The following is a 1,038,913-nucleotide window of genomic DNA, read 5'->3' on the forward strand; positions in this document are numbered from 1 at the left end:
TCCAGCTTGGGTGACCGAGCAAGACTCCGTCTCGAAAAAAAAAAAAAATCGGCTATATGTAAAAACTATTAATTATGTAACCTCACTCCAATACTGTACTGATCAAGATCTGCCCACTCCTAGAGGACTGACCCAATGGCAGATCCCCTACTATAATCTTTCTGACAACTCAGTGACAGGTAAAATCACTCTAATATTCCTAAAATATCTAGACACTTGAATTAGAAATACAGAACCACCCCCACCCCTGCCATTGCTTAAGCCATATTAAAGCTTCATGTACTGTAAAGTCAGGGATGTACTGTGATACTTTAAGACCACTAATCTCAGTGGAATTTCAGGACATAGCATTAGTTGGTAAATTACACCAGACTAGGGGCTCACTCCTCCTTAGATTGAAGTCCAAATAAAAGTCTTCACCTTTGGATCAAAGGCCACATATATATGATCATCATCAATAAATTGTCATAAAGTGTCTATGAACTGCTCTTGCCATCTTCCTAATACGTAACTTCATGACATCATGTCTCTAGAAGTGCTTAATACAATCCAAAAGAACAAGGGGGGAAGGCCCCAAGTCACCACTGACCGACCTCAGCAGGGGCCAGTGGTAGAACAACAATCTTGTGAATTAGGAGACATAGAAAATGTATGCAAAAGTAAATTCCAAGCGCTGAGCATGTACAAGCTATTTTTATTATTAAAAGCCAAGAAGGAAGAGCATTGAAGAAGTAATGATTTTAATATAGTGGGGGATTTCCCCCTTAAATTTTTATAATTTCCTTGTGAATAAACAATCATGGAAAAGAAGAAACCTAGTCATACAAAATCAGGATAAATAAAAATCTTAAGACTGGATCCACATCTTTGGCCAATTCATATAAGCACCTAATACATCAATTTCTCTGTACTTAAAATGAAGAGAATAATTAATATTCTTAAGTACAATGTTTTCAATAGAGAACAAATGAAATCACCTTTGTCATCAACAGCAGCCCAGACTGACTGTATCTAGTTCACACCTTGATGTTACGTTTGAATGCAGTCAGTAGTTACCAAAAAGTAATTAGTGCACATTAAATAGTGGTAAAATCAGCAGGGAGAAATATGGGATTAGCACGTAGTTCCAGAACCTTCCTCCTCCTCCAGAGTGCAACTCAACAAACAGTACACTCCAAATTAAGAATCAATGTTTCATCCCAGGACAAACGGTGTTGCTCCCATCACAGTACCACAACTGAGATACTGTGAAGTCATTGCACTACCAGTAGGTTACTACTCTTTTGAAGTTACTGTTTTTAAATCCTAAAATATGTCCCCAGTTTTCTACATTCATTCTTCTTCCCCTAAGAGTTGCTAGAAGCAGATGAAGGATCCCTATTGACTCTGCAGGGTTTGATTTCAGTACCTTAGACAGCTATCTGGTGACTTCCCGGTAGGCACGAACAACCCCTTCTCTCCCCTTGCAGTCGGTGGGCTTGATGACGCCCCAGACAGTATCCTTTCCTTCTCTACTGCCGCCAAAATAAACATTAGGGAAATGGGATCATTAACACCACCGAGAAAGGAGTTTACAGGGATCGCAATAGTAACTGTCTGCTTGTGGTAGTAGAAAGCTTGTGCCAGGCTGCATGAATAGAAATTAATGTTAAACTCCTGTTAGACAAGTAATATGTAGATTTTTATTGAAACAGACCACAGCTTATTAAAAAGTACTCAGTGCAATGGTATATACATATATACAGATAGAAAAAAAATATAACTGTGATCTTTTTGTCTTACGCCATTACTGGAAACACCCAAACGTGAACTGGAGTTCCCTCTGAACAAAACCATTGTCAAATCTTCAACATATGACCTCCAAATCTAGGTGCCAAGTGCCCTGTGACAGTTGTTTACACACCTGAAAAATGTATCCTGGAAGCTGTAATCTTGGGCCTGGGCTATGTGTTGAAACAAGCAAAAGAGACATCGTGACCAACCAAGCTGGTGGAGGAAAAGCACAAAATTCAACTCCAACCTGCAGTTAGGATCCCAAAGAGATGTTGACATTTATAGCCAAAAAGAAAAAGTATATCTGAATCAGATCGAAGCAGCCAACATCCAGCTTCACTCAAGAAGGACAAGGAATAAACAACATTCTCTAGCTGTGTCATGTTGTCTCAGTTTTTGAATCTCAACCAGGACTGATCCACCTTCATCAGATACGTTTTTTAATGGCGCAACAACTCAATTTTGGTCCCAGACTCTCCATTCTGCACTGGCCACGAGAACAACAAGAGAATGACAGGATGTTAATGGAGGAAACATTTTCATGGCAAGCTCAGAAACTGAAGTGTTTATATTCAGAATCAGATGAGCTTTAATATGAATTTGCATCTTGCCTCTGTACTGCTTGCTATTTTTTAATGATAGGAGAAAGCATAACAGTTTATTTTAAATATGAAATATATTGATATATTATAAAATATATTGTAACTTTCAATTAACATTTTGTATCAAACTAGTGTTTAGCAGGCCCACTGTCAGCCTGCTCTCCCAATGACTGTTTCTGAGTACACATCACTGTTAGTGATTGCCAGGCACCCAGAAAAAGGGTCCTCCTACCACAGCCTACTGAACTGCCATATTCTAATTCTCCAAGGCCTGGGTATTAGAGACAAAAGAACATTATTCCAAGAGTAGAAGAATAATTCTACCCTAAATTCTATCAAGCCATTTCAGAAGAGATTTTAAAAGCCATCACTCCTTTAGTAGCTGTGCAAAGCCAGTTTAATAAAAGTTCAGGCTCTTTCTATATAAATTCAAAGGCCTCATTACATAAATTATATAAGTCTCAAACCTAGCCAACCAGTTTTCCTTTGACAATGTCAGAATTGGACATAAGAAAGAGTCCTGTTTTCCTGTAACTTAAAATACTCAAAATCCTAGGCATTCTGAGTTTCTCCATGTACGTGAAACCGGGGTCGGCTTTCCAAACTACACAAGGCCCAACAAGAGTCCAGTGTGCAGATGTGCTTTTCTAAATTGGCAATACCCTTGAGGGAGCAAGGTTCCCACATGTTTATCAAGGACATGGAGCCCAGCTCCTAAGGGAATGATGGGAGGAGCCGGCAGGACATGAACAGCCAGAGCCAGCAAAGAGCCGGGCTGCCTTTTCTGCTAGCTTCCTCTAGCTGGGAGGAAATAAAGGGTTCCTGCTGAGATATTGTCCTTTATAGCAAAATTAAGCAACTCATGGAATCTACACCCCTCTTTCTCTACAGAGCAGCTGAGACATACATGTAGAAGTTCTCAGTTCCCTCCTTCATATGGCTAAGGCACTAATTCTAGATGAAAACAGGATGTGTTCAGTTACAGAATAAAGGTTTTCTAGAATCAGTGAGCCTCTTCTTACCTGGGACCCTCACTTGCTGTTGTTGCTTTGGTGCAATATTGTACAGGTGCAAACCAGGTTGCATCGGGGCAGATTAACTGAGCCCTATGTGTCTCTTCCCTTCCCAAGCCCTGAAAATTCACATAGATTTACAGATAGTGCAAAACAACAAGTTTTCTCCTGGGAAAAGGCTGGAATCCTCCAAATTTCAATTTATATGAGCTTAAAGGTATATAAGTCATGGGGCTCAATGACATTAGGTATTCATGCTGTTTGAAAGAGAAATGTCTAAATGCCCGTTTTCAGTCTGTTTGTGTAGCTGAGCCCTAACTTGTACACAAGTTTTCTTGTTATGGAGCTAAATTCTCTCAGTGCCTGTATTACTCCTCAGTTATATGTTAGGCCGAGCTCCACTAAAGCCATCTGAACTCCAGGGCACTTGTTTTTATCAGGTTACTTACTCACCGGATAATGGAAATTGGCTTATTTTCAATTTTACAATTGACTGATGAATGTATCGGTGGTAATTGATTTATTTCTTCACTTTTTTTGCTACTAAATGATTTTTTCTTTTTTTAAATTATCATTATTATTATTATTTTGAGATGGAGTCTCACTCTGTCGCCCAGGCTGGAGTGCAGTGGCACGATCTCAGCTCACTGCAAGCTCCGCCTCCTGGGTTCATGCAATTCTCCTGCCTCAGCCTCCCGAGTAGCTGGGACTACAGGTGTGTGCCACCACGACCAGCTAATTTTTTTGTATTTTTAGTAGAGACAGGGTTTCATCATGTTAACCAGGATGGTCTCGATCTCCTGACCTCGTGATCCACCTGCCTGGGCCTCCCAAAGTGAGCCACTGTGCCTGGCCCAGTAAGTGCTTTTTTCTTTTGGTTTTTCCTTCTAACACTGCTCAGACCAAGACTTACATTTATAAAGAGCAAATATATTCTGACCTTTCCCCTCAAAGTTGTATTCCATCTAGAATCAAGGAAACAAATGCAAATTCATCATTTGGGGAAAGCAGACCTCTTGACAGTAATTCAAGTCCATGGCTATATGCTAACCCTTGCTACTCAAAGTGTGGTCCACAGACCGGCAGCGTTAGCATCATCTGTAAGCTTGCTAGAAATGCAGAATCTCAGGCCCCACATCAAACCTTCTTCATCAGAATTGGCCTTTTAACAAATCCCCAGGTGACCTGTATGCACCAGAAATATTGATAAGCACTGGCCTCACCTCACCGTAGTGATAACCAACCTCGTTAATAATTAGAGAATGAAGCTATTTCTTCCTTAAGTCTCATTTACAGAATTATTTGAAGATGTGAAGGTCCTGAATGATCATAAGGATTAAAAAAATGCATCTTTAAATTCCACTTGAGGTTATATAACTTGGATGGTCTACATCAAACATAATAAAGTCAATAAGAGTTAGTCTTTTTCCAATCTTACCTAAATAGCACTCCATATCCTTGAGCCACCTCAAAGCCCCCATTTTTAAGTTTTAGTCTTTTTTTTTTAGACCAGACTAGCAAAGCCATCAGAATATCAGGTGGAACCTCAGGGCAGGTCCTCTGGAAGGCTACAGGAGTCTCTGCTTAGCATAGTACAGAAATTGTTGTGTTTCTCGATCCTTGTGTTCTTCCCTTGAGGAACTCAGCATCTCACCAGTAAGAACTCCCCTCCCCTAGAGGAAAATAGCAAGAGAAGTTAGTTTAACCATCTAGAAACATTGCTAATCTCCTTGAAAGCCAATTCTCTTACTCATCGCACCAACAAGAAACACTCCAAGGTGGGCAAGGAAAGACGTGAATTCTGATATTGGCGCCATAACTCGATATGTACCCAGAAACAGTTATGTTCTAAATTAATGGCTTTAACCTGTTCATTGTAAAAAGTGCCTTGGACTTCAATCTAAAGAGGTCAGTATAAATATGTATGTGTGTGTGTGACGTGTATGTAGGCAAATATTTACAGATTTATACATACATAGGTGCACACACATATACCCGCACATTCATATATAATATATACATACATATATAAATGCTTCATAATATATCATATTGCTATTCACAGCTCCATTTCTTTTGTCTGGTCCTATGTTTATTTGTTTAGTGAGACCTTTACATAGAGAGGTTCTATTCGGAACATTGATGTATTTTTTGTTTGTTTTTTACTTTTTATTAAAAAGGTAAAGGATATTAAAAAAAAAAAAAAAGTCAAGTGCCTGAAGGTTTTGAATGGAGTTACGGTAAACTTTCTCAGGTCACCAAAGAGGAAACATTTTTCCTTTGGAAAACATTTTTCTGTTTCAGTGACTTTGTTTTCCCTTGGTGGTAATGCATAAATAAGAGTGGTTAAAGTGATTTTGTAAGTTTTATTTCAATCCATTTCTGTGGTTCCCATAAGGCAATAGCTAAAAATTTGTTCAGTCTAGTGCCCAGTTTTCTCCACACATCAGCATCAGAAGGGCCCGGTCTTCACATGCTCTGCGTGGTTTTGTTCGCGTTGTTACTGTGTTCCTTACTAAGGAAAGGCAAATGAAATTGCAGGGGCTGGAGCTTAGACCAGCTCCAAATATGGCTTCCTTTTGGTAACACACACAGAAGGTGGACTAGTGGGAAGTCTCTCTCCCTGAAGCAGGTGGGAACCTGTGTCTTAGAAGGCAGAGGAGTCCCAGTGAACTCTCCACAGCTCCATGGGCCCTGCCTGTCTACAGTTATACAACTGCCTGTATGAGTCAGCCTTTCTCTACCTTAGCCAAAGGTCTTCTCTTTCTGTGGTGTGACAGCTTGTAATGAACCAACTTGCTCTGGTTAGAAGTCCCTAGAGCTCCAGGAAGAGTCGCCAGGTTTCCATTGCTGTGCTCAAAGCTCAAGGACACATTATACTTCTTTAAACCAACTAAATCTCTCTAGCTCCCTGCCCCCATGGTGACACTTTCATAATAGGCAGGGCCAAGTCAGAGAGGTCATGCCCTGTATACAGTGTCAATCAGAAGAGACACTGCAAAATGTCAGAGGTGACCAGAAAGACAACAGATCTCTCCAGCTGTCCTCACAGCTGCAGGCACATTTGTGGAATTGTGAGTAGGAAGGCTTGGCAGCCAGGGGATGGGAAATGAATTTCCCCAAGTTGAAAACCCTGTACCCTTACTTTCCTTCCCGTAAATTTTTCTGTAGTTCTAGGCAAAAAATAATAATAATAAAAATGCAAATTAGGTGCTTTAGAAGGAGTATGTAATATCTGGGACTTTTTCTAAGTTGGTAGACCTAAAAAATGTTTTCAAAAATATATCTAGCTGCATTTCTACTGCTGTCATTCCTTAAAGCTCTTCCTCCAAAAACTGCATATGAATGAATACATTTACCAACTCAGTGATTACTAAATAATAGTACTTTATACTTATACACAGTAATACCTTTCATCTAAGGATCTCAAATGCCAATATATTAGTCATCGCCCTGTAAGGTGGATGACATATTATTCCCATTATTCCAATGGGAAAATTGGGCCATAGAAAACTGAGGAGCAAATGACTCATCTACAGGAATTAAATGGAAAAAACAGGCTAGGATTTCTCAGCACACTTTAGGAGTGAATGAAAACTTACAGGCTTCAGTTCTACTGCTGGCCACCATTGGATTTGTAAGATCCAGGATGTGTATTGACCACATGTGTCCAGACCCAGGCTTAGGGCATCTGGAATGAGAGTGGTGGGCTGGTGTGTGGGTCTGAGGATCTGGATGGGAGACTGCATTTTCTTCTCTGTGCAAAATATGGAAGTGTGACCTTGAAGGTGGGCTTAGTCTATGGCCTTCCCCACTCCTGCTTGAACTGAAGCTGGAGAGAATGGGCATTTTTAAATGTTACGGCATATGCTAATATAATATTATGGCATTAAATAAAAACAAGAAGAGAACTGACTAAAACCAAAAAAACCAAAAATGCAAGCGACTGATTTCCTTTAATTTTATCTTCTTCTTTCCCTACGTGTATAGTTGTGAAAGCAAGATTTTTTAAAAGAGGAAATCTTAATTTAGATCGGAAACAGCGTCCCCTGGAAAAGGTTGCTTCTTTAAGCAAGGCCAGAACTGCCGTGGTTTTCATGGTAGTGTTGACTCAGGAGATTGGCCCCCCCAACATGGAGACACATGGAAGGCCTTAATACCAAACCCAGTTTTAACCACCCAGAGAGAGTGGGAGCCGCTCCTAAGGTGAATGGCTGTTCATCAACGAGAATATCTAGACACACTGATGTGTGATAAGGCAAACTTGCAACTATGTTCAAGTAAAGTATCAGGCAGTTCCACACAGCACTCCTTCCATTTAGCTGAGCAGAGGGTCTCAGTAGGCTCATCTCTGAAGCTTTTGAAAACCCCAAGCCAGGCTTCTCAACCCATGGAGACTCAGAAGCAGAGTATGGGTGACACGTGGGCATGTCCCTGAGGCACCACAGGTCGTTCTAAGGGGTGCCCCAAGTTGAGCACCACTGATCCAGAGCTTGCTGAAGTGAGGCCACCAGTGCCCAGTCTGGCACAGCCCTCCTCAGGATCTCTCCCCTCCCCCTAGTTGGTGAGGAGAGGGGAAGAGAAGAGAGTAGGAGGGGGCAAGGTTTTTATAAAGATGGTGATTTATTCGAAGCTTGATTCCTTTTCATCTTGCCCTCATGTCTCTTCAGTCCTGGCCCCATGAGACTGTGCTGATCTGCATGCTGGCTCTACGTGTATTGGCAAACAATGCTGCCAGGTTACTCTTCCCTCACATGGTATTTCTCTGGCTGGCTGCTGCTTTCTCCTGGCACACAGTCTGTCTGGGTGTGATGTCTTTCTTTGGCCTTAGCTCTGGGTGAAGATTGAGGGAGGGCTATTCTGACATTTTTCACTAGCCGAAAAAAGTTAAAATTAAACATAACACATTGTCCTTGCTAGCAGGTAACTCACTAAACCTAACGCACAAAAATTGGGTAACCTGCTATGTTATACACATTGATCTTTTCCAAACTATATCTAACCACTAGATAAAATGTTGTCTCCTATTATAAAGAAAATTTGATCCATTATTACATCATGCATAACTGTGGAAGCTGGAAAAACAAGACATTAGAACTCAAAGGTGGGCCCAGTTTTCCAAAATGGACAATTCTGCTAATTCGGAATTCAGGAGACTCTGAGTAAGAACACCCCCTGCAGGCCAACGGGAATAGGGCAATCTGAGGGAAAAAGAAATGTCACTTGGCATCCAGGAAAAGGCTCATCTGTATGGCTGTCAAAAACAAGGTGCTGGCACTGTATGCGGATGCAGATGAGAAGGCAGGCCATGCCTGTTAGAGACATTCATCTAGGTCATGGCCCTTGCCTTACACGTAGGAGACAGAGATTCAAGAGAAGTGATTTGCCTGGAATCAAACGGAGAATTATGGGCAGAAAGTAAACTGGAACCTTTTCATGCCACATTGAGAATGCCTTCTGGGCTGATGTGGTAAATTGAGGCCTGCCCATAGCCTCTCCATGCTCTTTCTTGATTCATCCTCATAAAGTAGTTGGTTATCCATTTTGCAAATGTTTGCTAAGAAGAAAAGACCCCTGCTTCTCAACACACGCATACACCGCTAATGCATACACCGCATTAGCAATCTCTCAAAGAAAACAAAGATATGCATACTGCGACTGGTTAAAATAATTCATAGTGCATTTTATATTCCAGAGGCATTGATCATTTTCAAAGTTATCTGCCTTTAGTTTAAAGAATTTACAGCTAATACTTGCAAAGCTACAAGAACCCCCACTGGTCAGGAAACATTAAATTCGATTATTAAAATGATGTGATTTTATATCCAGCACTACAGTGGATTATGCTAATGATGGTCAAGGTTATTAATCTTCATTGCCGTCACCACTGCAAATAATACATGAAGATTAGCCAAAATTAACTTAATCTGCTTGTAGCATGAATTTGAAATTTACACTTTATTTTTTCTGAGAACAAGTCACACTTAATAGCCTCTCTTAAAATGCATTCCTCGCCCCCTGGAAAACCAAAGGTGGAAAACACGCATGCAATACCTGAGGGCGATTTCCTCTTCACCTAGGTAAAACGCTTTTCCAAACCTCTTCTGCTTCCTACTTTCAAACACTGGGGTATCACTTAAAAGCAATCAAGTACTTCTCAAGAAAGAATGCATACAGTAATGGGGCACCCACATCCCAGTCACTCATCAAGGGAAATGTCAGGTCTTCTGTAAGTGCCTGTAAGCTGTGATTCAATTGCCCTTTCTTAGAACACCCTCCTCACCTCCCACCTCTTGGAATGAGAAGGTAGATACATAACTCATCCTAAACTTCAGAATTTGGGAATCTTAACAAATTTACCCTTAGGATTTCCTACAGACCCTTTTTCAATAATAACAATGCAATGTTTACTTGATTTACAAATTTGGGGACATAGGACCCTGTTTGGTGGCAGTTTAATTGAGAAAATGCTCGACGAGTATGGTCAGATCATCAATAAGAGGAACTGACATTCTCAGTTCTGTACTTGGAAATAAGATGTGAGAAAACTGTAGAGGACATTTATTCACTATCTCTAGAGCACCCATTCCCCAATTCTCTGCCAACAGCATGCAGAGTTTTCTTTAGTGAATTTGCCCTTCTCCCATCCCAACTATGCACTTGGGTGGGGTTAATACAACTTCCAGACCTCTGGTGGGCCATGGCAGGCTTAAGACAATCAGAGTACCTCATCACCCTAGCCAACGGATGGGCACAGGGCCCAAATCAGGCCAATGGGAGCAAGTGAACCCCAGAGCCCAGGGCTTGAGCCAGAGCAACCAGAAAAGACCCTCTGCCCCAGGAGGGTGAGGTACTGCTTGATCAGGAGCTGCTGCAACCCTTTTGTTTGATGAGGGGAGAGGGAGGAGTTGACAGAGGGCCACCATGTGGAACATGAGGATGAAGACCACCAAAGGCAGAGGGGAGAGGAGAGAAATGGGGACATTATGTGGCATAATATGAAATATATTTTGGGTCTTTGTCCCTTGTTCCTGGCACAGAGCTCCTAAATCCCATGGGATTTCCTGGATGATAGGACCCACTTCTTGTTATAATGAGGTGACTCTTGCTGGGCTCCTGGATAGCTCCAAAATTGGAGCTGGTCACCAGAAAGACCAAGCTCTGATTAGAAACCTGGAACCTTCAGCCTAGCTAACATGGTGAAACCCCATCTCTACTAAAACTACAAAAATTAGCCGGGCGTGGTGGTGCATGCCTGTAATCCCAGCTAGTCAGGAGGCCAGAGCAAAAGAATTGCTTGAACTCAGGAGGCGGAGGATGCAGTGAGCTAAGGTGGCACCACTGCACTCTAGCCTGGGCAACAGAGCGAGGCTCTATCTCAAAAAAAAAAAAAAAAATTGATCATGCCTATGTGATGAAACCTCCATAAAAACCCTTAGACAAAAGAGTCTAGAGAACTTCCAGGTTGGTGAACACATCCATGTGCCAAGAGGGTGGCATACCCCAGCTCAATGGGATAGAAGCTTCTGTGCCTGGGACCCTTCTGGGTCTTGCCCTATATGCCTCTTCTCCTGGCTATTAATTTATATCCTTTAAAACAAATCCATAAACGTAAGTAAAACATGTTCCTGAGCTCTGTGAGCCATTCTAGAAAATTGTTGAACCTGAGGAGGGAGTTGTGAGAACCCCTAATTTATAGCCAGTCAGTCAGGAGTATGAGAGGCCAGGACTTGTGACTGGCATCTGAAGTGGAGGGCAGACTTTGAGTCCTTCACCTATGGGGTCCGTGCTAACTCCAGATAGTTAGTGTCACAATTGAATTGAATTGTTGAACTCCTGTTCTTCTCTGGAGACTCAGAGAATTGGTTGTTGATGTTGGAGAACACCCCCCCTTGGTAATATCCTTGGAGCCACTGAATCTCCTAATTACCTGAACCAGTAACTTTGCTTTATATTGCAACCATTTGGAGATGAATTTTCTGTCATATCCAACATAAAGAGTCCTGGTGGAGAAGAACCAACCTCCTGGGCACACATCAAATCTCCCAGAGGAGTGACCAGAATGAGAATTAAAGAGAAATGCCATTTCAATAGTTCTGACATTTAAAAAGTTTAAAACACAAAAATTAAGTAGGATAACAAGAAAATTTGGAATGTCAAAATTGACTTTAGAGTGTACTTTGACCACTAAGTTAGCAGAGTGATAGAGAAAGAAAGAACCACAGCAAGAGATTCTGTTAAATGAACCAACGTGGTTTGGGGAAAAAAAAAAAAAAAAAAAAGACTAAAGCAGAAAATGATCTATCAGTCAGGAAGGGGTGATGAGTGGAATAAAAGTGACCTAAGATCTTAGTATATGTCTTTATCTATTTTTTGCTGCTATAACAGAATACCTGAGACTGGGTAATTTATAATGAACAAAAATTTATTGGCACACAGTTCTGGAGACTAGGAAGTCCAAGATTGAGGGCTCAGCATCTTTTGAGGGCCTTCTTCCTCCATCATCCCATAGATGGAAGATGGAAGAGCAAGAGAGAGCACACGAGTGAACTTGCAGCCTCAAGCTCTTTTAATAGGTGGCATTATTCCAGTCATGAGAGCTTTGCCATAATAACCTAAAATATCCCCATAGACCCACCTCCCGACACTATTGCATTGGGGGTTAGGTTTCTACACATGCTTTTGGGGAGACACATTCAGACCGTAGTAGTATTGTTTGGAAGGAAGGTAAATATTGATAACTTCAGAGTTTGACCATTTAAATTACAATCAACAATATAATTAAAACAGAGCCTACAACTTTCAAAGTAGTAGAGTTTGAAAAACAGAGAAAAAAAATCAATTCAAAAGAAGGTTAGAAAGGATGGGAAAACACGTAAAAGAACAAATTGGAAGGATGAGACAAAATGGTATAAATATATCCAAATATTTCGATAATTGCAATGAAAGTTATGGACTCCAGGCAAAAGAAAAAGATTGTCAGACCAGATGTTTTAAATTATTCAAATAAATGCTATTTACAAGAAACACATTTAAAGCATAGCATAAAGAAAAATTGAAAGTGTGAATTTTTAAAAGATTCAAGTATATTTTAATCAAAAAAATATGGGTATAGCTAATAAATACTGGGCGGTAGGGGGAGGCTTTAATGTAAAAAGCACTGAGTTCTCCAAGAAAAGATAACAATTTAAAGTATATAGAATACACTTAATAATATGGCCTTAAAATATATAAAGCAAACATTTACAGAACTACAACAAAACAGACAAACCTACAACCATAGCAGGAAAATTTAATACATCTTTCTGAGGAAGTAGTTGATCAAGTAGACAAAATAAAAATCTAAAAAGATATAGAAAAATTGAATGACATAATCAAATCTGTAGGATACACTTTTCCCTTGCACATTGAATATTAATGAAAATTGACCACATAATGGACACTAAAGCAAGTTCAACACATTTTTTTTTTTTTTTTTTTTTGAGACAGAGTCTTGCTCTGTTGCCCAGGCTGGAGTGCAGTGGCGTGATCTCGGCTCACTGCAAGCTGCGCCTCACCGGTTCACGCCATTCTTGCCTCAGCCTCCCGAGTAGCTGGGACTACAGGCGCCCACCACCACGCCCGGCTAATTTTTTGTATTTTTTAGTGGAGACAGGGTTTCACCGTGTTAGCTAGGATGGTCTCAACCTCCTGACCTCGTGATCCCCCCTCCTCGGACTTCCAAAGTGCTGGGATTACAGGTGTGGGCCACCGTGCCGGCCAAGTTCAACACGTTTTAAAGGAATGGTACCATACAAACAAAATTCTCTGACTTCAGTGTAATATATACCAAAGTTCAGGCCGGGCGCAGTGGCTCACACCTGTAATCCCAGCACTTTGGGAAGTTGAGACAGGTGGATCACTTAAGGTCAGGAGTTTGAGACCAGCCTGGCCAACATGGTGAAACCCTGTGTCTACTAAAAATACAAAAATTAGCCAGGAGTGGTGGTGCCCACCTGTAATCCCAGCTACTAGGGAGGCTGAGGCAGGAGAATCGTTTGAACCTGGGAGACAGAGGCTGCAGTGAACCAAGATTGCACCACTGCACTCCAGCCTGGGCAACAGAGCAATACTTCGTTTCAGAAAAAAAAAAAAAAAAAAAAAAAAAAGCAAAATAACCACCATACCTGGTGGAAGCTGAACTTGAAAAAAATAAATACATAAATAAAATTCAGTAAGCAAAAAATCGTAACTAAAATAATACCTTTGGAAGTTAAGAAACATAAATAATTTATGAATCAAAGAATAAATCATAAAAATTTAAATATGTAAAACAGAACATTAAGGAAAATGCTGTGTTTCAAAATGAGTTGAATGAAATTTTAAGAAATTAGAAAGATTAGGCTGGGTGCAGTGGCTCACGCGTGTAATCCCAGCACTTTGGGAGACCAAGGCGGGCGGATCACAAGGTCAGGAGATCAAGACCATCCTGGCTAACACAGTGAAACCCTGTCTCTACTACAAATACAAAAAAAATTAGCCAGGCGTGGTGGCAGGTGCCTGTAGTTCCAGCTACTCAGGAGGCTGAGGCAGGAGAATGGCGTGATCCCGGGAGGCAAAGCTTGCAGTGAGCTGAGGTCGCACCACTGCACTCCAGTCTGAGAGACAGTGTGAGACTCCGTCTCAAAAAAAAAAGAAAAGAAAAAAAGAAATTAGAAAGAGTAACATGAGATTTCCAAATAAAGTAGAATATACAAATAGAGACAAGAGCAGAAACAATTAATAGAAAGTAAACTCACACTAGATGAGGTTTTTTAAAAGTCAAAAGTTCTTCCTTTGAATTTACTAATAAAATTGATAATTCTCTAGCAGGATTAAACAAGAGACAGAAAAACAGAGAAAGGGAGAAAAGGGAGAGAGAGAGAACACAAAACAATATTAGGAATGATGCTACAAATGCTAAAAAGATAAGAAGATATTTGGAAATGAAAAATATTACTTACCAAAATGGACTCAAGAAGAAATAGAAAAATGGAATAATCATAGTATCATTTTTTAAACTATAAATGAATGAATGAATGATTCAAAATTTTGTCACAAAGAGGCTGGGTGCAGTGGCTCACGCCTGTAATCCTAGACTCTGGGAGGCCGAGGCGGGTGGATCATGAGGTCAAGAGATCAAGACAATCCTGGCCAACATGGCGAAACCCCGTCTCGACTAAAAATACAAAAAAAAGTTAGCCGGGCGTGGTGGCATGTGCCTGTAATCCCAACTACTCTGGAGGCTGAGGCAGGAGAATCGCTTGAACCCGGGAGGTGGAGGTTGCAGTGAGCCGAGATCGCGCCCCTGCACTCCAGCCTGGAGACAGAGCAAGACTCCGTCTAAAAATAAAAATAAAAATAAAAATTCTGTCTCAAAGAAAACTGGCCTAGATGATTTTGGCAAATTCTACCAAACATTTAAATAGCAAAGTAAATCCAATTCACATATTTTTTTCCTAGATCATAAGAAAAAAAGAAAAGAAAAAGACCACTTTCCAAGTCATTTTATGAGGCTAGCAAAGGATTGATATCAGAACCTGATGAGGACAGTACAAGGAAGGAAAATTATAGACAAGTTTTACTTAAGACTGTTGATTCAAACATCCTAAACATGCTGTGATCAAACCAAATCTAGAAATAGGTGTGGGAGGTGGGGGAGTACACCAGAATTAAATTTGACCCAAAGAATACAAGTTTTTTTTTAATCTTAGAAAAGTAAAATAAAATTTACCAATGAACCAAAGAAGAAAAATAATCTAACAATAATAGATTTTTTAAAAGATTAATTAAACATTGGTAAATTAAAAATAAAAAACAAACCCTGAGCATTGCTTCTGGCCAGGAATATGGCAAAGGTGATGAGATGTCACTCCCAAGATTATGCTTTTTTTTTTTTTTTTTTTTTTTTCAAATAAGATTCCATGTTAATGGACTGGAGAGATTTTCCTACTGGCCTTGATGCAACAGATCTGTTGTGAACTGCCAAGGCCTATGGCAGGGGACTGTGGGCAGCCACTAGGAGCCGAGAGTGACCAACAGCCAGTAATAAGCCAGGGCCACCAGTCATGTAGCCACCAGGAAATGAACTCTGCCAGCAATTTGAATGGGCTTAGAGAAAAGAATATTCTCTAGTTGAACCTCCAGACAAGAATGCAGCCTGGCCAAATGTTGACTAATCCTTGTGAGACTCTGACCAAATAACCCAGCTAAGCTGTACCCAGGCTCCTGAACCATGGAAACTGAGGTAATAAATGTGTGTTGTTCGAGTCACTAAACCTGTGGTAATTTGTTATGCAGCAATAGAAAGTTAATACAAAAGGGAACTTCCTTAACACAATCAATGGCATCTGCAAAATGATATCTTCCTAAAGCACACATCATTCTTACCGGTAAAATCAAGATGCCTGTTATTACCCCCTCCACAGTGGAGGGTCTAGTGGTGTAATAAGGATGGAAAAATAAACAAGAGGAAAAGGATTAGAACGGTAGAAAATTTTGTCATTATTGGCAGCTGCTATGTTTATCTACCCATCTACTTAAAAGCGCCTAAAGATAGATTATTAGAATTAATAAGACAGTATGATTGCTGGTACAAATTCAACACATACAAATTAATTACATTTCTATACCCTATCAATAAGAAGCTGGAAAATGAATTTTTTAAGAAAAGAAACCATTTAAAATAGCATCCAAAAATATTAAAAGCTTAGCAATAAACTAACAAAAGGCTTGTTAAAGCCTTACAGAGAAAATTATGAAATATTGTGAAAGGACAATAAAGAAAACCTAAATAAATGGAAAAATATCCAAGTTCAGGATTATAAAGAGTTTATTCTTCCCCAAATGAATCTATAAATTTAATGCAATGCCAGTCAAAATCCAAACATACTTTTTAATGGAAAATGGCAAACCGATTGTAAAATTTACATAAAAACAAAAGAGGCTTTGACATTGCTTTTCTTTTCTTTATTTTATTTTTTATTTTTATTTTTTGAGATGGAGTCTCGCTCTGTCACCCAGGCTGGAGTGCTGTGGCACAATCTTGGCTCACTGCAACCTCTGTCTCCCGTGTTCAGGTGATTCTCATGCCTCAGCAACCCCCTAGTAGCTGGGATTGCAGGCGCCCACAACCACACCCGGCTAATTTTTGTATTTTTAGTAGAGACGGGGTTTCATCATGTTGGCCAGGCTGGTCTCAAACTCCTGACCTCAGGTGATCCACCCGCCTCGGCCTCCCAAAGTGCTGGGATTACAGGCATGAGCCACAGCACCCAGCCGAGGCTTTGATATTTCTGAAGAACAAGGTGGAAGGATTTGCCTTACCATATATCACGGGTGTTTGTCATAAAGCTTTAATAATTAAGGTAATGAGGTCTTTGTGTAGGGAGAGAGAGGCAAATTGAACAATGGAACACAATAGAGAGCTGATAAACAGACTCACACATTGATGGAAACTTGATTTATTATTGAGCTGGCCTTGCAAATCAGGTGGAGAAGAAAAGTGGGATATTCAATAAATGATGTTGGAACAGTAGTTACCTAAACTTACATACAAAAATTAACTCTGGTTGAATTAAAAGCATAAATGTAAAGAAAAATTGTGATACTTTTCAGAAGGCAATGGAAAACATTTCTTAAAGAAGACTCCAAAAGCTCAAATCCTAAGGGGAATGATTGACAAATTTGAGTAGATTACATTAAGCCCTTCTGTTCCATAATTTTTTTTTTAAGTGAGCAGACAAGCCACAAATTTGGAGATGTTTGCAATTCATATAACTTACAAAGTCAAGCAATTCCCCCTCCGAGGGAAAAATAAAACAGGCAAAAGCAAGGAACAGGGACTTCACAGTAAAGGAATCACAAATGGCCATAAACATGAAAAGATGGTCAACTTCATTAGCAATCAAGGAAATGCAAATGAAATCACAAAGTACCACTTCCCAACCACTACAGTGACCCAAAAAACCCCTGAAAATCAGACAATACCAAACATCGTATATGGAGCAACGGGACCTCTCACCTACTACTAGTTGATGTGTAATTGGTATAAGCACTTTGGAAAACCATTTGGCATTATTAAGACAAGTTAAATATGTGCCTATCTAAAGACACGGTATTATTTGCAAAACAAAACCCCAAAACCAATAGACTTAACCCAAATCAAGAATAGGATGGATAATAATTCACTGGATGAAGAGTCATCCAAAGGAATATGATGCAACAACGAAAATGAAATAAATGAACTACAGGTGTGTGCATCAGCAGCCGTGACTCTCAGTCACACAATGTTGAGGGAGGAAGCAAGCCAGGGAAGATGGCTTGTTCTGCATACAATCTGCATGTTCCAGTGGTGTGATCTTCAAACACAGGCAAAAGTAAATAATAGGCTTAAAGATACACATATTGGACCTCATGGGGGAGGCACAGGGATGAGGTTGGGGAGGGGTGCCAGGGGAATTCTAAGTTCCTGAAACTGTTCTAGTTCTCAATCAGGGTAGGCAATACACAGGTGTTCACTTTATTCTCCTTTAACTTGGATAAGGATGTGTTTATACACTCTTTGGTATGCCTGCTATACTTTATGGTTTTAAAATTTCTTAATAAAGCAGCATCCTAAAAATGCAGTTTTCCCTCTGGTCCAGTGTGGCTGACTGGCATAGAGAGTGTATTTGCATCTGAGGTCACTGGGAGGAATGACCTGACACCAGTGAAGCTGGCAGAGCTGCAGGGCACACTGGAGCCTCTGGCCATCTGGAGTTCAGAAGACAAGACGTCCACACTTCAGTCAGAAGCAGACCTTTATCTCCAGAGGACTTTGATGTTGAACATATGACAGAAGCTCCTAAAAACTGAGAAGGGACAAAGGAGAAAACAGTCCCTGCAAGTTTCCATGAGGAAAAAGAGCCCTGCTTAGCCTGGGATTGGAGTCAGCTAGACCAGAATTCTTTTTTCTTTTTCTTTTTTTTTTTTGAGATGGAGTCTTGCTCTGTCGCCCAGGCTGGAATGCAGTGGCCCGATCTCGGCTCACTGCAAGCTCCGTCTCCTGGGTTCATGCCATTCTCCTGCCTCAGCCTCCTGAGTAGCTGGGACTACAGGCACCCGCCACCACGCCCGGCTAATTTTTTGTATTTTTAGTAGAGACAGGGTTTCACTGTGTTAGCCAGGATGTAGACCAGAATTCTTATCTTGACTTAGGTACTTACCAGCTAGTAACCTTCTTTGAGAAAGTTGCTTCAACTCTGAGCCTCAGTATCCCCATCTGCAAAAGGGGAATAATGATGGGACCTTTGCCAGAAGATTGCTGTGAAGATTAAATGAGAGAACATATGTGAGGTCACCTCCTACAGGCACACACAGCCGAGCCTCATGTTGCTTGTGTAGAGCTGCTTGTTATTTCCAAGCTTTGTGTTTTACCCAGAGGGAGCTGACTTACTTAACCATTGTTTCTTTTCATCTAATGATGGCGATTTCTAGTCTCTGCCATATCTAGCTCCAACTGATTCTCAGCATAAAATAAGGAGGGCCGGAAATCTCAACATAGTGTCCGAAGGCCTGCAAATCAAGAATGTGGCTGGCACAGCTCATATTATACCCATGGAATCTAAGCACATCATGCACTGTGATTAAAAAGAGGCTCTACTACTTCAATCTTGATCATCCTCCCAACCATCAAGAAATCGTTAGAACTGACAAATATCCCAATATAATTTTACAGAAATCTGAATTTTTAAAAGAAGACCATTAAAAAGTTGAGCCCAGGCAGAGCATGGTGGCTCATGCCTGTAATCACAGCACTTTGGGAGGCCGAGGAGGGCGGATCACGAGGTCAGGAGTTTGAGACCAGCCTGGCCAACATGGTGAAACCCTGTCTCTACTAAAAATACAAAAATTAGCTGGGCGTGGTGGCGGGCGCCTGTAATCCCAGCTACTCAGGAGGCTGAGGCAGGAGAATTGCTTGAACCCAGGAGGCAGAGGTTGCAGTGAGCCAAGATCGCACCACTGTACTCCAGCCTGGGCGACAGAGCAAGAATCTGTCTTAAAAAAAAAAAAAAAAAAAAAAAAAAGTCGAGCCTGGAACATAAAGGAAAACTCTGCGGCCCTGGGGAGGTGGCAACCCCTTGTTGCTGCTGAGGAGGCTCTCAGAGGCCTGTGTGTGCTGCGTTGCCTCCCCACCTCACCCCTACAGAGCGCCCCCCACATTTGTAACCCCGGCAGGTGCACAGCTCCTCCCCACAGCTCTCAGCCCTTCTGCCCACCTAACCCGCTAGTTAGTTAGGCCCCTCTGCCATCTTCCACCGAGTGGGGACTGGCACAGAAATGGATTCTCCCCAGTCGTGCCTCCATATCCTGCACTGTGAAAATACTCTCTTTTCTTCCTTTCCCCCCAAATGAGGTAAGTCTGTGAAATAACAACCACCATGCATTCAACTCAACAATCTACTCTCTTCTCTCACCAAAATTGCTGTGATGCCTCTGGCTAAATGAATTATAAATTATGATCTCTCTTTTCTTCAACATGTCAAAATTCTTGGAGCCAAAAAGATGGGCTTTTAAATAAGAACCATCTAGAGCTCAAATTATACTCTCCTCTGCCTGAAATTCTTCAGGGGCTCTCCCTGCCTGCGGGATAAAGTCTAGATTCCTTGGCATGATTTCTTTTTTTTTGTTTGTTTTAGGTTTTTTGTTGTTGTTGTTGTTTTTGAGACAGAGTCTCGCTCTGTCACCCAGGCTGGAGTGCAGTAGTGCGATTTCGGCTCACTGCAAGCTCCGCCTCCGGGTTCACACCATTCTCCTGCCTCAGCCTCCTGAGTAGCTGGGACTACAGGTGCCCGCCACCACACCCGGCTAATTTTTTGTATTTTTAGTAGAGACGGGGTTTCACTGTGTTAGCCAGGATGGTCTCGATCTCCTGACCCCATGATCCGCCCGCCTCGGCCTCCCAAAGTGCTGGGATTACAGGCATGAGCCACCACACCTGGCTTAAATGATTAGTTTTTGTTTGTTTGTTTGTTTTGAGGTGGAGTCTCACTCTGACCCCCAGGCTGGAGTGCAGTGGCACGATCTTGGCTCACTGCAAGCTCCGCCTCCCGGGTTCATGCTCCTGCCTCAGCTTCCCGAGTAGCTGGGACTACAGGTGCCTGCCACCACGCCTTGGCATGATTTCTAAGCCTGTCACATGGTAGCCCCAATCCACCTTTCCAGGCTTCTCCTCTCTGCCTTCTGCCCTCCTTCCTCATCCCCCCCCCCGACTTCAGTTACCCTGTCTCACACTTACACACACATAATCGGGTTTCAGAAACCTGTTTCACAGACCTTTATTCCCTGTGGCTTTGCACCCGCTGTTCTCCCTGCCTGAATGGCTCTTATCTACATTTTGTTTAGAAAACTCTACCACATCCTTCAAGATCCACTCTATAAAGCCCTCCCTATCTCCCTCACTCTGATGGTAACAGCTCCCATTTATTTAAACACCCACTGATTCTCAACCTGCACATCAGGATCCCTGGAACTACCAAGGATCATCCCAGAACTACCGAGTCAGAATCTCCCATGGTGGGAATAAAGCACTGTTCTTTTCCCAAAGTTTCCCAAGTGATTCTAATGCATGGACATGGCTAAGAAGCTGTGCCGTGTGGGGCAGCAACTGAGATCCTGGGTTCTGGAGCCAAGCACTGTGGGTCTAAAGGCCAGCTGTGCTGCTAACCAGCTGCCTAACCTTGGGCCAGACTCAACTTCTCCATGTTCTGTAAAGTACAGATTATGGGCTGGGCACAGTGACTCACACCTGTAATCCCAGCACTTTGGGAGGCCGAGGTGGGTGGATCATATGTCAGGAGATCGAGACCATCCTGGCTAACATGGTGAAACCCTGTCTATACTACAAGCACAAAAAATTAGCTGGGTGTAGTGGCATGTGCCTGTAGTCCCAGCTACTCCAGAGGCTGAGGCAGGAGAATCACTGGAACCTGGGAGGTGGAGGTTGCAGTGAGCCGAAATCATGCCACTTCACTCCAGCCTGGGCAACAGAGTGAGATTCCATCTCAAAAAAACATAATAATAATAAAATAAATAAATAAATAAATAGAAATAAGTTAAATGGAGGCACAGAATGGCTACAGTTTGTGAATTGCTTGATTTTTTAAATCTTTATATATTCTATGTGTTAAATGTGATATTATATATATTTCTAGTCTATATGTCTTTTAATATAGTAAGACACTTCCAAATTGTCTATGAAAATAGTGTGTTAGTTTGAGCTGCTGTAACAAAAATAACATGGATTGGGTAGCTCAAACAACATAAATTGATTTCTCATGGTCCTGGAGGTTGGGAAGTCCAAGCTTTGGTTTCTAGTGAAGGACCTCTTCCTGGTTTGCAGACAGCCACTTTCCTGCTTTACCCTGATGTGGGGGAGGGAGAGAGAGAGAAAGAGAAAGAGAAGGAGTGTGCGAGCATCTCTCTTATGTCTCTTCTTTTAAGGGCAGTACTCCTGTTCATGAGGGCTTCACCCTCATGACCTAATTACCTCCCAAAGACTCCACCTCCCAATATTATCACATTGCAGATTAGGGCTTCAACATATGGATTTGGGGGAGACACAAACATTCAGTCCATATGAGATAGTATATAGATTTATTAACAATGTTTGTCAATGATGTCGTTTTTACTCAAATTTAACTCCTGGAGAGAAGGGGTGGAGAAGTGAAATTCCTATTTTCTGCTGCTCTCTAACGAAATGCAAACATTTGGAATATATATTTGTTGAAGAATATGTTTGTTTTAAAGGATACGTGTCAAATGGAGGAGGCACAGGGTCGAGCTGCCATGGAGCCAAGTAGCTGGCGAAGGTAGCAGCAGCAACAGCAGCAGCAACCAACTCCAATGAAGACAAATCGTTCTCTGGAGGGTAGACGTCATGTGACGGCAGCTCCTGCTGGCTGGAAGAGCAACAGTGGCCTCCACCTGGGCAGGAAGCAGCTTGAGCTACCTGTCCTAACCCAGCCCCATGGATGCTCTGTGCTGCAGGGACCTGTGTTAGGCTCAGTTGCTAGTTACAAGTGAGGGACCAGGGGTCAAGATCACACCCCATCATCAAAGCCGGGGAAAGCCGTGGTTCCCAACCCTCAGACCCCGGTCGTATTTTTAGGTATTCTTTTGGCTTTGTCTGTATAAGCTTTTTGGTCTATGGTCTTTCTTTCTTGTCATTCTGTTTCTCAAAATCCTCTGTTTTTCCCTGTGAGCTCACATTTCCCGGGAAGTGTAATGTGCACATCACAAGGGTGAGCAGCTGAAGCCCAGCCCTTGACCTGCGATCTTCCTGGTGAGCTGGGGCAGCGGCAGGTGGGCTGGAAGGGTAGGTCATACCCACTGGGGTCACAGGCCTCTCTGGTGCCCAGTCTGGCTCCACACTCCTTATTCCTAGCACTCTGCCAGGTGACAGACAGAGGCACGTCTCTTTTATAAGTGGTTGGTTATAGCAATCCCTTTTGAGGAAGAAGATGGGAGAAAATATTCAGGAACCCTTGGACCCTTGGGTCTGGGGCAGGCTATGGAAATTCAGATCAATTAGATTAAAATAACCAAGTTTCCTTTATTATTTATTTTTATTTTTTTTGAGACAGGGCCTTGCTCAGTCACCCAGGCTGGAGTGCAGTGGCACAACCAGGGCTCACTGCAGCCTTGACTTCCCGGGCTCAAGAGATTCTCCTGCCTCAGCCCCCCAAGTAGCTGGGACTACAGGCGTGCCCCACCACGCCCAGCTAATTTTTTTTTGGATTTCAGTAGACACAAGGTCTTACTATGTTGCCCAGGCTGGTCTGGAACTCCCAAGCTCAAGTGATCCTCCTGCCTCAGCCTTCCAAAGTGCTGAGATTACAGGTATGAGTCACCATGTCCAGTCTAAGTTTCTCTTTACAGACGGCTACTCCAAGTAGCAGGTGAGACTCACCTGGGACTGGAAGTGGCCAGCACAGCTGGTCTCCTCTGTAAATGTGAAGGCCTCCTGCCTACCCACCTCTCTCCCTCCATGGAGGCCTCTTTAGGTGCATTTGAAAGCCCAGCATGAGCAAGCCTATTCAGTTTGGACCAACCAGGTGAGACCTGAGTGCAGAGGAGAAAGAGGAGCTGAGCAGGAGCCTGGTCAAAGGGAGGAGACCACTGTGTTCAGCTGGACTGGAAGCCACAGCTTTGACCAGGTTGGCTCTCTTCATTCTCTTCTTCCATGTCCTCCCCCTTCTCCCCAAATGTTTAGAAAAAATCCATCCCTGTCTCTGAGAGATCAGGCTTTACTTTTTGATATAAAGTTGGCGGGGGTGTTGGAGGAAAGTTTTGCCAAGTAATAAATACAGAACAGATTCTCTCAACTCATCACAGGCTGATGCATTGGCAGCTCAACAATTGCTAGGCCCTGCAGACGAGTCATTAATTTGCTGATTCACTTCTAGAGAAAGCCCACCAACTTTAATTTCCTCATTTATTTCCATAGATAAATGGTGCCCTCTCTCCATGGACAAGCTAATGGATTTTATAATTACTCACTTCTGCTTTCTTTTCACATTATATTCCAGTTTCAGAATTGAAGTTTAGTGATTGAAATACCTGTAATATCAATATTTCATTTCCAAAGACATTTTCATCTTTTTTAAAAATTTTATTGTATTTTTTTTTTTTAAAGACAGCGCCTCACTCTGTCACCCAGGCTGGAGTGCAGTGGCTTGATCTCAGCTCACGGCAAGCTCCACCTCCCGGGTTCACCTGCCATTCTCCTGCCTCAGCCTCCTGAGTAGCTGGGACTACAGGTGCCTGCCACCATGCCCGGCTAATTTTTGTATTTTTAGTAGAGATGGGGTTTCACCATGTTAGGCAGGATGGTCTTGATCTCCTGACCTAGTGATCTGCCCACCTTGGCCTCCCAAAGTGCTGGGATTACAGGTGTGAGCCACCACGCCCGGCCAAGACATTTTAATCTTAAGTGAATAGTCCAAAGAATCATGTCCCCTGACACACAAGTCCAGCTGTTTATTTCAGGTTGGCAGTTTGCTTTATTACTTTCATACCAGATGAATTGCAAAGATTAATTATTATTGCTAACCTCTTAAAGATTAAAAGCACTACACTGGTGTTAGGCATTGTTTCATGTTTTCTGGAGCCATATGATTCAGAGAAACCCCCAAAGTGTGATTTATTCCCTTTTTCTTACAGGACAGTGCAGTGGACAGAGCAAGAGTTTGGCATCAGACCTACCAGGGTCCACATTCCAGCCCTCCCTGAGTAGGGTGTGTCATTAGGCAAATTATTTAAACTCCTGAATCTCAGTTTTCTCATCTGCAAAATGGAGACAAAAATATCCATTAAAAGGACTGCTAAGAATTAAACGTGATTGCTTAAAGCAGTGATTCTCTGGACCAGCCGCATCAGCATCTTCTGAGAACTTCTTAAAATGCAAAATCTCAGGCTCCAACCTAGACCTACGAAATCAGAAGTGCCGAGACCAGCTCGGTCAGGGAGACCCTAACCCAGCAGCACTAGGGGAATTAAAGACACACACACAGAAATATAGAGGTGTGAAGTGGGAAACCAGGGGTCTCACAGTTTTCAGAGCTGAGAGCCCCGAACAGAGATTTACCCACGTGTTTATTTACAGCAAGCCAGTCATTAGCATTGTTTCTATGGATATTCAATTAACTAAAAAGTGAGAAATGAAGGGATGGGCCGAATTAAAGGAATAGGTTGGGATAGTTAACTGCAGCAGGAGCATGTCCTTAAGGCACAGATCGCTCATGCTATTGTTTGTAGCTTAAGAACGCCTTCAAGCATTTTCCGCCCTGGGCAGGCCAGGTGTTCCTTGCCCTCATTCCCATAAACTCACAATCTTCCAGCTTGGGTGTTAGGGCCATTATGAACACGTTACAGTGCTGCAGAGATTTTGTTTATGGCCAGTTTTGGGGCCAGTTTATGGCCAGATTTTGGGGGGCCTGCTCCCAACACAGAAGTTCTGGGGGTGGGGCCCAGCAATCTGTGGTTTTTTTGTTTTTTGAGACAGGGTCTCGCTCTGTCACCCAGGCTGGAGTGCAGTGGTGCTGTGTCCGGAATTGGTGGGTTCTTGGTCTCACTGACTTCAAGAATGAAGCCGCGGACCCTCACGGTGAGTGTTACAGCCCTTAAGGTGGCACGTCTGGAGTTTGTTCCTTCTGATGTTCGGATGTGTTTGGAGTTTCTTCCTTCTGGTGGGTTCGTGGACTCGCTGGCTCAGGAGTGAAGCTGCAGACCTTCGCGGTGAGTGTTACAGCTCTTAAGGCAGCGCGTCTGGAGTTGTTCGTTCCTCCCAGTGGGCTCGTGGTCTCGCTGGCTTCAGGAGTAAAGCTGCAGACCTTCACAGTGAGTGTTACAGCTCATAAAAGCAGTGTGGAACCAAAGAGTGAGCGGTAGCAAGATTTATTGCAAAGAGCAAAAGAACAAAGCTTCCACAGTGTGGAAGGGCACCCGAGCAGGTTGCCACTGCTGGCTCGGGCAGCCTGCTTTTATTCTCTTATCTAGCCCCACCCACATCCTGCTGATTGGTAGAGCCGAGTGGTCTGTTTTGACAGGGCACTGATTGGTGCATTTACAATCCCAATGCGTTTACAATCCCAGAGCTAGACACAAAGGTTCTCCACCTCCCCACTAGATGGGCTAGATACAGAGTGTCCACACAAAGGTTCTCCAAGTCCCCATCAGAGTAGCTAGATACAGAGTGTGGATTGGTGCATTCACAAACCCTGAGCTAGACACAGGGTGCTGATTGGTGTGTTTACAAACCTTGAGCTAGATACAGAGTGCCGATTGGTGTATTTACAATCCCTGGGCTAGACATAAAGGTTCTCCACGTCCCCACCAGACTTAGGAGCCCAGCTGGCTTCACCCAGTGGATCTCACATCAGGGCTGCAGGTGGAGCTGCCTGCCAGTCCCATGCTGTGCGCCCACACTCCCCAGCCCTTGGGTGGTCGATGGAACTGGGCGCCATGGAGCAGGGGACGGTGCTCATCGGGGAGGCTCCGGACACACCGGGGAGGCTTGGGAGCCCATGGAGGGGGTGGGAGGCTCAGGCATGATGGGCTGCCGGTCCCGAGCCCTGCCCCGTGGGAAGGCAGCTAAGGCCCGGTGAGAAATCGAGCGCAGCGCCAGCGGGCTGGCACTGCTGGGGGACCCAGTACACCCTCCGCAGCCGCTGGCCCGGGTGCTAAGCCCCTCATTGCCCGGGGCTGGCAGGGCCGGCCCAGCTGCTCCGAGTGTGGGGCCCGCCAAGCCCACGCCCACCCGGAACTCCAGATGGCCCGCAAGCGCCAGGCGCAGCCCTGGTTCCCACTCGCACCTCTCCCTCCACACCTCCCTGCAAGCTGAGGGAGCCGGCTCTGGCCTTGGCCAGCCCAGAAAGGGGCCCCCACAGTGCAGCGGTGGGCTGAAGTGCTCCTCAAGTGCCGCCAAAGTGGGAGCCCAGGCGAAGGAGGCGTCGAGAGCAAGCGAAGGCTGTGAGGACTGCCAGCACGCTGTTACCTCTCAGTGCAATCGTCTCTTACTATAGCCTCAACCTCCTAGGCTCAAGCAGTCCTCTTACCCATGCCTCTTGAGTATCTGGGACTACAGGCGTATGCCACAATGCTTGGCTAATTTCTTAAGTTTTTGTACAGACAATGGTCTCACTCTGTTGGCCAGGCTGATCTCCAACTTCTGGCGTTGAGTGATCCTCCTGCCTCGGCCTCCTGAGTATCTGGGATTATAGGTGTGAGCCACCGTGCCAAGCCAGTCTGTTTTAACCAGTCCCTGTAGGTGATTCTGATGCCCACTCAATTTGAGAACCCCTGGTTTAAAACATATAGCATACAGCAAGTGCTTAATAGTTCCTTTTTCCTCTATTATCTTTAAATAAAACTAGTAATTCTCCACATTAAATGACTTGTACACAAAATGAGCTGCTGAGTTCAGCCTGCTTGCTCAGTTTTAGCTAACACCAACTCTGGAGCTAGATAGCCCTTTGAGGATGGATGCCTATAGTCCAAAAACATCATGTCATTCACCTCAAAGATGTCATTTTCCACGAAACACATTGAAGAGGGGGTGGGCAAATAACACTGTCTATTAGTTTATGGAGGGTTCCTTCATAGGAAGAGACCTAAAGCACTGTTTTCATTTCGGGAAGAAACCAGGTCTTACGAACTCCCAGAGTCAAGCACCTAGTGGGGCCGGAGCTCTGAGCAAATGCTGCCATCCTGTGGGCAGAAGTGAGACACAGTGCATGGCCACCCAGTCTGTCCAATTAGCACTTACCAGGCATCTGGAGCACACCAGGCCCAAAGAGGGGTCCAGGCAGGTATAAAGGCCATACCCCAAGGTGCTCGCTACAGGATAGCGGAGATGAGCTTGCATGCAGATGAGTACGTCCCCAGTGCAGAGGCCAGAGCGGGGAGGTGCTCAATCTCAAGTGCCTGAAAGGATTTTTTTTTTTCTTTTTTTTTTTTTTGTAGAAGCAGAGTCTCACTATATTGCCGAGGCTGGTCTCAAATTCCTGGGCTCAAGTGATCCTCTCACCGTGTCCTCCCAAAATGCTGGGATTACAAGTGTGAGCCACTACGCCCAGCCAAGACTATTTAAATATACAATCTTTTTCCTAAGGGCAGTGGAGCATTTGCAGAGCTATTAATACATTTTTCACAGAACAACAAATATACGGATTTTTTAAATGAGAAACTGAAAATTAAGGGTGATAAAAATGCTATTCAAAGACTCAGTTTCTAATTATAGTCTTCTAATGGAGAAAACATGGAACCAATTCATTTCTCTTGCTGTAACAGACGCTCTGTGAGAGCTCCCATTGAGAAATAGGTGCTGTCATTTATGTCTGTTCATGCTGCATGATTTAAAATTCTGGGAGGATATTTCGTTTTAACACAAAATACCATCCTTTGAGCAAATGCAATTAACTTAAATTCTATATATACACCTAATTCGGCCTTTCATATAAGTAAAAAATATTTATTCACCTACCAAAACAAGAAATTGCTTAAAACAATGTTGGAGTGGCAGGGCATGGTGGCTCACACCTATAATCCCCGCACTCTGGGAGGTCGAAGAGGGCGGATCATCTGAGGTCAGGAGTTCCAGACCAGCCTGGCCAACATGGTGAAAACCCATCTCTATTAAAAGTACAAAAATTAGCTGGGCATGGTGGCGGGCATCTGTAATCCCAGCTACTTGGGAGGCTGAGGCAGGAGAATCGCTTGAATCCAGGAGGCAGAGGTTGCAATGAGCTGAGATCTCACCACTGCACTCCAGCCTGAGCAACAAGAGTGAGACTCAGTCTAAAAAAGAAAAGAAAAGAAAAGAAAACAATGATGGAGCATGTCAAAATCATATGGAAGCCAGTTTGCAGGCACACTCAGTGGCCAAATCTAGAACAATTAAGTTATCAAAACAAGTAATCAAGTAGGCCGGACATGGTGGCTCGTGCCTGTAATCCCAGCACTTTAGGAGGCCAAGGTGGGCAGATTGCTTAAGCTCAGGAGTTGGAGACCAGCCTGGGCAACATGGTAAAACCCTGTCTCTACCAAAAATACAAAAAATTAGCCAGGCCTGGTGGCATGTGCCTGTAATCCCAGTTACTTGGGAGGCTGAGGTGGGAGGATCACTTGAACCTGGGAGGCAGAGATTGTGGTGTGCCAAGATGATGCCACTGCACTCCGGCCTGGGCAACAGAGCAAAATAAATAAATAAATAAAATGAAACAAAAATAAGTAATGAAGTAATAACAGATTGCAACCCATTGAATGAATAGGAAATGTGAGTCTAAAGTGATGCAAATCAATTAAATAAGTAAATAGAAAGTTCAATGAAGAATAGGATATTTACATAGTTTTGGAATACTGCTCTGCAAAATATTAATCACAAAGGGAGTAAGAGTAACTTTACAGTGAAAAGCCTTGGCAGACACCACCTAAATCAAGTGATCAGAGCAGACGTTATCAATAATGGAACAAATCAGAATCTTGTTCCACCTGATGGAATGTGATGGGGACACAGTACCACTTCTGTGATGCTCCTCTCAGAGATTATAAGCTGAATCTAATCATGGAGAGACAGCTGACAAACTCAAAGTGAGGGACATTTTACAAAATAGCCTGTAATCTTCAAAAGTGTCAAAGTCATGAAAGTTAAGGAAAACCTGAGGAACTGTTCCAGACTGAAAGAAAGTAAAGACACTTAGGACTAAATGCGACATGTGATTCTGCACTGGATTCTTCTACTGTAAAGACCATTATTGGAACAACTGGCAACACTTGAATAGGATCTGAGGGCTATAAGTAGTTACATATCAATATCAAGTTTCTCATGGTGATGGCTGGAGTAGGGTCACATAGGAGAGTGACCTTGTTTGTAGGAATCACACACTAAAGTATTTGGGGGTAAAGGGACATCAGGTTGAGAACTTACTCTCCAGTGATTTTGGTAGTGGAGTTCTTTTTTTTTTTTTTTTTTTTTTTTGAGACAGAGTCTCATTCTGTTGCCCAGGCTGGAGTGTGCAGTGGCGTGATCTCAGCCCACTGCAATCTCCACCTCCTGGGTTCAAACAATTCTCCTGCCTCAGCCTCCCAAGTAGCTAGGATTACAGGTGCCCACCACCACGCCCAGCTAATTTTTGTATTTTTATTTAGTAGAGGCGGGGTTTCACCATGTTGGCCAGGCTGGTCTCGAACTCCTGACCTCGGATGATCCACCCGCCTCTGCCTCCCAAAGTGCTGGGATTACAGGCATGAGCCACCATGCCAGGCCTGTGGTGGATTTCTTCATACAATCCTTGCAACTTTTCTGTAAATTTGTGATTTTAAGATTAACAGTAAAACTATTTTTTAAAAACGAGTATCAGCTCTGGAGTCAGATTATTTGGATTGTAATCCAACCTCTTCCCCTTAGTAGTTACATGATTTTGGGTAAGTTACTTAAGTTCTCTGTGCCTTAATTTTCATATCTGTACAATGCTAGTATAATAATACCTAGCTCATAGGATTATTGTGAGGATTAAATGAGAACAATAAATATTACATATTAATATGTTAACATATAATTTACAACAGTAGGAATCATTTAATTTATCATCCAAACTGTATACTTTCGAGAGTATAATATGTGTCAGCTGCTCCTTCCCCAAAGAGATCATAGAAGGAACTTGTTTATCAGCAAAGCTAAATGTATTGTTTAATGGGGCAAGGAAGACTACTGCCTTGACAGCCTTAGTAGTGTCTCAGGAGGAGATCATGGGTGGGATATTCACATGGGTTAGAGGGTCTGGGTTAAAGTGGGTCTTTCAAGGCAGGGGCCTGGGGCAGGGGGATGACTGCGATTGAGCAAAATTCATGATATTAATATAATAGTTTAGGATTGGTGGATACAGGGAGGCGAGGGTTTTGAAGCCAGCCTTGAGGAGTAAACAGCCCTTTGATAAGCCAGTTGAGTGACCTCCTGCTCTGAGAAGCAGGCTATTAACCTGATGAAGGCCAGCTGAGTTGTCTATATTGCGATAAATTTGCCACTTCATCTTCTTGGGCAAGAATTTCCTGGAATTGAAGACATGTTAACTCCATCTTAGCTCTTAATCCTATTAAACGATGTGGCTAAAGATGGTTTCCATTCTCAGAGGACTCTAACCAGACAAGACTTAGGGAAAACAGACATAAGCCAGCATGTATGGTCACCCTACCTACTACTAGGCAGACACCAAAGCCATATAGTATCCGTATTATTATCTCCACCTTGCAGATAAGGAAATTGAGGCTTGTGGCCATCAGGAAGAGCAACTAATTGAGCTTTGGCAGATCAGCGGAGATTAAAGCCAAGTGTAGTTCTGAATAATTAGCAAGACGTAATTAATCAGGTGACAAAGGGAAGAGGTGAACAGATGGGGTAGAGTGGGGCAGTGTTCTGTGGTGAGTGAATCTGCTGCCAAAGCACAAGGGAGGTGACAGCCTCTGAAGAAAGAGGCTGACAAATTCAGTTTCTCTGAAAGAAATATTTAATAGGAACTTATGAACTGAAGCCATGTCTCAGGTGGCTGCAAGATGGTGGATCCCTGGCCTGGCGTGGTGGCTCATGGCTGTAAATTCCAGCACTTTGGGAGGCCAAGGCGGGCGGATCACCTGAGGTCAGGAGTTTGAGACCAGCCTGCCCAACATAGCGAAACCCTGTCTCTACTAAAAATACAAAAAATTAGCCAGGAGTGGTGGTGGGTGCCTGTAATCCCAGCTACTTGGGAGGTTGAGGCAGGAGAATTGCTTGAACCCGAGAGGCAGAGGTTGCAGTGAGCCAAGATCATGCCACTGCACTCCAGCCTGGGCAACAAGAGCAAACCCCATCTCAAAAAAAAAAAAAAAAAAGGATGGTGGCTCCCCACAGTGGCCCTCCAAAAAGTATCTTTCGCACAGGAAGCTTTTAGGGTAAAGACATGTTGAGCTGGTCACATCTCAGATTTTCCTGCTGAAACTCATGACCACTGGGGAGCTCAGGTAAGCAATTTTTTTTTGAGATGGAGTCTCGCTCTGTTGCCAGGCTGGAGTGCAGTGGTGCAACCTCGGCTCACCGCAACCTCTGCCTCCTGGGTTCAAGCAATTCTCCTGCCTCAGCCTCCAGAGTAGCTGGGACTACAGGCACCCACCACCATGCCCAGCTAATTTTTGTGTTTTTAGTAGAGACAGGGTTTCACCATGTTGGCCAGGATGGTCTTGATCTCCTGACCTCATGATTCACCCCCCTCAGCCTCCCTAAGTGCTGGGATTACAGCACTTATGCACTGTGAGCCACTGCACCCGGCCCAGGTAAGCTGTGAAGGGTTATCTGTGCTACAGGCATCACTTAAAAACGCTGCTGCAGAACACCTTGGTATGCAGGAGTCAAGCAGCCATCAGAGCAGTTTTGCTTCACGATGGTATTGATACAGGACAGGAGAGCCCCAAAACTGGGGCTTAGCCCTTGAGGGTTCTTGGCTTTACCCAGGAAAGAATTCAAGGATGAGCCCATGGTGTTAAACAGCAGCTTTTATTGAAGTGGCCACATACAGCAGTAGCACAGGTACTGCTCCTTGCAGAGCAGGGACATCCTATAGGCAGTGGGCTCAAACTAGCAGCTCAGAGGCAGCTCAGCAGTGGCATTTATACCCACTTTTAATTACATGCAAATTAAGGGGTGGTTTATGCACAAATTTCCAAGAAAAGGTAACTTCCAGGTCATTGAGTCATTGCCATGGAAATGGGCAGTAACTTCTAGGTGCTGCCATGGCACTGGTAAACTGACATGGCACACTGATGGGTGTGTCTTGTGGGAAGCTGCTTTTGTCCCACCCTGTTTTAGCATCCTCAATGTGGTCTGGTGTCTGAGCCCCAACTCCCGAGTCAAGTCCCACCTCCTATTTCACTATTGCTCTTGCCATGCAACAGGCTGTTTTCCTACAGGCAGGAAGAAGTGTTTCTAGCAAAAGAAGCAGGGTCCTCCTGGGGAAGTAAAGTACTTCATTCTGGGGAAAGCTGCAGTGGAAGTGGAGAGGGCCCTGAGAAGAGGCCTGGGATCTCTTGCTGTGGAATTTGGGCTCTATTCTAAGGGTGATGCCAAGTCACTGGAGGGTGGTGGACAGGAAGTGACTTGTGCTCAGATGAGCATTTCAAAAGTTAAAGCTGGCTGCAGTGGTGGAACAATGGGTTGGAAAGAACAGTTAGGGGCTGATTCAGTAATTCAAAAAGAAATACACATGAATCTAAAGAAATTAGACTCAGTAATTCAGAAAGAAATAAACCTGACTCAAAATAAATTAGAATGGGAGGTAAGTGGGCTGACGGAAAAAAATGAAGCAGAACCAACAGGACTTTAGCGTTTTGAGTAGAAATAGGGGGCCAAGGAGAGGGAGAAAGGAATTATATTGGGATTGCAGCTGACATGAGAGTGAATCATCCTATCCATGATCATATTTCGTCTTTTTTTAAGTTTTTTTTTAAATTGTCATTGAATAGTTTTATAATTTTCTTCACAGAGGACTGAGATTTCTTTATTCCTATATATAATGAATATTGATTCGCTATTGTAAATGGTATCTTAAAGCCTTGATTCTCCTTCCCAAGCTGATGGGCTGAAACACAGCTATTAACAAAATGGCCTGTTTTATCTTTGGGCCAAATGCCCAGCCACTTTGGGATTCTAGCACATAATAAAAGAACCATACCATCCAGGGTGGCAGCCAAGTGGCTGAATAGCATATTGAGCTGGTTCCCTGGCTCCTTTCCTCAAAGACAGCAGGACTGCAACTCCAGCCCCTAGTGGATGCTAAAGCTGTAATCCGTGCTCAGGGAAGCACTGATCTCAAACTCCAAGGTGGGTTGTGAAGAAAATGCCAACACCCAGGAAAAAGAGCAGATCACTAAAAGATTTCTGTCCAGGAAGTGGTGTGCTATTTGTTAACATGTAGCTTATCATGAACAGCAGGCAACAAGGAAGGCCTTTGGCTTAAAACAGAGTTCCAAACGCATAAGGGAAGCACATTACCCTTAGATATCTAAAATTGTACATTTGTTGCTCTTGTGGTTTACTTAGAAACTAAGTAAGGAAGCTGCTCTACTGAATTTGCACAGAAGTAACTGAGCCTTATACAAATGGTATTAGGTGTATAAATTCTAAAGAATAAAGGAAATTTTCAGAAACAGTTCAGAATGCTATGTGGGTAATAAGCAACATTTTTATCTCACCCTTTTCCATTTCCAAAGCCCTTTTCTATTTATTTAATCCTCATAACAACCCTATGAAGTGAGCAAGAAAGATATTACTAGACCAGTTTTATAGATGGGGAAACTGAAGCTCAGGTGGTTTCAGGACATGACCCAGGAGGGTCATAAAGATGTCACCCAGGAGAGTCAGGACTCAAAGGCCTGATTTTAGGCCACCAGGCCTTTGGCAACTCCACACTGCCCTTTTAGTTTTGAGTGTCATTTAGAAATCTACTTTCAGCTACTCAAGGTCTCTTGCCAGTTTGAAAATTGGACATAAATATTAACAGGGGGTGGGGGACAAGAAATAAACTGAAAGATAGATTGAAATATACCTACAGTTTTTATGCTAATATAATTCAGTGTTTTACCCATTTATTATGAAGTCATGGAAAAGCATATGACGAAAGGGATTCTCAGGATAGCAAACCGGCCAAGAGATGTGAGCACAAGGGAAGTCTTCCTCTCCTGGCATTTCTGATCACCGATAGCATTCACTGAGCAGGGACTTGGCTGGCCTCCCTAAAGCCATGTACAACTGCTCAGATCGGGGTTGATCTTTAAGAAGTTCATGAAACTGTGAACAGGTCAAACTCTCATTGCGCACATCCTTGATTCTTGAGATGGGAAGACAGTTATATAAAGTGGGCTTCACTTTTATTAAATATGCCATTAGGTAAAATAGGTTCTTCCCTGTGATAACTACATTACTTCTAGTAGAATATAGACTAAATGGTTCTTCCTGGAATAAAAATGCACTGGAGAATATCTGCTGCCAGCAACCAAATTAGCTTAAATCTTTTTCCAAATACTCTAAGAAGAGTTGTGTTTTTTACCTTTGGGACATTAAGAGAAACTGGAAACCAAGAACACAATAACAACTGGCTTTAATCTACTCTGGCTAAATACAAGAGTGATAAGGGAATACTTTGACTGATGCATTAGAACCATTTGCATTAAGTTCAAATCTATGATAGGCAATAGCTATCATTATTTCTCCTGCATTAGGTGTTTTTATTTTTCCTAAAAAGTGGATTTTTCATATAAAAGGACATTTTGCTTACAGCTCAGTCTTCATTATTAATTTCTTCCCTGAATAATTTAAAGAATGGCCCTAAATGTAGGCTTAGGGTCTACTTTTTAAATGATGTTTGTTCTTTTTATTTTTATTTATTTATTTTATTTACTTATGTATTTATTTTTTTATTTTTGAGACAGACTCTTGCTCTGTCACCCAGGCTGGTGTGCAAAGGTGCGATCTCAGCTCACTGCAACCTCCGCCTCCCGGACTCAAGCAATTCTCCTGCCTCAGCCTCCAGAGTAACTGGGATTACAGGCGCTTGCCACCATGCCCAGCTAATTTTTGTATTTTTAGTAGAGCTGGTGTCAATCTCTTGACCTTGTGATCCACCTGCCTCAGCCTCCCAAAGTGCTGGGATTACAGGTGTGAGCCACTGTGCCTGGCTGAGGCACAATTTTTTAATGCTTTTCTGTATATGTCAAATTTTCGACTAAGACCATGTATCGTTTTCATAAGCAGAAAAAAGCAATGAATATAATTTGTATTTCAAAAAGTGTTATAGATCTATATGGAAAGATGAAGTGTTAAGTGAAATAAATTGTAGGACAGTAGGTATAGTGTGATCCTACTTGTGTTAAAACACTTCTGAAGGATATCTATGAAATGATTGATAATGCCTATTCTAGAGGGTAAGCAGGAAGAAGTTGAGGGAAGACTTTTACTGTTCACTTTATATCATTTGTACTGTTTGAGTTTTTCACCATGCACATGTATATCTTTTGTAATAATAACGAACAGTAAGGATAATCAGTTCTTAGAGTTTGAAGGAAGGGATGCTCAATATACATTGGTGTTCTCATTATCTATTGCTGTGTAGTGGCTAAAAATAATGTATACTTATTACCTCACAGTTCAGGCATGGCTTAACTGGGTGCCCTGCTTCAGAGTCTGTCACAAGGCTGCAATCAAGGTGTTGGCTGAGGCAGTGATCTCATTGGAAGACCCAACTGGAAAGGATCTGCGTTCATGCTCATTTGCATGGTTATTGGCAGGATTCAGTTCCCCAAGAGTTGTTGTACTGAGGCCTCCTTCAGGTCATAGCCAGGTAAGCCTGTCTGTGAAGCATCTCATGATATTAGAGTGAGCAAAAGGGGTGAGAGAGTGCCAGCAACAGAGAGAGTACTAGCAAGATAGGAGTCGTGGAAGTGACATCTCATTACTTCTGTTGTATTCTATTTGCTTACAGAAGCAAGTCACTAGGTCCAGCCCACACTCAGGGGGACAGGATTATACAAGAGCACTAATACCAGAGGTGGGGACCATTAGGAGCTAGGCCAGGAGCTTCCTATGATTATTAAAATGGCCTGGAAGGTTTCCTGAAGGTGGAGGAATTTAACAGGTACAATTTGAAAGAACGAAAAATTGGGCAGAATTAGAGAAAAGTAGAGGGGAGTATGGAAGGGAAGCACATAAATGAAGATGCATAGGTAGAAAAGTAAATTAGCAGGCCAGGCGTGGTGGCTCACTCTTGTAATCCCAGTGTTTTGGAAGACTGAGGCAAGAGGCTTGCTTGAGCCCAGTGTTCAAGGCTACAGTGAGCTATAATTGTGCCACTGCACTCTACTGACCTCAGGTGATCTTCCCTTTGGGTGACATAGTGAGCCCCCATCTCTATGAATAATTTTTTAAAAGCAGATAAGCATATTCAGAGCAGAACTAGACCATATTGTTGGGAAAGGTAAACTTTTCTTGGGAGTAATAAGGCTGGAGAAATAAGTTAAGACCTGAATGCCAACCTAAGGAATTTTAAGTTTATTATCTGCAGTGGCTAGCCATGCTTATTAATTGATATCCTCACCAAAAACTTATTCTTTTCTAGTTATGACATATTAATGACTTACTGATGGTTCAGGATGATTATTACTATAAGGAGAGGTATCACATCCTAATAGTATTACATAATAGGTATTACATCATAATATTCTGTGAATATTCTATTCACAGAGTAGATATGTTCATAATAAACTGAAAGTTAGTTATATATTTATTCTAACCTCAGTATATTGTTTTGATCTCATTTTGTATGAGTAAATGTCAGATGTCACATAAGGAACCTAAAGATTTTGAAAATACTTTTATCATGAATTATACTGATTCCAATGTTATTAAATAAATACTTAATATACATACTCATTCAGTATCAATGTTGATGCATCATGATGCAGTGAAATAAACAATATGTTTTGAAGCCATAAAGAGAATTTTAATATCATTTGCAACCACTTTTTGAATGTTTCAAGAAAAAGGGTGTGATAAAATGTGCTGAATAGGTTAAATAAGGTAAAGACACTGAAAGGTTCACTGAATACGGCAACATGGAGATGGTTGATAGCTTCAACAAGAGCAGTTTTAATGAAGTGGTAGAGATAGAAACTAGACTGGAGTGGGTTGAAGAATAAATGGGACTTCCATTCTGGCAACGTAGAAGACAAGTTATCATTAAAAACATAACAAAACAAAAAACCCTCCTACTAAAAAAACTCCTTAAAGTACTGAATAAAATCTTTTTAAAAATCTCTTTTTATGCATAGCTGAGCTGGCAAAGAGTAAGGGAATTCCTCAGAGTCCAAAATAAATCAACAGCACAAATCCAGTGGGTGAATGAGCACTGAATCCAGCAGCTTTCCAATGGGCATCTTATGAGCCCCAGTAACCTATCACTATCAACTATTTTATAAACCAAAAGGCAAAGCTTAGTGCCCTTGCAAGCTGGAGAATTGGTTGTAAAATCTTCCATAAAGTCAGGGCCCCCAAAGGGCTATCCTCTCAGTGAAAGAATGAACTAGAAAGAAAAGCCTGTCTCATAAAGGAGAAGGACATACCTCTGAATAAAATGAAATAAAATCTCCCCCAAAATAACTCACAAGCATTAAGTTGTCCTTCACAAAGCATTGGTGCCAAAATTCATGCTACCTGTTTGGTCAAAACAATTCCAAGCCAAGAATGTAAAGTGGTCCCAAGTTTGGTGTGTCCCTAATGTACTTAGCAGAGGAAAAACAAATCCTTTCTAATGGAATACACCTTTAATGTAAATTTTGAAGATTATTCACAGGTGCAGTTCCAACAAACATGAGATCACAATGAAAATTACAGGATACATATGAGGAAAAGACACCATGTGAGAAAGTCAGCAGAGAGGCCGGGCGCAGTGGCTCACGCCTGTAATCCCAGCACTTTGGGAGGCCGAGGGGGTCAGATCACGAGGTCAGGAAATCGAGACCACCCTGGCTAACACAGTGAAACCCTGCCTCTACTAAAAATACAAAAACAAAATTAGCCGGGCGTGGTGGCAGGCGCCTGTAGTCCCAGCTACTCGGGAGGCTGAGGCAGGAGAATGGCGTGAACCTGGGAGGTGGAGCTTGCAGTGAGCTGAGATAGCGCCACTGCACTCCAGCCTGGGCGACAGAGCGAGACTCCATCTCAAAAAAAAAAGAAAAAGAAAAAGAAAGAAAGTCAGCAGAGAAATTAACAGCAAAATCAGACTCGCAAAGACTTCAGCATTGACGTGATCATATGAAGTAAAACAAATGAGGAATTGACAGGTTTTTAAGAAGATTTTAAAACATGATAGAGGAACAAGACTATAAAAATGACCTTGATATGAAAAAATGTCAAACATAAATTGTAGAAATAAAAAACAAAATTGCCGAAATTAAGACTTCAACACCGAAAAGGTTGGAAATTAATAACTTTAAATGCTTATAATTTAAACAGTAGAGAGAATAAAAATAATGAGCTAAATCTCCAACTTGGGAAATCAGAAAAAGAACAGCAGAATAAACATGAGGAAAGTAGTAGGAAGAAAAAAATAACAATAAGTAGAGAAAGTAATGAAACTGAAAACGGAGGATCAACAAAGCCAAAATTGATTCTTTGAAATTGAAAGACTTCTGGAAAAATTTAAGAGACAGAGAGAAACAGCATGTACAGATAAGGAAAACTGAAAACGAGATAAAATGTATAACTATAGTTATAGTGAACATTTAAACATAAAAGTATAAACAAATCAATGCTAATAATTCAAAACTTAGATGATATGGAAAACGTCCTAGAAAATATAATTTACCAAAACAGATTCAAGACTAGAAAGGCAGAATGAATAGCTCTATAATAATTAAAGAAATTCAATCAGTATTTAAAGTGTTCCCGCAAAGAAAATACCAAGCCCTGATATTTTCCAGGTGAGTTATATGAAATTTTAAAGGAGAAGATCATTCCAATCTTATAAGAGTTTTTGTGGACGATAGAAAAAGAGAGAATACTTGCCAGCTCAGTTTTGGAGGCATCTCTCGCTATTTCTGTGAGGTCTTTACACATGATCTCTCTAGTATGGTGGCTTCAGGGTAGCTAGACTTCTTATGTGTTGGCTCAGGTCTCCCAAGATGCTTGGAGAGGGTGTGTGTACGTGTGGAGAGAGATAGAGACAGAAACGCGCGCGCGCGCACACACACACACACACACACACACAGAGAGAGAGAGAGAGAGAGAGACATGATATGACAAGTGCTAGCCTTAGACTTGCTTTAGCCAATGCAGAGTGAGCAGAAGTGACAGACTCCCAGCCAGAAGCCTAAGAGCCAGTGCATGCTTCTCCAAGTTCCCTTTTCCCTCCACAACTGGCAATGTTCTACAGTAGCTTCCCTTTCAGGCTGAGCCTCAAAGTAAGAATGATAAAAATGTGGAACATTCTAAGGATTTTAGAAGGTGAAAAAACAGATAGAAAAAAATTAAAATGTGGAATAGAGCCCCCTGACTCATGATGAACATGTAGCATGAGGAAGAAATAAACTTTTTTGGTTGTTTTATTGCCATAACACAACCAGTCTTTCCTGACTGGTATGGGCACCTGGGAATAATTGCAGTACTGATACAAAGAAGATCATGATGCTTTATTGAAATACATGAAGAAGAATTAAGTAAAAAGAGAGAAATATTATCAATGGCTAGAAAGTCTCAATATCCTAAATTCTCACCCAAATGTCTCATAGATTCAATGCCATTTGTATCAAAACTTTAAAGTGTTTTTCATAATTTTGACAAGCCAATTCTAAAATATATGTGAAAGAGCAAAGAGCCAAGATGATCCAAGGTACTCTCTAAAAAAGAATAAAATCAGCAATTACATTCTTGGGCATTTATCCCAGAGATATGAAAAGTTATAGTCACCCAAATCCTATGCTCAGATGTTTATAGCCACTTTATTCATAATATCTCAAAACTGAAAATAGCCCAAGTATACTTCAATGGGCGAGTGGTTAAGCAAACTGGTATATCCATACCATGGACTAGGATTCAGTCATAAAAAGGAATGGGCTATTAATACGTGTAACAATCTAGATGAATCTCATGGGAATTATGCTGAGTTGAAAAAAAAAAGCCTATCTCAAAAGGCTACATACGGTATTATTTCATTTATATAACATTCCTTAAATAACAAAATTATAGAGATGGAGAACACGTTAATTGTTGTCAAGAATTAGGAATGAGGGGAAGGGGGACTGGTTGTGGCTATAAAGGGGTAGCACAAGGGAGCCTTGCAATGATGAAGCTGTTCTTTATCTTGATTTTGGTGGTGGTTACACAAATATATACACATGATAAATTTGATACAAGACATGAATATAGACACCCAAGAAGTAAAATAAACTAAAGAGACCCACTCTGAGACACATTGTAATCAAACTTTTGAAAGACAAAGAGAGAATCTTGAAAGCAGAAAGAAAAAAGCAACTTGTCACACACAAGGGATCCTAATTAAGATTATCAGAGAACTTCTCATGAGAAACTTTGGAGTCCAGGAAGCAGCTGGCCAATATATTTGAAGTGCTAAAAGAAAAAAAAAATGTTAACCACGAATCCTACATCCAGCAAATGCATCCTTCAAAAGTGAAGGAGAAATTAAGACATCTCAAGATAACCAAAGCTAAGAAACTTTATTACCAGTACATCCACCCTACAAGAAATGCTCAAAGGGGTCCTGCAAGGCAAAATGAAAAGACACTAGACAGTAACTCAAAGCTGTATGAAGAAATAAAGATTTCAATAAAGGCAAACGCATAAGAAATCATAAAAGCCAGTATTATTGTAAAAATGGCTTATAACTCCACTTTTTATTTTCTATATGATTTAAGAAATTATTAGTCTAAATGTTATTATAACTTTGGTTTGTACTCCACATTTTGTTTTCTACATAATGTAAGAGACTAATAAATTTAAAATAATTATAACTTTATGTTTTGGGGCACACAATGTATAAAGACACAATTCTGTGATATCAACAACCAAAAGGGGTGGGGAGAGAATGGTAAAGAAGCAGAGGTTTTGTATGTTACTAAACTGAAGCTGTATAAATTCAAATTAGAGCATTATAATGTTGGGATGTTACATGTAATCCCCATGGTAGCCACAAAAACAAACAAACAAACAAAAAAACACCAGATATAGAATACATGCAGAAAGAAATTAGAAAGAAATTTAAATATTTCACTACAAAAAATTAAATACAAAAGAAGATAGTAAGGCAGAAAATGAGGAACAAAAAAGCTATAAGGCATGCGGAAAAAAAATAGCAAAATGACAGAACTGAGTCCTCCAAATCAGTAATTACTTTATTTATTTATTTATTTATTTATTTATTTTATTTTTTTCTGAGATGGAGTCTTGCTCTGTCACCCAGGCTGGAGTTCAGTGGCGCAATCTCATCTCACTGCAAGCTCCGCCTCCCGGGTTCACGCCATTCTCCTGCCTCAGCTTCCTGAGTAGCTGGGACTACAGGTGCCCCCCACCACATGCAGCTAATTTTTTTTGTATTTTTAGTAGAGATGCAGTTTCACCTTGTTAGCCAGGATGGTCTCGATCTCCTGACCTCATGATCCGCCTGCCTCGGCCTCCCAAAGTGCTGGGATTACAGGCGTGAGCCACCGCGCCCGGCCAGTAATTAAGTGTAAGTTGGATTAAACTCTCCAATCAAAAGACACCTGAGATTGACAGAATGAATAAAAAACAGATGGTCCAACTATATGCTGTCTACAAGAGACTTACTTTAGATTCAAAGACACAAGTAGAATGAAAGTGAAAGAATGGAAAAAGATATTTCACACAAATAGTAACCAAAAGGGAGCAAAGGTAGTTATACTAATATCAGGTAAAAACAGATTTCAGATTATAAAAAGATTACAAGAGACAAAGAAGGATATTAATATATTAATAAAATGTTCAAAACAGCAAGAAAACATAACACATACACATTTATGCACCTGATGACATCAAAATATATAAAGCAAAATATATAAAGCAAAAACTGAAGGAAGAAATAGACAGTTCTACAATAGTAGTTGGACTTCAATACCCCACTCTCAATAATGGCTAGACCAACCAGACAGAAGATAAGTAAGACAACAGAGGACTTAACCAGCATAATAAACCAACTAGATCTAACAGGCATATAAAGAACACTTTACCCAACAAGAACATATGCATATGTTTGGAAGTGCACATGGGACATTTGCCAGGATAGACCATATGTTTGGGCAAAAATTAAGTCTCAATAGATTTTAAAAGATATATATCACACAAAGTATCTTCTCCAACTATGACAGGATAACGTTAGAAATCAGTAACAGATGTAAAACCAGAAAATTTACAAATTTGTGGAAATTAAACAGACACTTTAAACAACCATTAGATGGAAGAATAAACTAAAGGAATATTAGAAAATCCTTAGAGACAAACAAAAACAAAATCACAACATACCAAAACATGGAATGCATCAAAAGCAGTGCTAAGGGAGAAATGTATAGCTGTAAATGCTTACATTAAAAAAACAAGAAAGATACCAAGTCAACAACCTAGCTTTACAACTTAAGGAACTAGAAAAAGAAGAACAAATGAGACCCAAAACTGCCAGGAGGAAGGAAATAATAAAGATTAGAGCAATATACAGAACAGAGAATAGAAAAAACAATAGAGAAAAATCAATGAAACCAAAAATTGTTTCTTTGAAAAGATCAACAAAGTTGACAAGCCTTCAGTGAGATGGACTAAGGAAAAAAATAGAAAAGACAAAATACTAAAATCAGAAATGAAAGTGGGGACATTACTACCGATTCCATAGAAATAAAAAGGATTATAAGAACAATTGTATGCCAACAAATTGGATAATCTATATGAAATGGAAAAATTCCTAGGAACACACCACCTACCAAGACTAAATCATGAAGAAATAAAAAACTGAATAGACCTATAACTAGTAAGGAAATTGAAGCAGTAATTTAAAAAATCCCCCAGCAAAGAAAAACATTGGACTTCATGGCTTCACTGATAAATTCTACCAAGCATTAAAGAAAAACTAACGCCAATCCTTATTAGACTTTTCCAAATAATGGAAGAGAAGGGAAAACTTCCTAATTTGACATATGAGACCAGCATTACCCTGACATCAAAGGCAAAGACACTGCAAAAAAGAAAAACTACATTATAGTATCCCTTATGAACATTGATGCAAAAATCCTCAGGAATATACTAGCAAACTGAATACAGCAGTATTTTAAAAGGATTACATACCATGACAAAGTGGAATTTATTCCTGGGTTGCAAAGCTGGTTTAACATACAACAATTGATTGATGCAATACACCACATTAACAGAATAAGGGAAACAAAAACCACATGATCATCTCAATTAATGCAGAAAAGACACTGATAAAATTCAGCACCCTTTCATGATTAAAAAAAACAAACCAACAACAAAAAAACAAACAAAAAAACCAGCCAGGCATGGCGGCTCACGCCTGGAATCCCAGCACTTGGGGAGGCTGAGGCGGGTGGATCACCTGATGTTCACCAGCCTGGCCAACATGCCAAACCCCCGTCTCTACTAAAAATACAAAAATTAGCAGGGTGCTGGCATGCACCTATAATCCCAACTACTGGGAGGCTGAGGCAGGAGAATGACTTGAACCCAGGAGGTGGAGGTTGCAGTGAGCCGAGATCACGCCACTGCACTCCAGCCTGGGAGACAGAGCAAGGACTCCATCTCAAAAAACAAACAAACAAACAAACAAATTCATCAAACTAAGATTAGACAGAAACTACCTCACCATAATAAATGTTCAATTGTTCTAGCTGAGGCCATCTTAGATCAGTCTATAGCCAGCTGAACCTCAGACATGTGAGCAAGCCTAGTTAAGATCATCTGAGCCTTCAGACAACCCACAGCTAACAGCTAATTGCAGACACATAAGGAAGCCCAACCCAGATTAGCTGAACCCCACAGACTTGTGAGCCACCTGTGGATTGTTGTATGCCAACTGAGGTTTGGGGTGGCTTTTTAAGTTAGCATTAGAGTGCCAAAAATTATCTAAAACAACCAGGCAGAAAATCAACAAAGGTATAAAAGATTTGAACAATACTGTAAACCAACTAGACCTAACATCTATGGAACATTCCCCTCAACAATAGCACAATATACATTCTATTTAAATGTGAATGGAACATTCACCAGGATGGACCATATGCTATGCCATAACACAAGTCACAATAAATTTAAACGAACTGAGATATACAAAATACATCTTCTGACCACAGTGGAATTAAATTACAAATCAATAACAAAACAAAATTCAGAAATTCACAAATATGTGAAATTTAAATAATACACTCATAAATAACCAATAAAAGAAATCACAGTGGAAATTAGAAAATACTTTGAGACAAATCAAAACAAATATACAACATACTGAAACTTGTGGAATGCAGTGAAAGCAGTGCTTAAGAAAAATGTATAGCTGTAAACACCCGTATTAAAATAGAAGAAAGGCTAGGCGCGTTGGCTCACGCCTATAATCCCAACACTTTCAGATGCTGAGGCAGGCGGATCACCTGAGATCAGGAGTTCAAGACCAGCCTGGCCAACATGGTGAAACCCCATCTCTACTAAAAATACAAAAAATTAGCCGGGCATGGTGGCTGGCACCTGTAATCCCAGCTACTCGGGAGGGTGAGGCAGGAGAATCACTTGAACCCGGGAGGTGGACGTTGCAGTGAGCTGAGATGGCGCCATTGCACTCCAGCCTGGAGAACAAGAGCAAAACTCTGTCTCAAAATAAATACATAAATTAAATTAAATTAAAATAGAAGAAAGATTTCAAATAAATAACCTAAACTTCCATTTCAAGAAATTAAAATGAAAAAAACTAAACCCAAAACAAGCAGAAGGAAATAATAAAGATTAAAGCAGAAATAAATGAAATGGGGTATACAAAGAAAAAAACTAATAAAATCAATAAAACCAAAAGTCAATTCTCTGAGATCAACAAAAATGACAAACCTTCAGCTAGACTGAGAAAGAGACTCAAATGACTAAAATCAAAAGTGCAAAAGCAAATTGTCTTAGTCTATTCGTGTTGCTGTAACAAAATACCTGAGATCCGATCGCTTATAAAGAACAGACATTTATAAAGAACAGTTCTGAAGGTTTGAGAGTCCAAGATTGAGCACCAACAGATTTGGAGTCTGGTGAGAGCTGCTTTCTCCAAGATAGCACCTTCTTGTTGTGTCCTCACATGGTGCAAGGGGACAACAAGAGACTAACGCTGTGTTCTTACAGGGCAGAAGAAATGGAAGGACAGGCCAGGCACGGTGGCCCATGCCTGTAATCCCAGCACTTTGGGAGGCCAAGGTGGGTACAGCACCTGAGGTCAGGAGTTCAGGACCAGTCTGGCCAATATGGTGAAACCCCATCTCTACAAAAATGCAAAAATTAGCTGGGCATGATGGCGGGTGCCTGTAATCCCAGATACTCGGGAGGCTGGGGCAGGAGAATCGCTTGAACCTGGGAGGCAGAGGTTGCAGTGAGCCAAGATCGCTCCATGAAACTCCAGCCTGGGGGACAGAGCAAGACTCCATCTCAAAAAGAAAAAGAAATGGAAGGGCAAAAGGCACCCAGGCATTCCCTTTACCCTCTTTTTAAAAGAGCACTAATCCATTCATGAGGATGCAACCCTCATGACTTAATCATTTTGCAAAAGGCCTCCTCTCTTATTACCATCACCCTGGGGTTTAAGTTCCAAAATATGAATTTGGGAGGGATGCATGCATTCAAACCATAATGGGAACATATCTGCCAACCTTATGGAAATTAGAAAAAGTGTTATAAACAGCTGTATGCCAACAAATTAGGTCACTTAGATGAAATGGAAAAATTCCTAGAAAGCCACAAATTACTGAAACTAACTCAGTAAGAAATAGAAAATCTAAAGGAACCTAAAATGAGTAGAGATTGAATTGGTAATTTTAAAACTCCCCACAAAGAAAAGTCCAAGCCTAGGCAGCAGAGCAAGCCCCCATCTCTACTAAAAAGAAAGAAAAGAAAAGTCCAGGTTCACATGGCCTCACAGGTGAATTCTGCCAAACGTTTAAAAAAGAACTAACAGGTGGGGGGCGGTGGCTCACGCCTGTAATTTCAGCACTTTGGGAGGTTGAGGCAGGTGGATCACTTGAGGCCAGGAGTTCAAGATCAGCCTGGCCAACATGGTGAAACCCCATCTCTACTAAAAATACAAAAATTAGCTGGGTGTGGTGGTGCACGCCTGTTGTCCCAGCTACTCAGGAGGCTGAGACATGAGAATCGCTTGAACCAGGGAGGCAGGAGTTGCAGTTGACTGAGATCATGCCACTGCACTCCAGCCTGAGTGACAGAGTGAGACTCTGTCTCAAAAGAAAAAAAAAGAGAAAAGAAAAAAACAAAAAACAGTAATCCTTCACCAAGTCTTCCAGAAGAGAAGCGGAGAGAACACCTCCCAACTCATTCTAGAAGGCCAGAATTACCCTGATACCAAAACCAGACAATGACATCACAAGAAAACTGTAGAACACTATCCCTTGTGAATATAGATGAAAAACCCTCAACAAAATACTAGCAAACCAAATCCAGCAACTTATAAAAAAGGATGATATATCATGACCAAGTGAGATTTATCCCAGGATTACAAGGTTTGTTTAATATTCAAAAATAAATTAATGTAATACACCATATTGATAGAATAAAGAAGAAGAACCACATGATCATCTTAATAGATACAAAAAAAAGCATTTTATAAAATCCAAAACTCTTTTATAATAACACTCAACAAACTAGCAATAGTAATGAATTCCCTCAACTGGATAAAGGGCATGTATGCAAATCTTGCAACTACTCAATGGGAAAAGACTGAATGCCTTTCTACTAAGATTGAGAATAAGATAAGGATATTTGCTCTTGCCACTATTCAACCTTGTACTGGAAGTTCCAGGCAGTACAATTAGTCAAGAAAAAGAAATAAAAGGCAACCAGCCTGGAAAGGAAGAAGGGAAACTATCTCTTTCACCAGTAAAATGGTCTTGTGTATAGAAAATCCTAAGGAATCTACTAAAACTATTAAAATGAATAAATTCAGCAATATTGTAGTTTATAAGATAAATATACAGATCTATTATACGTCCATATACTAACAATGAACAAGAAAAAAAAGTGTGTGGGCCTGGTATGATAGACAGTGGAATAAAATTAACAGTCCAGAAATACACCTTTACATGTATGGTTAACTGATTTTTGACAAAAGCACTATCACAATTCGATGAAGAAAAATCGTCTTTTCAACAAATAGTACTGGGATAACTGAATATCTATATCCGAACAGATGAAGCTGGATCCCCTACCTCATACCATACACTAAACTAACTCAAAATGGATCATAGACCTAAATGTAGGAGTTAAATCTATGAAACTCTTAGAAGAAATCATAGGACCAAAAGGCAATATTTTGTTTTACATATGGCACCAAAAGTGACAAAAGAAAAAAATTTTTTGAGACAGGGTCTCACTCTGTCACCCAGGCTGGCATGTAGTAGCATGATCACAGCTCCCTGCAGCCTCATCCTCCTGGGCTCAAGGGATCCTCCCACCTCAGCCTCCCAAGTAGCTGGGACTACAGACATGTGCCACTACAACTAGCTAATTTTTAAACTTTTTTGTACAGACTGGGTCTCACTACGTTGCCAAGGCTGGTCTTGAACTCCTGGACTTAAGTGATCCTCCCACTTCAGCCTCCCAAAGTGCTGGGATTATAAGCATGAGCCACCACATCAAGCCAGAAAAAAAAATGTTGATAACTCAGACTTTATCAAAATACCAAGTTTTTGAGCTTCAGAGAACATCATGAGGGAAGTGAAAAGACAACCCACAAGCTGGGAGGAAATATTTGCAAATAATATATCTGATTTAAATTCAGAGTATTAAATAACTCTTATAATTCAGTAGGAAGACAAATAGCTCAATTAAAACCATAGGTAACAATTTTGAATAAACATTTCTCCAAAGAAGATATACAAATATCCAACATCAGTAGTATCAATTAGAAAAATGCAAATCAAAACCACAATGAGATACCACTTCACTCTCTATAATGTCTGTAATTAAAAAGACAGACAAAAATGTGGAAAAATTAGTACACTTGTACATTGCTAGTAGGCATGTAAAATGGTGCCAACATTTTGAAAAACACTTTGGCAGTTCCTCAAAATGTTATCTTTTTTTTTTTTTTTTTTTTTTTTCTGGAGACGGAGTCTTACTCTGTTGCCCAGGCTGGAGTGCAGTGGCGCCATCTTGGCTCACTGCAACCTCCACTTCCCAGGTTCAAGTGATTCTTGAGCCTCAACCTCCCAAGTAGCTGGGATTTCAGGCGCACACCACCATGCCCAGCTAATTTTTGTATTTTTTTTTTTAAGATGGAATTTCCCACTGTCACCTGGGCTGGTGTGCAGTGGCACGACCTTGGCTCGCTGCAACCTCCACCTCCCAGGTTCAAGTGATTCTCCTGCCTCAGCCTCCCGAGTAGCTGGGACTACAGGTGCGCACCACCATGCCTGGCTAATTTTTGTATTTTTAGTAGTGACGGGGTTTCACTATGTTGGCCAGGCTGGTCTTGAACAACTGACCTCGTGATCCACCTGCCTTGGCCTCCCCAAAGTGCTGGGATTACAAGCGTGAGCCGCCGCACCTGGCCTAATTTTTGTATTTTCAGTAGAGATGGGGTTTCACCATGTTGGCCAGGCTGGTCTCAAACTCCTGACCTCAAGTGATACTCCCGCCTCAGCCTCCCAAAGTGCTGGGATTACAGGTGTGAACCACCGCTCCCAGCCTCAAAATGATAAACATAGACGTATCATATGACTGTAAAATTCTACTCCTAGCTATCTATTCCAAGAGAAATAAAAACATATCTATGCAAAAAGTAGTACGCAAATATTCGTAGCAGCGTTATTCATAATAGCCAAAAAGTAGAAATGACCCAAAGTTCCATGAACAGATGAAAGACTAAACAAAATTTGGCATATCTACACAATGGAATACTATTAAGTATTACAAAGGAATGAAATACTAACATAGGGCCTGGTGTAGGGCTCATGCCTGTAATCCCAGCACTTTGGGATTACAAATCCACCAAGGCAGGCAGATTGCTTGAGTCTGGGAGTTCAAGACCAACCTGGGCAATGTGGCGAAACACTGTCTCTACAAAAAATACAAAGATTAGCTGGGTGTGGTGGCCTGCACCAGTAGTTCCAGGTACTTGGGAGGCTGAGGTGGGAGGATTGCTTGAGCTGGGGGAGGCTGAGATTGCAATGAGCTGATATTGCACCACTGCCCTCCAGTTTGGGTGACAGAGCAAGACCCTGTGTCAAAAACAAGCAAACAGGCAGGGCACGGTGGCTCACACCTGTAATGCCAGCACTTTGGGAGGCTGAGGCGGGCGGATCACCTGAGGTCAAGAGTTTAAGACCAGCCTGGCCAACATGGTGAAACCCCGTTTCTACTAAAAATACAAAAATTAGCCAGGTGTGGTGGCACACACCTGTGATGCCAGCTACTCAGGAGGCTGACGTGGGAAGATCGCTTGAACCTGGGAGGTGGAGGTTGCAGTGAGCTAAGATTGCGCCACTGCACTCCAGCCTAGGCAAAAGAGCAAGACTCCATCTCAAAAAACAAACAAACAAAAAACAAACAAACAAAAACCTCATCTTGTGTAATTTTATTTATCTGAAACATTCAGAATAGGCAAATCTATAGTGACAAAAACTATATTAGTGGTTGCTGAGGACTGGGGAAATGTTGGTTTGATGAGAACAGAGAATGATCTCTAAGGGTATGGGGTTTCTTTGGGGGTTGATGAAAATTTTCTGAGTCTAGATTATGAGTGATGGTTGCACAACTATGTAAATATTGAATTATGTACTTTAAACTGATAAATTTTATGAAGTGTAAATCACATCTCCATAAAGCTATTTTTAAAGAAGAAAATTGATATAATGTTGATACAGTTTGGATATTTGTCCCCTTCAAATCTCATGTCAAAATTGGATCCCCAAAGTTGAAGTCAGGGCCTGGTGGGAGGTGTTTGGGCCATGGGGGCAGATCCTTCATGAATGGCTGGGGTCCATCCCCTCAGTGATGACTGAGTTCTCACTCTCTTAGTTCTCATGAAAGCTGGGTGTTTAAAAGAGCGTGGCACCTCCTCCTCTCGCTCTTGCTCCCTGTCTCACCATGTGACAGGTCTGCTGCCCCTTTACCTTCTGCTATGAGTGGAAGCTTCCTGAAGCCTTCGCCAGAAGCTGACGCTGATGGTATGCTTCTTATATAGCCTGCAGAACCATGAGCCAAATAAACTTCTTCTCTTGATAAATTACTCAACCTTAGGTTAAAGTTCCTTTATAGCAACACAAAATGAAGGAATACAACTGTCCTTCTCCTTCCTCTGCTTGATTTTTCTTTATTATACTACCTGAAATTATATGCTCATTTATTTTTTCTGTCTTTTTCTTCTCCAAACCAAAGTACAATTTTCATCAGGGCAGGTACTTTGACTATTTTTTTCACAGCTGTATCCTCAGCAGGTAAAACTATGCCTAATACATAATGGGGGTTCAATAAATTCTGCTAAATAAATGGAGTGAACAAGACAAGGAAATCGCTGCTAAGTTTTACTGTTGATCGCGGACAATGACGTAAGAACGAAAGAGAGCAAAAGCGAAATTGGAAGGGACAAAATAATCACTACTTCTGGACAATATTGTCTACACAGAAACACCAAAAGAATCCATTAAAAATTACGATGACTAATAAGATAATTAAATTAGGTATCTGAGACCAGGTGTGGTGGCTCACACCTGCAATCATGGCATTTTGGGAGGCTAAGGCAGGAGGATCGCTTGAGCTCAGGTGTTTGAGACAAGCCTGGGCAACATGGTGAAAACCTGTCTCTACCAAAAATACAAAAAATTAAAAATAGCCAGGTGTAGTGGCATATGCCTGTAGTCCCAGCTATTTGGAGGGCTGAGGTGGGAGAATCGCTTGAGCCCAGGAGGTGGCGGCCCCCGGAGATTGTGCCACAGCACTCCAGCCTGGGTGACAAAGTGAGACTCTGTCTCAAAAAAAAAAAAAAAAAAAAAGGTAGCTCAGTAAAAGCCCAACATTCAAAAATGAAAGCAACTTTTATCTATAGAGTCAATGAAATGTCAATTAAAATCTCAACAAGTTATTTTGTGGATATTGGCAAACTGATTCTAAAGTTTTACAGAGAGGCCAAAGAACCAGAATAGCTAACACAATATTGAAAGAGAAGAAAAAAGTTGTGTAACTGATATTACCAGACTTCAAGGCTTCCTCCCATAATACTTTTTTTTTTTCTGAGATGGAGTCTTGCTATGTCCCCCAGGCTGGAGTGCAGTGGCGTCATCTCAGCTCATCGCAACCTCCGCCTCCCCAATTCAAGCAATTCTCCTGCCTCAGCCTCCCAAGTAGGTGGGATTACAGGTGCACACCACCAGGCCCAGCTAATTTTTGTGTTTTTAGTACAGATGAGGTTTCACCATGTTGGCCAGGCTGGTCTCAAACTCCTGACCTCCGGTGATCTGCCCGCCTTGGCCTCCTAAAGTGCTGGGATTATAGGAGTGAGCCACCGCGCCCATAATATTTTAATTAAGAAGTGTGATATCAGCAAAAAAAAAAAAAAAAAAAAAAAAAAAAAGCAAATACAGCAGTGGAACAGAATAGAAAACCCAGAAATAGACCCATGTAAATATAGTCAATTGATCTTTGACAAAGAAGCAAAGGCAATGCAATGGGGAAAAGATAGCCTTTTCAACAAATGATACTGGAATAAGTGGACATCCATACACACACACAAAATCTAGACACAGACTTAACAAAAATTAACTCAAAATGGACCGTAAACCTAAATACAAAAGGCAGAGCTATAAAAACTTTTAAAACTGTAATACTCCTAGATGATAACATAGGAGAACATCTAGATGACCTAGGGTTTGGCAATGGCTTTTAAGATACATCAGGCCAGGCCTGTAATTACGCTTGTAATCCCAGCACTTTGGGAGGCCAAGGTGGGTGGATCACGAGGTCAGGAGTTTGAGACCAGCCTGGCCAATATGGTGAAACTCCATCTCTACTAAAAATACAAAAATTAGCTGGGTGTGGTGGCGTGTGTCTGTAGTCCCAGCTACTCGGGAGGCTGAGGCAGAAGAATCACTTGAACCCGGGAGGCAGAGGTTGCAGTGAGCCGAGATCGTGCCACTGCACTCTAGTCTGGGTGACAGAGTGAGAATCTGTCTCAAAAAAAAAAAAAAAAATACAACATCAAAGGCACAATCCTTGAAAGAAAGAATTAATAAGCTGGACTTTTGTTGAAATTAAAAACTTCTGCTCTGTGAAAGACACTGTCAAGAGAATAAAGACAGAAACCACACTAGGAGAAAATATTTACAAAAGACATATCTGATGAAGGACTGTTATCCAAAATATACAAAGAACTATTAAAATTAAGTAATAAAAAAGTAAACAACCCAGCTAAAAACTGGACCCTTATTTGATCATTACACATTGTAAACATGTATTGAAATATCACATGTACCTCATTAATATGTACAATTATTATTATTATTTTTTTTTTTTGAGACAGAGTCTCATTCTGTTGCCCAGGCTGGAGTGCAGTTGTGTGATCTCGGCTCACTGCAAGCTCCACCTCCCAGGTTCACACCATTCTCCTGCCTCAGCCTCCGGAGTAGCTGGGACTACAGGCACCCACCACCACACCTGGCTAATTTTTTTGTATTTTTAGTAGAGACGGGGTTTCACCATGTTAGCCAGGATGGTCTCAAGCTCCTGACCTCGTGATCCGCCCGTCTCGGCCTCCCAAAGTGCTGGGATTACAGGCGTGAGCCACCATGCCCAGCCAATATGTACAATTATTATATGTCAATTAAAAATAAAGAAATATAAAAGGGGCCAACGATCTCAACAGACACCTCACCAAAGAAGATATACAAATGGCAAATAAGCATATGAAAAGATGCTGCTCATCGTATCATCAGGGAAATGCAAATTAAAACAAGATACCACTATACCTCTATTAGAACGGCCAAAATCAAGAACGCTGACAATACCAAATACTGACAAGGATGTGGAGCAACAGGAACTTGCATCCATTGCAGGCAGGAATGCAAAATAGTATAGTCACTTTGGAAACAGTGTAGTGGTTTCTTGCAAAACCAAACATTTTCAACACACAATCCAGCACTCACACTCTTTGGTGTTTACCCAAATGAACTGAAATCTTATGTTCACACAAAAATCTGTTCCTATGGTATAAATATGTCCCAAAGTTCATGTGATGGAAATTTCCTCCCCAGTGCAGCAGTGTTGAGAGGTGAGACCTTTAAGAGGTGATTCTTATGGACACCATTATCTAAGGAATGGGTTAGTTGTCATGGGAGTGGGTTCCTGATAAAAGAATGATTTTGGCCAGATGCAGTGGCTCATGGCTGTAAACTCAGCACTTTGGGAGGCCAAGAAGTGAGGAATTGCTTGAGGCCAGGAGCTCAAGACCAGCCTGGGCAATATAACCCTGTCTCTACAAAAAATTAAAGAAAAAAAATTGGCAAAAGTGGTGGCATGTGCCTTTAGTCCCAGCTGAGTACTCAGGAAGCTGAGGCAGGAAGATCACCTAAGCCCAGGTGTTAAGGTTATAGTGAGCTATGATTATGCCACTACACTCCAGCCTGGGTGACAGAGCAAAACCCTATCTCTAAAAAAATGAAAATAAAAAATAAAATAAAAAGAATGAGTTTGGCCACCTTTCTCTCTCACTGTTGTGTGTGCCTTCCTGCCCTTTCATCTTCCACCATGAGATGATGCAGCCCTAAAACCCTCATCAGATGCTGATGCCATGTTCTGGAACCTTCCAGCCTCCAGGACCATGAACCAAATAAACTTCTATTGTTTGTAAGTTACCCAGTCTGTAGTAGTCTATTGTAGCAGCAGAAAACAGACTAAGACTCCTGCACACAGATGTTTATAGCAGCTTTATTCATAATTGCCAATATTTGGAAGCAACTAATATATCTTTCAGTAGATAAATAAGTGGACATGTCTATCAGTAGATAAATAAATGGATAAATAAGCTGTGATACATCCAGACAAGGGAATATTATTCAACACTAAAAAGAAAGAAGTTATAAAGCCATGGAAAGACATGAAGGCAACTTAAATGCATATTACTAAGTGAAAGAAGCCAATCTGAAAAGTCTACATTCTGTATAATTCCAAATCTATAACATTCTGGAAAAGGCAAAACTATGGAGAAGGTAAAAAGGTCAGTGGTTGCTGGAGGTTATTAGTGAGGGAGAGATAAATCCATGGAGCACAAAGGATTTTTAGGGCAGTGAAATGACTTTGTTTGATAACGTAATGGTAATTATGTCATTATACATCTGTCCAAACCCACAGAATGTACAACATCAAAGTGACCCCTGATGTAAACTATGGACTTTGGGTGATAATGATGTGTCAGTGTAGGTTCATTAATTATAGCCAATGTGTTACTCTGGTGGGGGATGTTAATAGGGGGTAGGCTATGCATGTATGGGGGAATGGGGTTTCCCACAGGAAATCTCTGTGCCTTTTGCTCAGTTTTGCTGTGAATCAAAAACTGCTCTAAAAAATAGTCTATGAAGAACAAAAAGGAGGAGGAAGAGGGGGAGGAGGGGGAGGAGGCCTAACTAAACTGAAGGGTGTGCTATAATAATAATTGCAAACAATAGCAAAGTCATGGAATCAACCTAGGTGCCCATCAACAGGGAACTAGATAACAAAAATGTGGTATATATACACCATGGAATACTATGCAGCAATAAAAAAGAACAAAATCATGTCCTTGCAGCAACATGAATGCAACGGTAAGCTATTATCCTAAGTGAATTAACACAAAAACAGAAAATCAAATATTGAATGTTCTCACTTATAAGTGAAAGCTAAACATTGGGTACACATGGATTTAAAGATGGGAACAATAGACATTGGGAACTCCAAAAGTGGGGAGGTAGGCAGGAGGGGCAAGGGCTGAAAAACTTCCTATTGGGTACTATGTTCGCTATCAATAGACAGATCAATAGAAGCACAAACCTTGCATTGTGCAATATGACAATGTAACAAACCTGACATGTACCCACCCCTTGAATCGAACATGATTTTTTTAAACAAAAAAGAAACAGCATGAGTATCCATCCCCTTTCTCCATACTGTGACGCCTTGTGTTGGCTCCTCTCCTGCTCCAGAGAAAGACTTAGGCCTAGTCTATGAAGAAAGTAAGACTTAGGGCCTCTAGTTTGGGATCAGATACAGTTGAGATTAAGGTTATTGTTCTGAAAACAGGATGAAGGGAATGCTTATTTGTTAAATGTTAAGACCTCTCAATCTTCCTCCTCTGCTCAGTTATCAGAAAGTTATCAACCAGGGTTATATCCTTTAGGCAGGAAAATGGAAGGTTTTTCACAGGGGAATTTGAACAGCTTAAGAGAAAAGAAAAAAAACAAATATACCAACATCAGGCGTTCTCCAACAATGGCCCAACCAGATCACCCTACAGCCGATGTTCTCAAAATCAGCTGCACATTAGATTTCCAAGGTCCTTTTGAAAACTTCTATGCCCAGGCTGTATCCCACGCCAATTCAATATGTAACTCTGGGAATAAAACTCAAATATCTATAATTCTTACTACTCTTAAACAGGATCTATAGCTATGTCCCCTTTCTGGTTCTGACTTTATTTGTGCCTCCTCTCTTTTATTCTAGATCAGTTTTATCAGTTTTTCTATCAGTCGTTTCCAAAAACCAATTTGTGCCTTTATTGAGTCTCTGTTATAAACCTGTTTTCTATTTTATTTGTTTCTACTCTTATCTTTATTTTTTATTTTCATTTTTTATTTAACTCACAGTATGTCTACTCCTATCTTTATCATTTCCTTTCTTTCTATTTTCTGTGTTTAATTTACTCTGTGTGTATGTGTGTGTGTGTGTGTGTGTGTGTGTGTGTTTCTAACTTCTTGAGATGGATACTTACATCACTATTTTCAGGCTTTCTTTTTTGAACTATGTCATTATTTCTATATATATTCTATGGTTCAATTGACACGTTTTCAATTTTAAGGCTATAAATTTTCCTCTAATGGCAGTTTTGCAAGCTTAGCTATTCTTAACATTATTTAGTCCAAAATATCTTTTCCTGTATATTGTGATTTCTTTAATCCATTAGGTATTTAGAAGTATGTTGCTAATTTCCAAACATTCAGGGATATTCTAGTTACTTTTTTTATTATTGATTTCTAAATTAATTTAAGTGTGGCCAGAGAACATGCTCTGTTTGATTTTAATCATTTTAAATTTATTGAGTTGCTTTATGATCCAACATATAGTCAATTTTGGTAAATGTTCCATGTGTACTTGAAAAGAATGTATATTCAACAACAATTGTTGCAATGTTCTATATGTAACATTTCAGTAATATTTATTGCATCATTCAAATCATTTATATCCCTACTGATTTTTTTGTCTGATAGTTTTCTAGTTAACAAGAGAGGTATATTGAAATCTACTCTACTACTCTAATTAAGGATTTCTCTATTTCTTATTTTAGTTATGACTTTTTTATTTTTTTTGCTTTCTATATTCTGATGTCTTTTTATTAAGTACATACAAATTTTATATTGTTGTATTTTCTTGGTGAGCTGACCCCATTATTATTATGAAACATTTCTGTTTATTCCATTTTATTTTATTTTATTTTTTTGAGACAGGCTCTCAGTCTGTTGCCTAGGCTGGAGTGCAACCGTGTGATCTCAGCTCATTGAAACTTCCACCTCCTGGGCTCAAGTGATCCTCCCACCTCAGCCTCCCTAGTAGCTGAGACTACAGGCATGTGCCACCACACCCAATTAATTTTTGTATTTATTCTTAGAGATGGGGTTTTACCATGTTGGCCAGGCTGGTTATTCACTTCTTATCTTGCTTTATACATTAAAGTCTTTATGCTACATCTGCTTTCTTTTGTTTTGAATTTGTGTTGTATCTATATTTTTTTCATTCTTTTGCTTTCAAACTTTCTGTGTCCTTATATTTAAGGTGTGTTTATTATAATCAACATATAGTTGTGTGTGTGTTTTTTAAATCCAGTGTGACAATCTTCCTCTTTAATTGGACTTTTTAGTCCATCTATGTTTAATGTAATTACTGACATATTTGGGCTTAAAATCTATCTTATTGTTTCTGTATTCTGTATTTCTTTTTCTCTCCTTCTTGCCTTCTTTTGAATTTTTCAAATCCTGTTTTCTTTATCTATTAGCTTATTAGTTTATCTTCTCTTACTGTTCTTTCAATGGTTACTCTAGATTACAGCCTGCATCCTTAACTTTTTAAAGTATAATAAAAATTAGTACTTTTACCACATTTGGACAATGCAAAGACCTTAGAACTTTATATCTATTGACCCCACTCCTTTTTTTGGTAAAATTATTGTCATATATATGTAAATTTTCTATAAATTTTAATCCACAAAATATTGTTGGAGTTTTACCCTTTCCATTGCTCTTTATTTCTTCCTGAATTATTATGTTTCCATCTGAAATCATTTCCTTCTCCATAACTCTCTTCTGTATTTTCTTTACTGTGATTCTTCTAGGGATAAATTCTCTCAGGTTTTTTTTCTCTGAAACTGTATTTTTGTTTCATTCCTGAAGGATAGTGTCACTGGGTGTAGAATTCTTGGATGTTAGTTATTGTCTTTAAGTGCTTTTAAGTTAAAATTCACTGTCTTTTAGCTTTCATAGTTTTTACTGAAAATTTAACTCAGTCAGGCCAGGCGCAGTGGCTCATGCCTGTAATCCCAGCACTTTGGGAGGCCAAGGCGGGTGGATTGCCTGAGGTCACAAGTTCGAGACCAGTCTGGCCAACATGGTGAAACCCCGTCTCTACTAAAAATACAAAAAAATTAGCCAGGCGTGGTGGCACATGCCTGTAATCCCAGCTACTCGGGAGGCTGAGGCAAGGGAATTGCTTGAACCAGGGAGGTGGAGGTTGCAGTGAGCCAAGATCGCGCCACTGTACTCCAGCCTGGGCGACAGAGCAAGACTCCTTCTCAAAAAAAAGAAAATTTAACTCAGTCTAATTGTTGCTTTTGTTTTCAACAGCTTTACTGTAATCTGCCTAGGAGTAGATTCCTTTGTATTTATCCCTGTCGAGGTTGAACTAGCACTTCTTGAATCTATGGATCAACATCTCTTGACAGTATGGGGAAATTCTTAGTTGTTATCTCTCTGAATATTTCTTCAGCCTCTGCTTCATTCTCTCTCTTCTCATTCTGAAACTCCAGTTACACATGTTAGATGTTTTCACCTTGTTTCACACATCTTTTTTTTTCTAGCTAGGTAGAAGATACTAGCCTTTTTTTTTTTTTTTTTTTTTTGATAGGGTCTCACTCTGTCGCTCAGGCTGGAGTACAGTGGCATGATCTTAGCTCACTGCAACCTTCACCCCCAGGCTCAAGTGATCCTCCCACCTCAGCCTCCCAAGTAGCTGGGACTACAAGTGTGTGTCACCACGCCTGGCTGATTTTTGTATTTTTTATAGAAATGGGGTTTTGTTATGTTGCCCAGGCTGGTCTCAAACTCCTGGATTCAAGTGATCCACCTGACTCGGCCTCCCAAAGTGCTGGGATTTACAGGCATGTGCCACAAACCTCTCTTATAAGCCAGCCTCAAACATCTCTTATGCTCTTATATGTACTTTATATTCATTGTCTCACCATATTTCAGCCTAGATATTTTCTTCTGACTAATCTTTTATTTCTTGTATTCTCTCTTCAACTGCTTCTAATCAACTGTTAAACCCATTATTGAATTATTAATTTCATTTATTGAATTTTTCAGTTCCAGAGTTTCCATTGATTCTTTTTTTTATAGTCTGTGGTTCTCTCCTGAAATTCTGCATCTTGTAATTTAATTTCTGGAACACATTAATCACAGTTATCTTAAATTATGTGTATGATTTCTCCAATATCTGGATCTTCCACAGGTCTCTTTCTATTGTCTGTCTTGTAACTGAATTTTTGGCAGTCTTGTCTTTTTTTGCATGCCTATTTTTCATTATCTAGATCTTCCATAGGTCTCTTTCTATTGTCTGTCTTGTAACTGAATTTTTGGTAGTCTTGTCTTTTTGTGTGTGCCTATTTTTCATTACATGCTGGACATTGTGTATGAAAAATTATAGCAATAATTTGAGGCACTGGACAATATTATCTTCAGTCAGAGAGGACTTATTCTTATTTATAAGAATGGTTAAGGTAGGGGCATGGCACCAGAATAAATCTAAAATTAGTTGCTTCAAACCAAATTTCAGTCTTTGAGAGTTAGTCAATTTTGGATCATCCTTACTCCTAGGATATAGCCCTTTAGGAATCCCAATTGAGAGTCTGGGATGTTTACCAGCTACTCAGGAGGCTGAAGTATGAGAATCACTTGAACCCGAGAGACGGAGGTTGCAGTGAGCTGAGATCACACCACTGCACTCCAGCCTGGGCGACAGAGCAAGACTCCATCTCAAAAAAAAAAAAAAAAAAAAAAAGAAAGTCTGGGATGTTTACTAGAACTCCTTCTTATTGATGAGCCCTGAACCACTGTTATTGTTTCCTCTGCCCAGAGAGACTTCCAAACACTCTGCTCAGCTTCTCATTTTCTCAGGTTTGACTTTGAAACTAGGAACACCTCAGTGGTGCCAGATGTTTGTCTCACCTCTGTGGAATTCCCCCTTCTCCAGAATCTTGACCCCTAAGTTCTTTTCTATCTTGGTAGTTCTCCAATGCTTCCAAACAGATATTTTAAAAATATTTTTGAACAGCTTTCCTAACTGTTCTTGATGGGAGGCTTGGTCTGGTTTGCAATGTCTTTGGGTGATTTCTATTTATTCTGCCTAGCTCAGTGAACTTGAAAAAGGAAGCCATTAACAGTACCCAGGGTATTTCTCAAAACTTCTCAAATGTAAAATTCTGCCAGTAATAACTTTGAGAACCCATTGGAACAAAACAAGACATTGTGACACATAATTCAGCACCGCTCCTGGCAGCGATGCTGAGATGGACCATTCTAAAGCCTTTTCTTTCCCTTGGCTTTCTTTATCTCTCCCAAACTATCAAGCAAAAAAAAAAAAAAAAAAAAAAAAAAAAAAAAAATCTACAGGTACAAACCTCTTTTATGCTTTCCCAGTAGCCTGTTCCTCTATTTCTAATTATTCCCAATGTTAGGAATTCAAATTCATGTGTTTCTAACCTTAAATTTTGGAGATTGCAAAAAAAGGCTCACAGAAGTGAAAATACATTATAAGAGTTCATATAATAGGACTCCTTCATCAGAAATGAATTACTATTCTTGCATATCACTAAAATAATAGTGCTTTCTCCATATCTGTATCTCTAAAATGCTGCTCCTTCTTTTGAGAACATTCTCTTTCTTTATTTCTCATCATATTGCCCCACTTCAGATTCTCTTGGCCTCACCTGTCTCCAGGACATTTGAATCCAGCTCCAGTCACTGCTGTTGGGAAAATAAATCTCGGGATCCCAAATCACTAAGCCAAAGAGGAAAGTCAAGCTGGGAACTCCTGAGGGCAAACCTGCCTCCCATTCTATTCCTAAAAAATGATAACTACCAAGATAAAAAACCTACACACCTCCCTCACAATTTGCCCAAGAGGAAACTCCTTGGGGACAAAGGACAGACCGAATTTAGTCATCCCTCTGCTCACTGAGATAAATGTATATCTGATTGCTTCCTTTGGAAAGGCTAATCAGAAACTCAAAAGCATTTGTCTCTTATCTACCTATGACCTGGAAGCCTGCTTCAAATTGTCCCACCTTTCTGGACCAAACCAAAGTACATCCTACATATGTTGATTGATGTCTCATGTCTCCCTAGAATGCATATATAAAATTTAATATAGAATGTAATATAAAACCAAGCTGTACCCCACCCACCTTGGGCACATGTTGTCAGGACCTCCTCAGGCTGTGTCACGGACACACATCCTTAACTTTGGCAAAATAAACTTCCTAAATTGACTGAGACCTGTCTCTGATATTCGGAGTTCACAGGACTAACTTTGCATGGATTGCATTCACCTTCATGCAGGCACACGATGATGAGACCTTATTCCATACCAATACCACATGCTTATTTCCACCCTTCTGTTGATGCTGAGTCATCAAACACCAGGGGACACATATGTATGAGACAGAAGGGCAGGAGAGTTAACCCTCATAACAGGAAAAACAAAAGCCAGTAGAGAAATTCCTCTCTTCTTTTCCCAAAGCAGTTTGTTGAGGGATTGAAGATATCTTTAAACTATTCCCTCAAGCATAGTTTCCCGAGACACACTTAATACGACTTCTTGGAGGATAGCCCCATAGATTGAGCTGCCCAGATGCATTTAGTGGCAGCTACTTTGCAAACACATCCTCATATTAGCTTTGTTTATTTCCCTGTATATAAATCCTAACATTGCCTATGTAAAATAAAATGACAATTACTAATTTGTGGAGTTAGAAAGAAAAGAAAGAACCAAAAAATTAGACAACAGTACCATATAAGTCAGAAAAGGTAAGAAAATAATTAAAATATTCTAAATGTTTTATGCTATCTAGAAGAGAATGGTAAACATATTTAAACTTTATGCCTTGTTAGATTAAAATACATGACACATTTCTGAAGTAACCTCTAAAAAAATTAAGTATAATTCCAAATCTTTAGTGAAAACATGGAAGAGGGGGAAAGGTGCAAAAAGAACTCAGTTAATCAAAAATAAAAAATAAAAAAGCCCGAAAAAAAAAGCCAAAAAAAAAAGCCCAGAGACCTAGAAAATGTAGAACAAATAGAAATAAAAAAGGAAGAATCAAAGTCTAAATATATAAAGAATCATAATAGGCCAGGGATGGTGGCTCAAGCCTGTAATCCCAGCACTTTGGGAGGCTGAGGTGGGCTGATCACCTGAGGTCGGGAGTTTGAGACTAGCCTGAGCAACATGGAGAAACCTCATCTCTACTAAAAATACAAAAATTAACCGGGTGTGGTGCTGCATGCCTGTAATCCCCAGCTACTTGGGAGGCTGAGGCAGGAGAATCACTTGAATTTGGGAAGTGGAGGTTGTCGTGAGCCGAGACCAGCGTGGGCAACAAGAGCGAAACTCCGTCTCAAAAAAAAAAAAAAAAAAATCATAATAAATATACATGGAACAAAATTAATAGTAACAAGACAGATGATCAGTTAGGACTTTTTTTTTTGAGATGGAGTCTTGCCCTGTCACCCAGGCTGGAGCGCAGTGGCACCGCAATCTCGGCTCACTGCAAGCTCCGCCTCCCAGGTTCGCGCCATTCTCCTGCCTCAGCCTCCCCAGCGGCTGGGACTACAGGCGCCCGCCACCACGCCCGGCTAATTTTTTGTATTTTTAGTAGAGACGGGGTTTCACCGTGTTAGCTAGGATGGTCTCAATCTCCTGACCTTGTGATCCGCCCACCTCGGCCTCCCAAAGTGCTGGGATTACAGGCGTGATCAGTTAGGACTTTTTAATACAGCTGTATACATTAATACATCTAAAGCAAAAGAACTTAGAAAGGTTGAAAGTAAAAGGATTGCAAATATTACAAGTAAACACTCACTAAAAGAAAGCTGGTTTGTCTATGATCATATCAGACAAAACAGACTTTAAGACAAAGAGCAATGTAGGGATATAAAGGGATAACTGTGTCATGATATAAAATTTAATTCACCAAAATGTTAACACAATTCTAAACACATAAGCACCTAACAAAATGTGTTCCAAGTACAGGGAGCATAAATTGATAAAAACTGGAGAGGCTGACAAACCTACCATCATTGTGGGAGATTTTTCAACATGCTTTTGTCTGTGACTGGTAATTCAAGCAGAAAGCAAAAAGCAAAGATACAGGATATTTGAACAACAAAACTAACAATCTTGTAATAATGGACATATATCAATTTTGTACCTAACAATGAGAGAATACAAATTCTTATCAAGCTTGTATTTCTCAGATTAGATTATAAATTAACCAATTAGGCAAATATCACTACATTTTAAATAAAAGTATAATAAAAATTATTATTATTATTATTATTATTATTATTTTGAGACTGAGTTTTGCGCTTGTTGCCTAGGCTGGAGTGCAATGGTGCCATCTCGGCTCACTGCAAACTCTGCCTCCTGGGTTCAAGCAATTCTGCCTCAGCCTCCTGAGTAGCTGGGATTACAGGTGGGCACCACCATGCCCAGCTAATTTTTGTATTTTTAGTAGAGATGGGGTTTCACCATGTTGGCCAGGCTGGTCTCAAACTCCTGACCTCAGGTGATCTGCTCGCCTCAGCCTCCCAAGGTGCTGGGATTACAGGCATGAGCCACCATGCCCGACCTAAAAGTATAATAAAAATTATGATAACAATGCAAATATGTCAGAAGAGACAAGGTCTCTGTTACCCAGGCTGCAGCATCAAACTCCTGGGCTCAAGTGATCCTGCCACCTCAGCCTCCCCAGTAGCTAGGACTACCATGCCTGGCTAATTTTTTATTTTTATTTTTTTAGTAGAGATGGGGTCTCTCTATTTTGCCCAGGCTGGTCTCAAACTTCTGGGCTTAAATGATCCTCCAGCCTCACCCTCCAAAAGTGTTGGGATTACAGGTGCGAGCCACCATGCCTGGCAAGAACATATCTTTTAAATAATGAGTCAAAGAAGAAACTACAATAAAAATTTAAATATTTTTGAACTGAATAATAATAAAAATGTTATATATCAAAACTTGTGGGATACAGAAAGCAGTGCTTTGAAGGAAATTTACTGCCTTAAATGTTTTTAAAGACAAGAAAAACATGGCTGAAAATTAATAAACTAAACACACAACTTTAAGAAATAACAGAATAAACTCGAAGAAAATGGAAGGAAGGGGATAATTATAAGAGCAGAACTAGAGATAGAAACGAAATAGAAAACAGGGAGAATCAACAAGGACAAAGTTGGTTCTTTGAAAAATACCAACAAAATAAATAAACCTCTGCAATGATTTATCTAAGAAAAAATGATAAGAAGTTAAAGGCAAATAATTTTTATCAGTCAGTTTTCACTATAATATGCTTTGGTAACTACAAAATCCCAAATCTCTGTGTTTATTTCTTATTTGCTATATATGTTGACTCTGCTAGGCTCTCCTCCACATGTATTCTTCATTCTGGGGTCCCCAATCACGCACATGCCATTCTCATGGAAGAGAGAAAAGAGCAAGAAAGCTGGTAGAAACATGTACGATATCTTTTAAAGTTTCTGTTCATGTATGATGATCAAGCCCATTGACAGCTGGTTGGGTATGCATTCTTCTGTCACAAGAGTCACCTCAAGTCACATAGCATTAGGTAGAAATGTATAGTCCTCTTATAAGAAAAGGAACAAGTATTTGGAGAGCAATAACACAGTCTACCACAAGTAATATTATAAATGAAAAAAGAGATATAAATACAGCAGAGATTAAGAAGATAATACAATCAATAACTATGCCAATGAGCTTAAACCCTTAGATGACATGGAAAAAATTCTAGAACCTATTATTTTATTAAACTGACTCAAGGAGAAAGAAAATAATTGAACAGTTTCATAACTATTAAATAAACCAAAGTCGTATTTTACAAACTTCACACAAGGAAAATACCCAGCCGAGATGGTTTTGCTGTGCTGTTCTGTTCTGTTTTGTTTGGTTTTTGTTTTTTGGAGATGGAGTCTTGTTGCTCAGTCTGGTCTTGAATTCCTTGCCTCAAGTGATCCTCCTGCTTGAGCCTCTCAAGTAGTTGAGATTATAGGTGTAAGCCACTGCACCCAGCTCCAGACAGTTTTACTGGTGAATTCTACTGATGCTTGAAAGGAAAATCACTCCAATCTTATTAAAATTCTTCCAGAGGATACAAAAAAAGGGAATACTCCTTATGTCACTTTATGAGCCTTGAAACCCAAACAGATCAAGACAGAATGAGAAAGGAAAATCACAAGTCCATGTTTTTCATAAACACAAATGCAAAAATCCTACATAGAATATAACATAGACACAGAATATATAGAGCACAATAGCATATAAAATTGAGACTTTATGGTCCAGTTGTTTATCCTAGGAATGCAAGGATAAGTAGTTTAATATAAAATCTATAAATTTCATCTATCATATTAACATATTAAAGGGAGAAAGAAATTGTGTGATGATTTCAATAGATGTAGAAATAAATTAAATTCAAATCCATTCAAGATTTTTAAATTTTATTCAACTAGGAATAAAAGGTACCTTCCTTAACTTGATAAAGGAGATTTACAAAATGCCTACAAAAATATCATTCTAAATGTTTTATCATAAAATATACAAAAATAATACTAAGTTTCCCTTTCGAATATCAAGAGCATCAAGAATGCCCACTATCACCATTTCCAATAACACTGTACTGGAACAATGCACTGCCTTCTCCCCCAAACCAGTGTAACACTTTTTTTTTTTTTGAGATGGAGTCTGGCTCTGTCGCCCAGGCTGGAGTGCAGTGGTGCAATCTCAGCTCACTGCAAGCTCTGCCTCCCAGGTTCACTCCATTCTCCTGCCTCAGCCTCCCAAGTAGCTGGGACTACAGGCACCCGCCACCACGCCCGGCTAAGTTTTTGTATTTTTAGTAGAGATAGGGTTTCACCATGTTAGCCAGGATGGTCTCAATCTCCTGACCTCATGATCTGACCGCCTTGGCCTCCCAAAGTGCTGGGATTACAGGCATGAGCCACTGCGCCTGGCCAAACCAGTGTAACACTTTAAGATAGATAAAAAGCAATAAGGGTTGGGTGTAGGAAAGGGGGAAACTGGCATTATTTTCAGATAATGATTGTTTACATACAAAATCCAAAAGAATCAATAAATAAATTACTACAAACAAGAGTTTAGCATTGTGGCTGGATACAATATCAATGCACAAAAATCAAATTTATTTCTCTATGATCATCAAAAAATTAGAAAGCATATTTTTAAAGGACATCACTTATAATAGCAACAAAAACTACAAAGAATCTAGGAATAAAATCCCCAAAAGATGTGCAAGATCTGGACAAAGAGAATAATAAATCCAAATTAAAGCATTAATGAAGACCTAATAAAAAGAGAGTTATCCCTTGCTTATGGAAGACTCAGAATCATAAAATGTCAATTCTCTCCAAATTTATATGTTAGTTATTTATTATTCAATGCAATGCCAACAGGTTTTCGTTGTTGTTACTGCTGCGTGTGTGTGTGTGCAACTTGTTTGTGTGTGCAACTTGAGATGCTTGCCTTAAAATATGGGAAAACTAAAGACCAAGCATAGCCCAAAAAAAGAAGATGGATGAAGAATAAAAGGGAGATTTTGCACTACTAAATATCAAGACTTTTTATAAAGCTGTGGTAATTAAATAATGTGGTGTTGACATCAAGATAGACAAATTTTCCAGTGGAAGAGGATAGATAGATCAGAAATAGACCCATAAGTAACTGGAATGTTGATATATAACAAAGTTGGGAAAGGTGGGAAAGTTGGGAAAGGTGGGGCTAGTCAATAAACAAACCTGGGGAAAAATAAAGGTCATTTGTATGTAAAAAGTAAAATGGGATCCCTACCTCACACCATATACAAAAGTAAATTCCAGAGAGAATAAGGATTTAAAGATTTTTAGGAGTAAGAGTAAGTGAATATATATTAGGGTAAGGGGAAAAGAAAAACAGGATAAATATTAATAAATTCAAAGTTAAGAACATCTACCAAAATAGAAAATGAAAGGATACATATGGAAGGATAAATTTGCAACACATATAACTGATGAAGAATCAGTGCCCTAAGTTTGTGAATAATGTAGCAAACAATCCACTAAAACAATAATAAAAGACTCAAACTGACTGTTATATAAAGAGCCAAAGATGGCCTCTGTATCTGGGTCCCTGAGTTGTTTATTTCTTCACAGCAAGCTGGTATCTATTATCTCAAAAGCCTTTCAGCACCTAACTCAAATGTTTATACATCCAGGCATTTTAAATATAACCCAACTAAGCAGATTTTTAGGCATTTAGAGCTGCTTGCCTGCTTTGTATACCTCATGAAACTGTGCCCAACATCTGTTAGTCATAGATAAGATAAATCTGTGGTTTATGAAGACTCCAATTTGCTGCTGCCCTTGGGAGCTTTCTGAAACAGAGACTTCCCACAGGCCGCTGAACAACATCACCTGGACATGGTAAGGCCACTCCCTTCTGGAAGTTTCCTTCTCTTTTCCCCTTTTGGATGGTTCCTCTCCACCCCCAATCTCTGGATCTTCTCATGCTGCCAGGGACTTCCCCTAAATACAAACCTGTCAAAGCTCACACAAATAAAGCTTGAGTGTGCTACTGTCACCTCCTGGTCATATATTTTTTCTTGCTCAGCCCTAAAAATCCCTCAAATGCCCTACACTGATATTTCACAGAAGAGAAACTACAGATGGACAATACATATTTAAAAGAGATGCTTAACCTCAATAAGGGCAGTTTGAGACCATGCATTAGCAAAAGCCAAGAAATCTGAGGTGTTAGAGAAGATGTGGATGCTTGTAGGAGTATAAACTGGTACAACCACTTTGGATAAAAATTTGGTACTATCATATAAAGTGGAATACTGGCATTCCAAAGTCCTATCAATTTTATTCCTAGGTAAATACACCCAAGAGACATTTTTGCACAGGGGCACCAGAAAGCAATGCTGATTTCCAACACTGTTGGAAAGAGCAAAAGACTGGAAATTGCACAAAGACTTGGCAGCTGGAGAATGGATAAATTATGGTACATAATGGATTTTTATGTAGCAGTGAAAATGAACAAAATGTAACTTCAGTCAATAAAGATGAGTAAAGAAAAATGTACCAGGCCCAGGCCTCTAGATGAGAGTTTGGAAATACACACAAAACTAAGAAAAGTAAAAATACATTGCTTAGTAATATATATAAATGCGAAAAGAAATTAAAGCAATATAATAGTTGTGTAAACACAAATTCAGGATGGGAGTTACTTCTGATGGAGAGGCAGTGGCACAAGATGGGGACCACTTACAAGTTGATGAAAGTTAATTGATAATATTTTAGTTCTTGGTTAGCATGTCAAGTTAAAGAAGGTGTTCATTATATTATTTTAAAAATGAATTCGTTTAATTTAATTTAAACGGGCCATTCAAAGACTACTGGTTATAATGTATTATTGGCTAATTCTGTGGTCTATTTTTTAAAAGAGGATTGTACCTACGTATCTTCTCAGGCCTTCTGGCCCAACCACGTTATAAATGACTAAGGAGTTCAATCAAGGCCATGGGCAAAAATGCAGCATCCTAAACCCATGTACCTACTCCCCACTGTACCCAAAACAGCGGCATTAACACAACGTAAAAAACCAAGGAAGACGTAGCAACAAAAACCTTAATTTCCTAGAGCGCAAACAAAAGAGGTTGAATCACGTGGTTCTTCCTCCCACGCCCGGCGCGCCAATGATGTCACCAATCTGCGACCAGACCATTGATTCCCGACTGAAGGTAGAGAAGGCTACGCGGTGGGGGAGGGTGGGGGGAGGGTCGCGGCCGCACTGGCAGCCTCCGGGTGTCCGGCCGTGTCCCGAGGAAGTACAAGACCCGGTAAGAGCCTCTGTCCTTCTCGGCTACACCTGCCTGGGCTGGAACGCGCGGCCCATGCGGCCTCTCCAGTCTCTGGCGTTGATGTTAGAGGAAGCGCGGGGGCGCCCCGGCAGGGCACTGAGGGTGGCCGCTGGGCTGGGTGGGGACGCAGCTGGTAGGGGCACAGTGGCCGGTCTCGGCAGCCTTCCAGGAGGCGGACGCCCGGGCCGGTGTACTTTTGTGCGTGTGTGCGCGCCCGTGTGTGCGCGAGTGTGGACGGCAGAGGCTGCGCACGGATGCTCCGGCGCTCGTGCCAGCCGGAGCCCAGCAGCTGGGTACTAAAGGCCCAACAGCTGGGTACCAAAGGCCCTTGTTTCCCTCTCGCCGGCTCCCCCGCCTCGGAGAGTGACTGGAGAGTGAGGTGCCTGGGACTCGCCGCGGTAGGCGCTTTTGCTGCGCCTTCTACCACAAACTGCGTTAGGACCGGCCCTTTATCCCAGAGATAACATCGCCGCCCTGGCGTGCCTTCCACAGGGAAGGCGTAGGAGGCCACTGTGGAAAGCTCACTGCGGGGTCACGGCCGCCGCGCTCAGCCTGTCTGGCCTGGTGCAGGAGGCCTAGTTGCGTCACCTCCCCTTCCTTCTCTGTTTAGCTTGATTTGGGGGCCCCACTAGAGGGTAATCCGGCCCCAGGTGTTTCGTGTTGGTATCAGAGTTTGGGAAACTTGCCTTCCAAAAAGGGATACCTGTCGTTGGATTTTGAATGTTGTGTGGAGGAGCCCAAGTATGCAATTAGCGGAGGGAGCAGAGTCTAGGCTGCCACGGGAGGAGACTTGCAAACAGAGGCCTACACAGTGTCTTGTTGCTAGAGAGGGAGGCAGGATTGCTAGAGCGGGTCATTGGGGGCAGAGAAGGCAGGGGCGTCAAACTGTCAGCAGTTGTGATGCCAACTTCTTTCTCCACCAGAGAAGCCTTGTTCCCATCCTTTTAAAGATCTCTTGAAATATCTTGTTCGTTATTTACAAACAGTTAGTGCTTGCTATATGGGAAAAAGGGAAATAGAGTGGAAAGGGGACATGAACTTTGGAGTCAGGTCTGCCACTTAGCAGCTGTTTGACATTGAATGAGTTATTTAACCTCTCCACTCCTACTTGGGCTTATCTACAAAATGAGGATAATTATATCTACCTTGCCCGGGGTGTCAGAATTCGAAGTGTCTAGCTATTATTAGTAAGGGCCCAGTACCCAGGAGCTTGGACTTGCTCCCTTGCTGAAGGTTTCCTATTGGTACAGCTGCTTGAGAAGCAGGGGAACTTTTTGCTATTTTAGATGTTTGCTATTCTGCCAGATATGATATGCAGACTTGGGGGTGGTAGTGGAGGGGAAATCTCAAAATCCATAATCTCTCTGCTGTACACTTCATTAAATTCTAGAACTGCAAAGAGGTGAAGATCTCACTTTAGGCCGGGTGCAGTGGCTCATGCCTGTAATCCCATCACTTTGGGAGGCCGAGGCAGGTGGATCATGTGAGGTCAGGAGTTCGAGACCAGCCTCGCCAACATGGTGAAACCCCGTCTCTACTAAAAATACAAAAATTAGACCAGCATGATGGTGCACATCTGTGATCCCAGCTACTTGGGAGGCTGAGGCAGGACAATCTCTCGAACCCAGGTGGTGGAGGTTGCAGTGAGCCAAGATCCCGCCATTGCACCCCCCCTGGACGAGAGCAAAACTGTATCTGAAAAATAAAAAAAATAAATAAATAAATAAAAAACTCACTTTATTAATTATAGCTTCTCATTTTATTTTATTATTTTTCAATTTTATCCCGAGTAGCTGGGATCACAGATATGCACCACCATGCCTGGCTAATTTTTTTTTTTTTTTTTTTGAGACAGAGTCTCACTCCATCGCACAGGCTGGAGTGCAATGACGCGATCTCAGCTCACTGCAAACTCTACCTCCCGGGTTCAAGTGAGTCTCCCTCCTCAGCCTCCCGAGTAGCTGGGATTACAGGAGCATGCCACCATGCCTGGCTAATTTTTGTATTTTTAGTAAGACAGGGTTTCACCATGTTGGCCAGGCTGGTCTCGAACTCCTGACCTCAGGTGATCCACCTGCCTCGGCCTCCCAAACTGCTGGGATTACAGGTATGCGCCACCGTGCCTGGCCTATGCCCGGCTAATTTTTGTATTTTTAGTAGAGATGGGGTTTCACCATGTTGGCCAGGCTGGTCTCGAACTCCTGACCTCAAGTGATCTGCGCACTTCGGCCTCCCAGAGTGATGGGATTACAGGCATAAGCCACCGCGCCAGGCCTTTCGCTTCTCTTTAGCACTTGCTATGTACCTGACACGGTGTTGAGCACTTTACATATACTAACTTATTTCATTCCTCTAGCAACTGAGTGCACTAAATATTATCCCCATTTTACAGATGCAGAAGTGAATCTTGGCTAAGGTCCTGACATTAATTAACGGCAAAGCTGGAACTTGAAGCCAGCTGTGTGGTTTGAGTCTTGCTCTTTCTCAGTGTCTAGCAAGTCTTGCTCTTGCCCTTGCTCATCAGGCTATGTGGTTTGAGTCTTGCTCTTTCTCAGTGACTAGTATCCCAGCAATGTAAACCTGGTGCAGTGGGGGAAAGGAGGCCCAGACAGAGTTTAGTGGGCCAGGATTGGCTGCAAGAATAACATCTCAAATTGTCTAATGATACATTATCTTTTATTTTACATTTTTTACTCAGCATTGTCCAGATATGAACCAAGGTTTGGCCTTTTCACCCAGAGAAAAAGGACAGGCTCATGGGTACACTGTGCTGGGATGATGGGCACAAAGTAGGTATTCGGAAAATGCTTGTGGAAAAAAGAAATCCTGAGGCATTGTTATTTCTGCCAGAAGGAGGCCCGGTGCTTATTACAGACAGGCTCCTTAAGCCAGCTATTTTTATACTATAACACACTGTAATATGAGCATTTTTCTGATTCATGGATTTAAAGATTTGAAGCCCTGTTTCAGACCAAGATTGGTAGTATTATCTGTGACCAACTGATTAGAGTTCTCAAATATGTGAACAACAGAATCTGAGCTTTTGGGCTTCTGTAGTAATCTCTTGAGATAGAGCAATTTGTTTTGCTATAACATCTGTTAGACTTGGACCTTAATGGGTACAACTGCTTGAGTTTTCTGGAGAACACTGGATGATTGTTTGACATCAGGGATAAAGAGTTCAAAATATTAAGTTTGTCTCAAAATTAAATATTTGGGAAAGACCTGTGATTGATGTGCATTCATTGTAGGAATAGTACACTAGTTTTAAACAGATGATATTCCTGGTATTTTTGATGAGCTATTCTGTGTCTTAAAGATGTTTAAAGATGACTTGTAGTTGTATAGTGAACTATTAGGAACATACAAAATTTATATAACCCATCCATATAGACTGTGACTTACACCCCCCTCAGTTCCTCCACCCAAGGAGGTCTAGTTGCTGCTTCTATACCCTCTGGTTACCTTGAAGCTACCTATTTTACCATCTTTATCAGACTTAATAGGTGAGACCCTCTGACATCAGCCTCCCTTTCCTTCTGTACCACCCCTTGCCACATGCACACAGAATGAAGCTCTTCTCCAAAAGGACTGTATATTAATCTACTTGCAAGTGGCACAAACCCAGTGTAAATTAACTTAAGCAAAAAAAGTTTTTTTCCTCCCTTTGATTATTTAACTAGAAAGTCCAAAGGCAAGCTTCAGGCATGGCTGGATCCTGGGGCTAAAATGATGTCATGAGGGCTTTCTTGGCCCTTCCTTTTTCGGCTCCGTTTTCTTTATTGACTTCATTCTCTCTTGCTGCTTTCTTTTTCTTTTTTTTTTTTTTGAGATGGAGTCTTGCTCGTCTTGCTCTGTCGCCCCCAGGCTGGAGTGCAGTGGCACGATCTTGGCTGGCGGCAACCTCCGCCTCCCAGGTTCAAGTGATTCTCCTGCCTCAGCCTCCCGGGTAGCTAGGATTACAGGAGCCCGTCACTACCCCCGGCTAATTTTTGTATTTTTAGTAGAAATGGGGTTTCACTATGTTGGCCAGGCTGGTCTTGAACTCCTGACCTCAGGTGATCCACCCACCTCAGCCTCCCAAAGTGCTGGGATTACAGGCATGAGCTACTGTGCCCGGCCTTCTTGCTGCTTTCTCTATGCATACTGAAAAAGCTCCCTGTCAGCAACCCCAAGCCTATGACCTGATGGCTGTCTTTTAGCGTTGTAAATTAACCATTGCTGACAAGGAAATAGGGAGACCACAATTGGAGAGGTCTACATCATAGGCTCACTCTTGGGATGAGGAATTAAACTGCCCGTCCATAACCTTATGGGATGGGGAAGTTCAGAGGTCCTAGGCAGGCAGAAACAGCACATGACTACTGCAGGGGTGTGTGTATGCACACATGTGTGCTTACATGTGTGCTCTTATCTCACTTCTTTGGGGTCCTTCTAGGGCCTTCCAACTGGAATGAATCCAGTGGGTTGTGTTTGTCCATCAAACTTTGACTCCCACTGTGGCATCCATTATGTGCTCTCCGTCCTTTCTGTACCTTTGCATCTGCTGTTTGGGTTGCCCTTCCCCATTGCTTCATCTGGCTGATCCTTCTAGATTCAGGTCATGCTTCTCCCAGAAGCCTTCCTTGACACCTTCCTTAATGAGCTAGGCATCCCTTCTCTCTGCTCCCATAAACACCTGAGCACAACCCCCTTGTAGATGTTATTTCTGTTTGATAATTGTCTGTTTATTGGTCATGTCTCCACTAGACGGAGAGCCCCTTGAGGACAGAGTGTCCTTTGCTTTGTATTCCTTATCTCCTACCCTTAGCTAGTATTATTTGTCTTCATAGCACTCATAACTGACATTGTATATTTATTTGTTTATTTATTGCCTGTCTCTCCTCATTGACTGTCTTTCATTAGCTTCATGAGAACAATGTGGAAAGGAATTTTCTTTGTTATCATAGCAAAACAAAACTACCTTGAGGCCTAGGACAGTGCCTCATACTGGCATATAGTATATGTTCAGTAAATGTTTATTAAATGAATGAATGGAAATCTTCCCACAGGAAGAAAACACTGGCATTATGTTGATGAACATTCCAGTCTGCATGATAGATACACTTCTCACTGTAAAGATCTGAAACTTGAGTACCATGGCATCCCAGGAAGGTAGCACACCTCTTCCCATATGTGTTTGAACCTGCAGAGGTCAGGCCCAAGGAGCCTCCAGCTGGAAATTCTACCCTGTGTGATGTTTCACTCCCCTCAAACTTTTCTGAACTTTGATGGGTTGTATATTAAGGCCTTCTCCATATTTTGAGGCCCTTTCCTTGGAGTATTTATTTTTAAAACATTTATTTAAGCACTTACAAGGTGACAGGCACTGTTCTTAGTCCTTTATAAATAGCAACTCACTCTTGGACTGGAGTTTGGGGACCAAGGGTTGTCAACTTTAAAACTTTTTTCTTTTTAAGTACCAAAACACTCAAGAACAGAAATAAGACTACTCTGCATCTAGTCCATCTTGCCCTCCAGAAGTAGAGCTATCTAACAGCCTGATATAGGTCTCGTCCCTGCCCTTTCCTCAGGTTTTTACAGCCATAGCTAGTAAATATAACATACTGCATCTCATCGCCTTTGTTTGGTCTTCACCCAAACGCAGCCACGCTCTGCCGCAGGATATGTGGCAGAGCCAGGTGGGGAATCAGTGGCTCAGAGCCCACTCTGCTTTTCAGGACATGGGCTGCTCAAGCATCTGTCTTCAGCCCTCTCCCAGGAAGGGCCTAAACCCACATCCTCAGGCCCCTGCAGAGCACATCCATCTTCCTGGTTACATGTTATGCCTTATCTGTGGGAACCCTAGCCACGCCACACCCACCCCTCAACACATGAAGAAGGGAAAAAATACCCCTTTCTTTCTTTTGACAACAACAAAAAAGTACTTCTCCTACAAATAGAGACTTGAAATGACAGGGTTATTATTTAACCCCGCTCTTACTCCAAACATCCAAGCGGCAGTTTCAGCCTAGCTGCAGTACTCTGTTGTAGTGCTTAGTCCTGATTTGCTTCCTAAGAAGTGAATACCAGTTTCCACTGCCATCAGCAATGCCTGAGTACTTACTGTGCCTCTCCCTCACCCTACCCTCCTCTCCAGAACTGAGTATTTTACTAAAAAAGGAAAATCTTAGCTAAATTTGAAATAGCATCTCATTTTAATTTGCATTTTTTATTATAATTAAGTTTGAGCCCTTTTTACCCATACTGAGCCATTTTTATTTCTACTTTTTAAATTTTTGGTTAATGTTTTGTCTATTCACTTATTGTGTTTAAGTGATTTTTAAAATATACAAATATTCTGAAAAACATGAGTTTATCCTCATGGTAAAAAGCAAACAATTTTATTTGCAGTTAATTCTTTTTAGTTTATTGTTTGCCATCTAATTTTGGCTTTATCATTAAAAATACAAATCTATTTTTCATTCTTTTGTAGACAAATTTTGTTCTTTTTGATTTCTTTTGCTTGTGAGCATAAAAAGGTTTTTTTCCTTATTCTATATTCTAGTTTTTTTTATGGTTTGCATTTTTACATATGACTTTTAAAAAGCTAGCATTCAGTTTTATTTCAGATTTTAATAAGATATTTGATGAAAATAGTGTAATATTTTAAATAAAATCAGTTTTAATTAAAGGTCTATGTTTTGTTTTAAGGATGTTTATATTACTGTACTTATATTTTTTCTTTTTAAATAATTTATCAGAATAGCGAACAGCTTGCTTGACAAAACTAAGATTCACATATATAGATAATCATAATTTTAGTGTTCTTAGCGTTTCCATAAATTGCTGCATGAAAAGATATTTATGTGTGGCTGTCTGGTTTAAAGAGGCACTCGTGCTTGGCAACAGCTTTTCAGCATGTAGCCAAGATGACGAATTCAGCCTCTTCCAGTTCCTCTTCCTCACTATTTCCCTAAGATTTTTTTCATGGGAGCATAACTATGTGTATCTCTGTGCACAGATTTTATGTGTACCTTTCAATGTATTTTAACAAAAATATATCCATTTAACTATCCAAATCAAGAAATAAAACATTTTCATTACCTCAGAAAGCTCCCCTGTGGTAGTCACCACTACCCCCAAAGGCCAACACTATTGATGTCTGATATCTATCACTATAGATTAGATTAGTTTTGCCTGTTCTAAAATTTCATGTCAGTATGTGCTTTTGTTTGTGGCTTCTTTCAGTGAGGATCAACCATGTTGCATGTGTCAGTATCCATTGTGTGAATATGCATCAAGTTATTTATTCATTAGTTGATTGACATTTGGGTTATTCCAGTTTGGGGCTATTAAGAAGAATAAAGCTCTATGAACAGTTTTTTTCCTGTTTTTTATTGTAGTAAAATACACAACATGAAATTTACCATCTTAAACCATTGTTTGTTTGTTTTTTTTTGAGACGGAGCCTTGCTCTGTTACCCAGGCTGGAGTGCAGTGGCACGATCTTGGCTCACTGCAACCTCCACCTCCCAGGTTCAAGCAATTCTCTGCCTTAGCCTCCCAAGTAGCTGGGATTACAGGCACCCACCACCATGCCCAGCTAATGTTTGTGTTTTTAATAGAGACGGAGTTTCACCACCTTGGCCAGGGTGGTCTTGAACTCCTGACCTTGTGGTCCACCCGCCTTGGCCTCCCAAAGTGCTGGGATTACAGGCATGAGCCACCGCGCCTGGCCCGTAAACCATTTTTAAGTGTATAGTTCAGTAGTGTTAGGTATAGTCACATTGTTGTGCAACAAATCTCCAGAACTTTTTCATCTTGCAGATCTAAAACTATATTCATTAACAACTCCTCTTTTCCCCCATCCTCCAGCCCCTGGTTCTATGGACATTCTTGTACAAGTCTTTTTGTGGCCATTTTTCTTGGGTAAGTACCCAGGAGTATAAATGCTGGGTCTAGCCTTAGAAGAAACTGCCTTACAGTTTTCTCGAATAGTTAGTCGTACCATTTTATGTTCCCACAGTATACAAAAATGCTAGTTTGCTTCATATCCTCACCAACGTTAGGTATTGTGAGTCTTTTTTTATTTTAGCCATTCTGTAGCTGTGAAGCGGCATCCCATTGTGGTTTTATCACATGTTCTAGTCAGTTATTTACATGTCTGTTCCCATTACTAGACTGTGAACTTCATAAGGGAAGGTTCATGCAGTAAGTAGTTTTGTTTTTTTTGTTGTTGTTCTTATTAACCTTCCTCTTCTTATTTTGAGGGTGATACATGCTTTATTATTAAAAAGAACTTAAAAATTATAGAAAGCTATTAAAAAGCCAATAAAATCACAGGTTAGCCCACCTCTCAGACATCATCAGGAGTATTTTGGTCTTTCAGGCAGTGCTGTGTTGGTTCGTACAGACAGAACAGTTCCCATGATGGTTGATTCAGCAACCCAGCATTGTTCCAGCCTGCTGCCTTGCTGTCCTCTGGACACCACTTATTCCCAGTGAGGAGCCCTTTTCTCAGACAGCCCCAGACAGATTGTTTTTGTAGTTTGCTGGCCACAAATGTATCACATGTATCACTGACAAAAGAAGTAGAATCCTCAATACTGGATTAAATTAGATTAATTAACATCCTTCCTCTGGGGCTGGGGAGGGAACCTGGCCTTCTTAGGAAAGTGGACAGAATCAGGGCACTCTCAGAAAGGGAGGCATAGTTCTAGCGTAGGCCACTAACATTATCTGCCTCTTTTTTTTTTTTTTTTTTTTTTTTGAGATGGAGTCTCACTCTGTTGCCCAGGCTGGAGTGCAGTGGCACAATCTCAGCTCACTGCAACCTCTGCTTCCCAGGTTCAAGCGATCCTCCTGCCTCTGCCCCACTAGTAGCTGGGATTACAAGTACCTGCCACCACGCCTGGCTAATGTTTGTATTTTTAGTAGAGACGGGGTTTCGCCATGTTGGCCAGGCTGGTCTCAAACTCCTGACCTCAGGTGATCCACCTGCCTCGGACTTCCAAAGTGCTGAGATTACAGGCATAAGCCACCACGGCCGGCCTGCTTCTTGGTGTTTTTATTTAATTTTTTTACACTTAGTCTTTCAATACATTTGCAATTTGTTTTGGCTTATTAATATAAGGCTAGACTCTAGACTTTTTTTTTTTCCAAATAGCCATTCAGTTGGCCCAGCTCCATCTGCTGAATAACGCTTTTTCTCACTGCTGTTTTTGGTTCCTCATCATGCATTGGATTTCTGCACATACTAGGCTCTGTTTGCAGGGAGGTGGTTCTTTTCTGTTAGTCTGAAGCTCTACCCTTGCTTCATACCAGTGCTGCCTTGGTTTAATTAGCGTAGCTGTCTTCTTTTTAAAAAACTGTTTTGTTTGTTCTTGTACTTGAACTTTATTTATTCCCATCCAATGACCTATTAATTGCATCTGAACTTTAGAGTAATCATTTTGTCAGGTATCCACTCCTTACTGCCCCAACCTCATAGTATTTGCAGTAAATCGTTATTTAATTTGATATTAATTAGTATTCATAAAGTATTCTACCATCACATTTGAGACTGATGTCCTTCTATTTAAGACATATATTCCTCAGCAGAGTTTTGTAATTTTCCACATGTAAGCTCTTCACATTTCTTAGGGTTAGTCCTAGATACTTCTTTTTTTTAATTTAATGTTTTATTTGCTATTAAGAATACCATATTCTTAATAGCAAATAAAACATTAAAGTATATAAAGAATATATACTTACTATATGAAGAAGGTATACTTATATATTACTATAGTAATGTATATATTAGTATATAAAGAATATATACTTTATATGCATATATACATATGCATATAAAGAAGCTATTGTGTTTTATATGTTTCTCTTATATTCAACCATATTCCTTGACTGGTATTGGTTCTAAGAGTTTTTCAGTTGATCCTCTTGGATCAACTAGGGTTATGATGATATCATCTGCAAATAATCTATTTTTCTTTTTAATAGTTTATCTCTTATTTTTGTTTCATAATGTAGAATATGTAAGAATTTCCATATGTAGAAAAGATATTAAATATATATATTTAACATGTGTTAAATACCATATTTGTTTTAAGACCACTGAGCATAAAGACTTGCTATTGATTTAATAACAGATTTGGGGGGCACTATATTAAATGTATACTTACACTGTAATTCATATTCCAATATCAGAAATGTTAGGATGTAAAAAGCAGTGCATCTTAGAATTAAGGAAAATAACAATGGTAATGGTAGCCCTCCTTTTTCTCGTTTGAGTGGTAGTGTCTAACTGTTCCATTCTACATATGATATTGGCTGTTGATTTATGATAGACAGTCTTTATTATTAAGGGGTCCTCACACATCTTCCTGTTTGGAAGAGGTTTTGTGTTGGTTTAATCAGCTTAGGAGGGAAAGGTGATCATCAGGGTCACTTTCGTGCAGAATCCCACCTCTGCCCACAATTCCTGCCTTCTTTGAACTTTCTTTGTTAAAGTAAGAATCTAGACTCTGGCATCAAAGATTGATATGCTAAGCAGAAGTTTACTGCCCAGCAGAGAACCAGTTGAGTGCAAAAGTTAGGCTCTGAGATCTAAGCCTTGAGGGTGGCAATGAGGGATGAGGTAGGTTTTTAAAACTCATGGTCTCCATCCCATATTAGGAAATCAAAGTCTCCAAATGCTACTTATTGGCCAGTGTTATCTGGACTAGGCATTGTCTAAGCAACAAGCAGGACAGGACGCTTGCAGGAGTTTTTGATAAGTTATCTCTCACTATGTCTATGAGTCAGGATAATAGTGCCCCAGTCATTGTTTTGGTAGAAGTCCAGTCCACTGGCTAGGCAGCCATGTTGGGATTCATCACTTTGTAGTTTTTAACTTTTTACTGTATTCCATATTGGGAAGTTCAGCCCTTCTCTGAGATACCCATTGTCCACTAGAACTCCAGACAGAAGTGCTGGAGAGGGCAGTGGGCCAGGTCAGGAAGACATAAGCCAGAGTTGAAGTACAACAGTGGAAAGAACAAAGTCTTTAGAGCAGTGCCTCTTAACCTTCGTTCTGGGTACACAGATCTATCTGGGAGTCTGAAAGCTATGGGCTGTCTCTTGAGGGAAATGCGCATGTTGCGTTTTTCAGTAAATATTTTTGAGCACGCTGAAAGCAAAACACTTGTATAGCCCTAGCTTCTTGGAACTTGTAAGAGAGACAGATATTTACCAAAAAACCACATGAAGAAATGTAAAATTACAAGTGTAAATATGCTCCAAAAGAGAGGAGGGGGTCTTGAAATCATGTGATGGGAGGGGGTAGGGGTTAGAGCTCAAGCTCTTCCTCCAGAAGTGTTGACTACCCTGAGATCTGAAGGGCAAATCATAGGATAGTGGAAAGGAGGAGAAATAATCCAGAGAGAGGGGCAAGTATGTGGCAAGAGGGAGAATGGCAATCTAGAGGGAGGAAAAGAAGGCTCAGGGAGGCTGAGGGACAGAGAGATGGGGCATGGTCCAACAGAAGGGAGAAGGATGGCAGGGCTAGGCCATGTAAGGCTTTGGAGCCATCGTGTAAAGATGTTTGCCTTTATCTTAAGAGCATTAGGAAGCAAGTATTTTTTTGTTAATAATGTAAATATTTGATATGCATAAAAGATTCCTGCAGCATATATGTATCACTGAAATACAACAATGAAACGAATGCACGTGAACCTAACACCTTCCCCTGAATGAGAACCTTATCTGTATTGCTGAAGCCTCCCTTGTCGCCTCTTGGATCCCATCTGCCTGTGTTCCCCCTCCCCCCTTAATTGCTAGTTTAGAATTTTCTTGAATTCCATGCATGACATGATCAGATTTTGGTTTTCAGAGATCACACAAGCTGTGTCGAGAAGACTGGATAGAAAAGAGGCCAAAGTACATGCCGGGAAACCAGTTTGGAGGTTGTAATCACAAAACACAATCTTACTAAAAGTTTGTCTGCATTTTATTTTATTGCCTTGGAAATTTATTTCTTTCACAGATGATTTATTTTCATCATTTAAAAAATATAAATTAATGGTATCTTCCTAGAAAATAAAATCAGATAAAACTAAAAGCTCTAATTCTGTTGGACAATAATGAGAAGGCTGTACTGTTTAGCTTAACTAAAAAATGTGGTGAGGCATGATGGCTCACGCCTGTAATTCCAGCACTCAGGGAGGCCAAGGCAGGCAGATTGCTTGAGCCCAGGAGTTCGTGACTGGCCTGGGCAACATAGTGCGGCCCTATTTCTACGAAAAAAAATTTTTTTAATTAGCCAAGCATGGTGGTATGTGCCTGTAGTCCCAGCTGCTTAAGAAGCTGAGGCAGGAGGATTGCTTGAGCCCAGGAGTTTAGGAGTTTGAGATTGCAGTGAGACATGACTGTACCACTGCACTCTGGCCTGGGTGACAGAGACCTTGTCTTTTAAAAAATAAATAAATAAAGGACATCATGGCTGTGCATAAGTACATCTATGACAGCTAGTCTGTTTTGGCCTTTTCCCTTTGATGTACCCAAATGCAGAAACTCCTGTCTCGCCTAGCAAAGCCTCTGGCAGCCCTGGACTTGGAGCTCCCTGGTTTGTATTGTCCAGCAAAGATGCTGTAGTAGTTTCCCGTGGCTGTCTGCTGTAAAAAAATAACCACAAACTAGGTGGCTTAAAACAACAGAAATTTATTATCTGACAGTGCTGGAGGCCAGAAATCCGAAATCAGTATCACTGGGCCATGTTGGCAGGGCTGTGCTCCCTCCAGAGGCTGTAGGGGAGAATCCATTCCTTGCTTCTCCCAACCTCTGGTGGGTGCTGGCATCGCTTGTCTTGCGGCTGCATCGCTCTAGTCTTCAAGGCTAGCATCTTCGAATTATTCTCTACTCTGTCTTCACATGGCCTTTTCCTCTGTGTGTGTAGGTGGAAATTTTTTTGAACTTGCCAACACTAAAAGAAACACTTTTAAAGACCAGTGTTCACTTGAAAATGGCTCTCTGTCAAATTCCAAGAAAACCAGTTCACTGAAAGTCAGTTCTACAAAAGCCCCTCCATCCTACCCCTTTGCCTCCTCAGTTTCCTCCTCAATCTTCTGCTCTACAGCAGCAGGGAGACAGCAGAGCATATTTCCTCTAAATTCTATTAAGAAGACAGAATAAAAACTGGTCAATTAAGACTAGGGAGATTTAAGAAAAAAGTAAATGCAACATATTGGTTGTTTCGTAAATTGGTTATCCAAGGAATTGGCCATTTGGCAAACTGACTTTCGGCAAATTGGCTGTTGGTGAAATCAGCCTATTTCCCTGAGAAACACTGCAGAAGTCAGGGCAGTGGCTGCCTTGAGCCTGCCCAGGACAGGACTGTGATTGTCCCCTCCTGCTTTCTACAAGCCATGGAGATAGGGGCATTGCTCTTGCATGAGGCTGGGGCTGAGAGCAGCCCCCTACAGGCTGGATCTGGATCCTAGGGAAGAAGAAGATGGGAGATCTCCCCCTTTGGGTCCCGACTCAATAGAACCCAAATGTAGGCCAGTAGCGGAACCTCTGTGCTAGCCGGAGTCAGGCCAGAAGTCAGTCAGGTGCTGCATCCAAGAACAATCTAGCATCGGAGAAGCGGCTTAAGGGTGTCAGAATATAATGTATAAAACCACAAGTTGTATAGGGTCACCCCGTGGGGTAGTTATCCGACTGAATGTACATTTATTAGTTATACATACTTGCAAAAGATTGCACACAGGCCTGTTAGTCATTATTATTAGTATTATTTTACATATGTAATATTATTGCAAATGTTATATCTTTATTATATAATACTTAAGCCTGGCACATATAGCTAGCTGATAAATACCACTTTTTTTCTTTGTTACTAGATAACTTACTGGAGTGGATAAACGCACTTAATAGCTTTTGGAGACCTTTTTCTTCTGGGGGTACCTGAGGCATTTCTTGCTTTCTTTTTTTTTTTTTTTTTTTGAGATGGAGTTTCGCTCTTGTTGCTCAGGGTGGAGTGCAATGGTGCGATCTCGGCTCACTGCAACCTCCGCCTCCCAGGTTCAAGTGATTCTCCTGCCTCAGCCTCCCTAGTAGCTAGGATTACAGGCATGTGCCACCACACCTGGCTAATTTTGTATTTTTAGTAAAGACGGAGTTTCTCTATGTTAGTCAGGCGGGTCTCGAACTCCCGACCTCAGGTGATCCACCCACCTCGGTGTCCCAAAGTGCTGGGATTACAGGCATGAGCCACCGCGCCTGGCCGCATTTCTTGCTTTCTTGTAACTTCAAAAGCCAGTTTTAGCTGGGAGCAATGGTTCACGCCTGTAATCCCAGCATTTTTGGAGGCCGAGGCAGGTGGATCACCTGAGATCAGGAGTTCGCGACCAGCCTGGCCAACATGGTGAGACCCCACCTCTACTAAAAATACAAAAATTAGCCAGGCATGATAGCGTGTGCCTGTAGTCCCAGCTACTTGGGAGGCTGAGGCAGGAGAATCACTTGTACCTGGGAGGTGGAGGTTGCAGTGAGCTGAGATCATGCCACTGCACTCCAGCCTGGGTAACAGAGTGAGATTCTGTCTCAAAAAAAAAAAAAAAAAAAAAAAGCCATTTGTGATCATTAACATCAATAGAATATATGTCAGCATAAATACTGCCACAGAGCACTACTCAGCCAGTTGGGCAACTCACTCTTCTCTACCAAAAGCTTTACAGGTTATCAAAGCAAGTGGGTTTACTGTGGGAGGCTACTGTGAATTTTGGAAATTAATGTTGAGGGACTAGCGCAGTGGCTCACGCCTGTAATCCCAACATTTTGGGAGGCCGAGGCAGGCGGATCACGAAGTCAGGAGATTGAGACCATCCTGGCTAACATGGTGAAACCCCATCTCTACTAAAAATACAAAAAATTACCCAGGCATGGTGGCATGTGCCTGTAGTCCCAGCTACTCGGGAGGCTGAGACAGGAGAATCACTTGAACCTGGGAGGTGGAGGTTGCAGTGAGCTGAGATCGCACCACTGCACTCCAACCTGGGCAACAGAGCGAGACTCTGTCTCAAAAAAAGAAAGAAAGAAAGAAAGAAAATTAATGTTGTTAGGAACTGTTGTAGTGGAATAAAAACTCAGTGATAAAGAATTGAGGAGAAACGACGATAACAAAAAAGGAGGGCAATAAATTTGTGCCTAGCAACTCTGAATTGCTTACTATACATTTCCTAAGAGTTATTCTAAAATGATGCCCTGGTACTTAAAAATAACTGAGCAGGCTGGGCGCGGTGGCTCACACCTGTAATCCCAGCACTTTGGGAGGCCTAGACCGGCAGATCACGAGGTCAGGAGATCGAGACCATCCTGGCTAACACAGTGAAACCCCATCTCTAATAAAAATACAAAAAAATAGCCGGGCGTGGTGGCAGGCGCCTGTAGTCCCAGCCACTCGGGAGGCTGAGGCAGGAGAATGGCGTGAACCCAGGAGGCGGAGCTTGCAGTGAGCCAAGATTGCACCACTGCACTCCAGCCTGGGTGACAGAGCGAGACTCCATCTCAAAAAAAAAAAAAAAAAAAAAAAACCTGAGTAATTTATTACTTTCTTTGATAATATGTTGCAAATTGTTTAGAATACATTCACAGGCAGTACATTTCTGTCCCAGTATCACTGTATGAGCAAATACTGAAGGAGTTTGCAGACATCTGCTTTACAGTAGACAGGAGATAGATGTTCCAATTGGATATAGCCCATGTGTGTAGTAAAGTCTGGTTATAGGAAATTACAGATTAAAAAAGACTGTTGTTGTAAACATGTATCCCTGCACGCAGTAAGGTTAAACAGAAGATCCACAACAAACCAAATTAACAATTACTAAGTCAGACTAACAGTTACTTATAGTTAAAAAGCAAGAATAGCAGGGATTGGAAAACAAAACCAACTCAGGAGCCCTGATAATAGCATGTCCTTTCCTATAGGTGGGGAAGTCTCACCCCCTGAATGCACCTATAGAGCTAGAGCTTGGCACTGCTATGTGGAAGCCAGACTTCTGAGAATACTGAGTTTCTGAGTACTTCATTTGTAGACAGTAACTCTTAATCATTTAGGTGGTTTTTAATAAGTAGCCCTAGGTGGTATAGATACATCTGGGGTCATTTCACAGGCCCCTGGGGAGGTGAGCCATTCTTTATAGGAAGAGCTCCTCCCTTGAGAGGACTGGCCACCCATGTGTTGGCAGTGCCGTTACGCACGGGGAAGTTACGCACAGGGAAAATGCTCGAAGGGTAGGCACAGATGAATGATGAATTAACAATGGGTGATTTTTATTGTGTTTGCTTGTCTGTATTTTCTGAAATAAACCTATTATTTTTGGTTAATTTTTTTAAAGACTTTCATCCAACTCGTCAAGTTCCTACAATAGAACAGTTAAAAAAAAAAAAGACATCATCACCTCACAACCATGGGGGAGTTAAAACAATTACTGAGGGGGAGGAGATGAAACGTTTATGAATAAGACTGTCTGCAGTTACTTGAGCTGCTAAGATTAAATGACAATAGGAGTTGTTTTTCTTTCAAGGCATAAACTGACCTTCTCTTGAGGAAAGTTCACTGCTTTGCCACTGTGTCCTATGTTAGATTAAAAGGGGTGGGGGGAGCAGCGGTGCAGCTTCCCTCGCACAGTAGTTGTGATTAAAGCTTTTCTGGATCATTTCTGAAGAAGGGTAAAGGCTTTCAGATTGTCTTGCCTGAAGACAAGAAAGCAGAGGTAAGATATAACTCCTGTTACTTAAACGGAGGAAAAAAAACATGGGGAAGTGGACTGGAATTGCAACAGCAAGAGTTTGTTGTGGTTCTTGTTTGTTTTTACCTTTTAAATTTGTGAAATACAGCATATATATACAGAAACATGAATAAAACGTAAATGTATAATGAAATTATTGGAAAGCAAACATATGTAGCCACTACCCAAGTCAAGAGCTAGAACATCACCGGTACCCAAAAGATTTCTTCCCAGTCAAAACTCCCACCTTTCTCCCTAGAAGTGATTAACCACAATTTTGTCTTTTTTTTTTTTTTTTGAGACGGTGTCTTGCTCTGTCTCCAGGCTGGAGTGCAATGGCACAATCTTGGCTCACTGCAACCTCCGACTCCCTGCTTCAAGCGTTTCTACCACCTCAGCCTCCCCAGTAGCTGGGACTACAGGCACACGCCACCATGCCCAGCTAATTTTTTGTATTTTTAGTAGAGATGGGGTTTCACCATGTTGGCCAGGATGGTCTCGATCCCCTGACCTCGTGATCCGCCCACCTCAGCCTCCCAAAGTGCTGGGATTACAGGCATGAGCCACTGCGCCTGGCCTCATTTTGTCTTTTATGCAGAGCATACTATAGTTCAGTTTTGCCTGGCTTGGGACTTTCTGTAAGTGGGATCATATAGTATACATATGGCTTTTCCCACTCAGTATCATATTTAGATAATTAGCTACCTTGTTGCATGCGTAGATCTTTCATTTTTGTTGCTGTATTGTATTCCATCATGGGCATATGCCACCATTTATCCATTTTACTTTTGATGGACATTTGGGTTGTTTCCAGTTTGGGGGCTATTAGAGATATTACAAATAATGCAACCATGAACTTCTTGGGGTTTACCATTACCTTTCTAGATAATGGTAAACTGGTTTCCTGTAGTGACTAAGAGCTGCTCTGCATCCTTGCTGCCACCTGGTCTAATCAGATGGCTAATGCTGTCTGTCTGGTGAATGGACAGTAGCTCACTGTAGCTATACTGTGCATTTCTCTGATGTGATGGGGTTGAGAACCTTTTCATATGTTTGATATTTTTTATCTCCTGTGAAGTTGTCTTTCGATTGTTTTTGCCCATTGTTATACCTACTGAGGGGTCTGTTATTCTTTCAACTAACCAGCCCTCTGAAGGCGAATATAAGGATATAAAACATGCTTCCTGCCCCCGAGGAGATGACTTGACGATTCTAGAGGCAGATATATGAACAAGAAGTACATGATAATTGTGATTACTGAGGCATCCATCTTCCCTACCAGACTAGCTAAAGGATGGCGCTCTTATTTGTGTCATATCCTGGGTGCTTAACACAGTATCTGCCACATAATTAGGTGCTTAGTAAAGTTTTGTTAAATGATCGAATGGGGCGTTTTTAGCGCAGTGTGCAAGTGCCCTATTAGGGGTAGGTGCCCAGTAACTCGAGAAGCATGGAGTAAGAAACCACAAACAGCACCTGCTCCCCCTCCTCTCCCCCTACCTGCTGTGGGGAAGGCCTCCCTTGTAAATTTGAAAGGTTGATTCACGGGAAGCCGTGGAGGAGGTGCATGCTAGGCCAACGAATAGAATGTGCAAAGGCCCAGAAGGAAGACAAGAGCCCAGCCTGCAAGGGAATGTTAATTTGGAGTGACTAACACCATGAAAGGGCATCAGCTGGAGATACTGCTATAAAGGGACTGCCTTGTAATTTCATAAGCATGGGGGTAAAATTAAGATTAAACACAGGGAAAGAACATTCTCACAGGTGAGGATGGTGTTGAACCCTAGAATAATCGTTTCCCAGATACCTTGAACAAAAATCGAGCAGTTAGAGAAGCCTGACCATGAAGCAAATTTGACTTTTGTCCCTCTAGATAACAAAAGTTATCTTTTTGAAAGTAATGGTGTAATTTGAATGAGTGTAGAGAAGCGCTGAAGACTGAGCTTTACTAAAGCCTTCAGACCTGGATTTGGCAGCAGCGTGGCCTTAGTCAAGCCTCGGTTTCTACACCTGCAAAGTGGGAATAATGCCTACCTTGGAGGGCTGTTGTGAAGATTAAGGGAGATAATACATGTAAAGTACTTAACCATTTGCCTGGTGGGGTAGTTTTTATGACCTAGATCCTAAATTGTTCACTGCTGCTGTTGCTACTCTTGGTACTTTTTACTGGCTGGCATCTGCTTGCTTAAATTTATAACATAGTAGGAGCATTAACAAGGTCCCACGGTGGGAACCTTGGTCGTTTGACGAGATCTGCGCTCCCGCCCATCCCCCCCCACCTCCACATTGGAGACGCGGCCACCACCGCGCTGGCGCGGAGAGAGGGAGGACCGGGCGTCATGCTGTTTCTGGCCTGAGGTTTTGTGTGCCTTTGTTTTCCTTTTGCTCTATTCGTGTATTCCTGCCTACGGCCTGTGCGGGGAATTAGGAGCTCAGTACTGAAACGGCGGTTTTCCTAAACAGTACCGGACGGGCGCGGGGGCTGACGCCTGTAATCCCAACACTTTGGGAGGCCGAGGTGGGCGGATCTCTTGAAGCCGGGAGTTCGAGACCACCCTGGCTAACGTGGTGAAACCCTGTTCTTACTAAAAATACAAAAAAAAAAAAAAAAAAAAAAAGCCAGGAGTGATGGCGCTCGCCTGTAATCCCAGCTACTCCGGAGGCTGAGGCAGGAGAATCGCTTGAACCCGGGAGGCAGAGGTTGCAGTGAGCCGAGATTGCGCCATTGCACTCCAGCCTGGGCAAAAAGAGCGAGACTCCGTCTCAAAAAAAAAAAAAAAAAAAAAAAAAAAAAAAAAGTACCTTCCGTAGTTCTCATGCAGCGGAGGGGTTCGACTTGTAACCGGCCTGAAACCAAGCGTGGCGCAAGATTTGCTCAAGCCCCTCCTCTTGGCCAAACTTTCCGGAGGGGAAGGCTTTCCGAGGAAACGAAAGCGAAATTGAACCGGAGCCATCTTGGGCCCGGCGCGCAGACCCGCGGAGTTTCCCGTGCCGACGCCCCGGGGCCACTTCCAGTGCGGAGTAGCGGAGGCGTGGGGGCCTCGAGGGGCTGGCGCGGCCCAGCGGTCGGGCCAGGGTCGTGCCGCCGGCGGGTCGGGCCGGGCCGGGCAATGCCTCGCGGGCGCAATGAATCCGCGGCAGGTAAGACGGGCCGGCCTTGGACCTTCGCCGCCGTCTGGGTTCGTTTACAACCTCACAGGCTTTGTGTTGCAGTGCGTAGCGTGTGCGTCTTGTGAGTGTTAGAGTGTGTGTGTGTGTGTGTCGTCTTGCCAAGCAGCATTGCTGGTTTAGGAATTTGTGCGTCTTGTGAGTGTTTGTGTGTGTGTGGGTGTGTGGGTGTATGTGGTCTTGCCAAGCAGCATTGCTGGTTTAGGAATTTGTGCGTCTTGTGAGAGAGAGAGAGTGTGTGTGTGTGTGTGTGTGCGCGTGTGTGTGTAGTCTTGCCAAGCAGCATTGCTGGTTTAGGAATTTGTGAATTTGTATCCTGCTCATTAATTCTGCAGAATGGAGCAGTGCGTGAAGAGGGCTTGGGGGAAAATGCGCCCCCGTCTGAGTAGGAAGGCCTGAGCCCATGTCAAGGCAGACACATCGTCTCCCTTTCTGCTAGGGCCCCTTGTGAACCCCCTATCCCCGCTTTAGCCCCACTTGAACAACGTTCGGACTTTGAGCAGCGCACACTATCCTCAGCTCACCTTATCCACCTCCTGAAGGCCTTCTGGGAGTTAAAAATGGCACTTAAGCTGTAGGAGAAAGCTTGTTAACCACTTTATAAATTATAGCTAAAAACTGGGAAAACACAAATGGCCTTCAGCAGGTTAACAGATAAACTGAAATACATCCACATAATGGGATACTGCTTAGTAGTGAAGAGGAAATACTGTTACAAGTAACAACACGGGTGACTCGCAAGTGCGTTATGCTAAGCACGAGAAGCCAGACTCAAAAGGCTGCATACTGTATGAGTCCATTTATATGACATTCTGGAAAAAAAAAACCACAGTTATAGGGATGGAAAGTGGATCCGTGGGTGCCAGGGACTGGGTATCGTGGAAGAAATTGATTGTTGAGTGGCATGAAAAAACTTTTTAGGGAAATAGAAATGTTCTATATCTTGATTGTGGTGGCGATTGTCGAAACTCATAGATTTATACACTTAAAAGGATAAATTTTACTGTATCTAAATTATATACCTCAATTTTGTTAAGATATATATATATATATTTTTAAAGCACTCCTTTGAAAGGATTAAGGACGCCTGACTTGAAGGAAAAGCATTTCTGCACAGGTGTCAGTGTATTGCACTGTGGAACCTGTGTGGTAAAGGCAAAGGGGGTAGTGCTTATCTCTTGATCCTAAATATGTGAGACCAGATTAAAGTGAAATCTGGGAGGCAATGAATGTTAAATGAGTTGTTATGTGATTTGCATAGAGGTGATGCTGAGAGATTTAGAAAGGATCACTATGGGTTGCTTGCTCACTTTCTTGCTCTCCTATTCCGTAGCTTTCCAAATGGCTGTACTCAACGGTGGCTTGGTGTTTAGGGGATTTAAGGGGGGCAAAAAGAAAAATTAATAATCTCCTCCTCTCCCTCTAACCCTACTGCCCTAAGATATCCTTAGCAAACTTACATCTCCTTTCTTTTCTCTGTGTTCATTCCATTGTGCGCACACATACACATTCATGGATTTTCTCTTTTTGTTTAGGGAAAAAAATTATAATGTACATACTATTCTACAACTTTTTGTTGTTTTATTGAACATTATATGATTCCTAACTTATCCCCAGGTGAATACAAATAGATATGACACATTTTTAAAAAATAAAATAACTGGCCGGGCGTGGTAGCTCATGCCTGTAATCCCAGCACTTTGGGAGGCCGAGGAGGGCGGATCAGGAGATCGACACCATCCTGGCCAGCATGGTGAAACCCCATCTCTACTAAAAATACAAAAATTAGCTGGGTGTGGTGGCGTGCGCCTGTAATCCCAGCTACTCCGGAGGCTGAGGCAGGAGAATCACTTGAACCCGGTGGGCGGAGATTGCAGTGAGCTGAGATCACACTGCACTCCAGTCTGATTGCAGTGAGCCGAGATCATGCCACTGCACTCCAGCTTGGCAACAGAGCGAGACTCCGTCTCACAAAAAAAAAATAACCGTGTGAGTACTATTCCATAGAATGAATGTTTCATAATTTAATTCTTCTATAGACAGACATTAAAATATTTTCCAGATTTGGGCCAAGAGTAGCAGTTTTAAAAACATTTAGCTTTTAACTGACTTTAGCCACTTTGAGACACAATTTTTTTTTCCCAAGGTCACTCAAAGAGCTAATAGGAGAACTCCTAAGTCCCATAATTCAGCTCTGGGAGCCAGCACTCACTCTGTACACACATTTGCCTCTGTCCCTAGCAATATGGTGGGCGTGAGGGTGCAGCAAGAGGAACAAGAAAGAAATGATTGCTTGCATAGTGGCGTCTTGTTCATGCAGTCATTAATTCAACAAATGTTTGTTGAGAATCAGCTTTGTGCCAAGTGCTAGGGAGGTTGAGATGATTGAAGCATAGTCCTTGACCCCCAAGAGCTCACCATGGAATCAACTGAAGCCCCTCATCAGTACTGTGTTGGGAATATTGAGAGTGGAGAGTTGAGTATAACTTATAGGACACCTAATGTTAATTACCTTTCAGACACTGCAATCTGTGTGTGCCATAAAAAAAAAAAAAAAATCCAGTAGCTCTGATACAAGGGAGAGTAAATGGTTTAACAGGTGCTGAGTAGGAGAAGCTCAAGGAGAGGAAACCCCAAGGGCTGAAGAAGGTGGGAGTCAGGAGTCTCCTGAAGCAAGTGGCATTTAAGGAGCTCTATAAGGAAAGGGTCAGAGTTGTGATAGGTGGCTGTGGAGGGAGATGTGCCACCTGGGTTGGCATGTAGAGGGATAGAAAGATTAGAGGCCTTTGCAATGGCCCAGTAAGAGGTAATGAGGGGCTGGAACTGGAAGAAAACACATTTAAGACACAGTACAGAGGTGGCAGACAAGGTGGGACTTGGCAACTACCTGATGAGATCCAGGAGATGAGGCCAGGAGGCGGGCAGCAAAGATGACGCAGGTTTCTAGCCTTAATAGGCTAGGAGGAGAGTGATGCCATTAGCAATAAGAACTACAGGAGAAGGAGCTGAGTTTGAGGGAACTATTAATTTGGTTCAGAATATGTGCTGTTTGAGTTATGGCAGGATATTTAAGTGGACAGACTGTCGACATAGTTGGAAATTCAGATCTTAAGCTCCCACACAAGGTAGTGGCTGGACATAGTAGATTTGAGTGCTCTTGCTTCAGAGGGCTAGTTTAGGTTGGGGCAGTGATTAAAGCAACCTAGGAAATAAATTATAAAGGAAGAAGAGGTCCTTAAAACCTGGGTGGATCCGTTAATACAGTAGCTATTAAAAAATGATAAGGGGTGGGAAAAAGGGACAAAGAAGAAAAAAGAGGTGAAAGACCTTTGCTGTGTCACCAAACCCTGGGAGGAAAATTTTTTAAAAGAAGAGTACTCAATCCACAGTGAACTAAGGCATGTTTGTTAAACACAATTGACCACCACACAGCGAAGACCCAACTGAGGTTCAAGAGAAGGAATTTTTATGGACCCTGTTAGCACAAGTCAAGGTCCTTCTCCAGTACCGCTGGGAAGCTTTGGAGAAGAAAAGGGGGACAGTGGGCCTTGGGTGGAGAAGGGAACTGACCATGAGATCCAGGTGGGGTGAGGAGGTGTGTGAAGTCAGAGTGGGGAAGAATCAGGGTGGCTTACTGGCAGCTTCACCGGGGTCATGCGAGGAGCAGGTTCCACCAGAGTAAGGAGTGAAGTTGTAGAAACACAGGGAAGTCACCATCAGAAAAGAGCAGGAGTCAAGAAACTATGGCCCACAGGTACAAACTACCTGTTTTTATAAATAAAGCTTCATGGTAAATGAATTGTAAATAAAGTTTTGCATATTGTGTGAGGCTGTTTTTGTGCTACAGTGGCAGAGCTGTCTGGCCCTTTATAGAAAAAGTTTATCAGCCACTGGAAAAGAGTTGCAGGATTTGAGGTCTTGGTGTGATGGCCTAGGTTAGAGTCATAGTGAGATTGAAGGAGTAGCTAGACAAGCCAATTGTGTGGCAGAAAGGTAGGGATGGAGATCACTGGGTTAAGGATCCTCGTAGCCAGGACACCATGAGAGTGATTGACAAGAATGCTGAAATCCCCTAAGTGTGTCAGGATGTGGAAGAGTAGAAGGCTAGAGTTATGGAAGAAAGGGTCCCACCTCTACCTGTGCAGCCTTCAGGAGAGTCTGAGGAGGGGGCGGTGAGTGTGAGTAAATGTTGTCAGAATCCCTCCTCCCAGTCTACAAGCCCCAGGGAAAGGAAGCAAGGTGTTTACTGACACCCCCAGGCTTATAAGTACTTCCTGGCTCCATCACCCTCCAGTGAACAGCCCTGGGGAGAAGACAGTACTGGTTTGCAGGTGGGTGGGTGGGGAAAGGGGTCACAGGTGCTTGGTGTTCTGGTAAATGTGCATATGAGAACATGGGGTTGCTTGTGCCCTGTCCGTCAGGGTTCAGAAGAACGTGCGGTGGAAGCAGCTATGGGGAAGTAGCTAGGGAAGGTAGGACTGGTCTGAGGTGGTGAGGAGCAGATGCTGCCAGCTCCACACATCCAGGAGAGCCTGGGTGGTTTGGGCAAAAGTCTCTGGCATCCCTTCTGAGCCTGGGTACCACACTGAAGAGTGAGGACAGTGTGCCATTTTTATCAGGAAACCCTCCAGCTCCCTGAAAACCAAATTCTGATCCTCCTGGGATGGCAGTGAAGAGCCACAGAGATGACTCTGAGGTCCCGTGGCCTTTTCCCACCTGGAGATTGTTTTCGTTACTGCGCTGTTACAGCCTTGGCGGACTGGGGTTCAGTTTCATCCAATCACATTTCTTCTTTTGTCATAGTCATCTAAACGATAGATCTTAGAGACAGGTGGGCAGGGGGTGCACTGGTGAGCCTGACTTAAGGAGAGGTCATCTCGTCCCTTCCCTAGTCCCATCTCCCTTGGTTATTGTTATTTCATGTGATTGTTCTGGTTATTTCAGGTTATTTTGTTTTTGTTTTCAAAACAAAATAACATATATTTGTTGTTCTGATTTTAAAGGGGTAATTGTTTTGGTAACTAGAAAATTACCTTCTCAACTCCCTTAAATTCTGTCAAAGGAAAAAGTAAGTTAGGTTGCTGGAGAGGCTATGCTGAGGCCTCAGAACCTCTGTACTCCTGGAAGTTCTGCGTGCTTTGCCTCCTGCTCCCCTCTCTGTGTTCCTGTTGGCAGGCCCCTAGGCAGGATTTAGGAGGTAGGCAAGTCACCCTAGCCAAGTCATAAGCCCATGGCTCAATTGCCTTCTCAGCCCTTCAAGGGCTGTTCCACAGGCAGCAAAGGGAGGGGCCTCCACAGGTTCACCACTGCAGCCCTAATTCATTTTCTTTTCCACTGTCTTATTCTGCAGGGGTATTCCCTCAACGGATACTACACCCATCCATTTCAAGGCTATGAGCACAGACAGCTCAGATACCAGCAGCCTGGGCCAGGATCTTCCCCCAGTAGTTTCCTGCTTAAGCAAATAGAATTTCTCAAGGGGCAGCTCCCAGAAGCGCCGGTGATTGGAAAGCAGACACCGTCACTGCCACCTTCCCTCCCAGGACTCCGGCCAAGGTTTCCAGTACTACTTGCCTCCAGTACCAGAGGCAGGCAAGTGGACATCAGGGGTGTCCCCAGGGGCGTGCATCTCGGAAGTCAGGGGCTCCAGAGAGGGTTCCAGCATCCTTCACCACGTGGCAGGAGTCTGCCACAGAGAGGTGTTGATTGCCTTTCCTCACATTTCCAGGAACTGAGTATCTACCAAGATCAGGAACAAAGGATCTTAAAGTTCCTGGAAGAGCTTGGGGAAGGGAAGGCCACCACAGCACATGATCTGTCTGGGAAACTTGGGACTCCGAAGAAAGAAATCAATCGAGTTTTATACTCCCTGGCAAAGAAGGGCAAGCTACAGAAAGAGGCAGGAACACCCCCTTTGTGGAAAATCGCGGTCTCCACTCAGGCTTGGAACCAGCACAGCGGAGTGGTAAGACCAGATGGTCATAGCCAAGGAGCCCCAAACTCAGACCCGAGTTTGGAACCGGAAGACAGAAACTCCACATCTGTCTCAGAAGATCTTCTTGAGCCTTTTATTGCAGTCTCAGCTCAGGCTTGGAACGAGCACAGCGGAGTGGTAAGACCAGACGGTCATAGCCAAGGCTCCCCAAACTCAGACCCAGGTTTGGAACCTGAAGACAGCAACTCCACATCTGCCTTGGAAGATCCTCTTGAGTTTTTAGACATGGCCGAGATCAAGGAGAAAATCTGCGACTATCTCTTCAATGTGTCTGACTCCTCTGCCCTGAATTTGGCTAAAAATATTGGCCTTACCAAGGCCCGAGATATAAATGCCGTGCTAATTGACATGGAAAGGCAGGGGGATGTCTATAGACAAGGGACAACCCCTCCCATATGGCATTTGACAGACAAGAAGCGAGAGAGGATGCAAATCAAGAGAAATACGAACAGTGTTCCTGAAACCGCTCCAGCTGCAATCCCTGAGACCAAAAGAAACGCAGAGTTCCTCACCTGTAATATACCCACATCAAATGCCTCAAATAACATGGTAACCACAGAAAAAGTGGAGAATGGGCAGGAACCTGTCATAAAGTTAGAAAACAGGCAAGAGGCCAGACCAGAACCAGTAAGACTGAAACCACCTGTTCATTACAATGGCCCCTCAAAAGCAGGGTATGTTGACTTTGAAAATGGCCAGTGGGCCACAGATGACATCCCAGATGACTTGAATAGTATCCGCGCAGCACCAGGTGAGTTTCGAGCCATCATGGAGATGCCCTCCTTCTACAGTCATGGCTTGCCACGGTGTTCACCCTACAAGAAACTGACAGAGTGCCAGCTGAAGAACCCCATCAGCGGGCTGTTAGAATATGCCCAGTTCGCTAGTCAAACCTGTGAGTTCAACATGATAGAGCAGAGTGGACCACCCCATGAACCTCGGTAAGAGACCACCCAGGAACTGTACCTAGGATTGGGGTCAGGTGCTTTTGCTCCTGACGCAGTCTTGGCTGATTTGTGAGCAGTGCTGTTTGGTGGCGCCTATCTTTTCCTCCTTCCCTTCTGCCTTTTAGCTAAATCCCCCTTGATTGGCCCTTTCTCCAGATATTGAGCAGGGAATATAGACCTTGGACCAGCCAGAATCTTGGCTGAACAAGGGGGAGGTTGACTCTGTTGGCTGTAATGAAGCTTCTTTAGAAATGATTGGTTTTGGCCGTACACGGTGGCTCATGCCTGTAATCCCAGCACTTTTTGAGGCCGAGGCAGGCATATCACGAGGTCAGGAGTTTGAGACCAGCCTGGCCAACATGGTGAAACCCTGTCTCTACTAAAAATACAAAAATTAGCTGGGCGTGGTGGCATGCACCTGTAGTCCCAGCTACTCAGGAAGCTGAGACAGGAGAATCACTTGAACCCAGGAGGCAGAGGTTGCAGTGAGCTGAGATTGCGCCACTGCACTCCAGCCTGGGCCACAGAGCAAGACTCCATCTCAAAAAAAAAAAAAAGAAATGATTGGTCTTGGGGGCCGGGGCGGTGGCTTACGACTGTAATCCCAGCACTTTGGGAGGCCGAGGCAGGCAGATCATGAGGTGAGGAATTCGAGACCAGCCTGGCCAACATGGTGAAACCCCATCTCTACTAAAAATACAAAAATTAGCCGGGGGTGGTGGTGCTTTCCTGTAATCCCAGCTACTCGGGAGGCTGAGGCAGGAGAATCACTTGAACCCAGGAGGTGGAGGTTGTAGTGAGCCGAGATTGGCGCCACTGCACTCCAGCCTGGGCGACAGAGTGAGACTCCATCTTGGAAAAAGAAAGAAAAAAGAAAAACATGATTGATCTCCATGCATCAATATCATGCCTGCCTCCTAAGGCAGAGGTAATGAAGACTTAATTCCCTTCTGTAGGCCTTCCCCTCCTCCCTAAGCCGTTTTCTGAGAGAGGTGCAGGAGCAGGTGGGTTGGGGCAGGCTGCATACACAGTGGGGGTGGGTTGTGCTGCTAAGCAGCAGCAGGTCCACAATCCACCCTCTGCATAGCTCCTGGGGGGAAAGGATGGAGGAGCGTGTGCACGGCTGCCTGCCTGTTGAAGGTGGTGATTCTAATTTTATAAACCTCCTCTGCACAGATGGGTAGGCTAGCACTTGCTGCCACTCCTGAGCTGTGAAGTCAGCGATTACCTCACTCAGATAGCTGGTCAGGCCCTGCACTGTAGGTCCTAATAGGCCAGTCAGATTGAGGAAAACAGGAGCTTCTGAAGGGTATAACAGAGAGCAAAACCACTGAAGCTGAGTGGCTGCAGCTGCAGCCAGGGAAAGAGCCAGTAGGATGGGGGAGAATTCCACTGACCTTTATGTTTACCTAGCCTGGTTTCTAGGGGTGTAGATTCCTGGCTAGGGCCCTTATTCCTTGTCTTGACTGTCTTCATGACACCAATTTGGCATTTCAGGAGAGCGGTTAAGAAAAGGAGTTGTGTCTGTCCAAAAGCTGGCAAGGCCAGAGCTGGATTGTTTGGGGTAGAGACTGGATGGCCGTCATTCTCTTTTGCCTCCATCCCTCCTCCCCAGAGTTGGAGGAAAGCAGTGGATTTTGTGGTTAGTCATTCTTTGGACTCACACTAAAAGAAACATTGGTGCCATGTTCAAACATATCAGAAGACCTAGGAAATAAGAAATTTGACCTACTTTTCTAAATGAAATCCCAGACTGAGCAAAGAGCTCACCACATTTGAAAGCTTGAACAAAGGGGGCCTAGGCTAAGTCCAGAGGCCTAGAACAAATGCTTTTTTATTTTCTACATAACAAGGGGAAATTCCTTGTTATGTAGAAAATAGCTGGAGACAAATGGTGCTATAGAGTGACTCATAACAAACTACGGTGATATAGGTCTAGGGACAAAAGCAGGCCACTGATAAGTGGCAGATGCCTGATCCCCCTAGGTAGTGGGGAGTGTGAGACTGGGTTATAAGAAGCCTTCACTATCTTTTAGGACCCTCCCTTGAGGAGGCCAGTCTACCACAATTGCTTTAGAATGAAGGTCTTTTGGTTGCTCACAAGATTATAATGGCAATTTTTGGCTCATCATTTTTGTGTGTGTGGGTTTTATCTTAATTCATTGTTAAAGAGATAGTGGGTTTCCCCTGAGCTAGTTTCCTATCATCTGTGCCTATGTTTGCTTCACTGAGCTATGGGGAAAGAGTCACTGGCTGCTTTGTTTACAAAAAGAAAGGACAGGCTGAGCCTTAAGGAGTAGGAAGGAGTTCCTTGGCCTACCCTTCATCTCCTCCACAAGTGAAAAGCCCCTTAGCGTAGCAGAAAATTCCAGGTTGAAGGTCTCTTTGGAGAAGGCAGAAGGAGTGACCTAGACTCCTGTTCACACATCTAATCACTTTCCGTCAAGATTTAAATTCCAGGTTGTCATCAATGGCCGAGAGTTTCCCCCAGCTGAAGCTGGAAGCAAGAAAGTGGCCAAGCAGGATGCAGCTATGAAAGCCATGACAATTCTGCTAGAGGAAGCCAAAGCCAAGGACAGTGGAAAATCAGAAGAATCATCCCACTATTCCACAGAGAAAGAATCAGAGAAGGTAGGTGTCCTCCTGCCATCTGGGAGGACATCAGTTCCCTGTCAGTGTCTGGATTGTAACTGACTCCCTTGAGGCAATCCCAGCCTAAACAATTGACACCGTCTCGGAGTCAGCTTCCCACTCTTCCCTCTACCCTATCTCGCCAGCCCACCTTTTCCTCCTCTCATACCCAGCTCCTCTGTCTGCTCCTGTCCCAACATAATTGGATTTACAGAATTTCGGACTTCAAAGAGACCTGAAAGTTTATTGAAGCCAATCTCCTCTCTTGGAAGATGCGGAATGAGAGCTCCAGCAGCCCCTTTAACTTTGGGAAGCCAACCCCTTGACAGGTGGTGGGAAGAAAGTCCCCCATCCCCATCCCTTCTTCTGTGATGGACTAACCAGTGTTTTCTTAGTTTTGTTTTCTTCTTGTCTCTCATTTTCTCTAGACTGCAGAGTCCCAGACCCCCACCCCTTCAGCCACATCCTTCTTTTCTGGGAAGAGCCCCGTCACCACACTGCTTGAGTGTATGCACAAATTGGGGAACTCCTGCGAATTCCGTCTCCTGTCCAAAGAAGGCCCTGCCCATGAACCCAAGTATGTCCTACGTGTCCTCTGTCCAGCTGAGGTTTTCTCAGAAAGAAAAAGAGACACATTTTCTTCCTTGCCTCCTCAGGGATGGCAGATTGACCAATTTCTCCTGTTTCAAAATGGGGAAAGGAGGGCTCTGAGGTCCTGGTTGCTGCTTGTGAGGCAGACAATTAGGGATTAGGAATTCAAAGGGAATTCCTGGCCCACTCTCTATCTCCTCTATAAGCACTAGGGAGGTTCACGGCTTGGAGGTCACTCACTGTTGGTGGGACAGAAAGGTACAGGACCTGAGAAGCTCTCTGCCTGTGGGTCTATAGACTCACATGTTCAAGAGAAGTGTTCCTGGAAGAGGTGAAACTAGGTTGATGCTTAAATGTTGAAAGGGGTCAGCCAGGCTAAGAGACACTGGCTGTTCAAGGCAGAAGTGACTGCATGAGATGTGACTGCACTGAGGTGATGTGTTCAAGGAAATTACCAGTAGTGGAGGATGGCAGCCTGGCAGAGGCTAGGTCAGGCTCCTCAGTCAAAACCATTTTAATCCTTCTACGTGCTTCATCTCCTGTCAGGTTCCAATACTGTGTTGCAGTGGGAGCCCAAACTTTCCCCAGTGTGAGTGCTCCCAGCAAGAAAGTGGCAAAGCAGATGGCCGCAGAGGAAGCCATGAAGGCCCTGCATGGGGAGGCGACCAACTCCATGGCTTCTGATAACCAGGTAGGGCGTTTTCCTACTCAAAAGATACAGGTCATTTTTAGCAACTGAGTGGTTTAAGATTGCCAGTGACTCCCTCAACATTTCCTGAAGTGTTTACGGCTCCTCTGTTTGATGGATTCTCCTTTAGCCTGAAGGTATGATCTCAGAGTCACTTGATAACTTGGAATCCATGATGCCCAACAAGGTCAGGAAGATTGGCGAGCTCGTCAGATACCTGAACACCAACCCTGTGGGTGGCCTTTTGGAGTACGCCCGCTCCCATGGCTTTGCTGCTGAATTCAAGTTGGTCGACCAGTCCGGACCTCCTCACGAGCCCAAGTGAGTGTCCTAGTCCTGGCTAATGCATGTGTCACCAGTTGGGGATGGTCTGTAACCCAGGGAAAACAAGGGTGTGCTTTAGCTGTGTAGGACAGAAAGGGCGAGTTGAGGGAAACAAGTCCAGCCCTGTCTCCACGGCCTCTTAGAAGACAATAGACCTGCCAAGAGTGAATGCGTTCACTCTTCCAGTAAGCATGATCCTTTTTAATTTTTTGACTAGTTTTAATTTTTAAAGAAATGTATAGGTACATTAAAAAATCATTCAGGCCAGACATGGTGGCTCACGCCTGTAATCCCAGCACTTTGGGAAGTTGAGGCAGGTAGATTACCTGAGGTCAGGAGTTCAAGACCAGCCGGACCATATGAGGAAACCCTGTCTCTACTAAAAATACAAAAATTAGCTGGGCGTGGCGGCGGGTGCCTGTAGTCCCAGCTACTCGGGAGGCTGAGACAGGAGAATTGATTGAACCTGGGAGGTGGAGGTTGCAGTGAGCTGAGATCGTGCCACTGCACTCCAGCCTGAGCAACAGAGCAAGACTCCATCTTGAAAAAAATCATTCAAGCTGATTGAAAAAGTAGTCATTTCAATGAAAAGTCTCATTTCCGTCTCAGACTTCTAGTTTCCCTCCCTAGACCCATATATTACTATAGCCCTGCATTAGCAACTGGGATGTGGTCTGAGAAGCATGGTTTTGTTGTTGTGAGAACATCAGAGTGTATTTACATAAACCTAGATGGCATGGGCTCCTACACACGTACAGGCTGTATGGTATGGCCGGTTGCTCCTAGGCTACAAACCTGTACAGCATGTAACTGTAGTGAATACTGTGGGCAGCTGCAACACACTGGTAAGTATTGGTGTCTATCTAAACAGCGAAAAGATACAGTAAAAAGACAGCATAAAGGATAAAAAAAATACTACACCTGTATAGGGCGCCTGCCATGAATGGAGCTTGCAGGACTAGAAGTTGCTGTGGGTGAGTCAGCCAGTGAGTGGAGAATGAATATGAGGGCCTAGGACATGACTGTACACTTAATGTAGGCTTTGTAAACACTGTTCACTTAGGCTAACTACATTTATGTAAAATATTTTTCTTTAATAAATTAACCTTAGCTTACTGTAACCTTTTTACTTTATTTTTACTTTATTTTTTACTTTATTAACTTTTTTATTTTTTGTTTCTTTTGTAATAATACTTAGCTTAAAACACAAACATGTTGTACTGCTATCCAAAAATATTTCCTTTGTTTATATCCTTGATTCTATAGTCTTTTTTCTGTTTGTAAATTTTTTTATTTTTTTTAACTTTTTAAACTTTTTTGTTGAAAGCTAAGATGAAAATACATTAGCTGTTAGCCTAGGCCTACACAGGGTCAGGATCCTCAGTATCACTGTCTTCCACCTCCACATCTTGTCCCACTGTAAGGTGTTCAGGGGCAATAACATGCATGGGGGCCGTCATCTCCTATGGTAACAGTGCTTTCTGGAATACCTGCCTGAGGCTTTTTTTAGTTACTTATTTTTCTAGAAGTAGAAGGAGTATACGCTGAAATAATGATAAAAATATAGTAAACACATAAGGAGCGTGTAGCCTAGATCCCTCGCATGCACAGTTCACAGTCGAGTTCACACTCCTACAAGAATCTCATGCTGCTGCTGATCCGACAGGAGGCGGAGCTCGGACCAGAATGCTTTCTTGCTCGCCACTCACCTCTTGCTGTGTGCCCAGGTTCCTAACAGGTTACAGAGCCCTGCACTTGGTGATAAGAATTTTTCAGCTCCATCATAATCTTACGGGGCCCCTGTCATATGTGTGATTTATCATTGAACAAAACGCTGTTATGCAGTACATGATTATACCAGTTTCTTGAGTCCTTCTAGAAATTGCTGTGCATAACTAGCACATTTTCCCTTTTGTCTTTTTAAACAAATATATCTTCTGTTTTATACGTTGACTCCTTTACTTACCAGACTTCTTGCATAGCTGCATAGTATTTCATTGAATAGAAGCTGACAAATTCAGTTTCTCAGAAGTAAACATTTAATAGGGACTTAGGAACAGAAATGATGTCTTGGGTGGCTGCAAGATGGTGGATCCCTGCACTTACCCTCCAGAAAGTATGCTTTCTATAGAGGCTTTTTTGGTTAAACATGCAGCTGGTCACACATTATACTTTCTTGTGAAACTTATGAGCACTAGCTGGTGGGGAGGCTTGGTAGACATCTTTGTGTGGAATTATTTATGCTACCCAACACCTTGGGATGCGGGAGTCAGATATTGGTGGTCATAGTGGTTTTGCATCAAGATGGCATCACTCTTGCCATGCAACAGGCATGTTTTCTTAATCTCTAAGGTCTATCACAAAGTGGAAAAGCAAGGTGTAAAGTGAGGGGAGAGGTGAAGATTGTCTGTATATGGCTAGAATATTTTCTTGAAGGATCGAAAAAACTGGCAACTGTGTTTGCTTCTGGGGAAGGAGGGACACTTTTATTGTACACTCTTAACTGTTTGAATTTTCATATGTTTGGCATCCAACTTGTCCATTTTAAAGTCATTAAGGAAAAAAGCTTATAAAAATGCTATCTTGTTACTTTAAATTTGTCTCTCCTTAATAGAAGTAATGTCAGCCGGGCGCAGTGGCTTACACCTATAATCCCAGCACTTTGGGAGGCCGAGGTGGGTGGATCATTTGAGCTCAGTAATTTGAGACCAGCCTGGCCAACATGGTAAAACCCCATCTCTACTAAAAATACAAAAAATAGCTGAGCATAGTGGTATGCCCCTCTATGCCAGCTACTCTGGAGGCTGAGCAGGAGAATTACTTGAACCCAGGAGGCGGAAGTTGCAGTGACCTGAGATTGTGCCACTGCACTCCAGCCTGGGTGATGGAGTGAGACTCCGTCTCAAAAAAAAAACAAAAAAATCAGAAGTAATGACATTTCATTTATTCATATTTATGTGTTATTTGCATTTCCTTTTCTGTGAACCACCTGTTCTTGTCCTTTTCTAGTTTTCTTTCAGATTGTTACTCTCATGGATATGTAAGAACTTTTAACATAATTTTTAAAAGTAGCCCTTTGCCCAACATGACCCAATTTAGAACACACATCTGCCCACTGTTTAAGCCATCTGGAAAAGGAGAGACCCAGTCTCCCTCCAGCTGCTCTTCTACTAATTCATATCCTTCACTCTCAATAAGCACCTCCTTATCTTTAAGCACAGTCCTTCAGATGATAGGTTCAGTGCATGTCCTCTTTCTCTTCTGTGAAATCTTCTATGAAATCCTTTCTAGGACTTCAAGTCAGCCATTCATTGAGAATGTAAGAACTTACTATGAACTAGATGGAAGATACAAAAAATTGCTGCCCCTGAGTGTGTAGCAGACATATAGCCATAGCAGTATTGAAATGTGCCATTGGAGGTGAATGCAGAGTGCTGTGGGGACACAGAGGACACTGCTGCCACTGTCTGCCAGGGAGCTGAGGAAGGTTGCATAGAGAGGGGAAATGCTAATTGAGTAACTACGTTTATTAACTATCTCGTACAATAATATACTCTAGTTGCTTCTTAATGTGAATTATGCTGGGTCTTTTTTTCCTTTCTGTCTACTCTTGTTGGTGATGTTAACTAATTTTATGACTTCTTTTATTTTTTTATTTTTTTATTTTTTTGGAGATGGAGTCTCACTCTGTCACCCAGGCTGGAGTGCAGTGGCGCAGTCTCAGCTCACTGCAACCTCCGCCTCCTGGGTTCAAACAATTCTCTTGCCTCAGCTCCTCGAGTAGCTGGGATTACAGGCATCTGCCACCACATCTGACTATTTTTGTATTTTTAGTAGAGACAGGGTTTCACCATGTTGGCCAGGCTGGTCTTCAACTCCTGACCTCAGATGATCCACCCGCCTCAGCCTCCCAAAGTGCTGGGATTACAGGCATGAACCACCGCGACAGCCATGACTTTTAATATCTAAATGCTGGAGACCACTCAGAGCTCCCGATTCCTCCATCTAGTTGCTTACTTGTCACCTCTGTTTGGATTAACATCCCTAATATGACATGTCCAAAGCAGAACTCTTGGGTTTTGCCCCCTTCGCTTCATTTCCCCCAAGTCTTTCCCAGCTTAGTAAGTGATACCACTGTCTACCCAGTGGCTCAAGTCAGAAACCTGAGGATCATCTTTTCCTCTATCTCCTTTACCTCCTTCGTCAACTCATCCTTAAGTCCTATTGGTTATACTTAGAATTTCTATCCCAAATCCCTTCCTCTTCTTTCTACCTCCAGCGTCAGCACTCTAATCCAAGCCACTGTCTCATCTAGACTGTCACAATAGCCTCCTAACTGATCTTTCTACTTTATTTACTCAACACTTATGGAGTATCTTCTATTTTTTTTAGAACAGGAACCAAACGTTAACCAATAGTCACCTAAAGAAATGTAAGATCTCATATTTGATAAGTATTCCAAAGGGCTGGAGTTGCAGCGAGAATCAATTATAGCACAGTTTGACTTACGAAGGAGAGGGGGAAGGGCTTCCCCAAGAAGTACTGCCTGAGCTGAGACTTTAAGGATGATGAAGAGAGAAAGACTGAGGGTTCTAGGCGAAGGACACTGTTAAATCCTGTGGTGGGAGAAGCGCAGAGCTGGCAAAGAGGCTGAGAGGAGGCACTTATGGGTGGAGCAGAGAGCACGAGGGAGGGCTGGCGCTAGAGGATATTAGAGAGTTGATCAGGGTGGCCCACCAGGGCCTTCCTTGTTAGTCACATTAGTGCTTCTACCACAGAAGCAGTGGAGAGCCATTGAAGGTTTTTAATAAAGGACTGTGACGTTCCCTCTCTCCACACTCTTATCCCTTTCCCAGCATTTTTCTTCTTAATTTTCTTTCCTCTGCTGAGAGAACCATTTCAGATCTTTGCCTCTTTCTTCAGATTTGCACCCATACACCTGTTCCTCACTTTAAACTACCTTACTTCACACTTAATTGAAAAAATAGCAATAAGCATACAAGAAATACCTTATCTTCCCATTACCAAACTACCCCCTACCTCCATCTGTACCAGCAAGAGTGAAGGACGTATCCCTCCTCTCATCCCGGTGTCCTGGATCCCATCCCTCTCATCTGCTCTAAGACTTTATCGCTTTGGTTGTCTCCCCTCTCCTTGTCTGCAGCTCCTCCATCTAGATCATTCCCACCAGCCTTGAAACATGCCCATGACCATCTTTTAAAAACCTTCCCTCTACCCCATATCTCCCTGCAGGTACCATCTCATTTCTTTGCTTCTCTTACAGCCAAACTTCTCAAAAGAGTTATTCATACTCATTGTCTTCACTTGAACTCATTTCACTAAAAAGGCCAACCACTAGCCACATGTGGTTATTGAGCACTCGAACTGTGGCTAGTGTGCTGAGCCACTGAATTATTAATTGCATTGTAATTAACTTAAATTCAGTAGCCCCATGTGGCTAGTGGCTACCATATTGGATAGCACAGCTCTAAAGGATTCTAGTTGCATAATTAACAAACTTTATCATATATGTAAATATATCAGTATAAAACTTTGCACATAAGAGTTCATATTCTTTTCAAACACATAGGGCAGTCATGAAATTCTCCTGGATCCCTGAGGTAAAGATACTACACAATCTGTCCCTCCTGACCACCTTCACCATCTTCTTTTCATGCCACTGTCCCTCTCATTCTGAACTTAAGCCCACTGGCCTGCACGGGCCTGCCAGCATGGACAAAGAAAGGAGTGAAGGCATTCAGTTGCTTCGGATCATCAAGGAACAGTGAGAAACTCCATGTGGTTGAACGTAAACGTTGATTCCTTTTACTGCCTGAGCTGCTAAGTCTTGAAACTGAAGCCTCTGTTGTATGCAGTTAGAGTATCCAAAGCTGGGTTCTCAGCCAGTAGATTAGGATCTGGTTGAAAGCTAGGATTCTTGATGCCTTGTCTGGTACATTTCCAAGCTGTTTTGCTCCACCATGCTCTTCCCTCTGTGTTTGGAAATTACCAGCCGGAGCGGTAGAAGCCACCTCCCTGCTCCACTTGGGCACTTTATTGTCAGCGCAGCTCATGCGCCCAAGATCCATTCCTTACCCCAGAGTTAGCTTAAGCCTGCCAGGAGTCAAAAAAACAACTCCCAGCAAAACCTGGGTCCCTGGCCTAAGGCCGACCTTGACCTAATGACCTCTCCAGGTCAAGTCCCCTTGAGCTAATAGGAAGTAAATGAGGGAATGGAGTTGGGCGCTTTAAAAATCAGACAGTGTATGAAGTAACAGTGACTTGTGGGGAGAAAGGTAGTCCCTTCTGATTTCTGCTTAAGAAGAGAGTCCAAGTTGGTGCTAGCATTTCGTTAAGCCTTCCTCATACTTCATAATCTTCCTTTATAGTAAGGACAGGCTCAGAGCCTTTGCAGGTAACAGTATCTAGTCAGAATTTTATAACATGATTTTATCATATTCTGTTTTACAGCTACCTTCAATATGTGGCAAGTGATACTGGTTTTCCATTTACAGTAGTGAAACAAAGTTTCCTATTTCAGTGTGTTTACATTTTTATCTCTTTTTTCATACCTAGTATTACGGATATTTACATTTTTAGAGTCTGTTTATTTATTTTAGAGATGGGGATCTTGCTGTCTCGCGCAGGCTGGAGTGCAGTGATATGGTCATAGCTCACTGCAGCCTTGACCTCCAGGGCTCAAGTGATCCTCTCACCCCAGCCTCCCAAGTAGCTGAGACTATAGGCACACACCACCGTGCCCAGCTAATTTTTTTTTTTTTTAAGAGACAGGGGTCTCGCTATGTTGCCTGGGGGATTACTATGTTGCCCAGGCTGGTCTTGAACTCCTGGCCTCAAGTGATCTCCCACCTTAGCTCCTCGAGTTGCTGGGATTACAGGTGTGAGCCACAATGGCTGGCTCTAAGAAGTCAATTTAGAGAAAAATATTAATTAATAGTCCAAGTAATACCTGGATCTGGCACAAATCATGTGGTGATTCATGAATGACCAAAATCTAGGAAATGCTGCCTTAGAAACAGCTTCTGTTTGACGGGTCCATATGTTTGCAAGACTGGCCACATCTTCAGCAAAACTAACCCTTCCTTGGAACAATGTCAGGGTCTGGCACTTGTCTTCATTCTCTGTTTCTCATCCCAAAGGTTCGTTTACCAAGCAAAAGTTGGGGGTCGCTGGTTCCCAGCCGTCTGCGCACACAGCAAGAAGCAAGGCAAGCAGGAAGCAGCAGATGCGGCTCTCCGTGTCTTGATTGGGGAGAATGAGAAGGCAGAACGCATGGGTTTCACAGAGGTAACCCCAGTGACAGGGGCCAGTCTCAGAAGAACTATGCTCCTCCTCTCAAGGTCCCCAGAAGCACAGCCAAAGACAGTTAAGACGTCTACTTTTGGTGCCTTTTTTTGGGGGTGGGGGGTCCTCCTAACTCCTAAGTGGAGGTGGCTCTTGCTGTCATGCGAGTTATTCCTAGGCTTTACTCTTAGCCTCGAGAGAGCATGTAACTGGGACACTAGATGTAAGAAGGAAAAGATGACTCACACGACAAGTAGAGCTTGATCTCCCTGCCCACAGTGAATATGGTGGACACAGCCTCAGCTTTGTGGTGCTGACACAGCCTCTTTTCCCCACAGCTCCCTCTCACTGGCAGCACCTTCCATGACCAGATAGCCATGCTGAGCCACCGGTGCTTCAACACTCTGACTAACAGCTTCCAGCCCTCCTTGCTCGGCCGCAAGATTCTGGCCGCCATCATTATGAAAAAAGACTCTGAGGACATGGGTGTCGTCGTCAGCTTGGGAACAGGTGAGTGAGGCTCTGAGACATGCCGCCTCCCATGGCGCCTGAAAGCGGGTCCCTCTCATCCTCCCCTGGAGTCCATGCATGTAAGTCCAAGGCAGGGAGAAGAGACTTCATTTTAGCTACAGTCAATTCAGAGTGAGGAATGAGTTCTTAGTTCCTAGAGGAGAGAATATGGGAGTCTAGGATCTGAGAAACTGAGGCTGTTTCTGCCTTGAAGCTTTCAGAACAAATAGCCTTCATCCTGTTTTCCATCGGTTTCCTTCCATTATTCTATTTCTGTTTTAAACACCTTCCTAGGGAATCGCTGTGTGAAAGGAGATTCTCTCAGCCTAAAAGGAGAAACTGTCAATGACTGCCATGCAGAAATAATCTCCCGGAGAGGCTTCATCAGGTGAGTGAGGTCAGAGCTGTGGCCCGGCTGTGGAGAGCTCCAGTTCCCTGCCCCACATGGCTCCGACACGGCCTCTGAATCCCCCTCAGACAGATGGGTCATGATGTGGCAGTGGCAGCCTTTGCTTTTCACCCGTCCATTTGAACCTGTCTGATGGAATCCATCCCCTCTGTGACCTGAGCTGCCTCCCACTGCTCGGCCTGTTTTTAAATGCTGTCCTTTTTTCTGCTAACTCTGCTGCTTCATGTTCTTTTCTAAAAACACAAAATGACCTTTTAGTCCTCAGGGCCTTGGGGATGAGGCAGCTTTCCATTTCCGTTTGAGGACCTACACAACCTTGATGCCCCTGCCAGCTTTCTCCTCTAGCTCACCTTTTCTTTAATTTATGAAGGGAGAGACTTAGAAAGGAGCAACAGCTTCCTGTAGTCCTTGAATCAGTTTGCTCTGCTCTAGAATCCCTGTAGCCGCCATAGCGAGGAGCCCTCAGCAGAAATGAAGGAGACCCAAAAGGCTAACTATGCTTTATGAAATGCTGGGGTCTCCCCGGGAGAATTTCCACCTGATAAACTGTGAAAGGTCTGCAACATTGAGACTTTTCCTTACTTGCTCATTTGGAGGTCAGATTATAGAAACAACTGCTTTTCCCAGAATTGAACCTGCCTTCCTAACCAGACTTTCTTTTTATAGGTTTCTCTACAGTGAGTTAATGAAATACAACTCCCAGACTGCGAAGGATAGTATATTTGAACCTGCTAAGGGAGGAGAAAAGCTCCAAATAAAAAAGACTGTGTCATTCCATCTGTATATCAGGTCTGTACAGTTCCTGTTGCTGCCAGGGTGGGCCCTGCCAGGCTGTTAGAATTGGGTATCCGAATGCTCTCCTGGCCTGTAAATCGAACCTGATACAATAAGCCACACTCCACTGTGGGTTTGAGGTCCATATTCAGGTGTAGATGACTCACATGTACTGCTGTCCACCTCCAGTCTCCCATGGTAGGCCTTAGAACACATCCCTTGCTTCTGTCACATCTGACTGTTTTGGAGCCCCACGAAATTGCAGATTTCCCACAGGTGAGTTTTAACAGCCACCCCTGTTTTTCAGCACTGCTCCATGTGGAGATGGCGCCCTCTTTGACAAGTCCTGCAGCGACCGTGCTATGGAAAGCACAGAGTCCCGCCACTACCCTGTCTTCGAGAATCCCAAACAAGGAAAGCTCCGCACCAAGGTGGAGAACGGTGAGTGATACATGCCCCCGCCTCCTTTCCTCAAAAGGCTCTGCAAGGTCCAGGGACCCCAAGTCTCTACAAGGCTGCTTAGGATTTTACCATTAGTCACTGGGCACAGAGGTGCTGTTTACAGGAAAGGGAAGACCTGGGTCAGGGAGCTGTGTGGTAAGATCAGGGTTCTATTTTGAATGTGTTAGTTTGGGAGATCTGGGAGATCCCCAAGTCAAATAGGAGGTGGGGGTTCCCATGTGGAACTCAGAGGAGGGAGCTTGGCTGGAAATAGAAATATGGGAGTCATCCCCCTATAGGGTCTTCGTGGCCATGAGAATGCATAGGATCACCTCAAGAAAGCGGGGAGGAAATGAAGAGTGCGGCACAACCAAGCCCTGAGGAGTTGACAGATGAGGATGCCAAGTGCCGGGGTCCCCTCCTGTCTAGCTGGCAATTGACTCTGCCTTGTCCACTGGCTCCTTCTCTCCTATCCTCTCCTGTCTCCTTACTGTCTCTTCGCATCCACTCCATTGCATTCAGGCCACGTCAGCAGTCATCATGGTGGTCCTGAAACCTTGCTAAATACCCTAAAGTATAGACACAGTTACCATGGAGCCGGTGCTCCACTCCTAGGTATATGCTGCAGAGAGATGGGAGATCTGTGTCCACACGGAAACTAATATGTGAATGTTCATGGCAGCATTACTCACAAGAGCCAAAAAAGTGGAAACAACCCAGACGTCCATCAGCTGATGGATTCATAAATAAAACATCAAATATATCCATAAATTGAATATTATTTTGGCGATAAAAAGAAGTGAAGTGCTGATACATGCTTACAATATGGATGCACTTGAAAACTTGATGCCAAATGAAAAAAGCCAGTCACAAAAGATCACATATTGTATGATTCCATTTATATGAAATGTCCAGAATAGACAAATCCATAGAGACAGAAAGTAGATGAGTGGTTGCCAGGGCCAGGAGTGGGAGAGTTGGAGAGATGAGGAGTGACTGCGCCAATGGGTAGAAGGTTTCTTTTTGGAGCGATGAAATGTTCTAAAATTGACTGTGGTGACAGTTGCAGAACTCTGTGAATATACTAAAAATGACTGAATTGTATGCTTTAAATGGGTGAACTGTATGGCATATGAACTATATCTCAGTAAAGCATTTTTTTGTTGTTTTTTTTTAAACCCGATAGTGGTTTCCCACTGCACTGCATATACAAGCAAAACCTGCTGTGATCACCCGGCCTCCTCTCATGCCACTTTCCCCATCCCTCGCATATGCTCTGTCCACACTGGCTCTCTGTCAGGCCCCTGAACAGCCAATCCGCTGGCTGCCTTGGGGCCTTTGCTTTTGTCCTGTGTGCCTGAAACACTTACTCCAGCTGTCCTCCTCCATGTCTGGGCTCCCCTGCTGCTGCTGTCCCAGGAGGTGTCCCCTGTGGTCCTCCGTCATAGCTGCCTCAGAGCCTTCAGAGCACTGTCAGCATCTGGAATTCTTCCGTATGTACTGGCTACTGGTTTAGTGTCTATTCTCTTCCCTTTCAATCTCCTCACCACCATAGATGTTTTAAGAGGACAAAGATCTTACTTGGTTTTGCTCACCGTTCTTTCCCAGCACCAAGCATAGTGCCTGGCGCATAGCAGGGGCTGTGAAATATGTGAAGAATGAATGAATGTAGCCTGTGGCCCAAGCTTAAGGAGGATAAAAACCACGCCAGGGAGTGCTTTGGTCCATTGGCGCCTGTGGGTCTGACCCAAGTCTCTCACACAGGAGAAGGCACAATCCCTGTGGAATCCAGTGACATTGTGCCTACGTGGGATGGCATTCGGCTCGGGGAGAGACTCCGTACCATGTCCTGTAGTGACAAAATCCTACGCTGGAACGTGCTGGGCCTGCAAGGGGCACTGTTGACCCACTTCCTGCAGCCCATTTATCTCAAATCTGTCACATTGGGTAAGGGGCCTGCCTTGGGATCTGGAACTGGTCTGTCCTTCTTGTGCCCAGATCCCAAACTGCATGCTTTATTGCCAGGTGTTTTGTCTCCCTTATCAAAGTAAGCATGCTTCACTCCTCAGTAATTGATTGAGTGTCCAGTCTGCTGTGGTAGGAAGATCCTGGTAGCCCCAGTCAGAAGGTGCTTCCTAACAAGGCAGCTGTTTCTCTTTCTTGACAACTATATCTTGTACCTCCAAAATCCCCACATGCTTCTGCCTCTTAACAGCATTTGGTGCAAACACAGGTATATATGTTTCTCTTTTTTGTACTCAGGTTACCTTTTCAGCCAAGGGCATCTGACCCGTGCTATTTGCTGTCGTGTGACAAGAGATGGGAGTGCATTTGAGGATGGACTACGACATCCCTTTATTGTCAACCACCCCAAGGTGCTATAACCCCCTTCTATTTTCCCTGACATTTTCCTCCTTTTCAAGCAGTCATGTAAACAGAGGGAAAATGTACACTGTGGGCAAGGGGAACATTGCCCACAGTGGTAGCCCACAAGGGAACATTGCCCACAGTGGCCCACCACCAACATTGGTTGGTCTCCCAAGAACTTAAACTTTCTCCCTTTTGGATGCCAAGGGCTTTTCTTCTCTTAGTCTAGAATTAATCTGAATCGAGGTGGAGTTAGTATGTCTAGAGTGTGCTCAGTCTTAGCCAAACAGAACCCTAAATACAGGGGAAAGATCATGACCCCACACTTCCTCTCTCCTATGAGTCTTGAGTCCCTGCTTCAGAATCTTACTCCTGAAAGGTTTCCATCTTTCTCCCGTTGCTTCTGGGATTCCTAGGTTGGCAGAGTCAGCGTATATGATTCCAAAAGGCAATCCGGGAAGACTAAGGAGACAAGCGTCAACTGGTGTCTGGCTGATGGCTATGACCTGGAGATCCTGGACGGTACCAGAGGCACTGTGGATGGGTAAGGAGACAGGAGAGCGCAGTGAGGACCAAGCCTCTGCCCTGACTTGCAAGGGTGCATCATACCTCTGCAGTCTCAGGGCTTGAGAGCCGCCTCCTCTCCCACGGTGTCTCCACTGTGAGCTCCTTATCTTACAGGTCCCAGGTGAATAATGAGTGCTTTTGTTTCTCTAGGCCACGGAATGAATTGTCCCGGGTCTCCAAAAAGAACATTTTTCTTCTATTTAAGAAGCTCTGCTCCTTCCGTTACCGCAGGGATCTACTGAGACTCTCCTATGGTGAGGCCAAGAAAGCTGCCCGTGACTACGAGACGGCCAAGAACTACTTCAAAAAAGGCCTGAAGGATATGGGCTATGGGAACTGGATTAGCAAACCCCAGGAGGAAAAGAACTTTTATCTCTGCCCAGTATAGTATGCTCCAGTGACAGATGGATTAGGGTGTGTCATACTAGGGTGTGAGAGAGGTAGGTCGTAGCATTCCTCATCACATGGTCAGGGGATTTTTTTTTCTCCTTTTTTTTTCTTTTTAAGCCATAATTGGTGATACTGAAAACTTTGGGTTCCCATTTATCCTGCTTTCTTTGGGATTGCTAGGCAAGGTCTGGCCAGGCCCCCCTTTTTTCCCCCAAGTGAAGAGGCAGAAACCTAAGAAGTTATCTTTTCTTTCTACCCAAAGCATACATAGTCACTGAGCACCTGCGGTCCATTTCCTCTTAAAAGTTTTGTTTTGATTTGTTTCCATTTCCTTTCCCTTTGTGTTTGCTACACTGACCTCTTGCGGTCTTGATTAGGTTTCAGTCAACTCTGGATCATGTCAGGGACTGATAATTTCATTTGTGGATTACGCAGACCCCTCTACTTCCCCTCTTTCCCTTCTGAGATTCTTTCCTTGTGATCAGAATGTCTCCTTTTCCCCCTCAGAGGGCAAAGAGGTGAACATAAAGGATTTGGTGAAACATTTGTAAGGGTAGGAGTTGAAAACTGCAGTTCCCAGTGCCACGGAAGTGTGATTGGAGCCTGCAGATAATGCCCAGCCATCCTCCCATCCTGCACTTTAGCCAGCTGCAGGGCGGGCAAGGCAAGGAAAGCTGCTTCCCTGGAAGTGTATCCCTTTCCCCGGCAGCTGGGAAGTCTAGAACCAGCCAGACTGGGTTAAGGGAGTTGCTCAAGCAATAGCAGAGGTTTCACCCGGCAGGATGACACAGACCACTTCCCAGGGAGCACAGGCATACCTTGGAATATTGCCAAGCTTCCAGCTGCCTCTTCTCCTAAAGCATTCCTAGGAATTTTCCCCGCCAATGCTGGGCGTACACCCTAGCCAACTGGTAGGAAAAAATCCAGGACAAATCCTAGAGGGTATAAAATCATCTCTGCTCAGATAATCATGACTTAGCAAGAATAAGGGCAAAAAATCCTGTTGGCTTACGTCACTGTTCCACCCGGTGTAATATCTCTCATGACAGTGACACCAAGGGAAGTTGACTAAGTCACATGTAAATTAGGAGTGTTTTAAAGAATGCCATAGATGTTGATTCTTAACTGCTACGGATAACCTGTAATTGAGCAGATTTAAAATTCAGGCATACTTTTCCATTTATCCAAGTGCTTTCATTTTTCCAGATGGCTTCAGAAGTAGGCTCGTGGGCAGGGCGCAGACCTGATCTTTATAGGGTTGACATAGAAAGCAGTAGTTGTGGGTGAAAGGGCAGGTTGTCTTCAAACTCTGTGAGGTAGAATCCTTTGTCTATACCTCCATGAACATTGACTCGTGTGTTCAGAGCCTTTGGCCTCTCTGTGGAGTTTGGCTCTCTGGCTCCTGTGCATTCTTTGAATAGTCACTCGTAAAAACCGTCAGTGCTTGAAACTGTTTCCTTTACTCATGTTGAAGGGACTTTGTTGGCTTTTAGAGTGTTGGTCATGACTCCAAGAGCAGAGCAGGGAAGAGCCCAAGCATAGACTTGGTGCCGTGGTGATGGCTGCAGTCCAGTTTTGTGATGCTGCTTTTACGTGTCCCTCGATAACAGTCAGCTAGACACACTCAGGAGGACTACTGAGGCTCTGCGACCTTCAGGAGCTGAGCCTGCCTCTCTCCTTTAGATGACAGACCTTCATCTGGGAACGTGCTGAGCCAGCACCCTCAGATGATTTCCCTCCAAACTGCTGACTAGGTCATCCTCTGTCTGGTAGAGATATTCACATCTTTGCTTTTATTCTATACTCTCTGTACTTTTGACCAAAAATTGACCAAAATAAGAAAATGCAAGTTCTAAAAATAGACTAAGGATGCCTTTGCAGAACACCAAAGCATCCCAAGGAACTGGTAGGGAAGTGGCGCCTGTCTCCTGGGGTGGAAGAGGCCTGCTCCCTGGCTCTGGGTCTGCTGGGGGCACAGTAAATCAGTCTTGGCACCCACATCCAGGGCAGAGAGGTCTGTGGTTCTCAGCATCAGAAGGCAGCGCAGCCCCTCTCCTCTTCAGGCTACAGGGTTGTCACCTGCTGAGTCCTCAGGTTGTTTGGCCTCTCTGGTCCATCTTGGGCATTAGGTTCTCCAGCAGAGCTCTGGCCAGCTGCCTCTTCTTTAACTGGGAACACAGGCTCTCACAAGATCAGAACCCCCACTCACCCCCAAGATCTTATCTAGCAAGCCTGTAGTATTCAGTTTCTGTTGTAGGAAGAGAGCGAGGCATCCCTGAATTCCACGCATCTGCTGGAAATGAGCCGTGTCAGATCGCACATCCCTGCGCCCCCATGCCCCTCTGAGTCACACAGGACAGAGGAGGCAGAGCTTCTGCCCACTGTTATCTTCACTTTCTTTGTCCAGTCTTTTGTTTTTAATAAGCAGTGACCCTCCCTACTCTTCTTTTTAATGATTTTTGTAGTTGATTTGTCTGAACTGTGGCTACTGTGCATTCCTTGAATAATCACTTGTAAAAATTGTCAGTGCTTGAAGCTGTTTCCTTTACTCACATTGAAGGGACTTCGTTGGTTTTTTGGAGTCTTGGTTGTGACTCCAAGAGCAGAGTGAGGAAGACCCCCAAGCATAGACTCGGGTACTGTGATGATGGCTGCAGTCCAGTTTTATGATTCTGCTTTTATGTGTCCCTTGATAACAGTGACTTAACAATATACATTCCTCATAAATAAAAAAAAACAAGAATCTGAATTCTTAGAAAGTTTTAAGTCCTGGTTTCTTGGGGGAGGTGAAAATGGGAACAAAGGGACCTGTGGCCCTGGGGTTTCTGATAACAGCACCAGTGGCATCTGACATGAACCTGTGGGGGACAGGGCTGTCCCTCAGCCTTTGGAAAGGAGCCATTTCAAAGAACTTCCCTTTGTGGGTAAATTTGCGTCTGGGTGGGGTGGGGTTCATCAGGCACCTTTTGATTACGTACCCAGCAGGGCCCACTATTGATTGATTGATTGATTTAGAGATGGAGTATCACTCTGTCTCTCAGGCTGGAGTGCAGTGGCGCGATCTCGGCTCACTGCAAGCTCCGCCTCCCGGGTTCACGCCATTCTCCTGCCTCAGCCTCCCGAGTAGCTGGGACTACAGGCGCCTGTCACCACGCCTGGCTAATTTTTTTGTATTTTTAGTAGAGACGGGGTTTCACCGTGTTAGCCAGGATGGTCTCAATCTCCTGACCTCGTGAGGTCCACCTCGGCCTCCCAAAGTGCTGGGATTACAGGCGTGAGCCACCGCTCCCAGCCAGAGCCCACTATTAAATATCTTGTCCCACGGGACTTGAGATGCAAGATTTCAAGGCCCAGAGTAGGAAAACATCCCTTGAGAGAGGATCACCTATTAGGTACATAATTCCAGCTCTCCTTCAGGGGTGTTTTCTACCTCCTCCAAACCCCACTACTACCAGCTGTTTGACTTCCAGGAATGTGCATATTTGGAGTAAAGTTGCAGCCAGGACCAGGACAGGCTTGGTTGTAGTTTTAGGAGACAGACCATTTTCTTTTTACATCATAGATGACATCCAAATTATCTCTCCATCTTGAATTTCAGAGAGAATGTACCTTTTTTCACATTGTAATTTACATCAGAATTTCTAGAAGACTCATCCTGGACCCTTTAATAATATCATAACCAGAGGATCTAAAGTACCTAACAGTGAGGCTAAGTTCCAATTAAACCTGCCTCATCCATTACACAGAAGGAACAACTGAGGCTAGAAGGGCCAGTGACATGTTGTTTGTGGGCATATTTCTTGAGGACCAGAACACCACAACACCACAGGTGTCATTCATCGTCTACTGAGCTACATTGCTGGGTAAGCTGAACGGTTGGTTTTTTGTTTTGTTTTGTTTGAGACGAAGTTTCGCTTTTGTTGCCCAAGGTGGAGGGCAATGGCACGATCTTGGCTCACTGCAACCTCTGCCTCCCGGGTTCAAGCGATTCTGCCTCAGCCTCCCGAGTAGCTGGGATTACAGGCATGCGCCGCCACCACGGCCAGCTAATGTTTTGTATACCATGTTGGCCAGCCCGGTCTCAAACTCCTGACCTCAGGTGATCCACCTGCCTCAGCCTCCCAAAGTGCTGGGATTACAGGCGTGAGCCACTGCACCTGGCCAACACTTTTAAGTGGAAAGACAGTGAAGGCTGTTGTCTCTGCCTGCTGTGATGTACCAGGAACCTTGAGTGCCTCTGTCCTCTCTGTTCTCAGACAGCTCCGGTTCCACATGGACAGAAATGTAGTGCCAGGTCTTTTAAAAAGTGGACAGTTTCCTCATAGCCTGAGGCAAGTGCCCAGCCACTTTGTGTCCAGAGGGAACAACACTGTCCTCCCACGACGCTCCCTGAGTGGGCTGGGAAGTAGGGCTGCCCTGAGGGAGCGCAAGAGGGATTTTCTTCAGCTCATTTCAGTTGCTGTCTACCTTGCATTTCATTTAGGGGGCTCACAATTTAATACTGTTTCCAGGATGTAGGCCCAGATCTGCAGGTCTGGCCTTATGCAAACTGCAGCCTTGACTTCCCAGAGCACGGGGGCTGTGAGAGGAAACCCCCGCCATCCCCGCCTCAGGAGAGAGGTCCTCACCTCCACCCAGCCCTTTACAAAGGACTCCCGGGGGCCTTTTCTGGACTCTGCCTACTCCAGGCCCAGTCATTTGGCCATTTCTTTTCCATCTGAGTGGGTTTGTAAAGCAGCAAATCACAGTGATTCGGCAGACTGTCACCACTCACTTTTTCTTTGGATTCTTGTGATGTCTTTAAGCTCTCACGAGTCCAGTTTCTCCAGCATTCTCCCTTTTTCCTGTATTCGCCAACGCTGGCCCCCACGGGCTCTCTCCCAACCCCCAAATAGAGTGACAAGACAACTTTGGAAACAACTTTCTTTACGAGAATCTTGAGTTCCTAATGAGTCTGACCTGGAGTAGGCTAGACCAGTGCAAATACTCCAGGAGTGCAGAGCGGGGAGGCCAAGGGCAGTGTGGGGAAGATGGGGGCATCGAGGGTGGCTGAGTGAGTGTCCTAATGATTCCTAGACCTACAGTCCCTTAGGAACTGCGTGGCTATCACACTGACCGCCTGGACCTGTTGGGATGAATACTAAAAGGTGGCTGTTCGCTGTCTAGTCAAGGTCGGTGAATGGGAGTCTGGCCAGCACTGGTTGGGCGGGGAGGGATGGTATGACACCTGCCTGACTCTGCCCGGAAACGGGGGGACAACTGGAACCAGGTCTACTCTGGCTTGGGGAGTGATTCAGAGAAGGCCTTGAATGCCCCTTACTTTCCTCCCAAGGAGCTCTTCTGCCTGCCTCAGCGGCTATAGCAAGAGTGTGGACTTCGGGGTTCAGGCCCAGCACTACTCACTAGCTGTCACTTGGTCTTTCTGAGCCGCATTTCTGTTATGTAGGTGGAGGCCCCTTCCCATAGGATTGTCACGCGGAATAAAGACAACGCATGCTGAGGACCTGGCGCAGAGCAGACCCTTAGTAACAGGAGCTAATACTGGAATACAAACAGCCCCAGGTCCCCACACCATCCAAAGAGCCCTCCCTGTTTCCTCTTCCGTTTCAAGACCATTGGGGGAAACGGTCTTGCCCTTCCTCTGCTGTAGCCTTCCTCAGCAGAACACACCACCTGGGGGCTGCTGTGTCTTGTTTGCTTTTAAATTTTCAATAACTTGGTACCAGCTGTTCTAGTATTTCTATCTCCCCGCCAGGAAGCTGCCTTCCTCCCACTGCAACGCCACCTGTCAAAAGCAGAGAGCCTGTGCATGCCTTCTTTTCAGACAAAAATAGTTCTCAGATCACCTGTGGCCTTGCCATCTCTGATGGAGATAGTCTCAACCTGTTTCCTCACTTCCCCTCCCAAACCCTTGCTCCAGGTTTCCATCCAGTATCTCTGCCGCCTCCAGATCTGGAGCTTCCTCCAGTCCTTGCCCAGCATTAAGCTGGGCACCCGATTCTCTGCAGATAGCCCCACCACGGGAAGGAGGCATAGGGGCTTCCCTGACATCAAGAGAAGAGGACGACACACGACCCAAGGGTGGAAGAGACTGTGGTTCCCCAAAGCTTCCCAGTGCACTTGAGGGTTCACACTCTCCCACCACATGGTAGCACCTTGCCTGGGCAGTGGAGCCTTCACCTCTGCCCTCACCTCTTCCTTATTGTGTTGGTTCCCAAAGGGCTGCGTACAGAGATGGAGGGAATGACACTGCCCAGGTAACCCTTTCATGTACACTGACCCCTTTCTTCCTTGCTGAAGACCTCGGCTAGCTCTGTCATCTTCATTTTGTAGATGCAGCACAGCCGGGTCTTAAAAGAGGTCAAACAGTAGACAACCTCTAGGCCTGTTTACTCGTGTGTTAACCGGGTCATGGAGAGGAGCTGGACAAGCTGCTCTCTGCCATCCCCTCTAGCACCATTTGGTGACTTAACTTGGACAACAGCCATGTATGGGAAATATTAAAAGCAAGTACAGCCACAGCAGCAGCTGCTGGGGCCTCGGGGTAGCCCAGGCCCTGGGAGAGCCAAGAGGGAGGGCCTCAGGCCGGCATCCTACCCTTCAGAGGGAGGCTCTTTTCCTGTTGCTGTTTGGTTCCAAGACGCCTTCCCCAGGACCATGAGTTCAAGGAGGGTTCAGGCATAATACAGGCAACTCCCAATCTGCTCTAGAAGAGGGAAAGTTTCCATAGTGCAGAGACACTCCCTGCTACCAAGAAAAGGTGTCCGTGAGCCCATCCTGACAGACGAGGAGATGCGCTGAGGCCTGTCTCCTGCAGCCACTGGCTTCCTGTCCCAGTGATATGCTTCCACAGCCAGTACAGGACTAGAGCCTGGGGTCCCTGAGCACACACCTGTGTCAGGAGGTGCTGACCCAGAAGGGAGGCAGGGCCAGGGCAAGGGTTCAGCCCAGGAATGGAATGAAACTGCTGAGGGGGCTGCAGAGAGAAGCCTGCCCACCCGCTAGACTCCCTCTGGTGTTGCTGTAATGTTCCTCCCAGCTCCCCCAACTCTTCCTGATAAGGGAGACTTGGTTTCCTCAGGGAAGAGGGGGGAAGAGTGGGCCTGGGAGGGAGGCTGGCATGACAGTCAGGGGACCCCATTCTCACCAGCTCCAGTTGCCTGTCAGACTCAACATTCATGAAGCATCTACTCTGTGCCAGGTACAGCACTAGACTTTTTCACAAGCACTGCCTTATCCTCACAGCAACCTCAGGAAGAGGGCATTGCCACCTACGTTTTATAGGCAAGGAAGCTGAGCTCTAGCAAGATGAAGGGACTTGCTCAAGCTGGCTCACATGAGTTACTAGCAGGGCCAGGACTTGAATCCAGACCCGGGGGTCCCTGTCCCATGCTCTTATGCCTGTGCTGTGTCTCCTCCCTCTGCCCTGCTTAGAGAAGCAGGAGTCCCAGCTGGGCTCGAGGGACAAAATGGCTTGTGTCAGGTCAGGTCCCTCAGGTGCACTTGGCAGGCTGACCCGTCTGTAACCCACCATCTGCTGGCCCAGCGTTGAGCCCAGGCTGGGACCACAAGCAAGCAGGAGATCCCTTAAAAGGTCTGTTCTCTGGGCTACCCAGCCAGGTGGCCTCCAGCTGGCCTCTGGAAGCAGAGTCAGGGTACAGCTTCCAGGGACACATGGGGCAGGAAGCCGAGGCTATGCTTTCTGAGGTGTCGCTGGCAGCAGCAGCCCTGTCCTTCCCAAGTTCTGCTTCAAAGCTGCTCAGGTTTGGTTGGGAAGGGGAAGAGGAAGAGTGACAGCCAGAAGGATGGAGCCATGAGCAGAACAGACTGGAGCAGCACGGATGTAGCAGGGTTCCAGCTGTTCACCTCAGCTCTGCTGTGGACAAAGAGGCTGGGTTGGCTTAAAGCTAACATCCTTAGTTCACTTCCTTAGAGTAACCAGTCAGTTCAAAGTGGGGAAAAAACAGGGCACTCGACAGATGGATCTCAGGGCAGGGAGGAAGAGTCAGACCCACCTGTGCTTGTCTCACCGTGTGGGTCAGTTTCTTCATCTGCAACATGGCTTATGTTGGAATCCATGGCTGTACAAAGTTCTTCCAGTTCCAAAAGCCCATGAACTTGGACTTCTCACAGATTTCAAGTATTTGGACCTGAGACTCCAAGCAGGTCACCCAAAGATTCAGAACTCAGAAGCTCCCCTAATACTCAGCCTTGCCCCCCACACCTTGAGCCTGAGAAAGGAAGGAAGAAGAGGGAAGTCCAGAGGGTGCAGAATTCTTCAGTGGGGAAAGAGGATCTGGAGCAGGTCTCTGGATCCCTTAGAAGCAAGGGGCTGTGGGACTGAGCTGGAAGCCTCCCCCAGGGGTCTGTGACCATGGAGCCAGGCTAAACCCTACTTGGCAGGAATCGCTGACCACTGTGGGGCCCACCCAGTCCAGCTGCTGTCCACTCAAGCAGCGGCAGGTGTCAGGTCACACCCAGGCCCCTCTCTTCACCTCCCTTCAGAGCTACCATTGTGTCAGGCCAGCCCGGTGCGGTCTGAGCTCCTGCCCTTCCACCCCGTGTCCTATACCCCTCTTCTCCCATGACTTGGAGGCAGCAGACAATCCTGTCCCCTTCCTGGCCCCTTGCCCATCACTCCTCAAGGTGGATGGCTCTGCCATCTCTGTCTTCCACTTAGCAGCCTTGCTCCCCTCCTCAACACTATTGCCTGGGCTGGTACAAGAGATGGAGAGCAGCCAAAACAAAGCAGCTGGTCCAGCCTCCAGGTTGGAGCTGCTGTGTGTGGATGGAGGCGTGGGGGAGGAGGGACTCCAGATGAAGCAAAAGGATGGGTCTGTGGGGGCAGCACCCCTCTTCTGGTAGCTCACTCGTCCATCCTCCACCCAACACTACTGTGCAGCAGAGGGTGGCAGGGTGAAAGAGCATGGAGATGAGGAAGGGCCTCACTTGGAGCTGGGGGCTGAGTGGTCTGAGTGGAGGAAGGTGGTGGTGGTGTAGTTCTGGAAGAGAGGCTGCAGGAACATGCCGATGGTGCCAAAGACACAGACAAAGACAAAGATCCAGAGGAAGAGGCGGTCGATCACCATGGCGACGTACTTCCAGTCCTCACTCACCTGGATAGAGGAGACGGAGGGGGCCCAGGTCACATGATGCAGGATGGGAGACAAACGAGTATAAGCGGGTCCCACCACACAGACACACACCCCACTCCTCTCCTGCAGTGATCCCAGAATGATCTTGTTAAAGCATGGCTCTGATCTTAGTAAAAGCCTCCAGTGGCCCCACTGCCTTCAGGGCCCATCCAAACTCCCCAGTCTGGAATCAAGACCACCCATGACAAATATGAGCCTATCTCCTCCTTCTCCCACCCCATAACATAGCCCTACCAAACCCTAGTGTGTCCTCCCAGATCTCTGTGTCTTTGGGTTTCCTTTGTGTCTGGAAATCCTGAGCTCCCTTTCTCTACCTGGTGCACTCCTACATATCCTTCAAAGCCCAAATCAAACATCACCTTCTCTGAAGGCTGCCTTGATCCCCAGATCAGCATGAACTGCTGTCTGCTCTGGGTTCCCTCTGCACTGTGTACACGTCTCCATCACAGTATATTTACTGTACTGTATTGTTTCAATTTGCATGCCTGTCCCCCTACTAAGCTACAAGTTCCTAAACAAGGACCCTGATTCATCTTTGTCATCTCAACATCTGGAACACAGAGTGTTGAGTAAATGGCTGATGCTTTAGTGAGTAAGTGGCTGCCTCAGCCGGCCTGGCTCCTTTTATGATCACACACTGAGCCCCATCCAACCACACTACGTCCCCAGAGGGTGAGACCAGGTCCCAGATGTGAACAAATCGGTCAAAAAGATAATGCTGTCTGTGGGTTTGAGAGCCAGTCACAAGGCTTGCACAAACGGCCAGCATCTCCTCAGAGCTCCTCTACTCCAGCCTGAGTCTGGGCCTTTGTGCACGTGTTTATCTGGAGCCAGGCCAGCTCAGGGGGTGGGGAGACAGCCACTGAGCATCTTTATTTAGTCAGCAGCTGAAGAACTCACTCGCGTGGCAACTGTGCCTGTTATATACCTGGCACCATGCTACACACTGGGGATGCAAATGAGCAACAGAAACGCAGCCAGTGGTTTACAGTCTACTGAGGGAGGTGGAGCAAAAATAAGCACAAATTTAAAAATTCCACACTGGCAAACAAAGGATTGAGATAAAAGGAGGAGATATCATTTAGAATGTGGTCTGGGAATGCCTTTTTGAGGAGGTGAGATTTAAGCTGAGGTCTGATGAGTGAGAGAGAACCAGCTGCATGAGGAAAAAGTTAAAGAAACAATCAGACAAACCCACACGGAGGGACATTCGGCCGGCCTGGTCCCTTTAAAAACGTTTATGCCATGAAAGACAAAGCTGAGGAATTGTTCCAGATTGCAGGAAACTAGAGACATGACAACTAAATGTAATTTGAGACCCTGGATTAGGATGAGGGTGGGGGGTGATGCTACAAAGGACATCACTGGGACAATTGGGAAAATTTAAATGTTGAATTTATATGAGATACAGATATCAATGCTAAATTTCCAGCAGTCGATCACTGAACCTGGGTTATGCAAGAGAGTGTCCCTGTTCTTAGGAGAGACACACTGAATTATTTGGGATAAAGGGTCACAGTGTCTACAATTTACTCTCAAATAGTAGAGTGAAAGTTAATAATTGTAATAATTTTTTTTTTTAAAGAAAAAAACAGGGCATCCCAGGCAGAGGGACCCATGTGTGCAAAGGTCCTGAGGCCACGAAAGAGCTTGACTTGCTTAAGACAAGATAAGCCAGGCTGGGCGCAGTGGCTCATGCCTGTAATCCCAGCACTTTGGGAGACTGAGGCGGGTGGATCACCTGAGGTCAAGGGTTTGAGACCATTCTGGCCAACATGGTAAAACCCCGTCTCTACTAAAAATACAAAAAATTAGCTGGGTGTGGTGGCGGGAACCTATAATCCCAGCTACTCGGGAGGCTGAGGCAGGAGAATCGCTTGAACCCCGGAGGCGGAGATTGCAGTGAGCCGAGGTCGCACCACTGCACTCCAGCCTGGGCAATAAAAGCGAAACACATATCAAAAAAATAAATAAAAGATAAGCCAGTGACCAGTGACCTGGGCAAGGAGGGAAAGGCATGAGCCGAGAGGGAGACATCTATTTGGATGCAGGAGCACAGGAGCTGAATCAGGGAGACTATTAGGAGACTCTTCTGCCCTAGGCCAGGCAAGAGCTGATGATGTCCTAGAACCAGGGTGTTAGCATGGAGATGCTGAAAAACGGATGAAGCTGAGAATGACTTTGGGGTTGTGACAGGACAAGACCTCTGATGAATTGGACAGAGAGGGAGGTGAGAAAGGACAGGATCAAGGATCCCTCTGGGTTTTCAGTCTGAGCCATTGAGTGAATGGTGATGCTGTGTACTAAAAACTGGTGGAGGAGCAAGTTGGTGGTTAGGATGTAGACCAAATACTCAGTTTTGAGCATGTTGAGTTTGAGGTGCCTGTGAAGCATCCAAGTAGGTCACCACATCCTCAGCACCTAGCTCGGTAAATGCACAATACATGCGTGACTGCAGCAGGAGAGGTGGAGGCGGTAACCACAGCCTGCTGAGTCCCTGAATCCCAGCATCTCCCACTTGGCCTCAGCTGGCTCTAAGGTTCCCACCCCATCTCCTCTAGTGTATGCTCCCTGGTCCAAGCTTCAGCTCCAACCCATCTCCTGCTGTCCAGGGAAACAGATCTCTGAGGCCCACACCGCAATGCCCTTCTTCATCCCCCAGCCAGAATGGCAGCTGTCCTAGAGGAAACCTGGCCAGTCACCATGGCAACAGCTGAGCCTCAGCCTGGAACCAGCCAGGTAGCCAGAGACTGACCACAGGGTGGGGCCGGCCCCTACCCAAAGTGCGGGGTCGGGGGGATGTCAGCCTATCATATCTCCCCCCAACTCTTGGCTCAGTCTCAAAGAAGCTCTCAGGGAACCCTGTAGAAGAAGCCAAAAGCCGGGTGTGCAGAAAGCCTGAGGAAGGGACCAAGGAGCCCTCCCCTTCACCCACCCCCATCTCCATAAATATTTCAGGAGGCCATCCCCTGGGACTCAGAAGAGCACGGATATTGATTTAGGACTCCATGCTCTCCACCACAAGCAGGCTCCTGGAATCTCTAACCCCGCCACCAACGCCACCCCTCCCCCAATACACACCACTCCTACTGTCCTCAATTTTGCCCCCTCCTGCCTGTGCGGTGCACAAAAGACTCATCACTTGTGCTAAGAGCTGCAGGTTAACAACTTGGATGTGGGCATGCAAGCAGCGGGGGGTGGGGGGGGACTCTCGGGGTCACGGCCACAGGCTGGCTGCCAACCCTAAAGGGCCTCCTCGTGTTTCAGGCCTCCCTGCCCATATAACGATGCCCCAGCTCAGGCATTTTGCCCTGGGTGCTAGCCCTCAGGAAGCAGCAAGGTCATCTTCCACCGACTCCAATTTAGGCCGCACAATCTCCCGGAAGCCAACCCAGAAGGGCCCTAGCCAGCACCCAGGCCCGCAACACAGGCCTGACTCACATTTTCCTCCCCTACACTCCTACTAGCTCTGCATGTCTATAGAACGCCGCTGCTTTCCAGATACCCGGGCCCTGGCAGACCCCATTTCTCACGCCCGGGGTCCCAGCTTGCGGCACTCACGCTCTGGTCATCGTCCTCGCTCCGCATGTGGTCTGCGATGAAGCGCACGCCGTCCACCGCCTCCCGGAGGCCACAGCCACACGGCTCCCCTGAGCGCCCGGGGCCCGCCACCGGTGCAGGCTCAGCCCCGAAGGCCCCGGCCAACCCCTGCACCGACGCGCGGTTGACGAAGCACGTGCAGGAGTCGGCCCCTGGGGCTTCGCGGAAGAAGAGGGCTCCAGCGCCCTCGCGCTCACGCTGGCGTCGCCGCAGGCGCAGGCGCTGACGGGCGCAATGATGGCGTGGCTGCTGCATGAAGAGCAGCGCGGGCAGCTTCTCCAGGAAGACGACCTTCACCCAGGGCGCCATGGTGTGCGTGGTGGGCGAGCGGTGGTGCACGTTGAGCACGCACACGCTGGTGACGATGGAGAAGGTGACAAGCACCATGGTGAACATGAGGTACTTGCCGACGAGCGGCACGTCGAGGGAGGTGGGAGGCACGATCTTGGAGATGAGCAGCAGGAAGACCGTGAGCGCCAGCAGCACTGAGATGCACAACGTCATCTTCTCGCCACAGTCGGATGGCAGGTAGAAGACAAGGATGGCTAGCGAGGTGATGAGCACACAGGGGATGATGAGGTTGATGGTGTAGAAGAGCGGCTTGCGGCGAATGATGAAGTCATACGTGATGTCCACGTACGTAGAGTCGTCGGGGTTCTCGTTGCGCCGGCCCGGCAGCGCCACGATGTCCCACTCACCACTAGGTGTGAAGTCGTCCAGGCTGGCCACCTCACTCTTCAGCACCAAGTCGATCTCTGTGCGGTCGTAGGTCCACGAACGGAACTTCATGGTGCAGTTCTGCTGGTCAAATGGGAAGTGCTTTACTTCAATCTTGCATGCGCTCTTGTAGATGGCAGGCGGCAGCCAGAAGATGCTGCCATCATAGGAGACCACGGCATTGGAATAGAAGGAAACCTCGTACATGCCGTCAGCACTGCCAAAGGATGGGCACAGTCAGCCCTGGCCTAAGCGTTCCTTCCTCCTTACCCATCAACCCAGCCCCTAATGGGAGGAGAGCAAAACCAGAGGGAGACATGGGGAGGGGACACCCAGATCTGAGAGTAACCATCCAGGAGTATAGAGAGGTGGAATTGAGCAAGAAGGGGATATGGGGAGGGGGGGGAAGGTTAGTGACCAGAAGAAGTGTCCTGGTCAGAAGGCCTGTGTGACACCTTGCAGGTAGAAGGGGGTGGTGGGTGGAGGAAGGGGACACATCTGCTACTTGTCACACATTGTATAAGCTGGTTGATCCTCATGAGGGTGGAGAAGTCAGGGGAGCCAGGAGGCCAGAGTGAGGAGCCCCAAGCAATGGAAGGGGACAGGGCATGGTCCCATCAGTTGAGGAAGGTGGCTTTGTACCTTAGAGATAAGATGGATTATTGCAGGAGACAGGATAGAACCTGGAGGAGAAACTGGGAACTTAAAGTTCTTTGATCCTTCCCAGGCTTCCAGGAAAGCCTGTTCCTGAATCAGTTGAGGCGCTGGGGGCTGTCAATACTTTTTTGTATCCCCACCACATCATCAAATACATACTGGGAGTCCTAACCGGCTGGGAGTGGGCTGGTCATTGCCCAGGTCACCTTGGCTGTCCACACTGTACCTCACTGGTCTGGGTCTGTCTGTCTAGGTAGTGACTACATATCTATTATAAGTCCCTCCCCTCCCATAGCATAAGTAATTTCTCTTATTTTCCCCAGAACCCCTTCCCTCCCTGAGCCCTCCAATGGTCTCCCCCAACCTTCCCATTGCACCTACTTGTTGTACAGGACCACATCTGGGAGCCAGATGTGTTTGGAAGGGAGCCGAACTTTCTTCATATTGTCAAACTCTTCAGGCTTCCAGGTGAGGCGATAATCTTCCCACTCCTGGGAAATGAGAGAGGGAGGCAGTACCAACTTGTGACCTGGGCGGGGCTCAAGGTTAAGGAAACGAACTAGAGGGGGCCCATATGGCTTGAGGGACCTTTTAAAAGCCAGCCTCTTCCCCACAGTGACTTCTCTGCCCATCAGGTATGGCTCATGTGGTACTTTCTCATTTAATTTGCACAGCTAGGCCAAGGTACAGTATTAGAATCTACATTTACAAATGAGAAAATGAATCTTGGAGAGTTTAATATGTTTAAAGTCACAAGGCTGGTGAGTGCCAAGATTCAAATCCAATTGTTTAGGACTCCAAACTCTATACTTTTCTGCCTGTTTTGAGAGATTAAGAAAGAAAAAAGCACATGGGGAAAAAGGAAGAGAGAGAAGGCCAGGGGTGTGGGTGGAAGAGAGCACTTACGCTTACCTGGGTCAGCCAGACATTGGTGGTCATGATCTGCTCCCGCTCATGCTGCAGGGAGGAAGAGAGGCTGCCGAGAAGGCCCCTAAGCCTGTGGGGTCACTGCCACCACCCAGGGTCCCTCTCACACCTCCCCAAGCCTTGGAAACACGAGGGGAGGAAGCACACAAGCATTAACACATTTTGGCGGGGCTGATTTCAGTAGCTGGGCAGAGAGCCTGGGACCCCTACTCACCACACTGATGAGCTGGGCCAGTGACACCATAAGCTGTACTGTCACCAGCTCAGAGCCATTGGTGGCTGGGCGGATAAGCTTGTTGTAGCGGGAAGGATCCAGGAGATGCTCCACCAGCCGCTCCTCTGTGTCCGTACCCCACACCCCTGGGCAGGGGAAAGGCAGGACGAAAGTAAGCAGGCAAGGAGAGCCCACCCAGCATCCCACCCTCCCCAGGCAAATGGGAAAATCCAGGCCCAACCAGTATCTCCCTACATCCCAAAGTATACTGCAAAATGCTTAGATTAACCCCAGGGAGGCCCCAGATTAATGTCTTCATAGAAAAGCCCCTCTCTGAGACCACTGACCAAAGAGTCTACACAGCTCCACAGAGATGACTTGAGACTAAGAACCCACTCTGCAAGGATTCATGGAGACCTGCTCTTCCCCCAAAGTCTCAGAGGGCAGTTTGAGATTTCTGCTTCCATGGCTTCCCCAGCAAATACCTATGACTCAAGGGAGGTTTTGCAGGGCGGTGAAGGTGAACAGTTATTTGTCCCAGTTATTTGTGTCCCACCACACACATCCTTTCTCCTGCCGATTGAGGAGGAGAAAGTGTATGTGTGGTGGGACACAAATAACTGTTCCCGTTCACCATTTACATGTGCAAATGACATTATGTGCCTCACGTAATGACACGTGACTGTGGTCACGACGCCATCCTCCCCTCTCCCTAAAGGCACTGGGTTGGAGTGGAATAGCTGGGCTGCCTAAGCTGTGGGTCAGGCATATATCTAGCCCCAAGTTTCACACACACAGCAGCCCACCCCTAGAGGTGGCCTGTAGGTGTGGAAAGCTCATTCAGTTGTGCATTCCCTTTGTACCTGCCCCTCCCCGGCACACTGCATCCCCCTCTGCAACTCTGCACGAACACACCCCTCCCCATCCCCTCAGAGAGTTCCTTCCTAGTCCTCAGCCTGGCAGAGCTTCTTCCCTTCCAAGCCTCCTGTCCCACCCTACAGGAGGGTTGAAAAGTCCGTTCCGTTTTCTCCCCTTCTCTGCCCCTGAGGGGTGACGAGAATCTGGAGCCCAATGTGGGGGATGGGAAACAATGGGGAGCCCAGGGAGGGGTGCTGGTCCAGGTACCTTTCTTGAGATAATGTTTCACAAAAAGTCAGATGGCATCTTAGCGCCCTCAGAGCTGGCCTCCTGCCACCCCAGGACGCCTGGGGAGATCCCCTGCCTCCTTGCTCTCTGTGCCTACCCCTACCACCGCTGGCCAGGTTTCCATCTCTTTCTTGCTTCACTTACTCCTTCGAGTATGTCTCCTTCCCAGTCCAGCCTCCCAGGTGCTCTCTGCAGTCCCGGGGGGCTCTCCCCTAACCCCCAGCAGACTCCCCCACCTCTAGGGAATCCCTTCTTCCACCTTCCGGCCTAGCAGGGGTGAGTCAGAGGGCGGCGAGTCTTGGGCCGTTGGCTGGGGTAGGAGAACCTGGCCAGTGCCCGTCTTTCCCTTACCTGAGCACAGCCGGAGGAGGCCGAAGCCAAGGAGCAGCGCCACGGGGCCGCAGCGCCGGGCCATGCCGCGGGCATAGCTCGCTGCCTCGCCTACACCGGCTGGAGCGCGCCGCCGGAGGGAGGGCCGCTGGTGGGGTGCTGTCCGTGGTGCTGAAGCCGCGCCCGCCTGGAGCTGGGTCCAGGTGGTGCCGGCCGCCGCGGTGGTTCCTGGGCCTCAGGGAGCCGGCTGCGAGGAGAAACCAGCTTCTTGCCTATCCTGGTATGAGCAGGCGGAGGCTTTTCAGGCTGCTCTTCCAGGGAATACAATTGGGACGGTGAGGGGGAGGAGTCTGCGCCCCGGAGGCGGAAACGCTGGGTCCCAGAAAAAAAAGGGGGGTCCCGGCTGGGATAGTCTTCGATTGGTTCTGCCGTGGTAGGGTGTGCGTGAGGTGGAAGAAGGGCTATTCCTCCACGGCACGGTGGAGGAGTTCTGAAGTCCTAAAGTTGGGGCAGGACCTGCAGCATGGTCGGAGAAGGGGCAAGAGGCCCGGCGGGAAGAAGCAGCAAGAGTAAGACAAGTAGGTCAGGGCCTGCTTAGTACTGAGGGCCAGAGGGCCAGAACGAGGGTCGGGAGACAGGAGGAGTGTCCGGGGTTTTCGCCCTCCTTTTTTCTCTTACCAAACCCAAATGGTCCTGCTCCCCAGGTAGGCTGAGGATACAGCAGAGAAAATGTGTTTAGCCCCTTAAAGAGATAGGGGGCTGTGGGTTTGCTATTTTTAAGAAAGCAAACGGCTTTGGAGTCTAAAAGGCTAAGCTTCCTGCCCTCCCACTGAGGGTCTACCTGAGGAGGTCTAGACTTGCCTGCAAAGAAGGTAGACTTGAGGGTAATAGTGGAAAGACAAGTAGCCCCTATTCATCGGCCTTCCTCACCCCCTTCTCTTGACTCCAGCTGTTGGCTTCTGTGTGACTAGGGAGATCAGAGACCACTCACAGAGGCCTGATCAAGAGAGAAGCTAACACAAAGGAGACCAAAGATGAGAACCCTGAACTCTTAGCCCCTTTTTTTCCTTCAGTGGGTTCGTTGTCACTTTCAACCAAAAGATTCCTGACTAAAGCAGACTTAGCATACAGCAAGGCTCTGTCCTGTTTTGTCCCTGCTTACTTCAACCTCATCTGGGTCACACCACCCCCAGCTCCACATTCCAACTATTGGCAAGGTCTTCAGGATCCTTGAACATCTTATCCGTCCCATCATCCCCCACACTTCAGGGACTTAAATGCATGGTTCTCTTGGGCTCTTTTATAACCCAGGTTCCCCTCATCACCTTCTACTTAACTTTGAGCATTTGGCAGGAATGTCAATTCCTTAAGGAAGCTGCGCCTGACCAAGAACTAGATCAGATACCTTGTTATATGTTTCCAGAGCATGTCCAATGAATAAATGAATCCACCTGAGGCAGTGGCTGCCTCTCTAGATTATGAATCAACACAGTGCCTGGCATATTATTATAAGGGCTCAACAGGTAAGGAAAAGGGCTAGTACTGGACTGACACTTTTTAATGTGTAGGGAAAATTTCTCTCTAAAAGCTCAGCTAGGGACCAGGAGAGGTGACTTAAGCCCGTAATCTCAGCACTTTCAAAGGCTGAGGCAGAAGGATCACTTGAGCCCAGGCGTTTGAAACCAGCCTGGGCAACATAATGAGATCACGTGTGTACAAAAAGTTTAAAAATTAGTCGGGCATGATGGTGTGTGCCTATAGTCCCAGCTACTCGAGAGGCTGAGGTGGGAGGATCACTTAAGCCAGGGAGGTCGGGGCTGCAGTTTGGGGCATGATGGTGCAACTGCACTCCAGCCTGGGCAATGAAGCAAGACCCCATTTCAAAAACTAAACAAATAAATAAATAAAAGCCCAGCTAAAAGCAACTTATTGACCATGTCCCCAGGTCGTGGAATTAAGGGAAGAAGCAGAAAAGTTCTAGAAGAGGACTGGAGAAGTAGAAGGACTACAGACCCCATGATGCACATGGAAATGGACGTAAATCTGCACCACTTGTTCCGGGGCATGCGCATGTGTAAGCGCACAATAATCTCTTAAGAATTAAAGAAACCTTGTAACAAAGAAAAGGAGTGAAGAAAAGCCTTAAGGAAAAGAGAAGGAATGTGTGTAGTCCCTCTACTTAAGGAAAAGATAGAGGGTGGGAAGATCTTCCTTCAACAATTTAGATCAACATTTGTTAGGTATATGTGGTTTGCCAGGAAACTGCATGTGTGTTGTGGACCATATGTGTTGAAGATGCAGTGATCAAAAAGACTTAGTCCCAGCTATTAAGGAGATCACAGTTTGGCAGCAAATTATTATAGAATGTGATGGCTGTTCTAACAGACATATAAAGGAAGTGCTATGGATGGAAGCACAGAGGAAGAAGAGGTTAATAGTGTCTAAGAACCTAGAAGGGATGAAGATGAAAATTGAGATTTGAAAGGTGAGAAAGTCATTAAGACAAGGATGACTTAAAGGTATTCCAAACTCCTAAGAAATACAGGGAGTTTTGGTGGATGCAGAATGATTGAGGAAGGCTGTGAAAGTCTTCTCTTAACAAAAATCTCTTTCTGTAATGGTTGCTTGTTTATGGGATGAGAAACTAGGGGGTCATTTGCTTGCTTAAAGCCTCTGGCTTCTCCTGATGCAACTTCCAGGCCAGTCTACCTTCTCTTCTCAAATCCCCCAGCTTTTGCTTCAAGTTTACTTCCAGCCTGGCAAGGAGTGAGTCTTCTGAGCACAACCACCCAGTGTCCAAGCAGGGCGGGAACACCTCCTTCCTCATCTCTCCCACACATACTCCTTCCATACCCACCAAGAAGAAAGGCAGCCAGGAAGAGTGGACAGGTCCAGAACCACAGAGGGTGATGAACAGATGCAGAAGTATCAATACTGAGGCTAAAGAGTAATTGGGCAAAGTTTTGGTGAGACACTCCCATTGCCTCTGATGATAAGGAATGTTTTCTCTTGAAAGGCTTAAAATTGGTGGAAAGCGGTGGCTCACGTCCGTAATCCAAGCACTTTGGGAGGCTGGGGCAGGTGGATGGACTGAGCTCAAGAGTTCAAGATCAGCCTGGGCAACATGGTGAAACCCTGTTTCTACAAAAAATTTAAAAATATTAGCCAGGTGTGGGGGCACGTGCTCCCAGCCTGGGCAACACCTCCCAGCTACTTGGGAGGCTGAGGAGGGAGGATATCGTGAGCCGTGGAGGTGGTTGCAGTGAGCCGAGACTGTGTCACTGAACTCCAGCCTGGGCAACAGAGCCAGACCCTGTCTCAAAAAAAAAAAAAAAAAAAGGTGGGGGGGAAAGGCTTAAAATCAATGTTATTGTCCTTTATTTAAGGCGTTTTAGGCTGAGTGTGGTGGCTCGCACCTGTAATCCTGGCACTTAGGGAGGCCAAGGCAGATCACCTGAGATCAGGAATTCAAGACCAGCCTGGCCAACATGGTGAAACCCGGTCTCTACTGAAAAATACAAAAATTAGCCTGGTGTGGTGGCGCATGCCTGTAATCCCAGCTACTCAGGAGACTGAGGCAGGAAGAATTGCTTGAACCTGGGAGGCAGAGGTTGCAGTGAGCCGAGATTGCACCACTGCACTCCCAGCCTGGGCAACAGAATGAGACGCCATCTCAAAAAAAAAAAAAAAAAGATGTTTTAAATTTTAAAATTTTTATTACAAAAGTAATACATGTATTCGTCATGAATACCAATTGGAAAACAAGTCAGCAAAACATAGTAAGTACAAAATGGATTCATACTCCTACCTCCCAGGAAAAAAATCAGTGTTAGCAATAATATATTTCACACACACACACACCCCTCCAAATTTATCTATATATACTCAGATATAACATTCATACAGCAAAGTATATACAAGTGTATAGCTAGATTTTCACAACATAAACACAGCCATATAGCCGCCATTTAGATTTTTTTTTTTTAAAGAAACACACATAACTAATATCCAGAAGTCCCCATGATGACCCTTCCAGCAGTTACTCTCTCTTCTTCAAAAGTAACACCTTGGGGCCAGGCGTGATGGCTCACACCTGTAATCCCAGCACTTTGGGAGGCTGAGGCGGGTGGATCACAAGGTCAGGAGATCGAGACCATCCTAACACAATGAAACCCCGTCTCTACTAAAAATACAAAAAAAAATTAGCCGGGCATCGTGGCAGGCACCTGTAGTTCCAGCTACTCGGGAGGCTGAGGCAGGAGAATGGCATGAACCCGGGAGGTGGAGCTTGCAGTGAGCCGAGATCGCACCACTGCACACTCTAGCCTGGGCGACAGAGCAAGACTCCATCTCAAAAAAAAAAACACCTTGGGAGGAGGGAGGAATGGGGGATGGTGACTACTTACCTGGAACTAGACAGTAGTAATGGTTATACAACTTGTGAATGCACTGAATGCCACTGAGTCATACACTTTAAATTAGTTAAAGTGGCAGATTTTATGTGTAATTTTACCACAATTTTTAAAAAATGACTGAAGGTAAAATAAATAACTACTGTCCTGTCTTCTAATAGCATAGATCGACTTTGCCTGTGGAACTTTTTATAAATGGAAAAATGGAATCATCATCTTCCGTGTGTGTCTGGTTTTTTTGTTTGTTTGTTTGTTTGTTTTGAGATGAGAGTTTTGCTCTTGTTGCCCAGGCTGGAGTGCAATGGCATGATCTTGGTTCACTGCAACCTCCGCCTCCCGGGTTCAAGCAATTCTCCTGCCTCAGCCTCCTGAGTAGCTGGGATTACAGGCATGTGCCACCACACCCGGCTAATTTTTTTGCATTTTTAGTAGAGATGGGGTTTCACCATGTTGGTCAGGCTGGTCTTGAACTCCTGACCTCAGGTGATCCACCTGCCTCGGCCTTCCAAAGTGCTGGGATTACATGTGTGAGCTACCGTGCCTGGCCTGTGTCTGTTTTTTTAAAAAACATGTTAGTGAGAATCGTGAACACTGCTGAATATAGTTGTAGTTCATTCATCTTCATTGCTGTGGACTATTCCATTGTATGAATACACTATCATTTATCCATTTCACTATTGATGGATATTTTGGTTGTTTCCTATTTGGACTATTAAAAAATAATACTGCTGTGAACACTCTTGTTCATACTTTTGGTATACAAATACAGTCATGTACCATGTAATGACTTCTCAGTCAACAACAGATTGCAATATACAAAGGTGGCCCCCATAAAATTATAACACTGTATTTTTGCTGTACCTTTCCTGTGTTTAGATAGATACATGAATACATATTATTGTGTTTCAACTGCCTACAGTAATTGCAGGAATTCTAGTGAGCACGGGGAATGCAGCGACTGTATTCAGTACAGTATAACATGCAGTACAGGTTTGTAGCCTAGGAGCCATAGTCTAGACCCTATAGGCTATGTGTGTAGTAGGCTACACCATCTAGGTTTGTGTAAGTACACTATGATGTTCACACAACAGAAAAACCACTGAGACACATTTCTCAGAATGTATCACACCATTAACTGACACATGACTGTATATGCATTTCTGTTGGGTACATAACTAAATCGCATATTTTTTTTTAATGGAGCACACTGTAACATAGCTTTGTAACCACCTTTCTTTTTTAAATCTTCAGCTCATTTCAGTCTAATCTTTTTTCATTTACTATTTCTCAAACAACTCTCCATACCAATAAGTATTTTTGATAACTATTTTTCACAGCTACAGTTTTCCCTTTTAGGCAAATTTGTGCACGTACCTTTTCTTTCCAAGTGTAATTGCTGGGTTAAAGTTTTAATGTGTTTTGAATATTAATTGCTAAACTGACTTTCAGAAGCATTGATACTACCAGGCTATCAGGGTTACCCTGGGATCTCAGGCGATAGCCCCAACGACCAACACCTCTACAACTCTTGCCTATGCTGAGCTCCCTCCTTGTCTCTTTCCCTTCCTTTTATTTGAGTCAGAGTCTCACTGTCACCCAGGCTGGACTGCAGTGGCACCATCTTGGCTCGCTGCAACTTCCGCCTCCTGGGTTCAAGCATTTTTCGAGCCTCAGGCTCCTGAGTAGCTGAGACTATAGGCGCCTGCCACCACGCCCGGCTAATTTTTGTATTTTTAGTAGATACAGGGTTTCACCATGTTGGCCAGGCTGGTCTCAAACTCCTGACCTCATGTTACCTGCCTGCCTTGGCCGCCTCCCACAGTGCTGGGATTACAGGCGTGAGCCACTGCACCAGCCCCCTTCTTAAGTCATTCTTTCTTTGTTTTAGACCTTTCTTCCCAACCTCCTTCTACTTTAGGGCCCAGTTCTTTCAGAATGTTCTCCCATTCCACCTAAGAAACTCTTACTTTCACATTTTTTTTTGGAGTTAATCCTATTAATAATATCACCCTTCAAGGCCCTTCCCCTTCTTGATCCCTATTATTGTGTTCATCGTATTGTATTACTGTTGGTGAGATTTGGCTCCACTTCATCCATCACTGTGTGCTCCTAAGGGCTGGAGCAAGAATACAACAAAACTAATGAGTAGGAACTGTCTGGTAAGAAGCCTCTCCTCTGTACCACAAATCATGTTCTCACAGGGGCCATTATCTTCTTTATCTCTGCATCCCCAGTGCCCTCTACAATTCCTGCAAAGACTAAGTGCTCAGGACATTATTTGTTGAGTCAATGACAGAATTCTATGCTCAGGGAGCAAGTCAAAGGAGAAGGTTGCTCACTCTACTCCAAATATGGGCACCCGTAATGAATGATTTTTTGGAGGAAAAAAAAATCCCTACAATCCATTTTCCACAGAACAGCCAGAGTGATCTTTTAAATTTGTTTTTGTTTTTGAGACGGAGTCTCGCTCTGTCGCCCAGGCTGGAGTGCAGTGGTGCGATCTCAGCTCACTGCAAGCTCCGCCTCCCGGGTTCACGCCATTCTCCTGCCTCAGCCTCCCGAGTAGCTGGGACTCCAGGCGCCTGCCACGACGCCCGGCTAATTTTTTTATATTTTGTTTAGTAGAGACGGGGTTTCACCGTTAGTGAGAATGGTCTCAATCTGCTGACCTTGTGATCCGCCCGCCTCGGCCTCCCAAAGTGCTGGGATTACAAGCGTTGAGTCACCGCGCCCGGCCGATCTTTTAAATTTTTTAATCAGCTCATGCCACTCCCTGCTTAAAATCCTCCAGGAGTTTCCCACTGTGCTTTGAATAAAACCCAAACAATGTACTGTGGTCTCCATAATCTAGCCCCTGCTTTCTTCACTGGACTCATCTCCTACCCTTCTCTCCTTTCACTAGACACAAGCCTTGCTGAGCCCCAATTTTTAAAAAAATGTTTGAGTTCTTACCATGGGCACTATTTTATGCACTTTACGTGTGTTCTTACATAATCCTCCTAACAAGTAAGTACTATTATGATCTCCATTTTACAGGTGTGGAAACTAAGGCACAAACAAGCTAAGTAATTTCCCCACAGTCACATCATTAGTAGTTGGCAGAGCTGGGGTTCAACACACTAAAAAAGGCAGAGTAGGGTACAAGGGCATGGACTTTGGAGACAGGCCTAGGAACTCTGTTTACAGACTGTATATCCTTACAGAGTCACTCCTTTTCCCCAGTTGTAAACAGGGGTAAAAATACTTACCTTGCAATGTTGTTGGGAGATTTAAAAATATTTGCACCTGGGCACAGTGGCTCACACCTGTAATCCCAGCACCTTGGGAGGCCGAGATGGGCAGATCACTTGAGCCCAGGAGTTTGAGACCTGTCTGGGCAACATACCAAGACCACTTTCTACAAAAAAAATACGAAAATTACCCAGCTGTGGTAGCATGCGCCTGTAATCCCAGCTACTTGGGAGGCTGAGGTGGGAGGATAGCTTGAGGTCTCCCGAGGCTGCAGTGAGCTGAGATTGTGCCCCTGCACTCCAGGGCGAGAGAGCAAGACCCTGTCTTAAAATAAATAAATATATATATATATATATATATATATATATATTTGCAAAACACCTTCGCTCAGGAAATAATTAACAGGAATTCCCACCACAGCCTTTTATGCTATCAGCTTGCACACACAGACACAAAGTCAACATGTAGCAAACTGTTCAGGCTGCCTAAACCAGATAAATGGCCCCAGGAAGACCAGGAACAGACTATAATCGTCTTTAAATACCCATACCCCAACTTGACCAAAGGAGGCCTCTGCAGAGGCAACTGAATAGTCTTCCAGCAAAGGCTAGCTCATTTTAGTACAAGTGGGAGAGAAAGGGGGCAATCTGACCAGTGGTTTAAGGGCTGAGTTGGCCCAGCAGAATTGACTAGGCCTTACCACAGGCTAATAACACCTGCCCTCGGCAAAACGAACGCCAGCTCGGGATTTCTGTAGCTTCAACCAGCTTTGTCCTTTGTCATAGTGCCACCTAGCGAGGGTCCGGAGGCACTACCTACTCCTGGCAGCTGCCAAGACCACTGCGACAAGGTGTTAGCCATTTAGGCCTAGGAAAGGGAATGGGAACCACCCGAGTCAGCACTCCTTCCATGACTCCGTGGAGGAAGCCCATGCTGTCCTTCCCCCAACCTCGTCCAGACCCATGGGGTCTGAAAAGCGCGAAAGGCCTGATATTAACTAACACTTGTACATAACACAGCAGTGATCTATTATCATTCCTCATTTTATGGTGTCCTCGCATCGAATCCCTCCCTGGCAATAGGAAAAACAGGCATCATTCTCATGAGAGCCATTGTACAGATGAGGAAACTGAGACTCGGCGGGAAAGTGGTTAACCCAAGGTCACAAAACGCCATCAGAGCCAGGGCTGGGACGAGAATCCACGCCTCTTCCATTCCGGTTCCCGGCTCCTACCCCGACCACCCACCCGAGTGTGAAGACACAGCATGCCCACCCCCACGGGGAGCAGAGGCTCCAGGATCCTGCGCCGAAGACCAGCATGTGGGAGCAGGATAAAGACTGCACGGGGAAGACAGCACTTCTTTCTTCTCTGTCCATGGAGTGCCGGGCACGCTCGCCACGGCTCGGGGGCGGGGGAAGCGGCGCCCGCGGCAGGAAACAGCGTCCTGCGCGGGTAGCCCCTGGGAGCACGCGGCACCGAGTCACGTGAGAGGGGAGCGCAGGCGAAGGGGCGTCGCGCGCAAGCACGCACGACGTACGCAAACACGCACTGAGGCGCCCACAGAGGCAAGCCCCAGGCCCCGGGTCACATGTGGAGGGTGGCAGGCGAGAACAGGGGGGCGGGAAAGACGGAGAGATCACGTGGAGGAGGCCAGAGCAGGGAAGTCACGTGAGGGGGACGGAGGCGGGGCCGCCTAGGAGGAGGAGGAGGGGCGCGCGGCTTCCGGCGGCTGGGGGGGCCAGCGAGCGGAGGGGGGGGCCTGTCCCGGAGGTGGCGGCGGCGCCATCTTGGCGAAGGGGGGATCAGGAAGTGCGGACCGCGGCGGCGGCGGCGGCGGCGGCGGAGCCCGGAGCGCAGGCCGGAGGCTCCCGGCCCGCCGGCCCCGGAGCGGAGCGGAGCGGAGGATGCAGCAGCCGCAGCCGCAGGGGCAGCAGCAGCCGGGGCCGGGGCAGCAGCTGGGGGGCCAGGGGGCGGCGCCGGGGGCCGGGGGCGGCCCAGGGGGGGGCCCGGGGCCGGGGCCCTGCCTGAGGCGAGAGCTGAAGCTGCTCGAGTCCATCTTCCACCGCGGCCACGAGCGCTTCCGCATTGCCAGCGCCTGCCTGGACGAGCTGAGCTGCGAGTTCCTGCTGGCTGGGGCCGGAGGGGCCGGGGCGGGGGCCGCGCCCGGACCGCATCTCCCCCCACGGGGGTCGGTGCCTGGGGATCCTGTCCGCATCCACTGCAACATCACGGTGAGGACCCCCTCGCGTGCGCCTCTGTGGGGGCCCCTTGTCAGGGACCCAGGATCACTCCATCCAGCTTTTTGCTCTCGAAGGACCTGGGAGGCCGAAGCCCCTCTCAGGGCTCAGTTCTTTCTCTCCAGGTTACATTTGTTTCTGCTGGTTGAGGTTATGCAGTGCACCCAGAATCTCTACCATTGACCCCAATAGCAAGGGACACCCCGACATATGGCGCCTAGACTACCCGTTTCCACGAACCCACCCACATCCCAAGGTTCATGATTTTGGCTCTTTTTGGCTACTCCTCCACAACTTTACCTTGCCACCTAGGAATGCGTCTTTCTTCCCCTTACTCTTATTTCAAGGTTTTAGGCCTCGGCACTGACCCTAACTGCAAAGACCTGGCCTGAAACTCACTGCACATTTCAGCGATGCCCCCTTCTCAGTAGTACCTCTGACTTAGGAGGTTGCCACCTGTGGGATCCCCGCCTAGGCATCCCTCATGCAGACCCTCTTGCTCTCTCAACTTCACCAAGTGATAGTTTGCAATTCATTGACTCCTCTTCCTTCTCTCCTTTGGATTCTTTTTCTGGTGTAACCTCTAACTCTCCTCTTTTTGCCTCAGCTGGTAGCAGTTCTGCCACTCCCCTCCCTGTTCCCTATGGATTTGTCCATTTGCCCTGGGTTGTTGCTTTTCCTGGTAATGATAGTGATGTGATGTGCGAGGGCTACCCCCATTTATTCTAAGCAGTAACAGTTGCATTTCTCCCCTGTGAGCGTCATTCCATCCTAGGCATACACCTTACATGTCTCCTGCCTGGTCTACCCTCAGACATCCCTTGAACAGAGAATTGGCTTCTGCTAATTTGGGAATGTCTGGTACTGCATGCTATAGCACTTATATTGGTTGATGTTACCTGCTGTGATGGTATTCTCTCTACCGGAGCAGTAGCTGAAATGCTAGCAGACAGTACTTTATCCAGGCAGGCAGACCTAATCGGAGTAGCCTGGGGAAAGGCAGAGTTGTGAATTCTCTGCTACTTGGGGGCCTGAATTCAACTTACTGGTGTTTTCTGTCCGTTTTCTCAATCAAACCAAGTTAAGATTTGGTGAGGTAAAGCCTCAGTTTGGATTGATTGGTGCCCCACCAAAACTCATATGTCCCATTTCTCTTTCATTTCTTTTTTCCTGCTAGAAAGTTAAAATTGAAGGACTAGGAGTGGCTAAGACTTGGGCATCTTTGATAATTATTTTTCCTCCAGCATTGAGGATTAGAGTCATGGCAATGCTAAGATACCCAGTAGAGGTGGATAAGGTTTCCCTGGCTTGTGTGGGAACCTCGAGTTAATTTTGTTCCTGAATTAAGCTTCTAATTCCTTAAGGGTAGGTTTGCCCCTATCCAGCTGCTCTTTCTGTTGCCAGAGGCCATTTACTGCGTTTGTCCCTGGCAGGAAGTTAAATTTAGGGGGTCCTCAGCCAAACTCCCCATGGCTATAAAGGAGACTTGGCCTAAACTAGCCCCCTTGGTTTGGGCAGAGAGGGAGTCTGGTCAGGCTGCATTTGGCACCAGTGGCTCAGGAATGCTGGGAATGTCAGTAGCGTAGGCTTCTTTCTCCCAGCCTGCCATGTGGAGCCCTACAGCCCACGCCTGGACTGAGAAGGTGGCAGGTTCCCAAGGGAGAGGTGGGGAGAATTGGTTTTTGAGGGGCTCTTCTGGAAGTGGTGTGGGTAGATTCTTGCCAGTACCCTTTTACTCTTGGGTTCTGGAGATACAGTCTAGTTTTTATACTTCTTCCCTACTGAACTCTGCTTTTTTCACTTCAGTGTCATTGTGATGAGGTGATCCCTTCCTCAGCCGATTCTGGAGTTTGAAAAGCAAGCTTGGAGGACTGTTCTGGGTCCAGGGAGAACTTGAAGTCTAGAACTTGTATAGGCAGTGCAGGAGATGAGGAGTCCCCCTTCGCTGTTAGCCAAGTTTGGCTGTGCTAGGTTTCCTGGTTTGTACTCTCGAGGAAAGAAAGAAAAGGTTTCAGTCTGCTTCTCGGAAAGGGTCTTCCCAGGGACTGTTTTTCTTCCAGTTTAGAATTTGTTGTGAAGCTGCTTGGTTAGATGCTGACCTAAGTTGGGCTTTTATGTGTGTGTAGGGGGTGGGGGTGGGAAGCAAAGGGGCTAGAAGTCTTGGGGGGAAAAGGACAGGCAAAATCTGGCTTTTCCCAGAGTCACCCATTTTGATTGCTCTTATTGCTCTTTTCCCTTCAGGAGTCATACCCTGCTGTGCCCCCCATCTGGTCGGTGGAGTCTGATGACCCTAACTTGGCTGCTGTCTTGGAGAGGCTGGTGGACATAAAGAAAGGGAATACTCTGGTGAGGGGGCCACAGGGTAGGGGTACATTTTGTTCTTATGAGGCCCATGCCACAAAGGCATCCTGTGAAAGGGATCCTGAAAAGTGGACGGTACACAGCTAAACATTTAGGGGATGACCTCTCGGGGGAGTTGCTTACTGAAGCCAGAGGGAGACCCTGCATCGGCCCTGGGATTGGTCCATCAGGAGACTCATTCCCACAGCCACATGGCCCATAAGGCTTAGAGAACTAGTTATTGGTGTGGGGCCCGAACTAAGAGCTCATCCATGCACTTATCCAGATTGGAGTGGGGAAGGAATTGATGTCTCTGTGCTCCCCTACCTGTAGCTATTGCAGCATCTGAAGAGGATCATCTCCGACCTGTGTAAACTCTATAACCTCCCTCAGCATCCAGATGTGGAGATGTTGGATCAACCCTTGCCAGCAGAGCAGGTGAGCAGCTGAGGAGCCTCGGGCCCTGTTGTGCAGAGTTGCCCCACAGGGTACTCAGTAAATAATTGAGACAAATCAGTAGTTTCTCTCCATCCCCACCGGCTTCCAAAAACATACACGTCTTATGACTCTCACCCTCGTTCTTCTCCAGATGGGAATCTTCTTTTGCTAAATGGGGCACTGGTAGCTTCATCTCTGATATCAAAATTCATTCTCATGGGCAGCATCCCAAATGTTGAAAGGGAGCGGGGGAATTTTTACTATTATCTTAGCAATAACAGTTGGTGGCCACTGGGGACCCAGGCCCCTTGGTGAGAACCAAGAATGCAATATCAGTCTAAAGAAGATCAAGTAAAGGAGGGGCTCTTAGGAAAATTAAACTAGGATTTAGGAGGTGGGTGACAGAGACAGCCATTTTGCTTTTCTTTTATTCTTTGGCAGTCATAGGTGAAAAATAATGGGCTGGTAGCAAAGCCATTCCCTGGGCTGTTGCTTCCACTCAGATCTGGCTGGTGGAGAGACTGGCAGTATTACAGGCAGGCGCACAACTTCCAGACCTGGGGGCTCAGGGGAGTAGGTTGGAGGCTGCATTCTAGCAAGCCACTGGGGCTCTGATCCCATCTTTCCCCTCCTTGCTGCAGTGCACACAGGAAGACGTGTCTTCAGAAGATGAAGATGAGGAGATGCCTGAGGTAGGCTTGCCCCCTGAGGTGGCATTGGCTGGAAGCTCTTGCAGTCAGCAACATTGGTACCCATATCCAGAACTCCAATCTAGAACTGGAGAGAGAAAAATATCAAAGGAATAAAGACAGATTTACTGACCTGGAGGAATAGCCAGTGTAGTAGAGGAGACAGGGCACCCATATCCAACCACTGAAGACAGGTGCAGCACAGTTCAAACCAAATACTGGGTAAGTTAATTTCAAATGGCTTTGGAGTCCAACAAACCTGTGTTTGCATCCTAGCTATCCTAATTGAGGAATTTTATGTAATCTCACTAAGCTACAGTTTTTTTATCTATAAAGTAGGATTATAATACCTACTGCATATGGTTGTCTTGAGATTAAATGAGGTGTTATATATAAAATGCTTCAGATGATACATGATAAATGCTGAACAATCTATCTGATATATTCTCTAAAAACATACAGAATATAAAATCATGGTTAGGAATTTGAGCTTTAGAGCTAGACAGAACTTGACTGAATCTTAGCTCTGCTAAGAGCTGTGACTTTGGGCATGATAATTGATCTCACTAGACTCAGCTTCCGCATCTATAAAATGGATAATGATAGAATAATGAGTGGTGGTGGTAAGAATGAAATGAGCTAGTATCTGCGGCACCTAGGACAGAACCTGGCATGTAATAAACACTCAGTAGACATTACCTGCTGGTGTGGTAATTAGGTATGTCCTGCCAGATATGGGGAGATCACTCTGATTACTTTTATTTCCTAGCATTAGATTAATATCCCAGGTTCTATAACCCTGTAAGGTTCTTGAGACTGGCAAAGGGCTGACGACATGAAATTTACTCCTCCCAGATAGTGGACAGCCCTCTGGGCCACACCCCCAACATCTGGCTGAGGGGCTGAACCCTACATAGGTTCTCCTCCTTCCCTATGCTCAGTGAGCTAGTTGCTTGCTCACTTAGAGCAGGATGAATAAGGGGCTAATTCTGTTCTTGACCTCTTCCATATATCTCTCTGGACATCCTTTCTCATTTTCATCTGGCAGTGCGTGCCTCTGCATACCTGATTCATGCCCTGCATTTGTAGCGAGGAGAGGAGATGTAATGATTCAGGTTTCTCCTTTAGGCTTGGGGCCCTGAGAACTCCCGGGTGCAATAGTCACCTGGTGAAACATGAGCTTTGAGTCACAGGGTCAGGCCCAAGTCATTTCTGCTAGGAATTAGGGAAGAGTTTCTGCTGCCAAGGGAGTTTTAGGAACAGTTGGAGCAGGGTCAGTCCAGGAAACAAGAGGGCTAAGTCCCTGCCTCGATCTCAGCTGCAGCTCTGCTCGTTTCCGAAGTCCTTGCTGTAGCTTGAGAGCTGAAGATTTAGACTGTGGAGGGAATGGGGCTGGAAATTGTTCTAAAAATGGAAAGCACGTTGCGTTTATAAGACTGCTAGATGGACTGCTTCACTTTAACTTTTGGCTCTTCGCCAAATGGGACTGGGAAGGTGATGGTCATTCTCTAACCTGTGTCGGTTTTTTTCCTTTTCTTTTCACTCCCACCCCACACCTCCTCCAGGACACAGAAGACTTAGATCACTATGAAATGAAAGAGGAAGAGCCGGCTGAGGGCAAGAAATCTGAAGATGATGGCATTGGAAAAGAAAACTTGGCCATCCTAGAGAAAATTAAAAAGAACCAGAGGCAAGATTACTTAAATGTACGTGCCTTCTAGAGAGAGGCTGGTGAAGGGGTTGGTGGGAAATGGCTGGGAAGTAGTAGGCCATCGCATCTCAGTATGGAGAGCAGACTCCTTTTTTGTGCCTAATCCTTTCTTAAATCCTGGGCAAGCTGCCAGACTGCCCCTAAGGTCTAACGTGTGTTTATAAACCACACGACCAAGGAATGTTCCTGTCATCCGTCCCTCACAGGGTGCAGTGTCTGGCTCGGTGCAGGCCACTGACCGGCTGATGAAGGAGCTCAGGGATATATACCGATCACAGAGTTTCAAAGGCGGTGAGTTTGCCCCAGAGAGGGGCCTGCACAAGAGTCACCCATAAAGAAGGGTATGGTGGCAAGGGGCCCAAGAGGTTCTGGGGTCCAGGAGTGCTTATGAACTTCTCAGGCCAAGAATGGAGCTCCTCAAGCCAGTGGCTTGGTTGCATGTCCATCTGTGGTGAACCTAGAGCTGTTGATCTTTTTCTCTCAGTCTGGGAAAGGGGTCTGCATTAGAGACCACTCACCACCTGGACCATCCTACTAACACCTGTTTTTTCCCTCCTTCCAGGAAACTATGCAGTCGAACTCGTGAATGACAGTCTGTATGATTGGAATGTCAAACTCCTCAAGTGAGTGGGGACTCTGGGATTGGAGAGGAAGTTGAGGAGTGTGAGTGGGGCTACTGTGGTGGGATCTCCAGGGCAGCCCCATCCAGCATTTTCATTCAGGGTCCCGGAGCGGGTGTGGGCAGTGGTTTGGTGGTCTGCTGCCAGCCAGGGCAGGGGAGCCCTTATGAAGCTCCTGAGGTGGAACCAGGCATCTGAGCCCAGGCTTGTTGCTTCTTAGAGTTGACCAGGACAGCGCTTTGCACAACGATCTCCAGATCCTCAAAGAGAAAGAAGGAGCCGACTTCATTCTACTTAACTTTTCCTTTAAAGTAAGACTTTTCTTTTCCAGTCTCTCCCTCTGGCCTAGGCTGCCCAGTCTGCCTGACAGTCCTGTGGAGGATGCTGGCCTCCCTCCCCTGATTGTCGTCTCTCTCTCTCTCTCTCAGGATAACTTTCCCTTTGACCCACCATTTGTCAGGGTTGTGTCTCCAGTCCTCTCTGGAGGGTGAGTGGCTGGCATGCGGAGGAGGGCATCTCCTCTGGCAGAGGGCGGGGAAGAGACTTGGAGATTTTGTCAGGCACAGCTGACTAACCTTTCTCATGCAGGTATGTTCTGGGCGGAGGGGCCATCTGCATGGAACTTCTCACCAAACAGGTGAGCCTGTCTCTCCTCCTTGGCCAGGCCGGCCTGGGCGGGGATTGTCTGAGCTTTACAGCACACACCCCTACGGGCTGGGTGATAGACATGATGTGGCCCTTTCATTCTGCTGGGCTGGGTCTGCACCCACTGACCTAGACAGACAGGTGGTGGCAGTGCTGGGAGCAAAGGGCAAGGGCCCTCCTATAGACACAGCTGATTGCCCAGAGGACAAGCATGAGGGTTCTCTGGAAGCTCCGTCTGGACCTGCTTGCCTTGTCCTTCCCTTCACCCAGGGCTGGAGCAGTGCCTACTCCATAGAGTCAGTGATCATGCAGATCAGTGCCACACTGGTGAAGGGGAAAGCACGAGTGCAGTTTGGAGCCAACAAAGTAAGGATCCTGGTCCTGGGGCTGGTGGGGCTGGGTGGAGCCAAGTACACTTGGGGCCACTAGCAGGCCAAGGCTGCCTTCTTTAGAGGAATGAGCATAAGGCCCCCGGGCTGGTGGCATTGGATGAGAGGGCCTAGGGTGCCCACAATGGAACAACTGTGCCTTGGCCCCTAGGGGCACCCCTAGGACTTTTGGGAGGTTTCGGGTCTGGAAAAGGAAGACTATGGGATTATGCCTCCAAGGGACCTCGAAGGTGGAGGGTACTTAGTGTTTTACTAGACCACAGTGCTGGGAGCTGGGACTCTGGGGTCTCTGGGTGACAGCCTGCAGAAGGTGAGGGGCAGTAAGGCCACAGCTAGCCATGGCCTGATCTGGTGGCTTCCTCTCCCCAGTCTCAATACAGTCTGACAAGAGCACAGCAGTCCTACAAGTCCTTGGTGCAGATCCACGAAAAAAACGGTGAGGCTGGAGCCAGGACTCAGGAGATTCGGACACTTGCCACACCCAGGTTTTCACTTCCAGCCACAGAGCAAGAACCCCTTCTTTTGGTTTCTGATACTCAACCACCCATTAACACAGCACCTGCCCCAGTTCTCCCAGGAGGGACTGGCGGTGGCTAACATTCACAACCTCTTCCAGAAACACACCAAAATGATCATATCACCGATAAACTTGGTGCTACCCCCTTCTCGACCACCTTTTGAAAAAGCTCATCTAACTCTCCCATCATCTCAGGTTGGGCACATCATTCCCCCTTCTCATCTCCAGGTATGCAGGCTCTCAGCTTCCCATACACCTCTCCCCACACAGCATAGCCCTCCCCAATATCCTCTTATCTCTGCCACTGGAGACGTCTTCAGGGATTGGGGCAGGACAGGGAGGGTGGGCCTGAACCTTCACCTCACTGACCATTCCATTTCTTTGCAGGCTGGTACACACCCCCAAAAGAAGACGGCTAACCCTGGAGTATCACCCTTCCTCCCTCCCCAGGCACCACTGGACCAATTACCTTTGAATGCTGTATTTGGATCTCACGCTGCCTCTGTGGTTCCCTCCCTCATTTTTCCTGGACGTGATAGCTCTGCCTATTGCAGGACAATGATGGCTATTCTAAACGCTAAGGAAAAAAAACAAACACAGAACTGTTTCAAGTACTCAAGACTGACTTACAGACCAACCAACCACCTTGCTGGAACCCTTGCTAGCAGGCATTCTTATAAAAGAAACTTTCAAGCCTCCTTATATTGCTGGAAACTCAGCTGTGCTCCAGACTAGAGCCTCCTTACCTATGCTATGGATTTTTAATTTATTTTCTCTTATTTCATGTACACTGCTTTTTTTGGTTACAGTGTATGATGGATGTGTATGAAAAAAATGTATCTTTGGGAAAACAATTACAGTTTGTTAATTTGAAGATGCTGGTCTTGACTCATCTTTATTTTTATTCGCACATCCCACCCCATCCCCTGAACTACTTGGGAGGTGGGGAGGGGTACGAGTCCACTGTTGCTTTGGTAGAGATGAGAGGCTGCATTTTGCTGCTAAAGCAAGAGAAACTTGGAGCTGAAGCACACACCTGGTCTGCCCCTAGATTTCTCCTCAAGGCCTCTGGAGCAACCAGCACTTGCCCCCTTGGAATGCAGAGCCTGGCCTGCCAAACTACAGTGTGGTAGGCTGAAACGATGGTGTTAATTCTTAGGACTACTTTTCTAGTCACAGATGTTTTCAAATTTCTAAGAAAAAGAAAGAAAATGAGGCTCAAGAGGCTGCTTCGTAGAATTCCTTTTGAATGAATTGAGTGGGGATGGGGACACAGTCTCCAAGTGTGTATGTGGTCTTTTCTGATCTCAGCTGTGTGGCTGCAACTCTTCGCTGTTCATTGGTTCCTCTCCTGGAAAGTGGCTTCTAACCAGCACTGGATGGTGATCATTGGTAAGCTTTGCTCACCTCCCTCTATCTTGCTTCATTTGGCTTTATCAAAAAGAACAGACCTAGCTCTGAATTTGTTTGGCTTGGGAAATTATGGATTCTTTCAAGCCACTCCCACAAGGTGGGTCCTACTAGAAAGGGTTAGCATTTTAAGGGGGGTTGTTCTATACACCTGTGTCCTTACCCCAGGCTCAGGAACTGCCAGGGAGGGAAGATGAGGTGGGGAGTCTGTACTGAGATGGAACTGTCAGTGCTGTGTTGTATGTACTTGCTGTTGTAAAAGTTTGGGCATGACTTTGCATCTAGCGGGTGCTGCCTGCATCTCTTTGTCTGTAAGCTTGCTTCTGGGACTCAGCCTCTTAGGACCTACGATGGCCAGCAGCTCTCATTAAGAGTGAAATGACAGAGGCCAAGGATGGCCAAGTGAAGACCCAAGTCTCAGAAAACCCAGACTTGGGACAACTGCCTGGGAACTAGGATGCTAGAGCAGTTCTGTAATGCTTTGAGACACAGCAATTTTCACATTGGCCATTCTTTCCCCTCCCCTACCCCTTTTCTTTTGAGGGACTTTTAATGTTTGCTGCTTTAGGTGGATGGAGAGTCCACCAGTCCCACTCAATGCTGCTCTAACTCTACCCACACCCACCTAATTAGGGGTGCTAATAAAACATATGCTGAGGTTGAGATAAAGACGGGACATAAGGGGAAAATTCATTCCATAGAGCTGAAATCTGGTTTTCAAGGCCTCTGTGGCTTTCTTCTGAACTTACCACCAGCCCTGGCTGGAATGTAGATTGTGTTTTTAGTAATGTGTACTGTGAGCTGTCTTCTGTATAATGTATTTTGTAATGTATTTTTCTCATCTACCAAAGGATGAAACAAATAAAATTATTTAAATAGTTTGGCTCTAATAAAATTATTTGAAGAAACAGTGGGGTTCCTGTTCACTTGACATAGAGGGAAGTGCCTGCCCCTGTGAGTTGCATAACACCAACTAACTCTAAGAGAATCCTCCATTTTTCTTGCCAAACCCAGCATCCCTTTTATGACCTTAAGTTTAGGGTTCTAATAAAGTACAAAGTATAAAAAAGAAACAAGGCCATATCATCATGAAACAATTTTCTTCTCCCACTTAGAAGGCAAGGAGAAATGAAACTAACTCTTAGGTTGTTCCCCTACACTTCAAACATGTATCTATATCCCAGGCAGGGTTTGCATGGCCCAGAGCCCACACTGGCAGGCTCTAATCTCACTGCAGCAGTTTTAGAGGGCACGGCAGGGCAGTGGAAGGGTGGCTGGAAAGAAGTATCAATCACTCCAAACTCATGAAACATGCCAACATTTATTTGCTCATTGGTTAAATATTCTCTACCTATTCTACATGGAATGCCAGGAAAACCAGCAGAGGGCTTCTCCATTATCCAGAATCTGTTAGGACCACTTATATCATGCTCTGGGGTGCAAAGAAGAGACACAAGAAAGACCATCCCAGCTGCCTCAGGCTTTCAACCTAATGGTAGTTTCCTATGTTTGGTTCAAATGTTCATGCCAAGTTGGGGAACTGAAGACACATGACAAATGAGACTTCACTCTCTTTTGAGAGGGAAGCTGGGAGTAAAAGCAAAATTGAATCAATCCTGGGCACAGTCTGGTCTTTTTCACCTCCCAGGCCTCAAGAGTGAAAGGGGTACGAGAAGACAGGGCAGGTGGCCTCTGGATCCGTGGCAAACAGGAGAGGGAACATGCTGAGGGAAGCCCCGTTATTTAGACTCTTCAAACTTTAGGATGTGCGACTGGAAGAGAAAGACAAAGCCTTGGTGGGAAGGAAGGCCCACCCCAGCCAGTTCACCCAACCCCTCAGATAACCAGTTCGTTTGATCTAAAAGAATGCCAGGTAAATACTGTGTCCAGGCCTAGGCAGCAGCCTGCTGCAGACACCCCAAGGGCAGGAGTGGAGGGACAACAGCCAAGTTAGATGCAGGAGCAGTTACCGCCGAGTTCAAAGCACCAGTGATTTTCCCTTTGAGGATTCGATGGACAACCTCATACGAACTCAAAATGTCTGCAAAACAAGACACAACAACAAAACCTCAGTGGCACGGGGTTGGGCAGGAGGAGCAAAGGAGGGAAGCAAAAGGCGGGGGCTGCAGGGAAAGTGCTCTGGCCGCCAACCAGCTCCAACCAGCAAGTCTCTGCTAGTTCCTGCTAAATCCCTGCTGCCAGGATCAAATGAGATGATAAATGCTGAAAAGGTAGCATAGGGGGAGGGCAAAATAACAGCAGATAAAGGGAGGAGGCACTTGTTAAAATAATTACAGGGATCTGGGATTTTTAATGAGAAATTCTACTGGGGACAGAAAATCACGTTCACTGAACTCTGCTCTGAGAGTTCCGGCTGGATAGAAGAAGGTTAAAACCAGAGAGGTTTTCACCGTGAGACGCAAGCACTCTTACACGCTGGAACCAGGCAGGGAGCTCACCAAAAACCCACCTTTCCCCAGGATGTCGTCCCTCACGCAACTCCCACCATCCCACCAGAGTCCCCAAACTCTGGGACTGTTTGTATGTATGACACTGAATCACTAAGAGTCAGACCTAGGTTTCATCCCCAGCTATGCCATTTTCTTGCTATTAAGTATGAGTTCATTTCACTTTTCTGAGCTGTATTTTCCTCATCCATAAAGGGAGGAAAACTGACGCTTGTCTGACTTATCTCTGGGTTGGGGACTCTGGCCCTTCTGACAGGCTGGGAGCTGCACTTTGAAACAGGAAGCTCCTCTTCCCTGGGTCACCTGAAGAAGCTCCTGATGCCTGGCTGTTCCCAGCCTGGGCAGCAGGGACCCTCTTCATGCAATGACCCAAGACAACCTCTGGGTGGTGCTCCCTGCCCACTGGGCACAAGCCCCACCAGCCTCCCAGGAAGCCTTGGCCCTGCACAATTGGGAGATGCCTTTCCATCTTTAAATATATATATAATATATATTACATATTATATATTATATGTTACATAATATATTATATATATTACATAATATATATAATATATACGTAATATATAAATTACATTATATATTATATATATATATATATATATATATATATATATATATATATATATATATATTTTGGCCGGGTGCGGTGGCTCGCACCTGTAATCCCAACACTTTGGGAGGCCGAGGCGGGCAGATCACGAGGTCAGGAGTTCGAGACCAGCCTGACCAACACAGTGAAACCCCGTCGCTATTAAAAATATAAAAATTAGCCAGGCATAGTAGCACATGCCTGTAATCTCAGCTACCCAGGAGGCCGAGGCAGGAGAATCGCTTGATCCCGGGAGGCAGAAGTTGCAGTGAGCTGAGATCACGCCACTGCACTCCAGCCTGGGCGACAGAGCAAGACTCCATCTCAAGACTTAGTTTGTCTGAGGGCTGGGCACGGTGGCTCACAGCTGTAATCCCAGCACTTTGGGAGGCCGAGGTGGGCGGATCACGAGGTCAGGAGTTCGAGACCAGTCTGGACAACATAGTGAAACCCCACTCTACACTAAAAAAAAAAAAAAAAAAAAAAAAAAAATTAGCCGGGTGTGGTGGTGCGTGCCTGGAATTGGGAGGCTGAGGCGGGAGAATTGTGTGAACTTGGGAGGCGGAGGTTGCAGTGAGCCAAGATTGCGCCTCTGCACTCCAGCCTGGGCGACAGAACGAGACTCCATCTCAAAAAAAAAAAAAAGACTTAGTTTGTCTATAAAACGTTTCCATCTCAGCTAAGCACGGCAGCTCATGCCTGTCATCCCAGCACTTTGAGAGGCCAAGGTGGAAGGATTGCTTGAGCCCAGGAGTTTGAGGCTGCAATGAGTTATGATTATGCCACTGCACTCCAGCATGAGCAACAGAGTGAGACCCTGCCTCTGAAAAAAAAAGAAATTTTTTAAATAAAACTTTTCCATCTTACTTCCTGTGTATGTGTATGTATGCTTCTTCACCTCCACTTCTCCTGACTGCCCCCTAAAACATTCTTTCATCCTTTTACATTTCACCTAACTTCGATCTTGAGAAGGGGCCTCTTCATTTCCACCTATGGAGAAATCCACAGGTGTCTGAAGCTAAATGAATCACATTAGGAGAGTGCAGTGCTAAGTGCTGTGCTCTGGCGTCTAGCACTGGCATTCGAGTGCTAGTTTTCTTCTATGGCAGAATCTTTTTCCAGTGAAATCTGAAGCAACACGCCAAGTATGTAAAACAGATGAAAGCTGAGCAGCTCTGGTGGAAGCAGGGGTGGGAAATCTGCCCTCTTCTCTCCCCTTCCAGAGAACTCAGCCTTTGGGCAGCATCTGAGGTCCCTGTTGGGATCTTGGGCTCCAGATCCCAGGCATGAAAACCAACACTTGAGAGGCAGCTTTGCAGGGGTCATATGCTGAAAACTGGGGTTGGGTGGAAAGAGAGACTGAAGCACCTTGGCCGCCCACTATGCTGTTTCCTGTTCAGGACCCAGAAGCAACCATGGCTTCTCCTGTCCCTGAAACCCTTGGGAGGAAGAGAGAAGATGTCTCACCTTTCTCCAGCATGAATGGCTGAGTCAGGGGTGGGATGGTCCAGAAGTCGTCGCTGTCTAGGCTGCGCAGAGACTGCACAGGGATGGTGGCCAACTGTCCAAAATCAATGAACATGACCACAGCCCAGGTGTCCACCCTGTCCAGCACCCAACACCTGGCAGAGGAAAAGAGAAAGAGGACAATCATTCCGCCTAGTGCCATGCACAGCAGTCCTCAACAAAGTGGATGTGAAAGTGGAGGTAGGAGGGAGGAAGAGCGAGTTTGCTCTGTTTCTCCCCAATCCTTGAGTGAGGAAATAAGGATAAAGATGATTTTGAGAGAAGAAGCCACAGGAAAAAAAACCAGAGCCCAAAGGAAGAGAATGCAAGAAGGGAGCATTTTCCCTGCACACCTCTCCCATAGACTCTACCCCTGCCCAGGCACACACCTGTTCCAGGCGTGTCCATAATCCCCCAGGTGGTACTCTGCCAGACAGCGAGTCCCGCGCGTAACGGTGGAGCCCTCCAGGTAGGGCTGCTGCTCCTCTGCCTGAGCCAGGGTGCTAAACAGAGCCTGCATGTTCTGGTGCAGAGCCTGTGGGGTGCAAAACGCAACGGCCCCACTGCCTGCACTGCATTACAAATCTGCCTCTGTAGACGTCACCTGTTATGTTAGCACCGCTAATCCGTCCCAAGGCCATCAGGTATGAGGTGGGAGAGAGAACGAGACTTAACCCAGGATCAGACTGTAGTTACCCTGCATCTCCACCACTGACCAGTCCCGTCGCCATCCCCACCCTAGGGAAGCCACGCAGGAAGGCACAGGAGCCTGAGGGGGCCAACCACCAGTCCATACCTCAGTGATGTGCATGGCCCAGAAAAACGGGGTCTTCGGGACGATACTCGTCACCAGCAGCCCCGCCTCCCCACGGATGCTATGGATGAGTGCCAGCCAGCTCAGGTCTCGGAAGCATTCCCTCAGGAGCAGCACCAGGAAGGACCCTCTGCGGGAAGAGCAAGGGGAGCAAGGAAAGGAACGACTGGACCAACGCAAGGAAAGGAACGACTGGACCAACGCCTGTCCTCCAGGAGGCTGAACTGCCTGGGGGATGAGTCCCCTAAGCAGAAGGGCTGTGCCCACCCCCTCTAGGGTGGGAGCTAAAGCCAGTTCCCAAGTAATCCCAGTCCACGGCAGAGGAAAGGAAGGGCCATTCTGGGGGCGTAGGAGTTGAAGAGTTCAAGAAAAGGAAGCAGCAGAGGGAAACAAAAACACATTGAGAAACTCCGAGAGAGGTGGACAAAAGTCCTCAATGGGTAGATTTGGGGCCTCCTAAGTGATTCACGAGCCTCTAAATGATGCAGGTGTGGACTGTCCACCATGCAGGATATGCCTTCCATCCCAAAGCTGCTCCTCCCCTGCGTCTACACACATTCCAAATGTCACCCTGCTGCTCCACTAACTCAATTACCTGCCTAAACCACACGGGGCTAATGACACCCTACAGCATTTCAAGTCAAACTGAGTATTCTGGCACTCTTGACATTAAGAACGGTATCCGCTGTTAAAGCAAAGCAGGGGACATGGTGGGCATGATGATCTCATGGCATCCAGGGCAGGGGACGGTCACAGGCCTTTGCTGTACATAAGTGGAAGCTGATTTTATCATTTTGTTTTATTTATTTATTTATTTTGAGATGGAGTCTCACTCTGTCGCTCAGGCTGGACTGCAGTGGCACAATCTCGGCTCACTGCAACCTCTGCCTCCTGGGTTCAAGCGACTCTCCTGCCTCAGCCTCCCAAGTAGCTGGGACTACAGATGCCCACCACCATGCCCGGCTAATTTTTGTATTTTTAGTAGAGATGGAGTTTCGCCATGTTGGCCAGGCTGGTCTTGAACTCCTGACCTCAAGTGATCCACCCACTTTGGCCTCCCAAAGTGCTGGGATTACAGGCATGAGTCACTGTCCCCGGCTGGGAAGGTGATTTTATAAGTCAGTGTGGGTCACAGCCTTACAGCCTGGGTCTGACACAGGAGTTCCCGAAAACTATCCCCCACCCCAGTACTATCCTTGTCCCCACTCTCTGGGGGACAGAGGATGTCTGTAATCGCCATTTGCCCTGGTGGTCTTTCTATACCTTGCTCACCTCATTTCCAACGGGACTGCAAAGAAGGCTGCCCTCAGTTTCTCTGTCTCACACAGGTCAACAGGAGCTTTAGGAGCGAGCTGTATAATAGCTAGAAAGCAGAAGACTAAGTCCTGGAGGCACCAGAACTACCCAGAGAGGAATTGCTCCCCTAACCCACAAGAGGCCTTGGCCCTGCCCTCCAAGGAAGCATAAAATGGGCCAAGAAGCTGCACCCTCCCACTTCTCAGTCTCTAGATTCTCATCTGGGCGGGAAGGGTCAGTCGGATGATATTCTTTAAGAAAGCATCCTAGGGCTGGGTATGGTGGCTTGCACCTGTAATCCCAGCACTTTGGGAGGCTGAGGTGGAAGGATCACTTAAGGCAAGGAGTTTAAGACCAGCCTAGGCAACACAGCAAGACTCCATCTCACAAAAAATTTTAACAATTAGCCAGGCATGGCGATGCACACCTATAGTCCTAGCTACTGTGGAGGCTGAGGAGGGAGGATGGCTTGAGCCCAGGAGTCTGAGGCTGCAGTGAGCTATGACCATGCCACTGCACTATAACCTGGGTGACAGAGGAAGATCTTGTCTCAAAGAAAAAATGAAAGCAAGCAAGCAAGCATCCTAGAGGAAGAAAGGGAAAAGGGATATTTCTACACTAAGGGTCATCAGGGGACTGAGCTGGAAGGGAGGCTGCAGAAGGGGCTGGAAGAGGTCCATTAGGAGCTGCAAAGCCACATCCTGGGAAAGGATGGCAGCGCAGAATCTCACCGGCGGTTTTGCCAAATCCTTCACCAGAAGCCTTCTCCAACACCTGGGAAGAAAAATGAAAGGTCTCACTCAGCCATGGTGGCATTTGTTTTATTGATTTCTATGTTGAATCACTCCAGGTAGACTGGGAGACAGAGCATCGGCAGCCCCTGTTCTGACTCCGACTTTAGAGCTGACTTTTGAGATATCCGTCCACTCTCTCCATCCTCACGGCATCCTGAGCCAACCCAAAGAAAAGACGATCAGAAGCAGGGAAGGCAGGGAGCAGGGCTGCTGCCAGGGAGCACTCATCTGGAGCTACAGTCACAGAATGAGCTGCCCAGCAGCCTTCCCCAGACAGGGGCAGAAAGCACCACCAGAACGCTTATCCTGGTGCCCTACTGGCACTACCTGCAGGGAGGAAAAGAAGTAGTAGCGGTCACCTGATGCAGGGCTGGGTGGGGACAGAAAGGCCTGGGTGCCCTGCCACTCCCCACAGCCCTGCAGCCCCCAACCCATGCTGGTCTCCCTCTCTCCGCTGTTCTCACCTGAAAAACCCCCAACCCTGGGGAAACCCAAGTATCTATCCCCCTTCCCACTGCCCTGCATCCAGGCCTTTCCATCCTACCACCACCACCCACGCACCTTGACTTTCCTTCTCTCCAAAGGACCTCATGTCCTCTCCTTTCTTCAAAATGCCCACAACCCCTGCCCATTAACTTGCCTCTTCATCAGAGGGCAAACGGGAAGCAATGAGACAGGACGCCCTCTTCTCCCCACCCCCACCACCAACCCCTCTCCCGCTCCTGCCCTCCCCGCCATCCCTCCCCTGCATGGACCTGCTCCCTCCCGCTCTGGCTCAAGCCCTCACCCTGCAGACCCACCCTGCTGCTCCTCCAGTACTGTCTCCCTCCCGTGTGAGCCTTTTCCACAGGAAACAAGCAGGCTCTGACACCCATTTGGAAAGACTCTGACTGACCTCACAGCTCCCCCAATTCCTGCTTCTGTGCTCCTCTCACTGCAACTCCACAGTTTCACGGTCTCTGTGCTGTTTACCTCCACACTCACATCTCCTCTCAGGCTTCCCCAAAATGGCCCTGCACAAAGTCAGCATGAACAGTCACGCTGCCAAATCCAATGGTCACTTCCCTGTTCTGAATCCACCTTCAGTATTCCCTCTGCTCCCTCTTTGCAGAAACGCATCTCTTGGCATCACATGTATCTGGTTCTCCTTCTCTTTCCCTGGCTGGCCTTCTCAGTTCAACTGCTCAACACTGGCACATCCCAGGACTTGTCCTCAACCCATCCACCTTCTCTCCAAGGCCATCTCCAGTGCAACGGTTTTAGGTATCAACAATGTACCACGGACTCTCGAAGCTGCAGCCCCAGCCCTCATCATTCTCTGGAATTCCACTCACATGTGATGTCCACTTGACAGGACAGTGAAGAGGTACACAGACTTAGCATGTCTGCAACAGACCCGCCCAAGGAGCCTGCAATCATGAACAAATAAAGCAGACCCTCCCCAGCCTAGCTTTCTCCATTTGAGTGAACAGCATCTTTTTTTTTTTTTTTTTTTTTTTTTTTTTTTGTAGAGATGGGGTTTCACCATGTTGCCCAGGCTGGTCTTGAACTCCTGGGCTCAAGCAATCCGCCTCCCTCAGCCTTCCAGAGTGCTGGGATTCCAGGCATGAGCCACTGTGCTCAGCCTACCGCATCACTACCTACAGAGCAGTTCACCCAAGTTCTCTCTCCCAAGCTCCCTACGTCAAATTCATCAGCAAGCCAAGCTACCTCCTCCTCCAAGACACACCCGAGCCCATGAACATTTTTCTCTGTGTCCATGCCCACCACCCCAGTACTCGCCATCTCTTACCAGAATAACAGTGACAGCAAACAGGGAGCTCTGCTGTGGCACCTGCCCCCACAATCCAATCACCTGAGGACTGTGATCTTTTTCAAACAAAAAGTAGATCACATGACATCACTGGTTAAAATCTTCCAACATCTCCCCATCGTGCTTACAAATAAAACCCAAAGTCTTGACCTTGGCTCTCAAGGCTGTACCAATGGATGCCCCTTCCCAGTGACCTCTCTGCCTACTCCCCTCCCCTTCACCCACCAGGCTCATACCTTGGGCCACTTGCAGGCCTCCCTCTGCCTGGAATGTTCTTAATCTGGTCTTCCAAGTGGCTGGCTCTGAGCTGGCATTCAGATCTCAGTAGAGATGTCACTACCCCACAAAAGAGGCCCCCCTAAGAACCATCTAAAGAAGTGACCTCTCACTCTTCATCACATCATCATATTTTAGTTCTCCGGCTGCTACTCATTATCTGGTATTTTCTTGTTTGTCTCTTTTACCACTGGAATGTAAACATCACAAGAACAAGAATGACAAGTGTCTTTCAACAATTACCTTGATCGTGGAGGTAACACCAGGGCCTAGGAAATGCCTGGTGCATATTAAGCTCTCAGTAAATATGTGCTGAATGAAAGAATCAAATAAGAAATGACCTAGGGGCTGGGTACTGCGGCTCACGCCTGTAATCCCAGCACTTTGGGAGGCCTAGGTGGGCAGATCACATGAGGCCAGGAGTTCGAGACCAGCCTGACCAGCCTGGCTAACATGGAAAAACTCTGTCTCTACTAAAAATACAAAAAATTAGCTGGCCGTGGTGGCGGGTGCCTGTAATCCCAGCTACTAGGGAGGCTGAGACAGGAGGATTGCTTGAACCCGGGGAGGCGGAGGTTGCAGTGAGCCGAGATTGTGCCATTGCACTCCAGCCTGGGTGACAAAGTGAGACTCCGTTTAAAAAAAAGAAAAAAGAAAAGAGAGACAAGAAAGAAAGAAATGACCTAGGGCAAATTCTTCACTCTCTAAATCTTGGTTTCCTCTTCCACACCAGGAATCCCACCTGTCTTGATGTGAGGATTTAGTTGAGCTCAGGACAATGACATGCAGTTGGTACTAAGAAACAGAAGCAGCACAACACAGCAGTTACAAGTACGGATTCAAGAGTCAGGCTGTCTGGACCCCAATCCTGGTTGGGAGATTGGCTGCTTAAGTCTGGGTGAGTTACTTGGTGTTCACATCTGCAGAACAGGAGAGTTAACAGCACCTACTGCTGTAATTAAATGAGTTCATACGGTAAAACAATTAGAGAGTGAGTCCTCAGTGCAAGTTAACTACTGCTGTCAATCAATGAGACCCAAATTGAACCTTTCCTCGCTAAACCAACCACGTTCTGCCTCTCTTCTTTACCCATAACAAAGCCAAGCCACGGTGCTAAAAATTGGTCCCCTGTAGGCAAGCACATAAGGTGCCTTTTTATTCAGAATCTCCTAAGGCAGTTTTTTGTTTTTTTGTTTTTTTTGAGATGGAGTCTCGCTCCGTCACCCAGGCTGGAGTGCAGTGATGCAATCTAGGCTCACTGCAAGCTCTGCCTCCCAGGTTCATACCATTCTCCTGCCTCAGCCTCCCGAGTAGCTCAGACTACAGGTGCCCACCACTATACCCGGCTAATTTTTTGTATTTTTAGTAGAGATGGGTTTTCACCGTGTTAGTCAGGATGGTCTCCATCTCCTGACCTCATGATCCGCCCGCCTCAGCCTCCCAAAGTGCTGGGATTACAGGCATGAGCCACCGCACCTGGCCTTTTTTTTTTTTTTTTTTTTTTTGAGATAGAGTTTCGCTCATTGTTGCCCAGGCTGGAGTGCAATGGCATGATCTCGGCTCACCGCAACCTCTACCTCCCAGGTTCAAGCGATTCTCCTATCTCAGCCTCCTGAGTAGCTGGGATTACAGGCATGTGCCACCATACCCAGCTAATTTTTTGTGTATTTAGTAGAGACGGGGTTTCCCCTTGGTTGTCAGGCTGATCTCGAACTCCTGACCTCAGGTGATCCGCCCACCTCGGCCTCCCAAAGTGCTGGGATTACAGGCGTGAGCCACGGTGCCTGGCCTCTCCTAAGGCAGTTCTAAATACCAACCCCACAAACCAATTATCACTAGTGGTTTCAAGCTAAAAATGATTATTAATACAGAAGCATTTCACATCATTTTTGGTCTAATTATTATTCCCTAATGATTTAAGTGATAAATATAACAAGCCCGTTTTGACAGTTCGTAAAATTAAGTTCCAGAGGAAAATCTACATAATTATCATCCAACAGCCACAGCAGGCACGTCACCTAAACACAGACCTCCAATTTCCGACGTGTCTGTAATACAAAGGTGGCCACACGGAAGCCACAGACATCAAGGCAGCACCTCAATAGCTGCAAGAGCAGCTAATTTTAATTAAGTTCCATTGTTGCTACAAGCATGGTCACCCCCATGGCCAGATCAATCAACAGCTGTTAATTATCCCTTTACTTTGTTCTAGGACATTTCTACCAGGTGGTCAAGTGTTCTAAGAGGTGCGCCTGCTCCAGAGTGATGCTGGGGAGTCCGTGCAGTGGGAGAGGAGAAACAAAAATACAAAGGTTGGTGGCCAGAAGGCTTGGAGGTGGGACCATCCATCCAGTCCCCTCCACACACCAGGGAGAAGTTCTTGCATACACTCAGCAGGGTACAGCCTCATGACACCCAGAACACAGGCAGCGTCCCAACCTGCAGCCTCCAAGTCTGCTTGCTGCCACAACCCTGGGCCATCTCTCTTTAAGCGCTGTCTACACCCACCCTCACCTCCACCAACCTGGGGAACTGCACCTGGGAACACCTGAGGGGCCCATCCTGGTGGAAATTTTGCATGTGCAGCTTCAACCTCAACTGCTTCCTTCTCATTCTTTAATCACTTGCACTTCTATGTGCCAGACACAAAAAGACAAAGATGAAAGACAAAGACCTCTGCGTGGGCTCCTCAGGGAGCCCCCCTTTAGTCACCCACAAATATAAAACGCCACCACAAAGCTCACGTTCTGGTGGGGGCAGCAGACACTAAATAAGTATACAAAGAGGAATAATGTCTTTGGCTGGCAGTAAGAGGGATGAAGAGACAAAAGTCAGAGACAGAGGATGAAGGGTGCCAGGGGTGGGTGCTGTCTCATGGAAAGTCCTCCTGAGGTGGTGACTGCTGAGCGGAGCCCGGAATGAAGGGAGACAGCAAACCCTATAGACACCTGGGAGAAGAGCCTTCTGGGCTGACAATAGTAGGTCCAGAGGCCCTAATGTGGGGATGTACTTGGCTTGTCTGGGGGGCCGCCCCAGGGCTGGTGTGACAAGATATTTTCATCTCTTCCCCGGACTGCCAGAAACAGGTCTTCCTGCCTCCATTCTGGCCTCCTCCAGTGGGTTCTAAAGGGTCCCTTTAAAAGTTAAATCTAGGTGCAAGGACAAATAAATGGTGGCACATGATACAACAGAATATCACTTAGCAATAAAAAAAGAACTGCTGATGGTGCAACCACATGGATGCATCTCAATAACATTCCACTGAATGAAAGAAGCCAGACACAAAGAAGCACGCACAGCCTGATGCCATTTACAGGACACGCTGGAAAAGCTCCATCTCATCGAAACGATGGACAACAGCTGAGGGCTGCTGGGGGCCCTGAAGGGGGAATCTTTTGGGCGACTGAAATGTTCTCTATCTTGATTGTGACAGTGGTTACATGCTGCACGCACTGGTCAAAATTCGTCAAGCTGTACACTTAAATGGGTTCACCTTAAGTAAATTATACTTCAGTAAGTATAACGAATACTTCAACAAAGTTGATTTTCTAAAATATGTGAATGGGTTCTATCTGGCTATGTCACCCCCTGCTCAAAGCCTCCAGTGTTCTCATTATTATGTGACTGCAAATCCTATTGAATCAAGTTATGTGTTATTTTTATTCTTAAGCAACTTTGTTAAGATGGAGTTTCGCTGTTGTTGTCCAGGCTGGAGTGCAACGGCACAATCTCAGCTCACCGCAACCTCTGCCTCCCAAGTTCAAGCAATTCTCCTGCCTCACCCTCCTGAGTAGCTAGGATTACAGGCATGTGCCACCACGCCCAGCTAATTTTTGTATTTTTAGTAGAGACGGGGTTTCACCATGTTGGCCAGGCTGGTCTCGAACACCTGACCTCGTGATCCACCCACCTCGGCCTCCCAAAGTGCTGGGATTACAGGCGTGAGCCACTGCGCCCGGCCTGCAACCTTTTCTTAGGAATTAACTGCTGCTTTTTCCCCAGTCCATTTACTTGGATTTCCTTGAATCTTTGGCTAAGTTTTCCTATAACCTCCAGTGGCTCTTCATAATACCGCTCCTCTCAATTTTACATTTTTCTTCCTGCCAACGTCACCGCTGGAGTCTCACCCCGTCCTGCTCTGCCCTGGACTGCCTGCTGCACAGCAACTGTTCCAAGACTGCCTTTGGCCAATCTGGGAAGCCTCTCATCTCTCTCCTCTTGGATCTGGGTTGGATACCAGATCCCATCTTGTTTTGGCTTACTGATTCATTTTTGTTGGAACACACTCCTTCGTAGCTTTCTGAGAACAGGTACATGGGGCACACATTTTTTGAGACCCTATCTTTCTGAGCAAGTCTTTTTCAACCTTTTTTTAAAAGTGACAGTGTCTTACTTTGTTACCCAGGCTGGAGTGCTGGCACAATCATAGCTCACTGCAACCTCAAACTCCTTCAGCTCAAGTGATCCTCCCATCTCAGCCTCACCAGTAGCTGGGACTACATGTGTGTGCCACCACACCCGGCACATTTTTTGTCGATAGGGTTGCCCAGGATGTTCTCAAACTCCTGGCCTGAAGCAATCCTCCCACCTCAGCTTCCCAAATCCCAAATTCCAAAGCACTGGGATTACAGGTGCACACCACTGCAGATGGATTACCCTTATATTCTCTCTCTTTTTTTTTTCTTGAGATGGAGTCTCACTCTGATGCCCAGGCTGGAGTGCAGTGGCATGATCTCAGCTCACTGCAACCTCTGCCTCCCGGGTTCCAGGGATTCTCCTGCCTCAGCCTCCCGAGTAGCTGGAATTACAGGTGTGCACCACCACACTTGGCTAATTTTTGTATTTTTAATAGAGATGGGGTTTCACCATGTTAGCCAGGCTGGTCTCAAACTCCTGACTTCAAGTGATCCGCCCACCTCGGCCTCCCAAAGTGCTACCCTTATTCTTGACTGACTTGTTTGGGCTTGGATATTATTTTCCTGAAGAATTCAATCACACCACCTGATTCCATATCCTTCAATGTGGATTCTCTTCCTAAAGCTTTATCCCTAGTATTCTAAAATACTTCTGTAAAGTGCCTTCATGTAGGTTTTTATTTTCCCATTCATTATCCTGGGCACTCATTGGCTGCTTTATATCTGAAAACTCACATCCTTCACCCATGGGAAATTATCTTATATCATTTGATAATCTCTCCCCCACGCTGACCTGAACACTGCCTGGATGTGTGTTGTGCCACATAAGCTTATCTTCTAATTTTACCTTTTCTTTTCTTTAAAACAATTTCACTACAAAATATTTCAATCAACAAATCCTCTCCCCAAAAAGCAATAACAAATCTTGATAAATTGTCAAAAACAATCACTTCAGGACTCTGGAAATTGACTGAAGCATACAAGAAATTGAAAACATCTATTAAAAAGAAAACAGTAACAACAACGACTGACCTTTGTACGAAAACAGTGAGCATCTGGGGCTTCCCCACTCCCCACTCCTTCAGCGGATAGTTCTACCAGGATGGGCAAAGCCATGGAAACCAGGAGCATCAAAGGTGGCTGACTTGATCGGAGCAGGCTATGGAAAACCACCAGGTGTTGTCAGAAACTGCCACCTCGTGGTAAGCAACGGGAAAGTTGCAGCCTGGCTTTTATGCATCTTCACCTACAAAAGGTGCCTATTCCTAGCTCTTGCCCATTTTTCTATTAGTTTGTTTCTTTCTTGCATTGATTTCCAGGCATTTTCATCCTGTTTATTTTTGTTTTTTAAAAAATAGCCTAGATCTTAACCCAGGAACTGGCAAACTTTTTCTGCAAAGGGCCAGATAGTAAATATTTTAGATTTTGGGGGCCTTACTGTCTGTCATGAGTCCACTCTGCTGCTGTAGTGAGGAAGCAGCCACAGGCAATCTGTAAACAAATGGCTGAGGCTGCATGCCAGGAATGTTTCATGGACACAAACTGAATTTCATACAATTTTCATGTGTCATGAAATATTCTTCATTTTTTTTCCCATTTAAAAATATGGCTGGGGGGTCTCACGCCTATAATCCCAGCAGTTTGGGAAGTGGAGACACAAGGATTGCTTGCCAGGAGTTCAAGACCAGCTTGGGCAACATAGTGGGACTACATCTCTACAAACAATAGAAAATTTAAAAAAATATATATATATATGGCTTGGCACAGTGGCTGCCCTGCAATCCCAGCACTTTGGGAGGCTAAAGCAGGAGGATTGCTTGAGGCCAAATCAGCTGGGCATGGTGGTACACGCCTGTAGTCCCAGCTACTCATGAGGCTGAGGCAGGACTGCTTGAGCCCAGGAGTTCAAGGCTGCAGTAAGTTCAGATCACACCACTGCACTCCAGTCTGGGCAACAGAGCAAGACCCTGCTCTAAAAATATAAATAAATAAAAACCATTCTTAGAACCTCCACTCTGAGAAGATGAAATATACATACTTCATCTTAGTTTTGTTAAACACAACTAAGAGCCCAGGACATTACATGTAAAACAAACATAAGAAGACTCTGAAAGATGGAGAGAAGGGAACAGGCTGACCAGAGACCTTGGAACCCAGGGTACAACGTAGTGATGACTTCTCTGGGTTTTCCTTTTGCTTTATATATTCCAAACTTAGAACTGAAGAGGCCAGCAACCCAGAAACACCAATAGGTCCAGAAAAAAAAAAACAAACCCCAACAAAAGCCTGCTCTTTCTAGCCAAAGCACCAGAAGAGACAGGCTAGGAAGACAGAAAGCTTGTAGATAATAACTCCTTTACTCCAGCTAAATGCCACCAACAAGGCGATCCCACCTCCACGCACGCCAACAAAGACAGCATGCAGGGCCCAGACTTCTGCCCTCATGGGGCTGGGATGAGTCGCCCAATACCCCCACCCTGATGGTGTCACAAAGGGCCAAGCAGGCAGCCAGGAATTTCATCCCCTACCCAATAAAGAAACCGGTCTCTCCCTACCACCACCCTGCCTGGGTGTCAACAGAAACCACTTGGGAATCCTGGACTTCCATACCCACCTCACAGAGAGAAAGCCCCCTCTCTCTCCCTATTGGGGGGGTGTCAGAAGAGGTGTAGTGGAGAGTCAAGACTTTCCTCAGCGGTAATGAAGCCATCCACGCCAAGATGTCAGTGGAGACCACAAACTAGAACTGGCAGTAACAAGGGGCTCGCTGCCGCCTTAGAGGCTGAGTAGGGAGCCTGACTTCCATCCTCACCTGGCAGCAGCGAGGCAGTACCGTGTTCCCCTGTGGGAGCAGCGTCAGAGGAAGCCAGTTAAAACACAAGGTGTACACAAAATCTAGTCTAGCAACGTAACAAGAAAATGTCCAAGTTTCCAGTGAAACTCACTCATCATACCAAGAACCAGGAAAATTTCACATGGAATGAAAAAAATGAGAGGCGACAGCGTGCTGGCAGCCCTCACAGCCCTCGCTCGCTCTCGGTGCCTCCTCAGCCTTGGCACCCATTCTGGCCGCGCTTGAGGAGCCCTTCAGCCTGCCGCTGCACCGTGGGAGCCCTTCTCTGGGCTGGCCGAGGCCAGAGCTGGCTCCCTCGGCTTGCAGGCAGGTGTGGAGGGAGAGGCACAGGTGGGAACCAGGGCTGCGCGCGGTGCTTGCAGGCCAGCTAGAGTTCTGGGTGGGCGTGGGCTTTGCGGGCCGCACTCAGAGCGGCCCCGGGCAGTGAGGGGCTTAGCACCCGGGCCAGCAGCTGCGGAGGGTGCACCAGGTCCCCCAGCAGCGCTGGCCCACTGGTGCTGCGCTTGATTTCTCACCAGGCCTTAGCTGCCTCCCCACAGGGCAGGGCTCGGGACCTGCAGCCCGCCATGCCTGAGTCTCCCCACCACCCCGCCATGGGCTCCTGCGCTGCCTGAGCCTCCCCGACGAGTGACGCCCCCTGCTCCACAGCGCCTGGTCCTATCAACCGCCCAAGGGCTGAGGAGTGTGGGCGCACAGCACCCACCTGGCAGGCAGCTCCACCTGTGGCCCCGGTGCGAGATCCACTGGGTGAAGCCAGCTGGGTTCCTGAGTCTAGTGGGGACTTGGAGAACCTTTATGACTAGCTAAGGGATTGTAAATACACCAATCAGCGCTCTGTGTCTAGCTCAGGGTTTGTGAATACACCAATCGACACTCTGTATCTAGCTAATCTAGTGGTGAGGTGGAGAACTTGTGTGTCTAGCTCACGGATTGTAAACGCACCAATCAGCACCCTGTCAAAACAGACCAATCAGCTCTCTGTAAAATGGACCAATCAGCAGGATGTGGGTGGGGCCAGATAAGGGAATAAAAGCAGGCTGCCCGAGCCAGCAGTGGCAACCCACTCGGGTCCCCTTACACACTGTGGAAGCTTTGTTCTTTCGCTCTTTGCAATAAATCTTGGTGCTGCTCACTCTTCGGGTCCACACTGCCTTTATGAGCTGTAACACTCACCCCGAAGGTCTGAAGCTTCACTCCTGAAGCCAGCGAGACCGCGAACCCACTGGGAGGAATGAACAACTCCAGATGTGCCGCCTTAAAAGCTGTAACACTCACTGCGAAGGTCTGCAGCTTCACTCGTGAGCCAGCAAGACCACGAACCCACCAGAAGTAAGAAACTCTGAACACATCCGAACATCAGAAGGAACAAACTCTGGACATGCTGCCTTTAAGAACTGTAACACTTACCGCAAGGGTCTGCGGCTTCATTCTTGAAGTCAGTGAGACCAAGAACCCACCAATTCCAGACACAAAAAGACAATACCTGCCAATGCCAAGACGACACTGGTGCTGGCACTACCTGACAAACATTTTAAAGCAGCCACGACAAAATGCTTAAAACAAATGAACCAAGTCTCAGCCAAAAACAGTGTTTAAAAATGGAAATTTTAGGCCAGGCGTGGTGGCTCACACCTGTAATCCTAGCACTTTGGGAGGCTGAGGCAGGCGGATCACTTGAGGTCAGGAGTTCAAAACCAGCCTGGCCAACACGGTGAAACCCCATCTCTACTAAAAATACAAAAAAATTAGTTGGGCGTGGTGGCAGGTCCTTGTAATCCCAGCTACTTGGGAGGCAGAGGCAGGAGAACCGCTTGAGCCAAGAACGTGCCAATGCACTCCAGCCTGGGTGACAGAGTGAGACTCGTCTCAAAAAAAAAAAAAAAAATTTAAACTGAAAAATACCATAACCAAAATAAAAAGCTCAGTGGGTAGACTCTACAACAGACTGGAGGCCCAGAAGAAAGAACCGGTGACTGGAAGGCACAGCAATAAAAATTATGCAGTCTGAGCAACAGAAAGACAGTAGACCGAGAAAACCTAGATTCAAACAGGCAAGTGAACCCACAACAGTAAAAATACAAAGAAATGCCAAGACATATCACAATTAAACTCTGAAAACTAAAAACCAAGCAAAAATCTTGAATGCAGAGAAAAACCATTTGAATGACAACAGATTTTTCATCAGAAACCATGGAGGCTCAGCTCAGTAATCTCAGCACTGTGGGAGGCTGAGGCAGGTGAATCACTTAAGTCCAGGGGTTCAAGACCAGCCTGAGCAACATGGTGAAACCCCACCTCTGTTTCAAAAGAAAAAAAAATTTTAATGAAAAAAACTTAAAAAAAAAAAAAAAAGAAGGAAACCATGGAAGCCAGAAGAAAGTGGTACAATTATGTTTCCAGCGTTGAAAAAAAAAACTGTTTATCTAATGAAAATGTTTTTAGGCCAGACACTTCATGCCTCTAATCCCAGCACTCTGGGAGACCGAGGCGGGCAGATCACCTGAGGTCAGGAGTTCAAGACCAGCCTGGCCAACACGGTGAAACCCTGTCTCTACGAAAAATACAAAAATTAGCCGGGCATGGTGGCAGGTGCCTGTAATTCCAGCTCCTCAGGAGGCTGAGGCAGGAGAATCACTTGAACCCAGGAGGCGGAGGTTGCAGTGAGCCAAGATCGTGTCATTGCACTCCAACCAGCCTGGGCAACAAGAGCAAAGACTCTGTCTCAGAAAAAAAAAGAAAAGAAAAAAAATATTCTTTAGGAATGAAGGGGAAATTAAGACATTCTCAGATGAAGGAAAAGAATTTGTTACTAGCAGACCTACCCTAAGAGAACAGCCAAAGGAAGTTCTCTAAACAGGAAAGAAATGATAAAAGGTAGAACTCTGGGACATTACAAAGTAAGAAAGAAGCTGGGCGCGGTAGCTCACACCTGTAATCCCGGCACTTTGGGAGGCCAAGACAGGCGGATCACCTGAGGTCAGGAGTTCAAGACCAGCCTGGCCAACATAGTGAAACCCCGTATCTACTAAAAATACAAAAATTAGCCGGTGTGGTGGTGGGCGCCTATAATCTCAGCTACTTGGGAGGCTGAGGCAGGAGAATCACTTGAACCTGGGAGGCGGAGGTTGCAGTGAGCCGAGACCATGCCATTGCACTTCAGCCTGGTCAACAGGAACAAAACTCCGTCTCAAAAAAAAAAAAAAAAAGAACACAGAAAAAATATGGGTAAATATTAGGTTGGTGCAAAAATTATTGCGGTTTCTGCTATTACTTTTAATGGCAAAAACCACACTTTTGCACCAACCAATACAATACATCTTCCATCTTCTCTTGAGTTTTCGATGTTATATTTGACAGTTGAAGCAAAAATTATAATGTTTTCCAGCCAGGCATGGTGGCTCACTAATCCCAGCACTTTGGGAGGCTGAGATGGGTGGATCACCTGAAGTCAGGAGTTCGAGACCTGCCTGGTCAACATGGCAGGGTCTCTACTAAAAATACAAAAGTAGCTGGGTGTGGTGGCACATGCCTGTAATCCCAGCTACTTGGGAGGCTGAGGCAGGAGAATTGCTTGAACCTGGAAGGTGGAGGTTGCAGCGAGCTGAGATTGTGCCACTGCACTCCAGCCTGGGTAACAAGAGCAAAACTCCGTCTCAAAAAAAAAAAAAACATTATAATTCTTTCCAACTTGGATCTAAATGTATATAGAGTAAATACTTAATTTCAAATACAACTGCATTATTAACAGGGAAAGGTAAAGGGAAGCAAATAGATGTACTCAAACTGATAAAACCAACAAGAGTAGGCTATAAGTTATGTGTATATAATGTAATTATGTAACATCTAGCACAACTATTTAAAAAGGTATACAAAGAGATGCACTTAACACTGTAAATAAAAATGGAATTCTATTTATCTTTATTATTACTTTTTTTTGAGACACAGTCTCATTCTGTAGCCCAAGCTGACCTGCAGTGGTGCAATCTCAGCTCACTGCAACCTCTGCCTCCCGGGTTCAAGTGATTCTCCTGCCTCAGCTTCCCGAGTAGCTGGGATTACAGGCATGCACCACCACACCAGGCTAATTTTTGTATTTTTAGTAGAGACAGGGTTTCACCATGTTGGCCAGGCTGGTCTCCGCCTGCCTCAGCCTCCCAAAGTGCTGGGATTACAGGCGTGAGCCATTGTCCCTGGTCTATTTATTATTTTTATGTTAAAAAAATTTTTTTTGGCAGGGTGCAGCATCTCACACCTGTAATCCTGCACTTTGGGAGGCTGAGGTGGGCGGATCACCTGAGGTCAGGAGTTCTAGACCAGCCTGATCAACATGGCGAGACCCCGTCTCTAGTAAAAACACAAAAAAATTTGCTGCGCGTGGTGGTGCACGCCTGTAGTCCCAGCTACTAGGGAGGCTGAGGAAGGAGAATCTCGAACCCAGGAGGCAGAGGTTGTCCAGTGAATGAAGATCACGCCGCTGCACTCCAGCCTGGGCAACAGAGCAAGACCCCATCTCAAAAAAAAATTTTTTTTTTTTTTTAAGAGACGAGGTTTCCCTATGTTGACCAGGTTGTTCTCGAACTTCTGGCCTCACCTTGGCCTCCCAAAGTGCTGGGATTACAGGCATGAAGCCACTGCACTCAGCCAAGAAATGGAATTCTAAAAAATGTTCAAGTAAGCCTCAGGAAAACAAAGAAACAAAAACTATAGAACAAACAAAAGACAAAAAGTAAAATGTTCTGTATCTGGACTGGGTCAATGTTACTATCCTGGTTGTGATAGTTTTTGTAAGATGTTACCACTGGGGAGAAACTGGATAAAGAGTATACCAGATCTTTCTGTATTGTTGTTACAATTATATGTGAATCTGCCATTAATCTCAAAATAAAAAGTGTAATTAAAAAAAACATTTTTAGCTTGCCAGCAGTATAAAAATGGGCAGTAGGCCATATTTGAATCACTGGCCAAAGTCTATGACACCTTTCCTGATCCTTTGTTAGTTATATTATTGCAAATATCTTCTCCCAGTTCTTGGCTTGAATTTATCTTTCTTTATACATCAACTTTCAAAGAGGTGGTCTTTATTTTAACTTATCCATCTTTTTTTTTCACCTGATGCTTTATGCCTTGACAAATCTCATCCTATCTGAGATCATATCCGGTAGGACATCTGATAAGATCATCCTCACTGAGATCATAAAGATATTCTGCTACGTTTCTTCTAAAAGTTTTTAAGTTTTGCCTTTCACTGCCAAGTTTATAATCCACCTAGTATTTTTGTGCGTGGGATAAGGTAGGGATACAATTTCACAGTTTTCTACATGAATAAGCAATTGTCCCAGTTCAATTTACTGAAGTGTGTATCCTTTCCCCAGAGATCTACCACTCTACCTGAATAATAGTTTCTGCGTACGAATGAGCCTCTTTTTGAGTTCTCGATTATATTTTATTGGTCAAACTGTCTGGCCTTAAGCCAATACAATTGGTCTTCCGTATCTGTGGTTTCTGCATCCACAGACTCAACAAATATTTTAAAAAATTCAGGGCCAGGCGCAGTGGCTCATGCCTGTAATCCCAGCACTTTGGGAGGCAGAGGCAGGCGGATCACCTAAGGTCAGGAGTTCTAGACCAGCCTGCCCAACATGGCGAAATCTTGTCCATACTAAAAATACAAAAACTAGGCGGGCGTGGTGGCAGGTGCCTGTAATCCCAGCTACTTGGGAGGCTGAGGCAGGGAGAATTGCTTGAACCCAGAAGGCGGAGGTTGCAGTGAGCCAAGACTGTGCCACTGCACTCCAGCCTGGGTGACAAGAGCGAGACTCTGTCTAAAAAATAATAATAATAATAAATAAATAAATAAAAAATTCAGGCCAGGTGCGGTGGCTCACGCCTGTAATCCCAGCACTTTGGGAGGCCAAGGTGGGTAATTACTTGAGGTCAGGAGTTGCAGACCAGCCTGGCCAACATGGTGAAACCCCATCCATACCAAAAAATACAAAAATTAGGCCAGGCGCAGTGGCTCACGCCTGTAATCCCAGCACTTTGGGAGACCAAGAAGGGCAGATCACAAGGTCAGGAGTTTGAGATCAGCCTGGCCGACATGGTGAAACCCTGTCTCTACAAAAATACAAAAATTAGCTGGGCGTGGTGGCGTGTGGCTGTAATCCCAGCTGCTCGAGAGACTGAGGCAGGAGAATCGTTTGAACCCAGGAGGCAGAGGTTGCAGTAAGCTCTCGTTTGAACCCAGGAGGCAGAGGTTGCAGTAAGCTCAGATCGCGCCTCTGCACTCCAGCCACGTGACAGAGCAAGACTTTGTCTCAAAAAAAAAAAAAAAAAAAAAATCTGTGAAAGTTGTTTTGGGTTTTGTTTGCTTGCTTGTTTTAGAGAAAGGGTCTCACTCTGTTGCCCAGGCTGGAGTGAAGTGGCATTATCATAACTCACTACACCTCCCAGGCTCCAGTGATCCTACCACCTCAGCCTGCCAAAGTGCCTGTAGGCCTGGCTAGATTTTTTTTTTTATTTCAATAATGTCAAGTTTCTTTTTTTTTTTTTTTTGAGATGAAGTCTCACTCTGTCACCAGGCCAGAGTGCAGTGGCGCAATCTTGGCTCACTGCAACCTCCACCTCCCAGGTTCAAGCAATTTTCCTGCCTAGCCTCCCGAGTAGCTGGGACTACAGGTGCACGCCACCACGCCTGGCTAATTTTTGTATTTTTTTTTATTAGAGATGGGGTTTCACCATATTGGCCAGGGTGGTCTCAAACTCCTGACCTTGTGATCCACCTGCCTCAGCCTCCCAAAGTGCTAGGATTACCGGCGTGAGCCACCACGCCCAGCCTCTTTTTTTTTTTTTTTTTTTGAGACGGAATCTTGCTCTGTTGCCCAGGCTGGAGTGCAGTGGCGCAATCTCAGCTCACTGTAACCTCCGCCTCCGGGGTTCAAGCAATTCTCCCTGCCTCAGCCTCCCAAGTAGCTGGGATTACAGGCACCCGCCACCATGCCCAGCTAATTTTTGTATTTTTTAGTAGAGATGGGGTTTTGCCATGTTGGCTAGGCTGGTCTTGAACTCCTGACCTCAGATTATCTGCCCACCTTGGCCTTCTAAAGAGCTGGGATTACAGGTGTTAGCCACCGTGCCTGGCCATTAATGTCTACTTCCTATTTGGATTTTAAAATGTTGTTACCTACTTCTTCAATCAACTCTTAGCTCATTAATATTCAACCTTTCTTCTTTGCTCATCTAAGATTGGATGAACCTCTAAATATTGCCTTCACTATATCCCAAAACTTTTCAGGGGTAGTATTTTCCTCATTATTCAGTTCTAAGTGTTTTTAAGTTTCTTTATAAATTCTTCTTTGACCCATGTGTTGTTTACATAGGAATGCTTTTAAATGTCCACATTTATGGGGATTTTATGTTCAGCTTTTGTGTACTTATTTCTAATTTAAAAGCAGTGGGAATACTGGGAAATCATCTTTATCCCAAGAGAAAAAAGGTGAGAGCCATGATTCTCTTTCCCAGTATCTGGTTCTGGCATGACACAACTTAACTCTCACCCCAAACAACTCTAAAACTAGACAAAATACAGGAACTCACCATTTCCAGCACAGGACTAATGAGAGTGAATGGCAGAGGGCTGTTTCCTGAGCAAAGGAAAGCATGTGAGCACCACATTCACCCTGACCTTCTGCCTGGGGGCATTTTCCCAAACCACAGCAAAGGGAAACGGAGCCCAAGCAGAAAGTGGCAGTCTCATTGGGCAGCAACAGAGTTTAGGTGACAGGAATTTGGGGACAGGGGACCAGAGAGGAAGGAGCCACACAGAAGTCCAAGGAATCTAGGTGTCTGCCTCAGGTCCTTGGTTGAGGCCTAAGCTGTCCGTGGTGTGGGACAAGTACCGGGAGGCCTTAAAGAGAACAGTCACTGTGAAGGTGGGGGAGAGGGCTCTGAGAGAGACACAGATGCCAGAGGTCTCACAGTGCTGGAGACAATGGAGTTCCAACCCAGCAAGGGGGACAGACCTTGGCAAGCACCCGGAGCACTCACCTGAGACCCTACAAAAGCCAAGTCTTAGGAAAAATGATGTTACCCAAGAAAAAGACTCACAATGGAACATTCCAATCCTAACTATGACACACACACAAAAACCCTTAATAGGGTAAAAGATCTGCTAGTAATTTAATCTTTGCTAGAAAAATTTCAACACTATTTAGAGGACAGTAACAGAAGTCTCCACGATATAGCATCCATAATATCCAACATACAATAAAAAATTACTATAGGCTGGGTGCAGTGGCTCAGCTCATGGCTATAATCCCAGCACTTTGAGAGGCCAAGGTGGGCAGATCACTTAAGCCCAGGAGTTCGAGACCAGCCTGGGCAACATGGCGAAACCCCATTTCTACAAAAAATACAAAAATTAGTCAGGCATAGTGGTGCATGCCTGTAGTCCCAGCTACTAGGGAGGCTAAGGTGGGAGGATGGCTTGAGCCCAAGAGGTGGAGGTTGCAGTGAGCTATGACTGAGCCACTGCACTACAGCCTGGGTAACAAAGCAACACCCTGTCTCAGGAAAAAACAGAAAACTATTTGTAAAGGGGCCTGAAAATTTTACCCATAATCAAGGGATAAATGTCAACAGAAGCAGATCCACAAATGACTCAAATGTTGGAATTAGCAGAAAATGATTTTATAATAACTATTATAAAAATGTTAATCTTAAAAAAGAGACAAAATAGGTGAAAAGATGAAAAAGTCCAGCAGAGAAATGGGAAAAAAGAATAAAATGGAAGTTGAAAAATATCTAAAATAGAACATTCATTAGATGGGCTTAAGAGCAGATTGGACATAGGAGGAGAAAAGATCAGAGAATTCCAAAACAGGTCAGTTTGGAAGAGTGGGAAAGCCTGTGACCATGCACATATACTGAGACCAGTTAGCAAGGTTGTGTGAATGTCTTCAGGGGCTCAGAGGGTGAGTTCAGAACAGGCAGAGGGCTGGGTCCAACTAGGATTAGTGTTCTGCAAGCTATAACCTAGTGAGAAAAGGGCAATGGAGTTAAAGATGTTTGAACTAAGGTAGTTATTGACTATAGAATCTAGGCTAAGAGGGAAATGAGAGAACAAAGAGAATATTGAATAATGAAGAAATGGTGGGGTCAGCAGACTTTGTGTGCCTACGTGAGCCAATGCATCAACTGTTGGACTGAGGCTGTAGAGCCTTGCTACTAAAATGTGGTCCCAGGGCCAGGAGCATCAGCACCACCTGAAGCTTGTGCTAATTCCCAGGCCCTACCCTACATGTACTGAGTCAGAATCGCTGGGGCTAGGGCTCAGAAAACTGTGTTCACAAACCCTTTTGTTGATTCTGATGCTTGTTAAAGCTTGAGAACCATTCTTCCAGAGTAAGAGGGCTGCAAAGACTGGGGGACAGCGCAGAGTGGGATGCTTGAAATGGTTACAGCAATGACAAGGTCTGAAATACAGCTAGGGGGATGAGAAACTGTGACCAAGTGGAAGAAAAAAAATCATTAAAGACACAACAATCCAGGTGGAGTGCAGTGGCTCATGCCTGTAATCCCAGCACTTTGGGAGGCTGAGGTGGACGGATCATTTGAGGTCAGGAGTTCGAGATCAGCCTGGTCAACGTGGTGAAACCCTGTCTCTATCGAAAAAATATAAAAATTAGCCAGGCATGGTGGTTCACACCTGTAGTCCCAGCTGAGGTGGGAGAATCCCTTGAACCCAGGAGGCAGAGGTTGCAGTGAGCTGAGATCACTCCACTGCACTCCAGCCTGGGCAACAGAATGAGACCCTGTCTCAAAAAAAAAAGATACAGTGGTCCAGGAAGTAAGTGACTGGACTCTTAGTCGAATCATCCACATGGATGCTAAATTTGCATGATAATAAGACAGAAAGATAATGAGCCAGAAGCTGAAGTTTTCAGTGAAGGGCATAACACAGAGAAGAGCAGACAACTGCTGCCAGGAAGGTTCCTAAGCAGTATAGTCTGACAGTCTGCCCTTTCAAAGAGGGCTTAAGAGAGAAAGGAAGAGAAAGAGTTTGAAATTAGCAAACGGAGTCACCTCTGACAATCTTTTTTTTCCTGTTTATAGAGATGGGGTCTTGCTATGTTGGCTAGGTTGGTCTCAAAGTCCTAGCTTTAAGCCATCCTCCTGCCTCGGTCTCCCAAAGCATTGGGATTACAGGTGTGAGCCATTGCGCCTGGGCCACCTCTGAAAATCTGACTGTAGTCAATAATTCCAACCCATCTCTCGGCTTCCACCTCCAACCTCTCCAGCTTTGTGGCTGACCTTGTTAACTGCCAGCCATATGCATGCTCTGCTTCCTTGCTGACAGAACCCCAAGTTTAGCAACAATGTGTCTATCTTTTAAAACTACATCTCTCAGCATCTGTGCACTTAAGGCCATGAGTTACGGGGACATCCAGTGAAACACAAGCAGAACTGTGGTCAGGGCTTCTGGAAAATGCACCTTTTAAGAGGACACAGGCCCCTTTTGCCCTCTGCTTCTTCCCTTCTTCCTGCCTAGAACCCTGATACCACCATATAGCAACCCTGGACTCCCTACCTCCTGACTTCTATAGGAAAGAAAAACAAATCGCTAACTTGTTTAAGCTACTATTGTTCAGATTTCCTCGTATGTGCAGCCAAGTCGGCTTCTAGCACTAACACTTCAGGCTCTGGAATGGGATCTTTTTCTCCTGGTTCACCTCTGCATACGGAGAATGGGCCCTCCTCCTTTTGAGGGAAGCTCCCAGGGGTTAGTTATGGACCTTATCTTCTCTGCCTGCAGAGGCAGCCTCCACCATTAACTGCCCCCCATACCTCATATTTGGCAATGTTTATCTTCCTGCCAGGAAGAGCTGGATTTTATTGACTTTTGTCTTACACTTCACACCAGCAGCCAGAACAAGGCTGTACAAACAGTAGACACTCAATGTCTGCTACATTAACAATGAAAACCTAAGTTTCAATATTCCAGGTTGAAAAAGCCCTGACTGAATTGCCTAATGGCCCTTTTTATCCTTGCCAAAAATATAGTCTCCTTAATTTACAAATTCCAAGTTTTCCACATCTGACCTTACCTCTGACTGTTAAAGGTCATAAAAGTTCCCTGACTTCACCCGAGACCCTGCCTTCTTCTCCACAGTCAGACTGGACTGGAGGAGGATGAAAGCACTGAAAGCAAAGTCAGCCACGCTCTAAAGGGTGAAAATGGAACGCCCCAGAGCAGAAAGGCCAGAAGACATACCAGCGGGGCCCGAGGCTGCTGGATCATATCAGGGGTCCTCTTGGGGGGCCTTTTGCTTGTATTCACGAACAGTTTTCGCTTGTGGAAGAGTTTACCATTCAGCTCCTGGATTGCAAGTGTCACTTTCTGCATGGAGCCCAGATCTACAAATGCAAAGCTGAAAAGGGAAGAGAGAGAGGGCGGCTTTGAGCACATCTCCAGAGAAGCCCAGAGCTGCAGGGAGGCACCAAGCCCAAGCTGGAAGGGCAGTGTCCTTTCTCTCTGCAGTGATGGAAGATGAACTGTTCACAAGCAAGCTACAAGTATGTCCAGACTTGGGGCTGGGCCAGTGTGAGATACTGTCATGGGCCTCTAAGGAGCAGAAGAAATGAGCTGACTTTCACTATGCATCGTATGTCTATGACTTTGAGTTTAATACTACTGCCCCAAAAGTTCAAAGCAAGCCAGGTGTGGTGGCTCATATCTGCAATCCCAGCACTTTGGGAGGCCAAGACAGGCGGATCGCTTGAGCCCAGGAGTTCCAGACCAGTCTGGGCAACATAGCAAAGCCCCATCTCTACAAAAAAATACAAAAATTAGCCGGATGTGGTGGTGTACACCTGTAGTCCCAGCTACTTCGGAGGCTGAGGTGGGAGGATTGCTTAAGCCTGGGAGGTGGAAGTTGCAGTGAGCCGAGACTGCACCACAGCACTCCGGCCTGAGCGACAGAGCAAGACCCTGTCTCAAACAAACAAACGTTCAAAGCACTTTTTACTGCCTTGAAAATAAGAAAGGGAAAATATAAGTAGGTTTGGTTTTCAGGAACAACTAAGGCTTAGGGTGGTATAGTAACTTATCTCAAGTCAGAAAATACAGCAAGGACATGACCAAAAATATACCCAGGTCTCTGGACTTCTAAGCCAGGGTTGTGTTGATAAGACAGTATTCGCTGCTGGGTCACAGGGTTAAATATGGAAAGGGGGTTTCCCAAATGTTCCTTTGCCAAGTCAGAGTGGGTGTGGACGTGGCAGTTGCTGGGCTAGTCTGCAACATGAGTGCATCAGCAAAATGGACAGGGAGGAAAGGAGCTGCTTCCCAAAGAAAACAAAGAAAGAACAGTCATTACCATTTGCAGCCATTCTGGATTTTGTGGACATCAAGAGGGTTGAAGTCCTTTAGAAGGTACAGAATTTCCTCCTACAACAGCAGGGTTTAAAAGAGAGAGACCCAGAGACATAACTTACAACCACTTCTCAAGGTTTCAGATCCCCAGCCAGCTAGTCTGGACCCAATTTAACTCATACTTAATGAGGATCTATTATGTGCTGTACGTGCCATGTTTTGTAGGATAGGCAAGAAAGGCCACAGCCCTGTCTTCAGTGAAGCTCACCAGCCAAGCAGCGATGCAGACAAGACAATTAAGTAAACACACCGTTTCATCACTGCACATACAGCTGGCTATGGGCGCACACGGCCTGTCATTTAATCCAGATTTGGAGGGAAAGGAGGTGGTCAGGGTATGCTCCCAGGAAGAAGTGACTTCCGCAGCTTTGCGAGTACCTCCTCCTCACTGCTTCTCAACCCTGCCTGGCCTCTGCCCAGGGATATGGTTCCCTTCCTCTTCCCCGAACATTTCCCCACACCCTTCTCCTCTCCTAGTCTGCCCTCAGGCCGTCTTCCTCACCCCATCCCCTCCTCCCCATCCTGCTCCGCGGGCTTGGGTTGGTGTCTCCACAGAGGCACCAACCTCCCCCGCTTTATGATAAGGTCTATGCCACCCTGAGGCCTTTTTGAACTACACCCTATTTTTTCTCTTTTCTGCCAAACTTGTAGAAAGAGCCGTCTCCACCTAATGCCTCCATTTCCTCCCTGCCCACTCCCTCCTGACTGCCTGCGCTAGGCTGGTTCCAGCCCTACTGAAATGCTTTCTTGCAGGTCACAGACATGCACTCGCTGCCCACTGTGATGGCTTCACTTCAGGTTCAGCTCTTTCACCTCCTGCCTGCACCCCTCAATACTTCCTCCTTCCTTGGCTTCCCCACAAGAGTGTTAATGATTATAAAATTTCACAACCATGATGAAAACCAATTTTTCTCTGGAAAACCCTATTTTGGAAAAAAATGATATTTATACCATCTTCCAAAGTCACTTTGTTGGCTTAGGAAAATAGAAATGCATTATGTATAACTCATTTTTCTCAGTCTTCATGTTTATATTACATTTACATGCAAATTTTCTAATTTGCTTTACTCTTAAATATTTAATGTTTATTACACATGAATCTAAAAGATGCTGAACAAGCAATTCGTGAGAACGAGCAATGTGTGCTTAGCATTTTCAGTTTACCAAGCACTTTCATATCCTTTATTCCATTTGGTTTTCACAACCACCCTATAAAGTACACATTATTACTATACTCATTGCACAGAGGCATAAAATAAGGATCAGAGAGGTTAAATGACGTCTCTATGGCTATATAGCCAATTTAGAATTAGGACTTGAACTCCAGACTCTTCAAATCCTACATTTTTTTTCCATTATATTGTGCAAAGCCATAGTTTTCTTCTCAGGTTTTACCATTACTAAAATAAAATAGAAAACTAGTATTTTGGCAGTTATCAGGAAACCATAACCTTGGGCCAAATCCAGTCCACCACCTTTTTTTGTAAATAAAGTTTTACTGGAACACAGCCATGCACATCCATTCACTCATTGTTTACAGCTGCTTTCAGGCTACAGTGGCCTTCAACGCATGAAGTACTTACTATGTGGCTGGGCACAGTGGCTCACCTGCCCGTAATCCCAGCACTTTGGGAGGCTGAGGCAGGCAGATCACGAGGTCAGGAGATCGAGACCATCCTGGCTAACACGGTGAAACCCCGTCTCTACTACAAATACAAAAAATATTAGCCGGGCGTGGTGGCGGGCACCTGCAGTCCCAGCTACTCAGAAGGCTGAGGCAGGAGAATGGCGTGAACCCAGGAGGTGGAGCTTGCAGTGAACCGAGATCACACCACTGCACTCCAGCCTGGGTGACAGAGCAAGACTCCGTCTCAAAAAAAAAAAGTTTTGATCAATTATAGATTTGAAAGGAGGCTTGGTACATTAAGCTAAAATTGCCTCGTGCATATCTCATTTTAAATCATAAAAGTAACTTATTAGGATTTTTTAAATTACAAAGACATTGAATGTTTGTTGTAGAATATTTTTAAAAACACAGATAAGCAAACTAGAAGTATTGTCCATAATTCTGCCACCAAAATATGAACACTGCACATCTACTATAAATATCATGAAATCATACTGCACCTTCTGCTTTTAACCTATTTCACTTAAAGACACATCCCTTCCAGTCAATCACCGCCAACCACATGGTTTAAGGGATCGATAGCCTGCTATTAGTTAAGGCATCAGCATTTATGGACCACTGACTTTGTGCCAGACAGGCAGGAGGTTACTGCACTCACCTATGTGCTAAGTAATTTCATGCCCGTCCAACTGGCAGCAATTTAACAGTTGGACAACACCAAACATTCATGATAGAGGAACCCTGTGCTGCTAGTGGGAGTGCAAGTCAGTCCCCTTCCTGGTCCAGCTGTGAGGACCGTGTGGCCCTGATGCCCTACACCTAAGTACAGGTCCCAGAGGCACTCGCACCTCGCACACCGATATGCGTACAAGCCGGTTCACTGAAGCTCTGCTTGAGGAAGCAAAAACTAGGAAAATATTAGTGTGAGCCATGTGAAATTGATGATTTTGCAGATTAAAAAAATGGTCCAAGCTGGGCGCGGTGGCTCATGCCTGTAATCCTAGCACTTTGGAAGGCTGAGGTGGGCAGATCACCTGAGATCAGGAGTTTGAGACTAGCCTGACCAACATGGTGAAACCCCGTCTCTACTAAAAATACAAAATTAGCCAGGCGTGGTGGCGGATGCCTGTAATCCCAGTTACTTGGGAGGCTGAGGCAGGAGAATCCCTTAAACCCCAGGGGGCAGAGGGTGCAGTGAGCCGAGATCGCACCATTGCGCTCCAGCCTGGGCAACAAGAACGAGACTCCGTCTCAAAAAAAAAAAAAAAAAAAGGTCCAATACCAGCTATTTCATAAGGTACAACCTAAGAATTGGAATGTCTATTTGCAGGTAAACACACTGTGGTAGGTTCATACAAAAGAATATTGTAACAGCCAAAATTACTGCCTAGAGCTGCACATGCCAACATGGACATGATCAAAGCAAGCCACAGACAAATATGCAGACAGAAGGTAAGGGATCAACAACCACCTGCCCAGCACCTCAGCTCCCTGATTTCCAGGGCATACCCCAGACATGGTCATTCCCAATGCCTACCCCCAAATGACAGCTTTGAACCCCATGCTCTCTGACCCCCTCCTATCTTTCCCGCTCACACCTCTGGTTCTCCAACTACACTCCCCAGTACTGTGACCCTTCAGGCTCCACCACTTTCCACCCTCCTGCAAACTCCTGACTCTGACCCTTTTCTCCTAGCCGTCCTGTCCCACCCGAACCTACAATGTCCTTGCTGTGCCTTTTTTTTTTTTTTTTTTTTGAGTCAGGGTCTGGCTCTGTTGCTCAGGCTGGAGTGCAGTGGCATGATCTTGGCTCACTACAGCCACTGCCTCCCAGGCTCAAGCCAACCTCCCACTTCAGCCTCCCAAGTAGCTGGGATTACAGGCATGTGCCACCATGGCTGGCTCACTTCTGTATTCTTCGTAGAGATGGGATTTTGTCATGTTGCCCAGGCTAATCTGAAACTCCTAAGCTCAAGCAATCCACCCACCTGGGCCTCCCAAAGGGCTGGGATGACAGGCGTGAGCTACCGTGCAATGCTCCTGGCCCCTGCTGTGCTCGTTAATCAGCTTAGGTGCCAGGGTCTTTCACTGCAATCACTACCTGATGTCCAGTACTTCATGGCATTCCTACTACCTATTCCTCATCATCAGCCCCCCAGTCTCCCAGAAAAAACTACCGCACACACTTTGCACATCCTTTCTATTCAGCAGAGAACCCTGATTTTTACTTCACTGAGAAAAGAGAAGCAACCAAAGGAGAACTTCCATTCTCCCACCACCCCCATATCTGTACTCATCCCCCTATGTGGAAGACTTGTCCCTGCCCCGATCCCTTCCTTCCCACCTTCTCGAAGCCTCTGCCGCTAAATCAGCTCCTCTCTTTCCAGCACCAGTTTCCCTCTCCACTGGATGAGCATACAAACTCGCCATGTTAATACTTATTACACATAACGCCTTGGACCCCATACACCCCTCCTGCTACCACTTCATCTTCCTACTCTTCTTTTTGACTAAAATCCTTGAAAAAGTCATCTATGCTGTCTTCACTTCCTCTCACTCTTTCATTCAATAGATACTTATTAGGTGCCCACTCTGTGCTAGAAATGTGTTAGGTGCAGAAAGCAGAGCCCTGCTGGGCTCATCTTTTATGGGGAAGAGATCATCACTAAGGGGAGTAAGTAGCAGGTGGCCAGGCACGGTGCCTCATGCCTGTAATCCCAGCACTTCTGGAGGCCGAGGCAGGCAGATCACCTGAGGTCAGGAGTTTGAGATCAGCCTGGCCAACATGGTGAAACCCCGCCTCTACCAAAAAAATACAAAAATTAACTGGGTGTGGTGACAGGTGCCTGTAATCCCACCTACTTAGGAGGCTGAGGCAGGAGAATCGCTTGAACCCAGGAGGCAGAGGTGGCAGTGAGCAAAGATCATGCCATTGCACTCCAGCCAGGGTGACAAGAGCGAAATTCCATCTCAAAAAATAAAAAAGAGGAGTAAGCAGCAGGTGTGGTGAGTTCGATGGTGGAAAGTATTAAGGAGACACAGAGCAGGAAGGACAGGAAGAATGGGGGCTGCAACTGAGGGAGAAGAGCCGGGGAGGGCCTCTGAGAAGGCCACCTCCGAAGCAGAGCAGTGCCATAGGTGCAAGGCCCTATGGCAGGTTCTGGGCTGAACAAGGAGGCCAGAGAGCCTGCTGTGGAGCAAACAAGGAAGAAGGCAGGAGTGAGGCGGGCACAGGGAGTGGTTCACACAGGGCCACAAGGGATTCTGCTCTTCCTAAATAAGAAGGGAAGCCACTGGAGGCTTCTGAGTGGAGGGGGGCCAAGACCTGCTTGCCACTTTATGGGGTCACTCTGGCTGCTATGTTAAGATTAGACTGCAGGGGAGCAGGGAAGAAGCAAGAAGAGCTGGCTGGGTGCGGTGGCTCATACCTGTAATCCCAGCACTTTGGGGGGCCGAGGCAGGCAGATCACTTGAGCCCAGGAGTTTGAGACCAGCCTGAGCAACATGGCGAAATCCTGTCATAAAAATTAGCCAGAGGCTGAACGTGGTGGCTCACTCCTATAATTCTAGCACTCTGGGAAGCTGAGGTGGGTGGATCATTTGAGGTCAGGTGTTCGAGACCAGCATGGCCAATATGGTGAAGCCCCGTCTCTACTAAAAATACAAAAATTAGCCAGGTGTGGTAGTGCACGTCTGTAACCTCAGCTACACAGGAGGCTGAGGCAGGAGAATCGCTTGAACCCAAGAGGCGGAGGCTGCAGTGTGTCGAGATCACGCCACTGCACTCTAGCCTGGACAACAGAGTAAGGCTCCGTCTCAAAAAAAATAAATAAATAAATAAATAAATAAATAAGCTGGGTATGGTGATGTGTTCCTGTGGTCCCAGCTACATGGGAAGCCGAGATAGGGGGCTTGCTTGGGCCCGGGAGGTCGAGGCTGCAGTGAGCCATAACTGCACCACTGCACTCCAGCCTGGGTGACAGAGCAAGACCCTGTCTCAAAAAACAAACAAACAAACAAAAAAACAAATGAACTAAGATCCCTGGCAGTAATACAGATGGGACAGCAGTGGGTTGGCCGGGGTGCGAGCAGTGGCGTGACAATAGGTGCCAGGTTCTGGATGGAGGTAACTTTTTGTTATAAAATAATTCCAAACATACACAGAAGTAGAGAGTACAATGAACTCCCACAAGCCCATCACCATGCTTCAACTAGCACCCCCATTCCGTGTGTTTCCCCTGTCTCTCCACCCCTTGTTCACCGGTGTCTTACAGAATCCTGGGCATTCTGTCATCTCACCCTTAAATACTTTAGCCTACTCCTCAAAGAGGCATTTTATCAATAGACCATTATCAAACTAAGAAAAACAATAATGTGTTACTATCAACAGGTAAACCTCACCAATTGTCTCAGAAATGTCTTTTTGTGGTTGTTTTATCCAAAACGGGATCAAGACAAAGGCTATCATTGTATTTCGTTATCATTTCTAAGTCTCTTCTATGTTATTTTATTTTTGAGACAGAGTCTTGCTCTGTCACCCAGGCTGGAATGCGGTGGCGTGACCTCAGCTCGCTGCAACCTCCGCCTCCCCAGTTCAAACAATTCTCCTGTCTCAGCCTCCTGAGTAGCTGGGATTACAGGCACCCGCCACCATGTCTGGCTAATTTTTGTATTTTTAGTAGAGACGAGGTTTCACCACACTGGCCAGGGTGGTCTCAAACTCCTGACCTCAGGTGATCCACACGCCTTGGCCTCCCAAACTGCTAGGATTACAGGCGTGAGCCACCAAACCCAGCCCCTAAGTCTCTTCCGAATCTCCTTAAATCTCTATCAGATCTACTTTAATTTTTCCGTGACTGAATTGTTCTAGAAATCAGGTCAGCTGTTCTATAGACAAGAGTGCTGCTGCTTTATGGCGGCATTATTTTGGTCTTCTATTCCCTATATTTCCTTTTGACTACAAATCTGCTATAGAGCTTGACTAGTATAGGTGTTTTTTAAAGTATAGGAATACTTTAAAATGCTGTGGTTGCCTTTATCTTGCATCACTTTTTAGGGGGCTCATATCTGGTTATCTCATTTTTAGTGAGGCTAAAATTAGTCAGCAAGTTCAAATGGTAACATCCTAATCCATCCATTGTAAAACTGCCCATCAATACTTTACCTAATGAATTAAGCAAGCTCAGATAACCACTGTCTGAAACAGGTATCTTACTGGGGTTTGCACAATGGTCATTTTCTAATTCTATCATTTCTTTTGCATTTATGAGCTAGAGTTCTTCTGTAAAGAACTTTCTCTCATTCACTAGGGTTGTTTGCTCTGAAAATGCTATTACATTGGTGTTGGAAAAGCAAGATAAATACTTCTTCCTTCTCTTTAATTATCAAGTTTTATGTTAATGAACCATTATCTTTCCATTTTCAGTTGTGTCCAGTGTTATTTTTCTTTAGACCCCACTACAAATTAATGCTTTTTAAAATCATTGGTGAATTTTAATCAAATGTAGTACGTGATGCTCAAATTGCTCCGTCTTTGGTGCATGGGACACCCTCTTTGCTTGCTCTTGTGTCTTTTTATTTGGAAACTTTCAAATCAGAACAAAAATAGATAAAATAGTATTACAAATCCCTATATGCCTATCACTCAGCAGCCTCAGCAATTCTCAATTCATGGCCATTCCCATTTCATCATAACATCTCTCCCGGCCACTAGGCTATTCTGAAACAAATCTCAAACACCACATTGCTTCACATGCAAACACTTCAGCACAAACTCCAAGAATTAAGAACACCACCTCTAAATAAACCACCCCTGAATAAAACCTCCTCTGTCTTTTCATTCAAACTTCAATAGTCTTTGATAGCTTTCTGGTATAACAGCTCCAGATCTGGAATCAGCCATTTCTCTAAGAAGGCCTGGTTCTCTTTAGCAGGAAAGAACACAATCTATGGGCCAGGAGTGTTACTGCTACTGGGTAATCAGAGCTCCAATGTCTCTCAGTAGACACAGCTAGAAGATATGCATCTTAAAAGAGGAAAAAGTCACCGGGTGCAGTACCTCTTGCCTGTAATCCCCGTACTTTGGGAGGCTGAGGCAGGCGGAACATCTGAGGTCAGGGGTTCGAGACCAGCCTGACCATCATGGAGAAACCCCATCTCTACCAAAAATACAAATTTAGCCAGGCATGGTGGCGCATGCCTGTAATCCCAGCTACTCGGGAGACTGAAGCAGGAGAATTTCTTGAACCTGGGAGACGGAGGTTGCAGTGAGCCAAGATCGAGCCATTGCACTCCAGCCTGGGCAACAAGAGTGAAACTCCGTCTTAAAAACAAAAACAAACAACAACAACAACAAAAAAGGAACAAAGTACTAAGACACACTCTAACACAAATGAACCCTGAAAACATGCTTAGTGAAAGAAAACACAAAATTCCACATTGTATGATTCTATTGATATAAAATGTCCAGAATAGGAAATCCTTAAAAGACAGAAAGTAGATTCATGGTTACCAGGGGCTGGGAGGAAGGGGGAAGGCAAAGGACTGCTAATGAGTATGAGGTTTATTTTGGGGGTGATGAAAATATTCAGGAATTAGGATTAATAGCTGCACAATCTTGTGAATATATTAATAATTGAATTGTACTTTTTTTTTTTGAGACACAGTTTCACTCTGTCACCCAGGCTGGAGTGCAGTGGCATGATCTCGTCTCACTTGCATCCTCTGTCTCCTGGGTTCAAGCGATTCTTGTGCCTCAGCCTCCTGAGTAGCTAGGATTACAGGTGTGTGCCACCACGCCTGGCTAATTTTTGTTTTTTGTTGTCATTGCTGTTGTTGTTTGAGATGGAGTCTTGCTCTGTTGCCAGGCTGGAGTCCAATGGCGCAATCTCGGCTCATTGCAACCTCCAACTCCCGGGTTGAAGTGATTCCCCTGCCTCAGCCTCTCGAGTAGCTGGGACTACAGGCACGCACCACCACTCCCAGCTAATTTTTTGTATTTTAGTAGAGATGGGGTTTCACCATGTTGGCCAGGCTGGTCTTGAACTCCTGACCTTGTGATCTGCCCACCTCAGCCTCCCAAAGTGCTGGGATTACAGGTGTGAGCCACTGCACCCGGCCAATTTTTGTATTATTAGTATTATTTGTATTATTAGTAATTTTTTGTATTATTTAGTATTATTAGTAATAATTTGTATTATTAGTAATATTTGTATTATTAGTATTATTAGTTTCACCATGTTGACCAGGCTGGTCTCAAACTCCTGACATCAAGTGATCCGGCCACCTCGGCCTCCCAAAGTGCTGGGATTACAGGCATGAGCCACCACGCCCGGCCTGAATTGTACATTTTTAAATAATAAAATTTCCAGACTAGGCAACATGGTGAGACCCCATCTCTACTAAAAACACAAAAAAATAGCCAGGCATGGTGGTGCACACCTGTGGTCCCAGCTACATAGGAGGCTGAGGTGGGAGGATTGCTTGAGCCTTGAGGGCAGAGGCTGCAGTGAGCTGAGATCGCATCACTGCATTCCAGCCTGGGTGACAAAAGGAGACCCTGTCTCAAACAAACAAACAAAAAAGTTAATGGTAAATTTTAAGATATGTAAATATTATATATATTTTAAATTTTTTTTTTTTTGAAACAGGGTCTCGCTCTATCTCCCAGGCTGGAGTGCAGTGGCGCAATCTCAGCTCACTGCAAGCTCCGCCTCCCGGGTTCACGCCATTCTCCTGCCTCAGCCTCCTGAGTAGCTGGGACTACAGGTGCCCACCACCACGCCCCGCTAATTTTTTGTATTTTTAGTAGAGACAGGGTTTCACCGTGTTAGCCAGGATGATCTCGATCTCCTGAACTCGTGATCCACCCGTCTCAGCCTCCCAAAGCGCTGGAATTACAGGCGTGAGCCACCGCGCCTGGCCTGAAAAGTTTTTTTAAAATACTGGCTACTGTAGTAGATGATCTTTCAACTCTGACCCAAGATTCTCGTGTCTTCTACCAGAAACCTGGAAACTGCTGCAGGCCAATTTGTTAGTTTGTAATCAGGGTAAAATCTTAGACGTTTCAGTTTTTTTGTTTTTGTTTTTGTTTTTTTGAGATGGAGTCTCGCTCTGTCGCCCAGGCTGGAGTGCAGTGGCACGATCTTGGCTCACTGCAAGCTCCACCTCCCAGGTTCACGCCATTCTCCTGCCTCAGCCTCCCGAGTAGCTGGGACTACAGGTGCCCACCACCATACCTGTCTAATTTTTTGTATTTTTAGTAGAGACGGGGTTTCACCGTGTTAGCCAGGATGGTCTCGATCTCCTGACCTTGTGATTTGCCCGCCTCGGCCTCCCAAAGTGCTGGGATTACAGGCATGAACGACCGCACCCAGCCCATTTCACAGTTCTTGACAGGGCATTAATGTTACCATTCAAAATTTCTTTCTTTTTTTTTTTTTTAAGAGATGTGGTCTCGCTATGTTGCCTAGGCTGGTCTTGAACTCCTTGGACTTAAGTGATCCTTCTGCCTCAGCCTCCCAAAGTACTGGGATTATAGCTGTAAACTACCATGCCTGGTCTAGAAATTTCTTTTTAAAACCCTACTCCTTCTCTAAAGCACAGCTCAAATCTTTCCTATGAGGCTGGTCCGAGTTTGAGTCGAAAGAAGGCACTATGGGTAGGGGCTGCTGCTTTCTGTGAAGGGGACAAGGATGAAACGTTCCCTTACCATGGTGTGGGACAGTATGGCCAAGCAAGCCCCAGGTGCTGGGCTCTGGAATGGGGTCTACTGGGGAGGGGGGAAGAGAGAGGTGGCAGAACTGCTCAGCATCTTACCTCCCCAGACCACTGCAGGAACCACATGTAGGGCTCCTCTGCCCACTTCACTGTCAAGTAACAGGTTGGACCAGCCTGCCAAAATGGGGAAGGAAAACCAGCCCCAGTAGGCTCGTCTATCAGGTGCCAGGAATCCCCCAACCTGCCCCTTTGATTGAATATGATTTCATTTATTGGATCACAATGATTTACTATGCTCCAATACCATTTTCTTCTGTCAGACAAAACGTAATGGTCCATCTTTTATTTGGTGAGTTATTTCCATATCTTATCAGTTACATGATTTGGCACAAAGCAAAGAACATGGGACTTGGGAGCAACTGAGCCTGGATTCCACTCCTGGCTGACCACTCACTAGGTCTGTGTACTTAGCTGAGGGACGTGACCTCTCAGAGCCTTGGCTGCCTCATCTCCAAGATGGGGGCATTACCACCACCCAGAGTTACAATAATAATTTAATAAAACCACATGAATAAAGCATTTAGCTTATTTCCTAGAGCATGCCTGACAGTTAAAATATAGTAAATAGTGTAAAGGAATAAGGTACAACTGGGCAGAGATGATTGAGTGGAACTGGTTAGCAAGGGAAAATGGAGACAAGAAAATTTTGAAAAATGTCTGGCATGCTGCAGGGGTTCCACAAAGGTTAGTTTCTCTCATCCTTCTTCCAGGATTGAGCTCCTTGAGGGCAAGGACTAGGTTGTTTATCTTTAAGCATGCCAAACTGCAGGCACAATATTTTGCATGTAGTAGATGCCAAAAAAAAAAAAAAGTCAGGAGGTGCTTCAATTCAATAGATCACACTTTCATTCTCCTTTCATCTGTATTTCGAATACACTTACTACAAAATTTAAGCACTTATATTGTTTTATAATTATTTCAGGTTTGTTGGTCTGGCCTCTCCAAATAGACAGTAAGGTGCCTGGGGTCAAAAATACGATTGCTTACATTCTACTCTCTAAGTCCCACTAACACAGCACTGACTGAACCAGCTCATTTCACAGTCAAATAGGTGTCATTTTTTTTGGCTGAAACCAACTGCTCCCCATTACCAAAGGATCAGCAGCTGAGCCCTAACAAGGTCCCTTCCTAAAAAGAAGCTACCTCAACCCAAAATGACAAGAAGGCTGACCAACCATCCAGGTATACAGGGATAAAGAGTGGGACTAACTGTCCAGGATGTCAGATTAGAATTTCAGTGCTAAAACTGGGAAAGTCCAAGGCAAACTGTGATGCATTGGTTACCCTAGTCACCAACGAGTGACTGTCTGCACTATCATAGCTCTCAAACGTCTTTAAAAACTGGGGAAATTAAGTTACTAGCAGGTTACTAAGTCATATGGGAAGGCCAAGGAAGATAAGCAGCCTATTGTGAAGAATAAATACCTTAGAAATATCCAGTGGAAGATTGCCAACATACACTTCTGTCTCTCTTTTCTTGAATCCTAAGAAGAAAAACAGCATTAAATGGCAGGCATACATACAGTTAGAGGATTCAGAGGAGTCAGAATACAGGATAGAGACAGGGTCTCTCTATGTTGCCCAGTCTGGTCTCAAATTCCTGGGCTCAAGCAATCCTCCTACCTCAGTCTCCCAAAGTCCTGGGATTACAGGCGTGAGCCACTGTACCTGGCTTCACTTTTTCTTCAATGTTAAAATATTCCCATGCACATACACCCCTGCAAACATCCTCCCACCCCCATGAACACTGAATGGCTATACTGTACCCAATCATTCAGCAATACTTATCAATATTAAGAAGTGGTCCATGGGAAGTGCTGGCCATGCATACCCCTGCCTTCCCAGCAGGGGATCACTCTGCAGGGACCTAGAGCCATGGGCACACCAGGAATCCAGCGCTTTCAATGAGAGGTATTATGAAGTGTTTCGGGACCCACGGGGTTGTGCTTCCCGAGTTAACACTAAGCTGAGAGTGGGGAGCATGCAGGGGCCCAGGGGAATGCAGGAGGGAGGCTGAAGGGAATCCAGGCGGAGGGAACAGCCCATGCCAGGACATGGAGATACGAAAAAGCTGAGCACATTTGGGAAACTGCTCACAGCCAGGACTAGGTGCCAGGTGGATTGCACACTGCATGCAGTGAGTGGTGAGAGAGGAGGCTAGAAAGGGAGGTGAGGCCAAACTATGAAATAATGAAAGGCTGTACCACAGCAGTCACAGTTTATTCCACTGGCTGGGTGATACGGGTGAGGGCTATAACCGGTTGGGGAGGTGTCAATAGACCTGGGTTTCAGAAAGATCACTTTGGAGACGGTAGAGGGAAAATTGGAAGAAGGCACAAATGAAACAGAAGCACGGGGTTAGGAGCAGCGGGTGCCCCAGGGAGTAAGGGTCTGCATCGCAGCAGTGGCAGGCGCCACATCCACTATGAGACAGGAAACATGGTGGCTGACTGGAGGAAGAGCAGAATCTAGGCAGATCCCAAGTTTCACATTGAACAGAAACTGGGCAGACTGGGAACCATTAACTGGAATCCAAGTTGTAGGATGAGAGTCCCAGCACCAGCGAATCCCCCAGCCTAACTTACCTGGAGATTTCTGCTCCTCCAACACTCCATTCTTCCCAAGCAGTTTATCAGAGAGTTGGGGGTGACTAATGTTCCAGGACCTGTCAAACACAGGTGTCAGCATCGAACCTCCCAAGCTCAGACTCCGACAAAAGGAAACATGTGTCAGGCATAAGCAGAGGGGCCTTGCATAAACCTCCATTCCCCTTCCTGACCAAAGGCTTCCCTTCCTCCTCCCAGAATCAGGTTCCAAGCCAGGAAGCCCTCCACTGGACCTTTTAAATCACTAAAAGTTAAAGTATACTTAGGGTTAGGATCAACTGGCAAGAGATGCCAGGGGTGACTCTTAAGACCAGGGCATGGTGAGACAGGAATGGGAGAAAGAGAAGGCTGGGGGATGGAGCGAGGCTTGCTCATCAGCAAAAGGAAGGGACTTACATGCTGCAGTTGCTTTCCAACAGGATCTCCTACAAAGCCAACCGGCCACAGTTAGAGGAATGCCAGGATAGTTCACCATCATATAACCACCGAATAGGTACTGTGGTAAGCAGAATAATGCCTCCCCAACCAAAAGTGGTCCACATCCTAATCCCTAGAACCTATGAATGTATTAGATTTCATGGCAAGGTTGCAGATGGAGTTAAGGTTGCCCATCAACTGACAAAACAGGCCTGGCACTGTGGCTCACGCCTGTAACCCCGACACTTTGGGAGGCCGAGGCGGGTGGATCACCTGAGGTCAGGAGTTCGAGACCAGCCTGGCCAACATGGTGAAACCCTGTCTCTACCAAAAATACAAAAATTAGCTGGGTGTGGTGACAGGCACCTGTAATCCCAGCTACTCAGGAGGCTGAGGCAGGAGAATTGCTTGAACTCGGGAGGCAGAGGTTGCAGTGAGCTGAGATTGGGCCACTGCACTCCAGCCTGGGCGACAGAGTGAGACAACATCTCAAAAAAAAAAAAAAAAAAAAAAGAGAGAGACGTGACAACAGAAACAAAGTTAAAGTGATGTGATATAAGAAGGACTCTACTACTGTTGTTAGCTTTGAAGATGGAGGAAGGGGCCGCAAGCCATGGAATGCTGGCAGCCTCTAGAAGCTGGAAAAGGCAGGGAAATGGATTCTCCAACTAAAGCCTCCAGAATGAACACAGCCTTGTTGAAACCTTGATTTTAGCCCACTGAGACATGTGTCAGACTTGTGACTTACAGAGCTATGGGATAATATTTGTGTTGTTTAACCCAGTAAGGTTGTAGTATTTTGTTATAAAAGCAAATCGAAAACTAATACAGATAGCATGGGCAACTTTAAAAACACACACCACTCTGCACAGTGGCTGGCCTGTGGAAAGAACAGAACTTTTGGAGTTAGATGCATCTATGAGTCCAGCCCAGAGACCCTGGGAAAATTTCATCTGTCAAGTCAGAATCAAAACACCCATGTCATAGATCATGGCAGTGAAGTGAGATACTGCACTTAAAGTATTTGCCATGTGTCAAGAACTCAATAAATGGTAGCTATTGTGTTTATTTTTATGGTTTTTATGGGCACTTTTCTACAATTCCGTTGAGTATTATCCTCCCATTTTACAGATGAGAAAACCAAAGCTCAAGGATATCAGGTGATTTTATAAAATTATAAAAGACACTGAGGTAACTCAGTCCTGTGATTCCAAAGCATTGGTTCTCTTTCTACAGATAACAAGGCTGTCAAAGTCATTTTAAAGGGATTTTTTTTTCCTGTACTTTAGGGAAAACATAAATTAAAACATTAAATTTTAAAATAAAACAGTAACTCTTTTCTCTAAATTATTCCCAGGTGTAGGAGGGAACAACCATTTTAGCTACAACCAATTCTAAATAGAACTAAAAGTAGTTCAGATAATTAAAAGACAGGTATGGATGGATAAAAATGGAGAGAGAGGTTTATGGGCAAAATCAGAGATACAGGATGTTAATCCCAGTTCCTGGTAATCTCTGGAAAAGCCTATGGGCTTCTGAAACAGAACAGGCACTGAGACCTCCCAAGCCAAGGCCCAGCATAAATCCGTGCAAGATGCCTTTAAGGCCTGCCAGGTACTATGCTAAGCAGCTAACACACATTCTCATTTAATCCTCACTCAAACTCTAAGAGGGAGACATTGTTAACCCGTTTTACAGATGAAGTCCCGGAGATGCAGAGATGATAATCTAGTATTTGGCCAAGATCACTTAGCAACCATGCTCACAAATGGGAGAAGCCTGTTTTTGTTGTGAATCCAAACCATATGACCACATGATTCCAAAGTCCTGAGTTTCCTTCCAATCTATTGTTTGGTCTGGAGAAGTAACCTATTTGTGTAGTTTTTTGTTGTTGTTGTTTTTTGTTTTTGAGACAGGGTCTCACTCTGTCGCCCAGGCTGGAGTGCAATGGTACGATCTCGGCTCACTGCAACCTCTGCCTCCCACATTCAAGCGATTCTCCCACCTCAGCCTCCCAGATAGCTGGGACTACAGGCACACACTACCACGATGGCTAATTTTTGTGTTTTTAGTAGAGATGAGGTTTCACCATGTTGGCCAGGCTTTATTTGTGTTTTTTAAAAGACCTAAAGAATACATAAGGAGCTCTTACAACTCACCAACAAAGACAACAAATAAACCAATTAAAAAGTGAGCAAAGGATCTGCTAGACATTTCTCTGGAGATATACAAATGGCCAATAAGCACATGAAAAGATGCTCTGCAACTTTGGCCACTAGGAAAATGCAAATCAAAACCACAATGATAACACTTCATATCAATCAGGGTGGCTAAAAGCAAGAGATACAGATAACATCCTCTATCTCTAACAAGTATTGAGGACATGAAGAAACAGGGGCCCTCATATTGCTGGTAGGAATGTAAAATGGTGCAGCCACTTTGGAAAAGTTTGGCAGGCTCTCAAAAAGTTAGACAGGGAATTACGATATGACCCAGCAAGTCCACTCCTGGGTAACTATTCAAGAGAAATTCAAATATGTGTCCACACAAAGACTTTTCCACAAATATTCATAGTAGTGTTGCTTATAATAGCCAAAAAGTGAAAACAATCCAAATATCCATCAACTGATGAATGAATAAAGTGCTGTACAGCAATACAATAGAATATTATTTGGCAATATAAAACGAATGTAGTAGTAATACATGCTATACGACCTGGATGAATCTGAAAAATGATGCTAAGGGAAAGAAGGCCACATATTGCATGATTCCACTTCTCTGAAAAGTCCTGACTAGACAAATCTATATAGACAGAAAGTAGATTAGTGGCTGTCTAGGACTGGGAAGGCGGAGAGGGAAATGAGGAGTGACTGCTAATTGACGGGAGATTTCTTTTGGGGGTGATGGAGATGTTCTAAAATTAGATTGTTGCGATGGTTGTACTGTAAACACACCAAATATACTGAAAACACTTGAGGTGCACACTTAAAACAGGTGAATTTTATGGTATGTGAATTACATCTCAATAAAGCTTTAAAAAAATGTCAATACGCATTTTCAAGAACGTCAGTATGAGCACGCATTTCTTCATTTTAGCTTTCCCACCTCACAAACCACCACCCACACAAATGAGGCCGTCCACAGTCGCCATCATTCTGTTTCCATTGTATATGAGGACTCAGTGTTGGTCAGCCCCTTCAGCACATTTAGTTTGCTAAACTAAAAGATTTCCGTTCAGTAAACTAAGTTTAAATTTCTTTTTTTAAACCAGAAAGGTGTTTTTTTGTTTGTTTGTTTTTTGTCTTTTTGAGACGGAGTCTCGCTCTGTCGCCCAGGCTGGAGTGCAGTGACTTGATCTCAGCTCACTGCAACCTGCGCCTCCCGGGTTCAAGCGATTCTCCTGCCTCAGCCTCCTGAGTAGCTGCAACCATAGGCGCGTACCACCACGCCCGGCTAATTTTTGTATTTTTAGTAGAGACCAGGTTTCACCATGTTGGCCAGGCTGGTCTCGAACTCTTGATCTCAGGTGATCTGCCCGCCTCGGCCTCCCAAAGTGCTGGGATTACAGTCGTGAGCCACCGCGCCCGGCCTCAGAAAGTTTTTAAAGGGCTTCGAAGGGAGGGAGGAATGGCAGAGGCGTCTTTTCCCTTAAAGTGGCCACAGTTCTGCACACGGCACTCCCCGCCCGCACAAATCCAGACTAGGAGGGCCGCTCCCAACCGGCGCGAGCGAGCGACGGCCCCGCGGGAACAGCGACCCCTTTCCCCCATCAGTCGGGACGAGGGCGTTTCCCATGGCTGCCTGCCGACGCCCCTCCCTCCCAACCCTCGCCTGGCATCCCGGGACCTGGGGCCGACAAGCCATACCTCGTCTCGCGGGCCACGCGCGTGCACCTGCGATCGCGACGCCCAGCCTTCGCGCCTTCTCCCTCCGCGCTCCGCCCCCTCTGAGCCCGGGGGCACGGGGCGGGGCTTGCCGGCAGCCAATCCCCGGCGGCCACGGCGGGAAGAGCCTCGCGCAGCCCAGGACCGTGTGCCACCGAGGAGTAACGGAACTAGCGCAGGAGCTGGCGACCGTTGTCCCTGCGCCCGGACCTCGGGCCGCAACCTCTGCCCTACCGCCAAAAATAACATCTGCAGAAAGAGTAGAGTAGAGCGGAGTGGGTGGGCGAGGGGCTTCCTTCCCGGGGGTGAGCGGCGCACGTGACACTCCTGGGCGCGTGTGAAGGCAGCGCCCGGCCGAGACCGGCTCGGTGCAGACGCGGGCTGTCGGCGGCAGAAGGGGGCTCTCTGCTCAGTGGGGCGCGGCCGAGCTGCACGTGCGGCCGCCGCCCCTTTCTCCAGAGCTCGCAGCCCCTGACCCGCCTCTGCCATGGCGCTCACCCCGCCGCCCCCAGCTCTGGGCAGGAGGTGGCGGGGCTGGGAGGCGCCAGCCGCGGAGGGGAGGGGCGCGCGGAGTTGATGGGCCGCTCGCCGTCCGTCCACCGTCTGTCGCTGCGCCGGGGACACTCCCGCCGCCTCCGCTCGGTCCTCTCTGGTCCCTGGGAGCGTGGGCTGGGCCGCAGGGGGCTTCCGTGGGCCTGGCCTCTCCCACCGCAGGAGGAAAGAGCAGGAGGAAAGAGCAGGGGGAAGCCCCCGGCGCCCGCCGCCTCCGAGAGCCACGGTGTCTTCGGGCCGGGCAGGCGTTGAAGACGAGCCCGGGCGGGGCCCCCCGCGCGTCGTGCCTGTCGCCTGCCGTGTCCGGAGCAGAGGCTAGCGCCCGCCCGCTCGGCGCCCCGAGCCGTGAGAACCCCACCCTGCCGGGCGTGGGCGACGGCCGGCCGGGGGCGCGCGGAGCAGCCGTCGCGGGGCCTCGCCGCGGCCTCCAGCGCCCCAGTCACGGGGAATGCAGTGGTCCCCGACCCCTGGCGCCTCTGCGTGTCTGGGCTGGGCTTCCTCGCTCGCCTGCTCCACGGCCCCGACGCTCCTGGGCCGAGCCGGCCGGGGCCCCCTCATGGCGGCCAAGTGGTTCAAGGAGTTCCCCCTGAACCTGAAGACCGTGTCGGAGCGGGCCAAGCCCGGGGGCGGCGGCGGCAAATTGCGCAAGAACTCGGAGGCGGGCGGCGCTGGGCCGGGTCCTGGCAAGGGCCGCAAGAACTCGGCGGCCGAGCTGGGGAGCGGCAGGGCCGGCGTCGGCCCCAAGGACAGCCGGCTGTCCCGCGACAGCCTGCAGGGTCTGATTCAGGCCGCCGCGGGCAAGGGCCGCAAAAACTCCCGGGCCACGGAGGAGGAGCCCCACCGGGGTGCAAGCAAGAGCTCGGGCTGCAGCACCTACATCAACAGGCTCATCAAGGTGGACACTCAGGAGAAGAACGGGAAGAGCAACTACCCCAGCAGCAGTAGCTCCAGCTCCAGCTCCTCTTCCTCCGCGTCCTCTTCCCCTTCCTCCCTGGGGCCCGAGCTGGACAAGGGCAAGATTATTAAGCAGCAAGACACGGTAAGAATACAGCCTCCCTTGGACCACCTCTCAGTCGAAGGGGAGCCCTGGGCGCCTGCTAAGCCCTAGGCTTCTTTAGACCTAAGAGGCAGTGAGGATAGGTTTCCTAAGGTCCTTTCTCCCTCCACCATTTGAGAATTCCTGACCATTTAAAATTCTTAGACTGTTTTTTAATTCTTGAAAAATTCTTATTCTAGAGGTGGGGAGTTTTGCAGAAATGTACTAGCCATTGAATTTTGTTAGCAGTTTAGAAGAGTCGTTGAATGAGATATTCCTGTTTGGTTACATTTGACCCCTTTATAGATGTGGTTCATTTTAATTTTGATATTCAGGGGAATTGCAAAGCTAGGCTTGTGTATGACTTTTATGCTTCTTGAGCATAAGGAATGGTAACCTCTCAAGTGTGTAGATATGCATTTCAAAGCTTCAGGAAATGGTTTAACCAACAGTCTTCTCCACTGATTTGGAAGTTCCATCATTTTCTGCGGTTCCACCGAGTAAAGGGCTCCTCGGAGGTTCAGCAAATCTCCAAGACTGCTGCCCTTTCATTCATTCCATGGGCATTTGTTGTGCAGCAGCCATATGAGGAAAGGAGCACAGGGCATTAAGGGCTGTGGAGGATACAGAATATGACAAGGAAATGCTCTCAAGGAAATTACAGATGAGAAGAGAGGGTGTTTCCTGCGACGGACACACTGGAGGTTTTCTGGGTGCTGTCCAATGTGGAAAAGTTAAGAAAAGGAGTGTGAACATAGGAAGGGACTCTCTCCATTCTTGCTGAGATGAGTTGGTCTGATCTGGTTGTTTTTATCTTCTCTCCGATGTGAAAGGGGGAGAGAGAAGAGCTCAAATCGAGATTTCAGACTCCGGTCCAGGCAATCACTTCCTAACATGCATGGGAGCTTTAATTTTCTCTTGTCCAGGCTTCAAACATGCTACCTCCCTGGTTGAAGTCAAGAGCCCATAACACATGCTGTGTATGTCTGAATTGGGCACTTCTGTTCATTCTTCCATTCATTTTTTCATGCTGTAAATACAGCATGCCCACCCTGAGCCAGGCACTGAGTGGAGAGCTGTGTAAAGATGGACGGGGACCCAGCTCATATGTTATTCAGTGGTCCACCTGACTGTGTGACTGGATCACAAGCATCTTGAAGCCAAGGGCTCACTGTATCTTGCAAATGCGGTACACATGGTGGGTAGTCAAGAAAAATGGATTAAGTGAATGGCAGTCGCAGTCACAGTCCCTTGCAGTGGTTGTCTGGTTATTTTTATGGTTGTCACTTCTGGATGTCTGAGGTTTCTGAGGCTATTTCCAGGCTGTTTCCTCCTCTTCGCTTCTCCTCATGTATCTGAATTCTCACCAACTCCAGTGTTACTTCTAAACTCTTTGGAGAATGTAACAGAGGTTGTGGAGCAAGGCTTGGAGCTTCCTTCCTGAGAAGGGTCCCCTAACCTCTGGTGTTGTCACCCATGTTGTCACACACCACCTCCTCAGGTGCCTTCTATTTTTGGAAAGACGGATGCTTTCTGACACAAAATAGGGGATCCCAGATAGGGATCAAAACCCTATCTGGTCTGTAGCCTGTGACAGTCAGTTTGCCTGTGAATTATTGAACGTAGAACACCTACAATACTGTTTAGTACTGACCTACTTCTCATCTATGAAGCCTGTGTTTTTGGAGCTGTGATCCACTCCTTGAGGACAGGAAGCATGTCTTGGGTTTATTTTGACTCCCTCACAGTGCCTAGCCAGTGCTGGTGGATGACTGACTGACTCATTATGACTGTACTGCTCAGCTGATTGGAGTTTAAAAAACTCAATTCATAAAGGGTATGTGGTAAAGCCACATACCCTTTATGCTCTAAAGCCACAGGTAGCCTTCACTCCCCACATCCACCCCTGCCACCCTCTAACCCAGAAAATGTTTTATTGCTTGGAGAAATAAAGAGAGGTATAAAGAGCCTTGGGGGTAAGTGAAAGAGTTAGATGAATTGTTGCAAATCAACTGTACAACCAAAAAAACAGGTGTTTGTCTAACTGGGACACATGATCAAGTGCAAAAGCTATCTGGAACTCGTTATAGAGATTTTGACCTCCTTGGATATGCAGGAGATGTCAGTAGCCATTTTGACACCATTGCCATTTTGGTATATGGTGGCCCTTAGCAACTGTCCTCTCTTGTTCTTTTTCAGGTCATCATTTTAGAAGACTATGCTGACCCTTATGATGCCAAACGGACAAAGGGTCAAAGGGATGCAGAGAGAGTCGGAGAGAACGACGGTTACATGGAACCATATGATGCACAGCAAATGATAACAGGTTTGTAAGCAGGCTCTACAGAATAGAGACTGAAATCTCACACTCAGTGAGTGTTGTAATATAGTAACCGGTGTCTATTGGGGAAGAGGGAAGCAATTTACCCAGATCCTGCTGACTTGAAGAAACAGAAATTAGACCCCAAACTAATGTCGGACTATCTAGGTAACTTCCTGTATGATTTAGTATCCTTCAGAGTTTTAGAATTTACAGGAGTCTTCAAAGTTTTTCTAGTTCTATGCAAGATGACATTTATGAGTGTAGATCTGCTCAGAATATGATGTTCAGTTTTAACATGATTATATACATTTTGGGGCCACTTTCAGAAGCTTTAACATTCATAATGGGAGTCATACATCTTACCAAGAAGCAAATACATACTTAAGGGATTTTAATCTATTAAAAAATGCAAGGATGGCCAGGCGCAGTGGCTCGTGCCTATAATCCCAGCACTTTGGGAGAGAGGTGGGCAGATCATATGAGGCCAGGAGTTTGAGACCAGCCTGGCCAACATAGTGAAACCCCATCTCTACTAAAAGTATAAAAATTAGCCGGGTGTGGTGGTGCACACCTGTAATCCCAGCTATTTGGGAAGCTGAGGCACGAGAATCACTTGAACTAGGGAGGAGGAGGTTGCAACAAGCCAAGATTGCGCCACTGCACTCCAGCCTGGGCAGCAAAGCAAGACCCTGTCTCAAAAAGGAAGAAAAAAAAAAAAAAAGGCCAGGCGCAGTGGCTCACGCCTATAATCCCAACACTTTGGGAGGTCGAGGTGGGCGGATCACCTGAGGTCAGGAGTTCAAGACCAGCCTGACCAACATGGAGAAACCCTGTCTCTACTTAAAAAAAAATACAAAATTAGCCAGGCATGGTGGCGCATGCCTGTAATCCCAGCTACTTGGGAGGCTGAGGTAGGAGAATTGCTTGAACCTGGGAGGCGGAGGTTGCAGTGAGCCAAGATTGAGCCATTGCACTCCAGCCTGGGCAACAAGAGTGGAACTCCGTCTCAAAAAAAACAAAAAAAACAAACAAAAACTGCAAACATGATGTGATTCTGTATTTTGTAGTAGAAGACTTTCTCAACAAGTTCTACAATATTGGAGCCAAGAATTTAATTACTAAGCAGTAATTATAAATTACTGCTGGCTGGGTGCGGTGGCTCACACCTGTAATCCCAGCACTTTGAGAGGCCGAGGTGGGCAGATCACCTGAGGTTGGGAGTTCGAGATCAGCCTGACCAACATGGAGAAACCCCTGTCTCTACTAAAAATATAAAAAATTAGCCGGGCATGGTGGTGCATGCCTGTAATTCCAGATGCTCAGGAGGCTGAGGCAGGAGAATCACTTGAACTCGGGAGGCAGAGGTTGTGGTGAGCCAAGATCGTGCCATTGCACTCCAGCCTGGCCAACAAGAGGGAAACTCTGTCTCAAAAAAAAAAAAAGAAAGAAAAGAAAAAAAAATCATTGCTGTAAACCAAGCCATTCAAGGCAACCACCTAAAACCAAAGACTAATCTTGTAACTTTTCAAGTCAGAACAATTCCAGTTTGTGAGCTAAGCAGTCACTCTGTCATTCTTAGTGTCAAACTTTTCCCTTTTAGTCATAATTCTCTTAAGTTGATGTAAATGATACTTAAATAAAAATAATATAGATTTATTTGTGAACTTTATGTCTTCACCTAGTTTTCCTTAAACAGTCTTCCATCCATAATGAGAAATGTAATTGCTGAATGCTGACTCAAGGGAGCCTTATTTGACTCTTGTGGGTTTCATGCCTGGGAAGAGTAACTGGTCCCACATGAAAGACTTTGTCTCTTCTGTTTAGAACAGATTGAAGAGCTGTCAAGCTCAGGTTCTGTAAGTATAGTCTCAGAAGAGTTGAGCAGAGAGTAGCAGCAGCACACTGGAAGGGCCAAGACAGTCTTCAGAATGAAAACGAGCTGGAACAGGAAAGCCTGGCTCCGCTTCCTGCTTCTCTGCTTACAGAGATAAGGCCCTCCGTGTGGGGAGGGTGTACCCTGGCCAGGCTGTGACCCTGAAGGTCACTGGACTGTGACCCCTAATGAAATCTGTGAATGAAAGGAAGTGAAAATGAACTGTCAGAGTTTTAAAAAACATCAGAGCCTTGAAAGGAATAGGGAAAAGAATTTACTTTTACACAAAATTGAGGAAAAGGATTTTCTTAAAAAAAAAAGTTTTAGGCTTAATTGTGATTCACCTTTCTTTGTCCTTGGGTTTTTATTCTTATCTTTCTCTTTAACTGAAGTAGGTAGTTTATACCGTACATCTGTTTATTTGGAGAGCTGCACTGATAAGAGGAAATGTGCTGTAATTTTATAAAAATGAATATAATTTTGGGGTTTTTTTTTGTTTTTTTTTTTCATGTAATTCCCACAAGAGCTCTATAAGCTAGGGGACTACAATGCTGTCCCCCTTGTGACAGGGTGACAAAAAACAAGATCAAAGGGATTGGGGCTTGCCTGTGTTAAGGAGACATTTTAAGAGACAGAGCAGGAATTAGCACCCGGATCTCCCACTCCACATTGAGTGGTCTGCCCCTGACACCACATGGCGTTCAGGACACACTTGAAATGCCGTATGCAAAACCACTGTAAACTTCACCCGTAAGTGAGGCACCTTTCCACTCAACCAAGAATTTGTCTTCAGAAGTCAGAATTGTCCAACATGGAATAAATGTAATAATAATCGCTAGCATTTAATATTTGAGTGTGTATTAAGTTCCATGCTCTGTTTTAAACAATTTCTGAAAATAAATTCATTTAGGAATACAAAATTAATATATTCAGTTGGCAAATAAATTCAAATTTATTAAAAATCCAAATTACTAACTTTCTAAACTAGTGATCTAAGTATACTTTGGTCTTAACTTTAAAAAAGTTGTATTCGTGGATTTTAAAGTTTCTTCATTTAGAATATATATCACAAAGCACCTTCTCAATCAGTGTAGAGACTCTACCTCTTATTCTACCCGTAGGTTACAAGCTGGACAGAATAACAGGAAGTGAGTTTATCGGAAGCTAGAAATAAAAGATTTGCTGCTGGGCTTTTGTTTTTTGTTTTTTAAACCTTTTACTTTTTTATTCAGTTTGCTCCTTGTGTACCTGATTGTCAAGTCCAAGTTCGGAAATTTCCCGTCTTTCTTGAGAAATGAGAGTTTTTTTTTACTTGTTTCAGCATTTCTGAAGATGGAAAGGATTTTAATGAACACAGTTGAACTGTGGAGTGGTTAAATCTGTGTTGCCATTCTTTGCATTGCCTTTTTTCTACCGGTGAAATGGGAATTACAGGCCTGGTTTTAACAATATCTTGGGCGTATAGAATACTGCCCATATGTTGTTTTAGAATACCCAACAAATATTTCTTGAGGTTTTTTTTTTTATTATATACTAGGCCCTGTCCTGAGCTCTGGGCATACAGGAAACAAGACCCACATGATTTCTGCCCTTGGACCTCACAGCCTAAGGGGGAAACAGACCTACCAGCAAAGAAGATAAGTCATTGAAAAGCATGATAAGTGCCATGAAGTTGAGAATAGGAGCCAGCATCTACCTCAGGGGCAGAGGAAACTGAGAGAAGCCCATGGCTTTCCTGTGGCCAAATCGCTATGGGACCCAGGCTTCCTGGGTCCCCCCAAAACTTTGCTCTTAACTTTTAAAAGTTAAGAATTTATGAGTTTATGAGTAAATTATCACTGAGATTTATCCAAAGGATTGTTCATAAAAAGATATGACTGAATACAAGGCAATATTAATATAAACCTCTGTTGTTTTTCTGCTAAATTCACAGGAACATTTTAACTAAATATTCTAGCTAAGATATTTAGCTAAATATTTGGCAGAGATATTCTACATAATCTAGCATTAGGAGTTTTAGCCACCGCTTTGAAACGTTAGCATCGTACAGGTCTTTAAAAGTTCCCATTGGCTAGTTAGCATGAGGATTCTTTCTGCAGTTGATGTCATACAGCTGTAAATTGAGAGCTTACTAGGTACCAGCCTGGCCAAATTACCTCACTAAATCTTGCAGCAACCCTGTAAAGTGTTTTGTTTGTTTTTTTTGAGACGGAATCTCGCTGTGTCGCCCAGGCTGGAGTGCAGTGGTGCAATTTCAGCTCACTGCAATCTCTACCTCCCAGGTTCAAGTGATTCTCCTGCCTCAGCCTCCCAAGAAACTGGGATTACAGGCACCTGCCACCACACCTGGCTAATTTTCGTATTTTTAGTAGAGACGGGGTTTCACCGTGTTGGTCAGACTGGTCTTGAACTCCTGGCCTCAAGTGATCCTCCTGCCTTGGCCTCCCAAAGTGCTGGGATTGCCAGCCACAAAGTGAGCCACCGTGCAAGCGGGTTTCTTTATACAGTTGAGGAAACCTAGGTTCAGAAAGATTAAATAATTTGTTCAAATTACACAACTGAAAATACCGTGTCATTCAGCAAGCTATGGTTTTAGCTTTTGAGCTCCAGTCAAAGATTATTTTTAAAATTTTATTTTTACTTCCAAATGATTTTGTTGGTTTGTTTAAATAGTCAAATCTAAAAGAGAACCTCACTGTTCGAGTCTCCATTAAAAAAAAAACAAAAAACTAGAAACTCCATCTGCCGGGCCCGGTGGCTCATGCCTATAATCCTAGCACTCTGGGAGGCCAAGGTGGGAGGATCAGTTGAGGCCAGAAGTTCAAGGCCAACCTTGCCAATATAGTGAGACCCCATCTCTAAAAAAAAAAAAAAAAAAAAAAAAAACTGTTATGTCTGTCTTTGCCTGTGATTTAAACAGAAAAAACCTCTTATGGAAAAAAGTGCAAATGAAGACTGGTTTTGATTTAATTTGTCTTTATTCTCCTCGCTAAATTTCAGGGTTTCTGAATTGTACCTGCTTTTGTTCAGATGTTTAGATTTATTCAATAAGAAAATATTAAAGTAATTTTAAAAGCTTGAGCACTGATCAAAGATATGAGTAAAAAATTGTCAGACAGCCCTGTTTCTGATTCCAGGAGGAAAATAGAGTCTTAAGAGGCTCCAAGTTTAATGTTTTGGAAACATGAAATGGGTTAAAATGGATTAGGGGAAAAGGCACATTATTTGGAAATTGGAATTAACATTTTACGTGAAATCATTTGAGCATAAAGCATGGACTCTGGAGTTGGTAATAATTGGCCTCACCATAACTGCTGCATGACTGTGGCTTCCGTGTATTCACCTGTGAAAATGGGGTAACACATCTGTCACTGCCTTAGTGAGGCATCAGTGAGATTCCGGGCATAATACACCTAGCCGGTGTATACCTAGTCAATACAGCCGTGAGTTAGACACTCCAGAGACAATTATATTTCCAAAGAGCATTCTGGACCATATAGGGCAATACTTATTGCTAACTACAATTAATTTAGTAAAAGAAAATCTTAGTCTTCTGCTAAGACTTTCTTGTTTTTGTGTTTTCATGTGAATGACATAATTACCTGCAGCGAGTTGGGGATTGAGAAGGGAAAATTTTTGGCCCCTATAATGTTTCACACCAACCAACTGCATGTTTTTAGTAGGTGCAGGTCAGTGCTGAGCTTCAGCCCCAGGCTGCAAATGAGTGTTTATCTGCTGCCCGTCCCCTGCATTCTGTTGTCTGCTGTGGTAAATGGCCTCTATCGGCAGCTAGGGTGTAGCTTCCTCTTGCCATTTCCTCCTTCTCAGGCTCGTTTCCTCTTGGAGCCAGCTCTGCACGTCAGGGGCTATTCTCCCTGCAGGAAGGGTCGGCTTGCAGCCCCACGATTGTTTCTGTTTCTATGGCGCCTCAGGTTTGGGGGCAGCCAGGTGTTGGAATGGACTGGAAGGTTACTCCCCTTGAAGAGGGGGGTGGTGTGGGGAGGGGAGTCCTGTGCTCAAGCCCTTTCTTCCCCTAATTAAACATTGTTTCAAAAGATGATAGCAGTTTGCAGATTTTGCCTAATCCCAGGACCCTGCAAGAAAGCATTCTCAACTCCATGCTTTGTGTATCTCCCAGAACTCTATATAAGTGTGGGGAGACTGTCTAAATAGAAGGACCTCATTGCAAAAGTAAAAACTCAAACGCATGTGTAATAAGAACTCAAGATTCTAATCACTATACGTCATTTTATTTTATTTTAGGGGAGGTGGGCTGGAAGGCCCGGTAGGAACACTGCCCATCCACCCTGTACATTTTAATCCAAATGTACTGAAATGTCCTTGTGAGCAGGGCTCCTTCTGTCTTAATGTTAGAATCACCTCTTTTTCCTTTTAGTTTAGCTGGGGCAGAATTGCAGCAAGGACCTTGGGAAAGAGTTTCCCCAGCCTGTGCCAGATGGTCTCAACTGAGTGTAAACTATGATTAGAAACCTTAAAATTGTATTCTATATTCATCCTTTGAACTCCTTTGTGTTTTCTGCTTCCCTTTTCTTAGTTCTTTAGAAAAGTTCCTTTTAAAAAAATTACAGCCTTGTCTTAATTGAACCAAGAACAGAGTATGTTTTTGTTTCTTGTTTTCCATAGCTCTGTTTGGAGTAAGCAATGAAGAAGAAAAGCTGTAGGACTGAGAGTCCAGGGACTCAGGAGATGCAGCTCTGACCTCAGACAACCCCAGATACCTGGCCTGGCCTGGGGGTGGGGGCCAGGGACAGTTCTTCCGACTCTTACATTCTGATGTGGAAGTGGTAGACACAGGCAGTACCTTTCTCCTCAGGATGGGACTAGCAATGATAGGCTCCGGAGAATGAGGAACCAAGATGGGGACTGTGGGCACCCAGGAGGTGTGGAAGTGGTTCTCAGGTTTAGCTGCTCTTTAGAATCACCTGGGGGATTTTTACACTCTTGACTCCCACACTGTACCCCAGACTAATCCAATCTGAACCTCTGGTGGTTAAAGCAGTGTGTGTTAGGGCCTGCGGGTGATTTCAATGAGCTGTCCCTGCACAGAATTTGAGACAGCTGCTGACAGCCCCTAGTCAGCAGAGAACTATAACCTCAGCCTATACCTAAGTTTTGCACTTTTGAATTTGGTGTCCTGATTTTAATAACGTTTCCCTCATTTGTTGCCCTCTTTTTGTTATAGAGGTCTTAATGAGTCAGTGGCATTTCTCTACGGACCATCCCCACACCTGTTTTGAAGTTACAGATAGAAAGTCTTTCCACCCTTTGTGTCTGCGGCCCTGCGGTCTCCTGAGCCTCTTCCTCCTCACCTGACCCCTCAGCCTTCTTTGCTGGCACCTCCTTCCAGCCACCCATAACTGAAGGAGTCCCAGATTCTGCCTTTGATCCTCTCTCGTTTTCAATCTGCCGTCCTTTTCTCTTGTGATTGCTTTCATTCTCACAGTATTCACAACGATCCGTTTGTTAGCCCCTTGACGTATTCCTCCAGATCCACACTGTCACCTGCCTGGAGACATTCTTGAGTTCCCTCCCCTCCCTCTCTCCTCCCATCCATCCATCCAGTCATTATTTAGCACAATGATATGTCCTACAGTAATAAACAAGATATGGTGGTCTCTGCCCTGGCAGACTCCACCAAATTGAAAATACAGACACATCAACATATAAATGGATGCAGTGGGAGAAGAGCAGGGTGAGTGCATTGGTCCAGCCGTGGCACCTGTTTAACTCTGGGGGGTATCAGAGAAGAAGGTGGGCAGGAAAGCCTTCTCCGGAGAGGAGAAGATGCTGAGTTAGATTGTAAAGGATTTGCAAGATCGCCAGGACACCGGTGGGCTCAAGACAGTGTAGTATGCAGGGAACTGCAGAAATTCCACTTGGTCAGAGCAAAGAATTGGATTATGGGGAGATGGGGCAGGGTAGTGTTGAGAAATTGGGGAGAAAGACAGTGACCTACTCATGTAAGCCTCCCATGCTGTTCTCAGTGTTCTTCACTTCTTAAGTAAACAGTCGGGAGCTTATGAGGTGTTAAGAGATGAGGTATCTGCATATAGAAAGTTCCTCCTTGACTATGACCAGGTAGAGGATGGTTTGAAGGCTTCCTGATGGGCGTTTAGAAGAGCCACAAAATGACGTTTCTGTTGGTCTATAATATAGACTCTATATCACCAGCTCTGGTTGTCCAGACTCCAGCCATCTCTAACTCTGGCAAGGCTCCTTGACCCCAGGCTGCTCACCACCCTGTACTGCTAGTTCCTTCTCACTGTGGCTGGTTGGCTGGTTAGGTAGCTAGTGGTTGGTTGGTTTGCATATGGTTTTTTCCATCTATTTTTATGCCCCATTTCAGACTATACCTTTTTGATTTACTCTATCCTGTACACCATGGTTAGAGTTACCTTCCAGTGAAACACAAATATAATTGTTATTCCCCACTGAAAAAAAAAACACCTTATAATGGTTTTGTTTTACATACACAACCATCTAAACTTTGTGTCCTTACTTTTAAAATGTCTACACCTTGGCACCTGGCTTGCCTATGCTTCCAGCTGCTTCTCCCATTACCCATTGCCTCTCTCCTTTGTGGCCTTCTGGCCTTTAGACTCATCTCTCAGCTCCCCATTATGGAACAAGCCCTCTATCGTTCCTACCTCCATATCTTCACTCATGCAGCTTCCTCTACTGGAAATGACCTTCTCTATCAAAGTCAACTCATCTTCCATTTCTCTTCCACTTGGAGTCAATCCAAGTGTAGTGGCTAAGAGTATAGCTTCTAGAGCCCAACTTCCTGCTTCTGAATCCAGGCTTTGGCACTTACTGGTTTAGACAATTTCCTTAAACTCTTTGTGCTTCAGTTTTCTCTTCTGTAATAATGGGGAAATAATGATATCCCGTAATCTTAGAGTGATTGTGAAAGTTACTAGACACTTAGAATAGTGCTTCACACATGGTAAGCCATCGATAAATGTTAGCTGCTGAGTTGTTATTACTGGTTTTCCCTATAACACTTCTTTTACTTTGATTTATCCTGGAGTTATTAGCCCAATACATATTATTCGTGAATGTGTCTGGCTTCCCCCAGTTTATTGAAACTGCATAGGAGTCAAGAACTCTGACTAATGCACATAAATGCTTTCCCTTAGTGTATATGCAGCAATGCTTTGAATATCCAGACAGTGCCTGACTTACTGTGGTTTGACTATAATTTTCAACCTTTACAGTGGTGCAAAAGTGATATGCATTCAGTAGAAATTGTACTTCGAGTCACATACAACCATTCTGGTTTTTACTTTCAGCATTCAGTAGATCACATGAGATGTTCAAAACTTTATTACAAAATGGGCTTTGTGTCAGATGATCGTGTCCAGCTGTGGGCTAATGTGTTCGTTTAAGGTGGGCTAGGCTAAACCATGATACTGAGTAAGTTACATGTATTAAATGCATTTTTGACTTGCAGTCGATTTTATTACAATTCTTTTATCTGGGCTTCCTGACAAGATGTAAAAACTTTGAAGGTGAGCTATACTCAGAGCAGACACCAGAACCTGGAAATGAAGCAGGTTACCCTGAGGCCACTATTTACAAACTGCAAGTGGCACCCTGGAGGTGTGCTTGTCTTCAGATGTAATCTCCCACCTTAAATGTGGATCCCATTATCTGACTCAGGCAACTGGAGGGAAGAAGTTGTAGGCACCTTCATTTTGCTTTTGTAACACAGCTGAGAAGTAATCAACCTATCAGGGAGCAATCTTGGAGTTATCTGCCACCTTCACCCAGACAGACAGAGGTGCTGAGGCAATTGGGTTAATGACCAGGCTTTTATGGCATCTTTGCTTTCAAGACATTGTGTATGGTGTGTGTTTTTCAGAAATGGTGTGTGTTTTTCAGAAATTAGACGACGGGGTTCCAAAGATCCCCTGGTGAAGGCTCTCCAGCTGCTTGACAGTCCCTGTGAACCCGCAGACGGTGGCCTGAAGTCAGAGACCTTGGCCAAAAGACGGAGTTCCAAGGACCTCCTGGGGAAGCCGCCACAGCTATACGACACTCCCTACGAGCCTGCAGAAGGGGGGCCCAGGGCAGAGGGGAAGGCGCGGCCCCCAGACAGCCGGCTGCCCGAGAACGACGAGCGGCCCGCGGCAGAGTACGAGCAGCCATGGGAGTGGAAGAAGGAGCAGATCGTGCGGGCTCTGTCAGGTGAGGGCGCCAGGCCAGGCCCGCCCCAGTGTGACTTCAGTCTTCTGGCCACCGCATCAGCCCCACATTTGTTTTTTTCCTTGTGGGTACCTTTATATTCCTTTCTCTTCTCAATGTGCAACTGTTTTGGAAATGCCTGAAATGACCATTGAAAGAATGACCACCTGGCTGGGCACGGTGGCTTGTGCCTGTAATCCAAGTCACTTTAGGAGGGCAAGGCAGGCGGATCACTTGACCCCAGGAGTTCAAGACCAGCCTGGTCAACATGGCGAATCTCCATCTCTACTAAAAATACAAAAATGAGCTGGGTCTGGTGCTGGGCGCGTGTAATCCCAGCTACTGGGCAGCCTGAGACAGGAGAATCGCTGAACTCAAGAGGCGGAGGTTGCAGTGAGTCGAGATCGTGCCACTGCATTTCAGCCTGGGTGACAGAGCGAGACTCTGTCTCAAAAAATAATAAGTAACTAAATACATAAATAAATAAAAGTATAACCAAGCCGGGCACAGTGGCTCACACCTGTAATCCCTGCACTTTGGTAGCTGAGGCAGGTGGATCACTTGAGGTCAGGAGTTCAAGACCGGCCTGGCCAACATGGTAAAACCCTGTCTCTACTAAAAATGCAAAAATTAGCTGGACGTGGTGGCGTACACCTGTAGTCCCAGCTACTCAAGAGGCTGAGGCAGAAGAATAGCTTGAACCTGGGAGGTGGAGGCTGCAGTGAGCTGAGATCATGCCACTGCACTCCAGCCTGGGTGACAGAGCAAGACTCTGGCTCAAAAATAATAATAATAATTATACAAAAGTATAACTATGCCGGGTGTGGTGGCTCATGCCTGTAATCCTAGCACTTTGGGAGGCCGAGGCGGGCAGATCATGAGGTCAAGAGCTGGAGACCATCCTGGCCAACACGGTGAAACGCTGTCTTTACTCAAAATACAAAAAATACCTGGGTGTTGTGGCACGCACCTGTAGTCCCAGCTACAGCTCGAGAAGCTAAGACAGGAGAATTGCTTGAACCCAGGAGGCGGAGGTTGCAGTGAGCCAAGATCTCCCCACTGAACTCCAGCCTGGGTGACAGAGTGAGACTCCGTCTCAAAAAGAAAAAAAAAAAGTATAACCAATGTAAAGGGTGAAGGGAGAAGGTAATATATTTGATGGCAAGCATTTGAGTCAGTTTTTTTCTTTTTTTTTTTGCTTTTTGAGACAGGGTCTCACTCTGTCACCCAGGCTGGAGTGCGTTGGTGTGATCATGGCTCACTGCATCCTCAGCCTCCTGAGCTCAGGCAGTCCTCTCACCTCAGCCCCCCGAAGAGCTGGGACTACAGGCGTGCACCACCACTCCCGGATTATTCTTTAATTTTTTAGAGATGGGGTCTCACTGTGCTGCCCAGGTGGGTCTTGAACTCCTGAGCTCAAGTGATCCTCTCACCTCAGCCTCCCAAAGTGCTGGGATTACAGGCAAGAGCTACCATGCCCAGCCTGGAGTCAGTTTCGTTTGATTTGAGTTGTCATCTCGGGTACCTGCTCAGTCCTGTGCCAGGTGCTGCCGTTTCATCTCCTTCTCTCCAGCCTAGGTGTCATGGCATCTCGTATTATTTGGTAGTCTTTCTGTTTCTGAGTTGTCTTTTCTTTTTGTTTTATTATTTCATACTAAAAACTATTGGTTTGGTTTTATAGGATGATACACATTCTTGCAAGGATTCATTACCTGTAACTATGTTTAATCTTTTATCCTAAAAATAGCAGAACTACAAGTAGTTTGGCTTTTTTTTTTTTTTTTTTGAGACGGAGTCTCACCCTGTCGCCAGGGTGGAGTGCAGTGGCGCAATCTTGGCTCACTGCAACCTCTGCCTCCCGGGTTCAAGTGATTCTCCTGCCTCAGCCTCCCAAGTAGCTGGGACTCCAAGCATGAGCCACGACACCCAGCTACTTTTTGTATTTTTAGTAGAGATGGGGTTTCACCAGGTTAGCCAGGATGGTCTTGATCTCTTGACCTTGTGATCTGCCTGCCTTGGCCTCCCAAAGTGGTGGGATTACAGGCATGAGCCATCGTGCCCGGCCACAAAACCACAAGTTTTTTAAAAGTCCATGTTGAAATACATTAAAGTGGTTTCCTCTCATAATCTAAAACTGTTTTATACTGATGAATATTTTACAGAAAAAGTGTCTGTGGGATGCTAGCAGTGTGATCAGATATCAAAGACAGCAGGAGCTCAGCTAGCCAGGGTATTTTGCAGTATATTATAGTTAATGTTAAAGGGGGAAAATGCTTCTTTCCTGAGCCAAGGCAGGCAAGGAGGTTTTTTCCCTTTGAAGTTTACATGGGTCACCCCAGTGGCCTGTGATGTTAAATGGAGTCTTCCTTCCAGTCCAGTTTGAAGGAGCTGAGCGACCTTCCCTCAGGGAGGAGACAGTGAGGCAGCACCACCGGCAGAAGAGCTGGACCCAGAAGATCCTGAAGCCAGCCCTCTCGGACCACAGTGAGGGAGAGAAAGTGGACCCGGGCCTGCCCCTGGAGAAGCAGCCGTGAGTCTCCTCCTCAGATCCTTGTAACAGACAACAGCTGGGAGCTTACAGCTTTGTATCAGGGAGCACATTGGCCCATTTCACATGATTATTTTTGTTAATGAATACTTGCCTGGATGGGGCTTTTAATGAAAACCCATCTTCAAAGCCCAGTGCATTGTGCAAAATGGAAAGTGCACTGCATCTCAACAAGCTCATTGTAAGTCTTATTCTTCTGTAGAGAGTGAAAACTGTTCAAATGACACTAGCGCCGTTAACTCACTCTTGTATGATTGATAGGCTTTGTGATCTGGGATCACCCAGATCTGCATTTTGTCTGTTCTGAATGTGAAGCAGGATCTAGTTCAGGCTGTTGCGTCTCTGCCAGAAGTTCATTTCAAACAACGCTTTATGGAGCAATGCCCAGTCTGGATTTGTATTTTGACACTCATGGTGCTTTCCCCTCTTCCACCCCCATTTTTCAGCTGGTATCATGGTGCCATCAGCCGTGCTGAGGCTGAGAGTCGACTACAGCCCTGCAAAGAAGCTGGTTACCTGGTTCGAAATAGTGAGTCAGGGAACAGCAGGTACTCCATTGCCCTAAAGTAAGTAAGCCCCATGGCTTTCCTCATCTCCAAGGGGAAGGAACACTGTGTGACAGTCTTCTAGTCAAAAAAAACATACTGTGAAGGTGGTTCACAGGGGTGTGCATTGCAGAAAATAAGAGGCATTTGTTTGGACAATGGAACATGAGACACTTGGATGAGAATGCAAAATTGGTATTGGGTAAATGCCTCCATTATCTATTATGATCATGAAGGTCTTATTGCATTATCTTTGTGCATTAGTCAATTTCTACCTTACATTACCTAATCTGGAGTAGGCCCTCTCAGTAGAGAAATAATTCCTGATGAAAAGAATTATTTCTAACAGGGTAGTACAGTCATTCTTTTATTCCCTAGTATTGGGGACTTTAATAAATCAAGATCCCCCTGATTGTCAAAATGCCAACTGCAATTTTGACACCAGTTTCTTCTGGTGAAGAAGGAAATGCTGACTTGCCTGTTGCTCCCTCTGTCTGATTGTACACAGAAAATTCACTTTTGCCTGGTAGGCCTGGTGGAGTGTGTATCATGGAAATTCTCACTGCTCCGTGAGTTCAGTGGCCCTGTATTGGAGGATCATTGTCAAGAGCCCTAACAGCATTTCCTTCCTGAGGAAGCTGAGCCCCTGCAGCTGAAACAATCAGGCTGGAGGAGAACAGAGTCGGGCGGGGGAGTTGAGCAATATGGCTCAGAAAATGGGATAGGCCACCAGATACACAATACCAGGAATAGCTCGACTGTGTTCCTGAAATTGGTGCTTGTGGATTAAATCTTTGAGCTTTTGGTGCCAGCTTTCATTTTATACAACCAGGAATGGTCTTTCCAGATGCGAGGGGAGGAAATGGTTTTTATTATTATTATTTATGTGTTCTTTTTGGAAAAAAAGAAGAAGAACCCTTACTTACGTCCTTTTAGCTGTGGTGAGGAGGATGAGTTTTTTTGGGGTTTCTTTTCTTTTTCTTTTTTTTTTTTTTTTTGAGATGGAGTCTCACTCTGTTGCCTAGGCTAGAGTTCAGTGGCATAATCTCGGCTCACTACAACCTTCACCTCCTGGGTTCAAGTGATTCTCCTGCCTCAGCCTCCCAAGTAGCTGGGATTACAGGTGCCTGCCACCATGCCTGGCTAATTTTTTTGTATTTTTTAGTAGAGATGGGGTTTTACCATGTTGGCCAGGCTGGTCTTGAACTCCTGACCTCAAGTGATCCGCCCACTTCGGCCTCCCACAGTGCTGGGATTACAGGCGTGAGCCACCGTGCCCAGCCAAGGATGAGTTTCTACCTCACCTTAGTAGCCTCGTGCTTGGGCGTAAGCACTGGTTTTGCAATTTGAGAGCTAGAAGGGACTTGGCATTCTTTTTAATTGTTTTCTTTGTTCCACTACCTGATGACTCATATGTGATAAGGATAAACCACTCAAGGATTACATGCATTTAGACTGTGAAATTTCTGAGAGTACCACTAGAGTGTGGAATGCATTTCTGTGTGTGTAGAACCATTACGGGATGGATGAGAACCTATCAACCTAGTGTGAATCTGGCTGCAATTGTTTTCAGTGGGGAGGGATCCTCTGCCCACTCATTCATGTCTCCTCCTTGATTTTCATTCCAGGACTAGTCAAGGATGTGTCCACATCATAGTGGCTCAGACCAAAGACAACAAATACACACTGAATCAGACAAGCGCTGTGTTTGACAGCATCCCTGAAGTGGTACACTATTATTCCAATGAAAAGTTGCCTTTCAAAGGGGCAGAACACATGACTTTACTCTACCCAGTGCACAGCAAGCTTCACTAAGATTCAGCCACTGCAAGCCCTGGGCCTCTGGCACCTTCAAGGGCATCATCAGCGCACAACCAGCATCTCAGAGGACAAGGCTGGACTAGCAACTGCTAGAAAATGGGAGTCTTCCTTGAAAAGTCAGAGAGTGATTTGTTTTGTTTTGTTTGAGACAAAGTCTCGCTGTGTTGCCCAGGCTGGAGTGCAATGGCGCGATCTTGGCTCACTGCAACATCTGACTCCTGGGTTCAAGCAGTTCTTCCCCCTCAGCCTCCCAAGTAGCTGGGACTATAGGTTCGCACCACCACTCCCAGCTAATTTTTTTTTTTGTATTTTTAGTAGAGATGGGGTTTCGCCGTGTTGGTCAGGCTGGTCTCAAACTCCTGACCTCAAATGATCCACCCACCTCAGTCTCCCAGAGTGCCTGGATTACAGGCATGAGCCACTGCACCCGGCCAAGTCTTTGGTCTTAAAGTGATTCCATGACACTTTGTTTGTGGCCTGTCCCTTGTTTCCTTGCTAAGTAGTTCTACAATAAGAAATCATGATTTAGCTGTTGCCTCCAGCTCTGGGGTAGGGTGTTCTTTTTATGGTGTGACCCTCAGGAAAGTTAAGTCAGGAGTTCAGGAGCATCAGAGTTCTCTAGAAATGTGCCTACTTGTTACCTGGAATACCTGGTCTCTAAACAAACCAACAAAAAATCCACGTGGCTTTTCCACATGATGGTGCAGACTGGAAGAGGATGTTATATTGGACTCGTTATTGGGGAAATGAATGAGCAGGAGAAAATGTGAATGACGGGCAAGAAGGTGGTCTTTCTCCCTCAGAAGTCCTAATTCAGCTCTGGAGTTCATGGAAATCCGCAACTTCAGAGTGTGGCCTAAGGATTATTTTGTTGGTCAGCCTTTCCAAGAAAGTGTGTGTTCTCTCAATCTCTGTGGATTTTCTCATTTTTTAGCAAATCAGTGAGATAAGCATAAATAGGAAGGAAGATACCCCAGGTTTAAGAATCACCAATATCATTAGGCATTGGCATCATTATTAGAATTCTGAATTATAGAATAAAAGGTACAACAAAGATTTCATTTCTGAATTTTAAAATTCTGGAAATTTGCAAAGCTCCACAACTGTTTTTTTACTGAATTAATTACATAGAACTTCGATGTCTTTTGTTTCATCATCATTGGGCATTTTAGTTGCTATGGAATAATTTTTAATTTTTGTCTCTAAAATTAGATTTGCTTTGTGTTTGTAGTAAATTTTTTAAAAATGCAACCCTAAGATCTGATTATATGAACTGGGTCTCTAAAGCCCACAAAGATTCTCTCGTTCTGTACCAAGCAGACTGCCTTGTACTATACAGAAGTGTTTGAAAAGACCTAGAGGTTTTCTCTTAAATACCATTACTTAAGATTCATAGTATTAGGATCTTTATGATTTATCATGAGCTTATATCACCAGTTTATTTACTGTGAAAAAAAACCATGGGAATGGCATACTGTGAGAAGAGTACTATGGTGAGTGGCTCCAGAATTAAAATTCAGCAGATGTGTCTGTATTCTGGGGTTGGTCATTTGGGTCTCAAAACTGCCCCATATGCAAATGTACTGACTGTCATCAATGAAAAGTTAACCTTTGTAGCTTATAAATACACACAAAATGTTGATTTGGTTAATTTTTTAGGAAAGTATACCTTTGTAGTTACTAGTTACATTTGACTATAAGATTTAGAGGTTAGTAAATTTTTGCTTCTTTATTCAGATAAGATCTCAGCCAAAAGGTTGTGTGATCTTTGATTTTAAAAATTTAAGAGGAACTTTTCCTCACTGGAACACAATGATTTTATTAATAAAGAATGTAGGCTGGGTGCAGTGGCTCATGCACGTAATCCCAACAGTTTGGGAGGCTGAGGCAGGCAGATCACGTGAGGTCAGGAGTTTGAGACCAGCCTGGCCAACATGGTGAAACCCCGTCTCTAGTAAAAATACAAAAATTAGCTGGGCACGGTGGCGGGCACCTGTAGTTCCAGCTGCTTGGGAGGCTGAGGCACAAGAATCACTTGAGCCCAGGAGGTGGAGGTTGCAGTGAGCCAAGACTATGTCACTGCACTCCATCCTGGGTGACAAGAGCGAAACTCCATCTCAAAAAAAAAAAAAAAAAAAGCCTGGCCTGGTGGTGGATGCCTGTGGTTCCAGCTATTCGGGAGGCTGAGGTAGGTGGATCACCTCTGCTCAGGTGAAGGCTGCAGTGAGCCATGATCGCACCACTGCACTCCAGCCTGAGTGACAGAGTGAGACCCTGTCTCAACAAGCAAGCAAACAAAAAACCAAAAGGAATGTTTTTTTCAAATACTGATAGAATGTTTTCAGTGTGTATTGGTTCATTTACTATATCTTTAGTGTAAGATTTTAAAAGGTTTTTTCAGCATCCATTCAACAAATATTTATTATCTTTATACAAATTATTCATTGTGTTAAACTTATTTTTAGTTTAACATTCTAGAAATGAAACATTTTTACTTAACCTTATTCTACAAAGGGAATACAGCAGTTATTCTAATTTTAATAAATGCTAAAAGCTTTATACAATTTTTCTTTGTGCACTAAATGATTTTTGGCCCATACCCAGCAACTGTGATGAATGTATAATGAAATAACATCTTGAAAACAGGCCAGATACATTAAGTATTTATTGAGCTTCTGTCATATGCCCAGTATTATGCTTCTTCTATACTGTTTCTCTGTGACAAGTCATACTATATTCTTTATAGAATTAAAAGTAGAGGAGAGGCAGAGTTTATATATTGTCCAGTTGCTTTACAGTTGTACAGGAGGTTATAAGAAGAAATATAGTAAATTAGTGGGAAGTCAGAGGTGGGGGCGTTAGTGAGCTACTATTTTCTTCTTGAGGTTGTGACACAAGCTGACAAAAGCCAGGGAGTTCACAGCTGTGTGGTGGCACAAAGTTCCATATGTTCTAAAAACAATTAGGCCCAGCAGGGTGTCCCTAATGGCTTCCTTGTTAAACCTCCATGGCCAGCTGATCTGAAGCTCTGTGACATGTTCTCTGAGCTCTGAATGCTCTGGCTTTTTGTCATTTTGTCTTGAGACAAGTATTTTCCTGTAGTCCTCATTCCTTCAAGTTATTCCATCTCCCAGGATATTCTCTGGTGAGAAGAATGTCTTTCAGTGAATTTGCCTTGAATTTAGCATCCATAGAGCTGTGTCAGTGTTCTTCTTGATCACACCTTCTTTAAAAAAATACTCTGCTTGCGATGACTGGACAAGTTCAGTTGGTTAGTTTCAGGCCTATAAGAAGAGAGAGTAAAGGACCTTGCTATTTACTTTAATACCATAGTTGTATCTCAGGATGACCTGCAAACCACTGGCCTTGTGTGTATTTAAGCTAGGAATAAAATAATGGAGAAGTGTTAATATGTATACAAAAAGGTAAATATTGATATACCTACTCTCTGTTGGGGGCAGAAGTGTCATTTTAAGTTATTCAAAGCACTTTCTTAAGCATTTTAGAAAGCCTTTATTCTTTGCTGTTGGAAGTCTCCGTACTTTGCAGAATTGGTATTTGTGTACCAGCCTCTGCCGCAGGATGGGGAGGTGGGCAGGTAGCTGATAGGGGCAGCCAGGAGTTTTTGAGGCAGGTGGTGGGAAATTGTCCTAATTTGTTAATTGGATTATGTAACTCTGTTACTAGTCTGTTATTGGCTGTTGTTACTGGATGCATCTTGATATTCAGAAGAATAACTGTGAGGCATTCTTCAGTTGCTGGTTAAGTGGGGTTAGTTTCTGTTCTGTCAGATGCCCTTTTTCAGTCAAAGGTTAGCCCCTTGTTTCTCCCTCCTTCCAGGGTTTAGGGACTGCAGTGATGTCGATTTCATTTCCCTTCCCCGCACCCCTTGACACTCAGCAGGATTGCACTGAAACCCTTCACAGATTTCTTGTTCACTAGTTGTCTCCTATTTTTCCATAACCAGCACTAGTTTGGCCTTATGACCTGGTTAGAATCACTCTTCTGTATTCTCATTTCCAATTTTTGTGCCCCACTAACGTGGACTAGAGAAACTTGGCCTGCTGTGCAGTGGGCCTTCTGTTCAACTTACCCTCCACCGCTGACCCTGTGTGAAGAAAGATGGTGCGTTACTGCCATCTAATGGAAAAAGAGAAAACTGCAGTTGGGAAAAGCGCTGTGCATTTAAGGGTAGGGCTTTCTGAAGGATTTCTGATACAGTCCAGAAAAGGGAAAATGATGACACAGCAGTTGCCATCTTGAAAAATGCCCTTTCCTGCGGAAAGGGTGTTTTGAAGTCTAATACAACTATCATCACAAGGTCCCTGGACTAAGGCTGGATCGTGTAATTTAGAATCTCAAATTGTATTTTAATTAATATGCTGGCAACAGAATCATTGAAACAGGCATCTCATTTTGTCAAGTTCTTAGCCGTTCAGTTTGTCAGGGGCTTTAATATTTTAGATATCAACTAATACATAGTTTCAACTTTTAAAAATATTTGAAGATTGTATGTAATATAGGTGCCTATCTATAGTGCCTTAGTAATTTAAATCAGAAATATTTTATAAAACTTCTGGTTGTTTTGCAGTAGCCAATATAGGCTTCATGCCCTCCTGAAGATGGTTTCCTCTGAAATGTAACTTTAAATAAACATTATTCCAAGAAAACTACAGTGGTTTTGCTTAATTCAGTTAGCTCTGAGAATCATCTTCCTTCAGAAAAATACTTCCCATGGTAAGAGCTACAGCAGAGTTTCATTTGCAGTCACCATTAATGAAATATAGAAACACCATGATGGAACATAACCAGCAGATTCTATCTTTTATTTACTCTGTTCACATTTAGAGTCCTTCTATTATGTTTTTCTTCCCAAGTAAAATAGTAATACAGTGACGTTTTACTGCCATTTCCTGGCCCATCTCTTCCTGAGTCGAAAGTTAGTGCATTGGTTCTCATCCCTCACTAGATAGAAGATTTGGGCTCTGCTTCTGTTTTTATCAGTTTGTTATTAATACAAATGTCCCATGCCATCTGTGGGATGCCCTAAGTCTGTTGCAAAGTTCAAAAACCTATTTTTTAAAAAAATTGTACCAGGTGATTGGATACACAGCCAATGGTGGAGAAGCCCTGTTGGAAGCTCCTATTTGGAAATGCACAAATAAATTCACGTGAGGTCCTAGAAGGGCATACTGTTGAGTCTGCTATCAAAAAGTTTTCCCCTCCAAAATTCCTGTTTAACATGGTTTCAAGTTTTTAACTTCCATTAAACATTTATGTAAGTTGCCACCAGGTGGAACAAGTGCCTATTGTTTTTCCCCATCTGTGTTTGAGAGAAGAGGAAGTTTGCATTAAGAAATGCTCCCGCCACCCACCACCCGAGCAATTAGAGTAATGGTTTTCAGAATTCAGATTGAACACGTGTTTACAAGCACCCAGGGTTTGAGTGTTGAATGTTGGATTCTGACCCTGTGAAAGGCCAAGATGTAAGTAGTGAGAATAGATTCTTCCTCCGCACCAGGTGTGCTGCTGAACAAATGCTTTTCATCATACAGCGTCTCATTTAATCTGCCACAACTCAGCCAGGTGGGAACCTCGTTTTTCAGATAAAAACACGGGTGCTTAGAATGATGAAATAACTTGTCTTGGGTCAGTCATAGTAAGTGGTAGAGCCCAGATTGCGGCCCAGGTCTCACTCTAGAGTGTTTTTTTTTTTTTTTTTTTTTTTTTGCACTTTTTATGATTTCATTTAAAAACAAAACATAGACTGAGTTGTCTGTTCATTTTCTTCGCTGCACAGCCTGGCCTTGGGAGTGGTGACTGATGGCCCACGGGGATGCTCGCTCCACAATGGCCTTGTGGTTCTGGAGGAAACATTGTGAGCAATCTCAGCTCAGTATAATTTGTTGCACATCAGCAGCGCTTCATTCCAGCCCCTTGACCTTGTAGACCAGGAACTTCTGGAAGCCACTGGGCAGGGTGTGCTTCATTATCTTGCTACTCCCATAACTGACGCTGGCAATACAGCGGAGTATCATTCAGCCTCAACAAGGAAGGGAATCCTGACAGACCATTACGCTGAGTGAAACCCGTCAGTCACAAAAAGACAAATACTGTATGATTCCACTTACGTGAGGTACCCAGAGTAGTCAAATTCATAGAAAGTAGAATGGTAGTTGCCAGGGGCTGGGGAAGGAGGAAATGGGGAGTTGTTTAATGAGTGCAGAGTTTTCTTTTCTTTTCTTTTCTTTTTTTTTTCTTTTTTTTTTTTTTTGAGACAGTGTCTTGCTCTGTCGCCCAGGCTGGAGTGCAGTGGTGCAATCTCAACTCACTGCAACCTCCACCTCCCAGGTTCCAGCAATTCTCCTGCCTCAGCCTCCCAAGTAGCTGGGACTACAGGCATGCACCACAACGCCCAGCTAATTTTTGTATTGTTAGTAGAAACGGGGTTTCACCATGTTGGCCAGGCTGGTCTCAAACTCCTGACCTCATGTGATCCACCAGCCTTGGCCTCCCAAAGTGCTGAGATTATAGGCATGACCCACCATTCCCAGCCCAGAGTTTCTGCATGAGATAATGAAAAGTCCTGGAGATTGGGTGCACAACAATATGAATGTAGTTAACACTGCTGAACTGCACACTTAGAAATGGTTAACATAGGCCAAGCGTAGTGGCTCATGCCTGTAATCCCAGGGCTTTGGGAGGCCAAAGTAGGCGGATCACTTGAGCGAAGGAGTTCGAGACCAGCCCGGGCAACGTGGTGAAACCCCATCTCTTATAAAAAAAATTAAAAGAGGTGGTTAAGATGGTAAATTTTATGTTAATGCATTTCTTACCACACACACAAAAATGCCAGTCTATTATCTTACAATGGAAATGCATCTAGCAGACTGGACATTCAGGTCACCTGTGTGATCAATGTGCTCTCTACCCATAGAGGGGCACATGGACTCAGAGCAAGGGAAATAGGAATTGGGTTTTCGGTATCCACCTCCACCTCCAGGACAATCCTCTGCTGGGTCTGGCAAGTTGCGTCCATGGGCCTAGGCAGCCTTTCCCCTGCTTGGGAGAGGCTCTGCCTGTAGAACTGGGTAGTGTGAAGTCCTGAAGGTCATTTAAGCTCTGATAAGCATACCTTGAGGAGATTCAGTGTGAGGCATGAGGTTATCATTTCCAGAATCCACAGGTAGCACCAGAATTACTTCCCCTTTGTGAATCATGTAGTATGAATCACTGTAATGTCTTGATTCAAATTTAAAATACTTCCTACATGACATTTTTAAATGATTGCCTTCTAATTTATGTGCATAAATAAACAGGTTTACTAATTTGGATTGAGGGAAAGATAAATTATTACTTGGTGAGCACATAAAAGCCAATTTGTTGATCAAGCTATCAACCAGCATATTGTTGGCAAGAAACATATTTTACTTAAAAGATAAGGTGTGGATTATTTCAGATTGCTTTATTCTATTTTTTTTTTTCTGAGGCGGTGTGGATTATTTTGGATTGCTTTACTTTTTTTTTGAGACAGAGTCTCACTCTGTCGCCTAGGCTGGAGTGCAGTGATGCAATCTTGGCTCATTGCAACCTCTGCTTCCCGGGTCCAAGCCTCAGCCTCCTGAGTAGCTGGTATTATAGGTGCCCACCACCACACTTGGCTAATTTTTGTATTTTTAGTAGAGACGGGGTTTCACTATGTTGGCCAGGCTGATCTCAAACTCCTGACCTTGTGATCTGCCTGCCTCGACCTCCCAAAGTGCTGGGATTACAGGCATGAACCACCGTGCTCGGCCTGATTTTACTTTATTTTTGAGACAGGGTCTTCTCTGTTTCCCAGGCAGGAGTGCAATGGTGTTATCATGGCTCACCACAACCTTGACCTTCTGGGCTCAAGCAATTCTCCCACCTCAACTTCCCAAGTGGCTGGGACCACAGGTGTGCGCCACCATACCTGGCTAATGTTTTGAATTTTTGTAGCGACAAGGTCTCACTATATTGCTTAGGCTGATCTCGAACTCCTGGGCTGAAGCAATCATCCTGACTCAGCCTCCCAAAGTACAAGGATTGTAGGTATGAGCCACTGCACCGTCCTGGACTGCTTCAGATGGTGTACTTGCAAGTGAAACATTCTTTCTAAAACCCTTGCACGTTTTAAAATGGAGAATCTCAAGCATTTTTAGAAACTAATACAATGGGCTGGGCACAGTGGCTCACGCCTGTAATCCCAGCACTTTGGGAGGCCAACGCAGGCAGATCACTTGAGGTCAGGAGTGATCCACCTCCAACCGGGAGGTGGAGGTTGCAGTTAGCTGAGATTGTGCCACTACACTCCAGCCTGGGCAACAGAGTGAGACACTGTCTCAAAAAAAGAAATGAATACAATGAACCACCCTGTCCCATCACCCAGCATCAACAATTACTGTCTTACAGCCAATTTTGTTTTGTCTGTGATCCCCACCTACTTCTTGTACATTTTAATAAACAATTTTTCATAGGCAGTATAATATGATTGGACTATTCCAAAATAGAGGGGTTATAATTGTTTAATAAAGCTATCTTTAATTCTAAAAGCAATGCTCATTTAAAAAAATTAAATATGTACACAAGAAAAAAGAGCAAATCCGGTCTTCAGTGACTTCCTAAATGCACTTAGAACATTGCAGAGGTTTGGCTGGGCATGGTGGCTCACACCTGTAATCCCAGCACTTCGGGAGGCCGAGGCAGGTGGATCACCTGAGGTCGGGAGTTCAGGACCAGCCTGGCCGACATGGGGAAACCCTGTCTCTAATAAAAAATACAAAATTAGCCAGGCATGGTGGCGCATGCCTGTAATCCCAGCTACTCGGGAGGCTGAGGCAGGAGAATCGCTTGAACCTGGGAGGCGGAGGTTGCGGTGAGCCAAGATCACGCCGTTGCACTCCAGCCTGGGCAAAAAGAGTGAAACTCTGTCAAAAAAAGAAAAAAGAACATTGCAGAGATGCTCAACATAGTAGACATCCAAGGCGGCCTCCCTCCCACCTGGCCCTTGCCCTCAGCCCTCCCCTGTACCCCCGGCAGGCCTCCCACTCCCCAGACCCTCCTACTCTGCTCCCTCACTCCCTAGACCAGATTAGTCATTTGCTCCCAGACACAGCATTTGCTTGTTAATTGTGTGGCCGACCAGGCATACTGCCAACTCCTGGAGGAGGACATTGGTTCCTCTTGTACCCCACACCCAGCACAGTGGCCTAGTAAACATTCCTTGAATGAATTCTTGCACCCAGAGAGCAGCTCCACTCACAGAGTGGTGACCATTCATCCTTTCAGAGGGAGTGGATGTAATAAGGCTTCCATACCATCAGTAAAGCACAATTTGGCTGGGCGTGGTGGCTCACGCCTGTAATAGCACTTTGGGAGGCCGAGGTGGGCAGATCACTTGAGGTCAGGAGTTCAAGACCAGCCTGGCCAACATAGCAAAACCCCATCTCTACTAAAAATACAAAAATTATCCAGGCATGGTGGTGTGTGCCTGTAATCCCAGCTACTCAGGAGGCCGAGGCAGGAGAATCGCTTGAACCTGGGAGGCAGTTGTGGTGAGCCAAGATGGCACCACTGCACTCCAGCCTGGGCAACAGAGCAAGACTCTGTCTAAAAAATAATAAATAAATAAATAAAGCACAATTTGAGAATTTTCAGGAAGTTCATCAAAGTTTATACCAAGGAACCAACAGGAGAAAACCAAACCATTCATGCAGTGCAGAGGTGTGGCTAGGTATAGATGGAGGGAAAGTGGCTTGATTTGGTCCCTGATCAGAGAGAGTTAACTATGTCAGGAACTAGTTTTGCCCCTCTCCTTTGAGACCCATCTCTGGCTGCCACTGCCTTAGGATCACCTATGGGAGCCCCCAAGCCATGCCTTTGTATGTGCGCTCAGACTCCCATGGGTCAGCCTCCAGCCCCAGCTCACACTGATAAACGTGACAAACCACATGAGGATACCAGGTCCATCTCCTCCTGGGGCGAGTGGGTCAGGCCCCACCCCACACAGGGTGAGGGCACCTGGCCTGAGAAAGGGCTTGGTAAGAGAAGCCCATGAGGTGGTCACCAGTGGCTGGGGGCCGGAGCCCCATGGCAAAAGCAAAGAGCACCAGCCTTCCAGTCCAGCAGGCCCAGGTTTGGAGTCTAGTTCAGCCTCTTAACTAGCGTGGGCATCTTGGACCACCATCTTCAATATAAGCCTCAGTTGCCTCATCTGTAAACAGGTGAGAATACTTACATGGCAGCCACATTAAGGAAGAATATCCTGTTTATAAAGCACATGGTGGAGAGGCAGTAAATGGTAGCCGTTATTTACTTTTTTATTTTTTTATTTTTTGAGGCAGGGTCTCACTCGTCACCCAGGTTGGAGGGCAGTGGTGTGATCACAGCCCACTGCAGCCTCACACTCCCAGGCTCAGGTGATCCTCCCACCTCAGCCTCCCGAGGAGCTACGACTACAGGCATGTGCCAGCATGCCCAGCTAGTTTTTTGTATTTTTAGTAGAGACAGGGTTTTGCCATGTTGGCCAGACTGGTCTCGAACTCCTGGGCTCAAGCAATCCATCCACTTCAGCCTCCCAAAGTGCCGGGATTACAAGCATGAGCCACAGCGCCCAGCTGCCATTCTTTTTTTTCTTTCTTCCCCTTCGACCCCTGTCCCCCCAACACACAGTGTCTCAACCTGTTGCCCAGGCTGGAGTACAGTGGTACTATCACGGCTCACTGCAGCCTCCAACTCCTGGGCTAAAGGGATTCTCCTGCTTCAGCCTCCCAGGTAGCTGGGACTACAGGCATGCACCACCATGCTCGGTTAATGGGTTTTTTAAAAATTATTTTGTAGAGCTGGGCTCAGTGGCTCACACCTGTAATCCCAGCACTTTGGGAGGCTGAGACGGGCGGATCACCTAAGGTTGGGAGTTTGAGACCAGCCTGACCAACACGGAGAAACCCCGTCTCTACTAAAAATACAAAAAATTAGCCGAGCATGGTGGCACATGCCTGTAATCCCAGCTACTCGGGAGGCCGAGGCAGGAGAATCGCTTGAACCCGGGAGGCAGAGGTTGTGGTGAGCCGAGATTGTGCCATTGCACTCCAGCCTTGGCAACAACAGCAAAACTCCATCTCAAAAAAAAAAAAAAATATTTTGTAGAGATGGGTCTCACTATGTTGCCCAGGCTCGTCTTGAACTCCTGGCCTCAAGCCATCCCCCTGCCTTGGCCTCCCAAAATGCTGGAATTACAGGTGTGAGCCACTGCGCCCAGCCAGTAGCCATTATTATTAGGTAATTTTAGTAGATATCTCTACCACAAAGGGCCTGTGAACTTCTAGGTAACCAGTAAGGCCAGTTGGTGTACTGCTTTGCTGCCATAGATGTTTGTTTTCTAGTTAACACCCACTGAAACATGTTGCTGTGAATCTTACCTCTAGCCCTGTGGTCCCCAGCACAGAGATCTTCAAAGCTGGCTGTACAGCAGCATCACCTGTGTAACTTACACTCATGCTACTGTGATTGCCCGGGTCAAAGGTTGGCACCTGGCCTCCTTCTGATGCACAGGCCCACCCACAGAAGGGATCCACTGAAGCCCACCAGGTCTGGAAGTATGAGGAACCCCCAGCATCCACCTCATTGTGGAACTCACGGTCCAGCCACTCTCAGGATGGATCACCACCTTCATCAGAACCATCTGGGCAGCTTATATAGCTTTCTGGGGGCCCAGCTCAGACCTATTGAACTGGAATCCCTGAGGGTGAAGCCAGGAATGGGGTTCTAACAAGCTGGCCGCATTACATGCTGAGGTGCATTTATGTTCTGCAGGAAAACATGCTGCCTGCGTGAGTGGTGCGTGCAGGTGCTGGCTTCCTCTGCTTTTTACTTCTCTCTTCATCTATCTCTGGTAACAGACTCTACCATGCCGTACCTGTCTCCATCATTTAAAAACTCTTATAGAGCAGCACACTAATTTAAAAACCAAAATAGAATAAAGTTGCTCTTCTGATAATTTTTTTTTTTGAGACAGAGTGCTCACTGCAACCTCTACCTCCCAGGTTCAAGCGATTCTCATGCCTCAGCCTCCTGAGTAGCTGGGACTACAGGCGCCCACCACCATGTCCAGCTAATTTTTGTATTTTGAGTAGAGATGGGGTTTCACCATGTTGGCCAGGCTGGTCTTGAACTCCTGACCTCAAGTGATCCACCCGCCTTGGCCTCCCAAAGTGCTGGGATTACAGGCGTGAGCCACTGTACCTGGCTTCCTGATACATTTCATTCTTTAAAAAATCATACTGACATATCAAAATGCAGCTTCCCATGATGCAGTGAGCTATTTTTTTTCAGGACATTGGGCAGCTTTATTAAGCAATTTGAAGTTAGAAGAAAGAACACCCTTAATTTAATAATGCATACACCTATAGTGTGAATGCTTACACACACACACACACACACACACAGAGAGTACTGAAAAACTTAACTTTATTCAAGTTGTGGATTGTCATCAAAAACTGGGTATGAAGTAGGACATGGCTGAACTAGTGGTGTTTTGTTTGCTTGTTTCTTTCTTTTTTGAGACAAGGTCTTGCTGTCACCCAGGGTGGAGCGCAGTAGCACAATTATGGCTCACTATAACCTTGAACTCTGGGCTCAAGCAATCCTCCCGCCTCACCCTCTTGAGTAGCTGGGACTACAGGCAGGTGCCACCACACCTGGTTAATTTTTTTTCTTTTTTATAGATATAGGGAAATGTACTTCTTCCTCTTTTCTCATTTTTATTTTTTCTTATTTAGAGATAGGGTCATGCTATGTGCACCAGGCTGGTCTTGAACTTATGGCCTCGAGCAGTCCTCCCACCTCAGCATCTCAAAGTGCTGGGATTACAGGAATGAGCCACTGCGCCTGGCCTGTTTTGTTTTTTAAGTGACATACACCTGCAGAAGATGGGAACTTCCATAAAGACATTAGAGATTGGGTAGTGTTTGAAAGATGGTGCAACAGGCCCCTCACCCTGTGGCCCGCGGGCTCACCACTCCGCCTAAGGAGTTGCTCTGAGCTCTCGCCCCAGCCCTTGTACACAGCAGTGCTGCATTTGAACCTTTCTTTTATTTTTTTGTGTTTTTTTTTTTTTGAGATGGAGTCTCACTCACTCTTTGTCACCCAGGCTGGAGTGCAGTGGTGTGATCTCAGCTCACTGAAACCTCCGCCTCCCGGGTTCAAGCAGTCCTCCTGCCTCAGCCTCCCTAGTAGCTGGAATCACAGGTGACCGCCACCATGCCAGGCAAATTTTTTTTATTTTTTATTTTTGAGACAGAGTCTGGCTCTGTTGCCCAGGCTGGAGTGCAATGGCACGATCTCATCTCACTGCAACCTCTGTCTCCCAGGTTCAAGCGATTCTCCTGCCTCAGCCTCCAGAATAGCTGGGATTACAGGTGCCCGCCACCACATCCAGCTAATTTTTGTATTTTTAGTAGAGACGGGGTTTTGCCATGTTGGCCAGGCTGGTCTCGAACTCCTGACCTCAAGTGATCCACCCACCTCAGCCTCCCAAAGTGCTAGGATTATAGGAGTGAGCCACCGCACCTGGCCTTAAAGGCCTTTCACCTCGCCAGCACACCTCTGCTACTGGAGGATGGAGGATGGCAAACACTGTTTCCTGCCCCTGCCCTGTAATTCTCACAGATATTCAGAAAGGTTTGGTTGCCCTGTGCCTCAGTAAATAAGGAAAATGCTTTCTTAGAAGGCTGCTCCAGTAACTGCATGTTCCTGGCCATCCTCTACAGAAATCACCATCTGCTCTCCTAAGTTCTTCTGGAAAGAGCACCGTAACCATGTCATCCTAACAGCAATGCCATGAAGAAAGGGAGGCAGCTCCCTCCACGTCCTGGCTCCAGTGCCCACTCCCGTGCCCCCTCCATGGCCCACGCAGCCTGGCCACCTGGGCGACATCTGGTCCCTGTGTCACTTTCTGCAAGACAAGGACCAGCCTCAAAGAGGAGAGCATGGTGTCCTGAAGGAGATGGCGGCCGCCATCACCTGTCCTGTGGCTTTCCTCTGACTGCCCAGGTGGGGGCCCAGAGGCGGCGCCTCTCAGTCCAGCTTTGAGTGGAGTTACATAATTTCCAGGCTTCCCTGCAGTTCTCTCCTCCCCATCCCTGAACTGTTTACACAGTAGCTCTCACCCACAAAGAGTCCGCATGATGGCTTTTCCTCTGTTTGGAAGATGTGGATGGCTGTGTCCCAAGTTTTTCCTACCTAAGATCCTTTTCAGTAGGGGATGGATTTGGTCTATCTGATGATCAAGAGTTCAGGGTGGCCTTTGTGATAGTGTTACACCCCCTCCCAGGTCCAATAAACAGTCTTCTGACAAATAATGGCCCTTCCTTTTCCTTCCCCACCTGTCCACCACCTGGTAATGTGATGTAAGCGTGGCAAAATCCCACACACCCCTTCCAGAAATCCCAGGACTCGTGTGGGAAATACTTTCATAATTAAAGCCTTCTGAGAAATTGCTGCTCCTTCCTTGAACTTACCTACTTTTGAGCGGTCCTTTAATCCTGCATTAAGGGGATACCCCCCAAAAAATGGTTCTACTTAATTATCCCCCCTTCCTCACTCCCTTCTCCTCATGAATCAGGCAAGCCTTTTTTTTTCAGATGACCCAGATGCCCAAAGCAATAATTACATTTCAAGGGTATTTTTAAAAAGTATTTATTCCAAACACAATGTTCACTTTAAATGCAAAATAGCTGGTAAAAAGAAAAAAAAAACACTGAAAAATATACTGACCCTTTGCCCCATATACAGACATCAGCCTTTGGTATTTGCTTTCAGGTAATTAGGTAAAACAAACAAACAAAAACTTGAAACTATTATTTATCTCCAAGAAAACAACGTAGAGTTGAGGTATTCTATTTAACAGATGTGATCTCCATCCAATAAGGTCTCTCTGTTAATTAACAGCCTTGTGACATGCTGTTCCAATCCTTTCCTCCTAAAGTAGAATTTCATTTGAGCATATGTTCATAAAACTGACAGTGTTCCTTAATAATCACTAAGGTTGCCATAGAAACTCCCTGGTGCTGGCGCCCAGCCGCACGGAGGACAGGGGGCCTTCACAGGGCACTGAGGAGGGCCTGGCACGGACCCTGAACTGGCCCGCCTGCCCCTCCGTGTGCAGCCCCTGCCCACGGCTGCACGGGACAGCCGGGTGCAGGGCTCTTGCCTCAAAGGGTCACAGGTTGCCCCTGCATCTCCAAATTAAGACCACCAACTCCACCTGGAGCTGGTGTCAGCATCCTCCCCACCTGGGTTAGCCTTCTGGACGTGCTGTGAGATAATAGAGCTCAGCACCAAAGCAGCCGGGAAGACATTCCTGAACATTCTCCAGGAAACAAACCCATAGACCACAACATGCCCAGCCTGCCCCACTGGGCCCTGTTCACTACCAGGTGGGCTTCCAGCCTGGTTCCAGCAACAGATTCCACAACCTGCCACGGCAACCAGTTTCCTTTCTCCCAAGACAGCAGGGAAGTGCCAGAGGCTCCGTGTGAACTCAGAGCCTGATAAAGAAAGCGCAAGGGCAAGTCCCCATCAGGGCCAAGAGCTCTCTGAGTTACCAAAGGCCTCGTCAACATAGCCAGTGCTACCCCTGGACACATTTCTTGAAAATATTTCATTAATGCTACAAACATTATTGATCATTTTACTTTAGGCCTTGAACCAGCATATTTTTTACTTTCCCCATCCAGCAGGATAAGCTGTCGTATTTAACCTAAATGGTCTCTGTCTCAGCGTTTCACGTCTGGCTGCGTGGCAGATGGCTACAGGTGTTAGGCAAATAACAGCACTGCTGGGGACTCAAGGCAGTGGGGGTGCTGCAGAAACACAGGTAGAAATGCCCCGTGCATTGAGACACATGCTCAGTCACCACAGATTAGAGAACATAGAGAGCTTAGGATGTATACCTGTGTACGCTGAGCCAGGCCTACAGCCCAGAGAAGACATTTTTTCTTCATTTACATTAGCTTATGAAAAATAAAGGGAAAGCAACCCTCTTCAATACAAAAACAAAAAAACAAAACAAAACAAAGCAATTCCATTACAATAAAAATGAAAGCAATAACAATTTGGAGATCAAAGCTGCCTAGCTCTTGGCAATAATGAGCTATCTGGATTTCACATCTTCCGCTAGCATGGTTCTGCCCGGCTTTGGTAACACCACATGTGGGTAAAACGGTATAAATAATTGAAGAACTGTGGGCACAGAATCACCCTTACTGCAGATTCTCATTCTTAATATTTCCCTTTAACAGCATTTTGCTGTTCTCAAGTCTCAGAAACTTTATGTGGTGGGATGGGAGGGAACCACCATAACCACCTGCCTGCCTTTTTTTTTCTTAACTGTTATTGTTCATAATAGAGATGGTGTCTCACTATGTTACCCAGGTTGGTCTCAAACTCCTGAGCTCAAGCAATCCTCCCACCTTGGCCTCCCAAAATGCTAGGATTACAGGCGTGAGCCACCGCGCCCGGCCATCCTGCCTTTTTGCCAACCTAAGATGAGTTGCCTCAAGCAGCAATAGGGTCTAAAATCTACAGACAAGCCCAGCAATGAAAATCACGGCTTACTGAAGACAGTAACAGCTTAAACCTGGAAAACCGTAAACAAAACATGGTCACTTTCATCCTTTCGCACCTGTCTGGTGATGGTGGTGGTTTTTCTAAGAGGGTAGAGTATTAGAAAAGTTTTGTGGTCTGGTAAATTTTGGGTCCATGGTTACACGGCTGATTTAAATCATATCCCCACTCTGGAATACCCTGATAACTTGAGAGCTAACTGGGTAACCACTAACACCACTGAATTTTCAAAGCTCGGACAGAAAAGTCAGCTGAAGTGGTTAATCATGGTGTTACAACTAGACATTTAGTCCTGCTTCAATTCTTGCAGAGCTGAATCAACTCAAGGAACTAAATAAAAAGAGGAAGGCACCGAGGTAAGGGATTTTTTTTTAATGGGATTTTTTTAAAACCTCTTTGATAGCAGAAAGCTCAGGGCTTTCAGGGTGGGGAATTTCTAGGACCCTGCCGGGTAGTCGTGGGAGGCTTCCTTCTCGGCACTGGGACAGGGACCGGACACCCTCTCCATAACCACCTGGGGGAGTAGTCACACGCTGGTTTTTCCCTAGAGTAGAGAAGAGGCAGGCTATTTTTCCACTTTTTAAGACAAAAACAAAATACAGAATGAAACCACAATCTCTTCTCTAATGGGGAAAATATTGTTTCTTTTTCTTTTTCTTTTTCTTTTTTTTTTTTTTTTTTTTTTGAGACGGTCTCACTTGCTCTGTCACCCAGGCTGGAGTGCAGTGGTGCAATCTCGGCTCACTGCAGCCTTGACCTCCCAGGCTCAAGAGATCCTCCCACCTCAGCCCCCCAAGTATCTGGGACTTCAGGCACACTCTACCACACTTGGCTAATTTTTATGCTTTTTGTAGAGATGGGGTTTTATCACATTGCCCAGGCTGATCTCAAACTCCTGGACTCAAGTGATCCTCCTGCCTCGACCTCCCGAAGTGCGTGGGCCACCATGCCTGGCAGGAAAATATTTTTTCTCTTCCTCCTTTTTCACTTGACTTGGTTTTGGGCTAAACAAAGTTATGGTGCTTCCCCCACACCTAAGTAAGTTACTTCTATGCTGACACAGCGAATATTGGATATTCCACCCTCTCAAGAGAAAACAGTCAGCAGTTTTTTAAAAACCAAGTTTAAACGCATTCTTGCCAGGCTCATTTTTCTTTTCACATTGTCTTCCTTAATATTATCTTCCCTAGTTACCCAGGTTCAGCTGACAACAAACAAAGCTGCAGTAAAACCGTTTTGATCTCAGCAATGGCAGAAGCCCTCCCTGCTGCTAGCTCTCCTTTGTGGGAGGTGGAGAAGAGAGAACATTGGTTTTCAGAGGCTGTGATCCCCCACTCAGCTCCCACTCTACAGGGGATGGTAGAGACCCTGTGCCCCTCTCCTCTCCTTCCTCTGCTTCTCACCTGAGGTCCTGCAACCCAAAGCCAATGCAGTTGCCTCTGTATTCAGCAAATGCCTAGGATCATCATTCACATTTAGCAAAATGCTAATGAGGAACTAATTATAATTCTGTTGAAAACGACCAGGCCCTGAGATACTGTATTATTCACCCACTCACCCTCAGCTGTTTTTCAACTGTAGGGAAGAAAGGGAGGAGAGAGCTTCTTCCCCCAGCCTTGGCGGTTTAAGTAAAAGCCGTCCCCAGGCCTAGAAAAACAGAATTTGCGAAGGCACTTGGGTTTTAAGAGTTTGAGTTGGAAGATGAAACGATGCAGTGGGCCAGGAGCATGGCGGCTGGAGGAGGCTTTGGCTGGAAATCCATCCCACCTGCCTGAGGGTGCAGCTTGTGCAGAGGTGTTGAGGGGTGGGCTGCCAGCCGCTTCTCCACACCGAGGCCCCCACCAACCTGCCCAGCTTTTGAGTGTCCGTGTGAGTGTCCAAAGAGTCTTGATATGGTTCTCTTCACAGTGGCCCAAGTTCACTCTAACCCCTTTAAGCTGGGCATTTGGAAAGGGAGGTTTGAAACCTCAACCAGCTGAACAGCTGGAGCAGGCTGATTTTCCCCTGGCGTAGAACCTTCCGCAAGGCTCTTCCGTGAAGCCAAAGGCCGCACACCCCTGAGATAAGCTGGCATGGCAGTGAGAAGCATCTTTTGCTGAGCCCGTTTGTGTTTTGTCATCCACAGGGTCCAGGCTGCTGGTGCCACCCAGCCAGCTATCTGGGGAAGAAGTAGTCTGTATTGCTGATGTCATAAGGGCTCCGTGGGTCCCTGGCATCTGGTCGGTTGTGGCTCGAGGTATTGTCAGACCCCAGGCTGCTGGGGGACACCGGTGGGGAGATGAGAGGAACAAGCACTGGGGTGGGTCGAGGCCTCTCCGGGACCAGCTGCCCCAAAGAGTATGGCGGATGCATGCTTGTCTTGCCTTCCTTCAGAGCCCGCAGCTTCCACGTCTTCTTGAACCTTCACACAAAGACAAACCACACAGATGTTTAGCTCCCCCTGTGACAAGCCCACAGTGGAAAACACCAATAGCTGGCTGCCCTGGTGGCCTGGCGCGCCCAGGTTTCAGCTCAAAGGAGCAATAACTATCAGCTGTCTTTTTGTTTTTTGTTCATTTGTTTGTTTTGAGACAGGATCTTGCTCTGTTACCCAGGCTGGAGTGCTATGGCGTGATCTCAGCTCACAGCAGCCTCAACCTCCTTGGGCTCAGGTGATTCTTCCACCTCAGCCTCCTGAGTAGCTGGGGCTACAGGTGTGTGCCACTACATCCGGCTGATTTTTGTATTTCTCATAGAGACAGGGTTTTGCCATGTTGCTCAGGCTGGTCTTGAATTCCTGGGCTCGAGCAATCCGCCCGCCTCGGCCTCCCAAAGTGCTGGGATTACAAGTATGAGCCGGCACACGCGACCCGACTGTTTTTATCACCAGGGAGTTCACCATACTCTGAAGAGTTGGTGAGTTTCCAAAACACTCCCAAGGAAATAGATGTGTATTGTTGGTCCAATTTACAAGTGAAGAAACTGAGGCACCAGTCACTTAACAGTCCCTTAATTGTCCCATTGCAGAGGCTGTTCGTTAGGTACACATCATCAGTCCCAAATCCATTTACTTAAAAAAAAGAAAAATAGGCTGGGCACAGTGGTTCACGCCTGTAATCCCCACACATTGGGAGGCCGAGGTGGGCAGATCACCTGAGGTCAGGAGTTCAAGACCAGCCTGGCCAACATGGTGAAACCCCGTCTCTACTAAAAATACAAAAATTAGCCAGGCGTAGTGGCAGGCACCTGTAATCCCAGCTACTTGGGAGGCTGAGGCAGGAGAATCGCTTGAACCCGGGAGGCGGAGGTTGCAGTGAGCTGAGATTGTGCCATTGCACTTCAGCCTGGGCAACAAGAGCGAAACTCTGTCTCAAAAAAAAAGAAAGAAAAGAAAAGAAAAGAAAAAAAGAAAGCATTATTTTAGTAGGGAAAGAAAATGGGCCTCTCCGTCAAAGTAAGGCTGGCAGGAGGCAGATAATTTGCAACCGCCATGTAATAGCAGGAAAAGGGTCCCAATGCTCCCTCAACTGCCTTCCTGTTCCTCTTGCTCCTAATGTTGCTGACCTCCCCAGTTCTCCCTACACCTCTGGGTCCACTCCCACCATGCTGGTGAGTTCCCACAGACTCAACTGTGGGCACCACTGGGCACAATTTGACTCATCTGACAGGAAAGTCAATGCTACACAGGAAGGAGATAGACATCTTTCTGATCACAGCTTGGTTCAGTGCTCCACTCTGGGCCCAAAGCCAGGGCTCAGTAACTGAGAAAAGTCACTTGACAGCTCAAAGAAAGATGAAATGGTGACATGGATCTTCAAAAGCACAGTCACGTCCCCTTCCTAAAGGGGCCCTTCAACTGTGCCAGGGTGGCCAGTGCCCCAAGCCTCAGCCCCTCCCTCTTGCTTCCCACTTTGTGACTGACATGCCTCCTAACCCCAAAGTGGGAACAAGGTGGCCTCCCTCAATTCCATGGAAGATCAGTTACTCCAGGAAGGGCTGGGAAAGAGGAGGGGAAACCAATGTCAAAAACAAGATTTGGGGATTTTCCTTGGGTTTCTTTTTATATCGACAGGTTATTCCTGTCCTTGTTATGATAAATAATTAATAGTTGGCTCCAAATCTGCCACTGGCTTTTAGCTTGGTATCCAAATGAAATAAACAATCTGCAGAATGTTATTTAGGGCTTCACCATGTGGACACCACACAGGAAGAGAGCCCAGCAGGGCTGCTGACTGGAGCTATGCTGAGTCATTGAATGGAGTTCTCCTGTAAGAAAGGACTGAGGAGAGAATCATTACACTCTGGATTTCAAAGAATTCAGACTCTCTGACCCAGGAATTCTACTTCTGGGAAAAGAAAGAACATAGCTATAAAAAAAAAAAAAACCCTTTATGCACAAAGATGTTCAACACAGTGTTTTTTATAAAAGCAAAATAAGGCCGGGTGTGGTGGCTCATGCCTGTAATCCCAGCACTTTGGGAGGCCAAGGTGGGTGGATTACTTGAGGTCAGGAGTTCAAGACCAGCCTGGCCAATGTGGCAAAACCCTGTCTCTACTAAAAAAGAATTAGCCAGGTGTCGTGGCGCATGCCTGTAATCCCAGCTACTTGGGAGGCTGAAGCAGGAGAATTGCTTGAACCCAGGAAGCAGAGGTTGCAGTGTGCTGAGATTGTGCCACTGCACTCCAGCCTGGGCAACAGAGTGATGTGTCTCAATAAATAAATAAATAAATAAATAAATAAATAAATAAATAAAATAAAAGCAAAATAACACCCAAATAATTGGTAATGTTTCGGTGCCACCAATTAGGAGTAATAGGAGGTTGATTAAGAGAAATTGGTATATCCACCTAATACTACAGCTAATGAAAGTGAGATTTATGGCCAGGCACGGTGGCTCACGCCTGTAATCCCAGCACTTTGGGAGGCCTAGGCGGGCAGATAACGAGGTCAGGAGTTCGAGACCAGCCTGACCAACATTGTGAAACCCCACCTCTATTAAAAAATACAAAAATTAGCCAGGCATGGTAGCAGGCGCCTGTAATCCCAGCTACTCAGGAGACCGAGGCAGGAGAACTGCTTGAACCCAGGAGGCGGAGGCTGCAGTGAGCTGAGATCGCACCATTGCATTCCAGCCTGGGCAATAAGAATGAAACTCCATCTCAAAAAAAAAAAAAAAAAAAGTGAGATTTACAAAGAATTTGTACTAATGTGAAAGAATGCCTATGTTATAGTGCTAAGTGTGAAAGGCAGGATGCAGAGCTGAGGATACAGAATAATCATGGCTGTGTAAAAACAAACAAGAAACTAGGCAGAGGAAAAAGACTCAGGAGATTTGTCTAAATATTAAGTGTTCTTGATCTGGGTGTTGATTGTAAAACCATCTCCACAGGGTTGACAAAAATTGCATGCTGGGTTCTGGACAGAAATATATTAATAGTTATAATGAAGCAGTAATCAGGCTGCACTTTGGCCCATTTCCTTATTGCAAAAAGTCACGTAGCCCTAGACACTGACCATCTGCATCCCCGTTGTTTCTGTAGATAGGATTTCTGACATTAGGATCCTAAGACTTTTGTTTAAGGATCACTTAAGATGTTTTACAGACCCCTAATTCCGGCAACCAGTTTGAAGACCCTCACAGAGGAACGGGATTGGCATGAGAAGACAGCTTCTTCATCTCCTTGTCCCAGGGCCTCACCCTACACCCTGCAACCAGTCAACCATCTCCACACTTTGGCCCAGTCCAACATTTTTACAACCCTAGCCCCAAATTCCTTGGGGAGATGGATTTGAGGTGTGGGCGGAGGATTACCTAGGTGCCGAGGCAAGACACTGAAGGCACAAACTGTTTCAGTATAATAAAGAAAATAGAATAAGAATAGTCATAATACAAATTAGATACAGAGATGATCATGAACAATTATCAATCATTATTATAAACATTATTAATCATTAGCTTTTAATATTACTCTTTGTTCCATTACTAATATAACCTAGGAATAACCGGCGGGTATAGGGTCAGGTGCTGAAGGGACATTGTGAGAAGTGACCTAGAAGGCAAGAGGTGAGCCCTCTGTCATGCCCACATAAGGGCGCTGGAGGGCTCCTTGGTCAAACGGTAACGCCAGTGTCTGGGAAGGCACCTGTTACTTAGCAGACCGCAAAAGGGAGTCTCCTTTCCTTGGAGGAGTCAGGGAACACTGTCCTCCACCAGCTTCTTGTGGAAGGCTGGATATTATCCAGGCCTGCCCGCAGTCATCCAGAGGCCTAAACCCCTCCCTGTGGTGCTGTGCTTCAAGGGTCATGCTCCTTGTCCACTTTCATGCTCCTCCCGCACTCCTGGTTCCTCTTCGAAGTTCATAGTAGATAGCAGTAGAAGAAATAGTGAAAGTCTTAAAAGTCTTTGATCTTTCTTATAAGTGCAGAGAAGAAAACCCTGACATATGCTGCCTGCTCTCTGCTTCAGCTACCTAAAAGGGAAGGGCCCCCTATCCTGTAATCACATGACTTGCTTCACCTTGTCAATCACTTAGAAGATTTACCTTCCTTACCCTGCCCCCTTGTCTTGTATGCAATAAATATCAGCGAACCCAGACATTCGGGGCCACTACCGGTCTCTGCATCTTGATAGTAGTGGTCCCGCAGGCCCAGGTGCTTTCTCTTTATCTCTTTGTCTTGTGTCTTTATTTATTACAATCTCTCGTCTCCACACACGGGGAGAACACCCGCTAAGCTCCGTACGGCTGGCCCCTACAGAGGTTTCCTCCCATCTCCTCCTTTGGTGACCCTCTGATTAAACCTCTTTCTCTGCTGCAACCTGGTGTCTTGGCATCTTGACTTGCCACGTGCATCTCATTATAATTATAATGACATGGGTGTGTACACTTCATGGGGCTGTACACATGATGTGGGAACTTTTCTGTATGTTTGTTAGACTTCAATCACATTTACCTTTTGAAAATTAACAGTGGCTCTCTTTGGATGACATATTTTTTTTCCATTTGTCATTATTTAGCAAATCACCAGTAATAATCACATATCACATACATATGTATGTGTGTATGTATATATTTTTTAAGTCCCTATTGACCTAATATGGAAGCAATCTCTGTCCTCAGTTTTTTTTCAAAGTAACTGAATGGGTAACAAAGAAAGGTGAGCTTTCCTTTTGAAATATTCTAAGGCGAGTATGAATTCTTTTCTGAAAATCACTAAACTCAAAGAGGGCTTTGAAACCAGCCAACCTGAGGGTGTCCAGAGCTGGCCTGGATGGGTGTGAGCAGGGCCTGGGGGCTGGAGAGGACACGGGGTGGGCAGAAAGAAGAAACAGATGAGCTCTCTGCTGCCTTCTTTTGCACCTTGACCTCCACCTTTTATCTATTTTACATATTTGGGCTTCAAAAAGTTTTGTTTAAAGAAAAGATTCTGTAGCTAAAAGAAGTTTTTTAAAATGCTCAAAACTCTCACTCTTTTTTAGAAAGATATGTAGAAACCAAGGTGCCACCCCTTTTACCCCAAAGGCCACAGACAGTGCCCACTGCACCCAGCCACCTCCATGGCCCAGAACACCATGAAAGTCCCTCTGCCCGTCCCCCAGCTGTGGAGGTAGCAGAAGCTCTGATTTTAAAATACCGGAATGATACACTACATTCAAAACGAAATGATGTTTAAGTCATAGGCATACACATAGGAAGTCCTCACTTAATGATGTAAGCTCATTCTAGATAAATATGCAGAAAAATAATTCTCTACTAGGAGAATTCTATTTTCCCAGTGCCTGATAACCTAAAATACAGAGAATCAGTGGGGGACAGAGAATAGGGTGGGAGGAATTGGCCCCTGTAAGATGGCAAGCCTTTTCGATAGCATATTTAAATTTTAAAAAATCATCTATGATTCAGAAAAAAAGAATGAGTAATAAAAAACAAAGAAAAAAATCACTGATATTGCTGGAAAAATATTTAGGGCCATACAAAAAAATATAGTATAGACTGGCAGGATGAAGTCAACCTCTCACACTTCACCTACTGTAAATGTGGCTATCCCATGGTAACCATGGTTCAGCCATTTTGGCAGCCCAGAGCCCCACAGTATTTCTAAGTTTATACTCTTTGCTAGACAGAGGGGATTTGGGGAATAGAAGGCTTCTTCATCACTTGAAATAACTGGCCTCTTTCCAAACAAATTTGCCTTATACAGAAGAAAATGGAAACTCACTAGGCTAGAAAATAAATTCCTGGCATGTTCTCAGCACAGGGCACTGGCCCTGTCTGTGCCTGCAGGGACTCTGGTTGTTTAGCAACCAGCCAGTGTCCAAGCATCATCAGCAGAATAGCAAACCAGGTCTGTTCCCAACCTAATGCTCCTCTATTAGCCATTACAACACACCAAGATGGTGCTGCATGTTAAGGGCCAGTGGTGGGCCAATGGGACCAGCTGGGCCCAGCTCTTAGCCAATAGCAGGTGGGGACCATGGGCAGGGACTCTCAGGGTGTGTGTTCTTGCTTGTCCTTGGGCAAGTCATTTTACCTTTGGGGGCTGTTTCCTCATTTATAAAATGAAAGAGTTTGACTAGATGACCCTTAAGGCCCTATAGAAATAGCAGGAGTTTTTGGTTTGATTCTTGGCCTTCTTCTTCATCTTTTTTTTTTTTTTTTTGAGATGGAGTCTCCTTCCGCTGCCCAGGCTGGAGTGCAGTGGCGCGATCTCGGCTCACTGCAACCTCTGCCTCCCGGGTTCAAGCTATTCTCCTACCTCAGCCTCCCAAGTAGCTGGGATTACAGGTGTGCACCACCATGCCCAGCTGATTTTTGTATTTTTAGTAGAGACAGGGTTTCTCCACGTTGGCCAGGCTGGTCTCGAACTCCTGACCTCAGGTGATCCACTTGCCTTGGCCTCCCAAAGTGCTGGGATCACAGGCGTGAGCCACCGCGCCTGGCCTATTCTTACTAGCTATTATCGCACCATCTCTTTTAGCTTCAGTTTCCTCCCGTCAAATGTATATCATATCTACTCTACTCTATAGGGCCTGTGGTGGGTTATGAGAAAAGTCTGTTGAAGCCCTAATGTAGATACAGAGCCAGAACACAGGAGGGTATACCTAGGGTGAGGGAAGGAATCCTTTGGTAGGCAGGAGGTGAACCCGTGGATGCTGACATGGCCCCTCACTGGCCAAAATATATAACAGGCTTTGCATCCTCCAAGGAGCTACCTCTACTCATTAAGAATCTTATCTTCCACGCACCCTTCAGACGGCTTGTAATCTACTTCATTGAAAAAGCAAAGTGAAGGCCGGGCACGGTGGCTCACGCCTGTAATCCCAGCACTTTGGGAGGCCAAGGCGGGTGGATCACGAGGTCAGGAGATCGAAACCATCCTGGCTAACACGGTGAAACCCCGTCTCTACTAAAAAAAAATACAAAAAATTAGCCAGGCGTGGTGGTGGGTGCCTGTAGTCCCACCTACTCGGGAGGCTGAGGCGGGAGAATGGCGTGAACCCGGGAGGCGGAGGTTGCAGTGAGCCGAGATCGCGCCACTGCACTCCAGCCTGGGCGACAAAGCGAGACTCCGTCTCAAAAAAAAAAAAGAAAAAGAAAAAGAAAAGTGAAAACAACCCTCAACCCAATTTGAGTAGTCATCTTGCTAATCTTTCAACCCACACCACACTTGGTAGTCAAGCTAGGTCAGGGCTACTGGCAGGGTCTGATGAGCTAACGTGTAGAAAGCTCTCTACATGTAGAAAGAAGGACAGAGTGCAATGTCTCCTCCACTTGTAGATCATCGCGATTAACCACTGCCTAGAAGACCCAGCCTGACTTCTTTTAGGGTTTCAGCTTATGAAAAAAAGCCGGTTCCTGCAGTAAAATTGTGAACACCGAAAAATTTCATTATTGCTTGTTCATTGAAGGCACTATTGGCTGACTTTTCTGCAAACTTGGAAATGAATGACAAAACCAATGACCAAATGGAGCGAAGATGATTGGGATGAAATGGGCATGATGAGACAGCAGTCAGGGTGCAACTCAGCCTGAATGAGTATTTCCTAACCATGGCTGGAAAAGAACACTAGGGCAGAGCATTTAAAGGTGACCTTTAGGTTCCTGGATTGATACATGGAATATTCCTAAGGAGGTCCTGCTTGGGCACCTTGGATTTAACTGTGTGGTGCTTCTCCAATGTTACTTTCTTTTTTCTTTTCTTTTCTTTCTTTTTTTTTTTTTTTTTTTTTTTTTTTTTGAGACGGAGTCTTGCTCTGTCAACCAGGCTGGAGTGCAGTGGTGCAATCTTGGCTCACTGCAACCTCTGCCTCCTGGGTTCAAGCAATTCTCCTGCTTCAGCCTCCCAAGTAGCTGAGATTACAGGCATGTGCCACTATGCCCAGCTAATTTTTGTGTTTTTAGTAGAGATGGAGTTTCACCATGTTGGTCAGGCTGGTCTTGAACTCCTGACATGAAGTGATCCACCTGCCTCGGCCTCCCAAAGTGTTGGGATTACAGGCGTTAGCTACCATGAAAATACCTTCACATGGTATTTTCATCATTTGAGTATGTGGTTCTCGGAAGGGAGGAAAGGTCATATTCATGTTGTAATTCCAGCACCTACTGTGTTTCTTCAGTGTCTAATGCACACTCCCTCCCTCTCGTTCTTACAACACCAGAATCTCGTGGTTCCTCTCAGCCCCTTTCCCAACACTTCCTTCTCTAAAGAACTTTTCACCTTGGATCCCCACAGGGTTCAGCCCTATCCCCAACCCCCACCCAATGACTCTTATTGCCATCTACATGCTGGTGACGATCTGTGTTGCCTGCCAAGCGTGTCCGCTTGAGGTTCTCGGGGCATCTCAAACTCAAGTGGGTCCCAAAGTGGAATCACCACTTTTCACTGAGACTTGTCTATCCTCAGGTGTTTCCAGTCTTAGTGAATGACAGTATCATCTGCCCAACTGCTGAAGCCAGAAATGGGAGGGTCATCCTGGACTCCTCCCTCTCCTTCATCCTCCTCATCTAATCTGTTGTCAAGCCTTGTCAATTCTACCTCTAAAATATATCTTGAGGCCGGGTGCAGTGGCTCACGCCTGTAACCCCAGCACTTTGGGAGGCAGAGTCGGGCGGATCATCTGAGGTCACGAGATCGAGACCAGCCTGGCCAACATGATGAAATCCCATTTCTACTGAAAATACAAAAAATTAGCCGGGCGTAGTGACATTCACCTGCAATCCCAGCTACTCAGGAGGCTGAGGCACAAGAATCGCTTGAACCCGGGAGGCGGAAGTTGCAGTGAGCTGAGATTGCACCACTGCACTCCAGCCTGGGCAACAAAAGCGAAACTCCATCTCCAAAAAAAAAAAAAAGAATCTATTCATGGCTCTCCAACCCATTGCCACCATCCTAAAACAGTTTATTATTATCTCTTGCCCAGACCCTGGGCTACTGCATCCATTTTCACTCACCCCATCCAGTCTCCAAACTGCATTGAGCGTGACTTTTTGGTTTTCTTTGTTTGAGATGAGTCTCATTCTGTCACCCAGGCTGGATTGCAGTGGTGCAATCTCGGCTCACTGCAACCTCCGCTTCCCAGGTTCAAGTGATTCTCCTGCCTCAGTCTCCCGAGTAGCTGGGATTACAGTCACGCACTACCATGCCCAGCAAATTTTTGTATTTTTAGTAGAGACAGGGTTTTATCATTTTGGCCAGGCTGGTCTCGAACTCCTGACCTCAGGTGATCCACCTGCCTCAGCCTCCCAAAGTGACGGAATTACAGGCGTGAGCCACAGCGCCTGGCCCAGGTTCTTCTTAAAACTCCACAGGCCGGGCGCAGTGGCTCACACCTGTAATCCCAGCACTTTGGGAGGCTGAGGCAGGCGGATCACGAGGTCAGGAGATCGAGACCATCCTGGCTGACACGGTGAAACCCTGTCTCTACTAAAAACACAAAATATTAGCCGGGCATGGTAGCGGACACCTGTGGTCCCAGCTACTCGGGAGGCTGAGGCAGGAGAATGGTGTGAACCCAGGAGGTGGAGGTTGCAGTGAGCTGAGATCGCACCACTGCACTCCAGCCTGGGCGACAGAGCAAGACTCTGTCTCAAAAAAAAAAAAAAAAAAAAAGAAAAGAAAGAGAAAGAAAAAGAAAAAGAAAAAAACTCCAACAGACACTCCTTAGCCTCAAGAGAAGGCCTAAAATCCTCCCACCTCTTTCAAGGCCTTTTATGACCTGGTGCCAGCCTACCTGTCCACTCTTCCTGCCCCATATTGCCCCAACCGTGCTGCGCCCCCTTCACAGACACGTGCATGCACACGCTGTCAACCATATTACATCCTGGGCTTCTCTCCTAAGAACCCTCTTTGGGCCGGGCATGGTAGTTCACACCTGTAATCCCAACACGTTGGGGGCCAAGGCAGGCGGATCACTTGACCCTGGGAGTTTGAGACCAGCCTGGGCAACATGAAACCTCATCTCAACAAAAAATAGAAAAATTAGCTAGGCAGGGTGGTGTGCACCTGCAGTCCCAGCTATTCCAGAGGCTGAGGTGGGAGGATCACTTGAATCTAGGAGGCAGAGGTTGTCCTGTGAGGCGAGACTGCACCACAGCACTCCAGCCTGGGTGACAGAGTGAGATGCTGACTCAAAAAAAAAGAACCCTCTTCTTTCTCAGACCAATTCCTCTTCCTCCTTAATGCCAGGTCAGTTCTCCTCACCATGGCATGCTTTTTGTAGCTCTTACCACAGTAGTGATTACCTCTTCGTGTCTGACTTCTTCCTGAGACTGTATCTGTCCTGCCCAGCATTGTCTCCTGCAGCACCTAAAACACGGCTTGGCATAATAGTAGGTGTTGTGTGTGTTGTGGTGTGTGCATTCATTTGATGAATGGATAAATGAATGAATAAATGCACCGTAAATTTCAGAATGGGCAAAGGAAAGCTAGATAAGAAATATGAGAACACCACAGGGCCATCCCCTGGGACCCATCTCACCTCAGAACAATGGCAATGCAGAGGAGCGTTCCGAAGGCCAGGCTCCCTCCAGCAACCAGGAATGTGGGCAGTGGTACTGAAGAAGAATCTTGCACTAGGTTAAAAAAAAAATTGAAGATAGAGGAGGAAGAGGAGAATATGGAGAAAAAGGAATAGGAGGAGGAGAAGAAAACCACTTAGTTGGTGCTGTCAAAAGCCTCAAAGGAACCTTCCCCTCCAACCCCCCTCCCAGAAAATGAAACAGCTCTGCCAACCAACAGGCCATTTGACAAGCTTAACTGTTTTTTGTTTGTTTGTTTGTTTGTTTGTTTGTTTGTTTCTTAACAAAGCCCACTCTAGATTCCAGGATTCCACCACTTGGCAAGAGAGACACCTCAAGCTCAGGGTTTCTGAGCGACTGTGGCTAGCCACAGACTCCTACTCACTTTCAGAGTGGTTCTGGTGACATTCCACCTGCTCCCACAAGGCACAAAGAGGGTACAACAAACGGAAGGCTTTGGGGACCTCCTTGATGGCAGTTCCTTTGAGGACAACGTCAGAGAGGATTGGATGCTTTAAATCAAGCATTTGGAAGCAGTTTTCTCCATGGGGGTGTCATCTCTTGCCTGTCCCTGCATTTGGTACTCAAGCCCCAGCCATATGAACTTCATTCAGTTCTCCAACAAGCCATGATCTTTTTCCTCCAGGGCTCTCCACACAAGTTCCCTCTTCTCTCCTGTCTGTTTTCTCTACCTTTGCTGCACCCTTTTGCGGTCTAGTCCCTACTTGGCCTTTGGATCTCAGATGAGGTGATGTCATTTCCTTTGAGAATTGACCCCACTCCAAGCTGAGCAAGTGCCCCTCCCAGTATTTCTCCATTTCCACCTCTAGACTGAGTTCCCTGAAGGCAGGGACCACATGTGTCTTTTTCACTGTAACACTGCCAGCAGCTTACACAGTGCCGAATACAAAGTAGGATCGCCAAAATATTTCTTTGAATGAAGGAAAGAACAAACCAGCTTTGCAAGCAGCCACGTCTTCCCACAGAAAGGCTCTTCCTACCACTGCCAGAGTCCCTGGACTAGACAGAGGGCACATCTAAACAAAACCATCTCCTTCTGCTGGGAATGCAGTCACAGTTGTATGGACCCAGCATTCAGGCTCTTCTACCCAAAATGCAATCCACTGCTGACGAAGAGGCTGCCTGCCAGCCATCACTTCAGATGCCTACTAGAGTCAGGCAGCACAGAGAGCCCAGACTGGTGAGTGGGCACTGGCTGCAAAGACAAGTTTCTCCAAGCATGTCCCATGTCTCTTGAGAGATGCAGCTGTGTAATGAAAGCAGTATGCTTGGCTTGCTCATTTATTAACATTTCATCATCTTTTATATTTTTTCCTTCTTTTTTTTTGAAATGGAGTCTCGCTCTTGTCACCCAGGCTGGAGTGCAGTGGTGTGATCTCCGCTCACTGCAGCCTCCGCCTCCTGGGTTCAAGCAATTCTCCTACCTCAGCCTCCCAAGTACCTGGGACAATAGGCACATGCCACCACGCCCGGCTAATTTTTGTATTTTTTGTAGAGATGAGGTTTTACCATGTTGCCCAAGCTGGTCTCCAACTCCTGACCTTAGGTGATCCGCCCACCTTGGCCTCCCAAAGTGCTGGGATTACAGGCATGAGCCACGGCGCCTGGCCATATATTTGTTCCTTCTTTCATCCAACAAATATTCTTTGAGTGCCTATCATGTGTCTAAATGGATCTTACATCCAATCAAGGGAGACAGACATATGAATTTTTTTTTTTTGAGACGGAGTCTTGCTCAGTGGTGCTGTCTCGGCTCACTGCAACCTCCGCCTCCCGGGTTCACCCTATTCTCCTGCCTCAGCCTCCCGAGGAGCTGGGACTACAGGCACCACACCCGGCTAATTTTTTGTATTTTTAGTAGAGACGGGGTTTCACCGTGTTAGCCAGGATGGTCCTGATCTCCTGACCTTGTGATCCACCTGCCTCGGCTCCCAAAGTGCTGGGATTACAGGCATGAGCCACCGCGCCCGGCCAAACAAATGTTTTTTTAAAAAATTATCAGGAAAAGCCTCCCGGAGAAGGGTGCATCTGAGCAGAGACTTGAGTAATAGGAAGGAGCTGGCAAAGTGAATGTCAGAGGAAGCGTGTCCAGGCAGAGCACACAGCAAGTGCAAAGGCCCTGAGGTAGAGCATGTGTGGAGGAGCAAGGAGGGCAGTGTGGCTGGGGCAGAGCGAGGAAAGGGAGAATGGAGAGGCAACGTCTAAAGATAGGGGACCACATGGCTTTGCTGGGACTCCTCGTAGAAACTGGGGACTTTGTCAAGACTTTGACTTTTACTCTGGGGGAGATGGTACTGAGCCAGAGAGAGCTTGGATTTATGTTTTAAGGGATACTCTAAGTGCTGGTTGGAAAAGAGTTGGTTGGGGGTTAAGACTAGAAGTTGGTAGACCAGTTGGCAGCCCAGGAAGCCCTGCTGGATGAGAGGCGGCAGGGGCTGGACTGGGTGTTGGCACTGGAGATGGTGAGGAGTGGTCAATTCCTAGATATGTCTCAAAGCACAAGGACAACGCTTGCTGAGGGACTGGACACAGGATGAGGAGTAGGGAGGAAGCATGCCCGATCCCCTGCACCTGAGCAAATGCGGCACCAGTTACTGAGATAGGGAAGATGGAGAAGAACAGATCTGGGTTGAAGAGGTGGGGAGGCGTCAGGTGTTCTCTTTTAGACATGTTAAATTTGAGAATGCTAGCCAGGCGCGGTGGCTCACACCTGTAATCCCAGCACTTTGGGAGACTGAGGCAGGCAGATCACCTGAGGTGGGGAGTTCGAGTCCAGCCTGACTAACATGGAGAAATCTCGTTTCTACTAAAAATACAAAATTAGCCAGGCGTGGTGGTGCATGCCTGTAATCTCAGCTACTCGGGAGGCTGAGGCAGGAGAATCGCTTGACGAGACTCCGTTTCAAAAAAAAGAAAAAAAATCATCAGTGAGGGTGGACGAAGAGGACTGGAGGTTCCCCTCCTCCATAGCAGCTTTTGTTTTTGTTGTTGTTGTTTTGTTTTTTTGACATGGAATCTCACTCTGTGGCCCAGGCTAGAGTGCAGTGGCTCGATCTCAGCTCACTGCAACCTCTGCCTCCCAGGTTCAAGCGATTCTCTTGCCTCAGCCTCCCAAGTAGCTGGGATTATAGGCACCTGCCATCACGCCTGGCTAATTTTTGTATTTTTAGTAGAGATGGGGTTTCACCATGTTGGCCAGGCTAGTCTTGAACTCCTGACCTCAGGTGATTCTCCTGCCTCGGCCTCCCAAAGTGCTGGGATTACAAGCGTAAGCCACTGCGCCCGGCCCATAGCAACCTTTGAACACCCAACCTCTTGCATCCCACCCATACCATTCAAAGCCCATTTCAAATGGCACCTCCTCCATGAGCTTTCTGTGACTGATCAGCTTGATATACTCTTTCAAATCTCTAAATTCCACTTTGCTTTATCTGTGCCTCCCTTTTGGCCCATCTCACATGCTGGTCTTTGTCACAGTTACCAGTTTACTCTTTGTCAGAGCCTGGACTGTAGCCTCCTTGAGAACAAGGATGGCTCTAATCCTCTCCGAGTCCCCAGCTGTGCAGAGCTCAGCCCCAGGTATTTAGCAGGTCCTCCACAGGTGCACTGCACCATGGTAGGGCTTTGTACCTGGGCTGTTGTAGCAGAGGCAGCCAGCATCAGTGCAGGCAGGAATCCACCCAGGGATGGGGAACGAGGGCAAGGACTGCCTCACGAAGCCCAAGAGTCATCAGGGGAGCCGCTCAACTACTGAACCTCTGGAGTCTGGATTCCATAAGTCCCATATACCTAGTCAAACACAGGACTTATGATCTTTCTTGATTCAAATACTGGTAAGCTTTCCTGGTCTTGCAGGGATAGGGAATCAAAAGCATTGAAATCAAGGGCTCCCAAAATAAAGATTTCCTTCAACAGGTATTCCATTTCGGACTCCAATAATCTTGTTTGCAGCACATTCATTTGTATTGTGGGCCAACTGTGAAATATCTCACTTTTCAAATATCTCGAAGTGATTTGTCCCACTTTTCTTACGGTCTCCTCATTATATCTTAGCTAACAATATCAAAGTTAAACATATAAAGTAATAAAAGGACATTTCTGGCCAGGCACGGTGGCTCATGCCTGTAATCTTAGCACTTTGGGAGGCCGAGGTGGGTGGATCACAACGTCAGGAGTTCAAGACCAGCCTGGCCAACATAGTGAAACCCTGTCTCTAGTAAAAATACAAAAATTAGCTGGGCATGGTGGCATGCGCCTGTAATCCCAGCTACTTGGGAGGCTGAGGCAGGAGAATCGCTTGAACTCGGGAGACAGAGGTTGTGGTGAGCCAAGATCATGCCACGGCACTCCAGCCTGGGCAACCGAGCAAGACTCTCTCCAACACACACACACACACACACACACACACACACACACAAAAGAACATTTCTGCGATTGATCTGTGATTGATCCTCTGACAACATGTCCAAATAAGAAAGGACTTTCTGCAGAGACAAATCTTCTATCCCTCGGACCCTGGGAATATGAAAATACCCAGTCCTTACCTGGGAGGCTTGTCGCATTTGCAGAATCTCTGAAGAGAATATTATCATCGTCTTTATTAGTAGTAAGTGCCTAAAAGAGACATTCCTCACCATCAGCCTGTTTCTGCAGATTGCACCATCATTCAGAACCAGTTCAGGAGTTACCTCCTCCTCAGAGCCCTCCCTGATCCACCCAAAGCATTCCTTTCTCCATTTCATTCATAACAGTGGAAAAATCAATAATACTATTATTTGCATTTTTTCTATCCACATCATGCCTGCTAAAGGTGGGGCTTTCTTTCCACCTGCCTCTCCACCAAAAGCTTAAAGCTGCACAGAGAAGATGCTCAGTGGATACACTGAAGCAGCTGTTGTCCTTACAGGTCCGATGCAAGGATGCAGGTACTACCGTGACTGGAATGCTGGTTCCACCACTTACGAGCTATGTCACCTTGGACAGACTTCTTTTTTTTTTGTTTGTTTGTGAAATGGAGTTTCACTCTTGTCGCCCAAGCTGGAGTGCAATAGCATGATCTCGGCTCACTGCAACCTCCGCCTCCCAGGTTCAAGCGATTCTCCTGCCTCAGCCTATCAAATAGCTGGGATTACAGGCATGCGCCACCACACCCAGCTAATTTTGTATTTCAGTAGAGAAAGGGTTTCTCCATGTTGGTCAGGCTGGTCTTGAACTCCTGACCTCAGGTGATCTGCCTGCCTCAGCCTCCCAAAGTGCTGGGATTACAGGTGTGAGCCCCTGTGCCCGGCCCTGGCCTCAGACTTCTTAACTCACGTTAAGAAGCCCTTACAAGCACTCCCTTGCAATGTTAACATAAGGAGCCAATGAAACAGCAAATGCAAGGCTCACAGTTTAGCAGGATGTGGCCAGTCCTCAGTCGGTGTCAGTTTCCCCAGAACCCGTGTTGGGAGCACTCTAGCCCCATGGGTATGGGCTTCACCTGCAGCTGTTCCTACATGGAACACAGATAAGGTTCAAGAGCCCCAGGCTCCTTCCCTGTGCTGCACAGCTCCAGAAGTGGCTATGACTCCCAGCTTAGCATTTAGGGAATTAAGGGCCACAGGAGGAGATATAGTTGGATAGGAAATTGGATTACTCCAGGAATTTGTTAAGCAGCTTCAGAGGTAATCCTCTTTCCAGCAAATTATGACACCAAGAGTCCACAGGGGAAGGATGCAGATAAACAGAATCCAATCTCAAGCTAAGCCATTAGCGTTGTCCAAAAAGCTCAGAGATGAAACAGCAGCTGCTAGACGCAGAGCAGTTCTGCACGCCAGGCCAGCGCTGCTCCACTCCTTACAGTCCTGGGACAAGATAATTTCTATGATTCCCTTTCACAGGGGTTTGAAAAGCACAGGTAACTCACCACGACCACATTTCTACTAGTGACAGAACTGGATTTAAACCAAATTCGGTCTGGCATCAGCCCACACTCCTAAACACGAGGTGCTGCAGCCCTGACCCTTTTACAAGAACAGGAGCTCACCTGCGTGGGGGTGGACACCTCGTTCTCAGCTGGAGGACTCCTGGATTCTGCGGACAGAAGAAAGGCTCATTATTAGTGATTCATGGGCCCTGGAGTCCTGTCTCAGGGGCTTCAGCATCAGAAAAAAAAAGTTCATCTCAATGTTATTTAAAAGAACAGCATGGGCTGGGCGCGGTGGCTCACGTCTGTCATCCCAGCACTTTGGGAGGCTGGGTAGATCACCTGAGGTTAGGAGTTCGAGACCAGCCTGACCAACATGGAGAAACCCTGTCTCTACTAAAAATACAAAATTAGCTGGGTGTGCTGGCACATGCCTGTAATCCCAGCTACTCGGGAGGCTGAGGCAGGAGAATCGTTTGAACCTGGGAGGCAGAGGTTGCAGTGAGCCGAGATCATGCCATTGCACTCCAGCATGGGCAATAAGAGCAAAACTCCGTCTCAAAAACAAAACAAAACAAAACAAAACAAAACAAAAAACAGCATGCTGGAAATAACCAAATATCCAACCATAAGGGACTAGCTGTAGAAATTATGACACAACTACATAATGCAGAAACTTTTAAAATTTATTTATATATATATATGTGTGTATATATATATATGTATGTGTGTGTATATATATATGTATGTGTGTGTGTATATATATATATATATATATATTTTTTTTTTTTTTTTTTTGAGATGGAGTTTCACTCTTTTGCCCAGGCTGGAGTGAAGTGGCATAATCTTGGCTCACTGCAACCTCCACCCACTGGGTTCAAGCGATTCTTCTTCCTCAGCCTCCCAAGTAGTTGGGATTATAGGCGCCCACCACCACACCCAGCTAATTTTTGTATTTTTAGTAGAGACAGGGTTTCACCATATTGGCCAGGCTGGTCTCGAACTCCTGACCTCAGGTGATCTATCCGCTTTGGCCTCCCAAAGTGCTAGGATTACAGGCATGAGCTACCGTGCCTGGCCAATTATTATATATTTTTTGAGACAGGGTCTCGCTCCGTCGCCAGGCTGGAGTGCAGTGGCATGATGATGGCTCACTGTAGCTTTAACTTCTGGGCTTCAGTGATCCTCCCATCTCAGCTTCCCAAGTATCTGGGACTACAGGCGTGTGCCACCACGTCTGGCCAAAAATATTTTAGAAAAACATTGAAGACATGACATAATGCTGTATGAAGAATGCAAGACAAGAAAAATTCTATGTATTTTGATTCAAACTTTCTAAAGAAATATATTTTTATGATTATTGTGTAACACAGTATATATCATAATACTATATATTTGCACACAGGAAGAAGAAAATGGAAAGATACACATCACCAGAGATAAGCACTATTTCAATTTCCTTCTATGCACCTTTTTGCAATAAAAAATATACGACAAAGAAATATTCATTTGCCTGTATGGGTTTAGTACACATTGCAGCAGCAGGGATGTGGACCAGGCACCCTCACGGCTCCCTCCCCCTGCACGGGAACAGTGTTTCTGCGGAAACCCCAAGGCAAGAGGAGGCTAAGTATCCAAGCGAAAGCCTGGGCCTTAACCGTAACAGGCAGTGAGTGGAATGCTCTGGATTTCAAAACATTTTCTTGTCAGCTCATCATTTTTCCATCAAGAATTCTAAAATTCCACAGAATGGTTTAGACAAAAATCACGAGCCTCGCTGGGCCAGGAGTAAGGACTAGCAAGGAGGCGGGGAGAGGGTGACCCTGCTTCGGCGTCAGGGAGGGTTTCCAGAATTCCTGGAGTATGCCGTCACCAGTAAGGGGGAAACCACACACCAGCAGCACCAGAGGAAGTATAAGAATGCATCCACTCTTCCCATTGTACAGAGGGGAAACAGAGGCCCAGAGAGGGAAAGCGGCTTGTTCAAGGCCGCACAGCAAGTGCGACCTGAATTGAACCTAGAATTCATGGGAGGGACCCAGTTTATTGTTCCTTTGCGTTCTTCCCAGCCCAGCAGAGGACAGTTACACATTCATAGCCCAAGGTATCTAAAGGATGACCTGAGGGCATGGAGGCACTAGAATGAAAGCTAAAATCAGAAGACAAAGAAGATGGGGGCAGGCCGGACTCACACCTGTAATCCCAGCACTTTGGGAGACTGAGGCTGGAGAATCCCATGAGGCCAGGAGTTTGAGACCAGCCTGGGTAACATAGTGAGACCTCATCTCTAAAAAAAAAAAGAAGAAAACAAGAAGAAGATGGGGCAGCCCTGAATAGAAAATATGGCTGCCCATGGATGCTCGTGCAGTTCAGCAGTTTTCCAAACCCCGCCAGAGTCAGCTTCGTCTGGAGCCTTGAAGGCTCCACCTTGCTTGTTGCCTCAGAACCATGGAAATGGGACCCAGTCATTAGGGCTTTTTTTTTTTTTTGAGACCGAGTCTCGCTCTGTCGCCTGGGCTGGAGTGCAGTGGCGCAAACTCAGCTCACTGCAAGCTCCGCCTCCTGGGTTCAAGCCATTCTCCTGCCTCAGCCTCATGAGTAGCTGGGACTACAGGCGCCCACCACCGCACCCGCCTAATTTTTTGTATTTTTAGTAGAGACGGGGTTTCACCATGTTAGCCAGGATGGTCTCGATCTCCTGACCTGGTGATCCGCCCGCCTCAGCCTCCCAAAGTACTGGGATTACAGGTGTGAGCCACCGCGCCCAGCTGTCATTAGGGTTTTTTAAAGGCTCCCCATACTATACTCAAGACAGATGCTTCAGGAAGAAAGTTTCTACTCTCAGTCCTGACCCCCAACACAGCCTGTGGCCCAGAGAATGCCCAGTAACCTCTGGCGGCTCAGGTTTCTGGGGTTAAAGTGGGAATGAACCACAAAGCCACAGGAAGAAGGGAGGAGAGACCGTGGGACCCACAGGCTCAGTAGCGCCAGGCAGCTCCTCCATGCTGAGCAAGGGGACCCTACTTCACACCTTTCTTCGCAGCCTTTAAACCACCCAACAGACAGCTCATCACTGCTCCTCTATTCGTGTAGAAACAAATAAATAAACCTCACTGAGGAGCCTCCTGAGGAGAAATGACTCACCTCCAGCTGGGTCCCAAATGCCACCCGGGATGGTCTGTGGAGAGAAGCCTAGTGGAGACAAGTACAGAAAAGGCTGTGTGTACAAATCTCCACAGTGTCTGGGTGCCAAAAGCGCCCCTCATTTTGAGGTTTCACCCTTCCTCATTTGGGGGGGGCGGGTGTGGGGGGCAGTTAAGGAGTCTTTTTGTTGTTAAGACAGGGTCTCCCTCTGTTGCCCAGGCTGGAGTGCAGTAGTGCAATCATAGCTCATTGCAGCCTCCAACTGCTGGGCTCAGGTGATCCTTCCACCTCAGCCTCCCACTTAGCTAGGACTACAGGTGTGCACTGCTATGCCCAACTAATTTTTTTTTAACTTTTTTTTGTAAAGACAGGGTCTCCTTATGGTGCCCGGCTGGTCTCTATCTCCTGGGCTCAGGCAATCCTCCCCCATCAGCCTCGTAAAGTGCTGGGATTATAGGCCTGAGCCACCACGCCTGACCAAGCATCCTTTCTTTTATGAAATTATGGTGATGGTAAATGCTAATAGCTATTTATCACTTACTTGTTACATTTTATGTCCTTACTTAGCAAAATTAAAAGCTGGCAACCAGCCGGGCATGGTAGCTCATGCCTGTAATCCCAGTACTTTGGGAGGCCGAGGTGGGTGGATCACCTGAGGTCAAGAGTTAAGACCAGCCTGACCAACATGGAGAAACCCCGTCTCTACTAAAAATACAAAATTAGCCGGGCATGATGGCGCATGCCTGTAATCCCAGCTACTCAGGAGGCTGATGCAGGGGAATCGCTTGAACTCAGGAGGTGGAGGTTGCGGTGAGCTGAGATCACGCCATTGCACTCCAGCCTAGGCAACAAGAGCGAAACTCCGTTTCAAAAAAAAAAAAAAAAAGCTAGCAACTTTAATTGGTCCCCAGAATTGTTTTTGAAATTGTACAGACCCGTGAAATCCCAACGTTTAGGAATCGCCCAGTTGTGCACAAGGATGTCAGGCGGATAGGCAATGGGAGGATGAGGGAGGAGGGTCGTGGAGAGGGGCACGAAGAGTGGAGTGCAACAGAATGGCTGACTGCTAGATGCTATTGAGATGTGGCAAGAACCCAAACCAAGGCAGAGACATTTGGTGCGATGTGCAAGCTCCTGGCTGGGTAGCTGGGTGGGTGGGGTGTCCCCTGGACAAGCAGGGCAGGGAGATCTGTGAGGGGTGTGATATGTTTGGTTTGGGTCATGCGGAGCACCTGGCACAGGAGGGAGGATCTGGCCAGAAGTCTGGGCCAAGTTGAAGACATGAATCCAAAGCTCGAGAGACAGGCTTGGCAGGAGATATGGGTGAAAGGCAGTCATGCTGGCATTTATTGCACCCTTGTCATGTGCCAGGCTCTGTGCTAATTGCTTCTCACCTCACTGAAGCCTCACAACCCAGCAAGGCTGGGGTTTGGGTTTTTTGAGGCAGGCATTATTATTCCCATTTGACAAATAAGCAAACTGAGTCTCAGTGAGGTACTTCCCCAGGGTCGTGCTAGTCAAGGGCAAGGGCAGCAACTAGACCCAATGCTGCCTGACTCCAGAGCCAGTGCTCTGCACAAAGTGGCAGGTGATGCAGTGGAAGTGGGCGGGGCCCCAGTGGAATGTTCCAGAAAGCTGCAGAAAACAGGGCAGAGAGGGAATTCAGGGATGCCATATGGATAAGTGAACAGGGCAAAATCTCTCCGGAAATGTGTAACCAAGGCTCTTTAACCCCAGAATGTCCCACTTGGGAGTGCTGCAGAGAGGAACAAAACAAACTCCTCCAGAATGGATGGCCAAAGAGTTTGAGAAGATAATATGTAGCTGGAGGCACTGACCGCCCAGTCCTGGCTTCAGGGCACCCCCTCATGTGCCAATGCAAACCTTTGGTATCACCTCCTCCAACAGGTGTGATTCCCATTCTTGGGGAATAGGAGAGGGAGTTAAAGGGATTATTTGTGAGAAGCAAGGAATAACCCCCTTATACCTAATGGGCTTTTCCCAGGCATTTTGCCCCACGCCGTCTTTGAAAAGGGGCTCCAGCCTGGCACAGTGGCTCATGGCTATAAATCCCAGAGCTTTGGGAGGCTGAGGCAGGAGGATCACTCGAGGCCTGTGCAACATAGGGTGACCTCATCTCTGTAAAATATTTTTTAAAAAATTAGCCAGGCATCGTGATGCATGCCTATAGTCCTAGCTACTCAGAGGCTGAGGCAGGAGTTCAAGGCTGGAGTGAGCTATGATTATGCCACTGCACTCCGGCTTGGGCAACAGAATGAGATACCATCTCTGAAAAAAAAAAAAAGAAGAAGAAGAAAATGATTTTGTGATTCCCCCAGACTCAATGTTGATGTGACAGGGAGAACTTCCATCAGGAGAGGATAAATTCAGAACTCCCGCTTGAGAGAAAGCTGCCGACCGTGAGCCCTGTCCACAGGTACCAGCCTGTTTTTCCTGCCCTGCACAATTTCCATGAGCTGCTGCTGCAGGTGCTGACAGACGTGACCTGGCCTTGCTGGCCAAAGCAGGGCTAAGACAGAGTGACCCTGGGACCCCCAACTTCATACAAAAGGCTATCCTGGGCTACAGTCTGTGCGGGGGCCAGGCCCCAGCCTCAAGGGGGCAGCACCTGCTGAAGTCCAGGCTCCAGAGCCCCACTCTATGGCATTCCACTTCCACTCCTACAGGGGCCCACCAAGGCCGGCCTCCACCTGTCCCACTCAGACCACCCACCCACACACGTGTCGGCCTCACCAAGCAGCTCTCTGCCACCCTCCCCTTGCTCACAGCTCCGTGCCTTTGTACTCTGCCTACAATCCCCATTTTCTGTCTGGGACCCTCCTGCACATCCTTCAAGACATAATTCAATTGTCACCTCCTCCATGAAGCTTTTCCTGCTATCTCTAAACTGCCCCAACAGAACAGTCTGCTTACGGCCTTATCGTGCTGTGAACACCATCTATTACGTATTAGACATACTACAGTGGGGCACGCACCCTCCTCCAGCCCCCTCAAGCACATACTAAAACCACCAGGAAAGCTTTCTCAAACCACCCACTCTACCTCCTCCTCCAGATTCCAATGCAGTGAGTTCACGATGGCATCCAGGATAGTGATTCTGGGATGCCCCTGGTCCCACTCTCCTCCCAAGAACCAGCACTGTCCTGTAATTGCTGATCCCCTTACAAATGCAGTATGCTTTAGCATTTCTAAAGAATATTTTTTCATCAGACTCACAAAAACTCTCTGAAAGGAACAAGATTGGTGCTATCATCCCTACTTTACAGATGACAAGACTGAGGCTCTGAGAGCTGAACTAACTTTACCAATGTCATACAACCTGACTCCCAGGTGCTTCCCAGGACCTCTGTGTCTCCCAAAGGCCACCACTCCCACACCTAGGCTGGGAGGCAGGTGCATCCTGTCTGTCTGGGCCTTGAGAGCTGAAGGTCCTTGGGGTGCGTAAGCTCACCCCACACGGTGATACAGTGTTTAGTACACTGATGCGTCCCTAACAGCCAAATAACCGTGGTCCATAACACACACCTCACCTAGTGCTCTAACCTTCCCCTTATTTTTCAGAACTGCCCGCCAATTTCCAACCTGAATCCCCCTCTTGTGTCAAAATCATCCAAGTTCCTCTTGCTCTTCCCTCAGCAGAGAGGGGAGCAGCAGGTTTCTTTCTTGGATATATTCACCACTGGGTTTTGAAGACTTCCCCTGCCTCAAACCACACATGCATAGGGTGGAGGGCTCAAAGTCTTCCACTCCTTATATGAGAAGAAACCGACTGTTCTATCTGAGCTCCCACAGAAGCTGTGTCTATGCCAAAGAAGCACATCCACCTGAGGCTGGAAAGTGGAGACCGTACCCAGTGCTGGCCAGACAGCCCCCACCACACCATCTTCCAATAGAAGGAGAGTGTCAGCAACTTAAAGAGGGACATCCACAAATGAGACCAGATTCAGGGGAAGGGGGCCAGAAAGGTGAAGAATTCACAGACCATCTCATGTAACAGCCTGGGAAGAGGAGCCCAAGCAGATGCAGGTCTGGGAACTCCAAAAGAATTCAGAGAGAGCAGACTAGGAAATTTGTCATTGGTTATCCCTGAGAACAGAGCAAGGGCCAGTGAGGCCAGAGTTAGGTTCACATAAGAAAGAACTTTCTATTTGAATAGATATTTCTCCAAAGATATATGAATGGCCAAGAAGCACATGAAAAGATCCTCAGCCTGGGTGTGGTGGCTCACGCCTGTAATCCCAGTACTTTGGGAGGCATAGATGGGCAGATCACTTGAGGTCAGGAGTTCAAGAGCAGCCTCGCCAACATGGCAAAACCCCATCTCTGCTAAAAATACAAAAATTAGCTGGGTGTGGTGGTGCATGCCAATCTCAACTACTCGGGAGGCTGAGGCACGAGAATCACTTGAACCCCAGGAGGTGGAGGTTGCAGTGAGCCAAGATCGCCCCACTGCACTCCAGACTGGGTGACAGGGTGAGACTCTGTTTCAATTAAAAAAAAAAAAAAAGACATTAATCATTAGGGAAATGCAAATCAAAACCACAGTGAGATAACACTTCACATCCATAAGGAGGACTATTGCAGCAAAATGAAAAATAACAAATGTTGGCAAGGATGTGGAGAAACTGGAACCCTTATACACTCTGGTGTAAGTGTAAAATGGTGCAGCCACTGTGGAAAACGGCATGGCATTTCCATGAAAATTTAAAAATAGAATTACCATGTAATGCCACAATTATAATTCTGAGTATATACACAAAAGAACTGAAAGCAGGAATCTCAACAGATATTTTACACCCGTGTTCATAGCAGCATTATGCACAACCAAAATGGGGAAGCAAACCCAGTGTCCCCTGACAAATGAATGAATCAACACAATGTGGTATCTCTACACAATGGAATATTATTCAGCCTTAAAAAGGGAGGAAAGTCTGACACATGTTATACCACATGAATAAACCTTGAGGACATTATGCTAAGTGAAATAAGTCAGTCACCAAAGGACAAATACTCTCTGATTCCACTTATTTGAAGTACCTAGAGTGCAGCCTGGGCAACATGGTGAAACCTTGTCTCTACAAAAAATACAAAAATTAGCCAGGCATGGTGGCAGGCGCCTGTAATCCCAGCTACTCAGGAGGGTGAGGCTGGAGAATTGCTTGAACCCGGGAGGCAGAGGTTGCAGTGAGCCAAGGTCACGACAGCGCACTCCAGCCTGGGTGGGTGACAGAGTGAGACTCCGTCTCAAAAAAAAAAGAGAAAAGGAGAGAGACAGAAAGAGACAAAGGAAGGCAGGCAGGCAGGTAGGCAGGCATGCAAGCAAGCAAGCAAGCAAATGAAGTACTAGAGTAGTCAAACTCACAGAAAAAGCAAGTAGACTGGTGGTTGCCACGAGCTGGGGGAAGGAGTGGGTGAAAGGAAAGTTACTGTTTAACAGATTCTGAGTTTCAGTTTTACAAGATGAAAAAAGTCCTGGAGAAGTAAAGTGGTGATGGTTGCACAACAATACTTAATGCCACAGAGCTGTGCACTTAAAAATAATATAAATGGGCAGGGCGCGGTGGCTCACGCCTGTAATCCCAGCACTTTGGGAGGCTGAGGTGGGTGAATCAACTGAGGTCAGGGGTTCAAGACCAGCCTGACCAATATGGTGAAACCCCATCTCCACTAAAAATTTAAAAATTAGCCAGTGATGGTGGCAGGTGCCTGTAGTCCCAGCTACTTGGGAGGCTGAGATAGGAGAATTGCTTGAACCCGGGAGGCAGAGGTTGCATTGAGCTGAGATCACGCCACTGCACTCTAGCCTGGGCGACAGAGCGAGACTCCGTCTCAAAAAATAATAATAATAATATAAATGGTAAATCTTATGTACATTTTACAATTTGAAAATTTTTAGAAGAAACTTTATAAAAAAGCAAGATTGCTTTTAAGCTGCTTGTCACAAGCTTTAAGCTGCTTGTGACTATCTGAACTAAGTGGTTGGAATAAAAGGTAAAATAGGGATCAGCCTATATTTGGAATTCCTATTCCTCTGCACGATGTTAGAGCTGATTTTTCCCCCCTTAAAAAGGCCCCCAAAGCCATACTGATGCTCAGCATTCAGATAAATGAGTGTGTTTGGCTCAAAGTATACACAAATCAAAGAAAACCATGGACAGGTCAATACGATCTACCCTGAAGGATGCACTGATTTATTAAAATGGTCTCCCTAAGTAAGATATAGTAGTTAGGCCCCACTCCTTGTCCAGGTCTGAGCAGGAAAAAAGCTTTTGAGGAGAGGGCCCAATAGAAAGCTGCCTCCTGTCCTTGATGAACAAGGAAAGTGCCAACAAAGATGGAAGCCGGCACTTCATATTATTGCATCCAACTAGGATTACACCCTAAGCCCCAGCATACTCCTCTGGCTCTCCCCAGGACAGGAAAGACAAGGGACAAGGACCCCACAGTACAAAGCCAGCCAGGAGGAAGAGCCATCACCCCACACCATCCAATCTGGTGGAAGAATGTGCAACCCATAGATAAAAGCCTTCTCTCCCTGGGGCCAGGGCTGGGAGAAAGTGGCAGGGGTAGGGATGGGACTGATGTCAATTCTACCTTTTCGTTTTTATCCATACTTACTCAAATAAATGGGTATCTTATTCTTTTTTTTTTTCCTAACTGCCAAGTATTTAAGAATGATTAATTTGGTTCAACTACGCCACAGGGCTAGAAACATTTGACCCCAAAGTGAGCCATGAAGCCATTCTACAGCAAAAACACTGGGAACAATAAAACAGATTGCTGCAAGGGGTAGTAAGCTCTCTGTCTCTGGAAGCATTTAAGCAGAGGCTGGCTGACCACTCTCTGGGTTGTGGTCAGGGAGATTCTTGCATTCTAGATCTGCTAAATCCCAACCTTTCATAGCAGGGTGTTGATAGATAATGTCTCAAGTGGTTTTATTAGGAAAAAAAAAAGCCATATAAGCTTGTTGTTTAGAGTTAAGGAGGGCACCAACAGAGGAACTAGAAACAGAAAGAGTCAAGCAGCTTCCTTAGAAAGCAGGACTAGAAATGGAAGGCATGGGACAAGGGACCACTGCTCAGTGTTATAAGCTGTTTATTACTTCTTTGCCATGTGCATGTATTAATTTGATTAAAATTTTAAAAGTTTAGGCCAGGCGCGGTGGCTCACACCTGTAATCCCAGCATTTTGGGAGGGCGAGGCGGGTGGATCACGAGGTCAGGAGTTCAAGACCAGCCTGGCCAACACAGTGAAACCCCGTCTCTACTAAAAAAAAAAAAATTAGCCGGGCGTGGTGGTGTGCACCTGTAGTCCCAGCTACTCAGGAGGCTGAGGCAGGAGAATGGCGTGAACCCAAGAGGCAGAGCTTGCAGTGAGCCAATATCATGCCACTGCACTCCAGCCTGGGCAACAGAGCGAGACTCCATCTAAAAAAAAAAAAAAATTAGGCTGGGCGCGGTGGCTCACGCCTGTAATCCCAGCACTTTGGGAGGCCGAGGCGGGCGGATCACGAAGTCAGGAGATCGAGACCATCCAGGCTAACATGGTGAAACCCTGTCTCTACTAAAAATACAAAAACAAAATTAGCCGGGCGTGGTGGCGGGCGCCTGTAGTCCCAGCTACTCGGGAGGCTGAGGCGGGAGAATGGCGTGAACCCGGGAGGCGGAGCTTGCAGTGAGCCGAGATTGCGCCACTGCACTCCAGCCTGGGTGACAGAGTGAGACTCCGTCTTAAAAAAAAAAAAAAAAAAAAAAAAAAAAAAATTAAAGTTTAGTCATGTGCAGTGGCTCACACCAGTAATCCCCGCACTTTGGGAGTCTGAGGCTGGTGGATCACTTGAGGCCAGGAGTTCGAGACCAGCCTGGGCAGCATGGTGAAACCCTGTCTCTACAAAACATTTTTTAAAAATTAGCATTGTGGCACACGCCTGTGGTCCCAGCTACTTAGGAGGCTGAGGCGGGAGGATTGCTTGAACCCAGGAGGCAGAAGTTGCCGTGAGCTGTGATTGCACTGCTGTACTCCATCCTGGGCAACGAAGAGAAACCCTGTCTTCAAAAAAAAAAAAAAAAAAAAATTTAAGTTAAAAAAAATTTCCGACCGGGCACAGTGACTCATGCCTATAATCCCAGCACTTTGGGAGGCTGAGGCGGGTGGATCACAAGGTCAGGAGATTGAGACCATCTTGGCTAACACGGTGAAACCCCGTCTCTACTAAAAAATAGAAAAAATTAGCTGGGCGTGGTGGCAGGTGCCTGTAGTCCCGGCTGCTCGGCAGGCTGAGGCAGGAGAATGGCATGAACCTGGAAGGCGGAGCTTGCAGTGAGCCAAGATCATGCCACTGCACTCCAGCCTGGGTGACAGAGCGAGACTCCGTCTCAAAACAAACAAACAAAACAACAACAACAACAACAACAAATTTCCATGGAGTTTTAAAATATATGTATTAATCAGGCAGTTACTAAATAATAAGTTTTCAAAAGTAATTGACAACATGGGGAATATTACATTTATATATATAAATACACACACACATACATGTACCTAGAAAAAGGAAAGCAGCATACTAACATGTTCTCACTGGTTTTCTCTAGGGAGTAAAAGTACTGGTGATAATTATTCTTCATATCTTTCTGGAATTTTTCATGCTCTAATTTCAACAATCCCCAATGGCAATTATTACTACCTTTAACATTTGAAAAAAATAAAAAGCCCTAGATTAAATACGGCTAACTTCTCTGCAGTGCATCCCTCCAGCTGTGGTGGGATCCCCACCCGCCTGCCCTGAGTCTGGGCTGGCAGCTGAGGATGAGAAGCCACAGGGAGAACCCAGGGCCTCGGCCACCAGCCAGCACCATCGTCAGACATGTGACCGAGGCCATCTCAGACCATCCCAATCTGATGGCAGCTGCATTCCTGATTCAGGCAAGACTAGCAGAAGAGCTGCCTAACTGACTGTATTTTTGAAATTTCAAGCCGATAAATGATTGTCGTTTTTAAGCCTCTAGTTGTTTGTTTTGAGACGGAGTTTCGTTCTTATCACCCAGGCTGGAGTGCAGTGGCGCGATTTCGGCTCACTGCAACCTCCGCCTGCTGGGTTCAAGAGATTCTCCTGCCTCAGCCTCCTGAGTAGCTGGAATTACAGGCACCTGCCACCATGTCCAGCTAATTTTTTGTATTTTTCGTAGAGACAGGGTTTCACCATGTTGGCCAGGCTGACCTCAGGCAATCCACCCGCCTCAGCCTCCCAAAGTGCTGGGATTACAGGTGTGAGCCACCACACCTGGCCTAAGCCACTAGTTTTGAGGCAACTTGTCACATAGCAATGGATACCTGATGCAATGACAGTTGAAACATCCCTTCCTTTCTCAGTGCCCACCGCAGTACCTGTCCAAGGCGTGCCCATGGCCTCCGGGCTCCACTCGCTCCACTCGCCTTGCCCGAACTCCTCCTGGGCACGAAGCTGCACCACGTGCCTCAGGCCGCTCCAGGCGTCGTGGATGACACAGTGATGCTGGAGGTCCTTGACCTGAGGGCGGGGGCACGGTGACTCTGGGGAGGGATCCAGGATGGTGCTGGGCAGGTAGCACCCCAGTGGGTTGGTGCCTTGGCCAGCCCTGTGCTTCAGCTGGCGGAGGCCTCTAGAGGCTCCCACAACCCCAGAGGCTCTGCTAGAGAGGGGGTTGCCCTCAGGGCCCATGGAAGCTGAAGCAGAAAGTCCCTGCCCCACCCACGCACTATAGAATCCTGCAAGCCACAACCCTTGACATGTCTACAGCCCAAATCTCTTCCTACATTGCTCTCCTCACAGACAAGCCTGGGAAGAGGAGACTGGCCTGGCATTATCCTTTTCATTTAATAAATGATATACCACCAAGGCTCAGAAAGCTTAAAACATTTATCCAAAGCAACGAAGGTAGCCAATTGTGAAGCAGGAACTAGAGCCTATGGTTTTCCTTTTAGTACCCTTTCTTTTTTTTTTTTTTTTGACATGGAGTCTAACTCTGTCGCCCAGGCTGGAGTGCAGTGGTGTGATCTCTGCTCACCGCAACCTCCACCTCCCGGGTTCAAGGGATTCTCCTGTCTCAGCCCCCGAATAGCTGGGATACAGGTGTGCGCCACCACACCCAGCTAATTTTTTGTAATTTCAGTAGAGACGGTATTTCACCATGTTGGCCAGGATGGTCTCGAACTCCTGATCTCAAGTGATTCGCCCACCTTGGCCTCCCAAAGGGCCGGGATTACAGGCGTGAGCCACCACGCCTGGCCTCTAGTACCCTTTCTACTACGCCTAAGCATCTAGGGGCGCCTCTCTGACCAGAAGTAAAACATAAATTTACCATCCATGTTGTGAATGTCTTTGACCGTTCAGCCCGATATCTGAGCTCAAACCGTAATCTGTAGAAAGATGAGTTCCAGGAGTGGGGGTCTTGCCAGGTGACACTGAGCCAGCGGGGGTTTCTGGCCACAGCAGTGACTGTGATGTTGGCAGGCGGATCAGGCTGCACTGTGGGAAAAGGGAGCATGACTCCTTAGCAGCACCAAATATAGTGTAGAGCAGCCCATGTAGGCTGAGATCCCAGCAGGCAGGGCCCCACCCAGCCCCGTTCACTCCCCATGCACAGCTCCACAAGGGCCTGCTTTATCATTGCCACACCTCCCGGCAAGCAACGCCCAAAAGGCACCAACTCACCAAACCCCTCAACCACCCCTTCCCTGCCACTCTGAGAAGTCGATAAGGAGTATTAAATCAAAAGAGAAGGAAACTGCTGGAGAGGGGGTTAGAGCTTACGTACAGATTCCACAACCCTGAAAGGTTTGAGTTTTGCTGAACTTGCTCCCGACACTACTGGCGACGCACATGGACACTATGTAGAAAGAGCTGTCTCCCTCCGGGACTGCCAACTGGCAGGAGAACTTCTGGGACTCCTGGGAATACTGGCACGGCTCCTGGAAGTCTTCGGCCGGACTGTTCTGACTGTTAGACACAAAACAAGGGCAGGGCTCGCCTGTCAGTTTCGCACAGACTCAAGACGGGACAGAAGGGGGAAGTGGAATCCCGGGGTTTGAATCCCAGCTCCAGACTTATAAGCCCTGTGCCTCTAAGTCTCCTTTTCTCATTTGAAAATAGGAATATTAATACTACTTACCTAGTAGGGGTTAAGTTTTTGTTTTGTTTTGTTTTTGTGATAGAGTCTCACTGTGTCGCCCAGGCTGGAGTGCAGTGGCGCAGTCTCGGCTCACTGCAACCTCCGCCTCCCTCCCAGGTTCAAGAGATTCTCCTGCCTCAGCCTCCTGAGCGTGCCCAGCAAACTTTTGTATTTTTAATAGAGATGGGGTTTCACCATGTTGCCCAGGCTGGTCTCGAACTGCTGACCTCAGGTGATCTGCCCGCCTCAGCCTCCCAAAGTGCTGGGATTACAGGCATGAACCATCACACGTGGCTGGTTCTGTTAAGACTGAGAAATAAGGCCGGGCGCGGTGGCTCACGTCTGTAATTCTAGCACTTTGGGAGGGCAACGCAGGCAGATCATGAGGTCAGGAGTTCGAGACCAGCCTAGCCAATATGGTGAAACCCTGTCTCTACTAAAAATACAAAAAATAAAATAAAAAATTAGCCTGGCGTGGTGGCGCATGCCTGTAGTCCCAGTTACTCAGGAGGCTGAAGCAGAAGAATCATTTGAACCCAGGAGGCAGATGTTGCAGTGACAGAGACTGCACTCCAGCCTGGGCGACAGAGACTCCATCTCAAAAAAAAAAAAAATTGAGCAATAAATGTAAAATCTAGAGATGAGGAAACTAGCTGGATTTACAAATATATATAAACATGTAGCCTAGCGCCTGGCACGAGGGGTGAGGGGAGCTAGGCTGGAGGGCTCAGCTAGTCACTCAGGCAATGGTAGGCTGGCCAGCTCTGGTCTCCCGCTGGGCCTGTGCTCTTGGCACTGTAGGGGATATAGAAATGAATCAAGAGAGGCCCCACCCTGCCTTCAAGGCACTAACAAAAAAGATCTGTCCTCAGATGACTAGACACCCAGCAGAAATGCCACTCCAGAGACACAGAAAGTGCTAGAGGGGTTCTGGCAGGTGAGTCCAGAAAAGAATTCTGGGTAACTGAAGACATTCGAGGTGAGTCAGCCACCATCCCACCTGGCCTGGAAACCTGAGGCTTCACCCTCTTATGACACATGTGGGCATGTGAGGCCACGTCAACCACTCACCCTCCAGCTGGGGTGACGAGTCTGCCACCTCTGACTTGGGTTCGAACCCTGGGCTCCTGCTGAAACCAGCACATGAGACAAACCCAACCTTTCCAGGCTGAGTTAAAGCCCCTTTCCTCCTTCCCCCAACACCACCCAGGCTTCCACCCAGCCACGAAGGCAGGATCACCGACTGCTTTACGTGTGTGCCCAGGTGGGGTCAGAGGGCCGGGGCTCAGTCTTGTTGGCCCGCTTCCTCCCACTGCCCCAGCACTGCTCCTGGTCCAAGGCAGAGGTTGAGCTCACCCATGCCTGTGGAAGAAGGAGGGAGCAGTGCTGCAGTTGGGCAAGGGTGTGAAAGCAGACACACAAGAGAAAAAGCAGAGCTCCCAGTAATCCCTTTCCAGGGGCCTGTCTCTTCCAGGCCCTGCAGTGGCCTGAGGTCTGGGTGGGGCCTCAGTGGGGGCTGGGGCCCCTGAGGCTCTCGAAGCCACTTCCCCTGCTCTTTCCTCACTTCAAAGGCGCCCAGTGGTCATGCTGACTCTTCAAAGCAGATGGAAGCAAAGGCACGAGGCTGCTCAGGAGGACAAGCACTGTACTCTCTCCCACTCCCGCTGTCAACATGGAAAGTATTCCAGTCAAGCCGGGCGCGGTGGCTCACGCCTGTAATCCCAGCACTTTGGGAGGCCGAGACAGGCGGATCACCCTAGGTCAGAAGTTCGAGACCAGCCCCGCTAACATGGTGAAACCTCATCTCTACTGAAAATACAAAGATTAGCCAGGCGTGGTGGTGTGCGCCTGTAATCCCAGCTACTCAGGAGGCTGAGGCAGGAGAATCGCTTGAGCCCGGGAGGCGGAGATTGCAGTGATGCGAGATCCCACCACTGCACTCCAGCCTGGGCGACAGAGCGAAACTCCATCTCAAAAAAAAAAAAAAAAAAAAAGTATTTCAGTTGAAGTGTCAGAAATGACAGAGCTTTCCACAGGCTGGCCTGGGAAGCTGCCAGCCACCGTCTCTATCCTGGCTAATCCTATCTATGGTACAAGCCTTTGAGGTACAAACAAGGTGTATCCTTCGCTGGGCTGTGAAGCTATCCAGGCTTGGGGCATGAGCTGACAGTGCTAATGGCAGCTGCATCATTCACAGATGGTAATCCGCACTTTTCATCATAGAGGACAGAACAAAAATATGACTGCCAGGCGGCCCAGTAACTCTATGGAAACAGACCCAAGTGGGAGCTGAACCACCCTGTTGAAGTCACTGCTCTGGCTTTCTGATACAGTAGTTCCTGCCTTATCTGAGGTTTTGCTTTCCAAGATTTCGGCTACCTGTGGTCAACTGCGGTCCAAAAATATTAAACGGAAAATTCCAGAAATAATCACTTCAGAAATTTTAAACTGCCCACTGTTCTGAGAAGTGTGACGAGATTTCACGCCGTCCCGCCCAGGACATGAATCATCACTTTGTTCAGCATTCCCGCGCTGTGCATGCTACCCATCACTCGTCCTGACATCCACCGCCATCATCATGGCTCGGTGACCCAGAGTCACCCAAAACAGCTGATCCTCCTTCTAACACATGGTCAGAAAGCCCTAGTAGCCTAACACTGAGTCACAATGCCTACATCATTCACCTCACTTCATCCCATCATGCAGGCATTTCACAACCTCATATCATCACAAGAAGGGTGAGTACAGTAATAAGACATTTTGAGAAACAGAGAGACCACATTCACATAACTGTTATTACAGTATATTGTTATCACTGTTCTATGCTATTTTTAGTTATTGCTAACCTCTTACTGCACCTAATCTATAAATTAAACTATCATAAGTACATATCTATAGAAAAACATACTATATATAGGGTTCAGCACCATTTGCGATTTCAGGCATCCACTAGGGGTCTTGGAATGCGACCTCCTTGCCCTGTATTCTGATGACTGACAGCTCAAACTCAATTGTAAACCTCTGGACTAGGGAGACTGTGGCTCTGGGATGGAGACCAGCAAAACTGCAGAGTCAGATTTGTTTTCAGCATCTTCCACCTCCTCTACATCCATGCCTGAACCCATCCCAGGTCTTCCCACGTTAAGCCGTCTTCCGGTGATGATGCAGAGCCCCCAGGCAGGCGTGACTTCTCCCCCCACGGCCCCAAGCTCCCTCTCCCCCACCCATCACCGCTTTATCTCTCGTGCCTTTATCATGGAAATAGCCTGATACGCCCACAAGGGCCCAGACACTGATAATGGTCTGGCTGTGCTACACCCCCTCCCAGGGACATTTGCATGTTTTTCAGAGCAACGCCCATAATCTTCGGACTTTGAATGAAATCAGACAGACTGGGATTGAATTCCCAGCAGAGCCACTTACTAGCTAAGTGAACCAAACCTGTTAATCAGTCTCTGGGCCTCAGTCTCTCCATCTGTTAAGTGAGAAAAATAACGCCCACTTCCCATAGCTGTTGTGATAACCAAGGTCAAGTGAATAGGACAAGGTTCCAAGCACAAGCACAGTGCCTAGCTCAGGGGGGGCAGTCAAATGTAAATCTCAGTTCCCTCTCATCTCCTCTTCCTCAGCCTGAAGGAATTAATTCCTAATGATAATGTTTTGAAATCACCTGAACCAGCCCCTCTCTGGGGGGCCTCGGGAAGGAGGGAGCCAACATGCACATAGCTCAGCCCAAGATACTTACAACTTCCTCACCAAGAGCACAGCCTTGGTCGTCTGGGATGGGGTGCTCCGAGGACCCCACTCACAAACAACGTTGCTGAGGGGGCTCTTCCGGAAGCAGGAGAGCTGGGGCTCCTCGGGGGGAACTGAAAGGAAAGCATTGCAGGTGTCAGCAGGCGGGCGGGGATCCTGGGGCGCACTGACCTCGCAGACAGGGCAGCCTCCCTTGAGGGGAGCACGTGGCTAGGCCCCTCGGCCCCAGCCCTGGAGCTAGTCAGGACCCTGGCCACACTCAGCCACACATGAATGGAATCGCAGCTGGGAAATTAAAGGACACCAAAGTCCTCCTTTCAGTCTGAGACACGGATCCGGGACAGGGGAAGGGAAGAACCTCAGGACCAACTTGTCTGAAGGGGAGAGAGGATGATCGAAAAAAAGGGCTTTGGAGTCACACAGACCTGGCTGTGCGGCCTTGGGCAAGTCCTAGCTGCTCTTCAGTTTCCTCATGTATAAAATAAACTGATGATAATGTAATGATGATGGAAATGATGATAAGCCTGCTTTCCCTGACAAGGCTGCTGAAGGATTACAAGAGATACAAGGAAGAAAGTGCCTTGGCATAGGGCTCGACACACAGGGCACTGGTTCCAGGAAGTCTTTATCTAGGTATGAGGGAGCTAAGAACTTGCTAATTCTAAAAAAATAAGAATAGCTAATTTGAGAGCTTAGGATGGGCTGTGCAGACTTTTTAGCAGCATATGTGTGTGATATACACACATACACACACACACATACGCAAATTCACATACACCCCCTTTGCAACAACTCTAAGGTAAGGTAATAAAATTAACCTTATTTTGCCAAAGATGAAACTGAAGGGTGGAGAAGTTAAGCTGTATGTGAAGGAGCAGGATTCAAACCCAGGCTGCCTGACTCCGGGCCCCAGGCTATTCACCAGTTCACCAAAAGTCCTAACTCCCAAAGCCAATGTTCCCCACCAGTCAGACGCTCCCACTCCCACCCAGCAGCAGTCTTTGCCAGGATCTGGATGGCAGACATTGGTGGGCCTTCCCCAAAATTCTTGCGCCAAGGAAATGGTGGGAGTTTGAAGGCTCAGACAGGGACTGTCTGGAATACACAGAGCCTCATTTCTTACGGGAACTATCTCCGGGAGCTCTGAGGCACAACTTACCATCCACCAGCAAGTGCACAGTCCCAGCTGGGCGGCCGGCCCGGTAGCATGAATAGTTTCCAGAGTCGTGGAGCTGCACCGACCTCAGCAGCAGCCTCCTTCCCATGCCAGCCCATCTGCTGGGGTGGGAGCCTGCAGCCGGCTTCCTGAGCACCCAGTGAACAGTGGCATTGTCTTCCGGCTCTACCCCCGGGCAGGTCAGAGTCACGCTGTCTCCTGGCAGACTGGTCAGCACACCTCTCGCCACCTCTGGAGGAGGGAGAAGACACTTGGTGAGCCCATAGCCACTGAAGAAGGGGGCTTCGTTCTGTTCTGAGGAAGCCACGAGAGGCCTCAGTGATAATCATGAAGTGGCCCAGGCTACCGTCACCTCTGCCTGGATTAGGGCAGCATTCTCCTGGTGACCTCCCCAACCTGGTCTTCACCATCCAGCTGCCTGGGAGAGCCTTCTGAAGCCATGATCCAGCCACCCCACTCCCTGGATTAGAAAACCCTTCAAGGGCCTGCCACCATCCACAAGATGAAGTCCAAGCTCCTCAGCGTGGCCTGCAGGGCCCTTCTGTCCTTGGAGGCCTCATCTCTCCCCACTCTTTAGAAGGTGTGGAGCCCTCCCCTCAGCTCCCCTCGCTCTCCTCCTCACACTCGTTCTTCCTACATCATCCCCACGACAACTCCTCCTATTCCAGGTCTCGGCCTAAACATCGTTTCCGGTCCCCCAGCTCCACTAGGCCCTCATTCTGCAATACGTCACCCACACGCTGCCATGTAATTACGAATTCCGTGTCTCTCTTCCCCTCAAGACTCCAAGCACCACAGGAGTAGGCATCCTGCTTTGTTCTCCGTTATATTCCAAGTGCCCGGGACGTTGCCTGGCCCATGGCAGGAGTCTGCTGAGTACTGCATGAATGTGTGAATGAATGGATGCCGTTAGGAATGAATGCCAGGCACCCAAGTGCACACGTACACAGGAGGTTTCCAAATCGCAGGGTATTCATGGCAGAATGCCCGTTATATAGTTGGTAACTGAGGCACAGAGGAATCAAGAGACTGGCCCAGATGCCCAGCTGGGGTAGGAACCAGGGCTTCTGGTTCCCTGTTCCATGCTCCCTCCAGTACCCTACGTCTACTACAGCAATGCTGTGTTTACTCTAGGGACCAAACTGGAAGGTTAAAAAACAAAATGCATTCTCTACCCCTTGAAAAAAATTGGGTGTATTCTACTACTCAAGAAAAATAAGATTAAAGATTAAAGGAACAAGTACACTTTTTTTGAGTAGCAGTTATAGAGTCATAGAATCTAAGATAAAAATTAGCCCAACCACCTTGGACTCATTTATTAACCAATCAAATTAGTCCAACCAGCTAAGGAAACAGAGGCCAGGGAACACAGCCAGTTTTCACGTAAGCACACTTGGTCCTTTGAGCCAAATGCATAACCATTTATTAGCAAGCAGTAGCAATAAATCTGGCCAAAGATTTCAGAGAGGACCAGCAGCTGCTGAGTGCCTGACCTCACCTCCTCGCCCATGCTCCTGGGACTCAGAAGCAGCACAAGGCTCTCTGCCTGGCCTGCAAATCCCTTCTTGTTTATGAGGCATTTTTATCTCATACTTGGCAGGCTGTCCTTCCTTTCACCCCATCCAAGGTGGCTGTCAGAGGAGGGAGTAAGGATCAGTGACTCCCAGGCAGATAACACCCCTAAAGCTGGTGAGGTTGGAGTCCACACTGGCTACTGGCCACAGTCCAGGGACAGAGACATAGACATCAAAGGGGCGGAGACAGCTCTGCCTGGCATTGGGCCCTGTCTAGCTATACAGATACCCTTCACACTTCCCTCTCACTTTAACACCTAGAGCCAGAGTCCTCCTCCCTGGCACCCTCTACCTCGAGGCTGGCAGAAAAGGGACAGATATAAGGCCATCATGGCAGCCAGTCATCTAAGGTTTTCTCTGGTCACCAACAGACCTTGGGTAAGAAAGCTGGTTGAATTGTCACCGTGCAGCCAGGCGAGTTTGGGCAGGTTCCTGAGACACCTATGGCCTTACTTTCTCCCACGGTGGGCAAGTCCTGTGTTTGATAAACATTTGAGGAGGCTGCAGCAGCCAGGCACTGGCAAGGAAGACACAATCAGGCATCCCAGAGACCTGCCCTTGAGAAACGGGAGACACATTCACTGCTGCAAGGCCAGGACACAGCACACAGTACTGTCCTGGTCCTCAGCAAAATCTGAGTCCCAGCTGGGCCTCACACCTGTAATCCCAGCGCTTTGGGAGGCCGAGGCGAGACGGATCACAAGTCAAGAGATCGAGACCATCCTGGCCAACATGGTGAAACCCTGTCTCTACTAAAAATACAAAAAATTTGCTGGGCGTGGTGGCAGGCTCCTGTAATCCCAGCTACTTGGGAGGCTGAGGCAGGAGAATTGCTTGAACCAGGGAGGCGGAGCTTGCAGTGAGCCGAGATCACGCCACTGCACTCCAGCCTGGGCAAAAAGAGCGAAGCTCCGTCTCAAAAAAAAAAAAAAAAAATTCTGAGTCCCTAGAAGGTGAAGTCCACTGAGGGCAATAAGGGGTGGACTGCTACTGCCCAGAGGGCTTGAAAGGGTTATAAAAAGCCACAACTACAGTATAGCTTTCACACAGAATCTTCAACAATATATTTTTAGCATTGCGAACATTGTTTTTAATGTATTACATAATACTGAATACATGCAAATTCATATATATAATGTATGTAAAAGCTACATACATAAAAGTTAATTTATGAAGCATAAAATACCCAGGAAAGCCCACCAACCTAACTTTCACTACCCATGCATCCCTACATTTTTCTTAACTTTGCTTCATTTTTGAGCTTCATATAAATGGTTTGAATATAGTCTTCTGCTGTGATATGCTTTTCTCTTTTCTTTCTTTTTTTTTTTTTTGAGACAGAATCTCGCTCTATCACCCAGGCTGGAGTGCAATGGCGCGATCTCGGCTCACTGCGTCCTCAACCTCCCGGGTTCAAGCAATTCTCCTGTCTCAGCCTCCCGAGTAGTTGGGACTACAGGCACACACCACCATGCCCGGCTAATTTTTTCCTTTTTTTGTATTTTTAGTAGAGATGGGGTTTCACCATATTAGTCAGGCTGGTCTTGAACTCCTGACCTCAGGTGATCCACCCGCCTCGGCCTCCCAACGTGCTGGGATTACAGGCGTGAGCCACCACGCCCAGCTGGTGCTTTTCTCGAACTTCCTTTGTGTGTATATGTGTGTGTGTGTGTGTGTGTGTGTGTGTGTGTGTGTCTGATACAGGGTCTCAGTCTGCTGCCCAGGCTGGAGTGCAGTGGCACAATCATAGCTTTTTGCAACCTCAAACTCCTGGGCTCAAGCGATCCTCCCACCTTAGCCTCCTGAGTAACTGGGAGGTGCACACCACCATGCCCGGCTAATTTTTTAATTTTTACTAGAGACAAGTTCTCAATATATTGCCCAGGCTGGTCTTCAACTCCCGGCCTCAAGCCATCCTCCTGCCTTAGCCTCCCAAAGTGCTGAGATTACAGGCAAGAGGCTCTGTGCCCGGCTGCTTTTTTTTTTTTTTTTCTTTTTCTTGGGACAGGGTCTCACTCTGTCACTCAGGCTGAAGTACAGTGGCACAATCATGGTTCACTGCAACTTCTAATTCCTGGGCTCAACTGATCCTCCCACCGCAGCTTCCCAAGTAGCTGAGACTACAGGTACATGCTACCATGACTGGCTGTATATTTTTTTTTTTTGAGAGATGAGGTTTCACTATATTGCCCAGGCTGGTCTCAAACTCTTGGCCTCAAGCAATCCTCCTACCTGGGCCTCCAAAATGTTGGGATTAGAGGGATGACCACCTGGCCCGGCCTCATTTATATGTTTCTCTGATTCACTGACACGTAGTTCATTCAGTCTCACTGCTATGTAATATTTCGTTGTGTGACCCTATGATTCTCTCACTGAGGGAGGTTTGCGGTCATTCCCATTGTTTTGCCATATCAAAGAGGGTGGCTATCAACTTTCTCATGACTCAGTGCACTTGCCCAAGAACTTCCCTAAGAGTGAAACTGCTGGTGTTGGCGTGTGTGACCCGTGTCCTTTTCCTTCACTAAGGGAGGAGACCACCCCTCATATTGTCTTATGCCCAATTTCTGCCTCCAAAGAAAGAAGTAGTAAAAACTAAAAGGCAGAAATGAAATCCACAAGCAGACAGCCCGGCGCCACACCCCGGGCCTGATAGTTAAAGATCGACCCCTGACCTAATCGGTTATGTTATCTATAGATTATAGACATTGCATAGAAAAGCACTGTGAAAATCCCTGTCCTGTTCTATTCCATTCTAATTACCGGTGCATGCAGCCCCCAGTCACATACCCCCTGCTTGCTCAATCAATCACAACCCTCTCATGCGGACCCCTTTGGAGTTGTGAGCCCTTAAAAGGGACAGGAATTGCTCACTCGGGGAACTCGGTTGTTGGAGACATGAGTCTTGCCGAAGCTCCCGGCCGAATGAAGCCCTTCCTTCTTTAACTCGGTGTCTGAGGGGTTTTGTCTGTGGCTTGTCCTGCTACATCACAACTGAACACATGGTCCAGTGCGTTGAACTCCAATGAGCACCTGATGGAGGCAGCAGTTTACCACATCCAGTCCACATCTTGAAGTCCATCAGTGCCTGAATGCGGTTACATATGGAAGATGCAACGACACTTCTAATCAGTGCATCAATATTTCCACTTTTCCATTTTCCACTGGATAAAGCAGCTGTCAAGATAAAACCTAACATGGACTTCAAGTTCCTGCACAAATGACAAACTTGTAGGAGCAAAGATGGAAACAGTGCCCAAAGAGAACTGCTCCCAGTGCAATGCTTGCAATATCCCTTCCTCAGCTGATTCACTGATTAGCAGAAATCAGAATTCACATGGCATGCAACAGACACAAGTGCAGGATGCATGAAGGTCTAAGGTAGGGGTCAAGGACCACTGCAGCTCATCCAATCACTGGCACTTTTCACATGGCACAGTCCTCAACTATATAAAGGTCCCTTCCCCGACCACGGTGACAACACTGGAAGCTCCTGGTCGTCACTCATCAGAGAACTTAGTAGGTGCTTCATGCATGTTTGTTGAATATAGGGCATGTTAGGGGTGCCCACAGGGACAGGGTCTCGGCACCAAAAACTCCCAGGCGCACAGTTTGCAGGTGAAGGGGTCTAAGTGGTGCCCTCTGGTGTTGTGTGATGGGCAGGCCCCAGGTTGGGGGGCAGAGGAGCCCGCTGAGGCAAGAAATAGACTCCTGGAGCCAGAGGAAGCTCTCTTTTCTGCTTCTGCCTTTGCCAAATCCAGTAAATGTCTTTCTGGTCATTTCCCCTACCCCAGTTCAGCGGGAAGCTCTTGCCATGTTTAGCGGCCAGCCTGAACAATAGCAGGGGCTGTTCTGCTCCTGCACTCACTAACAATGGCCAAAGTATCTGAGCAGCTCAGAGAAATACCAAATAAAAATACTTTTTTTTCCCTCTTCCACAAAAGCAGAGCTGCAGGGAGCAACATAATGGCCACTTCCTCTGCCAAGGAACTTGAGTAATGGCTTTCTGAATCTTTAAAACTGAGTCACTATTTTTTAAAACAGGGAATGATTAATTATAAACCACCCATTGGCAAGTATTGCCTGTCACAGCCCTGCTTCAAAATATATTTCCTCTAGAACCTGCGAACAACACTGTGTTAACTACGCTTTTAAAAGCACTGTATGCAGAATGATCAAAGAAATACTCATAAAGACTATAAGAAAACATACTTGCTAAAGTCAGAGTGGGCAGCACCGCCCCTTCCCTCCCACCCACTCAGCCCTCTGCCTCCTGACCCAAATCTCTGACTCAGTACCCCTGACAGCCGGGTGGCAGTGGGGAAGCCTCATGGGTGACTCTCAGAACAAGTAACATTCATAGAAGTGTCCTCTCCCTACCTCTGCCCTCCTCTCCAAATGATGGTGTTAGAGGTGATTTCTTTCTCTTCCCTGCGTCTTTCTGTAGTTTTTGAATTTTCTATAAGTTGCCTATATTGCTCTTATAATGAATACATATATATATATTTAATTAAACAAGCTACATAGCCTGGGTCTGTGTGAGTTAGGATTTCTAGGAAGGAGGGAGAGGTCACGGCAGAGCGCAGTGGGCACTGAGGGATGTCGGGGGATGAGGGTGGATTTTTCAATACAAGCAGCTTCCGAGCACCTTCAGGCCAAACAGTGCCACTTTGCCCTTGCACTGCTGAGTTCTCTCACTGTCACTGTCACTGAATTCTGCACCCATAGCCCAGCCCTCCCCTGTAGGCCTGATTCCCTGATGGACATAAGACACCATCCCTGGGCTCAGCCTTGATTCCTCCCATCTGTCTGTTTTTCTGTTCCCTGGGAATCTGCTGGAGCCCTCCCTAAGTAGGCCCTACCAAAGAGAAGGGCCAAAAGGAAGAGACACGATGAGGAACCAGGTGAGGAGGGGGCTCCTGAGAGCAGTCCTTCCTGGTCCTGGGAGATATGCCCAGTCATTCTCATGCTCCCACCCCGGCCTGACACAGGCCTTGCATAGTAGGCCCTAGGAGACGGGGCACGCGGGGGCGAAGGCGTGGCTGGTGCACACACTGAAATTTAGCAAAGAGCACACAATCAACGGAGCATTTGTCCATGAGCAATTGCTCAGCATTTAGAGCCAGGATTGCAAGCCTATGCCTGTCCCTTCTTCAAGAATTCAATAATTTTTGTGCACCCATGATGTGCAAGTTCAGAAGTTCCTAATCCAGGAAAAAAAACTCCATATTGAAGTTACTGAGCATCTACAATGCACTGGCACTCCTTCCTATCATTTCCATATCGTAATCTTCTTTAAACCCCACAAAGCCCTAGAACTTAAAACTATCTGTAATACAGGCCAACCTGATATAAATGTCTCCAACATACTGAGGGAACTAAGAAGAGGGATCAATTATTCTAAAGGGGGAAGAGAGATTTTATTGGGGCCTTGATAAATGAGTGGGGGTTTGATAAGTGGAGCCACAGGGAGTTACATTCCATAAAGAGAGAACAGTATATGCAAAGCATTAAGAACTGAGTCACCAGGCGCTGTGGCTCACGCCTGTAATCCCAGCACTGTGGGAGGCCGAGGCGGGCAGATCACCTGAGGTCAGGAGTTTGAGAGCAGCCTGACCAACATGGAGAAACCCCATACTAAAAATACAAAATTAGCCGGGCGTGGTGGCACACACCTGTAATCCCAGCTACTCAGGAGGCTGAGGCAGGAGAATCACTTGAACCCAGGAGGCAGAGATTGCAGTGAACTGAGATTGCACCATTGCACTCCAGCCTGGGCCACAAAAGTGAAACTCTATCTCCAAAATAATAATAATAATAATTAAAAAAAAAAAAAAGAATTGAGAGTCACCAGGCATCGTGGCTTACGCCTGTCATCCCAGCACATTGGGAGGCTGAGATGGGAGGATCGTTTGCGCCCAGGAGGCTGAGACCAGCCTGGGCAACATGGCAAAACTCCATCTCTACCAAAAAACTCTAAAATTAGCTGGGCATGGTGACACATGTCTGCGGTCCCAGCTATCTGGGAGGCTGTGGCAGAAGGATCACTTGAGCCCAGGAGGTCAAGGCCGAAGTGAGCTGTGATTGTGCCACTGCACTCCAGCCTGGGACCCAGAGCAAGACTGTGTCTCAAAAAAACAAAAAACAGTGAGAGTTCTGGGGAGGGCTGGTGTCTGGAGTATCTGAAATGCAGTAAGGAGGGAAGGAAGACCTACAGGGGAACATGGAGGGTGTGAGCACCCTCAAAGAGATCAGGCCTGACTCCACAGGCAGGGGGACTTTTGGTTCCTCTGTGGCCCCTTCTGAAATGCTATGCCTTTGCAACCCAAGAGCCTGGGTTAGGTTGGAGGCCATCCTGTGCTGCCAGCTGGCCTGGGCAGTGGGGACCCATGTCCCTGCTCAGAAACCCAGGCGGTGGGGTGGGATTGGCAGGCATGAGCCAAGCCTGTCAAAAGTATGTGCAGGCTCAATGGCTTCCCCACCTCTCCCCGCTGCCCCACCAACCTCCAGGACAGGAGCATTCCATTGCTTCTTGTTTCTGTTCTCTTCCAATCTCCCTGAGAAAAAACCGACTGTCCCCTGCCCCTCCTTGGCTCCTGTGCATCATGAAGCAGCGCAGAGGCAGGAGGGAGGAAGAGCACCCAAGGACTGCGCCAAGGCCAGGGTCACATACAGGGAGGGAGCAGCTTCAGCCCAGGCTAAGAAGGAATGGGATTCTGCAGAGAGGACAAGGAAGCACCTCACCTGGGACTAAGATCACAAAAGGAGGCAGTATTGCCTCCCGAAAACAAACCCCCAAGCTCCTCCTCAACAGTCAGTGTTGGTGTCTGGTCTGGTCTGGTCAGTTTAATCACTGACTATTAATTGTGTGGGGTTGGGCTGACACAAACGTACAGTCTGCCTTGATTTGTTCTTTAATATAAAGTACATCTCAGTAGGGTGCAGTGGCTCACGCCTGTAATCTCAGCACTTTGGGAGGCCGAGACGGGTGGATCACTTGAGGTCAGGAGTTCGAGACCAGCCTGGCCAACATGGTGAAACCCTGTCTCTACTAAAAATACAAAAATTAGCCAGGCTTGGTGGTGTGTGCCTGTAATCCCAGCTACTCAGGAGGCTGAGGCATGAGAATCGCTTGAATCCGGGAGGCAGAGGCTGCAGTGAGTCGAAGGCTGCAGTGAGCTGAGATTGCACCACTGCACTCCAGCCTGGGCGAGACTCCTTCTTGAAAATAAATAAATAAATAAATAAATAAATAAATAAATAAATAAATTAAATAAAATAAAATAAAGTACATCTCCACAAGCAGGAGGCCCCTTGGTGTAGAGGAAACAGCTCTGTGCTGTCAGGTGACCTGAGTTCTATTCCTGGTCTTGTGATGACTCACAGGCAGCCATGGGCACGTCACCGCCCCTGGCAGAGCCCACTGGCCTTCTCTGTGAAATGAGGATTCAGACTGTGACCTGTAGATCCCCCACAGGCCCCCACTCCTGCGGTCTAGCATCCCATGGCGCCCCATCATTAGCTCTCAGAGGGCAGGAAGCAAACAATACTCAGCTTGAAAACACATAATGAATCTATGGATTTATTATTTTAATAGTTGATGGCTTTGGGAGAAGGATGATGACCAGATCATCCCAGTGCCCTCAGAAAAATGCTTCTTTCTCCCTGGAGAGCTCTAGGGGAGGGAAAATTCCCACAACCTCCCTTGCCTCCCATTCCTCAAGGGAAAGAGAGTTTAGGTCCTAGTAACTCCCAACAAGCAAGCCCATATCTCCCTGCCCCGGTGGCCTAGGAATCCCCCTCCCAGGGACACTGGGACCCCCACCATGGCCCAGACACCCTTTGGTCTGGGGACCCTGCAGCACAGCTCTGGGAAAGTGGGGTTCCTCCCCAGTTGGGACCTAAGTTTGGGTGCCAGGAATCCAAACAGCTTTGTTGTTTTTCTACTTTTTCCCCCTCTTCAAGTAAACTTGCAAATGTCAATAACCAGAGAAAAACACGCACACGGAGACACATATTTCTCAACTCTCTTGCAGCTTGCCGCAGCTCTTGCCAGCAAAAACAAGTTCAGCTTCCTGGCCCCGTTTATGTAAGCGGTGAACCAGCTGCCTGGCCTGCCACCGAGGACACAGGCTTGGCTCGTGCCTGCTAATCCCATCCCAACACCCCAGTTTCTGAGCAGAGACGCAGGTCCCCGCTGCCCAGGCCAGCTGGCAGCACAGGAGGCCCCCAGCCTAACCCAGCTTCTTGGGTTGCAAAGGCATAGGATTTCAGAAGGGGCTACAGAGGAAACAAAGGCCCCCTGTCAGCAATAATGGTCTTGATCTAAAAGTAGGTGGGTGCTGAGAAGCCTCCAGGAGAAGCCTGTGGACACCTTGTGTCCACATGGAAACAAGTATAGAATTTGGTCCCACGAGAGCTAGGACAAGTCCCAGTGCTCTTGGTCACCTGTTCTTGCATTCTCCATCTTTGGACTGAGACTGGCTCCTGGCTTTGATGTGATAATAACCATAACAATCATTAGCAACTGGGACACTTACCCTGCGCCCTGGGCTTTCCCTAAGAGCACACTACTCACAAAAAGTCTGCCAGGGAGGAAGTCTTGTCCCCATTTCATTGTTGAGGCAACAAGAGATCAGAGAAGTTAGGGAACTTGCCCAAATTCACACAGCTCATGCATGAGGGAATCCATGCTGGACCCAGATGAGCCTGGCCAAAGCCTCTCTCTACTTGGCCCAGGTACCTCTCCATGCTCCACCCCCAGCTCCCTTCTCTGGGCTCCCCACCACCCTCTCTCTCCCCCTCTCCCAATTTCCTCTCCTCTTCCCTGCTCTTCTCACATCTTTCCACCCTTCAGAGGCCCAGGGAAGGGAATGCTGAGGCTTGAGGGGTGTGCACAAGGCGGGGGTCAGCGCCATCACTGCAGCTGCCAACCTAATGGGGCACTGGGGACTCTCAGGAGCCAGGAGTCGTGCCCTTGGCCTTTCTCTCCCTTCCCCCACAGCCGCAGCGTGTATAGGATGAGTTAGAGCCTAAAACTGCCTCCCCTTGGACTCCAAATCTCGCTTCCTCCCCAAGTTACCCCACCATCTGGGCCCATTCATTTCTCCTTAACATTTCAGAGGGCACCCTCGGCCACTGTCCAGGAAGAGGCAAGGCCGCAGGCTATGGCAAGTCAAGGCTCCCAGGTTCTAATGGGAGGCCCAGCAACCTTCTCTGACTCAGCTCCCAGCCCCACCTGTCCGCAACCCCCTCTTCTCAGATGACTAGCTTTGGCTGGCAGGCCCCTGCTCCCTCCTCCCCCACATATGTATTTGTACTTCTTGTACCTGCTTGTATTTGTCTGAGTCAGTATTTACCTTGGCCTTGCCTTCCTCCCATCCACACGATGGACTGTACACTGCTGGAGAGAGGGTCTGGGAGGGAGGCTCCTTTGGACCCATAAACAGGTAATGCTCAATGCTGACTCAGAGACCCACGTGCGCGTGTGACCAACTCAGGAGATAAAACATCTAATCCTCCCCTGGCAGCATCAGAGATAACCACCTGGCTCCAGTCCAAGAAGGTACAACCTGGGTCAACTCTCAGAGATTATAAACTAATTAGAGGAAAAGATATCTAAGGCCATGTGCGGCAGCTCACGCCTGTAATCTCAGCACTTTGGGAGGCTGAGGCTGGCGGATCACCTGAGATCAGGAGTTCAAGACCAGCCTAGCCAACACGGTGAAACCCCATCCATACCAAAAAATACAAAAATTAGGCCGGGTGAAGTGGCTCACGCCTGTAATCCCAGCACTTTGGGAGACAGAGAAGGTTGGATCACAAGGTCAGGAGTTTGAGATCAGCTTGGCCAACATGGTGAAATCCTGTCTCTACTAAAAATACAAAAATTAGCCGGGTATGGTGGCGGGTGCCTGTAATCCCAGCTACTTGGGAGGCTGAGGCAGGAGAATCGCTTGAAACCAGAAGGTTGCAGTGAGCTGAGATCATGCCACTGCACTCCAGCCGGGGCAACAAGAGTGAAACTCCATCTCAAAAAAAAAAAAAATTAGCTGGGCATAGTGGTGCATGCCTGTAATCCCAGCTACTCGGGAGGCTGAGGTAGGAGAATCACTTGAACCCCGGAGATGGAGTTTGCAGTGAGCCGAGATCGCACCACTGCACTCCACCCTGGGCGACCCTGTCTCAAAAAAGGAAAGGATATCTAAGGAGGGCAAACAATCCACTCCCTGGCCCAAACCTAACCCCAGGAGCAGATAGAGAAATAAAGAGATTAAAAGCAGGACGCAGCAGGGCCTTAGAAGAAAGCCATTGGTACCTGCAGATGGATACACCCAGTATTTTGGTCCTGAAAGGGACAGTGAGGAGAAGCTACAGCCAGTGTGTAGGGTGCTGAGATAAGGAGCGCTGTTTTAAGGCTATACAGGACTCTTAAGGACGACTCAGGCCAACCTGCTCATTTTGGTGGATGAGGAGAACCAGGGCCCAGAAGTCACACAGCAGTGCATGGTGTCAAGACTGGAGCTGGGCTCTGGGACTCTCGGTCCAGGCTTAACACGCAGCCCTCTGCCTTCCCAGAAGCATGGCCTAGGGGTCTTGTCTTTTATCTCTGAGCACAGTCTCAGAGTATAACAAGGAGGCTGGCCCTCAGTCAGATTTTTTTTATGTGCTTCTGGAAGGTGGCAGGAGGGCAGGGAGAGGGAGGGACCTGATGTACGCACCCCCATTCCATATCTACAGACCCCCCAGCTTCCCTTCCCTGACCCCCTTAGCTATGAGGCAGCAAAGCTGAAGATTTAAGAAGTCACGTGGAGGTGTGGATGGAGCAGCTGGGAGGGATAAGGGGAGGTTTGAGGGGTGTGCACAGGGGGATTTCAGGGCTCCCCTGAGGATGCTTCTGTTCAGTTCTTATTCTGAGTGGCGGTTCCATGCACGTGTTCAGTTTGTAAAGACTCACCCAGTGTGAGACCTATGCTGACCACACTCTTTTGTAGGTGTGTCACTCTGCCATAACACTTTTTCATACAGGCCCCAAAGTCCCCACTCTTGCATTCCAATCACTGCTGAGCCATCCCCACCCCCTCTGCTCCCCCATGTGCCATGAGCTTGGGTACATACATGCATGCACACACTGGTCCAGCTCACTCCACATCACCATCAAGGAAGCAGTTCCAGTGGAAGTGTCCTGGGCACATCTCCCCTCAGTGAGACCTGAATGTTGGGCTCTCCTGCCCCAGCTCCTCCTCCCTCATCATAAGCCCCATCAGGCCTACCAAGAGATAGGAAGACTCGGCATTAAAAATATATCAGTGTTCCCTAATTAATCTCTAAAGTTTACTTGGCCAGGTGCAGTGGCTCATGCCTGTAATGCCAACACTTTGGGAGGCTGAGGCGGGAGGATCTCTTGAGACCAGGAGCTCAAGACCAGCCTAGGCAACATAGCAAAACTCCATCTCTACAAAAAAAAAAAAAAAAAAAAAATTTAATTAGCCAGTCATGGTGTCATGCACCTGTGGTCCTGGCTACTCAGAAAGCCAAGGCAAGAGGATTGCGTGAGTCCAGGAGTTCAAGGTTGCAGTGAGCTATGATCGAGACACTGCACTCCAGCCTTGGCAACAGAGTGAGACCCTTCCTCTAAAAAAATAGGAAGGAAAAAATAAAACTACATAATTAAAACAGTGCGATACTGGCACATGGATAGGGAGACCAAATTATGGAAGAGACTAGAAAGTTTAGAACTAATAAAAATAAAAAATAGTTTAGTCTGCACTACTGATCTGTATACTTTAAAATGTTTTCTTTTTTTTTTTTTTTTTTTTTTTTGAGATGGAGTCTTACTCTTATCACCCAGGCTGGAGTGCAGTGGCACAATCGTGGCTCACTGCAACCTCTGCCTCCCCTCTTGCCTCAGCCTCTGGAGTAGCTGGGATTACAGGTGCCCTTCACCACAGCTGGCTACTTTTTGTATTTTTAGTAGAGATGGGGTTTCACCATGTTGGTCATGCTGGTTTCAAACTCCTGACCTCAAATGATCCACCTGCCTCAGCCTTCCAAAGTGCTGGGATTACAGGTGTGAGCCACTGCACCCGGCTGATACATTTTATATTATGTGTTTTTACCACATTAAAAAAATAACTTAGTCTAAGTGCTTGCTACACATACAGGCAGTTTCTAAGTGTGCTACATAGATTAACTAACTTGATCTTCTCAATAGTCTATTTGACAGAAGAAGAGACTGAGGTTATATAGCTAATTAGGGGTGACCTGCATTCAAGTCCAGACAATTGGGCCTCAGAATTTGTGCTTTTAACTACTCGCTATGCCAAGAGGCGTATAAACCCAAGTATACAGGAATTTGGTAGATTTAAAATGTAACTTTGAAAATTGGTGGGGGAAAGATGGATTCAATAAACTGTAAAGGGATGTCAGGTGACAACTGGAAAGAAAAAGCTGGAGTCAGACTTCATACCTCATCCATAATATTAATAAATTCAAAATGGATCAAATATTTAAACTTTTAAAACTTTTAACAATACCAGAAAAGGAGAATCTTTTAAAATATTGGAATGGGGGTGGAGGTGAACAGTGCAGCCGGCGCCTTGAGCTCCGGGCCCCTGGCGACCTAGGGCCCTGTCCTGCAGGCTGAGGACGGCAAGTACAAGCAACTCAAGGGCGAGTGGAACCGTAAAAGCCCCAATCTTAGCAAGTGCAGGGAAGAGCTGGGCTGCCTCAAGCTAGTTCTTCTGGAGCTCAACTTCTTGCCAACCACAGGGACCAAGCTGACCAAACAGCAGCTCATTCTGGCCCGTGACATACTGAAGATCGGGGCCAGTGGAGCATCCTATGCAAGGACATCCCCTCCTTCCAGCGCCACATGACCCAGCTCAAATGCTGCTACTTTGATTACAAGGAACAGCTTCCCCAGTCAGCCTACATGCACCAGCTCTTGGGCCTCAATCTCCTCTTCCTGCTGTCCCAGAAGTGGGTGGCTGAGTTCCACATGGAGCTGGAGTGGCTGCCTGCCAAGGACATCCAGACCAATGTCTACACCAAAAACCTTGTGTCCCTGGAGCAATACCTAATGGAGGGCAGCTACAACAAAGTGTTCCTGGCCAAGGGTAACATCCTCGCCAAGAGCTACACCGTCTTCATCGACATCCTGCTTGACACTATCAGGGATGAGATGGCCGGGTGCATCAAGAAAGCCTATGAGAAAATCCCTTTTACCAAGGCCACCAGATCCTCTTCTTCAACACACCCAAAAAGATGACCGACTACACCAAGAAGTGAGGGTGGGTCCCGGGCCCCAACAACTAATATAGTTTTGCCGGCCAGCAGCAGGAGCCAGAAGACACTACCATTCCCTCCACAGAACTGGCCAAACAGGTCACCGAGTATGCCCGGCAGCTGGAGATGATCTTCTGAGCCCACCAGGCACAGGGTGGGGCAGGGCACACATTATTTAAAACAGTTACAGTGCAAGGTTTCCTCCAATAAAGGTGGATTGACATTCTCTCAAAAAATAAATAAAAATAAAATATTGGAATGGGAAGGATGTTATTAAGTATGACACAAAACCTAGAAGCTATAAAAGAGACTGGTAAATTCAACTAGTTGGAAAAAAAAATTTGCAGCCAGGCGCAGTGGCTCACACCTGTAATCCCAGCACTTTGGGAGGTCAAAGAGGGAGGATCGCTTGAACCCAGAGTTTGAGACCAGTCTGAGCAACATGGCAAAATCCCGTCTCTACAAAAAATACAAAGGCTAGTCAAGTGTGGTGGTGTGCACCTGTAGTGCCAGCTACTCAGAAGTCTGAGACAGGAGGATCGCTTGAGTCCCAGGAAATTGAGGCTGCAGTGAGCCATCAGCATGTCACTGCACTCCAGCCTGGGTGACACCGTGAGACGCTGAGAAAGAGAGAGAGAGAGAGAGAGGGAAAGAAAGAAATTTCTTGGCAAAAACCACTCCTACCACCAAAAAAAAAAAAAAAAAAAAGTCAAAGACAAATTGGAAAAATATACAACTCATGTATGACATGTTAATATGTCAAGAGCTCCTGTAAACAATAAGATTAATGACCCAATCAAAATAAAATTAGCATTGAATATGAATAGGCAGGTCATAGTAGATTATGCAAATGTCAGTTATACATTAAAAAACCCATACAATCTTATTCAGATAAGATAAATGCAAATTAATTCCACACAGAAGCCATTGTCTATGTAGATACCAGGTTAATAGTACACTTTTGGCAAGGGCATAGGGACACAAGCATTCTCACAATGCTGCTGGAAGTATAAATTGGTGCAACTTCTATTCTGTCTCACAATGACAAATCTCATGGCCTTTGCCCATCAATTCCCCTTCGGGGAATATATCCTGCAGGTGTACTTGCACTCACACAACAAGAGGCATATGCAAAGTTATTCCCCACAGCAGGGGCTGTAAGAGCAAGAAGGGAACAACTAAACATCCATCAAAAGGTAACCGGGTGGCCGGACACAGTGGCCCACGCCTGTAATCCCAGCACTTTGGGAGGCCAAGGTGGGTGGATCACGAGGTCAGGAGTTTGAGACCAGCCTGGCCAACATGGTGAAACCCCATCTCTACTAAAAATACAAAAATTAGCCTGGCTTGGTGGTGCATGCCTGTAATCCCAGCTACTAGGGAGGCTGAGGAAGGAGAATTGCTTGAACCTGGGAGGCAGAGGTTGCAGTGAGCCAACATCGTGCCACTGCACTCAAGCCTGGGCGACAGAGCAAGACTCTGTCTCAAAAAAAAAAAGGGGGGGAACCAGGTAAATAAACTCAGTACATCCATATAATGAAATACAAAAAAAAAAAAAAAAAAAAAGAGGAAGTTCTTTGTGTAATAAAAATAAGTAAACTCTTTCCTAGTCCACAGGAGCAGAGGTCTACAGGTCAAGCCCAGGATTCAGATATATCCAAGTTCCAACCCTATCTCAGTCACTCACTAGCTGTGTGACTTTGGGCTTGTTTCTCAACCTCTCTAGGCCTCACTTTTCTCATCCATAAAATAGAAATAATAACCATGGGTACTTCAAATGTTGTCAGCATTACATTAGATAATTAATGCAAAAACCTCAGCACTATTTTCAGAACATACCTAATCTTTCAAAAAAAATGTAAGCGATTGTAATTATTATCCCCACTGCATTAGTGCCTCTCTCCTTTTCTGGGAGAAAGTCCTCACATTTTAGCATCCCCCTCCTCCCATCAAAATAGGCTTTTAAAGGCCGGGTGCGGTAGCTCGCGTCTGTAATCCCAGCACTTTGGGAGGCCAAGGTGGGTGGATCACCTGAGGTCAGGAGTTCGAGACCAGCTTGGCCAACATGGTGAAACCCCGTCTCTACTAAAAATACAAAAAAATTAGCCGGGTGTGGTGGCAGGCACCAGTAATCCCAGCTGAGGCCAGGAGGCTGAGGCAGGAGAATTGCTTGAACCTGGGAGGCAGAGGTTGCAGTGAGCTGAGATTGTGCCACTGCACTCCAGCCTGGGCAACACAGTGAGACTCTGTCTCAAAACAAAAACAAACTCACCGGGCACGGTGGCTCACACCTGTAATCCCAGCACTTTGGGAGGACGAGGTGGGCAAATCACAAGGTCAGGAAATCGAGACTCTCCTGGCTAACACGGTGAAACCCCGTCTCTACTAAAAATACAAAAAATTAGCCAGGCGTCGTGGCGGATGCCTGTAGTCCCAGCTACTCGGGAGGCTGAGGCAGGAGAACTGCGTGAACCTGGGAGGCGGATGTTGCAGTGAGCTGAGATCACGCCACTGCACTCCAGCCTGGGCGACAGAGCAAGACTCCATCTCAAAAAAAAAAAAAAAGGCTCTTAGGATCAATAACATTTATCAAGCATGCATTTTTGTCTGTTACAGTATTTTATACTTTTGTTGTTGTTGTTGTTGTTGTTGTTGTTGAGACAGGGTCTTGCTTTGTCACCCAGGTTGGAGTGCAGTGTTGCTGTCACGGTTCACTGCAGCCTCGAACTCCTGGGCTCAAGTGATCCTCCTGCCTTGGCCTCCTAAAGCACTGGGATGACAGACATGATACACCACACCCGGCCTCAAAAAGTATTTTATACTTTAAAGCTTGTAGTGACCTGCCCAAAGGTCCCCTAGCTGGTGAAGCAGTTAATGGGGAGACAGGCCTGGACTGCCTGCCCCCAAAGCTGTTTTCTCTCTGCTACCTCAGCTGCCTCTCTCAGAGACAGAGGAAATTCATTTATAGTGATGTGGATTGCAAAACATTCCACTGACCAAAAGGCATATGAATAGATGTGGGGGACCTCAGCCACTCTCAGGGCTTGAAATAATATCTGCCAGCACACGACTCCCACATTTACATCTCAAGCTCAGTCCTCATTCCCAAATTCCTGACTCCCATATCCAACTCCTTATCAGCATCCTCTCTTGATTGTCTCGTTGCGGCCAGGCACAGTGGCTCATGCCTGCAATCCTATAGCACTTTGGGAGGCCGAGGCAGGCAGATCACTTGAGGTCAGGAGTTCGAGACCAGACTGGCAACCTGGTGAAACCCCATCTCTACTAAAAATACAAAAATTAGCCAGGTGTGGTGGTGTGCACCTGTAATGCCAGCTACTCTGGAGGCAGAGGCAGGAGAATCGCTTGAACCCGGGAGGCAGAGGTTGCAGTGAGCCAAGATTGCACCACTGCACTCCAGCCTGGGAGACAGAGACTCTGTCTCAAAACAAAAATGAAAACAAAAGACATTTGTTTCCATATGTGCAAAACTGGCCTCTCATCTTGTCCTGCAGCCCACCATCTATGCAATGGGGCCAGCACTTCTCTCACCTGAGGCTGTTTTGAAGATTACATGAGATCACAGATGCCAAGGGCCTAGCAAAGCTACTTGCACACAGTTGACACACCATAAGTGGTAACAGTTATTGTAACCATCATATAGAGAGGGAAGACCAAAGGATGCTTTTCGGGAAAGCGGTTGGGAAGTGGAGTGGGAACTGATTCAGAGAACAGGTGCTGGGGAGAATAGGCTGCATGCAGGGCCTCAGGGACATACTCCTCAGAGTAGAAAGCACCCGACAGAGCTGGCAAGGGATGAGCAGGAGTGGGGGAGGCTGCTGAGGTCCAGCTAATGTCAAGCCTGAACCCAGTGGCAGAAAAGCCTCTGCCTTTGCCAGGGACTTTTGATCTCTTCAGATCCCAGGCAAGAGGAGAGGGTAAAGAACACAGATTAACTACACAAAAAAACCTCCCAGCTGGACACAAAGGCTCACGCCTGTAATCCCAGCACTTTGGGAGGCCAAGGCGGGTGAACTGCTTGAGCCTAGGTGTTCCAGAGCAGCCTGCAACATGGCGAAATCCTGTCTCTACAAGAAATACAAAAAATTAGCTAGATGTGGTGGTGCACGCCTGTAGTCCCAGCTATTCCGGAAGCTGAGGTGGGAGGATCACCTGAGACCAAGAAGTCGAGGCTGCAGTGAGCAGTGATTGTGCCACTGCACTCCAACCTGGGCTACGGGAGTAAGATCCTGTATTTAAAAAAAAAAAAAAAACAAAAGGCCTTTTCTTTGCCACCTTCCCCTTGCCACTCCAGCCCTCAAGGATCCCACCTGCAGACTTGCAGTTATGACCTGGCATTTAGCACTTCCCTCTGCTAGACTTCAAGGTGCTAAAGGGCTGAGGACTTGTTACCCCAGAGATACTTCTCCAGGGCGGGGAGCATCCATGTGTCCCCACAGAGCCCTCTGCTCCAGAACATAACACACCCTCAGGTAGTACACATTGTTAAAGAGGTAGCAATTTTCCTGCCCAAGATGGACATATAGGGATCTCTAGAGATTTGTATATTTCCTTCAGGTCTTCACTCAAATATTATGTTCTCAGCAAGGCATTCCCTGGCCTCCCATCCAAGGCACCATGCCACCCCACCCTGCCACAAACACACATGGGGTCTGTCTCCCTCTCGGCTTTAGTTTTTCTCCTTAGCACTAGTCGCTAGCATACCACATACTTAATTTGCATCCTGTTAATAGTCTCCCACACTAGAATGAAACTCAACTAAGCCTGGGGTTTTTGTCTCTTTTATTCACGGTGTATCTCCAGCTCTTATAATAGTGCCTGGAACAGAGTAGGAGCTGTTCACTCCAAAAATATATTTTTGGAGTGAATGAATGATCACCTACACTTATTTAAGCACTTGCTGTGTGTTAGGGACTTCTGTAAACACTCTATTTAATACCTTACTTAGCTCATCTCATCTTCATAACCACCCTTCGAGGTAATACAATTATTTCTATTTTCTAGAACACTGGCTGTCAAAGAAGTTAAATCACTTGCCCAAAGTGTTATCATTTTTACTTGGCAGTGCAGGGCAGAGATGTGTCTGGCTTGAAGACCTTAGCCATCACCTATGCAAAATGAGCTGTGTTCAGGTGGAGGAGAGCAGAAGGCAGAGGGGGATAAAGGAAAAGAGAACAGAAAACCTCTGGAAGAAACTGGTTAGCACTCTAGCCCAGCACTGTCCGGTAGGACTTTCCACGATGATGGAAGAGATCTGTATCTGCACTGTTCAGTACAGTAGCCACTAGCAATGTGAGTGTTGAGCACTTAAAATGTGACTAGTGCAACTAAGAAACTAAGTTTTTATTTGATTTCATTTAAATTAATTTTTTGGAGACAGGGTCTCCTGTCGCCCAGACTGGAATTCAGTAGTGCAAACATGGCTCCATGCAGACTGGACTCAAGTGATTCTCCCACCTCAGCCTTCTGAGTAGCAGGGACTACAGGCTCATGTCACTGTGCCCAGCTAATTTTTTAAATCTTTTTGTAGAGACGGCATCTCACCCTGTTGCCCAGGCTGGTCTCCAACTCCTGAGCTCAAGAGATCCTCCTGCCTCAGCCTCCCAAAGTACTGGGATTACAGGCGTGAGTCAGGCTGGCATAATTTAAATTTAAATAGGTACACGTGGCTAGTGGCTACCGTATTACAGAGCACAGCTTCAATCCAGACTAGATTCATTGACTGGAAACTCTTTTGCTTGCTGGGTCTGTGGCTTCCAGGCCTGGTGGGACCAGGATTCAGGAGAGGGGGGAAGGGAGTGTATATTTTCAGCAGTCAGCACCTAGGTTACTTTGTGTAATCTACAAATACCCAGTGAGGGGAGTATTTGTTTACCCCGGCTACTGAGGGCTGGAGATGAGGGTCAGGGTCAGGATCAGTGTGCCTGCTGCCTTGGGATCTTGGTCCTCAGTCAGAGGAACTTCCTCTCTCTAACCACCCCCTACCCCAAGCCAGACAATCTGTTCACGGGTAGTTGGTACCCAGTGGCCCGGTCAGAGTCTGGGGTTTCTCAGTCCTTCTCAGGATTTACCCATGACCATTTTCAGGCTCCTTTTAGGGTGGAGTCTGCATAGCTGATCCTACACAGGCCTCACAGGCTTTACATGGACTCAAGAAATGTTTGCTGCAATGAATAAACAAGCAGCGAGCCAAAGCAAGGAGAGATTTCTGGCAACAGGGAGCCCGAAGGGGGAGGGCCTTCATTCAGTTCCTCAATGACACCATTTAGGCAGCCGTCCTCAAACCTGACAGTGCCTAAGAATCACAAGGGGCAGTTTGTTTAAAAGGACATGCCCCAGGCCTCACTCCCAGGTGTTCTTATTTAATAAATCTGGGTTAGGGTTCAAAAATCATCATGTTTACCAAAGCCCTCCCACCCAACACACACACCAGATCTGATGCTAGGCTCAGAACTAAGCTTTTGAGAAATACTGATTTAGGGTGAGGCTAGGCATGTGTGTGGGTATTGGGGGCAGGAAGAGGTTGCCCTAGAAGGAAATTCAGAAGCTGAGATAGGTCTTTGAGATACTTAAAGGTATACATACTTCTTTTGTGTATTTTCTTGCATTGCAGTAGGAAGAGGGAACTTGAGTCACCCAAGTCCAGCCTTCCAGCACCAGAGTGTCGGAACCGGCAGAAGCCTAAGTCCCAGCTAGTCCAGGCCCTTAGACAACAAGTACACCTGAGAAGTCCTGGCAGCTCCAGGGTGTGTGGGCGGCAGCTGATCCCGAGGAAAACAAACCTCTGGGCTCTAAGAGCCCCGCAGGCTGTACCTGCGGATTTCCCCTCTCAGCCAACTCCAGCCTCTGCTCCCCCTCTGCTCCTCACTTCTCTAAAGCGAAACATCTCACAGTCATTTGCTCCATGCTTCCTGTACGATTTCTTTATTTTTACTCTCCAGTTTGTGGGCTGAGTCTGTGTGGGTGTGGGAGAGGGGCTGGGTATTTCTACTTCTCTGCATTTTCCTTCTGAGCTGGGAGGACTTTCACTTCCTCCCCAGTCTCTCAGTTCTGCCTTTCATGGGCTGTTCAGGCCATGAGACCACCTCTCCTATCCTTCCTGAGCACCTGGGAAATGGAAAACTGACTGTAACTGGCTGCCCTGGAAGGGCCTAGCATCCACTCAGGAGCAACAGGTGGTGGCAACTACAGCAGTAACAGTAACCTCCCTGGGGCAGGAGCCTTGGGCTGGCGTGACAGCAGCAGAGGCAGCCAAGGGAGCCCTGCTTGCTCCTGAGGCCATCCGAGTCCTGGAACCTGTCTTGCATCCCTCTAACACCACCATGGGCAAGCCTGGGCCTCCACTTCCCTCCCTCAGCCTTTTCTGTCCCAGCACTCAGCCAGACAAGAGTGACTCTCAGCTTGCCCCAATGCCCCCAGCTCTGCCTGCTGATCTAGTTCTATATTTGAGAGTCTTAGACATCTACCACACTGGAGCACAGAGCCACGGGAGGGGTTGGCCTCCATCACCGGGGCCTGATAACCTGCCATCCCGCCATCCCAACCTCCCTGAACCTCAGTCTCCTCTTTCAAACAAAGTTATATGTAGATACAGTGGAGGATTAGAAAACATTGAATGGGTGCCCCAATCAACAGTGTCTGTTACTGGCAGGAGTTATAAATGTGTATTGAAAATGGAATCCCTTCTTTTTTTCTTCCAATCATAAGGACCACAACCATCCAAAAAGCAAAGAGAGTCTCAGACACTCCAGCTCAGCCTCTAGTTGCAGAAAGTCACCTCCTCAAAGGGAGAGATCAGTGTTCACCTAGGACTGGAACTCAGTGTGATCTAGTGGTTGAAAGTCTTAGCCTTCAGCCTCCCCAGCCTCGTCAGCTGCTCCAGAAGCCTGTCAGCTGCCCCTTAGTTTTCTGCTGTGTCCTCAAAGCACTTGGACCCTAAAATAAACCTCTGGAGAGCCAGTTGCCCAGCTCTTCCAGAAGAGAGACTAGACACGCAGCTGGGCATGCGGCCAGAGCCCAAGAAAAGCCTGGTTTGCCAGGGGCAGATTACAGTCAACGGGAGCAGTAAGTGCCTCTGCCCTCTCCCTCACGGCTCCTTCTCTTTTCTAGAGGGGAGTCCAGCAGGTGCCAGCCCCAGGAGGTCTCACTCCCTTGCCAGCCTCCCGACTCAATTCCCAGGACTGGGGCACTTGGCTTCCCAGAGTTGGTGGCTGCCAAAGTGACTCCGTGCAGCGGGAAGATCCGTGACTCAGCGCCCGTGATGTCAGTCCCTTCATAGTCAGGGCACTGTCATCCACACATGCACCCGCGGGGGTGGCGGGAGGACCAGGCGAGGTGGACCCCCAATGCAGAGGGAGAAGAGGGGCGCTGGTACAAAGGACTCCCCAGGCGGGTACATCACCCCGCTGGGGCGCGCCCTCTCGGGCCATCTCCCCTTAGAGTAACCTGGGACGCGGTTGTGTAAAGGCTCCTGGGGGCACTGGGAAGGAAGCTCGAGAGTCAGGTTTGCAAGGACACAGTCCTGTACAAAGACCGCAGGGTTCCCGCACAGCTTCACCGGGCATTCCGGGGAGCGCTCCGGGCCAAGGGAGCAAGCGCAGCAGGGGGCGCAAGAGCCACTACCCGCGACCACACAGCTAGGTGCCCGCGGGGCCTCAAGGCAGCCACAGAAAAGGGGATCCGTCGCACCTCCTTTCCTCCCTCCAGCCTCCCACAGACTGCGGTGGCCAAGGCGGTTTCCCCCAGCCGCCAGCTGCCCCAGCCCTCCAGGTGCGCCCGAAGCCCTTACCCTGCGCAGGGCAGCGCCTTGGGGCCAGCGCCGCTCCCGGCGCGGCCAGCAGGGCAGCCAGCAGCGCGCAGCCGACGGCCAGCATGCTTCCTCCTCGGCTACCGCTCCATGGTCCCGCAGAGGCGGACAGGCTAATGGGAACCGGGCGGCAGGGGCGGCAGGGGCGGCAGGGGCGGGGCGGTGGGCGGGCAGGCGGGCTCAGGCCCCGGGGGCAGCCCCCATCCGCAGGAGCCCGGCTCTCTACACACACTGCGAGTCCCTCGGCCCCGCGCCGCGCTCGGCTCCTCTCCCTCTGGCCCGGCTCAGTGTCAGTGCGACTTCCCACTCGCACATGACTCAGAGCGGCGGACGGTCCTGGCAACGCAGGAAAACATTTGAGGAACTCGCGCTGGAGCGTCTCTGGGCCGTCCCAGGGTGCGGTTACGAAAGCCGGAGCGGATGGCGCAACAGCCCCGCGCACCGGCCGACCGAGGGGGTGGCTTCCTGCCACAGCGCCGCACCTGAGCGGGGAGAACAGGGGACCGCCAGCCCCACCAGAGCCCTTCCTCCCGGTTCTGTTGATGAGAAAAGGGCGTATCAGCCACCAGTGGGCAGTGGCCTAGTTTTGATTTTTGGTTTCGTGAACAGGATTACGCTGTGAAAGGCACACCTGGAGAGCCCTCGAGGAGGCGATGTTCCTCTTACCCTTAGGGTAAAACAGTGCTTGGTAGCCCGGTTGCCCACTGGAATCAGCCAGGAGCCCTAAAACCCACCAATGTCTGGGTCGGGTCTCCAGAGATTCTGATTTCATCGGTCTGGGGTGAGGCTTGGGCATCGGAAGACTCACCACCGTAAAGGCACAGCCTTTCTGCCCAGCTGCTCCTCGTAGGCTGCAGCAGAGGCAAGGAAACGGTTTGGACTTTGCAGTCAGATAGACCTGGGTCCCCATTTAGACCTACCATCTACTGTGTCTGTGACTTCGGTTCAGAATCTGAGTCTCCATTTCCTCATCTGTCAGAGATAAGAAAGCCTATGCTGCCCAGGGTTATTAGGAAGGTTCTGTGGATGGCACCTAAACACCTGACACACGGTCTGGGCCACACGTGCTCAGTAGACATCAGAACGTGCATGGCTGCCCTCCTGACTTGACAGACAGACACTAACACCAGGGGCAGTGGCTCACGCCTGTAACCCCAACACTTTGGGAGAGCCGGGTGGGTGGATTGCTTCAGTCCAGGAATTCTAGACCAGACTGTGTAACAAAGTGAGACCCCCATTTCTATAAAAAAATTTAAAAATTAGCTGGGTGTGGTGGTGCACACCTATAGTCCCAGCTACTAGGGAAGCTGAGGTGGGAAAATTGCTTGAGTCCGGGAGATCCAGGGTACAGTGAGCCGTGATTGGGGGCTGCTACTCCAGCCTGGATGACAGTGAGACCCTGTCTGGAAAGAAAAAAAAAAAAAGAAAAGAAAGAAAGAAAAGGAAGGGAGGAGGGAGGGAGGGAGGGAGGGAGGGATAGAGGGGAAGGAAGGAAAGGAAGGAGAGAAAAAAAGAAAGAAACAAGCACCTGGCTTTTGAGCAACCACAAGGACCTTGAAGGGGACCATCTGTCCGTCCCTTGGAGGGGAACTCTCTCAAGGACCCCCACAGAGCCTAAAGCTGATAGGATGGCCTCATAGCTGAATCTGGAGGGAAAGAAAAATGCTGAAATAAAGTTTAGGCTGAGAAGCTTCTAGACCAGCAACTGCTCATTAGAATGTGTTTTTCTACCTTTGGTTTCAGGCCGATCCTAACCCAGATCAAAGATCCTGGGACAGCTGGAACAGGCATGGCCTAATGGAACTCCCAAGTGGACAGGGCCAGGCATGGAGGGACAGAGCTTCTGAAACAGTCCTCAGACCCCGTGCATCTGGATCTTTCTGTAGGAACCACCCATCAGCAGTGCCAGACAGAACCAAGCACATGCACTGATCCACCGCACGATGGGAGCTGGTGTGGGTGAGCTTGTTTGCTTTAGCCATGCCCACAGACAGGAACAGAAGAGCACGGTGGAGGCCACCAGTCCTCTCGCCTGCTATTTCAAAAGGGGTTGCAGCAGGGCTGGAAAGCGGTTCCCACTGTGGTTGCCCCCTTCCTCTCTGTGGCACACACAGACCTGAAAATAACCAGAGAGGGACTGCGAGCTGCCACCCTAAAACAGGAAGGCTGCAGAAAGTCCTAGGCTCAGATAGGAGAGTTTAAAAGAATGTTGAAACCAAGAACGGGCATCACAGATCCCACCTGTCTCTGCACCAAAGCAGACCTCCCCCTCTCTAATCTACTGGTGGGGAGCCTGTGTGCTCTGTAGTCATGCAGATCCCAGCTTTACCACTTGCTGGCTGTGTGACTTAAGCAAGCTATTTAACCTCTCTGAACCCCTATTTCCTGATTTGTAAGATAAGCGCAGCAATATACAAAGTTTTAGTGTTGTGGTTCACATGAAAAAATTTAATCCTGGCCAGGCCGGACGTGGTGCCTCACACCTGTAATTCCAGCACTTTGGGAGGCCAAGGTGGGCAGATCATGAGGTCAGGAGTTCGAGACCAGCCTGACCAACATGGTAAAACCGCATCTCTACTAAAAATACAAAAATTAGCCGGGCATGGTGGTGCGTGCCGGTAGTCCCAGCTACTCAGGAGGCTGAGGCAGGAGAATCACTTGAACCCAGGAGGCGGAGGTTGCAGTGAGCCGAGATGGCACCACTGCACTCCAGCCTGGGCAAGAAGAACGAAACTCCCTCTCAAAAAAAAGAAAAGAAAAAGAAAAAAGAAAGAGAAGAAAGCATACCTGCACAATTCAGCCTGACCTGCCCTCACCCGGACAACAGAAGGAACAATGAAGACTTTAGTTGTCTGAGCCAGAACACTTCTCAGATAACTGTGCTGCTTACAAATTGCTTCACATACACAATCTCCTCTGAAATTCTCAACCCTGAATGCTGGGAGACATTGCCCCCAATTTTCAGATGAGTAGACTGAGGCTAACAGAGGTAAAGTGGCTTGTTCAAAACTGCACTACTAGTACTGGCAGCTCTAGGGTGAGGTCTGGCTCCTGGCCCAGGACTCTCACTGAGCAAGGGCTCGGTCGGCCCACCCAGGACCAAAGACACTGCAGACCATGGCAGCAGGCACTTGGTGTTCTGTAGTCTGTGAGGGGAGAGCAGAGAGCAGAACCTGGTGTGTGGGACACCCTCTCCTTCACCGGTGTTCCTGCAGGGACCCTCCGTCTCCTGTAAAGGGGGAAGCCCTAGGCTGACTCCCAGCAAGCAAGTCCTCTCTCACCTTTCACCTGAAGTGATGAAGCATCTTAAAGTTTGCCTAAAGCAGAAGTCTACAGGAGACCCACAGAATAAATATGTAAGGTTATTTTGAAACCAAAAGGGACTTGGTCATCATTGCTTCTCCTCCCTCACTTTTTAGATAAGGAGCTAGGCCTCAAGAAGAGAAGTTGCTTGGTAAAGATGGCACAGGCAGTGGTGACAGAGCTGGTCAAGATCCCAGATACCCTGACTCAAAGTGGTCTTTTTAAATTCCCACCCTGCCCCCAACCTCCAGGTCTGGGCTGATGTGTTGGGGCCATTCTCAACTGTGAGAGTTTAAAACTATGCACTTTATTCTCTATTCACCATGTGAATCCATCTTTAGGGACAACGATTATTCTGAGAAGTGCAGTGGGGTAGGGCTGAACTGACCTGCAGACCCCTCCCTGGCCTCTGGCCCTGGAGCCAGCCCCTGGTTAATCAATAATTACAGGAAGGTGCTCCTTATTCTCTGAAACCTTCCCCTCCTGCTTTCTCATCAGCCTGGGAGGAGGTTACGTGGGCAGACAGAGGCCTAATAACAGAACTCAGTGTCTGGCCAGTGGCATCCCTCAGAGTCAGGCCCATTGAGGGCCCACTGAGGGCCTCAGCCTGCCTGTGGAGACCCTCGCTTTCACAGTGGAGGAATGCAGCATCCCTGGTTCCGGCAGCATGACAGTCTGGCTCCCCATTGCCTCACCAGGTGAGTTTACACCCAGAAAAGGGATTTGTTTAGCACCATTCTCAGAAAGGGTTCATAAAAGTTTATCCCCTTCTTGTAATATTTAGAGAATGTTATGATTTTTAACTGCTAAAAAGCATCACAGTTATAGCTGGGCATAGTGGCACATGCCTGTAGTCCCAGCTGCTTGGGAGATTGAGGCAGGAGAACTGCATGAGCCCAGGAGGTCAAGGCTGCAGTGACCTATGATTACACCTTTGGCACTCCAGCCTGGGCCACCGAGCAAGACCCCGTCTTTAAAAATAAAAATAAAAATAGGGCCAGGCACAATGCCTCACACCTGTAATCCCAACACTTTGGGAGGCCAAGGCGGGCAGATCATCTGAGGTCAGGAGTTTGAGATCAGCCTGGCCATCATGGTGAAACCCCATCTTTACTAAAAATACAAAAATTAGCCTGGCCTGGTGGCGCATTCCTGTAATCCCAGCTACTTGGGAGGCTGAGGCACAAGAATCTCTTGAACCCAGGAGGCGGAGGTTACAGTGAGCCGAGATTGTGCCACTGCACTCCAGCCTGGGCAACAGAGCGAGACTCTGTCTCAATAAATAAATAAATAAATAAATAAATAAATAAATAAATAGCATCACAATTAAAATTAAATGTAGAATTGTCATATAATCCAGCAGTTCCACTTCTGGATATATTCACAAAAAAATTGAAAGCAGGGACTCAAACAGATATTTGTACACCCATATTTTTAGCAGCATTATTTACAATAGCCAAAAAGTAGAAACAATTCAAAAGTCCATCAAGAGATGAATGGATAAAAAAATGTGGTATGTACATATAATGAAATATTACTCAGTCTTAAAAAGGAAGGAAATTCTGACATATGCTACAACATGATAAACCTTGAAGACATTATGCTAAGTGAAATAAACCAGACACAAAAGGACAAATATTATATGATTTCATTTATATGAGGTACCTAGAGTAGTCAAATTAATAGAGATAGGAAGCAGAGTGGTAGCTGCCAGGGGTTAGTAGGAGGAGAGTGGGAAGTTATTGTTTAATGGGTACAGAACTTCCGTTTTTGCAAGATGAAAAGAGTTCTGGAGATAGATAGTGGTTATAGTTTCACAATAATGTGAATGTGCTTAATGCCATTGAACCATTTAAAAAATGGTTAAAATGCCCAAATGAGGGGGATTGCTTGAGGCCAGGCGTTCAAGGCTAGCCTGGTCAACATAGCAAGACCCTATCTCTACAAAAAATTTAAAAATTAGCCGGACATGGTGACCCACATCTGTAGTCCCAGCTACTTGGAAAGATAGCTTGAGGCAAGGAGTTTGAGGATGCAGCAAGCTATGACGGCGCCACTGTACTCCAGCCTGGGGGACAGAAAAAGACCTTCCTTATCTTAAATAAATAAATAAAAAGCTAAAATGGGAAATTTCATGTTTTGTATATTTTACCACATTTTTAATAAAGCATCACAATTATAAAATTAAACAAGCTAGATGCTTGGAAATCCAGAAAACAGATTGCATTATTGAGTTGGTGGGGAAGGGAAGATAACTCATATTTTTAAAGGATATATAACGAGATTCCTTAAAGATAGTGCACTTTTTTTGGTGCACTATACAATATAATTCTATGAACACAAACTCTGGAGCCAAAGCGTCTGGGTTCAAATCTTAGCTCTGCCACTTATCAGCTGTTTGTCTCTGAACAAGTCACTCAACTTCTCTGTGTCTCAATGTCGTCATCTAAAAAATAGGGGGGAAGTACCCTCATAGAATTCTAATGGGAATTAAATTAGTTAACATATGTAAAACATTTATAACAATGACAATACATGATAAACTCTATATGAGGGTTTGTTAAATAAATGTAAATAAGTAAACTTTCCCAAAACATATTCTTTCTAGACACAGAAGTTCATCCAAATGTTTTTTAAAATATAATTCATTATATCACCCATAAAATGAAGATGTTGAAGTAGAATTTGGTCATTAGCTGCTCTGTGAGGCCCCTTCTCAGAAGCTGCATGGATTTAAAATGGAAGGCCATTGGTAGCAGGTCTTCTGATGACATCGTTTAGGTCAATGTTTTGAAATTTTATATATATATATATATATATATATATATATATATATTTTTTTTTTTTTTTTTTTTTTTTTGAGACAGAGTTTCAGTCTTGTTGCCCAGGCTGGAGTGCAATGGCACGATCTCGGCCCACTGCAACCGCCGCCTCCTGAGTTCAAGCGATTCTCCTGCCTCAGCCTCCCAAGTAGCTGGGATTACAGGAATGTGCCACCATGCCTGGCTAATTTTTGTATTTTTAGTAGAGATGGGGTTTCACCACGTTGGTCAGGCTGGTCTCCAACTCCTGACCTCAGGTAATCCAGCCGCGTGGGCCTCCCAAAGTGCTGGGATTACAGGTGTGAGCCTCTGTGCCTGGCCGAAATAATATTTTTTTGAGATGACGTCTTGCTCTGTTGCCGCCCAGGCTGGTGCAGTGGCGCCATCTTGGCTCACTGCAACCTCTGCCTTCTGGATTCAAGCGATTCTCCTGCCTTAGCCTCCCGAGTAGCTGGGACTACAAGTGCACACCACCACACCAGGCTAAGTGATAATTTTAATAAGGAAAAAAAATAGATTCCCAGCCTGGGCCCCTGTCTGTGTGGAGTTTGCATGCTTCCCCCATATCTGTGTGGGTTTTCTTCTGGTACTCTGGGATGTGCCCGTTATGTTAATTAGCATGTCTAAACTGTCCCAGTCTGAGAGAGACATAGAGAGAGAGAGTGAGAGAGAGAGAGAGAGTGTGTGTGTGTGTGTGTGTGTACCCTGTGATGGGATAGTGTGTACCCTGTGATGGGATAGCGTCCTGTCTGGGGCTGTTTCTTGCCTTGCACCAAGTTGCTGTGATAGGTTCCAGGCTCCGCCACCCACAACAGAGACACTAAACTGAAATAAATGGGTACATAATTTTCTTCATTGCTTTTATTAATCTTTCTTAAATGTATATATAGCTCACATTTATTTCAATGTTTGATATTAGAAGTGTTTGGGGTCTTTATTTAGAAGTTTGGTTACATCTTTGTGACCAGAAACGTCGTAGAAACTTAACTCTAGTTCATATCAATTGGCCTATGGTAAAATTGGTTTCATTATACGTTGTTTTGCTTAAAGTCGCAGTTTTCGAGAACCTGTTAACAAGGTTAAGTGAGGACTTACTGTACTAGCTGACTTAACAGTTTCAGTCGGGTTTGCTTCTGCTGTTAACAGTAATCTCTTGTCAGAGCTAGGGCCCTGCAGTTACTACCTCTACCTGCCATTGTACCTTTCCTGGAAGATAGTCTAAACTTGGACTTCACACGTATGCGTGAGCTATTTGCTCTTACACTTCCCAGCAGAGGCTGCATTACGCTGTGGATTTGTGCAGAATGAGGGTTGAGTAATAATTACCCTTCACTTGCCAATCATGTGTTCCATTTGCATTCATTATTAGCATGCTCTTTAGCAATCATTTGTCTATGCCGAGCTATTTATGTAGACACAGACATGTAAGCAGATTTCTGAGCCAAACTGCCTGAGTTCAAATCTAGCTCTGCCATTGACCAGCTGGGACCTTGGATGCTGTAATTTTATCTAAACTTCACTGTCCTTTTCTATAAAATGGGAATATTAAGAGTGTCTACTGCACAGGGTTATTGTGAGGATTAACTGAGAAAACTACCTACAGTACTTAATACAATCCTGGCACCCAGTAAATGCTCAGCCTGATAATGACAATAATCTGTACATATGGTAACCTCATCCATTCCAGGGAGAAGAGGAAGAAGGTGGATATTAATTAGAATCGATTTTTTTCTGTTAAGTGAAATTTCCCTCCAAGGAAAAAACCTTATTTATATTAACCATTACATAAATCTTTTTTTCTAAACATGCTGTACAATTTTCTGGCCCATAAAATGGATTAGGCTGACCATAATTTTAATAAATTTGAAGCAATACAGCATAAAGATTAAAAGTTTTTTCAGCACCATAGGAAAGGTAAAAAACAAAATAAAAATAAGGCTGGGCGCGGTGGCTCACGCCTGTAATCCCAAAACTTTGAGAGGCCAAGGCAAGCGGATCACCTGAGGGCAGGAGTTTGAGAGCAGCCTGGCCAACAGGGAAAAACCTCATTGCTACTAAAATTACAAAAATTAGGTCGGGCACGGTGTCTCACACCTGTAATCTTAGCACTTTGGGAGGCTGAGGTGGGCAGGTCACTTGAGGTCAGGAGTTCAAGACCAGCCTGGCCAACATGGTGAATACAAAATACAAAAATTGGCCGGATGTGGTGGTGCACACCTGTAATCTCAGCTACTTGGGAAGCTGAGGCAGGAGAATCACTTGAACTTGAGAGGTGGGGGTTGCAGTGAGCTGAGATCCCCCACCGCCACTACACTCCAATCTGGGCCACAGAGTGAGACTCCATCTCAAAAAAATGTATACAAATACAAAAATTAGTGGGGCGTGGTGGTGCATGTCTGTAATCCCAGCTACTCTGGAGGCTGAGGCATGAGAATCTCTTGAACCCAGGAGGCCAAGGTTGCAGTGAGCCAAGATCATGCCACCGCACTCCAGCCTGGGTGACAGAGCAAGATTCCATCTCAAATAAAGTATTTGAACTTGCTATAATCAAAAAGTCATATAATAACAAGTGTTGGTGGGCAAGCTAATTTAATTTTTGTATGTTTAGTAGAGATGGGGTTTCACCATGTTGGCCAGGCTGGCCTCAAACTCCTGACCTCAGGTGATCCACACTCCTCGGCCTCCCAAAGTGCTGTGATTACAGACGTGAGCCACTGCACCCAGCCTGATAATTATTCATTAGATGACAGCCATGTGCCAGACTTTTTTCTCCCCTCTCCCCACTACAACAAATTCAAAGATAAATAAGGCACAGATTTTGCCCTTCTCTTCTAATGCTAATATCTCCAAGGATTACTCCTACCCCCCTTCTCTAGAACCTTAAGCCATGAGTTATCCCTCTCTTCTCCTGTGTTAAACCTCTCCCTCTCCAGTTAATCCTACCGATCAGCATTTAACATGCTATAGTCTCTCCCATCTTAAGAAGCAACTTTCCCTGTGCTACCACTACCTGCCTGACATCTGCAGTTGGAGATCTCATACACATCTCAAACTCAACATATCCAAACCCGAGCCTCATCTTCCTGTCACTACTTGCTCTCCCCTTATATTCTCTATCTAAGGGACTTGCCCCACCATTTGCTCATGTCAGAAACCTAAGAATCATCCTTAACTCCTTCTTCCTCTCCTGTGTCATCCAGTTCTTACAATGTTGCTTCAACCTCGAGAAGAGATTTCAAATCCATCTGCCTCTCTCCACATTCACTGCTACCATACATGTCCAAGTTAACTACCATCTCTCTCAGACTTCTAAAGTATGAACCACTGATTTCTCCCATTAAGTATTTCCACTTCAATCTATTCTCCACATTTCAGCCAGGATGCTTTAAAAACATGTAAATTAGATCATGTTATTTTTCTGCTTAAAATCCTTCTACACATTCCCATGGGCACTGTGTCTGTCTAGCCATTGCTTTATCTTCAGTGCATAAAACAATACTAGGCACAGAGTAGGCACTCAATAAATAATTGTTTTATGAATAAAAAGTTATATTCATGACTTTATTCAAGGTCTTATTTAATAAATGTGGAAGTAAGAATGAAGGCCGTTTTTTTTTTTGTTTTTTTTTTTTTGAGACGGAGTCTCGCTGTCGCCCAGGCTGGAGTGCAGTGGCGCCATCTCGGCTCACTGCAAGCTCCGCCTCCCGCGTTCACGCCATGCTCCTGCCTCAGCCTCCCGCGTAGCTGGGACTACAGGACCCCGCCACAACGCCCGGCTAATTTTTTGTATTTTTAGTAGAGACGGGGTTTCACCGTGTTAGCCAGGATGGTCTCGATCTCCTGACCTTGTGATCCGCCCGCCTCGGCCTCCCAAAGTGCTGGGATTACAGGCGTGAGCCACCGTGCCCGGCCCGAAGGCCGTATTTTTAAAAACCCACAGCTAACATATTTCATGGTGAAGGAATAAAAGCTTTTCTCTCTAAGATCTGAAACAAGACAAGTATGCCCACTTTTGCCACTTCTGTTCAACATAATATAACAATTTGTAGCCAGAGCAATAAGGCAAGAAAAAGAAATTAAAGGCATCCAAATTGGAAAGAAAGAAGTAAAAAAAAAAAATTTTTTTTTTTTTGAGACAGAGTCTCACTCTGTCACCCAGGCTGGAGTACAGTGTTGTGATCTCAGCTCACTGCAAGCTCTGCCTCCTGGGTTCACACCATTCTCCTGCCTCAGCCTCCCGAGTAGCTGGGACTACAGGCGCCCGCCACCACACCTGGCTAATTTTCTGTATTGTTAGTAGAGATGGGGTTTCACCGTGGTCTCGATCTCCTGACCTCGTGATCCGCCTGCCTTGGCCTCCCAAAGTGCTGGGATTACAGGCGTGAGCCACCGCACTGGGCCAGAAAGAAGTAAAATTATCTCTGCTCACAGATGACATGATCTGATATGTAGAAAACTCTAGGCCGGGCGCGGTGGCTCACATCTGTAATCCCAGCACTTTGCGGCGGCTGAGGCAGGAGGATCACGAGGTCAGGAGATCGAGACCATCTTGGCCAACATGGTGAAACCCCATCTCTACTAAAAATACAAAAATTAACCGGGCGTGATGGCAGGCGCCTGCAGTCCCAGCTACTCGGGAGGCTGAGGCACAAGAATCGCTTGAACCCAGGAGGCAGAGGTTGCAGAGAGCCGAGATTGCACCTCTGCACTCCAGCCTGGCAAAAGAGCGAGACTCCGTCCAAAAAAGAAAAAGAAATTGCTAAAGATTACACACACACACACACACACACACACAAATACAAATAAACAGCTAATAAATGAATTCGGTAAAGTTGCAGGACACAAAATCAACACATATGACTTCCTGATGGTAATTTTTTTTAATTAAATTTTAAAAATTAAAAGAAAACAAGATTAACTCATAAAAGTTAGTTGCATTTCCATACACTAGCAATGAACAATCAGAAAAAGAAATTAAACTTTTTTTTTCATTTACAATAGCATCAAAAAAGTAAAATACTTGAGAATATATTTTACCAAGGAGGTAAAAGACTTGTACATAGAATACTGCAAAACATTGCTGAAATAAATAAGAAGACCCATATAAATAGAAAGACATCTCATGTTCATGGATTGGAAGACTTAATATGGTTAAGACAACAATACTACCCCAAATAACCTACAGACTCAATGTAATTCCTATCAAAATCCCAACAGCAATTAGCAAGGCATGGTGATGCACACCTGTAGTCCACCACCTCAGGAGACTAAGGTGGATCACTTGAGCCCAGGAGTTCAAAGCTACAGTGAACTCTGATTGTGCCACTGCATTCCAGTCGGGGCAACAGAGAGAGACTATGGAAAAGAAAAAAAAAATCTCAACAGCAATTTTTGCAGAAATAGAAAAAATCCTAAAATCTCAAAAAATCCTAAATAGCCAAAACAATCCTGGGAAAAAGGAGCAAAGTTGGAGAGCTTAACATTTTCTAATTTTAAAACTCACTATAAAGCTACAGTACTCAAAACAATATGGGAGGCTGGGCAAGGTGGCTCATGCTTGTAATCCCACCATTTTGGGAGGCCAAGGTGGGCAGATCACTTGAGGCTGGGAGTTCGAGACCAGCCTGGCCAACATGGTGAAAACTTGTCTACTCAAAATACAAAAATTACCCAGGCATGGTGGTGGGCACCTGTAATCCCAGTTACTTAGGATGCTGAGGCAGGAGAATTGCTTGAACCCAGGAAGCGGAGGTTGCAGTGAACCGAGATCACACCACTGCACTCCAGCCTGGGCGACAGAGCAAGACTCTGTCTCAAAAAAACAAAACAAAACAAAAGACAACCTACAGATTGGGAGAAAGTATTTGCAAATCATATATCTGGTAAGGGGATTAATATCCAGAATATATAGAGAACTCCCACAACTCAACAACAAAAAGAAACAACCCAATTTGGCCGGGTGCGGTGGCTCATGCCTGTAATCCTAGCACTCTGGGAGGCCAAGGCAGGTGGATCACCTGAGGTCAAGAGTTAGAGAGCAGCCTGGCCAACATGGTGAAACCCTGTCTCTACTAAAAATACAAAAATTAGCCAGAAATTGCTTGAACCTCGGAGGCGGAGGTTGCAGTGAGCAAAGAACGTGCCACTGCACTTCAGCCTGGGCAATAGAGTGAGACTCCGCCTCAAAAAGAAAGGAAGGAAGGAAGGAAGGAAGGAAGGAAGGAAGGAAGGAAACAACCCAATTAAAAAATGGGCAAAACCAGTCTGGCCAACATGGCAAAACCCCACCTCTACTAAAAATACTAAAATTAGCTAGGTATGGTGGCACACACCTATAGTCCCAGCTACTTGGGAGGCTGAGGTAAGAGGATCACTTGAACCCTAGAGGCGAAGGTTGCAGTGAGCCAAGATGGCACTACTGCACTCCAGCCTGGGTGACAGAGCAAGACCCTGCCTTAAAAAAAAAGGGGGTGGAGGCAAAAGACTAAAATAGACATTTCCCCAAAGAAGATACACAAATGACCAACAAGCACATAAAAATATGTTCAATCAACATCATTAGCCATCAAGGAAATGCAAATCAAAACTATAATGAGACCATAGCCATTAGGATGATGGCTGCTATTCAAAGAAACAGGAAAATAACAACTCTTGGTGAGGACGTGGAGAAACTGGAATCCTTGTGCATTGCTGGTGGGAGTGTAAAGTGGTGCAGCATCTGGGGAAATGTTTGGTGGTTCCTTAAAAATTAAAAGTAGAATTACCATATGGCCCAGCACAATAGTGTGCACCTATAGTCCTAGCTACTCAGGAGGCTACATGAGCCTTGCCTGAGCCAAGGAGTTCCAGTCCAGCCTGGGCAACATAACAAGATCCTGTCTCTAAAAAATAAAAAAAGCCCAGTGTGGTGGCTCGCACCTGTAATCCCAGCACCTTGGGAGGCCAAGGCTGAGGTCAGGAGTTCAAGACCAGCCTGACCAATGTGGAGAAACCTCATCTCTACTAAAAACACAAAAATTAGCTGGGCATGGTGGCGCATGCCTGTAATCCCAGCTACTGGGGAGGCTGAGGCAGGAGAATCGCTTGAACCCAGGAGGCAGACGTTGTGGTGAACTGAGATCGCGCCATTGCACTCCAGCCTGGGCAACAAAAGCGAAACTCCGTCTCAACATAAATAAATAAATAAATAATAAAAATAAAAATAAAAAAAATTTAAAGAACCCAGACAAGTCTAATTTTCTCTCTTTCTTTCTTTCTTTTTTTTTTTTTTTTGAGATGGGGTCTTGCTCTGTTGCCCAGGCTGGAATGCAGTGGTGCGATCTCAGCTCACTGCAACCTCTGCCTCCCAGGTTCAAGCAATTCTCCTGCCTCAGCTTCCCGAATAGCTAGGATTACAAGTGCGTGCCACCACGCCCAGCTAATTTTTTTGTATTTTTTTGTATTTTCTTTATTTTTATTATTATTTTTTTTGAGACAGAGTCTTGCTCTGTCGCCCAGGCTGGAGTGCAGTGACACGATCTCGGCTCACTGCAGACTCCGCCTCCTGGGTTCATGCGATTCTCCTGCCTCAGACTCCCGAGCAGCTGGGACCACAGGCCCCTGCCACCACGCCTGGCTAATTTTTGTAATTTTTGTAGAGACAGGGTTTCACCATGTTGGCCAGCTGGTCTCGAACTCCTGGCCTCAGGTGATCTGCCCTCCTTGGCCTCCCAAAGTGCTGGGATTACAGGCGTGAGCCACCACACCCAGCCAGAAAGTGTTAAAGCCCATGATGACTGCACCATCACGGCTGCTGGAGCCTCCACTGCTGCTATGATTCTCATTGGAATCACTGCACATATCACCTTGCAGGGAAGGAGTGCATTCCTGCTGTTGTTACAGGAGCCCAAAGTCACACCACTGTTGCTGCCTCCTCCAGCCCCAGAGTCCACAATCACTGTGCTGCTGTGGCCGCAATCACTGCACGTGCTGGTGAAGCAAGGAATCTAGGAGCCTACATCCACCTGCTGCTGCCACTGTCAGAGGAACTGCCAAAAGGAGAGAACAAGAAGACCTCTTCCTTTAGCTTCCCTTCTAATCTTTCACCAGGGGCACCCATTGCAGAACCTAGCCAGAAGTCAGCTGGAAAGAGAGTCAGAGGAAAGTAGCTTGCAGTTTCCCAGTTCCTTACAATACAACCAAAGCAAGGAAGTGCAGTGTGATGGTTAATTTTACGTGTTGCTGGCATGGCGATTCATGCCTGTAATCCTAGCACTCTGGGAGGCAGAGGCAAGATGATTGCTTGAAGCTAGGAGTTTGAGAAAAGGCTGGGCAATGTGGCAAGACCCCATTTCTACAAAAAATTTTAAATTGCTGGGTGTGATGTCTCACAACTGCAATCCCAGCACTTTGGGAGACCCACGTGGGAAGGTTGTTTAAGCCCAAGAGTTCATGACAAGCCTGGGCAAGATAGCGAGACCTGTCTCTACTAAACAATTAGCCAGGCGTGGTGGTACGTGCCTGTAATCTCAGCTACTCTGGAGGCTGAGGCACAAGAATCTCTCGAACCCAGAAGGTGGAGTGTTGTCACTGCATTCCAGCCTGGGCAATGGAACAAGACTCTGTCTAAAAAAAAAAAAAAAAAAAAAAATTAGCCAGGCATGGTGGCACACCTACTCAAAAGGCTGAGGTGGGAGAATCGCTTGAGCCCAGGAGTTCAAGGCTATGATCAATTCATTGCACCCCAGCCTGGGTGACAGAGTGAGATCTTGTCTCAAAAAAAAAAAAAAAAGTGTGAATTTCAGTGGGCCATGGCATACCTCAAACATTATTATGAGAGTTTCTGTAAGGATGTTTTAAGGGTAGCTTTTTTTTTTTTTTTTTTTTTTTGAGACAGGGTCTCGCTTCGTCACCCAGGCTGGAGTACAGTGGCACCATCTTGGCTCACTGCAACTGCTGCCTCCTGGGTTCAAGCCATTCTCCTGTCTCAGCCTCCCAAGTAGCTGGGATTACAAGCGTTCGCCACCATGCCTGGCTAATTTTTGTATTATTAGTAGAGATGAGGTTTCACCATGTTGGCCAGGCTGGTCTCAAACTCCTGACCTCAAGTAATCCACCCACCTCTGCCTCCCAAAGTGCTGGGATTACAGGCATAAATCACCGCACCCAGCCTGTAAGGGTGTTTTTGGATGAGGTTAAGATTTAGGCCAGGTGTGGTGGTTTACACCTGTAATCCCAGCAGTTTGGGAGGCTGAGATAGGTGGATCCCTTGAGCCCAGGAGTTCAAGATCTCGAGATCAGCCTGGGCAAAATGGCAAAACCACATCTCTACAAAAAAATACAACAATTAGCCAGGCACGGTGGTATGCGCCTGTGGTTTCAGCTACCCAGGAGGCTGAGGTGGGAGGATCACCTGAGCCTGGGAGGTGGAGGTTGCAGTGAGCTGAGATCATGCCACTGCACTCCAGCCTGGGTGACAGAGTCCCTATCTCAAAAAAAAAAAAAAAGAAAAAAATGCTGGGCGCAGTGGTTCATGCCTGTAATCCCAGCACGTTGGGAGGCCAAGGCAGGTGGATCACCTGAAGTCAGGAGTTCCATACCAGCCTGGCCAACATGGTGAAAGATTTCTTTCTTTTTTTTTTTTTTGAGATGGAGTCTCGCTCTGTTGCCCAGGCTGGAGTGCAATGGCAAGATCCTGGCTCACTATAACCTCCGCCTCCCGGGTTCAAGCAATTCTCCTGCCTCTGCCTCCTGAGTAGCTGGGATTACAGGTGTGTACCACCACGCCCAGCTAATTTTTGTATTTTTAGTAGAGATGGGGTTTCACCATGTTGGTCAGGCTGGTCTCGAACTCCTGACCTCATGATCTGCCTGCCTTGGCCCCCAAAGTGCTGGGATTACAGCTGTGAGCCACCACGCCTGGCCGGTGAAACCACATTTCTACTAAAAATACAAAATTAGTTGGGAGTGGTGGTGGGCGCCTGTAATCCCAGCTACTTGGGAGGCTGAGGCAGGAGAATCACTTGAACCCAGGAAGTGGAGGTTACAGTGAGCTGAGATCGTGCCATTGCACTCTAACCTGGGCAACAGAGTGAGACCCTGTCCCAAATAAATAAATTAATAAATAATTTAAATTTTTTAAAAATAATTAAACTGAGTAAAGCACATTGTCCTCCCTAATGTGGATAGTTCTCATCCAATCAGTTGAAGGCCTGAATAGAGCATAAAGTCTGACTCTTCCCCGAGTAAGAATTCTTCCTGCCTGACTGCCTTTGAAACAGAGAACATTGGCTTTTTCCTACCTTTGAACTGAACATCAGCTCTTCCTGAGTGTCAAGACTTTCACCCTTCAGGCTGGAACTCCACCATCAGCTCTCCTAGGTTTCCAGCTTGCAGACTCACCCTACAGATCTTTGGATTTACCAGTAAAAAAAGCCTCCGTAATTGCACAAACCAATTCCTTTATATATATATAAAATATTAATATATATTATATAATATATTAATATATTTATATGTAATATATACCTATTAATATAATATGTTTTATATAGTATAGAGAGAGAAGATATATATTCTATATATACAGAAGATATGTATCTATAACATATATAGATATGTATTTATATATAAGATGTATATTCTATATATACAGAAGATATATATTCTGTATATTCATACGTATATATAGAAGATAAATATATATTCTATTTCTCTGGAGAACCTTTACTAATACAGGTGGGCAGGAATGGAGGTGAGAAAAAAATGGCCATCATTAAAGTTTGAAAGTTCTCATTTAGTTTGAGGGCAGCAGACTCATAGTAGAGTTGACCTTCAGCTGGGCCTTAAAGGTATCATTTCTTTTTTTTGTTTGTTTAGATGGAGTCTCACTCTGTCGCCCAGGCTGTAGTCCAGTGGCGTGATCTCGGCTCACGGCAACCTCCATCCTCCCAGGTTCAAGCAATTCTCTGCCTCAGCCTCCCAAGTAGCTGGGATTACAGGCGCCACCACGCCCAGCTAAGTTTTTGTATTTTAAGTAGAGACGGGGTTTCACCATCTTGGCCAGGCTGGTCTTGAACTCCTGACCTTGTGATCCACCCGCCTCAGCCTCCCAAAGTGCTGGGATTACAGGCATGAGCCACCGCACCCGGCCAAAGATATCATTTCTATAAGTAGAGATGGATGGATTGGAGAGGTGAGGGAGAAGATAGAGAAAACTCCAAGCAGAAGCAACAGTATGAGCAAAGACAAAGACAGGAAAATTCTGGCTGCATTCAAAAAATAAAGCATTACATTAGTACAGCACTTTATAGTTTACTGTTTCCACACACCCTATTGAGGCATCATATAGGAAGCAATAAAAATTGGGACTCAGACGGGTTTGGCCAAGATTGTGCCACTGCACTCCAGCCTGGGCGACAGAGCGAGGCTCTGTCTCAAAAAAAAAAAAGAAAAAAGAAAATTGGGACCTAATAGAGAATAAACTTCTCAAAGGACCCATGTACCTAGATCTCAGTTGCTATTTCCCACCCCTAAGCCCATGGTCTCTAGAGTTAAGTACAATCTACTCAGCCAGGTGCGAGGGCTCACGCCTGTAATCCCAGCACTTTGGGAAGCCGAGGCGGGCAGATCACCTGAGGTCAGGAGTTCGAGACCAGCCTGACCAACATGGTGAAACCCCGTCTCTACTAAAAATACAAAACTAGCCCGGCGTGGTGGCACATACCTGTAATCCCAGCTACTCAGGAGGCTGAGGCAGGAGTATCGCTTGAACCTGGGAGGCGGAGGTTACGGTCAGCCAAGATTGCACCATTGCACTCCATCCTGGGCAACAAGAGCAAAACTCCGTCTCAAAAAAAGAAAAAAGTACAATCTACTCAAACACTTACCAGTCTGGCCCCAGGATGCCTTTTCTTCCTCTTTCTTCTGAGTCCTCTCTCAAATATACTGTGTTTCAGCCAAAGAAGATTTGAAAATTCCAGATGTACCCCAGGAACCAGAAAACCCTCTGGGTTTAGGTGACAACTGATGTAGCCAACTTGAAATATCCAAATCCTGGCCAGGCACAGTGGCTCACGCCTATAATCCCAGCACTCTAGGAGGCTGAGGCGGTGAATCATTTGAAGTCAGGAGTTCAAGACCAGCCTGGCCAACATGGTGAAACTCCCTTGCTACTAAAAATACAAAAATTAGCTGGGTGGGGTGGTGCATGCCTCTAGCTGCAGCTACTCGGGAGGCTGAGGCAGGAAAATCTCTTGAACCCGGGAGGTGGAGGTTGTATTGAGCCAAGATCATGCCACTGCACTCCAGCCTGGGTGACAGAGCGAGACTATTGTCTCAAAAAAAACCAAAAAAACAAAAAAGGCCAAATCCTAAATGACCAGCAGAGAAAACTGAGAAGCAACCCATCTATTCATAAAATCCTCAAAACGCTCATGAACTGGCAGCTCCAAGTACCTCTGGAACTGAGTTTGTGTGTCTCTGAGTGTGTGAGTGTGTAAACAAGGAGGACTGGTTGAAAGCTGTTTGAGAAGCACCCTTCATTACTGAGTAACTACCCCTCCCTCCCTCCCACAGAAATCTGCAAGCTTGTTCTCTGTACAGGATAAAACAGAGAGTCTCTGAACTGGGTGATACCAGGCACATTTGACAGCATGGCTATGGCTTGTAAACTAGGGAACTAAGGGACTGCGTATGCCGAATGCCCCAGGCTGAGACCCACAGCCCTCTGCCTCCTTTCGGGGGCCAGAACACTGGCAGGCTGGCCTGTTCCCTCCTAGAGGGAGATTCTTCTCTGGGTAACCTGACTGGCCCCAGACGAAAGACCTAAAGATCCAGACATGTGGGGACTCCCCCAGCAAACAGTCCCGTCCAGATGCCCACCACGTGAGTTTCCAATCAGCGCCTTCGTTCCCATGTCAGAGCTTTCTCTTTGCTACTCCCCACCCACGCTGCCTGGCCCTCTGCACTGGGGGTATTCCAGGAAGAGACCACATGAGCAATACCCCACACCCTCTGACTAGCAGTTGGTCTAGACAACGCAGAACCCGGAAGACCAGAGGGAGGAGGAGCGTGAGATCAAGGTATCTGTTCCTCTGGTTCTTCTCTTAGAGGGTTCCTCTCTTAGGCTGCCAGTGTCTCTCAACCAAAGGTTGTAGCTCTCCTATACTCTGTCTTTGTAAATGGCCATTTTGTAAAGAAATCCTCCTAAAATAATCCTAACTTGAGTAAACCATATGTTTACTGTAAGGACTTAACTGATATTTGCCTGTCTTATAAATAATCAGTCAAAGATCACCAGACAGCTGAAAAAAACCTCAGACATGGAAGATAAAAACAAATGAGCAAAAAGCAGACTGAAAAGCAATTTGCAGAAATAGTTTCTACGCAGGAAGAAGAAAACTTCAAAAGAAAAATATCAAATAATACTTCAGAGAGGCCAGGCACAGTTGCTCACACCTGTTATTCCAGCACTTTGGGAGGCTGAGGTAGGTGGATCACCTAAGGTCAGGAGTTTGAGACCAGCCTGGTCAACATAGTGAAGCCTCGTCTCTACTAAAAATACAAAAATTACCCAGGCATGGTGGCGCGTGCCTGTAATCCCAGCTACTCAGGAGGCTGAGGCAGGAGAATCGCTTGAACCTGGGAGGTGGAGTTTGCCGTGAGCCGAGATCGTGCCATTGCACTCTAGCCTGGACAACAAGAGCGAAACTCCGTCTCAAAAAAAAAAAAACAAAACAGGAGAACAGGAGGACACATGAGTTTGGAGCTTCATACAAACGTGTGGTCAATAACAGAACAGGCCTGTATTTACCTGTGTACAAAAACGCCTGTGTGTCTGCAGCTACAGACAACCTACTATGAAACCACTAATCATTTCCTCATTGCTTTCGGATTCAGGCTTCTCCTCCAGACATGCTTAGCTGTGGTTTAGGAGCTGCTACGCTTATGGGGTCTTTCCAGTGTCTTCCTAGCGCCTTCCTTTCCTCTCCCAACCCCTACGCCCTCTGCCCTCAGGGTTCCCAGGTTAAACAATCAAGATACACACTTCCGCCTCTAGGCACCACGCCCCATCCTCTTCCTGGAGCTCCACCCACAACAAGGTACTGAAGAGGAGGAAGTAGAGAGGAAGAACACTAGATTATTGAATAAATAACCTGAGAATTGAATACATTGGAAGTTAGCCCTATTGTTAATCTTTGAACCATGGGAAATGGTAGCATGGGAAGAATGACCCCTAAAGCCACTGAGTTGGGGTGGGGCTGGCTCTCCTCCACTTAAAACCCCTCAGGGCTCTGGCTTATTCCCAGAATAAGGCTGAAATCCCTTCACCGAGAAAAGGGTTCTGCAGAAGTCACCCTGCTTTTCTCTCCTACCTCATCTCTTGCCACTTTCTCCTTGTTATCTGGGCTCCAGCCACAATAAACAATGTTCTTGCAGACAAGAGCATTGACTTCATGTGGGCAAGTGTGGCTCTTGTCCCGGGCCTCATGGTTAGAGGGCCCTGAATTATTCACACATGTGCACACACACATTTAACACACACTGCTCCTCTGTCATTAGGGACCGGGTGCTTTTTGCTGAACTAGAGAAACCCCATGCCTGAAACCTACTCATCTGCTCTCAGGAGAGGTAGTAATTGTCACTGCTCATTGATAAACACTCCCTGTCTTCATTGGAGCAGGCCCAGGGGTTGTTGGGTTTAACTCCATCCCAAATTCCAGAGATGAGCCAGGTTAATGTAAGCTAGTCGGGGGATCTCCCTCCACCTGTCTCTTCCCTGTACCTACAAGCATGCACAAACAGGGCACAGCACTTCCCTGGTCAAAGGGCTTGGTTCAATTGAGGATAGAGCAGTGGATGGCACAGGAGACACTCCCCTCCCTTGCTCTGAATCAGGCAGAGTGTAGATGTGAGGCCTGGGAATGATAACAGCCATTTAGTTCCCCCAAGATAAGCCAGACTTGGAACATTGCCACTTGACACCCCCATTACCCAAAGACAACTGGAGATAGCTGAGCTAAAGCTCAAGCATCGTCATTTGGAGGTTGGTTGGTTCGTTTGTTTGTTTGTTTGTTTGTTTGTTTTGAGACAGGGTCTCTGTCACCTGGGCTGGAATGCAGTGGCATGATCTCGGCTCGCTGCAACCTCTGCCTCTTGGTTTCAAGCGATTCTCCTGCCTCAGCCTCCCCAGTAGCTGGGATTACAGGCGTGCACCACCATGCCCAGCTAATTTTTGTATTTTTAGTAGAGATGGAGTTTCACCATGTTGCCCAGGCTGGTCTTGAACTCCTGACCTCAAGTGATCTGCCTACCTCGGCCTCCAAAAGTGCTGGAATTACAGGCATGAGCCACAGTGCCACTGCACTCCAGTCTGGGCGATAGAGGGAGACTTTGTCTTAAAAAAGGGCCAGGTGCAGTGGCTCACTTCTGTAATCCCAGCACTTTGGGAGGCCAAGGCGGGCAGATCATCTGAGGTCAGGAGTTCGAGACCAACCTGGCCAACATTGTGAAACCCCATCTCTACTAAAAATACAAAAATTAGCCAGGTGTAGTAGCTCACGCCTGTATTCCTAGCAACTCGGGAGGCTGAGTCATGAGAATCGCTTGAACCTGGGAGGCAGAGAATGCAGTGAGCCAAGATCACACCATTGTACTCCAGCCTGGATGACAGAGCAAGACTCTGTCTCCAAAAAAAAAAAAAGAAAGAAAGAAAAAGGAAAAGAAAACCATTGCCCTCAGGTCACATCTGGCCTACTACCTATTTTTGTACAGCATGTGATGGTAAATCTCATGAACATAAAAGACACACAGGCACACGTTACAAAATAGTACATACTACATGATTCCATTTATATAAGGTGCAAAAATGATCTATAGTGTTGGGGATCAGGATACAGGCTACCTTTGGGGAGATGGGGAATAGTGTCTGAGACAGGACACAAAGGGATGTTTGTTTGTTTGTTTTTGAGATGGAGTCTTGCTCTGTAACCCAGGCTGGAGTGCAGTGGTGCCATCTTGACTCACTGCAATCTCCATCTCCCAAATTCAAGCGATTCTACTGCCTCAGACTCCCGAGTAGCTGGGATTACAAGCGTGCACCACCACGCCTGACTAATTTTTGTATTTTAGTAGAGACGGGGTTTCACCATGTTTATCAGGCTGGTCTTGAACTCCTGACCTCAGGTGATCCACCTGCCTTGCCCTCCCAAAGAGCTGGGATTACAGGCATGAGCCACGGCGCCCGGCCAAATAGTATTTTTATATACCTTTTTATTAAAATATATTATACGTAGCTGTGAAGTGCATTAATGTGAAGTGCATAGTTCAATAAAGCTTTGCATAGGAATACATCCAGGAAAGCACCACCCAGATTAAGATATAGAACTTTTTTTTTTTTTTTTTTTTTCAGACGGAGTTTCACTCTTGTTGCCCAGGCTCGAGTGCAATGGCACAATCTTGGCTCACTGCAACCTCCACCTCCTGGGTTCAGGCGATTCTCTTGCCTCAGCCTCCGGAGTAGCTGGGATTACAGGCATGCGCCACCACGCACAGCTAATTTTTGTATTTTTAGTAGAGACAGGGTTTCTCCATGTTGGTCAGGCTGGTCTTTAACTCCTGACCTCAGGTGATCCGCCCACCTTGGCTTCCCAAAGTGCTGGGATTACAGGTGTGAGCCACTGAGCCTGGCAAGATATAGAACATTTCTGTATCTAATAAAGACATCACAGATTGTTCCTCCCTACCCCCACCCTTCCACCCCCTGAAAGGTTAACCATGGATTTGTTTTGCCTCTCTTGATTCTAGCATAAATGAAGTCACACACAGTTACCTTTTGTGCCTGACTTATTTTGTTCAGCAGAATGAATGTGAGATTAGTTCATGCTGTTGGGTTATCTATTGCTCATTCTTTCTATTGCCATATATTACCTCATTATATGAATATAAAATGTGTTTATTCTCCAGGTGATACTCTTGAGCTATTTTGACATTTTGGCTGCTGTGAGTAATGTTGCTGTAAACAATCTTGAACTTGTCTTTTGATGGACATATGCACGTCCTTCTCTCACCTAAGAAGTGAATTTTCTGGTCATAGGGTGGGCATACTTTTAGATTTAGTAGTTAGCTAATACAGTGGTAGATGCTGCCAAACTGTTTTCCAAAGTGTATGAACCCACCAGGCATGGTCAGTGATCACGTCTGTAATCCTAGCACTTTGGGAGTACAAGGGGGGAGGATGGCTTGAGCCCAGGAGTTCAAGACCAGCCTGGACAACATAATGAGACCCTGTCTCTTAAAAAAACAAAAACACTGCTAAATTTGACCGGCTTTAAAAAAATATTTAAAACAAGTTTTTAAAAAGTGCATGAACCAATTTATAATCCCACCAGCAAAATATAAAAGTCATAGTTGCTTCACATTCTTGTCAACACTTGGTATTGCCATTCTATTTTAGTTCTTCTAGTTATGTAGTAGTGTCTACTTGTGGTTTTAATGACATTTCCCTGTGGTTAAATACATTTCATATTTATTGTCCCTTTGGATATCATCTTTTTTTGAAATGCCCACTAAAATATTATGCCCATTTTTTAGATGGATTACTTGTCTTTTATTTATTTATTTGTAGTTATTTATATATTCCAATGTAAATTGTTTGGGTATGTGTAATTCAGATATCTTCTGCCAGTGAAGCTGCATCTTCACTCAGTGATGACTTTTTTTTTTTTTCTTTTTGAAACAGAGTTTAGCTCTTGTTGCCCAGGCTGGAGTGCAGTGGCGCGATCTCAGCTCACTGCAACCTCTGCCTCCCAGGTTCAGGCGATTCTTCTGCCTCAGCCTCCTGAATAGCTGGGATTACAGGAATGCACCACCACGGCCTGCTAATTTTGTATTTTTAGTAGTGACGAGGTTTCTCCACGTTGGTCAGACTGATCTCGAACTCCTGACCTCAGGTGATCCGCCCGCCTTGGCCTCCCAAAGTGCTGGGATTACAGGCGTGGGCCACCGTGCTTGGCCATTGATGACTTTTAAGAAACAGCAGTGGCCGGGCACGGTGGCTCACGCCTATAATCCCAGCACTTTGGGAGGCCAAGGCGGGCGGATCACGAGTTCAGGAGATCAAGACCATCCTGGCTAACACGGTGAAACCCCATCTCTACTAAAAATACAAAAAAATCTAGCCAGGCGTGGTGGTGGGTGCCTGTATTCCCAGCTACTCAGGAGGCTGAGGCAGGAGAATGGCGTGAACCTGGGAGGCGGAGCTTGCAGTGAGCTGAGATCGTGCCACTGCACTCCAGCCTGGGCGACAGAGCGAGACTCGTCTCAAAAAAAAAAAAGAAAAGAAAAACAAGAAACAGCAGTTCTGGGGCTGGCACGGTGGCTCACGCCTGTAATCCCAGCACTTTGGGAGGCCGAGGCGGGCGGATCATGAGGTCAGGAGATCAAGTCCAGCCTGGCAAACGTGGTGAAACCCCGTCTCTACTAAAAATACAAAAATTTAGCTAGGCGTGGTGGCACGCAGCAGTAGTCCCAGTGACTTGGGAGGCTGAGGCAGGAGAATCACTTGAACCCAGGAGGCAGAGGTTGCAGTGAGCCGAGATTGCGCCACTGCACTTCAGCCTGGGTGACAGAGTGAGATTGCATCTCAAAAAAAAAGAAAGAAAGAAAGAAAGAAACATCACTTCTTGGCTGACTGGGTGCACTGCCTATGAGTTAGCCCTACTCTACAAGGAGCAGTAAAAAATAGATACATAAAAATACATTTTAAAAAAAGGAAACAGAAGTTCTTCATTTTAATAAAATTTCTTTCTGTTGATATTTTAATTTTATGGTTAATACTTTTGTGTCTTCTTTAAATCTTTCTCTACTTCAAGGTGATAAAAATAGTCTTGTTTTCTTCTAGGAGATATATTGTTTTACCTTGACCATTTTGGCCTATGATTTGTTTTGAATTAATTTTTCTTGGTACATGATGTGAGGTAGGGGTCAATATTTATTTTTTCCATATATATCCAACAACTCCAGCACTATTTATTCAAAAGAACATCTAATTGTTTATAGTATATAGAAACAGAATTAATTGGCTAGTCTCAGTGGTTCACATCTGTAATCCTAGCTCTTTGGGAGGCCAAGGTGGGTAGATTACTTGAGTCCAGGAGTTTGAGATCAGCCTGGGCAACACGGGGAAACCCCATCTCTACAAAAAATACAAAAATTAGCCAGGAGTGGTGGCACCTGCCTATAGTCCCAGTTGCTTGGGAGGCTGAGGTGGGGAGGATAGCTTGAGCTCAGGAGGCTGAGGTTACAGTGAGCCAAGATTGTGCCAGTGCACTTTAGCCTGGGTGATAGAGCAAAACTCTGTGTCAAAAGAAAAAAAAAAGGGAATACAATTAATTGGCATGGGTGAACAAGGTCAGGTCCAGGGACTCTGGCACCTTGCTGCTTAAGAAATGTCTTCCCTTAGTGAGGAGCACCTCTGCCTGGCCGCCAACTATCTGGGAAGTGATGAGGGCCTCTGCCCGGCCGCCGCACCGTCTGGGATGTGAGGAGCGCCTCTGCCTGGCTGCCGCCCCATCTGGGAAGTGAGGAGCGCCTCTGCCCAGGTCCCCACAGTCCGGGAAGTAAGGAGCGCCTCTGCCCAGCCGCCAACTGTCTGGGAAGTGAGGATCACCTTTGCCTGGCTCCTGCCCCATCTGGGAAGTGAGGAGCGCCTCTGCTTGGCCGCCAACTGTCTGGGAAGTGAGGAGTGCCTCTGCCTGGCCGCCAACCGTCTGGGAAGTGAGGAGTGGCTTTGCCTGGCTGCCCTCCCATCCAGGGAAGTGAGGAGTGCCTTTGCCTGGCCACCAACCGTCTGAGAAGTGAGGAGCGCCTCTGCTTGGCCGCCAACTGTCTGGGAAGTGAGGAGTGCCTCTGCCTGGCCGCCAACCGTCTGGGAAGTGAGGAGTGGCTTTGCCTGGCTGCCCTCCCATCCAGGGAAGTGAGGAGTGCCTTTGCCTGGCCACCAACCGTCTGAAAAGTGAGGAGCACCTCTGCCCGGCCGCCAACCATCTGGGAAGTAAGGAGCGTCTCTGCCCAGCTGCCAACTGTCTGGGAAGTGAGGAGGGCCTCTGCCTGGCTGCCAACCATCCAGGAAGTGAGGAGCGCCTCTGCTCGGCTGCCAACCGTCTGGGAAGTGAGGAGCGCCTTTGCCTGGCTGCTGCCCCATCTGGGAAGTGAGGAGCGCCTCCGCTTGGCCGCCAACCGTCCGGGAAGTGAGGAGCGCCTCTGCCGGGCTTCTGCCCCATCTGGCAAGTGAAGAGCACCACTGCCCGGCCGCCCCACCGTCTGGGAAGTGAGGAGCGCCTCTGCCCAGCCTCTGTGAAACTTTCCAAGTGTGAAGTGACAGCCTTGTGTGTGATCTTTTCTGTCTTCCCCAAGTTTGCATTTTTGACATTAAAGTTTACTTTTTAATTAAAAAAAGAAATTTTTAAAAAAAAGAGATGTCTTCTCTTTCAGAATGTGCCTTGCACACGTGCTCTTCTGAATGCCTGGCTATTTGGTGAAGTTGCCTGGCCTGCTGATTCCTAGTCTATGAAAGTGGTGAAACTGCTTTTTCCGCGCTACCTACAGAGGGGTCCATACCGCGTTGTTCTGGATTCCCGTCGTAACTTAAAGGGAAATTTTCACAATGTCCAGAGCCCTTGATGTCCTGCAAATGAAGGAGGAGGATGTCCTTAAGTTCCTTGCAGCAGGAACCCACTTAGGTGGCACTAATCTTGACTTCCAGATGGAACAGTACATCTATAAAAGGAAAAGTGATGGCATCTACATCATAAATCTGAAGAGGACCTGAGAGAAGCTTCTGCTGGCAGCTCGTGCCATTGTTGCCATTGAAAACCCTGCTGATGTTAGTGTTATATCCTCCAGGAATACTGGCCAGAGGGCCATGCTGAAGTTTGCTGCTGCCACTGGAGCCACTCCAATTGCTGGCCACTTCACTCCTGGAACCTTCACTAACCGGATCCAGGCAGCCTTCCGGGAGCCACGGCTTCTTATGGTTACTGACCCCAGGGCTGACCACCAGCCTCTCACGGAGGTATCTTATGTTAACTTACCTACCATTGCGCTGTGTAACACAGATTCTCCTCTGCGCTATGTGGACATTGCCATCCCATGCAACAATAAGGGAGCTCACTCAGTGGGTTTGATGTGGTGGATGCTGGCTCGGGAAGTTCTGCGCATGCGTGGCACCATTTCCCGTGAACACCCATGGGAGGTCATGCCTGATCTCTGCTTCTACAGAGATCCTGAAGAGACTGAAAAAGAAGAGCAGGCTGCTGCTGAAGAGGCAGTGACCAAGGAGGAATTTCAGGGTGAATGGACTGCTCCAGCTCCTGAGTTCACTGCTACTCAGCCTGAGGTTGCAGACTGGTCTGAAGGTCTGCAGGTGCCCTCTGTGTCTATTCAGTAGTTCCCTACTGAAGACTGGAGCGCTCAGCCTGCCACGGAAGACTGGTCTGCAGCTCCCACTGCTCAGGCCACTGAATGGGTAGGAGCAACCACTGAATGGTCTTAAGCTGTTCTTGCATGGGCTCTTAAGCAACATGGAAAAATGGTTGATGGAAAATAAATAAACATCAGTTTCTAAAAAAGAAAGAAAGAAAGAAAGTGGTGAAACTGTTTAGTGAACAGCCTTTGGCCAAGAAGAAGACTTATGACTGGTATCCAGATTACAATACTTATTTTGTACTCATGGGGACATTCTTATGCCTTGGCCTCTACAGAGATGAGCATCAAGATTTTAAGGATGAGCCAGGCACGGTGGCTCATGCCTGTAATCCTAGCACTTTTGAAGGCCGAGGTGGGTGGATCACCTGAAGTCAGGAGTTCAAGACCAGCCTGGCCAACATGGTGAATCCCCGTCTCTACTCAAAATATAAAAATTAGCCGGGTGTGGTGGCAGGAATCTGTAATCCCAGCTACTTGGGAGTCTAAGGCAGGAGAATTGCTTGAACCCAGGAGGCGGAGGTGGCAGTGAGTCAAGATAGCGCCACAGCACTCCAGCCTGGGTGATAAGAGCAAAACTCCGTCTCAAAAAAAAAAGAAAGAGAGACCAATCTGGCCAACAAAAAGACCACATCTCTCAAAAAAAAAAAAAAAATTAAGGATAAACAAATGTGTTTAACACTTTTCCTGTCTGCCCCAGGAATATTTGCCAGCAGTGCTTGTGGTGACAGTGTTTACCTCGAGATAACTTTGCCAGGAGATATCTCGTTTTTATTATTATTTCACATCGCTCTAGTATATCACATCTTTGGAAACAAAAGGCATCATTCTATTCATAGCATTCTGTTTCTAGTAGTGGTATTTCCATTTACAAAATATAGTAATTCTCGATCACTGAAAATGTCAAATGCTAGAAAATGTAGCATTCCTACACGTGATGTTAACATCATTCTGGAACAGTTGCTGGCTGAAGATTCATTTGATGAATCGGATTTTTCCTAAATAGATGATTCTGATGATTCAGGCAATTCTGATGTTAGCTCTGTTCAGAAATAACTCCAAGAACAGTTTCGATATTTTATTTTCATATTGAAAATCAGTCAGATTTGCTTCAGCCTCAAAGAGCCTGTTTATGTAAAATTAAATGAGTGCTGGCAGTGAACTGCACTTTTTTTTTAAATGGGAAATTAAAGAAGCTCTGTATAACTTGATTGCCTCTGTAAAGAAAAAAGAAAATAAATAAATAAAAGAAGCTCCATGGAAGGGGGAAACCAAGTAAAGGAAAAGAGAAAAGAGCAGTGGGCCGGGCGTGGTGGCTCACACCTATAATCCCAGCACTTTGGGAGGCCAAGGCAGGCGAATCTCGAGGTCAGGAGATCGAGACCATCCTGGCTAAGACGGTGAAACCCCATCTCTACTAAAAATAAAAAAAAAATTAGCCGGGCATGGTGGCGGGCACCTGTAGTCCCAGCTACTCAGGAGGCTGAGGCAGGAGAATGGCGTGAACCCAGGAGGCGGAGCTTGCAGTGAGCCGAGATTGCGCCACTGCCCTCCAGCCTGGGCGACAGAGCTAGACTCCCTCTCAAAAAAAATAAAATAAAATAAAGAGCAGCAAAAACGAAATAGTGTTGGCCCATCAAGAGGGAAAATTTCCTCCTCAGTGACAGAAAAAAGTGTATTTATTAGCCAGGCGTAGTGGCTCATGCCTGTAATCCCAGCACTTCGGGAGGCCGAGGCAGACGGATCACCTGAGATCAGGAGTTTGAAACCAGCTTGGCCAACATGGTGAAAACCCTGTCTCTACTAAAAATACAAAAATTGGCCAGGCATGGTGGCACACTCCTATAATTCCAATTACTCGTGAGCCTGAGGCACAGGAATTACTTGAACCCAGGAGACAAGTTGCAGTGCTGAGATGGCACCATTGCACTCCAGCCTGGGGGACACAGTGAGACTCTGTCTCAAAAAAAAATAATAATCACAATCATAAAATAAAAAAGGAAGTGTATTTATTGTCTGTCCAGATACTGGAGGAATGTAATATTCCTAAATGAAGGTTATTTAGGGAACACCGTGTTGAAGTCTAATCCAGTTAAATTGTAGCTGGTTTCTTGACCACATTCTAACCATGCAAAATTATTTTGCTTTGGCTTTCTGATCCGAGGTTTACCTAATTTTCTAATGAAATGAGTACACTAAAAAAAAAAAAAAAAAAAAAAAGAAATATAGGCCGGGCACGGTGGCTCACGCCTGTAATCCCAGCACTTTGGGAGGCCGAGGCAGGCGGATCACGAGGTCAGAAGATCGAGACCATCCTGGCTAACACGGTGAAACCCTGTCTCTACTAAAAATACAAAAAATTAGCCAGGCGTGCTGGCACTTGCCTGTAGTCCCAGCTACTCAGGAGGCTAGGGAAGCAGAATGGCTTGAACCCGGGAGGGGGAGGTTGCAGTGAGCCAAGATCACGCCACTGAACTCCAGCCTGGGTGACAGAGCGAGACTCCATCTCAAATAAATAAATAAATATAATGAATTTTTATTCACCCTTGTATCCATAATCTTACAAATGCATTTATTAATGTTAATAGTTTATCTATAGACTCTGTAGTTTTGTTTTGTTTTGTTTTTGAGATGGAGTCTTGCTCTGTCGCCCAGGCTGGAGGGCAGTGGAGCAATCTTGGCTCACTGCAAACTCCATCTCCAGGGTTCAAGCCATTCTCCTGCCCCAGCCTTTCAAGTAGCTGGAATTACAGGTGCCCACCACCACAACCAGCTAATTTTTATATTTTTAGTAGAGACGGGGTTTCGCCATGCTGGCCAGGCTGGTCTCGAACTCCTGCCCTCAAGTGATCCACCCCACTTGGCCTCCCAAAGTGCTGGGATTACAGGCATGAGCCACAGCACCGGGTGGGAGCTTTTTTTTTTTTTTTAAAGGTGGCATAGCATTTTATGAAACACTTTTCCTGTATCTATTGAGACAGTGAGAGAGCCATGTGTTTTTCTCATTTATTCTGTTATCATGATGAATCATCAATGTCAGAATCAAAACTCATAATTTTTTTTTTTTTTCTGAGATGGAGTCTTGCTCTGTCACCCAGGGCTGGAGTGCAATGGCACAATCTTGGCTCACTGCAACCTCCACCTCCTCGGTTCAAGCAATTCTCCTGCCTCAACCTCCCAAGTAGCTGGGATTACAGGCACTCACCACCACACCCGGCTAATTTTTGTATTTTTAGTAGAGACAGGGTTTCACCATGTTGGCCAGGCTGCTCTCAACTGAACTCCTGACCTCGTGATCCACCCGCCTTGGCCTCCCAAAGTACTGGGATTACAGTTGTGAGCCACCGCGCCTGGCCCAATTTTTGTATTTTTAATAGAGACGTGGTTTCGCCACATTGGTCAGGCTGGTCTCGAATTCCTGACCTCAGGTGATCCACCCACCTCGGCCTCCAAAAGTGCTAGGATTATGGGTGTGAACCACCACGCCCGGCAATAATTATTTTAAAAAGGAAAGTAAGCCGGGGAATGGAAAATGAATATGAAATGGTACAGCTGCTGTGGAAAACAATTTGGCAGTTTCTCAATAAGTTAAACATAGGATTGCCATATGACCAGCAATTTTACTCCTAGTATATAACCAAAATAATTGATAACAGGTGTTCAAGTCAAAACTTGCACACAAAAAAAAATTTTTTTTTGAGACAGAATTTTGCACTTGTTGCCCAGGCTAGAGCACAATGGCGTGATCTCAGCTCGCTGCAATCTCCGCCCCCTGGGTTCAAGAGATTCTCCTGCCTCAGCCTCCCAAGTAGCTGGGATTACAGGCACCCACCACCACGCCCAGCTAAGTTTTGTACTTTTAGTAGAAATGGGGTTTCACCATGTTGGCCAGGCTGGTCTCGAACTCCAGACCTCAGGTGATCCACCTGCCTTGGCCTCCCAAAGTGCTGGGATTATAGGCGTGAGCCACCGCACCCAGCCACACAAAAATGTTTATAGCAGCCCTATTCACACTAGCCAAAGGTGGAAACAAAACCAAGAGCAGTGGTGCGCCTGTAGTCCCAGCTACTCAGGAGTTTGAGGAGGGAGGATCGCTTGAGCCCAGTAGTTTCAGGCTGTGTGGTATGGTATGATCATGCCTGTGAATAGCCACTGCACTCAGCCTGGGCAACATAGCAAGACTCTGTCTCTAAACAAAATGGTTTTTTGGCCAGGCACGGTGGCTTACACCTGTAATCCCAGCAGGCCTTTGGGAGGCCAAGGTGGGCGGATCACAAGGTCAGGAGTTTGAGACCAGCCTGGCCAGCATGGTGAAACCCCATATTTACTAAAGTTACAAAAAATTAGCAGGGCATGGTGGTACGCGCCTGTAATCCCAGCTATTCGGGAGGCTGAGTCAGGAGAATCACTTGAACCCAGGAAGCGGAGGTTGCAGTGAGCTGAGATTGCGCCACTGTACCCCAGCCTGGGCAATAGAGCGATACTTTGTCTCAAAAAAAAGAAAAGAAAAGAAAGAGAAAAGGGTTTTTTTTTTTGGCATAGGATCTGTCTGTCGCCCAGGCTGGAGTGCAGTGGTGTGAACACACTCACAGCAGCCTGGAACTGCTGGGTTCAAGTGATCCTCCTGCTTAATAGCGTCCTGAGTAGCTGGGACTACAAGCATGCATCACCATGCACAGCTAATTTTTCAATTTCTTTCTGTTTTTTGTTTTTTGTTTTTTGTTTTTTTTGAGATGGAGTTTTACGGTTGTTTCCCAGGCTGGAGTGCAATGGCACAATCTCGGCTCACTGCAACCCTGCCTCCGCCTACTCAGGAGTCTGAGGCAGGAGAATTGTATTTTTGGTAGAGACGGAGACAGGGTTTCACCATATTTGCCAGGCTGGTCTCGAACTCCTGACCTCACGATTCGCCCGCCTCAGCCTCCCAAAGTGCTGGGATTACAGGCATGAGCCACCGCGCCTGGCCTCAACCATTACCATTATCTAAGTCCCAGGGCTCTTTCATTACCCCAAGTAGAAACTTCATACCTAGTAAGTAGCCATTCCCATGTCCCTCTCCCACCCCAGATCTGGGCAACCGCTAATCTGCTTTCTGTTTCTCTGGGTTATGCCTGTTATGGAAATTTCATACAAATGGAAATATAATTCTCCTGCCACAGCCTGCTGAGTAGCTGGGATTACAGGTGCCCGCCACCACACCCAGCTAATTTTTGTATTTTTAGTAGAGACAGGGTTTCGCCATGTTGGCTAGGCTGGTCTCCCAACCTCAGGTGATCCACCTGCCTCGGCCTCCCAAATTGCTGGGATTAGAGGCATGAGCCACCATGCCCTGTCTTTTAAAAATTTTTGTAGAGACAAGGTGTTGCCATGTTGTCCAGGGTGGTCTCAAACTCTGGGGCTCAAGAGATCCTCCTGTCTTAGCCTCCCAAATTCCAGGAATACAAACTTGAGGCACCATCCACAGGCTAAAAAAAAATTTTTTTTAAGGTAGAAACAACGTAAGATGTCCATCAGAGGAATGGATAATCAAAATGGGGCATATTCATACAATGGAATATTATTTGGCCATAGAAAGGATTAAGTAATAGTACATGGATGAACTTTGAAAACATTATGCTAAGTGAAAGAAGCCAGAGACACAAAAGGTCACATATTATATTTCCATTTGTATGAAATTTCCATAATAGAAATAACCCATAGAAACAGAAAGCAGATGAGTGGTTGCCAAGATCTGGGGCAGCAGAGGGACGTGGGAGTGGCTATTTTCTAGGTATGAAGTTCCTACTTGGGGTAATGAGAGACCTGGGACTTAGATAATGGTAACGGTTGAGGCCAGATGCAGTGGCTCACGCCTGTAATCCCAGCACTTTGGGAGGCTGGAGCGGGTGAATCACAAGTTCAGGAGTTTGAGACCAGCCTGGCCAACATGGTGAAACCCAGTCTCTACTTAAAATACAAAAATTACCCAGGCATGGTGGTGGGCGCCTGTAGTACCAGCTACTTGGGAGATTGAGGCAGAATAATTGCTTGAACCCAGGAGGCAGAGGTTGCAGTGAGCCGAGATCACACCACGGCACTCCAGCCTGGGTGACAGAGCAAGACTTCATATCAAAAAAAAAAAAAAAAAAAAAAAAAAGGTAATGGTTGAACAAAGCCACTGGGTTGTACACTTTGAAATGGTTACAATGGTAAATTTTATGTTATCTATTTTACCACAATTTTAAAAATATTGAGGACTCCAACGAGCCTTTGTCTATGTGAGTTATGTCTAAGAATATTTACCATATTAGAAATTAAAAGTGTCCAGGCACAGGCCAGGACTGGTGGCTCACATCTGTAATCCCAGCACTTTGGGAGGTCAAGGTGATCAGGAGTTCGAGACCAGCCTGGCCAACATGGTGAAACCTTGTCTCTACGAAAAATGCAAAAATTAGCCCGACGTGGTAACGTGCACCTGTAGAACCAGCTACTCAGGAGGCTAAAGTGGGAGAATCACTTGAGCCTGGGAAGTGGAGGTTGCAGTGAGCCAAGATCTCACCACTGCACTCCAGCCTGGGTGACAGAGACTCTGTCTCAAAAAAAAAAAAAAAAAATTGTGTGGGCGCAGTGGCACACGCCTATAATCCCAGCACTTTGGATGGCCGAGGAGGGCAGATCACTTGAGGCCGGGGGTTCAAGACTAGCCTGGCCAACATGGTGAAACCCTATCTCCACTAAAAGTACAAAAATTGGCTGGGTGTGGTGGTACACACCTGTAGTCACAACTACTTGGGGGGCTGAGTCACGAGAATCACTTGAATCTGGGAAACGGAGGTTGCAATGAGCCGAGATTGCACCACTGCACTCCAACCTGGGCGACAGAGTGAGATTCTGTCACAAAAATCAAAACAAAACAAAAAGATATTAAAATTGAGAATTTAAAATATTAATTCATTAATATTTTTATGAAATCTGAAATAATAACAATTAAACCACTACAAATTATATTTTAAAATTTTGTTGTTTTTGGTGTTTTTTTCTTTTTTTGAGACAGAGTGAGACAGAGTCTCACTCTGTCACCCAGGCTGGAGTGCCGTGGTGTGATCTCGGCTCACTGCAACCTCTGACTCCTGGGTTCAAACGATTCTCCTGCCTCAGCTGCCTCAGCCTCCCAAGTAGCTGGAATTACAGGTGCATGCCACCATGCCTGGCTAGTTTTTTAGTAGAGACAGGGTTTTGCCATGTTGGCCAGGCTGCTCTTGAACTCCCAACCTCAGATGATCTGCCTACCTCGGCCTCTCAAAATGCTGGGATTACAGGCATGAGCCACTGTGCCCCGCCAAATTTTTGTTTAAAATAAAGAGAAATAAGAGAGACATTGTTTTACAGTTTTTGCTTTTACTTTAATGTCTGACTTATAAAAGACAATATGAATCTAATTTTGGCTTCTATATTCAATCTGTTCCTATATGATGTTTTAGTTGAAGTATACGAAGAAAGTTTGGCCCTACATAGATATGTAGTTGGAAAATGGAGAATTTTAATAGCCTTTTCAGATAATTGTGGATTTTTTTTTATGTAAAACTCAACAAGTGGTAGTTTATTTCATTTTATTTATTTTTAACAAAGGTCTCACTCTATCTTCCAGGCTGGAGTGCAGTTGTATGATCATGGTTCGCTGTAGCCTCCATCTCCTGGACTCACGTGTTCTGCCTGCCTTAGCCTCCAAGTAGCAAAGACTCCAGGTATACACCACCACACCCAACTAATTTTTTTTTTTTCGAGACAGGGTCTCTTTTGCCCAGGCTGAAGTGCAGTGGCTGATCTTGGCTCACTGCAAACTCTGCCTCCCAGGCTCAAGCAATCCTCCTGCCTCAGCACCCCCCAAGTATTAATAACTGGGAATACAGGTGTGCACCACTACACCCAGCTAATTTTTGTATGAGACCGGCTTTTGTCATGTTGCCCAGGCTGGCCTCAAACTCCTAGGCTCAAGAGATCTGCCTGCCTTGGCCTTTCATAGTACTAGGATTACAGGCATAAGCCACCTCCCCTGGCCTAATTGTTTTATTTTTTTTAGCAACAGTGCTCTCACTTTGTTGCCCACTCTGGTCTCGAACTCTTGGCCTCAAGCAATCCACCCACCTCGGACTCCCAAAGTACTAGGATTACAGGCATGAGCTCCTGCACCTGGCCAACAAGTGGTATTTCCTTAAGGACTAGTTGCAATATGGAATCTGAAACCAAATTTCGAATTCATAAAGTTTTCTTTTTTTTTTTTTTTTTTGAGACGGAGTCTCCTCTGTCACCCAGGCTGGAGTCCAGTGGCGTGATCTTGGCTCACTGCAACCTCCGCCTCCTGGGTTCAAGCGATTCTCCTGCTTCAGCCTCCCGAGTAGCTGGGATTACAGGTGCACATCACCACACCCAGCTAATCTTTAAATTTTTCTTAGTAGAGACGGTTTCACCATATTGGCCAGGCTGGTCTCGAACTCCTGACCTCATGATCCACCCACCTTGGCCTCCCAAACTGCTGGGATTACAGGTGTGAGCCACCACACCCAGCTAAGTTTTCATATTTTTTTGTTCATTAAAATCCATTGTTCTATCTTGCACGTTGTTGTTTTTTTTTACTATACAAAATTTTGTAACATCATGCATTGGTTATTTGGAAAATACTGGGTCACTAAGTTATAAAGATTATTGACATAATTCATCATACAATGTCAAAAAAATCACATTTGTTAATACCACCATTCTCATCAAAAGTCTTTTACATACTGGTAGCCAAGTAATAATGGTGAATACAGTTCAAGTAAATGTGCTCAACAGTCTGAGTCTCGTGGAATTAATTTTCATTCTAGTGGTTTTGCGTCAGTAGCCTGATGTCATGAGGTCACCTACTGCAGAACTGAAATGATCCTAGGAATTCTGAGTCTCCGGTCCTTTGTTTCATTCTTTCCTCTACGTTCCTAAGGTTATCTTTCTAGGATGTTTCTTCCAGAAGACCCTAATGGGGTCTGTAGCATACAGCAAGGGCCCTGAGGCTTGTGTGAGAGGACAGTGAAAACTATCAGCTGATGACATGCAGAATGATTTAGATTTGTAAACCCAAAATATCTGAGACAGGCCTCAACCAATTTAGGAAGTTTATTTTGCTGGCCGGGTGCGGTGGCTCACGCCTGTAATCCCAGCACTTTGGGAGGCCAAGGCGGGTGGATCATGAGGTCAGGAGATCGAGACCACCTTGGCTAACATGGTGAAACCCCGTCTCTACTAAAAATACAAAAGATTAGCCGGGTGTGGTGGTGGGCGCCTGTAGTCCCAGCTACTCGGGAGGCTGAGGCAGGAGAATGGCGTGAACCCAGGAGGTGGAGGTTGCAGTGAGCTGAGATTGCACCACTGCACTCCAGCCTGGGCGACAGAGCAAGACTCTGTCTCAAAAAAAAAAAAAAAGAAAGAAAGTTTATTTTGCCAAGGTTAAGGACACACCCATGACACAGCCTCTGGAGGTCCTGAGGACAAGGTGGTCCCAAGGTGGTCGGGGTATAGCCGGCTTTTACACATTTTAGGGAGCCACGAGACATCAATCAATATGTGCAAGATGTACATTGGTTCTGTCTGGTAAAGAGGGACAAATCGAAGTGGGGGAGCGCTTCCAGGTCATAGGTAGATAAGACAAAAAAGGTTGTATTCTTTTCAGTCCTTGATCAGCCTTTCACTGAATACACAATTTATTCTGGCTTAGTGAATCTGCATTTTTACATTAACAATAGGGCAGAGGAAGCAATAAGATAAGCATTTGTCTCAAGTCAGCAGAGGGATGACTTTCTGTCCTGTACCTGTGAAAATAAGCTAACGGTTTACATTGCCAGGGTGAAATTCAACAGAACTATTTTAGGATAAAGATTTTGAGGCCCGCAAGGAATTTCCTTGTGGACAAATTGTGAGGGAGGTATGTAGCTCTTTTATCTTTGTAGCTATCTCATTTAGCAATAAAATGGGAGGCAGTTCTGCCTGATGCAATTCCCAGCTTGACTTTTCCCCTGGCTTAGTGATTTTGGGGTCCTGAGATTTATCTTCCTTTCACAGATTGATGGGTCACAGTGTCTGAAAACATCAGAAGGTCTTTTTATTTTTTATTTTTTGAGACAGGGTCTTGCTCTGTCACCAGGCTGAAGTGCAGCGGCGCAATCACTGCAACCTTGACCTCCTGGGTTCAAGCGATCCTCCCAACTCAGCCCCCACCCCCGGCCCTGCACCCTCCAGTAGCTGGGACTGGAGGCTAATCTTTGTATTTCTTCCAGAGACGGGGTCTCACCACGTTGTCCAGGCTGGTCTTGAACTCCTGGGTTCAAGTGATCCTCCCGCCTCAGGCTCCCAAAATGCTGCGATTACAGGGATGAGCCAACATGACTGGCCAGAATGTCTTTTTATAAAAACATTTATTAGTAGTTATCATTCCATTTAGGTGAGTACAGTTGTTTATACTCTCCTTCTGAAATATTTACTGGAAGTAAAGTAGCTTATCTGACCAGTAAAGCCAGCAAAGGAAATTTAGAAAGCTCAGATTAATTAAACTTTGCAAAAATAAAGTCTTGGATAAACTAATATTATGCAAACAATACTTTCCACATGGTAATAAAATTAGAAGAAGGTAAAAAGCAAAGCTGTCTTTTTTCTTCTTCTTCTTCTCTTTTTTTTCTTTTTTTCTGTCTTTTTTTGAGATGGAGTTGTTTTGCTCATGTCGCCCAGGCTGGAGTGCAGTGGCGCGACCTCAGCTCACTGCAACCTCTGCCTCCCAGGTTCAAGCAATTCTCCTGCCTCAACCTCTCAAGTAGCTGGGACCACAGATGTGCACCACCATGCCCAGCTCAAGACCTGTCCTCTAGGATGAACTAAAGCTATCCAATCAGTCTGTATTAGTCAACTCCAGCTGCTGTAACAAAATACTGGCCAGGCACAGTGGCTCATACCTGTAATCCCAACACTTTGGGAGGCCAAAGCAGGCAGATCACTTGAGTTCAGGAATTTGAGACAAGACTGGACAACATGGCAAGACCCTGTCTCTACAAAAATTATCTAGGCATGGTGGTGCATGCCTGTAGTCCCAGCTACTCAGGAGGCAGATGCAGGAGGATGGTTTGAGCCCCGGAAGCAGAGATTGCAGTCAGCTGAGACTATGCCACTATATTCCAGCCTGGGTGATAGAGTGATACTGTCTCAAAATCAAAACAAAATAAACAAACAAAAACAAATACAGTCACATAGGGGTTATGACTTCAACATATGAATTGGGGGGGATACAATTTATTTCATAGCACAGCCTTATTTATCTAAAGATTTATTTTGACACACCTAGCTTACTTGAACTTTGATGCTTGTAGCATTCTTCTGTACCTATACATCAAATATTAAAAACCAAATCAAAATTTTGGTATCAAAAAGTTTTCAGCCCAGCATGGTAGTACAAACCTGTAATCCCACCTACTTAGGAGGATGAGGTGGGAGGATTGCTTGAGGCCAGGAGTTGGAGAACAGACTGGGCAACATAGCAAGACCCCATCCTGAAAAAAAAACAACTTTTTAAATTAGAAGAATAAGAATTAAGCTCTTCTGTCATATAACAGGTTTCCTCATTTATGAATACATACCCTGCCTTTGATTCCCTTGCCTGTCATTGGCCACTGGCCCAGTGGAGACTTAGCACCATGATATGAGATGATACTTCAGACTTCTTGATAAATCATGCTAGAATTCCATGCAGTTCAAGGGTCTACATCCCACTACATCCCTCCCTTATGCTATTACCAGAAAGGGGTCCCAATCCGGACCCCAACAGAGGGTTCTTAGATCTTGAGAAAGAAAGATTTTGAGGCAAATCAATAGAGTAAAGTGAAAGCAAGTTTATTAAGAAAGTAAAGGAATAGGCCAGGCACCATGGCTCATGCCTGTTATCCCAGCACTTTGGGAGGCTGAGGCAGGCTGATCATTCGAGCTCAGGAGCTTGAGACCAGCCTGGGCAACATGGCGAAACCCTGACTCTAGTAAAAATACAAAAATTACCCAGGTATAATGGTTCATTCCTGTAATCCCATTTACTTGGGAGGCTGACGCACGAGAATCGCTTGAACCCAGAAGGCAGAGGTTGCAGTAAGGGGTTGCAGTGAGGTGACACCACTGCACTCCAGCCTGGGTGACAGAGTGAGACTCTGTTTCAAAAAAAAAAAAAGAAAGTAAAAGAATAAAAGAATGGCTATTCCATAGGTAGAGCAGTGGCATGGGCTGCTCAACTGATAATATGGTTTGGCTGTGTCCCCACCCAAATCTCGTCTTGTAGTTCCCATAATCTCCACTTGTTATGGGAGGGACCTGGTGGGAGGTAATTGATCATGGAGGCAGTTTCCCCTATTCTATTCTCATGATAGTAAGTACTCACAAGATCTGATGGTTTTATAAGGGGCTTCCCCCTTCGCTGGGCTCTCATTCTTGCCCTGGCTGCCACCATGTGAAGAAGGACAGGTTTGCTTCCCCATCTGCAATGATTGTAAGTTTCCTGAGGCCTCCCCAGCCATGCTGAACTGTGGGTCAATTAAACCTCTTTCCTTTATAAATTACCCAGTCCTGGGTATGTCTTTATTAGCAACATGAGAACAGACTAATCAAGTAACAATTGATTATACTTATAGTTACTTCTTGGTTATGTGCTAAACAGGGGGTGGATTATTCATGAGTTTTCCAGGAAAGGGTGGGCAATTCCTGGAACTGAGGGGAGTGTTCCTCCCCTTTTTTTACCATATAGGGTAACTTCCAGACACTGCCATGGCATTTGTAAACTGTCATGGCGCAGGTGGGAATGTCTTTTAGCATGCTAATAATTAGCACATAATGAGCAGTGAGGACAACCGGAGATCACTTGTGTCATCATCTTGGTTTTGGTGGCTTTTGGCTGGCTTCTTTACTGCATCCTATTTTATCAGCAAGGTCTTTGTGACCTGTATCTTGTGCTGACCTCCTAGCTCATCCTATAACTAAGAATGTCTGATCTCCTGGAAATGCAGCCCAGTAGGTCTCAGCCTTATGTTACCCAGACCCTATTCAAGATGGAGTTGCTCTGGTTCAAATGCCTCTGACAATACCACCCAAACTCAGACAAGAAAGCCTACTGATGCAGGCTGATCTAGGGAGCTCCCCTCACCACCACCACCATGAGCCCTCTTCTGGCCATACCCCTCCCATAAAATGATGAGTCAAAGGGGCCGACTGGACTTGCCCAGCTGGAGCCCACACTGCCTCCTTCTAGACCAGCACACTCAAATTGTGGCCCTTGAACTGCTGCCATTCAACAGATGGCTTGTTACTGGACCACAATGAGCCAAGTATAGAAATGAAAAGCAGCAGAGGCTAGGCGCTGTGGCTTACGCCTGTAATCCCAGCACTTTGGGAGGCCGAGGCTGGCGGATCGCCTGAGGTCGGGAGTTTGAGACCAGACTGACCAGTAGAAACCCTGTCTCTATTAAAAATGCAAAATTAGCCAGGCATGGTGGCACATGCCTGTAATCGCAGCTACTCGGGAGGCTGAGGCTGGAGAATTTCTTGAACCCGGGAGGCGGAGGTTGCGGTGAGCTGAGATAATGCCATTGCACTCCAGCCTGGGCAACAAGAGCAAAACTCCGTCTCAAAAAAAAAAAAAAAAGAAAGAAAGAAAGAAATGAAAAGCAGCAGGGCACCGGGCGCAGTGGCTCACTCCTGTAATGCCAGCACTTTGGGAGGCTGAGGCATGCAGATCACCTGAGGTTGGGAGTTCAAGACCAGCCTGACCAACAGGGAGAAATCTCGTCTCTACTAAAAATACAAAAAACTTAGCCGGCCACGGTGGCCCATGCTTGTAATCCCAGCTATTCAGGAGGCTGAGGCAGGAGAATCATTTGAACCCAGGAGGCAGAGGTTGCAGTGAGCAGAGATCGCACCTTTGCTCTCCAGCCTGGGTAACAAGAGTGAAACTCCATCTCAAAAAAAAGAAAGAAAAGAAAAGCAGCAGGGTGCAGTGGCTCACGCCTGTAATCCCAGCACTTTGGGAGGCTGAGGCAGGTGGATCACATGAGGTCAGGAGTTCGAGACCAGCCTGGCCAACATGGCAAAACCCCGTCTCTATTAAAAATACAAAAATTAGGCCAGGTGCGGTGGCTCACACCTATAATCACAGCACTTTGGGAGGCCGAAGCGGGCGGATCACAAAATCAGGAGATCGAGACCATCCTGACTAACACAGTGAAACCCCATCTCCACTAAAAATACAAAAAATTACCCGGGTGTGGTGGTGGGCGCCTGTAGTCCCAGCTACTCGGGAGGCTGAGGCAGGAGAATCACTTGAACCCAGGAGGTGGAGGTTGCAGTGAGCCGAGATCGTGCCACTGCACTCCAGCCTGGGTGCAAGAGGGAGACTCCGTCTCAAAAAAAAAAAAAAGAAAGAAAAGAAAAAAAGAAATGAAATGAAATGAAACACCAAGCATTTAGAAACTTTTATCACAATTTTACTTTGCTGCAACATCCAAGCTCCTGATCATTTTCCATTTTCCAGGAATTTGTTTTCATTGTATTTTATAAAAGTATCAGCCAGCCTATCACAGATTGGAAATTTTATTTATTTATTTACTTTTCAAGAAGGGAAAGAAAGGCTGGGCACGGTGGCTCACACCTGTAATCCCAGCACTTTGGGAGGCTGAGGTGGGCAGATCACTTGAGGTCAGGAGTTTGAAACCAGCCTGGCAAACATGGCAAAAACCCATCTCTACTAAAAATACAAAAATTAGCCTGGTGTAGTGGCACACACCTGTAATCCCAGCTACCTAGGAGGCTAAGGCAGGAGAATTGCTTGAATCCAGGAGGCAGAGGTTGCAGTGAGCCAAGATAGCGCCACTACACTCCAGCCTGGGTGACAGAGACTCCAACTCAAAAAAAAAAAAAAAAAAAAAAAAAAAAAAAAAGGAAAGAAATTTAACAGATTGGAAACTTTAAAAGCTGGTTATTCACCTGAAGCACTGTTCTAGACTCTGGCATTTTTCTATCCAAATGGTGTTGAGTTCATTTCCAAGGTCTCTGCAGCCTTCTGCTTCAGGTATTCTCTGGCAAACAGACCCATCTGCCAGTGTGCACACCTGGCTCCAGTAAGTGGCCAGGAACAGCTATTTGCAGGGGTGCAGGTGGAACTTGGACTTGTGTGCTGGGGTGCGCTGCAGAAGCAAGGACCCTCACAGTGTAGAATGGGACAGGGAGGGAAGTGGGAAGAGGAGGGGCAGGCTGGGGGCTGGGAGGCCAAAAGGGCAGGTTCTAAATTTAAACTGACATTCCAAGTTGTTAGGAAGATATATCTGTCAAGGTAGGAAGACACAGCCTACTTTGATCTCATAACTCCTCTGTACTCAGACACGTGGTACGTGGGCCTCCATTTGCTACTTGCCCTGAGTCCCACGAACATTCAGGGCAGGGCTGCCTGAAGCATCCCTAGGTGAACAGCTGAGGAGCCTATTAAACTGCATACACTTTGTAAAAGCACATAAGCATTTCATCACATGGCTTCACTGGATTTTCAGAGGTGAACCTGAGCCAAAAGTATGAAGAACCGCAGTCCCAGACATTGCAGAAAACATGACAGGGCAAGCTGGCCAGTTCAACTATGCTGGATCCAAAGCCGGGGTCCAAGGTTGTCTCACCCACTTCTTTGTGTGAGGGTAGACCTAGAGAATAGCCATCATCTGGGGGTACTAAGGATGTCTCCTATAGTCTTCTGGTATCCTTTGTACCTCCACAGAATAGACTTTCTGCGTTTCTAGAAATCTTCCCTTCCCCTGCAGAGGAGAATCAACCCCCAGGCCCAAACTGCTGCATGTTTGCTTCCAGCCCCAGCGGTTCTCCAGGTGTTGTAGAAGCAGCCACTCAGCTGTGCAGCTGCCTGCCTTCCGCCCCGGGGGTGTCCCTCCCTGCGTGGGGAGCCCAGGCACAGCAGCAGGCGCCCAGAAGGTTCTGGCAGAAGTGCTGCACCCAAGGTAGTAGGGGACCAGGAAGAGGTGAACCCCCAGCTTGTAGCTATGCACTGCGGGGCTGCGAGTGAAATGAAGAGTGGCCCATGAGGAAGGAGTGGAGAGTGGGACATGGTCCTTTCCTTCCACCTGTCACCCCCTCCTCACCTCCTGTCTGCCCTTGAGTAAACCTGGGCATCCTCTCCTCCTTGCCCCAGTCCTGGAACCCACACATGTCCCTGCTGGGCCCCGGGGGGCCGAAAACACGGCTTAGGCCTCCCTGTCCTATTCCCAGTGGCAGGATGGAAGATTTCTGCAGAATTTCCAGCCCAGGCCAAACTCAGGCTGTGCTAGGCTGGAGGAACTCCCTCTTTCTGTGTCCAAAAACACTCCTTTCTTAAGAGGAGACACTCCGTCACGTTTTGGAGAGAGAGAGAGAGAGAGGGAAAGTGTGTGTGTTTTGTTTTGTTATTTTATTTTTTTAGAAGGAGACTTACTCTGTCGCCCAGGCTGCAGTATAGTGGCGCGATCTCTGCTCACTGCAACCTCTGCCTCCTGGGTTCAAGCCATTCTCCTGCCTCAGCCTCCTGAGTAGCTGAGATTACAGGGGCACACCAGGACACCCAGCTAATTTTTGTATTTTTAGTAGAGACAGGGTTTCACCATGTTGGCCAGACTGGTCTCGAACTCCTGGCCTCAGGCGATCTGCCCACCTTGGCCTCCCAAAGGGCTGGGGTTACAGGCATGAGCCACCATGCCGGGCCACTGTGTGTGTGTGTGTGTGTGTGTGTGTGTGTGTGTGTGTGTGTGTGTTTTGTTTTTTGGTTTTTTTAGATGGAGTTTCGCTCTTGTTGCCCAGGCTAGAGTGCAACGGCCTGATCTCAGCTCAGTGCAACCTCCGCCTCCCAGGTTCAAGTAATTCTCCTGCCTCAGCCTCCTGAGTAGCTGGGATTACAGGCGTCTGCCCCCATGCCCAGCTAATTTGTTGTATTTTTCGTATAGACAGGGTGAAGCCATTTTAGTCAGGCTGGTCTCGAACTCCTGACCTCAGATGACCCACCCGCCTTGGCCTCCCAAAGTGCTAGGATTACAGGCGTGAGCCACTGCGCCCAGCCCAGTGTATGTTTTAATAGACCAGTATTGGGAAAGACTTCCCTCTCTCAGCCCGGCAAGATAAGTCTACACCCTCCCCAGGCGGGTGTCCAGCAGGGCAGCTCCCAGCAACTCACTGAGAACTGGAAAGTTTCCAGGAAGGGTTGGGAGGGTCAGACAGGTCATGTTTCTCACTGGGGTCAGGACACAGTCCTTCAAGATAGGACACTGGAGCAGAGATAAGCAGGAGAACTCAGCTCCTTCCTTCAGCCGCAGAGCCCAGTGTTTAGTACATCTCCATCAATGGCTTGCTTCCTCTGAAGTAGAGACTGCAGTGGGTAGTCCTGGTGCTTTATCAGCGAGTCCCTCCCTCATGCTCTGCAGGGTGGCTACAGTGGGAGGCTGCAGCTGCCTACCTAATCTGAGCACTCTGGTCTCTCCAGTTTCTCTTTTGGGGCCAAGGAAAGTGATATTGAACCTTTGTGGCAGAATTTCTTTGTGTTTTGAGTCCCAACCTAGATGGCCCTGCTTTGGGGACAGAAATATGGCTGTCGTGACCCTGCCTGGGTCACAATCACTGGGAAACAGTGGCTCAGGACTTTGCAGCTTAATCATTTCATGCTCCACATCAAAGAAGATGAAATATATGATTTACAGTGTGGTGGCCCCAGAGCAGAGGTTGTAGGGTTTTCTCCAGGACATGTGTGTCTGGCTTTGGTGACTGGTGAGATCGCGTGCTGCTCACTGAAATAGAGGATGCGGAAGGAGCAACAGGTGTTGGGAAAAACAATGTTCAGTGTGGGGTATGTTGAATAACAGGTGGGTCGTCCTAGTGGAGAGGTCCAATGGATAATTGAATACAAGGGTCTGGAGCATGGAGTGGAAGGAAGAAGTCCAATCTAGAGGTGAACAATGGTGACTCTCCATTTAATTGTTAAATCTTATTTGTTTAAACAAATCTTATTTAAACCATGGGTTTGCATGGGGACCTTCAAGGACCCTGCACAGACGAGAAAAGCTTAGAGCCAAGTATGGAGTCCTGGGGCATGGTGGGAAGAAGAACAGAGGAAGGAGCTCCAAGGAAGGAGACAGAAGGATCAACCAGAGAGGCAGCAATTAAACCAAGAGAAAGTGGAACAAAGTCAGCAGAGGGCAGAGTTTCAAGGAGAAGGCAGCCAACACAGTCAAATGACTAAGAGATTGCAAGTCAGATCAGACCTGGAAATGCCTTCTGGACTTGGCCAACATGAAGGTCAAAGGTGATTTTAGTGAAAGCATTTCAGGGACTGGTGAAGGAGATGCCAGATTACAGGCAGTGGAAGAGATAACAGAGAGGCTAATGGGAGGGACACAGACCACAACAGAGTTGATAGGGGTTAGGGGTCAGGTGAGGGGGAAGAAAACTGAGCAGGCTAATTTGGGGAAGGAAAGAATCAACGGAGAGGGAAATGAAGGCAGGGTCAAGAGAAGGTCCTGGTGAAGGACAATGTTAGGTGCAGTGGTGGGAGGAGGGGAGGGGCGGGGCCACAGGGAGCAGGACAGGAGGGTCCAGCCTCCCTAGGCAGGGGAAAGGAAAGGGGAAGGCCGGCGTGCCTGTGCGCAGTGAGATTTGTAGGTGAGAGGAAAGCCGCAGAAGTTATTTGCTCCGTGAAGTAGGAGGCAGCACCATCTGCTGAGGGCAGGGTGGGAGGCGGTGGCAGGAGTTGAGGGAGGGGCAGGAGAATGAGGTTCCCAGCGTCTCCTCGCCGTGCAGAGGCGCCTGCGGAGGGAGCCCGGGCAGCTGCCGCTCCTCTTGCTCCGTGGTTGTGTGCTGCCCTTCAGCATTCCACAGCTCACCCTGGGAGACGCTGGGCTGACCCAGGGCTGGAATGTTCCGGGGCAAAGCGACGAGTACCAGACCACGGGCTCCGGGCTGGATTGGGAAGCAAGTAAGGATTCACATACGGAAGCAAGCGACCAGGAGGAAAGGGAGGGGCCGTAGTTTTCGCTGGGAGCACAGATGGAAGGGGGAAGAACTGAAGAATATGGATGGCCAAATGCTGAATGAATTGTGAGAGTTCAGAGGTGGAGCTCCTCCCGACGGCAGTGGGCGCCCATGGGTGTGTGCTGCTTTAGCGGAGTGGAGAGGAACGCCCTTGGAGATAAGCAGGCTCAGTGGAACAAAGCTGCGGTATCGGACAGACTTCACCTCCACGCACTCAGAAAAGGCACTAGGACGATGGGGACCTAGGGGCTGGAAGCCACTCCCACAGGAGCCCAGGTGCTCAGTCAGCGCAGGGAAGGAAGACCAGGGATGCCTGCGGCAGAGGGGAGAAAACGGGGAGCCCGAGTGCCCGCAGCCTCCGTGGAGGCGTGTGTCTATATCGCGACGGAGAAAACGCGTCCCCAAGAGGCAATGAAAGTTAAAATGACATTGGCCCTGCCCCTCAGACACACATAATAGGATCCTGGGTGCAGGAGAGCCAGGGTCAGCGAGAGGAGCCAAGGAAGACATTCCCAGTGGCTGAACAGACCCCCAACGGGAGGCCAGCGCAGTGCTGAAGACCTGTCTTGTGGGAGGGGTGGACTTGGGGCCTCACCAGCCTCAAGGGATTAAGGCTTCTTTCTGTGTTTCGGGGGTGGGGGCACTGAAGCCAGATGCCACTTGCTGCCCAAAGCTCAGGGTTCCAGACAGACCCCAAAGAAAGGCTTGTGTGGACTGGACAGCCTCTCCCTGGGTGGAGGTGGGTGTCAGGTGATGTTCCTGGCGGTCTGTGGCGGGATTCCCGCCGGGGGCCGTTTCTCCTGAAGAGGGAAACAGATCTTATCTTCACATCTTCCCCCCATACACCCTCCGCTCCCCCACCCTTTTTTTTTTTTTTTTAATACAGGCGGGGTCTCCCCATGTTACCCAGGCTGGTCTTGAACTCCTGGGCTGGGCTCAAGTGATCCTCCTGCCTCAGCCTCCCAAAATGCTGGGATTACAGGCATTGAGCCACCACACCCAGTCTACGTTTTTGAGAAGTAAGGATTGTTCCATAACTGAAGACTGGCTGGATCAGGGGGAAATCAGCCTGCGGGTGGGGCTGGATCATGCTGATATTGGCCATCGGCGGAGGAAGCTATACTTCTTTCTTCTCAGGCCAGCACTAACCCTGGCCCTGACTCCTAGGACCCCATCCTCATCCGCCCTCCCTTCCCTGGAGGAAAGCTCCCTTTAATATAAGACTTTAGCTTCCTTGATACTCACTTGAGAAGCCAGGAAGGTGTGAGGCATGCGGAAAAGCGCAGAGTTAAAAAACAAAACCTTACAATATTTACCAGGTACTTTCCCTACACACACATCCATCTGGCGTGTGTTAGGGATGACAGGTTGGCCTGCGTTTGGAGAAAGGTAAACAGCTCAAGGTCGTAGGCACCCAGCCAAAGTCCATACGATATGCCACTCAGTACCACCCACTGCCCCGTCTTCATCTTCAGCTGAAACTCAGATCCCGGGAGGTCTGCAAATGGATGAGGTGCTATCCCACACCAGTCAGATTCCAATTTGTCCAAGATATCCCAGATCTACCCACTCAATTACATTTAAGAGACAGTTTCTGTCTTTACTTTCACCACCAGTCTTGGTTAAACATCAGAAAAGAGACAAATTACACACTTCTCAGAAATTGAAATTTTATAAAAAGGCATTTTTCTCTTATATCCATAAAATGATATAATTTTTGCAAGTATAGAAATGTGTCATAAATTATAATGTTCCTTAATTACAGCTCAATGCAACTTGGTACTTTCTTCCCTCCCTAAAAAACGAGAGAGAACCAAAAAATAATATATATATATAACTGTATATATATATTTATATAATATAGACAAACAAAATATGAAAAAAAATCATTTCCTCTTTGGTATAAAAATCAGACTCTCACCTTGAGAGACACACAGACAGACATGATACTGGGTTTGTAAACTGTGTGGCCAAAAGGGATTTCCCTGCCAAGACTTCCCCTCTCCCATTCCCTGCCCACCCGCCCCCACCTCACTGCAGCCCATCCAGTTCCTTTGGGGCTCCCACATGGAACATTTAAAATCCCCCTACCCACTCCCAGCTCCACACCATTCCTGAAGTATCCCCCGACCCACTATCAAAGAAGAGGAAAGGATTCTTCTCAAGGCTGATTAGGTAGCGACTAACTTGGGAAATGCCTTATTTAGGGAATAGCTTCATAGGTGTGGATGAAGTAAAGGACAGGCTGTGGCCAAACTCCGACAGTGTCCCATCCAGACCAAGCCAGGCACTGGCCTGGGCCTGGTTTTGCCCTTCTCCTCCTCTACTACCCGGCACAAGGACTCCACCACCTCTTGCCAGAGGCTGGGCCTGAGGGGCGGGGCTCCTTGCTTACTGAAGAAGGGAGCAGAGAGGCCGATTCCCGTTCCAGCCTCATCTCAGGTGCACAGCTTCCCCCTGCAGCCCCACCACAGGGCCCTGGGGTGTAGATGCAAGCAAGCACCAGATGGGGAGGCAAAGGGAGGTCAAAAGGGAGTCTGCCAATAAACTTGGGTTTAAATTTAAAATTAAAGAAAACTACCCCTCCCTGAGCTGGGTGTGGTGGCTCACGCCTGTAATCTTCAGCACTTTGGGAGGTTGAGGTGGGCAGGTCACGAGGTCAGGAATTCAAGACTAGCCTGGCCAACATGGTGAAACATCTCTACTAAAAATACAAAAATTAACCAAGCGTGGTGGTGTGTGCCTGTAATCCCAGCTACTCAGGAGGCTGAGGCAGGAGAATCGCTTGAACCCAGGAGGTGGAGGTTGCAGTGAGCTGAGATTGTGCCATTGCACTCTTGCCTAGGTGACAAGAGTGAGACTCCATCTCAAAAAAAAAAAAAAAAAGAAAAAGAAAAAAGAAAAGAAAACTACCCCTCCCCACTGACCAAATTTCAGACCCAGCTTTAGCTCACTAAGGATTTGGGGGCCACTTTCCTAGGCTCCAGCCCAAGGCCAGCAGGACTAAGGAATCCAGGAATTGATATGTGTGTGTGTTGGGGGCAGAGGGCAGCACTTTACTCTCAAGGTGAGGAAGCAGACAGGACCAAACCCTCCTTTACACTCTCCCACTACCCTCTGCTCATGGGTACCTCCCTCCCTGGTCAGCTCCTCTGTCCCACAGAGCACTGGTCACTGCAGGCAGAGCCGACATGGATCCTCCCAAACCACCCCACAGCCGGCCAGGCTGTGGCATCCCAGTGTGTGCCAGCCTCCTTTTCCCAGGAGAGTTAAGACACCAACCACAACATAAAAGTCACATAAAAGCCTCCTCCACTTGCCAAATAAAAAAAGACAAAACCAAACTGGACACAACACAAATCAAGGAGAGACATACACGATGTGAGGGGCCGAGGCCCCTGCAGGTCTCTGGCTTCCCGGCATGGTACATTCTTATGTAATTCAGGAACAGAGGCACTAGGGCCCCTCTGGGGAGTAGGAGTAAAAAAATAAGGAGATTATAGTCTCCCTGTGGGTCCCAGGCAGGGCAGGGGCAGACACAATCTCTCACAGTTTTTTCTTGTTTTTGGTTCCACTTCTGGTCCCCGAGTGGGGCTGGCTCCCCGTGCCTCAGCCTCTGCTCTGCCCTTGGGCCTGCTCCCTCTAGCTCCCCAGCTGGTGGAAGGGCCTACAGCTGGGAACAGATGTCCCAGCCATGTGTGGTGGGACCAGCAGGACAGAGTCTACCGGGGGGACGGGAAGCAAGGAATGAGGACCAGCAGTTCCGAGACGCTGTTCCCTCAGTGACTGGCCAGCCCTGGGTGCTCTGGTCACTGGCACAGGGCATCCATCCTCGGCCTTCAACCCTTGAGGGGCTTGTCGGCACCGCCACTGGGGCTACTGGCACTGTCACTCTTCTTCCTGCGCAGGCTCTCAATCCAGCTGGAGCTGGAGCGGGTGGTGAAGCTGGAGAGCGCGAGAGAGCTCAGCCGCATGTTCTTGCCAGACATGATGAGCTCCCCGAAGCCCTCCTGATGGGAGAAGGCATAGCCGGAGCGCCGGGAGCCAGTGCGGCCAACCCGCCGCATGCAGCGGTGCTGGGCCTTCTGCTTCTTCCTCACGAGCTGTGTGTAGCGGACCTGCAGAGGGGCACAGGGAAGAGCCCTCTGTCAGCGTGGAGGTGTCAGATATCGCCAAGGAGAAGGGACCCACAGCACCCGGGACCAGGCTGACACAGAGGCCTCCGACCCACAGCACCTGGGACCAGGCTGACGCAGAGGCCTCTGTGGCCAGCTGCACAGGGTGTCTGTCCCCAGGAAGAACAGATAAGCACCAACACACTGAACAGCCACATGGCCCCACAGAGCCCCCCAGTGTTCACACGAGGCCTTTCCAGCCACCCCATCTCTGCCTCCCACAGCAGGTAGCCCGGCTTCTCACCGTGTCGGAGAGATCCGGCTTCAGGTTGAGCCTGAGGAATCGGAAGGCAACCACGGGCATGATGCAGACGACCGTGGTGAGCACAATGGTCAGCCACACCGTGGGCTGGGCCAAGGTGTTCTGGGCATTCCCTGGGGATGAAGAGGAGTCAGTGGCCTTGGGAGTCACGAGGCAGACATTCCCTGTTCCCATTTCTGGCAGCTCCACTTCCCTACTCTCAAAGCCTAAGTCACCTCTGGCTTCCCACTTCTCCAGGCTCACCCTCCAAATGTAAATCTCCAAATTTAGCTCCAAACTCCCCCAAAGCTCCAGACCTGCTGCTTCAACTGCCAGACTTGACATACCAGGCATCTTGAATTTCCCGTGGCCCAAACTCAACTATTGTTTCCTTTCCCCAAATCTGATCCTGGTCTTTCTCAACTCAGGAAATGCCACAACCCATTCAGTTGCTCCAACTAAAAACCCTGCAGTGGATCTTGATTCATTTCTGTAAAATTTTTTTTTAATTTCTGTTTTTTTTGTTGTTGTTTTTTATCTTGATTCATTTCTCTCTCTTCTTTGGACCCCTCATTCAATCTATTGGTTCCTTTTTTTTTTTTTGAGACAGAGTTTTGCTCTTGCCCAGGCTGGAGTGCAATGGCGCGATCTCGGCTCACTACAACCTCCACCTCCCAGGTTCAAGCGATTCTCCTGCCTCAGCCTTCCCAAGTAGCTGGGATTACAGGCATGTGCCACCAAGTCCGGCTAATTTTGTATTTTTAGTAGAGATGGGGTTTCTCCATGTGGGTCAGGCTGGTCTCGAACTCCCAACCTCAGGTGATCCGCCTACCTCGGCCTCCCAAAGTGCTGGGGTTATAGGCTTGAGCCACCGCGCCCGGCCTGTTGGTTCCATTTTCAAAACATCTCTGGAATCCCACAGCCTTTTACTCTATTCCGAGCCCTCATTAGGCTCACCTGGTGACTGCTCTCACCTCCTAACTAGTCTCCCATTTCCACTCTTGCCCCCTACACTTTATTATCCACGAAACTGTAAGAGCGGCCCTTTAAAAACATAAGTAAGCTTCTGGTATTTCTCTGCTCAAAGCCCTCCAATGGCTTCCTCTCACATTTAGATTAAAATTCAAAAACTCAAAGTTCTTCCTCTGACCCATAAGGGCTTAAATAATCCTGACTCATTCCACCCCCCACCCTCCAACTCATTTCCTCCACTCCTCCCCAGCTCCACGTGCAGAAGACCTCCTCCCAGGCCAGGGCTGAAGGCCTTTATATTGCTGTTTCCTCTTCCTGGATTGACAGTTCCCAGAGAGCCACATGGCAGGCTCCCTTTCCCTTTATTCAGATTTCTCTGTGCTAGCTGGGCATGGTGGCTCACACCTGTAATCCCAGCACTTTGGGAGGCCGAGGTGAGTGGATCACCTGAGGTCAGGAGTTCAAGACCAGCCTGGCCAACATGGTGAAACCCTATCTCTACTAAAAATACAAAAATTAGCCAGGCTTGGTGGCGTGTGCCTGTAATCCCAGCTACTCAGGAGGCTGAGGCATGAGAATCGCTTGAACCCGGGAGGCAGAGGCTGCAGTGAGTCGAAGGCTGCAGTGAGCCGAGATCGCACCACTGCACTCCAGCCTGGGCAAGACTCCTTCTCGAAAATAAATAAATAAATAAATAAAATAAACAGAATACTTGGCACATAAGAAATGTTGAATGTGCAGATTAGCTGATGGTCCTGTTAGTCCCGGAACAGCTGTGATTCCTCACCGATTCAAGGAGGCCACGGGGACTTACCCACAAACCGGAACTGGTTGGGAAACATGTCGAAGAGCCCATTGCTGTGCATGGCAAAGAGGATGGCAAAGTAAACAGCAAGGCTTCCCCAGATGAAGAAGTGGTTGATGGCCGTCCAGTAGCCTGTGTCCAGCCCAATCTGCAGAAAGGAGGCATAGTCAGGCAGGCGCACGCCCTAAAAGCCCCTTCCCCCAGAAACAGAACTGTGGTGCCCAGGGCAGCCCCAGGGACAGAAGGCTCACTCCTTCCAGAGAAGAGGGGAGTTCCTGGATGGCCTCATACCTGCACGCTAACCACAATGACCAAGGATGTGGCCACAGTGACTGCAAAGGACTGGTAGTCAGCCAGCTGAGTGCCATCATCCCGGGTGGCATCGGCAAACACCCCGTAGGGAATGAAGAACATGAGCACGGAGGTGTAGATGCCCTGGGCGATGCAGATGAAGAACTCCCGCTTGTTGAAGAGAAGGTTCAGCTGGCCCGGCTCATACAGCTTAGGGTACTCCATGCTCCGCTGCTCGGGGACATCCTGTGTGGGAGGACCATGTAGCACAGGGGGCCTCAGAGGTTGCCGTTTTGACCCTGGATGACCAAGGGCAGACTCTGACTCTGTCCCTGCCTCCTCCTTTCCAAAGTCTTTGGCAGCTAGAACCAACCTCAAGCCAGCTACCCCCAGACTAACTTAGTTCAGCAACCCAAGAGAGTTCTAGATCAGCTGCAGCCAGGAGGGAGAACCAGCCACACCTTCTCCAGCTGAAAGAACTGCCTTCCCAGTGGCCACAGGAAATGGGCACAAGTGTCACACACCACGTCTATGTGACTCCTTCAAGCAGTGACCTTCCCCGCATCCCATCTGATCATCAAACTCCCCCATACCTGATCAAAGACCCCCATAGCCAGGACTGGCAGGGAGGTGTACACGATGTTATACAGGGTGATGAAATACTGGTCATAGACGGTCTGGAAGAGAACAGGGAGCAAGGGAGCATGCAACCTTTCTTTGCTACACATCAGGCACAGGAAGACAGCTGATGTCACATACAGAGAACCCTAAGAAATTTTCTGAGGCTCCTTCTCTCCTCCTTTAATAAGCATTTATTAAGAGTATGTACCAGAAAATAGCTAGGCCCTGGGGGACTGAGTGATAAACAAGACAGATAGAACCTCTGCCCTCAGGTTTACAGATTTGCACAACAGTGGACTGGGAACATTTATTACCTGGGCTGAGAAGCCACAGAAGAAGCCAAACCAGAAGTGGACCATGGTGAAAGCAAAGTTTTTGTAGAAGAAATAGCAAAGAAACTTGCACATTCGCAGGTAGGACCAGCGCCCATGCACCAGCAGGAGGCGCTGCAGGAACTTGAACTGGGAGAAGGAGTAATCGGAGGCCAAGACAGCCTGGATCCCTTCCTGCCCACTGATCCCCACACCAATGTGAGCCGCTGCAGAGACAAGAGATGACAAGAGGGTGAAGATGGCCACCGGCCACACACTTTAGAGCCTACCAAGTTACAACCCCCTTCCCGTCATTCTTCTGCAGTCCAGAGACCTCAGTGGGCCCCTCCCCAGCCTCAAGCCCAGCCTACACACCTGCACAGCCCACACTCACTTTTGATCATGCTGACATCATTGGCTCCGTCTCCAATGGCAAGCGTCACAGCCTTCTTGTACTTCTTGACCAGTTCTACCACCTGTGCCTTCTGCAAGGGGGTCACCCGGCAGCAGATGACAGCTTTGCAGGCACACGCTGTCTCCAGAAACTCCAGCTCCATGTCTGCCTCCAGTGCGTGGGCCTGGAGCACAGAGAAACCTGAGAGAGCCAGTCTTTCCAGGAGACACCTGGGAGTCTCAGCTCCTCCCAGTCCCCTTTGAGACCAGAGTCTTCTCTGAAATCAGGGGAAATTAGAACAAGATATAAAAGCCCTGGACAGAAGTGCTCACTGGAAAGATACTGCCCAAGCTAAGGATAGCGATGCCTACCAGGCTGTGACCATTGATGACCAGGGCGTACTCCCCAGCAACGGCCTCCAGGACAGAAGTTAGCTTGGAAGAAGAAAGCTTGTCCTGGTAGGTGAAGCCGTTGCCTACGGAGCGGGATGAGTCCATCATCTTCTCCCGGGCTTTCCTGTCGAGGTGGAAATGATATGGTTGTGGTCTTCCAGAACGGCAGTGGGGAGCAGGGATTCAAGTCTAAACGGTCCAGAAACCCCCACTTGAGCCCTGGGCACAACGCACAGCACCGCCTCCCCTGGGCTTCTTGTTTACCTGAGCTCCTCCCGCACCTCCAGGACAGTATGGCCAGTGACTATGAAAACCTCGGTCATGTCATCCGTCAGCATCTTGCAGGAATAGCCAATGTTCACAGCCGTCTCTACCAAGAGAGAACGCAGGAGCTACGGACAGGCACCCAACAAGGTCAGCACACTTGCCTGCCTGATGTCCTCGGCTCCATGCAAGGGTCCAACAGGGCTACTGTCAGTTGCAACTGCCTCTGCCCTGCTGGGCTCTCACCTTGCTTGTCTCCAGTTAGCACCCAAATCTTGATGTTGGCCAGTGTCAGGAGGGCAATGGTCTCTGGAACCCCTTGCTGAAGTTTGTCCTCAATGGCCGTTGCACCCAGCAGCTGAAAATACCACAAGGATTCCTGGCACAAGAATCGCAGGCATGAGCCCTCCGTGCCCATCCTTGGCCCGTCCCGCAGCCCGTACCATCATGTTGTTCTCAACCTCCTCATAGATGCTAGCCAGCCTGTCCTCCCGGCTGTCCTGGGCCAGGCTGGCCTGGAGGCGTCGCTCAGCCCACTCCTCGTAGTACTCTTCATCCAGATCCTTGTAGGCCAGCACCAGGGTCCTCAGCCCTTCCCCTGCGTACTCCTGGAGGCAGAGTGGAAAGGCACACCTGGGTAAGTCTGGAGAGCTAATGGACAGCGTGAGGGTGACAATGAATAATCCTGCACTGTAGACTGGGCGTGTGCCACATTCCACAGTTAGGGACCGTCACCACACACATAAAAAGAGGTAACTATGGGAGCTGGCTGATGTGTTAAACTTGTCTGACTGTAGTTATCACTTCACTGTATATACACATCAAAACATCACGTTGTAGACCTTAAATTTACACAATAAAACAAACAAGTCGCCTCCCCACACTAAGAGTAGAACCCCCCAGGCTGGCCCCTCCTCTCCTCACACCCACATTAAGGTGGTCCATGGTGGTGTTGAGCAGCTCTTGAGTGGAGTGGTGCAGTCTGTCCAGTAGGATAGTGTCAGCCCCTTTGCAGTAGAGTCGGATCTTCCCCTCTGGATTCCGCACTATGAATGGGGCAGGTGAAGAAAGTGCCAGAAAAATTCAGACAGGCAAAGACCCCCAACATAAACACATCAAGAGTCACCCGGCACACTTCACCCATTCCAGGCCTGAATGCTGTCCCCAAACGCCCCAGCACCCCAGGCCTGGCCTCACCTATGACCGACATCCGCTTGCGGATGTTGTTGAAGTCCAGGATGGCCAGCAGCTGGTAGGTGATGGCTGTGCCCATCTCATGGACGGTGATTGTTTTGGGGGTGCGAGAGCGGAAAACAAAACCAAAGTTCCTGGCTGCGGTGACCAGGGCCCCCTCATCTGGGGACTGAGCTTTGTAGTACAGCTCTCCTGGGTGGGGAGGAAGAATACACGTGATATAAGTGGCTTCCCTCAGCCACGTGCCCCGCCCAGGAAGCCCCAGCCCAGCCGCATTGCAGAGCAGAGCAGAGCCCAAGGGCAGAGTCAGGTCAGGAGAGTGCGAGCCGGCTCCTCGGCCCACCTTCGTTCTTTTCTTCTGACATGACAGTATGACACAGGGAAAGGAGGCGGAAGAACTCATGCGTGTGGGGGTCCCCGATCTTGACAGCCTCCAGCAGGCTGGGGTCCCAAAATAAGAACTTCTTGTCAGCCAGAGGATTGAAGGAGAAGTCGACAGGTTCAGGCCTCTGAAACACATAAGAAGGCTCTTAGGAAAGGCTAGAGTGCCAGGCTGCATCCCGGGGAAGGGTTCATCCCTGCCCTCCCAACTCTCAGTAGGCTCCTGTCCACGGTGGACCTCAAAATTTCCACTTCCGTCATCACCAGTTCTGCCTTAAAACACCCATTTCTCCAAGCAGCTTCCATTTCCTATCCAGACAACACATCACTCCTGACTACACTGTTACTGGCCAGGCACCCTGTTTCACTGGCACATAGAATTAGGGAGACTGAATCTTACCTCTCCCAATTCAGCTTTGTGTCCCAGGACGTCAAACACATCACCTACATACAGCCAGGGCAGAAAAAGAAGCAATGTCAGAGCCAGAGAGCTCCAGAGCATGGAAAAACATCTCCAATGCAGAATCCCCGTAGGCACTGAGCCCCTCAACCCTAATCGCTGAGCAGCTGTCACAGTGTGAGTCACTCAGTCACATTGCTGACTCGCGGGATAGGAGGCATCAGGCACCCTAGATTCCAGAACCCCAAGGCCTGGCCATGAAAGAGCCCCGGCACCCACTGCTCACCATCCCTGTCTCTACCCTAGGTGGCACCCCCCTCAGGGCAGCTCCAATTCCACACCCCCCAGGCCTCCTTGCACCCATTAGACCTGAGCAGCAGACAAGGCTCAGACACTGACCGAAAGGCATCAGTCAGTACAGAAAGCAGTCACAAGAGGGGTCCACACTCTGCATAAAAGTCAGCCCCACATGCTGCCCCAGGCCATCCCAGCAGCACAGCCACGGGCCACACTGGGAAGTCCAACCACAGCCACATTCCACAGACTCACAAGGACCCTGAGCAGCAACAGGGGAGAGTCTAGCAGTGTTCCGCCTGGCCAGGATGCCCAGAGGCCAGTGTCTCACTTCAAACAGCCAAGGAGCTCCCCTAATTCCTGGAGCTGAGACCAGGGTCAGGGCATCAGGAGAGGACAAGGGGAGGACTCTCAGAATCTAATTTTTTTTTTTTTTTTTGATAGACTTTCACTCTTGTCGCCCAGGCTGGAGTACGATGGCGCAAACTCGGCTCACTATAACCTCCACCTCCTGGATTCAAGCAATTCTCCTGCCTCAGCCCCCCGAGTAGCTGGGAAAACAGGCACCTGCCACCACGCCCAGCTATTTTTTGTATTTTTAGTAGAGACGGAGTTTCACCATGTTGGCCAAGCTGGTCTCGAACACTTGACCTCAGGTGATCCACTGGCCTCAGCCTCCCAAAGTGCTGAGATTACAGGCGTGAGCTACTGCGCCCAGCCAGGATCTGCTTCTTGACATGGGACACAGAATGGACCTCTTCTTTGTGTGTGGATTTTTCTCGAGAGACAGGGCCTCATTCTGTCGCCCAGGCTGGAGTGCAGTGGAAGATCATGGCTCACTGCAGCCTTGACCTCCCAGGCTCAAGTGATCCTCCCATCTCAGCCTCCTGAGTCACTGGCCAGCTGAGACCACAGGTGCATGCCACTATACCTGGCTAATTTTTAAATTTTTTGTAGGGATGTGGTCTCACTATGTTGCTCAGGCTGGTCTCACATTCCTGGGCTCGAGCAATCCTCCCACCTCAGCCTCCCAAAGTGCTATGACTATAGGCGTGAGCCACCGTGCCTGGCCAGGATGGACCCTTTCTAGGCCCCTCAGACCCAACTAGGAAGGAAGAAAAAACCAATGTTAAGGAAACTGTGGGGCCCCAGTTCCACTGTCCTTCCAGGCGAGGTGCAAGCCCCCAGTCCCCAGTGGTGCCACCATACCATAGCTGTGGCCATTGATGGAGCACTTGTTGAAAACCATGATGTTCTGGGTGAGGGTGCCCGTCTTGTCGGAGAAGATGTACTCCACCTGGCCCAGCTCCTCGTTTAGGGTGGTGGTGCGGGCTTCTGCAGGCGTCCGCTTCTTCATGCAGAACATCTTCTTATCCCAGTTGATGAAGTAGCTGTGGCCCAGACGGATGACCTCCACACTGCACAGGGGACAAGAGGTGAGGCTTGGGTCGGGAAGAAGAGGAGGTGCCCCACCCACATGGGCCTTCGCTGCAGGCCCTCCGCCTGGGGAGAGACGAGAACGGAGAAGACACCTGGGCACAGAAACCTGGGTGGGAAAGGGCAAGGAGAGCCTGAAGGTGGAGCCGGCCGCACACAGCCAGCAGAGGAACGCCCCGACCCGACCCTCCTGATGCTCTCCAGACAAGAAGGTGCAAAGGGCCTGGGTGGGCAGGACAGACAGCAAAGGAGGAAAAGGGGCTGTAGACAAGGCACTCGGCCAGTTCTTACCTCAGGACTAATAATACAGAAACCATGCAGAGAAAAACAAGAGAAAGTGCCAGAGGGAGGGGAGAGAAAAGAGAGAGAGAAATAATGAGGGTGCTGTGCATGCCACAGCAACACAGACGCCACCTCAAAGAGGGGTGGCACCGGGGAGGGGAAATGGAGAAGGCTTGAAGCCCACTCGTCACTGTCCCACCACAGGCGGGGTGCGCTCCTTCCACCCTGGGCTTGGGGCACTACATTCCTGATTCTGAACACCGGGCAGGGCTGAGGTGCTGACTCCAGAGGGAGAGGGCCCTGGGCATCTGCAGAACACCACCACTTCACAATGGCACAGCACATTGTGGTGGTTGTTGTTTGCTTGTTTGTTTTTTGAGCTAGGGTCTCTGTCACCCAAGCTGGAGTGCAGTAGTGTAATCATAGCTCACTGTAGCCTCAAACTCCTGGGCTCAAGCAATCCTCCCACCTCAGCCTCCCTAGTAGCTGGGACTACAGGTGCACACCACCACACCTGGCTAATTTTCATTTTTTGTAGAGATGGGATCTCGCTGTGTTGCCCACACTGGTCTTGAATTCCTGAACTCAAGAGATCCTCCCACCTCCACCGCCCAGAGTGCTGGGATTACAGGCGACAGCCACCATGCCTGGCCCCTATAGTGCCTTTAACATCTCCAGGTCTGTTCGTATCCTCTTCTTTGCTAATAATATGCACTGTTAACATTTCCAGAAAGGGCCATGTTTAGGTCCAGTGCAGCTGAGCAATGGGGCCCTATCGAGAGCCCTGCTTCCCACCTGACTAAGGCTCCTATCAGGATCCCATTACCAGGCAAATGGGAATGTCTTCACATTCCAAAGGGCCTTTTCCTCACACAGCTCTTCAACCCCCTCTTAGCCTCCCCGAAACATACACACTGTGACCTGATGAGACTCAGAAAGAAAACTGCTTTAGCTGCTCCCAAGGGCTTCAAGTGAACTGAGATACAAAACACAGATAGCAAAGCCCATAGGTAGGAAGACAAAATTAGGTTGTAAGCACAAAGGCATTTAAATAGTAATGCAGAAGGGAGTGGCAACAGTCACGATGAGCAGGCTACCACCCAGTAACTGTACAGTCATTTAAGTTTAAAATGTATCTTCTAAGCCAATATCTTATATCAAGACATCCTATTAAAAGGTGAGACAAGTACTCCTGTTCCTGTTTCACGTGGGAAAACTAAGATCAAGTGAGGCCCTGAGTGACCGTGGATTTTCCTGAGGTCACATGGCCAGTGAGGAGGCAGGACTAAACCCAGAACCTCCCAACTCTCCTCTTCACATCCTGGAAAAGCCTAAACTATATTCTCTCAGCACAGAAATGCTGTATCTTCTATTTATTATCACCAGCAGTAAGATTGGGGGCTGGGAGAGAGTTGAGGGCTATTTGGGGAATCTGTATGAACAAAAGATGGGAGACAGGACAAGTTTTCAGCACCTCCATAAAACATTTCCTTAAAAATGTCACAGGTTCCCTTATCTCAAGTGCAAGGCACTAAGCAAGAAAGTTCCTTTCCCCTGGCCATTCCTCCTGCCTCGTCTTCCTCCGATCCTCCCCTTCATTCTCACTGGCCTGTCCCTGCTAACATTCTCTTTACCTCAAACATCCTACATGTTGCCTTGATCCTATTCATGCTGTACACTACTGCCAGTCAATACTTCCTAAAGCATTCTTTAGATTTTTTTTTTAGAATGCATTTTTTTCTTTTTGTGGGGGAGGGGTTCCAGTGAAAACTGGAAAACCTGCTAGACAAATTCTAAAAGAGCTGTAACACTTAGAATGCATTTTTAGAATACAGAATACATTCTTTTGACTTTCTTCAAAAACTTTTTTGTTTGTTTGTTTGTTTCGTTGTTTTTTGAGACAGAGTTTCGCTCTTGTTGCCCAGGCTAGAGTGCAGTGGCGTGATCTTGGCTCACTGCTACCTCCACCTTCCGGTTTCAAGCGATTCTCCTACCTTAGCCTCCCAAGTAGCTGGGATTACAGGCAACCACCACCACACCTGGCTAATTTTTGTATTTTTAGTAGAGATGGGGTTTCAACATGTTGGCCAGGCTGGTCTCGAATTCCTGACCTCGTTATCCGCCCACCTTGGCTTCCCAAAGTGCTGGGATTACAGGTGTGAGCCACCGTGCCCAGTCTTTTCAATAACTTTTAATGGTTAGTAAGTACAAAGTCCACAGGCAAATATTCAAAAGCCTCCACAATCAGGAGCAAGCTATGTTTCCAGCTCTTGCTCTTGGCCCAAGACCCTGGCCAACTATGGCCAACTATTTCCATAGGCCATTCCCAGGCTCCCATCTCCACACCTTTGCTTCCAGCCCTCTCATCCTCCTCTCCATTGTGGCTCCACCTTCATCCAGCCCAGTCACCACTCAAAGCCCAGAGCAAATGCCATCTCTCCCTCTCTGCCTACCTGCTAAGGGAGCGACACTCTCCCAGTCCCCGGGCACCGTGTGCCTCCCACATGGTATCTCAGTCTGACACTGTCCAGATCTCCCCTCCTCGACCTATCCATCTGCTGCTGCTAAAGGTAGAGGCCACCTTATACATCTCTGTATCCCCAAGCTTCACACAGAAGACTCTAGGTCGAATTCTACAGCACTGGTTCCTATTTTGTTTTATAATGTGTTTAGATTTTCCTTCCTTTACTAGACGTAAGCTCCTAGAAGGAAGGAGATCCATTCCTAATTCATCTTTTATTTGTGATGGCACCTAGCACACTTCTTTGTACACAGTAGGCATGTAATAAATAGGTGCTGAATAAATCAATTTTTTTTTTCTCTAATACAGTCCCAAGTACCAGGAAACTGTGGTAAAAAGTTTGCTCTGCCCACAAAGATAAACAGATAACATCAAATGTTTATAGTACAGGAAGAAGAGGACTTCAAGTTACTTCTCAAGGACTTCATCTTCATAGAAAAGAAAAGTTCTATGGGACCGCCTGACTCCCTGGAGAGACCCCAGGTCAGAGAAGGCACATACCTGACATAGAGTGAAATGGGCACAACGGTGTTGAGGATGATGATGTAGGACCAGAAGGAGAGGAAGCCAGAGAAGAAGGCACTGTCCACTGCCTCATCCCACGGCAGGTAGACCTGGAAACGCATCCCCACCTCGTGCTCCCAGATGGCATTGCCAATGGCCAGGATCACCCCCATGCAAACCAGGAATCCAAAAATCTGGGGAGGAATGAGAAGCACAGGCGAGGCTGACATGTAGGAAGCCCTCAAAACCAAGTGCATCTGTGATGTATTCATCCCTTGAGCCCTCAAAAGCTCAGATGCTCTAGTGCAAGCTTGTCCAACCCATGGTCTCTGGGCCACATGTGGCCCAACACAGATTCATAAACTTTCTTAAAACACTATGAGATTTTGGTAACAGCTGAATGTTAAATGAAAAATAATTAAAAAAAAAAAAAAACTATTATGGGCTGGGCGCAGTGGCTCAAGCCTGTAATCCCAGCATTTGGGGAGGTTGAGGCGGATGGATCACCTGAGGTCAGGAGTTTGAGACCAGCCTGGCCAACATGGTGAAACCCCGTCTCTACTAAAAACATTAAAAAAATTAGCCAGTCCTGGTGGCACTTGCCTGTAGTCTCAGCTACTCAGGAGTCCAAGGCATGAGAATTGCTTGAACCCGGGAGGCAGACATTGCAGTGAGCCAAGATCATGCCACTGCATCCCAGCCTGGGCAACAGAGCAAGAACCTGTCTCAAAAAAAAAAAAAAAAAAAAGGCCAGGTGCAGTGACTCACGCCTATAATCCCAGCACTTTGGGAGGCCAAGGCGGGCAGATCATGAGGTCAGGAGTTCGAGACCAGTCTGGCCAACACGGTGAAACCCCATCTCTCATCTCTACTAAAAATACAAAAATATTAGCCGGGTGTGGTGGTGGGCACCTGTAATCCCAGCTACTAGGGAGGCTGAGGCAGGAGAATCACGTGAACCCGAGAGGCAGAGGTTGCAGTGAGCCGAGATAATGCCATTGCACTACACTCCAGCCTAGTGACAGAGTGAGACTCCGTCTCAAAAAAAAAAAAAAAAAATTTATGAGATTTTTTTTGCAATTTTTTTTTCTAAGCTTATCAGCTATTGTTAATGTGAGTGTATTTTATGTGTGGCCCAAGACAATTCTTCTTCCAATGTGGCCCAGGGATGCCAAAATATTGGACACCACTGCTCTAGTGGAAAAAGCTCAGAACTGGTGACAGGTTCTAGTCTGTCACCAATTATCATGTGGCCTTCTGTCTGACCATCATTTCATCTATATGATGAAGAAACTGAATAGTTGATTAGCTCTCAATCTGGCACCTTGAAACCTTCCAGAGTCCTCAAAGTTGGTAAGAGTGGGGATGAGCTACTTTTAACATACCAGAAAACTTACTGTAAATAATCTATTCACCTGGGCTAGGCCTCCACAAGCCAACAAAAATGCCAAGCCACGGTAATGTTCACTATCTCACATAGATGGCCTTTTTTTTTTTTTTTTGAGATGGAGTCTTGCTCTGTCGCCCAGGCTGGAGTGCAGTGGCGTGACCTCGGCTCACTGCTGCAAGCTCCACCTCCCGGGTTCACGCCATTTTCTTGCCTCAACCTCCCGAGTAGCTGGGACTACAGGTGCCCGCCACCACGCCCAGCTATTTTTTTGTATTTTTAGTAGAGATGGGGTTTCACCATGTTGGTCAGGATGGTCTTGATCTCTTGACCTCGTGATCCACCCACCTCGGTCTCCCAAAGTGCTGGGATTACAGGCGTGAGCCACTGCGCCTGGCTAAGATTGCCTTTTTTTTTTTTTAAACTTGGGAAACAAACTTATCTTCATAAACGTAGATTTCTTTTTTGAAACAGGGTCTTGCTTTGTTGCCCAGGCTGGAGTGCAGTGGCATGATCCTAGCTCAACGCAGCCTCAATCTCCCAGGCCAAGCAATCCCCCCGCCTCAGCCTCCAGAGTAACTGGGACCACAGGTGCATGCCACCAAACCTGGCTAATTTTTCAGTTTTTTGTAAAGACAGGGTCTCACTATGGTGTCCAGGCTGTTTTCGAACTCCTAGGCTCAAATGATCCTCCCACCTTGGTCTCCCAAAGTGCTGGGATTACAGGTGTGAGCCACCACTCCTGGTCTAGATTTCTTGATTAGTCAAAAATCTTATAAATTTTGGAGTCTCTGGAGAGACTGGTAAAAAACCAGGCCACTGTCCAATTTCCTACATCTATTTCCAAAGCTGCCTCCGCTGTTTAGGCTTTGAAACAAAATAGGAGATTGGTGCCCAATGGCCACCAGGGGGCGACTGGAGCCCTTATGTGATAGACAACCTCGCCCACCAGGCTGGGTTTCCGCACACCCTTTAAAGCCAGGGCGGAAACAAGCTCACCAGAGGCTAGCCCCAGCCTTCACAAGCTGGCATGTGGCGGGCAGGCAGCAGACAGTCGGGGCACAGGAAGGGGAGGAGAGCCCAACAAGGAGTTCAGATTTCTAGCTAAACAAGAGAAGGATTCAGGAACTGCCAAAAACTAAAACAGAAACTTTTCCTTTGGGATCCTTCGTTCTTAGAAGTTGGGGGGAAAAGACCCTGCCAACCTCTTCCAAATGGAAATTTTTCTTTTAATTCCCTCTCCATCCCCATGAAGGCCTCCTTGTCCCTGGCAAAAGCAAACAGAAGGTCACATGCTTCACAAAGTCATCATCATAACTGGAATCAGAGAAGGGATGATTTGTTTTAGCTTTAAGTTGTTGATTCATGCACGTTCCTGAAGTTTTTTTAAATAACATCTTCCAACTAAAAGGAGCCTAAAATAAACACTGCCTTTGTGTAGCTGACCTGCTAGCAGCTTTAAAGCCAAACCTGAAGTCTACTGACCAAAGAAGAGAGAGGAAAGGAAAAGGAGCACCCAAGGAGAAGACAGGGCAGGGGCAGGGAGCCAGATGTGGGGCGCCTCACCCAGAGCACCAGGGTATTCATTAGGCGATCGATACTCGTTCTTTTGAACTTTGTTCTGCCGCTGTTTTGCATCAGCTTAGTGTCGGGACCTGGAAAAGAATGGGAAGGGCTGGGAAAGCCAAATAACACATCTGCCTCTGGGCTTCTGCCCTGATCCCCAGACTGCAGGACACCAGGGTGGAATAGAGATACTGGCTAGATAAGAAGCCTGTATACACAGCTGGAGGTTTTTTACCTTAGGTATTCTCCCACCTCATCCCATACTCCTGAGTGAGGGCTGGCTGAGTCACTCTTACCCTTCTTTCTTTGGATGCTAGGAGGCTCACCTGCAAAGATGACCAGCCCGAAGCACCACTCGGTGTTTCGCAGCACACAGCCCCGCAGCAGCATGTTCTGGTTGCTCAGAGGGAACTTGTTTTCCTTCCAGTAGAGGGTTCCGCTGAATTTGTCCAGTTTGTTGTTGGGAGGTTCACAGATCACTTCACCTGAACAGGAGACAAGAATTCCACTGCTTAAGGTCCAGTCTACAGCCTAACCACAAGACAATAAAACAAAGAGAAAATGAGCTGAGCGAAGAGGATGCAAGGGCAAGGGCCCATCCATATGCTGCTGGGAGGAGTGTGAGCTGATGCAACTCTTCAGGAAAATAATGAAGCAGGCCGGGCGCGGCAGCTCATGCCTGTAATCCCAGCACTTTGGGAGGCTAAGGCGGGTGGATCAGCTGAGGTCAGGAGTTTGAGACCAGCCTGGCCAACATGGTGAAACCCTGTCTCTACTAAAAATACAAAAATTAGCCGGGTGTGGTGGCGGGAGCCTGTAATTCTAGCTAATCGGGAGGCTGAGGCACGAGGATGGCTTGAACTTGGGAGGTAGAGGATGCAGTGAGCCGAGATCGCACCACTACACTCCAACCTGGGCAAGAGTATTTAAAAAAAAAAAAAAAAAAGCAGCAGCATGACCTAATATTTGTTTGTACAAACATGTATGAAAAGTGTGGATGAGCACACACTGACTGTCAATTAATGTGGCTACTTCAGCAGGGTAAAAGAGGAAGGAAGAGCTATTTTCTTCTTTTTTTTTTTTTTGAGACAGTGTCTCACTGTGTTGCCCACGCTGGAGTGCAGTGGCCCGATCTCGGCTCACTGCAACCTCCACCTCCTAGGTTCAAGCAACTCTCATGCCTCAGCCTCTCAAGTAGCTGGGACTACAGATGCACACCACAACGCCCGGCTAATTTTTGTATTTTTTTTTTCTTTTTGAGACAGAGTTTCGCTCTTGTCACCCAGGCTGGAGTGCAGTGGCACGATCTTAGCTCACTGCAACCTCCGCCTCCCTGCAACCTCCGCCTCCCAGGTTCAAGGGATTCACTTGCCTCAGCTTCCTGAATAGCTGGGATTACAGGCATGCAGCACCACGCCCAGCTAATAATTTTTGTATTTTTAATAGAGACAGGGTTTCACCATGTTGACCAGACTGGTCTCGAACTCCTGGCCTCAGGCAATCCGCCCACCTCGGCCTCCCAAAGTGCTGGGATTACAGGCGTGAGCCATGGTACCGACCTCTATTCACTTTTTCTTATACACTCTGTATGGTTTGTCTTATAAGGAACACATATTATTATTCTGAGCTAATAAGCTAAAAGAATAAGCTGAATTTCTCTCAACATGCATAGCAAGTGGGGAGCTATCAGCCACAAAGTCCCCTTGAAATAATTATCAACTCAAAACCAAGAGGGAGCCACATGACATTACGAACACTCCCCTCCCCAAAACAGTCCAGGGAGTTGCATAATAACAACAAAAAGCCCAAAGGAAAATGTATAATTTAACGCCCCCAAACAAAACCCAACCCCCCTCCTCTACCTTCAGGCTGCTCCTCCAAAATTACTCACCGTCAAACTTGGCAAGCTTACTGATGTCTCCCAGTTCTGAGGTGACTGGAATCGCCTGACGTACTTTCATGTTGGTCTCGCTGGAAGGACAGCATCTCTGAGTCCCCGCTCCCTCCTCATCCTCTAAATGTTTTTTTTCACAGATGGGGTCTCGCTCTGCTGCCCAGGCTGGAGTGCAGTCGCACAATCATAGCTCACTAAAGCCTCGAACTCCTGGGCTCAAACAATCCTCCCGCCTCAGCCTCCCAAGTGGCTGGGATTATAGGCGTTAAAACCACCATACCCAGCTAATTTTTAAACTTTTTAAATTTTTTGTTTGTTTGTTTTATAGAGATGAAGTCTCACCATCTTGCCCAGGCTGGTCTCAAACTCCTGGCCTCAAGCAATCCTCCCACACTGGCCTCCCAAAATGCTGGGATTTACAGGAGTGAGTCACCATGCCCACCTCTCCCCATCCTCTAAATTCTACCTGGTGACACCTAAGCACGGTGCATAACTGCTCAGCCCAGCAAATACTGGTTGAATAACACTTCACACATCCCATCCAAAGCCTTTCTTACCCCTAATTTTTCCAAATTCAGACAGAGCTCAGGCCTGAGAACCTCATTCAAAGACAATCTTTTTACCTCCAAAGAGACAGAAGGAGAGGGCTGACACTGAGCATGCCACTTACCCATCAAGTTCTGCTGTCTCTATGTAACACAGCCCATGGGGCTCACTGCTGGAAAGGAGGAGGAGATCCGCCTAGAGAGAAAAACTAATGAGAAGTCCAAATATGCAAACCTCCACCCCCAGTGGGCTGTAATGGTGGCTCCTTCCACTAAGCATTCTTGGTTTGCTTAGTTCCAGGTGCATAAATGGCTAGTTCCAGGCATATCAGCATGACACAGAAGCCCCTGGTGTGAGAAAGATTCCTGCCACGGGTGTTTAAGAGGCAACAGTAAATCAGGAAAGATTCATCCTTTTCTCACAAAGAAGAGGAAGAACCTACAGGCCTAGAGGGGTACCCTGTCCCTTACCGCCACAAACTGGTTATTTTCTAGCTTGATAATATCACCAACACAGACATTCATCCACTGCTCCTGCTGGAGGCTGAGGCAACGAGAAGACAGTGAAGAGGCTGTCAGGAGCTAAAGAGGTTCCTAAGGGACCCCCTTTGTCCCCAGAGCTCTTGTCTCCAACAGGCACTCACATTCCATTGATCAGCACCTGAGACTGGCGGTTATTCACCTGGTTATCGCTCTTGTGGCGGAACTGAAAAGAAGAAAACTGAAAGGTAAGACACCTTCCCCCGCCTCGAAGGAATTCGTTGATCAGTAGAACTCAGAGCATGCTGGTTAACGCCTCATACACACCCCATCACAAACCAATTCACTCCCTGATTCCCTCTCCCCACACTCAGCAAAAAGACATCATGGATCTAGCTGGACCGGGTAAGGGATGTCAAGGTCACCAAGAAATTGTGCTGGATGAAGGTGGCCGTGAGTTGGGGGTGGGGCTGGGAGTAGGGGTGGGTGACTGGGACAAAATAGAAGAATGAAAACCACTCACATAGTCATCAGTGGCATCTTTAACAGCTGTGATGGTGAGGACAAGAACCAAAGGCACAATGGTGGTGAACCAGGACAGGGAAGAGATCTGGGGGATCAACTGAAAAAAAGAAAGAGAAGTATGCCTCTGAGGCCCCATCTGATGCCTTCATTCCCTTTACTCCTCCTTGGCTTTATTCAGTTTGGGGAGCTGCAAAAAATCTACTATGGGTCACCTACCTGCAGAATGAGGAGGAACAGGAAGTAAGTGTTGGCAACTTCCTGGAACTGCTCAAAGAGGTTGACAGGCAGGAAGGTGAGAATATTGTACTTGGAGGTCTTGATGCAGTTACTCTATGGCAGTAGGAGAGAAGATAATGAGCAGTCTCCAGTCCCAACCCAGAACCAGACTGAGGCTGCCTCCCCCATCTTTATACTTCCCCAGACCTCTACCCCAAAAGCTAGCAAACACAGGTGTGGGAGGGGGAAAGAGGAGGAGAGAAGGGAGTCTCAAGGGGGTCAATGTATTCTGCTTCACTGACAGGTGAAGGCATGAAAAATTCAGCACGATAGCAGATGGAGAGTGGCTGAGGAGGTTGCTTCCCCTCCCCCAAGCACTCTTCCCAGGCAGCCCTCAGTCCCAACGGTAGGTTGTCCTTGCCCCATTCCCCTCTCCAAACAGAGAGAGGGAACAGGTGGTCTAGAGTCGCTTACCGCATACTGGAATTTCTCATTGTATTCTCGGTCATTAGCCCGCGCCCTCCTTTCTTCTTCTGCAACAAAATGATGCTGCAGTCAGGAGGAGCAAACTGAGGTCTGGACCAACACTTTGCTGGGGGGTTCCCTGCTTTTTCCACAGAATATCATTTTAAGGAGTTAGCTCCACAACTGAGGGGGTCATCAAATTCTTCCCTCCAGTCCACCTCTCACCAGCAGCCTGACCACACGGCTCTCCAGGTTACATTCACAGGACAGGACATGTTCTCTTTTCCTCACCACCAAACTTCAAGGTCTTCCACTGGAAGCACCCAGTTTGTCTCCCCCACCCCCACTCCAGAGGAATCTGAGCCACTGACAGTGCTGGGATTCCCCAGCCCCTTTTGCTGCTATTACTAATGCATACATTGTCATAATCAAGGAGTAGCGCTGAAAACGCAAAGCTTCCTTCCCCCTGGGGACCACTGCAGATCTAGTCGCGGTACTGCTCTCTCCCTTATTTAGAGGGCGGGGTAGGTGGCAAGAAGGAGGCTCCCTGTGCCCTGGAGCTGCTCTGCGGGAGCATCCCAGCCCCATGTGCAGTCCCCCCTACAGGAGCCTCTGGTTGTCACATGTCACCAGCAACTGCTTCTGACTGGTCCGAAATGACATCACCTTATTTCAAAGCTCATCTTCAAGTAGAAAAAGGTGTGGGGGGTGCGTTTCAGGGATATGGGTCATGCAGACTGAGATAGAGATAGAGGAGGGAGGAATGAAATGTAATTGAAACAGTTGCTCTCTAACTGGACCTTCCTTGTACCATCTGCACACGTTTAGCTTTAAAGGGCTCATTTGTCACTCAGTTAGTGACACCTATCTAGCTAAACCTATCTGAAACCTCTGCAGGTCTGGGACTGAAGGCATCAAATTCATGTCCCAGAACAAGGAGCTGTCCTATAATAGATTCCCCAGCCCATCTCCCCGGGGGTCACCATGACCTCATGTTGCAAAAAGGGGTAACTTGGTTAGGCGCAAACCTAATGCCTTAAGCCTGTCAGGGAGCCAAAGACAGCATTCCAGAACCCTTTCTACACACCCCAGGACCCCTGCAGAGCACACTGCAGTAACAAAACCCAGGCCACAGTGCCCCCTGCCTACCAAGCCACTTCACTCCCATAAACTTCCCTAGAGGGGCTCTCTTGGGCCAAGTCCCCTGCGCAATCACCAAAGACCATGCAAACGAAGAAGGTAGGGACTGGATCCTTCGGAGCCAGGATCTCTGGGTCTGGAAAGAGGATCAGGGGAGGTAGGGGGAGGCTGGGGACAAGTGAATGTAGGGATTGGAGGGGGGAAATAATGGGTGCGGGAGAGCTGCCAGGCGCTGCCTCCCGTTACCTGTCCCCCAAGAGGGCTTCTTTCGGCTCCAAGAGGGAGGCGCCTGGGCCCGGGCCCACTTCTCGGGCATCTCCTTGGGGACCGTCATGATCCCGGTTTGAGTGGGGGAGGGCAGACCGTCTATATGTCCTTGGCCTTAGTGGCATCGACGGGGCGGCTCCCCGGGGAGGTGCAGGAGCCGCAGCCGCTCAGAGGGGAGCCCCGGCCGTCGGGCGCGCGCCCCACCCGCAGCCCAGGCCATCCTCCCGGCCGCCGGCGCTCGGGGACACCGCGAGCTCAGCTGCGCCGCCGCCGCCGCCCCCCATTCCCCCCGGCGGATGCCAGCGTGCGCTGAGTGGCCCCGGACACGCCGAGCACGCCCAGGGTTCCGCCCCCGCCCGCTCCCCGACTGCAGGAGCCGCAGCCTGCCAGCGCGCCGCGTAGGCGAAAGCTCGCGCGCGAGCCCCGCCTCCCCTCCCACCCCCGGGCTGGGCCAATGCGGGTGAGCGGACTGCCGGCGTTGTCGGGGGCAACCGCTTTCACGCACACACACCCCCGCCCGCGGAAAAACCAGGAGGACCGGTAGATGGAAAAACGAGGAGAGCAGGGAAGGGGTGAGAGGACCAAGCAGAGATGAGAACACAGCTCCCTAGGCCAGAAAGCAGGAGCTGCAGGTGCCCCAAGATAAGACTGCAGGTGTTTCGGGGCGTAGGGCTGGTGTTCAGCGCTGTCCTGGCAGATAACCCAGCTTTGGGATCAAGCGGAAGAATTCGGTTTCCTAGGCTGCCCCCAAGCTGGGTAGGGGCTGCTGTAAGCTACCCTCCCTCAGACCCATACCAGTTGTCCCTTTTCCTTTTGCTCCCTGAGCCATAACAACACCCACTCTTGATGGTTCCCGGGATCTCCCCTCCTTGCCTGTCTTACCTGGGGGGCGCTTTTTTGCACACAGTGCCATCTCACCCAGCAAGGTCCCAGCAATCCCATGGGAGACCCTGCAAGAAGTGACAGACGAATGAGGTCAGGAAGCTGAGGATAACCCTTCCCTCCCCTCATGAGACCTCTTTTGAAGACCCTCTTCTCCAGCTCTGACCCTGCTCCTCCCCCAGCCTCCTCCTCCCAGTCTCTCCTCTTACTGCCATGATGGGTCCCTGGGAAAGAGGGGACTTCCCCACCACCTCCCATCATGCCCCTGCCTTGGGTGACATGGGGGGCTGAGACTTTACAGAAGCCCATGCCTGTAGGGAAAGGAGAAGAGGCCAGATATTGAAAAAAGGGGAACAGCTCTCAAGGTATCCATCCCAGGGACAACGGAGGCTCTCATGTGTTCTGGCGGCAATGAGTAGTGCTTGTGCTTACTAGAAAGCAGTTTCCCCAAAGGGTGGGGTGGAGGGAACATGAGCCAGGAAACACCTGGCAGGGCATCAGGAAACAGGGTGGGCAGGCTCCACCCTTCTCGAAAGGCTTATAAGTTCCCTGCCATCCCCACCCCCCATTACTAGGGCTTCCATTATCACCTCCTCCAGGGGAGCTCACATTAGAGGCATGGCCCTCACTTTCTGCACAGACAGTCCCTAAACAGCTTCCCCTCAGCCTGGGTCAGCCACCCTTCTGGGCTGGCAGAGGGGTCTTCCCAACCCTGGTGGGGAGTTTGCCCCTCCCTCCCTCCCACCCCAAGCCTAGTCCAGTCAGTATGGCACAGGGTGCAGGCTTAGGGAGCACCAGTGAGACAAGCCTCTGCCTGCTTCCGCCTTCCCATGTCCTTTCTCCTAAAAGGTTCAAGGCCTGGCCTTACAAGGCAGAGCCTCATCCTTACTCCCCTGCCTGGCCCAAAGGAAACTGCCAGTCAGTCACCTCCTCTTTCCTTGTCTGGGTGGAAGGCCTTTCACCTCCTCATCCTCTTTGGTTCCCTCTGCCTTTAGCCTACCAGGCACACCCCACCAACCTGTCAGCCCCAAGAGATACTAATTGCCTGTCTGGCTAACCTCTATAATTACAGACTCTGGCCACAACCCAGTCACCCACACCAGTTCTCCCTTCGCTAGCTCAGATCCCGCCCTTACACCAAGTCAGGCAATCCTGAAAGCCAGAAGTCCTTTTCATCCCTGACCTTCTCCAACTATGGCAGTCCAGGGTGCCTGGCTCAGGAAGAAAAACCTCATCCATATTTTAGAGATGCCAAGCCCTCCTCCAGGGCCCCCAGCCAGGGTCTCCACCCAGTCTGAGTATGAGTCACGGGAGGGTGGGGAGCACAGGGAGAGGTTAAAGGATGCAAAAGTGGGCATCACAAGTTCTACAGGCAGCCCCGCCCTTGGGGAGGAAGGGATCAAGAAACACTATCAGCCTAAAGATCTGAGTTTGAGTCCCATGAAAGAGTTAATGTAGGAGCTGCACACGCCATCAGGAGTCAGGAGTCTGGATATGGACCAGGAAAGTTGTTCTACCTCTGAGACCCTGGGGAGACTGGAAGCAGGCTTGGCCCCAGACCTCATCCCCTCTGGGGGGGGCCATCATTCCAAGGGGAAGAGAGGAGAGACCTGGGAACTGGGATCCCCTCTCACTTTTCCTTCTTAGTCTCACACAGCCTGGGTTTTCTGAGCAGGTCAGGCCCATCAGCCACGTTGCCCTGCCCCGTCACCCAGCCCCAGCCCCCTCTCGGCCACATTTGGGATAAAAATAGCCAGCCCCGGCAAGCAGGCAATGCTCCATGGAGGAAAACAGCTCCTCCTATAGGTCCGGTCCCTGCTCCCTTACAAGCAAGAGCCCCAAAGGCTGGCCACTTCTTTCAGAGGAGGATGGCAGGTCAGGGAAACAGGAGGAAATGGAACTCGAGACCTCCAGCTCACTGGCCACCAACACGAGCTCGGGCCACCTTCCCTCACCAAGGACAGAACTCAGGGCTCCCGGCATAGCTATCATCTCCCAGAGCTACTGCCCCTTCCTGACACCCTCAGTTTTCCTCAGGCATAGACCTCCACCTTACTGAGACAAAGCCTACCAGCCCAAACTCCCTTCTCCAGGCACCAAACCCTCGGGTCCCGGTTACTCCTCTCGCCCAACAACTCTCTGGGCGGGTCTCCCCTGGCCAAGGCTGCACGAGCTTCTCCTTGGTACTTGCGCCGCTCTCCTGCTCTCCACGCGCCCCTTCGGCACCCCATCCTCCCATCCTGCACGCAGCCCCCCCGCTCTGCCCCGTCCCCGGGCACCCGACAGCCCCTCCTCTCCAGTCGGCCGCCATCCCCGCCCCGTCTGGCCGCAGCTCCCAAATCTTGGCCCCCAGTGCTCCCCAGTCTACACCCGCTCCCCGGCCCCTCCAGCCCCGCGGCTGCGGCCGCATCTCCCTCTGCCCTCCTGGCCCCGCGCTCCCGGGCGCCCCCGCCTCGCCTCGCCTCACCTCAGCGCTCAGCGCTCGGCGCCCGCCCCGGCGGCCCCGTACTGCCCATGCCGGGGGCTGGGGCGGGGGGCGCTCGGCTCGGCTCCCCACGGGCTCCCGCCCCCCCAGCTGCGGCCCCGCTCCCCCGGGGCCTCGGCCCGCTACTTTGTGTCAGTTTCGGCCACGGCGGGGCGGAAGTGACGGAGCCGGCGGCGGGGGCCGGGGGGCGGGAGGGGGTTTTGGGGAGGGGAGAAGGAGCGGGGAGGAGGGAGCAGCCATCTTTGTGCGGGGCAGTGGGAGGGTCTTAGCCCTTCCGAGCCTCGGCGTGGCTGGGCTGGGATGCCCCCACACGTACGTCCATCCGCATCTTAAAAGAAAAAACAATTCGGGAGGCTAGATCGCTCTGAGGGGGTATTTTTAATTCGGAAGAAGGGAATAGAGGAACACTGCCTTCTCTGCAAAACGAGCATCCTCTGCAGGGAGCGGCAGGAGAGCTGTAGAAGTGGTGAATAACCAGAATTTTCCCTGGCGCCAGGTTGCCCTCAGCCCGACTCTCGCTCCTCGGAGCCGTCCGCCCTCCGTTCCTTCACCCTCCCTCCTCGCCCTGGCTCATTTCACTGTATCTCAACTCTCCTTGAATGAACGACACAGCACCGAGATGTCTAGGAACGGTGCCTCAGTTTCACAGCCTTGCTCTCTGTCTCTGTGCCCCGCCGCCCTCCTTCCCTCCGCTCCCCCTCCCTCCGCCCCCACCACGCCCCCTGGGTGGAGGCGGCTTCCCCACCCCTAACTACCCTCTTGGGGAGGCATCCCCGAGAGGGTGAAGGTGGTAGGCGCCGAGGCGATGAGAGCTAGGAGTCGGCAGTCGGGACAGGCTATGGAGGGCAGCCCCCAGGGTTGTGCCCTACACTGGATGGTGGCCCCCTCCACCCTGCAGATGCCCGCAGCCGTCCCCATCCAGCATCCAGGTGCGCACCCTCTAGCGGTTACCTCGAGCAACTACATTCCGAGAGGCCCTGAGGGTCAGAAAACCGCTTTGCGGGAGGAGGGGATGAGAAGCCTGAGTCCTGGTACCTTATCCTCCTCCACTTCTCCCTGTCCAGGATCCTTCTTAGTTTAGGAGGAAGGGATGCCAAACGGATAAACAGAGAAGCCTCCCAGGTTCTGGCACATTAACAAAGAGGAAGAATGACTGTTGTTCCCAGGCGGGGTCAGTGGCTGGCTCCAGGGTCCATGAGTGAAGTGAGGGTTGTCCTAATCATAGCTTACACTCCAGCATCTGAGCTGAGGCAGGAGTTTCCAACTCTGAGGCTTTGTGTTGAGCAGACACCAGATCCTGAGCTGGCTCTGGGCCCTCAGGGTGGTGCAGAGCCACCAACAGCTGGTAAGTGGCTGTGCCAACGGTGGCCCCCACCAGAGGGGCCACCACAGGCACCCACCACCAGCCATTACCAGCACTGCAAAAGAAGGACAGTGGGAAGGTATCAGGAGTGACTCCCTTAGCCTTCCCCTCTCCAAGGACGGGGGGCAGTAACAAGAGAGTGCCCTAAAGTTGTTCCCAGGGTGGTAGACACCAGGAAGAGGATTGCCTTGTCACCAAAGCATAGTATTTAGAAGAGGGAACCCCAGGAGAGCTTGGTCCAGCCTCTTGCCTTAGGGAATTATCTGAATATATTAAGTTTGCTGATGAAGTCACTAATGTGCATGGAAGTAATGTGGCATGCCTAAGAACACAACCTCTAAATCTTACTGTTTCGGTGAAAAGTTGGGAGGGAAGCAAGGGAGAAAGGGGGAGAATATGACTTGGAGAAAGAACACTGTCCTAAGAGGCCAAGAGAGCTATTTTAAAGGCAGAGTGCTGTGGACCCAGGGACAGAGCCCTTAGCAGAGGAAGGTGAGTGGAGGCCAGCACCAGGAGAGTCTGTCTCCCACCTGAAGACTTCAGGACCCCAGCCAGCCACGTAGGTGAAGAGACGTGGGCCCAGGTCCCGGGCAGGGTTGAGTGGAATCCCGCAGTTGGCACCCATGGATAACCCGAGGGCCAGGATCAGCATCCCCACCACCACAGGCTCCAGACCCGCAGGGACTCCCTTGTTCCGTCTGTCCAGGATGGCCAAGAGCCCCACAATCAGCATCCCGGTGCCCAGAACCTTGGAGTCAACAGAGGCAGAGGGTTCCCTGTCAGCTGCCAGGTGCTCCATCTGCCCTCTCTCATCCAAATATTCCATGTCATCTGGCTTTGTGCAACACAGGCAGTTGGGGATGGTGGGGGGTGCCAAGATAGACACAACCCACACTCCACCCAGAGACTGAACAATAGGCTGGGGTGCCGAGGAACAGGACAAAAGTAGTGTCCCCAGGTCTCCCCCTCACACTTACCTGATCCAGGAAGCCATTGTTCAGGGACAGATAGGGGGCAGGATAGGTGGCAAAAATGGAGGCTGTCTCCTTGGGGCCAGTCACTGTCAGGTTCCCACCTGTATAGTTCTGTAGGGCATCTGTGGAGGGAGGGAACACCCAGGATTTCCCTCTTTGCTCATTCATCCAAAACCATTCTGAGGCACCCCTGCCCACCCACAGGTGCTCTCAAGGCACAGCTCCCTCTGTTCCCTCTGTCACCATAGTAGAGAACATAGGTGGCTCCCGAAGCACAGAAAGCAGACAGCAACTGCACCAAGATGTAAATGGGGAGCTTGACCCAGGGGAGGCGTCCAACGATGCACATGGCCAGGGAGAAGGCTGGATTCAGGTGGGCCCCTTCAAGGATCAAGGAAAGAAAAAGAGCATCTATTAAGTGTCACTGCCAGGCATTGTCACCAGACAACACTACTGCTCCTTCCTATAGCTCTTAAGGCAGATAGTGTAATTCCCATCACACAGCTTAGGAAATTGAGGCTCCAGATGTTACAGATGTTAAGTGACTTAGCAAAGTCACACTGTGGGCCAGGCACAGTGGCTCACGCCTGTAATCCCAGCACTTTGGGAGGCCGAGGCAGTGGATCACTTGAGGTCAGGAATTCCAGACCAGCCTGGCCAACATGGTGAAACCCCGTTTCCACTAAAAACACAAATATTAGCCAGGCGTGGTGGCAGGTGCCTGTAAAATCAGCTATTCGGGATGCTGAGGCAGGAGAATCGCGTGAACCCAGGGGGCAGAGGTTGCAGTGAACAGACATCACACCACTGCTCTCCAGCCTGGGCAACAGAGTGAAACTCCATCTCAAAAAAAAAAAAAAAAAGAAGAAGAAGACACTGTGAATCCAAAGTTGGAACCTAGGTCTGTCTGCTTTTTCCACAGCAACACACTATGTATCAAGGCTCCACCCAAGCACACCGATGCAGTGTGTATCTGGGGTACAAACAGGAGAGGTCCTGAGCGGAGATGAGCCCCCAGAGGACTTCGGGTGGGGGATACAAGAGGATAGCAGCTGCCCTTCGTGCCCTGCCATTGATTTCTGTCTAGGTGAGCCAAGCATTAGTGTGAGGAAGCAGGATGGAGAGATACAGAAAGAGGAGGGGCTGGTGGGGCCAAAGGCTTATTTCAGTCTGGGGCACTGTTCAAGGGGATAATGTCCACGAGTCACAGAAGGATTTGCGTTTCCACCATCACCAGACAGACAAACTGGCATGCACATCCCACCTGCTCTGATGACCAGACCCCACCCTCCTCACCTGAGACGTTACCACCCACGTAGATGGCTATCGTAACGGCCAGAGAGCCAGCCAGAAACATGGTGAAGAAGTTGCCTTTGGTTTCTCCACTGGTGACAGCCTGGGCCACAGCTCCTTGGGTGAGGAGCTGCTGAGAAGAGGAGAGATGAGGAACAGGGAGCCCAGGAGACCAACAGGGAGAAAGGCTGGGAAGGCCAGGGGAGCAGCTAAGGAGATGAATGAGCACGGAAGACAAGCAAGGGAAGGAGAAAAGCAGAAGGAGGGAAGGGAAAAGAAATGGGGAAAGTGGAGGAAGAAGAAAGGGAAAGAATGTGGGAAAAAAGAAAAGAATTTACCCAACTCATAGGCATTTGAGGGCACAAACCCATGGCAGGGCTCAGCTTTAAAAAGTCTTATCTAAGATTCTTTCTATGGAAGAGTTCCATCAAAGCCAATTTTAAAAGCCTATGTGAAAAATAATTATTCTTGCTGCACTTTATACAATCATCAGGCCAAGTATAATAAAGCACATTGGTCTTACCATGAAAATGGTCTTTCATAAAAATGGGAAACTGGAGAGAGAAAAATTATGTTTCAAGAACTATGATACACTTGTTATTAAAGAAAGAATAAAAATGACAAGAATAAAAATGATGAAGTAGGAAAGGAAAGGAGATTAGGAGAGATGAGAGGATAAAAACGAAAAGTGATAGGGAGTTGAGAGGAAGGGGGACACCAAGAGAAAGAGATAAGGACACCAGAAGGAGCCAGGAACTTTTGCCCACCCCCCTTCTTTCCTTCCCCCAGTGACCCTACCTACCATGAGTACAAACACACCCAGAAACTCTGCCAGGCACTGCCGGGCCAGGAGGCTGCGTATCCGGAGGTGGCCCATGATTTCAGCCGGGGCCTGAGTGAAGACCATGGTGGAAACACCCTATTGCTATTCACTGCTCCCTCTGTCTGCATAGGCACACTGTCACTGCACAGCTACTGCCTGCCTCCAGCAAAGATAAGGAACAGACTTTAAAACCATTAGCTCAGTTCCTGAACAGCAGCTACGTGTCTGTGCACGTGTGTAGGCTAGGAAACAGAGAGATAACAAGAGAATGTCTGGGAGCAGGCTATGAACACAGAGCCTGGAGTTTACCCAACCTCTGTCTCTTTTACCCTTCATTCCCAGTCATCACAGGACTAGCCTCCCCCATCCTGACAAATAGAAGGAAGTACCCCGCTTCATAGACATTAGATCTCTTGGTCCTGAAGTCAGCTCTGCAAAGTAGTACTATTGCTTCCATTCTACAGATGAGGCTAGTGGGCCTTAGAACTCCCCAAGATCAAACTTTTTTTTTTTTTTTTGAGAGAGAGTCTTGCTCTGTCCCCCAGGCTGGAGTGCAGTGGCACCATCTCAGCTCACTGCAACCTCCACCTCCCAGGTTCAAGCAATTCTCCTGCCTCAGCCTCCCGAGTAGATGGGATTACAGGTCCATCGCACCTGGCTAATTTTGATATTTTTTAGTAAAGACTTGGTTTCTCAGGAGGCCGAGGCAGGCAGATCATGAGGTCAGGAGATCGAGACTATCCTGGCCAACATGGTGAAACTCCATCTCTACTAAAATACAAAAAAATTAGCGTGGTGATGCACGCCTGTAGTCCCAGCTACTCGGGAGGCTGAGGCAGGGGAATCACTTGAACCAGGGAGGCGGAGGTTGCTGTGAGCCGAGATTGTGCCACTGCACTCCAGCCTGGCAACAGAGCGAGACTTTGTCTCAAAAAAAAAAAAAAAAAAAAAAGACAGGGTTTCACCATGTTGGCCAGGCTGGTCTCAAACTCCTGACCTCTAGTGATTCACCTTCCTTGGCCTCCCAAAGTGCTGGGATTACAAGCGTGAGCCACCGTGCCCAGCCCAAGATCACACAATTATTTCATGGCTGAGTGAATTCAAATCCAGATCTTCTGACTCTCCAGCTGGTAACACACAAAGCCTCTCATTTAGAACCTGAAGCCTTTCCCCAAACCATTTGGATGCTTGAAGGACTCAATGGGCATCTGGAAAGACTGGGCTAAAGACCATAGACTGTGGGAATGAAACTCACATATTGAGTGCTTGTACTTCCCTTATGCCGAGTGTCACATAGGTTAGAGAATACTCCATCTTTGTGTCCCCTGACATGGCTTGACATGAGGCCTTCACACTCATGCTGAGCTCCACCTGGCCTTCTCTGGGTGCATGCTACTCTTGCTCTGCATGAAGTAACCGCATCCTACTTCTTCATATCTCAAGGCTCCAATTAAATGCATTCAAAGAATCTACGTCTAGACACTGGAGAAACAGTGGTGAACAAAACATAGTCTCTGCCCTTCTAGAGCTTATGTTCTAGTAGGTGGAAACAAACAATATGCAACTTTTTAAAATACCATATACAGTTTATGAAGTTCTTGAGGGCTACCATTATGATTTATGTAACCCTGTGGGCTCTACCACTGTCCTGGGCACATCTGTGTGACTAGTAAAGAAATAATATTTCTTTACTAGGTTTAATGGATACTATAGTGCTCCACCCAGATTCCCCCTTGGGAGCCAATATGCCCATCCGCTATATGTAGGAAATACCAGCTGCTGATACCACATAGCTACCTCCCTCATTGGGCAATGCCCTTCAAGTCAGAAAGATGCCTCACCGAAGGTTACATGCCCTCCTATGGGGCCCATGTCAAACACTGATTGATGGAGGGATATAAAAGTCTAGCCTCTTTGCCTCACTTTGCGGCAACTCTAAAGGGCTGTTCCAGCTCCAGTTCCCCCATAGGATCCATTTAGGCATCTGTTATATCATCCATGTGTGTCAGTTTCTCCTGGTGCCTAATCTTGTTACAGGAAAGGGGTCTGAATCCAGATCCCAAGAGAGGGTTCTTGGATCTCACACTAGAAATAATTCAGGCTGAGTGCAGCGGCTCACGCCTGTAATCCTAGCACTTTGGGAGGCCAAGGCGGGATCACAAGGTCAGGAGATTGAGACCATCCTGGCTAACATGGTGAAACCCCGTCTCCATTAAAAATACAAAAAAATTAGCCAGGCATGGTGGTGGGCGCCTGTAGTCCCAGCTACTTGGGAGGCTGAGGCAGGAGAATGGCATGAACCCGGGAGGTGGAGGTTGCAGTGAGCTGAGATCGCACCACTACACTCCAGCCTGGGTGACAGAACGAGACTCCGCCTCAAAAAAAAAAAAAAAAGAATTCAGGGCGAGTCCATAGAGTAAAGTGAAAGCAAGTTTATTAGGAAAGTAAAGGAATAAAAGAATGGCTACTCCATAGACAGAGCAGCCCCAAGGGCTGCTGGTTGCCCATGTTTATGGTTGTTTCTTGATGATATGCTAAACAAGAGGTGGATTATTCATGCCTCCCCTTTTTAGACTATATAGGGTAACTTCCTGTCATTGTCATGGCATTTATAAACTGTCATGGCATGAGCCACCATGCCCGGCCATGACCTGTATCTTATGGCAACCTCCTATCTCATTCTGTAACTTAGAATGCTTTAACCATCTGGGAATGCAGCCCAGTAAGTCTCATTCTCATTTTACTCAGCTCTTGCTCAAAATAGACTTGCTCTGGTTCACGTGCCTCTGACATTTCCCCCCTTCCTTTTATAAGAGAAGCACTAATCCTAAGGGTTGCAGAGGGACGAAGGTCCATCTTCTGTAAGTTCTTCAGGATGAATAGGGGTGATGATATTTTTGCCTAACTCTTAGAATCTCTCATATTCATGGTAGAGAGGAGCTCAGTTGGAAAGTGTTGGTATGGGCCAGGCGGGATGGCTCATGCCTGTAATCCCAACACTTTGGGAGGCTGAGGCAGGTGGATCACCTGAGGTCAGGAGTTCAGACCAGCCTGGCCAACATGGTGCAACCCTGTCTCTACTAAAAAATACAAAAAAAATAGCCAGGTGTGGTGGCGGGTGCCTGTAACCCTAGCTACTCAGGAGGCTGAGGCAGGAGAATCTCTTGAACCTGGGAGGCGGAGGTTGCAGTGAGCCAAGACTGTGCCATTGCACTCCAGCCTGAAAGAATGAAACTCCATCTGAAAGAAAAGAAAAGAAGGGAAGGGAAGGGAAGGGAAGAAAAAGCATTGGTTTCTTGAGGGCCATTCATAACTCATGAGTTCTGACAAAAGGTGATACTCTGGAAGATTCATAAGTGTTCAGTTTAAGGAAACATTCAGTAAGCTTGTCCTCCATTCCTATACAAAGATTACAACAGCTATACATTCCACAACCGTAAAGCAAAATAAGTAAAATTATCCCAAGTAAACTAAACTAGAAGGCTTTCCATGAACTGAGGAACTGTTGGAACCACGCTGATATGAGGTTGCTAGATGATTCCAGTACATGCCCAGAATTAGAATATTGATGCAGATTTTTACATTACCCATCCCTCTTGTTTCTTCTGAGCAGCAGTCAGAGGCCACTGGTTGGTTCACAGGACTAAGCAGGGTTAGCCTAAATTGCAGAAACAAACTTAAAGACAACTGATGAGACTGGAATTTAATAACAAGTGTATCATAGTTCTTGAAACATAATTTTTCTCTCTCCAGTTTCCCATTTTTATGAAAGACCATTTTCATGGTAAGACCAATGTGCTTTATTATACTTGGCCTGATGATTGTATAAAGTGCAGCAAGAATAATTATTTTTCACGTAGGCTTTTAAAATTGGCTTTGATGGAACTCTGTTCCATAGAAAGAATCTTGGATAAGACTTTTTAAAGCTGAGCCCTGCCATGGGTTTGTGCCCTCAAATACCTTTGAGTTGGGTAAATTCTTCCTCTCCTTTTGAGGTCCCCAGATAACTTGGGGCTCCTGGACCTTTTAGAAGGTGACATTCTTTACTTACCACAGGTCAGAAACCCTGTACAGGGACTGTGTAGGCAAGGTTATGAGCCCAGGTCGCTAAGTGGCTTTTATAGGCTTTACAAGTCAAGTTTGATTCCTTAATGGAAAGCACACCATTCCAGTCAAACCCTTCATAAAATAACCAATTTCTCCAATTGTGTCCTGTTGCAAAAGAAAACAGATTCTTATTACCCTTATGCAAATAACTGCATTGCCATAAATTAAGAATACACACAAATAATTTCCAAATTCTGGAGAAATCAAGTAGAGAGATGCATATACTCCAAATTTTGTTCACAGGAGTATACTTTACTCGATTGTTAAAAGCTGTAAATATCTGAAAAGAAAAGTTGCCTTGACTCTAAAAAATAAAACAAAGGATCAGCAATGTTTTAAGCAAAGGCAAAAAGATTGCTTTAGTCTTCTTTAGTTTATGCAGTTAACTTTTGTTTGATATCTATGAACATTTCAGCTCCCCATGAGATTTCTGAAAGTTGTTTCCTCTATTCTAATGTCACAATCTCCAAAGTTATCAGAAACCTGCATTTAAGTGCACCTGTTAAAGTCCTATGGCTGATTATAAACTACCTTCTAAAGAAGATCAAAACAAGACAACAATTGTCTGTGGATGATAAAAAGTCTTAGGGCCAGGCGCAGTGGTTCACATCTGTAATCCCAGCACTTTGGGAGGCGGAGGCGGGTGGAACATTTGAGGTCAGGAGTTTGAGACGAGCCTGGCCAACATGGTGAAACCCCGTCACCACCAAAAATCCAAAAATTAGCCAGGCATAGGGCAGGTGCCCATAATCCCAGCTACTCAGGAGGCCGAAGCAGAGGAAGTGCTTGAACCCAGGAGGCAGAGGTTGCAGTGAGCTGAGATCATGCCACTGCACTCCAGCCTGGGTGACAGAGCAAGAATCTGTCTCAAAAAAAAAAAAAAAAAGTCTTAGGACAGCCACTAGTAAAGCCACAATTAACTAGGAAATTTTGGTCACTTCTGTTGCATACAAAATTTTATGTAACAATTATTAATAACATACGCTAAGTCATATTAGAATTATAGGAATTTCTCATAATTTTGGAACATGTACCAATAACACATTTAATCTAATGCTCCAACGTAGATAAACTGAACAATTTTTGTTGTTGTTGTTGTTTTTTGTTTTTTGGGTTTTTTTGTTTTTTTAAGACAGAGTCTCCCTCTGTTGCCCAGGCTGGAGTGCAATGGCATGATCTCGGCTCACTGCAACCTCTGCCTCCTGGGTTCAAGTGATTCTACTGCCTCAGCCTCCTGAGTAGCTGGAATTACAGGTGCGCACCACCATGCCTGGCTAATTTTTTGGTATTTTTAGTAGAGATGGGGTTTCACCATGTTGGCCAGGTTAGTCTTGAACTCCTGACCTCGTGATCTGCCTGCCTCAGCCTCCCAAAGTGCTGGAATTACAGGCGTGAGCTACTGCACACAGCCTAAAATTGAACAATTTTTAATAGTCAAAGAAGCAGCTTATGACCTTAAAGAATTTAGCAAACTTAATATCTGACCTGTATAATTTAGACCAAATGTTTACATTTTTTATTTTTTGTTTGTTTGTTTCTTTTTAGTCAGAGTCTCACTCCGTCACCCAGGCTGGAGTGCAGTCGCTCAATCTCGGCTTACTGCAGCCTCTGCCTCCCGGGTTCAAGCAATTCTCCTCCCTCAGCCTCCCAAGTAGCTGGGACTACAGGCTTGCACCACTACACCTAATTTTTGTATTTTTAGTAGAGATGGGGTTTCACCACGTTGGCCAGGCTGGTCTCGAAATCCTGAGCTCAAATGATCTGCCTGCCTTGGCCTCCCAAAGTGCTGGGATTACAAGCATGAGCCACCGCACCTGGACAAAATGTTTACATTTTTGAAGATTTTTTATTTTACCAATAATCTTTAAAACTGTATTTATTTCCCAAAGATTACTTAAGTCACATGAACTAAATAAAGGGTATTCCACTTTTTACTTTTCTGATAAAATGTTTGATTTAAGCAATTCTTATTGTTAAACCAATTAATTAAAGCTTTTCCATATATAAACATTACAAACATAATACATATAAATACACAGACAGACAGAAGATAAGGATCATCCCCTAAACTGGGAATTGGACTTTAAACCAGGGCTGCCATTATGAAAAGAGAAAGCATGGCCACATGGTTACAAGGTCAAGCTGCTAAGGACATACAAGACAAGGAGGAGGCCGGGCATGGTGGCTCATGCCTGTAATCCCAGCACTTTGGGAGGCTGAGGTGGGTGGATCACCTGAGGTCGGGAGTTCGAGACCAGTCTGACCAACATGGAGAAACCTCATCTCTGCTAAAAATACAAAATTAGCCGGGCGTGGTGGCACATGCCTGTAGTCCCAGCTACTCAGGAGGCTAAGGCAGGAGAATCGCTTGAACTGGGAGGCGGAGGTGGCAGTGAGCTGAGATTGCGCCATTGCACTCTAGCCTGGGCAACAAGAGCGAAACTGTGTCTCAAAAAAAAAAAAAAAACAACAAAAACAACAACGACAAAAACAAATAGGATGAAATGTGAAAGCATTTGGAGCTCATGCAAGAAAGAATTCAGGGCGAGTCCATACAGTGAAGTGAAAGCAAGTTTATTAGGAAAGTAAAGGAATAAAAGAATGGCTATTCCACAGACAGAGCAGCCCCGAGGGCCACTGGTTGCCTATTTTTATGGTTGTATCTTGATTACATGTTAAACAAGGGGTGGATTATTCATGCCTCCCCCTTTTAGACCATATAGCATAACTTCCTGTTGTTGCCATGGCATTTGTAAACTGTCATGGCACTGGTGGGAGTGTAGCAGTGAGGAAGACCAGGGGTCAGTGTGGTCATCTTGGTCTTGGTGAGTTTTCGCCGGCTCTTTACTGCAACCTTTTTTATCAGCAAGGTCTTTATGACCTGTATCTTGTGACAACCTCCTACTTAATCCTATGACTTTCTTTTTTTCTTGAGATGGAGTCTCGCTCTCTCACCCAGGTGGGAATGCAGTGGTGCAATCTTGGCTCACTGCAACCTCCGTCTCCTGGGTCCAAGCAATTCTCCTGTCTGAGACTACCGAGTAGCTGGGACTATAGGCACATGTCACCATGCCCAGCTAGTTTTTGTATTTTTAGTAGAGACGGGGTTTCGCCATGTTGGCCAGGCTGGTCTCTAACTCCTGACCTCAGGTGATCCATCTGCCTCAGCCTCCCAAAGTGCTGGGGTTACAGGGGTGAGCCACCACACCCAGCTGTTCTTCCTATAGCTCTTAAGGCAGATAGTATTATTCCCATCACACAGCTTAGGAAATTGAGGCTCCAGGATGTTAGGCAACTTATCAAAGTCACACTGTGAATCCAAGGTTAGGATCTAGGTCTGGGCCAGGCACGGTGGCTCACGCCTGTAACCCCAGCACTTTGGGAGGCCGAGGCAGGTGGATCACCTGAGGTCAGGAGTTCGAGACCAGCCTGGCCAACATGGTGAAACCCCATCTCCACTAAAAATACAAAAAATCAGCCGGGTGTGGTGACACGCATCTGTAATTCCAGCTACTTAGGAGGCTGAGGCAGGAGAATCGGCTTGAACCTGGGAGGCAGAGGTTGCAGTGAGCCGAGATAGTGCCACTGCACTCCAGCCTGGGAAACAGAGCAAGACTCCATCTCAAAAAAAACAAACGAACAAGCAAACACCCTAAGTCTGTCCGCTTTTTCCACAGCAACACACTATGTCTCAAGGCTCCAGCCAGGCACACTGATGTCTGGGGGAAAAGCAGGAGAGGTCCTGAGTGGAGATGAGCCCCCAGAGGACTTCAGGTGGGGGATACAAGAGGATAGCAGCAGCCCTTCGTGCCCTGCCATCGATTTCTGTCTAGGTGAGCCAAGTATTAGTGTGAGGAAGCGGGACGGAGAGATACAGAAAGGGGACGGGCTGGTGTGGCCAAAGGCTTATCTCAGTCCGGGGCACTGGTCAAGCTCAAGGAGATAATGTCCATGAGTCACAGAAGGATTTGCGTTTCCATCATCACCAGACCGACACGCTCACATGCACGTCCCACCTGCTCTGATGACCAGACCCCACCCTCCTCACCTGAGATGTTACCACCCACGTAGATGGCTATCGTAACGGCCAGAGAGCCAGCCAGAAACATGGTGAAGAAGTTGCCTTTGGTTTCTCCACTGGTGACAGCCTGGGCCACAGCTCCTTGGGTGAGGAGCTGCTGAGAAGAGGAGAGATGAGGAACAGGGAGCCCAGGAGACCAACAGGGAGAAAGGCTGGGAAGGCCAGGGGAGCAGCTAAGGAGATGAATGAGCACGGAAGACAAGCAAGGGAAGGAGAAAAGCAGAAGGAGGGAAGGGAAAAGAAATGGGGAAAGTGGAGGAAGAAGAAAGGGAAAGAATGTGGGAAAAAAGGAAGAAAAGTGACAAGAATAAAAATGATGAAGTAGGAAAGGAAAGGAGATTAGGAGAGATGAGAGGATAAAAACGAAAAGTGATAGGGAGTTGAGAGGAAGGGGGACACCAAGAGAAAGAGATGAGGACACCAGAAGGAGCCAGGAACTTTTGCCCACCCCCCTTCTTTCCTTCCCCCAGTGACCCTACCTACCATGAGTACAAACACACCCAGAAACTCTGCCAGGCACTGCCGGGCCAGGAGGCTGCGTATCCGGAGGTGGCCCATGATTTCAGCCGGGGCCTGAGTGAAGACCATGGTGGACACACCCTATTGCTGTTCACTGCTCCCTCTGTCTGCATAGGCACACTGCCACTGCGCAGCTACTGCCTGCCTCCAGCAAAGATAAGGAAGAGACTGTTGCGGGAAGTTAGGGACCCCAAACGGAGGGACCGGCTGAAGCCATGGCAGAAGAACGTGGATTGTGAAGATTTTATGGACATTTATTAGTTCCCCAAATTAATACTTTTATAATTTGTTATGCCTGTCTTTACTGTAATATTTAAATATAAATTGTGAAGATTTTGCACTTTGGTTCACACCTATAATCCCAGCACTTTGGGAGGCCGAGGTGGGCGGATCACTTGAGGTCAGGAGTTCGAGCCCAGCCTGACTAACATGCTGAAACCCCGTATCTACTAAAAATACAAAAATTAGCTGGGCATGGTGGTAGGCACCTGTAATCCCAGCTACTCAGCAGGCTGAGGCAGGAGAATCTCTTGAACCTAGGAGGCCGAGGTTGCAGTGAGCTGAGATAGCGCCATTGCACTCCAGCCTAGGTGACAGAACGAGACTCCATCTCAAAACAAACAAACAAACAAACAAACAAAAACCATTAGCTCAATTCCTGAACAGCATCTACTGTCTGTGCACATGTGTAGGCTAGGAAACAGAGAGATAACAGGAGAATGTCTGGGAGCAGGCTATGAGCACAGAGCCTGAAGTTTGCCCAATCTCTGTCTCTTCTATCCTTCATTCCCATTCATCACAGGACTAGCCTCCCCCATCCTGACAAATCGAAGGAAGTACCCTGCTTCATATGCGTTAGATCTCTTGGTCCTGAAGTCAGCTCTACAAAATAGTACTATTGCTTCCATTCTACAGATGAGGCTAGTGGGCCTTAGAACTCCCCAAGATCATACAATTTTTTGTTTCTGGTTTTTGTTTTTTTTTTTTTCAGACAGTCTTGCTCTGTCTCCCAGGCAAGAGTGCAGTGGCACCATCTTAGCTCACTACAACCTCCACCTCCCAGGTTCAAGCGATTCTCCTGCCTCAGCCTCCCAAGTAGCTGGGACTACTGGTGTGCACCAGCATGCCCAGCTAATTTTTATATTTTTTAGTAAAAATGGGGTTTCACCATGTTGGCCAGTCTGGTCTCAAACTCCTGACCTCTAGTGATTCACCTTCCTTGGCCTCCCAAAGTACTGGGATTACAAGCGTGAGCCACCATGTCTGGCCCAAGATCACATAATTATTTCATGGCTGAGTGAATTCAAATCCAGATCTTCTGACTCTCCAACTGGTAACCCACAAAGCCTCTCATTTAGAACCTGAAGCCTTTCCCCAAACCATTTGGATGCTTGAAGAACTCAATAGGCATCTGGAGAGACTGGGCTGAAGACCATAGACTGTGGGAATGAAACTCACACATTGAGTGCTCGTACTTCCCTTATGCCAAGTGTCACACAGGTTAGAGAATACTCCATCTTTGGCTGGGCACGGTGGCTCAGGCTGTAATCCCAACACTTTGGGAGGCCAAGGCGGGCCGATCACGTGGTCAGGAGATTGAGACCATCCCGGCTAACATGGTGAAACCCCGTCTCTACTAAAAATACAAAAATTAGCAGGGCATGGTGGCGGGTTCCTGTAGTCCCAGCTACTCGGGAGGCTGAGGCAGGAGAATCGCTTGAACCCGGGAGGCGGAGGTTGCGGTGAGCTGAGATCGCACCACTGCACTCCAGCCTGGGCGACGGAACGAGACTCTGTCTAACAACAACAAAAAAAGAATACTCCATCTTTGTGTCCCCTGACATGGCTTGACATGAGGCCTTCACACTCATGCTGAGCTCCACCTGGCCTTCTCTGGGTGCATGCCACTCTTGCTCTGCATGAAGTAACTGCATCCTACTTCTTCATATCTCAAGCCTCCAATTAAATGCATTCAAAGTATCTACTTCTAGACACTGGAGAAACAGTGGTGAACAAAACATAGTCTCTGCCCTCCTAGAGCTTACGTTCTAGTAGGTGGAAACAGACAATATGCAGTTTTTTTTTTCTCTTGAGATGGAATTTCGCTCTTGTTGCCCAGGTTGGAGTGCAGTGATGCGATCTCGGCTCACCGCAACCTCTGCCACCCGGGTTCAAGTGATTCTTCTGCCTCAGCCTCCCGAGTAACTGGGATTACAGGCATGTGCCACCAAGCTCGGCTAATTTTGTATTTATTAGAGACGGGGTTTCTCCATGTTGGTCAGGCTGGTCTAGAACTCCCAACCTCAGGTGATCCGCCAGCCTCGGCCTCCCAAAGTGCTGGGATTACAGGTGTGAGCCACTGCGCCCAGCCAATATGCAGTTTTAAAAAATACCATATACGGGCCAGGTGAGGTGGCTCAAGCCTATAAATCTAGCACTTTGGGAGGCTGAGGCAGGCGGATCATTTTTAGTCAGCCTGGCTACTCTGGAGGCTGAGGCAGGAGAATCACTCAAATCCAGGAGGCAGAGGTTGCAGTGAGCAGAGATCGTGCCACTACACTCCAGCCTAGGTGACAAGAGCAAGACTCCCTCAAAAAAAAACAAAAACAAACAAACAAAAAAACTAATCACCACATCAAGGCAGACTATAAAAGCCAACAGGCCTTTTTGACAGCATTTAAGGAAAACCTAATCCCTTGTATCCATTGGGCATTGAGTGAAGGAGCAGCTCAAGTGTTAATTATATAAGTAGTAGATCTTTAGAGAAGGTTGAATTCTCAGCCCCTGTAGATCTCCTATGCCAAGGTTAGGGTCAAAAAGAAAAACTGTAGGATCTTGAGACGGGATAGAGACATCTAAGTAGATACAACAGAATCTTGAGTCCCCAGATTCCTCTGAAACCTCTGTCCAAGCCTGCAGAGTTAGCTCACTATATATATATGTGTGTGTGTGTGTGTGTGTGTGTGTGTGTGTGTGTGTGTTTTGAGACAGCATCTGTGTTAGTCCATTTTCATGCTGCTAGTAAAAACATACCGAGACTGGGTAATTTATTACAGGAAAAAGGTTTAATGGACTCACAGTTCCACATGGCTGGGGATGCCTCACAATCATGGCAGAAGGCAAGGAGGAGCAAGTCACATCTTACATGGATGGCAGCAGGCAAAGAGAGCTTGCCCAGGGAAACTCCTTCTTATAAAACCATCAGATCTCTGGCCAGGTGCAGTGGCTCATGCCTGTAATCGCAGCATTTTGGGAGGCGTAGGCAGGCAGATCACCTGAGGTCAGGAGTTCAAGACCAGCCTGACGAACATGGCGAAAACTTGTCTCTACTAAAAATACAAAAAATTAGCCAGGCATGGTGGCAGGCACCTGTAGTTCCAGCTACTTGGGAGGCTGAGGCAGGAGGATCTCTTGAACCTGGGAGGCAGAGGCTGCAGCAAGCCTAGATGGCACCATTGCACTCCAGCCTGGGCAACAAGACCAAAACTCTGTCTCAAACAACAACAACAATAACAACAAAACTATCAGATCTCGTGAGACTTACTCACTATCACAAGAACAGCATGGGAAAGACCTACCCCCCATGATTTAATTACCTCCCACCAGGTCACTCCCACAACACGAGGGAATTCAAGATGAGATTTGGGTGGCGACACAGTCAAACCATATCAGGGTCTCACTCTGTTGCCCAGGCCGGAGTGCAGTAGTGCAATCTTAGCTCACTGCAACCTCCATCTCCTGGGCTCAAACAATTCTCATGCCTCAACCTCCAGAGTAGCTGGGACTACAGGCATGTGCCACCATGCCCAGTTGGCTCACTCTTCACTTGCAAAATGATCATACAAAGGCTTCAAAGGAAGCAGGTGCTTTACAAGATGATACTCATCCTCTCCAGGATCTATCGCCACCTCCTCTCCTGGCAACAAGACAAATAACAAGGATTGAATTCTAGCAAAGACCCAAAAAGAATGTTCTGGCCTACTAAGAGAAGGGAGAAAATATATGGTAAAGGAACTTCAGGATCTTGTTAATATGTACCTGCAGAATTTGGGAGAGACACATGGAACTGGATACTGAGAATGTTGGATCAAGGGAGGTGGAACATAAAGTTAGACATGGAAGGTATAGATATGGAAGAATTTATTGATATGGGAACACTCGCCTGTGACATAGGATTTAACACCCTGGTGTAACCACCCAATGGGTTCACCTTGCCCACTGCCTAGACAGAGATGATTTATCAAGGCAGGGGAATTCCAAAAGAGAAAGAGTAATTCACACAGAGCTGGCTGTGCAGGAGACCAGAGTTTTATTATTACTGAAATCCGTTCTCCCCAAACATGAGGGGATCAGAGTTTTTAAGGGCATCTTAGTGAGTGGGGGAAGTCAGTGAGCCAGGAGTGCTGATAGGTCAGGTCAGAGATGAAATCATAGGGAGTCGAAGCTGTCTTCTTGTGCTGAGTCAGTTCCTGGGTGGGGGCCACAAGATCAGATGAGCCAGTTAATCGATCTGGGTGGTGCTAGCTGATCCATCAAGTGCAGAGTCTGCAAAATATCTCAAGCACTGATCTTAGGAGCAGTTTAGAGAGGGTCAGAATCTTGTAGGCTCCAGCTGCATGACTCCTGAACCATAATTGCTAATCTTTTTTTTTTTTTTCTGTCTTGCTCTGTCACCCAGGCTGGAGTGTAGTGGGGCAATCTCAGCTCAATGCAACCTCCACCTACTGGGTTCAAGTGATTCTCCTGCCTCACCTCCTGTAAAAATTGATTAGATCATGGCAGATGGCAGCAGTGTACCCCAAACTTAACCAAACAACAACCCCAATTGCAGTTGCTGTGTCCCACATGGTAACTTTGTAAAACAGTTTATTATAGCCCCCGGGTGTTGGTGTACGCCATTAATTTGGTTTGTGAATGTTATTTTCCATCCCAAATAGATCAGAAGGAGAATCAGAAGCAGGATCATTTGCATCCACATGGGAAGGACAACAATGTTTGTTTATGGGCTTGTCCCAAGATTATGTTTTTTTGTTTTGTTTTGTTTTGGAGATAGTCTCACTCTGTCACCCAGCCTGGAGGGCAGTGGCACAATCTCAGCTCACTGCAACCTCCGCTTCCTGGGTTCAAGCAATTCTCCTGCCTCAGCCTCTTGAGTAGGGGGATAACAGGTGCACGCCACCACGTCCAGCTAATTTTTGTAATTTTAGTAGAGATGGGGTTTAGTCATGTTGGCCAGGCTGGTCTCGAACTCCTAACCTCAAGTGATCTGCCCACCTTGGCCTCCCAAAGTGTTGGGATTAGAGGCATGAGCCACCATGTCTGGCCAGTTCTGCCTTCTTAACATTTTTTGTTTTTTGTTTTTGAGACGGAGTTTCGCTCTTGTTGCCCAGGCTGGAGTGCGATGGTGCAATCTCGGCTCACTGCAACCTCCGCCTCCCAGGTTCAAGCAATTCTCCTGCCTCAGCCTCCCAAGTAGCTGGGATTACAGGTGTATACCACCATGCCCAGCTAATTTTGTATTTTTAGTAGAGACAAGGTTTCACCATGTTAGTCAGGCTGGTCTCGAACTCCTGACCTCAAATGATCTGCCTGCCTTGGCCTCCCAAAGTGCTGGGATTACAGGCGTGAGCCACCATGCCTGACTCCAGGATTATGTTAACTCTCTGGCCCTCTGTCATAATATACTCTGAAGGCATCTTGACTATATGAACATTCTGAAGAACATCATATTAGCTCCAAAGCAAGCTTCAAAGCAAGTGGCCCAGTCTACTGTATATGTATAACATCATGCTAATCATACGGGAAGAGCAAGAAGTATATTGGAGGCCTTGGAAAGATACATGTATTCAGAGAGTGGGAAATAAAACCCTGCAAAGTTTCAGGAAATTTCTACATTGGTTAAGTTTTTAGAGGTCCAGTGGTCTGAGACATGCTGGGATATCTATCCAAAGTCAAGGTCAGATATTGCATCTCATGCCTCCCACCACTAAGAAAAAAAGAAGTGCAATGCCAATCTTCTTAGGACTCTGGAGCAATATTTCACAGTTAGGAATACAACCCTGACCAATTTACTAGCTGACACTGAAAGACATCAACTTTGAGTGGGGCCAAAAGCAGAAAAGGCCTCTGCAGCCTTGTGACCTAGCAGAACGTAAGAGACTGGAATGTCTGTGGTTGGAGAAGATGTTGGTTTTGGTTTGGCAAGCTCTCAGAGGAGAATCATAATGTAGGCCCCTGAAGCTCTGGAGCAAATCCATGCCATCTGCAGCAGGAAAATACCCACCACTTGAAAAGCAGCTCTTGAAATGCTCCTGGGCTCCGGTAGAGACACAGAACCTGACTATAGGACATCAAGTAACCAAGTGGCCAGAACTAACCATCAAAAGCTGGGCTCTGTCAGATCCTCCATGTCATTAGGAAGAGTGGGCCCAGCAAGAACATATTGTGGCAACAGAGTGAGATCCTGTCTCAAAAAACAAAACAAAACAACAACAACAACAAAAACATTGTAAGATAGAGGTGGCATCTTTGATATCAGGCATAAGCAGGATCAGAGGGCAAAGCAAGCTTCAAAGCAAGTGGCCCAGACTCCCAGGTCACTCAGCAGTGTTGCACTGACATCTCTCTTCAGCTCTCACCTATGGCCCTGTCAGGGATCCCTGTGACTTGCTGACAGGGAAGGCAAAAGCCCAAGCTTCACTCACAGATGGATTGGCATGGTAAATGGGGAAAAGCCAAAAAAGAGAATCCTGCTGCATTGCAGCCTCACTCAGAAGCAGCTCTGGAAGATAGTGGTGAGGGGAAATCCTTCCAGGGACAAAGATTTGGACAGTATATCTGGTCATCCCCTTTGTGTGGAAAGAGAAGTAGCCCTACATGAGAATATTCACATGGGCAGAATATTCACACAGTCACATAGTCAGTGGCAAATGCCCCGGTTGGTTCGTCAGGGGCTTGAGAATAAAGAGTGAAAGAACAAGGACAAAAAGGTCTGAGAGCCAGGGCATGGTGGCACACGCCTGTGGTCCAGCTTGGGAGGCTGAGGTAAGAGGATTGCTTGAGCCCAGGAATTCAAGGCTTCAGTGAGCTATGATTGCAGCCCTGCACTCCAGTCTGGGCAACAGAGTGAGACTCTGTAACGATGGGAGTGGTCTTGAAGTGTACGATCTTTGTACAACATGTTATGCCCACCAGAGAGCATCCATTACAAAGGAAGCATTGAACAGATAAGTAGACAGAATGACTCAGCCATTGTCATCAGCCACCCCAGCTCTGAACAATGGGTACAATGAATGGAGTAACTGGTCGTAGAGATGGAGGTGATGCATGGGCCCACCAGCATGAGCTCTGTGATGACTAATTTTAGGTGTCAACTTGACTGGATTGAGGGACGCCTCCATGGCTGGTGAAGCATTGTTTCTGGATATGTCTATGAGGGTGTTTCCAGGGGAGATTGACATATGAGTCAGTAGACTGAGCTTTAAAATCCCCTCTTCTTCTCTCTCTCTCTCTCTCTCTCTCTCCCTCCAGTATATCCTATTGGTTCTGTCTCTCTGGAGAACCCTGACTAATACAAACTCCTACTCACCAAGGCTGAAATAGCTATGGCTGCTGCCAGTGTTCAATCTGTCATTAATAAACGCCAGGGCTAAGCCCCCATATGGTTCTATCCCACGAGAAGAACAAGCAGCCGTTCAGGGACAAGTTGATGACATTACACCCCACCACCTTTGACTGAAATTGACACGTATTCTGAATATAGGTTTGCCTTTCCTGCCCATAGGGTCTGCCCGTAACTAGTACCACTCTCCAAGGACTTACAGAGTGTTTGATCCATCAACATGAAGTCTGGCCGGGCACGATGGCTCACACCTGTAATCCCAGCACTTTGGGAGGCTGAGGCGGTTGGATCACTTGAGGCTAAGAGTTTGAGATCAGCCTGGCCAATGTGGTGAAACCCCGTCCCTACTAAAAATACAAAAATTAGCAGGGCATGGTGGTGCGCACTTATAATCCCAGCTACTTGGGAGACTGAGGCAGGAGATTTGCTTGAACTTGAGAGGCAGAGGTTGCAGTGAGCCAAGATCATGCCAATGCACTCCATCCAGGGCCACACAGTGAGACTCCAACAACAATAACCAAAACAAAAAACAAAAAAAAAATGGAAAACAATGAAATCTGAATTACATTACTTTACTCTAGAAGATCAACATTACAGCAGTGGGGGTATGGCAGTGGGCATGTGACAAAAGGATCTACTGATCTTACTTTTTTTTGAGATGGAGTCTCTGTTGCCCAGGCTGGAGTGCAATGGCACAATCTCAGCTGACCTGCTACCTCCACCTCCCAGGTTCAAACAATTCTCCTGCCTCAGCCTCTCAAGTAGCTGGGATTACAGGCACCCGCCACCACGCCTGGCTAATTTTTGTATTTTTAGTAGAGACAGGGTTTCACTATGTTGGCCAGGCTAGTCTTGAACTCTTGACCTCAGGTGATCTGCCTGCCCCCAAAATGCTGGGATTACAGGCATGAGCCACTGTGCCAAGTTCTTTTTTTTTTTTTTTTTTTGAGACGGAGTCTCACTCTGTCACCCAGGCTGGAGTGCAATGGCGCGATCTCGGCTCACTGCACACTCCGCCTCCTAGGTTCAAGCGATTCTCCTGCCTCACCCTTCTGAGTAGGTGAGATAACAGGCACATGCCACCAAGCTTGGCTAATTTTTGTATTTTTAATAGAGATGGTGTTTTGCCATGTTGGCCAGGCTGGTCTCGAACTCCTGACCTCAAGTGATCCACCTGCCTCGGCCTCCCAAAATGTTGGGATTACAGGTGTGAGCCACTGTGCCCGGCCTTTTTTTTTTTTAGATGGAGTTTTGCTCTTGTTGCCCAGGCTGGAGTGCAGTGGCGTGAACTTGGCACACTGCAATCTCCACCTCCTGGGTTCAAGTGATTCTCCTGCCTCAGCCTCCTGAGTCGGTGGGATTACAGGTGCGCGCCACCGTACACAGCTAATTTTTTGTATTTTTGGTAGAGATGGGGTTTCATCATGCTGGCCAGGCTGGTCTCGAACTCCTGACCTCAAGTGGTCCACCCACCTCGGCCTCCCAAAGTGCAAGGATTACAGGCATGAGCCACTGCGCCCAGCCTTGTTTTTTAAATTAAAGACAGTCTTGCTCTGTCAGCCAGGCTAGACTGCAGTGGCGTGATCATAGCTCACTGCAAGCTCAACCTCTTGGGCTCAAGCAATCCTCCTGTCTCAGTCTCCTAAAGTGCTGGGATTACAGGCGTGAGCCTCCATGCCTGGCCAGGAAGAATACTTTGGCATTCAGGTCATCCACTGGGATGCCTCTTGGTGCTACTGTGATCAATTCTAACAGTAAATAGAAAAGAATTCTAACAGTAAATAGAAAAGTATAGCAGCCACATGGTAACCAAAGGCACTCTCAGGATTTAGGGTCTGGGTCACCCTGCTACCCAGCTCTCTAGACCAGCAGAAGTGCTAGCCAAAAGTGAGGAGAATCTGGCATTAGTGGTACAGGAGGTGATAATGAGAAGTTCTTAGAACCTCAAAACTAATTGCAGCAGTAAAAAGGCTATAAACTTTTCCACTTAATCCTTCTCTCAAAGTTCCCCCAGGAAATGAAACCAATCAGAACGCTATAGATGCTTTTCCCCAACAGGGCAAACTAACTATAAGAAGAATGAATTGGGTCAGGCACGATGGCTCACGCCTGTAATCCCAGCACTTTGGGAGGCCGAGGCAGGTGGATTACCTGAGGTCAGGAGTTCAAGACCAGCCTGGCCAACATGGTGAAACAACATCTCTACTAAAAATACAAAAAAAAAAAATTAGCTGGGCATTGTGGCTTATGCCTGTAATCCCAGCTACTCAGGAGGCTGAGGCAGGAGAATCGCTTGAACCCGGGAGGCAGAAGTTGCGGTGAGCCGAGATTGCACCATTGCACTCCAGCCTGGGCAACAAGAGCGAAACTCCGTCTCAAAAAAAAGAAAATTTAGCTGGGCATGGTGGTACACGCCTGTAATCCCAGCTACTCCGGAAGCTGAGGCAGGAGAATCGCTTGAACCCGGAAGGCAAAAGTTTCAGTGAGCAGAGATTGTGCCACTGCACTCCAGCCTGGACGGCAGAGTGAAACGCTGTCTCAAAAAGCAAAAAACAACAACAACAAAAAGAAGAATGAATCATGCGGTGGCTCACGCCTGTAATCCCAGCACTTTGGGAAGCCGAGGCGGGTGGATCACGAGGTCAGGAGTTCAAGACCAGCCTGGCCAAGATGGTGAAACCCCATCTCTACTAAAAATACAAAAAAATTTAGCCGGGTGTGGTGGCAGGTGCCTGTAATCCCAGCTACTTGGGAGGCTGAGGTAGAGAATTGCTTGAACCCAGGAAGCAAAGTTGCAGTGAGCTAAGATCGCCCCACTGCACTCCAGCCTGGGCGACAGAGCGAGACTCTGTCTCAAAAAAAAAAAAAAGGATCTGAGTAGTGCAAGTGGTAAACTGTAGAAAACACCGGTGTTTCACCCAGATTCCCTTTCTAGGATCATGAGCCTACTCCCCAGCTGCTAGGAATATCAGCCACTGATGGCCCACTGCTGCCTCCCTTACTGGACATTACCATCAGCCACAGGAAATTGTTTTGACCTTTCTTTCCTGCAGCCAATGATTGGCTAATGCAGTGACACAAAATCATGGTCCCTTTGCCTTCATTTGGGACAGCTTTGAAAAATTATCTTCATTCCAGGGCTGTCTGTAAAATCCAAGGATCAGTTAAGGTTCTGCTGCAACCACATTGTGTGTCAGCTACTCCCTCTGCTCAATTCTGCCTTCTTAACTTAAAAAAAAATTTTTTTTTTCTGCTGGGTGTGGTGTCTCATGCCTGTAATCCCAGCACTTTGGGAGGGTGAAGTGGGTGGATCATTTGAGGTCAGGAGTTCGAGACCAGCCTGACCAACATAGTGAAACTCTGTCTCTAATAAAAATACAAAATTAGCCAGATGTGTTGGCGCATACACCTGTAATCCCAACTACTCAGGAGGCTGAGGCAGGAGAATCACTTGAACTCAGGAGGCAGAGGTTGCACGGAGCCGAGATTGCACCACTGCACTCCAGCCTGGGTGACAGAGCATGACTGTCCCCCGCCACCAAAATTGGTTTTTAAAATATTTTCTTCTCTCAGAGATCCCTGTTCTGAATGTTTTTATTTATTTATTTATTTATTTATTTGGTAGATATGGGGGTCTCACTATGTTGCCCAAGCTGGTCTTGAACTCCTGATCTCAAGTGATCATCCCACCTCAGCCTCTCAAAGTATTGGGATTACAGGCAGGAGCTGCCACACCCAGTCTGACTTTTGATATTCTTTAACCTGAAAGACTCAAGGAGGGTGGCTAATGGTACAAAGTGTGTGGGTTGGAAAAACTAAATGTCTTAGATTGGTTCTCCCTGGAAACAGGCCCTGATATGGAGAGTTCCATGTGGAAGGTTTATGTGGCAGTGATCTTCAGAGATACACTTGTGAAGAAGTAAAGTGGCTGGGCGCGGTGGTTCATGCCTTCCATCCCGGGCGTGAGAATCACTTGAGCCCAGGAATTCGAGACCAGCCTGGTCAACATAGTGAGACATACCCCTATTCAGGCCTGGCTCTTTTATTCTTCTTTTTCTGGTAAAGGAATAAAAGAATGGCTACTCCATAAGCAGAGCAGCCCCGGCTCTTTAACAAAAAACAACAAACACATTTAGAGCTGAGTGCGGTGGCTCAAGCCTGTAATCTCCACACTTTGGAAGGCTGAAGTGGGAGGATCACTTGAGGCCAGGAGTTCAAGACCAGCCGCCTGGAAAGCATACTAAGACCCCCATCACTACAAAAAAAAAGAAAAAAAATCAAAAGGAAAGAAAAGAATATCAAAAGTCACCATATACGGCTGGGTGCCGTGGCTCACGCCTATAATCCTAGCATTTTGGGAAGCCAAGGTGGGTGGATTGCTTGAACTCAGAAGTTTGAGACCAGCCTGGGCAACATGATGAAACCACGTCTCTACAAAAAATACAAAAAATTAGCCAGGCATGGTGGAGCATGCCTGTAGTTCCAGCTACCTGGGGAGCTGAGGTGGGAGGATCACTTGAGCCCAGGAGGTCGAGGATGCAGTGAGCCAAGATCTCGGCCACTGCACTCCAGCCTGAGTAACAAAGTGAGAGCCTGTCTCAAAAAACAAAAAAAGTCACCATATCCTCCATCGAGATCTCTCCCCTGTCACTTTGAAAAAGAAGAAAAAATTGGTTTTATTTTCATAGTTTCTAAAGTAATATGTGCTCATTATTCTTATACCACATACTCATGTTTCCAGGTAGAAGAACTTCTATTAGACCTTTTTTTTTTTTTTTTTGAGACAGAGTTTTGCTCTGTGTCATCCAAACTGGAGTGCAATGGCATGATCTCAGTTCACTACAACCTCTGCTTCCCAGGTTCAAGCAGTTCTTCTGCCTCAGCCTCCCAAGTAGCTGGGATTACAGGCACCCACCACCATTCCCAGCTAATTTTTTTGTATTTTTAGTAGAGATGGGGTTTCACCATGTTGGCCAGGCTGGTCTCAAACTCCTGACCTCAGGTGATCCACCCGCCTTGGCCTCCCAAAGTGCTGAGATTACAGGCATGAGCCACTGTGCCTGGCCTAGACCAGTTTTTAAAACCAGGAATACTACAATCTCGTAGGGAGAATTTTGAAAATTTGTAAGGCCAGGTGTGTGAGTACATGCCTGTAAATCCAGCACTTTGGGAAGCTGAGGTGGGCAAATTGCTTGAGCCCAGGAGTTTGAGACCAGCCTGGGCAACATGGCAAAAGCCCTTTTCTACAAAAAATACAAAAATTAGCCAGGCATGGTGGTGCATGCCTGTGGTCCCAGCTACTCAGGAGGCTGAGGTGGGAGAATTGCTTGAACCCAGAAGGTTGAGGCTGCAATGAGCCGAGATCACGCTGCTACACTCCAGCCTGGGCAACAGAGACCCTGTCTCAAAAAAAAAAAATTGTAGTCAGAATTTTTGTCAATGTTGTTTCACAATGGGTGGGAAAGGGGCAGTAATTCTTACATTTAGTAGTCAGAGTCCAGATATTCTAAACATTCTGCAAGACTCGCAACAAAGACTTGTTCTATGTATGTCCTACATGACTTTAGAATGTCCTACCATAGTGCATATAGGTGAAAAACTTGTTTATAATTATATGATCTCAGAATGTGACTCTTTTTTGTATATAAATACAAAGTAATTTTAGCAGATTTTTTTTCTTTTTTTTTTGAGATGGAGTCTCACTCTGTCACCCAGGTTGGAGTGCAGTGGTGCGATCTCAGCTCACTGCAACCTCTGCCTCATGGGTTCAAGCGATTATCCTGCCTCAGCCTCCTGAGTAGCTGGAATTACAGGTGCCTGCCACCATGCCTGGCTAATTTTTGTATTTTTAGTAGAGACAGCATTTCACCATGTTGGCCAGCCTGGTCTTGAACTCCTGACCTCAGGTGATCTGCTTGCTTCTGCCTCCCAAAGTGCTGGGATTATAGGCATGAGCCACCTTGCCTGGCCCTAATTTTAAAATTTTTTTGTGGAGATGGGGGTCTCCTTATGTTGTCCAAGCTAGTCTTGAACTTCTGAGCTCAAGTGATCCGCCCACCTCAGCCTCCCAAAGTTCTGGGATTACAGGCGTAAGCCACCACGCCTGGCCTCTCTTTATCCTCTTATTTTGCTTTTTGTTTGTTTGTTTGTTTGTTTTGAGACAGAGTCTTGCTCTGTTGCCCAGGCTGGAGTGCAGTGGTGCGATCTTGGCTCACTGCAACCTCTGCCTCCCGGGTTCAAGTGATTCTCCTGCCCCAGGCTCCCAAGTAGCTGGGATTACAAGTGTGCGCCACCATGCCTGGCTAATTTTTGTATTTTTAGTAGAGACAGGCTTTCACCATGTTGGTCAGGCTGGTCTTGAACTCCTGACCTCAGGTGATCCACCCGCCTCCACCTCCCAAAGTGCTGGGATTACAGGCGTGAGCCACTGTGCCTGGCCTGTTCTTTAAGTGTTGACATAATTTAGCAATAAAGCATCTGGACCTGGGCATTTTCTTGTGGGACGATTTTAAATCCAAATTCTTTTCCTTTTACTTGGTATAGGTCTATTTGGATTTTCTTTTTTTCTTTCTTTAGTTAGCTTTGTTAATTTGTCTTTTTCTAGGGTTTTCTCCATATCATTTAAATTCCCTACAATTCCTTCCTTCCTTCCTTCTTTCTTTCTTTTTTTTTTTTTTTTGACGGAGTCTCACTCTGCCGCCCAGGCTGGAGTGCAGTGGCATGATGTTGGCTCACTGCAGCCTCCACCTCCTGGATTCAGGCAATTCTCCTGCCTCAGCCTACTGAGTAGCTGGGACTACAAGCATTCGCCACTACGTCTGGCTAATTTTTTTGTGTTTTTAATAGAGACAGGGTTTCACTATGTTGACCAGGCTGGTCTCAAACCCCTGACCTCATTTGATCTGCCTGCCTCGGCCTCCCAAACTGCTGGGATTACAGGCATGAGCCACTACACTTGGACAAGATGTCCCTTCTTTCATTCTTGATTTTGGTAATGTGTATGTTCTTTCCTCTTTTCTTGGGCAATCTAGCTAAAGATATGTCTGTTTTGTTGATCTTTCCAAAGAACTAGTAGTATTACTCTATATATATAGTACATTTGCTTTTATTTTTTCTTTTATTTACATGTAAAAATATGGAGTGCTTCACAAATTTGCATGCCATTCTTGTACAGGAGACTGGCTAATCGTCTCTGAATTGTTCAAATTTTAGTATATGTGGTAGCCAATTGTCTTTAAACAAGTTGACCGTGATGTGTCTAGGTATTTGAGGTTTATTGAGATTCTTAGATGTGTAATATTTTTCATCAAATTTGAAAAGTTTTTGGCTATTATTATTATTTTTTTTGTTTTTTGAGATGGAGTCTCACTCTGTCTCCAGGCTGGAGTTCAGTGGCAAGATCTCAGTTCACTGCAATCTCTGCCTCCCAGGTTCAAGCGATTCTCCTGCCTCTAAAGTTTTTGTTTTCTATTTCATTGATTTTTCAGTCTGGCGTTTATTATGTTCTTTCTTCTATTTACTTTATGTTTGATTTACTCTTATTTTTCCAGCTTCTTGAAGTGAAAGACTGGATTATTGATTTTATTTTATTTTGTTTTTTATTTTTTTGAGGTAGAGTCTTGCTCTGTCACTCAGGCTGGAGTGCACTGGTACAATGTCGGCCAGCTACAACCTCTGCCTCCCAGGTTCAAGCGATTCTCTGTCTCAGCCTCCCAAGTAGCTGGGATTACAGGCATGTGCCACCACACCCAGCTAGTTTTTGTATTTTTAGTAGAGATGGGGTTTCGTCATGTTGGCCTGGCTGGTCTCAAACCCCTGACCTCAGGTGATCCACCTGCCTCGGCCTCCCAAAGTGCTGGGATTACAGGCGTGAGCCACCATGCCCAGCCTAGATTATTGATTGTAGACCTTTCTTTCTTTCTACTAAAGGCATTTAAGCTACAAATCTTCTTCTAAGCATTGCTTTAGCTTTATCCCTTAAATCTTTCTTTTTTTTTTTTTTTTTTTGAGACAGAGTCTCAGTCTGTCACCCAGGCTGGAGGCTAGAGTGCAGTGGTGCCAATTTGGCTCACTGCAACCTCTGCCTCCTGGGTTCAAGTGATTCTCATACCTCAGGCTCCCGAGTAGCTGGGACTACAGGTATGCACCATCATGCCCAGCTAATTTTTTGTATTTTGTTATTTATTTATTTATTTAGAGACGGAGTCTTGCTCTGTTGCCCAGGCTGGAGTGCAGTGGCAAGATCTCAGCTCACTGCAAGCTCTGCCTCCCAGGTTCATGCCATTCTCCTGCCTCAGCCTCCTAAGTAGCTGGGACTACAGGTGCCTGCCACCACACCTGGCTAATTTTTTGTATTTTTACTAGAGACAGGTTTTCACCATGTTAGCCAGGATGGTCTTGATCTCCTGACCTCATGATCTGCCTGCCTCTGCCTCCCAAAGTGCTGGGATTACAGGCGTGAGCCACCGTGCCCAGCCTTGTTATTTATTTTGACATGGAGTCTTGCTCTGTTGCCCAGGCTGGAGTGCAGTGGTGTGATCTTGGCTCACTGCAACCTCCGCCTCCCAGCTTCAAGTGATTCTCCTGCCTCAGCCTCCCGAGTAGCTGGCATTACAGGCGCCCGCCACCACACCCAGCTAATTTTTTTGTAGTTTTAGTAGAGACGGGGTTTTGCCATGTTGGCCAGGCTGGTCTCAAACTCCTGACTTCAAGTGATCCACTCGCCTCGGCCTCCCAAAGTGCTGGGATTACTGGTGTTAGCCACCACACCCAGCTAATTTTTTTTGTATTTTTATTACAGTCAGGGTTTTGCCATGTTGGCCAGGCTGGAACTAGTTAATTTTTTAAAATTTTTATGTAGTGATGGTGCCTTGCCATGTTGTCCAGGCTAGTCTCAAACTCCTGAGCTCAAGTAGTCCACCTGCCTTGGCTTCCCAAAGTGCCGAGATTACAGGCATGAGCCACCACACATGGCCGTAATTTTCTTTCAGCTCTTAAAATATCTCATTCCATTGCCTCCTGGTCTCCATTGTTTCTGATGAGAAGTCTGCCATTAATTGTGTACTTCTTCCCCCATATTTGATGAGTCTTTTTTTCTTGCTGCCTGAAAGATCTTTTTTGTCTTTTTATTGTAATCACTTATTTTTAAATTCATTCTTCCATGCTCAGATTTTTTATATTCATCTGTGTATCTAACACAGTAGTATTACTCTCTATATATAGTACATTTGCTTTTTTCTTTTATTTACATGTAAAAATATGGAATGCTTCACAAATTTGCATGCCATTCTTGTATAGGAGACTGGCTAATCTTCTCTGAATTGTTCAAATTTTTGTACATGTGGTAGCCAATTGTCTTTAAACAAGTTGACCGTGATGTGTCTAGGTATTTGAGGTTTATTGAGATTCTCAGATGTGTAATGTTTTTCATCAAATTTGAAAAGTTTTTGGCTATTATTATTATTTGTTGTTTTTTGAGATGGAGTCTCACTCTGTCGCTAGGCTGGAGTTCAGTGGCAAGATCTCGGTTCACTGCAATCTCTGCCTCCCAGGTTCAAGTGATTCTCCTGCCTCAGCCTCCTGAGTAGCTGGGACTACAGGCACGCACCACTACACCTGGCTAATTTTTGTATTTTTAGTAGAGATGGGGTTTCACCATGTTGGCCAGGATGGTCTCAATCTCTTGACCTTGTGATCTGCCTGCCTCGGCCTCCCAAAGTACTGGGATTACAGGTGTGAGCTACGTACCTGGCCTTTGTATTATTTTTTCAACTACTTTTTTCTGACCCTTTGTCTCCTCTCCTTTGGACATGTATTACATGTATATCGGCATGCTTGATGTACCACTGGCCTCTGAGTCTTTTTGTTTTCGGTGTTTTTTTGTTTTTGTTTTTTGGTTTTTTTGTTTCTTTTTTTGAGACAGTCTTGCTTTGTCACCCAGGCTGGAGTGCAGTGACATGAACATGGTCACTGCAGCCTTGACCACCCAGGCTCAAGCGATTCTTCTGCCTCAGCCTCCCAAGTAGTTGGGACTATAGGGGCACACCACCATATCCAGCTTACTTTTGTATGTTTTGTTGAGATAGGGTTTCATCATGTTGCCCAGGCTGGTCTTGAACTCCTGGGCTCAAGCAATCCATCTGCCTCAGCCTCCCCAAGTGCTGGGATTACAGGTGTGAGCCACTGTACCCAGCTGTTCACTTTCCTGCAATCATTTTTGTCTCTATCATTCAGACTAGATTATTATTATTGATCTATCTTCAAGTTTATTAAATTTTTCCTCTGCTATCTTAAATCTATTGGGTTCATTTAGTAAAATTTTCATTTCAGTTATTTTACTTTATAATTCTAGAATTTCTGTTTGATTCTTTTTTTATAGCTTCTATTTCTTTGTTGAGATTCCATATTTATTGAGTCATTGTTAAACATTTTTATTTAATTCCTTGAACATATTTATAATATGTGCTTTAAAGTCTTTGTCTGCCAAATTCAACTTCTGAGCCTACTCAGAGTCAGTTTTTATTTTTATTTATTTATTTTTTTTTTGAGACAGAGTCTCACTCTATCACCCAGGCTGGAGTGCAGTGGTGCCATCTCAGCTCACTGCAAGCCCCGCTTCCCAGGTTCACACCATTCTCCCGCCTCAGCCTCCCAAGTAGCTGGGACTACAGGCGCCCGCCACAATGCCCGGCTAATTTTTTTGTATTTTTAGTAGAGACGGGGTTTCACCATGTTAGCCAGGATGGTCTTGATCTCCTGAGCTCGTGATCTGCCAGCCTCGGCCTCCCAAAGTGCTGGGATTACAGGTGTGAGCTACTGCGCCTGGACTCAGTTTTTATTTTGTTTTTTATTGTTTTTTTTTTTTTTTGGAGACAGAGTGTTGCTCTGTCGCCCAGGCTGGAGTGCAGTGGAATGATCTCAGCTCACTGCAACCTCCGCCTCCCAGGTTCAAGCAATTCTCCTGCCTCAGCCTCCCCAGTAGCTAGGATTATAGGTGCCCACCACCATGCCTGACTAATTTTTGTATTTTTAGTAGTGACAGGGTTTCATCATGTTGGCCAGGCTGGTCTCAAACACCTGACCTCAGGTGATCCACCCACCTCGGCCTCTCAAAGTGCTGGGATTACAGGTGTGAGCCACTGCACCCGGCTAGTTTTCATTGACTTTTAAAATCAGGATATGAGTTACTATTTTTTAGGTTTCTTCGCATGTGTCATAATTTTTTCTTGAAAACTGATCATTTTATCCTCTTCCTCCTCTTAAAAACTGGTCATTTTAGATAATAGACTGTAATAACTCTGGATTCTGTTGTATTTTTCCGAAAGGTGGTGATGCTGGTGATGCTGATGGGGTGTGTGTGTGTGTGTGTGTGTGTGTATGTGTGTGTGTGTAATTTGGAGTTAAACCGTAGAGTCTGGATTCTATTGTATTTTTCTGAATGGTGGTGATGCTGGTGATGCTGATGTGTGTGTGTGTGTGTCATTTGTCTGGAGTTAAACTGTAGAGTCTATCATTCCACAGTGTGCAGCTGCTAATGTGTCTGCTCAGTTTTTATTCTTGTTTTTTTTGTTTGTTTGTTTGTTTTGTTTTGTTTGAGATGGAGTTTTGCTCTTGTTGCCCAGGCTGGAGTGCAATGGCATGATCTTGGCTCACTGCAACCTCTGCCTCCAGGGGTCAAGTGATTCTCCTGCCTCAGCCTCCTGAGTAGTGAGTAGCTGGGATTACAGGCATGCGCTACTATGCCTGGCTAATTCTGTATTTTTAGTAGAGACAGGGTTTCTCCATGTTGGTCAGGCTGGTCTTCAACTCCTGACCTCAGGTGATCTTCCCACCTCGGCCTCCAAAAGTGCTGGGATTACAGGCATGAGCCACCATGCCCGGCCATTTATTCTTGTTTTTAAAATTTTCCCACAGGGGTCAGGCATGGTGGCTCACCTTTAATCCCAGCACTTTTGGGAGGCCAAAGCAGCTTGAGCTCAGGAGTTTGAGACCAGCCTGGGCAACATACCAAGACCCCATCTCTACTAAAAATACAAAAACTTAGCAGGTAGTGGTGGCATGTACCTGTGGTCCCAGCTACTCATGAGCTGAAGTAGGAAGATTGCTTGCGACTGGGAGGCAGAGGTTGCAGTGAACCGAGATCATGCCACTATACTTCAGCCAGGGTGACAGAGTGAGACCCTATCTCAAATAATAATAATAATAAATTTTTCCAGCTAGGTGCAGTGGCTCATGTCTGTAATCCCAGCACTTTGGGAGGCTGAGGTGGATGGATCACCTGAGGTCAGGAGTTTGAGGCCATCCTGGCAAACATGGCGATACCCCATCTCTACTAAAAATACAAAATTTAGCCGGGCATGGTGGCACCCAGCTATACTCTCAGCTACTCGGGAAGCTGAGGTAGGAGAATTGCTTGATCCTGGGAAGTGGAGGTTTCAGTGAGCCAAGATCGAGCCATTGCACTCCAGCCTGGGCGACAGAGTTAGACTCCGTCTCAAAAAAAAAAAAAAATGTTCCCTCAGGGATTAGAACAGGAATTAAAAGAAATTAAAGACTGTAGGCCGGGCGCAGTGGCTTATGCCTGTAATCTCAGCACTTTGGGAGGCTGAGGTGGGTGGATCACAAGGTCAGGAGTTTGAGACCAGCCTGGCTAACACGGTGAAACTCCATCTCTACTAAAAATACAAAAAAATTAGCCAGGCATGGTGGCGGGCACCTGTAGTCCCAGCTACTCGGGAGGCTGAGGCAGGAGAATGGCGTGAACCTGGGAAGCGGGGCTTGCAGTGAGCCAAGATGGCGCCACTGCCCTCCAGCTTGGGCAACAGAGTGAGACTCTGTCTCAAAAAAAAAAAAAAAAATTAAAGACTGTGTAAGCAAAAACTCAGTTGTATGTAAGAAAACCCAATTCCCCCTTGAGGAAGAGAAAGGGCTGGAGTCCTTTAAAATTAACTGCCTGTTTTTCTCTCTGTGGCTATTGAGCCTTATCTCTCCATTTACCAGGCATTGTGAAGACTCTGTTTCTCTAGCTGTGCAGCTGCAAGGTCACTAGACAGATAATCTCAAGTCGTAAAACATGTTGTTCCTTGAACAGTAAGAAATAATGTAATGCATGCCTTAATTGAATAACTGTCTTTGTCTCTCGCTTCTATAATACGCTTCCCCCTGCACAGATCTCCCTCCACCCCACGAAATGCTTAAAAGGTAGCTTGACTCTTTGTTCCGGGCTCAGTCCTTTGGATGTTAATCCAACTGGGTCAGTGAACCTAAATAATTAAATAACTCCTCCTCAATCCCTCAGTCTCTCTGATTCCTTAATTATCCCGCAGCAGTATCACCCCTATGCTTACATAGCACAGTGTTCAGCCAATGATTAGAATAAGCATTGTGTTCCAACACCTCAAGCCCATATAGCATCCACTTCTGCCAATATATCTGTTTGAAGGATGAGAAGTGTATTAAAATGTGCAGCAGTGTTCAAGTCTTCCTTGTCTTTTATTTTTCAGGGAGCTCTCTGAGCTATCCTCCATGCATATGATAGTTTCCCAGTGAGCCAGGGATGTGGGAGAGCTTATCTCAGCCCTTTTGTAGTTTCCTATTTTCCAGCTAAATTTCTGGCTTTTCCACCACTGAACACAACTAGGAGTGCTACTTTGAGTTAGTACAGCTAGAGGGTTTTTTGCCTGTTTATTTCCTACCAACTTCATATCATTCAGCTGAGAACATTGTAGGCTTTTGTCCGCCTCCACCTAACTAACTCCTACAATTTCAGTCTACCCACTGTGACAGCAAACATTGCTGGTTTTCACAGCCAGTTCCATACTGGTAAAACTACAGTTCCCAGCCACCAAGGAAGTTGGATGGGAGCAGCCTCAGGCAAGAAGGCTGCAAACTCACATTGCTTTTGCTTGAAGCTGTAGCAGTTTTTCAAGAATAAAAGCTCCTCAATTTGTTTTCTGCCTTGCTCAGTTTCCAGAGACTTGAAATCATTGTTTGGGGCAATTTTATTTAATTTCATAGTTTTTTTGTGTGAAGATTCACAGATCCCTTTACACTGCTATAGCCAGAAGTTCCTTGGTGTAGTTTTTATTTATTTATTTATTTTAATGTATCTTTTTTTTTTTTTTTTTTTTGAGACAGTCTCGCTGTGTTGCCCAGGCTGGAGTGCAATGGTGTGATCTCAGCTCACTGCAACCTCTTCCTTCAAGGTTCAAGCGATTCTCCTGCCTCAGGCTCCCAAGTAGCTAGGATTACAGGTGCCTGCCACCATGCCCAGGTAATTTTGTATTTTTAGTAGAGATAGGGTTTCTCCATGTTGGCCAGGCTGGTCTCAAACTCCGGACCTCAGGTGATCTGCTGCCTCGGCCTCCCAAAGTGCTGGGATTACAGGCATGAACCCCACGCACGTTCCTTGGTGTAGTTCTAAATTGACATGAGTGTTACTGTGCAAACAATATGGTTTTGTTTTTTCACTCATTACTATTTTTAAGATCTCTCCATGTTGTCTTTTGAATATTTTGTATATCTGCTGAGTAGCATTCTATACTATGCAACTCCCATATTTAACCTTTCTTTTTCTTTCTTTCTTTCTTTTTTTTTTGAGATGGAGTCTCGCTCTGTTGCCCAGGCTGGAGTGCAATGGCGTGATCTCAGCTCACTGCAACCTCCATCTCCCAGGTTCTAGCGATTCTCTTGCCTCAGCCTCCCAAGTAGCTGGGACTACAGGCGCCTGCCACCATGCCCAGCTAATTTTTGTATTTTTAGTAGGGACAGGGTTTCACCGTGTTGACCAGGCTGGTCTCGAACTCCGGACCTCAGGTGATCTGCTCTCCTTAGCCTCCCAAAGTGCTGGGATTACAGGCGTGAGCCACTGCACCAGGCTTATATTTAACCTTTCTACTTTGCTAATGAAAGTCACCCAAAACTGAGTTCTAACATTGAGCTTCCACAAATAATGCTGTGATAAATATTCTTGCATGTGACCCCTTATGAATCTAGACACAAGTTTCTCTGTAACATATATGAAGGAGTTGAGACTAAACTCTGATTTTATTTATCTTGCCCAAATTCCTATCTAAGGGATCTGGGGAGTCATGACCTACAAATCATAAATTCTCATCAGATAGGTTTTATTTAACCCTATACGTCATGATTTACTTTCCAACCTGACTCTGGTATAACATTACGAGACAAAGAAGAAAATCAAAATATTTTACCCCAAAACATGTTTCTTTGTCATATTTTAAAATGCCCCTGCAAAGCTGTTCTTTGTGGGGAAAATCTACATCCATAAAGAATCTCTATTAACATAGCCAGGGCTGGGGGCAGTGTCTCATGCTTGTAATCCCAGCACTTCGGGAGGCTGAGGCAGGAAAATCACTTGAACCCAAGAGTTGGAGGCTGCAGTGAGTGGAGATTGCGCCATTGCACTCCAGCTTGGGAGACAGAGCGAGGCTCCATCTCAAAAAAAAAATATATATATATATATATATTTTTTATACATAAATACATATATATAAAATACATATACATCTATAAATATATATGTATATATATATACATCTTTTTCTTCCAGATCCTCCCAATCCTAAAGAGACTAACTAAGATCTGAATAGGAAACATTTGTCACCTATTGTCTCCAAGGCAGCCATTATGAGACTTCAAAAGAGCTTTGGTCTCCACAATCTTTATCTTAACCTGAACATTCCCTTTCTATCTATCCCAGCTCTTTAGACAAACTTAACCAATTGTCAACCAGAAAACATTTAAATTCACCTATAGCCTCGAAGCCCCCACTTTGAGTTGTTCCACCTTTCTAGACCAAACCAATGTATGTCTTAAATGTATTTAATTGATGTGTCATTCCTCTCTAAAGTGTATAAAACCAAGCTGCACTCCAACCACTTTGGGCACAGGTTCTCAGGACTTCCTGAGGGTTGTGTCACAGGCCATGGTCAGTCATCTTTGAGTCAGAATAAATCTCTTCAAATATTTTACAGAGTTCCACTCTTTTGGTCGACAGAGTAGAATTGTTGGGTCATAGAGCATGTGCATATTTAATTTCACAAAGCTCTGCCAGATTCTTTACTACAAAAATGGAAACGGCTGCATGTCTCACACTCCAGGAGTACAGCAGGGATTTGTTTCCTCACATCTTGGATCTTGCTAATATTTGGTATTACCAGACTAATTTTTGCCTACCTGATGGGTGTAAAGTGGTATCTTATTATTATTTTAATGTGCATTTTTCTGATTGCGTTCAAGGTAGAGGATTAATTTATACTGTTGGTATTCAGATTTCCCCTTCTGTGATTGCTTACCATGTTTATTTTTTTCCTTCCCAGGAATGGCATCTGGGTTCAGCAAACTCAGAAGAATGAAAGTCAGAAGCTACTCATCAGTGAGTGCTTAATCATGTTTTTTGCCTATTTTCTTTTTTTCTTTTTTTTTTTTTATTGATCATTCTTGGGTGTTTCTCGCAGAGGGGCATTTGGCAGGGTCATAGGACAATAGTGGAGGGAAGGTCAGCAGATAAACAAGTGAACAAAGGTCTCTGGTTTTCCTAGGCAGAGGACCCTGCGGCCTTCCGCAGTGTTTGTGTCCCTGGGTACTTGAGATTAGGGAGTGATGATGACTCTTAAGGAGCATGCTGCCTTCAAGCATCTGTTTAACAAAGCACATCTTGCACCGCCCTTAATCCATTCAACCCTGAGTGGATACAGCACATGTTTCAGAGAGCACAGGGTTGGGGGTAAGGTCACAGATCTACAGGATCCCAAGGCAGAAGAATTTTTCTTAGTACAGAACAAAATGAAAAGTCTCCCATGTCTACCTCTTTCTACACAGACACGGCAACCATCCGATTTCTCAATCTTTTCCCCACCTTTCCCCCCTTTCTATTCCACAAAACCGCCATTGTCATCATGGCCCGTTCTCAATGAGCTGTTGGGTACACCTCCCAGACGGGGTGGTGGCCGGGCAGAGGGGCTCCTCACTTCCCAGTAGGGGTGGCCGGGCAGAGGCACCCCTCACCTCCCGGACGGGGCGGCTGGCCGGGCGGGGGGCTGACCCCCCCACCTCCCTCCCGGACGAGGTGGCTGCCGGGCAGAGACGCTCCTCACTTCCCAGACGGGGTGGCTGCTGGGCGGAGGGGCTCCTCACTTCTCAGACGGGGCGGTTAGGCAGAGGGTCTCCTCACTTCTCAGACGGGGTGGCTGGGCAGAGATGCTCCTCACATCCCGGACGGGGCGGCAGGGCAGAGGTGCTCCCCACATCTCAGACGATGGGTGGCCGGGCAGAGACGCTCCTCACTTCCCAGATGGGATGGCGGCCGGGAAGAGGCGCTCCTCACTTCCTAGATGGGATGGTGGCCGGGCAGAGACGCTCCTCACTTTCCAGACTAGGGAGCCAGGCAGAGGGGCTCCTCACATTCCAGACGATGGGCGGCCGGGCAGAGACGCTCCTCACTTCCCAGATGGGGTGGCGGCCGGGCAGAGGCTGCAATCTCGGCACTTTGGGAGGCCAAGGCAGGCTGCTGGGAGGTGGAGGTTGTAGCGAGCCGAGATCACGCCACTGCACTCCAGCCTGGGCACCATTGAGCACTGAGTGAAGGAGACTCCGTCTGCAATCCCGGCACCTCGGGAGGCCGAGGCTGGCGGATCACTCGCGGTTAGGAGCTGGAGACCAGCCTAGCCAACACAGCGAAACCCCGTCTCCACCAAAAAAATACGAAAACCAGTCAGGCGTGGCGGCGTGCGCCTGCAATCGCAGGCACTCGGCAGGCTGAGGCAGGAGAATCAGGCAGGGAGGTTGCAGCGAGCCGAGATGGCAGCAGTACCGTCCAGCTTCGGCTCGGCATCAGAGGGAGACCGTGGAAAGAGAGGGAGAGGGAGACCGTGGGGAGAGGGAGAGGGAGAGGGAGCCCTATTTTCTTGCTTTTAGTTTACTGCTTTATTGATTTGAGGAGTGGGTTGTGTGGTCTAGATATTAACCAATTGCTTGCTTTAAATTTTGCAAATTCCCCCCTAGGTCTATTCACTATTACCTTTGATTATAGTTTCCATTATTGAGCAGGATTATTTAATTATATATATATATACAGGGTTTCGTCACCCAGGCTGGAGTGCAATGGTACGTTCTTGGCTCACTGCAACCTCCACCTCCCTGGCTCAAGTGATCCTCCCGCCTCAGCCTCTGAAGTAGCTGGGACCACAGGCACGTGCCACCATGCCCAGCTAATTTTTTGTATTTTTGGTAGAGATGGGGTTTCACCATGTTGCCCAGGCTGGTCTCAAACTCCTGAGCTTAAGCAGTCTGCCCACTTCAGCCTCCCAAAATGCTGGGATTACAGGCGTGAGCCACCACACTCAGCCCTTAATTTTTTTTTTTTTTTTTTTTTTTTGAGTCAGAGTTCCGCTCTTGTTTTCCAGGCTAGAGTGCAAAGGTGCAATCTCGGTTCACCACAACCTCCACCTCCCAGGTTCAAGCGATTCTCTTGCCTCAGCCTCCCGAGTAGCTGGGATTACAGGCATGCGCCACCATGCCTGGCTAATTTTTGTATTTTTAGTAGAGACGGGGTTTCACCATGTTGGTCAGGCTGGTCTCGAACTCCTGACCTCAGGTCATCTACCCGCCTAGGCCTCCCAAAGGGCTGGGATTACAGGTGTGAGCCACCACGCCTGGCCCCTTAATTTTGATATAAAAAAGTAACCCATTGTCTGACTTATGGTTTGTATTTTGGGGTCTTATTTAAGAAGCCCTCCTTTGCCTCAAAGAAAGAACACAGGTTCTTCTATTACCACTATAGATTTGAGGCAGGAAAATAGGGTCTGGAGGCAGGGAACATAAGGCCAATTCACACTTCAGCTATGACAGGAAATAACCTCTCCATAGGGCCTAGGCCAAGTAAATGACTTTGTAATTTTACTTCATCCTCTCCATTTACATAGGGTGTACACCACATAACCAATGAAAACCTCTAGAGTGGTATTTAGACTCCCAAATATTTTGTAACAGGGCCTTTGAGCCCCTATGCTCGGGCCTGCTCCCACACTGTGGAGTGTACTTTCATTTTCAATAAACCCCTTCATTCCTTCCTTGCTTTGTTTGTGCATTTAGTCCAATTCTTCTTTCAAGACGCCAAGAACCTGGACACCCTCCACTATTAACAGTTTCACCTATAAGCTTTGTATTTCCAATCCATCTGAACTGGCATGCATCTAATTTTCTTTTCTTCCAGTTTTTCCAAAATCATCTCTTAAAACAATCGATCCAGGCTGGGCATGGTGGCTCACGCCTGTAATCCCAGCCCTTTGGGAGGCCAAGATGGGTGGATCACAAGGGAAGGAGTTTGAGACCAGCCTGGCCAACACAGTGAAACTTCATCTCTACTAAAAATACAAAATATATATATATATATATATTAGCCGGGCATGGTGGCGCACACCTGCAATCCCAGCTTCTCAAGAGGCTGAGGCAGGAGAATTGCTTGAATTCGGCAGGCAGAGGTTGCAGTGAGCCAAGATTGCACCACTGCACTCCAGCCTGGGCGACAGAGCAAGATTCTGTCTCGAAAAGAAAAAAAACAATCCATTCTTCCTCCACTGGTCTGTTGTATCAACCCTGTCAAATGTCAAGACTGCTATAAATGTATTTTCTTTACATTAACTCACTTTTTTTGCATTACATTTATAAATTTAAATTTTTAATTTATTGCTAATATATGGATTTTTTTTTTTTTTTTTTTGAGATGGAGTCTCGCTCTCTCACCCAGGCTGTAGTACAATGGCACAATCTCTGCTCACTGCAACCTCCGCCTCCCGGGTTCAACAGTTCCCCAGCCTCAGCCTCCCAAGTAGCTGGGACTACAGGCTTGCGCCACTGTGCCTGGCTAATTTTTTGTATTTTTAGTAGAGACAGGGTTTTGCCATGTTAGCCAAGCTGGTCTCAAACTCCTAACCTCAGGTGATCCACCTGCCTTGGCCTCCCAAAGTGCTGGGATTACAGGTGTAAGCCACTGTGCCCGGCTACATGGATATATCAAGAGTGAAATAATTAAACATTTTTCTTTTCTGTTTTTTTATTTCTTTCTTTTTTTCTTTTTTTTTGGAGAGGGGGATAGGATCTTGCTCTGTCATCCAGGCTGCAGTACAGTGGTCTAGTAATAGCTCACTGCAGCCTCAGTCTCCTGGGATCAAGTGATCCTCTTGCTTCAGCCTCCCCAGTAGCTGGAACTACAGGCATATGCCACCACGCCCAGCTAATATTTTTTGTTTAGACAGGGCTCTAAAAGGGTTGGGATTATAATCATGAGCCACTGTACCAGGACAAAGTCAAATAATTCTACAACACATGAAAAATAGCAGCTTCCTGACTTCAGTGTTAATATGGTCCATCCTTTTCCAATCCCCAGAGGCAACTATTACCAACTTTTTTTTTTTTTTTTGAGACAGAGTCTCCTTCGGTGGCCTGGGCTGAAGTGCAGTGGTGTGATCTCGGCTCACCGCAACCTCCATTTCCCGGGTTCAATTGATTCTCGTGCCTCAGCCTCCTGAATAACCGGGACTCCAGGTGTGCACCACCACACCCGGCTAATTTTTGTATTTTTAGTAGAGATGGGGTTTCTTCATGTTGGCCAGACTGGTCTTGAACTCCTGGCCTCAGGTGATCCATCTGCCTTGGCCTCCCAAAGTGCTGGGATTACAGGCGTGAGCCACCAGGCCTGGCCAACCATTACCAACTTTTAAAATATTTTCTTTAATATTTACCATTATATACCTAAATATGCTTACAGTGATACTTATTTTTTGTTTTAGAAACTAACTATTGGCCGGGCGCAGTGGCTCACGCCTGTAATCCCAGCACTTTGGGAGGCCGAGGCGGGCGGATCACGAGGTCAGGAGATCGAGACCATCCTGGCTAACATGGTGAAACCCTGTCTCTACTAAAAATACAAAAAATTAGCCAGGCGTGGTGGTGGGTGCCTGTAGTCCCAGCTACCTGGGAGGCTGAGGCAGGAGAATGGCATGAACCTGGGAGGCAGAGCTTGCAGTGAGCCAAGATTGTGCCACTGCACTCCAGCCTGGGGGACAGAGCATGAGACTCCATCTCAAAAAAAAAAAAAGAAAAAAAGAAACTAATTATTGTGTTTACAGTATGGAAGATAAGGATTTAGTTACATATTGCACTGCCCACAACAAATATATGCATTTGTTCCTCCATCTTCCCAATGTAGACAAGTACTTTTTATTTTTATTTTATTTTATTTTATTTATTTATTTTTTTTGAGACAGAGTCTCACTCTGTCGCCCAGGCTGGAGTGCAGTGTTGCAATCTCGGCTCACTGCAACCTCCAACTCCCGGGTTCAAGTGATTCTCCTGCCTCAACCTCCCGAGTAGCTGGGATTACAGGCACATGCCACCACGCCTGGCTAATTTTTGTATTTTTTTGTAGAGATGGGGTTTCACCTTGTTGGCCAGGCTGGTTTCAAACTCCTGACCTCAGGTGATCCTCCTGCCTTGGCCTCCCAAAGTGTTGGAATTACAGGCATGAGCCACTGTGCCCAGCCAACTACATTGTTATTAACTGTAGTCACCATGATGTACAATAGATCTCTTGAACTTATTCCTCCTGTCCAACTAAAATTTGGTATCCATTGACCAGTGTCTCCCCAGCATTCACCACCCCCTGGTCTCTGGTAGCCACCATTCTACTCTCTACCTGCATGAGGTTTTTTTAAGATTCCATATATAAGTGGGATCATGTCGTATTTGTCTTTCTGTGCCTGGCTTACTTCACTTAACATAATGTGCTCTAGGTTCATCCATGTTGTAAATGACAGGATCTCATTCTTTGTTTTCTATTTTTTCTGTAAAGAATGTCTTTATTTTAGAGATGACGTCTCGCTATGTTGCCCAGGCTGACCTTGAACTCCCTGGCTCAAGCAATCTTCCTGCCTCAGCCTCCTGAGTAGCTGAGACAACATGAGCATGCTACCGAGCCAGGCTTCATTCCTTTGTAAGGCTGAATAGTACTGCATTGTGTATATATGCCACATTTTCTTTATCCATTAACCCACTGAAGGAGACTTGGGTTGATTTCTACTCTCGGCTATTGTGAACAGTACTGCAGTGAACATGGCAGTGCAGGTATCTCTTCAACATACTGATTTCAGTTGCCTTGAATATATACCTAGTAGCTGGATTGCTGGATCTCCATTGTCTTATACTTTGTGTTGCTGATAAAGTTTGAGAACATTATGATTCTTGATCCTTTAGGTTATTTTGTTATCCACTGACACAGCCCTCAGGAGATCCTGAGAACATGTGCCCCATTTTTCTGTCTCTCTCCCTCTAGAATCTTTTAAACTCTGTTGTCTCCAGTGTTCTAAAATTTCATATGGCATGCCTTAGAGTGGGTTTATTTTCACCCTTGGTGTCTGGCATGTGGCAAGTCCTTTCAGGTTAGAAAGTAATATCCTTCAGGCCGGGCACAGTGGCTCTTTCCTGTAATTCCAGCACTTTGAGAGGTCGAGGTGGGAGGATAACTTCAGCCCAGGAGTTGGAGACCAGCCAGGGCAACATGGCAAGACCACCGTCTCTACCAAAAACAAAACAAAACAAAAAACAAAAAACAAAAATTAGTCGGGTGTGGTGGTGCACACCTATAGTCCCAGCCACTCAGGCTGAGGCAGGAGGATTGCTTGAGTCCAGGAATTCGAGGCTGCAATGAGCTATGATTGTGCCACTGCACTCCAATCTGGGTGACAGAGTGAGATTCTGTCTCAAAAAAAATTAAGTAATATTCTTCAATTCTGGAATATTTTCATGACTTATTTCATTGATAATTTATGCTGTTCTAGTTTTATGTTTTTCTTTCTTTTCTTTTCTTTTTTTTTTTTTGAGATGGAGTCTCACTCTGTCTCCCAGGCTGGAGTGCAGTGGCGTGATCTCGGCTCACTGCAAACTCCACCTCCTGGGTTCACGCCATTCTCCTGCTTCAGCCTCCCAAGTAGCTGGGACTACAGGCACTCGCCCCCACGCCCAGCTAATTTTTTGTATATTTAGTAGAGATGGGGTTTCGCCGTGTTATACAGGATGGTCTCGATCTCCTGACCTCATGATCCGCCCGCCTCGGCCTCCCAAAGTGCTGGGATTATAGGCGTGAGCCACTGCGTCCAGCCTTTTTTCTCTTGTTTTTTTTTTTTTTTATTAATTTATTTATTTTTATTGATCATTCTTGGGTGTTTCTCACAGAGGGGGATTTGGCAGGGTCATAGGACAATAGTGTAGGGAGGGTCAGCAGATAAACAAGTGAACAAAGGTCTCTGGTTTTCCTATGCAGAGGACCCTGCGGCCTTCCGTAGTGTTTGTGTCCCTGGGTATTTGAGATTAGGGAGTGGTGATGACTCTTAACGAGCATGCTGCCTTCAAGCATCTGTATAACAAAGCACATCTTGCACCACCCTTAATCCATTTAACCCTGAGTGGACACAGCACATGTTTCAGAGAGCACAGAGTTGGGGGTAAGGTCACCGATCAACAGGATCACAAGGCAGAAGAATTTTTCCTAGTACAGAACAAAATGAAAAGTCTCCCGTGTCTACCTCCCTCTACACAGACATGGCAACCATCCGATCTCTCAATCCCTTCCCCGCCTTTCCCCTGCTTCTATTCCACAAAACCGCCATTGTCATCATGGCCCATTCCCAATGAGCTGCCGGGTACACCTCCCAGACGGGGCGGTGGCCGGGCAGAGGGGCTCCTCACTTCCCAGTAGGGGCGGCCGGGCAGAGGAGCCCCTCACCTCCCAGACGGGGCGGCTGGCCGGGCAGGGGGGCTGACCCCCCCACCTCCCTCCCGGACGGGGCGGCTGGCCGGGCAGAGGGGCTCCTCACTTCCCAGGAGGGGCAGCCAGGCAGAGGTGCCCCTCACCTCCCGGACGGGGCGGCTGGCCGGGCGGGGGGCTGACCCCCCCACCTCCCTCCCGGATGGGGCGGCTGGCCTGGCGGGGGGCTGACCCCCCCACCTCCTTCCCGGACCGGGCGGCTGGCCGGGCAGAGGGGCTCCTCACTTCCCAGTAGGGACGGCCGGGCAGAGGCGCCCCTCACCTCCCGGACGGGGCGGCTGGCCGGGCAGGGGGGCTGACCCCCCAACCTCCCTCCCGGACGGGGCGGCTGGCCGGGCAGAGGGGCTCCTCACTTCCCAGGAGGGGCAGCCAGGCAGAGGTGCCCCTCACCTCCCGGACGGGGCGGCTGGCCGGGCGGGGGGCTGACCCCCCCACCTCCCTCCCGGATGGGGCGGCTGGCCTGGCGGGGGGCTGACCCCCCCACCTCCTTCCCGGACCGGGCGGCTGGCCGGGCAGAGGGGCTCCTCACTTCCCAGTAGGGATGGCCGGGCAGAGGCGCCCCTCACCTCCCGGACGGGGCGGCTGGCCGGGCAGGGGGGCTGACCCCCCCACCTCCCTCCCGGATGGGGCGGCTGGCCGGGCAGAGGGGCTCCTCACTTCCCAGTAGGGGCGGCCAGGCAGAGGCGCCCCTCACCTCCCGGACGGGGCGGCTGGCCGGGCAGGGGGCTGACCCCCCCACCTCCCTCCCGGTCGGGGCGGTTGGCCTGGCGGGGGGCTGACACCCCCACCTCCCTCCCAGACGGGGCGGCTGGCCGGGCAGAGGGGCTCCTCACTTCCCAGTAGGGGCGGCCGGGCAGAGGCGCCCCTCACCTCCCGGACGGGGCGGCCGGCCGGGCGGGGGGCTGACCCCCCCACCTCCCTCCTGGATGGGGCGGCTGGCCGGGCGGGGGGCTGACCCCCCCACCTCCTTCCCGGACGGGGCGGCTGGCCGGGCAGAGGGGCTCCTCACTTCCCAGTAGGGGCGGCCGGGCAGAGGCGCCCCTCACCTCCCGGATGGGGCGGCTGGCCGGGCAGGGGGCTGACCCTCCCACCTCCCTCCCGGATGGGGCGGCTGGCCGGGCAGAGGGGCTCCTCACTTCCCAGTAGGGGCGGCCAGGCAGAGGCGCCCCTCACCTCCCGGACGGGGCGGCTGGCCGGGCAGGGGGCTGACCCCCCCACCTCCCTCCCGGTCGGGGCGGCTGGCCTGGCAGGGGGCTGACCCCCCCACCTCCCTCCCGGACGGGGTGGCTGGCCGGGCGGGGGGCTGAACCCCCCCACCTCCTTCCCGGACGGGGCGGCTGGCTGGGCAGAGGGGCTCCTCACTTCCCAGTAGGGGCGGCCAGGCAGAGGCGCCCCTCACCTCCCAGACGGGGCGGCTGGCCAGGCAGGGGGCTGACCCCCCCCACCTCCCTCCCAGATGGGGTGGCTGGCCAGGCGGGGGGCTGACCCCCCCACCTCCCTCCCGGACGGGGCGGCTGGCCGGGTGGGGGGCTGACCCCCCACCTCCCTCCCGGATGGGGCGGCTGGCTGGGCGGGGGGCTGACCCCCCACCTCCCTCCCGGACGGGGTGGCTGGCCTGGTGGGGGCTGACCCCCACCTCCCTCCTGGATGGGGTGGCTGCCGGGCAGAGACGCTCCTCACTTCCCAGACGGGGTGGCTGCCGGGCGGAGGGGCTCCTCACTTCTCATATGGGGTGGTTGCCAGGCGGAGGGTCTCCTCACTTCTCAGACGGGGCGGCTGGGCAGAGACGCTCCTCACCTCCCAGACGGGGTCGCGGCCGGGTAGAGGCGCTCCTCACTTCCCAGACGGGGCGGCGGGGCAGAGGCGCTCCCCACATCTCAGACGATGGGCGGCTGGGCAGAGACGCTCCTCACTTCCTAGATGGGATGGTGGCCGGGAAGAGGCGCTCCTCACTTCCTAGATGGGATGGCGGCCGGGCAGAGACGCTCCTCACTTTCCAGACTGGGTAGGCAGGCAGAGGGGCTCCTCACGTCCCAGATGATGGGCGGCCAGGCAGAGACGCTCCTCACTTCCCAGACGGGGTGGCGGCCCGGCAGAGGCTGCAATCTCGGCACTTTGGGAGGCCAAGGCAGGCGGCATGCTTCGCCGGGTGGTCAGAGCTATTCGCCCATAGTCCGTAGCCCAGAGCCGGGGCTGCTCGGCTCTCCGTCCCGGGGGGCCGGGGCCGGGCTGGAGGCGTGCGAGCCTCTCATCGCCGCCTCCTTTCTCTTGTTTTTTGATCAGTTATTTTGTTTACTTTGTGGAGAGTTCAACTTTGGAGAGTTGAACTCTATCACATTTGTGGGTTTTATTTCTGTTTTTAGAGAGAGTCTCACTCTGTCACCCAGGCTGGAGTGCAGTGGCACCATCATAGCTCATTGCAGTTTTGAACTCCTGGACTCAAGCGATCCTCCTACCTCAGCCTTCCCAGTAGCAGGGACTACAGTGTGCACCACCCTGCCTGGCTAATCTTTAATTTTTTGTAGAGACGGGTCTCACTATGTTGCCCAGACTGTCTCCAACTCCTGGGCTAAAGCCATTCTCTCCCTTCAGCCTTCCAAACTGTTGGGATTACAGGCATGAGCCACTGCACCCGGCCAAGTACATACATCTTTATAGTGCTTAGAAATATGAAGCAATAGGCTAGGTGCAGTGGCTCATGCCTGTAATCCCAGCACTTTGGGAGGCCAAGGTGGGTGGATTACTTGAGGTCAGGAGTTCAAGACCAGCCTGGCCAACATGGTGAAAGCCTGTCTCCATTAAAAACTCAGAAATGTAGGCTGGGCGCAGTAGCACATGCCTGTAATTCCAGCATTTTGGGAGGCCGAGGCAGGCATCTGAGGTCAGGAATTCGAGAGCCTGGCCAACATGGTGAAACCCCGTCTCTACTAAAAATACAAAAATTAGCCAGGCGTGGTGGCATGCACCTGTAATCCCAGCTACTTGAGAAGCTGAGGCAGGAGAATGACTTGAACTCGGGAGGCGGAGGTTGCAGTGAGCCAAGATCGTGCCATTACACTCCAGCTTGGGCAACAGAGTGAGACTGTCTCAAAAAAAAAAAAAACAAATTGCCGGGTGTGGTGGCTTGAGCCTGTAGTCCCAGCTACTCGGGAGGCTCAGGCAGGAGAATCGCCTGAGCCTCCACCTAGAGGTGGAGGTTGTAGTGAGATGAGATTGTACCACTGCACTCCAGCCTGGGAAACAGAGCAAGACTCCATCTAAAAAAAAAAAATTGTGTACATTTAAAGTTTTTAATCTCTCTGCATAGTCTCTGTTTCTTTCAAGTTGTTTCGTTTGTCTCTACCACTCATGTTAAATGCTTTCTTCACATATCTGGTGATTTTTAGCTCCATTTATATTTGTGATGGTACTCTAAAAAGCTGATTAGAAAAAACAATTGTATTTTTATACACTAGACGGGTTAAAAAATAATAAAAAGGCAGGAAGACTGGTTTTACTAAATAAAACTATAGTATTTTAAGGTATGATATGGGCACAAATATAGACAAATAGATTAATAGAATAGAAAGGCCCAGCACAGTTGTGTGTGTGCATGTGTGTGTGTTGTTGTTGCTATTGTTTTGGGGCTGTTTTATTTATTTATTTATTTTTACCTGGGATTACAAGTGCCCACCACCATGCCCGGCTAATTTTGTATTTTTAGTAGAGATGGGGTTTCACTGTGCTGGCCAGGCTGGTTTTGAACTCCTGACCTCAGGTAATCCACCTGCCTCAGCCTCCCAAAGTGCTGAGATCACAGGCGTGACCCACCGTACCCGGCCTATTTATTTATTTATTTATTTATTTTTGAGGCAGAGTCTCACTCTCTCGCCCAGGCTGGAGTGCAGTGGCATGATCTCTGCTTACTGCAACCTCTGCCTCCTGCGTTCAAGCGATTCTCCTGCCTCAGCCTCCTGAGTAGCTGGGATTACAGGTATGCGCCACCACACCTGGCTAATTTTTGTATTTTTAGTAGAGACAAGGTTTCGCCATGTTGGTCAGGCTGGTCTTGAACTCCTGACCTCGTGATCCCCCCGCCTTGGCCTCCGAAAGTGCTGGGATTACAGGCATGAGCCACCGCACCCAGCCTATTTATTTTTTGAGATAGGGTCTTGCTCTGACACCCTGGAGTGCAGTGGCGTGATCATGGCTCACTGCAGCCTCAAACTCCTGGGCTCAAGTGATTCTCCTGCCCTAGCCTCCCCAGTGGCTGGGATTACAGGCACATGCCACCATGCCCCACTAATTTTTTAATTTTTATTTTGTACAGATGGGGGGGGGGTCTCACTTTGTTGCCCAGGCTGGTCTTAAACTCCTGTGCTCAAGCAATCCTCCCACCTATCCCTCCCAAAGTGCTGGAATTACCAGCGGGAGACACAGTGCCCAACCTTGTTTTTTAAAAACAAATATTTATATATTTGTGCGTATTTTTTCCAAATTGGACCCAAATTAATACCATATACAAACAAAAATTCCAGGTAGGTCTAAAAACCTAAACGTAAAACACAAACTTATAAAGATAAATTAGGCTACAATAAATCAACTTCTGTTCACCAAAAGATACAATAGAGAATTAAAAGACAGAGCTTCATTACTATCATCTCCTGTCCTTTGTTCTTGTGATATACCTCTTTAGAGAAATCCCTTTGTCATAATTTAGTGGGATTTCCAGAGGAAACAGAAGTAAATAAATATGTAAGATTTACCACTCTCTCTTTTTTTTTTTTTAGATGGAATTTCACTCTTGTCGCCCAGGCTGAAGTGCAGTGGCACAATCTCTGTTCACTGCAACCTCCACCTCCTGGGTTCAAGAGGGTCTCCTGCCTTAGCCTCCCTAGTAGCTGGGATTACAGGCGCCCGCCCCCACACCCAGCTAATTTTTTGTATTTTTAGTAGAGACGGGATTTCACTATATTGGCCAGGCTGGCCTCGAACTCCTCACCTCAGGTGATCCACCCGCCTCAGCCTCCCAAAGTGCTGGGATTACAGGCGTGAGCCACCACGCCCGGCCACCACTCTTTTTTTTTTTTAATATTTATTTTTTATTTTATATTTTGAGACAGAGTCTTGCTCTGTTACCCAGGCTGGAGTGTATGGTGCAATCTCGGCTCACTGCAACCTCTGCCTCCCGGGTTCAAGTGATTCTCATGCCTCAGCCTTCCGAGTAGCTGAGATTACAGGCCCGTACTACCTTGCCTGGCTAATTTTTGTATTTTTAGCAGAGACAGCAAGTTATCCGCCCATCTTGGCCTCCCAAAGTACTGGGATTACAGGCGCGAGCCACCACTCTCGGCCTTTTTTTTTGAGACAGTCTCACTTTGTTGCCCAGGCTGGAGCGCAGCAGCATGGTCATGGCTCACTGCATCCTTGACCTCATGGGCTCGACATCATCCCACCTCAGACCCCTGAGTAGCTGGGACTACAGGCATGCACCACCATGCCCAGCTAATTTTAAAATTTTTTTGTAGAGACAGGGTTTCCCTATATTGCCCAGGCTGGTCTCAATTGATCCTCTCCGCTCAGCTTCCCAAAGTGCTGAGATTACAGGTGTGAGCCACTGTGACTGGCCCCAGATTTGCCCCTCTTAACCACAGTACTAAAAGCTTTTGTTGTTGTGATCGGGTCTCACTCTGTCACCCAGGCTGGAATGCAGTGGTGTGATCATAGATCACTGCAGCCTCGAACTCCAGCCTCCAGGGATCCTCCTGTTTTGGCCTCCTGAATAGCTGAGACTACAGATGTGGGCCACCATGCTCAGCTAATTTATTTATTTATGTTTTTTGAGATGGAGTCTCGCTCTGTCAACCAGGCTGGAGTGCAGCAGCACAATCTCAGCTCACTGCAACTTCCGCCTCCTGGGTTCAAATGATCCTCCCGCCTCAGCCTCCTAAGTAGCTGGGATTACAAGTGTGCACCACCCCACCCAGCTGATTTTTGTATTTTTAGTAGAGTTGGGGGTTTCACCATGTTGGCCAGGCTGGTCTCGAACTCCTGACGTCAAGTGATCTGCCCACCTTGGCCTCCCAAAGTGTTGGGATTACAAGTGTGAACCACAGTGCCCGGCCTGCTTGAACTCCTGACCTCAAGTGATCCACCCGCCTCAGCCTCCCAAGGTGCTGGGATTATAGGTGTGAGCAACGATGCCCAGCCTGCTCAGCTAATTTTTTAAAAATATTTTGCGGGGCGTGGTGGCTTACGCCTGTAATCCCAGCACTTTGGGAGGCTGAGGCAGGCAGATCACAAGGTCAAGAGATCGAGACCAGCTTGGCCAACATGGTGAAACCCTGTCTCTACTAAAAATACAAAAATTAGCTGGGCGTGGTAGCACGTGCCTGTAGTCCCAGCTACTCGGGAGGCTGAGGCAGGAGAATCACTTGAACGCAGGAGGCAGAGGTTGCAGTGAGCTGAGATTGCGCCACTGCACTCCAGCCTGGGTGACAAAGCGAGAGTCCATCTCAAAAAAAAAAAAAAAAAAAAAAAAAAATATATATATATATATATATATATACATACATATATATTTTAGAAATAGGATCTTGCTATGTTGCCTCCGCCTCCTGGGCTCAAGTAATCCTCCTATCTCAGCCTCCCAAGTAGCTAGGATGATAGGTACAGTCTAACACACCTGGTTAAAAACTTTTATAATGAGAAAAGGAAGCCTGGGCAACACGGCAAAACTCCGTCTCTACAAAAAATACAAAATAATAGTAATAATAAAAGGAAAAAAACCGAGAAAAAAAATTAGCTAGGCATGGTGGTGTATGCCTTTAGTCCCAGCTACTCAGGAGGCTGAGGTGGGAGGACTGAGCCCGGGTCAAGGCTACAGTGGGCCAACATCGCCCCCTACACTCCAGCCTGTGTGACAGAATGAGACCCTGCCTCAAAAAGAAAAAAGGACCTAGTAACGTTTGTGCCAGGTGTATTTTCTCTAACATACATAACAATTTTTTGAGATGGAATTTCGTTCTTGTTGCTCAAGCTGGAGTGCAATGGCATGATCATGGCTCACTGCAACCTCCACCTCCTGAGTTCCAGCAATTCTCCTACCTCAGCCTCCCAAGTAGCTGGGATTACAAACATGTGCCACCACATCTGGCTAATTTTTGTATTTTTAGTAGAGACGGGGTTTCACCGTATTGGTCAGGCTAATCTCGAACTCCTGACTTCATGTGATCCATCTGCCTCGGCCTCCCAAAGTGCTGGGATTACAGGCGTGAGCCACCACACCCAGCCACATAACAACTTTTTAAGGCCAGTAAAGTAAGGAAAATTTACCCATGTGCTTCCCCAGTTACTTCATGAACTCTCCAGTCAGTGATCCCACACTCAGGGAAGCAGTTAACCCCTACTTCCACACCCACACCCTTTTTTTGGGAATCTGATGTATCCCTCTCTAGAAATTTTCCTGAAATTATTTCTAGTCATCTCCTCAGTAAGAAAAATCATTTTTCTTTTTCTTTTCTTTTCTTTTTTTTTTTTTGAGATGGAGTTTCGCTCTTGTCGCCCACGCTGGAGTGCAATGGCGTGATCTCGGCTCACTGCAACCTCCTCCTACCAGGTTCAAGCGATTCTCCTGCCCTAGCCTGGGATTACAGGCACCCGCCACCATGCCCAGCTAATTTTTGTATTTTTAGTAGAGACGGAGTTTCACCACATTGGCCAGGCTGGTCTTGAACTCCTGACCTCAGGTTATCTGCCTGTCTCAGCCTCCCAAAGTGCTGGGATTACAGGCATGAGCCAACGAGCCCGGCCTCTTTTTTTTTTTTTTTCTTGCTTGAGAAAGAAAAATCATTTTCTACTTGTGCCTGACCCTTACTTATGAAATCAGGTTTTAGATGCAGAATAAAAAATTAAGGAATAAGGAGAAGGTAGAGGACCAAGATAATTTCGGAAGTGTTGGATGGTTCTAGAAACTGAAATAGCCTTGACAAAACCAAGACAAAGAATTAGCATAAATAAAGGTTTTATTGGTCAGTTTGGGTGAGTGACAAACTGACATGCCCCCAGTTCACTATTCCACATATCCAAGCCCCTGAGGTGGCAAGAGGAGAAGCTAAGCTTATTAATGGTGGGCAATGGGTGAGAGGTGGAAAGGACTTGAAGGCCTCTGAGGGTTAACAAGGCTACCGGGACCGGAACCAACGTCCTAGGAATAAGTCCAGGATGGAAAAGGCATCATCCAGGGCTGGAGGTCTTGGTGATTCTGGATCTATGGAAGAAAGTCATACACGTAAATAGGCTAAATGAAAGAGACTAGGCAGAAGCAAAGGACAAGGGTAGAAGAGTAAGATTTCCCTTCCCCAAGGAATCTTGAGATGAACCCCTTTGTCTTTTAACTTACCACCCCTAGGACTGCTATCTGCTTCGTGTCGGGTTACTGTAGTCTCTGTCCGGCCCTCACTGTCCACCACAGTCCGGCGCTCCTCCACTATCTACAAAGAGAAGTCCCCACCATATTCCGAACGTTACTAAAGGTTATGCTCAGCAGTTTCTTTACACAGATCCCTGTTTCAGGGCATTCGTTCCCTGGCCATACTTTTCCTTTACCTCTTTCTTTCAACTCACCCCATCTGGTTTAGTGATCTTGGTCACAGAGATGCTCTTGAAATAGGATTTGGGCTGGGGCTGTAGAACCGGGCCAAGACCCTCCTGGGAAACCTGGGAATCAAGATCTGGAAGAGCAGAGAGATGAAGAAGCAGGAGAGAAAGAGTCCAAAGGAAAAAAGGAGACAAGTGTACAGGAAGAAACTTCAGGGAGGGAGAACACACAGAACTTCAGAAGAATAACAAAAGGCTGGTAAACTTCCCCTTCCTCCAGACTTACCATTGTCCTCTCTGGTTCTAGGATGCGGGTCCATAGGCCATACATCATCAAACTGCAGAAGAAACCATAGTAAGTGAAAAGACTCCTTCCAATCTGAAACTTGAAAGGTCATAGACCTCAAACTACTCCCGAGCTCCAAAACCCCCTTCCGCAGAAGAGATAATTCCATTCAGAATAGCCTTATTTACACACTCCTTCCTGGCTGTTTTATGTATCCTTCTACCAGAAAGACTTCCTGAACTGATATATTCCTATCCTCTGTGCACAATCCTGCCTTATCCAAGAATTATCTAGACCAGTGGTGTTTTTTTGTTTTTGTTTTTTAAAAGAAACAGAACACCCATCTCCCCCCAAAGAAAATCCCACAAGCTTAATATAGAAAACAGAAAACACTAAATGGAGGGCTTAGGATTCCAACCCAAGGCTATCAGATTCAAACAAGAATTGCAATCTTTGGCCAGGCATGATGGCTCACACTTGTAATTCCAGCACTTTGGGAGGCCGAGGTGGGTGGATCACCTGAGGTCAGGAGCTCGAAAGCAGCCTGGCCAACACGGTGAAACGCCATCTCTACTAAAAACACAAAAATTAGCTGGGCGTTTGGCAGGCGACTGTAATCCCAGCTACTCAGGAGGCTGAGGCAGGAGAATCACTTGAACCTGGGAACTGGAGGTTGCAGTGAGCTGAGATTGTGCCACGGCACTACAGCCTGGGCAACAGAGCAAGGCTGGGTCTCAAACAATTTTTGAGATGGAGTCTCCACCTCCTGGGTTCAACCAATTCTCCTGCCTCAGCCTCCTGAGTAGCCGGCATTACAGGCACCTGCCACCATGCCCGGCTAATTTTTTGTATTTTTAGTAGACACGGGGTTTCACCATGTTGACCAGGCTGGTCTCCAACTCCTGACCTCTGGTGATCTGCCCACCTCGGCCTCCCAAAGTGCTGGGATTACAGGCGTGAGCCACCGCACCTAGCCAGTCTTTGCACTTTATTAGTGGTCTCTCACAAGCTCTCACTTCAGGACCAGATGGGATACTCACCCTATGAAATGGCCTCTGGGAGCCCCAGTCTGGTGCTGGTTGGGGGGATTCACTTCTTGCATCACTCTCCAAGACCCCCCCAAAGATCCTGGGCTGGTGACTATCTGGATACTTAAGCATTGAGTCCCGAAGTGTCTGTCCCTCCCGTAGTCTCTCACCAGGTGTCTCTGACTCAGGACCTGGAAGTTCTGCAGAAAGGTGGCAGGTGTTTGCTGGGATGGGAAAGGACTTGGGCTCTATTAATCTCCCTGAAATCATCAGTCTTCTCACACTTCCCATCCCCCAGCTACTCCCTGCAGGCTCTTTATTTCACCCACCAACCCACCAGAAACCACAGGTTGCCCCTTAGGGGAAGCCACACACCAGGAGGATGGGAAGGCAAGGTCCAGGCCCCCATATCGCTGAAGATGCTATTGAAATCTCGTACTAGGTCATCAAAGCCGAAGTTATCGTGGAAACGTATCCCTCCTCCTGGGCTGAAGCTGAAGCCGAAGCCAAATTCCTCAGGGGGGTGCTGAGGACTATGGAACCTTGGGTTCCCACGGCCCCATGAGCCCCCTTCTTCCTCTTCTTCCTCATCATCATCTTCATCTCGAGTCATCCCTCCAAAAAAGGGATCTCTGTGGCTGAGAGTGGAGGCAGATTGGCCACCAATATTTCAGCACTATTTAAGCCATTAAATCAACTCATGGGTGGCAAAGTGGGACAAGAGCAAGGGGTCTGGGAAGCTAGGGAGAGGGTCGGAGGACTGGCTGCCACATCAAAACATTAATACAATGGCTGACAGTTCTTTTTTTTTTTTTTTAATCAAAGTCAGACCTCAGCTCGCAGCTCCCTTCATACACCTTCCCCCAGTTTTTCTTCAGTGTGCCCCAGTCCCTCCTCTCTCTCCCAAGGTCCTGCTCACTTGCTCACTGTCCTATTCCCCAGACCCTCATTGTCTTCCCCGCCCGGGTCCCTGTTGCATCACCCCAGGTTGGAGAAAGGCTTAGTTTGCTGTTTCTCCTCTTAATGACCGCCTTGGTTACTGTGGCGGGGTGAGTGTTCAATGTTGCGACTTCTGTCCTCTCTTCAGGAGTTGAAGGAGTGGGACAGAGGATGTTTTTCCAAAAATAAGACGTAGGGGTCAAGCTCCCCTCAGACTACCCCCACCCTTGTCCGAGCCGGACCTACTCTCACCTCCGAGGTCCAGGAAAGCCGAAAAAGCCCCGGAAGAGATCAAAGAGGCTCATTCCCGTACTGGGACGCGAACCTTTGAACCCCTCCAGTGGTCCATTCGCAGAAGGGGGAAACCTGCGCAGCCCTGTGAGAAATTGAGCGAGGCGTCAGCCCACGCTACCGGAAAGCAAGCCCGCGATGCTGACACTGTCGTAAACGACGGTAAGCCGGACGTGAAATGGAGGCGGGACCGAAGGTCTTCCTCAAATTTGAAAGGCTTTATCTTTACCCCACCTTTCAGAGACCAGTTTCCGTGACGGGAGTGGGCGTGACGCACTTTCAGTTTCCTATGACCGCCTTCCTCCTAAATCTGTTCTTCTTTCTGCAGACCAACTCAGTACGAAAAGCGATTTCGAGGGTTTGACTCTGGATGGCACCCGGATAAAGCCGCCAGAGGGCAGCCCAGCCGCACAAATGGACCGGCTTGAGGGCGTCCCTCAACCACCCCACCCGCGGGGCTGGCCAGCCTCACAGCAGAAGCCACCTCGCCCCTTACTCGGGCGTTCTTTTTGACTGACCTGGGCGATGTCTGCTGTTAGAGGGATGAACAAAATGCTTTTCCAAGCTCCTTCTAGTATTGAATTCCCCAGAGAAGAGATCAAGACATAAGAGACGCATGGACTTAACTTCCTCCACCTCTCTAGCTACTAGGGAGTTTGTTATAACCATATAGAATTCTTTTTTCTAAGCAGGCTCTGCAACCAGCAAGACAAAGGATTTTTAAGAAAGCAAGGGAAGGGAAGCTAGTTGAGTCCTGAGAAGGAACAAATTGGGGGTTATAAAGAAGTATCCCTTTGGTATCTTTTTTTTTTTTTGAGACAAAGTTTTCTCTCATGTTTCCCAGGCTGGAGTGCAGTGGCACCATGTCGGCTCACTGCAACCTTCGCCTCCCAGGTTCTCTCCTGTCTCAGCCTCCCGAGTAGCTGGGATTACAGTCATGCGCCTCCACGCCCGGCTACTTTTGTATTTTTTGTAGAAACGGGGTTTCACCATGTTGACCAGGCTGGTCTCGAACTCCTGACCTAAGGTGATCCGCCCAACCCAGCCTCCCAAAGCGCCTGTCCTCATTCCTTTTTTAAAGTGTTTTGTTCAAAACCTCTCCGAGACCTGTCTCTCCCTGTACCCCATCCCCAAGCCAGACCTTGCTCTAGATTCTTTTTCAAAGAATTGGGTATAGCTATGTCACAGAGAAGCATCCAAGAAGCCACTACTACAGTAGTCCATTCCTAGGGGGAATGGGCCCCAAGGTTTTGTTTTTTTATTTCGTTTTTGGGGTACAGGTGGTGTTTGGTTACATGGATGAGTTCTTTAGTGATTTCTGCGACTTTAGTGCACCCATCACCCGAGCAGTGTACACTGTACCCAATATGTAGTCTTTCATCCCTCACCCCACTCCAAGATTTAGTTCTGCCAGACGATACATGTTGCCTTCACTTCTTTTTAGTTTATTTGCCTGGACCCATCTAAGTCATACTTAAAACTCTATAAAGCATTTTTTTTTCTTTGAAATGGTGTCAGCTCCTTCTTGATCCTCTCCATTTTCCACCCAATCTCCTCTATCCCTCTCCCTTTACTGCCTGAAATCGGCTGTAGATGTAGCAGTTTCTGGAGGAAATGAAGATTTGTGGTGGTTCTTTCCAGTCACCAGGTTGTGAAAGTCTTAGGGGTGAGGGGAAGGAAATCCCCTCAAGGACAAGATACTACTACCACATTAAGGTCAGGAGTTCTTAAAGGGCGAAGATTTCATTTTATTCCACTGCCTTCAGGGGCCTCCTAGAGGAGGCCCAGTTGGTACAGTAATACTTATTCACCAAGCTGGTCATCGACGAAATTGAGGATGTCCTAGACGGAGCAAGAATAGGCAGAGGCTGAAGGTAGAGGTTTTCTTTTTATATATACAAGACACATTAATCCATTAAATTTGAGGACACAGTACAAAAAAAAAAAAAAAAAAACCACTTCAACTAATTCATCTGACAATGCTGTTCATATTCATGACGCCATTTTTTTGTTTGTTGTTGTTGTTGTTGTTTTCCTAATAATAAAGAAGGAGACTTAGGGCTGTTGGGCTGATATATATTTGGGGGTCCCACCTCCCCGCCTCATCCATACACCACCAGGGTGAACAGGAGGAAGCAAAGGAAGTGCAGGGCCCATAGCAAAGTTTCATAATCTTGAATGCAAGAGGGGAGAAGGAATGGAAGGGGGGAAAAAAAGGAGAAAATACAAATCCTATAATACATACAACAGGGTGGGGATGGTATAGGAATGGGACAGACATGAAGCTGAGGCATGGGGTGGGCCGCTGGGGGTGGGGGGCAGCGGAAACCCCCCACATTCCTTTCTCTTTGATGCTGTTTCCATAGTTTCCAGGCTGAGAAGCCCTCTCAGAAGATGGGACCGGGAGAAGAGGGTCAGGGCCTCAGTTGGCCCCCCAGCTGTAGCTGTTGTAGGCAGACTTGTTGGTCTGGGGCTTCTGCGGGATGGAGCTGGTCTGGCTACGTTGCCCGCTGCCCGTCTGCAGGGGAATGGGAGGATCATGAGGAGGAAAAAGGTGTCTAGTTAGTGGTACAAATTTGTAACATCTTCAGGTGGAGATGTGCAAACTGTCTTGCTCTCCCATTCCCCTCACTACTATTAGAACCATAGAAAATTTGGTCTGCATAGCTGCTAAAGCCCCTTTCTTACAAGCAGGAAGGCATTTTTGACTTTTAAATAGGGAAAAGATGAAGAGGGCAAGACACCTTCAGAGACAAGGTAGTGAGTGAGTTCTACTCATTTTCAATTCTACATTCTCGCACTACCCCCTCTCTCCCCTGCTCTTGGAGATGGGTGATCACAAGGCAATTTCATTTCCATTGATCCCTATTAATGCCTCAATTTGGAAAGCTGTCTTTGAGGAAGGAAGCCCTTATTCTAGCTCCAGCCACCTATAATGGAGCTCTCAAGAGGCCACTTGCATCGCCCCACAGATCCCCACCCCTACCACACATCACATCTGTGAGCCCATTTCAGGCAGGTATGAGAGGCAGTCTGAGGCCTCAGGCTCCAGATGCTGCCCCAAGAATCTTTTCCATTCTGGTAACCGAATGTTTTCCACAGCTGGGGAAGGGTACAAAGATAAAGAGGGTGTTGGGGAGGGGAGGAGGAGAGAGGAAGGGGAGGCCAGAGAGCTCAGCAAGGTGTTTGTGTTTGTGTATCCCGATTTGTGACCGCGCAGTCTTTTCAAGTTCCCTGAGGCTGTGAAGGTGAAATGGGGACTGAAAAGGAGTGGGTTCAAGCATATGATCATTCAATTTCATTACCTGCTCCTCCTGCTGGCGCTGGCAACAGAGAATCATCTGCAAATATGGTAGCTGAGGCAGAACCAGGATATATGGAAAATAAAGGGACAAACTTTGACAATAGAACTCCACCATTAGAAGGGAAAGCTAAAATGTCAGGGAAGAGGGAAGGCTGGGAGAGGAAAGAGGGAAGGTGTGACCCAGGTCTGATGGGATGAGGACAACTGTGGCACAGGAGGAGAAGGGCACCAAAGGAATTGGGCAAAAAAGGTTTCAACCCGGCCCTTCTCTGAGATTTCCTTTGCCGGCCGCTCGTGTTATGTGCGCTTGTGTCTGTATGTGCTGTGTGCCCATGACTGGCGCTGGGGAGGGATTGGGTGAAGGTGGTGGTGAGGAAGGGTAAGAAAAGGAAAGGGAAGGCAGTTTTAAGGGATAGGAAGGAAGAGGAAGGGAAAGGAGAGAAGGGGAAGGGCTATTACCTGGCCATCCTGCTGCAGGTGATGGTGAAGGATCTGAGAATGCGGCTGCTGATGGGGGGTCAGAATGTGCATAAAGGGGGCAGGTGGGTAGGCAGCAGCTGTGGCCGGATTGATGGGGCCCCCACTTCCTAGGGCTGAAGGCAAGTTGAAGGAAGCAGCAGGAGTACCGGAATGAAAACCTTGTTTCTCAAAGGACTGCTATCCAGGAGGCCAGGAGGAGACAGAGTAAAAGGGATCAGCAAACTAGTCTTGGGATTTTTCCTGAGCTCAAGCTCCCTGACCCTCAGAAAGCAGCATGGTGTCACAGAAGGCACAGTACACTTGAAGTCACATATTCAGGTCTCAGTCTCAGCTCTGCTCTTATTTAAGAACTGTGTGAACCTGGGCATACTACTCAATCTCTTAGCCTCAGTTTCCTCAGATATAAAACAGGGATGCTACAAACCTGTTGTAAAGACCAAATAGGCTGGGCATGGTGGCTCACATCTGTAATCCCAGCACTTTGGGAGGCCAAGATGGGTGGATCACACAAGGTTAGGAGTTTAAGACCAGTCTGGCCAATATGGTGAAACCCCGTCTCTACTAAAAATACAAAAATTAGCCGGGCATGGTGGCGGGCGCCTGTAATCCAGCTACTTGGCAGTCTGAGGCAGGAGAATCACTTGAACCTGGGAGGTGGAGGTTGCAGTGAGTCAAGACTGTGCCACTGCACTCCAGCCTGGGAGACAGAGGGAGACTCCATCTCAAGAAAAAAAAAAAAAAAAAAAGGCTGGGCGCAGTGGCCCACGCCTATAATCCCAGCATTTTGGGAGGCCAATGCAGGCGGATCACCTGAGCTCAGGAGTTTGAGACCAGCCTGACAAACATGAAGAAACCCCGTCTCTACTAAAAACACAAAATTACCCGGGCATGGTGGCACATGCCTGTAATCCCAGCTACTTGGGAGGCTGAGGCAGGAGAATCGCTTGAACCCGAGAGGCGGAGGTTATGGTGAGCCCAGATCGCACCATTGCACTCCAGCCTGGGCAACAAGAATGAAACTCCGTCTCAAAAAAAAAAAAAAAAAAAAAAGACCAAATAAGAGGATGAAATGTGGAAGCACTTTGTAAAACTGAATGTCATATGTGAACATCATGAAATCCGAACTTAGAACTCCAGGCTGGGCATGATGGCTCACATCTGTAATCCCAGCACTTTTGGGAGGCTAAGGCAGGTGGATTGCTTGAGCCCAGGAGTTCGAGACGAGCCTGGGCAACATGGCAAAACCCCGTATCTACCAAAAAACAAAAATACAAAATACAAAACAAACAAAAAACAAAAATACAAAAATTAGGCAGGCCTGGTGGTGTACACCTATAGCCCCAGCTACTCAGAAGGCTGAGATTCCACCACTGCACTCCAGCCTGGGTGACTTCTTGAGACTGTCTCCAAAAAAAAAAAAAAGGCAAACCAATAGTGTCCCCACCCCTTCCAATATTCCTTACAAAAATAGTAACTCCACTGGGTGCAGTGGCTCACGCCTGTAATCCAGCACTTTGGGAGGCCAAGGTGGGCAGATCATGATGTCAGGAGTTCGAGACCAGCCTAGCCAAGATGGTGAAACCCCGTCTCTACTAAAAAATACAAAAATTAGCAGGCGCGGTGGTGGGCACCTGTAATCCCAGCTACTCAGGAGGCTGAGGCAGGAGAACCGCTTAAACCCAGGAGGCAGAGTTTGCAGTGAGCCGAGATCACACCACTGCACTCTAGCCTGGGTGACAAGGCAAGACTCCGTCTCAAAAAAAAAAAAAAAAAAAAAAAACTCGTTGGATATTTCAAAAGAAATAAACACATACTGAGATATTTGAAGTGTTGAAGGTCTTGTGCATGAAGTGCCCCCCCAGACCCCCAGTGCTTTATAGCAAACTTTAAGTATTTATGGTGATGGGGGATAAAAGCAACATAACAAACCTGTGGATCACTCAAATGCTTCATTAGTTACTAGGTCGTCTCCTTTCCCACTCCCACTGTTATAGATTTACTCAAAGAATGGAATGAACTAGTTTCCTGTCACTCTCATACTTATTCTCTTGAAAAGTTATGAAAAAGGTTGGGAGTAGGTAGGAAAAGGGGCCAGGAGAGTTGCACAGTAAATTACATGACACGTTAAACAATTTGCCACAGTTTACCTTCCTATTACGTTTCTCGTTTTTTTTCTCAGAGGGCTAAATTTTAACTTCTTAGAGGAAGTGAAGTCTAGAGAAGACCTTTCATTTAGAAAAAGTAGGATGGGTTTCCTGCCACCTCTCCTAGGGTTCTTCTTGTCCACTGTTATTTCTACCATTGCAACTCCACCTCCTCTATGTCTATCTCTTTTCCACTTTTATCCAGAGCCAGGCACCTACCTGGGTTTTGGAGTACACAGAACCCGAGATATCTGGCACGCCCGTGTTACTGGAGGTGACTGAAACACCTGGGGGAGGAGGAAACAGACAGGAGGATTAGCTCAGCTAGCTACCTGGCCCTTATTCCTGAGACGAGGTGATATCTGTAGCCTTTCTAGCTATACCAATGCAAGGGAATTTTGGTCGGTTTTCCAGCTTCAAGTTAGTCCTGAGAGGTAAGAGTTCATGAAACAAAAGCTCCCTAAGGGTTCTTTGGCCCTTCCCAGGTATGTGTTGAGTATACGTGAGAGAGAGTGAGGTAAGTTGTTTTTTGGTGGGCAAGGGGATATGACCAAACCTCACTAGCATATACTGTTTTCAAAACACTTCTGTGCCAAAGTCTAGCAGGAATATAATAAACTTTTAATTTTAATGTCCATTTCAAATCAATCCACCCAAACGCCACTCAGTTTTATTCCTGGAGACTGGGGCAGTCTGGCCCTCTCTCTTCCTGAAGTGACATTTCTGGGCTCAAAATCCATGCCTCCACTGCATAAGTACTAGAGGAGCAGTCCACTTTAATCCCCAAGGGCACTCTCATTCTCAGAGCCTCAGCTCAATTAGTCCAGCTTCTTTAGTCTTGGAGCATCTAGGCTAAATCTTCAAACTTAAGATGTAAAGGCCTAGCATCAAGATCAATTTTCATGTACACAATTTAAGCCTAAGTGTAGCGGGGTGGGGAGGGATAGGTAGACAGGAGTAGGCCATCTCCTATAGCCTAGGTGGAACACAAAAACCACATGTCATTTTCAGTATACAACTTCAGCTTCTCCGTAAGATAAAAGCTCTCATACCCCAACTCTCGTATTTCCTGTTGAAAAAAACTCCCTACTAACCACTACAACTTTAAAGAAACCAGAGTAGTACAACATGTCATTCTAATTTGTACGCCTCAAACAAATAAATACTCATACTATATTCCATCACCTGGGGTATAAGGCATCGGGTCAAGAAGATAGGAAAAGCCATGAAATAAATAACCTAACATCTTTTATACTTTCCATTTTGAAACAAAGATGTGAAGAAAAGTAAGTAATTTAACTAGGAATATAAAGCATGATTTTAAAAAGATATATTAGTTTTTATAAAAATAAAACAAAGCTTCAGAAAAACTTTGCCTGTCTATGCCCTTGGATCCTTCCCATCAGAGGTACACATTTCCTTCTCCTCTGCTGTCAGGAACACTGATGGAAAAGAGTTTTAGAAGCAGTGTACTAGAGTGGCCAAATCACAAATAAGGAATCCTCCATTCACCCACAATTAAAACTCTAGAACCCAAATCCTCCCAATGCCTCAGACAAAGGCAGCCTTCCAAAGTTAAGCCCACCTTGAACAGTCACTTTTGAAGTGGTATCTTAATCTGGAAAACCTTCCCAACATCCTAAGTCCAGATAGTTCCTGGGAGGGGCAAACACTAACTAGGAAAAATAACGGAACTACAGAAAACCAAGCAAGAGAAAATCTCCGAAGCATCTACTGTCTAAAGACACTGAAGTAAAAGAAGGGAACGATACAGGAGTATCTTAAAGGGCTAATGGGGTATTTTTTCCATTCCCTTTTCAAACCCGAGGTGCCCATCTGGCAAATCACTGGGTAACAGGCATAACTTTTAAGAATAGGAAGTTCAGTTATGGAAAAGGCTTCAGCTAGTAAGTTCGTGTGGAAGGGTTGAGAGTAAAGGTGGAATAAACAGGATATAAGTAGAACATTTTTAAGTCAAACCAAAAGAGAGAATTTATCTTTACTGCAAAGGCAAAAATAAAAATAAAAAAATAAAAAATAGCATAGTTGGTCACCTTCTGCAGTGAGGCTAGGCTGCCTATATTGGATGGAAGAAATGACTAACTGGATTCTCAAGCCGAGTGGTAGGGAGGAATTCAGCTCCAGTGTGCCCCTACCTGATCTCATTCTTTCCAGAGTTTAGGCTAAAAACAGCTTCTAGTCCAGAGGCCTTATCTTGGATATGAGGTTGAAGGGACTGAGAATGCAGGAACCATAATACTCTGTAGTAGCCATAATAATCTCAATTACAGTATTAGAGACCTAGAAAATAATGGGTACTGATTTCACTACCCCTCACCAGTTATTAGGAAGATCTTCAAACTACAGAGTTCTCTTGCTTTCCTTCCAACATCAACACCCCCTACTTATCCCCAAACAGTGACAATACCAGAATCACGTGGGCAGCAGGGCAGAGACACATGAATCTATCTCTCCCACCACGGCAGCCCCTGGGAAAGGTGGTCACACTCCACAGAGCAAAATTACTCCAAAGGGCTGGGAACAAATACAAGGAAAGCTGAATACTTTGGTTTCTAATTCACCCAGGGTGGTGATCTCACTGTCCACGTTAACTTTATAAACAAAGGGCTAATGTTGTATGCTAGCTGGACTGGGAGGGAATTAGAATTTCCATAGTCAAGGAGATGTCTGACCAAACCGCTCCTGCACATCCTTAGCTTATACCCACAAATGCAAAACTGATAATCCACGATCTCTGAAAAGCCATCAAGGGACTAAGAACAATGTTCCAGGATAGCACAGTCTCCACAGAGCCTGAGTCATCAACTAGCTTATCACTAATGACTTTATCAGATCTTAGCCACTTGGCCTTTAGGAACCAGATAGATGTGGGAATTAAGCCTTGAAAGATACTTCTCTAACAGCTCTGAAAACTCTCTTTTGCCTTTCACCATGACATGACACTCCAAACTTTTTTGTCCTTTCCCCCACTGCTTATGTAAGAGGCAAAGGAAAGATCTAAATGGAAAAATGAAGCAACATAAGCATGGAGAATCAGGTATTTCTACAAATAGTTTCCTTTACCAACTAATCAACAGGTGGGAAACTCAGGCTGTTTCCCCTCCCCCCACCTTCATAAAACCACCATACTGAAAAATTAATAGTTCTTTGGCTATGCTGGGGTTTGATTAAAAAGGCCACCCTCCACCCTTCATCCACAGCACAGCATTGGTTCCTAGTGTCCAGAAAGACATGCACGGAAAGAACGCCAGAGTTAGCTAAAGAAATACCACAGTTTATTGAAGACTACAAATATTTTTGTTACAAGTTGAAACTACATGCCTTCCAGAAATCAAAAGCAACAGCAGGTGTGTGCATTGATGCTTCGAAGGTGCTGCACCGCTTGAACTTGAAATGGGTAAGACAGGGTCAGACACATGGGGGAGAGGGAAATGGGGGAGGGGCAAGTTCAAAAGCCCAGAAGGTATCCACCAACTCATTTCCCCAAGCCACGCAGGCCATGGCCTCAGCTCAGCAGGCTCTCCTCAGTGGTCTGGTTTCTGAAACAAGACTTCAGTGCAAATTTATACACACACACAAAACACAGCCCCCAGCCTTGGGCCAAATTAGCTCTCAGCCGTCCAGAAATGCTTGTAAGGGGGTGGATATTTTCTTCCTAAAAGGAATCAAATACATAAAAATAAATGAATGGAATGACAAAAGCCCTTTGTGGGGTTGGGAACTGGGGGTTCTCAAGGGCTGATATAATACGTTTCTGAATTCTGAAGGGAGGCAAGAAGGTGGGATTTCTAGAATCAGGTATGCCAATTCTCTTATATTATCCATCACCTACCTCTTAAAATTCATGAACCTGGTCCAACTAAGACTTCAACCTAATGTCCTCGGAAAGGGGCCACCACTCCAAGTCAAAAAGCTTATAATCCTCCCCACCAAGATTTAGGGTGAACCTTGCTCAATGACAGGGGTGGCCACAAGGAGTCTATGTATTAAATCTCAATGGGGCTTCTCAGGATTTGTTTAATTTAACTCATGACCCACTCTAACTCATGCAGCACAGTTCAAAGCTCCACTTGGCTATCAGTTCCTAGCCCTTACTGCCTTCTGTGCTCTTCCCAATTATTGAAAACTGTGGGCAACTGACCCACCCAGAGCCCATATAAGGGTGAAAAACACATGCTGCTCTATCCAAATCACCATGAAACTGTAACTGAGCTGACAGCTTTGAAGGACAACCCCCATCCCCAACCCTAAGCAATCAGAGAAACCTACTCCTCCCCTATTCATCTACAAGTCGCTGAAAAGGTACAATTATATTATTCAAAGATTCCTTCTCGCTCCCTGTCCTCCAAAAGTAGAGCACAGATGTCAGGTATGGAAGCAAGGGAGAGGCTGAGTATCTTTTAGGTAAGTACCCATCCAGAGGATTCCTACAATTCCCTCCCTGCCATCACATATGCAAAAAGACTTGCAAAGAGACCAGCCATACAAATGAAGGAACCTAAAGGCCCAACTCTCCCAGTCCAATTCCCACTCTATTAAGTATGGTCACGCCTACTCCTTTTTCTCCACAGTTTAGGTCTTCTAGCTAGGGAATAAAAAAGGACACATAAGAAAAGTAGTGCTACAAAGTGATTTAAGCCAAACCTATCGTAGGCTGCTAGCTATGAACCCATTTAATCCTTCTACTCAGTGAATACACCCCCCTTTTGTACTATCAGTGCCATACATACTATTAACACTTGCCTCCACTGACATTTCAGCAAAATCTTGGGGCTCCTTGCCCTACTTCCACCCACACTTTTGGCCAACCAACATATTCTAAAAACCAACACATACTCTTGGGCATTCCCGTCACAAATAGTGGACACATGTCCTAGTATCAAGCTCCTCTGTTGGTGCTGCTCCCACAGATACCCAAGTCAGCCAAGCATTAACAATCATACCTGGGGCAGCGGCACACCCTCACCAACCCCATTTTCTCAAGCACCAAGTCTTCCTCCCTGAAATTTATCCAACAACACCCCACAGATACCACCGAGCCAGAGACAAGGTCAGCTTACCAGTGTTGTATCCATGAGACCCATATCCACTCGGCTGTTGGAAAGGGGTGGCCGATGCATTCACACTGACATTCACACCATGCTGCTTGGAAGAGGTAGGAGCCACCTAAAGAGCAAAAAGGCCAGATTTGCAGTGACTTGGCAGCAGAATACCATCTGTCCCACTTGTCCTGCTCCAGGTACTGGCCATTCAGATGGCTACCTATCCTGATGCAAGTTGACTACAGTTTGCTTAGTGAAATTAGCTCCTTACTAACTGTTCTAGAATCTACTAATGAAGTCAAGAAATGGTAGTTTGGAGGAAGAAAAAGGGACAATGGCAGCAGGGAATGAATGAATCTGAGTGAAGCAAAGCTGTATGGTATCATATTCTCCCTTTGGCAAATTCTAAGTCTAGGCAATCCCTATCCTAATTCCACCAATTCCAGCCCCATTCCCCCACCACCCTGCACCAGGCCAAAAACAGGCCAGAGGTGGAAACTGTTCCTCGTCATCCATTATTAAAGTCATTGACCCTTAAAAGCAGCTAGGATAGTGTCCAGGGCTAGGATCCTTCACCACAAGGAGTGACCAAAGCCAGGTACTCACAGGGAACACAGCAGGCCCATACTGGAAGGTGCTGGGGAGGCCCGGGACCCCTGTATAGTATGGCAGGCTGGTGTAACTGTAGCCAGGAGGCAGCGCCGGGTTCAGGAATGTCTGCTGCGTGGTATGGTGAGTCTGCGTCTGGTTCTGTTGGGGTTGGGCCAAGGTTGTGGCCGGGGCTGGGGAGGAGGCATCCCCACGGCCGAACTTTGTGAGGTCACCTGTGACAGGAGAAACTAAATGTACCTGCCTCTTTCACCCCAATACCAATACAGAATTACCTCTTCTGATTTCACATGATTCCAGGAGATCCTGTTCAAAGACTATTAAAGTTCAATTCCTTGAATTACATTTCTTAGTGGCTCCAATTATTGTTGCTCAGCATACACTTAGCACAGTTGCCGCAAGTCAAGGACTAATGTTGAATAACTGTGCAATGCTATGGCAGGAGGCTCTTGGAATAAGGCACCTGCACAATTTCTCTGCCCACTTGTGTTCTCTTTCATCTTCCCTCTTCTTCCCTCCCCTCTTCTCCTCCATGGGGAATACCCCATGCTGGACTTGAAGGACAATGATGGATCAGGGAAAATGGTAAGTCAATGAGGACAATGATAGGTCAGGTAAAAGAAGGAAGCCCCAGGCCTAGCAAGGCAGTGAGATTGCCACTGTGAGTAGTAGCATAAAGGGGCAGAGATGAGCAGAGAAGACCACCTCAACCACTGTATTTCCTGGAAAAAGCTAGCAAATGGCTTGAAACTAAGTCAAGATATCACTTTTTTGGAGATGGGGTCTTGCTATGTTGCCCAGGCTGGTCTTGAACTCCTGGGCTCAAGCAATTCTCCCACCTTGGCCTCCCAAGTAGCTGAGACTACAGGTGTGTGCTACCATGCCTGGCTAAGATATCATCTAGAAATCACAGGGAGACAACACAAAGTGGGATGAATAGGAAAAGCCATGACATGCCCAACTTTAGCAGGATTTTGAATCTACCAATCCTGATTTATCACATCCCTTCTTGCTACCAATCAGGTGTCTGCCATCAATCCCAACACTATCTCCCTTTTTATTTATTTAGTCCCATCCCAATCCTACCAGAATAAGGGTTGCTGGCCAGGCTACCATCCCTCCCAGTCAGCGGAGTAGTGGGTGTGGGAAATGGGATGCTGTAGTAATCCTAGAAAAGAGGGAAAAAAAGAGCAGAGATTCAATGTCACTCATTCCCCAGCATGAGTACTATTTCCACGGAGGAAAAAACAGAAGAATGTGAGAGTTGTGCAATTTATCCAGTCACTAATTAAGCTGGCTAGAGTTAGCACAAACTCCACATTACTCTTGCATACACTGTCCCCCCTGCCTGGCCATGAGCACAGTCAGACAAGGTCTACGGGTATGCCCACTTGAGAATACAACAAAGTCCACGAGGACCAATATTTTCAACCCTCTAGGTGTCATCCCTATCAGTTTATACCAAGCTTATTCTACTGAGAAAACAGATCATTCGATAATTTAAAGTGTCTGGGACAAACAGAAAGCACCCTGAGTGCTCCAGAGTACTTTACTGGGCTATAGATTAGGTTAAAATGTATTTACTAAGATGCCACAACTCTGATTTAAAAAAAGAAAAAAAAAAGGCTGGGTGCGGCGGCTCATGCCTGTAAGCTCAGCACTTAGGGAGGCAGAGGCGGGTGGATCATGAGGTCAGGAGTTCAAGACCAGCTTGGCCAAGATGGTGAAACCCCACCTCTACTAAAAATACAAAAAAAATTAGCTGGGGGTGGTGGTGGGCACCTTTAATCCCAGCTACTCGGGAGGCTGAGGCAGACAATTGCTTTAACCCAGGTGGCAGAGGTTGCAATTAGCCAAGATCACACCACTGCACTCCAGCTTGAGCGACAGAGAGAGACTCTGTCTCAAAAAAAAAAGTTATCTTCTGTTGGAAACCCTCCCCCAAATCCCTATATTCTAATATGCCTTAAATCAGAGTGTATGGAGGGCTGGGATGGGAAAGAGCTATGTCTGTGACGGAGATAATTCTCCCGACACTAATTTTAAGACTACTTTCTTTTCCAAAGCTCTATCCCACATACTCACCAATGGAAATCTCGTCTGAAGCATCTGCAAGTCATCATAACCATATACTTGTGGCTGAAAGATACAGACATATAGCAATAACAGGAACTGGTCATGATGTTAGCAAAACAAGGAGCCAAGAGACAAGCTAATTCAACAGAACATTCATCCTCATTCTGGGTTAGAACAGGACACGGATTATTTCCTTCAATTTTATTTAAGGAAAAAGCAGTAAAGTACACAGAGATTAAATGATTCATGAAAGGTCTTGAAGCTTTCCTTGAGCTAAATACTACTGATTCTAGTAGGCTGGCTTCTTGATACCAATAGAGTAGACACAAAATATACACGAACAACCAGTTTTACTCTCTATTCTACAAGTCTCTGTCTCTTATACTCTTCAAAATCTGGCTTAAAAATAATCTCCTCTGGAAAGAATATTTCACTTTTCTCCAATTTCAGGGTTTTAAGGTAGTGACCACAAATTAAAAATGTGTAACTGTGTTATTTGGATGTGTCATCGGTATGAAATTTATCTAGACTTTGTCTATGAGGGCAGGAACAGGTATCTTCTAAAACGTTTTCATATATCCTTCATCTTAATAGGTACCAAATACTTGAAGGTCACAGAAGATACACTAGGGCAAAAAGCTACTAATGTCAGCCACTTATTCTCAAAGTCCCAGATTGAGTCAGGAAACTTTCCTCTAACCAGGCCAGACCAGCAAACACACTCAGAGTTAGGGATTTAATCAAATCAGAGAAAATAATTCTTGGGGCCAGGAGTAGTGGCTCAGGCCTATATATAACCCCAGTTATTTGAGAGGCTGAGGCAGGAGGACTGTCTGAACCTGGGATTTTGAGACCAGCCTAGGCAACATAGGAAGACTCTGTCTCTAAAAAAATTTTTAAAACTTAGCCAGGCATGGGGATGCACACCTGTAGTCCTAGCTACTTGGGGAGTCTGAGGTGAGAGGATTGCTTGAGCCCAGGAGTTCAAGGCTGCAGTGAGCTAGCTATGATCGTTCCACTGTACTCCAGCCTGGGTAAGAGCAAGATCTGCCTCAAAAAATAAAATAATAGTCATAATTATCTAAGAAACCAAAAAGGATTCCAGATGAACATTCTGGCCTTTGGCTTCTGAGGCCCAGAAGTTGTGTTTCAAACAGGGCAGATATTCTCATCACACATATACATACACATTGTACGCACACACACACATGCATACATGTGTGCACCATAAACCAAAGCAGATACACAATAGATGGGTTGGCCTCAGTTTAGTATTTTTTCCAAAACTGCAAAGATTAAAAACCAGTTTGATTACATGTGGCGATCCCTCATTTATTTTATATTTTAATTACAGTTGACCCTTAACACAGGTTTGAACTGCACGCTGTTTATATACGAATTTTTTCCAACCAGACACACAGATCAAAAATACGGCCACATTTACAGAATGCAAAACTCATATACATGGATTCCACAGAGCCAACTGCAGGGCTTGAGTATGTGCAAGTTTTGGTATTCACAGGGGTCCATCTGAAGCCAGAGCTATAAAAAGAGTAGCCACAACACCCTCACCTTTTGAAGAAGATCCTTTAGTCCCACTTACCGGGTAGGCATGTAACAGCCCTGGAGCCATAATATACGGATTAGGCAACAACGGCGGGACCCCAGGAGGGAGGTTGGGAGGAGCTTTTCCTAAAAGAGAAATTACATTTTTATCCCATCACACAATTACTTACCTCCTCCATCCCAGAGGAATGCCATCTGCTTATGCAAGGCTACCTGAAGTCGTAGCAACTGAGCTTCGAGTCGAGGCTGTGACAGTGGAGTTGCTGCCTAGGCTGAGGCCCAGGCTACTGCCACTATTGAGACTGGAGGAGACACTGACCACTGGGGGAGGTGCAGAGACTGTGCTGGATGTGGTGGAAAAAGTGCTGGAGGAAGAATGGAGATTCGCCTCACTCTCCACACTTGTGTGCTTCAAAAGGGGGAGCAGTGGAAGAGAGAAGAAGAAAAGAGATCAGCATCATAGGTCAGGAAAAATAAGACAATCCCCCCTGCTGAATATATTATGATGTCAACTTCCTAATTAAAGAGGCCAAGTAGGCAAGGTACCAAAGTACACCCTGCTAAAGTAGTTAGAAATAATCTCCAGCTACATATTCCTCAAGACTCATCTGGCAAGAATGGTAACAGACTCACTGCACATCATCATCCTGTTCAGAAAGACAGTAAAGCAAATGGAGACAGATTCCCCAGAGACTAACACTGGCTGATAAAGGAACAGAGAGAGTTGAGATGTAAAAAATATATCACAGCTTTCTCTCCCCAACTTTTCTTTACTAGTTGAGACCAGTTTGTGGACTAGGAAAAAGCAAAAATTCTGATTTTACATTTTTTTTGAGACAGGGTCCCATCCTGTTGCCCAGGCTGGGGTGCAGTGGTGCAATCTTGGCTCACTGCAACCTTGGCCTCCTGGGCTCAAACAATCCTTCCACTTCAGCCTCCCGAGTAGCTAGGACTCTACGAATGTACCACCATGCTTGGCCAATCTTCAAAAAATTTTTGTGGAGATGAGGTCTCACTATATTGCTCAGGTTGGTCTCAAACTCCTGGGCTCAAGCAATCCTCCTGCCTTGGCCTCCCAAAGTGTTGGGATTACAGAGGTGAGCCACTGCACCTGTCCACAATTCTGACTTTAAATCTGAAACTGTGTATTTGAATAGAGACTCCTAAAGGAGCCTTAGCCCTCATATCTCCCCAGGCTTCCGGCAAATCTGATACTTTTGTCCAAAATGGGTCCTTCCCTTTACAGGCTCAGCTTAATTCTATTAATAGTTGTTACAAATCAAAACAATAAAATTGACTCTTGGACCAAAAGCTCTCACCTGGCATTCTCCTTTCACAAACATGTCCAGCCTTGCACTGATTCTTTTCAGAACTTGGGCATACCCAAGACCAAGGAAAGAGAACAGCTCTACCAGTTGGAAAGGTATGTTCTTCCAGAATTTATTAAAGCATACAAAGCCCAACTATATATTCAGTAGGGGAAAAAAGTCAGAAAGTCACTTTCAGGGCTTTTAGGAATGACCCAGAGTTCAATGTTTAGGGATTCTTCTGCCTCTCTTGGCTTCCTAACATCCCTTTACTCCTTTTCCTGCAACCTCAAATCAATTATTTTGCCACCTCATGAAGAAATTTTCAATAATTCTCTCTTGGGACAATCTTACGGTTGGACAGTTCTAAGTGTAAGAAAACCACACATCCCTCTCAGCATCACACTTACCAAAAGAGTGGATGTCGAAGTGCGCCCAGAAGATGTTGATGATGAAAGGGTATTCTGCTGCGTAGATAACGTGCTGTCAGAAAAAAAGAGGCTGCCATCAGCCATAGTGCTATAGTTACGTGACCTGGAGCTTCAGTCAAGAACATAACAAGGAAATAAGACATAATATGGGACACCAAGGAGGTCTGAGATCATATGTTAAGCACAATGGCCAGCCAGGGGTAGAGAGCAGTTAAAGCAAAAGTGGATGTTGAAAGGGGAAAATTAAAACAAGCCTCCTCTGTCTTCACTTCCCACAGTTCTTAGGTCACCCACTTACCACAAAAGCAGGGCTAATGTGGTCTCTGCCAGGCCAAGGGAATAATAAGAACCAGAGAGCTCTGTTATTGCTATTCACCAACCCCAACCTCCATCCTCACCCCAAATCACCTGCTGTGTTGTGTGGTGGTAGTATTTGGAATCTCCTCACTGTGGCTCAAGCCACCCAAGGAGGATGAATGCTGATTGGTTGTCGTCAGTAAGGAAGCTGCAGATACCGTTTCATTGAGAGGGGGGATGCTAGAAGTGGAAGGTGAATCAGATTTCACTGCAGAGCCTGTAGCACCTAGAAATTTAGAAGAAAGGAATTCCTCTCATCAGAAAAAAGGGAATGTCTATAGAGAGGTGACCACAGTCCAAGGCAGCTCCAAAGACAAAAGGATGAGTTATTTAACAACGGACTATATTAGGTAGAATCTTTTTTCTTTAATGCTGAGAATTACACAGCATGGGTCTCAATTGTCCAGTGAAGGGAACTAATGGATTATCACCATTTTAAGATAGAAAACCAGAAACTTAGGAGGGGAAAAGCCTGAAGAACACTCACCTTCAACAGATTGTGTGGTCTGTAACTGCGTGGCCTGCACAGAACTGAAGCCATTCTGGTAAAAAAAAAAACAGAAGAGCAAGAAACAGACAAACTCATGTGAATGAGGAAAGTTAGCACTGATTCAGCTTTATTTTGGTCAACAAATCTTTAGGAGAAACTCTGTAAATTAACCAAAAGGATTAATATTAATACAGTGCAGACTATCCAAAAAACCAAAATAGGAACAAAAATTAAACAACAAAACTGAGATATACCAACACTGTGTGACCAAAAGCAAAAGAAGGAAACCCTACAAATTGTTGAAGACACCCCAAACCTAAAACAGATAGAGGAAAGGCCCAAAGTCCACATCCAGTGATTTTTGGGGAAGGGTAAGTACAACAGTTCAGCCACACCACCTATTCCGCTGGCTGCATCTGACACTCACTCCACGTCACCTCTGGCACATGCTGTCTCCCTCACCATGCCAGGACTTAGCAAGGTGAGGTCTACTGACACGCACCCAGAAATCTGGCAATCACATCTTCCCAGAAGACAGAACAGGCTCTTGAGACTGATTCTACTAGAGGCAATGAATTTTTAGTACAAAGAGAATGGTTTCCTGGCTCTTCAGTCTCCGGGATTGCTGATAAGAACTTTTAATTCACTAGCCACAGATGTGTGCCTTTTTCAAATTCTCAATCACTACTTCCAAAGTTTCTTAGCACCACTTGCTGAAAAGTAAAACACTAATATTTAAGGAATTTTTGCCCACTATTCTCCTAACCAATTCCCAAGGGTTCATGAAGCCACTACCTTTGCCTGAGTCAGGTCCTTTTGGGGTGATGAAGAGATGGAGCTGGGGTACCGCCGAGTCTGTGTGGATCTCTGTTCATAAAGAGGGCCCTGAGCATTATTTTGGGAGGTATAGGTTGTCGACTGAATTGGGCCGCTCTGATAACCAGACTCCTGACTCTGGTTAGATGAAATTGTAGAGGATGATTCACTGTGAGTAATGAAGAGAAAAATCTCAGAGAAACAAAATAGAGCATATCTACTCATACTAAGGAAATCGTGGAGATCTACTAGTGGAATAACTTGATTTGAATCAAGAAGAAATTTTTCAGCAACAAATAGAAGAATCTACCAAAATTTCCTCCTGATAACACTAGGAATCCCTACCTTCTATAGCACCAGAGATCTGAATTAAGAATTAATCTTAAAAAAACATCTAGGCCAGGCGCAGTGGCTCACGCCTGTAATCCCAGCACTTTGGAAGGCCGAGGCGGGCGGATCACGAGGTCAGGAGATCAAGACCATCCTGGCTAACATGGTCTCTACTAAAAATACAAAAAAATTAGCCGGGCATGGTGGCGGGCACCTGTAGTCCCAGCTACTTGGGAGTAGGCAGGAGACTGGCATGAACCTGGGAGGCGCAGCTTGCAGTGAGCCGAGATCAAGCCACTGCACTCCAGCCTGGGTGACAGAGCGAGACTCCATCTCAAAAAAAAAAAAAAAAAATCTTAAAAACATCTTCAAGTCTTCAAGGAAGAGAAAAGTCCCTTGGCTCCCCCCTACATTTTGCTGTTGTGAGAAAAAGTGGACCCGGAAGCCGTGGCTCATGCCTGTAATCCCAGCACTTTGGGAAGCCAAGGTGGGCAGATTACAAGGTCAGGAGATCGAGACCAGCCTGGCCAACATGGCGAAACCTTGTCTCTACTAAAAATACAAAAAATAGCCAGGCATGGTCGTGGGCGCCTGTAATCCCAGCTACTCAGGAGGCTGAGGCAGGAGAATCACTTGAACCTGGGAGGCAGAGGTTGCAGTGAGCTGAGATCGTGCCATTGCACTCCAGCCTGTGTGACAAGAGCAAGACTCTGTCTCAAAATAAAAAAGTGGCTAAATGTCGGTATACAGGATACATTACTCTTGGCCCCTTCTATACATTATAACATGGACCCTAAGCACAGGAAAAGCCATCTTTTGTTCACACTCATTTTAGAGAATTCTGAATTCTAGGCTCCCTCAAGAACCATATAAGATTTGGGCCGGGTGTGGTGGCTCACGCCTGTAATCCCAGCACTTTTGGAGGCCAAGGTGGGCAGATCATCTCCATTCAGGAGTTCAAGACTGGCCTGAACAACATGGTGAAACCCCATGTCTACTAAAAATACAAAATTAGCTGGGCATGGTGGTGCATGCCTGTAATTCCAGCCACTAGGGAGGCTGAGGCAGGAGAATTGCTTAAACCTGGGAGGCAGAGGTTGCAGTGAGCGGAGATTGCACCATTGCACTTCAGCCTGGGCAACAAGAGCAAAACTCTGAGCCAGGCGTGGTGGCTCATGACTGTAATCCCAGTGCTCTGGGAGGCCGAGGAGGGCAGATCACCCGAGGTCAGGAGTTCAAGACCAGCCTGGCCAACATGGTGAAACCCTGTCTCTACTAAAAATACAAAAATTAGCCGGATGTGGTGGCACATGCCAGTAATCTCAGCTACTCAGGAAGCTGAGGCAGGAGAATTGCTAGAACCTGGGAGGCAGAGGTTACAGTGAGCCGAGATCACACCACTGCACTCCAGCCTGGCAACAGAGCAAAACTCCATCTAAAAAAAAAAAAAAAAAAAAATCTGGGCCGGGCACGGTTGCTCACCCCTGTAATCCCAGCACTTTGGGGGGCTGAGGTGGGTAGATCGCTTGAGGTCATGAGTTCTAGACCAGCCTGGCCAACATGGTAAAACACCATCTCTACTAAAAAATACAAAAATTTGCTGGTTATGGTGGTGGGCACCTGTAATCCCAGCTACTCGGGAGGCTGAGGCAGGAGAATCGCTTGAACCCGGGTGGCAGAGGTTGCAGTAAGCCGAGATCGCACCACTGCATTCCAGCCTAAGCAATAGAGTGAAACTCTGTGTTTAAAAAAAATTTTTTTTTGTAGAGACAGGGACTCATTATGTTGCCCAGGCTGGTCTTGAACTCCTGGCCTCAAGCAATCCTCCTGCCTTGGCCACCCAAAGTGCTAGGATTATAAGTGTCAGCCATCACACCCAGCCCCTAAGGGGCATATTTCTACCTGTTTAGTTACAGATAACCCTAATAACAATATTTTAAAGCACTAAAAATGCTATGACTGACTACTTTCCCCCTCAGCCATGCAGAGGGGCTTGGCCTCTCCAGAGTTCTAGAAATTTCCCACAGATTAAAAAAGTAGTAAAGGTTAATAAGAGAGGTCTTATGGTTAATGTTCCCTCTACCTGGCCGTGCTGGTATACAGGCTACTTGGAGCCTGGCTTGAAGAGGCGCTCGTGGTGGGGGTGGACTCATAATCAGAAAGGACAGGCTCTGACCCAAACTGCAATGCCCCAAACTGCAGGTTTAGCCCTGAGATATCTGCTGAGCCAGGCATCTCCACAGCCAGAGCAGGAATCTATAAAGTTGAAGGAGAAGAGAAAGTAATGGCTTTAATACAACCTTACTAAAGACTAAAAAAAACCCTTCCCTTTAAATTTCCAAACTTACCCTTTTAATCTCAATTCTCAAGCCCCACACCCCTTGCCATAAAATGGTATCTACCTAAAAGTTTAAGTACCTTAGAAGTCAAGGAGGCTTTTTTCTTCTGCTGTTTCAGTTTCTGCTGAGCCGGCTGAGGGCTAGAGGACTGGTTGTCTGAAGATCCAGGCGACATCTGTGGAGCCGACGTGGATTTGCTTGGCAGAGGAGAAGACGGAGGTGGAGGTGCAGCTGTGGAGGTAGCCACTGCAGGTGACTTCTCCTGAAGGAACACCTCCATCATGGTTGAAGATGGGGTAAAAGCCTGGCGCTTTGTAAAGGGGCTGTGCACTGTTGAATCACTTGGGTTCTTCAAATCTGCAAGAGGAAACCCAGTATATGAAGCCAGAGATGCTAATGAATCTCAAGGAAATGCTATTGTCCTGCACTAGCACCATGAATGAGGACTGTAAAAATCAGAAACTCATATAAGCAGGCCCTCTTTTGGGGCTTAATCTCATTTCTATAGGTGACAATCACTGGATTACATCTTTTTTTTTTTTTTTTTTTTTTTTGAGATGGGAGTCTCGCTCTGTCACCCAGGCTGGAATGCAATGGTGCAATCTCAGCCCACTTCAACATCCGACTCCTGGGTTAAAGCGATTCTCTTGCCTCAGAGTAGCTGGGACTACAGGCGCGCGCCACCACGCCTGGCTAATTTTTGTGTTTTTAGTAGACACGGGGTTTTGTCATGTTGGCCAGGCTGGTCTCGAACTCCTGACCTCAAGTGATCCGTCCGCCTCGGCTTCTCGAAGTGCTGGGATTACAGGCATGAGCTGCCGCACCTGGCCTACAACCATCCTTAAATAAAGCCTAATTAAATCAACATTACCCTGTCTGTGTAAGACAGGAATGCACAAATTGTCCAAGTTTAAAGTACTGCAAGTTCTCATTTAACATCCATAGGTGCTTGGAAACTGGCTTTAAGCAAAAACAAGGCATGGCACATCTTGGCATAACATTGTTTCCTTCAACATGATTTCATTATAATGTTGATGAGGAAAAAAAAATGGCCAGGTGCAATGGCTCACGCCTGCAATCCCATCACTTTGGGAGGCCAAGACCAGCAGATTGCCTGAGCCCAAGAGACACACCTGGGCAACACGGAGAAAACCCATCTCTACAAAAAATTAAAAATTAGCCAGGCATGGTGGTACAAGCCTGTGGTCCCAGCTACTCAGGAGGCTCAGGTGGGAGGATTGCTTGAGCCCAGGAAGATGAGTGAGCCAAGATAGTGCCACTGTACTCCGGTCCGGATGACAGAACTAGACCTTGTCTTATGTTTCGCATAAAGTCGCAAGAACCTATCAATGACATTAAGTGAAGACTTACTGTGTAAGGTCTTAAGATGGCTAAGCCTAAGAACCTGGAGGCAATATGTTATTTTCAAACACTGAAGATAAATCTAAGGAGAATAATAATAATAATTAAAACCCCAATCAACAGAAGACTGCAACTATGTATATGGTTAAAATTTTTTTTTTTTTTTTTTTTTTTTTGCGGAAAGCTAGCTTCACACTAGCTCACCCTCCCTAGGGGCTGGGACCACAGGTGCACACCACCACACTCAGCTAATTGAAAACAATTTTTTTAGAAATGGAGTCTTGATATGTTGCTCAGGCTGTTCTTGAACTCCTAAGGCTCAGGCTGTCCTCCCACTTCAACCTCCCAAAGTGCTAGGATTACAGGTGTAAGCTACCATGCCCAGCCTCTAAATGTGATGAGAAATATATAGCCTCAAATTTTATTATTCCCCAACTTCTTGAATTCAGCTTATTTGATTAGGGGAAATACATGTGGGAAGGTAACCAACTAGCTGCCCCTTTTCTTCACTTCAGGACACATTCTCCACCCCCTCCCCCTGCTAGCCTCTTGACAGTAATGCTCCAATGCTTTAAAGATTCAAGTCACTTTCCATCTTCTCACCATACTGCACCAGTGATGGGGATTGTGTCGTCGAGCCCATGTCCCAAGAGGAGGTGGTGGTGCTTCCAGACTGAGAATGCTGAGCTGCCAACTGAGCCAGGGCTTGGGCAGTCTTGAATTGCTCCAAGAACTGGGAGCCCGTAGTACTGCCGCCTTTAGCTTCACCGACATCACCAAATCCTTTCCCTAACATGCTCACCTGTAGATCAACAAAGAGATGAGAGAAACCTACAGCCAGTAACCTTGTTCAGCTACTCATAAAGACACTTATCCAGACCGAGAGCCAGTATAGATCAGGCAAGTAAAGAATACTGTCACACTGAGTATACAGCATAGTCCACTAGAGTATAGGACCTAGAGTCAGACTGTCTTAGATTGAAATCCTGGCTATGTAAGCTTGGAAAAACTATTTTTTAATCTCTCTTTCCTCATCTGGAAATAGGAATAAAAGTAAAGCTGTAGGAGGATTAAATAAATTAAAGCACTTAATACATGTATGGCACATAGTAATCACTAAAAAAACAGAGCCATTAAAACTTCATATCATCATTACTTCCTTCTCCCTGCTTCTCAGGGATAAAATTTGGCTGACTGGAGAATTTTTGTTTTTGTTTTTGTTTTTGAGACAGAGTCTCGCTCTGTCACCCAGGCTGGAGTGCAGTGGTGCTATCTCGGCTCACTGCAAGCTCCGCCTCCCGGGTTCACACCATTCTCCTGCCTCAGCCTCCCGAGTAGCTGGGACTACAGGCACCCGCCACCACACCCGGCTAATTTTTTGTATTTTTAGTAGAGACAGCGTTTCACTGTGTTAGCCAGGATGGTCTCGATCTCCTGACCTCGTGATCTGCCCGCCTCGGCCTCCCAAAGTGCTGGGATTAGAGGCGTGAGCCATCACACCCAGCCGAGAATTTTTAAATCAACCAATACAATTAACATAAATGTAATATAAGATTTTATTTTGCCATTAAGGTCCTTGCCCTTCTCATTAAAAAAACTCAAAAGAAACAACAATTAACTGGAGCCTCATCTCGATGCTGCTAATAACTAGCACAGAGGCAAAAAGGAAAAGTTAAAGGGCATCCCAACTTCTGCACTAGACAATCAAGTAGCAAGTCAGTATCATTTGATTGTTTTCTCCATGTACATACAAGTTCTATAGGGTAATCACTGGGCCAAATGCTGTGGCTCACGCCTGTAATCCCAGCGCTATGGGAGGCTGAGGCGGGCAGCTCACCTTAGGTCAGGAGTCCTAAACCAGCCTGACCAACATGGTGAAACCCTGTCTCTGCTAAAAACACAAAATTAGCCAAGCGTGTGGCGGGCGCCTGTAACCCCAGCTACTCAGGAGGCTGAGGCAGGAGAATTGCTTGAACCCAGGAGGTGGAGGTTGCAGTGAGCCAAGATCGCGCCATTGCACTCCAGCCTAGGCAACAAGAGTGAAACTCTGTCTCAAAAAAAATAAAAAATAAAAACAATTAAAATTACCTAGTGTTCACTGTATTATACATAAAAATATAAAGAAACTCCCATGTTATTTAGCTCTATTAAATTTTAAGTGAAATTAATCCTCTAACATTTATTCTCAATAGAAAGGAAATTACATTATCTAACATATTGATTAGTACAGGCAACAAAAAAACAGAATAGTATTTATATTTAGTTTTCACATTTTTATTTAAAAAAATTTTTTTTAGAGAAAGGGTTTCATTCTGTCACCCAGGCTGGAGTACAGTGGTGAGCTCAAAGCTCACTATAGTCTTGAACTCCTAGTCTCAAGCAATCCTCCCACTTCAGCCTCCAGAGTAGCCGAGACTACAGGAACGTGTCACTGTCCCCAGCTGAAAACATCTTTTTGATATCAAAAGTCTGATTTCGTTGTAAATTTTCACAATTCCAGACATTAAGAGGGCAATTAAGAGACATAGATCACATAATCACATTTTCCAGTCATTTATCTTTAAGGGTTGGTAGTTACTTCTTGATCTTCATTACACCTTCTTACAACCTTTGTCCTATTTTCTTTCTTCTTTTTCTATTTAATCCCAACACTTCTCTCCATTTCCCTTCTCCTCCCACCTCTTCTCACCTGTTACCTTTCCTATGTGGCAGGACATCGACCACCAAATTACTAACTTAACACACACAAAAAACATTTTAAGACAACAATTAAAAACTGACCGAGTTCTGAATTAGTAGCTAGCTTGGCAGTTTTCTAGTTAAACTAATTACTCTAACTGGAAAAATAAAATTATATGCACACACATGGTCTGCTTACAACTTTAGTATCCCTCCATCAAAAAATAGGAGAGAAAAAGAGAAAAAAAGAAAAAGCAGTACTTCTCAGGACTCACTGACTATGAGAAAACTGGTACTTGTAGCATCTTTGTTTAGTTTAAATGATTCCTTTGATGTAGTTAATGACCTTGGATGTTTTAAATGCTCTTGAGTCAACAAGTAATATGTCATAAGTTCTAAGTTATTTATAATATCACTACTGAAACCACACTTGTATAGCCACCTTTGGGAAGATGGGAAGGACTAGCACTTTTATCCCTATTTACATAGAAATGGAGACACAGCTAGTAAGTGGCAGAAATGGGAAGACCATAGGTTTCTGGAGGCCTTGTCTACAAATACCTGGTTTAAGTAAATATACAAGACAATTCTGATCCATCAAGAAATGGGGAACTGCTACAATCTCCCATCATAGTTTAATGAGGGCTGCAAAAGGATTAAAATGTATTGACAAGTTTATGTCATTGATTTTCTCTCAAGAGTAATGGCAAATGGTGTTCATTCAGCACAATGAGTAGTCAATAAATAATGTTAACTTATTCTTATAAGAATATTCAGTCTGTCCAGAACTAAGTCCTCTCTTAGAGCTACCCCCTATTACCCAACTCAAACATTTCTACAACCAAGTCTGCTTAAGAAGACAAAGAGGATGCTTCACCTGCCAAAAACCTGACTGTCTTTGGAAGGAACTGTGTATGTGTGCTAGGATTAGCAGGAAGGTTTGATTAGGATAAACCACGTTTCCTACTCACCATACTGTGATGAGAAAATGTGTTCCCTGAAGCAGGCTGTGATATGGCAGTCTGCTTCGAATTACTGAACACCAGAGGCTGGGCCAGAGAAGGAGCCTGAGACGGATCCAGATTAGATGAATCATTCTCCATTGTAGATGGTGTCTTCCCCAGCAGAACAGCAAGGTCAATTCTAATGGAGAAGGGAAGGGATCTTCATGAAGAATGACTGAACACGCTAACATTCCCCAACACTCAAATCAGATTAGATCAAAATGAAGCCACTTGCTGGGGCTTCTTCTAAAAGGGTTCAAACACAAAGCCTTGAAATGCTTAAATTTCCCAAAATAACTGATGCATAAGAGTCACTACAGTATATAGCTGAATTCCACTGATGTTGCCAATAATAATGGTTAATTTTTTAAGTGAAGTTATTAATTTAATGAAATATCAAATGCTAGTTTTTGTTTGTTTGTTTGTTTCGAGAAAGTCTCGCTCTGTCACCCAGGCTGGAGTGCAGTGGTGCGATCTTGGCTCACTGCAAGCTCTGCCTCCTGGGTTCATGCCATTCTCCTGCCTCAGCCTGTAGCTGGGACTACAGGTGCCTGCCACCACGCCCGGCTAATTTTTTTGTTTTGTATTTTTAATAGAGAAGGGGTTTCACGTGTTAGCCAGGATGGTCTCAATCTCCTGACCTCATGATCCGCCCGCCTTGGCCTCCCAAAGTGCTGGGATTACAGGCATTAGCCACCGCACCGCACCCGGCCTCAAATGCTAGTTTTAACATGGCAGCTCAATAACTCAGCCAAAACTTATAAGTACTTATCCATGATTTTAATACTGAATACCTGTCATTACCAATTCCTAAAACAGAAAATCATATACCAGAACACTGGAATCTTTCAATGGCTTTAGAACAGGGGCAGTTTGGGAGATATTTTTTCCCACAATTTTCGTAAAATTTCAAAAGTTACCTGTGGTATAATATATACTTGAGCTTTGCCTTGTTCCTGGCATGGAGCTCCTAAAACATTTAGAATTTCCTAAGTGATAGTGTCCTTTGTTACTCATAACACACTTCTTTCAACCATACCTGAATGCTAATGAGGTAGCCCAGGGTGGGGCCCCAGATAGTTTCAGGATGAGGGTTGGTCACTAGAAAGACCAGATAAGGCTGGATGCAGTGGCTCACACCTGTAACTCGGCACTTTGGGAGGCCAAAGCAGGCGGATACTTGAAGTCAGGAGTTTGAGACCAGCCTGGCCAACATGGTAAAACCCTACTAAAAATACAAAACTTAGCCTGGAGTGGTGGCGGGTGCCTACTATCCCAGCTACTCGGGAGGCTGAGGCAGGAGAATCGCTTGAACCTGGGAGGCGGAGGTTGCAGTGAGCCAAGATTGTGCCACTGCCCTCCAGCCTGGGCAACAGAGTGAGACTCTGTCTCAAAAAAAGAGACCAGGTAAGAGTGTTGGAACTTTCAGAAGCCCCTCCCAATCCCACCAAATTCCAGGGGTGTAGGCGACGTGGCTATTAAGTCCAATCACCAATGGCCAATGATTTAATCAATCATGCCTAGGTAATAAAACTCATAACAATAAGATTTGGAGAGCTTCAGGATACCTGCAGAAGACAAGGAGGTTGTGTGTGCCCCACCCACATACCCATTCATACCTTGCCCTACTCATTTCTTCCGTTTAGCTGTTGCTGAGTTGTACTTTTATAATAAACCAGTAATGGGCCAGGTGTGGTGGCTCACATCTGTAATCCCAGCACTTTGGGAGGCTGAGGTGGGTGGATCACCTGAGGTCAGGCTGGCCAACATGGTGAAACGCTGCCTCTACTAAAAATAAAAAATTAGCTGGGTATAGTGGTGCATGCCTGTAATCCCAGATACTAGGGAGGCTGAGGCAGAAGAATGGCTTGAACCCAGGAGGAGAAGGTTGCAGTGAGCCAAGATCACGCCACTGCACTCCAGCCTGGGTGACAGAACAAGACTCCGTCTCGTCTCAAAAACAAAAACAAAAAAACAGTAATGGCAAGTAAAACTCCTGAGTTCAGTCATTCTAGTGAGTTATCAAACTTGATAAGGCGGTCATGGGAACCTCCAAATTTGTAGCTGGCTGGCAGAACCTCTGAAGTTGGGGCACTCTTGTAGAACTGAGCTTTCAACTTGTGGGGTCTGCATTAACTCTGGGTAGTTAACGTCAGAACTGAATTTTTGAGCTATCAGGCTCAGGTCTAGAAAAAATTCAAGAGGTTTCCAGGGAATTAAAAATATTCCCTGAAGAGTGTATCTCCTACCACTGATCCCTAGAGATTTAAATTCTAAAACGTTTATTAGCTGGATCCTGCTGATCCAAAGGAAAAAAACAACTGTTATACTCAGTGGGCTCAGAGAACAGGAGAATAAACTGCTGAACAGTTCTAAAAGATTCAGAAATAAATGAAAACATTTCCACTTTTGGCTCTTCTTTCCCTGACTTACTTCAAAACAAGTTATATACTCAATGCTGGTGATATGAAAGGCTGATCTTTGTAATTAAAGTGCCATTTGCAGGGAGAATCAACTTTAAAATTGTAACATATAAACTTCCATTCAGTAGATTAACTAGTACTAACTCTTAGAAGTCTCTCCATCAACTGGCGCGGTGGTTCATGCCTGTAATCCCAGCACTTCGGGAGGCAGAGATGGGCGGATTACCCGAGGTCAGGAGTTCGAGACCAGCCTGGCCAACATGGTGAAACACCGTCTCTACTAAAAATACAAAAATTAGCCAGGCGTGGTGGCACACGCCTGTAATCCCAGCTACTCGGGAGACTGAGGCAGGAGAATTGCTTGAGCCCAGGAGGCAGAGGTTGCAGTGAGCCGAAATCGTGCCACTGCACTCCAGCCTGGCCGACACAGTGAGACTCTGTCTCCAAAAAAAAAAAAAAAAGAAGAAGTCTCTCCATTAACTTAAGAGGAATGTAATGATGTAATGTAATTTGGTTATTATTATTGACACCATGGGAGTTTACAAAGGCCAGTGCCACTTCTCTTTACAGTAATCTCAGTAGATGTGTTTAAGAAATGGTACTAAATTTTACTGCACACTTGCCTCTGACCAGCAGTGATTGTCACATTCTCCGCAGGCAGAGGCACTGAAGACACATTAGAGGCAGTGAAGATCTTGGTCTCAGAAAGCTGGAAAACAGAGGGATTAGTCACTCTTGGTGTCAGGGATGCTACAGTCAGAAACTTGGCATAGGTAAGGGGAATTCAACATCAAGAAAAAGTGAAAGCCCTATAAAGAGAAAACTATCTACCCTGAGGAATCCTGAATGGATTGACTTTCAAGCCCTTCAATATATGCTCAATAGTTTTAGCCAAAGAAAGAGTAGAAGCAAGGAACCCAATAAAATATAGTGGAGTCACATGATCATATGCATAATGAACTTACAGGCATGCTAGACATAAAAAAAAAAATAAAAGAAAGAAAATCCCTCTATATTTTCCCATTACAGTTCCCAACTCCCACCTCTTCCCAAACCACATTTGTCTTCTACTACTCCCTTCACAGCCCCACCCCTCCCAAAGAAAGATCATAACCAAGATGAAGAAATAAATAAAAGAAGTTCATTTTTAGCTTTTGAGCAGTAAGGGCCCAAGTGCTGGTGAATTAAGGTTTTTTGGGAGATCGTTTTAACTAGATGTTATTTTTGCCTTAATATTTGACTTTGTGACATTTAGTCCTTCCACTATTAAGGCATCAAACTTAGGTAAGCAAATGCAGGGATTAACTTTTCCTACTATTCAAAAGTTGATTTGGGTTTCAGTTTTATTTCTTGATTTAAATCGCTAAAGCACAGAAAATCCACTCTCCCCTCAATGCCCAACACCATGTATCATTCTCTGAAAGTTGCTTAAGCGGACAAGCCAAATCTCAGAAAGGAACATAATTTGCCCATTTTCACAAAGCAGTCTAGTTCATTGATTATACAATAGAAAATAATCACCCTGTGATGCTGATGCCTCTGAAATTTAAAAAACCCAGAATTGGCAACCAAAACAGTCTTCACATGTCATTTCCTCTTATCACAAAAGCTGTCTTGCCTAACTACATGAAAGTATAGAAAAGTACATAGATTAAAAATGTTAAAACAAGAGTTTATCCATGATCACTGAAAACCATAATTCACAGCAGAAGCTTGACTGTGACCAGGAATCAGCAAAATTCTTACTCAGGTAGTACTCAAATGAATTCACAGAGCTTGTTTACGTGCCACCCATCTATGAGGTTTCCAAGTTAAGTCAAGCTGGCAGATAGCCAATTCTACAGATATTCATCTCAATCACAATTATACAGTTGGGCTTCAAATAAATACAAGGGTTCCAGAGTCAACCAGATTACAAGTTTGAGGATTTGGTACCACAACACTCGCTTTGGATCCACTGCCAATCCATTACAGGACCTTATAGCAAATACTTAAATATACCAAGTAGTCATGTACCACCAGCAGCTGTTACTCAATGCACTACCTGCCTAACTCCACTTCTGGTGCCCTACCCAACCACCAATCTCTTCCTGGGATAAATCCGACAATCAGATATTGGACTTACACAAGTGCACTTGCCCTTTCCATAGTGTGGTTCCACAGAGTCCTGTTCATGCCCAGTCTCCTTCATATAACATATGTGAAATGTTCTGGCTCAGAACACTATTTTGGATGTAAAAGTTTTGGGTCAGAATCTTAAGGGTGAATTTTGAGGGGTAGAAACATACCCATTTTCTATCCCTAAACAACACTTAGGGATAGAAGGCATTAGTGAGGAATGACCTGGGAATACCTACATCTTCATTCCAATCTTCAGTCCCCCACTCCTCTGTTGCAGTCCTCCATGCACCTGAGAATAAAGAAAAATAGTGAAGTAACTTCACTATTAAATGCCAGTACAAAGCATGTGTAGAAAACATCAATGTATTAATTTTTTTGGCAGCCAAAAGTATGACTAAAATTTAGTAATCAGAAGGCCAGGTGTGGTGGCTCACACCTATAATCCTAATACTTTGAGAGGCCGAGGTGGGTGGATCACTTGAGGTCGGGAGTTCGAGACCAGCCTGACCAACATGGAGAAACCCTGTCTCTACTAAAAATACAAAATTAGCTGGGCGTGGTGGCGCATGCCTGTAATCCCAGCTACTCGGGAGGCTGAGGCAGAAGAATGGCTTGAACCTGGGAGGTGGAGGTTGCGGTGAGCTGAGATCGCGGCATTGCACTCCAGCCTGGGCAACGAGAGTGAAACTGTCTCAAAACAAACAAAAACAAAAAACAAAACAAAAAAACAAAACAAAAAAAAAGAAATTCTTGGGCTTCAAAGGTAAGGAAACACTCTTTAGAAAAGGATATCTCAGAGTACCAGGGTTTTAATAAGATTATGATTTCATAGCTACTTTCAGTTTTTGTTACAAAGCAGGGATGGGGGTGGGGGGGGACAGACAGACAACCACCCAATGCTCGAAGCAATATCTTTAAGGTCCTCAGGTTGATTTAGTGGTCAATTCAGTGAAATGGCAGCAGCCAATTTAAACCATAACATGCAAACTACACCTATTTATCTAGTATAAGACAAAAAATACTGTAGGCAGTCTGAAGAAGGATAGTAGCACTGACAGAGAAACACAAATGGTTACCACATATGGTTAGTGAATGAGCACAAATGGTTAGTGAAAGAGCAGTGAAGAAGGGTGGGTTTGAAACCCGAACTGAGGGCATTGAAAACTATCTACTATGAGAATTAGATTAAATATGCATACTCAGCAGAAGTCAAGTTTATAGATCTTATTGGTTTAACTGTATAAGAAAAGCCCCTATAGAGCTGTTCTCTTCAAAAGACAATGAACAAGACTGAAAAATCAGGTATGAATGATAGTTACTGGCCTAACCTTACTCATATAGAACTTGAAATCTGACCTGCTATGGTCATGGCACAGACAATGGGAGTATACACTGTCCTTGTGTTTGTTGGTAATACCGAAGCTGGGATACAGTTTCTACTGGAGAAATCCAAAAGCAATCAAACCACCTTCCACATTCCGTTTTTGTGCTTCATGTATACATATATTTTCAGAAAAAAAAAATGTCCTTTCTTAAAAAATAAGGGTGAGAATTTCTAACGAGAACCAGGATTCTTCCCTTCAGCCAAAGGCACAGTAAAAACAAGAACCTGTCTGAAGAAGGGACAAGAGCACCCTTATTTTCTTGCTAGAATAATATATATTAAATAACTCTTCAATCCTTCCCTCCTACTGGAAAAAAGCTTATAAGAATGAAATGAAAAGTCTGACATTCAGATGCTGTGCCACTGAAGAGAAGTATTCTAACACCACATTAGAAGTATTCTAATACAAAGCCCATCTAAAATTCTTCTAAACATTTAACAATGCAAAAATCTTCTTTCTTAGAGGAAAATATATTCATTGTAAAGACTTTCCCAGGAAAATATTAAAATTGCACCAGGGAAATCCTAAACCACTTAATAATGACAATATTCTCAAAACCAAAGTCCAATCTCAGTACAGACAAGCTACAAACCACATTCTTTTCTCCTTCTTCATTGATACCACACTTTCTTCTCATTGACATCCATCTTATCCTGGCTCGATGGAATCCAAGTTGCGTTAGCACTTATACACAATCCTAGAGTTAGACATGATCTAACAGGTTATTTAATCTAGGCTCTTAATGCAAGAATTTTTTTCTGCACACTGATGACTTCAACTGGGATGGAAAGGAGGAACGTAGATACCTAACTGGTATGTTCCTATTCAGGATATACGGTCATGGCTGAGGAAGAGAGAGAGCTGAGGAAGCATTAAGGAACAGAATAGATGGAAATGCTCTAAACAACAGACTAGGGTTTCCATTCCATTAGCAGAAAGCAATCAGTGTAACTGTCAAATATTCATTAAATGAACAGAAAGGTAAGTGGACACAGAAAAATGAGAGAAAAAGGCAGAAAGAGAAAAAGCAGAAAGACATAAAAATGACATATCCACAGATATTTCAGCTCATAAAAATCTACAAAAATATCTGGGGCAGTTAGGCACCTGGATGTATCATACCAGGAGCAGTCTGGGGGATAATTTTGGGGGATAATTTGACCCCTCAACCCCAATGAAATCAAGTCCTGAAACAAAAAAAAAAAAAGAAAAGAAAAAACAACCAGTGAAATTTTGCTTGTAAATGAGAAAGTCTGCCCCAATACATAATCCCCATTGTACCTGTGGATATTTTAAAGGTAGGTTTGGATTTTTTTTTTAATTTAAAGGGGAAACTGAAGTTTGCTATCAGGAAAACACAAAAAGAAACCATGCATGAAGGTATGTTCATATCATGAAATTAACAACGACCAGGCGTGGTGGCTCACACCTGTAATCCCAGCACTTTGGGAGGCCAAGGCAGGTGGATCACTTGAGGTCAGGAGTTTGAGACCAGCCTGGCCAACACAGTGAAACCCCATCTCTACTAAAAATACAAAAATTAGCCAGGCGTGGTGGCGTGCACCTGTAGTCCCAGCTACTCAGGAGGCTGAGACATGAGAATAGCTTGAACTCAGGAGGCGGAGGCTGTAGTGAGCCAAGATCGCACCACTGCACTCCAGCCTGAGTGACAGAGCAAGACTCTGTCTCAAAAAAGAAAAAAAGAAAAGAAAAAAAAAAATTAATGACAATGGGAATTCATGAAGCTATAACCAACACTTTTGCACTAACAAGACGATAGTGGCGTCACATTCAGCCACAAATCAGATTTCCAATTCCAGCCTTCCACATGTGCTCCCTTTTCTACTCAGTAGAAATTAACACACACACTACCTTTCGCTGTTTTTCCAACCAGATCCTTACTGAAGACAGCTAAGGCTAAGGACTGGGACCCCATGCCTGAATTTCTATTCACAACTAAAAACAAACTTTTCAACTTCCGCCATCTTACCTGCCAAAGATAAAAAGCCAAATACCCAGGAATAAGCTACAGCTCAAAAACAGTAACTTATTTATTATTGAGACTGCTACCACTGCCTCTACAAAGCCATCAAGAGATGAATGAAGAACAGTTCTAATGCCTCCAAAGTATAGTAAGTTAAACTATAACAGGACATTTCGTAACTAAATGATGCAGAAATTCAAAGATACCTATCTTGTAACTCAACTTCAGCCTCCACCCATGAAATGTGTTAAAAATGAATTTATAAGATAGCAACTTGGCAAACAAAAAGCAGACGACATTCAGAGCCTCAGGAATAATATATTGTAGGAAAAAGGTGGAAAACTATTTGTGCCAAAGGCTCTCCTAAAGGCCCAGAGATCACGTATCTGTGAAAGGTGACAAGGCAAATTTAAACAGGTAAGGAGTCAAACATTTCAGGCCCTACTCATCCCCCTTTGTAAGAGGAAAAAAAGCCTTAGGCTCTCATGTGTTAGCTCAGCCAGAATGAGGCAGCTGTTCAAGAAAGCACTCCAGAGTTTTCTTACTAAAATGAACTGCTCTTATTAAAAGTGGCACACGTATCCACCCCCAAACACATCTTAGGTGTATACCACAGCTTAACATATCCTTAAACATTTATATCCAGCCCAGACGCAGGCACCAAAGTCAGTTAACAAAAAAGTAATCTTATTCAAACCCTGAATACTCCATCACACCAAGAAGGCTGTTCAACGGGGCACCAGAAAGGCTAGAGAGATTTCGAAATCTTCTTGTTCAGATACTGACGTGTCCCAAAAATAAAGGGAAAAAAAGGATATTCTTATCTCAGTAACAGAAAACAAATAAATGGATAGTGTGGACTTTGATTCTAGGCCTTGTTCATCTTTACAAGCAGTGGCTTGATTAATTCTGGCTATCTTTTCAAAAGGCAACACTACCCTAACATAAACACTAGAAAATACACTTGGACCTAATAGCAGTGACATAGCATAGTTGAAAGGGCACGGACTTTCAGGGTCAAACAATGCTGAGTTCAAATACTAGCAAATTTATAACCTCTCTTTCGGCCTTAGTTTTGTCATCTGGAAAGTGATGATAAATAATGATTATTTCATACAATATCAAGCAGCATTAAGCGAAATAACATGTGTAATGTGCCCATATGCACGTTACATAAACAGTACACACAGTAATACAACTGCCAGCCCTTTCTCACCCTATCTCCATAACCAAACACTATTCCTCCACGTTTTAATGTAAGTATAATCAGAAAAAACTATTTCCTTAGATTCCCAGAGACAAGAAATGAATGATAAATGGTCACTCACTCGTCCCATCATCTGGTTCAAAGTGGCCAGTGTTGTTCCACGTATTGCCGCTGCTATTGCCATAGTTATCATCAGTATTGGCTGGCTCTGCATAATCAGCTGGGTTAAAGGTTCTGGAAAAAATAAAACTTAAGAGTCTCTGACCTCTAAGCAGCTTTGGCAAATATTAAAGAATCAAAATCTTGACTGCATCCTTCCTAGTACAAATCTATCATGGCCCCATTCTATAATCCTGTGTGTCATCTACTTTTTCTCACTTATCACTCTACCCAAAATTTCATGGTATAATCTCAACATATATCTAAGATATTCTGAGAAAAGAACAGGTATATTGATTCAAATAAAGATATATAAAATATAGGTAATGATCCAGGTGGTAAAGGTTTATCCCTAAGAAATGAGCCCTAAGTCCCCATATCTTTCTGACCATACAGTCTAGAAATCATTCTGATCATTTTGGTTAAGGCTGCCTACAGTAATTTTTAAGGGAAAAAAAAATTAAGACACTAGATCAATGAAACTTACCCCATTCCTTGAGCAGAAAACCTTCCTCCTCGCCTACCAGAGCCACCTAAAGAAAGAATGAGAAAAAGAGAAGAGAGATGTATTTTAGAAGTTGATATAAAACTTCCTTGCCAGGCAGGCACAGTGGCTCCCGGTGGTAATCCCAGCACTTTGAAAGGCTGAGGGCGGGCGGATTGGTTGCATCCAGAAGTTCGAGACCAGCCTAGGCAATAGAGCAAAACCCTATCTCTATAAAAAGTACAAAAATTTGCTGAGTGTGGTGGCACACACCTATAGTCCCAGCTCCTTGAGGGGCTGAGGCAGGAGGATCACTTGAGTCCAGGAGGCAGAGGCTGCAGTGAGCTAAGACCACACTACTGCACTCCAGCCTGGGTGACAGTGAAACCTTGCCTCAAAAATACAAAAAACTACCCTGCCAGCTGAGGCAGCTCTGGAATAAAAAGTGGTTGATACTATCAGATGTTCTTTCTCTCTGTCCCATGTTACATATCAGTAATAGAGTAGGACAATCATTACTGTTGAGAGATTTGTCTTTTGCTGCTCAGACTACCATGTCCTCAAGCAAATACAATACTAGCAATAAAGACTAGAGGAAATGACATCTACCTTCTTTCTCACTCTCCCCTTCTGCAATCTCTAGTATATGCATGACACCTCAGGAATTAACTAACTAGACTTCATGTTAATTTGTTTTTAAACAAAGTAGACCCTGGAGCCAAGTGCTGTCTCTCGCACCTATAACCTCAGCACTTTGAGAGGCCAAGCAGGAAGATCTCTTGAAGCCAGGAGTTTGAGACCACCCTGGGCAACATATTGAGACTCCATCTCTACAAAAGCATTTAAAAATTAGCGAGGCGGGCGCATCACTTGAGGTCAGGAGTTCGAGACCAGCCTGGCCAATGTAGTGAAAGCCCGTCTCTACTAAAAATACAAAAATTAGCTGGGCATAGTGGCGCACGCTTGTAATCCCAGCTACTTGGGAGACTGAGGCAGAAGAATCGCTTGAACCCGGGAGGCAGAGGTTGCAGTGAGCCAAGATCGCGCCACTGCACTCCAGCCTGGGTGACAGTGCGAGACTCCATCTCAAAAAAAATTAGCCAGGCATACTGGCGGCCACCTGTAGTCTTAGCTACTAGGGAGGCTGAGGCAGGAGGATCACTTGAGCCCAGGAGTCTGAGGCTGCAGTGAGCTATGACTGTGCCACTGCACTCCGGCCTGGGTGAGAGTGAGACTACCTCCAATAAAAATAAATAAATAAAGCAGACCATTAATGAATAAAGAGTAACCTGCCCCCAATATCCATCCCCCAACAAACTGATCACCTCTGCCTCGGCCACGGCCCCTTCTGCCTCTTTCTGTTCCTCTTCCAGAAGGCCCTCCACTCTTGGTGCCATCCAATCCATTTTCCTGACCTCGAACTGAAATAAAAATAAAAATTAAAACAACAACAACAACAAAAAAACCAAACCACAGATGGCCAGAGCACAGTCAACAGGATATATACAAATATATAAATGGTATGTAATATGGTATTGGGAATTAAAAAAACAACGAAGAGAAAATGAGCTGGAAGGATGGGAACATGTTTCTCAGGGAATGGTAATGTGCCTTAATGGAGAGCTGCAAGTCAAATTTAACTTTATAAATGACTACAGGGTAATCTCATGCCAGACTGGTGGCAGTTGGTAGAAAAGGCCACATGCAAGAGATGTCAAGGTCTCAGAACAGATGATGGCAAGAAAAGCAAAAGGATAATATAATGGTTCCTAGGTCCTGACTAGCAGGGCCCTGGCACATCCCTAGAGTCTAGACATTACTGACCCACAGCTGGTTTTGATAAAGCCCCATGCATACACTCTCGTCCACGGCTGGCACCTCTCCCCCGTCTTGGTGGCCCACCACGTCGCCGACTATAGTCTCTGTCCCGGTCTCGATTTTCTTTGCCTTCCTCATTGGATTCCGTCTGGCCACCATCCTTCTGGCCTGAGACTCCCTTCTTCTTCCCGACCATCTCCCAGGAATGCTATAGAAGGGTAGAGCATTCATATCTAATCAATATGGAGTGCTATCAGGACACTAGAGATGAAAGCTGGGATGACTGATTGACTTAACCATTCTCCACTCAGCATCCATGTCTAAAACACTTCCATTAGTTTGCTTTTATTTCTGTTTAAATATTTTATACATATCACTACAAAAAGTAAAGTCCTTTATTTTTTATTTATTTTTATTTATTTATTTATTTATTTATTTATTTATTTATTTTTTGAGACAGAGTCTCGCTCTGTTGCCCAGGCTGGAGTGCAGTGGTGTGATCTTGGCTCACTGCAACCTCCACCTCCCAGGTTCAAGCGATTCTCGTGCCTCAGTCTCTCAAGTAGCTGGGATTACAGGCACGCGACACCATGCCCGGCTAATTTTTGTATTTTTAGTAAAGACAGGGTTTCACCACATTGGCCAGGCTGGTCTCTCAAACTCCTGACCGCAGGTGGTCCACCCACCTCGGCCTCTTAAAGTGCTGGGATTACAGATGTGAGCCACTGCACCCAAAGTGCTGGGATTACAGACGTGAGCCACCAAGCCCAGCCATAAAGTCTTTTTTGTAGGGAAGGTACTTATAGGAAACAGATTGCAGGGATCACTTCCAAGAGGATTACAAAGACCTCTATCTAATTCAGTCACTTAGCATATTAGTCAAAGGACCGAGTTATTGGTCCCTATCTTTCAAGTGTTATTTCCTGGGCTAAAAAAAAAAAGAAAAAACTAATTTCCTTCGGAGTCAGTGACCCACAACTTTTTATAGCATCATTCATACCAAATAAAGCAAAAAAGAAAATGTTTCTAAAAGTTACCTATGAATTCAGAATGAATGAGCAGCATTCTACTCTTGGGCACATTCTCTAATCTCACCCATAAATTTAGGAGGAAAACAACTAGAGCTACCTACCTACAGACACACACACAAACACACACATACAGCAATTTCATTTAAAAGATCAGGCTGGGTGGCCAGGTGCGGTGGCTCACACCTGTAATCCCAGCACTTTGGGAGGCCAAGGCGGGCAGATCACGAGGGCAGGAGTTTGAGACCAGCCTGGCCAACACGGTGAAACCCCGTCTCTACTAAAAATACAAAAATCAGCCAGGTGTGGTGGTGCGCACCTGTAATCCCAGCTACTCAGGAGGCTGAAGCAGGAGAACTGCTTGAACCTGGGAGGTGGAGGTTGCAATGACGCAAGATCGCACCACACCACTGCACTCTAGCCTGGGACACAGAGCAAGATTCCATCTCAAAGAAAAAAAAAGAAAAAAAAAGGGCCAGGCGCGGTGACTCACGCCTGTAATCCCAGCACTTTGGGAGGCCGAGGAGAGTGGATTGCCTGAGGTCAAGAGTTTGAGAACAGCCTGGCCAACATAGTGAAACCCTGTCTCTACCAAAAATACAAAAAATTAGCTGGGCGTGGTGGCAGGCGCCTGTAATCCCCGCTACTCGGGAGACTGGGGCAGGAGAATCGCTTGAACCCAGGAGTCGGAGGTTGCAGTAAGCTGAGATCCTGCCATTGCACTCCAGCCTGGGCGACAGAGGAGTCTCCATCTCAAAAAAAAAAAAAAAAGAAAAAGAAAAAAGAAAAAAAGGTAAGGCTGGGTGTGGTGGCTCACACCTATAACCTCAGCACTTTGGGAGGTCGAGAGGTCAAGGCAGGAGGATCATTTCAGGCCAGGAATCTGAGACCAGCCTAGGCAACCAAATGAGACTCTGGTCTCTACTAAAAATTTAAAAATTAGCCAAGTATGGTGGTACACTCCTGTCACCCAAACTACTTGAAGGCTGAGGCAGAATGATCACTTGAGCCCAGGAGATTGAGGCTGCGGTGAGTCGTGGTTATGTAACTGTACTCAGTCTAGGTGACAGAGTAAGACCCTGTCTCAAAAAGTATATAAAAATAAAAATAAAAGAAGACCAAACGACAGTCGCAGCCCTGACCCCAAGAGATACTGATTATACAAAGCCTTCCATCCAGGTTTTACTTGCAGTGTTCTCCCTGTATTTCCTAAATTGGTATCAGCCAATTTAACTTTCCCCAGTGAAAAATACATATCTATGATACATTCCTAACTGCAAGAGGGAAAGTCTGTGGTAAGGAAAATAAGCTTAACACCCTTGCAAAACACTCTTCCTCAGGAAAATGAGCATTGTAAACTTAAAAGTTTTAAAAAAAAATGCATACCTTGATTTACACATATTTTTGTAAAAAACCTGTACAAATGGAACTTCCAGGACAAACACCAACACTATCAGATTTCTTTCTTTCTTTTGTTTTGGAAACTTAGTCTCACTTTGTCACCATGCTGGAGTGCAGTGGTGCGATCTCGGCTCACTGCAACCTCCGCCTCCCAGGTTGAAGTGATTCTCCTGCCTCAGCCTCCCAAGCAACTGGGACTACAGGGCACCACCATGCCCAGCTAATTTTTGCATTTTTAGTAGAGATGGGGTTTCACCATGTTGGCCAGGATGGTCTTGATCACTTGACCTCGTGATCCACCCGCCATGGCCTCCCAAAGTGCTGGGATTACAGGTGTGAGCCACCGTGCGCAGCCTCAGATCTTTATTATCTTACCATCAAACTCAATCATGGCCCTAGTGCTCAGTAACAGCTACCTAATATCTAATCACTTTCAGAATATGGGCTGAGTATTAGATAATATAAAATTATTAACCTTATCAGGATTGATAATAGTATTATGGTAATGTAAGAGTATCCTCCTTTAAGGGAAGCATGTTGAAGAACTTAAGGGTATCAAGTATTATGTCTACAACTTCCAGATAATTCCAAGTGTCCACTGATGAGTAAACAAAATGCCACATATATGTACAACGGAATATTAGCCTTAAAAAGGAATGAAATTCTGACCCATGCCACAATATGGATGAACCTTGAAACATTACACTAAGTGAAGTAAGTTAGACACACAAGGTCAAGTATTACATGATTTCACTTACATGAGATCTCTAAAACAAGCAAATTCATAGAAATAGAAAACAGGGCCGGGGATGGTGGCTCACACCTATAATCCCAGCACTTTCCGAGGCCAAGGAGGGTGGATCACTTGAGGCCAGGAGTTTGAGACCATCCTAGGCAACATGGCAAAACCCTGTCTCTACTAAACATACCAAAATCAGCCAGGTGCGGTGGCACACACCTGTGGCCCTAGCTGCTTGGGAGGCTGAGGTGGGAAAAATGCTTGAGCCCAGGAGACAGAGGCTGCAGTGAGCCAAGATCTCACCATTGCACTCCAGCCTGGGCAACAGAGCAAGACTCCATCTCAAAAAAAAGAAAAAAAAAAAAAAGCCAAGTGTGGTGGCGCACACCTGTTGTCCCAGCTACTAAAGAGGCTGAGGTGGGAGGATTGCTTGAGCCCAGGTGTCCATGGCTGCAGTGATCATGCTACTGCACTCCAGCCTGGGTGACAGGGCAAGACCCCATCTCTTAATTCATTTGTTTTAAAAAGATTACCTACCCAAGACTTGGTAGTTTGTTGCTGCCTACTCTTCCAACCCAAGCCTATTATACATTACAGTTAGTGGGTCATTTTATGCTCACAGTAAGTTAGAACAACCCTGTAGCTAAATATACACCAGGAACACTCTGGAAGCCAGACTCAAAACAGCTTTTAGAATTTATGCTGCTATCTCAAAACCTGGCAAGTTTCAGGAAACTGTAACCTTTCTCCCTCCTCTGTATGCACATCTGTTGCTGGCACAAGATGGGTCAGGAGAAAGAATTACTATTATCTTCCCAAAGACGACTTCAGTTTTCTGAAATGATCTCACCCACCCAAATACATCCAACATCCCTGGGAGCTGACTTTGCTTCCCATTGGTTTCACTAGTAGCTAGTTTATTCGTAACATAAACCTATATTCTCCAGCTTATTTTCCTTTTTGATACTGTGTAACATCAGCCTTATAGCACTAGACAGAAGATGCTGGAAGGTAAGATAAAATGTGATTTGCGAAAAAACATTCAGACTTTTAAAAAAACATAAATAGCCCCACCTGATTCCCCCCATAAAATCTGGAGACAATTATTCTAGAGTAAACCCAAAACAAATCAAAAGCATATCTTGATTGGCCAGATAGTAAACATTCAAATAAGGTCAACAGTGTAAAATTTAATCCAGGATAACACTTTTGAAGAAAAAACCCACCAATTTAAATTCAATTGTTTTTAAAAGTTTTCCATTATTATTTCCCATTGTCTCAAAGAAATTGACAAACCTCCTGCATTTAGCTGGAGTGACTCTGTAGTATCAGAAAGCTGTTGTATCTGAGGCCAGGTTTCATGGCTCACGCCTGTAATCCTAACATTTTGGAAGGCCGAGGCAGGAGGATTGCCTGAGCTCAGGAGTTCAAGACCACCCTGGGCAACATAGTGAAACACTGTCTCCACTAAAATACAAAAAATTAGCCAGGCATGGTGGTGCATGCCTGTAGTCCCAGCTACTCAGGAAGCTGAGGCATGAGAATTGCTTGAACCCAGGAGGCGGAGTTTGCAGTGAGCCGAGATGTACTCCGGCCTGGGAGACAGAGAGAGACTCCGTCTCAAAAAAAAAAATTAGCCGGGTATGGTGGTGAATGCCTGTAATCCCAGCTACTCTGGAGGCTGAGGCACAGGATCACTTGAACCTGGGAGGTGGAGGCTACAGAGAGCAGGTTCGCGCCACTGCACTCCAGCCTGGGCAACAAGAGCAAGACTCTGAGTCAAGAAAAAAAACAAGTTATCTGTGAGGATGAATTTTGATATCTATTCCAACCAAAGAGCCCCAGTATAAGACCCAATAAATGAAAATGATTTCAAAATAATACACTGGGCCAGGTGCGGTGGCTCATGCCCATAATCCCAGCACTTTGGGAGGACGAGGCAGGCAGCTAGCTTGAGCCCAGGAGTTTGAAATCAGCCTGAGCAACATGGAGAAACCCTGGCTCTACTAAAAATAGGAAAATCAGCTGGACATGGTGGCCCATGCCTGTGGTCCCAGCTACTCAGGAGGCTGAAGTGGGAGGATCACCTAAGCCCAGGACGAGGAGGTTGCAGCATGTCAGTGTACTCCAGCCAGGGCCACAGAGTAAGACCCTGGCTCAAAATAATAATAATAATAATACACTGCTCATTAAAAAAACAAAATTTCTCTAGTAAGCACTGCAGGAACATTCTGAAGATCAATAAGGCAGTCAGAGGATTACAATTTGGTACAAACATAAGACAAGCACAAAAACAGAATTCTCATGAAGTGGGAAGGAGAAGTGAAAGCGACTTGTCTAAATTCCAGGGCAAGAGATCCTCCAAGATATCCCCTATCATCTCCAGGGATGGTCAGCAGGCTACAAAGCTTGTTTCTCTGCTACCTCAACAGAAGTAAGTTCAGGCAATGAAACAGTAGTGTGCAGTGCGAAGCTGATATTGAGGGGAATGTCCTGAATTCAGAATCAAATATGTAAAATAAATAAAATAAAAGAAAAAGAAAAAAACAGAATCAAGTATAGTGTGTGACTTTGTTCAACAGCAATATCCAAGGCTATCAAATCGCACCTCTAATTCAGCCTAACCCCACAGCCTGAAAACAGTCACTAGCCTGGAATAAATAATTTATTCCAGGCCAATTAGCAGAGACTGATTTCACTGTTTTCTCCTATGAGCATTATCCTCATAAAAAGGATGTAGTACACATAAATTTTAAGTATTTATAACCTGTGGTGAACCATCTCCAAGAAAGTTCCCAACTTTACTTCAAGAAAAAGGTGCTCTGCTTTAAGGTATGTTGCCATTTGCTACTTTTAGAACATTACTAGCCTCCCAATTGAGGACCCATGTCCTAGAACACTCTATAAGCACTCTACCGTGTCTGGGTTTCCTTCCAGAAGAACATTGATAGCTCTGTTGACATCTCCATTGCAGTCATGCAAAGCAATCACACATTCATCCTGGTTCTTGCCTGTAATATCAATCAACTGAAAGAGAAAAAACAGCAACCATCATGAACAGGCTTATGCTCACACTCCCAATGAAAGGAAACTAGGTGAAGGGAAACGCTATCAGTTGAGTTTGAAAAAAACAAGTTTAAAAAGCAAAAGATGAGGGCTGGGCACAGTGGCTCGCGCCTATAATCCCAGCACTTTGCAAGGCTGAGGTGGGCGGATCACCTGAGGTCAGGAGTTTGAGACCAACCTGACCAAAATGATTAAACCTGTCTCTACTAAAAATACAAAAATTAGCTGGGTGTGGTGGCGGGCGCCTGTAATCCTAGCTACTTGGGAGGCTGGGGCAGAAGAATTGCTTGAACCCAGGAGGCGGAGGTTGCAGTGAGCTGAGATTGCGCCACTGCACTCTAGCCTGGGCCACAGAGCAAGACTCCGTCTCAAAATAAAAAAAAAACAAAAAAGAAAGAAAGAAAAACGATGTAGAATTTGCCTAGCAGGTTTTCCAGAACCACCCCCCCACCCCCGCCAAAAAGGAAAACATGTAGAATTTTGGTATTCTATTTCCAAAAGCCAAATATTAACATCTGTGGTTCAGGGATGAGGTCAAAAGTATTTACAAAGCAATTAAGCATCAAATACAGAATCAAACTCTGAAACACACAGGCTTCAGCATGAATTTCCACATTTCCTATACCCACAACTGCTCAGTTTCTACAAAATGGCATCAGCAACAGGCAAGAGGTTAAAATTAAGATAAAATTTCCAAACAAAGTATCTATCCAAAGGGCTACAATAGGCTGGGTGCAGTGGCTCACACCTGTAATCCCAGCACTTTGGGAGGCTGAGGCAGGCAGATCACTTGAGGTCAGGAGTTCGAGACCAGCCTGGCCAACATGGTGAAACCCCATCTCTACTAAAAATACAAAAAATTAGCCAGGCATGGTGGTGAGCGCCTGTAATCCCAACTACTCGGGAGGCTGAAGCACGAGAATCGCTTGAACTCGGGAGGCAGAAGCTGCAATGAGCCAAGATCATGCCACTGCACTCCAGCCTGGGTGACAGAGTGAGACCTCATCTGAAAAAAAAACAAAAAACAAAACAAAGGGCTACAAAAAATTAGAGAATGAAAGCACTTATTTATTGGCCTGACCTATTATATTTCAGGTCAAAATTCTTTCAATACCTATAGTAGAAAGTATCCTGGCATCCATCTACGGTATTTGATTATGCCTTAATCCTGGTATCTTTTCTCATAGTGTACAGTAAATTAGTGATACACTCACTTGTTTCACCTTCTCCTCAAAGTCAGCATCATTATGGTCCGAAATCATCTGTGCAAGTCTAATTTGTTCTGCAGTGGCCTAGGAATTGAGATGAGATCAAGAAAGCATAATCATGAGGCAACAGTTTAGAGAACAGGAACCTATTTCGTCAGCCTCCACTGCCCCAATTTTCTTTTCCTTGTAACAAATGAGCAAGTAATAAAGCACCATTTAGGACGCTTAATGGGGGATCAGGGATAGGTGCGAGTGGTGGCTCACGCCTGTAATTCCACACTTTGGGAGCCCAAGGCAGGCAGATCACCTGATGTGAGTAGTTTGAGACCAGCCTGGCCAACATGGCAAAACCCCGTCTCTACTAAAAATACAAAAATTAGCCGGGTGTGGTGGTGCACACCTGTAGGTCCAGCTACTCGGGAGGCTGAGGCAGGAGAATTGCTTGAATCTGGGAGGAGGAGGTTGCAGTGAACTGAGATAGTGGCACTGCACTCCAGCCTAAGCGATAGAGCAAGACTCCACCTCAAAAAAAAAGATGCTTAAATCAGTAAAATGACAAAAAATTGAGTGAAACTGTTACAGAAAGAGTAAGGAACTCATTCACCAATCTTCACAGTTAAAGGGACTTCCGTCTTAGAATCACAGAACCGCTCTGAAACATCTGCCCCTTAATTCATATTAAGTCACAAAGCCATGTGTAAACTCTATTCTTATTTCTGTAATAACCAACACCATCCTCTTATTCCTAGAGCTTAGAATACAAGTCTGACAATAGACTCAACACATCTTCTGTATATCCAGTGTATGTTCAGATACTAGGAATTTTACTGCCCCAACTAAGTATTATAATTCTACTAGAAATCCACTTGAAAACACAGATGAAAGAAAAATGCGTAAGGGGGAAGTCCTAATCTTACATATTCGATTTATCCGACCATAATCAAATATAAGTAATTCATTCACATTACATACCAACTAACATCAACCTGGTATGAGAAACAGAATATATCTACATCAAAGTTAATATCCAAGAGGTTAATTTACTCTTTAAAACTTAAAATTGAGCAATGCTCTAAGGTGTTTCATTTAATTTTGAAGAAACATAGTGAAGTTGCCAGCTCCTCATGGGAAAGGAATAATCAGGTAAGGTCTCAATGGGACCAGAGAGGAAAATAAAAGACAAGTTGGGGAAAAGAGGAGCAAAGGATAAAATCTGGAATGGAAAAGGCTGGCTAGAGAGGTATCAAGGTGGGGCAGGGCACAGCGGCTCATGCCTATAATCCCAGTACTCTGGGAGGCCGAGGCAGGTGGATCACCTGAGGGCAGGAGTTCGAGACCAGCCTGACCAACACGGTGAAACCCTGTCTCTACTAAAAATACAAAAATTAGCTGGGCGTGGTAGCACACTCCTGTAATCCCAGCTACTCAGAAAGCTGAGGCAGGAGAATTGCTTGAACCTGGGAGCCAGAGGTTGCAGTGAGCCGAGGTGGCGCCATCGCACTCAAGCCTGGGCAACAGAGCGAGACTCCGTCTCGAAAACAAAAGAGAGAGATATCAAGGTGGAAGGTCTAAGAAATAGAAAGGTATTGCTAAAATGGCCCAGGTAAGAGAAGGGAAATGCTATCTTAAGAGTTATAGAGCCGGGCAGTGACTCACACCTATAATCCCATGAGTTCAAGACCAGCCTGGGCAATGCAGCAAGACTACCATCTCTACAAGAATTTTAAAATTAGCCTGGCATGGTAGTGTGCACCGGTAGTCCCAGCTACTCAGGAGGCTGAAGCGGGAGGATCACTTAAGCCCCAGAGGTTGAGGCTACAAATGAATGGTGACTGTGCCACTGCACTTTGACCTAGGCAAAGGGAGATCCTATCTTAAAAAAAAAAAAAAAAAAAAAAAAAGATAAAAAGCACAGGACCCATAATAAAGTGCTAAGCCTCATAATACAGTATTAAACAACAAAAAAGTAAGCATCTTGCCTTACAGCATGTCATGAACAGTTATCAGGACCTAAGTAAAAAAAGAGCCAAGGACTAGAAAACAAAAATAAGGAACCTAAACCAACAGTTCAAAGCACAGAATGATGCTGTACTGCATGGAAACCAGTATCAGCAGGCAACGCTATCCATGAATCAGTATGCTTTGGATTATTTACCTGTGGCCGCTGCTTGTGCTGTGTCTGGTTTTGGTTTTGAGGTTGTTCCCAGTTTCCCCGGGCTCGGTTAGTGCCCACCGATGTCATCATTTACAGTATATACAAATAACAGTATTTACAAGGTAGAATACTGAAAGATTTAGAAGAAAATTAGGTATTAAATGTGGGCAAAATATGTTTTTAACTCTCTCATCAGCACCTTCACCACCAAACACTTTCACTTCTTCAAAGGAACAAATCAGTAAGATTCATTTATTCTTACAACATAATTAGCTTGATAAATTCCTTAAGGAGCTATGGCTGTTAATCCATTTTTATGTAACAAAAAATGTATAAAGCATGTGTAAGTGATGGATTTTTTTAAGAAGTTACAGCAGTTTGGTTACTAGTCCCCCATAAGCAGACTTTACATTTAACTAATAATCAAAAGCCTTTTACATAGATGCAAGTATCTGAAGTACCTTTGACAGAAGGAAAGATAATCAGTAAAGTCCGGAAACAAAAACCTTCCAGGAAGGAGATTAGTCTACACTCCAGAGAAATAATTTTAAATACTGTATTCAATCACCTAAGAAAACAGCCTTACCTGCCTTACAACCTTTTTTATGTAAGCTGCATGTGACCTCCATTGCTTGGGAAAGGACAAGTTCAAGTCTAGACTCTTCTTTGTCCCTCAAGTTTCATCTCTTTCAGTATGCTATGGGTTTGTTTTGTGTTTGTGGGGGTTTTTTGTTTTTTTAAACCACAGCCTTCAACAGGGTACGTATTAGCCCCAATGACTTTGTCCAGAATCTCTGTTCTCTGGAAAATAATTCCAACACACTGCTTTTACAGGTGCTTCTCTTGGTCTCCTAGTCCACATTTTCAAGAAACCCAAATGGCAATTACCCTCCACCACTCACCTTAATATACAGGGAATCTCAAATTTGTCTCAAACCAAAAGCATCTAGCACAAAGTTTTATTTGGAAGAAAGTGCTTCTAAGAAATCATTTTAAACTTGAGACCTTAATGCTGGCAAGATGACTTAGTTGAGTCTTTACAGAGACACAGAACACACAGGGCCTTCCCCAAACCAGAATATAGTTTTTGTTACAAGACTTCTAACAAGGAAGGATTCTACTGAATTCAAGTTCCTTTAGTTCATACTTTGTTTTATAATACAATCTCAGCTGCTGCATTTAGTAAAAAAGAAAACATTAATCATATGATAGAGTGTTCAAAATAATAGGTTACTCTGCATTTATTCCCTTCCAAAGAGGGTAAGTTTATACTTTTCTACTCTATATTTAATTTTTCTTGTTAATGAAATCTTATACAATGTAATTCTAGACTGCCCAGAGATATTACTGGATTTGAGTGGGAGGAAGGACTTCTAAAGAAATATGCAAGGATTAACTATTAGGGAAGTGAATTTCATCTGACTTTCTTGGATGTCACAGAGAAAGCTGACTTTTTCTGTGCATAAATTCTTCACCAAGTTGCGTCAATAGGTTGCATAGGTCTTTGTATCAAGAAAGATTTTTTTAAGGTAGCTTCTCAGGTAATTTTTAACCCATTACCTCTTCCCCCTACACATATTGGCACACAAAAGCCCATAAATATTTCAAGCTAGAAAGGATTATTTGCTACACAGTAGCCCATTTTCCCAGGTTAGCATTATAGTCGTTTCAACTTTACAAAAAAAAAAATGTTTAACCAAGTACCCTGAATCCAAATCAACAAGACTACATATACACATATATATAAAGACGAGAGGAAAACTATTTTGTTTTAAAATTGGCTCTAAGATGAAGTTTCTAATATGGCATAGTCATTTCCAACCCGCTACTGTAACTTACAAATATTGACTGTTTTCTACTCCACATGTGATATCTATTTGTGAGGATAAGTTATATTGCAGGTATAAACTGCATGACTAGCTATATACTATTGCATATACTGTACCAGTCAGATGTAAACATATTAAAAAGTCATCTTGAAAGATATAATTAACCAAGAAAGAAAAAAATCCTCCTAATCACTCTTGCTAGTAACATTTCCCTCTTACAAGTGCTTCGAAATGTGACTAAGAAAATTTTACCACCTAGTAGTGACAACACTGAGCAACAGGTCAAAAGTAAGTGATCTGGAATGGATCACTTGAGGGCACAGAATTAGTAGCAAGCAGACCCATTCCCAGCTATCACACTGGAGATGAAGAATCTTGTTACTTACTTGCTCTTTCTTAGAAAATAAAAAGATTTAAAGGAAGTAGGGTGAGAAGTATTGGAGACCAAGGAAATCGTGCGAGAGTAAACAGAGGTTTCAACACAGGAGTGCCCTTGACTCTTTTTTGAAAACCAGCTACTTAAAAAAATAGCCAGAGAAATTTCACTGAAAAAACTAAATAACAAATATTTATTGACAATCTACTATGTGTCCAATACTTCAGGAAAATACAAAAGCAGTATGACTTAGTAGCTGCCCTCAGGGAGCTTACAATCTAATTTAAGAAACAATTCAGAAACTGAAGCTAGACTGAGTTGGGTAAAATTTGCTACCTCTAACAGAACAACTAATTTCTGTAGATGCTTTGTTGAAATGGCCCCTGCATCCCCTTCCCCACCACCTTGATATCTAGTTAGTAAGAGTACTTCCCAGTTAGGACATAGCAAGGAGGAGCTTTAAAGATGAAAAAACAAAACAGGACATTTTTAGGCCTTTCATCACTAGTTTATGTGCCAGCAATATTTCCCATTCACAAAGGAAACAATCATTGAGATAGTCTAATCTTTAAGGACAATGGTGTCAGATCTCAAAGCAGTTTTATCAACTGATACACAGCCAAAATGTTTTAATTCTCTGTAATTATTGGGATAGTCTAATCTTTAAGTACAATGGAGACAGATCTCAAAGCAGTTTTATCAACTGATACACAGCCAAAATGTTTTAATTCTCTAGAAACGCTGGTTACTAGTAATGTCCATCATCTCCCAGCAAGTCACATCAGGTATCCCCAAAACAGGATATGCGGCGGAGGAAGGTAGGATGGGAGAGAAGACAAAAAAAAGGATTTCTCCATTTAATAATCAGGGAGAGTCAAAGGCAAAAACGTTAACAATAATAACAAAAACGCCTGTTACTGTGGTGTTTTTCTTTCCACAACATCCTACACCAGAGGTGGCTACATTTCAAGAATGGTGGAAAAGGAGCAGTCTCCAGTTTGTGACATCAGTTTGCAAAGCAATTTAAGGGCTGTCCACAAGGTTAAGGGTTTGAAGAAACTGGGCATTCCTGTCCCATTATGAGAAGAGTGAACAAATACCCCAGTGCTCTAGTGACGTCCCTTAAGCGTAAATACACCCTATGGGGGCCTCCATGTCCAGCTTCCCAAATAACACAATTGTTTGGGGTACCCAAACTACAGTATAAACAGGAAGCTAAAGACAGCAGCAAAAACATATTCCAAGAACTGGGTTGGTGAGAAAGAAGGGAGGGTAATAAGAGGAGCTGACAAAGAGCCTGGAAACGGAGAGGGGACGCAAGCCCACGCGTGGAGGATGGGAGGCTCACCCCCCTCAGCGCCACATCGAGAGCCCACGGGGCCAATCTCCTCCCTACCTCCCAGCCGGAACAAATTAATCCTTCGCACACCAAACTGAGGGCCACATGGGGGAGTTTGGGGGAGCTCCACCCCATCGCCCTCCCTCCCCCACGCCACCCCCAAACCAGGCCGGATCCGGATCAGAGGAGGCCCGCAGTGGGTGGAAAGGGAGGAGGCCCTCTCCTCCGCAGGCACCGGCCGGGGTGAAGAGAGAGCCCTACCTCAGGCAAGGCCCAGGCCTCGCTCGCTCGCGCTCTTTCTCGCTCTCCCCTCTCAGGCTCTAGCCGCATGGCCCCCCCTTCCTACGGCTGCTCCAAGCCCCGCCCCGGCCACGCTCCCAAATCGAGGCCCCGGCTCTGGCGCGGCCCACTAGGCCGCGAACCCAACCATAAACAAAACCTCCGGCGGCCGACTCGAGGTGGGGGGCGCCAGGGCTCGCATGACTCGGGAGGGGGTGTACAGTGGGGGAACACACGGTGTGGGGGGGCCTACCGAGGGAGGGGATACGGCGGGGGCAGGGGAGAAAAGAGGGAGGGTAAAAAGGGGATCGCGGATTTAAAGGGGCCGCGGACAATACCCGGCCCCGCCGCGCTGCCGCTGCCGCCGCCGCCGCCGCCAACGCCGCTGCGCTCCCAACTTTACCTCAGTCTCCTCCACACTGACACCCCGGGCCGCGCCGCCCCTGTCACGTGATATAAGATTCCCTCTTCCCCACCCCCTCCCTCCTTTTCCCCCTCGCGCTCGCTCTCGCGCCTTCCCCCGCCCACTTGCCTTCCTGCGTCCCCCAGCGCGTGACGCTAAAAGGGGCGCGCACGCAAGCGTGCGCGTGCCGCCTCGCCACGAGACACCTCTTTCCGGCTCCGCGAGTCCACCCCGCCTCCTTCACGGCGGCCCTGCCTCCACCACGTGACGCACGGATGGCCGCCGCTTCCTCTTACTGTCGTAGTTCCGCGTCTGAGCGCTCGACGCTCCTGGGTGCCATTGCCTGCCTGAGTCACGTGTCAAGGGGAAGCTGGAAGGCGTCGTTCTCCTTTCCCAGCTCCCCTGCCTGTCCGCCATGTTTTCAGGCCGGGTCTGGCTTGGTCTTCCCCCGTAAGGAAATGGCCGGGGAGCTCCAGGGGACCCAGGCGCCGTCGCTTCGGCGGAGCCTGGGCTGACCAGCCAGGACAGCGGGGTAAACCCGAACAATTCTGCGCGAGGTAGGGAGGCCATGGCGTCCGGCAGTAACTGGCTCTCCGGGGTGAATGTCGTGCTGGTGATGGCCTACGGGAGCCTGGTGAGGAGATTACCCCACCCCATTCCTGCTGTCGCATCTTACCCAGTAGAGACCCTCCTTTTGAGCTGTACCCCGTGTGCATTCTCCACCCACTCACCTGCGCCTATCCGGGCTTTGACTCCTTATTCCAGGAGTAGGTGGGAGTTTAAGTCACCTAGTCGGGCCGATCCGCCCTCGTTAGCCTAGAACCCTCCCTTTAACGCTAGAGCACAGACCCCACGCCTCCCTGCTGCTGGCTTCTTAGATCCACCCCCATCATAACGGCCTTGCTTTGCCCCAAGTTTTACCCTGAAACATTCCTGAGAGCCGGAATCTGGGGATTTGGAATGAAGGCATGCTTTTTAAAAAAATAAAAATAAAAACTGTCTTTTTATTAAAGGATTTTTACATCTTTTTGGACAGGTGTTTGTACTGCTATTTATTTTTGTGAAGAGGCAAATCATGCGCTTTGCAATGAAATCTCGAAGGGGACCTCATGTCCCTGTGGGACACAATGCCCCCAAGGTAGGTCCTTAGGGCACAAGTTAAACATACTTCTCCAGATCTTTTAGGGTCAAGAATGAGATTTCCTCTGCCTTTAGTGATGACTTTAATTCTCATGTTTCTTTGCGTGCACTTGTCCTTGTACTTACTAAGTTGAGCAGGCACTGTGCGCTTTGGAACTTGGCTTACCTGCTCAGTGCTGTGGCAAGCATGTGGCTCACCCTGGAACTTCTGTTTTTGTATCTGCAGAATGAAGGGCTTGGGTCGAAGTTCCCAACTGTTTGTAGTAAAATATTTCCCAGCTCATCTTAAACTACCCAGTGTTTTTTGTTTGATTAGGATGGGGTTGAGATCATTAAGGTTAACCCAAGAGCAATGAGAAGGGTTACCTTTACATAATTTTAGACTTAAGAGGAGCTCCATAAATCATCAAATTCCACCATTCATGTTACCAAGAAGCCCAAGAAAAGGAAGCAGTTTACCAGAAGACGTATAGGAAGTGAATAATCCAGTGGTCTTTTATCTTTGTCTGTACTTTCTCCTTAGGTGACTGTCTTCCTTTCCTTGGCTTTAGCTACAGATGAAATTTTATCTCTATCCTAGAACTCTTTCCTGAGTTCCTTACATATATTGCCAACTGACTACCTGACATTTCCACTTAGATTTGTAGTAGACATCTCAAACCCAACATATGTGAATCAGAATTATTGATATCCCACTGCCACCCTCATTCTGCTTCTTTAGTCTTTCGCTTCTAAGTAAAAGACACCTGCTTCCCTTACCAACCCCCTTTTGTGTGGCTCTCCCCAGATCACTGGGACCCAGCTCCACTGGCTGAATTTTCCACCCTTTTTGCTCCTGTGATCTGGAATGGTCTTCAATTGGCTAGCTCATTCATTCTTTTGATCTTAGCTTAAATGTTACTTCCAAAAAAGGAATGCTTATTACCTATTTTAAAGTAGGTTCCCCCTCTCTTTATTTTCACATGGTACCCTGATTTTTCCTTCATAGCATTTACCATAATTTTTATGTTTGTCCATTTGTTTAAAACATGCCTCTCTCTTCCGCTAGACCGTAAGCTTCAAGAATGCAGGCACCATGCCAGTTTTGTTCACGACTATAAAGCCAGGACCTACACATAGTAGGTACTCAGTAATTTCTTGTTGAATGAAAAACAGGTTAGTGCCAGGGCCTACACATAGCAGGTACTCTGTAATTTGTTGCTGAATGAAAAACAGGTTAGTTGTAGAGCTAGAGCTCATGACTCCCTCAACTCCTAGAGCACTGTACTTTCATTAACCAGTGCTATTAACCTTCCCCTCTTTGTTCTTTGCTGACATAGTACATGAAAAGGCTCTAGGAGGATGTCCTGGCTTGAAACCTTAACAGTCCTGCCTGCCTCATGAGAAAGACATAGGGTTAGTTTCTAGCACATCATGAACCAATCAATACTTTGGCTATTCAGGGGTCCCTTGGTCTAGTTCAGAGCAATATTCCTTTTGCTTAAAAATTTTTTCTAAATTCTCAACCATTGCTAGTGAAAGTATAAATTAGTAAAACCACTTTGGAAAATAACTGGTCATTGTCTGGTAAGATTGCACATGTACCTAATCCATGGTCCAACAGTTTCTCTCCTACCATAGAGAAATTAAGTTTTGCTCATGTGTACCAAGAAACATGTGCAAGATTATTTATAGCGGCATTGTTCATAATATTTGAAGAAGAAACTTAATTCAAACGTCCACTTTTCAATTATTATATAGGCTGAGTGCAGTGGCTCATACCTGTAGTCCTAGCACTTTGGGAGGCTGAGGCCAGAAGATCATGTGAGCCCAGGAGTTACAGACTGCAGTGAGCTTTGATTGCACTGATGCACTCCAGCATGGGCAAGAGCAAGACCTTGTTTCTAAAAAATAGGTAGTGGTATATTCATATTCTGGAATAGTGTAAAAAATGAAAAACTGAAGATAAATATATGAAGACAAGTCCTCAAAATACTTTTGAATGAAAAAAATTGCAAACATGAATCTCAAAAACATGCTGAGTGGGCCGGGCATGGTAGCTCATGCCGGTAATCCCAGCACTTAGGGAGGCCGAGTTGGGCAGATAACACTTGAGGTCAGGAGTTCGAGACCAGACCAGCCAACATGGTGAAACCCAATCTCTACTAAAAATAAAAGAAAAAAATCCCAACTACTCGGGACGCTGAGGCAGGAGAATCCCTTGAACCCAGGTGGCGGAGGTTGTAGTAAGCTGAGATCAAACCACTGCACTCCAGCCTGGGTGACAGAGCGAGACTCTGTCTCACCAAAAACAAAAAAACCATGCTGAGTGAAGAAAGCCAAAATGCCGTTCACAAGAGAATATGTACCATGTGCTTCCACCCCATTTATATGAAATTCTAGAACAGGCAGAACTGTAAAAGAGAGTACATCATGTTGCCTGGGCTGGGAGAGGGGAGATTTCCAGGTGATGAAAATATTCTTTACTTTGATTGACGTGGTGGTGAAGGGGGTATGTTCATTTGTCAAACTCATCAATTTATATACATAAAATGAATGCATTTATTGTATGTAAATTCAACCTCAATAAAGTATATTTGAAAAATTTTGCTGGGTGCGGTGGCTCATGCCTGTAATCCCAGCACTTTGGGAGGCTGAGGCAGGTGGATCACCTGAGGTCAGGAGTTCAAGACCAGCCTGGCCAACACGGTGAAACCCCGACTGTACTAAAAATGCAAAAAAATTAGCTGGGCGTGGCGGTGTGTGCCTGTAATCCCAGCTACTCAGGAGGCTGAGGCAGGAGAATCACTTGAGCCCCGGCGGAGGTTGCAGTGAGCAGAGATCACACCATTGCACTCCAGCCTGGGTGACAGAGTGAGTCTCTGTATCAAAAAAAAAAAAAAAAAAATTTAAGGCCAGGCGAGGTGGTTTATACCTGTAATCCTAGCACTTTGGGAGGCCGAGGCAGGCTGATCACGTCAGCTCAGGAGTTCAAGACCAGCGTAGGAAATATGGGGAAACCCTGTCTCTATAAAAAGTTTAAAAATGGGCCAGGCGCGGTGGTTCACGCCTGTAATCCCAGCACTTTGGGAGGCCCAGATGAGAAGATCACAAGGTCAGGAGTTTGAGACCAGCCTGGCGAGCATGGTGAGACCCCATCTCTACGAAAAATACAAAAAATTAGCTGGGCATGGTGGCATGCGCCTGTAGTCCCAGCTACTTGGGAGGCTGAGGCAGGAGGGCAAGGAGAATTGCTTGAACCCAGCAGGCAGAGGTTGCAATGAGCCAAGATCATGCCACTGTACTCCAGTCTGGGTGACAGAGCAAGACTCCATCTCAAAAAAAAAAAAATGTTTAATAATTAGCCATGCATGGTGGTGTGTGCCTGTAACCCCAGCTACTCAGGAGGCTAAGGCAGGAGGATCATCTGAGCTCAGGAGGTGGAGGTTATAGTGCGCTGAGATTGTGCCATTGCACTCCAGCCTGGGTGACAGAGTGTGACCCTGTCTCAAAAAAAAAAAAATTTTTTTTTTTAAACAAGTTGCAGAGGGATTCTTAAAGTATTTTTCCATTTGTATCAAGTTGAAAACCAGGCAAAGCTAAGCATCTTTTTTAGGGTGACACAATAAAACAGTGAAGAAGTGTATGAGGACTATTGACAAGTTAAGGTTTGGGGTGTGGAGCATTCAATGAGGGATGGGCACACAAGACTTGAAAGTTAGTGGTAATGTTCCATTGCATAAACTGGATATTGGTTATAGGTGTTCATTATTATGCTTTTTATAATTATTTAAAATGTACATCTATGTTACTTGTATTTTGTGTATCTTATGTTTCACAATGGGAGTTTGTAAAAAGTTACAACAAAAAATTTATTTCCTGGGGCTCTGGTAACCCTCTTAGGTAAGAGAGATTAATATAAAACTGAAAATAGTAGTTGCTGCTGGGTAACTGAGAGGTGCTACCTTTAGTATCTTTTTTTTTTTTTTGGAGACGTCTCGCTCTGTCACGCAGGCTGGAGTGCAGTGGCGCAATCTCGGCTCACTGCAAGCTCTGCCGCCCGGGTTCACGCCATTCTCCTGCCTCGGCCTCCCGAGTAGCTGGGACTACAGGACCCCGCCACAACGCCCGGCTAATTTTTTGTATTTTTAGTAGAGACGGGGTTTCACCGTGTTAGCCAGGATGGTCTCGATCTCCTGACCTTGTGATCCACCCGCCTCGGCCTCCCAAAGTGTTGGGATTACAGGCGTGAGCCACAGCACCCAGCCCCTTTACTATCTTTAAAATTTGTATACCATGAATTTGACTTGGCTATTTTAAAAGAAATATGTGTTAATTTTTTTTTTTAAAGTAGCCTCTAGCTAGGTGCATACCTGTAATCCTAGCTGCTCAGAAGGCTGAGGCAAGAGAGGCTGGGCGCAGTAGCTCACACCTGTAATCCCAGCACTTTGGGAGGCCAAGGCAGGCGGATCACTTGAGGTCAGGAGTTTTGAGACCAGCCTGGCCAACATGGTGAAACCCCATCTCTACTAAGAATAGAAAAATTAGCCAGACATGGTGGTACGCACCTATAATCCCAGCTACTCTGGAGGCTGAGGCAGGAGAATTGCTTGAACCTGGGAGGCGGAGGTTGCAGTGAACTGAGATTGCGCCACTGCACTCCAGCCTGGGTGATAGAGCAAGACTCTGTCTCAAAAAAAAAAAAAAAAAATTGGAAATAATGTTGATGCTGTATAGCTTGAAGGATTTCTGGCACAAGTTAAATGTTCTAGCTTAGAGATGTGCAGCTTGGAGAGGTTATTGGAAAACCCAATCCCGTTCTTTCCTAAATTCTTACCTCTTATCTGGTAATTTTATTAACTACATGAGCATGGTCTCTATTTCTGTTGTCTTAGTTATTCATTAACTCTGCCCCATTTTCACATTGGTGGAAAGCAGAGTGCAGGGTAAATGATTGTGTATTCTTTTTTTATGTGAACAGGACTTGAAAGAGGAGATTGATATTCGACTCTCCAGGGTTCAGGATATCAAGTATGAGCCCCAGCTCCTTGCAGATGATGATGCTAGACTACTACAACTGGAAACCCAGGGAAATCAAAGTATGTGGCAAGCTCTTGGAATGCTTCAGTGAGGAGTCCCACAAGTCCAGAATTCCTTTTCTCTCAGAGTTGTCAAAAGCTGCTGGCAAAGCCTTAGTTATTCCTGTTATTGGATATATGTTAGATGCAGAGCCCATTTATTAGCTTGCTGGAGTTTGGGGAATTTTTTTTTTTCTTTTTTGAGATGGAGTTTCGCTCTTGTTGCCCAGGCTGGAGTGCAATGGTGCAATCTCGGCTCACTGCAACCTCCACCCCCTTGTTCAAGCAATTCTTCTACCTCAGCCTCCTGAGTAGCTGGGATTACAGGCATGCGCCACCACGCCTGGCTAATTTTGTGTTTTTACTAGAGACGGGATTTCTCCATGTTGGTCAGGCTGGTCTCAAACTCCTGACCTCAGGTGATCCGCCCACCTCAGCCTCCCAAAGTGTTGGGATTACAGGCATGAGCCACCACGCCCAGCCTGGGGAATCTTTTTAGGTTTATGCCTAACACCAGTCTTTTCCTCAACAGGTTGCTGCAACTATCTGTATAGGATGAAAGCTCTGGATGCCATTCGTACCTCTGGTAAGGGCTACCTGACAGGGTCCATTCTAGGATCCTGAAAGCCCACCTAGGGAACAGAGTAATGAACCCACTTTGTATGTTAGGATTTGTCCTTTCTGCACATCCCTGGCTAGTAGGAAATTCTAGAGTTTTGAAAGTACTAGATTAGAGATTTTGCTGAAGGAAATGATATAAGCAGGTTATTCTCCAAAGAGTCTGGGTGTTTTGTTTTTTAAAGTTCTTCTCTTGAGACCTTTAGTTTCATGAAGTAGATGATAGTAATTTGCTTGTTTTTCCACAAAGGACAGGTGGCACCTGCTTTTTCACTAAGCCCAAGATAGATTGTTCTTGAATTTTTTCCATTCTGTCAACACTTGTCGTATATGCTTTATCTCTATGAAATCAGTTTATATCTTAAACCTAGGATGGATGAGTAAGCAGGATGGTAAAATGTGTGATGACACTATCATGTGTCATAGATGTAGCTTACAACTGTGGTGTTACCACCAAATGACCACTCAGGCACAGCTTTATACCTTTGGTCTCAATCAGAATCTCCCTCTAACTCTACTTGCTCATTTCATTAGACCTATTTCTTTTTATTTTTGAGACGGAGTCTTGCTCTGTTGCCCAGGCTGGAGTGCAGTAGCACGATCTTGGCTCACCACAACCTCCACCTCCTGGGTTCAAGCGGTTCTCCTGCCTCAGCCTCCCGAGTAGCTGGGATTACAGGTACCTACCACCATGCCTGGTTAATTTTTGTATTTTTAGTAGGGACAGGGTTTCACCACGTTGGCCAGGCTGGTCTCAAACTCCTGACCTCAGGTGATCTGCCTGCCCCGGCCTCCCAAATTGCTGTAATTACAGGCGTGAGCCACTGCGCCCAGCTTCATTAGACCTACTTCTAAGTTTGGGGAATTAACTAGAAAGACTAAAGAATGGGGCAGGCGCAGTGGCTCATGCCTGTAATCCCAACGCTTTGGGAGGGCGAGGCAGACAGATCACAGGAGGCCAGGAGTTCAAGACCAACCTAGCCAACAAGGTGAAACCCTTTTGTATTTTTGTCTCTACTAAAAATACAAAAATAAGCCTGGCATGGTGGTGCACATCTGTAATCCCAGCTAATCAGGAGGCTGAGACTAGAGAATTGCTCAAACCTAGGAGGTGGAGGTTGCAGTGAGCCAAGATCACCGCCACTGCACTCCAGCCTGGGTGACAGAGCGAGACTCCATCTCAAAAAAAAAAGACTAAAGAATGAGAGAAGGGATATCATTGTGCTGTTTTCTCCATAGAGATCCCATTTCATTCTGAAGGCCGGCATCCCCGTTCCTTAATGGGCAAGAATTTCCGCTCCTACCTGCTGGATCTGCGAAACACTAGTACGCCTTTCAAGGGTGTACGCAAAGCACTCATTGATACCCTTTTGGATGGCTATGAAACAGCCCGCTATGGGACAGGGGTAAGCCAGTTTTTTCTTCAGGGCACTAAAGAGATCCCTCAGACTGAGAGATCCTCACTCTTCCTTTCTCTTTCCTAAGGTCTTTGGCCAGAATGAGTACCTACGCTATCAGGAGGCCCTGAGTGAGCTGGCCACTGCGTGAGTTTGGAGGGGAACGTGTCAGAGGGAGCTGGTACAGTAGTGTTGGACTGTTCCCACAGTGCAGTGACCTTCATAAAGCATATAAACAAAATCCATGATACTATAAGAGTTGTCAGGTTCTAGACTATTAGATCAGTCTCTTATATTAGAAAGCAGATGCGGCCGGGCACAGTGGTTCACGCCTATAATCCCAGCACTTTGGGAGGCCGAGGCGGGAGGATCATCTGAGGTCGGGAATCCGAGACCAGCCTGACCAACATGGAGAAACCCCGTTCTCTACTAAAAATAAAAAATTAGCTGGGCGTGGTGGCGCATGCCTGTAATCCTAGCTTCTGGGGAGGCTGAGGCAGGAGAATCTCTTGAACCTGGGAGGCGGAGGTTGTGGTGAGCCAAGATCGTGCCATTATACTCCAGCCTGGGCAACAAAAGTGAAACTCTGTCTCAAAAAAAAAAAGAAGAAAAGAAAGCAGATGCAACTATACAAGCTAGTAAAAGAAGTTTTTACTAGCATTTTTCTTGTGTGCATTTTTCTTGTCTTTTGTTTAGCCCAATAAAATGTCAAAATTGGTGTAGCCTAGCAAAGGGAATAGTTTTTCAGCACACACAGGGATTCCTTCTCTTCAGAGTCTCAGTGTCCCTTTTGTGTCTTGGCCCAATAAAAGTAAGAATTAAATAACATTGGGCCGGGCGCAGTGGCTCACGCCTGTAATCCCAGCACTTTGGGAGGCCGAGGCAGGCGAATCATGAGGTCAAGAGATCAAGACCATCCTAGCCAACAAGGTGAAACCCTGTCTCTACTAAAAATACAAAAATTAGCTGGGCATGGTGGTGCGTGCCTGTAATCTCAGCTACTCGGGTGGCTGAGGCAGGAGAATCGCTTGACCCCAGGAGGCAGAGGTTGCAGTGAGCTGAGATCACGCCACTGCACTCCAGCCTGGTGACAGAGCAAGACTCCATCTCAAAAAAAAAAAAAGAACTAAATAACATCTATTTTTGGCCGGGCGCGGTGGCTTACGCCTGTAATCCCAGCACTTTGGGAGGCCGAGGAGGGTGGATCACAAGGTCAGGAGTTCAAGACCAGCCTGGCCAACATGGTGAAACCTCGTCTTTACTGAAAATACAAAAATTAGCTGGGCATGCTGGCGGGCTTCTGTAATACCAGCTACTCGGGAGGCTGAGGCAGGAATCACTTGAACCCAGGAGGTGGAGGTTGCAATGAGCCGATATCATGCCATTGCACTTCAGCTGGGGTGACAAGAGCAAGACTGTCTCAAAAAAAAATAAAAATTAAAAATTAAAAAAATCTATTTTTACTACCACTTAAAGTATTAGTAACCATGTCTGAAACAAAGGCTATCGCTATAGAGTCAGCTGTTGAGCATTTGTGTCACAGGAGAGGATTCATGGCTTTTGTTTGGGAATGTTTTTAATACACACTAAACATAGTCTTATATTTTCATGCAAATGTTAAAATCAAAGTTCTTGGCGAGAAAGGAAAGCCAATCTAGAGTAAAAACTTAGGCCGGGCGCAGTGGCTCACACCTGTAATCCCAACACTGGGAGGCCGAGGCAGGTGGATCATCTAAGTTCAGGAGTTCAAGACCAGCTTAACCAACATGGTGAAACCCCATCTCTACAAAAATACAAAAATTAGCCAGGCATGATGATGTGCGCACCTGTAATGCCAGCCACTCAGGAAGGTGAGGCAGGAGAATCGCTTGAACCTGGGAGGTGGAGGTTGCAGTGAGCCAAGATCGTGCCATTCCACTCCAGCCTGGGCGATACAGCAAGACTCCATCTCAAAATAATAATAAACAGTTAGTTACCAGTCATAAAAATAATCTGTTTTCTGCTATGTTGAATATTGCTTTTTCAAGAGCTTAAGGGGTATGTCTCTCCTGTCTTCTCTCTGTCCCTAAAAATGAGCTACGTTGTCTTAAAAGATGAAAGGGCCAAGGCCTGGAGCAGTGGCTCACGTCTATAATCCCAGCACTTTGGGAGGCCAAGGTGGGCGGATCACTTGAGGCCAGGAGTTGGAGACCAGTCTGGCCAACATGACAAAACCTCATCTCTACTAAAAATATAAAAATTAGCGTGGTGTGGTGGCACATGCCTGTAATCCCAGCTATTCCAGAGGCTGAGGCAGGAGAATTGGTTGAACCCAGGAAGCAGAGGTTGCAGTGAGCCGAGATTGTGCCACTCCAGCGTGGGTGACAGAGCAAGAGTCTGTCTCGAAAAGATGAAAGGTCCTAGTAAAAACTGCTTAGAAGGCCAGCTGCAGTGGTTCGTACTTGTAATCCCAACACTTTGGGAGGCTGAGATGGGTGGATTACTTGAGCCCAGGAGATTGAGACCAACCTGGGCATCATAGTGTAACCCTGTCTCTACTAAAAATAAAAAAATTAGGCCAGGTGTGGTGGCTCACGCCTGTAATCCCAACACTTGGAGAGGCCGAGGCGGGTGGTTAATGAAATCAGGAGAGCGAGAACATCCTGGCTAACGTGAAAACCAGTCTCTACTAAAAATACAAAAAAAAAAATTAGCCGGGCGTGGTGGCGGGTGCCTGTAGTCCCAGCTACATGGGAGGCTGGGGCAGGAGAATGGCATGAACCCAGGAGGCGGAGCTTGCAGTGAGCCAAGATCGCGCCACTGCACTCCAGCCTGGGCAACAGAGCGAGACTCCATCTCGAAAAAAAAATTAGCTGGGAGTGGTGGTGACCACCTGTAGTCTCAGCTACTCAGGAGCTGAGGTGCGTGTACCACTTGTGCCTGGGAGGCAGAGGTTGCAGTGAGCCAAGATCATGCCACTGCACTCTAACCTGAGCAACAGAGTGAGACACTGTCTCAAAAAAAAAAAAAAAAAAAACTGCTTAGAGCGCTGATGAACATGTAGAAAGGCTGGAAAAGGGCATTTGGTCTAGAAGTCAGCAGAAGCCTGTTCAAAATTCACTTTCTTTGAAAGATAAATACTAGATGATTCCAGTTATATGAGATACCTAGGTAGTCAAACTCAGAGACAGAAAGTAGAATGATGGTTGCAGGGGCTGGAGAGTGGGGAAAATAGGGAGTTGTTCACTGGGTATAGTTTCAGTTTTGCAAGATGAAAATGTTGTGGAGGTTGGTTGTACAACACTGTGAATATACTTAACACTACTGAACCATACATTTAAAAATTCTTAAGATGGTAAATTTTATGTTACATGTATTTTACCACAATCTTTTTAAAAATTATTTCTGAAGGCCAGGCATGGTGGCTCACGGCTGTAATCCCAGCACTTTGGGAGGCTGAGGCGGGTGGATCACCTGAGGTCAGGAGTTCAAGACCAGCCTGGCCAACATGGTGAAACCCTGTCTTTACTAAAAATGGAAAAATTAGCTGGGCATTATGGTATGCACCTGCAATCCCCAGCTACTCGGGAGGCCGAGACAGGTCGCTTCAACCTAGGAGGCAGAGGTTGCAGTGAGCCAAGATTGTGCCACTGCACTCCAGCCTGAGCAACAGAGAAAAAGACTCCATCTCAAAAACAAAAAATTATGTTTGATTTGTAGTTTCTAGGAATGTTCATTGGGTATAGTGAAGAGTATAGGCTTTGAAATCTGACAAACTTAGGTTTGAATCCCAGGTCTGTCACTTAACTAGTTTTGTGACCTCATACAAGCTAATTATTGGACCCTTAGTTTCCTAATCTGCAAAACAAGGTGATACCTATATTGGGGATACCTGTCTCTGAAAAAAAAAAGCTTGAGCCAGAGGCAAGAACTCTGGGAAATTGGTTTCTCTGCTGCTAGTTGTTTTTGGTATGAGTAGGTGTGTGTCAGGGTACCCAAACAGGGCCTTTATTCTGTCACCCAGGCTGGAGTGCTGCTACTTTTTTAGGGTGTGTGTGAGAGAGAGAGACAGGGTCTCAGTCTGTCGCCCAGACTGGAGTGCAGTGGCACATTCATGGCTCACTGCAGACTCGAATTCTGGGTTCAAGCGATCTTCCTGCCTCAGCCTCTTGAGGAACCAGGACTACAGGTGCTTGTCACCATACCTGGCTAATTTTTTGCAGAGATAGGGTCTCACTTTGTTTCCCAGACTGGTCTCAAACTCTCCTGGGCTCAAGCGATCTCTGGCCTCTGCCTCCTGAAGTGCTGGGATTACAGGTATAAGTGACCATGCCCAGCCTCTCTGCTAATTTTTTTTTTTTTTTTTTGAGATGGAGTCTTGCTCTGTCACCCAGGCTGAAGTGCAGTGGCACAATCTTGGCTTGCAACCTCTGCCTCCTGGGTTCAAGTGATTCTCTTGCCTCAGCCTCCCGAGTAGCTGGGATTACAGGCACCCGCCACCATGCCCAGCTAATTTTTGTATTTTTAGTAGAGACGGGGTTTCACCATGTTGGCTAGGCTGGTCTCGAACTCCTGACCTCAAACAATCCACCTGCCTGGGCCTCCCAAAGTGCTGGGATTACAGGCGTGAGCCACCGCGCTCAGCCTCTTCTATTTCTAAGCTACTAGATGGGGTTTTAGTAACTAGTTTACAAAATAGGACAGATAGGACACAAATAACTATTTGTGACTATTGCTGCATTTATGGCCTGGGATAAGCCCTGATTTCTTTGATTAGTCCTCATTCTGTCAATGACCTCCCCTCTCTGTTCTTCAGGGTTAAAGCACGAATTGGGAGCTCTCAGCGACATCACCAGTCAGCAGCCAAAGACCTAACTCAGTCCCCTGAGGTCTCCCCAACAACCATCCAGGTGACATACCTCCCCTCCAGTCAGAAGAGTAAACGTGCCAAGCACTTCCTTGAATTGAAGAGCTTTAAGGATAACTATAACACATTGGAGAGTACTCTGTGATGGAGCTGAAGGACTCTTGCCGTAGATTAAGCCAGTCAGTTGCAATGTGCAAGACAGGCTGCTTGCCGGGCCGCCCTCGGAACATCTGGCCCAGCAGGCCCAGACTGTATCCATCCAAGTTCCCGTTGTATCCAGAGTTCTTAGAGCTTGTGTCTAAAGGGTAATTCCCCAACCCTTATGAGCATTTTTAGAACATTGGCTAAGACTATTTTCCCCCAGTAGCGCTTTTTTCTGGATTTGCATTCAGGTGTTATTCTTAATGTTTCTGTCAAAGCTTCTTAAAAATCTTCACTTGGTTTCAGCCATAGTTCACCTTCCCTGTTCCAGGTTTATTTAATTCCAAAGGTGAGAGTTGGAGTGAGATGTCTTCCATATCTATACCTTTGTGCACAGTTGAATGGGAACTGTTTGGGTTTAGGGCATCTTAGAGTTGATTGATGGAAAAAGCAGACAGAACTGGTGGGAGGTCAAGTGGGGAAGTTGGTGAATGTGGAATAACTTACCTTTGTGCTCCACTTAAACCAGATGTGTTGCAGCTTTCCTGACATGCAAGGATCTACTTTAATTCCACACTCTCATGAATAAATTGAATAAAAGGGAATGTTTTGGCACCTGATATAATCTGCCAGGCTATGTGACAGTAGGAAGGAATGGTGTCCCCTAACAAGCCCAATGCACTGGTCTGACTTTATAAATTATTTAATAAAATGAACTATTATCAAATAAAACGTATGAATCAGTCCTTTATAGTTGTCTTTTAATAAAACAGGCATTTGATAATGTTATCTGCACATTTCTAACAGGGTATAGGGCATGAGGATTTGCCTCCAGAGAATTGGTGGGACTGTGTGCATACCCTGGACCTACGACCATACACATATTCCTTGGGACCCTAGCACAAGAAACCCTAAAATCAGGACTGTGGCCCTTGCTCATAGATGCCTGTGTCACCAACAGAAGGCTGCAGAACAAGGATTCTCTCAAGGTTTCTGGGGCAACAGGCCAGGTGGCCAATCAACTCCTAGGCCCAGGGTTATTGTTGGAGGTGTAAATGTTACTATGACTACTGAAACCTTGGTTACTGAACTAAACAGAAGAGCCTGTCAGTCTCCTCAGACTGTATCAAGCAAATCTATAGACATGTCTGTGGAAAAGATGACAAAAGTAGAAGAGGTATGCAGAGTTGGAAGGAGGGGCTGGGTTGAAGTTTGATGAAGTTTCCAGATCAATTTACTATAAGTGCATCTTTTACTGGGAAAGGCTTTTGATGTAACAAGGGTATAATGTAGTTAGTAACAGGAGTGGGAGGCTATGTCTAGTACACAGTAGGTATTCAAATATGTGTTCTATCCAACCCCTGCGTGTTTTCTTTGATCCATTCTGAAAGTAGAGCTTTCCTCTCCTTATTTCCCCCTAGGAAATTGCTTTCTCAAAAAGGTCTATGTGGCTGGGTGCGGTGACTCACGCCTGTAATCCCATCACTTTGGGAGGCTGAGGCGGGCGGATCACCTGAGGTCAGGAGTTCGAGACCAGCCTGACCAACATGGAGAAACCCCGTCTCTACTAAAAATACAAAATTAGCCCGGCGTGGTGGTGCATTCCTGTAATCTCAGCTACTCGGAGGCTGAGGCAGGAGAATCGCTTGAACCCGGGAGGCGGAGATTGCGGTGAGCCGAGATTGCGCCACTGCACTCTGGCCTGGGCAACAAGAGCAAAACTCTGTCTCAAAAAAAAAAAAAGGTCTATGTCTCTCATTAGAATAGAGGTTCTGGAGACTGAGGCAGATCAACAGAACTACCTTTTCTTGCAGAGTTTTCAAAAGGCCATGGGACTTAAGAAGACGGTCGACAGGTAATCTGCTTCTATCCCCTCCCTTTACCTTTGAGCTTGACCTTTCCACTCTGCTGTCTTCCCTGAGCCACCTCCCAACTCTGCTGCATCTCTTTAGGGGCTCATCAAGAGGAAAACAGATGCGGAAGGGGTGAGAAGCAGCCTTGTCCTCAAAGCAAATGAGATCAGCCTCTTAGTGCCTACTAGGTTAGGTGATATAGATTGGTTTTTATTGTCCCCTGCCTCATTCTCTGGAGAAAAATTGAAGCATGTTTTTATTTTCTTTTTTTATCAAGAATTCAAGTATTTGTTGCCTGGCTTTGTACTAATTATGTGGTTGGTAGTGCAGTATTTGTTGAACCAGTGAATGAGAAGATTCACAAGACTGGGCTATGTATCCTTTTCACCCTGATGAGCTTTTGAAAAAACTGATGCAGCCGGGCGCGGTGGCTCATGCCTGTAATCCTAGCACTTTGGGAGGCCGAGGCAGGAGGATTGCCTGAGCTCAGGAGTTCAAGACCAGCCTAGGCAACATGGTGAAACGCTGTCTCTACTAAAATACAAAATAAGTTAGCCAGGCATGGTAGTGTGCCCCTGTAGTCCCAGCTACCTGGGAGGCTGAGGCAGGAGAATTGCTTGAACTTAGGATGCGGAGGGTGCAGTGAGCCAAGATCGCACCACTGCACTCCAGCACTCCAGCCTGGGTGACAGAGCAAGACTCCGTCTCTACAAAAAAAAAAAAAAAAAAACACCGATGCAAGCCTGGCATGGTGGTTCACACCTATAATCCCAGCACCTTGGGAGGCCGAGGCAGGGGGATTGCTTGAGCCCAGGAGCTCGAGACCAGCCTGGGCAACATAGGAAAACCCTGTCTCTACCAAAAAAATTAAAATTAGCCAGGTGTGGTGGTGCATGCCTGTAGTCTCAGCCACTCAGGAGACTGAAGCAGGAGGATCAGTTGAGCTCAGGTCAAGTGATGCCACCACTGCATTCTATCCTGGGTGAGAGAGGAAAACCCTGTCTCAAAACAAAACAAAATGAGCTGGGCACATTGGCTCATGCCTGTAATCCCAGCACTTTGGGAGGGCAAGGCAGGTGGATTGTTTGAGCTCAGGAGTTCGAGACCAGCCTGGGCAACATGGCAAGACCCCCATCTCTACCAAAAAACTTAATTTAAATAAATAAATAAGCACTGATGCCTAGTTCTTAACCCTAGGAGATTCTGATAAAAGTGGTCTGAAATGGGATAGGAGAAGCCTTTTTTTAAGGTTTCACGGGTTATATCCAGAGCTAGCAAGGATGTGAAGAAACAAGAACATATATGATTTTAATAGGAGTCTAGGTTGATACAGCCATGTTTACAAAGGCAGTTTGATAAAATCTATCAAAATTTAAATTTACATATCCATTGAACTGGCAAAAATAGGAATTTATCTTAAATATACATACTTGGAAAAGCACTAGAAGGTACATACACAAGAATGTTCATGACTATTGCTTTTATTTATTTATTTATTTATTGAGATGGAGTTTCGCTCTTGTTGCCCATGCTGGAGTGCAGTAGCACGATCTCAGCTCGCTGCAACCTCCGCCTCCTGGGTCTAAGCAGTTCTCCTGCCTCAGCCTCCTGAGTAGTTGGGATTACAGGTGCCCGCCACCACACCTGGCTAATTTTTGTATTTTCAGTAGAGTCGGAGTTTCACCATGTTGGGGTTTCGCCATGTTGGCCAGGCTGTTCTCAAACCCCTGACCTCAAGTAATCGGCCTGCCTTGGCCTCCCAAAGTGCTGGAATTATAGGCGTGAGCCACCACCACGCCCGGCCTGATTACATGTTTTTTAAAAAAGAAGATGTACTTCCCAGTTTATGATAGAAACATTTTCTGAAAACATTCACAAGTAGCTGGGTGTGGTGGCTCATACTTGTAATCCCAGCACTTTGGGAGACCAAGGCAGAGGATCACTTGAGCGCAGGAGTTTGAGACCAGCCTGGGTAACATAGTGAGACTCCGTCTCTACAAAAAAAAAAAAAAATTAGCCAGGCACGCACCTGTTGTCCTGGCTATTTAGACAGCTGAGGTAGAAGGATTGCTTGAGCCTAAGAGGTTGACATTGTAGTGATCCATAATCACACACTGCACTCCAGCCTAGGCAACAGAATGAGACCCTGTCTCAAAAAATATATATATGCAAAAGTTACCTGGGCGTGGTGGCACACGCCTGTAATCCCAGCTACCCAGGAGGCTGAGGCAGAAGAATTGCTTGAACCTGGGAGGCAGAGGTTGCAGTAACCAGAGATCGCACCACTGCACTCCAGCCTGGGCAACAGAGCAGGAGTCTGACTCAGAAAAAAAAAAAAAGTAAAAACTACAGTCATTCCCAACAAAGTATATATATATATATATATATATATATATATATATATATATATATTTGCCCAGTCAGAGATAACAACTTTTTTTTTTTTGAGGCAGAGTCTCTCTAAGACAGAGTCTTACTCCACCACCCAGGCTAGAGTGCAGTGGTGCAATCTCGGCTCACTGCAGCCTCCACCTCCTGGGTTCAAGCGATTCTCGTGCCTCAGCCTCCTGGGGAGCTGGGATTACAGGTGTGTGGCACCACGCTCGGCTAATTTTTGTATTTTTAGTAGAGATGGGGTTTCACCACGTTGGCCAGACTGGTCTTGAACTCCTGGCCTCAAGTGATCCGCCCGCCTCAGCCTCCCGAAGTGCTGGGATTACAGGCATGAGCCATTGCACCCAGAAAGTTTTTACTTTTCACTTAATGTATTTTTTTTTTTTTCCCTTGGGACGGAGTCTTGCTCTGTCGCCCAGGCTGGAGTGCAGTGGCACGATCTTGGCTCACTGCAAGCTCTGCTTCCTGGGTTCATGCCATTCTCCTGCCTCAGCCTCCCGAGTAGCTGGGACTACAGGCACCTGCCACTGCGCCCAGCTAATTTTTTTATATTTTTAGTAGAGACGGGGTTTCACCGTGTTAGTGAGGATGGTCTCGATCTCCTGACCTCGTGATCCGCCCGCCTCGGCCTCCCAAAGTGCTGGGATTACAGGCGTGAGTCACCGCGGCCGGCCTCACTTAATGTATTTCTGTGTGGATTCAATTTTTTCAACATGTGGAAAATGTACTTTTGATTTTTTAAAAATGCCAACAGTAGATATATGTACATGCATGATGTATATTTATATTCTTTCTATATATTAAAAAACTTATAACTGGCCTGGCATGGTGGCTCACTCCTGTAATCCCAGCACTTTGGGAGGCTGAGGCAGGCTGATCACTTGAGGTCTGGAGTTCGAGACCAGCCTGGCCAACATGGCAAAACCCCACCTCTACTAAAAATTTAAAAATTAGCAGCCAGGCGTGGTGGCTTACGCCTGTAATCCCAGCACTTTGGGAGACTGAGACAGGTGGATTACATGAGGTCAGGAGTTCAAGACCAGCCTGGCCAACATGGTGAAACCTCTGTCTCTACTAAAAATATGAAAATTAGCTGGGCGTGGTGGCATGCACCAATAATCCCAGCTAGTCGGGAGTCTGAGGCAGGAGAATTGCTTGAGCCCAGGAGACAGAGGCTGTAATGAATGAAGATTGCGCCACTGCACTCCAGCCTGGCTGACACAGCGAGACTCTGTCTCCAAAAAAAAAAAAAAAAAAATTACCTGGGCGTGGTGGTGGGCGCCTGTAATCCCAGCTACTCAGGAGGATGAGGCATGAGAATTGCTTGAACCTGGGAGGCAGAGGTTGCAGTGAGCCAAGATCGGGCCATTGCACTCTGGCCTGGGCGACTGAGCGAGACTATTTCTCAAAAAAAAAAATTAAAACTTCAATGAAGATTCCAGTCTAGCCAGGGCTGAGAATCACTAGTATGAGGGAAGGGATATTAACTTTAGAGAAATTGGATTTGGGGCCAGGCGCGGTGGCTCATACCTGTAATCCCAGCACTTTGGGATGCTGAATCAGGCGGATCACCTGAGGTCAGGAGTTCGACACCAGCGTGGCCAACACGGTGAAACCTCGTCTCTACTAAAAATACAAAAATTAGCCAGGTGTGGTGGCACATGCCTGTAGTCCCAGCGACTCAGGAGGCTGAGGCGGGAGGATCACTTGAACCCTGGAGGCAGAGATTGCAGTGAGCCAAGATTGCCTCACTGTACTCCAGCCTGGGTGACAGAGTGAGACTCTGTCTAAAAAAAAAAAAAAAAGCTGGATTTGAGTCCCAGGTCTGCCATTAAGTGACCTTGGGCATCTCACAACTTTTAGTTTCCTTACCTGTATCATGTAAAAATTAATGCCTATGGGCCAGGTGCGGTGGCGCATGCCTGTAATCCCAGCTACTCAAGAGGCTGAGGCAGGAGAATCGTTTGAACCCGGGAAGTGGAGGTTGCAGTGAGCCGAGATCACACCATTGCACTCTAGCCTGGGCAACAAGAGCAAAACTCTGTCTCAAAATAAATAAATAAATAAATAAATAAATAAATAAAATAACACCTATGCCACATAGTTATTGTAATGATTAAATGATATTATGTACTTAATACATACTAGGTTCTAAATTACCCTTTTAAGGATTTTACAGTCTTCTAACAGTGGGGCAGAGGTTCCAGGTGAAGAAACAGTCTTGGGCCAGGTGTGGTGGCTCACACCTATAATCCCAGCACTCTGGGAAGCCGAGGCAGGTGGATCACCTGAGGTCAGGAGTTCGAGACCAGCCTGACCAACATGGTGAAACCCTATCTCTACTAAAAATACAAAAAATTAGCTGGGCATGGTGCCAGGCACCTGTAATCCCAGCTACTTGGGAAGCTAAGGCAGGAGAATCACTTGAACCTGGGAGGCAGAGGTTGCAGTGAGCCAAGATTGCGCCACTGTACACCAGCCTGGGCAACAAGAGTGAAACTCTGTCTCAAAAAAAAAAAAGAAAAGAAGAAAAAGAAAAAAGAAACAGCCTCACTCTATGGGTTTTTTGTCTCTACTCCTAACTCTAACCCACCCATTCAACCCCCACCTCTGTACCTGGAGCAGGTGGCAAAATTCACATACTCACTGTCTGTGGCAAATGGCATTGGGCCAGAGAAGAAACCCGTATGCCACCCTAAGGATGCAGGACACCATGGTACAGGAATTGGCACTGGCCAAAAAGCAACTACTAATGGTGAGTTCTAGCAGGGCAACCTGAAGTCTCATTCACTACTGCTGTGTGCCTTTGCCCACTGAGTTTTCCAAGCTCTTAGTGTGTGTCATTGCACATTTATCTTGTTTGCCTCTAGGTTTTCAGCATTACACCAGAGCAACACAACTCTAACTCCATTGCCAAAACTCTTTTTCATTAAGTGATTCTTTGCATCCACCTTACAGGCGGCAGGCACATGTTAAAGTCCCAAAGTATACTCTAGTTCCTGCTCCTTTCATCTTGGTGAGACTCAAAACTGCCTCTTAGATGGGGTGTGGGGGCTCAGGCCTGTAAACCCAGCACTTTGGGGGGCCAAGACGGGCAGATCGCTTGAGCCCAGGAGTTCAAGACCAGCTTGACCAACATGCCAAAACCACCTCTCTACTAAAAACACAAAAATTGGCCGGGCATGGTGGCACTTGCCTATAATCCCAGCTACTTGGGAGGCCGAGGCACGAGAATCACTTGAAACGAGGCAGAGGTTGCAGTGAGCTGAAATTGTGCCACTGCACTCCAGCCTGGGCTACAACGTAAGACTTGGTCTCAAAAAAACAAAAAACAAAAAAAACTGCCTCTTAGTGCGTATCACTTGCCTCTCGGTACCTCTCTCTCTCCCGGGGTCCCCACTTGGTGCCATGTAACCATCTTTGTATCCCAGTTACTTAGTAGAGTTCCTGTTTCATGGTCTGTTCTCAGCAAATATTTGCTGAACATAGGGCTTTGCCTGTGGAGAAAAAAATTGGATAGGCTTCCCTCCGCTGGTTCAGCCTCTCTGCTACCACCCAGCTTTATGTCACAGCTAAGTCCAGCTCCAAGAGAACACAAATAATGGGAAAGCAACTAGGAAGAAAGAATAAGAAAGGGTGGTAAACAGAGGCAAACAACACACTCTATTCTGCCCTCTCCACCAGGTCCGTCAAGCTGCCCTGCACCAGCTGTTTGAAAAGGAGCATCAGCAGTACCAGCAGGAACTAAATCAGATGGGCAAAGCTTTTTATGTAGAGAGATTCTGATGGCATCCAAAACACTGCTCTTCCATTCTCAACATGCCTGCTAACCTAGCCTTCTAGAACCTCTACCACCTTGAACCTCCTTCCCAAAACATACCTGGATCTTGCTATCTGCCAGGGACTTAAGACAGCACTTCCACTCTCACTTCTCCACTCTCTCGTTAATCCTTTGCCGCTATTTGGGAAACAATCTATGAAACAACAGTAACAACAAGAGTGACGCCTTGTGGTCATAGTGGGATTTACTATGTTGATGTAAGGGGGCAGGGGTGGGGAGGGGTGGACAATGAGAGTTGAGAATCCTGATTTGGTATAACAAATAAATTTACTTCCTAAAGGCTCAAACTTAGACCACTGGGCTCATTCTTTCATGTCTAAATCTTGATTTGTTTCAAAAGTGCTTATTTTTCAGCTACTGTAATCTTAACCTCCTGGATTTCACTTGCCATCTCTCAGATATCACTTTCACTTATCTTTTATTTATATCTGGACAAATTGTTCTGAATGTGGCTATTAATCTACAGACACCGTAGTGCTTGAGTGAGGAGGCCTGCATTTTGGGTTTTGAGTCAGCTAGTTATTGTGAAACTTTGGACAAGTCTCTTTCCACTGGGCCTGAATTCCCACCTATGCCAAGAGAGAGGATTCCAAACTTAAATGTCTCCAGGGGTCAGGCAGGTAATGTTACAGTTGTAAGGAAATAAGGAGTGGTGGGATTTGTAGGGGGCTGGAAAGAGCAGTCAAAATAAAGGCACTCAAAATTCTGAAAAATACTGAAAAGTACTGATTGACCATGTGCATCATATGAAGGCCATAGACAACTTTACTTGCAAGGGTTCACTTTACAGGCTGGGTGAGGTGGCTCACACCTGTAATCCCAGCACTTTGGGAGGCTGAGACAGGTGGATCACCTGAGGTCAGGAGTTCAAGACCAGCCTGGCCAACCATGGCCAAAATGGTGAAACCCCATCTCTACTAAAAATACAAAAAATTAGCCTGGCATGGTGGCAGGCACTTGTAATCCCAGCTACTCAGGAGGCTGAGGCAGGAGAATTGCTTGAACCGAGGAGGCGGAGATTGCAGTGAGCTGAGATCATGTCATTGAACTCTAGCCTGGGTGACAGCAAGACTCCATCTCAAAAATAAAAAGGGTCCACTTTACATGTGAATGACATCCCAAGCCAGAGAGACCCCCATTTCACAGCCAGTGACAGCTGTAGGAATACACCATGAGTCCCTGAATACACTCCCTGAACACACCATCGCTCCCTGATGTAAATGCCATTATACATTACTTTGTCCTGTGCTCTCACCTTGCCGTTGGCATCCTCACTGGTCACTCATCCTGTCCACATGATATTTTCCTGACCTCAACTCTATGTGCCTTTGTCTCCACTGCAAAACTCATACCCTTCCCTCCAACCAAGTCTGTCTCCATCCTTCAGTCTCCTACTGAATCCCCCATTTTTCTTCTAGCTGTCAGAGCTTCTTCCTCTGCCCCTACACATCCCACTGATCAAGAGGCAGTAGAGTATAAAAATAAGAGCACAGGCTTTGAAGTCAGGTGTGGGTTCAAATTCTGGCTTCACCTCTTTAATTCTTGTGTCATCATATGGAAGTAATTTAGCTTAACTGGCCTCAATTTCCTCTTCTGGGCTGGGCATGGTGGCTCATGCCTATAATCCCAGCACTTTGGGAGGCCGAGGCAGGTGGATCACCTGAGGTCAGGTATTCAAGACCAGCCTGCCCAATGTGGTGAAACGCTGGCTCTACTGAAAATACAAAAATTAGCCAGGTGTGGTGGCAGGCCCCTGTAATCCCAGCTACCTGAGAGGCTGAGGCAGGGGAATTGCTTAAACCCAGAAGGCGGAGGTTGCAGTGAGCCGAGATTGTGCCATTGCGCTCCAGCCTGGGTGGCAGAGCAAGACTCCATCTCAAAAAAAAAAAAAAAAAATTTCCTCTTTTGAAAATTAGGACAATACCCATCTCATAGGCTCATTTGAAGAATTAAGTAAGATAATGTATAAGCCCAGTGCTTGGCACACAGTAGGTATCCTCCATGTTCTCCCTCAGGAGATTTCTCTGTGACCCAGGTCCTCCAGAGGTTGCTTGCTGACCTCTAGGCCAGCCCTCTTATCTAATCAAATATCATTCTCCACCCATGCCCATTCCTCTCTCTGTGCTACATATCCGATATTCAACCCCCAACTCCCATCACCTCTGCTTCCCAAACCCTCTTATCTTTAGTCAATAACTACTCATGAGTGCTTACACACCAGATGATGTGGAATTCACAGCCTAGTTGAAGAGGCAGGCACTGAACAAGTAATGACAAGTATGGTGTAAGTTTTATAGGAGACAAAACATGTGACCTGGATCTGACCCAGAAACCTGAGACTGAGTCGCTCATTCCTTCTGTCTGCCTGTGTCCTCCCCGGCCCTCTATTTTCTGAAGCTTCATCTCACCTTCGCTTTTTTTTTTTTTTTTTTTTTTTTGAGACGGAGTCTCGCTCTGTCACCCAGGCTGGAGTGCAGTGGTGCAATCTCGGCTCACTGCAACCTCCCCCTCCCGGGTTCAAGCGATTCTCCTGTCTCAGCCTCCTGGGTAGCTAGGACTATAGGTGCCCACCACCACGCTCGGCTAATTTTTGTATTTTTAGTAGAGATGGGGTTTCAGCATATTGGCCAAGCTGTTCTTGAATTTCTGACATTGTGATCCGCTCACCTCAGTCTCCCAGAGTGCTGGGATTACAGGGATGAGCCACCGCACCCAGCCTTTCTTTTTTTTTTTTTTTTTTGAGACAGTCTCGCTCCATTGCCCAGGCTGGAGTGCACTGGTACAATCATGGCTCACTGCAGCTTCGACCTCCTGGGCTCAAGCCATACCCCCTCCTCAGCCTCCTGAGTAGCTGGGACCACAGGCACATGCCACCATATCTGGCTTTTTTTTTTTTTTTTTTTTTGTAGTAGAGATGGGGGTCTCACTGTGTTGCTCAGGCTGGTCTCGAACCCTTGGGCTTAAGCAGTCCTCTGCCTTGGCCTCCCAAAGTGCTAGGATTATAGGCATGAGCCAAATAGCCAGCTGCTCCTTCACTTTTTTTTTTTTTTTTTAGATGGAATCTCTCTTGTCACTCGGGCTGGAGTGCAGTGGCGCGATCTTGACTCACTGCGACCTCTGCCTCCCGGGTTCAAGTGATTCTTCTGCCTCAGCCTCCCAAGTAGCTGGAACTACAGGCGCCTGCCACCACACCTGGCTAATTTTTTTGTATTTTTAGTAGAGACAGGGTTTCACTATGTTGGCCAGGCTGGTCTCAAACTCCTGACCTCATGATCTGCCTGCCTCGGCCTCCCAAAGTGCTGGGATTACAGGCGTGAGCCACCGCACCCGGCCTGCACCTTCACTTTTTAAATCTTCCCCCATATTTGTCTCCCAGGCCACTTATTGCTTCTTTTACACAGGCAGTATATTTTGGCGTTAGGAGAACAGGCTTTAACACTGGACAGATCTGGGTTTCAGTGCTGGCTCTGTCACTGACTGTGTGGCCTTGTGCAAATTATTTTAATTTTCTGGGTTACAGTTCCTTATGCTGTATGTAAAAAGGGAGATAATGCCTAATTCATTGGGTTGCTGTGGGGATTAAATAAAGCACTTAGCAGCAAGTAGCACAAAATGTCCAATAAATGGTAACCCATAATGATGTTTTCTTGCTCCTATGATAGTTTTTTTCCTTCATTCCTTTCCATTACCTGGGCTCCCCTTACCTCCAACCAGACTCCCTCACCAACTCCTTCTATTTTGCTATTCTTCTTTCCTCTGTTCATCTGAAGCCACAGAATGCCCCATCCCCTCTGCCTTGATCCCTGACCTTGGCCTCTTCCCCCAGGGCTTGTCAGTGCCAGGCTGGCTCCAGTATTGGCAGGTTGGCCCCCTACAGAGTCCATCTCTTCTGATCCTCTCTATCTATTCTGTCTGCTCTCATAACATCACCCCATCATACCCATTCAGCCCCTCTTCCCTCTGTGGCGAATGCTATAACAAGCTCCTCTGGCTCAGAGGGGCTCAGTCCTGTTTGAAATGGCTGCATAGTAGATATTTCCAGGAGAGCTAAATGGCTTTTATCAAAGGCCATCTGATGTTTCTGCCTAGGTATGCCATACAAACTCTCCTTCCAAGACAGCTGCTTCTCTCCTGCATCCATATTCCCAGTCTGCCTCTCTGTTCCTCTAGTGCCCCAAACATTAAAGTCCTTTCATTCCTGCTAGTCTCTTTCCCAGCCTCTCTTCCTCCAGCTTCTGATTCTTGAATGTGGGTAAGCTTCTCAGAGAAGGGAACTAGAACTTGAGGGGTTAAGGGTAAGAAGGGAGAGCAAGAAAGTACAAATTACATACACATCCCCTTTAGGAGCCAAAAAGGAACAAAGACATAAGACAACATCACAGATGCCTACCTTGGGGCCTGTATATGCCGATTTGTTAGTCTTCCCCTGAAAGGCAAGAGCCACACAACAGGAATTGACTGGGGCTTGGGACAAGCTATCGATCTAGATCAAGGACACTGTGGAGTTGGTATATGCTGGGGTTTGGGGTGGGTGTCTGGAATGGGAACAAGGACACATGGAACAGGCCTAGGGGCTGAAGCAGAGTGTCCTCCTCCCACCCCCACACTTCCACTCAAGCCCCCCAGCCCCCAATGCAGCTATAACTTGGGTTCTTTTCTGCCACAGTGGAGAGAAGCATCTGCCTGCCACATGACATTCAACAGACCTGATTCTCTCCAAAAGAGAAATCCCCCATGTGGGAATCCGGCTGGATCCCTGTGAGGGAAGACCCTTGGAGAACGCAGCCTGGAGTTCTGGTAAAAAGCCCTAGAAGAGGAGAGGACTCCTGTGGACTGCAGGCTGCTTCCTGGCAGAAGTTTCCTCTCTTACCCTCAATCTAAAGCCTTAGTTTCAATTCTGCCAGGCAAGGTGGGGAACTATAAGTCTTCTCTTCTGGAGCCCACGATGGAGCCTGCCAGGGAGACAAGTTATTCTTCTGTTCTGGACATCCAAGGGTGACTTTAAGGAGGATGCCTGGAGGACATGGGGAGAAGGTGAGAAGGGTTAAGCTGGCAGAAAGGGGAAGCCAAGCATCTGCAGCACTTAAGAGCAGGACGGTGCCAGGATGGTGCCTCCTGAACGGACCTCAGTAGTCTTGTGGGGGTGATCTGGGAAGGTTAGGAGTTCTGTTGGAAAGGTAAAGCAGGATGTACAAGTCCTCTGCCCCCACCCCGGAAAGCCTCAGGGCAGCTGGAATGGCATTGAAGAGAGCAGGTGGCAATTTTGATGAGGAGCTGCTGACACGGCTGATCCTCTGGGCGCTGGGGCCGTGACATCAGGGTGAGAAGCTCTGTGTGGGAGCTCTAGGGAACGATAGTTGCCCGGATGTGGAGCCCTGCCAGGTATTCTTCCTGGTTTAGGCCAACGTGATCCAGCAAAGGCCAGGAGCTTGTAGAGGAGGAGCTGAGGCAGGGATGACACGTAGGGCAATAAGCAAGAGCTGGCTGTCTTGGGAGGTGAAGAGCAGGAGCCAGTACCCTTCCTCAAGGAGATGGCTCTCCACCTAGATATGATTGGTGCCTGGTGTCTGCTCTATTCTTTCTTTGCAACTGGAAGGAAGGCAGATGACCCCCAAAGCTCTCCTGCCTGCTTCTGTGTGATATGTTTGATATTGGGTTGTTTAATTAGGAACCAACTAAATGTCAAACATATTCTTACAGCAGCAGGTGATTCAGCACCACCCTCTTTCATACTTCAATCTCTGGGGCTCCTGTCTCTTTTACTGAACCTCTTCTCTCCAGGACCCCCCCAAAAGTCCAGTAGCTGCAACCTATGTGGATTTCAATCTTAACCTAAGAGGGCTGGTGTGGGAATGGGAGAGAGTTGGAATTTGAGGATAGAATCTTTCTATTTCTTGTCCCCTTATACTAGAAGGGACATTTCTTTGTCTTTTCTTGTCCTCGTATTTTTCTCCCCCTTATTCACTTGCCCACCCCACCCCCCATTTTCCACTCCTTCCTCTCCCTGTTCCCTAACCCCTTTCCCTGGCTAATCTCCAGAGAAAGGAGACTTGGTTTCTCCTCTCTCTGTCGAGAGTCAGCTGATGGTCTATCTGCCTATCTACCTCTAGTGACTGGACGCTCTCAATAGTGGACTCCAGCTCTGCTCTACCCACTGGCCTGGTGGGTGTCTCAGTTCCCCCATTGCTGGGGCTCAGCATTAACTCTCAGTATCCTTGACATAAATGACTAACTAGAGCCATTTATATTTGCCCAATATATCTGGTCACCTTGAACAGTGCCCACCTCTCCCTTGGCATATTTTCAGGTGTATGGTGCCAGTGGACTGGTATCCTTGCCACCTGTTAGTAACAAGGCTCCCAATGGAAGAATAAACATGGTCTGGAACTAAACTGGAAAGAATAGAGCTGATAATGATGATTACGATGATGTGGTGAGTGGCAGCGTTGGGGAGAATTAAGAAGGGAGAAGATAAAGGGAAGAAGAGGAGAGAGCCACATAGACCAAAGTCTGTGTGGGTACAACAGTTCTATTTTAAGGTTACTGTGGGAAAACAAAGGGTATGATCCTGTCTGGATTGTTCTGACCCTCCCCTGTTTCTCTCCCCACCCCACTTGAAGCTCTGGGATAGCCTTCAAGGATAGGGTTGGAGATTCCAACCCTACCTCTTACTCTACTCTTGTGGCTCTTGGTGGGGAGGAAAAACGTCTCCCTGCCAATCGGAGACTCCCAGAATAGCACAGCAATTTGATCTGGGGATCTGGGAGAATTGTTAAGGATCATGAGTGACCTCCCCTCTTCCCTGTGCCCAAGCTCCTTGAATACCAGGAATCAAAAGCTAAAACTCAACTAATGGAGTTTGACCAGCATTCAACACAGTCTGGGGGAGAGTGAAACGGGAAGCTGAAAGGCAACCAGGACCCCCTGGATGCAAACTGCCAACCTAGAATTGCCAAAGTACACTTCTCTATTTCAATGTTCTTCCCTCCCCTCTTCCTCTTCTTTTAAAACATCCATAGAGCTGCCCAGAATGAGTGGAAAGTTTCAGGGTCAGGGAGAACCTCTTCCCTCCCCCACTTTCCATTGTCTAAAATCAGCCTCAGCTGTTGCTAGATATTTTTTTGCTGGTGATGTCAGTTCATCAAAGCGTCTCACCCTGTGTTCCCCCAGGAGAACAATGATGGGGTGGAGGGAGCTGGAAAGACCATATTAGGAACAAAAGGTGGAGCTATGAGCACAGATAAAGACTCAAGTCTGGGGACCTCCTGGTCACTCAGGCAGCAGCCCCTTCTTTCTTGCCCCAGTCTCCAGTTCTCCAGTGTTCACAGGTGAGCCTACCAACAGCCACTGCTCATGATGGAGGCCATCAAGAAAAAGATGCAGATGCTGAAGTTAGACAAGGAGAATGCTCTGGATCGGGCAGAGCAAGCTGAAGCTGAGCAGAAGCAGGCAGAAGAAAGAAGTAAACAGGTAGGCACTGGCATTGATCTCTCTCATCTGCTAGTGAACAAGACTGTGAAATGGAAGGGAGTTTTCATGGGAAAGACAGTGACTACTGGTGTCACCTCCTTTTTGGGGGTGGGATGGACTCCCCAGCCTCACTGGAGGAGCAGAGGATATCTAACATATCTGTCTCAGACTGCCTTTGTGACCTTGGGAAAGTCAGTGAGCCACAGTATGTCTGCTGAATTTAAGTAGAAATGGACCATGTTTTGGAAGAACCCTTGACTTCTAGAGGAAAAGGTAAGAGTTCTAGAGGGAAAGAGCATCTCTTTTCACTCAAATAGCATCACGGGCATCTACACTTTAGATATTTATCATCCAAGGGTCTTGGATGAAAACCCAGGATGGCTTGGTCATCTTAGGATCAGAGATTACAGGGTCACAGGCCAAGCTACGGCATAACTCCTGAGGCAGTGGGCTGGAAGTGGCTGGGGAGAAAGTGTGTCTCACTAGGGATGGTAACATGGAGGTTACACTCAGGGCTCCAAGAGCCCAGGGTCCAACCCTGCATTGTTGTGTTTGTGTGTTTTTGTGTGTGACTCTCTGGGCTCCTATAGCTGGAGGATGAGCTGGCAGCCATGCAGAAGAAGCTGAAAGGGACAGAGGATGAGCTGGACAAGTATTCTGAAGCTTTGAAGGATGCCCAGGAGAAGCTGGAACTGGCAGAGAAGAAGGCTGCTGATGTGAGTATTAGAGAGATGGAGGATGGGTTTAATCTACACATATAGATCTTTATGTTAATGTATGATGAAATTCCAAACACACTTGTGGGTTCATGGAACACAGACATATATACTCACATACATTTTTGCATATAACCACATGCTGGTATATTCTCATAATGGCATGTATTTTCTTTCTTAAAGACATCTCCAACATGTTAAAAGTTTTTTTTTTAATACATGTAAAGGTCTCATTTATCTCCTATCACCAACCCAGGAATTTAATTATCTTTCCCAGGACCTGGACAAAGAGAGGGGACTCTAAGTTCAGAATGCTGTCACTTATCCTACCTCCTCCCCCATGCCACATTCTTAGCTTTTATGTCCAAGTCTTGGCATGTGGATATGTGTATTAATAGGGAACCTCTCATCTCTCAACTGTCCAACAAAACCAGCTCGGATTTCACAATGGGAAATGGAGGTCACACTGACCCTGGCCATATATGGGTTTATTTATCTTGGCCAATGCAGGCATTTGCCTTTATGCCATGGAGATGCCATATGAAGCATTGCTCCTAGGGCAGCAGAGAGATCCCTACAGTGACAGACTATAATAGAAACTAAGAAAGAATCTTAGGGGGTAAAGGTATCACCACCAGACTTCACTCTATGACCGTGAGTAATTACTCAGCTTGTCTAGGGCTGAATTTTCCCATTCTAAAATAAAATAAATTCTCTTTTCCATCTCATATTATCCCATCATCATCACCTACTTTCCTTCATCTTTAACCTTGAAGTTTGCTGCAAAGATAAATGAGAAAGTAGACTGAAAAGTTTTTTAGAAGAAAAGTACCATAGGAATCTTACCACCAACAACAGAAATGTCCCAGTATTGGTGGAAACAAGTTTCTCAGTGAACTGAGTTAATAGGAAAAAAGGAGCATGTAATATTTAAAATCATATTTGGGCTGGGTGCGGTGGCTCACGCCTGTAATCCCAGCACTTTGGAAGGCCGAGGCGGGTGGATCACCTGAGGTCAAGAGTTTGAGACCAGCCTGGCCAACATGGTGAAACCCTGTCTCTAGTAAAAATACAAAAATTAGCCAGGTGTGGTGGCGGGTGCCTGTAATCCCAGCTACTCAGGAGGCTGAGGCAGGAGAATCGCTTGAACCCAGGAGGCGGAGGCTGCACGGAGCCGAGATCGTACCACTGCACTCTAGCCTGGGCAACAGAGAGAGACTCTGTCTCAAAAAATAAATCAATAAAATAAAATCACATTTGGTTTTGGAAAATAGCTAGAAGGACAGACAGAGTGAACCATTCATAAATGCTTTCGGATCCTCATATTGGGTCTCTCTGCCATCAGGTTTCTTTCCTTTTCTTTTCCTTTTTTTTTTTTTTTTGAGACAGGGTTTCACTCTTGTTGCCCTGGCTGTAATGAAATGGTACTATCTCGGCTCACTGCCATCTCCACCTCCCAAGTTGAAGCGATTCTCCTATCTCAGCCTCCTGAGTAACTGGGATTACAGGCACGTGCCACCATGCCTGGCTGGCTAATTTTCATATTGTTACTAGAGACGGGGTTTCATCATATTGGTCAGGCTTGTCTTGAACTCCTGACCTCAGGTGATCCGCCTGCCTCGGCCTCCCAAAGTGCTGGGATTACAGGCGTGAGCCACCCCGCCCAGCCAGGTTTCTTTTTATTGTTGTTGTTGAGATGGAGTCTCACTCTGTTGCCCAGGCTGGAGTGCAGTGGCACAATCTAGGCTCACTGCAAGCTGTGCCTCCTGGATTCAAGCCATTCTCCTGCCTCAGCCTTCCGAGTAGCTGGGATTGCAGGTGTATGCCACCATACCCAACTAATTTTTGTATTTTTTTTTTAGTAAAGATGGGGTTTCGCCATGTTGGCCATGCTGGTCTCGAACTCCTAACCTCAAGTGATCCACCTGCCTCAGTGTCCCAAAGTACTGGGATTACAGGCGTGAGCCACTGCACCCAGCCTAAGCCACTGCGCCTGGGCTTTTTTTTTTTGAGACAGAGTCTTGTTCTATCACCAAGGCTGGAATGCAGTGGCAAGATCTCGACTCACTGCAAACTCCACCTCCCGGGTTCAAGTGATTCTCCTGCCTCAGTCTCCTGAGTAGCTGGGATTACAGGCAGCTGCCACCATGCCCGGGTAATTTTTAATATTTTTAGTAGAGACAGTGTTTCACCATGTTGGCCAGGCTGGTCTCCAACTCCTGACCTCAAGTGATCCACCCACCTTGGCCTCTCAAAATGCTGGGATTACAGATGTGAGCCACCATGCCTGGCCTCTGCCATTAGGTTTCTGATCTGTTTTGTTTTCCACCACTTTCAGTGGCCAAGGAAAGTGGTAAGAATTGAATATATTATGCCAGAGGTTAGAAACACAAACTAAATATACATCATTTAAACTCATTCTTCCAAAAGTTAAGGCCAGCACAGGCTTTTTTTTTTTTTTTTTTTTTTTTTTTTTTTGAGACGGAGTCTTGCTCTGTCACCCAGGCTGGAGTGCAGTGGTACGATCTTGGCTCACTGCAAGCTCCGCCTCTCGGGTTCACGCCATTCTCCTGCCTCAGCCTCCCGAGTAGCTGGGACTACAGGTGCCCGCCACCGCGCCCGGCTAATTTTTTGTATTTTTAGTAGAGATGGGGTTTCACCGTGTTAGCCAGGATGGTCTTGATCTCCTCACCTTGTGATCCGCCCGCCTCGGCCTCCCAAAGTGCTGGGATTACAGGTGTGAGCCACCGCGCCCGGCCAGGCCGCCACAAACTATTAATTCTCCCTTCTTGTGCCCAGTGTGGTGGCTCAGACCTGTAATTCCAGCACTTTGCTTTGAGAGGCCAGGGCAGGAGAATCGCCTGAGGCCAGGAGTTCAAGACCAGCCTGGGGAACATAGTGAGGCCCTATCTTTACAAAAAATTTAAAAATTAGCCAGGTGTGGTGGCACGTGCCTGTAGTCCCGCGTACTCGGGAGGCTGAGATGGGAGGATCGCTTGAAGCCAGGAGTTCACGCTTGCAGTGAGGTATGATAATGCTACTGCACTCCAGCCTAGGTGACAGAGCAAGACCCTGTCTCTATTTAAAATGATGAAAATTCTCCCTTCTCAGAAAACTCAAAAAAACAAAACAAAACAAACAAACAAACAACCCTACCAAATCTACAGGTTACCCCTGGGCTTTGGGCAAGTGGATGGCTGGCTGGAATTGTATAGCCTAGGTTCCTGGTATATTTGGATGGATCTCTCTGTTTCTAACATATGGGCATGAAGATAGAAGTTTTCACAAACTAGCACAATGTCAGGTTAATAACAGTTTTGTGAGAAATTGGGTAACATCAATCTGGGTCTGTTCTTAGGCTGAAACAGCTAGTATGTGGGCTTGAGGAGGTGTTTCCAGGAGCAAGAAAAAGAACAAGTCTAACCTGAGATCATGAGAAGGAGAATAACATAGAGGCTGTACGCAATACATCAAAAGCATTAGGAATATAAAAGGATTTCCTGGGGATGAATTCTGTCTATCTTAATCTGTTTTACACATGTACAGACATACACATACACACACATAGCACCCCTCACCTAGATGTGGTCTACTCAGTATATTCATTTGAAAGAAGTTTCTTCATATTTACATAGGAATCCACCAAAACCCATTTAAATATGTAAAGTGAGGGTTAAAAATACTCATTCAACCCCTCTCCCCTTTGTTAGCTTTCCCAAGTCAGAAAGTACCCTCAGAGACATGCATAAGAACAAGAAACAGGAGAGGGAAGGTTGTGGCCAGGAGCAAGCAAGAAGAAAGGTTTCTTTCCTCAAAGCTAGAGTCAGCAAACTACCACCTGTGGGTTAAATCTTGCAACAGCCTGGTTTTGTAAATAAAGTTTTATCGGAACACAGTCATGCTCATTCTTGTACATACTGTCTACTGGCTTTCTTATCTCTCTGGCCACAAGACCCTAAAAGTTGGATGACCCCTGCCTCAAAGGGTCAAAGAAGGACAGTGTTTATAGGAATTGGGAGAGGTGCTGAATAAGGAGCAACAAGGTTAAAAGCAGAAAGCAAAGGTAAGAGTCATGAGCAGCATAATATATGCATCTTTGGAGGGAGTATACTCTGTCCAATACAAAGGAAGTTAACAGCTCAGCTTCTGTCCTTGAGGTTAATAAATAAGTAAACAGAGCATATTATCTTGAAGTAGATATAAGCAGTAGAGAAGGAGGAGGGAGTCAATAACTACGTGTTTACACAAGCAGTTCTGGTTATCTGAGAAGCCTTTCTGAAAAGTGCAGGATTTACTAGGACTGCTTGAATAAAGAAAGGGCAAGGGTATGGCAAGGCGAGTCCAAACTTTTGTTTTTTTCCTCCCTAAATTTGTCTAACTTTGTTTTCTAAGTTGTGGTAAAATACGCATACATAAAACTTACCATTTTAACCATTTTTAAATGTCTAATTCAGTAGTAGCATATTTACATTGTTGTGCAACCACATCTAAGATCATTTTAATCCAAGATGAAATCAGATGCTGTTTAGGGAGAAACAAAGGGAAAGAGGAGTGCATTGTTAGGACATAGAGTCATAACACCATTTTTAGGGACAGGTGGCAGGAAGGATGGGGAGAGAAGGGACAACGATGGACATATACACCTGTTGATATATTGTATTGCTGGTTACTAGGAACACAATAGCACTGGGCCCCTTGCTGTCTATCCATTATGCTTCTAAAGGCTATCATGAGTCAGTCCATCTGTTTCCCTGCATTAAGAGGAGATTATCTGCTCAAATCTACCAGTCTCAGAAATGCAGTGGTGCTCTCAATACCCTCTTGGTTTGACTAGGATGAGGTCTTCTGCTGCTTTACCAGGGCACAGGGAGGTACAATAGTGCCCCCTGCTGAGCAGCACCCAGATGACAAAGTGTCACTTCTGCCACATCTTGATCAGACTTCTACAAAGCAAGTTAGAAAAATTCTTAGGCCATCAGGGTAGAGTCTATTAAGAGTCAGAACCCTGATCTTCCTTCCTAATTTCTGGGGGAAAAATCAGTGTGCAGATTACTCTATTGAGAAAATTATTATCTATCCAAGTTGTTTCTTCTGAATAGTCTCATTGCTCGGTATTTCCAAAAGGTGATAGGAAAACAGAGGCTCTGCAGGGAGCATTCTTAGAACTAGACATTGAGGGCAGCAACTGTCTTGCCTACTGTTCCTTTCAGGGATTAGGACTCTTCATTATAAGTCCTGTTCCACGTCCTAATTTTCTAGGAGAAAAGAGAGCTGTCCCAGAAGAAAAATTTATCACGATTACCTACTGGGAAGGTGGGAGGAATACAAAGAAATAAGAGGGAAGATAACGTTCTCAAGTCTCTTTACTATTGTGCTTCCAGAAATCCTGCATGGCAGTGCCTGTAGGGAAAGTTTCTTTTTTTGTTGTTTTTCTTTTTTTTTTTCAGATTGTGTCTCACTCTGTCACCCAGGCTGGAGTGCAGTGGCGCGATCTCGGCTCACTGCAACTTCTGCCTTCTGGGTTCAAGCAATTCTCCTGCCTCAGCCTCCTGAGTGGCTGGGATTACAGGCGCCTGCTACTGCACCTGGCTAGTTTTTTGTTTGTTTGTTTTTGCGGTTTTTAGTAGAGACAGGGTTTCACCATCTTGGCCAGGCTGGTCTTGAACTCCTGACCTCGTGATCCACCTGCCTCAGCCTCCCAAAGTGCTGGGATTACAGGCGTGAGCCACTGCGCCTGGTCTGTTTTGCCATTTTTTTTTTTTTTTTTTTTGATACAGAGTCTCACTCTGTCACCCGGGCTGGAGTAGAGTGGCACCATCTCAGCTCACTGCAACCTCTGCCTCCCGGATTTAAGCAATTCTCTTGCCTCAGCCTCCCTGAGTAGCTGGAACTACAGGTGTGCACCACCACACCCGGCTAATTTTTGCATTTTTAGTAGAGACGGGGTTTTGCCATGTTGGCCAGGCTGGTCTCAAACTCCTGACCTCAGGTGATCTGCCCGCCGTGGCCTCCCAAAGTGCTGGGATTACAGGCATGAGCCACCACATCTGGCCAAAGGGAAGTTTCTAACTCATAAACAGTTCCTTGGGGGTACTTGGAAGTACAGTGGCATTGAAATTGCTAAAAGTTGTAACAGAATGGAGGCTCAATTCTATAGTACAGTTTACAGGCACTCATGTCTGGCTGTTGCATGAAGGATCTAGTAACAGTCGTCTGTTTTTTATTTTTTTGAGACAGGCTCTCAATCTGTCACCCAGACTGGAGGCAGTGATACAATCTTGGCTCACTGCAACCTCTGCCTTCCCGGCTCAAGAAATCTTCCCACCTCAGCCTCCCAAGTAGCTGGGACTACAGACGTGCTGCCACCAAGCCTGGCTAATTTTTTAATTGTTTGTAGAGACGAGGTCTCACTATACTGCCCAGGCTGGTCTCAAACTCTGGGCTGAAGTGATCTTCTCGCGTTGGCCTCCCAAATGTTGGGATCACAGGCATGAGTCACCCCGCCCGGCTGACAGTGGTCTGTAATAGAGGATTTCTTCCTGATAAAATGGGGGCATATCTTTCTTATCTACAAAAGGAATTGTAAGTGATTATTAAATTATTTATTTATTTTTAGAGATGAGGTCTTGCTATATTGCCCAGGCTGGTTTTGAACTCCTGGGCTCAAGCCATCCTCCCACCTCAGCCTCCCAAAATCCTAGACTTACAGACATGAGCTACCACGCCCAGCTGATGATTAAATTGCCAAGTCCTGAATCATTCCAAGGTTTGGAGGGGCTGGAAGGTTGGTTAATTTGGTGCATGATGACTCTCAAAAGTAACAGGGACCTGTAATCCCAGCACTTTGGGAGGCCGAGGCCGGCAGATCACGAGGTCAGGAGATCGAGACCATCCTGGCTAACACGGTGAAACCCCGTCTCTACTAAAACTACAAAAAAAAAAATTAGCCGGGCGTGGTGGAGGGCGCTACTCGGGAGGCTGAGGCAGGAGAATCGCTTGAACCCGGGAGGCAGAGCTTACAGTGAGCCGAGTTCGCACCACTGCACTCCAACCTGGGCGACAGAGGAGACTCCATCCCAAAAAATAAAAAACAAAACAAAAATAAATAAAATAACAGGGAGCCTGACGGGGTGGCGTGCCCCTGTAGTCCCAGCTACACCGGAGGCTGAGGTAGGAGGCTCGCTTGAGCCCAGGAGTCCGAAGCTGTAGTGAGTTGTGATCTCGCCACTGCCGCACTCCAGCAACAGAGCGAGATCTTGTCTCTTAAAAAAAAAAAAAAAGGAGAAAAGTCTGTTCTAAATAGAACACTTAAGTTCATACCATGCCAAATAGAATGAGAATTTGTGCCATCTTGCCCATCCCTTCCACTCCGACAGTTCCATTCATTGACTTCCAGGAGACGAGAGAGAGAACCTACCTACCTGAGCCGACTTTGAAAGGAGACTGAGTGGGGCTCTTTTGAACCTGAGGCCCAGAAAGTCTTTTAGACTTTTCTTATAACTTGGTTTTGGAGTTTGTCGTGGGGTGAGTGGAAGCAGAGACTTGTAGGATGTTTATATTGTGGAGCAAATACAGTGAGGGGTGACGGGTATCGGCATTGGGGGAGTGAGGGGTCAACTGCGGGAGTGTAAGGTCAGCCGAATACCTGCAAAGGGGCCAACCATTGTGGGCAGCCAGCCTGGCGGGAGAGGCTAGGGCACGAAGCGCCGCCCAGTTACCATGGTAACACTCCCTCGTCCCAACCCCGTCCCAGTTTACTGGCCCAAGGTAAGGCCGGGAGCCGTACCCCAGGGCGACTGGGAGGATCCACTCCCTACCGCGGCTCTCCCTCCAGTGGACTGCCTTCCCGCCTGCCTGGCGGTGGGAGGGCGCGGCAGAGGGACGTCACATCCGGGCGGGTTGGTGAGTTCCGGTATTTCAGGGCGTAGCAGGCGGAAGTAAGGGTGAGAGGAGGCTGCAACGCCGAGCGGAGGAGGCAGGAACCGGAGCGCGAGCAGTAGCTGGGTGGGCACCATGGCTGGAATCACCACCATCGAGGCGGTGAAGCGCAAGATCCAGGTTCTGCAGCAGCAGGCAGATGATGCAGAGGAGCGAGCTGAGCGCCTCCAGCGAGAAGTTGAGGGAGAAAGGCGGGCCCGGGAACAGGTACGGAGATGGTGAGGCTCATGAGGGAGGGGCAGGCGCTGGAGTATCCGGCAAGCGGAATAAGGTCCCTTTTGCCGTGAAGCACGGTCCTCTGAAGGCCGGCGGGCTCGGAGATGAAGTTGGGATCTCGGAGGATGGGTGGGGCTCAGCACCAGTAGGACAGCAAGCGGACGAGAGGGAAACAGTGCTCGGGCGAGCAGGCTTGACCTTTGAAGAAATTGAGCCTTACGGGGTTTGGGGTGTGGCTTTCCTCCTCTTTTTTTCTCCACCTCATTCATTCAGTGCCTCCGATCCGGGCGCGGCCGTGGGAGGGGCTCAGCGGCTTCTCCCTCCCCCACTTCCCCATGGAGGGTGGGAGAACTTTGCTCTGGCTTGAGGTTTCCTGCCCAGGGCGTAAGAGTGGGTGGGTGCTTCTCTGTTCGGGGAGGGGCAGTACTGAACCTTCTGTGAAATGGTGAGGGTTGTGGGGTGGGAACCGTCGGAAAGACCCCGGCCTGCCTGCTGGCAGCTTTTCCGCTCCCTCCTCCTGCTCAGGAAATGAGGCAGCAGTTGGCTGAGAGGAAGCGCGGTGCCCTCCCTCCCTGGAGGAGCTCGAGGCCACAGGACCGCCTCTCATCCTCTGGCCAGGGGCCCTTTCCTCTTACGGGGTGCTCTTGCAGCTGCTACACCCACTCTCTGAATCTACGTGAAACGGCAGGGGAGGGGATAGTACTTCTCTCAACGTTAGTGCAAATGTAGGAGCCAACCAAACTTGCCTGGCCCTACCCACAATGACCTGGAAGGCAGGAACTTCTGTCCGATTCAGGCCTTTATTGCTGAAGTGTGATCAGTGCAAGCCGAACTGGTTAAGAACATTTCTTCCGAGCAGAGCTGATAAGCGAGTGTATGGCAGAGAATCAGATGGTGTGCCAGTCTCAAGGTTTCTGATTGACTTGGGCAATTTGGTGGAGACAATAATGAATTCCAGGTGACTCTAGTGGAATATTTGTTCAACTGAAAGTGGAAACATAAAATGTTGGTGGAGTGAACGGTGATTCTAGTGATTTCTTTCTTCCTTTCTTTTTTTTGAGACAGAGTCTCACTCTGTCGCTCAGGCTGGAGTGCAATGGCATGATCTCGGCTCATTGCAACCTCCGCCTCCCGGGTTCAAGTGATTCTCCTGCCTCAGCCTCCTGAGTAGCTGGGATTACAGGTGCCCGCCACCAAGTCTGGCTAATTTTTTGTATTTTTGGTAGAGACGGGGTTTCGCCATGTTGGCCAGGCTGGTCTCGAACTCCTGACCTCAGGTGATCCACCCACCTCTGCCTCCCAAAGTGCTGGGATTACAGGTGTGATCCACCGTGCCCAGCCTATTCTAGTGATTTCTTTAAACGTCTTTCTGTTTAAAAGTGGCTGATTAGTTTTAGTGTAAGCCATAAGATTTTCCAAGGTCTAGGGTGCAGTCTAATAGATGGAGCTGATACCAGTTGAGGCTTTGTTTTGGAGGATCTTGAGAGAGTAAAGTAACTGTTGCTAAAATTTAAGATCCAGTGAAAGTACTCATGTGGTTTATTTGTTCTTTCCCTTGGTAAGTTTTTGTTTTTGTTTTTCTTTTTGGCTGCTCCTCTGGGAAATAACTGAGAATGTTTTTGGGAGGGGGAGGGGTGGATTTCAGAAAAGGATGGTAATTGGGGGACAGCTGCCCTCCAGGTTAAATACTTAAAGATTGTTGGAATACTCACTTATTTTTATAAGTGGTCATGGAGATGCTGGGATGGGAGCTTGTTGTCTTCCTCAGACACCTTTTTCTAGGTAGATTTTTTTCCTCTGTTCAGTTTGCCAACAACTTCTTATTATCTGTGCAAGTGAGATGGACTGGCTGGGTGACTCTTTATGGCCAGTGGCACTTTCTCATCTCCTTTGTTCTGGAGACCAGATAGCTTTAAAGGGGAAGACAGAGGAACTGGCCATGTGTTGAGCTGCAGAATCTTAGGCTCAGTATTAAATATGGACATTCTAGGAGTAGTTCTAAGGTGGGTGATTCCTGCCTACCATCCCCCCTCTTTTTTTTTTTTAGATGGAGACTTGCTCTGTAGCCCAGCCTGGAATGCAGTTGCATGATCTCTGCTCACTGCAACCTCCACCTCCCAGGCTCAAGTGATTCTCCTGCCTTAGCCTCCTGAGTGGCTGGGATTACAGGCATCCACCACCACACTCGGCGATTTTATTTTATTTTATTTTTTTATTTTTTTATTTTTAGTAGAGATGGGGTTTCACCATGTTGGCCAGGCTGGTTTCAAACTCCTGACCTCAAGTGATCTGCCTGCCTCAGCCTCCCAAAGTGCTGAGATTACAGGCATGAGCCACTGCGCCCATCCTGGGGTGATGTTTCTTAAGCTACTTTCACTCAGAGCCTGCCAAATTTGCTTATTGATCTGAGGTCTAGTGAGGAAGTCCTCAGAATGGGGAAGTAGAGTTATAGTTAAATATTGATGAAATCATTTCTTCTACTCCCCAGCCTGAAGAAGCTTAATCTTTTGACTTTCTGCTCTGCTGAACTTTGAACCCCTACTGAGGAGGAGACACCTGTGGGAAGGGAGGGGGGTTGCTTGGGCTACCTGTTATCCTCTTAAGGCATTCTGGAATGTGGGTTTTGCAGACTCCTCCCTCCTCTGGAGCGGGAAACTGCACTCTCTGATGGTATCTCATGCTGTTAGTGGGATTGTCACTTAATTATTTTCCTGGTTACTTTGTGTGAACATCCAAGCCACCCTTGTTGGGAAGCTAGATGAGTCTAAAACTGAGACACTGGTGTTCTAGGATCCATCTTTCTTTTCTGCTCTCGGCCTGGAAATTGGTCTTTTATAATGTAGCACCTTGTCAAATTTACTTTCAGTTCTGCATTTCCTTTGTACTTCTGTCTAAATGGAAACAGATGGCAACATAATGTTTAAATGCAGTCTTTTTCCTTATCTCTTTTTTTTTGTGGTAGTGGTGATAAAAATACATGTAAAATTTACCATTTTAACCATTTATAAATGTACAGTTCACCTTATCTGTTTTTAATACCTCTCTCCTAATTGTCCCTGATATTTTTCTCTTTTTAATTTTTTTCTAGTCTAAAAAACTTAAGAGGCTGGGTGCGGTGGCTCACACCTGTAATCCCAGCCCTTTGGGAGGCCTGGGCGGGTGGATCTGAGGTCCACCTGTGGATCTGATGAAACCCCATCTCTACTAAAAATACAAAAAATTAGCTGGGCATGGTGGCGCATGCCTGTAATCCCAGCTACTTGGGAGGCTGAGGCACAAGAATTGCTTCAACCCTGGAGGCGGAGGTGGCAGTGAACCAGGATTGGATCATGCCACTGTACTCCAGCCTGGGCGAGTATCGGCACTGGGGGAGTGAGGGGTCAACTGCGGGAGTGTAAGGTCAGCACACTACCTCTGCCTCAAAAAGAAAAAAAAAAGTAATAATAAAAACCTTAAGAGTACTACCGAGGGAGTGGGCTTTGATTCTGGCCTTAATCCTAAATTCCTAGTCTCTGGAGAGGTTAGAATGCTTGACTGTTGTGTGGTTCTCTTCTATTCGTGGGCCTGGTGGACTAAGCAACCTTTCTTTGGTTGCTTTGCTTTCCTTTCTCTTTCCCCAGTACTAGAACACACACTCACAGGGGAGAGGCAGATAGCCCTTTACCCCTGCTTAGGCTCCGCCTTTGTTTACTGTGGGGCAGATAGCTCTACTCCCTTCCAACTTGCCTCCCCTTTGGTGAAGTTTAAATTCCCCAAGGACACGGTATCTCCCTGGGTAATGCATTTGTGAGCACAGTGAACTCAAATAGTCCTTTACTCACAGGGCTCAAGCCTAACTTTCTAATACTCTTTCATTTGAATTTTATCTGTGGCTTTTATCTAATAAGAGAAACCCCAGTGTGGCAGAAAGCCAGATTTAGGCTAATCCCCTTCTGTCCTTGGCCCTGTTCTGCCTGAGAGTACCATCACACTGTCAGTTTCTTGCCTGGAGGGGTTGACGTATTTGGGAAATCTCTTTGGAGTGGAGGATAGCCGAAGCTGTTGTCAGCCATCTTGTAATGTGACTGAGTTGCTGCTGCATTCTACTCTTTCCCCAATCCCTCACCCAGGATCTTTGCTTCCTGGGCAGTGGAGAGTCCTATTATTACTTGAAGGGAAGAACCACAGAGTACTGTATATCCTCCACACTGCGCAGAGATAGGTCAGCTGAAACACCAAAACCGCATCTGGATGGGCATGCTAAAACCTAAGATGATTAGGAAAGTGCAGAGCTTAACGTTTCCCAGGGCCACAGGTAGCCTGGTCTGCAAAAAGTAGGCCTGTTCAATCTCTTGGTACCCATTGGTATTATTTGACCTGAAAGGGACAGGCACTGTGCATAGACTCATGGGGGAAAAGTCAGCTTGTCTTCCTTGTTCCTTTAAACAAAGTATCAGATCTTGATTCTGCAGGCTTTTGTTTCATTGTAAAGAGAACTGATCCTCTGTGCTAGGAGAAAAGAGAAAGGCAAGGTCCCATTCCCTACCACTCCACCCCGGAGGGGGTCTCTGAAGCTTTTTCTAGGACTCCCATCTCAGGTTCTGCTTTTGATACAGGCTTGTTCATGTGTGCATGCTCTTAGGAGGGCACCAAGATGTGTTTTCCCCCTCTCCCTTTTCAGCCTTGCTAAGAATTCTATTGTAAATGCTGATTTGTGGGAGAAACTGCCTGAGCCAGCTTGCTGTCATGGCAACTGTACACCCCCGCCCCATAGCCTGTTATCTTCTACTCCAGTTTGGGTAACTACTGGTGAGCTGCATGATGTCTTACATTTCATGAGCTTCCTCTAAATCTAGTTGTATTTTTCGTCTGAGGGGGGTAAGTCATTTTACTAGCAGTGTCTCCTAGGTCTTGCCTGATAGCCTGACTTGCTCTTGATCCATGGCCTTGTTGGGTTTGTGAGGAGAAATGTGTGTTGTTACAGAGAACATCTATTTTTCTGGAAGAGGCAGAAGCAGAGAATACTTGTCTTTGTGGTGTTTTGAGTAGTGTAGAGGCACAAATGGTTTCTTAATAATTTCAGCTTATGTTGACTTCTCGATTTTCTTTGCCTGGTGGCTAGATTGTAGCCCCAGCCCTCTGCTTCCCTTCCTAGTCTCTTCAGCTTCTCATGTTTGTATGTGGAAGTTTTTGTGCCAGACCTGATGGTTAAAAAGGAGTCTTTTGGTCTATATTCTTCCTCATCGGAGCTAGTGGCCCAGGCTGTTTCTATAGCTGCACCAACTCCTGCCTGCCAGGAAGAAATCAGGGTAATAGAATTCAGGCACAATCTGGGCTATAGAAGAGAGATCGTGTTTACCAGGCACTTGGATAAGCATCTGAACTGGGTGGTGTGCGGGGCATATTAAATTCTTGTATACTGTTGCAGTCAGGGTACCTCCCACCAGTAAAGGTAGCGGGGAGGCAGTCATGGAAAGAGGTTTTCCTACCATTAGAATTTATCCATCCACCTGCAGGCTGCCTCCTTCTTTCCTTGTTTCTTAGAGAAAACCCATCCAGGATGGGTTTACTCGGACTCTAACCTATACTTCATTGTGAGATGGAGGCCAGGGGGAAGATTGTCATAAGCTGTATTAGAGGGTGAAGCTAAGGGGATGGCTGGAGGAATAGAAAGGAGACAATTCAGAAATTTGGAGGAATGGTAGTGGGTGTGGTGGAAATGTTCTTTCTTTTTTGTAAAGCTATCAAAGCAGATAATTTTAGCCAGAAGCAGCTCCTTGTAGCCAACTTAAAAAAGGAGTACGGGGGCACAAGTTGAAGGGCTGGTGAGTAGGCATCCCAACAATATTCCATTCTTTTGCTTTCCAGTCTGGAAGGCTATTCTGGAAGACATTCCCTTGGCTAGTTATTCTTCTGATGTGTTAGGGTAAAGTGATCATAGGAATAACAGTTTGAGTTAAGCAGCAATTAATAGGTAATCCAGGATTCCCTCTTTTTTTTTTTTTTTGAAATGGAGTTTCACCGTGTTGCCCAGGCTGGAGTGTAGTGGCGCAATCTCAGCTCAGTACAACCTCTGCCTCCCGGGTTCAAGGGATTCTTCTGCCTCAGCCTCCCGAGTAGCTGGGACTAGAGGTACGCGCCACCACACCTGGCTAATTTTTGTATTTTTTATTAGAGACAGGGTTTCACCATATTGGCCAGGCTGGTCTCAAATTCCTGACCTCATGATCCGCCCGCCCCAGCCTCCCAGAATACTGGGATTACAGGCATGAGCCACCACACCCAGTCAGGATACCCTCTTTAAGAAACCTTGCTTTTTTTTTTTTTTTCTGCTTTATGAGACACTTGAAAGGTTACTGAGGATGAGACATGCCTCCAAGCCAGAGCTCAGGCAGAAGGAACCCTTCATTGACTTTCTTTTCTGACTCCAGTGTGTTGAGGAATTTGAACTGAGTCCAGGAAGTGGGTGGTACTAACTCACTGGGCTGGGCAAGGAACTGAGTTTTAAAACACTCTTCCTGTGGAACATATGGGAGTTCGTTGATGGGAAAGGGAGGAAATATATATATATAAAGTTATGTCTGCTAGATCTTTTAACAGCTGAGCTAAGACAAGTTCTACCCTGCGAGACTCTGGCTTTTTCATGGTAGTCAACCCTGATCTTAATGTCATAGTTATTTCTTCTTTTCTCCATGCCTCTGCTTCCCTTGTCCATTCTTTCCTTCAAATGCAGGCTGAGGCTGAGGTGGCCTCCTTGAACCGTAGGATCCAGCTGGTTGAAGAAGAGCTGGACCGTGCTCAGGAGCGCCTGGCCACTGCCCTGCAAAAGCTGGAAGAAGCTGAAAAAGCTGCTGATGAGAGTGAGAGGTGTGTAGGGAAGCCTGATGGAGTGTGGATTTTAAAAGTTCATAATAGTTCTGATCAAGATTTCCTTATAGACCTGTTTTCTAAATAGCAATTCTGGCTGCGTGTGATGGCTCACGCCTGTAATCCCAGCACTTTGGGACGCTGAGGCAGGAGGGTGGCTTAAGCCCAGGAAGTTGGGGCTACAGTGAGCTGTGATTGCGCCACTGCACTCCTGGGTGACAGAGAAAGACCCTGTGTCAATCAGTCAATAAAAATAAAATACTAACTCCATCACACAGGATCTCCTTTCTATTCTGCATATTCTGTCCCCTTGAAGACAGTAAGGGTAACTTAGATGTTGTGACCCTTTTGTAATTGGTATTTCCTTACAAATTGGCCTAATGATCCTTAAAATGGGATCACCAGTATGACTTCTACTTTCTGGATCATAAGCTTCTATTTGTGAGATTAATTTCTCTAAAACAGAGGTTCTCTAAGTAAGGTCTCAGACCAGCAGCATCAGCAATACTTGGGAACTTGGTAAAAATTCACATTCTCAGCTCCTATGCTGATCTGCTGAATCAGAAACTTTGGATGTGGGGCCTGGCAATCTGTTTTTAGTAAGCCTTCTCAACGCTGGTTGCATTATTAGAATCATAGGTAGGGGTGAGGGGGGAAATCACTGGGGAATTTAAAACTGTGGATGCTTAGATCTCATCCCAGTTCCATTAGAATCAGTTGCAAGAGGGGTCTGGGCATTGATGTTTTTAAAGTTCTCCAGCTAATTTTTTTTTTTTTTTTTTTTTTTTTTTTTGAGACAGAGTCTCGCTCTATAGCCCAGGCTGGAGTGCAGTGGCGCAATCTGGGCTCACTGCAAGCTCCACCTCCCGGGTTCACGCCATTCTCCTGCCTCAGCCTCCCAAGTAGCTGGGACTACAGGTGTCCGCCACCACGCCCGGCTAATTTTTTGTATTTTTAGTAGAGACAGGGTTTCACCGTATTAGCCAGGATGGTCTTGATCTCCTGCCTTTGTGATCCTCCCACCTCGGCCTCCCAATGTGCTGGGATTACAGGCGTGAGCCACTGCGCCTGGCCTTCCCCAGCTAATTTTAATGTGTTCCTAGGGTTGAGAACCATGGCCCTTGAAACAAATTATAACTCAAGTTTTTGAAAATAGCCAGTTGTCTCCTTGCCACATGTGAGTTAAACTAGAACAGAGGTGCTTGACAACTAAGGGTTTTCAGAATAAATAGTGCCTTTCTAAGGGTACGTTACTACTGTGCAGCTGTGAAAATGAAAGAGGCAGCTATGTGTATACTATTAGAGTAGCATGCAAATTATAGAAAGTGAGGGCCGGGCGCAGTGGCTCACACCTGTAATCCCAGCACTTTGGGAGCCTGAGGTGGACGATCACTTGAGGCCAGGAGTTCAAGACCACCCCAGCCAACACAGCAAAATCCAGTCTCTGGTAAAAGTACAAAAATTAGCCAGGCGTGGTGGGGCGCGCCTGTAATCCCAGCTACTCAGGAGGCTAAGGCACGAGAAGCACTGGAACCCAAGAGGCGGAGGTTGCAGTGAGCCTCCCTCTTTTTTTTGGTCTCAAAAAAAAAAGAAAGAAAGAAAGTGAGGATAGCTGCATGCTGAATCCTGGGGGGAAAAAAAAAGAGTGTGGAAAACAAGTTGCAGAACCGTCTAGTATATTATTACTTTGGGGAAGCTGGGATGGGATTTTTTTTTGTGTATATATATATATACATATATTTAAATAATATTTATTTATTTTTTTGAGACAGAGTCTCACTCTATCCCCTAGGCTGGAGTGCAGTGGCACAATCTCGGCTCACTGCAACCTCCACCTCCCGGGTTCAAGCCATTCTCATGCTTCAGCTTCCCTCAAGTAGCTGGGATTACAGGCGCCTGCCACCACTCCTGACTAATTTTTGTATTTCTAGTACAGACAGGGTTTTGCCATGTTGACCAGGCTGGTCTCAAACTCCTGACCTCAGGTGATCTGCCGGCTTCGGCCTCCCAAAGTGCTGGGATTACAGGCGTGAGCCACCACGCCCAGCCGTATATATCCATATTTTTATTTAATATTTTAGTATTTAATTTCTTAATAAGTTTTTTTGGGGGTGGTGGAGGAGACGGTGTCTCACTCTGTCGCCCAGGCTGGAGTGCAGCAGTGCGATCTTGGCTTACTGCAACCTCTGCCTCCCGGGTTCAAGTGATTATCTTGCCTCAGTAGATGGGATTACAGGTGCTTGCCACCACACCTGGCTAATTTTTGTATTTTTAGTAGGGACAGGGTTTCACCATGTTTGCCAGCTGGTCTCGAACTCCTGACCTCAAGTGATCCACCTGACTTGACCTCTCAAAGTACTGGGATTACAGGCGTGAGCCACTGCGCTTGGCCAGGATGTATTACCTTTATAACAAAAAGTGTTTTTTTTTGTTTTTTTTTTTTGAGACGGAGTTTCGCTCTTATTGCCCAGGCTGGAGTGCAATGGCTCGATCTCGGCTCACCGCAACCTCCACCTCCTGAGTTCAAGTGATTCTCCTGCCTGAGCCTCCCAAGTAGCTGGAATTACAGGCATGTGCCACTACACCCAGCTAATTTTGTATTTTTAGTAGAGACGGGGTTTCTCCATGTTGGTCAGGCTGGTCTTGAACTCCCGACCTCAGGTGATCTGCCCGCCTCAGCCTCCCAAAGTGCTGGGATTATAGGCGTGAGCCACTGTGCCCAGCCATAACAAAAAATTTTAAATGAAATAATTAAACTAAGGTGTGGGAGTAGTAACATGGAATTTCCATTTGAGGGGCAGACAGAGAGGAGTGGGCTTTTAAAAGTACAGTTCTGAGACCCTTGGAGTGGAGCTGACGACACACTCCTCAGGGTGTCAGTATTGCTTTTGTCCTATTTCTGGCAGAGGTATGAAGGTTATTGAAAACCGGGCCTTAAAAGATGAAGAAAAGATGGAACTCCAGGAAATCCAACTCAAAGAAGCTAAGCACATTGCAGAAGAGGCAGATAGGAAGTATGAAGAGGTAAGTGACCTTCTGTTAGTCCCTCTCGTATCAGCCTTTTACAAAGCATAATGTGGTAAATGGCTCCTTTGCTTCACTAAGCTATACTGGGATCTTTTCCTGTAGGTGGCTCGTAAGTTGGTGATCATTGAAGGAGACTTGGAACGCACAGAGGAACGAGCTGAGCTGGCAGAGTCGTGAGTATCTAGCTCCCCAAATCTTGTCATTACCAATTTGTCCCTTCCCCTTTGGCTTGGGCACTAATATGAATAAATTAGCATTCCTTCAACCTTGTTAAACAGGGCCTAGGGAATGGGAGTCATCTATAGTGCTTTTTTAGGCCCAAGAATGGTTTTAGGCTTCCTTATTCTCCTGACTAGTGACAAGTGACAAAAGAGGCTTTCTTATTTTTTGTTGGTAGGGTTTACAAATTGAGAGCAAATAAGGACGAATACATGGTGAACAGTTAACTGGAAGATCCTACTGGGTCCTTCCACCTGGGGTGGAAGACATCAAAGTGGCTATCCTGATTTAAGATCTAGTGTCTGGCTGGGTGTGGTGGCTCAAACCTGTAGTCCCAGCTACTTAGTATGCCAAGGCAGGAAGGTTGCTTGAACCCAGGAGTTGGAGGCCAGCCTGGGCGTCATAGGGAGACCCTGTCCCTAAAACAAATAAATTTAAAAAAAAAATCTGGTGTCTGTTTTGGCCACTTTGCCAATCTGCTAGGGAACCTTAGGGCAAGGGTAGATATTAACTGCTCTCCCGTCGGTACCTTCTGGGCCTTGATTAACAAAGTCAGTGCTGAATGCATATGTATTTGTGCTTCCCTCTTACATTCCCGTCTGCCAGACATAACATATCATGACCATGGTGGTGTTCTCTTCCCATTTTTTGAATTTTTTTTTTTTTCGTTTTGCTGCTTGTTTTCTTGCTGTGTTCCTTTTTGACCTTTCTCCCTCCCCACAACCTGGCTTGTGCCATCCCCGTGACTATCACTAACAGCCGTTGCCGAGAGATGGATGAGCAGATTAGACTGATGGACCAGAACCTGAAGTGTCTGAGTGCTGCTGAAGAAAAGGTACTAACCATTAAGCCCACAGCAAGGTTATATATATGGTGTGGTTTTGTTTTGTTTTGTTTTTGTTTTGCAGCTGCCTCCCCTCCACTTGATTTTGTTGAGTGCTGTCTCATCTCTTCATGGAATGCTCCATTCTTTTCCACTTACTTGGCATCTTTCATCTCTTCTTTCCTAGTTGCTTCACTGCCTCTCCACAGGGTCTCCTTCCTTTGGGTGATTTGGGGGACTGTTTGGGTTGGGCATTTGTTCCCACCTCCACCCCAGGTAGCAGTTATGACTTGTTCCTGGTAGTGGATTTCTCTCAAGTGCTTTATTAGTATTCAAACATTTTGAGCCCAGGAAGGTCTAGCTCCTGACACGTTCTATGGTAGAGGGAGGAGGGTTGATGCTTGCTCAGGTTACTTGGGAACATCTCTTCCCCAGTATGCCTTCCAACTCTCTCTACATATAGGTTCAATTCACGTCTATGTGTCTCTCTCCCTTTTTTTATTCTCTTCCTTTTCCCTTTTCCTCTCCTGTGGTATTTAAAATATTCACAGTAAGTGTTCTGAGCTGGAGGAGGAGCTGAAGAATGTCACCAACAACCTCAAGTCTCTTGAGGCTCAGGCGGAGAAGGTAGGGGCTGGTTTGTGAAAGTGACAGGCTTTGGGGCCTGGGCCCAGCCCTGCCCTTGATGAAAGACTGGAGACACGCATTCCATATATAATCCAGTGAGGCGTGTCCTCTTCCTACCTCCTTACCATGTATTCAGGTTCTGGGTTTAATGCTACTTTCTGTGCACTTTGATTGCTTTAATTAAAATAACTTCATGGTCTCAGGTTACTGGAGTCATGTGCTCCTTAGGCTGATACTGCTGTGCTGAAAAGCAATAATCAAGGGCCCTAACAGGCTTTCTAGCAGACAGATGGGGGCAACAGACAGAATCAGCTCTGAGACCTAATGAGCAATCAAGACAGATGACTTCACTTTGCCATCATGTGGGTGTGTTTCAGTCATGTGACCTTGGGGTGCTACTATTCTTGCTCATCAAGCAGGGGAAAGGAAAAACACCTCCTTGGGTTGATCTGAATAATATCAAAGCTTAGATCCATCTTAAAAAGTCATGGAGAATTTTAACCTGAGGATCTCATGGCTCTAAAGACATAGATTTCTGAATTTCAAGGACCTATTGTCCAGAGCCAGGCCTTGCTCTTACTCTTGGACCATTCAGCACATTTAGTGCAAGAGGATATTCAATGTAAGAGTTAAATGTAGGGGGGAGGTATTGCCTGTGTGACTAATTTCTACTCTGAAATTTTTAATCTACTTATCTTACAGTACTCTCAAAAAGAAGATAAATATGAGGAAGAAATCAAGATTCTTACTGATAAACTCAAGGAGGTGAGCTGAGGGGATTTATAGGGCAGAACCCAAAACATTTAGAGGTATATAAGGCATTAATATGGATTTAAACTGGCTGGTTTGGGTTCTGAAAGGTCCAGAAGTAGAAGGTGGAAGAAATAGAGATTGTTCTTCTTTGTCTTCATCTCTGGTTCTGACTAATTTCATATTTCCCCCAGGCAGAGACCCGTGCTGAGTTTGCTGAGAGATCGGTAGCCAAGCTGGAAAAGACAATTGATGACTTGGAAGGTATGGAACCTGGAGTAGGGATTGAAATAGAGAAATATAGAGGAAGACTGCCCATTAACCATTAATCTCTTTTTCTGTACACCAAAGGAAGTTGGTAGTGACTTGGCATGTATTAATATCATGTGCACTGTCCTATGCCACAGCTAGGCAAAGTGGGTCAAACTCTAGAATTGGTTTTTTAAATTTAATCTTTTCCTTTAAGAAGACTTTACCAAATAGTCTGCAATTTGTACCCTTCCCTTTGAGGAGAATGATAATGGCTGCATTTACCTCCAATTTATTAGTCTTAAACCTTTAGTCTGTGGGTTTAAATGGAAGCCATGATTTCAGAAGGGCAAGATGTATGTCATTTCATGGCTACTTTCCACAGTTCTTTTTGCCACTCGAGCTGTCGGGTATTTATCCAATAAATGAAGTTGTGGAATAACCGTATCTGAACATTGACCAATGTCAGGAGCTTTCTAAATACTTTCTGTCCCTGCAAGTTGGTAACTGCCATCCACCCTGACAAGGGAACGTACTCTTTGCTTTGAGAACTCTGATGTATGCTCCTTTGGTACACTCTCTTGGCAGAGTTGCAGGGGCAGCCTGTGGAGCAGAGGGGCCACTAATAGGTTCACATTTTGTAGGCAGAGAAGTGTCTGAATATGGATATATACTCTCTCCCTTTGCTATTTTTGTTCAATTAAGTGTTATCACTGCTAGGAATTGGGTACCTGGATGGGAGTGGTATCCTCTTGAGTGCTTTTGGAAATAGGAATTTCTAGTTATGACTGTGCCCAGGTTCTCAGCCCTTGCTGCAGTCGATTTGGAGTATCAAGAAAGGAAGTTGGTCATAGGAGAGAGTAGATCTGAAAATGTCCAGTCATGGTTGCCAGAGTAGATATTTTCCTAACTGTGGTATTAGACCCACAGTCACACTTTCCTAATTTCTAATGATTCCCTCTCTTCATCTGCTTCTGAAACCTTTCACTCTGTCCCCTCATTCCTCCCTGTGGTTCCTGTGCCTGTCCAGATGAGCTCTATGCCCAGAAACTGAAGTACAAGGCCATTAGCGAGGAGCTGGACCACGCCCTCAATGACATGACCTCTATGTAACTATCTGACAGTAGAGTGGGGCTGGGATCTTGGCTTGTGGGTGGATGGGGGTACAAGCTATGCATAGTGGTGTGCTTTGGTTTTATCCTTTGGAAACTAGAATCTCCACCCTATCTTTGAAACATTGGTGCTGGTTATTTGTTTGGCAAAAGCTTTGGAGGCATGGCCGGGCGCGGTGGCTCACGCCTGTAATCCCAGCACTTTGGGAGGCCGAGGCAGGTGGATCACGTGAGGTCAGGAGTTGGAGACCAGCCTGGCCAACATGGTGAAACCCCGTCTCTACTAAAAATACAAAAAGTAGCCAGGCATGGTGGCAGTGCACCTGTAATCCTAGCTACTCAGGAGGCTGAGCCAGGAGAATCGCTTGAATCTGGGAGGCAGAGGTTACAGTGAGCCAAGATGCGCCACTGCATTTCAGCCTGGGCAACAGAGTGAGACCCCATCTCAAAAAAAAAAAAAAAGAAAAACATTAAAGGCCAGGCATAGTGGCTCACACCTGTGATCCCAGCACTTTGGGAGGCCGAGGTGGGCGGATGACTTGAGGCCAGGAGTACAAGACCAGCCTGGCCAACATGGCAAAACCCTGTCTCTACTAAAAAATATTTAAAAAATTAGTTGGGCTTGGTGGCGCATGTCTATAATCCCAACTACTCGGGAGGCTAAGGCAGGAGAATCACTTGAAACCAGGAGATGGAGGTTGCAGTGAGCCGAGATAATGCCACTGCACTCCAATCTGGGTTAAAGAGCAAGACTGTCTAAGAAAAAAAAGCTCTGGAGGCAATTAATCTTGGATCAGAAGGAGAACCCTGACTGACTTGTAATTTTTATATTTTGTATTCATAGTTTCTTCATTACACTGTGATTTTTCTATTTGCTTCTCAAATTTAGTCTTCTCAGAAGGGATACTGCTAGAGGTAGAATCCATACAACTAAGGAAATAGGGCCCACAGAGCCAGTAACTTGGGCCCTGACACATTAAGACAAAATTCAGGCCTCCTGGGTGTGTTTAATTGGTTCCCTGATATTAAAGTTCAGGGAACTACCCAAGATGGGAAATACCAAATTCACCTAAGAATTGAGCTGAGTCCCAGAAGCAAGCCAAGTGATAAACAGCACCAAAAAGAGTTGTTGGGGCTTCATCTGTTTGCTGTGGATCCCTGATCCTTGATGCTAATCTGCCTCTTTGTATCTTTCCCACTAACCCTGAAAAGAAGCCACATTTCTCAGGCTGAAGTGTCTGGCTCTCTTTTATTATTCCTGCTGCCACCTCTTCCTTTTTTTCCTCTTCCTTTCTCCCAATTTGCTATCTAGATTGATGCTAGTCCTTCTCACCTAGAGTATCCTTACTTTTTCATACAGATAATTATCACCGTTTCTGCTCTGTTCTGGATCTGCCCCCTTTACTCCTCGGGGAACCCAAGGCCCCACTCTCGCTCTGGATTCCATTTGGGTCAGCCTGGCTGGTCCCCAAGGCATTAGGATGGGGGAGCAAAAAGCAACTTATGTATTTTCTTCCACCCCCACCCCAAATTAAAATGTTAAGCTGCTGGAAACCTCATGCCACCCTGCATTTGTGTCATTGACAAAGCTGCTGCTGTCCCTAAGAAGGAGCCTTGGGGGTGTGATGTGGGGAAGAGCTATTGTAGGCTCCCCCTCCTCTGACTTATGTAATCAAAGCCACTTTTGTGTGTGTCTATTTTTTCTTGACATTTAAACTCAGCTGATCTGATTCTACCAGAGTGATGGATTTAGTACAGGTTACTCAGGATAGTAATTTTAGTTATACTCCTCAAGCTGAACAAGATTAAATTCCTTATTTCCAGGTTCTTAAATCATCCTGCCTGCAGTGTTTCCATTCTCTCTTCAGGTATTCCTCCTTTGGTGTGGTGTCATTGAGAAGCCATTGAAGTGACTCTCAATACACATTCTGTACCCTTTTACCCGTGGTTCAAATGGTGCATCCTCAGAACACCCAGTGAACCCAATACATTATTGCTAAGATTGACTAATTATGTCAACTCCAGTCACAGAAAAATATACAATGGATAGAATTCTCGATGGTTTTTTTACTTTTTCTTCTTTAAACCTTTCTTACATATTTGAGACTTGCTACCATTTGCCTGCTAGTGTGTGACTAGTGGGATATAAGATAAGTGATAAATTATTATTGGGAAAACTAAAATGACCAATCATGCATATTTCAAATAATGTGCATATGAGGCTAATGATTTATTACATACATAAATTTCTGCTAGTCAAATTTTCCTTGGTTCATATTGTGGAATTAAATATCAACATTTTAGAAATTCCCATTATAGGCCGGGCGTGGTGGCTCATGCCTATAATCCCAGCACTTTGGGAGGCCGGGGCAGGTGGATCACCTGAGGTCATGAGTTCGAGACCAGCTCGGCCAACATGGTGAAACCCCGTCTGTACTAAAAATACAAAAATTAGCTGGGCATGGTGGGCGGGTGCCTGTAATCCCAGCTACTCGGGAGGCTGAGGCAGGAGAATCGCTTGCACCTGGGAGGCAGAGGTTGCAGTGAGCGGAGATCGCGCCACTGCATTCCAGACTGGGCAACAGAGAGACTCCATCTCAAAAAAAAAAAAAGAATTCGCATTCCAATTTACACAGCAGAGATTTCTTAATAGTATAACTGTGAATTATACTAATCCAAGCACGTAAGTGTTGTTCACTTAGTACTTTAGTTTCCCAGCAGGGTATGTATTTAAAATTTGCTTTTCTTTTAGCTGGGTGCAATGGCACTTGCCTGTAGTGCCTGTAGCTCCTTGGGAGGCTGAGGCAGGAGGATTGCTTGAGCCCAGGAGTTCTGCACTGTAGTGTGCTATGCAGGTCAGATGTCCTCACTAAATTTGGCATCAGTATGGTGACCTCCTGGGAGTGGAGAACAACAAGGTTGCCTAAGAAGGGGTGAACTGGCCCAGGTCGGAAATGGAGCAGGTCAAAATTCCTGTGCTGATCAGTAGTGGGATTGCACCTGTAAATAGCCACTGTAGTACTCCAGCCTGGGCAACACAGCAAGATTCCATCTGTTAAAAACACTTTTGCTCTTCTTTTAAACAGATATAATCAGGTAGGGAAGTTTTCCTTAATCTAAAACTTTAAGTCATATCAAATTCAGGTTTCCTTTTGTCCATTCCATTTCTTACTGCCGCATAGCCTTTGAGATTAAGGTTCAGATTCATTTGTTCAGCTGACACTTCCTGGTATCTTCTAGGTATAGGATATTAAGATGGAGACAGAAATAAAGATGGAGGCACCGTTCCTACTCTCAAGTTGCTTAGAATCTACTAGGAGAGAAAACATACATAAAGCTACAGATACTGTGTGATGAATGCCACAAATAATAGTGTTATGGGAATTGAGTAGAGGGGACGAGATTGATCCTAGTGGGGATGAATTGGAAAAACTCATGGAAGAAGGCATGTAATGGGTACTTCATAAACATGTTAAAACTTTTTTCTTTTTTCTTTTTTTTTTTTTTTTTTGAGACAGAGTTTGACTCTTGTCACCTAGGCTGGAGTTCAGTGGCCTGATCTCAGCTCACTGCAACCTCTGCCTCCTGGGTTCAAGCAGTTCTCCCACCTCAGCCTCCCGAGTAGCTGAGATTACAGGCGCCTGCCACCACACCCAGCTAATTTTTGTATTATTAGTAGAGGTGAGGTTTCACCATGTTGGCCAGGCTGGTCTGGAACTCCTGACCTCAAGTGATCCACCCACCTCAGCCTCCCAAAGTGATGGGATTACAGGCTTGAGCCACTGCGTCCGGCCAACGTGTTAAACTTGCATATTCATTTTTATTGGGTTCCAAAAGTGGATTTTTGACAAGCAGAGTTGGGTTGTGGGATAGTGAATATTGACCATTCCATTATTTATTTATTTTTCTCTTTTTGAGACGGAGTCTCGCTCTGTCACCCAGGCTGGATGGAGTGCAGTGGTGAGATCATGGCTCGCTGCAACCTCCGCTTCTTGAGTTCAAGCGATTCTCCTGTCTCAGCTTCCCGAGGAGCTGTGATTACAGATACCCACCACCATGCCCAGCTGATTTTTGTATTTTTAGTACGGACGGGGTTTCAGCATGTTGGCCAGGCTGGTCGCGAACTCCTGACCTCAAGTGATCCACCCGCCTCTGCCTCCCAAAGTGTTGGGATTACAGGTGTGAGCCACTGCACCTGGCCTGAGCACTCCATTTAAAGAGAAACAAAATAATAAAGGCATTGATAGAGATGAGAAGGCCACAATAGCTCTAAAGGTAGATTTAGACAGAGTAGGGAACAGGTTGTGTCTTAAAATGAGGCTGAGGAGTTATAATTTTACTTGGGAGTTAATGGGGATGCCACTGGAGATTTTGAATAGGATATGTTGTGATCTGAATAACATATAAGAAGAATTAATTTGGTAACTAATTTGCAGATTAGCAAAGTGATTCACTAACATGGTGTTTCTCACATTTCAGCCATTTACGTTACCATTTTTGATGGCTTTTTCCATATTCATTGCTGCCTACATTGTTTTCTTCAGATCTACTCATTTCCAGATTTATTTTGTTCTTACTTGACACAATTCTATTTTGAAATCAAAGGTTTGATGTGTTAGTGTTTTTTCCTAATCACATTAAAGTAACTATAGCAGTGAATACACCACACTTTGGAAAAAATTGGGTTAGGTTAATTTAGTTTTCTAGGAGAGAATAATCAGGGTCTGAGCTAGAGTAGTGGCAGGAGAGATAGCACTAAATAAAGACAGGCATTGTGAAAGGCCTGGCCACTTGATGTGAGGAGGAAAGACAAGGATGACTGGTTTTTAGAGTAGGAGAATTAGCCGGGTGCAGTGGCTCATGCCTGTAATCCCTGCACTTTAGGAGGCTGAGGTGAGAGGATTTCTTGAATCCAGGAGTTCGAGACCAGCCTGGCAATAAAGTGAGAACCTGTCTCTACAAAATATAAAAACTTAGCCAAACATGGTGGTGCGTGCCTGCAGTCCTATCTACTTGGAGGGCCGAAGCCAGAGGATCCTTTGAGCCCAGGAGTCTGAGGCTGCAGCGAGCTGTGATCACACTGCTGCACTCCATCCTGGGTGACAGAATGAGACCCCCCCCCCAAAAAAAGAGTAGGAAAGTGGTGGGGTTAAAGGTGTAGGGAGATCATGTTGTCCTGGTTTGGGGAGCTGGGGGAAGGGAAAGAAGATACGGCTGACAATCTGGCAGGTATCTGGGTGAAAACAAAATTCTAGGGCTTCAGGCAGAGAGGTTGACATAAGAGAGTTGGGAATCCATATGGGGTACAGGTAGTTTATGCCATGGAGGTAAATTAGAACCATGAAGGACAATTGCAAATACAAAAAAAAGAGGCCAGGCACGGTGGCTCACGCCTGTAATCCCAGCACTTTGGGAGGCCGAGGTGGGCGGATCACGAGGTCAGGAGATCAAGACCATCCTGGCTGACACGTTGAAACCCCGTCTCTACTAAAAATACAAAAAATTAGCTGGGCGTGGTTGCGGGCACCTGTAGTCCCAGCTACTTGGGAGGCTGAGGCAGGAGAATGGCGTGAACCCGGGAGGCGGAGCTTGTAGTGAGCTGAGATTGTGCCACTGCATTCCAGCCTGGGTGACAGAGCAAGACTCTGTCTCAAAAAAAAATTAAACAATGAGGAAAACGTTATGTAAGAGGAGGAACCAAATGGAACTGATTGGAGGGAAAGAAGACGGTTGAGTAGTTCTTTAAAAAGTTCCGGGTTGGATGCTTTCTAGTGGTTTTTCAACAGAGAGGCTAAGAAGGAAGATAACTGAAAATGGGACATGCATTGATACTTTAGTAATTTGAGGGTACATTTTGAGTGTTAAGAAGTGAAGAGGAGGAGTCATTTTCAGGGGCAAAAGAGTGTATTGGTAGGAAGATTATATAGGCAATATAATTTACTTTAGAGCAGGGCTTTCCAACAGAACTTTTGGTAATGATGTCTAGTACATTAGCCACATGTGGCAGTCAAGCACTCAAAACATGGCTAGTGTGGCTGAGGGGCTAAAATTTAATTGTATTTCATTGTAGTTCATTTAAATTTGGCTACCTGTGGCTAGTGGCTATTATATTGGACAACGCATTTCTAAATATTCAGATCCTGGGCAGAAGTTGGCTTTGACATGAAGAAAGACTTCTTAGAAAGGAAGGAAGTAGACCGGGCATGGTGGCTCACGCCTGTAATCCCAACACTTTGGGAAGCTGAGGCAGGTGGATCACAAGGTCAAGAGATCAAGACCATCCTGGCCAACGTGGTGAAAACCTGTCTCTACTAAAAATACAAAAATTAGCTGGGCATGGTGGCACATGCCTGTAGTCCCAACTACTCGAGAGGCTGAGGCAGGAGAGAAAAAAAAGAAGGAAATAAGAGGGAGATTGGGAGAAAAGTAAGGTGTTATAGCTCTGATCTGTGATATCTCCTGTTTTCCTTGTGGTATGACTAGTGTGAGCAAGGATAGAGACCAACAAACTGGGGTAGCAAAGTGGACAATGAAGTACTATGTAATTAGTGCTAATGCTAAATTCATTCCTTTGTTTAAGGCTTAATATCCTTGCAGAAGCCATCCTGTGTTACTTGAGCCTGGACTAGTATTGGGGTGAAGTCAAGCATCAGAGTAAAACATTTGTCCCCTTAATGTTACCCCCTCCTCTTAATTTCTAAGAACCACAGGCCCATTTTGCCCTTCCTTGTTACCATCATTGAGATGAGGAATAAGATGTAGTAACCCCATGTTATCTGATAGGTACAACTGACCTATTCTGTTTGGCAGCTTTATCTTAGCCCCAGCCAAATCTCTTCCTTTCACATGGTATTGGTTGAATACTATCCAACTCCATGGGGTTGGTTTGTGTTTTTTTTTTTTTTTTTTTTTGAGACGGAGTCTTGCTCTGTTGCCCAGGCTGGAGTGTGGTGGCGTGATCTTGGCTCACTGCAAGCTCCGCCTCCTGGGTTTAAGTGATCCTCCTGCCTCAGCCTCCTGAATAGCTGGGATTACAGGCACGTGCAACCAAGCCCGGCTAATTTTTGTGTTTTTAGTAGAGACTAGGTTTCAACATGTTAGTCAGGCTGATCTCAAACTCCTGACCTCGTGATCTGCCCGCCTCGGCCTTCCAAAGTGCTGGGTTTACAGACTTGAGCCACTGCACCTGGCCATGGGGTTGTTTCTTAATTAGATATAGCTGAAAAGAACGCTAGACCAAATAGGTTCTCTGCCTTGCCTTTTCGTTTGTTTTGTTTTAGCTATTATCAGGGAACCAAAAACTTTAAGGAGCTAGTACTGGTCTTAATTTTTAATAACTAGAGATAGCAGAGTTAGAAACTAAGTTCAAAGTGAGAGAACAGCTGCATTTGTCTTTCTGACCTCAAGCAATTCCTAGGAAACTCTGTGTTCTGTGATTTAGTCAGGCAATAAAATGCTCCCACTCCTTCTCTGTCTCTTTATTTCTTCCCTAAATGGAAAAGAATTGACCAGGCTGCTTTGAGGGATAAAGATCCTGATAATGCGGCTGGGTGCGGTGGCTCATGCCTGTAATCCCAGCACTTTGGGAGGCGGGCAGATCACCTGAGGTCAGGAGTTCAAGACCAGCCTGGCCAATATGGTGAAACCCCATCTCTACTAAAAAAAAAATGCAAAAATTACCTGGGCGTGGTGGTGGGCGCCTGTAATCCCAGCTACTCAGGAGGCTGAGGCAGGAGAATCGCTTGAACCTGGGAGGTGGAGGTTGCAGTGAACCAAAATCGTACCATTGCACTCCAACCTGGGCAACAAGAGTGAAACTCAAAAAAAAAAAAAAAAGGATCCTGATAACATCCTTCTTTCCCAAGTGAGAATCACACAAACTAACTTGGTTATAGGTATTATCTAAATTCAGGCTGTTCACGAGATTTATATGTAATGTAACATCACAGGAAATTTGAGAGATTAGTTCACAAATTTCAACACCTGTTACTTTGACAAGGACGCCCCAGTGAATAAGACAGGTCCAATCTCAGGCCTCATGAAGCTTATATACCATTAGTATAGTTTTGAGTATTCCTTATTCAAAATGCTTGGGACCAGAAGTGTTTCGGATTTTTGCTTTTTTTTTTTTTTTTTTTTTTTAATATTTGCATTATACTTACCAGTTGAGCATCCCAAATTCGAAAATCAGAAATTTATACCAGGCATGGTGATGCACACCTATAGTTCCTGCTACTCAGGAGGCTGAAGCAAGAGGTTTGCTTGAGCCCTAGGAGTTCAGGGCTGTTGTGCACTATGATTAGGCCTATGAATAGTCACCACACTGTAGCCTGGACAACACAGTAAGACCTTGTCTCTAATACACACACACACAAACACACACATCTGTATGTGTATGTAAAATCCAAAATCCTCCAATGAGCATTTTCTTTGAGCATCATGTTGGCATTCAAAAAGTTTCAGATTTTGGAGCATTTTGGATTTTGGACTTTCAGATTTGGGTTCTCAGCCTGTATAGTGTTTGTCAATGGTGAACGTTTGTCATTTAGAGTAGGACAGTTCTGTTGATGTACAGAACAATCCTGTGTATTGCTGTCCCCTGCCCAACAGATACCTGTATGGGCCTTCTAGTCACTGTGATATCAAAACCTCCCATACATACTCAAAATCTCCCCTCGGAGAGAAGAGTGCACAATACCACCCCTATTGAGAACCATTGGTTTAATGGGAAGTGCAAGTTAAAGGTTCACCCTGATTCTACTGTTTAATACAGCTATTATTTTTAGTCATTCCCTCCCAGGCTTTTTACACATATATGCTTTCTGTTTTGATAGTGTACGTAAAGTGGCAAGTATTACTGGGACCATACTGGTCTCTAGCTTCCCAGTCAATCTGGGGAGAGCCTCAGCCCACAAGGCAGGGTGCCTGAGCAATGCTCACATATGCAGATGATTTTAGGACAGAAAAGTATCTTTTTCATATTGAGATCCTGAGACCATTTTGAAACGGGCTGTAAAATATAGGGAGAAACTTATTTGTGAATTTCAGAGGTTGATACTAGGAGTATACCAGGAAGAGTTTGGTTTTCCTGTCCCCAAACTTGTATTATCCCTGTGCTAGTCAGATGTATTTGAATCTTCCATATCCCACTATCTCTTTAAAGTGTGCTTCAAATAGAAAATCCAGATAAACCTATTAGATTTGAGCACTTAGCTGCTTGTATCAGGAATGCTTGCTAAATTGTCCTTTAGCCTGATTTGTAAAAAAAAAAAAAAAAAAAGGAAATAACTTACTAGTAGCTTAAATAAATATGGGATTTGTTTTTTAATCACATATATCTAGCCATGAGCAACTGTGGCCTGTTGTAGCTGGGCTTTCCATGATTCTCTTGGTCTTTTAAGATTGAAATATGCAACTCTGGTCATCACATCCATGTTGAAGGCAAGAGGGAAAGCTAAAGTTTTCCCAGAAGCCCCCAGCAGACTATCTTTCTACATCTCATTGGTTAAAACTGGATCATATGATCACCCCTAGCTGCAAGGGAGGCTGAAAAACAACAGGATAGTCTTGAGTAGCTTATACCAGTAATTTGCCTTCCCTGGGACTAGGCACACTATTTGTTGACTCTAACAGGTTTGGGGTTCTTTTAAAGAAGACGAAGAAATTGAATATTTATTGGCTAGGCCACTGAAATGGGTCTATCACACAATATCTGTAACACAAAGCATTAGAAAGTATAGGAGTGAATGAGTGTGGAGATATTTCTCCCAGTATACTGTTTATAATGCTGTTTTGAATGCTTTCACAGAAAAATGTTCAGCTGTTCACTTCCATTCCTTTCAAACCCTGATTATTGTGAACACATTTCTTCGAAGCCAACTGTATTCCTTCCTTTGCCATTTCCCTTGTTTCAGTTTCTCAACCCAGGGAATAAATATTGTGAAGGAAGCATTTTTTCTCCCTCAAAATGTTGTCCTACCAACTTGTCAGTCTGAATTTCCTCTGATGGTCTTTCCACCAACTGACTGACTCTTATTGCCCTCTATCTGAATCCTCCTTGCATCCACCCTGCCTTACAGATGCATGTTATATATACCAGCTAGTTGAAAGACTCATAATTTACTTCTGGTACTCTACTAACTTTCCCTTTTTCTCTTTCTCCTCCTCTTTTTCCTCTCCTTCTCTTGTGTTCCCCTCCTCTCCGTTGCTGCTGCAGAGCGTCTCTACAGCCAACTTGAGCGAAACCGCCTGCTTTCTAATGAGCTGAAGCTAACGCTGCATGATCTGTGTGACTGATGGGCAGGGCTCAATGATGCCCATTAAACTGAGCTTACTGCTCACACCACTGACCTGGACCCCAACAAAAAGCTGATTGTCTTTTTAAAAGTTATTATTTTGCCCTGAGCAAATTGCATTTTAATTGGGGCAGTTAGAATGTTGATTTCCTAACAGCATTGTGAAGTTGACCATTGTGAAGTTTCTGTCCCTTTAGAAGAGATTATGGGTGAAGAAGGGAGGGGCCTGAGAGATTATAGTGAGAAAACTTGCGAGAATTTTGTTTTCCACCCTTATTTGCTGCTCTTTCACTTGGGCACTGACTGTAGGATATGTTCCCTTGCATGGATGTTTTTAACAATAAAAGGACTGACTTGACAAGTTGTTGTAACTGCTTCATCGGCAGGCCCAGGGATGGGTCCTTCTGACTGGGTGGAAAAAAGGGAAGTGAAAGAAAAGTTGTGGGATATGAATATGGGTCTGTGTTGCCATCACCTTCTCTGAGTTGAAGATTTGAGTATTTTCCTCACCTCTTTAGAGCAGTCAGAGTGGTTTGCTTGCTAGACAGATTAGATTCTCCTTAATGTTCAGCTGCTGATTTTCTTTCTGACTTTTGCATCCTTTTTCTGGTTTTATGTTTAATTTCAAGTAACTGTCACAAGCTAGTTCTGTTCAATAGCTCTGCAGCAATCTCAAGGTTTGCTTACAACTACTTGTTTCAGTAGTATTCTTGGCTTTGTTTTCTTTAGAGATTATTTGACTTAACTGTGAGCGCCCTTTTATTTATCCCATCAGTTATTACTTTGGCCTCTACTTTTTCGAAAAAACATGTAGTGCATGAGGATCTTCCTGTGCTCTTTATAATCTGAGATTCTGATGTTTCTATTGTTTGCAATGTTCAAACTCCAGTGAGCCATTTCAAGAGGGTATTGTTATGTGGGCAAAACCTAGAAAAGTGGATGGCTGATGCTTAAGGCTTGCTCTTTCATTGACTGAAAGCTGAAAGTGTTGGTTGGGTGTGGGAGGGAGAGGAAATGGCTGATAAGGGCCCTAACTCCCTCACCCAGGAAGTGCAGCAACACCTACAACTTCAGTAGGCAAGCCAAAGGCCCTACAAAACTGGGTGATGTAATAGCTCACTTCTGTGGCTGAGAAGGCAGCTGCTTCATCAGTCTGCAGCTTCTCTGCAACAGGAGCAAGTCTCAAAGAGCGGGTAGACCTTGAAATTTACTTCTAGTTCTTGTAACTTCTCTCCTTTACCCCCATTAGATAAACTGAAATGCACCAAAGAGGAGCACCTCTGTACACAAAGGATGCTGGACCAGACCCTGCTTGACCTGAATGAGATGTAGAACACCCCAGTCCCACCCTGCTGCTGCTCCTCCCTCTGACCCAGACTCCGCCTGAGGCCAGCCTGCGGGAAGCTGACCTTTAACTGAGGGCTGATCTTTAACTGGAAGGCTGCTTTCTCCTTTCGCCACCCCCTCCTTCCCTGTGTCTTTTTCACCAAACTGTCTCTGCCTCTTCCCGGAGAATCCAGCTGGGCTAGAGGCTGAGCACCTTTGGAAACAACATTTAAGGGAATGTGAGCACAATGCATAATGTCTTTAAAAAGCATGTTGTGATGTACACATTTTGTAATTACCTTTTTTGTTGTTTTGTAGCAACCATTTGTAAAACATTCCAAATAATTCCACAGCCCTGAAGCAGCAATCGAATCCCTTTCTCACTTTTGGAAGGTGACTTTTCACCTTAATGCATATTCCCCTCTCCATAGAGGAGAGGAAAAGGTGTAGGCCTGCCTTACTGAGAGCCAAACAGAGCCCAGGGAGACTCCGCTGTGGGAAACCTCATTGTTCTGTACAAAGTACTAGCTAAACCAGAAAGGTGATTCCAGGAGGAGTTAGCCAAACAACAACAAAAACAAAAAATGTGCTGTTCAAGTTTTCAGCTTTAAGATATCTTTGGATAATGTTATTTCTATTTTTTATTTTTTTCATTAGAAGTTACCAAATTAAGATGGTAAGACCTCTGAGACCAAAATTTTGTCCCATCTCTACCCCCTCCCAACTGCTTACAGAATGGATCATGTCCCCCTTATGTTGAGGTGACCACTTAATTGCTTTCCTGCCTCCTTGAAAGAAAGAAAGAAAGAAGATTGTGTTTTTGCCACTGATTTAGCCATGTGAAACTCATCTCATTACCCTTTTCTGGGTTTGAAGCTGCTGTCTCTAGAAGTGCCATCTCAATTGTGCTTTGTATCAGTCAGTGCTGGAGAAATCTTGAATAGCTTATGTACAAAACTTTTTAAATTTTATATTATTTTGAAACTTTGCTTCTTTGGGTTTGTGGCACCCTGGCCACCCCATCTGGCTGTGACAGCCTCTGCAGTCCGTGGGCTGGCAGTTTGTTGATCTTTTAAGTTTCTTTCCCTACCCAGTCCCCATTTTCTGGTAAGGTTTCTAGGAGGTCTGTTAGGTGTACATCCTGCAGCTTATTGGCTTAAAATGTACTCTCCTTTTATGTGGTCTCTGGGGCCGATTGGGAGAAAGAGAAATCAATAGTGCAACTGTTTTGATACTGAATATTGTCAAGTGTCTTTTTGAAATAAAGAACCAGTCCCTCCAACCCTCAGACCTATTTGACTTTTATTTATTAAAACTAAATGTGCTTTTTCCACAGAAGCTATGAGGTTTGGGTTAAAAATAGCATCTTTGTGGGTGGTAGCAACAGGATTTATTCTTTATTATTATTATTTTTGAGATGAAATTTCATTCTTGTTGCCTGGGCTGGAGTGTAATGGCTCGATCTCGGCTCACTGCAACCTCCGCCTCCTGGGTTCAAGAGATTCTCCTGCCTCAGCCTCCCGAGTAGCTGGGATTACAGGCCCGGGTAATTTTTTATATTTTAAGTAGAGACAGGGTTTCACCATGTTGGCCAGGCTGGTCTCGAACTCCTGACCTTCAGGTGATCCACCTGCCTCGGCTTCCCAAAATGCTGGGATTATGGGCGTGAGCCACCGCACCCAGCTGGAGCAACAGGATTTAATATAGAGCAAATGTTTAGTTTTATCATCTGTAAAATGGAGATAAGTATTGTCAGAGTAAACATGAAGATTAGAAAGAACACTTAATGTGCTGGGCCTTTTATAGGTTAACACTGACATCTCAGGCTGAACTATATACATTTTCCTTCACAACCATATCAATCCTTATAAACTATGGATTTATGCTCCTTAAAACAATATATAATGCTGATCACTACTATAAATGTGTGGTTTTAACCAACTGTACTGAAACAGCTTTGAGTTTATATTCTGTTTGGATATTTGGAGAAAACAACAAGTGCTCTCAGAGTATTTGCTTAGAGGCCGGCTGTTTGAGTGGATAACTTTGAAAGCTGCTTTTGAGACGCCAGTGTCTGGCATTTCCTGCATTCTGGCCTGGAGGCCGGACGTGAATCTGACTTCTAGTAAAAATACACGGTTCCCTTGACAAAGTCGAGCTGTTTATCCCAGAGACTGCACAATTTTCCGTTTATAGGCATGGACCAATGCTAACTGGAAATCATTGTAAAGTTTTTTTGTCGGGCGGAGGGTGTGGTGTTAAGATAAACAGTGTGCAACAGAAGAAATTAAAACTGGAAGAAATTAAAGGTTTTTTTTTAGACTTTTCTGCTTGTTCCTTACTGTTAAAAAGGTCTGCCATCCAGTATTTAGGAAAGCCCTTTAAGAGAGTTTGAGGTGTTTTAGCTGGGTTTGTGCCAAAAGTTTCCATTATATTGGCTTGCTGAAGGACTGCATTTAAAAATGCCCACACATCCGAGCAAGAAGCAGGTCCCATCCCCCTCTGCTGACGTCACGCCTGTGGATTGGCTGATGGAGCTGTGAGCCGGCTGTAGTTGAGCGGGAACCCGAGACCTGGCAGTCGCCATGACTGGCTGTCCGGCGTCATCAAGACGCCGAGGCTTCGGGCTCTTTTTCTTCTTGCGTCTACACCGCCTCCTGTTGTTGTTTCTGGTTTTGCGTGGGACCCTGGCCAACAAACTTAACGTGCCACAGGTGTTGCTACCCTTCGGCCGGGAGCCAGGCCGGGTGCCTTTCCTGCTGGAGGCCCAGCGGGGCTGCTACACTTGGTGAGGGGTGGTGGGTGACAAGGATATGCACCCTCACTACCATCCAGTAAGGGTGAGGGGGGTTCCCTCTGTAAGATCCCACAGGAATACCGTGTGGGGCCGCGTGAAGGGGCCTAGCCGGTAGGGGAGGAGAGTGTGGTGTCAGTGAAGGTGGCGAGGAGCAGACCCTTGGGTGTGGCGTGTCCTACTCATGTGGTATATCCTCCAGCTGTGTGACGATCTTCCAGACGTGTGAGGAATTCTCGGGATGTGGGACTGGCCTCTTCTCTGTGTGTGTTGGGAAGGGGTGGTCACTATGAGCAGCCGTCAGGGTAAAGGGAAGCCCTGTGTTGGAGGCCACAGGTACTGTTGACTACCAATGTAAACAACTAGAGTAAGAGGAAGTTCCCCATATCTGAGGAAATTTCTGTAGGAACAGGAAAACTTGGGGTGCGAGGGTCCCCACTAACTATAGATGAGGTATTCAATGTGAGAAGGACTTAAAACACAACAGCCAAGTATTGGGGGTTAACTAAGCACTTTACATGTGTTAACTCATTCGCTTTTTGCAGTCTTATGAAGTAAGTACTATTACTCCCATTTCACAGACGAGGAAAGTGAGGCCCAGAGACTATGAAGTGTAAACTTCTGGGAATATGAGAAGATTTATCGTGGGTGGAGATGAGATCTGTCTGTATTATCAAAATTGCCCCATTTATAAAAGGGTACCCGCTTGAAGTGTGAGGACAGGGGGTACACACAACTCCGGGATAATGACTTCCTGACTGAAGATGAAGAGACATGATTTTCTGGTGTGAGAGGACCCAATGATGGGTTATGTGGTTGCCTAAGGTATGAGAGAACCTAACCGAAGTGAGCTTCAGGATGCCAGTGCATTCATCCTAGATGGAGTAGATACCCCTTTGCCATCTCCTAGGAGAAGCAATGAGGTTTGTTCCGAGTATAAATTCACCTCTCATTTTATGAGGAAGTATAAGGAAAGTGAGCTTGTAAGATGATCCAGTGTGACGTGTGTGTTTCCTGACCGTGAGGGTGATGCAAGGCATCTTTCCAGCATTGAAAGCCATTTCTTCTATCACTCCAAAAATATTAATGAGGCCAGGCATGGTGGCTCATGCCTGTAATCCCAGCACTTTGGGAGGCCGGGGCAGGCAGATCACTTGAAGTCAGGAGTTCAAGACCAGCCTGGCCAACATGATGAAAGCCCATCCCTACTAAAAATACAAAAATTAGTCGGGCATAGTGGCAGACACCTGTAATCTCAGCTACTCGAGAGGCTGAGGCAGGAGAATCGCTTGAACCCTGGAGGCGAATGTTGCAGTGAGCTGAGATCGCCCTGCTGCACTTCAGCTTGGGCAACAAAGTGACTCGGTCTCAAAAACATAATAATAAATAAGAATAAAAATATTTATGAATGTTTTTGGTATTTTGAGTTGGACTCACACCTCATAATTTAGGCACCTTTTCCATCCTAGATATCAGAAGCCTGGTTTCTAGGATTGAAGGAAACTTTCCTCAGAGTATGAGAAAGTCCCCTCTCATTACTAGAAACACATCAGTCCTATTTCTGCATACTGAGGGAAGAATATAAAAATCTTTTAAAAAAAATTGAGGGAGGGATATTTCTGAGACTTTGTTCAAGGGATCATTGGGAAAGTTCTCATCAATCTCTCAGTTTAATTATCGCATCCCTAAGCAATGTTCCTGCTTTAAAAAGTGTCATTTACATATACCTGGTAGTATGTAACATGGAAGAAGAGTGAGAATCTATGTTCCACTAAAAGTTAATTTTAACCCACCTATTTCACACTCTTAAGAATTTTGTTCTGGCAGGCATTCCACCCATCATGATGCAGTTACTGTTGAGCCTTTATATGAAAATGGCACCTTGTGTTCCCAAAAAGCTGTACTCATTGCTGAATCTACGCAACCGATACGCCTCAGCAGTATTATTCTTGCTCGAGAAATAGGTATGTTGAGAGCAAAAACACTATGTATCACTTCTTCTGGGGTAGAATAATCTGGTATTTTGTATAGATAGTTAACACAAATGGTGTTGGCTTCAAATGATTAAAGGGAGAATAAATGATTCCTAGCTGGCTGCAGTGGCTCACGCCTTTAATCCCAGCACTTTGGGAGGCTGAGGCGGAAAGATTGCTTGAGCTCAGGAGTTTAAGAACAGTCTGGGTAACATAGTGAGACCTATCTCTACAAAAAAAAAAAAAAAAATTATGGCTGGGGGCGGTGGCTCGCGCCTGTAATCCCCCCACTTTGGGAGGCCGAGGTGGGTGGATCACCTGAGGTGGGGAATTTGAGACCAGCCTGGCCAACATGGTAAAACCTTGTCTCTACTAAAAATACAGAAAAATTAGCCAGGCGTGGTGGCGCACACCTGTAGTCCCAGCTACTCAGGGAGGCTGAGGCAGGAGAATCGCTTGAACCCGGGAGACACAGGTTGCAGTGAGCCAAGATTGTGCCACTGCACTCCAGCGTGGGCGACACAGGGAGTCTCCATCTCAATAAAACAAAATAAAATAAAATAAAATAAAATAAAAAAAATGAAGAGTATTAGGCAGGATTTTCATTTTTTCTTTCTTTCTTTTTTTTTTTTTTTTTGAGACGGAGTTTCGCTTTTGTTGCCCAGGCTGGAGTGCAGTGGCGCGATCTTGGCTCACTGCAACCTCTGTCTCCCAGGTTCAAGCGATTCTCCTGGCTCAGCCTCCTGAGTAGCTGGGATTACAGGCGCACTGCCACCACGCCTGGCTAATTTTTGTATTTTTAGTAGAAAGGGGGTTTCTCCATGTTGGTCAGGCTGGTCTCAAACTCCTGACCTCAGGTGATCTACCTGCCTCAGCCTCCCAAAGTGCTGGGATTATAGGTGTGAGCCACCGTGCCCGGACAGCATTTTCTCTTTTTTTAGAGACAGGGTCTTGCTTTGTTGCACAGGTTGTAGTGCAATGGCACGACAGTAGCTCACTGCATCCTGCCTGGCCTGCGCAACACAGTGAGACTCCATCGCTACAAAACAATAATAATAAATAAATTAAAGAATTTTTAAAAACCACCTAAAACCTATTCTTAAGTGGGCTTTGCAATTAGATAGAACTAATCTGTTTTTGTTTCCAGCTTTGGAAAATTTCCTAGTACAGCTGAGTCATCACTTTTCCCCCACTCCCTTTAACCTTTTGGTTCCTAGGGAATAAGAGTCCTCTACTATTTTTCACCAGATTTTTTTCCAACTACTAACACCTATTCTACAAATTTTGTTACTGGCCCTCTTAATGTTCTCACATGTGCAGTCAATGACAACCATATCTTGACTGCTGCCTGGCTGAGAGGACTTGTAAGATGTCATCAATTATAAGATAAATCCCAATTGCAGAGATGTTAAAAGATAAAAAACGAGTGTCTAAGAATCAATGAAATATGGTATGATATTCTCAAACATAAGAATCTTTGAAGACCATGTCATGCAGGGTAGCTAAAAAGGATAGAGAAGGATACGAAAGTCAGAAAAAACAAAAAACATTGATTTGGTCACATATGCGATTTTTAAAATGTAATCATTTTTAACTACACAAATTCATTCTGATATAAAAAAATTCACAGAAGTACTAGGAAAAATGTCAAATCTTGCTCTCAGCTTAACTTCATCTGACTTGTGACCAATTTTCCAAAGTTAAGTATCCTTAAATCAACTTTCCCAATTTTACTATTAATACAATTGTGTACATAGATGAGATTCCCAGTGGTAAGGGCCAGTCTTGGTGTCCTACTAGGAGCATCTGAATGGGAGCAAGTAGTAGGAAAGGGGTGGGATTGGGCATTTTGAAAGAGAAGTGCATGCCTAAGAGAAATTGTTCATTAATTCCTTGGACAGATATTTATTGAGTTGCCTACTTTATAAGGCATATATAAAGGTAAAAAGATGTAAGCTTGCCATTGGCATTTAAGTCCTTTTTTTTTTTTTTTTTTTTGAGATGGAGTCTTGCTGTGTTATCCAGGCTGGAGTGCAATGGCACGATCTTGGCTCGCTGCAACCTCCACCTCCTGGGTTCAAGCAATTCTCCTGCCTCAGCCTCTTGAGTAGCTGGGACTACAGGCATGCGCCACCACACCTGGCTAATTTTTGTATTTTTAGTAGAGATGGTGTTTCACCATGTCGGCCAGGCTAGTCTTGAACTCCTGACCTTAAGTGATCCACCCGCCTCGGCCCCCCAAAGTGCTGGGATTACAGGCGTGAGCCACCGCACCCGGCCTTAAGTGCTTATTATAAAATTTTGTTTATGATGGTTTTGGTGATAGTGTAGTAAAGAAAGTGGTCATGACAAAGATGATGGATAGACTTGAGGTGAGAGACTTAAGTGCAATGACGTGATCTCCGCTCACCGCAACCTCTGCCTCCCGGGTTCAAGCGATTATCCTGCCTCAGCCTCCCGAGTAGCTGGGATTACAGACATGTGCCACCATTCCCAGCTAATTTTGTATTTTTAGTAGAGATGTGGTTTCTCCATGTTGGTCAGGCTCATCTCGAACTCCCAACCTCAGGTGATCTGCCCGCCTCAGCCTCCCAAAGTGCTGGGATTACAGGCGTGAGCCACCACACCTGGCCTTGCCCCGCTAAATTTTTGTAATTTTTATAGAGGTGGGGGTTTCGCCATGTTGCCTAGGCTGGTCTCAAACTCCTGGAGTTAAGCAGTCCACCCACCTTGGCCTCTCAAAGTGCTGGGATTATAGCCATGAGCCACCACACCCGGCTGAGAGCATAATTTTAGGTGAAAAAGTTCACAGGGCAGATGAAGAACTGGTTTGGACAACTGAAGTGTACCTGTGGTAATGTGGACCTGTAAATAAAAATATCCGTTATATTATTTAATAAAGTTGTATTCTCTTCACTTTAAAAGTTAAATGTTTGATATTTCTCCTACTCATTCTAAATTTACTTGTAAATCATCCAAAATAATTTCATTTATTTATTATTTATTTTTATTTTTGGGGACAGGGTTTCACTCTGTCACCCAGGCTGGAGTTCAGTGGCACAAACATGGCTCATTGCAGCTATGACCTCCTGGGCTCAAGTGATCCCCCTACTTCAGCCTCCTGAGTAGCTGGGACTAAAGGGGGGCACCACCAGGCCTGGCTAGTTTTTTTATTTTTTGTAAGACTATGGTAGTGGGGTTGCTCAGGCTGGTCTTGAACTCCTGGGCTCAAGCAATCCTGCCTCAGCTTCCCAAAGTGTTGAGCTTATAGGCTTGGGCCATTGTACTGGGCAGTTTTTTTTCTTTATGGTCAATGGCCTTATATTGAAAAGTTTTCTAGGCTGGGCACGGTGGCTCACGCCTGTAATCCCAGCACTTTGAGAGGCCAAGGCAGGTGGATCACCTGAGGTCAGGAGGTCGAGACCAGCCTGGCCAACATGGTGAAACCCCGTCTCTACTAAAAATACAAAAATTAGCTGGGCGTGGTGATGGGCACCTGTAATTCCAGCTACTTGGGAGGCTGAGGCAGGAGAATCACTTGAACCCGGGAGGTGGAGGTTGCAGTGAGCCTAAATGGCATCATTGCACTCCAGCCTGGGCGACAAGAGCAAAACTCCTTCTCAGGAAAAAAAAAAAAAAAAAAAGAAAAGTTTTCTGCTGTTGAAGTAGTCAGATGAGTAAGCATTGTGTGCACAAGGCTTTTCCTTTTTTATGTAAGGTCACAGCTGCTTCTGTTTGCCCTTGTGCTACACATTTCTCTACTGAAAAGGGGGCTTTAATTTCTCATTTGACAAGTGCTAGATTACTCAGTGCCTGATTATCAAGTTACGGATTACCTAAGATTACCATCCCTCCCTTCCTTCCTTCCTTCACCATCCTGAAACACTTCCTTAGTGGTAATTCTACCAGCAGATCCTGTGAGATTTCAACTTACCTTGTTGTTTTTTGTTCATAGACCCCCATGTCTTTGTCTTTAATTATTTTAACTTGGGGTTCTGTTTGTCAGTTAAATGTTAATCAAGTAGAAGGCTAACTTAATTTTAAAACTTTTTAATTTAAAAATGATTTTAGATTTACAAAAGAGATGTAAAGATAATACAGAAAGTTCCCATATACCCTTTACCTAGTTTGCTCTAATGTTTCACTAATCTTCTCTAGGATTCAATTAAAGATACACATTGCTAAACCAAATTGTCATGTTTCCTTTGTCTCCTCCAATCTGTGAGTTTCTCAGTCACTTTTTTCTCTTGAGACAGAGTCTCTCTCTGTCACCAAGGCTGGAGTGCACTGGCACTATCTGGGCTCACTGCAACCTTTGCTTCCCGGTATCAAGTGATCTGCCCACCCTAACCTCCCCAGTAGCTGGGACTGCAGGCACACGCCACCATGCCCAGCTAAGTTTTGTAAAGATGGGGTGTCACCATGTTCAGCCTTTTAGTCACTTTTGATGCTTTTTTTTTTTTTCTGAGACCGAGTCTTGCTCTGTCGCCCAGGCTGGAGTGCAATGGTGCAATCTCGGCTGACTGCAACCTCCGTCTCCCGGGTTCAAGCGATTCTCCTGCCTCAGCCTCCTGAGTAGCTGGGATTACAGGCACGCACCACCATGCCTGGCTAATTTTTTGTATTTTAATAGAGACAGGGTTTCGCCATGTTGGCCATGTTGGCCGGGCTGGTCTCGAACTCCTGACCTAGTGATCCACCCACCTCGGCCCCCCAGAGTGCTGGGATTACAGGTGTGAGCCACCGTGCCTGGCCTTGACACTTACAGAGTGTTGGGTGGCCAGGCACGGTGGCTCACCTCTGTAATCCCAGCACTTTGGGAGGCCGAGGCGGGTGGATCATGAGGTCAGGAGTTTGAGACCAGGCTTGCCAATATGGTGAAACCCCATCTCTACTAAAAATACAAAAAATTAGCCAGGCATGGTGGTGTGTACCTGTAATCCCAGCTACTCTGGAGGCTGAGGCACGAGGATTGCTTGAACCCCAGAACCCCAGAGGCAGAGGTTGCAGTGAGTTGGATTGCACCACTGCATTGCGACAGAGAGAGACTTTGTCTCAAAGACAAACAAACAAACAAACAGTGTTGGGCCAAGGGCACTAACTCCGGAGGCCTGTAATCCCAGCACTCTGAGAGGCTGAGGCAGGAGGAACACTTGAGCCCAGGAGTTCAAGACCAGCCTGGGCAACATTAGCAAGACCAAGTCTCTACTAAAAAAAAAAAAGAAAAAATTAGCCAGGCATGATGGTACGTGCCTGTAACCCCAGCTACTCAGGAGGCCAAGGCTGGAGGATTGCTTGAGTCCAGGAGTTTGAGGCTGCAGTGAGCCATGATCAAACTGCTGCACTCCAGAGACCTTGTTTAAAGGAAAAAAAAAAGTACTGGTCAGATGTTGTATATAGAATGTTTCTCAATTTGGGTTTGTCTAATGTTTTCTCATGATTAGCCTGGGGTTATGATTTTCAGGGAAAAAACCCACATAGAATTGAAGGGCCCTTCCCATTGCATTATTTCATGGGGTTCATGATATCAGTATGATTTATCACTGGTGGTGGTAACCTTGATCACTTGGTTAAGGTGGTGGTACCTGTCAGGTTTCTCCACTGTAAAGCTACCATTTTCCCCTTTGTATATGCTATTCATTAAAAGGGGTCATGAAGCCTAGCCCACAATTTAAAGGAAGGGGAATTGGCCTGGACAACAAAGTGAGACCCTGTCTCTACAAAAAACTAAAAAATTAAAAATTAGCCAGGTGCGGTGGCATGCGCCTATAATCCCAACCACTCAGGAGGCTGAGGTGGGAGGATCACTTGAGCCCAGGAGTTCGAGGCTGCAGTGAGCTATGATTGTGCCACTGCTCTCCAGCCTCGGTGACAGAGTGAGACCCTGTTTTTAAAAAAGCAAAACAAAAATAAAGGAAGGAGAACTGACCTTTGCCTCTTGGAAGGAGGAGTGCCAAAGGATTTGTGCACATGTATTAACCACTGCAATAACTAATAAATATTTGAGGGAGATACTTTCATGTATCCTGTTTCTCCTTGAAGCTTTACCCACTGATTTTAGTGTTTATCCATGAATCTTAGTACTGTGATGCTCTTTTTTTGGGGGGGCGGAGGGGGGATGGGATCTTGCTCTTGCAGTGGCATGGACTCAGCTCACTGCAGCCTTGACCACCCAGGCTCAAGCGATTCTTCCACCTCAGCCTCCCACGGAGCTGGAACCATAGATGTGTGCCACCATACCTGGCTAGATTCTTTTTATTATTTGTAGATATGAGGTCTCACTATGTTGCCCAGGCTGATCTTGAACTCCTGGGCTTAAGGGATTTCCTTCATATATTCCATACTTATTAACTAGTATTCTTCTGAAAGAAAGATGTCTTACATCTTACAAACAACTTCTTCCCAGTTAATTTATTCAATTATTTATGTCAGTATGGGTTCATGAGTATTTATTTAATTTGGGGGCTATATTTCAATGTTATAATTTATTCTGTTATTCAGGTTTTTCCAGCTTTGGCCACTGGGGGCTCTTTCAGGTTGGCTCCTATGTCCTTTGTCCTTATCTTTTCTTTAATTTTTGTGATTGATTGATTGATTGTGCTTTCTTACTTTTTAGTTCTATGAGATGGGCCAGGGTCATCTTAGCCATTTCTTCAAGGAGTCCTGGTTCTTTATATTAAAGAATTATATTTAGTGCCTGTAATCTCAGCGGTTTGGGAGGCTGAGGTAGGAGGATCGCTTGAGGCCAGGTGTTCTAGACTAGCCTGGGTAACGTAGCAAGACTCCATCTCAACAACAACAAGAATTATATTTAGAAACCAAGATCTGGGTGCCAGTGTGCTTGTTGCTACTGGTGTATCCACTGCTTCTAGGCCCTCTCAGCAACATAACTAGGAAATATATGTATATATGCTAACTCCTGTATACACATATGTCTACACTTATTTCTATATCTATCTGCATAGATATTAAAATAAACATGAGCTCATACTGGTATCTTCAATTCTAATCTTGCACCTTAGGGTTTATTCTAGCCTTCCCACCTTGCTTATTGTAACTTCTTTCTCTGACAGGGAGAAAAGTGACTTTCATTATCTATGACGTATTTACTTATTTGTTCAATTCTGTTGTCTATATAAAGTAATTTCAGGATGAGTAATTCAATTTTTAATGTTTCTGTTGAAAGGAAGCATGCCATTTCCTGAAATAAGCATACTTTATTGCATCTTAGCCCTTGTTGAGGGCCATTTACCTGTATTATCCTATTAACATTCTCCTTTGATTTTTTTTTCAATGTTTAATTTTTTTTTTTGTAGACGGAATCTCGCTCTGTCACCCAGGCTGGAGTGCAGTGGCACAATCTTGGCTTACTGCAACCTCTGCCTCCCAGGTTCAAGCAATTCTCCTGCCTCAGCCTCCCGAGTAGCTGGGACTACAGGCGTGCACCACCACGCCTGGCTAATTTTTGTATTTTTAGTAGAGATGGTGTTTCATCATGTTGGCCAGACTGGTCTTGAACTCCTGACCTCAGGCAGTCTGACCGCCTTGGCCTCCCAAAGTGCTGGGATTACAGGCGTGAGCCATCATGCCCAGCCAATGTTTAATTTTTAATTTTTTGTTTTTTTGAGACAGAGTCTCACTCTGTCACCCAGGCTGGAGTGCAGTAGCATGATTTCAGCTCACTGTAACCTCTGCCTCCTGGGTTCAAGCAATTCTTTTGCCTCAGCCTCCTGAGTAGCTGGGACTACAGGCGAGCACCACCATGCCCGGCTAATTTTTGTATTTTAATAGAGACGGAGTTTCACCATGTTGGCCAGGCTAGTCTCAAACTCCTGACCTCAGGTGATCCACCTACCCTGCCTCAGCCTCCCAACGTGCTGGGATTAGAGGCGTGAGCCACTGCACCCGGCCTCTCCTTTGATTTTAAAATTCCTTAAAAGCAGATCTATGGTTAGGGACAGAGTTTATCCCTGATGTTTACTGGTAATTTGGGGTCATTGGAAAGTGGTCGTAACTTTGCTTTTTGGTTTTTTTGGATGAAGCTAAAACTAAATGTTACAATAGTAGAATGGAACAGCTATATAGACAGTTCTCAAATACATGGCAAATGTGGTAGGAAAGAGTGCTGTTAAAATATAGTGGTACAAAACAATTTTTATTTCATTCTCATTTTATTCTGTACTGTTTCAATTAGTGTTTCTGAATTTCATTATGGGTATATTGACTAGAACTCTGGTTGGACTGGGACTCTAGCTAGATCTAATACGGTGGTTCCCAGGCTTTTTAATCTCATGGCCCACAAGAAAAAATAACTGAAAGAAAGGAAGACAGAAAGAGACAGAGAAGTTTATTGATAGGACTGACTTACAGTTGCCACCGTTTTACTTTCCTAAATAAATACATTTTAAAAAATCTACTAACACCATTATTTCATAAAAGAAAATTTTTTACCATTTTAAAAGTAAGACGTAGAATAAAGTATAATCCTTTAATATGACTACTTTATTTTATTATTCACTTTTTATTTTTTATTTATTTATTTATTTTTGAGACAGAGTCTCACTCTGTCGCACAGGTTTGAGTGCAGTGGCGTGATCTCGACTCCCTACAACCTCTGTCTCCTGGGTTCACACCTTCTCCTGCCTCAACCTTCCGAGTAGCTGGGACTACAGGTGCCCGCCACCACGCCAGGATAATTTTTTTGTATTTTTAGTAGAGACGGGGTTTCACCGTGTTAGCCAGGATGGTCTTGATCTCCTGACCTTGTGATCTGCCCACCTCAGCCTCCCAAAGTGCTGGGATTCCAGGCATGAGCCACCATGCATGGCCTATTATTCGCTATTTTAAAATTTTTATTTGTTATCAAGATCTTGAAGAATTTGGAGAAAAATATTAACATTTTTATTTTTCTTATTTTTCCATGGATGAGTAGAAACATCATAGATCAGTGTTTTGGAATCTCTGGTCTAGTGCCTCTTGTTATAAAGAAAGGCTCTTATATCTTGTTATTATGCTATTTTCTTCCATAGGTAAAAGCAGCAGTCATAGTCTTACTTTTTCATAATCTTTAGAATACAGTTTTGAGTATTTGAGACATTTAATAGATTCATGACCTATTGAATTAAATACTCAGTTTTTGGGTTCATTGTAGTGACTGACCATGAGCTACGCTGTGATGTTAAGGTTGATGTGATAAACAGCATTGAAATTGTATCTCGGGCCCGGGAACTTTATGTAGATGATTCGCCACTGGAACTGATGGTGAGGGCATTGGATGCTGAAGGTAAAGAACTTCAGAGGATTCAACAAAATTACCTAAAATAAAGTAATATCTGTTTATGTTTAGCACTTGGAAACAAAAACTTGAGTGGCAAAAGTAGATTAGAAGTAATATCTATTTTCTCATTTGGAGCTCATAGATGAATAATAATTCTGAGTATAATTTAATGTATTAACTACACGTTTTCATAAAATATTCCTGCTATTGTTAGTTATCTCAGAACTTTTCCTTTCTTGGGCAGGGGAAGGGGAACAGAGTTTTGCTTTTGTTGCCCAGGCTGGAGTACAATGGCATGATCTTGGCTCACTGCAACCTCTGCCTCCTGAGTTCAAGCAGTTCTCCTGCTTCAGCCTCCTGGGTAGCTGGGATTACAGGCCTGCGCCACCACTCCCGGCTAATTTTGTATTTTTAGTAGAGATGGGGTTTCACCATGTTGGTCAAGCTGGTCTTGAACTCCTGACCTCAGGTGATCCACCCGCCTTGGCCTCCCAAAGTGCTGGGATTACAGGCGTGAGCCACCACGCCTGGCCACTTTCTTTTTTTTTTTTGAGATGGAGTCTCGCTCTGTTGCCTAGGCTCAAGTGCAGTGGTGTGATCTTGGCTCACTGCAACCTCTGCCCTCCCGGTTCAGGCGATTCTTGTGCCTCAGCCTCCCAAGTAGCTGGGAATACAGGCACGCGCCACCACACCCATTAATGTTTGTATTTTTAATAGAGACGGGTTTCACCATGTTGACCAGGCTGGTCTCGAACTCCTGGCCTCAAGTGATCTGCCTTCCTCGGCCTCCCAAAGTGTTGGGATTACAGGCATGAGCCACCGCACTGGCCTCCGAACTTTTCTTAGATACCCAAATCTACCACTGAGCTTCTGTTGATGGGCCCTAGATCAACAATTAAGAACACTTTTTGGAATTTATTGCTAGCTCTGTTTGATCAATCCACTTTCTATAGACCAGGAGAATTAAATGTAAATCTGTAAAAAAGTTACAATCTTGATCTAATCTTTAATGCTTTTAATACTGTATACTATATTAATGCTATAATGAGGTATTAAAAAACACTTAGGTAGTAAAAAAAAAAATTTAGGTGGGACGTGGTGGCTCATGCTTCTAATTCTAGCACTTTGGGAGGCCGAGGTTGAAGTATCCTGTGAGGCCAAGTTTCCCATGGTTAATTAAAAAAAAATTATAATGTATTGCCACTTTCTTTGTTAATTACTTGAGTGATTTGTTTTTTTAATCTGAAAAATGAACTATTCGGGAATTCTGGAAGCTTTTTTTTTTTTTTTTTGGATACAGAGTCTGTCACTCAGGCTGGAGTGCGGTGACACAAGCATGGCTCACTGCAGCCTTGACCTCCCAGGCTCAAGCAATCCTCCTACCTCAACCTCCTGAGTAGCTAGGACTACAGGTGCAGGCCACCATGCCTGGCTAAGTTTTTATTTTACAGACCAGGTGTCACTATGTTGCCCAGGTTGGTCTCAAACTCCTGGGTTCCAGCGATCCTCCTGCCTTGGCCTCCCAAAGTGCTGGGATTACAGGTACAAGCTATTGCACCTGGCTGGAAAGTTTTTACAAAAATTTGTGTGGAGGGGACCAGGATTAAGGATGCCTTGTCAACCATGAGGTGGCCTTTATGTAGAAAGGAACAGAAGGAGCATGGCATAATTATTGTCAACCAGAAGTTAATCAGCTTGAGCCCTTTTTACTTTCAGACAGCTTGTGCAGCAACATCATTTATTGTTTGTGTAGGGAACTTTCTCATATATATGTTTTAATTCATTAATGATAGTGCTTTCTATTTCTTAATGAAAGAGGCTTCAAAGTAATTTTCTAGTTAGGTTTTCCTTTCTTGTTGTAAATACCTGAATATTTTTAAATACGTGATCCTATCTTGTCTGCTTTTGGCTTGCTCTACAGGAAATACTTTTAGTAGTTTGGCAGGGATGATGTTTGAGTGGAGCATTGCCCAGGACAACGAGTCAGCAAGAGAAGAACTGTCTAGCAAAATTAGGTAAACTTGAAACCAAACATAAATCATCTGACTATGAAGAAGACATCTGCCATTAAGCGGCATGCTGAACAAGCAACCATTTGTGTGGACTTTGATGACCCTGCTATCTACTTTTTTGAAACTGATAAATTACTGAAGGAAATGTCTTTGATAGAATGAAATATGACATAGATGTAGGTACCTTTATGATCGCTTAATCTGAGTTACTATGGAGGAGTTCATGGGCTAAGTACTACACAATTATTTGAGCCAGGTATATCTTCTGGAAATTCTTTTTGTTCAAGCTACCTGCACATGCTGGAGTAGAGGGAGAAGGATGATAGTATGAAATTTTGTCTTCAGTACCAAGGAGTAGATCTCAGATCCAAGTTTTACTCCCACCACAATTTTAGCCAGAGGCTCATAAATCCCTTTCTTTTTTTTTTTTTTTTTTTTCGAGATGGAGTCTTGCTCTGTCTCCCAGGCTGGAGTGCAGTGGCGTGATCTTGGCTCACTGCAACCTCTGCCTCCCGGGTTCACGCCATTCTCCTGCCTCAGCCTCCTAAGTAGCTAGGACTACAGGAGCCCGCCACCACGCCCAGCTAATTTTTGTTGTTGTTGTTGTATTTTTAGTAGAGAACAGGGTTTCACTGTGTTAGCCAGGATGTTCTCAATCTCCTGACCTCCTGATCTGCCCACTTTGGCCTCCCAAAGTGCTGGGATTACAGCGTGAGCCACTGTGTCTGGCCTTTTCTTTTTCTTTTCTTTTTTTTTTTTTTTTGAGATGGAGTCTTGCTCTGTCACTCAGGCTGGAGTGCAGTGACACGATCTCGGCTCACTACAGCCTCCACCTCCTGGGTTCAAGCGATTCTCCTGCCTCAGTCTCCTGAGTAGCTGGGACTACAGGTGCCTGCCACCACGCCCAGCTAATTTTTGTATTTTTAGTGGAGACGGGGTTTCGCCATATTGGCCAGGGTGGTCTCAAACTCCTGACCTCAAGTGATCCACCCGCCTCTGCCTCCCAAAGTGCTGGGATTATAGGCGTGAGCCACTGCGCCTTGCCTTTATCTTTTTCTTTTTTTTTTCTTTTTTTTTTTTTTGAGACGGAGTCTTGCTCTGTCACCCAGGCTGGAGTGCAGTGGCACAATCTTGGCTCACTGCAACCTCCATCTCCTGGGTTCAAGTGATTCTCCTGTCTCAGCTTCCCAAGTAGCTGGAATTACAGGCGCATGCCACCACGCCCGGCTAATTTTTATATTTTTAGTAGAGATGGAGTTTTGCCATGTTGGCCTGGCTGGTCTCAAATTCCTGACCTCAAGTGATGTGCCCGCCTTGGCCTCCCAAAGTGCTAGGATTACAGGCGTGAGCTACCATGCCCAGCCAAAAGTGTTTTACATTCTATAGACATTGAAGAAACTATGTTTAAAGTCTCTTAGGGACTTTTGGAAGAACACTTCATTTAATTCTGCTAGAAACACGTTTTATTTTATGTCTTTAGGATTCTTAAATACTCCGAAGCAGAATATGCTCCCCCAATATATATAGCTGAGATGGAAAAAGAGGAGAAACAAGGAGATGTGATTTTAGTGTCTGGGATTAGAACTGGTGCTGCTGTTGTAAAAGTTCGAATTCATGAACCATTCTATAAGGTAAAAAGTTTGTGTGCTATAAATTTTCCTTACTTGTTTTTTCAAGATATGGTCTAACTCTGTTGCCCAGGTACTACAAGAATGCACTACCCGCCCTGGTTTTTTTTGTTTGTTTGTTTGTTTGTTTGTTTTTGTAGAGACAGACAGGGTTTCACCAGGTTGCCCAGGCTGGTCTCAAACTTCTGAGCTCAAGCAGTCTGCCTGCCCCAGTCTCCTAAAGTGCTGGGATTACAGGCGTGAGCCCACACAACTGGCCAGTGTTATAAATTTTTCATTTAATAGTCTTGCCTATGGAAAATATAGTTTTTTATGTTTATCTATAGTAGAAGCCCTCTAGTCTGATGTGATTTGGGCCAATAGTTGGTCATTTAATTGAAAAAGTTATTTGAAGTAGGTAAGCATTAAACAATTATCTTAAACATTTTATTGCCTGATTACAATTACAAATGTGACTGGCATTTTCTCTTAAAATATATAACTACATTTTATTCACCAATCCTTGATGTAGGTGCAAGGCCTTTCTTTGACCATGAGTTCACTGATTTGAAATCTACATACACTTTCTCCAATAAACTACAGTTTCTAATTTCTTCCTTTTTTGGGGTGGGGGGGTTTCAAGTGATTCTTGTGCCTCAGCCTCCCGAATATCTGGGATTACAGGTGTGTGTCACCATGCCCAACTAATTTTTGTATTTTTAGTAGAAACAGAGTTTCACCATGATGGCCAGGCTGGTTTCAAACTTCTGGCCTCAAGTGATCCACCTGTCTCGGCCTCCTAAAGTGCTAGGATTACAGGCGTGAGCCACCACGCCCGGCCCTAATTTCTAGTCAAGTAAAAATTTAGATGCAGGAAGAATTTGAGTGCAGAAATTTATATTTTAAAGGATTTTCCCTAATATTTTACATTTCTCACTTATACCTAATTGATAGTATATATTAGCAGCTTGCCTTTAACTTTTTTTGACACATTTAAATTTTTAATAGAAATAACAGTTCTCTTTTCACATCTATAGTTTTTGTTTTAATGTGATTATAATTACAAGCACAACTTGCATAAATAGGTTTGGGAAAAACAAATGTTTTTTGGTAAGCATTTAATTCAATGGCAAGAACATGAGTGTGTGGACCTCCTAGAGAGAAGCCTACCAACCTTGCATTGGGTAAATCTTCATAAAAATCAATGTGTTCAACAGAGAGTGGAAAGTAACTTAATCTGGCAAGTCAGTTAATTGGAGGTTGGCTAAAAGAATTTCTGTGTCTACAATTGAGTCTTACCTTTTCTCATTTCAGCATACTTGACTTTTTATTTACCTACTTTTTTTCTTTTAGAAGACTTTTTTGTTCTAAGTCTGAGTACCTTAGAAAGTTAATAAGGTATTAAGATTCATAATCACTTTTTAAGGCTAGCTGAAATTATGACTTGTGATTAGGAAAGCTTTTAAAAAAATCTTTATAAAAAATTTTAAAAGAAGTTTAAAAGAAGTAAGCTTTTAACAAGAAAGATGACTGTGAGGATTCCGTCCATGGAAACTGTTTTTTTTTTCTTTCCCTCCCTCTTTTAGAAAGTGGCAGCAGCCTTAATACGTCTGCTTGTTTTGGAGAATATATTTCTTATACCATCCCATGATATTTATCTCTTAGTAGGAACATATATTAAATACCAAGTTGCAAAAATGGTTCAAGGGAGAGTGACAGGTAAGGTGATTTATTTTTTCTCCTATGACTCACATTTCCCAAATCTTTTCTGTTGACAAGATCAGCAACTCCACATTACATATGAAAAATACTTGTGTTTTTAGATTTTGTGGTAAAGTGTTAATTGCTGTACTTAACTAATATTAGACAGAAATAGCCCCATATCTTGAACATATTAATGGCATAGTTAGGCTGCTTAGCTTCGGTGCCAATAGGCATCTGAATTCTCTATTAAAACAACAACTAGCCAGGCATGGTGGCTCTCACTTGTAATTCCAGCTACTCTGGAAGCTGAGGCAGGAAGATTGCTTGAGGCCAGAAGTTGGAGACCAATCTAGGCAACAGAGCAAGATCCCCATATCTTTATTATTTTTTTATTTTTATTTTTTTGAGATGGGGGGTCTCACTCTGTTGCCCAGGTTGTAGTACAGTGGCATGATCATGGCTCATTGCAACATTGAACTCCTGTGTTCAAGTGATCCTCCCACCTCAGCCTCCTGAATGGCTGGAACTACAGGTTCCTGCCACCATATCAAGCTCTTTTTTTTTTTTTTTTCTAGATGTAGTCTCTCTCTGTCACCCAGGCTGGAGTGCAGTGGCATGATCTCGGCTCACTGCAACCTCCACCTCTGGGTTCAAGCAATTCTCCTGCCTCAGCCTCCCGAGTAGCTGGGATTACAGGTGTGCGCCACCATGCCCAGCTAATTTTTTGTATTTTTAGTAGAGACGGGGTTTCACCATGCTGGCCAGGCTGGTCTCAAACTCCTGGCCTCATGATCCATCTGCCTCAGCCTCCCAAAGTGCTGGGATTACAGGCGTGAGCCATCACTCCCGGCCTCTTTTTTTTTTTTTCTTTTTTGTTAGAGATGGGATCTCATTATGTTACCCAGGCTGGTCTTGAACTCCTTGTCCCAAGTGATTCTCCCACCTTGGCCTCCCTCCCAAAGGGCTGAGATTATAGGTGTGAGCTACTGTGCCAAGCTGAGACCTCATCTCTAAAAATAACTAAATAAATAAAACAATTAAAGCTTTACTAGCTTTTGAAGGGCAAGTTAAGACACTTTACCAGAAGGGACCTGAATGATCATTGCAATGATCTTTGCAAAAGTTGTTTCTTGAGAAACTCAATTCATCGACTGAAAGCTTAATATTCTGTTGATACTAAAAGTTACATTGAGCTTTTTTTTTTTTTTTTTTTTTTGAGATGGATTCTCACTCTGTCGCCCAGGCTGGAGTGCAGTGGCATGATCTCGGCTCACTGCAACCTCTGCCTCCCAGGTTCAAGCGATTCTCCTGCCGCAGCCTCCCGAGTAGCTGGGATTACAGGAGCCCGCCACTACGCCCAGCTAATTTTTTGCATTTTTAGTAGAGATGGGGTTTCACCATGTTGCCCAGGCTGGTCTCGAACTCCTGACCTCGTGGTTCACCCACCTCGGCTTCCCAAGGTGCTGGGATTACAGGCGTGAACCACCGCACCCGACCTAAAAGTTACATTGAGCTTTTAAAGTATATATTGGCTCCATTAACATTAATCTTTTTCTTACTAATGATGACCCCTCCTGCTACTCAGTTCACTAGTTTTTAAGAATACAAGCAAAACCAATTCTTTCTTTCTCTCTCTCTCTCTCTATATATATTTTTTAATTTTTATTTATTTATTTATTTATTTTGAGACGGAGTTATGCTTTGTCGCCCAGGCTAGAGTGCAATGGTTTGATCTCAGCTCACTGCAACCTCCACCTCCCAGGTTCAAGCGATTCTCCTGCATCAGCCTCCCGAGTAGCTGGGATTACAGGCACACGCCATCACGCCTGGCTAATTTTGGTATTTTTAGTAGAGACGGGGTTTCACCATGTTGGCCAGGCTGGTCTCGAACTCCTAACTTCAGGTGATCCGCCCGCCTTGGCCTCCCAAAGTGCTGGGATTACAGGTGAAGCCACCACACCCAGCCTCCAGCAATATATTTTAACTCATATACTCCCCCCAAATGGTTACATGTAGAAATTCATCATAGCAGGAAAAACATTAGAAGCAGATCATACTCTTATTTTATGTCTGCTTCCTGATCATTCCTTTATGATCAAGAATACATCATTATCTACTGGAATGGCTGCTGTCATTACATTTATGTATCTTTCATGTCTTACAGAGGTGAAATTTCCCCTGGAACATTATGTACTGGAATTGCAAGACCATAGGGTTGCACTTAATGGGTCTCATTCTGAGAAAGTGGCTATACTGGATGACAAAACAGCCATGGTGACTGCCTCACAACTGGGCCAGACTAATCTTGTCTTTGTCCATAAAAGTATCCTTTTGTTCAAGTTTTAGCTGCCAGTCTACACTTCCTTGAGCATCCTAGACATGTTCTTTGGTAAAATAATTTATTAAGAATGATTATGGCCGGGCGCGGTGGCTCACGCCTGTAATTCCAGCACTTTGGGAGGCCGAGGCGGGCGGATCACAAGTTCAGGAGATCGAGACCATCCTGGCTAACACGGTGAAACCCTGACTCTACTAAAAATACTAAAAATTAGCCAGGCGTGGTGGCGGGCGCCTGTAGTCCCAGCTACTCGGGAGGCTGAGGCAGGAGAATGGTGTGAACCCGGGAGGCAGAGGTTGCAGTGAGCCAAAATCGTGCCACTGCACTCCAACCTGGGCGGCACAGCGAGACTCCGTCTCAAAAAAAAAAAAAAGATTATAATACTACTACAGTGTTTTCCTATAGGTTTTATTTTTAATAAAGAATTATAAGTTATTACTGTCATAATTTCTAGCAGAGTAAGTAGAGAAAAGGAGTATAGTTGGAACTTGGGATCTACTAACTTCAATGCTTATTTGCAACCTCAGTCAAATTGTAATTAGGGAAATAAAAAAACTGCAATTGGGGAATGGGGAAAACGGAGTTTGGAAGAACATGTGAGAATTTTATTTAATTCTCTTTTCTATTTGTACATGATAATTGAGAAAATATGCTATTGTCTCCAGTAGATGTTTAACTAATATTTTTATTGTGTTGAGAGCAATTTTAAAAAATTCACTAAACCTGCTATGCAAGGATTGAACAAAGAAAGGTACACAGAGGCCGGGCGTGGTGGCTCACGCATGTAATCCCAGCACTTTGGGAGGCCGAGGCCGGCTGATCACCTGAGGTCGGGAGTTCGAGAACAGCTTGACCAACATGAAGAAACCCTGTCTCTACTAAAAATACAAAAATTAGCCGGGCGTGGTGGCGCATGCCTGTAATCCCAGCTACTCGGGAGGCTGAGGCAGGAGAATCGCTTGAACCCCCGGGAAGTGGAGGTTGCGGTGAGCCAAGATCGCACCACTGCACTCCAGCCTGGGCAACAAGAGCAAAACCATCTTTTTTTTTTTTTTTTTTGAGACGGAGTCTCGCTGTCGCCCAGGCCGGAGTGCAGTGGTGCGATCTCGGCTCACTGCAGGCTCCGCCCCCGGGGTTCACGCCATTCTCCTGCCTCAGCCTCCCGAGTAGCTGGGACTACAGGCGCCCGCCACCTCGCCCAGCTAATTTTTTGTATTTTTAGTAGAGACGGGGTTTCACTGTGTTAGCCAGGATGGTCTCGATCTCCTGACCTTGTGATCCGCCCGCCTCGGCCTCCCAAAGTGCTGGGATTACAGGCGTGAGCCACCGCGCCCGGCCTGAAACTCCATCTCAAAAAAAAAAAAAAAGGTACACGGAGATCTGTAATAGTCAATGAAAACAGAAGAGAATGGAGATTTAAATTCTCAGAAAATTGAAACATGATTTGGACTCCATCTCTCTGTGTTTTATTTGGTATTTTTTTTGAATATTTTAATCTGAAAGAAATTCATTCAGCAAATATCTATTACATTTCTACTATATGCTCAACATTGTTCTAAGCTCTGGGTATACAAATTGCCATTTTGTCCAGTATAGTTAGTTTCTTAAAATATTATTATTATTATTATTATTATTATTATTTTTTGAGGTGGAGTTTTGCTCTTGTTGCCCAAGCTGGAGTGCAGTGGCACGATTTCTGCTCACTCCCACCTCCGCCTCCCGGGTTCGAGTTATTCTCCTGCCTCGGCCTCCTAAGCAGCTGGGATTACAGGTGTGCGCCACCATGCCCGGCTAATTTTTGTATTTTTAGTAGTGACGGGGTTTCACCATGTTGGCCAGGCTGGTCTTGAACTCCTGACCTCAGATGATCCACCCACTTCGGCCTTCCACAGTGCTGGGATTACAGGCATGAGCCACTGTGCCTGGCCAAAAAATTATTATTTTTGTAGAGACAGGGTCTCACTCTGTTGCCCAGGCCGGAGTGCAGTGGTGCAATCTTGGCTCTTGGCTCACTGCAACCTGTAAACTCCCAGGCTCAAGTGATCCTCCCAGCTTAGCCTCCCAAGTAGCTGGGACCACAGGCACGTGCCACCACGCCCAGCTAATTTTTGTATTTTTTTATAGACACAAGGTCTCGCCATGTTGCCCACACTGCTCTTGAACTCCTGGACTCAAGCGATTCACCTGCCTTGGCCTCCCAAAGTGCTAGGATTCCAGGCATGAGCCACCACACCCAGCCAGATTTTTTTTTTTTTTTAGAGATAGAGTCTCACTCTGATGCCCAGGTTAGAGTGCAGAGGCATGATCATAACTCACAGTAGCCTTGAGCAATCCTCCCACCTCAGCCTTCTGAGTAGCTGGGACTATAGGCATACACCACCGTGCCATACTAATTGTGTCTTTTTTTGTAGAGATGTCTTGCTAGGCTGAGTAGGCTGGATGAACTACTGGCCTTAAATGAACCTCCTGCCTAGGCCTCCCAAAGTGTTTGGATTACAGGTGTGATCCACCACACCCAGTCTTTACCTAGCATAGTTAGAAAAGTCCTCTCTGATGAGGTGACACTGGCACAATAAGCCATGTGGATAGTTGGTGAAAGACTTCTAGGGAAAGGAAAGAGCAATGGCAAAGGTTCTGAAGTAGGAACATATTTGGCATGATTAAAGAAGAGTAAGGAAGACAGTGAAGCTAAAGTGCAGTGAATCAGGAAATAGTAGAAGTAATAGAGTAGGGGAGGGGCAGATTAGGTAGGGCCTAGTAGGCTTACTCCGAATAAGAATGTCTCTACTTTGGGCACACTGTCTATAGCGTAGCCCTGCTCCAAAAGCAGTACCTCTGCTACTCCACTTCAAGAAAAGTTGCCAACACCAAAAAAATTCTATCAGACTTGAAAGGTACAGTATTTCTTGTATAATATTGTTAGTTAGCAGCCTATATTATTTGTCTAACATTAAGGAGAGTTATTGATCCAATGTTGTTTGCTTTTTAGTCATTTTAAGGTACCTAGGACATTTTTCAACAAATACAATCATACCTACAAAATAAATTAAGTTATTCAATATTTATTGATCCCCAACTGTGTGTCAGGAACTTCCCTGAATTCCCCAGGTGAACTTAAATGTTCTTTTTTTCCCCCATATTTTCAGTTCATATTGTTATTTTTTTCCAAAGTATCAAATATTAAAATACATTGTATTTGTCTATTTATATATCTTTTTTGAGGACATGGATGGTGACTATTCATAATGTGTCCCAGCACCTGGCATAGAGTAGCTGGTGGAACTGTTCATGGAGATGGAGAATATAAGAGAAAGAGCAGTTTTAAGGAAAAAGATAGTGAGTTCAGTTTTTCACATGTTAAATTAAAACATCGAAACTGTGGGATAGATATCCAAGCAGAAATTTTCATTATGCCTCCGGAGGAGAAAGATTGAGGATCAAGATAGATCCTCAAGGATCAAGAAAGATTGAGGATCAAGATAGATATTTGAAAGTTGGTTTATAGATAGGTGATAGTTGGAGCTATTGTAGACAAAATCACCTAGGGAAATTATATACAGTGAGAGAATTTGGCCAAAGACAAAATTGTGTAATGCTAGCTTTTAAGGTTCGTATGGGAAAAGAGAACGTGTGAGGAGGATCTGAAGGAATGCTTAAAATGTAGTATTATAGAAAAACCAAGGATGGGCACAGTGGCTCATGCCTATAATCCCAGCACTTTGGGAGGCTGAGGCAGGTGGATCACTGGTCAGGAGTTTGAGACCAGCCTGGTCAACATGGAGAAACCCCATCTCTACTAATAATATAAAAATTAGCAGGGCGTGGTGATGCACGCCTGTAATCCCAGCTACTCGGGAGGAACTCCTGAGGCAGGAGAATCGCATGAACCTAGGAGGCAGAAGTTGCAGTGAGCCGAGATGGCACCACTGCACTCCAGCCTGGGCGACGGAGTGAAACTGAGTCTCAACTAAAGAAAAAAAAAAAAAAGAAAGAAAAACCAGAGAGAGGAGTTTCCTGATAACCAAATTAGGAATTTACAAAGAGGAGAAAACTGTTCAACAGGTCAAATATGGTAGTGATGTCAAGATAAAGACTGAAAGGTTGTAGTAACTAGGAGGTCTTAGGTCACTTTGTCAGTAAAAACAGCTTGGCTTTCATAAGGACAAAAACAAAGAAGTTTGAAAAAGACACAACGAATACTTTTTTTTTTAAGATTGGAAAAACTTGAACATTTCTCTTAATATTTCTCTTAATTAAAGAGAGAAAGATGGCAGAGATAAGGGAGAAAGGAGAGCCAGTTGATGGAGCATGTTTTCTGAGAGGCAACAGAAAATGAGATTTGGAATGCAGATGGAAAGCTTAGATCTTATTCTGATATCTTATTCCGATATCAGAAGAATGAATTGTTTTAGAGATCTGTTGAGATGTTTCCTCATTTGTAAAATGAAGTGAATGTTGTTATTGCTGACTTTCCTTCTAGCTCTTTTTTTTTTTGAGATGGAGTCTCGCTCTGTTGCCCGGGCTGGAGTGCAGTGGCGCCATCTTGGCTCACTGCAAGCTCCACCTCCCAGGTTCACGCCATTCTCCTGCCTCAGCCTCCCAAGTAGCTGGGACTACAGGCGCCTGCCACCACGCCTGGCTAATTTTTTGTATTTTTTTTTTTTAGCAGAGACGGGGTTTCACCGTGTTAGCCAGGATGGTCTCAATCTTCTGACCTCGTGATCCACCCGTCTCGGCCTCCCAAAGTGCTGAGATTACAGGCGTGAGCCACGACGCCCGGCCCTAGCTCTTATATTTTATGAATATTATGGTAAAGTACATATCAGAACTAAACCTAAGTTTGGCACAGAGTTACCATAAAGTATTTAGAAGATTTGCTTTAGGCCGGGCACAGTGGCTCATGCATGTAACCCCAGCACTTTGAGAGGCTGAGGCAGGAGGATTGCTTGAGTCCAGGAGTTTAAGACCAGTCTAGGCAACATAGTGAGACCCCTGTCTCTACAAAAAGTAAAAGGTTAGCCAGATGTGGTGGTGCAGGCCTATAGTCCCAGTTACTCAGAGGCCTGAGGGTAGGAGAATCGCTTGAGTCCAGGAGTTAGAGAGGCTGCAGTGAGCTGTGATTGTACCACTGCACTCAGCCTGGGTGACAGAGTGAGACCCTGTCTCAAAAAAAAAAAAAATTGGGGCCAGGCGCAGTGGCTCACGCCTGTAATCCTAACGCTTTGGGAGGCTGAGGCGGGTGGATCACCTGAGGTCAGGAGTTCGAGACCAACCTGGCCAACATGGCAAAACCCTGTCTCTACTAAAAATACAATAATTAGCTGGGCGAGGTGGTGCGCGCCTATAGTCCCAGCTACTTGGGAGTCTGAGGCAGAAGAATCGCTTGAACATGGGAGGCAGTGGTTGCAGTGAGCCAAGATCATGCTGTTGCACTCTAGCCTGGGTGACAGAGTGCAATGGCGCAATCTCAGCTCACTGCAACCTCTGCCTCCTGGGTTCAAGCAATTCTTCTGCCTCAGCCTCCTGAGTAGCTGAGATTACGGGTGCCTGCCACCACACCTGGCTAATTTTTGTATTTTTAGTAAAGACAGGGTTTCACCATGTTGGTCAGGCTGGTCTTGAACTCCTGACCTCAGACAGTCCACCCACCTCGGCCTCCCAAATTGCTGGGATTACAGGCATGAGCCACCGTGCCTGGCCAGTTATGTGTTTCTCAGAGCAGAAGTAATTTATTCTTAGCTTTTGGATGTAGTATATTTTTAAGAACAAAGCATATTCTTAATTAGATTGTATATAGACTGATACTGGAATAAATTTATATTTCTGCCAGGATTATCTGAAATGGTAGTGGTAGAATGAGGTATAAGTGACCCAGAAGTATCTTTGATGGCAAGCAGAGAACATTTTGGTATTAAACATTTACTGCAAATAACAGAAAATCAACTAGTAATTTTGAAACTATCTGTGGAGTTCTAGGCATGTTGCTGGATGGCAAGTCATGCCTCTCCCTCTGCCTCCATCAACAGTTCATCCTTTCAGCCAGAAGGTCTCTTCCTCCAGAATGGAGCCACTTCGTCCTGTTTCCATACTGGGCTCCTATGTAGGTATTTATTTGGAGAAAGGGGTCTGCAGCTACATTAATATTAAAAGCACAAAGCATGATCTTTTTTCTCCCTTTCTATCTTCCTCAAATTGAAATTCAAGAATATCTGACTCATAAGATGACTAAGAGTCCCTCAGACTTTTTGCAGAAGTATACACATTTAAGTTTTGGCTTTCCAAAGGATAATAAAAGATAGGATTTTTGTTTGTTTTCATTTGTGCATTTGTTTGTTTGTTTGTTTTTCTCCTTTGGTACCTCACCTTTTCACCCAACTCTGGCTCACATGATTTCCTTAAGCAAAAATTAAGATGTTCATATGCGATCTGTGTCTGGACTCCCAAATTGCACCATATATGTTGTAGAGCCTGGATTTTTAGGTATTTTAGATCATACTTTTCAGAAACGTGGATAGCTTAAATGATTTCACTAAAATGAGTGCATTATACAGCATTTCTTCAACTTTCAACTTTCATTCTGGGACTTAATTTCAAATTCAACCTTACTTTGACATGTTTTATCAAATTGTTCTGATTAAATGCTATCACAAGAGTGAAGCATGTTGAAACAGATTGTGAAAAAAATATGAAAATCCATATAATACAATTTTGAGGTTAGGAAAAGAAACTTTATACAAGGAAAAAAGAATCTTAATGCTCATAGGCCATATGAAACAATGAATCTGACTGAAAGAAGCTGAAATATTGCCTGACACATTAGGAATGAGCTGAAAGTATGGTTTCTTCTTGTCTACAGATATAAGTGAAAGTGTTTCTTTTTTTTTGTTTGTGTTTGTTTTTGTTTTTGTTTGAGACAGGGTCTTGCTCTGTCACCCAGGCTGGAATGCAGTGGCGTGATCTTGGCTGACTGCAACCTCTGCCTCTCAGGCTCAAGCAATCTTCACACCTTAGCCTCCCAAGTAGCTGGGACTACAGGTGCGCCACCATGCCTGGCTAATTTTTGTTTTCTGTAAAGATGGGATTTTGCCACATTACCCAGGCTGGTCTCAAACTCCTGAGCTCAAGCGATCTGCTCTCCTCGGCCTCCCAAAGTGCCAGAATTAGAGGTGTGAACCACCATGCCCAGCCTAAAGTGTTTCTTTATACCTGAGATGAGCTAAATTAAACCAGGATTTTTGGAACCCTAAATTATTATACAATTTTTTCTTTTTGGTCTGAATCAGTGTCTGGCTCTGTTGCCCAGGCTGGAATGCAATGGGCTACAGCCCACTGTAGCCTCCAATTCCTGGGGTCAAATGATCCTTCCACCTCAGTCTCCTGAGTAATGGAACTATAGCCGCGAGCCACCACGTTCAGCTAATTTTTAATTTTTTTGTAGAGATGGGATCTTGCCGTGTTGCCCAGGCTGGTCTCAAACTCCCGGGCTCAAGCAATTCTCCCTCCTTGGCCTCCCAAAGTGCTAGGATTATAGGCATGAGCCACCAGGCCAAGCCTTATACAATTTGAGAGAAGGAACTAAAAGATGTACTTTGGAGAGCTGGGTGCAGTGGTTCATGTCTAATTCCAGCACTTTGGGAGGCTGAGGCTGGTACATCGCTTGAGCTGAGGAGTTCGAGACCAGTGTGGGCAACATGATGAAACCCTGTCTCTACTATAAATGGAAGAATTAGCCAGGCGCGGTGTTCTAAGCCTGTAGTCCCAGCTACTCAGAAGACTAAGGTGGAAGGATCACCTGAGCCCAGGAGGTCGAGGCTGCAGTGAGTCATGATGACACCACTGCACTCCAGCATCTGTGACAGTGAGACCCTGTTTCAAAAAATAACAACAAAAAAATCTACTTTAGACCAGGCACAGTGGCTCAGGCCTGTAATTCCAGCACTTTGGGAGGCTGAGGCAGGCAGATCACTTGAGGCCAGGAGTTTGAGACCAGCCTGGCCAACATGGCAAAACCTCATCTCTACTAAAAATACAAAAATTAGCTGAGCATGCATGGTAACGCACACCAATAATCCCAGTTACTTGGGAGGCTGAGGCACAAGAATCAGTTGAACCCAGGAGGCAGAGGTTGCAGTGAGCCGAAATCATCACTGCACTCCAGCCTGGGTGACAAAGCAAGACTCTCAAAAAAAAAAAAAAAAAAAAAGAACCTACTTTGGAAAGCATCTCCATCTATTAGTAAATTTTGCTGTTTGAACAGCTTTATAAAGGTTGTATTTTTAAATTCGTTGTAGAAAAATGTTAGGCTCTTCTAATATTTTTGTTTCTTGATTTGTGTATAGGTTTCACTGTCCAACCTGGAAACCGATGGAGTCTAGAGGTGGGACAGGTATATGTCATTACAGTAGACGTCTTTGATAAAAGCAGCACAAAGGTCTATATTTCAGATGTGAGTCAGTCTTTTTTATTTTTCTGAGCTCCTTGTAGGGATAAGATACATAAGATGTAAAGTGGACCATCTTCCTAGCTAGAAAGCCCTCTTTCTTTCTTTGATTCTAGATTTTTACCTTTGGAAAAGCAAGTTGCTAATTTATTATTATCATTAATTCTCTTCTTCTTTTTCTTCTTCTTTTTTTTTTTTTTAAAGAGACACAGTCTCGCTCTGTCACCCAGACTGGAGTACAGTGGTGTGATCATAGCTCACTGCAGCCTCCAACTCCTGGGCTCAAGCAATCCTCCTGCCTCAGCTGGGATTAAAGGCATAAGCAACCATGCCCAGCTAGTTCTGTTCTTGAGGAATGCTAAATCAGAAGTAAAAGATATAATTTGGTCAGAATTATAGAAAAGAGGTGAAATGAGTACCAGTGATAACACTTTGGAGGGTGTCCTCATTCTACAACTTCACATCCTAGATGGTTACCAGAGTTTTGTAGTGGTGAGAGTAGTAATATGAATATCAAATGTGAAGTATTGTACTCACTCTCTAGGGTCCTTATTTCATCCTGAGAACTGTCAATTTATAAAATGGTAAAAATTACACTAAAATTTGCATAAGCTTTGACTCTTGCTATTCCTGATGTTTGCCATTGATAGATCTTTCAAAAACTAGTCCCATTTTAAAATTATATCTCCCCAACTTTTAATTTCTATGAGGGAGAGCAAAAGTTTTGTTTTTATGTCTTTATTCCATGAATGCATAGCTACAGTTTTATAGATGCTTTGGGATTAAGATGACTTCAGGGAAAGAACATATCTTCAGGTTTTTGTTACTGTGGGGCTGATTTTCAGAATCTCAGGATTACACACGACTTTCCTAAGGAGTACTTTGAAGAGCAACTAACTACCGTGAATGGATCTTACCATATAGTAAAAGCCCTGAAAGATGGTGTTGTGGTAATAAATGCATCCCTGACCTCCATCATTTACCAGGTAGGAATTAAACAGACAGTGTTTGTATTCTAAGAACACTGAAGAGGCTTGGCTGACTTGTTGATTTGCAAGCAGATATACAGCATATACCACCTTTATCTTTCAGAAAAATAAACAGATAAACAGCAAATTCGTAAGTGTATACCTCTACAAATTTTCTGTTCTAATCTATGTTATTGTACATTAAAATATCTGCATTTGCGGTCATTGTGTATATATCATTTGGGGTTTCAGGTTTCATTAAAAACATTTCTCTCCCTTCCTTCCTTTCTTCCTTCCTTCCTTCCTTTCTTTCAGAGAGGGCCTCATTTCATCAGCCAGGATGGAGTGCAGTGGTGCACTCATGGCTCACTGCAGCCTGGACCTCCCAGGCTCAAGCAATCCTCCCACCTTAGCCCCCCAAGTAGCTGGGACTACAGGCACATGCCACCACACCTGGCTAATTTTTGTTTTTGTTTAGTTTTTCGAGGCAGAGTCTCACTCTGTTGCCCAGGCTGGAGTGCAGTGGCGTGGTCTTGGCTCACTGCAACCTCTGCTTCCTGGGTTCAAGCGATTCTCCTACCTCAGCCTCCTGTGTAGCTGGGGTTATAGGCATCCACCACCATGCCTGGCAAATGTTTGTATTTTTAGTAGAGACAGGGTTTCACCATGTTGGCCAGGCTGGCCTTGAACTCCTGACCTCAAGTGATTCATCCGCCTCAGCCTCCCAAAGTGCTGGGATTACAGGCATGAGCCACCACAACCGGCCACACCTGGCTAATTTTTAAATTTTTTGTAAAGAAGGCGTTTCACTGTGTGGCACAGGCTGGTCTTGAACTCCTAGGCTCAAGTGATCCTCCCATGTCAGCCTCCCAAAGTGCTGGGATTATAGGTGTGAGCCACTACACCCAGCCATGATGTATTTCATATGCACATTTCCATGTGTCATCAGGTCCACAGAGCGTACTTTATTTTTCTTTTTTTGGAGACAAGTCTCACTCTGTCACCCAGGCTGGAGTGCAATGGCATCATCATAGCTCACCTGCAGCCTCGACCTCCTGGGCTCAAGTGGTCCTCCTGCCTTAGCCTTCCAAGTAGCTGGGACTACAGGCGTGTGCCACCACACCCAGCTAATTTTTATATTTTTTGTAGAGACAGGTTCTTGCTATGTTGCCCACAATGGTCTCAAACTCCTAGGCTCAAGTGTTCCTCCTGCCTTGGCCTCCCAAAATGTTGAGATTACAGGTGTGAGCCACCACTACCAGGTGCATAGAGTACTATTAATTCTAAAAATCCAAAGGTTTAATATGCCAATTTATTTACCCATACCCCAAACATTGAATGTTTCCATTATTTCCATTTTTTTTACTGTTGTAAATGGCATAACTGAGTATCTTTGTACATTTTTTTTCTTTTGGGTTATTTCCATACTGTGTAACAACAGAAATGGAGTTATTGAGTAAAGGGATAAGGAATGAATCTGTTTCTAATGCCTCCAAAATACATAAGTATCCTGATTTTTACTAGCCTGCCAAACCTGCTTTCCTCTCCCAAACCTACTTTTTCTCCAATGTTCCTTTCACTCAGTTTAGACAAAATCCAAAGTCACCCTTGACTCTGCCTTCTCCCTCAGCTTCTGTATTCAACACATTATTAAGTGCCATGTCAACTCTTCTAAATGCCCGTCAAATCTATTTTTTTTTTTTTTTTACCATCCCGGTTGTGCTCTCTCTCTCTCTTTTTTTTTTTTTCTTTTTGAGATGGAGTCTCACTCTGTTGCCCAGGCTGGAGCGCAGTGGCGCGATCTCAGCTCACTGCAACCTCCGCCTCCTGTATTCATGTGATTCTCCTGCCTCAGCCTCCCAAGTAGCTAGGACTACAGGCGTGTGCCACCACGCCCGGCTAATTTTTGTAATTTTTTTAGTAGAGATGGGGTTTCACCATATTGGCCAGGCTGGTCTCGAACTCCTGACCTTGTGATCCGCCCACCTTGGACTCCCAAAGTGCTAGGATTACAGGCATGAGCCACCGTGCCCAGCCTCTCTCTCTCTCTTTTTTTTTTTTAACTGAGACAGAGTCTCACTCTGTCACCCAGGCTGGAGTGCAGTGGCACGATCTCGGCTCACTGCAACCTCTGCCTCCTGAGTTCAAGCGATTCTCCTGCCTCAGCCTCCCGAGTAGCTGGGAATACAGGATCATGCCACAATGGCTGGCTAATTTTTGTATTTTTAGTAGAGACAAGGTTTTACTATGTTGGCCAGGGTGGTCTCGAACTCCTGACCTCAAGTGATCCACCCGCCTTGGCCTCCCAAAGTGCTGGAATTATAGGAGTGAGCCATGGAAACTGGCCCATTAATAACTTTTTAAACTTTTAATTTTGAAATTATTATAGATTTACCAGAAGTTGCAAAAATAGTATATAGGACAAAGAAAATGTACATATGGCTAATAGCACATTAAAAGATGTTCAGCATGATTAGTCATTAAGAAAATGCAAATCCAGATGGGCGAGTTGGCTCACGCCTGTAATCCTAGCATTTGGAAGGCCCAGGCGGGTGGATCACTTGAGGTCAGGAGCTTGAGACCAGCCTGGCCAACATGGTGAAACTCCGTCTCTACTAAAAATACAAAAATTAGCTGGGCGTGGTGGCGCGTGCCTATAATCCCGGATACTCGGCAGGCTGAGGCAGGAGAATAGCTTGAACCTGGGAGGCGGAGGTTGCAGTGAGCCGAGGTTGTGCCATTGCACTCCAGCCTGGGCAACAAGAGCGAAACTCCATCTCAAAAAAAAAAGAAATACAACTGACATTGGAGTGTTGATGTTGTATATCGCAACTTCGCTGGATTAGTTTATTAGCTCTAGTAGTTTTTTGTGGATTTTTTTTTTTTTTTTTGAGACAGGGTCTCACTCTGTTACCCAGGCTGGATTGCAGTGGCACCATCATGGTTTACTGCAGCCTTGACCTCCTGGGCCCAAGTGATCCTCCTACCTCAGCCTCCTGAGTAGCTGGGACTACAGGTGCATTCCACCACTCCTAGCTAATTTTTTTGTAGAGATGAGTTTCACCATGTTGCCCTGGCTGGTCTCAAACTCCTGAACTCAGGTGCTCCACCCACCTCAGCCTCCCAAAGTGCTGGGATTAGAGGTGTGAGCCACTGCACCTGGCCCTGGAACTGCCATACTGTTTTCTACAGTGGCTGCACCATGTTACATTCCACCAGCAATGTATAAGTGTTCCTATTTCTCCACATCCTTGTCAACACTTGTTATTTTCTCTTTTGTTTTCTTTGAGACGGAGTTTTGCTCTGTTTCCCAGACTAGAGTGCAGTGGCACAATCTCGGCTCACTGCAACCTCCACCTCCTGAGTTCACACCATTCTCCTGCCTCAGCCTCTGAGTAGCTGGGACTACAGGCGCCTGCCACCATGCCCGGCTAATTTTTTGTATTTTTAGTAGAAATGGGGTTTCACTGTGTTAGCCAGGATGGTCTTGATCTCCTGACCTCATGATCTGCCTGCCTCGGCCTCCCAAAGTGCTGGGATTACAGGCATGAGCCACCACGCCGGGCCTGTTTTGTTTTAAATAATAGCCATCCTAATGGGTAATAAGTAGTATCTAACTGTAGTTTTCATTTTCCTTTTCCTAATGATCAGTGTATGGGAAGTTTTTAAACTATGAATTCAATTTTAAAAATATATATACAGCCATTCATGTTATTTGGTAGTTTGTATCTTTGAAGGAATTTGTCCATTTTATCTAAGTGGTTGAATTTATCACATAAAGTTGTTCAAAATATTGTTTTACTAGTCTTTTGTTGTCTATAAAATCTGTAGTGATGTCCCCTTATTAATTCCTGATATTGGTCATTTATGTCTCTCTTGTTTTCTTTCTGAGTCTGGCTAGAGGTTTATAAATGTTATTGAGTTTTTCAAAGAGCAACTGTTGGTTTCATTGACTTTTCTCTATTTGTCTGTTTTCTATTTCATTCATTTATGCTTTTGTATTATTCTCTTTCTTTTGCTTCGTTTGGATTTAATTTGCTTTTCTTTTTAAAGTTTCTTTTTCTTTTTTCTTTTTTTTTTTTTTTGAGATGGAGTCTTACTGTTGCCCAGGCTGGAGAGCAGTGGAACGATCTCGGCCCACTGCAACCTCCGCCTCCCGGGTTCAAGTGATTCTCCTGCCTCAGCCTCCCGAGTAGCTGGGATTACAGGCGCCCGCCACCATGCCCAGCTAATTTTTGTATTTTTAGTAGAGACGGGATTTCACTATGTTGGCCAGACTGGTCTCAAACTCCTGACCTCAGGTGATCCACCCGCCTTGGCCTCCCAAAGTGCTAGGATTACAGGCGTGAGCCACTGCTTTCAGCCTTTAAAGTTTCTTATGGTGGAAGAACTTTATGATGGATCATTGGGTTATATCTTTCTTCTTTTTTAATGTAAGCACTTCTGCCATATTCTATTGGTTATTCAGACCAATCCTAAGACAATGTATACTACATAATGGGGACTACACAAGGGGATGAATACCAGGAGTCAGAAATCTTTGGGGGCCATCTTTTAGTCTAGTTATCATAGATAGGTGCTCCAAATTCGTTCTGGGTTCCCTGATATTAGACTTAAATGATTTAATGAACCTGTTTCCAGTAATAAAGTGAGCACTGGTATTCCATGGCATGCAATAGCAAAACAACTGTTTAAATTATTACCCGTAGACACACTCCAGTCAAGTGCATAGAGAAGGCAAAGCTTTAGGTCACCAACTGGTTGCTCCCATAAAACATTACAGTGAAAGTAAGGGATTTAATATGATTGATCATTGTTGCTAAATGTGCTGGATAGTGTGGGGAAAGAAAATGGTTACATCAGGGCTTTAAATTCCCAGCATGAGATCCCCATAAGAGATCTAAAAGTTTCTCTGACTATCCTTGAAGAAGATCTCACTACCAGATTATTATACCTTGTCTGCAATCATGTGATTAAAATCAACAATAAAGGGATTTTTAAAGTACATATTTATAAATTTAATAATGCACTACTTTTTTTTTTTTTTTGAGATGGAGTCTCGCCCTGTCTCCCAGGCTGTTGTGCAATGGTGTGATGTCAGCTCACTGCAACCTCCGCCTCATGGGTTCAAGTGATTCTCCTGCCTCAGCCTCCTGTGTAGCTGGGATTACAGGTGCATGCCACCATGCCTGGCTAATTTTTTGTATCTTTAGGTAGAGACGGGGTTTCACCATGTTGGCCAGGCTGTTCTCAAACTCCTGACCTCATGATCTGCCCGCCTCGGATAATGCATTTCTTTTTTTTTTTTTTAATTATTATACTTTAAGTTCTAGGGTACATGTGCACAATGTGCAGGTTTGTTACATATGTATACATGTGCCATGTTGGTGTGCTGCACCCATTAACTTATCATTTACGTTAGGTATATCTCCTAATGCTATCCTTCCCCCCTCCCCCAACCCCATGACAGGCCCCGGGGTGTGATGTTCCCCTTTCTGTGTCCAAGTGTTCTCATTGTTCAATTCCCACCTATGAGTGAGAACACACAGTGTTTGGTTTTTTGTCCTTGCGATAGTTTGCTGAGAATGATGGTTTCCAGCTTCATCCATGTCCCTACAAAGGACATGAACTCATCCTTTTTTATGGCTGCATAGTATCCAGAATCTACAAAGAACTCAAACAAATTTACAAGAAAAAAACAACCCCATCAAAAAGTGGGCGAAGGATGTGAACAGACACTTCTCAAAAGAAGACATTTATGCAGCCAACAGACACATGAAAAAATGCTCATCATCACTGGCCATCAGAGAAATGCAAATCAAAACCACAATGAGATATCATCTCACACCAGTTAGAATGGCAATCATTAAAAAGTCGGGAAACAACAGGTGCTGGAGAGGATGTGGAGAAATAGGAACACTTTTACACTGTTGGTGGGACTGTAAACTAGTTCAACCATTGTGGAAGTCAGCGTGGCAATTCCTCAAGGATCTAGAACTAGAAATACCATTTGACCCAGCCATCCCATTACTGGGTATATACCCAAAGGATTATAAGTCATGCTACTATAAAGACACATGCACACGTATGTTTATTGCAGCACTATTCACAATAGCAAAGACTTGGAACCAACCCAAATGTCCATTAGTGATAGACTGGATTAAGAAAATGTGGCACATATACACCATGGATAATGCACTTCTAAATACAATTGTCCCTCAGTATATGTGGGGAACTGGTTTCAGGACCCCACATATACCAAAATCCACACATACTCAAGTCCTACATTCAGCCCTGTAGAACCTTATTATTTATTTATTTATTTGGTTTTTTGTTTGTTTGTTTGTTTTTTGAGACCAGGTTTCCCTATTGTTGCCCAGGCTGGAGTGCAGTGGCATGATCTCAGCTTACTGCAACCTCCGCCTCCCAAGTTCAAGCAATTCTCCTGTCTCAGCCTCCCAAGTAGCTGGAGTTACAGGCATGCACCACACGCTCAGCTGATTTTTTGTATTTTTAGTAGAGATGGGGTTTCACCATGTTGGCCAGGCTGGTTTTGAACTCCTGACCTCAGGTGATCCACCCACCTCGTCCTCCCAAAGTGCTGGGATTATAGACATGAGCCACCTCTCCCAGCCAGCCCTGTAGAACCTTACACAAAAAGTTGGCCCTCTATATATGGGTGGGTTTTGCTTGTTTTTAAGTATGAGGCAAATTTCTTACCTTAGCACCTTTAAATGTTCTCATTTTCTTCTGAATAGCTTATAGTATCCCTTTGCGTTTACAGTTTATGGATGTCCAGGGGTCTTTCTTCTGAAAGTATGGTTTCCCTTACTATGTTGATTTTTTTAAAAACCTCTTTTATTTCAGGGAATTTTAAGCTATTTTCCCTGATTCTGATAATTAGTTTAGGTCTAGCAAAACCCTTTTCATTATTATTTCATTTTCATTATTATTGAACCATAGCAGCTATGCTTATTTAGTGAAGAGAAATATTTATTTATTTCTTTTATAGATAGAAACTGGTTGAGTAATTTATGAGCATACCATTTTGCTGATGTTTTGAGTATATGAATGTGTATTATAAGAATAGTCCTTATAAATATATTTTGCTCCTTTTTTCCTGCTCTTATAGAATAAAGATATTCAGCCTATAAAATTTCTAATCAAACACCAACAAGAAGTGAAGATTTATTTTCCCATCATGCTTACACCCAAATTTCTGGCATTTCCTTATCATCCTATGGGAATGTTATATCGTTATAAAGTACAGGTATGGTGTCCTATAAGGCTTCACAAGGAGATAAGCCGGTTTCTCTAATAGCTTAATTTATTGAAATTTGATTAATGTTACATTTATTTCCTCCCAATCCTAAAAGTATAACTTGGGTTTTGGTGACAACCAAAATTATACTCTTGAAAAATGTCATCTATAACAAGACTTGGTTACAGATGCTTTCTGTCTCTCTTCCCAATATCCTTTCCTTGTGAGTTTTGTAAAGTTCTGTTGTGTCTTTTTTTGACATTTTGTGACACTACCATTACTTTGCCTCCCTTTAGTATTTCTCTTGCCTGTTAAGGTACTTTACTATAGTGTCACAGTTTCTTTTCTTTCTTTCTTTCTTTCTTTTTTTCTGAGACAGAGTTTTGCTCTTGTTGCCCAGGCTGGAGTGTAATGGTGCAATCTCGGCTCACTGCAACCTCTGTCTCCCAGGTTGAAGCGATTCTCCTGCCTCAGCCTCCGGAGTAGCTGGGATTACAGGCATGCACCACCACTCCCAGCTAATTTTGTATTTTTAGTACAGACAGGGTTTCACCATGTTGGCCAGGCTGGTCTCGAACTCCTGACATCAGGTAATCCACCCACCTTGGCCTTCCAAAGTGCTGGGATTACAGGTGTAAGGCACCATGCCCAGCCTAGTGTCACAGTTTCTAATGTGTCCAAAAATAATTTATTATATTATGTTATTATTTTGTAAACTTTATTTCACCAGTCAAGTTTTACATTTTCACTTAAATTTTATTTTCTTCCGATTGTAATTAAATGTAATGTGTGTTTTCACAGGTAGAGGGTGGCAGTGGCAACTTTACCTGGACTTCTTCTAATGAAACAGTGGTCATAGTAACCACGAAAGGAGTGGTGACTGCAGGTCAGGTCAGGGGGAATAGTACTGTTTTGGCCCGAGATGTACAAAATCCCTTTCGATATGGAGAAATTAAGGTAAACGACTCTCCAGATATTCTTATTACCCCTACAACACTACTGTCTAAATTTAAGTAATTAACACACTTTAAAAAAAGAGCCCAACATGGCTATTTAAAAATATTACTCACATTCAGTCAAGAAATACTTTTTTTTTTGGAGACAGATGTTGCTCTGTTTCCCAGGCTGCAGTGCAGTGGCAAGATCTCAGCTCACTCACTGCAACCTCTGCCTCCCCGGTTCAAGTAATTCTCCTGGCTCAGCCTCCTAAGTAGCTGGGATTACAGGTGCCCACTACCACACCTGGCTAATTTTTGTATTTTTAGTAGAGGTGGGGTTTCTCCATGTTGGCCAGGCTGGTGTCAAACTCCTGACCTCAGGTGATCCGCCTGCCTCGGCCTCCCAAAGTGCTGGGATTACAGGCATAAGCCACTGCACCCAGCCAGAAATACATATTTTAAAAATATTTCTATAACTAGGTTGAATCTTGCTTCACTTAATAGTCACTTATTTAACATCTATGTTTGTTTCCTCATAGGATGATGTTAGTATCCACCTCGAAGGTTATTATCAGAATTATTGAAAAATGTTTTAAACTGGAAAATTTGAGGAAAAAAATGATGAAATGCATTCTGTATTTATTATACTAATTATAAAAACACATGTAAAACTGAAAACAGTAATAGGTAACATTTTAAGCATTTGTTACAGTGCTCTACAAGTTCAGAGAAACTTCCCTTGTAATGAACTATAGACATGATCACTGAAAGTATAGTCTTTGTTGTCAGGATTAAATGAGATAGTGTTTACTCCAGTGCTTGGCATATATTTAATATTTAATTAATGTTAACTTTTTTGTTATAGTTATACATATGATTTTTAAATGGCCTTTATAGTAACTTTATCTCTAGTGTCATATTTTGGTTTGTCAATCTGTTACTAAAAGATTGAAAACTCTTTTTTAGTATATTATGTAACCATTTTCCTATTTTTCTCCTTTATTTTTTCTTTTTTTGAGACTGAGTCTTGCTCTGTTGCCCAGACTGGAGGGCAATGGCATGATCATAGCTCACTGCAGCCTCAAACTCCTAGGACTCAAGCAGTTCTCCCGCCTTGGCCTCCCAAGTAGCTAGGACTACAGATATGCACCACCCCACACAGTTAATTTATTATTTTTGTAGAGACAGGGTCTCACTGTGTTGCCCAGGCTGGTCCCAAACTCCTGGCCTCAAGTGATCCTCCTGTCTTGGCCTTCCAAAGTGCAAGGATTACAGGTGTGAGCCACTGTACCCAGCCCCATTTTTTTTTTTTTCCCTGAGATGGAGTCTCACTCTGTTGCCCAGGCTGGAGTGCAGTGGCGTGATCTCAGCTCACTGCAACCTCTGCCTTTCAGGTTCAAGCAATTCTCCTGCCTCAGCCTCCTGAGTAGCTGGGACTACAGGCACCCGCCAAAACACCCAACTAATTTTTTTTTTTTTTTTTTTTTTTTTTGAGATGGAGTCTCTTTCTGTCGCCAAGGCTGGAGTGCAGTGGTGCGATCTTGGCTCACTGCAAGCTCTGCCTCCCAGGTTCACCCCATTCTCCTGCCTCAGCCTCCCGAGTAGCTGGGACTACAGGCATGTGCCACCATGCCCGGCCAATTTTTTGTATTTTTAATAGAGATGGGGTTTCACCGTGCTAGCCAGGCTGGTCTCTATCTCCTGACCTCGTGATCCACCTGCCTCGGCCTCCCAAAGTGCTGGGATTACAGGCATGAGTCACCACGCCCGGCCTAATTTTTTGTATTTTCAGTAGAGACGGGGTTTCACCATTATGGCCAGGCTGATCTCGAACTCCTGACCTCAAGTGATCCTCCCACCCCGGCCTTCCAAAGTGGTGGGATTACAGGCATGAGCCACTGCGCCCAGCCCCAGCCCCATTTTTAATATATGTTGCTGTTCTCTATAGGACTTAATAGTTTGCCATCACTCAGTGAACATTTATTATCTCATAGGTATTATTGGACATTCAGAGATACATAACACATGATCCCTATCTTAAACTAGGAAGATATATTAACATGAAAAAAGTCAAATAACATTTTAAGAAAATGATATGTGAGATATTTAAAGCCCTGTATGACTGAGAACTACTTGAATTGTACAGTAAGTGCTATTAGTTTGTAAAAGAGAAATCCTTGTGTATGGGACTATCAGAGACTATTATGAAAGACGTGGGAACTTGAATAAGACTTTTGGAGGATGGAATAAAAGTAAGGCCCAAAGGTCAAATTTAGAGTGCTTCCTTATTTGGTAAATAAACTTTTTTCAGAACACAGCTACTCCCATTCATTTACATATTGTCTGTGGCTGCTTTCAAGCCACAACTGCTGAGTTAGTAGTTACCACGGAGACTGTGTAGCCTCAATAAGTCTAAAATGTTTACTATCTAGCTCTTTACAGAAAGCTTTGCCAATCCTTGCTGTAGACAATGGGGAACCAATACAGGCTTTTAACAGGTCAATGGTATGGTAAGGTCTCTGTTCTGAAAGATATCTAATTATTTTTATAATCAGACAATAACAGCCATTATACTAAAAAACAAAAGATACTTGCTGGTGCTATAGACTAGTAGATTAGAATGGATTGAAGGGAGAAAGTGAAGGCAAAAACTTCAGTTAAGCTTGAACTAGTGAGATGGTATTGAGAATAGCAGGAAATAGACCAACTGAGAATCTTTTTTAACAGGTAAATCAATCCGATTTGATTGAGCAGGGAAGAGTTAAACATTTAAAGCCACAGAGATGATGTGGAGGTTTCTGACTTTGCCAGCGGGGTGGATAGAAAATACAAGAGGCTGGGAGTGGTGGCTTACACATGTAATCCCAACACCTTTGAGTGGCCATGGCAGGAGGGTGGCTTGAGGCCAGGAGTTCGAGACCAGCCTGGACAACAAAGCAAGACCCCCCCCATCTCTTAAAAAAAAAATTAACCAGGCGTAGTGGCACATGCCTGTAGTCCTAGCTACTGAGGCAGGAGGATCGCTTGAGGCCAGGAGTTTGAGGTTGCGATGAACTATGATCACGCCTCTGCACTCTAGCTTAGGCAAGAGTGAGACCCTGTCTTTAAAAAAAGAAAAGAAAATACAAAAAAATGGAAAAGATGATGAATTTAGTTTTGGATACATTTAGCGTAATTCACCTATGGAGCATCTAAGTGGATGTTTTTAATTGGAAATAGGGGTCTGAAGTTCAACTGAAAGATTAGGGCTGGAGAGTTTGTGTATGGTTAGTCACTGAAGCTTTGGGACTGGATAAGTTTCCCAGGAAGAACATATGGATCCTGTGTAATGTAAATGTCACTTTAAGAAACATAGGAAGAGGAACTAGCAGAAGAAACACAGAAAGTGGCAAAAATGACAAAATAAAAGATATTTTATTTTATTTTATTTATTAATTTTTTTGAGATGGGGTTTCTGTTGCCCAGGTTCAATGCAGTGGCACGATCGTGGCCTACTCCAGCCTTGACCTCAAGCAATCCTCCCACCTCAGCCTTCCAAGTAGCTGGGACTACAGGCGTGTACCACTACGCCTGGCAAATTTTTTTTTTTTTTGAGATGGAGTCTTGCGCTGTTGCCCAGGCTGGAGTGCAGTGGTGCAATCTTGGCTCATTGCAACCTCCGCCTCTCGAGTTCAAGCAATTCTCCTGCCTCAGCCTCCCGAGTAGCTGGGATTACAGGCGCCCACTACCGCGCCCAGCTAATTTTTGTATTTTTAGTAGAGACGGGGTTTCACCATGTTAGCCAGGCTGGTCTTGAACTTCTGAACTCAGCCTCCCAAAGTGCTGGGATTACAGGTGTGAGCCACCACACCTGGCTTTTTTTTTTTTTTTTTTTTTGAGATGGAGTCTTGCTCTGTTGTCCAAGCTGGAGTGCCGTGGCCAGATCTCAGCTCACTGCAACCTCCACCTCCCAGGTTCAAGCGATTCTCCTGCTTCAGCCTCCTGAGTAGCTGGAATTACAGGCACGTGCCACCACGCCTGGCTAATTTTTGTATTTTTAGTAGAGATGGGGTTTCACCATATTGGCCAGGCTGGTGTTGAACTCCTGACCTTGTGATCTGCCCGCCTTGGCCTCCCAAAATGCTGGGATTACAGGCGTGAGCCACCACGCCTGGCCTAATACATTAGTTTTTACAGGCCACATATAGTCACTATCTCATATTCTTTTTTGTGGTTGTTATTGTTTTATTTTCCAACCTTTTAAAAATGTAAAAACTGTTCTTAGCTCATTGTACAAAAACAGGTTGTATACAGGCCGTAGTTTGCCAGACCCCTCCTACATGGAGTTAGATGCTTTAAAGAGATCAATAAATTTAAAAATGTAGAGTGACATGTTTAGCATCTTGTGGGGTGTTTATGTGTGTGTGTGCGTATATAAAAGAGACCTGGACCATTACATTGTGTATAATAGTAAATAACATATATATATATAATGTATTTATATATGTTCATGTGTATGTAAATATTTAAGGAATGATTTCTTCTTTATCTTAACAATTTTAAATTATATATATATATATATATATATATATTTTTTTTTTAAGACAGGGTTTCTCTCCCATCACCCCGGCTGGAGTGCAGTGGTACACTCTCAGCTCATTACAACCCCCATCTCCTGGGCTCAAGCAATCCTCCTGCCTCAGCCTCCCAAGTAGCTGAGACTACAGGCATGCAACACCATGCCCAGTCAATTTTTGTATTTTTAATAGAGACAGGGTTTCACCATGTTGGCCAGGCTTGCCTCAAACTCCTGACCTCAGGTGATCCACCTGCTTTGTCCTCCCAAAGCGCTAGGATTATAGCCATGAGCCACTGCACCTGGCCTTTTTTTTTTTTTTTCCCAGACAGGGTCTCATTCTGTTGCCCATGCTGGAGTGCAGTGATGCAACCTCAGCTCACTGCAACCTCCGCCTCCCGGTCTCATCCAATCTTCCCACCTGAGCTTTTCAAGTAGCTGGGACTACAGATGTATACCACCATGCTCAGCTAATTTTTAAACTTTTTTTAGAGACAGGGTCTCCCTATATTGCCCAGGGTGGACTTGAACTCCTGGGCTCAAGCGATCTTCCCGCCTTGGCCTCCCAAAGTGCTGTAATTTTTAATCTTCAGGTGTACGTGGTAGGTGTATATATTTATGGGATACATGAGATATTTTGATATGGCCATACAATGCATAATAGTCACATCAGGGTAAACGGAGTATCCATCACATCACCTCAAGAATTTATCCTTTCTTTGTGTTACAAACATTCCAGTTATACTATTTTAGGTATTTTAGCAATGTTTTTTTAGAGACAAGTTCTTGCTCTGTCACCCAGGCTTGAATGCAGTGGCAGGAACATGACTCACTGCAGCCTTGGCCTCCGGGGCTCAAGCAATCCTCCCACCTCAGCCTCCCGAAGTGTTAGGATTACAGGAGTGAGCAACTGTGTCTGGCCATTAATGATTTTTTAAAAAAATGTGTTGTTGAGGCCAGGCGCAGTGGCTCAAGCCTGTAATCCTAGCACTTTGAGAGGCCGAGGCAGGCAGATCACAAGGTCAAGAGATCAAGACCATCCTCGCCAACATGGTGAAACCCCTTCTCTACTAAAAATACAAAAAATTAGTCAGGCATGGTGGTGCGCACCTATAGTCCCAGCTACTCGGGAGGTTGAGGCAGGAGAATTGCTTAAACCTGGGAGGCAGAGGTTGCAGTGAGCTGAGATCGCACCATTGCACTCCAGCCTGGGCAACAGAGTGAGACTCCATCTGAAAAAACAAAACAAAACAAAACAAAAAAAAAGTGTTGTTGAATTTGGTTTACTAATATTTTGTCAAGAGTTTTTCCATCATGTTCATCAGGGATATTGGCCTGTAGTGTTTTGTTTTTTTTTTAATAAGTCTTTGTCTGGTTTTTGTATCAGGGTAATACTGGCCACATAGAATAAGTTTGGATGTATTCTCTTCTCTATTTTTCAAAATACTTTGAGTAGGATTAGAATTAGTTCTTTTTTAAATGTTTAGTAAAATTTAGCCATGAATCCATCAAGTCCTGGGCTTTGTTTTGCTGGGAGACTTTTATTGCAGCTTCGATCTCATTACTTGTTATTAGTCTTTTCAGGCTTTGGATTTCTTCATAGTTCAATCTTGGTAGGTTGTATATGTCTAGGGATTTATCCATTTCTTGTAGGTTTTCCAATTTATTGGTGTATAATTGCTCATAGTAGCCCCTAATGATCCTTTAAATTTCTGTGGTATTGGTTGTAATATCTTCTTTTTCATCTCAGATTTTACTTTTATTATTTATTATTTATATATTTTATTTATTTATCTAGTTTTTGAGACTGAATCTCACTCTGTCGCCCAGGCTGGAGTGCAGTGGTGCGATCTGGGCTCACTGCAACCTCTGTCTCCTGGGTTCAAGTGATTCTCATGCCTCAGCCTTCCGAGTAGCTGGGATTATAGGCGCCTGCTACCACGCCTGGCTAATTTTCGTATTTTTAGTAGAGATAGAGTTTCACCATGTTGGCCGGGCTGGTCTCAAACTCCTGACCTCAGGTGATCTCCCGGCCTTGGCCTCCCAAAGTGGTGGGATTACAGGCATGAGCCACCGTGCCCAGCCAGATTTTACTTATTTGGGTCATCTCTCTCTCTCTCTCTTTTTTTTTTTTTTAGTCTGGCTAAAGGTTTGTCGATTTTGTTTATCTTTTCAAAAAACCAACTCTTCATTTTGTTGATCTTTTGTATTTTTTTATTTCATTTATTTCCGCTCTGATCTTTATTATTTCTTCTACTAATTTTGGCTTTGGTTTGCTCTTGCTTTTGCAGTTTTGTTTTTCTTTTTTTTCAGGCAAGGTCTTGCTCTGTTGCCCAGGCTGGAGTACAGTGGTGAGATCACAGCTCACTGCAGCCACTACCTCCCAGGCCCAAGTTATCTTCCCGCCGCAGTCTCCCAAGTAGCTGGGAATACAGGTGAACACCACCACGCCAGCTGATTTTTGTATTTTTTGTAGAGACAAGGTTTCACCATGTTGTTCAGGCTGGTCTTGAACTCCTGGGCTCCAGCAGTCCACCTGCTTCAGCCTCCAAAAGTATTGGGATTACAGGCATGAACCACTGTGTCCAGCCAACTTTTCCAGTTCTTTAAGATACTTCGGCTGGGTGCGGTGGCTCACACCTGTAATCCCAGCAATTTGGGAGGCCGAGGCAGGTGGATCACAAGATCAAGAGATTGAGACCATCCTGACCAACATGGTGAAACCCTGTCTCTACTAAAAATACAAAAATTAGCCAGGCATGGTGGCGTGCCCCTGTAATCCCAGCTACTCAGGAGGCTGAGGCAGGAGAATTGCTTGAACCCAGGAGGCGGAGGTTGCAGTGAGCTGAGATTGCATTACAGCACTCTGGCCTGGCAACAGAGCAAGACTGTCAAAAAAAAAAATACAACATTGGGTTGTTTTTTTCAAGTTTTTCTACCTTTTTTTTTTTTGAGACAGAGTTTTGCTCTTGTTTCCCAGGCTGGAGTGCAGTGGCGTGATCTTGGCTCACTGCAACCTGTGCTTCCTGGGTTCAAGTGATTCTCCTGCCTCAGCCTCCTGAGTAGCTGGGATTACAGGTGCACGTTTCCATGCCCTGCTAATTTTTTGTATTTTTATTAGAGATGGGGTTTCATCATGTTGGCCAGGCTGGTCTGAAACTCCTGACCTCAGGTGATCCACCTGCCTCAGCCTCCCAAAGTGCAGGGATTACAGGTGTGAGCCACCGCACCTGGCCTCTACTTTTTTGATGTAGGCATTCATTACTATAAACTTTCCTCTTAGTACTGCTTTCACTGTATCTCATAGGTTTTGTTATGTTGTGTTTTCATTTTTGTTTTTTTCAAGAAATTTTAAAATCTCCTTCTTAATTTCTTCATTGATATGCTGGTCATTCAGGAGCAAGTTGTTTAATTTCAATGTGTTTGTATAGTTTCCAAAATTCCTCTTGTTACTGATTTCTAGTTTTAGTACACTGTAGTCAGAGAGGATATTTGACATAGTTTCAATTTTTTTGAATTTTTGAACAATTGTTTTGGGCCTAACGTAGTCTATTCTTGAATATGATCAAGAATACTCATTCTTGCTGAGGAGATGAATGTGTATTCTGCAGCCATTGAATGAAAAGTTCTGTAAATATCTATTAGATCCTTTTGGTCTACATTGTAGACTAAGTTTGATGCTTCTTTGTTGATTATCTGTCTGGATAATCTGTTCATTGTTGAAAGTAGGGTGTTGAAGTCTCCAGCTATTAATGTAGTGAGGTCTATAGCTCTCTTAAGCTCTAATAATATTTGCCTTATACATCTGGATCCTCCAGTATTGGGTGTATATATATTTATGATTGTTATATCCTCTTGCTGAATTGACCCCTTTATCATTACATAATGGCCTTCTTTTTCTCTTTTTATAGTTTGTCCTGAGATCTATTTTGTCTGATATAAGCATAGCTATTCTTGCTCTTTTTTGGTTTCCATTGGCATGGAATCTTTTTCCATCTCTTTATTTTCAGTCTACGTGTGTCTTTATAGGTGAAGCGTGTTTCTTGTAGGCAACAGATTGTTGGGTTTTTGTTTTTGCTTTTGTTTTTGAGATGGAGTTTCACTCTTGTTGCCCAGGCTGAAATGCGATGGCATGATCTCGGCTCACCGTAACCTCTGCCTCCCAGGTTCAAGCAATTCTCCTGCCTCAGCCTCCCGAGTAGCTGGGATTACAGGCATGTGCTACTACGCCCAGCTAATTTTATATTTTTAGTAGAGACGGGGTTTCTCCATGTTGGTCAGGCTGGTCTCGAACTGCCAATCTCAGGTGATCTGCCTGCCTTGGCCTCCCAAAGTGCTGGGATTATAGGCGTGAGCCACTGTGCTCAGCCTTTTTTAAAAAAATCTATTCAGTCACTCTATCTTTTTTGATTGGAGAGTTTGATTGGAGAGTCCATTTAAATTCAATGTTATTATTGATAAATAAGAACTTACTCCTGCCATTTTTAATTTGTTTTCTGGTTGTTTTGTGGTCTTCTCTTCCTTCTGTCCTTCCTTCCTGCCTTCTTCCTTTTTGTGAAGGTGATTTTCTCCGGTGGTATGTTTTAATTTCTTGTGTTTTATTTTTGTCAGGTTACCATGACGCTTGCAAATAAGATCTTATAACTCATTATTTTAAACTGATAACATCTTAACACTGATTGCATAAACAAACTAACAAATTAGCAAAGAGAAAACTAATCAAAACTCTAGGCTGGTTGCAGTGGCTCATGACTGTAATCCCAGCACTTTGGGATGCCGAGGTGGGTGGATAACCTTAGATCACCTAAGATCAGGAGTTTGAGACCATCCTGGCCAACATGGTGAAACCCTGTCTCTACTAAAAATACAAAAATTAGCCGGGTGTGGTGGTGCATGCCTGTGATCCCAGCTACTCATGAGGCTGAGGCAGGAGAATTGCTTGAACCTAGGAGGTCGAGGTTGCAGTGAGCTGAGATTACGCCACTGCGCTCCAGCCTGAGTGACAGAGCAAGACTCCATCTCAAAACAAAAACAAAAACAAAAACTTCTACACTTTAATTTCATTCCCCTGCTTTTTAACTTTGCGTTGTTTCTATTTATATCTTATACTGTCTATGTCTTGAATAGTTGTTATAGTTATTCCTTTTTATAGGTTCTTCTTTTAGTCTTTCTACTCAAGGTATCAGTAGTTTAAATCTCTCTCTTTACCTCCTCTTTAAGGCCAGTAGCTCTTAGATTTGCCATTTTGTGGCCATTTTCTAGAACTTCATTCTTTTCTATTATTTTTTCTTTAGTCTCTGCTAACTGTATTTTCTTTCTTTTCTATTTTTTTGAGGCCACATCTCACTCTGTCACCCAGGCTGGAGTGCAGTGGCATGATCTCTGCTCACTGCAACCTCCACCTCCTAGGTTCAAGTGATTTTCATGCCTCAGCCTCCCAAGTAGCTGGGATTATAGCATGCGCCACCATGCCCAGCTTATTCTTTCTATTTTTAGTAGAGACAGGCTTTCACTGTGTTGGCCAGGCTGGTCTCAAACTCCTGGCCTCAAGTAATCCACCCACCTTGGCCTCCCAAAGTGCTGGGATTACAGGTGTGAGCCACTGCACTTGGCCCATGACTATATTTTCAAATAACCTGTCCTCAAGCTCACTGATTCTTTCTTTTGCTTCATCAGTTCTACTGTTGAGAGACTGATGCATTCTTTAGTTTTTTTTTTTTTTTTGAGACGGAGTCTCACTCTGTTGTCCAGGCTGGAGTGCAGTGGTGCAATCTCAGCTCACTGCAAGCTCTGCCTCCCAGGTTCACGCCATTCTCCTGCCTCAGCCTCCCAAGTAGCTGGGACTACAGGCGCCCGCCAACACGCCCGGCTAATTTTTGACTTTTAAGTAGAGACGGGGTTTCACCATGTTAGCCAGGATGGTCTCGATCTCCTGATCTCGTGATCTGCTTGCCTTGGCCTCCCAAAGTGCTGGGATTTCTTTAGTATGTTAATTGAATTTTTCAGCTCCAGGATTTCTGCTTTTTAAAATTATTTCAGTATCTTTGTTATATTTGTCTGATAGGATTCTGAAATCCTTCTCTTAAATTTCATTGAACTTATGCAAAACAGCTGTTTTGAACTCTTTGTCTGTAAGGTCATATAGCTCTGTCACTCCAGGATTGGTCACTGGTGCCTTATTTAGGCCATGTTTTCCTGTATGGTCTTGATCTTTGTGGATGTTCATTGATGTCTGGGCATTGAAAAGTTAGGTATTAATTGTAGTCTTTGAACAATATGCTTGTTTGTACCCATCCTTCTTGGGAAGGCTTTCCAAGTATTCAGAGAGAATTGAGTGTTGTGATCTAAGTCTTTGGTCACTGCAGTACATATCTGCATTGGGCGGCACCCCAAGCCCAGTAAAGCTGTGACTCTTGCAGACTTGTAGAGGTACTGCTTTGGTGGTCTTAGGTAAGATCCGGGAGAATTCCCCGGATTACCAGGCAGACTCTTGTTCCTTCTCTTTCTTTTGCCCAAACAAACAGATCCTCTCTCTCTCCCTGCTAAGCTGTCTGGAGCTGGGGGTGGGGTTACACAAGCCCCTCGGTGGCCACCACCACTAGGACTGCACTGGGTCAGACCCAAAGCTAGCATAGCACTGGGTCCTGCCCAAGTCCTTCAGTGACCACTGCCTGGTTACTGCCAGTGTTCACTCAAGGCCTAAGGACTGTACAATTAGTGGGTAGCAAATTCAGCCAGGCTTGTGGCCTTCGTTTCAGGATGGGAAGCTCCTCACCAGCCCAGGGCAGGTTCAGAAATTCTATTCAGGAGCCAGGGCCTGGAGTCAGGAACCTTAGAAATCTACCTGATGCTCTATTCTACTGCGACTAAGCTGGCACCCAAGCTGCAAGACAAAGCCCTTCCCAATCTTTTTATTTATTTATTTATTTGTTTTTCTGGAATGGAGTCTCACTCTGTCACCCAGGCTGGAGTGCAGTGGCATGATCTCAGCTGACTGCAACCTCTGCCTCCTGGGTTCGAGCGATTCCCTTGCCTCAGCCTTCCGAGTAGCTGGGAGTACAGGCATGCACCACCACGCCCGGGTAATTTTTGTATTTTTAGTAGAGATGGGGTTTCACCATATTGGCCAGGCTGGTCTCAAACACCTGGCCTCAAGTGATCCACCCATCTCGGCCTCCCAAAGTGTTGGGATTACAGGTGTAAGCCACCGCACCCGGCCCCCTTCTCGTTCTTGACTCTCCTTTGTTCAAACTGAAAGAGTCTCTCTTTGTGGCCACAACTGCCCCAGACCCGTGGCAAATACTGACTAGCTACTACCAATGTTCATTAAAGGTCCAAAGGCTCTTCAGTCAGCTTGTGAATGCTACCAGGCCTGGGTCTCTCCCTTCAGTGAAGTGGGCTCCCCTCTGGCCTAGGGCAGGTCCAAAAATGCCATCCAGGAGCCAAGGCCTGAAATTGGGGACCCCTGAAGCCCACTTGGTGCTCTACCTCACTATGGCTGAGCTGGTACCCAAGCTGTAAGACAAAGTCCCCTTTACTTTTCCATTTCCTTTTCTTAAGCAGAAGTCTCTGCTCATGGTCATCACAGCTGGGAATGTACTGGGTCACACCTGAAGCCAGCATGGCACTGAATGTCACCTAAGGCCTGTATCAAATACTGGAAACCACCAAATGTTTATTCAAGGCCCAAGGGCTCTTTTTTTTTTTTAATGGATTTTTGCTCTGTCGCCTAGGCTGGAGTGCAGTGGCATGATCTCGGCTCACTGCAACCTCCACCTCCCGGGTTCAAGCAATTCTCATGCCTCAGCCTCCTGATAGCTGGGATTACAGGTGCCCGCCACCACGCCCAGCTAATTTTTGTATTTTTAGTAGAGACAGGGTTTCGCCATGTTGGCCAGACTGGTTTTGAACTCCTGACCTCAGGTGATTTGTCCACCTCAGCCTCCCAAAGTGCTGAGATTACGTGCATGAGCCACTGCACCCGGCCAAGGCCCAAGGGCTCTTTAATCAGCAAGTGTTGAATCCTGCCAGGACAGTGTCCTTCCTTTCAAGACAGCAGGTTCCCTTCTGCCCCAGGGTGTGTATAGAAATGTTTTCAGGGAGTTAGTGTCTGAAATGGGGGCCTTGTGACTCTGCCTCATGCTCTATTGTGGCTGAGCTATTATCCGAGTTGCAAAACAAAGTCCTTTTTACTCTCCCCTCTCCTCTCCTCTCCTCTAGTCGGAAGAAGGAGTAACTCTCCCAGAGTTATGAGCTGTGCACCTGGGGTGTGGGGAGGAGTGGTACAAGCACTCTCTTGGCCACCCCAGCAGGTGTCTCACTAGGTCATATGCATCCCAGGTCCACTGGCTTCAAGCCCAGCACAGCACCAGAACTTGCCCAAGAATTGCAGTCTTTGTGGCCTACACAGCCTTTCAAGTTTATTTAGGACCCCAGAGTGCTTTAGCCCACAGTGTCGGGGTTAGCTGGAACTCAGGTTCAGACCACTGGGATGGGTAATTCCCCTTTGGCTAGCGCTGGTCTAAATGCTCCTTCCACAGCGCTGGTCTAAATGCTCCTTCCACAGGCACTGACTGAATTCTGCCCTGTGTTGCTTTCCACTGTAGTAGGCAGCACTGAGCTCCAAATCTGTGCACCTGGGGAGTGCAGTGATTGTGGAATGCAAAGTCCCACAATCACTGTACTCCCCAGGTGCACAGATTCTCTCTCTGCCCCATGTGGCTGCTGCCACTGCCTGGGAAAGGAAGAGAGGTGATGTTGGCAATTCTAGACTCTTTTCTTGCCCCTTCAGTGGCTCCTTCCTTGATATGATGTTAAAACCAGGTACTGTGATTGCTCACCTGATTTTTGATTCTTATGAAGGTGATTTCTTGTATGGATAGTCATTCAATTTGGTGTTCCTGCAGGGAGGACAATCACTGGAGGGTTCTATTTGGCCATCTTGCTTCTCCTCCTCCTAAGACTTTTTTTTAACATAACTTTCTTGAAAGATGAATTTTTCCCCTCCAGATACATGTCCTGAAACTGAACAAAATGGAACTGTTACCATTTCATGCTGATGTGGAGATTGGCCAGATTATAGAAATCCCCATTGCAATGTATCACATAAATAAAGAGACCAAAGAAGCCATGGCATTCACAGACTGCTCTCATTTATCCTTGGATCTGAACATGGATAAACAAGGAGTCTTTACTCTTCTCAAAGAAGGTAAAAGTAGCCTTTTTATCTTCTCCTTCCTTTGTCTTTATTTATTTATCTTTAACTCTACCACTGTGACAGATTACTTTCTTTGTCTTTAAGGAAGCAATCAACAATTCAGAAACTACCAATTATAGTCTAAGTTCACATATTACTTTTCTTTATAATACTTTATTTTGTCAAATGCCTTGTAGTAAGTGTTATACTCCTCATTTTACAGATGTAGAAACACAGGCACAGAAACTGAATAACATTGCAGCTGGCCAATATCAGTTTTTTGTTTGTTTGTTTTTGTTTTCTGAGACAGTGTCTCGCTTTTGTTGCCCAGGCTGGAGTGCAGTGGCACGATCTCGGCTCACTGCAACCTCCACCTCCCGGGTTCAAGCGATTTTCCTGCCTCAGCCTCCCAAGTACCTGGGATTACAGATGTCCACCACCATGCCCGGCTAATTTTTGTATTTTTAGTAAATATAGGGTTTTGCCATGTTGGCCAGGCTGGTCTTGAACTCCTGACCTCAGGTGATCTGCCCGCCTCAGCCTCCCAAAGTGCTGGGATTACAGGCGTGAGCCACTGCGCCCAGCCAGTTTTTATTTATTATTATTATTATTATTATTATTATTATTAGAGACAGGGTCTCACCACCGTGTCACCCAGGCTGGAGTGCAGTGGTGCAATCATAGAACATTGTAACCTTGAACTCCTGGGCCCAAGCTATCCTGCTATCTCAGCCTCCCAAGTAGCTGGGATTACAAGTGCAAGGTCAATATCAGATTTTAGTTCACAGTAAGGTTTTCCATTTCTAGCCTCAAGCTCTTTTCTTCTTTCTTCCCCTTATATATATACCATATGTCTTTTAAGAGGAATGTAGAGCCATTTAATATATGCATACATTCAATTTATTGAAAAAGGATAAAATATCTCTTTCTAATAAAACAGAAAATATGAATAACGGTCAACATCCTTTCCTGCTATTGAACTTCTTATTTGATCCTGATCCCCATTGTTTTTTCATCAATATAATGACAGTAGTAGCACCTAAGATTTGCTTAGCATTTACTCTTTGCCAAGCTCTGTTCTGAATACTTTTTATACATTAACTATTTAATTCTTATATCTATAAGCTTGGTATCAAATTGGACTTTTGCTTTGCCCTTGCTCATTATACTACATACATACATACATATAGACACACCCTCACTCCCGGGTTCAAGTGATCTTTCCCCTCCTCTCAGAGTATTTTAATTTTTAGCCCCTTATTTCCCATGTAGGACAACAAAATCCTCCTGACTATTCTTACCTCTGGTCATCATGGCTATCCGATGGCGCTTCATGAACTCAACTTTGGTATTACTTTTTCTGCTCAAAAGTTTTGAGACTTCTCATTGTCAGTGGAATGGAGCCAAAATCCTTTTAGTTTGGTATTCAAGACCACTCTACAGTATAACCCAACCTACTTTTCATGATTTCATACTTTTGCTTCATATGTGGTTCTAGCTAAATTAACTACTTTATTTATTTATTTATTTTTATTTAATTTTTGTTTTGTTTTTTTGAGATGGAATCTCACTCCATCACCCAGGCTGGAGTGCAGTGGTGCAATCTCGGCTCACTGCAACCTCTACCTCCCAGGTTCAAGTGATTCTTGTCCCTCAGCCTCCTGAGTAGCTGGGACTACATGCACGTGCCACTACACCTGGCTAATTTTTGAATTTTTTAGTAGAGACCAGGTTTCACCATGTTGGCCAGGCTGGTGTGGAACTCCTGACTTCAGGTAATCCACCTGCCTCGGCCTCCCAAAGTGCTGGGGTTACAGGCGTGAGCCACCATGCCCGGCTAAATCAACTACTTTAAATTCTCTCATATATATCTCTCATATTCTCATTTATATCTCATTTGTATTTCTTTGTTCATTCTGTTTTCTCAGCCTAAGATACTTTAAACTTTCCTTGATCTCTCCAGCTTGAAATAATCTTTCTATTTTCTAGATTTCTATAATACTTACCACTTTCTATTAATGTTTTAAGTGAATTATTTACATGTTCACTTTCCCCTTGAAACTATGAATGCTTGAGGTCATGATCTTTGCTCATATATATATATTCCCACTGTACATACAACTGTTGTTTTTAACAGTGTCACTCTGTCACCAGGCTGGAGTGCAATGGCACGTCTTGGCTCACTGCAACCTCCGCCTCCGGGGTTCAAGCAATTCTCCCTGCCTCAGCCTCCCAAGTAGCTGAGATTACAGGTGCCTGCCACCACGCCTGGCTAATTTTTGTATTTTTAGTAGAGACGGGGTTTCACCATATTGGCCAGGCTGGTCTCGAACTGACCTCAGGTGATCCACCTGCTTTAGCCTCCCAAAGTGCTGGGATTACAGGCATGAGCCACCGCCCCCAGCCAAATTTTTTTTTTTTTTTTTTTTTGAGACAGAGTTTCACTCTTGTTGCTCAGGCTGGAGTGCAATGGCGCAATCTCGGCTCACAGCAACCTCTGCCTTCTGGGTTCAAGTGATTCTCCTGCCTCAGCCTCCTGAGTAGCTGGGATTACAGGTATGCACCGCCACGCCTGGCTAATTTTGAATTTTTAGTAGAGACGGGGTTTCTCCATGTTGGTCAGGCTGGTCTCGAACTCCCGAGCTCAGGTGATCCACCCGCCTCGGCCTTCCAAAGTGTTGGGATTATAGGCATGAGCCACTGTGCCTGGCCCAAGATGGTATTTTTAATATATTAAAATTCTTATATTCTCGTAGCTTAATCTCCTTTAAAACTAACTGCTTGTGGCTGGGTGCGGTGGCTCATGCTTGTAATCCCAGCATTTTGGGAGGCTTAGGTGGGTGGATCACAGGGTCAGGAGTTCGAGACCAGCGTGGCCAACACAGTGAAACCCTGTCTCTACTAAAAATATAAAAAATTAGCCAGACATGGTGGCAGGTGCCTGTAATCCCAGTTACTCAGGAGGCTGAGGCAGGAGAATCGCTTGAAACCAGGAGGCTGAGGTTGCAGTGAGCCAAGATTGCACCATTGCACTCCAGCCTGGGCAACAAGAGCGAGACTCCATCTCAAAAAAAAAAAAAAAAAAAAACCAAAAACTAACTGCTTGTTACCCCACTGAAATCATATTTGTTTTGGGGTTTTTTTTTTTTTAGGTAAGGTCTTACTCTTGCCCAGGCTGGGGTGTAGTGGTGCAATCATGACTCACTGCAGCCTTGACCTCCTGGGCTCAAGTGATCCTCCTTCCTTAGCCTCCTGAGTAACTGGGACTACAGGTGCACGCCACCATGCCTGGCTAATTTTTTTAATATTTTGTAGACACGGGGTTTCACCATGTTTTTCAGGCGGGTCTTAAACTTCGGAGCTCAAGCAATCTGCCTGCCTTGGCCTCCCAAAGTGCTGGGATTACAAGCCTGAGCCACCACGCCCTGCCAAAATCATGGTTTTTGATTCACAGGTATTCAAAGACCTGGACCAATGCATTGTTCCAGTACACATATCGCAGCTAAATCTCTCGGCCATACTCTGGTAACAGTAAGTGTGAATGAATGTGACAAGTACTTGGAAAGCAGTGCTACATTTGCTGCTTATGAACCCCTAAAGGTAAGATATTTCATGGTAAGGAACTGGCATTTCTTTTAATGGACTCAACTATGTCTGCTTATGGGCTTACTAGCTATCTGTGGTCCCTACTAAGGATCAATGACATTTATGTTCTCTTTACTTGGCACTTTTTTGTTTTTAGATCTACAGCTCTCTCCTCAGACCTAAGTCTCCAGGGAGTTTACTCCCTCATGCTTCTGTCACAGGAATATCTTTAAGTTGTATCAGAAAGTTTTAGATGTTCTCCTTTCTTCTTTTTTACTGAGGTATAAAATATGTACAGAAAAGTTCATAAAGTACACTAATCTTAAGGTGCTATCTGAATTTTTACATGTGCATATATCTCTGTAAATACCAAAGTTAGTATATTAGTGTACTCTCTTTTGAAGAACCCTGAAAGATAATTTCTGTCCTATGGAAGGAAGTCAATCATCTTTTACCCTATATACTTATGGATTTTAAGCACAGAAGCCATTATATTGAGCCCTAAGGACTGGTTCATTATAATGAAGATAGTATGATAAGTGGTTCTGATGGCAGTGGCAGCCTGTCTGGAGCAGCTGCTGCCATCACACCAGCTGCAGCAGGGAGATGCAGCTGGGGCTGCACGCTCCGTGGAGCCGTTTGGAACCGACGCCAAGTGGGAGCCCCAGGAGCCCCACTCCTTCTGAGCTGGTGGGGCGGGAGCTCCCTGGGTGCAGCTTTGGCTGCCCAAGTCATGACTGCGGACCCAGGCCTCCTGCTCCACCGAGCAGGCAGGAGATGCACCCCTGCCCCAGCCCCACTACCCCCTTGCCATGAAACTGCAGCTACTCAAATGGCAGCTGTGGACCCAGGCATCCTTGTACTCTTGGGAACCCAGGAAGGCCCCTTCTGCACTCTCCTGCTGCCTGGCTTCTTCCTGCTGTCAGCACCAACTCCAATCTCAGAACAAAGTTGGGCCAATCCTGGGCGCTGTCACAATCTGGCCAGATGAGCACATGCTTGGGGCAATTTTAACATGCCAGGCCCCTGCTGCCTTGGCCCCCTCCAGACTTTGGGCACCAATAAGCATAGGAGGGAAGCCAAAGAGGAGCTGAGGGCAGCTCGGCACTGGCCCGCAGGTGCCCCTTGGCACCTACAGCCTCGGTGCCATGAACAGCGGCAGGAGGCAGACAAGTTCCTGGGCAGAAGGTGCAGTCCCTGGTGAGGCCCTACCTTCAGGCCAGGTAGGGCCTGAAGCCTGGGGTCCAGGCTGCCAGTCCCGCAGACCAGAGTGGGAACTTGTGATGCCTTTTCCAGACCCACCCATGGCTGCCCATGGACCAATCAGTGTGGACTTCCTCCCCTCTGATGCCCATAAAAGCTCCAGGCTCAGCCAGAGCTGGGCAGAAGACATTGGGCAACCAGCTGCAGAGAGGAGCTACCAACTCCAGGGCCTCCTCTCTGCTGAGAGCTGCAGACACTGGGATGACCAGCAGCAGAGAGGTACTACCCACTCCAGGGCCTCCTCTGAGCTATTCTGTTACTCAATAAAGCTCTTCTTCACCTTGCTCACCCTCTACTTGTTCTGCATATCTTATTCTTCCTGGATGCAGGACAAGAACTTGGGACCTTCCCAATGGCAGGGCTGAAAGAGCTATAACACAAACAGGGCTGAAACATGCCCCTTGCTCACCACGTTGTGGGTGAAGAGAAGGAGAGAAGAACTGTGACTCTTCAGGGAGCCGAGACCTGGGAGCTCCCCAAGCCAGGGCTGTGACTCCCACTTTGGGGCCCTGTGGTTCCTGGAGTCTCTAAGCTTCCAGGCACCACTGTGTTCCCCAGTGGCAGCGTGGAAGCTGCTTGCAGTGCACCTGATCTAGCCACAGGCTTGCAGAGAGCCAGTGCCCATGCCGGCACCTGGAGCTGCCTGTCCCACTGCAGCAACTGGTGTGCCTGACTGCAGTGGCTGGACCCCATGCTTACTCACTCACACACCTGTTTCGACTCCATGCCTGGCTCACCCTTGGCAGGTGTGAGATCCAGGCTGGTAGCATGAGCCAAGCACAGCCTGCCAGGCCGAGTGGATGGAATGAGCCCAGTGGGCCCAAACAAAACTTGGGCAAAGGTGCCACCAGCCACAGAGGTTTCCAGCCAGAAAAGCGACACCCTAAGGATCCTGCAACAGTTCAAAATAAAAGTAGATAGAGACTGGCATGGTTTCTACATCCTATTTGATTCCAGCAGTAGCTAAAATTGGTATCTACAAGTTCTTGCTGATAGATACTGACAAATCCTGACTCAATGCCTCTTGGAATAAGGAGCACCCACAGGGAAAAATGTTAACACTAATGAAAGAAGTAAAGTAAGGTAAAAGAAAAAAGATAAATTATTCATTCAAATTTGCATTTTAAGTTGGCCTCATTGTACATTGTGTAGCATATATATTAAATATATGGTTCAAGTATATTTCACTAGTTCCCTGGGTGGGTGAATCCTCCTTCTTGCCTAATTAAATGCAAGTGCTTGGCTGTGGCTCATTGTAAAGTTCCATTAGGTTTTTTCTTACTTTTATCATTGTCCTTAGGCTTATTTTATATATATTGAGTGTCCACAAATCAGATCTCCCCTGAATGAAAGTCGTCCTTAAAGGAAAGGAAGTGATGATGATTTTCTTTTTCTACCTAGTATGTTAGTCACGTGTCTTTCCCCTTGCCTGATGAAAAACAAATTGTTTAAAAATATGTGTGTTCTACCCTTGTTATCATTACTATGTTTCAGTACATGGTACAGTTCTCAATTTGTCCTTTTATATTATCAGCTCAATTCGGTTCATCTGGTTAGTTTTTGACTATACATCTAAGAAAAAGGAATCATTTGTTTTGCTTTTTCAGAAAGGCCATCTATGAGACCTCTGTGTTTATTTTTTCCATTCGTTTCTTCTGTCAAAAACTTTTTTTTTTTTTTTTTGAGACAGAGTCTCACTCTGTTGCCCCAGCTGGAATGCAGTGGTGCAATCTCGGCAACCTCCACCCCCTAGGTTCAAGCGATTCTTGTGCCTCAGCCTCCCAAGTGGGTGGGATTACAGGTGCACACCATGATGCCCAGCTAATTTTTGTATTTTTAGTAGATATGGAGTTTTGCCATGATGGCCAGGCTGGTCTCGAATTCCTGGGCTCAAGGGATCCGCCTGCCTTGGCCTCCCAAAGTGCTTGCATTACAGGCATGAGCCACCACACCTGGCCAAAAACTTGTATGGCACTGTGTAACATGTCTTTTTTTTTTTTTCCTGAGACCAAGTTTTGATCTTGTTGCCCAGGCTGGAGTGCAATGGCACAATCTTGGTTCACTGCAACCTCTGCCTCCAACTGATTCTCCTGCCTCAGCCTCCCAAGTAGCTGGGATTACAGGCGTGCACCACCATGCTCAGTTAATTTTGTATTTTTAGTAGAGATGATGGGATTTCACCATGTTGGCCAGGCTGGTCTCAAACTCCTGACCTTAAGTGATCCACCCACCTCAGCCTCCCAAAGTGCTGGGATTACAGGCATGAGCTACCGCACCTGGCCACATGTCTTTTTGTAACACTTATTATACTCTTTACCTACTCTAAGTCTGTCTCTCCCAGATTGTGAGCTCCCCTGTGAGACAAGACTTTATTTGGATTTCTATTACTGTATCCTCATAAGTGAATATTTATTGAATTATATATACATTATTTAAGAGAATACTACCATCAGGGATAGAAATGTTCAGTTTTAATAGTACTCAATAATAAATATGACTGAACAGTTCTGAAAAGAAAGCATAGTTTGCTTACATTTTTAGAATAATTGCTTCAACTCTCTACTTCGTTTTAAAACTTAGTCACTGTAGTGGGAGTTGAACAATGAGAACACATGGACACAGGGAGGGGAACATCACACACTGTGGCCTGTAAAGGGGTGGGGCCTCGGGAATGGATAGCATTAGGAGAAATACCTAACGTACATGATGGGTTGATGGGTGCAGCAAACCACCATGGCACATGTATACCTAGGTAACAAACCTGCACATTCTGCACATGTATCCCAGAACTTAAAGTAAAATAAAAAAAAATTAGTCACTGTTGTGGACATTGTGTGCCATACAAAAATAACCTACACTTTGAGAATACTTCATTCCCCTAATGCCAGTTTCCTCATCTGTGAATGGGATACAACTTCTCTATACTGAATTGAGTAATACCTATCTTGTCTACTTCTTAGCTTATAAAGTTCTTGGAGAAATATGGTGAAGTGTATAGATGTATTATTTTTATATTTTTAGGGCAGAAGTTCTTTGATACATTAGTAAAATATCAGTTTAAAATGCTTATGCATCTTATCTTTCACTCTTTAGCCTGAAAAAAATGCTTATGCAGTTATTTATACAATACCTTTTCTGCACACAACATTGTACTAAATCCCAGTGAAGAAGAGAAATACTAAAACAAATTGGGTATAAGATACTGACTCCTCTTAAGGAGTTTATATAACTAGAGAAAACAACAAAAATTATTAGATTTATACATAGCATTTGACACACATATAATAACATTAGGAAATGAACAGGGTACAAATGAATGGTACAGATAAATACTGTAAGAGCTTAGAGGATGCAGAAGTGGTGTGGTCTAGAATGACTGGACACAAATTAATGGATAAAGTAACATAATAGTTAGGTTCAAATGATAGGTAGGATCCAAATTAGGTTGAGAAGCATTCCAAGTGAGAGGCATGGCATACATATCTCTTAATTTGGGAATTAAGTTTAACGTCATTTGCAGCATATTCAGATAACTAGTGTTTCACTTTAGAAAATTATTGAATTCCCTAACCTATCAGGAATTAATTTCTTTAAATATCATCAGGCTTTAAATCCTGTGGAAGTGGCATTGGTGACATGGCAGTCTGTGAAAGAAATGGTATTTGAAGGGGGTCCTCGTCCATGGATCTTGGAGCCCTCCCGATTTTTTTTGGAATTGAATGCGGAGAAGACAGAGAAGATTGGAATAGCACAAGTGTGGCTGCCATCTAAGAGAAAACAGAACCAGTACATCTACCGGATCCAATGCCTGGATTTAGGGGAACAAGTAGGAAAACAGTTTTTTATAACATTTTCTTTAGTGTAATACTCCAAATCCTTTGTACTTCCAGCCATTCCTTTTCAGATTCCGCTGAATTTAGTTTATGGACTAAATAGGAAAATTCTAATTATTGATCAAATGATTGTTTTTTCTAAAACCTTATTATCCTTAAAATATACCCAGAGGTTTCAATTTGCTCATCCAAGAATTCCAGCAGTTCACGAATTAACAAGATCTTTTTGTAGTAATGAGCTTATTTCACATTATTTGCAATCACATTATCATTATATTCACTTCCTTGTTTTGTAGACTTTAGGATATTTGGTTTCCCAACTTTAAGAATTCAAGGAAGGGAAACTTTGAAGTATCATCTATGGTTAGCAATTTTGAGGAACTAATTAGAGCTACACTGATACGAATAATAAATATATTTTATCTCTATCAGTTGAATTATTTTTAATTATTTTTATTTATTTATTTAGAGACAGGGTCTCACTCTGTTGCCCAAGCTGGAGCGCAGTGGCACGATCTCGGCTCACTGCACCCTCTGCCTCCTGGGTTCAAGCAATTCTTATGCCTCAGCCTCCTGAGTAGCTGGGATTATAGGCACACACCACCATGCCCAGCTAATTTTTGTTGTTGTTGTCGTTGTTGTTTTTGAGATGGAGTCTTGCTCTGTTGCCCAGGCTAGAGTGCAGTGGTGCAATCTCAGCTCACTGCAACCTCCGCCTTCTGGGTTCAAGAGATTCTCCTGTTTCGGCCTCCTGAGTAGCTGGGATGACAGGTGCACGCCACAACGCCTGGCTAATTTTTTGTATTTTTAGTAGAGATGGGGTTTTACCATGTTGGTCAGGCTGGTCTCAATCTCCTGACCTTGTGATCTGCCCAACTCGGCCTCCCAAAGTGCTAGGATTACAGGCGTGAGCAACCATGCCCAGCCATTTTTGTTTTTTTCTATAGACAAGGTTTCACTGTGTTGGCCAGACTGGTCTCAAGTTGCTGGAATCAAGTGATCCACCCACCTTGGCCTCCCAAAGTGCTGGGATTATAGGCATGACGCACTACACCCAGCTGAGTTTTAATTATTTTTAGAGGTACTGATGGATTTGCATAGTTTTCATTCACAGCTGTGCTGTACTTCTATCAAAATCAGTAACAAAGATTTGCAGTTTTACTGGGCTTGAGAATTCAAGGTATGACTGTGAAACAGCACAGCTAACCAGCACATAAGGGAATCAATGTAAGATTTTAACTTGATAAGAACTGTGCTGTAATCCATTGAACTTCATTCTATTTTATTTTATTTATTTATTTTTATTTTTTAGAGACAGGTTCTCACACTGCTGCCCAGGCTAGAGTGTAGTGGAACAATCGTAGCTCACTACATAGGTTTCTTTCTAATATTTGTAGTGAACTTTACTGTATATATAACTAGCTATCAGTAATTTCAGGGCTAATTACTTATTTTGGTCCTCAATCTTTTATTGTGGTAAAATTACCATCTTTTTTTTTTGAGATGGAGTTTCGCTCTTGTTGCCCAGGTGGGAGTGCAATGGCACAATCTTGGCTCACCATAACCTCCACCTCCTGGGTTCAAGTGATTCTCCTGCCTCAGCCTCCTGAGTAGCTGGGATTACAGGCATGCACCACCACACCCGGCTAATTTTGTATTTTTAGTAGAGATGGGGTTTCTTCATGTTGGTCAGGCTGATCTCAAACTCCTGACCTCAGGTGATCTGCCCACCTCGGCCTCCCAAAGTGCTGGGATTACAGGCATGAGGCACCGCACCCGGCCGAAAATTACCATCTTAATCATTTTTTTAAAATGTACAGTTCAATAGTATTATGTACATTCATAATCTTGTGCAGCCATCACTACCATCCATCTCTTTTCATCTTATACAACTGAAACTCAAAGGCTGGGCACAGTGGCTCATGCCTGTAATCCCAGCACTTTGGGGAATCAAGGCGGGAGGATCACTTGAGGCCAGGAATTCAAGGCCAGCCTGGACAACATAGTGAGACCCTGTCCCTACTAAAAAAGAAAAAATTAGCTGGGTGTCATGGCAGACACCTGTAGTCCTAGCTACTTGGGAGGCTGAGGCAGGAGGATCACTTGAGCCCAGTAGTTTGAGGTTACAGTGGGCTATGATCTAGTCACTGCACTCCAGCCTGGGTGACAGTGCAAGATCCCATCTCAAAAAACAAACAAACAAAACATATAGAAACTCTATACCCATTAAAGAATAACTCTTGGCTGGGTGTGGTGGCTTATGCCTGTAATTCTAGCACTTTGGGAGGCTGAGGCAGGTGGATCACTTGAGGTCAGGAGTATGAGACCAGCCTAGCCAACATGATGAAATCCCATCTCTGCTAAAAAAAAAAAAAACAAAAAAACTAGCCGGGTATGGTGGCATGTGCCTGTCATCTCAGCTACTCAGGAGGCTCAGGCAGAAGAACTGCTTGAACCCGGGAGGCAGAGGTTGAGGTGAGCTGAGATCGCGCCACTGCACTCCAGCCTGGGCGACAGAGTGAGACTGCGTAAAAAAAAAAAAGGCCGGGCGCGGTGGCTAACGCCTGTAATCCTAGCTCTTTGGGAGGACGAGGCGGGCGGATCACGAGGTCAGGAGATCGAGACCATCCTGGGTAACACGGTGAAACCCCATCTCTACTAAAAATAAAAAAAAAAATTAGCCAGGCGTGGTGGCGCGTGCCTATAGTCCCAGCTACTCAGGAGGCTGAGGCAGGAGAATGGCGTGAATCCGGAAGGCGGAGCTTACAGTGAGCTGAGGTCATGCCACTGCACTCCAGCCTGGGTGACAGAGCGAGACTCCGTCTCAAAAAAAAAAGAAAAAAAAATAGCTCCCCATTTCTGCTTCACCCCAGTCCCTGGCAACCACCAATCTACTTTCTGTCTCTGTAATTTTGGCAACTCTAAGTACGTCACATAAATGGAATCATGTAGTATTTTTCTTTTTATGACTGGCCTATTTCACTTAACATAATGTTCTCAAGGTTTATTCACACTGTAGTATATGTCAGAATTTCCTTCCTTTTAAGGCTGCATATGTATATATAAAATATGTACATATAAAATTATATACATATATATGTATATATGAAATTTTGTGGCCGGGCGCAGTGGCTCACGCCTATAATTCCAGCACTTTGGGAGACCGAAGCGGGCAGATCATTTGAGTTCAGGAGTTCGAGACCAGCCTGGCCAATATGGTGAAACCCCATCTCTACTAAAAATACAAAAATTAGCTGGGCGTGGTGGTGGGCACCTGTAATCTCAGCTACTTGGGAGGCTGAGACAGGAGAATCGCTTGAACCTGGGAGGTGGAGATTGCAGTGAGCCGAGATCATGCCATTGCACTCCAGCCTGGGCAATAGAGCAAAAGTCACTCTCAAAAAAAAAAAAAAAAAAGAAAGAAAAGAAAAGAAAAAGAAATTTTGCTTATCCACTCATCCATTGATGGACACTTGGGTTGCTTAGAGTAAGGTTTTAGTGATCATGAATAATGCTGCTGTTGAGCAGGCATAGTGGCTCACACCTGTAATCCCAGCATCTTGGGAGGTTGAGGCAGGTGGATCAGTTGAGGCCAGGAGTTCGAGATCAGCCTGGCCAACATGGCAAAGCCCTGTCTCTACTGAAAATACAAAAATTAGCCGGGTGTGGTTGCACGTGCCTGTAGTCTTAGCTACTCAGGAGGATGAGTCACAAGAATCTCTGGAACCCATAAGGCGGAGGTTACAGTGAGCCAAGATCATGCCACTGCACTCCAGCCTGGGCAACAGAGTGAGACTTTTTCTCAAATAATAATAATAATAATAATAACAACAGCAATAATAATAATAATGCTGTCAACAAATACAGCTATCTGTCAAGATCCTGCTTTTTAATTGTTTTGGGTATATATACCCAGAAGTGGAATTGCTTGATCATATGGTAATTCTATTTTTAATTTCTTGAGGAACCATCGTACTATTTTCCACAGCAGCTGTACCATTTTACTTTCCTACCAACAGTGCACAAGGGTTCCCATTTCTCCAGAACCTCACCAACACTTGTTATTTTCAGTTTCTTTCTTTTTTTTTTTTTAGATGTAGTTTGACTCTTGTCACCCAGGCTGGAGTGCAATGGTATGATCTTGGCTCACTGCAACCTCCGCCTCCCGGGTTCAAGTGATTCTCTTGCCTCAGTCTCCCAAGTAGCTGGGACTACAGGCGTGTGGCAATATGCCTGGCTAATTTTTGTGTTTTTAGTAGAGACGGGGTTTCACCATATCGGCCAGGCTGGTGTTGAACTCCTGACCTCAGGTGATCTGCCCACCTCAGCCTCCCAAAGTGCTGGGATTACAGGTGTGAGCCACCGCGCTGGGCCTTTGCCCATTTTTTGAACCAGTCTTTTACTATTGAGTATGATGTTAACTGTGGTAAGGCTTTTATCATGTTGAGATAGTTTCCTTCATTTCCTAGTTTTTTGAGTGAGCTATTTAGTAATTTCAGGTCTGATTAACCCTCATTTGAAGTTTCCTAACTTCTTTTTGTTTCCACATTCTGTTATTCATTACTACTTCTACTAGAGATGAGTGGAAACACAAATTAGTTTTTTCACTTATCAACTTGTAACAAAATATTTGGTGGAGGAAAAGACTGAAATAATTGGTCAAAGTTAGATTTTTTTTTTTTTTCCTGAGACAGTGTCTCACTATGTTGCTCAAGCTGGTCTTGAACTCCTAGGCGCAAGCAATCCTCCTGCCTCAGACTTCCAAGCAGCTGAGATTACAGGTACACACCACCACACCCAGTCAAAGTTAGATTTTTTTTTTTTTTAGACAGGGTCTCACTCTGTTGCCCAGGCTGAAGTGCAATGGCATGAACATGGCTCACTGTAGCCTTGACCTCCTGGATTCAAGCGATCCTCCTGCTTCAGTCTCCGAAGTAACTGAGACTACAGGTGTGCACCACCATGCCTGGCTAATTTTTAGATTTTTTGTAGAGATGGGGTCTTACTATGTGATGGTCTTGAACTAGGCTCGTGATCCTCCCAAAGTGCTGGGATTATAGGCATGAGCCACTGTGCCTGACCTAGATTTTTTTAATGTTCCAGTTGTTTTCAAATTTTCATGATATTATTAATGCCCTTTAGCATAGATAATTAAGAACTATAATGTCTTTAAGGGATTTGACAGATTATAATGTGAAAGGGACTCTCTATACTGGAATTTGAATAATTCTAACACATTTATATTGGCATGACTGACATCAAGTATCTACCCACAATTATCTCTTCCTCTGTGACTTCCTTAAAGGTTCTCACATTCCGAATTGGAAATCATCCAGGTGTCCTGAACCCTAGTCCAGCTGTAGAGGTTTTGCAGGTTCGCTTCATTTGTGCCCACCCTGCCAGTATGTCAGTAACTCCAGTATACAAGGTGCCAGCTGGTGCCCAGCCATGTCCTCTGCCACAGCACAACAAATGGCTGGTAAGTACAGAGTATGTTTCCAACTAAGTTGGCACTTTTATCTTCCGTGCTTTAGAGATAGAGTCTGGAATTCTTTGGGGTATATATCCAGAAGTAGAATTGCCAGATCATATGGTAATTCTATTTTTGATTTTTTGAGGAACTGCCATACAGTTTTCCACAGCAGCTGTACCATTTTACATTCTTACCAACAGTGCACAAGGGTTCCCATTTCTCCACTTATCAACATTGAATGAACTATTTTACTCATTACTCATTTTCTGATAGTGTCTGAGGAGAGGTGATTAAACTGATTAGAATTGGCTACACTTGTTTACTATACTTAAGTACATAATCAGCTTGTGATAATGGCAATAGACACTTGAGATCTGACTACATAACTTCCAAATTTTGCTGATATCCTTCGCTACCAAATCTTTTATTAACAATATTAATAAATAATAAAATTTACCTCTTCTCCAAACCAATCATGAAGAATAGTGATAAACAATAATATAGCTACTAAGTAGGCAACAGGGTATGAAAAATAAATGAGTTATCTATCCTAGAAAGTAGAACATCATATTATATAATAAACAATGTTGAGTACAGGTCCAAGCTTGGGAGCATAGAAGTCATTACTTAACCTATACAGAACAATTAGTTATTCCCATTTTCTGGATGAGAAAACCGAGCCTCCTAAAAGTCGATTAATTTTCCCAGTCATAAAGCTAGAAAGGAACACATTCTGTCTGACTCCAAAGTACATGTTATTTATGCCATACTGCCTTTTATTATGAAGAACAACAGTATGGGATGTTACAGGTTGTGAACCCATTTTTTTGAGTCAGACTTCACATCAAATATTATTTGAAGTTTATGAAGGAGTTACTATTTTTTTAAAGCACTCTGAGTGGAGTAGAATAAAAGTTACCCCTATAACATCATTGTCATTCAATGGCATTTTTCTTTTCATTTGAAATAATTCAAATTTACAGGCAAGTTGCAAGAAAAGAACTTTTTTCCCTGAATTATTTGAGAGTGAGTTACAGACATGATTCTCCATCACCCTATTGACATACACTAGCATATATTCACCCTTTTTTTTTTTTTTTTTTTTGAGACAGGATCTCACTGCAGTCATCCAGGCTGGAGCACATGGCACCATCTGCCACCTCAACTTTCCCCAGTCAGGTGATTTTCCCAACTCAACCCCCCAGTTAGCTGGGATTATAGGTGTGTGCCACCATGCTGGCTAATTTTTTGTATTTTTAGTAGAGATGGGGTTTTGCCATGTTGCCCAGGCTGGTCTCGAACTCCTGGGCTCAAGGGATCCACCCACCTCAGTCTCACAAAGTGCTGGGATTAGAGGTGTGAGCTACCGCGCCCAGCAGATCACCCTTTTAAAGTGTTCAAATCAAAGTTGTGCAACCATCGGTGCTATCTAACTTCAGGTCATTTTCATTTTCTCCGGAAGAAACTCCATACCCATTAGCAGTCACTCCTTATTTCCTCCATTTCCTAGCCCCGGCAACCCCACTGATAGACTTTCTGTCTCTATGGATTTGCCTATTCTGACGTTTCATATGAATGGAATAATACAATTATGTGTCCTTTGTGCCTAGCTTCTTTCATTTAGCATGTTTTCAAGTTTCATTCATATGGTAGCCTGTATCAGTAGTGCATTTTTTATGGCTAAGTAATATTCCATTGTGTAGATATACTACATTTTGTTTATCCCAGCCATCAGTTGATGGATATATGTGTTGTTTCCACCTTTGGCTATTATGAATAATGCTGCCATGAACTCACAAGTTTTTTTGTGAGTATATGTCTTCATTTCTCTTGAGTATATAGCTAAGAGTGGAATTGGTGGTTTGTATGTTAATTCCATGCTTAGCCTTTTGAAGAACTTCCAGCTGTTTCCAAAGTGGCTGCACCATTTTACATTTCCACTAGCAGTGTGTGAGGCTTCCAGGTTCTCCATATCCTTGCCAACAATTACTATTATTTGTCATTTTGATTATAGCCTTCCTAGTGGGTGTAAAGTGGTATCTCATTGTGGTTTTGATTTGTATTTTCCACTGTCTAATTATGTTGCACATTTTTTTTTTTTTTGAGATGCAGCTTCATTCTTTTCGCCCAGGCTGGAGTGAAGTGGTGCAATCTCAGCTCACTGCAACCTCCAGCCCCCGGGTTCAAATGATTCTCTTGCCTCATCCTCCTGAGTAGCTAGGATTATAGGTATGCACCACCACGCCCAGCTAATTTTTGTACTTTTAGTAGAAACGGGGTTTCACCATGTTGGCCAGGCTGGTCTCAAACTCCTGACCTCAACTGATCCACCCGCCTCGGCCTCCCAAAGTGCTGGGATTACAGGCGTGAGCCACTCTGCCTGGCCTATGTTGTGTATCTTTTTATGTGCTTATTGGCCATTTGTATATCTTCTTTTGACAAATGTATATTCAGATCCTTTGCCAATTTTTAATTGAACTATATGTCTTTTTATTGAGTTGCAAGAGTTCTTCATTTCATATATTCTGCATACAAGTCTCTTTTCAGATATATGATTTGCAAAAATGTTCTCTCATCACATGGGTTATCTTCTACTTTTTTTTTTTTAAGACACAGGGTCTCACTTTTCACTCAAGCTGCAGTGCAGTGACATGATCATAGGTCACTGTAACCTCCAACTCCTGGGCTCAAGCTAACTATCCTCTCACCTCAGCCTCCTAAGTGGCTGGGACTACAGTCACATGCCACCATATCCAGCTAATTTTTTTTTTTTCTGTAGAGATGAGGTCTCACTATATTGCCCAGGCTGGTCTCAAACTCCTGGCCTCAAATGATACTCCAGCCTTGGCCTCCCAAAGTGCTGGGATTACAGGCATAAGCCACCATGCTTGGCCTCACTTTTCTAATGACATCTTTTGAAGCACAAAAGTTTTTAACTTTGATGAATTCCAATTTATCAATTTTGTTACTATGGTTGTTGTTTGTACTTTTGGTGTCATATCTAATCTAAGAAACCATTGCCTAATCCAAGGGCATGAAGATTTATGCCTTTGATTTATTCTATGAGTTTTATAGTTTTAACTCTTACATTTAGCTCTCTGATCCACTTTGAGTTCATTTTTATGGTGTGAGGTAGGGTTCTAACTTCATTATTGTGTTTTGGTTTTGTTTTGTTTTTTTCTTTTCTTTTTTTTTTTTTTTTTTTTTTTTGAGACTGAGTCTCACTCTATTGCCCAGGCTGGAGTGCAGTGGTGTGATCTTGGCTCACTGCAATCTCTGCCTCCTGGGTTCAAGTTATTCTCATGGCTCAGCCTCCCCAGTAGCTGGAATTACAGGTGCCCGCCACCATGCCTGGCTAATTTTTGTATTTTTAGTAGAGACAGGGTTTCACCATATTGGCCAGGCTGGTCTCAAACTCCTGATCTCAAATGATCTGCCCGCCTTGGCCTCCCAAAGTGCTGGGATTACAGGCATGAGCCACTGTGCCCAGCCTCACTTCATTTTTTTTACATGTTGGTATCCACTTGACACAGCACCATTTGTTTAAAAGATTATTTCTTATACCTTGAGTTGTCTTGGCATTATTGTTGCAAATCTGTTAACCATAAACATGAGAGTTTATTTTTGGACTCTAAAATCTATTCTATTAATCTATACATCTTTATGTCAGTACCACACTGTCTTGATCACTGTAGTTTTGTAGTAAGTTTTGAGGTTGGGAAGTATGAATTTTGCAACTTTGTTCTTTTTCAATATTATTTTGGCTATTCTGAGTCCCTTGCATTTCCACATAAATTTTTAGGGTCAGCTTGTCAAAGCCAGCAGAGATTTTGATAGGGATTGCATTGAATCTGTAGATCAGTTTGAGGAGTATTGCCATTTTGATAATATTGCCTTTTGATTTATGAACATGGATATCTTTCTGTTTATTGGTATCTTTAATTTCTTTCAACAATGTTTCCTGTTTAAAGTATACAAGTTTTATACTCATTAGATTTATTCCTAAATATTTTGCTTTTTTGATGCTATCATAATTGGAATTTTTTCTTTATTTTATTTTATTTATTTATTTTTTTTGAGATGGAGTCTTGCTCTGTCGCCGAGGCTGGAGTGCAGTGGTACGATCTCGGCTCACTGCAAGCTCTGCCTCCTGAGTTCACACCATTCTCCCTCCTCAGCCTCCCGAGTAGCTGGGACTACAGGCGCCCACTACCAAGCCTGGCTATTTTTTTTTGTATTTTTAGTAGAGACAGGGTTTCACCTTGTTAGCCAGGATGGTCTCAAGCTCCTGATCTCATGATTCACCCACCTCAGCCTCCCAAAGTGCTGGGATTACAGGAGTGAGCCACTGCACCTGGCTTTTAGTTTTATTTTTAGGCCAGGTGCTGTGGCTCACGCCTGTAATCCCAGCACTTTGGGAGGCCGAATTGGGTGGATCATCTAAGGTCAGGAGTTCAAGACCAGCCTGGCCACTGTGGCTGGTAACTCATTGGTTATTTAGGAGTGTTTTTAATTTCCACACATTTGTGAATATTCCAGATTTCCTGTTACTGATTTCTAATTTCACTCCACTGTGATTAGAGAACATATTTTTAAATTTAAATCCTCCCCCCAACCCCAGCCTTTTTTTTTTTTTTAAAGAAATATGGGTCCCAGCTGGATGCAGTGGCTCATGCCTGTAATCCCAGCACTTTGGAAGGCCAAGGCAGGTGGATCACTTGAGCCCAGGAGTTGGAGACCAGCCTGGGCAACATGGCAAAACCCCATCTCTACCAAAAATACAAAAATTAGCCAGTCTTGTAACCTGGTCTCAAAATAAATAAATAAATAAATAAATAGACAAAAATTTTTAAAAAATAAAGCAGGGTCTCAACCAGCCTGGACAATATAGTGAGACCTTGTCTGTACAAAAAATTTAAGGCCGGGTGCGGTGGCTCATGCCTCTAATCCCAGCACTTTGGGAGGCTGACGTGGGAGGATCACTTGAGGTCAGAAGTTCAAGACCAGCCTGGCCAACACGGTGAAACCCCATCTCTACTAAAAATACAAAAATTAGTCAGATGTGGTGGCATATGCCTGTGAGTCCAGCTACTCAGGGGGCTGAGGTATGAGAATTGCTTGAACCCAGGAGATGGAGGTTGCAGTGAACTGAGATCACACCACTGCACTCCAGTTTGGGCAACAAAGCAAGACTGTGTCTCAAAAAAAAAAATTAAAAATTAGCCAAGCATGGTAACGTGCTCCTGTAGTCCCAGCTACTGGGGAGGCTGAGGTGGGAGGATTGCTTGAGCCAGGTAAGTGGAAGCTCCAGTGAGCCAAGATTGCGCCACTGCACTCCAGCCTGGGTGACAGAGTGAGACTCTGTCTCAAAAAAAAAAAAAAAAAAAAGAAAGGAAAAGGAAAGAAAAAACAACAGGGTTTACCACCCTGTTGAGTCTACCACCATCTCTAAATTGCACTGGTTAACTTTTACCCTTAGTAACTGAACACAGCACAGCTGCAGTTTCATACCATGCATGACAAGGTAGCCACCCAGGAATTAAAGGTTCCTCATCCCCCACCCTTTCATCCTTTCTCATCCCAAACCACCGTTTCTGTGCCACAGTGCCATTCTATCAAATCCCACCTCAATCACACCAATTGTTCAGGAAAAACTCTCAAACTGTGTTTTTCCTCTGCCCTCACACCACCACAACAATCGTTAACACAGAAGATTTCTGTTTCATGAAAAATATGAGAGAGGGAAGAAGAAAAAAGAAGACTTCTGTAACCAAACGTATGGGTTTTTTCCCCACACATCAAGCAGCAGACACCAGCTGGGTGTTCTCCAATTCAATTCTGACACTATCTACCTGGAGTTACTGTCAGATCTCACAGGTTGAGGGCTCAGTCACCAAGACTGCCCACACCTAAGACACAAGTTGCAAATCCAGGCCTCCAGAACTTCTGACCAACTGGCCTCTAGTTGGGGTTCCCCTGACCTCTTTGGGTTCAATTAATTTGCTGAAGTTGAGAGGTGAAGCCAGCTGGGCTTCTGGGTCTGGTGGGGACTTGGAGAACTTTACTGTCTAGCCAAAGGATTGTAAACACATCAATCAGCACTCTGTAAAAACACACCAATCAGCGCTTTGTGTCTAGCTAAAGGTTTGTAAATGCACCAGTCAGCACACTGTAAAAATGGACCAATCAGTGCTCTGTAAAATGGACCAATCAGCACTCTGTAAAATGGACCAATCAGCGCTCTGTAAAATGGACCAATCAGCAGGATGTGGGCGGGGCCAAATAAGGGAATAAAAGCTGGCCACTGAGCCGACAGTGGCAACCTGCTCGGTTGCTTTTCTGTGTTGTGGAATATTTGTTCATTTGGTCTTCACAGTAAATCTTGTTGCTTCTTACTCTTTGGGTCCACACTACCTTCATGAGCTGTAACACTCACCACGAAGGTCTGCAGCTTCACTCCTGGAGCCAGTGAGACCACGAACCCACCAGGAGGAATGAAGAACTTCTGATGTGCCACCTTTAAGAGCTGTAACACTAACTGTGAAGGTCTGCAGCTTTACTCCTGAAGCCAGCGAGATGATGAACCCACTGGGAGGAATGACCAAGTCCAGACGTGCCACCTTTAAGAGCTGTAACACTCAAGGCGAAGGTCTACAGCTTCACTCCTAAAGTCAGCGAGACCAGGAACCCACCAGAAGGAAGAAACTCTGGACACATCTGAAGGAACAAACTCCGTTTCTGACCAGTTCCGTAATTGGTCAGGAACCCACCGGAAGGAACCAATTATGGAAGCAGAGTGACTCATAGAACTCAGGGAAATATTTACTTATGTTTACCAGTTTATTATAAAGGATATTGTAAAGGATACAGATAAAGAGATACATAGGGTGAGATATAGGGATGGGGCGTGGAGCTTCCATGCCCTCACTGAGCATGCCATCCTCTGGGAATCTCCACCTGTTCAACTATCTACAAGCTCTAACTATTATTGAATTGTCTATTTCTTCCTCAATTCTGTCAGGTTTTGCTTCATGTATTTTGAGGCTCTGTTATTAGGTACATACGCATTTACAATTGTTACATCTTTTTAATAGATTGACCTTTGGCAATACCACAATGCAATTCTGACACCAATATGCAGTTAGCTCAGACTCCACGGTTTTAAAGGCACAGTTCCCAACAAGACTGCCCTCACTTCAGATGATAGTTGCAAATGGGGGGACTCACAGGCTACCCACTCTTATGACCAACAAGTTTGGTAATTTGTCAGAATGACTCACAGTTTTGTTATAAAGGATACAAATAATTTTGTATCCTTTTGAGAAAAATCTTCAGAGAGTCCCAGACACGCAGCGTCCATGCCCTCTCCATGGGATTAGGATCTGGTGAAAACATAACAGGTGGAACACATCAATGTGTTTACCAAACAGGAAATCCCACTGAGTTTTGGTGTCCAATGTTTTTTGTTTTTTGAGACAGGGTCTCACTCTGTTGCCCAGGCTGAGTGCAATGGCGTGATTATGGCTTGCTGCAGCCTCACTTCCTGGGCTTAAGTGATCCTCCCACCTCAGCCTCTAGAGGAGCTGGGACCACAGGTCTGTGCCATTACACTCAGTTAATTTTAAAATTTTTCTGTAGAGTCAGGGTCTCACTGGGTTGCCCAGGCTGGTCTTGAACTCCTGGGCTCAGGCAGTCTTCCTGTCTCGGCCTCCCAATGTGCTGGGATTGTAGGTGTGAACCACCATGCCCAGCTCCAGCGTTTTATTGGGATATTATTATGTAAACATGATTAATTATGTAAACATGATTAATTGAATAATTGGCCACGTGATTAAACTCCATCACCAGCCCTCCTCTTTTCCCTGGAGGTGGGGCTGCTATCACTTGACCCAAAACCTCATCCTTCTAATCACATGATTGGTCTTTCTGTCCTTATCCAACTCCATCCTGAGTCATCTCATTAGCATAAACTCAAATGTTATCCAAGGGGGCCACCATAAATAACAGACACAATCCTATTACTCAAGAAATTCCAAAGGTTTAGGGGTTACCTCCCAGGAACTGAGGACAACCTCTTTATTATAAATTATTATTTTATCATTATAAAATGACCTTTTCTTTAGTAACAATTTTTGTATTAAAGTCTATTTTGTCTGATGTTAGTGTAACTACTTCAGCTCTCTTTTGGCTACTGTTTGCATGATACATCTTTTTTTTTTTCCATCCTTATACTTGTGACCCATGAGTGTCTCTTGCAGACAACATATAGCTGGGCCATTTAAAATTTTCATTATGCTAATCAGACTTTTCATGGAACATAAAATTTATTTACACTTAATGTAATTACTGATAAGGTAGGCATTATGTCTGCCATTTTGCTATTTGTTTTTTATATGTCATATGTCTTTTCTGTTCCTCTTCTTCCATTTCTTCCTTCTTTTTCTTTTCTTTTTTTTTTTTTTTTTTTGGAAGCACAGTCTTGCTCTGTTGCCCAGGTTGGAGTATGGTGGCACTATCTCGACTCACTGCAACTTATACCTCCCAGGTTCAAGCAATTCTCCTGTCTCACCCTCCTGAGTAGCTGGGAATCCAAGAGCACATGCCACCATGCCCAGCTAATTTTTGTATTTTTAGTAGAGATGAAGTTTCATCATATTGGTCAGGCTGGTCTCAAACTCCTGACTTTGACTGATTTACCTGCCTTGGCCTCCCAAAGTTCTGGGTGTTTTTGTTGTTGTTATTTGTTTATTTATTTATTTATTTGAGATGGTCTCGCTCGGTCGCTTAGGCTGGAGTGCAGTGGTGCCATCTCTGCTCCCTGCAACCTCTGCCTCCTGGGTTCAAGTGATTCTCCTCAGAATCTCCTCCTAAGTAGTTGGGACTACAGGTGCACGCCACCGTGCTTGGGAAATTTTTTGGTATTTTTGGTAGAGACAGGGTTTCATCATATTGGTCAGGCTGGTCTCAAATTCCTGAATTCCTGACCTCAAGTGACCCGCCCACCTTGGCCTCCCAAAGTGCTGGGATTACAGGTGTGAGCCACTGCGCCCAGTCATTTCTTTCTCCTTCTTCTTCCTTTTTTTTTTTTTGAGATGGAGTCTTGCTCTGTCGCCCAGGCTGGAGTGCAATGGCATGATCTTGGTTCACTGCAACCTCCGCCTCCCAGGTTCAAACGATTGTCCTGCCTCAGCCTCCCGAGTAGCTGGGATTACAGGCATGCGCCACAATGCCTGGCTCATTTTTGTATTTTTAGTAGAGATGGGGTTTTGCCATGTTGGCCAGGCTGGTCTCAAACTCCTGACCTCAGGTAATCCACCCATCTCGGCCTCCCAAAGTGCTGGGATTACAGGTGTGAGCCACCATTCCCCGCCTCTTCCTTCTTCTGTGTTAGACATTTTCTAGTGTACTATTTTAACTGCTTTATTTTTTCTTTTACTATATTTTTGTGTATATGTGAATGATATTTTACTTAGCCACTTTTGTTTACAACTGAAACTCTAGGAATTTAAAATTAGCATCCTTGCCTGTGAGCTTTCCTTATAAATACCAAAAATGTTTCAGCCTTGTGTTCCACATTGTCCTGCTATGCTTTGTCCAGATGAACCTTTATGAGCCCGCTGCTCATATTCTGTTGCCCATAGTTTCACATGGGAAGACCAAGTGATCTTGACCTTGACCAAGAGATCTTGACCTTGACCAAGATCAATGGTTCATTGTGTACAGCTATTAGAATGCACCTCCTGGAACATTTTTGCTTTTTTTTTGTATGGCTTTTTTGAATTGGCTTAGGCAGAATTCTCATCTAACAAATAAAGCTAATGTGCTTCTCATTGAACTTTTTCTCCCATTCACATGCTAGCTAGAACTTAGATTTTCTGTAAAGATTTCAGTTGAGATATGGGGACAAACATTATGATAGTTCGTGACTACCACCAACTTCAATTTCTTTGGCTGCTGTTCTATTCAACTCCCTTAGCTGAGCCTTAAGGTCCCAGTTTATTTCCAGGTTAAAGAAGAGCCTGAGAAGCCAGGTATGGTGTCGGACACCTGTAGTCCCAGCTAGTTGGAAGGTGAGGTGGGAGCTTGCTTGAGCCCGGGAGTTTGCTCCTAGCCTGGGCAATATAGCAAGACCCCTCTCAAAAAAATTTTAATGTAAAATTTTTATTATTTTATTTAATTTTTTTTTGAGATAGGTTTTCACTCTATCACCCAGACTGTAGTGCAGTGGTGCAGTCATAGCTCACTGCAGCCTTGAACTCTTCGGCTCAAGTGATCCTCCCACCTCAGCCTCCTGAGTAGCTAGGACTATAGGCATGAGGCACCATGCCTGACTAATTTTTATTTTTTGCCCAGGCTGGTTTTGAGCTCCTGGCCTCAAGCAATCCTCCCACCTTGGCCTCCCAAAGTTCTGGGATTACAGACGTGAGCCACCATGCTCAGCCAAAATTTTCGTTTAAAGGAAAGAAAGGAAGTACTCCAAAGTTCTTTCCTTACAAAATAAATAAATAAGAAAAGCCTGAGCAATGCTGGCCTCAAACTTACTCAGCTTTTCATCACTGGGCTTCATGATGAACTGCATGGCCTTCTTGTTTAGTGTTGGCTTAGGGAGCTGTGTTGTTTTGAGTAATTTTATTAATTATTGCCCTAAGGATTACAATTAACATCTTAATCTTTAGTAACCTAGTTTGGCATCATACCAACTTAATTTCAGTAGTGTGTAAAACCTTTGCTCCGATATAGACCCATTTCCTGTCCCTTGTTTGTGCTGTTTTTGTCATATAAATTACATTTTTATATACTATGCCCATCAAACCAGTAAATATATATATTGTTTTCTTTTTTTTTTTTTTGAGACAGATTCTCACTTCGTTGCCCAGGCTGGAGTGCAGTGATGTGATCATAGTTCACTGCATTCTCTGCCTCCCAGACTCAAGTGATTCTCCTGCTTCAGCCTCCTGAGTAGCTGGGATTACAGGTGTGTGCCACCACATCCAGCTAATTTTTGTATTTTTAGTAGAGACAGGGTTTCACCATGTTGGCCAGGCTGGTCTTGAACTCCTGACCTCAAATGATCCACCCACCTCGGCCTTCCAAAGTGTTGGGATTACAGGCATGAGCCACTGTACCTGGCCTTTTTTTTTGGAGATAGGGTCTTCCTCTGTTTTCCTGGCTGATTCATGGTTCACCGCAACTTCCACCTCCCCAGCTCAAAGGATCCTCCCACCCCAGCCTCCCTAGTAGCTGGGACTACAGGTACACACACGCCACTGTGCCTAGCTAATTTTTGTAATTTTTTTTTTTTTTTTTTTTGTAAAGATGAGGTCTCGCTGTGTTGCCCAGGCTGGTCTTGAACTCCTGGGCTCAAGCGATCCGCCCACCTCGACCTCCCAAAGTGCTGAGATTACAGGCTTGAGCCACCACGCAGCCTATAATTATTACTTTATAAATATTTTTTTCTTTTTTCTTTGAGACTGAGTCTCACTCTGTTGCCCAGGTTAGAGTGCAGTGGCGTGATCTTGGCTCACTGCAACCTCCGCCTCCTGGGTTCAAGCAATTCTCCTGTCTCAGCCTCCCAAGTAGCTGGGACTGCAGATGCATGCCACCATGACTGGCTAATTTTTGTATTTTTAGTAGAGACAGGGTTTTACCATATTGGTCAGGCTGGTCTCAAACTTCTGACCTCAGGTGATCCACCCGCCTCAGCCTCCCTAACTGCTGAGATTATAGGCGTGGACCACCGCACCCGGCCATATATTTTCTTTTAAATCAGATAGAAAAAAAGAATAATTACAACCGAAAATACATTTATACTGTCCTTTATATTTACCTATGTAATTATCTTTTCCAGATTATTTCTTCATGGTGATTCAAGCTATTGTCTAGTGACCTTTCATTGCAGCCCGAAGGACTCCCTTTAGTATTTCTTGTAAGACAGGTCTGCTAGCAATAAATTCTCTCCATTTTTGTTGGATCTTAGAATGTCTTAATTTCTCCATTTTTGAAGGATTATTCTACCCAATATAGAATTGTTGGCTGGCAGTCTTTTTATTTTATTTTATTTTATTTTATTTTTATTTATTTTTTTGAGACAGAGTATCGCTGTGTCACCCAGGCTGGAATGATCTCGGCTCATTGCAACCTCTGCCTCCTGGATTCAAGCAATTCTTGTGCCTCAGCCTCCTGAGTAGCTGAGACTACAGGCCCACACCACCACGCCTGGCTAATTTTTTGGATTTTTAGTAGAGACGGGGTTTCACCATGCTGCCCAGGCTGGTCTCAAACTCCTGAGCTCAGACAATCCACCTGCCTCGGCCCCCCAAAGTGCTAGGATTACAGGCGCGAGCCACTGCACCTGGCCCTTTTTCTTTTACTTTGAATGTGTCATCTCACTGCCTTCTGGTCCTCATGGTTTCTGATGAAAGATCAGCTATTAATCCCATGGAAGATCCCTTATGAGGGGTGAATCCCTTCCCTTTCTGTTTTTATGATTCTGTCTTTGACTCTGGACAGATTGATTATGATGTGTCTAGATGTAGATCTTTTTGAATTTATTCTGCTTGATGTTGATGGATTGATGTTGTTTGAGCTTCTTGAATGTTTAATGTTTTTCATCAATTTGGTAAGTTTTGGCCATTATTTCTTCAAATATTCTTTCTTCCTCTATTCTTCTATCTCCTCTCCTTCTAGCACTCCATTTTTGCATATACTGGTACGTATGATGGTGTCCCACAGGTCTCTGATGTTTGTTCTTTTTTTTCATTCTTTTTTCTTTTTATTCATCAGACTGGATAATCTCAGTTGACCTAGCTTCAAGTTCTCCAATTCTTTCTTCAGCCTGTTCAAATCTGCTGTTGAATTCCTCTAGTTAATTTTTCATTTCAATTATTGTACTTTTCAACTTCAGAATTTCTTTTTGGTTCTTTTTTGTTATAACTTCTATCTCTTTATTGGTATTCTCTGTGTAATGTGATAGCACTTTTGTATTTTCCTTTAGTTATTCAAACATGAATACCTTTAGTTCTTTGGACATTAAAGTTAATTAGAAGTCTGTCCGGGCACAGTGGCTCATGTTTGTAATCCCAGCACTTTGGGAGGCTGAGGTGGGTGGATCACGAGGTCAGGAGTTCAAGACCATCCTGGCCAATCTGATGAAACCCTGTCTCTACTAAAAATACAAAAATTAGCCGGGCGTGGTGGCACACGCCTGTAGTCCCAGCTACTAGGGAGGCTGAGGCAGGAGAATCGCTTGAACCTGGGAGGTGGAGGTTGCAGTGAGCTGAGATCGTGCCACTGCACTCCAGCCTGGCAACAGAGTGAGACTCTGTTTCAAAAAAAAAAAAAAAAAGAAGTCTTTGTCTGGCCCAGGCATGGTGGCTCATACCTGTAATTCCAGCACTCTGGGAGCCTGAGGTGGACGGATCCTTTGAGTCCAGGAATTCGAGACCAGCCTGAGTGACATGGCAAAACCCCACCTCTGCAAAAATACAAAAATTAGCCATGCATGGTGGTGCATGCTTGTAGTCTCAGCTACTTGGGAGGCTGAGGTGGGAGGATTGCTTGAGTCCAGGAGGCAGAGGATGCAGTGAGCTATGATTGCATCACTGCATTCCAGCCTGGGCAATGAAGTAAGACTCCATCTCAAAAAAGGAAAAAAAAAAAGAAGTATTTGTCTTGTAAGCTCAATGTCTGGGCATTCTCAAGGCAGTTTCTATGGAAACTGCTTTTATTCTCATGTATGGACCATACTTATTTCTTTACATTTCTAATAATCTTTTGTTAAAAACTCAACATTTTATATAATATAATGTAGCAACTCTGAAATCAAATTCTTCTCCTCCCCTGGTTTTGTGGCTGCTTTTGTTTTTTGTTTTTGCTGAGAACATTTATTTAGTGTCTTTTCTGAACTAGTTCTGTAACATCTGTACTCTTTGACCTATGTGGCCACTAAAAGTCTCTGCTTAGTTAGCTTCATGGTCAGCTAATTATTGGCAAATACTTATTTGTGTTCCTGGTATTTTTATTGAGATTATGTTAAATTTATTTATTAACTTGGAGTAAGTGGAATATTTATGATGTTGAGTCATTGAGTTATCTTGTCAAAGAATGTGTATATGTGTGTGTATATATATGTATACGTGGGTATGTCTCACATATATATGAGAGCTTAGAGACATGTTTTAAAATTGCTGTACAACTCATACTTTTTTAAAACAAATTTTATTTACAAGCTCTGTTCACTGAAAGGGCCTATAACCCAATAGTGATGTACAAACATCTGGGTTTCTAAATACTAGTCCCCATTTAAAGGAATCAGAGCCTCTTGGAGAACTAGTTGATTCCAGCTCAGTAGGGAAAGTGAACAATGAGTCTCAAACAACTTGCGTTAGAAAACAAAGAAGTGCTCAAAGAGTAATGGTGACTTCTCAAAAAGCAGCTGGCTTGAAGGGACCCCTACTCTCCAAATTGTAGATAATTTGAGCATCCAAAAAATAATGGCAGAGGGTTGAAAAATTACCTATTGAGTACAATGTTTACTACAGTAAAAGCCCAGACTTCACCATTGTGTCATACATGCATGTAAGACATCTGCACTTGTACCCCTTAAATATATCTTTTAAAAAATAATGACAGAAATATCAACTTAAAATTCATTATCCCAGCGGGGTGTGGTGGCTTACGCCTGTAATCCCAGAACTTTGGGAGGCCGAAGCAGGTGGATCACAAGGTCAGGATTTGAGACCAGCCTGGCCAACATAGTGAAACCCCGTCTCTACTAAAAGTACACAAAAAATTAGCCAGGCGTAGTGGCGGGTGCCTGTAGTCCCAGCTACTAGGGAGGCTGAGGCAGGAAAATCACTTGAACTGGGGAGGCAGGGGTTGCAGTGAGCCGAGATCATGCCACTGCACTCCATCCTTGGTGACAGAGTGAGACTCCATCTCAAAAAAAAAAAAAAAAAATCGTGATCCCATAGTGATGCTCAAGGTTATAAGAGAAAAATGAAGGAAGAAAGAGACAGAAGGAGGGAGAAAGAGAAGAAAAATAAATTGAGGAAGGAAGAGAAGGAGGGATGGAAGAGAAAAAAGGATGCTCTTTTCCAGGAAAATACCAGCTTATATAAAATGAATCATAGAATTAGAAATTTATGATTTTGTAATCCTCCTTGTAATAATTGATCCTGGCAAAGATCATCAATGGATATTAAGACTAGTAAGTGAAAGCTTGTTGGGAAATGGGATAGTCTTAAGATTTCAAATTATCACCCACAGAGGGGAAACCATACCTTTATACTGGAGAGATCTCCAGTGGCAGTCACCACCTTCAGCAGATAATCAAATTTGGCATCACTAATAGTGGTACAACCTGATATTATGTGCAAGTAAATTTTTAACAGACTCTCCAAAACAAAAAACAACGACAAAAAAAAAAAAAAAACTGAGGGGGACCCAATTTGTAACATGTGCCAAATTCTATGGTGTTAATACTCCCATCATGGCCGATTTCAGGTTACCAATATGATATCACTATTCAGAGTTGTCAAGAGATGCTAACAATCAGCTTACCTATGAGCCTGCTCCAGTATACCATTGAATTTATTTATTTATTTATTTATTTATTTATTTATTTATTGAGACAGAGTCTCACTCTGTCGCCCAGGCTGGAGTGCAGTGGTCCATTCTCGGCTCACTGCAACCCCCACCTCCCAGGTTCAAGCGATTCTCGTGCCTCAGCCTCCTGAGTAGCTGGGACTACAGGCATGCACCACCGTGCCCGGCTAATTTTTGTATTTTTAATAGAGACAGGGTTTCGCCATGTTAGCCAGGCTGGTCTCGAACTCCTGACCTCAAGTGATCCGCTCGCCTTGGCATCCCAAAGTGCTGAGATTACAGATATAAACCACGATGCCTGGCCCTTATTTATTTATTTATTTGAGATGGTCTCACTCTGACACCTAGGGTAGAGGGCAGTGGTGCAATCATAGCTCATTGTAACCTTGAACTTGGGCTCAAGCGATCCTTCCACCTCAGTTTCTCAAGTAGCTGTGACTACAGGTGCACACCATCATATGTGACTAATCTTTTTTATTTTTTGTAGGGATGTGGGTTTCATACTTTGGGAGGCCGAGGTGGGAGGATTGTTTGAGCCCAGGAGTTCAAGACCAGCCCTGGCAACACAGTGAGACCCCGTCTCTACAAAAAATAAAAAAATTCTTGCAGCAGTAAGGTGATATCACATTGTGGTTTTGATGTGCATTTCCCTGATCATTAGTGATGCTGAGCATTTTTTCATATGTTTGTTATCCATTTGTATATTTTCTTTTGAGAATTGTCTGTTCACGTCCTTAGCCCACTTTTTGATGAGGTTGTTTGTTTTTTCCTTGCTAATTTGTTGGAGTTCATTGTAGATTCCGGATATTAGTTCTTTGTCAGATGTATAGATCGTGAAGATTTTCTCCCACTCTGTGGGTTGTCTGTTTACTCTACTGACTGTTCCTTTTGCTGCGCAAAAGCTCTTTAGTTTAATTAAGTTCCAGCTATTTATCTTTGTTTTAATTGCATTTGCTTTTGGGTTCTTGGTCATGAAATCCTTGCCTAAGCCAAAGTCTAGAAGGGTTTTTCCAATGTTATCTTCTAGAATTTTTATAGTTTCAAGTCTTAGATTTTAGTCCTTGATCCATCTCGAATTGATTTTTGTATAAGGTGAGGGATGAGGACCCAGTTTCATTCTCCTACATGTGGCTTGCCAGTTATCCCAGTACCATTCGTTAAATAGGGTGTCATTTCCCCACATTATGCTTTTGTTTGCAAGAATGGCCATAATTGCCAGGTGCGGTGGCTCACGCCTGTAATCCCAACACTTTGGGAGGTCAAGGCGGGCGGATCATGAGGTCAGGAGATCAAGACCATCCTGGCTAACACGGTGAAACCCCGTCTCTACTAAAACTACAAAAAATTAGCCGGTCGTGGTGGCAGGCGCCCGTAGTCCCAGCTACTCGGGAGGCTGAAGCAGGAGAATGGCATGAACCCGGGAGGTGGAGCTTGCAGTGAGCCGAGATCTCACCACTGCACTCTAGCCTGGGCAACAGAGCGAGACTCTGTCTCAAAAAAAAAAAAAAAAAAAAAAAAAAAAGGAATGGCCATAATTAAAATAAAAAAATACAAAAAATAATAGATGTTGGTGTAAATATGGTGAACAGGGAACACTTCTATGCTGCTGGTGAAAATGTAAACTAGTACAGCCACTATGGAAAACAGTGTGGAGATTCCTTAAAGACCTAAAAGTAAAGCTACCATTTGATCCAGCAATCCCACTACTGGGTAGCTACCCAGAGGAAAAGAAGTCATTATATGAAAAAGATACTTGCACACATGTTTATAGCAGCACACTTTGCAATTGCAAAAATGTGGAACCAACTGAGATGCCCATCAATTAACGAGTGGATAAAGAAACTGTGATACACACACACACACACACACACACACACGCGCGATGGAATACTACTCAGCCATATAAAGGAATGAATTAGGGCCGGGCGTGGTGGCTCATGCCTGTAATCTCAGCACTTTGGGAGGCTGAGGTGGGCAGATCACGAGGTCAGGAGATTGAGACCATCCTGGCTAACATGGTGAAATCCCGTCTCTACTAAAAATACAAAAAAATTAGCCGGGCATAGTGGCACGTACCTGTAATCCCACCTACTTGGAAGGCTGAGGCAGGAGAATCGCTTGAACCCAGGAGGCGGAGGTTGCAGTGAGCCGAAATTGTGCCACTGCACTCCAGCCTGGGTGACAGAGCAACACTCTATCTCAAAAAAAAAAAAAAAAAAAAAAAAAGGAATGAATTGATGGTATTTGCAGCAACCTGGATGGGATTGGACACTATTATTCTAAGTGAAGTAGCTCAGGAATGGAAAACCAAACATCGTGTGCTCTTACTCATAAGTAGGAACTAAACTATGAGGATGCAAAGGCAAAAGAATGGCACAATAGACTTTGGGGACTCAGGGGGAAAGGTGGAGGGGGGTAAGAGATAAAAGACTACAAGTTGGGTCCACTGTATACTTCTTGGGTGATGAGTGCACCAGAATCTCACAAATCATCACTAAAGAACTTACTCTTGTAACCAAATACCACTTGTTCCCCAAAAACTTACGGAAATAAAAAAATTTAAAAATTAAAATTAATAAAAATTAAAAAAAAATTATCCAGGTGTGGTGGCACGCACCTGTAGTCCTAGCTACTCAGGCAACTGAATTGGGAGGATGGCTTGAGCCTGGAAGGTTGAGGCTGTAATGAGCCATGGTCACACTGCTATGCTCCAGCCCATGCAACTGAGAGATACCCTGTCTCAAAAAAAAAAAAAAAAAAAAAAAAAACTGGCCTGGACTTTACAAAAAATTCAATATCATGAAAAACAATAACAAAAAAGGGCAAATGTGCCTTTTCTAGATTAAAATATACCAAAAAGGTAAACAATCAAATACAATGCATACATACACCTTGATTAACTTCTAGATCTAAACTAAAAAACATATAAAAATATTTTGGGGCGACATTTTGGGGAATGGAAATATTGACTATACATTTGCTGACATTGAATTAGTGTTAATATTATTGTGTGTGATATCCTGTTTCTTACATAGCAGAATGTTCTCGTATTCTTAGGATACATGCTGAAATAGTTAGGGGTGAAGTGCAATGATGCCTACATCAACAAAACAAAATAACAATCATATATGGAAGGTGAGGAAGGAGAGGGAGAGAGAGAAAAGGCAATGTAACTAAATATTAAGAACTGGTGAATCCAGGTGAAGTGTATGTATATAGGTATTTATTATATTGTTCTTTCAATAGCTACAAGTTTGCAAATTTTTAAGGTAAAAATATTGAGAGAAAACTCGATTCCTAGCTTTAGAGATATCTTACTACCCCTTAGGCTATTGATTTTTAAATTGTTGTTTTATTACTTTTTATTTTAATGCAGATTCCTGTATCAAGACTGAGGGACACAGTCCTGGAACTAGCAGTGTTTGATCAACATAGGAGAAAGTTTGATAATTTCAGTTCACTAATGCTAGAATGGAAATCCTCCAATGAAACACTAGCCCATTTCGAAGATTATAAATCAGTGGAAATGGTAGCAAAAGATGATGGCAGTGGGCAGACCCGGTTACATGGTATTGTGAAAATATACAAGTCTTTTCATATACCTGAGTGTTTTTTTGTTTGTTTGTTTGTTTTGTTTTGTTTTGTTTTTTGCTTTAAGTTCTAGGGTACATGTGCACAACGTGCAGGTTTGTTACATATGTATACATGTGCCATGTTGGTTTGCTGCACCCATTAATTTGTCATTTACATTAGGTATTTCTCCTGATGCTATCTCTCCCCCATCCCCGCACCCCATGATAGGCCCTGGTGTGTGATGTTCCCTGCCCTGTGCCCAAGTGTTCTCATTGTTCAATTCCCACCTCTGAGAGAGAACGTGCGGTGTTTGGTTTTCTGTCCTTGTGATAGTTTGCTCAGAATGATGGTTTCAAGCTTCATCCATGTCCCTACAAAGGACACGAACTCATCCTTTTTTATGGCTCCATAGTATTCCATGGTGTATATGTGCCACATTTTCTTAATCCAGTCTATCATTGATGGACATTTTGGTTGGTTCCAGGTCTTTGCTATTGTGAATAGTGCTGCAATAAACATACGTGTGCATGTGTCTTTATAGTAGCATGATTTATAATCCTTTGGGTATATACCCAGTAATGGGATGGCTGGGTCAAATGGTATTTCCAGTTCTAGATCCTTGAGGAATCGCCACACTGTCTTCCACAACGGTTGAACTAGTTTACAGTCCCACCAACAGTGTAAAAGTGTTCCTATTTCTCCACATCCTCTCCAGCATCTGTTGTTTCCTGACTTTTTAGTGATTGCCATTCTAACTGGTATGAGATGGTATCTCATTGTGGCTTTGATTTGCATTTCTCTGATGGCCAGTGATGATGAGCATTTTTTCATGTGTCTGTTGGGTGCATAAATGTCTTCTTTTGAAAAGTGTCTGTCCATATCCTTTGCCCACTTTTTGATGGGGTTGTTTGATTTTTTTCTTGTAAATTTGTTTAAGTTCTTTGTGGATTCTGGATATTAGCCTTTTGTCAGATGGGTAAATTGCAAAAATTCTCTCCCATTCTGTAGGTTGCCTGTTCACTCTGATGGTAGTTTCTTTGGCTGTGCAAAAGCTCTTTAGTTTAATTAGATCCCATTTGTCTATTTTGGCTTTTGTTGCCATTGCTTTTGGTGTTTTAGTCATGAAGTCCTTGCCCATGCCTATGTCCTGAATGGTATTGCCTAGGTTTTCTTCTAGGGTTTTTATGGTTTTAGGTCTAACATTTAAGTCTTTAATCCATCTTAAATTAATTTTTGTATAAGGCGTAAGGAAGGGATTCAGTTTCAGCTTTCTTTCTTTTTTATTTTATTTTATTATTATTATACTTTAAGTTTTAGGGTACATGTGCACAATGTGCAGGTTAGTTACATATGTATACATGTGCCATGCTGGTGCGCTGCACCCATTAACTCATCATTTGGCATTAGGTATATCTCCTAATGCTATCCCTCCCCCCTTCCCCCACCCCACAACAGTCCCCAGAGTGTGATGTTCCCCTTCATGTGTCCATGTGTTCTCATTGTTCAATTCCCACCTATGAGTGAGAATATGTGGTGTTTGGTTTTTTGTTCTTGCGATAGTTTACTGAGAATGATGATTTCCAATTTCATCCATGAGATGGAGTCTTGCTCTGTCACCCAGGCTGGAGTGCAGTGGCATGATCTTGGCTCACTGCAAGCTCCACCTCCTGGGTTCACGCCATTCTCCTGCCTCAGCCTCCCGAGTAGCTGGGACTACAGGTGCCCACCACCACACCCAGCTAATTTTTGTATTTTTAGTAGAGACGAGGTTTCTCCATGTTAGCCAGGATGGTCTCGATCTCCTGACCTCATGATCTACCCTCCTCGGCCTCCCAAAGTGCTGGGATTACAGGCATAAGCCACTGCACCCCACCCAGTTTCAGCTTTCTACATATGGCTAGCCAGTTTTCCCAGCACCATTTATTAAATAGGGAATCTTTTCCCCATTTCTTGTTTTTGTCAGGTTTGTCAAAGATCAGATGGTTGTAGATGTGTGGTGTTATTTCTGAGGTCTCTGGTCTGTTCCATTGGTCTATATCTCTGTTTTGGTACCAGTACCATGCTGTTTTGGTTACTGTAGCCTTGTAATATAGTTGGAAGTCAGGTAGTGTGATGCCTCCAGCTTTCTTCTTTTTGCTTAGGATTGTCTTGGCAATGTGGGCTCTTTTTTGGTTCTATATGAACTTTTCCAATTCTGTGAAAAAAGTCATTGGTAGCTTGATGGGGATGGCATTGAATCTATAAATTACCTTGGGCACTATGGCCATTTTCATGATATTGATTCTTCCTATCCATGAGCATGGAATGTTCTTCCATTTGTTTGTGTCCTCTTTTATTTCGTTAAGCAGTGGTTTGTAGTTCTCCTTGAAGAGGTCCTTCACATCCCTTGTAAGTTGGATTCCTAGGTATTTTATTGTCTTTGTAGCAATTGTGAATGGGAGTTCACTCATGATTTGGCTCTCTGTTTGTCTGTTATTGGTGTACAAGAATGCTTGTGATTTTTGCACATTGATTTTATATCCTGAGACTTTGCTGAAGTTGCTTATCAGCTTAAGGAGATTTGGGGCTGAGATGATGGGGTTTTCTAAATATACAATCATGTCATCTGCAAACAGTGACAATTTGACTTCCTCTTTTCCTAATTGAATACCCTTTATTTCTTTCTCTTGCCTGATTGTCCTGGCCAGAACTTCCAACACTATGTTGAATAGGAGTGGTGAGAGAGGGCATCCCTGTCTTGTGCCAGTTTTCAAAGGGAATACTTCCAGTTTTTGTGCATTTCAGTATGATATTGGCTGTGGGTTTGTCATAAATAGCTCTTATTATTTTGAGATACATCCCATCAATACCTAGTTTAATAAGAGTTTTTAGCATGAAGTACTGTTGAATTTTGTCGAAGGCCTTTTCTGCAACTATTGAGATAATCATGTGGTTTTTGTCTTTGGTTCTGTTTATGTGATGGATTATGTTTATTGATTTGCGTATGTTGAACCAGCCTTGCATCCCAGGGATGAAGCCAACTTGATCTTGGTGGATAAGCTTTTTGATGTGCTGCTGGATTCGGTTTGCCAGTATTTTATTGAGGATTTTCTCATCAATGTCCATCAGGGATATTGGTCTAAAATTCTCTTTTTTTGTTGTGTCTCTGCCAGGCTTTGGTATCAGGATGATGCTGGCCCCATAAAATGAGTTAGGGAGGGTTCCCTCTTTTTCTATTGACTGGAAAAAAGTTTCAGAAGAAATGGTACCAGCTCCTCTTGTACCTCTGGTAGAATTCAGCTGTGAATCCGTCTGGTCCTGGACTTTTTTTGGTTGGTAGACTATTAATTATTGCCTCAATTTCAGAGCCTGTTATTGGTCTATTCAGTGATTCAGCTTCTTCCTGGTTTAGTCTTGGGAGGGTGTATGTGTCCAGAAATTTATCCATTTCTTCTAGATTTTCTAGTTTATTTGCGTAGAGGTGTTTATAGTATTCTCTGATGGTAGTTTGTATTTCTGTGGGATTGGTGGTGATATCCCCTTTATCATTTTTTATTGCGTCTATTTGATTCCTCTCTCTTTTCTTCTTTATTAGTTTTTCTAGCAGTCTATCAATTTTGTTGATCTTTTCAAAAAAACCAGCTCCTGGATTCATTGATTTTTTGTTTGTTTGTTTGTTTTTTTGAGACGGAGTCTCGCTCTTTCGCCCAAGCCGGAGTGCAGGGGCACTATCTCAGCTCACTGCAAGCTTCGCCTCCCGGGTTCATACCATTCTCCTGCCTCAGCCTCCTGAGTAGCTGGGACTACAGGCGCCCGCCACCTCACCCGGCTAATTTTTTGTATTTTTAGTAGAGACAGGGTTTCACCGTGTTAGCCAGGGTGTTCTCAATCTCCTGACTTGGTGATCCGCCCGCCTCGGCCTCCAAAGTGCTGGGATTACAGGCGTGAGCCACCGCGCCCAGCGATTCATTGATTTCTTGAAGGGTTTTTTGTGTCTCTATCTCCTTCAGTTCTGCTCTGATCTTAGTTATTTCTTGCCTTCTGCTAGCTTTTGAGTTTGTTTGCTCTTGCTTCTTTAGTTCTTTCAATTGTGATGTTAGGGTGTCAATTTTAGATCTTTCCTGCTTTCTCTTGTGGGTATTTAGTGCTATAAATTTCCCTCTACCCACTACTTTAAATGTGTCCCAGAGATTCTGGTATGTTGTGTCTTTGTTCTCATTGATTTCAAAGAACATCTTTATTTCTGCCTTCATTTCGTTGTTTACCCGGTAGTCATTCAGGAGCAGGTTGTTCAGTTTCCATCATGTAGTTGTGCGATTTTGAGTGAGTTTTTTAATCGTATATCTGAGTGTTTCTACACTTATTTTCTTTCTTTCTTTCTTTTTTTTTTTTTTTTTTTTTTTGAGACAGAGTCTCACTGTGTTGCCCAGGCTGGGGTGCAATGGTGCTATCTCGGCTTACTGCAACCTCTGCCTTCGGGATTCAAGCAATTCTTGTGCCTCAGTCTCCTGAGTAGCTGGGACTATAGGCATGTGCCACCATGCCCAGCTAATTTTTTGTATTTTAGTAGAGACCGAGTTTCACCATGTTGCCCAAGATGGTCTCGAGCTCCTGAGCTCAGGCAATCCACCTGCCTTGGCCTCCCAAAGTGCTAGGATTACAGGCATGAGCTGCCACACCCAGCCCTAAATATTTTCTTATGGGCAAGAGTTTTATTTTAGATTTTATCACGTATCACCTTTTATCTTTGACTCTTGTATTTTTTAGAAAATGTGAAGGTAGTTTTCCTTGTTTACAAAGCTAGGGCTGAGGGGCCAACATTTCTTACAAGAACATAAAATTAAATTATTTTTAAAATATATTTCTTTTTCTTTAGAGACAGGATATTATTCTGTCTCCCAGGCTGGAGAGCAGTAGAGCAGATCATAGCTTACTATAACCTCAAACTCTTGGACTGAAGTGATCCTCCTGCCTCAGCCGCCCTAGTAGCTAGGACTGTAGGTGCATGCCACCAAGAGCAGCTAATTTTTTAATTTTTTGTAGAGACAGGTTCTCACTATGTTGCCCAAGCTGGTCTCAAACTCCTGGCCTGAAGTGATCCTCCCACCTCAGCCTCTCAAAGTGCTGGGATTACAGGCATGAGCCATTGTGCCTGATTTTATTTTATTTTATTTTATTTTATTTTATTTTATTTTATTTGTTTATTTACTGAGATGGAATCTCGCTCTGTCTCCCAGGCTGGAATGCAGTGGCGCAATCTCGGCTCATTGCAACCTCTACCTCCCGGTTTCAAGCGATTCTCCTGCCTCAGCCTCCCGAGTAGCTGGGCTTACAGGCCTGCACCACCTCACCTGGCTAATTTTTTGTATTTTTAGTAGAGACAGGGTTTCACTATGTTGGCCAGGCTGGTCTCGAACTCTTGACCTCAAGTGATCTGCCTGCCTCGGCCTTCCAAAGTGCTGGGATTACAGGCATGAGCCACCACGCCCAGTGCCTGACTCAATTTTAAAATGTATTGACTGCCTACTATTTTCCTAATATTATTTATTTGTTAATAAATATTTATTGAAAGGCTACATGTAAGGTCCTCTGCTAGGCACTGGAGATGATGAATGAGATTGACATGGCTTTTCCCTCATATACTTATAGTCTAAGGCAGACTATAGCTGGAGAAACCAGACTTTAAACATTACAACTGTGTTAAGTGCAAATACAGGAAGACTTGAGAGCTTCAGGGAGACCTAACCTCGTCTTGAACAGGGAAGGCTACCCTGAGAAAGTGACATTTATGCTGAGACCTGGAGTGGTGACAGGAAGAGGAAATAGCAAGAATGAGCTTAAGAAGGCGAGTGAGACTAAGTCAGAGAGGCACGAGGCATAGATGAGGTTCTAAAAAGGCAACAAGCCCTCATGCCCAAGTGCTTATTAAGCTTCTGCTTGTGTCATATTTGCTGATGTCCCATTCGCTGATGTCCCATTCGCTGATGTCCCATTCACTAATGTAAGTCACCTGACAAAAACCAGAGTCAAGGTGGGTGGGACTATACAAAGGCATGGATACCAGCAGGCATGATTCACTGTGGACCATTAATATAACTGTTTAGGCCAGGTGCATTGGCTCATGCCTGTAATCCCAGCACTTTGGGAAACTGAGGCAAGAGAATCACTTAAGCCCAAGAGTGCAAGACCAGCTTGGGCAACATAGTGAGACCCCCCCCCACCTCTATTAAAAAATAATAAAATATTATTTAATATATTTATGCATATAAAATATGTAGACATGTTATATAATTTATATATAATATATACATATTATGTATAATATACCATATCATACATATATATAATATATGTACTTTAGTGCTCCCTATTCCATTGAATGGTTCTACATCTACCCAAATGCTCATCCCGGAAATCTAAAAGTTAGCTTTTGTACCCCTTTCTTCTACACTGGAAGATGATTCTTCTTCACAATACAAGTCTGAATATCTCTCTTAAAATCCTTTTTTGGTTGCTATTTACTGAACTCTCATGACATGCCAGGCACTGCACTAACTACTTTATAGACTTTTTCACATAATCTTCTAACCACCATGAGAGATTGGTATTATTATCCCCATTTTGTGAATTTATTGATTTATCAAACATTTATTTAGTTCTTACTATAATTGGCTCAGTTTTAGGACCTAAGATTACAAAGGTAAATAGATGAAGCAGCAAACTCCCTGACATCAAAGCCTGTAGTCCTGACCGCTGACTATACTGTCACCATATTGTCTTCAGAGATTCCCCATTCTTTCAGGGTAAAATTTGTATGTTGTAGCTTAACAGACTGACCCTGTTTACTTCTTTGGTTTCACCTCTTATTACTATCCACACATATCCTATATTTTTCTCACCCTCAACAACTTTAGATCCCTAACTATGACAAAGCTTGTCATTCTTCTTTCCTTTGCATATATTGCATATGTTCTATTTTCTTAAAACATGCTTTTCTTGCATCTTCACTGGGCTGAAATCTTCCTCTAGGGAACCTAGGAGTTTTCTGTCCCTCTATATTCCCAGTCTAAAATAAATATTCCTTCTTTGTGCTCTTATATACTATATGTGCTCTGTACGTACTTCTATAATAGCACTTATCACACTGTATTGCATTGATTGGTTTACTACTCAGTCTCCCCTCACTAAACTATGGGTTTCTTCGAAGGCAAGGATTGTGTTTTCTTCTTAATTTCTGTATTCTAATTACCTAACATAGCACCTGGCATGTAGTAGGCCCTCAATAAATATTTGTTGAATGAATGTGGCATCACAAGAAACTGCCTCACAGATTTAGGCATGATTATATATTGAGGACAAAATTAAAACTGACCTAAGTGAAGTGGCAGATTCATGTTTGTTAAATTAAAAAAAGAAAAAAAGGCCATGTGCAGTAGCTCACACCTGTAATCCCAGCACTTTAGGAGGCTGAGGCAGGAGGATCACTTGAGCTCGGGAGTTCAAGACCAGCCTGGTTAACATAGCAAGACCCCGTCTCTACAAAACATTAGCCAGGCATGTTGACGTGCACCTGTGGTCCCAGCTACTTGGGAGGCTGAGGTGGGAGGACTGCTTGAGCCGGGTAGGTAGAGGTTGCAGTAAATTGTGATTGCACCACTGCACTTCAGCCTGGGTGAAGAGTGAGACCCTGTCACTCACACACACACACACAAAAAAAAAAAAAAAAAAAAAAGGAAAAAGAAAAGAGAGAGAAAGGTGAAGAGTGAGAGTGAAAGAGGAAAGAAAAGAAAGAGAAAGAAAAATGAATGATTAAAGCAGAGTCAGAATATGGAAGCCTTCAAATACAAGTTTAAGGAGATTGGATTGATCTAATTAAGAACAGTTAGCCATTTAAACACTTTGCTAAGTGACTTACATGACATGTAAATGTAGAGGACAATTTAGGAGAATGAAAGATGAAAGATCCCAAAGGACTATCCCTTTCTCACTTCCATTTGTAAATTGGACAAAAAATTACACTTGTCAGCCTATTTTTGGACTCATAGACCATCAAAGCTAGAAAGAATTTTAGATTTCGCCTGGCCCAGTCCCTCATTTAATAAAAGAACTAAGAGATAAAGTGTTTGCTCAGGGTCATATGGGTACATATTGGCATGGTCAGCACAAAAACCCAGTTTTCAGGCCGGGCGTGGTGGCTCGTGTCTGTAATCCCAGCACTTTGGGAGGCCGAGGCGGGCAGATCACGAGGTCAGGAATTCGAGACCAGCCTGGCCAACATAGTGAAACCCCATCTCTACTAAAAATACAAAAATTAGCCAGGCATGGTGGCACGCGCCTGCAGTCCCAGCTACTTGGGAGGCTGAGGCAGGAGAATTGCTTGAACCCGGGAGGTTGTGGTAAGCCGAGATCATATCACTGCACTTCAGCCTGGGCAACACAGCGACACTCCATCTCAAAACAAAAACAAAAACAAAAAACAGTTTTTTCTTATGTATTTCCCCATTGAGAGTTTTTCCTCCCCTGCAATAAAGCACCATTTGGAAAAACTGTGGCAGAATGTGGTTTTCTAGAAACACTTGCGTATTCTACATGTTATTGTTTCTCACAGGGTATTTTTCTGCATGTTTCCAGGTCATCAGATCCTTAAAGTACATCAGATAAAAGGGACTGTACTGATTGGAGTCAATTTTGTGGGCTATTCAGAGAAGAAAAGCCCAAACGTGAGTGGAGATTATAATATAAGAAATATAAATTAAATAATTGGAATGTAAAGCTCTTCTTTAAAAGTTGTACAACTTACATAAAGCTGAGACTATATACCTCTGTAATTCTGTTATTTTGGCCCTTGAGAGAGTCCTGGAAACTTCTTCCATAGAGCTGAAGAATTGGACATTGACTTTATTATTATTATTATTATTATTATTATTATTATTTGAGATGAAGTCTCGCTCTGTCACCCAGGATGGAGTGCAGTGACATGATCTTGGCTCACTGCAACCTCTGCCTCCCGGGTTCAAGCGATTCTCCTGCCTCATCCTCCCAACTAGCTGGGATTACAGACACCCACCACCATGCCTGGCTAATTTTTGTATTTTTAGTGGAGATGGGGTTTCACCATGTTAGCCAAGCTGGTCTCAAACTCCTGGCCTCAGGTGATCTGCCTGCCTTACCCTCCCAAAGTGCTGGGATTACAAGCGTAAGCCACCGTGGGTGGCCAAGAATTAGATGTTTATATTCACTTTTGTGGTTCTTATTATATTTCTAGGAAATTTCCAACTTGCCCAGATCTGTAGATGTGGAACTGCTCCTGGTAGATGATGTAACTGTAGTGCCTGAGAATGCCACCATCTATAACCACCCTGATGTAAAGGTAGAAGCTGTATGAGTCTAGTTAAATGGAATCATATTGGAGGGGAAGTTATTAAAATTAATAGCATAACAATTAAAAAACTTACTTATGTGTTGAAAATAATTGATACATATATGTAAAACACATATATAATAGTTGCACTGTCCTTAAAAATTGTACTTTAATAATTGTATTTTGTCTTTTGTCTATTCACTTTAATCTTTTTATCCCATATTCTTTCTTAGGTAGGTAGAAATTATTTCCTTTGAGCTATTTATAAACTGAAGCAAACAGAATATTGTTTGTCTGATTTTTCCATAGGAAACATTTAGCCTTGTGGAAGGATCTGGTTATTTTTTAGTCAACAGCAGTGAGCAGGGTGTTGTCACCATCACTTACATGGAAGCAGAAAGCTCTGTTGAGGTGAGCTCTAGAGACAGTCCCAGATTGATGGTCTCAGGCCAAAGCTCATTCTGAGGAGATTGGAAAAATTCCATTTTGTGTCTAAAACTTGTTACAGAAGTAACATTTTCCTTTCTTTCTTTAACCTATATAGATTCTTCAACCAAAAGGGAGTGCTTTTTTTGCTTCTGGTTGAACAGAGACAGTATAAGAGATCTCAGTTAGAAGATTTCCGTTAAAATAAGTTTCATTTTTATAAGTTTCAAAGCACACATCTGTGTAGATACTTAAATATTTAAATATACTATTGACTTTATTTATTGAGATAGAGTCTCGCTCTGTTGCCTGGGCTGGAGTGCAGTGGTGCGATCTCGGCTCACTGCAACCTCCACCTCCCAGGTTCAAACAATTCTTCTGCCTCAGCCTCCTGAGTAGCTGGGATTACAGGAGCCCACCACCATGTCTGGCTAATTTTTGTATTTTTAGTAGAGATAGGGTTTTACCATGTTGGCCAGGCTGGTCTTGAACTCTTGACCTCAAGTGATCTGCCCAAAGTGCTAGGATTGCAGGTGTGAGCCACTGCGCCAGGCCACTGTTGACTTTATAACATGAATATATGATGTTTTCAGCCAGGACATGACAACTCAAAACATTAACCTAACTCCATAGTCAGTATGCCAAAGGATTTGTTTTTAGTTGATTTATAGTAATAAAAATAATACCATCTATTAATATATGTATATAGTTCCTTTCTAACAGCTTAAAGTAATTTAACTTACCCTAGTCATAATGTATGTTTTAAAAAGGGAAGACTAAGGTACAAATGATGTGAAAAAAACATGCTATTGTGCAGGAACTGTAGCACAAAGAAAGAAAAAACAGTGTTAGTTGGCCTAATGCTTTCTCCCCCTACTAGTGATTGTGGTATAAATGCACGCGATTTTTCTTCATGACATCCTTTCCCTATTTATAATTGAGAAGCTGAATACGTATGTTGGATTCTGCTTGAATTCAATCAACATAAATTCTGCTCTTTACTATTTGTTTTTGTTTCGTTTTGTTCAGTAGAAATAGGGTCTCACTCTGTTGCTCAGGCTGGAGTGCGTGGCATGATCATAGCTCACTGTAGCCTTGAACTCTTAGATTCAAGTGATCCACCTCAGCCTTCTGAGTAGCTGGGATTATAGGTGTGTGCCACCATGCCCAGCTAATTTTTTTTTTTTGAGACAAGGTCTCACTCTGTTTCCCAGGCTGAAGTGCAGTGACACAATCTCAACTCCCTGCATCCTCAACCTCCCAAGTTCAAGTGATCCTCTCTCAGCCTCCTGAGTAACTGGGACTACAGGCACGGACCACCGTGCCCAGCTAATTTTTGTTTTGTTTTGGGTAAAGACAGGGTTTCACCATGTTGCCCAGGCTTGTCTCAAACTCCAGGGCTCAAGCAATCCTCTTGCCTCAGCCTCTCAAAGTGCTGGGATTACAGGCATGTGCCACCACGCCCAGCCTTGCTAATTTTTTAAAAAAGTTTTTATAGAGACCAGGATTTTGCTTTGTTCCCCAGGCTGTTCTTGAACTCCTGGGCTCAAGTGATCCTCCTGCCTCAGCCTCCCAAAGTGCTGGGATTATAGGCGTGAGCCACTGCGCCCAACCTATATTTGTTAAAGTACAGATTTTGCCATAATCGGAAACATCACATTAAGTGTACATATTATGCTATGCCTGAATAATGTTATGTGATGTCTGAGAGTCCCCAGTTCAAAGAAAGCAAGATGTTTTCTATTCTGCTTTGGGTGAAAATAGTTGCTTTGATTATGCTTGGAGCATGTTTGCTTCTTTATCCAGCTACCATCTTCTTACTTCCAGTTAGTTCCATTACATCCTGGATTTTTTACCTTGGAGGTCTATGATCTTTGTTTGGCTTTCTTGGGTCCAGCAACAGCCCACCTCAGGGTGTCAGACATACAAGAGCTGGAGCTTGATCTGATTGATAAGGTGAGACATGTTTGTTTTATCTCAGAAATTAAGCAAGCCTTATTCTCACTCCCCAGCGTTCCTTAATATAGTCTCTGCTCAGCTACTGTGTGTGTATACCAGGACTTCTGGTAATGTTAATGGAAATACCTGCCCTTAAAGAACAACATTTCAACATTAAACAGATGAAGATAAATAGACTGTTAAAAACCAACTTAAAACAATACACATAGATTAAGCTTATTTGATTGAAGGCTGACCAGGATCATTTAGCATGAAAGAAAAAAAAAAGTACACTGCCCTCTAAGAGTTAGACTGCCATTGGTGAATGAGACACCTTTGCTAAAATCTTTTTCTTTTTAACTACTAGGTTGAAATAGACAAAACTGTGTTAGTGACTGTGAGGGTTCTTGGCTCTTCCAAATGCCCATTCCAAAATAAATACTTCAGAAACATGGAACTCAAACTGCAGTTGGCTTCTGCCATTGTCACCCTGACGTAAGTACCATTTCAATACTTCCTTCCCACTATGCATATCATAAGACTCTCCCTCCTAGTGACCTGGTCAGCTTTCCCTTACCTTAGCTTATTTCAGATTTTCTCCATTCCTTTTCTGTTAGAATACATTTCAGCCCATACGCTCCTCCCATATTCAGCTCTCTACAAAATATCCATTTGAGCCTGGCGTGAGGGTACATGCCTGTAGTCCCAGCTACTCAGGAGGCTAGGGCAGGAGATACACTTGAGCCTAGGAGTTGGAGGCTCTAGCACACTATAATATAATTGTGCCTGTGAATAGCCACTGCACTCCAGCCTGGTCAACATAGCAAGGCCTACATCTCTTAAAATACACACACACACACACACACACACACACACACACACACACACACATTCGAGGTCCTCAGATGCCTTGTTTGGGGGCTAAGGTCACATGTCATTAATATTTCCATTTTCTGAAACCTCTCCTTGGATGATATCTTTTGGGGATGCTTCAGGATAGAGGACCCTTTAAAAATATATTTAGAGGCAGACATACTGGTATTCCCCTCTGAGAAAGGAGAAATTCAGGAATTTCAGGCAATTTAGTATTTGCAATTTTACCAGTCTATTTTTATATTGCCCTTATTCCTCTGGAGCCTTAGAACAAATTTTTGCCTCTCAGGAGCCTTCCACCATTCCCTTGAAATTTGTCTTCACTCTGGAAATTTATTTTCTTGCAATTCCCCCTAACCAGAGTTAAAATGAGCAGAAAATGTTAAGCACCTTGGAAAGATGCACCACTGGCCACTTTCAGAAGCTAATCTTGGCCAAGCGTGGTGACTCATGCTGCAATCCCAGCATGATGGGAGGCTGTGGCAGGAGGATTGCTTGAATCCAAAATTCAAGACCAGCCTGGGCAACACAGTGAGACCCCGGCTCTACAAAAAATAAGAGAATTAGCCAGGAGTGGTGGTATGTGCCTGTAGTCTCAGTTACTCAGGAAGCTGAGGTGGGAGGATACATTGAGTCTGGGAGGTTGAGGCTGCAATGAGCTGAGATCATGCCACTGCACTCCAGCCTGGGCGACAGAGTAAGACCCTGTCTTGAAACAAAACAAAAATCTTTCTCACCTGAAAATACATGGGTTTTTGCAGACCAATGGAGCAACAGGACGAATACTCTGAAAATTATATTCTTCGAGCTACCACTATTGGGCAAACCACACTTGTGGCTATTGCCAAGGACAAGATGGGAAGAAAATACACATCAACTCCTCGGCACATTGAAGTAAGGAAATTATCTCATCCAAAATTTGTACTTTTTCTTGCTTAACATCATTTGTCTTTTTCTGTTAGTTTATACAAGTTAAAAATCATTTGACTGGCTGGGCACAGTGGCTCACACCACCATGTGAGCACTTTGGGAGGCTGAGGTGGGAACATCACTTAAACCCAGGAGTATGAAACCACCCTGGGCAACATAGTGAGACTCTGTCTCTACAAAAATAAAAATAAAATAAAATAAATTAGCCAGACATGGTGTGCCTGTAGTTCCAGCTACTCAAGAGGCTAAAGTAGGAGGATCACTTGAGCCCTGGAGGTTGAGGCTGCAGTGAGCTGTGATTGTGCCATTGCACTCCAGCCTGAGTGACAGAGAGAGACCCTGTCTCAAGAAAAAAAATCATTTGACTGAAAAAAAGGATAGTGTCTAACTCTTGCACAACATGCAGTATTTTTGGGTTTTGTCTCTCTGTATAAAACAGTTCTTATAGAAAATTTGGAAAAACATGTGTAGTGGTGCATGCCTGTGGTCCCAGCTACTTGGGAGACTGAAACAGGAGTGTCACTTGAGCCCAGGAGGAGTTCCAGGCTGAAATAAGCCATGATCGTGCCACTGCACTTCAGTCTGGGTGACAGAATGATACCCTGTCTCTTAAAAAAAGAAAAGAAAAGAAAATTTGGAAAGCACAAATTTTAAAGGTGTTAAATGAAAATCACCTGTAATTTCACTACTTAGAGGCAACCATTGTTTTTTTGTTCGTTTGAGACAGAGTCTCGCTTTGTTGCCCAGGCTGGAGTGCAATGGCGCGATCTTGGCTCAGTGCAACCTCTGCCTTCTGGGTTCAAGCGATTCTCCTGCCTCAGCCTCCTGAGTAGCTGGGATTACAGGTGTGAGACACTGCACCAGCCCAGCTGTTCTACTTTTATATGTGTTCAAAAAAAAGAAAGTTAACTGTAAACATAATTTTAATGATCACTTTTACTCTAGTGAGTAGATATATAACTTATTTAAGTATTCCTACTTAAATACTTTTAAATTTTTTGCTATTACACATAAAATTACATATCTTTGTGTGTAACTTTTTGGTAGATAATTAAGAGTTTTCCTTAGAATAAGATCATGATGGGCTGGGTTTGGTGGCTCATGCCTGTAATCCCAGCACTTTGAGAGGTTGATGCAGGAGCATGACTTGAGCCTAGGAGTTTGAGACCACCCTGGGTAACATAGGGAGACCCCATGTCTGCAAAAAATTAAGAAATTAGTCAGGCATGGACAGGCGTGGTAGCTTACGCCTGTAATCCCAGCACTTTGGGAGGCTGAGGCAGGTGGATCACCTGAGGTTAGGAGTTTGAGACCAGCCTGGCCAACATGGTGAAACCCTGTCTCTACTAAGATACAAAATATTAGCTGGGCATGGTGGCAGGTGCCTGAAATCCCAGCTACTTGGGAGGCTGAGGCAGGAGAATCACTTGAACCTGGGAGGCGGAGGTTGCAGTGAGCTGAGGTCTCGCCACTGCACTCCAGCCTGGGTGACAGAGCGAAACTCCTTCTCAAAAAAAAAAAGAGAGCGAGAGAGAGACAAAGAAAGAAAGAAAGAGAGAGGGAGAGAGAAAGAAAGAAAGAAAGAAAGAGAAAGAAAGAGAAGGAAAGGAAGGAAAGGAAAGAAAGAAATTAGTCAGGCATGGTGGTGCACACTTCTGGTCCCAACCACTCAGGAGGCCAAAGCCGGAGGATTGCTTGAGCCCAGGAGTTCAAGGCTGCAGTGAGCTGTGATCATGCCACTGCACTTCAGCATGGGCAACAGAGCAAGACTCTGTCTAAAAAAAAAAAAAAATTTAAATGACCATGATATGTTATAAAATTGACTCTAGTTAGTTACTGTTGTCCTTTTGGTTTTCTCCTTCAAGGTGTTTCCTCCATTCAGACTTCTTCCAGAGAAAATGACACTGATTCCAATGAATATGATGCAGGTGAACTTACAGGCAGAAAAAATAAGATTTACCTTTTCTCCTTACCTCTCTCTCTCTCACACACACACACACCTCTCTTCCTATTGATCTCTTATTTACTCTCACCCAAGTACTAGTGGATCTGATAAAGAACAAGATTAGTATTTTCCCTGACCTATGATGTACATCATATAAAAACTCTCTTGGAATCCCATGGATCATTTGCACTACTTCCATTTCTTCTGCGTTTGAGTTGATATGGGATATGTTGTTCAAGAAATGGGGGAAGATGAAGAAGTCAAGTTGCTTGGACAAAATTTTGGGAAAAGAGACATGATTTCTCCCTTATGTTCTAGGCATTCAATGGTATATTTAAATTCCAGGTAATGTCTGAAGGTGGCCCCCAGCTCCAATCCATCATTCACTTCTCCATCAGTAATCAGACCGTGGCTGTTGTTAATAGGAGGGGGCAAGTTACAGGGAAGATTGTTGGCACAGCTGTGGTTCATGGCACCATCCAGACAGTAAATGAAGATACTGGCAAAGTCATTGTGTTTTCTCAGGTATTGGTTATTTGCTCTGCTCTGCTTCTATTCTTCTATTGAGGAACCATACTGTGGGAGATAGGGAGGCAGTGGTAATGAGGAGGGTGTCAGCAGCCCAGGAAAAGCCTTAGAGTGCCCCCACCTGGCATTCTGTCAACCAGGCATGGAAAATGTCATCTTTAGTGAAAACCCCACAGAGTACTTGGCACTGTTATAAGATATGGTCCCCATCCTTAAAGAATGCTTTGAAGAAGAGAAAAACAAATATGTCTATCTAATAAGTTTTTTCCAAATGTTTGTAATACATAACAATATATGTATTTATGGGGTACATTGCCAAGACCAGCTTGGTTGTGGAGACCCTAACCCAGCAGCACTAGAGGAATTAAAGACCCACACACAGAAATATAGAGTGTGGAGTGGGAAATCAGGGGGCTCACAGCCTTCAGAGCTGAGAGCCATGAACAGAGATTAACCCACATATTTAGAGACAGCAAGCCAGTGATAAGCATTGTTTCTATAGATTATAGATTAACTAAAAGCATTCCTTACGGGAAACAAAGCGATGGGCTTTGGCTAGTTATCTGCAGCAGGAACATGTCCTTAAGGCACAGATTGCTCATGCTATTGTTTGTGGCTTAGGAATGCCTTAAGTGGTTTTCCGCCCTGGGTGGGCCAGGTATTCCTTGCCCTCATTCTGGTAAACCGACAACCTTCAGCGTGGGCGTCATGGCCATCACGAACATGTCACAGTGCTGCAGAGATTTTGTTTATGGCCATTTTGGGGGCCAGTTTATGGCCAGATTTGGGGGCCTGTTCCCAACATGTTCCCCCTTTTTATTTTTGCAAGACAATAAAAGCAAAGGCGGCTTTATCATGGTGAGCTACTTCTCGCAGAAGTCAGGATCTGCATCTGCAGACTATACAAAGACAAACAACACAGATTAAAAGCACAATCATCATCGAAATCACAGAGCCTCCAAGTGTTTTTATCCATGTTAACAGGTTACCAGCTGCTAATCTGTCTGCAGCTCCTTCAAGCACTCCAGTTCCTGGCATTAAGGTCAGGTGTGTCTGGGATGCTTTAAATATTTGTTCTTTTAATTTTGCAATATCCAAAGACAAGTTTGCGGAGTGTCCTTCTAGATGCTTTTTTATTCTTTCCCAAATTTGGATCTTACTAAGAGCCATTAATAGTTTCCACAAATCCTTATGTTTAGCCCCTAGAGCGGGCCATATCATTTGAGGTTGAAGTGCCACTATACTGCCATGTTTCCAGATAGTAGGAACTCTTGCCATACTTCTTATCATTTCTACCATCTGACCATTTTGTTCAGACCAGCTGAACATAGTGTGGCTATGGCACACAGACTGGGAGGTGCAATTCATGCTAAACATCCCCTTTGGGGACCAATCAATAATGATTGTGCAGCATCTCTGCCTGTTCTGCAGTGCAATCTTCCCAAACAAGTACATTCATTATTTCTGGCCAGATTCAATTCCGTTTACGAATAGGTTTTTGAGGGCGGTATGCCTCAATTAGAGGAGCAGATTTATTATGGTAAATACTGAGATCAGAAAGCATGCGTAACTGCGTCATAGAGTGATTACATCCAGGTATTATTGCCAGCCAAGATTGATAAATATGCCCAATAAGTATAATTGTTCTCTGTGTCAGCCCTTGTTGAAGGAATACTCACAGCAACGGTGATCACCACTATCATAGCTATTGTTAAATTACTCATTGTGACTGGTTGTCCCACTTTCCTCAGGTTTTCTTCCTCCATCTTTGACAGCTTCTTGATCTGTCCCCGGGTAGGTGGCTGTGTTCGACGGGTGTTGCTCATGACAGTTGGGGTCCTCCTCAGCATCAGTCTTGACATGGCTGCAACCAGGGGATCCTCGGGTTTCTCCCAGAATCTCTTCTTCAGCATCTGGCTCATGATAAGGTTTCAGGTGTCGTGATGGTATCCAAATCGGCTGTTGATTTGGTCCAGGAGAAACACAAGCATAACCTCTACCCCAAGTTATTATTTTACCTATTTCCCAACTTTTTGCTAACGGATCTCGCTACCAAACCAATTGTTCTGCTTCTGTCTTTGCAGCTGGTTTCTGTAGATGCTGTTCAGCTGCTGATAGCATCTGGCCTTTAGGCAGGCTCAAAAAATTTAAAGTCAATAATGCTAGATTCAGTTGCATATGGGGGTCCCGTAGTCCCTGTTTCTCCCCTTTTGCTTTTGCAACTGCTATTTTAGGGAGAGGTTCATTCTTTCCACTATGGCTTGTCCTTGAGAATTATATGGGATACCAGTAATGTGTTTAATATTCCATATAGAGAAAAATGTAGCTAGAGCTTGGCTACTATAGCCTGGGGCATTATCTGTTTTAATAGAAGCTGGAATGCCCATCACCAGGAAACACTGCAAAAGGTGATGTTTAACAGAGGCAGAAGACTCTCTTGATTGGCCTGTAGCCCAGAAAAAGTGAGAAAAGGTGTCCACACATACATGTACATAAGCTAGTCTCCCAAATGAGGGAACATGTGTGACATCCATTTTCCAAAGAGAATTAGTTTTCAATCCTTGAGGATTAACTCCTGCTGTAAAAGATGAGAAATGTACCATCTGGCAAGTTGGGCATCGCTGGATAATAGTTTTAGCTTCTTTCCAGGTAATGCTGTATCTGCGCTTTGTGACCAGAGACATTAACATGGGTTAAATTGTGAAAGTATCGGCCAGGCACAGTGGCTCACACCTGTAATCCTGGCACTTTGGGAGGCTGAGGCAGTTGGATAACGAGGTCAGGAGATCGAGACCATCGTGGCTAACACAGTGAAACCCCCATCTCTACTAAAAATAAAAATAAAAAAATTAGCTGGGTGTGGTAGTGGGTGCCTGTAGTCCCAGCTACTTGGGAGGCTGAGGCAGGAGAATGGTGTGAACCCAGGAGGCAGAGCTTACAGTGAGCCAAGATCACGCCACTGCACTCCAGCCTGGGCAACAGAGCAAGACTCCATCTCAAAAAAAAAATTGTGAAAATGTCTAGCATTATATATTGTAGTAGCAACTAGGCAATCAGCCATTTGATTCCCTTCAGTTAAAGGTCCTGGAAGAGTTACATGAGCCCTAATGTGAGTGATGTAAAAAGGGTGCATTCTACTCCTAACTGCTATTTGCAATTGGGTAAATAAAGTCATCAGTTGCTCATCAGTGTGGAATTGTAGCTGAGCATTTTCAACTAACTGTGTAGAATGTACCCCATATGAAGAATTGGAACTCACATTAATAGGCATATCAAAAGCAGTCAATACCTCAATTACAGCTACAAGCTCTGCTTTTTGAGCTGAAGTATAGGGCATCTGAAAAACTTTACCTTTTGAGCCAGAATAAGAAGTTTTACCATTATTAGACCCAACTGTGAAGACATTTTCAGCATCTTCAATTGGTTTAAATTTAGTTATTTTAGGGAGAATCCAATTAGTTAATTTCAAAAATTGAAATAATTTTGTTTCAGGAAAATGATTATTGAGAATACCCACAAAATCAGCTAAATGGATTTGCCAAGAAAGACTATTTATAAAAGCTTGCTGTATTTATGCCTTCGTGAGAGGGACAATAATTTTTCTGGGATCATATCCATGTAATTTGACAATCTGAGTTCTCCCATTTCCTATCATAGGTAGCAATTTGATCCAAATAAGGAGTTAGAGTCTGTGAATTAGTATGTGGAAGAAAAAAACATTCTACTAAGTCCTGCTCTTGGACAATAACACCAGTAGGTGAATGCTGAGTTGAAAACATTAGCAAATCTGGAGTCTTCTCTGGATCTATTCTATCTTTTGAGCTTTATGGACTTGCTTTTCAATCAGCTGTAACTCTGCCTCAGCCTCCTTTGTTAATTGTCGAGGGCTAGTGAGACTAGGATCTCCTCTAAGGATAGAAAATAGATTACTCATGGCAAGGTAGGAATGCCTAGAGCAGGTCATATCCAATTAATGTCCCCTAGTAATTTTTGAAAGTCATTTAATGTTTTCAATTGATCCCTACATATGGTTACTTTCTGTGGCACTATTGTAGTGTCACTTACTAAGGTCCCTAAGTAGGAGTAAGGAGTAGTAGTCTGAATTTTGTCAGGAGCTATAATTAAACCAGTGCAAGAAATCAAATTTTGTAAATGATCATAATATTGGGGTAATATTTCTCGAGTGGGGGCAGCACAAAGTATATCGTCCATATAATGAATAATGTAATACTGTGAAAATTTTTTATGAGTAGGTTCAATTGCTTGCCCTACATACTTCTGGCAAATTGCTGGACTGTTTAACATGCCTTCTGGCAACACTTTCCGATGAAAACGCTTAGCAGGCTGCAGGTTGTTTACTGCAGGAATTGTAAATGCAAACCATTCACAGTCTTGCTAAGCTAAGGGGATAGTAAAGAAACAGTCTTTTAAATCTATGACATTAAAGGCCAGTTTTTTGGAATCATAGCAGGAGAAGGCAGTCCTGGCTGTAATGCCCCCATAGGTTGTATAACTGAATTAATGACTCTAAGATCTGTCAGCATTCTCCATTTACCTGATTTTTTCTTAATAACAAAGACTGGAGAATTCCAAGGGGAAAATGCTGGAGCTATGTGTCCTTTTTCTAATTGTTCAGTAACTAAGTCCTCTAAAGCCTCCAGTTTCTCTTTACTTAATGGCCATTGTTCTATCCAAATTGGCTTGTCTGTTAACCATTTTAAAGCTATAGATTCTGGAGGCTTAACAATGGCTGCCATCAAAAATGATATCCTAAACCCTTGGCAGGAACTTTTCTTTCTGTTTGAAGCGGTTCCTTCAAACCCTGCAAATATTTTTCTAGTCCCATACTAGGGACATACCCTATTTCATGCATCATATGTTGACTTTGAGGGCTATATAATTGCTCTGGAATTAGAACTTGTGCTCCCCATTGTTGTAATAAATCTCTTCTCCACAAATTTAAAGGTACAGAAGTTATAATTGGTTGAATAGTCCCAGGTTGTCCATTGGGCCCTTCACAATGCAAAATATAACTACTTTGATATACTTCAGGGGCTTTACCAACTCCAACTATGTTAAATTGAGCGGGTTGAATTGGCCACACAGATGGCCAGTGCTGTAGAGAAATGATTGAAATGTCCACTCCTGTATCTACCAAACCTTTAAATTTCTTTCCCTGAATAGTTATTTCACAGGGAGGATGTTTATCAGTAGTTTGATTCACCCAGTAAGCTGCTTTGCTTTGTTTATTTGTGCTCCCAAATCCTCTTGTTTTTCACTTTTCCCCATTTCCACATACAGCACAATCAAGAGCCGTGCTATACACTCTCCTGGCTCTGCTTTCCAGGGAACAGAAGTAGATATAACAATTTGAATTTCCCCACTGTAATACGAATCAAGGACTCCTGTATGTACTTGCACTCCTTTTAAATTTAAACTAGATCTACCTAGAAGTAATCCTATCATCCCCGCTGGCAAGGGTCCACAGACTCCCGTAGGTACTTTTTGCTGGGGCTCCCCAGGCAGAAGACTCACAGCTTTTGTGCAGCATAAATCTACTGCGGCATTACCAGCTGTGGTGGGGGACAGACATTGTACAGGGGTGAGGGAGTGGCCTGAGCCAGAAATGCCCTGGTTTGGAACAGGGCCCGGGATAGGCCCCTCATGGCATTTCCCAAAATCGGTTTCCCATCTTTATCAAACTTAGAGTGACACTGATTAGTCCAGTGTTTTCCTTTTTTACACTTCGGGCATACACGTGGCTCATACTGATTAATGGCCTGTTTAAACTCTTTAAGTATTTTAAAAGGAAAAAGCTCAAACATAGCTATAATATTTCCTTGTTGATCTGGGGGGTGTATCCTAACAGGGAACTGCCAAGCCTCTATATCACCCTCTCTTCTAGCTTGCTGGATTCCTGCCTGAATAGAACTGAGAGCGGTTGCTTGAGGCGCTACTTGAACAGTCACTGGGGCATCTACTTTTTGCCCAGTGTCCTCCGGAAAAGAAAGATCTGGAGGGTCAGGCCACTCTTTTTCTTCAAAATAAGGAGGGGGTGCAGAAGGGTAGGGATGAACCTCTTCCTCTTTGCCACTTTAGCTTTAGCTGGCAAACAAACCTGCTCTTTCACCTCTTCTGTTATTTCGATATACTTTCCTTCCTCCACATCATCAGTGTGAAAATGTTCCAAGGTGGAACAAACTAGAGCCCACACTTGTTCCATTGTTACCCTGATGCTTCCAAGCTCCCCTTCTTACTCACCACAGGGATTGCTTAAGAGTACTCAGGTGTCCTCCAGCTTAGTTCCACGTTCTCCAACCGTCGCTCCAATGACCCTTTGACCTAGGTTGGAGCCCCACGTATGGGCACCACTTACCGAGATCAGCTCAGTCGTGGAGACCCTAACCCAGTGGCACTAGAGGAATTAAAGACACACACACAGAAATATAGAGTGTGGAGTGGGAAATCAGGGGGCTGACAGCCTTCAGAGCTGAGAGCCACGAACAGAGATTTACCCACATATTTATTGACAGCAAGCCAGTGATAAGCATTGGTTCTATGGATTATAGATTAACTAAAAGCATTCCTTACATGAAACAAAGGGATGGGCTTTGGCTAGTTATCTGCAGCAGGAACATGTCCTTAAGGCACAGATTGCTCATGCTATTGTTTGTGGCTTAGGAACGCCTTAAGCAGTTTTCCACCCTGAGTGGGCCAGGTGTTCCTTGTCCTCATTCTGGTAAACCCACAACCTTCAGTGTGGGCATCATGGCCATCACAAATGTGTCACAGTGCTGCAGAGATTTTGTTTATGGCCATTTTTGGGGCCAGTTTATGGCCAGATTTGGGGGCCTATTCCCAACAGTATATGAGTTATTTTGATATAGGCATACAATGCATATTAACTACATCAGGGTAAATGGGGGGTATCCACCACCTCAAGCATTTATCCTTTCTATGTTACAGACAATCCAATTATACTCTTTTAGTTATTTTTAAATAAACAATAAGTTATTGTTGACTGTAGTCACCCTGCTGTGCTATCAAATACTAGCCCTTTTTCATTCTAACTATATTTTTGTGCCCATTAATCATCCCCATAGCCCCCCTACCCACCCACTGCCCTTCCCAGCCTCTGGTAACCATTGTTCTACTTTTTTGTTTGTTTTGAGTCGGAGTTTCGCTCTTGTTGCCCAGGCTGGAGTGCGATGGCATGATCTCGGCTCACTGCAACCTCCGCCTCCCGGATTCAAACGACTCTCCTGCCTCAGCCTCCCAAGTAGCTAAGACTACAGGCACGTGCCACCACACCCAGCTAATTTTGTATTTTCAGTAGAAATGGGTTTCACCATGTTGGTCAGGCTGGTCTTGAACTCCTAACCTCAAGTGATCCACCTGGCCTCCCAAAGTGCTGGGATTACAGGCGTGAGCCACCATGCACAGCCCATCATTCTATTCTTTATCTCCATGAGTTCAACTGTTTTAATTTTTAGCTCCCATAAATATATAAGTGAGAACATGTGAAGTTTGTCTTTGTCTTTCTATGCCTGGCTTATTTCACTTGACATAATGATCTCTAGTTCCATCCATGTTGTTGCAAATGACAGGATCTCATTCTTTTTATGGCTGAATAGTACTCTGTTGTACATATGTACCACATTTTCTTTATCCATTTGTTTGTTGATGGACACTTAGGTTGGCTCCAAATATTGGCTATTGTGAATAGTGCTGCAATAAGCATGGGCAAGGTTTTTTACTGAATGTTAAAAACAATAGCAAACTAGTTATCAAAAGCATCTCTGTCCACCCCACAGAAACTCCCTCTTAGCCTAAGCTTGCTCTCCACCCTGTTGAGCAGGATGAAGTACAGATTGAAGTTGTTCAGCTAAGGGCTGTTAGGATCCTTGCAGCTGCAACTCGGCTCATCACAGCTACCAAGGTCAGTATGATGGCTCTGTTCAGGGCTCATTATTCTGATAATTGCAACTGGGCAGAATATATAGCACAATGCTGCTATTTATTTTCAGATGCCAGTTTATGTCATGGGAGTAACCAGTACCCAGACCCCTTTCTCCTTCAGCAATGCTAATCCTGGGCTCACATTCCACTGGTCTATGAGCAAAAGGGATGTATTGGATCTAGTGCCCAGGCATTCAGAGGTAAGAATTTGCCTATTTATTGTGTTATCTTAGGGATCTTGATATTAAATTTATTTTAATTTATCATAAGTTTCTTTTTGTTTTGAGATGAGGTCTCACTCTGTCCCCCAGGCTGGAGTGCAGTGGTGCAATCTCAGCTCACTGCAACCTCCACCTCCTAGGCTAAAGTGATCCTCCCACCTCAGCCTCCCGAGTAGCTGGGACCACAGGCACATGCCATCATGCCTGGCTAATTTTTTGTATTTTTTTGTTGAGATGGGGTTTTGCCTTGTTGCCCAGGCTGTTCTTGAGCTCCTGAGCTTAGGTGATCCACCCACTGTGACCTCCCAAAGTGCTGGGATTACAGGCGTGAGCCACCATGCTCACCCTATCATAAGTTTTAGACTGATTACTCACTCCCTAAACTACACAATATTATTACTTATTTACTTTTCCTACTGTTCTCTGAACTCTGAACTCTGGAAACCTGCAAAGCAATAAAGAATCCAAATTTGAGTATGCAGATAATACTGTATGATTATTTTTATTTTTTGCTGGAAAGAGCTCTCAAAAGTGATCTTTCTTTTAATATTGTATTTATTAATGTTGTTGTAATGTTGTATTTGTGAGCAGATGACTATGTTAGATGAGTAACACTATGAATATAAAGTATATGCATAGAGTTTAAATATACAATTTTTATTTTTTATCATGTTCAGACACACATTTGATTATATTCATAATCATGGTTGTGCTACATGCTGGGTGATTACATTAATAGTAAGAAAAGCAAATGTAGAGGGCTGTAGGTGGCATTGCTTTGTTTAGCACGCTCCCAGCCCACCCTACTTGGAATTGGGGAAGAACTGGATTCCCATGTCAGGCACCATGGGTACCACGGAGCTGTAGTCGCCTATCAACTGGGCAGCTGATTCTGGACTGGGTGTCTTATATCAACGACAAATTTAAGAACAGTGATTAATTAAACTGCCCCTCCGTGGTTCCCTTTGGTATCTGGTGGTATTGGCTCCTCCCAATTCACTACCTGCTGTGTCTGGAACCACAGAAGACCTCAGGATAGACATCTAGGATATCCACAGTTCAACTTGAGAGTATATTTCTCTGAAAAAAAGCTTTGATGTTTTGATGCATGTAGTATTAAACCTCACACTGAAACCTGAAAAAGACAAAAAAAAAGCAAGTTTGGCAGAAACTATGTAAAGTTTGCTGCCGACAAATTTTACCTAAATGAAACTCACCCAAGGTGGTCTGAGTACAGTGGCAACCAGCTAGGTCTGGGTTTTACCTTAGGAAAAAGGACATGGGGCCGTGATACCCAGTAGGTCACAATTCAGTGCTCATGAGAACAAAGAATTAGAGTTATATCTTGGGAGATAATAGAGGGGTTACAGGAGCTAGAATTAGGAGGATATTTCGGTAGCCAGCTAAAAAGAAAAGAGAACTTTGGAAAAAGTAAAAAAAAATTTGTAATCTTTCTAAAAATATCCTTAATCTATAATTTAAGGAAACTCTAGTGGTTAGATCTTCTGTCTGTGACTTCCTAGAGTCTAGTTATACTGGAATTGTGGAAGAATGGAACTGTACTTAGTTTGATGCAATTTAATGTAAGGATTTGGCTTTTTTCTTTTTCTTTTTTTTTTTTTTTTTTTTGAGACAGAGTTTCCCTCTTTTTGCCCCGGCTGGAGTGCAATGGTACGATCTCGGCTCACTGCAACCTCCGCCTCCTGGGTTCAAGCGATTCTTGTGCCTCAGCCTACTGAGTAGCTGGGATTACAGGCGCCTGCCACCAGGCCCGGCTAATTTTTTGTATTTTTAGTAGAGACGGGGTTTCACCATGTTGGCAAGGCTGGTCTCAAACTCCTGACCTCAAGTGATCCACCCACCTCGGCCTCCCAAAGTGCTGAGATTACAGGCACGAGCCACCATGCCCAGCGGGCTTTTTTCTTGAATAACAGACAGGAGTGTGTGAAAGGAGGGAATGGCTAGGCCTTGGCCTCTATTCTACTTCTCCCTTTCTTTAATTTTTTTTATGTAAAGCATCACTCTTTTCTCTAGCAGAAGAAATAATTGAGAGCCACACAGATTTTTTCTTTTCCTGCCTCAGATCTAGCATAGGCAAATTGGGTAATGAAATGGGCAATAGAAAGGCCTTCATGAGGCCTGTAATCCCAGCACTTTGGGAGGCCAAGGCAGACTTGGGATCAGGAGTTTGAGACCAGCCTGGCCAACATGGTGTAACCCCGTCTCTACTAAAAATACAAAATTTAGCTGGGTGTGGTGGCACAAACCTGTAATCCCAGCTACTTGAGAGGCGGAAGCAGAAGAATGGCTTGAACTCAGGAGGTGCAGGTTGCAGTGAGCCGAGATCACGCCACTGCACTCCAGCCTGGGCGACAAAGTGAGATTCTATCTCAAAAAAAAAAAAAAAAGCCGGGTGCAGTGGTTCACGCCTGTAATTACACAGTGGCTCACTTTGGGAGGCCAAGGCAGGTGGATCACCTGAGGTCGGGAGTTTGGGAGTTCGAGACCAGCCTGACCAACATGAAGAAACCCCATCTCTACTAAAAATACAAAATTAGCCGGGTGTGGTGGCGCATGCCTGTAATCCCAGCTACGCGGGTGGCTGAGGCAGGAGAATCGCTTGAACCCGGGAGGTGGAGGTTGTGGTGAACTGAGATTACGCCATTGCACTCCAGCCTGGGCAACAAGAGTGAAACTCCATCTCAAAAAAAAAAAAAAAGGCGGAGTGCAGTGGCTCACGCCTCTAATCCCAGCACTTTGGGAGGCCGAGGCGTGTGGATCACTTGAGCCCAGGAGTTCAAGACCAGCCTGAGCAACATGGCAAAACCCCGTCTCTACCAAAAATACAAAAATTAGCTGGGCATAGTGGCGCACACCTGTAATCCCAGCTACTCAGGAGGCTGAGGCAGGAGGATTCCTTGAACCCGGGAGGCAGAAGTTGCAGTGAACTGAGATTGCACCACTTGACTCCTGCCTGGGGAACAGAGCAAGACCCTGTCTCAAAAAAAAAAAAAAAAAGGTCTTAATGGGCTGGGTGTGGTGGCTCACAGCTGTAATTCCAGCAATTTGGGAGGCCAAGGTGGGTGCATCACTTGAGCCCAGGAGTTCAAGACCAGCCTGAGCAACATGGCGAAACCCCGTCTCTACCAAAAATACAAAAATTAGCTGGGCATAGTGGCATGCACCTGTAATCCCAGCTACTCAGGAGGCTGAGGCAAGAGGATTCCTTGAACCCAAGAGGCAGTGAGCCGAGATTGCACCACTGGACTCCAGCCTGGGCAACAGAGCGAGACCTTGTCTCAAGAAAAAAAAGGCCAGGCGCGGTGGCTCACGCCTGTAATCCCAGCACTTTGGGAGGCCGAGGCAGGTGGATCAGGAGGTCAGGAGATCAAGACCATCCTGGCTAACATGGTGAAACCCCGTCTCTACTAAAAAATACAAAAACATTAGCCGGGCATGGTGGCGGGCACCTGTAATCCCAGCTACTGAGGAGGCTGAGGCAGGATAATGGCATGAACCCAGGAGGCGGAGCTTGCAGGGAGGAGAGATTGCGCCACTGCACTCCAGCCTGGGCGACAGAGCAAGACTCCATCTCAACAACAACAACAACAACAAAAAGGCCTTCATGGGCTGGGTGCGGCGGCTCACAGCTATAATCCCAGCACTTTGGGAGGCCGACGTGAGTGGATCGCATGAGCTCAGGAGTTCAAGACCAGCCTGGGCAACAGAGTGAAACCCTGTCTCTACAAAAAACACACATGAGATTAGCCAGGCATAGTGGCATGCACCTGTAGTCCCAGCTACTAGGGAGGTTGAGGTGGGAGAATCACCTGAGCCCGGGAGGTGAAGGCTGCAGTGAGCTGTGATCGCACCACTCCACTCCAGCCTGGGTAACAGAGTGAGACCCTGTCTCAGAAAAAAAAAAAGAGACAGAGAGAGAGGGAAAGGCCTTCTTGCTCCAATGGGTAGATTTCCTACACTGTGGAAATGCCAACATTGAGAGGTTCACTTGGATTAAACAATTATAAACCACTCATTTTTTAGCATGAGACTCTTCCAGATAACTGACTGAAATCTGCACAAAGGAAATGGGATTTTTTTGTGTGTGTAGGGAACTGGGGAAAGGTGATTTTGGAACATGGGACTTTGTCGTAATTCTAGAGCACTAGAAGGAAAGTTTTGAGGGTTGTGAACAGCAAGAAGGCAGGGAACACAGGACCTGAAATGCCTACTTCAATATTTGCCTTAGTGGTGGTCCTGCCTTCCCTATTATCAGAAGTCTATCAAGTTCTAATCCTCGCTATCCAGTCTAGCCTGTAATGATAAGAGAGGCAAGTGGGAAGATGGTCAGCCAGTTTTTTTTTTCTTTTCTTTTCTTTTTTTTTTTTTTAGTTTTCATTTAGTATATTTCTGTGTGGGCTGGGCGCAGTGGTTCACACCTGGAGGCCGAGGCAGGTGGATCACTTGAGGTCAGGAATTCTAGACCAGCCTGGCCAACATGGTGAAACGCCGTCCCTACTACAAATAAAAAAATTAACCAGGTGCGGTGGCACATGCTTGTAATTCCAGCTACTCAGATGGCTGAGGCATGAGAATCACTTGAACTTGGTAGACAGAGGTTGTAGTGGGCTGAGATTGCACCACTGTACTCCAGCCTGAGTGACAGAGACTCTGTCACATAAAATAAGTAAATAAATACATACCTAAATACATAAACAAACAAACAAAATTGGTTCAGACAGTAGAAACTGGGATAGGAGAGAAGTAGGGCAAAGGCCAGGCTCGGTGGCTCACGCCTGTTACCCCAGCATTTTGGGAGGCTGAGGTGAGAGGATCACTTGAGCCCACGAGTTTGAGACCAGCCTGGATAACATAATGAGACCCCATCTGTTAAAAAAGTTTTAAAATTAGGTAGGTGTGGTGGCACACACCTGTAGTCTCAGCTACTTGGGACACTGAGGCAGGAAGATCACTTGAGCCCAGGAGGTTGAGTTTGCAGTAAGCTGCGTTTGCACCACGGCACTCCAGCCTGGAAGACAAAGTGAGACCCTGTCTCTCAAAAAAAGGCACAAAAAGGAAACTGCTTCCACCATTTCCATTCTTCTTTCATAAAAAAATTTGACTTTGAGGTAACATAAGAAAGAATCTGGCTGGGCGCGGTGGCTCACGCCTGTAATCCCAGCACTTTGGGAGGCCGAGGCGGGCGGATCACGAGGTCAGGAGATCAAGACCATCTTGGCTAACATGGTGAAACCCCACCTCTAGTAAAAACAATAAAAAAAAATTTAGCCGGGCGTGGTGGCGGGCGCCTGTAGTCCCAGCTACTCAGGAGGCTGAGGCGGGAGAATGGCGTGAACCTGGGAGGCAGAGCTTGCAGTGAGCCAAGATCACGCCACTGCACTCCAGCCTGGGCGACAGAGTGAGACTCCATCTCAAAAAAAAAAAAAGAAAGAAAGAATCTTAGGGAGGCTTGCCAGAATTAACTGAACACTACAAACAGAGGTTACTTTAGGGGTAATTATGCTGCTGGGACTATGAAAAGAAATCACTACGAAAACAATCTCTTGTACACTATTTCTCCTCCTCCTCCTCCTCTTCTGCTGCTCCTCCTTCTTCTTCCTTCTTTCTCCTTTATTCTTTCTTTTTTCTTCTTTTCTTCTTTTTTTTTTTGATACAAGGTCTTATTATATTGCCCAGGATGATCTCAAACTTCTAGGCTCAAGCGATCCTCCTGCCTCAGCATCACAAGCAGCTGGGATTACAGGGTGTACCACTACACCCAGCTCCTCTAGTTCTTCTAGAAAGCTATTTCCAACATACATTTTCCTTATTGTTACAACAAACAAGGAAAGATTAGCCAGGCATCATGGTGCATGCCTGTTGTTCCAGCTACTTGGGAAGCTAAGGCAGGAGGATCATTTGAGACTAGGAGTTCCAGGCTGCAGTGACCTATGACTGTACCACTGCACTTCAGCCTGAGTGATAGATAGAGCGAGATCCCGTTTCTAAAAAAAATAGTAGTGCTCACTTTGGCAACATACCTACTAAAATTGGAATGATACAGAGAAGATTAGCATGTCCCTTGCGCAAGGATGACCTGCAAATTCGTGAAGTGTTCTATATTTTTTAAGAGGTAGAGATAGAGAAATCAGGGTAGAAAGTTTATTCAAAGGGATAATAACAGAGAACTTCCCAAACCTAGAGAAAGATATCAATATTCCAATGTAAGAAGGTTATAGAACACCAAGCAGATTTAACCCAAGTAAGGCTACCTCAAGACATTCAATAATCAAACTCCCAAAGGTCAAGTATAAAGAAAGGATCCTAAAGCAGAAGAAAAGAAACAAAGGAGCTCAATATGTCTGGCAGATGACTTCTCAGTGGGAATCTGATAGGCCAAGAGAGAGTGGCATGACATATTTAAAGTGCTGAAGGAAAAAACTTTTATTCTAGAATAGTATATCCAGTGAAGTTATCCTTCAAAGGAGAAATAAAGAGTTTCCAGGCCAGGTGCGGTGGCTCATGCCTGTAATCCCAGCACTTTGGGAGGCCGAGGCAGGTGGATTGTCTGAGGTCAGGAGTTCGAGACCAGCCTAGCCAACATGGTGAAACCCCCGTCTCTACTGAAACTACAAAAATTAGCTGGGTGTGGTGGCAGGCACCTGTAATCCCAGCTAGTCAGGAGGCTGAGGCAGGAGAATCGCTTGAACTCGGGAGGCGGAGGTTGTAGTGAGCTGAGATCACACTATTGCACTCCAGCCTGGGCAACAGGGCAAGACTCCATCTAAAAAAAAAAAAAAAAAAAGTTTCCCAGAAAAACAAAAGCTGAGGGATTTCATCAATACCAGACCTGTCCTACAAGAAATGCTAGTGGGAATACTACAATCTAAAAGAAAAGGACATTAATGGGCAGTAAGAAATCATCTGAAGATACAAAACTCACTGGTAATAGTAAGTACACAGAAAACCACAGAATATTATAATGCTGTAATTGTGGTGTATAAACTACTCGTATCTTGAGTAGAAAGACTAAAAGATGAACCTACTAAAAATAACTACAAATTTTCAAGACAAAGACAATATAATAAGATATAATAGAAATGACAAAAAGTTAAAAAACAGGAGAGATAAAGTGCAGAGTTTTTATTAGTTTTCTCTTTCCTGTTTGTTAGTTTGTGTGTTTATGCAACCAGTGTTAAGTGTCATCAGTTTAAAGTAACAGGTTATAAGATGTTATTTGCAAGCATTATTGTAACCTCAAATCAAAAAAACCTACAACAAGCCAGGCACGTTGGCTCACACCTATAATCCCAGCACTTTAGGAGGTTGAGGCAGGTGGATTGCTTGAGCTCAGGAGTTCAAGTCCAGGCTAGACAACATGAAAAAACCCTGTCTCTGCTGGGCATGGTGGCTTACGCCTGTAACCCTAGTACTTTGGGAGGCCAAGGCAGGCAGGTCACCTGAGGTCAGGAGTTTGAGACCAGCCTGACCAACATGGTGAAACCCCGTCTCTACTAAAAAAATACAAAAATTAGCCAGGCATGGTGGTGCATTCCTGTAATCCCAGCTACTTAGGAGGCTGAGGCAGGAGAATCGCTTGAACCTGGGAGGCGGAGGTTGCAGTGAGCTGAAATTGTGCCATTGCATTCTGGCCTGGGCAACAAAAGCGAAACTCCATCTCAAAAAGAAAAAAAAAAAAGAAAAAGAAAAAACCCTGTCTCTACAAAAATACAAAAATTGACTGGGCATGGTGGTGTGCACTTCTAGTCCCAGCTACTCAGGAGGCTGAGGTGGGAGGATCTCTTGAGCCTGGGAGGCAGAAGTCACAGTGAGCCCAGATTGCACCACTGTAATCCAACCTGGGCAACATAGCAAGACCCTGTCTCAAAAGATAAAATAAACCAAAACAGATAAATAAAAATAAAATGCAAGAAATTAAAACATACCACTGGAGAAAATCACCTTCACAAAAAGGAAAACAGGAAGGAAGGAAAAAAGGAAGAGAAGACCACAAAACAACCAGAAAATGAATAACAAAATGGCAGGAAAAGTTCTTATTTATCAATAATAACATTGCATATAAATGGACTAAATGCTCCAATTTAAAAGACATAGAGTGGCTGGGCATGGTGGCTCATGCCTGTAATCCCAGCACTTTGGGAAGGCCGAGTTGGGTGGATCACTTGAGGCCAGGAGTTCGAGACAAGCCTCGCCAACATGGTGAAACCCTGTCTTCACTAAAAATACAACAATTAGCTGGAAATCGCTTGAACCCAGGAGGTAGAGGCTGCAGTGAGCTGAGATCACGCCACTGCACTCCAGCCTGGGCGAGGAGCAAGTCTCCATCTCAAAAAATAAAATAAAATAAAAGACATAGAGTGGCTGAAAGGATTTAAAAAATAAATAAATAAGATCCAACAATCTGTTGCCTACAATAAACACACTTCACCTATAAAGACACACATAGACTGAAAATAAAGAGATGGAAAAAGATATTTCATGTTAATGGGCACCAAAAAAGAGCAGGAATGGTTATATTTACATTAGACAAAATAGATTTCAAGACAGAAACTATAGAAAGAGATGAAGGTCATTATATAATGATAAAGGGGTCAATTCAGCAAGAGGACATAACAATTATAAATATATATGCACCCAATACTGGAGTACCCAGATATATAAAGCAAATAATATTAGAGTTTAAGAGAGAGGCAGACCCCACAACATTAACTGGAGACTTCAATAACCCACTTTCAGCATTGGACAGGTCATCCAGACAGAAAATCAACAAAGAAACTTCGGACTTACTCTGCACTATAGACCAAATGGATCTAATAGATATTTACAGAACTTTTATTCAACAGCTGCAGAATACACATTCATCTCCTCAGCACGTGGCTCATTCTCAAGAATAGACAATATGACAGGCCACAAAACAAGTTTTTAAAAATTAAAAAAATTTTGGCCAGTCATTGTGGCTCTTGCTTGTAATTCCCAGCACTTTGGGAGGCCAGGGTGGGCAGATTGTTTGAGTTCAGTAGTTTGAGACCAGCCTGGGCAACATGTCAAAACCGCATTTCTTCAAAAAGTACAAAAATTAGCTGGATGTGGTGGCATGCACCTGTAGTCCAAGCTACTCAGGAGGCTGAGGTGGGAGGATGGCTTCACCCCAGGAGGCAGAGGTTGTTGCAGTGAGCCAAGATTGCACCACTGCACTCTAGCCTAGGTGACAGAGTGAGACCCTGTCTCAAAAGAAAAAAAAAGTCCAAAAAATTCAAGCCAGCAGTGAGCTATAATGGTGCCCCTGCACTCCAGCCTGAGCAACAAAGCGAGACCCTGTCTCTTAAAAATATATATGTTCTGGTTGGGCACAGTAGCTCATGCCTGTAATCCCAGCACTTTGGGAGGCCAAGGCGGGTGGATCACTTGAGGTCAGGAGTTTGAGACCAGCTTGGCCAACATGGTGAAACCCCATCTCTACTAAAAATACAAAAATTAGCTGGGCACGGTGGTGGGCACCTGTAATCCCAGCTACTCAGGAGGCTGAGGTAGGAGACTTGCTTGAATCCAGGAAGCAGAGGTTGCAGTGAGCCAAGATCGCACCATTGCACTCCAGCCTGGGCAACAAGAGTGAAACTCCAAAAAAAAAAAAAAAAAAAAAGTTATACACACACACACACACACATGTTCCAACTGTCCTATACATTAAATAAATAAATTTTTTAATTAATTAAAAACACTGAAATTATATCAAGTGTTTTTTCTGACCACAATGGAATAAAACTAGAAATTAGTAACGAGGAATTTTGGAAACTATACAAACACAGGGTAATTAAACAATATGCTCCTGAATGACCAGTGGGTCAATGAATAAATTAAGAATTTAAATTTCTTGAAACAAATGAAAATGGAAACACAACAAAACCTATGAGATACAGTGAAAGCAGTACTAAGAAAAAAGTTCATAGGCCAGGCGCGGTGGCTTACGCCTGTAATCCCAGCACTTTGGAAGGCCGAGGCCGGTGGATCACGAGGTCAGGAGTTCAAGACCAGCCTGGCCAAGATGGTGAAACCCTGTCTCTACTAAAAATACAAAAAATTAGCCAGGCGCGGTGGCAGGTACCTGTAATCTCAGCTACTTGGAAGGCTGAGGCAGGAGAATTGCTTGAACTTGAAAGGCAGAGGTTGCAATGAGCCGAGATCATGCCACTGCACTCCAGCCTGGGTGACAAAGTAAGACTCCATCCCCCCAAAAAAGAAAAAAGAAAGAAAAAAGTTGATACCAAAGAGTGCCTACATCAAAAAAAAGTAGAGGCCGGTCACCTGTAATCCCAGCACTTTAGGAGGCCCAGGTGGGCAGATCACTTGAAGTCAGGAGTTCGAGACCAGTGTGGCCAACATGGTGAAACCCCGTCTCCACTAAAAATACAAAAAATTAGCTGGGCGTGGTGGCAAGTGCCCGTAATCCCAGACACTCGGGAGGCTGAGGCAGGAGAATCGCTTGAACCCGGGAGGTGGAGGTTGCAGTGATCCAAGATCGTGCCATTGCACTCCAGCCTGGGCAGCAAGAGTGAAACTCCATCTCAAAAAAAAAAAAGTAGAAAAAATTAAAATAAAAAGCCTAATGAAGCATCTTAAAGAACGAGAAAAGCAAGAGCAAACCATACCCAGAATTAGTAGAGGAAAAGAAATAATAAATATCAGAACAAATAAATGAAATTGAAATGAAAAAGAATACAAAAGATCAACAAAACAAAAAGTCATTTTTTTAAAAGATAAACAAAATTGACAAACCTTTAGACAGACTAAGAAAAAGAGAAGACCAAAATAAATAAAATCAGCGGTGGAAAAAGAGACATTGGCCGGGCGTGGTGGCTCACGCCTGTAATCCCAGCACTTTGGGAGGCCGAGGCGGGTAGATCACAAGGTCAGGAGTTTGAGACCAGCCTGACCAACATGGTGAAACCCTGTCTCTACTAAAAATACAAAAATTAGCCAGGCATGGTGTTACACACCTGTAATCCTAGCTACTTAGGAGGCTGAGGCAGGAGAATCACTTGAACCTGGGAGGCAGAGGTTGCAATGAGTCAAGATTGTGCCACTGCACTCCAGCCTGGGCAACAGAGCAAGATTCCATCTCAAAAAAAAAAAAAGAGAGAGAGAGAGAGACATTACAACCAATACCACAGAAATTCAAAGGATCATTAAGGCTGCTATGAGCCAATAAATTGGAAAACCTAGAAGAAATAGATAAATTCCTAGATACATACAATCTACCAAGATTTAACCATGAAGAAATCCAAAACCTGAACAGACCAATAACAAGTAATGAGATCAACGCCATGATGAAAAGTCTCCCAGCAAAGCAGTCTGGGCACAGTGGCTCACTCCTGTAATCCCAGCACTTTGGGAGGCCAAGGCAGGTGGATCACTTGAGGTCAGGAGTTCCAGACCAGCCTGGCCAACATGAAGAAACCCCATCTCTACTAAAAATACAAAAATTAGCTGGGCATGGTGGTGGGCACCTCTAATTCCAGCTACTCGGGAGGCTGAAGCAGGAGAATCACTTGAACCAGGAGGCAGAGGTTGCAGTGAGCCAAGATCATGCCACTGCACTCCAGCCTGGGTGACACAGTGAGACTCAATCTCAAAAAAAGAAAAAAGTCTCCCACCAAGGCAAAGCCCAGGACCTAATGGTCTCATTGCTGTATTTTACCAAACATTTAAAGAAGAACTAATACCAATCCTACTCAAACTATTCTGAAAAATAGAGGAGGAGAGAATACAACTAAACTCATTCTATGAGGCCAGTATTACCCTGATAACAAAAACAGGCAAAGACCTATCAAAAAAAGAAAACTAAAGGCTAAGATCTCTGGTGAACATTGATGCAAAAACCCTCATGAAAATACTAGCAAACTGAATTTAACAACACATTAAAAAGATTATTCATGGCCAGGCATGAAAATTGCTTGAACCCAGGAGGCAGAGGTTGCAGTGAGCTGAGATCATGCCATTGAACTCCAGCATGGGGGACAGAGCTAGACACCATCTCAAAAAAATAAATAAATAAAATAAATGAAGAAGACACACAAAAAATGGAAAGATATCCCATGTTCATAGATTGGAAGAATCAATATTGTTAAAATACCCATACTACCCAGAGTAATCTACAGATTCAGTGCAGTCCCTATCAAAATACCAGTGACATTCTTCACAGAAATAGAAAAAAAATTCTAAAATTTATATGGAACCACAAAAGACACAGAATAGTCAAAGCCATCCTCAGCAAAAAGAATAAAACTGGAAGACTCATATTACCTGACTTCAAATTATACGACAGAGCTATAGTAACCAAAACAGCATGACACTTGCATAAAAACAAACATATAGACCAATGGAACAGAATAGAGAACCCAGAAACAAATTCATACACCTGCAGGAAACTCACTTTTAACAAAGGTGCCAAGAATATACATTGGGGAAAAAACAGTCTCTTCAGTCAGTGGTGCTGGGAAAACTGGATATCCATATGCAGAAGAATGAAACTACACCCCATCTCTCGCCATATGCAAAAATCAAATCAAAATGTATTAAAGACTTAAATCTGAGACCTCAAAGTATGAAAATATTACAAGAAAACATTGGGGAAACTCTCCAGAACACTGGACTGGGCAAAGATTTCTTGAGTAATACCCCACAAACATGGGCAACCAAAACAAAAATTGACAAATGGGATCATATAAAATTAAAAAGCTTCTGCACAGCAAAAGAAACAGTCAGCCAAGTGAAGAGACAACCCACAGAATGGGAGAAAATACTTGCAAACTATCCATCTAACAAAGGATTAACATCTATTATATAAGCAGCTCAAACAACTCAACAGGAAAAAAATATAACAATCAGATTTTAAAATGGGCAAAAGATTGGAATAGATATTTCCTTCCTTCCCTTCCCTTCCTTCCTTCTTTTTCTTTCTTTCTTTTTTTCTTTCTTTCTTTTCTTTTCTTCTTTCTTTCTTTTGAGACGTCTTGCTCTGTCGCCCAGGCTGGAGTGCAGTGGCGCAATCTGGAGTGCAGTGGTGTGATCTCGCCTCACTGCAAGCTCCACCTCCCAGGTTCACACCATTCTCCTGTCCCAGCCTCTGGAGTAGCTGGGACTACAGGCACATGCCACCACACCTGGTTAATTTTTGTATTTTTTGTAGAGACAGGATTTTGCCATGTTGGCCAGGCTGGTCTCGAACTCCTAACCTCAGGTGATCCACCTGCCTCAGCCTCCCAAAGTGCTGGGATTACAGGCATGAGCCACCACACCTGGCCTGTATGTCTCAGGAGGCTGAGGCAGGAGAGTCGTTTGAACCTGGGAGGCAGAGGTTGCAGTGAGCCAAGATCACACCACTGCACTCCAGCCTGGGTGACAGAGGGAGAATGTATTCCACCCCTACCGAAAAAAAAAAAAGACATACAAATGGCAAACAGGTATATGAAAAGGTGCTCAACATCATTGATCATCAGAGAAATGCAAATCAAAACTACAGTGAGATATCTCACCCCAGTTAAAATGGCTTATATCTGAAAGACAGGCAACAATGAATCCTGGCAAGGATGTAGAGAAAAGGGAACCCTCATATACTGTTGATGGGAATGTAAATTAGTACAATCACTATGGAGCATAGTTCGGAGGTTTTCAAAAAACTAAATATAAAACTACCATATGATCCCAACAATCCCACTGCTAGACATATACCCAAAAGAAAGGAAATCATTATATCAAGGAGGTATCTGCTCTCTCATATTTATTGCAGCACTATTCACAATGGCCAAGATTTGGAAGCAACTTAAGTGTCCATCAACAGATGAATGGATAAAGAAAATGAGGTGTATATACACAATGGAGTACAACTTAGCCATAAAAAAGGAATGAGATGGCTGGGCGCCGTAACTCACACCTGTAATCCCAGCACTTTGGAAGGCCAAGGTGGGAGGAGGGCTTGAGCCCAGGAGTTTGTGGCCAACCTAGGCAACATAGTGAGACTTGGTCTCTACAAAAAAAAAAATTTTTTTTAATTTAGCCAGGTGCAGTGGTGCATGCCTGTAGTCCCTGCTACTTGAGAGGCTGAGGCAGGAGAAACACTTGAGCCCTGGTGACTGAGGTGGCAATGAGCCATGATTGTGCCACTATACTCACTCAACCTGGGCAACAGAACGAAACCCTGTCTAAAAAAAAAAAAAAAAAGGAATGTGACCCTGTCATGTGCAACAACATGGATGATGGAATTGGAGACACTATGTTAAGTGAAATAAGCCAAGTATAGATAGACAAACTTCGCATGTTCTCACTTATTTGTGGGAGCTAAAAATGAAAACAATTGAACTCATGGAGACAGAGTAGAATGATGGTTACTGGAGGCTGGAAAGCGTAGTGGGTGGGTGGGAGGGAAGTGGGGATGCTTAATTAGTACAAAAATATAGTTAGATTAAATGATTAAATGAATAAGATCTAGTATATGATAGCACAACAGGGTGAATACAGTCAACAATAACTTATTGTATATTTTAAAATAACTAGGCCAGGTGCAATGGCTCACACCTGTAATTCCAGCACTTTGGGAGGCCAAGGTGGGTGGATCATCTGAGGTCAGGAGTTCGAGACCAGCCTAGCCAACATGGTGAAACCCTATCTCTACTAAAAATACAAAAATTAGTCGGGCATAGTGGCAGGCGCCTGTAATCCCAGTTATTTGGGGGGCTGAGACAGGGAGAATTGCTTGAACCTGGGAGGCGGAGGTTGCAGTGAGCCGAAATCATGCCATTGCACTCCAAACTGGTCAACAGAACAAGACTCCATCTCAAAATAAACTAAAATAACTAAAAGAGTATAATTGTGTCTGTAACACAGAAAGGATAAATGCAGCTGGGCACAGTGGCTCACGCCTGTAATTGCAACACTTTAGGAGACTGAGGCAGGAGGATCACTTGAGCCCAGGAGTTTGAGACCAGCCTGGGCAATGTAGGGAGACCCTGTTTTTAGAAAAAAGAATTTTTTTTTAATTAGCTGGGCTAATTGGCACATGGTGGCACATGCTTGTGGTCCCGGCTACTTGAGAGGCTGAGGTGGGAGGATTGCTTGAGCTCAGGAGGTCAAGGCCACAGGAAGCCATGATTTCACCACTGCACTCCAGCCTTGGCAACAGGACAAGACCCTGTCTCAAAAAAAAAAAACCAAAAAAGGTTTCAACTTAAAGTGTGCTTGAGGTGATGCATACCCCACTTACCCTGATGTGATTATTACAGGTTCTATGCCTGTATCAAAGTATCTCATGTACCCCATAAATATGTATACCTACAACGTAGCCACAAAGATTAAAAATAAAAACAAAAAATTAACTGTAATCCCAGCACTTTGGGAGGCTGAGGTGGGCAGATCGCTTGAGGCCAGGAGTTCAAGACCAGCCTGAGCAACATGGCGAAACCCCATGTCTACAAAAAATACAAAAATTAGCTGAGTGTGGTGGTGTGCCCCTGTAGTCCCAACTACTAGGGAGAGTGAGGTGGGAGGATCACTGGAGCCCTGGAGGTTGAGGCTGCAATGAGCTGAGATTGTTCCACTGCACTCCAGGCTGAGTGAATTTTTAATTTTAATTTTTCCATAAGTTATTGGGGTACAGGTGGTATTTGGTTACATGAGTAAGCCCTTTAGTGGTGATTTGTGAGATTTTGGTGCACCCATCACCCAAGCAGTATACACTGCTCCCTATTTGTAGTCTTCTATCCCTCGCCCCCTCCCACCCTTTCCTGACTTTTTATTTTTAATTTAAAAAAAATTTAATATTAAAAAAGTGAAAAAAAAAGGAAGGACACCATGTTTATTGATGAATATTTCTTAATCTATCCCTTCACTGTCTAGGTTTTTCTACAGCTCCCAGTAGAGCATAACTTTGCCATGGTTGTCCATACAAAAGCAGCAGGCAGGACCAGTATCAAGGTCACTGTTCACTGCATGAACAGTTCCTCTGGGCAGTTTGAGGGGAATTTGTTGGAACTCTCTGATGAAGTACAGATCCTGGTAAGCTTCCAAATCTAAATCTTATTTTCGTATATTAAGGATAAGAAAGTTATATTCTCTTACCATCAACAAAGAGCTTAGTCTGGATAGAGACAGATAATTGTTAGAGCGATTCCTGGAACAGGTTTGTACTTCCTAGATCTTTATCATTCCTGCTAATTGCTTGTATATAGTTTTGTTTTTTGTTTTTGTTTTGTTTTGTTTTGAGACGGAGTTTCACTCTTGTTGCCCAGGCTGGAGTGCAATGGCACAATCTTGGCTCACCACAACCTCCATCTCCTGCGTTCAAGTAATTCTCCTGCCTCAGCCTCCCGAGTAGCATGTGCCACCAAGCCCAGCTAATTTTGTAATTTTAGTAGAGACGGGGTTTCTCCATGTTGGTCAGGCTGGTCTGAAACTCCTGACCTCAAGTGATCCTCCTGCCTCGGCCTCCCAAAGTGCTGGGATTACAGGCGTGAGCCACTGTGCCTGGCCTGTTTTTTTTTTGTGTGTGTTTTTTTTTTTGAGACAGTCTTGCTCTGTTGCCCAGGCTGGAGTGCAGTGGTGTGATCTTGGCTCACTGCAAGCTCCTCCTCCCGGGTTCACACCATTCTCCCGCCTCATTCTCCCAAGTAGCTGGGACTACAGGTGCCTGCCACCATGCCCGGCTAATTTTTTGTATTTTTAGTAGAGACAGGGTTTCACTGTGTTAGCCAGGATGGTCTCGATCTCCTGACCTCGTGATCCACCCGCCTCAGCCTCCCAAAGTGCTGGGATTACAGGTGTGAGCCACCATGCCTGGCTTGTTTTTTGTTTTTGAGACAGAGTCTCACTCTGTCGCCCAGGCTGGAGTGCAGTGGCACAATCTCCACTCACTGCAGGGTTCAGGTAATTCTCCCTGCCTCAGCCCCCCGAGTAGCTGGGATTACAGGCGTGCACCACCATGCCTGGCTAATTTTTGTATTTTTAGTAGAGACGGGGTTTCGCCACGTTGTCCAGGCTGGTCTCAAACTCCTAACCTCAAGTGATCCACCCGCCTTGGCCTCCCAAAGTGCTAGGATTACAGACGTGAGCCACCACGCCTGGCCGCTTTTATATACTATTGACATTAGAAACTATTAGTACTTGCAGGTGAGTAGTCTGGAAAAAAAAGAAAAGAAACTGTAGCACACACACTCCCTTCAACTCCCCATATCAGGAACACAGGATATGAACACCTTAGTAACTAGAGAGGGATTCATTTCTGATCCACTCCACCTGACATAGATATTATAAGTCCATTAACAATTTTTATTTAATTATTTATTTATTTTGAGACAGAGTTTCACTCTGTTGCTTAGGCTGGAGTGCAGTAGCATGATCTCGACTCACTGCAACCTCCACCTCCCAAGTACAAGTGATTCTCCTGCCTCAACCTCCTGAGTACCTGAGATTACAGGCATGCGCCACCATGCCCGGCTACTTTTTGTATTTTTAGTAGAGATGGAGTTTCGTTATGTTGACCAGGCTGGTCTCAAACTCCTAACCTCAGGTAATCTGCCCGTCTTGGTCTCCCAAAGTGCTGGGATTACAGGTATGAGCCACCGCGTCCAGCCAATATAAGTCCATTTAAATATATTCACAGTTAGGATAAAACATAATTCTAACTTTTGATAAGGTGTAAGAGTATGAATAGTTTCTACAGATATTCTTGGGCTAAAAGCTAAATGGCTCTGTTGTTTTTAGAATTCAAAAAACAAATTATCACTTATATGGGTCGAGTAAGTTTCACTGCCTCTGATTTTGAGACTTTTTTTTTCTTTTCCTGTTTTATTTTTTCCTTTATTTTGGCTTTGGTTCTCTGATTCCATGTGAAGTAGAGGAAAGAGCACTTTACTAGAAGGTGGAAGACCTGGATGTTGTTTCATGCTAATTTAATATTATAAGTTCTTTTCCCCAAACTTCATGTCATTTTACCAGAGCCAAAATTAGAAATTTCAAAGTATTTTTATACCTAATATCTAAGCAATATGGAAGATGTGGTAAGTGTAAGCTTTGCTACATGCTGAGTCCCTCAGAGTCAGAAACAGGGCTAACATTAGGTTATATCTTCTAGAATATCTAGTTACGTTTTGAGTGCCTGGTTCATTTTGGAGAGGAGTATTGTGGACGATTTTAGACTAATTAGAAGTTAGGCAGACTGTTGATTCCTAGTTGTCATTTATTTGCATGTAATCTCTTCGAGATTATACTGAAGTCTATATGTAAGTAAAAGTCATAATTTGTCTTTGCCAAAAATGAGGAAAACATTTTCTCATTATAGGTGTTTGAAAAACTCCAACTCTTCTCTCCAGAGTGCCAACCAGAGCAGATTCTGATGCCTATAAATTCTCAGCTCAAACTCCATACCAACAGGTAAGGAAAAGGGAGAATAAGGAAGTGCCAGGATCTAAGCTTAAGTATTTTCAGTAAAACATTGACATAGAAAGAACACTTTTGCCTTCTAGGAGGTTTTTCCCAAATAATTTTTTGTGTGAGGTGAAATTCCCATAATGTAAAACTATTGTAAAGTGTAAAATTCAGTGGCATTTAGTACATTCACAATATTGTGTATTCAGCATCTCTATCTAGTTCCAAATATTTTTATCACCACCAAAGGAGATCCCATACCTGTGAAGCAGTCACTCTTCTTTCTTTCCTCCTCGCAGCCCCTGGCAATCACTAATCTGCTTTCTGTGTACGGTATTAGCTATCCTGAATGTATTTCATATAAATGGAATCATACAGTATGCAACGTTTTGTGTTGGCTTTTTTTTTTTTTTTTTTTTGAGACAGTCTCGCTCTGTTGCCCAGGCCAGCGCACAGTGGCACAATCTCAGCTCACTGCAACCTCCACCTCCCAGGTTCAGGCAATTCTCCTGCCTCAGCCTCCTGAGTAGCTGGGATTACAGGTGCCTGCCACCACACCTGGCTAATTTTTGTATTTTTAGTAGAGATGGGGTTTCACCATGTTGGCCAGGCTGGTCTTGAACTCCTGACCTCGGGCGATCCGCCTGGCTTGGCCTCCCAAAGTGCTGGGATTACAGGTGTGAGCCACCACGCCCAGCCTTGTGTTGGCTTCTTTAAGTTAGCATAATGTTTTTGAGGTTCATCCATGTTGTAGCATGTATCAGTACTTCTTCCTTTTTATGACTGAATAGTATTCCATTATATGGAAATACCACATTTAGTTTATAATTTCATCTCCTAATAGAAATTTGGGGCTGGGCACAGTGGCTCATGCCTGTAATCCCAGGCCTCTGGGAGGCCAATGCAGGTGGATCACCTGAGGTTGGGAGTTCGAGACCAGCCTGATCAACATGGAGAAACCCCAACTCTACTAAAAATACTAAATTAGCCAGGGGTGGTTGCACATGCCTGTAATCCCAGCTACTCAGGAGGCTGAGGCAGGGGAATCACTTGAACCCGGGAGGCGGAGGCTGCAGTGAGCCGAGATCACACCATTGAACTCCAGCCTGGGCAACAAGAGCGAAACTCCGTCTCAAAAAAGAAAAGAAATTTGGGTTGTTTTCACCTTTTGGCTATTGTGAATAGTGCTGCTATGAATATTCATTTGCAAGTATTTACCTGAATACCTGCTTTCAATTGTTTTGGCTGAATAATTATTTTTTTGAAACGGAGTTTTGCTCTTGTCCCCCAGGCTGCAGTGCAAATGGTGTCATCTCGGCTCACTGCAACCTCAGCCTCCCAGGTTCAAGCCATTCTCCTGCCTCAGCCTCCCGAGAAGCTGGGATTACAGGCACCCGCCATCATGCCCAGCTAAAAAAAAATTTTTTTTTTTTGTATTTTTAGTAAAGACGGGGTTTCACCATGTTGGCCAAGCTGGTCTTGAATTCCTGATCTCAGGTGATCCTCCCGCCTTGGCCTCCCAAAGTGCTGGGATTACAGACATGAGCCACCACACCCGGCCTAAATAATTTTTTAATTATAAATATGTAATAAGATTTGATTTTAAAGAAATAAGCATAATCCAAAGGCAGACTTTTACCTGAGGAACAAATAGTTACACACATGGAGAATGGCAAGCAGTTTTCTCGAGTACATCCCCTAACAGTAATCCTGGAAATTTTTACTCTTTTCTCTCTGGTCAGACAGGACCCCCAAAAGATGCCACTTCCTTTCCTTGTTCCCTAGGGAAGGAGCTGCCTTCGTGAGTTCTCGTGTTCTCAAGTGTTTCCCTAATTCATCCGTCATTGAGGAGGATGGTGAAGGGCTCCTGAAAGCTGGTTCCATTGCAGGTACTGCTGTATTGGAAGTCACTTCTATAGAACCTTTTGGAGTCAACCAAACAACCATAACTGGGGTCCAGGTGAGTTCATGGACTTACTAAAAAAAACAAATAAATAAAAGTCATACCCTGGCCTTAAAAAGCAGAGTTTCTTTTTTAAAAAACTAGAAATTTTCTTATCATGCCATTAAAGAAAAAAAGAAAAAGAAAAGAATTAGAAACTTCTGTATCATGAGAGAACATGAACCAGAAAAAAAAAAAAAGGAGAAGAAGAAGAAACTCTCTGGGAGTCAGAAATGAACCTATAAGAGGCCAGTCTTGACATGGTTATAAGCCATAAAATTAAAATGAACTTTAGAGCCCTTGTTATAAAACAGATCAGCCTGGCCGGGCGCGGTGGCTCACGCCTGTAATCCCAGCACTTTGGGAGGCTAAGGCGGGCGGATCACGAGGTCAGGAGATCGAGACCATCCTGGCTAACACGGTGAAACCCCTTCTCTACTAAAAATACAAAAAATTAGCCGGGCGAGGTGGCGGGCGCCTGTAGTCCCAGCTACTCAGGAGGCTGAGGCAGGAGAATGCCGTGAACCCCGGGGGGCGGAGCCTGCAGTGAGCCAAGATCACGCCACTGCACTCCAACCTGGGCGACAGCGAGACTCCATCTCAAAACAAAAAACAAAAAACAAACAAAAAAAAAACAAAAAAAAACAGATCAGCCTAAATTTATATGATTGTCTTCCTAGCAGCTTTGGCAAAAGGGTTGGTATCGGAGGAGTGTAGAATGATTGCTATCAAAATTGGCTGGGCTGGGTGACTCACGCCTGTAAGCCCAGCACTTTGGAAGGCTGAGGCAGGAGAATCACTTGAGGCCAAGAGTTTAAGACCAGCCTGAGCAACATAATGAGACCCCTATCTCTACAAAAAATGGAAAAAAAAAAAAAAAAAATAGCCGGGCTTGGTGGCACATGTCTGCAGTCCTAGCTGCTTGGGCGGCTGAGGTGGAGGATCACACGAACCTAGGAGTTCGAGGCTGCTGTGTGCTGCAATTGAACTGCTGCACTGCAGCCTGGAAAACAAAGCAACAATCTGTTTCTTTTTAAAAAATTAAGCTTTGCTACAAGAATTAAAAAATTGAGAAAAGACCTCAGAGATAAGTTAGTCTTAACACGAAAAAAAATTTTAGACATTAAACATCTACTATATACTATGTTGGTCATTGTATGTATATTATCTCTTTTAACTACCACAAAAGCCCTATGAGGTAGGCATTATTATCCCCATCTAACTGTTAACTGATAAGAAACCTGAGACCCAGAAAAGTTACATGAGGCTATGAAATGATAAAGCTATGATTCAAACGTGGGCTTCACTTACTGTATCGCAGCTCTCTTACAGTGTGAAAACACAATATAGATTGTGTTCCTGATAAGTAATTGATTATTTAACCATAAATATTGAGCACTCTGCATGAAATGGATGAATTATAGTCCTTTCCTCATAAAGCTCCAGCTTCTCTTCACATTCCCACAGCTTTAAAAATTAAAAACCCGGCTGGGCACAGTGGCTCACGCCAATCCCAGCACTTTGGGAGGCCGAGCCGGGTGGATCACGAGGTCAGGAGTTCAAGACCAACCTGGCCAAGATGGTGAAACCCCCATCTCTACTAAAAATACAAAAAATTAGCCGGGCATTGTGGCGGGCGCCTGTAATCTCAGCTACTCAGGAGGCTGAGGCAGAGAATTGCTTGAACCCAGGAGGCGGAGGTTGCAGTAAGTTGAGATTGCACCACTGCACTCCAGCCTGGGCGAGAGAGCAAAATTCCGTCTCAAAAAAAAAAAAAAAATTAAAAACCCATTTCAAGCCGGGCACAGTGGCTCACGCCTATAATTCCAACACTTTGGGAGGCCAAGGCGGGCAGATCACTTGAGGTCAGGAGTTTGAGACCAGCCTGGCCAACATGGTGAAACCCTGTCTCTACAAAAAATACAAAAATTAACCAGGCGTGGTGGCAGATGCCTGTAATCACAGCTACCTGGGAGGCTGAGGTAGGAGAATTGCTTGAATGCAGGAGGCAGAGGTTGCAGTGAGTCAAAATCATGCCGCTGCACTCCAGCCTGGGTGACAGAGTGAGATTCTGTCTCAAAAAAAAAAGAAAAGAATTTCCTATGCTGCTATGCTGTCATATTTCTTTTCACTCTGACTTAAGTCATCTCACATCAAAAGCTATTTCCTACAGAAAAGAAACATCACTCTTTATCATTGATTATAAGTCTCAGAATATGGTTGCAGCACTTCTCCAGTGCATCTTTCTCTGTACCAGTAGGTTTTGTCTCCCACAGGTAGCACCGGTGACATACCTGCGAGTGAGCAGCCAACCCAAGCTATACACAGCCCAAGGAAGGACCCTGTCAGCATTTCCCTTGGGCATGTCTCTTACCTTCACTGTTCAGTTTTATAATAGTATCGGAGAGAAATTCCACACACACAATACCCAGCTTTATCTGGCTCTGAACAGGTATGGAAGTCAAAGGAATGGTATTGACACTATGGTAGAAATCTTGCATATTAGGCTAGTATTATATAGCAGCTCCAGTAAATTCCTCTCACATTCTGAATTTGGAAGTTGATCTTTCTTTTGTTAAAAAAAATTTTTTTAAGTGAGGCCAGGTGGGTGGCTCACACCTGTAACCCCAGCACTTTGGGAGGCTGAGGAGGGAGGATCACTTGGGCCCAGGAGTTCGAGACCAGCCTGGACAACATGGTGAAACCCCATCTCTACAAAAATACAAAAATTAGCTGGGTGTGGTAGCGTGTGCCTGTAGTCCCAGCTACTAGGGAGGCTGAGGTGGGAGGATCACTTGAGCCCAGGAGGCAGAGGTTGCAGTGAGCAGAGATTGCGCCACTGCACCCCAGCCTGGGTGACCAATTAAGACTGTCTTAAAAAAAAAAAAAAGACCAGACTTAGGCAATAGTATTAGTTGTCACTTAAGAAAAAATGCAGGATATCTTAAATCTGTCAAGTTCTAATTCACTAAAAGATCCATAGGGAGCTAACTGGAGTATTATTATCAAAAGGCTTTACTGGAAAAAAAAAAAAAAGCCTTCCTGGGAACTATACGTATGAAGGTAATAGACTGATCCTTGGCCCATACTTACTTACTCTTTATTGTGGAATTCCTTCTGAACTTCTGAGCTGTTGAATATAAAATGTGGTAGGGTGTTCCCCAGAACTATTTTCTAACTATTGTCTCTTTTTAAAGATTTCTACCTTTAATGTCTACTTGCAGAGATGACTTGCTGCATATTGGACCAGGGAATAAGAACTATACTTACATGGCCCAGGCTGTGAACAGAGGGCTGACACTTGTGGGGCTTTGGGACTGGAGACATCCAGGCATGGCAGATTATATTCCTGTTGCTGTAGAGCATGCCATTGAGCCAGACACCAAGCTTACCTTTGTTGGAGATATCATCTGCTTCAGTACTCACCTTGTCAGCCAGCATGGTATGTATACATTCCCTTTCTCAAACTTACAACTGATAGTTGTGGGGATTAAAAAGCAGTTATTTAAAAAAAAGCAGTTATTAATCCCTTGGACTGGTGTAGTGGTTTATACCCATAATCTCAGCCCTTTGGGAGGCCAAGCTGGAGAGGTCACTTAAGGCCAGAAGTTCAAGAAAGCAATTAATCCCCTAGAATATTTTTTTCCAAATTATCTAAAATCTGAGGGACTCTCTGAGAAAGAAAATAATTTTGAGTATTTTATTATTTGTAATGTTACTGATAATTTTTAGCTTAATGCCTGTTTCACTCAATAGCCAGCCAATTAGAAGCCAGCCAGTAATATTTATCAAGAGTCTATTGGATACATAGCTCTATTTTATATTATGTAGATAGTGCAGGGTACTGTGTCTTCTCCTCCATTCCCAGCTTTTGAAGGAGGGTAATTACTATATTGAAGGACAGTAAAGGATAACAGGAAGGAAAGGGCAATAAGGCTTTAGTTCTAAGAACTAGTTATGTGTACGCTATTTTGTGAGGCACATTTGAAGGCCTAAGTCCTAACATATCATCATTGTAATAAGGTTTTTTCTTTTACCCAGATAAACTATACTTTTTTTTGTTTTTTTTTTTAGAGACAGAGTCTCACTGTGTCATTCAGGCTGGAGGGCAGTGGGCAGTGACATGATCTCGGCTCACTGCAACCTCTGACTCCTGGGTTCAAGCGAGTCTCCTGCCTTAGCCTCCCAAGTAGCTGGGACTACAGGCACACAACACCATGCCTGGCTAATTTTTATATTTTTTATACAAGGGGTTGGCCCCTGGCCAACTATACTCTTGAAAACAAAGCATTTCTGTCCTAAGTACTGAGTTAAAAATAAAATCATAAGCCAGGTGCGGTGGCCCATGCCTGTAATCCCAGCACTTTGGGAGGCTGAGGTGGCGGGATCACGAGGTCAAGAGATCGAGACCATCCTGGCCAACATGGTGAAACCCCATCTCTACTAAAAATACAAAAATTAGCTGTGCATGGTGGCACACGCCTGTAGTCCCAGATACTCGGGAGGCTGAGGCAGGAGAATCGCTTGAACCTGGGAGTTGGAGGTTGCAGTGAGCCGAGATCGTGCCACTGCACTCCAGCCTGGCAACAGAGTGAGACTCCATCTCAAAAAATAAATAAATAAAATAAAATCATAGAAAACATTTGGGAGGCCGAGGCAGGCAGACCACCTGAAGTCAGGAGTTCGAGACCAGCCTGGCCAACATGGTGAAATCCTGTTTCTATTAAAAATACAAAAATTAAGGCCGGGTGTAGTGACTCACGCCTGTAACCCCAGCACTTTGGGAGGCTGAAGCAGGCGGATCACAAGGTCAGGAGTTCAAGACCATCCTGGCCAGCATGGTGAAACCCCGTCTCTACTAAAAATACTAAAATTAGCTGGGCATGGTGGCACGTGCCTGTAGTCCCAGCTACTTGGGAGGCCAAGGCAGGAGCATTGCTTGAACCCAGGAGGCACAGGTTGCAGTGAGCCAAGATCACACCACTGCACTCCAGCCTGGGTGATGGAGCGAGACTCTGTCTCAAAAATAATAATAATAGTAATAATTAAATTATCCCGGTGTGGTGGCATATGCCTCTGGTCCCAACTATTGGGAGGCTGAGGTGGGAAGATAGCATGAGCCCAGGAGATCAAGGCTGCAGTAAGCTATGATCGCACTACTGCACTCCAGCCTGGATGACAGGCTGTGTCTCAAAAAAAAGAAAAGGAAATCATTCTTTGGTTAGGAAATGAGTATGAATTCTTCGGGTTTCCAAATATCATATCCCAAAGTGGTGTACACTGCCTGGATGTATACATCCAACCAAGTAAGACCTGCTTGTAGTAATGTATGGTTTTGGCTTTGCAGCCTCTTCTGGTAACTATGGATACATATGTTTAGGTAAAGTGATGTAAATGTTGGACCTGACTTTAACATTAATACGTATTTTGGACCTTGATACAAAGGGGCTCTATACAGCTGAATCCCCCAATGCTATAACAGCTGATTTGCAAACAACCACTACCAACATGCAATCCAGGACCAATGAGCTAAACCTACTTTAAGGTTGGCAATGAGAGTTACAATCCCCTGATTATAAATCCCTTGTCAATGAAGCAGAGTATTTTTTACCCTCTCTTTGTTTGTTTGTTTGTTTTTTTGAGACAGAGTTTCACTCTTATCACCCAGGCTGGAGTGCAATGGTGTGATCTCGGCTCACTTCAACCTCCGCCTTCTGGGTTCAAGTGGTTCTACTGCCTCAGCCTCTCAAGTAGCTGGAACTAGAGGCATGCACCACCACACCTGGCTAATTTTTGTATTTTTAGTAGGATGGGGTTTCACCATGTTGGTCAGGCTGGTCTCGAACTCCTGACCTCAGGTGATCCTCCAGCCTCGGCCTCTCAAAGTGCTGGGATTACAGACGTGAGCCACCATGCCCGGCCTATTTTTTATTCTTTTTAGCTAGATTTTTGACAGGATTGTCCCATAGTCTTCCAATCTGGAATTTTGGGAGGCTTCATCATGTGATGAAGGAAAGAGCCATATGCCAGGATCAGTAATCCTGCAGGCTAAGTACAAACTCTAACCCAGTATTTGGCATTCCTCGGCCATCTTTAGACTTAAGCCAAAATAAACAAATCCTTTCTCTTGCCATGGTCACTTTTTTGCAGTCTTCTTGCTGTCATCAATCAGTAGCTCAAAGCAAATTTGTCCTTAGTAGCTTCTAAACAAAATTTATTCAGAAAGTTATCCCTGTATGTAAAAAGAGCTTTTCTTTTTCCTAAGGAGAACAGTTACATTCTCCAACTACGTAGCTCTTCTTATGATTCTTTATTTTGCTGGCATGATATACGAAGAGGAACCTGACACTGAGAAAACAGTTATCTTCAAAGCTGGCTGTTTCTCCTGGGAAGAGATATCTGCATGCTTGAAAAATTTACTGATTTGGAGTATGAATAAGTCCAGAGTGATTTATATCAAAGGCTTCAGCCAAGTGTTTTCTCTTGTCTTTTCCTAGGTGAACCTGGGATATGGATGATTTCTGCCAACAATATTCTACAGACAGACATTGTCACTGGAGTAGGAGTGGCCAGGAGTCCGGGGACTGCAATGATTTTTCATGACATCCCAGGAGTAGTGAAAACATATCGAGAGGTAAACATAACTGTATCAGAGTTTAAGAGACTAGGGTGACTATTGCCACATATGAGGATATGCATAGAGAAAATACATCCTAGGAAAGGAAATACACTCATAAAACAGATATAAAGCCAGCCAGCAAACTTTACTGGAACACAAAGCTAAACAGTGCTCAGGATTCTTAACCAGCAGAATGACTACCTGTGTTTTAAGAGATCACAGTGGGTACTGGTTGGCACTAGACAGTAGACACCAGGGTAGAAGTTGAAAGACCATTTGGGAGTCTACTGCGGTAATCCAGGTGACATATGTTGGCAGATCAGGGTGGTGACAGAGGAGGTGATAAGAAGTTGATCAGATTCTAGGTATATTTTATAGGTAGAGCCAATACAGTTTCCTCACAGATTATATCTAGAACATAAGAAAATCCAGAATGATTCAGGTTTTTGGTTGAACAGCTGAAAGGACAGCATTACTGTCAACTGAAATGGGGAAGACTGTAGGTGGAACAGTCTTGGAGGGAAAAGCAGTCAGCTTTGGATATGTAAAATTGGGTGTGTCTATTAAATGTCAACTGGATATGTTGAGGTTGCTGGATATAAAAGTCTGGGAGTCATTGGAATAGAGATATTTAAGGCCATTAGATCACCAAAGAATGAATGTAAAATAGAAAAAAGGCCAGGCGCGGTGGCTCACATCTGTAATTCCAGCACTTTGGGAAGCCAAAGTGGGAGGATCACCTGAGGTCAGGAGTTCGAGAACAGCCTGGCCAACATGGTGAAACCCCATCACTACTAAAAATACAAAAATTAGCCGGGCCTGGTGGCTCACATCTGTAGTCCCAGCTACTCAGGAGGCTGAAGCACGAGAATCTCTTGAACCTGGGAGGTGGAGGTTGCAGTGAACTGACATCAAGCCACTGTACTCCAGCCTGGGCAACAGAGTGAGAGTCGCTCTCAAAAAAAAAAAAAAAAAAAAAGAGAGAAAAAAGACCTAAGTACTAAGTTCTGGGAGCACTTCAATCTTAAGAGTTCTGATTGCCTTTTGATTAGTGGCAAATGGAAAAAGAAAGAAACAAAAGGGAAAAAGGGAGCTCTGAGAGAAGAACCAATAAGAAAGACTTATAAGAAACAACCAGGCTTAGTGCTGTGGCTCACGCCTCTAATCCCAGCACCTTGGGAGGCCAAGGCAGGTGGATCACAAGGTCAGAAGTTCGAGACCCAGCCTAACCAACATGGTGAAACCCCGTCTCTACTAAAAATACAAAAATTAGCTGGGCGTGGTGGCACACACCTGTAATCCCAGCTACTCAGGAGGCTGAGGTAGGAGAATCGCTTGAACCCAGGAGGCAGAGGTTGCAGTGAGCCAAGATCACGCCACTGCACTCCAGCCGGGGCAACAGAGTAAGACTCTCTCAAAAAAAAAAAAGAAAGAAAGAAACAACCAGTGAAATGGGAGGAAAATCTAGAGATATGTGTATCCTGGAAGGCAAATGAAGAAAGTATTTCAAGGAAAGAGGGAGTGATCAACCATCATTACTATTAATGGGTTAAGCTGAAAATTGAGAAATGACTGATGGTTTTTGCAGTATGGAGACTCTGGTGCTAGTGACTTTGTTGAGTAGCTTCAGCAAAGTGACCTGAGCCCCTTTTTTTTTGTTGTTGTTGGAGACAGAATCTTGCCCTGTCGTCCAGGCTGGAGAGCAATGGTTTAATCTTGGCTCACTGCAACATCTGCCTCCTGAGTTCAAGCAATTCTCATGCCTCAGCCTCCTGAGTAGCTGGGATTACAGGCACGTGCCACTACCCCCAGCTAATTTTTGTATTTTTAGTAGAGACAGGGTTTCACCATGTTGGCCAGGCTGGTCTCGAACTACTGGCCTCATGTGATCTGCTCGCCTCCGCCTCCCAGATTGCTGAGATTATAGGCATGAGCTGCCACTGCACCCAGGCTTTTTTGTGTGTGTTTTTTTGTTTTTTTTTTTTTTGAGATGGAGTATCGCCCTATTGCCCAGGCTGAAATGCAGTGGTGTGATCTCAGCTCACTGCAACCTCTGCTTCCTGGGCTCAAGCTATCCTCCCACTGCAGCCTCCCTAGTAGCTGGGACTACAGGTGCATGCCACCATGCCCAGCTAATTTTTTTGTTTTGTTTTGTTTTGTTTTGTATTTTTGATAGAGATGGCATTTCACCATGTTGCCCATGCTGGTCTCGAACTCCTGAGCCCAAGTGATAGGCCTGCCTCGGCCTCCCAAAGTGCTGGGATTACAGGCGTGAGCCACTGCGCCCAGACAGAGTGACCTGAATGAATGTTTGATTGGAGAATTGGAGAAAAGGACTTGGAGACAGTGAATATAGAAAGCTCTTTTAAGGAGTTGGGGTTAAGAGTTTGTTTTGTGGATTTTTTTTTTTTATGAGAGAAATAGTGGATTGGGAATGATTCAGTGGAAACAGAAAATTTGATGTAAGTCAGAGGATTGCTGGAGGGAGTAATATTCTTGAGTAGGTGAGATAGGTAAACAATAAAGGGATTTTTTAAATGAAATATTTTCTATTCCCTTCTTAAATATATGTAATGTCTCCTTCCTCTTTGCCCAAAGCACTTCTTTGTTCCTCTTTTTTCATTCCTCAAACATGGTAGCTACAACTTTTTGTGTATCTACTATGGGCTTGGCACTTCTCATCTTTTTTTTTTTTTTTTTAAGAGACAGTGTCTCACTGTTGCCCAGGCTGGAATACAATGATGCAATCATGGCTCACTGCAGCCTCAAACTCCTGGTTTCAAGCCATCCTCCTGCCTCAGCCTCCAAAGTAGCAGGACCACAAGTGTGTGCCAGCATACCTGGCTAATTATTTTTATTTTTTTGCAGACACAGGGTCTCGCTATGTTGTCCAGGCTGGTCTCAAACTCGTAGATTCAGGTGATCTTTCTGCCTCAGCCTCCCAAAGTGCTAGGATTATAGGCATGAGCCACTGCGCCTGGCCATCTATTTTTTTTATTTTTATTTATTTATTTATTGAGACAGGGTCTTGCTGTGTCACCCAGGCTGGAGTGCAGTGGTGTGATCTCAGATCACTCAGATCCACCTCCTAGGCTCAAGTGATCCTCCCACCTCAGTCTCCTGAGTAGCTGGGACCACAGGTGCACACCACCACACTCAGCTAATTTTGTGGTGTGTGTGTGTGTGTGTGTGTGTGTGTGTTTTGAGACAGAGTCTCACTCTGTCGCCCAAGCTGGAATGTAGTGGCTGAATCTCAGCTCACTGCAACTTTTGCCTCCTGGATTCAAGCAATTTTCCTACCTCAGCCTCCCAAGTAGCTGGGATTACAGGCACCTGCCACCACACCCAGCTAATTTTTGTATTTTAGTAGTGACAGGGTTTCACCATGTTGGCCAGGCTTGTCTCGAACTCCTGACCTCAAGTGAGCTGCCCACCTCAGCCTCCCAAAGTGCTGAGATTACAGGCATGAGCCACTGTGCCCAGCCAATTTTTTGTGTTTTTGGATAGATGGGGTTTCACCCTGTTGCCCAGGCTGATCTCGAACTCCTGGGCTCAAGTGTTCTACCTGCCTCAGCCTCCTGAAGTGCTGGGATTACAGGTGTTTGCCACCACATCTAGCCCAGTCTTTTTTTTTTCTTTTTTTAACATCCAGTACACCTATCACTTTTAATTGTATTACTTTTAACTCTGCAAAATAAATATGTGGGGCATGGAGGGAGGGAGAGCATCAGGAAGAATAACTAATGGATGCTGGGCTTAATACCTGGGTGATAGGTTGATCTATGCAGCAAACCACCATGGCACACATTAACCTATGTAACAAACCTGCACATCCTGCACATGTACCCTGGAACTTAAAATAAAAGTTGAAGAAAAAAAAGTATTTTCCCAACTTTGTTTTATTTTATTTATTTATTTTTATAACAGAATCTCACTCTGTTGCCCAGGCTGGAGTGCAGTGGCACAGTCTCTGGTAACTGCAACCTCCACCTTCCAGGTTCAAGCAATTCTCGTGCCTCAGCCTCCCAAGTAGCTAGGACTACAGGTGTGTGCCACCACACCCAGCTAATTTTTGTATTTTTAGTAGAGGCAGGGTTTTGCCATGTTGGCCAGGCTGGTGTCAAACTCCTGGCCTCAAATGATCTGCCTGCCTCAGCCTCCCAAAGTGCTGGGATTACAGATGTGAGTCACTGCACCCGGCCCCAACTTTATAGATGAGTAAGTTACTCAATATGTGTGCACATGGTATCTGGTGCCTTCTTTTGAGGAGCTCATAGTCTGGTGGTGACATAAACAATTACATACATGGCACAAATAATTACAATAGGCAAATAAAAGTACATGTTGTGTTTGAAGACTAATGAATAAATCAGGGCAACTTCAATACAAAATTAATAAGGGCAGAGAGGGAAAATTTGGATAACATCCAAAAAGAACTTGTATTATAAGCAGATAAGAGGTTCAAGGACAGAGGTAGTATGAAAAGAGTACTAGAAAAAGAGACTGAGAAGGGATTAGGAACCAGAAAAGCAAAGAGAAACAGTGTCATAGAAGGCAAAGGAGGAAATGGTTGTGGTGTTAGATGCTACAGGGAAGTCAAAAGGTCATTCCTATTCTAATTTGTGTACTTCATCGAATCCTCATTTAATATTCACTAATTAGCAGATACTCATTAAAGCCTATTAAGTGTCAGGCATTGTGCTGGCCTCCAGAAATACAAATATGAAAAAGACAAAATTCTTTATTAAGCCATTAATGTAACTAACTTGGGTTTTAAGGTTCTTGAATTTAAAAAACCTGTGGTAATACTAAGGAGAATGTAGAGTATATTGCATTTAAATTTAAAATATTAAGGGCTGGGCATGGTGGCTCACACCTGTAATCCCAGCACTTTTAGAGGCCGAGGTCAGTGGATCCCTTGAGGTCAGGAGTTCGAGACCAGCCTGGCCAACATGGTGAAATCCCGTCTCTACTAAAGATACAAAAATCAGCCAGGCATGGTGGCACGTGCCTGTAATCCCAACTACTTGGGAGGCTGAAGCAGGAGAACTGCTGGAACCCAGGAGGCAGAGGCTGCAGTGAGCCGAAATTGCGCCAGTGCACTGTAGCCTGAGTGACAGAGCAAGACTCCATCTCAAAACAAACAAACAAACAAACAAAAAAACTTACAATATAAGGCAGAATAGTACAAGTATTCTTGAGAAAAAACAATGTACTTTGAAGTTTCAGAAAAGATTGAGATTATGTGCAACTAGAGACAAAGAGAAAATGTCCTAAAGAAAGTTGCAGTTGTTTTGTTTTTTTGTGTGTGTTTTTTTGTTTTTGTTTGTTTTGTTTTGTTTTTTTGAGATGGAGTCTCACTCTGTCGCCCAGGCTGAAGTACAATGGCACAATCTCAGCTCACTGCAGACTCCGCCTCCCGAGTTCAAGCAATTCTCCTGCCTCAGCCTCCCTGGTAGCTGGGATTACAGGCATGCTCCAACATGCCTGGCTAATTTTTGTATTTTTAGTAGAGGTGGGGTTTCGCCATGCTGGCCAGGCTGGTCTCAAACTCCTGACCTCAAGTGATCCACCTGCCTCAGCCTCCCAGAGTGCTGGGATTACAGGCATGAGCCACCGCACCTGGCCTCAAAGGCATTTTAATAGGGAGTCATACAAAGGGAAGATATGTCTGAAGGAATAATTGGACCCAAGACTTCCTTCTAGAAAAAATGTTATTTTGGGCTAGGCATGGTAGTTTATGCCTGTAATCTCAGCACTTTGGGAGGCCAAGGTAGAAGGATGGCTTGCGGCCAGGAGTTCTAGACCACCTGGGGCAACATAGTGAGACCCCGTCTTTTTTTTTTCGGAGTCTCGCTCTGAGCCACCACGCCTGGCCAAGACCCCGTCTTTTTTTTTTTGATTCAGAGTTTCACTCTTGTTGCCCAGGCTGGAGTGTAATGGCGCAATGTCAGCTCACTGCAACCTCTGCCTCCCAGGTTCAAGCGATTCTCCTGCGTCAGCCTCCTGAGTAGCTGGGATCACAGGCATGCACCACCAAGCCCGGCTAATTTTGTGTTTTTTTTAGTAGAGGCGGGGTTTCTCCATGTTGGTCAGGCCAGTCTGGAACTCCTGACCTCAGATGAGCCGCCCGCCTCGGCCTCCCAGTGCTGGGATTACAGACGTGAGCCACCGCGCGCGGCTGACCCCGTCTTTTGTTGGTTAGGCATGGTGACACATACGTGTAGTCCCAGCTTCTCTAGAGGCTGAGGCAGGAGGATTGCTTGAGCCTAGGAATTTGAGGCTTCAGTCAGCCATGATCATGCCACTGCACTCCAGCCTGGGTGACAGAGCAAGACCCTGGTTAAAAAAAAAAAAAAAGTTATTTTGTCTTCAAAGGCAAACAGATTTTGTTGTTCTCAAATATGTGGTCATGAGATGGAATTTGTACATGTGTGAAACAGATACTTTTGGTTAAATAAGTTATGAGGGGTGGATCTGGAAGGAGTCAGATTCTCTAGGAACTTAGGTGCAGATTTTCCTTTGATTTGCTGACAGGTGGTGGTCAATGCATCATCAAGATTAATGCTCAGTTATGACCTCAAGACTTATCTCACCAATACCCTCAATTCAACTGTATTCAAGCTCTTCATCACCACTGGCAGAAATGGTGTCAATCTTAAAGGTCAGGAATCTCTTCATGGTTTCAGTGATTGTTCCTATCTTTCTCATTTTCCCTCAATTCATTTATCCCTTTGGCTGGGCGCGGTGGCTCACACCTATAATCCCAGCACTTTGGGAGGCCAAGGCAGGCAGATCACCTGAGGTCGGGAGTTCAAGACCAGCCTGACCAGGAGTTCAAGACCAGCCTGACCAACATGGTGAAACCCCATCTCTACTAAAAATACAAAAACTAGCTGGGTGTGGTGGCGTGTGCCTGTATCCCAGCTACTTGGAGGCTGAGGCAAGATAATTGCTTGAACCCGGGAAGCGGAGGTTAGAGTGAGCCGAGATCGCACCACTGGACTCCAGCCTGGGCGGCAGAGTGAGACTCCATCTCAAAAAAAAAAAACTTAAGATAATTTTAGGACTCTGGAGTGGTGGCTCATGCCTGTAATCCCAATTATTTAGGAGGCTGTGGTGGGAGGATCGCTTGAGGCCAGGAGTTTGAGACCAGCCTGGGCAACAAAGCAAGACCCCATCTCTCAAAAAAAAAAAAAAAAACAGAGATGGCCAGGCGCGGTGGCTCACACCTGTAATCCCAGCACTTTGGGAAGCCGAGGCGGATGGATCATGAGGTCAGGAGTTCGAGACCAGCCTGGCTAAGATGGTGAAACCCTGTCTCTACTAAAAATACAAAAATTAGCCGGGTGCAGTGGCGGGTGCCTGTAATCCCAGCTACTCGGGAGGCTGAGGCAGGAGAATTGCTTGAACCCGGGAGACAGAGGTTGCAGTGAGCTGAGATTGTGCCACTGCACTCTGGCCTGGGCGACAAAGCAAGACTCCATCTCAAAAAAAAAAAAAAAAAATCCAGCCACCGTGCCTGGCCAACAGACTGACGTTTTATTCCCCAGAATCTTTCTAAAATCACTACTTATTTTACTGAGAAACCTCATGCATCAGTCCCTTTGATTTTGCTGAAGATTTTTCAAGAATGCCACTCATTGCAGCTGACCCAATGATAACAACAGTCCACTTCTTGCTGTCTATATGATTCCTCTTAAGGCACCACTTGTGATGAAGTTCTAGGGATTTGGGGCTTGAATTATATTGTAATTGTATTACAACATTGTATATGAAAAACAAATTCTCCTAGACCTAAAAGCTACCTCCCAACTGTACTGCTTTATTTTTATTTATTTATTTATTTATTTATTTGAGACGGAGTTTCGCTCTTGTTGCCAAGGCTGGAGTGCAATGGCGCAATCTCGGCTCACTGCAACTTCTGCCTCCTGAGTTCAAGCAATTCTCCTGCCTCAGCCCCCCGAGTAGCTGGGATTACAGGCATGAGCCACCACCCCCAGCTAATTTTGTATTTTTAGTAGAGACGGGGTTTCTCCATGTTGGTCAGGCTGGTCTCGAACTCCCAACCTCAGGTGATCCGCCTGCCTCGGCCTCCCAAAGTGCTGGGATTACAGGTGTGAGCCACCGCACCTGGCCTATTTTTAATAGATTTCTAACTTCCCTGTAATCTATCTTACTCCCACTGACGCCAGGCATGGTGGGAGGCACCTGTAGTCCCAACTACTGGGGAGACTGAGGCAGGAAGAATTGCCTGAACCGGGAGATGGAAGTTGCAATGAGCCAAAATCACACCACTGCACTCCAGACTGGGCGACAGAGCAAGACTTCATCTCAAAGATTTTTCAAAAAAAATCTTTGAAAAAAGACACTACCTATGTATGACATTGATAATGGAAGCCCCACTGTAGTCATTCACAAATTAGAATGCGAGGGTCTCACACTATTCTTTCACCTTGATTGAAGCAGAGGTGGGCAAACCAGCCACAACTGACCCTCTTTCTTGCTTATTTTTTTTATGCTTCAAAATTGCCTCCATATAATGGTCTCTCTTTTTACAAATTCTTATTAGTGACAAAGCTATTTACCTCTTTTCTGCTTTTCAGGATTCTGTACCCCAAACCAGGCCTTGGCCATTACAAAAGTACTTCTTCCAGCGACCCTCACACTGTGCCATGTACAGTTCAGTAATACTTTGCTAGACATTCCAGCAAGTAAAGTCTTTCAGGTCCATTCAGATTTCAGTATGGAGAAAGGTAAGTTACACCAGTTGAATCTGGTTTCCCCATTCTGTTTATCTATTTGTATAATTGTCCCATTCTTATTGGATTGCATTTATATCTGTAGTTTCATCCGATATATAACTGTGGAATCTTTGTCAGGCAACATTTTTGTTCAACCCGTTCAACTCTTTTTTTTTTTTTTTTTTTTTTTGAGACTGGGTCTTGCTGTGTTGCCTAAGGCTGGAGTGAAATGGTGTGATCATAGCTCACTGTAACCTTAAACTCCTAGACTCAAGCAATCCCCCTGCCTCAGCCTCCTGAGTAGCTAGGACTACAGGCACATGCCATCATGCCTTTTTTTTTTTTTTTTAAGAGCAACATGATCTTCCTATATTGCCCAGGCTGGTCTCAAACTCCTGGCCTCAAGCAATCCTCCTGCCTCAGCCTCCCAAAGTGCTGGAATTACAGGTGTTAAGCCACTGCCCCCAGCCCTATTCAAATAAGTTTTAACACATGCCTCCTAGACTATCCTGTGCTTTTCTATTATAATTTACTATTTTCTTGCTAGTCCCCATTCACTCTGTGAGGCTCTGCATTGTGTCTCATTTATCTTTCATTCCCAGCATGTAGCACAGTGTTTGGATGTTTTGTTGAATTGAAAGATATTCCAAATAAAAGAATAGGATTAACAAGTGGAAAGTGGAAATAGGCATGATGTTAGGATGACTTTATGTAAATCAGCTTATCTAAAAATGAAAGGATTCATATCAAATGTAAGGTATAGGGCCAGGCGCAGTGGCTCACACCTGTAATCCCAGTACTTTGGGAGGCCGAGGCAGGTGGATCACCTGAGGTCAGGGCTTCGGAGACCAGCCTGGCCAACATGATGAAACCCCATCTCTACTAAAAATACAAAAATTAGCCAGGCGTGGTGGGAGGCACCTGTAATCCCAACTATTGGAGAGACTGAGGCAGGGAGAATTGCCTGAACCGGGAGATGGAAGTTGCAATGAGCCAAAATCACACCACTGCACTCCAGACTGGGTGAAAGAGCAAGACTTCATCTCAAAAAAAAAAAAAAAAATGTAAGGTATAAATAAGGTAGTGCTTCATCATGAGAGAACCTCTAATGCTAGATCAGGCAGTCTGAATGGTTTGGATCATGAGCAACCACTGAAGGAAGGTTCATTCAGCAAACTGTTTATAATACCTGATAGTAGGAGAAGATGTGGAGTTACAAAGAAAAGCAAAGTAATTTTTGGTTTGTTTGTTATTTTGTTTTGTTTTGTTTTTGAGACAGAGCCTCACTCTGTCTCCCAGACTGGAGTGCAGTGGCACTATTTCAGCTCACTACACCTCTGCCTCCCGGTTACAAGGTATTCTCCTGCCTCAGCCTCCTGAGTAGCTGGGATTACAGGCGCGTGTCATCACGCCCAGATAATTTTTGTATTTTTAATAGAGATGGGATTTCACAATGTTGGTCAGGCTGGTCTCGAACTCCTGACCTTGTGATCCGCCTGCCTCAGCATCCCAAAGTGTTGGGATTACAGGCGTTAGACACCATGCCCAGCCATTTTTGTTTCTTTATTTTGTTTGCTTGTTTGTTTGTTTGTGTAGGGACAGGGTCTCCCTATGTTGCTCAGGCTGGTCTCAAACTCTTAGCCTTAAGTGATCCACCTCGGCCTCCCAAAGTGCTGGGATTATAGGCATGAACCACCATGTCCAGCCTAAAGCTTTTAACTTTTAGTGTTACCCTACCAGGTGATGAGTTACAGGGTAGACACATATATGTTTGTGACTTCAATTTATTGATGAAAAAATAAATCAGGCCGGGTGCAGTGGCTCACGCTCGTAATCCCAGCACTTTGGGAGGCTGTGGCGGACAAATCACTTGAGGTCAGGAGTTTGAGACCAGCCTGGCCGACATGGTGAAACCCCATCTCTGCTAAAAATACAAAAATTAGCCAGGCATGGTGGCAGGCACCTGTAGCCCCAGCTACTCGGGAGGCTGAGGCAGGAGAATCACTTGAATCCAGGAGGCAGAGGTTACAGTGAGCCAAAATCATGCCACTGCACACCAGCCTAGGCAACAGAGCAAGACTCCGTCTCAAAAATAAATAAATAAGGCCAGGCGCAGTGGCTCATGCCTGTAGTCCCAGCACTTTGGGAGGCCGAGGCAGGCGGATCACGAGGTCAGGAGACCGAGACCATCCTGGCTAACATGGTGAAACCCCGTCTCCACTAAAAAAATACAAAAAATTAGCCAGGCGTGTTGGCAGGCGCCTGTAGTCCCAGCTACTCAGGAGGCTGAGGCAGGAGAATGGCGTGAACCCGGGAGGTGGAGCGCAGTGAGCCGAGATCACGCCACTGCACTCCAGCCTGGGCAACAGAGTGAGACTCTGTTTCAATAAATAAATAAATAAATAGAAAAAATATATAGGCCAGGTGCGATGACTCACGCCTGTAATCCCAGCACTTTGGGAGGCTGAGGCGGGTGGATCACCTGAGGTCGGGAGTTCACGACCAGCCTCACCAACATGGAGAAACCTGGCATCTACTAAAAATACAAAATTAGTCAGGCATGGTGGCACATGCCTGTAATCCCAGCTACTAGGGAGGCTGAGGCAGGAGAATCACTTGAACCCAGGAAGTGGAGGTTGCAGTGAGCCAAGATGGCACCATTGCACTCCAACCTGGGCAACAAGAGCGAAAATCTGTCTCAAAAAAAAATATATATATAGGCCCAGCGCAGTAGCTAACGCCTGTAATCCACCATTTTGGGAGGCCGAGGGGGGCAGATCACTTGAGGTCAGGAGTTTGAGACCAGCCTGGCTAACATGGTGAAACTCCGTCTCTACTAAAAATACAAAAATTAGCCAGGCATGGTGGCGGGCGCCTGTAATCCCAGCTATTTGGGAGGCTGAGGCAGGAGAATCAATTGAAATAGAAGGAGGAGGTTATAGTGAGCCAAGATCATGCCATTGCACTCCAGCCTGGGTGAAAGAGCAAAACTCCATTTAAAAAAAAAAAAAATATATATATATATATATATATATATATATATGTATACACACAGACATATGTGTATATGTGTATATATATGTATATGTATATGTGTATACATATGTATGTGTACGTATGTATGTGTGTGTGTGTGTGTATATGTATATATATGGCATGGTAAGAAAGCAGAAAGAGGCCAGGCATGGTGGCTCACACCTGTAATCCCAGCAGTTTGGGAGGCCGAGGCAGGCAGATCACCCGAGGTCAGGAGTTCGAGACCAGCCTGGCCAACATGGTGAAACCCCATCTCTACTAAAAAATACAAAAATTAGCCGGGCGTGGTGGCACATGCCTGTAGTCCCAGCTACTCGGGAGGCTGAGGCAGGAGAATTGCTTGAACCCAGGAGGCGGAGGTTGCAGTGAGCCGAGATCGTGCCACTTCACTCCAGCCTGGGTGGTAAGAGTGAGACTCCATCTCAGAAAAATAAATAAATAAATAAAAATAAAGCAGAAAGAAAGGAGGAGTATCTACATGAAACCTAGAGGCAAAAATAAGTAAGGTTTTACAGAGGGAATGACCTTTAGAAGTATGACTAAGAGTGAACTAGATGTGAAGAGAACAGGACATTCCAGGCAATATAGGGCCCTAGAGAAGTTTGTTTTAGTTTTGGTTTGGTTTGGTTTTTTTTCCAAAGATAAGATGAAATCACTTGGGCCCAGGAGGTTGAGGCTGCAGTGAGCCATGATAATGCTACTACACCCTAGCCTTGGTGACAGAGCAAGACTCTGTCTAAATAAATAAATGAATAAAATAAAAATGAAGGCAGTTTTTGGCCAGGTGCGGTGGCTCACGCCTGTAATCCCAACACTTTGGGAGGCCGAGGCAGGTGGATTACCTGAGGTTGGGAGTTCAAGACCAGCATGATCAACATGGAGAAACCCCATCTCTACTAAAAATACAAAATTAGGGCGGGGCGCGGTGGCTCATGCCTGTAATCCCAGCACTTTGGGAGACTGAGGTGGGCAGATTACCTGAGGTCGGGAGTTCGAGACCCGCCTTACCAATGTGGAGAAACCCGTCTCTACTAAAAATACAAAATTAGCCAGGTGTGGTGGCACATGCCTGTAATCCCAGCCACTCAGGAGGCTCAGGCAGGAGAATCACTTGAACCTGGGAGGCGGAGATTGCAGTGAGCTGAGATCACGCCATTGCACTCCAGCCTGGGCAACAAGAGCAAAACGCTGTCTCAAAAAAAAAAAGAAAAAAAATACAAAAATACAAAATTAGCCAGACGTGGTGGTGCATACCTGTAATCCCAGCTACTCGGGAGGCTGAGGCAGGAGAATCACTTGAACCCGGGAGGCAGAGGTTGTGGTGAGCTGAAATCACACCATTGCACTCCAGCCTAGGCAACAGGAGGAAAACTCCATCTCAACAAACAAACAAACAAACAAACAAACAAACAAACACTGGGCGCGGTGGCTCACGCCTGTAATCCAAGCACTTTGGGAGGCCAAGGCGGTGGATCACCTGAGGTCAGGAGTTCAAGACCAGCCTGGCCAACGTGGTGAAACCCCGAATCTACAAAAAATACAAAAATTAGCCAGGCCTGGTGGCTCACGCTACTTGGGTAGTCCCAGCTACTTGGGAGGCTGAGGCAGGAGAATTGCTTGAACCCGGGAGACGGAGGTTGCAGTGAGCTGAGATCGCACCACTGCACTCCATTTTGCCTGGGCGACAGACAAGACTCCATCTCAAAAAAATAAATAAATAAATAAAGAATGAAGGCAGTTTTTAAGGATTTAGTGGCAGTATGTAGAATGGATAAGAAAAAGAAAAGAGGAGGCCGGGCACAGTGGCTCATGCCTATAATCCCAGCACTTTGGGAGGCCGAGGAGGGTGGATCACAAGGTCAGGAGTTGAGACCAGCCTGACCCACATGGTGAAACCCTGTCTCTACTAAAAATAACTGGGCGTGGTGGCACACGCCTGTAATCCCAGCTACTCAGGAGGCTGAGGCAGGAGAACTGCTTGAACCCAGGAGGTGGAGGTTGCAGTGAGCCAAAATTACGCCACTACACTCCAGCCTGGGCGATAGAGTGAGATTCCATCTCAAAAAAAAAAAAAAAAAAAAAAGAAAGAAAGAAAGAAAAGAAAAGAAAAAAAGAAAAGAGGAATAGCCTGGCCACAGTGGCTCATGCCTGTAATCCCAGCTACTCAGGAGGCCAAGGTGGGGGAATCCCTTGAGCCCAAGAGTTCAAGGCTGCAGTGAGCCGTGATCACACCACTGCACTACAGCCTGGGCAACAGATGGAGAACCTGTCTCAAAGAAAGAAAAGAGGAATAACGGCAGGGCATGGTAATCCCAGCACTTTGGGAGGCTGAGGTGGGCAGATCATTTGAGGTCAGGAGTTCAAGACCAGCCTGGCCAACATGGTGAAACTCTGCCTCTACTAAAAATACAAAAATTAGTAGGGCACCTGTAATCCCAGCTACGTGGGAGGCTGAGGCAGGAGAATCACTTGAACCAGGGAGGCAGAGCTTGAAGTGAGCTGAGATTGCACCACTGCACTCCAGCCTGGGCGACGGAACGAGACTTCGTCTCAAAAGAAAAAAAAAGAAGGCCGGGCGCAGTGGCTCACGCCTGTAATCCTGGCATTTTGGGAGGCTGAGGCAGGTGGATCACGAGGTCAGGAGATCGAGACCATCTTGGCTAACATGGTGAAACCCCGTCTCTACTAAAAATACAAAAAAATTAGCCGGGCGTGGTGGTGGGCACCTGTAGTCCCAGCTACTCGGGAGGCTGAGGCAGAAGAATGGCGTGAACCCAGGAGGCGGAGTTTGCAGTGAGCCAAGATCGCGCCACTGCACTCCAGCCTGGGCAACAGAGTGAGACTCCATCTCAAAAAAAAAAAAAAAAAAACAGGCAAGGATACCTGTGAAGGGGCAATAATGCAAGCATGAATTGATAAGGGTCTAGACCAGACTAATGGGTCTGGACCAGACTAGTAAGGGTCTAGCCCAGACTAATTATCCATAATTATCCAATTGCAATAATCCAAGCATGCATTGATAAGGGTCTAGACCAGACTAATAGAGAAATACTAAGAAGGGGCAGATGTCAGAGACATTTCAGAGAAGGAGTAAGCAAGATTTGGAAATGATTGGATATAGGGATGAAGGAAAGGATGTAAAGACAACTAAGGCCAGGTGCAGTGGCTCATGCCTATAATCCCAATGTTTTAGGAGGCTGAAGTGGGAGGATCACTTGAGCCCAGGAGTTTGAAACCAGCCTGGGCAACATAGCAAGACCTTGTCTCTCAAAAAATAAAATAGCCAGGCATGGTGGCACGCACCTGTAGCCCTAGCTCTGAGGCAGGAAGATTGTTTGAGCCCAAGAATTCAAGGTTTCAGTGAGTTGTGATTGTGCCACTGCAGTCCGGCCTGGGCAAGAGCAAGACTCTGTCTCTACAAAAATAATAAATAGTCCAGGCATGGTGGCTCACGCCTGTAATCCCAGCACTTTGGGAGGCTGAGGTGGGAGGATCACGAGGTCAGGAGATCGAGACCATCCTGGCTAACAAGGTAAAACCTCGTCTCTACTAAAAATACAAAAATTAGCCGGATGTGGTGGCAGGCGCCTGTAGTCCCAGCTACTTGGGAGGCTGAGGCAGGAGAATGGCGTGAACCTGGGAGGCAGAGCTTGCAGTGAGCTGAGATTGCGCCACTGCACTCTAGCCTGGGCAACAGGGCGAGACTCTGTCTCAAAAATATATATAAAATAATAATAATAGCAATAAATAAAAATTAAAAATTAGCCAGGCATGGTGGCACATGCCTGGAGTCCTAGCTGCCTGGGAGGCTGAGGTGGGAGGATTACTTGAGCCCAGGAGTTTAAGGCTGCAGTGAGGTAGAATTGCACCACTGCACTCCAGCCTGGGCAACAGTGTGAAATTCTGTCTCTTTTAAAAAAAAAAAAGACAGCTAAGGATTAATCATGGGTAACTGGAAAAACAGTTCCTACCATTGATAAAAATAATGACACCAAGAGGTGGTCTGATACATAAGTTATTAATGATGCTCAAAGCTTGTCTGTCTTTCACAAACCCTTTCCTGAGTTCACCAGCACTGACTACTTCATTCTATATCCCCAGCTCTTAATTGCCCTGCTTGTGTTATATCATTTAATACTCCCTGACATGTTGAATAAGAATGGTATTCTTAGCCAGGGAGCAGTTTCTCACGCCTGTAAACCCAGCACTTTGGGAGGCCAAGGCAGGAGGATCGCTTGAGCCCAGGAGTTTGAGACCAGCCTGGGCAACATAATGAAGTCCCATCTCTATAAAAAATATAATTTTTTTTTTTGAGACGGAGTCTTGCTCTGTCCCCAAGCTGGAATGCAGTGGTGCGATCTCAGCTCACTGCAACCTCCATCTCAAGCAATTTCCCTGCCTCAGTCTCCCAAGTAGCTGGGATTACAGGTACCCACCATCACACCCGGCTAATCCTCGTATTTTTAGTAGAGATGGGGGTTTCACCATGTTGGCCAGGCTGGTCTCGAACTCTTGACTTTGTGATCCACCCACCTCAGCTAAAAAATACAAAAATTAGCCAGGCACAGTGGCTCATGCCTGTAATCCCAGCTACTCGGGAGGCTGAGGTGGGAGGATCGCCAGAGCCTGGGAGGTCGGGCTGCAGAATGCCATGATCACGCCACTGTGCTCTAGCCTGCACGACACAGCGAGACCCTGTCTCCAAAAAAAAAAGAAAGAATGGTATTCTCAGTAAACAAGTTTAGTTGTGGTTTCTCTAGGAGTATTTTTCTTTTTATTTGGCATCCTCCTCATAGTGGCCAATATTGTGCTGATATTGAATACTCAAAACTAAATTCACATTTTCTCTTTTGCTGAATTTGCATGTCACAATTTTCCCTTCCTATCCTAATTCAGTTGGCTCAATAGAGCCTCTGAACCTTCCTGCTCAGTTTTTCCTCTTTTTTTTCCAGGGGTTTATGTCTGCATAATCAAGGTTCGACCGCAGTCAGAGGAGCTGCTACAGGCCCTCAGTGTGGCTGACACCTCAGTCTATGGGTGGGCTACACTGGTCAGTGAACGTAGCAAGAATGGAATGCAACGAATCCTCATTCCTTTCATCCCAGCCTTTTATATTAACCAGTCAGAATTGGTTCTTAGCCACAAACAAGATATCGGGGAGATAAGAGTACTGGGAGTGGACAGAGTTCTTAGGAAGCTAGAGGTATGTTAAGAACTGAACCAAAACAGAACAAGAGATCAGGAATTTGAAAAGATAGTTTTCATTCTCACTTCAAGGGCAAAAGAAGTTACTGAGTGACCTAATAAAAATTACCATAGGAAATGACAAAATCAAATGAAGAAAACCCATCTCCTTCATAATGTCAGGCAGGCTCCCAGAGTCCAAAATCTAGGTCATAAGCTTTGTCAACATACCTAAAGGAGTAAAAAAAGTAAATGATTGGCCGAGCGCGGTGGCTCATGCCTGTAATTCCAGCACTTTGGGAGGCCAAAGTGGGTGGATCACAAGGTCAACAGATCAAGACCATCCTGGCCAACATGGTGAAACCTCTTCTCTACTAAAAGTACAAAAATTAGCTGGATGTGGTGGCGGGCACCTGTAGTCCCAGCTACTCGGGAGGCTGAGGCAGGAAAATCGCTTGAACCTGGGAGGCAGAGGTTGCAGGGAGCTGAGATCGCGCCACTGCACTCCAGCCTGGGTGACAGAGCGAGACTCCCTCTCAAAACAACCACAACAAAAAAGTAAATGATTTGATTGTCGGCTAGCTAGCTAGAAATCCAGATCTTGACAATTATTGTACTGTATATGTTTCAGATTGGAACATACTGATACAAAGTTGATTTTTCTTCTTTTAAATAAAAGGTTTTATCTTTTCTCCAAGGTCATCTCCAGCTCCCCAGTTCTAGTGGTCGCTGGCCATAGCCACTCTCCCCTCACTCCTGGCCTGGCCATCTACTCTGTAAGAGTGGTCAACTTCACTTCCTTCCAGCAAATGGCATCACCTGTTTTCATCAATATTTCCTGTGTACTCACCAGTCAAAGTGAGGCAGTGGTAGTGAGGGCTATGAAAGATAAGTTGGGTGCAGGTAAGCATCAGAGATTCCTATTTATAATCTAGAGAGGAAAAGAAGAAAGAATGTATTACATTAGTACCCCCCATCTGCAGTTTTGCTTTCCGCATTTCACTTAACTGTCAACCACGGTCCAAAAATAAATGAAAAACTCCTGAAATAAACAGTTTAAATTGTGCACTGTTCCAAATAGCATGAGGAAATCTCACACTGTCCTGCTCTGGTCCCCAACCATGAATCATCTCTTTGTCCAGCATGTTCACACCGTATACACTATCAGCCCTTTAGTCACTTAGGAGCAGTCTCTGCTATCAAATCAACTGGTATCAAGGTATCACAGTGCAGTGCTTGTTTCAAGTAACCCTTATTTTACTTAATAATGGCTCCAAAGCACAAGAGTGGTGATGCCTGCAATTCGGGTATGCCAAAAAGAAGCTGGAAAGTGCTTCCTTTAAGTGAAAAAGTGGAAGTTCTCAACTCAGTAAGGAAAACATAGTACGTAGAGGGTTCAATATTATCTGTGGCATCCACTGAGGGTCTTGGAACATATTCCCCACAGATATGGGGGGACAGATGTTATCACAGTTTAGTTAATGGGAAACATTCAGCCACTTGACCAAGATTACTCAAACTAGTTGAGGCATGAATCTTCCAAACCTACCCAAAATTCAACCTTTAGGTAGCTTTCTTAACACTACCTAAATTTTATATTTAACTTATATATTTAAGAATAGTTGTCAGCCAGGCATGATGGCCCATGCCTTGTAATTCCAGCACTTTGGGAGGCCGAGGTGGGCAGATCCCTTGAGCTCAGGAGTTCAAGACCAGCCTGGGGAACAAGGCAAAACTCTGTATCAACAAAAAAGTACAAAAAAAAAATTACCTGGGCATGGTGGCATGGACCTGTGGTCCCAGCTACTCGGGAGGCTGAGGCAGGAGGATTGCTTGAGACCAGGAGTTCAAGGCTGCAGTGAACTGTGATTGTGCCACTGCACTCCAGCCTGGTGACAGAGCAAGACCCTGTCTCAAAAAAAAAAAAAGGAAAAAGAATAGTTGTCAGTTTAACACGAGTTTGCCAGCTTTGTAAGTATATTATTTGCCCTATTTTAAACTTTTTTTTTTTTTTTTTGAGAGAGTCTTGCTCTGTCACCCAGGCTGGAGTGCAATGTCGTGATCTCGGCTCACTGCAACCTCCACCTCCCAAGTTCAAGCGATTCTCCCGCCTCAGACTCCTGAGTAGCTGGGATTACAGGCACACACCACCATGCCCTGCTAATTTTTGTATTTTTGTAGAAATGGGGTTTCACCATGTTGGCCAGGCTGGTCTTGAACTCCCGACCTCAGGTGATCCACCCGCCTTGGCCTCCCAAAGTGCTGGGATTACAGGCATGAGCCACCGCACCCGGCCAATCTTATTGATAAATGTTTTGTTGTCTTCAAAAGTATTTAAATCTTTTTGCATCAGGCAATGGGCCAATGTTGACCCTAGAACCAAGACTTAGCTTTCCCAAATCCTGATTCCAGGCATTACCTAGTTTAGGAATAATGCCACATTGGATAGGATGGGAATAGTTACGAAAAGGTGTTAGAAAAGCTAGAGAACCATCAGTCTCCTTATATTGTATTTGTCACGCCTGCTTCCCCACCCCTCAAGGGAAGCTACTTAATTACTGGGAACGATCTAAGCTAAATTATAGTATATCTCCTAATGGGAAATAGGTTTTTGCTGATGTTTACGTGAGCATCTGGTTTGTATTGATCATTATCCTAAGCACATTTATATGCTTTTGGTTTAATTCTCATAACTCTAGGAGGTAGGTATTTTTCCCCAAGAGCTGAGGAAACTGAGATGCTGGCGCAGTGGCTCACACCTGTAATCCTAGCACTTTGGGAGGCTAAGACTGGAGGATCACTTGAGCTCAGGAGTTCAAGACCAGGCTAAGCAACACAGCAAGACCTTATCTCTACTAAAAATCAAAAGAATTAGCCAGGCATGGTGGCATGCACCTGAAGTCCTAGCAGGAGGTTGAGGTGGGAGGATTGCCTAAGCCCAGGAGGTTGAAGTTGCAGTGAGGCATGATCACACCACTGCACTCCAGCCTGGGTGACAGAACGAGACCCTGTCTCAGGAATTAAAAAAAAAAAAAAAAAAAGGGATCTCTAGATACTATCACAGAATGTATTGGAACACAGTTTTTAAATCTAGAGACCATGGATCCCCACAAAGGTCCATAGATAGAATTCAAGGTGTCCATTACCCAAGTGGAGAAAAATTGCATCTTTTTCTTTCCTTTTTTTATTTTTTTTGAGACAGAACCTCGCTCTGTCGCCCAGTCTGGAGTGCAGTGGCACCATCTCAGCTCACTGCAACCTCCACTCCCAGGTTCAAGCAATTCTCCTCCCTCAGCCTCCCAAGTAGCTGGGATTGCAGGTGCCCGCCACCACGCCTGGCTAATTTTTGTATTTTTAGTAGAGGCAAGGTTTCACCATGTTGGCCAGGCTGGTCTCGAACTCCTGATCTCAAATGATCCACCCACCTTGGCCTCCCAAAATGATGGGATTACAGGCGTAAATTACTGCGCCTGGCCGTGCATCTTTATTTTCAATTGACCACTAACTTAAAGTTAGCACTTCCACTGATTATTAATATAGGCAGCAAACCACCATAATATCAGCAGTATTGTGTGCTTTTGTCACCAACAGAATTCATTGACTATACTTTCAGGGATCATTTCTATAGTTCATTACTAGAGAAGTTTCTCAGAATGTATAGAGAAAAAAAGAATCCACAGATATATTCATGTTCCTACTGCCAGATTTAAAAAATATTTCTCTTAAAAATTACAGTAATTGGCCAGGTGCAGTGGCTCATGCCTGTAATCCCAGCACTTTGGATGGCCGAGGCGGGTGGATCACAAGGTCAGGAGTTCCAGACCAGCCTGGCCAACATGGTGAAACCCCGTCTCTACTAAAAATAAAAAATAAAATAAAAATAAATAAAAATAGCCAGGTATAGTGTCATGCACCTGTAATCCCAGCTACTCGGGAGGCTGAGGCAGGAGAATAGCTTGAACGGGGAGGCGGAGGTTGCAGTGAGTCGAGATCGCGCCACTGCACTCCAGCCTGGGACAGAGCAAGACTCTGTCTCAAAAAAAAAAAAAAAAAAACAAATACAGTAATCACCAGCCTGGGCAACATGGCAAAACCCCATCTCTACAAAAAATACAAAATAATTAGCCAGGTGTGATGGCCTGCAGTCCTAGCTACTCTGAAAGCTGAAGTGGGAGGATCGCTTGAGCCTGGGAGGCAGAGATGGAGTGAGCTGAGATCTCACCACTGCACTGCAGCCTGAGTGAGAAAGAAAGGCTGTTTCAGGAAAAAAAAAAAAAAAAAAAAAAAAAAAAAAAAAACAGAAAGAAAAGAAAAGAAAAGAAAAACAGCCAAAAGGCCAGGTGCAGTAGCTCACACTTGTAATCCCAACACTTTGGGAAGCTGAGGTGGGCAGATCACCTGAGGTCAGGTGTTCAAGGCAAGCCTGCGCAACATAGAGAGACCTCATCTCTAACAAAAATTAAAAGTTAAAGAAAAACATTTAAATTATCCAGGTGTTAAAAAAAAAAAAAAAAGGCCAGCGCGATGGCTCATGCCTGTAATCCCACCACTTTGGGAGGCCGAAGTGGTTGGATCACCTGAGGTCAGGAGTTCGAGACCATCCTGGCCAACATGGTGAAAACCCATCTCTACTAAAAATACAAAAATTATCTGGGCTTGGTGGCGGGCCCCTGTAATCCCAGTTACGCAGGATGCTGAGGCAGCAGAATTGCTTGAATCTGGGAGGCAGAGGTTGCGGTGAGCCGAGATCATGCCATTGCACTGCAGCCTGGGCAACAAGAGTGAAACTCCATCTCAAAAAGTCGGACATGATGGTGTGCACCTGTAGTCCTAGTTACTTAGGAGGCTGCAGTAAGCCATGACTGCACCACCGCACTCCAGCCTGAGACCTTGTCTCAAAAAAAAAAAAAAAAAAAAAAAAAAAGGCAAGTCTACAGTTTTATTGAGGATAAGGTTAGATACAAATCAGAGTGCTCCCAAAAAATGACATCCTGAGTAGGACAAAGGTACTGTGGATTTAAGTGGTCACTGATGATCTAAAAAAAAAGTTTTGGCTGGGTGCAGCGGCTCATGCCTGTAATTCCAGCACTTTGGGAGGCCAAGGCGGGTGGATCACCTGAGGTCAGGAGTTTGAGACCAGCCTGGCCAAAATGGTGACACTCATCCCTACTAAAAATACGAAAATTAGCCAGGCATGGTGGTGGGCACCTGTAATGCCAGCTACTAGGGAGGCTGAGACAAAAGAATTGCTTGAACCCAGGAGGCAGAGGTTGCAGGGAGTTGAGATGGCGCCACTGCACTCCAGCCTGGGCAACAGCGACTCCCTCTCAAAAAAAAGAAAAGAAAATGTTTCAAGATAGAGATTACAATTATAAATGGAATCAGCATACTATCACAAGTTTAGTGAAGGGAAGCATGTTACCTGGGGTTAAAGTGCACGGGAAAGGTAAACAGAATGTTTGTTTTGTTTTGTTTGAAATAGAGTCTCGCTCTGTCACCCAGGCTGGAGTGCAGTGGAGAGATCTCGGTTCACTGCTAGCTCCGCCTCCCGGGTTCACGCCATTCTTCTGCCTCAGCCTCCCAAGTAGCTGGGACTACAGGTGCATGCCACCACACCCAGCTAATTTTTTCTATTTTTAGTAGAGACGGGGTTTCACCATGTTAGCCAGGATGGTCTTGATCTCCTGACCTTGTGATCCACCCGCCTTGGCCTCCCAAAATGCTGGGATTACAGGTGTGAGCCACCACGCCAGGCCGCATTTTTTTTTTAAGTCTCCTCATTTTTATTACTCAAAAGTTTCATTTTTTATTTAGCTGACTGTGCTTGTGCCTTCGACACTTTCACAACAATTTTCTGCTCCTCGATAAGGAGAGCACGCTTGATCCAGTCACGAACACATTTAGCACACATGGAACCCGACATGTTGTTTTGGACAATCTCGTAAGAACTTCAGGTTTTACGGCACGAATCCCTTGAAGTCTGCCTGGGCACATGCCACATGCAGATTTTGGTGCTTTCCCATCCATCTTGGTATAAAGGTAAACAATTCTATTACCAAGGGTTTGGGACAGCCTAGTTTTGTTAGAGGCTGTATTGTAGGAAAGCCTACGTTGGTATGTCAAACGCTGGACCATTCTGAGTGCCTGCAGACAACGTCCATGAAGAGGAAGAAGTGGTAACCAGCATTTTAAAGTAGCAGAGGATTTAAAGCATCCTTTGAAATCTAAGAGGAAGAAATAACAAGCTCAAGAATTAGAGAGTTGTATTACTCTGGAGATAGGAAGAAGTCAAAAAGACGCGGTTGAGCCAAGTATAGTTCACATCTGAAGCTCTCTTCTCTCTTACTAAGAAGGCTGGGTTTTGAATACTTCTGGCAGATACTCTTATTACTATTTTTAGTCGTAAGTTTTAAAATGCAGCATCTGCTGGAGGTTGCAGTGAGCTGAGATCGCACCACTGCCCTCCAGCCTGGGGGACAGAGTGAGAGCAAAACTCTGTCTCAAAAAAAATTAAATTTAAAAAATGCAGCATCTGCCCATGGTTGCTATTAACTATTATCTTGTTTTGTTATGGCCAATGTATAGATCACTGTGAAGATTCCGCCATCCTCAAGCGGTTCACTGGCTCTTACCAGATCCTGCTCTTGACCCTCTTTGCAGTGCTGGCATCAACAGCTTCCATCTTCCTAGGTAGAGTCCTTATATTCAATAACGTAGACTTTGACATGAAAACTGCCTTTTTTTTTTTTTTTTGAGATGGAGTTTAAGTCTGTCGCCCACGCTGGAGTGCAGTGGCGCAATCTTGGCTTACAGCAACCGCTGCCGCCCGAGTTCAAGCAATTCTCCTGCCTCAGCCTCCCGAGTAGCTGGGATTACAGGCGCCGGCCACTGCTCCCGACTAATTTTTGTATTTTTAGTAGAGACGGGGTTTCACCATCTTGGCCAGGCTGGTCTTTAACTCCTGACCTCGTGATCCACCCGCCTCGGCCTCCCAAAGTGCTGGGATTACAGGCGTGAGCCACCGCGCCCAGATGAAACTGCCTTATTTCACAAATAAGGATGCAAATTAGCCACTTATCACATATAATTTTAACAAGCAGTGTAAACTAAGCCTTGCTAGTCCTAGTAACGTGGTGGATTAAAGGTCCCCCTCAGCCGGGCATGGTGGCTTATGCCTGTAATCCCAGCACTTTGGGAGGGCAAGGCGGGTGGGTCACCTAAGTTCAGGAGTTCGAGACCAGCCTGGCCAACATGGTGAAAATCCATCTCTACTAAAAATAACAAAAATTAGTCAGTGTGGTGGCACATGCTTGTAATCCCAGCTACTCGGGAGGCTGAGGCAGAAGTGCTTGAACCTAGGAGACACAGGTTGCAGTGAGCCAAGATCGTGCCACTGCACTTCAGCCTGGGTGACAGAGTAAGACTCCGTTTCAAAAAAAAAAGGTCCTCAACTTACTACCAAGAAGCAACAAACTGGATTTGGCAAACACACACCACTCAGAAGTGGAAACCACTACTAAATCTTGAGGTATAACAGCTACTTTTGCTGAAATTCATAGTTAGGGATAATTCAAGTAACACAACAGACTGGGTGCAATGGCTCACACCTGTAATCCTAGCACTTTGGGAGGCCAAAGTGGGAGGATGGCTTGAGTCTAGGAATTTAAGACCAGCCTGGGCAACACAGAGAGACTCCATCTCTACAAAAAAACTTTAAAATTAGCTGGGTGTGGTGGTGGCACACATCTAGTCCCAGCTACTAGGGAAGCTGAGGCAGGATTGCTTGAGACAGGGAATTCAAGGTGGCAGTAAGCCATGATTGTGCCACTGTACTCCAGTGATACTGTGTGTCTAAAAAAAATTTTTTTTGAGATGGAGTCCCATTGTCACCCAGGCTGGTGTGAAGTGGTGCAATCTTGGCTCACTGCAACCTCCATCGCCCAGTTTCAAGCGATTCTCCTGCCTCAGCCTCTCGAGTAGCTGGAATTACAGACACCCGCCACCACACCTGTCTAATTTTTTATTTTTAGTGGCATGTTGGCCAGGCTGGTCTTGAATGCCTGACCTCAGGTGGTCTGCCCACCTAGGCCTCCCAAAGTGCTGGGATTACAGGCGTGAGCCACCACACACAGCCTAAAAAAAAAAAAATTAACACAACACTATTGTCTACTCCATTTCCCCACTTTTTTTTTTTTTTTTTTCTGAGACGGAGTCTGGCTCTATCGCGCAGGCTGTAGTGCAGTGGCACGATCTCAGCTCACTACAAGCTCCGCCTCCCAGGTTCACACCATCCTCCTGCCTCAGCCTCCTGAGTAGCTGGGACTACAGGCACCCGCCAACACGCCCAGCTAATTTTTTATATTTTTAGTAGAGATGGGGTTTCACTGTGTTAGCCAGGATGGTCTCAATCTCCTGACCTCGTGATCCGCCCACCTCAGCCTCCCAAAGTGCTGCGATTACAGGCGTGAGCCACCGTGCCCGGCCATTTTCCCCCTTTCAGCCAAAAGCTGAAAGTAACTCTAAAATGGGTTAAATTGGGATAAAAACTTCCTGTAATAGTGCCATTACTATTACTTATTTTTAAGAATTATTTTTAGCAATATTCTCATTCTAGAGTTGACTTTGCCCTTTAAGGCCTTCCTCAGATATGCCTTGTGACATTTCCTTTGTCCTTTTTCCAGCATACAACGCCTTCCTAAACAAGATACAAACAGTTCCAGTTGTGTATGTACCAACTCTAGGAACACCACAGCCAGGTAAAAAAGCCTCTGTCCTCATCTTTGAAAAGCTCAGATACACACGTTTAATTCACTCAACTTTTCCCTCTTCTTCTAGGTTTTTTTAACTCCACAAGTTCTCCCCCTCACTTCATGAGTCTACAACCTCCATTGGCCCAAAGTCGGCTGCAACATTGGTTATGGAGTATAAAGCACTAACCTCTGCTTGGACAAGTTCCTGCAGGGGAATGAAGATTTCTAGTCCTCGACAAGAAGCCTAACAGCAACTTCTACATTAAGTTTCCAGATAAGGCTTCTGAGAACTATAAATAAAGCATCCTAAGCTGTTTCTTAAAACTGGTATGTCAGACTGTATTGTAAAGAGTTAACTATCGGCCGGGCGCGGTGGCTCACGCCTGTAATCCCAGCACTTAGGCAGGCGGATCACCAGGTCAGGAGTTTGAGACCAGCCTGACCAACATGGTGAAACCCCGTCTCTACTAAAAATACAAAAATTAGCCAGGCATGGTGGTACACACCTGTAATCCTAGCTACTCAGGAGGCTGAGGCAGGAGAATCACTTGAACCTGGGAGGCAGAGGTTGCAATGAGTCAAGATTGTGCTACTGCACTCCAGCCTGGGCAACAGAGCAAGATTCCATCTCTCTTATAAAAAAAAAACAAAAACACCAAACACAACACTTGAGATAGTATCACAGTTTAAAAAAAAAACAGAAACAAATTTATCCAATGAGCCTAGATGGTTAAAAATGCCCCCAAAGGGACTTTTAAAGTACTTGGCCACTTACGTGCCCCAAATGACTCTAATATTCTCCTCTTCCTGGTTGCCCCAGAATACTTGAGACAGGAACTTCCTAACACTTAAACAAGACAATAAACAGGATTTATCCAAAATGTGTTTATTGAGATGGTTTCCCACTCATCTTGACTCAGAGTGCTTTTAGTGCTGCTTCCTCCTGAAGGAACATCCTGGAGGAAAAAGATTCAGAGATTAGCTGTCATCAGTACAGGTATTCTGCCCACCTCTCCCAAAAAAGCAGATGCATGATGATCCACCCACAGAAAGCTACATCTTTTATTTTTCTCAACTCTTAGCTACCTGCGCATTTGTATCACTTTGGTTACTTCCTATCAACTTAAGCCCTTTTATCACCCATTTATCCCCGCTTTAGACAGTAGTGCTTTAATACATAGCTTTTGGTAGTATCTAAACAACCAAATCCAACACTTCTTGTCTAAAAATTTACATTATAGATGATCCCTGTCACTGTAAGACCGAAAAATCCTGAGAAATGTTTCCATTTCTAAAAAGCAAACTCAAAGCCCCAAATCACATTAGTAAACCATTTACCTTCTGTAAGCCTTGCTTTTCCTCCTGTAGGCTGGCAGAGGACAGTGGAGCAGCCAACACACAAAACTACCGTTTGTGCATGGCTAAAGACCGTGGTGATTTTATAGCATCCTGAAAGAAAAGCAGATAACATTTTTTTCCTCTATTACACCCGTCTCTTTCCTGCACTTACGCCCAACTCATCTTCCATTACATTGTTTCCCAACACAAAAAAACGTAGGGGTTGTATGTGAAATGTGATGAGAGATCACGGTGAAATGAATCACTCCTCCTAAGATGCAAAACTTTGCCAGTCTCATACATTCAAATTTTAAGAGTATCAGGGAAAATATTTTCCACAGGCGAAGAAACTGAAGCTGCTGCACAGCTTCAAGGATACGAGACAGCTAACACTACAACATTTTCCAACTGTTGAGGTCCAGTGCTTTCACCACTACAGCAAGCCGTCTCCTCACCTGGGCATTTCACATCCATGAAGTAGGAATTGGGGCTCTGCACCAGGCGTTTCTTCTTGTGTTTCCTCTTCTCCTCTTCTGGAGAGGGATGAAGGAGATCCTTTGCGAGCTAAGAGGGACAGAAATGCAGATATTTAGAAACCAACAGCGAAAATGGGATGGTCGAAAATAGCCCCCACTGTCACACACCGGGGAGAGCTCGCCCCTCGCCGCCCCTGGTGTCTGCGCAGCTGGGCCGCCATCTTATCTCCTCTCCGCTCCCGTCTATGCGGGTGGCCCGTGGGCCGCTGCGGTCCCTGGAGTTAATGTCCTAAGAAGTGCAGTGGGTAAATGAGGACCCTCTACGATCCGAAATCAGCGTGAGGGGAGAGTTCGGACAGAACAGCGAGATCTCCGCCGAAACCTGGACCAAAGCACTCACAGGCATGTTCTCGGGTGCGTAGGTCGTCACCGCCGGAAAGGAGCGAAAGCGGAAATCCTGCCCCTTATATTGAGCACACTACAGGAAATGACGCAAGGATCTTGTGCCACCATGTTTGGAAGGTCTTACTTTGATCCGCCGCAGTGGGGAGACAAGGGAGCTGCCATTTTCGGAAGGTCTTTAACTGTTAGTTGTGACACATATGCGTCACCATGTTGAGAGGGTTACCTTGCTAATTTGAGGTCAGCGTTTGATCACTATCCAGGGATAAATGGACACTTTTAAAATTTTGTGCCATACCTTGACAGTTGGAGCCTAATAAATAGGAAAGGTTGAGGAAAACACCAGGGAGAAGGAGCCATATCCAGGACTTCCGTCCTATTTTTTAAATACCTATATTCTTAACTCTTTTTGTATTGGTTTAATTTAACAGTTTAGGCCGGGCGCAGTGGCTCATGCCTGTAATCCCAGCACTTAGGGAGGCCAAGGCGGGTGGATCACCTGAGGTCAGCAGTTCAAGACCAGCCTGGCCAACATAGTGAAACCCCGTCTCTACTAAAAATACGAAAATTAGCCAGGCGTAGTGGCACATGCCTGTAATCCCAGCTACTCAGGAGGCTGAGGCAGGAGAATCGCATGAACCTGGGAGGCGGAAGTTACAGTGAGCCGAGATCCACTCCAGCCTGGGTGACAGAACAAGACTCTGTCTTAAATAAATAAATAAATAAATAAACAGGGGAGACATGGTTTGGTCAGTGAAAAGAAATAGGGAAGACTCAAGGAGATAATGAGAGGTGAGAGAATGGACAAAAAGAGATTGAATAGTTTAGCTTGAGAAGGGACAAGCATGGACACGGAAGGTGATGGGGATAAGTGAAAGACGCCTTCTTTTTTTTTATTTTTATTTTTATTTTTTTTTAGACACAGTTTTGCTCTTGTTGCCCAGGCTGTAGTGCGATGGCGCCATCTCGGCTCACCACAACCTCCGCCTCCCGCGTTCAAGCGATTCTCCTGCCTCAGCCTCCCGAGTAGCTGGGATTATAGGCATGCGGCACCATGCCCGGCTAATTTTGTATTTTTAGTAGAGACGGGGTTTCACCATGTTGGCCAAGCTGGTATTGAACTCCTGACCTCACGTGATCCACCTGCCTCGGTCTCCCAAAGTGCTGAGATTACAGGCGTGAGACACCGCGTCCAGCCTTTAATTTTTTATAGGCAGCCAGAATAGGCTCGAGAGAGACTCCCTTGAATAATTTTTTCTTGCCCGGGCGCCGTGGCTCACGCCTGTAATCCCAGCACTTTGGGAGGCCGAGGCGGGTGGATCACGAGGTTAGGAGATCGAGACCATCCTGGCTAGCACGGTGAAACCCCGCCTCTACTAAAAATACAAAAAATTAGCCGGGCGCGGTGGCGGGCGCCTGTAGTCCCAGCTACTCGGGAGGCTGAGGCAGGAGAATGGCGTGAACCCGGGAGGCGAAGCTTGCAGTGAGCGGAGATCGCGCCGCTGCACTGCAGCCTGGGCGACAGAGCGAGACTCCGTCTCAAATAATAATAATAATAATAATAATAATAATTTTTTCTTTGCCGGTCGCGGTGGCTCAGGCCTGTAATCCCAGCACTTTGGGAGGCTGAGGCGGGCGGATCACGTGACGTCGGGAGTTCGAGACCAGCATGGCCAACATGGTGAAACCCCGTCTCGACTAAAAAAAAAAAAAAAAAAAAAAATTAGCTGGGCGTCGTGGCAGGCGCCTGTAATCCCAGCTACTTGGGAAGCTGAGGCTGGAGAATCGCTTGAACCCAAGAGGCGGAGGTTGCAGTGACCAGAGATTGAGCCATTGCACTTCTGCCTGGGTGACGAGCAAAACTTTGTCTCAAAAAATAAAATAAAAATAAAAACAAAGGTTGGGCGCAGTGGCTCACGCCTGTAATCCCAGGCCTTTGGGAGGCAGAGGCGGGTGGATCACCTGAGGTCGGGAGTTCGAGAGCAGCCTGACCAACATGGAGAAACCTCGTCTCTACTAAAAATACAAAATTAGCAGGGGGTAGTGCGGGTGTCTGTAATTTCAGCTACTCGCGAGGCTGAGGCAGGAGAATCGCTTGAACCAGGGAGGCGGAAGCTGCGGTTAGCCCAGATCACACCATTGCACTCCAGCCTACGCAACAAGAGCGAAACTCCACCTCAAAATAAACAATAAAAATTAAAAAAATAAAAGTAAAAATAGGCCGGGCGCGGTGGCTTACGCCTGTAAACCCAGCACTTTGGGAGGCCAAGGCGGGCAGATCACGAGGTCAGGAGATCAAAACCATCCTGGCTAACACGGTGAAACCCCGTCTCTACCTAAAATACAAAAAATTAGCCGGGTGGTGGCGGGCGCCCGTAGTCCCAGCTACTCAGGAGGCTGAGGCGGGAGAATGGCGTGAACCCAGGAGGCGGAGCTTGCAGTGAACCGAGATCGCGCCACTGCACCCCAGCCTAGGTCGACAGAGCAAGACTCCGTCTCAAAAAAAAAAAAAAAAAAAAAAATAGGGCCAGGCGTGGTGGCTCACGACTGTAATCCCAGCACTTTGGGAGGCCGAGGCGGGCGGATTAGAAGGTCAAGAGATCGAGACCATCTGGCCAACATGGTGAAACCCCATCTCTACTAAAAATACAAAAATTAGCTGGGCGTGGTGTCGGGCACCTGTAATCCCAGAGGATTACAGGTACTCCAGAGGCTGAGGCACAAGAATCGCTTGAATTCGGGAGGCGGAGGTTGCAGTGAGCCGAGATTGCGCCACTGCACTCCAGCCTGGCGACAGAGCAAGACTCTGTCTCAAAAAAATTAATTAATTAATTAATTAAAAAATAAATAAAAATTTTTTTGAGACAGGATCTTACTCTATCACCGAGGCTGGAGAGCAGTGGCATCATAATCGTGGCTCACTACAGCCTTGGACTCTTGGGCTCAAGTGATCTGCCCACTTCTGTCCCCCAAGTAGCTGCGGCTGGGACTACAGGCCACACCACCATGTATGGCTAATTTTTTTTTTTTTTTTGTCGAAGCAGTCTCACTATGTTGCCCAAGCTGGTCTTGAACTCCTGGGCTTAAGGGATCCTCTCACGTTGGCCTCCCAAAGTGCTGGGATTACAAGTGTGAGCCACCGCAACAGGTCTTAGATAATATTTTCTTTCTTTCGTGTTTCGTATTTTTTTCCACCCCCAGCACACATATAGCAAGAATAATTTTTTTCTAAAGGCAGAGATAAACTTGTTTCTCTTTTACTCTCTTTCTTTCTTTCTTTTTTTTTTTTTTTTTTTTTGAGACGGAGTCTGGCTCTGTCGCCCAAGCTGGAGTGCAGTGGCGCAATCTCGGCTCACTGCAAGCTCTGCCTCCCGGGTTCACGCCATTCTCCTGCCTCAGCCTCCCAAGTGGCTAGGACTACAGTCGCCTGCCACCACGCCCGGCTAATTGTGTGTGTGTGTGTGTATTTTTAGTAGAGATGGGGTTTCACCGTGTTAGCCAGGATGGTCTCGATCTCCTGACCTCGTGATCCGCCCGCCTCGGCCTCCCAAAGTGCTGGGATTACAGGCGTGAGCCACCGCGCCCGGCAAACTTGTTTCTTTATACCCGTGTTGTTCATATTTCAGCTTCCTGGTTACCAAGGCTGCACATTCATGGCCGATTGAGTGAGATTTCAGGAGTACTGCACCTTAAGTGGGCCATATTAAAAGATCCACGTGAAGAATGACATTTTTAGTTCAAATCTCTGTTTTCCTAAGCTATTTGGTCAGAGAAATCACACATGGGTCCCCATAAGAGAGATCGTTCCAACTGAAGCCCCAGGATGTGTCTAGGGAGGCTGTGTGTGTTGGGGTGGTGGGGCCGATTCTGTATAACTAATTTACGTTTTCACCCTGTTCCACCAGGGGGCAGACTGACTCAACAAATAACCTACTTCTGCGCATCCCGCTTTTTTCAAAGTGAATTGGGACCCATAGAACTAAGGGCTTGGACAACTAACAGTAAAATTCTAGGACTGCCTTTTACTCAGCCCCAGAAACCGATGATAACTCATCTTCTAGCTTCGTTGAATAGCATCTCCAAAACTCAGCCCCATTTTTTTTTTTCAATTTCTAGTGCTCTCCCTACCTTCACCCTTATTCCCAAAACTCTTGGTTCTCTTCCCCAATCCCTCTAAAATTTCTCTTCTAAAATTTCTGGTCGTCGTGGTTAAACCTCTACTTCCCTTCACCCCAGCCTCTCTGGCCTCAGAATGGAAGAGTAAGGTCCTAAGAGGGGAGCTACAATTACCGAAAGGCTGTGGAAAATAGCGAGAGAGACAGGCCGGCCTAAGCTAGGAAGGGAAAACCGAGAGAACAGAGGCCGGGCTGGCAGCCTTGGCCTGCTCAAAAGGGTGGGCGGGCAGGGGGTGGAGCCCGGAGGGGTGCCGCCTCTCCTCTTTCCCGGAGCCTGGGCGGAGAGGGAGGAAAACTTCTTCCTGGCCTGGGCTCCGTGCCGCTCTGTTTGCCAACCGTCCAGTCCCGCCTACCAGTGCCGGGCGCTCCCCACCCCTCCCCCGGCTCCCCCGGTGTCCGCCATGGCCAAAGCCTACGACCACCTCTTCAAGTTGCTGCTGATCGGGGACTCGGGGGTGGGCAAGACTTGTCTGATCATTCGCTTTGCAGAGGACAACTTCAACAACACTTACATCTCCACCATCGGTGAGCCCGCTGGCCATGTCCCAGACCCCGACTCTCCTGTGACCTCCTTCTCCGGCTCCCGGATTACTAGTGACCCCACTTTTCAGTCCCCTTAGAGTAAGGCTCCTAAATTCTAGTCCCTCAACCCCTAGCTCTGACCCTTCCCCCATGCATGTCTCTGTATAGTAACCAAACCTCTCACCTCTCTGAGGCCTTCAGGTAACTCTTCAACTGCTGCCAGCTCCTCATTTTCTTGGTACCATCGCCTTAGTCTCCCCGAATCCACAAGAACTCTTCTCTATTTTTCTCTGTTCCCCTCTTCCCCTACCCCCACCACCTAGAACTCTCTCGATCCACTCTCCATGTTTCCTGTATCCCTGTCCGCCGCATCTTTTTCTCCCGATCCGATCCGCTAGCCTCTTTCTGTCTTGCTGAGCTTCAAACTCTCCCACTGTGTCCCCACCTCACCATCTACTTCCCAGGTTCCCTGCCCCAGTCTCCCTGCACCTCAGCTGAACAAGGGTTTGGGAAGGGTGGAACAAGGTGGCTGGGTGTGCTGGAGGGTGGCCCAAGGACTGTGATCATGAATATGCAGCCAGCTTGGTGAGGAACGTGGAAATGAGGGGACTTTTGGGGTCTCTGAGTCAGCCTGGTGACTCATCCTCCTCCCAGGGGCCCCCAGCAGGCTTGGGGGAGGTGCCCAAGTTTCTACTAAGAAGAACATTGTCTCCCCTCCTCCCTTCTCTTCTTTCTTCATCTCCTCTGGCTTGGGAAATAGACAGGAAGAGTCTCACGACAATTCTGGTTACAAAGGAAAAGGAAAAATGCCCCTCTCTCCTAATTGTCTCAAAAGTAATCCTGTTTAGCCTCAGACTTTCCTAGTGCCAAGTTTGGCCCACTAGTTAATTCACATAGACTGGCTTCAGCTACTTTTTTCCTTACTCTCTACTAGGAGGGTAGGTGGGATACCAAGAGTAGAGGGCTCTAAGAAAACAGAGAAGAGGAATGTGAAAGTAATATCTGGGGGGAGACAGAGACTGAATTCAGAGAGTTGTCAGCTGGTATAACTGAATGGACCCAAGAGGCAGCCTAAGGATTTTAAGCCTCCATGCAGAATTTTCGTCACCTTTTCCCTCCCAAAATCCATAAAATGTACGTAAAAATAGTATTCTTGCTATACAAATACAGCTTTGGGAAAATTCTCCTAGCTTGGCATTTCCAACAAGATTGCTCCCCAAGTGCCTCCCCTGCAGAATTTCTGGTGCCAGCACTGCTCCGTTCCTGTCCCTTCCATCACACAGTTTTACATGTGTGCATGCATGTCTCAACTTCAGTGCATACCTTCCACCCCTAGGAATTGATTTCAAGATCCGCACTGTGGATATAGAGGGGAAGAAGATCAAACTACAAGTCTGGTAAGTCAGTCCTCTGGGATGCCTCGCCAGACTTCCCCATTTACCTCCTACACGTTTTTCCTTCTATTTTGTTTCATTTCTCTTCCTTTCCCCATTGCTCCTTCTAGAAGTGCTAGAAGGAGCACTTCTGGCATTTCTCCGGATGCACTCAGCTGTCCTTCCATCTCTCTTCCTGCTCTCCCAACTAGTTGCAACTCTTTTGTAACTCTTGCCTCCTCTGGCTGCAGAGCATCCTCTTAATTTGACAACAAACAACTGTTCAGTCATAACATGGAAACAGGCTGTGAGCAGTTAAATGGCAAAGGCAGAATTAAGACTTGACTCTAAGTCTAGTGTTTTCTCCAAAATATGGTGAGCCCAGAGAGCCAAATATAGACCCTGAAGGTGTTTAAGTGGTATGAAGCTTAGTGGAGGCATTATGCTATGACATATAAGAGCAGACTGGTGCGCAAATCTGGTTCTTTTAGTTATCTCCTGCCTGACCTTCATTAATTATTCAGCCTATCCAAATCTGTTTCCTCTTTTTTTTTTTTGAGACAGAGTTTTGCTCTTGTCACCCAGGCTGGAGTGCAATGGCACAATCTAGGCTCACTTTAACCTCCGCCTCCTGGGTTCAAGTGATTCTCCGACCTCAGCCTCCCAAATAGCTGGGATTACAGGTGCCCGCCACTAGGCCGGGCTAATTTTTGTATTTTTAGTAGAGACGAGGTTTCACCATGTTGGCCAGGCTGGTCTCGAACTCCTGACCTCAGGTGATCCACCCGCCTCAGCCTCCCAAAGTGTTGGGATTATAGACGCAAGCCACGGCACCTGGCGTGTTTCCTCATTTTTAAAATAGAGACAATAATACATGTCTTACAAGGAAAGAGTAAGGATTAGATAAAATGATACATACACAGTGCTTGACACATAGCAAACATTCAATGAATAAGCAAAGACATCTTGTTTCTTGGGCCACTACCATCTCTGGAAATCAGCTCAACTGTCTTTAATCCCGTTCCCCTTTACTGTTTCCTTATTCTGTTGCCCCACCATGTTACAAAAGCTAAATTCTTGTGAGAGAGGAAGAATTATTCCATTGGAGAATTCTTCCCTCTATTCCATCCAATGAAACCTTCTCCTTCTTTAGGGACACGGCTGGCCAAGAGCGGTTCAAGACTATAACTACTGCCTACTACCGTGGAGCCATGGTATGAAGTGTGGGTCTGAACAAAGGATGAAGGATGAGGCTACAGAATATATTATGAATACAAAGGGTCAGGGGTTGGGGCAGGTAAAAATGGGAGGGTGCAGTGTGGGTTGCAGAGGGCCCAACATGGCCTAGTGTTTAGACCCATGGATGCGGGGTCACTTACAGGGCAGTGGGAAGCCTCAATGGGAACATGGTCCAAGGTGAATTTTGTCATCTCCCAGGGCATTATCCTAGTATACGACATCACGGATGAGAAATCTTTCGAGAATATTCAGAACTGGATGAAAAGCATCAAGGAGGTGAGGACCCTCCAAAAGAGATGGGGAAACTGGTTAGAACCTGGAGAATGAAGGGGTCCATCAGGATAGGCAAGACCTAACTTTTTTTTTTTTGAGATGAAGTTTTGCTCTTGTTGCCCAGGCTGGAGTGCAATGGCAGGATCTCGGCTCACTGCAACCTCTGCCTCCCGGGTTCAAACGATTTTCCTGCCTCAGCCTCCCAAGTAGCTGGGATTACAGGCATGCACCACCATGCTCGGCTAATTTTGCATTTTTAGTAGAGACGGGGTTTCTCCATGTTGGTCAGGCTGATCTTGAACTCCTGCATCAGGTGATCCACCCGCCTTGGCCTCCCAAAGTGCTGGGATTACAGGCGTGAGCCACCGCTCCCGGCCGGCAGGACCTAACTTTTACTTGTCTTTTGCCCCCAGAATGCCTCGGCTGGGGTGGAGCGCCTCTTGCTGGGGAACAAATGTGACATGGAGGCCAAGAGGAAGGTGCAGAAGGAGCAGGCCGATAAGGTGAGGGCCAGGCTGAGCAATGTTCTAGAACTGGGCTGGGAGGGCCAAGATAGGTTGCATTGCAGAGGACTTGGCTGCTGTCCTTAATTCAATTCTCTTCCCACTTCACCCCTTATAGTTGGCTCGAGAGCACGGAATCCGATTTTTCGAAACTAGTGCTAAATCCAGTATGAATGTGGATGAGGTGAGATCCACACCCCCATCCCCGACCAAGAGAGGAAGTATTAGAAGGTAGATTCTCCTCCCTCCAAACTGACTCTGTTCCCCACTTTAGGCTTTTAGTTCCCTGGCCCGGGACATCTTGCTCAAGTCAGGAGGCCGGAGATCAGTAAGTTGGTTTTGCTGGACTAGGTACAACTCTGGGGTGTGTGTGTGTGTGTGTATGTATGTGTGTGTGTGTGTGTGTGTGTGTTGGTGTTGATAAAAACGGGGAGCAATGCTAAGATTTCTCATGAGGGTGCATTTACTTTAAACAGTTTATACCCTCCTACCCTAACCATCCATTCACACCATGACCCCTGTGCCCTTCTCCCTCTAGGGAAACGGCAACAAGCCTCCCAGTACTGACCTGAAAACTTGTGACAAGAAGAACACCAACAAGTGCTCCCTGGGCTGAGGATCCTTTCTTGCCTCCCCACCCCGGAAGCTGAACCTGAGGGAGACAACGGCAGAGGGAGTGAGCAGGGGAGAAATAGCAGAGGGGCTTGGAGGGACACATAGGTAGATGGTAAAGAGAATGAGGAGAAAAAGGAGAAAAGGGAAAAGCAGAAAGGAAAAGAAGGAAGAGAGAGGAAGGGAGAAGGGAGAGGAATGAATTGAGGAAGTGAAAGAAGGCAAGGAGGTAGGAAGAGAGGGAGGAGGAAAGGAAGGAGAGATGCCTCAGGCTTCAGACCTTACCTGGGTTTTGAGGGCAAACATAAATGTAAATACACTGATTTATTCTGTTACTAGATCAGGTTTTAGGGTCCTGCAAAGGGCTAGCTCGGCACTACACTAGGGAATTTGCTCCTGTTCTGTCACTTGTCATGGTCTTTCTTGGTATTAAAGGCCACCATTTGCACAAATGTTCCTGTTTTGGGTAACTTGGATTATTGTCAGAATTGTTCTCCACTCAAATCCAATTATTGTGTCTTCAAAGTGATTGATTTACCCAAATCAGGCTGGGTTTCTGTGGAACCAGGACTAATCCTACTGCTGTCTCTTCCCTAGCTGTTCTGTTGGTAAGGAAAATAGCAAAGAGCAGGAGGTAGAGTGATCTGAAGGTCTGGATATCCTCTTTCCGCCATGGGGTCCGGATGCCCTTGTGGGCAGAGCCTTGTCCTGAGCACAGGAAATTCCCAGCGAGAAGAACTCTAACAGTCCTAGCCTCAGGGAAATAACTGCACCTAGTGATTTATCCAGTGATTTGTGCAAGCTTCTTTGATTCTGCCAGCAATCCATTTAGTTATTTGATAGGCATTAATATCTGCTTTTATTAGTGAGGAAAATGAGAAGTTCATTTATTCATATATGTATATTGAGCAATTTAAATATATATTGAGCATCTACTAAGTGCCAGGCACAATGGTCAGTTATTTTATTTATTTATTCATTTATTTTTAGGGACAGAGTCTTGCTCTGTCTCCGAGGCTGGAGTGCAATAGTGCGATCTCAGCTCACTGCAACCTCTGCCTCCTGCCTCAGCCTCTCAAGTAGCTGGGATTACAGGCATGAGCCACCATGCCTGGCCACAATAGTCAGTTAATATAGCCCTTTGGTGGTACTTACAAGCAGAGGGACAAGGACTTTTTTTTTTTTTAAGACCGAGTCTGGCTCTGTCGCCCAGACTGGAGTGCAGTGGCATGATCCCAGCTCACTGCAACCTCTGCCTCCCGGGTTCAAGCGATTCTCCTGCCTCAGCCTCCCGAGTAGCTGGGATTACAGGCACGTGCCACCACACCTGGCTAACTTTTGTGTTTTTAGTGGAGACAGGGTTTTGTCATGTTGGCCAGGCTGGTCTTGAACGCCTGAACGCCTGGGCTCGAGTGATCAGTCTGCCTCAGTCTCCCAAAGTGCCGGGGTTACAGGCGTGAGCCACTGCGCCCAGCCTGGGACAAGCAAATTTTAACAAAAACAGCTCTTTGGCTGGGCATGGTGGATCACAACAGGAGTTCAAGACCAGCCTGGCCAGCATAGTGAAACCCCGTCTCTACTAAAAATACAAAAAAAAAAAAAATTAGCCAGGAGTGGTGGAGGGCACCTGTAGTCCCAGCTACTTGGGAGGCTGAGGCAGGAGACTCACTTGAACCTGGGAGGCAGAGGTTGCAGTGAGTTGAGATCACGCCACTGCACTCCAGCCTGGGTGACACAGCCAGACTCTGTCTCAAAAAAACAAAAACGAAAACAAAAACATCTCTTTACTGAATAACAAAGATGGCAAAACTACTGGAAATGCAAAAGAAAATTCAGGCTTGGGCCGAGCACGTTGTTTCATGCCTGTAGTCCCAGCACTTTGGGAGGCCGAGGTGGGTGGATCACTTCAGGTTGGGAGTTTGAGACCAGCCTGGCCAACATGGCGAAACCCCATCTCTACTAAAAATACAAAAAAAATTAGCTGGGCATGGTGGCGGGTGCCTGTAATCCCAGCTACTTGGGAGGCTGAGGGAGGAGAATCGCTTGAACCTAGGAGGCAGAGGTTACTGTGAGCAGAGTTCGCACCATTACACTCCAGCCTGGAGACAGAGCGAAAACTCCATCTCAAAAAAAAAAAAAAAAAAAAATTCAGGCTTGATGCACAGCATCCTTAAGTATATATATATTATATTATATTATATATTATATATTACAATGTATAATTATATATTATATATTATATATTAAATATATATGAAATATATAATAAACATATATAACATGTATATGTTTATAAACATATAACATATAATTATATATAATATATAATTATATATTATACATATATTAAATATATATTATAATTATATATTTAATATATATTATGTTAATATATAATTATATATAATTATATTATGTTTAATATATAATATATAATACATATTTTAACACATAATATATATATCCCCCTTTCACCATACATAATATTTTTTACACAGCAAAATGTAATAACTTGATAAATGTAAGTATCCAAGCATTGATGAGGTAATGATAAGCCTTATTTGTGGCTTATGCTTAAGTTCTTTTTTTTTTCTTTTGAGATGAATTCTTGCTCTTGTTGCCCAGGCTGGAGTACAATGGTGTGATCTCGGCTCACCGCAACCTCTACCTCCCGGGTTCAAGTGATTCTCCTGCCTCAGCCTCACGAGTAGCTGGGATTACAGGCATATGGCACCATGCCCAGCTAATTTTGTATTTTTAGTGGAGACGGGGTTTCTCCATGTTGGTCAGGCTGGTCTTGAACTCCCGACCTCAGGTGATCCGCCCACCTCGGCCTCCCAAATTGCTGGGATTACAGGCGTGAGCCACTGCGCCCAGCTGTGTTTGAGTTCTGTAGTAAACTGTCCAGTAGGTTTAATTTGCTCAAGCGATGAGGAAAAGACTTGCACTTTGTGCCTCCTGGGAAAGAGACTAACGTCTTCAACATACCTTATGGCAGATATTTAATTTCAGAGTAGAGACCCCACTCTGATGCCTGGTAAGGTTATTGGAAGTGAAATATCACAAGATCTTACAGTTTGTTGTGAGATAAGGTAGGATTTGGTGAGGAGTAACAAATACTAGCAGATTTCGGCCCAAACTTCAATTATAGCTAAACATTACTGGAAAAAACCCCGCAACCTACTTTATGTAACATATAACTACTCACACACGTACACAAAAATAATACACACACACACAATTTCAGCAAACACAAATAATAATTTAAAGAAACAAATTCAAAATTAGAGTCAGGTATGGTGGCACATGCCTGAAATCCCAGCTACTTGGGAGGATCCCTGAAGACGAGAAGTTCCAGGCTGTAATGCGCTATGATGGCTCCTGTGACTTGCCACTACACTCCAGTCTGGCAACATAGCCAGAGTCCATCTCGTTCAAAAACAAAAACAAACAAACAAAAAACGGCGAAATGAAGGCTCAGCCCTCATCAGGTTTAGGTGACAGAGCTAGACCCTGTCTAAGAAAAAAAAATAAAATTAAATGAAAATTCGTTATCAGACAGTAAAGCATGAACCCACAGTGCTGGTCAAGTCACTGCAGGTCTGAGTGTGTATCAAGGTTTAACTCCATAAGATGAAAAGCAGGCAATGAATCTTTGGCCTGGGTGTTGACAGTCTAGGCTCAAGCCTCAGCTTTCCCACTCATTAGCTTGCTGACCTTGGACAAGTCACTTATATTCTCTGAACTTACTCATGAAACGGAGATACATTTCATCTGCCTCTCGCAAGAAAAAGTCCTGGTAAATACACATTAGCATTTCCGTTTTACACAGAACACTGACAGATACTTTCCTAAGATCATGGAGTTAATAACCACCAGAAGCTAGACTCAATACTTATGGAACCTCAAATCTCATGCTTTTCTCATTGCACTTATGATTACTCCATTATGTAGGAGCAAGGGAGAGTTGAGAGCATTTGAAGAGGTTATGCAAAGGACCAGCTCTGAGGAGTAGGCTTAGCAAAGTAACATGAGGGAAGGTAACACCGTTCATCTGTGTAGCGGAGTGGGAGCCAAGAGACAAGGAGAAAGTTTCATGTTCGTCATGTGTCTCGGATATTCCGGTTTCTGCAGGGACGAGAACGCGCAGTTTCGCCTCCATCCCTTGACCTCCAACACAACTTCTCCACTGGATCATCGGTAGCGATGAAGGGGCGGCTGGGGAAGGATGTCAGAGAAACCAGAAGCTTGACGGTGAATCCTCGGGTTTTAAGGAGAGAGCAAAGTCCTGAGAGGGCGACGTATTGTCCCTGCTCACCTAGCCCAGAATGAACAAACACGCGCCAGCCAGGGAGCAGCGAGCCGAGAATCCCGACGAGCCTCTGCAACCGCCATTTGCCGTTCTCGCAAAGACTACCAAGACCACAATGCAACGGGGCGCCGAGCTAATTCCCAGTGAGCAGCAGGCGAGGCGCCACCGACGCGGAAGACTACAAGCCCCAGCGGGCGACGACCGAACGCGCCCGGGAACACCGGGCCCCGAGCTCGGTCCCGCCCCCGAGGATCCTCCACGGGGCTAGATGGCTGCGTCGGGGGCGGGAGCGCAGGTGAGCGGGCGCTAGGGCCGCGAGCCCCCGCCGGCCCTTCCTCCAGCGCCGTGCGGACCCCGCAGAAGGCGCTCGCCTCCCTAACCCGCAAAAGCATATCGATTTTTCTCGCTGTGGCAACGGGGACGTCCTGATAGATCCTCTGCTCCAATAGGCAACTCCGGCCTTCCCTGCCCTGACCTGGAACCTCTGGGAGGGCTGCAGAGTAAGTGCCGCCTCTGTGCTCCGACGGAGGCACGAGGCCTGTGGAGTAGGTCCCTCTGTTCCGACAGGTGCGACACTTGGCGCTCCATGCTTGCGGGCGCAGGGAGGCCTGGCCTCCCCCAGGGCCGCCACCTCTGCTGGTTGCTCTGTGCTTTCACCTTAAAGCTCTGGTAAGGAGGAGGTAAGGGGAGGGAAAAGGAGGTCACTGGAGGACAGGATCGTTCCCGGCCTCGGGGTTGGGGGAGATCTTATCCATGGACAGCGCAGGAGGGGGTGCCCTATTTTCTGGGTTTTGACTTTTGTCCCTTCCCCCAACTCCGCTACAGCCAAGCAGAGGCTCCCGTGCAGGAAGAGAAGCTGTCAGGTGGGTGATTGTCTGGGAACCCGACACTTCCCGCCGTTTGTTTTTGGTTTTAGTATCTTCCCCATATACCAAGAGCACAGGTGGAAAAGGGCGGCACCACATGGAATGAGGGCAAGCGCTGTGCCGGGAAGTTGGATGGGCAGAGCCTGGGAGAAATGTTTTCTGAATGGCCTGGGGCTGGCATTTATCTTTCCTTTCAGCAAGCACCTCAAATTTGCCATGCTGGCTGGTGGAAGAGTTTGTGGTAGCAGAAGAGTGCTCTCCATGCTCTAATTTCCGGGCTGTGAGTATCTATTTCTCTACCCTTTTTTTTTTTAAACATCTAAGCAAACACTTAAGCAACATCTTAACATTCAGGTCTTATTAAGCTGCCTTTGCATCATCTTTTTTTCTTTCTTCTTGCAGTCTCAGTGTATGTCCAAATCTGTACTTGTTTTTCCCCTGAAAATGTGCCCCTTTCTTTCCAAGCTAATGGCAGTATTCAACTGATAACTATGGTTTTTTTGTTTGTTTTTGAGACGGAGTCTCACTCTGTTGCCCAGGCTGGAGTGCAGTGGCAAGATCTCGGCTCACCACAACCTCCGCCTCCCGGGTTCAAGCGATTCTCCTGCCTCAGCCTCCTGAGTAGCTGGGACTAAAGGCGCGTTGCACCATGCCTGGCTAATTTTTGTATTTTTAGTAGACTCAGGTTTCACTGTGTTGGCCAGGCTAGTCTCTAACTCCTTACCTCGTGATCTGCCCGCCTCGGCCTCCCAAAGTGCTGGGATTATAGGCGTGAGCCGCCACACCCGGCCTCAAATAACTATGTTTTATTCACTTTTAGTATAGTAGGCTCTGGAATGGAATGTATCTTTGCCACTCCTAGACTGTTGCCCCTGAAGTGTTCTAACATACATTCGTAATCATGCAACCACCACCTCCACCATCCGCATCAGAACTCTTTCATTAGCTCTCTGTTGCCTACCACTCCAAACCATAGCAGTTGGGCACCTGCACCTTCTGAATGTCAGCCTTTTTGTTTATCCTGTTGCCCCTCCCTAACATGTACTTTGCTCCTTTTCTCCTGGCAGAAAACTACCCCTGAGTGTGGTCCCACAGGATATGTAGAGAAAATCACATGCAGCTCATCTAAGAGAAATGAGTTCAAAAGGTGAGTGCTGTTTCTCTTCTCTGAGATCACCTCCTTTGCTCCTATGACTTTAGATGGATGGTCCCACCTTTTCCCCTGGTCTGGGGGTAGCATGGAATATCTGAAAGAAGAGGGGGCCGGGCTCACACCTATAATCCCAGTACTTAGGGAGGCTGAGGCTAACAGATCACCTGAGGTCAGGAGTTCGAGATCAGCCTGGCCAACGTGGTGAAACCCCATCTCTACTAAAAATACAAAAATTAGCCGGTGTGGTGGGTGCCCATAATCCCAGCTACTTGGGAGGCTGAGGCAGGGAGAATCACTTGAACCCAGGAGGCAGAGGTTAGAGTGAGCCAAGATCACGCCACTGCACTCCAGCCTGGGCAATGGAGCGAGACTGTGTCTCAAAAAAAAAAAAAAAAAAAGAGGCTGGGAGGGGTGGCTCACGCCTGTAATCCCAGCACTTTGGGAGGCCGAGGCGGGTGGATCACGAGGTTAGGAGTTCAAGACCAGCCTGGCCAAGATGGTGAAACCTCATCTCTCTTAAAGATACAAAAATTAGCTGGGCATGATGGCGGGCACCTGTAATCCCAGCTACTTGGGAGGCTGAAGCAGAAAACTGCTTAAACCCAGGAGGTGGAGGTTGCAGTGAGCCAAGGTCATGCCACTGCACTCCAGTCTGGGTGACAGAGCGAGACACCATCTCAAAAATAATAAGAAAGAAGACGGGATTTGGAGCCAAATTACTTGAACCCAAGTCCCAGCTCTACTCCTCAGCACTATGTTATTGGCCATATTTTCTCATCAGTAAAATTGGTTAATACTAGCTCTGCTTATCCAGAGAATAAATTAAATGATCTATTTGAGAGGGATTTATGTACTATACACACAATAGAAGCCTGGCTCTGATTTCCTCTTGAATATATCCTGGCTAGGCTGAAGTAGAAGGGAAATTAGAGGGAGAAGCTGTCTGGCCTTCCTTGGGAATAACTATTCCTTCCTGCCCTCAGCTGCCGCTCAGCTTTGATGGAACAACGCTTATTTTGGAAGTTCGAAGGGGCTGTCGTGTGTGTGGCCCTGATCTTCGCTTGTCTTGTCATCATTCGTCAGCGACAATTGGACAGAAAGGCTCTGGAAAAGGTCCGGAAGCAAATCGAGTCCATATAGCTACATTCCACCCTTGTATCCTGGGTCTTAGAGACCCTATCTCAGACAGTGAAAGTGAAATGGACTGATTTGCACTCTTGGTTCTTTGGAGCCTTGTGGTGGAATCCCCTTTTCCCCATCTTCTTCTTTCAGATCATTAATGAGCAGAATAAAAAGAGTAAAATGGTTTCCTTCCCTTCTGTAACTTGGAGCAGGAAGTCATGGGGGCAGAGAGGGAAAGGAGGTGGTTACTTAAGGCCCCAATCTACCAAGTCTTCCCCACCACTTCTCCCTTGTTTTCCCCCTCTTCTACTACTTATTTCAAACTTCTGGGATACAATTTCAGCTAAAACGTTTATTTCTCACTCAAAACTTATTTCCCCTCAACCCTATACCCAAAGAAGAAATAAAATCACAGATACATAACAGAAGTATTTGAGGTACCCTCTCATATATGCAAACAAATGCAGACTAGGCCTCAGGCAGAGACTAAAGGACATCTCTTGGGGTGTCCTGAAGTGATTTGGACCCCTGAGGGCAGACACCTAAGTAGGAATCCCAGTGGGAAGCAAAGCCATAAGGAAGCCCAGGATTCCTTATGATCAGGAAGTGGGCCAGGAAGATCTGTTCCAGCTCACATCTCATCTGCATGCAGCATGGTCCGGATGCGCCCACTGGGTCTTGGCTTCCCTCCCATCTTCTCAAGCAGTGTCCTTGTTGAGCCATTTGCATCCTTGGCTCCAGGTGGCTCCCTCAGTCTGGACTCTACCACTTGGGTCTCCAGATTTTCTGTTACGTCCTTGTGGGTCAGGATATTTCTGGAAGTCACTGTGAGGTGAAGGCAAGAGGGCAGTAGTAGAGTGCTCCCCTGGGTGGGAGACCCTAGACAGGACAGGACCTCCCTCTTGCTTCTTGACGACCTTGGAGAACAGAGTCCCCCTCCCTTGCTCAGCCAGGGGTTGCTCCCTGCCCTTGCCTCTCACCTCCGTGAGGCTGGTAATCCTCAGACCCAGCTTCTGGTCGACTCTGGAATGGACTGAAGCTGGGCAGGATGATGAGAGCCAGGGAAAAAAGAAGAATCTGGGAGGAAGCAAGAGGAACAGATGAAGGGAGTAGGGGGTAGAGTGAACGGAGGCCAGCTGGGGTTATCGGATGTGGGAAGTAGATCTGGCCGGGTAGTCGGGGTATAAGGATAGAAGTGTGGGGGAGATGGGAGTAGATAGACTAATGGTACCAAAACACAAGTGCTGGTCTGGGCAGCTTTGTTGGAAGTTTGAGCAATTAGCGTCTGCAGCTGGCGGAGCTGAGCTACCAAGGAGCTGGGAAAGGAGGAATGAAGAGTTAGTATCATCTGGGTACCAGGGGCCAAGAATGGCACCCCTGTGTGCTGTACCTGCCTTCAAAACACACATACACACACAATGCTTTCACTCACATGTTGTGCCTCTCCAGCTCCTGGACTTTTTTCTGTAATTCTTGATTCTGTGCAGAACAGGCTGCCACCCTAGAGTGTAGGGAGGTAGGACAAGGCTCAGCAACCTGAGTCCCTTACCTTGCCTGCCATGGTGAGGAAGGGGCCCAGACATGGCCCACAAGAAGCCAGAAATAACCCAGGCGTACCTGCTCTCCAGCCCATCAATGTACTCCTTCTTCCGCCGCCGACTGTCCTGAGCTGACTGCTTGTTACGGATTTTCCTCCTGACCTTCTTGAGGACCCTCTCCTCTGCCTGGTGGCCCAGGATGTGTGAGTCCTGGGTCCTTCACCTGCCCCCAACTCCCCAATGCTTCTCCTGGGATATTGGCCCCTCAGAGGTCATGGTGAGGCCCCTGGGTTGGGATACCCTTAGGGGAAGCATGTTACCTTGGTGAGGGGCAGGTGAGAGGGCAGGGAAACCCCTTCCTGCCCCAGCAGACGCTTCTCCTCATCGGTCAGGAACAGGGTTTGACAGGGCAGCTGGGGGTAGGGGCAGGAGAAGATGCAATAGGAGTGAGGAGGGGGTCATCCCATTTGCAGCACCCAGGCTACTCCCCCCACATGCCTTCTGGAGAGTGTTTCCTATTTGTACTGGGAGACAACTTTAATCTAGAGGTGAGGTGAGGGGCAGAGACCTTAATTCAGACAGGCTCTAGATCAAGCCAAAGGGACATCCTGAGGCCAAGAAGGGAGAGAGGAGGGTATTGTCATATCCTTCACCCAGAGACTGAGGACCTTGGCACTCTGAGCAAGCTAGAGAAGGCTTATTCTGGTCCATGTCTCCCCATACCCAAGAGAACCTGAAAGAACTCACTACAGTGAAGTTTGCATAATTTCCTTACAGCAAGCACATGATTCACTTTCAGTCATTAACTTCCATTTAGCAGAGTGTGTTATCCAGTTGCCCGTCAACCACAGGGAGCTCCCTGGGGCAGTGGCCCATTCTCCCTTAGGGTCTGAGCTCTGCTTCTCAGACTCAGGTTCTGTCCCCTCTCATACAAGGAGCTTCCCAAAGGCAGCCATACGTCTCACAGCAAATCACAGGAGAGGATGTACGGAGAGTGGATGGCCCTTCTCACTAGTATTTCTTTTTGAAAGATGTATGTGGCCGGGCACAGTGGCTCACGCCTGTAATCCCAGCACTTTAGGAGGCCAAGGTGGGCAGATCACCTGAGGTCAGAAGTTCAAGACCAGCCTGGCCAACATGGCAAAACCCAATGTCTATTAAAAATACAAAAATTAGCGGGGCGTGGTGGTGGGTGCTTGTAATCCCAGCTACTTGGGAGGCTGAGGCAGGAGAATCGCTTGAACCCGGGAGGTGGAGGTTGCAGTGAGCCGAGATTGCACCACTGCACTCCAGCCTGGGCAACAAGAGCGAAACTCCATCTCAAAGAAAAAAAAGATGTATGCTTCATTTTGTGACTTACAGAGAATTTACTTTGGTTTTTGCCTGCTCATGGTTTTTGGCTTTTGGCAAAACCATTTCCTGTGTGGCTTTTCCTGATGTGCCTTTCTTGTTCCTGTGACTGTTTGGTGGAACTATTAGAGGAGTGTCTCTTCCAGTCCACCTAATCAAAATCACTGAGAATGAGGCCTAGAGGGTTTCATTTAAAACAAACAAACAACAAAAAAAAAAAAAAAAGAAAAGAAAAAGAAAACAGAGTGGCCAAGGTGGCTCACGCCTGTAATTTCAGCACTTTGGGAGGTCAAGACAGGAGGATTGCTTGAGGCTAGGAGTTCGAGACCAACCTGGGCAACACAGTGAGACTGTCTCTACAATAAAGAAATAACAAAGCATTTACAAACACCATGGTGCTTCTAATGTATACCCAAACTTAGGGGCATCAGACTTTTTTTTTTTGAGACGGAGTCTTGCCCTGTCGCCCAGGCTGGAGTGCAATGGCGCAATCTCCACTCACTGCAACCTCTGCCTCCCGGGTTCAAGCGATTCTCCTGCCTCAGCCTCTCGAGTAGCTGGGATTAAAGGCACCCGCCACCAGGCCCAGCTAATTTTTGTATTTTTAGTAGAGATGGGGTTTCACCATGTTGGCCAGGCTGGTCTCGAACTCCTGACCTCGTGATCCGCCCACCTTGGCCTCCCAAAGTGCTGGGATTACAGGCATGAGCCACCGCGCCCGGCCGGCATCAGATTTTTAAAGGTTCCTCAGCTCAAGGTTCTAAGATGTTGGCCGGGCGCGGTGGCTCATGCCTGTAATCCCAGCACTTTGGGAGACCGAGGCAGGCGGATCACAAGGTCAAGAGATCAAGACCATCCTGGCCAACATGGTGAAACCCCATCTCTACTAAAAATACAAAAATTAGCCAGACTTGGAGGCGCACACTTGTTGTCCCAGCTACTCAGGAGGCTGAGGAAGGAGAATTGCTTGAACCTGGAAGGCAGAGGTTGCAGTGAGCTGAGATGGTGCCACTGCACTCCAGTCTGGTGACAGAGCGAGACTCTGTCTAAAAAAAAAAAGATTCTAAGATGCTTAGCTTGGCTTCTGGTCCCAGTTTCAACTGCAGATTTGAAGAGAGGCTAGGACCTGGTCCCTGCCTTTTCGGTACAAGGAGTAATTTTCAGAGGAAAGGGAGGAACAGTGATCTGAGCATAGCCCCCTCTTTACCCAGCCTTGGATGCTGCCCAGACGGCCTTGAGAAGGCATCTAATGTGATACCTCTGCTACACTGTAGCACTAGCCAGTGGGTGCCTCCTGGGCAACTGTTCCAGTGGAAACATTGCTGCTATTGCTTTTCTTTCTTCCTGTACCTATAACCAGTTGGGATTCCCAGGTGGCCTGTCCCATTTCTGTGTCCTGACCCAAGGCTGAGATAATGGCTCTGGCTAAGAATACAATGCACGCAAAGTCTGGGCTTTCTCCTGAGCCCTGTCCCCAGATTCCCTCACCCCACCTTAACTGAGTTTTTGCTACCTTACCCCCAAGGGTTCTTTCTCCCTTGTCCTTCCCTGCTTTTAAAATTGTTCATGTTGGGCCAGGCGTGGTGGCTCACACCTGTAATCCCAGCACTTTGGGATGCAGAGGCAGGCGGATCACAAGGTCAGGAGTTCAAGACCAGCCTGGCCAATATGGTGAAACCCCGTCTCTACTAAAAATACAAAAATTAGCCAGGCGTGGTGGCAGGCACCTGTAGTCCCACCTACTTGGGAGGCTGAGGCAGGAGAATCGCTTGAACCCGGGAGGCAGAGGTTGCAGTGAGCTGAGATGGTGCCACCACACTCCAGCCTGGGTGACAGAGTGAGACTCCGTCTCAAAAAAAAAAAAAAAAAAATTGTTCATGTTAGTCGGGCACAGTGGCCTGTAATCCCACCACCCTGGGAGGCTGAGGCAGGCAGATCACTTGAACTCAGGAGATTAAGACCAGCCTGAGCCTGGGCAACATGGCAAAACCCCAAAACCCCGTCTCTACAAAAATTAGCCAGACGTGGTGGCACACACCTGTAGTCCCAGCTACTCAGGAGGCTGAGGCGGGAGGATTGCTTGAGCCCAAGATGTTGAGGATGCAGTGAGCCGTGATTGCACCACTGCACTCCAGCCTGGACGACAGAGTAAGATCCTGGCTCAAAAAATAAAAAATAGTTCAACTGTTCATGTCTCCTTGGTCTTCAGGCCCAATGCCACAAAAACCGGGGCAAAGGCAGTTCATCATCAGTTTCCATTCCCTCATCCCTTTGCTCTGTCTGTGTGATTATATATGTATCAAGGAGTAGTGGTTCTGGCAGACACCAAGACTCACCAGGGTTGTACAGGGCACTGGGGCTACGGTGCCTGCTCTGGGCAGGATGTGGGCATGAGCATCAAAGGGCAGCTCACTGACCATGCAGGAATCAGGCACCATAAATGCTGGGCTCCACTGATCTGGAGTAGAGAACAGGTAGCTGGGAGAGAGGAGACTTAGGAACACCCTGACAGCCGCAGGGCCTGGGTAGTGGCACAGGTTGGGTAAACCCCCTTAACCCCATGGTTAGGGCCAGTCCCGAAGGGCCATTTCCCCCTTCCCACAAAGAACACTGACCTAGCTGGATGGAGATAAGGCCTACATTTGGCCCAGTTTCCCCCTGCATCCTCTCCAGGGCCCCTGCCTCATAGACAACCTCATAGAGCGTAGGAGAACTGGTTGCCCTGGGGGCAGGGGGACTGTCTGGATGGCAGGGGTCCTCAGAGATGCCACTGTCACTGCCAGGAGATGCTTCTGAGCAGTACACCTCATTGGGATCAATGAAAAGCTTCAAGAAATCTTCAGGCTCACTCTCTTGAAGGCCCTACAGTAGGAAAAGGTTATATATATATGCAGGGAAGAATTTTGGAAGTCCTCCCTGACATCAGCCTTATGCTTCATTTTCAGTCCTTTCGCTTCTTGGGCATGGAGACAGTTATTATACAACTTACGTCTATTTTGGGGGTGGTCTGTTTTCAGACCTGTCTCCAAGTGGGAGCTGAAGCCTCTTATCACAGAGTTGTGTCTCAACCCCACCCCCACTCCCACTCGTCACACTCACACAGCCACGGTCCCCACCGGACTTCCAGCCTTGCAGTCCCTGTTCCTGTAGCCTAGTTACCGGAACCTCTGGAGGGGGGCAGTGGAGTCCCAGCTCCAGGACGGATCCTGTCGAGAAGATATCCTCTGGGGGCTCCAGCCACGCGTCCAGCAGGTCAGGGATTCCGAGATCCATGCTTCTGCAGGAAGGCGTGTGGGACGGAGGGTTGCAGAAACGGAATGATGGCTGCTTACTACCCCCTACAGTTTCTGGGCTCCTCTGCTCCCTTTTCCATTATCCCCGCCCCCCCACTCCTTCCTCACTAGCAAGCCCCCTCACCTGTCCCCTCGATATTTCACCTTCAGCCCTATCCCTCAGGTTCAGACAAAGAGGCCCCCCCCCAAGCATTACCTGTTCTGAAGAGCCCAGCCCTGTCAAGCCAGCATAGCCCGTTGGCCGCCCCAAACACTACACCTTTTCTTTCTTCCAGGATCTCGTATCCTGGACCTGCCAGCCAAACCCCGCCCTCAGCCTTACACTACAAAAGTGTGTGCCACCTTGCCAGGAGCCACGGTAGGGCCGCTGTATCTGGGAGCAGGGGACTAAGAGTCTGAGGGTCCACAAACGTAATTTAAGAAGTAGGTAGCCGCGCCCTTTCTGCTGCAGTTTTCTCTTAGCTATAGTAAATCTTCCTGAGGGTTTGGTGTCTCCTAGCTGAAGAACAGAAAAGGCTGTGACTGGAGCACAGGACTCTTGAATGCCTGTTCTGTAGCCCTCGCTTTTGCAAGAGGGAGATCATGGCAGGGTTGTAAACAAAGGCGGAAAGAGTCAAGAGACCTGCGAATTTACTAGGGCATCCCCTCGCCCACCGCGTGGCGCTCTTCCCAAAGCTGAGTCCTGATTGGAAGCTGAAGACTTAGGTTTCGGAGGGGCAGGACATCGAGCCAATGGCACACTACCCTCTCAAGGCCGCCTCTTCCGTAACTGGTCGGAGACAGTTTGGCTGTTCAGGAGAGTCAGGCCAATGGGGCCGCAGTTCTTTCTTTTTTTTTCTTTATTCTTATTTTTGGAGACAGGGTCTCGCTCTGTTGCCCAGGCTGGAGTGCGGTGGTGCGATCACGGTTCCATGCAGCCCCCGACCTCCCGGGCTCAGGTGATTCTCCCGCCTCAGCACCGCGAGCAGCTGCGTCCGGCCGGCGGGACTTATTTGTCAGGCGGGGATTGGGTTCCGCCAGCCTAAAGGGAGGGGTAAGCGCCAGAATATGAATCGCCGGGAAGCTGGGAGAAAGCTCCGGGAAACCCTGAGCAGCCAGGTTTGTCTTCGCGCGCCACGTGACTCGGAAGCTCCGGTTTCACCCAGGCGGGGAGTCAACAGCCCGCTGACCCCAGTGGAGCGGTGAGCCTCGCTCGGCAGGCGGCAGGAGCGCGATGGCGGGTTTCCCCGTCCGCAAGCCGAGCAGTGTGGCGTTAATGGAGAACAGCAGCTGTGCGCACACGCTCGCTGCACGCTGCTCATTCACGGAGGGACACGGGGCAGGAAAACTGCAACAAGTTAAAAAGCCTTTTGCGTTTGGTTTGTTGTCTTATTGTTTGCATACAGTTACCGGGAACATTATGTCCCACACTTGTATAATTTACAAAACGTTTTCATAAACATTGTTCTCTTCCTTAATCCGTAACAGTTCTGAGGCACACATGGCGGGTAATATTTTGCAAATTTTACCTATGAGGAGGCAGATCCATGACTAGAAAGTAGTAATACCAAAACTCAGGGTTGATTGATTATTTTTATTTTTTTGCCTTGGTCTAATGTCTGATGGTCCAGGAATTCACTTCAAGTAAAACAATGGAGCTAAACTGATACAGGTATGGTTTTCAGTAGTATTTCAGAAAAGGGTAGCTAGGTGAGTAAAACAGTAGTTTGGAGTGTGAATCCCAGAACTCAAACTGCTACTAATTATCCTTATGAAGATTTGAACGGGCTAAGGGTAAAAACAGGAACAGGGTCTAGTCAGGCATTTCCATGTTACTCATATAATTCTTACAGCAAATGGAGCTGACAAGTTTGTTTGTTTGTTTTTCTTTTGCTCTGTGGCCCAGGCTGGAGTGCAGAGGCTCGATCTCGGCTCACTGCAAGCTCCGCCTCCCGGGTTCACGCCATTCTCCTGCCTCAGCCTCCCTAGTAGCTGGGACTACAGGCGCCCAGCTAATTTTTTGTATTTTTAGTAGAGACAGGGTTTCACCGTGTTAGCCAGGATGGTCTCGATCTGACCTCGTGATCCGTCCACCTCGGCCTCCCAATGTGCTGAGATTACAGGCGTGAGCCACCACGCCCGTCCGAGCTGACAAGTTTAAATAACTTTCTCAAGGTTACCCTGTAAGTAGCTGAACCAAGATTTGGATGCTTCAGCCCATGTTCTTCACACTATCAACCCACCTTGTGGGGCTTTCTCAGATTTCTTATCTGTCTTTCCCGCTCATATCTCTCCATCCTGCTCAAGTAGTGAAGAGACAAAGCAGCCTTCCTAGATTGATGCAGAGCTCCAAAGAAAGCAAAGCTGTTCTTGTTGAGATCATTCTGAGAGCGAGAAAGGTGGTTAAATACATTTCAAATGGCTTCCTGCGGGCTGTATGTGCAGAGATGATTTGAGTGGGGAATGTAGTTAGCTTCCGTTGATGTTAGAACTGGAAGGACCCTCTGCAGTCATCTGCTTGTTTAACTTCCTCCTTGCCCCTGATTTATCAAACTCTGGTGAGGAAAACTGACTTGCCTAAAATCATACATCAAGGTAAGGTAAAAATTGAAGAGATCTATTGGGCCGGGTGTGGTGGCTCACACCTGCAGTCCCAGCACTTTGGGAGGCTGAAGCGGGTGGATCACCTGAGGTCAGGAGTTCAAGACCAGCCTGGTCAACATGGTGAAATCCCGTCTCTACTAAAAATACAAAAATTAGCCGGGCGTGGTGGTGGGCGCCTGTAATCCCAGCTACTCGGGAGGCCGAGGCGGGAGAATTGCTTGAAACCTGGGAGGCAGAGGTTGTAGTGAGTCAAGAGCATGCCACTGCATTCCAGCCTGGGCAACACAGCAAGACTCTGTCAAGAAAGAAAGGAGGAAAGAAGAAAGGAAGGAAGGAAGGAAAAAGAAAAGAAATAAAGTTGCCAAGAGATTTTAAATGTTCTCATCACAAATAAATATGTGAAGTAATGCATATGTTAATTAGCTTGATTTAGCCATTCTGCAATGTACATATATTTCTTTTCTTTTTTCTTTTTTTTTTGAGACGGAGTCTCGCTGTGTCGTCCAGGCTGGAGTGCAGAGGTGTGATCTTGGCTCACTGCAACCTCCGCCTCCCCGGTTCAAGCGATTCTCCTGCCTCAGCCTCCTGAGTAGCTGGGATCATAGGCATGCGCCACCACGCCTGGCTAATTTTTGTATTTTTAGTAGAGACAGGGTTTCACCATGTTGAGCAGGCTGGTCTCCAACTCCTGACCTCGTCATCTGTCCGCCTCGGCTTCCCAAAGTGCTGGGATTACAGGCGTCAGCCACCGCGCCCGGCCCAATGTACATATATTTCAAAACATCATGTTGTACACCATAAATATATACAATTATTAATCATATATGACATATATGTATGTGTATAAATAAACAAATATATATATTTGGCAACTATAAAGGTAGAACTTGGACCAGAATCCAGGTTTCCTGACCCCCCCAGTCATAATTCCTTGTTAATGTTACCAATTACGAATAATTTTTTTTTTGAGACGAAGTTTCGCTGTTGTTGCCCAGGCTGGACCGCAATGGCGCGATCTCGGCTCACTGCAATTTCCGGCTCCCGGGTTCAAGCGATTCTCCTGCCTCAGCCTCCCGAGTAGCTGGGATTACAGGCCCCCGCCACCACGCCCGGCTAATTTTTGTATATTTAGTAGAGACGGGGTTTCACCATGTTGACCAGGCTGGTCTTGAACTTCTGTCCTCAGGTGATTCATCCTCGGCCTTCCAAAGTGCTGGGATTACAGGCGTGAACCACCGCGCCCGGCCCCTTAAGAAGTCTTCACATTCCTCTTTTACTTAAGGAATTACTGGGCTTCGTTTCTGGAGCCTTGTGAGAAGCATTACACTGTCCCCCCCCTTTTTTTTTTCTTTTTTAAAATTAATTTTCCTGTAGGAAGCAAGATCCCATCTGTCCCTTCTTTAGGCAATGAAGCTTTTTTCACCTTTGCATAAAAGAACAGCTGAGCCCCCTTTTTAAATTTTCTTTTGTCCTTACCGTCCCTTGAGGCTAGAAGAGGATTCTCAAGGCACAGAGTTGTGGGCCACAAGAATCCAGGTTGAGGAAACGGTGAAAGTCCTGAGCTGAAACAACTACCTTGGGGCATTCAAGGAACAGCAAACAGCAAACCGACCGGCGGGGGTGGCGGGAGCTGGGCTGGAAATCAGGTGGGAGAACCGGCCAGACGCCCGCAGGCGCGGTACGCAGATATCCTGGAATGCGCTGGGGGCTCTTCCCTGGGCGCGGCTTCAGCACCCCGCATTCCGGTCCCACCACGTCCCCACCCACCTGGAGAAGGCGGAGGCTGCACTGAGTGCCATAAGTAGTCGAGAAGGGATGATTTTCAAGACATACCCTCTCTTTGCTTTCCCCCCTTTCCAATTCTGCCTTGTCTTTTTCCTTGTTGTGGGTGCTGGCGAGGGAAAGCAGTCAAGGAAGTTGGTCCCAAGAGGGGAATGCTTTCCCTTGGGCGCCAAGAGGCACTGACGAGGTGTCAGAGCCTTCTGAGGGACAGATGAGACTTTGGCCCAAGGCCAGGAAGATGTTCTCAGATGTGGGCCGGAAGACTTGACAATGCGGGGTCTCCCTCTTTTAAAAATATCCATATAATCAAAGCCTTTGTTGACTGGCCCGCTCCGGCCCCTCAGTCCTCCACAGATGCACCCCAGGGCCCCAGCCCCGAGGTCCTTTTCCTAATATCCGCTCTTACTCTCGCTCACTCTCCTCAGGTCGCCTGCTCCGCCCGCTCCCGCTCCCGATCTCTGATTGCTCCTAACTGACATCACTCCCGGTCTGTCCCCGCCCACTCGGTGCTGCCATTGGCAGTCGGTCGTGGGTACGCGGCTCCTGTGGGGGAGGGGGGAGCTATGGGAGGGGGCGGGAATTCCCGACTCTAGGCCGGAAGCGCGCGGAGACCATGTAGTGAGACCCTCGCGAGGTGAGTGCGGGCTGTCTGGCAGCGAGGTCCATGTCGGCTGCCCAGGCCTCCCCGGGCCCGGGAACAGGAGTCCCAACTCACGCATTCTTCATCTGCTTCCCGCGACGCTTGGCGGCCTCGCACCCCGCCTCCCGGAGCCCGGACTTTCAGGCACCGCCCTCAGTGTCGCCTCAGTCCGTCCCGGGACCGCAGACTCTTAGGGCCCCTCTCTTTGGCCATCTGCCTCTAGGTCCCATCCTGGGGCCTGAAGCGCTTGTTCTCTGCGCTGGGAAAAGGGGAACGATGGAGCGATCCAGCACCCAAACTTACCCTGTCCAGGTGGCCCACGAAGCTACCCAAGACATCTCTGCACAGCCCTAGCCTTTTTGGCTTCACCCACTCCGTTCGGGAGTTGGGGACCCGGCCTCTACATTCCTTAGGGGAACTCCAGCTCCAGGTCCTATTTGGAGGCGGCTCCTAGTTTCCTAGTTTTCTGGGGGCACCAGGTGAAAGGGTGATGAGATATCCATACAGCCTTTCTCATGCCTCGGTTTCCCCCTTGCAGTCTCCCTGAATAAGTCACTTGGGAAAGAAAGTGTGAGAAGAGAGGAATGTTCCTGGTACAGGAGTAGATGAGTCACCCTGGGTAGGGGAAGGTCACAAAGTGGCTGGGGCCAGGGAGCTGCACTCTGCTGACCAAGCTTCCCCATTCCTTGCCCCATCTTCCTTTGCATGATTTTTCCCAACCACTCTGGTCTGTCTTCCTAGGTCTGAGAGTCACTGGAGCTACCAGAAGCACCATGGGGCCCTGGGGAGAGCCAGAGCTCCTGGTGTGGCGCCCCGAGGCGGTAGCTTCAGAGCCTCCAGTGCCTGTGGGGCTGGAGGTGAAGTTGGGGGCCCTGGTGCTGCTGCTGGTGCTCACCCTCCTCTGCAGCCTCGTGCCCATCTGTGTGCTGCGCCGGCCAGGAGCTAACCATGAAGGCTCAGGTAAGCCTCTCCTTTTCCCCACACTGCTATGAATGCTTGGCTTAGGGAGGGCTCTGGGGCTGGCGGGGAGTGACCAAAGGAGGAGGGAAAGGCAAGGGTAGCCATTGTTTGGGTTGGGGTGGTCGGCCCTGGAGGGGGTTTGTTTGCTTATTCCCCTCTGTGCTTCACCCCTACCCAGCTTCCCGCCAGAAAGCCCTGAGCCTAGTAAGCTGTTTCGCGGGGGGCGTCTTTTTGGCCACCTGTCTCCTGGACCTGCTGCCTGACTACCTGGCTGCCATAGATGAGGCCCTGGCAGCCTTGCACGTGACGGTGAGCACTGGCCTGGGCATGTGACTTGCGGGAGGGGAACCACACACCTCTGGGAGTGTTGGTTTGTGGAGATTGATTCATGTGCCACTCCATGACTGTGTGGAAGGCTTTTGGCATGTGGTATGAATTGTGATTTTTGGTTATGGGGCATAATTCTTTCTATGTGTTCCCTCCCCCTTCCCCATTCCCTGTGTGACCCCTACATTCCCGTTGAGACAGTAAGACACTTTTTCTCAGGTGTGTGACTTGCTCTATGGGTTCTCAGTTCTAGCTACCAGCAAGTGCTCCAAGAATCATCTTCACTCTCTCACCGCTTTCCTAAAGGGCTGGAGATAGAGGTCTCTGTAGGCCTGAGAAGGATAGGAAGCGATTCCCTGGGTCTTGGTGTTGCTGACCTTTTTAGGCTTTGGCCCAAGGAAGTGGGCTGTGAGGAATGATCAAGTCCACGGCATAGGACTTGGTTTATTATAGGAAAAACTGAGGCCGTTGGATAGTGGGGCAGGAAAGTCATCCTGGGCTCTTTCCTTTTTTCCTCTAAAACTGAGGAAGTAACACTGGATGTATCCCTTTGTGTGTCTGTGACTGAGTGACCTGTGTTTCCGTGTGACTGCGTATAAGCCTGAATGTCCTGTGATATGTGGCTCTATGTATGAGTATTTGGGGAGATGGGCAATGTGTGACCTTTTCACGTATGTCTACATCAGTGACTCTCAACTAGGAGTGTGGCTTTGCCCCTCAGGAAACATTTGGTAATGTCTGGGGATATTTTTAGTTGTCACAATGGGGAGGGGGATGGAGGGAACATTGTGCCTGCTATTGGCATCTGGTAAGTAGAGATCAGAAATGCTGTTAAACAATCTACAGTGCACAAGACAGCTCCCATGACAAAGAATTATCTGGCCCAAAATGTTTTTGTTTGTTTGTTTTTGTTTTGTTTTGTTTTTGAGAAAGAGTCTTGCTCTGTTGCCCAGGCTGGAGTGCAGTGGCACAATCTCGACTCACTGCAACCTCTGGCTCCTGGGTTCAAGTGATTCTCCTGGCTCAGACTCCCGAGTAGCTGGGATTACAGGCATCCACCACCACACCCTGCCAATTTTTGTATTTTTAGTAGAGACAGGGTTTCACCATGTTGGCCAGGCTGGTCTCAAACTCCTGACCTCAAGTGATCTTCCCACTTTGGTCTTCCAAAGTGCTGGGATTATAGGCATAAGCCGCTGCCCCTGGCCCCAAAATGTTAATAGTTCCAAAGCTGAGAAACTTTGGTCTACACGTAACACTGTGAGTGACACCATAATCTGTGTGTACGTATCATTCTGTGTCAGTGTTACCAATTCACTCTATCTTTGTGTGACTGAGAGTAGCCCTGTGTCTGTGTCAGACCCTAGGTCTGTGTAACTGGGCTTTCACCAGATTTTGCATCTCACTCTTCCTTCCCTGAACATTTTGCTGCTGCTTCTGCCCACAGCTCCAGTTCCCACTGCAAGAGTTCATCCTGGCCATGGGCTTCTTCCTGGTCCTGGTGATGGAGCAGATCACACTGGCTTACAAGGAGCAGTCAGGGCCGTCACCTCTGGAGGAAACAAGGGCTCTGCTGGGAACAGTGAATGGTGGGCCGCAGCATTGGCATGATGGGCCAGGGGTCCCACAGGCGAGTGGAGCCCCAGCATCCCCCTCAGCCTTGCGTGCCTGTGTACTGGTGTTCTCCCTGGCCCTCCACTCCGTGTTCGAGGGGCTGGCGGTAGGGCTGCAGCGAGACCGGGCTCGGGCCATGGAGCTGTGCCTGGCTTTGCTGCTCCACAAGGGCATCCTGGCTGTCAGCCTGTCCCTGCGACTGTTGCAGAGCCACCTTAGGGCACAGGTGGTGGCTGGCTGTGGGATCCTCTTCTCATGCATGACACCTCTAGGCATCGGGCTGGGTGCAGCTCTGGCAGAGTCGGCAGGACCTCTGCACCAGCTGGCCCAGTCTGTGCTAGAGGGCATGGCAGCTGGCACCTTTCTCTATATCACCTTTCTGGAAATCCTGCCCCAGGAGCTGGCCAGTTCTGAGCAAAGGATCCTCAAGGTCATTCTGCTCCTAGCAGGCTTTGCCCTGCTCACTGGCCTGCTCTTCATCCAAATCTAGGGGGCTTCAAGAGAGGGGCAGGGGAGATTGATGATCAGGTGCCCCTGTTCTCCCTTCCCTCCCCCAGTTGTGGGGAATAGGAAGGAATGGGGAAGGGAAATACTGAGGACCAAAAAGTTCTCTGGGAGCTAAAGATAGAGCCTTTGGGGCTATCTGACTAATGAGAGGGAAGTGGGCAGACAAGAGGCTGGCCCCAGTCCCAAGGAACAAGAGATGGTCAAGTCGCTAGAGACATGATCAGGGGACATTAGGATTGGGGAAGACACTTGACTGCTAGAATCAGAGGTTGGACACCATACATAAGGACAGGCTCACATGGGAGGCTGGAGGTGGGTATCCAGCTGCTGTGGAACGGGTATGGAGAGGTCATAAACCTAGAGTCAGTGTCCTGTTGGTCCTAGCCCATTTCAGCACCCTGCCACTTGGAGTGGACCCCTCCTACTCTTCTTAGCGCCTACCCTCATACCTATCTCCCTCTTCCCATCTCCTAGGGGACTAGCGCCAAATGGTCTCTCCCTGCCAATTTTGGTATCTTCTCTGGCCTCTCCAGTCCTGCTTACTCCTCTATTTTTAAAGTGCCAAACAAATCCCCTTCCTCTTTCTCAAAGCACAGTAATGTGGCACTGAGCCCTACCCAGCACCTCAGTGAAGGGGGCCTGCTTGCTCTTTATTTTGGTCCCGGATCCTGGGGTGGGGCAGAAATATTTTCTGGGCTGGGGTAGGAGGAAGGTTGTTGCAGCCATCTACTGCTGCTGTACCCTAGGAATATGGGGACATGGACATGGTGTCCCATGCCCAGATGATAAACACTGAGCTGCCAAAACATTTTTTTAAATACACCCGAGGAGCCCAAGGGGGAAGGGCAATGCCTACCCCCAGCGTTATTTTTGGGGAGGGAGGGCTGTGCATAGGGACATATTCTTTAGAATCTATTTTATTAACTGACCTGTTTTGGGACCTGTTACCCAAATAAAAGATGTTTCTAGACATCTGTACAGTATCTGATTCGTTTGTTTTGGGAAAGGGGTGGGCATGTGGCCAGCCTGAGAGGGCCTGAGTCCCAGATGTTTACAGCTGTTTTAAGATTCTTGGTCTCACTTTTTCACTCAGGACCCGATAGTCCCCTTCCCTGAAGATGACCTAATTTTTCCTCCTTTGGGTCTTGGTACTTCTTTCCCGGTCTCCACCCCTCCGCTTCCCTTCTCTTCCCTCCCCTCCCTCTTCCTTTCTTCTCTCTTTAATCCCTCTCTCCTTTCCGTTCGTAGTCTCAGGGCTAATTTAGAACTACTCTTCCCAGCTTGCACCTCTCAGGGAGTAGCCGAGAGGGTGGAGCGAAGTCCCCAGTTTCCGGAGTCAGCAGGGCTGCTGGGAAGTGGAGTCCGTTTCCTCCCAGTGCTGCGTGACTGGGGATGTGACGGAGTCTCGTAAACAAACTACAATTCCCGGCGGCCCCCGCGCGCAACAGGTCAGGGCTAGGCTGGGGCCGGGTTCGCGGTGCTCGCTGAGGCGGCGGTGGCTACGGCTGGAGGAGCCGGGCCGGGGCCGCGGCGGAGGCCGCGGCTGGTACTGGGAGGGTGGCAGGGAGGGACGGGGAAGGAAGATGGCGACGTCGGGGGCGAACGGGCCTGGTTCGGCCACGGCCTCGGCTTCCAATCCGCGCAAATTTAGTGAGAAGATCGCGCTGCAGAAGCAGCGTCAGGCCGAGGAGACGGCGGCCTTCGAGGAGGTGATGATGGACATCGGCTCCACCCGGGTGAGGGGCCGCGCCGGGGAGCCGGAGCAGAGCTGAGCAGTTACGGAGCGGAGACCGGAGAGGCGGGGCGGGGGCGGGCGCCGCAGCGAAGGAGGCGGAACAGAGCAGGGGACGCGGGCGCCGCCGTTTGGGAGGCGCAGGTTGAGGGCCGAGGGGCAGGAAGAAGGATTTTGCCGGGGGAGACCGAAACACCGGAGAGGTTCGGGGTGTAGAGGCGACTGGGGGCCGAGTACGTGAGGTGGGAGTGGGCGGAGAGGGGAGATGAAGTCCGGCGGAGGGAGGAGGTGAGTGGTCCTTGTGCATCCCTGACGGAGTCCCCTCGAGGACGCTACTGAAGCATGCCTGGTATTGGGGTATGGCCTGGGAGGAGGGCTGCTTGTCTGTAACCTGGCTCCTCTGAGTTTGTGATCTCCTCCAAACTGGTCCCTCTGCCTTCTGCGCTTTGGTGCCCCCGGGAAAGGGCCCCTTGAGTGGTTTGAACGAGCGGTGCTGTGTATAGTGGGGCAGGAAGTCCCCTCCTGCGTCCCGTCCTTTTGCTTCCTTTTTCAAATACTTCTTGTGGTTTCCTGACGTGAATGAAGGTGAGGTCCATTGCTTGGTGTTTTGTCCTGGCCTCCTTGGAGGAGAGGTAGGGTTTTGAATCCTACAACTGGGTAACCGTCCGACCATAAGTTGTGTGGAACTCTATGGTTTGCTGAGCTTTCTAGGGAGTTGGCTGCTTTGTGGGTTAGTGTGTAGGGTGCCTTGGAGGGTCTTCTATGTGTTGGGAATATTCATTCCTAGGAGTTCTTGAAAGAACTTTCAGGCCTCTGCCAGGCTGCCTCTGAAGCCCCCCTGGCTTGGTTTCTTGCTTTCCAAGGCTGGATGTCAGAGGGACCAAGGGGTGGGAGTCCGCCTAGGTGGTATGCAGTCTTAATTTAGGGACACATTCTTCTAAAACAACAGTAGGTAAGGATATTGCAATGATTCCTCATGGCAGAGAGCTAGAAGGAATTTAAGGATTGATGGTGGAACATTACTACAACATCTCTAGCCTTTTTCTGCTGGTCTGACTGTGGTTGCATTTATGACTGTGACTCTGGTTGTATTTTTGTGTGTATCCCCCTTGACTCTGTTACTTTTTTTTTTTTTCTCGTCCTTTCCCCTTTGAGTCTCTAGGGACTGTGTGCCCTAGTTTGTGGGAGTCAGAAGTTAGGTGGGGAGGCAAATCTGGGAGGGTGTCTGTGCACGCATGTGCACACTTAAATGCATGTGTGTGCATAACCCACTGTAACCACTGTGAGGATTATTATCTAACTGTAGACTGCTCCCCTTTAGGAGCTTTATTGTCATGTTGGGGACAGAGACAGGAAGATGGGAGGCTGATCTTGATAGCGTGAGGCCCTGCCCTCAGGACTGTGATTCTAGCAGAGGCATGGTGGGATCTTAGGGCTCGTATGTGCAAAGAAAGGCTGTGCGAAACTCAAAAGCTGGGGCTTCTCTTTACGGTGCCTCGATCTCTTAAAAGGCCCCTTCTACCCACCTTGCTCCTATTGGTTAATTTCTCAGCTACACAGAAAAGTCTAGTGGGCATACATGGCCAGGGGACCCAAAAGTCTAGAGCTAGGGACAAGAGATCTGGGACTCAGCCTGTTATCTGGCCAGGTGGGAGGGCTCATTTGAGACAGAGACGGCCATGGGAGGCTATACCACTGAGATACTGGGGTTGCCATATATGAGACCTCAAGTGGTCTTGAAGTGGTCCAGAGGTCAGCACAGTGCTCACTAGGCTGACCTCCTGGAACAGAATGTCAGTTCTGATGTTGGCTTCTGTACAAGAGTGTGACCCTGGAAGCTCTTAGAACTTGCCCCTCCTCAGCTGCCCTCCTCCCCATGGCCTTGCCCTGGGCCTGTTTATTTGGCTGGTCACAGGGGCTGAGCCTTGGAAATAGATGCTCACCTCCCACAGAGATAGGATGTCTGTACACAGGCTAAACCCATGCCAGGCTGTCTTACGCCTATGCCAGACATAGCTCCCCAAAGTGAGGATGAGACCAGGAAGATGGCCCTGGCCCATGCTGGAGTGGGCTGCTGCTCTCTCTCCACCCTCCTTCTCCAGGCTTCCCTGCCAACTCAAGAGCCTTAGGATTCAGTGGAAGAATGTCCCTTGGTTTTGGTGCTGTTTTTCCAGCTAGGAGAGCTGCCATTCCTTGGATGTTCTAGTTTGGGAGGTGCAGGCTTTGTGTAGCCTTCCTGAGGCTGGGCAAGTGGCAGAGCCCAGAAGCCTGTGCTCTCCAGAGTGGGAAGGAAAGATGCTGGCAGTAATGGCTCTGTGACATCCACCTGTGGCCTTCCTCTTAATCTCTCAATTAGTCCTGGACGCATCTGGAAAGAAAGCAGAGGTTCCTAATAGGCACTCCCCCTTGTGAGTAGCCCGGGGGCTCCTGGCAGCCCCTCAGGGACTCTGCTTAGAGTGATGCCAAATGAGACAGGCCCTCAGCAGAGTATCTGTCTCTGCCTGGCAGGATGATGTCAAGCAGTAGTGATATCATTGATGAGGGCAGTCTGCAGATGGGCTCTGGTGGGTTATTTGCACCAAATCTCGGTGGACCTTTCAAACCCCAACACTGGCCTTTTTTCTGGCAGATAATTTCTTTATTTTTTTTTTTACTTTTTTTTTTTTGGAGACAGGATCTCAGTCTGTCACCCAGGTGGCTAGAGTGGAGTGACATAAACATGTCTCAATGCAGCCTCTACTTCCTGGGTTGAAGTGATCCTTTTTTTTTTTTTTTTTTTTTTTTTTTTTTTTTTTTTTTGAGACAGAGTCTCTCTCTGTTGCCCAGGCTGCAGTGCAGTGGCACAGTCTCGGCTTACTGCAACCTCCACCTCCCAGGTTCACGCCATTCTCCTGCCTCAGCCTCCCGAGTAGCTGGGACTACAGGTGCCCGCCACCAGGCCCGGCTAATTTTTTGTATTTTTAGTAGAGACAGGGTTTCACGGTGTTAGCCAGGATGGTCTCGATCTCCTGACCTCGTGATCCACCTGCCTCGGCCTCCCAAAGTGCTGGGATTACAGGTGTGAGCTACTGTGCCTGGCCTAGATTTTTTTTTTTTTTTTTTGAGACGGAGTCTCGCTGTCACCCAGGCTGGAGTGCAGTGGCACGATCTTGGCTTACTGCAAGCTCCGCCTCCCACGTTCACGCCATTCTCCTGCCTCACCCTCCCCAGTAGCTGGGACTACAGGCGCCCGCCACCACGCCCAGCTAATTTTTTGTATTTTTAGTAGAGATGGGGTTTCACCATGTTGGCCAGGATGGTGTCGATCTCCTGACCTTGTGATCCGCCTGCCTCGGCCTCCCAAAGTGCTGGGATTACAGGTGTGAGCTACTGTGCCTGGCCTAGGTATTTTAAAAGCAGTGACGGCAGCAGCATATCCTGGTGACAGAGATGGCAAGGATGGCTGAAGGAAATAGTGCTCAGGACCCTCCTGACATTCCCACTTGTTCCCCATGTCTCAGTTACAGGCCCAAAAACTGCGACTGGCATACACAAGGAGCTCTCATTATGGTGGGTCTCTGCCCAATGTTAACCAGATTGGCTCTGGCCTGGCCGAGTTCCAGGTGAGTAGACCCCAGCCAGGGAGGAGTGGAGTTTCTTAGGCTGCTTCCTCTGCTGACTTCTGTCCTTTTTGGCAGAGCCCCCTCCACTCACCTTTGGATTCATCTCGGAGCACTCGGCACCATGGGCTGGTGGAACGGGTGCAGCGAGATCCTCGAAGAATGGTGTCCCCACTTCGCCGATACCCCCGCCACATATCCTTCACAGGGGACTTGGGAGTGTCTGAAAGGTAGTGGGATGGGGTTCCTCAGGGACTCATAGGAAGCACTTGAAGTGTTGTGCAGTCCCATCCTTCTCTTGGAGCTCTTCTTTACCCAGCTTCCCTGAAAAGCGACCATAGCCCCTGCGTCAGCACCTGCTCCTGTGACAAGGAGTTTTGCTCCTGAGGCTGTGCCCCCTGTCTCTGGCTGGCTCTGGCTGTCTTCACATCAGCTTGCTGCCAGAGGCAAGCCTTCCTTGTCTCCTGCTAAAGGAGATTGGGTCTCTTCTCACATTTCTAAGTTTTCAGTCTCAGAGACCTGCATAACTGTCTCCTCCAAGCCCTGCCTGAACATTCTCCTGGATTTTTTCAGCCCCTTTAGACCTGATTCCCTTTTTCTCTTCCATTCTTTGATCCTATTGTTGTCCCTTATAGAAGAGGAGAAAGGTATGAGTTTCTTGAAACAACTTATCTGCTGCATTCATTGTTCTTTCCTCATTTGGCCTCTCTCATCTGTCCTCTCTACTTTTTTCCTTAACTGGTGCTGTTCACATTGACAGCTCTCCCTATAGTCCTGCCTACTTATCTCCTCCCCCAGAGTCTAGCTGGCGAAGGTAAGTGTCCAGGGCGGGCAGAAGCTCCTGCCTACTTTCTGACGTGTTTCTGGAAGGAGTTGCCCCTTCTGGGTTGGGGCTGGGATTACTGGGCTAAGGTTTCAACAGTACCTCTTCCTATAACGCCAGGGCTGAGAGAGGTGGAGGCAGTTGGAGTAGGTGGGTCAGAGTCCAGCCTTGGCCATGTTGACACTAGTGGTCAAGCCTCCCAGTCCAGCCAGAGCAGAACCAATGGGAACCATAGCCAGGCTGGGGTGTGTGTGTAAGGGGGAGGGGAGAATGGCAGAGGGGCAGGTGAAAATGGCAACCTTCTGTCAAGGGTGGGTGCAAGATGTAGTGTTCTGGCACTTTTAGATTTCTTAAACTCTCCCCTTGTCCATCTCACTTTCAATGCTCATACCCAGGAATGCTGCTGGGCTCCAAGATTCCCATTCAGCTGGTCCTGGCAGAGAGAAGTTTCCAGCTCTCTTAGATTGACTGGGGGAGGGGTCAATCATAGGCAGGAGAAGAACCAGAAAGAAAAGGGGATGATCTGGGTGCTCAGCCATCTTTACTTCCACCTTAGCTGCCCCACATTTTCCAACCCCTATGCCCACCTTCTTGTCCACTGCCAGCCTTCCTCCTCATGACTTTGTTTTTCTACCCCAGGACGATGGCCTGGGGCAATTTCCCTGCAGAGAAGGGGCAGTTGTTTCGACTACCATCTGCACTTAACAGGTGATGGCTTTTGCCTTCTTTAGGCCAGATCTCTTATCTGTAGTTTCTGGGGCCCTGCTCCCTCACCCCCACCCTGTTCCAGACCAGCTAGTGTTTTCCCTTGCTGGGCAGGGCTTAGGGACCAGGAAGACTGTCACTGGTGTCAGCTCATTCCTGCTCCCCCCATAGGACAAGCTCTGACTCTGCCCTTCATACAAGTGTGATGAACCCCAGTCCCCAGGATACCTACCCAGGCCCCACACCTCCCAGCATCCTGCCCAGCCGACGTGGGGGTAAGTGGCCCTGTCCCAGGGTTGGGAGTAACCATGGAGCTATTTATTTATTTATTTATTTATTTATTTATTTATTATTTCTTTCTTTTTTGAGACGGAGTCTCACTCTGTCGCCTAGGCTGGAGTGCAGTGGCGTGATCTCGGCTCACTGCAACCTCCGCCCTCCGAGTTCAAGCTATTCTCCTGCCTCAGCCTCCTGAGTAGCTGGGATTACAGGCATCTGCCACTGTGCCTGGCTAATTTTTTGTGTTTTTAGTAGAGATGGGGTTTCACCATCTTGGCCAGGCTGGTCTTGAACTCCTGACCTCGTGATCCACCTGCCTCGGCCTCCCAAAGTGCTGGGATTACAGGTGTGAGCCACCATGCCCGGCCTCCATGGAGCTATTTAAAGCAGGTAGGCAAGTGAGCACTGCAGCCAATGCCACTGTATCCCTTGCAGGTATTCTGGATGGTGAAATGGACCCCAAAGGTATGTGTTCCTCACTGCTGTGGGTACTGAATGCCAAAGAATTTCTGGGCTGGTGTTGGGATTGTGCGCAGGTTCAGGGAGCAGGACTCCTTCCCACCTGCTTCTGCTTCCTGTCCTGCCTTACTGGCTCTTTATCCAACTCTCCCATCACCAGTCTTTCTCTTTCAAGTACCTGCTATTGAGGAGAACTTGCTAGATGACAAGCATTTGCTGAAGCCATGGGATGCTAAGAAGGTAGGAGGAGGCCACCGGGTGTCACCCACTAGTCTCTCTGCTATCCCCTTGCCATGGGGCAGGCCTTCCAGGGTTCTCCACTGAGCACTGTCCTCATTTTCCATATTCTCCCTTCTCTCCTCAGCTATCCTCATCCTCTTCCCGACCTCGGTCCTGTGAAGTCCCTGGAATTAAGTAAGTACTCCCTGAGGTTGGCTGAGAGGTGGGGGAAGGAAGTACAGGGAGATGTAGGAGACTGATCTCTGCTCTTCCCTGACCACTGCACCCCCCCTCCTATTTACATCTTTCTTTTTCTCTCCTTCCCCTAGCATCTTTCCATCTCCTGACCAGCCTGTCAATGTGCCTGTCCTCCCACCTGCCATGAACACGGGGGGCTCCCTACCTGACCTCACCAACCTGCACTTTCCCCCACCACTGCCCACCCCCCTGGACCCTGAAGAGACAGCCTACCCTAGCCTGAGTGGGGGCAACAGTACCTCCAATTTGACCCACACCATGACTCACCTGGGCATCAGCAGGGGCATGGGCCTGGGCCCAGGCTATGATGCACCAGGTGAGTGACTGTCCTGGCCACGTGCCCACTGGGTGCTGCCTGACTGGAGGGATGAAGGGGAGGTAGGTTTGAGCACCTGAGATCCTGCTGTGATCACCCACACCGCCTGTCACCTCTGCACCCCAGGATTCCCTCACGGCAGTTCTCAGCCAGTGATAACTGGTAGGTGTGGTGTTTCCTAGAAAGAAGAGGAAGGGCAGTCCCCAGATGGGCAGTGCTGTCAGGGATAGAGTAGGGAGGACGTTGTGTTGCCGCTTTCATAGTCTGGTCACTGCCACCCATTCTGGGTGGAAAGGGGCTCAGTTCCCATCAGTAATGTTGGCATCTCTGGTTTTTTGTCTGTGCCTGCAGGACTTCATTCACCTCTCAGCCACCCATCCCTGCAGTCCTCCCTAAGCAATCCCAACCTCCAGGCTTCCCTGAGCAGTCCTCAGCCCCAGCTTCAGGGCTCCCACAGCCACCCCTCTCTGCCTGCCTCCTCCTTGGCCCGCCATGCACTGCCCACCACCTCCCTGGGCCACCCCTCACTCAGTGCTCCGGCTCTCTCCTCCTCCTCCTCCACTTCATCTCCTGTTTTGGGCGCCCCCTCTTACCCTGCTTCTACCCCTGGGGCCTCCCCCCACCACCGCCGTGTGCCCCTCAGCCCCCTGAGTTTGCTCGCGGGCCCAGCCGACGCCAGAAGGTCCCAACAGCAGCTGCCCAAACAGTTTTCGCCAACAATGTCACCCACCTTGTCTTCCATCACTCAGGTATGCGTGGCTGCCTTCCCTGCATGTCTGTCTCCCTTCCCTTTTCTCCTGCCATGTTGTTTCCCTCCCACCCTCCTTTCCTGAAATACCTACTCTATACTCATCCCCTTCCATTCCTCTGTCCTCCACCTGCCCCATCTTTTATCCATCTTGTCTCCTCTTGCTTCACAGTGCAAACCCAAACGCTGTGGTTAAGCTTTTTTAGCTTCAAACCCTGGCTCCACCTCTTACTAGCAGTCACCTTGGACAAGTTATTTAATTTCTATAAGCCTCAGTATTTTCATTTCTAAAACAAGGATGGTTCATAAGGATCAAATGAAGTAACATACATAAAATACTTAGCACCACACATAGCCCAGGTATATGCTTGACAAATAGTAGCTTACCCTTTCCTTTTATTTGCCTCCTCTGTTCCTGTCTGTTTTATATCTGTCTTTTATCTCATGCCTCTATCTTGTCCCATCTCCTCCCCTGTATCCCCTCCTAATTTCATAGAATTCGTAGAATCAGTGAATTTCCTACTGTGGAGCCCAATTCCTTCACTTAATAGATGAGGAAAGTGGGACCTAGAGGGAAAGTGACTTTTCCAAGTTTACCCAGCAAGTTAGGAAGAGTTGAGACTAGAACTCGAAGCTCTTAGTTTAGGGCTTTTTCCACAGAGATGAAATTCTTAGCCCTTGTCTCCCTTCCTGTCCTTTTCTTCTTGTTCTCTATCTCTACTCCTCTTTTCTTTCATCCAAATGCTCTTTTCCCTCTCCTCTGCCCAACTTTTCCTCCTCCATTGCTATCCCTGGAATGTGTGTTGTGTTCCATCTTTACTCAGGTCCCCTCTTTTGTAGGAAAGACTGAGGCCAGATTAGCAAGGGCTCTGTTCCCAGAGTGTGGAGTGAGCTTGACTTCCCTTCCTTTCTTTCTGCTTTTCTTTCCTTCTTTTCCCACCCCTCTGGCCTCTTCAAGGCTGTAGAACAGCAGTTCTCAACCTTAGTTCCTTATTTACTAACAATAAATAGTTCAAGTATCAAGGTTTAAGAATGGTTTACTTCTAAGGCTAGGCACAGTGGCTTATGCCTGTAATCCCAGCACTTTGGGAGGCCAAGGCGGGAGTTCAAAACTAGCCTGGTCAATATGGTGAGACCCAGTCTCTACAACAAATAAAAAATTACCCAGGTGCAGTCGCGCACGCTTGTAGTCCTGGCTATTGGGGAGGCTGAGATGGGAGGATCACTTGAACCAGGAAGGTTGATGCTACAGTTCCAACTATGATTGCACCACTGTACTCCAGCCTGGGCAACAGAGTGAGGCCCTGTCTCAAAAAAAGAGAATAGTTTACTTCTGGAGTAGATTTAAAATTACCCCTGTGTTAGCCTCACTATATCACTTTCATTCTGATAGGCACTTTTTTTTTTTTTTTTGGAGACGGAGTCTCGCTCTGTTGCCCAGGCTGAAGTGCAGTGGTGTGATCTTGGCTCACTGCAACCTCCCACTTCCTGGGTTCAAGCAATTCTCCTGTCTCAGCCACCCGAATAGCTGGGACTACAGACGCCTGCTACCATGCCCAGCTAATTTTTATATTTTTAGTAGAGACGGGGTTTCACCATGTAGGCCAGGCTGGTCTCGAACTCCTGACCTCAGGTGATCCACCCGCCTTGGGCCTCCCAAAGTGCTGGGATTACAGGCATGAGCCACCACACCCTGCCAACTAATACACATCCCTGGGGTTGAGTAACTGCACTCAACCCCAGGGATGCCCGTGAGAATGTGGAATGTTGTCATGTTTGTTTTGGGAATGGTTGTAGCTAAAGAAGGTGGGAAGCTCTGACTGAGAGTTCTTGGGGTATACACTGAGCGGTAAGCTTCCCTCTTTTTACTTCTTTTCAGGGCGTCCCCCTGGATACCAGTAAACTGTCCACTGACCAGCGGTTACCCCCATACCCATACAGCTCCCCAAGTCTGGTTCTGCCTACCCAGCCCCACACCCCAAAGTCTCTACAGCAGCCAGGGCTGCCCTCTCAGTCTTGTTCAGTGCAGTCCTCAGGTGGGCAGCCCCCAGGCAGGCAGTCTCATTATGGGACACCGTACCCACCTGGGCCCAGTGGGCATGGGCAACAGTCTTACCACCGGCCAATGAGTGACTTCAACCTGGGGAATGTGAGTACTCAGGCTCCTTGCTCAAAAGCAGGGGAGTGGGTGAGGGTGGGTCAATGGGGCCTGAATGGCATGGCTGGTGCACTGTGAATGGGGAGATCTAGGTGGGGTGGGTGGTGGGGAGATCTCCTCTCCCCGGAGGTAACATAGCACTGCCAGCTTGGGGCTCCTCTCTTCCTGCGTTTGACCCTACTCCTGCCCCTCTATTTCTGCTCAGCTTGCTCTTTGATGACTTCTGCCTTGACCCGTTCTCTTCCTGGCATGCACATGCTCTGGCCCAGCAGGTACGGTGCCCATACTTACTTCGGGCCCCGTGCTCGCTTCTGTCGCTCTGCTTGCTGCCACCTCACTCTGTCATTGCCTCTGTTCCTGGGGTGGATGAAGGTTGCTGGGCAAAGGGGATATGTTAGCAGGGCTAGGCAGGACACCAGTTCTAAATCCTACTTCCTCAAGATTTGTCTGTATGTCTATAGCTGGAGCAGTTCAGCATGGAGAGCCCATCAGCCAGCCTGGTGCTGGATCCCCCTGGCTTTTCTGAAGGGCCTGGATTTTTAGGGGGTGAGGGGCCAATGGGTGGCCCCCAGGATCCCCACACCTTCAACCACCAGAACTTGACCCACTGTTCCCGCCATGGCTCAGGGCCTAACATCATCCTCACAGGTGAATGGGGGTGGGTGGTGATGGGAAATGGAAGGAGGAAGTGACACATTCGCTAATGAGTAGGAGATTGAGGGGTCTTGGAAAAGTTTACAGGACATGGGGTCCTCACCTGTCTCTTCTACCCACAGGGGACTCCTCTCCAGGTTTCTCTAAGGAGATTGCAGCAGCCCTGGCCGGAGTGCCTGGCTTTGAGGTGTCAGCAGCTGGATTGGAGCTAGGGCTTGGGCTAGAAGATGAGCTGCGCATGGAGCCACTGGGCCTGGAAGGGCTAAACATGCTGAGTGACCCCTGTGCCCTGCTGCCTGATCCTGCTGTGGAGGAGTCATTCCGCAGTGACCGGCTCCAATGAGGGCACCTCATCACCATCCCTCTTCTTGGCCCCATCCCCCACCACCGTTCCTTTCCTCCCTTCCCCCTGGCAGGTAGAGACTCTACTCTCTGTCCCCAGATCCTCTTTCTAGCATGAATGAAGGATGCCAAGAATGAGAAAAAGCAAGGGGTTTGTCCAGGTGGCCCCTGAATTCTGCGCAAGGGATGGGCCTTGGGGAACTCAAGGGAGGGCCTAAAGCACTTGTAACTTTGAACCGTCTGTCTGGAGGTCAGAGCCTGTTGGAAAGCAGGGGTAGAGGGGAGCCCTGGAAGCAGGGCTTTTCCGGATGCCTAGGGGTGGGCAGTGCCAGCCCCTCCTCACCACTCTTCCCCTTGCAGTGGAGGAGAGAGCCAGAGTGGATACTATTTTTTATTAAATATATTATTATATGTTAATAAAAAAATCATATCAAACCCTTGGTGTGGTTAGTTATTTGGGGCATGGCTGGGGATCTAGGGAGTTATAGGGACATGGGTCTTTTTATCTATTAGGCTTTTTGCATCTTCTTAGCACCACTGTGCTTTGTGGAAGGGCCCCACAGCCTCGGAATTTGTACCCAGCTGGATGTAGGCTTCCACAGCAGCAGGAAATCACTTCATGTGCCCTCCTGTCTGTCCAGGGCCCTGCTGCAGCATCAGATGGGGGCTTTGACTGATCAGACAAGTTATTCCTCTTCCTCAACCCTAGGTCTGGCAGTGAGTCGGGGTAAGGAGGTGATTGCTGGCTGAGCCCACAGGTCTGAAGTGCTCCTAGGTCTCAGGGAAGCAAGCCTTCATCTTCACTCCCTCACTATGCATGAATTCACCCTCTCCACTCTTCACCACTCATTCATTTTAGTTTTAATTAAACAGATCCTTCAGTGCCATGCATGTTCTGAAGGTTTTCTCTTTCTGGATTGGGTTGCCAGCCCTTGGACCAGCCGTGTGGGCCTCCGCACCCCTCACTCCCCCAACCCGCATAGTGAGAAAAGTAGAGCCCCGCAGTTACCTTACCCCCACCTCCACTGCTCTATTCCACACCCTGCAGTCCTGGCTTCTCTTCCTCTTTCCAAAGCTCTTGTCATTTTCAAAAAAGAGAACTGAGAGCTTCTGGTTCTGGTCCAAAGGGAATGCCCTGTGCCCTAAACCTGGAAGTAGGGGGAGCCACCTGGGTCCCCGTAGACTAGACCTTCGGGACTTCACCTGCGCCCACATCATGCTTGACACATCTGACTGCAGGACCCAGGCGGGAAGGGAGCGCGCCGCGGACCTCTGGGTCGCCTGGGGTCAGTGTCCTGAGGCACGGGCTGGATGGTGGGAAGCTACCTGGGTGCAGGGGGCCCTCCCAGCCGCCAGGGGTCGGGCTGCAGGCGGCTGGGCTTTGGGCAGACGCTTGCCAGGGTCACGGCCGCCGGCCGAGGAGGAGGGGTGGGGGTAGCGGCGGCGCCCGCGGCCCGGAGCGGGGGTTGGGGGAGTAGAGAAAGCGGGGCGCGCGGAGGAACGCTGGGTCCCCGGCGCCGCGGGAGCTGGGAGGGCCGAGCCGGCCGAGCGAGCAGCGCGGCAGCACAGTCCCCGCGTGGCGCAGCGCGGCGGGGACGCGGGGACCGCCCGGATCTCCTTCCACTGCGCCCCGCGCTCTGCTGTCCTCGGCCGCCTCTTCTTCCTTCACTCACTGCCCGGGCGGGAGCGGCGCCCAAGTCGGGTGCGCCATGTCTGGGGCCGGGTAGCCCCGCCGCCCGCCGGCCCGCCAGCTCGCCCTCCGAGCCACCCGCCAGCGGGCCGGCCGGCCGGGAAGCGCGGGACAGGCAGGTAGGGGCTGGACCGGGCTGGGCGGCAGGCGGGGACGGGCAGGAGGGAGCGCGGGCGGCAGGCGGGGTGGGGGATGGCCCCCAGCTGCTGTCCCTCACTGCACATCTGGTTCCGGTTCCTCTCTCCTGGGGAAGTGAAAGTGGAGGGGAGGGCACCTCCCGCAATTAGCTCGCCGTGCCCGGCCTCCTGCACCCCCTTCTGCTCCCGTGGGTGCCGGAGTCGGAGCCGCCCTCCCTCCCGCTTGGGTCACGCGGCGGCCGGCGCTGCTGCCGTCACGTCCTCGGCCGCCGGCGCGCCTGCTTCTCTGCCCTCCTGCTCCTTCCTCAGCCTCCTCCCCCTCGGCGCGCCCTCTGCCCCAACCCGAACTTCCCGTCACCCGGCACGCGGGCGTGGGGACCCGGAGTGGGCCCTGTGCCCGTTGTCTTCCCTAGGGAGAAAGGGCTGCTTTCTGCAGGACTCTTCCCTGGCTTGGTGAGGGGAGGCCCCGGTGCGCAGGTCCTGCGGATGGGTGCCACCCACTTGCCCCTCAGAAGGTCCCACCTAATGGCCTCTGCCTGCTGCCTTGGGCATAGGGCTCCCATTCGCCCTCAGTGGATGAGGGACAGGTCTGTGCCCCAGAATTAAATCAAGAGGCTGACGCTGACTCCTGGCTTTACCTCCCAGAAGTGGAGTCTAAATTTAGCTGGGGTTGGTGTGTGTATGTGTGTGCGTGTGTGTGTGTGTGTGTGTGTGTGTGTCCAGAGGCCAGGTGATGAAGAAAGCCAGCCTGGCTCTATGAGATTCCTTATTCCCTGTTCTCTGGGGAACAGCAGGAGGTTAGCAGGACTGCACATCCTGGAACCATTCTGAGCCTCCTCTGCCTTGCTCAGGATCCTATAGTCTGAGGTTCCAACTTGGCGTAATGCTGTGCTGGCACCTTCAATGGTAACCCCACCGCCACCGCCACCGCCACCACACACACCCATAGGCTGACTTCCTCTGAGTTGCAGCTTCCCCTCCACTGTTTCAGGAAGTAACCTCCCTTCCCCTCTGAAGCACCCCCCACGCTTCTGGGCCCCTGCTGCGAGCTACCCACCAGGCTTTTTCCCAGCTTCTGCACCCTGGGGCGCCTCAGGACCCTTGGGGCTCCTACTCCCCGGGGTTGGGCCATGGAGGCAGGTGAGAACTAGGCTGTTGTGGGCCTGTTTCTGTCTCTGGGCTCCATGGTGGAGGGTGTGGGATGGCCGGGACTTGTCTCCCACAACTGCTTTGGATCTAACGAGCTACCTAAGGATCCTGGAGGTGTGAGAACACTGGATTTTGGGCCAGATTGGTGGAGTTAAGCTAGGAGAAAGGACACTTGGGTTCGTTGAAAAGACTTAAAGCTTGGGTTTTGTGGGCTTTCTCAGAAACCCGTGGGGTCCTCTTAAAAACCTAGGAGTGGGCTCTTTAAGAACATTGGCAGGATCACAAGGTTCTTATGGTGTCATAACTAGAGTAGGAAGGTCAGAAACCCTTGAAAAGACTGTAAGGTTGGTATGATGTCATGGCCAGCATGAATGATGTCATGGAAGGCTATTACAAAAAAGATTGTGATCTCTGTGATGTTATAACTGGTGAGCCTTTAAAAGGGACACATGGACAATGTGAATGTCATAGCTCAGGTTAGCTGTGTGTGGTGGAGTTTAGGTTCTTTGAGGGGAGTGCCAGGACCATTAAGTGGGAGGGATCTGGTCTCTTTAAGAAGCTGTGGTGGGCAGTGATGTCACAGGGGGAAGAGTTCAGGATTGGCCAACCCCTTATCCTGCCTTTCTTTGGAAGGACTAGGAAGAGGAGGGGAGCAAGAGGGTACCCTGGTTGCCATGGCATCCCCAGCCTTCCTTGCTTCATCTCTCTCCCACTTGACCATTCCAGATGCAGTGAGTGAGGGGGGGGCCATGGCGGAGGAGCGGCCCCCCCGGCTGGTGGATTACTTCGTGGTAGCTGGGCTTGCAGGGAACGGAGCACCCATCCCTGAGGAAACGTGGGTTCCTGAACCCAGTGGGCCCCTGCGCCCTCCCCGGCCAGCTGAGCCCATCACAGATGTGGCAGTCATCGCTAGGGCACTGGGAGAGGAAGTGCCCCAGGGCTACACATGCATCCAGGCTTCTGCTGGGGGCCACCCCTTGGAACTCAGTGCTGGGCTTCTGGGTGGAACTCAACCCGTCATCTGCTACCGCAGGGGCCGTGACAAGCCCCCCCTCGTTGAGCTGGGGTGTGTGCCCCTACCCATGCTGGCACCAGGGGAGGCTGGGAGGGACTCCAGTGAGACAGGGAGAGGTAGGACTATGGAACAAGGGAAGGGCAATGGGGATGGGAGCCTGGTGGGCCAGGGGCCAGGAAGGAAGGACTGAAGTTGTATGTATTTAGTCCTTACAGATGCGATTTCATGTGCTAGTGCCGCTCCTTGCTAGCTCTGAGAGCTTAGGCAGGTTTTTGAGCTCCTCTGGGCCTGTTTTCCTCATCTGTCAAATGGGGAAAATAATTCATCCTCATAGGATGGTCGAGATTAAATGAGATAACCCATGTGACAGACTTAACAGAGTCAGTCAGTGGTAGCTTGTATTACTTTTTTTTTTTTTTTTTTTTTTTTTAGACAGAGTCTCTCTCTGTCACTCAGGCTGGAGTGCAGTGGTGTGATCTTGGCTCACTGCAACCTTCGCCTCCTGGGTTCAGGCAATTCTCCTGCCTCAGCTTCCTGAGTAGCTGAGACTATAGGCATGTGCCACCACGTCCAGCTAATTTTTGAATTTTTAGTAGAGATGGGGTTTGACCATGTTGGCCAGGCTGGTCCTGAACCCCTGACCTCAGGTGATCCACCTGCCTTGGCCTCCCAAAGTGCTGGGATTATAGGCATGAGCCACCGTGCCCAGCTGACTCTTAGTGTTTATTAATGAGTATGAGAGCCATAGAAGGCATGCAGGATTGTTGCTGACCACGAAATAAGGCCAAAGGCCAAAGAAAGGGCACAGGATTCTGGAGGGCAGAGTTCAGCAAGAAGAGGTGGGCCCTAGTGTTAGAGTTTGACAAGGCTGTGGGTACAAGGCAAGTTCAGGGGATTAGATAGGCAGATCTGGCAGGATTGGGTCTTTGTCCTCTACCCTGATCTCTCAACATCTATCTTTGCTCTCTGTGCTAAGGGTGTTGTATGAGGGGAAGGAACGTCCCAAGCCTGGCTTCCAAGTGCTTGACACGACACCCTACAGCCACTCAGCAAACCTGGCCCCTCCAGGCCCCGGGCACCCCCGCACCTACCTCACTTACCGGCGGGCAGCAGAGGGGGCAGGGCTGCATGCCCTGGGCATCACTGACCTCTGCCTGGTGCTGCCCAGTAAGGGCGAGGGCACTCCTCATACTTACTGCCGGCTGCCCCGCAACCTCAACCCTGGCATGGTGAGTGGGGCCAAGAGCTGACACCTGGTCCTCTTGGTGTAAGAGTGGGTGTGGACACTGGGAACAAAGGGCATCCCAGGACCAAGGCTCTGACCACAGGGGTGAGTCCAGAGGGGTAACTCTGGTCTTGGGGCACTGGGATTAATGGGAGCTTTAAAGACAAAAGAACATTTAGGGGTGGTAGAGAGAAAGTGGACCCCAGAAACCTTTGTTAGCTATGTATCTGCTTGTCTCTTGCCATTTCTGGGGTAGTGGGGCCCAGCAGTGTACCTGTGCTATAAGGTGGGCCTGGCGAAGGCCAACACGCTGGTGTACGAGGCAGGTGAGTGGCCCCTTTATCCCTCCAATCCTGTGACCCTACATCCCTTTGCCCTGGTGCCTCTTGGCAGGCACCTTAAGTGTCCCCAGAGTTTACTTTCTTTTTGCTACTCGGGCCTTCTCTGGGATCCCTTGGTTCATTTCCCTTGGAGTCTGATGGACCCTGCTCCTTTTGGGTACCCCCAACTATGCTGGGGGTGCAGAGCTGCTGGGCCGCTACCCGGAGGAGGACAATGAGGCGTTCCCGCTGCCCGAGTCAGTGCCCGTCTTCTGCCTGCCCATGGGGGCCACTATCGAGTGCTGGCCTGCCCAGACCAAGTACCCCGTGCCCGTCTTCTCCACCTTTGTGCTCACGGGTGCAGCTGGTGATAAGGTGGGTGTGTGGAGTGTGGCAAGGGGTCCAGGCTATGCAGGGCCTGCCTGACTACCCTTCTGCCCCCTGCCAGGTGTATGGTGCCGCCCTGCAGTTCTACGAGGCGTTCCCAAGGGCCAGGCTATCAGAGCGACAGGCACGGGCACTGGGCCTGCTGAGCGCCGTGGAGCGGGGTCGGGCACTGGGGGGCAGAGCTGTGCGCAGCCGGCGTGCCATCGCTGTGCTGTCCCGCTGGCCTGCCTTCCCTGCCTTCCGCGCCTTCCTCACCTTCCTTTACCGCTACTCTGTCTCAGGCCCCCACCGCCTACCCTTGGAAGCGTGAGCATGGCTCCTCTGCCATTGGGAAGGGGTTAGGAAGGGATAAGGGGGCCAGGAGAGATGGGAGAGATTCAGATGTGGGTGGGGGGAGGGCTGGGCACAGGGTAAGGGACAGGGCTGCAGTGTGTGGTTATACAGTTTATCCACTGTAAAAACGCCACGGGCTGAGGAGGGGAGCAGGGCCTGAAATCCAGTCTAAACTTGCTAGTTAGGTCCTGGCAAAGGGCTGTGTATGCCCAGGGAGGATTTCTTTTCTGATCTGCACAAATTATATGCATAATGGAGGCTCTGTTGGCTGATAACAGGTCTCAAAGTGGGGTTCAGGAAGGAATAAGGTTCTTGAGAACAAGTGAAAGAGCTGAGAAAATGTGGAGGGAGGACAGGGATGGACGGGGGAGTATGCTCTGACCTGTTTCTCTGTCCCCCAGGCACATCTCCCACTTCATTCACAACGTTCCCTTCCCTTCCCCACAGAGACCCCGCATCCTAGTGCAGGTGAGAGCTGAGGCAGGGGCCGGGCTGATGGAAGGAGGGGAGTTGGCATCATTACCCTGAGCCGTGGCTCTTCTTCCCTCCCAGATGTCTCCCTATGACAACTTGCTCCTCTGTCAGCCTGTATCCTCACCCCTGCCCCTCAGGTATGTGCTCAGATTGTGGGGAGGGGAGCTTTAATGACCAAGGACATGGTAGGTGCTGGGCAGGTGGGTGCAGCTGTTGAGGTTTATGCAGGCTGGGTCCAGGTGCTGGCTGTGCCTGGCATCTGGGGAAGGGTCCCCAGGGTATCCTGGTGACCCTTTCCCCACCTCGGCATTGCCTGCAGTGGTGCCAGCTTCCTGCAGCTGCTGCAGAGCCTGGGCCCTGAGCTGGCTATCACACTGCTGCTGGCTGTGCTCACAGAGCACAAGCTGCTAGTCCACTCGCTGCGGCCAGACCTGCTCACCAGCGTCTGTGAGGCCCTCGTCTCGGTGAGTGCCGCCCCGCCTGGCCCATCTTCCCCAGAACCATGGTTCTTTCTGGTGCCCCTATCCCTGCCTGGACTCTTCCCTTTTCCTTCCTTGTGGAGGATCCTCAGCCCCTTTCCCTGGGCACAGCCTGCAGGAACACATAGCTTCCATCAGGAGCTCTTCTCTAGAGCCTACTTCCAACAGCCTCTCTCAACAGGCATCAACTCCCCAAGGCCAATGCCCTCTCTTTCTCTCTCCTGTGCCTCCCACTGCTGCCTCAACCCCCTGTTCACTGGTTCTCACTGCCTGGTGCTTCAGATGATCTTCCCACTGCACTGGCAGTGCCCCTACATTCCTCTGTGCCCGCTGGTGCTGGCAGATGTGCTGAGTGCCCCAGTGCCCTTCATTGTGGGTATCCACTCCAGCTACTTTGATCTGCATGACCCGCCTGCTGATGTCATCTGTGTAGACCTTGATACCAACACACTCTTCCAGTAAGAGGCTGGGTCTCATTTGGGGGCTGCAGGGTGGTGGGCAGGAATGGGCTAGTGTGTGGCGTGCTACGGGCTCAAAAAGAGCTTCAGGCACAAAGTGAGGGAGGCTGGCAAGGAGCCCCATCACCCTATCCCAGAGCCTCGCCACTCTTTCCCCTTATGCTTTTCTCACAGGACTGAGGAAAAGAAGCTCCTCTCCCCTCGGACCCTGCCCCGCAGACCCTACAAGGTTCTGCTGGCCACACTGACAAACCTGTACCAGCAGCTGGACCAGAGTGAGAAGCCTGGGTGGGGAGGGAGGCTGGGAACTGTCATTGCCCTCAAACCTCCAGTTTGCAGAGGTCTGTGGGGAGCTAGACATTTCTTAAGGAGGTGAGTGAAGTTAGGATTGCATTTGGTGGAACTGAGGGAGATTCCAATTCCAACTGAAGCTAGAAGGAAGGGCAGACAGTATTCCTGAACATGTGGGAAATATCAAGCTTGAACCTGTTAGTTGAAGGTAATACTTTAGTTGCTACTGGTGCAAGGTCTGCCAGAGGCTGGAGGTGGAGATGGAGGCATGAGAGCAGAGTTGAGGGTAACACTATGGGAGCCAGCCCTGACTCTTAGGCTGCCCTGGCCTCCAGCATACACTGGACCTGAGGAGGAAGCATCCCTGGAGTTCCTACTGACAGACTACGAGGCAGTGTGTGGCCGCAGGGCCCGGCTGGAGCGCGAAGTCCAAGGAGCCTTCCTCCGCTTCATGGCCTGTCTGCTCAAGGGCTACCGGGTCTTCCTGCGCCCACTCACCCAGGCCCCCTCCGAGGGAGCTCGTGATGTTGACAACCTTTTCTTCCTGCAGGGTATAGAGGGCCTGTCTCTGCTTGGAGATGGTATCATGGGAGGAGGTGGCGAGGGGCTGGGCTCTGTCAGAAAGGCGGAGGGGACTGGGAGCCACTCCATTGTTTATTCCTTCACTAGGCAAATGTTTTTATGGGCACCCGCTTTGAGACATTTAACTCTTCTGGTCTTGGGGGGAATCAGGGTACAAAGATGAAACCAGCTGTGGTCCTGCCCTCTGGAGCCCCAGGCTTGGGGTAGCCACAGTAATCCCTGTAGTGAGCAGCCCCCACGGGCAAAGCTCTGTGCAGGGAACCTGCCCTTGGAGACCCCCCCCAGTCTGAGGCAGTGGGTACAGGCAGACAAAGGGAGGGATTCTCTAGGGCCATTGTGCTGGGGGTGCTGAGCTGGTCAGCTTGGTATTAGGGTAGTTGTGCCAGAGGGTCCAAGAGATTATGGCTTTGGGGCTGAGTGGGCAGGGAGCCAAGAAGAGATTCAAAAAAGCTATGGCTGTGGTGGAGAGCCCTGGTCACACCCCTCCTCTGCCCCATTCTCATACCCCTCAGGCTTCCTCAAATCCCGGGAACGCTCCAGCCACAAACTTTACTCTCAGCTGCTGCACACACAGATGTTCTCACAGTTCATTGAGGAGTGCTCTTTTGGCTCTGCTCGCCATGCTGCCCTTGAATTCTTTGACTCTTGTGTTGAAAAGGTATCATCCCTTCTCTATGTGCTCATTGGCCTCTGCTGTCTCCCTCATTGTCTCTGTTGCCCCAAGGCCATTTTAGACGGAATCGGGCATGTTCAGGGTGGTATGGCTGTAGACCCCAGGGCCATTTTATTTTATTTATTTATTTATTTTAATTTTTAATTTTTTTTAAAGTTTTCTTTTTTTTCTTTTCTTTTTTTTTTTTTTGAAACGAAGTCTTGCTCTGTCGCCCAGGCTGGAGTGCAGGGGCGTGATCTCGGCTCACTACAAGCTCTGCCTCCCGGGTTCACGCCATTCTCCTGCCTCAGCCTCCCAAGTAGCTGGGACTACAGGCGCCCGCCACCACGCCTGGCTAATTTTTTGTATTTTTAGTAGAGATGGGGTTTCACTGTGTTAGCCAGGATGGTCTTGATCTCCTGACCTCGTGATCCACCTGCCTCGGCCTCCCAATGTGCTGGGATTACAAGCGTGAGCCACCGTGCCCGGCTTTTTTTTTTTTGAGATAGTTTTGCTCTGTCTCCCAGGCTGGAGTGCAGTGGCGCGATATCGGCTCACTGCAACCTCCACCTCCCAGGTTCAAGTGATTCTCCTGCCTCAGTCTCCTGAGTAGCTGGGATTACAGGTGTGCACCAATATGCCTGGCTAATTTTTGTATTTTTAGTAGAGACAGGGTTTCACCATGTTGGCCAGGCTGGTCTCGAACTCCTGGCCTCAAGTAATCCGCCCACCTCGGCCTCCCAAAGTGCTGGGATTACAGGCGTGAGCCACTGTGTCTGGCCCCCAGGGCCATTGTAAACACAACTCTATATCTTAACTGTGACTGGGATGGCACTCCTGGAGTTATACAGTGCACAACCTGTGCAGCCACACACAGCTGGCCCCGTACATGTAATGTACTGTCCTCCTGTTCCTGACGCCATCTTCCCAGGCTGTGTCTCTTTCCCTGTGGATGAGCTTTCCTGGGAGATGCCATCGTCTAGACACCCTGGCTCTGCTCCATGCCCACCATCTCAACACTTGCTCTCTTAAAATCCTTCTCCAGGTCCACCCAGAGCAGGAGAAGCCTGAGCCGACACCCTTAGTGGAGCTAGAGGAGCTGTCAGGAAGTGAGCTCACTGTCTTTATCACACCTCCCGAGGAGCCTCCCTTACCAGAGGGCAGTGAATCCACTCCCCAGTACTGGTGAGAGTCTCTTGGCCTTCACGTGTTCCAGGGCCCCATAGACTGGTCCAGTCCAACTCGCTTCGCCCTGTGCTGACTGCCCCGATGTTGCTTCTCTCTGCCCCTCCAGCTATGATGGATTCCCAGAGCTACGGGCTGAGTTGTTTGAGTCTCTTCAAGAGCAACCTGGGGCCCTGCCTGTGCCAGGCCCTTCCCGTAGCGCCCCCAGCAGTCCTGCTCCTCGCCGTACCAAACAGGTAAGCAGTGGGTGGACCGCACTGAGGGACCCGGATCAGGCTGAAGGCTGCTGCTGCTTCAGTTTCCTCATCTACAAAATGGGTATAACAATAATACTTAACCCATGAGGTTGTTAGGAGTTTAAATGTGCTTGGCACATAAGCAACCCTGTATAAACATTAGTTGCTATTATCACTGTCATTATCATCATCATCATCACCTCCGTCTTCTGAGCACTCTGGGAATCCAGGGGCTGGCCATGTCTTCTAGGGCACCTGCCCATGCTCAAGGGCCAGCCTCTCTGCACGGGGCTCCAGGCAGGGCTGCAGCCTGTGAAGTACAGCATCCCTTCTCCTCCTTAGAGCACAGACCCTTCCTCAGAGAAGGTGCTACCTCTTCCCACACCACTTTAGGGTCTGTCCTGGTGGCTCATGCCTTTAATCCCAGCATTTTGGGAGGCTGAGGCAGGCAGATCACTTGCGCCCAGGAGTTTGTGACTAGCCTGGGCAATGTGGCAAAACCTTGTCTTTACAAAAAGTACAAAACAATCAGTCAGTCTTGGTGGTGCATCCCAGCTACTTGAGACTGAGGTGGGAGAATCGCTTGAGCCCAGGAGGCCGAGTCTGCAGTGAGCCAAGATTGCGCCACTGCACTCCAGCCTGGGTGACAGAGCGAGACCGTCATAAATAAATAAATAAATAGATAAGTAAGAAAGACCTGGCATTGTACTCACCCTGATGTGTCCCCTGTCCTACCTAGGAGATGAAAGTTGCACAGCGGATGGCACAGAAGTCAGCAGCTGTGCCTGAGCTGTGGGCCCAGTGCCTGCTGGGGCACTGCTATGGGCTGTGGTTCCTGTGTCTGCCTGCCTATGTGCGGTCGGCACCCTCCCGAGTGCAGGCACTGCACACAGCCTACCATGTGCTGCGCCAGATGGAGAGCGGCAAGGTGGTGCTCCCTGATGAGGTAGGCAATATATGTGACCATGCTCACACCCAGGCCCAGTGAGCCTTGTGCAGCCGGAGAGGGCTGTGAGAGGGAAACTTGGTGGAGACTAAGGAAAGAAGTTGCAGAGCCCCAGAGCTGGGCAGATTATCTATAAACATTCGTCGAGTGAATAAGCATGTTCAGGGTTTAGCAGTGGAGACTGTAGGGTGGCAGGGTCAGCAGAAAGGGTGGGTGGCTCTGAGGTAGCCCCAGGACCTGCCAGGGGCCAGTGATGTCTGTGAGAATTGGGGAGGCTGGAAGAGGGTGCTTGCTGAGACTTTGGTTTTGGTTGAGAGTGAGTCTCCCATTGTCCTGTGCCTCTCCTGGCCCAGGTGTGTTACCGGGTACTGATGCAGCTCTGCTCACACTATGGGCAGCCTGTGCTGTCTGTGCGGGTCATGCTGGAGATGCGTCAGGCAGGCATTGTGCCCAACACCATCACCTATGGCTACTACAATAAGGTACCTACTTTGGGGTGAGGGGTGGGATGGCAGCTGTGCCAGGGTGTGTGAGGGGAGGCTGCTGCTGCTCCCCTCGCTCCTTGGAGATTGGGCTGGTACTGTTTGCCTAGGTCCTGGAACCACTGTCATCCACATTGCACTCCTGTGGTGCCTTAGCACCTACAGTTTCTCAGACAAGGCTGCTTTGATTCCCACTCATGACAGCCCTGCCTACAACTAATAGTTTAGCCGCTAAGCCAGGCACGGGTCCATACACATCACACATTTTACATCATTTTATCTTCACGACAGCCCTATGAGGTGGGATGATCATTATCCCCATCTTATAGAAGAGGAGATGAGGTTGTAGAGAGTTAGTAACTCGTCCAAGGTCCTGCAGCAAAGAAGTTAAGGAGTGAGAATATGGGCACAGGGCTGGGTGCAGTGGCTCATGCCTGTAATCTCAGCACTTTGGGAGGCTGAGGCAGGCAGATCACCTGAGATCAGGAGTTCGAGACCAGCCTGGCCAACATGGTGAAACCCTGTCTCTATTAAAAATACAGAAATTAGCTTGGTGTGGTGGTGGGTGCCTGTAGTCCCAGCTACTTGGGAGGCTGAGGCAAGAGAATCACTTGAACCCGGGAGGCGGAGGTTGCAGTGAGCCAAGATTGCGCCACTGCGCTCCAGCCTGGGCGACAGAGCAAGACTCTGTCTCGAAAAAAAGAAAAAAGAATATGGGCAGAGGCATATCCATATCTCCCGAATTCAGGCCCTTAGCCATGATACTAAACTGCCTCCTGTTTTTTAGATGAGGAGACTAATGACCAAATAAATGAAATTATTTCTTCAGAGCCATATATTTTATATTTCTAAGCAGCAAGGTCTGGGTACAAATTTTCTCCACTGCCTCTGGCTTCTTCTAGGCCCCTTGGGAGGCAGCTGCTGCCTACTGTCTCTTCTGGGCTCTTGTTCCTGGCTGAGCCATTGGCCGGACAGTCCTAGACAGGATGTCTGCAGGGGAAGGGCGGTCCCTGGGGCTCCAGGACAGGGAGTGGGTATGAGGCAGGGTTAGGGTGTCGAGGTAGGCCATCCTGATGGGCACTGTGCTTGGTAGGCTGTGTTGGAAAGCAAGTGGCCGTCTGGCACACCAGGTGGGCGTCTGCACTGGGCCAAGCTCCGGAATGTTGTCCTGGGGGCTGCTCAGTTCCGCCAGCCCTTGAGAGAACGGCAACAGCAGCAGCAGCAGCAACAGCAGCAGCAGCAGCAGCAGGAGCAGGTGTCAGCACATCAAGAGGCAGGCAGCTCCCAGGCAGGTGGGTAGGGCCTGGTGAGACAGGCTTGGGGATGGAGTAGCTGGGCTCAGGCAGGGAAAGGCATAGAGAGTTGGGGCTGGTCTAATGGTTGGCATTGGGTTTCTGGGGATTGATAAATTACACTTGACTGGTAACAAAAGGGATAAAAAAATTAGCTGGGCGTGGTGGCGCGCACCTGTAGTCCCAGCTACTTGGGAGACTGAGGCAGGAGAATCACTTGAACCCAGGAGGCAGAGGTTGCAGTGAGCTGAGATGGCGCCACTGCACTCCACCTAGCTACAGAGCAAGACTCCATCTCAAAAAACAAAACAAAACAAACAAACAAACAAACACAAAAGGGATAAAGTTTTGTCTGGGAGGAACCCTGCAAACCCTGGTCCATCTAAGGAGCTCTATTTTGGAACAGGGGACTGGGTTCCTAGCCGGCCTCCTCTAAACCCCTTCTCGTCTTTTACAGATCCCTATTTGGAGCGCCCTTCCCCTACTCGCCCTCTTCAGCGCCAGACTACTTGGGCTGGGCGAAGTCTGAGAGACCCAGCCTCACCCCCTGGACGCCTGGTGAAGAGTGGTAGCCTGGGCAGTGCCCGAGGGGCACAGCCCACTGTGGAGGCCGGTGTGGCCCACAGTGAGTGCCCTTGTCTGGCTCCCTCACTCCCCCAGTCAGCTTTCCTAACCACTTGCTAGTGAGGTGGGGAAGACCAGAAACAGAGTGGAGGGCGGCCCTCTGTGGTGGGTGCTGTAGATTCTGAGGGAATCTCGCCCAGAATATCATCATGGTGGGGGTGGTGGCACCAGAGTTTGTGCAGCCAGGAATTGTGTTTATTCAGGAAAGGGGAAGCTGGTGCAGAGGCTGGGGTCCATCTTCCCTCATTCTTTTCTGTGCTGCAGTGATAGAGGCCTTGGGGGTCCTGGAACCCCGGGGATCACCTGTGCCCTGGCACGATGGAAGTCTCTCAGACCTGAGCCTGACAGGGGAGGAGCCGCTCCCTGGAGGCAGCCCAGGGGGCTCAGGCTCAGCCCTGAGTGCCCAGTCCACTGAGGCCCTGGAAGGGCTAAGTGGGCGGGGACCCAAGGCTGGTGGGCGACAGGATGAGGCAGGCACCCCCCGACGAGGGCTGGGTGCCCGCCTCCAACAGCTGCTCACTCCTTCCCGCCACTCCCCTGCCTCCCGCATTCCCCAACCTGAGCTGCCTCCTGACCTGCCTCCCCCAGCCCGCCGCAGCCCCATGGACAGTCTTCTGCACCCCCGGGAGCGCCCTGGATCCACTGCCTCCGAGGTAGCCAGCGAAGGAGGGTCCAGACGCCTTAGCATTAGTGGGCTTGGGGAGGGGCTACGACTGGAAGAATGCTCAAAAAGGGGGCTCTGAGGGGTGCTTGAAACACATATCCTGGGTGGAAGAGCATGGGGTTGGCTGACCATGGTTTCTCATGTCATGGTAGAGCTCAGCCTCTCTGGGCAGTGAGTGGGACCTCTCAGAATCTTCTCTCAGCAACCTGAGTCTTCGCCGTTCCTCAGAGCGCCTCAGTGACACCCCTGGATCCTTCCAGTCACCTTCCCTGGAAGTGAGGATAACCCCTCCCACACAGATGTGCTTGAACACACATAGCACACACTCACCCTGTCCAAGGCAGGAGATGGGGAGGAGGTGGGAGGGGCTGGGGAAGGGGCATGGGCTCCAGAGTGCTGGCGGCCAGACAGGACCTACTTCCCGACTCTCCCTGCCCACAGATTCTGCTGTCCAGCTGCTCCCTGTGCCGTGCCTGTGATTCGCTGGTGTATGATGAGGAAATCATGGCTGGCTGGGCACCTGATGACTCTAACCTCAACACAACCTGCCCCTTCTGCGCCTGCCCCTTTGTGCCCCTGCTCAGTGTCCAGACCCTTGATTCCCGGCCCAGGTGCCCAAGGCAGGGCAAGTGCTGTGGGTGGGAATAGGGAGGTGAAGGTCCAAAAGCTGACCCCTGCTGCTATCCCCCTGCAGTGTCCCCAGCCCCAAGTCTGCTGGTGCCAGTGGCAGCAAAGATGCTCCTGTCCCTGGTGGTCCTGGCCCTGTGCTCAGTGACCGCAGGCTCTGCCTTGCTCTGGATGAGCCCCAGCTCTGCAACGGGCACATGGGGGTAAGGGCTGGGCCAAAGGGGCATGAGGAACGGGAATGTTGCCCTGTTTGGGGCCTGTGGGGTGCCAGGGAGAGATGGTCACATCTCTTGCCCTTGAGGGCAAGGGGCATCCCAGAAGCTGTTGGATGTGGTGGCTCAGTGGGAGGCAAGGCTCTGGGGATGTACATGCCCTCTACTGCCCTCCCCCTTTGTGCCTGATAGGGAGCCTCCCGGCGGGTTGAGAGTGGGGCATGGGCATACCTGAGCCCCCTGGTGCTGCGTAAGGAGCTGGAGTCGCTGGTAGAGAACGAGGGCAGTGAGGTGCTGGCGTTGCCTGAACTGCCCTCTGCCCACCCCATCATCTTCTGGAACCTTTTGTGGTATTTCCAACGGCTACGCCTGCCCAGTATTCTACCAGGCCTGGTGCTGGCCTCCTGTGATGGGCCTTCGCACTCCCAGGTCAGTGCCCCCATGTGACCCCTGTTTCCTAAGTGCCTCCCTCATCTCTCAGCCGTTTGTCCACTGTGTCCTTGGCACTGTAGAAAGAGCATAGACTGGCCAGGCGCGGTGGCTCATGCCTGTAATCCCAGCACTTTGGGAGGCCGAGGCGGGCGAATCACCTGAGGTCAGGAGTTCGAGACCAGCCTGACCAACAGGGAGAAACCCTGTCTCTACTAAAAATACAAAAAAAATTAGCCAGGCTTGGTGGTGCATGCCTGTAATCCCAGCTACTCGGGAGGCTGAGGTGGGAGAATTGCTTGAACCTGGGAGGCGGAGGTTGTGGTGAGCCGAGATCGCGCCATTGCCCTCCAGCCTGGGCAACAAGAGCAAAACTCTGTCTCAAGAAAAATAAAAAAGAGCATAGACTGGCTGGGTGTGGTGGCTCACGCCTGTAATCCCAGCATTTTGGGAGGCCAAGGTGGGCGGATCATGAGGTCAGGAGATCGAGACCATCGTGGCTAACACGGTGAAACCCCGTGTTACTAAAAATACAAAAAATTTGCCTGGCATGGTGGCGGGCGCCTGTAGTCCCAGCTACTCGGGAGGCTGAGGCAGGAGAATGGCGTGAACCCAGGAGGCGAAGCTTGCAGTGAGCTGAGATTGCGCCACTGCACTCCAGCCTGGATGACAGAGCGAGACTCTGTCTCAAAAAAAAAAAAAAGAAAGAGCATAGACTTTGGAGTCTGCTGCACCTGGTTCGGATCCTTGCCGTTTCACTTTACCACTCTGAGCCTCAATTTGGTCATCTGTAAAATGGCATAAGCACCTATCTCACTGGGCTGGTGTGTGGACAACCTTGTGTTGAGCCTGGTACCTAAACAAATGATTCATTCATATTTGTCTATTCGTTCCACCAGTATTGAGTGCTTTTTATGTTCCAGGCACGGTTTTAGGCACTAGGTATGTAGCAGATTACAAAACAGTCCCTGCTCTCAAGAGCTTACATTCTCGTGGGGGATAAGAATTCCTTTCCCACTTCTCTTTGGCTGTGTCCTGTAATGGCCCTCTGTCTCTTTGGCATCACCTGTCCGTTTCTTGTCCTCTGCCTCCCATTCTTTGAGCCTAACTGTCTCCACTATCTTGGCTCCCCCAGGCCCCATCTCCTTGGCTAACCCCTGATCCAGCCTCTGTTCAGGTACGGCTGCTGTGGGATGTACTGACCCCTGACCCCAATAGCTGCCCACCTCTCTATGTGCTCTGGAGGGTCCACAGTGAGTCTGGTATTTGGCCTGGGTGGGGAGGGTGGGTCCCATACCCAGAGGGCTCAGTGATTCTGGTGGCCTTCTTTCCTTTCATCCAGGCCAGATCCCCCAGCGGGTGGTATGGCCAGGCCCTGTACCTGCATCCCTTAGTTTGGCACTGTTGGAGTCAGTGCTGCGCCATGTTGGACTCAATGAAGTGCACAAGGCTGTGGGGCTCCTGCTGGAAACTCTAGGGCCCCCACCCACTGGCCTGCACCTGCAGAGGTATGGTGCTACCATCTGGGTGATCCCTGGTCTGTCCGGGGCTCCACACCCCTTTTCTCTCGCTCATACACTTCTGCCTCCACTAAAGGGGAATCTACCGTGAGATATTATTCCTGACAATGGCTGCTCTGGGCAAGGACCACGTGGACATAGGTGAGATTGCAGGCAAGGGGCTGAGGAGTTTAGGGATCTGGGGCCAGGTGTGGGAGGCTGCGGTCCTAACACGTTGACTTCCACCTTCTTCCCTAGTGGCCTTCGATAAGAAGTACAAGTCTGCCTTTAACAAGCTGGCCAGCAGCATGGGCAAGGAGGAGCTGAGGCACCGGCGGGCGCAGATGCCCACTCCCAAGGCCATTGACTGCCGAAAATGTTTTGGAGCACCTCCAGAATGCTAGAGACCTTAAGCTTCCCTCTCCAGCCTGGGGTGGGGAAGTGAGGAAGAAGGGATTCTAGAGTTAAACTGCTTCCCTGTTGCCTTCATGGAGTTGGGAACAGGCTGGGAAGGATGCCCAGTCAAAGGCTCCAAGCGAGGACAACAGGAAGAGGGATCCACTGTTACCAAAAGTCCTGATTCCCCCATCACCAACCTACCCAGTTTGTTCGTGCTGATGTTGGGGGAGATCTGGGGGGAGTTGGTACAGCTCTGTTCTTCCCTTGTCCTATACCGGGAACTCCCCTCCAGGGTAGCCACAGATCTGCATTGCCCTGGTCATTTTAGAAGTTTTTGTTTTAAAAAACAACTGGAAAGATGCAGAGCTACTGAGCCTTTGCCCTGAATGGGAGGTAGGGATGTCATTCTCCACCAATAATGGTCCCTCTTCCCTGACGTTGCTTAAGGAGCCCAAGGCTCTCCATGCCTTTCTACCTGTTTGTATTTTATTTTAAGTTATTTATTCTGGAGCCACAGCCCCCTTGCTTATGAGGTTCTTATGGAGAGTGAGAAAGGGAAGGGAAATAGGGCACCATGGTCCGGTGGTTTGTAGTTCCTTCAAAGTCAGGCACTGGGAGCTAGAGGAGTCTCAAGCTCCCCTTAGGAAGAACTGGTGCCCCCTCCAGTCCTAATTTTTCTTGCCCGCCCCGCCTTGGGGAATGCCTCACCCACCCAGGTCCTGACCTGTGCAATAAGGATTGTTCCCTGCGAAGTTTTGTTGGATGTAAATATAGTAAAAGCTGCTTCTGTCTTTTTCCTTCGGCCTCCTGTTCCCTGGGTCTGGGGTAATGCGGGGATACCTTTCATTTTCCCCAGGCTATACATCTGCTTTTCTACCTTCCCATCCTTTATAGTGTTCAGGCATACCCTGCTTCCCCTGACCATGTCTGGTACCGGCTCCTTGAGGCACAGGGAGTTCTCAGAGCAGGAGAAGGGTGAATCTGGTGCTGGCTATGGTGGTGCCAGTCCATGTGGCACTTCCGGCCCTCCCACACAATCACCCCCTTGTCCCTCATCTGTACCCCACACAAAGGCTCCATTCTCTGGGGACCCTGAGCTCATCTCTGCCTTATTTCCTCTCTTCCACCTTCCCCCACCAACCTTCTCCAGTACCTCCACAGGGATGACAATCATCTCCCCAGTAGTTGGTATTGGCAGCCCTCATGCACCCTGGCAGTCATCCTAGGCTGCCTGAGTTGCTGTAGCTGCAGGCACTATTCCTCCAACCAGGGTCTCAGCCTGGCAACAGCACCAGGAAGGCAGGGGCAAAGATTAAGGGACTTGCTGCATGTGGACATCAGGAAAACATGCATCATTTTCCTTATCCCTTTGGTCCACTTAAGAGCTTTTTTTTTTCTTGTATAATGAAATAAACACAGGAAATGACCCCTAAAAGAGCGGCAAACCAATTACCAAAGGGAATTAGCCAACAAAACAAATGCCTTGGGGAAGGAGAGCAGGCTTATCAATGGAGGGAATAACTTACGAGAGCACATTTCTGGGGGGTGACCACTGGATGGAGAGTGAGGTACTACTTCTGGATGCTGAGTCTTTCAAGCCAGAGGACCATTTCCTATCCTGTCTTGAGCATGTTAGGATGCTTTTTCACTGTCCTAGAGGAGCTGCACAGAAGAGAACCAAGGGGCTCAGGAAATGCCATTTATTTGTCTTACTAGGAGATGCTTTCTTCAGAGGGAAAATTCTCACGCCACCCCAGTTTCTCATCAGACTGCAGTCCCCAGAATAAACCTCTCCCTGTTTCATCCCCCAAAGACCTTTTCAAGGGAGGACCTGGCCTTTTAAAATGAAGTTTCTGTTGAGTGCAGTGAGCTCAGCACTGCACTGAACTATAGAGAGAATTTCAGGGCTCAGTCCCTACCATAATGGAGCATACAGTCTTACTGGTATGGAGGGCCCCTTTGTTCACAAACAATAACAATAATGAACTCTCTCTCCCAGCTTATGCTTCTCACTTTTGGGCCTCCTACAGACTTGCAGTCAGATGGAAGAACTACAGAATTCTTTAACCATAAGAATATCTAGGCTGGGCACAGTGGTTAACACCTGTAATCCCAACACTTTGGGGGCCAAGGCGGGCAGATCACTTCAGGCCAGGAATTTGAGATCAGCCTGGCCAACATGGCGAAACCCCATCTCTACTAAAAATACAAAAATTAGCCGGGCGTGGTGGCTTATGCCTGTAATCCCAGCTACTCAGGAGGCTGAGGCTTGCTTGAACCCAGGAAGTGGAGGTTGCCATGAGCCAAGATCATGCCACTGCACTCTAGCCTGGGTGACAGAGCGAGACCCTGTCTTAGAAAAAAAAAAAACAAAAATCTGGGAATTTTAATAGCAAAGTATTCAACATGATATCTGACACATCTGTGTGTCCTATGGCCTAGGGAGCTGTATGAGAGGAAGGATATGCCCAAGTTATCTGGCCCATTTTCTCTTCCCAGGCTTTGGAGTGTATAGGCTCAAGTATAAAAAATTTGGGCTGGGCGCGGTGGCTCACGCCTGTAATCCCAGCACTTTGGGAGGCCGAGGTGGGCAGATCACGAGGTCAGGAGATTGAGACCAACCTGGCTGACACAGTGAAACCCCGTCTCTCCTAAACACACACACACACACAAATTAGCTGGGCGTGGTGGCACCCGCCTGTAGTCCCAGCTAATTGGGAGGCTGAGGCAGGAGAATCGCTTGAACCCCAGAGGCAGAGGTTGCAGTGAGCCGAGATTGCACCATTGCACTCCAACTTGGGTGACAGTGAGACTCCGTCTCAAAAAAAAAAAAAAAAAAAAAGGTCGGCTGGGGCCAGGTGCAGTGGCTCATTCCTGTAGTATCAGCACTTTGGGAGGCCGAGGAGGGTGGATTACTTGAGGCCAGGAGTTCGAGACCAGCCTGGCCAACATGGTGAAACCCCATCCCTATTCAAAATACAAAAAATTATGGCTGGGCATGGTGGCCCACGCCTGTAATCCCAGGGGAGGCCAAGGGAGGCGGATCATGAGGTCAGGAGTTCAAGACCAGCCTGGCCAACATAGTGAAACCCCAACTCTACTAAAAATACAAAGATTAGGCAAGTGTGGTGGCACGTGCCTGTAATCCCAGTTACTTGGGGTGCTGAGGCAGGAGAATCGCTTGAACCCAGGAGGCAGAGGTTGCAGTGAGCCAAGACTATGCTGAGACTACGCCATTGTACTCCAGCCTGGGTGACAGAGTGATACTCCGTCTCAAAAAAATAAAAAAAATACAAAAAATTAGATGGGTGTGGTGGCGGGGGCCTATAATCCCAGCTACTCAGGAGGCTGAGGCATGAGAATTGCTTGAACTTGGAAGGTGGAGTTTGCAGTGAGCTGAGATCACTCCACTCCACTCCAGCCTGGGTGAGAGAGAGAGAGAGACTCCGTCTCAAAAAAAAAAAAAAAAAAAATTTGGCTGGATGTGAGGGCTCACGCCTATAATCCCAGCACTTGTAATCCAGCACTTGGGGAGGCTGAGGCAGGCACACTGCTTGACTTCAGGAAGTCGAGATCAGCCTGGGCTAAATGATGACAAAACCCCATCTGTCTCCATAAATTTTTTAAAAATTGAGGAAAATATTGTGCCTGCCATTTAATAATTTTATGATGTCATACAAGTTACTTTACTGCTGTGCCTCAGTTCTTCCTCATCTGCATACTCGGGGTCATTTAAAGATTAACTATATAATCCATAGCTTCAGAAAGGGAACAAACAGGTAGAGCCTGCATTGGGCACAGGTCATGTCCACTACAGTACTGACCTCATGTACTTGTCTTCCTTAAAGCTCGATCATTCCAGATTGAAAGTCCCCCTCCATGGCCTAAATTTTGGTCTTGTTGAAAAGTATTTTCTCGGGTCTTACTTTTATCTTCCTTGGGCTGGTATATACTACCATGTTTTTCAAATCTCCTCAAAGCCCTCGAAGGGTGGCATTTCAGACAGCAAATAATGCAATGGACTGATAATGGACAAAGAAGTAGGTTAGGGAAAGATGAATGTACCCTCAAAGAGGGCAATGACTTTGTCTAATTCACTGCTATATCCTGAGCACATGGATGAGTGCCTGATAACCTAATAGGGGCTCTATCATGTGTGTTCAATGACTGAAAGGAGTCTGAAAGCGTTAAAATATTGCAGTTAGTAGAGAAATAATTTTCAGTACAGTATAAGACCAGTACCATGGGTAGAATACCAACAGAAGCTGAATTTAGAGGTAAGAGAGTGAAATTGTTGAAAAAGCAAGGAAAGTTCTCAAAATAGTTACTATATATTATGTTGAATGCTTTAACTGTATTCTTGACAGTGCCCTGAGTATGTTGAAGGTATTATTTTGTAATTCTCATAATTACCTGGTGAGCTGGGTACTCTTATTCCCATTTTATAGATGGGGAAACTAGGGGATAGAGAATAGAGATAAGTAACTTTCAGCCAAATCACACAACTGGTAAGAGGGAGAGCCAAGATCCAAACTCAGGCAGTCTGACTCTTGAGACCATATGCTTTACCTGGACACCATACTAGCATAAAAACAAGTTTTAATCTATTTAAAATAAGAATTAGGCCAGGTGTGGTGGCTCACACCTGTAAATCCCAGCACTTTGGGAGGCCAAAGCGGGTAGATCACTTGAGGTCAGGAGTTTGATACCAGCCTGGCCAACATCTCTACTAAAAATACAAAATTTAGCTGGGTGTGGTGGCGGGCACCTGTAATCCCAGCTACTCAGGAGGCTGAGGCAGGAGAATTGCTTGAACCCAGGAGGCAGAGGTTGTAGTGAGCCGAGATTGCGCCACTGCACTTTAGCCTGGGCAATAGAGGGAGACTCTGTCTCAAAAAAAAAAAAAAAAAAAAAAAAAAAGTTGAATGCTGCTTGCAGTGATGTACACCTGTAGTCCCAGCTATTTGGGAGGCTGAAGTGGGAGGATCTCTTTTTTTTTTTTTTTTTTTTTTGAGACAGAGTCTCGCTCTGTCGCCCAGGCTGGAATGCAGTGGCAAGATCTTGGCTCACTGCAAACTCCACCTCCCGGGTTCACGCCATTCTCCTGCCTCAGCCTCCCGAGTAGCTGGGACTACAGGCGCCCGCCACAACGACCGGCTACTTTTTTGTATTTTTAGTAGAGACGGGGTTTCACTGTGTTAGCCAGGATGGTCTCGATCTCCTGACCTCGTGATCTACCCGCCTCGGCCTCCCGAAGTGCTGGGATTACAGGCCTGAGCCACCGCGCCCGGCCGGGAGGATCTCTTGAGCCCAGGAGTTTCAGAGCAGCCTGGGTAACATAGCAAGACCTCATCGCTAATTTAAAAAATAAATAAAGTGGGGGCTGCGGTGGGCGCGGTTGTTCACGCCTGTAATCCCACCACTTTGGGACGCCAAGGCGGGTGAATCACTTGAGGCCAGGAATTTATGAGACCAGCCTGGGAAACATAGTGAAACCCTGTCTTTACCAAAAATACAAAAATCAGCCGGGCGTGGTCACGTGCGCCTGTAATGCCAGCTACTTGGGAGGCTGAGGTGGAAAGATGGCTTGAGCCTGGGTGGTGGAGATTGCAGGCAGCTGAGATCACGCCACTGCACTCCAGCCTGGGCGACAGAGGGAGACTGTCTCAAAGAAAAAAAAGAAAAAAAAAATGGGTGCGTGTGTGTTTGTGTAGGATCTACCTACGGCTTTAAGTTGCCATGTCCTCCATTATACTTTCATTTCCATTGCACAGCATGACTTTTAAATAATTTGAAAAACATGTTCAAATACCTGTGGAGGCTGGCGTGGTGGCTCACACACCTGTAATCCCAGCACTTTGGGAGACTGAGGCAGGAGGATCACCTGAGGTCAGGAGTTCGAGACAAGCCTGGCCAACATGGCTAAACTCCGTCTCTACTAAAAACACAAAAATTAGCCGCGCGCCTGTAATCCCAGCTACTCGGGAGGCTGTTGAGGCAGGAGGATCGTTTGAACCTGGGGGGCGGAGGTTGCAGGAACTGAGATTGTACCACTGCACTCCAGCCTGGGAGACACAGTGAGAAAACAACAATAACAAAATGCCTGTGGAACCAGTTGTTTCTGGGTTTAAACCACTGCTTAGTCACTAACTAGCGGTCTGACCTTTGGCAAGTTACTTAACCTCTCTGAGCCTTAGTTTCCTCATCTACTTGGGTTCAAATTTCAGCTCTACCACTTAACGTGTAACTGGACAAATTTTTTGATCCTAATTTTCCTCATTTGTAAAGTAGGGATAACAGTACCTACCTCACAGTCATGAGGAATAAATACTTCATGTAAAGTTCTTAGCACAGAGCCTGACACAGTCTCTTTCCGAAAACGTTAACTACTATCATAACCTTAACACCCGGACTCTGTTACTTGGTCCCTATCCTCAAGGTGCTCCAGAAACGCTCGCTGAGTTTAGGCGGGCCTAACTGCTCCGTGGAAGCAGGGAGGCCAGCAAAAGGAGCTGGCCCTTGAGTTGATTAGGTGGAATCGGGCGGGGTGGGAGGCTGTTTCCTGGCTGAGAACCTAACCAGACCAGGAGTTCCCAAGAGAAGGAGCTGCGAGGGCTCTGCACACCGTAATTCCTCAGCAACTTGGCTAGCTGCTTTTTTTTTTTTTTTTTTCCTGCTGTCGTGGTTTAGTCACGACAGCACCAAGCGGAGGTACGATGAACACCAGGAAGCTCAAAGCCTTTGGCAGACGGAGACAGGCCACACCCCAAAAAGACGGCAAGGCTCAAGCGCCTAAAGCTAGTTCTATCGTGAAATTTCCTAGAGTCTGTCGCGACGAAACACCGCCCACCGCAGACCCCATCGCCGTTCGCCAGTCTCCATCTTTAGAATTGAAAGAATGAGAGATGGCCAAAGGGGAATCCCGGTTTGGAGAGACTGAGGTACGGCGGCTGCCTGGGGACCAAAACGTCTCTAAGGTAAAGTTGCAGCCTGAAGCGATTTTTTGACCCCCGACACTTAATGGGCTGTCGAAGACCCGGATGTGTCTGGGACTGGCCGAGGTACCCATTAACGCGCCCCCGCTAGACCATCCCCCCTCCTCCTTTTATGATTGGGTTTTAAGCACGCCAATCATCACTTCTCCGGCCACTCATTCTTCAAGGGTGGGGTGAAGTCCCGGCATCTAGTCTTCTACTGGCATGGCCGAGAAGATGAGGGCGGGGTGGCCGGCTTAGGTCGCCCAATGGGCGTCGTGGCGTGTGGGTAAGGCGGAGCCGAGGCGCTTGGCAGCTGCCCAATCAGCGTCCTTGTTTGTGTGGTGCCGCCGCCGCCGGTGCAGCCGTCGCCGCCGCCGCTGCCCCCGTCTGTACCGCAGTGTCTGCTCCGCCCGCCCGCCCCGGTCCGGCCCGCCCCCCTCCCCTACCCCCGTCCCTAGTCCCGTCAGCAGGGTCTGGATCCCCTGTGCCGTCGCCTCTTCCTTTTTCGACGCCTCCGCCGCCGCCTGAGGAGGCGAGCTAGCCGGGAGTTACACCGCCACCGCCAGGTGAGGAGCTTTGGCCTAGGCCAGCCTGGCCGCCCGCCCGCCCGGGGGCGGTGAGGAGCGAGGAAGGGAAGGAGGCTGGGAGGAGGCAGTGGTGGCGGAGGTGGGGGAAGGGAAAGGTGGAGGGGCGGGGGGAGGGGAAGCGCCCGCGAGCCGACGCCCGCCCGCGCGCCCCCGCCTTGCGTCCCCCTCCCCCCACCCCGGCACGGCGCGCCCCCGCCTCGCGCTCCTTCTTCACCTCATCCTCTCCCCCCTCGCGCGCGCGACCCGGTCTTTCACTTCGGCCTCGCGCGCCCCCAGCTCGTGTCCCTTCATTTCGTCTCCTTGTACTCTTTCTCCCCTCCCTCACGCCCCGTTTCCCCCGCCATCCCCGCTTTCACTCCCTGCCTCATGCCCGCCATGCTCCCCTCCTTTCCTCTCTAGCGCGCCCCCCCCCTTTTTTTTTTTTTAACTCTCTCCACCCCCAGTGGTGCCCTCAGGGTGCGGGGGCCGCTCCCTGCTCAGTCTTGTGTTTGCGGGCGGATGGGACGAATGGGGAATCTAAGGGTAAAGGAAGCACCAGATAATTATCTTTATTTAGGGAAAGGGATCAGGAGCGCAGAACCTTACCCCTTTATTTCGTCGTCCACCGTTCGCTCGCCCTCCCGTAGGGGAAGAGAATTGTCTCAGGCTATGTGGGCACTTAGCTTCTACAGCGACTGGGCTTGTGGGACACACTGGATCTGTCTTCCAGTTCAGTTCCTGAGGGTCGGTGGAACTTACCCTTCCCTGACCAAAGCGGGACTTAGAGTACTTTTGGCCTCCCTGCTCTCAATTACATTGAGGAGCGAGCCACTCCTGCGAGTACAGAGGTTCAGGTGCCATTCGCGCGCCCGGTACAGCTTTCCCGTGTCATAAAGGTATGGTAGCCTCTTTGGATTCTTCCCCAGCATCAACTTCCAAACACAAGATGTTAGCTCATAGGGCTGGCAGTGAGGTGGAGATGGAGGCTTGGTGGTGGGTGGCATGTGGATGCTAACTGAGCTAGCTAGCAACCTTTTCTCTGTTGTGCCCTGGAAAATCAGGTAGCCTCCTGAGAACCAATTTTCTCATTTCTGATAAATGCTTATTTGGGGGGCGTGTGTGTGTGCGTGTGTGTGTGTGTGTGTGTGTGTGTAAGAGAGAGAGAGAGAGATGGGGGGATACTTAATATATTTCAGCAGAGGCGAAGGATACTTAATATATTTCAGCAAAGGGCAAGAGCAGTGTTATCAGGCCAGACTGCAAAAGAGGGATTTGGATTTGTAGCTGATGGAATTAAAACAGGTTTAACAGATCTGTGTTGGAGAAGAGCTGATGCTTTTGTAGTTTTTAGGACATTTTTTCTAAAAATTTATATTTTGAGTAGAAAAGCATGCATGTGGTTGTACAAAGTGAAAAGTAAGCTTCCCTCCCATCTCTGTCCTCCAGCCATCTAGTCTCCTTCCCCTCCTAGCACAGATGACTTTGATGTTTTCTGGCAGCAGCATGGTGCCTATATGTTGTTGGTGATTATCCTGTTTGGGAGTTTAGTGCTAACTTTATTGCTCTTCATTTGGTATGCTGACCTGAACTCTTCCTTGCAGTCTGATAACTTGGATTCTTATTTTGGTGCTGGAGCAGTCTTTCAAGTATTGTCCTAGAGTAGTATTTCTGTCAGTACTTAGTTGGGAAGGAGGCCACTTCTGGAGGTGCTATGGAGGAGTTCAGTATATTTTGAGGGAAGGCCCACACTTGTTGGATCGTGCTGCTTTTTTTGTGACGGATATCTAGTCCCTGGCCATTTGGGAATGGACTGGGTCAAGGATCGGATTCATATAAGCAGATAGCTTATATGAATAACTAGTTGATGGTAAGGCTGTCTTCACTTTTCAGGGGAATAGAGTTTTTTTAGTGCAGTGGCAGTGATAGTCATCATGGAACAAGGTAGAAAAGTACTAATCAGCAGGAATCAGAAGGCTGAATCTATAGGCTGAGTGACCCAGTTTGAGTAGAGGTGAGGCTTACAGACTTTTGTCCTGCCTATTATTCCTTACTTGAGAACACTCTCCATGAGGTGAGAGTGATTTGTAGTTGACAGCAGCATCCATCTTTATGACACTGTGGTTTGCCTTCCCTGACCGTATGTGATGTGTGTTAACTTCCTGTTTAGAGGCAGTCCCAGTAGGGTCTGAATATAGGCTGCATTCAAATACTTTTCTAGGAACAGTGTTAACCAGGTTCCCTGATCAGCCCTTCAAATCTAAATTCCGGCAGTAACTTTTACTGCTGTGCTTAGCATAGGGCCACAGGGTGGTGGCAGAGGGAAGTATGAGGAATTTGTTCTGAGCCTCACAACCTTAAAGTACTTTCAAAAGCTTGTATGCTGTCCCCCATTTTGGGGTTTTGCCCCCTTCTCCCCTTTTTTTGCCAGACAGGCAAGGCTGGACCTCCAGGTTGAATTTTGGGGACCATTGTGTCAGTGAAGGTATCCTAATCATGTGTTGAGACCTCTGAATTCATCTCACCTTTAAGCAGTGAGTCTTGTGTGTTGCATGTAAAGCATTCCTCCTGTTTCAATTTACTGATTCTTCTTCCTTTCCTCCCCCACCCACCAAGCTGGAGGTGCATGTGGAGGAAAACAGCAGCTGTGCTGTCCTGATTTCTAGACTCTGGAGCATATTCCATGTTAGCCACCCCATTGGGAGTCATGCTGACAAGCAGCCCCTCTGCGCTTAACTTAGAAGGCTCATGTTGCTTGGCTCATTGAGAAAAGCCAACCAGCTTTGGTTGATTAAAACAACTGCTAGAGAAATCGTAAGATTTGAGCCATAACTGGGACTGAGGGACTTTCTTTTCCAGACCTTTGCAGTACTTAAAGCCCTGCATTATTACATATCAAGGCACAATAGCCAGACATTTTCTGAGGTAGTTTGGAGGGAAAGAAAAAGTAAAGACACACGCCCAGATTGACTGTAAATCTAGTCCTGGCATAAAGCTGTCCACCTCTTGCTTGGGGAAAAAATCCAGTCTATCAGACAATACCACATAGAGTTGCAGTTCTCCTGCTTTTGGCTAAGCCTAGGAAAAGATATATAAGGAAGTTCAGTTTATGTTACAATGACTGGATTTTGTGGTGTATCTTCTATTAGCCATATTATTTGGTTTATCCTCAGTAATCTCTGTGAAGCTTTTTCTGTAGGTCCTGTTTGGGGATTTTGGTGGCTCCAGAATACTTGAAGCAGCAACCTCCTTTCTTTGTGTAGCAGTGATGAAAGCTTCTGAAGAATAGGTCTGATTTGAAACAGACCCCTCCTCATGTTCCATCTTTTACCTTCTCCCTTGTGGATGTATGAAATATTCCTGTATAGCTTGAATTCATCCAGTAAGAAGGGAGTGTCCCAGGGTCATTAGGGCTTAACCTGTCTGAGGTATTTAGATGGTGGCTTGGTAATGTTTGCTGTCTCTCACAAAACCCCCCTTACCTTTGCCATTTACCTCGGTTGCCATCAGCTGGCAAGAAACTATCAACAGTTTTGGGTTATAGTACAAAAAGCAGCAGATTACTAAGAACACATCATTCGTTACTTTTGAGATATGAAGTGGTCAGATTCAGACCTCAAAGAATCATAGTAACTGCAGAAGCATCTTTGACAATGTGTGAACTTGTTGTTAATAATAACTAGTAAACTGCTAAAGAAATTAAGGGAAATTATAGCAATTCCATATTCCTGAGCCATTCTGTTACTGTTTTTCACACCTGGCTAGTTCCATTTTATTTTATTTTATTTTATATTTTTTGAGATGGAGTTTTGCTCTTGTTGCCCAGGCTGGAGTGCAGTGGTGTGATCTCAGCTCAGTGCAACCTCTGCCTCCTGGGTTCAAGCGATTCTCCTGCCTCAACCTCCCAAGTAGCTGGGATTACAGTCACCTGTCACCATGCTTGGCTAATTTTTGTATTTTTAGTAGAGACAGGGTTTCACCATGTTGGCCAGGCTGGTCTCGAACTCCTGACCTCAGGTGATCTGCCCACCTCAGCTTCCCAAAGTGCTGGGATTACAGGCATGGAGCCATTGTGCCCGGCCTTAGTATCCATTTAAAAAAATAATTCAGGTTACTGTTACCTAAAGCTGAGAGTCGTACTTTAAATCTTTTGATCAAAGCTTTCTTCGGCTTGTCTCATTTCAAGGGAGGGTGGAATTTATAATCTTTAAAAATATATGCTGGAATGTTAGTAGGATTTAGATTAGACACCAGGATTAATAAATTCTCATTATAATTGTGAAGGATTGCAAATGTTAACTGAAAGACTTGTGCATCTCTTACCCAGAGGATTTTTATAATGTTAGCATTTTTAGAGTATTTAAACTCAAACTTGCTGAAAGAGAGGGGATGAACTAATATGTGGCAGATTGGACTAGTGGAACACAGGTTGTGGAGAGCCTTGAAGTCCTGGGTTGAATTCTAGCTTTGTGATTTATTAGCTAACTGATTTTGGGTAATGCTACTAATTTTTGAATTCTCATTTCTTGCAGACAGAGTAATGCCAGTCCTTGCAATAGCCTTTAAGGCTTTACATGGTTTGCCCTCCCCAACCTCTTCCATTTTTGATCGGCTGTCATCTTCCCTCTTGCTCTCTCCATTCCAGCCACACTGACTTGCTCCTTGAATGCTGATCAGTCACACTCTATCTTAGAACCTTGGCAGGTTCCTAAGGCCAGGTGATTCCTTCTAGTGGGAAAACAGCTAGGTTTCCCCACAGAGAATGGCTGATTGCCTCACCTCCTTAACGTCTTTGCTTAAATGTCACCTTTTTAATGAAGTCTTATCCTTCCTTTCTTTAAAATTGTATTGTCAGTTCCCATCCCTCATGCTTATCCTTGCCTGCTCTGTTTTCTTTTTCATAGGACTTACACTTTTATAATATATTTATTTGTTACATTTATTGCCTATTGGTTCTCTTTCTATGATGTAGGTCTTAGAAGGCATGGATTTGTTTTGGTAATTTGTTTAGTGCCTAGTACAGTGCCTGGCATGTAGTTAATAATAAATGTTTGTTGGCCGGGGTTGGTGGCTCACGCCTGTAATCCCAGCACTTTGGGAGGCTGAGGCGGGCGGATCACATGAGGTCAGGAGTTCGAGACCAGCCTAGCCAACATGGTGAAACCCCGTGTCTACTAAAAATACAAAAATTAGCTGGGCGTGGCGGTGGGCACCTGTAATCCCAGCTACTTGAGAGGCCGAGGCAGGAGAATAGCTTGAACCTGGGAGGTGGAGGTTGCAGTGAGTCGAGATTGCACCATTGCACTCCAGCCTGGGTGATAGCGTGAGACTCAGTTTCAAAAAAAAAAAAAAAAAAAGATATGTGGGGCATGGTGGCTCACACCTGAAATCCCAGCACTTTGGGAGGCCGAGGCGGGTGTATCATGAGGTCAGGAGTTCAAGACCAGCCTGGCCGAGATGGTGAAACCCCATCTCTACTAAAAATACAAAAATTAGCCAGACATGGTGGTAGTTGCCTGTAATCCCAGCTACTCGGGAGGCTGAGGCAGAGAATTGCTTGAACCCAGGAGGTGGAGGTTGCAGTGAGCTGAGATCGTGCCATTGCACTCCAGCCTGGGTGACAGCGTGTGACTCAGTTTCAAAAAAAAAATAGGCCGGGTGCGGTGGCTCACACCTGTATTCCTAGTACTTTGGGAGGCCGAGGCGGGTAGATCACGAGGTCAGGAGTTCAAGACCAGCCTGGCCAAAATGGTGAAACCCCATCTCTACTAATAATACAAAAATTAGCCAGACATGGTGGTGGGCGCCTGTAATCCCAGCTACTCGGGGGGCTGAGGCAGAGAATAGCTTGAACCCGGGAGGCAGAGGTTGCAGTGAGCCAAGATTGTGCCACTGTGCTCTAGCCTGGTCAACAGAGTGAGACTCTCTCTCAAAAATAAATAAATAAACAAATAAAAGTTTGTTGATCCAATAGGAATAAAAATAACCTGTCATACTAGTCTCATGTTTGTATGTAACAAAAGTATGAATACAAGCATAAAATGTTTTGTGAACTTTAAAGCATAATGCAAATAATGATGAAATTATTGCCTTCCCGTTAAAATGGTAAAATACACTTGATTATTGAAAAAACTTCATATATATTCAATATATTATCATTTCTCTCCTAAACTCCAGCCCTTTGTTTCCGGTTGTCTACTGTGAGCTAGACGTATCTATACCTTTGTATCAAGTTGGTACTCAAACTCAACATTTCCAGCATCATTTCTTCCCTGTGATTCATTGAGTCATCTAAACCAGAAATGTGAGCATCATTGTCACTTCTGTCTTACCTATTACTTTCTAAATATTTCTGAATCTAGCTTCTTCTGTGTCTCCATTGCTGTTCTCATTCAACAGCTCTTATTTTGGGATATTGCCTTGATCGCTTACACATCTGTTTATAGTCTTACTCTCTTTTTCTTTTTTTTTTTTTTTTCTTGAGGTGGAGTCTCACTCTGTCACTGGAGTGCAGTGGTGCAATCTTAGCTTACCGCAACCTCCACCTCCTGGGTTCAAGTGATTGTTCTGCTTCAGCCTCCTGAGTAGCTGGGATTACAGGTGTCTGCCACTACACCCAGATAATTTTTGTATTTTTAGTGGAGACGAGGTTTCACCATGTTGCCCCAGGCTGGTCTCAAACTCCTGACCTCAAGTGATCCGCCCACCTGGGCCTCCCAAAGTACTGGGATTACAGGCGTGAGCCACCGCACCCGGCTGTCTTATTCTCTTGTAAACTCTCTATTATCGTGCCTTCAAAATAGTCTAACACTTACTGATTATTCTACTTTCCTCATCTTAAAAGTATTTAGTAGTTTCCAGTTATTAAAAGATTAAAATGTAAACTTTGAGTGGTATTCAAGGCCCTTTATGTTGTTGGCGTTTGCCTTCCTATCCAGCCCTACTTCTGTACCTTATAGTTAATGTGTGAGCAAATATAGTGGTTTTTTTTTTGTTTTTGTTTTTGTTTTTAATGTAGACAAGTTCTGGCTCTGTTGCCCAGGCTCCACGGAGCACAGTGGCACGATCTCGGCTCACTGCAACCTCCACCTCCTGAGTTCAAGTGATCCTCTTACCTCAGCCTCCTCAGTAGCTGGGTCTATAGGCCTGTGCCACTTTGCCCAGCTAATTTTTGAAATACAGTTCTTTTTAATTACAGGTAGCTTCTGAATCTCATAAAGAATGCCACTTCTTCTGGGAAACCTTCCCTGACTTGCCCAAAGAGAGTTAGATACATTTTCTTCTTTGCCCTCATAATTTTTATTAAGTTTATTTTTATTTATTTATTTTTTGGGATAGAGTCTCGCTCTGTCACCCAGGCTGGAGTGCAATGGTGCAATCTTGGCTCACTGCAACCTCCGCCTCCCAGGTTCAAGTGATTCTCCTGCCGCAGCCTCCTGAGTAGCTGGGACTACAAGCATGCCACCGCGCCCAGCTAATTTTTGTATTTTTAGTAGAAACGGGGTTTCACCACGTTGGCCAGGCTGGTCTTGATCTCTTGACCTTGTGATCCACCTGACTCGACCTCCCAAAGTGCTAGGATTACAGGCGTGAGCCACCGCCTCCTGGGTTCAAGTGATCCTCCCGCCTCAGCTTCCTGAGTAGCTGGGATTATAGGCACATGCCACCACACCTGGCTAGTTTTTGTGTTTTTAGCAGAGTCAGAGTTTTGCCATGTTGGCCAGGCTGGTCTCAGACTCCTGGCCTCAGCTATCCATCTGCTTTGGCCTCCCAAAGTGTTGGGATTACAGGCGTGAGCCACTGCTCCTGGCCTTTTTTTTTTTTCTTTTGAAACACAGCCTTGCTCTGTTGCCCAGATTGGAATGCAATGGCACAGTCATAGTTTAGTGTAACCTTGAACTCCTGAGCTCAAGCAGTCCTGCCTCAGCCTCCTGAGTAGTTGAGACCACAGGTACACACCACCAAGCCTAATTTTTAAATTTTTTGTAGAGATGGGGTCTCCCTGTGTTGCCCAGGCAGGTCTTGAACTCCTGGCCTCAAGTAGTCCTCCTGCCTTGGCCTCCTAAGGTGTTGGGATTACAGGTGTGAACCACTACACCCAGCCTTGCTGTGTCTTTTTACTATTGTATTTCCATTGCCTAGCATGGTGCCTGTCACCTAAAAAATATTTTAAAATATTTGCTGAATAAATACTCCTATGGGTTTAGAAAATGCAGCATAAATTTAGAAATGCCCCTTCTGTTATGTTCTGGGAACAGAACAAGGGTTGGAGCCTTGGTTCTGCCATTTACCATCTGTGTGACCTTGGTTGAGTCACTTGAAGTCTCTGAGCCTTAGTTTCCTCAGCTTAGAAATGAGGATCAGTAACTGCTTTATCTATTTCGCTAGGTTTCTTTGTCAGTCAAATAAGATAATGCATGTAAAGATTACTTTATAAACTGTAAAGCACTGTATTATTTTTAATCATTATGTGTTTATGCAAGTTGAGCTTTGCTCACAACTCTTTTTTTTTTTTTTTTTTTGAGAGTCTGGGGGCTGGAGTGCAATGGCATGATCTCGGCTCACTGCAACCTCCGCCTCCCGGGTTCAAACGATTCTCCTGTCTCAGCCTCCCGAGTAGCTGGGATTACAGGCGCCTGCCACCATGCCCAGCTAATTTTTGTATTTTTAGTAGACACGGGGTTTCACTGTGTTGGCCAGGCTGGTCTCGAACTCCTGACCTTGTGATCCGCCTGCCTTGGCCTCCCAGAGTGATGGGATTACAGGCGTGAGCCACTGTGCCCGGCCCCTTGTAACTCTTGACTAAATTTTTTCTTCTTTTTTTTTTTTTTTGACAGAGTCTTGCTCTGTCATCCAGGCTGGAGTGCAGTGGCACGATCTCGGCTCACTGCAAGCTCTGCCTCCCGGGTTCACGCCATTCTCCTGCCTCAGCCTCCCGAGTAGCTGAGACTACAGGTGCCCGCCACCATGCCTGGCTAATTTTTTTTGTATTTTTAATAGAGACAGGGTTTTACTGTGTTAGCCAGGATGGTCTCGATCTCCTGACCTCGTGATCTGCTTGCCTTGGCCTCCCAAAGTGCTGAGATTACAGGTGTGAGCCACAGCACCCGGCTTAGGCCAGATATTTTTTAGAAACATCAGTGGTATGAGGGCTGCCATTTTTCCTCCATGAATTCGAAGGCAAATATTGCAGTTCAACCAGCTTAGCCTTCACCTTCAGTGCATTCCCAGGAGGATAGTTGTAACTGAGCTGGTGCCCCTGCCTTTCATCTAACAGGCTAGAAACAGGAGAGTATGGTTTCAATTTTGTTAATGAGCAGAAACCCTTGCTTTCTGTAAAGATGGCAGTATCACATTAAGAAAGCTGTAAAACTCACCATTATTTCTCTTCTGTGAGGCATGCAGACAGGCCTGGGGATCAGAGGAGAAAAGGAACAATACCTTTGATTATTTTTTTTCCAGTCCTTTAAAAGTTTATATGTAGGTCTTGAAATTAAATCAAAACTTTAAGAAATTTGTCCTGGCTGGGTGTGGTGGCTCACACCTGTAATCCCAGCACTTTGGGAGGCTGAGGTGGGTGGATCGCCTGAGGTCAGCAGTTCTAGACCAGCCTGGCCAGCGTGGTGAAACCCTCTCTCTACTAAAAATACAATTTTTTTTTAGAGACGGAGTCTCACTCTTGTTGCCCAGGCTGGAGTGCAGTATCGTGATCTTGGCTCACTGCAACCTCTACCTCCCAGGTTCAAGCAATTCTCCTGCCTCAGTCTCCCATATAGCTGGGAGGTGCCCTCCACCACGCCTGGCTAATTTTTGTATTTTTAGTAGAGACAGGGTTTCACCATGTTGGCCAGGCTGGTCTTGAACTCCTGACCTCAGGTGATCCGCCTGCCTCGACCTCCCAAAGTGCTGGGATTAGAGGTGTGAGCCACTGTGCCCAGCCTGTCCTGTCTTATAAAGGCGTAAAGGTTATCTGAGTGATGTTCACTCCTAGATTCCAAACTTTTTACCTAGCAGTGTGAAATTTTAATCTATCAGTAAAGAAATTGAAAAAATTTGCTCAATAGGGTAACATTTTGTAAGGAAGGGTGGTTTTCCAATCACTCTTTAACATTTACATGGCTAGATTGTTGTGTTGCCATCAAAAGGATTGAAACAGTTGGTCACATGTATTGCTACTGCCGTGGACAGGTTGGCCAGAAGACCTTTGAAGTATTGCACCGTTAGATTCTGTGAAATTTGGTGTGAATAGCATGACATTCTTTCTGTGCAGTACAGTTTGGCCTTTAATAAGTGTCCATGCATAAATTTATGTGTTACTGTGTCATTCTCTTATTTTATAATTCAGATAGTAATTAATTCTCAGTTTCTCACCTGAGTGTATAGAGAATTTGAAAGTTTTGCTTATTTATTTATTTTGAGACGGATTCTTGCTGTGTCAACCAACTTAGCCTTCACCTTCAGTGCATTCCCAGGAAGATAGTTGTAACTGAGCTGGTGAAGAAAAAAAATTTGTTCATTTTCTTTTGAGAACTCATGAATTTACATATATAGGTACCACCCTTTATGAACATTTTGATTGTTGCATGACTTTGTACTATGAAAGCCTTTAAATCTACCTAATATTATACTGTAAGTTCCTAACTTTGTCAAATATATTGGGTAGATATCACCAAAGAGTATAACTAAGGTTAGAATCTGGGCATTTTTAATTTCCAAATTAAACTTTCTATTCTGGCTCCGTGAATACTTGATAATTACAGGGAGAGTAAAATAGAATATGATAAAGTTTTATCAAAATAGAAAAATTAAAATGTAGTTTATGTGTGACTTTTGTGTTGTGTTCTAGATTCAGTTGTGTTGAGGGTATAAAAGGACTGATGAATAAAGGATACAGTTATGGTGCACGGAGGTATTAGAGGAGGACAGTGAGATTTTTACCCATTATTTTATAGGTTTATAAATTGAGTGAAGAAGGCTTTGGAAGTTGGCTTTGTTTTTTTTGTTTTTTTTTGAGATGGAGTTTCACTCTTGTTGCCCAGGCTGGAGTGCAGTGGCGCGATCTCTGCTCACTGCAACCTCCGCCTCCCGAGTTCAAGTGAATCTCCTGCCTCAGCCTCCCAAGTAGCTGGGATTACAGGCGCCTACCACCATGCCCGGCTGATTTTTTTTATTTTTGGTAGAGACAGGGTTTCACCATGTTGGTCAGGGTGGTCGCGAACTCCTGACCTCAGGCGATCCACCCGCCTCGGCCTCCCAAAGTGCTGGGATTACAGGCGTGAGCCACCACACTTGGCCCGGAAGTTGTGCATTTTTAATTCTGTTGTTAATTTTGTTGATGCACTGCTTAGTAAATCTTTAATGAGCTGCCTAAACTGTGTCACATTAGCTCTTTCTTTTGTTGGTTATTGTAAAGACTTTGTTGATTTGTGTGTATGTGTATCTCTCTCATTCTCTCCTCTTGCTCTCTGTCTTTCTTTAAAAAAAACCAACCATTCTCAGTGTTGTGTATAAATTGAATTTTTGTGGCTGGATATGAGCAAATAGTATTGGTGGTACTTTTAGTGGATATTTTTCATTTAATTTCTTGAAAGCTTTCCTCCTTTGGTTAAACTAGAATAGCTTTTGCTCTTTTTTCACTTTGTTCCCTGGAACATCTGTGTTCCAGAGAATATGCTTGAATTTCTCACTGATACTCTTAAAGCTTCTGTGAATCGAAATATTTTAGAGATATATTTCTCTACCTTCTCACCTGTAGGGAACACCTTTTATTGTACTATATGCAGATGCTCTTTGATTTACGATGAGGTTATGTCCCTGTAAACTTATTGTAAGTTGAAAATAGCCTGTCAGAAATGCATTTAATACAGCTAACCTACTAAACGTCATAGCTTAGCCTAGCTTACCTTAAATGTGTTCAAAATGCTTACATTAGCTTACAGTTGGACAAAATTATTTAATATAAAGCCTATTTTATTTATTTATTTATTGTATTATTTATTTTGACATAGTCTTGCTCTGTCACCCAGGCTAGAGCACAGTGGTGCAATCTTGGCTCACTGCAACCTCTGCCTCCTGGGTTCAAGTGATTCTTCTGCCTCAGCCTCCTGAGTAGCTGGAATTACAGGTGCTCGCCACCACGTCTGGCTAATTTTTGTATTTTTAGTAGAAATGGGGATTCACCATGTCGGCCAGGCTGGTCTTGAACTCCTGACCTCAGGTGATCCACCCACCTTGGCCTCCCAAAGTGCTGGGATTATAGGGATGAGCCACTGCGCCCAGCCCAAAGCCTATTTTGTAATAAAGTGTTGGATATCTTATGTAATTTATTGAATATTATACCAAAGGTGTAAACCAGAATGGTTGTATGTGTACTTGAAGTACAGTTTCTACTGAATGTGTATCACCTTCACACCATCGTAAAGTCGAAAAATTTTAAGTTGAGCCATTGTAAGTTGGGGAATGTACATGCTTGGCAAGTGGTCTTCTAATCTGTGTGTGAAAATCACTAGTAGCTTACTAATTCACCATGAATTACTTGTTTATTTTTAGGCAGTATTTTAGAAAGCTTACATATCTATACATATAACATTACTTTTTAAAAAATTATTATTATTATTATTATTTTGAGACGGAGTCTCACTCTGTTGCCAGGCTGGAGTACAGTGGCGCAGTCTTGGCTCACTGCAACCTCTGCCTCTTAGGTTCAAGCAATTCGCCTGCCTCAGCCTCCTGAGTGGCTGGAACTACAGGCATGCGCCACCATGCCCAGCTAATTTTTTTTTTTTTTTTGAGATGGAGTCTTGCTCTGTTGCCCAGGCTGGAGTGCAGTGGCATCATCTCGACTGACTGCAACCTCTGCCTCCCAGGTTCAGGCGATTCTCCTGCCTCAGCCTCCCAAGTAACTGGGATTACAGGCGCGTGCCACCACACCCAGCTAATTTTTTTTTTTTTTTGTATTTTTAGTAAAGGTGGGGTTTCACCATGTTGGCCAGGCTGGTCTCGAACTCCTGACCTTGTGATCTGCCCCCCCCCCCCCCCCCCAGTCTCCCAAAGTGCTGGGATTATAGGCTTGAGCTACCACGCCTGGCCAAATTTTGTATTTTTAATAGAGACAGGTTTCACCATGTTGGCCAGGATGGTCTTGATCTTTTGACTTGTGATCTGCCTGCCGTGACTTCCCAAAGTGCTGTGATTACAGGCATGAGCCATCGTGCCTGGCCTTAAAAATTATTTTTAATGTGGCCGGGCATGGTGGCTCACGCCTGTAATCCCAGCACTTTAGGAGGCCAAGGCGTGTGGATCACGAGGTCAAGAGATCGAGACCACAGTGAAACCCCATCTCTACTAAAAATACAAAAAATTAGTCGTCATGGTGGTGGGCGCCTGTAGTCCCAGCTACTCGGGAGGCTGAGGCAGGAGAATGGCGTGAACCCAGGAGGCGGAGGTTGCAGTGAGCCCAGATTGCGCCACTGCACTCCAGCCTGGGCGACAGAGCAAGACTCCGTCTCAAAAAAGAAAAAAAAAATTATTTTTAATGAGACAAGATTTTGCTCTCTTGCCCAGGCTGGAATGCAGTTGTGTGATCATGGCTCACTACAGCCCTCACTTCCTGGGCTCAAGTGATTCTTGCGCCTTAGTCTCCCAAGTAGCTGAGACCACAGGCACATGCCACCATACCCAGCTAATTTTTAAAATAAATTTTGTGGGGATGGGAATCTCGCTATGTTGTCCAGGCAGGTCTCGAACTCTTGGGCTCAAGCAGTCCTCCTACCTCGGCCTCCTAAAGTGCTGAGATGTAATCCATGTTCCAGAGCACTTTGGGAGGCCGAGGCAGGAGAATTGCTTGAGCTTAGGAGTTAGAGGCTGCAGTGACCTAGGATTGCACCACTGCGTTCCAGCGTTGGGGATAAAACACAACCTTGTTTCTTTCTTTCTTTCTTTTTTTTTAAGTATGTTTCTAGGCCGGGTGCGGTGGCTCACACCTGTAATCCCAGCACTTTGGGAGGGCCAGGCGGGCGGATCACCTGAGGTCAGGAGTTCAAGACCAGCCTGATCAATATGGAGAATCCCTGTCTCTACTAAAAGCATAAAATTAGCTGGGCGTGGTGGCACATGCTTCTAATCCCAGCTACTGGGAAGGCTGAGGCAGGAGAATCGCTGGAACCCGGGAGGCGGAGGTTGCGAGATTGTGACATTGGATTCCAGCCTGGGCAACGAGCAAAACTCCGTCTCAAAAGAAAAAAAGTATGTTTCTGGAGTCAAAAAGTCCTGGGTTCAAATTTCTGCTCCACCGTTTAGTTAGTTGTAAGATCTTTTACTTAACTTCTCTGTGCCTGGCAGATAGTAAATATCCAGTAAATGTTAGTCATGTTTCACTTTTCATTTTAAAAAATTTTATAGCGATGGGGTCTTGCTGTGTTGCCCAGGCTAGTCTCAAACTCCTAGGCTCAAGCAGTCCTCCCACCTTAGCCTCCCAAAGTGGTGAGATTACAGGCATGAGCCATGGCACCCAGCCTGTTAGTCATTCTTGTAAAAAAGATAATGGTAAACCTGGCACATAGATGTGTGCGTGCGTGAGTGTGTGTTTGTGTTAAAATGTACATAACATAAAATTTACCATCTTAGGCTGGGCGTGATGGCTCACGCCTGTAGTCCCAGCACTTTGGGAGGCCAAGGCGGGCAGATCATGAGGTCAGGAGTTCAAGATCAGCCTTAGCAACATGGTGAAACCCGGTCTCTACTAAAAATACAAAAATTAGCTGAACGTGGTGGCGCATGCCTGTAATCCCAGCTACTCGGGAGGCTGAGGCAGAAGAATCGCTTGAACCCAGGAGGCGGAGGTTGCAATGAGCCGAGATCATGCCACTGCACTCCAGCCTGGGTGACAGAGCAAAACTCCATCTCAAACAATACAAAAAAAATTAGCTGGGTGTGGTGGCAGGCATTTGTAGTCCCAGCTACTCAGGAGGCTGAGACAGGAGAATTGCTTGTACCTGGGAGGCAGAGGTTGCAGTGAGCCGAGCTCGCGCCACTGCATCCCAACCTGGGTGTCAGAGCAAGACTCCATCTCAAAAAAAAAAAAAAAAATTTACCCTTTTAAAGTATACAGTTTAGTGGCATTAAATACATTGATGTTGTGTAACCAACACCAGCATTAATCTCCAGAACTTTTTCATCTTCCCAAACTGAAACTTTGTATATATTGAACTATAACTCCCATTCTCCCCTCTCCGCAGTTCCTGGCAGTCACCATTCTACTTTGTTTCTATAAATTTGACTACTTCAGGTACTTCATATAAATGGAATCATACCACATTTGTCCTTTTGTGTCTGGCTTATTACACTGAAAATATCTTCATGATTTATCCATGTTGTAGCATGTATCAGAATTTCATTTTTTAAGGCTGAATAATATTCCTTTGTATGTAAATATCTCATTTTGTTTATCCATTCATCGGTTGGTGGATATCCTGGATTGTTTCCGCCTTCGGCTGTTGCAAACAAGGCTGCTGTGAACATGACTGGGCAGATATCTGCTTGAGTCCCTGCTTTCGATTGTTTTGCATATAGGATATATATCCAGAATTGGAATTGTTAGATCATGATAATTCTGTTTTTGAGTAATTGTTACAGTTTTCCACAGTAACTGTATCATTTACATTTCTGTCAGCAATGCACAAAGGTTCCAGTCCCTCCACGTCCCTGCCAACACTTGTTATTATTTTTTGTTTGTTTGTTTTTGAATAGGAATTCTAGTGGATGTGAGATGCTGTCTCATTGTGGTTTTGATTTGTAATTCCCTAAGATTAGTGATGTTGATCATCTTTTCAGGTGCTTATTGGCTATTCGTATATTTCCTTTGGAGACATGTCTATTCAGATCCTTTGCTTAGTTTTTAATTGGGTTTTTGTTGTTGTTTTTGTTTCTAAGTTGTAGGTGTTCTTTGTATATTCTGGATTTTAATCCATTATCCACATATATGATTCTCATCCAGTGGGTTGCCCGTTCACTCTGTAGTGTCCTTTGATGCACAAAAAATTTAATTTTGATGAAGTCCAGTTTATCTGTTTTTTTTTTTCCTTTTTTGCCTGTGCTTTTGGTGTCTAATAAATCATTGTCAAGTCCAACATCATGAAACATCTAAGAGTGTTAGCTCTTCTGTTTAGTCTTTCATTTATTTTGTGTTTTTTCTCATTTTTTTAAATTTACTTTTTGTATTGTATCATTTTTGTATTGCTGTAAATGTGTTACAGCAACTTGTAAAAGAACAATATTTTGTGTTAATTTTTTGTTGTTAAGACAGAGTCTGGCTCTGTCGCCCAGGCTGGAGTGCAGTGGCACAATCTTGGTTCACTGCAACCTCTGCCTCCCAGATTCAAGTGATTCTCCTGCTTCAGCCTCCCGAGTAGCTGGAACTACAGGCACACGCCACCACACCTGGCTAATTTTTGTATTTTTTAGTAGAGATGGGGTTTCACCATATTGGCCAGGCTGGTCTCGAACTCCTGACCTCAAATCAAGTGAGATCAAGAGAGTCTCTGGCTCTCCAAGTGCTGAGACTACAGGTATGAGCCACCACGCCTGGCCCCACACTGTTTTGTGTATGTGTGTGTGGGGTGCGGGGGAGGGGAGCTTTTTTTTTTTTTTTTTTTTGAGAGGGAACCTCCCTCTGTCACCAGGCTGGAGTGCAGTGGCGCGATCTCGGCCCAGTGCAACCTCCGACTCCCAGTTTCAAGCGATTCTCCTGTCTCAGCCTCCCTAGTAGCTGAGATTACAGATGTATGCCACCACACCCAGCTAATTTTTGTATTTTTAGTAGAGATAGGGTTTCACCATGTTGGCCAGGCTGGTCTCGAACTCTTGACCTCAGGTGATCTGCCCACCTCGGCCTCCCAAAGTGCTGGGATTACAGGCGTGAGCCACTGCACCCGGCTTTTTTTTGTTTGTTTGTTTTTGAGAGACTGGTTCTTGCTATGTTGCCCAGGCATGGTTTCAAACTCCTGGGCTCAAGCAGTTTTCCTGCTTCAGCCTCCCGAGTAGCTGGGATTACAGGCAGGTGCCACTATGCAGGGCTACCACACTGTTTTGATTACTGTAGTTACATAGTAAGTTTTGGAATCAGGAAGAATGAGTCGTCTGACTTTGTTCTTTTTTTTTTTTTTTTTTTTTTTTTTCCAAAATTGTTTTGGCTGTTTGGGCTTCCTTGAGATGCCATATGAATTTTAGGATGGGTTTTTCTCTTCACATAGTTTTTTACTTTGGGCTAAAAATCTGAATGGGATTCTGCTCAGTTATAGATAGTTTTTATTTCACTTAGGCCCTTGAATCACTGTATTTTTCTTATTTTTTTTGAGACGGAGTCAGGCTCTGTCACCCAGGCTGGAGTGCGGTGGCGTGATCTCTGCTCACTGCAACCTCCGCCTCCCGGGTCCAAGAGATTCTCCCTGTCTCAGCCTCCCAAGTAGCTGAGACTACAGGGCGCCTGCCACCACGCCCGGCTAATTGTTTGTATTTTTATTAGAGACGGCGTTTCACCATATTGGTCAGGCTGGGTATTTTTCTTTATGTGCTAGAAATTGTGTTGCTCTTGGCCGGGTGCAGTGGCTCATGCCTGTAACCCCAGCACTTTGGGAAGCTGTGGCAGGCAGATCACCTGAGGTCAGGAGTTCAAGACCAGCCTGGCCAACATATAGTGAAACCCCGTCTCTACTAAAGAAGACAAAAATTATGGCCAGGGTGGTGGCTCATGCATGTAATCCCAGCACTTCGGGAGGCCAAGGCAGGCAGATCACCTGAGGTCAGGAGTTCGAGACCAGCCTGACCAATATGATGAAACCCCGTCTCTACTAAAAATAGAAAAATTAGCCAAGTGTGGTGGCAGGCGCCTGTAATCCCACCTGCTCGGGAGGCTGAGGCAGGAGAATTGCTTGAAGCAGGGAGGCGGAGATTGCAGTGAGCCGAGATGTGCCACTGCACTCCAGCCTGGGCGACAGAGCAAGAGACTCTGTCTGAGAAAAAAAAAAAAAAAAAATTAGCTGGGCCTGGTGGCACACGCCTATAGTCCCAGCTTCTTGGGAAACTGAGACAGGAGAATTGCTTGAACCCAGGAGGTGGAGGTTGCAGTGAGACGAGGTCATGCCACTCTACTCCAGCCTGAGTGACAGAGCGAGACTCTGTCTCTCAAAGAAAAAAAAAAAAGAAAAATTATGTTGCTCCATACATCTTTGCTCTTACAAATGAATCATTTTGTTATGGTTGGAGCACTTTCTTCTTGTTTTAAAGTTTGTTTTCACATTTTAAAAAATTAAGATATAGAGTGAAAAGTTTCTTGTCATTGTCTTTTAACTTCCTAGTTTTAAACCCCATCACTGTTTTTCCATTTCTATCGTATTAGAGTTTCTTTATACATATACAAGCTAATATTTATTTATTTATTTATTTATTTGAGATGGAGTTTCAGTGTTTCACCCAGGCTGGAGTGTAGTGGCGTAATCTTGGCTCACTGAACCCTCTGTCTTCCAGTTTCAAATGATTTTCCTGCGTCAGCCTTCCAAGTAGCTGCGATTACAGATGCCTGCCACCACGTCCGGCTAATATTTGTATTTTTAGTAGAGACTGAGGTTTCTTCATGTTGGCCAGACTGGTCTCGAACTCCTGACCTCGTGATCCGCCCGCCTTACCTTCCCGAAGTGCTGGGATTACAGGCGTGAGCCACCGGGCCTGGCATATCTATTTATTTTTAAGACAAGGTCTCATGCTGTTGCCCACGCTGGAGTGCAGTGGTGCAGTCACGGCTCACTGCAGCCTTCACTTCCCGAACTCAGGTGATTGTACCACTTTAACCTCTCAAGTAGCTGGGACCACATGTGCGTGCCACCATACCTAGCTAATTTTTTGTATTTTTTGTAGAGAGGGGATTTTGCCATATTGCCCATGCTGATTTTCAACTCCTAGGCTCAAGCTGTCTGCCCGCCTCAGCCTCTCGAAGTGCTGGGATTACAGGTGTGAGCCCCACACTTGGCCAATGTTAGAACTTTATTGGGAAAGAATATTTAGGCATATGGTAAAGAGTATTTAGGTATATTGTAATATGTCCCGTTAACGGAAATTCTGTACTTTTCCTGTTGCTTGCAATTCTGCTATTTAATGATTTTCATCGCTATTATTTTGTTAACATTGAACAATTTGAGTACTACTAGTACTCAAAAGTACTTTAAAGTATTTAAACTTAGTTTAGGAATGCTGATTGCCTAGTTCATGAAGTCTTATTTTATAATTTCATCTGTAATCCTGAATCTCAAACTATGGCAGAAAATCCAGGGCTCTGAGCAATGATAGGAGTTTATTTTTCCAATTTCTGGAGTGAAGATTCCAGATGCTTTTCTCTGTCTTAGGCCTATTGTCTTGAAAAATGATAGTTAATTGTTCTGATAGAGAGAAAACTTGGGTCTGGTCTCTTGTCCTGCCTGTCAGAGCTGTTTACTTTGTAACCACTTTTTTTTTTTTTTGAGACGGAGTCTCGCTCTGTCGCCCAGGCTGGAGTGCAGTGGAGCGATCTCGGTTCACTGCAAGCTCCGCCTCCTGGTTTCACTCCATTCTCCTGCCTCAGCCTCCCGAGTAGCTGGGACCACAGGCGCCCGCCACCACGCCCGGCTAATTTTTTTGTGTTTTTAGTAGAGATCAGGTTTCACCGTGTTAGCCAGGATGGTCTCAATCTCCTGACCTTGTGATCCCTCCGCCTCGGCCTCCCCAAGTCCTGGGATTATAGGTGTGAGCCACCGCGGCCGGCTGTAACCACTTAAATCTGCTGGTTGTGGGAAACTGCAAAGGCCTCCACATAACATTTCTTGTATGCCTACTATGTAAAGTAGTATGTAAAAGATATAAACATAGGTACGTTAGAGGATATGAAGATAAATTACAAGAAGATGCCGTCAGTAGACTAAAGACTACATGTATTAAAAGACTGCAGCTGGGCTTGGTGGCTCACACATGTAATCCTAACACTTTGGGAGGCTGAGGTGGGAGGACTGCTTGAGCCCAGGAGTTCGAGACCAGAGTGGGCAACAAAGTGAGACCCCATTTACAAAAAATATAAGAAAAATTAGCAGGGTATGGTGGTATGTGCCTGTGGTCCCAGCTACACAGGAGGCTGAGGTAAGAGAATCCCTTGAGCCCGGGAGGTCGAGGCTGCATTGAGGCATGTTCGAGCCACTTCACTCGAGCCTGGGTGACAAGAGTGAGACCCTGTCTCAAAAAAAGGAATACAATAATTATAATACTAGGTATAATATGTTTATAAATTAAGTAACTTGCATATTAGGAACAAGTGCCCCTTAAGTAGGAATTATACCCTCATTCAGCACTTTTTACACCTTGGCTGTAAGTATGATAGGCTTACCAAATCCTGAAAATTCTTTTTTTTTTCTTTTTTTCTTTTTTTTGAGATGGAGTTTTGCTCTTGTTGCCCAGGCTGGAGCGCAGTGGTGCAATCTTGGCTCACCGCAACCTCCGCCTCCTGGGTTCAAGTGATTCTCCTGCCTCAGCCTTGCTGAGTAGCTGAGATTGCAGGCATGTGCCACCATGCCCAGCTAATTTTGTATGTTTAGTAGAGATGGGGTTTCTCCATGTTGGTCAGGCTGGTCTCGAACTCCTGACCTCAGGTGATCCGCCTGCCTCAGCCTCCCAAAGTGCTGGGATTACAGGTGTGAACCACTGTGCGTGGCTTTTTTTTTTTTTTTTTTGAGACGGAGTCTGATTGGCCCCTGCTCTCCTCCTGATTGTCCCTGTTGCCCCAAGGCCATTTTAGACGGGACCGGGCACGTTCAGGGTGGTATGGCTGTAGACCCCAGGGCCATTTCATTTTATTTATTTATTTATTTATTTATTTTTAGCAAGAGTTTTGCTCTGTCTCCCAGGCTGGAGTGCAGTGGCACGATCGTGGCTCACTGCAGCCTCCACCTCCTGGGTTCAAGTGATTCTCCTGCCTCAGTCTCTCAAATAGCTGGGATTACAGGTACACGCCACCATGCCTGGCTAATTTTTGTATTTTTAGTAGAGATGGGTTTCACCATGTTAGCCAGGCTGGTCTCAAATTCCTGGCCTCAGATGATCCACCTGCCTCGGCCTCTCAAAGTGCTGGGATTACAGGTGTGAGCCACCGGGCGCAGTTGGACATTTTAACCAAAGAAAAATCAATCAGCTAGTTAACTTCCATGGAAGTATCAAAATGGTGTTGTCCAATGAAGTCTCATCTTGAATAAATTTAACTCTAATGTACTTCCCCTCTACGCATCACTCTCGTTATTAAAGTTCCTGATTCTCATTTTGCCTTGGAGATGTGATAGTTTTATTTATTTATTTAGAGACAGAGCCTTGCTTTGTCACCCAGGCTGAAGTGCAGTGGCATGATCTTGGCTCACTGCAACCTCTCCACCTGGGTTCCAACGATTCTTGTGCCTCAGCCTTAACATACAAACATATAATTTTTTTTTTTTTTTGAGGTAGAATTTTGCTCTGTTGCCCAGGCTGGAGTTCAGTGGCACTATGGAGGCTTACTGCAACCTCTGCCTTCCGGGTTCAAGGGATTCTTCTGCCTCAGCCTCCTGAGTAGCTTGGATTACAGGCACAGGCCACCACACCTGGCTAATTTTTGTATTTTTAGTAGAGATGGGGTTTTGCCAGGTTGGCCAGGCTGGTCTCGAACTCATGACCTCAAGTGATCCACCCACCTTGGCCTCCCAAAGTTCTGGGATTACAGGTGTAAACCACCACGCCTGGCCAGTTTTTATAATTTTTAAATGATTGAAAAAAAATCAAGAGATTATTTTGTGACGTGAAAATTACATGAAATTCAGATTTCAGTGTTTATAAGTAAAGTTTTATTGGAAATAACTATGCTCATTTTTTTTCCATATTGTCTTTGGTTGTTTTCATGCTGCTACAGTGTCAGAGTTACTAGTCACAACAAAGATGTTAAGGCCTCCAAAACCTAACATATTTACTATCTGGCTAAAGAAAAGGCTTGCTGGGCCTGGCTTGATGGCACACGCCTGTAGTTGCAACTACTTGGGAGAGGCTAAGGTGGAAGGGTTGATTGAACCCAAGAGGTTGAGGCTGCAGTGAGCTGTGATCTCACCACTGTACTCTAGCCTGGGTGACAGAGCAAGACCCTGTCTCAAAAAAATAAAGAAAAAGAAAATAAGCTTGCCAGTCTGTGATGTAGGTGAATTCTGGTCCCAGATTAATGGTCATATTACTGGATACTCAAGCTATTCTTTTCTTTTCTTTTTTTTTTGAGACGGAGTCTCTATTGCCCAGGCTGGAGTGCAATGGCATGATGTCGGCTCACTGTAACCTCCGCCTCCCTGGTTCAAGTGATTCTCCTGCCTCAAGCCTCCTGAGTAGCTGGGATTACAGGTGCGTGCCACCACGTCCGGCTAATTTTTGTATTTTTTTAAGTAGAGATGGGGTTTCACCATATTGGCCAGATTTGTCTCGAATTCCTGACCTCGTGATCCGCCTGCCTCGGCCTCCCAAAGTGCTGGGATTACAGGCATGAGCCACTCACTGCGCCCAGTAAAAAAAAAGAAATTTTTAATAGAATATATATATGACATTTGCAGCTCATTGTTTTAGTGACTGTATAATATTTCATTGTATGGATATACCTTAATTTACCTAATCTGTCCACTTCTGAGGAACAGTTAGGGTGTTTGCAATTTGTGTATACGTGTGCTATGATAACCAGCCTTCCAGTGAAACATCTTACATAGATCTTTACACATTTAAGTATATTTGTAGGTAAAAGTTCTAGAAGTGTAATTAATGAACCAAATGGTATGCCCCTTTACAATTTTGTTAGACTTTAAGTTATTCTCCAAAAATTTGTACCAGTTTACAACCGCACCAACAGGCTATAAGAGTTTCTGAAACAACTCAATTGAAATCTAAACTTGAGAGAAGTAGTGTGGCTGGCCAGCAATGAGAACTGTCTGTCTTCAAGTGCCTTTGGGAACACTTATATACCTTATTAGCATTTCCTTTCAAAAAAACAGTTGTCTTTGGATTTTGATTGTCAGGCATGTGACTACAGCCCAATTATTGGAAAGAGAAGAAGGAGGCTTTTTTTTTTTTTTTTTCTTTTTGAGATGGAGTTTCGTCGTTGTTACTCAGGCTGGAGTGCAATGGCGCGATCTTGGGCTCACTGCAACCTCCACATCCTGGGTTCAAGCAATTTTCCTGCCTCAGCCTCCCAAGTTGCTGGGATTACAGGCATGTGCAACCACGCGTGGCTATTTTGTATTTTTAGTAGAAATGGGGTTTCACTATGTTGGCCACGCTGGTCTCGAGCTCCTGACCTCAGGTGATCCGCCCACCTTGGCCTCCCAAAGTGCTGGGATTACAGGTGTGAACCAGTGTGCCTGGCAAAGGAGGCTTTTTAAAATTTTTATTTTAAGAGACAAGATCTCGCCATGTTGCCCAGGCTGGAATGCAGTGGCTATTCACAGGCATGGTCACTGCAGCTTCGAACTTCTGGGTCAAGCAGTCCTCTAGCCTCAGTTCCCCAAGTAGCTGGAATTACAGGTGTGTGCACCATCGCACCCAGCTGGAGTATACATTTTAAGATAAAAATTGTCTTCTTTGAAATGTTCCTCAAATGTCTCAACTTTTAGTCTAAGTGTAAAAGTTTTGATAATCTGATTTCTTGTCCTCACAATCTTTTAAAATCAGGGGCAACTTCAGGAGTAAGGAGCATGTACGGTTCCTAGTTGAGCTTCTAATTGGCAGAGGCAGAGAGCCAAACACAGCTACATCAGCAGGGTCATACTGTTTTCAGGGAATGGAGATGTTAAGGCAGGTAAGGGCAAATTCCTAATAAAAGTTAGATTACTTTGCTGACTGATTTTCTTGCTCTAATAGGTCACTTGTCTTTCTCCTCATCTCATTTTTCTGCTTTTACAGTGAAGGTGATTATTTTATTCAATAGATTTAGGTTTTGTTCAGTGAATTTAGAACTTACTAGGAGGCTTTCACTTGCTCAGAATAGGGTCAGAGTAGGAAGGTTATCTTTGTTGGTGCCTCAGCCTCCTGAGTAGCTGGGACTACAGGCGTGCACCGGCACACCTGGCTAATTTTTTTTTTTGTATGTTTAGTAGAGATGGGGTTTCACTGTATTGGCCAGGCTGGTCTCCAACTTCTGGCCTCAAGCAATCTTCCCACCTTGGCCTCCCGAAGTGCTGGGATTACAGGCGTGAGCCACTGTGCCCAGCCAAGATTGGAATCTTTTAAATACCTGCCAGAGCTATATGATTTGGGATTGGTATTTTTGTAGTTTATTATAATTTCTTTTTTCTTTTCTTTTCTTTTTGTTTTTGTTTTTCTTTTTCTTTTTTTTTTTTTTTTGAGACAGGCTGTTACTCTGTTACCCAGGCCGAAATGCAGTGGTGCAGTCATAGCTCACTACAGGCTTGAACTTTGGGTTCTAGCAATCCTCTCTCTCCTTAGCCTCTCTAGTAGCTGGGACTACAGGCATGTGCTGCTATACCTGCCTAATTTTTTTGTACTTTTTGTAGAGATGGGGTTTTACCGTGTTGCATAGGCTGATCTCAGACTCCTGGACTCAAGCGATTGGCCTGCCTCAGCCTCCCAGAGTGCTAGAATTATAGGCTTTAGCCACCGTGCCTGGCCTGGGGTTTTGTTTTTTTTTTTTTTCTGTTTGTTTTTTGAGACAGGGTCTCATTATGTTGCTTGAGCCAGTCTAGAACTCCTAGCTTCAAGCCATCCGTTCGTCGAGGTCTTCCAAAGCATCGGGATTACAGGTGTGAGCCACCGTGCCAGGCCCAGGGAACGAAATATTTGAATATAGAAACATATATAGTTACTGAGGAAGTGCATCGTTTTCAGCAGTTCTTTAAAAAAAATTTTTTTAATATATTGGCCAACTGTCTAGCTTTGAGACCTTAACCTATATAGCAGGAGTGGTGATCTGAATTCATTACAATATAGTTGATATTTTTAGAAGACATAAATTCTGGGTCCCTATAGAAGAAATTTTTCTTAAGCAGAAACTTACACTTTAGAGCAATATAATGTAGTTTTGACTTTTTGTAGAAAATATGTACTTAGTCTCTCATCAGTTATTTTCCTGAGAAGCACTCATCTTTCTCTTGCACCCACATTGGGTAGTCTGAGATACTTAGCACCAAAAGTCAAGTAATCCTATTTGAGGTAACTTTCTTTTGTTCACATATCCCAATCTTGCATAAGATCATTCTGTTCTCATCGTATTAGAAGAAACAGAAAAGCCAAAATCAGATGATTTGAGTACTTTTCATCTTTTCTTCTTATTTTTAAAAAACAGGTGTTTTGGCCAGGCGCAGTGGCTCACGCCTGTAATCCCAGCACTTTCGGAGGCCGAGGTGGGCGGATCACGAGGTCAGGAGATCGAGACCATCCTGGCTAACACAGTGAAACCCCGTCTCTACTAAAAATACAAAAAATTAGCTGGGTGAGGTGGCGGGCACCTGTAATCCCAGCTACTTGGGAGGCTGAGGCAGGAGAATGGCGTGAACCCCGGGGGGTGGAGCCTGCATTGAGCCGAGATCGTGCCACTGCACTCCAGCCTGGGCGACAGCAACACTCCGTCTCAAAAAAAAAAAAAAAAAAAAAAAAAAAAGTGTTTTAAGAGCTATTTTAGTTCCCAAAGCCATAACCACAGTATTTTTTAATTAACTGGAAGTATTTGTTTAACCAATTTCTCTTTTTGAAAAGATCCTTCAAAAATGGGTCTTACTAATGTTGCCTTGGATATAAAAAGCAATGAGTATAAAATCTGTAGTTTGATGACATTTTTTCCCTTAAGAAATTTATGGATGTGTTAGCAGAATATAGCATGATCTCCTGAACTCTCTGTAGTTAATATTTCAGTCAGTATTAGGAGTTGCTTCATTGACCTTGAAAATTTTCTTGTTCATGGTTGGGCACAGTGACTCATGCCTGTAATCCCAGCACTTTGGGAGGCCGAGGCAGGCGGATCACCTGAGGTTGGGAATTCGAGTCCAGCCTGACCAACATGGAGAAACCCCATGTCTACTAAAAATACAAAATTAGCTGGGTGTGGTGGTGCATGCTTGTAATCCCAGCTACTCAGGAGGCTGAGGCAGGAGAATTGCTTGAACCCGGGAGGTGGAGGTTGTGGTGAGCAGAGATCATGCCATTGCACTCCAGCCTGGGCAACAAGAGCGAAACTCCATTTCCAAAAAAAAAAAAAAAGAAAATTTTACTGTTCACTCTTACAGGCCCTCAAGCCATTCTGTTTTTATGGTCCCTCCTACTTTCCCTTTTGTTTCAGATTATCCCCTTTATCTGACCTATTTGTTGGAGTGGAGAATCCAGTTCTTCTTTGAGTGGTGCTTTTGATTCAGGATAGACAACTATCTTAATATTAGGAGCCAGGATCTGTTTTATGCCTCATCTCATGCAGCTTTCTTTAATGCTATTTAGAGACTTCCTTGTTGGATGGATTTTTTTTAAAATATATTTTTAAGAGACAGAATCTCATTCTGTTGCCCAGGCTGGAGTGCAGTGGCTGTATCATAGCTTACTACAGCCTAGAACTACTGGGCTCAAGTGATCCTCCCACTTCCTCCTGAGGAGCTGGGACTACAGGCGCATGCCACAGCACCTAGCTAATTCTTTTTTTTTTTTTTTTTTTTTAAAGACAGAGTCTTGCTATGTTGCCCAGGCTGGTCTTGAACTCCTGGGTTCAGGTGATCCTCCCACCTCAGCCTCCCAAAGTGCTGGGATTATAGGCATGAGCCACTACACCCAGCCCAGATGGATTTTTGAAAAGCCTTTCTTATTTCCAAAGTCAGAGGTATAAAAGTCTCAATGAACAGCGTACTCAGCCCTAACCTTAGCTGTGAGCATCAGACTTAGACATCTTTGTAGATAAAGAGAAACAGGTAACTGAAGCTATATGGATAGAGGAAGGACCCAAATACTGCATATCTTAGATTCAAGAGTACATCATTATATTGTCAATAAATTTTTAGTAACATGTCTCCTTTGCCCCTCAGATGTCTCCGTTCTTTTTATTTTTTCTTCTTTTTTTTTTATTTTTATTTTTGTGGGAGACGGGGTCTCACTCTGTTGCCCAGGCTAGAGTGCAGTGGCACGATCGTGGCTCACTGCAGCCCCAATCTCTTGGGCTTAAGTGATCCTCCCATATCAGCCTCCCAAGTAACTGGGACTATATGCATGTGCCACCACGACTGGTTGGTTCTGTACCTCTTGTACCTGACTGTCATCAGCATTAAGCCAAGGAAATACTGCCAATCTCTTGTTTATCAGTTTCTGTAAACTTTTTTTTTTTTTTTTTTGAGACAGAGTCTCGCTCTGTCACCCAGGCTGCAGTGCAGTGGCGCGATCTTGGCTCACTGCACCCTCTGCCTCTCGGGTTCACCTGATTCTCTCATGCTTCAGCCTCCCAAGTAGCTGGGACTACAGGCACATTCCACCACGCCCAGCTAACTTTTTGTTTGTTTGTTTGTTTTTGAGACGGAGCTTCGCTCTTGTTGCCCAGGCTGGAGTGCAATGATGCGATCTTGGTTCACCGCAACATCTGCCTCCTGGGTTCAAGGGATTCTCCTGCCTCAGCCTCCCAAGTAGCTGGGATTACAGGCATGTGCCACCACGCCTGACTAATTTTGTATTTTTAGTAGAGATGGGGTTTCTCCATGTTGGTCAGGCTGGTCTTGAGCTCCTGACCTCAGGTGATCCACCTGCCTTGGCCCCCCAAAGTGCTGGGATTACAGATGTGAGCCACCTCGCCCAGCCTTTGTTTGTTTTTTTGAGATGTAGTCTCGACCTGTCACCCAGGCTGGAGTGCAGTGGAGCAATCTCGACTTACTGCGACCTCTGCCTCTCGGGTTCAAGCGATTCTCCTGCCTCAGCCTGCCAAGTAGCTGGGACTGCAGGCGCGTGCCACCATGCCTGGCTAATTTTTTGTATTTTTAGTAGAGACGGGGTTTCCCCGTGTTAGCCAGGATGGTCTCAATCTTCTGACCTTGTGATCTGCCTGTCTCGGCCTCCCAAAGTGCTAGGATTATAGGCGTGAACCACTGTACCTGGCCCGTAAACTTTTTTTTTTAACTGAGGTATAATGTACATACAGAAAAGTAGTTTAATTATAAGGTGACCACCCAGATAGAGATATAGAAGACCCAGAAGTCTTTTTTTGTTTTTTGAGACAGAATCTTGCTCTGTCGCCCATGCTGGAGTGCGGCGGCACGAATTCAGCTCACTGCAACCTCTGCCTTCTGGGTTGAAGCGATTTTCTTGCCTCAGCCTCCTGAGTAGCTGGAACTGCAGGCGTGTGCCACCACACCTGGCTAATTTTTGTATTTTTAGTAGAGACGAGGTTTCACCATGTTGGCCAGGCTGGTTTTGAACTCCTGACCTCAAGTGATCTGCCCGCCTCAACCTCCCAAAGTGCTGGGATTACAAGCGTAAGCCACATGCCCAGTCCCAGAAGTCTGTTTTATGTTCTCTCCTAGTCATTACCCTCCTCCACTCCAACAGGTAGCCACTATTCTGACTTCCTCTGGTAGTATTTGTGTTCAACTACAAGCTTGAGACTTGGTAATAATTGCCACAAACCTCCTTGAAGATAAAGTCATGTTGGTGGTGTTTAATATAGTGGTTCCAGTTAGTATGGGGACATTTTTTGGGTTTTTTTTTTTTTTTTAGATGGAGTCTTGTTCTGTCGCCCAGGCCAAGTGCAGTGGTGCGATCTCGGCTCACTGCAGCCCACGCCTCCCAGGTTCAAGCGATTCTCCCGTCTCAGCCTCCTGAGTAGCTGGGATTACGGGCACCTGCCACCATGCCTGGGTAATTTTTATATTTTCAGTAGAGGTGGGGTTTCACCATGTTGACCAGGCTGTTCTCGAACTCCTGACCCTGTGATCCACCCACCTTGGCCTCCAAAGTGCTGGGATTACAGGCATGAGCCAGTGTGCCTGGCCAAGAATAAACTTTTCTAAAAGTTCAGATTTACTTAGGGGAAGGGGTAAACTTATTTTATTTTTTTTTTTGAGACAGAGTCTTGCTCTGTTGCCCAGGCTGGAGTGCAGTGTTGTGATCTCGGCTCACTGCAACCTCTGCCTCCTGCAGCTCAAGCAATCCTCCCACTTCAGCCTCTTGAGTAGCTGGGACTACAGGCATGTGCCACCCTGCCCAGCTAACTTTTTGTCTTTTTTTGTAGAGACTGGGTTTCGGCATGTCACCCAGGCTGGTGTGAAACTTCTGGGCTCAAGTGATCTGCCTGCCTCAGTCTCCCAAAGTGCTGGGATTACAGATGTGAGCCGGCCCGTGCCCAGCTGGGATAAACTTTTTAAGGTGAATATTTACTGCCCTGTAAAATGATAAACCTGCCTACTATACCAAATCCTCGTAACAACAGTCAGAATTTTGACAAATCTTTATGTCACTGAATTGAAGAAAAGTGTCACTGTTTTTCCTGTAGGTTCCATGTGCTCCTCAATGCTAATGGGCAAATCTCAGCTAATAGACTGCTAGAAGTTTCCTCTAGGTAAAATCCAGACCAGACAGGTTTTTCCTCTTGTACTGTGTTTAGGTACAGCTTCACAGAACTTGATCCACTCCTCTGCATGAATATTTTCTTCCCTCATTTCAATAAAGAAGATTTCTTGGCCGGGCGCAGTGGCTCACACCTATAATCCCAGCACTTTGGGAGGCCGAGGCGGGTGGATCACGAGGTCAGGAGTTCAAGATCAGCTTGGCCAACATTGTGAAACCCCGTCTCTACTAAAAATACAAAAATTAGCCAGGCGTGGTGGCACGTGCCTGTAGTCCCAGCTACTTGGGAGGCGGAGGTAGGATAATTGCCCGAACCCGGGAGGCAGAGGTTGCAATAAGTCAAGATGGCACAACTGCACTCCAGCCTGGGTGACACAGGGAGACTGTCTCAAAAAAAAAAAAAAAAAGGTTTCTTACAAGTCTACTGGATACTGTCTAATGTTGGGCCCATTTTGATGACAAAATTATTTTATAATATTGTTGGACAGAAGCGATGAATGTCCAGAATTTCACATTGGCATATCTTATCCATCAATTCTGATTTTAAACTCCTTGACCATTTACTAGTCAGTTGTTATGAGCAGCTATGTATTCATGTATCCCTCTACAGTCTAGAGAGTTCTAGGTGAGTGATGATGCTTTGACCCTGAAAGACCCCTTTACTTATCAGTTTATTTATTTTTCCCTTGGATTCAATAGGAGGGAATACTTATTTAGTATGTTTAATATTTGGTCAGCTAGATCTTTTTTCCTAGATATCTGATCTTTAGCCTTTAGTGTGTCTTACCTTAACTAGTGGTAGTGTTCTATATACTATAATAGTCTTGTTACCTGTTTTACTTTTGAGTTTTGTGAGTGACTTATGCTGCTTCTAGCTAGGCCTGGGGATTCTGTCCCTAATTGTCTTGTCTTTTCTTTTTTTTTTTTTTTTTTGAGACGGAGTCTCACTCTGTTGCCAGGCTAGAGTGCAGTGACATGATCTCGGCTCACTGCAACCTCCGCCTCCTGGGTTTAAGCAATTCTCCTGCCTCAGCCTCCCGAGTAGCTGGGACTACAGGCGTCTGCCACCGCCATGCCTGGCTAATTTTTGTGTTTTTAGTAGATACGGGGTTTCACCATGTTGGCCAGGATGGTCTCGATTTCTTGACCTCATGATCCGCCCGCCTCAGCCTCCCAAAGTGCTAGGATTACAGGCATGAGCCACTGCACCCGGCCATAAACTCTGTCCCTAATTTTCATTGTGCTTATGTCTTTTAGTAATTATGTTAAATCTAGCCATTCCTTTTATTTTTAAATTTTAGTCAGTTTTTGGATAGGTGATATATGCACATGGTACAGAATTTACAATTGGAAAAAGTTTACAGTAAAAAAGGACATCTCTTTCTTTGGAGACAGAACTTAATCTACTTCTTTTCCCTCCCCTCCCCCCCCATACTTCCCTCCTCTTACCCTTCCCCTCTCCTTTTTCCTTCCCTTTGCCTCTCCCCCCACCTCTTTTTTTTTTTTTTTTTTTTTTTTTTAATGAGACAGAGTTTCACTTTTGTTGCCCAGGCTGGAGTGCAGTGGCACGATCTCAGCTCACTACAAACTCTGCCTCCTGGGCTCAAGCAGTTCTCCTGCCTCAACCTCCCAAGTAGCTGGGATTACAGGCGCCCGCCACCACACCTAGCTAATTTTTTATATTTTGAGTAGGGATGGGGTTTCACCATGCTGGCCAGGCTGGTCTTGAACTGCTGACCTCAGGTGACCCACCCACCTTGGCCTCCCAAAATGCTGGGATTACTGGCATGAACCACCACTCCCGGCTGCCTTCCCTTTTTTCTTCCGTTTCCTTTTTTTTTTCACCTCTTTCTTTCCTTTCCCTTCCCTTTTTCCTTTCCTTTCTTTTCCTTTTTTATTTGTGTGTTTCTTTGAGGCGGAATCTCACTGTCGCCCAGGCTGGAGTGCAATGGTGCAATCTCAGCTCACTGCAAACTCCGCCTCCCAGGTTCAAGCAGTTCTCCTTCCTCAGCCTCCTGAGTAGTTGGGATTACAGGTGCCCACCACCACACCTGGCTAATTTTTGTATTTTTAGTAGAGACGGGGTTTTGCCATGTTGGTCAGGCTGGTCTTGAACTCCTGACCTCAGGTGATCCTCCCACCTCGGCCTCCCAAAGTGCTGGGATTATAGGTGTGAGCCACCGCACCTGTCGGCACATTTTATTAAAGAAAAATTTTGCATGGTTTACTTTTTGCCAGTCTGTTCTGGCATGCGTTTAATGATACCAGAATCACCTGGCTTAACGATAGCCAGTGTACAAACTCTGTAGTATTTTCTGCATGCCTTACAGTTATTGTCACTGTAATGATGGATGCCAGTTTTGGCCAACATGGTGTTTAGTACTCTATTTTGGATTTCCTTAAAGATGGGCAGTTGGTGAGGATGACCAATTTCACTTTAAATAAGTTGGAGCCTAGAGTTGATCAACTCCAGCCGCTTTTTCATCCTCTGCGGCCACCAGCTTTCTGTCTTAGGTTCAGGATGGCCCCCAACCAAGAGCAGCTGCCAGGCTGGCTGGGAAGCAAGAAAGCCTGTTTCTTGTTCTGTCGTTTTTTTTTTTTTTTTTTGAGACGGAGTCTTGTTCTTTCGCCTAGGCTGGAGTGCAGTGGTGTGATCTTGGCTCACTGCAACCTCTGCCTCCTGGGTTTATGCGATTCTTCTGCCTCAGCCTCCTGAGTAGCTGGGACTACAGGTGCGTGCCACCACGCCCGGCTAATTTTTTGTATTTTTAGGAGAGACAGGGTCTCACTGTGTTAGCCAGGATGGTCTTGATCTCTTGACTTTGTGATCACTCGCCTCGGCCTCCCATAGTGTTGGGATTACAGGCGTGAGCCACCACACCAGGCCTCTTATCTTTCTTTTTTTTCTTTTTTTTTTTTTTTGAAACAGAGTTTCGCTCTTGTTGCCCAGGCTGGAGTGCAATGGCGTGATCTTGGCTCACTGCAACCTCTGCCTCCCGGGTTTAAGTGATTCTTCTGCCTCAGCCTCCCGAGTGGCTGGGATTGCAGGCATGCCCCCATGCCTGGCTAATTTTTTGTATCTTTAGTAAAGACAAGTTTCTCCATGTTAGTCAGGCTGATCTCCAACTCCCGACCTCAGGTGATCTGCCCACCTTGGCCTCCCAAAGTGCTGAGATTACAGGCGTGAGCCACCGCGCCCCACTGGCCTCTTATCTTTCTATTGATAATGTAGATGTTTGTAAATTTCCTGTGACTTTTTTTATTTTGTATTCTGAAGAACTTACATACCCAAATAGAGTACAAAGTAATTAACTTTCATGTGCCCACCACAAGCTTCAAAAATTACTAACATTTTGCTATTCTTTACAGTTAATTTTAATGTTGAAAATAGAGAACATATGAAAATAAGTAACATGTGAGTGTATTTTAAATTTGACGTTCACGCATCTACAACTTTCCTCTTGCCAGCTGTTTCCTTTTCTGTTGTCTCCATCTTTCTCATTAGTGTAATTATGAGGGGGGTTAATTGTGTGATTGTCTTGAAATTCCGATAATTGGATGGCTCACAAGTCTACCAAGTTTGAGTGAAGTAAATTCTGAACTTGCCTGCCCAGAGTGATTTATAAATATACATGGTACATTCTTTGTTTTTTTTGTGTTTTTTTTTTTTTTTGGAGACGGGGTTTCGCTCTTGTTGCCCAGGCTAGAGTGCAATGGCACGATCTTGGTTCACCAGAACGTCCGCCTCCTGGGTTCAAGCAATTCTCCTGCCTCAGCCCGCCGAGTAGCTGGGATTACAGGGATGTGCCACCACGCCCTGCTAATTTTGTATTTTTAGTAGAGATAGGTTTTCTCCATGTTGGTCAGGCTTGTCTCGAACTCCCGACCTCAGGTGAGCCACCACACCCGGCCTGATACATTCTATTTTTATTCAATAATTAGATCTAGTTCTAGTATAGCCTGTTGAACATAGCAATTCAGTGAGGTGATTATTAAAGTGGAGGGCAAATTAAAAGATTTATGGAAGTCACTGACTGTATGGCTGTGATAACTTACATTTTAGTCTTAGGTTTTCTATTATTACTCCTCATGGTTTGGGGCTCTTAAGTCAGAGATTGAGTAGAACGTCACTATATAGAGGGTAGCTATATATTTTTTTCTTTTTTGCATTGTTTATGATTTCAGAGGATAAAGATAAGAGCAACCTTCACAACAGAAGTGAAAGATGAGAAGCTTAATGTAGAGTAAAATGTCTGAAGCTCTAAGTGAAACTGTTGATAAGCTGGGATTTCTACTCTTGGAACGCTAGAGAGGAAGAGACACTTAGATACTTAGTAACAGCAAAAAGCCAGGCCAAAAAGTAGAACTCAAGTGCTTGGAAACTCTGGCAAAAGAGATAAACGTGACTACTAAAACTACTTTCTCTTTCGTCTGTGGCACTTAGTTGATAACAGTTGTTAGCACATTTAGATGTTCAAGTTTAATTTTTATTGTCAGAAAAGTATGAACATTTGTGACTTGCCTAAAAAGAACTTGGTCCCCCTGCAAAGATAGAGGGAAGGTACAGATCGGAGTGAATGAAAATAATCAGCAATCAAGTATTAAGAAATGAAGTATTTGCACACCTCATCACTGGGAATCAATAGCATGCTGCTGATACAGGATGAGAATAAGTTAGGGATTTAGGACTATTCTAGTTAGGTACTATCTTGTAGACACTACTAGAGATACTTTGTCTTTTGGAAGACAGAAATTATTCTGTAGGTATTAAATACTAATATAATGCTCCATATGATTTTCATGTTTTTTTTTCCCAAGGATAGGCAGTGGAATCCCCCAGTTGCCTTAGGAAAATGTATACCACCCTTACAGAAGAGATTGGCCTAGACACATCTTGTGCTGTATGATAAATGAAAAAGTTGATCTGTTTACTTTCTCTGTTCCTGTATGATGATTAAGTCATTGAGTAGTATATGGCAGTAATTTTTTTTTTTTTTGAGACAGAGCCTCACTGTGTTGCCCAGGCTGGAGTGCAGTGGCGTGATCTCAGCTCACTGCAACCTCCGCCTCCCAGGTTCAAGTGATTCTCCTGCCTTAACCTCCTGAATAGCTGGGATTACAGGTGCCTGCCACCATGCCCGGCTAATTTTTATATTTTTAGTAGAGACAGGGTTTCACCATGTTGGCCACGGTGGTTTCCAACTCCTGTCCTGTCCTGAAGTGATCCAGCCGCCTTGGCCTCCCAGAGTACTGGGATTACAGGCATGAACCACCACACCCAGCCTGCAGTAATTTTTTATGCTTATTTGCAATACTTGAGTCAGTAGAAGTCTTGAAGGCCTCCACAGTTATCTTACTTCCTGTAAACCCATAATGAGTTAACACATTAAGGAATATGCTTTGACTGTGTACAGTGGCACACACCTTAGTCCCAGCCACTGGGACAACACAGCGAAACCTTGTCTCTTTAAAAAAAATAAAATAGGAGTACTACTTTGAGAACAGTACTCCCTAATTTAAATGCTGTCTCAGGACTCGAAGTCTTGTTCTCATTTCTTGTGTCTGTGTTAAGACCCAGTCCATATTCTGCATTATAAGGTAGTGTACCTAGTTTTTACTTTAGCCAAAATTTTGATAAATACATCTTCCCAAATAGTGGTAGACACTTACTTGTCAATCAATCAGTCATTGATTTGTAACTCCCAAGTGATTGAAAACTGACTTCCCTTGTTAGACTAAACTGCCTTTTTCCAGAGAACTCAGCAGTGCACATTAGCTTGGGTGTAATTCCCAATTTGTGTATCAGGGATTGGGAAAGCAAATGGTTTTCTTTGTATTAGTGCTTGATTGCCTGGTGTGCTATTTCTAAACATGTGGAGAGGAATCCTCATCTCCAAAGAACTGATGTTTTCTTTTGACTAGTTGAGCTATTTTCTGTTTAATGAAGAAAAAATGTAACTTTTTGACCATATGAATGGGGTTTGGCTGTTCTGTGATCTGATTTGTTGTTGTAATAGTAATTTTGAAGCATTGTGATCTGATTTCTCCAAATAGACTGGACCGACTCAAAGCAGACAGGACTATAAGAAGTAGGAGAGGACTAACAGCTAGATAAACAAATTTTGGCTTGTATTATTGGACACCAGTGAATAATTTTAAGTGTAAGTTAACCATTTAGCCATGTTTCAGCATAATGTTGGCTTTTTAAAAAAACAGCTATTTTTCGGCCAGGCGCAGTGGCTCATGCCTGTAATCCCAGCGCTTTGGGAGGCTGAGGTGGGCGGATCATGAGGTCAGAAGATTGAGACCATCCTCGCTAACACAGTGAAACCCCGTCTCTACTAAAAATACGAAAAAAAAAAAAAATTAGCCGGGCGTGCTGGCAGGCGCCTGTAGTCCCAGCTAGTCGAGAGGCTGAGGTCCCAGCTAGTCGGGAAGCTCAGACAGGAGAATGGCGTGAACCCGGGAGGCGGAGCTTGCACTAAGCTGAGATAGCGCCACTGCACTCCAGCCTGGGTGACAGAGCGAGACTCCGTCTCAAAAAAAAAAAAAAAAAAAAAAAAGGATAAAAAACTATTTTTCAGTGTTTGTAATGGTTCTAATACTGATCTGATTGCTGAGTCCAAGGATATACAGTCATGCCTCACGTAATGGTAGTCCCATAAGGTTGTAACATCATACTTTTGCCATACATTTTCTATGTTTAGATATGTTTAAACAAATACTTACCATTGTGTTATAATTGCCAGTATAGTAACAGACTATACTATATAGGTTTATAGCCTAGGAGCAATAGGCTATACCATCTGGGTTTGTTTAAATACACTTTACAATGTTCACACAACAGTGAAATCACCTAATCATGTATTTTTCAGAATGTATCCCTGTTGTTAAGCAACACATGACTGTATGTTAAAATAGGGACAAAGATTTAACAAGTTATTTATAAAATTTGTAAAGGGCAAAGATAACGACTGTTTTTGCCAGTTTATGATATTACTGAGTTTTTGTTAAGTGGTTCTATGAAGTTTATATTTCTTTTGTAGGAGTACCTTTAAGCATTCAGTTGCAATCAATTTGAACTCTGTTGCCTAAGCCTGGATATCACCTCTTTTCTTATGCTATTCTTTGTGATTTAATCCTCCCAGACAGCATTTATCAAATTCTTTTTGTATCTAGGTTGTACATCTTTAGATCTTTAGTCTTCCTTTTTTTTTTTTTTTTTTTTTTTTTTTTTTTTTTTGTAGACGGAGTCTTGCTCTGTCGCCCAGGCTGGAGAGCAGTGGCGCCGTCTTGGCTCACTGCAAGCTCCGCCTCCTGGGTTCACACCATTCTCCTGCCTCAGCCTCCCGAGTAGCTGGGACTACAGGTGCCTGCCACCACGCCCGGCTAATTTTTTTGTCTTTTTAGTAGAGATGGGGTTTCACCATGTTAGCCAGGATGGTCTCAATCTCCTCGTGATCCACCCACCTTGGCCTCCCAAAGTGTTGGGATTACAGGCATGAGCCACCGCGCCCAGCCCACACTCAGCTAGTTTTTGTATTTTTAGTAGAGACGGGGTTTCACCATGTTGGCCAGGCTGGTCTCGAACTCCTAACCTCAGATGATCCACCCACCTCTGCCTCCCAAAGTGCTAGGATTGCAAGTGTGAGCCACCATGCCCAGCCCCCTTTTTAAAATTTAAATATTTTTCCTTTACTTGTCACTGACTTGAAGCTCATGTCCTTAGCTTTTCAGAAGTAGTCCTGGGTGAAATCATCTATGAGTGGAGATCATACATGTCTGTCAGAGAGTTTATATGTTTTTACTTCCATCATATTTGGCTAATATTTTCTTTAATCCAGTGGGTAAAGTGGAGATTGGCAAGGCAAGCATGGTTACCCTGGAGAACTGGGCTTTTGAGTGCTGAGAAATGCTCAAGGCATCGTGGTATAGCGGAAAGCATATGGGCTTTGGAGCCAGCCTCTAATTGTGAGCTGTATGAGTGACTTCATTTAAGCTTTTTAAAATTTCACTGAATTAATTTCCATATCCAGAAGTTGGAGAACAGGGCTGGGCACATTGGCTCACACCTGTAATCTCAGCACTTTGGGAGGCCGAAGCGGGAGGATCTCTTCAGGCCAGTAGTTTGAGACCAGCCTGGCCAACATGGTGAAACCCTGTCTCTACTAAAAATACAAAAATTAGCTGGGTGTGGTGGCAGGCCCGTGTAATCCCAGCTGTTTGGGAGGCTGAGGCAGGAGAATTGCTTCAGCCCGGGAGGCAGAGGTTGCAGTGAGCTGAGATCGCACCATTGCACTCCAGCTGGGCAACGGAGCGAGACCGTCTCGAAAAAAAGAAATAAATAAAAAGAAAATGGAGAAAAGATCCTACCTTCCTGGCTTAGTGCATTAAATGCTCAGTGAATGTAGATCTTTTTCTTAACTTTAGATAATTTGGTATTCTTTAGGGTATCACAACTTGAGTGATATTTACCAAGAGGAAGTTTTTTTGTTTTTGTTTTTGAGATGAAGTCTCACTCTTGTCCCCCAGGCTGGAGTGCAGTGGCACGATCTCGGCTCACTGCAGCGTCATCCTCCCAGGTTCAAACGATTCTCCTGCCTCAGCCTCCCCAGTAGCTGGGATTACAGGCACCTGCCACCATGCCCGGCTAATTTTTTTTTTTGAGGTGGAGTCTCGCTCTGTCGCCCAGGCTGGAGTGCAGTGGAGCGATCTCGGCTCACTGCAAGCTCTGCCTCCCGGGTTCAGGCCATTCTCCCGCCTCAGCCTCCGGAGTAGCTGGGACTACAGGCACCCGCCATCACCACGCCCGGCTAACTTTTTTGTATTTTTAGTAGAGACGGGTTTCACCGTGTTAGCCAGAATGGTCTCGATCTCCTGACCTCGTGATCTGCCCGCCTCGGCCTCCCAAAGCGCTGGGATTATAGGCATGAACCACTGTGCCCGCAACGCCCGGCTAATTTTTGTATTTTTAGTAGAGATGGGGTTTCACCGTGTTGGCCAGGCTGGTGTCGAACTCCGGGCCTCAGGTGGTCTGCCCACCTCAGCCTCCCAAAGTGCTGGGATTATAGGCGTGAGCCACCATGCCTGGCAAAGAGGAAGTATTTTTAAATTTAGTTTTCACCTCACACAATTAAGTACTTCGGTTTTGGGTGAGTATGATTTAGCTGAAAAGAATAGGGTCTCTGCCTACTATATAGTTCTTAATTTTCCAAGGCTCTGAAGGTACCTCTGGACTACTAATCAATCCAACATATAGAGGGAGATATAGTAAATGTAGAGTACTGCCTCAGCCTCTACAATGTTGAAGATTTAACTCATGGCAATCAATGGTAATTGCTACAGACAGCTTAATTGTATCTAAGCTTTTTATATTAAAAACTGATAAAAAAGAAAAAAAAAAAGACCAGTGCAGTCAGATGTATTCAGCAGACTTACGTGGGAATTATCTTTGAATGGGTTGTTAAAAAATAGACAATCATACTTACCATCATCAACATGGAACTAGTGAGCTTCAGTTTAAAATTCATAATTGGTTTCCTGTGGAAATGTGATGAATGAGAAGAAATAATCTATTTTGCTTGCGACATTTATCATGTTTTCCTTTATGTTGTAAAATCATAGCAGTGTCTAGATCTGGATACCTCTGATGGTCTCCTATTAAGAGGACCTTATTGTGACTGAGATAGTACGGTATCAACCACTTGAAGCTCAGCTTGTGTTGTAGATAAAGGGTTTTCCTTTGTAGTTTGTAAATTGTTGAATTTCTTATGCCAGTGGCCAGTACTACTTAGTTTTGATTTAGCTCGCCGGTGTTAGTTTTCTGAAAATTGAAGTTAATATTATGTGGCTCAGGAAAACTTTTATTTAGAAATAATATTTTTGCGTAGGGTGAAGATTATTTTTCTCCATGTTTGCTGGAAACTTTAATATTTGAGAACAAGGGCTTTGTGAGAGACTCTGATGGAGGCAGTAATTATGATGTGAATTTCAGAGGTCCAAATGAGGCAAGCATTTGGAATGACATATTCATGGGAGATATCAGTTGAAAAGTAAGAAAATCCCTCCCCCCTTGTTATTCCTTGTTACAATTTATAACTAGTTGATCAGATAGAGAAAGATCCTAGAGCAAAGGTCCTCAGCCAATAGACCTCCAAGAAAACAATTACCATTGCCCTTCTTCCTCTTTGGTTTGCTTAGATTTCTTCCCCACTATTTTCTGACCCCATATCAGCACTTTGGGGAAGTGAAAAGTCCTTATAAAATGATTGGAACAAGTTGCTCTAAAACAGAAAAGGGAAAGTTAATCAGAGACCAGGCTTAGGTATGTCTAGCATCTGGATTTGTCTATAGAATGACATAGGGATGTGTGTGTGGTAAGTGGGATGTGGTAGGTGAGGAGGTGCTAGAATGCAAAGAGTAAAGTGTTCTAGCTATGACACAGGAAAGTGGAATAATATTGCAATCATACTATGGCTGGGCTTAAAGCATTAAAAATTTTTTAAATTGCAGTAAAATATACATAACAAAGGCCTAAGCTGTTTTTAAAGAATGCATGGGTACTGTCTTGACTACTTTGCTGTGAAACCTTGCTATGCTTTGTGTTAGGTGCGGATTCAGCTGCCCTGAACGGTGTCAATGGATCGGGTTAAATCAGATGTCCTATCTGTGGGACAGCTTCAGGAAAAAAGAAAAATTAGTGAATACACCTGCTGTCTTATTAGTACCTGTTCCCTAGCACTAGCAATAGGGATAAAGAAAAGAAGTTTGGTGGGCAGTATGTCTTCATTTTGTTGTAATTTGGGGTGTGCTTTGGTACTGATGCTGCGATTTCCTATCTTGGATGTTGGCTTTGGAAACTAAACAGTTAAAGCATCATGATTTGAGAGGAAACTAGCTCTCATTCATGAAGACAAAGTTTGGCACTAGGCCGCAATGATGGGGGGATAGTTAGGGTGGGGAGACTAACAGACTTTTTTGTACCACAAATGACTTTTAAAAATTAAGAGATAATTCCATGTCCTGAGGTTATAAACCGGCTACAACTGGTTTTTCTCTCCCTCCCTCCTGCCCCCGCTAGGCATCATGGGTAAAAGTAAGCATCCCCCTGTTTCTTTTGTTTAATATAACAGTACACCATGTGATTGGCAGGGCAGTGCCCGCTTGGAGACCGGGTTTGTGCAGGGCTCTCAAGGGGGCTGGCACGCATGGGGGCCACCTCTGTGCTACAGAAAGAGCTTCTCTTACGGTAGAAAAGAGACGATAGAAAAGAGAAAGAAAGGGGACCCTCCACACACACACGACCCTCCACACACACACACACACACACACACATACACGAAAAAAACCTAAACCCATCTCATTATTTTCCTCCTTTTTCTGTTCTCTTTCTCTATTTCTTATCTCTCTCACTTTTCTGGAAGCTAGAGGAAGGAACGGAAAAATGTATACCTCTAAGTAGTTTTAACTGTCTTGCCCTCCCCAATCCTTATTTTTCTTTGCTAAAAGCAGAAACTCGAAATCTCTTTGAGTTCTTTCTAGTAGTTTTTGGCTATGTGTAGAAGGTAATATGCTGAGGTTTCTAATGGGATTGAAGTAATAAACACTGTTGCTTTAAAAAAATTTGTTGCAGAATTATTGTTTCTCATACAAAGCTCCTTTCGGTTTGGATCTTCTTTCCCTCTGTTTCATCCATTTGCTATAATGGTAAGGGTCTCTGGCTTCTAGTTGTCTTCAAGCTGAAGCAATAAGGAGAGTGTTATATTAAGGTTTTCTCTTTCTCCTTCCTCCCCTTTTTAAAATTTCTTTTGTCTGTAGCAGTGATGGTTCTAGCCTCCCCCTTACCCTCTCTACCCCTCCCCTTTTCCATGTCAGCTCCAACCCTGCTCTGTGAATGGAGTCAACCAGCTGACTGAGTGTTGGCATCATGCCAGGGGCTGCAAAGCAATGAGAATGTGCGCGCGCTCGTGTGTGTAAGTGTATACAGAACACAAAGGGAAAGGCCTGCAGTCTAGGAAATCACAGGCCATTATATAAGGAAGTCTGCGTCATCTCTGCTTGCTTGGGCTGATGGACAAGGAGAGGGACGGGGGAGGCTTAGAGCAAGAAAAATACCCTTTTGACACATCCACACATACACTTTTTTCCTTGCTGTCTTAGAAAGAAAAAGGTATTTGTGTTGTGGCAAAACGAGAGAGCTTCTGTGTGCAAGTGTTATTGACCATGTTCCTAGTAGAAGTAGTAACTGTCCTGGATCTCCTTTTTTATTTTTTTATTTTTTTGAGACAGGGTCTCTGTCACACAAGCTGGAGTGCAGTGATGTGATCACGGCTCACTGCAACCTTGACCTCCTGGGTTCAAGCTATCCTCCCAACTCAGCCTCTTGAGTAGCTGGGACTGCAGGCGTGTACCACCACACCTGGCTAATTTTTGTATTTTTTATTGAAATTTGGTCTTCCTGTGTTGTCCAGGCTGGTGGGTCTCTTCTTTCTGTTCCCATTCAAAGGTGTATGTGCTTGAGAAAAGAATGATTAAAAGAGAAATGCCTCCTGGATTTTACAGCTGTAGTTTGTTAAGATACTTAGGGGTGAGGAGCAAGGAGGCAGGGGACAGGCCACATTGTATGGCTTTTTTGTTTTTTGTGTTTGTTTTTGTTTTTGACAGTCTCACTTGGTAGCCCAGGCTGGAGTGCAGTGGTGTGATCTTTGCTCATTGCAACCCCTGCCTCCCAGGTTCAAGTGATTTTTGTGCCTCTGCCTCCCGAGAAGCTGAGATTACAGGTGCCCACCACCACACCCGGCTAATTTTTGTAATTTTTTTTTAGTAGAGACAGGGTTTCACCATGTTGGTCAGGCTGGTCTCGATCTCCTGACCTCAAGTCATCCGCCTGCCTCGGCCTCCCACGGTGCTGGAATTACAGGCGTGAGCCACTGCGCTTGGCCGACTGTTTCTAATCATTCAGAATTGCCAAGGGTATAAGGGTGGGTGGGGGAGAGGGGTTGTTCTTAAGGAGAAGCAAAAAGCCAGATAATAGAGCAAGTAATATCTATTAACTACTCATTCGAGACTCCCCCTTCTTTTTTATTTCTTCTTTTCTGTTTAGTATGATATTATCAAAATGCAGTATTCTTTCCCTGCCATCTGCCAGAGTTAGAATTGTACAAAAGGACAGTCAAACAGCACATGGAAGGAAGGAAAAATTAGAGATTGTTCTAAGTGTCCATGCATTGCAAGTGTTACAATTTTGGGGTTCAGTTGTAGTGATTGTGTCTTTCATTGGCAATTAGGGGATCAGCATTCATTTAGAAATTATAATTCTGCTCAGTTTAGTATGATGTCTTTTTTTTTTTTTTTTTTTTTTTGGAGACAGTGTCTCGCTCTGTTGCCAGGCTGGAGTGCAGTGGCGCATTGTTGGCTCGCTGCAACCTCCGACTCCTGGGTTCAAGCGATTCTCCTGCCTCAGCCTCCTGAGTAGTTGGGACTACAGGCCTGCGCCACCATGCCCAGCTAATTTTTGTATTTTTAGTAGAGACGGGGTTTTTACCATGTTGGCCAGGATGGTCTCGATCTCTTGACCTCATAATCCGCCCGTCTTGACTTCCCATAGTTCTGGGATTACAGGCGTGAGCCACTGCACCCGGCCTGATGTCTTTTCTTAAATTCTCTTTATGTGCCTCCTAGGTGTGATATTTATGAAGCAGCTTTTGTGTTAGGTGAAAATGAGAAAGTATATTAAAGAATAAAGTATGGGGCCGAGAGCGGTGGCTCATGCCTGTAATCCCAGTACTTTGGGAGGCCGAGGTGGGTGGATCACATGAGGTCAGGAGTTTGAGATCAGCCTGGCCAACAAGGTGAAACCCCATCTCTACTAAAAATAAAAAAAATTGGCCAGGTGTGGTGGCTCATGCCTGTAATCCCAGCACTTTGGGAGGCTGAGGCGGGCGGATCACGAGGTCAGGAGATAAGAGACGATCCTGGCTAAGACAGTGAAACCCTGTCTTTACTGAAAATACAAAAAATTAGCCGGGCGTGGTGGCTTGCGCCTGTAGTCCCAGCTACTCGGGAGGCTGAGGCAGGAGAATCGCTTGAACTCGGGAGGCGGAGGTTGCAGTGAGCCAAGATCGCACCACTGCACTTTCAGCCTGGGCGACAGAGCAAGACTGTCTCAAGAAAAAAAAAAATTAGCCAGGCATGGTGGTGGGCACCTGTAATCCCAACTACTCGGGAGCCTGAGGCAGAAGAATTTCTTGAACCTGGGAGGTGGAGGTTGCAGTGAGCCTAGATTGCACCACTGCACTCCAGCCTGGGCGACACAGCAATACTCTGTCTCAAAAAAAAAAAAAAAAAAAAAAAAAGGAATAAAGTATGGGTCACACTGTTACAGTTGGTTTTATGTGAGTTTATTTTTGCTTCTGACCATTCAGAATAACAGCACTGATGGGGAGAGTTGGGAATGAGAGGGAACTTTCAAACTCGTTAATCCTGTAGTAAGAGTTTTTATCAGGTTGCAGTCTAGAGGAAATTCCTTAATTTGATTGGGAACTTGTATATTTTTGTTAAAGCCTGTAAATTTCTCTTCTTGCCACATCTTTACAAGCAATAGTCTTTGAATGTCTGTATTTTTTGGTGTTAATATCTGTGCTTTTTTTCCTTTTGTTAGGAAGTGAATATGAGGTTATTACTTTCTTTAAGGATTGTAGGATGAGCTGGTCACAGTGGCTCACAGCCGTAATCCCAGCACCTTGGGAGACCATCGCAGAATTGCTTGAGCTCAGGAGTTTGAGACCAGCCTGGGCAACATAGGGAGATTCCATCTTTACAAAAAATTAGTCGTGGCATGTGCCTGTGGTCCTAGCTACTCGGGAGGCTGGGGTGGGAGGCTGCAGTGAGCCATGATTGCACCACTGCACTCTAGCCTGGAAAACAAAGTGAGACCCTGTCTCAAAAAAAAAAAAAGAAAAAAAAAAAAAGATTGCAGGATGGGACCTACCACAATGGTTGTTCTGCTTATTCCCCAGGCTGCCTGTAATTATTTCCCCACCCCAAGGAGCTGGAGCCTACTTTTCTAAGTCCCTTTATAAGTAAACTAAGGAGTATTATTTCCTAGTCTGTTGAGTACTGAAAGACAAAATAGCAACAGACCAAACTTGCTACAACCTAGAGGCTAGGTAAAGATTCATTCATTGTTGTTGTGGGATTACCTAGTTCTTAGAAGTAATAATTACCCTTTTTTTTTTTTTTTAAGTTTTTTTGAGATGGAGTCTCACTCTGTTGCCCAGGCTGGAGTGCAGTGGCATGATCTCAGCTCACTGCAGCCTCTGCCTCCTGGATTCAAGTGATCCTCCCACCTCAGCCTCCCAGGTAGCTGGGATTATAAGCATGTGCCACCACACCCGGCTAATTTTCGTATTTTTAGTAGAGACGAGGTTTTACCATGTTGGTCAGGCTGGTCTGGAACTCTTGAGCTCAAGCAGTTGCCCCACCTCAGCCTCCCAAAGTGCTGGGATTACAGGCATGAGCCACCATGCCCAGCTATATCCTTTATTTTTACCTTTTCTCTTGATGTTAGGAGCCAGATTAGTGAGGATAATCTTAGTGATTGTGTAGTCATAATCAGCAAGGCATAAACCAGTACCTTCTCTTAATGGATAGATGAGAATTTTTTTTTTTTTTCTCTTAACTCTCATAGGCCTTAATTGCTGTTTTGGAGTGGCTGAAGAGTAGTTTTGAAGTGTATGTGAAATCTGCCCTTTGGCCACGTCTGTCCCTTTAATTCTATTTATTTATTAGAGACAGGGTCTCACTTTGTTGCCCAGGCTGGAGTGCAGTAGTGTGATCATAGCACACTGCAGCCTTGAACTCCTGGGCTCAAGTGATCCTCTTGCCCCAGCCTCCCAAGTAGCTAGGACTGACTATAGGCATGTCACCATGCCTGGCTAATTTCATTATTATTATTTTTGGTAGAGACAGAGGCTCACTGTTTTGCCCAGGCTGGTCTCAAACTCCTGGCCTTAAGCAGTCCTTCTACCTTAGCCCCCCGAAGTGCTGGGATTATAGGCATGGGCCAATGCAAAGGACCTTTCACTCTAATACTGCCTGTTCTTTTTTTCTTTTTTGAGGCGGAGTCTCGCCTTTCACCCAGGCTGGAGTGAAGTGGCACGATCTTGGCTCACTGTAACCTCCACCCGCCGCCCTCCCCTCACCAGGTTCGAGTGATTCTCCTGCCTCAGCCTCCCGAGTAGCTGAAATTACAGGCGCCTGCCACCATGCCCAGCTAATTTTTGTATTTTTAGTAGAGACGGGGTTTTACCATGTTGGCCAGGCTAGTCTCGAACTCCTGACCTCAGGTGATCTGCCCGCCTTGGCCTCCCAAAGTATTGGGATTATAGGCATGAGCCACCGCCCTGACCTTTAATATCACCTTTTCTAAATGATTGTCTGGCACATTTGCTTTCGTGTATGTCAGAACTTCTGTGCTGATTTGTAAGGTGACAGTAGGAGAAAGCTGTTTACCTCCTGTTCATTACCTCTAGGCAGCACACTCTAACTTGTCACATTTAAGCATAGCGACCTTTACAATCCTTGGTGCATATTACTGAGCAGTATGTTACCCACTGCAAGGTCATCTAGGCTCTTTCTTTCAAGAATGTGAGCCAAAGGTTTGTGTAGTAAACTCAGTGATACAGAAAAGACACTGTAAGAGCATGTAAACAGTAATAGTCTTTCATAAGAATTACTCTCTTACCAGTCTGGTTGGATTGGAAACCAAAAATGACAATATAGATAGCATAGTACGATGGTTAAGGACATTGACTCAGGTAAGACAGTCCTGTGTTTTAACCATGCCCAGCCATTTAAGGACTGTGAAATCTTTTTTTTTTTTTTTTTTTTGTGACGAAGTCTCACTGTGTTGCCCAGGCTGGAGTGTAGTGGCGCGATCTCAGCTCACTGCAGTCTCCGCCTCCCGGGTTCAAGCGATTCTCCTGCCTCAGCCTACTGAGTAGCTGGGACTACAGGCATGCGCCACCATACCCAGCTAATTTTTGTATTTTTTAGTAGAGGCGGGGTTTCACCATATTGGCCAGGCTGATCTCGAACTCCTGACCTCATGATCCGCCTGCTTTGGCCTCTCAAAGTGCTGGGATTACAGGCATGAGCCACTGTGCCTGGCCTGGACTGTGAAATCGTATGAAGTTACTCAGTTTATCTGTTTTTCTTTTCTCTCTAACAGGAGGATAATTATATCTCCAGAGGTTCTAAATGAGATAATGCATTGTGAAGCACTTTAGCACAATGCCTAGCACATAGTAAGAGCTCAGTGAATGTTAGCAAGATAGATATTCCTGTCTGTTGGGTTCGTTTATACTATTTTCATTGTTCTTACTAGTTTATTTTAGCCAGCTTGTAGCTACCTTTTTTTTCCCTCCAAACTCGTGGTAGGTCTATTGACCTGTATCAAGATCAGGAGTCAGCAAACTATAGCTGCTGCTTGTTTTGGTAAATGAAATTTTGTTGAAACACAGCCACACCCACTTGCTTACAAAAGCAGAGTTTAGTACTTGCCCCACAAAGTCTAAAATGTTATTATCTGGTCCTTTACAGAAGAAGTTTGTAAGAACCTCATGGTATAGATCAAGCTTGTCTAACCTGCAACTCTTGGGCTGCATGCGGCCCAGGACAGCTTTGAATGCAGCTCAATACAAATTCAGAAACTTTCTTAAAACATGAGATTTTTTTTTTCTTCCAGCTCATCAGCTATCTTTAGTGTTAGTGTATTTTATGTGTGGCCCAAGACAGTTCTTCTTCCATTGTGGCCCAGGGAAGCCAAAAGGTTGGATGCCCCTGGTCTAATCAAGAGTCTTTTTTTCCTAGGAAAGTGACCTATGAAGCAAGTTCTAGAAATCAGAAGAGAAATAATGAGACTAAATTTGGCTGGGCGTGGTGGCTTACACCTGTAATTCCAGCACTTTGGGAGGCCTAGGCAAGAGGATCACTTGAGCCCAGGAGCTTGAGACCAGCCTGGGCAACACAGCAAGACCCCATCTTTGCTTACAAGAAAAAATGCTGGGCATGGTGGCATGTCCCTGTAGTCCCAGTTAGTTGGGAGGCTGAGGTGGGAAGATTGATTGAGCCTGGGAGTTTGAGGCTGCAGTGAACCATGAGCTGTGATGGAGCCACTGTGCTCCAGCCTGGGTGACAGAACAAGACCCTGTTTCAAAAATAAATAAATAGGCTGGATGTGGTGGCTCACACCTGTAATCTCAGCACTTTGGGGGGCCAAGGCGAGTGGATCACCTGATGTCTGGAGTTCAAGACCAGTCTGAGCAATATGATGAAACCCTGTCTCTACTAAAAATACAAAAATTAGCTGGGCATGATGGCATGCACCTGTAGTCCCAGCTACTTGGGAGACTGAGACAGGAGAATTGCTTGAACCTGGGAGGTGGAGGTTGCAGTAAGCCGAGATCGGGCCACTGCACTCCAGCCTGGGTGACAGAGGGAAACTCCGTCTCAAAAACAAAAACAACAAAAAAAAACCCAAAAATAAATAAATAAAAATTTAAAAATAGACTAGACTTACATGGACTAGAAGGAATTAATCATTTCAGATTTTTAGGAATAGGATTTTGAAGAAGGGAGGGTCCATTGACATGGCTAATAAGCATTAGGTGAAGGAAAGTACCATTTGAAGTTGGTTAGGCAGTAACAGCACTTATTTTTAATCTCTTAGGGGCACTTCATAGTAGTGTGTTGTCTTAGTCCATTTTCTGTTGCTATAACCTGAGACTGGGTAATTTATAAAGAAAATAAATAAATTTCTTTCCCTCTCTTTTTTTTTTTTCTTTTGAGACGGAGTGTTGCTCTGTCTCCCAGGCTGGAGTGCAGTGGCACTATCTCATCTCATTGCAACCTCTGCCTCCTGGGTTCAAGCGATTCTCCTGCCTCAGCCTCCCAAGTAGCTGGGACTACAGGCACGCGCCACCACACCCAGCTAATTTTTGTATTTTTAGTAGAGATGGGATTTCACCATGTTGGCCAGGATGGTCTCAGACGATCTCTTGACCTCACGATCCACCCGCCTCGGCCTCCCAAAGTGCTGAGATTATAGGCATGAGCCACCGCACCCGGTCCCCTCCCTACCTTTCTTCCTTTCCTCTTTCTTTTTTATTTATTCTCTGTCACCCAGGCTGGAGTGCAGTTGTGCAGTCATAGCTTATTGTAGCCTTGAACTCCTAGGCTCAAGCAGTCCTCCTGCCTCAGCCTCTCAAGTAGCTAGGACTACAGGCATGTGCCTCTGCACCCAGCTAAATTGCTTTAAAAATGTTTTGTAGAGATGGGGTCTCACTATGTTGCCTAGGCTGGAGTGGAGCTCCTGTACTCAAGCAATATATCCACCTTGGCCTCTCAAAAGTGCTGGGATTACAGGCATGAGCCACCATGACCAGCCCCAAGAAATTTATTTCTCACAGCTCTGGAGGCTGGAAAGTCCAGGGTCAAGGGGCCATATCTGCTGAGGGCCTTCTTGCTGGTGGGGACCTTGCAGAGTTCCAGAGTGGCACAGGGCATCACATGGTGAGGGGACTCACGAGAGACAGCCACATTGGCTTATATTACAGACCCACTCTTGAGCTAACTCGCCCCTTCTCTGAATAACCCATTAATCTGAGAATGGCTCAAGCACTTCCTAAAGGTCTCGCCTCTTAACACGCCTGCATTGGGCACCAAGTATCCGACAGATGAACTTCCGGGGGACACATTCAAATCGTTGCGGGGTATTAAAGCGAAGTACAAAGAAGAGAGATTTGCTGTCAAGTAGTTTGCATTAAACTTGGAAATAAATATGAATTGGTAGGTTACCTATTAAACAAGTGTGTTAGAGTAGCCTAGCAGTTTTCAAAGTGTAGTCTGTGGAATCCTAGAGAATAGACTCCTTTCATGGAGTCTGTGAGATCAGAATAGTTTCATAATAATACTAAGTCATCATTTGCCTTCTTCCCTGTGTTAACATTTGCAGTGATATCCGAAAGCAATGCTGATTAAAACGTTAGCATAACCCTGAGCAATAGCACCAAACTAGTAGCAGGCATTGTGTTCTTTATTGTCATGCAGTTTAAATTTGCAGTAAAAAAAAAAAAGTTTCATTTAAGAATGTTCTTGATGAAGCAGTAAAAATTAATTTTATTTAATCTTGACCTTTTAGTACTTGGCTTTTGAATATTTTGTGTGATAAAATAGGAAGTACTCAAAAAACACTTCTGTTATATATTGAAGTACTGTGGTTGTCTAAGGAAAAGTACTTGTACAGTTATTTGGGTTTCCAGCTAACTAGTTGTCTTCTTCATAGAACAGCATTTTTACTTGATGAAAGAATAACCAACAAAGTAAGTTATTTAGACTTGGGTATTTGGCAGATGCTTTCTTGAAAATTTTCAAGGAAAACAACTATTTTTGCCCAGTGATAAAATTAAAGCAAAAATGAGAATTTTGGAAAGTTTATATACTCCACCATGAGACGGTCCACTTCCCAGTTTTGTGGTTTTTTTTTTTTTGATATTATGTAATATGTCAACCTTCGAAAGAGCTGCATGACTTAGTGAACTAGAAGTTTTCACATGACCAATATATGATGTGACAAAATCAGATTTGGTGAGAGATCCACTCAAAGTATAAAGTAGACCAATGTATTTTAATGTAATAATACAAAAGTTCATTGATAGGGTTTCAGAGTTCACATTTGCTGCTAACCTTTAGAAATTACTGAGTTGCTTTTTTTTTTTTTTTTTTTTTGGAGACAGAGTCCTCTGTCACCCAGGTTGGAGTGCAGAGGCGGGATCTCAGCTCACTGCAACCTCTGCCTCCCGGGTTCAAGTGATTCTCCTGCCTCAGCTTCCCAAATAGCTGGGATTACAGGCTCACGCTACCACACCCAGCTACTTTTTCATATGTTTAGTAGAGATGGGGTTTCACCATGTTGTCCAGGCTGGTCTCGAACTCTTGGCCTCAAGTGATCCGCCTACCGCAGCCTCTCAAAGTGCTGGGATTACAGGCATGAGCCACCGCGCCTAGCCTAGGTTGCTTTTTAAAAATTAAGTTAAATTTCACATGAACATCAAATTAACTTTTATTTATTAATTTACTAATTAATTTATTTTTTGAGACAGGGTCTCACTTTCTCACCCAGGCTGGAGTGCAGTGACACGATCTCAGCTCACTGCAGCCTTGACCTACTGGGTTCAAGTGATCCTCCTGCCTCAGCCCCCCAAGTAGTTGGGACTACAGGCACGGGCCACCATGCCCTGCTAAAGAATTAACCATTTAAAAGTGTACAATTCAGGCTGGGCACAGTGTCTCATGCCTGTAATCCCAGCACCTTGGGAGGCTGAAGTGGGCGGATCACTTGAGGCCAGGAGGTCGAGACCAGCCTGCCCAACGTGGTAAAACCCGTCTCTACTAAAAATACAAAAATTAGCCAGACTTAGCAGTGCATACCTGTAGTCCCAGCTGCTCGGGAGGCTGAGGCAGGAGAATTGCTTCAGTAATATCAAGGAAAATATCCACGATTCTAATAAATTTAAGAGGCTGTTAAAAATGCCTCTCTCTCTGGCTGGGTACGGTGGCTTACACCTGTAATCCCAGCACTTTGGGAGGCCAAGGCAGATGGATCACTAGGTCAGGAGTTTGAGACCAGCCTGGCCAACATGGCAAACCCCATCTCTACTAAAAATACAAAAAAACAAGTGGCCGGGTGTGGTCGCTCACGCCTGTAATCCCAGCACTTTGGGAGACTGAGGTGGGCAGATCACAAGGTCAGGAGTTTGAGACCAGCCTGCCTGACACAGTGAAACCCCGTCTCTATTAAAAATAGAAAAATTAGCCAGGCATGGTGGTGCTCACCTGTAGTCCCAGCTACTTGGGAGGCTGAGGCAAGAGAATCACTTGAACCTGGGAGGCAGAGGTTGTGGTGAGCCGAGATCGCGCCACTGCACTCCAGCCTGGGCAACAGAGCGAGACTGTCTCAAAAAAAAAAACAACAACAACAACAAAAAAAACACCAGGCGTGGTAGCACCCATCTGTAATCCCAGCTACTCCAGAGGCTGAGGCAAGAGGGGAGGCAGAGGTTGCAGTGAGCCAAGATCGTGCCACTGCACTCCAGCCTGGGCGACAGAGCAAGACTCCGTCTTGGGGAAAAACAAAAAAAACCTCTCTCCAGTATCAGTATGAAATAATGGGTTCTCATATATACACATATACACAGGTTTGAGTATCCCTTATCTAAAATGCCTGAAACCAGAAGTGTTTCCAATGTTGGATTTTTTTGGATTTTGGGATATTTCTGTATACATAGTGAGGTATCATGGGGGTGAGACTGAAGCCTAAACACAAAATTGATTTGTTTCATATATACCTTAAACATATAGCTTGAAGGTCATTTTATAACAACATTTTGTGCATAAAGCAAAGTTTTGACTGCATTTGACGGCATTTTGATGTGGAATTTTTTTCACATTTTGAAGTACTTTGGATTTTTTCCTTTTTTTTGAGACGGAGTCTCGCTCTGTCACCCAGGCTGGAGTGCAGTGACGTGATCTCTGCTCACTGCAAGCTCTGCCTCCTGGGTTCACGCCATTCTCCTGCCTCAGCCTCCCGAGTAGGTGCCCACCACCACGTCCGGTTAATTTTTTAAAATTTTTTAGTAGAGACGGGGTTTCACTGTGTTAGCCAGGATGGTTTCGATCTCCTGACCTCGTGATCTGCCCGCCTTGGCCTCCCATAGTGCTGGAATTACAGGCGTGAGCCACTGTGCCTCGCCGGATTTTTTCCTTTTTTTAGTAAAAAGTAGAGACAGGGTGACCAGGTACAGTGGCTCATGCTTGCAATCCCAGCACTTTGGAGGCCGAGGCAGGTGGATCTTTTGAGGCCCGGAGTTCGAGACCAGCCTGGCCAACATGATGAAACCCTATCTCTACTAAAAATACAAAACATTAGCGCTGGGCATAGTGGCAGGCCCGTGTAATCCCAGCTACTCAGAAGGCTGAGGCAGGAGAATTGCTGCTGGAATCTGGGAGGCAGAGGTTGCAGTGAGCCGAGATTGTGCCTGGATGACAGAGCCAGACTTCATCTCAAAAAAAAGAAAAATGTAGAGACAGGGTTTTGCCATGTTGCCCCAGCTGGTCTTGAACTCCTGGGCTCAAGGCATCTGCCGCCTCAGCCTCCCAAAGTGCTGGGATTATAGGTGTGAGTCACCACACCTGACCCAATTTGGATTTTCTGATGAGGGATCTTCAAGCGGTACACACATATGCAAATATAGATGTAGAAAAAGATATGGATGTTATGTGTGTATGCATGCATTTTATTTCCTTTTCTGAAAGGGCCTGGAAGTAGTGACACCACCTAGCAGTGAGCACACCTGACACCAGATCTTGGTTTCGCAACACCATTCTCCAATAAGAGGAACCAGAGCTGCTTGGAGAAATGGCTAGGGCAGATAAAAAAAGATGATGAACCTGCAACATCGTGTGGATACCAGAAGCTAATAAATTGCCAAAAAAGTGATAGAGAACCAGCTTGAAGGAGCTTTCAATGGCCAGATCTGGGACAGTTTGAAAAACAAATAATGATAAATAGATTATAACCCATGGGGTAAAATAAATATCCATAAGTTTATGCTGCTATAAATAAATATGGGAAAGAAAACAATTGTTTTCTGCAGTGAAACTCAAGTTGATAAATAGAAAAGGAATAATGGAAACATTAGGCAAATACTACAGTATTTGTTGCAGGCAAGAGTTGTCTCTTTTTTTTTTTTAGATGGAGTCTTGCTCTGTCGCCTGGGCTGTAGTGCAGTGGCACTATCTTGGCTCACTGCAACCTCTGCCTCCCGGGTTCAAGTGATTCTTCCGGCTCAGCCTCTCAAGTAGCTGGGACTACAGGCACCCACCATCATGCCTGGCTAACTTTTGTATTTTTGTAGAGAGGGGGTTTCACCATGTTGGTCAGGCTGGTCTTGAACTCTTGACCTCAGGTGATCTGCCTGCCTTGACCTCCCAAAGTGCTGGGATTACAGGCGTGAGCCACTGTGCCCAGCAAGAATTGTCTTTGTATGCTAAAATTAATATGTGGAATTTTGATTGGAGATGGGATATTTACGTAGTGGCTTCTAAGTATCTCTCCGTCATAACATATCAGTGGAGAAATCTATCAGATACCACCTTAATCAAGCGATTGAGTTAACGTTTCTAGTAATACAGCGTACTGACATCATGTACTTTCTGATACGATACACTGAAAAAGGCACATTACTTCTGTGATATTCTCACCAAAAACACATAACCTCAGTCTGATTATGAGAAAACATCAGACAGACCCAAATTAAGGGGCACTTTTCAAAAGAACTGGTCACTGTTCTTCAAAAGTATCAAGGTGAAGACAGACTAAGAAACTCACAGATTGGGAGGAGACCAAGGAAGGACACATGACAACTAAATGTGGGGTTGTGGATTGTGTCCTGGATCTGAAAAGGATATTAGTAGGGGCTGGACATGGTTGCTTACGCCTGTAATCCTAGCACATTGGGAGGCCAAGGCAGGTGGATCATCTGAGGTCAGGAGTTCGAGACTAACCTGGCCAGTGTGGTGCAACCCGTCTCTACTAAAAATACGAAACTAGCCAGGTGTGGTGGTGCGTGCCTGTAGTCCTAGCTACTCGGGAGGCTGAGGCAGGAGAATGGCTTGAACCCAGGAGGGGAGGCTGCAGTGAGCCAAGATGGTGCCACTGCACTCCACCCTGGGTGACGGAGCAAGAATCTCTCAAAAAAAAAAAAAAAAAGTATATAGTATATATATTAGTGGGAAAACTGGTGACATGTGAATAAGATCTGTAGAGTAGTTAATAAACACTATTGTGTCCTGATTTCAATAATTGTACTGTGTTTATATGTTAACATTTAGGGGAGCAGGGTGAAGAATATTTGAAACTTCTGTAAGTCTAAAATTATTTCAGAACTTAATTTTAAAACATAAGTTTATTAAAGACTTTAAATTTTTTAAAAAACAACTCCTACCTTCCTGTGTATCTGTGTGAGACCACATCCACCCCCACCCCCCGTCCCCCATGCTGTTAACTAGAACAGCATCACTGCACATTGAATGCAGAGGCAGCTATGAGAATCCAGCTGTCTGCTATTAAGCCAGACATTAAAGAGATTTGTAAAAATATAAAACAAAGCCACTTTTCTCACTAAATTGTTCCGTTATTTTGGAAAATATTTTTCATAAAGAAGTTATGTTAACATGGAATGGGTTTATTTTTAAATGCATTAATAATTTTAAATTTTTTATTTTCTTTTATTTATTTATTTATTTTTGAGATGGAGTCTGCCTCTGTCCACCCAGTCTAGAGTGCAGTGGCACGATCTCAGCTCAATGCAACCTCCTCCCTCCCGGGTTCGAGCAGTTCTTCTGCCTCAGCCTCCTGAGTAGCTGGGACTACAGGTGTGCACCACCACGCCTGGCTAATTTTTGTACTTTTTAAGTAAAGACGGGGTTTCACCATATTGGCCAGGCTGGTCTTGAACTCCTGACCTCAGGTGATCTGCCCACCTCGGCCTCCCAGAGTGCTGGGATTATAGGCGTGAGCCACTGTGCCTGGCCTAAAATTTTATTTTAATTCTGTTTCTAATATGGTGACTCTTTTTTTTGTTGTTTTTTGAGACGGAGTCTCACTCTGTCGCGAAGGATGGAGTGCAGTGGCACCGTGTTGGCTCACTGCAACCTCTGTCTCCTGGGTTCAAGCAATTCTCCTGCCCCAGCCTCCTGAGTAGTTAAGATTACAGATGCTCACCACCATGCCCAGCTTGTATTTATATTTTTAGTAGAAACGGGGTTTCACCATGTTGGCCATGGTGGTCTTGAACTCCTGACCTCAGGTGATCCACCCGCCTCAGCCTCCCAAAGTGCTGGGATTACAGGCTCACGTGAGCCACCGCGCCTGGCCTCTTATGTGACTCTTAGTTACTGCTCTCTTTGGGGTCCTTGATTTTATTTATTTATTTAGAGACAGGGTCTTGCTCTGTCACCCAAGCTGGAGTACAGTGCTGCAATCATAGCTCACTGTGACCTCAAACTCCTGAGTCCAGACACTCCTCTTGACTCAGCCTCCCAAGCGGGTGTCTTCCATAGTCATTCATGTCAGATTATTTTCTCTGATTTGCCAAATTTATTTCTAACCTCCTGGTTGCTAACCTTGCCAGATATATTGTAGTATAATAAGCAGTTTGGGGTCTGATATGTTCTCTTTGTTTCTGTCATGTAAGGAGATCAGTGTGGTTTCTTTTGGTTCTATGTTATCTAAGTCTCCTCTTAGAAATAGTAGCGTTCCCATACCACACCGAGGTGTGCTCTTCTCAAGCCCTTGTCCATACCCTTTTCCATTCTGACAGTTAATTCCAACCTCTAAGGTAATCCTATAAAATGGTATATTGGAGGCCAGGTGGCGGTGGCTCGAGTCTGTAATACCAGCACTTTGGGAGACTGAGGCAGGCAGATCACTAGATCAGGAGATCAAGACCATCCTGACCAACATGGTGAAACCCCGTTTCTACTAAAAGTACAAAAATCAGCTGGTGTGGTGGTGTGCGCCTATAATCCCAGCTACTTAGGAGGCTGAGGCAGGAGAATCTATTGAACCCGGGAGGCGGAGACTGCAGTGGCTGAGATTATGCCACTGCACTCCAGCCTGGCGACAGAGCAAGACTCCGTCTCAAAACAAAACAAAACAAGGTACATTGGAAATAATTTCACTTCTTTGTAGCATCAAAAATGAAACCTTTTCTGTACCCATTCTGCTTTTCTTTAGGGCCTTTTACCCCCATTTGAGGAATTTGCAGTTTGGTTTGTGTGTGTGTATAAATTCATTAGGAAACTGAAATGGAGAGGTTATATCCTTGGGAAGTGCAGAATAATTACTGGGATTGATTGATAATAGGAAGCATTAGATAGCTTGGAACGAGCTCAGCCATCTGGTTTGCATTAGGGCAGGTTGGAGATGGTGCAAGACCATTGCTATGTGATTTTTGCCAGAAACAAAGTGCATTTTGTTTACAGTTTAGAAGACAAATCGTCTTTCATTCACCTGTACAGTTGTAAGTAGAGGACACAGGCCCACTAATCTCAGAAGCTTGGTTGAGAAATAATTTATTTGGATCATTATTTGCTCTTTTAAAATACATGAATTGTCATTAGAGAATATAGCTAGGCTGCTACTGGATTAGCTATACTTATAACATTCTCACCTCTCTATTATGACTAATTTAGTGTACAGAGCTATGAATTTTTTTTTTTTTTTTTTTTGAGACCTAGTGTCACTCTGTTGCCAGGCTGGAGTGCAGTGGCACCATCTCAGCTCACTGCAACCTCCGCCTCCCAAGTTCAAGCGATTGTTCTGCCTCTGCCTCCTGAGTAGCTGGGATTACAGCTGTGTGCCACCACACATGGCTAAGTTTTGTATTTTTGTATAGACAGGGTTTGACCATGTTGGCCAGGCTGGTCTTGAACTCCTGACTTCAGATGATCCATCCGCCTCAGCCTCCCAAAGTGATGGGATTACAGGCATGAGCCACTGTGCGCGGCCTCAAACTTCTGGGCTCAAGCGATCTACCCACCTCAGCTTCCCTAAATGCTGGGGTTACAAGTGTGAGCCACTGCACCCCATTGAGACCGTTCTAAGGTTTAAATCATTGCTCTTTCCCTGTCATGTCCACCTCTCAGCTCTTGTTTCTCTGAAGAGCAAAATGTGGTTACCCTTATAGGCTGCTGAATTCAAATTGCCTCTGGTATTTTTAGTCTGATTATGAGAATAATCTGGTAAATACTTGGTTTATATATGTGCTAGTGTTTTTATATGTTATTCTTATGGCAGACAATAATTGATTAAAAGTCTTTACTTATGTAACAGAATGTTCCACATCATCACCATCGGTAAAATGTAGTTGGCATTGGAATTGAAACCCACTTACCATCCTTGGTGTGGTAGAAGGGGAGTGTCCTGGTCATTAGAATTAGATGTAGATTTTTTTAAAAATTATTTGTTTTTGAGATGGAGTCTCACTCTGTCACCTAGGCTGGAGTGCAGTGGCACAATCTCAGCTCACTGCAACCTCCACCTCCCAGGTTCAAGCGATTCTCCTGCCTCAGCCTCCTAAGTAGGTGGGACTACAGGCACGTGCTACCACGTCCAGAAAATTTTTGTATTTTTTAGTAGAGACGGGGTTTCACCATGTTGGCCAGGCTGGTCTCGAACTCCTGACTTCAGGTGATCCACCCACCTTGGCCTACCATAGTGCTGGGATTATAGGCGTGAGCCACTGTGCCTGGCCAGAATTAGACGTAGATTTTAATCATGACTTTCCTATTTGTTGTGTTTCTTGGACAGGTTTATACTAAATAAGAAATTATGTAGTATACTAAATAATACTATTTTTTTTGAAATGGAGTGTCTCTCTGTCACCCAGGCTGGAGTGCAGTGGCGGGATCTCGGCTTACCGCAACCTCCGCCTCCCAGGTTCAAGCAATTCTCCTGTCACAGCCTCCCAAATAGCTGGGACTACAGGCACACGCCACTGTGCCCAGCTGATTTTTTGTGTTTTTAGTGGAGACAGGGTTTCACTATGTTGACCTGGCTGGTCTCGAACTCCTGACCTCAAGTGATCCGCCCACCTCAGCCACCCAAAGTGTTGGGATTACAGGCATGAGCCACTGTGCCTGGCTGTATTTAGTATTTCTGAGTCTCAGTTTTTTCATTCATAGAATGGGTATAATATGGACTTCATAGGAATGTTCTGAGAATTAGATACTTGGTTTTTTGTTGTTGCTTTCTTTCCTTTCCCCTCCCTCCCTCTCTTTCGTCTCTTTCTTTTCTTCTTCTCTTTCTTTCTTTCTTTCACAGGGTTTTGCTTTGTCACCCAAGCTAGACTGCAGTGGCACAATCATAGCTCACTGAAGCCTCGACCTCCTAGGTTTAATTGATCCTCCTGTCTCAGCATTCCAAGTAGCTGGGACTATAGGCATGCGCCATTGTACTCAGCTAATTTTTAAATTTTTTGTAGAGACAAGGTCTCCCTATATTGCCCAGGTTAGTCTAGCATTTCTGAGCTTAGGCTCTCCTCCCGCCTCCACCTCCCAAAGTGCCGAAATTACACATGTGAACCTAAATACTGTTTTTTTGGTTCTTAGCTCTCACCATTCCGATAATCAGCATTCATTCAGATGTTAATCCTTCTCCTGTATCCCCTCTCACCAAGCCCCCAATACATACCTTGTTACTTGTCTTCCTTTTGGAGTGCACTTTCCCCCAACTGTCCTCAGACTTGTGTGATGAATGTATCACTTACAACATGTTTTGTCTGGGAAGAAGAGGCTCTCAAGTATGTGTGTGTGTACAAATTTGAGATCATGCTTTTCAGAGCATTGTGAAGGATCTCTGTTCAAAACTCTGCTCCCCTAGTGCCTATTATTATTACTTCCATGGTATAAAGGATAAAAAGAATTTTTTGTTTTTCTTTCATATAAAAAATATTCCTAAGGAAAGCCTACATCCATTCTACTTTGCATGAAGAAAAACAGGATTTTTAGGCCGGGCGTGGTGGCTCATAACCTGTAATCCCAGCACTTTAGGAGATCGAGGCAGGTAGATCACAAGGTCAAGAGATCAAGACCATTCTGGCCAACATGGTGAAACCTTGTCTCTACTAAAAATACAAAAAAATTACCCAGGCATTGTGGCACGTGCCTGTAGTCCCAGCTACTCAGGAGGCTGAGGCAGGAGAATTGCTTGAACTTGGGAGGCGGAGGTTGCACTGAGCCAAGATCGCGCAGCTGCACTCCAGCCTGAAGACAGAGCGAGACTCTGTCTTGGAAAAAAAAAAGAAAAACAGAATTTTTATAGATGAGTACTGGAGAAGGTTGGAAAAATGTAGCTAACTCCTATTCCTTTATTTAATTATGTACTTAGATTGCTTACTTTCCTGTTTTTTTTTCTTTCTTCTTTCTTTCTTTTGAGACGGAGGTTCACTGTCGTCACCCAGGCTGGAGTGCATTGGTGCGATCTTGGCTCACTGCAACCTCCACCTCCCGGGTTCAAGTGATTCTCCTGCCTCAGCCTCCCAATTAGCTTGGATTACAGGCATGCACCACCACGCCCAGCTAATTTTTGTATTTTTAGAATTTTGCATTTTTAGTAGAGACAGTTCAAGACCATTTTGCCAGGCTGGTCTTGAACTCCTGACCTCAGGTGATCCACCCGCCTCGGCCTCCCAAAGTGTTGGGGTCACAGGCGTGAGCCACCGTGCTCGGCCACTTTCCTGTTTTTCTTTGTGAAAGTTTGGAGCAGTCATTCTTACAGTGCCTAGTAATAACCAGGAGAGAGTAGTAAAAATGCAGATTCCTTAGCCCCACCCAAATAAATTTAATGCCATGAAATAGGGCCTGGGAAGCTGCATTTTAATTTATTTTTTTCTCTTAAAAAAAGTATGCCAGGCGCAGTGCCTCATGCCTATAATCCCAGTACTTTGGGCGGCGGAGGTGGGCAGATCACCTGAGGTCGGGAGTTTGAGATCAGCCTGACCAACATGAAGAAACCCTGTCTCTACTAAAAATACAAAATTAGCCGGGTATGGTGGCGCATGCCTGTAATCCCAGCTACTTGGGAGGCTGAGGCAGGAGAATTGCTTGAACCCGGGAGGTGGAGGTTGTGGTGAGCCGAGATTGCACCATTGCACTCCAGCCTGGGCAACAAGAGCAAAACTCCATTTCAAAAAAAAAAAAAAAAAGAAATAAAAAAAAGTAGAGATTGGCCAGGCGCAGTGGCAAATTAACGCTTTTTCTAAATACTCTCAATTTCTGTGCTTATCTTTTTGCAGTTCATGGAACTGCAGTGGTCAGTGGCCCACACTTTGAGTAACATTGCTCTTCAGAAAATAAAAATGATTGTGTGTGGAAACTGGCAAGCTGGAAGCTAGTTTCTTCTACAAGCCCCAAGAAGACTGATTTTTTCGTCTATAAAATTGAGACAGTTTTACTGCTTTGCTCATCTTTATAGGGATGTTATGAGGATCACATAAGGTATAATGTATGTAAAGGCTGGGAGTGATGGCTCATGCCTGTAATCCTGGCACTTTGGGAGGTTGAGGCGGGCGGATCACCTGAGGTCAGAAGTTCGAGACCAGTCTGGCCAACATGGTGAAACCCCGTCTCTACTAAAAATAAAAAAATTAGCTGGGTGTGACGGCATGAGCCTGTAACGTCAGGTACTCAGGAGGCTGAGGCAGGAGAATTGCTTGAACCTGGGAGGTGGAGTTTGCAGTGAGCTGAGGTCACGCCGCTGCACTCCATCCTGGGTGACAGAGCAAGACTCAGTCTAAAAAAAAAAAAAAAAAAAAAAAAGGATATAATGTATGTAGATACATGGCAGGGAGCTTATTATTCACATATATATTAGCCACAAGGTTGCAGTATGCAGAATTAAGTTTCTGTTTCCTGAAAATTTTCCTAGACTTGTGCAGTCCTTCTCTAAACTTTAGTGATATGCATATATATATATATATGTATTTTTTTTTTTTTTGAAATGGAGTCTCGCTCTGTTGCCCAGGGTGGAGTGCAGTGGCGTGATCTCAGCTCACTGAAACCTCTGCCTCCTGGGTTCAAGCGATTCTTCTGCCTCGACCTCCAAGTAGCTGGGACTACAGGCGTGCACCACCACGCCCGGCTAATTTTTTTTTTTTTTTTTTTTTTTTTAGTAGAGATGGAGTTTCACCATATTGGCCAGGCTGGTCTCGAACTCCTAACCTCGTGATCCTCCCATCAATCCCAAAGTGTTGAGATTATAGGCATGAGCCACTATGTCCGGCCGTATTTTTTAAATATATAACTTAATGATGTTTCTTTGAAATGTCTGAGAACCTTTTTTTCCTCTTTTTTTATGTATATATTTCTGATTTTTAAAATAAATAGAGATGGCCCGGGGTGGGAGGCACAGTGGCTCACTATGTTGCCCAGGCTGGTCTTGAACTCCTAGCCTTAAGTGATCCTCCTGCATTGGCCTTCCAGGGTGCTAGGGTTACAGGCATGAGCCACCAACCTGGGCCTATTTTTACTTTTCTGATAAGTTCTTGAAGGTTATAATATATATATTTTTAATGGATTAGAAGCAATTTGGAGGCAGGCGTCCTTCTCAGTTAAAGTTCTGAGACTCCTTGTATATGGATCCGTTTCTGTTAATCTTAGATTACCCTTTCTTCCAACTTACTCTCAGCTTGAAGTTTGCTGCCTGAAGTAATTCCACACACTTTCTCTCCTCTGCCTAGCTCCTCTTTTTAGAGTATGTTTGCAGGAGACAGAGACCTTTAAAGCCAGTTCATTCAACAAGAAATGTTTTGAGTGCCTGTTATATACTGGTTAGGTGAAAAAGTTAAGAAAATGGGCTGGGCCCCGTGGTTTATGACTTGGAGGCCACGATGGGAGGATCACTTAAGGTCAGGAGTTCAAGAGCAGCCTCAGCAACATAGCAAGACCTGTCTCTACCAAAAATTAGCCATGTGTGGTAGCATGCACCTGTAGTACCAGCTACTTGGGAGGCTGAGGCCAGAGGATCACTTGAGTCCAGGAGTTGGAGATTGCAGTGAAGTATGATTGTGCCACGGCACTCCAGCCTGGGTGACAGAAAGCGACCCTGTCTCTTAAAAAAAATTTTTTTTAAGTAGATAAGAAAATGAATTTTAACTACCAGAGGCAGTGAGTCGTGCCTGGAATCTTAATGTTTTGGGAGGCCAAGGTGGGAGGATCACCTGAAGCTGGGAGTTTGAGACCAGCCTGGGCAACATAGCAAGACCCAATCTCTGCAAAAAATTTTAAAGTTAGCTGGTTGAGGTGGCACACACCTGTAGTCCTAGCTCTTCGGGAAGCTAAGGTGGGAGGATTGCCTAACCCTAGGAGTTCAAGGTTACAGGAAGTTTTGATTGCACCACTGCACTCCAGCCTAGGTGACAGAGTGAGGCCCTGTCTTTTGGAAGAAAAAGGAAAGAAAATAGTTTACATACCATTCCTGACTTCTGGGTGCTCACAGTTTTCTAAGGGAAATGGACAAGTAATTCAGTAATAAGACACAGAAAATGACATGTTTCCAAAATTCCTTGACAGGCCGAGTGCAAGTGGCTCACACCTGTAATCCCAGCACTTTGGGAGGCCAAGGCAAGTGGATTACTTGAGGTCAGGAGTTCGAGACCAGCCTGGCCAACATGGTGGAACCTTGTCTCTACTGAAAATACAAAAATTAGCTGGGCATGGTGGCCACACCTGTAATCCCAGCTACTTGGGAGGCTGAGGCAGGAGAATCGCTTGAACCTGGGGCAGAGGTTCCAGTGAGCTGAGATCGCGCCAGTGCACTCCAGTCTGGGCAACAGAGCAAGGCTCTGTCTCAAAAAAAAAAAAAAGAAAAGAAAATTCCTTGACAGCACAAAGAAAGGAAAAATTGCCTGGAGGAATGGAGATAGGGATGACCATATAATTTACCCTCCAAACTAGGACGCTATTAAAGGTGAAAGGAACATTGTTAATCATCATGAGAGAATAAACTAGGACATGTTCTATACAAACTAGGACATATTATTACTCTATTCATAAAAGTAATGTCTATGGTCTTTTTTTTTTTTTTTTAATTTTTTTTTTGAGATGGAGTCTCACTCTGTTACCCAGGCTGGAGTGGAGTGGTGCAGTCTCAGCTCACTGCAGCCTCCACCTCCTGGGTTCAAGCGATTCTCCTGTCTCAGCCTCCCGAGCAGCTGGGATTACAGGCTCATGCCACTACACCTGGCTAATTTTTGTATTTTTAGTAGAGACAGGGTTTCACCATGTTGGCCAGGCTGGTCTCGAACTCCTGACCTCAGGTGATCCACCCACCTTGGTCTCCCAAAGTGCCGGGGTTATAGGCATGAGCCACCTCGCCTCGCCTTGCATGGTCTTTTTTTTTTTTTTTTTGAGATGAAGTCTTGCAGCCACCCAGGCTGGAGTGCAGTGGTGGAATCATGGCTCACTACAGACTAGATCCCCCAGGCTCAAGCAATCCTCCCACCCCAGCCTCCTGAGTAGCTGGAACAACAGGCACACTCCACCACACCTGCCTGATTTCTATTTGTATTTTTAGTGGAAATGGAATCTTGCTATGTTGCCCAGGCTGGTCTTGGACTCCTGAGCTCAATCATCCTACATACCTCGGCCTCCCAAAGTGCTGGGAGCCACTGCACCCTATATAGTCTTAAAGTACCACCCTCCGTCTTGGATTTAGCACTTCATCTGTACCTTTTTACTGTTGCTTGCACAGGCTAAATGCTATCCTGTCTCAAGCAACATCCTTGCTGTGACCTCTACTTGTTACCTCCTCTCCCAGATATTTGCACAGTTCACTTCTGCCCTTAATTCAGGACTTGCTCAAATGTTATTTTTTCTGACAGGACTTTCCTGACCATACTTTTAAGAATAGTCTCTTCCCCTACCCTAACACCACTCTCTGACCCCTTTTCATGTCTAATTTTTTTAATGATACTTACAAATACATAACATACATATATACCCACATACATATGCAATTTGATTGTTTCTCTCTTTTTTCTTTTTTGGAGATAGGGTCTTGCCTTGTCACCTAGGCTGGAGTGTAGTGATACAGTCATGGCTCACTTCAGCCTTTACATAGACCCAAGTGATGCTCACGCCTCAGCCTCCCGAGTAGCCGGGGCTTTGTTTGTTTATGAGACATGGTCTCGCTCTGTTCCCCAGGCTGGAATGCAATGGCATGATCTCGGCTCACTGCAGCCTTGACCTCCTGAGCTCAAGCGATCCTCCCACCTCAGCCTCCTGGGTAGCTGGGACCGCAGGTGCACGCCACCATCCTGGGCTAATTTTTGTATTTTTTGTAGAGATGGGGCTTTGCCATGTTGCCTAGGCTGGTCTTGAACTCGTGTTTTTTGTAGACATGGGGTTTTGCCATGTTGCCCAGGCTGATCTTGAACTCTTGCCCACCTTGGCCTCCCAAAGTGCTGGGATTACAGGTGTAAGCCACCATGCCCCCAGCCTGATTTCTGGATTTTTAACTCAATAAAGGGAATGATGATGTCTTTATTATAAATATGGACTATAAGAAGAGAAATAAGTTAGATTGGAAGGAAGGATATCCCATCACTCTCCCATAACTCACCAGGCAGAAAAAAGAACAACCTTATAGGAAGGGGGAAGAATTCAGAACTATCTAGTTTGAGACCTTGATCCTATTCTTGAAGTCAGCCACATTTTAACATTCTTGTTACTGGGCCTCTTCTCTATTTGAGAGCAATTGCATCTCCAGATTTCTCCAGTTACTATATTATCCTTGAATTCACTGTCAAATTATTTGTATTTCTTACAATACTAGGTAGGTGCTTCAAAACTGAATGATTTCAAAAGAATCTTCACTTGACCTCTTCAATGAGATGGAAGTTCTTATTGCTTCCAGCCTTCTTTCTGTCTTGTTGGATTATCTAATTCAGAGTTTTAAAAAACATTACGTAGGGGTGAACAGGTCTTGGACCTCTGGCTGATTGATGTCTCCTGTGGCAGAAGGCAAACTACAAAGGAGCTCTTCTTCACATGTAAGAATGGATGATGATTTCAGCGCTTCTTGATTATAAATATCTTAAGGACCCAGGACCATTCCAGAGACATCTCTCTCTCCTTTTTTACCTCCCACTTTCTGACTTGATAAGGGGACTATAGTGAATATAGTGACTAAGTTTTACATATTTTATCAATGTGAAAAGTTTATCAGGTGCCACTAATTTAATTAGTGCCTACAGTAGAAAAGGGCATCCGTTTTCTATGAAGGGACACTGTATCAAAGGCAAGTTATAATTACACACACACACATTTGAGAGTCTCCCTCTGTCGCCCAGGCTAGAGTGCAGTGGCGCGATCTTGGCTCACTGCAACCTCCGCCTCCCGGGTTCAAGCGATTTTCCTGCCTCAGCCTCCCGAGTAGCTGGGACTACAAGTGCGCACCACCACACCCAGCTAAATTTTGTATTTTTGGTGGAGACAGGGTTTCACTATGTTGGCCAGGCTGGTCTCAAACTCCTGACCTCAGGTGATCCGCCCGCCTTGGCCTCCTAAAGTGCTGGGCATTGCGGGTGTGAGCCACTGCGCCCGGCCAATTTTTATATATATATATGCATATGCATATGTATATTTAAGTTATGCTTTATAAGGAATTATAAAGCATACTGTTTATTCCTTTTTACATACAAAAGGAAGACATAGTAGTCCAGGTTTCTTATCTGATACGTTTTTTCCCCAAGGCAAATAGGGTTGTGATGATTAACATAATCATTTCAGTCTTCAGATGAAACCCTATCATCTGCATGCAAAAAGGAATTTAATCCCTTACAAGCCAACAAGTAACCATATCCATAGTATCTGGAGGGCTAGGCTACTTGCATTTCATACTGCTCAATTAAATGTCATGGACTGTCCATGTTCTGCCACATTACTTTCCAGTTCTGAGTGGTCAAGTTAAAGGCATTCTTTTTTCTTTCTTTCTTTTTTTTGGTTAGTTGGTTTATTTATTAGAGATGGGGGTCTCGCTATGTTGCCCAGATCTTGAACTCTTGGCCTCAAGTGATCCTTCCACCTCAGTTTCCCAAAGTGCTGGGATTACAGGTGTGTGCTACCGTGCTCAGTAGACATTTTTAGAAAAAGGAATCCATTGTGTTCAGCTTATTTGTTTTAATTTTTTTAATCTTAAAGTTTTAAATGTTTTTAGTTTTTAAATTTTAAATTGAAAATATTTAAGCATATAGAAAAATAGAGTAGTACGAGCAACAGCTGTGTAACTACCATCTTGTTCAGCAGTGAATATTTTGCCATATTTGCTTGGCACATATCAATATGCTGTTGATATATAGCATAAACATTTTTTCTAAACCACTTCAAAGTAAGTTTTAGACTTTCACCTCTAAATACTTAAGATTGCTGTGGTAGGCAAAATAATGCCCCTTCTCCCAAGATGTCTATACTCCAGCCCCCATAACCTGTGAATATGTTCCGTTTCATGGCAACAGAGAATTAAGATGGCAGATGGAATTAAGGTTGCTAATCAGTTGACCTTAAAATGTGGAAATTATTCTAGATTATCCAGGTGGGCCAATATAATCATAAGGGTCCTAAAGGAGGCAGAAGAGTGTCAAAGAGTTGGCAGTCAGAGGAGTAGGCCTGATACTTGAAGATGAAGAAAGTAGCCATGAACCCAGCAGAGTAGATTGTCTGTAGCAGGGAACAGCAGGACAATGGATTTTCCTCTAGAGACTCCAGAAGAAATGTAGGAGCTGACTGGGCGCGGTGACTCATGCCTGTAATCCCAGCACTTTGGGAGGCCAAGGCGGATGAATCAGTTGAGGCCAGGAGTTCGAGACCAGCCTGGGCAACATGGCAAAAACCCATCTTTACAAAAAATAACAAAAATTAGCTGGGCGTGGTGATGCGCACCTGTAGTCCCAGAGGCTGAGGTGGGAGAATCGCTTGAGCTGCAGGAGGCAGGGGTTGCAGTGAGCCGAGATCATGCCACTGTACTCCAGCCCAGGTGAGAGAGCCAGACCCTATGTAAAAAAAATATATATAAAATAAGTAGGAGCCATACCCATACCTTGAATTTAGCCTAATGAGACCCATTTTAGACTTAATGACTTTCTGAGTGAAAGGTAATACAATTTGTATTGTGTTTAAGCCACTAAATTTGTGGTAATTTATTATAGCAGCCATAGAAAACTAATAGTAGGCTGGGCTCACGCCCGTAATCCCAGCACTTTGGAAGGGGGAAGGTGGGTGGATCACTAGAGGTCAGGAGTTTGAGACCTGCCTGGCCAACATAGGAAAACCCTGTCTCTACTAAAAATACAAAAATTAGCTGGGCGTGGGGACACCTGTCTGTAATCCCAGCTACTCGGGAGGCTGAGTTGAGAGAATCACTTGAACCCAGGAGGCAGAAGTTACAGTGAGCTGAGATCTTGCACTCCAGTCTGGGCAACAGAGCAAGACTCTGTCTCAAAAAAACAACAACAAAAAAAAAAAAACAAAAAAAAAAGCTAATGCTACAGTTACGTTTCAAAAAAATACGGACAATCTCCTATTCAACCACAATACCATTATAACCAACAAGATTAATAATAATTCCCTAATATCATTTAATACTTAGTCCATTTGAAAATTTACCCAGTTCCCCATAGTATCTTTTGTAGCTGTGTTTAAACCAAGATTCAAAGATTATACATTATATTTGATTATGTCTGTAAGTCTCTCTTAACCTAGAACAGTCTGTATCACCACCTCTTTTTTTTTATATCAACTTTTTTGAAGAGACCATACTCATTGATTTGAAATATGTTCCACATTGTAGATTTGTCAGATTGTTTCCATGTTAATTGTCTCAATGCCTGCAGTGAAAAGTTTGATCCCTACGGTAAGGTAACAGCAAGATTGTTCCATTGTTAAGATGTGTTTTTCCTTTTGCAATTAGTCGTCTGTGGAGTTATTTTGTTTATATGAACTGAACTAGTTCTTATGAAAATAAAGGTTAAATTTCCAGACCAGCATATTTTAAAATGGCAGTATAATAGGCTATATAACCTAAAACACTTCTGCTATTTCATTACAAAACACCTAGTAATGCTGGATGAAATGTAACAACTATTTTTTAATTTTTAAACAAACTTTTAAAAATGTATAGCTAGTTGAGCCTGAAAGAATTAAGGAAAATTCTCAGGGACTGCAAATGAAAGAGGAACTGAAAATGAGCAGTATGCATGTTACTTAATGCTGTGGTATTTCTGGGTGCTTTGCCTAGTCTCAGTTACTGAAAGGCTTGGTTTTTGTTTGTTTGTTTGTTTGTTTTTTGAGACGGAGTCTTGCTCTGTCGCCCAGGCTGGAGTGCAGTGGCAAGATCTCGGCTCACTGCAAGCTCCACCTCCCGGGTTCACACCATTCTCTTCCCTCAGCCTCCCGAGTAGCTGGGACTACAGGTGCCCACCACCAAGCCCAGCTAATTTTTTTGTATTTTTAGTAGAGACGGGGTTTCACCATGTTAGCCAGGACGGTCTCGATCTCCTGACCTCACGATCCGCCCGTTTCAGCCTCCCAAAGTGCTGGGATTACAGGTGTGAGCCACCGTGCCTGGCCTAAAGTCTTCGTTTTCATGTCCATGAGCCTTAGGCCTGTATGGAACAGAGTTAGAAATGCAAATCTCTATATAAAGCAGGGAGTCTTGAAGGTTCATACTCAAGAGAAAGGAAGGGACCACAGAAAATTCCGTCTACTAGTTTGAGGAAACAAGGAAACTTCTGTGTCTCAGCTTGGGCTCTGGCTGGGGGTAGATGGGAATGTCTCCTGAAAATTTATGTTTGGACTCAAGAATATACAATAAGGAAAGGATCAATAGGGCAAGGATAGTCCCTCCAACAAATGTTGTTGGGAAAAGTGGATATCCACAGCAAAATAATGAAATTATCTTGTACTGTACACAAAAATCAACCCAAAATAGATTAAAGAGTTAAACATAAGACCTGAAACTATAAAACTCATAAGAAGAAAACAGGGAAAAAGCATTATGACATTGGTCTTGGCAATGATTTCGTGGATATGACATCAAAAACACAGGCAACAAAAGCAAGTGGAACTGCATCAACCTAAAAAGCTTCTGCACAGCAAACAGCAGAATGGAAAGGCAATCTGCAAAATGTGAGGAAATGTTCGTGAACCATATATTTGATAAGGGGTTAATCTCCAACATACGTAAGGAACTCATACAACTCAGTAGCAAAAAATATATGTATATTAAAAAATAGGCGCTTCACTGCCGTCCGTTGATTTATTTCTCCAGGAAGAAAAATGGCATCTGTTGCAGTTGATCCACAACCGAGTGTGGTGACTTGGGTGGTCAACCTGCCCTTGATGAGCTCCACATATGACCCCATGTACTCAGCCCATGTCAGTACAAAGGACCAGTGTCCTACTTGAAGTCTGTGTGTGAGATGGCAGGGAAGGGTGTGAAGACCATCACCTCGGTGGCCATGACCAGTGTGCTCTGCCCATCATCCAAAAGCTAGAGCTGCAAATTGCAGTTGCCAATATCCGTGCCTGTAAGGGGCTAGACAGGATTGAGGAGAGACTGCCTATTCTGAATCAGCCATCAACTCAGGTTGTTGCCAATGCCAAAGGTGCTGTGACCGGGGCAAAAGATGCTGTGACGACTACTGTGACTGGGGCCAAGGATTCATCACAGGGTTGATGGACAAGACCAAAGGGGTAGTGACTGGCACTGTGGAGAAGACCCAAGTCTGTGTCAGTGGCAGCATTAACACAAGCTTAGGAAGTCAGATAATGCAGCTCGTGAGCAGTGGCTTGGAACATGCGCTCACCAAATCAGAGCTCTTGGTAGGACAGTACCTCCCTCTCACTGGGGAAGAACTAGAAAAAGAAGCAAAAAAAGTTGAAGGATATGATATGGTTCAGAAGCCAAGTTGTTATGTTAGACTGGGATCCCTGTCTACCAAGCTTCACTCCCTGTCTACCAAGCTTCACTTCGTATGAGCAGGCTCTCAGCAGGGTTAAAGAAGCTAAGCAAAAAAGCCAAGACACCATTTCTCAGCTCCGTTCTTCTGTTCACTTGATTGAATTTGCCAGGAAGAGTGTGCATAGTGCCAATCAGAAAATTCAGGATGCTCAGGATAAGCTCTAGCTCTCATGGGTGGAGTGGAAAAGGAGTATTGGATACGACGATACTGATGAGTCCCACTGTCCAGAGCACATCGAGTCACGTACTCTTGCTATTGCCTGCAACCTGACTTAGCAGCTCCAGACCACATGCCACAGCCTTCTGTCCAACATCCATGATTACCACAGAATATCCAAGGTCAGGCCAAGCATATGAGGGTGATGGCAGGCGACATCTACTCAGTGTTCTGCAATGCTGCCTCCTTTAAGGAAGTGTCTGACAGCCTCCTCACTTCTAGCAAGGGGCAGCTGCAGAAAATGAAGGAATCTTTAGATGACTTGATGGATTTCTTGTTAACAACATGCCCCTCAACTGGCTGGTAGGTCCCTTTCACCCTCAGCTGACTGAGTCTCAGAATGCTTAGGACCAAAGTGCAGAGATGGACAAGAGCAGCCAGGAGGCCCAGCGATCTGAGCACAAAACTCATTAAACTTGCCCCTGTCACCAGTGAATGATGCGGCCAGCCAGTTAACACCTTTTGTTATGTTGAAATTAACCCTGCTAGGCAACCCTAAATTGGGAAGCAAGTAGCTAGTAAAAAGGCCCTCAATTATAGTTATTTCCAGCTGGATTAAGAGCTTTAAAGTTTCTGGCTTTAGCAGATGATTTCTGTTCACCTGGTAAGAAAAGAATGCTAGGCTTGTTAGATAGAGCCTAGCCAGAACTCACAAAAAATTCAAGTGCACTTATGTTCTCATTCTGTGGCCATTGTGTTACCCTCTGTTACTGTTTGTGTTGAATAAAAACATCTTCATGCGGGCTGGGGTAGAAACTGGTGTCTGCTCTGGTATGATCTGAGCAGGCCTCTTTACTGATTTATCTCATGATGATTGCTTGTACAACTTGATTTTAGTTTTTTATTTCTCAAATAGGAATACTACCTTTGAATTCAATATAATTCACTGTAAGATTAAAAAAAAAAATAGACAAAGGACCTGAATAGACATTCTCCAAAGAAGACATAAAAGTGGCCAAGTATATGAAAAATTGCTCAACATTGCTAATCATCAGAGAAGTACACATCAAAACCACAATGAAATATCATCACTTCACACCTGTCAATGTCAAGATGGCTACTTTTTTTAATTGGCAAGGGAGTGAAGAAATTGGAACCCTTGCACACTGTTGGTGGGAATGCAAAATGGTACAAGCGGCCACTATGGAAAACAGTATGGAGGTTCCTTGACGTATTAAATATAGAACTACCAGATGGTCTAGCAATCATGCTTCTAGATATTTATCCAAAATAAAATCAGGATCCCAAAGAGACATTAGCACTCTCACATGTGACAACATGGATGAAGCTTGAGGACATTATGCTAAGGGAAATAATACAGTCACAGAAAGATAAATAACTATGTGAGTCTACTTATGTGAGGTATCTAGTCAGATTCATAGGTTGACAGAGTCAAATGGTGGTTGCCAAAGGCTGAGGGGGAGGAGAAATTGGGGAGTTGCTAAACAATGTATGTAAAATTAATGTCAAACAGGAAAAAGCTCTAGAGATCTGCCATACAACACTGTACCTATAGTCAACATTAATGTATTATACACTTGAAAATTTGTTAAGAGGGTAGATCTTGTGTTAAGTGTTTTTACCACAATAAAACAAAAAAAAAATTTTTTTTTTGAGGCGGAGTCTTGCTCTGTCACCCAGGCTGTAGTGTAGTGGCGCGTTCCCGGCTCACTGCAACCTCCGCCTCCTAGGTTCAAGCGATTCTCCTGCCGCAGCCTCCTGAGTAGCTGGGATTATAGGCGCACACCACCACGCCTGGCTAATTTTTGTTTATTTAGTAGAGACGAAGTTTCACTATGTTGGCCAGGCTGGTCTCAAACTCCTTGACCTCAAGCAATCCGCCTGCGTAGGCATTCCAAAGTGCTGGGATTACAGGTGTGAGCCACCGCACCTGGCCAACAAACAATTTTTTAAAAATTAAGTATGGGCTTATTAGGCTGAGCGCAGTGGCTCACACCTGTAATCCCAGCATTTTGGGAGGCTGATGTGGGCGGATCACTTGAGGTCAGGAGTTCGAGACCACCCTCGCCAACATAGTGATACCTGGTCTCTACTGAAAATACAAAAATTAGCTGGGTATGGTGGCGGATGCCTGTAATCCTAGCTACTCAGGAGGCTGAGGCAGGAGGATCACTTGAACCCGGGAGGCGAAGGCTGCAGTGAGCCAAGTTTGTGCCACTGCATTGCAGCCTGGGCGACAGAGTGAGACTCTGTCCTAAAAAGGAAAAATAATTAAGTATGGGCTTATTTGTGTGGGTTTAAATTATTATCACCAGCTTGGTCTGAGATCCCCAAACTGGGAAATGAATATAAAAAAATTATTCAGGACCCTGTATGATACCCTTGGGGTAACCAGCAGAAGCATATGTAAAGCTACTCTGGAGGAACAGATCCACAGTTTAAGCCACACAGGATTCTAACAGATAAAATCCCACTGAATAACCCACTTGATTGTGACAAGGCTCATAATCAAAAGTGACAAAAAATAAGAAAACAGCTCATTTACCATGAATAAGAGTCACAGATACACTACCTCTCAGGACTAGATCTCCAGTTCATTGACTATAGACCATAGAATAAGTGCATTTAAAAGGATTAAATACAGCCAGGAATGGTAGCTCATGCCTGTAATCCCAGCACTTTGGGAGGCCAAGCCAGGCGGATCACCTGAGGTCAGGAGTTCAAGACCAGCCTGGCCAACATGGTGAGATCTCGCCTCTGCTAAAAATACAAAACATTAGCTGGGTGAGGTGGCACATGTCTGTAATCCCAGCTACTCAGGAGGCTGAGGCAGGAGAATCGCTTGAAACCGGAAGGCGGGGGTTGCGGTGAGCCAAGATCACGCCACTGTACTGCAGCCTGGGCGAAAGAGTGAAACTGTCTCAAAAAAAGAAAAAACAAGGTCAAATTTAAAATATATTTGGAAGGTAATGCTGATAGAGTTTACAGATAGAATGCATGTGGGTATGAGAAAGAGGAACTAAGAATGACTCCAAGTGTTTGGTTTGAATAGTGGTGTCATTTGCTAAGATGTGTAACAGTAGGGGAAGAAACAATTTTGGAAATAAGATTATAAAATGCCTGTTAGATATCTGCTATCTTGTGAATGTTTGTCCCTCCAAAATTCATGTTGAAATTTAATTGACATTGTAATAATATTAAGAAGTGGGACCTTTAAGAAGTGATTAAGTTGTTAGGGCTTTACCCTCATGAGTGGGATTAATGTTGTTATAAAAGGGCACCCTCTCTTTGCCATCTGCTATGTTATTAGATGGCAAGAAGATCTTCACCACATGCCAGTACCTTGATGTTAGGCTTCCCAACTTCTGGAACTGTGTGCCAATAAATAGCCAATAAACTTCTGGTCATTATAAAGTGCCCAAAGCTGGGTACGGTGACATACACCCATAGCCCCAGCTACCTGGGATGCTGAGGTGGGAGGATCATTTGAGCTCAAGGAGTTTGGCAACATGGAGAGACTCCATCTCTAAACAAAACAAAACAGAACACACACACCCACATACCCCTATATAAATTACCCAGTCTGTGGGGGGTTTTTGTTTGTTTTTTGCTTTGTTTTGAGATGAGTCTCGCTGTTGCCCAGGCCAGAGTGCAGTGGCATGATATTGGCTCACTGCAACCTCTGCCTCCCGGGTTCAAGCAGTTCTCTGCCTCAGCCTTCTGAGTAGCTGGGATTACAGGCACCCACTACCACACCTGGCTAATTTTTTTGTATTTTTAGTAGGGACGGGGTTTCACCATCTTGGCCAGGCTGTTCTTGAACTCCTGACCTCATGATCCACCCGCCTCGGCCTCCCAAAGTGCTTGAAGTACAGGCGTTAGCCACCATGCAAAATGGACTAAGACAACACCCAAATGGAGATGTTAGGCAATTGACTATATGAAGAGAGTTTCGGAGGAGAATGACAGCTAGGAATATCAATTTGAGAATTAGTATATAAATGCTATTTAAAACCATGGGAACACTTCATTTTTACAGTTAGAAGGTAGAAAGATGACTAGAAACTAGTGAAGACTAAGAATAAAGGATCATGAGTGTAGAATAAGACCCAGAGATGTGAAGTCCCAAAAGCCAAGTGAAGAAAGCAGTTCAAGAAGGAAGGAAGATTGAGTTGATAAAATGCTGCTGAAAGTTCAAATAAGATAAGGATTGGTAAATAATTATTGGACTTGGCAACATGAAGGTAATTAGTGACCTGGAAAAAATAATCTCTTTATATTGAGGGAATAAAACCTGAACTGAAGTGGTTTTAAGCCAGAAGAAAGAGACAATGAGTATAGGTAACTCTTGAGGAATTTTGCTGTAGAAGGGTTCAGGCACATGGGGCAGTGACTGGAATACGACAGGAAGTCATGGGAAGAATTTTCTAAGGTGTAAGAAATACTATACCAAGTTGGTATGGTGAGGGGATGATTCTCAACACTGGCTAAATAATAGAACTAACTGGGGAATTTATTAAAGGATAGCTGCGTGAGTTCAATGGCAGACTGATTAAATCAAATCTTTGGGAATTGGGCCATGGTATCAGTATGTTTGTTTGTTTTACAGTTACTCAGATGATATGCATCCAAAGTTGATCTGCTTTGGAGCAGATTAGTCAAATTAACTCGTTATATAAGTTAAACAGTATATCCAACACAGTTGAAAATTAGGAACAATAGAAATTACACAATGCAGCATAGATATATTAAAAATGGAAAATATGAAAAAAAGAGATGAGACATGGACAGTAGAATGAGATGGTCCAAGATATATCTCATAGGAGTTCTAGGGAAGGGTAGAGAAAATGGAGAGTAGCAACATTCAAAGAGATAATAGCAGAAAATTTCACAGAATTTCTAAGTATATGAATCTTCAAGGAAAAAAAAATAGTGAATCCTGAAAGAATAACACTAAAGACAAAGATCTTATGAAAGCAGCCAAATAGATTACTGTGAAGGAATGAAAATTAGGCTGGGCTCAGTGATTCATGCCTGTAATCTCAGTGCTTTGGGAGGCCTAAAGAGGAGGATCACTTGAGTTCAGGAGTGAGGCTGCAGTAAGCTATGATTTTACCAGTGCGCTTCAGGCTGGGTGATAGAGGGAGACTCCATCTCAAAAAGATGTGGTCTTTTTTACTTATCTACAGAAGTGTGTCTAGTTTCTCAGCTGTAAGCATTCAGAGGTCAGGGACTAAATACAATAATTAAGTACAATGTTGCAAAAATACTGACATTAAAAATAGAAGTTCCAGGCCAGGCACAGTAGGTCAGACCTGTAATCCCAGCACTTTGGGAGGCTGAGGCAGGCAGATCACTTGAGGCCAGGAGTTCAAGACCAGCCTGGCCAACATGGCGAAACCCTGTCTCCACTAAAAATACAAAAACTAGCCAGGCGTGGTGGTGCACGTCTGTAGGCTCAGTTACTTGGGAGGCTGAGGCACAAGAATCACTTAAAACCAGGAAGCAGAGGTTGCAGTGAGCCAGGAGATTGTGCCATTGCACTCCAACCTGGGTGACAGAGCAATACTCCGTCAAAATAAAATAAAATAGCTTTGACTGTATGTAACACACTAATCATGACTAATTCGTTGGAACTAAAAATGAGATAGGACTGAAATAAAAAATAAGAATTTAATAGAAGGCATAAAAGAGCAAGAAGGGCCAGGTGTGGTGGCTCACGCCTGTAATCCCAGCACTTGGGGAGGCCGCAGCAGGTGGATCACGAGGTCAGAAGTTCGAGACCAGCCTGGCCAACCTGGTGAAACCCCGTCTCTACTAAAAATACAAAAATTAGCCAGGAGTGGTGGCGGATGCCTGTAATCCCAGCTACTCGGGAGGCTGAGGCAGAGAAATTGCTTGAACCCAGGAGGCGGAGATTGCAGTGAGCTGAGATCGCGCGACTGCATTCCAGCCTGGGTGACAGAGTGAGACTCTGTCTCAAAAAAAAAAAAAAAAAAAAAGAACACAAAGAACAAGAAGGGGTTGGACACGGTGGCTAATGCCTGTAATCCTAGCACTTTAGGAGGCTGAGATGGGCGGATCACTTGAGGCCAGGAGTTCGAGTCCAGTGTGGCCAATACGGTGAAACCCCATCTCTACAAAAAAAATACAAAAAGATTAGCTGGGCACTGGTGGCACACACCTGTAATCCCAGCTACTTTGGAGGCTGAGGCAGAAGAATCACTTGAACCTCGGAGGCAGAGGTTGCAGTGAGCCAGATTCACACCACTGCACCCCAGCCTGGGTGACAGAGTGAGACTGTCTCAAAACAAACATAGCAAGAAGGAAGCACAGAACAAGCAAGGTAAATAGAACAGAAGATGGTAGAAATAAAACTAAATATATTAGTGATCATGAGAAGTGTAAACTAGTCAGTTTTTTAGAAATGGTTTAATGGAAAAACAAATTCAGATAAATACTGTCGAAAACATAAAGGTGTAGAAATTGAAATTAACAACGAAAAAAATGTTGTAGGTAAATATTAACCAGAAAGTTAATGTCACCATACTAATATAAGACAAACTTTAAGGCAAAAAAAGTTATTAAGGGAACAGTTTTGGGGTGGGGGGGTGGTGGTTTATAGAGATAGTGTCTTGCTCTGTTATCCAGTGGAGTACAATGGTGCAATCATGGTAAACTGCAGTCTCAAACACCAGAGCTTAAACAATCCTTCCACCTCAGCTTCCTGAGTAGCTGGAACTGTGGACGCATGCCACCATGCCTGGTAATTTTTATTTATTTATTTATTTATTTTTTTGAGATAGAGTCTTGCTCTGTCACCCAGGCTTGAGTGCAGTGGTGCAATTGCTCACTGCAGCCTCAACCTCCCAGGCTCGAGCAGTCCTCCCACCTCACCCCCCCTTGCAGCCCCCCGCCAAAGTAGCTGGAACTGTAGGCGTGCACTACCACACCTGGCTAATTTTTTATATTTTATGAATGTGGGGTTTTGTCATGTTGCCCAGGCTGGTCTTGAACTCCTGAGCTCATGGGATCCACCCGTCTCAGCCTCCCAAAGTGCTGGGATTACAGGTGTGAGCCACCACCACGCCCAGCCTAATGTTTTAAATTAATGGTAGAGACAGGCTATCACTATTTTGCATAGGCTGGAATTTTTTTTTTTTTCTTTTTTTTACTGATACAGGGTCTGGCTCTGTTGTCCAGGCAGGAGTTCAGTGGCTTGATCAGGCTCACTGCAGCCTCAGCCTCCTGTGCTTGAGCAATTCTCATTGAACTGTCTTGGCACCCTTGTTGAAAAATCAATTGACCGTAAATATTAGGGTGTATTTCTGAGTTTTTTTCCGTTGATCACATATCTGTCTTTATGCCAGTACCACACTATTGTTATATCCATTGTAGTTTTCATCTCAGACACTGGTTTTCATCTCTAGAAGTTTGATTTGAGTCTTTTTGTACATCTTCCATTTCTCTGCGTAACTTTTTGAAAATATGGAATGCAGTTACAATATTAATATCTGTTTTAAAGTCATTTTAATTCTAACAGAATTAGTTCTGGGTAAATAGATTTCTTCTGATTGATTATTATTCTCATTATGGGTCATGTTTTCTTGCCTCTTTGCAAGCCTGTTAATCTTTAATCAAATTCCAGATATTGTGAATTTTATATTTTTGGGTGCTGGATTATTTTTATTCCTATAAATCTTGAGGGTTGATTTGCAATTCAGTTATTGTATTTGTCAACTTTGCTTTTTTTTAATATATATAATTTGTTAGGCCAGTACTTAAACTAAGCAGTACTTAGTTTAGGGCTAAAAATTCCCTAGTGCTAAGGTAGGACTTTCCTGTGCACTCTACCCGATACCCCATAAATTGAGTTTTTCTAATCTGGCTACTAAGAACAGGCACTATTCCTGGCCCCATGTGAGTTCTGGGTAGTGCTTGCTCCATTCCTTTCATATGTTTTTTTTTTTCTCCCAGTCTTGGATAGTTTCCTCAGTTACATGTGCTGATCAGCACTCTGATCTCCTCAGTATTTGAGGGGATCATTTTGCAGATCTCTGGGCTTCTGAGACTTTCTCTGCAGCTTTCTCTGCTGTGATACTCTGTCCTTTGAAATCTGGCTGCCATTATCTCATTATATTCTCTGCTCCATCTCTTCAACTCAGGAGTTTCTCAGGCTGTGCCTCAATCTCCCTCCCCTCCTGCATCATGTCCTGGAAACTCTCTTAAGGCAATAAGCCAGGCCAGTTGTAGAGCTCACTTCATTTGCTTCTTGTCACTCTGGGGTCACTGTCCATTGTTGCCTGATGTCCATTGTTTTCAAAACCCTTGTTTTTATGGTTTTTGTTTGGGTTTTTTTTTTTTTTTTTTTTTTTTTTTGGTGGTGGTGGTTCTTTTAGGTGAGAGGGTAAATCTCTGGTCTCTGTTGAATCATCTTGACCAGAAGTGGAAATTGCAGCATTGGTTTTAACATCAACAAATGGATCCCTAAATGTTGAGGTGGAGAATGGATAACTAATTGTATATTCCTGCTGTGGGATTCTACACAGCAGTTAAAGCAAATGAAGTAGAGCTTTATGCAGTTACTTGGACAAATTTTAAATATAAAAAATTGAAGGCTGGGCATGGTGCCTCATACCTGTAATCCTGGTGCTTTGGGAAGCCAAGGCAGGAGGATCGTGTGAGGCCAGGAGTTCAAGACTAACCTGGGCAACATGACAAAACCCCATCTTTACAAATAACTTTTTTTTTTGTAAATGTCGCTTCTCCTCTAGTGGCTGAGGTAGGAGGATGCAATGAGGCCAGGAATTTGAGGCTGCAGATTGCTAAGATGGTGCCTGTGAATAGCTACTGCACTCCAGCCTGGGTAACATAGTGAGACCCCATATATTAGCCAGGTGTGGTGGTGTGCACCTGTAGTCCTAGCTGCTTGGGAGGCTGAGGTGGGAGGATTGCTTGAGCCCAGGAGGTCAAGGTTACAGTGAGACATGATCACACCACTGCATTCCAGCCTGGGCAACAGAGTGAGATACTGTCTCTTAAAAAAAAAAATGCCAGGCACAGTGGCAAAAATTAGCCTGGCATGGCAGTGTGAGCCTATAATCCTAGCTACTTGGGAGGCTGAGGTGGGAGGATCACTTGAGCCCAGGAAGCGGAGGTTGCAGTGAGCCGACATGGTCCACTGCACTCCAGCCTGGGTGACAGCGAGACTCTGTCTCAAAAAAAAAAAAAAAAAAAAAAAAATAAGGCTGGGCGAGGTGGCTCACGCCTGTAATCCCAGCACTTTGGGAGGCTGAGGCGGGCGGATCACCTGAGGTCAGGAGTTTAAGACCACCCTGACCAACATGGTGAAACCCTCTCTCTACTAAAAATACAAAAAAATTAGCCAGGAGTGGTGGCAGGCGCCTGTAATCCCAGCTACTCCGGAGGTTGAGGTAGGAGAATTGCTTGAACCCGGGAGGCGGAGGCTGCAGTGAGCCGAGATCGTGCCATTGCACTCCAGCCTGGGCAACGAGTGAAACTCCATCTCATACATACATACATACATACATAAAATTTTAAAAAACAAAAGCAAAAACAATATTGGAAAGAAAAATGAAGAATAGTACAGAAGTGATAATTTCTAAAAATATACAAACTATGCTATATATTATTAATGATTACAAGTATATGCAATAAACTTATTTAATATTTATGAGAATGGAAACAACATCTGAAGGAGGAGAGAGGGTGAAAAGGGTTGAGAGTGAAGTTACACAGTGCTTCAGATTTATCTAATGTTTTGTCTCACTAAAAATAGGAGACCACATAGATGACTAACAACTAGTATCTAAAATACATAAAGAACTCTCAAAACTCAACAGTAAAAAGGAACAGCAAAGAGGTCAGTTAGGAAATGAGCAAAAGACATGAACAGAAGTTTCATAGAAGAGAATTACAGATGGCAAATAAACATGTAAAAAGAACATCATTAGCCATTAGGGAAATGAAAATTGAAACCACAATGAAATATTACCACACACCTATCCAAATGGCTGAAGTAAGAAATAATGACACCAGCCAGGTGCAGTGGCACACACTTCAAGTCGCTTCTCCTCTAGTGGCTGAGGTAGGAGGATGGAATGAGGCCAGGAATTTGAGGCTGCAGATTGTTAAGATGGTGCCTATGAATAGCCACTGCACTCCAGCCTGGGTAACATAGTGAGACCCCATCTATTAAATAACAGTAATAAAAATGACACCACCAAATGCTGGTGAGGGTGTGAAAAACCTGGATTTCTCATACATTGCATCTGGGAACATATGATGGTATAGCTACTCTGGAAAACAGATTGGCAGTTTCTTATAAAACCAAACATTCACTTACCATATGACTCAGCAGTTGCACACTTAGGCATTATCCCAGATAAATGAAAACTTTTCTACAAAAACTTTCCCATGAATGTTCATAGCAGCTTTATTCCTAATAGCCAAAAACTGAAAACAACTCAGATGTCCTTCAGTGAGTAAATAAACCATGGTACATCCATACCATGGAATACTACTCAGCAATAAAAAGGAATAAACTGTTGGTACTTGCAGCCACTTTGATGAATCTCAGCGAAATTATCCTAAGTGAAAAAGGCCAGTCCTAAAAGTTACATACTCTATGATTCCAACTTTATAATAGTTTGAAAAGCCAACATTTTAGAAATGGAGAACAGATTAGTGGCTTCTAGGAGTTAGGAATGAATGTGGCAGGAGATGGGAGGGGATAGGGTAGATGTTGTTATAAAACAGTTAACACGAGGGCTCCTTGAGGTGATGGAACGGTGCTGTTTCTTAACTGTGATGATGGATACATGAACTTACAAATGTGACAAACTTGTGTAGAACTAAGTACATACAAATGAATACTAATAAAATGGGAAATCTGAAGATCTGCTTATTGTATCAATGTTGATATTCTGCTGGTGATATGGTACTATAGTTTTGCAAGATGTTACCATTGGGGGAAACTAGATAAAGGGTACATGAGATCTTCTTTATCTCCATCTTTTTTTTTCTTTTTTCTTTTTTTTTTTTTGAGACGGAGTCTTCCTCTGTCACCCAGGCTGGAGTGCAGTGGCCTGATCTCGGTTCACTGCAACCTCGTCCTCCTGGGTTCACGCCATTCTCCTGCCTCAGCTTCCCGAGTAGCTCAGACTACAGGCACATGCCACCACGCCCGGCTAACTTTTTCTATTTTTAGTAGAGACGGGGTTTCACCGTGTTAGCCAGGATGGTCTTGATCGCCTGACCTCATGATCCGCTCTCCTTGGCCTCCCAGAGTGCTGGGATTACAGGCGTGAGCCACCGTGCCCGGCCTATCTCCATCTTTGAAATATTTTATAATAAGAACAATCTCTTCAGTGTGCACAGTAAAATTCTCTGTGACCATTTGAGACAAATCAGAAAAAATAGTGGAAACATAAAAATGAAAATTTTCTGCTTATTAATATTTACTTCAAAGTTTTTAGATTTTAAAAAGATAAATTAGAACTTATGAAAGTATTTTTTTAAGAATGTATTTTCTGCTGGGCACAGTGGCTCACGCCTGTAGTCCCAGCACTTTGGGAGGCTGAGGCGGGTGGATCACCTGAGGTCGGGAGTTCGAGACCAGCTTCACCAACACAGAGAAACCCTGTCTCTACTAAAAATACAAAATTAGCTAGGCGTGGTGGCGCATGCCTGTAATCCTAGCTACTCGGGAGGCTGAGGCAGGAGAATTGCTTGAACCCAGGAGACGGAGGTTGTGGTGAGCTGAGATCGCGCCATTGCACTCCAGCCTGGGCAACAAGAGCAAAACTCCACCTAAAAAAAAAATAAGTATTTTCAGCAGGCCGCAGTGGCTCATGCCTGTAACCCCAGCACTTTGGGAGGCCGAGGCAGGTGGATCACCTGAGGTCAGGAGTTCAAGACCAGCCTGGACAACATGGTGAAACCCCCGTCTCTACTAAAAATACAAAAAATTAGCCGGGCGTGATGGCAGGTGCCTGTAATCCCAGCTACTCGGGAGGCTGAGGCAGGAGAATCGCTTGAACCCGGGAGGCGGAGGTAGCAGTGAGACAAGATCGTGCCATTGCACTCCAGCCTGGGCAACAAGAGTGAGAGTCCGTCTCAAAAAAAAAAAAAAAAAGAAAGAAAGAAAGAATTTTCATTTCTACTTAGGATTTTTAAACCAAAACAGCTTTTTGTTTGAGACAGAATCTCGCTTTGTCGCCAGGTCTAGGGTGCAATGGCATGATCTCAGCTCACTGCAACCTCTGCCTCCCAGGTTCAAGTGATTCTCCTGCCTCAGCCTCCCAACCAGCTGGGATTACAGGCACGCACCTGCCACCAGCCCAGCTAATTTTTTGTGTTTTTAGTAGAGATGGGGTCTCACCATGTTAGTCAGGCTGGTTTCAAACTCCTAACCTCAAGTGATCTGCCTGCTTTGGCCTCCCAAAATGCTGGGATTACAGGTGTGAGCCACTGCACCCAGCCTTCAAAACAGTTTTTTAAACTTACTTTTTATGTGTTAAATACTAGGACTGTTGTCTCCTTCATTATAAATACTGATAACTTTTCATAAGTAACATAACCATCTTATGATCTTTTAGACTATTGCTACTTTAAACTTTTAAGTTACATTATATAACTATAGGCTTCACTTTCATCATTTTTGAGAATTAGAGGTTTTCCAACCTAGCTAACAATTTAGATTTTTCTGTTCTCTGATGTGATGGAAGAACAAAGAACAAATAGAAAGGGCCTTGTACATTGCCTTTTGAAGACCAGGTACTCCTGTATATGTTAATTTATTTTGTTCACCCTCTTCATTCCCCTATCCTCTGTCTGCCTCTCAGGATCCTCTTAAGTCTTTGCTGCAAATCCAGGTTTTGGTTTAATGTTGTCAGAAACTTTACAAGCGTGAATGTAGAGCTATTTCATTTGGCATTCTTGTTTCTTATAGGAGTCCAACAGCAAGTTTAAAGTTGGACATTTTTCTTTTTCTGCTCTAGTTGTTTGACACAACTACTCTCTTCCTTAAACTTTTTTTTTTTTTTTTTTTTTTTGAGACAGGGTCTCGTTCTGTCACCCAGGCTGGAGTGAAGTGACCTGATCTCAGTTCACTGCAACCTCTGCCTCCCAGGTTCAAGTGATTCTCATGCCTCAGCCACCTGAGTAGCTGGGATTACAGGCATGCACCACCACACCCGGCAATTTTTGTATTTTTAGTAGAGACAAGCTTTTGCCATGCTGGCCAGGCTGGTCTCGAACTCCCGGCCTCAAGTGATCTGCCATCCTTGGCCTCCCAAAGTGTTAGGATTACAGGCGTGAGCCACTGTGTCCAGCCTCTGCCTTCTTATATACTGCTTTTCATCCTCACATTTCAGTAAAGAGAAAATTCACCCAAAGGCAAAAGCTGAAGCCAGGAAATAATCCTTTTCTCTGACCCCAAATCTAAGTCACCAACTCCTATCAATTCTATTTTCTTCCTCTGAATGTAAAAGAGAAAATATGCACATGGTGGCTCGCATCTGTAGTTCCAGCTACTCAGGAGGCCGAGGCATGAGAGTCGCTTGAACCCGGGGGCCCAGGCTTCAGTGAGCCATGATTGCACCACTGTACTCCAGACTGGATGACAGAGTGAGACTCGAAAAAGGGGGAAAAAAAAAGAGGCAGGGTGCGTCTCTTTGCAGTGAGCTGAGATTGTGCCATTGCACTCCAGCCTGGGCAACAGAGCAAAAACTCCATCTCAAAACAAAAAAAAAAAAGGCAGAGAAAATGAGTTCATGTAAACATCCAATTATGTATTTTTGTTATATGCACATCTTTCTATTGGAATGAAATTCTGGAAAACAGTAACCTAGTCGTTTTCCAAAAATCTTTACTCCTAATGTCTGACTTTGACACATAGTGTATGATTAATATTTGTGGGGTGGATGGATGGATAGATGTGCAGATACATGAATACACAGTACTTGCTTCTTAAGATGTCTGGCTCTGAGAAGGGTGTTGTACTGAGTAATAGATTTTGGAAATGAGCTAGACCTGTGTTGTAATTCCAGATTTACTTTCTAAAGCTTTGCAGTTGGGATACACCTCTTCCCACCTGTGAAGTAGAAACAATACTACCTACTTAGTAGCTTGTTGAAAAGATTTAAGTAAGTTTCTTCTCCAACTGGAATGGAGAAAAAAAATATATAAGTAAGAATACGTGATAAAGTGTCCAATAGCATGTTTGGATTTAAGTGGGTGGTTAAGAAATAGTATTTGTTATTATTAGGATCACAGAAGAAACAAAAAAAGATTGGTTAGGCATTAAAAGGCAATATGCAACATTCATTTTACAAAATTCTCTTTTTTTTGCAGAGGAATATTTATGTGATAAGTTTTCAGTGAATATTATTTTTACAGTTTTATAATAGGGGACATAATTTAACTGTAGAATTTTTTTTTAGTATATTTACAAAGTTGTGCAACCATCACAACAGTCTGTTTTAGAAGAACATTTCCAATCACCCTAAAAAGATCACGTGTACCCTTCCGTAATCAGTTATGTTGGATTTTGTTTTTGCAATTTTGTTGTGGTAAAATATATGTAACATAAAATTTACCATCTTAACCATTTGTAAGTATATAATTCAGTGGATTTAAGTACATTCACATTGTTTTGCAACCATCACCACTATCTACTTGCAGAACTTTTTCTTCATCCCAGAGACTCTGTTCCCATTAAACAATCACCCCTCACTCCCCACCCCTACCTTAGCTGGAAACCTCTATTCTACTGTGTTTTTTTTGTTTTGTTTTGTTTTTGGGGTTTTTTGTTTGTTTTTGTTGTTGTTGTTTTTGAGATAAGGGCATCTTACTCTGTTGCCTAGGCTGGTCTTCAACTCCTGACACTCAAGCATTCCTCCCACACCAGCCTCCCAAGTAGCTAGAATTATAGGCACTTGCCACCATGCTCAGCCCTCTATTATACTTTCTATCTCTAGGTACCTCATATATGTGGAACCATACAATATTTATCCTTTTGTGTCTGGTTTATTTTACTCGCATAATGTTTTCAAAGTTCATCCATTTTACATTGGATTTTGAGGGAGGCATGGTTGTGAGTGCATAAAGTTGAGGTTTATAGATTAGTAAAGACAAAGAGTAGCCGTGGATAGATTGGTCAGAATTCTCAAGCTATCTATTAGGAAAGACTTACCTCAGACATTCAGGTATCTGGGTTCTGGTTTCTCGCAACCTCTGATGGGTCAGTTTCTTTCTTGAATCATTAATGTATAGTAAGGGGAAATTATTTGACTGACTTTCAGCTGTTTGTATAATTGTCAATTCAGGGAGCCAAGGTAATGATGGCACCCCAAACTCTAGCTCTAGGTTATTGAATTTTGTTGTTTTGTCATATACTATCAGTGCACGTGAATATATCTCAAAACTTGGAATACTGTAGTATATCAACTTAAATGTGTATATCTTGCTATGTGTACTTAAGAGACAGGGTCTTGCTCTGTCACCCAGGCTGGAGTAGAGTGGCGCAATCATAGCTCACTGCAGCCTCAAACTCCTGGGCTCAAATGATCTTCCCACTTCAGTCACCATGCCTGGCTAATTCTTTTTTTTTTTTTTAACTTTTTTAGGCTGGGTGTAGTGGCTCACGCCTGTAATCCCAGCACTTTGGGAGGCCAAGGTGGGCGGATCGCTTGAGGTCAGGAGTTCAAGACTAGCCTGGCCAACATGGTGAAACCTCGTCTCTACTAAAAATACAAAAATTAGCCGAGTATGGTGGCGAACACCTGTAATCTCAGCTACTTGGAAGGCTGAGGCATGAGAATCACTTGAACCTGGGAGGCTTGCAGTGAGCCGAGGTTGTGCCACTGCACTCCAGCCTGGGTGACAGACTGTCTCAAAAAAAAAAACAAACAAACAAACAAATTTTTTTTTAGAGATGAGTCTCCCAGGATGGTCTCAAACTCTCAGCCTCCAATGATCCTCTTGTGTCACTGGGATTACACACATAAGCCACTGCCTTACTGTGTACTTTTCTAAAGTATAGACATACCTCAGAGATTTTGTATGTTCCATTCCAGACCACCACAATAAAGCAAATATTGCAATAAAGCAAGTCACACAAATTTTTTGGTTTCCCAGTGTATATAAAAGTTATGTTTAGGCCAGACGCAGTGGCTCACGCCTGTAATCCGAGCACTCTGGGAGGCTGAGGCGGGAGGATTGCTTGAAGTCAGGAGTTTGAGACCAGCCTGGTCAACATGGTGAAACCTTGTCTCTACTAAAAATACAAAAAGTAGCTGGGCATGGTGGTACGCGCCTGTAATCCCAGCTACTCAGGAGGCTAAGGCAGTAGAATCGCTTGAACTCAGGAGGCAGAGGTTGTAATGAACCGAGATCATGCCACTCCACTCCAGCCTGGACGACAGAGCAAGAGTCTGTCTCAAAAAAAAATAATAATAATAAAATAAAAGTTATGTTTACATTATGCTGTAGTCTATTAAGTGCAATAGGATTATGTCTAAGAAAACAATGAATACATCTTAAATAAAAAACACTTTCTTGCTAAAAAGTGCTAACAATCATCTGAGCCTTCAGCAAGTCATTATCTTTTAGCTGGTAGAGTGTCTTGCCTCCATGTGGATGACTGCTCACCCATTAGTGTGGTGGTTGCTGAAGGTTGGGGTAACCTGGCAATTTTTTTTTTTTTTTTTTTTTTTGAGATTACAGGCATGAGCCACTGCGCCTGCCCAACCTGGCAGTTTCTTAAAATAAGATGATGAAGTTTGCCACATGGATTGACTCTCCTTTCATGAAAGATTTTCATATAGCATGTGGTACTGTTTAATACCATTTTATCCACAGTAGAACTACTTTCAACATTGGTGTCATTTCTTTCAAACCCTGCTGCTGCTTTGTCAACTCAAGTTTATGGAATATTCTAAATCTTCTGGTGTCATTTCAACAGTGTTCACAGCATCTTACCAGGAGTAGATTCCATCTCAAGAAACCACTTTCTTTGCTCATCCATAAGAAGCAACTCCTTATCCATTCAAATTTTTGTTTTTTGTTTGTTTTTTAAAGAGACTCAGTTGTGGTCTGTCACCCAAGCTGGAGTGCAGTGGCATGATCGTAGCTCATTGTAGCCTCAAACTCCTGGGCTCATGCGATCCCCTCACCTCACCCTCCTGAGTGAGGTGCATGCCACCGTGCCCAACTAATTTTTTTTTTATTTTCTGTAGAGTTAGGGTCTCACTTTGTTGTCCAGGTTGGTCTCGAACTCCTGGGCTCAAGTGATCCTCCTGTCTCAGCCTCCCAAAGTGCTGGGATTACAGTGCTGGGATCCCAGCTGTGCCTTGCCCAGGCTCCCTTCTAATTGTAGTTTTCTTGCTGTTTCTACCACTTTTGCAGTCACTTCCTCCATTGAAACCTTGAACCTGTCAAAGGTCATGTATGAAAGTTATAATCAACTTCTTTCAAATTCCTGTTAGTGTTGATAGTTTTAGGCCGGGCGTGGTGGCTCACGCCTGTAATCCCAGCAATTTGGGAAGCCGAGGCAGGCAGATCACCTGAGGTCGGGAGTGCGAGACCAGCCTGACCAACATGGAGAAACCCTTTCTCTACTAAAAATATAAAATTAGCTGGGCCTGGGGTGGCACATGCCTGTAATCCCAGCTACTCGGGAGGCTGAGGCAGGAGAATTGCTTGAACCTGGAAGGTGGAGGTGAGCCGAGATCGCACCATTGCACTCCAGCCTGGGCAACAAGAGCAAAACTCCGTCTAAAAAAAAAGAAAAAGAAAAGAAAAATGTTAATAGTTTTACTTCCTCCTGCAATGGTAAATAATTTCCAGGAGGTTTTTTAAATTTTTATTTTTATAGAGACAGGGTCTTGGCTGGGCGTGGTGGTCATGCCTGTACTCCCAGCACTTTGGGAGGCTGAGGTGGGCGGATCACGAGGTCAGGAGTTCGAGACCATCCTGGCTGACACGGTGAAACCCCATCTCTATATCAAAAATACAAAAAATTAGCTGGGCATGGTGATGGGCGTTTGTAATCCCAGCTGCACGGGAGGCTGAGGCAGGAGAATGGCATGAACCCAGGAGGTGGAGGTTGCAGTGAACTGAGGTTGTGCCACTGCACTCCAGACTGGGCAACAGAGTGAGACTCTGTCTCAAAAACAAACAAACAAAAAACAACCAAAAAAAAACATAAAAAAAAAAGAGAGAGACAGGGTCTTACTGTGTTGCCCAGGCCAGTCTCAAACTCCTGGGCTCAAGTGATCCTCCCACGTTGGCCTCGAAAGCACTGGAATTACTTTTGTGAGCCACCATGCTTGGCCTGAAATATATTAATATTTCTTTTTTCTTTTTTTTTTTTTTTGAGACTGAGTTTTGCTCTCGTTGCCCAGGCTGGAGCGCAGTGGCATGATCTTGGCTCACTGCCACCTCCCCCTCCCAGGTTCAGGCTATTCTCCTGCCTCACCTTCCCACGTAGCTGGGATTACAGGCATGTGCTGCCAAGCCTAATTTTGTATTTTTAGTAGACGGGGTTTCACCATGTTGGTCAGACTGGTCTCGAACTCTTGACCTTAGGTGATCCACCTGCCTTGGCTTCCCAAAGTGCTGGGATTACAGGCGTGAGCCCCCATGCCCAGCAATATTTCTTACATAGTAAGACTTGAAAGTTAAAATTACTCCTTGATTCATGGTCTGTAGAGTGGATGTGTTAGCCACATGAAAACAACATTAATCTCCTTGTTCATCTCCATCAGAGCTCTTGGTGACTGGGTGCATTGTCAATGAGCAGTAATATTTTGAAAGGGATCTTTTTTCTGAGCAGTAGATCTCAGCCATGAGCTTAAAATATTCAGTAAACCATACTGTAAACAGATGTGCTGTCATCCAGATGTCGTTGTTCCATTGAGAGAGTGCAGGCAGAGTAGATTTAGCCTAATTCTTACCTTTTTTCTAAGTGATGGAGTCTTGCTATGTTGTCCAGGCTGGAGTGCAGTGGCTATTCACAGGTGCCATCATAGTGCTCTACAGCCTCAAAATCCTGAGCTCTGGCAACTCTGCTGCCTTAGCCTCCCACATAGCCGAGACTACTGGTGTGCACTACTATGCCCAGTTTATTTAACATAATTCTTAAGGGCCCTAGAATTGTTGGAATGGTAAATGATCACTGACTTCAATTTAAAGTCACCAGCCATATTAGCCTCTAACAAGAGAGTCAGCGTGTCTTTTGAAGCTTTGGAGCCTGGTATTGACATCTCTCTATGAAAGTCTTCTAGTAGAAGGCTATTTTATCTACATTGAAAATGTACTGTTCACATGGGCTTATAGATGAAAACAGTAGACACTGAGTACTCCAAAAAGGGGAGGAATGGAGTGGGAGATAAGGGTTGAAAAACTACCCATTGGGTACTATGTTAGCTGTTTGGGTGATGAGTTCAATAGAAGCCCAAACCCCAGCATTATGCAGTATATCCATTTAATAAATCTACACATGTATCCCTTAAATCTAAAATAAAAATTAGAAAATTTTAAAAAGGGAAAAAAATGTACTGTTAATGTGTCACCTTTGTGGGTTATCTCAGCTAGATCTTATGGATAACTTGCGTTAGCTTCTACATCAGGACTTGGCTACTGCTGTACCTTGTACTTTTGTGTTATGGCGTGACTTCTTAAACCTCATGAACCAGCCTCTGCTAGTTTCCAGCTTTTCTTTTGCAGCTTCCTCATTTCTCCCAGCCATCACAGAATTGAAGAGAGTTAGGGCCTGATTCTGAATTAGGCTTTGGCTTAAAGGAATGCTGTGGCTGGTTTGATCTTGCCAGTGCACTAAAACTTTCTCCATATTGCCAGTAAGGCCTTTGCACTTTGCCATTATTTGTGTGTGCATTGGAATAGCACTTTTAATTTCCTTCAGGAACTTTTCCTTTGCATTCACAACTTGGCTAACTTTTTTTTTTTTTTGAGATGGAGTCTTGCTCTTGTCGCCTAGGCTGGAGTGCAGTGGTGCGATCTTGGCTCACTGAAACCTCTGCCTCCTGGGTTCAAGTGATCCTCCTGCCTCAGCCTCCCAAATAGCTGGGATTACAGGCATGTGCCACAACACCCGACTAATTTTTGTATTTTTAGTAGAGACGGAGTTTCACCATGTTGGCCAGGCTGGTCTCGAACTCCTGACCTCAAGTGATCCGCCCGTCTTGGCTTCCCAAAGTGCTGAGATTACAGGCGTGAGCCACTGTGCCTGGCCTTGTTTTCCTTTAACAAAGTATCTGCAAAGCACAATAAAGTGAAATGCAATAAAATGAGGCATGGCTGTACTTTTTGCATCTAGGCGTATAATCAGTTGAGTGGCAGACTTTTCCTACTCTGCCCAACTTACCATGGTATGTCCAGTTACTGCTCTCACTTATATAGTGTTGATTGAACTACTAAAGACATTGTTAACTATAGAGTTAGGGTAGTGGTCTGTAGCACTCCACTTTCTAGTCCCTCCATCTGAAGATATTTTTCAGAGGTAAATTGGGAGGTGAAGTGTGATAAAAATGTTCTAAAGTTGATTATAATGATAGTTGCACAGCTCTGAATATACTAAACATCATTGAATTGTACACTTTACATAGGTGAATTGTATGATATGTGAATTATATCTCAGTAAAGCTATTCTTTTTTTTTTATTATTATTTTACTTTAAGTTCTGGGATACATGCACAGAACCTGAAGGTTTATTACATAGGTATACATGTGCCATGGTGGTTTGCAGCAGCTATCAACCCGTCATCTAGGTTTTAAGCCCCACATGTATTAGATATTTGTCCTAATGCTCTCCTTCCTTTTGCCTCCTACCCCCCAACAGACCCAGGTGTGTGATGTTCCCCCTTCCTGTGTCCATGTGTTCTCATTGTTCAACTCCCACTTACGAGTGAAAACAGGCAGTGTTTGGTTTTCTGTTCCTTTGTTAGTTTGCTGAGATTGATGGGTTCCAGCTTCATCCATTTAAACTGCAAAGGACATGAACTCATTCTTTTTTTATGGCTGCTAAAGCTATTCTTTAAAAAGAGAGAGAATTAAGAAGCATTAACCCAAAATTCAGAAGTTTGGGTTGTGACTTTTATCTCTAAAAGGTGTATTTCTGCCTATAATCCCAAGTGCTTTGAGAGGCTGAGGCAGGAGGATCATTTGAGCCCAGGAGTTCCAGACCAGCCTGGGCAACATAGTGAGACCTTGTCCTACAAAAAACTAAAAAATTAGCCCAGTGTGGTGGCACGCGTCTCTAGCTACTCAGGAGGCTGAAGTGTGGAGGATTGTTGGAGCCCTAGAGTTTGAAGCTGCAATAAGCTATGATTGTGCCACTTGCACCCTAGCCTGGGTGATAGAGTGAGACCCTATCTCTCAAAAATAAAAATAAAAACAGGCCGGGCACAGTGGCTAATGCCGGTGATCCCAGCACTTCAGGAGGCCGAGGCAGACAGATCACAAGGTCAAGAGATTGAGACCATCCTGGCCAACATGGTGAAACCCTGTCTCTAATTAGCTGGACGTGGTGGCACACACCCATAGTCCCAGCTACTTGGGAGGCTGAGGCAGGAGAATTGCTTTGAACCTGGGAGGCAGAGGTTGCAGTGAGCTGAGATCTCACCACTCCACTCCAGCCTGGCAACAGAACAAGAGTCCATCTGAAATAAATACATAAATACAAATATAATAAAGGGTGTGTGTTTCATTTTTTGGTCTTGTTTTGTTTTTGTTTTGAGACAGTTTCACTCTGTCACCCAGGCTGGAATGCAGTGGTGTGATCTTGGCACACTGCAACCTCCACCTTGCAGGTTCAAGTGATTCTCATGCCTCAGCCTCTCAGGTAGCTGGGACTACATGAAAGCGCCACCATGCCTAATTTTGGTATTTTTAGTGCAGACAGGGTTTCACCATGTTGGCCAGGCTGGTCTCGAACTCCTGATCTCAAGTGATCTACCCACCTCAGCCTCCCAAAGTGCTGGGATTACAAGCGTGAGCCACTGCACCCGGCCCCTGTTTCGTTTTATTTATTTTTCATTGCAACTGGAAAAGAATCTTTTTAATTTAATTCATTCATTCATTCGTTGATTCTTTGAGATGGAGTCTCACTCTGTCGCCCAGGCTGGAGTGCAGTGGCGAGATCTCAGCTCACTGCAGCCTCTGCCTCCTGGGTTCAAGCAATTCTTTGCCTCAGCTTCCCAAGTAGCAGGGATTACAGGCGCCTGCCACCACGCCCAGCTAAGTTTTTATATTTTTAGTAGAGATGGGGTTTCACCATCTTAGCCAGGCTGGTCTTGAACTCCTGACCTCGTGATCCACCCTCCTTGGCCTCCCAAAATGCTGGGATTATAGGTGTGAGCCACCACGCCCAGCCCTGGAATAGAAAAAAATTTTAAGTACTCCATTTTTACAAATGAAATTGAAACTTGGGAAGGTAAAATAACTTACTAAATATTTGACCTGGTTAACATAAGTAGCAATTTTAAACTGTGTTTCTTTGACTTAAAAGATTTTCTTACTATTTTATCTTTGCTGTTTCCTACCAGGACAACAAACCTGGATTTGAAAGTGTTGGAGAAAATCTAAATCTGAATTTGCATTTAGATTTTTTTTTGTTGTTTCTTGGAGACAGAGCCTTGCTGTATCACCCTAGCTGGAGTTCAGTGGTACGATCAGGCTCAGTGCAGCCTCAACCTCCTGGGCTCAAGCAATCCTCCCACCTTAGCCTCCCAAGTAGCTGGGACTACAGGCATGTGCCACCATGCCTGACAAATTTTTAATTTTTTTGTAGAGATGGGGTCTCACCATTTTGCCCAGGCTGGTCTTGAACTCCTGGGCTCAAGCCGTCCTCCCACCTCAGCCTCTGGAGGAGCTGGGAATACAAGTTGAGCCACCATGTCCGGCCTACATTTAGATTTTGTTAGTGTAAAAAAAATCAAAGTGAAAAGGGAGGATAATGATTAATTAGCTTGTCGTTAACACTTTTTCTTCATGAGTAAAGAAAAAAATAGTGCTTCTTATCAGGCTAAGCACCTGAGTTCTTCATTTTAAAAAGCATCTTAAATGTCTTCAGATTTTGAATCTGCTAACCCTGGTGACATGCAGTTTACCTATATAACAAACCTGCACATGTACCCTTGAACATAAAATAAAAGCCAAAAAAAAAAAAAAAAAAAGATTTTCAATCTGTATCCATGTAGAATTAAGGGCACATGTCAACAGGCCTTGCTTATGTGGATTTAAGTTTACTTAAATTGCTGGGTTGAATGCCCAGAAATCTCCTTTAATATAAATGTTCTAGGACAATATCATGTAGGACATAGCTTAGTTAACTTTGAACTTTGTGTGTGTGTGTGTGTGTGTATGTGTGAGAGAGAGATTCTTGTTAATAACTTCACCATTCCACCTTTTTAAAAATGGACTATTTAAGGGACTTTATTCTGATCTTACTTGTATTTTTCTTTCCATAGGATGGATAGAATGACAGAAGACGCTCTTCGCTTGAATCTGTTGAAGCGGAGCTTGGACCCAGCAGATGAGCGAGATGACGTCCTGGCAAAGCGACTCAAAATGGAGGGGCATGAGGCCATGGAACGTCTGAAAATGTTGGCATTGCTCAAAAGGAAGGATTTGGCAAATCTTGAGGTGCCACATGAGTTACCCACCAAACAGGATGGCAGTGGTGTCAAGGGCTATGAAGAAAAACTTAATGGGAATCTCAGGCCTCATGGAGACAACAGGACTGCTGGAAGGCCAGGCAAAGAAAACATCAATGATGAGCCTGTGGATATGAGTGCTAGACGGAGGTATGGCTCAGTTCAGCTGCCTCCAGGGATAGGGTCGTCTCGTAAAGCCTGTGAAAATGGAATGAATTCCAATGAGAGGAGGGTGTTTTTCATCCTAAAGATTCTTAAAAGAAGATATATCATCGAGTTTGACCATAAATTCATTTTATTTCCAAATGAAACCAGGTGCCTCAAAAACTGCTTAGCCTACAGAGAATCGTAGTTCTTACTCTTAAGAGAAAAAATGGTCATTTCTAGATAAAGGGGGCACTAGAGAGCTGATAGGCCAAATGGAAGTGAGTTAATATATACCTTCATTCTAATCTTCATGGCCGTCTTAGGAGGAGAAAAATAGTCTTTTTGTCAGATAATTCCAGGAGTTTTAGGATGTATTTATTGTGGAGTCCCAGCTTTTATTACATCCAAAAACATGGGCCTAGCTTTTCTTGTGTCAGAAAGCAAATTATCTTCATGTGGTAAGTCTCTGCATTCTTGCTATATCTGTACCACTTCCCCCAGCTCCCCCATATACATATACATTCACTTGTACATGTATGTTACTCTCTATTTCACTCACACATGCAACATGTTTTCCCAGGCCTTTTTTTCTGGTGTCTTTCAAGGTTGAGTACTTGAAACTGTAGAGCACACAGTAAGGAGAGGTACCTGGAACTGGCCAATGGTTGAGTCTCCCTGTGCAGTGAATCATAGTATAGATAACCCTAGTTGGGGTTTTTTTTTTTGTTGTTTTTTATGAGTTTTTTTGGTGCTTTTTTTTTTTTTTTTGAGGCAAGGTCTCGCTCTGTTGCCTAGGCTGGCGTGTAGTGAGTGGCGTGATCCCCTGGATTCAAGCGATCTTCCCACCTCAACCCCAACCCACACCCCACCCCCCTGAGTAGCTGGGACTACAGGCACATCCCACCATACCCGTCTAATTTTTGTATTTTTATAGAAACAGGTTTTTGCCATATTCCCCAGGCTGGTCTCGAATTCCTGAGCTCAAGTGGTCCTCCCTCCTCAGCCTCCTAAAGTGCCGGATTATGGACATGCACCACAGCATCCAGCCAGTTTTTTTTTTTTTTTTTTTAAGATAGGGTCTCACTTTGTCACACAGTCTTGAGTGCAGTAGCATGATCATAGCTCATTGTAACCACCAACTCCTGTGCTCAAGTTATCTTCCCGCCCTAGCCTCCCAAGTAGCTGGGACTACAGGTGTGCATCATCACACCCAGCTAATTTTTGAATACTTTTGTAGAGACAGAGTCTCACTATGTTGCCCAGGCTGGTCTCAAACTCTCAGCCTCAAGTGATCTTCCCACATTGGCCTCCCAAAGTGCTGGGACTACTGTTGTGAGCCACCACACCCAGCTTATAACCCAAGTTGTGTGTGTGTGTGTGTGTGTGTGTGTGTGTGAGATGGAGTTTCACTCTTTTTGCCCAGGCTGAGTGCAATGGTACGATCTAGGCTCACTGCACCCTCCACCTCCTGGGTTCAAGTGATTCTCTTGCCTCTCTACTCCCCTAAGTAGCTGAGATTACAGGCGCGTGCCAGCACACCCAGCTAGTTTTGTATTTTTACTAGAGATGGGGTTTCACCATGGTAGCCCGGCTGGTCTCGAACTCCTGACCTCAGGTGATCTGCCCACCTCTGCCTCCCAAAGTGCTGGGATTATAGGCATGAGCCATCACACCCAGCCAACCCTAGCTTTTAAAACATTCAGTTTAGGCTGGGTGCGGTGGCTCACGCCTGTAATCCCAGCACTTTGAGAGGCCGAGGCGGGTGGATCATGAGGCGGGTGGATCACGAGGTCAGGAGATCGAGACCATCCTGGCTAACACCGTGAAACCCCGTCTCTACTAAAAATACAAAAAATTCGCCAGGCATGGTGGCAGGTGCGTGTAGTCCCCGCTACTTGGGAGGCTGAGGCAGGAGAATGGTGTGAACCCGGGAGGTGGAGGTTGCAGTGAGCCGCGATTGCTCCACTGCACTCCAGCCTGGGCGACAGAGCGAGACTCCGTCTGAAAAAAAAAAAAAAAAAAAAGTCAGTTTATAAATAGTTCAGAAACAGCTGATAGCTGTGAGAATTAGTCTTCAGTGTTGAGTTGCCCTCCAAATGACCTTGCTGAGTTTGTTGTAGGACTCATCCAAAGCAGAATCTCTAAGAAGCTGGACTGGTGGAGAATGAAGAAGAAAGAAATGGTTATAACTTTACACATGTTACTTTCTCTACCTTTTGATGTCTACTTACTGGTCTTGTCCCAGGATTATTTTTTAAAACCATGCTCCATAAGCAAACATTATTCTTGGTAGTAACATTAAAAACTCTTAGTAAGCGGTGGCTCACACCTGTAATCCCAGCACTTTGAGGCCGAGGCGGGTGGATCACCTGAGGTCAGGAGTTTGAGACCAGCCTGGCCAACATGGTGAAACCTTGTCTCTACTAAAAATATGAAAAAATTAGCCAGGTGTGGTGGCACACACCTGTGTTCCTAGCTACTTGAGAGGCTGAAGCGTGAGAATTGCTTGAACGCAGATGGTAGATGTTGCAGTGAGCTGAGATCATGCCACTGCACTCCAACCTGGGCAACAGAGTGAGACTCTTGTCTCCATTTTAAAAAAAAGCAAAAACAACCACAAAAAAACCTCTTAGGAAACCTCAGGCAGATTCCCTAGAGGTCCTGGAAGAGGAGAAAAATACTCGTAAGTTATAGGTAGTGCCAGCAGAATATTATATAAGTAGGTTCATTTTTAGATTGTTTGAAAGAAAAGGATATGGGTGAATGAGATCATGAACCTGAGCAACCTACTTGCTTTTATAATCTCTCTTACCCTTCTGGAGCAAGTAACTTATCCCACTTCATTGGGGAGAAAGAGTTAAAGAAATGTTAGGTGGATTCTTCACATCCCAAATTGGAACTTTTAAATGCATTTTTCTTTCCTTTCCTTCTCTTTCCCTTTCCTGACAAGGTCTCACTCTGTTGCCCTGGCTGGAGTGCAGTGTGGCATGATCTCCGCTCACTGCAACCTCCACCTCCCAGGCTCAAGCAATCCTCGCTCCTCAGCCTCCCAAGTAGCTGGGACTATAGGCGTGTGCCCCTGTACCCAGCTAATTGTTTTGTATTTTTAGTAGAGACGAGGTTTCGCTGTGTCACCCAGGCTGGTCTGTAACTCCTGGACTCAAGTGATCTGCCCGCCTTTGCCTCCTAAAGTGCTGGGAATACAGGCATGAGCCACCATGCCGGGCCCAACATTTTTCATAGAAACTTTGTTAACACTTTTTTTTTTCTTCCTGTTTTCAGTCCTGCTCCTGTAGACATTTTGGTAAGATCTTATTAGTGGTATTGGAATTGTATTATATTGCAGATAGATACAGTATATGTTAAAAAGTCAGACTTCCTGAAAACCCAACTTTTTTTTTTTTTTTTTAAGGCGGAGTCTCGCTCTGTTGCCCAGGCTGGAGTAAAGTGGTGCAATCTTGGCTCGCTGCAACCTCCGTCTCCTGGGTTCAAGCGATTCTCCTGCCTCAGCCTCCTGAGTAGCTGGGACTACATGCTGGCTAATTTTTGTATTTTTAGTAGAGATGGGGTTTTGCCATGTTGGCCAGATGGTCTCGATCTGCTGACCTTGTGATTCACCCGCCTTGGCCTCCCAAAGTGCCGGGATTATGGGCGTGAGCCACCACACCTAGCCAAACCCAACGATTTTTTAAAAAATGTTATTTTGGGGTGATTTTAAAAAATCATTTAAAGAGATGAGGTGTTGCTGTGTTGCCCAGGCTGACGTGCATTGGCTGTTCACAAGCACTGTCATAGTGCACTATTTCCTTAAATTCCTGGGCTCAAGCAGTCCCCCACTTGGCTTCCTGAGTAGCTGGGACTATTAGGCATGGGCCGCTGTACCCAACATGGGGTGATCTTTTGAAACACAATCCTCTGGAAGCTTGGGACTCCAGATATACTGACAGCTATTTCCACTTAGCCCCGAGATGTATAAGAATGAACAAAACTGCTGGGCACAGTGGCTCACGCCTGTAATCCCAGCACTTTGGGAGGCCGAGGCGGGAGGATCATCTGAGGTCAGGAGTTCGAGACCAGCCTGGCCAACATGGTGAAACCCTGTCTCTACTAAAAATACAAAAATTAGCCAGGCGTGGTGGCGGGTGCCTGTAATCCTAGCTACTTGGAAGGCTGAGGCAGGAGAATCGCTTGAACCCAGGAGGCAGAGTTGTAGTGAGCAGAGATTGCACCACTGCACTCCAGCCTGGGTGACAGACCAAGACCTTGTCTCAAAAAAACAAAAAAACAAAAACAAAAAAAAAGCAAAACCGATAGATTCCCAGCAAGGAGAACCATAGTTTCTTTGATAGTGATAAAAAGAGGAAAGGGCTGGGTGCAGTGGTGCATGCCTGTATTCCCAGCACTTTGGGAGGCCAAAGTGGGAGAATTGCTTGAGGGCAAGAATTTGAGCTCTGTCTGGGCAACATAGTGGTACCTCATCTCTACCAAGAAAAAATGAAAGAATTTGAAAGCAGAAGGCAAGAGAAGTTCTTAACATAATAGCCATGTCATAATAGCCTAAATATCTTATTTTGCCATCAGTTGGGCAAGTTACGATACCTGTGAAATAAGGTATGTATGAAACCAACACTACTAATGTTTTAGAATTCTAGAGAGACACAGCAGTTGTCTGCTTAGTTGTTTTTACTACTGGGATAAGGATTAGGAGCTTTATAGCTTCTGAGAATATGCCAGACTAAGTCACAAGTGATGTCACAGCAAGTGGGTCTTTTAATAATATCTCTCTAATAGGTAGGAGTTCATACTTAACTACCCCAAATATTGTAAATTATATATATGTTTAGGAAAAGAGCAAAATAATTTCTCTCTTGGAATGTTTAACAAATGAGGCCAGAATCCTAGTTCATTAGTTTTTTAAAATTAAGAAATGAGGCAGGGCATGGTGGCTCACGCCTGTAATCTCAGCATTTTGGGAGGCCAAGGCAGGAGAATCACTTGAGCCTAGAAGTTTAAGACCAGCCTTAGTAACATAAGGAGACCCCTTCTCTACAAAAAATTTAAAAACTAGCTACTCAGGAGGCTGAGGTGGGAGGATCGCTTGGGCCTAGGAGATTGAGACTGCAGTGAGCCACAAATGATTGCACCACTGCACTCCTTCCTGGGTGACAGAGTGAGACCCTGTCTCAAAAAACAAAAGAAAAAATAAATAAATACAAGAAAAGAGGCTGGACGCGGTGGCTCATGCCTGTAATCCCAGCTCTTTGGGAGGCTGAGGCGGGCGGATCACGAGGTCAGGAGTTTGAGACCAGTCTGGCCAACATAGTGAAACCCCGTCTCTAAATACAAAAATTAGCCAGGTGTGGTGGCGGGCACATGTAATCCCAGCAACTCAGGAGGCAGGAGAATCACTTAAACCTGAGAGGAGGTTGCAGTGCGCCGAGATTGCACCATTGCCCTCCAGCCCCAGTGACAGTGCAAGACTCCGACTCAAAAGAAAAAGAGAGAGGCTTTGGCTTTGCCTTATCTGTGCTATCTACCTAATACCAGTGTGCTTATATCTGGGAATAAAATAATCATTTAAAGTTGTTCTCAGATATAACTTCCTGATAAATGGCATACAGTTCCCAAATCTCCATCCAGTAATATCTCTGTCTTGGTACTGGGCAGTTCCTAAGCAGTTAAGTGGCACTCATTTGAGCAAGGAAGAATTCCTTACCTTAGAAATAATCTGTAATGTATATATCCAGCCAGGACCAGAATAGAAAGAGCTTCTAAATGAAAAATCTTCCAGATTCCAAAATTACCAGTGTTTTATTTTTTATTTATTTTTAATTTTTTTGAGACAGAGTCTTGCTCTGTCACCCAGGCTGGAGTGTAGTGGTGCAATCTCGGCTCATTGCAACCTCCACCTCCCAGGTTCATGTGATTCTTGTGCTTCAGCCTCCTGAGTAGCTGGGATTACAGGCGTATACTACCATGCCCGGCTAATTTTTGTATTTTTAGTAGAGACAGGGTTTCTCCACGTTGGCCAGGCTGGTCTCAAACTTTTGGCCTCAAGTGATCTGCCCACCCAAAATGACCCATGTTAATCATAGAGGGGGAGTATAAAGGAATATGGAAATGAGAAGTAAATCACGCTTTAAAGATGAATTCAGGCCGGGCGCAGTCGCTCACGCCTGTAATCCCAACACTTTGGGAGGCCAAGGCAGGCGGATCACAAGGTCAGGAGTTTGAGACCAGCCTGGCCAAAACGGTGAAACCCCGTCTCTACTAAAAATACAAAAAAAAATTAGCCAGGCGCGGTGCCGGGTACCTGTAATCCCAGCTACTGAGGCTGAGGCAGGAGAATCACTTGAACCCAGAAGATGGAGGTTCCAGTGAGCCGAGATCGCGCCATTGCACTCCAGCCTGGGCGACAGAGCCAGACTCCATCTCAAAAAAAAAGAATGCAGGCACTTTATTCAGGCCTGTTACTCCTCATATTTGGGGTTAGAGAATGAAAGGCTCTTTTCTCCCTCTAGTGGCTTCTTTTTCTGTATTTCTACCTTCTCAGCTTGCTGTGTCTGTGGCCAGCAATCTAGACAAATTTAATAGTTCACAAGATAGTCATTCTTACCTTTCTATCCTCCTATTCTATTTCCTTACCTAAGTTTGGTTGATTTTAGCAACTCAGATTTACCCTGTTGAGAAATTGCTTATTCCAGTGATCGGGGTTCCCTGTTCAAAAGTGTCCATGTCCTGGCTGGGCATGGTGGCTCACACCTGTAATTCCAACACTTTGGGTGGCTGAGGCAGCAGGATCACTTGAACCCAGGAATTCAAGACTAGCCTGGGCAGCATAGCAAGACCCCCACCCCTTACAAAAAAATCAAAAATTAGCCAGGCACAGTGGTGTGCACCTGTAGTCCCAGCTACTCAGGAGGCTGAGGCGGGGGGAGTCTCTTGGGGCCAGGAGTTTGAGAATGTAGGAAGCACCACTACACTCCAGCCTGGGCAATAGAGTGAGACCCTGTCTCAAAAAAAAAAAAAAAAAAAAAAAAATTCCATGTGCCAACAGCAACTAGGACAAGAAACCCTGAGAAGTGGACAGCTAGCGATCTGTGATCATTAAGGGTTTAAGTTGATTGTTTAAGGCCAAAGGGGAGGCCAAGGCGGGAGGGTCGCTTAAGACCAGCTTGGGCAACATAGTAAGACCCTGTCTCTACAAAAAGTACAAAAATTAGCCGGGCATGGCGGCACATGCCTATAGTCCCAGTTACTCAGGAGGCTGAGGTGGGAGGATCACTTGAGCCCAGGAGGTCAAGGCTGCAGTGAGCTGTGATCGGGCCACTGGACTCCAGCCTGGGTGACAGAGTGAGACCCTGTCTTAAGAGGGAAAAAAAAAAAGGACCAAAGAACAATTGCCCTCAACCTATATACTACCAACTACGCTGACAATCTCAAGGAAAGTAGGATCTGGGAATGTATCTTTGAAATTAGAGGAGAATTAGAAGATACAGTCACGGATTTGGGAACCTGAGGCAGTTAGAGTTTCCGGAATTCTTGTTACTTAGGTCTTAAGCAGTATGTGCCATTTTTTTATCATCTTACACAAATAAGCATGATGCTTTTAAAGCTAACCCCAGAATGACCTAAATGAGAGTTATCTAGTAAATGGGATTAGGAGTAAGAGGAGTCAGTGCGGGAGATTTAGATTTCAAAGTAATTTCTAGACTCTTTTTGAGGTAAGATGCTGGATAAAACTCTGGTAAGTAGATGCAAGTTCAATATATTTGGTTCTGGAGGTTTAATCCTTTTCTGTAAGGCTGTAGACAATATTCTTGGCACTGTTCCCTCAAATTATTAATACTTCCTTCTTTTGTGTACTCTTCAGTACCTACTCTTGACAGGATAGACTATTCTTTTTTTTTTTTTTTTTTTGAGACGGGAGTCTCGCTCTGTTGCCCAGGCTGGAGTGCAGTGGTGCAGTCTTGGCTCACTGCAACCTCTGCCTCCCAGGTTCAAGAGATTCTCCTGCCTCAGCTTCCTGAGTAGCTGGGACTACAGGCGCGCGCCACCATGCGCAGCTAATTTTTTATTTTTAGTAGAGACGGGGTTTCACCATGTCGGTCAGGCTGGTCTCGAACTCCTGACCCCAGGTGTTCCACCCCCCTTGGCCTCCCAAAGTGCTAGGATTACAGGAGTGAGCCACCGCACCCGGCCCCCCTTGGATTTTTTAATTCAGCATAGAAGTTTTCTTAACTTTTGTTGGAAATAGCTTATTTTTTCCCTTTCTTGTCTAGTGAGCCAGAGCGAGGAAGGCTAACTCCCTCACCAGACATCATTGTTTTGTCTGACAATGAGGCTTCCAGTCCCCGTTCCAGTTCCAGAATGGAAGAAAGACTCAAAGCAGCCAACTTAGAGATGTTTAAGGTAAAAAGAAAAATTTCTTTCTTCTTGTTATGCTCCTTCTATTTTATTTAATTCCTCAAGAGTTTTAGTTCTGTTTTTTGACTATTTACTCTTTGGATATAAATACCCATTGATGAAAACTTTATAGTAACTCTTGACTTCAAGGGCTTTCAAAAGGAACTATTAGAAGCAAGTGGAGACGATAGTTTGAAAAGCATATATGTAGGCCATTATACTCAGTGTTATTTATCTTTGGAAAATGAAAACAAAAGTTCATAATTAAGTCATATAAAGTAAACTCTTGGCTGGAAGGATACTTTCTGCACTCTAACCTAAGTAACTGAATATGAAGGGATTCCTAAGTTTTTATGTATATCTAGAGGAAATGTGGCTTTAAGAGATTTAGGAACATTATTTTAAAAGAAGACAATGTTTCTCTTTAGTCATTCTTCTTTTTGCCAGGAATCTGGCTGATTAGCATTTATACGTGGTCTGTCCTTTAATTCTGTAAGCATTTCTTTGAGTACCTACTGAATGCCAGGCACCGTGCCAGACCCCAGTGATACAAAGATAATCCTATTGCCACTTCTGCTTCTTGTGGAAGATGAAGGTTTCAGAGCTAAGAAGTAAAGATTGTCTCTTGCAGGAAGGAATTCTGGGTACCTTGCTGCCATAGCTGAAAGTCTTCTTGTTTCCTTAGGGGAAAGGCATTGAGGAACGGCAGCAGCTTATCAAGCAGCTGAGGGATGAGCTACGATTGGAAGAAGCCCGACTGGTCCTGTTAAAGAAACTGAGACAGAGTCAGCTACAGAAAGAGAATGTGGTCCAGAAGGTAATGTGCCCTAGAAATAAGGGACTAAGGGAAAGGAAAGAAAAACTGGTTTGAGAGTAGGTTCCCCCAGGTAGGTTCAGTTGGGTGGTTCATTTCTTCTCTGGGTCCATAGTTTTTTAGTCTGTAGTAGTAGTGATTTTTTTTTTTAATCTTAGGCCTTAAGAAAACCTTGACTCCCAGCCAGGTGCGGTGGCTCACGCCTGTAACTCCAGCACTTTGGGAGGCCGAGGCAGGTGGATCACGAGGTCAGGAGATCGAGAGCATCCTGGCTAACATGGTGAAACCCCATCTCTACTAAAAATACAAAAAATTAGCCGGTCGTGGTGGCGGGCGCCTGTAGTCCCAGCTACTCGGGAGGCTGAGGCAGGAGAATGGCGTGAACCCGGGAGGTGGAGCTTGCAGTGAGCCGAGATCAGGCCACTGCACTCCAGCCTGGGCGACAGAGCAAGACTCTGTCTCAAAAAAAAAAAAAAAAAAAAAAGAAAACCTTGACTCCCTTTTTCTGGTTTTTCCTCCTGATTGACAAGAACCTCACACTGACCAGGAATTTTTAAAGTCTAGAAATGTACCAGATTTCCACCTGTGATTATTGGCCACAGTCTTATTTTCTCTTCCCTCTCCCAGACTCCAGTTGTACAGAATGCAGCATCTATTGTTCAGCCATCTCCTGCCCATGTGGGACAGCAGGGCCTATCTAAGCTTCCCTCCCGGCCTGGGGCCCAAGGGGTTGAACCTCAAAATTTGAGAACATTACAGGTATGTGACCCATAGTGGGTTCTTAGTGTTGGAGGGCCGTGTCTAATCCTGTCTCTGTTTTTGGGCTTTTGTGAAGATTATAGAAGAACCTGGCCATGATAGAGGTGTTATTACTACTGATTGTTCTGTTGGCCCATTATGGCATGATTTAGTCTTCAGTAGAAGGATGAGTAACTTTCATCTTTCCACTGTAGTTTTTCTTGTCTAGAGAATGCTTCCAGCTTCTCTAGAGAAGGGGTAGATAGTTTTCTATCTAACCCTATAGGATTAGATAGTTTATACCAAAAAAAGCCAAGGACTTCCCAGCCACTAATCAGGGTTTACAATGATGGTAGATTTATCCCATAGACCATTAAATGAAATTACCAAGTCTGGCTGTGTTCCTGTGTTTCTACTTAGCTATGTATTATAGGCAGTGTTTTCCCTTTTGCATTTTGTGCTGTATTATACACAGCGTACAACCTGTGATTAGTTCTTTTCCTCTTCTTCCCCTCCAGGGTCACAGTGTCATCCGTTCAGCTACCAATACCACCCTTCCACACATGTTGATGTCTCAACGTGTTATTGCACCAAACCCAGCCCAGCTACAGGGTCAGCGGGGCCCGCCTAAGCCTGGCCTTGTACGCACCACAACACCCAACATGAATCCCGCCATCAATTATCAACCGGTAAGAGAGAGCTGAGCCCTAATGTGGAAACAGAGAAATCCCTTTATTTGCTTTGCTTGTCGAAAGGGCCATAGGTTTTAAGTTTTTATACATAGATAAACTCTAGGACAAAAATGGTTATTTTGGTAGGGATTTAATTGAGAGCAGTCCCAAAAGTAGAAGCTTTGAGGAATTATATTAAAATAGTAGTGGAGGAGAGAGGTTATACAGCAGAGCAGCAGTAAGCTAAAAATCTGCCTAGAAGAGAGTGATCTAGGGAATAAGAAGCACAAGGATGTGTGACAGAAAGCAGAATCTTATTTCTGTCTCTTTTTTGTTTGTTTTTTTTTTTTTTGAGCTGGAATCTCACTCTGTTGCCCAGGCTAGAGTGCAGTGGCATGATCTTGGCTCACTGCAACCTCTGCCTCCTGGGTTCAAGGAATTTCCAGCTAATTTTGTGTATTTTTCGTAGAGACAGAGTTTGACCATGTTGGCCAGGCTGGTCTCAAACTCCTGACCTCAAGTGATCTGCCTGCCTCGGCCTCCCAAAGTGCTGAGATTATAGGCGTGAGCCACCACGCGTGGCCTTTATTTCTCTCTTAGCAATGTTAGCTCATGGTCATCATCATTCTCCTTTCCTATGTGTCAGAGTTCTTTTTCAATAAATAAGTTGACCACCTCCTATTTTTGGAGAAGCTAAGTAGTCCAAACCAGGATCAGACAGTGTCCTCTGCCAAGAACGTAAGAATTGGCCCTTTCTCCTACATACCATAATTGACCGCATTCTCAATCTATTTCAGCAGTCAAGTTCTTCTGTTCCATGTCAGCGTACAACATCCTCTGCCATCTATATGAACCTTGCTTCTCATATCCAGCCAGGGACGGTGAACAGAGTGTCCTCGCCACTTCCTAGCCCCAGCGCCATGACTGATGCTGCCAACTCACAGGCTGCAGCCAAATTGGCTCTTCGCAAACAGCTGGAAAAGACACTCCTGGAGATCCCACCCCCTAAACCTCCTGCTCCCTTACTTCATTTCTTGCCTAGTGCAGCCAATAGCGAGTTCATCTACATGGTAGGCTTGGAAGAAGTCGTACAGAGTGTCATTGACAGCCAAGGTAAGGCTGTTTCTTCTAATCAATTTATTTAAGCAAGTGGTTGCCAAGCCTGATTGACATAGGCAGAGTATCAGAGGGTACTGTACAATATTAAATAACTTCTTCCTGTTACCAAACCACCTCCCTCCCTTCTTTACAGCTGTTTGGGAGCAACATGTTAGAAGCGGAGTGTGTGTTTGTGTGTGTGTGTTTTGTTTGAGATGCAGTCTCGCTCTGTTGCCCAGGCCGGAGTGCAGTGGCACAATCTCAGTTCACTGCAACCTCTGCCTCCTGAGTTCAAGCAATTCTCCTGCCTCAGCCTCCCACGTAGCTGGGACTACAGGCACGTGGCACCACACCCGGTTAATTTTTGTATTTTTAGTAGAGACGGGGTTTCATCATGTTGGCCAGGCTGGTCTTGAACTCCTGACATCAGGTGATCTGCCCACCTCGGCTTCCTAAAGTGCTAGGATTACAGGCATGAGCCACTGTACCCCGTCAGCCGGCCGGGGCCAGCCTGCCTATCTATCTGTCTATCTATCTATCTAATCTATCATCTATCTAATCTATCTATTCTATTCTATCTAATCTATCATCTATCTTTCAGCTTGTGTTTTTTTCCCTTCAGCAGGTCAGCTATCATTGAGGCTTGATATTTTTATTTGGATCTTATCTATCTTGTGTGTTTTTTATAGGACAGTAAGTTCTCACTTAACATCATCAATAGTTTCTTAGAAACTGTGACTTTAAGTGAAACAACTACGGTGAAGGGGGTCCTCAAATAACATCATTTTATTATAACATTAGTAAGAAAAAAAGATTGTTTTTGTTGTATGTTGTTTCACTTAAATCATAGTCTCTGAGAACCTGTCAACAACATTGAGGACTGACTGTATTTTGTTTAGTTCTTTTAAATGGTGGCTAGCATGATGCTTGCATAATTTGATAAATAGAACTTCTCTTTTCTTTTTTTTTTGTTGTTTGTTTTTTTGTTTTTTTTGAGACAGGGTCTGACCCTGTTGTCCAGGCTTGAGTGCAGTGGTGTGATCTCAGCTCTCTGCAGCCTTGACCTCCCAGGCTCAAGCCATCCTCCCATTTCAGCCTCCTGAGTAACTGGGACCACTGGTATGCACCACCATGCCAGTTTTTTTCTTTGTTGGTTTTTTTTTTTTTTTTTTTGAGACAGAGTCTTACTCTGTCACCCAGGCTGGAGTACAGTGGCATGATCTTAGCTGGCTGACTACCTCTGCCTCTCGGTTTCAAGCAATTCTTTTTTTTTTTGAGATGGAATCTTGCTCTCTTGCCCAGGCTAGAGAGTGCAATGGCATGATCTCAGCTCACTGCAACCTCCACCTCCTGGGTTCAAGCAATATTCCTGCCTCAGCCTCCCGAGTAGCTGGGATTACAGGTGCCTGCCACCACACCTGGCCAATTTTTGTGTTTTTAGTAGAGACGGGGTTTCACAATGTTGGTCAGGCTGGTCTCGAACTCCTGACCTCAGGTGATCCACCTGCCTCGGCTTCCCAAAGTGCTGTGGTTACAGGCATGAGCCACTGTGCCCGGCGCAAGCAATTCTTTTGTCTCAGCTTCCAAAGTAGCTGGAATTACAGATGTGTGCCATCACACCTAGCTAATTATTTCTGTTTTTAGTAGAGATAGGGTTTTGCTATGTGGGCCAGGCTGGTCTCAAACTCCTGGCCTCAAGTGATCTGCCTGCCTCAGCCTCCCAAAGTGTTGGGATCACAGGTGTGAGCCACCATGCCTGGCCTGGAACTTCTGTTTTTAATGTGAGTGTTTTTGCAACATTGTACTGAATTACTGTGTTTAGTCTTCTGTGAATGCTTACAGTTGAGAAACTAGACACACTTACATAGATAACTAAGAAAGACCTTATAAAAAGCTGTAAACCAATACTAAACCATACTATAGAGTATTAACAACATACAGTCTAGACTAACTGAAGTTATTAAACTTGAATTTCTAAACAGGTAGACTTCTGGGAAAGCCTGCCAGTAAAGGAAAGTGCCCAGAGGAGTCAGTATTAGCTATAAATAGATCACAAAGTGAATAATTCAGACACTGATAACTATTTAAAACTATAAATGTATATGACAGGGATAAGTACAGTCTTTGGTAAGGAGATATTAAGAAGCAAAAGTATTGGTTGAGTTATAGTCCTTTGACTTTGAATTGACACAGTATTTTCTTCTCAGTGTGATACAGTAGAAAATCAGGAAACATCCCAGCTTTATCAGTTAGAAGCTACCTTTGTTGTTGTTGTTGTTTGAGACTGAGTCTTGTTCTGTTACCCAGGCTGGAGTGCACTGGCACAATTTCGGCTCACTGCAACCTCTACTTCCCAGGTTCAAGCGATTCTCCTGCCTCAGCCTCCTGAGTAGCTGGGATTACAGGCGCGTGCCACCACGCCCGCCTAATTTTTTTGTATTTTTAGTAAAGACGGGTTTTCACTATGTTGGTCAGGCTGTTCTTGAACTCCTGACCTCGTTAGCTGTCCACCTCAGCCTCCCAAAGTGCTGGGACTGTAGGGGTGAGCCACCGCACCCAGCCAGAAGCTACATTTCTTCGACTTCTGTCCTCATTTGTAAATGAGGATGGTACTGTCTGAATTCCCTAAAGAGATACTGTTATAATCAGATGAAATAAAAGTATTTTGTAAATTATAGAATATCCTTTTAAAGTCTCTTTCTTTAATTCAACAGAATAAACTCCTGGAAAAGATCTATTTGATTAAGAGAAACAGAGGAGATAGGAAATGTAAAGCCACTGACTATTTTTGTTGGTATCTAGGCAAAAGCTGTGCCTCACTTCTGCGGGTTGAACCCTTTGTATGTGCCCAGTGCCGCACAGATTTCACCCCTCACTGGAAGCAAGAAAAGAATGGTAAGATTCTATGTGAGCAGTGTATGACCTCCAACCAGAAGAAGGCTCTAAAAGCTGAACACACCAACCGGCTGAAAAATGCATTTGTGAAAGCCCTACAGCAGGAACAGGTAAGAATTCTGACTGCTCACTGGCCACCTGTCCCAGTTTGTTTTTTCCAAAGGGTCGCGCCTTCTAGTTTGCAGGAGTGGTTCATGTGATCCCTACAGGTCCACAGGTTCCCTTTTTGTCTCCTTATCATTCTGTCCTATTTCCATTTGAGCGAGTATTCTGATTAAGAACATGGTAAAATATAATGGCTGAGGTTAACAGAAAGGGACAGAAAGCTTGGGACTCTTGGCTTTTCCATAGCACTCTATTCTCATCTTCATTTTCTCCTAAAACAAATAATAGATTTTGGTGGGAGGAATTTATATTTGTGCTATAAATCTCTTTGAAACAGTTATTTGCAGTGCGTGTTTGACAAGAAATGACGAAAGAAAGAGTGAATTATGAAGTAGCCCAGTGAAGAGTAGTGGTTCTAGAGTATGCGAACATCTCATGTAGCAGTTATAGGATGAGAATATCTTAGAGAAGGAAAAATGTGTTGGGAAACTCAGATCCTTTTCTTCCTGTTTCCCACTCCACCCATCAGAGTCCCTTGTTTGAGTAGCATCATGGACTTTTTGGAAGATCGGGTAGGCAGGAGTCAAAAATAAAACCCCATTTATGCTCTAGGACTGGTGGTAAAAAATAAATAAATAAAAATTTTTAAAAAGAAAAAAGAAAAAGTGATAAAACCCCAGTAATTCATCAGCCTTAATTATATCAGTTGGTTCATCACCTCCAGCCAACTTCTTAGAGCCAGCTTTCCTGGAGAAAGAGAGGAGGATCCCTTGATCATTGAAGCAAGTTAGCTGCTTATACCCAGAAATCTCAGTGTACCACCCCCACCAAACTCTTTTGCCTTTTCCATATTCCACCAACTAGCCAACAACATTAGAGGTAAGAACACCTCTAGGTTTTCTGGTTAGGAAATTGGGTGGGCCAGGTGCAGTGATTCATGCCTGTAATCCCAGCACTTTGGGGAGGCTAAGGTGAGAGGATTGCTTGAGCCCAGGAGTGCAAGACCAGCCTGGGCAACAAAGTCAGATTGTGTCTCTGTTTAAAAAAAAAAAAAAGAAAGAAAGAAATTGGGTATTGGGTACTGTCCTGCTCAATCACCTGATGTGATGACTCCCAACAGGAAATTGAACAGCGATTACAGCAGCAGGCAGCCCTCTCCCCCACTACGGCTCCAGCTGTGTCCAGTGTCAGTAAACAAGAGACCATCATGAGACATCATACGCTTCGGCAGGTAAGGAACTTTTTGCCTGATCCTGATTTCTTTAGAAGATTTATCAGCCATTTATCACAATTTGTCCTTTCTATTGTGGGAAATCATAGTCTTCTTCTGTACTCCCTTATCTTTGCCCTTGCTTAACATTCTATCATATCAAAGTTGTATCCACTGTCTCCTCATCATTGCAGGCTCCACAGCCCCAGAGCAGCCTCCAGCGTGGCATGCCCACATCTGCCCGCTCCATGCTTTCAAACTTTGCACAGGCACCCCAGTTGTCTGTGCCAGGTGGCCTCCTTGGTATGCCAGGTAAGAAGGATTAATCTGAAAATGTTTCTCATGGGTCAGCTGTTAGTTAGTATACAGTTCTGTAGCAGCCCCTTTAGGGGAATTGTTCCTTTACTTTCTGTTCTTTAGGGCATACACTCTCACTCTTCTGTTACTCAGCAAATGTTTGCTAAATTCATATTAAGTGCCACCCACAATGCACTAGGGTTTTGGTGGTGAAAATGACCCAGATCCTACCATTATAAATTTAACTTTTAATATCCCTTCAGTAGACATGTGGTTATTGATCTCTTTTGGCCGGGACAGCAGGGTTAACTGTTCTGTTTGAATGATCCAGGGATGCTTCTGCACAATATGCAGCCTCAAAATCAAAGCTGATTTAATGATTCTATCTCTCTGTCTTATTCATCTTCCTCTCACCACTGTTTCACTTGTCTCTCCTATACCATCAGAAGCATGTTCATTATTCTTGGTAGGACCGAAATTTCAGGAAGTCCCCTTTTCCTAAAGCTTAGGAATATGAGTGGGGATTGAAATAAAGTTGCTGTGCAGGGCGCGGTGGCTCACACCTGTAATCCCAGCACTTTGAGAGGCCGAGGCAGGCGAATCACTTGAGATCAGGAGTTCAAGACCAGGCTGACCAACATGGTGAAACCCTGTCTCTACTAAAAATACAAAAAATTGGCTGGGCGTGGTGGCTCATGCCTATAATCCCAGCACTTTGGGAGGCCAAAGCGAGTGGATTACCTGAGGTCAGGAGTTCAAGACCACCCTGGCCAACATGATGAAACCCCATCTCTACTGAAAATACAAAAAATTAGCCCGGCGTGGTGGCCGGTGCCTGTAATCCCAGCTACTCGGGAGGCTGAGGCAGGAGAATCGCTTGAACTTGGGAGGTGGGGCTTGCAGTGAGCTGAGATTGTGCCACTGCACCTCCAGCCTGGGCAACGAGCGAAATTCTGTCTCAGATAAATAAGCAAACAAAATTAATTGGCTGGGTGCAGTGGGTCATGCCTGTAATCCCAGCACTTTGGGAGGCTGAGGCCGTTGGATCATTTGAGGTCAGGAGTTCAAGACTAGCCTGGCCAACATGGTGAAACCCCGTCTCTACTAAAAATACAAAAAATAGCCGGGCAGTAGTGGCACATGCCTATAATTCCAGCTACTCTGGAGGCTGAGGCAGGAGAATTGCTTGAGTCTGGGAGGCAGAGGTGAGCCGAGATCACACCACTGCACTCCAGCCTGGGTGACAGAATGAGACTGCGTCTCAAAAAAGAAAAAGAAAGTTGCTGTTGAAATAAAGCTAACCAAGTGTGGCCAGATACTGGTAAATTCTGCTTCCTTTCCATCTCCAACTCTGCAGCCCGAGGGTAGAGTGGAAGGGAATGTTATTTCCTCTTTTAATACCTGCCCTCCACTTTTGTCTCCTGGGTCCAGGTGTCAACATTGCATACTTGAATACTGGCATCGGAGGACACAAAGGCCCCAGTTTGGCAGACCGACAGCGTGAATACCTTTTAGACATGATCCCTCCCCGGTCTATATCGCAGTCCATCAGTGGACAGAAATAACGCCTGTTCCACTTGTACTGCCCCATCCTTGAATCCTTTATCCCTTTCCTCTTTCATTCCCCCAACTTCTGTCGCATGCAGTGCCTGTACTGGTGCCTACCATACACGGAAAGCAAAACAGAAAAACAGAAGACAAAAAATAGAGATCAGCAAGAAAACACACGCCCTGCCCTGCCACCTCCCCTTTATTTCACACTGCTGCGATCTGTTCTTCTGCCGCTCTGTCTTCTCTCTTCAATTTTCTTTAACAGTGAGGTGGATCTTTACCTCTGATAGAGGTCAGAATGAGGTCCTGGGGAGAATCTAAGCCCTCCGATGTGTGTTTCTAAAGTTGTTTTATGCTATAATTATTACCATTTTTAATGATGTTGTGTGTCCTCCCTTTGTTCAGTGGACGGTTAAACCTTCCCCCACTCAACCAATCTTTTTCTTTTTCCTTTTCTTCCTTTTTTTTTTTTTTTTTTTTTTGTAAACACAAATGACATTCAGTTCAATGATATGAGCATTGCAGATTGCAGTAGGGGTCCCAGCTGCCAAGTAGGACATGACTAGGAGTGTTAGGGGCAGAAGTTTTGAATGCACTTAACCGGAGGAGGGCGCAGGGTGGGGGGTATCAAAGAAGGACGAATAGCACCCTACCTGTGGGTGTTTGGGGGCTGGACAATTTGGGTGGCAGTGTTTGGTACTGAAGTTGGGCTCTAAGAATGAGGGGAAAGAGCCTGGGGAGGAGCTTAAAACTCAACCACTCTGGAATTTACCCATAGAAGACGGGAAGAAAGAGGTATGAAGATGGGCTCAATTATGAGCCAGGGAGGATTGAAACTAGGTCCTGCCTTTCTGTATCTTGGGGAAATAAGACCGATCTCCTGACCCCATTGGGAACACGGAAGTCTATTCCAGGCCAACCAGCCCAAAATTAGTTCATCTTGTATTCTTTGTAAAATTCTCCCTCACCCCACCCTGCTTTTAAAAATTCTAATCTATCCCCTCTAACCATAGCCCCATCTATAATACAGAGGAACGGCTGTTCCAAGGCTGTTTGCTGGGTGTTCCACAAGTTGGGTGGACATAAATGAGTCAAGTGACAACAGGAGGAAATAGACTTAGAGGAAAGAAAGGATTTCTCTTCCAACAGTTGAGATTCGCATATTTGCCTATTCTTTCACCCTCTGAGTGCCAGGAGATGAGAGGCTGGGGGTACACAATCAGGTTGGAGTCCTGTCCTTACTCTGCTGCACCAGCTGCAGAACCAACTGCTCAAAGCCAAACAGCTCATGGCAAAACCAGCTTAGGACCTCTGCTGTACAAATAGTTGCTTCCCACTGCCCCCCGCCCGCCCCCAGAATGATATTAATTTTGCCTTTTTTTTTTTTTTTAAGCGCTACTAATGTAGAGAATGAATTGAATTGTGCAATGTTGCTGTTCTGGGGACTGGGGAGATTAGCATCCCATTTGCCCACACTGTGGGAAGACGGAGTGGACCAGGCTATTTTTGAAGTAAGGGAAGCCCCTTAAAGGTACGGGTTTCTGCTCTTCTCATAGTGTACACCCACCTGCCTCTCTGGCTCCAGAAGCTGCCAGAGTGCACTGGGGGGAATGTTCTCAGCAGAGAAGAATGAGGAGAAGTTTAATATTTTGCCCTTGAAAGTCACCTGAGGAAGTTTCCCCACTTTTATTTTTTAAAATTAAGTAATTTTTTAAAGAAGGCACTTTTAAAATTAACACACACATGAACTGCACACCTTCCCCATAAAATTTGGAGGTGGGGTGGGAGAAAGAGCTAAAATCAGGCTCAGTTCCCCTACTCTGGCCTCTACTCCCCATACCCCAGTGCCACTGTGGGTGACTATACTGGCCCTACGGGCCTTCCTGGCTTTTCTTTCCTCCCTTCCCCCAAATTCATTGAGCACTTAAAGGAGCAGAGATGCAGCCAGTGTCTGGGCTCCCCCAGTGGTGAAATGATCTGGAAGCTAGATGCTAGTAACAGGTAGTGATTGGGTTTTTTGAGTATTTTTCCGGGGAATGTGGTACCCCTGACTGTAAGTGGTGGGAGAGGGAGGGGGGTTAATGGAACTGGGTCTGGGATTATTTTAAAATTATATATATATATATAAAGATATATTCTTACATCTTTTCTTTGCCCTCTGTGCTTTGAAAGCACTGGATAAATTGTTTGGTTTTGCTTTTCTCTCTTCCACAAAATTGGAAGCTTTTTAAAAAAATATTTTCCCCACAAGTCATCTTGCCTTGTGGCATGTCTGTCTAGCCTCTTCCTCCCTCCCTCATGATGAAGTGCCATTTCTGTTACGTCTCCCTCTCCCCAAGCTCAGAGGTGCTCAGAGGTACGAGATGCCCAAGTTTGTCAGTTGAGATTAAAAGTAAGGAACAGAGAATGTGCAATACCGTCTGGCTGGGGGCTGTCCCTGCCCTGCCCTGAGCTGAGTCCTTTCCCTGGGAGCCAGGCCACCTTAGAATGGGGTTTGGAAGTAAGATGTATAGAGTTGGGGAATCATGGAGAAGGAAAGCCTATAGTCGAGTGCCTGCTTAGGTGCTGAGGTCACAGGGGAGATGGTGGAATCTTCCCTGTTTTTATCCCCTCAGGGTCAGTTACACAGAAGCTGCTTCTTGACTAGTATAGCTCGGTGACCCTTTGTTCAACCGCTGAGGTTTGATTTCTTACCCTTTCTTCTCCCCATTTTCATACTCTTCCCAGGGATTAGTGATGGAGGTGAGGTCTCCCTAATCATGGTAAAGTGTTAACCTTCCACCTCCTCCCTTCCCTCCTCCTTCCTCATCCTTCTGTCTTCCTCAATTCTCTGTCTCTTTTTCATCACTGATTGCCTTGTGTCCCTCCAAGTCTACTTGTTACTATCCATCTCCAGGCTCTGGGCCGTGTAGACACTAAACCTCATGCCCTAAGGACAGGAGGAAAGACCCTCTGTTTGGAGCGTTATTAGTAGAGTGAGGATCCCACCAGTTCTGCCTGGCTTCCTCCATCCCCAGAGGCACTAAAAGCAGTATTTTAAGGTTGGTGTCTTACTCCCTAGAAGCCTGAAATGGGTGGAATAGCGGTAAGGCTTGAGTAAAACTAGGGGACAGAGGTTCTTATTTGTCGATTTTATTTTATAATTTGACCACAGCATCTGGACTCCCTCTCTCCCTGGAATAAGTATTTTTCCCACATTTTTGGATATATGTATGGTAGACAATTTTTTTTTAAGACACAGAGATAAATGTTTTCCTGCTTTGGTTACCTTTCCTTTCCCCTTTAAAAGGAATTAGCTATAGAACTGCTTTGTAAAGATGCTTCTTGATATTTTACTTTTGTTCCTTTTCCCTAATCATTCCCTTTTCTCCCCACTCCTCCAGAAGGCATAACCCTTCTCTCCACACCCCCTACCCCCACCCCCGTCCTAGGCTCCCATCCTTTCCATCAAGACCTTCATTAGCTTATGATATTTGCTGCCGAGATGTTATAACAAGGACTCGTTCATGTATATAAGCTATTTCTTGATCCATTTAAAAGGAATTGTACATTGTGTAGAAAAAAAAAAAAAACCTGAAAAAGAGAAAAAAAAGCCCTAGCCATGGATATTGTGAAACTGTGTTATGTCATTTTGTAATGTGCCCGTTTGTGTATGATCCGTGCAAAAGGGTTTCTGGGGAAGGGGAGGGGGTAGGGAGGCAGGGCTGTGGAGGGTGGGTAGGGGAGTGGGCCGGGCCCAGCACACTGAGACTGGCAGCTGCTCCAACCCCATCCCTCCTTAGAGATGCCACCTCCCCCACCACCCACCCCTAATTTGTGCCTTGCCTCCCCACCCTGGAGTAGTCCCTCCGGGTCACCAGCACTGCCTTGGCAGAGCCCACTCCCTACCCTAACCTGCCCACCCTCCCTATCCCCCAGCATTAGGTTGATACTGTGGGGAAGTGCTGGGGGCTGGGAGGTAGCCGAGGAATGGGGCAGTTCCCGGGGGCATCGAAACCAAGTATTATTATGAATTGTAATTGTATTTGCACTGTTTTTTTCCTCTGATTGCATCAGCATATATACAATATACCTATATAACAAAATTCAGTGTCAAGCTTTCTTATGCAAGGGATTTCCCCCACCCCACCTCCTCAAAAAAGAAAGAACCTAGTCTTATGGGCCTTTGAGGGTGGATTGTCAGGGGATGATAGAAAGGATTTTAATAAGTCATCCTGAGGAAATTTCACCTATTGAGAGCCACATCCATCTGCACAGCCTTAGGCTGCGTGAACCGAGGTGAGGCTGAGCTCCTGTGAAAGCCAAGACCTCCTGGTCCAGGACTTTGTAGAGTAAAAAGAACCACCAACACAAAAGGGGTTGAGGGGGCTACAATCTGGAGACCTGGAGTCTCCTACTAACTTGCTATATGATCTTTGGTAGAGTTAATTTTCTGAGTATCAATTTTCTTATCTGTGAAGTGAAGAGGGGGATCATCTGGCCACCAAGTTTAAAATTCTATACTTCTCACCTGCCAAAACCAAAAAACAACTTGAGGTGAGGAAAGTGTTGGGCCCAGAAACCAGGGAGGAACTGAAAGTGACTCGCGTTGAAGTGGTTATGTGTATGTCAATGCTCTTGGAGAACTGCCAGTCCTCTATGGTTACCCTTGATTTGGGAGAGGCAGCAGAGTCATGTCCAGGGCATCAGACCAGTGACATCTTTGCCTTTATGCCTCTAGTCATCTGAGGGCGGGGACTAGGCCTCAAGCCCCATCTCACAGCCAACCACAGAGCCCTTAAGGGTGGTTGACAATTGAATGCCCCAGGTTGGTGCTTTAGTTATTTACTCCCTTTGTGAGCTACAGGATGTGTAACTTTTCCCCCATCTTGGTGATAAAATAGGAGAGCGCAGACACAGCCCACATTTTGTCTCCTTTCCTCAGATTTCATCTGAACCCCGCTAAAGGCAGCTGTTTCACAGTCTGTCTCCTTCAGGGGCCCAATTTCCCCACAGCCTGGGCTGAGTACTCCTACTCTCTTCTTTAGGTTCTGGGCTGATAAAGCCTGGAGAGGGTACAGGGTGATGGGTGAAGCCCTGGTGAAGGTGGAAGGATAGATTGGGGTTGGGGGGTGGGGAGCAGGGAGGTGGGATGGGGAATGGCCTTCCCTGAATAGGGTGGGTGGGAGGGGAACAAGACCCTTTTGCACAACTCTCTTTAAGTTTCCTTTATTTCTTTTTTAACTCATTCTGATTTTCTGCATTGTGTTTGGGAAATAAAATGAAAAAACTAAGACCAATAGAAACTGGTTTTCAAAAAGGCAAATACACTCCCATCTGTTTCAGATGCTGCTGAGCATTTCAGCAGTGACAGATTCAAATAATAAGCTAATTTTTGGAGAAAGGATTAAAAGAAAAAAAAACTTTGTAATATTTATCACTTGCAAGCTATGTTTAATAAAGAAAGGAATGGTTTCTAAAACTTTCCTGTGGCTTGTGCTTTAGTTATGGGGCTGGGGGTGGCAGTTTGGCGGGAGAATTTTCAGGGTAATTGGGAGATGAGCTATGGCTGTCTTCCCTAGTCAGTCCAGCCATGGACTGAGTACCTTTGGTTTGTATCCTTCTCTTTGATTGTGATGATTGTTTAAAGCCCTGACCTACTTCTGTGTTCTTGTTCCCCTCCAGCTCTAGCTGGAGCCAGTATTCTGGAAGCCACCAACCCCACTTTAGTTATCTGATGACTTTAGGTCTAATGGTATCATGGGGAGGGGGCTGGGTCTCCATTCTCTCCTAGGGAAAGGTGTCCCCTAGCAGTGCTTGGCCCTTCCCACCACACTGCTCTGGTCTCTAGTGACAGAATCCTTTAGCCAGGCACAGTGCTGCATGCCTATAGCTACTCAGGAGGCTAAGGTGGGAGGATCACTTGAGCCAGGAGATCAGCCTGGGCAATGTAGTGAGACCCCATCTCTATAAAAGAAAATAAATAATCTTTTGTAACATGCTTGTTTCTCTAGACGGTTGCCTTATTTACCAGCAGGGGTTCACATTGCTGTTTTCTAGTAAACTACCGAATATAGTTCTTTAACAATCTGAATGCAGCATCCCCTGAAAGATCTGGAACTACACTTTCTCACCATCTCATCACTCCCCTCCCCCAAGTTTTCCTTTCAGCCCAAAGCATTAACCAGATCCTAATTTATTTTTTCCGTTTTGGTTATTTATTTCCAACAAAGCAGTTAGACCAGGCCCAACCAGAGAAGAGGATGTCATTTCCTCAAGGACTTGATGTTTGGGGCTATTCTTAGCCCTCTTGCTCCTCAGCCACGTTTTTTAGTTACAGCTGCTGCTGTGCCTTGTGCAGAGGGCACTATTGTGGAGGGCCAGAGCCCAGCCTTTCTGGAGTCTTGTCATTGGTACTAGCATTACTCTATAAGAGCACAGGAGACAGTTTTGGGGTCCTCTAAGCCATGGGCTTTCCTTCCCCCAAGACCCTTCCCTTTTTGGCACAATACTGGGCAGCCTTGGAGAGAGAGTGATTGAGGGAGTGGCTGGGGCTTTGGCTTTAGAGCATGGCAGAGCTGGATAAGGAGGGACTGTGGTGCTCTGGATGCCATAGGCTGGTAGAGGGAGAAGTGGGAAAGAGGTGCTCTTCGGACCCCAAGAGTTGAGGGAGGGGAGATGGGGAGTGCTCCCCAGCCTCTGTGCTCATTCTACAGGCGATTCAAGACTGCCAAAACCCTGACTCAAACTAATCTCTTTCAAAAATAAAAATCAAATGGGTAAGGAGGACCCCCTGCGGAGGAGCCAGTGCTTTGGATCTGGGAAGGGGGAAATGGGTATTTGGTTGCTCAGAGAAGCTCATATGAGCTCAGATATTTAAGACTCATGTTGTAGGGAGAAGAGGGGCAAGAAACTCTGCACCCCCTTTGCCCACCTGCCCACTCGGACCACAAGGAATGCAGGTCGCCTGTCCCTGGGCAGAGCTCACCTTGGGCACGAGGAGACAGAGACAGATTTTAGACTGGAGGGCTTCAGGTTGTGAGATGGAGGTGATGACAGAGCCTCTTCCCCTGCCGCCATTTTGTGGGGAACCCTTAAAGCTAGGTGTCTTTGGGCAGGTTCATATTTGGATCAAGAAGAGGTGAATATACTGGATGGGGTTATGAGGCAGGAGTAACTGGGTTGGGGGTAACTCCCAGCTGGGCTTGGTTTAGTTTGAGGTTATTTGGTGTGTTGGGGGAAGGGATGCAGATTCTCCCATTTCTTGAGGTCTGGGAGGAACAGAGAAACCACACCCTCTTCTCTCCCGCTATGGCCAGTCCTGCCCCTCCCCAGAGAGGAGCTGAGGGACTTTTGGTTCTTTCCTGACTCTGGGGTGACAGGGACAGGTGAGGTAGATTCTTTGGTGTATCTGGAGTTAGTGGCATCTCGGAGGAAGCCAACTTGGAGGGCCCTAGGCCAAGGCCAGCTGTTCCACAGTCACCTGAGGGTGAAGGAGGTCAGGCCTCTGGACCAAGGCCTCAAACACTCCAGTTTCCCCCACTCATTCCCCATCACTGAATCCGCCTCACCTGGGTGGTGAGTTCAGTCTTCTCCCCCAGCTTCCCTCCACTCTGAGTCTGGCCTTGATGGCCCCCAGTTCTGTCCGAGGCAGTCCGAGGCACTGCCCAGCATTCCTGGGACTCCTGTTTGCAGAGGAGGCTGCCCAGGTAGGAAGGGTCAGCAGTGTGGTCTGTCTGGTGCCTCCCTCTGCCTCGCATGGCTCCCAACCCCTCCTCCTGCTCCATGCTCCCCAGAGATGGAGAGGGTGGACCCCTCTTCATGCTGCTGGATGGCAGGGAACTGGCTCTAGCTCATTTCTGCTGCCCTTGTTCTTTGCTTTGGGAGCCCCAGTTCTCTCTTCCCGGCTCATGGCAGGCCTTCTCCTGCCCCTGGTACCACACAGCTCTGAAAAGAATTGGCTTCCTCTCTCTGCCTGAGTCTCCTCATTGGTAAAATTGATTGGTTGTAGATTGGGGCTTTTTTGCTCTCTTTGGCCCTGTGCCACAGTGATGCAGACTGTCTCCCTGGCAGATTTCCCACATTAGCCCTTACCTGGCCCTTAGCTATGTCTCCAGCCCAGGAAGAGGCAGAGGAGGCAAACGATGAGGGCAGCCAGGCCCACGTGGATGCCCACCACAACCCCAGGCAGTGGGCTGCTCTCACCCTGGCTGCAAGAGCACCCAGTCTTGGACTCTGTGGACACTGTGCCATCTGTCAGAGAGAGGACCAGGGTTGGAGGTGAAGCCCAGCCCTCTTCCTCCCTGAAGACTGGCAGCCATGGGTCCTATCAGAGGGGCCTGCTCTGACCCCAGCCCTACTACCCTCCTACCAGACCCCACTTACCAGGAGTGGCCAGGGGCACATCACGCAATGAGACAAAGCGGGCACTGCTATTTCCATCCCCATTGCCATTGAACGCCTGCAGCTTGATCTCATAGAGAGCAGTCGGTTCTGCCGGGAGCAGGGGAATGTGAAGGGGACGGGCATTTCTGGGCCAGGAAGCTCAGTACCTGGGGCAAGATCACACTGAGAAAGGCAGGCCTTGAGTGGCACAGGAAGGTTCAGAGCCTCACCCAGGTCTGTAGAGGAAGGAGCTGACACTGCTGGCCAGGAGCAGAGGCCCCTGAAAATGGGCAGCAGGCAGCTTGCGGTGAACGTTTGAAGCCTTGGATGGGCCCCAGCTGGGGTGGCAGCTCCCAGGAGGCCTGCACAGAGGTGGCATTCAGCACTTTGGTGGAGAAGCCCAGGGCAGCAGGGGCTGCAGAGGAAAACAAGCAAACTAGTTGGCAGTCCCTGCCCACCTGAGGCCAGGGACTTCCCAGGGCTGGAGAGGCTGTCACTCACTGCTGCCCATGGTGGAGGCAAAGATGGGAGCAGGGTCCTGACTGGCACCCTCTGCTGAGTAGGCCCGCAAATGGATGGTGTAGGCTGTGGCAGGCTCCAGGTTGGAGAAGACGTGCTCAGAAGTGCCTTTGCTTACGGCCTCTTGGAGCTCCGGGCCAGATGGCTCTGAGGAGCAAAGCAGCATCTTCTCACTAGCCACGTCCCCACACCTTCACAAACTGGGGACGAAGCCCCTCTTGGTGCCTGGCTGGGCCAGCCAAGCCTCCAAGGAGAGCAGGGAAGGGAGCTACAGAAGTTGGAGCTAAGCTGAGAAAGGATGAGGATGAGGATGAGGAAAGGGCCTAGAGTCAAGCTGAAAAGCAGTAAGGAAGCACCAAAAGACCATGTACAGAGGCAGCCAGCCCAGAGAACCACAGGCCCAGAGGCCTGGGAAGAATCCAGAAGGGTCTGGGGTCATGGAGGAGACTGGGGCTCAGAGAGTGAGAGGGACTCACCCAGGACATCAGCAGTCAGGAGCAGAGGTGGGCTGGTGCCAGGGACTCCTGGCCCCTGGCCCTGCTCTGAGCTCAAAGCCCTCTCCACCCACCCACACCCACCTCCCACAGGCCGGAGGTGCAGCACGTAGCCAATGATGTCCCTGCTGGAGGGGGGGGTGGCTCCCAGGACACTCGAATGGCAGAAGTAGAGAGAGCCATGGCATGCAGGCCCCTGGGGACAGGGGGTGGCTCTGGGCCCCCTGTCACAACCAGGCGGGCACTGGCCTGGTTGGAGCCCGTGCTGTTCTCTGCCACGCATTGATAGATGGCCTCATCCTCAACTGAAACCCCTGCCAGCATCAGCGTACTAGAGAAAGACAAACTCAGCTACTGGGAGCCCTTTCCCACCAAGCCTTAGTGGAGTGGCCCTAGAGGAGGAGGCTGTGTGGGGACATTACCTGTAATGGAACAGTCAGGGCAGAGCCTCCTGGGGGAGGGGGGAATTGCTGGAAGTAGAAGGTAACTTGCTGGGGGTTTGTGGATGGGTATGGATTTTTGAGATTTAGGTAGTGAGTGTTGCATGTAGGTGGGGGTGGATGCCCAGGGTGGGTAGGGGGACCTACCATTGCCAGTGGGCAGTGGGGAGTGGTGAGACACGAGTACCTATTGTTGTGAGTCAGCCTGATGTTATTCCCAGGACTCAACACCTTCCCATTCTTCAGCCAGACCAGACGGGACTCAGGGACGCCCTGGGCCACGCAGGTGAAGATGGCATTGCTGCCCGGAGGCTTGGACAAGGACTGTGGCCACTGGATAAACTCGGGGAGCTGGGCAGGCAATAGCATGGAGGAAGGCGCCGTGAGACCCAGCCTCTTGCCTCCTGCCCTGCACCCTCTCCAGATCCAGGCTCCTGTCAGGGAGCTGGGGTGCTCCAGCACTCTCCCCACCCAGTTGGGCCCTTGGGGCTCACCCTGCACGAGCAGGACGCCCTGCGCTGTGCGCCGGACATGGGTGCCTGGCCGATTGGCGGCGCAGACATAGACACCTGAGTGCTGGACTGAGACGTCGGAGATCATGAGATTCCCTGTGTCCAGAATGTCCAGAACTTGGATGCCCTCTACGCCGATGGAGCGGCCATCTGCAAGACGGCGTTGGGGGGTCAGGCTGGGATAGGACGAGGGAACAGGGCTCTGAGAGACAGCGAGGGGGTGGGGGGCGGCTGCGCACCCAGGCGGCTCCAGGAGACAAGCGGCCAAGGGTGACTGGTGGCAATGCACTCCAGCACTGCCGTCTGGTGCGCTGTGAGGGTCAGGTTCTGAGGCCCAGACAGGATCTCTGGCTCCTGCAGCAGCCTCAGGGGTCCCACTGTGTGGTGGAAACAAGCAAATTGGATCAGGAAAGGAGAACCTCCTTCCAGTACTCAACTTCTACTCCAAGCACACTCTTCCAGCCCACAAATGTCACCAGACCTCAGAGGTGTGCTTTGCAGCTAATATTCCATCCCCAATTTACAGATTTTAAAAATGACCTGCCCAAAGTCCCATGGGAGTAGCTATCAGGCTGAAGGTCTGGTAGACTGGGGGTGCGGAGAGAGAGGAGAGTGAGCATTCTCCTCCTACAAACCCTGTGGGTGGCCCCACCTTCCCTGGGTGCCTCACCCTGAGGGGCAGGTAGAGGCACCCACAAAGTTAGTAGGAGGCGCTCCCTCAGAAAGCATGACCAGCCTCCTAAGACCTCAGCCTGCTTAGCTGCTTAGGAAGGATGTGTTTTCCCAAAGTAACTCTTGTTTTGGGTCTAAATCACATCTTCATTTTATGCCATGCTCCCCCGTTTCATTAGTTTATTCAACAGGTCATCACTGGGGGCTCCCATGTGCCAGGCAGCACCCTCACACTGGGAGCACAGTTGTGAACAACATCGTGTGAAACAGAGCTCTGCCTTCCCATAGGCCATCATCCTCATTTTCTTTACCACCTTGTATCATGTGAGAACTTAACGTGTCTTTCCTTTCATAAATGCCCTTTATTAAGAATGTCTCAGATAAAATGTTTCTAAAATGAAAGTTTCTCAAGGGCTGGTCTAAAGTCTTACACATCTTTATCCCTCAAGGTGTAGGATTGTGTTTTGTTCATTCATTTATTCAGCAACTATAGATTGAAGGCCTACTTTGGGCCCAGCCCTTCTCCATTTGCCTCTTGCAAGCTGCAGTACAGGCTGTGGGCTGCCCTGGAATCTCCTGGCCTCATTCAAAGAGGCTGTGTCCTGCCTGGCCAGACAGTTCAGTGAGGGGAGGCTGGGCCACCCGGGCCGACCCCTTCCCCATGCCAGACATTGGCTGCGAGCCCCACAGATTGTCCCATTTTGCCCTCACCACAGCCTGTGTGCGGAGTACTGTTATTTCCCCCATTTACATGAGAAGATCAAGGATCAGAGAGGTTAAGTAACTTGCCCAATGACAGAGGCACTGGCAGAACTGGGGGACTCCCTGGATCTTGGTAGCACTGAACAGCTGACAAAGAGGATCCCCTCTTTAGCCGCTGTGAGCTCCTTGAAGTCTGGGAAATTCTGTCTCACCCTGGTGCACGCCCAGGGTAAGTGCCTGTCCAGGTGTGTGCAGTTGAGTGCATTAGGGGTGAATGGCTTGGGGCCTTGGTCCCCAGCTCCTGCCCCTGGGGAAGACTACTCTTGACACCAGCTCCTTTAGGCAACCCTTGAGCCTTCGGTTTCTGATTGGTCCTCTGCCCCCAACAGGCGCCTGCTCCTCCTGCTAACCTCCTGTCGCTCTCTGGCCATTCGTCTCCCTGCTCCACGGACAGCAGAATCCTATGTCTGCTCGATAGCCTTGAGAGACATAGCCTCCTGCCCTGCCCTCCTGCCCCAGACTGTGGATAGGAACGGAACACCACAGGCCAGAGGGACCTCATTGGGCTCCTCTCTGCTCCTGCAGAGGAGCCGCTGACCCCCACCCTCGCTTTGAGTTTCTAAGTCAGTTACAGATCAGAAACACAACCGTTCCCCCTTCCCCTGCCAGTCTTAAGTTTAAAAATTATATACCGGCCGGGCGCAGTGGCTCACGCCTGTAATCTCAGCACTTTGGGAGGCTGAGGCGGGCAGATCACGAGGTCGAAAGATGGAGACCATCCTAGCCAACATGGTGAAACCCCATCTCTACTAAAAATACAAAAATTAGCCGGGTGCGGTGGCGGGCGCCTGTAGTCCCAGCTACGCGGGAGGCTGAGGCAAGAGAATCGCTTGAACCCGGGAGGCGGAGGTTGCAGTGAGCCGAGATGGCGCCACCGCACTCCAGCCTGGCGACAGAGCGAGACCCCGTCTAAAAACAAAAAAATAGATATAGCCTTCGGTGAAATTTTGTCAGAGATGTTTTGAAAGTTCGCCCAGGTGCGGCAGTGGTGTCCCGTGGTACACTTGCTTATTTATACCCTGGAGCCCCCTAGTGGCTGATTCAGGCATGACTTTCCCTCACAAACACCTGCGGCATCTCTGGTTTAGGCAGGGTCTAACCTGCCTCTCCTGCTAGGCACCAGCTCCTCATAGGCTCTGCTGTGGCCTTCACTTTGGGCACAAAACTCTCCCACCCCATTTGGCCTGCAAGTGGGGTCATCCTGGGTGTTTCATCTCAGGTACAAAGCTATTTTCATCCTCACCCCAAGAAGGAGACGTGCAAGTGTCCATGCACACATGCACATGTACATGCAAGCACAGACACATACACGAACACATGCCCATCTACACGCCATGTGTATGGGGGCCACGTGTTCAAAACACAGGCTGACTCAGCCCCAACGCTAGACCCTCCAGAGCTCCCACTACCCTCTGGATCAAGTCCAAACTCCTTTCATGGTATGCCTTGCCTACTCGCCAACATTAACTTTGCTACCCTGAATTCTGCCTATTCTGTGGTCCAGCAACACAGAACTGCCTGTGTGAACTTTGTTGTCCTCACCCTTGTGCATTTGTCCAAGGAAATGCCCCCGCCCTTCCCTCCTGACCTTGGCTTGCCTCTCTCCACTCACCCTTCAACACCCGGCTTGGGGTAGCTTACTCCAGAAGCCCCTGACAATCCTTGCCCACAGCCCAACCCTGGGTTCCCGCAGCACCACCTTCTCTCTCAGGTTGTGAGCTCCAGGAAGCCAGGGATGGCTCAAGCCTGCTGCCCTCCCACACCTGGCACAGTGCTTAACATGTCATAGGTGCTCAAAATGCCTGCCTGTCCCATGTACAACCACAGCAACCATACCCTCCTCTCTGCCCAGTGCCCACACTGGGCCTGGCTTACCACTCAGGGTCAGCTGGGCATCCTGGCTGTGGCGGGTACTGGCCACATTCCGTGCCACGCAGCGGTAGGTTCCCACGTCAGTCTGGCTCACACTGGTGATGTGGAGGATGCCACTAGGCAGCAGTGTGACCCTGAGGATGCAGAGGTCAGGGCTCCATGGCCTGTGCCCTGGCCCACAGCCCGCCGTCCCATTGCACTCCTGGCAGGTGCTCACCGGTGGTTGGCAGTATTCAGGGCTGTGCCATTGTGCTCACAGGAAATGGATGGCTCAGGCACCCCCTGGATCAGGCACTGGAAGCGAGCAACTCCACCCCGCTCCACCTCAATGGATTCTGGATGTTGGTGGAAGCGGGACAGACCTAGAGGATGGGGGGGCCACTTGGGCACCTGCAGAGCTGGCCCTGGGCTATCCCCCCACAACCAAGTCCCAGGGCTGGGCCCCACCTCTATGCCCACATCTGCCACATCCTCTTCAGTATAGAGCCCTGCAGCCTCATGTCTAGGACTTCTGTGGGCTATAAGCACTTTGCCTTCCTCCATTACAAAAATTTTAAATCATAGTTTACAATGGCATTGGAATATAGACAAATATAATCCAGTCTGGACTCATTTTTACATATTTATTATTATATTCATTTTTTTCTTCTGGTTTTGAAGAAGTTAAAACATTTTTGTGGGCCCCTAAAAGAATCAGAGGCTCTACCAGTGTGTACACTGTGTCTAATGGCTGGGCTGGCCCTGCTCAGGCCCACTCTCAGCGACTCTGGGCCCCATGGGTGCCTTCTGTGGGTGCCCCACCAACTCTCATCCCCCAATCCCAGGAGCAGCCCTGTCACTTACTTGCCAGCTGTACCCGGGCCCGTCGGCTCACCAGCCGCCCGTAGCGGTTCTGGGCCACGCAGTGGTACTCGTGGGCACGGGAAGGGAGGCTCCGGCGGGAAGGCAGGGCGGCCAGGTGCAGGGAGCCATCTGGCATCAGGGTGACACCACTCTCATTGGCTAAGGCCAGCCCATCCCGCTGCCAGGAAATGGACACAGGCGGCTCACCCTCCACCTGGCAGGGCAGCACCAGTGGGTGCTCCCGCACAGCCACTGTGTCCCCCAGCTCCTGCACGAAGGCCAGCTCGGAGCCTGCAGCACAGCCTGTAGGGACAGCCAGCACAGCCTGAACACGGCGGCCCCCTGAGGCCCACCCTTTGTCCACCACCTCCCCCATGGCTTTGATTCCCTCCCAGCCTTGGCAAGGGGCAAGGGACAGGACTTGACTTTAGGGAGACTTTGGGTCAGCAAAGGAGGAACAGGGAAGAGAGGGCAGGGCCTGGCCATCTGAGAAGCAGGGCGGGCCACTGTCCGGCTGGCGGGTGCGGTGTGGGCCTGGCGGGCCGGCTGTGATTGATGGCCTCTTTCAGCTGGGCCCTGGCAACGGGGAGGGGGCGGGGCGGGCACAATGGTGAGGTCAGGGGCTGAGGCGTGGGCATTGTGCTCCCCAGGGGACAATGGGATCGCCCCCTCCCTCCCCCACCGGCCCATCTGCCTGTCTGCCTGCAGGGTCAGCTTCCCAGGACTCCTGGCTCTCCCCCTTCCCCCTCCCGCCACCAGGACCCTGGCCTCTGAATAGGGAAGGAACACACTTACACTCACACACACTCATTCACGGACACACACACACTTGGATTAAAAATCACAACCTCACTGGCCACCAGGTCTTCTAGACACAGACAGATTCCATCCCAGACACACACTCAAGGAGGCCCCAAACACAGGTCACACATAGATGTCCCTACAGACTCAAAGTCACAAATACATAAGCACAGGGCCACAGACACTAACAGCACAGGCCCAGAAATGCATGAGCAGAGCTGTGAACCCACAGCCTCCCTTCCCACACACCCCCATAAATACAATAACTCAGCCTGTAAGGCTGAGCCAGGACCCCCAGCAGATGGGGTGGATGGGCGGGCAGACAGAGCCTCCGAGGGGCACATGGGCAGGGGGCTCAGCCAGCCTCGGTTGGCTCAGGGACATCTGTAGGGAAGCCCCTGGGGCCCTGCCTCTGCATGCCCCGCAGTCTGCTCAGCCACTTGCCTCACGTGGTCCCCAGGTCCCCTTCTAGCCACTGTGCCCCAAAGCCTGGGCTCCTAGAGCACCCCCCACAGCTCTCCCGCAGCCCTGCCTGCCCCTCCTGCTCACCCCTCTCCTCTGCTGTCCTCAGGGTTTCTCCATCTCCACTCCGGCCACCTCCATCCCTCTGCTTCCCCAACCTTGCCCCCCAACTCTCCCACCCCTATGCCTGCCTCTTTTTCTTCCCTGTCCCTCTGCCCTGGCTTTCCCTATGGCCCCCGTGGCTCAGCCTCTTACCCCAGCCTGGGAGCAGCAGCAGCAGCAGCCCCATGTCCCTGCCAGGCCCGGCCCCTCAGCCTGGGCAACTTCTCCAGCAGCCCCAGTCTCCTGCCTTCAGCCTGGGGACCCTTGGGCTGTGGGCATTCTCCACCCCGCACTTTGGCGCACAATGTGGGGGCCCTGGTCTTGCTTTGGGGAGCCCAGGTTCTGGGGTGCCAAGCTCTGGGGTCAAGACTGAAGGCTACTGTCCTTGCCTTCGTGTTCCTGGAGCTGGGTCTCTCTCTGCTTTCAGCCTGAGCCCCCTCCCCACTCCTATCCCCACTGTCCCCTCCTCCCAGGGCCAGGACCCAGACACCGAGACAATTGGGGCGGGGAAAGGGGGCGAGGGCCAATGAGAGTGGGGCAAATTTGGGGGGTCAGACCCGCCCCTTTCTCAGCTTCCAGAAATCTCTCCCAGCCCATCACCCACCCCTTACTCCCTCTCAAACTTTGACTGAATGAGAGTGAAGTTCTAGGAGGAGTTGGGGCATCTGGTCCCCCAAGCCCATCCCTGGGGATCCACGTCCTGGACAGGGGTGGCTTGAAGTCTAATTTGGGGGTCCTGGGGAGGGGTGCAGAGCCCCCACTCTCCTAGTAGAGTCACCATCCCAGGTGCTGAGCCTGGGCCTGAAGTGGGGGACCTCATCCCATTAGTTCAGTCCCAGCCCCAGCAGCCCCAGCACCATTCATAGTGTCAATTTCCAAAGCTGTTTTCTCTATTCTTATTGGGACAATGGATTGGGGCCACCAGGGGCCGGGAGGCTGCCAGCCAGTGGGAGGTGGAGGACCAGCCCCATCCTAAAGAGAAGAAAGAAACCCAGGCCTCCCGCCCCTTGCCAGGCTGACCACTTAAAACATGCAAAAAGAGGGACTACCCTTCCACCAAAGGAGCCTGGGACTCAGGCAAGAGCTGACTTTGAGACTTGCTATTTCTGGAGGATACCCTCCCCTAAACGCCACCCTCCTGAAAAAGAGCATAGCTTAGGAAAGATGACAGGGGTACCAGGGATGTATGGGAGTATCTGTGAGAGACAATAAGGGGGAAGGCTGGGCTGGGGGAGTCTCGTGTGGCAGAGAATGAGGCCCCATCACCCAGCTTCCAACCCTAGGAGCTCCAGCCTGTCTGGCCCCTGACTCAGTCTCCCCCTGAATCCCGGTCCCCTTGCCCGCTCCTGTCAGCCTCTGCATCTGGCCTTGCCCTGCCCACTTGAGGCTGCCCCTTGCCTCTTCAGCACAAACTCTCACCCTCAGTCTTCGCCCCCGCTTGCTCAGCTGCCTCTCCGGCTTGTCCCACCTTGCTCACAGGCTTCAGAATCAACTCAGGCCATTGTCCCTCCCAACTCAGCCTCCTCCTCTCAGACAGCAGTCCTTGGTGTCTGTGTCCCAGGACGGGGCTACCCCTAGCAGAGACCTCCATGGGACAGGAGAGTGAGCAGCCTCCCCCCGGGGCCTCCTCGTCCCAGCCCTGCATCTCTCTGTCCCGGAGTCTCCTATGAGGGTTCCCTCTGCTTCCCCAGAGGGGCCTCCTGAGTCATGGCGGTGGCCTGGGTAGGGAAAGGCGCATAGGCCCTGGGGTCAGATGTGGAACAAATCACTAGCTGCGTGTCCTTGCATAGGCAAATTTACCTTTCTTTTTTTCTTTTTCTTTTCTTTTTTTTTTTTTTTTTTGAGACAGAGTCTCACACTGTTGCCCGGGATGGAGTGCAGTGGCATGATCTCAGCTCACTGCAACCTCCGCCTCTGGGTTCAAGTGATTCTCCTGTCTCAGTCCCCCGAGTAGCTGGGATTACAGGTGCCCGCCACCATGCCCGGCTAATGTTTTATATTTTTATTAGAGGCGGGATTTCTCCATGTTGGCCAGGCTGGTCTTAAACTCCTGACTTCAGGTGATCCGCCCACCTTGGCCTCCCAAAGTGCTGGGATTACAGACATGAGCCACCGCGCCCGGCTGGATTAGTGACCTTATAAGAGGAGGAGAGATCTCTCCATGTGCACATACCAAGGAAAGGCGCGTGGTGACTCCACGGGAACTCAGGCCTCTGCAAGCCAGGGAGGGGCCCAATCGCCGGGAACGGGATTGGCCAGCACCTTCAAGCTTGGACTTTCCAGCCTCCAGTACTGTGAGAAATAAAGTCCTGTTGTTTAAGCCATGTAGTGTCTGGTGTTGTGGCAGCCCGAGCTGACTCAGACGCCCCATCTCCCGGCCAGCTTCCCCTGCTGCTGTCAGAACTGCCCACTCTCCAACAGCTACTGAGAAGATGCATCACTGACTGCACCACTTGCCTGTCACCTCCAAATCCACACTCCAGCATGGCTCGCAGGACAAAGAATGACCCATACAGGAGACCTGGTCCAAGGCATGTCACTAAAGAGCCATCCCATCTTAGCCTAGTGATCCTCGCCTCTCTGCCATCTGCTCACCTGTAAGAGGGGAGAAGGTCAAGGCCTGCCTTTCACAGTTGCAAGGACGAAGTGAAATGTGGTGCTAAGGGCCAAGCACTTCCTCTTTTTTTAGAAGAGATAAATTTATTTTTTGAGACAGGGTCTTACTCTGCTGCCCAAGCTGGAGTGCAGTGGCAAGATCACAGCTCACTGCAATCTCCACCTCCTGGGCTCAAGTGATTCTCCCACCTCAGCCTCCCGAGTAGCTGGGACTGCAGGTGTGTGTTACCACGCCAGGCTATTTTTAAAAATTTTTCGTAGGTATGTAGAGATAGGGTCTCACTATGTTGCCCAGGCTGGTCTTGAACTCCCAGACTCAAGCAATCTCCCCACTTCAGCCTCCCAAAGTGCTGGGATTATAGGCGTGAGCTGCCGTGCCTGGCCCACTTCCTCTTTTTTCTAGGAACAGCTTTACTGAGATATAATTTACATAGCAGAAATTTCACCCATCACCCATTTAAGGAATTCAGTGGCTTTCTGTATATTTTCAGAGTTGCACAACCATTACCACAATCTATTTTAAAACATTTCATCACCCCGAAAAGAAACTTAGTACCCACTAACATTCACTCCCCATCTGCCCTCTCTCAGCCCCTGCCAATCACCATTCTACTTTCTGTTTCTATGAATATGGCTACTCTGGGTACCTCATATACAGTGGAATCATATGATATTTGTCCTTTCGTGTCTGGCTTATTTCACTTAGCGTAATGTCTTCAAGTTTCATCCATCTTGTAGCCTGTCTCAGCACTTCATTCTTTTTAATCCCTGAATAAGATTCCATTGCATGGATAGACTACATTTTGTTTATCTGCTCATCAGGAGACTGACATTTGGGTTGTTTCCACTTTTTGGCTATTATGAGCAATGCTGCTACAAACATCCGTGGAAATGTTTTTGTGTGGACGGACATCTTCTGTTCTCCTGGGCATGCGCCTAGGAATGGAGTTGCTGGGTCACATGGTAACTGTATTTTGAGGAACCGCCAAACTGTCTTCCACAGTGACTGCAGCATTTTACGTTCCAAGCACTTCTTTTTATAACACTCGGGATAGGAGTTAACTTTTATTGGTCCCAGGCCCCCTTGAGAACTTGATTAAAGCCTCCCTCCTGCCACCAAGGGGATAGACCCACACTCCCTGGAACGCTGGCAAACGCCGTCCTGACGCAGGCTAGGAAGCTCCATCCCAGGGATGGAGCCCGGAATAGCCTTGGAGCTCAGGAAACGCTGCCAACATGGACTTGCTGAGAGCTGCCCTCCTTCCCTCCCTCTCCAACAATTGCCTATTGGCTCAACCCCGAACAGTCCTCTGGCGTCATCTGAGTTTTCACAGCTGCCCAGGCTTTCCTGGAATAACGTCCCTGGAAAGTCTCAGCTGGCAGACAGAATCCCCCGAAAAGTCCCCAAGCACGCCCAGGACACTGTCTCCTTTCTCAGCCACCTCCTCTCTCCTGTCAGCCTGGTCCTCTGCCTCTCTCCGAGCCTTTTTCTGCCTCTTCCCTTCTCTGTCCATCTCCATTGGCCTTCCCATCTGTGGTCGGCAGAATAGGGCCCTGGAGAGATCCAAGTCCTCATCCCCGGAACCTATGAATGTGCTAAGTTACCTGGCGGGGAGGAATTAAGGTTGCTACAGCTGATCTTAAAGAGGTGCTCCGGGATTATACAGGTGGGCCCAATGTCATCATGAGGGTCCTTAAAAGCGGAAGAGGAAGGTGGAGAGGAGAGAGAGATGTGGCCGCTAAGGAGAGCCAGAGACGCGATGTGCAGGAGGAAGGGGCCACAGCCAAGGATGCCGGGCCTCTAGAAACCGGAAAAGGTGAGGAAGCGCGTGCTCCCCTAGAGCCTCCAGAAGGAAACGTAGCCTTCCAACGCTAATTTTAGGCCAGAAAGCCCTGTCAGGCGTCTGACTGTAAAGCTATCAGATCAGACATTCATGTTTGAAGCCCTTATGTCTATGGTAATCTGTTACAGCCCCCGCAGGAAACGCACGACTCCTGTGGGCTCCGTCTCTGATGTTCAATCCAGGGCGCTGCATTTCACACCGGCTTTCATGCGTGTCTACCCCAGAGCGAGCTCCAGGAGGGCGGGGACTTTGTGGTGCTCCCAGCTGTGTGCCCAGAGCAGAGTCTGGCACAGGATGGGCTCTCAGTTAATGTTTGTTAAGGGGAGGAGGTGCCGGGCTTGGTGGCTCGCGCCTGTAATCCCAGCACCTGATCACTTGAGGTCAGCCTGGGCAACAGGGCAAAACCCCATCTCTACAAAAAATTAGCCGGGCACCTGTAGTTCCAGCTACTCGGGAGGCTGCGACAGGAGGTTCATTTGAGCCTGGGAGGCAGAGGTTGCAGTGAGCCAAGAAAGCGCCCTGCACTCCAGCCTGGGTGACAGAGTGAGGACCTTGTCTCAATAAAGAAAAAAAAAAAATTACAAACGTTTTCTTCATAACCACAATGCCATTATCATATATGACAAAATTCCTTAATAATTCCTTAATATCATCTAATACCTAGTCCTTAACCAAATATCCCTGATTGTCTGAAAAATGTCTTTCTACTGTTTTTCTGTTTTGAATCAAGAACAAGGTTTATACACTGCATTTGATTATTGTGTCTCTTAATGATCTTATCAAAGGCAAACACCCCCAACCCTCACCCTTATATGTCATTGAATTGTTGAAGAGACTGGGTAAATTTTCCAGTAAAATTTTGCATGTTCTGGATCTGTCTGATTTTTGTGTGTGTGTGTGCTATTGAATACGTTCCTCTATAAATGGATGTTGGCTCAGAGGCTTGGTTTATTCAGGTTCCACTTTTAGGCAAGAAGACTTTATTGTTGGTATTTTATGCTGCACACTGCATTCAGGAGATGCACAATATCTGGTTGTCTTACTGTTAGTGATTCTAAAATTGATTAGGGGCTACAGGTGCTGATAACCTGATCTCTCCAAGATTCCTTGTCAATCTTTTCTTTTTTTAATTTTTTTCTTCGAGATGGAGTTTCACTCTTCTTGCCAAGGCTGGATGGCAATGGTGCGATCTCAACTCACTGCAACCCCGGCCTCCTGGGTTCAAGTGATTCTCCTGCCTCAGCCTCCTGATTACAGGCGCATACCACCACGCCCAGCTAATTTTGTATTTTTAGTAGAGACGGGGTTTCACCGTGTTGGCCAGGCTGGTCTCAAACTCCTGACCTCAGGTGATCCGCCTGCCTTGGCCTTCCAAAGTGCTGGGATCACAGGCGTGAGCCACCATGTCTGGCCCCTCATCAACCTTTTCTTTCTTTCTTTCTTTCTTTCTTTCTTTCTTTCTTTCTTTTTTTTTTTTTTAAGAGATGAGGTCTCCCTGTGTTGCCCAGGCTGGAGTGCAGTGGCTATTCACAGGCACAATCATAGTTCTCTGCAGCTTCAAACCCCTGGGCTCAAATGTTCAACCTCTGCAGCCTTCCAAGTGGCTGGGACTACAGGCATGTGCTACCACACCCAGCCTCATCAACCTTTTATCCAATAGTCATAGCTATTGGTAATAATTGCCTGACAGTTTTTTCATTAGGGGTTGCAAAATGCTGATTTTCCAGTTCTGTCATTCCTTTCTCATTTATTAACTGAAATTCTTCTGTAAAGAAAGTCCCCTCATCAACTAGGACAATTTGGTAACCCTGAAATTCAGTTCACATGGGAAAGAAGGGAGAGTGCTTAGTTTTCTCCTTTGTTTGCCAATTTTCAGAGTAAAGAGTTGGTACTCTGTCCAATGTGTTTCTTTTTCTCTCTCCCTTTATCCATCTTCCCTTTAGTAGAAGTCCCTTTAGTGGGAGTTTGCACTGATACTTTTTTTTTTTAATTCAATGTTTCTGCTGCAATCTCTCTGAGGTTCAATTTGTCTCTATCTCAGGCCAGTGGGAGTTCAGTGTCCATTTGCTATTCCCCTGTTCTTTGTTATCTTTGCTTTCTGGAACCATCTGCCCCAGGCTCATTCAGAGTATTTTCTCCCCCAGACCTGAGATCAACCATTCCTCTAAGGGTGCCAGGATTTTTATTCCATTAGTTTTATTTATACTAAAATACTTTTTCTCTGGAAATATTGACCCCTAATATGTGCACTGTTATACAGTATACCATTAAATAGTTTCAAGTAATAACACCCATATTACCTTTAACAAGTACATTACCAAATGAAGTATAAGATATCTTTATTCTTCCTTGGGGAAAAACTAAGCATTACAAAATTCTCACTGTACAAAACAAACAAACAAACAAACAAAAAACAAAGATAAACTGTTCTTCATCAAAATGTAAAGCCTGGGCCAGGCGTGATGGCTCACGCCTATAATCCCAGCACTTTGGGTGGCCAAGGTGGGCAGATCATCTGAGCTCTAGAGTTCCAGACCAGCCTAGCCAACATGGTAAAGCCCTGTCTCTACTAAATATACAAAATCGGCCAGGCGCAGTGGCTCACGCTTGTAATCCTAGCACTTTAGGTGGCTGAGGCAGGTGGACTGCCTGAGCTCAGGAGTTTGAGACCAGCCTGGGTAACAACAACAACAACAAAATTAGCCGGGCATGGCAGCGTGTGCCTATAGTCCCAGCTGCTCGGGAGGCTGAGGCAGGAGAATTGGTAAAGCCCGGGAGATGGAGGTTGCAGTGAGCTGAGATCGCTCCACTGCACTCCAGCCTCGGTGACAGAGGGAGGCTCCGTCTCAAAAAAAAAAAAAAAAAAAAAATTTAGCTGGGCATGGTGGTACACACCAATAATCCCAGCTACTTGGGAGGCTGAGACAGGAGGATCGCTTGAACCCTGGAGGTGGCGGTTGCAGTGAGCCAAGATTGTGCTACTGCATTTCAGCCTGGGTGACAGAGTGAGACCCTGTCTCAAAAAAAGAAAAAAAAATTAAAACCTTTGTGCTTCAAAGGATGCTTTTGACAAGAAAGTGAAAAGACAACAGAATCAAATATTTGCAAACTATATATCTGATAGGAAACTTATGTCCAGATTAAAAGAAAAACTTGTACAACTCAATAATTAAAAGGCAAATAACCCAGTTACAAAGTGAGCAAAAAATATGAATAAACATCTCTCCAAAGAAGATATGCAAATGGCCAGTAAACACATGAAAAGAAACTCAACCTCATTGGCCATGGGAAAATGCAAATCAAAGCCACAATGAGATACCACATCGCACCCAGTAGGATGGCTATAGTAAAAAAAGACATAATAACAAGTGGTGGGCATGTGGAAAAACTGGAACCCCTTATAGACTGCTAGTGGGAATGTAGAATGGTGCAGCTACTGTGGAAAACAGTTTGGCAGTTCCTTCAAAAAGTTAAACATAGAGTTACTGTTTGACCTAGCAATTCCATTCCTACATATCTACCCAAGAATATTCAATGTATATGTTCACACAAAAATTTGTACATGAATGTTGATAGCCATATTATTTAAATAACCAGAAGGCATAAATAGCCCCAGTGTCCATCAACAGATGAATGGATTAACAAAATGTGATAGATCCATACATTGGAATATTATACAGCCATAAAAAAGGAATGAAGCCAGGTGTGGTAGCTCACACCTGTAATCCTAGCACTTTGGGAGGCTAAGGCTGGTGAATCACTTGAGCTCAGGAGTTTCTGATCAGCCTGAACAACATGGCGAACCTCCATCTCTACAAAAAATTAGAAAATTAGCTGGGCATGGTGGCACGTGCCTGTAGTACCAGCTACTGGGGAGGCTGAGGTGGAAGGATTGCTTGAACCTGGGAGGCGCAGGTTGCAGTGAGCTGATATTGTGTCACTGCACTCCAGCCTGGGTGACAGAGTGAGACCCTGTCTTAAAAAAAAAAAAGAAAGAAAGAAAAAGAAAACATTTTGCTAAGTGAAAGAAGACAGACACAAAATGCAACTGAATATGGCTCTGGATGCTTGCTGCTTGCGGAGTCCAATAAACAAGAGGAAGTTCTGGTAGAAAGAAAGTGATTTTAGGCTGGTCCGAGTGCAGTGGTGTTTACAACTCATTGATCACAACCAGTTACAGATTTCTTTGTTCCTTCTCCACTCCCACTGCTTCATTTGACTAGTCTTAAAAAAAATTTTTTTTTTTTAAAGAAAATGATTTTATTAACCAAAACTAGTAAAGGGGAAGTGGCCGGATTCCCATCCAAAGCAACCACTTTGATTTTTGCGGGGAAGGCAGGGATTAAAAAAAAAAAAAGAAAGAAAAAAGCAAAAAAAATTGATAAGGCATGCAAGAATTGAGCTGTGTCTTGTTCTGGTGGCTAGGTCGGGTCCCAGTCCACCTGGATCTCAGGCTGGTGTCATCTCAACAATGGCTGGGTTGTTAACTAGCAACCTTGAAGTAATCTCTGGAATTTTGCAGCTGGGTCTCCAGACTTGGTTCATCTATCTCAAGATTAGCCCCTGGAACCTCTAAGAAGGCACATAATTAGACACTAGCATATAGTTAGATAAATGTGAAGGGAATATATACTGTAGGAAAGGGAGGGATGCGGAGTCTATTTTAAGGCTAAGACAGAAGGCTTCTGCAGTTCTCCTCAAGATTATACCTTAAAACCCAAGAGAAAAAAAAAAGTTTACAGGAGGCTGAGGCAGAAGAATCGCTTGAATGCGGGAGGCAGAGGTTGCTGTGAGCTGAGATCGTGCCATTGCACTCCAGTCTGGGCAACAAGAGTGAAACTCTGTCTCAAAAAAAAAAAAAAAATAATAATAATAATAAATTAACTTAAAAAAAAAAAGGCCGGGCGCGGTGGCTCACGCCTGTAATCCCACCACTTTGGGAGACCAAGGCAGGTAGATCACCTGAGGTCAGGAGTTCAAGACCAGCCTGGCCAAAATGGTGAAACCCATCTTTACTAAAAATATAAAAATTAGCCGGGCGTGGTAGCGGGTGCCTGTAATCCCAGCTACTTGGGAGGCTGAGGGAGGATAACTGTTTGAACCCAGGGGGCAGAGGTTGCAGTGAGCCGAGATCGTGCCATTGCACTCCATCCTGGGTGACAAGAGCGAGACTCTGTCTCAAAAAAAAAAAAAAAAGTTCAAGGCCAGGCGCGGTTGCTCACACCTTAATCCCAGCACTTTGGAAGGCTGAGAAGTTGGCGGATCACTCAAGTCCAGGAGTTTGAGACCAGCCTGGGCAACATGGTGAAACCCCATCTGTACAAAAAATACAAAAATTAGCCGGGTGTGGTGGTGCCCATCTTTGGTCCCTGCTCCTGGGGAGGCTGAGGCGGGAGGATCACTTGAACCCAGGAGGTAGAAAAAAATTTTTAAATGCATTTTAAAGTTAAGGTGCCCGGTTACAAAAAGGGAACATATGGCCGGGCGCGGTGGCTCACGCCTGTAATCCCAGCACTTTGGGAGGCCGAGGCGGGCGGATGACGAGGTCAGGAGGTTGAGACCATCCTGGCTAACAAGTGAAACCCCGTCTCTACTAAAAATACAAAAAATTAGCCAGGCATGGTGGCATGTGCCTGTAGTCCCAGCTACTCGGGAGTAGGGTGAGGGGTGAGTGGACAGTGACTGCTAATGAGTAGGGATTTCCTTGTGAGGTGACAAAAATGTTCTAAATTAGGTGGTGGCCATGGATGCACAACTTTGCGAATATACCAAAAACACTAAATTTTACACTTTAAACGGGTGAGTTTTAAAGAGGCTCTGGGAGGAAAACTCCAGGTACTCCGGCCTCGCCCCTCCGTTTGTCTTTTTTGGCTGGAAGTCAGGAGCTTCTGTACCGCCATAAGAATGGCTCCGCCCGCCTCCCCAGCCTGCCCCGCCCCTCTCGCGCGCCGGGCGGGCACCGATTTGCGCTTGCGCAGCGAGGCCGGGTTTACGTAGGCGCGAAGCACTGCCCGGCAGGGGCCCGCCGGGCGGAGGCTGCCAGGGAGTATGTTGGCTCCATGCGCCTGACGCCTTTCCGCCCCCAGCAGCGCCCGAGATGGGTTGTTTTTTTTTTTGCCAAGCCCCACGGGGGTCTCCGGGCGAGGGGTGCCTCCCGACTCTCCCTGCCAAGCCATCTCCCCGCTTGTGGGTTCGCGCGCGGCCGCCCCGGGTGCCTCGCAGCTCGCGGGCTTCCTTCCACTTCCCCTCCCCTTCCCGGGGCTCACGGAAGCAGCCGCAGCCCAGCGGCGCAGGAGGGATGGGGCAGACAGAGGCGTCGTCAAACTCTTTCAGTCCAGGGCCGCACGAGAAGTAGTTTCTGCTTTGCAGGCCATCGGGTCTCATAAACACTCGGCCCGGCTGTTGCGGCAGGAGAGCAGACATAGACAATCATAACGAACGAGCGCGGCTGTGTGCCACCAGAACTATTTATGGACACTGAAATTTGAAACCGTGTAATTTTTACATGTTATGAAATAGTCTTTTTTTTTTCAACCACCTAAAAATATAAAAACCATTTTTTTAGTGTGCTGTATGTAACAAAAACAGGCAGCATAGTTTGCTGACTCCTGCCTTTGAGGCAGGTTTGGGAAGGGGGCCCCTTTACCCCCAGGGAAGGTTCCGCAGACACAACGAGGCTGAGAGTATTGCTACGATTTGTGGACTAGGTTCTCTGCATCCACCATCCTCCTCTATCCAACCTGATGAGAAAGGGCACTCACCACCTGAGGACCACCCTAGTTCATCTGTTTGTTTTTTGTTTTTGAGACAGGGTCTCACTCTGTTGCCTAGGCTGGATTGCAGTGGTGCAATCTCGGCCTCCTGGGCACAAGCGATCCTCCCACCTCAGCCTCCCAAGTAGCTGGGACTACAGGTGTGCACCACCACGCCCGGCTAATTTTTGTTTTTTGTAGAGATGGGGTTTCGCCATGTTGCCCAGGCTGGTCTTGAACTCCTGGGCTCAAGTGATCCTCCCACCTCAGCCTCCCAAAGTGCTGGAATTACAGACGTGAGCCACTGCGACTGGCCCCTGGTTCATCTTTGCAAACTATCTCATGATCTCATTTAATTTTATTTCAATTAACTTTTTGTGGGGCAACTTAATTTTTTTTTTCTTTTGAGACAGGGTCTCACTCTGTCTCCCAGGCTGTAGTGCAGTTAGCACCATCACTGCTCACTGCAGCCCCGACCTCCCAGACTCAAGGGATCTTCCCACCTCAGCATCACCCCTCTGCCCTGGTAGCTGGGATTGCAGATGCGCACTACCATGCCTGGCCATGTTGCCCAGGCTGGTGTCAAACCTAATTCTTTTAAAATTTATTTTATTTTTATTATAGCAAACAGAAAACCTGATGCTTTTGAATCAAAAGTTGGCCTTCTTGCAGCTTTCCATTTCTATCACTAATTACAGCCTCTGTGACAAAGCTGGTTCAAAGAGCCGAGCCGTGAGCCCAACATAGGAGTAGAAGACAGAATGCTGTCCCAGCGTCCCAGCGACTGGCTCAGCCCACTTTACCAGAATTCCCCTCCTCCCAGCTTACCTTGCTAAAGTGCAGATACTCAAGAGAGGGGTGGCACAGGTGCAACTGACATGTTACACTTGGCATTTGTGGGTTTGCAGAGTGAAGTGTGGGGTCAGGATTTAGGCCAGCACTATTCAGTAGAAATATAACCTGAGCCGGCCGGGCGCCGTGGCTCACGCCTGTAATCCCAGCAGTTTGGGAAGCCGAGGCGGGAAGATAACGAGGTCAGGAGATTGAGACCATCCTGGCTAACACGATGAAACCCCGTCTATACTAAAAATACAAAAAATTAGCCGGGCGTTGTGGCGGGCGCCTGTAGTCCCAGCTACTCGGGAGGCTGAGGCAGGAGAATGGCGTGAACCCGGGAGGTGGAGCTTGCAGTGAGCAGAGATCGCACCACTGCACTCCAGCCTGGGCGACACAGCGAGACTCCATCTCCAGAAAAAAAAAAAAAAAAGAAATATAACCTGAGCCACATGTAATTCTAAATATTCTAGTTGCTACACTTTAAAAAGCAAAAATAGGCCGGGCACCTGTAATCCCAGTACTTTGAGAGGCTGAGGCGGGCAGATCACGAGGTCAGGAGTTCGAGACCAGCCTGGCCAACATGGTAAAACCCGGTCTCTACTAAAGATAGAAAAAAAAATTAGCCAGATGTGGTGGCGTGTGCCTGCAATCCCAGCTACTCGGGAGGCTGAGGCAGGAGAATTGCTTGAACTTGGGAGGTAGAGGTTGCAGTGAGCCGAGATTGCACCATTGCACTCCAGCCTGGGCTACAGGGCGAGACTCCGTCTCCAAAAAAAAAAAAAGCTTGGTGTGACGTTCTGCGATGGGGGAGGTGGCCACTCAGCTCACAGGTCTGGGAAATCTGGGCTGAGTTAAGGTGTGGGAGAGCAGCTGCAGGAGGTGCCCCACTGCCAGCCAACACAGGCTGCCTACCCGCCCTACCCCCAGGCACACCCAAACTATTGTACTCCTCCTGGGGCAGATTGGAGAGGTGCACAGAATGAGTTAAGTTCCACATTTATTGGTCTACGCATGAAGTTTTCCCCTGCACCTTAGCGTGTGCCTTACCTAGTCTGTCAGTGAGGCTGCACCGGGCTTGCTGGTGGAAGGGGGCAAGTTGTAAAGTTTTGGAACAGGAGGGCCGGCAATAGAGACCCAAGTGTGCCAGTAGGGCATGTCCCCTGACCTCTCATGTTGGGGAGAGGGGCTAGAAGGGGAAAGGCAAAGTAGCATAAAATTTCAAGGACCCACAGCTCAAAACAGAGGGGGACTGTAGTTCCTAGGAGAAGCAGGAGCTTCATCATTTCAAGCTTTTAGATGATGAACTTTCTGGACACCTCATTTGGGGATCGAGAGGCCTTTGTCTTTTTGATTCCCACCATCCCTCCTGCCACCACATGCACTCTGAGCCTCACTCCATGGAGGGGCTTCCGTCAAACTCTCCTGCAGTACCGGAGGGTCCACCCTGGGGACTGCTCCTTCTGGGAATGTCTGACAGTCACCAGGTAGGAGTAGGAACATCTGGAGGCAGGGGCACCCCACTCTTCCCCCTCAAAGATTGGCTTCTCAGAGACAGCTGCGAGGCAGAGGGATATCTTGAGCATCCTTTCCCCCACAGTCAAACACTTGTTTGGGCTGGTTAAGAGTCTTCCCCAGGCCCGGCCACACCTGATTCTGGGGGAGCAGTTTGGGCTGGCTGCCGGAGGTGGCATTTCTGTGTGGTTCTGTCCACCTCTGCCCTTTGAGCCGACCCCTCGGGTCCTCCAGTTCCCAAGACAGAGCAGTGGGAGCCTGGCACTCGGAGAGTAAAACTGGGGCGAGCTACACAGGAGCACAGACAAACATCAGTCACCAGAGGTTCTCCAAGGACAAAGGTCACACAGGGTCTCCTGAGAGGAAAACACCAAGGTCCAGATACGGGGCTCTGGCCCACAGCCAGTCAGGGCAGGAATGTGGGGCCTGTGGCTCCACGCCAGGAGAAAACTCTCAAGGAAAAAGCAGTTCCACAGAGAGATAATGACAGATACTGTAGGTCAGAGACAGCTGGATCAGCTCCAGCCACATTTATTACAAAATAGTGACCGCAGTTCTGGTATAGAAAAGATCCCTGACAGCCCAGTACACCTGCAATGGCCCCCACCCCACAGAGTCCCTCCCTCAGGTGCCTCAGGTGTGGAAGTTCTCAGATTCGAAGGTTTCCTGCCAGGAGGGCGCTGTACCGGGCAGTTGTGAGGGGCAGGTAGGCACCTACAGCCTGGTCCAGAACGTACAGTGGGTCAGACAGGGTGCTGGGGTCGAAGCCCTCATTTGCCATCCGAACTTTCTGCTGTTTGAAGGTCTCTGTGGTGGCCAAAGACTCCTGGGGACAGGAGGGTCAGGGATTTGGAGGGAAGGGGACTCTGCCCACGTGGTTCAGGGGAGTTGCCTGAATTTTGTTAAGGAGCAAGTCTTGGGAAAGGGAGTGTGAGGTCAAGGTTTAGGGGAGGAGGTGACAGGGAGGAGAAAGAGCCAGGCCAGAAGAAGGCAGGGATAAGGAAAGAAGTGGGGTGAAGAGCGTGTGTCTCCGTGTTTTTTCTCTTCACGGAGTGTATTACGTTGGGGGTCCCTTTGTGGAGTTTGGGAGCCATCAAACTCCCAAGTTGATACACGGGGTGGATATGTGGGGTGAGGATATATGGGGTGAGGGGCCGGTGGGGGAAGTGGCCGGTTACCTGGAGCCTGAGGAATCGGGGCCAGGCATAAGGTGGCAAGTTCTCAGACACGTGGGTGTAGAGCTGCATAAGGTCCAAAGAGTGGGGGGGACGCAGAACTAGGGCTGCCATTCCAGCCCTGCCTTCATGCCCTGGTGGGTGTGGGAGACAGAGTAAGCCCCTCCATGGCTGACCACCACGAAGGCCTCGTGCTCCCTGCGCCCAAGTATTACCAATTCGGGGTGGTGGCTGGGTGCCTCCCCCACCTTCCATGCCTAGGCACCTGGCACAGTGACTCCATAGACGTTCACCTCCTGAAGAAAATCCAGGGCCTCGAAGACCTCTGCCACCTCGGTTGTGGCCACATTCTCCCCCTTCCACCTGTCAGAGAGCAGAGATCTGAAACTGGGAGTCAGGGGTCAGGGCCTTATGGGCTTGGTGGGGAGATGAGGTCAGAGGTCAGTGTCACAGGGATGAAATGGTGAGATCTGAGAATGAGAGATTAGCTGAGGACCCAGGTTGAGGTGGCAGATTAGAGAGTTGAGGTTCAGAAGCTTTGGATCACAGAGATCAGATGTCCAGGATGAAAAACCAGTTATGGACAGATACCTGAAGGTGTCTCCAGTACGATCATGGAAGCGGAGAAAACCTTGGTCATCGCAGACCAGCAGGTCCCCAGTGTTGAAGAAAACATCCCCAGGCCGGAAGACATCCTTTAGCAACTTCCCCTGGGCCAGCTCTGGCCCGCCAGCATAGCCCAGGAATGGGGACTGCTGGCTTACCGGGGCCACCAGCAGCCCTGGCTCACCTGGCAGAGTCACCAGGGTCAGGAGTGGTGTCACCTTTCCCAGAGCCTTCTGCCCCCATCCACCCCAGTCTCCAATTCCAGTCCTCCTGTGCCAGCTTCAGCACCCCGCCCACCCCACCAGAACACCACCAACCTGGAGATGTGGCCATACAGTGCCCCCGGGGGTCCCGAATTGGCTCTCCTGTGGTAACATCATAGCGAATCAAGGAGAAGGGGAAGATATGCTGGGGAAAGGGAGACCTGGGTACTGGATCATTGCAGTCACATGAGCCCCCTCTCCTGCCAGCCCTCTGCTGTTCCACGGGTTTTCAGTTTCCTCTCTGCCCCTCACCTTGTAAAGCCAGGAAGCACGCCCCACAGCGCCTCGCTGTCCTGTGTAGTTGATGGTGGCCACGTTGCCCTCTGTCAGTCCATATGTCTCCAGCACCTGCAGGGGCCCGAAGCGCCGCACAAAACGCTCCCAGGTATCTGGGCGCAGCCCGCTGCCCACTGCCAGCCGGACCTTATGGCCACGTTCTGCCTTGCTCTGAGATGAGTGGGAGAGGGGCCGGAGCTTCAGCACCAAGATGCCCGCTCCCGGAAGTGAATTCCTGTTCCCCACTCCCCAGAACCCCCTCCTACTGTGACCTCCTTCAGAGGCCGTAAGCATCAGATGGCCTAGGCCATCTCTGGCTCCTTATCTTACACTGCCATTTTCTTCTTGCTGCTTCTCCCTCCAACTCCCTGTCTCCTGTCAACTGTCCTGCTCCCCGTGAGCTAGCCCTGTGTCAGCAGCTCTGCCCAGGATCTGTGCCCACGCACCGGGGGCTGGTTGACAAGGTATCGGCACAGCTCCCCAATGTACTGGAACACCGTCACCCTGTGCTGCTGGCAATCTTCCCAGAACTGACCAGCCGAGAACTTGGACTTCAGCACCACTGTGGCCCCTGCCAGAAGTGGGCAGGGGGGAAGAAGGAAGGAGGTAAGATTAGGAGCAGAGTGGGGAGCCCAAGCCCCTCTTTCCAGACCCCAGCCATCACTGTAGTCTTTCCCTGGGAAGGGCCCACTGTGGGAGTCACACCGTCAGGAAGCTGTGCTGGCCCTCTTTCCCCTCCCCCGGCCCCTGTCCCCAGCCTTAGAAGAGGTGAATGCCCTTTCCCTACTTCCCAGCCCCAAAGATCTCATCCTCCACACTCTCACTTTCTTGTCTCTCTCTCCCTCTTCTCTTATTTGCCTGTTCCTGGACTGACACAGTCCTTCCCTGCCTTTGACCCTGCAGGCTGGAGTTATGTGGCTGTATGGCCCCCCTCACCGTTCCTCAGTCTGTAGGTCTAGGCAGGTGACATTGCCCTATTGTACAGAGCTCCTGGTGAGTAGGGCTCTGCCCCATCCGTCCTCTAGATTATCTACCCTGGAGGACTCACACCATAGTACGTGCTTAATAAATGTCTACTGGATGAATTAATGAAGGTGGGGTTGGGGAGACTGACCAATGCCCATGCAGCCCACGATGCCCAGCAGGGAACCGGACATGTGGTAGAGTGGGAGGGCGAGGTAGATCACATCTTCCTGGTGGACACCACACAGCTGATAGAAGCCCTGGCATTGCAGGATCTTCAGATGACTGATCCGAGCAGCCTTGGGGAGCCCTGTGGGGTGGCAGTTATGGGACGATCAGGGGAAGGGCAAACTCCAAGCTCTACCTATCTGTTTGCACCCCCGCTGGGTTTCCCACAGAAAGAGGCGGAGGCAGGACAGAAGCTGAGGACCGAGACCAGGCTGTCCTGGAAATATGGGTGGTCTGGGGGAGGTGGAGAAATGAGTAGGAGGTGAGGAGACTGGGGAGTGAAATGATGGGGAGAAAAAGGATGTGTCAATGAAATCAGCATCCTCTCTGGGGGCTTTGAAGGAGTGGTCTGGGAGCAGACCCCTGCCTTCCTCTGCCTTGGTTTCGGGGAGCTAAGTATGGTGCCCGGCCCTCACCCGTGGTGCCAGAGGTGAAGATGTACAGGCACGTGTCTGTTATGCTCTGGGGGGAAGAGAGGTATCCTGGCACTGGCCCATCCACTTCAGCGGACACTTCAGCCAGCAAATCGCTAATTCCAGCAGGGTGGGTTCCTGGGCCTGCAGCCCACAGGTGGAGCCCCATGGCTCTCAGGGCGGGCAGGTCCGGCTCCAGGGACTCCAGAAACTCTAGAAGGGTGGGAAAGCACAACGCCGGGGCCCTGGCTCTACCTAGAAGAGCCTATGACCCATGTCCCCTCCCCATCCCAGCCCACACTGCTCTTGGATGAGGGTGAAGGGTATGGACATTCCATCTTGGGTCTGAGGCCTGGAACTCGACTCCTTGGGGATCCTTGGGGCACCAAAGATTCAGCCTCATCCCTTCTCAAACCCGGAGACTCCTATCTCCACCCACTTTCGAACCCCAAGGGATAGTCGGCTTCTTCCCAGGCCCAGGGATGAGACCAAGCCTTTCTGTGGTCTCCGACACGCCCCCTTCTGTGGCTGGCCCCGCCTTAGTCAGTTCGGAGCTCCAGCCTTACCTGGCGCCAGCACCAGCGCGCCCGCGCCGCAGCTGCGGAGGCAGTGCAGCAGGGGGCCCCGGCGCAGGGCGGTGGGCACAAAGGCAGTGCGCAGGCCGGCCTTGGCCAGCCCGAACCAGAGCCACAGAAACTCTGGGCCAGCGGGGAGGAGCAGCGCCACAGTTGCTCCAGGTGACAGAGGGGCGGCGGCTCCTCCACCTCTGGCGGCACCGTCCCCTCCGGCAAACTCCGCGCCGCTTCCGGCCGCCGCATCTCCGGCTCCCGGCGCTGCCCGCTCGCCTTCTCCAGCGCTCCCCTCGCCGCTGTCGCCGCCGTCGGGTCCCCAGTCCCAGCCTAGCGCACGTAGGAAGGCGCGTGCAGCCCTGTTACTCTCGCGCTCCGCCTCCGAGTAGCTAAAGCGCCGCGAGCCGTGAATGAGAAAGGTGTGCGCGGGGCGCTGCTGGGCCAGTTCCGCGAGGCGCCAGGCCAGGCTGCAGCCCCCCTCGGGACCTTCCGGGTCGGCGGCAGCCGCGGCCAGGGCGCGAGCTCGAAGAGCCCTTTTGCAGCACAGGGCTCGCACCGCAAAGGCCAAGTCCGCCGGGAGCCAGCGCAACTGCGGCCAGAGGTGTAGCTTCAGCAGCAGCAGCGGTAGCAACAGCAGCAGGGGCAGCAGCAGGAGGGCAGCCATGGAGCCCGCTTCCTCCATCGGCACCGTCTGGTTCCAGCCGTTCGCAAACATCCCTGATCCTCCCTTCCGAAAACCTAGGGCCGCTCGTTCTAGCTGAGACCTCTCCTTCCAGGGAGCGCGCGTGCGCTGGCACACGCCCATTCCCACCCAGGCCCCCACCACTCCACACGGGCGGAGAGCAGAAACACGGGAGGAGTGCGGGTGTGGGGCGGCCCCGGACTCCCAGCCCTCCCCCCACAGCCTACGCTCCGCCCTAGGCGCGCTCCCTCCCGGACTGCTCGCGGCTCGCACCCTACCAGGTCCTGGGCGGTGCTCGCGCCTTCCCTCAATTCCAGGGTTATGTCTGTCTTCTAAGTTCTTCCTCGGCTTGGGCGGTTTAGGCATCTGGCTAAGCCCTAGAGTCCAGGCCTGAGAGCCAGGGCGTTTGGATCGCAGTCCATCTTCCCCTCAATATTTCTCGTTTTCCCGTTAAGGGAAGGTACCATTGCTCTCTCCCAAAAGAATGAACTTGGCCCCTGGCCCATTTGGTTCTGCAAGTCCCGGCCTGCCAGCCGCAACCCCAGGGGATGGGTGGGGGCTGAGAGTTAAATAGGGGAAAGGTGGAAACCCAGACTGCCAGATTTCTGAGGGGTCACGACAGAGGCCCCTCCCTTTGGGCAAGGGTACAATAATTGGGGCCAGCCAGCAAATGCTCTCCATCCTGGTTTTAATTGGGACAGAGGAAACTGGGGAAGGAGAGAGGAAGGAAAAAGAGGCCTCCAGTGGTTTAGACTTTCAAAGGAAGCAACAGCAGTGATGAGGGAGGGGAGAACCTGGATTCTGTAAAAAGACAAATTTTCGGGGTGAAGAGGAGCAGCTCTGTGCAGTTCGCCCAAACTTCACTCCTCAGTCCACCTCCATTCTCCCTGGACAGCGGGGGAACAACAGCATAGCCAAGGAACTCTCTGCTGGTTCACATGGCCCAGCAAGTGGCCACACTGTGGAAGGAAGAGCATCTCTGTCCCTCCCTGGTATCCAGACTTTATCTCCAGGTACAGTTGTCCCTGGAGACCAAGCTGGAGCATCCCTCCCCTGTCAAGCAGCGAGTCCTCCGGCCATTCTTGGTAGGCACACAGACTTCAACTGGAGGATGACAGACCTTTTGGAAGCATCTTGTTTCTTGAGAAATGAGTAAGGACAGGCCTCATCCTACGGGGGATGGTTCTGCATAGACAGATCAGTGCCTGGCTCCCACCTCCAGTGGCAGCAGGAAGGATGGGTAGTGGCCAAAGCCAAGTCCCTTCTGCTCTAGACAAAAGTGGGGGCAGAACAGGAAGGGAAAGGGGGATGTTCTGCGGTTACAAGTAGGGGTGCCAATCAAATCAAGACCAAGCTATACATGCACGGGGCAAATGCCAGCAGACACTCCAGCACAAAAGACATTCTGGCTTGTTTTATTGTCATTTAAAAACAACTTTTAAGACACGATTATCTCTGCCAAAAAAAACCAAAACAAAACAAAAAAAAAACAGACTCAAGGAAATGGGATCATTTGACAATTCTGTGAAACTTGCCTCTGGGACTCCCTGGGCTCTGGTGTAGATTGAGGTGCCAACCTCAGACCAACCTAAGCCTCCAGGGCACACCACGTGGGGCTGTGGCCACCCTTTCAGACTCCTTTCTGAATGCTTGTGGCATCTGCCCCATGATTAGGAATGGACACCCTGACCACGTCATAGATGCCCATTTCACACTGGCATGTGGATAGTGACTATAAAACGTCCCTTCAGAACAAACCAAGACCTGAAGGGGAAGCGGGAAGGGACACCCACACACTGAGTCTCTGCTCTCATCCTAGCTTATCTGGCCAGCTGCCCCTTTGTCATTTCCCTTCTCTGTTGAAATGGCTCTTTGGGAGACTGGGGGAGGAGATTGGGGAAGGGGCCAGGGGGCTGAGGACTTCCACTATGGTCTGATTTTACAGAGCCTCTGGCTTCAGTCAGATCCCAAATATCACTGGGAACAGCAGTGTGAGGGGCTGGAGGCCCCAGGAGGAGGGAAGGGGCTAGGGGCTGCATGGCAGCTTCTCAAACTCAGCCAGAGGAGAAAGCTCCTCCTTCCACCGGGGGAGCTTGGGGATGCAGCAAGGGTGTTTCCCCTGCAATCTCCTCAGCCTCTATTAACCTTTGAATCACCAAGAAGGAGAGGGCAGTCCAGCCGGGGGTGGGATAGGGAATGCAGGGCCTCAGTCACTGTCAGAGCCCACTGCGGAGGACCCTTTTCGTTTCCGCTTGGTAGGCTTCGGTTTCGTGTCTTCCTCTTCCTGGAAGAGATGGGAGGGGAAATGGGAAGTTAACAGCCTGGGCAGCTGCTGGCGCCGACTCCACCTGCACCCAGTGCTCCTTTTCCCCCTGTGCACTGGCTGGGTTCTCACTGAAGCACTGCTGGAGCCCGACTCTTCTTCGGCATTGGGGGGCTGTGTGGCATTCTTTCGACTTCGAGGGCTGGACAGAGCTGCTTTTCGCCGGCTCTTGGGTGGCTTGGTGGAAGAGTCCTCATATTCCTCCGCCAGGGAGAAGAGATCACTGAATCTAAGGAAAAGGAGCGGTAGCTCTTTGAGTGGGAGCCTGCTGCTCCTACGGCACCTCCCATCCTCTTCTCTGCCCCCAGGCCTAGGCCTCTTTTTCTTCAACCCTGGACCCTAAGGTCTTGCTGGCCATTACGTTTATGTCCCTAGCAGGCTTCCTCTCCCTTAGGCTTTTCCCCTACTACTTTCCAAGGCCCAAAGTGGCAGGAGCCTCACTTCATCTTGTGGGCTTCGTCACAGCTCGCTTGGACATGCTGCAGCGCCTGGAGAATTGGGGTCTGGCTAAAAACTAGAGGAAGAAAAGGGAGAGCAGGGAAGGAAAAACAATCAGATGTCTGGGAGCTTATTAAACAGCACCCACAGGTTGTTTTATCCCGAGTGTGGGTTGTGGCCCCGGGTGTCCTGCCCCTGCCCCCAGCCTGGCTCCAGGCGTAGTCTGGGCCAGGGCAGCACCGTCTATACTGGACGCCGAGGGTGGAAGGCATACAGTTCTGCTTGGTGTTGGTCAGGTTGAGCCGCAGGTTGTCCAAGTGCTCCAGGATCTGCTCCAGAGTCAGCTGGGCCAGCTTGCTGCTAGAGCTCCTCAGGCTGTGCAGGAATCACCAGAGCCAGAGTCTGAGTGTGGGAGGGTTCCAGAGGGCGAGACACCCTCCACCCGCCAGGGCCCTCTTAAGACAGAGGCAGCCTACATGGGGAACAGGATAGGCAGCCTGGGAGGGCTGGGGTTGGGTGAGAAAGGTGTGCCTAGAACAGGGGATCCTGGCCACAGGGGCACTGGAAGATGGGGAGAAAGGGCCACGGTGGTCTCGCATGCCATGTGGCTTCGGACCACTAGATGTCGCCCACAAACCAGGCTGGGACAGCACTGGCCCCCATCACCACCACCACCGGACAGCAATCACTGCAGACCGCCATGGCCTGGAGGGTAGACAGGGACCGTGTCCCACCTCTGTCTCTTGCGAGGCAGGCTGTTGTTCTTGATGAGCAGGGACTTGATGTGCTCGGCCAGCAGCTCGTCATGTTTCATGCACCAGTGCCGCAGGATGCTGGTGGTGAACTGGTCGTCAGGATGGCAGGGCCGGCTCAGCACCATCTTCACCATCTCCTCGCTGGGCCTGGGGGAGGAAGGGGGCACTGGGTGCTGCTTGCACAGTGGCCGCAGGGCATGCTGGGTCTCTCCCACTTATTTCCCAAGCCCTGGCCTCCCCACCCACCCACTACTCTCACATCCCTCTCCCTCTTCTCCTTAGGCCAAGGAATGCCTGGTTTCATCCTCTGTGGAAGCCAGGAGAGAAGAAGTGAGATTCTTCACTTGCTGTGGTAGGAGAAGGCGTGTGCGTGTGTGTGTTGGGAAGGAGGACCCTCAGTTCTCCTCCTCCTCCCCTAGAACAGTCAGGGAGTGGGCCTGGGAGGCAGAAGCACAAGCATGTGGCATGTGGATGCTCCCCTACCCCTACCCTGCTAAAGCTGTGGGCCAACCTGGCTTCCAGCTGGAGGAAGGGGGCAGGAGAGGGTTGTGAAGTCACAGCCCCATACAGCCTCCAAGCTTCCCACTTCCTCTAGGACACTCTGTACCATTTACAGTCTCTCAGGCAAGAGAGCAGAAAGGGTGGAAGGAAGGCAGAAAGGTAGGAAGGATAAGATACACAGCTGCTGCCCCATTTATCGGGGGATGTTGCTCAAGGGCTTTGCGGGAAGAGGGGGCTGCCACCCTCTCCCTCTCTGCCCCACCCTGTCAAGGCACAGTAGGTCCAGCTGGCTCTGCTCTGCACAGGGTGAGGGAGAGGATGGTGCGTGACCCCTCTACCCTGACCCTCCCTCCTCTTGGATTAGCTGTGCGGTGGCCAGCAGGAGCATGGGGCGGTGGGGGGAGGGGGCGCGGCGGGGAGCAGGAGCCACCAGGGATTAGAACTGCTGTGGCAGCAGGAAACAGGGATGTCCGGTCCCCACCTCCCCACCTCCGAGGGCAGCTCCTGGTGGGCAGGGGGGTAAAGTCGAGAGGAAGCCCAGATCCCAGGGGAGCTGCTCATTTGTAAGTCACGTTGGGGGAAGGGCAGAATAAGCAGATGTTAACGACAGGAAAAAATATGGCAATAAGGAGCAGGACAGAAGCCCTTTAGACCACAGCAGCTCTTGGGAGTTAAAACTGAGGGCTAAAGAGCCCCAGAAGTGGAACTCACTTTTCTCTTCGGAGTTGAAGCAGTAGGCAGGACAGGGCCTCTGGGTGCTCTGTGAGGGAAGGGCAGAGGCTGTTCAGGGGGAAGGTATGATTCCAGGATGGAATCTGGGGACCTCTCTCATCCCCCAACAGCCACTGGAGGGAATAAGGACAGTCTTTGATGAGGAGCCAGGAAGAATCCCCTACCCCACTCCTATCAGTCCCTGAGCCACCTGAGCCCCAGCCCAGAGCCTGGCTCATGGTGGGCCCACAGGACTCACCTAAAGAACAAAAGTGGCTGACAGAGAGCCTGCCCTTGTGCACTTTGGTGGGAAGGAGGACAATGGATCTGGGCTCATCCTAGAAGCCTAGAGGCCTCAGCCTTGCCCTAACTGTATAGGAAGTGTCATATCTGATGTGCTCCCTACCCAAAAGCCTACTCACCCTTGTATTTGAGGTGCTGCAGGATGGGGATTATGGTCTCCAGGGGAATATTGTGGGCCAGAAAGAGCTGCCAGGCACAATACTGCTCAAAGGTCTCCCAGTCTAGGCTCTGAACTGGAAGAGACAAAAGAAACATCTCTCTCAAGAACGAACGAACGAACACACACACACACACACGCACACACACACCACCCCCCCATCCACTGACTACCAGCACACACACACACACACACACACACACACACACACACACACCCCAATCCACTGACTACCAGCACCCCAAGCAGGGATGTTACAGAGGTAGGACAGATCCAGAAAGACACTGCCCCAGACCGCACCAGGGTGGAGTACAGTTCTCTCCCCTTAACTTCCCAGCCCCAGAACCAGCTTTCCTGATAGTGTAAAATACAAAGGACACCCTGCCCTCCTCTCCTCTCCCAGGCACCTAAAGATTTGATCACTTACTGAGTATGTTGAGAACTGAGTCTTTTCGAAACATAACCAGGTTACCCATCATCACGTGGCAGACCAGCTCCTGGAGCTAAGGAGGTGGAGGAAGGAGGCAGAACCCATCAGCTCTGAAAGGGGCCAGGAAGCTAGTATGGAGGGGGATGCAGGAGGGCTCGTAAGGGAAAAAAAAAATTAGAGGAAGTGAAGGCCCAGTTTAAAGGAATGGGAAGGAGATGGCACGCAACAAATGCTGCCATCTCTGAAGGATGAAGGGGCTGATAAAGTAAGGCCTGAGTGGGAACCTTAGGACTATTTTGGGCAAAAATAGTTAAAGCCTTGGTCTAAGCCTGAGGAGGAAAGGACCCTGAGAGGCTGGGCTCTGGATGTAGGTTGGGCAGGGTAAAGACAAAGGAAGGAGGATTCTTGGGTGCTAAGCTTCCTCTTTTATGAATGAGAACTAAGTGGAGAGGAGGAGAAATGGGATCCCAGTGCAGGCCTCAGAAGGACCCGAGCAAAGCTACAGCCTCTTGGGGACCTATGCATGGTAAAAAGGTCAAGTAGAAATGGTCTGACCATTTTCATTCCGAGCCAAAGGAAAGGCCAGTTGAGAGCTAAAATCACAACCCCTCAGCTTTTGCTGTGGAACAGGAGTGCCCAAAGAATATGGAGAATAAGGGGAACTCCAGGCAGGATTGGCCTAACCTCAGCCTGCCTTGCTTGTGTTCCACTTTTCCTTCCCAGGCCCCATGGCTGAAAGTGCACACCACTGTAGCCAGGAGGGAGGGTGCCTGGGAGGCATGGGCTCCCTGTCTGCAGGCCTGGAGGGAGAGCAGAGGCCCTATGTCCCTAATGCTGCCTCCCAGATCTTCTGGGGAGGTCAGAGCTCAATGTTCACCTGTGCAGAGTCAATAACAGCCACAATCATGTTCAGCAGCTCTCCGCTCCTCAAGGTTTCATCTGGAAACTAAATGGAAAAAGAGAGGGGAAGAGTCCTGGGTGGGCTCCTCAGCTTTTATCCCATAGCCCACTCTCCTTCCTTATTACATCTCAAGGTTTGACTGGGTCAGCCAGACACAGGCCCTAAAATAAACCCCTAAACAGAGATCCAACAGCTATGATGCTGGAAGACTTCAAGAACTTGAAGCCCCCAAGTTTTGTTATTTATGTGTGCACACCATCAGGGGTGTGGGTTTTCTCTGATACTTCCCAAAGCATGTGTGTACAGAAAGGAATGGGGAACTACTAGAGATAAAGCCAGAGCTGAGAGGACTGGCCATGGTGGCTGATTCTGTGTGGGAGCAGTGGTAGAATAAATATTTGCATCCCTGGCAGCAAAGAAGTCCAACCTGTGCTGACCTTTGGCCAAAGAGGTGGTGTAGAGAGTTTATGTCTGGAGGTGTGTGGGGTAGGCAGGGCCTCATCTAGAGAAGGGGGAGGAAAGTACCCTGTGTCCAGGATCTGCACCCCTCCTCCCTCCAGTACTCGGCTGAGATCACAGTTCCTCCTGTCATGCCCTGGGTCCTCATTTCCCTCTTCCTGGGAACTTCTACCAAGAGGAGAAAGGGCCGATACCTGTTATGTCCCAGTTCCTAGAGTGTGAGTGAACCAGGGGAAATGGAAGTGAGTCTCCACTACAGAAGCCCTGGTCATCAGGAACTATCAGAGAGAATCCAAGCAAGGGTGAGCCATCAGAGGACAAGAGGGCCTGGGACATATGAACATGGATCTGGTTTGTGGGATCTGTCCTGGGTCCAGATGATGGGGCCCAATCTGAGAAGCCAAGTATATAGGCTCAGACCCCAACGCACATCAGTTACACCGAAGTATAGGAATTCAGGGAGTTTTAGAAATGTTTCAACCACTAATAAAGAGAAGTGGAAGGAGGGGACAGCTGTGAGTGTGGGAAGCAATGGCCCACCTAGGTTAGTGGGGATGAACAAAAGAGGGTTCAGGGTTGTGTGTACTCAGAGTGTTCACTGAGGTGTGTTCCTGTGAGCCCCCCGGCACAGATACGGATGCAGGCACTGACCTCTGTGTAGATGGAGGGCGTGAGGTGGCACAGGAGCCGCACATCGTCCTCCTGGCAGGCCTTCATGTCCATCATCAGGCAGGTGTGCAGATCGCCCAGCTGGGTAGCCTGGGCAAATGACTCGTACAGGTTCATCTTCCCTGCGGCGGCTTTGCTGCAAGACCAGCTGGGCCTGAGCCAGCAGCCTGACCCCAGTGCCCACCTTCAAGCATCCCCGAAGCAGGCTCCCGCTCTAAAACTGCTTTGCTGGCTCCAGATGCCCTGTGCTAATCTGCCTCATGTCCCTCCCAACTGCCTCCCACAGGGGCTTGATAACTCAGGGGAACCAGGGGATACTCTTCTTTCTGTCCATCCTTCCCCAGAGCTCAAAAGGGCTCCAACCACGATCAGTGAGTGAAGCTACTGCCGGATAAGAGTCAGGAACAGAAGAGGGAGGGCTCAGGTCAGGCTGGAGAAGGCTTTCTCTCTTGCTTTCTGGGCTCTAACCATGAGGGCAGTGACACCTCACAGCATATACAAACTTAGCTCAAAATGGCTTGTAGGCCTAAATGTAAGAATTAAAGCCACACAACTTGTAGAAGAGAAAACAGGAGTAAATCTTCATGACAACAAAAACACAAGTGGTAAAAGAAAAAAATAGACAAATTTAGCTTCATAAAAAGTTAGCACTTTTTGTTCAAAAGATGCTATCAAAAAAGTTAAAACTCGCAGAATGGAAGAAAAAATATTTGCAAATCATTATGTCTGAGACTTGCATCCAGAATATATAAAGAACACTTTTGGTATGCAACAAAACCTTAAAAAGATTCTTAAAAGTTGGCTGGGTATGGTGGCTCATGCCTGTAATCCCAGCGCTTTGGGAGGCAGAGAAGGGCGGATCACCTGAGGTCAGAAGTTCAAGACCAGCCTGGCCAACCAGCCTGGCCAACATGGTGAAACCCTGTCTCTACTAAAAATACACACACAAAAAGTTAGCCGGGCGTGGTGGTGTGCGCCTGTAATTTCAGCTACTCAGCAGGCTGAGGCAGGAGAATCGCTGGAACCTAGTATGCGGAGGTTGCAGTGAGTGGAGCTCGCGCCACTGCGCTCCAGTCTGGGCAGCAGAGCGAGACTCTGCCTCAAAAAAAAAAAAAAAAAAAAAAAAATCTTAAAAGTCAATAATAAAAAGACAAATAACTCAATTAAAAATAGGAAAATTTTTGAATAGATATTTCTCCAAAGAAAATATACAAATGGCTGGGCCCGGTGGCTCACGTCTATAATCCCAGTACTTTGAGAGGCCGAGGTGGGCAGATCACCTGAGGTCTGGAGTTCGAGACCAGCCTGGCCAACACAGTGAAACCCCATCTCTACAAAAAAATACAAAAATTAACTGGATGTGGTGGCGTGCACCTGTAGTCCCAGCTACTCGGGAGGCTAAGGCAGGAGAATTGCTTGAACCCAGGAGGCGGAGGTTGCAATGAGCTGCGATCATACCACTGTACTCCAGCCTGGGTGACAGAGCAAGAATCCATCTCAAAACAAACAAATAAACAAAACAAAAATTAGCTGGGCGTGAAGATCTGTGCCTGTAATCCCAGCTACTCGGGAGGCTGAGGCAGGAGAATCGCTTGAACCTGGGAAGCGGAGGTTGCAGTGAGCCAAGATCGCACCACTGTACTCCAGCCTGGGCGACACAGCGAGACTCTGTCTCAAAAAAAAAAAAAAAAAAAAAAAGAGAAAGAAAAAAGCAAGTCACAAAAGATCACATACGGTTTGATTCCATTTATCTGAAAATGTCCAAAATAATCTATAGAGGCAGAAAGCAGATCAGTGGTTGCCAAGAGCTGGGTGAAGGGGAGAAAATGGCAAAGTGATTGCTGATGAGTATGAGATTTCTTTTTGGGGTGATAAAAATGTTCTTTCTAAATCAGATAGTAGTGATAGTTGTATAACTTTGTGAATATACTAAAAAATTATTGAGGCCGGGCACAGTGGCTCACACCTGTAATCCCAGCACTTTGGGAGGCCAAGGTGGGTGGATCACCTGAGGTCGGGAGTTCGAGACCAGCCTGACCAACACAGAGAAACCCTGTCTCTACTAAAAATACAAAACTTAGCTGGGCGTGGTGGTGGGTGCCTGTAGTCCTAGCTACTTGGGAGGCTGAGGTGGGAGAATTGCTTGAACCCGGGAGGTGGAAGTTGCAGTGAGCTGAGATTGTACCACTGCACTCCAGCCTGGGTGACTGAGTGAGACCCTGTCTCAAAAAATAAATAAATAAAAATTTAAATTAAAAAAAAGCCTTAGGAGTACACAAGGCTTACTCAGAGTAGGGGAAAAAAAAACCCCAAAACCAATAACTGGGCGTGGTGGCGCATGCCTGTATGTAATCCTAGCTACTCAGGAGGCTGAAGCAGGACCATCACTTGAGCCCAGGAGTTTGAGACCATCCTGGGCAACAAAGTAAGACCCTGTCTCTACAAAAAAATTTTAAAAAATTATCTGGGCATGGTAGTGCATGCCTGTGTAGTCCCAGCTACTCAGGATGCTGAGGGGGGAGGATGGCTTGAGCCCAGGAGTCTGAAGCTGCAGTGAGTGACATGCACTGAGCCGCAGTGTCATCAGGTGACAGAGTGAGATGCTGTCTCTTAAAAACAAACCAACTCAACCAAACAGACCCACAAAGAAGGCCCTGGTGATGACAGTCCAGGGTTGGGGAGTCAGTGTGTGGAAGAGAGGCTCTCCAGGATGTGTCCTGACACCATTTGAAACATGGGGACCATACCCACCTGGCCCTCAGGTAGTAGAGCAGGTGGTAGCCAATCTTGGGCTGCTTCTGATATAGCTCGGAGAGAAGGTCTAGAAGTAGAGAGAAGCTGCTGTTGTCTTCCTGCATCTGACATAGGTTCCTGGAGGTGGGGCATGGGAGGAGAGGAACGGAACTTTACCCAGGGCAGACTCTCCCATGGAGTTTCTCAGGTGGCATGGGCTGTCTGTGCCCACAGCATATGTCCTCCTCCCTGGAAAGCGAGTCCCATTACCCCAGGACAGGAGCACATGTGTGTGCTGTCAGGGAGGATGGAGGGTAGAACAGTATCTCCTATAGCTGCGTGCTTACCTAAATATTAGGTACAGAGGCTTTCCTACAGACTCCTCCAGGGACCTACAAGAAAAGGGTTATATTTGAGAATCCATGTGAGGGGGGCTGCTGGCACATATGGAGGACCAGCTGGAGGCTAGACACCAGCCTGCTCCTTCCCTACCCAAAAGGCAAACTTCCTGCCGCTCCGCAGGCTTGGTAACAGAGAAAACAGGTTCCTAACATGGGACCACGCTCTTGCCCTTTGGAGACATGCTCCAGGCCAAGGTCCAATCACACCTAATTCAGCAGATTAGAGTTACTGGGCCCAGCAGCAAGGGCTGGAAGCATGAGGAGGTGTCAACCTCCCCAGTACGCACGGTGTTCAGCAGGTAGAAATAAGCTCTTGTTTAAATGAGTTGGTACATGTGAGAATAAAAACACCAAGTGAACAGATTTTTCTCAAGTCTACAGTAAGGGGTCTCTTGGACTCAGGCTGTAAGAGCACCCTCTGGCTCCTGAGGCTCTGGAGTGAGGGAAAATCAGCCTTACTCCTCAGTAATCTCCTCAGGCAGGACCTCCCCTCGAAAGTGGGCCTTGAAGAGCTCCTGTAGGCAGGAAGCAAGGACAGACAGCTGCTCCGAGTCAAAGTCTTCCTGGGTGATGAGACAAGGGAGGGAGAGTCACTACCTACACCCAAGCCCTCCTGCCCCCACGATCCCAGTCTTGGAACTCATCTGCTTCCACCTCCAGGATCAGCAAGCTCCCCTCCCCACTATAAGAGGGACTCATCTAGGGGAGGGAAAAAGTGAGTTGTCTTCCCTGGGAGATGTGTAAGCTAAGCAGGCTAGGCTGCTTCCTCCCTAAGGGGTTGGGTTCCTCCTCACCTCCAGGACCTGGTCCACAATTTCCTGCATGACCTCACACTGGGCCTCCGTATCACTGCAGGACAGAAATGAGAGGAAATCCCAGGGACATAAATGATAGCAGAGGGCAGGACACACACCCAGAACAGTGCACAAGCACACTCACATGCACAGAGACAAAACAAAGGAGCTCTGTGTAAAATCCCAGGTTGGATGGGGAGGCTTTAGGGCAGAATTGGCTGCTCTCTGGGCAGAGGCCCAAAGAAAAGGAAAATCCCCACCAATCCTGCCTTGGTTCTCAGAGGTTCTTCTCCCAAGAATCTGCAGAGTGGGAACTCAAGGTGTTACGGAATGAGGCTGCCCCACTCCCAGCTCATACTCCCTAACGTAAAGTGCAGAAGAACTCCCTCATGAAGCTTCAGCTACCTCTCCACACACTCCTATCATGTTTGCCTCCAACCCCCATCTCCTGCTATACCCATTAAGCACCAGGTAGAGAGCCTGGGGCTGAACCTCCTGAAGTTGAGAACAAGGTCTGTACCCACCTCCCCTTCTGTAGCTGGAGTACTTTGTCCCTCAGGGACTCATCCAACTGGTCAAGGTAAGGGGTGATATCAACTGGCTCCTCCACAACTGTCTCCTTGATAGGGTGGAAGCGAAACTCCCTCTTCTTTCCTAAAGGGAGTGATTTGGGAAAGAAGTCAGTTTGCCCAGATGCCAGCAACAGAGACAGTCCCCTCAACGACTTATCCCCTTCCTCACATGCCCTAAGTGTGCACCTGTTTCCTCAATGCTGTGTGAGTGCCTGAAGCATCTCCCTGACTGTGCACATGTACTAGCTCTTACAAGCAAACAAGGGCAGGAACCACTTCTGTTTTCCTTCCTGCCTTGAGTGTTAAGTACAGGGCTCTGCATTCTGGAGTCTCATCCAGAACAAAACTTTAACTCACAGGAATAAGGGTGACAGGAAGAGTGCAGAGAGGCTGCTTCTGGGAACTGGTCCTCTCAGGGCTGACACAACCCTGAACTAGCCCTTGCGGATGGCCTCACCTTTGCTGTTGAGATCCTCTTCATCGTCACTGAAGGCTGCCTCTGCATTGTCATAGCAACTCTCATCCTTATCCGACATATGGTTGTCCATCTCCATGGAAACTGGCTCCTCAATTTTGACTTGGGAGTAAAAAAAGATAAGGCATTTAATGGCCTCCTGGGTCCTCTAACATGCCCCATGCTTCTAGGAAGGGAGAATGGAGGGCAAGTGAGAGAATAAGGAGTCTATCATCTAAATGGAATACTGACCCTGGGAGGACAAACCTCTTGACAAACCTCTTGTCCTCACAACCCTCCATGACCTGCAGAGGGATGTTGCCAGGAATAAGAGCAACACAGGACATGACTCCTCTATGCTCAGCTCATTAGGATTGGTAACTAGAGTAAGATCAGGGACAGTCCGAAGTGCTAGTCTCACTCTTGTCGCCTGGGCTGGAGTGCAGTGGCGCCATCTCGGCTCACTGCAACCTCCCCCTCCCAGGTTCACGTAATTCTCATGTCTCAGCCTTCTGAGTAGCTGGGACTACAGGTGCCCGCCAAATACAAATTTTTTTGTATTTTAGTAGAGACGGAGTTTCATGATGTTGGCCAGGCTGGTCTTGAACTCCTGACCTCAAGTGATCCACCCCCTCAGCCTCCCAAAGTACTGGGATTACAGGCATGAGCCACCATGCCCAGCCTCCAAGTGCTCTTTAATTTAAAACCAAGTTGGAAAATACTACTTGACTTAGACCCTTATCCCAAAACAAAGTGTGTATGTGTGGTAAGGAGATGGCAGTTGTATTGAGAGTAAGGTTTGAGGCCCAACATGACAAACTGTCATCAGAGGCCAGGGCCTAGAGCTGGGAAGAGAGAAGAGATGGGCAAGTTAAAGTGAGATAAATATTGTAAATATTACATGAAAGCCTTCTAACTACTGAGGAGTTACTAGGAGAAAAGAGTTAAGAGAACAAGAAAGATGAGCAAGTCAAATAAGATTAGATAAAGCACGAGAATCAAGACAGACAACACAAAAATGAATAAAAAAGATAAACTGAGGAAGGAAAAACTGTGATGGACAGTGTCACGGAAGTGGAGAACTGTGTGGGACATCCTGAAAGGGGCTCTGGCCTGAAGGCCTGGTTGTCTTGCCCCTCTTTTGACACAGGTGATGGAATGGGCGGGCCTCATACCTTCCACAGGTGGGGAGGGTGAGCTGCAGAACTCAGGAAACTTCTCTCTCAGCATTGCCCGCAGCTCCTTATCCAACTTAGGGTTGTCAAACAGGGGAGCTAGGTGTCTAAATGGGGAACATGATGAAGGTCAATATCAGAGCTTCTCTTATTTTTATTTTTTTTTGAGACACAGTGTCACTCTCATCACCTAGGCTGGAGTGCAGTGGCACAATCTCGGCTCACTGTAACCTCCACCTCCCGGATTCAAGCGATTCTTGTGCCTCAGCCTCTCAAGTAGCTAGGATTACAGGTGTGCACCATCACACCTGGCTAATTTTTGTATTTTTAGTAGACACGGGTTTTGCCATGTTGGCCAGGCAGGTCTCAAATTCCTAACCTCAGGTGATCTGCCCACCTTGGCCTCCCAAAGTGCTGGGATTACAGGCATGAGCCACTGTGTCTGGCCAGAGCTTCTCATTTCTAACTCAACATGGAGTTGAGATAGGTCTAAGCACAATCAGTCTAACTGGACCATACTCAGATCCCTGAAGGGGGTCAACAGGGAACATGAAGGCATTTGAAGACCTTTGTAATACGATGGCAGGAGAGAAATTCCTCTAAGAGCCAAGAAGACATATGCCCAGCAGTCTGAGGTAGAGCCAATACTTTTTACACCTGTCAGAGAAAAGGGCCAGCAGTGCTATGGCAACATTTGGATACACCTGGACCTAATGAAAAATGGGAAAACAACCTCCTTCCCCCACCAAATTCCTTACGCCAAGACCCGTTTCTCCACAATGTGGTTGAGGGAGGAAAAGACACCCTGCCGCACGTGGCCCTCCAATGGTGGATAGAAGTTGGGAATGATCTGGAAGCGAAGAAGGAGGGGAAAAATGAGCACAGGACTCCATCCAGAGGCTTCCGCTGAATTAGATCTGAAAAGCTGCTTTGGTTTTGATCAGGGGACACTGGGGAGTATGGCTGCAGAGAGAACTGGACTTCCTGACCACTCCAGGCCACTCAAATGAGAAATTCTTACTGGACCTGGCTGCTCCCCAAGGAAACCAGATTCTACCTTGAGTCACCATCCTTGTGATTGAGAAACCCCACAGAAAATGGGAAGATCCAAGTGCAGACAGTGGAATATGGAAGGGAAGCATTTATTAACTTGGGGGATAGGACGCATGACCATTTCTGTTCTCAGTCAAGGCATACCGAGAAGACCCGTTCACTGGGAGATTAGGGGAGATACACTGAATTCTGCTCATCCAGGCATGGGGAGAAAAGAGAGCTCTAACACTTACGCGGCACATGAAGTCCAGGAGTGTGGCAGTGATGGCTGGGTGGGGCTTCATGGAGTGGTGCATGACCAGGATGGCTGGTTCTGGAGGATGTGAAATTAAAGAGCCCCTCACATCAGTCAGTCTCTCTCTCTCTCTTTTTTTTTTTTTTTTTTTGAGACAGAGTCTTGCTCTGTCACCCAGGCTGGAGTGCAAATGGTACGATCTCAGCTCACTGAAGCCTCCGCCTCCCAGGTTCAAGCGAATCTCATGCCTCAACCTCCCCAGCAGCTGGAATTACAGGTGTGCGCCACCACGCCAGGCTAAAGTCAGTCTGTTTCTATCTCCATAAAATGGGATGTCAATATACATGAATGGCTCTGGGAAGTGCTATGTCTATTCCCCCCATTTCCACTGAGCAGACCCAAGAGCAGACAGGCCCCGAAACAGCTTGTAGCCCTCATTTCCCTTCTTGTTCTCAGCATTCAGCTTGGAGAAGGGAAGTAATAGGTGAGGAGAAGCAGGACGTGGTACAGCCTTTTCCTTTGCCCATGCCCTCCCCTCCTGAAGACCATGCATCAGACTGTGGGGAGGAGGTACAGTGATGGCTTAGCCTTATCAAAGCAATTCTCTTTCTAGGTCAAGGAAAAACTGATGAGGAACAACAGAGCTGCTCCCAGATAAACTGCCTCCACTCCACGGTGCCCTGAGATTTATGACTGCTATCACTAAGGAAGGCAGTGGGGGCTTAGGGGGGTGGGGAAGTGGAGCCGCCTGGTCTTGGTCACATACCTATGTTCATAATGCTATCCTTGTCTGGACTAAAGAACAGCCAGTCATAAAACAAAGCCAGCTTGGCATTGGAGGCAGCGACATTTGACTGGAAAAGAGAGGGGAGAAACAGAGGGCTAGTTTCATCAATCACCCCCCTCCATTTCAGAGTCCCAAGACAGATTCCAGGCCCCACTTGGCTGTTTCATCTATGAAATCCAGTTCCTAGTGAAACACGGTGAAATGCTCACCCCCCTTGTGTTGTGTATGAGTGAATACTCTGTGGTCTTATGGTCTTAACCAAGAGGACAGAGGACAGGGATTGGGCCAGGTACCCCCCCAACCTTTTTTTTTTTTTTCCAGACAGGGTCTTGCTCTGTTGCCCAGGCTGTAGTGCAGTGGCATGATCTCAGCTCACTGCAACCTCCACCGCCCAGGCTCAAGAGATCCTCTCACCTCAGCCTGGGACTACAGGCACGCACCACCTCACCTGGCTCATTTTTCTATTTTTTTGTAGAGATGAGGGTCTTGCCATGTCACCCAGGCTGGAGTGCAGTGGCATGATCACGGCTTACTGCAGCCTTGACCTCTAAGGCTCGGGTGATCCTCCCAACCTCAGCCTCCTGGGTAGCTGGGACTACAGGAGCACACCACCATGCCTGGCTTTATGTTTTGTTTTGTTTTGTTTTGGTAGAGATGGGTTTTGCCATGTTGCCCAGGCTGGTCTTGAACTCCTGGGCTCAAGTGATCCTCCCACCTCAGCCTCCCAAAGTGTTGGGATTATAGGTGAGAGCCACCATGCCTGGCCAGGCCTGGGTTCTTTTCTTTTTGTTGTTGAGACAGGGTCTGACTCTGTCACCCAGGCTGGAGTGCAGTGGCAGGATCTCAGCTCACTGCAACCTCTACCTCCCAGGCTCAAGCGGTCCTCTCACCTCAGCCTGGGACTACAGCCGCACACCAACACACTTCGCTAATTTTTGTATTTTTTTGTAGAGATGGGGGTCTTGACATGTTGCCCAGGCTGGTCTCAAACTCCTGAGCTCAAGCAATCTGCCCACCTCAACCTCCCAAAGTGCTGGGATTACAGGCGTGAGCCACCATGCTCGGCAGGCCTGGGTTCTTGATACATCCAGCAGTTCATATCTCTGCTTCCCATAGGGGACAATGCTTGGACTCAGAAGTCCACTCATCACCCCTGAGCTGAGGCAACAGTCAGACTAGCACCCTTTGGCTGCCCTTTCTGGGCTCTCCAGGCACATTCCTGAAGAAGAGACCCCCACCCCTCCAGGAATAGCCTGTTGTCATATCTGAATCAGCACATTCCAAGGACCCAGTCAAATGGGGGAGGAGGAACCCTGTTGGAAGAGGTCAGGGGGCAGCCAGATGCCAGAGAATGGATAGTTTCCCACCATAGGCACAGAGAGGAAAACATTTGAAAGGAAATGCCTCCACTGCAGATTCGCTGCATTTACAGAAGGGAAGTAGACAAAGCTGATGCCAAAAAGGCATGGTGGTGAGGGTCTAAAGAATGCAAGCTCTGAATCTGAGAAAGAAACAGTTAAGAGGAATAGCTGTATATGGTTTCTGGAAGCAAAAATGAAAAAGGCAGGGACGCTCCAGAAACCCAGGCTTTTGGGGGTTGGCAGTAATGGGGGAGATGAACCTGTTCAATCTCAAACCCAGATGGAAAATAATGAGTGTAAGTAAATTTCTAGAGACACAAAGGGAAGTGAAGGCTGAGACACTCTGGAAGACCAGAGTGAAAGAAGGGCCCTTAGGGGTCAAGTGGCCCTGGAGTCAGGAAGAAGAATGGAAACATGGGAACACCATGGAAGAGGCACCCTTCACCACCCACTATCTTTTGCCCTCACCGTGCACGTTGTCAGGAGCCAACCAATGATGGCCCACCGGGGCAAGATATCTGAACTCAGTACTTCATTAGAAGGGTGGACTACCCCACAGATGTAGCGAATGAGGTCACAGCGCAGAGACTGACTATCTGGAGTTGACAGGTACTGGCGCTGGAACCAATCTTGGTATCGCTTTTGTTGACCAAATCGCACCTGGGGAAAGGGGAAGCAAGAAAAAGACCTTAGAAGACAGTGTGGGGTCCTTGGCCAGAGGAAAACGAGCACCACTTAACTCTAGGTTTGCCCTAGACCTCTATTTCTCCACAATTCATTCATTAGCTCATACTGTCTCGTAAGTCTCCCCTCCTTTAGGAGAACTTCTTGATTAAAAAAAAAATGCTGAAAATTTCTAGCTTGCCCTGCATTCTGATGTTACAGTCATTCTTGCCACTGACCTCAGGCTACATTTACCCCCAACTGCAACTTCAGTCCAGTTTTTGGCTCTTTACTCCTTGTACTGGTCACTGACTCTCCAGTCAGAAGTATAACCTTTTCTCATTTTCTTGAGCCACTGGTGAACAGCAAGAAATGTTCTTCAAGAGTAAGAGCTGGGTCTGTTCACCACTCAACATCAACTGAGAATTTCCTGGTGCTGACCTAGCAGGACCATTATCCAAAGCCTAGACTCTCCAAACCTTCTTGTGGAAAGTTTTTCCTCAAACAGACCCTAAGTGATCACAAATAGTAACACTAAATAAGGAAAAGGATCTGGTTTCCCTCTTCTTATATTCCCCCAACTGTCAGAAGAAATCAACCAAGATAAAGCAAAAAGGTAAAAAAACAAACAAAAAGATACTTCCAGACCAACACCATCCAACAGAACTTTCGGCAATGATGGTTGCTATTATGCATGTGAAATGCAGCTATTGTAACTGAGATATCGAATTATTATTTATTTTATTTTTTTTGAGACAGAGTTTCACTCTTGTCGCCCAGGCTGGAGTGCAATGGTACAATCTCAGTTCACTACGACCTCCGTCTCCCAGGTTCAAGCGATTCTCCTGCCTCAGCCTCCCAAGTAGTTGGGATTACAGGCACATGCCACCATGCCTGGCTGATTTTTGTATTTTTAGTAGAGACGGGGTTTCACCATGTTGGTCAGGCTGGTCTCGAACTCCTGCTCTCAAGTGATCCACCCGCCTTGGCCTCCCAAAGTACTGAGATTACAGGCGTGAGCCACCGCACTTGGCCCCAATTATTATTTTTTAAGAGACAGGGTCTCATTGATGGGAGGATTGCTTGAGCCCAGGCTGGTTGGTCTCTAACTCCTGGGTTCAAGCAATCCTCCCACCACAGCCTCCTGAGAAGCTGGGATTACAGGCACATGCCACTGCACCAGGCTCTGAATTTTTTTGTTGTTGTTTGAGATGGAATCTCATTCTGTTGCCCAGGCTGGAGTGCAGTGGCACGATCTCAGATCACTGTAACCTCTGCCTCCTGCATCTGGGTTCAAGTGATTCTCCTGCCTCAGCCTCCTGAGTAGCTACCACCACACCCAGCTAATTTTTGTATTTTTTGTAGAGACACGGTTTCATCATGTTGCCCGGCTAGTCTTGAACTCCTGACCTCAAGTGTTCCCACCAGCCTCAGCCTCCCAAAGTGCTGGGATTGTAGATGTGAGCCACAGCGCCCAGCTGTGAATTTTTAATTTTAACTCATTTTAACTAACTTAATATATATATATTTTTTGAGACAGCATTTCACTCTGTTGCCCAGGCTGGAGTACAGTGGCGCGATCTTGGCTTACCGCAACCTCTGCCTCCTGGGTTCAAGTGATTCTCCTGCCTCAGCCTCCCAAGTAGCTGGGATTACAGGCGTGTGCCACCATGCCCAGCGAAATGTTTGTATTTTTAGTAGAGACGGGGTTTCACCACGTTGGCCAGGGTGGTCCCAAACTCCTGATCTCAAGTGATCTGCCCACCTTGGCCTCCCAAAGTGCTGGGATTACAGGCATAAGCCACTGCGCCCGGCCAAGAATTTTTATCATACCTAGTCCTGCAGACTAACTTACATTTAAATGGCAACACATGGCTGGTGGCTACCACACAGTAGAACACAGACCTGGACAATTATTCTGGGTGACTTGGGAAAGCTGATTAGGAAAGCAGTTCTTGACAGCCAGACTGGCCGCAGAGGAATGGCCTGGGAAGTCTGCTAAAAACAGATTCTGGCTGGGTGCAGTGGCTCACGCCTGTAATCCCAGCACTTTGGGAGGCTGAGGCAGGTGGATCACCTGAGGTCGGAAGTTCGAGACCAGCCTGACCAACATGGAAAAATCCCGTCTCTATTAAAAATACAAAATTTGCCAGGTGTGGTGCATGCCTGTAATCCTAGCTACTCGGGAGGTTGAGGCAGGAGAATCACTTGAACCCAACAGGCGGAGGCTGCGGAGAGCCGAGATCGCGCCACTGCACTCTAGCCTGGGCAACAAGAACGAAACTCCATCTCAAAATACAAACAAACGAAACCAAAAAAAAAAACCCCACAAATTCCTCAATCAAATTATCTAGGAGAGTGGGATCCAGGAAGCTGCATTTTTAACATGCTCAAGTAATTCTGCCATTATTCAGTCAAGTCTGGAAACATACATAGCTTTCTTCCTGAGACCTCATGGTTCTCCTGGAGCAATCGTGGGTTTCTTAGCGTGAACACTTTCACTCTCCCCTTTATAGAATATTTCACACTTGTAAATGATACTAGTATTTCTATATAATTATTGGTTTAGTGACTACTTTAGATAAACTAAAAGCTTCACAACAGCTGGAACTGTATCTCTCTTATTCGACAGTGTACCCCCAATCCTTAGCACCATGCTCAATATGTAGGCACAGAATGAATAAAGGACAAAGAAGCCAGTAGCCAGGTAGATCAGGTACGATCATTTAGCCACCATTCTACTGGTTAGTAAACAATGGTAACAGCTCCACAGACCGAAGCAAGAAGCCCAGCCAGCGTGTGACCTCTTCTCTTGCTGCAACACCTTAGCTTACCCGGGATGTCATGAAGAGGAGTTTAGTCTCCATGTCCGGGGTTAGACGACATGCTAGGAATTTTCGGGATGTTCTTGACTGAAGAAGCTGTAGGATACCTGAATCAAATGTGGAAGGGAAGAGAAAAGAGGAAGCCTGAGGACCAGAAAGAATGAAAGGCATGTTGGGAACCTGGGCCAGGTACTGATGGCCAGTAGTCTTGCTCACGGAGAAATTCCAAGACAAGACCAAGGGAGGTCAAGCACAGGTGGGGATTCCAACCAGCACTTACGTGTTCTGCTCCAAACAACCACTATCCCCAGGACCCAGCTATATTACTTCCTGTCTTCTGCTGGTCTTCCAGAGCCTCCTACCCACATGATTCCCACTGGTAATAGATGGGAAAGTTAAGGGAAAAATATGGGAAACCCTGGCTGCTCTTCCTGCTCCTGATGATCCCATCCTTGGGTCCTGGAATCAATGTTATTTGTGGCATGAGCATGAGCCCTGGAGTCAGAAACATGTGGATCCAGATCCTATTGTAGCTCATAAGCATGATTATTGGTTTTTCACACTCATGCGTGAGATGTGCCTCCCTCAAACCTTGTTACCATGTCCCCACATTACTGCCTGACATGAGAGAACAAAAATAATTTAAAAGAACAGCATGGTGGCTCACACCTGTAATCCTAGCACCTTGGGAGGCCGAGGCAGGTGGCTCCTTTGAGCCTACGAGTTCAAGACCAGCCTTGGCAACATGGTGACACCCCATCTTAAAAAACAGAAAAAAAAAAAAAAAAGAGGCCAGGTGCGGTGGCTCACGCCTGTAATCTCAGCACTTTGGGAGGCCAAGGCAGGTGGATTGCTTGAGGTCAGGAGTTCAAGACCAGCCTGGCCAACATGGTGAAACTCCATCTCTACAAAAATACAACATTTACCTGGGCATGATGGCGGGTGCCTGTAATCCTAGCTACCTGGGAGGCTGAGGCGGGAGAATCGCTTGAACCCAGGAGGCGGAGGTTGCAGTGAGCTGAGATCACGCCATTGCACTCCAGCCTGAGGGACAGAGCAAGACTCCGTCTCAAAAAAAAAAAAAAAAAAAGAGACCTGCCTCTGTCACCTAACCTACCAGCTGTACAGCCTTGGGCAAATTACTTCATCTCCTTAAACCTCAGTTTCTTTTCTTTTCTTTTCTTTTTTTTTTTTTTTTGGGACAGAGTCTCACTCTGTCGCCAGGCTGGAGTGCAGTGGCGCGATCTCGGCTTACTGCAAACTCCACCTCCTGGGTTCAAGCGATTCTCTTGCCTCAGCCTCCCGAGTAGCTGGGAATACAGGCATGTGCCACCATGCCCAGCTAATTTTTGCATTTTTAGTATAGACAGGGTTTCACCATGTTGCCCAGGATGGTCTTGAACTCTTGACCCCGTGATCCGCCTGCCTCGGCCTCCCAAAGTGCTGGGATTACAGGTGTGAGCCACCGCGCCCGGCCTCAAACCTCAGTTTCTTTATGTATAAATGTAGACACTAAAATACTCACAGGGCTGTCCAGAAGATTAAATGAGGTAACACATGTTTGTCTAACACAGTGGAGGCACTTAAAGCAATGAAATAGATGTTCAATATAAGAGTACTACAATTTCCAGCACTTTCTTCTTTCCTGACTTCCCAGGTCCTGGACAACTGCCTTCAGAGTGAGTGTGTGTGTGTGTGTGTGTAGGAGGGGAGCGGGTGCATGCACGATCACAAGCACTTGTGTGTTGAGGTGGGGTGGGGAGCAAAGCTGTACAGTTATTGTTCAGAACATAGCAGGACCCTGGGAAAGGGAAAGGGATATAAAAAGGACCTTGTCGGGAGGAGGCACACGGAGACTCCCTCCTCCAAAGTGGATTTTGCCCAAGCTGGATCCTTGGAATTCGAGGCAAGACTGTTCCCAGGGAGGGGCCTTCTCTTACAGGACTAATTCCAGCCCTCTACTGACTCAGTCTCACGAGTTGACCTCTGACTCCCCTGCTAGACTCCGTGAAGCTGAACACTGGCCACTGGCTCACCTCCTGAGCCAAGGAGCTGCCAGGAAGAGGGGAGGAGGACTACAGTTCTCTGTCTCACTTTTTTCTTAGTAGTAATGTGGCAGCTGGAGTCTGCCAAGTAGGGGCTGTCTAGGAACTACATGAATTGTTCTGTACCTCTGCCATTCGCAGTTGTACTTGGCAAAGCTTGCCCTGTCCCAAGCTTCCTAAATATGACCACCAAAGACTCTCCTACCCACCAACCTCTACCTTCTTGATTCAAGCAAGACATACACATTGAACTCCCAGCTCTCAAGGACAGGATGCCTAAGACCCTACTTACCTGTGAACTGAGGACTCAAGGCCTGAGGATTATGGATAATATCTTTCCAAAGCAGTTCAAATTCTGGTATCCTAGCAACATTCTGAAGTAGTCTTACGAGATCCCGACCAATCATCAGACATTCCATGAACTTGATAGGGAAGAGGAAGTGGGGGACAGGAAAGAGAATAAAAACATGGATTGTTTACCTGCTGGAGGGAGGACAAAGGAACAACATGTTCTAGGGAGGGAAGGAAAGAGGGTTGAAGAAACTATATGATTTCTTCTGGAACCAAAGGATTGGCTCCTAGCTGTTCAGGGGAAGAGAGCTGGAAGCTGGGGACTGATATCAAGGATGAGAGGTTAGTGGGAAGTGCTGAAGCCCTGCTGGCTTTCACATTAATCTACCTCCCTCTCCACTCAGAACTGTTTCAATCCAGTTCAAGGAAGATTAAAGTTTCAAAAGGATGGGACTGGCAAGTTGAGCCCCAGAAACCCTAACCTCAAACTTATTTTGTCTAACAAAATTCTGCAGTATCTAATTCTGTGGGTCCGATTCTGTGGTAGAAATGTCCATATCTGTGTAGTCTAAATGAAACCCATTAGCAACGTGTAGCTAATGCAACTAGAGAAGTGGATTTTAACTTTTTATCTAACATTAATTTTAGGCTGGGCAGAGTGGCTCACGCCTATAATCCCAACACTTTGGGAGACTGAGGTGGGAGGATCACTTGAGGCCAGGAGTTTGAGATCAGCCTGGGCAACAAAGCAAGGCCCAGTATCTACAAAAATAAAAAAGTAAAAAAAATTCTTAATTGTCACATGGGAGGTCTGATAGAGGACAATTCATAATCCCACTAGACCATGGGAATTACCCAGGAGAGTAGGTGGGGGACTGTGTCATGGTAGGCACACAAGGACAGCTTATGTCTGTGGTGTACAACAGTATCCTTGAAGCTGACCACGGAAATCCCAAAGATGCCAGCTTAACAGGTAGCATTTCTAGGAATTAGGGCTATTTTACACTAACTCCCCCTCCTTTCTACCCTCATCTGTTGATGAATGATGGAAAACACCAGATCTTGACGCACCTTCATCTCTAACAAGGTATTTCTGACTCCACTGCATAAACCTCCAGAGGTATCTTAGCCTGAGTCTCACTTCCCCGCATTATTTTTGTCCTGTTCCCTCACCCGTTCCCGAAGCAGTGAGATGCAGAAGTCTACTTCCTTCTGTCGCAGGGCCTGGAGCTGGGCAGTCCCATGGTGGTCCACGATGAGGCGGAGGTACGTGTAAACAGCCATGGCAATGAGGATGCTGCTCTTCAGGACCCACTCCCTGCAGGGAGGAAACACACTGGCTCCTATGCTCTGTCTAGAACTATTCACCCTCCCAATTCACCCTTCTTGGGCTTGGCTACAGTGCCTCAGAAATAATTGATGATTTGACACTGGGAGTAGATGCTTTGATTTTTTGCTTGCTCACTCATGCTAGTATCTATCTTGGACTATCAACTGGCTAAGCTACGGACAACTTCCTAATTTTCTCTTCCAAGTGCCTATAAAGATAAGTGCCAAATGAAAGCAATCTCTTTTTACCACCTAACTACTTAGCTTCCAAGAAAATAACTCTCTTTGTTGACTCATTCATTCAAACATTTACTGAGTGCCTATCATGTACCAAGCAACATGTGAGGTACTAGGGACAGAATTAACCACAGTATCTACCCAGGTCAGACTATGGGGAAAAGCTGGGTAAGTGTCCCTAAGTCAGTGGTTCTTAAGTGTGGTGCAAGAACATGTGGGACTGCCAAGACCCTTTCAGGACCTGGAGTTTTGAGAACATACTGTGCTAGCTCAGTCTGCTTATCATTAGCAGCTCACCATGCCACAAACCTTTCCCTGGCTCTATCTAGTCACTGATACACAACGAGTCCCCACTCCCACACAATGAGTCACCTGTCCTAAATCACAACCTGAAAAAAAGAACCCGATTTTGGGTGGCAAACTCCTTTTCCCATGAGTTTCAGAATATCCCTGAGGGAAAAGGGGGTAATGAAAGATTTGTTCCCAGTTGCTTTAAAAGGAGTAGAGAGAAAGACACAGTGGGGATATTCCTAAAACTCTAATCCTGTCTCTAAGTGACAAAATTGAGACGCTGTCTCCTCCCAGCAAACAATTTGTAATGGCTTTGGCCCCCCTGTTGGAAGGCAGGGAACTGCAGGAAGATGAGATGGTGTTTAATTAGTCCAAGCAGGCCACATCCTGATTCCGGAAAACTACTCAAGCCACCTAATTAAACGACTCTGTGGCCTTTTCTTTTCACAGAATGGATACACTAGCCAAGGTTACTGGGGAACGTTTCCTCCCCTACCTGCTACCTTTTGACTCCACAGCCCTAGAAACATTTGGAAGGGAGTGAGAAGGAGGGTGTAGGAGAGGACACAGTTTTAAATTTCTAGGTATTGACTTTCACCAAAAGATGTAAGTTTTTTGGAGGGTAGAAAACAGGGCAGTTATCTGGCTGTTATCTGATGCCTGTACAGGAAATTCAGCTTTAAGGTATGGGGACAGGACGTATTTGGTACCACGAATAAAATAAGAAAAATCACTTTTTAGAAAGATTGCTAGCAAAGGTAACAAAATTACCTGAATCCTGGAATGACATAATAAAGAGAAAGAAAGAGTTGAAAGGCCCCCTGACCCAGGACAGTAAAAAGGAACAAAGACCTAGGAAAAGCAGAGAACTGGTAAGAAGAGACTGTTAGGATCTCACGTGCTAGTGCAATGACACCAATAACAGAAGTGGCTCCAGGCCCAGATGTGGCTGCACATCCATGCCCAGAGCACTAGGTGGCACTGCACAGCAGACAGGGCAGGGCTCTCAGACCTGGGCAGAGCACAGCACACAGCCGTCTCTTTCACAAGTGTGAACGTTGGGAGGAGGTCCATTCTTCTGAACTACAGATAGTATGGACACTATTAGCCCTCTCAATCATTTGACTACTATGGTGTCCTCAATCAGAAAAGAGACTTAGAAGTCAAGCAAGAGGAAGACTGAAACCAAGGGGAAAGCCTCACCTCCAAACAAGTTCAGATGTGGAATAGCCCTCATAAAATTTCTGGCCCTTTATTTTGATGGATAAGGGAAAGAATCAGCCAGAAAGCCCAATATGTACCCCCTGATGCACCCTCTACCACTGGAACCTCCAAACCCTATATGCAAACTCCAGCAGGATTCACTAATCTCTATTACCTGCTCCACCCCAACTGCCCCCTGTGCCACTTCAAAAAGAGCAGGGGTTGGACGGAGAAGCTTGCAGGGGAGAAAAGGATACCTGCCAGGCGTGGGTGTTTGGCTGGCCCAATTCTACTGAGCTCATTCCTCCCCAACTTCCCCCTAAGATAAACATTCCAAGGAGGTCTGGATCAAAAATAAACCCTTATCAGATGAAGCCAGTTTTTCTGGGCTATGCGATATTTTGGCAAAGACCTCTTTCCCATTCCTTCATTCCTTGGGCATTAATTTCTTCACTTGCCAACAATACACTTGTCTCTCCCTCTCCTTGCCTCCCCCTCTCTAACTTAAGGTGTTCTTGGGCCACACAATCCTTTCATCCCCATTTCCCACACCCACACTCCTAATGGCCATTATCTGGCCTATACCCCACCCTTCGTGGTGGATGCTACCTTTGCTCTGTCAGGATATCCAGAACACTTTCTGCCAACCAAATATTTTTGGCTGTAACATCTCCACCTGATTTCAAAAGGGGAAAAAAAGAATAGCTCCGATTAGCAAGTCAGCCAATCCAATACATCTCTTCACCCATTCTGCTGGTCCACCCTGACTGCCATCCCATTACTGCCATCCCTTCACTGCTGAGATAAACTGCCTTCTGTTCTGTCAGGCTTTAAAGTTTCACCCTTTGCCTCCAGAAAGAAGGAAAGGGAAGGTTCTGAATTTTTCTAGAAACCAGAGCTGCTACTTTCCCACAGATTGTGAGTTGGAGTGGGAACATTTTGGCCCTTGAAAATGAACATCTGAGAAGTAGATATAAGAAGCCCACAGTTGGAAAGAAAGGATGATATCTCAGATAGAGCCTGAGAAGTACAGGTGGCTGACAACAGCTGCAGTCTAGCAACTGGATGTCCTGAGTCCTGCACTGAGGCCCCCAACAGGCCAAGAGTTTCTTATTTCCAGGTAACAGTCTTTAGTGCTTGCTATGAAACTTTGTGGGGCAGAATTAACACACAGCAGTGCCATACCAGTCTTGGGATAAGAAGCAGGGGCTGGAAGTGCCAAACAGGGAAGAAGTGCCAGGAAAGAGGATAAAAATAGCCACAACTATGCCTTGCCCCAGGTCTCAATTTAAAAATTCAATGTTCACAAAGTCACATATCACATAGATTAAGGTTCATACACATCAAAACAGGAGCATCAGTGTTACATAAAATTTTAAAGAGGAAGCAAGTCCCAGTGGGCTAATGGTGAGGTAGTAGCAGGTCACTTTTAAACAAACACATGCAATCTTGGGAGTAGCCGCTTGAATATGCGATGGCTCAGACAGATGTCACCGATGCCAAGATGAGAATAAAACCTAAATGTCAGGGTCTGTTCTGTGACATAGTTTGTCCCTCATTCTGGCCCCAGTAAAGGGCTTAATAATTAGGGAGCAAGTGTTCAGATAATGGGGGTGGAGCCAGGGAAGATGTCTAGGTTTCTGAAAGCACAGGGACTTGGGAACAAATTATTTGCCCTCACTTCTCTCCCCATTTCTTCCTGCTCTGAAATGCTATAAAATCTCAGAGTGAAGACTGGCTAAAATAGGCCAAATATTCTGTCAAGCCCTGGGTTTAGCAGGAAAGAAAATGAGGCAAGACTTACTGCTTTAAAAGGCCCCCCATGATTTTTCAATCAATTTATTTCTACAACATATGTGGCCAGAAGATGTCTGTATCAGAAGGAAACAGTCTAAGCAATCCAAGAATTCCATCCCTTTGGCACTTAATCATTCTCCATTGTCTCTATTTAGTCTCTGGGCTCTCCTCCTTTCTTCTTTATGCTCCTGCCATCAAACTCACCTGCAATCTGCTTCATAAACGTCATACAAACACCATCGGCTCCCAGAACCCCACTCTTCACCAGTTCCCGTACCAACCACACCAACTAAAGGAAAGAAGGAAAAACAGATGAAGAGCAGGAACTGTGAGTTTGAGAAGGGAGCTAATTCAATTACAACTGAAAGGAGCACATTACAATTTAGACACACAATGACAGGGGTGTGTTAGCCCTGATTCCTCTTTCCCGTTCCTGACAGAGAGAAGATCCATCCTCTCTCTTTGAGCTGGATCTTGTCTTTTCTTTCTGGCCTTACCTGAGTACGGCAGGTATCCTGCAGCTTCAGGTACTTCTCCATAAGTATCTGGTTGATTTTATTCAGGACAATATTCATGCCATCACGACTCACCAGAGCTAAGTCCCGGTAACACTGTGAGAAGTAAAGTTTGTGATCAGCCAGCAAGCTAGGGATAAGGTCCTCACCCCACCCACAGTGGAGCCCTTGCCCTCTAATCCCTTAAACTTAAATAACACCAGTAAGACACCGAGTAGCAATGAAATACTTTTCATTCTGGACACTTTCTTTCCACAGGGGTCCTGCATTCCCAACCTATCCCTTGTTCTGTCACACAGAGTGGGGAAAAGGTACTGGTTATCCTTTAATGAGGCAGAAAAGCCTGCTGGGCAGCCAGGTGCAGTGGCTCACGCCTGTAATCCCAGCACTTTGGGAGGCCAAGGCGGGTGGATCACGAGGTCAGGAGATCGAGACCATCCTGGCTAACACGGTGAAACCCCGTCTCTACTAAAAATACAAAAAAATTAGCCGGGCGCGGTGGCGGGCACCTGTAGTCCCTGCTGCTCGGGGGGCTGAGGCAGAAGAATGGCGTGAGCCCGGGAGGCGGAGTTTGCAGTGAGTGGAGATCGCGCCACTGCACTCTAGCCTGGGTCTAGCCTGGGCGACAGAGCGAAACTCTGTCTCGGGGGCAGGGGAGAGAAAAGCTTGCTGGGCAAGGCTCCTAGTACTATCCCTGTCCCCCGCACTTCCCCTCTTAGGAAGTGTCATACTGTTTGATGCCACAGGCTGAGCAAAACCAGGTGGAGGCCATCTGCTTTTCATCTGCCAGTCAGTAAAAGGTCACTGCAAAATGGGTTTGGTTGAACAAGCCAAAAAGGATCCCAAAGAGGTTTTTAGACCAGTACTGACCCGGTCAGATACAGCAAAGGGAGTAGTAAGGGAAGAAGATCCAGGGCAGGGCCCTAGACAGTTAAGGACAGAACCAAAACTGATATTTTTTTGAATTTTTAGTTTTTTTATACTTGGGGTCTTACTCTGTTGCCTGGGCTGGAGTGCAGTGGCATGATCATAGCTCATTGCAGCTTCGAACTTCTGAGTAGCTGGTACTACAGGCATGCACCACCATGCCCAGATAATTTTTAAAACAGTTTTTTCTAGAGACAAGGTCTCACTATGTTCCCTAGGCTGAAACCCTTGGCCTCAAGTGATTCTCCCACCTCGGCCTCCTCAGTAGCTGGAATTACAGGCATGAGCAACCATACCCAGTTGAACTAAATATCTTTATTCTTTTCTCTGTGATGCCCTTTCCTTCTGCCACTTATTGAAAAAGGAAAGGTGCTTCAGCATACCAAATCCTGGGGGAGGTAAGGGAGGGCATGCTAATTTCTTCTGTGAGATTATTGCTTCCCTTCCCCCCTTAGTTTTTTTTTTTTTTTTTCACTCTCTCTCTATTGTGAGACCAGACTCCTGGAGGAATACCTTAGGGGGCCTCATTAGCAACTTCCTTAGCCTGCTGAGTTCTATCCTGTCAGGATCTCATCAGAAAGAGTAGAAACTAGGCAGGTAGCTTCCCACAACCTCTGAAGACCAGTAGCAAGGATGGTATCAACAATAATAATCATATAGTATAGCAAGGGCCGGGTATGGTGGCTCATGCTTGTAATCCCAGCACTATTTGGGAGGCCGAGGCAGGTGGATCACCTGAGGTCAGGAGTTCGAGACCACCCTGGCCAACATGGTGAAACTCCATCTCTACTAAAAATACAAAAATTAGCTAGGTGTGGTGGCACATGCCTGTAGTCCCAACTACAAGGGAGGCTGAGGCGGGAGGATCACTTGAACCCAGGAGGTGGAGGTTGCAGTTAGCCAAGATCGTACCACTGCACTCCAGCCTGGGTGACAGAGACACCCTGTCTCAAAAAAAAAAAAAGTACAGCAAGGATGTTGTTATACTATAGCAAGCAATAATACAGCAAGGATGGCATCAACAACAATAATATATATATATATTACTGCATTTGATATACATAACAACCTTTTAAAATAGTACTACTTATTATAATTATTTTTACAGATGAGGAAATAGGCATGGAGAGCTTAAAAGTTATTTGCCCCAGATGACATAAGAGATTAGAGGAAGAACCAGGATTCAAATCCAGGCACTCCAATTCTATAATAACATGCTTAACCACCTCTTGTATCAACGTTAGAAATAACCAGAAGAGGCTGCTGGGAATAGCGGTACGAGTTTGTAATAGTTTTGAGACTCTACCTTTCTCCTGTCTTGGCCTCCCAAAACAATGGGATTACAGGCATGAGCCACTCCGTGCAGCAACATTTCTAAACTCTTTCACCCTATGCATTCAAAAGAGATGTACCCCTCAGTACCATCTGCTCTCTGGCCTTGAGAGACTCCTAACAGATTAGCTATTGTCACTTCCTTCTGCCTCTATTGTCGTTAAGTCAAACCAACTGATGATGAAAATACCCACAGTGAGAGATCCTCCATGTGCCATAAACTTCATCCCCAAAAGAGAATGACTCCCTCTGGGGGATGGTTGATGGTTGGGAGACCAAAAAAACAAATAAGGAAACAAGAAAGAGATGAAGGGTCCCAGTGAATTACTGTCAAATATTGATAGTTAAGTCCTGGACCCTCCCCTGGAGGTAAGTCACAGAATGGGCAGAGGACAAAGGAAGTAGAGGCAGAGGGAAAATCTGTGTCAGGCCAAAGACAGACATTACTAACTAGAGAAGAAACTTGTTGTTCAAATGAATGCAGAACAGACTCAGGACAGGGAAGCAGGACAAGTTCTCTCAGGAGATACAGGGTCAGATGAAGACAGCAGATACTGTCTGCCTAGTTCCATGTTCCATCTGGGATCTTTACTAACCACAACTGCTGGTAACAAATGAGAACTGAGAGTTTCATACACCTAAGGCTGCCAGTTGTGTTACCGACCTCTGTGTCGGTTTGCTGACCAGCTTGGAAAAGCAGCAGATGAAACACACACACACACACACACACACACACACACACACACACACGCACATGCACACCCTCAGTGAGGAAAAGAGAAGTGGAGAGTCTCAAAGAAAAGTAAAAGTGACTGGTGACTGGATGGCATCTATCCTGAATGTGTCAAGAGCAGTGATGTGTCAGTCTAGGCCCCAGAGCCCCCAAGCTTCTTTCTAGAGCTGCCTGCTGGGAGAAATACCTAGACCAAGAGCTGCCTGGGCCTGAGTCCTTGACCTTTTGATGAAGACAGACCTTGACATTAGACCCTTTCCCATTACCTTTATCTATTGACTGCCAGCACCTGCACAGCTTAGGACTCTACCTTAGCCTCCCTCCTTGCCACAGTTCCCCAGCCAGGCCTGCTCCCAGCTGTTTAGTTCAGACACCAAATAGAAAATAAATAAACTCAAGGGATATAAACATTCCTAAGAGCTGCCAAGAGGGCTGATGCAAATCAAGAAGGTACAAATGAGACAAAATCCACCCCATGCATCCTCTACTCTTTCCCAATACTGACCTGCTTTCTCCTTAACTGAATTCTCTTGTTCACCTGTTCAATCCATCCTAATCCCACCCACTAAGTCCCAGAGAGTTGGCCCTAACTCCTTGAACCTGCCTGCCAGTACTAACAGAGGCTCCTCAGCTCAACCTTCCTTATAGCAGTATTCTATTTGTTCAAGACTCAGTTTCCACACTTCTCCACCATATCCACTTCCCATCTCAGCCCATGGAGATTCAAGAACAACTAAATCTCAAATACATCCTGAGGTTTCTGTTCCAAAGGCAGAATTAACCCCAAATACAAATCCTTAGAAAACAGTCCCATTGCTTTAAGCTGAAGCCTAAAATGATGCATTACAATCAGTCCTCATCAGTAACTCCCACCTAAAACTTCTGTAGGACAGAAGTATTTTTACAAAATAATCACCCTTTTAGGGAGAAGGAGCAAAGCTCTAGGGAGATACGTCACTAATTCTTCCATCATGCTCTGACCTGGCTCAAGGTCTCTGAATGAGTCACTACTTGATAGTTCCTCACCCGCCTAAAACTGTGTCCTCCTAATTCTGTCTTTACTGCCTTTGTCTGAAGAGGCCTGACCTGGAGGCTCGGCCCAGGAAGGCTCACAGGTAGGGGATTTACTTGGAAACTTTTAGCATGTGAACATGAATGCTAGCAAAGGTGTCAACCAGCTATGAGACCCGAGGCAAATGCTTCACTTCCCCAGAGGGCCTGGGCCTCCCACATGGGGCTGTTATAGGGCAAAAAGAAGAGGAGATACTCTAGTCTCTTGCTGTGTCTGGATGGCCAAATTCATGACATAATAAGCATTTACATTGCAGAACCCAGTGGCCTCTTACTGATAGGCCAGGCAAGGAGCTAGAAATACCACACATACTCTGCCCCCTTCACTTAGGTTTACTGATTTACCCAGGTTGGTTCAGATCACCTGAAACAAACAAACAAAACTTTCCAGCAGGCAAGACTAATTTGCACTGAGATGACTAAATGGAATTTGAATGGTATTTATAAAAACTCACACACAGCCAATGATGGGCACGCACACACACACACACACACACACACACACACACACACACACACACACAAAGATTAAAAAACCCACACAAGAGGAAGTTAAACTTTAACTCCATCCCATCTACTCTCATCTTTGCCAACAATTTCTTTAAAATGGATGTGCTGGACTGGATCATATCACTCTTTAAAACCACCCAACTGGAAACATTCATTTGTCTTCAAGGATCTTGATGATAAATTCAGTATAAAAATGAAACAGCAATTTAACTCGACAAGGTCCCAGCCCAGAATGGGCTTGGCTTTCCTGGGAAACCAAGAATTTGTGAATACTTGCTGACTCACTGCCCACCCTCACCCCAGACCCTATTCCAGCTGGCATCAGAAGTACAAACAGATCAGTTTCCCATGCCCATAAATCCTTCCCTTGAGGTTAATTCAAGCAGCTATGCCAAGGAACCATGAGCATCCTGTTCTTATCCCCAGAAATGATTTTCCTTTGGTTCCCCTTGAACAAATGACACCATCTCTGACATCCAAGTTATCTCACAGAATTCAAAGAGATCACCCTGCCTAGTCCCTCACCTCAAGGAGGGAACCTACTGGAACCATTCCACATAAAGGGGACTCTTCAGTTTGTGAAGAACCCCAGACAAGTTTTCATACAATATTCCTCAGGAAGTCTGACTCCAGTATACTCCAGTATTCTCCTAATCACTACATTATTTACTGCATCAATCATGTAACATTAAGCTGTCTCATCTAAATCCTACCTACTAAAATTTTAAGCCTGCTTTCTATTCACCTGCCAATGGCAGAATCTGCAAACTACAGGCCATGCTCTTCTGGATAAGAACTCTCATGGACTTGGTTACAATTGTTCTCTTCTATTCCCTGGATTTAATCCCAACCCTTTTAGCCTTGCCTCATAAATTTAAAATTTAAAACTCTGTTTTTTCACTTTCATGACTGCCATTTAGCTTCAGAATCTGGAGATAGAGAAAGGACTTTAGTCAGAGGATGACCAATTCACTGAGTAAAAAGGGACTTGTAACTATATTTGGAGAACAAGGTGATCCAGCTCTGGTCGAAGAGTTTCATACTACCCCAGTTAAACTGTAAGTTCCACCATATCCCAGATCATATATGAGGAGGGTTTATGGGTCCAGAGCAGGGTGCCTTACCTTCTGGGCTTGGGCAGGTTCAGTGAGGATGAGAGTAAACAGGCCCAGGCAGATTTCTTCATGCTGGGGGAGGCCTTTGCACACCTGGAATGTGAGAAAGGAAAACAAACTAGTTGTCACTCACAGGCAGTAAGTTCTCAAACTCAGTTTCTCCCAGAAAACATGGGACTCCTAAGGAAGATGCAAAGGAGAATAATCAACTTTTAAATCTGATGATTTCCTTCTCTTAAAAGAGATTTTTAAAAAAAGAAGAGAGATAAGGACGACAGGTGTGGTGGTGCACACCTGTAGTCCCAACTACTCCAGAGGCTGAAGCAGAAGGATCGCTTGAGCCCAGAAGTTCAAGGCTATAGTGCACTATAATCATGCCTGTGAACAATCACTGCATTCCAGCCTGGGCAACACAGCGAGACCACATTGCTATAAAAATAAAAAGCTGTACTGAAAGATGCCCAAGGCTCCAAGAGATAGGCTCCCACAGTAAGAGAGAAGAATTGAGAAATTTGATTCAGGGAGCCAAGACTTGATGAATTTCAGTCCCCTACCCCCAACCACTTAGTCTTTCCATCTTTTTGACCATGTTTCAAGACTTTCACAGCAGCAGCAGTGGCTGCAGGGACAGCATTCTACTTACATACGCATTGAGGGCATCATTGGCTTCTCTCTCGGAGACACCAGCAGTCATCGATGTCACAATGCTCATACACCTTTCCAATCTCTGGGAAGGGGTGAGAAAAAATGAACAGTGTGTCATAACACCACTTAGGAAGTACTTCTGGGCCCCTAAAAGTTTAACAATTCAAACCTGATCATGCCCATTGATCTAACTGCCAGTTTACTTATAAAGTCACCATGAGGATATAACCAGCAAAATCTAAAATGTGGAAACCATAAACAGGTGACCTGATTTCTTTAACACATAAATCGCAAGAAAAAAAGTGAGGGAAACCCATATATTAAGAGACTTAGGGCCAGGCGTGGTGGCTCATGCCTCTAATCCTAGCACTTTAGGAGGCCGAGGTGGGCAGATCACCTGAGGTCAGGAGTTCAAGACCAGCCTGGCCAACACGGTGAAACCCCGTCTCTACTGAAAATACAAAAATTAGCCAGGCGCAGTGGCACATACCTGTAATCCCAGCTACCTGGGAGGCTGAGGCAGGAGAATCTCTGGAACCCGGGAGGCAGAGGCAGCAGTGAGCAGAGATCGCGCCATTGCACTTCAGCCTGGGTGACAGAGCGAGACCCTGTCTCAAAAAAAAAAATAAAATAGGGCGGGCACGGTGGCTCACACCTGTAATCCCAGCACTTTGGGAGGCCGAGGCAGGCGGATCACAAGGTCAGGAGTTCGAGACCAGCGTGACCAACATGTGAAACTCCGTCTCTACTAAAAATACAAAAAATTAGCCGGGCATGGTGGTGTGCGCCTGTAATCCCAGCTACTCAGGAGGAGGAGGCTGAGGCAGGAGAATTGCTTGAACCCAGGAGGCAGAGGTTGCAGTGAGCAGACATCATGCCACTGCACTCCAGCCTGGGCGACAGAGCGAGACTCTGTCTCAAAAAAATATATTTTAATAAAGAAAATAAAATAAAAGGGACTTAGGCCAGATGCAGTGGCTCACGCCTGTAATCCCAGCACTTTGGGAGGCTGAGGTGGGCGGATCACCCGAGGTCAGGAGTTCGAGACCAGCCTGGCCAACATGGTGAAACCCTGTTTCTACTAAAAATACAAAAATTAGCTGGGTGCGGTGGTTCACACCTGTAATCCCAGCACTTTGGGAGGCCGAGGGGGTTGGATCACCAGAGGTGGGGAGTTCGAGACCAGCCTGACCAACATGGAGAAACCCCGTCTCTACAAAAATTAGCCTGGCATGGTGGCACATGCCTGTAATTCCAGCTACTCGGGAGGCTGAGGCAGGAGAATTGCTTAAACCCGGGAGGCAGAGGTCGAGGTGAGCCGAGATTGCATCATTGCACTCCAGCCTGGGCAACAAGAGCGAAACTCCGGCCGGGCGCGGTGGCTCACGCCTGTAATCCCAGCACTTTGGGAGGCCGAGGCGGGTGGATCACGCGGTCAAGAGATCAAGACTATCCTAGCCAACATGGTGAAAAAACCCTGTCTCTACTAAAAATACAAAAATTAGCTGGGCATTGTGGCACACGCCTGTAGTCCCAGCTACTCGAGAGGCTGAGGCAGGAGAATCACTTGAACCTGGCAGGTGGCAGTTGCCGTGAACCGAGATCATGCCACTTCACTCCAGCCTGGGCGACAGAGTGAGACTCCGTCTCAAAAAAAACAAGAAAAGAAAATTAGCCAGGCATGGTGGCAGGCGCCTATAATCCCAGCTTCTCAGGAGGCTGAGGCAGGAGAATCGCTTGAACCTGGGAGGCAGAGTTTGCAGTGAGCTGAGTTGGCATCATTGCACTCCAGTCTGGATGACAAGAGCGAGACACTGTCTCAAAAAAAAAAAAAAAAAAGACACTTAATATTATCATCTATCGAATAAAATGAGAATCCATCAGTCCATTTTGATAGATACATACATAATAAACAAGAAAGAAAAGCTCTTCCTTACAGTACAATGCCAACTAATAAATGTAGATGAAATGGTGAAAGTAATAACTGATTCAGGCAAATATCATCATCAATGGATGGTAAAACTAGTAGGTGAAACTTTTCAGAGAAAGAAGATATTTACATAGATTCAAAATACTTATTAATTACAAAAGGAATATAATAATCACTGTAGGAGAGCCTGGAGGACACTACCTTAACCAAGTGATCAAAGTTAATATCACTAAATAATGAGACATGTTAACACTATGTGCCTCTAACAGGATGCACTGAAAAGATATAACATCACTTTTATGGTTTTCTTGCCAAAAATGCATAAACTCAGTCCAATTATGAAGAAATTTCAGACAACCCAAACTGAAGGATATTCTACAAAACAAATGGCCTGTCAAAAATGCTTAAGGGCTGGGCACGGTAGCTCACACCTGTAATCCCAGCACTTTGGGAGGCAGGAGGACTGCTTGAGCCCAGGAGCTCGAGACCAGCCTGGGCAATATAGGGAGACCCCATCTCTATAAATAAGAAAAAAATTAGCTGAGCATGGTTGTGCATGCCTGTGGTCCCAGTTACTCAGGAGGCTGAGGTGGGAGGATCACTTGAGCCCAGGAGGGCAAGGCTATAGTGAGCTATGATGGTACCACTACACTCCAGCCTGGGCAACAGAACATTACTGTTAATGTTTTTAGTTATGATATAAATATTATGATTATGTTTTTTAAAAGTCCTTTTCTTATAGACTTTATATAAAATGTTGACAGATAAAATTGTATATCTTGGATTTGCTTCAAAGTAATACAGAGGTAGCTGAAAGAAGATAAAACAAGATTGCTATCTACTGTTAAGTACTGAAGCAGAGTGATGGCTACATGAAGATTTTACTATTCTACTTTTTTATATTTGAAATGTCCCCCCAAAATGTTAAAAACAAACTTTAAAAACAATGAGAGTGTGAGGAAAGAAAAATAGAGCACCAAAGGCCAAATGAAAACCTACCAGGGCTCACGACTGTAATCCCAGCACTTTTGGAGGCTGAGGCGGGAGGATCACTTGAGGTCAGGAGTTTGAGACCAGCCTGGCCAACATGGCAAAACCCCGTCTCTACTAAAAATACAAAAACTAGCCAGGTGTGGTGGCGTGCACCTGTAGTCCTAGCCTCTTGGAAGGCTGAGGCAGAGGAATCGCTTGAACCTGGGAGTCAGAGGTTGCAGTGAGCCAAGATTGCACCTCTGCACTCCAGCCTGGGCTACAGAATGAGACTCTGTCCAAAAAAAAAGTACCAGGGTCTCTAGTTAAACAAGGATGAAAATAGCTGCATTAAAGCCTACCCAACAGTCATTCTGGTTTCAACTCCACCATGTCATGTGTTCAACATTCTAAGGGAACCTTAGTCACTGGTCCCTGTTCAGAAGAAGCAATATTGGTAAGATACTGACAAAATGCGTCTCGTAAGTCAATGAACCTCTCCATTATCACCACCTAAACTATTTCCTGAGTCCTTTTAAAACTTTATCTTGAGGATTAACCCAAAAACTGTTTAAGAAAAACCAATTTCCAGTGATAATGATTCTGGCAAAAGAAGGACAAAGGAAGGCTGGTTTACTTCTACCTGATCTTAGAGGTCATCACCACACATCTTATTGAGAAGTGGTTCTATCACAGCATTTTGAAGAACTGACAAATATGGATAATAGGATAGAGGTTTAAGAATGAAAGACGGCCGGGCGCAGTGGCTCACGCCTGCAATCCCAGCACTTTGGGAGGCCGAGGTAGGCGGATTATGAGGTCAGGAGATAGAGACCATCCTGGCTAACACGGTCAAACCCCGCCTCTACTTAAAAAAAATACAAAAAATTAGCCGGGCATGGTGGCAGGCGCCTGTAGTCCCAGCTACTCAGGAAGCTGAGGCAGGAGAATGGCGTGAACCCGGTCGGCGAAGCTTGCAGTGAGCTGAGATTGTGCCACTGCACTCCAGCCTGGGCGACAGAGGGAGACCCCGTCTCAAAAAAAAAAAAAAAAAAAAGAATGAAAGACAATTGGACTGGGCGCGGTGGCTCACGCCTGTAATCTCAGCACTTTGGGAGGCAGAGGGCGGGTGGATTATGAGGTTAGGAGTTCGAGACCAGCCTGACCAACATGGTGAAACCCCGTCTCTACTAAAAATACAAAAATTAGCTGGGTGTGGTGGCATGCGCCTGTAATCCCAGCTACTCGGGAGGCTGAGGCAGGAGAATTGCTTGAATCTGGGAGGCAGAGGTTGCAGTGAGCCAAGATTGCGCCACTGCACTCCAGCCTGGGTGACAGAGCAAGACTCCATCTCAAAAAAAAAAAAAGAATGAAAGACAATCATGATTCTCCTTTACCATTATCCTCAGGTTGCCTATGTCTATCCTGTGTAAGAGCATAAGGTGGCACAGAGTAGAACTGAGTGTTAAGGCAAGGCAAGTGTTTGTAGCTCCCATAGCTATAAAACTTCAAGCTAAGATAAGCCCCAAGCCACTTATTACAACTTAATATCAGGTCTGACTATGCTCCAAATTAGGTCAGATTGGCAGCTCAGCCTGAATAAAAAGCACCTGTGTACTTGTGAAAAGGAGCTGTGAGGTCACATGAAGGCTGAGCTATGACTCTCACAGCCCACCTCTCCCACAAGCTCTGAGATCCAGTATTACCTAGTCCACCTCCTATATGATAAGGGGAGGGAAGGAAAACCCTCCAGCTGGGCTTCCTCTGTTTTTAAATCTTATCCCACTTGCCGGGCACAGTGGCTCACGCCTGTAATCCCAGTACTTTGGGAGGTCGAGGCAGGTAGATCACTTGAGGCCAGGAGTTCAAGACTAGCCTGGGGAACAGAAAGAGACCCCCACCAACCCCATCTCTACAAAAACTAAATAAATCAGCCAGGCATGGTCGTGTGCACCTGTAGTCACAGGTACTTGGGAGGCTGAGGCAGGAGGATCACTTGAGCCCAAGAGCTGTAGGCTGCAATAAACCGTGATTGCACCACTGTACTCCAGCCTGGGTGACAAAGCAAGGCCCTGTCTCAAAAATCATCCCTCTCAACCCAAGACAATTATCACGGACTGGGGAATCAATTACATCCAGCTGCTAGGTTCAGATTGCTCTTACTAGGAGATCTGGGGGAAGCCCTGTACACAGCCTAGGTTAACAGTTTCAGAGAAGGAGATGGTGAACAAGGAGTGGCACAGCATTCTAAAATTCTAGATATTCCTTCCTACCAAAGGGAAAAATCTCTGCTGAATCAATGGAGAGGAAAGGCAAGCAAAATCAAACAGCAGCTAGCTAATAAGCAAACTGACAGGAAGCATAACATAGAAAGAACCCTCCACACTTGCCAGCCTTAGGCTAATCTTGGGTAATTTAGCCACTCAAAACCCCTCAAAACAGAGATAATGCCTCTATCACAAGGTTGCTGTAAGGATTAAACAAAATGACATATGTGAAAGCACCTAGCATACAGCCTCACTTAAATTAGAATCTATTAAATCTGCGGCCAGGCATGGTGGCTCATGCCTATAATCTCAGCGCTTTGGGAGGCCAAGGTGGGGAGGAATCACTTGAGGACAGGAGTTCAAAACCAGCCTAGGCAACATAGTGAAGCCGCTGTCTCTACAAAAAAAATGTTAAAAATTAGCTGGGTGTGGTGGCGTGCCTATAGTCCCAGCTACTTGGGAGGCTGAAGTGGGTGGATCATTTGAGCCCAGGAGGTTGAGGATGCAGTGAGCCATGATCACGCCACTGCACTCCAGCCTGAGTGACAGAGCAAGACCTTGTCTCAAACAAAACAAAACAAAAACTATTCAATTTGCGGGAAGCTCAGCAATTGCACAACTAAATTTAGAGAACTAAAACCTCTCCACTCCCAGACACTACTTCTATTCTAATGGGATGGCCTTAAAGATTCCTGAAAACTCCTACCACAGGACATGAATAAATTCCTGACCAGGCTAAAAAGCTTTCTCTCCTATCTACTCTCTGTAAACTTTTGCCTTCTAGGAGACAAGAGGAAAAGGTAGGGGAGAGGGAGGGGCCTGAATGATGTACCCTCTACCAGATCCTGCAAAGCTGGCTACACAAAGGGCTAGCTGAGCCTCCAGCAATGATCTATTGCTGAGAGACCTTGGGTTGAACAGTTTCTCTAGGCCCCTTCCCTAGCTCCTGTGAGCTCTGCTCAGAGGCCTGAGTCAACTCTATGGGTCACTGCTCAGTGAAGGAGCAAAGTGGCCTCTTGGAACAGAGAGGCTCAGCTAAGATTGTAGAAAGTGAGAGTCCAGAATTTGGATGGGTGGATAACTGCAATGAGGAAAAAATGAGAGGCCCAGTCCTTTCTGTTCACAGGCAACAAGAAGTATAAAGGATACTTTACTCTTCCTGGACTATAGAAATTACTTTTCCAAACAGGGATGGGAAAATTGATTACAAATCATTCAGGGTGACAAAGGACCATGTCCCTTCAAAGAAAGCCACAGGAAGCCAGATCCCTACAATCAAGTAATAGCAACCCTTTTCCCCTAGTCTCCAGAGGCTCTTAGTAAAGATCGAATCATAGGTTCAGATGCCAACAATTGCTGGCAGAATGGCTCTGTTCAGAGTAAGCCCTCCATGACAGTACCTTAGAGAGCTGAGTAAATATTAACAATCTCTAGGAGCTCCTGAACTAATTTTTCTAATACTAAGACTACCTGACCATGGTTTCCATGAGAGCAGCAGCAGATGAAATGGGGGAGAAAGGGGGGGAAGGCCTTTCTCTTTCCCAGTATATACCCAAAGCTGGAGACTCAAGCTGGAGGAACCCCTCTAACCTTTCCATTTCCCCTCCCTCAGCCAGGTGGATATAGAGTCTGGTAAAAAGCATACAGTGGCTGGGTGTGGTGGCTCACACCTGTAGTCCCAACACTCTGGGAGGCTGAGGGGGGCGAATCACGAGGTTAGGAGATCAAGAGCAGCCTGGCCAACATGGTGAAACCCCATCTCTACTAAAAATACAAGAATCAGCCGGGTGTGGTGGCGCACACCTGTAGTCCCAGCTACTCGGGAGGCTGAGGCAGGAGAATCGCTTGAACCCGGGAGGTGAAGGTTGCAGGGAGCTGTCGTGCCACTGCACTCCAGCCTGGGTGACGGAGCGAGATTCCATCTCCCCCCAAAAAAAAGCATACAGTAAATACTGCTCCCTATGGGAAGTGGCCTTAAACACCAAATACCCCATCTTCAGAAAAGGAAGATACAATCTAACTCATAAAATCCCCAAGGACAGCTGGGTGCGGTGGCTCACGCCTGTAATCCCAGCACTTTGGGAAGCCGAGGCAGGAAGATCACGAGGTCACAACTTCGAGAGCAGCCTGGACAACATGGTGAAACCCCATCTCTACTAAAAATACAAAAATTAGCTGGGCGTGGTGGTGCACACCTGCAGTCCCAGCTACTTGGGAGGCTGAGGCAGGAGAATCGCTTGAACCCAGGGGGCGGAGGTTGCAGTGAGCCGAGATCGCACCACTACACTCCAGCCTGGGAGACAGAGCAAGACTGCATCTGCAAAAAAAAAAAAAAAAAAAAGTATTCGGTAAATACTGCTCCCTATGGGAAGTCAGTGGCCTTAAAAGACTAAATTCTGGCCCGGCACGGTGGCTCATTCCTGTAATCCCAGCACTTTAGGAGGCCGAGGTAGGTGGATCATGAGGTCAGGAGTTCGAGACCAGCCTAACATGGTGTATGAGATCAGGAGTTTGAGACCAGCCTGACCAACATGGTGAAACCCTGTCTCTACTAAAAATACAAAAAAATTAGCCGGGCATGGTGGTGCGTGCCTTTACTCCTAGCTACTCAGGAGGCTGAGGCAGGAAAATCGCTTGAATCTGGGAAGTGCAGGTTGCAGTGAGCCGAGATGATGCCACTGCACTCCAGTCTGGGCAACACAGTGAGACTCCATCTCAAAAAAAAAAAAAAAAAAAAAAAGACTAAATTCCTCATTTTCAGAAAAGGAATATACAATCTAACTCATAAAACCCCCAAGGATGGCCAGGCACAGTGACTCACGCCTGTAATCCCAGCACTTTCGGAGGCCGAGGCAGGTGGATCACCTGAGGTCAGGAGTTTGAGACCAGCCTAGCCAACGTGGTGAAACCCCGTCTCTACTAAAAATGCAAAAAAAGTAGCCGGGTGTGGTGGTGGGCTTCCGTAATCCCAGCTACTTGGGAGGCTGATGCAGGAGAATCGCTTGAACACAGGAGGCAGAGGTTTCAGTTAGCTGAGATCACGCCATTGCACTACAGCCTGGGCAACAAGAGGGAAACTCCGTTTAAAAAAAAAAAAAATCCCCAAGGACTCACGTAGGTGAGGAGTTATTGAACAAGCTGCGTTCAAAGTATTCCACAACCATGAGTCACTGGTATATGAAATTATGATTTGTAAGGGGACAAAAACTAGAAGTGACTCAAAGCCCAGTCCCTGGAGATTCCTCACATATGTATATGAATTATTCCTTGGGGAAAACCAGGTAGAGACATACCTCTAACCAAATGCAACCCTGAGACCTATCCAGCGCTTAAGAGGAAGCTCTGGCCAGGCTCGGTGGCTCATGCCTGTAATCCCAGCAATTTGGAAGGCCAAGGCAGGTGGATCACCTGAGGTCAGGAGTTCGAGACCAGCCCGGCCAACATGGTGAAACCCATCTCTACTAAAAATACAAAAATTAGCCAGGAATGGTAGTGCCTGTAATCCCAGCTACTCTGGAGGCTGAGGCAGGAGAATCGCTTGAACCCGGGAGGCAGAGGTTGCAGTGAGCCAAGATCGCGCCACTACACTCCAGCCTGGGCGACAGAGGGAGACTCTGTCTCAAAAAAAAAAAAGTTAAAAAAAGACGCGGGGCCAGGCGCGGTGGCTCAAGTCTGTAATCCCAGCACTTTGGGAGGCCGAGGTGGGCGGATCATGAGGTCAGGAGATAGAGACCATCCTGGCTAACATGGTGAAACCCTGTCTCTACTAAAAATGCAAAAAATTAGCCGGGCATGGTGGCAGGCGCCTGTAGTCTCAGCTACTCGGGAGGCTGAGGCAGGAGAATGGTGTGAACCCGGGAGGCAGAGCTTGCAGTGAGCCAAGATCCCACCACTGCACCACTCCAGCCTGGGCGACAGAGCGAGACTCCATCTCAAAAAAAAAAAAAAAAAAAAAAAAAAGAGGACGCTCTTGGGCCTCCCACTTTCAGCCTGATTTAAAAGTGATTGGTCCCTCTTTGGCAGAAGAAAAACCAGGAGCTACCAAGGCTCATGAGATTAGGAACTACATGTTCTAAACTCCTTCAATCTCTGGCACTATTTTTATCTTATTCCCTCCCCAAATTGGGATGGGAATGGGCAAGAAGACTTCCGCCTTCAAAGGGAAAAACAGGGCCAAAGAGAAGAAAGGATATACCAAATGTTCCCTAGGGTAGAAGAGTTAAGAGTTCCTGCCTGGGATGCTCTTGACCAGTGCTTCCTACTCCAAATCTCTAAAGGTCTTTCCTAATCACACCCAATTATAATGACCTGTCTCTTCACTACTCTAACTAGTTTCTTTTGTTTCTTTTGTTTTTTTTTTACCTTCTTGTGGGTGTGTTAAATCAAGCCATTAGATGATAAGCTTTGAAAGGCAGACCTTGGATGTCCTCCAACCTGTTTTCCTATCAGACCCAGCACACAGTAAGCATATATGGTCAGGAAACTACCTCTGTGTTCCTGGGCAATAGGTAGGTCTGTGATGGGAAAATAACCAAGCCAGAACAAGCAGAGGTCAGTCGATCAACACCAAGTTTTCATAACTTCTGTGTGTAGAGATCTGTGGGGAGACCCAGAGGAAGAAGCCAGTAAGTCTTGCCCTTAGAGACCCTCTGGTCTAGTGGGGATAACCGAACCACACACATTGGGAAAAAAATAGTGTGGCAAGTCTTGCTAGAAAATTCAAATGCAAAGGACAAAGGGCAAAGAAGGGGGAGCTTGAGACATACTGGGAAACATCCACATTATGGAGATCAGAAAAAAAGAAAGACCCTCCCTCCCCCTTTTCCCTGGAAACAGTTGGAAGTTCACTCTCAGTATAAAAAAAGCCAGAAAATGCATGCTTCCCCTCTTCGATGGTCCCCTCCTGCCGCATCATTTCATTTAGTAGCAAACACGTCACTGCTCAGAAGAACAGGATGCTGTACTATTCAGTGAATTGAATTAAAGCAGAGACACAATGATGCCTCTAAGAATCAGGGTGGGGATTTCAACCCCTGGGTCTTTTGCCCTCCACTCAAACTGATGGAGGGATCAAAGGCAGTCCATTATTGACTTTCTATACTTCTAGAGCTCCAGTGTTAGTACACAGGGATCAAGAAATGTTTTGACAATGACAGTGGCCATTTCTTAAAAAGTAGATAATTCCAATTGCCAGGCAGTCCTAAAGTCATTCTCACCTGTTTTGGGAATACATTGTTCACATTCATAATTATATCTACCTTAGCTGATAACTACAGACAGCAGAAAACAAACTGATTTACCTGAATGCCCACAGAATTATGAGGGAAAAGGATGATGGGAAGGCAGACTGCAAGTAGACATTTGCTGGTGGAAAATCCACAAAGTTACTATCCAGCCACTTCTTGATTCACAAAGTTCATTTTGGCATGTATGTTCTACCATCTTGTATCTGACCCATTTTTTCAAATCTAAATTCTGAATTTCACCTGTCTGCCTGCCCACCCTCTAATAGCTGATAAAGTTAGAAGCTGGGAAACAGCCAGTGAAGAGCCAAGGCCTGTTAATGTACTCATCCTGTCCCTGGATAACCACCGAGTTGAATATTAGGCCTTACAAACAGTTAAGCAATCACGTCTCAGTTCTGGATCTCATATTCTTTTTTTTTTTTTTTTTTTGAGACAGGGTCTCTCGCTCTGTCATCAGGCTGGAGTGCAGTGGCGCAATCTTGGCTCACTGCAACTTCTGCCCACGGGTTCAAGCGATTCTCCTGCCTCAGCCTCCCAAGCAGCTGGGATTACAGGCACAAGCCACCATGCCCAGCTAATTTTTGCATTTTTAGTAGAGACGGGGTTTCACCATGTTGGCCAGGATGGTCTCGATCTCTTGACCTTGTGATCCGCCTGCCTCGGTCTCTCAAAGTGCTGGGATTACAGGCGTGAGCCACCGCACCCAGCCTAGATCTCATATTCTTAAGTACATATTCTCGTTTGTAGGAGTGGAAAGGTATACGTGATCAACTCTGAGATGGCAGAATGAGAAACCTGGGTAAGAGGACAGGAGGGGCAACTATCAGGTCCCCTGAAGTCCTCATTCAGGTCCATTCCATTTCTTCGCTCCACCTTCTTTTTCAGAAGCGATGTGTTCTCTCCTCTGTGTGTGCTATCTGGTTCTGAAGGAGAATCCCCTAGGTACCATTCACCCCACTACAGTGGCTGATGCCACCAAACTAAACACTACTCACTTTTCTTAAGTCTTCACTCATTCTAGATGCCCAGTTAACATCACTGGCAATTGGTTGTGTCTACACGAAGTCAATGATAGCATCTAACAGGAGGGTCCAAGGTCTACTGCCAGCTCTTACCAGCCCCCAAACATCTACACAGACATACATTACATCTCAACTCAATATATTGACCTAAGTCTGAAACAGGGTTGATAGTAAAAATAGCTGGGGTGTGTATGTGGAAAGGAATGTCAAAAATAAATTCGGTAAACCTGGATGTTGTATCCCTTCCTTCACCAACACCCCCCACCCATTTTCATACTAGTGGCTGCTGTTACTATGACAACCTGTCCAGGAAGTTGGCCCACATTTCTTCCCTCAGGAGCAGGAAGCTGGAGCAGTGTTTGTGTTACTTCAGAAAAAACTTGAAAGCCTCCACCCCCGCCCCCACCCCCCGTCCTCCCACCCGGTATCCGCTCCAGTATCCCTCCAAAACCCAATTTCTTAACTCCCTTCCCTCCCCCCACACCTACCTCCTCTAACTCATCCTTGGCATCCAAACTGGTTGAAAGTAGCAGCCTCCCCCCTCCTGGGGCTCCTGCTCCCGCTCCTCCTCCTCCACCTCCCGCTGCTCCCGAAGCAGCTGCTGCTGCTGCCGCCCCTTTTCCCTTCTGCAACTCCATGGCTGCAGCCAGGAGACGGGAAAAGGTCAGGGAGTGGATGGATGGACAGTCCTAGATATCGGGATCTCTGGATTGCCAGGGACTGGGGGGCAAGAGGAACAAGCTGGGGAGGGGAGAGCAAGGGCCCCTGTCCTCTCCACTCCTCCCTCCTCTCCAAAAGGCCGCGCCTGCGTTGGGGGCGAAGGCACAGTCCTCTGGGTCCTGACTCTCGGGTGGCAGTGCTGAGGGAAAGGCGTTGGCTCCGAAGTACAGTGGGTTAAAGGCCTGTGCCCCTATGGGAAGGGTAGGAGAGGCTTCCGCCCCTGAAGAAGTGGACCCTAAGAGCGTCTGACCCTAAGAAAGGAGGGAAACCCCTAAGTTTCTGCCTCTTTTCCCCGTGGGGGGAAAAGAGGAGTCCTGCCCCTGAATTAGGAGGTAGGAAACCTTCCTGGCTGATGCCCCAAGGCTTGGGGAGTGCAGCGCCTTTGGATCCGGCCCCTAGGGGGTGAGGGTGAGGCAATAAGCGCTATGGGAGGACGGGGAGGACCAGCGTCTCCCCACACCACACAGAAGCGGCCATAGTGGAAGGGCGGGGGGTGGGAAGGCGGAGGGCGGGGGAGGGGGAGAAATCGTCTAGGCCCGCGCCGGAAGTGAGCAGTCGCGGCCCCTGGCCTCCGCCAATAGCTGCTTCCGCGGTGGCGCTGAGTCTCCAAGGGGTAGGAAGACCTCGGCGGACTGGCCTTTTCTCCGTCTGCCAATTGTGTTGAGCGAGAAGAGAGCCTGGTCTGATGGACAACTAGCGTGCCCAATCGCTTCCCTCCTTTGCTCTCGGCGGGGGTGGGAGCGCGAGGCGATGAGGAAGGAGAGAGGCTGCGCCGGCGTGCGTTGAGGCGCATGCGCGGTGTCAGCCTCCGCCCTGTTCCTCCTAGAATTTGGGTGGGTGCAGGAACCTGGGCAATGTCCCTGCGTGGCTTTGAGAGACACGAAGCCTGCCACTAAGTGGCAGGGCGGGGGAGGGAACGGTACCCCAACCCGTAGGCAGTCACAGAGCAAATGCCGTCGGATGGTATGAAGCCAGCTTCTAGAGCTAAGAGTGCATCACACAGGCACGTATATGCACTCACACAAGTGCAATTATCAGACTTTGCAAAAAAAGTGCATTGCCCCTTAGGCCGAGTCCGATGGCTGACGCCTGTAATCCCAGCACTTTGGGAGGCCGAGGCAGGCGGATCACAAGGTCAGGAGATTGAGACGATCCTGGCCAACGTGGTGAAACCCCGTCTCTACTAAAAATACAAAAATTAGCCAGGCGTGGTGGCGGGCGCCTGTAGTCCCAGCTACATGGGAGGCTGAGGCAGGAGAACCGCTTGCACCCGGGAGGCGGAGGTTGCAGTGAGCCGAGATCACGCCACTGCACTCCAGCCTGGGCGACAAAAGCAAAAACTCCGTCTCAAAAAAAAAAAAAAAAAAAATGTGCATTTACCCACTTGTGCAAAACAAGTCGTTCGAATCGTGCCAGCACTACCTCCAGCAAAAATGTTCCAAATGATAGAACCAACTTCATTTTTGTTTTGAGTATCTGGGACTGACCCATGTCACTTTCACCCAATGCAGTGTTGTGATGCGTTGCGAATGCAATGTGGCCTTGATTGTTTTGTAAGTCCATTTGTATTTCTTGGTTTTCCATCTGTGTGTCTCAGTGGCATTTTTTTTTTCAAGAGCACTTTAGGATTATCTTTCACAGGCCCAAAGACAGATCAAATTTCGCTTTTTTTTTTTTTAATTTTTCCTGAGACGGAGTCTCACTGTTTTCGCCCAGGCTGGTGTGCAATGGCGTGATCTCGGCTCACTGCAACCTCCACCTCCCGGGTTCAAGCGATTCTCCTGCCTCAGCCTCCCGAGTAGCTGGGATTACAGACACCCACCACCACGCCCGGTTAATTTTGTTTTGTTTTGTTTTGTTTTTCCTTTTGAGACGGAGTCTCGCTCTGTCGACCATGCTGGAGTGCAGTGGCGCGATCTCAGCTCACTGCAAGCTCAGCCGCCTGGGATCATGCTATTCTCCTGCCTCAGCCTCCCGAATAGCTGGGACTACAGGCACCCGCCACCACGCCTGGCTAATTTTTTTCTATTTTTAGTAGAGACGAGGTTTCACCGTGTTAGCCAGGATGGTCTCGATCTCTGACCTCGTGATACGCCCGTCCGGGGATTCCCAAAGTGCTGGGATTACAGGCGTAAGCCACCGCGCCCGGCCAAATTTCGCTATTTTTAAAGCCTGCTTTAAAAAAAAAAAATCCACAGGCTTGTCCTAGTGCAGTAGTGTTTACAACTCATTGATCACAACCAGTTACAGATTTCTTTGTTCCTTCTCCACACCCACTGCTTCACTTGGGTAGCCTTTAAAAAAAAATCCACATTCCTGCTTGTTTTACTTCCAGTAAAATGGAGACAAAGGTTGCCTGTGAGCTTTGGGAACATTATGTGACCTAATGGATGTGAGATCACATTTTAAACTGGAATACACTGTACAGATACTAGTTACCACTACAGGCAATCCTATTTACTTTTACACTTGTAATGGCTTAACATTTTAACTCTATATGTGAATGTTCCTTTAAGTTGGCTCACTCATTCCTTTCTTTATTAGTAGGTGTAAGACCTTAGGGAAGTCATTTTGACTTTCTGTACATTAATTATCTGTAAAATAAGAGGTGGACTTGCTGATCTCTAAATACCTTTCTAGCACTGAAAGTCTATAGTTCTATTGAGAATACCTTGGATTTCTTCTAGGTGCAAAACATTGCATAGCCGCTGAAGAATGCAAACTCTTTGGGTGCAGTGGCTCACGCCTGTAATCCCAGCACTTTGGGAAGAAAGGCAGGGGGATCACTTGAGTCCAGGAGTTGGAGACCAGCTTGGGCAACATAGCAAGACCCCGTCTCTACAAAAAAAAAAATTTTTTTAAAGAATGCAAACTCAAGTTATTACAATAACATTACTGTGTGTCATTGGAAATACATGTATATGTAATTGGAAATACATAGGTGAAAAAAGAAGAGTAAAGGGTAGAACACTGTACTTTATACTTCCATTTGTTTGTGGGTTTTTTAAAGTAGGAGCTGGGAGCCTGGTGCAGTGGCTCAAGACTGTAATCCCGCACTTTGAGAGGCAGAGGCAGGAAGATCACTTGAAGCCAGAAGTTTCAGACTAGCCTGGGCAACAAAGTGAGACCTTGTCCCTACAAAAAATAAAAACATTGGCAGGGTGAGGTGTCGTGCACCTGTAGTCCCAGCTACTCAGGAGGCTGAGTCAGGAGGATCAGTTCAGCTTAGGAGTTCAAAGCTGTGGTGAGCTATGATCACACCACTGCACACCAGCCTAGGTGACAGAGTGAGGCCCTGTCTCTGATACACACACACACATATATATATATATACACACATACATCTATATACATACATATATATATAGAGAGAGAGAGAGAGAGAAGCTTAATTCCCCTTCTTTAGTAGGATATACATTTGTCAGGGCATAAACTATAGTTCTTCTTATATACGTATTAATAAAATGACAGTTGGGCCAGGTGCAGTGGCTCACGCCTGTAATCCCAGCACATTGGGAGGCTGAGGCAGGCAGATCACTTGAGGTCAGGAGTTCGAGAACAGCCTGAGCAACATGGAGAAACTCCATCTCTACTAAAAATACAAAATTAGCCGGGGGTGGTGGGGCATGCCTGTCATCCCAGCTACTCAGGAGGCTGAGCACCAGAATTACTTGAACCCAGGAGGTGGAGGCTGCAGTGAGCTGAGATTGCATCACTGCTCTCCAGCCTGGGCAACAGAGCAAGACTGTATCTCAAAAAAAAAATCACTTAAAATCATAAAGTCAAAAGTGAAAATCAAAAGTCAAAATTGGCAAGAAAATTTGGTTATTTCTGTGTTCTACAATAATTTAACATAATAACCATAAATATAACTAATAACAAACCAAGATATATCAGAATTTTAGGAATCTCATACAGTTTTGGAATACATATTAATAACATATCCATAAAAATATAACTTGGTTAAACAACATTTCTTTTTCTTTTCTTTTTTTTTTTGAGATGAAGTCTCGCTCTGTTGCCCAGGCTGGAGTGCAGTGGTGTGATCTCGGCTCACTGCAAGCTCTGCCTCCCGGGTTCATGCCATTCTCCTGCCTCAGCCTCCCGAGTAGCTGGGACTACAGGCGCCCGCCACCGCGCCCAGCTATATTTTTCTATTTTTAGTAGAGACGGGGTTTCACCGTGTTAGCCAGGATGGTCTCGATCTCCTGACCTTAAGATCCGCCTGCCTCGGCCTCCCAAAGTGCTGGGATTACAGGCATGAGCCACTGCGCCCGGCCTAAACATCATTTCTTACTCAGTAATTTCTTTTTTGACAATACCTGATATGTAATTTAACATATCAGAAAACTTGTTTATTATCTCTCTTTTGGATGCCACAGGGGCCCTCTATAACATCCCAAAGTAAGTTGTTTTGTTTGTTTGTTTTTTGAGGCAGGGTCTCACTCTGTCACCCAGGCTGGAGTGTAGCGGCATGATCTCAGCTCATTGCAGCCTCCACCTCCTGGGCTCGGTTGATCCTCCCACCTCAGCCTACAGAATAGCTGGAACTACAGGTACATACCACCACACCTGGCTGATTTTTCTATTTTGCAGTAGAAACAGGGTCTTGCTGTGTTGCCCAGTCTGGAATACAGTGACATGATCTCCACTCACTGCAACCTCAGCCTCCTGGGTTCAAACGATTCTCATACTTCAGCCTCCCAAGTACCTGGGACCACAGGTGTGCACCACCACACCCAGCTAATTTTTGTATTTTTTGTAAAGATGGGGTTTTGCCATGTTGACCAAGCTGGTCTCAAACTCCTGGCCTAAAGTGATCTGTTGACCTCAGCCTCTCAAAGTGCAGGGATTACAGGCGTGACCCACTGTGCCCAGCTGTTCATCATGCAGTTTCTATGCAGGCTGCTTCACCAATAAATGACACTCAACTTCTTTTAAATGCATGTGATTACAAAAAACTGTTCATACTGTTCATCAAAAAGTGGGTGGGATTTTCCATTGATATTTCAAACATCTAATCAATACAATCTATATTCTGAGTATCAATTTGAGTTGCACAGGTTAAGATGAGAACCCTTCACATAGTATTAAGGATGTGATGCAATCTGTACCTGAATTGACATTGTGTTTCCTCATAGTTAGGCTGCCTTTTTGAGAAATATCTTCCATCCCTGAGAGATCAGCTACATCAAGATAGCTCATCAGCTAAATCACGTTGGTCAAAATACCTGCTAACCAAGCAGATAAATAAATTCAGGCCAGGCATGGTGGCTCACACCTGTAATCCCAACACTTTGGGAGGCTGAGGCAGGTGGATCACCTGAGGTCGGGAGTTCAAGACCAGCCTGACCAACATGGAGAAACCCTGTCTCTACTAAAAATACAAAAATTAGCTGAGTGTGGTTGTGGGCGCCTGTAGTCCTAGCTATTTGAGAGGCTGAGGTGGGAGAATCGCTTGAACCCGGGAGGTGGAGGTTGCAGTGAGCTGAGATCATGCCAATGCACTTCAGCCTGAGTGAGAGAGTGAGACTTTGTCTCAAAATAGTAATAATAATAATAATCTGTCCTACTGTCAGTTGATTTTCAGTGTGCCTTCAGAGGGGGAAGGGAAAGTATCCCCTTGACCTCTACAGTACTTAGCCAAATTTTCACTAGGTCCAGCAAAACCTGAGCGTTCCAGTCACTACACGTACTCGCCAACACTTAGTCAGTCTTTTGAATTGTAGCTATTCTGGAAAGTGTTTACTGATATTTCATAGGTTGCTTTTTGAAATTTTTTGTTTGTTTGTTTGAGACGGAGTTTCGCTCTTGTTGCCCAGGCTGGAGTGCAATGGCGTGATCTCGGCTCACAGCAACCTCTGCCTCCTGGGTTCAAGCCATTCTCCTGCCTCAGCCTCCAGAGTAGCTGGGATTACAGGCATGTGCCACCATGCCCGGCTAATTTTGTATTTTTAGTAGAGACGGGGTTTCTCCATGTTGGTCAGGCTGGTCTCGAACTCCTGACCTCAGGTGATCCGCCTGGCTCGGCCGCTTTTTAAAATTTTAAACGTGTGGGCCAGGCATGGTGGCTCATGCCTATAATCCCAGCAATTTGAGAGGCCAAGGAGGGCACATCACCTGAGGCCAGGAGTTCGAGATCAGCCTGGCCAAATTTTTTTTGTTTAAGAGTTGGGGTGGCCAGGTGCAGTGGCTCACGCCTATAATCCCAACACTTCGGGAGGCCGAGGTGGGCAGATCACAAGGTCAGGAGTTTGAGACCAGCCTGGCCAACATGGTGAAACCCCGTCTCTACTAAAAGTACAAAAATTAGCTGGGCGTGGTGGCGAGTGCCTGTAATCCCAGCTACCAGGAAGCTGAGGCAGGAGAATCGCTTGAACCCGGGAGGTGGAGGTTGCAGTGAGCCGAGATCACACCACTGCACTCCAGCCTGGGTAACAGATAGACTCCATCCCAAAAAAAAAAAAAAAAAAAGAAAGAGTTGGGGTGGCCGAGCATGGTGGCTCACGCCTGTAATCCCAGCACTTTGGGAGGCCGAGGTGGGTGGATCACCTAAGGTCAGGAGTTTGAGACCAGCCTGGTCAACATGGTGAAACCCCATCTGTATTAAAAATTCAAAAATTAACCAGGGGTGGTGGTGCTTGCCTATAATCCCAGCTACTCGGGAGGCTGAGGCAGGAGAATCGCTTGAACCCAGGAGGCAGAGGTTGCAGTGAGCAGAGATCGTGCCACTGTACTGCAGCCTGGGCAACAAGAGTGAAACTCGGTCTCAAAAAAAAAAAAAAAAAAGTTGGGGTTTGGCTGGGTGCAGTGGCTCACATCATAATCCTAGCACTTTGAGAGGCCGAGGTGGGTGGATCACTTGAGGTCAGGAGTTCAAGACCAGCCTGGCGACATGACAAAATCCCATCTCTACTAAAAACACAAAAATTAGCCAGGCCTGGTGGCGGGCACCTATAATCCTAGCTACTCCCAGCTACTCTGGAGTCTGAGACAGGAGAATCATTTGAACTTAGGGGGCAGAGGTTGCAGTAAGCCAAGATCGTGCCACTTCCCACCAGCCTGGATCAAAGAGCGAAATTCTGTCTCAGAAAAAAAAAGGCGGGGGTGTGGGGGTTGGGGTTGGCCAGGTGTGGTGGGTCACACCTGTAATCCCAGCACTTCGGGAGGCCAAGTTGCGCAGATCACTTGAGCCCAGGAGTCGGCACCATTGTGAAACCCCATCTCTACAAAAAATACAAAAATTAGCCTGGCATGGTGGTACATGCCTTTAGTCCCAGCTACTTGGGAGGCCGAGGTGGGAGAATGTGATGTCGAGGCTGCAGTGAGCCATGATCATACCACTGCACTCCAGCCTGGGTGACAGAACAAGACCGTGTCTCAGAAAAAAAAAACAAAAAACAAAACAGTTGGTGTTGGGCAGGATCTGGATTTTATGGAAAAATGAAGAGTTGGAGTCTCACTCTGTTGCCCAGGCTGGTGTTTAGTGCTGCAATCATAGATCACTGCAGCCTTGAACTCTTGGGCTGAAGTGATACTGCCTCAGCCTCCCAAGTAGCTAGAACTATAGGCGAAAAAAAAAAAAAAAGAAAAAAGAAAAGAATTACATAACAAGTTATAACTTTGTTTAAGGTGCTTTTCCTTGGCATCATGTCTTTTTTTTTCTTTTGAGACAGAGTTTCATTCTGTTGCCAAGGTTGGCATCTTGTCTTCACTGGGCTTTTACCCACTCTTCCTCGGTTTGGGCAAATGATGGTACAATATGTGGGCCTGGTTTAAGCTCTGTGCCTTTGAGATCTAAATTTTCTACCTTGTATTACCTAAGATTCATCCCTTTAGACATGCAAATTTAGGACTGCCCAGCTAACAGTTGCTTAGGGTAATAAAACAGGTAATTAGAAGATTGATAGTCTGAATGGCAAGAAGAAAAACTATTTATTTATTTATTTATTTTATTTTTGTTATTTTTTGAGATGGAGTCTTGCTCTGTCGCCCAGGCTGGAGTGCAATGGCGTAATCTTGGCTCACTGCAATCTCCGCCTCCTGGGTTCAGGCGAACTCCGCCTCCTGCTTCAGCCACCTGAGTAGCTAGGACTATAGGTTTGCACCATCATGCCCGGCTAATTTTTGTATTTTTAGTAGAGATGGGGTTTCACTGTGGTGGCCAGGCTGGTCTTGAACTCCTGACCTCAAATGATCCGCCTGCCTCAGCCTCCCAAAGTGCTGGGATTACAGGCATGAGCCACTGTACCCAGTCTATTTTTGTTTTTTGTTTTATGTTTTTTGTTGTTGAGGCAGTACCTCACTATGTTGTCCAGAATGGTCTCAAAGTCCTGGGCTTAAATGCTGTCACCTCAGTCTCCTGTGTAGCTGGGATTACAGGCATGCACCATCACACATGGCAAAAAAAAACTATTTGAAAGCCAGCGAATTATAATTTTTTATGAAAGCTATAAGATGTACTTCTGTTTGTGTGTCTATATACCTATATGTGCTATGTGTATGTGACAATTTTTGATAAATAAAACTAGCTTTAAATTTGTTAGTAAAATAAAGGCCGTGTGTGGTGTCTCATGCCTGTAATCCTGTAATCCCAGTACTTTTGGAAGCTGAGGCAGGAGGATCACTTGAGTCCGGGTGTTTAAGACCAGCCTGGGCAACATAGTGAGATTTTTTTTTTTTTTGAGATGGAGTTTCACTCTTGTTGCCCAGGCTGGAGTGCAATGGTGTGATCTCGGCTCACCGCAACCTCCGCCTCATGGGTTCAAGCAATTCTCTTGCCTCAGCCTCCCGAGTAGCTGGGATTACAGGCATGCACCACCACACTCGGCTAATTTTGTATTTTTAGTAGAGACAGTGTTTCTCTATGTTGTTCAGGCTGGTCTTGAACTCCCGACCTCAAGTGATCCGCTTGCCTGAGCCTCCCAAAGTGGTGGGATTATAGGCGTGAGCCACCGTACCCGGCCAAAATAAAATAAAATAAAATAAATTCTTATGTCATATTATGTTAAATTAAGTAACAGATAATCACGAAATGTCTGAGTCATTTCTAAGTAAGTTAAAATACTGAAACATTAATTATTAAACATAAGTTTTATACTGTGGCATCTTATTTATATACAATATAGAAAACCTAAATATATTTAGATAGATCTTTTAATAAACAAAAATTGGGCTGATTGTGGTGACTCACGCCTGTAATTTTGCGAGGCTAACGCAAGTGAATAACTGGAGCCCAGGAGTTCAACCAGCCTGGGCAACATGGTGCAACCTTTATCACTACAACAAAACTAAAAAAAATTAGCCAGGCATGGTGGTGCATGTCTCTAGTCCCAGCTACTCTGGAGGCTGAGGTGGGAGAGTCATTTGAGCCTGGGAGGTCGAGGCTGCAGTGAGCTATGATTGTGCCACTGCACTCCAGCTTGGGTGACAGAGCGAAACCCTATCTCTTAAAAAAAAATTACTTACTTTCTAGGTTTTCACTAGAAATTAGGATTACTAAGAATTAAAATTATAGTTAGTATAGGCTGGGCATGATAGCTCACGCCTGTAATCCCAGCACTTTGAGAGGCCGAGGTGGGCAGATCACAAGGTCAGGAGACCGAGACCATCCTGGCCAACAAAGGTGAAACCTCATCTCTACTAAAAATACAAAAATTAGCTGGGCGTGGCGGTGCATGCCTGCAATCCCAGCTACTCGGGAGGCTGAGGCAGGAGAACCGCTTGAACCTGGGAGGTGGAGGTTGCAGTGAGCCAAGATTGTTCCACTGAACTTCAGCCTGGTGACAGAGCTAGACTCCATCTCAAAAAAAAAAAAAAAATTATAGTTAGTATATGTAATTAAAACTACTAGATATGGCCAGGTGTGGTGGCTCACGCCTGTAATCCCAGCACTTTGGCAGGCCGAGGTTGCAGTGAGCCGAGATGGCGCCACTGCACTCCAGCCTGGGTGACAGAGACTCCATCTCAAAATAGACAAACAAACAAACAAACAAAAAACCTACTAGATATAAAAGAAACAATTCTGTATACAAAGTGTATAAATAAAAGCAAGATATATTTTTGGCAAGGAAAGTTGTAAAAGCATGTAAAAGTATTGAGAAAAAATAATTGTGTCTATTTTACAAGTTACTTAAAGTTTGTTTCAATTGGAAGGAATAAAAATATAGATAAAACTAAATGGATACAGAAGTTGGGAAGAGAAAGGGAATAGAAAAAGATTCTGTGGGGAGCTGGCTGGGTTGAAAATCATGACATGGGTACCAGCAGAGTCTGCAGTGGAAGAGGAGTTGATGCCTGGCCCTCTGCCACCAGACAGAAGGTTTCAATCCCTCGTTATCCCAGAGGATGCCTCAGGAATACCTGAGGAAGGTCCATACCAAAGAAGCTCAATGTCCAGATGCTGTGATACCTCAAACTGACCCAAATAAGTTGAAAAGGAAGGACGGGCACGGTGGCTCACGCCTGTAATCCCAACACTTTGGGAGGCTGAAGCGGGTGGATCACCTGAGGTGAGGAGTTCAAAACCAGCCTAGGCAACATAGTGAAACCCCATCTCTACTAAGAATACAATAACTAGCTGGGCGTGGTGGCAGGAGCCTGTGATCCCAGCTACTCGGGAGGCTGAGGCAGGAGAATCACTTGAACCCAGGAGGCGGAGGTTGCAGTGAGCTGAGATCACACCACTGCACTCCAGCCTGGGCGACAAGAGCAAAACTCCATCTCAAAAAAAAAAAGAAAAAAAAATGAAGTTGAAAAGGAAGCAAGGTGTGAAGGTTTCTCTTTTAGGATGCCAACCTGCCCCTGAAGGTTATTCCCCAATACTTCAGTGGCAATAGAAAGTGGCACCGTTTTCAACGTAAGACAGAATGTGCACAAACATAGAAGTCACTGGAAATCACGACAGTTGGATAGTAATGTGACTATGCCAAAATCTAAAGATGAAGAAGGCTAGAAGAAATTTTGTCTGAGTGAAAGTTTATATGCTGGTGTGGTCACTGACAGCTACAAATGAAAGTCCTAGAATTAATTATATTCAAATTGGTTTTCCTCCCTTGGTTAGTATTGCTAGCAGAATGAATCAGACAACAGTAGCTACTGTCTTGGAATATCTGAGTAATTGGTTTGGAGAAAGAGACTTTACTTTGGATTTGAGAAGATGGCTTTATGTCTTATTGGCTTGCCTTGAAAAACCTTTATTACATGAGGTTCATTCACTGATTCAGCAGCTTGCAAGAAGGTGCTCTGAAGTGTGAGGCTCTTAGTGGATAGCAAAGATGATGAGAGGGTTCCTGCTTTGAATTTATGTATGTATGTATTTATTTATTTAATTTTTTTGAGATGGAGTTTCGCTCTTGTTGCCCAGGCTGGAGTGCAATGGCGCAATCTTGGCACACCACAATCTCCGCCTTCTGGGTTCAAGTGATTCTCTTGCCTCAGCCTCCCAAGTAGCTGGGATTATAGGCAAGTACCACCACCCCTGGTTAATTTTTGAATTTTTAATAGAGATGGGGTTTCACCATGTTGACCAGGCTGGTCTCAAACTCCTGACCTTAGGTGATCCACCCACCTCGGCCTCCCAAAGTGCTGGGATTACAGGCATGAGCCACCATGCCCAGCCACCCCAACTCTTTCTTTTTTTTTTTTTTGAGACGGAGTCTCTCTCTGTTACCCAGGCTGGAGTGCAGTGGTGTGATCTCGGCTCACTGCAACCTCCACCTCCCGGGTTCAAGCGATTCTCCTGCCTCAGCTTCCCGGTAGCTGGGATTACAAGCACTCGCCACCACGCCCAGCTAATTTTTGTACTTTTAGTAGAGACGGGGTTTCACCATGTTGGCCAGGCTGGTCTCAAACTCCTGACCTTGTGATCTGCCCACCTCGGCCTCCCGAAGTGTTGGGATTATAGGCGTGAGCCACTGCACCTGGCCACCCCAACTCTTAAACAAAAAAAATTTGGCCAGGCTGATCTCGAACTCCTGGCCTCAGGTGATGTGCCCTCCTTGGCCTCTCAAATTGCTGGGATTACAGGCATGAGCCACCATGTCTGGCCCACACTTTTAAAATTTCAAAAAGCAACCTATGAGATATCACTAAACACTTTCTAGAAGAGCTACAATTGAAAAGACTGACAGTACTAAGTGTTGGCGAGTATGTGTATGAGTCACCGAGCCTGGACTTTTTTTTTTTTTTTTTTAGATAGAGTCTCCCTCTGTCGTCCAGGCTGGAGTGCAGTGGCATGATCTCAGCTCACGGCAACCCCCCGCCTCCCAGGTAAAAGTGACTCTCCTACCACAGCCTCCTGAGTAGCTGGGACTACAGGTGTGTGCCACCACACCCAGCTAATTTTGTATTTTTAGTAGAGACAGGGTTTGACCATGTTGGCCAGGCTGGCCTCTAACTCCTGACCTTGTGATCCACCTGCAGAGGATCAAAGCACGTTTAAGGCCACAGCATGTCAAAGCACCAGTCTTTGGGGTATTACTTTTTGAACCCCAACAGTACGTTGGTAAATTGTTGAGCAGTATCTACCAAAGCCAAACAATTGCCTATCCCATGATACAGCATTTATAAGTATATAGCTGAGAGAAATGAGTACCTGTGGCTACTAAAAAGCATGTATAAGAACGGCTGGGTGTGGTGGTTCCTACCTGTAATCCCAGCACTTTGGGAGGCTGAGGCGGGAGGATTGCTTGAGGCCAGGAGTTTGAGATCAGTCTGGACAACATAGTTTAACTGCCTTTGCAAAGATTATGCCCGTTTAGAGAAATCTAGCATGGCTGACTCTGTCTTGCTTCTAGCCTCACAGGCTAGCTATCTTCTCTTATTCCTAGGCATAGGCCAAGCTACCCATAGGAGGAATTTAGTGCATAGCTTAATTTAAAAGCAAGGATGATAATAGTGCCTTCCTAAAACTAACCCGCTTCTTGCTCAGGGAGTGAAAACTGCCTTTATAAGACTAATGAAAGTCCACAGGATTAGGATTATGGGAGGGACGTGAATTCTACTAAAATATAGACATAGTTTCTATAATCCCTTACTGCTCAGGAGTCATGTGGCCGGTGGTCTCAAGATTTGTGACTTCCCCAATTGCTCCTATAGATAACATCAGTATTGTAGAACTTAAGATTGGTCTTTTAAAATGTTTTTCAGGGTGGGTGAGGTGGCTCACGCCTGTAATTCCAACACTTTAGGAGGCTTAGGTGGGCAGATCACCTGAGGTCGGGAGTTCAAGACCAGCCTGGCCCACATGGTGAAACCCCATCTCTACTAAAAATACAAAAATTAGCTGAGTGTGGTGGTGCATGCCTGTAATCCCAGCTCCTCAGGAGGCTGAAACAGAAGAATCATTTGAACCCAGGAGGCGGAGGTTGCAGTGAGCTGAGATCGCACCACTGTACTTCAGCCTGGGCCACAAGAGCAAGACTCTGTCTCAAAAAAAAAAAAAAAGAAAAGAAAAAGAAAAAAGTCAGACTTCTATTAGGGTGGTGCAAAAGAAATGGTCAAAACTGCAATTACTGTTGCACCAACCTAATACATTCTGGCAACTTACTGACCTTACCCAGACTTGTGACTCATGATATAACCAAATGGTCTTGTGCCCGCCCCCCGCCACCCAGAGGCCGACTCAGCACACAAGGACATTTTTCCACACCCCTATGATTATATCCCCAACAAAACAGCAGCACGCATTCCCTAGTTCCCTGCCCACCAAACTATCTTTGAAAAACCCTAACTCTGATGATCACTTGAGGCCAGGAGTTTGAGACCAGCCTAACCAACATGGCAAAACCCCATCTTTACTAAAAACACAAAAAATTAATCGGGCGTAGTGGCATGAGCTTCTAGTCCCAGTTACTCAGTATGCTGAGGCATGAGAATTGCTTAAACCGGGGAGGTGGAGGTTGCAGTGAGCCGAGATTGCTTCGCTGCAGTCCAGCCTGAGTGACATAAAGAGTCTCAAAAAGAAAAAAAGAAAGAGAGAGAGAGAAAGAAAGAAGAAAGAAAGAAAAGAAAAGAAAGAAAGAGAAAAAGAGAGACAGAAAGAAAAAAGGAAGGGAAGGAAGAAAGAAAAAAGGAAGGGAAGGGAGAAAGAAAAAAGGAAGGGAAGGGAGAAAGAAAGAAAGAAAGAGAAAGGAAGGAAAGGAGGGAGGGAGGGAGGGAGCTGGGCATGGTGGCTCACGCCTGTAATCCCAGCATTTTGGGAGGCTGAGGCAGGCGGATCACCTGAAGTCCGGAGTTCAAGACCAGCCTGACAAACATGGTGAAACCCCATCTCTACTAAAAGTACAAAAATTAGCCAGGTGTGGTGGCTAACACCTGTAATCCCAGCTACTCAGGAGGCTGAGGCAGGAGAATCACTTGAACCTGGGAGGCGGAGGTTGCACTGAGTTGAGATTGCGCTATTGCACTCCAGCCTGGGCGACAAGAGTGAAACTCCATCAAAAAAAAAAAAAAAAAAAAAAAGGAGAAAGAAAGAAAGGCCCTAACCTTCTAGCCTTCAGAGAGGCTGATTTGAGTGATAACTCTAGTTGTACTACATAGCTGGCCTTGCATTGATTGAACTATTTATTGCAATAACAGGGTCTCAGTGGATTGGTTTCGTGTGTTCAGTGGCCAGAAGAACCAATTGGGGAATGACAATAGCCAGACACCATCTTTCTAAAAAACAAACAAACAAACAAACAAGTTATCTATGTCAATAAAAGTAAGAATAAGCCAGGCGCAGTGGCTCACCCGGTAATCCCAGCACTTTGGGAGGCCAAGGCGGGCAGATCACGAAGTCAAGAGATCGAGACAATCCTGGCCAACATGGTGAAACCCCATCTCTACTAAAAATACAAAAATTAGCTGGGCGTGGTGGCACACGCCTGTAGTCCCACCTACTCGGGAGGCAGAGGCAGGAGAATCACTTGAACCTGGAAGGCGGAGGTTGCAGTGAGCCGCGATCATGCCACTGCACTCCAGCCCGGTGGCAGAGCGAGACTCCATCTAAAAAAAAAAAAGTAAGAATAATGATTACATCTAAGGGGTTGAGGGTCAGGGGAGGTATTGATTAGGAGGGACAGGAAAGAACCTCTGAGGTGTTGGGAACAATCCTATCTTTTTCTGGGTGATGGTTATATGAATGTATACACATGTAAAACTTTATTGAGCTGTACACTTTACTATATGTATTGTGTGTGTGTGTGTGTGTGTGTGTGTGTTTTGAGATGGAGTCTCGCTCTGTTGCCCAGACTGGATTGCAGTGGCGTGATCTTAGCTAACTGCAACCTCTGCATCCCAGGTTCAAGCTATTCTCCTGCCTCAGCCTCACGAGTAGCTGAGATTACAGGTGCCCACCACTATGCCCAGCTAATTTTTTGTATTTTTAGTAGAGACAGGGTTCACCATGTTGGCCAGGCTGGTCTCGAACTCCTGACCTTGTAATTCGCCTGCCTCAGCCTCCCAAAGTGCTGGGATTACAGGCGTGAGCCACCGTGCCCAGCTTGTTGCTTTGTTTTTGTTTTTGTTTTTTTGAGGTGGAGTTTCACTCTTGTTGCCTAGGCTGGAGTGCAATGGTGTGATTTTGGCTCACTGTAACCTCTGCCTCCCAGGTACAAGTGATTTTCCTGTCTCAGCCTCCCAAGTAGCTCGGATTACAGGTATGTGCCATCACACCCAGCTAATTTTTGTATTTTTAGTAGAGATGGGGTTTCACCATGTTGGCCAGGCTAGTCTCGAACTCCTGACCTCAGATGATCCACCCGCCTCAGCCTCCCAAAGTGCTGGGATTACAGGCGTGAGCCACTGCACCAGACTTACCTCAATTTTTTAAAATAGAGCAAATAAAGCTAAACTGAGGTACCACTTTTTATCTGTCAGGTTGACAAAAATCCCAGTTTTGATATAGGAGTTAAGAAGATGGCAGGGCGCATCTTCTTCACGCCTGTAATCCCAGCACTTTGGGAGACCAAGGTGGGTGGATCATCTGAGGTCAGGAGTTTGAGACTAGCCTGGCCAACATGGTGAAACCCCATCTCTATTAAAAATACAAAAATTAGCCGGGCCTGGTGGCACGTGCCTGTAATCCCAGCTACCCGGGAGGCTGAGGCAGGAGAATCGCTGGAACCTGGGAGGCGGAGGCTGCAGTGAGCTGAGATTGTGCTACTGCACTCCAGCCTTGGCAACAGAGCAAGATTCTGTCTTAAAATTAAACAAACAAACAAAAAAAGAATCTACTTAGGCAGATAGGATATGGGAGTCCTTGGTAAGGTTCTCCTTTTATTTTTATTGATTGATTGATTGATTATTATTTTCAGATGGAGTTTCACTCTTGTTGCCCAGGCTGGAGTGCAATGGTGCGATCTCAGCTCACTGCAACCTCCGCCTCCTGGGTTCAAGCAATTTTCCTGTCTCAGCCTCCCGAGTAGCTGGGATTACAGGTGAATGCCACCACCCTCAGCTAATTTTTATATTTTTTTAATACGGACAGGGTTTCATCATATTGGTCAGGCTGGTCTCAAACTCCTGACCTCAGGTGATCTGCCCTCCTTGGCCTCCCAAAGTGCTGAGATTACAGGCGTGAGTCACTGCACCTGGCCATTATTATTATTATTGAGATGGAATCTCTCTCTGTTGCCCAGGCTGGAGTGCAGTGGACAATCTGGGCTCACTGCAACCTCTGCCTCCGGATTCTCCTGCCTCAGCCTCCCGAGTAGCTGGGGTTACAGGCGTGCCCCACCAAGCCCAGCTAAGTTTTGTATTTTTAGTAGAGACGGGGTTTCACCATTTTGGTCAGGCTGGTCTTGAACTCCTGACCTCAAGTGATCCACCTGCCTTGGCCTCCCAAAGTGCTGGGATTACAGGCGTGAGCCACCGCACCCGGCCTATTTATTTATTTATTTTCGAGACGGAGTCTTGCTCTGTCACCCAGGCTGGAGTGCAGTGGCAGGATCTCGGCTCACTGCAACCTCCGCCTCCCAGGTTCAAGTGATTCTCCTGCCTCAGCCTCCAGAGTAGCTGGGGTTACAGGCACGCGCCATCACACCCAGCTAATTTTTGTATTCTTAGTAGAGACGGGGTTTCACCATGTTGGCCAGTCTGGTCTCGAACTCTTGACCTCATGATGCACCTGCCTCGGCCTCCCAAAGTGCTGGGATTACCGGCATGAGCCACCAGGAGGTTCTCCTTTTAATGAAAAGCAACCCCAGATCATTTTCCTTTCTAACAAAGAGCAGCCTGTGAAATCAAGCTGCAGACATAGATGCCAGCAGTTGTGCCAATCATGTTCAAAATGGCAGCTCCATCTTTCCTTCTCTTTGTCAGCCACAGTGTACAGTAAGGAGCAGATAATATGGCGCCTGGCAAGGGGAGAGTTCATTTGCATAATAAGATTAGGGTGGGGTGGCCAGCCTTCCCCTCAAGCTATATAAACGTCACACCTGATTGAACCAATTTGATTTACCTACGTAAATCAGACATCGCCTTTCAAGCCTGCCTATAAAATCCGGCGAACTCTGCTGCCGGCCAGTCTTTTCCTTTGGGAAGCCCCTCTTTCTTGCCAGAGAGAAAGCTGTTCTCCTTTTTCTTTCTGCAACCTCCGCCTCCCGGGTTGCAAGTCCAAATAAAGCTAAACTGAGGTACCACGAAACTCCTCCTGTGTGTTTGTGTCCTAAATTTTCTTGGTACCAGACGACGAACCTCGGATATTTACCCCAGCCAACGAAGCCACTTTAGTTTGATACTGTTGTCAAAGTTTTGGGGAATTCGTCACTATCATGCATTGCTGGCGGGTGTGCAAGTTGTTAAACCCTATATAGGGTCAATTTGGAATAGATATAAAAGTTGCAAATGCATATTATATCTTTTGACTCACTAATCCCATTTCTAGGAGTTTATCTTACAGATATATTGAATGAAACATAGATATGAGATAACACATTAGGTATAGGTATGGGATTAGACATAGCATTTATAATAGTGAAAGATTAAAAATATATAAATGGGCTAGGCACAGTGGCTCACGCCTGTAATCCCAGCACTTTGGGAAGCCAAGGCAGGAGGATTGATTGAGGCCAGGAGTTCAAGACCAGCCTCGGCAAAATAATGAGACAGTGCCTCTACAAACAAATTAAAAAATTAGCCAGGCGTGGTGGTACATGCCTGTAGTCCCAGCTACTTGGGAGTCTGAGGCAGGAGGACCTCTTGAGCCCAGAAGTTCAAGGCTATAGTGTGCTGTAATCATGCCACTGCACTTCAGCCTGGGTGACAGAGTGAGACCTGTCTCAAAAGAAAAAGAAATAAAATAAATAAAAATAAACTTCTTTTGGGCCAGGCACGGTGGCTCACACCTGTAATCCCAGCACTTTGGGAGGCCGACGTAGGCGGATCACGAGGTCAGGAGATGGAGACCATCCTGGCTAACACAGTGAAACCCTGTCTCTACTAAAAATACAAAAAAATTAGCTGGGCGTGGTGGTGGGCGCCTGTAGTCCCTGCTACTAGGGAGGCTGAGACAGAAGAATGGCATGAACCCGGGAGGCTGAGCTTGCAGTGAGCCGAGATCGCGTCACTGCACTCCAGCCTGGGCAATAGAGCAAGACTCCGTCTCAAAATAAATAAATAAATAAAAATCAATCAATCAATCAATAAACAAACTTCATTTGATTTTGCTAGAGAAAAGATTGAACTATCTTTCTTTTTCCTCCATAAAAAAATGATATCATGGGCTGGGCACAGTGGCTTATGCCTGTAATCCCAGAACTTTGGGAGGCTGAGGCGGGCAGATCACTTGAGCCCAGGAGTTTGAGACCAGCCTGGGCAACATGAAAAAACCCCATCTCTACTAAAAATACAAAAAAATTAGCTGGGCGTGGTGGTGGGCGCCTGTAATCCCAGCTACTCTGGAGGCTGAGGCAGAAGAATCGCTTGAATCTGGGAGATAGAGGTTGCAGTGAACCGAGAGCACGCCACCGCACTCCAACCCGGGTGACAGAGTGAGACTCCGTCTCAAAAAAAAAAAAAAAATTCTAAAAATTAGACAGGGTGTGTGCCTGCAGTCCCAGCTACTCAGGAGGCTGAGGTGGGAAGATTGCTTGAGCCGGAATTGAGGCTGCAGCGAGCTATGATTATGCCACTGGACTCCAGCCTGGGTGACACAGCAAGATCGTGTCTGAAAAAGAAAGAAGTATTACAAAATCATTGTTATATGAAATAACAATCAGAGTACGCAGTGCGAAAAGTAGGAGTTTGAGCTGTAGAGTGTCTGACAGAAAATAAAAAAACTTTAGGCCGGGCGCGGTGGCTCACGCCTGTAATCCCAGCATTTTGGGAGGCCGAGACAGGTGGATCACGAGGTCAGGAGATCGAGACCATCCTGCTTAACACGGTGAAATCCCGTCTCTACTAAAAATACAAAAAAATTAGCCGGGCGTGGTGGCAGGCGCCTGTAGTCCCAGCTACTCGGGAGGTGGAGTCAGGAGAATGGCGTGAACCCGGGAGGCGGAGCTTGCAGTGAGCTGAGATCACGCCACTGCACTCCAGCCTGGGCGACAGAGCGAGACTCCGTCTCAAAAAAAAAAAAAAAGAGAATAAAAAAACTTTAAAATTTTTTTTTAAAAAGGAAAAAAGAGAAAAGTAGTAGTTAATATAGAAGTGAGATGGGTAGTTACTAATAAAGACATCCTTCTGGATTGTGAGATGTTTGGATTTCTGTCAGGTTTTTGAAATTTGTAATTTCTTTTCACTTTCTAATTAAATATTTATTTCGTAACCATTTTTTTTTTTTTTGAGATAGACTCTTGCTCTGTCACCAGGCTGGAATGCAGTGACGCGATCTCCTGTGTTCAAGCGATTCTCGTGTCTCAGCCTCCCGAGTAGCTAGGGTCACAGGCACACATCACCACACCCAGATAATTTTTGTATTTTTAGTAGAGACAGGGTTTCACCATGATGGTCAGGATGGTCTCAATCTCCTGACCTCGTGATCCGCCTGCCTCGGCCTCCCAAAGTGCTGGGATTGCAGGCATGAGCCACTGCACCTGGCCTGTATTCTTTTTTTTAAAGGGGACCCACCAAACTGTGTAAACTCCAAGTCCCACAAAACCTGGATCCACCCTGGCTTGGGCCAGCTGCAGAGGGACTTTGAGGAGACAGCAAAACTGTCCACTGGAGTTTTTAAATAAAACAAAACAAAAACAAAAACTGGTCTCTATGTGACATATCCCTCCTTTCCCCCAAATCCTGTATGAAATCTTTAGCAAAATAGCTATTTTTTAACTTTAAAATTTAACAGAGAACCAGGTGGAAGAGACTTGGATTAACAGGAGCAATGTGAGAAATTCTGTGGGGGTAGAGGGAGGAGTGTAGGTGTGGCCACAAGTTCCATAATAGGTATGGAGGTGACAATTGCCTTCTGTCTGCACTCCTCAGGCTGCACCTGGAAGATTCTGCCCCAGATAAGGAGGCAGGTTGTCAAAGGGACAGGGAAAGACTAGGACAAACCCACAGGCACTCATCCAGAGTGACAGAGTTTGGAGTCAGAGCCCGGAGATTTCTTTCTCTCTCTTCTTTCTTTCTTTCTTTCTTTCTTTCTTTCTTTCTTTCTTTCTTTCTTTCTTTCTTTCTTCTTTCTTTCTTTCTTTCTTTTCTTTCTTCCTTTTTCTTTCCTTCTTTCTTTTTCTTCCTTCCTTCCTTCCTTCTTCCTTCCTTCCTTTTTTCTTTCCCTCCCTCCCTTTCTCTTTCTTTCTTTCTTCTTTCTTTCTTTTTCTTTCTTTCTCTTTCTTTCTTTCTTTTGCCTCCCTCCCTCCCGCCCTCCCTTCCTCCCCTTTCCTTCCTCCCTTCCTCCCTTCTTTCCTTCCTTCCTCCCTTCCTTCCTCTTTCTCTCTCTTTTTTTTTTCTTGATAGAGTCTCTATATTTCCCAGGCTGATCTTGAACTATTGGCTTCAAGGAATCCTCCTGCCTTGGCTTCCCAAAGTGCTGGGATTACAGGTTTGAACCACATGCCTAGCCAAGATCTTGGAGAAGTGTCTCAAGAAACTACAGATGGTCTTTGACTTACTATTTTTCTTTTTTTTTTTTTTTTTTTGAGATGGAGTTTCACTCTTGTTGCCCAGGCTGGAGTGCAATGGCACGATCTCAGCTCACCGCAACCTCTGCCTCCCCGGTTCAAGTGATTCTCCTGCCTCAGCCTCCCGAGTAGCTGGGATTACAGGCATGCACCACCACGCCTAGCTAATTTTGTATTTTTAGTAGAGACGGGGTTTCTCCATGTTGGTCAGGCTGGTCTTGAATTCCCGACCTCACGTAATCTGCCCACCTCAGCCTCCCAAAGTGCTGTGATTACAGGTGTGAGCAACCGTGCCTGGCTAATATTTAATTTTTAATTATTATGGATACTTGCTAGTTGTATTAAATATATTTTCAATTTATAATACTTTCAATTTAGGATGGACATATTGGGATGTAACTCCATCCCCCATAAGTCAAAGAGCATCTGTAGTGATGTTGTACTGCTGAGACTCCAAATGGAGGGGTAGGAGGGGGTGGGCACTGTTGTTAGAAGAGACAGCGGACCTCTGCCTACTTAGAAAAGACAATGCTGGGCCTGGCTCAGTGGCTCATGCCTGTAATCCCAGGACTTTGGATGGTCAAGGTGAGCAAATCGCTTGAGCCCAGTAGTTGGAGACCAGCCTGGCCAACATGGCAAAACCCTATCTCTACAAAAAACACAAAAATTAGCCAGGTGTGGTGGTGTGGGCCTGTAGTTTCAACTACTTGGGAGGCTGAGGTGGGAGGATCACTTGAGCCCAGGAAGTGGAGGTTGCAGTGAGCCAAGAAGTCATCCCTGCACTCCAGCCACTGCACTCCCACCTGAGTGACAGAAGGAAACCCTGTCTCAAAAAAAAAAAAAAAAAAAGCCAGTGCTATGCAGGGCGGGTGGGCCCCACTTAGCCTGGGAGGGTTCTTGGTCTCCCCCAGGAAAGAATTCAATAGTGAGCCAGCGGTGTTAAACTGCAACTTTTAATTGAAGCAGCAGGGTACAGCAGCAGCACAGGTGCTGCTCCCTGGGGAGCACAGCTACCCCATCGGCAGTCTACCCAGAGTAGCAGCTCAAAGGCCATTTGCAGTCATTTTTATTTTATTTTATTTTATTTTATTTTTTCGAGACAGAGTCTCGCTGTCTCTCGAGGCTGGAGTGCAGTGGCGCGATCTCAGCTCACTGCAACCTCCGCCTCCCGGGTTCATGCCATTCTCCTGCCTCAGCCTCACGAGTAGCTGGGACTACAGCCACCCGCCACCATGCCTGGCTAATTTTTTGTATTTTTAGTAGAGACGGGGCTTCACCATGTTAGTCAGGATGGTCTCGATCTCCTGACCTCATGATCCACCCACCTTGGCCTCCCAAAGTGCTGGGATTACAGGCGTCAGCCACCATGCCCAGCCTGCAGTCATATTTATAACTCACTTTTTTTGTTGTTGTTGTTGTTTTTGTTTTTTGAGATGGAGTCTTGCTCTGTCACCTAGGCTGGAGTGCAGTGATGAGATCTCAGCTCACTGCCTCCTGGGTTCAAGCGATTCTCCTGACTCAGCCTCTGGAGTAGCTGGGACTACAGGCGTGCACCACCACTCCTGGGCAATTTTTATATTTTTCGTAGAGATGGGGTTTTACCATGTTGGCCATGCTGGTCTGGAACTCCTGACCTCAAGTGATCCGCCCGTCTCGGCCTCCCAAAGTGCCGGGATTACAGGCGTGAGCCAACTCGCCCAGCCTATAACTCACTTTTAATTACATGCAAATGAAGAAGCGGGCTATGCAGAAATTTCTAGGAAAAGGTTGGTAATTTCCAGGTCATCAGGTTGTTGCAATGGAAAGGGGCGGAAACATCCCAGTGTTGCCATGGCAATGGTGAACTGACAGGGCACACTGTTGGGCATGTCATGGAAAGCTGCTTCTCTTCAGTCCCTGTTTTAGCTAGTCGTCAACTTGGTCCTATTTCTGAGCCCCACCTCATGAGTTGAGTCCTGCCCCCTACCTCTCTAGGACTATTGGAAGAGGTGGGGAGCCGGAATGGCTTTTCTATAAATATGAAAGGCATTTATATTAAATACCTAACATAGGCCAGGCATGGTGGCTCACACCTGTAATCCCAGCACTTTGGGAGGCCAAGGCGGGTGGATCACTTGAGGTCAGGAGTTTGAGACCAGCCAGACCAGCCTGACCAACATGGAGAAACCACGTCTCTACTAAAAGTACAAAATTAGCTGGGCGTGGTGGCGCATGCCTGTAATCCCAGCTACTCAGGAGGCCGAGGCAGGAGAATCACTTGAACACGGGAGGTGGAGGTTGCGGTGAGCCGACATCGCGCCATTGCACTCTAGCCTGGGCAATGAGTGAAACTCCATCTCAAAAAAACCAAATAAATAAATAAAATAAATAAATAAATAAATAAATACCTAACATCAAACAATTTATAATTCACATTGGAATGATGTTCATCAGATTTTTTTACATTTTATTTTTATTTTTTATTTTTTTGAGACAGAGTCTCACTCTGTAGCCCAGGCTGGAATGTGGTGGCAGGATCTCAGCTCACTGCAACCTCTGCTTCCCGGGCTCAAGCAATCCTCCAACCCCAAACTCCCTGGTAGCTGGGACTACAGGCACATGCCACCACGCCAGGCTAAATTTTTTTTTTTTTTGAGATGGAGCTTCACTCTTGTTGCCCAGGCTGGAGTGCAATGGTGCGATCTTGGCTCACTGACACCTCCAGTTCCTGGGTTCAAGCAATTCTCCTGTCTCAGCCTCCCAAGTAGCTGGGATTACAGGTGCCCGCCACCAGGCCTGGCTAATTTTTATATTTTTATTAGAGACAGGGTTTTGCCATGTTGGCCATGCTGGTCTCGAACTTTTGACCTCATGTGATCTGCCCACCTTGGCCTCCCAAAGTGCTGGGATTACAAGGGTGAGCCACTGTGCCTGGCCTTATTTTTATTTTTTTAATTTTTAAAAAATGTGGGTACGGCCAGGTGTGGTGGCGCCCATCTGTAATCCCAGCTACTTGGGAGGCTGAAGCAGAAGAATCGCTCGAATCCCGGAGGTGGAGGTTGTAGTGATCTGAGATCACACCATTGCACTCCATCCTGGGCCACAGAGCAAGACTGTCTCAAAAAAAAAAAAAAAAAAAAAAAAAAAATTCAGGGTCTTGCTGTATTGCCCGAGCTGGAGTGCAGTGGTTATTCATAGGCTGGATCCCATTACTGATTAGCATGGAAATGTTGACCCACTCTGTTTTCGATGTGGGCCAGTTTACCCCTTGTAAGGCAACCTGGTGGTCTCCTGCTCCCAGGAAATCACCAGATTTATGCCCAATGTGGTGGGGACACCTGATTGCATAGTGCACAACAGCCCAGAACTTCGGCCCTCAAGTGATCCTCCTGCCTCCTCTCCCCCAGTAGCTGGGCCTACAGGCATGTACTACCACGCCTGGCCAAATATTAACAAATACTATATTTATAATTGTAGAGATAGGGTCTTGCTATGTTGCTTAGGCTTGTCTCAAACTCCTGGGCTTCAAGTGATCCTCCTGCCTTGGCCTCCCAACAAGCTGGGATTATAGATGTAAGCCACCATGCACTGCCAGTAATGACTATTTTGATGTCAGAATCTTAGGTGATTTTTTTTTTGTAAGTCTGTGTCTCACTCTGTACTCAGGCTGGAGTGCAGTGGCACCATCATGGCTCACTGTAACCTTGAACTCCTGGGTTCAAGGGATCCTCCTGCCTCAGCCTATTGAATAGCTAGGACTACAGGCATGTGCCACCACACCTGGCTAATTTTTTTTTTCTTTTGTAGAGATGACGTCTTGTTATATTGCCCAGGTTGGTCTTGAACTCCTGTCCTCAATTGATCCTCTTGCCTGGGCCTTCAAAGTGTTGAGATTATGGGTGTGAGCCACTATGCCTGGCTTCTTAGGTGATTTTTTATTTCTTCTCTGTAATTCTTTTTCTAAGTGTATGTTATTTCTAGAAATAATAAAGTCATTAATTTTTTTTTTTTTTTGAGACGGGGTCTTGCTCTGTTGCATAGGCTGGAGTGCACTGGCACAATCTAGGCTCACTGGAACCTCTGCCTCCAGGGTTCAAGCGATTCTCCTGCCTCAGCCTCCCGAGTAGCTGGGACTACAGGCTCGTGCCACCATGCCTGGCTAATTTTTGTATTCTTAGTAGAGACGGGGTTTTGCCATGTTGGCCAGGCTGGTCTCGAGCTCTTGATCTCATGATCCACCCACCTCGGCCTCCCAAAGTGCTAGGATTACAGGTGAGAGCCACCTCACCCTGCCCAAGATCATTAATCTTAAAAAAAAAAAAAAAAAGGCTGGGCCTGGTGGCTCACGCCTGTAATCCCAGCACTTTGGGAGGCCACGGCGGGCAGATCACGAGGTCAAGAGTTTGAGACCAGCCTGGCCATCATGACGAAACCCCGTCTCTACTAAGAATACAAAAATTAGCCAGGTGTGGTGACACGAGCCTGTAGTCCCAGCTACTCAGGAGGCTGAGGCAGGAGAATTGCTTACCGGGAGGCGGAGGTTGCAGTAAGCCGAGACTGTGCCACTGCACTCCAGCCTGGGCAACAGAGCGAGACTCCATCTCAAACAAACAAAAAAACAAAAAAAAACTCGACCAGGCACAGTGGCTCACACCTGTAATCCCAGCACTTTCGGAGGCTGAGGTGGGCAGATTACCTGAGGTCAGGAGTTTAAGACCACCCTGACCAACGTGGCAAAACCCTGTCTCTACTAAAAATACAAAAAATTTAGCCAGGCGCGGTGGTGTGCCTGTAATCCAAGCTGCTCAGGAACCTGAGGCAAGAGAATCGCTTGAACTCAGGAGTCGGAGGTTGCAGTAAGCTGAGATCATGCCACTGCACTCCAGCCTGGGTGACAGAGTGGGACTCTGTCTTGGAAAAAAAAACAAAAACAAAAAAACAAAAACCTCTTTTAGATACATGTGGTCTCCAAAGTTCTAATTCAGCTACTGAAATACCTCTACCGTTGCTTCTTCTCTCAATTATTACACAACTGGATTAAGTTCATCCTGATTTTCACGATGTATATAAAAACTCATCTCCAAGCTCAACAAAACAAAGGATCTCCCATCCAACAAGATGTGCCTTCCTGGCTGGGCCTGGTGGCTCATACCTGTAATAGCAGCACTTTGGGAGGCAGAGGTGGGCAGATCACCCGAGGTCAGGAGTTCGAGACCAGCATGAAACCCTATCTCTGCTAAAAATACAAAAATTAGCCAGGCATGGGGGCAGGTGCTGTAATCACAGCTATTGGGGAGGCTGAGGCAGGAGAGTCACTTGAACCCAGAAGGTGGAGGTTGCAGTGAGCTGAGATTACACCACTGCACTCCAGCCTGGGTGACAGAGTGAGACTCTTGTCTCAAAAAAACAAAGAAACAGGCCGGGCTCGGTGGCTTATGCCTGTAATCCCAGCACTTTGGGAGGCCGAGGTGGGTGGATCACCTGAGGTCAGAAGTTCAAGGTCAGCCTGACCAACATAGTGAAACCCCGTCTCTACTAAAAATACAAAATTAGCTGGGTGCATTGGTGGGTGCCTGTAGTCCCCGCTACTCGAGGGGCTGAGGCAGAAGAATTGCTTGAACTTGGGAGGCGGAGGTCACAGTGAGCCAAGATCTTACCACTGCACTCCAGCCTGGGTGACAGAGCAAAACCCTGTCTCAAACAAACAGACAAACGAAACCCAAAGAAACAAACAAAAAGCAAAAAAAGATGCACCTTCCTTAGATGGCAGTTTCAGGGTCAAGCCCCCTTTTCCATATATAAAATGAGTTTCTGTTCCCTCAAAAGGAATTCTGATGATTGAAACATTTCCATCTTCTTCTTCTTCTTCTTTTTTTCTTTGTTTTTTTAGATGGAGTCTCACTCTGTCACCCAGGCCAGAGTGCAGTGGCACGATCTTGGCTCACTGCAACCTCTGCCTCCCGGTTTCAAGCGATCCTTGTGCCTCAGCCTCCTGAGTAGCTGCGATTACAGGCGCCAACCATCACGCCCGGCTAATCTTCCTGTATTTTTAGTAGAGACAGGGTTTCACCATGTTGGTCAGGCTGGTCTCGAACTCCTGACCTTGTAATCTGCCCACCCTGGCCTCCCAAAGTGTTGGGATTACAGTCGTGAGCCACCGCGCCTAACCATTTTTTTTTTTTTTTGAGACAGAGTCTCACTCCGTCACCCAGGCTGGAGTGCACTGGCGCAGTCTCAGCTCACTACAACCTCCACCTCCTGGGTTCACGCCATTCTCCTGCCTCAGCCTCCCGAGTAGCTGGGACTACAGGCACCCGCCACCATGCCCGGCTAGTTTTTTGTATTTTTAGTAGAGACAGGGTTTCACCGTGTTAGCCAGGATGGTCTCAATCTCCTGACCTCGTGATCTGCCCACATTGGCCTCCCAGAGTGCTGGGATTACAGGCCTGAGCCACCGCGCCCGGCCTTTTTTTTTTTTTTTTTTTGAGGAGTTTCGCTCTTGTTGCCCGGGCTGGAGTGCAATGGTGCAATCTTGGCTCACTGCAACCTCTGCCTCCCAAGTTCAAGTGATTCTCCTGCCTCAGCCTCCTGAGTTGCTGGGATTACAGGCATGCGCCACCATGCCCAGCTAATTTTTGTATTTTTAGTAGAGACGGGGTTTCACCATGTTGGTCAGGCTGATCTTGAACTCCTAACCTCAAGAGATCCACCCGCCTCGGCCTTCCAAAGTGCTGGGATTACAGGTGTGAGCCACCGCGCCCAGCTGAAGATCACAGATATTTTTAAAAGGATTTCAGACCTGGATAAGCAGTTAGATTGCATAATCTGTACTTTTTCTTTTTCTTTCTTTTTTTTTTTTTTGAGACAGAGTTGCCCTCTCGTTGCCCAGGCTGGAGTGCAATGGTGCCATCTCGGCTCATCGGAACCTCCGCTTCCTGGGTTCAAATGATTCTCCTGCCTCTGCCTGCCCAGTAGCTGGGATTACAGGCATGTGCCACCATGCCTGGCTAATTTTTTTTTTTTTTTTTTTTTTTAGTAGAGATGGGGTTTCTCCATGTTGGTCAGGCTGGTCTCGAATTCCCGACCTCAGGTGATCTGCCTACCTCAGCCTCCTAATGTGCTGGGATTACAGGCATGAGCCATCGCGCCTGGCCTAATCTGCACTTTTTCTAATACAAAGATTTTTAGATCTTACTAGTATCTCTCATTAAGGAGTTCAATCAGGTGCTGCATTTCACTTCCCACTATTCTTCAGATGTAAGCAACTCCTTAAATCTAGCATTATGGGCCAGGTGCGTTGGCTCACACCTGTAATCCCAGTACTTTGGGAGGCCAAGGCAAGAAGATCACTTGAGGCCAGGAGTTTGAGTCCACCCTTGGCATCATAGTGAAACTTTGTCCCTACTAAAAATTTTTAAAAATTAGCTGGGGGCCAGGCATGGTGGCTCACGCCTGTAATTCTAGCACTTTGGGAGGCCAAGGCAGGTGGATCACCTGAGGTCAGACCAGCCTAGCCAACATGGCGAAACCCCATCTCTACTAAAAATATAAAAATTAGGCCAGGCATGGCAGCTCACGCCTGTAATCCCAGCACTCTGGGAGGCTGAGGCGGGCAGATCACGAGGTCAGGAGCTCGAGACCAGCCTGACCAACATGGTGAATCCCTGTCTCTACTAAAAATACAAAAATTAGCCAGTCATGGTATCACACACCTGTAATCCCAGCTACTCAGGAGGCTGAGACAGGAGAATTACTTGAACCCGGGAGGCAGAGGTTGCAGTGAGCAGAGGTAACGCCACTGCACTCCAGCCTGGGCGACAGAGCGAGACTCCATCTCAATAATAATAATAATAATAATAAACTAATTAATTAAAAATACAAAAAGTAGCCAGGCTTGGTGGCAGGCACCTGTAATCCCAGCGAGGCTGAGGCAGGAGAATCGCTTGAACTTGGAAGGTGGAGGCTGCAGTGAGCTGAGATAATGCCATTGCACTCCAGTGTGGGCGACGGAGTGAGACTTCATCTCCAAAACAGAAAAAAAAGAATTAGCTGGTGGGGGTGGTGTGCTCCTGCAGGCCTAGCTGCTCGGGAGGCTGAGGTAGGTGGATCACTTCACCCCAGGAGTTCCAGGTTGCAGTGAGCTATAATTGCTCCACTGCACTCTTGCTCAGCCTAGGAGACAAAGTGAAACTCTGTCTCAATTAAAAAAAAAAATCTAGCGTTATGATTTGTATAATGTTGACTCTTAATCATACCAACAAACACTTACCTAATTGTTATTACCTGCCAGTGTTCTGAGCATGTAACAGGAATTATTAAGTCATGTAATTCTCAAAACAAACCTATGAAGTAGGTTTTAAGATCATTCCTGAGTTACAGAATAGAAAACTCAGGGCAGAGAGAAGCTGAGTAGTTTGCATAAGGTTACATTGATTATGAGTGACAGAGCTGGGATCTAAATCCAGGCAGGCTATCTCCAGAGTCCAGCCTCTTACCCAACTTTGCACTGCCTCTCATTTGATAGAGGAGTGTAATTGTGCCAGTTTTGAACACTGAGATCTGCATGGTATTTTGGCCTAGTTTTTCCCTGCCTGAAGTTTAGTGGGCTGACCTGATCATCGGACATGCAATAGCCAAGGCATACCATATGTAGTCCACATTTGGAAGCCAAAGACAGATAGTCATACTGGGATGATTGCATCAAGTTCAGACAGGGTGCCACTGTCATGAGCAGATGTGCCTGATTATGGAATCTTCCCTTTGGAAAGGTTCTTAAAGGGCAACCAGCCTATCCTCTGACTCACTGGTGCCAGTGGATGTGGTATGGAAGTGGATGGCTGGGGTCTTTTCCTGTCTGGACTCTCTCACTGCTTCTCTAACCACGGTTTGAGGTACAGTCAAGCAGGTTTTTGCCACCACCTCCCCTGTTCCTGGTAGAATGCAGTCTGGGAGCAGGCATGGGACGTGGTCTCATCTTCCTCCAGAGCGTCCTCTCCTGTCTTTGTGCAACACCAAATTCATCCGCATCCCGACCCTTCATCTTGGTGGTAAACACCTCGCCTGGAATCTTACTTGCGTTCCAACCCAAAGAGATTAAATCTTCCTGGACAGCATTCTTCTTTTTTTTTTTTTAATGGTTAATTTATTTATTTTTATAGCTCCTGCAATTTAATTAAAAAATTGACTTTCAGTCTGCAAAACTGGGCTCTGCTTAATTAGATTCCACGGATCTGTCCTGAAAGGTATAAATCTTTTTTAAAAATAATTATTACTAAATATACTGCTATGATAAATAAATTACTCAAACCCTTTGACGTAGAGAAAAGAGCGGGTGAGGGAGGAGGTTATTTGTCTGTTTCTGTCAGCTCCATTTTTGTTCCAGGCCGTGGCCTTGTTCGGGGCTGGCTGGGCGGGGGTTCCCTCTGCACAGCCTCCAGCTGGCCCTTCCACCCGCCTGCTGAGCTGCCTTCTCAGCCCGCCCCACTCTTCCAGGGGCGTCACGTGGGCTGATGAGATAATGTATGTGAAAGCCTTTGTCAACTGCAAGGCACAATTGAATGCCAATTATTATTGTTATTCTTACCATACTCTGGGGAAACCCTGTGGCCCCCACCCCTCCCAAACGTACTAGGCGGGACAGCCCGGGAAACTGAGAGGCTAGACTGCCCCTCCCATGTGGGCGGAGGTTCCTGGCACAAGACGGTCTCCCCGGCCTGTGGGGAGGGCTTTATTGCTACCCTCCTGGTGCCCCCTTAGGAATGGCTTTCCCAGTTCTTCCTGGCTTCAGGGGCCTTCCTCCGGAAGGAAATCTCCTTAGTTCCAGTGAAAGTTCTCGGGCCGCTGAAATCATCGACTCCTTAGGCCCCTCCTCACCTCCGCCGCACAGCCCCTTCCCCTCCCGGTGCCCGCAGTGGAGCCAGGCTGCCTCGGAAGGATCTGACCGGCAATTTCCTAGAATTGTGCTTCTGGAGCTCCTCAGTCGTCCACTCCCTGCCCCTCTTCCCCACCTCATTTAAGGCTCCTCTCTCCAGAGCCCAAGTCCCCGTAGCTGTCCCAGCTCCACCGTGATCTAACTTCCTAGGCCTCACAGCTCTCTTTATCATAGCCAGTCTCTTCAGGGGCTGTCTTCTCCCCTTGTGGGGAGGAACTGGGGCATGGGAGGCTACAGGGCCACCAGGGCCCATCAGGAAGTTCAGTAGCTGTGGTTGACAGGACAACCACTCTTGGTTAGGTCTTCCCAGTGCTGTTCATCCCCGGCTTGGCTGGTGAGAGGACTGGACCATGTCTGCTCCCTCTCCCAATAAATTGAGCCTGACTGGTGCCAAAAAGGGTGGGCGGGAAGCACAAAACAAGAGTCACTGGACAGGAGGGGAGCAATTTATCCTTTCTTTATCCCAAACTGCCAGCCGTGTACCAGGGAGCAGTGCCACGCCAGACCTCCAAGCTCCCAGTGGCCACCCTACGTCCAGGTCCTACAGGGTGGACTCCAGGAAGAGGCCTGGGAGGTCAGGGGAGAGGCCTGCCTGCACTTGATGGATGGTCCTGAAGAAATGTCTGGCACTTTCCTCCCCCATGAGGGCGGTGGAGCTGCAGCCACCTCTCCCCCGCATTCCTGCCTGCCTGCCTGCCTGCCTACCTGGGAAGGAGGGGTGAGGGGTGGGTCCAGCAGGGAAACCAGGGCTCCTGGCCCAGCTGAGAGGCATTTTGCAAACTATGACTCAACATTTGTCTACACTGACATGGGGAATGGAGGAGCAGGTGGACAATCCCCAAATTTCACCTGGGTTGAAAGGCATCCATATGTTCCCACCCGACCCCCACTTCCTCCCCAGCTCCCAGGCCTCTCCATTCAGTCCATACTAATTATCTGATTCCTACTGTATGCCAGCCATTGAGTAACATAACAGTTCTCAAGGTGTGGTCCGCAAATCCTGGGAGTCCCAAATATTTTTTCAGGGCATAGATGAGGTCAAACGATTTTCATAATAATTCTAATACGTTATTTGCCTTTTTGACAGAGTTGACACATTGCATCGAAGTGCAAAAGCAATGGGGGTAAAACTGCTGTGGCTTTACATAAATCAAGGCAGTGGCACCCAATTAGTATTGCATGCATTCTTCACCACTGCACAATGAAAAGGCTGGTTTCACATAAGAATGTTCTTGATAAAGCAGTCAACAATTATTAACATGTAATAGGCTTATTATTGTTATCTTACATGAGTTAATAAATAAGGATTTGTGGCTGGGTGCGGTGGCTCACGCCTGTAATCCCAGCACTTTGGGAGGCTGAGATGGGCGGATCACGAGGTCAGGAGATCGAGACCATCCTAGCTAACATGGTGAAACCCCGTCTCAACCAAAAATACAAAAAAATTAGCCAGGCACGGTGGCGGGCGCCTGTAGTCCCAGCTACTCGGGAGGCTGAGGCAGGAGAATGGGGTGAACCCAGGAGGCGGAGCTTGCAGTGAGCCGAGATCGTGCCTCTGCTCTCCAGCCTGGGTGACAGAGCAAGACTCTGTCTCAAAAAAAAAAAATAAATAAAAATTAAAAAATAAATAAATAAGGATTTGTTTTAATATCTACTATGGTAAATATCAATAGATATCCACATAAACAAAAGCTCTTTAGGTCCCTGATACTTTTTTGTGTGTGTGATTGAGTTTCGCTCTTGTTGCCCAGACTGGAGTGCAATGGCACAATCTCGGCTCACTGCAACTTCTGCCTCTCGGGTTCAAGCAATTCTCCTGCCTCAGCCTCCTGAGTAGCTGGGATTACAGGCACCCACCACCACGCCCAGCTAATTATTGTACTTTTTTTTTTTTTTGAGATGGAGTTTCACTCTTGTTGCCCAGGCTGGAGTGCAATGGCGTGATCTCGGCTCACCGCAACCTCTGCCTCCCAGGTTCAAGTGATTCTCCTGCCTCAGCCTCCCTAGTAGCTAGGATTACAGGCATGTACCACCACACCTGGCTAATTTTGTATTTTTAGTAGAGATGGGGTTTCTCCATGTTGGTCAGGCTGGTCTCGAACTCCTGACCTCAGGTGATCCACCCGCCTCAGCCTCCCAAAGTGCTGGGATTACAGACATGAGCCACCGTGCCTGGCTAATTATTGTATTTTTAGTAGAGATGGGGTTTCACCATGTAGGCCACGCTGATCTCAAACTCCTGACCTTGTGATCCACCCACCTTGGCCTCCCAAGCTGCTGGGATTACAGGGTTGAGCCACTATACCTAGCCTTTTTTTTTTTTTTAAGATAGTCTCGCTCTGTGGCCCAGGCTGGAGTGCAGTGGTGAGATCTTGGCTCACTGAAGCCCCCACCTCCTGGGTTCAAGCAATTCTCCTGCCTCAGTCACCTGAGTACCTGGGATTACAGGCATGCATCGCTATGCCCGGCTAATTCTGTTTTTTTTTTTTTTTTTTTTTTAGACAGAGTCTCGCTTTGTTGCCCAGGCTGGAGTACAGTGGTGCAATCTCAGCTCACCACAACCTCTGCCTCCCAGGTTCAAGTGATTCTCCTCCCTCAGCCTCCTGAGTAGCTGGGACTACAGGCATGTGCCACCATATCTGGCTAATTTTTCTATTTTTAGTAAAGACGGGGTTTCCCTATATTGGCCAGGATGGTCTCGAACTCCTGACCTCATGATCCACCTGCCTCAGCCTCTCAAAGTGCTGGGATTACAGGTGTGAGCCACCGCGTCTGGCAACTAATTTTGTATTTTTAGTAGAGACTGGGTTTCTCCATGTTGGTCAGGCTGGTCTCAAACTCCTCATCTCATGTGATTCGCCCACCTCAGCCTCCCAAAGTACTGAGATTACAGGAGTGTGCCTGGTTTTTTTTTTTGGTTGTTTTTTTTTTGAGACAGAGTCTCCCTCTGTTGCCCAGGCTGGAGTGCAGTGGCGCCATCTCGGCTCACTGCAACCTCCGCCTCCTGGGTTCAAGAGATTCTCGGCCGGGTGTGGTGGTTTACGCCTGTAATCCCAGCACTTTGGGAGGCCGAGGCGGGCGGATCATGAGGTTGGGAGATCGAGACCATCCTGGCTAACATGGTGAAACCCCGTCTCTACTAAAAATACAAAAAATTAGCCGGGCGAGGTGGCGGGCGCCTGTCCCAGCTACTCGGGAGGCTGAGGCAGGAGAATGGGGTGAACCTGGGAGGCAGAGCTTGCAGTGAGCCGAGATGGCACCACTGCACTCCAGCCTGGGTGAAGGATTGAGACTCCGTCTCAAAAAAAAAAAAAAAAAGAGATTCTCCTGCCTCAGTCTCCTGAGTAGCTGGGATTACAGGCGCATGCCACCATACCCAGCTAATTTTTGTATTTTTAGTAGAGACTGGGTTTCACCATGTTGGCCAGGCTGGTTTTGAACTCTTGACCTCAGGTGATCCATCCACCTCAGCCTCCCAAAGTGCTGGGATTACAGGCATGAGCCCCTGTGCCCGGCCAATAATAATAATTCTTAAGGATGTAAATGGGTCCTTAAACCAGTTTCAGCACTGCTGGGCAATTCATAGGCTGTTACTACTCTCAGAGCCTGCATTCCCAGCTTAAGAATCGAGAGTCTTTTTTTTTTACTTCTCCTTCTAGACCCTTGTAGAACAAGAAGTGAGTCTTATTTGAAGTAGAGAGTGGAGAACTGACTGTTTTCTGGCAACCCTCTCTCCCTCAAGAAGAGACACTGTCACTGGAATAAAGATTTTAATTGTCTTTGCTCATGGTAGAAGCAAGGCATACAGGCCCCCAACCCTTCTGCGCCACCCCTCTTCTCCCCTGTGCACTGTGTCTACTGCTGGGTGGAGGGGGTCGGGGGAGCAGGTATTGTGGGCCAGGCCCAGATGTGGGCTCCCCTGCCCTCTCTTCACCTAGTCTCTTTTCATGTTCCCCTTCAGGTGACTCTTTCTCCTCCCAGTAAGTCACAGGGTAGCAAGGCTGAGGGAGGAGAGCATGGGGAGGGGAGGGGATCAGGAATCCACAGCCCAGCCCGGCCTGAGTCCAGGTGGAGAGCAGGTGCGTGTGCCTGTGTGAGTGTCCCTGTGCATGGCCGTGGGCTTGGCTCAGCCTGTAAGCTCTGAGATCCCCCCATGCCAGTCCCCTCTCAGAGGTCCTATCTAGTGTCTTCACTGGGGTCAGCACACCTGAGCTATTCAAACTACTTCCATCCTTTGGCGATGGGGCTGCTGTGGGTGAGGCTGAGGCCTGGCACCTCTGTTGCTTCTGGCACAGGGTAGGGAGGTGTGGAGGGATAGGAGAGGAGGCAGGTCAGCCTCGGGTGCTACTCCCCCGCTCCCCAAGGAGCCAGTAGGTCCGAACCTTGCCTTTGCCCTGGAGGGAAAAAAGAGGATGGGCTGGGGAGTGGCACATGCCCTTTCCCCAGTCAGATGAGAGCCTTAGGGATGGGAGTGGCATTGGCTGCTTGAGAAGGGTAACTCCCTCTAGGACCCCAAAAGGTGGGGAGGGCAGAGGCTTCTCCCTCTACCTTCATTTCTACATCCCCTCGAAGCTCCAGCTCGAAACCACCAAACTCCTCCAGGACAGCCTTGGTCTCAGAAGACAAGTGGATCTTCAGGGCTGGGTAGGACAGGGGAGAAGGGAAGGTGAGCAATGTGAGAGAGGAGAGCAGGAAAGTAGAGGCAAAAGAGACCAGGGACTGTGGGGGTGGACAGGTGGACAGGTACCCTCTCTCCCTCTTTTGGGCCAGGAAGCCCTCTAGCTCAGAGGGGCCCCACCCCCTGAATGTAGTGTGTGACCACATTAGCCTCTCATTTAGAACTCTGGAGCTGTGTAATCCAATACAGTAGCCACTAATCACATGTGCCTGTTTCAACTTAAATTAATTTAAACTAAATACAGTTAAAAATTCAGGCTGAGTGCTGTGGCTCACACCTGTAATCCCAGCACTTTGGGAGGCTGAGGCAGGAGGATCACTTGAGGCCAGGAGTTCGAGACCATCCTGGCCAATATGGGGAAACCCCGTCTCTACTAAAAATACAAAAATTAGCTGTGTGTGGTGGCACTCACCTGTAATTCCAGCTACTTGGGAGGCTGAGGCAGGAGAATTGCTTGAACCTGGGAGGCGGAGGTTGCAGTGAGCCGAGATTGCACCACTGCACTCCATCCAGGCTGGGCGACAGAGCGAGACTCTGTCTCCAAAAAAAAAAAAAAAAAAAAAATCAGGGCCTCAGTTGCACCCGTCACATTTCCAGTGATAAGTAGTCATATGTGCCTAGAGGCTACTGTATTGGACAGCACAGAATACAGAACATTTTCATGACTATGGAACATCCTGTTGGACAGCACTCTCTGGAGTGTCACCCGGCTCTACACAGCATGGTGGTTAGGAGCTGGCACTTTGGATCCTGCACTGCCTCAGTATGAACCTCAGCTTGGATACTTGCTTAGGTATGTAAAATAAATTCTCTCTGCTTCATTTTCCTAATCTGTAAAATGCTGATAGTGTCAGTACCCATCTCAAAACCTTGTTGTGAGGATTAAATTTAACATCCATAAAGTATTCAAACAGAATGTGCTACCTAGGAAGCACTATGTAAATTGTTGCTTTCATGATTTCATGCTATACCCTCATTTTGTGGCCGAGGAACTGAGGCCCAGGGTGATCTGCCCAAGTGGCTGAGGAGGTCAGTGATGGAGTGGGGCCCAATATTGCCACACCCTCTCTTTGACCACTGTCTGAACTCATGTCCCTACTTCTGGGGTTTGCATCAGTCACAGTGGCCTTGTTGTGTTTAACAGTTTCTTTCTTTTCTTTCTTTCTCTCTTTTTTTTTTGAGACAGAGTCTCGCTCTGTTGCCCAGGGGTGCAATCTCGGCTCACTGCAACATCCACCTCCTGGGTTCAAGTGATTTTCATGTCTCAGCCTCCTGAGTAGCTGGGATTACGGGCACGTGCCACCACGCCCAGCTAATTTTTTGTATTTTTAGTAGAGACAGGAGGTTCACCATGTTGGCCAGGCTAGTCTCCAACTCCTGGCCTCAAGTGATCTGCCCACCTCGGCCTCCCAAAGTGCTGGGATTACAAGCACCCCCAGCACCCAGAATGTTGAACAATTTCTGGGAATGTGCTCCTTGAGGACTGGACCCTCAACAAGGGGCTGTACTCTGACAGCCCCCAAAATAGTGCCCAGGTTATATCTGCCCATCTAGATCCCTCTGGGCTCCCAGGACTGGCTCCCAAGCAGCCTTTCTTTCACCATAAGGTTTAGATGGGGTCCACATGAATTTCTCAGCTAACTCTGGATCTGGGCCATGTTACTATCCCAGGGCCTGGCACTCAGTAGTCACTCAATAAATGTTTACTGCATTGAATTGTGTCGAATACAGCAGAAGGATAGAAGATAAGCAGGAGGCAAGAGCAAGGGGCGGGTAGGAGCAAGAATTTATTAGGTGCCTGCTGGGTACCAGGGTTCGTGCTAGGCTTCTTGCAATCCTGAGATAGACATCATTTTACAGATAATCTGCTAAGGCTCGGAAAAGTTAAATGACAATTATGTGGTAGACATTTTTAATGGGTTTCTCACATAATTCCTGTGAGGTAGATTTTTTCCCTCTTTTTACAGATGAGGAAAACCATGGCTCAGAGAGGTATAGCAAACTGACACACAGCCAGCTGTGGAGCTGAGATTCACAGCCTCACTTATGCTGGCTCTGAAGCCATCTTTACCACATCAAAGGTGGAGCAGAGGGTCTTTTTTTTTTTTTTTTTGAGACAGAGTTTAACTCTTATTGCCCAAGCTGGGGTGCATGGTGTAATCTTGGCTCACCGCAACCTCTGCCTCCCGGGTTCAAGCAATTCTCCTGCCTCAGCCTCCCGAGTAGCTGGGATTACAGGAGCCTGCCATCACACCTGGCTAATTTTGTATTTTTAGTAGAGACGGGATTTCATCATGTTGGTCAGGCTGGTCTCGAACCCCCGACCTCAGGTGATCCGCCTGCCTCAGCTTCCCAAAGTGCCGGGATTACAGGTGTGAGTCACCATGCCCGGCCCACAGAGGGTCTTAAAATCGGATTCCTGCTGGGAACTCTCCAGCACTGGCCCGGAAATACTTTTACATCGTTTAACAAGAGGGGCAGCAGGAACCTGAGTCTCTGGTTACAGTCAAGTTGATGAGCCCAGGTTGAACTATTAATATTATGAGAAGGGGAACTTGGGAGGCGAAAGGGCTAGGAGCTGAAACGGGCTGTGCAGGCACAGGCTGCCCCAGCATGGCATTTCCCTCAGCCACCCTGCCCTCCCCATTCCCTCTAGGAGGGGGCGCTGTACCTTCCCCATTAGACTCCATTCTTGAGGCTGTGTTGACTGTATCCCCAAAGAGACAGTAACGGGGCATCTTCAGTCCCACCACTCCAGCACACACAGGTCCTGGGAGGAGCAAGGGAAGGAGCAGAGCCCATCAGCGAGTGAGGGAGGGAGGGGTGTTAAGGGAGGTAGGTGGACAATCCAAGAGAGGCAGGAGGCAGGATCTGAGGTCCCAACTCTGTGTGTGTGTGTGTGTGTGTGTGTGTGTGTGTGTGTGTGTGAGAGAGAGAGAGAGAGAGAGAGAGAGAGAGGGAGAGAGATGAAAGGGCGAGGGGCTGGGCCAGGGGACAAGTTTCCCTTGCGAAGCCTTGGCCTCTGGATACCCGCCTGCACCTTCAGTGGCCTTACCTGTGTGGATGCCAATGCGCAAGCGCAGCTGCTCCTGGGGCCGGTGGCGGATTCGGAAGGAGCGCACAGCATCCAGCAGTGCCAGGGCCATGCGGGCTACCTCGCAGGCGTGTAGCCGCCCGTTCCGCACAGGGAGCCCCGACACCACCATGTAGGCATCGCCAATTGTCTCCACCTGTGGGAGTGGCGAGGGGGTGCAGGACTTGACGGCTGCAACTGTGCGGCCAGCCACACCGTCACACCGGGTGCAGCGTCTGTCATTCTGTACCCTCATCTGTCTTTGCTCATCCCCCATCCCACATGGGTTCTCTGCCTGTTCCTGGGTCTCCCTGTGTCACTGTCTCTGCCCGTGTCCCCGATCTCCTCTCTTAAGACTCCACATCATTCTGCCTACCCCTCATCTTTTTCTGACCTTGTCCATGTCTGTCTGTCCCTTCCCATCCCCACTCCCACCCTCACCTTGTACACATCAAAGTTGTCTATGACAGCATCAAAGCAAGTGTACAGGTCATTGAGCAGGGTCACCACCTGGAAGGGAAGAGAAGCTAAGAGAGACAGGAAGTAGGGGCCCCCACCTGGGGTCAGGTGGGTAAAGCAGAACCAGAAGGCAGGTCTGGTGGGATCCAGATGCTGAGCTTGCCTGGCACCTGTGGCTGAACCCTGGCCTACCTGCATGGGTGTGCTCTCCGCCGACAGCGCTGTGAAACCCACAATGTCACTGAAGTAGATGGTAACGCTGTCAAAGGCTTCGGCCTGCACGGTCTCCCCACGCTTCAGCTGCTCAGCCACTGAGCTAAGGGGTCAGGGCAGGTGCAGGATCAGAGTAGGGGGTCGGGACAGGGGCTTTGTGTTGTGGGGGGTCCCCAGACTCAGGCACTCACTGAGGCAGGATCTGGTAGAGCAGGGCCTCGGCCTTGCGCTTCTCCTCCAGGTATGCCTGGGTCCGCTCCTCCACCAGTTCCTCCAGATTGTTCGCGTACTGCTCCATGCGGGACAGCAGGTTGTCCAGGATGTTGCTGCTGTTCTCCCTGGGGGCAGAGGGTGGCGGTGGGGGTGGTGAGAGAGGAGCAGCACAGCCTACCGTGAGGGCCCGCCCCTAGACACTTCCCCCTCCAGGCTGCAGTGAGGTCTCTAGAGACGCTCAGGGTTGAGGGCATAGCAGGATACCGGGGAGCAGGGGAAAACAGAAGGAAGAAAGTTCAATTCCTTTCTGAGACCCCAAGGTCAAGTATGAAGCTTCAGACATATGGACATTTTGTTCATCTTTGTTGAACCCAGTGAGTTAGAAGGAGGTAAAGGAGGTGGAGAATGACAAGGGTCAATTGCGGACAAAGTGATGTCCACAGAAGGGTGTGTCTGGAGGAACTGGGCCTGGTGGGCACGCTGGGGAAGGGAAATCAAGGGGTGGGGCAGGAGCTCCCGTGGAGGGCCAAGAGCCTACAGGGCAGGAGGCGGGAGGCCCATCTACCCTACACACTGCTGAGAAGTCTAGAGGCCAGCAAGGCGAGTGGGCAGGAAGGGTGTGGGGTGTCGATGGTGGAGGGAAGGGGCATGAATGGCAGGGGACTGTGGGGACAGCTGAGTCATGCTGTACTTGCGAAGAGGGTCGTGAGGCTGTGCTGGGCTGGAGCTGACTATGTACAGGGAGGAGGTGAGTGGTCTCCCTCTGCCACTGCTGGGATAAGCCGGAGCCAGAAGCATTAGGTAAATGGTGGCTGTGGAGGAAGGGCCTGGGGGATCCATGACAAACACCAGGGACCTGTTAAACTTGCGCAACGTCAGGCGGATCTGCTGGAATGGTGGCCTCTCCTGTGGGTCCTCAGCCCAGCACCGCTGCATCAGCAGCCCCAACTCCTCCAGGTGACTCTGCAGGGCCAGGGAGGGCCGGAAGGGGGGCTGCTCACCCCGAGTCACCCGCTCGATGATCTCTGTATTGGGGGGTAGAGGAGCTGAGGGGTGGGGCTGGCCAAGGGCCTAGAGAGAGACTGGGGCAACCAGCTGAGATGGCAGGGGAAGTCCAAGACCAAGGCATGGGGGCGGGGGACTGGTCACTGGCAGCAATGGGTCAAAGGGTGGTGACTGAACCCCATTACAGAAGGAAGGTGTGGTGGTGCTGCCAGGGGACCCTCTCCCTGGGGCTGGGGTTCGTTGAGACTGTGGCTGGGTTTAAGGAAGGCGTGTTCCTCTCACCTTTGGGGCTCAGGTCCAAACCTTCCACGTGGAAGACCCCACTCCTCAAGGCAATCTCCTGAAGGATGATCCCAAAGCTGTATACGTCACCAGCCTGGGAGCCCCGCACAGGGGGTGAAGCCATTCGCAGGAGCTCAGGGGCTGTCCACAGCTTTTCTGTGGGTCAGAGGTCGGTAGTCACCGAGTGAGGGAGCCCAAAGCTAAGGGGTGAGGGGGAAACAAGGGTGTGGCCGAAACTGATCTGGATGCATCACAGAGTGTTAGAGCTAGAGGAGGCCTTAGAAACCACTCCGTCTGGCCTTCCCTTTTTCATGGGTGAATGAATTGAGGCTGGAGTCAGGACAAGCATGCCCAAGCCCATCAGAGGCCTTGCATCAGTCTCCCTACTGGGTGGTGCTGGGGGCAGGTGTTAGGTTCAAGAGTCAAGGCTCACTGGCATAAACGGTGTGTCCTTGCTCTGGGTCCAGGTCCCTGAAGCTCTCCAGCCCATAGTCGGTGATCTTGAGCACAAAGCGCCCATCTACCACGCAGTTGGATGACTTGAGGTTCCCATGGGAACAGATAGCCCCATTGTGTAGAAACAGCATGCCCTGGAAATGTGAGTGTGCAGAGGTATTGGCCAGGAGTGGGACCTACACCCATGGCCAGGAGAAGCATGCCTGGCCCCTCCCCTACACATCCAATAGGTGCTTAGGGGCATACCTTGACGATGTCATTGGTGAGTGAGTACCGGAACATCCAGTCTAGGGTGATGCTCTCATTCTCCAGAATGTCCTGCTGGGGCAATAAGAGTCAGACCAATCCCCTGCAGATCCCCCTGGGAGTTGGAGGAGGGTGCAGGGTCCTACTGATGTGAACTGGTAGAACAGGACAAAACTTTGGATTGACTCTAGTGCCACTGCCCTTCCCCAACTCCCATTTTTACAGATGGGGCCAGAAAGGTCAGAAAGAGGGCGAGGCATGCCTAGGGTCTTATGGCCAGTCAGGGGCAGAGCCAGGGCTAGAACCCAGGTTTCTTGACACCCCTTGTCCCCCTCACCTGCAGGCTCCCACGGGGACAGTACTCTGTGAGGATGCAGATATTGGGGGGGTCGGTGCAGGCTCCCACAAACCTGGTCAGGTGTTCATTCTGCACATCCCGCATCTGCAAGTGGGACCAGCATCAGGAGCTTGACAGAGACCTCGCTCCTCACCAAGCTGCTCACTAGCTTCAGGGACCCTCACTCTTCTTAACTCCTTATTCACTTTCTGCAACCATCACTAAGATCTTCCCTGGTGATTCCCACCCATGTCCTTTAGCCCACCCTCCCCAGAATCTGCTCCTACTCCCTCTGCCTCCTAAGCCCTCTCTCCCCCAGGGACATCACATATGGCCCCTCAAGATTCCTCCAGGTTATCTCCAGCGGTCTCTTCTCCTAGCTTAGGATACCCCCACTCCCACCCACAAGATGAAGGTCCATCCCAGGGCTCCAGTCCCTGCCCCTTTCTTGGGGTACCCTGAGGTCCCTCCATAACTAGTTCTGTTGGCCAGTCTCCCTTGCATCCCCGAGGGCCCCTTCTCCATGCCACTGCCTCACTCCCCACATTACATGCTTCAGTTCAAACAGGACTTTTCGTGTCAGCTCAATGCGTTTACGGTTCACACGTTTCACAGCCACGAGGTTGCCCTGGGCATGGAATGGAGACTGTCACTGTGAAGAGCATGGTCCCATGTCCTGGGAATTCCAGCTGCTCCCGACAGCCCATCCCTGCCCTCAGGACCCTCACTTGTTCCCAATAGCCCACCCCCAGGGCCCCCATCTGCTGCTCCCCACCAGCTTACTCCTTCCCTTAGAACCCCCCACCAGTCCTCCATCAGAGTACACTCCTGCCCCAGTCCCAAGGCCCAGTGATCTTTCCCCAGGCCCACCTTATAATATGCTGTCTTGGCAAAGACTTGGAACTGGCCCTCTGTGGTTAGCAGGGAGCCGTAATTGGAGCCTCTCTGAAAGGAGGGAGAGCAGGAGGAATGGTCAGCCGGTGGGCCCAGTCTGCATCCTGATTGCTTGTGCTCTGGTCTTTATTTCCCTGCCTTATCCTGCCTTATCTTTGTGTCGCCCTTCCTTTTTGTTGTTGGGTTTTTTTTTGAGATGTAGTATCATTGTGTCATCCAGGCTGGAGTGCAGCGGTGCTATCCTAGGTCACTGCCGCCTCAGACTCCTGGGCTCAGATGATCCTTTCACCTCAGCCTCCAGAGTAGCTGGGACTACAGGTATGCGCCACCATGCCCTGCTAATCTTTGTATTCTTTGTAGAGACGATGTCTTGCTCTGTTGCCCAGGCTGGTCTTGAACTCCCAGGCACAAGCAATCCTCCTGCCTCGGTCTCCCAAAGTGCTGGGATTGCAGATGTGAGCCACTGTGCCTGGCCCACCCTGCTTTATGTTCCACATCATAAAATTTCCTCCTCATTTACTTTTTTTTTTTTAAAGTGTTTTCACAGGTACTATCTCCTCTGACCTTTAAAAGAGCCCTGTGAGGGAGGCTCTGCTGCTGTAATCATCATCTGAGACAGTCTCGGAGAGGGACTATGAGTCGCTCAAGGTCACACAGCAAGTGAAAGCAGAGCTGGGACTAGAATCCCGCTCCCTTCCCTATCCCTCAGGCACTGCCCCTTGTACCCACCTCTCCTTTATTGCCCCCCAACACAAACACCAGCGTTCTTACCCCGCTCAGGGTCAGCCGGCTGCCTGCACTCCGCAGGTGCCTCTCAAGGCTACTGGGCTCAACGTCCTCCCAGCGCACCCGCCACAGCTCCGAGGCCAGTTCCTTCTCCAGCTGCATCTTCCTGGGATACGAAGGCTGCATCTGAGCCTGTGGCTGAGCCGCTGACCCAGGGCAGGGTGCTCAGCAGCCCCTCCTCAGAGCCATGGGACCACACCATGCACTCAGAGATGGAGGGGGAATTCTATCCTCTGGACTGAGAATCAGGATGGCTGGGGGAAATTCTGCCTTACTGGGGACCTTGGGGGAATCACCTCAATATCCTTACTTGGGAATGAGGCCGCAATATCTATTTCATTCTTAACTATTATAAGAATGAAAAGAAATAGTGTACATGAGGCCAGGCACAGTGGCTCATGCCTGTAATCCCAGCACTTTGGGAGGCCAAGGCGGGTGGATCATGAGGTCAAGAGATCGAGACCATCCTGGCCAACATGGTGAAACCCTGTCTCTACTAAAAATACAAAAATTAGCTGAGCGTGGTGGCATGTGCCTGTAGTCCCAGCTACATGGGAGGCTGAGGCAGGAGAATTGCCTGAAACTGGGAGGCGGAGGTTGCAGTGAGCCGAGATCATGCCACTGCACTCCAGTCTGGCAACAGAGCGAGACTCCGTCTCAAAAAAAAAAAAAAAAAAAAAAAAGAAAGAAAGAAATAGTGTACGTGGAAGTGCCTGGCACACATTATATGCTCAACCAGCAGTGATTTTTCTCCCCTCCCTCCTTGCTTTTGTATATCATTAACTCCTCCTGTACTTCATTTTAGCCTCCACTGGACGGCAGGAACAAGGCTCATTCAGCTCCCTTCTCCATTCTAGGTTGGGCACCTGGCACACACCAGGGCTCACCCTCCTCAACTAACATGGGCATGATTGCAAAGGTTCAGAAAGTTGCTTCCTATCTGGCCTGCAAGAGTAGCAAGGAAAACCAGTCCACGCCCCTGTGATGTCACCCATCAACTTCTCTGCTTCTTGGATCTTTCTGACTCTCCTTGGCCATTCCCATCCTTGTCTCCTCCCCTCGCCCTGCCATTCCCTTCTCTTTCTTTCTCCTCTGGCTTTTAAGCCTCCTTTCTTCCTCATCTCCCTTGGTTTTCCCCTGCTGCCCCTTCACCCCTGCCCTCTTCCCTCTGGGTCCCCACCACCTCCTCTGCTATTGGTTCTCTGGGTCCCCCAGCCTCACTCAACCCCCCACATCACAGCTCACCTGTATATGAAGAAGGAGACAATCAGAATGCCGAGCAAGGAGAGGCTGCCCACCAAAGCCAGCACCTCCAGGGTGGAAAGGTGATCTGCAGGAGAGAGTCCATATTGCAGCAAGACAGATTTGGGTTAGACAGCAGGAGGAAGAACTTTCTAATAGTCCATCAGTGAACTGGGATGATGGATGAAGGGAAGAAAAAGGCAGGAGTCATTCTCCAGAAAGCCCTCAGCATGGGACAGGAGCACCTACTCGACTGTGCTTAGGGGAAGGATGCAGCATCTCTGGGATGGAGGCCTGGAAGGCAAGGGGCAGTCACCTTGGTTGCATGCTGGGTCTTCGTTGTCAAAGCCACATTTGGGGATGTCAGGAGGAGGGTACCCCAGGGGCCAGTTCAGTTTGCGCCCCGACACAGCCACCAGCTCTTGGGAAGTCCCATTGTAGTTCAGTACAACCTAAGGGAGAGCAGGAGTGGTGGCTAGGCCAGGGCCTGCGGGGAAGGCATGCTGTGAGTGCAGCAGTCTCACCTCCCACCTACCCCAGCTCTGCTTCCAGAGCCTACATATATATCTGGGTTGTCACCTGCTTACCAAGTCCCCACTGCAACTGGACACAGGACCTCATACCACACACATATTACTCAAGTGGAAACACCTGAAAACTATCAAGGGGTTTATAAAGAAAACTCCATTTAGAACCCGATCTCTACACTCAGGGAGTTTATAATCTTGGTTGAAGTACCAACCAAGCATTGATTTTTCTCTACTTATTTTCTTGGTAGAAAACAGGAGAAGGTAATGTTCACCTTAGCCTACATTCGCAGGCCCAGTCCATGTGCCCGTCTTCCAGGAGGCCTTCTCTGGATGACCTGTCCCTTGTGGCCATTGGCCTCAGCGCCTTCCTGTCCTGCTCGCTTGCAGAGCTGTGTAATGTGCATCTTTCACGGCCCTGTCTCTGCTGCGAGGCAGTCCTGCCTGCCTCCCTTTGGAGCTCCCCGAGGGCAGGCTTGTGCTCCCTCCTCAGGCATGGGGCTCCCCAAGTGTGATGCCTGTGAGTCCCTATCATTCTGGTGGCTTCCCCAGACTGGAGCTGGGTCTGTTTTATCCAGGGCTCTTGTAAGTGTCCAGGCATGGTGGAATGGCTACAGGATAAACAGGTGCCCTGGCAGGGCTGTGGGGGAGAAGTAGGAGGGTGAGATGTCATTTGGAATTGGCACTGTCTTCTGGGTGCACAAACTTACCCTGAAGGCACCATTCTCGGGATCCATATCCCAGAGGGAGAAGTCTGTTTCCCGATCGCCACTGCTATCAATTTTCAGGTATCCTGTCACACCTGAGGACATAGGGGAAGATGACTATGTTTGAGAGAATAGAAGTTCAGGGGTGCCCCACTTCATCTCTTCATCCTCTAATCTTTTTTGCCTTGCCTTCCAAACATACATGTGTACAGAATGATAGTAAATGGTAAAACGGCCGGGCACTGTGGCTCATGCTTGTAATCCCAGCACTTTGGGAGGCTGAGGTGGGCAGATCACCCGATGTCAGGAGTTCAAGACCAGCCTGACCAACGTGGTGAAACCCTGTCTCTACTAAAAAAAAATACAAAAAATTAGCCAAGTGTTGGTGGAGGGCACCTGTAATCCCGGCTACTCAGGAGGCTGAGGCAGGAGAATTGCTTGAACCTGGGAGGCGGAGGTTGAAGTGAGCCGAGATTGCGCCACTGCACTCCAGTCTTGGGGACAGAGCGAGACTCCATCTCAAAAAAAAAAAAAAAAAAAAAGAAAAAGAAAAAGAAAAAGAAAGGTAAAAGAACTCAGTGCCCAGCAGGGATGATTGAGATTGGACACTTCGTAGGACTTCTGAGGGATGGGCCTGAAAAAAGCTGTGGAGGAAAAGGCTGGTGTGCATAGGTAACTGCTGCAGGACAATAGGCTTCTCATGGCTTGACACTGGGCACCTGGGATTCATCCCCCAAGGCAGCCCATTCCAGCCACCTCCAGGCCCTGACCTTGAAAGCTTCGGTTCCACATCCGCTGAGTGATGTTCTCCCCATCAGTGACAGTTCCCCCATGTGCCAGAGTCTCCGTCACTGCCTGGATATAGAGCAGGAGCCCGTCGTGGAAGGATGCTGGGATGGTGTTCACCTGTAGGGGCAAACAGAGGTCGGCTGGGGTGGGCATATGAAGGGCATGGAGGTGGGAGCTGTGGGGAAGGGAACAAGAGGCACTGGGATTTTGGAAGAGGATGGGAGAAAATAACACCCCTATATCACAGGGAGATTTTACTATTTAAACGATGCCTTTGGATTAGCATCACTTCCTGAATCCTACTAGGTAGACAGGGCAGGATGTATCGTCTCCATATTACTGATGATGACCTGAGTTTCAGAGGCTGAACTTGCCAGTGTCCTCCTCCATCATCACGAGAAACATGGAACAATGGGAAGGGAGGGAAGGAAGGGGAGAACTGGGAATAGGGAAGGATGGAGGCTGGCAGAGGGTCATGGAGTGGGGGCTGGAGGTCCACGCTGGAGGGTCCCGGGACCCCTTCTTACCAGGCCATCCTCCATGGTGAAGTTGAACTGCTCATAGGCCAGGTGTTTTAACTGCTTCAGGAATTCCAAGTACTCGGGATTATCTGGGTCTTTATATGTAATGATTTTGGCAGCCTGAGAAAGGGGTCAGTGGAGAGCAGAGAGTTGAGAGCTGACTATTCCCTAGTACTGTGGGGCCCCAACAGTTGGGAGCCCACCTCCCAGAGCTGCGTCTCTGCTTAGCTCAAGGTCAAACTGGACCCTATGCCCTGCATGAAGTGATGCCCACTCCAAAGCAGGGGATCCAATGGGATGCCTTCTCCAAGTCCTGCCCAGGCTGTGGGACTTTATCCTCCTCCCGCCTCAAGCCCATTTTCTTATCTTTTTAGCCTGCTGGTGGCGAAGCGCCCCTGGGCAGTCTGCCCTTCATTGCCTAATTCCCAGTGAGCATCACCAACCTCTTTTCTGTTCTGTGAGTTACCAGGAGTGCATAAAGAAACAAACAGACAAAAACCTCTTTTCTGGAATTCTTTCAGACGCTGAGGGACACAGTGCCCAGAAATGATGTGCCACAAGCTGAGACAGCCTGGGCTTCAAACCTAGGTACTCACCTGAAAGGCCTGGCGGGCACTGACATCCTGCCCATCCCCTCTCTCCCAGGGCCTGCGGGGAGCAGGGCCCTGTCCACCTTGCAGGCTTTGCCCAAAGATATCCAGGTGGAAGAAAACGTAGTCCTCCCCACACAAGCCAGCTTCCAGGGCCAGGAGCATGAGGGTTCTGAAGGCATCAGGGGAGCTGCAGATGTAGATAACTGGAGAAAGACGGGGAGTCAGAGAGAGAAGCCTAGGTACTGCGGGAGAGACAGGAGTAGGAAAGCTAGGAACCCAAGGGAGGAAGTTTAGAGATAGGGTGCAGGAGAGACCCAGTGAGAGTTAAGTGGTAACTCCCGGCTCAGCCTAGGCCACAGCAGGAGAAAGACGAAGGGTGGAACGGGCGGGTGCGGGGCGGTGGGCGGGAGGAGGAAGGGGGAGGCGGAAGGGAGGAAGGAACGGGTAGGGAGAGGGGGATAGTGGAGCTGAAGGTGGAGAAGGATGGGGCCAGGAGGGAGAGAGGAGCGAGAGGGAGGGGGAGAAGAGAGGGGATGAGGCGCAATGAGAGGAGAGGATGAAAGAGGGGAGAAGGCTATAGGGAAGAGAGAAAATGTGGGAGGGAAAAAGGGACCGGAACCGAGCTGTGCTAGGGTGGGAGGGAATGAGTGGGGGTCGGGGAGGTGAGAGGATAGAGACGTGGTGGGGGTGGCGGAAGAAGAGAGGGAAATAGAAACTCAGCTGTAGAAAGGGCCGGGGAGCTGAAAGTAGAATGAAGAACGGCGAGGAGAAAGAAGAGTGCCCCCAGACTAGAGAAAAAGTCCCGATGCCTCCGGCAGGTCAGAGGGGAGGCCCTGCGGCTAAGCGGCGGGACGGGGTGTGCCAGCGTCTCACCTCGGCCTTTGCGCGGCATGGTCCGCAGCAGCCTGGTGTAGTGGCTGAGGTCGTCCTCGGCGAACTCCAGGTGGTCCACCGTAATATTGAGGCGGTCGCGGACCCGCATGAACAGCCCCTCCACGAGGAAGAAGCAGTGCTCTTCGTCACCCGGCCGGTAGGCGTAGAGCATGAGCGCTTGGCGCTCCCAGCCCAGCCGTCGGTGCAGCGCCGCCACGAAGTCCCCCAGCTTGGCGTAGCTGGGCCCCGCGCGGGTGGTCAGCGCATACTCGTCCTTGACACCGAAGCCCAGCGCCGGGGCGCCGGCGGTCAGCAGCGGGACCCGCCAGTGCGCGGTGAAGCGCCCCACTGGGGCGGCGGCGTACACGCAGCCGGGGCCCAGGAACACAGCGGGGTTGTGCTCCCACTTGAGGTCCACCGCGGCCAGGGGCGCTGCGGTGTCGGAGCAGACGCCCAGCGCGTTTTCGCTGCTGCCCAGCACCGTGCGGACCGTCCAGCCCGGCAGCAAGTCGGGGCGCGCCTTCACCTGGGCCAGGGCCAGCTCCACGGCGGGTCCCACGCGCGCCCACGACCACGGGTACGAGGTATTGGCCAGCGGCAGTACCACGGCTACCGTCAGGTTGTCCGCGTGGCTGCCCCGGAGCAGCAGCAGCAGCGGCGGCAGCAGCAGGAGCAGGAGCAGGCGCAGGCGGGAGCCAGCGGGGCGCCGGGGCCCCGGCATGGCCTCAGCGGGCACCGCAGCAGGCGAGCGCTCCTACCATGGCCTCCTCGGTCCCCTTGGGCTCAGCGGCCGGTCCCAGGCATCAGGCGCGTCCCTATGGGAAGGAGCAGGAGCGGGACGGGGACGCTCACCCCGGGGCTCGAGGCCCCCTGTAGCTGCGACGGTCTGGGCCGAGAGCGCAAGGGGCGCGACCGAGGGGGGCGCGCAGGGCGCCGCGGAGCAGGTGGGTGCCAGGAGAACGTCGGGCTGGAGAGGACCCGAGTGTGAACAACTGGGAGTGTGCGTGCGTGTTAGAGAGAGAGAGAAAGGGTGCGAGTGAGCGCTTCGTGAAGAAGGATGAGAGAGGGCGCGCGAGGGAGGAAAGAGGAGTGTGTGTTTGTAGCGTGCGTGAGCGCCTGCCCCAGGGAGTGTGCCAGAAGGGGCGTCCGGCCGGCCCAAGTCTCCGGCTATCCGGAGGGAACCGTGGAGGACCCGAGCCAAGCTCCGAACCCTCCCTCTCAGCCGCTTCCCCTCCCAGACTCAGTGACAGAAGAGCCAGTCCAGGATCTTTAACTCCTTCCTCCCCGCCGCCCAGCCCGCGCGCTTCCCCGTGGACCATCTTCCCCGGTCTCGGCCGCCCCACGCCTACCTCTTTGGAGGACAGGACCCTCTGAAGGTGCGCCCTCGCCGGGATGGAAAGGATGGCTGAACGGAGGGTGTGTGTGGAAGCAACCGGGGCCCACTTGCGCCCCACCTTTTCCCTCGCCTCCTACCTGGTCTCCTCGGGGGAAGAGGGAAAGGTGTGCTGGTTTGGGATCCTGGCAGGAAACTGAGTGAGTGCGTGGATGTGTGTGTTTGGGTGTGGGGTGGAAGGTGACGGGTTTCTGGAAAGTCCGTTAAAGTTGAAGGTGAGCCCAGAGTGCTTGTTACCCATTCCTTCTATGATCTCCCTCTCTTTCCCTCCCTGCCACCTTCCAGACTGTGCAGATTAGCTGTGAAAAATGATCTGGTGTCAGGGCGGAATTAAATCTTTAGCGCCCAAATTGTAGGAAGATGGGGAGAGTGGGTGGGTGTCTGGGAGGGAGGAGGTTCACACCTCAGGGACGCCCCAAGAAAATGACTGTTTTGTGTTGAGGGTTGTTAAAATGAAGGCTGTGGGAGATGACCACTGGAGGCGTAAATTGGGGAGTGGGTTTTGGAGCACTTGACAGCTGGGCCCCCGGTGCAGACTGCTGTGGAATCAGTGTGCCCTCTAATGGTCATCGGGGGTTATTGACGGCATTGCAGCGCCAACCTCTCCAACGCTGCGCCTAAGCAGGACATAAGATCACCAAACTTCAGGTCAGCAAACATTTCCAGAGAACCTTCGGTGCGTTAAGCACCCACTAGGTGCCGAGGGCATAAAGATGAATATATATAGTCCGTGCCTTTGAGGAGCTCCATTTGGGACAAATAACCGTAATGCAACATGCATTAAGCACTACAGGGGAGACATGGATAAATTGCTAAAGGACTCAGATGAGGGCTATTCATTCTGCTTGGATTGGGGCCAGAAAATCTCCAAAAAAGAAATAATTCAAGAGGATAGAAGGATGAGAAAGGTATTCTGTGTAGACAGAGCAGAATGTTGAAGTATATTTCCTATATATGGAATTTTAGGAGACTTGAATATTCTTATTATCTAGAGCAAATTGTGGTCGACAGGCCAACTTGAGATGGCAGGCATGCTTTGGCTTGCATTCTCTCTATGTATATTGTATTTAATTCCCCACACTTAAATATCATAAGATGGGGCCGGGCAAGGTGGCTCAAGCCTCTAATCCCAGCACTTTGGGAGGTCAGGGTGGGTGGATCATGAGGTCAGGAGTTCAAGATCAGCCTGACCAAGATGGTGAAACCCCGTCTCTACTAAAAATACAAAAATTAGCCAGACATGGTGGCGGCCGCCTGTAATCCCAGCTACTTGGGAGGCTGAGGTAGAGAATTCCTTGAATCCGGGAGACAGAGGTTGCAATGAGCCGAGATTGCACCACTGCACTCCAGCCTGGGCAACAGAGCAAGACTCTGTCTCAAAAAAAAAAAAAAAAAAAAAAAAAAAAAAAAAAAAAAAGATGGTACATGAATATTTGGATTTCTGACTTTTTTTTTTTCTTTCAAAGATGGAGGTCTCCCTATGTTGCCCAGGCTGGTCTTGAACTCCTAGGCTCAAGCGATCCTCCCGCATTGGCCTCCCAAAATTCCTGGATAACATGTGTGAGCCACCAGGCCCAACCTGGATTTCTGACTTTCCTTAAAATATTGGAAGAGCTGGCAATATATTGTCCTGCATCCCTCCATGAGCAATTAACCAGAGCAAGTATCCATTATCTCCTTGAAATGAGTCTAGTTCATTATGGTTCCTAGGCACCCTGCTTCACTCAGGTGCATTACCTGCCTGGCTGTAGTAGGAGTTTGTGTTTTCAGCCCTGATCTAGGATGTAAGGTGTGTGCATGTAGGATGACTGAGGAAGAGAGGCAGGGAAGAGGGCAGTGGAGGGAAGATTATGAAAGCTTTTGTGTGACAGGCATAATGTTCTTGTCCTGTAATGGAGATGGTGGATTCCAGAGATTGTAGAGGTAGACAGCAGATAGAGATGGGGAGATGTTTTGTAAGTAGAATCAGTTGAACTTTGGGAAGTGAGGACATTATACAAATAACAGATCTAGGTGATGTTGACCCCATTAGCTGAGAAGCTGAAGAAGGTTTTGGAAGGATGATACTTTTAGTTTATTGGATGTGAGGTGCCTATAGATAATCAAGTGGAAGTGTCTGATAGGCCTCGGACTAGTGGAGCTGGAGCTCAGAAGAAATGACTGGACTAGAAATATAGTTTAGTAATTGAGCTCCTTTCAATAATGGTGAACTAGCCCTAAAGCTACAGACAACTAAAAGTGTTGGATGAAATACTTTTTTAAAAATCAAAGAACTAGCTGGGCATGGTGTCTCATACCTGTAGTCCCAGCACTTTGGGAGGCGGAAGTGGGCTGATCACTTGAGGCCAGGAGTTCAAGACCAGTCTGGCCTTCATGATGAAACCCCGTCTCTACTAAAAATACAAAAATTAGCTGGGTGTAGGCCAGGTGCGGTGGCTCATGCCTGTAATCCTAGCACTTTGGGAGGCCGAGGCGGGTGGATCACCTTAGGTTGAGAATTCGAGACTAGCCTGACCAACACGGAGAAACCCTGTCTCTACTAAAAATACAAAAATTAGCCGGACATGGTGGCGCATGCCCGTAATCCCAGCTACTCAGGAGGCTGAGGCAGGAGAATCGCTTGAACCTGGGAGGCAGAGGTTGCGGTGAGCCAAGATCATGCCATTGCACTCCAGCCTGGGCAACAAGAGTGAAACTCTGTCTCAAAGAAAAAAAAAAAAATTAGCCGGGCTTGGTGGTGCATGCCTGTAATCCCAGGTACTAGGGAGGCTGAGGCACAAGAATCACTTGAACCCAGGAGGCAGAGGTTTCAGTGAGCCAAGATTGCGCACCTGCATTCCAGCCTGGACAGCAGAGCAAGACCCTGTTTCAAAAAACAATAAATAAATAAAAATAAAAATAAAAGAACCGGGCCGGGCGCAGTGGCTCAAGCCTGTAATCCCAGCATTTTGGGAGGCCGAGACGGGCGGATCACAATGTCAGGAGATTGAGACCATCCTGGCTAACATGGTGAAACCCTGTCTCTACTAAAAATACAAAAAAATTAGCTGGGCACAGTGGCGGGCGCCTGTAGCCCCAGCTATTCAGGAGGCTGAGGCAGGAGAATGGCGTGAACCTGGGAGGCGGAGCTTGCAGTGAGCCGAGATCGCGCCACTGCACTCCAGCCTGGGTGACAGAGCAAGACTCCGTCTCTTCAAAAAAAAAAAAAATTAGCCAAGCGTGGTGGCAGGTGCCTGTAATCCCAGCTACTCGGGAGGCTGAGGCAGAATTGCTTGAACCCAAGGGGTGGAGGTTGCAGTGAGCCGAGATCGCACCACTGCACTCCAGCCTGGGCAACAAGAGTGAAACTCTGTCTCAAAAAAAAAAAAAAAAAAAATAGCCGGGCTTGGTGGTGCACACCTGTAATCCCAGCTACTCGGGAGGCTGAGGCACAAGAATCACTTGAACCCAGAAGCAGAGGTTGCAGTGAGCCGAGATCACGCCACTGCACTCCAGCCTGGGCAACAGAGCAAGACCCTGTCTCAAAATAAATAAATAAATAAATAAATAAATAAATAAATAAATAATAAAAGAACTAATAAGATAGTGAGGCCAGGCACAGTGGCTCACGCCTATAGTCCTAGCACGTTGGGAGGCCAAGGCAGGTGGATCACCTAAGGTCAGGAGTTCGAGACCAGCCTGGCCAACGTGGCAAAACCCCGTATCTACTAAAAATACAAAAATTAGCCGGGCATGGTGGCAGGTACCTGTAATCCCAGCTACTTGGGAGGCGGAGGCAGAATTGCTTGAACCCAGGGGGAGGAGGTTGCAATGAGCTGAGATCGTACCATTTCACTCCATTTCGAGCAAAACTTCGTCTCAAAAAATAATAATAATTAAAAAAATAAGATAGTGAGAAATTATTGGTGTGACAGCATGAAAGTACAGGAAAGTAGAGAAGTAAGCCCAGCAGTAGGGCTGATTTTACCCTGGGGTCATTTGCTGATTCGGAATTAGTGGCAGAAAATAGGTTGTGTGGGGCCAGTGAAGTCCAGGCCGGGTGTGGTGGCTCACACCTGTAATCCCAGCACTTTAGGAGGCCAAGGCGGGAGGATGGCTTGAGCTTAGGAGTTTCAGACCAGCCTGGGCAACAGGGCGAGACCCCATTTCAATTTTTTTAAATTAAAAAAAAGAAAAAGGGCCAGGCACGGTCGCTCATGCCTGTAACCCCAGCACTTTGGGAGGCCGAGATGGATGGATCATGAGATCAGGAGTTCAAGTCCAGCCTGCACAAGATGGTGAGACCCCCATCTCTACTAAAAATACAAACATTAGCCAGGCGTGGTGGTGCATGCCTGTAAGCCCAGCTACTCGGGAGGCTGAGGCAGGAGAATCACTTGAACCCAGGAGGCAGAGGTTGTAGTGAGCCGAGATTGCGCCACTGCACTCCAGCCTGGGCAATAGGGGGAAACTCACTCTCAAAAAAAAAAAAAAAAAAAGGAGTCCAAATGTTCCCAAAGGTGATAACCTTGGTAAACCACCTTCGTGTTTTGGGCTAGGATCTCAAAAGGCTGCACTCCTAGGGGCAACCTGGGAGTAAAATAAATAGAAAATCTAAGGTCCTGCTTGGTGCCTCACATCTGTAATCCCAGAACTTTGGGAGGCTGAGGTGAGGATCACTAGAGCCCAGGAGTTGGAGACCAGCTTAGGCAACATAGTGAGACCTTATCTCTACCAAAAATTAAAAAATTAGTTGGGTGTGGTGACATATGCCTGTAGTCCGAGCTACTCTGGAGGTTGACACAGGAGGATCGCTTCAGCCCAAGAGGTTGAGGCTTCAGTGAGCTGTGTTTATGCCACTGAACTCCAGCCTGGGCAACAGGAGTGAGACCCTGTCTCAAAAATAATAATAATACAGACCCAAAATATTAAAAGACCAAAATTAAGAACCAAATGATAGATTTAATACTATGTTAGACTAAACTGAGGAGCAAGTAATAAATTGGAAGAAAGGACAGCAGAAACTACCTAAAATGAAGAATGGATAAAAAGGAATGAAAAGCATAAAAAGAGAGGGTTAAAGGCCTTTGCAGTGGCTCATGCCTGTAATCCCAGCACTTTGGGAGGCTGAGGTGGGTGGATCACCTGAGGTTGGGAGTTCGAAACTAGCCTGACCAACGTGGAGAAACCCTGTCTCTACTAAAAATACAAAATTATCCAGGCATGATGGTGCATGCCTGTAATCCCAGCTACTCGGGAGGCTGAGGCAGGAGAATCACTTGGACCTGGGAGGCAGAGTTTGTGAGCCGAGATCACGCGTTGCACTCCAGCCTGGGCAACAAGAGCGAAACTCTGTCTCAAAACAAAAAACAAAAAACAAACAAAAAACAAAGACTAGCCTTGACAACATATAAAGTACCCCATCTCTACAAAAATAAATAAATAAGTAAGCCCGGGGCCAAGGGAGGTGGCTCACACCTGTAATCCCAGCACTTTTGGAGACAGAGGCAGGAGGATCACCTGAGGTCAGGAGTTTGAGACCAGTCTGGCCAACATGGTGAAACCCCATGTCTACTAAAAATACAAAAATTAGCTGGGCAGGGCCGGGCGTGGTGGCTCACGTCTGTAATCCCAGCACTTTGGGAGGCCGAGGCGGGCAGATCACGAGATCAAGAGATGGAGACCATCCTCACTAACACCGCGAAACCCCGTCTCTACTAAAAATACAAAAAAAAAAAAAAAATTAGCCGGGCGTGGTGGTGGGCGCCTGTAGTCCCAGCTACTCGGGAGGCTGAGGCAGGAGAATCGCTTGAACCGGGGAGGCGGAGGTTGCAGTGAGCTGAAATAGCGCCACTGCACTGCAGCCTGGGAGACTCCATCTCAAAAAAATAAAATAAAATTAGCTCGGAGTGGTGTTGCCTGTGCCTTTGAGTAGTCCCAACTACTAGGGAGGCCGAAATGGGAGAGTCTCTTGAGGCCAGGAGGTTGAGGCTGCAGTGAGCTATGATGGTGCACCACTGCACTCCAGCCTGGGCAACAGAGTGAGACCCTGTGTCTAAATAAAATGAAATAATAGAAGAGAGGGTAAGAGACAAAGAGATTACTGGGGGAAAAGTCTAACCCGTCTTTATTTGGAGTTCAGGAAGGAGGGAAATAATAGGTAAAACTAATACTTGAAGAGATAATAGCTGATAAATTTAATAAATGGACGACAAACCTGAAGCCATTGATTCAAGAAGCTCAACAAACCTAAAGTAAGATTTTTTTGTTTTTAAACGGAGTCTCCCTCTATCGCCCAGGCTGGGGTGCAGTGGCGCCATCTCAGCTCACTGCAACCTCCGCCTCCCGGATTTAAGAGATTCTCCTGCCTCAGCCTCCTGAGTAACTGGAATTACAGGAGCCCGCCAGCACGCCGGCTAATTTTTGTATTTTTAGTAGAGACGGAGTTTCACCATGTTGGCCAGGCTGATCTCGAACTCCTGACCTCGGGTGATCCACCCGTCTCGGCCTCCCACAGTGCTGGGTGGCCACAAGCCACCGCACTCGGTCCGCTTTTTGTTTGCTTGTTTTTTAAAAATTAATAATATTTATTTTAATCTGGTTGGTGGTTACGTGGACAGAATACGTTTAGACTTAAGATGTTTACGTTCTGCTGTAGTAAATTAAATATCGAAAAAGTACTTATGGAAGGGAGGTAGGTGAGGGATAAAAGTTTACAAGTTGGGTTCCGTGTATACTGCTCGGGTGATGAGTGCACCAAAATCTCACAAATCACCACTAAAGAATTTATGTAACCAAGCTGGGCGCTGTGGCTCACGCCGGTAATCCCAGCACTTTCGGAAGCTGAGGCGGGTGGAACACCTGTTTCCATGGACATGGAAAACCATGTTTTCCACACTAATTCAATCAATATACTCCTCTCCTATCTAAAACCTGTTTCTCCTGCTTCGAGTTTGTAGACGTGCAGTGTTCAAACTCCCTTTTCCCCATCAACTTCAACTGCTAGTGGCAAAAATAGCTGGTATTGGTTGCATTTTTGAGGTAGGACAATTGGCAAGATATTTTCCTTTACTAAAGAAACGTAGATTACGTATGCCATACAGGGCAATGAAAAAACTTCGATAGCAGAGGATGGTTTCGATCCATCGACCTCTGGGTTATGGGCCCAGCACGCTTCCGCTGCGCCACTCTGCTATCTAGAACTAAAATTTCTCATGATTGTTATAGAACACTACATAGTCGTTGTCCTGACTTCTTTAGTGCCACCTAATGTCTGATCAAAAATTCGTCATTACTATAGAACCAGTTCTTATTGGCTAGTTCCTGACACAGTAGGCGTTTTTTATTGGTTCATAAGCCCGGTTTGACAAAGTAAGCCAATAGGCATAAGCGATGGGGTAAGGCGGGAGCCAATCGCGCCGGGTTTTATTGGGACACGCCGGCAAGACGCCTCTTCAGTTGTCTGCTACTCAGAGGAACGGGCGGTTGGTGCGGCCTCCATTGTTCGTGTTTTAAGGCGCCATGAGGTAAGTGGGTCGAAGCGGTCGAAAGGTTTCAGGTATTCGACGGAAAACTTTGTGAACGTGGGCCGAAAGAAGTCGGAGTATCAGAAAGGGCCATGTATCCGGGGGCTGGCCAAAAACCTGAGAACTCCTGGTCTAGGATAGTGGGAGAGATGGAGCCTGGTAGAGGCGGGGAAACTTGGGCCCGGGATGGGGTTCGGGCCCAGGAGTGGGGAGGCGGGTTCGACACCTCTGTCTCTGAAGGGTTGCGATGAGGGGGTGTCCTCAAGCCCCTGGAGGAGCTCCCCACCTTTCCCCCGCCCCCGTCATCCGGGCTGAGAATGCTGGAGCGAGCCGCATTCATCCTCAGTGCGAAGGCCTTGACATTAGGACACGCCCGATAAATGTGTACATTAGTGAAGAAATGAGCAATCTTTAGCCTCCGAAGTATTAGGATTCGTGTGGCCCAGGATTATGGGTTATTAAGGGTAGGGCTCACTGTCTGAGCCCCATCATTACTTGAGGGGGTTGTGATTAACTTAGAGGAGGTTATGGGGGTGTAACTGGGCACCATTTGGAATGGGGAGAAGTGTAAGTGTGAGTGGGGTCTCTTGCCTACCGTTGGGAGGTTCCGAGGGATGAAAGTAGCCAACCTAAGATGATATGGCCGGTGGGTATTCCTTCAATGAGGTCAAAATAAAATCTGCATTTCTAGGGGTGACAGAGGCCGTGGTCGTGGTGGGCGCTTTGGTTCCAGAGGAGGCCCAGGAGGAGGGTGAGTACCAGCTTTTAGCATCTCTGCACTTGGTTGTTAGTTTCTGCTTGTCATCTAAATAGGAGTTTTGGAGTAGACTAATGTCACTTGGTTTTGCGAGAGCCAACTATGGTCTTTTCCTGCACTCCTGTTAAATGAATTTGGCCCCACTATGCTAAGAATGATTCTTTCCCTCCCCGGAGACTTTGTCACTCATTCTGAGGACTGACATGTTTTCAAAATTGTTGGCGTGTTATTTACATCTCGGCTTGATTCCTACCTAGGGAATAATTTGGCTGTTTTTCATGTTTTAGGTTCAGGCCCTTTGTACCACATATCCCATTTGACTTCTATTTGGTGAGTACCTTGGGTTAATGATACACATTTTCTGGTCACTGTTGAAATGGAGCCCAGTATCTCCCAGTTAATGAAGTTAGATGGTGGTTGAAGAGGGCAGACACAGTGCCTCACGCCTGTAATCTCAGCACTTTGGGAGGCTGAGGCAGACGGATTACCTGAAGGTCAGGAGTTTGAGACCAGCCTGGCCAATATGGTGAAACCCCGTCTCTACTAAAAATAAAAAAGTTGGCTGGGCATGTGTCTAATCCCAGCTACTTGGGAGGCTGAAGCAGGAGAATTGCTTAACCCGGGAGGCGGAGGTTGCAGTGAACCAAGATGGCACCACTACAAAAAAAAAAGATGGTTGAAATAGGGAGGGAAAGTGATTTGTGAAAAGATTTGGGGTTTTGAGTCAACTGTGTGTTGCTTTACATACAGAAACAGTGTAAGCATGGTGGAGAGAATAATTCCTTGGCTACTGTTGGCATTAAACATGATTATAATCTTTGTTCTGAACAAGTAATTGTATTTATGGTATATCTGTTACTATAAAGATAGTGATAGCTTAAATTATGGCTATTCCAGCTTTTATCCTTGTTTGAACTTTTTTTTTTTTTGAGACAGTCTCACTCTGTCACCCAGGCTGGAGTGCAGTGGTGCAATCTTGGCTCACTGCACTGAACCTGGGAGGCAGAGGAATCAGGACCTCTGCCTCCAGGGTTCAAACGATTCTCCTGCCTCAGCCTCCTGAGTAGTTGGGATTACAGGCACCTGCCACCATGCCCAGCTAATTTTTGTATGTCTGTTTAGTAGAGACGGGGTTTCACCATGTTGCCCAGGCTGATCTTGAACTCCTGACCTCGTGATCTGCCCACCTCAGCCTCCCAAGGTGCTGGGATTACAGGTGTGCCTGACCCACTGTGCCTGGCCTTTGAATAAATTTTTTTTTTTGAGGCAGGGTCTCACTCTGTTGCCCAGGCTGGAGTTGCAATGGCGCGATCTCGGCTCACTGCAACCTCGCTTCCTGTGTTCAAGGGATTCTCTCACCTCAGCCTCCCAAGTAGCTGGGATTACAGGTGTGAGCCACCACGCCCAGCTAATTGAACAAATTAAGCAGTAAAAACAAGTGTAGAATTTTCTGTTTTTAACCTTTTTCTGTCGTAGTAATAGAAAAAACAATCTCTCCTGTATATTATCTTCGGCAAATAGAATGTAGTTGTTTACTTCTGGTTTAGTGTGAAATGGCCTTTCCCCGGGTCAAGCCAGCACCTGATGAAACTTCCTTCAGTGAGGCCTTGCTGAAGAGGAATCAGGACCTGGCTCCCAATTCTGCTGAACAGGTATGTTCTTTTGGCTGTCTTCCAGAAATGTCTCTAAAGCAGTTAAAAGTATTGGTAAAGAGTAACTGTTGGTAAGGTTAAGAATGGTGTTAACAGAGCCTGAAATCCACAAAGGGTTTAATTGTTCTCCTTATTTCTCATTGTGGGTGGAGATAGCCAGGTGGATATATAAACAAATTAGATATGCATTCTTATTTTTACTGGGGACAAAGAGTTGTTCTCTTCCCATATATTCAAGGCCAGAATGAAGTGTTTTTAAAGCCCTATGTCAGTATTGAGTCAGCTTGTATGGAAGGGATTAGGAGAAAATATTCAAATTCTGAGAAATTGCTTATAATTTTTCATCTTCAAGTATTGTTTCATACTGTTTTTCAGGCATCTATCCTTTCTCTGGTGACAAAAATAAACAATGTGATTGATAATCTGATTGTGGCTCCAGGGACATTTGAAGTGGTGAGTTTTTGATGATTTAGTTTTAGGAAAGGGCACCTTTGGTAGTGTGGAAATTGCCTTGGCTCTTGACTTAATTTTCAGTTGTCTATTATCCAAAGCCAAGACTAAAATGAGAAAGTACAGTGGAATTTCTTTGTAGTACTGATCTTGGGGACAAGACTTGTATCATTGTTATGCTAGCTGTGATGTATCAGGCTTTCATGTGGTGGTTTTGGGGGTGATTTCACCTCTGCTACTTCTTAATTTGGGTAACAGGTAGCTGTGTTGTAACAGTTCTGGGAGGACCTAGGCACCTTTTTTTCTTCTAAATTGTTTTTCCCCGAAATCCTTTTTCCAACAGCAAATTGAAGAAGTTCGACAGGTGGGATCCTATAAAAAGGGGACAATGACTACAGGACACAATGTGGCTGACCTGGTGGTGATACTCAAGATTCTGCCAACGTGTGAGTGTGCCTGTTTCTGGTCATGGGAACAGAACATAGCACTTGGATTAGGGGTTTAGGTATCTTTTTTTGTTTTGAGACAAATTCTCCCTCCGTTGGCCAGGCTGGAGTGCAGTGGTACCATTGTAGCTCACTGCAGCCTTGACCTCCACTACAGCAAGTGATCTTCCCGCCTTAGCCTCCCGAGTAGCTGGGACTACAGATGTTTGCCACCACACCCAGCTAATTTTTGTATTTTTTGTAGATACAGGGTTTCACCGTGTTGCTCGGGCTGGTCTCAAACTCCTGAGCTCAAGCAATCTGCCCACCTCAGCCTCCCAAAGTGCTGGGATTACAGGCGTGAGCCACTGTGCCCAGCCCTTAGGGATCTTGAAAGCTCAAATTTCTTGTGAGAAAGGATGTTTGTAAGACAAATGTTTCTAGTTTTTGTTTTTGGGACGGATCTCACTCTGTTGCCCTGGCTGGAGTGTAATGGCGTGATCTCGGTTCACTGCAACCTCCACCTCCTGGGTTCTAGCTGTTTTCCTGCCTTGGCCTCCCAAGTAGCTGGGATTACAGGCAAGTGCCACCATGCCAGGCTAATTTTTCTGTTTTTAGTAGAGACGGGGTTTCACCATGTTAGCTAGTCTGGTCTCAAACTCCTGACCTCAGGTGATCCGCCCGCCTTGGCCTCCCAAAGTGTTGGGATTACAGGCGTGAGCCACTGCACCCTGCCTGACAAATGTTTTTTAATGAGTGATAAGGGACAAACGCTGGAGTGTGTGTGTCTGAAAGAATGTATAGCAGGTTACTGTACGGCCATGTTTCTCAACTGGAGGTAATTTTGCCACCCAGGGGATATCTGGCAATATCTGGTGGTACTTTTGATTGTTAAAACAAGGGGGTGCTACTGGCATCAAAAAAGGGTAGAAGCCAGGTGTGGTGGCTGTATTCCCAGCACTTTGGGAGGCTGAGGCAAGAGGATCACTTGACCCCAGGAGTTTGACCAGCCTGTATAACATAGAGAGACCCTGTACCTACAAAAAGAAAAAAATTAGCTGGGCATGGTGGTGCATGCTTTGGTCCCAGCTACTCAGAAGCCTGAGGTGGGGCCGGGTGCAGTGGCTCACGCCTGTAATCCCAACACTTAGGGAGGCCAAGGCCTGGAGTTCAAGACCAGCCTGGCCAACGTGGCAAAACCCAGTCTCTACCAAAAATATAAAAATTAGCCAGGCGTGGTGGTGGGCGTCTGTAATCCCCGCTACTTGGGAGGCTGAGGCAGGAGAGTTGCTTGAACCTGGGAGGCAGAGGTTGGAGTTAGCAGAGATCGTGCCTGTGCACTTCAGCTTGGGTGACAGAGTGAGGCCCTGTCTCAAAAATAAGAAAAAAAGAAAAAGCAGCAGCCTGAGGTGAGAGGATTGCTTGAGCCCGGGAGGCTGAGGCTGCAGTGAGCTGTGATTGTGCCACTGCACTGCAGCCTGGGTGACAAGAGTGAGACCCTTTCTCAAAAAAAGAAAAAGGATAGAGGCCATGGATGCTGTTAAACATCCTACATCCCCATCACCCCAAAGATTTGTCTAGCCCAAAATGTTATTAACTGCCACTGACCTGAAAAACCCTGCTGTAGAAAGAGGATATGAGTACAGGAGGGGTCCTGTTCCCTGAGTCTTCCAATTTTTCTGCCCAGGCCTTGGCTTTCTCTTATAAAAGTATATATTCTATTACTTACCCTTGCTTCAGCCTTGGATATGGGACAGAAATGAGAGTGCAAAGTAGCTTAGAGATACATAGAAAGTCTAGGTAAATAAATTATTATAACATCATGTCATTTTCTGTCAATTAGTGGAAGCTGTTGCTGCCCTGGGGAACAAAGTCGTGGAAAGCCTAAGAGCACAGGATCCTTCTGAAGGTTTGCATTTGTTGCTGATTCTGTATTTAGTAGCCATAGGAACCAGGTCTTGTAATTGTAAGTACACTTTCAACAAAATCAGGTCAGACCAGATGGAAGAGTAAATGCAGAGTTTTATGTTGTGGGAGTTTTTGGCAGGGGCTTCAGGTGTTCAAGGTGTTCAAGGGAGATCTGTTTGATCTCCCTTCTAAAGCTCTGTATTCTAAATTCTCATTCTGGACTTTGTGCTGTTTTAAAAAATCCACCTGTTCCCCCCCACCCTGGATTTAACTTTGGTCATCTAATGGAAATGTGAGTTATAGTTTTTGTTTATTCTGTTTTTTCAGTTTTAACCATGCTGACCAACGAAACTGGCTTTGAAATCAGTTCTTCTGATGCTACAGTGAAGATTCTCATTACAACAGTGCCACCCAATCTTCGAAAACTGGATCCAGAACTCCATTGTTAGTTCTTTTTTTTCCATTGCTGGAAAATTTAGGGGATATTCAAAACATGGTATTGTTGCTGTTTAGTTTACTTAGCTTGTTGCTATTCCACATGCAGCTTCCTGGGAATTGAAGAACTTAGGTTTATTCTGAACTTTGCTCTCTCCCTCTGTAATTTGGAAATAGTTTATCAGCTTGCTAGTGGAATTTTCAGATGGGGTGACCAAGAAAGCATTTGGAGGACTTAAAAAGGACTGAGAAAATATTTATGGAGGGGGATAGGCTTTTGAAGAAAACAGATCTTGCATGCTTCTAGTGATTTTTAGACAAGTGATTTGCTGATATGAGAAACACAGGGTGGCTTAAAGAATTGCAGAGTTGGTCGGGTGCGGTGGCTCACGCCTGTAATCCCAGCACTTTGGGAGGCTGAGGCAGGCAGATCACCTGAGGTCAGGAGTTGGAGACCATCCTGGCCAACATGATGAAACCCCGTCTCTACTAAAATAAAAAATTAGTGGGGCATGATGGCGGTTACCTGTAATCCCAGCTACTCAGGAGGCTGAGGCAGGAGAATTGCTCGAACCTGGGAGGCGGAGGTTGCAGTGAGCTGAGATCGCGCCACTGTACGCGATCCAGCCTGGACAACAGAGCAAGACTCCGTCTATCCTGCCCTCCTTCCAAGTTTTTAGACTGTAGCAGTGGTAATGAGTAGCTTGTTTAATGAAAATGTTTCATCCTGGCATATCATGCTTGTCTTTTTAGTGGATATCAAAGTATTGCAGAGTGCCTTAGCAGCCATCCGACATGCCCGCTGGTTCGAGGAAAATGCTTCTCAGTCCACGTGAGTCCCTCCCTGACCATTTGGATTAAGATAAACTTTTTAACTGCAGTGAATAGCAGGATACCCCCATACTTCCTCTGACAGAACTATTTTGCCTGTGACCTCGTGTGTGGATTTTTATTTTTACCTTAAGTAAGCAAATTAAGATTTAGAGAAAGCAGAGAACGTATAGTTCTGGAAATAGCATAGTCAGCTTCAATTCTACCTTAGGCATGGAAATACATGATCGTATTGATTTTAATGTTTGGGTCACTATTACTTTCAGAGTTAAAGTTCTCATCAGACTACTGAAGGACTTGAGGATTCGTTTTCCTGGCTTTGAGCCCCTGACACCCTGGATCCTTGACCTACTAGTAAGTAAAGATGGGCAATTGGAGTTCCTCATCATCCTTATTTACTAGTAGTAGTAGTAGTAGTAGTAACTCTGAAATTCACCAGAGTCTGAAATTTGGTGAAGCTTAAAAGAAATTTTATTGGTAGACAAGTAATCCAATAAAAATTCAACATTTACATGACTCAGAGACATTTGTTTAAAAAAAAAGAAAAAATTCAAAGTTTTTTTTTTTTTTTGTATATTCAACGAAATGAGTAGTTACTGAGTTATAGTGTCCCGTTTTCTTCTCATGACTGCTACCATTTAATCATGGTAGTAGAGAGAAATGAGTGAGCAGCCATTTCAGAATTGCTTCTGAACATGAAAATTTTGGCTTGACTTAGACCTAAATGACCAGTTTTCCTCGTGATCATTTAAGGTTTTAGTTTGATGCCTGTAATCCCAGCACTTTGGGAGGCTGAGGCCAGAGGATCACTTGAAGCCAGGAGTTTGAGGCCAGCCTGGGCAAAATAGCGAGACTCTGTCTCTACAAGAGAAAAAAAAAAATTAGCCAGTTGTAGTGGCTTGAACTTACAGTCTTAGCTTCTCAGGAGGCTGAGGCAGGAGGGTTGCTTGAGCCCAGGAGTTCGCGGTTACAGTGAACTATGATTGCGCCACTGCACTCCAGCCTGGGTGACAAAGTGAGGCCCTGTCTCTAAAAAATAAAGTTCTAGTTATCAGAAGTGCCATTTTGATGGCACACCTACTGGATTTATTATTTTTCAGGGCCATTATGCTGTGATGAACAACCCCACCAGACAGCCTTTGGCCCTAAACGTTGCATACAGGTACAGCATGCTTTGGGTTTAGGGTTGGTTGTAAACTATTTTGTGCATTCCTTTAATACCTCATACCTCCCTGTGTTCTAGGCGCTGCTTGCAGATTCTGGCTGCAGGACTGTTCCTGCCAGGTTCAGTGGGTATCACTGACCCCTGTGAGAGTGGCAACTTTAGAGTACACACAGTCATGACCCTAGAACAGCAGGTATTGGGACAGATATGAACTGAGTTATTTTGCCCCACTCTTTTGAATACTGCTGCTCAGCAGGCAAAGTGGAATATGGTCTTTACGGGTCAGGAATTTGGGGATTCTGAAAGACTTTGGTCCTGAGATTTAAAAAGCTGTCTTAATCTCTGTTTTCACAAGGGTATTACTCAAATAAGGTCCTTTGATTTTCCTTGCTTACTCTCACTTTGCTTTCCTTCAGGACATGGTCTGCTATACAGCTCAGACTCTCGTCCGAATCCTCTCACATGGTGGCTTTAGGAAGATCCTTGGCCAGGAGGGTGATGCCAGCTGTGAGTGACCACTGTGGGTCAGGGGTTTTGTATTGTAATCTGGTACAGAGAAGCTGTACACTACTTAAATGTCTTTAATATTTCCACAGTGTAAGTAATGACTTTTATGCTGGGCTACTCGTCTAAATCACCTTTTTCTCTTTCCTAGATCTTGCTTCTGAAATATCTACCTGGGATGGAGTGATAGTAACACCTTCAGAAAAGGCTTATGAGAAGCCACCAGAGAAGAAGGAAGGAGAGGAAGAAGAGGAGAATACAGAAGAACCACCTCAAGGAGAGGAAGAAGAAAGCATGGAAACTCAGGAGTGACATTCCCTTCACTCCTTTTCCTACCCAAGGGGGAAGACTGGAGCCTAAGCTGCCTGCTACTGGGCTTTACATGGTGACAGACATTTCCGTGGGATAGGGAAGATAGCAGGAAGAAAAGTAAACTCCATAGAAGTGTCATTCCACTGGGTTTTGATATTGGCTTAGCTGCCAGTCTCCCATTTGTGACCTATGCCATCCATCTATAATGGAGGATACCAACATTTCTTCCTAATATTCTATAATCTCCAACTCCTGAAAACCCCTCTCTCAACTAATACTTTGCTGTTGAAATGTTGTGAAATGTTAAGTGTCTGGAAATTTTTTTTTCTAAGAAAAACTATTAAAGTACTTCCTAGTAGGGCTCTTGGTCTTTCTGGTTGGTGTTTTTTGTTTGTTTGTTTGTTTGCATGTGGCAACCTTTTTTGCTTTTTGCTTTGTGTACTCTTTCGTTGAAAATGATAATTGAGTCATTTAATTATAAATACTCATCACAATTTGAAGCTGTCTTTGAATTAAAGGACAAACTCCTGGAACCTTTCCATATACCAGAGTAAACTAGAATATCGTTTTAAGTATTTATTGAATAAAATGATTCTATCAACACTGCTACTGTATTCAAGCCAGTGCAATAAAAAAGTGGGTGGACAGAGGTCATTCACTTTGACTTTGCCTGCCCCCTCCAAATCCCCAGTGTAAACAGGAAAATGAGAAGTCACAGGTAGAGGACATGCTGTCCAGGCCCGTGTAACCAGGCATGTAACATACAAAGGAAGCCCCTCTGGTTAACTAGTCCTGAAGAAGGTAAGCCTCAAGTATGCAGCTTAAAAAAAAAAGTAGAGGCCTCAGCTCATTTGTGAAAGGAAGCAAGAGCCATAATTAATGTAAGTCCTTTGGGAACCTCATTCTGGCTGTGTGTAGGTTTCCTGGGGCCCCTACATAAATGGGTAAGACGAAGTGCTTCAAACGAACCGTACGGCTCCCTTTTTAATGTCTGAAGGTCTATGGGGACTGTCTCCTAGGATCTTTGCATGTCTGTTGAAACAAGGCAGCTGGGGAACAGTACTTGTGCTACTGAGTCCATAGGCTCATCTGTTATTTGCCTGGGGAGCCAGGGGGGTAAATTCCCGAATCCAGCATTGCTCTCCTGCGGGCTGTTTCCTTGGCAACACTGTGGTTTAGCCGTCTCAGTCGTTCCTACAAGACAAGGAAGGTTTGGAATCTTAACCACTGTGAAAGGCTTTAGAGTGTAAGTGAACTAGGTGCTGAAAAATACCGGGCTTGATCTACCTCAAAGTCAGTCTTCAAAAGTATATATAAGAATGTAGGCCGGGCGTGGTGGCTCACACTTGTAATCCCAGCACTTTGGGAGGCTGAGGCGGGTGGATTACCTGAGGTCAGGAGTTCAAGACCAGCCTGACCAACATGGTAAAACCCGTCTCTACTAAAAAATACAAAAAAATTAGCTGGGCATGGTGGCGGGCGCTTGTAATCTGAGGCAGGAGAATTGCTTGAAACCGGGAGGTGGAGGTTGCAATGAAATGAGATCGTGCCACTGCACTCTAGCCTGGGTGACAGAGGGAGAACTCCATCTCAAAAAAGAAAAAAAAAAAATGTAGGCCAGGCATGGTGCTCATGCCTATCCCAGCACCATTTAGGAGGAAGTGGCAGGAAGATCACTTGAGCCCAGTTTGAGACCAGCCTGGGCACCATAGTGATAGCCTGTCTTTTTTTTTTTTTTTTTTTTTTTCCCCTGAGACGGAGTTTCACTCTTGTTGCCCAGGCTGAAGTGCAATGGTGCGATCTCAGCTCACCGCAACCTCCGTCCCCCGGGCTTAAGTGATTCTTCTGTCTCAGCCTCCCAAGTAGCTGGGATTACAGGCATGCGCTACCACGCCCAGCTAATTTTGTATTTTTAGTAGAGACGGGGTTTCTCTATGTTGGTCAGGCTGGTCTCCAACTCCCAACCTCAGGTGACCCGCCTGCCTCGGCCTCCCAAACTGCTGGGATTACAGGCAAGAGCCACCTCGCCCAGCCGATCCTGTCTTTTTATTTAAAAAAAAAAAAAAAAAGGCCAGGCAGGCCGGGTGCAGTGGCTCACGCCTGTAATCCCAGCGTTTTGGGAGGCCCAGGCAGGTGGATCACTCGCATGCAGGAGTTTGGGATCAGCCTGGGTAACATGGTGAAACCCTGTCTCTAGAAAAAATACAAAAATTAGCTGGACATGGTGGTGCATGCCTGTAGTCCCAGCTACTTGGGAGGCTGAGGTGGATGGATCGCTTGAGCCTGGGAGGTAGAGGCTGCAGTGAGCCTTTATCATGCCACTGCACTCCATCCTGGGTGATAGACCTTGTATCATAAAAATAAATAGCCAGGTGTGGTGGCTCACTCCTGTAGTCCCAGCACTTCGGGTGGCCAAGGTGGGAAGCTCACTTGAGCCCAGGAGTTCCAGACCAGCCTGGGCAACATGGAGAAACCCTACTTCTAGAAAAAAATACAAAAATTAGCTGGGCGTTGTGCACGCTTGTAGTCCTAGTTACTCGGGAGGCGGAAGCAGAATTGCTTGAGCCCAGGGGGCGGAAGTTGCAGTGAGCTGAGATTGAGCCACCGCACTCCAGCCTGGGTGACAGAGGGAGACTGTCACACACACACACACAAGAATGTAAATGGCAGCAACTGAATACTGAGAATGAGACGAATTCTCCTAGGTATTTTTCAAGTACTGGGAGAAGTGAATTTCCCTTTCCCCAAAGAGTTTTAAAATTACAGTGGCTTTCACTGTGTTGAGGACTTACAAAAAAGGGCAAAGAATCACTGTTGGTAAGATATTCTTTTACCTGAGCATTCTGTAGAATGTTGTTAACCAAGACAACGCGTCGCCGGGCATTAAGTAGCTTCTTAACATAGGGGTCAAGATCCAGGGCCACCTTCTGATCCTCATTTATGCGGCACAGTTCTGGGGATGGAAGTAAGGTGCAGCTAAGATCTAACGGCTCATCTCTTGTTCTGAGGGAAAGCAGGCTGGTAATGGGATGGAAAACACTTGCACCCAAACGGGCCACAGCCATTAGAGATTTAAGACATCCCTGAAAGGAGGAGTCCTTTGGCAGCCCTGATGCCCTGGAAGCAAGTGACAGAAACTCAGCCCAGGGGTTGGCAAAAACCTAAGGTCCTGAAAGTGGGCTGAAGGATTCCGGGTACACAGGGATGCTCACTCACCTGTGGCTAGGTTGTCAATTTGTTCCCGGAGCTCTACCTGGCTCTCTCTGCAAAGAGGTACAAGGCCTACAAGGTCAGGCAGTTACCGGAGCTCAGGAAACGAACTCCCCTACGTATTTACCAAGTACTGAGAGAAGCCGGCCTCCGCTGAACCCTCCACCTGCGGCCTTCCGCCTGTCCTCCCCGCCTCGAATAAGTTTCCTAAATTTATGTCCACTCCCAGCCAGAACACTTTCTTGGCCCCGCCCCTACAAAGCCAGAGAGACAGGCCCCGCCCCCAACTTCCCTCCCGGGCACCTGACGGCGTGTACGTGAGAGTCGAGCTGCTGCACAGCGGGTCGCAGGAACTCCAGCAGACCTTCGGCGAAAAGGTCGCGGCCTGTGGGCCCCGCCACCGGGGTCCCTGCCCCCGATACAGCGGCAGAACCAGCCCCCGCCATCACGAATTGTCCCGACGCCCGGAACCTGCCGCGAGGGCCGCCGGGAACTGGAGCCGCGCCGCACTGCCCCGTGAGGGGGCGCCCGGGAAATGCTGTCTCCACCAAGACACCGGGGTTTCTGGGAAATGGAGTCTAGAGCGAACCGGGCGGGGAGGAGGGCCAGGCCGTAGGAGTAGAGGCCTTGTGGCTGGTCTTGAAAATCTCCAAAGTTCAGGTTGTAGAAAGGAACCAGTTTTTGGAGTGGATACTTTTCGTTTTCTCTAAAGGTGAAAATAAACGCGAATACCTGCAGTTGTCCATAGCCTTCCCATGTTAACTTTATGAGATAGCCGGGCATGGTGGCGGGCACCCAGCTACTCGGGAGACTGAGGCAGGAGAACCGCTTGAACCCGGGAGGCGGAGATTGCAGTGAGCCGAGATCGCGCCACTGCACTCCAGTCTGGGCAACAGAGAGACTCCGCCTCAAAAAAAAAAAAAAAAAAAAAGCAACCCAAACCAAACGAAAATAAACCAAAACCAAAAACACTTTATGAGAAAGCCACATTATATTCATAGTATCGTTTTCTATTTCTAAAGAGTTTATTGTGGTTGGTTGTTTTTAAGACAAGGTCTCTCTCTGTCGCCTAGGCTGGAGTGCAGTGCCACCGTCTTGGCTCACTGTAGCCTTCACCTCCTGGGGTCAAGAGGTCCTCCTGCTTCAGTCTCCCAAGTAGCAGGGACCACAGGTGTTAGCCACCATGCCTGACTAATTTTTCATTTTCTGTAGAGAAGAGGTCTCACTATGTTTGTTGCCCAGACTGGTCTCGAACTCCTGGGCTCAGGTGATCCTCCCACCTCAGCCTCCTAAAGTGCTGGGATTACAGACGTGAGCCACCACGCCTGGTCTATTTCTAAAGAGTATATTTTTAATGGCATTAAATATGTAAAAAACTGCATGTATCCGAATTTCATTCCTTTTTAAGGCTGAATAATATAAACATGCAGGCAGGGCATGGTGGCTCACTCCTGTAATCCCAGCACTTTGGGAGGCTGAGGCGGGAGGATCACCTGAGCCCAGGAGTTCGAGATCAGTCTGGGCAACAAACCTAGTCAGACTCTGTCTCTACAGGAAATAAAAAATTAGCCAGGCGGCCAGGCGCGGTGGCTCACGCCTGTAATCCCAGCACTTTGGGAGGCCGAGGCGGGTGGATCACGAGGTCAGGACGTCGAGACCACGGTGAAACCCCATCTCTACTAAAAATACAAACAATTAGCCGGGCGCAGTGGCGGACTCCTGTAGTCCCAGCTACTCGGGAGGCTGAGGCAGGAGAATGGCGTGAACCCGGGAGGCAGAGCTTGCAGTGAGCCCTGATCGCGCCACTGCACTCCAGCCTGGGCAACAGAGCGAGACTCCATCTCAAAAAAAAAAAAAAAAAAAAATTAGCCAGGCATGGTGGCTCACAGCTGTGGTCCCCGCTACTTGGGAGGCTGAAGTAGGAGGACCTTGAGCCTAGGAAGTTGAGGCTACAGTGAGCCAAGATCGTGGCACTGCATGCACTTCAGCCTGGGTGACAGGGTGAGACCCTGTCTCAAAAAATAAAAATAAAAAAAAATTTTTTTGAGACCGAGTCTTGCTCTGTCACCCAGGCTGGAGTGCAGTGGTGCAATCTCGCTCACTGCAAGCTCCGCCTCCCGGGTTCATGCCATTCTTCTGCCTCAGCCTCCCGAGTAGCTGGGACTACAGGCGCCCACCACCACGCCTGGCTAATTTTTGGTATTTTTAGTAGAGACGGGGTTTCACCACGTTAGCCGGGATGGTCTCGATCTCCTGACCTCGTGATCCACCCGCCTCAGCCTTCCAAAGTGCTAGGATTACAGGCATGAGCCACCGCGCCCGGCCGTAAAAATAAATTTTAAAGTTTCCTTAGTTCACTTATTTTTCCTTTCATTTTTAGAGACAAGGTCTCACTCTGTTGCTGAGGCTGGAGTGCAGTGATGTTATCATAGCTCACTGTAACCTCAAACTTCTGGGCTCGAGCCATCCTCCTGCCTCAGCCTCCTAAGTAACTGGGACTACAGTCACCTGCCCCCATGCCTGGCTAATTTTTTAAATTTTTTTGGTACAGGCAGGGTCTCCCTATGTTGCCCAGGCTGTTCTCGAACTCCTGGCCTCAAGACACCCTTCCATGGTTTTCTTTTTCCCTGAGAATTATGAAGACAATGATTCCTTCCTTAGTTTAGTTCGGTTTGGTTTTTCATGGCTTTCCAGATAATTTACATCTGTCTCCTAGGCTCTAATGTGTTCCTGTGGCTCCCAATTCCCTAGGCCATGGGGAAGGATGTATGAGCAGAAATGCTCCTGGAGGACAGGCAAAGGCATCCATAGTGATAAATGGGCACCAGAACGTTCAGCTTTGAGCTTCATCTTCAGTAATAAAGGAAGATAAGGCATTTGAATCACTGTGAGATTTGGTGGTCAGCAGCTCTAAACCTAAGACCCCAACTGTGATAACTTTTTTATTATTATTATTTTTTGTAGAGACGAGGCCTCCCTATGTTGCCCAGGCTGGTCTTGAACTCCTGCATCAAGCAGTCCTCCCACCTCGGCCTCCCAAAGTGCTGGGATTACAGGCGTGAGCCACCAAGCCCAGCCCCAACTGTGATAACTTTTAAAACCTTATACACTTACACTGGGTGGGGTGGCTCATGCCTGTAATCCCACCACTTTGGGAGGCTGAGGCGGGAGGATAGCTTGAAGCCAGGAGTTCAAGACCAGCCTGTGCAACATAGGGAGACTCCCATCTCTACAAAAAAATTAATAAAAAAAATAACTGGGCATGGTGGCACATACCTGTAGTTCCAGCTACTCGAGAGGCTGAGGTGGGAGGATCACTTGAGCCTGGGAGGTAGAGGTTGCAGTGAGCTGTGATCACGCCACTGCACTCCAGCCTGGGTGAAAGAGCAAGACTCTGTCTCACACACACACACACCAAAAACCACCTTATACACTTTTTGTCGTTGATTACGTTTGTGTCCCTGTATCTCCCTCTCTGGTGATTAGAGGTAAAGCTCTTGCGAGAGGCTAGGAGCTTGTTTTGGGAGTAAGTGGCAAGGCAACTGCAACCTGCTTCACAGTCAGGCCTTGGGAAAAGGAAGCCCAGGGGAGAAAGTAGTGACAGTGTTGAAGAGGAATGGAAAAGTGTTGAAATCTCTGAGGCTTGTACTGCAAAGAGAGAACAGGTGTTGACCTGGGCTGGGAAAGGGCCTTGGAGGTTGATGGCCCACTGTTTGCACAAGAAGCCCTTGTGTGTTAGGCCACTGTCCTTTCAGGTGCCTCTTCAATTCTTTAGATTAAATACTCCCTATTGCCGGATTTAGCAAACAGAATAAACAAAACACTTGGGACACCAGGTAAATTTGAATTTCAGATAAACAACAGTTTTTTTTTTTTTTTTTTGAGATAGAGTCTTGCTTTGTTGCCTGGGCTGAAGTGCAGGGGTACGATCTCAGCTCACTGCAACCTCCACCTCCAGGTTCAAGCAATTCTCCAGCCTCAACTTCCCGAGTAGCTGGGATTACATGTGCCCGCCCCCATGCCTGGCTTTTTTTTTTTTTTTTTTTAGATGGAGTTTCACTCTTGTTGCCCAGGCTGGAGTGCAGTCGCGCGATCTCGGCTCACTGCAACCTCTGCCTCCCGAGTTCAAGCAATTCTCCTGCCTCAGCCTCCTGAGTAGCTGGGCTTACAGGCGCCTGCCACCACGCCTGGCTAATTTTTGTATTTTTAGTAGAGACGGAGTTTCACCATGTTGGCCAGGCTGGTCTCAAACTCCTGACCTCAGGTGATCCACCCGCCTTGGCCTCCCAAAGTGATGGGATTACAGGCGTAAGCCACCGTGCCCAGCAACAACAAATAATTTTTTAGTATGGTTATCTAGTAATCTGACTTCAAAGGCTGGTTCTCTGAGGAAAAGCATGTGTTTTGTTTTTATGCTTTCCTTTTTCTTGAACTTTATTTCTCATGGGGTCTATTGCAAAGGCCTCCTGACTGATCTTGCCTGTAGTCTCTATATTCCAGGTCAGTCTGCATTCTAAAATACCAGTCAGATTTCATAATACCCCTGCTTAGAGAAAAGTAGTGCTGAAAGGAATTTTAGACTCTGTCCTTTGTTCCTGGGACACTTGTGAGGAAAACTGGACAAGGGTCTTGAAGAATCCCTGAAATTTGATAATAGGTTGAAGGCCAGTGCTAGTGTAATTTTTCATTCTCTAAACATTTATCACACTTTAGGCCCAAGGTATTCAGCACAAAAGCCCCTTCCTGCCTGCCTTCCCCTGTATCGTATAGCTGTGGCCCTCCTCCAGGCCTTGGCTTTTCCAGAGAGACTGAAGATGCAGGTCCTAAGAACGCCCCTTCCCATCCAACTACTGCACATACAACCACCATGCTGTTTGTATGTCAGGGTCCAATGAAGAGAGACAAATGACACAATATCAACAGGGATAGTTTACTGTAAAGAGTTATCAACTCTATTTGGTGATGGGGGATTGGAGTAATGAGGAATTGGCTAATAAGCAGAGAGAACTCTAAAGCACATAGGAAGAGCAGATGTTAGGAGCAGCTGTTACTCCTAGAGTTAGAGCACACAGGGAAGAGCTCTAGCCACCAGGTCTGAGATCCAGACATTGTTGAAAAGGGCATGGCTTG

The 1,038,913-nt window shown here is 46.3% G+C and overlaps 29 protein-coding genes, 1 long non-coding RNA gene, 9 other non-coding genes and 6 pseudogenes across 206 annotated transcripts; 22 read left to right on the plus strand and 23 right to left on the minus strand.

The window, feature by feature from the left end:
* The first annotated feature begins 69,207 nt into the window (after positions 1–69,207).
* ADAR (adenosine deaminase RNA specific) lies at positions 69,208–116,006 on the plus strand. 12 transcript variants are annotated; one of them, XM_063813054.1, is made up of 16 exons: positions 69,237–69,285; positions 94,669–94,910; positions 95,047–96,254; positions 98,708–98,891; positions 99,320–99,468; positions 100,029–100,173; positions 100,301–100,491; positions 107,655–107,802; positions 108,138–108,309; positions 108,604–108,697; positions 109,385–109,507; positions 109,800–109,933; positions 111,698–111,880; positions 112,196–112,308; positions 112,717–112,844; positions 113,018–116,006. In XM_063813054.1, the coding sequence occupies exons 3-16, from the start codon at positions 95,539–95,541 to the stop codon at positions 113,253–113,255; spliced, it is 2,718 nt and encodes a 905-aa protein (XP_063669124.1). In that variant the 5' UTR covers positions 69,237–69,285; positions 94,669–94,910; positions 95,047–95,538; the 3' UTR covers positions 113,256–116,006. The 12 variants fall into 12 exon arrangements, 10 of the variants coding, with proteins under 10 accessions (XP_054542567.1, XP_009431096.2, XP_063669124.1 ...); XM_063813044.1 differs by having other exon boundaries at positions 69,242–69,285; positions 107,655–107,880; XM_024348660.3 differs by having other exon boundaries at positions 69,257–69,384; positions 107,655–107,880.
* A 2,752-nt stretch (positions 116,007–118,758) lies between these two features.
* CHRNB2 (cholinergic receptor nicotinic beta 2 subunit) lies at positions 118,759–130,250 on the minus strand. The gene is made up of 6 exons (XM_001152392.7): positions 130,025–130,250; positions 128,528–128,673; positions 128,299–128,343; positions 127,768–127,877; positions 125,974–126,946; positions 118,759–122,373 (listed from the first exon to the last, which is right to left on the minus strand). The coding sequence occupies exons 1-6, from the start codon at positions 130,086–130,088 to the stop codon at positions 122,203–122,205; spliced, it is 1,509 nt and encodes a 502-aa protein (XP_001152392.1). The 5' UTR covers positions 130,089–130,250; the 3' UTR covers positions 118,759–122,202.
* A 9,158-nt stretch (positions 130,251–139,408) lies between these two features.
* UBE2Q1 (ubiquitin conjugating enzyme E2 Q1) lies at positions 139,409–148,108 on the plus strand. The gene is made up of 13 exons (XM_001152268.6): positions 139,409–139,879; positions 142,127–142,231; positions 142,559–142,663; positions 143,305–143,355; positions 144,918–145,058; positions 145,270–145,354; positions 145,626–145,686; positions 145,904–145,994; positions 146,112–146,170; positions 146,272–146,320; positions 146,599–146,694; positions 147,087–147,153; positions 147,622–148,108. The coding sequence occupies exons 1-13, from the start codon at positions 139,553–139,555 to the stop codon at positions 147,651–147,653; spliced, it is 1,269 nt and encodes a 422-aa protein (XP_001152268.1). The 5' UTR covers positions 139,409–139,552; the 3' UTR covers positions 147,654–148,108.
* A 1,838-nt stretch (positions 148,109–149,946) lies between these two features.
* Positions 149,947–196,018, minus strand: TDRD10 (tudor domain containing 10). 8 transcript variants are annotated; one of them, XM_063813113.1, is made up of 14 exons: positions 195,713–196,016; positions 195,197–195,463; positions 191,310–191,338; positions 190,893–190,972; positions 189,733–189,791; positions 177,847–177,917; positions 176,742–176,898; positions 156,052–156,094; positions 155,297–155,387; positions 154,007–154,154; positions 153,600–153,745; positions 153,172–153,326; positions 150,615–150,685; positions 149,947–150,416 (listed from the first exon to the last, which is right to left on the minus strand). In XM_063813113.1, exons 2-14 carry the CDS (start codon positions 195,461–195,463, stop codon positions 150,384–150,386), a joined length of 1,350 nt encoding a protein of 449 aa, XP_063669183.1. In that variant the 5' UTR covers positions 195,713–196,016; the 3' UTR covers positions 149,947–150,383. The 8 variants fall into 8 exon arrangements, with proteins under 8 accessions (XP_063669183.1, XP_063669166.1, XP_016783457.1 ...); XM_063813096.1 differs by having other exon boundaries at positions 190,893–191,014; XM_016927968.4 differs by having other exon boundaries at positions 195,197–196,018.
* A 48-nt stretch (positions 196,019–196,066) lies between these two features.
* On the plus strand, positions 196,067–218,793 carry SHE (Src homology 2 domain containing E). The gene is made up of 6 exons (XM_016927981.4): positions 196,067–196,805; positions 199,002–199,128; positions 208,904–209,209; positions 211,580–211,736; positions 212,201–212,320; positions 213,928–218,793. Exons 1-6 carry the CDS (start codon positions 196,215–196,217, stop codon positions 214,112–214,114), a joined length of 1,488 nt encoding a protein of 495 aa, XP_016783470.2. The 5' UTR covers positions 196,067–196,214; the 3' UTR covers positions 214,115–218,793.
* A 10,029-nt stretch (positions 218,794–228,822) lies between these two features.
* IL6R (interleukin 6 receptor) lies at positions 228,823–293,173 on the minus strand. Of its 9 annotated transcripts, none has more exons than XM_024348642.3 (11): positions 292,602–293,173; positions 268,917–269,165; positions 267,747–267,870; positions 263,648–263,829; positions 263,192–263,358; positions 262,239–262,380; positions 252,834–252,881; positions 249,810–249,856; positions 248,329–248,398; positions 243,724–243,817; positions 228,823–233,168 (listed from the first exon to the last, which is right to left on the minus strand). In XM_024348642.3, the coding sequence occupies exons 1-11, from the start codon at positions 292,684–292,686 to the stop codon at positions 232,922–232,924; spliced, it is 1,455 nt and encodes a 484-aa protein (XP_024204410.2). In that variant the 5' UTR covers positions 292,687–293,173; the 3' UTR covers positions 228,823–232,921. The 9 variants fall into 9 exon arrangements, with proteins under 9 accessions (XP_024204410.2, XP_016783442.3, XP_024204414.2 ...); XM_054671800.2 differs by lacking the exon at positions 252,834–252,881 and adding an exon at positions 244,149–244,244 and having other exon boundaries at positions 231,127–233,168; XM_063813082.1 differs by lacking the exon at positions 252,834–252,881 and adding an exon at positions 281,624–281,774 and having other exon boundaries at positions 231,127–233,168; positions 292,602–292,719.
* LOC104003051 (26S proteasome non-ATPase regulatory subunit 8-like) lies at positions 283,049–283,930 on the plus strand (annotated as a pseudogene).
* A 26,144-nt stretch (positions 293,174–319,317) lies between the features above and the next one.
* LOC457348 (small ribosomal subunit protein uS2-like) lies at positions 319,318–320,317 on the plus strand (annotated as a pseudogene).
* A 22,258-nt stretch (positions 320,318–342,575) lies between these two features.
* On the minus strand, positions 342,576–366,771 carry ATP8B2 (ATPase phospholipid transporting 8B2). 7 transcript variants are annotated; one of them, XM_009432744.5, is made up of 28 exons: positions 366,594–366,771; positions 364,127–364,194; positions 361,847–361,905; positions 361,373–361,486; positions 361,155–361,253; positions 360,796–360,857; positions 360,623–360,695; positions 360,277–360,347; positions 359,604–359,683; positions 358,039–358,197; positions 357,713–357,801; positions 354,757–354,953; positions 351,225–351,433; positions 349,722–349,765; positions 349,284–349,449; positions 348,944–349,132; positions 348,677–348,792; positions 348,190–348,354; positions 347,993–348,104; positions 347,747–347,852; positions 347,462–347,606; positions 347,091–347,274; positions 346,700–346,923; positions 346,358–346,441; positions 345,765–346,010; positions 345,483–345,621; positions 343,700–343,830; positions 342,576–343,398 (listed from the first exon to the last, which is right to left on the minus strand). In XM_009432744.5, the coding sequence occupies exons 2-28, from the start codon at positions 364,155–364,157 to the stop codon at positions 343,120–343,122; spliced, it is 3,573 nt and encodes a 1,190-aa protein (XP_009431019.1). In that variant the 5' UTR covers positions 364,158–364,194; positions 366,594–366,771; the 3' UTR covers positions 342,576–343,119. The 7 variants fall into 7 exon arrangements, 6 of the variants coding, with proteins under 6 accessions (XP_009431019.1, XP_054527709.1, XP_003949623.1 ...); XM_054671734.2 differs by lacking the exon at positions 366,594–366,771 and adding an exon at positions 366,198–366,363; XM_003949574.6 differs by lacking the exons at positions 364,127–364,194; positions 366,594–366,771 and adding an exon at positions 363,224–363,452.
* LOC112207098 (U7 small nuclear RNA) lies at positions 353,488–353,547 on the minus strand. Its single transcript, XR_002941569.1, has one exon. It is a non-coding gene; the product is annotated as a U7 small nuclear RNA (small nuclear RNA).
* A 572-nt stretch (positions 366,772–367,343) lies between the features above and the next one.
* AQP10 (aquaporin 10) lies at positions 367,344–371,264 on the minus strand. The gene is made up of 6 exons (XM_016927951.4): positions 371,044–371,264; positions 370,245–370,371; positions 369,192–369,329; positions 368,952–369,070; positions 368,505–368,722; positions 367,344–368,029 (listed from the first exon to the last, which is right to left on the minus strand). The coding sequence occupies exons 1-6, from the start codon at positions 371,146–371,148 to the stop codon at positions 367,831–367,833; spliced, it is 906 nt and encodes a 301-aa protein (XP_016783440.1). The 5' UTR covers positions 371,149–371,264; the 3' UTR covers positions 367,344–367,830.
* Positions 371,265–394,521: 23,257 nt separating this feature from the next.
* On the minus strand, positions 394,522–394,632 carry LOC112207056 (U6 spliceosomal RNA). Its single transcript, XR_002941535.1, has one exon. It is a non-coding gene; the product is annotated as a U6 spliceosomal RNA (small nuclear RNA).
* A 2,012-nt stretch (positions 394,633–396,644) lies between these two features.
* LOC112207064 (U6 spliceosomal RNA) lies at positions 396,645–396,755 on the minus strand. The gene has a single exon (XR_002941542.1). It is a non-coding gene; the product is annotated as a U6 spliceosomal RNA (small nuclear RNA).
* Positions 396,756–403,723: 6,968 nt separating this feature from the next.
* LOC112207309 (small nucleolar RNA SNORD59) lies at positions 403,724–403,794 on the minus strand. The gene has a single exon (XR_002941740.1). It is a non-coding gene; the product is annotated as a small nucleolar RNA SNORD59 (small nucleolar RNA).
* Positions 403,795–419,219: 15,425 nt separating this feature from the next.
* On the minus strand, positions 419,220–422,450 carry HAX1 (HCLS1 associated protein X-1). 2 transcript variants are annotated; one of them, XM_513839.8, is made up of 7 exons: positions 422,317–422,450; positions 421,501–421,763; positions 421,138–421,325; positions 420,098–420,149; positions 419,839–419,945; positions 419,615–419,705; positions 419,220–419,482 (listed from the first exon to the last, which is right to left on the minus strand). In XM_513839.8, exons 1-7 carry the CDS (start codon positions 422,367–422,369, stop codon positions 419,397–419,399), a joined length of 840 nt encoding a protein of 279 aa, XP_513839.3. In that variant the 5' UTR covers positions 422,370–422,450; the 3' UTR covers positions 419,220–419,396. The 2 variants fall into 2 exon arrangements, with proteins under 2 accessions (XP_513839.3, XP_063669305.1); XM_063813235.1 differs by having other exon boundaries at positions 421,501–421,619; positions 422,317–422,449.
* A 1,629-nt stretch (positions 422,451–424,079) lies between these two features.
* Positions 424,080–474,966, minus strand: UBAP2L (ubiquitin associated protein 2 like). Of its 50 annotated transcripts, none has more exons than XM_054671646.2 (28): positions 474,848–474,929; positions 469,891–470,020; positions 467,742–467,819; positions 466,378–466,488; positions 460,333–460,501; positions 459,801–459,896; positions 458,479–458,524; positions 457,954–458,066; positions 453,493–453,545; positions 451,759–451,844; positions 448,680–448,851; positions 445,633–445,831; positions 443,747–444,024; positions 443,412–443,584; positions 440,978–441,167; positions 440,180–440,234; positions 439,744–439,918; positions 439,315–439,387; positions 437,811–438,006; positions 437,635–437,723; positions 436,041–436,094; positions 435,042–435,123; positions 433,953–434,170; positions 433,365–433,470; positions 428,503–428,570; positions 426,119–426,316; positions 425,661–425,711; positions 424,080–424,197 (listed from the first exon to the last, which is right to left on the minus strand). In XM_054671646.2, exons 2-28 carry the CDS (start codon positions 469,978–469,980, stop codon positions 424,159–424,161), a joined length of 3,258 nt encoding a protein of 1,085 aa, XP_054527621.1. In that variant the 5' UTR covers positions 469,981–470,020; positions 474,848–474,929; the 3' UTR covers positions 424,080–424,158. The 50 variants fall into 50 exon arrangements, with proteins under 50 accessions (XP_054527621.1, XP_054527626.1, XP_016783399.1 ...); XM_054671651.2 differs by lacking the exon at positions 474,848–474,929 and adding an exon at positions 474,117–474,263 and having other exon boundaries at positions 426,119–426,313; XM_016927910.4 differs by lacking the exon at positions 474,848–474,929 and adding an exon at positions 474,117–474,263.
* On the minus strand, positions 435,209–435,344 carry LOC112207347 (small nucleolar RNA SNORA58). The gene has a single exon (XR_002941776.1). It is a non-coding gene; the product is annotated as a small nucleolar RNA SNORA58 (small nucleolar RNA).
* On the plus strand, positions 474,261–488,047 carry C1H1orf43 (chromosome 1 C1orf43 homolog). Of its 7 annotated transcripts, none has more exons than XM_001150543.6 (7): positions 474,261–474,750; positions 475,153–475,254; positions 480,217–480,334; positions 480,846–480,899; positions 482,171–482,337; positions 482,417–482,475; positions 487,124–488,047. In XM_001150543.6, the coding sequence occupies exons 1-7, from the start codon at positions 474,685–474,687 to the stop codon at positions 487,317–487,319; spliced, it is 762 nt and encodes a 253-aa protein (XP_001150543.2). In that variant the 5' UTR covers positions 474,261–474,684; the 3' UTR covers positions 487,320–488,047. The 7 variants fall into 7 exon arrangements, with proteins under 7 accessions (XP_001150543.2, XP_063669314.1, XP_009430973.2 ...); XM_063813244.1 differs by having other exon boundaries at positions 474,268–474,750; positions 482,417–482,509; XM_009432698.4 differs by lacking the exon at positions 480,846–480,899 and having other exon boundaries at positions 474,268–474,750.
* Positions 488,048–488,071: 24 nt separating this feature from the next.
* On the plus strand, positions 488,072–495,690 carry CFAP141 (cilia and flagella associated protein 141). Its single transcript, XM_001140210.6, has 4 exons — positions 488,072–488,492; positions 489,130–489,170; positions 494,188–494,317; positions 495,247–495,690. Exons 1-4 carry the CDS (start codon positions 488,133–488,135, stop codon positions 495,346–495,348), a joined length of 633 nt encoding a protein of 210 aa, XP_001140210.3. The 5' UTR covers positions 488,072–488,132; the 3' UTR covers positions 495,349–495,690.
* Positions 495,691–501,030: 5,340 nt separating this feature from the next.
* On the plus strand, positions 501,031–501,108 carry MIR190B (microRNA mir-190b). The gene has a single exon (NR_035696.1). It is a non-coding gene; the product is annotated as a microRNA mir-190b (primary transcript).
* TPM3 (tropomyosin 3) lies at positions 501,101–538,299 on the plus strand. 20 transcript variants are annotated; one of them, XM_063813271.1, is made up of 11 exons: positions 501,101–501,565; positions 501,711–502,873; positions 503,464–503,589; positions 518,456–518,589; positions 521,496–521,613; positions 521,719–521,789; positions 522,595–522,670; positions 523,988–524,050; positions 524,230–524,299; positions 525,315–525,393; positions 536,941–538,299. In XM_063813271.1, exons 2-11 carry the CDS (start codon positions 502,757–502,759, stop codon positions 536,942–536,944), a joined length of 858 nt encoding a protein of 285 aa, XP_063669341.1. In that variant the 5' UTR covers positions 501,101–501,565; positions 501,711–502,756; the 3' UTR covers positions 536,945–538,299. The 20 variants fall into 20 exon arrangements, 19 of the variants coding, with proteins under 19 accessions (XP_063669341.1, XP_063669338.1, XP_009430783.1 ...); XM_063813268.1 differs by lacking the exon at positions 522,595–522,670 and adding an exon at positions 523,210–523,285; XM_009432508.5 differs by lacking the exon at positions 536,941–538,299 and adding an exon at positions 526,757–526,955.
* A 1,216-nt stretch (positions 538,300–539,515) lies between these two features.
* Positions 539,516–700,607, plus strand: NUP210L (nucleoporin 210 like). Of its 7 annotated transcripts, XM_513837.8 has the most exons (40): positions 539,520–539,805; positions 541,639–541,775; positions 550,936–551,067; positions 552,983–553,076; positions 554,554–554,704; positions 556,267–556,399; positions 558,549–558,707; positions 565,134–565,202; positions 567,062–567,168; positions 568,008–568,148; positions 575,263–575,400; positions 576,193–576,348; positions 589,894–590,092; positions 593,535–593,680; positions 598,533–598,754; positions 604,067–604,240; positions 623,217–623,409; positions 632,024–632,112; positions 632,658–632,762; positions 633,063–633,164; positions 635,007–635,135; positions 635,485–635,612; positions 636,752–636,884; positions 638,786–638,848; positions 639,211–639,390; positions 647,252–647,332; positions 647,421–647,552; positions 663,483–663,641; positions 665,923–666,014; positions 667,794–667,968; positions 670,227–670,402; positions 671,175–671,392; positions 674,448–674,584; positions 681,107–681,233; positions 683,176–683,325; positions 691,302–691,552; positions 692,232–692,436; positions 698,119–698,223; positions 700,215–700,289; positions 700,369–700,607. In XM_513837.8, exons 1-40 carry the CDS (start codon positions 539,603–539,605, stop codon positions 700,467–700,469), a joined length of 5,667 nt encoding a protein of 1,888 aa, XP_513837.5. In that variant the 5' UTR covers positions 539,520–539,602; the 3' UTR covers positions 700,470–700,607. The 7 variants fall into 7 exon arrangements, 5 of the variants coding, with proteins under 5 accessions (XP_001144608.4, XP_016783240.3, XP_054527470.1 ...); XR_010158103.1 differs by lacking the exon at positions 691,302–691,552 and having other exon boundaries at positions 539,516–539,805; XM_054671495.2 differs by lacking the exon at positions 698,119–698,223 and having other exon boundaries at positions 539,519–539,805.
* LOC112206977 (U6 spliceosomal RNA) lies at positions 653,594–653,700 on the plus strand. The gene has a single exon (XR_002941455.1). It is a non-coding gene; the product is annotated as a U6 spliceosomal RNA (small nuclear RNA).
* On the plus strand, positions 695,131–695,214 carry LOC112206928 (small nucleolar RNA U3; annotated as a pseudogene).
* On the minus strand, positions 697,271–697,766 carry LOC107968564 (large ribosomal subunit protein eL34-like; annotated as a pseudogene).
* A 541-nt stretch (positions 700,608–701,148) lies between the features above and the next one.
* RPS27 (ribosomal protein S27) lies at positions 701,149–702,538 on the minus strand. 2 transcript variants are annotated; one of them, XM_024354243.3, is made up of 4 exons: positions 702,266–702,538; positions 702,077–702,185; positions 701,622–701,732; positions 701,149–701,239 (listed from the first exon to the last, which is right to left on the minus strand). In XM_024354243.3, the coding sequence occupies exons 2-4, from the start codon at positions 702,093–702,095 to the stop codon at positions 701,211–701,213; spliced, it is 159 nt and encodes a 52-aa protein (XP_024210011.1). In that variant the 5' UTR covers positions 702,096–702,185; positions 702,266–702,538; the 3' UTR covers positions 701,149–701,210. The 2 variants fall into 2 exon arrangements, with proteins under 2 accessions (XP_024210011.1, NP_001238926.1); NM_001251997.1 differs by having other exon boundaries at positions 701,154–701,239; positions 702,498–702,537.
* Positions 702,539–706,456: 3,918 nt separating this feature from the next.
* Positions 706,457–711,648, plus strand: RAB13 (RAB13, member RAS oncogene family). 3 transcript variants are annotated; one of them, XM_522433.8, is made up of 8 exons: positions 706,457–707,199; positions 708,533–708,593; positions 709,723–709,783; positions 710,007–710,084; positions 710,495–710,584; positions 710,703–710,768; positions 710,859–710,912; positions 711,123–711,648. In XM_522433.8, exons 1-8 carry the CDS (start codon positions 707,076–707,078, stop codon positions 711,198–711,200), a joined length of 612 nt encoding a protein of 203 aa, XP_522433.3. In that variant the 5' UTR covers positions 706,457–707,075; the 3' UTR covers positions 711,201–711,648. The 3 variants fall into 3 exon arrangements, with proteins under 3 accessions (XP_522433.3, XP_063669366.1, XP_063669372.1); XM_063813296.1 differs by having other exon boundaries at positions 706,461–707,295; XM_063813302.1 differs by lacking the exon at positions 706,457–707,199 and adding an exon at positions 707,921–708,330.
* Positions 711,649–715,330: 3,682 nt separating this feature from the next.
* Positions 715,331–718,834, plus strand: JTB (jumping translocation breakpoint). The gene is made up of 5 exons (XM_001149478.7): positions 715,331–716,177; positions 716,334–716,371; positions 716,572–716,654; positions 717,442–717,521; positions 718,511–718,834. The coding sequence occupies exons 1-5, from the start codon at positions 716,095–716,097 to the stop codon at positions 718,665–718,667; spliced, it is 441 nt and encodes a 146-aa protein (XP_001149478.1). The 5' UTR covers positions 715,331–716,094; the 3' UTR covers positions 718,668–718,834.
* A 147-nt stretch (positions 718,835–718,981) lies between these two features.
* CREB3L4 (cAMP responsive element binding protein 3 like 4) lies at positions 718,982–725,905 on the minus strand. 10 transcript variants are annotated; one of them, XM_009432416.5, is made up of 10 exons: positions 725,453–725,905; positions 724,637–724,814; positions 724,153–724,399; positions 723,874–723,995; positions 720,508–720,600; positions 720,267–720,373; positions 720,082–720,150; positions 719,881–719,965; positions 719,630–719,726; positions 718,982–719,474 (listed from the first exon to the last, which is right to left on the minus strand). In XM_009432416.5, exons 2-10 carry the CDS (start codon positions 724,808–724,810, stop codon positions 719,281–719,283), a joined length of 1,188 nt encoding a protein of 395 aa, XP_009430691.1. In that variant the 5' UTR covers positions 724,811–724,814; positions 725,453–725,905; the 3' UTR covers positions 718,982–719,280. The 10 variants fall into 10 exon arrangements, with proteins under 10 accessions (XP_009430691.1, XP_009430699.1, XP_063669471.1 ...); XM_009432424.4 differs by having other exon boundaries at positions 725,575–725,827; XM_063813401.1 differs by having other exon boundaries at positions 724,697–724,814; positions 725,453–725,799.
* SLC39A1 (solute carrier family 39 member 1) lies at positions 725,583–734,215 on the plus strand. 5 transcript variants are annotated; one of them, XM_016927712.4, is made up of 5 exons: positions 725,598–725,928; positions 729,621–729,727; positions 730,577–730,795; positions 730,974–731,104; positions 732,570–734,215. In XM_016927712.4, the coding sequence occupies exons 3-5, from the start codon at positions 730,609–730,611 to the stop codon at positions 733,224–733,226; spliced, it is 975 nt and encodes a 324-aa protein (XP_016783201.1). In that variant the 5' UTR covers positions 725,598–725,928; positions 729,621–729,727; positions 730,577–730,608; the 3' UTR covers positions 733,227–734,215. The 5 variants fall into 5 exon arrangements, with proteins under 5 accessions (XP_054527402.1, XP_016783201.1, XP_054527393.1 ...); XM_054671427.2 differs by lacking the exon at positions 729,621–729,727 and having other exon boundaries at positions 725,583–725,928; XM_054671418.2 differs by lacking the exon at positions 725,598–725,928 and having other exon boundaries at positions 729,680–729,829.
* Positions 734,216–734,708: 493 nt separating this feature from the next.
* CRTC2 (CREB regulated transcription coactivator 2) lies at positions 734,709–745,970 on the plus strand. Of its 10 annotated transcripts, none has more exons than XM_063813351.1 (14): positions 734,709–734,979; positions 738,476–738,577; positions 738,653–738,766; positions 739,324–739,388; positions 740,037–740,105; positions 740,274–740,377; positions 740,817–740,846; positions 741,001–741,080; positions 741,205–741,254; positions 741,389–741,633; positions 741,985–742,382; positions 744,261–744,530; positions 745,001–745,187; positions 745,316–745,970. In XM_063813351.1, exons 1-14 carry the CDS (start codon positions 734,827–734,829, stop codon positions 745,534–745,536), a joined length of 2,088 nt encoding a protein of 695 aa, XP_063669421.1. In that variant the 5' UTR covers positions 734,709–734,826; the 3' UTR covers positions 745,537–745,970. The 10 variants fall into 10 exon arrangements, 9 of the variants coding, with proteins under 9 accessions (XP_063669421.1, XP_063669400.1, XP_063669401.1 ...); XR_010158138.1 differs by lacking the exon at positions 745,316–745,970 and adding an exon at positions 744,745–744,811 and having other exon boundaries at positions 734,715–734,979; positions 745,001–745,088; XM_063813330.1 differs by having other exon boundaries at positions 734,718–734,979; positions 741,016–741,080.
* A 1,026-nt stretch (positions 745,971–746,996) lies between these two features.
* DENND4B (DENN domain containing 4B) lies at positions 746,997–764,119 on the plus strand. Of its 9 annotated transcripts, XM_063813308.1 has the most exons (29): positions 747,538–747,815; positions 748,354–748,502; positions 749,238–749,577; positions 750,503–750,755; positions 751,008–751,077; positions 751,277–751,446; positions 751,520–751,764; positions 752,193–752,259; positions 752,344–752,402; positions 752,585–752,729; positions 753,027–753,202; positions 753,377–753,477; positions 753,829–754,044; positions 754,588–754,733; positions 755,773–755,912; positions 756,022–756,148; positions 756,888–757,094; positions 757,448–757,576; positions 758,670–758,868; positions 759,326–759,493; positions 759,757–760,145; positions 760,309–760,431; positions 760,598–760,767; positions 760,851–760,986; positions 761,188–761,424; positions 762,560–762,677; positions 762,767–762,932; positions 763,021–763,085; positions 763,182–764,119. In XM_063813308.1, the coding sequence occupies exons 2-29, from the start codon at positions 748,493–748,495 to the stop codon at positions 763,325–763,327; spliced, it is 4,518 nt and encodes a 1,505-aa protein (XP_063669378.1). In that variant the 5' UTR covers positions 747,538–747,815; positions 748,354–748,492; the 3' UTR covers positions 763,328–764,119. The 9 variants fall into 9 exon arrangements, 8 of the variants coding, with proteins under 8 accessions (XP_016783084.2, XP_063669378.1, XP_009430673.2 ...); XM_016927595.3 differs by lacking the exons at positions 747,538–747,815; positions 748,354–748,502 and adding an exon at positions 746,997–747,344; XR_010158121.1 differs by having other exon boundaries at positions 747,540–748,502; positions 762,560–762,601.
* Positions 758,793–770,073, minus strand: LOC104002856 (uncharacterized). 2 transcript variants are annotated; one of them, XR_675286.4, is made up of 4 exons: positions 769,630–770,073; positions 767,147–767,344; positions 764,849–764,984; positions 758,793–758,879 (listed from the first exon to the last, which is right to left on the minus strand). It is a non-coding gene; the product is annotated as an uncharacterized LOC104002856 (long non-coding RNA). The 2 variants fall into 2 exon arrangements; XR_001709731.3 differs by having other exon boundaries at positions 758,803–758,892.
* Positions 770,066–888,274, plus strand: GATAD2B (GATA zinc finger domain containing 2B). Of its 11 annotated transcripts, XM_063813362.1 has the most exons (13): positions 770,604–770,865; positions 793,163–793,281; positions 794,596–794,722; positions 864,794–865,129; positions 873,409–873,538; positions 874,218–874,349; positions 874,974–875,105; positions 875,603–875,773; positions 876,553–876,868; positions 879,656–879,858; positions 880,974–881,084; positions 881,258–881,375; positions 882,792–886,527. In XM_063813362.1, the coding sequence occupies exons 4-13, from the start codon at positions 864,795–864,797 to the stop codon at positions 882,923–882,925; spliced, it is 1,782 nt and encodes a 593-aa protein (XP_063669432.1). In that variant the 5' UTR covers positions 770,604–770,865; positions 793,163–793,281; positions 794,596–794,722; position 864,794; the 3' UTR covers positions 882,926–886,527. The 11 variants fall into 11 exon arrangements, with proteins under 11 accessions (XP_063669446.1, XP_063669430.1, XP_063669432.1 ...); XM_054671446.2 differs by lacking the exon at positions 794,596–794,722 and having other exon boundaries at positions 770,626–770,865; XM_009432378.5 differs by lacking the exons at positions 793,163–793,281; positions 794,596–794,722 and adding an exon at positions 800,129–800,262 and having other exon boundaries at positions 770,626–770,865.
* On the plus strand, positions 840,323–841,822 carry LOC134810363 (perilipin-2-like; annotated as a pseudogene).
* Positions 888,275–889,095: 821 nt separating the features above from the next.
* On the minus strand, positions 889,096–892,373 carry LOC134810369 (uncharacterized). The gene is made up of 6 exons (XM_063813421.1): positions 891,777–892,373; positions 891,506–891,690; positions 891,276–891,383; positions 890,985–891,143; positions 890,462–890,591; positions 889,096–890,373 (listed from the first exon to the last, which is right to left on the minus strand). Exons 1-5 carry the CDS (start codon positions 891,958–891,960, stop codon positions 890,475–890,477), a joined length of 753 nt encoding a protein of 250 aa, XP_063669491.1. The 5' UTR covers positions 891,961–892,373; the 3' UTR covers positions 889,096–890,373; positions 890,462–890,474.
* LOC134810368 (immunoglobulin superfamily DCC subclass member 3-like) lies at positions 892,373–903,165 on the minus strand. Of its 2 annotated transcripts, XM_063813415.1 has the most exons (10): positions 902,018–902,913; positions 901,212–901,349; positions 900,928–901,046; positions 897,390–897,692; positions 896,764–896,908; positions 896,550–896,680; positions 893,480–893,617; positions 893,223–893,390; positions 892,916–893,079; positions 892,373–892,619 (listed from the first exon to the last, which is right to left on the minus strand). In XM_063813415.1, the coding sequence occupies exons 4-9, from the start codon at positions 897,523–897,525 to the stop codon at positions 892,991–892,993; spliced, it is 807 nt and encodes a 268-aa protein (XP_063669485.1). In that variant the 5' UTR covers positions 897,526–897,692; positions 900,928–901,046; positions 901,212–901,349; positions 902,018–902,913; the 3' UTR covers positions 892,373–892,619; positions 892,916–892,990. The 2 variants fall into 2 exon arrangements, 1 of the variants encoding a protein (XP_063669485.1); XR_010158182.1 differs by lacking the exons at positions 892,373–892,619; positions 892,916–893,079; positions 893,223–893,390; ... (2 more) ...; positions 896,764–896,908; positions 902,018–902,913 and adding an exon at positions 902,976–903,165 and having other exon boundaries at positions 897,164–897,692.
* A 9,650-nt stretch (positions 903,166–912,815) lies between these two features.
* Positions 912,816–918,783, minus strand: SLC27A3 (solute carrier family 27 member 3). Of its 2 annotated transcripts, XM_016927581.4 has the most exons (10): positions 916,806–918,783; positions 916,243–916,452; positions 915,750–915,908; positions 915,082–915,206; positions 914,612–914,806; positions 914,414–914,504; positions 914,082–914,280; positions 913,756–913,853; positions 913,494–913,624; positions 912,816–913,141 (listed from the first exon to the last, which is right to left on the minus strand). In XM_016927581.4, exons 1-10 carry the CDS (start codon positions 917,854–917,856, stop codon positions 912,965–912,967), a joined length of 2,436 nt encoding a protein of 811 aa, XP_016783070.2. In that variant the 5' UTR covers positions 917,857–918,783; the 3' UTR covers positions 912,816–912,964. The 2 variants fall into 2 exon arrangements, with proteins under 2 accessions (XP_016783070.2, XP_016783077.1); XM_016927588.4 differs by lacking the exon at positions 912,816–913,141 and having other exon boundaries at positions 913,501–913,624; positions 913,706–913,853.
* A 106-nt stretch (positions 918,784–918,889) lies between these two features.
* On the minus strand, positions 918,890–965,031 carry INTS3 (integrator complex subunit 3). 8 transcript variants are annotated; one of them, XM_063813455.1, is made up of 31 exons: positions 964,154–964,888; positions 961,885–961,994; positions 952,230–952,313; positions 951,596–951,679; positions 945,881–945,994; positions 945,588–945,672; positions 944,196–944,262; positions 941,700–941,844; positions 940,528–940,657; positions 938,200–938,297; positions 935,171–935,362; positions 933,321–933,408; positions 932,553–932,632; positions 932,025–932,116; positions 931,267–931,373; positions 930,095–930,214; positions 929,590–929,719; positions 929,066–929,120; positions 928,731–928,834; positions 928,218–928,262; positions 927,889–928,008; positions 925,120–925,273; positions 923,986–924,054; positions 923,106–923,181; positions 922,641–922,754; positions 922,219–922,267; positions 920,986–921,153; positions 920,526–920,626; positions 920,255–920,327; positions 919,886–920,042; positions 918,890–919,774 (listed from the first exon to the last, which is right to left on the minus strand). In XM_063813455.1, exons 3-31 carry the CDS (start codon positions 952,296–952,298, stop codon positions 919,697–919,699), a joined length of 2,964 nt encoding a protein of 987 aa, XP_063669525.1. In that variant the 5' UTR covers positions 952,299–952,313; positions 961,885–961,994; positions 964,154–964,888; the 3' UTR covers positions 918,890–919,696. The 8 variants fall into 8 exon arrangements, 7 of the variants coding, with proteins under 7 accessions (XP_063669525.1, XP_001144061.1, XP_063669519.1 ...); XM_001144061.8 differs by lacking the exon at positions 961,885–961,994 and having other exon boundaries at positions 964,154–965,031; XM_063813449.1 differs by having other exon boundaries at positions 920,255–920,626.
* Positions 938,712–938,814, plus strand: LOC112207501 (small nucleolar RNA U13). Its single transcript, XR_002941940.1, has one exon. It is a non-coding gene; the product is annotated as a small nucleolar RNA U13 (small nucleolar RNA).
* An 8,388-nt stretch (positions 965,032–973,419) lies between the features above and the next one.
* On the plus strand, positions 973,420–995,272 carry LOC104003063 (gem-associated protein 2-like; annotated as a pseudogene).
* A 3,823-nt stretch (positions 995,273–999,095) lies between these two features.
* NPR1 (natriuretic peptide receptor 1) lies at positions 999,096–1,014,398 on the minus strand. Of its 2 annotated transcripts, XM_016927544.4 has the most exons (22): positions 1,013,237–1,014,398; positions 1,012,367–1,012,566; positions 1,011,777–1,011,890; positions 1,011,231–1,011,366; positions 1,010,464–1,010,555; positions 1,009,543–1,009,678; positions 1,009,230–1,009,314; positions 1,007,970–1,008,090; positions 1,007,175–1,007,249; positions 1,006,855–1,006,932; positions 1,006,305–1,006,409; positions 1,005,968–1,006,039; positions 1,005,699–1,005,855; positions 1,005,266–1,005,421; positions 1,004,835–1,005,003; positions 1,003,957–1,004,103; positions 1,003,745–1,003,868; positions 1,003,535–1,003,603; positions 1,003,076–1,003,250; positions 1,002,692–1,002,790; positions 999,891–999,982; positions 999,096–999,736 (listed from the first exon to the last, which is right to left on the minus strand). In XM_016927544.4, the coding sequence occupies exons 1-22, from the start codon at positions 1,013,955–1,013,957 to the stop codon at positions 999,674–999,676; spliced, it is 3,186 nt and encodes a 1,061-aa protein (XP_016783033.1). In that variant the 5' UTR covers positions 1,013,958–1,014,398; the 3' UTR covers positions 999,096–999,673. The 2 variants fall into 2 exon arrangements, with proteins under 2 accessions (XP_016783033.1, XP_016783037.1); XM_016927548.4 differs by lacking the exon at positions 1,006,855–1,006,932 and having other exon boundaries at positions 1,013,237–1,014,329.
* Positions 1,014,399–1,021,730: 7,332 nt separating this feature from the next.
* On the minus strand, positions 1,021,731–1,021,802 carry TRNAM-CAU (transfer RNA methionine (anticodon CAU)). Its single transcript has one exon. It is a non-coding gene; the product is annotated as a tRNA-Met (tRNA).
* A 185-nt stretch (positions 1,021,803–1,021,987) lies between these two features.
* ILF2 (interleukin enhancer binding factor 2) lies at positions 1,021,988–1,030,933 on the plus strand. The gene is made up of 14 exons (XM_001142785.7): positions 1,021,988–1,022,134; positions 1,022,826–1,022,885; positions 1,023,179–1,023,221; positions 1,024,439–1,024,543; positions 1,024,919–1,024,996; positions 1,025,337–1,025,439; positions 1,027,262–1,027,327; positions 1,027,654–1,027,770; positions 1,028,515–1,028,593; positions 1,028,859–1,028,946; positions 1,029,693–1,029,754; positions 1,029,836–1,029,950; positions 1,030,174–1,030,264; positions 1,030,413–1,030,933. Exons 1-14 carry the CDS (start codon positions 1,022,130–1,022,132, stop codon positions 1,030,571–1,030,573), a joined length of 1,173 nt encoding a protein of 390 aa, XP_001142785.1. The 5' UTR covers positions 1,021,988–1,022,129; the 3' UTR covers positions 1,030,574–1,030,933.
* A 203-nt stretch (positions 1,030,934–1,031,136) lies between these two features.
* SNAPIN (SNAP associated protein) lies at positions 1,031,137–1,034,683 on the minus strand. Its single transcript, XM_001139135.6, has 4 exons — positions 1,034,087–1,034,683; positions 1,033,790–1,033,836; positions 1,033,408–1,033,526; positions 1,031,137–1,031,767 (listed from the first exon to the last, which is right to left on the minus strand). Exons 1-4 carry the CDS (start codon positions 1,034,227–1,034,229, stop codon positions 1,031,666–1,031,668), a joined length of 411 nt encoding a protein of 136 aa, XP_001139135.2. The 5' UTR covers positions 1,034,230–1,034,683; the 3' UTR covers positions 1,031,137–1,031,665.
* Positions 1,034,684–1,038,913: the final 4,230 nt, after the last annotated feature.

Source organism: Pan troglodytes, chromosome 1 (assembly GCF_028858775.2).
Source record: "Pan troglodytes isolate AG18354 chromosome 1, NHGRI_mPanTro3-v2.0_pri, whole genome shotgun sequence".
NCBI lineage: Eukaryota > Metazoa > Chordata > Mammalia > Primates > Hominidae > Pan > Pan troglodytes.

Bases quoted from the DNA above. Each gene is read 5' to 3' on its own strand.
- ADAR (XM_009432821.5), top strand. From the start codon at position 69,241: ATGATGTCACCAATCTGCGACCAGACCATTGATTCCCGACTGAAG. The intron at 99,469-100,028 runs GTATGTCCTACG...ATCTCCTGTCAG, and splicing joins GGCCCTGCCCATGAACCCAA to GTTCCAATACTGTGTTGCAG. The intron at 108,698-109,384 runs GTGAGTGAGGTC...TTCTTTTTATAG, and splicing joins TCCCGGAGAGGCTTCATCAG to GTTTCTCTACAGTGAGTTAA.
- CHRNB2 (XM_001152392.7), bottom strand. From the start codon at position 130,088: ATGGCCCGGCGCTGCGGCCCCGTGGCGCTGCTCCTTGGCTTCGGCCTC. The intron at 128,344-128,527 runs GTGAGTAGGGGT...TCCTCCCTGCAG, and splicing joins TGGCCCAGCTCATCAGTGTG to CATGAGCGGGAGCAGATCAT. The intron at 127,878-128,298 runs GTAAGCGTAAGT...CTCATTTCCCAG, and splicing joins CCAATGTCTGGCTGACCCAG to GAGTGGGAAGATTATCGCCT.
- UBE2Q1 (XM_001152268.6), top strand. From the start codon at position 139,553: ATGCAGCAGCCGCAGCCGCAGGGGCAGCAGCAGCCGGGGCCGGGGCAG. The intron at 145,059-145,269 runs GTACGTGCCTTC...CGTCCCTCACAG, and splicing joins AGAGGCAAGATTACTTAAAT to GGTGCAGTGTCTGGCTCGGT. The intron at 145,995-146,111 runs GTAAGACTTTTC...TCTCTCTCTCAG, and splicing joins TACTTAACTTTTCCTTTAAA to GATAACTTTCCCTTTGACCC.
- TDRD10 (XM_016927972.4), bottom strand. From the start codon at position 195,703: ATGGCAGAGGCGGGTCAGGGGCTGCGAGCTCTGGAGAAAGGGGCGGCG. The intron at 191,339-195,196 runs GTATGGCTTGTC...TTGGCTTTGTAG, and splicing joins CGCGTGGCCCGCGAGACGAG to GAGATCCTGTTGGAAAGCAA. The intron at 189,792-190,892 runs GTAAGTTAGGCT...TTTTCTTCTTAG, and splicing joins GGAGGAGCAGAAATCTCCAG to GATTCAAGAAAAGAGAGACA.
- SHE (XM_016927981.4), top strand. From the start codon at position 196,215: ATGCAGTGGTCCCCGACCCCTGGCGCCTCTGCGTGTCTGGGCTGGGCT. The intron at 211,737-212,200 runs GTGAGTCTCCTC...CCCATTTTTCAG, and splicing joins CTGCCCCTGGAGAAGCAGCC to CTGGTATCATGGTGCCATCA. The intron at 212,321-213,927 runs GTAAGTAAGCCC...TTTTCATTCCAG, and splicing joins AGGTACTCCATTGCCCTAAA to GACTAGTCAAGGATGTGTCC.
- IL6R (XM_054671800.2), bottom strand. From the start codon at position 292,686: ATGCTGGCCGTCGGCTGCGCGCTGCTGGCTGCCCTGCTGGCCGCGCCG. The intron at 244,245-248,328 runs GTAAGGACTGGG...TTGTCCTCAAAG, and splicing joins AAATGCGACAAGCCTCCCAG to GAACTGCCATCAAGGAGGTC. The intron at 243,818-244,148 runs GTGAGTAGGAGT...TTTTTAACCTAG, and splicing joins TCACCAGAACCACTCTGAAA to TGCAAGATTCTTCTTCAGTA.
- ATP8B2 (XM_003949574.6), bottom strand. From the start codon at position 363,311: ATGACGGTCCCCAAGGAGATGCCCGAGAAGTGGGCCCGGGCCCAGGCG. The intron at 360,696-360,795 runs GTGAGTGCCTGT...TCGTTGCCTCAG, and splicing joins CAGGTGCTGATCAATGGAAT to CCTCCAGCAGGAGCAGTGGA. The intron at 343,831-345,482 runs GTAAGTCCCCGT...CTTCATCCCCAG, and splicing joins CAACCAGTTCCGGTTTGTGG to GGAATGCCCAGAACACCTTG.
- AQP10 (XM_016927951.4), bottom strand. From the start codon at position 371,148: ATGGTCTTCACTCAGGCCCCGGCTGAAATCATGGGCCACCTCCGGATA. The intron at 369,330-370,244 runs GTGAGGAGGGTG...TGATCCTTGAAG, and splicing joins CGTGGGTGGTAACGTCTCAG to GGGCCCACCTGAATCCAGCC. The intron at 368,030-368,504 runs GTGGGAGACAGA...CTTCTTTTGCAG, and splicing joins TGGGGTCCTGAAGTCTTCAG to TGCTGGTAATGGCTGGTGGT.
- HAX1 (XM_513839.8), bottom strand. From the start codon at position 422,369: ATGAGCCTCTTTGATCTCTTCCGGGGCTTTTTCGGCTTTCCTGGACCT. The intron at 420,150-421,137 runs GTGAGTATCCCA...TTTCTTCTGCAG, and splicing joins CCCAGAGGCCATTTCATAGG to TTTGATGATGTATGGCCTAT. The intron at 419,946-420,097 runs GTAAGTCTGGAG...CTGCTCTTCCAG, and splicing joins TAGAACCAGAGAGGACAATG to ATCTTGATTCCCAGGTTTCC.
- UBAP2L (XM_016927853.4), bottom strand. From the start codon at position 469,980: ATGATGACATCGGTGGGCACTAACCGAGCCCGGGGAAACTGGGAACAA. The intron at 467,820-469,890 runs GTAAATAATCCA...CTCAATTCCTAG, and splicing joins AGCACAAGCAGCGGCCACAG to GCCACTGCAGAACAAATTAG. The intron at 439,388-439,743 runs GTGATTTGGGGT...TTTTTCTGACAG, and splicing joins ACCACCACACAACACAGCAG to CACGTTATCTACGCAGCAGA.
- C1H1orf43 (XM_001150543.6), top strand. From the start codon at position 474,685: ATGGCGTCCGGCAGTAACTGGCTCTCCGGGGTGAATGTCGTGCTGGTG. The intron at 475,255-480,216 runs GTAGGTCCTTAG...TTATGTGAACAG, and splicing joins TGGGACACAATGCCCCCAAG to GACTTGAAAGAGGAGATTGA. The intron at 480,900-482,170 runs GTAAGGGCTACC...TTTTCTCCATAG, and splicing joins GGATGCCATTCGTACCTCTG to AGATCCCATTTCATTCTGAA.
- CFAP141 (XM_001140210.6), top strand. From the start codon at position 488,133: ATGAGGATTTGCCTCCAGAGAATTGGTGGGACTGTGTGCATACCCTGG. The intron at 488,493-489,129 runs GTATGCAGAGTT...CTTTTCTTGCAG, and splicing joins AGATGACAAAAGTAGAAGAG to AGTTTTCAAAAGGCCATGGG. The intron at 489,171-494,187 runs GTAATCTGCTTC...TACCTGGAGCAG, and splicing joins CTTAAGAAGACGGTCGACAG to GTGGCAAAATTCACATACTC.
- TPM3 (XM_009432502.3), top strand. From the start codon at position 502,757: ATGATGGAGGCCATCAAGAAAAAGATGCAGATGCTGAAGTTAGACAAG. The intron at 502,874-503,463 runs GTAGGCACTGGC...GGGCTCCTATAG, and splicing joins CAGAAGAAAGAAGTAAACAG to CTGGAGGATGAGCTGGCAGC. The intron at 518,590-521,495 runs GTGTGTAGGGAA...TATTTCTGGCAG, and splicing joins GCTGCTGATGAGAGTGAGAG to AGGTATGAAGGTTATTGAAA.
- NUP210L (XM_513837.8), top strand. From the start codon at position 539,603: ATGACTGGCTGTCCGGCGTCATCAAGACGCCGAGGCTTCGGGCTCTTT. The intron at 568,149-575,262 runs GTAGGAATTAAA...CTGCTCTTATAG, and splicing joins TGACCTCCATCATTTACCAG to AATAAAGATATTCAGCCTAT. The intron at 674,585-681,106 runs GTAAACATAACT...ATTTGCTGACAG, and splicing joins TAGTGAAAACATATCGAGAG to GTGGTGGTCAATGCATCATC.
- RPS27 (NM_001251997.1), bottom strand. The intron at 701,733-702,076 runs GTGAGGAGACGG...CTTTTCTTTCAG, and splicing joins CATGGATGTGAAATGCCCAG to GATGCTATAAAATCACCACG. The intron at 701,240-701,621 runs GTAAATGGTTTA...TTTTTCCTCCAG, and splicing joins AAAAGCAAGGCTTACAGAAG to GATGTTCCTTCAGGAGGAAG.
- RAB13 (XM_522433.8), top strand. From the start codon at position 707,076: ATGGCCAAAGCCTACGACCACCTCTTCAAGTTGCTGCTGATCGGGGAC. The intron at 710,085-710,494 runs GTGAGGACCCTC...TTTTGCCCCCAG, and splicing joins GGATGAAAAGCATCAAGGAG to AATGCCTCGGCTGGGGTGGA. The intron at 710,769-710,858 runs GTGAGATCCACA...TCCCCACTTTAG, and splicing joins CCAGTATGAATGTGGATGAG to GCTTTTAGTTCCCTGGCCCG.
- JTB (XM_001149478.7), top strand. From the start codon at position 716,095: ATGCTTGCGGGCGCAGGGAGGCCTGGCCTCCCCCAGGGCCGCCACCTC. The intron at 716,655-717,441 runs GTGAGTATCTAT...TTCTCCTGGCAG, and splicing joins CATGCTCTAATTTCCGGGCT to AAAACTACCCCTGAGTGTGG. The intron at 717,522-718,510 runs GTGAGTGCTGTT...TCCTGCCCTCAG, and splicing joins AAGAGAAATGAGTTCAAAAG to CTGCCGCTCAGCTTTGATGG.
- CREB3L4 (XM_009432416.5), bottom strand. From the start codon at position 724,810: ATGGATCTCGGAATCCCTGACCTGCTGGACGCGTGGCTGGAGCCCCCA. The intron at 719,727-719,880 runs GTACCATTAGTC...GCTTCCTCCCAG, and splicing joins AGACCAGCACTTGTGTTTTG to ATTCTTCTTTTTTCCCTGGC. The intron at 719,475-719,629 runs GTGAGAGGCAAG...TTCACCTCACAG, and splicing joins GGATTACCAGCCTCACGGAG to TGACTTCCAGAAATATCCTG.
- SLC39A1 (XM_054671427.2), top strand. From the start codon at position 730,609: ATGGGGCCCTGGGGAGAGCCAGAGCTCCTGGTGTGGCGCCCCGAGGCG. The intron at 730,796-730,973 runs GTAAGCCTCTCC...ACCCCTACCCAG, and splicing joins AGCTAACCATGAAGGCTCAG to CTTCCCGCCAGAAAGCCCTG. The intron at 731,105-732,569 runs GTGAGCACTGGC...TTCTGCCCACAG, and splicing joins TGGCAGCCTTGCACGTGACG to CTCCAGTTCCCACTGCAAGA.
- CRTC2 (XM_063813351.1), top strand. From the start codon at position 734,827: ATGGCGACGTCGGGGGCGAACGGGCCTGGTTCGGCCACGGCCTCGGCT. The intron at 734,980-738,475 runs GTGAGGGGCCGC...CCCATGTCTCAG, and splicing joins TGGACATCGGCTCCACCCGG to TTACAGGCCCAAAAACTGCG. The intron at 741,081-741,204 runs GTAGGAGGAGGC...TTCTCTCCTCAG, and splicing joins AGCCATGGGATGCTAAGAAG to CTATCCTCATCCTCTTCCCG.
- DENND4B (XM_063813308.1), top strand. The intron at 752,403-752,584 runs GTATGTGCTCAG...CATTGCCTGCAG, and splicing joins TCCTCACCCCTGCCCCTCAG to TGGTGCCAGCTTCCTGCAGC. The intron at 753,203-753,376 runs GTAAGAGGCTGG...CTTTTCTCACAG, and splicing joins GATACCAACACACTCTTCCA to GACTGAGGAAAAGAAGCTCC.
- GATAD2B (XM_054671446.2), top strand. From the start codon at position 793,199: ATGATGTCGGCTCACTGTAACCTCCGCCTCCCTGGTTCAAGTGATTCT. The intron at 793,282-864,793 runs GTGCGTGCCACC...TTCTTTCCATAG, and splicing joins CTGAGTAGCTGGGATTACAG to GATGGATAGAATGACAGAAG. The intron at 876,869-879,655 runs GTAAGGCTGTTT...GTTGGTATCTAG, and splicing joins GAGTGTCATTGACAGCCAAG to GCAAAAGCTGTGCCTCACTT.
- LOC134810369 (XM_063813421.1), bottom strand. From the start codon at position 891,960: ATGCTGCTTTGCTCCTCAGAGCCATCTGGCCCGGAGCTCCAAGAGGCC. The intron at 891,384-891,505 runs GTGAGGCTCTGA...TGCTCCCGGCAG, and splicing joins TCCTTCCTCTACAGACCTGG to AACCGACTGCTCTCTATGAG. The intron at 890,592-890,984 runs GTAAGGGCTAAT...CTACCTGGGCAG, and splicing joins GAGACATAGCTAAGGGCCAG to CCTCCTCTGCAAACAGGAGT.
- LOC134810368 (XM_063813415.1), bottom strand. From the start codon at position 897,525: ATGCCAGATGGCTCCCTGCACCTGGCCGCCCTGCCTTCCCGCCGGAGC. The intron at 893,618-896,549 runs GTAAGCCAGGCC...TCCACCACACAG, and splicing joins TGCCCAGCTGACCCTGAGTG to TGGGACCCCTGAGGCTGCTG. The intron at 893,391-893,479 runs GTGCGCAGCCGC...GCCGTCTTGCAG, and splicing joins TGTCTCCTGGAGCCGCCTGG to ATGGCCGCTCCATCGGCGTA.
- SLC27A3 (XM_016927581.4), bottom strand. From the start codon at position 917,856: ATGCCTAAACCGCCCAAGCCGAGGAAGAACTTAGAAGACAGACATAAC. The intron at 915,207-915,749 runs GTCAGTCTCCCC...CACTTCTGGCAG, and splicing joins CGTGGGCTGCATGGGCATTG to GGGCCACAGTGGTGCTGAAG. The intron at 913,854-914,081 runs GTATCTGTCCAT...GCTCTCTGACAG, and splicing joins CGTACTGGAGACACCTTCAG to GTGGAAGGGGGAGAATGTGG.
- INTS3 (XM_009432356.4), bottom strand. From the start codon at position 964,303: ATGGAGTTGCAGAAGGGAAAAGGGGCGGCAGCAGCAGCAGCTGCTTCG. The intron at 923,182-923,985 runs GTGAACATTGAG...CCACCTCCTTAG, and splicing joins CTGTTATTGACTCTGCACAG to CTCCAGGAGCTGGTCTGCCA. The intron at 922,755-923,105 runs GTAAGTGATCAA...TGTCTCTTCCAG, and splicing joins CTCAGTTCTCAACATACTCA to TTCAGAGCCTAGACTGGGAG.
- NPR1 (XM_016927544.4), bottom strand. From the start codon at position 1,013,957: ATGCCGGGGCCCCGGCGCCCCGCTGGCTCCCGCCTGCGCCTGCTCCTG. The intron at 1,003,604-1,003,744 runs GTAGGCCAGGGT...CTTCCCTTCCAG, and splicing joins CGGAGAGCACACCCATGCAG to GTGGTGACCCTGCTCAATGA. The intron at 999,737-999,890 runs GTAGAGGGAGAA...TTTTCCCTCCAG, and splicing joins GAGGGGATGTAGAAATGAAG to GGCAAAGGCAAGGTTCGGAC.
- ILF2 (XM_001142785.7), top strand. The intron at 1,027,771-1,028,514 runs GTTAGTTCTTTT...TTGTCTTTTTAG, and splicing joins ACTGGATCCAGAACTCCATT to TGGATATCAAAGTATTGCAG. The intron at 1,028,947-1,029,692 runs GTAAGTAAAGAT...ATTATTTTTCAG, and splicing joins CCTGGATCCTTGACCTACTA to GGCCATTATGCTGTGATGAA.
- SNAPIN (XM_001139135.6), bottom strand. From the start codon at position 1,034,229: ATGGCGGGGGCTGGTTCTGCCGCTGTATCGGGGGCAGGGACCCCGGTG. The intron at 1,033,527-1,033,789 runs GTGAGTGAGCAT...TTCCATCCCCAG, and splicing joins AATTGACAACCTAGCCACAG to AACTGTGCCGCATAAATGAG. The intron at 1,031,768-1,033,407 runs GTAAAAGAATAT...CTTGTCTTGTAG, and splicing joins ACATTCTACAGAATGCTCAG to GAACGACTGAGACGGCTAAA.